The 1,098,180-nt window shown below is 37.3% G+C and overlaps 20 protein-coding genes and 1 non-coding gene across 32 annotated transcripts; 9 read left to right on the plus strand and 12 right to left on the minus strand.

Moving 5' to 3' along the window:
* Nucleotides 1-16,559: 16,559 nt before the first annotated feature.
* LOC125228096 lies at nucleotides 16,560-17,448 on the minus strand. Its single transcript, XM_048132544.1, has one exon. It carries the CDS (start codon nucleotides 17,413-17,415, stop codon nucleotides 16,627-16,629), a length of 789 nt encoding a protein of 262 aa, XP_047988501.1. The 5' UTR covers nucleotides 17,416-17,448; the 3' UTR covers nucleotides 16,560-16,626.
* Nucleotides 17,449-23,328: 5,880 nt separating this feature from the next.
* Nucleotides 23,329-36,050, plus strand: LOC125227954 (NCK-interacting protein with SH3 domain). Its single transcript, XM_048132369.1, is given in 12 exon segments — nucleotides 23,329-23,461; nucleotides 23,557-23,741; nucleotides 23,816-24,110; nucleotides 24,307-24,518; nucleotides 25,579-25,812; nucleotides 26,586-26,708; nucleotides 27,507-27,564; nucleotides 27,567-27,689; nucleotides 33,527-33,748; nucleotides 34,500-34,672; nucleotides 35,105-35,225; nucleotides 35,228-36,050. Coding segments are annotated over 12 exon segments (1,839 nt in total). The 5' UTR covers nucleotides 23,329-23,436; the 3' UTR covers nucleotides 35,296-36,050.
* On the minus strand, nucleotides 35,978-44,448 carry LOC125228051. The gene is made up of 4 exons (XM_048132498.1): nucleotides 44,030-44,448; nucleotides 38,318-40,711; nucleotides 36,457-36,691; nucleotides 35,978-35,992 (listed from the first exon to the last, which is right to left on the minus strand). The coding sequence occupies exons 2-4, from the start codon at nucleotides 40,699-40,701 to the stop codon at nucleotides 35,978-35,980; spliced, it is 2,634 nt and encodes an 877-aa protein (XP_047988455.1). The 5' UTR covers nucleotides 40,702-40,711; nucleotides 44,030-44,448.
* LOC125228052 lies at nucleotides 40,959-43,964 on the plus strand. The gene is made up of 3 exons (XM_048132499.1): nucleotides 40,959-41,016; nucleotides 41,131-41,358; nucleotides 41,989-43,964. The coding sequence occupies exons 1-3, from the start codon at nucleotides 40,959-40,961 to the stop codon at nucleotides 43,962-43,964; spliced, it is 2,262 nt and encodes a 753-aa protein (XP_047988456.1).
* Nucleotides 44,449-52,724: 8,276 nt separating the features above from the next.
* On the minus strand, nucleotides 52,725-202,781 carry LOC125228418 (plasma membrane ascorbate-dependent reductase CYBRD1-like). Of its 5 annotated transcripts, none has more exons than XM_048132986.1 (6): nucleotides 202,723-202,780; nucleotides 158,383-158,676; nucleotides 64,997-65,232; nucleotides 62,905-63,107; nucleotides 60,479-60,648; nucleotides 52,725-55,639 (listed from the first exon to the last, which is right to left on the minus strand). In XM_048132986.1, exons 2-6 carry the CDS (start codon nucleotides 158,538-158,540, stop codon nucleotides 55,489-55,491), a joined length of 918 nt encoding a protein of 305 aa, XP_047988943.1. In that variant the 5' UTR covers nucleotides 158,541-158,676; nucleotides 202,723-202,780; the 3' UTR covers nucleotides 52,725-55,488. The 5 variants fall into 5 exon arrangements, with proteins under 5 accessions (XP_047988943.1, XP_047988942.1, XP_047988946.1 ...); XM_048132985.1 differs by lacking the exon at nucleotides 52,725-55,639 and adding an exon at nucleotides 56,685-58,199 and having other exon boundaries at nucleotides 202,723-202,781; XM_048132989.1 differs by lacking the exons at nucleotides 52,725-55,639; nucleotides 158,383-158,676; nucleotides 202,723-202,780 and adding exons at nucleotides 56,685-58,199; nucleotides 152,623-152,817.
* A 6,132-nt stretch (nucleotides 202,782-208,913) lies between these two features.
* LOC125228315 (25S rRNA (cytosine-C(5))-methyltransferase nop2) lies at nucleotides 208,914-217,021 on the minus strand. Its single transcript, XM_048132826.1, has 6 exons — nucleotides 216,782-217,021; nucleotides 214,751-214,948; nucleotides 212,840-213,030; nucleotides 211,029-212,396; nucleotides 210,379-210,560; nucleotides 208,914-209,665 (listed from the first exon to the last, which is right to left on the minus strand). The coding sequence occupies exons 1-6, from the start codon at nucleotides 216,879-216,881 to the stop codon at nucleotides 208,987-208,989; spliced, it is 2,718 nt and encodes a 905-aa protein (XP_047988783.1). The 5' UTR covers nucleotides 216,882-217,021; the 3' UTR covers nucleotides 208,914-208,986.
* Nucleotides 217,022-219,720: 2,699 nt separating this feature from the next.
* LOC125228294 (coenzyme Q-binding protein COQ10 homolog A, mitochondrial) lies at nucleotides 219,721-227,875 on the plus strand. The gene is made up of 3 exons (XM_048132798.1): nucleotides 219,721-219,935; nucleotides 220,102-220,218; nucleotides 227,114-227,875. The coding sequence occupies exons 1-3, from the start codon at nucleotides 219,871-219,873 to the stop codon at nucleotides 227,556-227,558; spliced, it is 627 nt and encodes a 208-aa protein (XP_047988755.1). The 5' UTR covers nucleotides 219,721-219,870; the 3' UTR covers nucleotides 227,559-227,875.
* Nucleotides 227,876-227,881: 6 nt separating this feature from the next.
* Nucleotides 227,882-229,303, minus strand: LOC125228295 (peptidyl-prolyl cis-trans isomerase H). Its single transcript, XM_048132799.1, has 3 exons — nucleotides 228,816-229,303; nucleotides 228,557-228,733; nucleotides 227,882-228,200 (listed from the first exon to the last, which is right to left on the minus strand). The coding sequence occupies exons 1-3, from the start codon at nucleotides 228,897-228,899 to the stop codon at nucleotides 227,907-227,909; spliced, it is 555 nt and encodes a 184-aa protein (XP_047988756.1). The 5' UTR covers nucleotides 228,900-229,303; the 3' UTR covers nucleotides 227,882-227,906.
* Nucleotides 229,304-231,414: 2,111 nt separating this feature from the next.
* Nucleotides 231,415-333,368, minus strand: LOC125228293 (NAD(+) hydrolase sarm1). 5 transcript variants are annotated; one of them, XM_048132793.1, is made up of 12 exons: nucleotides 332,564-333,368; nucleotides 272,706-272,762; nucleotides 254,623-254,775; nucleotides 240,748-240,944; nucleotides 239,886-240,348; nucleotides 238,445-238,687; nucleotides 237,001-238,322; nucleotides 236,673-236,908; nucleotides 235,987-236,276; nucleotides 235,211-235,377; nucleotides 233,783-233,965; nucleotides 231,415-232,695 (listed from the first exon to the last, which is right to left on the minus strand). In XM_048132793.1, exons 1-11 carry the CDS (start codon nucleotides 332,759-332,761, stop codon nucleotides 233,812-233,814), a joined length of 3,480 nt encoding a protein of 1,159 aa, XP_047988750.1. In that variant the 5' UTR covers nucleotides 332,762-333,368; the 3' UTR covers nucleotides 231,415-232,695; nucleotides 233,783-233,811. The 5 variants fall into 5 exon arrangements, with proteins under 5 accessions (XP_047988750.1, XP_047988752.1, XP_047988751.1 ...); XM_048132795.1 differs by lacking the exon at nucleotides 332,564-333,368 and adding an exon at nucleotides 280,923-281,390; XM_048132794.1 differs by lacking the exon at nucleotides 272,706-272,762.
* On the minus strand, nucleotides 332,761-338,971 carry LOC125228053. Its single transcript, XM_048132500.1, has 4 exons — nucleotides 337,987-338,971; nucleotides 336,441-336,622; nucleotides 336,106-336,372; nucleotides 332,761-333,072 (listed from the first exon to the last, which is right to left on the minus strand). Exons 1-4 carry the CDS (start codon nucleotides 338,534-338,536, stop codon nucleotides 332,761-332,763), a joined length of 1,311 nt encoding a protein of 436 aa, XP_047988457.1. The 5' UTR covers nucleotides 338,537-338,971.
* A 6,813-nt stretch (nucleotides 338,972-345,784) lies between these two features.
* On the plus strand, nucleotides 345,785-377,018 carry LOC125227810 (putative fatty acyl-CoA reductase CG5065). The gene is given in 10 exon segments (XM_048132157.1): nucleotides 345,785-345,852; nucleotides 360,647-360,845; nucleotides 362,194-362,316; nucleotides 364,194-364,379; nucleotides 364,709-364,775; nucleotides 364,778-364,903; nucleotides 365,910-366,108; nucleotides 373,476-373,715; nucleotides 374,597-374,854; nucleotides 376,403-377,018. Coding segments are annotated over 9 exon segments (1,545 nt in total). The 5' UTR covers nucleotides 345,785-345,852; nucleotides 360,647-360,653; the 3' UTR covers nucleotides 376,557-377,018.
* A 1,666-nt stretch (nucleotides 377,019-378,684) lies between these two features.
* LOC125227811 (secretory phospholipase A2 receptor-like) lies at nucleotides 378,685-385,233 on the minus strand. Its single transcript, XM_048132158.1, has 5 exons — nucleotides 385,072-385,233; nucleotides 384,733-384,996; nucleotides 383,009-383,203; nucleotides 382,198-382,449; nucleotides 378,685-379,569 (listed from the first exon to the last, which is right to left on the minus strand). The coding sequence occupies exons 1-5, from the start codon at nucleotides 385,130-385,132 to the stop codon at nucleotides 379,376-379,378; spliced, it is 966 nt and encodes a 321-aa protein (XP_047988115.1). The 5' UTR covers nucleotides 385,133-385,233; the 3' UTR covers nucleotides 378,685-379,375.
* A 1,039-nt stretch (nucleotides 385,234-386,272) lies between these two features.
* LOC125227808 (ecdysone receptor) lies at nucleotides 386,273-735,368 on the minus strand. 3 transcript variants are annotated; one of them, XM_048132156.1, is made up of 9 exons: nucleotides 735,312-735,368; nucleotides 633,643-633,687; nucleotides 583,398-583,670; nucleotides 405,095-405,265; nucleotides 403,843-404,135; nucleotides 402,035-402,214; nucleotides 400,392-400,550; nucleotides 391,380-391,602; nucleotides 386,273-390,969 (listed from the first exon to the last, which is right to left on the minus strand). In XM_048132156.1, the coding sequence occupies exons 3-9, from the start codon at nucleotides 583,612-583,614 to the stop codon at nucleotides 390,671-390,673; spliced, it is 1,542 nt and encodes a 513-aa protein (XP_047988113.1). In that variant the 5' UTR covers nucleotides 583,615-583,670; nucleotides 633,643-633,687; nucleotides 735,312-735,368; the 3' UTR covers nucleotides 386,273-390,670. The 3 variants fall into 3 exon arrangements, with proteins under 3 accessions (XP_047988113.1, XP_047988112.1, XP_047988111.1); XM_048132155.1 differs by lacking the exon at nucleotides 735,312-735,368 and adding an exon at nucleotides 664,087-664,546; XM_048132154.1 differs by lacking the exons at nucleotides 583,398-583,670; nucleotides 633,643-633,687; nucleotides 735,312-735,368 and adding an exon at nucleotides 440,906-441,535 and having other exon boundaries at nucleotides 402,035-402,199.
* Nucleotides 684,449-688,235, minus strand: LOC125227807. The gene is made up of 2 exons (XM_048132153.1): nucleotides 686,492-688,235; nucleotides 684,449-685,701 (listed from the first exon to the last, which is right to left on the minus strand). Exons 1-2 carry the CDS (start codon nucleotides 688,209-688,211, stop codon nucleotides 685,679-685,681), a joined length of 1,743 nt encoding a protein of 580 aa, XP_047988110.1. The 5' UTR covers nucleotides 688,212-688,235; the 3' UTR covers nucleotides 684,449-685,678.
* A 113,945-nt stretch (nucleotides 735,369-849,313) lies between the features above and the next one.
* On the plus strand, nucleotides 849,314-849,386 carry Trnar-ccu. The gene has a single exon. It is a non-coding gene; the product is annotated as a tRNA-Arg (tRNA).
* Nucleotides 849,387-910,034: 60,648 nt separating this feature from the next.
* LOC125227720 (patched domain-containing protein 3) lies at nucleotides 910,035-1,001,383 on the plus strand. Its single transcript, XM_048132022.1, is given in 12 exon segments — nucleotides 910,035-910,215; nucleotides 982,594-982,870; nucleotides 984,081-984,298; nucleotides 991,832-992,010; nucleotides 993,039-993,382; nucleotides 993,533-993,733; nucleotides 995,196-995,333; nucleotides 995,531-995,844; nucleotides 996,538-996,750; nucleotides 997,022-997,231; nucleotides 998,354-998,795; nucleotides 998,798-1,001,383. Coding segments are annotated over 11 exon segments (3,174 nt in total). The 5' UTR covers nucleotides 910,035-910,215; the 3' UTR covers nucleotides 999,436-1,001,383.
* A 29-nt stretch (nucleotides 1,001,384-1,001,412) lies between these two features.
* On the minus strand, nucleotides 1,001,413-1,020,787 carry LOC125227721 (telomere-associated protein RIF1). The gene is made up of 12 exons (XM_048132023.1): nucleotides 1,020,694-1,020,787; nucleotides 1,020,204-1,020,435; nucleotides 1,019,663-1,019,890; nucleotides 1,017,838-1,018,100; nucleotides 1,016,754-1,017,525; nucleotides 1,016,494-1,016,666; nucleotides 1,014,746-1,014,986; nucleotides 1,013,367-1,013,556; nucleotides 1,011,319-1,011,536; nucleotides 1,005,210-1,008,386; nucleotides 1,003,950-1,005,089; nucleotides 1,001,413-1,003,526 (listed from the first exon to the last, which is right to left on the minus strand). The coding sequence occupies exons 1-12, from the start codon at nucleotides 1,020,699-1,020,701 to the stop codon at nucleotides 1,003,212-1,003,214; spliced, it is 6,957 nt and encodes a 2,318-aa protein (XP_047987980.1). The 5' UTR covers nucleotides 1,020,702-1,020,787; the 3' UTR covers nucleotides 1,001,413-1,003,211.
* A 4,889-nt stretch (nucleotides 1,020,788-1,025,676) lies between these two features.
* Nucleotides 1,025,677-1,040,101, plus strand: LOC125228257. Its single transcript, XM_048132755.1, has 3 exons — nucleotides 1,025,677-1,026,263; nucleotides 1,029,685-1,029,883; nucleotides 1,039,331-1,040,101. The coding sequence occupies exons 1-3, from the start codon at nucleotides 1,025,900-1,025,902 to the stop codon at nucleotides 1,039,506-1,039,508; spliced, it is 741 nt and encodes a 246-aa protein (XP_047988712.1). The 5' UTR covers nucleotides 1,025,677-1,025,899; the 3' UTR covers nucleotides 1,039,509-1,040,101.
* Nucleotides 1,040,102-1,044,078: 3,977 nt separating this feature from the next.
* Nucleotides 1,044,079-1,054,469, minus strand: LOC125228423 (lamin-A-like). Its single transcript, XM_048133003.1, has 6 exons — nucleotides 1,054,373-1,054,469; nucleotides 1,054,010-1,054,249; nucleotides 1,052,717-1,052,819; nucleotides 1,051,774-1,051,880; nucleotides 1,050,935-1,051,060; nucleotides 1,044,079-1,044,665 (listed from the first exon to the last, which is right to left on the minus strand). The coding sequence occupies exons 1-6, from the start codon at nucleotides 1,054,451-1,054,453 to the stop codon at nucleotides 1,044,336-1,044,338; spliced, it is 987 nt and encodes a 328-aa protein (XP_047988960.1). The 5' UTR covers nucleotides 1,054,454-1,054,469; the 3' UTR covers nucleotides 1,044,079-1,044,335.
* Nucleotides 1,054,470-1,055,038: 569 nt separating this feature from the next.
* On the plus strand, nucleotides 1,055,039-1,056,617 carry LOC125228107 (heat shock 70 kDa protein 14). Its single transcript, XM_048132557.1, has one exon. It carries the CDS (start codon nucleotides 1,055,143-1,055,145, stop codon nucleotides 1,056,562-1,056,564), a length of 1,422 nt encoding a protein of 473 aa, XP_047988514.1. The 5' UTR covers nucleotides 1,055,039-1,055,142; the 3' UTR covers nucleotides 1,056,565-1,056,617.
* Nucleotides 1,056,618-1,057,358: 741 nt separating this feature from the next.
* LOC125228146 (multiple inositol polyphosphate phosphatase 1-like) lies at nucleotides 1,057,359-1,064,741 on the plus strand. Of its 2 annotated transcripts, XM_048132600.1 has the most exons (9): nucleotides 1,057,359-1,057,613; nucleotides 1,057,710-1,057,844; nucleotides 1,058,611-1,058,786; nucleotides 1,060,375-1,060,497; nucleotides 1,061,726-1,061,876; nucleotides 1,062,438-1,062,538; nucleotides 1,063,075-1,063,184; nucleotides 1,063,686-1,063,871; nucleotides 1,064,460-1,064,741. In XM_048132600.1, exons 1-9 carry the CDS (start codon nucleotides 1,057,457-1,057,459, stop codon nucleotides 1,064,632-1,064,634), a joined length of 1,314 nt encoding a protein of 437 aa, XP_047988557.1. In that variant the 5' UTR covers nucleotides 1,057,359-1,057,456; the 3' UTR covers nucleotides 1,064,635-1,064,741. The 2 variants fall into 2 exon arrangements, with proteins under 2 accessions (XP_047988557.1, XP_047988558.1); XM_048132601.1 differs by lacking the exons at nucleotides 1,061,726-1,061,876; nucleotides 1,062,438-1,062,538.
* The last annotated feature ends 33,439 nt before the right edge of the window (nucleotides 1,064,742-1,098,180 follow it).

Raw genomic sequence — 1,098,180 nt, forward strand, 5'->3', positions numbered from 1 at the left:
TATTTAATAGCGGGTTGCAGTGGCAGACTGGCTGCCGTAGCCAGCGTGATACCCTATAGCTAGTCCCGCTAGTCGGTAGTGGAGTTTTGTATTTTTGGTGAAGGTTTGTTATATTAATTTGTGTATTTGTTTTATCTCGCTCAGTCTTATTTCTCATTTGACTCATTTCTCTACATGTATGCAATTTTTGATTCTGATACCTGTTTGGGGGCGCTGTTAATAGTGTTAACACATACAATGAAGATTTCTTGACGTTAACGCCATCGAGTACCTATCGAAAACGTGAAAATGTCATAGTAGTGGACCTAATGCTCGCATTATGCATGAAAAAAGTATAGTTTGTACCTAATTGGTTTCAAAAATGCGATCGTGTTTTGTATATTTAAAAACCAATTATATACACTCGGCGTGCTTGCTTATTAAAGTTAAATTTCCTGCGCCTTCCGAGCTCCGTACAGCTTTTTATAGCGTGGCTTAAATTGGCCTAAGGTACTCCTTTACAGCACAGTGCCGAGAAATTCACGATAAAATGAAAGTTTGCAACAACACCCGGTGAGCCCTCGTTTAAAAATATATTTAGAGTAGGTATAGAGTCCTTACAAACGTAGTCATTGTTTTACTACCTGGATATTGATGTTCTGGGATTTTTTACTCAGTTTAATGTATTTGAGCTATGTCCTTAATAGACGGACAGCTGACAAAATTTTGGAGTACGTCCTTGAGGCAAGCTAAAAAATTCTTCGATAAGTACGCAGCACCCCAGCAATGCAGGTCTGACACCAGGGTAGCGGAGCTAAATCAAAGTACACATACATGTATATATACATTTTTAATGATTTTTGGGCCCATAAAATGTTCTTGAGACATGTCATAGTTGGAGTTTTACAATAAATAATGTACGACTTTGTACTTAGCATTAAAAAATTGTATTCGAAACCAATATTAGGGAGTTAGCTATGATTAAAATACACTAAAATGTGTAAAAATATTTCCGATAATACCGATATTCTGAGAGGAAAATCAGGACATCGTTTGTATGAAAAACCGGTATCATAGCGGTTGTCCCCTTTCCTCTAAACGTGCCCGCCAAATTACTTAGGTGCTCGAGTTCGTGTTGCTTACTGCTGACAATTTATTGTAACGGTAAATGAACTTTTAGTCACCCTATTTGAATTAGCAAGTCCAATCGAGTTCACAAACATCTATACAAACAAACATTCCAAATATATGTATACAAGAACTTATTTTTATTTTCTCAGAGACGTGTATATGTATTTTTGGCTGTTGGATTTTAGAGATATTTATGAACTCAACCGCATCTCAGCAATTCCCGTCAACTTTGTACAATGCCACGTCAGCAAATTTTAATTGATCCTATTTTGTTACCAACATTTTGTAATATAATTCGACTTTCGTAAGATATATACAGGATAATTTTTATAATTAAGAAAATATAGATACTAGAGAACCCTAATGACGAAATAAAACTTAATAAAATCTCAATTTATCAACAAAATCTTGGTAACAAAATAGGAATTAATAAAAACAAATTTAACTTTTCCCTTAATTTTTGTACAAACTTTTCGAGAACTGCTGATCTACTGTATTTTAATTTAGGCAAACAGAGAAGTTTTCGAGGTATTTTAGTAACGAGTTTGTTATAATTTGAATTGTTTACGGTTCATGTTATTATGCCTATAGCAAGTAAGTAAAATAACACAACCGTCTGGAAAGTTTAGGTAGGTAAGTACGGGATTATCTAGAACATGATACAATACGTGAGAAGAATACTTCTACGACACCTATTTAAATATGTAGGTATAGTAAAAATGCGTCCTCCATAGTTTTCATGTCGACATCCGCATGCAACAAAATTCTTCTATTAGAATTATATTGACCGGGATATAGACCGTGATTACCTTTTTGATTTTTGTCGAGCTCCCGATATTGCGACGCAGTTGCATGCATCATGATCACGGAAAACTGAAGAAGGCGGGTGGATGTCAAATTTGCGTAGACAGCGCGCGATCTACTCTCCTTCGCGCGCGTCGGCTGTGTTCACTTTCAGCGTTACCACTGGTTGCATTCACACTTTATGGTCTATCCAAACACACTACACTCACAGTGTGTCGTTTGTTCAATTCTGACTTCACCGGTTTTTTACACATAAACAAATCACTGGATCAAATATAAGTCTAATGAAAATAAACGTCAATCATTCAAAACTCTCAAAATTCTTCTAAATTGTAACAGTAAACATACTGAAAACCGACCAAGGCTGTTGTACTTTAAAATAACATTTAAATTTTCTAACTACACTAGCATGTAATTATTATTAAAGCATTTTAGGTACAATCATAAATATTAAGTTGACAACAACTTTCTAAAATGCACTCAACTTCCCAGGCTCAAAGCATTGTGCCATGTAATTAAATTCTGCACAGAATACTTTCTTCATAAAGCAATGTTTGCACGTGACAAAGGGCCGGCTAGGCGGGAAGTGCTAAATTACTCACGTTCGTTCACCAACCATCCTGTTTCACCGACGTTTGCCCTTCGAAATCCGTCCTTATAAAACTGGAAGTAAAAATCATGTTTCAGAACGGCTGTCGGAATATGTATGACGTTGAGAAAATAAGGGGTTTACTCACTTTGCATGCGTCTGTTTTACGTTAACATTCTGAGTGCGCGATTTTAATTCTGTTAATTGGATTGCTTTGAAGTGTTGATGACTTGGAAGATGTTTTGTAGAAAGCTGTACTTTTCTAATTTGTCTGTGAATTTTCTTTGTATATAGTAAAATATTATTGAAAAGGTTGCACCAATAAATACACTTAGAAAACTTAATGGATCCTTGAATATTGTTTAAATATAACAAGAAGACTACCCAAATACCCATGTCAATGTCATGTTCAATTATATCAAAAAACGAATTTACTTGTTATCATTCATATTAATTTTATTTAGTTTAAAGTAAAAGCACAGAATATACAATAGTACAAGTACAGAAGGCTCACACCTTTGATGTTCACAAAATGCCGCCTTTCAACGGACCGCACGCGAGCAGCCGACATTGAATTCTATTCCGCCGCGCGAAGGTCGTCACCACTGAATGGGTCGCGAACTCGCGGCCGCCGGCATGTACTTGTAGCGCGGTGATAGAATCACGGAGTGCGCCGCCCCTGGTAAAAGTAAAGTCCCGGGTTCTCGAGCCGCTCGACCTTCTGTCACATTTATTGACGAACATTAACTTAATAGAAAGTGGCATCTACTGGTACACTGTCGAGTGTCGAGCATTGGTACTCTTACCTTACGAATTCATTATACGTATAATCACGAGTAATTTATGTATCTGAATGTTTATAATTATTAAACGAATACATTTAACACTTTCGCTACCAAGAACCCGACTGTCGGGCACACCGCTCGTAGAAGCGTAGCCGATTACATGGGTTTCCCCGTATGTAGCGAAAATGTCGTAGCGCCGCGTAGAGCCCGGTTTCGAAAGTGTTAATATACATTTTCTTTAATATACAGTTGTCTGGAAGAGATCGCTCTTTAGCGATAATACGGCCTGTTGTTGTGTGTTGCTACTTTCATGTGTAGATGTTGCTGTATTCCCCGATGTGCCCGTGTGGTGACGGGTTAAGAATTTCACCACCCCTTTCTTCCCGTGGGTGTCGTAGAAGGCGACTGTGGGATATGGGTTAAATTGTGGCGTAGGCGAGAGGCTGGCAACCTGTCACTGCAATGTCACAGTTTCGTTTTCTTTCAACCCCTTATTTGCCAAGAGTGGCACTAAAACTTGAGTAGTTTCATGTGCTCTGCGGGGTAGGCAGAGCACATGAAACTACTGGGATACAGGCGTGAATGCATGTATGTATGTTGTATGTATGTTGCTGTATTCAATTGAGATGTGGAATAAAGTATTATTAGCATATCTTTTTCAAAATCCCGATGATAGATATTTCTCTTGTACCTAAATCCCCAAAGAATTGTTTATTCGCTATAATAAAAGTGCGCTGTAAGCCAAAGTGATCCTGAATAAATTATTGTTTAAAAGCTTGCATCTGCCTTTGGTTGCTATAATTTATGCTTTTCTTTAGTGCTAAAATCCTGCAAAATATACACACGACAAGTTTAGCCGTTGAATAAGTAATGGAACTTTAATGGTCGTGTTCTGGGCAATTTATTAAAGGTAGAAAAACTCGTGGGTTTTCTTTATGGTGCAAGATTTTAAATTAACCTGTTTGTATGCATACCATAAATTATAAATTATTGGTCTTTTATAATGAAAAAACTTTAAATTTAATTTTATATCATTAAATTTGTTACTTAATAAATACACAATACATAATAGAAATCGATTTCAATCTACTTTTACATTTACAAATAAATGCATAATAAGTCATGAATATACTATAAATGCATCATAGGATCATAGCGCATAAAAAACAAAACACCACATTTCAGATAGCCATTAAATCCTCGAACATCGGAAATCCGGATATTAGGAGTAATATCTGAGAGGCGTATTGCAGTATTGGCCTACCAACTTATCTACGATTTGAAGAGTGCTTTAACTCTTCGGGAAAAGGTGTGATACTGTTTGGCGTATGGCAGGGATAAGTTTGCGAGCCCATAGCCTGCATCACCGACACCTGCACTGGACGCGTGATGTGAAACCCAAATACTCTTCTTCTTTCTTAACAAAATGACGGTCTTTGGTTAGAAATCTACGGCTCTTACGCCGTTTTATGAATAAGGCATTTACATCTCATGTCACTTACTACGGTTGTGGAATTGAAATAGGAAATTAATCCTCAAAGAGCTTGAACGATCATTCACTTCGTAAAACATTTTAGGCAACTGCCTCAATTTCCAGGTATGCACTTCTCAATTTTGGTTTTGAGGGTAGTAGCTTCCTTCTTATTATGTCCTTCTGATCTACCGAACATACATAATAAATAACGTGTGTTACATGAGTACTCGGAAGACACCCTAACCGGTCTTTGAAGTCGAGTACCGGATTGAAATTAGGGACAAGACACTCTGCTCAAGTTTGACATCAAAGGCTTTTTGGAAATGTTACATGAATCTGCCCTGTTAAATTAAGACAATATAATTATTTTTTATAATGTAACAAAGAATTTAAATTTTCTTAGGTATTTTTAACATTTCATCAAAAATGATTAGATGTACATATTATGTACCTGTTCTTTAACCTTTAAATTGTTTTTTAGCAATTAGGATTAGCAGAAATTGTTTTTTTTAGCAATTATGTCACAGTTGACAATATGCTTGTGGTCTACACGAACTGATGTTTTGGTAGCTACTAGCTTTGGCCGCGGCTTCGCTCGAATTCGAAAATTGCGGAATACTTCATAAAAACTTCCACCCATTTTAGGGAAGTGGGTGGTCAAAATGAGACAAAAATTATCCTACATTATGTCACTCTCCATCCCTTCAACATCTCCACTTAAGTTTTTAAAATTAAATGGCCTCAGTTCATTGGTGGGACTATTTTGCCAGTGTCAAGGTGATATAAGCTAATTGTTATTGATTTTGGTACGGTAAGTACGACAGTGCACGATAGTTGGCACTTGTAAATTGATAGCTATAGATTTTACAAGGGCACGTGGACTATCGGCCGTTGACGACAAAAAGTGGCTAATCGTGTTTCGAGATTTTTACGTAGTACAATCAAATTAAATTAAAATGTAAAATTAAATTAAATCAATACAAAGCAGGAAGGTCATACACTAAACCTAAAATATTCCTCCCGGATCGTACCTGGCTCAAAAGTCCCCATTATTCCCGCTGCATTACCCCGCTGGACGGCAATGGAGACCTGTTGGACCAGATACGACCCAGAACGAGGATGGCAGCCGGGGCAGCCCCTGTCCCGCAAACGACGCCCTAACTCTTTGAAAAGATTAATTCTTCGAGATTAATTCTTCATCAGCTTCTCAATATAACATTAGTTTACTGCATAATAAGCTGTCGATATTACACTTTAAACAACATTAATGAGCAAAAGAAGCAGAAATTATTCACGACACGATACCTCTAAGATGGCGTTCGAACCGGAAGTCAGATCTCCACTTAAAAAATCACGTCAATTCGACGCTCCGGCTTGCCGTGAAAGACGGACAAACAGACACACACACTTTCTCATTTATAATATTAGAATGGATTAGAATTTAAAATTACAGGACTATAAATGTACCTTCATTAAGTGACATTTTCACTCGGAGTGTGTGTGACAGACTGAGAGGACATTCCCTGAAGTTGACACGGACACAGAGTAGTAGCAACCCTAGACGTCACTTCTTGTCTAACCGCGTAGTGAGAGTGTGGAACAGTTTGCCCGAAACCGTAATCAGTGCACCTACAGTGAACTCTTTTAAAAACAGACTAGACAAATATTTATTGAATGGACAAAACACAAGTGCATCAGGACATCATTGACGTGCACGTATCAGCTTTAAGCTGCCTGTGCATTAGCAAATAATAAATAAATAATAATGGAAAAAAAACTTCAAAAGGTTATGATTTATGATTGTTATGAGTGAATGAGCAGTGGTTGAGGGTGTCTAAACAGTTGCCACTTATGTCATAATGCTACTCGCAGAAATATGTAAGTAATGTAAGTATTAAAGATTTTGCCGGTAGAGTATTCCAACAACTGGCCCCGTAGCCAAATGGCATTTCTGAAACGAAAAACGAAACGCTGCAGAAATGTAGTCTGGCTCTGTAGATAGCTACGAAAGAGAAATTATCGTGAGCGTTTCGTGAGCGTTTGTGCATTCGGCTAATACGCACTGTCAAGTGCTGACACACACACTGTCAAGTAGGCAGGTAGGTAGGTTTTGTAACTGATGAATCTATCCTGTCCGTCATGTCCTATAACTATCAGACCATAATATGTAATCCGACCAAACGCGTAAACAAATCAATACATCATTCTCGCCGACTGAAACTAATTATTTTTTTGTGGGGGCGAGAAAATTAAGATCTGTAATTACGTACAGGTCCACAAGTATAACATATTCCGTATTTGGCACAGGTTCAAGTATTTTGCGGGAATCCTTAGTTATTCAGCAGAGATATCGGATAATCTCGTTTCGGACATAATTATTATGTGTATATTCTGTGTATATTGGATACCACAGGTACATAAGTCCAACCGCGTAATGTGATATTTTCATTGTATAGACCAAAGCCTCTACCAAGAGTATTGGACGTTTTAGAATAAGTGTACGACACTCCATAGCGTAAACGACACAGCAAATGACATTGATTATTTGTTTATTTCTTTTTCATCACACCCACACTTTAAAATGTGCTATTTCACGCAGGCGGAGCGTGAGTTATAGAAAAATCATTCTCCCAAGGGAATAATGAAATTTCTTGTACCGTACTTAACTTTTTTACATCTATTTGCATATTTTTAGGGTTCCGTAGTCACTAGGAACCCTTATAGTTTCGCCATGTCTGTCTGTCCGTCCGTCCGCGGATAATCTCAGTAACCGTTAGCACTAGAAAGCTGAAATTTGGTACCAATATGTATATCAATCACGCCGACAAAGTGCAAAAATAAAAAATGGAAAAAAATGTTTTATTAGGGTACCCCCCCCTACATGTAAAGTGGGGGCTGATATTTTTTGTTCATTCCAACCCCAACGTGTGATATATTGTTGGATAGGTATTTAAAAATAAATAAGGGTTTACTAAGATCGTTTTTTGATAATATTAATATTTTCGGAAATAATCGCTCCTAAAGAAAAAAAAAGTGCGTCCCCCCCCTCTAACTTTTGAACCATATGGTTAAAAAATATGAAAAAAATCACAAAAGTAGAACTTTATAAAGACTTTCTAGGAAAATTGTTTTGAACTTCATAGGTTCAGTACTTTTTGAGAAAAATACGGAAAACTACGGAACCCTACACTGAGCGTGGCCCGACACGCTCTTGGCCGGTTTTTTACATTGCGAGTGTGATGAAAAACATTGTGTGTAACTCGGGGAGTATGAATTATCACTAACTCGAGCGTTAGTAATATTCAACTTCCTCTCCTTGTTGCACAATGTAATTACTATTAATATGCTTAAGGAAAATTAAAAATAATATTTTTCTGGCAAATCTTTCGATTGGTATCTATCGTAAAAGTTCGGGTGATTTTTTAAATATTTAAATAGGTTCCATTCAAAGACGATGCAAGAAATTTTTAGACATTATTTGAATGCAGAATTACTTAAGTACTAAATTTTAAAAATAAAATAAAGTCTTATTTCAGCAAAATACCCTGTCTACATATTTAAGATAATTTCCCTTCATGGCCCATAGTTTTGTATAAACTACATGAGTTTTAACCACAGGAATCTGTATCCGAATGAAACGTTAAAAATTTCTTTATTAAAGATACGGGACTAAACTGAAAATTAGCCTTTGCGGTATAATACCAGTGCAATTTAACGCTGGCTTTGAATCTATAATGGCCGCTAAGCGCCTTGCATGCTGAGATTATCAAAGTTTCTGTTCCATTTCTTCTAGGAAGGTTAGAAAGGGATGAACTATGTTTTAGTTGAAAATGCAACCGTGCTCTTTGAAAGCAATAGTCGTTCGTTGGCAAGCAGTGGCCGTTAAGTATTTTGTCGTAGCGGCGAAAACCGCTAAGTACACGGAAAATTCACTCGCTCTCTTAGCAGGGAGGGTAATTTCCGTTGCAGCCAACATTTCCTGCTATTAGCAAGTACTCGCAAAACGGGCAATATGGTAGTCATTGTTTGTCTATAGGTATAGCATAGATTCTATGTACATTATATAGTCGTGATCGAGGTCCTATAACATGGTTTACCCTTGAATCGCCGACATACACTTGTTCGAATATTATTTCAAAGACAACGTTTCAAATAATTTCATTTCATCGACAGTTCATGTCGTAGAACAATCGATACAAGTAAAATCAAACCGTAGACTTTTATTTCGTAGATAAATTATTCCGAGTATACTTTATATCGTGGTATTTTGTTTCGTGTTTTTTCATTTCATTTTGTTTTACATTAAATACAATTCATTACGCATAATATTATTTCAATTATGATTTTTTCTAAAATTGTACAATTTGAAAACTTTCTGTGTGATCACTGATCACAGTTCTAACCTAACCTAAACCTACTCTGAAAACTGTTTGTTTTTGTGTGTGGTCACAGTTCTAACCTAACCTAAACCTACTATATGTATAGACCGTTCGTTGATGTGTAGGGTCGCAGTTCTAACCTAACCTAAACCTACTCTGAAATACGTTTGCTTCTGTGGAAATCACAGGTCGAACCTAACCTAAGCCTATTCTTTAAACTTTTGTTTTTGTGTGTGGTTACAGTTCTAACCTAACCTAAACCTAATTTAAAAACCATTCGTTGTTGTCTAGGTCGTAGTTCTAACCTAACCTAAACCTACTCTAATATAGGATTTAAGCCAATGGTCATAGTTTAATTATGGACGTAGGTATGTGATGTGCCACGATAAAATCGACAATTTGAACAACATACAACAACATACAATCACGCCTGTATCCCATAAAGGGGTAGGCAGAACACATGAAACTACTAAATCTTCAGTGCCAGTCTTGGCAAATAAGGGGTTGAAAGAAAACGAAACTGTGACAATTTGAAGCTTCCTAGAATAGTACGTAAGTAGTACGACAAATGAGAAAGTTTTGTAATAATACGTCGAATAAATGAATTGCGATGTTTTGTAGTTCTGCTATTTGAAATACTTTGAAACGAATCAGCGATGAAAAAATATTAGTTGAATAGTATTTATAATAACTAAGAAAATTTCAAATAAATAGTAGTTGAAACAAAATTACTCGAAACAATTTTACTTGAACTAAACTTTCGATGATTTGTTGTCGATGAAATGATATTCGATGAAAAGTTTGTCGGCGAAACAAGGGTACACCCCTATAACATATCTATCACATGACTGTTTACACACTCTCTCCATCGTAGACCACGTCTTGGCCTTTGTCTGTGGGCAAGAGTAAGCCCATTTATAATAATAATAATAACTACCCGCTCGCGGCTTCGCTCGCGTCAAATTCGAAAATTGCGGAATGCTCCATACAAACTTCCTCTCCCCATTTTAGGGAAGTGGGGGGTTAGAAAGAGACAAAAAGTAGCCTATGTTACTCTCCATCCCTTCAACTATCTCCACTTAAAAAATCACGTCAATTCGTCGCTCCGTTTTGCCGTGAAAGATGGACAAACAAACAGATACACATACTTTCTCATTTATAATATTAGTATGGATAAAGACACGAAATTTAGAGAATGTTCTATGGCAATAAGTTCGCTGTCCGTTAATTAAACAGTAATGCACAATGAAATAAAGTTATTTTATTGTGCATTACTGTTTAATTAAAACAACATTTACAATTACCTATATTTCATGAATTTCATTATATAAATTTCAATGTTGTCCATTGTTGAAAAGACTTCCACGTTCGTATTAACGTGTTAGCTTATGTTTCGAGCTGGGAGGTATATGTCCGTTACTTCATTGACCCGCACACAGGACAATGGAATACACACATGTGAATAATACATATGTGAGTTAATTAAATTCATTCTACTACCAGCACTAAAGTACGGGTAAGTTCCATACCGTGTAATATTAAAAAGCTTTATAAGATGGTTGGCGCAGCGTAAAAGCAAAGCTTACTGTAGTGACCTAAAAATTATATACCTCAGGGACTTGGTGGTGTCGCATAAAAGAAACTCAGCCAAGTTAGTGCGAAGCGGGGCTAGCTTGAACGTTATATATTATGGCTCGGAACATGTATTAGGTATGCTAGTTATGTATAGCAGGTAAATGTCAAAGGCTGGAATTTTCCAAAGTTGATCTCTTTCATGGCGATTATCCATACTAATATTATAAATGGGAAAGTGTGTGTGTCTATTTTTTTGTCCGTTTTTCACGGCAAAACGGAGCGATGAACTGATGTAATTGTTTTAGGTTTTTTTTATATACCACGTCGGTGGCAAACAGGTATATGATCCGCCTGATGGAAAGCGGTCACCGTAACCTAGAGGTGGAGATAGTTGAAGGGATGGAGAGTGACATAGGCTACTTTTTGTCTCTTTCTAACGCGAGCGAAGCCGCGGGCAAAAGCTAGTCATTAATAAGTTTTGGTTTCACACTTTCAGTTTAGTAACAAACAATAACAATAGACAACACCCACTTCACCGTTGAGCTACGCTCGTAGCGTTACGTTACGTGGTAGCCGATAACATAGATTTCCCCGTATGTAGCGAAAATTCGTCGTAGAGGCAGAACGACAACGAGGCCGTATTTTGAATCTCGGCCATTCGATTTCGTGAATTTGGTTCAATAATATCTTCACTACTAGCGATTTAAATTCTACTAACAGAATTGAAAACGAGTGGTCATTACCACTAGTTTTAAAATTACTAGCCGTCCTTTTTCATAAATAGCATTACGTTGTTTTCCACAGACATTCGAACGGCGAATTCTTGCATTCGAAATTCAAAAATCGATCCCAACACACACACAACACTACTTATAAATGGTGACGGGTTGATTTCACCACACCCTGGGTGTCGTAAAATCGACTGAGGGATATGGCTTCAATTGTGGTATGAGCAAGCAAAACGTAATCATCTCACACAATAGGTACATACATATACATACATAATACATATTTATTTATGTAGCAACAACAATTTGCTATGTTTAATTAGTTTAGGTAGATGCTACTAACAATAAAAGGAATACAATACATATTAGCGTTCCCCTTGTCGTCCGCGCCACGCCGCTTAAGTGTAATTCAAAAAACGTCTCCTCAGTACATTTTGTATAGGAAAGACGTAAGACGCGCCCCAGGTGGCGTGGCGGCGGCGGGGCGCGCGCCGCGCCGCTTGGCGGCGCGCCTTACGTCCTTCCTATACAAAATGTACTGAGGAGACGCTTTTTGAATTACACTCAGGTGGCGTGGCGCGGACGCCCTTTGCGCGCCCCGAGACACGCGACGCACAAGTGGGAACGCTGCCTTACTTGTCTAGGCTTCAATAACTTCACTTGTGTAGATCATTAGCTCAGCAATACACTTTTATAACAAAAGTCAACTTACAAGGACCGTATGGAATTAATGGACGAATATATAAGGGTGATTCTCTGTAAGGATGTTCAACAAACAGTCCCCTGGCAATGATTTTTTAAAATATTTATTTATAAAATCAGAAATAGTTTGTATAATTTAATTAAGGCAAATGGGTTTTATTAAATTATACTAACTATTTAGGATTTCATTAATAAATATTTCAAAAAATCATTGCCAGGGACTGTTTGTTGAACATCCTTACAGAGAATCACCCCTAAACGAGGCTCTATAATAAAAAAATCTGCATCGTCACGCTGATACAGGCCTGCTACTTATGCATGGAAATGTAAATAACCTTGCTACGTCAATTAATATTCACAAGGAATGGTTGCTAAGCGCCTTTTAAAACAGAATACCTAATAAGGGAATATTAATGTCCTTTCTTCCCGTGGGTATCGTAGAAGTCGACTATAGGGTAGGGTTTCATTGTGGTGTGGGCGACGAGCTGGCAACCTCTCACTGCAATATCACGTGACACCTTAAATTATCCATATCCATACTTCCATATCCATACTAATATTATAAATGCGAAAGTAACTCTGTTTGTCTGTTACGCTTCCCCGCGAATTACGGAAAGAGTACAAAGCGATCTCAAGTGCAATAAATATATTATAATAATAGATTTTTACTATTTAGGTAATAAAAAATGCCGCAATACAACAATTGCGAATCGCATGCGATAATCGGTGATTGCATGGAAACCTTTGGGGAGCAACTTGTCCGTAAATAACTGATTAACGACTGTTACGCAGTTTTCAACTATAAACACTAAGTACTAAGTGTTTACACATAAATTAATACCTAATACACAATTACATGTACATAGATTATTACCTACTCGTTATAGAAGAGCCGTTTGTATGGAAACAACGATCACGCATAAATGTTGAATCGCTTTAAGATTCATAAGATCTAGAAATTACACATGCGTGCGTTTTAATTTTTATTACCTATATCATATCATATATGTGTGTATTGATGATGTCACAAACAACTCTCTTATGTACGTTCACTTGAGCTCGCACGTATGTACGTAAAATAATCGTGTGTAATTCAAAAATAGCACAGTTGTATCACAATGTACGTATGCATAATAATATATACATTAGGTACAATTCATGGCTTCATTGCAAATGTTAATAAAACGATGTTGCATTGTTATTTGTTCATTACAGCCTGTACTTCGATATTTTCGCTAGAAGCCATTCGTGGTTTTAATCAACCGTAACCAAATTAACCGAGTTAGTAAGATCCATGCAATATTTCTCGAAATGTAAATACATACTTAGTTCTTAACGAAAACAATGAAAACAGACAGAATGTTTTCTTAATAAATAGCTTAGTAAACACCTATAGCTTTTCTTACTAAGATACAAATTCACGATGTCTCAATTTACACCTTTGAAATTTATTGGAAAAGGCGTTGCCATGACTACGGCCCTTTTAAGTCAAAACACTGCGAGGTAAAATAAAAGGCTCCAAGAAACTCTAACAATCTTCGTTACAAAGCTTGCCATCTTCGTTATTCCGTTCCGAACTTGCATTCACCCCGGTTTTACTCTAACAATATTAAATGATCTTGGTCTGCAGTATTCTTGAATTATTCATAAGTATAAACTGACAAGAATCGCTTTAGACTGAACGAAATAAAATACCACGATATTGTTTACGATTCCAAGTTAAGATAAATGTTTTTATGCCAATTTCAGTGATAAAATGTAATTTCGTGTAAAATGTTAGTTACAAAAATAAAGTGCATCTACTTTGTTTTTATACTTAATTAACAATTTCTAGATTTTCTAAGTTATTGAAGATTGAGTTTACCGTAGTAGATAATACCTAAAACAAAACAATAATTGATTAGTAGCATATTTATTTATTTATTTATTTACAAAACATGTTAACAGCATAACAGTCGAAACTAAATCACTGCTAACTACATAGAATAAAACATACAACACAGTAACAGTACATAACAACAAAAGATATCTAAACACAATTTATCTTACATTTTAACTGTAGTAGGACTTGCATCCATCCTCTCACAGAATGTCAGACACTCATCACACACAACAACCTGTCTGCTTGCAAATAAGTCGCACTGAGGGGCTGATGCGAGGAGCGCATTCAGGAGGACCAAGGAACGCACCAGAGGGGAATTCCTGCGCGCTACAGTACGTGAAGCCGGGACTGCCAGTAGGCAACGGTCCCGAGGTCCGAAATCAATTCTGGTCTTTGAGGGGACGTACAGACGCACCATTTGCTCCACCAGTTCGGGGCAGTTCATATTATGTGACTTTTACGTATGTATTTATTGTTACATACATACACACATAAACTGTTCTACTTATAGGTTTGGGTATACAGTGTGACACGAGAAAACTTAAAGATCTTAAATATTTTAACCATAGGTATAAAAATGTTATCGGAGTTCAGTCTTTTTCTTAAATTTTACAAATAGTAGTTAAGTACTCGAATAAAACGTACATATGACTGGTAACATAACATGGTCATAATTCAAACTGGTAACATGGTTAATATAAACAAGTATACCTAGGGAATATTTATTACCTTGGTATTAAAATACACCGAGCATCCCAAGTTCAACCAGTAACTATTTTTTTATTCAATCGTGTCAAAAATTATAGGAACCAACTTGTAGTTTTTGTTATGTACTGCAAGTTTGCTGTTCGCGGCGACCTACTAGTACATATTCATTATAATTACACTATAATTTGAACGTCAAATAGCAACAAATCGGTTAATGACAGCTATTTACACGCATGTCACGCAATAGTACATTACATCAGAGGCCGGGAAAATGAGGATTTCCGGCCAAGTGGGTATATCCCGGATAGGGATACGAGGCCGGGAATCCGTTTTCACGCCGAGGCATGTATAGTGCTTTTCTCAAACATACAATGAAATAAAAAAATGCCCTAAAGGTCAATATTTTATAAAAAAAGTTACTTTGCAGGCCTAGGCCTGAAAAATAATATGAAATCCCTTTACAGTCCTCTCGAGTTGTTGCGCCCAAAAAGCGATATTGCATGTTTGAGAAAACGGAGTTTTTTTAATGAGATTAGAGTCGACTCAACATCGAGTACATACCCTAATAGAGCAGAAATGTTATTTAATTTGTTCGAGAACGATTCCGCCAACTCGCGGCTACTCATATCCCCTCTCACTGCGCTCCCATTGGCTGATACAAGGTCAAGTAATAGGTGCTAGGGATGAGGTAGTGCGTAAGTAAGGTTTATCGATAAGGATATTTTAACCCCTTACGCGCTTTATGCACCACTGTGTGTGCAAGCCCCAAAAGTCCGTAACATTGCATGCACACACGGTGGAGCAGAAATCTATTACATACTACTATATATTATTATTAGTATAAAACACGGTATACAAAAAGGGAAATCTATATTTTCATGGAAGTAAAAATCTGATTATAATTATTTTAAGTAAAAGTTATGAAATTTTCCAATCCCTAATTATGTATCTTCGAGTTTCTCAAGTTGTGTTTTTTATTTCGATTTAAATAGCAATTTATTATTTTACAAATTACTTGAACGTAATATTTAAATTAATACATATATCAGATAGAGATTTTACGAAATCGTGTCACCTAAATATATCCAAAACATATCTAATTATACCTAAGAATTAGGTACCTAATACATTAATATAATCAATCAAGCTTAACATAATCGATAATATACAAATATTCGACATAAACCATTAATGCAAACATTAGTGCAAGATAACTTTCTCGTTTCTTTATTTAAATAGAGTGTGATCATTATGTAGTAGGTACACACAATAATATTCCTTACTCATTACTTAAATATCGATACACCACTTGATGCTATAAATTAAGCATGTACAACACTAGTGTAGACTGGAAAGAGATGGTGTGATGTGAATTGAGTTACGTGGAAGCAAGAGATAACGACATACGTCTAGCCTGCGTCATCACCTTTCACTTTTGTTGTCCAGTTTAACTTGGCCTCCGGACAAAATTTAATATAAAGTAATTTATAATTTAAAATCGTAACTTACCGATGAAAAGTTATTCCTTATGTTTTAAAGTCAGATGTTTTGCTGTTTTTTCTACGAAACTGAATAGAACAGCACGCCATTATAATAATAGTAAAACAAACTATAATTTATTTCGTAATTCGCAGAGACGTACGCACGGATCCAATACTGGTTTTGTACTGTTTTAGTGAGAGCGTGCGCTAACATTTATAAGTGACAAATCACATATCCGTTGCGCAGACGGACAGCCCCATATTACCACTCTATTGGGTATGTCCTCGATGAAATTTATTGCAGTAGGAAGGAAGCAACTTGTAAAATTTAAACATATCATGTATTTGTTAAATAAATATATTATGCATTTATTATATTTAATTACTCATAGCACTTCCTCTATAAGTATCAGTGACCACGGCCAGCCCCTCCAAGCGATTGCCACGGCTTCGTGCGAGCATGAGGATTCCAGTTCGGAATTATCACATCGCGATGCGTAGGCTTCCTCGGCAGACCATCACTGATTTGAATATCTCTAGCACGTCTTTCATGCGGATAATCCACAATTTCGATATCATTAAAAACTTCAGTAAAGTCTATGCTTCTTCCATGTCGTCCTTTTCCACCGAGACTATCCCAGGGATTCGTTTTGACATTGGGATTCCAGTTCGGAATTATAACGTCACGGTGCGTTGGCTTCCTTATTCCAGGGATTTGAATATCACGAACAGTTCTAGCGTATACTGGAATGCGAGGCACTGGTGCTGGAACAATTGGTCGCGGATACAGAGGCTTCGGCCTGAGAGGATTTAGATGTCCGGGCAATCTGATTTCTCGTGTACTACGTCTCCCTCGTTTGGCGCTGGGTGAGTCGAAGCTACGTGCGTTTCGACGGTTATATCCCGGATGCGTGGCTCCGGTATCATGGTCTCTTGATGAACTTGAATGGCTGCCACCTCCGCGTTTCGCACTAGGCGAGTCTAGGCTCCTCACAGTCCTTTCAAGAAAATCTAATTCCTCTATTAGTGTTGGAACTTCTGAGGCTAGTGAAATTACATCACCCACATCCCGGGCCCTACGTATGATAGGTTTTCTTTGTCTCGGCGGTCTATATGTTGGTTTAATAAACCGCTGACAGCTTGATTCAGCCACAAATGCCACCAGAATGGCTCCCAGCACAAAAGTTACTTTCAACATGTTGAATTGCGTACAACTCAAATGTTAAACTCAAACAATGAATGCGATGTTCACTATTTATACTGCGGTTTGAGGAAACATTAGGTTCTTCCCGAAGGGGGACGGCCTGAATTAATGTAAGTATGTTACGTTTATTTATTTTATAAGTAGTTTATTATCATAAACCAGTATCGCATGACCTACGCGACCGCCATCGTCACGCTCTCTATTTGTAGACGGAGTATGACGCACTCTTCTTGCCGAGCCGGGACTTTTTAAAGATTGCATGTGTTATGATGAATATTAATGAGCAAAATCTTAAACTTATAGATTTGAAGATTTGCAGAATCAATTTAGTTTCCGAAAATATTGATGGTCTATATTTATTGCGTATACTTACTACACAGACGTAGACTATTCTTTGCCACCGATTTCGTCTGCCATACAATGTACCTGGGTGGCTAGCCGAATGGCACAATCGCTCACGAAACGCTCACGAAACGAAGCGCTAGTAGATTAGATATCTATCTCTATCGCGCTTGCGTATTGGCGCGACAGAGCCAGCGGCGTATCGCTTTCGTTTGGCGTCGGAGAAATGCCATTCGGCTACGGGGCCTGATACATCATACAGGGACAGTCATAATATCATGTTGTATGCATTATATTGCGCCAGTCTTGTCATCGCTATTTTACAACCATATAAGTACAGACATGTAAGTAATATGTTCGAGACTGGATTTTGCGCGGAATACATACCAAAATTCAAAAATTACGTTTTCCCAGAGATAACACCCAGCTAAATCATTATTTGCCCCGAAAAATAATACAATAATTGCTCGTTTAGAGGTATAATTATATTAATTATACAATATGAAATCGCTACATACAACAAAAAATCCGTCCTACAATATAATTATATTATACATAAGTAGACAAATAAGCAATATCAACTTATTTTGACTATCTGAAAGCATAATATAGAGTAAACAGAGAACGATGTAAGTATTTTCTCTGTAGATTTTCCTTAATATCCTTTGTCTAATTTCCATTAACTGAGCTGGTAGGCACTTATTACCTATTTGCTTTACTTACACAAACATTAAAGTTATGGCAGAGGACATACCCTGATGAAACGCATTCCTGGTAAGTAATAAAGGAAACATTTTTCCTTGCAGCAGGAAAAACGCGAAAAATATGTAGGTTATATACAGTAATCGTCACTTTTCCAGCTATTTAGGTGCCGCATGGTAGCAATAAAATGGAAATAAATAAATATACATGTGTTTTCGAGGTAGATGGTCGATTAAGGCTCATTAAGTGTTATTAATGAGAGAAAAAAAAACAAAGTAGGTACCTATTTTTATAAAAACTCGGCCTAGTGCTTCTCGATCCCTGGCCGTGGATGGTTAGTAGGTGCTTACACGACATAAACATGAACAAGTGTTTATAGGTACAATACATACCATGAACTTCGGTCGCCATCAGGGGCATGAGGCAAGGGCACATTTTATTGTTCATGCAAACTGCCACATAACTGTCAATCCAAACTTACATTGGAACATCAAAAAAATGAGGACTCTAAATTATGCAAGTGGTCAGCGGCCGCCCGAGCGTTTCGTTCGCGATATACGATATCGATTCAGAATATCACATTTTGTGACATCAAAATGATGAGGAATCTAAGTCGACGGCCCGAACGTTTCGCTCGCGGTAAGACATATATATACGGCCAATTCAGAATATCAGTTTGAATTTGCTTTGGCATCTAGACAATAAGTATTTATATTCACATGCATCCAACGGCTCTCCTACCGTAACAAATAATATACCTATTACCTAATTGTTAAGAACGAGAGAATGGACAAGATGTGTCGAACTAAGCTAATACAAGTGGGCAGTGTCGAGGGGCTTGGCCGGTATTATACTAATATAGCGACATGATATTAATCCAGAGCAACATGTCACTGAAATATATCACTGAGGTATACATAGGTACTTATCTGAGGACCTATCCCGAAAACCATGGTTTTCAAATTGAAGCGACCAGAAGAATTTAGTCCATCGAATGGAAATGGAAAATGGAATACTTCTTGAAAATCCTATCTTACAGAAATCGCGAAGCGTTCGGTTGATGAAACTGGTGACCGAAGGGCTGGCGACTTCCTTGCACACCATACGATATCAGCATTGCGTTACAGAGAGGAAATGTCGCCAGCATCCTGTCGCATACTCTCGCAGTTAGTCTTAGTTTTCATGTATTAAATGATGTGTAAATAAGTTTATGTATGTACCCAAAGAGTATTAAATCACCACTATGTACCTAAATAAATGGATTTAAGAGCATCATATAAAAAATCCTGTCGACAAATGACGAATATTATTACATAATATGTATATTCTGAATAACAAATTTGACTCACCGGGTGCCCATTTGAATCGACATAGGTATCAGCTTGGTAGGTACCAAATTGTAAAGTTCACAAAATACAACACAGCAATTTATTTATTTGAATAAAACCGCCTATGTAAAACTGCTACATTTGAAACTGTTGTCCATTTTGTCTTCTTAAATGTTGCTATGTATAATTTTATAATGGTACCTCTCCCCCACAAACTACTAATGGCGGCTGTACACATATGGCCAACGGTTCCACCAACCCTTTGTGAAACCCATTGGCCAAGATAAGAGCCGCTGTTTACACATTGGCGAACCAATCACTTGGCATTGGCTCTTCATGAAAGATGGACGTGGAATGGAAAAGTCTAGGAAATTCTAGGTCATAGACGTTGTCAGAAACATTTCATTAAAAAATAATAACCCCGTCATTGAGGTATATGTACTACGTACTAGAGGCGACGTTGCCAAGCGAAAACTCTGCACATGCTGACAAATGCGCGGGGTGCGGGGAGCGGTTATTTACGCGTAGAGTAGGTCTACCACCAGATGTGACACATTATTATATTCTGCCTAACGGGAATTTTACATTATAGTTAAATAAAATACGGATATTCTAGTCAAACTTATTTATTTATTTACAACTTAAACAATACAAATTAATACAAAATAATTGTGCTGTATTTATCTTCTTCTTCTAATATAAATAATGAACATATATAGTGGTCAGTTGGTAACCAAGTTTCCTCAGCACGATTTTTTTGGACAAAGCGTATCAATTGTTCCCTTTTTTCATGACCAGGCCGAAGAAAACTGCAAAAAGTGAGCGTGCTAAAAATACAATTTTACTCAAAAACTATTAACTATATATATTAAACAAATAAACTTTTTTTATATTTTAGTAACATAATTAATGAAATAGTAAGTAGTTACTTAATAATTTTCCAAATAGAAATATTTATATTTCGTAACTCCATTAGAGGTGAAACACACTAGTAGGAACAGTGTAAATGGCACATCTGCGCGGTTAACTTTTTATAGTCTATGATTGCGTCACCAAAATGGCGGCAGTGTCGCTCCCGCTCGCGAGTTTGTAGAATATTCAATCTTAAAATATTATAGACGAGTTTTTTGTTTAATTTACCGATGAAATGTCACACCTTGGCTTTTATTTGATTTCCTCGAGTGATTAGTACAATTTTTAAGCACACAAGAAGGCATTATTCACGTGGAAAGTATGTGCATCACGGCACGTCACTGCACCGCAAGGACCTGGTAAGGACTGACAACGTTGCGGTCCATTGGACCGCAGTGGGGTGTGTAAAAATTCTCTTAGCAACGTCGCCTCTAGTACGTAGTACATATACCTCAATGAACCCCGTAGTAAAATTCAATTATTTGAAATATTAACAATTTTTTGAATATTCTGATAAGAACATTTATCTTTTTTAGGAAATACATTAAACATTTGCAAGGTTAATATTGTCTTCGGTTACCGCGATAGTTACTCATGAAATAAAACTATGGAAACGGATTAAATCGCGTATAATGAATTTAAAATACATCCCGACGTTTCGAACTCTTTACAGCGTTCGTGGTCAACGGGTGACTGAGGAAAAATTAAAATGTGCAAAAGCTACCCACTTACAAGAAATATTAACGAACCATGACCACAAATAATATAGATTTCTAAGGCAGGTTCACACACTATTAATAAAGCTAGTTATACAATATTCAAAAAAATTTACCATTACTCTGTTAAAAAATAATTAAGCAATTAATCTACACAAAATTGACAAAGAAACAAACTGCAAATGTCCCACACCATACAACACAAATGCCTCACAGCCTTCGTCGTGCTTGTTCCATTATCAGATGTACTACTGGATCCCAAGCCGGTGGTAAAGTAAAGCCATTCTCTCTATTAAAGTTTGGATATTTCTTGATCTCAATGGCCTCTCGCAACATTCTGGGTATATATCGCTTCTTCTTGCCTTAGAAATCTATATTATTTGTGGTCATGGTTCGTTAATATTTCTTGTAAGTGGGTAGCTTTTGCACATTTTAATTTTTCCTCAGTCACCCGTTGACCACGAACGCTGTAAAGAGTTCGAAACGTCGGGATGTATTTTAAATTCATTATACGCGATTTAATCCGTTTCCATAGTTTTATTTCATTTGCAAGGTTATTTTATTTCCTAAAATCTACACTATTATTGGCATAGATAAACTTATTATTTTCGTAAATATTTCACTACTGTCCTCTCTGACGGCTGACGACCAACTGAATGAAGCGCCAACGTGTAAACGCAGTTGGCCATTGGCGCCAAGATCCTTTGATGTGTGGACAAAAAACCGACACCAATCGGTTGGCCGGCAAGCGCAAGCGCCAACTGCCAACTTACGGCCAAGTAGCCCTCTACACGCTTGGCCAAGGGGGTTGGTGGAACCGCTGGCCATATGTGTACAGCGGCCATAAGAAGATACTATACTTCAGTTATATATCTTTACTCTTTGATACTACGTATCTCTCCCCACTTATTATAAAATGTTTGACGTAACATTGTGTCACATGGATAAGTATTTTCATTCTATAATTAAGAGCATTTAAAGATATCATAATAAGTAATATATTTAAGTAATTTTCCTTATAATACTTATAATCTAAGCGAACAATTTTGAAGATTTAAAGCTAGCTCCGTAAACATAAGGATTAAATTTTATTTTTTACTACAGCAACATTATGTTACGTAATCTCAAAGACCTTTACAGGGGACAGCTCAATCACATTTTTTGCCATACGAAATTAAACCTTATTACTGAAACAGAAAGTCGATCGTATCAGACTAGCGAAAACGGTCCACATGAGAGGGCATTGTTTGGGCTGGTGTCCCTCTCGCACGTGTTGCCAGTGTTAATGAGGTTCCCATATTAGTAGTATTTTTATCTGTATATTGCCTGACTTTATAACTTCTTATTTTATTTTAATGTTATATTCAAACTAGGGTTTCGATATATTTCAAAAAATTTGAAAATAATTATAATGTAATTATTTTGATGCCAGTAAATCAAAGATTTGTATAATTAAAAAATACTTTCAATTGGGTGTTAGTAGATTTAGTAGTTACTTTGAAAATTGACTGGTATTTCCAATTTATGACAGTGATGACGTCACTGAATAATGTTGACATTGTCAGCAAGTGCGAGAGGGACACCAGCCCAAACAAGTACCTCTCATGTGGACACACTTTTTGACCTAACTAAACAATCTAGTTTAATAGTTCTAAATCTATGCGTAATCTTTTTAATTTCCTTATTGAAATGTACATAAAATAATTATCTTCCAAAATGGTTTAGTCTCTGAATGTAGTGATTTATTGTTAGTCTTGTAATAATTTACACAGAAATCACACAATTTATTTCTAAGAAATCAGAAAAGTTTAAGCTTAAGTTATAAGCTTTTGACTTAATATTTTAAACTAGCCTGGCAACCCTGAAACTGTCAAATCTCGCATGAAATTGATTTGTTGATGGTTCTTGCAAGTTGCATTATTTAAATTTGCAGATAAAAATAATGCATACAATCACACTAATTCATTGAAAACACAGTACAAACTTATAATTACAGGAATAAAAATATAATCAGAATGGGTGACGGCCAAAACGGCTTCGGTAAGATTTGTACTTTGTTTATTTTTCGGATAAACTATCCTGCTGGGTGTGGATTACAGTAATTTGAGAAATAGAACATTAAAAATTGTTTACAGAGGACAATGAGATGCTCCAAGCATTGTATGACTTCGAAGCGACGTTGGCGAAAACCTTGAGCTTTACGGAGGGTGAATTTTTCTATCTTCAACAACAGAACGTGAAACAGAGGAACTGGTGGCATGTCGTTAATAGGAGAGGTCAAGTCGGCTTCGTGCCCTCCAATTACGTCGCTACAGTCAAGGTCTGACCCGTTCCTATTATGTTTTGCAATTAGAGTACTATTAGATCAGTAATTCAGTGTGTGTTTACTTTTAGGTGGAGCCAGAGTTCTTTATTGCGTTCCTTAGTAGTTGCATTAAGTCTCTGAATGAGGATAGTGCTATGTCGGGACAGAAGCAGGAGTTGTTAGCTAGGTTGAGTGAAAAGAAGAAGCAACTGCAGATGCTAACGAGGCCGCAGAACAAGAAGCCACCGGCACCGAAGCCTCCACCACGCTTAGATGATGCAACACCTCCTAACGGTGTCTCTCCATCTTTTGACTTGAGGCCTGTTGTGTCTCAGCAGTATATTAGTGAGGAAAGAGATAGTTCTTCACCTAAATCTGTTGTTGGTGAGTAATTTCTTCATTGTATTTGTCATTATAAATTTATAAAGTGCAATTATATAAACTCAGATAATGATAAAAATCTTGGTGCTAAATGTTATGTCCAAGGGGACCAGGTGATGCTACTATTGAATATGCTTGCATTGTCACTGTCAAGTTGGTTAGAGAGAGATAGAAAAACATGTTTAATTAAATTTTTCAGACAATGATGATCATAGCAAGAAAACCGGCATTACCAAAACCTCCTCAATCCAGTTATCGTCAGACACAGACAACCAAGACGACAGCCAGGACAGCAGTGAGAGCATCAAACCTAACGCCATCTATGACATAGTGCAGTCAGTACGGAAGGAGACACAGCTCAGCCATGAAATGTCTAAAGTTGCTGTGGAAACAGTTCTTATATCCTTGAGGGTACGTTTTGGCATTATTTTACATGAAAGAGTCTCCTGACAGGTGTAATTACTTCTTCTGATACAAACATTTGAATTAGACGGGTCCACACTGAGCGAGGCACGTCCTGAGGCAATTTCCTCGCGCGGAAAACGTGCTATGTAGTCATGCCTCAGCCAAAGCAGGGTGCGCGTTATGCTAGGCCGAGCAACTTGCCTCAGCCAAGGCACGTCTACATAGGCGACTGCCGTGCTAGCACATTTCCTCGCGACATGACTCGCTCTGTGTGGACCCGGCTATCCTCATTTTAAAACTATGCATTGTGATTTTATCCTAGAGCCATCAATGTAGCAAGCTCAGGCCCCGTAGTTGAATGGCACAAACGCTCAAAAAACGAAACGCTCGTAGATATCTATCTCTATCGCTCTTGCGTATTGGCGCGACAGAGCCAGACTACCTTTCGCGGCGTTTCGTTTTCATTTCGCGTCGCAGAAGTGCCATTCGGCTACGGCACCAGGTCAGACTGGTCATTATGTTTCATATATGCACCATTGTAACTACTAAAGTTATCTATTTAAGTACATAACTATGAGTAATCAAATAAGAAGCAGACTAAGGGCCATTGACACCGCACTATCTATTGTCAAAGTTCATCACAATCAGTCTGACTTGACTGTATGAATGTTACAATAGATTGTAAAATAATACATAGTGTGAGATTAATGAAAGGGAATTTGTTTGTTTACATTATTTGCATTTTCTATTAACGCCACACCAATTTGTACAAATATTTATATATTAGACTTTTTTTTTAATACATTACTAGAATTAATAATATTATAACTTACACATGGTGTATGATGAGGTAAACAAAAAAAAAAATAGACATGTGATAGGTTTATAAAATTTTCTGGATTTCGCTTTTAGAGTCAATACCAATTCATAAAAAACATCTTATTGCAACTTGGTGCACTTTGCGTCATATGTAACTTCAGTTGCAACGGACTTACTCAATAGTATATCTAATACTAAACCAAATCTCTGCTACAATTTTAAATAAACCGATTATGCTCATTTCCAGGAGTTCCTACCAGGTGGTGCCGCGCGTTCAATCATCGACGCGCTTCTCCGAGAAGCGAACAGCAACATAACCTGCCCCCGTAACGCTATGGACGCCGCGCCGGACGCTCTACGCATGCTGACGGCGCTCAACGCGCTCTCGAAGGCGGCTAATGACGCGCAGCAGCGCGGCTGGGCGCTGCACGACGACGCTCACGACATACAGACGCAGCTTCTCGAACTTATATCTGTTATGGTGAGTAGGTATAGTAAATAATATAATATATTACATAATAAGCCTTTATTTCCTTCACATACAAAAAAATTGCATTTTTTTACATGTACCTTGTTATTTTAGGTATATAAGTTTTATTTAAGCTAAGGCCCCAGCTAAGGTCAAATAATTGCCAGGCTTTTTGGTCTCCTGCCATTGTTTTCCAATCCCGTCCTGCTGTTCTTTCTGTATCGTCAGCCAACCATTCTTTTGGGCGACCTCTGCCCCTGTAGTTGATTGGGCCCGACCAGTGAGTATATTACAAGCTTTTATTTACTTTCACATGTCCCGTTGTCTGTCTGTAATCAAATATTGCAAGCAAAATTTTACCCACTTCCCGGTTGAGCTGAAATTTTGTACGCATACACCCTCTTTTAATTGAATTCCGTTAACTTTAAGGGATGGTTCTTTAGATCAAATACAATTAATTTCTCTGAAAAACTAGCGTCTTAACTCTTACGGTTATCGAGTTATTAAAAAAATAAAAATAATTTCTGAACACGTGTGTGACAGCCTTTACCACTTCCCAATGTTATTTGTTTTGACATGTGCCGTCAACCACTTGACACTAACTTGAATATTATTCGTAAGAGACACACTAATAATTTTTTTTTTTTGCGAATTTAACTAAAAGTGTGGTTGTCGAATTTAACAGAAAACAAAAAAAACGCGGTGTATAAATGATGTGATGATGGACCTGAGGAATAACAGTCGCTTTCGATAACCGTAAAACTCACTGCCAATGTTTGTTTCAGTCGAACGCTGACGTGAATATATCGCAACACGTGCTGAGCAGCCACAAATACTCTTACGTGACAACCCTAGTGCAGTACTACCAGATGGAGACGCGATGGCCGTTAAGACAACTACTCTTGCAGGTATCACTCAACTTCCAGCTTTGAGGCACTGGTCCCAAAGCGAGCAAGCGGTGAGCTATCGGCGATAGAGACAAAAGATAGTCGCAATCGTGTAAATAAAAGAGAGAGCTAGTGAGTTATAGCCCTCTGCCGCAAAATGTACAAAAAGCAAAATGTACACAACGCGCAAAATGTAACAACAGGCAAAATGCTAAATACGCAAAATGTGCAGAAGATAAAACGTACAATAAGCGGAACGTACAAAAGCACATTGTACAATAGCATAATGTACAAATCTGAAAATGCGCACTACTAGCAAAACGTACAATACGTAAAACGTGTAATATGCAGATAAAGTTGATAGCAAAATGTACTTTTATTCGCCTTTTGTGTGTCCCAGATCCATGGACAAAGATGACTTCTTACCATCAGGCAGGCCGTATGCTTGCTTGTCAATAGACGGCAGATCGATTTTCAACAAGTTGTCTTACAACAAACTTAATTATCAACTTTTGTGATGAACTTATCTAAAGTACATAAAGTGCAAGTTTGTTATCTCTGAGTTGACCCATTATATCTTTGACCTACAGAGAATGTTCAATAGTGATAAGTGCTTTAGGAATCCCCTTTCGAGTACAAAACTATGTTCAATGATCGTATTCTCGTTTATTCGATTACATTCCATATTTCCAAAAATACATACCTTTTTATAACTTATACAAATACGCATTATTGTGCTTCGAATTTTTATGTATACGAGTTTTTTTCCGGTTTTTCCATATATTAAATTATCTAAATTAATGAATATCTCATTTCCAGGCCTTCGGCGTAATGTGTGGCCTAGAGCGCACCGCACTGGCCACCTTAGCGCTATCGCAGCTCCGCCAGAGATCGCTCGTGATATGCGAGACAACCCTCGCGCTGTCAGCCGCCTGTCGCACTCCGCACTGCTACTATCCATGGTGTTGTCTATGGCCGACAAGCTGCCTGTCACACACTTCGGTAAATAGTCTGTAACTAAGCGTGACACTAGCAACAGTAGAACTAGCTGGCGTAATGTGTAGCCTAGAGCGTACCGCATTGGCCACCTTAGCGCTATCGCAGCTCCCGCCTGAGATCGCACGCGATATGCGAGACAACCCTAGCGCTGTCAGCCGCCTGTCGCACTCCGCACTTCTACTCTCCATGGTCTTGTCTATGGCAGACAAACTGCCTGTCACACACTTCGGTAAATACTATACCTATACGTGTCTGTCTATCTAGAATCGTACGAAAACCCGAATGGTTTGGACAAACAGATAGTTTTGTAGATTACGGTTGGTAACTCGTCAGGCCGTGAAATGGACACGCGCGACCAGCGGTGCGGCGAGCGGCATAACAATTTGTCTATAGGTACTTACTTACTTCACTAGCTCAGTGCCCCAAAAAGGATCTTGGCCTCCGACACAAAAGATCGCCACTCTACCCTATCCTGAGCCACTTCACGTTCACAAGTGCGGACAGGTCTTTTAGAGCGTCCTCGCACCAGCGATAACTGTCCTGTGAAAATGTCAATTTTTTGATTCACCGCTGCCGACGGTCGGGTTCTTGACCACGGTTTTATTAGTATTTTAGTCTTATTTATTTATTTATTTACTTACAGTATACAATTGTACCTTAACAGCTAAGGCCACAGCGGCACAAATTGTTATCGATAATACTTATACATCCAGTACACAAGTATATTTTACAAAATTATCTTAATTAATAGTGATACTACTTACAGGCATCTCTCTCTCAATCACCTTCTTACATTCAATCATCAATCGTCCAATTGCACTAGCGAACAAATCACACTCCGGGTATGCTTCTAGCACGGAGTTGAGCAGTGCGTGCGCGCGCGCGACCGGCGCCTGCGCGTGCGCCCGTGTGCGCGTGGCGCCCTCCGCCAGCAGCGGATGGCGCCGCGCGCGAGTGTACTGGTTAGGCACAAATAAGCGCATGAAGGCTTCGACCAGATCCACGCTATCTATTGTGCTTCTTATAACCCCGATCGTAAATTTCGCCAGAGAGAGTAACCTCCGTAACTGAAGCGAGTCGTATCCCAGATGTCCCTGCAAAAACAACGTGGGGTACATATACGGATAGCACGTGTGTATTTTTTTGTATAATGCTCTGAGATACGCCTTTTGAACTTGTTCCAGCATGAGGATATATTTACTCTCATGCGGACTCCACACCACTGCGTTCGTTTCGAGTATACTACGCACGAGTGCCGCATATAACACGCGTGTGGCTTCCACTGTCAGAGGCGCGGAATTGCGCAGGACGAAGCCCAATCTTCTGTACGCAGTGTTGGTCACGGCCTGGACATGCTCACGAAACGTGATATTTGAGTCAAAAAGAACCCCTAAATCGCGTACCTGTTCTGAACGCGACACGTCAACGCCGCCTATGGTATAATTAAACATTTGTACTGTGCGAGCCCGGGTGAATGACATCATTTCGCATTTACTGGCATTAAAATAGAGCTTATTTTCAACACTCCAGCGATGGACTGCCTCTAAGTCCCGTTGCAGCTCTTCACAATCCCCCCGCCTCCGAATCGATTTAATCAGCTTTACATCATCCGCGAACATTAGTACTGTGCAGTGATGCACGTCATCCGGAAGATCATTTATCAGCAGCACGAAAAGAAAAGGCCCCAAGTTAGATCCTTGACTAATGCCAGATCTCGTGGGGTAACTTTCAGAAACGTACGGACCATACTTTACGTACTGCTTCCGACCGGATAGATAATTCGCGAAAAGATTTAGGAGCCTGGGTGTGAACCCCATGGCTCCAAGTTTTAACAGCAGAACGTCATTATCTACCCGATCGAATGCTTTTTGAAAGTCCAGGTAAACTACGTCCACCTGAGCTTTCCCGTCTAGCTCTCTTGACAGAGTGTGGGTCAAAGTTAGCAGGTTTGTAGCTACTGATCTTCTGGGAAGAAATGCATGCTGTGTACTGGTGATGTGCGACTGACATTGCGGTAGTAGTTTGCAATGTGTCGCCGACTCAAAGACTTTAGCCAGGACGTTCAGAATTGCAACGGGACGATAGTTCTCAACCTTAAGTCTAGATCCCTTCTTCGGGATCGGCGTCACTCTAGATTCTTTCCAGTCTGTTGGGTACACCCCCGAATGAAGAATGAGGTTGAAAATAAACTCTATCGGACCCACAAGACTATCGATACACCCCTTTATCACATAAGCCGGTATCGCATCAGGTCCAGGCGCCGATCTAGGTTTTAATTTCTTTACTGCTCTCCTCACGTCGCTCTCTGTAAAGCCTCGAATGTCAATGCTCCTAGCATCGACAGGTAGGCTTTCACTGGCGACCTTTGGATCCAGAACTGGTTCCTCGCGTAGAAAAACGGAGGCGAAGTGAGATGCAAACGCCGCGGCCGCGTCAGCGCCGAGTGCTCTACATCGCCACGCGTAACTCTCGGCTCCACGCCGCCTTTGCAACGCAAGGAATTGACGTGGGACCAGAATTGAGTTGGGTTACGATATACGCGCTCAGACACTTGCTCCATATAATCACGTTGGGCTTCGACTATCTCATTTTTTATTTTTGAACGAAGCTGACTAAACTGTTCATAAAATACCTTATTTCTTGAACGTTTCCATTGTTTGTGAAGGCGTGCTTTACGTTCTATGTCCCTAATGATTGTTGTCGTATAGAACACTGGATAGGTACGGCTACATACGCGCCTTCTTATTTTCTTTGGGACGCAGTGTTGGAAGGCATTATACAAGGTCTCTTTAAAGAACTGGACAGCATCATCGGTGCAACCATAACTGTATAGTTGCTCCCAATTAGCATCTCTAATTTCACAATATAATTGGTAGAAGTCCCCCTTTGCGAAATTCCAATCATTGTCTTCCCCTATATTGGACGGTTCCACTAATACCCCACCGGATACCAGCACATATTGGGCTTGGATTATGATGGGCGGATGGTGCCCGTCGATTTTAGATAGCACTTCATGAGAATCTGCCTGCCGCACACGCAACGCACCCCTCACCTCCTTGCTTGCTAACACTACATCCAACATTCGGCCATTTACATTGGTTACTGTGTTGTACTGATACATATTACAAATATTAGTGAAACAGTGGAAATATCTTTCTACACTTGCACTAGCACTGTACAGATTTAGGTCTCCCAGTACCATAACTTTTGAACTGCCGTGAATCGAACACACTCTCTCTACCGAATCAAACCATTGAAAGTACACTTCGTCATTAGATCCAGGAGGTATGTACACTACACACACATACATATATTGTCCGGATACAGAAAATCTCACCCATAGGTCTTCGCCCTGATCGGTTTCATAGGATGTCAACCTTTCTAGACACAATGGCGCACGCGATATCAGTAGAACCCCGCCGCCTCCTCGTCCAATACGGTCCCGCCGAAGCATGTTCCAATCTGAACCTGCGCCGCACACTTCTGCATCATACACCGACTCGTCTAAATTAGACTCAGTAACGGCCACCAGGTTTATCTCGTCAGAAGACATGAGATTATTACGCCAGGATTGCAGTTTTGTCTTTAGCCATCTTACGTTTTGGTAATATATATTGAGGGAAAAAGGTTTAGGCGCCCGCTTTATACCCTGCTTTCTGGTTTTGCTGTGGCCCCCGAAATAACCACGCCTTAACTCGAGCGTTATCGGGCCAACATTCCGCAGACATGCATCTGTCGTACATTTCCGAAGGAACTCCTATTTTATACGACTTATAGTCGCCCTTTGGCTTCAGTTCTTCGACAGTAAACGTTTTATCCGGTCCTAGTGTTTGCAAATAACTCCGTATTTCGTCCGCTCCCGATAACATGTTCCACAGGTGAATGAATTTGCGGCGTTCGACTGCCCTGAGCGACGTCACGCCGGGGCCCGCAGTACACCTTACCGAGGCGGAGCGTCGTTTTTTACGCTGCACTTCCCAATCCCCCAACGGTTCTTCATCTCTATCTGCAGTTAGTTCCCGGGTAGCTTCGTTATTGTTTGCAAGTGTCACTTTCACTCCAGGGACAGCCAGCTCAACCGGAGTTCCTTCTCCAGCCTCGCTCGAAGCTTCCCTTATCTCTTCCACTTCTGAGACTGACGGTTCCGGCTTGGCTGTAGTCGTTGCATCAGTTATCGCTGACTTACCCCTACCACGTTGACGACCCTTATTCTTCCTTGATTTCGAACTTGGTTTATTACCTTGTACTGGCGTAGACGCAGTATTATGATGGCAAGGGCAGCCTGAAGCAAGCTCCAGATTCATCAGTCTCTCGTTTGTTGCCTCGAACTTTGCAGCACAGTCTTCAATAACTGCTTGATAACGCGTAATAGTGCTAACCGCGTTAGCTAGTTCTCCTTTCAACTGACCAATCTGAACGCGCAGCTGTTGCAATTCATTCATCATCTGCGTCCCGTCAGCCCCCGATGACTGCGTGGAAAATGAGACGTCACTTCTATTCCTCACCATCACGTTCTTCATAGTGGTAGGCGTACCCACTGGGGTCTCACAGTTGCGCCCTACCTGCTTATACTTGATGCAGCACTCTGGGCAGACCCAGTTATCTCTCTCCTCCAGCATTATGGTTTTACCAGAACATCCGTGATGATATAGTTTACGGCACATTTCTACTCTACACTGTAGGTACTCCTCGCCGACTTTGAACTCGTCCTGGCACGCCTGACATATCAATTCACCGCTATCGGCCCTGCTCATAAGAAACTTATCGTTGACGGCCATTGTAACTATTTACGGTAATAAATATAGCGCGTACCTTATAACTTAGAGATAGGAAGGCAACGGCTGTCGTAGCACCGGCGTAGCACTAGTCGTAGCCACAGCGCACGCACAGGCACCGCGTAGCGGAATGTCGTAGTCGATGCGCCCGGCCTCGATGACGTCACCGTACCTTGCCGTCCGTAGTTTCGCCGATTGTACCTCAACGATCTTGGTCTAGCGGTGAGTGCGGCCGCCTGCTAATCCGTCGACCCGGGTTCGATCCTCAGCTGCGCAAGTGGCGAACTCTTGCCGTCCTCTTCTAAGACCGCCCACTGGGTGGAGTCCCCGGGTAACAGCTCCTCAAGAGTAATAAGGAATCGGAATTGACCAATCACAATTTAAATAGCGATTTAAATTGCGACAAGCTCCCGCAACAATAAATGCGTCCACTCACGACGAGCGCGGGAAGATCTTAAATTCAGATCTTCGTTTTCTTTCAACCCCTTATTTGCCAAGAGTGGTACTGAAGCTTTAGTAGTTTCATGTGTTCTGCCTACCCCTTTATGGGATACAGGCGTGATTGTATGTATGTGTATGTAAATTCAGATCTATTCGGAATATTGATATTTAAAAGGACGAATAACGCCGTGGCTTGCGTGGGCGACGGTCGCGCGATGGTCGCGCGACGGCGATGCGACGCATACGAAATCAAACCTTATCGACATGGAAGTATGAGACGCGACGGCGACGGTCGCGCGACCGTCGCCCACGCAAGACACGGCGTTAGAAGGAAGGAGATATTTGCTTACCAGGGGCATTCTACGAGATTGTGGCTTACGACATGCAATTCTTCTAATACTTCTGAAGACGCTAAGAAAGCGAAGTTGTGTCTGACAACCTTTCGTGACTTGGTTGACCAATTGGCAGTATTTTCTCGAGCTTTACGGATTTGATTGAAATAGCTGCCATACAAGGCAAAAGTATGTCGTAAGCGACTTTCTCTACAATAGAGATATATATAATAGAGAAACTTTGTAAATATTTTTTGAATTACTTATAAGAAACCTGTTTTATCCGTTGCAGAAATACTGGGCGTGGAATTCGCAGAATTTCTCCTAGAGCTCATCGAGAACCCGCCAGAGACGGATGTTGACGAGCAAATACCTGATCTTTTCCTGACACTGCTCTTGGCCTACAATCTACAGTTCGATACGCCGGTGGATAACCTACTGCTCAATGCGCTGGAGAACCGGGACAATGCCAAGACTTTCTGTGAAAAGGTGTTGCTGCTGCTTAATCGTGAAGGTATGTTACTTGTAATTAAGTTGGCTTTATGTAGCTTTTTTGACACTGCTCTTGGCCTATAATCTACACAATACAATTCGATGACCTGGTAGATTATCAACACCTCAATGCGCTGGAGAATCAGGACAATGCTAAGACTTTCTGTGAGAAAGTGTTGCTGTTGCTGAATCGTGAAGTCATGATACACGTAGCTATTTAAAGTTTTATGGCACAGCTCTTGGCCTACAATCTACAGTTCGATACCCTGGTAGAGCTGCATAAAATATGATTGCCTTAAGAGGTTAGGTGATCTTTTTCGAGGACATATTTTCAGTTATAATACAAACTAACTTTAGTACAGTAAAAAAGTAAAAATGCAATCTCTAAAACGTCATATTGTATGCTATTATTTTGTAGATATCCTTAGAAATAATGTTTTTAGCAGATTCTGTAAACCAAATATATATTATACATAATCCTATTTTCATATAGAGGTGCTTAAATGTCATTATCATTGGGTTCTATGGCTAAACTAATTTAGTTTTTCAAATTATACCTACTAAAATCCATACTAATATATTACAAATGGGAAAGTGTGTGTGTCTGTTTGTTTGTCCGTCTTCCACAGCAAAACGGAGCGACAAATTGACGAGATTTTTTAAGTGGAGATAGTTGAAGGGATGGAGAGTGACATATGCTACTTTTTGTCTCTTTCTAACGCGATCGAAGCCGTGGGCAAAAACTAGTTTGTAATAAACTTAACTCATTACAGATGATCCAGTCCACATCTTCGATCATGAGCCAGCCCCAGCTCACTCAGTACTAAAGTTGGTTACCGACCTGTTCTCACGCAAGAAGACGGCTGAACACTTCTACACCAACGACGTCAAAGTAGCCATCGATATTATCGTGAGACAGCTGGCAGATCTCTCGCCGGGAGAAACGGTAACTATTTCAATATAGCCAACAATCTTAATAGTCCTATGACTGTCAAAAATACCTCCGTCAACTGATGCGCGCGGCAAAAATTGGCATTTGTAAGTCCCTATAAGATTCGCAAATATGCACTGCGCACGATATTGGTTGCGTTATCGAACGGTATGACTGAGAGAGTTAATAGAACTATTTTCAACCAAAAACTTTTCGCTTCTTTACCGAGTTATACCACCAGTAGAACCTAGCGCATTCAATACTAAACGTTATCGGATTGCGCACATTCTATCCGCAGAAATAGCTGACTTGGCTTTTCGGTCTCTGGCAGAAATAACCGTTTGACCCATTTAAATCCTATCTTTAGAATAAATCCAATACATTGAACCAGATAGATAAAAGTTTTTTTTTAAGTTTTTTATTGCTATTTTCCATACTTCCTTTCAGCGGCGTCAAGAATATCTAAAAATTCTCCAAGGCATCATCCGGAACACCGACTACGGTTCCCACCTGCACCGCCGAGACGACCTTCTCCGTTGCTTCGCGCGCATCTTCTGCGAAGAAGGAGACTCAGCCGGGACGACCAGGCCCTCGTCAGGGCCATCTCCAACGAGTTCCCGCAGTACTTTAAGGCCTAATGTCCAGCTGGCTACCAAGGTTAGTACAGCAGGGCATTTGTCACCATGTCACGTTCTAACAAGTATGTAAGTGCGAAAGTGACGAATGATATGACAAGATACGGCTACTGAACCTTGAACGGTTGCAGGGTCGCGGAGGCCTAAGTGTTCCAATACGCTTTTGAGACGACGTGAATTCTGCTTTGTCTTCTAGAATAGACATTCCGATGTTAGAAACTTATAAAGGAGTCGCTAGAGATAGATAGAAAATTATGGCATGTTTTTGCCAGTTTAAAGGGATAGTTACTGCACTTTTAATTGTAATCCCTATACTCGAGCGCACTTAATACCATTTTCCATACGATATGTAAGATGTTTTAAGTCGAGTTTAAAGCAAAAATAAAGTTAAATTTGTCAGAATGAACACTAAAGATAAAAAACTATTCCATACAAAAGTACCTAGTCGCAAATTGATATAATTATGTCTATCAGTTGAAATGGTACATAAAGATAAAATTCCTAGTTACGTAATTGGTTAACAATAATCCATATTATTTAAAAATACCTATATCCGGAGGAGGAAATATTGAAAAATATAGAGAGTATTGTCGATGTCTTCATCGCCTATTTTTTGGGTACCCCTCAGAAGGTCGACTATGCTAAGGTCGTATAAAACCCTTTCCTGTCTTCGGGCCAGAAAGCGTCAAATTTCAGACCGCTGCGCTAAACGAAATTATTAAATAAAAATAAAAAACCTTTCGTGACCTCCGCTCCACCTCAACGGACAATTACATTGAAGGAAACTAAATAAATAATGAGCTGGAAGAAAACTACCACGATACGTTTCGCCATTTATTCCTAGAGTGACATACAGAAGAACATAACAATCAATAAGAAAACATAAATTCAAATATTTTGACATTTAACTTGACCACAAACACTAAAAGAGTTCGTAACATTCTCCCACCTTTTGGGGCAGAGGCCCAAAACTCTTCCTTATATTGTGTCTGATGGCACTTCAAGTGGGTACAAACGTTGAACTGCTCGTGTATACTCTCCATCAGCAGTGCGTACCTTGGCTACTCTTATGTAACCGTCAGTACCAGCAAAGGTTTCTACAATCCTCCCTAAAGGCCACTTAATACGCTTAGAGTCTGTCTCTATTAAAACTACATCACCTACCCTTAAATGAGAGTCCCTCTCCTTGCCCTTCTGGATGAGCATCCCAATGTACTCGTTCCTGAACCTTTCTCGTAGATCTTCCCTCAACTTATGAAGATACCTGAGGCGCCTGTTGAGTGAGTCATGATCGAGCTGGTCTAAGTCCGGTATCTCGCTCGAAGGAAGCCCTTGTGTGAAGCACGCGGGAGTGATGGGTTTTAGCTTATCGGAGTTGTCCGCGACGTAGGTTAAAGGTCTTGAATTGATCAAAGCCTCACAATCGTGCATCAAAGTCATCAGCTCTTCGTATGCTAATATCTTCTGGCCTAAGTTTCGTCTAAGGAGGTCTTTGAGAGAACGAGCAATTTAACGTATTAAACGCTCCCAAATTATCCATACCTCCCCTCCCGACCGCAGAAAAAGAAGACCGGCTAGGTTTATACTTGTCAATTCGAAGGCGGTAGCCGGTTATATTCTGTCATGAGGTAAAGGTGGTGGTAAAGCAATATCAGCATGCTGTAATAACTACGTAATAGCTTCTCGCTTATCTACGTTTAATTGAGAGTTAGGCCATTCACTTTCTTTTGCTTTTAGCCAGGCAGGTCCCTCCCACCATTTGCTTTTCAGCAGTTGTTTGGCGTTGCAGCCTCTAGATGGTAAGTCGGCAGGGTCCATTATGCCTGGTAAGTGACGCCAATCTTCCACGTTTGTATGTCGTCGGATTTCTTTAATCCTGTTCTTGACAAATATGTTCCAATCACCTTCAGTAGTAATCCAGGTAAAAGCTACACTTGCGTCAGTCCAGAAAAAAACGCGGCAGTTTGACATATCTAAGGCTTGTTTAACCTGAAGATATAACCGTGTAGCAATCAATGCTGCCATCAGTTCCAAACGCGGTATGCTGACCTCATGGATTGGGGACACGCGCGATTTGGCTTGGACTAGTTGTACAGTGACTTCTCCTTCATAACCACTTCGTAAGAAGATAGCAGTTGCAAATGAAACCTTGCTTGCGTCACAAAAGACATGCAGACTGTTATCACATTTGTCTATAGGCTTACAAGTAAGTCGACATGGGATTCGGCAGTCGTTCAGCAAGTGAATATGTTTAGACCACTCCAAAAAATCCTTTTGTAAATTATCAGGTAGCTCACTGTCCCAACTCAGGCGTAAATTCCAAGTTTTCTGTAATATTAGCTTAGGCACAAGTGTCACTGGACATGCCAAGCCGACAGGATCAAAAACTTTCTGAGTTATAGAGAGCAAACTCCTTTTTGTAACGTTTTCTTTTATGCCAGTACCATGTGCGAAGTTGACGTTACAGAATAATTGGTCAATATTGACGTCCCACATAAGGCCGAGTACAGACAAGTTATTTTCATTTGAAATAGTTTCTATACATTTGGACATGGGAGTAGTCACCCAACCTCTTAAATCAAATTTCGCATCTGACATAACTCTTTTTGCCTCTTCTATGAAGGTTTCGGCTTCTTCTTCCGATTCTAAACTGATGACACAGTTGTCAACATAGAATGAGTCTCTTAGTCGTTTGGCTGTATCCTTAAACTCTTCGGTGTACTTCTCTAAGTGGTAGTTTATTGTCGCACTTAGAAGAAATGGACTACAAGTTACACCAAATACGACTCGACAATGGCGGTAGGTTATAAACTCTTTCCTTTCATTATTCTTCCACCACAGGAATGACAGATATTGTCTATCTTCTTTTTTCAATGATATCTGCAGGAATGCTTTTTTAATATCGGACGTTATCCCAATAGCATGTTTTCTGAACTTTATCAATAGTTTTGGAATCAATTCCAGACAATTAAAGCCTTTTTCTAGAAACGAGTTAAGCGAATTCCCGTTGTAATCTCGCGCTGACGCGTCAAAGACCGGACGAACTCGTGTAGTGAGGCTGGTATTCTTAATGACAGCGTGATGGCACAGGTAGTGTTTAGGCTTCGATGCGTCATCAACTTCTTCGATTATGCCGTCGTTTAACCAATCTTCGAAGACATGTCCATAGTTATCAAACTCTTTTAGCTTTTCTAGCTTCTGCGTTGTTGACATCAGTCTCTTTTCAGCTAAATGTTTGTCATCAAGGAGTTCTCCAAGATTTGGTTTCCACGGTAAGTCAACTTCGTACCGTCCTTCGTCATTAATCTTGATCGAGTCTCTAAACTGATCCATTATGACTGTATCTGTCTTCGCCTTATTCGCAACTTCCGCTGGATCTCGTATTCCAAGAGTTTCTAAGTCCCAAAGCTCTGATATCTGCAAATTATTCACCAATACTACGTTCGTCAAGACACTGCATGCGTTTGTAATAATGGGTCCTTGAAGAGTCCAACCGAATTTGGTTTTAATCGCAACGAGGTTATTGTTCAGTTCCAGAAAACTTTTAGTGAGCAAGGCGCCTGCGTGATCCGCGCCGATCAGTAGCCCGATGTCGGGTGCGGCCGCGTCGCCGACGTCGCTCAACGTGATGTTATTCCTTTGCAACTCTTTGAACATCTCGTGATTTATATTTAAACGAGGAACATGCCCACAGAGCGTTGACTTCCCTCGCGCGGTCATTGTACATTGAAACTTTTTATCAAGGCTTCCTAAAGTAATCGCGTATGTATGAAACAGTTCCTTTTCAGTTTCTATTCCTCCAAAAAGGCAATTTGACACGATTTCGTTACCGATAGGTTTCAAGCCTAAGCTTTCAATAATGTCGCGACGTAAGTATGTCTTCTGCGCTCCCGAGTCGATAAAACATCGTACCTGTATACATTTATTATCGCTGACAATATTTGCCATAAACGTTTGCAACAGTGTGGTACTAGCCTTATATTGAGTTACGTTGTTACTTAAGTTTGACGTTCCAACATTCGAATTTTTCACGTTTTCAATTTGACTTGACGTTTTAATGTCAGGGCACATCAATACAGAATGACGTTTGGAGCAGAAAAGGCATTTTGTAAAATTCTTGCATTTTTTCGCATTATGTCCCGGTTTCAAACAAATTAGGCATGCTCCTTTTTTATTTAACACTTCCTTCCTAGCCTCATACGACATTTTATTAGCCTTGTAGCACTCGAAGCTGCTATGTGATGCCTTTTCACACCAAACGCAACAAATTCTCTTACCTGCGTCTTCCGTGGACACAAAGCATGCCGCGGTAGGTTGTTGAGTAGGAACGCTATGCAAACTGTCACCCGATGCTATCCCGCTGCGCGCGAGCTGGATCCGCTCCTCCGACTCGACTTCGCGTTTCAGGAACTTCATAAGCCGGTTCAGATGATCGTCGCCTTTCTCCTCGGTTGCATGGGATCTCTGCCATGCTCGTAAAACAGATTCGGGCAAGGCGGACTCAACTAAAGGGAAAAGTAAAGCAGCATATTTATCTATAGTGACACCTAAGCTTTGCAGTGCTAATAATTGCGTATTTAATTTATCGTATAAGTGGCCTAATTTATAAGAAGTATTACCTTTTGCTTGTGCTAGTACAAGGTTAAGGAGCTCACGCACATAAATGTCGATCAACATTTCATCACGCGCAAACCTGGACTTCAGTTGCTCAATAGCCTTCTTGTAGTTAGCTCCCGACGGCGGAAAGCTCTCGACGATCTCTCGTGCTGGAGTATCTGGAACAGTGCACTGGTAGAGGTACTGAAACTTATCTCCGTCGTCAATTGTTTCGTCGTCGTGGATTTTCTGAAATTGACACCAAAAACCAATCCAATTTTTAGAATTTCCGTCGAACTTGCGTAACTCAAATTTTGGTAGGCGAAATCTTCTTGTATGACATGCTGTACTGCATGTCGACTTCTCACAACATTGATGAGACTTATCTGTATTATTCGACACATCGCTGCCGCTAGACTTGCGAGACCTCTTCACGCGTTCATTCTTCCGGGAAACGCTGTCGTACATGACTTTTATACGCTCCCAGTCGGTGATATACTTATCGCTGGTCATGCAATCCTCGTAAATTTCGTCTTCAGTCATCTCGTCCGTTTTTAGCCACTGTTCTTTTATACGCTGGTCAACGTTGAACAGGGAATCGGCTCGAAGCTGGAGTTTATTGAAGGCCGCGGTGATATCGTCGATATTTGCCGACTCTAGAATAGCGTTAATTTCACTTTTCGCGATTGTAAAAAGCCTCCTGGCTACACTACGTTCTTTTTTTAGTATTTCCATCTTATTTAACGGTCGCCAGATGAAGGAAACTAAATAAATAATGAGCCGGTAAAGGGTCATGGCGAAACGTTTCGCCATTTATTCCTAGATTTCGCCTACCAAAATTTGAGGTACGCAAGTTCGACGGAAATTCTAAAAATTGGATTGGTTTTTGGTGTCAATTTCAGAAAATCCACGACGACGAAACAATTGACGACGGAGATAAGTTTCAGTACCTCTACCAGTGCACTGTTCCAGATACTCCAGCACGAGAGATCGTCGAGAGCTTTCCGCCGTCGGGAGCTAACTACAAGAAGGCTATTGAGCAACTGAAGTCCAGGTTTGCGCGTGATGAAATGTTGATCGACATTTATGTGCGTGAGCTCCTTAACCTTGTACTAGCACAAGCAAAAGGTAATACTTCTTATAAATTAGGCCACTTATACGATAAATTAAATACGCAATTATTAGCACTGCAAAGCTTAGGTGTCACTATAGATAAATATGCTGCTTTACTTTTCCCTTTAGTTGAGTCCGCCTTGCCCGAATCTGTTTTACGAGCATGGCAGAGATCCCATGCAACCGAGGAGAAAGGCGACGATCATCTGAACCGGCTTATGAAGTTCCTGAAACGCGAAGTCGAGTCGGAGGAGCGGATCCAGCTCGCGCGCAGCGGGATAGCATCGGGTGACAGTTTGCATAGCGTTCCTACTCAACAACCTACCGCGGCATGCTTTGTGTCCACGGAAGACGCAGGTAAGAAAATTTGTTGCGTTTGGTGTGAAAAGGCATCACATAGCAGCTTCGAGTGCTACAAGGCTAATAAAATGTCGTATGAGGCTAGGAAGGAAGTGTTAAATAAAAAAGGAGCATGCCTAATTTGTTTGAAACCGGGACATAATGCGAAAAAATGCAAGAATTTTACAAAATGCCTTTTCTGCTCCAAACGTCATTCTGTATTGATGTGCCCTGACATTAAAACGTCAAGTCAAATTGAAAACGTGAAAAATTCGAATGTTGGAACGTCAAACTTAAGTAACAACGTAACTCAATATAAGGCTAGTACTACACTGTTGCAAACGTTTATGGCAAATATTGTCAGCGATAATAAATGTATACAGGTACGATGTTTTATCGACTCGGGAGCGCAGAAGACATACTTACGTCGCGACATTATTGAAAGCTTAGGCTTGAAACCTATCGGTAACGAAATCGTGTCAAATTGCCTTTTTGGAGGAATAGAAACTGAAAAGGAACTGTTTCATACATACGCGATTACTTTAGGAAGCCTTGATAAAAAGTTTCAATGTACAATGACCGCGCGAGGGAAGTCAACGCTCTGTGGGTATGTTCCTCGTTTAAATATAAATCACGAGATGTTCAAAGAGTTGCAAAGGAATAACATCACGTTGAGCGACGTCGGCGACGCGGCCGCACCCGACATCGGGCTACTGATCGGCGCGGATCACGCAGGCGCCTTGCTCACTAAAAGTTTTCTGGAACTGAACAATAACCTCGTTGCGATTAAAACCAAATTCGGTTGGACTCTTCAAGGACCCATTATTACAAACGCATGCAGTGTCTTGACGAACGTAGTATTGGTGAATAATTTGCAGATATCAGAGCTTTGGGACTTAGAAACTCTTGGAATACGAGATCCAGCGGAAGTTGCGAATAAGGCGAAGACAGATACAGTCATAATGGATCAGTTTAGAGACTCGATCAAGATTAATGACGAAGGACGGTACGAAGTTGACTTACCGTGGAAACCAAATCTTGGAGAACTCCTTGATGACAAACATTTAGCTGAAAAGAGACTGATGTCAACAACGCAGAAGCTAGAAAAGCTAAAAGAGTTTGATAACTATGGACATGTCTTCGAAGATTGGTTAAACGACGGCATAATCGAAGAAGTTGATGACGCATCGAAGCCTAAACACTACCTGTGCCATCACGCTGTCATTAAGAATACCAGCCTCACTACACGAGTTCGTCCGGTCTTTGACGCGTCAGCGCGAGATTACAACGGGAATTCGCTTAACTCGTTTCTAGAAAAAGGCTTTAATTGTCTGGAATTGATTCCAAAACTATTGATAAAGTTCAGAAAACATGCTATTGGGATAACGTCCGATATTAAAAAAGCATTCCTGCAGATATCATTGAAAAAAGAAGATAGACAATATCTGTCATTCCTGTGGTGGAAGAATAATGAAAGGAAAGAGTTTATAACCTACCGCCATTGTCGAGTCGTATTTGGTGTAACTTGTAGTCCATTTCTTCTAAGTGCGACAATAAACTACCACTTAGAGAAGTACACCGAAGAGTTTAAGGATACAGCCAAACGACTAAGAGACTCATTCTATGTTGACAACTGTGTCATCAGTTTAGAATCGGAAGAAGAAGCCGAAACCTTCATAGAAGAGGCAAAAAGAGTTATGTCAGATGCGAAATTTCATTTAAGAGGTTGGGTGACTACTCCCATGTCCAAATGTATAGAAACTATTTCAAATGAAAATAACTTGTCTGTACTCGGCCTTATGTGGGACGTCAATATTGACCAATTATTCTGTAACGTCAACTTCGCACATGGTACTGGCATAAAAGAAAACGTTACAAAAAGGAGTTTGCTCTCTATAACTCAGAAAGTTTTTGATCCTGTCGGCTTGGCATGTCCAGTGACACTTGTGCCTAAGCTAATATTACAGAAAACTTGGAATTTACGCCTGAGTTGGGACAGTGAGCTACCTGATAATTTACAAAAAGAATTTTTGGAGTGGTCTAAACATATTCACTTGCTGAACGACTGCCGAATCCCACGTCGACTTACTTGTAAGCCTATAGACAAATGTGAAAACAGTCTGCATGTCTTTTGTGACGCAAGCAAGGTTTCATTTGCAACTGCTATCTTCTTACGAAGTGATTATGAAGGAGAAGTCACTGTACAACTAGTCCAAGCCAAATCGCGCGTGTCCCCAATCCATGAGGTCAGCATACCGCGTTTGGAACTGATGGCAGCATTGATTGCTACACGGTTATATCTTCAGGTTAAACAAGCCTTAGATATGTCAAACTGCCGCGTTTTTTTCTGGACTGACGCAAGTGTAGCTTTTACCTGGATTACTACTGAAGGTGATTGGAACATATTTGTCAAGAACAGGGTTAAAGAAATCCGACGACATACAAACGTGGAAGATTGGCGTCACTTACCAGGCATAATGGACCCTGCCGACTTACCATCTAGAGGCTGCAACGCCAAACAACTGCTGAAAAGCAAATGGTGGGAGGGACCTGCCTGGCTAAAAGCAAAAGAAAGTGAATGGCCTAACTCTCAATTAAACGTAGATAAGCGAGAAGCTAGATGAAGGAAACTAAATAATTAATGAGCTGGAAGAAAACTACCACGATACGTTTCGCCATTTATTCCTAGAGTGACATACAGAAGAACATAACAATCAATAAGAAAACATAAATTTAAATATTTTGACATTTAACTTGACCACAAACACTAAAAGAGTTCGTAACATTCTCCCACCTTTTGGGGCAGAGGCCCAAAACTCTTCCTTATATTGTGTCTGATGGCACTTCAAGTGGGTACAAACGTTGAACTGCTCGTGTATACTCTCCATCAGCAGTGCGTACCTTGGCTACTCTTATGTAACCGTCAGCACCAGCAAAGGTTTCTACAATCCTCCCTAAAGGCCACTTAATACGCTTAGAGTCTGTCTCTATTAAAACTACATCACCTACCCTTAAATGAGAGTCCCTCTCCTTGCCCTTCTGGATGAGCATCCCAATGTACTCGTTCCTGAACCTTTCTCGTAGATCTTCCCTCAACTTATGAAGATACCTGAGCTGTCACGGTCGCCAGATGAAGGAAACTAAATAAATAATGAGCTGGAAGAAAACTACCACGATACGTTTCGCCATTTATTCCTAGAGTGACATACAGAAGAACATAACAATCAATAAGAAAACATAAATTCAAATATTTTGACATTTAACTTGACCACAAACACTAAAAGAGTTCGTAACATACATTTCTTACTTTACTGGCCTAGGTGTTTTTGTATGTATAATCTACTATACAAAGTCGACCAAAATTACGGGGATATCGTCAGTACTCCAAAAGCGGCTGAATTTAAGACAATACCTATAGAAAAAACTTTGTGGCGAAATCCACCCTAACCGAGGGCGACGAATGGCAGGTGAAATCGGCTTCTGTATCGTCCCAGCCAGGAGTGGACCCAATTACAAGTAACAGTAGAAATATGGAGGGGATAGCTACGCATGGGGACGCATACCCTTCACCCCCTTAACCCCCCGAGAGACCTGTTTTTGACTTCTGCGCAATAACGGTCAGTGCTAGTCTCCTGCCGCTACTTTTATACTTTGTTTTAAAATATATTGTTATAATATTATGTTCTGCGGGCCTACCATACTAGTGTGATAAACCTTGTCGCGTCGGTGCACCCTATCTCACTTACAAATCGTGCGAAAAGAACGGCCTGACGTGATAGCCTTCATCACGCAAGCGTGCTTGCCCGCCTGATCTCTGTCTATAACTTCTGGTCCCTGTTATATTATTTAGTGGAGATAATAAGATGTAGTTTATGAAAAAACGTTATTACCTTAAAATAACTGTTGCTATTTACTTATAACAGTAAAATTGGATTTCAATGGAAAAAATCGATAGTCGTATTTATTGGTATCAAAAAATGTTTATTTAACCTTGTTATATTTCAATATGTGTATCTAACAATGTTATAAATGTGCATGTGTGTGTAAATGTGAATTGCTGGCATCTAAATAATGTGAACAAAATGTAATAGATACGTAAATATTATACTATTACTTTAGCGAATGTTAAAAAAATGTATTCCTTTATGTCAATATAATTTCTTAACTTTCATTCGAAAGTTTCCTACTAAATTCATAGATTCATTATATAAAAACGTTACTAAAATAACAATTTCTGAAGTAATTATGTATATCGGTGCTCTATTGAACAACTGAATTTTTTTCATGGTTGTTTCGTGATTTCGTGTTATTGCCTTTAGGGGTTCTGACAGCTCTTGGCCTTCAGAAAATTGTCATATCTGAACCAGCCCTGAACTTTGGAGCCCTTGGAATTTTTCCTTTGTAGAATAGTGTTTAATTATATGTGTACCAATACTCTGCGACTCTTCTCTTTCCGTACAAACTCTACATGACATTTATTTCGATTTACATCTATAAATATTAGAGGTAAATTAGTACCCTTACGTCCCAGCCACGACATTGGTCTAAGCGCGACAGCGGTGAGCGGCAACCATACGTGCGAATGAAAAGTCCCATCGCTGTGTCTCGCTCCAATGTATGGCCGCCGCTCACCGCTGTCGCGCATAGACCAATGTCGTGGCTGAGCCGTTAGTGCACGCTCATATTGGGCGTACAGCGGGGTGGGACATGCGGCGTGCATGTGAAACAATTGAAGCTCATACGTCCTGAGTCGACTCTGCATAGTTTGCACGCTCATCCGCCCCGCCGACCGAGCGGCCACTCACGGCCCAGCCACGACATTGGTCTAAGCGCGACAGTGGTGAGCGGCGGCCATGCATTGGAGCGAGACACAGCGATGGGACTTTTCATTCGCACGAGGCTGCCGCTCACCGCTGTCGCGCTTAGTCCAATGTCGTGGCTGGGCCGTTACGGCACTGGTCCCACCGCGAGCTAGTAAGCTATGAGCTACCGTCTATAAATCCGTGTTACCGTTTATTTGCACGGGAGCGCTTATCATTTGTTAGTTTTTATAGCCGATAGCTCGTAGCTTACTAGCGGTGGACCAGTGCCTACACAGAGGTCATAGCCATACTGTCACCAAAGAGTTGTTTTTGTGATTATTAGTACAATATTAGTATGTCAATTAAGAAGATGCTTTAAAACTGTCCAACCACAATTAGTCGCACCGGTAACACAAAAAAAAACACCCTCACTACCGGCCTAAGTATTTTTATATTGTTTAATTTTAAGTGTAACATTAGTAAGAGTTAGAGATTTCAGTAAACTACCCAGGCCCCGTAGCCGAATGGCATTTCTCCGACGCCAAACGAAAGCGATACGCCGCTGGCTCTGTCGCGCCAATACGCAAGCGCGATAGAGATAGATATCTACTAGCGCTTCGTTTCGTGAGCGTTTCGTGAGCGATTGTGCCATTCGGCTAGCCACCCAGTTCTTTGATTGATTTTAAAGGCTGATTTGAACGGTATGAGACCTCTCATGCGAGTGTCATTACAGTGCGGCATTTGATCGCCTGGCAGAATAGAATAGTTTGACCTTTTGAGTGACTCACGCTGAGTCCTGGCAGGCAAGTATAGTCGCGCGATAAATGATAAAAGATCAGGCCGTACTTACAAATAGTGGTAAGTGCGATAGGGACGGCCTGATGTTTTATCATTTATCGCGCGACCATACTTGCCTGCCTGGAATCATTAGTTTTGTTTTTGAATTTGGAACCTTTTGTTACTCAATAAAAGTTCAAAATAAGTGTTGGAATATGTACAAAAAATTGTACACGAGGACTGAGGCGGTTAAAATGAGACAAATATATTTGAGTTGTGTTGATTTTTGTAATGGATTATATTAATTCCTGCTAGACTAGCCAAGGTGACAATCGCCAGCGCTACGAGAACGAAATACATTGTGTATTGTGTGTATCAGTTCCCTATTCGTGCAACAGCGACAGTTCCGTTTTCGTGCGCTACCGTAAACGATTGGCACGCTGGCTACGCACATTGTTGTGGTTATACAATATCTTAAATTAAAATAGCATAGATTCAGAAATGTACCCGTTCATTTCTCTTATCATGTAATGCCATATTATATTTACCACATTTATTTTATGTAATTATGTACTTAATATAAAGCAAAGCAATATTTTTGCTAGTCATTGATCATTTAGGTACTTATACACGACTCATTCGATGGTATTATAAATAAATAAATATAGAACACATAGCTCTCTATCTTACTGTTCAAATATTTCATCAAATCTGTTCAAATCTTTGCACTTAGAGCTGGCACGAATGGAACAAATGACATAATTAAAATAAGCATGTACGAGTAAGTGACAAATTAACCAATAAAATGGTAGCTCTTGACAGTACGAGTGTATGTATATCGATAGAGGTCTCACTCAACAATAAAATATTTATACACCGTGTTTTTTTTTGTTTTCCGTTAAATTCGACATGTCGTTAGGTTCGTTATCAGTAGGCCTAGCACATGATGGCCGCGAGAGTATGTCGCCGCGAGATAGACTACCCGTCCTTATGTCATTAATACAGTTAGAAGAAGACGTGTCATCTATCTCGCGGCGAAATACTCCCGCGGCCATCATGTGCTAGGCCTACAGGAACCAGCCTGTTTATCACTTTTAGTTAAATTAGCAAATCTTTTTCATCGTTTTCATACATAATTAATGAATTAATTAGTGTGAGAGACCCTTAAGAATACTATTCAAGTTAGTGTCAAGTGATTGACGGCACATGTCAAAACAAATAACATTAGGAAGTGGTAAAGGCTGTCACACACGTGTTCAGTAATTATTTTAATTTTTTTAATAACTCGGTAACCGTAAAAGTTAAGACGCTACTTTCTTAGAGAAATTAATTGTATTTGATCTAGAAACCCTTCCCTTAAAGTTAACGGAAATCAATAAAAACACGGTGTATATACAGATGGAATACTGTTGTGTTCCTGCCGGTGAGTAAGGCTGCCAGAGGTCAACGAGGGTGCGGTGTGCTGGTGACGGAAGGACCCACGGAACTAAATTTGTTCCGTCTATTGTCCTTTGAGTCGTCGGCTACCCCAACCCTCCTTGGAACTTGTACATGTACACTCCTTTTTGCTGTGTACCTACTTAACGCAGCAAAGGGGAGTGTACAAGTTTCTAATGGGTTAGCAACGCGCATGCGACACTTCTTGAGTTGCAGGCGTCTATATGTTACGGTGACCGCTTTCCATCAGGCGGACTGTATACTTGTTTGCCACCGACGTAGTATTAAAAAAACTCTTTATTGGCAAAAGATACAGCAGAGACAAAACAATTGATTATAAATAGAGGCAGACAATAGGCAGTCTTATCGCTATAGACCGACCTCTTTCAGACAACCTTTCAACAATCAAAGTTCTGTCCGTTCCATTCCTACCAGCTTTCGTGACACTATCTGTATAATAAATCCTTAATTAGGAAATTACTTATCCATTTCCTTATACTAACTTCTCACAGCAATCGAAAATAAATGCAGGCAGTTATATTTTTCGCAGGTACTTATAGGATATTAATAGTTGCACTATTCGCAGACTTATTGTTAACACTTTCAAATAACTACCAGTCTTATAAGGAATAGATTTTCTAGTTAGCTAGGTACCTACATTATTCTACATTTAACTGATAAGGCGTGATAAATGGGTAGTTCGATACACAAACAAATTTATTGCGCACATCTGATGAAATAGTTCCCACCACTCCCATTCTCACTATACTGGATAGATTGTGTATTAGAGCATTTTCAGAATTTTCCCCCCCCCCCAATTAGCGAAAGTTGTTAACAAAAATTAACTCACTGTCAGTTATGTGACGATAATTAAGCTTGAAATTTCAATAAAAAGATTGTTTTTGTGTTAATGACATAAACTTTAAGCGGTAATCTACAATGCCGAAATAACCGCTAAAATACCGAAAATTTGCGATTTTTAACGCTATTTTCGCAACTTTTGGTAGTTTCTTGTAATAATATGTATCAATAATGTATACTGAACATAATACTGCCGAAAGTTTTTTTAAATCTGAAAGTGGAATTTTCAGGTTTGTATGAGATTTTCAAAATTTCAAACCGAAGATGTTGATTAAAAAAGCTGAAATTTTGCACAAAGGCTTCATAGACTACGGTTCATTGATTGATAACTATTAGGTTTCCTAATTCCAAAAAAGTGTTTTTTTGATCCACCCTAATCTACATTCAGAATGTGAAAAAAATAATTTTTAATACAGAGTTTATCCTTAATTGTCACAAAACTGACAGCGAGTTAATTTTTGTTAACAACTTACGCAAATTAGGGGGACCCAAATTCTGAAAATGCTACTTCGAGATTTATCATAATAAGTATCTTCATTTCTTTCCGAACATAGGTATCGGCACAGAGTTGAAACAAAGTAATATCAGTGAGATTATGAAGTCATTGTTTTAATAGTGCTATACAGTACAGAAAATAATCTGGCAACAAAACTGGAGACTTGACAGCGAATTGAGCTTTATGGCACTATGCCTTTCGGCTGTTTAGGTTGATTTAAATTTAAATAATTATTTCCTCTGTAGTACTAATTATTGCTCGTAGCGACACTGGGAGTCGAACTGGTCCAATCAGTTTCATTCCCACCGCTGCTAGCTAGTTGAATGGCCAACTACAAGATGTACCAAAAGTTTCGTCACGGATTATGTTTATATTAGTTTAGTATAACCTAACCACAAAATAAAAATTTTGAAAAAAAAAACCCCGACCGCGACATGTAGACCGGTTTTCATGAAACATGACTAAGAACACTCCCGACTAAATCAGCTTTCAAACAAAAAACACACAGACACAGACAGACATACACGTCAAACTTATGAGCTCCGCTTAGGTACCATTCAATCGCTCATTTAATATTGTTTCTGCAGCCAGAAAACGCATTGTGTCTATCTCCTAATAGTGCAATAGTGACATGTTTTCATCTACCTTTAGGTATGTAGCTCTTGCCGATACCTATAGTATCTATATACGTTCCAATCATTTGTCATAATTATACTCAAACTTGTATCTTTTCTATATTGTAAGGTTAAAAGGCTAACAGCGTCACCTTCTCCATTTCATTGGATCTTTACATATTTTCAATGGCGAAATTCAATGCTGTACAACGCAATTATTTATTGTTTAGGTAACTAAAATGGTTGTTGAGTATTTCGATTAGTAGGTATTAAGTATTTCTAAAACGTCGCATTTTATTGCATGTAATATAATTATCAATGAAAAGCATCAACTTAGTTTTCCAGTCTTTCCAATTCTAAAAGCGATTTATTATATGATTAGGTGCTCAAGTTTGAAGCCAAATTTTAGTAGGAAGTATGTATATTTTAGTGTATTTATAAGATTCATTTACTGTGTAGCTGCTTTTACGAGTATTTTTGTGAAGTCAGCAGAATGTACTGTTGATAAAAATTAAACTTGCATGTTCTCTGACTAATATCTATTTTTGCAAGCTACTTTGCCAAGTCTGAGAAATCACATTACTTTGCATTATCAAGTAAATGGGTGAATCAACTTTTTATTGCCTGTTATTTCCATGGTCACGGTCATACATTTTTCTTGTGTCAACAAGCCCTTAATTTGCCACCTACAGACATAGACGACATTGTATGCTTGCATAATTTCAGTAGCATAATTTTGCACAAAGCCAGCGTGACTCAGGGGACCGTAACCATGGCAATAAAGTTGATTCAACCAAATGCACACTTTATCTATGTATAATATTTATTTAAAAATGTGTAAAGTTAATCTGTACTCTGTATCTGGTCGACTATAAGAAATATTCTATAGTATTTTTTGACGTTAACTTTGAAAATAATTTATATAAGATGAATAATACATTCTTACTTATTGATATTAACACTCATAGTGATGCACAGTCGCGTTTAATTACATCTATATAGTTACGCGAGCAAAAATATCTGAACACACTTTTATGCTTATAATATTAGAGTCGTGTTCTATAATATCTTAGAATATTTATGATGTATCTGTATGTCAAACTTTACATAGTGGTTTTTGAGGTCATAATGAACAACTTTTATTATGATACCAATGCTGTAATCGCAAAAAAAATTTGGCTTTTTCATACATTTCGACTGTCATAATGCGGCTCATTTCTATGGAACAGTAAATTTTTTTTTCGCGATTTCAGCATTGGTCATCACATAGTAAAAATTGTTCATTATGACCTCAAGAGTCACTATGCAAAGTTTGGTCGGTCCTTTTTATTTCACCCTGTATAGACGTAACTGAACGCGTGTCTGTAAAGTTATTCGTATTGTTAATCACGAGTTCGAAGGAGCTTGCAAAAATAATCTTAATTATGGTCTTGTTAATAGGTATTAATATCGACCAATCATCGCAGAGCTTGAACTTGTTCTGTTTCATCAAATTCTATTCAAAACATGAAATGTATTTACTAAATTCTACTCATAGATTGTATTGTTAGTTTTCTTGCGCAACTTTAATTATTATATGACACTATCTAATCTTTATTGAAATGGTCTAATTTACCTTATTATGAAATAAAGACAATGTTCTATCATCTTTGATTTTTTTATTTATTAAGATTTTTTACCTTACGCGGTGTCTTTCGTATAAACAAAGACATATGTAACTCCCCATAGACAGATAAAGTCTAAGAAAAAAACGTACCTCAAAACCATAAAGAAAAAGGTACTGTTACTAAGATGGCGATTTTGGCGATACACCTTTGGGGAACGCTCAGCTAGATGGCGTTAATAAAAATATTTGACATTTTAACACATATCAAGCTAAGAATGTGAGCCAAATTGTCAAAACTGAGGTTCAAAAGTTTAATGCCTGTGTACACATTTACTTTGACAGTAACTCTCTATAATGTACACTAACAACTATGGACTGTAATTGTCTGAAAATAAACAATTTTTATTTTATTTTATTTATAATACTCGTTCCTCTTTGGTATAAAACTACACCACGAATCGATATTGCAACTTGTTTGTAGGTATTAGCTACCTACCTTTAGCTACTTACCTAGATACTTACTCAGCTTTCCATTTGGTCCAAACACCTTGTAGATTGTCGAATACACGGACATTTTTATGATGATAGGAGTTAATATTCTGGTCGTGTTATCCATACGTGAAGTTATCTCAACCCCATCATTAAAAAGATGTCAAACGAGACACTACAGCCCAATATCAACCTTCGCGCATTACACTAAAGTCCACGATAGGTGTGGCGTTCAGAGGGTTAGTTAAGTTTTATCTTGAACAGGATATGTGGGACTAGGGAAGAATAATAAAAACAACATGTTAATACAAGTATTTAATGTACCATACGATTGCCGTATAAATATTTCAAAATGTAAAACAGTGATAAAATTCATAGTAACCAATATAACTGTCGCCAACGCAACTAAGCGAAATAATTGTTATCAATTACTCAATAGTAACATAATGCAATATTTCAAATCAATCTAGACTACGCAACTTATGGGAACACTTTCAAACTATTATAATTCTACTTTTACATTAATAAGCAGGTACTGCATTTAATTCTCTTGGTGCGTTAATATAGAAACCAATGATTCAAAAATCTATTTCAACTGCAGCTTTTGCGTTTTATATTAAAAGGGTGCATAACATAAACTGTACAAATGGGATGCTATAACAATATCAAAATTTGGCCCCAATATTACAAAGGGATCCACAAAAACTGGAATATTTAAAATTTGTAAATACGTCTTTATCCAAGCAAAAAACGATCGCAAATCCTGTAATATAATACAAGAGGACCTACTTATGAATGCAGTCTTTGTACGGATTGTATATTTTCAGAAAGAACGTCAAAAGCCCATCAAATGCTTCATTGGAATGCAAATTTACAAAATGGAATATAGATAAAACTTTATCTAAGTAATAGATAAATTACTCAATTTCTACAAAAGGAAAGAATATGTACCCTCCGTAAATACCTTGAGCATTATCCTACATTATTGATAAACACGCTACACGTAGGTATTATGTGAATAGCACATTAATAATTGATTAACAAATTATATTACCGCACATTACCACTTTACAACAAATTTGGCAACTTGGATGAACACTTATACATAATGTTCTACCACAAACAGCTGAATGCGACCCCGACGGAGTCTCGCTCGCATCAAGTATACACTTATCTGTACCTTAAAGTTACACAATGTAATAAATAAACATCACATAAAATACTGGATAGCCAATCTCCGTGGTAGGATGGATCAATAAATATTTACCCCCTTATTCATAAACGTACACTAAAGTTACCAAGCCGATATAGTTCGTTTGTCCCTTTCTGTCACACCAATACGTCGGAAAGGGACAAACGAACTTTATATTTTTGATAACTTTAGTGAACGTTTATGAATCAGAGGGTTAGACTGTAAACTTTCACTACGAAACTACAACTATCGAACACTCGCACATTACATTAATTAGAATAAAATTTATATACAATTACATCTAAGATAACCTAACTATTCGTCATAAAACATACCGACATATTATTAGCATGAATTTATGAAAACCTATATGTATGTATGGCATCTAAAAACAAAATATATAATTGCATATTACACCCGGAGCTATGTCAACGCCAATCTAGTAAATATACATCGATTTCTTGTCCTTGGTTATCTACCCTTACCCTCGTTAACGTACCTACATACTATATGTTCTAATAATTAAGATAATTATTTACCACAGAACAGCGAGTACAAGGAAGTTAATCAAGTTTTAAATTGTCAAATCTTTGACTTTTTATAGTTACATTGCATTCCTTTCCATTTTAATTTCAATTTAACTGCGGTCCTTACGATTAAACTACGCATCTTAAAATAGTTATGGGATATATTGTGTAAATAATATTCAAAGAAATGATCTAATTCCAATATCAGTCGAATTAATTTTGCCTAAGACGGAATAACTCACAATAAAGGTAGATTTTCACAATAGAACAACGCACAACCGCCGAACAAGTGGTGTCACCAACCGAGATAGAATTTGTAAACCTAAAGTTAACAAATTGAGCTAAACGATATAATTTTCAGGGTTTAATTTTCGAAGTATAACGGTAATCTCAAAATCGAAAACCTTCTAGAGATATTGCTTAAAATAAGTTTGTTCCATTTTGAAGTTACAAAGAGGAGAGGGCTTCTAAAGATTTTGAAGGACTGATATTTTAAAGTCGAATGAGCGGAGTCTTGAAGCCTTGAATTAATCTAACTTACACGATGTACCTCCGCCAACCCTACTGCTTACCCTTTCGGTTATCACTAATACAGAGTACGGTGTTACCTCATTAAGCATAACATCAAACTTACAAAATGTTTAAAAAATTGCAATTAGAAAACTTCGTTTGGAGACAAATTGGAGTTTGCATGTGAAACATCGATGTATAAACAAACGTTGCTCAGAACTACATGAACGTTATAAAAATTTACTCGTAGCTTTTGCAATCTCTTAATATTATTGCTAATGCATTCTAAAGAACTTGCCTCACGAATGTTTACCAACTTAGTTCAAATATTAGCGCAAATTAGATAGTAAACTACAAGATCGCAAAAGCTACGAATTACTAAATCATAAAGACAGGAATCTAAGTAACAAAAACCAATAGTTTCTATAAAAAATTATGCGTTTAAGCGAGATCTCAGCCACATAATGGTTCTTACAAAACCATAGATAGGTATTTTCTTCTCAATGAAATTTTCTAACAGGCGTAGTGCAAAAAGAGTTGCCTTCGTATTGTTACGGAAACGTACGAACGTGTCATGCTATTTCAGTCAGTCTCAGTACAAGATGGATTGACATTGACTGAACTGGCATGACAAATACGAACGTTTCCGAAGGAAACCCTTTTCGCACTACATCTGTACATTTCATTACGAAATGTGGACATAGACCTAAAGATCTCGTTGATATCAACACGCTTATTTCTACAAAAACTACCAGCTTTTATCATTCACATGTCTCAAAACAAACCCGGCTACAAACTCAGGTTTGTCGCCAAACGTCTGGATGGCTGCGCGGGCGCTTAGCTCGGATGGTGTGCCGCGACCTTGCGTAGGCGGTACCCGCCGGTGCCGCGCACGGTGTAGAGTACCACGATGGCAACGGCTACGATGGAGACGCCGATGGCATTCATCACGATCGACTCTTCGGACATTGTCGCGTAGACCGGGGCCCTGGGGATGTACCACGTGCCCCGAGGTTAGTGGGCTGTACATTGAGGGCCGCTTGCGCGGGTAGACAATACTTTGAGTTAGCCGTTTGTACAGTACAATTAAACTGAGTTACTAGTGTAGCCCTAAAAGGGATACAAGTCTCATGCAGTTCTGGTTTAGCACAAGCTTTGCTAGCCCGCCAGGTATAAAAAGGCATGAGTTATGTTGAACTTACACTATTTGACACAACTATTTCATCCTGCAGGTACAAATGGCTAGCTCCAAGTTACTTAGTTAACCCTTGAAAGCGCTGGCCCTTAGAAGATATAGACGTGCTAAATTGGATTTAATTGTGGGGACATAATGAGACAACAGGCGGTTTAGCACAACTTGCGCTCTCGCGCGCGAGTTCATACTTCAATTTGCGCTAGATGTTTGGACTCGCGCGTGACAACGCAAGATATGCTAGTCCGCCTGAGAAATACACTTCAAGTAAAAAATCTCAGTGTTTGTGCCATTTTATGTGCCATATTTCGGACGTAGCACGTCTATACTATAAAATGTCTATGGTTAGTACTATATATATACATAAACCCGTTTCTCTAATCAAAATTTCTAGAATTTGTTATCATAGGGGACTTTTTTAAACTTTTCATAGCTTTTTTCAGGGTATCGTTTCATACCAGGTTAACACTGTACAAACTTACAGGTAATGTTACTCTTAAAGCTCGGCCACACATGCACGTTTTGAGAGCGTAGCGTTATCGGAGCGCAATGATAGCGGTGCGCCGGACGCTGGCGGTTGCGCTAAGCGGACGCCGGCGGGAAGTAACGACCGTGGATTGCGCGCTCTGCTAACGCTAAGCTATCAAAACGCTTTGTGTGGCGGACGCTTTAATGTTAAATATTAAGTGCAAAATGCTTTGAAGATATATCAGGCAACGAGCACTTAATAAACTAAATAGACAACATGCATTTAATATTAATGAAAACAGGCCGTGCAAGAAATACTATACATGGGGATCTATAATACAAGCAAGCATACAAGATTAAATAAAACATGATCTTATGTAGTATGTTTAATCATATAATCTGTAGATTTATTTGTAAACAATGTCTAAATTACGTTTTAATAATTAAACCTAAACAATACAGTACTTTGGTCTGATACAGACCAAAATAAATGTAAATAAAACTAGATTTTTTACAATAGAGCCTCCTTAATACGTATAAGTTTTTTTTTAAATATACCTCTAGAAAAATATAATTCTCATATAATATACTGAAATCTGGCGTGAGATTCTGATCTGTAACTTTACACATATAGATAAGTGTATATCAGTCGTAAGAATATAAAATACCAAAGTAATAATTATGTAGACTTTACGTAAATTAGGTTACTTATACCTATTTTTAAATGTAAATGCTACTATATAAAAATATATCAATTCCTGGACTTTTCCACGCAACACTTCGAAAATGCGTGTTTATGATAAACCTACTTAACGATGTTAACCACACGTTCGTTCTGGTATTTCTAAATTTAGATTTTATATTGTCCATGGCATAACAGTAATAAAACGTTAGTCAACAATCGAATCTATGGAATGGATTATAAGTTTTTTATTGGTTCGTTATAGAGGTTAACGCATTCTTGGATATCAAAAACAGAATCTGTTGATTAATCATTGATGATTGGAACAATATGCACATGCAACGATATTTTTGTAAATCGATATTCGATATCGAAAGTCAAATAATTCAGTTTTGAATACTAGATAATGAATAGCTATCTTCATGTACATACTTAACATTTGTTTATAAACGTTTTTAACAAATCAATATTGCAATAACTAATCTTAACCTCATTGATCTATCCGTCAGGAAGGCACATGTTAAGTTAATCATTTACAATTGTAGTCCTGTAACGTAAGAAATACTAATACGGAATTTCGCACATATTTACTCTACATCATCGGCAATGATAGCAATAAAGAAATAGACGACGATTCCACGTATCGGCATGCTCACAATCTTGGCCGCCACTTCTTTTATATTTGAATAAAACTGACAAAATGGCGATTTCATCGTGAGCCACTGTATTTAGGCCTATTATTGCCAATGGTGTAGGTATAGGCTCGCGCGGTCACACATAACACAGCGCGCGTTGTAAGCGGACTTGTCTGAATATGTTGTTTTATTCCAAATTGTTGTTTTGATTTCTTTTGTGTCATTCAATACTTATTAGAAGTTTACAGTTGCAAAATATAGGCTTAAAAGTTACCATGTGCAGAATACGCTCGCAATCTGCTCCGACCAGCGCACCGCCATGATTCCGCTCCGCTAACGCTGCGCTCTCACAACGCGCATGTGTGGCCGAGCTTTAAATCGTCTAAAACTAAATTAAATTCTCTAAATCTACAAATCAACCGACGCTCTTATGAGCCCGTCTCTCGTCTCTGGCGCTCTGAACTTGTCCCTCGACGCGATATACATGACGGTGGCCAGGATCGCGATGAGAGCTGCCCCGACGGCGTTCATGATGATCCCCTCGTCTGGCATGCTGCTGTACCGTTCCGCGCTGGAATACGCACACAGGCTACACTACACATAAGCGGTGGACATGCGGCTACGTGCAACATTCACTAATGAAGATGATATTGAAGCCTAGAAGATGTGTACGGACGTCCCAAAAACCGCTGTTCAAGCGGAATTTCGATCCTGTGCGATCACCCGCCCGTTATCGAATAAGGATGGTTTACTGTCACGCTGAGCGGCCGCGCGGAGCGATCCGCACCGGACTAGGTATTACAACATGTATCAAGTTCAGGGAGCGTTTTAGAGTAAAGCGGACCGGCCCGCGCGGACGTCTACATCAACTTCATACCTACAAATTGGTCGTGCGGATCGCTCCGCGCGGTTGGTCCGCGTGAAATTCAAGCCAGCCTTATTCCCGATAAACGTTTATTATTGATAAACGTTTACTAAAGTTAATAAGCCCCTAATAACCGTTTGTCCCGTTCCATCTATATTTGATGAAAAGGGACAGACGATTTCCATCGGCTTGTCAACTTTAGTAAACGTTTATGAATAAGGTGTCCTCTGGTGTCTAACCCAGACATCGCTCAGGATCGAGACAAATTGGCATAGACGGGCCGATCGGTTAGGCCAGTCAATTAAAACTAAAAACTGAAGGTTGTAGTAAGACATTTACGGAATTGATTTTGTCGACAGAGAAGTCGAAAGTTGTGTTTTATTTGACTTCTACGTATATCACATTACATCGAGAAAGATGGAGTAAGCAACCGAGATGTGATAAGTTGGTTTTACTAGCTAAGTGCTTACGTGCTGAGACTCACCTTCTAGGCTTTAATATTCTAAGTGAAGTCGTGTGAACAATCACGTTGCTTTAAGGTGTTGAAAATGAGTATCTAATTCTTCTTTAAAGAGCTGCATAAAATCTTGCAGGCGTAAAAATACTTTCATGTTATGGTTACTAAACATCGTGATCGTTAAATTGCAACGGATATTTTAAAAGCAAAAGTTATGTCATTGCAAAAAATGTAATAACAAAAGACAATCAGATCATAACGGCATTTTATACGGCATAACATTGTTATACAGTGTGTATTTTTGTGTATCTCGCAAATCGCTGTTGAGGTCACGAAAATATTTGGAAAAGTGCTATGCATATTGTGAGGATGTGAATATCGCATTATTAGAAACGATGCACGATAAAATATCATAATGTGCTGTTTTGTTACTTTTTCAGTCAAAGAAATGTTATAAAAGAATGAAATAAATATGTGGAAATGCTTAATTAGAGGTAAATTCACTAAATATAGGTAATAAAGTGATAGATAGCTGGCATCTATAGTTATTTGTTATACAAGGGGGCAAAATTGTATTTTAACGCCGAGTGTGGAATTGAAAAACGAGCAAGTGAAAGGATTCTATAGTTGAACCACGAGCGAAGCGAGTGGTTCGATAATAGAATCCTGAACTTGCGAGTTTTTTAACACACGAGAAGTAAAATACATTTGCACCCGAGTGTAACACAAAACTTTTCCCCTCACTGTAGCGAGGAAACAACAACGCAAAAAATGCGTTTATCACTGCTTCTAGTAGTTCCACAGGTGGTAAATCATCTTTATTACTAGATTCACCTACTTTTATCAATTTTAATGCAGTTAATTTGACTTTATTCAAGGTCAAATTACTTTACCCACTAGTGGATAAAATGCGTTTTTACCCGTTGGTATTAAAGGACAAAACACGTGTTTCCGAGCTAGTGAGGGGAAAAATACTTTTCAACATACCGACATTAATTGAAAATGTTTTGCTCGGTAGATGTGTCTAAATCATTTATCATAACGGCACACTATCAGCAACGCAACTTGAAATATATTTAGCTTTTTAGCATTAGAAAGAACTGCATAAGTAAGAATTAAGCTTTATAATTTCTTTGAAAATATCACCGCCAAAAGGTCCCGATTTGGAACATCAAGTTCACTTCAACGAAGTTCTTACTAATCCTAAAAAATCGTTATACCAAAGTAACTGGCAACGACTTTCATAGCCCCGCCTGTGCACGATTAAGGGCCAGTTGCATCAACCACATTTGACAGACACATCATCGTCACGCAGCAGACGTCTATGGAACTTCCCATACATAAAATTTAACGAACGCTTTAACGGTGACAGACGGTTTGATGCAACCGGTTTAAGTCAAATTCATCGAAGTTTGACGTTTAGATAGCATTAGCACTCGCGAGGCTGTGAAGATCACTGTCAAATCACCTTGGTATCATTCTATACTTATATATCTTTCTAATATGCAATCTAAAGGAATCAACGTACGTAATAGTGAAGAGAGCTTTCTCAGTGAGTCCGGTGAGGCAGGCGCAGACGCCAAGCACGAAGGTCAGGATCCCGAAGGCGGCGTGGACTGGCACGAGGGAGGCACGGAACCCGGCGGTGCCCTTGTTGCAGATCAGGAGGAGGAGGAAGCTGAAGAAACCGACGGCGTACTGGAATTTGAGGTAAGATTTATTAAATACCTTTCAAATATATATATTTATTTGGAGATCTAACAGCTATGACATAAGTAGATACGGGAAGCCAATTACAGGAACTCACTGGTAGTGACAATTTATATAAAATAGGTACTAAGGTTGCGCGCTATCGCAACCACAAGTGAACAAAACTGTCGTACATATCAAATTATACACTAACATAATAAGGCACTGAAATATAAAATGAGATCAAACTGTCGTACATATCAACTTTATACACTAACATAAACACAACTTATACAATAATAAAATGAGATCACAAAAGTAAGTATTAAATATGCAGTAGGAAGGCAACGACACAAAGTATTTCTACACTAATTTACGCCTCACGTTTGGTATTTTACAGTTGAATGTCAGTTACTTTAGATGATTCATTTAGTTTGCGACTTGCTCGTGGTATGAAACTATTTTGCTATATGAATATCTATTTCTCAGAATGACCCTTTTCAGAATGAGACTTTTCTCCCAACCGCCTACGGAGTACAATACTATAACCCTCCGCCTCGTGTAGTGTCATGTAAAACTGAGATCAGTTATGTACGTATTGTTTCTGGTTGAAGTTGACGTGGTTTGGCTCAGCTAAATAATTCCTCTATCTCTAAGTAATAACAATTTGCCTACATACTTCGTTATAAGTAGGTATTATGTTATGTCATCAGGACTATTATGCACAAATAGAAGATGCCTGAATATTTTTTTTTAAAATAGCAGCATTTTGATACTTTTCACAATACCTTTTTATAAATTATAATTCCTAATGAAGCATGAAGTATAAATAATAGTGACACAGGAAATCACTGCTCGTCTGTGCTAGCCAAAGCCACAAGAACTAGTTCTAAATAATGGCGGCATGTAACTTTTTTTTTGCTTCATTTGCACCTTCCAAAGGAAGCAAATAACACATGAATTGCGAATGAATCTATGTCTCCAGGCAGGCAATTATGGTCGCGCGATAAATGATAAAACATCTGGCCGTCCCTATCGCACTTAGTTACTAATAGTGCGATAGGGACGACCTGATATTTTATCGTCTATCGCGCGACCATGCTACCTGTGCAGGCTGCTTATGTAATTGAAGAGATAATGAACTCTTATCACGCGATGTTAAACAAATTCACAAATACATATTGTCACTACTTTTAAAAAATCTCGTATCTTCGTCTGTCAATGAAAAGAAAATTGTAGTAAGTATGTATGGAATGCATATAAACTTACTGCGTTTTAACTTTGAGAAGCAGCGTGAGATACGAGATTTTTTAAAAGTAGTGACGATATGTGGACACGTACAGTCGGCAGTCTAATGACCTATTTCGACGCCGGCGATATAATTACCAGACTCAATTGGCTACGCTCGTGACGAGAGAAACTGAACTAAACTAAACTACTAAACCACTCGCACGAACGCGACATGTATAGAAGCTTAACTACGTGTAACTACATATAAGTTGCGTCCTGAACAGCTCCATAAGCCCGCTTAACGGCTTAAAGCAAAGATGCTATGTTTCCACAGTTTTCTTTTCACACACGTTAAATCACAGAAGAACCTACGCTTTAAAGATTAAGGATGTTTTTGCAATGATCGGTGCATCCGAGTGCAAGTAGGGAGATGATGTTAAGTACTCTTCGGCACGGGAAAGTTGATAATAGCTAAATTGTGTCTGCATAACTGTGCGTCACATTCAAGTACGGGAGTTAGGATATTGAGGGTGAATGTTTACCTACTGACAGTAAATGATTTTGATGTTTCTTTGGACAACGTTGTCACCTTATCGGTAGCTATTCTGATGGTTTAATATGGCATCATTTGGTACCTGTCCTGTGTGGTTTCGGAATCTTTATTGAGGCTACCTATGTACCTACTTTATAGAACATCTAATCTGTAACCGTGGACAAGGGTCAGTTGATCCAGTTGAGCAACGTCACTCAGTATTCAACTGAAATTTCCGATACGATGCAATTTTGTGAACGCAAACAACCCTAAATCGCTTTAGGAATGTACCTGTATTCCAAACAGTCCCATGGCAGTGAGGCCGATTCAGCTATGCAGCGAGTAGAAGTTGTTGATTCCCTTCTTGTTGTGGTAGTCCAGGACAGCCAGGAATCCAATGACGATGCAGAGGAACGCGAGCGCATGGAAGATCGCGTGTAGCAGCTTTGGCATAATATACCACACAGCTGAACAGCTTTTAAATACAGTTATAAGGAATGTACCTGTATTCCAAACAGTCCCATGGCAGTAAGGCCGATCCAGCTATGCAGCGAGTAGAAGTTGTTGATGCCCTTCTTGTTGTGGTAGTCCAGGACAGCCAGGAAGCCGATGACGATGCAGGGGAACGCCAGAGCGTGGAAGATCGCGTGCAGCAGCTTCACGTAGATGCGGCGGAAGCATCGGCAGATGCGGTACAGCAGGACGGCTGGAAATAATAAAAACCTAAGTAAATAAAATGATCGATTTCTCATGTGGAAAAGACTTCTTATAAACATTTGTGTCATGTCTCGCTTATGGAGTAAGTAGCTCTCATTTTACTCGTACAAGATGATAGCAGATGAAGATATGCTTATATTCGGTTCGATAAATTGATTAAATGTTAGGTATGTATGAAGCATAGAGTTAACAACCCAACATCTTGAAAATGGATTAATGCTAGCTTATGTAACGATTTAGGAAACCTACGGAAATAAAATTACTCCATGCAGAGTTCATTTACTCGCTTAGTCATCAGTGGAGAATTATTCTTCTTAATTTCACTTGATCAGAATCATAGAAATTCACTTCACTTTCTAGTTGAAACTACTCTTGGAACATAAACAATTTATGTGTTCCATCTGATGCTTACTCGCCACCCACTACTTTTCTCCAAAATGATTCCAAAATGATGAAATGATTGTTGATATCTCCATGTCGGTAGCTTTGAACGTCTAAACTTGAGATTATCTACGTCTTCTATCATAATCATAACCATAAAATTTACCGTAATGTAGTGCCGTTTGCTATAAACGTTGATTGGTACTATTATGTAGCCACCTAAGTTTTGCATGAGGTATCCTATTATATAATGTAAAACAATAAATGTCCTCATGAATGAGTTGCATAAGATTTAATTAACCCTATTTATCTCTAAGAGTGCCAAGAAATTATGAAAACCAAAGGTCAGAATCAAAATGATTGACTTATTTTTGTTTAACACAGCTTCAATGTCAGCCTCGTCAAAATTTGAATTAATCAATCATTGTCGGCTCCATACATTACAGTCGTGAAGTTTAGTGGCAACTTATGGACAAACTTACTGTTCAAAAGCCACCGACTGACAAAGTGATTACTTGGAATAACCTTAGTGGGCGGTGAAGTAAAATGAAATAGATTAGCACATCCACATAGGCACAGGCGTGATTATATATGTATGTATGTATTTAGGTATTTATGAAACTACTTACACTTCGATGTCCCGTGTTTAATGCACTAATCGCTACTTTAGACGTGAAAGTTTTCCAGCCGTTTTACCCTTGTTACACGACTGTTGCTCAAAGATTCATTATTCAGTCAAATTTGGTAGTGACTAACACTACTGAGAAGAAAATTGAATATACATGATATACACTTAACTTTCCAATAGAGTAGGTAGATCAAATGGAAGCTTTGCTGGTTAGCCTCCCGGTCTCGATCTATATCTATTTCCCGCCAGTTAACAATGACAGGCTGGCAATGACGTTAATCAAAAGATCCGATCTGGATAATCGCATAAAACTGGCATATAGATCTGAAGATTGGCCACATCCAGATACATAAAGTAAACAAGCTTTAGATACAGCTAAATCAAATAACCAAGTACTAATGAGAGGTAAGAAATACTTACAGAATCCGCTGAACGTAACGAAACCAATGACCATAAGCGTGGGATGCAGGTAGAATTGCTTCTCCGGGATATCGTCTACCCAGGCGTAGCCCTCGCGATAGAACCGCGTCCAGAAGATGGTCAGCGCGGAGACGCCGATCAGCAGGATGGTAGTCAGCATGATGAAGTCAATCTTACAAATGTTTTACGTAAGAAGCAAGTATTGATGAGAAAGAAGTACTTACAGAACCCGCTGAACGTAACGAAGCCAGCGACCATAAGCGTGGGATGCAGGTTGAATTGCTTCTCCGAGATATCGTCTACCCAGGCATAGCCCTCGCGGTAGAACAGCGTCCAGAAGATAGTCAGCGCCGAGACGCCGATCAGCAAGATGGTGGTCAGCATGATGAAGTCATTCTTACAGATGATTTACATATAGAAGCAAGTATTGAAGAAAAAGAAGTACTTACAGAACCCGCTGAAGGTAACGAAGCCAGCGACCATAAGCGTGGGATGCAGGTTAAACTGCTTCTCCGGGATATCGTCTACCCAGGCGTAGCCCTCGCGATAGAACAGCGTCCAGAAGATGGTCAGCGCGGAGACGCCGATCAGCAGGATGGTGGCGAGGGTGATAACGAGTGCGTACTCGCACCACTCGCACGCGCCTCGTTCATTGTCGTCGGAGTCGTACGAACGGCTCCGTTGGCTAGAAGAGAAAAGGAAAAATCAGCAAGAGTTCCTGGAATCACTCGTCAGTTGGGTACACTTTCGGCAGGCAGAAGCACACTATAGGTATTTTCTTTTATTTTTATTGTTCGATTACTAGGTACAAGTGTTTTCTAGGTTTGCCAGACTACTGTGGAAGCCAAAATTTTGTAAATACTTAAATCACTTTTTCCTAAAATATCACTGCCTACTGTGTATTTTTAATTCTTGAGAAAGTCATAGTGTGAAAACGTATAGCGCCTAAATTTATGTGAAAAGCTAACGTGTTGCATATGGTAATAACTTAAAACAGCACAGGCTAAATATAAAAGGACGTTTCTCTAGCGTGGGTTAACATTATGCATAAGTTGTAAACTTTCGTGAAACTACGCTATAACAAAATATTGCTAATAATTGCGTACAAATTAGTCATAAGTGTACAAAAGCTTAGGTATACTTACTACATGCATTTCATTTTACTGTCGTTATCAATTTACCAATCATCAAACACACTTTTCTGGTCACTTGCACGATAAAATGTATTGTAATAACGAAACGATCCCCCCATAATTCGCAGTCCAACAAAAGATGAAATTTAATTTAAAAGTTGTTTCAAACGTAGCAAATACTTCGTTTCAAAGGCCTGGGATGCTTTTGTTCTAACGGACAACTAGCAAACTGAACATAATGAAACCCGTTTGATTGAATAGATCGAACCATTTGTGAAGCAACGTCGGATGTTCAGACGAAGGCAATGGGAACATATTACGTTGTTTCACTGGGAGCGTTAGATGTATCCGAGCGCTGGGAAGCGCGGCAGGAAACCACATCGCTGGGAGATGTCGAGGGATAAGTTTCGCAACTCGTATGCGACATCTCTGTTTGTTCAAATCTAAACTTTAACTTCATACAGAATGGTTGAATGCACATGTGTACTTTCTGTACAGATATGAGCTTACGGAAGTTTAGTCTCATTATAAATAAATGCGTTAGTAATGTAAAACGTAGGTAGATGGCCGACCGCACGAGGGTGTCAGGTGGCTTGAGATCACTGATAGTGATATAACGCCGGATGTTCGAATGAAGTCACTTATTGGAACGACAAGGTGTACTAAGACTTCGAACAAGTTTTTTTTTATGACATGACAAAGCTATTACATTGTAAATTAACAAATTACAAAAGGGTATTTATTTTCAGACGTTCAACTTTATTGCTTTGTTTAACAACATATATCTCGGATTCGCTTTGATTGGCGAGAGTTGCAAGTACTTTGCTTATCTTTCGAGTAATATCGACTCAGCGGCTTAACTTTTCTTGCGTAAACATTACTTTAGAGGAACTGTTTGTTTTCGCTCAAAGCTACGCCGGCCTAATTTCGCAGTCTGAATTTCGTACGGCTCATTGGTCACGATATTTTTTTCACGTATCCTTCTACATATTCATTGTTACCGATGTTGAGTAGCACGTTACCTGAATACGAATTAGATGAACTAGTAAGCGATTTGTGAAGTATCCTGTCTTCGCCGAACGAAAAGTTTGGAGAAATAAAACGGGAAAAGCGAAGTGAACGTTACAAGGAGCTCAAACCAAATGCCTAGAGTGATGTGATATGCATGAGGTCGATCTAAATTGTGTATCGCAACTCGCGCGTCGAATGCATCGCATCACTTCAATGGACTTCATGATTGTATTGTCCGTGAACCATTTTGCGAAACAACTGTTACTGAGCAAGATAAAATTGTATGAGTTACTTTGGGAAAACAAGGGCCGTGTTTTGAATTTAGAGGGCTCGGTTTAGTTAGGTACTCATATGTGTGTGGAAACCGATGAAATTTAATGCTTTTAATACAAGCTGTAAAAAATTACAACAAAATCGTCCCTATTAGTGATATGATGAAACTCAAAGAAGAATAATCTTGAAGGTTACTTCAGGTTATTGGAATCATTAAAAGTTCTGAATAGTTTACATAGCACTGTCTGGCGCTCCAGAAAAGGAGAAATAAAGGGAAAGAGCGAAGCACCCATTCGGGACGAGTCGCGGTTCGCTTAGTACGCCGGCGTTCCGATAATACTAATGTAAAAAGAGAAAAGGAATTTACTAAAAAGCTCACAAAATAATATTCAATGTTTACGAGACAAAAATATATATATAATATTTAAAACAAAGATACGGATGCCGTGTGGCTAGACAAAGTTTGGGGGAATCACTTCATTTTGTCACTATTTAGTAGCACCTAAATGTGAACCTAGTGTTGGTTGGTTACAAATTTTCATAGGTGCCATTTCCATACCTATATTTCGCAGGATGTCCCAGAATTTAATATTATCCCACGATTACGAATTACTGATGAAATACGAAGAATTATCAACGTCAGCACTAGGGCTTGCAATATTGGACGATTTTCAATTCCGGAACTGGTTTTCGAGATTGGACTTCAATTCCGGAATTCCGGAACTAGTTCCGGAATTAAACAATTTTTTTTGGTTTGGTTTTCTGGTGGGTTTTTGATGAAATAATACAATTTTAAATTGAAATTTATTATAAACCGACGTTTAAGACAATAACTCCGTACCTGAAAGGCATATAACACTGAAATTTTCATTTTAGTCATTTTACAGGAAAGCCCATTTTGTGTCAAAATCGGTCTTGCAAGGTATTTCGAACTACAGTTAACGATACAAACGAGGTTTTAGTGCCAGTTTTCTGATAGTGGTCAACGTTAAAGTTATTTTTTTATCCATTGACCATCGAAATAATATAAAAGTAATAATTTACTAGAATGGCATAGCGTCTTGTTCAAATAACTGTAATAAAAGAATTATTGAATTACCTTTATCAGATTCGAGTAGGGACAAAAGATATCCAAGCTAGCCCAAAAAGACAGATTTTATGATTTATTCCTAGGTACCTACATGTAGGTACACCTTAATTTTTTGTAAAAAAATAAATCATTCTTTTCGTATTCATCATTTTCCATACATTTGCTTCTCAAATCTTTTGATTTTGAGGTAAGTGGTAAATAGACTTAGATAGAGTTTAGTAAAATATGCACACGTCTTTGTGAAAAGTGTATAAAGTAACTACGACTTGCTTGTGCTTGTGCTTGTGAATGAATGTAATACCAAATACTACGATTTGCGTCTGAACTTAAGACTTTATGCCTAAAATGTTCAGTGCTATGAGAAAAGAAGTAAAATTTTGAGTTTATGCCGCTTTAATACCGATTAATTTAGATTATTACTGAAATTTAAGTTCGATCTAATAAATTGAGCATAAATAACGCTAATAAAATAATAATGTACCTAATGTTATTTATTTATATTTAATTGTCCTTCAGTATTCGAGCATAACACTCAACTCCCGGCTAGTAATTTTAAATTATCACAAAACACAATTTTCTATAACAAATATTTACTTTAAACTGATTATATATTTCACTCATTAGCTAAAACAATTGAGAGCAAAACCAGAAAGTGACAATGGTATAATATTAGCGGGTTAAAACTACACTATCTCGCTCTAACTAGCCCTGGATGCAACCCTTTGGTCATAAAATAGGCACTACCTGAATCCGAGCAGTGTCTAACTTAATGAATTTACATATCTTTTATAGACGCGGTGGTAGTTTTGTAAAATAACCAGGCTGATATTACACGTTTTCGTCCAAAAATATATCTTTTTTCAACTCCGGAATTTTCGAGATTATGTGTTTTAATTCCGGAACTATAATATCGGAAAAATTGTCCGAAATTCCGGAATTTCGAGATTCCGGAATTCCGGAATGCAAGCCCTAGTCAGCACTACAGCTCAGGAAGTTATGTACAGAACGTCATCCTCTGTAGGAGGTACAATACAGACAATGCATACTCATATTTCGTTCCACACATAACTACGAGTATTTTGAATTTAGTTGTAAACGTTATTTGCTTCGAAATAAAAGTAGGTACGTACTTATAATATCTAGTCTGTGCTTTCAACTGCGTCCAATTTTGCTTCTGGTATTTCAGAAATATGTCGTCGGCCAATTTGCACATCGGATACCAAGTGACCGCCGCTCGTGATAGGTCAGTCGTGAACATTGAGTAATTATTACTTCGTATAGAGGAGCTATAGCAAACAACGAACGTGTCACAGCCTGTAAGCTGAAGGCGGGGCGAGGGGGCGGGGTGTGAACCAATGGCCTGCTTCCGTAACGTCGCAAGCGCTACGATTTTACTCGGCGTTTACGACCTTTCGGTCGCGATGATGAGCCCTGCATAGAGTGCATAGATTAGAAGTCGTAGTATAGAAGTGACATGGGTTTACATGGGCATTTTTTTTAATTTATAACTCTCAATTAGCGTGAGTTGTTAACAAAAAACATAAATCGCTGTTAGTTTTGTAACGACAATCAAGCTTGAAATCTGTATTTAAAACTAAACTTTTTTCACGTTCTGAATTTAGATTATAGCTTAGTGTAATTTACATAATTAAATCAAAAACGATGTTTTTATTGAAATTCTATGCTTAATTATCGTTGCAAAACTGACAAACTGATAGCGATTTAACTTTTTTTAACAACTCTGCGAGTCCCAATTTTTTTAAATGCCCACATATAAAGCTGCATACGGACTGAGCGTACATGTGTACACGTAGCCGCAACTGGATATTAGTTATTTATGTGACATTTGCATAATGGTAGGCATTGAAGCATGAGTGTTGTTTTTGTTGTGTTAATCAGATAATATGTTTTAATGCCTAATTATGTATAGTCGCATACATAACTTTATATACATCCATGTATGTATGGGCGCGGGTTTATCGTCCCAGAGAAAATTTGAATTTCGCGCGTTTTTATACTCATAATTTGCTTGACCGTCTACCTACCCAAATTCATTCAGGCAGGTTAGGTACTGCACTTACATTTACATACTCACATGAAATTCGACACGCGTATTGAGAATCTGTTATAGACCGACATGTCGGAAAACTGTGCAATTCTGACAATAATAATTAAATAACCTTTTTTGCGTCGATAAATATATATAATTTAATGTATGATAGGAAACTTGAACTAACTTGCAATATTGTCACGTCTGCTTTTGTTGCATTTTTTACTCTTTGGTTTCAACGAAACATGGCCGCCGCAACATGGCGCTTCGGCATGAGTTTATATTGATACATTTTTTTAAAAGTAAGCGTGTTTAAACAAAAATGCAGTACACCTACGTATGAAAAGTCACTCCTTGGCTTTTGTTAGATTTTCCTGAGCAGTTTGTACGGTACCTCACTAAACATGACGGCATTATTTCGACGAAATATTTTTCATTGCGATACGTCAATCTACCACAGCCGTTCGGCACAGACTAAGCGCGTTTGTGCCGATCGGCTCTAAGTGTTGTTACACAAAATCAAGTTGAGGTGCCCTCTCTAGTTAACATAATTACTCAAAGGTCGTGAAAGTGGATGGAACGCGGCAGCCACCTTGCGTCAAGTATTTGTGTTGGAGAAATGTCTTTGTATTCAAATAAGCCATAAGCTGTGCAATGATGAGCAATGTCGTGGTCACTTGGTCAGACTTACTTTCGAATCGATTTGTCATTTTCTACATTTTATACGGTATATAAATCTAATCTGCATACATTGAGCTTTCAAATAGGACTTTAGATTTTAGAGCGATAATACGGGAATACCTAGTCAAGTCATGACCATTTGAAATTTCACGGGCTGTAAGCATACAGGGCAGGTTTAAGGTACCTACCTACTTAATATTGATCGTGAATATTTTGTTCGCAAAAATATCGTCGTATATCGGTACTATCGGTAGTCTAAATTGCAAGTGAAGACTAAAACCCAATACTGTAGGTAGGTGTACGGTGTAGCATATTACGAATAATTCATTACTTGATTCCAAAACCCTGAGTTCATCCTACAATTGCAACTGTAAATGTCTCAATTAGATATCTGTGTGCGCAGCCGAATGCAAAACAAACGCTCACGATAATATCTCCTTCGTAGCTATCTCTCTCTATCGCTCTTCTGCGGCGTTTCGGTGGCGTTTCGCGTCGCAGAAATGCCATTCGGCTACGGGGCGTGGTGCATAATACCCAGAAACGCGGAGCCTGTTAATATTTGTTTGCATATGCAACGAACTGAACGCTACACAGATGTATCCCATTTCATTCCATATGAACATTACAGAATTGCGGATCACAAGAGATTAGAGATGATAATAATATAAATTTTGGTTAAACTCAAATTTCAATTTCTAGTTAGTCACAATAGTTACGTATGTATTTCTTCATCAGTCTCATTTAATAAACACTGAAAACACTCTTAATTTAAATAAGCCTAGCGCCGGCATTTGTCTTCATTAAATGACGTTTGCGTTATTTTGCTGTCTCACACCTCACCGTAACGAGAAACAAACGAGTGTTGATCAATGATCCTCGAGAATACAAGTAGGTACTTAGTTGAATCTTATTTCACAAGTTTCGATTTATGAAATACTTTTGTTAGAAATCGATTATCCAACCAATATGTTTGGCATGTCAGCAAAAAAATTGTATTCGAAATGGACGATTTACACGTTTTTCTAAATCTAAGGTTACATGCCTGTTTTATTTATGAAAGCAATAAGAAAATGAAAAGTATATATGTCGCAGGGAAATGGCCAAAACAGAGATTTCATCAAATCACTAAGGGATATGATCAAATCACGCAGGATGTCAAAATGGCCAATCCATTTTATCATTTCCCTAGAAAATTTCAGTCATTTGACTAAATACCTGACTCTGTTTAGCGAAATCACAAAATCGACCAATAGACCCGCCACGTTTTGTGATTTCACTAGATTTGTTTAGGGATTTGATAAAATCCCTGAACCGCGTCAGTAAGTTGACGAAACGAGCTTATAAAGTCAACTAGTTTTATCATTTCGCTAAACAAGTTCAGTGAAAAGACAAAATGTTTTAATAAATATGCAAATAATTTAAAATGAAACTTTTTTAGCTTTATTTCTTCACTTATTCTATATTTTTTTCTTATTTATAGAAAATCAAAAACTCTTAAAAACGGATTCAATTTTACCATTTCACTAGTCTAGTTAAGGATTCAATCAAATCAAGTGACAAAGAAGGGTCTAATAAATCTAATTGGGTATATTAGTTTCTTGGTTTTGTCATTTCACGAAACCAGTTCAGACATTTGATCAAATCACCAGTTGAGACTTTATCATTTCCCTAAATTTGTTTAGGGAAATGTTAAAACTAGCAGACTTTTTGAATTCGTTTCGTCAACTCACTGTCGTGGTTCAGGGATTTTATCAAATCCCTAAACAAATCTAGTGAAATGACAAAACGTGGCATGTCTATTGGCCGATTTTGTGATCGCACTAAACAGGGTCAGGGATTTAGTCAAACGACTGAAATATTCTAGAGAAATGATGAAATGGATTCGCCATTTTGACATCCTGCGTGATTTGATCAAATCTCTTGGAGATTTGACCAAATCTCTGTTTTGGCCATTTCCCTGCGACATATATATTTATACATAGGTATAAATAAGTTATTGTTTTGCTGCATGCACTAATTCCCGAACCCAGTGTACCGATTCTTCCTAACATATTCTAAAGATAATTTGTATCTTCAAAGATGGTTCAAAGTACTGTCATTTTGAAGGAAGTCATAAAGCTACGCAGACTAAAGTATTAACAGTTAAATATTCTTGGACTAGCTAGTATTATGTAGACTATTTCTTTTGTTGGAACTTTCAATGTAATTAAAATAGTGGCCGGATTACAAGTAATTTAAAACGTGTTAAGAATACTTAGTTCCTTCACATACTCTAAACATGCTCCACCGAGGAAACAGCCAATCATTAAAACCACATTGGCAGACCGTTCTCAGATAAACCGATTAATCTGACTCGATTCTGACCGCGAAACAAGCAACCGATACTATGCTACAAACTCATGATCCTGGATAGATAAGTACCTTGGTAGATGTCGTGTACAGAAAAATCGACACTTACACGAGTGTGCCTGAACAATATGTAATTTGACACGATTTAGAACAACTCATACGTTCTATTTTATCTACCATACCTTGGTCTCATATTCGTTGAAATTAAGTATGTCAAGTTAAACAAATTATATCGACCATTTCATAATATTATGTCAATTTTCACGCTCAGGTTAATTTAAATGCACTCAAGCGGTCGCAACCAAAACTAATGTAACAATTTATTGGATTGTATAACAGAACAGTTGTGTTAACAGTACCGTGACTTATGATTACGAATACTATCCGGAAATAGAAATGGTATAAACGACCCTAAACATGATAAAACTAAAGATAATCATAACGTTGTAGCCATGTTGGGCAAACCTTGAGAAATTGTTACATGTCAGTAAAAGCACATTTTGAAACTCGACTCTACGGGCATTTTCGTAACAAGCATTGAGAAAAGAACGATAAACCCCAGAATTACTTTCTCCAGCTATTCAGAGTTCAGACAAGATTCACACATGCTTTGTATGCGGTTTTAAAGCAATTTGGACCACTTTGGCAATAGACAGGTTTACACATTTAATTGCACGTGTTCTTCTTTATGGCCTCAGCGTTTTCTTACAGTGTACAGGCATAGCCAAATTGACAATCGTTGGCGCAGTCTGGCTTTGTCACGTCACTACAGAAGAGCGATAGGGATAGCTATCTACGAAGTATAAGCGATTGTGAAGGTGGCTAGGTACCTACCCAGAGAATGCAGTCTGCTGCGCCAGAGTGGAGAAATGTAGTAGGACAAGCCGTAGTTAAAGGGAAGGGGAGTCGCGGTCAACGACCCGTCCGACCATGGTACTGGTGGCCTACTTTGAGCGATGGTCGAACGATCACTTTACCATAACTGGTATTCACAGCATCAAATTTTATGCATCAGTTTAACCATAATAACAGTGCAGCGGTGAAAGATGCTTATAACCGAAATTGATGATGGGAATCGTTTAATTATAAAAATAATAAGTTTAGTCGCTTCCCGTAGTTTTTTGCCAACAAGAAACAATGAAAATGAAAGAAACCTATTACTCGTCGAGACATTTACTTACAAAATACCCAAATACAATCTTGTTTTTACGCAAGATATAAGGATACGAGATAATTAAAGATTCGAGTATTCTAATGACTATGACCACTTCTGGTGTCAATCATCAAATTTCTGATATATTCCTATTACATTATCACCTAACTAAATGAATATTGTATGTAAAGGTTCAGCGCCAAGAGTGATCCAATTAGGAACACGTATACTTAAGTCAAATTAAAGTAGATTGCTCGATTAGTCCTGAACAAACACATTACAAACATTGCAAGTTAAATTAAAGCCAACGAAAAGATACAAGATCTTCAACAAACGCTGATTCCCAGTGGTTCCCTTAATCCTTTGCAAGAAGCTTTAAGAATTGTGTAACGATGTTGCCAAGACCCCTTAAATTAACCACATTCGTTTGGTAACTTCTTGGAACTTGCTTCCCCTTCGTCTAGAGCCTCCGAGTAATTAACCACGAACTAATAAGGACTTAACTAAGAAAGAGCGCTTTCAACTTAGCACTTTGTTATGGAAGTAATAAGGGCATTGCATCGCTTTAGTTCAATAATGCCGCTGGCTAATTGAAAGCGGAGTAAAAAGTACAAGATTTGCAGTTTCAATGTATTTTGCTGAAGTGAAAGGGCCGAAAGGAAAGGCGGAGCTAGGAACTACTTATTGGCGGTACATTTCTGCAAGAATGCGGTTTATGTCTGTTCAATTTCTGAAATCTTAACATTTATGAACAGTTCAGTAAAACGAGAATTTACTTTACTAATTTCGTAACTATTTTATAATTTATCATTTGAGTAGCTAAGGAATGTTTTGTGCTGCATATGTAGGTAGGTATGGCAATGCTGTTTGCACATATGATAGCCTACATCCCGCGAAGGTCGGGATTACAATACCAAAAAACATTATATTTAATTAAAGATATGAACATTATTTTGAGATAAAAGATGCAGTGCTTAGAAAAATAAAACAAGCCTAGAAAGATAACACAATCATTAAATTTAGGCTAGTTGAGAGTATTTTTGACATTATCATATCACATTAGGTTCTCTGTGCATAAATAGTAGTATTAGAAGAGGAAATTATTAGAACCGATCCAAAACCTTATAAAACAACAACATAAATCTGTCTCTATTATTATTCCAGGAATTATTAGTGGGAGAGGAACAATAGCGATACGTTTGCTATGACTCGAAGGATTGGTTTCTCGGCAGGTTGCCTAAACCTGCAGTGTAAACAATTTCTCTTAGTATTTCCAAAGAGGATCGAGTATTATAGAGAGTTACTGTCGAAGTAAAATGTGTCATCACAGTGCATAGACTGCCATCTCTTGACACAGGCTTAAAACTTTTGAACCTCAAGCGCCATCTAGCTGAGCGTACCCCAAAGGTGTAACGCCATCTAGGCCACCGTACCTTTGTATGGTACTAAGGCACGTTTTTTCTTAGACTTTATCTGTCTATACGGAGTTATATATGTATTTGGTATTTCACACACAAGTTGCTAGGACACCATATTAAGGATATTAAGGAGTGGATGTGAAATAAAAGAAGGCATGCGATGTCTCTCCTTGCGATGTACAAAACCTGATGTACACACGAGAAAGCTAAGCCACGGTGAAACTTAGAAAAGTACACGATCCACTTTTAAAGCAACACATTCACATAAAGCTAATTGATATGAATGTACAGACTCCTCTTAAGAGGATAGAGGACGATTGCTTCTTTATACAAACGAAGTCATTTTTTTCCTCTCTGAATATTGGCATCATAGACAAAATTTGATATATGTGCCAATGATGCACGTGCCAATATTGATACCTGAGCAAGCGAAAGATTCCAATATTGAACCGCGAGCGTAGCGAGTTGAGCGTTGCGAGGGTATCAAGACACGAAGGTTAAACAAACTTTGCCACCGAGTGAAACACAAAATTTTTCACCACACCAACACGAACAAAATACTGACTAAAACATCAAAATAAACGAAATCCATCAATTTATTCAATATTTATGATTCAAAACCATCATTTATAGGTAAATTCTACCAGCCAGCTTAAGACATCAAGTTAAAATTTGTATGAAATTACTTTGCACTCTTGTGGATAAAATGCAATTTTACTATCTGTTTTCGAATAGCAAAATAAGCCTTTAACAGTTGGTGTGGCAAAAACTAAATTATCAAACAAGTTTCCTTTCGTCTAAATGTTGCCGAAACGTGAGAGGTACCACATTTATAATCTAGTAAAAGCGGACTAATTCTGTTTCTATAATTTATTGGACCAATTATAAAGTACTATATTCACACACGAACTCCTTTGTCTCGTAAGAAACTATTGGATTGGACAAACAGAATTAAACGCTTTAATAAGGAAATGCTCCAGAAAAACTACATACCAAATACAGTTACGAAACGACCACTGTTCGCTGGTCTGTCATTTAAATAGGCTCAGTCACATACAATTTATAGCAAAGTCTGACTGGACAAAACTTAAGTATTGGACAAGCAAATACGTTATAGTGGACCGTAGCGAATTGAGCTACCAATAGGTTTTTTAAATAGTCAGTCGCATCCATTCATACGTGTACTGTAGTACTTACCTAATAGAAACATGGTAAATAAATATTTTTTTCTAGACTTACTTTGGTTCATAATTGTCGTCTCTAGTGGTAGTGGACGAGAAGCTAACTATCAAATATACAAATTTAAAATATAAATATTAAGTTACGTACATGTTTCTTTTCAGCCGGCCTCATGCCGGCCTAGCCAAAGTGTCAATCGTTGAATGACACTACGTGGCGGTCGGAACGCAGTCTGGCTCTGTCGTGCCACTACAAAGGAACAATAGGGAGACCGAACTATTACGAATTAATTACTTTCTGTCTTGTTGTTATTATGTGTATTTTGTCTTGCCTGTGTTCACGAATAAATGTTTATTATTCTATTCTATTCTATTCTAAACTATTGTGACGTTTTTGGTACCCAGGCCTATATTTTCTGCGCAAAATAGCGTATCAAAGTTGTTCTATATGAGCCCGTATGAGCATCGTACAATGCAAACTACGTCATTGCGCATTCTCGCAACTGGCAGATAACAAAGAATGCCGATTCTGTTTAGCTTCGTTTCCTTTATAAGTACTCATATATAATACTGCCTCTTCAATAGTCGGTGCTATTTTTAAAACACGTTATACTTTTTCATGATATCGGTATATCATGTTAGTATTTTTTATCTCATCTCCCGTTTCCGTATGTTGAGGTAGGATTTATGGCCCGATCCGTATCTCTTATAAGTGAAATAGGTACTATACAAATACTATATGGATTGGATAGGTTACGTAGTGTCAATAATGACGTTTTTCCTGAAGAAATGTCTCCTTTGTCTACTGACAGATCGGTAGCTACCACATTTTACACACATCTTAGAAGCATTGTTTGAATACGGCGATTATGTTTCTGAAACACATTTCTTATACTTAAATACATATCTTGTTGGTGAGTATTGAATTAAGTATAAATAAAGTAAAAGGAACTATATTAAGTCACCCCAATATTATCCCTACCAGCGGTATAATTTTCAAGGATCGTTTTACCACTCAGTGTGTAAAACTGGCACTCACATTAGTGTGAATAACATGAGTATTTGACGTCGAAATTAAGCGTATTATTGGTACAAATCACTCCAGTAATGGAGTCATTATATTGCCGATTGAATCATTGGTTCATTGAGCCAGGCTGAATATCGGAACTCATGCGGGCGCACGATTCGTATGTACTCAAGGATAAACGCATTATGGGATATCATGTTCGGGATGAGGGTTTGTTCGAGAACAGCGTTAGATAAAATGAAAATTATTATAAACCAGGACACAAGCCCTCAAGGTAAGACAAATTGCAATTTTTCGGAAACTAAACGGTTAGAAATAGCGTTCAGTATCGTATCTGCCTTTAGCGTCCTTATAAAATCGTCATTAATAAAATTTTATGGTCGCGCGATAAATGATAAAACATCTGGCCGTTCCTATCACACTTACTCATAGTGCGATAAGGACGACCTGATATTTTATCGTCTATCGTGCGACCATGCTACCCGTGCTGCATTAGAACCAGTTTTCTACAAATCGACTAGCTAAAGGCATAGTCATTAGTCTATGATATAAATTATACGAGTAGAGTTGTGCTTTGCGTAAAATATTTACAATATCAATTGCATGTTTAAAAACAATTACTTAAGTATGCAAATCTCCATCTCTTCATGTGATTGTGTCTAATTGTTTCCTCATTCTCAGAGAAACTATTATGCGTGCGGAAACTAACAATCCAATGATTACTCCTTGATAGGAAAAATAATGGGTAATTTACGTATGTGCATAGATTAATGCATCATGGTGATTGTGTCAAATGCTAGTGTCTCTATCATGATTAGATAAATGTTACCTAAATATGAAAGTACGACGATTAAAATGACTTCTATATTCTGTGCTATCTCTAATACTGATGTAGAATAAGTTATCTGTTAAAGACAAATTATGACAAATTCTATCGATAAAGTCTGATTAAGTAAAGTATGCAAATAACACTGCTTCTATTAAGTATTTCTTGAACATGTAAGTATATCATATATTTTTATCTTAACATTCGTCTATACTTAACTTTATAATCGAGTCTTAGTCAAATTGCTATTCAACCTTACCACATCTACGCTTTGATTAATGATCCCATCAGACCTATTAATAATTCCATACTTTTCTTTTGTTTTCATTGTCTCAGCCAATCCATTAAAAGCGGTAGCACTACTTATGAATAAAGCGCTACTTAAGTAGCTTTCTTTAGCCCTTGCAATATTAATTAATCCTCATAGGCCAATTTAAACGTACACTGACATAAGAACGATATCCTAAACATGCTCTTCAGTCATCTCTCTCGCACTAATACAGTTACGGGCAAGCACGAGCGATGCACGATATCCGAATGAAATCTTTCCCATGTCCTAAAGATATCAGCGTACGAATTGGCTCGTCAGTCCCGTTATAAAAGCTGCCTACGCACCTTTTAATTAAGATTGAGCGTAGGCACTTGAGCTTTAGAGCTAATGAAGATGTTAGATGCAATGATTGTCTTGGGATGCAGTTATGTTGCAAAACGTAGGTGTCACCTTAAAACATGGATGGAGACAGTTTAGCCTTTCTGTGCTTCATATAAGTAAGAGCAAAGACATATGTAACTCCGTATAGACGGATAAAGTCTAAGAAAAAAACGTACCTCAAAGCCCTAGAGAAAAAGGTACGGTGGCCTAGATGGCGTTACACCTTTGGGGAACGCTCGGCTAGATTGGCGCTAATATTAATATTTGACATTTTAACACATATCATGCTAACAATATGGGCCAAATTGTCAAAACTAAGGTTCAAAAGTTTTAAGCTTGTGTCGAGAGATGGCAGTCTATGCACTGTGATTACACATTTTACTTTGACAGTAACTCTCTAATAATACTCGATCCTCTTTCGTAATTCTTTTGTCTAATAGGTATAGATACTTTGTCTATTACGATTAATTATATGCTTTGGGATACCAGATAAATCATTGTACAACAATTTACAGGTATGAATCGACCTTACATGGCTCTAAAGGACGCTCGTGTTGTGACAATTTGTGAACCACTATCGATGCCACGATCTCTGCGCGCACTACGCCGATTCTTATTCTACGAGTATGCGCAAGCGTTCGGAATGCTGCCCATTTTATTCCGTTACTTGTTTAACATGACATTTTATGATGTTCAAAAATTGGATGCGTACACCTACTTACATAATTTTCAGTAGTAGGTAGTTGAAATACATCCCAATTTTAATTGCATTAATTTCCACTTTGATTCATAGGTTTTTCCACAAATGAGAATCTGTATCTATTAGCCTGCCCCTTCAAGTCCTAGCGATATCATATGTGTGTATGAACGGGAAAACGTCCAACTTTGTAGATTGCTATAAAGCCGCTTTGTCAGTTTTTCATATAAAGATACAAGTAAATCTCGCCTTAATGGTAACCGGCGACAAAGTGGGACGTTTTACTAAACACACTTACATATGAAGTCAGTAAAACATAAATAAATATAAGTAAATGCTTGGGACTCGAAGGGTTATTTTTTTTCCATTCGTTCCATAGTTCGCATCACAGGTAACTGCTTAAAAAAACCCTCCGAATGCGATGATATGTCTAAAAAACTTTTTTTATACATCGCACCAATACCACATCCGCTGAACTGATGAGCCATTTTCCGGATTCTCACACTTGTAATGGCAACTATTTATGCAGTAACGTAATTTTACACTCGCACGCCACATTGCCGTCTAACGAGCCGGCGTGCACAAGTGCACAAGTGTTGGGCGGGACGCGTTAAATTGAATACTCAGGCCGCGAACATCGATATCCCACGCTTGGATGCCTATACGGCTAGGGATTTCAATGCGGTCCGGTCCGGTAACCAAGCCGGATCTGGGACTTTTTAGGCGCCTGGATCCGGTCACCAGAGCTGGTAATGTAAAAAATACACTTAACCACAGCACGTTATGCGTTTTAAATGACGTAAAAACAACGAATGGGAGGTATTAGTAGATCAGATCAGAACAAAGAACGAATGTTTTTTTTTTTTAAATTTAGATTGATTTTTTGTGATAACAAATGTCTTAGATTTCAAATTTTATTTTCACAGTGACGTGACGTTTAATTTTACACGTTTTGCTACCAAGTTTTATTTCGTTTTTAATATAGTCAAAGTCGTCAAAGATATCTCTTAACATGCCAAAAACTTGTTTTTTTTTAATTATTTAATTTTCTTTGATGTCCCTTATACAAAACCGGATCCGGTCCGGCCAGATCCGACCGGACCAGGGCCATATTTCGGCTAGATTGAAAACCGATCCGGATTGCAATCCCTAAACATGGCCATAGAAACAAACTCCAGTTAATTACGAAGATCTTAAGTCGGCGGATTATGAGTTATATTTGAATATGCGCTGAAGCGGTTGCGTGCAGTGATTGTACTTTTTGTGGCAAAACGTTATTGCTCCATGTGAACGCATCTTTTTTTTTCAGAGTGCTATTTCAACAATATACTCAATGAAGCATAAAAATAAATTGAATCAACTCCTAGGGGTCTGATGGCACGTTGCCCTATAGTACCTTATGTTACATGTTATAATGACCATAATCCATATCCATACTAATATTATAAATGGGAAAGTGTGTGTGTCCGTCTTTCACGGCAAAACGGAACGACAAATTGACGTGATATTTTCAGAGGAGATAGTTGAAGGGATGGAGAGAGACATAGGCTACTTTTTGTCTCTTTCTAACCCCCCCCCCCCCCCCTCTCTGAAATGGGTGGTGGAAGTTTGTATGGAGAATTCCGCAATTTTCGAATTTAATGCGAGCGAAGCTGCGGGCAAAAGCTAGTTTGGATATAAATACATTATGTTTCCGGGAAAAATGTAGTCATTATCTTTAGAGCCTTTAGAGCAATAACTAAAGCCACTTGCCTCAAAATCGGAGTGAACCAGTTCAGCATTTCCCAAACTATGGGTCATGGCCCACTTGCGAATATTTAAGTGGGCTCTGAAACATGAAATCGATTCTGCTTCATTGACGGACAACAAGTGGGGTTCCAAAATAAGCAGTTTTTCTTAGGAGAGTCGAAGCCCAGTCAACTTTGGGATTCCCAGAGATAAAAATGACCGTGGGAATTCATCGGACGCATTAGAAACACGATACTGTAATTGGGGTGTTTGTTTATAGTAGGTAATTGTATAAATAATGAGACAGTTCCTGTCTGGTCAAGATAAGATACAGGATCTCGTTTGTAATTACATTTAGGGTGTTCAAATGACGTTTCCAAATGATTAACTGGAAATATATAATGAAATAATAATATAAAATAGTTTTATCATTTATTTCTTTTAGGAAAAAAAAACATAACGATATAATATGCTCTAAATAATTCACAATAATTAGAGTTTCGCGATACCTATTTAATAAAATTATGCATATAATCGAACACTATATTCTCACTATCCGGGACAGGATAGACTAGTACTAAAAATCACGAACTATTCAGACTCATTAATGGATCCTAAATTATGGTTGTTTTCAAAATGGCGGGCATTTTTCCGAGTCTTGTTTACGGTATGCGATTTGTGCTTGCGCAGCATTCTGGCGGCAAAACATTGCAATAATGCTCCTCCATTGTGTATAGCGTCATGCAATATACAATTATATTCAGTTTAACACTGATCTACATTCCCCTCACAAACCCATTTGTATTCGATCACGTAAAGGTATGACAAGAACTTTACACGAAGCAATAAATGGTAAAAAGTGGCCCACTGACCGCCGCTTAACGGTTATACGCTACGCAGTTTAACTGTGGATTTGACTATCGTATTGGTTGACTAGGTAAGAAAAGGTCACTTATACTTGTAAAAAGCACTTAAAGGGTATTGGAAGGTACCTTTTGGTGGAAAGGTTAGGGAGCATGTCCCTAAATATTATCAGCGCGGGATGTTGTTGGTTTTTATGACGTATATCGAGGGAGATAAAATGTATTGGAATTTTTGTCGTATCATAGTAACGACCTGGTGATAATGGACAAAATTGCACACCTTTTTAGTTTTAGGAAAATCCCTAAAAGCAAACACATTAAAATGCAAAGTTTTTTTAGAATATTGGCTGTGTGACGTGATTACAACAATTAGTTACTTCCTGTCGCTAGTATGTGAGACTATTCGACTATTTTTTGATACTAGTGGATGACTTCTAATTAGATAATAGATATTGGTCTAAATTGACCAACACGATTTTTGGAGTACTGTAAGTAGGTATATTTTGTTTCGAGCATTTATTAAAATAAAATACCTATATTTGCCATGGAAAACAGAATAAAAACAAGTCCGTAACCTTAGCAAAAACTGGGAGACTTGTTAGAGTAAGCAGCAAAAACTTTCTCATTCATCTTGCTTAGCAATCTTTTCCCGTTGAGAAGGCAATGAGAGTCAACCCGAAAGTTAGACGAGTCCCGTAGAAACTACTATAAAGTCTTGTAACTAAGCCATTGGAGTTAAAAGGAAATCGGGATTTTGGATATCTTGGCTACATTCTAAAGAAACGTGTACGAATTGGTCTCAGAGCAAACAGGAGAACCTAACAATATCGTTTCTTATAGAATTTACTGATTGTATAGTAGAAATACCTCCATATTAGGTTATTCGTTTATTCTCGATTTCTTTGCATGATCTGGGGGATAGTTTACACTTTTACAGTTTACTGAAAAAACGTCTGTGTCTGTTTGTTTTCTAAAACTGCCTATGTAAAATAAAACATACATTTTGTTGGTACTTACAGTTTATATTTTCTGTGGCTATAAGTGCAATTTCAAATAAACATCAAGATAATTAAGATCGATAAAATGGCGTGTGGTCTGCGGCCATGCATGGATGCTTTTGTATGTTAAGCTTTATTGACAAGAAACAGGTTGTGGGTTTCGGTCAATTTCCTATCAGACCTCGTACATGCTTATTATTATGCACGTCAAACCGACTTGCACTATAATCGGGAAGAATAACATTCGCAAATTCGAACCATATTTTTCTAACACTTTGAAGATGCCTCTGCGGGAGTGTAAGAAAATTGACAAGCTTCGATTTCCGCAGTTCTATTCCCACAAATAATGTAATTTTCTTTTATTGTATCATTGTTTTGTGATTTTTATTATATTTATCCGAGAAAGTAGGTACAGAAAAATTCATCGAAATTAAAATCTTCAATATCGATTCAGCGGTTCTTGAGTTTTGACTGAATTAAAACTGATATGCGCATTTTCATGGAAAATCGCAGATAAAGCTCGAAGATTAAACTGCTAACTGTTCTAACTATAGTAATTCTGACGTTCTACATATTCATACACATTTATATTGTTTGAAGTCGTTCTCTAAACCATACCATAGTAGAAATTACTTAGCGGATAAGTGAAAAGTCGTTGAGCAAACGAAAAGTGTTAAGTGGCCTACGTAGCGGTATGTACTGTTACTTGTAAAGGCAATACGCGTTGTTTTCCATACGAATACGGGCTGCCCTTAATACCTCATTCTATTCACATGTGCTCAAAAATATATACAGGCCCTTTTGTTTATTCATAAAAGTAAAAATTGAACCGTTACTGTGCAGAAGTCTAGTCGAAAATCCCATGTCGCTTATCTGAAGGACAAGAATGGCCCGAATGATAACAATAACATGCCAAAACTGCCAAATCTTCGTTATGGGAATCGACAAAATGGCACTTTTCCCTTGGAAACGACATAAAATAAGTATGCCTTTGTAATAAATTTGTACTATCTAGAAATAAAACTCAAGTGCTGCAAAAATACGTTGTAATCCATCAAGATCAATATAAATACATCTCGTGTAAGCAATATCGCGAAAAACTTCCTACTGATAAAACGAGGTCGTTCATCACCGCGAGAAACTGATAACGTTGAGATAGCAGAGATAATTTATCGCGGCCTTGGACACGACAAAATATTTAAGTAGCATCGTGTAGGATACCTTAGAATAACATCGCACGGTCATGGTGGAATACACGTGACTTTTGACACATTTTTCAATCTTGATCACTTACTTCATACACGTTACACATACACCTTGTAAAACAAATTCCCCACCTGTGTAGGTATCTGTTTGTATATGCGCGATAAACTCAAAGACACCGAATGGATTTTCATTCGGTTTTCACCTATGAATAGAGCAATTCTCGAGGAAGTTAATGAGGTTTAGATATTTGTTAAGGTTTTGTACAAATTGCTTGAAATATGATGATATTTTCTAATTTAGTCGTAAAAATTCACGCTGATTGCTTTTATCTAATTCGAAAACCGTGCACAAGCTGTTTGAGATATAACATCACGAAGTATGGTGAAATTGAGTGGGCTTGTATTGGTCTACAAAAAAGTCTGTGATAATAGCATAATAATACCTATATCACACATCGGACACTGGCGATCAAGAAGTATATGAAAGAGGCGCGTTCCTAGCACACAGTCTAAGCTCGTGTAGGTGTACGTACGCGTACTACATTTGAACGAGTGAAATATAGCAGGTCGACTATTTGCGTTTTTGACAGGCGGTAACTGTGAGGTAACCGAGAGGGGGTGGGCGGCACTTTCAACGGGGAGCGGGAGTGGCCATACTGTACGATAGTACTCTTTATTATACATACTGTGCCTATATGTCGATCTTTTAAGAAATTATCTTCATCACCATTATTATCTAACATCCCATTAGGTAAAGATCTATTACCTAATTCAGATGTCATTATGAGTATCTTTTAACTTCACACATATCGCAATCATATTCTCAGGCTACTGTAATAACACCTTATCGAATTAACTCCCTTACGCTCTCATACAAAGCTGTATTTAGTAGTAGTTCTCGTAATAAATAACGTAATAGTAGCCTCAGTGTTCCGAGATGGAAGCTGGATAAGATGATATCGGTACCTTTAAGCCTAATTTGAGAGTAACAACGTACAGTTCGCAACATGAGTGCTTTTACTCTTCGCTATTATTTTTACTACGTATTTTAAGTGATGAAAGTATCATAATGGTTGACTGTAGGTATACCATAATATAGTTTAAAGCTGAAAATTGTGACCTACATCACCTACATGCACCATACGTGTCATAAATGTAAGGTAACACTACAATAATAGGTAAACATTGAATTGATCTATTGACGGACAGAAAGTGGCCATAAGAACTGTTATAAAAACACCATACTCATTGCAGTTATAATAGTGTTAGTTGGCTGTATTAAAAAAAAATTCAACGATTAAATTATAGTAATTGGTAGTAATTATAGTTAAAAATGTCAAAATATCAATACATTATCAAACGAAATCAATGAATATTAATATTAAAATGAAATGAATACAGTAATTTAAATAATGTAAAATTCAGTTCACTATCGTAACCATTGTAACGTTAACTGGTTTTTTAAAGTACGTATGAATTATTTAAAGATTCTATGGAGGTAACATAAGAACTGTGATAAAAACACCACCCAATAGTGCAGTTGGCAAAGAGTGTTAAGTCAACGATAACTTCTTAAATCAAAAACGAAATCTTTGTCAAAACTCAAAAACTTAAGCTTATAAGAGAGAATTATGTTGAAATGGAAGAGCCTCATCGCGAAAAGTCTGAACATTCAGGCCTTTGAGATAGGATTTGTTCCGTAACATTATACAAATTGAAAGGCTCAACCAAAGAGCAAATTGAGTTTCAAAGAATCGTTTACTCCGAAGAATCAGGAACTCTCCTGCGCCTATTGTACTTCATGCATAATAAAACACTCAAGGAGGGATAGAAATTATATACCAAAGTTATCCATTGTTATTTAGCTAATCGTAGCTTTGCCACACATATAATAATAATATAGTGTTTGTTATTTTTGGTGATACAATAAATTGTTTATTAGTGAGTTCTTTTGAAAGCCCATTTTTTTACAATAAATAACATCTACAACTTCACTCTCATTGTTATGATAATCCTTACATTTGGAATATTTTCTTACGGCTATCGAAGGGTTTGTCATGTTTAAAACTTGTTTGAATAACCCATGCAAAGAATAAACTACAAGATAATAAAAAGATAACACTATCGGAGATTTTGCTAAAAATAAAGAAAATTTTCCGGCAGCGTTGCTAACCAAGTTCGACAGCGTAACGACGTTTTGAAGACACATTCGTTGCGCCGTCTATTGCTGTACAAGAATACATTACTGGAAAAATTTTGAACATGCTATACACCATTTTAAAATAGGTACTTGTGAAAATTTGTAATGACTAATGAGTACAAAATTAACTGTTGAGAGTACGTAAGTAAATCCGAAAAAGATATTGAATGGAGAATATTTGCATAATTATGTAGACCCGACGATTAAATGACTTGATAAAAAGAAAAAATGCAATAAACCAAGGTACGAGTCTCAATTATGTAATTCGTTCGATTTTATCTATCTACTGTCAAACGTTTCAACCGCATGCCTCGGCATCTGTATTCTCAATTTGAATATTACCACAATGAAAGGTCAATACGAGTACAATACAGAACTAAGTTGATCGAAGTGACTCAGCTTCTAAAGCATATGTCCTTTACATTAAGTCTGATTAAGGCCGGTAAGAGTTCTCGCATGCGCGGCATGCGACATTTGATCGACCAACTGAATTACGGTCCTATACCCTCAATCAATAAAAAGTCATTTCAGGGGGCCGATTTTTGAATCTCACGGCGTTCGAATTCAGAAAATTGTCACCGAAATTGCCTACTATTTTCAATGACAATTTTCTGAATTCGAACGAAGTGAGATTCAAAAATCGGCCCCCAGAGCGGACCCCACCCCAGGCTCTCATGAGCCGTGGCGAATGCGGGGATAACACAAAGAGCATGATGACCCTCAATAGTCTGCAATGTGTCTAAAAATCGTATTGGACGCGCGCCGTCTAAATAGCCTCAAGAGATGACTCAAAGCATCATCTACTCGTACATTCCTAAAAAACCTTGACTAATAGCTACATAGATTCGCCTAGTACGTGCACCGAAGCTAATGCTGTAATCATGCACGTGACAACAACACTGGGCGTTCCCCGTCCCTGAGTTGCCTTTGTCGAGTAACGTATGCGCATACATCAACGCGCCAGATGTCCGAATTATGAAACTGTTGTGGGAGGAATGTGAATCCCAGCAACTTGTTGCAAGGCGAACAGCCTGCGTAGGAGTGTGGGGATCTAGATTCTAGATCTAGGGTTGTACAAGTGCATGTATATTTTACTGTCTCGTATGTAATTTTAATAATAAAAGCTGCTAATGAAAATGCTCCTCGTTACGGAACGAAACATGTCGAATCATCTTCGACAATTTTACCCGTTTTAACATGTTTAATATGTCGTAGGTATGTAATTGTTTGCGTGCACTTGTTTCTAAAGATTAAGTGGGTGAAATAACTTTTGTGAAAAACAAATGCTTCGAGGCTGTTAATTCTGATCAAGGACAATGTCTGTTGTAGTATTAAAGTAATAAAAAATAGCTTTTTGGAATAAATAAACAAATAATAATTACAATGTAAAAATCACTCGTAGTGAATACAGTTATACAAAAATTCTGCTCTAACATTGTGTTCCATATTACTTATTGGGTCGTTTTTAACTAAAAAAGAATAAGGTTCGCGGTTCGCTTTCATATTTTCGACCAAAATAGATAACTATCGAAATAAGTACCGTACATTTTTATAGAGCCGAACGCGGTCAATTATAATTACCCATGTCTCGTTTCTATCGAGGAAACAAGACCGGTTTCTGTGCAATCACAACATTGACACACTTCCGACAATTTAGGAAATGCCCTTGAGGAATGAATTATTGAAGTATTCATAATAACGAATTATTTATTTAATTATTAAACCTACAAGTCTTAAAATATTCCACGGCTTTCCCATTCAGGGTTTTGAGCTCTTCGAAGTTGCCATCGAATTTGGTATTAGGGCATTCTAATACCATGGGGCGGCCACCATTTTTGAATGTCGGCCATTCGATTTCGTGAAATCCTTTCAATAATATCTCCACTACTAGCGATTTAAATTCTACTAACAGAATCGGAAACGAGTGGTCCTTACCACTAGTTTTAAAATTACTAGCCGTCCTTTTTCAAAATTAGCATTACGTCGTTTTCCACAGACTTCAGACCACAGAATTCGTGCGTTCGAAACTCAAAAATCGATACCACTTGCTCTGATTTCCCACATTCTCATGCTGCCGACTCGCACCGACTTCGTTAATGAACCTATAGAATTACCTACTGCAACAAGTATTTTGATTCGTGGCTTTTAAGTAGTCTCACTACTATAAACTTTATTTAGAAAATAAGATGGATGCCAGTGATAACGCCGTGAACCCCTGGACCACTCTGTCACAGTTTATTATTTCATAAAGGGTTGGAAGAAACGAAATCACACCACAACAGAACCCAATTTCAACAGTCAGCTTGCTACGAGACCTATGGAAGGAAAGGGTGGTGAAATTTTTAACCCACACGGAAAATAAGGTACAGCGGGACAAATCTGGACTGGGGGCAATTGTAACTGATCCATTTTTGATGTTGAGTTCTACATGTATCCACTGAACACGCCTACCATATATAACAGGACACTCTATTTGTTACAGCTGTACCTTATCATGAGTTGACAGTAGAGATGGGTAGGGGTGAGTAAATACTGAGTATTTACCCGTAATTTACTCAAAGCACCGAGTAAATACTCGTATTTACTCATTTGGGTGAGTAGAAACTGTTGCCTAAAAATAATTTAAAAAATGACATTTAAGTACTTAGTCGTGTTTATTTTAACTGTGTGGATATGTTTAAATGATATTTATATTATAAGAAGCTTATGGGAGTCTTAGTTTGTCGAAAAAGAGGTAATCATTGTGAGAAAAAAATAGTGATAATGTTTAGTTAGCAGTTCTGTTTTAAAAAAGCAGGTATTTACAGTAAAATTATGAGACTTAAATTAAATTGATGTTCTAGTTAACGGCATGACGTTCGGAAGTGATTGTTAATGTGGCACTTACGACCTTTTATTAAGGGTTTTCTAAAGAAAACTCAAAAATGGCTCAGCTGTTGACATTTAAAGTACTAGTTTTGTGTTAAGTATGTGTTATATGGGAAATAATTTGACGGTTTCTGGATATTTTTCCAACAACGAATTCGAAAGTTATAAAGGTATAAACATTATTTCGCCCTTAATTATCGTTTTATTCCAAAACTGTTCATATTATTAAAAAACTTTTTTAGAAACATTCAATTAATTTTTAAAGACCTATCAAATGATGTTTGACACACTGGTAATTTCTGAATTTTATTTTTGTGAAAAATAGTTACATGTATGGAGAGCACGTCTTTAAAATAAAATTCATATAAATTTGATTACTTAACTTAGTAGCCGATAACAAAATACACCAATATTTCTAATTTGTATTTCCATTTCAGCACGCTAAATAGTTTATACCCACCAATTTGAGTAAAAACGAGTAAATACGGGTATTTTGAGTAAATACTGAGTATTTACTCGATATTTACTCTTGAGTATTTACTCACTACCCATCTCTAGTTGACAGCCCTAGCTGGGCGGGGGCTTCGACCCCGAACGTACTTGACCGACGACAAGTGTGTGCTTTCTATTGTGATATAACGCTCCGATTGGGGAACAAAGCTATCACTTGAGCGATTCAACGATTGCTCTACAATTGGCTAATCGATCACTGCGTCGCGTGGGCGCTGTGATCACAATGAATCTTGATTTGGTGTAGTTAGAAAAGTTTATGTGTGAAAATGAGAGTGTGAAAGCTATTATGTGGCAATTTAAGAAACGATGGCATTAATTGCGTACGGTAACTTCAATTACCAACATAGCCAACACTGTATTTAGGACATTTCCTACGAGAGTATAAGCTTTTTGCCCTCAGCTTCGCTCGCGTTATATTCGAAAATTGCGGAATGCTCTATACAAACACCCCTCCTCCTATTGTAGGAAAGTGGGGGGTTAGAAAGAGACAAAAAGGAGCCTATGTCACTCTCCATCCCTCCGTTTTGCCGTGAAAGACGGACATAGAAAATACTTAATTTTTTTGGTTGATCACTTGAGTTTTTTGCAAAGCTAATTCCATCAGCTTTTATATCGAAAACTGCTATCGAGGTCGTTGAAACTTCAACTGCCCGCTGCAAACCGGTAACAGGAACCTGCAAACTAATGTTAGTACTAGCTTTTACGCTTATTAAACCAACTTGGAAAGTGAAAATGGGAAGGCTATGGGATCGGTAACGTGGTGTAATTATGGAGTGCATCGGCCGTGGCCAGTCAGTCACCATGGCAACGCTCTAATACTTCAAGAAAGTGAAACTGAGGTCGGTGACCCGCTATATGGGGTTTGGTGTCCAGGGTGCGTAGCCGAATGGCACAAACGCTCACGAAACGAAACGCTCTTAGATATCTATCTCTATCGCTCTTGCGTATTGGCGTGACAGAGCCAGACTGTCGCAAAAATGCCATTCGGCTACGGCACCTGTACGTGCCAATGACTTGCGAAATAAGATGTGCGAGAGGAAAAGTGGATGTGTCACGAGGCGGTGATACGTGTTTAATGAAATGGAGCCGACGTGGTGTGGAGTAATCAGATAATGTCAAGACAGGTACCAGAGAAAAACAATTTAGTATCGTATTAATACTTTCCGTTTTACTGTCATACTTAGTTCAATGGATGACGACTACATAAAAAAATGCATTCTGTTTAGTCCGTCAGTTAGATCGTCCAAAAATACTGAACACATATTTTTCGCTTTTTCTAATTAATGAAAAAATACAAAGATATAGAGATTATAGAGCATCAAAGTTCCGGAGTAGGGGCTTGTGACGTCACTTCTAAGTAAAAATTGTACCTAGGCGTGACGTCACGCGAAAATTCAACGCACTATACCGTCGTCGTCATTTTTCATTTAAGACTAAAAAAACGTGTCTAAAATTCTTTGATAATCTAACTGACGGACTAATTAGTTTTTTTTAGTCGTCTCGCCTATTAGTGATAACTTTACGAGTATAAAGTACAGTTGGAAAAACACAAAAATACATTATGTACTTATATCAGAAAATCTATTTGTCATGGCTATAACCTACTAACCTAAATTTCATGTTAGGAAAAAATCTTTGTACCCTTTATCATTTGACATAATCTATGATTTCTTCATTAGGAAAATTTGACCTTATAAAACTATAAATCTCCATATGATCTCTATTTTTTGTCGCAAGCCAGTGAATGGGAACCAACAAAACTCGAAATAGCCGCAATCAGCCTGTCGCAACGCACTGCGCAACGTCACGACGCGTCTTTGTCTTGCGCGTGAGTTGTTAAAACTCGCTTTTCTATAATTGAACTGTATTCATGGAAATATTAGCGCAGACCACGAACGGTGTTTGCCTAGAGAAATCTGTGCAGTTTGAAATTTAGAAGAAAATACCACCCATTGTGTTCCAGCGGTAACCTGTCATAGCTCAGCAGTTCCCGAAAAGTTTGTACATTTGGATCACGTCTCCGATTTTGATAAAAATTGGTAGGTTGATAGAGTCCATGATGCTGAGCAAGATCTCTTTGTTACCAGATTTCTATACCTTTTCGGTATCAAAAAAATAAAGTTTCATACAAACTACCTGGGACATTTTGGCAAACCTAGTGGATCTTGGTTCTAGGGCGTCATCCATATATTACGTCACAGTGTAAGGGGGGGGGGGGGGGGGGGGTCATACTAAATGTGACAATCCCTGTCAAAGGGATACAAAAAAGCGTGACATAGGGGGGGGGGGGGTCCAAAAACCTGAAATTTGGTGTGATGTAATATGTGGATGATCCCTAGCTTGCGTGGGAAAATATGATTTTGGCCACTTCCAGGCTGCGAACAGCCGACAGCGCCATCTATTTTTAAGCCTCATCATCATCATCATCATATCAGCCCTTTATCGCCCACTGCTGAGCATAGGCCTCTCTTCTAGTACGCCACTTGTCCCGGTCCTGAGCTAGTCTCATCCAGTTGTGGCCCGCAATTTTCCGGATGTCGTCCACCCAACGAGCCAACGGATGCCAAGCGCTTCTTACATCTGTGAGCGGCCACCATTCTGTTAACATTTTAGTCTATCTGCCATCACTCTGCCTAGCAACATGTCCCGCCCAACTCCATTGTAGTTTGGTAATGACGAAACCCACGTCTAGCACCTTGGTGCGACGACGGATCTCGGAATTCCTCACCCGATCTTGAATCTTGATACCGAGCATGGCGCGCTCCATGGCTCTCTGTGCAACTCGGGTCTTATGCACAGCCTTTTTAGTGAGCGTCCATGTTTCGGCACCGTAGGTCATGGTGGGCAGGACACATTGGTTAAAGAGGCGAGTCTTCAGGCATTGTGGAATGTTAACAGGTTTGAGGATGTCCGCCAACTTGTTGAATGCCGCCCAACCCAGCTGGCCTAAAAGACCCATACATTTCATAGGTACGCTTTTTTCTATGGGATTTGTCAGTCCAGTATTAAATCGTTCTTGATCTCATAAGTTTTTCATTTCACAAATGTGACACACATGCCTATGGGTTTGACGACCGGTCTGGTGCAGTCGGTAGTGACCCTGCCTGCTACGCCGCGGTCACGGGTTCGAATCTCGGTAAGGGCATTTATTTGTGTGATGAACACAGATATTTGTTCCTGAGTCATGGATGTTTTCTATGTATATAAGTATTTACTTATATATTATGTATATCGTTGTCTGAGTACCCACAACACAAGCCTTCTTGAGCTTACCGTGGGCCTCAGTCAATCTGTGTAAGAATGTCCTAAAATATTTATTTATTTATTATTTATTTATTTATGCCTGAGAATTTTGCAAAATGATGTACCAAGAGTCAAGACTATTACAACAATACATCATTAAACGTCGTATTCCCACCGTACTTAAGTACATGTAAAGTAAGTGTGTTGGATTGTTTTTGTTTTCTTCATAATCATATAAGTTTGGGAATAAGCCAAAGGCTATTTTGACTAGAACCAGGTCCACTACGTAACGCCATTTTATGCACTTTCTCTAACTGCAAAACCTGCGCCAGCCGCCGATTATAATGCAAATCATGCTTATGTTCTTACAAAGTTTACCGCAAGCGATTTAATGATCGGTAAAATTGACAAGCTTACATAAAATTATGAATATAAATTGCAAATAGTAAATACATGTAAAAGTGCTTACATTAATTATTGAACTCATGGCCTCTGGATAACCATTCCAGCGCTATGTCGCCTTTTAAACCACCTTTCCAGTGCTGTGTCGCCAAAACCACCTTATTACCATCTAGATTCTAGACCTTACAGAGATTCTAGCGACATCTACTGTAAGTGATTCATTCACCAGTGTTTTTCAACTTATAAATGTATTCTGCTTAAAACCATATTTGGGTGACGTTACTCCGTATTAAAAACCAATTATAAGTACTTAATGTTAATACGTTTTGAGGCCTGAAATTTTAAATTCCAACACACAGGTACGCGTCACATAAAAGCCGGCTAGCGACAGAAGAAGATATATTCCATTCTAATAGCAAAAGATTGTCTGATCCCATAGTACAGTGAATTGTTCATAAAACCTATCCTCATACATCTTGTAAGGCCCGGGCGGCCGCCACGGAGAAATTTAATTTGCACTTTTAAGCTCTCTCAGCGTAATAACAACGGTGAGGGATATTTTCACTAAAGTGTGATTAAATTCTAACCTCGCAACGGAGCTCACGTTTCTACTAGTTTACAGATGCCGTTAATGTTTACTTCTGCTGTAGAAGTTAGAACTAGTGGACTATGCAGCTCTAGAGGTAGTTGAGTATCTGGATTAGGTTTGAGTACGTATTAGATATATTTGTTGATTCAACGGACCTAGGACTTTCTTTTCAGACAAATATTTATACCTACATAGAAACACGTACGTAGTCTTTTACTTAATTACTATAAATTAATTAACTAAATAAGTATATTGTGGTTTAGCACAACTTACGCCCTCGCACGCGAGTCCATAGGTAGGTAGGTACCTACACTACCTACTTCAAGCTCTCGCGCTTCACGATTGGACTCGCGAGAAGAACGCAGCTGTGCTAGTCGGCAACCGCAAGTCTGTGTATAAAATACAAAATAATATTCCTATTTACCAGCACAACTCAGTGTAAGGTTTGTAAAAATAGCTAAAAGCAAACAGGGTCGAGTTTTAACACAATCGGTTGGAGCGAAAGGGTAAAAGTTTGTGTGTTTGGAAAGCTGGGAATACGTCCATTGTGAGCCACGGGGAAAATCAACAACTGCGAAAACGCAAATCCAGTCCTTACCAAACAGATGCCGAAATAATCAGAAAAATAATGTGTATATTGAGGGTTCCCAAACAGTGCGGCGTACAGACCGTACACCGCAATAGGCAATCCTCCTCACCATGTTTGCTATGTATTTCCTACGCCTACGAGTAGGTTAGGAAAACATTTGGAAACCCCTGTGTTAAACATAAATATATGTATGATATTATGTTTTGCACATACAAAGTTAAATTGACTGAGATACGTTACAAAGGAACCGGGCGTGCTTCGTCTGGTCCTCCAGGGATCAAGGGTCAGTCATAATTGAGCAGGGCGATACTCTTCAAAGAGCTAATGCTACAGCCGACGATTGGCTTTGACGCTCTTTTATACAATTACAAAAGGTACCGTCGTTTGTCGAATATTCCGAGCAGCGTAACAGATGGGGACGTCAATTATAGAATGCAAATATGACAGCGACTGTATTGGTTCTTGCGCATTTTCAAGTGAATTTGATGTAAATCAGAATGGTATTGAATATGAATTAGAGCAAACATTTCATTTCGTCGTTTAATACTCTAAAAACGACGTAATTAAAGTCAGGTTGAGTGAGACTCTCACTCTTAATAGTTTATTTTTTTAGGTAAGTACAAGTATTAGTTTTGTCACAGTGCTATATTTAAGTTTTCTTGTCAGACTATTCTAGCAAAACGAGAATTGTATACAATGACGTAGTTCAACTCCGCTAACTTAATATTAAAGCGTTTCGTTTTACGCCGAGAAAGTTGATACAATTTGCTGAAGCTTCGAGTCAAAGCCAGCATTCAGAAAGACAAAGTTTACAAAACCACCCTAATGCTAGTCGGATTCGCGTTCGAAGGGTTCAGTACAAAAAATCATCACCGTTGTATTTAAGCTCAACTTAAATATAAATAAATAAATATTATAGGACATTCTTACACAGATTGACTGAGGCCCACGGTAAACTCAAGAAGGCTTGTGTTGTGGGTACCCAGACAACGATATATATAATATATAAATACTTATATACATAGAAAACATCCATGACTCAGGAACAAATATCTGTGCTCCTCACACAAATAACTGCGCCAGACCGGTCGTCAAAATATCAATTTTATTCCGTTTTTAGTATTTGTTGTTATAGCGGCAACAGACACATGTATATCAAAAGTGAAAATTTTAATATGGTTCATGAGATACAGCCTGGTAGCAGACAGACAGATTGACAGACGGACGGATGAAAAGCGGAGTCTTAGCTATACGGTTCCGTTTTACCTTATGACTACAGAACCCTAAAAGGAGCTTCTGTTCTCGAATAGATAGGTACTCTCAGATACATATAAAATGGCCGCCTTGAGAATACAACGGAGATTTAAACGGGGTCGTCCAGGCAGGCAATTATGGTCGCGCGATAAATGATAAAACATCTGGCCGTCCCTATCGCACTTACTAATAGTGTGATAGGGACGGCCTGATATTTTATCGTCTATCGCGCGACCATGCTACCCGTGCTGAATATTGCAACTTCGTTGGACCTACCCACAGGTCGTATAGTACATTATACGTACATTATTGCCTGTAGCTTTATCTCTGCGCTGCAGATGCCCATTACTCCATGCTATTGGGCACGGTTGCAAACGCGTTTCAAATTGGTTGTGTGAAAATGCATGACTGGGTAGTACCTAGCCAACGTCAAAAAGGAAAAATTTATAGCGCAGATATGCACATGAACAAGGTTCGCCCATATCCTTCGCCCCCCCTTGCTTACGAAAACTGTGCAAGCTGCCACCAAATATTTAATTATACCTACCTAGATATTTTTCTGGCACAAACGCCAATTTTTTAGTGCTTGACAAAATAAAAGCTTCGACAATCCTTTTATCGATAAATAGTCGTACATATGGTTATTAATTACCCCTAATATTAATCTCTGAAATCTTGAATAATCATGTAAGAAAGTATGTAAACTATTAAAATATGGTTCGTTTTATTATTATCGGCCATTTCTTTTCAAACATGTGACATTTGTATAAAACATTAATGTAATAGACACATAAATTCAAGCCTATGTTCCCTAAACGGAGTAGGCAGAGCACATGAAACTACTCAAGACTTAGTGCCACGGCAATAATTAATGACATAATTATAATAATTAATGACATATTATAATGTAAGTTATCGATGAACTAAATATCGGAAGGAAGTGACTAGTGTCACTTCGTTCGTGCCAGAAAAATATCTAGGTATACAAATAAAACATATGCTTCTTAAGGGTATTGTAGCTAGCCCTGCCTGTGCCTGTGCCTTCTGTATTGGCGCGACAGAGGCAGACTGCGTTTCAACGTTAACGATTGTCACTTCGGCTAGGCTAGCTGAAATTGTTTTTGCATTATGTGATGATATAGTAGTAATATGTGAAAGTTGTTTAGTGCATATGTCCCAGTCTGATATAATCATAGTCTAACACATCTGTGGCCCGCGGGTCCTAATAAGCACAGAATAAAATTCGCTATGTAAAGTTGCACTTATCTACCTGAAATTATTTTCGCATTATTTGATGACATAATAGTGGACTTGTGAAAGTTTTAATGTCAGCCTTATTGAGCATCTCCACGGATTGTTTCAGCCTGATAAAATCACGTACTAAAACATCTGCAGCCCGCGGCGCTTAATAAGCACAGATGCATGTTATTGCGAAAGTGTGGCATAGCTCTTCTAGAGGAAAAAGGTATTATGAGTGTAGGATATTATATAATTTAAGCTTTTGTATCATATGGCGATCTATAGGCGCTCCGGTCAGCGGCTTCTGACCTTTACTTTCAGCACTTGGAAGCCGCACCTTGCATCGCCAAACAACCAAGTACTTTAGCCTCGTAGCCTCAAGCAATGCATTGTACAATTTTGCGGAGACTTCATATTACGACAGTTGTTACGACACGAACCTAAACCTACACTTCGAAATTTGAATTTTAGCTTAAGCTTTTAGTTCACAGATTAATGAACCATAAGTATAATGAAATCAAACAGCAAGGTCTGAGGTACTGCATTCTTCCTGCCTTCACTGGGCTGCCTTGAGTGCGTCTCGTCGGTTTCTACTTGCATTCTTTCGATTCGATGGACAAATTGAATATCAACGTTATAATTTTGATATTATCTCTCTAATGGTGTTGAGACATTTCACGAATTGAGTATTAATGATCAGGCTAAGCTGGTTTTGATACAGCTATTAGTTTAAATTTTTTACAAGGATAATAACTTTGTTCAATGAAGCACTTTTATGAAGTATAGGTAATGTATCTGTTCAATATGCAAAAATATGTTTAATATACTCATATCTCCACTCAAATGTCATAGAGAAAAATACAAACGGATAAATCCTAAATATTTAGAGATGTGGTACCTAATCTCTAATTTGTAGTAAAGTAGATAAGTTGCTCTTAACTTCAGGACTTCATAACTGGCTATAAAGTAATATTACAGCACAAATCATTGTTAAACAGAATTTGCATCCACCAACCACTCCATTACCCCGCGAGGTAACCAAGGGGAAAATAAACAGGGCTCTACAAATACTCCAATAATCTTACTTATTTACTTACAAGGTTCTTAACGATGCTCACTTGGCGTTGAAAGAGATGTTAAAAAGTTCCGAGGGATTCCGTTTAGATTACCCCGAGATTAATAAAGTTGGAGCTTTGAGGTTCTATCGGACCTTAATATTAGACTGTAACTTATTGCAGAAAATTCATAATGATTTCAGGGATGGGATTGAGAAAAGTGCTTTTATCTCTTTTTATTAGCTGTAATTTTCAAAGCTCAGAAAATCACTCGTTTTCGTCATGTAAAATATAATTTAGGAACCATTTACGAGTCGATAATGTTCGCTCACAGTTTACGGACGTAGTTAATTAGGGCATATTTAATCGTTGACATTGATATTAGTATAAGGAAAACCCTATTGTAATGAAGCAGAGTTTTATTCTAAATGAATGAATGAAAGTTCATTCACAAGAACATATGGTGCGTTACAGTAGATGTTATAAAGTGTTTACATTGGAGATCCTTAATATGCTCTGCCACAGGGCATGTGGAAATTTCCATGTTCACTACATGTCAAAGCTATGTATGTGAATATTAATTGCGTACATGCAATGTCTTCCTTACAAACTAAGAATATTAGACTAAAAACACCGAATGCTTAGTGCTATATAATAAACTAGCGACCCGCCCCGGCTTCGCACGGGTACTTTACCTACATGTAAACCTTCCTCTAGAATCACTCTATCTATTAAAAAAAAGCCGCATCAAAATCCGTTGCGTAGTTTTAAAGATTTAAGCATACATAGGGACATAGGGACAGAGAAAGCGACTTAGTTTTATACTATGTAGTGATGTTGAAAGGCATGCATGTTATCGTTACAATTATATTTAAATCATAAATTTATACTTAGTATTGAATGTCAAAGGATGTAAATTTCAAATGTTATCAACTAAAACTTATAATTAAAATATTCGTCAATCGTGTAGAAGCATGCATTAAATAATATGTTTTTAAACTTGTTCTTAAACTCGGCATCGGAAAGTGTCTTAATAGCGGCGGGAATGTGATTGAAAATTCTTATACACATATAGTATGCACTTTTAAAATGATGGAAAGGGTTGAAAAATCGAGCCTTGGCAATTTTATAACTATTAGCACAGTCTAGTCGACTCATCAAAACCAAAATCAAAAATTATCTATCTGTATCGAAATCTAATTCAAATAATATTATTGACTGAAGCTTATGTCACACAAAAGGTGTCGTGGCAAGGTGTTTTCTTGAATAAATTACACGGCACTTTAAATCGACACCTGTGCCCACACTGACTCCGCTGACATTGAAATCGTTACATTCCTGTTCTATCATTAATGCATATGTGCAATCTGCCGTAACAAGAATGAATAACGTGATCCTGCATTTATAAAACAGTTATACGATTAAAAGTAGTGTTTAAATGCCCCAGTCTGACAGGCAAAGCATGGTCCCGCGATAAACGATAAAATGTCAAGCCGTCCTTTTCCGCACTGTTTGTAAGTGCGATTGGGACGCACCGATGCGATAAAGTTTATCGGACTAATGTGCTACGCCCGCTGATTTTAGTTCAGATAAAATAATTGACTTTTCTTTATACTTAGTCATTTTGAAAAACTTTGATGGCATGAGAATAATCCTGATTAAAAAAGATACAGTGTCACGGAGTAGGTATTTTTTTTCGGAGTGGTAAAATGCGTTATCCTGGCCTGACTATGAATCAACCTATTTGATTCGAAACGTATCGCTAATGGCTTATATAAAGTGAGTTGCCTACACCATTTTGTCAATATTTAAATTTTACAGTATATAATACATACTTTGCCTACTTCATCAAGTTACTCAATGTTTGCAATACTTTCTATTGACTGACATAAGACCATATTGTACATAATACAATTGAATGCACTACATTTTTGTAACATATTCATGCATCTATTTATAAATGTAAACAATGCGCCGTGAAAAATGCTTCCAGCCTCTTCCTAATGTAGTGATTTTTCATTCTTATTGCCTGAATCCATACGGCGCGTGTACTCTTAAGCTAGATAAAGTAGTGCTCTTAGTTTTAACTGCCATATTAAGGCCACTGTTTGCTTTCAACGAAAACAAATTGCTACATAACGTTGGATATCCGCTCCGCACGTGAATGTTGCTTCGCTTGTGGGAGTCACAGTGATATTTTATTACCAGTGCCCGTGTATTCAATAGCTTAAATAAAGAGAAAAGGCGAGAAATGTTAATTTGAACTTAGTTAAATTGAACTCAGGTACAATCAGATATTAATAGCTGAAGCATCCTGCACTGTGTTGGGTGTGATTGGGAGGGAGGACGTCCCACTATCCATGTAACTGAAGCTACATAGACATTCGAGATGTATATCATGTAGGTACTATCAGCTGCAAAAGTACATGGAAAGAAATTATGAATGAATTCATTGAGTACATATGCTGGTAAGTATGACCGATTCTCAAACATGCAATGAAATATTGTCTTTACGTTCCTTAAAATGGGCTGGGAAGTATCGCTTTTTGGGCGCAACAACTCGAGAGGACTGTAAAGGGATTTCATATTATTTTTTAGGCCTAGGCCTGCAAAGTAACTTTTTTTTTTTAAATTTCGACAACATTTTTTATTTCATTGTATGTTTGAGAAAAGCACTATACATGCCTCGGCGTGAATATACCCACCCAGTATATACCCACTAGGCCGGAAATCCTCATTTTCCCGGCCTCTGATGTAATGTACTATTGTACGAATATTGCGTACTAGTTTGGAACTCTTACCTCTTACTCGTACCTACGATTTTTTTATTCAAAAGTTATTTATTATCATTTTAATACCACCACTTAAGCTTTTCCAACATTATAACTATCATTAAACCTATGCACTTAGCCATGTAAGTACTCTAATGGCAGGTTCAAACAGTCGAAATATTTGATAATTCCGATTCGTTTCGCGCAACCTTGTCGCAACCTTTCACGGTTGTTAAACACACATGTCAGTCTAATGCAACTGGCTAAACTACACAGTATAATCCATACCTAAACCACTATAATCTACTAGAGGAAACCATTTTAGTAATGCAGTACAAAGGATAACTCACATTAGACCAGGCCGGGTGCGCAACGGCGCTTACGCCGTTCTAAAGAAAGCATCACGTGATCACCTGTCACAGAAAAATAAGCAGAAGAAGGCGGTCCGGTCTCATGTGAGTCGTCCTAAAGAATTTATGTTAGAACAGGTCGGAGCGGGACAGATTACAGACACACGGGCTTTCCGTAGCGCCATCGACTCCTCTCCGGGCCGTTCCGGGTCCGGATCCGAACCATCCGACACTAATTAAAAACACGATCGTGGAATCTACGAGACGCACAACTATAAAGTCGTAAAAGGCTAGCGTTTACAATAACGCTGTACACTTGTACAGTGAGGTGCAAAAGTGCATGGAGAATTTATCAATGAATTCATTCATAATTTATCCATACAATTTGGCAGCCCACTGTACCTAAATAGGCATTCGTTTGCCAAGCGAAAGCAAAAGTAAATAATAATTAATCAAATTTCCATATCGACACGCCAATTATGCATAAAGTACTCATTTTTAAATAAATATTTTTACAACTCTAAAATGTAAATTCAGAACTACGTAACTGTCAGATATTGACAAACTGACAGGTGTATGAGTAGACTGATGAAGTTGCATTTTGTGGTATTAATAACTGTTACATTGTAATATAATGGCTCTTTATGATGTTTGGATTTAATTAATGATATAACCATTACGTAAAGTCATTTCGCTTTTATTTGAAATCGTTTTTATACTTTATGATCTCAGTACAGATATCAACGAAGATTATAATATATCTTTGGAAATAAAAAATGCCAGTTATAAGGGCACCGGGCACCTAACGACATTCTTTAAAGCTTTTTGTACATAGATATCTTCACTAAGATCGATCGTTTTCTTTAATCCACTCATATCGAAAACATGCCTTACATCATCTCAAAGGACTACCTTACACCTTCCGTAGCGTAAGCGTAGACACCACAGAATTAGATTTAGATAGAAGAAACGAGTTCATTTATTTGTATGGCGGCCGAGCGTGTCAGATTTTGTACTGAAGTTGTTACTTGCCTGTGATTTTAAATATGTCTCAGGCCCTTGAGTGTTGATAAGTTTTATGTTGTTGCAATTAAATATCATGTAACGAGGCATTTTTAATGTTTTTGTTGACTTCAACTTACAAAAATTGACGCCCGAAAGCTGCAAGCTGCGATTAAAGACGGACAACTCAGTGGATTTCACTGAGTTCATTTGACACGCTAAGTAGATACGTGTGCTTGATCTATGGTTTATATGACATTTGTGGTAGACACCGTGAAATATTCAAATGTGTCGATATAACGTAAAATCAGCCACCCCTCTCCCACCCCAGAGCCACCCCCAACTCAACAAGAAGCGACGGTCTGGAGAGCTTACTCTCGTTAGTCTGAACGGGCATGTAGATATACTAGATATTTATAATATTGGGTCGTTTGTATTTTATCATTAGAAAAGAGGTTATGGAAAGATTAAACTAATATCTTATTTACCAGAGGAAGATGAAGACTATAGAAGGGTAAAAATCAATGGGAGCCATTTTTGAAGAGTTATATAATATAATATGTAAAATTATGTATATCCTATCTGTTAACTTCTTCCTTTGATCGTCCAGTAAATAAATAACCTCTTCAAACTGAACATAGAAAAATGTTATTTTCCCTTTTATTTACATCATTTATAATAAATAAATATTTGCAACACAAAGAGATAATGAAACAGCGATTCAATTTTACCTCCAATAAAGCTGCTATTTACATCATTTATAATAAATAAATATTTGCAACACAAAGAGATAATGAAACAGCGATTCAATTTTACCTCCAATAAAGCTGCAAGTGCTGCAACCAACATCCAAATTTGTCTCAGCGACCTAATTTAAATCGCTAATAAATTACGACCATAAAACAAATTCATCCATTAAAAGTAATCCAAACAGGTGAATACGAACGATAATCACCGAAGCGTGTAATACGTCGCTGTAGCGGTGCATATTTTAATCTGCAGGCCTATTCTAACTGGACGAAATCTTGGGACCTAAAAATGGCGGGAAAATTGGGCTCTGACATTACACCTGGGTCTAAAATAATGGGATCAGATCTTCCTAGACGAGAATGGTGCAAACTTAACAGACTTCGTACTGGCCACGGTCGATGCGCCTATTACAAACACCGCTGTGGGTGGGTGGATTCTCCAGCCTGCAGTTGCGGTGCGGAAGCCCTAACCATCCAGCACATAGTTCAAGACTGCCCTATAACACGCTATGCCGGCCCTCCCAATGACCTGATCACCCTGTGCGACGAAGCCACGAAATGGCTGACTGCTCTTAGTCTAGATATTTAAGTAAAGTTTCACGTTCTATGTTTCTATTTTCTAACATGTATGCCATACGAATAAATAAATAAAACAGAGTGATATCGTTACCACATCTGAAGGATTTCATTTGAATATCGTACATTTCGCTCGTGCTTACCCGTAGTTGTCTTGGCGCGGGCGAGACGAACGATGGCTGAATAATATCGTTCAGATATAATTGTTGTTATACGAATTGGCCTCCTGGTCGTAAATTAGAGCCGTTGTGCAAAACAGGCTCGACATGGCTCGATGATTGGCTCAACTTAAATCTCTGCCGCATTCTCGGGTAGGGTTACCTCGCCATAAAAATTATATTGAGAACTTCAATTATACCAGTGTCTGGACTAAAATAGAAAAAGACAGGCTGTAAAAGACAAAATTGTCTGCCAAAAGTTTATCGTCTCAAAACTCAGGTTGTTACATGTTCAGGCCCCGACTATTATGTGGATGCCGCCGGAGGCGTACATTGTTAGCGTGTTCACTATTAAGACTGATGTCTGGTGAGTAATCTTTTGATTCCTCGTATAAACTTCTAATAATTAATATCAAGAACTTGATTATCATTGACAAGGCGTCGAACACAACACTAATCTGTGTCGCGGTGTGGGACACCGGGCAGTACTATGTACAAGGAGGGGGGAGGCAATGTTGCCTATTAAATGGATGGCGATATTGACGGGTTCGATCAGTCGAAACAATATAAATTGATGAATGTTTAAGATAATAAAAATGTCAGCATGGTGCGTGAACTTGTGATGTGACATGTGACAATACGCAATAAACTGAAATCTTCTCGAGGCTGAGGCGTAGGGTAATAATAGGCGTAGGGTTAGAGCCGGCGTAGCTTTATTTGACGTTCATATGCGCATTGTAATATGCCTACCTACTTGAAAAATAAATATTTCATTTTCATTTTCCATTTTCAATGTTTCGGGTGCTATTACTATTTAGCTTAATTTGTTGTTTGTGTGGAAGTAAGATGAAAGGAGAGTCGAGGAAAAAGTTGACACCACCAGTGAATAAAAGATGACTGGCGACAGAGAAGAAAAAAAAAAGACACGTTGCGTCGACTCCAAGAGCATTTGGACTTAGAGCAAGCGAATGACAATGATAAGTGGAACGCTATTATGCAGACTGGCTAAATTGCCAACCAAATTATCCTTTTTAACAATTTACAAATTGATAACGCCATTTTGGATAAAGCCGTGACAACCCTAATATTCAAGTGGCTGGGCCATGACAGCCGCCCACGTTGTTATCTGCCACAGTAATGAAGTGTCCCCACCGTGCTTTTAGTTACCAAATTTGAATATTGTAGGCCCTTTCAGCCTTTCCTAACATTATAATGCATTATAATTGCCCGTATGGTAACGGGTTAAAAATTTCATCACCTTCCCGTGTGTTTCGTAGAAGTCGACTGTTGGATATGGGTTAATTGTGGTGTTGACGGCAGGCTAGCAACCTATTACTGCAATGTCACAATTTCGGTTTTCTTTCAACCCCCTTTTGCCAAGATTAAATATTATTTTTTTAAATAAATATTATAGGACATTCTTACACAGATTGACTGAGGCCCACGGTAAGCTCAAGAAGGCTTGTGCTGTGGGTACTCAGACAACGATATATATAATATATAAATACTTATTACGGTATACAGGCGTGATTGTATGTATGTATGTATGTAACTATGTATGGAGTCTAGACTACCTTAGTTTCAATACACATTAAGGCTTTCTAACTAATTAAACAGTTTAATTACATGTCACTAGAGCGTTATATTTGTCAGTGCGCATTTTTTTTAATTTCCCAGGAGGACTTTAAATTATGCGGACACTTATTATGGATGAGGATGAAATATGCAGAGCCTTTCCTATTTTGTCTGCGTTAAATATTAATTTATAAAAATCCATTATAATTATTACCGTGTATTGGCTCGAATCAAAATATTTATCTTAAAATCCTTAAGAATCAAATAACCATACAAGTATTCGTTTGTTTGTTATTAAAAAAATGTCTGGAAATAGCTCCAGGTAAGTACAGTCGACTACAAAGAGATGTATCCACTTTTTCACCTTATTGCATTGTAATAAGGTGAAAAAATGGATACATCTCTTTGTAGTTGACTGTAAATAGATTTTGTATTATTTGCATTGCAACTGTGTCCATGCAGTATTATGTAGAATATTGCAGCATCAGCCGGTAAGATCCTACGCCCAACCTAAATCGAAGAAATTAATTCAAGATAAAGATAATCGTTCGTAAATTAGATTAGTATCTTGGTTGGCAAACAATTCCGCTTAAATTACTTCTAATCTTCGTTCCATAATGTCTGAACCAGCAGGCCTACTAATTTCGTGTTGCAATAGAAACGAAGCCTTTGAAAATATCAAATGACGTACTTTGAGTTTCTTTCCTTTGTTTTGCAGAGGTCATTCGTTTTTACGATTAACTTCACAAAAACGCTGTTATACAATGTAATTTAGGAAATTTCATTCAATATTGTTCAACTCTCGAAAGGCAGGCAAAATCTGTAGCCTTACCATGACTTTTTTAAGTAAAAAAATACGTTACGTTTTCAGTGAGAGTTACGGAAAATGTATGGAAAAACTGAACAGCGCTCCAAGCGGAAACGCTCACGTACTAAAATTTTCATCGGTACCATAAGTTATTAACGTGTTTACTCCGAGTTTTCAATACGTTCCTAACTTTACAGCTAAGGCGCTCTCTTTCTGATTGTATGAAGTCAATAGAACCAGAACTATTTGACAGTCTCTAGTGAAAACTCAATACTTTACGTGAGTAATCATGACAGTCACTAACGTAAAAGTAAACCACAAATTCACTCTGATGTGTCATTACTGTCAAATTATATAACAATCCCACAACATTTTCACGATTATATTTGCAATTTTAAATGCAATTATGACTAATATGTATTAATTTATAATATTACGTGAAATTAAAGAACAGCTTAAATGTGGCAGTTAGTCAGTAGTTCGATAAAAAGATAAACCAGTGATGAAACCAGTGCTTGATACTTTTACAAAGGTAATGAGTTAGGTATATTTATTCATCATTTTGTACTGTATAGTTGAGATGATTATATTGGTTGCTTTCAGAAAAAGAAGATATTATTGAAAACAATATTTCCATGCCAGCCGTATGGTATTCAGCAAACCCAACGTAGAAGATTGTTCAAATTGATAATGAATGAGGCAGTTAAGAATCAACTGATTACCTACAGCAGCAGGCAGTACCAATTCATGGGCATGTTAGTTTCTCAATGCACAATACTTGTACCTATAGTCACCATAACACCATATCTCGTGGGTATATATTAGAAGTGAACCAAAGCAAAAAACTTCAAAAAAAATTATCCTATTACTGAAATAAAGTATCTCATTCTGTGACTTTGTTTATTTTGTAATATTATTAAGTAACAGGCTAAGTATTTAATAAATTGACGTGAAACGAAAACTAAAAACCTAAAATTCAGCGTTTACGTACATATCAAACATCAATTACAACGACATCGACATAGGTAACGACAAAGTCTAAGGTCCTATAGAACTTTTGAAGGCGATTAGGCCGTTATGGGGTGTATATGAAGATTATAATTAGATACAAAAGTGAGTAGAAAATGCATTTTGAAACAAGTAAAAATTGTATCTAATTTTTTGGCAGGGCACGTAGCCAAATGCACAAACGATTATGATAACATCGTTATCGTAGCTTAGCTATCTCACTTTTCCGTATTGACATGACAGAGCTAGACTGAATTTCGATCGGCGTTTAGCGCATAGATTTAAAGTCCATGGTTTAGCGTCAACGATTGACATTTCAGCTAAGTCATTGTGTCAAAATTGACAAAGCTAATTTTTTTTTTAATTTATTGGGAGCATTGGCAAACATACAATATTTAATACAACATACAGCAGAAGAAACAATTACAGGAATAACAATTACTTTGTTAATCATAAAAGTAATATTGCACATATTGAAATGCTAAACTTATGACTATTTAGTAACTACACAATACAATGTTTTATGAATGAAAAGAAGTATTTTTGAACAATTACAAATTATTTACAAAGCGCCAATAGTGTTCATAATAAATTCATAAATTATAGGGTTTAAAACAGCCTTCAAGTTCATTTCCCGGTTCTTTGCTTGGCTGAAAATCCCGGGAATTCCCGGTACTTTCGGTACCGGTATTTCCCGGGAGCAAACCCTAATAGGGATAGGGGTAGGGGTAGGGTTAGGGATAGGGGTAATCGGTCGGTAATCGGTAATTGTATGCGAGAAAGTACTTTTTACCCACCGACAATAGTGCCGAGATACGGAGCTACTTATGTGAGTTCTGTTGTACAATATGTAGTTTCCTCAGTGTATATAGAATACATGCCTACTCGTACCTACTACCTACGCTGTGGTCGCTGTGTAACATTTGTACAACCACTGCAAGCATTTCTTTTTTAAAAACAATAGTAATATGAGTAATCGAAAAAAACGCAGACAAACGTCTGCATAGAAACCTACGGATCCAAATGAAAATTTAATTATTTGTATATGTTTGAATAAGAATTCTTTTAGTACGCGAGCGAAACCGCGGGCAAAAGCTAATTCTATATAAGATGCAATGCCCCCTTTTTCTTTAAAAAATATTTCTATTTCTTTACTACTCGAGAACATCACAAATAAACAAAGTCAATTTAATGAAATACTTTATTTTAGTAACAGGATTATTTTTTGGAGTTGAGGTTTTTTTCTTTATTGGAGCACTTCTATACATATACCTGTGATGATCATGGTCAATAATACCATTAAGTGCATGGCGGAACAAAAACACCTATAAATTGGTACTGCTACTGCTCCCCTCTGCTGCCCTAAGGTTATGAGTAGCGTAACTGCCAGAGTGCCACAGTATTAATATCAATTGAACCGTCTTCCATGTTGACTGAATACCATACCCGGGTTTGTTCGGAAATATTGATTTCGATCATAGCTTCCGTCATCTTTCTGAAACCAAAAACTGCTTTGAGCAATATAATCATCTCAATTGTAAATACTTAGTACAAAATGATGGCCAAAAATAACTCATTACCTTATTTGATTTGTTCACTGGTTTATCTTTTTATTCAATTTTAGCTAATCTTGAATTTCACGTAATATTATAAAGTAATGCAATATGTTAGTCATAATTTTATTTAAAACTGCAAATATAATCCTGAAAATTCCGTGTGATTTTTGTATAACTTGACAGAAATGTCACGTTAGAATGACTTGGTTTGAGGCCTACTACCGAATACCGAAGTTATCGAAATGTGGACATGCGTCTCTTTTACTCTTATCAGTATAAAGTGAAAGAGGAAGAATCCCTCAGTGCGTATGTTTCGAAATTTGCAGTAGACCCTATATTGACAGATTTCGATAGGTAAATTACATTTACTTATGATTTTAGTTCCATCGCGTAAACACCAGAGGCGTAGCATTCGCCTGTAGTTCTTTCTCCGTTTATTGATAAATTTAGAAAGGGATAGAAGCAGCTTCTTTGGCGTGAAGTTAGGCACAATATATTGTAAACAAACGTAAACTCACTTACTTTCTGAGTAAAGTAATACGGCTCTCACTTGGGCAGCCCATGGTAACGGTACTGTTCAAGTTAAATCATAAAGTTATTCTGAAACGCGGAAACTAAGATTACAGCAAGTAACTGGACGAAGTTCCACGGACGCGGACGACGATCGTAATTACTATGACAACACTTTTTGTTACTCACTTCGTTGAACTTTGCTGATCACATTCTATAGTTCCTCTCTGAGGTATTCAGAAGTATATCTAAACATCTCTTAATTTTTGGATTTACCTGTTCGTGTTTTCTTTGTAAAGTTTTTAGTGTAATTTGACATTTAGAGACTTGTTATTAATATTTAAATTATACAGATTTTTAACTCTTGGATATGAATCTGTGAGGATATTTAGATTAAGACTATTATCATTAACTACTTGTTACATTTTTGTTCATTTACACCTCTAAAATTATTTTAGATTCTTTGTGTCTATTTGAGTTTTTTTATTCATATACTAAGTGTAGTTTTTAGTTCTAAGACGACATTTAGACACTAATTAATACATCTCTAATTGATTAAGTATAATTATAGTCTCTTTATACTTTGTTCAGAATTAATATTATCATTAAATTTCTGAATATTTTTGTGAATCTAATAATGACTTGTAGAATTGCCCCTGTAGCAATTAATATTATCATTAAATTTCTGAATATTTTTGTGAATCTAATATTGACTTGTAGAATTGCCCCTGTAGCAATTAATATTATCATTAAATTTCTGAATATTTTTGTGAATCTAATAATGACTTGTAGAATTGCCCCTGTAGCAATTAATATTATCATTAAATTTCTGAATATTTTTGTGAATCTAATATTGACTTGTAGAATTGTCCTGTAGCTATTTGCTGAATGAATGATTTGTAATTATCTTAACACCGGCATCGGATAGTTTGCCACTTCCTCCATTCTTAAGGAAGATGTAACAATTTGAGCTTAATCGAAAAATTACCTGCGTTGTTTATTCATCCAATGATCCAAATACTTGTTGTGAATCTACTTCCTTCATTAGAACATATCTCTGAATAACGGCATCGTTTAACTTTGAGTGTCTTTTAAGAGGCTGACGGCTGCCGATAACCTTCAATTGATGTTGCTGAAGCAGTATTTTAAGAAAATATTGTTTGTACTTCTTAGATATTAACTGATAAAAAACAATTATTCAAATAATATGAAATCAGCTCGATATAAAAATATTGGTAATAGAAATAGAAATATTTTTATTCATGGCAAAATAATACAAAAAAGACACACACAAATACAGATCAACAACAGAGAATTATTTACACACATAACATCACAAAAGGTAAGTAAGTACCAGTGGCGGCTGGTGAAAATTTCGGCTAGGCAACACTAAGCAAAAAAAAACCTACCTTAACAGTAGGAACTTTACTAGTAATCAATTTTAGGCAAGCCGGTGGGAATCGGCTTGTATGGACCAGCCGCTGCTGGTAAGTACCTACACATAGTCTAAACAAAGTTTTAAACGATTCTACGTTTTTACGTATTTCAGTCGTGAGTCTGAAATTAAAATCACAATTTATTTGTAAAAAAAAATACTTATTTTTTATATCGTAGGTACGCATTACCTAGGCATTGAGTAGGTACATGGAGATTTTCAAAAATTGGGACCCAAAATTAGTGAAAGTTGTAAAAAAAATTATGTCGATGTCAATTTTGTGACGACAAATTAAGCATGAAAAATCAATAAAAAATATTGCTTTTGTGTTAATTACAAAAACTATGAACGATAATCTACATTTAGAACATAAAAAAATTTGGTTTTTCGACAAATTTTATTCTTAATGGTCGTCACAAAACTGACATCGAGTTCATTTTTAGGGTTCCGTAGTCAACTAGGAACCCTTATAGTTTCGCCATGTCTGTCTGTCCGTCCGTCCGTCCGTCCGTCCGTCCGTCCGTCCGCGGATAATCTCAGTAACCGTTAGCACTAGAAAGCTGAAATTTGGTACCAATATGTATATCAATCACGCCAACAAAGTGCAAAAATAAAAAATGGAAAAAAATGTTTTATTAGGGTACTCCCCCTACATGTAAAGTGGGGGCTGATTTTTTTTTTCATTCCAACCCCAACGTGTGATATGTTGTTGGATAGGTATTTAAAAATGAATAAGGGTTTACTAAGATCGTTTTTTGATAATATTAATATTTTTGGAAATAATCGCTCCTAAAGGAAAAAAAGTGCGTCCCCCCCCCCCCTCTAACTTTTGAACCATATGTTTAAAAAATATGAAAAAAATCACAAAAGTAGAACTTTATAAAGACTTTCTAGGAAAATTGATTTGAACTTGATAGGTTCAGTAGTTTTTGAGAAAAATACGGAAAACTACGGAACCCTACACTGAGCGTGGCCCGACACGCTCTTGGCCGGTTTTGTTAAGAGCGTTATAACATTTCGGCGTCGGGCGAAATTAGGTATTTTACCCGCCGCGCGAGCCCAATATGCCGACCCTTTCTAGCACGTCTTATCACTCGCTCGCACTACAATAATGGACAAAACAATCTTGATCCTTTCTATGGAATTTTGATAACAACCACAATTTACTATCTCGATATAAACTTTTGGTTTCTAATAAACATTATTTTGTACGAAAATACGAGAATATAGCGCGAAATAATATCAATTATGTTATAATTTATTTAAAAAATTAAAGTAATAATTATAAAAGTAGACCCCATCCCAAATATTTGCTTTTGTTATATGATAAGTATTAGAGTAAAGTATATATTAATATGATGATAAAATAAGACAAATACAATTCTAATTACTTCAAGGTGGTGCTCAGGGTCTGATGATGGAGCCAGATGGTGGTCACCAATACTAATGAACAATATGACTATACAACTTCGTGGTTTACATGTCATTCTAGCATTTTCACTTTCACATTTCAAGTGCATATACCACGAGTATAGGTTTTCGGGTGTGCTGATTTAAAAATTAATGACCGATTTGGAATCTGACATTGCTGACTGTCACTTTGACACAAAAGTCGTCATGGGTGTCGTAAAATAGGTTTTAGGGGTGCCGATTCCAAAATTAATGACCAATGTGGAATCTGACATTGCTGACTGTCACTTTGACGCAAAAGTCGTCATGGGTGACGTCAAATAGGTTTGCGGGGGTGCTGATTCCAAAATTAATGAACAATGTGGAATCTGACATTGCTGACTGTCACTTTGACACAAAAGTCGTCATGGGTGTCGTAAAATTGGTTTTAGGGGTGCTGATTCCAAAATTAATGACCAATGTGGAATCTAACATTGCTGACTGCCACTTTGACACAAAAGTCATCATGGGTGTCGTAAAATAGGTTTTAGGGGGTGCTGATTCCAAAAATAATGACCAATGTGGAATCTAACATTGCTGACTGTCACTTTGACACAAAAGTCGTCATGGGTGTCGTCAAATAGGTTTCCGGAGGTGCTGATTTGAAAATTAATGACCGATTTGGAATCTTGACATTGCTGACTGTCACTTTGACACAAAAGTCGTCATGGGTGTCGTCAAAAAGGTTTCCGGCGGTGCTGATTCCAAAATTAACGACTATTTTGGAATCTCACAGTGCTCATTGTCATTTTGACACAAAAGGAATCATGGGTGTAGTCAAATAGTTTTTAGGGGGTACTGATTCCAAAATTAATGAAATGATTTAAAAAGTAATGACCGATTTGGAACCTGACATTGCACAGTACCCCTGGAAACCTATTTGATGACACCCATAACGACTTTTATGTCAAAGTGACAGTCAGCAATGTCAGATTCCAAATTGATCATTAATATTGAGATCAGTACCCATGAAAACCTATTTGAAGACACCCATGATCACTTTTGTGTCAAAGTGACAGTCAACAGTGTCAGATTCCAAATTGGTCACTAGTTTTCAAACACCTCCGGATACTTATTTGACGACACCCATGACGACTTTTGTGTCAAAGTGACAGTCAGCAATGTCAGATTCTAAATTGGTCACTAATTTTGGAATCAGCACCCCTAAAACCTATTTTACGACACCCATGACGACTTTTGTGTCAAAGTGACAGTCAGCAATGTCAGATTGAACATTGGTCATTAATTTTGGAATCAGCACCCCTAAAACCTATTTTATGACACCCATGACGACTTTTGTGTCAAAGTGACAGTCAGCAATGTCAGATTTCACATTGGTCATTAATTTTGGAATCAGCACCCCTAAAACCTATTTTACGACACCCATGACGACTTTTGTGTCAAAGTGACAGTCAGCAATGTCAGATTCCAAATTGGTCATTAATTTTGGAATCAGCACCCCCTAAAACCTATTTTACGACACCCATGACGACTTTTGTGTCAGAGTGACAGTCAGCAATGTCAGATTGAACATTGGTCATTAATTTTGGAATCAGCACCTCCTAAAACCTATTTTACGACACCCATGACGACTTTTGTGTCAAAGTGACAGTCAGCAATGTCAGATTCCACATTGGTCATTAATTTTGGAATCAGCACCCCTAAAACCTATTTTACGACACCCATGACGACTTTTGTGTCAAAGTGACAGTCAGCAATGTCAGATTCCAAATTGGTCATTCATTTTGTAATCAGCACCCCCTAAAACCTATTTTACGACACCCATGACGACTTTTGTGTCAGAGTGACAATCAGCAATGTCAGATTGAACATTGGTCATTAATTTTGGAATCAGCACCCCCTAAAACCTATTTTACGACACCCATACGACTTTTGTGTCAAAGTGACAGTCAGCAATGTCAGATTCCACATTGGTCATTAATTTTGGAATCAGCACCCCTAAAACCTATTTTACAACACCCATGATGACTTTTGTATCAAAGTGACAGTCAGCAATCTGAGGTACTACATATTCGTAATCTGAAAGTAATCAAGTCAATAATTTCAGTTATTTTGAATCGACTATGATTCCGAATTATTGGTAATAGTAATGATTGTATAGATGATTAGTGATTCCTTTACATGTAATGGTAATTTACCGTTTCACTTGATTACATTACAAGTAATCTGACACCCAGTAGTGTCAGATTACAAAGTAAAATCAAGTAATCGTGTAATCCGGAATCGATTACAATTTCCCCATCTCTGGGTTTAGTTATATGGTTCATTGGTACTGGTGACCACCATCTGGCTCCATCATCAGACCCTGAGTACCACCTCTTGTCAAAGGTCTTGTTGAGACGAACCCAACGAGCCTAAACACGAAGTCGTTTACTTACATGGTTCACTGGTACTGGTGACCACCTTCTGGCTCCATCATCAGATCCCGAGTACCATCTTGATGTGTCTTATCATCTTGACCGTATTGTAATTTTCACATTTTTATCATCACAACGTTGTAATACTTTAACATTCAAACATAACAAAGTATTACAAAAGCAAATATTTACGGATCTAGGATCAAATCCGTTGGTCGCTGTTTACACACACACAATGCGAGGATAGCCCGTGTAGAAACAAGGCGTCCGACCCACACAACAATAAATATTCTCGACGTTTGCGATGAAAACTCGGAGACCAAAGCGACATACGTCTTACCTGCTCGAGCTCCGGCGCGGCACTGAAATCGCAGGCGTCCGTCGCCGGTAAAATAGCGACAGGAAGGCTAGTTTTCAAAAAATTGGCAAAAAATCATGATAAAATATTATAACGACAAATGGATAACAGCAGTTTAAGCACATTGTGCAGATTATTTATATACTAAAATAACTTCGATAACATGTAGATTTTCGGAGAAATGATCACTTGTTTCGATGTATTTTCAAGACAAAATTGAGTTCGTTTTACTTTCAATTTCTCAATTTCAAAGGATTAAATGATAAATATTGTTTAATGGGCCTAAAGTACAAGATATTAGGAATTTAAATTTACCGCATTTATGAGAGTGAGCTTATCAAATTGTACATAATAAGAGCTCCGAAATCTGTGCTTCGCGCGGTTTTTCCTAAACGAGCATCAGAAAAAAAATCATTACTAATTGAAAACGCTTTTTCATCCATATGTTTTTTAATGAACCGACAGTTAATTAGATTTTCTAACTGAAACAAGTACTTTAACTGTCTTTTAGTATGAGTAAAGTGTACAATTTTGCCGATAAATATTGTACATTTTACAATATATCGCCTTTTTTTGTCATAGCGCTCTTAACAACTGTCACTAATTTTGGGTCCCAATTTCTGAAAATGCCCACTTTACTTGCAATAAAAGTATGTACTTTGGATAATTTACGTATGCTCTTAAATCAAGAAGAACAATCATGAAATACGCAGTTCCTTTCCATATAGAGTATAAATGAACTGATATCCTGTGCCAATACCCTTTATTCCTCATTACAACGTCCTGTCTAAGGAAGCATTAAAAGCAGGATATTCTATTAACTACGCCCTCTAGTGATAATTAACCGCTTTTATGCATGATAAGGCTGCCAGTGGGTTATATAACTTTAGTACTCGATTATTCTATTATTCTAATAATCATTTGTTTTGTCTCCAGTGTATCTTTTGCTGAGGTGTGCCAATAAAGAGTATTCTATCTAATATCTGCCTGCCTGCTAAGCCCGCGGTCCTGAGCTCGAATCCCGGTAAGGGCATTTATTTGTCTGATGAGCACAGATATTTCTTCCTGAGTCATGGATGTTTTCTATGTATATAAGTATGTATTTATCTATTTAAGTATGTATATCGTCGTTTAGCACCCATAGTAGCTTTGCTTAGTTTGAAGCTAAGTTTATCTGTGTAAGGTGCCCCTAAAATTTATTCATTTTTTATTTTATTATTTTTTATTATATTTATCTATCTTAGTAGTCATTGTAAACACTATGTCGATTGTTGTTTTCTTTTATTATGCTGTTGAAAAAGGTATGTGTAGTTACGGAAACATTTTATCTACTAAACGTACAAATGGAAATATTACAAGAAAACGGTAAAATTGTATGTCTATTATATTCGACAATAGACATACTTAGGGCCACTTGCATCAATGAAAATGGAGGGTTAACCTGAGGGTTAATCCACCATTTTATATGGAATTTGACAGTTGACAGCCCACTAATCCTGAGTTAAGTGTGTTGGTGCAATTGTGCCTTAATTGCAATTTGTAGTTTAGATATTTGACATTAGTGCACAAACTGTTCAAGTGGGTAGTCAGGATCAAGTGCGGGTAGTTCGAAAAACTCGTACAGCTAGAAGATGTTGATGTCAACTTCAGCTAGTCTGCTCCGAGACCACGGGGACAATGCCGTCCTTGAAACGTCGGAGGTTGGTGTTTAAAACATAGTAATACGCGATTAAGTCCCGTTTGCAATTTTAAATATTGGTTGTATATCAAAAATATTATTTGGTTGTATATAATTTCGTCTCGCTCTTTATAAACATTGCACATGTTGTTAAGTGTTTACTAGATGCGTACCTAAACTACCTAGTAGCTATTCTGCGGTCGTGCATCGAATTAATTATAGTCTAGAGCCAATTTGGCCACAAGTCGTCTCCTTCACGATTTTCGTCGACATCTCTTCTAAATACCTAAAACAGGTATGGATATGTTCCTCGTTCTCTCCAGATTATGAATTGACCTGTTTTAGTTTAAGGAGGGGGGGACGGGTCGAGAAAAAGGGGGGGAAAGATGGCGACCGACCATCATAGATATTTATTCACATCTCGAGTCCTATGGCACCAATCTGTTCGGGCGAGGTGTCATTTGAAAGCTTATTAAACCTACTTTAATTGTTTTCAAATAACTATGCTCATAAAAGTAACCGTTTAGGAAATATTTGAAAATATTTGTTTTTTTATCGCGCATGAATTGCACAAGTACTAGTAAAAAATGCGTCTAGCTCAATAAACAATAACTTTACCGCAATTGATGTTATTATAAAATTTTTGCGTCTATTCATGCTCTTTCTAAAAATATAAGTTTCATTGGTATATGATAATATATAACCATGTAATTAAGAATTTTGTTTGGCAGGGGTTATCCTCCAGGTCGCATAAACGGGCGCTGACCGTAGTAAAGTATTCAATATTTTTGAGGTCTTATTTTACGGATCCATATAGGAGAGGTATCGTTTGAAAGATAATTAAACCTTCTATAATTGTTTACACATAACTATAGTATTAAAGGTAGCTGTTTACATAATATTTGAAAATATGTGTTTTTTATCGAGCATGAATCGCACAAGTACTGGTAAAAAATGCTTCTAAGTCAATAAACAATAACGTTACCGCAATTGATGTAATTATAAAATTTACGCCACTATTCATGAGCTTTTTAAAAATATAAGTTTTATTGGTAAGTGATAATATAACCATTAAATTACGAATTTTGTTTCGTAGTGGTCACTCCGCCGGTCGCATAAAAATGAGCGCTGACCGTAGTAAAGTATTCAATATTTTTAAGTTCTTATTTTACGGATCCATATGTAAGAGGTATCATTTGAAAGCAAATTAAACCTGCTATAATTATTTTTTAATAACTATAGTTATAAAGGTAGCTTTTTACAAAATATTTGAAAACATGAGTTTTTTTTTTCGAGCACGAGTTGCACATATACAGATAAAAAATGCTTCTAACTTAATAAACCATAACTTTACCGCAATTAATGTTATTATAAAATTTACGCGAAATTTCATGCGCTTTGTAAAAATATAAGTTTTATTGGTGTATGATAATATATGACCAAGTAATTACGAATTTGGTTTAGCAGGGGTCACTGCGCCCTGTCACGATATTGGGTGCTGACTGACCGTCGCCAAATTTTCTACGTTACTCAGATCCTATTTTACTGATAAATTTGTGAGAGGTATCATTTGAAAGCATATTATGCGTACTATCTTTATTTCTAATATTTGAAGTCGAAACTGTAGAAGTTTACAAAATATTTGATTAGTAATATGTGTATTTTACTGTGCATGAATAGCATTGGCATTGATAAGACACGCTTCTAGCTCAATAAATTATAGTTTTCCGCAATTGAAATAATAACAAAATAAACGGAAAATGTATGACTTACACAAAAAATAAGTTTGGTTTGTATTGCATAAACAATTAATTTGAATTTGTTCAGCTCACCTACTGCGCACCATCATATAAATGGATGTCCACCGTCGTTGCCTTTTTCAGATTTTATTTCACTAATCGTATATTCATAATAAATATAATCTATCACGTATCGAATTTACTTATATACTTAATTGATCAGTAAAATAAAATCTGTAAAATGATGAAAAAATTAAGGCAACGGCGGTGGACATCCGTTTATATGACGATTGACCGTGCGCAGTGGGTATGGTGGACAAATTAACATTAATTGTTTAGGCAAAACTAACAAAACTCATTTTTTGTAAAGGCCATACATTTTGCGGTTCATTTCGTTATTATATCAATTGCGGAAAAATATAATTTATTGAGCTAGAAGCATGTTTCACTCGTATCAGTGCGAATGCTATTCATATACAGTAAAAATACACATATTGTCAAATATTTTGTTAACTTCTACAATTACGACTAAAATTATTAAAAAGCAACGATAGTACGCATAATATGCTTTCAAATGATACCTCTCACAAGTTGATCGCTAAAAAAGGATCTGAGAAATACGTAAAATTAGGCGACGGTTAGCACTTATTTACGTCATGGGGGTGCAGTGACACCTGCTAAACCAAATTCGTAATTATGTACTTGGTTGTATAATATCATACATCAATAAAACTTATATTTTTAGAAATCATATGAAATGTCCTGTAAATCTTATCATAACATTATTTGCGGTAAAGTTATTGTTTATTGGTCATGCACCAAGATACAATCTTAAAAATTATGAAAACGGCAACGAAAATGGTCATCCATGTATATTGTATATGACGGTGCGCAGTGAGTATGATGGATAAATTAACATTAATTGTTTATGCAATACTGACAAAACTTATTATTTGAAAAGGTCATACATTTCACCGTTTATTTTGTTATTATATCCATTGCGGAAAAAATATAATTCATTGAGCTAGAAGCATGTTTTACTCACATCGGTTCCAATGCATATTTTCAAATATTTTGTTAGCTACTACAGTTACAACTAAAATTATTAAGAACTAATGATAGTACGCATAATATGCTTTCAAAAGATTCCTGTTAAATAAAATAGGATCTGAAAAATATAGAAAATTTGGCGACGGTCAGCATCCATACGTGGCCGGGCGCTGTGGCCCCTACTTAACCATATTTGTAATTACTTGGTTATATAATATCATACACCAATAAAACTTGAGTTATTAGAAAGCGCACGAAATTCCGCGTAAATCTTATACTAACATCAATTCCGGAAAAGTTGTTGTTTATTGATTAAGAAGCATTTTTTACCAGTAGGTACTTGTGCGACTCATGGTCTATAAAACACATATTTTCAAATATTTTCTAAACAGCTACCTTCATGATTATAGTTATTTATAAAAAAATATAGTAGGTTTAATTAGCTTTGAAACGATACCTCTCGCATATGGATCCGTAAAATAGGACCTCAAAAATATTGAATACTTTACTACGGTCAGCGCCCATTTCTGCGACCGGGCAGAGTGACTCCTGCTAAACCAAATTCGTAATTACATGGTTATATATTATCATATACCAATGAAACTTATATTTTTAAAAAGAGCATGAATAGACGCGAAAATTTTATAATAACATCAATTGCGGTAAAGTTATTGTTTATTGAGTTAGACGCATTTTTTCTAGTACTTGTGCAACTCATGCGCGATAAAAAAACACATATTTTCAAATATTTCGTAAACGGTTACTGTTATGAGTATAGTTATTTGAAAACAATTAAAGTAGGTTTAATAAGCTTTCAAACGACACCTTGCATGAACAGATTGGTGCCATAGAAGTCGAGATGTGAATAAATATCTATGATGGTCGGCCGCCATCTTTCTCCCCCCTTTTTCTCAACCCGTCCCCCCCTCCTTAAACTAAAACAGGTCAATTCGTAATCTGGAGATAACGAGGAACACATCCATACCTGTTTTAGGTATTTAGAAGAGATGTCGACGACTTTTTGTAAAAGAGGTCGTTTGGTCCCTGACTATTATTAATTATAATTAAAGATGACGACTCCATTGTGTCAGAGTTAATTTTATTACAGCTCAATCTGAGTATGAACGCATCAGATTCATTGCGCACCTTAAACAATGATGCTAATGATTGTAAAGGTTGTACGATACTATATTTTCTCTTTATGATAAGTGAGGTAAACCATCGAGGTCCTAGTACAAATTCAAAAACTCAAGGTACATTAGTTACAAGGCATTACAAGGGCAAAACAGTGCATAGTTAACAACTTTTTATGTATATTTTAGGGAAGAAGGGTAATTAATGTAAATCAACTTCTTATCTCAAATTCAAAATTGTATCCTGGGTATAGAGATTACAGACATAACATAGGTGTCACGAAGCCGCGCGTCTCTCTAACTGATATGTACGAAATTCGGAAATGACACACATTATATTTAATTAAAAATAGAAAAAAATGGCAATTTCAATATCGATTTTGATATCAAAGTAAAACCTCATTTCGCTCGTGTATGATACGTACTTATTAAACAGAACGCACAAGAGAATGATACCAAAAACGTACACTCGATGTCAAAATGTATGTCGGAATAAGCCTATGCCCAGTACAGGAGGTCACATGGCCCATAGGTTGACTCAATGGGGTTTAAATGGATTTCAGCGTCCAATTAGTGTGTGTTGAGGCAAATGCTCCTGTTACTGACCCTAATGCCTTTAATTAGAGACAGTGCTGCAGTAATCTGATACAGGTTGCATGTGCAATTCATGCTCTTCGTCGGACCGAAGTTGAGCTTAAACATCTAAATAGAATTATGTTCTAAAGCGAGTGGATGCAATCAATTAACAAATTTATACTAAATATTCATTAAATTAGACATTTTACCACCCTCTTAAGGGTCCCCCCCACATCTGGCGTCTCGCGAGCGTAGCGTCGGGCCAACTGTATGGCAAAGCCTGACGCCGCATCGGCGCGACGTCGACGCGGCGTCTTTTTCCATACAGTTGGCCCGACGCTACGCTTGTGAGACGCAAGACGTGGGGAGACTCTTACTATCCCGTGGGTAGGTGTTGAGTTCCAAATTTATTATTTTTACATTTAAGGTAGTTCTATATTAATATTTTTAAATGTAGGTACTTGCGAATCGCCTTACCCTTCCAAGTCACCTATCCTTTGCCAACGCACGTGAGATGAGTATATGTGTCTCACTCGCCGCGATTCGAGAAGCAATTTTCGCCTCGATCAGTCCCCGTCTAAGCTCCGTTTGGCTAACAGCCTGCGCATGGCTAAATATCAAAAATGTGATAAATATTAACGCGCCCCTAAAAACTGTTGTGGACAAGTGTATCGTCTATTGTGCCGATTGCTGAAGGGAGTTTTGGAAATGCTGATCAGCTGAGAAGACCTAGAAGAAAAGCTATAAAGGTAGGCGTTGGCATTTTCCTCTTTCCTTTTAAACAAGGTGCAAGCAAGTATTTTGTGTCGTAATTTACTTAATATTCAAATTTATACAGTCCATTTATTTCGAAGCTAAATTATTCAAAAACATATCCTTCGTGGCGCTTTGAGGGTCGCAATTGTCATATAAATTAATTTCCCGCATAAGTATGTTGTGAAAGCGCTACCATATTTTTTGGTCCTTCGAACCGGATAGTTAATCTTTTCCATTAAATATACCGCTAACTGTATGGTCATTGTGCTACGTAACTGAAATACTCTGTCACTCATCCTATTATATCTATCGCATCGTCAGGTATTTCATTATATTTCCGCTCCGCGTTACGAAGTACGATAGATCGTAGGTTATTTCTTTATATATTTTATTTTTACGACAAAAATACTCATACACGTGTTCCATTTTTCCTTTGTTCGCATTTCAAAATTGTTAGCCATATTTGAAATAGTCAAGATATTCATTCGTGAATCTTCGGAATTGTTCGGCTCACTTTCGTTCATTCCGATCGTTTTCATTCCATATATGATTGCACTGCTCGGTCAGCCAAACCGCACCGCACCGCTTACCGAAATATTACAGGTAGAAAAATATTTGTTCCGCTTATTATCGGTTGGCTCGCAGCTAGTGTTCGTTAGGTATACCTATTTATTAGGGAACTCGTTTATTTAAAACGCGTAGGTATACTGTTTATTTCATTCGAATAATTATATGTTTGACCGCATTGTCAAACTAAATAGTACACTACACCTTTATACTCATACCTCGTAGGTACATTAGTTTATTTACGACGTTCGATTTATTAGTTTTATTGTAAAACTTGTTAATTCTCAACAAGATGTCTAAATCATCAAAAGCCAGGAAAGGCAGCGAGGGCTTTATTAGCGATAATTATAACACAAACAAAAATCAGCTATCCCTCTATACAGTTCGGCGCGACGTTATTTACAAGCGCGTCGAAAATATATTGGAACTTGCTTACAAGGCGGAAACCGATCCATCTCAATATAGGGCATTTCACACTAGTACATTAAATTTGGATAAAATGCGTGAAGATTATCAAACCGTTTTAGAGTCCTATAATTTATTGCAGTTGCAAATGCAGCCCGATGCTGAAGTAGATTACGAGTCTTGGTCGGCATTTGAGGAAATGTTTTGTTACATTAAGCAAGTTCTAATCGACAACGAGTCTAAGGTTCCCTCTGAACCTGCGCACTCTTTAAAACCAATATGCCGCCTGCCTAAATTAGAATTGCTTTCTTTTGACGGAGATGTAAAAAACTGGCCTTTGTTTTATCAACAGTTCAAAAGTGTTATTCATGAAAACTCGTCGCTGACTGACAGCGAGAAGGTGTACTATTTAGTTGGCAAATTAACCGGCAACGCCACAAGTGTTTGTTCCGGCTTGCCAGCAACCGCTGAAAATTACCATATTATTTGGAACGCATTGATACAAAAATATGATGACCCGCGTTCGTTGGCGTCAACATATTTTAATCAGTTGCTAACGTTCAAACAATTAACCGCAACCAATGCCGCCGGCTTGGATTCATTCTTAAATAAATTCAACTCGTCTGTAGAAGCCCTTAAGCAGTTGAACCTTGTCGATTTAACCGATTTCATGTTGTTACATTTAGCGCTGCAAAAGTTAGATGCCGATACAATTAAATTGTTCGAAATTACATACCGCAAAGACAAAATACCTACTTATCAAAATTTAATTGAATTCGTCAAAGAACAAAATAAAGTGTTGTCTCGTTCGCCAAATGCGGCAATTAGTAAGCCAGTTGAAATATCGGCTAAAAAGCATCTCTTGCAAAAAACTAAATCATTCGTAAACACGGATGCGGCCAATGACAAAGGCGCCAGCGATAAATGTTCTTTATGCAAAAATAAACAACATGAACATTTATATTCATGTCAATCTTTTAATAATATGACTCCGCATGACAGGTTCAATTTTATAAAATCTAACGCTTATTGTAATAACTGCTTAAGTGTGAAACATAAGACTTCCTCTTGTACTTCCAAGCGACATTGTTCTCATTGTTCGTTAAGACATCATACGATGTTGCATTTCAATACCAAAGAGAAATCTCACTGCAATGTAAGTGCAGTGGTATCCGCACCCGCTTCTAATAATTGTTTTCCCGCTGCAACAAATAATGTTGTTATTCCCGCACCCGCTCCCGCTTATGACCCGACCACAGCCTTACCCAGTGCTGAGGTCAACCGCACCGCGCAAGCTAATATTATAGACCCGGCGATTGCTGCCGTTAAGGTCGAAAATGGCTTGATTTCTCGTCATGAGGAAAACACAGTTTCTTTGTGTACTTTTGCTGGCGAAGATAACAGTAACCAATGTTTAGTTACTGCTTTACTTGCGACCGCTAAAATTAAGGTTATTGATTCCTTAAACCGCACACATGTCCTGCGCGCATTGATTGACCCAGGATCCATGTCAGATTACATATCTGTCGCTTGTTGCAAGCGTCTCTCGCTAGCTATAAATAAACCGCTATACCCTACTGAAGCCACTGGTTTGGGAGAGTTAACCCTCAAGACCAAGGGACATACCGCGTTAACTTTTTCATCTTTAAAGGATGAATCATATCGATATTCGATTCGCCCTCGTGTTGTCGACCGCGTTACGTCTGAATTGCCCGACTCGCGCATAGATAGGGAAGTTGTAAATTATGCTCGCAATTTAAATTTACCTTTAGCTGACGATGGTTTTTCTGAACCTGGTCCTATAGATATACTCCTGGGGGTCAATGTATATTGTAAAATATTGTTATCAAACAAAATCGAAAGCTCGAATCCTATAATACCTACCGTGTTTGAAACGACCCTAGGGTACATTTTAATGGGTGACGCGGCTATAGTTAACCCTCCTACAGCCTCTCGCACACTCTGCGCGTTTACTAGCGATCCTCTTCACAAGTTAGTAGAGAGCTTTTGGGCAACTGAAGAAATACCTTCTCGCACATTTTTGAGTCCCGATGACCAAAAATGTGAAGATATTTATACCGCAACCACTGTCCGTAATAACGACGGCAGTTATACTGTGGACCTTCCATTTAAGGATGATCCTCATACATTGGGCGACTCCTTTAAAACCGCAAAAAGGCGTTTTTTGCTTTTAGAAAAGAAATTTTCAAAAAATCCTGAGCTTAAGTCTGGATACGACGAAGTTATTCGCGATTATCTTGATAAAGGTATTCTCACCCGCGCGTCAGCTGATGACGAATCTACTGATGGATTTTATCTACCGCACCGCCCTGTGTTACGTAATGATAAAATTAGCACAAAAGTAAGACCGGTTCTGGACGGAAGTGCGAAGACAGATACGGGTCTTTCTTTAAATGATATTTTGCATTCCGGACGTAACTTACAGGCTAATATATTTCACATTTTGTTAAATGTACGCATTTATAAGATCGCATTTTTCGCTGACGTAAAACAGATGTATTTATGCATTTATGTGAATTCTTCACACCGGAAATACCAACGTATTTTATATCGGTTTTCTGATACCGACCCGCTCGAAGTGTTAACCTTTACTCGAGTAACATTTGGACTTCGACCGTCAGCTTTTCTGGCTATTCGGACTTTACGTCAGTTAGCTGCAGACGAGCGGCACAGATGGCCAAAGGCAGCCTCTGTGCTCGAAAGAGATGTCTATATGGACGATCTGGCTACTTCTACTTTTTCAACCGAGGAAGCAGTTAAGATAGCGGATGAGCTGATCGCCCTCTTCAAAGCAGGCGGATTCGATTTGCTCAAGTGGTCTTCGAATTCGCGGGAGCTGCTTGAGCACATACCTGAGTCTCACCGACAATCTAAATCTATCTCCTTCGATGACGGAGATACGTTTAAGATCCTAGGTTTGAAATGGCTACCTACGCGAGACTGCTTTGTTTTCGATATCTCTAACCCGCCGTCCGTTTGCACTAAACGCGCCATTCTTTCGGCCACCGCGCGTCTGTACGATGTCTTAGGACTCGTCGGGCCTGTAATTTTATATGCTAAGTTGATTATTAAGCAACTTTGGCTTCTTTCCATCGATTGGGATGAAGAGCCACCCCCTCATATTATTAAGCTATGGCAACAATATTTAGCTGAGCTACCGTTAATATCTCAGCTAAATTTTCCCCGACATTTAGGAATTGAGACGAGGTCTCAAGTTTCGCTGGTTGGTTTTTCTGACGCCAGTGAATCCGCATACGGTTGCGTCATATATGCACACGTCGTGAACGGTAACGAGCCACCCGTAGTTACGTTATTGTGTTCGAAGTCTAGGGAAGCTTCCGCTAAACCTAAAATCACACTTGCTCGTCTAGAGCTTTGCGGAATTCTGCTTCTTTCTCGGCTTCTTAAAGAAGTTCACGACACTATGTCCAGTAGGCATAAAATAAAAAATATTTATGCATTCTCAGACTCAGAGGTCGCCTTATGTTGGTCGGTTGCCTCTCCGCATAGGTTCGACACCTACGTCGCTAACCGCATATCACAAATTCAAAGTAACATTTCGCCTGGCAATTTATACCACGTTGCAGGTGCACAAAACCCCGCTGACTGCGTGTCACGTGGTCTCACCCCTTCTCTGTTGGTTCAACATGAGCTCTGGTTTAAAGGTCCAGTTTGGTTATCACAGCCTACAGAGCGTTGGCCTATACAAAGTTTCGTTCCAAAGCGGGCACCTTTACCAGAAGAAAAAACTTTGTCCCACGTGACCACAGAGGCTAATAAGCCTGAACATCCGTTTCTATCTCTCGCGACACGCTGTTCCTCCTGGAACAAGCTGCTTCGAGTCACAGTTTATGTTTTACGTTTTATAAAAAAGTTATCTCCAAATGAGGTAATTACCGCTAATGATTTAAATACTGCTGAGCTTGAAATTATAAAAGCGATACAAAATGCTAATTTCTCAGCCGACATCAAGGCTATTTCAAATGGACATAAATGTTCTTTAAAGTTACAAAAATTATTTCCTTTCCTTTCAGATGGAATTTTACGCGTAGGAGGTCGCTTATCGAACTCTTCGCTCGATTACGAATCGAAACATCCTATAATTTTACCCAAAAAGGGTCACGTTGTAGAATTGATAATTGATCATTACCACCGCAACAACCTTCATGCAGGACCGCAACATTTAGTTGGTATATTAAAAACTAAATTTTGGATAATTTCCTGTCGTCGTATTGTTAGGCATATCACTCAAAAATGTAACCGTTGTTTCAGTTTAAACCCCAGACCTACTTTTCCGCTAATGTCTAGCTTACCTAAATGCCGCTTAGAGCAATGCAAAGCTTTTATGCATACGGGTATAGACTTTGCTGGCCCTTTGTACGCCACCCCTTATAGGAAACGAGGCGTGCGCAGCGTCAAGGTTTACATTTGCCTTTTTATTTGTCTTGTGACAAAAGCAGTTCATATAGAATTAGCTTCAAATTTGACTGCTGCTTGTTTTATAGACGCTTTTAAGCGCTTTTTATCGCGACGAGGTCCGTGTAATTTTATTTATTCCGACAATGGAACAAATTTTGTATCCGCGAAAGCTTATTTCAAGGAGCTCCACGACCTTTTAGAATCTGACGATTATTATCAAACTTTCAGCAATGAGCTCGCGAAACATCGTATTACATGGAAAATGAATCCTCCCACCGCTAGCCACTTCGGAGGCATTTGGGAAGCTAATATAAAAAGTTCCAAGACTTTATTGTTTAGAGTAATTGGCAAGCAAACTTTAAGTTTTCAGGAGTTAGAAACTATTCTTGTTCAGTTAGAGGCCGTGCTCAACAGTCGTCCTTTATACGTTTTAAGCTCTGATCCTTCTGAGCCGCTCGCGCTTACTCCTTCGCATTTTTTGACCATGTCGCCATTGGAATTTTTACCAGCGGCCGATCTGTCCGATGAAAATACGAATTTACTGTCGCGGTACTCATTATTGGACTCGCTCGTGCAATCGTATTGGAAGCGATTCAGAACGGAGTATTTGCATAATTTGCAACAACGCGAAAAATGGAATACGCCTTCTAATCCAATAAAAATTGGTACCGTAGTAATATTAAAGGTAGATAACGCTCCGCCTCTGCAATGGCCTTTAGGTATTATTACTAATATCTATCCTAATAGCCAGGATGGAGTTATACGCGTAGCGGAAGTAAAAACGAAAACTGGCACGTATAAACGTCCAGTCATACGGCTATGCCCGTTACCGACTCAATAAGAGTCTTATTTAGTTTAGAAACTTAGTTTTAGCCCGCATCTAATGTAGACAAATTAAATATAGGTAGTTATATTTAAGTTATAATAAGTTACGTTTTTATTTAAACTAACTTGCTTAGTGAATAAGCACAAATATTGTGTATTTTCAACCTTATGCTGTTGTAGTGTTAGGTTATTCTCTCGTTTGTAGTTTCGTCATAATGAACTTATCACACTTAGTAAGTAAGTAACTTGGCACAATGACCATATACCGCGTTATATTTATGTGCAGTTGGCACTTAGCTCTTTCCTTCCTTTTCTTTTGAAGGGATCCTTCAAGGCCGGGGGGATGTTGAGTTCCAAATTTATTATTTTTACATTTAAGGTAGTTCTATATTAATATTTTTAAATGTAGGTACTTGCGAATCGCCTTACCCTTCCAAGTCACCTATCCTTTGCCAACGCACGTGAGATGAGTATATGTGTCTCACTCGCCGCGATTCGAGAAGCAATTTTCGCCTCGATCAGTCCCCGTCTAAGCTCCGTTTGGCTAACAGCCTGCGCATGGCTAAATATCAAAAATGTGATAAATATTAACGCGCCCCTAAAAACTGTTGTGGACAAGTGTATCGTCTATTGTGCCGATTGCTGAAGGGAGTTTTGGAAATGCTGATCAGCTGAGAAGACCTAGAAGAAAAGCTATAAAGGTAGGCGTTGGCATTTTCCTCTTTCCTTTTAAACAAGGTGCAAGCAAGTATTTTGTGTCGTAATTTACTTAATATTCAAATTTATACAGTCCATTTATTTCGAAGCTAAATTATTCAAAAACATATCCTTCGTGGCGCTTTGAGGGTCGCAATTGTCATATAAATTAATTTCCCGCATAAGTATGTTGTGAAAGCGCTAACAGTAGGGATATGCGTTCAATTGTGGTATATAACTAAATATGGTGGGAGCGGTGAGGTAGCAACCTGTCAACCTTACTTCATGTATCAATGCTGTCAACGCAATATTAAGATTTTGTTTTAGACCACCGGTCTAGTAATAATGCCGTTGGCCGCGTAAGCTGAAAGCCGGATTTGATTTCTTGTCCTCCCTGTTTATTGTAGTGTGTGTGTTTATTAGTAAAAGAAAAACACACATTACCTCAATGACCTCTGATATTGATTTCAATTTATAATGAGAGGATAAAGAAACGAATTTATGCCAATGTCAGCCAAAATTATGGTAGAGTTATCATCTGTAGGTTATTACGTGGTATAACCACGTAATAATCTAACCACGTCAACGGAAAATAAAATTAAATCTAATTAGTAATCTCCATGTTTACAACAGGTAATACAAGCTGTTCATCTTCTTTTAATAAGTTAATAATAGACTGCGTCATAACCTACTTTTTAGTATGACCTCGAGTATAACTTTTAATTATTTAATTAGTTTAGTGCTAGGTTGGTTATCAAATTTGGGTTTTAATGCAGTATTTGCAACAGCAAAGCCCGTAGGAACTAAATAGCGTGTAACGTCACTCTTAATTAAGGCCACTTACTCTGTAAATAAATGTTGGTCTACCTTATCCGTCAACCGACAACAAAAGTGATGACCGTGACTACTATCTCTTTCACTATTATTCGCCCTATTCGAACTAGAAGGTACATCAAATCTAGATACGCTATGGATGGGATATTTCAGTGTCAAAATTGAAACTTGTTTTTTGACGGTGACATATCCATAGACAGCTGTATAGAGCTGTCTAATCTTATGTAGGTATGTTAACATTAAATCTACCCTGCCCATTTGAAAACTTACCTAAACAAACAATGAGATCGTATTCTTATTTAGGTACTTCAGTTTGTAATGATTCATTCATAAAAAAAAACATAAAACGAATCTACTATTCAACTAAATTTGTCTACTTACGTTGTCTATCGCTTACTTTAGTTATCTGTGTAAGCTGTATGATTTAGAATGGACTAACCTAACACTTTTAAATTAATATTTAATATTCCACGGCAACACTAAATAAGTATTCATAATCTATAACGGCTTAAATCTATGACTTTCTCAAGAAGCATAACCTGCAACTTTCTATCTCATAACATTTACCACTCCATTACGTAAACTCAAATCTGCAACTTACCTGAAACAAAAAAAACACATTAACACATGTCGTTCAACAATAAATCATATGTCTGGGAACTACAGACTGTTTAAGAATTCGCATGTTTTCCGTTCTGGAGAACACCGGCCTGGCCGAAATGACATTCGTTGACGCTAGACGCCGAAATGCAGACTGGCTCTGTCGCGCCAATAGGCAGGAGCAATAGAGATAGATAGCTACGAAACAGATATTATCGTGAGCGTTTGTGCATTTGGCTACGTACACAGGTCGGATAGCAACGCATATTTTGCCGTAGCTTGATATTTGAGCGAGACAATTACCCACTGCTTACTCGCTCGCTGAATATTTCCGCCAAACAATGTTGTGTTACAAAACATTCGACGTTGTCTTTCCTATAGTGACAATGTACCCATCTAGATAGGTAGGTAGGTGTGTGCATACATATAGGCACTGGTCCCACCGCGAGCTATTAAGCTATGAGCTATCGGCTATAAAAACGAACAAAAGATAGTCGCTCCCGTGCAAATAAAAGAGACACGGCGATGTTTATAGTTACTCGCCCAGCGGTGAGCTATCAAAATCGCCGTGTCTCTTTTATTCGCACGGCAGTGCTTATCTTTTGTTCGTTTTTATAGCCAATAGCTCATAGCTTACTAGCTCGCGATGGGACCAGTGCCTTAAGTCATACATATGTACAGCTTAAGCAAAGTACACCTAGCAGCAAAATTGCATGGCTAGTTATGAACGAATTCTATTGATGTCCATGCAATTTTGAATCTCGCTGTACTGTAAATGTATAGTGTAAATTGCGACAACCCTAAGCTTTTAATAACCTAATCACAAAATTAAGATTTTGAAAAACCCCCGACCGCGACATAGTGGACCGATTTTCATGAAACATAGCTAAGAACACTCCAGACTAATTCAGCTTTCAAACAAAAAACCGGCCAAGAGCATGTCGGGCCACGCTCAGTGTAGGGTTCCGTAGTTTTCCGTATTTTTCTCAAAAACTACTAAACCTATCAAGTTCAAAACAATTTTCCTAGAAAGTCTTTATAAAGTTCTACTTTTGTGATTTTTTTCATATTTTTTAAACATATGGTTCAAAAGTTAGAGGGGGGGGACGCACTTTTTTTTTTCTTTAGGAGCGATTATTTTCGAAAATATTAATAATATCAAAAAATGATTTTAGTAAACCCTTATTCATTTTTAAATACTTATCCAACAATATATCACACGTTGGGATTGGAATGAAAAAAAATATCAGCCCCCACTTTACATGTAGGGGGGGTACCCTAATAAAACATTTTTTTTCACTTTTTATTTTTGCACTTTGTTGGCGTGATTGATGTACATATTGGTACCAAATTTCAGCTTTCTAGTGCTAACGGTTACTGAGATTATCCGCGGACGGACGGACGGACGGACGGACGGACGGACGGACGGACGGACAGACAGACATGGCGAAACTATAAGGGTTCCTAGTTGACTACTACGGAACCCTAAAAAAAACTAAATCTAAATCGGTTCATCCGTTCGGGAGCTACGATGCCACAGACAGACACACACAAACAGACAGACAGACAGTCAGACAAACAGACAGACAGACACGTCAAACTTATAACACCCTGTCGTTTGCGTCGGGGGTTAAAAAGTGACTGAAAAGTCAAAACGAATACTGAAAGTCGTTGTTTAGGCTACTTTTACTAATTGAAGAACTTGTGTGTGATAAATGGTGCCCGATTGATATTCCGAAATAAAATACGCCGATTTTCGGTACGCCGACAACGATTCGCCGACGTCTGTTTTGGCCGAATAACGATTGGAAGATTCTCATTTCGCATAATATTCGTTCGTAAACGGAGTCAGTAGGCAGAAATTTGATACGCCGATTTACTTTTCGACGAACAATCATTTAGTAATTGTAAAAATTGGCCGACACAAAATTGGTCGAAACACAGGTCGAGTGATCATTTGGTATTTTTTTTTGGTGAGTTGGCTGGAGCCTGGAACTTGCGTACAAAGTGTTCTGCGGATTCAAGAATCTAGTTGTTAGATCGTTTGTAAGAGTAATTCACATTTATTTCATTTACTTATTTATATTAATCATCATGTTCTGATTCTAAGGATTAATTTTAGTAAATTATTTATTGTTGTTTTCAACTCACCAAATTTTTTACGGATTTCTTTTAACGCTTTTTTGCCAAGAGTGGCACTGTAACTTAAGAGTTCATGTGCTCTACCTACCCCTTTATGGGCTACAAGCGTGATTATATGTATGTAAGAAAGAAAAGTGTCTATAAGTGCGTAATTTTTTTACAACAGCGATAAGTCATTCATTCGAAAATATTTTAACAATGTATAAAATGTGAAACGTTATTCGACTAAACGTGGCCTAAACGAAAATATTACTTTGCTAAATGTAAAATGTCCAATAATAGTTCGGATAATTTGCACAGAAGCGAACTGAACTGTATGCGAATCAAGATTCTACGTAACGTTATTCGACCAAAAGTGACAGCGATAGTTTGATTATTCGGCTAAATGGCATTCGGCGAATCGTTGTCGGCGAATCAATAATCGGCTAAAAAATTGTCGGAGAATCATTAGGTAGCCGTGATAAATATGCCACCTAGCTCGATACAGATGGCAACATTGAGTTATCGTAGGTATTTAACATAATCAATTGTCATTGGCATAGATGCCATAGTAATCGTAATGTTTTTGCACCACCTACCCACGCATACTACGCTTAATAATATCTTAACAAATACATGCTAACAGCTGGTTCAAAAGTTATCATTCAGTCACGAAATAACATTCTAAAATAAACTCATATCTATAAATAATAAGTTGTTTAAAGCGGTAATGTCTAGATCGAATTGATATGACTTTAGGTAGGTGAGTCAAATAACAAATTGGTAATAAGATATTGTCTGCGTACGGAAGATTTCCTTTAATGCCACCGAGTGCACCGGTGCGCCAGGAATCCCATTGTTTCGCCAAAGCCGGTGCATTTCGAGCCAACTTACTTTCTATCCATTGTATTTGCTAGCGATTGTGGTCAACTGACACGTGTAATGACCATGTCACAAATAGACGAAGCGCTTTTAAGTTTAGTCACGATCCGAGGCGTCGCACGAAAGGCGCAATAGCGTTATAAACAAAATACGTACAGTTTCTGTTTAAGTTGATACCGCTGTCGCATTTTCGTTTTCCAATAAACACAATGGCAAAATAGGTCAAGGTTCAGGCGAAATCACTACAACGTCGGACAGGACGAGATAGGACGCCGAGCGGTCGACACTGCACAAGAACTGAAGTAAACTGGCAGTCTAGAAAATGGTTAGAAGCCTCGTAAAAATGTAAAATTGGCCGACAATTACCACATTGAGGATGTGATTACACATTACGTGTATCAGTATGTCGGTTGGGCGCGCGACTGGCGTGCGCGGGCGCCGGCGCGGGTGCGACACACGGATCAATTTATGCAAATTGTCGACGGGCCCGGCTAGTGGACGTGGCTAATTGCCTATCCGAGCCGGGATGCACACGGTGCGATATGGGGGCAATTTTGGAATTTCAACCGCTCGATTTCGTATTGCGTTCAAATAATACCTACCGCCATTTTAATCATATTAGCAGAAGTGAATACGAACGGTCAGTACCACGAAATTAACAAATTCTAAATATGGCACGTATTTCAAAAATACTACCGTTTTCCACACATTTTCGAGCATATAAAAGTTTCGTAAACTTAAAAAAAATTGAATACTCTGAACTTTACTTCAGTACAATAAAGTCAGAATCCAATGATCTTTTCCTCAGAGCATCCACGCTACACTCGTCGAATTAAAAAAAAAACCTCCAAAAAATGTTTACTTACCCACAAAAACTACCGTCATGAACAGTTTCTTTTTCTTGTGATTACTCACAAGAAAAAAAATATCACAGTATTCGTAAACAAAATTTAATAACCGTAACGTTGTGCCAGGTCAGACCAAAAAGCAATAATATATCTTATCTAACTTTGCAACAATATTGCGTTCTGTTGCTTAATGGCAACAATGTATTTTGAAGCTATTATCGGTATCACCGTGCGTGCAAGCAAAGCCTGATAAATTACAATAACTAGAACAGCTGGCACAATAAAAGTAGACGAGAAAACAAAACTTCTTTTATCGAGAGTTTAATGCAACTTTAGACAATTCCTCTATAAGTTAATACTGTTTATCAGAACACTAGATCTTATCAAACTGGGGTAGGACAAGCTAACCATTCTAACCAAGCCTAGTGCGCTTAGTAGTAGGTACCTAATTACTTGTGATATGAGTCCAACTGACATTTGGTACCACAACCTGAGTTGGAATTGATCTTTTGCCATTTCCCTCTTTTATGAGACGCCTACACTTAGTCGTTTCAAAATATATGACACACAAAATATAACATGATGAATATATTTTATTTTTATTTCAATTCTTTAGTGTACAATATGTGTAACATTGCATAATCCCTGTATTAATAATTTGAATTAAACCAGTTAACTTAAGCATGCCTAACTAATAATAAATTATCAACGGTATTTTTTTCGTTATTCATCACAGTGAGTAATTAAGTAAACTTTGTGTCACCTGCTTTCAGCGGTTTGAGGGGGTAGAGGGGGGAGGGAATTAATTATATCACCTCTTTTATCAAGCCCGTTATCATCAAGTATGTCACGGCCAGGTTTCAGGAGATTTGCTCTTTATACGAAATAAGTGTACATTTTTTGAAGCTTACTTTATTAATAGAATAGAAGACTTATAAAGATAAAAAGAAACATTTATGGTCATTTACTAGTTAGGAACGATCTACCATATATCTCTACATATTTTAATACATACGTGTCTATGATTAATCATATTTCTTATAAATCAATCATACTCCTTATCCCGGCATTTGCCGCGGCTCATAGGAGCCTGGGGTCCGCTATGACAACTAATCCCATGGTTTGGCGTAGGCACTAGTTTTACGAAAGCGACTGCCACCTGACCTTCCAACCCGAAGGGTAACTAGTGTAGCCGTTGAAGTATTTGCATGATACTTAATTTAAATTTACGCATTAGATCCGTAGTACGGCGGAGAACGGATCTTATTTTCACGAATTCTAATTGGACGTAGTGCGAAATCGCTCTTTCTATATTCATCATTATATAAGTAGTCATCACTATAAACCACTTAGGAACAAATACGTGTCTGTGATAAATCATATTTCTTATAAATAACAACACGCGTGCCATATGTGACCAGGATACGTAGCCGAATGGCACAAACGCTCACGAAACGAAACGCTCGTAGATATCTATCTCTATCGCTCTTGCGTATTGGCGCGACAGAGTCACACTACCTTTCGCGGCGTTTCGTTTTCGTTTCGCTTCGGAGAAATGCCATTCAGCTGCGGGGCCAGGGGACACTTTATTTAAAATTTAAACATGGAAAATATCGATTAGTTCAAATTATCCGATTGCCTCCATCCCTGTTGTTTATGCATATCATATAAAGTAAATGAAAACTTTCTGCGCAAGGTCCACAAAAGCGTGTTTAATATGCATCGATTTACTGCCGGGACCGAAGTTGGCTGTTGCGCTTCGGAACACAAATTGGCGGCCTGCCACTAACAGGAGCAGAGTACATTGTTTTTAAAATATGATATTGACTTGTTTTAAGCTCGGTTCATATGTACTATTTAAAGCTCGGCCACACATGCGCGTTTTGATAGTGTAGGCGGAGCGGTAGCGGAGCGTCAGCGGAGCGCAACGTTAGCGGTGCGCCGGACGAACGCTGGCGTTGCGCCCAGCGGACGCCGGTGGGAACTAACAAGCGCGGATTGCGAGCGGAATGCTCGCGGATTGCGAGCGGAACGCCAGCGCTCCGCCGGCGCACCGCTATCAAAACGCTTTATGTGTGGCGGAGGCTTATATGGGCTTATATAATACTAGGCTTTTAGAATAAACTTTAAAGTGGAAAATGTCTGCCTTGGGCTAGACTTCTAATAACCAAGCCTAGAGATCTAATACTAGTTCAAATTACTTCCAGTAAGTTTGAATGTAAGTTAAAAAGAAAAATGCTTTTGTTTTGTATCATTCGATTTTCAAACAAAACACATTCTGATATGTTTATGATGTCACTGATTCTGATTGGCAATTTTACTTGTATGGTGAGTCGCTAGAGGTTAGAACTATAAGAACTACGACATAGTACCCATATAGCATAATATCTGAAATAGTTGCTATACATATACCTACTATATCTATAATAGTACTACTCATAAGTACGACAGCATTCAGATAATAATATGGTTGATTGCATATTATAATTATAGCAAGGTATGCACAGGCTATCATCAAGTCAGTTCCACCTTTTGTAATCTGAATGCACCCCTTGCACCCTCTAGCTTCAGGGAACTTTATTTGCGGAAAATTGAAAGAGCCATTATTGCCTGAATAATGCCTTTTAGCTTAAACTTTTTTATGAAACTACCACCTTTGGGAATATGATGTTCATGGGAGTCATGCCTTAGGTAGAGCCATAAATTAACGAGTAACATAGATAAACACTATATTACTCGTTAATTTATGGTTTGAAGCTAACTACGCGCGAACCAAACTTGATAAATGTAAAAACACTATTATTATTGAACATAATATTATCTTAAAATAAAACTATACTATTAAAATTAAACTAAAATAAAACACTATTTATGTCATAATATAATGAGAATGGAAATTTACTATTTGACAACTAATTATCTTTAATATAAATTTACATATTTACAAAATAAAAATCTTGAAAATATCTCAAAACATTTACTTATCTTTTAATCATATCTTATTATTTGTTTACGAACCGGAAAACATTACAACCTGCTCAAAAGGAAATTATCCTGTACATATCTCAATACTCAGCTATATCAAAGCTATTAAATATTCATAAGGGGTTTAATTACTTTATTGCATATTTAATGCGTCCGACATTCTAGAGCCTTTAATGAAATATTTCCTTTGTACGAGCTCATTGAAACAAATTATGTTGGTGTTGTTTACCTCTGTGAAGTTAGTTAATAGGAATTTATGGTCTCATTATGGTGATTTCAGGAAGCGGATGGTGGCATCCGCAAGTGAATCAAAGTTCAGAAATGCTTGTATGACATACGGTAAGTAACAGAGAGATGTGTTACTCAAGTGACTAGGATTAAGTGTTTTTTTTTCTAGGTAAATAAATAAATAAATTCAAAAATAAGCTGTGTTCACCACAAGAAAATATTAGGCAACATTTAATCTGTAGTGTAGTTTATCTTGAGATTAGAAAGAAGAGTCGGGTAAATTGTATCATTGGGTACAATGGCTACCTCGGCCGGCATAGTGTGGTCACTTGGTCAGCTTTTTATCATCATTAACTGCCTCGCGAAATACTAGTACCAAAGAGGATCGAGTATGATAGAGAGTTACTGTCAATGTAAAATATGTAATCACAGTGCATAGACTGCCATGTCTCGACACAAGCTTAAAACTTTTAAACCTCAGGTTTGACAATTTGGTCCATATTCTTAGCTTGCTATGTGTTAAAATGTCAAATATTAATATTAGCGCCATCTAGCCGAGCGTCCCCCAAAGGTGTAAGGCCATCTAGCCCACCGTACCTTTTCTTATATGGTTTTGAAATACGTTTTTTTCTTAGACTGTAGCTTTCTTTACGGAGTTACTTATATAAGGTCCTAATTTATTAGATGCAGATATTTTTACAGCTGATAGTACTCGGTCTCTGGAGTATATTAAACCGTGAAACATTATAGCTTTTACGATGTTTTTTTGGAGAAAACGGAAAAACAAATTTGCTACGTAAAAACACCCAGTTTATGTGATTATTAAATGAAAACTCATTGAACAGATTCTAGTACCTCTTTTACGTACCACTTAACTGTAACTGGCCACTTCAATGACATGTGCAGTTTTCCCGCTGAACCTTTACGACATTTACAACAAACAATTATTGACATGACAGACAGTGTTATTGTGACATGTGATAATGCACATGATGATTTTTTTTGACGAAATTATAATTAATTTTTTTGTTAGGAAAATGAAATCAAAAAAGTTACATGAAAAGATTTCTTAATTTATATTTAAAGTTAATTATTTTAATGTAAAGTATCATGTGTTAAAATATCTGCAACTAATAAATTAGGACCTTATATATGTCCTTGACTCGTACGTTACTTTCGGACATGATGACATTGGTGACAGGCGACAAAAATTTAACCATGATACCGTCGCTTAGCGCGATAGCCTATTAAACTATTACATACATACATACAATCACGCCTGTATCCCATGAAGGGGTAGGCAGAGCACAGGAAACTACTCAAGTTTCAGTGCCACTCTTGGCAAATAAGGGGTCGATAGAAAACGAAACTGTGACATTGCAGTGACAGGTTGCCAGCCTCTCTAAACTATTATTATTTAGATTGTACGTTGAATCTGACAGAACAGAATAGAAGTACAAGTATTGGTGTATTCCGGTGCAATAATATGTATATATTATTACTTAATATGTACTGCATTTGCAATAACTACCTACTATGTATTACATAGCAATCTAATTCGATTCGGAATAGGTTTAACATTTCCTGTCACTGATATTGTATTTAATACACAGAAATCAAGGTCAAAATATGATTACTTACTGATTATAATAATATTTAATTAATTACCTGAGCGTAAGTTCTTATGAGCACAGTTTTTTTGTGATTATTGTATGCAATATTTACAATTATGAATTATATTAATAGAATTGCATAAGTAAATATGTATGTGTGCGTTTATTCTCTCTTGTGTATATTTATGTCTATAAACAGCATAAATAAATATTAGATTAAACTAATCCAACTGTCTGCACAAATATTAATGTGTCAAGTACATATAAAAATATACTAAAACTAATTTGGTTATGAATGTCGACAACTTACAAGCAACATGGCTTGTACATGTTTCAAAGCCCTTTGACCGTTTAGATTTAAATTACACTTAGGTATTTGGCATGTCCTTGCTTGCGATGTAAAGTACGCAAGTAAGTACACCGGGTCAGTACTGATTGACTAACAGGTTATCTTTTCGCGGATTAGCAAAGTGTCATTTTTATTCAAATATAGAAGTAGTCAATGCTAGTTAAAGCAACAAGATAAACCACGAAACAGATTAGCGTCATAGAAAGAAAATTGTCGACACCGCGAGACAACCACATCGGCAAATGTGAGAGAAAGGTGACAATGAAAGTGTTTGACTTCACTCTGAAGATGGCGCCGTGTCAACTGATCAATTTAGGCCAACGTGCAAAATTTACAAAGTTTCTAACCCGGAATGTTGGGTACAAGCTTGTAAGTACTACAAGTACTACAACTATAAATAAATATACTTCTGCATATTAAATTTTCTCAAAAATCAATGAGTAAAAAGTTTGGAGCAAATTTTGGAGCAAGTAGCCTCGTTTTACGGTAGTTTTTGTATATGTAATTATGACAATTCCTAAGAGAATCACGTTGCCCGGAGATCACGTCACTGATCCTTCCCGTCCCGCCCGGTTTTGGCGTGAGTTCGGGATAATCAATCGACAGCAAATCGACAAATATTTCGCCAAAATTGCTTCATATTTTTCAATAATGTTTTATCTAGTCTGTATTTAAATGCTGATCATATATCTTTAATCCAGCGAACTCATTTTCATTTATGAGTTCATAAAATCAGATAAAAATAAAAATTTTACTTAATTTCACATAAAATTCAGAAACGTTGGTCATTAGCAATAAATAAGTCGTAAAGTTGAACAAATTAATTGCCCCGTCTGATATCCGAATTGAATCTGCGGCATCCACATTTGAATCGAATGTAACCATCATGATATGTAATATTTCGATATCTTCAGCAAACTCTTATACTCTAGTTCATGTCATTGCGAATTCGGCTTTAGTTCATGTTACTTTAGTTGAGATTTAATCCAACAGAGTAATTTAATACGAGGTAGGGGAAGTAACTGTCCGATTTGTAGCGGGCACTAATGAACCTCTTACACTTCGTCAATTAGTGGAAACTCGTAACGAGCAAAATTATGAAGTATATGGATATACGTACAGATGATAGTAAATATTGCAAATATTTTTTGTTTACTAAAGAGAACTTGAAAAAGTTATTATTTAGTTACTAAAATATGCAATTATAATGTTGATATTTACAGGTCAATTCACAATATCTGTCAGGAGAATAGAACGAATAAGTGAATGAAAATATCTACAGGTACATGTTACAGATTAACCAATAAAATAGTGGCTCGTGACAGCGACGACTGTTGCAGCCATGCAAATTGCAGATGTCGCTCACAAAATAAAAGTTTCGGTCCATCCACTCGTGCCAGCGTGAATCAACCTGTAGATCAACTTATTGGCAGGTTTCATATCAAATGTACTTATACGTAAAGATAGTGTTTAACTATACAGATCGCTGCTCACAAATTGCGACAAATAGCTAGTACTACTTACACCAGATGATATCTAAATTGATAAATTACCAAAATAAAAAATATAAAAAAAATATATTTCTCAAACATGCAATGAAATATTGTCTTTACGTTCCTTAAAATGGGCTGGGAAGTATCGCTTTTTGGGCGCAACAACTCGAGAGGACTGTAAAGGGATTTCATATTATTTTTTAGGCCTAGGCCTGCAAAGTAACTTTTTTTTATAAAATATTGTCCTTTAGAGCATTTTTTTTTTATTTCATTGTATGTTTGAGAAAAGCACTATACATGCCTCGGCGTGAAAACGGATTCCCGGCCTCGTATCCCTATCCGGCCCACCCGACCCACTTGGCCGGAAATCCTCATTTTCCCGGCCTCTGATGTAATGTACTATTTCAGATGCTGATAAAATGCTCTTTCATTTGATATGTAACACAATATAGTTTTAATAACTTTGATTTTTAATTTTCAATTTTACCCCCCAAAAGTGACCCCTGTGATTAAATTTCATTTAATTAAATTACATGTCCGTCTTTGGGCCACAGGTGTGCCAAATTTCAAATAAATCGGTCCAGTAGTTTCGGAGAAATCGGCTGTGACAGAGGGACAGACAGACACGCGAGTGATCTTATAAGGGTTCCGTTTTTCCTCTTTGAGGTACGGAACCCTAAAAAAATCAACGCTCAAAACTGCACCGTCAGTTTCTACAGCTAATATATCGAAAACCGATAAATAGTTGCTAGGTATCCCAGATAACGCAATATAGCCCGCAATTTGAAATTTAGTTTTCAGATGTACTAGAGGTAGATACTAGCTCTCATGCAATTTCTATGTCCCGTCCATCCCGACCCGACTCAATTGGATCTGCGTCGGACGGGACTTTCAAGCAACGTCCAACCTCGGAATCAGAACCATTTGCTTCCGCTCTCGAGTTTCTCCGCACTGAAAAATGCAGAATTCCCGAATGAAGATTATGCAGATACTACGTTTTTCTCTCAGGAAACAGGCCCGTTGCGATGGAAATGAGGAGCTTTCCTCGCATTTCTGCACCATTGTCAACGCGCCGGCAGATTTGAATATGGAATATCGCGAGAAATATCCGCCCTCCGGTTTTATTTCCACTTGAGACGAGACTCTTTTGTCCCTCTCCAGTTGTTATTGTATTGCTGCAAAAAGAATCTGCTCAAACCCTGATGGCTCGTACTTTTTAACAATTTCAATATGACAATCATTTGCACCGCTTTGAAGAAACCGTCTGGCAGTTTTGTATAATCAAGTGGTTATTCTAATTAACCAGTTTGCGTAATTAGTTGATCGATTACAGTTACGCTTGACTGGTTACAGCACTTCGTGAAGCGCAAACTTGACAAGTACATTTAGACCGAAACGTGTGATACAATTTTAACTGTCATTTAGTTTTGAATAACACCCTCTATTTCGCAGGTTGGTGTGTGTCGACGGGTTTTAATTATGCAGTGGGCACTGAGCAATCAATCTTACCCCTGTTTGGACAAACACGTCCATAGCTGTATATTTTAAACTAACAGGACGCTACGTCACGCTAGTCACATGAATGTTTCTGAAGTAGGTAACTGCTGAATATTTTCCTTCAAGAATATTAATTTGCAAGATTGCGAATATACCTAATTAAGTCGTGTGAAATAAATTCAAACTTCGATAAATTTACTCTCACTTGAAAAAAAAATCTAAAATTTGACACATTATATTTATCTGAGTTTGATTTGAAGAGTGACTGACTTTAATTTTAAGCAAGAAGGTGAGATTACTGAACGTGAAATAATTGAAACTTTTATTTAAATTAACTTTAAAGCATTCGCAGTCACGCAGTAACTGATCGTCTTTTTATGAAACTTCTTCATTCGTTTCATTATCAGTGTGATAAAATCTATAATAATTGAAAGAACCGCCTGCTACAGTCAGCTTATTAAAAATTATTATATATGGCAGAGACCGCTATTAAGTAACTATTTAAAATTTTGCCTGAACCAAAAAGAAAATCGAGCGAGCTGCATTGCGAAATCGTCTGTAATTCGCTAATCTTCTTGATCAGCAAACCAGGGTCAGAAATGTCAAGCAAGTAGATACAGGATGTGTTGCATTAACCCCAAGGTCCGGACGATGACAGGTGCCCGTCTTCATATTTGCAACAGGGGAGCAGTCTATTTGCTATTCGTTTTGAGATACAGGATATGTGAAGACAGGAAATATAGAAAATAAAAAATGACGTTCGAACGTCAATTGTAGGATTGTAGCTGCTGATGAGTGACGGAAAAAACGTCATTATCGTTGTACAAGAGCGACGGAGAAAGTCGTTATTTTTGTTTATGAAATTCAGATACAGCAGCGGCAGTATCAATGTTGCAGCATTGATGTTGTTATTGATTTCAGTTGTTAACAGTTACTTTTCTCAGTTTTGTAATTTCAAAACTAGACGTACGAAAACAAGATTCAATAATATTAAGGTTATTTTGAGGATCCCAGGGTTAACAGCCCAGGTGCCGTAGCCGAATGGAATTTTTGCGACGCAAAACGAAAACGAAACGCAGCGAAAGGTAGTCTGGCTATGTCGCGCCAATAAGCAAGAGCGATAGAGATAGATATCGTACCCAGGTGCCACATATTTAATCCGCTGAACGAAATAGATGCCACACTAATATGGAAGAGTGATATTTATTACCTTTTCGTTCGGCACAAAACCGATTGGAGTCTTGTATTCATTTCGCTGAGCCTTCGTTAAGTACCCAGATAAGCAAACGAAGCTCAAAGCTCTTAAGATGATACATTGCAGAATATATTCAAGTGCTCAAAATACGTATCATACATATAGCAACTACAGGTGAAGTTGCAAGGCTTGCATCGATCCTAATTTAGTAAAAGCACAGGAACCCCTTTATGAGTGCAATGACCGTTTCGTGATGTTATCGGCGATGGACGTACGTGACGATTTGTCACTCCCTGATAGGCATAATGGTCCTATAGGGATAGGGACCAGGGAGTGTCGGGAACACCCACATGTGCATTCATTCCCTGGATTATTATGGCGAAGTGGGGTTGTAAATGGAATGGGATTTGCAATCACATTCGGAAATGCCTTAATTTTTGCGTGTTAGTATTTGACTAAATAGAGTAAATAGGTACATATTTATGTAGTTATATGTATCTCAAAGTTTGAGTCTTCAGATGTGTAGGCCGTACCATCCCAAAATAATGGACCAAATAATAAACCGAACAAATATTCTAATTGTAAAAACGTTTAAGAAATTTTCATTTTTTAGGATAAACGATGCAAATGAGGAGACGGATCGTCATGCTACATCAAGAAAGTTGTAAATGCCTTTTAGAAAGGAGTTGGTTATTTTAAAGGTCCAAAATCACCGCAGCTTGTAACAGTTTATGTTCAGAAGAAATGAAGTATTTAAAAGTAAATGCAAAAAATCAATAAACATTGCGTTATTGTGTTTGATTTCAATAACAATAATTATTATACCTAACATTCTTACTGATAAGTCTAAATCAGCGTAATCTAATACTAATTCGATTGTTTGGTTTAAACAAAGAAATTCCTTGTTACGGTTGTTACAGAAAGCTATGATGTTATAAAGTTATCTACTTTTAAAATACTTACTGACTGTGTTTGTGCTTTCACGGATATTTTCACGACATTAAAAAGGAAACGACCTTTTTATGAAAAAGACGCCAAAGTTTGCTCCATTCGTTTTTATTGAAGTAATATTTTGTGTGTTATACCCATTATGGGGCCGCTACACACAGGCAGAAAGAATACATTTTGTATTTGCTTATTTTGTCCTTGTCAGTGCAGAAAAAAATAATGTGGAAAATTAAGTACCAAAGTTAAAGATCGTGTACAATTTATTGTGATCTTATTAATACCTATAATTATTTTAGTATGTAATAGTAAAATGTATAACCGTGACAGAGTTAAATCTAGTAAATGCTTTTAACAGCGTGTGAGAACGTTAAAAATTACATTAGTCTAAACTAAAATATAGTGATTTCAGATATACTATCATATTTGTGTCAATAACACCCAAAACTAATCCAAAGTAACCTCGTTCACACCCAATAACAAAGTTCGTAATGGATATGAGTTAGGATAGGACTCCATCAGGCCGGAAATATCCTTATTATACCCTATTCACTGCAGCACTCTATGTTAATAATATATAGTGAAAAGCTGTAAACTCTTTCAGAAAAAAAATGTTTTAGGTTTCTGTATCAACAAATGTTTTAATCCTCTTTGGAGGATCTGCGCGAGTTTTAAGTTATTGTCGAAAAAATGTGTAATCATATATAGACTGCCATCTCTTGACACAGGTTTAAAACTTTTGAACCTCATTTTTGACAGTCCATATTCTTAGCTCGATATTTGTTAAAATATCAAAATTAATATTAGCGCATCTAGCTGAGCTCTACCCCAAAGGTGTAATGCCATCAGCCACCGTACCTTTTTTGGTACTGACGTTTTTTTCTTAGACTTTATCTGTCTATACGGAGTTATATATGTTTTTGCTAATACTTAACCAGAGTTTGTTGACTCATAAGACACTACACGCGCTTTTGGTTCAATTTTAAAATATTTCACTTTCTCGGGAACATTAAAACGACTTTGCTCCGTCGTAAAACAAATAACTCTATAAATAATACGGATAACTACTGAAGGTTTTCCTACATGGAAACGGCGCTAAGTATGCGCACATTTTTTTCACATTCAAAACCATTCCTTTCATATTTCATAACCATATTCGCAAATAAATAAGCATTTCGAATAAATACTTCACTCATTCAAGTGCAAAGTACACTAATTTATACATTTCACAAGCCTTTAAAGGCAACGAGGGCCAAGATGAGACGGACACGAGCGACTTCAGTTTTTGAGCGGGTTTCCAACTTTCCACAACGGGACATGGCCGGTCCGAGAAACGTGCTGGCACCCTGGCGGTAGGTACAGAGTATTTGTAATATTTGTATAGGCCAAGGTACACGCCTAGCGTATTAACTTTTTATTTATTTTGTATATTGGATATTGTAAATTAGTTAGTATTGATTCGGTAATAAGTGGCATGTACCTAACTACCTACATTCAGCTACTTATCTACATATACTAAGTATGTATTTACTTGGGTTCTATCAAGCAAACATCTATGCTGACTGTACTAATTATGACTCTGTAATAAATGATGTTAACTTAAAAAAAATCAACCTATAGTAGATGTCTTAGGCTTAGGACCGCGTGCGTCGGGCTTCGTCCGACACTTTAAGTTAGAGGGCGCCGAAGGCGCCCGGCTTAGAAAGATAGAACCACGTGCATCGGGCTTCGCCCGACACTTTAAATAATGCCAGCCCATTCCAATATTACACAAAACTTGATTTCCTCAGCCTGCGTCCGAACTTTCAACTGTTATATTTATTTATTCTTTTTTCATTAATATATACAAAAAATATTTTTCGAAATGACCTCGGATGAATTATTTCACATAATTTTCAAAAGTTCTAAATTCAACAGCGTAAGCGTTCTGATTGCAGCTCCGACTTCGCAAAGAAACAGGGCCGGCATCCGCGGGCACACTTACACTGATTTATAGAGGAAGCCGCAAGGGGGGACGTGACGCTATCTCCGGTACTTCTGTTTTACACTCCCATTATAAAATGACACTTTATCTTCCTACGTCTATGACGCTTTCGACCTTTCTACTCTGTGACAGGTATGGAACGTGCCTACACTTCGATAGTAAAACGTCAAACTAAGCACCTGTTTCTATGGCACATACGACTTTCTCATTATGGGATTCAAAATAGTACTGATCTGCTAACTGCTCTAGGGCGATCCGACCGTTAGTGTTTCAGTAGTAAGTAAGTACTTACCTCTAGTTTTGAACGCTGGCCGGGTTTTTATTGAGCTGCGCAACCAGCATGGTCGCGCGATAGACGATAAAATATCAGGCCGTCCCTATCGCACTTACATATAGTGCGATTGGGACGGCCTGCTATTTTATCACTTATCGAGCGACCATAATTGCCTGCCTGGAAGTATCAGTAACAATGTATCTGACTGAAGATAATGCTGACAGATATCGAATGTGTACCAACTCGGAAGAATTAACGAGTGAGTAAGGATAATAAGTAGCGTTAAATTTGCATAATTTCTGCGTAAAGGAAGTCGTAATCATTATCGTTAAAAAAGTATGATATTATTTACCTCAACGGGACTTAATCGCGTATCGCGTATACCACACTAAATTACTAGCCTCCATGGTCTCAGAGAGATACGGACTAAGATTTACAGCTACTTACTTGAGGTCAAGACGATTGTGGCTGTTGTGAGAGATGGATTTACTTGGATGGAGTTAAAAAAACTCTGAAGAAAACGGGTGTATTTACACGATTAAGGGCCGGTTGCACCAAACCGTCTGTCACCGTTAAAGCATTCGTTAAATTTTATTGTATGGGAAGTTTCATAGACCTCTGCTGCGTGACGATGATGTGTCTGTCAAATGTGGTTGATGCAACTGGCCCTTAGTAAATAATCATGTGTCATCCTCATCCTCCTTGCGTTATCCCGGCATTTGCTATGGCTCATGGGAGCCTAGGGTCCGCTTTGACAACTAAACCCAAGATTTGGCGTAAGCATTAGTTTTTATGAAAGCGACTGCCATCTAACCTTCCAACCAGAAGGGTAAACTAGACCTTATTGGAATTAGTTCGGTTTCCTCACGATGTTTTCCTTCACCGAAAAGCGACGTAAATACAAACGAAGTAAATAATTATGTGTAATGATCATTAAAGTTTGAATGAATGAAAATTGAACAGAATACGGCGCGAAAATTCAGAATGAAATGCGGAAATACAAATGCTATTTTATAGTTTTTATACAATGAAGTTCGGTTTTGTCTGTCTGTAGGACGAAAATCTCTGTGATAAATATACGATCACCTGTCCCTGGGCTCGAATTTCCTCAATACTCCTTTCCATCTAAATCGTTTCAACTGTTTCAGCGCGAAGAGATAACAGATTAAGATCATCATCATCAATTCATCATCTTTAACAGACGATTTTTGCAGCGACTTTTACGAGGTATGTGCGCCGACAGAGATCGGAGGTACGGCGCATCTTTTCCTATGGCTGTAAAGTCCAATTGCAGCACGGCACTTCCGGCCACAGAGATCGCAGGTGAATCGCGAATCTGTTGATGGTTCCTGTGAGTTCCGAAGTCTTTTCTGCCTCAGGTCATAAATTTTTACGTTAGCTAGCAAGGATTTTATAAGAAAATGAAGAAGTATATTTAATTCAGAACTCAAATATCAGTTGAAAATTAAATGAAAGTCGAAAACTAATTATCCGCCTCTGTGGTTTAACTCGTACCAAAACCCCCGGGCAGAAGCTAGAACATAATTTAATACCGTGGGTAAGAGGTCGTTGGCTTGTCCTTTTTGCCCTTGCCTGATCTGGGAGAAAAATCACGTTTTCTTTATTTTTCTTTAGAAAACTATTCAACTGATTTAACTGATAGGCAGCAGCTAATTTAGGATCGAAATCTCTATAGATAAACGTTTGGGAACAAATGAATTTTTCCCCTCACTAGCTCGGAAAGACGTGTTTTGTCCTTTAATACCAGCGGGTAAAAACGCATTTTATCCACTTGTGGGTAAAGTAATTTGACCTTAAATAAAGTCAAACTAACTGCTTTAAAATTGATAAAAGTAGGTGAATCTAGTAATTAAGATGATTTACCACCTGTGGAACTACTGGAGCAGTGATTAACGCATTTTTTTGCGTTGTAGTTTCCTCGCTATAGTGAGGGGAAAAGTTTTGTATTACACTCGGGTGCAAATGTATTTTACTTCTCGTGTGTTAAAAAACTCGCAAGTTCAGAATTCTATTTTCGAACCACTCGCTTCGCTCGTGGTTCAACTATCCTTTCACTTGCTTGTTTTTCAATTCCACACTCGGCGTTAAAATACAACTTTGCCCCCTTGTATAACAAATAACTATTAATTATCAACTACTTTTGTCGTACTTTTTTGTATCTGTACCACAGTGAAACTACTATGAATACTATGATTAAAGAAAAATAAACTGAATACCATTTCCACAAAAACGAGGGATCCAAAGTTTTAAGAAAGTTTAGTAATTGAGGTAAACGGCGACGGTTGTATCTTCTAGCGCAAGTTTTGGCGCAGCATTTGATTTGTTGGCAGGCAATCATGGTCGCGTGATAAACGATAAAACGTCAGGAAGTCACTATCGCACTTACAAATAGTGATTATCTGCCTGATTTCTATGTTTACGCCCTTTCTAAAGCCCGGCGTCCACTTAAGCGGAATCGAGCCGCGTCGAATCGAATCCTCATACATTTGAATGCGATTCGACGCGTCGCTAGTTGACTAGTTTCATAAGAAATGCAGAAGGCGAATTAATGAGACTCGACTCGGCGAGCCTAGTGGTCGCCAGGCTGCCAGGCTTAAACAAACATAGAAAAGGCCAACTCAATTCAATAATTTGTTGTTGCATTCTAGCTCACGCACTCGTTAACTATATCATATCACCATTGCTAGGAGAACTTTAGAATAATCATAAAATTGATCTGCTAGCGCGTATAGTATGGTATTGATCTCGAGGTCTCTTTAACACTGGTTTTAGAGGCCAATGCTCTTCTGCACTCGTCGGACTATAGTAGTATGGTCTGTGCTCGCGCATAGATATAATAAAGAGGCAATTCATCCCATTTCCTGAGCCCGCCGGGCGACCCACACGAGAATTATTGGATTAATATAATAATACGAAGGCCGAATGCGGGTTTCAACTGCTTCACACTTACACTAGGGAAATGTAGCTAAAATCCGAAATGACGACCGGTCTGGCTCAGTCGGTAGTGACCCTGCCTGCTAAGCCGCGGTCCTGGGTTCGAATCAGGGTAAGGGCATTTATTTGTGTGATGAGCACAGATATTTGTTCCTGAGTCATGGATGTTTTCTATGTATATAAGTATGTATTTATCTATTTAAGTATGTATATCGTCGCCTGGCACCCATAGTACAAGCTTTGCTTAGTTTGGGGCTAAGTTGATATGTGTAAGGTGTCCCTAAATATTTATTTATTTAAATATTTAATAATAGATAATTGTTTGTTTTAAAAATAAAAAAGTTGTTGTTTAGTTTCTCCTCCTGTTATTGATACGTAAGTGATACATTGCATTGTTGAACCAATCGTAGTGACTAGTGACACAGTTGGTTCAAAAAGTTTTAGGGAAGGTAGCCCAAACAGGACATCAAACAAAAATTTAAAAAAAGTGGTTTGTGAGTAACACAGTAAACTTCGTGTTGCTTGGCTATTACAGGTTCTAAATGGATATGTAATAAAGAAGTTTGAGATGCACTTTTGATACTAACGAGTACATGGACAAGTAAAACGACAGTTACAAAGTTGTGGGAGTAGGTGGGCGGTTTGTAAACTTTCGTAAGAATAATAAGTGCATTGAATAGGTTGTATTGTGTCTAATTGTTTGAAGTAACAACTTACAATTAGAGCAACATATTAGTACACACCTACATAGTATGTCGGAATAATAATTATATTTTTATTAACTACTAGCCTAGGAAAAGCATATGTTTATTACCAGACATGGTAACTTTTCTGCAAATTTGTTGCAGCATTGTCACGTTAAAGGATCATATAGCGAAGCCAGCTGGAATAGGTAGTTAATTACGACTAATAACAGTATAACAACAATATTAAAATTTTGAAAAAACCCCCGACCGCGACATAGTACACCGATTTTCATGAAACATGGCTAAGAACACTCCCGACTTACTCAGCTTTCAGAAAAAAAAACTAAATCCAAATCGGTTCATCCGTTCGGGAGCTACGATGCCACAGACAGACACACACACAGACAGCAAAACAGACAAACAGACAGACAGACAGACAAACAGACAGACAGACACACACACAGACAGACACACACACACAGACAGACACACACACAGACAGACACACACACAGACAGACACACACACAGACAGACACACACACAGACAGACACACACACAGACAGACACGTCAAACTTATAACACCCCGTCGTTTTTGCGTCGGGGGTCAAAAATGAGCCTTTACTGATCATCCACCTAGAAAACACGTATGCATTCCTTTTATTTCTACCATGCTGTACCGAAATTGATGGAAAAGTGCATTGATGTCTGCTTAGGGTAAACACGCCTCATTCGGTGACACGCCTAATTCGGTGATAAAAACTTTGAAGCACTATTCCGAAAGACGATTTATGGTTGTTTCAGGCGTGTTACCGAATGAGGCGAGTTTACCCTATTATCTACTAATGCCCATTCGGCCCCATCAAATTATCGACCCACGTCATTTTCATACAATGTCACAACTACCTCTAATACCTATATTTTTATACTACCTGTCCCCATGCATGTTTGTAACGTGTAATTATAGAAGATAACGCACGTTCTACTACCTACCGCCGTGTCGTTTACATAAAGTGAGCGTAACCGTGTACTTTCCGTTTTACGGACCGTCTGTCCATAATTTTATGTTTTATGGACATGTACCTTAATTATTATAGATTTGATATCTTTTAGTAGTTACTATGTAGGCAGCGAAAACGGGATGTTTTTATTTTTCCTATTGTACGAATTTGGAAGAGGTATCTTCATTGAATTCAATATTTCAGTAATATGAATATGGTAATTTTTTTAATTATTAGATTTTTTTAAATTTATGTTTCACATATCCCTCTCGGGTTGAGAGATCTGTGTCATGCAATGTGTTTATTTATTTTATTTTACATTTTTAAATTAGGCTAGTTTATATTTCCCATTTCATATGTAATTAATTTCAAATATTTAATTACGTTTACTCGTGATAGTCGTAATATCATTTTCAATAATAAACTTATGATCCAATTGTTAAACTACGAAATCAACAAATAATATAATGAAATCATCATGAAATAAATAAAAGTACCTAGTTATTCGTTAAATAATTATTTTCCGTCCTATTCAGGGCAATTAAATTAACACACGACGAGGTTAATTTAAGGGACAGAAGGGTAGTTAAATTTCTCAACGGACGCACTTATCTTAATTATAACATCCACGTCGCTTAAGCCCAGCTAAGTTTACAAAATTACAAGCAACTTGAAAACTAGTCAACTCTAAGAAAAGCCTAGGTGTAAACCCGAAAATATAATTAAAAAAAAATAAAAAATAAATAACATACGGTTGACTCTTTCCTCTCGCCATTTTTCCGAAGCACTCACAAAAATTAACACTGGCCGGAAAATCACTGATCACCAATTCACCGTCGTTCGATTTTTAAAATTCGAATTTAAAAAGTTTCGGCGGCAAGCTGTCACATGAGCATGATCGCGGGGTCCGTAAGTCCGTATCGCCTCTCTCCGAGATCTCGACTCGATCCGAAGTTCCGAACGACGCAGGCGCCCTACTTCGATACCATAACCAGTCGTTTATGTGAGACTGAGACCACACGTTATCTTCTTCAATTGATAGAAAGAGATAACATGCATTGTACAAATAACTCTTTTTCAATAGTTTTGAATGACAAATTCTTTACGCTATAGTATTGTTAATTTACCATTCTTTTGATAACACTGGAATTTATTTCATTTAAACGTATTTTGTGAGTCAGCGCAGGCTTGCTCAGTATAGGACTTGTTACGCCATCTGGCGACGACTAACTGTAGTATTTCACTCGCTCCCTCGCTATAGATAGTGCTTTGTGTGGTAACCTGTGATGACTATTCGTTAGTATGCAATGAAAACTACAGATGGCACTATTACACCAAATATTCTAAAAAAACTGTAATTGAAATAAGTACCTATAAATAAAATAGTTACTAATACAAATGGTAGTGATAATAGCAAATATTAAAAACGTATTGTTTATTGTACCTACCTATTTTTTATTCGCTAAGTTAACACAGCCGTTAAAAAACAGTAGGTTGCCTACTTAACTTATTTAGCAGACTTCTCTGTTCCAGTCATCATCAGCGGCGATGGACCACAAAATGACTGGGATGACAGTGAGTAGGTACTTACTGCATGTAATATCAAAACGAGTTAAATAATTTTCATGTTTACAGTGAAATATGTACTTGAGGAATTATAATATTTCACTGAAACATGGAAAAAAATCGATTAGTTGAAATGATCCGGCAGTCCAAATTTGCCCTCATGTACCTTATTTTATAATTAATTAATTATTCATACCACATTCCTAGGTATGCTGATAGAATTTCAGGATTTTATGTATAAATGTCCGTCTGTCTGTCTGTTTATCTGTCTGTCTGTCTGTGTGTGTGTGTCTGTCGGTGGCATCGTAGCTCCCGAACGGATGAACCGATTTAGATTATTTTTTTTGTCTGAAAGTTGAGTTAGTCGGGAGTGTTCTTAGCCATGTTTCATGAAAATCGGTCTACTATGTCGCGGTCGGGGGTTTTTTCAAAATTTTAATTTTGTGATTAGGTTATTGTCAGTTATAACAATATTCAAAGTGTTTGGACTTTGGACTATTGAGAGTCTCCAAGGAAATCCCACAAGTAAAAGTCACAACATTCACTCAAAAGTTTCTACTGAATGTACTTATATTTTCTATTATGTATCATTTACTGTGGCCACTGTGGGACGAATGTCACATCTGTTACGAGTTAGATATTTCTGACCCTCATCTCTGTCACAAGAATATTGGGTACTGAAAGAAACTGGACGAAGCGGGGAAAACCTGTCAGGTATATCAAAAAGGTATGCACAAATTGATATGGCTGATATTTTCCTGACTGGGGATCGATTTTTGTATTTCGAACGCACGAATTCGCTGTTCGAAAGTCTGTGGAAAACGACGTAAATGCTATTTTTGAAAAAGGACGGCTAGTAATTTTAAAAATTTTGAAAAAACTCCCGACCCCGACATAGTGGACCGATTTTCATGAAACATGGCTAAGAACACTCCCGACTAACTCGGATTTCAGACAATAAAATCTAAATCTAAATCGGTCCATCCGTTCGAGAGCTACGATGCCACAGACAGACACACACACAGACAGACAGACAAACAGACAGACAGACAGACAAACAGACAGACAGACAGACAGACAGACGGACAGACAGACAGACAGACACGTCAAACTTATAACAAATACTATGTAAACTCTACGAGTTAATACGTGCAGCTCGGTGCCAAAGTTGGCAACATGCACACTAGCGCTCCTAGCGGCATGAGTTGATCAAAATAGTTTAGTTTCATACAGCATAAAATTAAAAAAAATTACAAATTCTTATTTTTTTGTTTTATTCCGTCTAAAAATGTTAAAGTAGATCAAGTAATAGCATTTTCTATTTTAATTTGATCAAATAAAAGTCTGAACAACTACTTTGATCAACTCGAACCGCTAGATGGCGGCGCTAGTAAAATTGTTGCCGCTCAATTGTATGGGAAACGTCAGAAGCTGCACGTATTAACTCTAGAGTTTATATAGTATTTGCTTATAACACCCCTTCGTTTTTGCGTCGGGGGTTAATAAAACTAGTGGTAATGACCACTCGTTTTCGATTCTGTAGAATTTAAATCGCTAGTAGTGGAGATATTATTGAACGCATTTCACGAAATCGAATGACCGAGATTCAAAAATCGGCCCCCTGTTGGTAAATTATTTGATGCTTGTGGTAGTTTTACAGCTCAATAGAAACATAATATACCATAATATACAATATACATTACGTCATACCTAATCACAAAATTAAAATTTTGAAAGAACCCTACACGTAGTCGACCGATTTTCATGAAACATGGCTAAGAACGCTCCCGACTAACTCAGGTTTCAAACAAAAAAAAAATCTAAATCGGTTCACCCGTTCGGGAGCTACGATGCCACAGACAGACACACACACACACACACATAGAGACAGACATACAGACACGTCAAACTTATAACACTCCGTCGTTTTTGCGTCGGTTAAAAACCGATAATTAAAATTCAGTCTTTTACTCCTTGAATATCTAATAAGTAGATGTATCGTACTTCAAAGGTGTTCTCTTTTCACAAGGGTGCGCGCTCACGGGCGACAAAGTTGCTCTACGACTTACGTATTTGTATGATAAGTTGTGTCGCTTCGTGAGCGCACTTTCATACTAGCCCACACTGAGAGAAATTTGCATTGTGAATTTAACAAGTTCGACTTGTTGCGGTTTATCCGTTTGAATCAGCCAAACGTATGTTTAAAACAATATGTGTCAGGTTGTTTTTATAAAATCGACTTGTTGATTCAAATATATTGCCGATTCAAATAACAAGTAGCTTGTTGTTTGAACCAAAGAGCACGTAGGCGCTATTTTAACCAAAAAACTTGTTGAACGAACATGAAAACTGGTTGTATTTTCTCTCAGTGCATGGTCGCGACAAAAAAGTCGTTTTGAAAAGTCGCCCGTGGGCGCCCCTCTAACAGAAAGATCAACACGTCACCATGAACGTCGAGCAGGAATATTGGTTTAAGAAGAAAAGGAAATAGAATCTGACTTGTGATCGCAAGAGGAAATTACTGTAGCAAGTTTTCCTTCGATACAATTTTTCTTATTACCAGACTAACCCGAGAGACATTACCGAGGGGTAATATTTTGTTTTTGACAACTACAGCTACTACAGCAACGCAAAAAGAGGGTTATGATCTTGACCTGCATATATGTATGTATGACGACCGGTCTGGCTCACTCGGTAGTGACCCTGCCTGCTGAGCCGCGGTCCCAGGTTCGAATCCGGTAAGGGCATTTATTTGTGTGATGAGCACAGATATTTGTTCCTGAGTCGTGGATGTTTTCTATATATATAAGTATGTATTTATCTATTTAAGTATGCATATCGTCGCTTAGCACCCATAGTACAAGCTTTGCTTAGTTTTGGGCTAAGTTGATCTGTGTAAGGTGTCCCCCAATATTTATTTATTTATTTATAATTAATTTATTTTTACAGAAATCCCTGACGTAACTGGTGACTGAAGAACTGGCGACTTCCTCTAGTGACAATTTACAAATGTGATGCATTGAGAAAATGCTGCCATTAGTGAACAGCGTGCAGCGCCGCAATTTAGATTTAAGTTAGTTATTAAACGGCATTACTCATTGGGCTTGGATTTAATAATTTCAGTTTCAATGTTTATTTTAGAATATTTTATTTGTGCTGATACTGCTGATGTTTAAATTTACATTTAGAGCCTGTTAATTTTGTATTCTAACCAAGTCAGATTAATTTTAAGTGTAAAATATAGTATACTTAAGTATACCTAGTTGTTGATTATAAATTATCGGAATATCCTAATGCAACACAGTTTTTGATTTGTATTAACAGTGTCGAAAGCGAAATCACTAATAGTTTTACTATTCTGAGAATAGAGAACCCTACAACGCGCGATGAAAACCTCATCAAATATGCAAGAGTTCGTTCACAGAGAGGAGTACACGAACTTTGTATATCTACGTACAAACATGTGCAATTGTGCATATATATTATGAATTATGACAAATTATTATGGTAATGAAGTTTTTACACAGTCTATCTGTGTTCTGGTATGAGTTTTCTGGGAAGACTAATTGTAATTAACGAAACACTAGGTAAATATCTACCGAATCAATCACCAAATCATACTGCACGGCAATAAGTGTCGCAGATTATTGCTATCTTATTTACCTACCGTGTTGTTTATGGTATAAGTATGCAACGAAGAGTTCACTCACGTTTTAAATGAACCTCAAGATGAGTTATAATAGCAGAGATCAGTTTTCTTTCCAAAACCCTGGTCATTTTCGCAGTCGACTCCTAGCGTCTAATAGCGAATTTATGTACTGTTACTTATTATTCTTTTGTGCGACTGCTCATTAAAACAGACAGACAGGCAGACAGACGGACAGTCGCACCATAAGGGTACCTTTTTCGTACAGAATCCTAATAGTAAATTACGATACAAATGCGAAAAGGAGGAAGTTATAAACGAGTGGCGATAAATTAAAACACGATCGAAGGGAGTGTTTTAAATCGACACGAGTTGCGAATTTCTTTTCGCACGTGTATCGTACGACGTTTTTCAGTACCTAAAGATGGCCCTCCGAAGTTTCGACCTGACATATAATGAACCACTTCTCGCACTAGTGCGTAAAAAAACACCATCTGTACTGAAAAACTTATTAACGCTGCACCTAATTTAAGAGAGTAGTTGTTGTTAAACCTGAAGAGCTATGTTAACACTAATGTTATGTGCACGTAAAGTTACTTTGCCGCGTTAACTAGGTGCTTTGGTCATCGTACACGACGAACGTACACATAGTTCGTTGGGTACATTTTCGTTGACGTTAACTACCAGTGGGCTGTTTCACCACACAATTTGACAATGACAATTATATGTCTATTTCTGGGTTGATAAGTAACATTATTACTCAGCGTCAATACCTATTTCCTTGTTGAACATGCAATGAACGGTGAAATATCACTGTCGGGTGACAAGTTTCAGTATATTATGAAATAAACCACTGTAACAAAACCCACTCATATGTAGCTCAAATTTCAATTAGTCTTTAGTGAAACTGCTGTTGATTTTTTTTTCTACCCCGGGAAGTTTAAACAATATAAGATTTGAGAGAAGAAGGACATTAAGTAATTCTAATTTATTTAGGAAGAATTTATACGATATCGTGATAAGTTGATAACCTCATCACAAATGTCTGTCTAAAAAAATGAAATTGCACATCTTATGGACGTAGCACATCTTAAATCTTAATGCATTTAGACTGGAGACGACAGACAGTCTGACGATTTTGCACGGAGGGATATTTTTAACGCCTTATCAGATAAACAACCCATAAAATAAGTATAACTACTAATGTTTTCAGCAGAGGGATAAGGTCTTAGGAGGCAACTCCCTTCCAAATGTTCTAAGACAGGTAAGCAAATCAAAATAACAAAATTTTAACACTCACATTTTAACCTTCTTTCCGTCCGTCTGCCCCGAGATAGTAGCCGGTGGTGGGGGAAGATCGTCCATCGGCACCTCTTCATTCGGCGGCGACGGCGGCGACTTATCGAACTCGGCGATCGGCGCTAGCTCCGGCATCGGAGACACCGAGTTGCTATCCATCGCCGACAACTTTATAGGAGACACTTTGACTACTTTTAGAACCCGTCTACAGCCCCCGGAACACCGGAGGAACACGGAACACAATCTTCTCCAAGTTTTCCAATCAATTCACTGGATTAGCTCCGGAACTCGGGACCTGTAAGCGATTAAACTGTTTATTACTTGTTATAACAGTTCCGAGCTCTGAGTAAATTTGAGTATTTATGGCAGTTGTTTACAGATTTCACGAGATCAATTATTGGTTAAGCTAAACTTTATTTTTGTTGAATTTAACTGACACCATTTAGACTCTTTTTGTCTGACCTTTGACCACAGACGTAATGACACGTTCGAAACGTAAGTTTTACTCAGGTAAATCCCGTTTCTGTTTAAAATTATTATTCTCCATTTATTATTAAATGGGGGCTAGATAATCACTTAAAATAACGTTGTCAGTGTAGCGAATGTTTGTCTGGTCGGAAGCGAGGAAGGCCAATGTCCTGCGCCCTACCATTACGCTTCCTATCCGCTTGACATGACACGGAAGGGTCCGGACCCAAATAAAAATAACTATACACGAATCACCACCGTCGGTCGCGCCGCGTGAAATCAAAATACGCCCGATACACCGTGTTGTTGGTCAACTTTATTTATTTTGGCATGTCGCAGTTTGAGAATAATTCAGTTTTGTATATAAAATAACTTTAGTTAAGCAACTAAAGTTATTTTAACAACAAAGAACTGAATTAAAACCGAAATAAATTACACTTATGAAAGAAAAAGTGACCAAGTCCTCTGGTGCCTGAGGCTGGAATCGAACCAGCGTACTCTCCAACAAAACAAACAACTGTTCATTAGAACAAAAAACAGAGCTTGTTGCATCAAAAAGTTATCACATTAGACATTTTTAGGAAAATACACCTGGAAATTTTTGTTTAATCTTCGTGCCTTGAAATCCTCGCAACGTTCAATACCCCACTTTTCAAATCACTCGCTGCATTCGCGGTTCAATATTGGAATTTTTCGCTAGCTCGGGTATCAATATCGGCACGTGCGGTTGAACAACTTTTGCCCCCTTGTAAAACAAATGACTACTTATTAACAACTAAGGCCGATTTTTCAGTCGCCAGATACATTTATCTATCAGATAAAGTTATCACTATCATTTTCATCAAACGTATCAATGTACAATGACAGCTAACATTTATCTGACAGATATTATTTATCTGGCGATTGAAAAACCAGCCCTAAATAGAAATATATATTCCATAAAGAAGAGTAAGGGACATAACAACAGTCAAATTAAATTAGACTAAACGACTTCGAAAACAATTTGATAATATCGATCGATCGCGGTGAATGAAACTCGATATAACAATAAAGTCTTATCTTTGATTTCAATTGATCACTCGTAATGGTTCGTGAGAGTTCCATTCACTGAAGAAGCGTGGGCTTTGTAATTTATTAGGGTATTATTGACAAGTGTTAATTAATGATGTGATAATTAGTTGAGTATTATTATTAGTTAATAAAAAATCATGCTGTCGTTTAACCATCATAAAATACTTACCTAAGCAATTTGCCAATTACGTCTACAAAAAAAATGGGTACCTTTATTTTCCAATTGTAAGTATATTTTATTTTATATTATTTTTGCTCAAACCACCTTTGCGATGTATTTTACCGTTATTAAACTCTAACCTCGGATATTTTCACGGCAAATTGTTTTTAAAAATTAACTTTTGTACAGTCGATTATAATATTTCAACTTGACTGAGGTTTTAATGCGACCGTGACGATCTCTCGGTGATTGGCGCAAATTTTCCACTCAACTTTCACCTAATGCACATAATTTCACACAAACGCCACAAATAAATAATAATCGTACCAAAATTACTTCAACAAATTGTTAGATCAGAATCTGCCCCTGGAAAGGAAATATCTAAGATCATAATATATATGTAATGAATGAACTATTCATAAGAGCTTGTAACTAGGCCTACATGAATAAAGATATTTTGAATTGAATTGAATTGAAATTAGCTATTTATTATACAAGGGTGCAAAGTTGTATTTTAACGCCGAGTGTGGAATTGAAAAACGAGCAAATGAAAGGATTCTATAGTTGAACCACGAGCGAAGCGAGTTCCACCCCACTTTTATCAATTTTAAGGCAGAAAATTTGGCTATATTCAAGGTCAAATCACTTTACCCACAAATGGATAAAATGCGTTTTTACCCGCTGGTATTAAAGGATAAAACACGTGTTTCGGAGCTAGTGAGGGGCAAAAGCTTTTTTAATGTCATTCGGCACTTTATTCTATTAAGTATTTCTAATACCTACAAGTACATATTAATCCGAATATTTCGTCCTGTTTGGGCAGAAAATATTCCAATCAGCCGAGCAAGTACGCGCCTTCGTTTTAAATGTAAATCAAACGAATAGAAAACATCAGGCCCCGTAGCCGAATGGCATTTCTGCGACGCGAAACGAAACGCCGCGAAAGGTAGTCGAGGAACGTAGTACGCACGAAACTAAATGATAGATATCATTGCTCTTGCGTTTCTGCGAGCCGAATGGCATTTCTGCGACGCGAAACGAAAACGAAACGCCGCGAAAGGTAGTCTGGCTCTGTCGCGCCAATACTCAAGAGCGATAGAGATAGATATCTACGAGCGTTTCGTGAGCGTTTGTGCCATTTGTCTACGTACCCTGAGATCCAAACTAACAGCATTAATTAGGGTAAACCTTATAAACTGAAATAGATAACATACACTAAAGAAAAAGCGATCAAGCCCACTTGTGGCGAAGCCGGGACCACCAGTGGGCATGATCGCTTTTTCTTTATTACATGGTATCTATTTCAGTTTATAATTTATATATAGTAGTGTTACTAATTTAAAAAAATAACAAATCAAAATATATTTAATAAAATAATTTGATTTGTTCCCTACATCGATAGGGTTAACTACTACGGTGAAATACTACACTTTCCGTTATCCAATAGATTTATTTAATTCAAGTTCCAGTTAGAGCATCTTATTATCTTGATTTTTATAAGACTGGATTTTTGAAAACTATCTCACTAAATTAATTATGAATTTTTCTCTAATGCACGTTTAGAAAAACGCACGTATAGAGCTGAATCAGTCGATCTTTTAAGGAAGGATATGTGACTGACATGGTATGACATGTAGCCTTTCATATAGGAAGGTATTAGACAGCCGAAGTGACAATCGTTGATGCTACGTGGCTAACACGCAGTCTCGCTCTGTCGCGCACAGAAGGCGATAGGGAGAGCTAGCTACTCAAACAGGAAGGTGGTCGGGTTATACAAATTGTGCATGCACCTGGCGTGCAACTGACACCCAATTACGGGGTTCTTTTACGTTCATCTGCCAGTTAATCTGCATTGTTACGGCTCAACCACGACATTGGTTTAAGCGCTAGAGGTGTGCGCCGGTGGCTAAATCGTCGGCGGCGGCGTCTGGGCCAAAAATGGTCGGCGGCGTCGGCGTAATCGGCGTGATCGGCGTAATAGTTAAAAACATGTAATATTTTAAAAAAGCGGCACTTCTATACCGGCGTTACAAAGTACATAAGTAAACTTTTTATCATGAGTCCTGTGACACAATTTCATGTTCTAATAAAGATTTTAGCAATATTAATAGCAAATTATTTCGTTTTTGACTCGAAATTTGTCACTAACTTGATATGAACCGCCGCCGCCGATTATTAAACGGCGTGACCTTGGTGGTTACGAAACTGCTCAAACTTGGTATTTGTATTTGCATTATTTGGATATATTTTTGGACTTTTTTATGCAATATTTGTTACCATATATTGCCCAATAAACTTTACTATGAATAAAATATTTGTTATTCAGCAGTAAGAAACATGAGGGACTTCAGTATGAAGTTCTTAATGGCATGCGGGGAGAACTGTGTGCGATTTTGCTCTGGCTTACGTCTTGACTATAACCAAATGGTTACAGCGCCTACGAAAATACCAGCCCCTCTAGCATAACTTGCCTTGTCGCGCGCGAGTCCATACTTGAAGTCGCGCTTGATGCATGGACTCGCGCGCGACAAGGCAAGTTGTGCTAAAGGGTCAGATCTGGAGAGCCAAGACTCTCCCTGTTGGATCTTCAGCAATTTTTCCATCTGGATGACTACCATGATTTCAGGACTCCTCGAAAAATACCTATGTGCCCATCGCGTCGGCAAACTGCTTATAGCCACTGTGTAGAACTATGAGTCGGTCCGCCGCATTAGTGTGGAGCGGACGTGTTTTTATTCGGTGTTAAATTCGTTAAGTTTTATTTTTCTATTTGGTTCGTGATTGGACAGTTTCAATTCCTTGTTCCTCTTGCGGCGCTGTTACGGAGTGGCTCCGCCTTCTGGGCGGACTTAGAAAGGGACACCAGATTTTTGTGAGTTCCTGAGGATCGAACCCACGTCATCGGGGTGACAGGCCGCTGTCTTAGCCACTGAGCCACGCATTGATCGCCGCTCGCAACGAAATAGCCAAGTGCAACGCGTTAGCACTGACGTCACCGCCGCGGCAAGCATCGGCTACGCGACACTGCTACGAAGTGCTACGCCAAGCTACGTGTTCCGGACAGTGCTACGCCGGTCGACTGCTCTGGCTTAGCAATTAAGAACGCTATTTGGTGCATATTAGAGGCGAATGAGCGACGGTATGAGTGGAAAGACTGCAATGCAGAGAGGCGATAGTGCGGAATTGACCTGCCATGGTTGCCCGTTTGAGCTTGCTGTCGGAGAGGAGTACATCCAGTGCATGGTGACGTCTTGCGGTAAGCTCTATCACTTATCATGCATTAATAAAAATCTTACGCTGCCCGAGAGAGATACGTGGATATGCCCTGAGTGCTGTGTGGCTTACAAAAAGACTGGACCGAATTGCTCAACTCCAGTTGGTACACCGCTTACTATAAAAAATATAGCAGTAAGAAACAAGAGCGAGGAACCTGCACAGCAATCTCTGGCGGGACAAAATTTGAGTTATGGGCCTGCTCCGCAAACTCAGGCGGCAGTCGAAACAGCACTTCTAGTCTCAGAAATAAACCAAATCCGGGATCAGATGACCATGCTATCTGAACAGTTAGCAGAGGCCTTGTCTACTGTCGCAAAGTATCATGGGGCGTTTACGGATTGCTCTAACAAGCTGGCAATGGTTTACGAGAAATTGGGACAGTTAGAGGTCACATCAGCAAGCGGCTGCCACTGCCATTGCGCGAAATCAGGAGATTCAGAACCTGCTAGCGACGTCGTCTCAATGGTTAAAACAAGACGAAGACGCAAGAGGCGGTCAACACAAAAGCCGGCAGAAGTAAGGCTTGAGGTTGTGGACGTCATAGATAATGATTCGCGTGATGAAACAGGCGAGGAGGAACCATCTCATGTATTATCCACAGATGAATGTTTGAATCGGGCAAGCGATTCTCGAAGCGATTCTCGCCCTGATGGAGGAAAAAATTCGGTTGCCAGAAATGCAGAAAGATCATCTACGGTTAAAGATAAGGAGCCCAAAGTTCCTAATAAACGTTTTTCCTCTATACGGTGCACAGCGGGGCCTGAAGTTACGACCCTTAAGGCCGTTGAGTTCGTCAAGTACATACATCTGTGGAATATGCTATCAAGTGCAGATGATATACGGGCTTATCTAAAATCAATGTGCCCTGAAAAATCCTGCTCGGTCCAGGAGCTCAAGCCCAGAGGGGCGTATAAATCGTACAAAATAGGTGTACCGCGGGACCAGTATGAGAAACTCCTTTCAGCGGAAGTTTGGCCCGAGAACGCTCGTGTGAAGGCCTGGTTTTTTCGACGATCGGTCAACAGAATCGGCCCTGACACAGGCAACCCCGGTCACTAGACAGAGAGTAGGGTCGACGGTGGACATTGTGTACCAAAATGTCAGGGGCCTCAACACGAAACTCAATTATTTTAGACAAAACCTGTTGTCCCTGGAATGCGATGTCGTTGCAGTCACAGAGTCGTTCCTTACTGAAGCCGTCAATGATGCTGAACTCACGTGCGGCGGGTGGAGCGTGCTGCGCCGGGACCGCGCTACGGGCGCGCGCGGCGGCGGCGTGCTTCTCGCCGCGAGACCAGGAATCCTGTTGCAACGTTGTCGAGATTGGGAGACCCCAAATAACGAAGACTTGTGGGCTACATTTATGGTCGATCGGGTTGTATGTTATTTGTGCGTGGTCTACATACCTCCTAATGCAACGGACGAAACTTACTTTAGATGGTTTCATAAAGTAGAGTCAGTGTTCAGTAAATTAAAGGGTATAGTGTTGATAGTCGGGGACTTGAACCTGAACCCGGCATATACATCTCAAAGTGTTTTATGTTACTATGCTTACTTTATGGCTGTATGTGGTTTAAAAGAGATGAATGAGGTGATGAATGTACATGGCAGTAAATTAGATGTAGTGCTGGTGGCAGAGCGCATCCAGGAAACTGTTGTGTTAGAGATGACGGAAGGAGGACTGGTTCTGAGACCTGACGCGTACCACCCCCCTCTTAAGATTTCTGTTCCTACGGATCGTCAAAGACGCTGCCTGCAAACAGAGAGACTTGATCCAAGCAACGTCGAATCGCAGCGGGATTGGAATTTTGCGAAAGGTAATTTCGAACTTGTGTACAAGCTAGTCTCGGAGGTAAATTGGGGAGAGGTTCTCAGTGCTGGTGATGTCAATAACGCTGTAAATATGTTTTACGAAATATTGTATGGGATTTTTGACCAATGCGTACCTAAACGAATTCGTCCAAAGAAGCCAGCCAGGCGCTATCCTGTTTGGTTCACTGCGGACCTCATTAGTGACCTGAAATTAAAAAGTGACCTACACCGAGAGTGGAAAACCACTAAAAACAAAGAGGTCTATCTGAAGTTTGCAAAACTGAGGGCTGAGGTGAAAGAACGGATAGCTACTGCTTACGACACCTACATTGGCCGAATTCAGCGCGAAGTGAGGTCCAATCCTAGTGTTTTTTGGCAGCACTTAGACAGCCTAAAGACCAGGGAGGGTTCGTCAGCAGTGTTAAGTACGAGGGGAAGGAATTTGCTGGAGCTAAAATAGCTAGTGCGTTTGCGAATTACTTTTCGGGTGTATTTTTGCCTGACACTCCGCTTCTTGACCCTAACGTGCCCGGTACCGAAGATATTAGTCACAATGCCAACTACATCCATATTGATTCAATATCAATTGAAGAAGTTGAATTAGGAATAAAGCGGCTAAAATCCAGCTGCGCTTTAGGGCCGGACAGCTTGCCAGCGTATGTTGTAAAGGGGTGTTCGGAGTACCTGAGAACACCTTTACAGTATATCTTTAATCTGGCGCTTGACACTCGATCTTACCCACTTCAATGGAAGGTTTCGAGAGTGAGGCCTATTCCAAAGGCAAAGGATGCTACTTTAGTCGAGAATTACAGGCCCATAGCGGTCCTTTCCACCCTGGCTAAGCTCTTTGAGTCCATACTCCACCGAAGCTTATCCTCTCAAGTGAAACCATTTTTATGTGACGCTCAACATGGATTCAGACATAGCCGCTCGGTCAATACAAATCTGCTGATCTTGGTGGATAGCATTTCCGAGCACCTGGATAGAGGCATACAAGTCGATGTTCTCTACTTTGATTTCACAAAGGCCTTCGATCGCGTAGATAACGATGTGTTGCTGACGAAACTTGGTAAAATTGGCTTCTCTCCTGCAATGCTGTCATTTTTCGCAAGTTATCTGCGTGATCGGAAGCAGTATGTCCAGCATGGATGCTTTGTCTCGGCCCCATATCACACCCGGTCGGGCGTTAGTCAAGGCTCCATTTTAGGACCATTCCTGTTCGGGATCATGGTAAACGATCTCCAGTCGGTTCTTCGGTCAGCTCAGTGTCTTCTGTACGCAGATGACTTAAAATTAGTATATGGAGTACAAGGAAATACCGACTGTGAGTCGTTGCAAAGGGACATCGACTTGGTCTTTCGGTGGAGTATGGACAACAAGTTACGTTTCAACCCTGCTAAGTGCTGTGTCTGCTCCTTCACTCGAGGTCATAAACCGATTCGTGCCCTTTATATGCTTGGCTCTGAGCCCATCAATCGCGTCTTCTCTGCAAAGGATCTGGGCGTGGTTTTCGATACGCGGCTTACTTTTCACGAGCACATTATATCTCTCGCTTCTAACTGCTATCGAAGACTAGGCTTTGTGATCCGAAACCTTCAATGCTTTCACGATCCGGTAGCTATCAAGCTCGTGTATAATGCCTTAGTTAGGAGCAAATTGGAGACATCGGCTATCGTTTGGCATCCTTACGAATCGACGTACGCGTTGCTACTTGAAAAGGTTCAAAAGGCCTTTTTAAGATTCTTATATAAGAAGGTGTTCGGGTACTTCCCATATCTTTACCCGACAAAATTTCTTTTGGGAACCCTCGGGTATAACTCTCTGGAGGTCCGACGCAACCTGAGCCTGATAACCATGGCATGCAAGACCCTGCGCGGTGAGTCGGACTGCCCCGAGCTTGTGAGTCGGCTAGTGCGACTGCGGGTGCCGGACGTCCCTCGGATACCCCTCCGGCCGCGGCGCCGCGATCTGTTGGCGGTGCCGGCGGCACGCACCGGGTCGCGCATGAACTCCCCTCTGCTCCGCGCCCTCTCACAACTGAATGCGCTATTGGCATCAGCACCAGAGTGCGACCTGATTGCTTGGCGATGGACAGCAGTGAGAAATGAATGCCTGAGATTCTGCGAGATGATGGATGCTAGGCCGTCTTCAACTGGACATTAGTGTAATTAAATAAATGTGAATAGTAGGATAAATGTGTTAATGTAAATATTGTTATATTCTAGTTTCGTGACGCATTAGTTTTAACTGTAATGTCATGTAAACATTTGTAAATAAAAATAAAAAAAAAAAAAAAAAAAAAAAAAAATAAAAAAAAAAATAGTTTGGAATGGGACGCGATGGTTTTTTGCGTCCTAGTTACTCATAGAGGTATACTACCCAGGTTGGCTTCACTTTGCGTGATCTTAATTTCGTTGCTGATCTGGTTTTGCAGGAATTGAAGCTTTTCATTATAATTCTGTGTGGTTACAACCATCGGCAAGTGCCAACCTTCATTTGATCGTAGGTATCTTGTTTTTTATGTAGCCTAATATGTGGCCCACTGCTGGGCAAAGGCCTGTCCTTTTTATCGCCACTCATTACAGTTTGCTGTCCGCTCCCGCCAGTCATTATAAAAATGCATCGAGGTCGTCCTTTTATCTCTTTTTTGGTCTTTCCCGGCCTGGCTGCGGTAGCACGGTAACCATTCGTTGCTACTTTGGACTACCGATCCGGGTATCTGTCGCATTAATAAATGGAAAATTAATCGGTGCTGCCATTGCTGCACGACGCAAAAAACAAAACCAGTTTTCTGGGTCAACTATCTGCATGCAACTCAAATTTGTATGCCGAGAGCTATATGCTGGACATCCGTTTCCACCATAGTTGTGTGTAAACCTCTTTTTTTTTTCTTGACACTCATCTATTGACTGCGCACAATGGAATTCCTGTGGTTGTGCTGACGATGTGTGTTCCATTATTATTGGGGGGTATTGTAGGCCTTTCCGCGTCACGCCAACCAGCAGTGATCTATTGTGACGGCTCTTTGTGATTAAATAACCTTACTCATGCCCGTTGAATCCAGGAAGTTTCAGATTTTTTGGACTGTAAGGTTTTGTACCTCATAGGGTTGCAGTGCTCCTCCGATGCTCAGACCTCTTTACCAGCTTCCAAAGGTCCTCATAAATAAAGAGTGCCTTGCAGATTCATGGTAATTTAGAAAATAAATTATTTAATGGAAGCCAACAATGATAAAAAATATTTTGAGCTATCAACGGATAATTATTAGGGTTATCAGTGTTTTTTCCTATCCCGTGTTCATTTACGTGTGTTATTTAACTCACTGTTTATATCAAAGTACACGTATGATTTTTATATAAGAAACACCTCCTAAGTCCCCGCGTACTCGTACAAGTAGGTACAAATTAAATTCGAGTTTTGGACTCTTATATGTGAAAGAAAATCCAAATTCAAAATCGGAAAAAAATGGCCCTGGACTTACGAGGTTCCATTCAAGGTCACGCCAAATTCACGCCGGAAACACGCCGCCACCGCCGATTTTTGGCAAACGCCGTTGCTGATCAATTTTTAATCGGCACACGCGTCTACAGGATGAATAACATAGAACAAGCCAAAAATTAGGAATTATTTTCACGTCGATCTCACGCCGATTTCACGCCGGTGAAATGATCGGCGGCGTCGGCGTGGCAAAAATGACCGGCGGCGTACGCCACGCCGGTCGGCGCACACCTCTATTAAGCGCGACAGCGGTGAGCGGCGGCCATATATTGGAGCGAGACTCAGCGATGGGACTTTTCATGTTAGTCGCTGTCTAGGCTGGAAGGTACGGTTTCTACTTATTGGTCTAGGTCATGGTTTATGCAAACAAGAAAGCTGTTACTAGAAATAGCAATTGAAGGCGGTGAAGTGAAGGTTCTCTCAATTCCTCACTTTTGTTTTATATTGAGGATGAAGAGTCATTATGTTTTTTCACTGACTCAAAATTCGAGTTCCTCGGCAAATTTTTTTTTGGTTTCATTTAGTTTAGAATTTAATAAATTTTAGACATATTTGTCTTAATTAATCCTTTAAGGCAATGATAAAAATGTAGAGGCAGCAATTTTTTTAATCCATATAAATACTTACAAACCTTTAATGCGTTTTCACATTATCCGATCCGATATTGGATGTAGGACCGTACATTACAGACGCCATCTTGGATTTTTTCCATTGAAATCCTTCCGACATCCGATATCGGATCGGATAATGTGAAATCGGACTTACGATATTCTTGCCGATCTACACCTTTCGCTCTAGGTATACTTTATTTATACCTACCCTTCAGTTATTTTAAGCCACCATCGCAGAAAGGACACCCCTTGCCATACTCGTAAAGTTCGTAAAGCAGGAATTACCGCTGTAAAAGTCAATTTGTGACCTTTTACCACTTTTACTCCTTTAGTCAACGTACCGTACTGACTCGCGTAGTAAGCGACTTAAGTAGATGCTTATGTGATGTACGTATCTATTTAAGTGTGTATTTTAAAAGATGTTACTCATTTAGGGTTTTTTAGGTATCTAATGAAACATTTAATCATTATCCTTCTAAAAATATTTTAAGCGGGTTACTCACGTATTAAGTCGATATAGCGTTCGACATGTTTCGGTTCAATTATCCTTCTTGCAAACTTCCTATGACGGTTCTTACTTTAACCGCCTATCATCACGAATGCTTGAAAAAAAAAGTATTGGGGGCACCTTACACAGATCAACCTAGCCCCAAACTAAGCAAAGCTTGTACTATGGGTCCTAGGCGACGATATACTTACTTGTATAGATAAATACATACGTATTACATACAAAACATCCATGACTCAGGCAGTAGCGGCTTGCCCTGAAGTGCGCTTGTGCGGTGCACTCCCAAAAATAATCACAATTAAACTATAGTAATACATCAATTATGGTACCTCAAATTAATGTATTATACTATATAAAAACTATCGCAAAAAAGTCCAATCAAACAATTACTTATATTTCTTAAAAGTTCATTATACAGTCTATATTAATCCGCCAATTCCCTTCCTATACAATTCCATACGCACCGCGCTCAACGGAGCGCTTTGAATTGCGCTCCTATGGAGAAATATTCAGTATATTCTCTAATACGAAATTCAGTAAGAGCGAAAGAGAAGTTTAGTCACAGCTCCGCGCGTGAGACAGAAGATTATGTATGAAATATTAGGTAAATCTGGAGCGCCGCTCCTAGGGACGTTTGACCACAGAGCTATATCAAGATAGAAAGAAAAAGTATCATATTTAGTACCGCGAACGGCAGTCTGCTCGACAATTGGATGTCAAAATTAGTTTTCCATTGCGGTTTTAATTTGACGAGCTCGATTTGGCGTGCGTTCAAAACAAACGACCTATAAATATGAAATAAATGCTAGAATAATGTGTTTGTAATGATTGTAATGAAAATAAATTGATTTGGTCTTAGAGTACGAGCGATGTAAAAATAAGCCATGAATTCAAACTGTCGAGTCAATTCACATTTGTGGTATCAAGTATTTATCTATTTATTCAACAGATTAAAAAGTATGCAACACAAATTAAATTACAAATACATTCATGCAAAAATCTTAAACTAACTTATATTATAAATATTGTAAACTACATTAATAATTAACTAGGATAATCCAATCATAATAAGAACACCAATAAATGCGAAATGTTACACGATCGGTCTCCCTGTCAACCGCCAAGCTTTTTCCTTCTATCTCGATATAGGTCTGTGGGTTTGTCCTTGATTACCGTCTCGGTTGCATCGCGCAGGCGCGAAATGCGTCGCGGTCATCCGCGACCCGCGTATTTCGCGCGCTATTTTGTTAATTGTTAGTAAACAATAGATAAACAAGTTTTATTTTGCCAATTTGCAATGCAATTTTGCCTTATTTTGAAACCGTTTAAATTGTTTTTATTGCAAGTGTGTGAGAATAGATGGATACAATGTGACATTTATAAAAGAGTGTGAAAAAACTTTTGCAACGCGATTAGAATTAAAAGCTAAAGGACCACCGTGGCCTGACCTTAAACTTACGCAAATATGTTTTTCAAAAACCAAAATTTTACACGTGTTTTTAAAACGGAACAGTATGAAAAAACACCGTGGTTATGTGGATGTGAAAAAAGTGACAAACTGTTTTACTTTCCATGTCTTTTATTTGGAGCGGGCGCGGACGGCGGAGGTGGTGAGTCTGCATGGACCGATACCGGCGTCAGTGACTTATCACATCTTTCGATGAAAATAAAAAAAAACAATCACAATCCCGCATTAATTTACTGAATGAACTGCAGTTTTCGTCTATTCATTTTTATGTTTTACTGTTATTAACCCTGAAGCTCGGCAGCTATATAAATTAAATAAAGAATATTTTTCACTGAAATTTAAACTTATAGTTCAGGCATTTATTGGAAAATTGAAGGAAAGAAAAAAAATGCATCTCTCGAGTCAATTTAATATGATTTAAATTTAATCACATTGAATAAGTACAAACAGGAACACTAGACTTTATGCCGTTGTAATAGGAATTACAAATACACAGTTAATAGTGTTGATTATATTATGTAGTCTACATACATGTAGGACCTTGGTCCTTACGATGATTATTTGGGTGAACACCCACAAATTACAGCCGCGAGCCGCCTCTGGACTCAGGAACAAATATCTGTGCTCATCACACAAATAAATGCCCTTCGGGCTTTGAACCCGGGACCGCGTCTTAGCAGGCAGGGTCACTACGCGCTAGGCCAGACCAGTCGTCTGGCAAATATTTACACATACTTAGGTATTTAAATACATACTTAATATATTTGATTTGTGTTTTCGTGATGATTTGTGTTATTAACTATTATTAAAACCACTCCTTGTGTTAACCCTAAGTTTTTTCTTAGAATGACCATACTATTAAGTTTTAGCCACTAGCGACCCACCATCAGGTGTGATCGTGGTCAAACGTCTACCTATTCAAAAAAAAAAAATTGCCAGTCACATTTGAATCAATGGTACTATTTTTGAAAATCGAACAAATCAAAACAAATGCAACTCAATTTTATTTAACGTAGATTCAAATTCCATTGTAGGTATTTTGTCCTAGTATTAGGACATTGAACCCCAGGAGGTTAACTCACAGTAAAAAAACAAAGTAAAAGTTCCATTGTAATTAACCGAAGGACGAACGAAAACGAAAGCTTTTTATCATCGACCAATGAAACCAGTCATCCGGTACTTATTGCACTTTACTATCATAACACGTCATGCGTGTATTTAATTATGAACTTTATTAAAACTTGATGCGTACTGATATTTTGGTATATCGAGTTTAACTTGCTAATAAAAGTATTATGTCCAAAATAGATGGCATAGAATTGCTAAACGCACTTGAAGTACCAACAAGCGAAGAAGAATGCACGCTTTTTGTGAGTTACGGCTCAGCCACGACATTGGTCTAAGCGCGACAGCGGTGAGCGGCGGCCATACATTGGAGCGAGACACAGCGATGGGACTTTTCATTTGCACATATGGCTGCGGCTGGGCCGTTAGAGGACTGCGTCTCTGCGGGGTTCCAGAACAGATCAAACACAGCACACATAACCATTAACCCCCCAAAACGCATTTTTTTTTTTCGGGATGACCATGCATGTCAATAAGTGAAGAACTCAGATATTGTATCAAGTTGTTGATTTAAGCAAGGCCCGAGGTTTTAGGTCTCAACTTATGAGATTCTGCCACCCAATTTTTGGAGTCCTAAAATCAAGTGAGAGGTAATGGAAGTTGCTCAGTTTAAACTATAATTCACCTCTCAATGCATGGTCTAACATACTAAGTAGGTACACAAACATTCACTGGTCTTTCCACATTAATGTATTCCCCCAGAGATCGGTGCGGTTTTCGGCAAAACGAATTGCTGCTCCCATTGCCCCCGAGACGACTAATGGACATTATTAATGACCTACTATTGTTAACTATTTACTATGTATTATGTACCTGACATAGTCAAGGTTTTTTTTGTAGTTTATTATATTATTGATCTTGCTAAGGGAAAGTTGCGGACATGGAATAAGTAGGTACTTTAATTAGTTATTGCAATAATAATGAGGTGTTATCTAGTCTTCCACTTTAAATGTTCTTAACTTCTTTGGATTGTTTTCATTTTGAATGCGGGCGGGTTCTCTATTCGTAGTCACATCAATCAATCTACAAAGTGGAAAAACGCTGAGACCGGTTGCGATCGTAGTACCTCTGTAAAAACTTTCCGTGTGCGAAAATGCAGTTATTTTTGCTTTTATTCTGTAACATCAGCTTAAATATCTAGTCTAGTCTAATCTAATTATTTTAAAAAATTGGTAAAATAATACCAAAGTAGATTTTTAACCCCCGACGCAAAAACGACGGGGTGTTATAAGTTTGACGTGTCTGTCTGTGTGTGTGTTTGTCTGTCTCTGTCTGTCTGTCTGTCTTTCTGTCTGTCTGTGTGTATGTTTGTCTGTTTGTCTGTCTGTCTGTCTGTGGCATCGTAGCTCCCGAACAGATGAACCGATTTCGATTTCGTTTTAATGTTTGAAAGCTGAGTTAGTCGGGAGTGTTCTTAGCCATGTTTTATGAAAATCAGTCCACTATGTCGCGGTCGGGGTTTTTTCAAAATTTTAATTTTGTGGTTAGGAAAGCATTAATTAAACATCATGTCATATCATTTACATTGGTATACCACTAATTCGCTTGGCAAAACAAATAAAACCAAAATCATTACCCAATCAGCCAATTACACCACACAAAGTTCAACTCCCAACAACCAATTTCAAGTTCATTCCCAGCAAATTGTGGACCCAATGAACGGGAATGAACTAACAACAAATTGCAATACCCTTTAGCAATACTCGTAAATCGATTGCACTCGTTACTTGGGAAATTTAATTAAATGTTACTCTGCACTCAGAAGCTTCGTAAATTGCTAACGGTTCTGAGTTCTGATTTTCCCGCTTTTCAGCGATGCCAAAGTGACAATCGTTGACGCTACGTGGCGATTGCAACGTAGTCTGGCTCAGTCACGCCACTACAGAAGAGGGATGAGCTATTAGGTACGAAACGCTTACGAAGCGTAAGAGATTGTGACGTCGGCTAGGTAGGTACCCAGTGTGCATAAGCCAAATGCACGAACGCTCACGATAATATCTCGTTCGTAGCTATCTATCTCTATCGCTCTTACAGATTGGCGCGACAAAGCCAGACTACATTTCTGCGGCGTTTCGATGGCTTTTCGCGTCGCAGAAATGTCATTCGGCTACGGGGCCAGTTGTGACATGGATGACGTACTATCGCTGCATAAGCTAGTTTGGGGAAAACCTCTACTCCATTAATGAAATAGACCGTTTGCTTACAGCCCCTGAGAAAAATTCTACTTTTTTAACAAAAGGTATCTATATCGTCTATCTGATACCGGAAACCAGCAAAGTTCGACAGCGTAGTGACCGACATTGTGATACCGTTATTGAAAATGGTACCAATAAAATAATATTGAACGAGACTGTAGGTGCTTGTACAAAAGTATATTTTAAAATGAAAAAGATTTTTCGGTATCTATTTTAAATTCCTCCGTGAAAAAATAGTTGTACGTGTTCTATCATAAATTTTGAAATAACTGGCAAGATGAATATTTTCAGAAGAGCTATACAGATCGTTAACGTTTAGTCATTTATTTCTAAACGAAAGTTAGGGAGGTTGTCGCAAAGTAAACACGAGTGTCGGGACAAGATAAAGGAAACTTGTTAAAGAAAATAATGCAGGAAATATTTTGAATATTCTGGCAATAATTGCTAACACAGTGCAAGTAGTCAGACAAACTTATGGTTGTGGTTTTGCTTCTTTATCAGAAACTAACATACAATCCAAAGTAGTATATCTGCAAATGATTACAAATATCATAATGCCCCCAAAGAACCATTAGAATATTTTTCCCCTAAATCTGAAAAAGTATGCATTAATCTACAAATATATTATTAATGTACGATACTCGTACATACATTTAATCCTTTTCGTATACCTAAGGTTATAAAACATTTAATAGAATAAACAAGTTTAGATTATAAAAATTGAAAATATGTAATCGACAAAATAAATTATTCTTATATACCTAGTACTCATTTAAGTGAATTGTAATAATTCTTATGAGTAATAAAGATTCTTTAAACCTAAATAATAAAGGTTCGTTCAATAGTCACGTAAGCATCAGGTACGTATGTAATGCCACAGAATATAAATAATAGTACAACGTAATACAGTCCCACTTTGTCAGCACGATAGGCCTCGTAAAATAAAGATTACAGCCCTAAAGGTGACAGAAGATTCATAACATAAATAATAACTACCAGGAAAATCTGAAGCTAACCGTGTCCCAAACAAATCTGCGTTATTTGTCAACGTTTTTGTGCTAAAAACGTTATATTAAGCTTCCTGTCCTTCAGCTTTACGTTACGCGGGAATAAATGAGAAAAAACCTGCCATCCGTACTCTTTTTGGTTTTTAATCCGTTAAAAAATGCTACAAAAGTATTAGAAGTTTTAAGACTTTAAAGTAGAAGCAAGCTTGTTAGGATTACCGAGTTCAAAGAGGCTGAAGTAAAATGAACTTGGAAGTTTCTGTAGTCAACCAAAGCAGCCTTAAAGTCCTTTAATCCTAGTTAAAATGCATTTACCACGGCGACAATTATTTGCAATCAATTTAATAAGCACTGTCAGTATTTTTAACAGTTTACTATCGACATTCATACCTAAGAATTAGTATTTTAACATATCAATATTAACCCAACGACGGGTGTTGGATTAATTTCCGTGCACTATCACTATTTCGTATAAATAAACATCCTATTAAAAGCGGAAAAAAACTAAGCATCTTAAAGTAGCTGACAATTTAAGTACCCCTAGAATGTCTCTCATAGTGCGAAGTTACTGCTGAGAGCAAGGAGAGCTTAGACGCTCTTTAAAGGAGAGATTTTTAAAATAAAAAGACACCTATACTAGTACTAGTGCTTTAGTCTGCGCCATTTCCAAATTCTTAATAGCAATACAAGTGAAACATGAGGTATCAACTGTTCAAATTAAGCTACAGAGTAGGTGCCAGAGGCGGACATAGCTAACTCTGCGATTTGTCCATGCAATGACAATTTGATTAATAAACTGAAATAAATGTCATATACAAATAAAAAATGACTAAGGCCTCCAAGTGTCCAACGCTGGATTCGAACCAGCGTACTCCGTTATAGCCACGGATGCCTGAACCACTCGGCCAACTGGTCACGCCGGCAAGGGTCGAAATTTTTAAGTATATGACACAATTACTGAAGGCTTATGGCGCCTATGAAAATAATTTAATTTGTTATTAGAGAATTTGATTAATGTCGAATTTCTATGAAAGCGTAACATTAATAATAACACATACTCTCACGATTGTGTGTAAGCAAACATGGAAACTTAAGCACATGAAACTGATCACGTTTTGCAGCTCTTAGTAAAATGGTTGAAAAAAGCCGAAATTGTGATATTGTAGTGACAGGTTCCTAGCCGCACTATAATTTGAATACATATCCGACAGTCAACTTCTACGACACCCATGGGCCATGGGCGGAAAGAGGGTGGTGGAACTGGTGGAATCGTTAGCCCGTCACCACACAGGCAATAATTTATAACTATAATCTCTTACTACATAATTATGTTCTATCAAGGTTATAAAATATCCGAAATTGAAATTTATTGCAACCAAAAAGTGTCCTCAGTGTAACGTGTTTGTAATAACCATGTACTATAATATTTGCGTACAATACTTGTAAACTGTCATCATTACAGCGTCGAATAAAGAGGTTACGTTGCATAAAACCTGTATGAAAGAGCCATAGACAACCCGCGGCGAGAGCGAGAAATGAGGCCAGGACGCTCCAAGGCTGTTCTTGCTAACACCTTAGCACAACCAGTTTAAGTAAGAACAACCAACCCTTTGCAAGCACTTCTGATAAGAGGTCTCACTATTCTGGTTATTAAGTCTCGTTTGGTAAGTAGAATACCGCGTTGTCGAATGAGCGTGCTCTGAATACTTTTCATTCCCGCCAAGGAAAACTTGCTTAATACAGCACGCCCGCAACGAAAGGGTTCGCATTTTTAAGGGGATACAGTTATATTTTTATTTTTGTGTTGACCTAGTTTGGATTTTGTTGCATATGCCTTTGGCCTTTGGTTATTTTTGCTAAATTAAGGCAAACGGTCGCGGCTGTGGTGTGCAATAAATATGAATAACGACGGGGATTGCCGCACAAGTTACTGATGTTCCTAGCTTGTGAACTAAGTATTTAGTTTCACTTACTGTTTTTACTTCTGAAGTTAACTTAAACAGATTTAAATTTTAGTCTTTACATATCACAATCAAATTTTACTCGACACTAGGAATTTTGGGTTAAATTGTGGCGTAGGCGAGAGGCTGGCAACCTGTCACTGCAATGTCACAATTTCGTTTTCTTTCAACCCCTTATTTGCCTTGGCACTCTTGAGTGGCACTGAAGCTTTAGTAGTTTCATGTGTTCTGCCTACCCCTTTATGGGATACAGGCGTGATTGTATGTATGTGTGTATGTATGTACTAGGAAATTTGGCTTTGTATCGTCTGAAAATTTCAACACATTTTTAACCCCCGATGCAAAAACGACGGGGTGTTATAAGTTTGACGTGTCTCTCTGTCTGTCTGTCTGTGTGTGTGTTTGTCTGTGGCAACGTAGCTCGCGAACGGATGAATCGATTTAGGTTTAGTTTTTTTTTGTTTGAAAGCTGAGTTAGTCGGGAATGTTCTTAGCCATGATTGATATATGAAAATCGGTCCACTATGTCGCGGTCGGGGGCTTTTCAAAATTTTAATTTTTAGGTTAGGTTATTAACGACGCAATTCACGCATTAGTTTCGTCTGTCAATTTTATTCAATATATATACTTCCACCTTCGTTATTAAATATTATACATATTAAATGAAACATTAGTTTCCAAGTCTGACGTAAGCAGTATCATACAGGTGCAAGAAACTTCATGCCAGTAGAACTCGATCAAGGACTTATGAAAATTAAATAACGATACAAATGTCAGTGGAGCTAATACCTTGAAAAGCTCGAAAACTGGGCCTTTGTCAACAATTACTGTGCCGTGATATCGCGCTTCCTGTCACGAAATGAAGGGCTCATTTATTATGCCTTTGTTCGATTGATAGAAAATTCTAACCATTTCTTTATTGAGTGTGTAGGTGTAAATCAATTTAATAATGAAGTTCAAGGCGAGGAGACTTATATTTGTCTTTGTTTGAACTATATTGGTGTCATATGGAGTAGTAATAACATACTCGTGTGATGTTCTGTGCAGGAAAGGAGAAACATTTTGCTCCTGTTCTACTTTTAAGACACTGACGATATGTATTACTTATATATACCACAATTTCATTAGATAAATTTTGAAATTCAAACAGAAATACTTCTCAATTCCGACTTTTACTCTTAAAGTCATGTACAGAAATTTTGTTCTATAACAACATTTCCAAGTACAGTCAGCATCGCATATATGTACTTGTAACAGTAACTGTAACTTCATTATTACGATAACAAGAGTGTGTTACGATATATTTCTCACACACATAGAACATCTCCTCCATCTCACATTTGCCGCAGGCCATCTTCGTACCTACAGCGGTCGGTTCCAAAGCACGAGAGATTTTAATATCCACTGAGTACAAAAGCATGTTTTAAGTACAGTCATCATCAAAAGTGGCGGATCAAACAACGCTTCCGAAGTAACTACCACGAGTACCACGTTACCGCTAAATAAAAAGAGATGCTTGTCTGTGTCTATATACTTCGAAAGAATAATTAAACTATGACAATAGGCTAGTTTCCTATACTTAAAATAAAATATTTTATGCAGTGCACGAAATAAAGCACCACATAATTAGAAGAAAAATATGGACAATAGTTATGTTTAAACATAATTTATATTTAATAAGTCAAAGAGAAAGATATAAAGTAAATGAATTGACCGTGACGTCACTCCTCGGTATTTCATAGTAATTCCATATTAGCAAATCGTTTTGATTTTGACAGTTCTTAAAAATAAGCTGATTTTACTAGTAGGAAGGTAGGAACCTAAGAGTTTTGAATGATTCACGGTTATTTTCATTAGGCTTCCGTGATCATGATGCATGCAACTGCGTCGAAATATCGGGAGCTCGACAAAAATCAAAAAGGTAATCACGGTCTATATCCCGGTCAATATAAGTCTAGTAGGAAACTAGCCTATTTTGACATTGACCGCGAACTGTACAGATCTATATTTAAAAAAGCTATTCGGGATCGTACTTTTGGTGCATTGTTTCACCCGCTTACTTTTGTCGCTGACTGTACAACAATCTGTCCGTCCTGCTGCTTTAACTATCCCGTTTCCCGGGGCGACGGAATAAATGATTATATGGCTTATGTGTGAAGGAATAGGAGCAATTATAGCGTGGAACACGGGCGAGGAAGCGGACGATTTGTGGCCTCAAATCACTCGGGCTGGGGAGGGATCCTACGTCCCACCTCGCACGGTAACTAAGTAGACGATTATTTTATGAGATACTAGTTTTTGCTCGTGGCTTCGCACGCGTTAGAAAGAGACAAAGTGTAGCCTATGTCACTCTCCATCCCTTCAACTATCTCCACTTCAAAAATCACGTCAATTCGTTGCTCCGTTTTGCCGTGAAAGACGGACAAACAAACAGACACACACACTTTCCCATTTATAATATTAAGTATGGATGTATCGTAAATGCCAATTTATGGTATTAGCTACATATATTGACAATATTTTCGGTGAAGGAATACATCGTGAGGAAACCGGACTAATTCCAATAAGGCCTAGTTACCCTTTGGGTTGGAAGGTCAGACGGCAGTCGCTTTCGTAAAAACTAGTGCCTACGCCAAATCTTGGGATTAGTTGTCACAGCGGACCCCAGGCCCGGGATAACGCAAAGAGGATGATGATGATTGACAATCAATTGAAACGTGATATGATCTCTTCAGGGTGAAGTTACAATAGTTACATTTATCCTCATCGAGTCGATTTTATGTGTGAGAATCGCTCGACAGTATGAAAACGCTTACGCATAGGAAAGCTAGAAGCATACGTACGCATGTTTATACTGATGAGCATTTCTTATACACAAAATGCGGTTCGATTCTGATAGATGTGACTTCAGCCTAAATAGATTGTCTGTCGGGTATTATCTTTCGAGTAAGTAGGTACATCTTGAACTCATTGCTAATTTTTGAACCAGATCCCAATTTTCATTGCGTCTTCGTTTAGTGTTTTTAGAATATCTGAGTACCTACTTAAGATATAGGTCTCTATTAAAAAATATAGGCACTTGTCTCTTATGGTATTCTAGTCATTGGACTAAGGAATTAACACATTTTTTTATAACTTATTTTCTATGATGTTCTTAAGGCACATTGTAAGTCATTTTCTACAAAGTCTATAGTCCATGACCTAGCACCACACATATTCAATTTACCCAGCAGGATATCGGCCGGATCTTACGAAGACGTAAGATCAATCATCGTCTGCAGTCAAAGGCCCACCAATTTGTTTGTCACATCATGTGTTACACAAGTTATGGTAATCTCAAATTGTAAAGAACAACGAACCGATAATCGATATAATACACGGTGAAATTATAAGGACTGTTCAAACTTTGCAAAGTGACTTTTGATGGGAGTATGGGATGGGACCAATGCTGAAATCGCAAACAATTTTGGCTGTTTCATACATTTCGACTGTTATGATGCCGTTCATTTCTATGGAACAGCTAATTTTCTTTCGCGATTATCATTGGTCCCATAATAAAAGTTGTTAATTATGATCTCAAAAGTCGCTATGCAAAGTTTAAACAATCCTTTTTATTTCACCCTGTATATCCATACTAATATTATAATGGGAAAGTGTGTGTGTGTCTGTTCGTTTTCAGTCCTTCACGGCAAAACGGAAAACGAATTGTCGTGATTTTTTAAGTGGAGATAGTTGAAGGGATGAAAAGTGACATAGGCTACTTTTTGTCTCTTTCTAACGCGAGCGAAGCCGCCGGCAAAAGCTAGTCAATGAATAATCGAAATCTAGAAGATTACTTTGCTAAACCGCGAATAACGTGCTATTCAATCAGTACTAATTCGTTATACTTAGGTACTTGCGTATTATACTTACGTGCAATTAATGTTACACTTAACATTAAATTCCTACACAAGTATAACGGTAACCCTAACGGCCTGATTGACTAGCACGTTATCTATTCGCGGATTTGCAAAGTAATCTTCTATATTTTGAACGAACCGATAGCAAAAATATTATATAAATAAATATTATAAGACATTCTTACACAGATTGACTGAGTCCCAGGGTAAGCTCAAGAAGGCTTGTGTTGCAGGTACTCAGACAAAGATATTAATTTATTATACATATGTACAGTATATAACACGACCTCCCACGACCACATTTGACGACCGGTCTGACGCAGTCGGTAGTGACCCTGCCTGCTGCGCCGCGGTCCCGGGTTCGAATCCCGATAAGGGCATTTATTTGTGTGATGAGCACAGATATTTGTTCCTGAGTCATGGATGTTTTCTATGTATATAAGTACGAGTATTTATATATTATATATATCGTTGCTGAGTACCCACAACACAAGCCTTCTTGAGCTTACCGTGGGCCTCAGTCAATCTGTGTAAGAATGTCCTATAATATTTTTTTTTTTTTTATACATAGAAAACATCCATGACTCAGGAACAAATATCTGTGCTCATCACATAAATAAATGCCCTTACCGGGATTCGAACCCGTTTGGTTATCAACATTAGTGACCCATATAGTTCAGTTGCAGAAAACAAACTCTAATTAGTCATGAAAACTAAAAACTCTTCCTAGCAGTAGCAGACACTACCACAGATCTCTTACAAGCAGTTATAGTGCACGGCATGGGCTACCCTCATCTGGCAGAATAATTTTGGTCATCAGAAACACACTTCGCATAACATGTTTCGCAGAAGCACTTTCGGTCGAATAGTAATTTTGCAGAAAACTTAGTTGGCATTATTACTACCACGCATACCATACATTTGGTAGAATATTGGTTTGCAGAACTTTATTTTGCTCGAATTTGATTTAGCATAACAAGAGCAGAATTATGACACGCTATCAAAAAGGAAATACTGTCACAGAGCCACCATTAGGTACGACGCCGAGCGAAGCGAGGAGGAGTGTTTGGTATCTTGCACCCCAACACAACCGATTCAATATCAAAAAGCTAATTGGAAGGAGAAGGACAATTTTATGCCGCCTAAATATTATGCAGAAATATTATCTGCGAAAGTACCATTGTCTATAAGACTATTATCCTCGTCAACAATATCAACATTGCCAAAGCATATTCTGCGTAAGGTGTTTCTGTCAAATGTGACTTCTAGCAAGAATTATTATACGAATCAAATATATGCGAAAAAAGTTTCTGCAAGACAATAGTCAACCGCACGGCAAACTTTTAGACCATATAGCCTTGCGCAGAAGCGATTTTTCTTATTAGATAGTTTTTTTGCTCGTATATGTACGATGCGCGACACTTGCCCCACCACCGCGCCTAATGGTCTAAAAGTTTGCCGCAAAAGCTTTAAAAATCTTTCATCGCGACGTGGCGCCTAAAACTAAAAACGTTTACCATAACCAGCATTAAAGGCTAACAGGTAAACAAAATTGATTCGTTAATTGAAACGCTCACGAAAACGGCAGAACTTACAGGCCTATTAGTAATGATATAGATCGTTTCATCCAGTAAGACGCGCGTGTAGGGTTCTATAATCCAAGTTTTTAAGGTTGGATTTGACAATTTTGCTCGTCACGTTGAAAATTCATCGTTTCCTTCATGAAGGCGCGAGCGTTAGCTCTTTTTGTTCTGTTTTTAAAGGTTAGATGCCCGTCATTGTGAATGGCACATTACCTATATACTGCAAGACACTCCCGCGGAAGCGACGATGTCATACCGAGGGGTCACCGGGGAGTGTTGGCAGCGTGACAAGTAATTTTACTAATTAAACGGGGGACAGGGGATTAATTTAATTTTGGGGGTTCAGTTTAATACAGCTAACGATACGATAACGATATCTAGAAAAGAAATTACTGCGAGCAACGCAGTGCGTTCACCGTGACATAAATCACGCCCCCAGTGGATGGATTCCATTTTTTTCCACGACCTAACTAAATATGAAAACAATTAAGTGGCTTCATACCTGCTTGCTAAATGTATCGAGGGTCAAAAAAAACATAGAATTCGAGTGATGTAAATAATTAATAGATGCCCACTATGGGACTCAGATTCTAAAACATAAGTACTTATTTTCTACAAAATGATTTGAAATTTAATAAGTAAAGCTTAACTTCTCAGACAATTAAAATGCCTAAAGTAACTTTAGATTCAGTTGGCGTTAAGCGAAGTCCCTAAGAGTCCTTAAAATGTCCTAGTGCCACTCAGCACCCCAGGCTACTCTAGACAGCTATGGAGGGATGATTATGAATAAAGTTTCCACACAAGTAGTAAGAACGTATTAAATAAATTGAGCATGAAATGGTACTTAATACGCGCTTCGACGCAACAACACGAGCAATAAGACTACTGTAATAAAACATATATGATTAAACCTTTATGATTCAAAATCATCATTATTTATCATTAGCGTACAATGTAGTACAATTCTCGTACATATTTTCTGATTAGAAAGAAAGTTGAATTTTTTTTTGATGTGACTTTGGATTCCGTACGATATCATGTCACCGCTAGAAAGTATGACACAAAGAAAGACGTGCCTGGAGATTGCTTAAATGACCCAGCTATTAAAATTTCTGATGATGATTATGATGCATAATCTCAAAAACACAAAAAATCACGCCTATATCCCAAAACGGACAGGCAGAGCACATGAAACGCTGAAAGCGCTGTGCCACTCTTAGCAAATGAGCGCGATATTGCAGTGAAAGGTTGCTAGCCCGTCACTCTAAACATTGAACCCATATCCCACAATGTACTTCAGGTGGTGAAATTCTTAACCCGTCACCAAGGAGCATGATGAAATTCCTTAATTAGTAAAGTTATTTAAAGTACCGTAAACGTAAACAAAAGACGGGTGGTAAAGAAAAGGAATCGACGCGACGGTGAATATATTAATGAATATTTGATGAGCTATGGAGCATTTGATCTGGTGGAATGTTGCCAATTTATTTATACACCCAACTTATTCATTAAGCTTTGTGGCAAAATGAATATCCTAACTATTTGTCGTATGGTCCCAAGAGTTTTGTGAAACAATGTCTACTATTTTGGTATCAGAATAAAACTACATTGGGACTGGATTTGACTGGATTGGAACTCCGAGAAAATCCACATATATACTTTATAAATATTTTGGGAACAAAAGTAGAAGTAAGTCGGTTGCGGCTTATTAAAGTACATTACGATACAAGTGCGGAAAAGAGGAAGTACGAAACGAGTGTTTTAAATTGACACGAGTTACGAATTTCCTTTTCGCACGTGTATCGTACCTACGACGTTTTTCGTAAGTTTCAAACTGACAAGAAATGAACCATTTCTCACACTAGTGCGTAAAAAAGCACCACCTACCTACTGAAATTTTTTTTTTAAATGTCTTAAGTAGGTTGGACGCTGGTATTGTTATCTGACACAAAAATTACAAGGCCCTATGCACGGCGCTCAAACTACGAGTACTTACCTATAGGTAACATGCAATGTATCTGCTTACATTGCGGACTGTTGAGGCCACGGTGTTTTCAGTCAAAGGAAATAGTAAATCCGATGTACTTAGGATATGTTTAGGAAACTCAACGATAGAGGGCGTGAAAAACAATTATATGCCGTAGTGCATTGTTCGCTAGATGCCAATGTTACCCCCCCCCCGCAAACTGGCTAACGACTTGTTTTCGTTAAATGTATAAGTATTTTTGATGTCCAAAATTTTCGCTAGATGTCGCTATACCACCTACAAACTAGCGAACGACATTTTATGGTTAATTATATTATGTAATTAAATTGTAAATTTTATTATTGACATCTTTTTTTAGTGACCGATTGATGAATGGTATACATCAAACCTATTTAAAAATCCCGCCTTAAATATGTGGCGTTATATGTTTAAAAGGTCCACATGCTTTATGTGCTTAAGGAACTTTTAGGCAACGAAAGTCACATGAAAAGTTGTTGTAACTTAATAATAGATGGCGCCGCATTCGAAATTCTTGACTGATAACTCTATACCATACTTTTCAATATACTCTACTCTATGGTTGAGGCTACATACATTTCAGGTCATTAATCAATACTGTAATATAAATTTCACACACCGCATAAACAAGGCCCGTAAGGTACAAACATTAATAGGAACTACATACATTTTTATTAATATCTGTATAATTTAGGGAACAAGTACGCAGGAAACTTTCCAACTCACCCTTGGTTTTTTTTTTCACTTTTTTTAAAAGGGAAAATATAAATAAAATCCATCTGTAAAGTCAGGGTCTAAAGGACGAACCACACCCGGCAACTTCAAATGGATTGAAGATAAATATTTACAGGAGCGAGGTGGTCCTTTAATGACCGCTTGTTATTGTTTGTTTATGATATGTTTAATGCGACTTTAACAGTTATGAGGGCGAGGATTATACTATTAGATGTATAAGCTTTGCAATAGATACCTACATAATTATCAAATTATCATTTATCATAGTGTACCCTCTTAAACAAGTACTTACGCTTTTTTAAGTTCAGTATTTTCAGTGATTTATTCATAATCCAACGTGATCCACCAATTGGTTCATCGAAGCACAGTTATTTTATAATTTACATGTCTTTATATTTACTTGATTGGTACCTAATATATATGTTATGGACCAAGTGATTAATAAGGGCATTATGTATAATGTCCGGGCATTATGAATAATGCCTAGCCGCCTAATTAATGGCAATATAGTATTGACCCATTAACCGGTATATGTAGTGTCCAAGAAATTCGTTCATTGAAATGACACCCACGATGAGCACCTAAAATACTTTGAAAAAAGGTAGTCCTTAATAGGACTAAAACTAAAAATGTGTCAAAAAACACTATCGGTTGTATGATGGAGGGCATACAACAAAACTTACAACATGAGCAAGGAGAAACGGAGAATGATGAATTTACTAATAAATAATAATTTTTGAATACATTTTTAACATCTTATAGAAAAACAAACTTTGATTCGGCCGGTTTCGGTACCTTTAACCATAGATTAAATATAACAAGATCATACCATCCCATACATTAAAATGCGACCGCCTAAGACCGCGCTTACACTCCACCACACATAGATGGCGCCACAAAAAAATGTCTTGTAACTTTCGATTATACTTGTAGATGGCGTTGTGTCACTTTTGACATAGATTTACGGCTCGGAATTGACACTTAATGCCAATCTACAAATAATCGGTCGCAACAAGGCATTTTTTTGTGGCGCCATCTATGTGTGGTGGAGTGTAAGCGCGTTCGTAGGCGGTCGCATTTTAATGTATGGGATGGTATGATCTTGTTATATTTAATTTATGCTAAAGCTAAAGCTTGTTATATTTAATTTATGTTAAAACACAGTTTCGAATTTGTCAAATTCGTTACGAATCAGTCCTTAGTAACACTAAACGAACTGGAAACAAATAGTGTTCGACATTTGTTACACAATAGTTCGTTTTAATGGTTTCTTTTTCCGCAAACCGAAACGGCAGACCGAGCATATCACACGTCAGATTTTCCGACGTGAAAATGAAATACACCGATATTTCGCACTCTAAAAACTTTGGTGTTACGAAAGGCAACAATTTTACTGGCATTTTATTTGTGGATTTCGACAATAAAACTTTATAAGTTTATTAATAAGGTTATTAATAGTAGGTTAGTGGTAGGTATCGCTGGGAGGACAGTGTGGTGGCGGATCTGCGTCAACTTCAAGTCAATGACTGGCAAGAGGCTACGCAAGATCGGGACAGATGGCGATCTCTCATTTCGGAGGCCAAGATTCACTTTGGATCACTGACCCAAAATAGTTAGTTAGTTAGGTTATTAAGCTATCATTTAAATGTACCGAAATTAGGTTAATCATTTGATTTCTTGAATTTTTTTTGGTTTTAAGGATAAATAAATGTCTAACAAATAATAAAGAATCTCTGTACTCGTAAAACTCATACTCTAGTAAAAGTAACGCTGGTTTTGATTCTAGTACACTTGTGTTTCACTTACTAAATAAGAACTTTTTACGAGTTCTCATCATTAAGGGTTTCGTTACGAGTTAAGAACTCATAAGTAGGTAGTTTACACAGCATTAAATATTTTATAATATTTACTCTCATAAAAAATATAGGTCAGAATCCAAAAGCCATTTTTTTTAGAATTGGTCTCATAGTAAGACTTACTCAGTATGACCTATATTCACCCCATACATTATTACAGGTAACAAATACACACCATGTGTGAATGAAGTTAATAAGATGACCGACTTTCACACAAAAGGCCGCAGTTAACAAAAGAAGGCAATAAGTCGAGTGACCTTGGAAGGCTTTACCTGAAAATCATAATAATCTACCACAGAGTACAAGTACAGAAGTCTCACTCCTTTGATGTTCACAAAATGCCGCCATTCTCGCAGCCGACATTAAGTTCTAATGCAGCGCGCTAAAAGCTAGGTCGTCACCACTGAATGGGACTTGCACTCGTGGCCGCCAACTCAGGGTATTTACGTAGCCGAATGACACAAACGCTCATGAAACGAAACGCTCGTAGATATCTATCTCTATCACTCTTGCGTATTAGCACGACAGAGCCAGACTACCTGTCGCGGCGTGTCGTTTTCGTTTTCCGTCGCAGAAATGCCATTCGGCTACGGCATCTGTACTAGTAACTCGGCGAAAGAATCGCGAAGTGAGCCGCCCCTGATAATACGGTCCCGTGAAGCCTATCGCATTACACTTACAAGTGCGAAAAGGACGCAACGACGCGACAGGCTATGTCAGACTAGTGTGCTAGGCCCGCTGAAAATCTGAACCATGCTACGGTCGTACATACTACGGGCTTCGTTCGTAGAGGGTCTACGGGGACTCTACGAACAATATAGCCTCCAATAGGGCTCGTCTACGCTAACCCGATGGCCGTATCATGGTCGTGTTTTTGCTACTTGTCATATTATACGTCACTTTCGCACTTACTGAATAAAATGTAACAGACATAGCGACAAAAGATAGACAGCCGTATCGTATCTTAGCCCTGCTGATGTTTATATGGGAACTGCACGCTCCCTGCACAAATTATTTTATAACAGCTAAACAAAACCAGATGTACATATGTCTATAAAATATATATAATAACTAGCTTTAACCCACGGCTTCGCTCGACTTCTAAAATTCGAAAATTGTGGAATACTTCATACAGACTTCCACCCCCCATTTTAGGGAACTTGGGGGTTAGAAAGAGACAAAAGTAGCCCATGTCACTCTCCATCCCTTCAACTATCTGCCCCTAAAAATTCACGTCAATTCGTCGCTCCGTTTTGCCGTGAATCCCGTGAAAGACGGACAAACAAACAGACACAGACCCACACAATTTCCTATTTATAACTTTAGTAGGATTAGAATACGATACTTAAGACCGTAAAATGATAGATTTGTTTATATTTAAAAAAGTTATTCAGGGTGTCACATATTTCTAGTGCGTTGTTTCATCTGCTACAATATATACTAACGCCGTGTCTTGCGTGGGCGACGGTCGCGCGACCGTCGCCGTCGCGTCTCATCGCATCGTCTACTTCCATATCGATAAGGTTTGATTTCGTATGCGTCGCACCGCCGTCGCGCGACCATCGCGCGACCGTCGCCCACGCAAGCCACGGCGTAAATGTACAACTAGGTAGGTATTTTTTAAAATGGAACGGTCGGTGTTCGGTCGGTTTCAGTCGGTGACATTCTATGGCACAATTGGCGGCAAATTGTATACAAGTTAGAATGGAAGTAGCGCAACAACTTTACTGTATACTGCACAATTATACTACAAAGCTCGTATTTTATTTACTTTCGCAGTTGAACGCGCTGTTTTTTTACATTATACATTGTATATATATATATATATAATATGTTATTTTCTCGTAAAACAATAACTAAAGTTGTTGCTCTAAAAAAGAGAATGTTTTATTAGGCACAAACAAAGATATTTAAATTATAATGTACATTGAAAATGTAACAATCAAAACACTTACCTAAAAAAGAGAAACAACCTATCTTTATATTTTAAACAATTTACAATGTAACGTTATTTATAGAATAAAGCCTTTTATTTATAGAATATATGTTATTTATAGAATAAACATTTCTTGTGAAAAATACAGCTGTCAAAGTCATGGCCATGTCATAGACACTCACAAGAGTTGTAGGATGAATAGGTAGCAAAAAGGCTATATTTACATATACTATATATATATATATAGTACCTAGTATAGCGCAGTACCTATCTCATTCTCAACTAATTCCCGTTGAGGCGGCGCTAAATCTCTGCGGACTGGTTTTGTGAGCCACGGTTCGTTTCCTAACCGTTTCAATTTCCTAACCGTTTGTCTTAATTATTCTAAGAAAGTGCATCCTTCAGCATGACATATTTCCTAGTTTCCAAAATAACACACAACAGCTCGCATTTTCTTGGGTAAAGCTTTCTGTATTAGTTGAACGCCCACTGGTTTACTATAGCCCAGTATCTCAAAATCTCAACTAATGCCCGTTGGGGCGGCGCTAAATCTATTTCTGCGGGCTGCGACTAGTGGAGCCACGGGTGATTTAAACTGTAATTTTCCCAACCATTTTATATTTACCATAAGTAGACGTACTTAATTGTAGAGTAGTTATGACTCGAAAAACAAATCAATATAACAAAATGACACGAATGATATAGAAAAAACGGCTTGTCTCTAAGTACAAAATTCTATTTAAATTTTATTTTATCTAAAATGAAAAATATTTTATCTCTAAAAAAACCGGCCAAGTGCGAGTCGGACTCGCCCACCGAGGGTTCCGTACCTACAAAACTATTAGGTACTTTTACGTTACTCACATAAGTCTAAAGACTGGGCTAGGCTAGAAGTATAGGTTCTCTAATGAGCATAATTGTGTTTAGCGCCACCTCTCGACGAATTCGCGAACTAATTAGCACAGCTTGCGTGAGGTCTTTTATAATGTTAACCAAATTCAACATTTTTTATTTTATTTTAAAGTAGGTGTTTTATGTAAAATTTCGTAGCTATAAATTTTAACACCTTTATTCATAAACGTACACTAAAGTTATCCAGCCGATAAAGTTCGTTTATCCCTTTCTATCACACCAATACGTCGGAAAGGGACAACCGAACTTTATCGGCTTGATAACTTAGTGTACGTTTATGAATAACGGGGTGAGTATTACCGTACTGTAAAAATGTAATGTATAGTTGTATACGGATTAATGAATTTAATATAGATAGGTAATTATTGATATGTGGCAAAACGAAGGAAATTGTTTACACCTTCGCAATAAGTATCTAATTCTGCGCTGTGATAGAGTTGCCATAGTAGGTATGTATACCTATATTGTATAATAGGCAATAAGAGGCAAAAAACATATTGTGCTAAAATATTTAAAATACCTACAGTCATTTCCGAAACGTGTGAATTCATGTCAATACTTTCTTTTATCAGTATTACACGGAGTAGGTAAACGTTTCGTGGCAGCGGCAGCGCACACTGCAGAGAGCGCACGTGGACACCGGCGCGGCGCCACAGAATATATAATAGCACAAGTAAAGAAGGCCCACTGCTTTGATGTTTCCGAAATGCCGCCTTTTTAAATACCTACAACATTCTTACAAAGAAACGAGCCGCACGTGCGCGGCGTCCGGTGATAGGGTTACCAATGGATCCAAACGAATTAATACTCACATTAAATGTTATATTATTATATTCAAGTCTTGAGTACTTTCTAGGTATATACGCTGTATTTATATATTTTTGTTCAAGGTTCCAACATCACAAGCCTTATTGAACTTTTCCGTGGGACTTAATCAGTAGTAGATCTGTATAAGAATATCTTTTGGTATTTATTTTATTCAATATGTCTATTTAATTAAGTATTATTAGCCATTCCACCCGCGGACATCGCTTAAAAAACCTCGCGACGTAAAGTAACAATAGAAAGTGCGAACGTGCATTCCGTGAGAATGTGCGCCACCCCTGAGTGAGCCGCGAACTCGCGGCCACAGCTCGCGGCCGCCAGGATATACTTGTAGCGCGGCGATAGGATAGCGGAGTGAGCCGCCTCTGGCGGCGCCAGCGGACGCGTCTGTGTGCGTGAGCTAGGTATGCATACAACTACAACTGCTGTAGGCACCGCCCCCCCCTCAGCGCGTCCTCTGCGGCGCGGCGATAATCACCTAGCCCTAAGGCCCTGGTTTCTCTGGCCCGTCACACGCGCCCGGTGGCGTTTGGAATGTTTGGATGTGAGCCGCATGTGCCGCTGTACCACACGCTGTCGGTCGCGGGTGCGTGGGTTTTCTGACCCTTGGTCACCCGTCGTCGGCGACGGAACTCAGAAGCTCTGGTAGACTGATTTTTGAACTGTTGTGTTGAGCTCTGATCAAAATGAATGCAAAAATACTTACATTGTAATTCTTAGAGGAAGAAGATTATACGCGACTTAATCCGTTTCCATATAAATATTGATATTACCCAAAAAAGAGACAGTCAAACGATATTTTTGTATGAAACCGGCAAAAAGAAAGTGAAATTTTTAACTTGGTACTCAAACACTTTCATTGTAGTAAAGAAAAATTTACATCATATATTCGATTAAGTATATCGAAAACAGTTCACAGAAGTACAATTCATCCATTGAATTACTATGTACTAACATACTAGAAATTACACCCCAAACAAAGTCTGTGCTCCGGCCGGCAGCGCGCGGCGCATGCGTGGGGAGGTACCGTGTCATAGAGTAAGACTTGACCAATGACCACCTAGACGCGAGTTTTTCTCTTTGAGCCGACCCTAAAAAATGTATAATTGAAAGTAAGTTCATTTTATAAGTGTATAATTTATAAGATAGTTTTATTTTTAGAGTAGTTATATATACCTATATTTACATATAAGTATTGAACGTTTTCCTAGATGTTGAATGAAGTGGGTGCGTAGAAAAGTGGCACCTAGCTTGCAAAGTGACAAGATGACTAGGTACCTATTTATTAACTACTAAGTACTAAGCTAAATGATCAGAATTTTGCTCATTAAAAATACTCATGGTTCCAGTACTATCAGTCCACATTTAACCGCATCCTTCGTAAACTAACAGGACTTAGGAGAGCTAACAGAAAGTTATGCGTTCCAGCAGTTTAAGCACTAATAAGTCACTAACGTAACAGATCCTTAATTCACTTGCCCGCAAAACGACAAATACCTACCTACGCTTTATGTAACTAATATTAATATGTTACTACGTAAAACTCAGAAGTCTTACTACGCTAAACCGCTCCACCACCCCGACCGCCCGGCGGTCGGTATGGTATCTATTTCAGTTTATAAAAATAGATATACATTCAAAAAGTACCCCAAAAGTAGTTCTCTTAAAAGATATACAATATAAAGCACAAAGCCACTAAGCCAAATCCCTGAGTCGGTAGCTATGGTGCTCTCAATCAATAATCTTAGAGGAAAATAACAAGAATTACTCGAGTTAGGGATAGAAATGTTTTTCGTGACACAATAACTGGGGTGCCATGACTATTTATATAAGCTAGCTTATACTAGCTTTTTCCCACGGCTTCGCTCGCGTTAAATTTAGGGAAACCCCCTATTTTAGTTAAGTGGGGGGTTAGAAAGAGACCAAAAACAGCCTATATCGCTCTCTCTTCCTTCAACTATCTCTACTTAAAAAATCACGTCAATTCGTCCCTCCGTTTTGCCGTGAAAGACGGACAAACAAACAGACTCACACACTTTCCCATTTATAATATTAGTATGGATTTGGCATTTTTAGATGAATTTCATACTGTTTATTTAAATGTTTTATATACCTATTTAAATATTGCACTCATGTCAATGAAGCTTAGAATTTAATCTGTCATTTTTCTGTTGTGATTAATTAATAATTTTCTTTTTGTACCCGAATTAAGAATGATTCACACTGGAACGGGACGGACCGGAATTTTTAATAAATAACTATAAACTTCATAGCCTAGAGCGCTGGTGCCCTAGCGAAAAGAGCGTGCGACTTTCGATCCGGAGGTCGCGGGTTCGAACCAGGCTCGTACCAATGAGTTTTTCTGAACTTATGTGCGAAATGTCATTTGATATTTGCCAGTCGCTTTTCGGTGAAGGAAAATATCGTGAGGAAACCGAACTAATTCCAATAAGGCCTAGTTACCCTTCGGGTTGGAAGGTCAGATGGCAGTCGCATTCGTAAAAACTAGTGCCTACGCCAAATCTTGGGATTAGTTATCAAAGCGGACCCTAGGCTCCCATGAGCCGTGGCAAATACCGGGATAACGCAGGGAGGATGATGAAACTTCATAGCCTAGACTTCTTGCGTATCCCTGCCCCAGATATCTAAATAACTTTACAACCTAACAACAAACTGAATACATTTTACTACGACGTAATAGAACGTACGACCGAGTACGACGGGAATGACATCTACTTACCTAGATAAACAAAGAAATATTTTAGTCCTATATTAAGGGTCGTATATACGAGTGTATACCTACCTACTTACTATACGTTCAAACTACGTACCTACTTTGTTTTACACATTCCAAACTGTAGGTACAACACAAACATATGGTGTTGAGGACGTCCATGGTTGATCACTTGCCTCTTATATGACAAAATTAAGGTCTGCATATAGTATACTACATTATTGATTTATGGAAATATCGCTGGTGCATAATTAGTGCGAAGACGTACCTAAAGAACAAGGGCTGGAAAATTCCTAAGAAATCCCAGTTCTCTAGCCATAACTACAAAATAATAAGCAACTTCCAGCCTCTCATAGTTGAACTATGGAATGAATTCTGACAAATACCACACAAAACCAAAGATGTTCAACCTTAATTGTAAATATTCCTAATTTCCTACCAAAAATCCAAGTTTACACACAAAAGCAATAACCTCAAAAAATGTGTGACATACATCTAAAAAACACAAATATAAAATAGACATACCATCAAGTTTTCATATTCACTACATATTTATTGCATCCATGGTCATATATACATGGTTACAATGGACTTAAAAAAGTACACTATTAAGGCGTGGCAACTTATTTATAATATATTGTATACTATACTAAACACTATAACCATTTTTCTAGGTCACAGATAACTAGTCGAAAGATGTTGTATGCATTACAAAAACAGAATTTGATAATTAAAGCCCTTACATAACTTATTCATTGTTAATAAGAGCGCGCACGTGGTGGCAAAAATAATTTGTCTTTAACTTTTTTTTTCCAAGGAAATAACTGAAGAACAAGACAAGAACTAGCTGTAATCTAACAATTTGGATCTTTGAGTCAAGTTTCGTATCGTTACCAGGTAATTACATGTAATACTCATTTCTGTAGGGTTCCGTAGCAAACTACGATGGAATATCACTGAATACAATAATAAAGCAATATTTAGTTTTAAAGCTGGCTGTGGCTCTCAGAGCTGTAAACTTTCACGATATGTCGGACGAATGGAAAAGTGAAAAATACTTCATCTTAAAGTCATTATCATAGTCAAGTTGAGCTACGAGTATAACATGGTACTAAAGCAGGGGAGAAGGGTACAAAGACAGTCTATGAAACAGATGTTTAAGGGTTTAACTACATGTTCAAATTAAAATAAATAAATTTTTGCACGTACCCATCTCATCGCTCCTGTTCTATTTATGACCAACTTCGTCTCTCGTTCCACAGGTTCGTTCTCTAGGTTCTCCCTCCTTCATGAGTTATATCGTGGCTAATACTCATAATCTAAAAGCAGGTTTACAAACAATAAGCATGGGTCTTTGATTATAGGGTTTTTATTATGGTGCCTATGTATAATAACAGGATGACAGATGATTTAAGCAGCATCCGAATTATTTCGAACGACACTTCGTAGCTGTGTAGCCCAATTCGAGAGAGAATCCCTCGTCCACAAACGCGGCAAGTGTATGCCCCCCCAGGTGGTTGGGGGTTGGAGGCCTGCTCGTGGCACCTCATGCGTTTATCATTCAAAGAGAAGAACAAGGCATTGTCGTGCTTGGATTGACCGTCGTGGACAGCACGACGCCACATGGGCCGGTTTTCGGCCAGTTGCTGCCACTGATACCATGGGATATCAAAGGCAACCATGTCACGCTTCACGCAATTTTTAAAGCGCAGCAAGGTATGTACAGGGTAGGAAAAACTAAACACACGTTTTAGCAAGAATGCTGGTATTTTCACAGACAGAATCTGTGGGTATCGTAGTTTTCAATGACACTTATAAGGAACCCAGTAGTATTTCATCTCTTTTTTCATCTCTTTTTGTCCAGGAGATTACTTGCTTACTTACTTCACTGGCTCAGCGACCCAAAGAGGATCACACGAGATCCGACACAAGAGATCGCCACTCTGTCCTATCCTGCGCCAGTTCATGCCAGTTAAGGATCACCGAGGGCGTTCACAAGGGGTTCACAAGTCTTTTAGGGCCTCCTCGCACCAGCGAGATCTAGCCCGAAGATTAACTGGTACAAAGTAGGTACCTTCTGTTTTACTGTTATGGTTTGGTTTTACTGTCATGCTGTCTAACTTATTTGAGTAATAAATGTATCCCTTTTTAACAACTTTACTGCCTATATTAATTTTACATAAATATTTATATTTTATACGCATTAGATTACATTTATGAATAAACGATGAATTTGACATGAAATTTTGACAGATTGATGTGGCCAGTAAGAAGATAAGTAAGTATCAATGTTTTTTCAAAGTTGGTATAGCAGCAAAATTAATCGTAAATCACAATGATAGAAAAAAAAAACAATAAATTTGGTGATTGGATATGATATGTATGAACCGACGACGACTGGATCACTAGATTCACTAGCCACTATGTAATACATTTATGGTGGGGGGATCTAAACATACGAGTATGGCGCGGAGTGAACAAGCGAAGTGAGCAAACTGTTGGCTATTAAAAATATTTTTTTTTTATTAAAATAGACTGAACCACTATTAAATAGACTGAACCACTATTAGCAGGTGTTACAATGTAGATATATATTTGAGTTAAATGCCTCAGCCTCAAATTTATCAGTTCGTATTTCAATAAAACGTAAACAGTCGAAAGCCCCATCTTAAAATTGAGGGACCAGTGTTTCGAAGGAATCTCCGCGTTCAAAAAGCTGCAATAATAAGATAATACTACCTACTTACTATATTTCCTAGTATTTATACGGAAGATCCCTATGATGCTGTTTACTATATTAGTTACATACATTTTGGTGCTTTACACAGAAACTGTCTGTATAGCATAAGTAAATGCGTTTTTACTCACACTTCAACGAAAAATAATAGTAAAGAATGACATCTTATCAACAGAAATAGGAAAAACAACAGATACTCTCTGTTTATCTTAGTTTCCCATTTTCCCTTCTAGACAAAAAAAAACTACATAAAATTAGGTTTACTACATGTACCATATATTCTCGTAAGTATAAGCACTGGTAGTCTAGTGGTTAGAGCGTGCTTCTTTCAACCCGGATGTCGCGGGTTCCAACCCCGGCTCATAACAATGATTTTTTTGAAATTTATTTGCGAAATATCATTTGATATTTGCCAGTCGCTCTTCGGTAAAGGAGAACATCGTGAGAAAACCGGACTAATCCCAGTACGGCCTTAGTTACCCTTCGGGTTGGAAGGTCAGATGGCAGTCGCTTCCGTATAAACTAGTGGCTCCGACGCACGTGTGAGTCCATACTATTTTAATGTTTACATGACAGACAAAGTCAGGACTCACATATTGTGCGTCGAAGGCACTAAAGGCAAAGTCACATATTGGTGAAAGTAACGGAAACGGCAGTGAATGCGTTAAAACCTTGAACAATTACCTTAAAGCAAAGAGCCTGATGGCGTTTGCTGGAAATGGTGTTCTTCATTTTACTATTAATTTGAGATAATCTTGAGTCATGTGAAAATAATCACTACGGCGTCGTCCCGCGCCGTTCCGTCGACGGTCCGCCCCGTTCAGTGTACAGCTTAGATATTTAGGTAGGTAAGTATATAAGTTTAGGGACTATATTTATAGCCTAGTGTACTTCTACAAGTATACTACGTCTAGTTGTTTATTTCTTATCTATGAACGATTTTACCAAAATATCCGCCTGTTTAGTTCATATGCAATATGCATATAACTATAAGGAAGACAAATGTTTTCGGTAGACATATTATTATGTACCTAAACGCATACAGTGTCATATCATAAATCATAAATGATTTATCTTTAGTACCCTTACCACGAGCAGTGAAAGTGTCAACACTGACATATAATACGCTAAAACATCTACGCATATAAGTTACGTGGTCGCTAAATATGTCATTAATATGGCAACGTGACATATTACGACGCTTACAACAATATACATGTTATTTTAAATTCAGAATACTGATCGTCATTTATTTATACCTCACAGTTCCATCACTGCTCTTTAAATGTCAAACCAAGGTATTTCTGCAAAAGTTCATTTTATGAACTAACTATGTAGTCTAGTTTCCAGTTGTCTAGACTTGTTCGAAGTTCAACATGATAATGTTTGACAGAAAACCGATTCTATTACAACTTCTATTGCATTGCAGTGCAGCGAAAGTCTCGAAACAAATGTTTTTAAAAGCATTTTGATGTTTCGTCTGAGTTAAGAGGTTATTTGGGAGAATAGCGTAATATCTAAGGAGCAATTGAAACTATCATTACGTTATTTAATCGCGTGACGTAACATGTATTAACACTTTCGAAACCGGGCTCTACGCGGCGCTACGACATTTTCGCTACATACGGGGAAACCTATGTAATCGGCTACGCTTCTACGAGCGGTGTGCCCGACAGTCGGGTTCTTGGTAGCGAAAGTGTTAAGCACTTTCTGTGGTAAGTAGTATAAGAAACTCCTGGTATCCCAAATAAAAAGGAAACTTCATAACTTTTTTAATAGATTAGAGAGACTCGTACCACAGGACAATTTTTTTTGCATTTCATTTATGTGTATTAATACTTTTTAAAAATAATAAGTTCTTCAAATAATGCCTTTGTCATAAATATTAATTTATACATACCTATGACATTTTGCTTTCTTGTGATAAAAAATACTTTTTTCCTCGATGACTAAAACGTATACCAAAGAAGACTGTACTTAAGCCTCTTTTCAATCGCCTTATCAGATTGAATTTGACTTGACTCAGTCACTCGCCTAGTAACAATTCCTCATGCGTGTAACTTTCGCTGCGCACGCGCCGCCGCTGCAATCCTTTATTGATAATATAGCCGCCATTAGTATTCCCACCTGCAAGGAGATGCAACTGCTGATGCAACGGTTTTCGAAACTATCATTGGATAGCGGCCAAACTACGAAAAATGAGATTGATTGCGATTGTTTGGGATCGCTTGCGCAGGATGTTAGGACGGAAAATTACCCGTGAGAGCCATTTATTTAGAGAATGATTATGCGTTGAGGATGCCAAGTGAAGACAAAGCTAGCTAGCTTGCTAAAGCAAAAGTATATGCTAGTTAAAATTACAATACCAAGGTATTAAAAGAGCGACACATTCAATTAAAGATTAGAACACAAACATTAAGTAGATATGTTAGCTCTTTATCCCTTTTTTTTCTTCTTGAACACAATATCTACTATTGAAACGTTTAAAAATATTTTTTAGTTAAAATAGGTGGGTACCGTAGTATTTTGTGTGTTTTGCAGAATATTTGTAAAACACATTGTATTAAAGATTTATATTTTCTACTACCTACCCCACTATCTTCCTACCCCAATGAAAATTGAACAACGGTTAAAATCAAATATAAAATAAATGATAAATCTCTCAAGTGTTTCACTTAAAGGGAGATCATAAATAAATTGTAACGCATGCAGCAAACGCATAATGCAATGAAGTAATCGAGTCAGCCATGCTCAATTAATCGTGAACTATGTTGTTCACTCGATGTTTCCGAGATAATTCACTAAGTGAATAAATTACACCGATACGAACGCACTTAAATACGGACTTTTATGCACCTCGTTTGATACATTTACATTTCTGGCCCCGTAGCCGAATGGCATTTCTCCGACGCCAAACGAAAGCGATAGCGCGATAGAGATAGATATCTACTAGCGCTTCGTTTCGTGAGCGTTTCGTGAGCGATTGTGCCATTCGGCTAGCCACCCAGGCCCCGTAGCCGAATGGCATTTCTCCGACGCCAAACGAAAGCGATACGCCGCTGGCTCTGTCGCGCCAATACGCAAGCGCGATAGAGATAGATATCTACTAGCGCTTCGTTTCGTGAGCGTTTCGTGAGCGATTGTGCCATTCGGCTAGCCACCCTGGTTCTGGCAGAACACATTTTTTTGTACGAGAAAATAGGTATTCGATGAGAAGATTCGAAACTTCGGAAATGGACCTAACAAAATAAATTCTATAGCGATATTAATTGTATAGACTCGAAGGACATTGGTTTTAATTTCACTTAATATGTTCAGAATACGAACATTTTATAGTGCAGCCTAATATTATAACACAACTAGCAAAGTGCGAGTATAGGTGTACTTAAATTTGATATCTAGATGTTGATTCTCAATAAAAAAAAAATATTATGGGCGTCGTATAGTTATGATACGACCTTGACACGATTTACAGTGCATCTCACGCGCACCGACATCGACAACCGAGCGCGAGAGATATAGGATCTGAATGATCTGATCTGATGTAGGTAGTGCATCCATTTTTGAAGTGTCAGTGAAGTAGAAGCACTTCGAAAAAAAAATCGGAAACGAAAGATTTTTTTTGTCAGAATCGGCCTTTCAATCTGGTAAATTATTGTCTATTATATAAAGCAATTGCGTAGTGATTTAATTATATTTTTCGTACTTTAATCATTTGAGTGACATATTGCGAAATATTAAATTCAATACCATGCGTGCCGTGTAAAATTACATATGGCACTAATTTAGATCCTGCACATCACTCAATCTATTTAAAGGTATCCTGTCTAAGTTTCTTGCAACCATATTGCGAAGAAGCAATCTTTTCCCCGAACTAAATCATCACCTGTCCTAGAAATATCTTTGCATGACTCAAACCCAGCGACCAATTGTGCAAATTGTGATGGCCTGGAATCGAGGTATTTCCGCTCAGGAGGGTAGCACTAGAATTCACTATATCCTTTAGTGACACAGTCACTATGCAAATAAATAGGCTAACGTTATAAAAATTAAGGTGCGGAGTATCGATTTCCTATACCCACCAGTTTTAAATTTTGGACCTTTTCCTAATGACAAAGAGTGAGAGAGTGTGTAAGTAACATGAAATGTCACCAAAACGACAACATTGGTTAATTTGTAGTACAACAAAATCTAAATGTTATCGTAAGTAGCTTCCTTGGAGTTGAGAAACAATCAAATTAAAAACTAGGCACGTTTTTAACTGAGGCCTTAGTAAGAAATTCAGCATGCGTATTAGGTAGCTTAGGTATAGGTATTCAAACAATAGTAGTTACATAGCAAAATTCCTTCCGTCTTTCTTCTTCGAATGTACGTTAAATGACAACATATTTAACACAATCCCTATTGAGCCGATGCAATAAATATTCTATTCTAGCTATTGTTGGACTTGGTCACCTATTAGTATTTACCTTAAGTTATCTCCTAAGTAGTACTTACGCTAATATCAGAAAATGTTCATTGTTTGTTTACTCAATCTGTACAAGTGACTATTAATGACCATACCGCACGTGACTAACAGTCATATCGCTTTCAATCGCCCGTAACCGTTCCGCCTGCGATACGTCACGGTGTGACAGACGGCCTATTACACCGTGTGTTACTTCGCGCCGGTTATGTCACTAGAGGTATGATGTTAATTATATCTACACGGTCTGCAGGGAACCCTTGTTGTCTCTTGTAGAACAAAAGAGCAAATAGCCACTTCAACCACTTCAAACTCTTAAGAGCAATTTGTTGCCACCATATTTAACGGATGTGACGTCTTAAAATGACGATTTAAGGGTCAAGGCGTGGAAAGTCTCGGTTTAATGTTACAAATATATTTTTATTTACTTCGATGAATGATTTTAATATACTTTAAGTTAATTTTTTGTGATATTAAATAAGTATCAAGATTTCCCAAGCGGAGCGCGTCTTTATCCCTCGGGGGTTGTAGAAAAAATAGAAAAATGGGTGAGTCAGCGATAAAAATAATTTTCTTAGATTTATATGAATGGTATTTTTAATGGTGCGGTACCAGCCACGAAAGAGGTCGTTAAACTCTACATTAGGTAGGTATAGCTATTATCCAATTGTTGTAAAGTTGAAAATTCTGTTTAACGCCCAGATGTTTTACATTGCAACTTTATAATTCATGTATGTCACCGGTATTTTAAATGATTTTATACAGAAAATACAAAAACGTTTCACTAAAACGCAAAAAAAATATTATATGTAGGTAAGCAAACAACTAATTTGTCTTTCTGTTATCATAATTATTCTGTTATACGTAAGTTTTAAAGTTGGCTACATAAATGTTTCGCTGTTAATCGTGTAGGTACCTTATTTTAACTGGGTCAAACAAAACGACGAATTTTATCAGGTTTTTTAAATATTTGATTGTTTGTATTTCATATAGCAGCTTAACTTATTATAATTTAATGAAATTCCTGAGACAAGGCCCATTATTTGCCGACAGTGACTGCTCATCTTGATAACAGCGTCTTGGTAAACAAGACTACTTTCCGTAATCGCGACATCGCGCGTTTCCGTCACTTGTCGTAACTCAACACTCGACGCTGTCCCATTTCGCGGTAAAAATCGCGCGATCAATGCGACATGCCAAAACAAAAACGTACATGTAGATGCAGATTATAGAAATGGTAGTTCATGTTAACCACGGTATGTATATACCTACATATACCGGCCGGCGTCTGTTATAGATAGAGATTGAGCGGATGCTGCGCTGTAGCCTCGCTCGGGCGTAGTACGGGAACAAAGCGTCCCGCCCTACCCCCTTCGTAAACCGCACTTTTCATGTATGGAACAACTACTCAAATTTACAGCAGAGCTCGGTACGAACACTTGGAACAGTTTAGAAATTATGTAAGGACTTTTTATAGAAGAGTATTACACGTACAGTGGGTGGGAAGCCGGTGATCGGACGTGTGGCGTCGGTATCGCGGTTCGCGGGATACTGGCAGCCTCCAGGGGGCCGCGCGCGGGGCTGCGCGGACCGCGCTTTTCATTAAGGAGCCGCCCAGCGGAGCGCCGCCCCGGACCCGGAGAAGCTCAGGCCTCATTCTCCTTACTCCCCATCTCAAATGACACCGAAAATGTTTTAGCTGAGAGATCTACAGCAAAACCATACGCGTGCGAAAGCGAGGCAGTAATAAAAATCAAATTGGTCCTATGCTGGAGTTTTGTGGTTTGTATGCTCCAGGCTCCCTGATTTATTCGCGGATCGTTCATTCCAGTCGCCGGCCCTGTCCGTGGGAATGTTTTTATGGCGCTATAATTCATGTTTTCAGAACTACATTACGGATCAACGAAAGCATTTAATACTTTACCTGTTATTGCCTGCATTTTTGGTACCTAGTCGAAGCTGAAAAAGTCAGATCGAGATCTATTTTGTCACCAAAATGATATCCGAGTTTACGACTGACTGCATCTTCTCTTGCGTACAATAAATGTATAGTCCCAAAATTAAGAAAATTAGGTACCTACTATCATTTCAATTACCTTAACCTAGTAGATATTTACCTATTAAATATCAAGCAAGATGCATATCAAGAAAGATGAAAGAGCTATCATAATTATAATATGTATAGGCAAGTATAGGTAAATAATTATTATTAGGGATCGGTAACTAGGTTTTAATTACATCAATTACATGGCAGGTTGAAGGTAATACCCAACAGTATAGAGAGGAAATGGTACGAGTATGATCGATTTCCATACAAACGTAGTCCTTATTTTCTTAAGTATATACGTACTTATTTTGACAATACATACCTAGCTATGCCGCTACGTTCGTAATTTTTAATTATTATAATTTCCATATAACAATAAATCAGAATTGAAAAAAAAATACGCAGGAGCATTACTTAGATTATCAATTACAATAGTGTCAATAATGTACAGTCAACCAATTGGAATCCTAGGCCACTGTACATGTACAACCATGTCAAAATGACATCAAGCAGTAGATTTCTTACAATCTGATTTACGACGTCACTATGACATAGTTCTACAGTGGCCTAGGGTTCCAATTGGTTGACTGTACAGGGAGGAAAATAAGGACAATGTTTGTATTAAAAGATGATTTTGCGCGGCCCGTCCCCTTTCGCCCGTTTACAAATTATCCAAAATTAATAATTTCAGCCGAATTTGACTTTAAAAAGTTCTATACTTAACTAAAAAAAAAAAAATGAAATATTTATTTAACATAAAGATTTACAGACAATTAGTTCTATGGTCCCACACTAGGCGAAGCCTGTCCCGTGGAAACCAAGCAATTACAGATTAACAGGCCATGCGGCTTAGGTTTGAAACAATGCAAACAAAAAGTACCTATTCTAATTAATTTTTAAACTCAAAAACGCGAAGAAAATTAAACCGTATTTTTATACATAAGAGGGTTCCGTACCTCAAAATTGGAGAAAAACGGAACATTTTTAGGGTTCCGTACCTCAAAAAGGAAAAACGGAACCCTTATAGGATCACTCGTGCGTCTGTCTGTCACAGCCAATTTTCTCCAAAACAACTGAACCGATTAACTTGAAATTTGGCACACATATATGTTAACCTGTGACCCAAAGACAGACATGTAATTTAAAAAGAAAATTTTACTATAGGACCCACTTTTGGGGAGTAAAAGTAAAAATTAAAAATGATTGTTTTTTGATCTATAAGGTAACTGTCCCATATTACGGGAACTTAAGACGTTTCCTACTTTGAGTGAGGATTGTAAAAAATATGTGAAGTTTCTAGTCGTGTTAATTATTTTATTTTAAGGATAAGTCTTCTACGATGGATTTAAGACACTATTTTGCATCGTAACTTCTAATTTATAGAAATTACCGTTGTTTTACTTAACCCTTAGTTTGCCCATTATTCCGGGATACAATTTTGGTATGGCTTCAATTCCGGGAGTCGTTGTACGTAATTACGGGATACCTTTAAAGTCCACGTTGTTGAAGCATAATGAAAAAAAAACGAATTAAAAATATTGTTTACATAAATATATAAATGCACATATCGTTTTGATAGATGCTTATACAGAGTGTATTTTTTATAATTGGCAATGTTTTGATTGGTTGGGGTGGGATGGGAAATATGATATTTTACGGTATAACTATTGTATGATATAATGACAGGGTGTTATAAGTTTTACTGTCTGTCTAAGGCATCGCTTTCGAATGGATGAACCAATTTAGATTAGTTTTTTTCGTTTGAAAGCTGAATTAGTCGAGAATGTTCTTAGCCATGTTTGATGAAAAACGCTTTACAATGTCGGGGTTTTTTTTTTCAAAATTTAATTTCAATCCAGAAGCTATTGCCGGTTATAAAAATTGCACGGTACTCGTGAAAATTTCAGTTTTTTGGTACTGGTGATCACTGAGCTACACCGTATACATACACCGTGTTTCACTTAACACTAAAAACCTGAAAACAGTTTGTTTAGAATCGAGAGTAGAATCGATTGAGCTATATCTTGATGGGGGTAATATTTTTATTTAAATTAGTATTATTAGTTATTTTTTACGTGCCCATTCTATTGTACTCGTAATACAATATTGTGTATATCGCATTGCTAGAGGTTGTTTACCTTTTTTCAGTATTAAGGGGTATTAATACTGGCTGGTTACTTGGACGATTATTTTTTCCGCTACTAGATTGACGTTGTTTGTCAGTTTAATCTTAATGTTTATCATAAGTCATAACAAATTGAACTCGTACCTAATTACAACCTTGTCATTTTGAATATTGAGTTTATTTGCTTACTGCGATTACCTGTCCAATTTGAAGTTTACTGTGACAAGGATTTAAAGTGTTTTACAGTGACATCTTAGCTGTCTATTGGTAAACCTTATGTCGTTGCAGTAACGTACACAAATAAATAGTCTTATGGTTTATGATGGTAGTTAGCAATTATTTTATTGAGTGTAGAGCTAAAAGTCAAGTAGAGCTGTACAGAAAATTAAAAATTCAATTTAAAAAAAAGTAACGATCAGATTAAAAGATGAATACTCTAGATGAGTTTAAAAAAATAAAAATCAGTTGGGGTGTCTGAGGTTTTGAGTGATACCGGAAACACCGTGTATATGGTGGTGATACGTTATTCAAGTATGTATATATAAATAAATAGTACCTACTCAATAAATAAATATTATAGGCCGTTCTTACACAGATTGACAGTCTGACTAATTTGTACTATTTTATATTTATATATGTCTATCCTATTATGTATTATCCTCATGTAAATTTTAGCTTTCTAGTAGTAATAATGATTGAGCTAAATCGTAGACGGACAGACTGACTGACGGACAAACCAATATGCGGTATAAAGATTTTTAGCTAACTAAGGAAGTTTAAAAACATAATAGTCGGGTCTCTATACCTTATTTTGTGTTTTTATATTTTAATATACTTTATATAGGCATACCGGAATAAGATACACTCATATAAAGTCGTGTACTTAATTACGGCAGTCAAAACGAAGACTATATTAAAAGACAAACAAGATTTTTTTCTTAGTACATTGGAAGATTATATAACAATTATACTCAAAACATCGAAATAAGTAACCTTTGTGCTTTAATTTTGTGAAATAAAACAAATTTAATGTCGATGCCACACTCCAATATTTTGCACGTATTACTCAACGAGTATACATTTCGTACTCAATTATGAGACTAAAATCTAAAAAATATATGTACCGTAATTATGTCACTATAATCTGTAATCTTTACTCAATAAATTTACATCAAATATATAAATATACTTCACCGCAAATAGTAATAAAACATAAAAACATTGCGGACTGTGTTTCCGTTATTCCGGGATACTCCCGCAATTATGTACACCGCGTCAAAATGGTGTACATTATTCCGGGAGCGGGTATTTTAATTAAAATATGCTTTAAATTAATTTGAAAAGATGATATAAATGTCTTTTAATAACTATAAGACAATTATGATACAAATTTAATATAAATAAACTTACCCGCATCACAGTAAACCCTTAAGAAGTTCCGCTGCCGCGTTAAGCTCACCGTCAAACACGCCCATAGAAACCACTGCGTGGTTGCGACTGACGCATTTGGAGGTACCTCACGGCTTCAAAAGATATGATAGATATTCGAAAATCGACTTTTTCGGTTCTATTTGATCTATAGTTAATAAAATATTGCCTTAAATTAAGATTTTACTGATAGTTTCCTTATTTTGCGACAAAAACCAAAGTATCCCGGAATAATGTACCACATTTTACTATCCCGGAATAGTGTACAGTTACCTTATTGTGTTACATATCAAATGAAAGAGATTTTTATAAGTATTTAAAAATAAAAACATTTTATGGTCAAGTAATTTTTGAGTAATTTAAGAAAATAGGCAAAAATATACACGCGATAGCCCTCTACTTGTAGATTAAAGGAAAACCTATTAGAAATCTATAGTCAAGCGTAAGTCGGACTTAAGAGAAAAAAAACTCAAATTACGAATTTCACTCACTGCCGCTGCAAGGAGTTACCAAAACTCTTGAAATTTTGTGAGCGCGTTTGAATATTATTACATATAAATTCATTTGTGTTTTGTTATTTAAAAAATGTTCAAAATATCGATAATTCGCAAATATGACTTAAGTGCCTTCAAAAAAGGAGGCGCTTAAGCCCTTCTTGTGGTGTACCTTGCAACGCGAGTACAACTCGCACTTGGCCGGTTTTAGATCTCTCACAGCGATCAAGGCAGCAAAATACTTATGTCTAGCTCTAATCTAAAGCGTCTCAAATGGGATACCTAGGACTTCGTAATTATAGAAAACCATAGTCATATAAACACTATTAGTTTTAGGTAGGTACTTACTATTTACCTACAATCTAAGGTACTTACCTACAATCGGAGTAAAAGTACGATGAGAAATATTAAGTACCTACCTAAAACTAACAGTGTTTATATGACTATGGTTTTCTATAATTACGAAGTCCAAAGTAAGTATTTTATTTATGTTGAATTACATCCCGGTACAGAGGAGTCTTTATGATTATGTGCCTTAAGCGTCGGCATATTGTGTGACCGCTTCTCTATAAATACAAACCTAGTCCTCATTATCATCAGATTATTAACATAACAAAAATAAATACATACACATATGGCGTAGGTAGTTAGTTTGATGTGTGGGTACTAACCATAAGCTATGCCTCGTAGTTTCCTTCTTAACAGACTTTCAAAAAGTAGAAGGGCATCAGTTCACGTATTTTTACCGTTTAGGTAGAAGGTAGGTACTGAAAAAATGATTATAAATTATGTTTTATTTTACAAGAACCTAGAAGTGTGCCCTAAAACCGATTCAAAAAATAATCAAAACTCGGTAACTAACTATAGACGGTCAACCAAAATAAATCTTGGCACTAAAAAAAGCCTTAACCCTTTAACGGGCATGACTAAAAAAAATCGTGAGTTCAAACCTTATCGCCATCCTGTAGTTAGTCCTAAAAATTCTGTACAGGAAAAATATACAAAAAGATAGTCATACAGGGTGGTTTTTTTTGTGACCAGTGCCCTATAAAGGGTTAAGTTAAATGTTTTATGTCAAATGGGAATTTAACCTTCACCCCTACATTTTCAATCACTTTTTAAGTGTTAAGGCTCCGCCAAGTTTAGGAAAGCACGCGTTTAATGAAGACAATTGGCAGCCGAGCCCTACATTTTTCAGCCGCCTTTTTTAGTGCCAAGACAAAACATGATTCAGGATTTTAACTACGTGGAACAGCGCCATCTGTCGTACAGCTCGGTAACTAAACAAAATCTTGAGAGTAGTGACGTCATTAGACTCATTAGCTTAGGAAATATCTCGATATCGCGATTCATGATTTTTATAACACGAAACAGGACCATCTACCTTACAATTGGGTGACTAAACAAAAATATATGAGTATTGGGATTTGGGAACTCAGGGAAAATCATGTGAGCGCGTTTCAGGGTTTTTTCTACAAAGAACAGCACCGTCTACCATACTATATATCAAAACAAAATGAGGTGGGTAGTGGGGTCGTATTGTCAGGGAAGAATTTGTTAGATCAAGAGGATTGTACGAAAAACTCTCAAATAAATAAAATATTAACTTTATTGTTACAGTCATAACAAACATTAAATCTTACTTACAACTTACTATAAATTGACTAAGCTTCAGCTTTTTTATTGAATTTCTTTTTCTTGTTTTTCTTGCCTATGCCTTTCCCTTGTTCCTGTGCTGGTATGTCAGTTTTGACTTTATCTGTTTTCAGTTGTCCAATCTGTTTTTTAGCCTTTTTCTTTAGTTTATTTTTGAGTTTTTTCGCGGCTGCAGCTTCAACTGATGGGGTGACCTTATTTGCTACCGGTTGAGCATTTGGCGCAGGATTTTTATTTTTGTTTTTCTTCTTATTTTTCTTTTTGTTTGGACTTGGTGTAGGCGGAGCATTTTTGTTGACAACAGGTTTGGGGCTAGCTTCGTTTTTAGTCTGCACGTTATTTTGCGTCTGTCGTGTATCATTAGAAACTACTCCTTGGTTCGCATTGGGCTTTTTGTTCTTATTCTTTTGCTTTTTACCTTCACTGGTAACATTTACGTTTTGAGGTGCCTTCGGTTCAGCAGATTGTGGGTTATTTTTATTATCTCCTTGACTTGCATTAGGTTTTTTATTTTTCTTCTTCTTCTGTTTTTTACCTTCGTTGTTAGCATTTACGTTTTGCTGAGGTTCCTTTGTTTCAATAGACTGTGAATTATCTTTGTTTTCTGCTCCCTGCTTGTTTTTCTTCTTCTTTTTCTTATTCTTCTTTTTATTTTGATTAGGCGATTGGGCATTGTTGACTTGGGAGCTGGAAAATAATTGAAAACAATGTATAATTGTAAAATACATTGGGTTCAGAAAAACAGGACCAGGTCACACCTCGGACACTGGCGATCAAATATATATTTGCTATGAAAGAGGTGCGTTCCTAACACACAGTCTAAACTCGTGTAGGTGAAGGTGAACGCGTACTATGCTTGTATGAATGAATTATGACAGTTCGACTGTTCGCGTTTTTGACAGGCGGTAACTGTGCGATACTGTACGATAGTACTCTTTATTATACTGTGACCAGGTAGTTGAAAAAGTCTGGTCATACTTTCGAGGGATTAATAGGTAACATAATACGTGCCTAACATACAAAAAAGAGAAAGGCAGAAAGGATGATGTATTCCTCATTAGAACTTAGTATTTTTGGGGCTCAAATTATTCTGGGGGCCGAACATTTATTGCGATTTAAAGAATGTTAAAGCAAAGACGGTCAAGCATATCTTGTCACTTAAAAAAAGCGGAAAATTGAAAATCGAGGGGTCACCGTGTGCCTTCCTAAACCTTGACGTTGGCGAAATCACCAACGAAAAACACTAAAAAAAATATTAAGGTTTATCGTCCATAGACAATTTGAATATCGCGCTTTTTTTTAGTGATCGGATTTTGCTAGACCTCTATAAAAAGACCTACATAACATACAGCTCGTAAAGTATAATGAACATTTTTTGTAATATATTTTATCTTACTCACCCAGGTTTAGCTTCATTATTTTTATTAGGTTTAGTCTTCTTAGCGGCCGGTGCAGGGACGTTGTCAGGTGCTGCTCGTTTTGTAGCAGTCTTGTCGCCTTCAGTATTATCTGCTTCGTCTTGAGAGGTCTCAGTATTCTCTTTACCTTCTTGTTCGTCATCTTCGTCCTTGAAGGGTTCAGGCTGTAAAATATATGGACATTTTAGCAATGAGGAGGCACACTCGGAAGTTATGACAGATGGCACAGATAAAGCATTTCATACGTGAGATCGAGAATATATTTTTCTCTCTCTCACACATATGAATGACAATGACATGCCTAGACACTTGCACAGGCGCCGCCTGGCGGGATAAAATATCAGTGTGCCTCCTCATAGCATTATAATGCTAGTAAAGACAATAACTTTGGTCTACATTTTTACTTAATATTTGAATAATTATGGAATTTAGGGAATCCTGAGATTCATTGATAAATCACTCATATTCAGCTGTTCAGTACCTCCTATAGTCCCTTTTCGCTATCGTACGACACTTTTTAGCGGTAGTACTGCTTTTATAAAAAGGCTTTAAAAAAAACTCATCTGTATCTTTCCTTTTTCGCAACCAATATCTCAATAATTTAGTTTATTATTTCATAACAGTATACTTACAATGATATTAGAGAACTTCTTCAGTTTAGCAACAAAGAATCCATCCATGTTGTGTGTATGAGGATAGAATCTTCTAGTCAACTTCAAAGACGGATGGAACCTGTGATGCCTATACTTCACAAAGCCCTCTGTGCCAAAATCAAGACCAGTAGGAACCAGCTTCACATTCCTCCGTTTCAAAGCATAGTTCACTACCCATTCATTTTCCTCAGGAAGTATAGAACAGGTGGAATAAACTATGTAACCTCCGGTACTGGATTTGGCATTACAGCAGTCAATAGCAGCTAGCAGCAACTGCCTTTGCAAGTTGAAACATCTTTGGATGTCTTTCTGGTCTTTTGTAGTTTTAACACTCGGGTCTTTAGCAATAACCCCTGTACCCGTGCAAGGAGCATCCAAAAGTACCCTATCAAAACCTTTTATCACTTCTGGGAACTGCCTGCCATCGTAGTTACTAATAACTGCATTTACAACTCCCAGTCTATGGAAGTTGCCCACAATAGCTTTAGTTCGTTCTTTATTAGCATCATTTGCGAATAATGCCCCGGTATTCTTCATGATAGCAGCAATATGTGATGCTTTACCACCAGGGGCAGCGCACATGTCTAAAATCCTCTCTTTCTCTTGAGGAGCTAACGCCATCACAGGTAAATAACTTGATGCACCTTGCAAGATATAATGGCCAGCCAAATATTCTGGTGTAGCACCAATAGGCACAGTGGAACTGTATACAACAAGGCCAACTTTACTCCATTTTCCAACAGGATCCAAATTAACTCCCCTATTAATAAGACCTTGAGCTAAATCCCTCCGCCTAGTCTTAAGACTGTTGGTTCTAATCGTCACAGGTCGCGCTGTTTCACTTGCCTCTAAGAATTCTACTAATTCTTGCACAGGGAATATCTGCATTAGTATTTCCATTAGGAATTCATTGTAACTGTAATAAAGGCACATGTCTTTGAGAAGCAAGTCAGTGTATTCACATCTGGATCTCCCTCCTTCTTTCAAACGGTTGAAGTCACCTAGAACATTGACAACATCCTTGATCCTTTGCAGTACATCTTGCAAGTTGCTAGGATTTTGCAATTCTTCTTCTGTGGGAAAAGCAAATACATCTTGCTTAGCAATGTTTAGTTGCATCTCTTCATCTGCGAGTTTTTTGTCAATTTTCTGTTTTTTCTTCAGCTTAATGTTAGCTTTTTCAATGGGAAGCATGTCATCATCATCATCATCATCGGTGTCACTTTTCTCTTCGCTGGAGTCGGAATTATACTCTAATTTTGAAGCTGTAGCTGTCCCTTCATCTTCAGAAGTGACATCACCATTTTCTTGGTCAGAATCCGCAAACAAATCATCCAGTTTTCCAACCTGAAATAATATTGAAGCACAAAATCAGACATGTGTTAAAATTTGTGTGACATCTCACTACTCGATGCTAGCCTGGCAAGACTTTACAACATATGGCTGGATCAACAATTTCTTGTAGTTCTGTTCTAACCTGACAGTAGATCAACAGTTCTTATGGTATGCATATTTTTACAGGTGTGCAAATATTGAAAAAGTCGGAAAGTTTTGCTGTATACTTAACACAGCAAAAGGGAGTGTACAAGTTTTGTAATGGGTTGGCAACGCGCATGTGAGACTTATTGAGTTGAAGGCGTCCATAGGTTACGGTAACCACTTTCCATCAGGCAGACGGTATGCTTGTTTGCCACCAACATAGTATTAAAAAAAGTTTTACAGGGAACACCTATTTTGTAAACACACAAAGGGAACTGGAGAACTCCATTTCTAACAAGTACATTACCAACCTTATAATTTTCACCAGCTTTAGGTTTGTCATCATCACTGTCAGCTTCCTGCTCCGACTCCTCCGCAGACCCATCATCAGAGCCTTCTTCGTCAGAACCCTCATCATGACCACTGTCACTTTCTGGCTCAGGCTTCTTGGCTTTGCCTTTTTGCTTTGGTTTCAGCCATTCCTTGTTGTCATCAGTGAAACCTGTAAGTGAGTATTTGTGTTACACTCTATTTTAAAAGTAAAAGCAGTACAGTGTATAATTATTACATATCGTCACTACTTTTAAAAAATCTCGTATCTCACGCTGTTCCTCAAAGTTAAAACGCAGTAAGTCTATATGCATTCCATACATACTTACTACAATTTTTTTTTAATTGACAGACGAAGATACAAGTTTTTTTTTAAAGTAGTGACGATATTTCCTATTTTTAAACATACGGTACTACATTGTCACTTATATAATAATACATAGTAATAACTCCACGGCCAATACCCCCACGGCAACTGCTTTCAAGTCCGTTGCTGTCTCTGGTGTGCTCGCAAGTGGCTGACATCGAATCTTGTTAGTAAATGTACGCGGACATTGTGGACAACTGAGCACACCATTGATATAATTATATCATATTGCCGCAGGTGGTCGGGCTTTTATTTTGACGCGCTTGGAATCCAGCACTGAGCGCCGTTGCGATTCAAAGTCTATTACCCTGCTATTTATTTTATTGTCACTTAAGCATGCTGTAACAAGTATTTTTATTAAGATGCAAGCAAATTACGACTTTGCATACACAAGTAGACAAGTACCTTTTACTTGAAAATGTCACATAAATGAAAAATAAGAAGGAATAACTATGTTCATGTTAGAGATGGGCCTAATATTCGGTAAATATTCGGTATTCGGCATATTCGGCAAGTTTTTAATTGTTCGTATTCGGCCGAATAATTCGGTTGCATTGGCAAATATTTACCGAATAAAAAAGTAAATAACTAATGAAGATCTTATGTCTCCATTGTATAATAAGCTCCTATTTTAGTAGCTTTTTAAGGAACTGCTAAAAAAAGAGAAACCTATGCGTCAAAATATAAATACAATTGTTATTTAAAAAAAGTTAAAAAACCTTAGTTAAAGAGTTGATAAGAATTCAGAGTTGTTTTAACTGTTTTAGTTATCCACTAAATCATAAAAACATAGTTGTAGTAACATATGTAACCATTATCAATCATTTAATAATTTTAATGAACATCCCCTTTTAAAATATGGCGTAACCGAATATTCGGCCGAATGTTCAGTTCGGTAAGAGCTGAACCGAATGTTCGGCTGAATATTCATATTCGGCAAAGTCCATATTCGGCCCATCTCCAGTTCATGTATTATTTCATCCCTGAGTCCTGGAACCTATGTTAGTAAAACAATGAAGCTGACTCCACGTTTGCTCAACTTTTGGCAAGGCCTTTCATTCATAATACTTCAACAACGAATGGCAAAGCTATAAGCATGTTAAATTACATTAACGAACTTGAGTTAGTTTCATGTTTTACAGTTAATATTTTCCTTGAGTTGGTGTTGTGAAAAATGTAGTGTTTCACTCGGTGGCGGAGTTTGTTTACACTGCGTGCTTGGACACCATCGCTTGCTCATATATCAATATTGGCGCGTACGGTTGAACAACAGCTTTGCCCCCCTTGTGGAACACATAAGTATAGTTAAGTTTAAGCTAGTTTTATAGTTGTTTATTCCTTTTTTTGTTACGCACGCCGTGTTTACCTTTAAGTGGTTGTGACACCATGCCTTTACAGTTTTAGCTTGTACAGAGTTAATGTAACGTTGTCAACAATCGTTGGTAAACCTTAATAAATAAAAATAAAAATAAAATAATTTCCAATCTTTATCCATTTTCTAACAATATTAATATAATTTACTCACCCTTAACACTCTCATCTCCGGACTCATCAGAATTATCTTCCTCCTCCACCTGCTTCACTTCAGTCTGCTTAGCCACATTCTTCTTAGCTTGTTTCAATGCTTTTCTCTTCTCTGCTAACTCTGCCTTCTTCTTGGCCCTTCTAGCTGCCCTCTGTTTTTGTCTATGGCTCATCTTCTTTGTCTCATTTTCATCCTCCACTGTAACATTAAACTCATGATCAACTACAGCTGGTACTTGCATGGACATACGAGGTGCGGTCCAAATGTCTCCGGCCCGACAAATATGGCGGAAGAGTTTAAAAAAAGTATGTATATCATTGTGTTCGTCATTTATTCCACTTTTTTGGTGTATAGTTTCTTTAGGTGTCTGTTGGCTGTAGGTTTTTTTACGGTGTTTAGTGCTAGGTTAGTGCCCAAACTTTTATCGTGCTTACAGCGAGATGAGTGAAAAACCGTGAGTTCATGAAACTTGAGACCAGCATAGACACCGCGTAGCGAGTTTTTTGAATGCAATTGCTACTGTAGATGAAACCATGGTTATGTAAGACGATACTATCTGTACAAAAGAAAATTAATGGAGTGACAACGTCATGGTGAAAAGGCGCCTAGAACAACCTCTGTCACAAAATGCACGAAAAAAGATAAAGGCTACGGTATTCTAGGGTTGTCACGAAATTCTAACGATTTACATAAAAGAAGGGTAGACTACGGTAAATAGCAGATGCTACGCAATATTTTTTGTCCAATTACGATAGCAGATTATGCAGAATAGTCTTTAAAAACTTAGCAGAGGCACAAGGGCATCTCCGCGACAATTTCCCCGTTCACGCTGCTTCATTTTACAAGGTTGCTATGACGAAATGTGTCTTCAAAAATATTCGGCACCTACCTTATATTCGAGACGTGACCCCAAGTGATTATTATTTGTTCTAAAAACTTAAGGTAGACTGAAGTAAAAAAAAAATCTTCGTTTGACGAAGTGACCCGTGCGGTTTAGGGCGATTTTGAGGACAAAAATCTTTATTATTTTTATTAGGTGATGGAGAAGCTTATAAAGAGATTTGAAAAGTGCGCTGTGACAGAGGAAGACTATATTAAAAAATAAAAATAAAATTGTAAAGATATGTAAGCCTTTTCTTTGTTAGGCCGGAAACTTTTGGACCGCACCTCGTATATAAGGGGGGGGGGTTCAGGGAGTTTAACCCATGGAATGCCAATGTCAAAATGTTTCTATTGAATTATTAACCTTTGATTTGTCAGTGAAAGTCTAAACAGTCAGTGACAGATACGGGACACTGCATTCCAGGGGTTACACATCTTTTAGGACACGACCAAGTCATCAAAGCCCATGCTACACTGACAGAAAACTGTCCCAACTTGTCCTTTCTCTGTATGATGCATATCCCTAAATTGTGTTATTTACATGGAAAAAAATTCACACTCACTACACTCTTATTTTTTTTTTTTTTTATGAATAGGTAGACTTTTGACCACGATCACACCTGATGGTAAGTGATAATGCGGTCTATGGTGGAGCATTTGCATTTTTATTCTGCATAGTCCATTTGACTCAAACCCCCCTTGGACTTTCCATATGTATGTGCTAGGGTACTTGGTAAGTATGTATATCCCATGTCTGCCTATACAGTAACATGGCTCTTTGCTACTCAGATGACCTATTCTATAAACTGAAAATTTAAAAAGCTAAATGCAGAACACCGAGAGATTGTACATGACAGTTACTATTGTTGTAATGTTACAGAGGCCTAGATTTAGTCTTAATCAAAATAATGTCTCAGTTAAACTTTCAATCTATGAATCTATAGTCAACATGAATATATTTTTTACAACTTTTTATACGAAAAGCGGAAAACTAGCCTCAAAATTAGGGACATGCCGAATTGTGGTCCAGTCTGTTAATTATTGATATTGTTTGTAGCCCTCAAGGTTTTTAGGTAAGTTGTACGCAATATAGTTTTAGATATTATCACTTATACATAAATACAATGAGTTTAAGACGAAATTACTTACACAACTCTTTTCTGAAAACTGGATCTGGTTGTTTCCTGGCTTTTCTACCAGGACCCTTCTTAACTTTTTTGGTCTCATCAAACTTTGCCTTACGACCCATTTTAAAGTCAGTTAACTAATAATTCTTATAACAATAAGTAAAACGTGCTAAAATCACTCATAACCACCACGCACACAGTAACACAACACGTGCTCGAAATCGAAGCTTGCCGTGAAACCGCGCCGCGCCGCTACGCTCAATGCTCATGCAGTCAAGTCTGCTGTCAGTTCAGTGTCAATGTCATTGATATGTCAAAGTGCTAACATACGGTCATACCGTGGTCATACCACACTGCTGGTTGATCGCTCTTCGAGACGTGAGTATAATATTCTTTGGTCGAGACGCAAGATCACATTTCTCAAAGTTGTGAAAAATAAATGACGTACTTGCTTACACGTGAGAGCGAGAAAAAAGTACTTATTCTAATGTCGTGGCAGTATGGACTATGGTGTGAGCCCGATAAAAAAATACAATGTCACTGTCACGAGTTATTCATAGCCCAGGGAGAATAGAGGTAAGGAGGAAAATCTGTCGAAGTAGAAAAGTAGCAAAAGTGACTGGCTGAGGCCCTTTAATTTACAAATCTCTCCGCTTGGAGCGCATGTCTCGCTCATTGATCAGCGACGTGACATTACATTAGACGTTCTTTTCCCTATTCTTCTCATATCCAAAAATATTTTGTTTTGATACAACTTTTCGAAATTTCATTCGCAAGACTTACAACATTACCTATGATAGGGCAAACAATCTGAAAGGGCTTAAGAACCCTTAGTCCTTTCAGTGCTCATCAATTTCGTGAAATGGCCATTGATAGATGGCGTTGGCACTCGGTACACGAGCACTAGCTGGCAACGCAACGCGCGTTTCAACACAGGCAAGAATAATCTTGATAGTTTTGAATTTAATTGCTAGTAACATTTGTTTTGGTTTTACATGGGGACTTTTTTGTAAAGTTTACAAGAGATAAGAAAAGATTATGAAAACTTCCACCCCTAAGGGCGTAAAAAGGGTGTTATTTTTTTATTGTTATAGACTTGAAATTAGAGAATAATTAGAAAATAAAGGGAACTATCTAGCTGCTTTCGAACGCAAGGAACGCCGGACAATCGAACGGACGTCCGTTGTCTACAGACTGAGCGGGCCCGTGTCAGCACAGTGTATTTTATTCGAATTTTAGGTGCTTCAAAAAAATGTCTATCGACAGAAAGGTATGTCCTATACGTATGATTTTTCTTAAATATGTCAACAAGAAGTTCTAGTTTAGGATAATATTATTTAAGAGTTACACACACACACACAAAAATACACAATGTAATCCTCTTTTTATCGAAAAAAATGGAGAAGGTTAATAATCCACCATTTCAAATAAATCTTAAGATGTCAAACGATGACTACCTTGTACATGATATAATAAATAGGATTGTGATCATTTATTAACCTGAATAACATTTTTAACAGCACAATCACGAGTGAACCGGCATCTTTTGGGCGAGCTCACTCCATCGTAGGCCACGTCTTTGCCTTTGGCTAGTCTGTGGCCAAGAGTTTAAGCCCATTTATAATAATAGAAAAAAAAACGAGTTATCTCACTACGAAATTTGAAAACGTCTTCCGAAAAACTGATTTCTTTTAAGTATAAAAAGACATATTTTAGAATATTATCCCATGATTACCTAGCTTAAGATATGTTCTTTTAGGAACATTATCAGTTTTTTAATAATAATTTACAGTTTCTATATACTTTTGAATGAAAAAGGTTACATTTTGCAAAAAACGCTCGTCTTTAGGAATAAGGCTTCTTAAGTTGACATTTGTATAAATAAAACAACAACTAAACACAAAAAGAAAATTAAAATATAAAACAAAAATCAAAATACAAAAGTGACGACCGGTCTGGCTCAGTCGGTAGTGACCCTACCTGCTAAGCCGCGGTCCTGGGTTCGAATCCCGGTAAGGGCATTTATTTGTGTGATGAGCATAGATATTTGTTCCTGGGTCATGGATGTTTTCTATAATAAAAATAAATAAATCAATTTTAATTCAGGCAAAAAACCCATATGAATGTCAAAAACAAACATCGAAGTAAAATAAGACAATACAGTGTATAGAACGTGTAAAAATACAAAAAACAATAATTAAGTTAAAATACAATATAATAAAATAATTAAAAGCCATTACTTACATTTCTACAATTAGATACACCTTAATGTTTAATAACTTACTGCGCAATTAGTATTTTTGATAAGATTGTTGTATTTTTGTTCCGGTTCGCATCTCGATGCAAAGACAGCCAAAACCTACTAATAGGACTGTTTAAGTTCTCACTACAAGTGGCAAGAATACAATTTTCAGATCTGCGCAGCCTATTCCAAAAGGATGCCACCCTAGACCGAATTACAGCGAAGAAATCCGGGACGCGAGCCTCCGCAAACATACTCGATGCGCTGTAGAACCTTGGCAATCTTCTATGTATATAAGTATGTATTTATCTATTTAAGTATGTATATCGTCGCTTAGCACCCATAGTACAAGCTTTGCTTAGTTTGGGGCTAAGTTGATCTATGTAAGGTGTCCCCAATATTTATTTATTTATTTAAAAAGATCGCTGTCAGGATCGAACCTGAGAACATCTGCATACGAAGAGTGAGTAATTATAATTATTCTTTGATACGAAGCCAGCGCACTACCACAGGACTAAGTCTTGACTTGTCCAGTTTGACGAAATCAGCCTAGAGAAAGAAAAACGTCTAATGTCATGTCACGTCGCTGAGTATTGAGCGAGACATGCGCTCCTAGCGGTTCTACTTCGTCAGATTTTCCTCCTTCCTCTATTCTCCATGCCTTCTGTCAATTTGACTTGTCAATGTCAGTTGCCAGTATTCTCAGTATGTCAGTGCCACTGCCAGGCTGTTTGCTGAAATCTTTTTAGTCGAAACCATTGGTGGTCGTCTGGATTAGGGAAAAAATCCCGCGCTTTGAAATGGAATTCTAGTGACAATGTTTTACAGCTATTTTATAATAGGCACGTACCTTCTAGTGGAGTTACAACATGGTTATAATGAGAATTTATTGTTCTGCTGTAAGACTCCTGTCAAGAACAGATTCAAAGTCAAGGTAATAAAAACGTAATACGCGTTTTCTTTGCATGTTTTGTTGACACTTAATATGATTAAGTGCCTAATTTCTTTTATTTATTAATCTATTGATTGGCAGTGTAAGTTGACCTTCAAATACGTAGCCAAACTTACTCTTCCCTGTTATTTAATTTCACTTCCTATAGGTTTCAGGGTCATTGCAGAAATAGACTAGATGTCAACACATGGCAGCAACAACGTACGTTCTTCACCTTCCCTAAACAAAGCCGTAACCGCGAATATCGCGGGAGGCAGCTAGTAGGGTAAGTATCAACTCTATGAATTAGAGATGGGCCGAATACGAATATTCGGCCGAACATTCGGTTCAGCTGTTACCGAACCGAACATTCGGCCGAATATTCGGTTCCGCCATATTTTAAATCCTGGCTTGGAGTTAAAAACTTTTCAATGATTGATAATGGGTACTAAGGCTCTTATTGTTCCTATAATTACGCGGAGAAGAACATTTTGGGTTTTGTTTCTTAAAGTACGTTATTTTCACTTTTTTACATAATTATTGTAGGTTCTTATATTTTAACGCATTGTATCCTTACCCTTTGATGGTTCCTTAAAATGCTGAAATAGGATGTCATTATCCGATGAAAAAACTAAACAACTTACACTATTTATTTACTTTGTTTATTCGGTAAATATTCAGCAATGTAACCGAACTATTCGGCCGAATACAAACATTGAAAAACTTGCCGAATACCGAATATTCGACCCATGTCTACTATGAATATTTTTTAGTAAAAATATATCTAAGTTGCTTTGCCATATAATATAGAACCACGGTATACTACAACAAGTCCTTTGTATATTAAGCACTCAAACCAAATAAAATGAGTGGCCTTAAGTTTCTAATGTTTATTGATATTGCAATGTCCAATTTAAAAAATGTACATTTTCATTCATGGTATATTTATAGATGATGAATGACTGCCAAGTTTGTGCATCATCCAGCAGAGAAAGTTAAGAGCCCCATTTTAAATACAAAATGAACACACAAGAGTGTGTCTTGTCATAAATGTGTTAAGGCTGCTTTCAAGAGAAACGTCAAAATAATGTAAAATTGATAGTTTTAGTCGGTGAAATACTACACTTTCTGTTATCTAATAGATATATTTAACTAAAGTTTCAATTAGAGCATCTTTTTATCTTGATTCTTATCAGACGGGATTTTCGAAAACTAATTCACTAAATTATTTATGTTTTTTTTTCTGACACACGTTTAGGAAAACCCGCGTATAGCACTGAATTAGTCGATCTTATTTGAAAAATTTCGACAATTTTGAATACTGAAACTGGTAACTTTATAATACGTATATCCTGTACTACAATCTTCTCAGACTATATTTTTATTATAAGGTTTTGAAAAAGAGTAAACGAGGCTAAGACGAGTTGAATTTTTTACAGAAATTACCTAAAATTAAGTAGCAATTTCTTTGAAAATCTACATCACATTGAAATTATTTTCGTACAAAATTAATCTGCAACGTTTACTAAAATTGCTCTTATTTCTTAGTGGTTATAAATTTCTATTATATATTTTTGGCAATTTTTTGAAAACGAGCCTTCACCGTTACAATTATTACCACTTTTGGACATTTTCTCATATTTTGTTAGACCAAGTAGTAAAAGTCCTGTAATATGTTATATATTTGTAAACTACTCGTAAAGCCCTTAGTGGGGACGTTTATCGACAAAAAGAGGCCAAACCTTTTTTTTCTTGACCAAAGCATGAAACTTTGCACAGTTGTTCCTTATATCAAAATAAGCCGATTAAGATCGGGAGCCTTCGGGAGCCTCCCCCCTGGGGCTCGGGAGGGGGGGTCAAAGTACTGCTTCACCCGGCTTGCTTTGAAAAATTCTAACATAGCCCGTTTAGTTCATAGGTCATGTTTGGTATCGTTTTCGAGTAAATCAATAACGTAGAATTCATTTTTGGTACTAAAATTATAATTTAATGGTAAATAAAATAAAAAAATAATAAAAGTTTTAAATTTTCATCTATGATTTACAAATTCAAGTCATCATAAATGTCAAACTGTTTGCTTTTTCTACAAATAAAAAATATGATATGAAAGCCTATTTAATATAGATTATGAATAATATAATTTTTACCCACCTTTACTAACGTTAAGTTACATAAAAAAAACATTAAGCCGCGCGGCGTCGAGACGCCGCGAGCGTAATTTTAAAATGCCTTTATTTTAAAAAACTCTATTAGAACCCGTTTAGCTATTAGGTCGTGTTTAGTATCGTTTTCGAGTAAATTAATAACGTAGAATTTAGTTTTGGTACTAAAATGACCATTTAATGTTAAATGAAATTAAAAAAAAAAAAAAAAAATCTGTGAGTTGCAAATTCAAGTCACCATAAATGTCAAACGGTTTGCTTTTTCTATAAATATAAAAATATGATATTAAAGCCTATTCACAAAGGATAGTACGCGTTCACCTACGCGAGCTTAGACTGTGTGCGGGGAACGTGCCTCTTTCATATATTTGATCGCCAGTGTCAGAGGTGTGTTAATGCATAAATAGAAAAAGATTCATTATTATTGACTCCGGTGTCGACAACGGCAACACTCGGGTCGGACCACACGATCTAAAGACCGACTGTACCTGTTATTTATTCATTGTAGTGAATCCTGAAAGAAATTTATATAATAGTATTTTATACAATCGTGATATAATACAAAACTTTTCAGTCGAGTACCATGTGTAGTACGGTACGAGAGTGAAAAGCTTAATTATATCACTATTGTATACAATACTTTTTCTACGAGTCATCATCTTCATCATCAATGGACGGAAATATCACCATTCATGCAAGTTAAAATTAATGTCAATAGAGTCGTTCACCGTTGTATCAACATCGAATTACCTAGCAACCAATTGTTTGTAATAACCGTCTCTGATTGGCCGATAACGCGACAGATAAAAAAAATGTGTTTCAGATGCAGGAAAATTTGCCAGATATCGCAAATTAGTATAGAAATTGTATGAAGTTCTATTTTTGAAATTATTATAGTTAACTAAAGTCAATTATAATGAGCTTATTATAATTGAGTAGGAACTGCCATAGAGTATCCAACACTGAAAAGTTAGCACTTATAGTTTAGTCTGTGGTGTCCTAATTGACAGATTACTCATACTCATACTCATACTATACATTCCCTTCACAGAGACATAGCTGGGTACATATGGAACTGCATAAAGAAGGCTCTACCCACTTTATGCAGTTGCATCGGTGTTTGCAACCTGATTTACATTTACATCTTTTAACTTCTAAGCATATACTGGCCACTTCAGTATTGCCTCTGGGATGGAAGGAAGAAGGAGACGAATCGGTACCACACTACCCATTCTTCCTTCCTTCCATCCCCAACAAGACGGACTTGGCAAATTTTGGTGTGGCACCAACGCCTGACTCCAAACAAGAACGCCCTGAGTCCCATTTCTCAAAACTGAAAGTTACAAGTTACAAGCGGAAGTCTCTTTCCAACTTGTCATATTAGACATTGACAACCAGTTGAAAATTGTAACTTGTAGCTTCGAGAAATGGGCCCCTGGTACACTGTGCGCAGTATATGCTGATGCAAGGCAGCCTCTGAAGGAGGTATGTGCTCCAATTGTCGATCTTTTTGGTACCTAAAGAGGTAGGTACTTCGACCACTCATTCACCGTTACGCAACGACTTGTCCGAATCTGAAACAATATGTGCATTATCATTTTAGAGTCTACAACTATCAATTTACAATTTTTTGGTGGATCACGTAACCTTCAGTATTACCCACTTATGTTACGTATCATACAAAATTATTACAAACTTTAGTAGAATCTGATTTGCCTCTGATATTGCTCCATCTTGTAATAGTTTGACACCTTGGGTGGCCTGGCTAAGCTTCAAAGCCAAAAGAAAACGTTTCTAGATTAGACATAGTATGGGATAGGTACGATAAACGCAGCTTGAAACGATCAACAAGGGAGAAACATGGCCACCCAAGGCTTCAAACTATTACGAGATGGAGCAATATCATAGATAGGCTAATCTGATTCTACTAAAGTTTGTAATTATTTTGTATGATAGGTAAGTGTGTAATAGTGAAGGTGATCCACCAAAATGTTGTAATTTGATAGTTGCAGAATCTGTTTAAATAAAATGACAATGCACATATTGTTTCAGATCAAGGGTCCTTACGCAGCAGTGAATGAGTGAAGGAAGAACCTCTTTACTAGAAAAGATCGACACTTGGAGAACATACCTCCTTCCGAGGCTGCCTTACTTCATCATATACTGCCATTTGTCTAAGACTGGGGCTAAAGACATGCCAACCACACCCTTGCTGCCGACGCATTAGGACACCACGGACTCCACTGCCAGTCTAGTGCTGGCCGAATTTTGTGACACGCTGCACTTAACGATTTAATCCGCAAGGCTCTCGGCACAGCGAACATACCGACAACCCTCGAACCTGTCGGCTTATCAGCAGCAGACGGAAAGCGGCCTGATGGTTGCTCGCTTTTGCCTTGGTTTCTGGGACGACCCTTGGCGCGTGACCTGTGTGGATACCTTGGCTCCGTCCAACGTCTAACGTTCGGCCCAGAGACCAGGGACTGCTGCTGCAAAACGCCCTGTTTAAACGCACAAATATGCATTTTAAAAAACAACTACATATTTGCGGCAATTGCATTTGAAACATTTGGACCATGGTCATCAGACACCAAGCAGTTCGTGAAGGAAGTTTTCACCAAACTTGTCTGGGTGTTTGGTGACATACGCATAGGCTTTTACATCATATTTTTTATTTAAAGAAAAAGCAAACAGTTGACATTTTTGTTGACTTGAATTTGCAAATCATAGATGAATATTTTTTATTTATTTATTTACTCGAAAACATTAAATTATAATTGTAGTACATTAAAAATAAATTTCAATATATTTTGTTATTAATTTAAAAACATTTGTAATTTTAAGAAAAACTGTGATGTACATAATATAAATACTAGAAATAAACATAAACTCGCGGTGCCCTTCACACGGCTCTGTAAAATTAAAAAATCATTCATGGGTAATTGTGTTCGATTTTATAATAAACTTCCGAATCATATTACTGACTTGTCAATTAATAAATTTAAGAATCATGTAAAGCGTGTACTCATTTCCAAAGCTTATTATACAACACAAGACTACATGAATGATAAAACAACGTGGGATTAATTGTTATTCGAAATGGTTTCTTATTTTTACGTTTATTATTATTATTATTGTTGATGAAATTAATATTGTATTTTTTTGGACATTGGATTTTTCCTAGAAATATTCTAGACATGTATTTTTATATATACATATACCTAATTATATATTTTTTGTTTAACGATTATTTTTATATGAAATTGTATATTATAGACTCAATATTATTATGAACAATAATTTACAACAATAAATTGCTCTGATAATTAGGTTAGATTAAGATCATAATATATATGTAATGAACTATTCATAAGAGCTTGTAACTAGGCCTACATGAATAAAGATATTTTGAATTGAATTGAATTTAATAGAGTTTTTAAAATAGAGGTATTTTAAAATTACGCTCGCGGCGTCCCGACGCCGCGCGTCTTAAAGTAATTTTTTTGTGGAACTTAACGTTTGTGAAGGTGGATAAAAGTTATATTTTTTATAATCTATATTAAATAGGCTTTCATATCATATTTTTTATTTATAGAAAAATCAAACAGTTTGTCATTTATGATGACTTGAATTTGTAAATCATGGATGAAAATTTCAAATTTTTTAATTTTTTTTTAATTTTACTTACCATTAAATTATAATTTTAGTACCAAAAATGAATTCTACGTTATTGATTTACTCGAAAACGATATCAAACATGACCTAATAGCTAAACGGGGTCTAATAGAGTTTCTAAAATAAAGGCTTTTTAAAATTACGCTCGCGGCGTCCCGACGCCGCGCGCTTAAAGTAATTTTTTTTACTTAACGTTAAAAAGGTGGATAAAAGTTATATTTTTTATAATCTATATTAAATAGGCTATCATGTCTTATTTTTTATTTATAGAAAAAGCAAACAGTTTGTTATTTATGATGAACTGAATTTGTAAATCATGGATGAAAATTTCAATTTTTTATTTTTTTTTATTTTATTTACCATTAAATTATAATTTTAGTACTAAAAACGAATTCTACGTTATTGATTTACTCGAAAACGATACCAAACATGACCTATTAACTAAACGGGGTAAGTTAGAATTTTTCAAACCAAGCCGGGTGAAGCGGTACTTTGACCCCCCTCCCGGGCCCCAGGGGGAGGCTCCCGAAGGCTCCCGATCTTAATCGGCTTATTTTATATAAGGAACAACTGTGCCAAGTTTCATGCTTTGGTCAAAAAATTTAAGGTTTTGCAATAAACTCCCCAGCTACAGGTGTTTATGGGACTCATGTCTGCATTTTGCATTCAAAAGTCCATTCATACATACTTAAACATTATAATATAACAATTGTGTCATCATCCTCCTCCCGGCATTTGCCTCGGCTCATGGGAGCCTGGGGTCCGCTTTGACAACTAATTCCAAGATTTGGCGTAGGCACTAGTTTTACTGCCATCTGACCTTCCAATCTGAAGGGTAACTAGGCCTTATTGGAATTAGTCCGGTTTCCTCACGATGTTTTCCTTCACCGAAAAGCGACTGGCAAATATCAAATGACATTTTGCACATAAGTTCCGAAAAACTCATTGGTTCGTACCAGTACCGGGGTTCAGGGGTTCGAAAGTCGCACGCGTTTACCTCCTGTACAATTTATGTTTGGGATAAACAACTCCTATTTATGTAGTGTGTCTATTTTTAGTGACATCATCCTCATTGAATATGGATTAGCAAATCATTATAATAATTGTTCATTGATTTGTCCATAACAGTTCAGTTGTTTAGAAAATATATGTATAAAGATAAGGTGATGTGAGCATCCCTCTCAGATAAAAGGCCCTAGCTCTATACCATTTCTCCAGGGCAGGGCAATGTATAGGTCTTATTTTGACAAATTTTCGGAAACTTATGGAGAATTCAACAAATATGGATCTAATCTAAAAGAAAAGCATTTGAATTTACTTACAATGTTATACTTTTTGTTACAGGTACACAATGGAACAAATGTATGAAGTTGTTGCTGATGTAGAGAATTACCACAAATTTGTACCTTGGTGCAAGCAGTCCCTAGTAAAACAAAAATCTAGTAATCGACTAGTAGGTGAACTCATTGTTGGATTCCCTCCTATAAACGAAAGCTACACATCCATTGTGACCCTAGTCAAACCTCATTTAGTAAAAGCGGAGTGTACAGATGGCAGACTATTTGAACACCTCATCACTGTCTGGAGATTCAGCCCTGGGCTCAAAAAAGAACAACAATCCTGTGTAGTGGACTTCCACATAGATTTTGAATTCCGTTCAGTATTCCATTCCCAAATATCCAATTTATTCTTTGACCAAGTTGCCAAAAAAATGGAAGGGGCATTCATTGCTGAAGTTGGTAATAGGTTCGGTACAGCAACCATGCCACCAAGAAATTTACTAATATGAAATTAATACTATCAGTCTCAAGAGTATTCTTCTATTCTTCTATTTGTGATCTGAGGCCCATTTCTCAAAAGTGAAAGTTAAAAGTGGAAGTCTTCCAACTTGTCATATTAGACATTGACTACCGCTTGTAAATTGTAACTTGTAGCTTCGAGAAATGGGCCCCTGGAAAACATTCTCCAGACAGAATATGCACTAAAAATTATACAAGATTTGACAATTTTTGTTACCTATGTGTAAGTGATATTAATATATTTTCCTGAAAAAAATTATTTATTGTAACATAATCGAAGCCGAGCTTCTGTAATCTAGAAGGAAATAATAAGTTAAGAATTTTAAAAATGTTTTTATTTACATTTGCCCACATTGTGATATTGTGACTGGTATTTTTGGTTTATTATTAGGGCCTGTGGGTACATTCTCTATTTTTCTCATAACTAGTAAACCATCAATGACTCGTCCAAACACTACATGCTTATTGTCTAGGAAGTTGCACTTTGCACAGGTAATGAAGAATTGGCAGCCATTAGTGTCTTTCCCACTGTTGGCCATGGACAGTAAACCTGGCGAGTCATGTTTTAGGCCAAAATTTTCATCTGCAAATGTGCTGCCTCCATAGATACTCATGACACCGGTACCATCTCCCTGAGGAAGAAAAAAAAATTAAAATATTCTTATTTAATTTCTTTCATAGGTATGTTAGTATAAAATTGGCTATTTTGACTGTTGTTTATCTATTTGTTGCTGACAAAATAATTGTATTGATAAGACCAATCTTGGTCTCAAGCACTAATGTATAACTATAAATTGTGAAACAGAATCAGAACTACAGAATTGCTTTCCATTTTGATGGCATGGCAATAATTAACATGTGGTAAAAACCGTCCCTATAATATAAAGTACAAGCAATGACATTAAATACATACTTTTTATATCTATGAGTACAAGTAACTTTGAATTAAATTTCATTCATTACTTACAATCGAATTAAAATTACTTACATTTACAAAATCGCCTCCCTGTATCATGAAATCTTTGATGACTCTGTGAAATGTAGCGCCTTTGTACCCTAAAGGAACACCATCCCTTCTGTATTCACCGGTACAAAATTCTCTGAAGTTTTCACTTGTCTTGGGTACAACGTCGGCAAATAGCTCAAAAATCATTCGCCCTATTTCCTGTAAATATGTAACATCAATTTAATAAGTGAAATATTAAACCTGTAATAAAAACAAGATTGAAATATGCTGGTAAGCTCACCATTGTCCCAACAGTAATATCGAAAAACACTACAGGATTGTTGGGGTGTCTCAGTTGAGACTGAATTTGATTCCAAGTCGGCATTCTTGAAAATTCCAAGTAGGAATTCTGATTAATATGAACTTTTATTCAAATAATAACATATAAGTTAGGTTATCGCTGAAATAACTCGAATGACAGTTCCTTTGCTTGTTTGGGGCAGGGAGCGTTCAAAAACCTTGTTAATTATTATAGCCGTAACAGATAGTCGTACCGTACTAGCCAGTGACTTGGTTATTTATTCCTCGTTCACATTTATAGTTGGGTTCTTAACGCCACGATTGTAATTGCCGTATTTATAATTAAATTTGCATCATATTGTTCAATATGACGAATAATAAGCTTTAAGAAACCACGAAGTGCATTGCGGACGTCTATAAAGCCCACCACCATACCCAGGAAAAAAATTGAGGTTATGTTTTCAAATGTCGAATCAAAACAAAGGCAAACAAGCTAACGGCTCTGTGATCACTTTATAAGAATAGTAGTGTAATGAAGTGAATAAATCGTGAACTATTAACATGGCTAATATTAGCAATGAATCAAAGTTTCCTGATTACTACGAAGTCCTTCAGTGCCATAGAACCGCCTCGAATGAGGAGCTGAAGAAAAGTTACCAAAGTCTGGTATTATCTACCCATCCAGATAAAGTAAGTAGTAATCATGACCGTTTCCTGCTTATACAAAAAGCATGGAATGTCCTTCGGGATCCAGAATCAAGGAAAGTGTATGATGCCCAGTTGTCCAGTTCAGAGCATAATAGTTCTGAAGTTCTTCTATATGATGTGATAAGTTTAAAGGACATGGATTTTGATGATGGTGTATATACTTATTTGTGTAGATGTGGTTCAAATTATGTGCTTGAAGAAACGGACAGAAAAGAGAATGAACCAGTGATAATTGACTGTGAGGAGTGTTCATTCTCATTAAAAGTAAATTGTTGACAGTCGCCTCTATGAAATCAGGTCATTTCAAATGTAATATGTTAATTTATGTGTAAATAAAATCTTGCAATTATTGTAACATTGATTATCATTTATATTTCAGATTAAGTCGCCTAACTGTATATAATATGTCAAAAAGTAGTCAAAGGCCCCAGTTTGTTGTTTACTATAAAGACAAGATTTGCTAGTATTTTATCTTTACAACTGGTCAAAGTGTCCTTATGGTAAACAACAAACTGGGATTGTTTGCCCTGCAGTGACAAATGGTGAAAAAAAAAACATTATTCAGTGTATTCAAGAGTTGAAGATGGAATGTGAAGTGTTTATGTAAGTAAATTTATTCCCTTAGTATTGTTAGATTAGAGCAGTCAAGGCTGATGACCTTATTTTATATTTATTTATAATATTGTGTATTAGAATATTAAAATAAAATATTTTTAGATTTTGATTTGGATGTATTTTTACTCATGTACTCACTCAATGTGAGAGCAGCAGTAGTAGTAGTTACAGTAAGTAGTATTTAGTAGATAGCAGCTGTAGTTTGGTAGTAGATACTAGATAGGTATTCGGTGCTGACATAGATTAGCTTAACTTAGGATTAACTGATACATTTTTGTTTCTATACTTAATTTTGATGAGAAATTGAGGTAGGCCTGGCCTGTGGTCATCCAAAGCCATACCAACTTTAAATTGGAACTTAATCGCAAATCACAATATTAAAACTAACCTCCTTTGGGGACGGCATTGTCCTTGTGTTCTCGGAGTTATTATGTGTAATAATCATGAATGATGAAAGTTTAAACCACTGCATAGTTCATACTTATTATACCTTAGTAAAAATTGCTTTGTGTCTGAAAAAAGTATGCACACTCTACATACAATCCCTTTCCCTTGAGGTAGGAATCTCAAATAACATAGTCACTGTCAGAGCTTGCTACAGACAGGTCATCTTGGCGATCTACCATCTTTAACAGTGTTAAATCGTTTGAGGAAAACCGCCTCATGACGTTAGATATCAAACGCCAACAACACAAAGAGAGACCAAAGCCCTCCTACGTGTATACTTACAATACGTCTGGTCAACTCTATTGTCACGCCTGCAAAAGAGTCTTTAAAACCAAGTTCGGCTTGGCCAGCCACATAAGAGCCCATAACAGGCAAATTAATTCATAATCTGCTGAGGTCGCCATCATCGAAACCGATGAGGAGGACTATATATACTATATGTGCTAAGCTTCTTCTAATATTACTGCCATTCCTAAATATATGTGTCAGAAGGAAAAATGTTTTAAGTATGAAGTTTCTAATGAAATCATTTTTAAGGTACTATCAGCTGCAAAAGTGCATGGCGAATTTATCAATGAATTCATTCATAATTCGTCCATGCAATTTTGCAGCCCACTGTACATGTTTGCAGTCAATTTTCATTTATGATGTATCCATTTGGTTAAGGATGTGCATTGCTCATTTGGACAGTGTATTAATAGCGTCTTTAAATATCTGCAGCCTCTTGATCTCTCAGCCTCAATTTTTATAACAATATCTGTCCAGACATGTTTAGTGTCATGTCATAAGTCATAATATATTTTAGGGATAAAACAACAAAATAAGTCTCATAATTTTAATAATACCATTTATTTCACGGTTAGAACTAGTACATAAATATATATCTTTAGGGGGTAAAGTATAATCATGTTTCATTATTATATGGTTAACTCATTATAATCAATGACTACATTAACAATTTATTCTAAGGTAAAATTTTGTACAATTTTCAACAATATAAGGTACAAGACGAATTGAAATCAGAGTGCTGAAAAGTTAAATAACAAGTAAAACTAGCAATTTCATTACTTCATACAATAATTTCTAAAAGATCTAAGCTATCACATATGCATATTGTAATGTTGTATAATCCGCTCATTTGACATTATACTTTATTGGCAAGACACTAAAACAAGAAATAATACAATATGTCCATAAATTCACATATATTTTGTATAGAGAGTGAAGAGATAGAGAGATAAAAATTAAATAATTAGTTATTGCAAGTCAGAAAGCGTAAAAGCAATTTGCCATACTACAACGAATAGCAAACTGTGTATTCAACATTATTACCACCTCATGCGGTGTTCTTGAAACACTGCAGGGTAGCAACTACATGTCACATCTCAATGGTCAATCCACGTCATGCACTCAAAGAGATTACATTTTTATTGATAAATAAATTTTTAGCTACAGCTAGTTTTAAAGCAACTAGACATGTTACTCTGCTTTCTTCATCATAAGGACACATACACATTTAGACTCTCGGTCTATAAACTCTTTTTTTAAACTTCTAATATTAGTCGCTTAGTGAGATGGTTCAGATTTATTATGTGAACGCGTCCTTACTTGCGGATTTACGAGCCTGTATTCGATAACTAACAAATAATTTTAACATCGACATACACAAATATATACACAATTGTGCGCACTTTTGTACTTTAAAATATGATTCACATAAATATGCGATAAGTCCAATAAGGCAGCCATTTACAAGGCACACACTGCAAGCGTATCGTTTCACGGGTCGCACTCATCATCAACATAGTCTAACTTTGTTCACACATCTGTCCATGAAGTTTTTTTTTCTTTTCGTTTGCGTGGAGGCTTCTACGGGAGTATCTATAGTGTGGGGTTGTTCGTCCAGCATGCCCTCGCAGCTTTTACATCGTCGCGATTTGGTCTCCTCACTGTAGTCCAAGTTGTCGCTACTTTCGGATAAACGTTCTGGTAGACTGTGTAAGGACTTCATTGGGGAGGCGGTTTGCGAGCTTCCGACGGACAGCTGGTCGCAACTAAGCGAGTATACTGGCGAAGCTTTTTCTAAAGATGATTGGCGGCGTCTTCGCGGTCTGTAAATAAAGGTGTTAGTTAAAACAGTCGGGAGTGTTCTTAGCCATGTTTCATGAAAATCGGTCTCCTATGTCGCGGTCGGGGGTTTTTTCAAAATTTTAATTTTGTGGTTAGGTTATTATTAACGCCCTTATCCGAACGAGTCTATAATATATTCGTTTGACAATCCAATCTATAGCTTTTGCTACAAACGTTGTACCTACATATTACAATTTAAACCTGAACGGCCTGAACTCTTTTAACACCGCACTTAGCGTGTGTGGCATGTCTTGTAAACACTGTTGTAAATCTGAATGCACGAAAGTTTTTAGTCAGACCAAGTTAAGCTGGCAGCGATTTTTTGGCAGCCCAGAATTTGTAAACGTCATTATTTCATAGAAAATTGATGTTTGACATAACGTGTACCGTGATTTGACTATTGGCACAGAATATATAATAGTACAAGTACAGAAGGCCCACTGCTTTGATGTTCACGAAATGCCGCCTTTTAAATGCCTACAAAATTCTAACAAAGAAACGAGCCGCACGTGCGCAGCGTCGGACGATAGGGTTGCCTATGGATTAAAACGAATTAATACTCAGATAAAATGTTATACTATTATTATATATTCCAGTCTTGGGTACTTTCTAGGCATTTATAAGTCCCAACATCACAAGCCTTATTGAACTTTTCTGTGGGATTAATCAATAGTAGATCTGTGTAAGATTGTCCTATTTTATTTATGATGTCTTTTTAACTAAGCATTATTAGCCATTCCACACGCGGACATCGCATATGAACCTTAAAAAAAAAACTCGCAACGTAAAGTAAAAATAGAAAGTGCGAACGTGCGTTCCGTGAGAATGCGCGCCACCCCTGATTAGGCCGCGAACTCGCGGCCGCCAGCATGTACTTGTAGCACGGCGATAGAATCGCGGAGTGAGCCGCCCCTGCTATTGGGCTGTTGCCACTTGCGTCATATGGCGGTTTAGCACAAGTTTCGTTGTTGCGCGCGAGTCCATACATCAAGCGCGACTTCAAGTATAGACTCGCGGGCGACAGTGCAAGTTGTGCTAGACCGCATGGTCGGGTTTTAATGAACTTACCTAATAGGCGGCAGCGTGTAGCTGTCTAGTCAATCGTTCTTGTCACTCCCTCGGCTCTCGCATGAGGCCATCCGCTGGTAGTTTGGCGGCCCTCGGCCTATGGTCGCCGTGCTCGGCGTACTGACGTCACGGGACCTAAGACCGTCAAGCCGGTTCGAAAGATTCGACTTGCCGCGGAGAAAACTGAAAATTAAAGGAAAATATTGGTTAATTTGAAAGTCTTCATAGTGGCAAATGGCTTACATAGAAACTTCCATGCGGAGCTACCTTTTCTCTGCAGCTTACATCAGCCAACAACCTCATAATTTGTCAATGTTGCTGCTGGTGTTTAAACATTTTGTCACTTATAACACTTTAAGTTCTCGCGCTTTGTACACATATTTAAAGTCACACACAGGTCGAACGCGATTAATTAACATTATTTTTACCTTTTTTCCCAACGTTTCGGCCAGGTTGCACTGGCCGTGGTCGCGGAAGACTGACGTCCCAGCAAAGTGTCACCGGAGATGTAAACAACACAAAACTACCCGATATTAATTTATATAAATGTTCGGGGTAGACAAATAAATATAATCTACCCGCTTTTAGTTATTGTTTATTTCCCACCGCACGACACACAGCACTCACAACATCCGCGCACTGGTCCGAAGATAGATCTTTTGGTTTGAACATTTGAATCACTGGTCCCCATGTTGGCGATAATCTATACCCGTCTTCCCTGTTAAAGTTTTTAGGATATTTTTTAATTTCGATCGCCTCCCTCACAATCCGGGGATAATAGTGTCGCTCGGTGGAAAGAACTTTGGGTTTGTGTAGCACTTTGCTGGGACGTCAGTCTTCCGCGACCACGGCCAGTGCAACCTGGCCGAAACGTTGGGAAAAAAGGTAAAAATAATGTTAATTAATCGCGTTCGACCTGTGTGTGACTTTAAATATTTTGTCACTTATTATTTAGTCCTGAGAGTCTCGAAAAGGTCGGGACGATTTCATAGAGATTTTTCTAGGCACCATAACCGCTTGCCAAAGAAAAGGAGTGGGAATCCCACAGAATTATTTGCCATTGTTTTGTGTCATGTCATGCAATCACACCTATTACTTCTAAATCTTACTGCGCCTATTCCGAGCAAAAAGTCCTTCATCCTACTTTGTCGCATGCCATAGACACATTGAGAGGTTATGCGTTATTATCGTTAACTTTATATCGCCCTTAAGGATAGCGACGAAATTGAACCTTACGGCTCAGCCACGACATTGGGCTAAGCGCGACAGCGGTGAGCGGCGGCCATACATTGGAGCGAGACACAGCGATGGGACTTTTCATTCGCACGTATGGCTGCCGCTCACCGCTGTCGCGCTTAGACCAATGTCGTGGCTGGGCCGTTAGATTACACTGAGACACTAAGGGGATAAGTTGTAAAGTGTGTGCACCTTTCTAGTTTCTCAACGCAGGCATCCTGATAATCGTGTATCCACCGCACGGCGTTGAACTTGGAGACCGTGCGCATGTCCTCGGGCAGTTCCTCGGGCTCCGGCCAGGCGAAGTTGTCGATAATCGGCACTATGTTGCACTGAGACTGCAACGCTGCCACTATCTCCTGGAATTTAAATTTTTTTCATTAGTCAAATTTGATATGTTTTTTCATTAGGTAGTCAAATATGATAGGGCGCTCTAAGGTTTCGACTTATACAACAATGTTTCTCCTCCGAATCTCTTTTGCTCGGTGAGCTGGACCTATACATATTTTTTCTGAGTTTAGGTTACTTTTCAAATTGACCGAGTCATAGCTAGGGGGCGCTGGAAGCGTAGGCTCCTAAGCTGTAGAGCCAATAAATTGTTACAGGTAGTTAATAATTACTTCAGATAATTCTTTAGGTGGGTTTCAAGAATACTTGTAGCTGATATCGTTTATTACACTTTCGAGGAGGCTGCGTGACGTCATGTTTGCATTTTTTACGTTATCATTTATTGGGTTAGGTACGCTATATTTATTATCTACCACGAATAAGCTACATATAACTATATTACCAAAGTAAGCTTAATTTCTGCTTAAATTCGTCAGTTTAACAAATCAGGATATCGAATTTGGAGGTACGTCTAGTAATTAATTAAATATTAATTGACACTAATGTGTTGAACCGTCATTAGTATGTCGAAATAAATGCTTATACTAAAAATACATAGATGTTCGAAGTGGTTTTCTTACACGATGGACCCAGTCTTTTTGCTCATTGTCATGTTTGCACCTGTCCAGTGCAGAAGGCGTGAGAACTAGTAAGAAGTGTTTCGCCTGTCTTATGCTCTGTAGGAGGTTGTTGTCGAATTTTCCGGCTTCTAGCCTCTCTACATCGATGAATACTGTGAACCCTCTGAGCTGCAAGTGGACTTTCAGAAGACTGGCAAGTTGGGAGCCATTTGATCGTCGATAGCTCACGAATACATCTAGATTCTTCTCGAGGTTCTCTTCGCCCTTGCTTGGAAGAGTGCTTTCGTAAACTGAAAATTATAAACAAAATACTTTTATTTTGAATACGGTAATGTTTTTTTTTTATATTTCTGTTTCTTTTTTATTGTAGATATTTATTAGATAGAACACGTCAGAATACAATATTTACAAATCTCTTATCGGAAATATAACTGCGTTGTGCGTTGTTCAATCTAATATATTAAGCTTGTGATAATCCTAGTGGCCTTAATGTAACTTTCATGTTTGACTATTATTAATATAACGGACCCAGTGTTTTATCATATCTTTGATGTGCTATAACTTTGGACAATATTTACAGCGTAATATGTGACTAGGTTTATGAAATTTACGATCATCATATAATATTTCTGCTCTTGGCTAACGCAGGAAACTGTTAAAATGATTGATAGTCATAGTCAACTTACCTTTGATAGCATTTAGGATCTGCAGACGGTGAATGCTGTTGACGATGCGACATTCGTTCTCCAGTTGTTCATCGCTGAGGCCGCGGATAGACTCCTTGTCGACCCCAGCATTCAGCATCGAATACGTGTAGATAGTGTACTCTGGACCAATTCCTCCTAAGAACTCGTTGAGGCTACCCGTGTCTCTTGAACTGTAATCTGCCATTTTCTTCAACTGCTGAAGTTCTCTTGTGAATCTGAAATGAAAAACGCATGCGTTAAATAAACACTCTTTATATAAATGGTGGTAAAATAGGACAAAATGTGATTATCAAAAGTTCTAACATACCTTTTTCGTTTGATTCCATTTTGTAAACCTATGTCTTCCTTGAGATTTTCTTCTGTTAGTTGCAGTAATAAATCTCCATCTACTCTACTTTCATAAAAGTTATTCGCGTACTCAGAGAATCCTATTTGTTTCACCCATTCTCGGACGTCCTCAATGGACCATAAGGGAACCTGCTGTGATAGTTTGTGAGGCACTTCTTCCCCAATAAGACGTAAGGCTTGTGCCGCATATTTGGACGCCACCGCGTTTGGACAGCTAGCCACTTTCTTTAAAGATTCTATCGCTCCTATTTCTCTGAATATTTCTGTATTGCCCTGTTGTTTTTTGATACCAGCTTCCATACAGAAATGGAATGCTGCTAGATTTCTCGCTTCCTCCCTCTTCGAGCTGAGTACTGGCGCAAGTCGTTGCAGCCAGGTTTTGCTCTGGCCGTGGGCATGTGCAAGGTTCGATCGAGCGAACTCTGACGGATTATGCGTCGTGACGAAAGGTTCTACCAAATCTAATGTACCTGATTTCAAAACAGCAGCTTCGATTTCTTTATTTGCTACTAGAACTGCGATGGCTAAGCAAGCGTAATACTTGATATTGTCGTCAGTGTGGAAAGCTAGGGGGAATAACCACATGGGGACTTTTCTTTTGATCATTGCCTCTTGGTTTTCGGCGCCTCCGTAGAGTGACAGATTAGCGAGCGCCGTTGCACAATGTCTTAGTGTTTCTACATCATTTTTTCTGCATTCGAACAGTACAGCATCTAAGCCTCCTAATTTGATCACATCACTGCAAGTGCCTTCGCTGTGCTTGAATAAGTGTTCTAATATCCCAGTGCCTATTCTAGAGTGGTCTACCGAGTTAGCGTGTTTCGTACAAACGCACGCTACGTTTACAACTTTTTCAAGGCCGTTTTCAACAACATGCGCTCTGTTCTCAGTAGTTAGGCACTGTTCAAGAACTTTTGCTGATGAAAATTGTAAATCAGGATTGCTTGATTCTAGGCAGTTAGCCATTAGAATATCCAAACCGCCGGATGTTCGAAGTGTGTTGCATAGGGAATACCCCAGCTCATGTCCGTATGTTGGTACTGCCCACGCTCTTCGCACTATCTCGTTTAATTTGTTAAATTGTGTAGAAGCAGTTTTTCTATCGATCTGATTATTCTTAACTGATGTAATAAACGCATTCATTCTTGTTGAATATTTCGCTATGGCTTGTTCAACATCCTTCTGATTCGAATTTGCATTCAGCTTGTCTAAATCATCAAAAGTTAAGTTAGTTAAGTCTTCGTCGCCTGGTTTAATCGTTCCGTTCAACATCTGACTCATCTGCAATAAAATAAATGTATGTAAGTATGTATACAAATTGTATGAGATATATCAGGTTACGAAATGTCAATAAATATGGCGTAAGATTTTACGCCCATGGATTTTAATTTTATGGTGCTTACCTGTGATGACAGCATTGTTTTTGTGGAGAGGTTCTTGCTAGAGATTGTCATGTTGGAATGCGCGACGCTGGAGTGCTCCTTGTGGCTGAACATGCCACTTGAAGTGACCGTGTGGAGAGCTTGTGTTGACGCCATGGCCTTCTTTTCTGCACTAAAAGCCTCCGTCTGTAGCTTGGAACTCGTAGCGGACATGTTCTTTGCTTCTTGAGACGTGATTTCACCCGCTTTCAGCGATCGCTGTTCCTAAAACGACAAAATACCTCTCATCAATAAATTGAACTGCGAACAAAAACGCTAATGACTGTCTATTAGTATTCTAATTTGATGCGGCAACAAACTTGTCGAATTCCGAAAAACGTGTAGTCATACTACTAGCATTAATTCTGGAAAATACGTTTGACCTCAGTACACGATGAACTTGTTATCACTATAGCCACTGTTATAATTTTTAGCGCGATGTCTCACAAAACAAATATTTGATTTGATAGTTACACCGGTTACGATGCGCAATTTAGGTCTCGGACGTCGTCTTGAAGACATGGTAATAGGTCGGAATACCACCGCAACGTGTCACAGCTCTAAGAACACTACATTTATATCAGAAAACAGTCCCACATAAAACTATTCGGATTATACGTCCTATCGCTTCTATTGGAAATAGGCCAATCGCGTGGAACTGGCGGGATTTTCGTGAATATTTTAAGGTTTGTGTACAGACGTCATGTGTTTAGAAGGTCGACAGCGAGAACTAATAGGAGAAATTGCTCTCACCGAAGGATTCTGTGTTTGCTGAGGGAAGCGCGACAGGACGCCACGATGGACTGGCCACGGGGCCCCCCCGCCCGCGGACATTCCGCTTCTATATATAAGCGAACTATTCGTGTACTGTATCGCGCCTGCGCAATAATTGACTTCCGCATGCGCTCGCGCGCACGACGGTCAGGCACCGACTGAGCGGTAACGGAACGAGCGCGCGTCCAGCGATAAGCTCGCGTAGATAAATGCTCTCACCGGTCCTGGCGATCCTCCGCGCAGCATCCTGCTGGCCCATGCGACGATGCGCGCCATATTCCTATCATAGTCGGTATTTGTGGAATTTTTCCATTTTAACGTTGTGCTTCCGATGCAAGGAGTTGCGCCGTACTGAACATTTCGGCGCGGTTAGTGAGGCTCGTACTAGCACCGATATCGATCGGCGGCTGTCTGGCGAGGTCACGTCCTTCGGCGCGCCTTTCTGACTCCTACTAGTAGACGCGTGGAAGACAGAATTTACGCTACTTCATATACGTATTTGTAAAATAAAGTTTTGCGCATGCGTAAGTATTTTTGTTGTGAGGGTTGCTTAGATACCAAGTGGCAGTATGCACTTGTTTTGGGGTTCGAGTGAGGATGCACTGCATAAGTAAAGTTGTGAAGTAAAATAATGATAATATTAACTTACTTGAAGATACGCCGCGTTTTGTTCGGCGGCGAGACCCTCCGCTTGTAGCAACTTTCGTGACGCTCCAGCGGCACTTCTTTCCGCATATTGCAAGTCTCCATGCTGCAGATGTTGCATTCGTGAGCTATTTGCTTTTGAATTTGAGGCACTGTATCCATCGGTCACAACTCTCGTAGAACTAGCGGATGACACTTGTGCGGCGCTGTATTTGAGCTTGTTCGCCGAGTTTAGACTAGCGTTGATAGATGCGGCGTTAGCCAAACTAGGAAGCAAGGGATTCTCGCTGACAGGCGGAGGTGTGTCGGATTCAGGGAAGGTCACAAGCGGGCCGTCTTCAGAAAGCTCGCACATGTTCCCCATGTCTGTGATGTCACCCATGTCACTGAGATCCCGGATATCGGGCAAGCTGTTATCGCCTACTATATCGCCCTGATCCACTATGTTCTCCATGGAGCTTCTTAATCTGGAAAATGAAGATAGTGATGTCAATAATTTGCTCACGGTTTAAAAATATGTAAACTATTTATAAATTAGTGACTAATTACACACACGAAAATGCACTAAAAACGAAATGTTAGACGGTCTCCCGAAAACAGGAGCGTTGCTATTGTTTGCCGGCGTGGAACTGCAAATACGAGAAGGGAAACATTGGGTGGGAATTGGCTGAGGGCCAAGGTCGCTCAGGTGAGCTAACTCCGACAGGCATGTGGCAAATGCCATTAAGCCCCAATCTTTATTAGAAACTGTATATCTGTTATCTTAAAGGCCGACCAGACAAAAACATTGGCACGTGTATCTATATACACACCGGTCTGACGCAAGTGTAAATCGGTTTCAAAATTACTCGTTTTCTTGGGCTCACCTGTTGAAGTTCATCGAAGCCGCTGTGTTGCTCAAGTTCTTCATCTCTGAGATGGAACTCTTCAGCTCTGTGAGATCTGACTTCATTGAACTTGCTTTCATTTCCGAAGCTGTTCTGTGTTGATGTTGGAGTCTCTGGCTTGAGCCCTGCAGTCGTTGACTAGATGCAGCGCTGCTAGAGGTTGTGCTCGAAACCATCTATAACAAACGCAACAGTATATATGATAACAAAGATGTATTATTATGCGGACGTAGTGCATCTAACGTAGTTGTATTTACTGATAGCGCACCGCTTGTAAACAAGAATATTAACCTCGAGAACACGGAAAATACCACTCTTCTCTAGTCACTAGTTTAAAAACACAAGAAAAGAATAAACTGTGTGTGGTCTGATTATACAGACGTCCTCCGAATTCGTTATCTAGACTACAACTGTGGGTTCAGTGCCACTGCCAATGCTAGAGGAGTTTGTACGGAGCCGTCACGCGTCTTGGCGCACCAACGGCCGAGGAAAATAAGAGCCAGGGCTACGACAAAATAGAAATACGAAAATAACGCAGTCGTTTTCAATGTTTTGTTTTAATATTGCTTAACCATCGACAGTTGACGACTAACGATACCTACGCGTTTCAGCGTCACGTGGCCGCTGTCTTTTCAAATGTCTTCCTCTTGCCTGTCTACTGAATACTATTGTGTTAGCTGTCTATCACTGTGATCTCTTTTTACAATTAAATTTCTTGACAACCCAAGCACAAGCGACGAGCACAATAGAAACAATGCATATAAACTAATTTATTAGCTTAAAAAAATATGGCCAAGCATATTTTGGCATCAAGAGTCGTAATTGAGAGGCATATGGAATGAATCAGCCTGTGTGGGCGAGATGCAACTCATGCAACAAATGGTAGGCATGTCCGAACTTTATCTTCAAGGGGCCTTGAACCCCGTGTGTGTGTGGATTGAGTGAGCACCTTCCGAAAATAAAAAAAAATATGCTGATCATTTAGTAAAAGTTCTAAAACAATTGTAAAACGAATCTCTGAATTTGTAAAAAGATAAATCAAAAGATACAGCCATTAACATGTGCTCACTCAGTTCTCACAAACTACCAACGAAAACAGTGAATATATTCATTTAACATATAATATTTATATACTAACATTTAGTAAAAAATAGGCCAACCTACCTCTATAAATATTAGATCACCTAGTGACGTATTAAAGGGCCTGGCCGGACTGCCATGGTAAAATCGCCCCTGGCTAAATATGAAATATTGATATGCAGGATTATTCGTATTGTTACTACATGTACTACTACTGGATATTATGCCTCAAACTGTTTCCGTTTACGAAAAAAATTAAAAAAAAGAAATTTTGTTTTTTATTTTTTTCTTTAAAACCGCGTATCCGATTGAGTTGTTCTTTGGATATTTTATAGATATATTAGGGATACATCAATAAAAAAAAAATTAACTTCCTGACTTTTTGTTAAGTACATTTTTTTTTTAATTTATGTTTTAAATATTTTTTTTTACCACATACGAGTTAGCGACACCTACTATATTTTTATATAATAATCGCCATTTTATACTCTATTACATATATTTTTATCAAAAATATTAGTTTGGATCAACAATGTCAAAATAAGTTATTTATATATTACTAGTATTACCCTTTAGTACGTTGCTCCTGGAAAGTGATGTATGAAAATTTTGGCATAATTAATGGAAGATTTTTTTTTAATTGGGATATGTAGATTATAGGCCGAAGTTATTTTTCATCAACCCTCCCCACCCCTCCCCCTCTGCGTCACCCCTCTACCACCCCTTAAAGAGCCGAAAATGCGATTTTTCTCGATTTCTGACAAAACCGATGAAGATACAGAAAAAGCGTGTAGGAACGAAGTAATCCTTAATGAATTTACTACAAATCTCTCATAAACATTTTAGTGCTAGCACTTATAGTTTTCGCGCAATCCATCACGAAAGTGTGTGTGTGGATTGAGTGAGCACCTTCCGAAAATAAAAAAAAATATGCTGATCATTTAGTAAAAGTTCTAAAACAATTGTAAAACGAATCTCTGAATTTGTAAAAAGATAAATCAAAAGATACAGCCATTAACATGTGCTCACTCAGTTCTCACAAACTACCAACGAAAACAGTGAATATATTCATTTAACATATAATATTTATATACTAACATTTAGTAAAAAATAGGCCAACCTACCTCTATAAATATTAGATCACCTAGTGACGTATTAAATTTTTTACAAATAGTTTCTTATGCTCACTCAATCCACACACTTTTGAAAAGCCGAATTTTGATGAAAAACATAAGATTTAGACCGCTATTATATGTGTATAGTTTAGTAAAAGTGAAATGGGAATTTGTAAAATACAAAACGAACCACTAACGTGTCAGGTTTTTTTATAATAAATTTTTGTAAGTGCTCACTCAGTCCACACGTTTTGAGAAAGTTAAAAATGTAAATATCTTACGATTTGTAGCACCTAAGACACTCGAAAGTACTTCAACATTTAGTAAAAATTTTTACTAAATATCCACCATCTAATATTTTATATTCGTTGTCTGGTTTTAAAGATATTCAGACATAACTTTTCTCATACAAATGTATCAAGTAGGGTGACTACACTATGTCGGCTCCTGATTTTCCCCACCTTCCCATTGTCATATTGAGATTGGGGAGTTTCGTTCGTTCAATTTTGATAATATTAAACTAATACCATATTAATTATCCATCTGCAAACTGTTTTTAGGTTATGTTCTTGGCCTAGTGATGATGTGTATTGTGTAATTTTTATCGACAACAGGATAATAACCATATCGACATGCATGCATTAAAAAGGACATGAATGATAATTGGTAAGAAACAAAGAATATAATACTTCACTAGTAAGAAACCAGAACCTGGTAATCTAATCGCGCTAACAGATGAGCGTACCGGATTTGTAAGTGGGAGCGAGAAATAGTTATTCTTTTCTCGCTCCCACTTACAAATCCGGTAAACTATTATCAAAATTGAACGAAACTCCCCAATCTCAATATGACAATGGGAAGGTGGGGAAAATCAGGAGCCGACATAGTGTGGTCACCCTACTTGATACATTTGTATGAGAAAAGTTATGTCTGAATATCTTTAAAACCAGACAACGAATATAAAATATTAGATGGTGGATATTTAGTAAAAATTTTTACTAAATGTTGAAGTACTTTCGAGTGTCTTAGGTGCTACAAATCGTAAGATATTTACATTTTTAACTTTCTCAAAACGTGTGGACTGAGTGAGCACTTACAAAAATTTATTATAAAAAAACCTGACACGTTAGTGGTTCGTTTTGTATTTTACAAATTCCCATTTCACTTTTACTAAACTATACACATATAAAAGCGGTCTAAATCTTATGTTTTTCATCAAAATTCGGCTTTTCAAAAGTGTGTGGATTGAGTGAGCATAAGAAACTATTTGTAAAAAATTTAATATGTCACTAGGTGATCTATTATTTATAGAGGTAGGTTGGCCTATTTTTTACTAAATGTTAGTATATAAATATTATATGTTAAATGAATATATTCACTGTTTTCGTTGGTAGTTTGTGAGAACTGAGTGAGCACATGTTAATGGCTGTATCTTTTGATTTATCTTTTTACAAATTCAGAGATTCGTTTTACAATTGTTTTAGAACTTTTACTAAATGATCAGCATATTTTTTTTTATTTTCGGAAGGTGCTCACTCAATCCACACACACACCACGAAAGTTGCTCCTTTCTGCAATTTTCTTTAATGAATGATAAGTTTTCTCCTTAAATGCTTACGAAATCGTCGGTTTGATAGTACTAAAATATTATAAACTCAGAATGAATTTCAGGGGAAAAAAATCACTACCATGGGCGGGACTTGAACTCACGGCCTCTAGATTGATAGATATGATAGATAAATGACGCTAGGGCGCTAGGGGTACCATTGATTCATATAGTAGAAAGCTGAAAGATTCGCTAGAAACTAGGGATGAGCTTTTGGTGGCTCAGTTGGTAGAGCCCTCGAGTTTCTATCCGGAAGCCGTGAGTTCAAGTCCCAACCATGGTAGTGATTTATCCCCTTAATTTTATTATAGTCATGAGTTTACAATATTTTAGTCGTATCAAACAAATTTCGTAAGCATTTTGGGACAACACTTTAATATTCTTTAAAGAAAATTGCAGAAAGGAGCAACTTTCGTGACGGATTGCGCGAAAACTATAAGTGCTAGTACTAAAGTGTTTATGAGAGATTTGTAGTAAATTTATTAAGGATTACTTCGTTCCTACACGCTTTTTCTGTATCTTCATCGGTTTTGTCAGAAATCGAGAAAAATCGCATTTTCGGCTCTTTAAGGGGGGGTAGAGGGGTGACGCAGAGGGGGGAGGGGTGGGGAGGGTTGATGAAAAATAACTTTGGCCTATAATCTACATATCCCAATTAAAAAAAAATCTTCCATTAATTATGCCAAAATTTTCATACATCACTTTCCAGGAGCAACGTACTAAAGGGTAATACTAGTAATATATAAATAACTTATTTTGACATTGTTGATCCAAACTAATATTTTTGATAAAAATATATGTAATAGAGTATAAAATGGCGATTATTATATAAAAATATAGTAGGTGTCGCTAACTCGTATGTGGTAAAAAAAATATTTAAAACATAAATTAAAAAAAAAATGTACTTAACAAAAAGTCAGGAAGTTAATTTTTTTTTATTGATGTATCCCTAATATATCTATAAAATATCCAAAGAACAACTCAATCGGATACGCGGTTTTAAAGAAAAAAATAAAAAACAAAATTTCTTTTTTTTAATTTTTTTCGTAAACGGAAACAGTTTGAGGCATAATATCCAGTAGTAGTACATGTAGTAACAATACGAATAATCCTGCATATCAATATTTCATATTTAGCCAGGGGCGATTTTACCATGGCAGTCCGGCCAGGCCCTTTTTTACAAATAGTTTCTTATGCTCACTCAATCCACACACTTTTGAAAAGCCGAATTTTGATGAAAAACATAAGATTTAGACCGCTATTATATGTGTATAGTTTAGTAAAAGTGAAATGGGAATTTGTAAAATACAAAACGAACCACTAACGTGTCAGGTTTTTTTATATTAAATTTTTGTAAGTGCTCACTCAGTCCACACGTTTTGAGAAAGTTAAAAATGTAAATATCTTACGATTTGTAGCACCTAAGACACTCGAAAGTACTTCAACATTTAGTAAAAATTTTTACTAAATATCCACCATCTAATATTTTATATTCGTTGTCTGGTTTTAAAGATATTCAGACATAACTTTTCTCATACAAATGTATCAAGTAGGGTGACCACACTATGTCGGCTCCTGATTTTCCCCACCTTCCCATGGTTATATTGAGATTGGGGAGTTTCGTTCGTTCAATTCTGATAATATTAAACTAATACCATATTAATTCTCCATCTGCAAACTGTTTTTAGGTTATGTTCTTGGCCTAGTGATGATGTGTATTGTGTAATTTTTATTGACGTCAGGATATAATAACCATATCGACATGCAAGCATTAAAAAGGACATGAATAATAATTGGTAAGAAACAAAGAATATAATACTTCACTAGTAAGAAACCAGAACCTGGTAATCTAATCGCGCTAACAGATGAGCGTACCGGATTTGTAAGTGGGAGCGAGAAATAGTTATTCTTTTCTCGCTCCCACTTACAAATCCGGTAAACTATTATCAAAATTGAACGAAACTCCCCAATCTCAATATGACAATGGGAAGGTGGGGAAAATCAGGAGCCGACATAGTGTGGTCACCCTACTTGATACATTTGTATGAGAAAAGTTATGTCTGAATATCTTTAAAACCAGACAACGAATATAAAATATTAGATGGTGGATATTTAGTAAAAATTTTTACTAAATGTTGAAGTACTTTCGAGTGTCTTAGGTGCTACAAATCGTAAGATATTTACATTTTTAACTTTCTCAAAACGTGTGGACTGAGTGAGCACTTACAAAAATTTATTATAAAAAAACCTGACACGTTAGTGGTTCGTTTTGTATTTTACAAATTCCCATTTCACTTTTACTAAACTATACACATATAATAGCGGTCTAAATCTTATGTTTTTCATCAAAATTCGGCTTTTCAAAAGTGTGTGGATTGAGTGAGCATAAGAAACTATTTGTAAAAAATTTAATACGTCACTAGGTGATCTATTATTTATAGAGGTAGGTTGGCCTATTTTTTACTAAATGTTAGTATATAAATATTATATGTTAAATGAATATATTCACTGTTTTCGTTGGTAGTTTGTGAGAACTGAGTGAGCACATGTTAATGGCTGTATCTTTTGATTTATCTTTTTACAAATTCAGAGATTCGTTTTACAATTGTTTTAGAACTTTTACTAAATGATCAGCATATTTTTTTTATTTTCGGAAGGTGCTCACTCAATCCACACACACACTGAACCCCGACTAAATCTCGGCGGATTCCAAATGTTTGCTGATACGACTTTTAGATAGCTTGTAGTGTGGGTCCATTGTGTTACTTAATACAAATATATATGTGGTGTTGATGTGAATGTCTTTTTCAAGTTCATATCACTGCCAAGAAAATTTGGGACATATAAAGTAAATCCGTACATTTTGTTTGAAATCAGAGTTTATAGACTATTCAGTAGAATAAAACAAGTGATGATATAAGTCTTTATGATTGACTTTCTTTACATTTTCAGAAAAATACGCACGTGCTAAAATAATGAAATACAAAGACGAAGGCCTTTATTGTTTAAGTAACATAATTTAATGGGTTAACTATAATATAAGAAAGCTGTTTTTTTTTTGTTATTTGTAGTACATTTATTTACCCCTGTTTTATTAAATTTATAAAGATTTTACATTATAAGAAAAACAAAAAAAATATATAAAAAAACTATAAGAAAGTAGTTAGGCAAATAATGTTGTTATAAACAAAAGAACAAAGGGAGGGTTGTTATTACTTTATAATAAGGTTATCCAGGACATAAAAAGGGTTCAATGTTATAGCAAAGTTATTCAGAGCAGCGTAAATTTATTGAAATATGTTTATTGTACTAAATTGCAGTACCATAGAATCTATAGAAGCGAATACACAACCGTTCTCTAAAATTTCCAACGTGTGCGCTGTTAGCCTATTATTTATTGATAAGCAACGATTGAAGCAAGAAAGAAAAATATGGTAGAACTGAATAAATAATGACGGTTTGATAATCGCTTACAAAGCATAAAGAGGATTAAAAGTGCCACGAAATGGAAACCAGAAGAAAGTTATGCCTGTATATAACTAAACACTTTATTGTACATAAGACAAGTTAGGACATAACAATACAGTATAGTTATAGTGTACAAAGGCGAACTTATTCCTTCTTAGTTATATGGATCGATTTAAGAGGATACGATACCGAAGCACGAATTCAAATTTGAGATTTTTAGGTCTTTATCGCCGTCGCGCTGACGGGGGTGGAACCCACATAGAGGCCCTGTGTGCGTGCGCGTGGCGCACGCACACACCCGCGTCCGCCGCCGGCGCAAGTACTTACTCGCGCTCAAGCGCTCTCTATATTTCTCTAGTTTCGGACTTCGGATACCTATATATATTATAATATTTATCCCGTAGGACAGCAGGTTACTTCAAACTACTTTAATTAACTACCTAATTTTAATGTTGTCTTCGGTTCCCGTCGTCGTTCGTCGTTCGTCGAATCCCGGTAAGGGTATTTATTTGTGTGATGAGCACAGATATTTGTTCCTGAGTCATGGATGTTTTCTATGTATATAAGTATGTATTTATCTATTTAAGTATGTATTATTTATTTATTTATTAGTAAAAAACATATTTACATGACATTACAGTAAAACCAATGCGTCACGAAACATAGATAACAAAAAAGAAAAAAAAAACAGTAAGTAAGAACATAAAAAAAAAACAAACAATAAAGTTTAAAACTAAACAATTGATTTGGGCGATGACGTATCAGTGTCCATGGCTCCGTTGCGTCGTTTGCCCCGGTGTAGGATTCGGCAAGTTGCCCCGGAATCGCCGAAAAACCACACCTTTCGGCCAGAAGTCTGCGCTCGCGATGGTGTCCTGCGCTATATCGTCGCCTAGCACCCCTATTATTGTACTATTACAAGCTTTGCTTAGTTTGGGACTAAGTTGATCTGTGTAAGGTGTCCCCAATATTTATTTAATTATTTAATTACTTACCATAATCATAATGTAATAAAATGTGCATTTTTTCGTGGTTACCAACATGCATACCAACCATAAAAATGCTTAACTAATTTGCAAGCTAAATTTAAACCTAGGCTATTTAAACGTATAGATACTTTATATACTTTTATTATTTAGATCTTATTTATACTTTTCGGCAAAGCATTTTTGTTACCGTAGAATTAAAACGTTGGTAATACTCATTTCATCTACCTACTAAGGGCATATGTAATGTCCATGCAAACAAGGCCCGGCTATTAAGTTTCGAAATGTTATGTACATTTTATAACTTGATAAGTGTAAATGGTTCAAAAATTTCGTGCAGTAAGTAAAAAAGTAAGTATTATTAAACAGAAAAACTATGGGCCTTATTTGATGCAGGTATGAAATAAGGCCCATGCCGCCCATGTGTCCACATGTCCACAACCTTCGATACCCAAGAAGTAGCGCTGCGGAAATAGAGATGGATCGGATATAATCTTCAAAGATGAACTATCAACAGCGCCAGTATTTGAGTGGTGGCCTCAGAGTGGAAGGCGACCCCGCAAACGCCCAGTACTTATGATACACAATACACATAAACACAATACATTATAATATTTATTGCCCCGTAGGACAGAAGGCTACCCCACACTACTTTATTTAAGTACCTAATTTTGTCCCTTTAAACTTAATATGAAATAAAGTCTGCCTATCTTGACCACATTGGCCTTGACGCACTGCTTGTTAAGACTTGAACCCCTCTAATTTAGAGTACCTTATCCTAAATGCATAGTCCTGAATAAATGTGTTTTAGACGACAGACCGTAGTATAAATCCTTAAAAAAAAAAATATTGGCCTTATTTAGAGAAGTAACTATTTAGGGCATTTTTTGATTCTATGTCTGCGAAGAAAATGTACAAAACGGCATGATTGATAAAACTTAGAATAAATATAAGCACTGGGCCTTATTAAGGGCAGGTACTGGTACCAACCTGAACAAACTATGTATTACTAAATAAGGCCCATCGTTTTTTAAAATATTTTAAAACATGACTTATATTATTAATATTATGTCTGTTTTTATTGTGTGTAAATAAGTACATATAACTACGAGTACTTACCTAATTGGTGTTCGGCAGAATAGTTATAAATAAACAATGATGACCGAATACCAAATTTTCGGCAAAATGGCTCAATAGACCGAATACCAAATAGTTGCCTAATATTCGTGGAATCTATCGTAAAATACAGCATAACTTTATAATTGTTACTAGTAAACCAATGACGAGAAAAGTTATGCATGTATAAAATAAACCTATACCTGTATGCAATTGTTACGTACCTATACTTATAAAAATATGGACTTAGTATTTCCACAGAATATATAATACTGATTCAAACTTTCACGATTTTTACACATATTTAAAATTGCAAACGGGACTTAATCGCGTATTTACTATGTTTTAAACACTAACCTCCGACGTTTCAAGGACGGCATTGTCCCCGTGGTCTCGGAGCAGACTGGTCTTTTTTGGACCACCAATTTTAAATATGAATATATAATAGTACGTATTTCTAACTAAAAAGTTCGTCAAACACGGTATATCGATATTTCGACGTAGTATATCGATAACTTTTCACATCACTAGATTATCGACATTAGATGTCGAGTATTACCCATCACTTTATTTCAGTGTACGTATATAAAAACTTAGCCCCGCCCCTAAATTTGGTGCGATAGGGACAACTGCAGCTCAGGCGCGAAATCCCGCGTAAAAACCGCAAAAATCGAGGTTTCGCTCTCGACTGTTTCCTCCTCCAAAACTTAACCAATCGCTACGAAATTTGGAAATCAGAATGACAAGGAAATTATCTGTGTCGGACCGTTTCGTTTTTTTGGATAATTGATCTCAGTTTTGAATACCACGCCTTTCTTTCTGGCAAATTCAATTAAGCCGTTTTGGCCAACTTTGAGAGGCTCTAATTCCTTTTAAAACCAAAATATCAAAAAAAGCAAAACGGTCCGACACAGATATTGATAATAAAAGTCTGTGTTGAAAAAACCATTGATCTAGCTTCAAAAACCAGAGAGGAAACAGGCGAGAGCGTTTGTATGGAGAAATGAGGGGTATCGTATCGTCTTAACAACAGACGGACTTAGGTAACCTCAGAAGTCAGAAGTCGAAGGAACTTGCAATGAGGGAGAAAATGTACCGAACGGCCCCGACAACAGATTTTCTTTGAGTTTTGATTATAGGTAATAGTGTACCAGCAGCGGCTGGTCCATACAAGCCGATTCCCACCGGCTTGCCTAAAATTGATTACTAGTAAAGTACCTAATGTTAAGGTAGGTTTCTTTTTGCTCAGTGTTGCCTAGCAAAAATTTTCACCAGCCGCCACTGTAGTGTACTATTTCAGACACGGTTATGTATTGTAATATATCAGCCGGAGTGTCAGCGCCACGGTGTTACCAAACGTGCCCTACGTTACGCCATGTCTGCCGCTGGCTCGTCGCCAAACGCAGACACCATGTTTTGCTGCACCCATAAGCCGGTGGCATTAATTACTAGAGGTATCACAGACACGGCTTTTATGTTTTATTTATGTGTGCTAAACACATGTTGGACTATATCATTACATTCGGTTTGCACGTCACGAATTTTAATTAAATTTAATGACAATACCGCCGTACCGGGACACGTCACGATATGGTTGCCAACGCCTCGTTTAGATCAAAGCTCCGAAGGATCCGTTTTGGTAACAATTTGGCTTCTGTGTGTAAATCAGTATCAGTATATCATTCTTAATGAGTGTCAAACGAAGTCAGTAGCTATTATTACCTAGTGTTTACTTTGAATTTTGCTTTGCGTGAACAAACACATCTTAGCCTAATTGTTTGTAAATTATTCTAATGACAGATATAGTTTTCTGCCAGGTTATGTAAGTAGGTATATTAGTTCATTTGTAAAGGCATCCATTAAGACTTCGCACCGCGTCGTTTAAATTACTAGGACCCATATAGCGCTCTGTGATTTACTCTTAAGACAAAGACGAGCTAATTTCGTTCAGCTGCAAATGATATGCATTCCGGTGACCTCGTCTCGATGCTCCCACAATAGGCATCAGCCGGCGCAGAGCTATTTTATTTTAAATTTTACCGCAAACACGGCTGGTTGAATTGAAAATAAACCGGCCATTTTATGAACCCGCCGAGGCCGGTGTCGAAATAACCATCTGCCTATTTATAGCTATGGGATGAATGATCAAGAGTTTATCATATTGTTTATAATACGGAAACATTAAAGGTTTAATTAAATTTTAACTACGGCTTCTTAGAAACGTTCAAGGATGTTCTATTTTGGAAGAAAATTCGTATAAATATTTTCTTCTTCGTTCCCTTACAGATGAACATGAGATTCCATCTGGAGCTGCTTTTTCTTTTAATGGCATTGCCTACGTACTTGTGCATAGCAGCGCTTTATTTTAGTGTAAAATTGTTGGTTTTTCGCACTGGATTTATTCTTCTAGACCTGATGCTGTTTTTTTCCATCGCAATTATCATCACGTTAAAGGGCTAAGCAAGTAAGCAAGCTATCAGGACTGCGTCATACGAAAGCTAGTTTGTCATGAACTACCATAATTTATAATTGTCTACCCAATGGATATTATTGATTAAATAAGGACTATAACTAACGACTGGCATCTCTAGTTTCCATTATCTTGTCAGAACATAGGACCCCATTAACCCATTATGCACATACAAAGGAGTGCCGCACTTACTGCGATACGGTTCTTGGCCAGGCACTTTGCTTACTTATCTCTATAATCTGAAGTTATTTGATGCTTTATTGTTTCGAGTAGAGAATAAAACAATGAACTAATCAGTCAACTCGCACGTGTATTGTATAGCAAACTGATAACAGTGCTGAATTTCCGTATAAATGCAAATAAATTTCTTTAGAAATTGTTCTGTTCTGCAGTTCTGCTATTGTCTTAGCAAATAAAGGTGGTTGGTAAATCAGTCTTAAGATAATCTTGTGTTTGCTATACTTAAATAGGCACTTGTAATTAGAGGAGTAAAATCTAAAAGTTCTGTCAACTTGTTTATTCGGTGACTCGGGTTGTCTATTGCCGATGCTTGACATTTTCAATTTATCTTTATATTAAACTATCTATGTATATCAAATTGCTAATTATAGTATCCTATAATTTAGTTACCACAACACGTAATTATATAGCCCGAGGTCTGGTAACACAATTGGATGGCTTGACACTTAAGAATTGGCTCTTGGTTACACTCGTATCCTGGTTCATATGAACAGCATTTCAATAGCTTATTTATCTTATTATTCACAATTAGATATAAATTTCCCAGGGTCTTATTATGTTTGAACCGTTAAGCAGGGCCGGATTAAGGGTAGAGCGAGTGGAGCGGCCGCTCTAGGCGCCGAATGCTAAGGGGGCGCCAAAATCGTCATTGCGTGGGCGCACACATATCCCAAAATGACGAGAGGAGCCGGAAATGAATTTTATTCAGATATTGAAAATCTAGATTTGTGATTGTGATTTAGATTATCTGAAAAGTTGCACAGCAATGCCACCATGTACAACATTCATAAGGTGGGAGCTGTTGCTACTGTTGCTAGGGCGCCGCGAAAGATGTTTCTAGCTCTTGACGAACCACATTGTTGCGAGGCCGAACGACAAAGACAATGTTACGTCGCTATCCAAACACTCAGTGTTTATCCGCAATTCAAAGCGGAGTTCCTCTTAAAGCCAAAGGCGCAAAAACGTCTCACAGAGGCGCAATTTTGTATGAGACAAAAGGAGCGTAAGCGTGATGATAAACGCACTTCTAATAACCCAAATCTAAATCCCCCAAAATATACTCAAGGCCGAATAACATGAGAGCATAATTAACCTATTTAATTCCAAGCTTTTTGCTCTACCGCAGTTCTGCAATATCTGCAATTAAGTCCAACTTCTCGACTTCTCCATGTCTGTCCAAGTAGGCCATTGCTGCAATTTATTTTTCTCTCCCATGCCTTGTCTTGGCCCTGAACTAAAGCTCAAATCCGACTTTTATCAGTTATCGGTTTCTTGGTCTGCCAGAGCTTGGTCTTTGGCCTCTTTTGTTTTATCACAGCCATATGTTCTTGTCCTAGTGAGCTCCTCAATGCCACACGCCGCACAGGAAAGCATTAACCTCGCGTACGTATGTCCTATGAAGACAGGGGCTTTTATAGAATCAAGCCCCCCCCCCCCACCCTCCTCCATAAATAATAGGAAAAATTTTCGCGCTCGCTTCGCTCACGCTTACAATTCCTGTCCATTACATGCATACTCGTACATACATGTGAAATATTTTATTTACCTAGTCAAATGGTTGTGACCTTTCTGATGGACACAGCGAATCTATGAGCATTTTGGCATCGAACCCCCCAAAAAGGTTAAACAAGGGGGCGCCAAAACTATATCTCGCTCTACCCTGATCGAGTGCGCGGGCCGGCGCTGCCGTTAAGCTCTGATCGTTATAGGCAATCAAAAGAGCACTAAAATGTGTGCAACAGTGGGTAGACAAATATGTACAAAATAAATTACCTGTTGCGAGGAAGAACTAGTGACTTGAGTATTGAGAGCTTGCTCCCGGCGGGAGAAGCTGCTCTTCTTCAAATTCTCCATCACGGAGGCCAGTTCCTTGGCGCTGCCGTTGTGCTTCAAACTGCTGTTTCCATCGAGGGAGAAATCTGGGATCTGGAAATGATAAGAGAAGATGCTTAGTTTTGTTGCTTCCACTCTCTCCTATAAAAAAAAATACCTATAGAGGGACTTTTGGCAACTACTTATATATCAATATTCAGTATTAAGCCGGTATATAGTTATAATGTTCTATGCTGACAAAATGTAACCTGAGCTGATTCAATATACCAGTTGTTCGAGATCGTTCGGTCAAAGTTTTTATTGTACTATAACCTTAGTCCATAATACATATACATACAATGCGTTATTGTATGACTGTCTATATATGTAAAATTGCCCTGTAATTTATTTATGTGGCTATAAAACACCAACGTAGGAAAACAACCTGAACCTGCATTTTCATCTATAATATGCATATCGTAGGTAATTTGCTTCCTTTGACTGCAGAAATAGTATTACATTAGCATTTATCTCTGATAATAATTACCAATGATTATTATTACTGTAAATGCGGTCGTTATGTAAGTTCCTACGATTACAGATAATAATTTGCAAGTGCATGTAATATTACGAGTGGGTACAATCAAGTAGATAACAGACTATGTATTAGTATGTATGAAGAGTTGAAGACCAATGCGGTAAGTGATTCGCCATCTTATATTAGGTATCTATATATTATTATAAGAAACAAATACCTACAAATATTCTTTTATATCAATTTAACATGGATTTGGATATATTTTGAAAGTGGTGAATTTACCCTTCGGCAATGTATCTTACAATGGCAATGTATGACACAAATGATACAATGCTATATTGTTCATGAATAAAGTACCTACTATGACTATAACAAGCCTACAAGGTGCATACGTTTACAATCTCGTTTTCTTATCAAAGAGATTTAGTGGGCACGAGTCGACATTTGAACATACAATCGTTATCTATTTAAACCCTAAACTTTATAAAATCGAAATAGGCTAGTTTCCTACTAGTCAAATCAGCTTCTTTTTAAGAACTGTCAAAACGATTTGCTAATATGGAATTACTATGAAATACTGAGGAGCGATATCTTCCTCTTTGATGTATTAAATAGAAATTATGTTTTCCCCTCACAAGCTCGGAAACACGCGTTTTGTCCTTTAATACCAGCTGGTAAAAACGCATTTTCTCCACTAGTGGGTAAAGTAATTTGACCTTGAATAAAGTCAAATTAACTGCTTTAAAATTGATAAAAGTAGGTGAATCTAGTAATAAAGATGATTTACCACCAGTGAAACTACTGGCAGCAGTGATAAACGCATTTTTTGCGTTGTAGTTTCCTCGCTATTGTGAGGAAAAAAGTTTTGTGTTACACTCGGGTGCAAATGTATTTTACTTCTCGTGTGTTAAAAACTCGCAAGTTCAGGATTCTATTCTTGAACCTCTCGCTTCGCTCGTGGTTCAACTATAGAATCCTTTCACTTGCTCGTTTTTCAATTCCACTCTCGGCGTTAAAATACAACTTTGCCCCCTTGTATAACAAATAACTATTAAACATAATTACTGTCCATATTTTTTCTAATTATGTGCTGCTTTGTTTCGTGCATTGCATCAAATATTTGATTTTAAGTATAGGGAACTAGCCTATTAAGGCGTGCAATTTTAGACATAAGACATTTAACATTGTACGTACATATGTTCACTTGTTGTGATAGAATAGAACGCGTTAACTTTGTCCTATGTAATTAATCAATTAATAATATAAATTAGTATTGTATTGTATCAGATCGTTAAATGCATAAACGACAATAATATACAACTGAATAAGCAGAAATGTTACTTCATCGCAATTGTATGATAAACGATGCACTAACGATCTACACAGATTTCTTTGAACGACGCGCAACGTACCAAGATTAATGGACATATAAACCTTTATTGTTGTCACTAGTGTTCTGGGAAATATGAAATTAATATCGAATTCAGCGCAAGGACAGTAATTGCACTTATTGACTCTTTGAGTGGGGTCAAAGGAACTATCGACGAGTAGGATGAGTCATTGGGATAGTTTGTTGACGGTATCGGGAATCTGCTCACGGTTCACTGTCGATCGCTTGATACGAATACCAATGAGCTGGCCAGTTGCTGGACTGATCTATCGTCCAATAAAATTACGTCGTCACAATAACAAGAAGTTGATGAACTGTCCTTTTTCTTCTTTTTGACATGCATACGTGTGCTGTCTCTTTGTGAAAAATTAGCTACAGGACAACATATTATATTAAAGGAATTTGCAAAACAATATCCGAAGTTGTTTTTGTCTATTTTCGGTTCGAATAGAATTGAGACATCGGGGAAACACGTTTTCTACTCACAAGGCATCTTGATTCATTTGGGTTGCACAACGCGTTTTATTTTTCCTTTTCGTACCGTGAGATTCTCGCGCCTTTGACACGAATTGTGAAGTCTCATAACAGCCAGGGTGACTCATGTAGCCAAGCATTCGATTACGAAATGCTCACGATTCTCTATCGTCAATCTATTAGATACACTTGACTTAACTTACCGTTCATTTTGGAACGCCCACAATCATTTACATGTATTGACAGTGTACTTTGAAAATTGTTTAATGTAAAGAATCGATGGTATCGATAGTGCATTCGATCGTTAAAGGATTATTGTATGAGATGATTGGTCTGTATGACGTCGGATGACGTGGTTAATGCTGATGTCATGGCCATGCCGGCCGGCGTCGCCCCGTCACAACACAGGCATTTAGAAACTACCAATGAAAACGCTTCTAATAGAAACTACCACAAATCACTAGTAAAGATTATTGCCACTATTTACATTTCGGTAATTTAGCGATTAACCGGACGTCTTATCTAACAGATTCCATGAATATTGAAGCAAAAAGCGTAGCATATATCCTGGATTACATGCGTCATTTGAGCGGCTCATCAGTAAATTTTCGCGAGAACTTTTTGCACACATTCCTTAACACGAGTAATCTGATGGTCTATCAACGTCGCGCTCTCTGTTCATTGATAAATATCTTACAATACTATCTAAACCCGAGCGATGAGCACTAAAAAAAGCTCCAGTGACATAATAGTCGATCCTCTGAATCATCATTCTCAGAAACATCGTCACAATCCAAGTGAACTGTATCACAGTTGTGATTATGTTGTATTACGTCAGTGAATTAAGTGCTGGTGTAATGTATGCGTCACAGGACGTAGTTTTACTAAGGTACACTGAGATAATACGCTCGGTTTCATTCAAGTCGATAACGATAAGGGATCATCCACATATTACGTCACACCAAATTTCATCCCTTTAACAGGGATTGTCACATTTAGTATGACCCCCCCCCCCTCCCCCTCCCTACACTGTGACGTAATATATGGATGACGCCTAACGCACAAACACTTAAATTGGGCTGTTGTTATTGTATCAGCTTAATTGATACTGTGTTTGAACATCGAAATCGAGAGCACAAGAGAGGGTATCCTAAAATGTATACGAGAAATGTTCTGACAGAAATGAATAGGTAATTTATTATTTTTGAGATACATACTTTACATAGGTTATTCGGAAGTGCCACCTAAATTGTTTTTCCTTCAGAAATTAGGTTCTTGAGATGTATGCAATAGCATTTGTAACTTTATGATGTAAATAAATCAATTCTTGAGATTAAACATTAAGTATGACAACTGCATTTATGTACGCAATCTCCAATGCACGTTTTCTGCATCTCAGTACCTACACGTGTGATGATGAATGCAATGATTAACACCATTAGACTGCATTTTGTGCATCAGTTACGTAGAATTACGGTCGATTGGTCTACGTGAACTGCTACTCCAAGTGTGAATCATTGCTGACGTATAAATACGCATACATTCAACCAACGCTTAATAGAGAGTCATATGGGAAGGTTGTGACACAGTATAAAACCAGTAATAACTCTTCTTACAAACTTCACGCCGCGCGGTGTGTCCCCCTCCCTCCCCTCGCATGCGGCGAAAACATGCGAAACTGGTGATTATTGGGCTGGACAGTCGGGGCCGCGTTTGCGCGCTGTGTTGACGTGTTGAGTTCGGGAGAAAATGACGTCAGCACCGAAGACATATTTTCGTTACTGTAGTGTTTATGGGTGTATGGAAAGTTCTCAAAATGCGGAAATGTCATTCTTTAGAATTCCTAGACACCCAGAAAAGTAAGTGGTTGTTATATATTTGCAGTGTTAGGTACATTATTGCTTACGTAAATGGCGTAAAAGTGAGATTTAAAGCTAGAATGACACATTAAAATCAATAAGGATTTATCTGTAACGACATTTAGGTAGATGCTGCGATCTATCTAGCTCGAAAGTTTGGTACCTACTTAAATATTGTGCAAACATCTATTCAAACATTTTATGTAAATATGATTTCGTCAGTATTTAAGAAACAAATACGTACTTGAATCTTTATTAGATAAAAAGGTAGAAAGAGCGTTGGTACTAGCATAGCGCCATACACAGTTACTAATACGAGTAGGACAGTAGGTACCTACGTTTCTAGTTCAAACGAATCTTTTTTTTATTGTGATGGATTGGGTGTATTCTAGAGAAAACATATAAAATGAACACTTAAATTAACGCTTTTGCAATTATTGTTACACAATCTACTATTGCGCGTATGAGAGTAATATATTTATAATGATTTTTTGTATCTTCAATACTGACTAATGTGGTGTCATGACGTGGTATTGTTATACTAAAACCTACTTACAGTTAATAGTACCTATTAGATTTACAACAACTTACATTGTACGAAGTCGATTATAGTAACGTTGTACAACCCTGCGTGACCTTGCGCAGTAGTAACGACCGCGCCGCCGCTGCCGGAGATTAACTACTGATATATCCTTATACTGTGGTTGTGATTTTATTTATGACAATAATATTATTATACAATTTTACTTAAGTTTTTGTGATAATTTTGTTTAGAGTTACAAGCGCAATGACCTTTTTGGCAGTGTAGGATGTCTACAAGACAAGAAATGATGCTGAAGTTCGCAAGACTTTCACATGCTAAATTGTAGCTGCTGAGATATAGATAAATTAGGAAATGAAAATTGTACCAAATTCTTTGTAGAATAACCTGCTGTAAGCATTTAATGCACGTCGTCGCGTCAAAAAGTTTTAGTTAGGGAAAGAGGAAAATAAACATGAATTTGAACAACCAAGCATATCCAAGAATAATTTAATGGAAGTATGACCATTTCATAAAAAGGTAAATAACACCGCTACAGTATGAGCAATAGCCATTCAGTTCACGTTCTTGTGAGCTAGTCCTGGGAAATGTGTCGTTGAAAGCTTTCACGACTCATCGACATTTCGTGAAAGAATTAATCGCCTAGCAATAGAATTCGGACCTTATGCGCTAGGCGTTTCATATGTTATTACTTTGGGTATAGCATCTCATACCAACAAGCATTATGCACTGTTCGTTGTATGTGCCAGATGCACCGAAGTCCGTTGCATGCGCGATCAAGGGACATTGTTAGTGAAGGTCAGTTCTGCATGCACAATCGCTCCATGCGTGATGAAACGACAAAGATAAATTAATTTTATTGCATAACACCAACGCGAAGAGTATAATGGTTAATAAACATTAATGCTCAGCGGTCATTGTAAATCCCCTAATGATCAATAAACTTACATAAAATGGCCTAGATAAATTGATGATCAAACGCGAATCATTAATTACATATAAACCTCTGGGTTTATAAGATTTGCTACATTAATATCCATTTACATAAGCATAGATTAAGTAATGATATGCCTTACAGTAAAACCGGTAACCGATCCGACGCGACGTTGCACTACTCTTGAGTAAATCCAGTCTAGGGTGTTGTGTAAAATATCACTATTTACTATCAATCTATGGTTGTCAGAAGTCGATATCAGGTTAGCTGTTAAGCAATTTAAGACCTAGCTGTCCTAGTTCACAAATTGTTAAGCTTTCTTAGGTTCATCTCATGATTTAGACTGATTTCTGTTCCGAAAATATGATCAATTATTTAGTTGAATGTTGTCTACATTCATTATTATGTCGGTTTAGTGTTGAGTTCCTCACTCGTGAGGCACCTCATTTGTACCACTCATATTGTTAATTTGTCGCAGTACTTCACACGGCAAAAATGTATTGCATCACACTTCAACTCACCGCACCTCATTTTACTCGCTTGTGACAGTCGCAACACAAACACCTCACGCCTCACAAAGCATTCACGTACTTCAAATGTCACAAAAACGTCAAAACTCATCATCCACACGCGCGCCTCGCGGCCCTCAAATACTCGCTCGCAACAGTAGCAACACAAACACCTCATTCCTCACAGATCATGCACATACTTCAAATGTCACAAAACGTCAAAAACTCATCATCCACTCGCGCGCCTCGCGGCAGACGCGGCCCTCAAACTCCGTCGCGAGAGTCGACACCTCAAATGAAGTGATCAACCACACGTTCAGTTATCGAACTACAGACCTTATGGCCGGGACAAAAGGTCCACCGATAAAATAAAATGTATCGTTTGACTCGTTTGTACCGGAAATCGCTTTGTACCGGAAAGACAGAAGAGGCACTGTGACAACAACACTTCAAAAATCCTTTCAAAGTGAAACAGATAGTTACGATTACTATAAGAGGGAGTGAGACAGACACACGCGGGCTTCAAATTTTCCTCACCAAAAATACGTTACACATGACTCGAAAGAAAACAATCTTATGCGCCGCAAGTTTTCATACATTTTACGCCTTTTTGATCCCAGGATAGTTAACTTGCTCGCAAAAATCGCGCGAAAAATCAGACGATTTCGCGTGAACCACATCTTTTGTCTCTGTCGCATTTGTGAAGTCATGAATAAATGCAGCTGAGATGCAAAATGTTGTTTTTCGCGGCAGGTCTTCATTTTTGAATTTTTTGATAGCTATTATTGTGCTAACACATTGACCAGTATAACGTGATCTACCGCAGCAATAGAGTTTGTATGGCTATTGTTATGTGTAATCAGGGAGCTCTCTTAGACTGGACGTTGAAATGGTAACTCAAGTGTTTTGAATATTCGGAATACCAAGCATACCAACACAGAGGGCCAACCACTGAGAAGATGCGTTTACGAAGCTTGCTTAAAAACAATTACAAGATTACTGACCGAAATATAATATAAATTATGTGAAGCATGGTAGTTTAATTAAGTATTTAATCAGTAATAGAAAGAATAATTCATTTCTTAATTCAATAGAATGATAAATAAATCCGACACGAAACGTAATTCACAGGCGGTTGACGTTGACAGTAATGACAGTTTACAGAAGAAAAGTTAGTTTGTACGTACTTAGTTGCATTAGCAATATTTGCATAAAGTTTAGTTTTGTCCTACAGTGATAATACTAATAAATGAGCCAAAATGTAATAATGGTGACAACTTTTACACAATCAAATATACCTGTGATTCTGCCTTAGTGTCATTTGTGTGCAAAAAAATAGTGAAACTGAACTGAAAAGACATACCGGCGTCGCGAATGTTGATGGTGTTTTTAATTACTATCATATTGCTTTTAAAACACATGGAGTGGTAGGTTTGTTATTTTTATGTAAAAGTGGTACTAATTATAAAACAATACGAACTTTAGTTTGTTTTAAAACATGCAGTTTTATGGTAACTATGCTAATCAAAGTATGTTATTATTAAGCTGTTAATAATATGAAACCACTGTAATTTGTAGCAGTAATTTAAATGGAACAAACTGTAAATAATATTATTCAATGGTAAAATTAGACCCAGTTCCATAAAAACATCAAATTAAGTTGTTATGCAGGCCTCTATGACAGTCCTTGAAATATTTTTAAATTTTATCTATTTTCTCTTGTTAAATGTTCAAGTACTCATTATGACTAATGAAATTTAGTATGTATAAAGGATATTTACCTAGTACACAACTACACATACTAGTTTTTGTTGCCGATGGATTTTGTCAAACAGCCGATGCTAGAAATTATATATATATACAGATCAGTACCTCACCTCATTTGAAGTAAGACATTGTAACACCTCATTTTTGGAAATGAGGTACTCATACAAACTCATTTGAAATTGATGTCCTACCCATCACTATGTCGGTTACGTGTACCTATGATTTGGGTAATCTAAGTTTCGTTAAATTTTGTATGTTGTAAGTTGTAAGTTTACTTCTTTACTGCTGCAGTAATAATTCCTCACTTTTGGGTGAAACAACTAGTGTCATTTACATATTCTTGCTTTAAATAGGGTTCTAAATGTTCTACTCAATGGTTACCGGCGCCGCGCTCTCGTCCAAGTTCAGTGTTATAGTATAGTAATGGTTTTACCTTGCGGATAGCCCAACACCTTTAAAACTTTATCACTGTATTAGTCTATCAACACAAATATCCGCATATTTCGCTTTGTATATTTTGCGTGGTGTCTTATCTTGTATGCACTGGTCAGTTATCGTGGTCACGTTCAGCTCCGCGTGCGTATCGGATGCTGCTGTGGGGCGACGCGTGTCCCCGGCGCGGAGTTCGCGGCGCGACTGCCGGTACCGATGCCGGTTTGTATTCTTACACACAAATCCGAACCCGCAAACTTCAAACCACAATGCTAGCTAATTAGAATGGCGAACGCGCCGGGTGGCGAGGTTCCGCCCACGGCTCTCTGTATCCGCTTCACGGTCTTATCATTCAACGATTCACCAGTTTCCACGCGTAACCCTAACATGAACCATCTCCTGGGTATCATGCTTTCTTAAAAGTCTTAATTCTGCTATATATCCGCTTGCAATTAGAAGAACATTCCTTTATTATTCATTATATGTGCCAACGAGTTATCGTTATCGTGGGAGTGATGAACTGTGTTGATCAGACCTTACCAATCAATGTCGATAAGATGTCAAAGGGTATAAACACTAACAGCTTTCCAGATATTGATATGTTCTAAGATTTGCAAGAATGCAATATGCATTATCATTGATAAGCCAAAGAATTGAAATTCAAGGCGAAGATCAATAAATATGTTGGATGAATTATCTTGCGACTTACCACGGACGGATGGAAACAACAAATATCTTAGCAGATGCTACACCTAAGGGCCGTAAAGAAAACATAACCGAACATCCTGAAACACTCACAGCAGCATCGGTTTACATTCGCACACGTGGACAAGAGATTAATATGCTCCACTAACAAGCCCCTGCTGAAACACTATACTAAGTGAATGGCAAATAAACCAAAGGACGAGATCTTCAGCTTCTGTCGCGAAGCTACAAGTCAACGACCTCTCAATGTCAGCGCGAATCGTAAAACGAATCATCGGTATTGATGATCAACGGATATTAACAATCTCGATGTTTAACCACTAGTTAGAAGTTAGAACGCTAAAATCGAAATGTCATTAAACGTTATTTTAAACAACAAATTGCTTTGAACGATAGCCGATCGCCGTCTGCCCGAAATGTCCTAATTACACTTCCGAGCGAGTTGAACAAAGATATTCTTTGTCCGGTTTGCGAATTTAAAATTCAACAGACCAATCTGCCGGGTCAAACAGATGAAACCTTTGCCTTGCGCAAGTAGAAAATTTGATTTAAATCGCCGACTCTTCAAGTCTACGATTATAATGACGGTTAATGGAATAATAACAAGGTTGAATAGACATAACCATATTGGGACTTAAGTGTTGTCATTGGAGGATAAATTCCGATGATATATGCCGTACTATAGATACCTGATTGAAGCATAGACGCTTACACCCACGCCGAACTATAGTTACACATCTATACGTATACATACACCTTTGCGTCTTCATGGACAAATGTTCCACGTGACTGATCAAATGAGTTGTGATTGTTGTATTTTAAAACTTAAAAATATTTTGTTTTCATACAGGTTTTTTCTATCTAAACTTTAAGCTTTATAGGTCGTTTGTTTTAATATGCCAAAAGCCATACAAACTCCGTAAAAATCAAACATAGTCTAAGAAAAAAACACATTTTACTTTGACAATAATTCTCTATATACTTGATTCTCTTTGGTACGCCTACGCAAATATTGTGTAGTTTCCATATAAATTGCTTCTTGCCAATAACTCTTGATCAATTCTCCATGGAGAAACCTAAAATAAAATAACTTAATTTTGCGAAAGCTCCCATTTCTATATGTTTCTCCAACTTGTAACTTACAAGTTTTAAGTATATTAGAGATGGGCCGAATACGGATTTTACCGAATACGAATATTTGGCTGAACATTCGGTTCAACTGTTACCGAACCGAACATTCGGCCGAATATTCGGTTGAGCCATATTTTAAATCCTAGCTTATAGTTAAAAACTTTTCAATGATTAGTAATGAATGGGTGTTCCTATAATTTAGTGCATAAGGAAATTTTGGTCTTTGTTTCTTAAGCTACGTCATTTTCACTTTTTTACAAAATTATTGTATTTTTATTTTAACGCATTTTTAACTCCCTTTGGTAGTTCTTAGAATGCTGAAATAGGATGTCATTAAGCCATGAATTACGAAAAAACTTAGCCTATTTATTTTCTTTGTTTATTCGGTAAATATTCGGCAATGTAACCGAACTATTCGGCCGAATACGAACATTGAAAAACTTGCCGAATATGCCGAATATTTACCGAATATTCGGCCCATCTCTAAAGTATATGAAGGTGTACCTAAATATACATATATGTACTATAAGGCTTAAATTTAGTTTATTTAGTAATATCCTATACTCTATTCAGTAATACAATTTCGCATGTAGCTATAACACTTAAAACTGAAATGAAAGTTACTATAACTTCTATTATATTACAGCTATAACTTTAAGTACCTATCTAAGTTCCCACAGCTAGTTTCATAAAAGACTTCATTGACCTAAAAACAAGATGAATAATAAACCAACGGCTAATGAGAATTGAAGTTAATGCCTATTTTCATATAAATCGAACAAACCGTATGGAAATGTGGTGAATAAATAAACTGGTTGTGATGAGATGAGTCACTTCACTTCGCTCAATCGGCTGGACGAAAATGAAGTTCTTCTTGTCGTAAGTTTACACTTTAACGGTTATGATTTAAATAATACAAGATTCAAAGATCGGTCGCCTACTTAAATACCAAAAAGAATATGATACATTTATTAGTGAACACCAACTAGACATTGTTATTCACGATAACAGGTAGGACCACTATACTTAGTCTGAGATGACTGACACACAACACAATACAATATCCACTCAGCCTTTCGCAAAACAAAAAAAAAACTTGTTTTTGTGAACCCGAGTGTGAATTAAACCGAGTCAAATTAGCCTCTTGATTTGTCAACTACTTGATGCTTGTAATGTATAGCGAATGTAATTAGTCGCGAGTAACCGTACTGTTGGTAAATAAGTGAGTAAGCGTACCTTATTCATCTGGGGTTATCTTGCGGTGTGGTATAACCGCTGTTTTATGATGACTAAAAGCTGCGAATTGATGCATTTGTAAACATTCAAAGTGAATATGTTCAATTTGTGATCCATTGTGTTGGATTATCGTATAATTTCAATTAATATTCTACCTCTAATAAATAAATAAGGAGACGTTCCAGTTATAGGTTTCTGGCGTGCAACAGGAAACTAAAATCTTACTGGTATGGATAAAGATAACGAAGTTTACCCTCTATTGCATAAATTGAATTGTAAAGGAGCCTTGAGGCTCAGTTGGTACTTTCTGATAACTACGATGCTACGTACCTAATTTTTGAGCGCGGTTGTGACATATTTAAACAGTATCCAATATTCATGGAACAGTGTATATTTCGTTGAACTCAGTCATATCATATCTAAAGCACCACATGCCCAATTCACCATATAATGTCGCGTCTTTATAGTTGACCGGATCAAGTTGATAGCATGACTTAATCAATGAAAAACAAACAAGGAGAGTTGCATCGTATGAGTCAGTGCAGGTTTTGTTCAGTTCTCCGAACGCATCTACGGTTTCTTCGAGATGTGACTAAATGGACTGAGTTGTTCCATTCATAAAACTATCTTCGAAAGAATAATGGCCTATGTTGATACACTATGTTGTTACTCATCCGTGTGGTGTTACCTAAACATGTAGTAAAGTTACGTTTACCAACAAGTACTTGAAGGAGAGTTGTGTCATCGGTTTTTGATATCATATCAAAATTTATAGATCGTCAATTATGTATTGGGAATTTGATAACAGAATTTGTAAATATGGTTAAGTACATCCGTATCACTATCAAGATCAAGACCAATACCAGTATTTATTTTGTGAGTGTTAAGGAAATTGTAGTAAAAAAGCATTAATAAAATTAAATTTACAGAAGTATAATGTAATTGAAAAGGTGTAGTATTAATTATTTGAAGAACAGACTCATTATTTATTCGATTTTTTATTTATTTTGCATAAAACATTTTTTATTTTTGATAGGTACTTATGTAGACCTATTTTCAACTTAATATATGACATATGTATACTTAAATTGATCACAATTCCAACTTAATATATGTTTTTATTTTAGAAATAGGGGTGTCTTAGCAAATATTTATAATCTTTTACGTCCTCGCTGATTCACAATTTTGTTTAAAAATACAGGTTTAGGAACCCATGGAGTTAGATCATCGGCATAAATACTGGTTTTAGTAATGCTTACAGATTTTCCTTATAAGGGCATCTATTATGCAAATCAAATTGTTTTAACTCCAATTATATTTGGCATTTGCTAAAAATATGACTCAATCTAAATTTACAAAGTTTACTTTATCTCCTTCCTAGATATGATTGTGACATTTCTTTGTTAGGTATTTGTTTACTTGTACGTAATAACTTTATCTCTAATTCTGAGAACGACTTTTTGTTGTCGCTAATTACTTTTTATATTGGTTTTCTATGTCAGATATGATTGGTTGATTGTTATAGGCGGTTGGAGTGAGTCATCCTTCATTCACGTGGCCTGTTATCATAACACATGCAAGTGTTACCGCACACACACACACACACACACACACACACACACACACAAACAGAGGGGTACCTGCGCGTGCGACGGTACTCACCATGAGTCACCTGTACATCCTGTTCTACCTTCGCAGCACTTTCACGAGTTGCGTGGATTTATGTTTTTTATCGATCGAGCACAAATTATAGAGCTAGTGGATCTTGGTAAACTATATAATCCTCTTTTTATTAGTTGAATCATTTTAAAGAAGGCTTTCTTATTTTTGGGCCTTGTTTGGGAATTCATTCCGAATTTTAGCCTTTTCAATTTTTTCTTAATGTTGTTTATGTTGCTTGTTTCTCAGAGAAGGGAAAGGAAAACATTTCTTACGGTGCTCCACACTGGCCTAACATTTATAACAGCCAGTCTGGCAGCACCATGACTGGTACCCCACATTACTGGTACTATATACATAATTAATATCTACCTGACATGCAGATTTTACTGAATCATTGATTTGCTTCTACAAATAGATAGTACTTTAAATTCCTCAGATAAAGTTTTTCACACGAGGTAATTATTTCAATTGTCCTCATATCTTATCCAAATATTTATTAATTGCATATTTATTTACAACTAAAAGGCATACATTAACATTCCAGTATTGTGCATTCCTTTAGATAACCTATGTACTTTATTAACTTTATAAATCTTTACAAAGTGACTCACAGACTCCGTTTTCGGTATCGATTGAGCGAAATTTCACAAAAAAACAACGGGGAATCATCCAGACCAGTCTTACTACGAAGACCAAAGTTCGCAGATGGTGGGAATCTTTCTCAGTCAAATTACGCCTTACTTCGTTGGATTAAAAGATAAAGATACTCGAAATTCTCGAACTTGGTGGTCACGGTAGGCCTTCCGATAGTTCGTCACGTAACCGTTGGTAACAGTAGGTATGTCGCAATTACTTGCGTATGTTATGAATAATATAAATGCTATTAAAATGCCACACGTTTAACAGGTACGTAGGAGTTGTTTTTACAATATACTTATGTTGTTAAAACTTTCGTGGTCCTTTTAACTTTAAATATTGTGGCTTTCTGACCTACTCGGAATTAAAACTTTTATTACAGTGACGTGCAGTAGGATTATGGGACATATGACTTGCTCTTGGCCTATCTTTCAGTAGGTATATCACAGAAATCTGACCTGCTGAATAGTATATTAATTTTTAAACTAACATGATCTTCACTCATATTATTAAATTAGAACGCCTACCCGTGACCACGGACGTAATGTCACGTTCACGTCCGAAACGTCGGATTATATTTAAATGTAAGTTTTACGCGAAGTCCTGCTGAATAATTATGGTTAAAGATATGGTTGGTTTAGTCAAAATAATTTATGAGTTTGAGTGGAATGTTCTAGTTGCCAAATTTTGTTCGACTTGATCCGCCGTATCGTAGATAACAGACATGTGACTAACAGACATGTGTCTAGTTACCATAAAACTTAAATCCTCTACTACTACCCACCCATTTATTTGCTGATACTATCATGAAGTATCAGCAAATAAATGGGTGACTATGTAGATAATAGATCGTTGTCAAAACTAAATTTGTATCTTTCTCGTTGTTATGTTATCCTATGTTGAATAATCTTTATAAGTCGGTGTAGAGTGTCCATATTTGGAAATAGGTAATAGGCTGTCATGCTACCTACATCGAGTAGTGCTCGGAATCCGGACTAAAAATCAGTTTGAATGTTATTAATACGATATACGTGTTGACGAGAGAAGTGACCGTTTTTTTCTCCCATACGTCCCGTCTCGATGTAGCCACTTACCTTACCACTATACCAATTTGCCTCTGTAGGTATACTATTACATCCATAGCGTCCACTTGTTTATTGATGTTTCTACAAAACTCTGATACTCTTCCAAGATTATGTAAGGTTGCCAAATGCTCACGTAACCTTAAATCATAGTGGCCTCAATTTATCAAAAGGGCTGTTGCTCGTCTGTTTACTTGTCTACTAACTGACTAAGCTCGGAAGGAAACATCGAATTATGCTCTGTTTACATCCGCACGTTGCATGGAGTTAGAACGGATGTGGCTTATGCGATATAAACTCGATTCATTAGTATCTTATGAATCATTGTTTTCATAGTAAAATCGTAAAGTTATGAAACGTATCATGATAGAGTGAGTCTTACGATATAAATGTGATATAAATAAGGTCAGGTGAGGTAAGGAAAATAAAGGTGAATTTGCCGTACGAGTCAAGTAGTTCAAGTACCTACAATTGTATGGAATATTCATAAAATTGTTTTCTTTACGTACCTACTTATTAATAGCGTTGCAAAACAAGTGATTTACACAAACCAGTTGAATACATAACTACATATTTGAAATAAAGACATTTCATGTTTTTCATTATTATCAACCGGGGTTTGAAATACGAGTATATTCTGTCATTTGAAAGCCTCTATTGTCGCTCGGTTATAAATTTTTCATGATCCGATTTTATGGGTTTGTTGAGGCGATGTTCTATATTAGCGTTGTGAATATTTTACTTGCAAGAGCAGAAACCTTGAACAATTTAACGCGCGTACATGTAAATCCGATTTAATTCCAAGAAGTGATTGTACGCACACATCGAGCGCTCACAGAAACGTATGATCTTGGAGGAAAACCCGTTGCAAAACATACGCGTACCGTTCGGAATTCGTATTAGGAACAGTAACAGAAGCCCGTGTATAAACTACGATTTCATGGCGGTCAATTTAATTTAAAACGCTTTTTTGTTATTATAAATGTAAAGTAATACCTCACATTTCTGTTTCATAAGTATTCGTGTCGAACAACGATACGAGTTTATGACAGTCATCGTCATTTATGTGGTATTGTTACGGTAGATTTGAATTGTGTATAATTTCATGACATTTCGCTATTCAGTTTTGGCTCTCGTATTTGGCTGCTTACACTGGCGCCCAAACGGAATTGAAGCAATGATTTTTAACTACCAACTTAGTAAGCGACTACTTATACTTGACTTAAGTTTTCTAAGTTAGTTGTTTCTGCTTAGCCCCATTGTTGACTATTAGAGAAAGGCTTAAGCCGTTACAGTGGCTATTTGTACTCTTTATTTGTGAAATTTTGCAATAAAGTATAAATAAAGCATAGATATCTAAAATTTTCTAGTAATTCAGACTTGAATGCCGACAACTTTTTTCGCATTCAAAACAACTGCGTAGTTTATTTATGCACGCATGAAGGCACGTGTTTATTGCACTTTACCTAAAAACGTACTTTTTTTCAGAAAGTTTACTATTTCAATATCGTATTTAGTAAATATGAAAACTGAAAATTATCAATAATTGCGTCAAACACGTGAATTTTTAATAGAAAACAATTACACATATTAACAAGGTATTCATACATAAATAGGTAAGAAACAGCACAAGAGTCTTTTGTGGCTGAAGGCTTGCGCCGTGTGTTTGCTGAGTGACGAACATAAACACAATATTATGTACACACTCTTTCAGAGTCTAGTGCGCGTAAAGCTTGATACATACATATATCTATGCCATGAAACATACTGAAGTTGACTGGTTTTAACCAACAGTAGATTCGGTTAAAACTCATATGTGTCCATGTTTAGTCAAAGATTTACTTGTATTTGTATACCATTGTTAGATTGGGACGTTTTGCTTGCTTTTATAATGTCTTACATCAAAGTTATACGAAAGTGTGTTCGTCCGTCTGTGACACTGACAGACCTTTTTATTTTTTAGACATACGTATCAACGTTATCAACGTTATAAGTATGTAACTCCATAATGCAGTGGTTGTTACCTATTACCTATTGTCACGCTAATTTTGTTTCGTGTCATATATTTACGAGAAAATTGTTTATTTTGAGTTTGACACATTATATTTTGGCACCTTCGGTCGCCAACTATCAACATATATTGCTTATCTATATCTTCGTTTGTGTTTGACATGTACAAAATGACTCAATCTTTGGTGACCTAATTTTTCAAACAAAGCTAACCGTTGAGTTGAGGTGACCGTGCTACCTAGCTGCATGGCTTCAATGAGGTTTATGATATATGACCAGCTCTACTTTCAGTACCGTGTTACCTTCAGTGACTACTTAGAGTCCTGTACATCTTTATTTAGCGCTTAGTTTTAGGCAAGTGTACTTTATATGAAGATTATGAAGGTACATACACCCGACCCAACCCCAGATAAACTGGTAACATGGGTAGGACAAAGAAGAAGATGAAGGTATGTATTCCAAAATTGCCCTATTTATGTACTCTTCATCTATTAACCATCAAGATTACTCTTAGTACGCGCAATGATAAATACCAAAACAATCTCAGTTCGTTCGAAATCGGAGGTGTCTTGGAAGCATATATCGCGCGTATATCGGTCTTAAGCAAGAAAATACACCTAGCCTAGCGCAGCTGTTATATTACTCAAATTAAAGTGAAAGTGTTAGTATGACTCACTAGAGATAAAAATTCACTTCATAAGTATTCAATTTATTTTGTTCTTTGTCTGGTGTGTGTTTTAGTTATGCAGTCACTAGACGTCAAACACGTTTGGATATTTAATTTTATACCCACCTTATATCATATTCATAATAACAACAATATTTACGAGCAAAGCACAATTAAACTTTGGCAGAAATAGCCATTACTGTTATTAATTAGTAGAATTAACGACTTTAAAGTTTTATTCATGTCACCGGTCATGTTTTCATTTTAATTACCTACATGCATCTGACATTTGTTATAATTCTCTATGAATATTACATGCACATGCAAATTATTAGAATCTTTATTTATGATAACTGTAATTATCAAAAACTCTACAACTATTTCGTGCAGGGGCGTTTATACTTTTAAAAATGATTATTGTAAAGACTACCTTAAAATTACCCACCACCTATAAATGCAAGTTCAACATACCCATCGTGCAATTTTAGAAGATTTTTCAGGCGCAAGCAACGACTCCTCTGAACGTACCTGAAATTAAACAATAAAACAAATTAATTTATTAAGCCTCGAGACATAAGTTTAAACTAATATTTATTACAAAGTGTGAGTGGGAATAGGAATTCATGCAGCGAATCAAAGTTTACTTACTAAGTTACGTGACTAGTTAAACAATGGTATTTTAGTCATAGTAATATCAAAACAACTAGACAATTTCCAGATAATAATTGAGAGTTGATTGATCGATTTGTCATGAACAAAGGACAAACCTGTCATCTACATTGGCCAAATTCACTTCGTAAAAGCATACGTACTTATTGTAGGTACCTATCATATTCCAAATCCTATGACATTGAAAACTCGAACAACACAAGAAAAAGTGGAACTTTTGTAAGAAGTCAGGGCACAAAAAGAGAGTAGCGCTCGTCTCCAATGAGTCATCTAAATGATTATAATGAATCACAGTTCGTTTACCTGCCAATGTTTACACCGGTATCCCAGATTTGAAATTTTAAATTTATTTTCATTTCAATTTAGACTGCTCATATAAGTATACATATTGCTGATTTATATCTTTTTTAAAGTTCATTCTTTTTTTGCACTAAATCTTCGTTGAGAATTTGTCTCGTCATTTATTCTGCGTGCAATCTCAATAAAACTGGTTTAATGCCGTTAACGACCTAAAGTTATGGCTTCTATGAGGTCAGGACGTATCTTTATTAGCGATTTGACTGGACAGGTTTTATAATTACTGCTTTATTTATTTGCTACATTCAATCACAATAAAGCATGATTATTACCTACATAATAAATTTCTTGACCTACAATATTTTTTGCATTATATACAATTTTATTGCCCCAGCATTGGTAAATTATGTGTGTACAATTTATGGCCATTTTTGATATCGGTACCTTTGACTATAATTGGAATTATTGTCCTAAAGGAGAACTACTAACGTCTTTAGCTCCAGTGCTGGACAACACGTGTGGTGACGGGTTAAAAATTTCACCACCCCCTTTCTTTCCGTGGGTGTCGTAGAAGTCGACTGTGGGATATGGGTTAAATTGTGGCATAGGCGAGAGGCTGGCAACCTGCAGTGCAATGTCACAATTTGGATTTCCTTCAACCCCTTTTTGCCAAGAGTGGCACTGAAACTTGAGTAGTTCATGTGCTCTGCCTACCCCTTTATGGGATGCAGGCGTGATTATTCGAGTGTGTATGTATGTACTTAATGTCGAAGACATAAATAGGCAATTAGACAGGGCAGGTAGGTTACTAATACTTAAAAGTATAATTACGTATAACAAACCTATGTATTTAGTCGACATTTTAACCAACTTCAAACCCCATGCAATTAACAAATTAATCGAAATCATCGATATTTAAACTCAAGCCGCATGACGAATTGACTTCTCAAAAGTTTGCACGCATAAGGATGCGGCCAGTAAAAGTGCGTAGGCGCATGCCTTATTTGGTTGCTTTATATTAACAGTTGCTTAGGCAGCTCAGTTCTGAAAAATACACAAAAGATAATCAGTTAAATTGATTTGATTTTGACTGAGTTTGGATTTTGTTATTAAGATGAATGTCTTAACTGTTCCAAGGTTCATTAACATGTGCGTCTAAAAACAAGTTCTTATGAAAGCTTTGGCAACAAAGATCGTCTTTAACACTAAATAATACTACACTTTTAGTGTTGCTATAGCTACTATAGTCTGTTGTGTTAATTTAATTATAATTTAAAAGTTAGTATAATTTAAAGAAAAAAAAGGCACCAGCGTTATAAAACTTCATTCAAAGAAACCATTATAAACTCATAAGATTCCTAATCGCCGTTTATCGTTGTGAATGGACGCATTGGACGCTTCAATTACCGTCTCGGTCGCAATGTTTTCAGCCCGCTTGTAATTTAATTCACATTACGATTATGAGACAGACGTGTGGGCAAAATGCAGCTCGTAAGCTCATAACTGCATTGTAAACTCGATAAGCGTCGAGACGGCAGTAGGCGGGCGGAAGAGGCCAGTAGTTGACTACTTGACTTCCTACTTAGAGAGCCCCGAGCGGAAACGCTATTTTTGGCGCCCACCGCGCTTCCTCTGAGGAAAGTCCACTTATGAATACAATCAAAGTAAATGTGATCAAATCGGGCTGCCTTCCTGTCTGGCAAGTAATTTGATCTGATTTTCATTGGGAATTAGAAACGTCCTTGTTAAATATGAGCAAAATCTGAATTAAGAATGACAGTGATAAACTGATAACGTTTGGTTGCGTTTGTTTGTCTCTAATTTTATATTAACTAAGGTAAATTATATTGTCTTCGGTTACCGCGATAGTTACTCATGAAATAAAACTATGGAAACGGATTAAATCGCGTATAATGAATTTAAAATACATCCCGACGTTTCGAACTCTTTACAGCGTTCGTGGTCAACGGGTGACTGAGGAAAAATTAAAATGTGCAAAAGCTACCCACTTACAAGAAATATTAACGAACCATGACCACAAATAATATAGATTTCTAAGGCAGGTTCACACACTATTAATAAAGCTAGTTATACAATATTCAAAAAATTTTACCATTACTCTGTTAAAAAAAAAATTAACCAATTAATCTACACAAAATTGACAAAGAAACAAACTGCAAATGTCCAACACCATACAACACAAATGCCTCACAGCCTTCGTCGTGCTTGTTCCATTATCAGATGTACTACTGGATCCCAAGCCGGTGGTAAAGTAAAGCCATCCTCTCTATTAAAGTTTGGATATTTCTTGATCTCAATGGCCTCTCGCAACATTCTGGGTATATATCGCTTCTCCTTAGCGAGAACCAGAGGCTTGTCAAACTTTATAGCATGATTGACTTTATCCATGACATGTTCAGAGACTGCAGACCTTTGCCGACGGTGCTTGACATCCGCTATGTGTTCCTTCACCCGTGTGGAAATGCTTCGTTTCGTCTGTCCCACATATGACAGGCCGCACTCACAGTCTAGCCTGTACACTCCCGCGCTTTGTAGAGGAGTTTGACATTTCACAGCCTCAGGAATTGGGACATCTTCTTCATAGGCTTGAAATAAGTTTTAATAGAAGCCCGTTTCAAGATGTGGCTGATCCTATCTATACGCGATTTAATCCGTTTCCATAGTTTTATTTCATAAGGTAAATTATATTAACATCCGGAATGATACTAAATATATTGTTATCTTTATTAGTAGATTAGATTAAGATTATTGTGAATTATATTATTGTAACTAGTGTATTACGATTGTTATAGATACGGTAAGTACCTGCATGATTTTATGAATTATACATTATTTGGAAGTATGTCTAGCATTTCGTTCGCCATTACTACATTAGTTTACGTTTTACCGATGTTAATGAAGACACTAAGAACATAATTTTAGCAGTACCTTCTGTCCCGTGCCTCATCATGAAATAAAAAAGCAATAAATGAATAAGTTTAGTACTTACATTGTCTTACCCGCAATGTAATCCCTGATCCTTTCAATAAAAAAAAGGAATATAATCCTAGTATTATCTTACCCTTCACCGCACCCTTTACCCTTTGTTCCTTGAGGACAAAAACCAGGGATAGCTGTTTTACGCATTAACGGCACATTTAACAGTAAACACTAAACAACGTCGACCAAGATGAGAAGCAGGCAAGGCAATAAATACTTTGGATTCCTTTTGCAAGACGAATCGCGATAAAGGACAAAGGAGGCTTCTGCTCTAGTTATGAGATAGATATTGCACAATCAGTTAATGTTTTGTTTTGACTCTGCTTTTAGAGAGCGGGTGGGCAGTGTTTTCTGATTGTCCGTGGCCGTCCCTCCTCTTCTTGTGTGTAAACGCCTCTCCTTTCTTGCTGCAGAACTGACAAGGAACAATTAACGGTAACGTTTGTCAAAGTCATGTCAACGCTGTAATACCCTAGTAAGTACATAGTCCTATCCTATTAGTCCTCTGTATGATCTGTATCCTTTAAACAAAACTGCTTGTTGGAAGACAGTAACGGTTAACGGTAACGGTTCTCAAAGTCACATATTTGTAGTACACTGGCTGCCTATTCACCTGCACACTACACAGCCTGCTCCATATATGTATTTTAATTAGAAGTATAAATCAACAAAAGACATAGTATGACGATATCGCACAATGACCGGTGACAGTTTTTGTTGCACCCATAAGTGCAGGAAGACTGCCGCGGGCGCTCCCAACCGCATTCCGGCGACTTCCCTTCGACACGGTAAAGGGATCGACACCGACAGTACTTTTACTTTATAATTGTCGACCAGGTCCTAAGACCTGAGACTCGAATGTTTATTCAATTTCTTCAGATTTGCATCTACATAAGTCAGGTAACGTACAATTAATGTTATTAATGAATCCAACAACGCGTGCTCTTGTAGGTACTCATTTGGCCTTGTTAATTTTGTTGTCTTAGCGCGCTCGATTTTAACGATAGCCAGCCTACCTGTCTAATTGTACATAACGAACCTTAAAAAACATGTGGCAGGTATGTAGCTTCACAACAAAGCACTATTGTTTGAGAGTCAAAGCCATTGGACGCTTTGTGGTCCTAATTATTTTCACGTGTGGTTACTTCGGTTGTTGTACTTACCTGTGGTCGGACAATGTGTCGATCGGACGATTCCCGCTCCGATTCGATACTCCTCTTAAAATTTGGTTTGGTAGGAAGTTTTTTTCCTTAATATATGACATCTTATTTCGATTTTTAATTTGTAGGAAGTGTTCTTCTGTACGTTAGTACTAGTACTATATTCTTTGGTTGTACCATGTCAAGATACTGTATACGTGTGTTTGTATTGTGCCTCGGAATTCCCTTCATTGTGTCCACACTTGACGCAGGAATGCGCCGGACCCCTCATTCCGAGGAACACCGGGCTTGGGAAGGTGGAACAATTTGCCTCACATACTTTAATCGTGAGTCAAGGGGTTCCACTCACCTTGTAATTTTGTAAAAATGAATACTTGCGAAGGTAATACAACCTTCGTCTAATTATAACACCCCGTCGTTTTTGCGTCGGGGGTTAAAAAAAGCTAATAAGCAGAGTTAAGCATGGCAACGATATGACTTTTACCTTTGTTTTGATGATATTAAGAGTATTAAGACTTAAACAATCACAATTCAAGCCGACGCCTAATAAAAAGACAAGAATAGACGTTTGATTTTATCTAAACTTATGCATCGTGGCAATATTATTATGCTTTTATGTTAATGTCAACAAGAACAGGACACGTTTTAAGTTTACGGCCTTTGATGCCTATCAACATGTTGGGAGTTGGCAACCGTGACCTATTTAGAGATACAATTAATTGCAATTTGTGCCTTAAATGGTTGTGCAGAAGCTAATGTGCAACAAAGCTGTGGAGCCGACATAGTGGCCGTTATCGAAGCGGCACATCAAAGGATTTGGTGGCATAACGTGAGTGTGCCTCTTTATCGTGGTAGCAGAGTTCGGAATTGCTTGTCCATGGTATATCAGATGTGGACACTGCTGCACCCTTTAACCCGTGTGTGTAAGAATTGCGTTTGTGGGTTACGGTTACGGCGATACGGTCTAATCATTTGATACTTGAGTATAAATAAACAAAACATTTAGTACCTAATAAAAACATAATAAACGTTGTAACTGTAACAGAAGTGGGTTTTACAAAGCCGCTAGGAAATAAAAGACACTTTTGAACCGCATGTCAATCTGGGTCACCTACCTATGTACCTATACATATAACATTTTATCGGATTAATCCATATGGCAAAATTAAAAAACCGGCCAAGAGCGTGTCGGGCCACGCTCAGTGTAGGGTTCCGTAGTTTTTCGTATTTTTCTCAAAAACTACTGAACCTATCAAGTTCAAAACAATTTTCCTAGAAAGTCTTTATAAAGTTCTACTTCTGTGATTTTTTTCATATTTTTTAAACATATGGTTCAAAAGTTAGAGGGGGGGGACGCACTTTTTTTTCCTTTAGGAGCGATTATTTTCGAAAATATTAGTATTATCAAAAAACGATCTTAGTAAACCCTTATTCATTTTTAAATACCTATCCAACAATATATCACACGTTAGGGTTGGAATGAAAAAAAAAATCAGCCCCCACTTTACATGTAGGGGGGCTACCCTAATAAAACATTTTTTTCGATTTTTTATTTTTGCACTTTGTTGGCGTGATTGATATACACATTGGTACCAAATTTCAGCTTTCTAGTGCTTACAGTTACTGAGATTATCCGCGGACGGACGGACGGACGGACGGACGGACGGACGGACGGACAGACAGACATGGCGAAACTATAAGGGTTCCTAGTTGACTACGGAACCCTAAAAAGGGTACGGACAATTACTCTCATACATAAAATAAAAACAGGCTAATCTTTTCCATGAATTTTAAGTTTAAAATGGAATTATGTAAACATTAGAAAGCTACTTAGCAAATCTAATTAATGATGAATGATGTAAGGTCTTTTCTATAATTTTAATATCTCTGTAGGTACATGGTTAAATACATATTAAATAAGAGTAGAGTACCTCAACCTTGTAATTTAGTCCAGATAGACTACACATGTACCGTAGGTAGGTATTGCATACAATACATGCATATCTAAATAAGTAGTTACGCTTTAGAACATCCCACCTTCGTCCTGTCACCTAAACAAATGGAATGATGATGGAGTGGAGTTCTCAATCACTTTGAAGAGCTGTAGGTGTCGGTAAGTGATTTAGCTCAGGGTCCAAAATGATATTTGAGTATAAAAATACGCCTTGATATGATAGACATAGTATGTGGGTCTGCGTTATGCATATATGTGACCTCTAGCTTAAAAAAATAAGCTCAAAAAAGTACTTCGAGTTTGTTTACATATGCAGTAACTAAATACGACGAACAAGAAGAAATATGAAGTATAATCCGACTCTAGTATTTTGGGCATAAAAGCATATGTATTATTCTTACATACGTATACATATTTGTAAAGGGATTTATTTTCCGTTTAGGTTTTCTTATTTTTAATTCTAAATATTTTTTCAATCATTATAAACTCTTCGTACCTTGCATGTCCGTTGGTAAGAGGGTATTTAATAAGGTCCTTAATAAGATATTATAGGAAAGTGTGAAGATTCCAGTCGAAGAGATTCCAGAATATTCGACAAGATAATCGACGTATTATTTTCAGAATTCGCCCTCATCATTCGATAAGATCACTTAAAATCCCTAGACCGATATAGGAGCCACTTCAAGATGTCAGATAATTTTTCGCTGCCGATGGACGCGCCAGTATTCGCTTATTAATAATCGTTATAGGCACATTTCAATACCAACGTAAATTTCAGAAATAACGGTTGTTTATTAGAATTTATAAGGTAAATACTTCCGGTAGAAAAGTAAACTTAGGTTTTCTGTGAAAGTTTTATTCAAAACCGATTTTTTTTTAACGGAAGAGAGTAGAAGTATCACTATAACTTTTATTTTGCCATCGTTTAGTTTATTTTTTCTAGTTTTTTGTTTTAGATTCGCCATAATTACAATTTACTCAATTAAAAGACTCTGGACTGTTCGAATTCGAGATATGTACCTATATAGGATAACAAGAATATCTAAATAAAAAAATCTAAATATAATTAAATAGCATCAGTCAACATTCTATTTAAGTATGTTCAGCGGCAGTTATCAAGTATTTCAGGAGTTAGAGGCAAGTGGCTAATCAGCAGGTTTTTCTATCCAAGTGTTTATTATATAAATTACTATTTTATACAACGAGATGAAACCTGTTTGCTGGCAATTCAGAAGCGCGGAGCGTAACATCTTGTAACACAGACTCTGTGTCTCGGTATTATTAATTAGTTTTTATAATAACCGAAGGTTTTGACTCCTTGGGATTACCTCTAATTAATTTAAGACAAATGTCAAGCTATAAAAAGTTTGAAAACTTGTCTAGAACATTTGTAGTGCACAGGTGTTTCAACAGTCACGTAACTTATTTATTTTCGAGTAATAAACTTCAAACTAAATTAATATATCAAAAACATTAAATTTGCTTTATATGAAAAAACTAATAAGTAGGCACCAAGAATATATTTCAGCCTAGATACCAAGAATTATTTGAAGTAATTCTCAGAAGTGTTAATAGATATGGGCTAGACTCTAGAGGAAGCGGTCTTACCTTCTTTGGGAAGAAAATCTTCGGTTTTCCCGTACTATACGTGGAATAGGACGCCATATTATCAACTTCAACAAAAACCATAATTCGACGCAGAACGCACTTACTCTACAGACAAGTTTACGATATGTCTGTTTACTTCGGCAGAGCTAGAATATTCGATCACGTGCTCTACCGTGAGAGTATCAGCAACACGGTGAGATTATGACCGTATTTCTGTATTGAGATCGCCAATTTTTTGTACAACTCGTTTTTCGTCACAATAAACTTTTAATCCTTGCCCGCGTCGCTTCCACGTCACTACCACGAAGTCGTTAAACCATGCACGCACATAAATATACTTATAATTCGTAAGTCCACAATGCTAAATTATTGGTATAAATAATAATTCGCACTCATACAAAACCGCTGTCACATTTTAACCTCGCGCGGCTGTTTGCGAACGCAGCACATGTCCACACTTTGCGCACGTTTCTTTCCAAACTGAATTTTCGTTGTGTTCAACTGTTGCTTATATCAATTCAGTGGAGTCTCCCCTCCGCTTGCCGTCTCACTCGCTCTACCCGCCTTGTTTATTGGATAACAGCGATAACAATATACAGAATACACGCGCCTCGTTCGAATTACATAACTGTATAAATAGTATATGTCGCAGACGTTAACTTTGCTATATCATCGGTAGAGCTCTTTTGGACATTTTTGGATGAGGATCGGAGTAGACAAACAAAAGCATTGAACTCAAATATGCTAATCGGTCATTAGCAAAAACGAAGTAAGAAGGTTTAAAACTGCCTATTTTAAGAATTGTATAGAAAATGGCGGAACGCTGGTAATGACATTGAACAAGCGCAGAGTATTATCGCTCTACAATAAGATGTCCGATTATGGTGATAATTCTTGATATTTATCTATTACGAACATACTATTCATTGGATTGTTTCTGTATCTTAGTTGGCACTCTCTCTGAACTGGTTACTACAATAAAATTTGTTTAATCTATTGATAGAGTCAAATTCTCATTGGCGTGGCTTAACTACTTAATTCATAATTTATATGGTAACATTCATAAATTGTAAACAGTAATTAAGAAGAAAAGATTTTAAATTGAGGACTTCTAATCTGTGCTTTAATGAAACAATAAAAATAATTCATTGATCTTTTCCAGAAATATGTTATTTATACGGATAATATTACAATACGTATAAAAAAAGAAGTATAATAATATAGAGGCAGTAGTAAGTAATGAACCTTGACCCAATACCATTGTATTAAAAGTTAATTTCACGGACAAGGGATAAGAACCGTTGTTAAGGTAAGGTTATTGATACGACAAACATTATAGCATTCGTATCGTAAACTCGTTACTTTTATTTATTTATTTAACAAATAAGTACGTTATATTATTACACACTTATATTTCTCGCCAAACTGTCTTGGAGTTTGTTGGCGAAATAGCGTTCATTTTTAACTTTTACGTAAGTATACATATTTGTTAGGCAGTTAATACTTTCGTAATTAACTTAAAACTATTTACATGCGTTTCTGTAACATGGGGTAAGATTGAAGGGTTTTTCTTGATTGGTAAGATGAAAATCTTCCGTATAACGTAGCACTACGGCGGCTTACTAACTTATCCCGTAAGAATGTTTCCTACAACACAGCTAAATAAATATAAATAACTATTAAGGTTTTCATTGCAAAACAATAGCAAGATAGATCATCTATTAAAGGAGCGGCGCCTGGATGAAAACCAAAACCATTCCGACAACTTAAACGACACAGAACTTCAAAAACGAGACAACGATTTTCAGACATCACAAATCTTCAACACTATTTAGTTTATTTGACGCTTTCTCAAGTAATATTCATTCACGGCGCCTGTTGGAAATAGATCCACACAGTGGCGCCCGACAGTCACCGTCTGCGCAGATTTAGGATCTGCCTACCTTTACAGTCATCGATGACTTGATCTGATGAATGTCTTTGCCCTTTGTGACACATACAGTCCCGCAGGAACAAAGACAGTCGCAGAAGCCCTATGGAAAACAAATTTACTTAATTTCAGTTTAAACAAGTTGATCTAGAGATTCTAGAGAATCCTACAACCAATGTTTGTATCTATGATGTGTCAATGAAGAAAACATGTTCTGTGTTTTTAAAAATATGTTTTTGAAAATGACTAATGGCAGAAACTGATTGACTGATGATTTTATTTTAGTTTTTTTTAGCTTACTCGTAGTAGTAATTATATTTGACGCATCCGGCGACCCGAGGGCTGCCGCTTACCTCTCCCAGCGTATATCGCTGGCAATTCAGAGAGGTAATGCGGCCAGCGTTCTGGGGTCGATGCCGCATAAAGACTCACTAGACGGGGTTTTCTTTTTATGATTTTTTTTTCTCTTCTTTTTGTACCTATTATTTAACTTTTAGTACTTTTATTTATTTTAAGTTTTTTTTAAGTTAGTTCAATTAGTTATATTTTAGTTGTGTATAGTTATTTTTAAGTTTTTGTCGAATATTGTGTAATGTACATATGTATGTGTAAATTTACTGAAACAAATATTTAACTTAATATGAGTTATAAATCAGTATTTCATACTTATTGAGCAATTTTGCACTGCAAGTCCTAGTACTTAATAGTTACATGTTGGTACACCATAATTGTCAAATTAATAAAACTAATTCCATAACATGGTATCATAATAACAATTGACTATCAACTTACTTCAAAAGTAACAGAGTAAAGAAACATGTGACGTTCCACCAAAATTAGTCCGTTAATATCGCGACACCTGTTATAATGAGTGACGCAAACAGTCCTTTAACACGTTTACTGGAACTTGTTTAATTAGCTGCTGTTTTTATTATTTCAGAGGTCAATTTGAACCTTGGAATTATAAACGCTTTAAAAATATACTTGTGTGGTTGATAGATTTTCTTCTATAATAAAAACGCAAAATATGGTTAATATAGCAAATAAAATTATAATAATACTCGTAAATACGTTTCTTTCATCTTTTATGTTGTATTAAATTCAAATTTAACAAAACGATCTCGTCTTACAAGTCAAAAAGGCTAGCTGTAGGCTGTAGCATACAGCGAGTAACTATGTTAAAGCCGACTTTGAACAGTTTAAATCTCGATGTCTATAGGACGATTAGAAGAAGTATACTGGTTTACTATTAAGTTTTATTTTTGATATTTAAACCTATTGGTACCTACATAAAAATAATACTGTATGTACCTATACTGAAATAGGCTAATTCCGGCAATTTTGAAGGCTGACCTTTTTCTGAATACTTGACCTTAAGCCAAATATTTGTGATACATTCAAAGTGTGTACATAGAAAATTAAGTAATATCTTTAGACCCTGAGACAGAACATAGGCTACTTTTTATTTCGAAAAAAAGGGATGAAGGGGTTGAAAAAGAGGTTGAAAGTTTGTATGGGATTTCTTAATTTTAAATGATAAAACCATGAAACTTTATATTTTAGCACTTGATAAGAAATCATTAAACATATATTTAAAGTCACATACAGGTCGAACGCGATTAATTAACATTATTTTTACCTTTAAAATAAACATGGTGGGAAATAAACATTAACTAAAAGCGGGTAGATTATATTTATTTGTCTACCCCGAACATTTATATAAATTAATATCGGGTAGTTTTGTGTTGTTTACATCTCCGGTGACATTTTGCTGGGACGTCAGTCTTCCGCGACCACGGCCAGTGCAACCTGGCCGAAACGTTGGGAAAAAAGGTAAAATAATGTTAATTAATCGCGTTCGAGCTGTATGTGACTTTAAATATGTGTACAAAGCGCGAGAACTTAAAGTGTTATATCATTAAACATCTTGATAAGGGATAGCGATAGGGATAGCGATAGGGAAAGCGATAGGGATAGCGATAGGGATAGCGATAGCGATACGGATACGGATAATATGGGTATCGTTAGCGGGATACGGATAATCGGTCGGCGGTCTCTTACAATCAATGTGCTCTAAGACGATCGTTGTTTGCTTGCTTGAAGATTACGTTTGCGATAAGTATAAGCAAAATGTAAAAAATTGTAAGGGATAATAGAAAAAAGTACTTTTTACCCACCGATCATAGTGTCGAAATACGGGCTATGTGGGATGTTTATAAAGGTTTCCCCAGCCCAGCGTATATAGAATTACCTACGCTGTGGTCGATGTGTAATATTTCTACAATCATTGCAAGCAAAAGTATTATGTGCAATCGAAATAATCGCAGATAAATATACCTACAGAGAAACCTACGGTCCCTACGGATCCAAATGAAAATCTTAATGAATACTTTTATTACGCGGGCGAAGCCGCGGGTAAAAGCTAGTATAAAAATAAAGCAGTGATCTGTAAACATATTTTTTTCCCCTAAACAGCTAGAATTAAAATTACATGGTATTGTTACTAACTGTACATAAAAAGTAAGACATTTTTAGTATCTTCAACATTGTCGACTAGAAAAACTAATAATATCTGAAACATCTATAAATTCGATATTTGTCACAAGATTGAAGCAAAAAATTTGTTCATTTCTTCAATCGTACGTGCCTTCTCAGAACAAAGCACGAGATTTCTTATTATATGTTTTAGGTGTACTTACGTATGTACACCCTGTTTTTATTGAATTTCGTTAATTTTAAGGGAAGATTCATTACATCAAATACAATTAATTTCTCTAAGAAACTAGCGTCTTAACTCTTGCGGTTATCGAGTTATTAAAAAAAATAAAGATAATTGCTGAACACGTGTGTCACAGCCTTTACCAATTCCTAATGTTATTTGTTTTGACATGTGCCGTCAATCACTTGACACTAACTTGAATGTTATTCTTAAGGGTCTCTCACAATAACAAATTCATTTATTATGTATGAAAATGATGAAAAAAATTTTTTTTGCGAATTTAATTAAAACTGATATATGGTGGTTCCTAATAATGAACCTAACGACGTGTCGAATTTAACGGAAAACAAAAAAAAACACGGTGTATATTATTGACGGAAGTTATAAAACCTACTGTTGACTGAGACAAACGTGATGATCCCTTGCATTTCAGATGTGCTGACAAACGGCAAGTAAGAACAATGGACAAAAGTATATGTAATTTAAAACCAGAGCAGTGTCCTTTTAGCAGACTAAGCCTTATATCACCATAGAAAACTGCCGAGTTACATACGAGCTAAAGAACTTATATTATAAATAAGGAAAAACCGTTGAATTCATAATATACTAATAGCATTTACATTTCCTAAAGCGGCAATTCTAATCTTTCTTATTCATCTGGTCTCGCCTTTCCGCAATTTCACGGTTTGCGGTCATACGTGATACGACTAACAGTCATTTCTTGTTCGCCCACATTTATGAATCACTGAAAATCCATTCACTAAGTTTAAATACTTAAAATGTATGATGTTCTAAATTGATATTACTTTCTCATGCCGGGTATAAAATGCAATGTGGCCAAAAGTTCTGTTTAAAAAAAATGATTATTTAGAGTAGGCAGGCCAGGCATACATTTAAATTCTGATCGGTCAAAGCCTTTCAGCCAATTTGCTAACGCCTAAAATTTATTTAATCGTATGGCATACACAAAAAACAGGCATATGAATGGCAGAGAATACACATTAAAATACAATTACAATTTAAACTAAATGTCAATATTCAGTGCGCTCAGCCACGCAATTGCGTCGGGTGTTAGGCGCAGCAGGTCTTCTGGTGGTAAACGCCTAAAAAAAGTACTTGACAGAGCGCAATCTCAATAAAACTTCCTATGAAATCATAAACAGTAGGTAGGTACTCGTAGTCATTAGCAGATTTTCTAAGAGGTCGTGTATCGCAATTCCTTTCGATTAGTAGCCAATACCTGGAAGCTAATACGACTCCAAGTTCCATTAGCTACTGATTATGAATCAATCATAAGACCATAAGTGTGTACCCTATTGTATGAGTCTCTAAAACTACCCTCCTATTAACATGTATAGCTTGTCTGTTAGTGTTAATTTTAAGGAATTTATAAATAAAGAATAAAGAATTCTTTGTGTTAGGAAGGAAGTAAAGAGGAGATCCCAGGAGATCCCTCCTAATGCATTTACACAGCAAAAAATACCCGAACGGCACTGCACACACATTGAATCACTAAACTCGCAAAGCTCTGAACTGCATCATGTCTAAACTATTTACCTGCGGCACTATTTTCGTAGAATACTTGATGAAGAAGGTATTCCCTTTGATGCAGCAAGTCACAGTTTTCTTCAACTTCATGATTCACTCAACTATTAGTCCCGACACGCGGTAGTTTCGCGGTGCATGCTCTCAACGACTGAATACACATAATTTTTACTCTATGCAACAAGAAAACCGATTGTTTGTATAAAATCCTAAATCAGCATACATCAATGTGCAGCCGACTATAATTTACTCTGCACTTTGTCCGTCGTTATGCAATAAAATCTAGAACAGATTATGGCTACATCTGTTTGTATATTTTGCACGAAGAAGTTCAAAAAACATCAATGAATTTAATAGTATTTGCACCCATGGGTTTGTTCATTAACGCATTGCAATGTAATGTGACCAAAAGTGCCAGCGTCCGTTCGGTCAACGTACGAGCAACACGGTTTCGCTTTTCCAAACGCTTTTTGACACCAATAATTAAAATGCATTGGCAGCAAATTGGCAAAGTACATACGACGCAAAGGCTAGAATACGTGCGTACTGGCAGATGTGCAAAAACAGGTTCCTAAGTGCCGTCACATAATGTTCTTTTAGATGCAAATAGCACTTTTACTATAAAACAATAAATATTTGAATGAATTGGCATTTTTAAATGAGAACTAAATTATGTTGTTAAATTACATTTAATAATTAGAATTAAGTATTTAAAATTAATGATCAGTAATGTAGTCAATGAATATGGTGAGACACATGGTAACATTCGTAACCCCACCCGTATAATACAATAATATTGTAATACATAATAAGGAATAATCGTAAGTACTATGTGGATGTGAAAAACGGATAATGAAAACGTCTCTCGGAGTAATACCTCTCGAGGTTACAGTACTCAAAGAGTGATTGATATCATTTGGTACATGACATATGTACCATGTAATAGTTATTTGTTATACAAGGGTGCAAAGTTGTATTTTAACGCCGAGTGTGGAATTGAAAAACGAGCAAGTGAAAGGATTCTATAGTTGAAGGATTCTATAGTCGAGAATAGAATCCTGAACTTGCGAGATTTTTAACACACGAGAAGTAAAATACATTTGCACCCGAGTGTAACACAAAACTTTTCCCCTTACTATAGCGAGGAAAGTAAAACGCAAAAAAACGCGTTTATCACTGCTTTCAGTTGTTCCACAGGTGGTAAAACATCGCCATAACTAGATTCACTCATTTTTATCAATTTTAAAGCAGTAAAATGACTTTATTCAAGGTCAAATTACTTTATCCACTAGTGGATAAAATGCGTTTTTACCCTCTGGTATTAAAGGACAAAACACGTGTTTCCGAGCTAGTGAGGGGAAAAATAATTAATCTTCTTAAACGAGTCATATCGTAAGGAGCATGTTTCAAGTTTAGAATAAAAAAAACTATAGTTGTTAATAGTATTAATAAACATAAAAAATGCGGAAATACAGATTTATCACTTACAAGTACAACAATGGGTGGCAATTTGCGTAAATTAAATACGATATCTGTGTAAATCTTGAGATAAATTTTGTAGTGGTATTAGATTATTATCGTATGGAAATGAGCCATTTGAAGGAAAATGCCTGACGTAGCTTAAAGCGAACATTTTGTAACTTAGTCAGCACGTGAGCTTATTCTATCACTTATACATATTCTAGAAACTTATTTTAATTATAAACTGAAAAAGACGATAAATGATTTTTGACCAAATAATGGTCTATAACAATTTCTATTGGGATTTCAGCCGAAGTGACAATCGTTGACACTACGCGGCGACCGGAACGCAGTCTGGCTCTGTCGCGCCAGCGCCACTACATAAGAACAATAGAGAACGTTTTCATGTGACGTTCTCTAAGTACCCAGATTCTTCTATTGGGGACTCAGAAGCACAAGTATCCTTTTGTGATGTGAAACTATGTACATGTATACTCTTACTTAAAACACATTTTGAAAATATTTTTCTGCTCCGGCAAAAACTGCCTGCCCAATCTAAAATGGCTTAGTAACAGAAAATCAAACAAATATTGCATAAAAACTATGTACAACTATTAATATTAGACTTATTCCTTATCTTAACACGCGCAAGTCTTTGTTTATGAAAGAAATCACGTTCGCCGCTGGCAAGAGATATGCATAATTATTGACAAAGAAATAAAACCTCAGGTCAGTTTAAAATTAAATTAAAACAGAAAGTGGGAGTCCAAATGTCAATATAAGCTTAGTTTTTTTAACCTGTTATTGTTATATTTTTGTCGGAAGAAGAAAGCTGCTTGCTTCAGTCTTACTTATACCGATTATACTAAGTATACAAAATGTTGAAATATTTTTCTCCGCCTCCCTAAATTCGTTTACTTGCTGTACGCGCCACACTTTTTTGAATAAAGTGATTTATTCTCTCATATCATAAAAGGTAAAGGCTTACTAAATCACTTTTTTAACATACTAACGGGTCACATTACCTAATACAACAAACTGTTTTTACAGACCTGAATACATTATTTTTGATATTAAGACAGCATACAAATTACAACCGCTTTTAATACACTGTGTGGAAACTGCGTAGTATCACGTCAGCTTAAAGTTTGTACGCATGGATAATGTAATAATACAGGAAATGTGATACAGCCTGAAGCTCTTCGTGGGAACGGCGTTGATATCTGAGCCTGAACACGCTGCAATATTTGTGAGATGATTACTTTGTTATTGGATTCAAAATCATAATCTTATGTGAAAACTATTTGACGTTTCCGTGGAAATTGGTCACAAGTTTGGCCCAAATGCTTTAGAACAGGACACTTGTTTCAAAACGTATGTATAAGCGAGTAAGTTCCGTGTGATTATGCTTAAATAATTATAAGTAGGTATTTAATAATCGTGAAAGTTTAAATCAGTAGTTTTATTGGTTCCTAATTGTATACAAACAAGAGCATAAAATGTTATTGTATCCTCTTTTGTCGATTGCTCTTCTATCGTTATTATTCGTGTCTAGTAAATTAATATTATAATCTTTTAAAATGCATTATTGCATTTAACATAAATAAATACATAGATATAAATAAGAACTACATATGTATATGTAAAATTTTCCATGTAAGCGAAGTAGATGCAATTCTCATAATGTCCTTATCTTCATAGCGCGTGCCTCTAAAGACAATAAAAATGGTTTCAAGTGTCCTACTGTAAAGTACCTAACTCTAAAAGGTTTTATGTTGATTACTATTGTCAGCTTATTTAAACATTTTGTTCAGTATAGTAACAATAGGAAATGTTCATCAGCAGTTAATGTTGCTAGTTAGTTCTGAAATGATTAGCAAGCTGGTTCCTTCTAGTGTCCGTTGGCTAGTTCCTGATTGTCACCTGTTATCTTATTTTATATTCAATATTACGGGAGAAGTATTGATAATTGAAGGCATGTTTACAAAAACAACATAACTACACTAGACATGAATTTACAGGAAACGAAAAAAACTAAATGTCTTCTTATATATTAACTATTGGACATAAACGTTGTATACGTTATTTAAGTAAGTGGCCATTAGTTCCGAAACACACGATTACACATCTCAAAGACAATTATTTTTGGAAAAAATATGAAAAATAAGTTCGTCAGTTATGCTGTTTTTGTAAAATTTTGTTAGTTATGTTCTTTTTGTTAGAAAATAAAACAAGTTTCTATAGAAATTATGTTTTGTATTCTATCATTAATCTTACTAAACTAGTGGATCTACTTTAATCTTCACATCCGCTGCTGTTGTCATCGTTATCTACCTCCAGAGACGACGATTCTTGACACGTATTATACAAAATTGATGGCTCGATGGTTTGACCAAAAACTGCATCAATTTTCTCAAGTCGCCTACTTTGTGAAGATTAAGAGGAAGTGAAAACTCATAAGCACGTTTTAAATTGATGTTCTTGGGCATTTTCTTAATTTTTAAAAATTTTAGCAATATTCTTTAGGGTAAGACTATTCAACGATTCTGGGGATGAAATGTTATTTCCACTTATTTTTAAGATGTGAAAGAAACTTCTGGATAGGTTACGTACATCAAACGCGATAGTTTTGTTTCCATTTTTTTACAATCGTACACTTATTTGCCAGTTACATAACCTAAAACGTTACGTAAGCTAAAAAGAGTTCACAGTTATGTTCTTTTTGTAAAAAACAATGTAGATATGTAGTTTTTGCAAAATGGGTATATTTTTGGGGACTGAGTGTGGACAATTGGGGTCATTTTTGGACACTATCTTTTGCTCTACGTATAGATCCTGCTTAGACGAATGCTATGATACCAAAAACTCAAATCCGCAAAAAATGTTAGTTATGTTGTTTTTGTAAACATGCCTTCAATTGATAGTTTGATACCTACTCATTTCCTAATAACCTACTGTTACTGAAATGTTTGTTTCAATAAAATGTTGTTAAAAAGTTTGATAGTTAATTGTAATCAATTTTGTTGTTATGGATTGCGTATTTTGCTGTAGAGACTTATGATACCTAATAGGGTACCTAATTGTCTCAAATTAGGCAATTCGGTGCATTGGGTTGATTGTGGATCAAATTTAAAAGTAGGTATTTGCCTCTTTTTAATATTTCTTGAACCAAGAAATTAAAAGATGATGAAGATGATAAGATGATGAAGTAGATTATAGATAACTTGAATCCCGGGAAATCATTCCACTCTACCGATGTATTTAAAATTTCTGTAGTTATTTTTGATCGATATTCAAAATAAGATAAATTTTATCTCCTGCTCTTGCCTGTTTGTAGATTCAATCATAAAACAAGCGAACGTATCGAATATAAGTAGGATGTTTGTTTCATCATCTAATGTACAATTGGTTTTCCCACAATTATTGTACGAGCTGTAACATACACAGTACACACACATACAGATGCCTTTATAGCCTTCGTTTTAGTTTGTTCAATAGTGTTGTCCAAATATTTTTATAGCCCGGATGAACGAAAAGAGGAACGAACCATAACAAATCTTATACAATCAATCTAAGCTGACGATGTTTGTAAATCTACTAAGATCTTACAGAACAGAGGGCTGCACCTCCACCAATATTCACACGCAAAAATAACAAATAACTAACTAGGTACTTGTGGTGCAAGCTATTTTATAGAATGTTCTCGTGATTATCGATCGATATAATAATTTAAAATTAATTTTTTCATGCACGACAATGGTACGTCAGTATGGTTAAATATTGTTCAAATAAACGAGCTTTTCAAAATTGTAATTATAATAATTGTATTCGTTATGTCATATTGTTTTAGCTTAGGGGTCGATAGAATTATAATGAATGAACAGATTAATATAAAAATGCAGTATACTCAATGTACGACTGTACGTATAAATAAAGAACGTACCAAAAACATTTTTTTGCGGTTTTATTAGTTGCAGCAACACGTTACACTCGTAAGGTATTAAGTATAAACATCTTTTCAAGCCGACGTCACGCCTTTTTCAAGATTATATTATCGCATTTGGAACCTCGGCTTCTAAAGATGTTAGTGAACTCGACCGTTCATAGGTATCGCCTTTAGATCTGATTTCTCCAAAAGGCATATAAACTGGTTTTAAAATTAATAAACTGAATAACAATAAAAAAAAATTGCCATTGCGAAATAATCCTTCCTTTTACATTTCTCCTCGCCAATCCAAACAGGCAGTAGGTTTCCAACCAACACTTTATAACCTCCAAGCGTGGGTTGCCTCATTCACATCGCCAAATGAATGGAACTAGCCCCGGTCGGACAGGACATCCCAATAGAGTCACTCGTAAAGTTATTTGTTAAGTTTACTGCCTGCCCACGTGGCACGCACTAGAATAACACGGTTATTGTCTCCCTTATTACCCACTTCCACCGAATCTGACCTTAGATCCTTAGGATTGTTCTTGGAAGTGTTTTTATTGAGTTTATTAAAGCTGTAATCTTATACAGTTTTATGGTTGTTCTATTAGTTTGTCCTTAGAGGCTCATAGAATAGAATAGAATAGAATAGAAAAGATTTATTCGTAAACACACACAGACAATAAACAATATTTATGAATGACATAGGAGAATAAAGTGCCACGAAACGGCCTCACCTCATAAGACATGATTGACTTTGTAAAATACAGTAGGGCCCCTATTTTTATACGAAATTTCTGTTGCCAGCCAGTAGAGCTGGGGATACTTTGTAAAGATGTATAATCTGGAAAAAGAGACTAAAGAATTTATAAAATTGAGTTGCCTTTCAAAAAATGCGTGTAAGAAAACGAGACGACATTATGATTACCAATAATTTCTACTCTTTATACTAGGCTATAGCATGGCTTGTTTTCGAGTAGTTAACAAACAGATAACTAACAGCATTAGATCGGCGAGCTAACTAGACCAGGCTTTATAGATTCCTTATCAAAGTTTATGAGAACAATAACAAGATTAGGTGTATTGAAATAGCAACAGTTTATGGAATTTTTAGGATTGAGTATCTTAATATGTTTATCTACGCATATTATTGACGACCGGTCTGGCTCAGTCGGTAGTGACCCTGCCTGCTGAGCCGCGGTCCTGGGTTCGGATCCCGGTAAGGGCATTTATTTGTGTGATGATCACAGATATTTGTTCCTAGTGTAATTATGTATATTTATCTATTTAAGTATGTATATCGTCGCTCAGCACCCATAATCAGCAGCTTTGCTAAGTTGACCTGTGTAAGGTGTCCCCAATATTTATTTATTTATTTATTACATATAGGCATAGTAGGCAATTTTGTTTGTTGCATATTTTTTTACTATACGAGTAATTTAGATGAGTATTGTTTACGTAGAAATGTGGCTAAATTAAGGGGCTGTTGAAGGGTTGAAATAGCTTGGTTCAAATTTTGATAATAATCTGGGTTGTGCTTTGTTGATAATATTTTTTCAGTACAGATGGTATTTTTTTTACGCACTAGTGCGAGAAGTGGTTCATTATATGCCAGGTCGAAACTTCGGAGTGCCATCTGTACTGAAAAACGTCGTACGATACACATAAACTCGTGTCGATTTAAAACAGTCCCTCCGGTCGTGTTTTAATTTATCGCCACTCGTTTCGAACTTCCTTTTTTACGCACTTGTATCGTAATGTACTAATTTATTAAGAAATATAATCCAAGTAATAACGTGTTTTCTCACAATTTGCCAATAAGCCGTAAATGCAATGAATCAATGGTGTATTTTCCTTTTATTCAGTATTAGTCGATGCATTTCGGATGTGATTTCATAATAGCAATAAACAGCGGTCACAATTTTCAACGAATTTTTATTGCACTTATGAATTTACATTTCTAACATAATAACATGCGATGTATTTCCTCTAATAGGTAATTACCTACTTGTACTAGAAAACTATAGCAAAGACAGCGAACCAAAGTCTGCTGAACTAGCCAAGAAATTTTCACGTTAACTACGGTTAATAGCAACACGTTCTACCAATCATTATTTGAATCATAAATAATAATGTTGAATAAGTACTGTATTTATACTTACATAATCAATAATAAAAATGTTTAGCTTTAGATGCATGATAGTATTGATCTTAGTCACGCTACTCATAATATTTTGGATGCATGGTCAAAGTTCAGATTTTTGTGGCAATATCCATTTTTGAATAAAAATGAAATGAAGATGCAGAAACTGAACTATGTTTTTCTTCTTTACCACTTTTCGTGTCTCTAAAGGTATTATGAATGAATCAAATGAGTTATTGAAAGCATTTTTGTGTTAGTAATCATAATAAATAATTCTTCTTCGGAAATGGAACATATTGTTATATTAACCACCCTGTAATAGATTAATTCTGTAAACTTAAGAATGGCGGAAAATTCCGAAAGAAACTAAGGTTATGGATTTGCAAATGTTATTCATAATTACTTTTCCGACATCCTAGTCAGAATCTTACCTATTTGAAGATATATTTTCTCAAATTTTCAACCAGGATATTAGTTAAGTAAGAAGTCGGGCATTATGAATGAATCAAATGAGTTATTGAAAGCATTTTTGCGTTAGTAATCATAATAAATAATTCTTCTTCGGAAATGGAACATATTGTTATATTAACCACCCTGTAATAGATTAATTCTGTAAACTTAAGAATGGCGGACAATTCCGAAAGAGACTAAGGTTATGGATTTGCAAATGTTATTCATAATTACTTTTCCGACATCCTAGTCAGAATCTTACCTATTTGAAGATATATTTTCTCAAATTTTCAACCAGGATATTAGTTAAGTGAGAAGTCGGGCTTTCCCTAATTGTTTTTCCTTTATGTTTTCCTTCACAGCACTCTCGCTGTCTCTGACTCACCATATCACGGTGCATTACAACTATGATTTCATAGTAATAAGTTAGGGAACGGAAATTAGTTCAGCTATCGTTCTGATTCATGCTAGATTAGCCACACTTTGACAACTCTTATTACCTAGGTTTGTAGAGTTCAAAATGTTCAATGTGGTTAGTCAAGTGCAGGCGAGCCCATAAAATTGTTTGCACTGTTACTAAGACTTGGATAAGCTTTGAAGATTAGAAACGGAACTCATTGTATTTATGATATGTTTGGTTTGTTTCATTTTTCTGGGAAAACTTTGGGTTTTCACCTTGGCACTGAAGGCGGGAGGGAAGGACTGCTATTCCTGGAACCCGATTCTGGTGCAACAAATTGTCGTAGTTGTGATCTTGTTTTGACACGACCGACACGCACAGACTTCATGTCATGAAGTTTGGATCTTCAAAGTCAAACTATAGGTACGAGTAGCAATAACAATGATATATAAATTGGGTCGGCGGCTTAGAGGCAGGGGTTGCGATCCTCGTTCCGGGTCGTACCTGGTCCAACAAATTTTCCTGGCTGTACAACGGGGTAAGGCGGCCAGTGTTATGGGAACTTTTGGGCCAGCTGCGGTCCAGGGTGGCACCATAGCCTAGGTTAGGCTAGGTCAGGAAGTTTGACAAAGCCTATTATGGATTATTTCATTTGTATGTAGTTGATAAAGTCTGTAGCTGATTTATTTCATGTCCACTTGACGAAGCCTGCGCTGCTGATCACGATCTAGGTAGGTACTTTGTTTTTATTGTTGGTTGGGTTTTGTTTGGGTTTAGTTTTAATTTAGGTTTTTTTTTTATTGTATTTGAACATTTAAATTATGAAGTATAATTAAAATTACAAAGGTCCTCTGCAGGTAATCGCGGTAAATCCGTTACATTATATCAGTATCGCTTATGATTTTTCATAGTCTAGGAATATGGACGAAGTGGTCTACCATTAAATACGTGTTATTGTCTATCGTTTCCGTAACTTATAGAAAAAGTCACTAAGGAGTTGAAATTCGTTACTTGTCTTCAATTTCAAGTAAATCTTTAAGAAGATAGGTTTCTTTGTGCTCATGTTTATTTTATTTACTAATAACAAGTAGTTTTTCGATAAAAAATATGTAGGTAAAATCCTAAACTCTTCGTCAAACGCATGTTAACTGTTTGTTTATTTTTTAGGATCATTAGTTAAAGTTTCCAATAACACGACGTAATAGCCTTTTTATAAGGTAATCATTAAGGGGCTTAGTGGATTTATGTAGACATTTTAATGCTGTAATAATAAGATATTGCTCAATACGAGTCACGGCCAAAAGCTTTTTTACAATAATACGGTGTATAGGTGGTGTAAGTATAATATTTGCTGTAGCATTGATAGGCTAAATTTATTATTTTATACAATTAAATAGATATCTGGGTCAAAAGTCGTCGTGCATGTTTAGATTTTTGTATTTGAGTCTACATCAGACTCTCCTCCAAAGGAGCTCGGTTTTTAAAACGACAAATTGTTATATGAGCTATATGACCCTGTTGTTGAATGTTTTCATAACTTATATAATATACATATTTTAGTTCTTATTTCCAAAAAATTCAAGTAATACAAGTAAATTAGAGCGCGTAATTTTTTGTATATCTATTGTCTTCATATTGTATTCCTGGCACAATTAAATAGTTCCGCGCCACTGCTTAATGACCGGTCATAGGGTCATAAATTTGGACATACCTAGAACTGTGAACAGATTTAGTTCAAATTAAATGCGTACCTAATACTCGTCGTCAAAATGCACACTTTATTATTTTCGCAACTAATCTTTTTAGCGTCCGTTTTCGTTTTCATAGCAACGATAAAATTTCTGTAAATCATACTAAGAAAACAACGTTTTTGTCAACTCTACTTCTGTGATTTTTAAACGGTACAAGAGGGGTCAATTCTTCATACAAACTCTCTCGACTATTTCTTCCCTGGTTTTGAAGATAGAGCAATGATTTTTTTCAACACAGATTATTATTATTTTTATCTGTGTCGAACCGTTTTGATTTTTTGATATTCTTATTTTTAAAGCCTTTCAAAAATTTCCAAAAACAACCTTATTGATTATGGCGCAAAAAAGGCGTGGTATTCAAAATTGGCAATTAACTAAAAAAACTAAACGGTCCGACACAGATTATTTCATTGTTATTCAGATTGTCATATTTCGTTACGATTGATTAAGTTTTGAAAGAGGAAACATCATTCTGAATGCACATTTTTTTTTCGATAAATTTAGTTAATAACACATATTTAACTAAAATTCCCAAATTGAAAGGGGCTCCTTTCTATTTTCACTCCTGTAACGTCTTAAGAAACGTATACCTACATACAATACAAAAATTCCGTATACATCCACATTCCTAAACTTGTTCTCTAATAAGGTACTAATGTAGGTACGGCCTTCTAAAGAAAGATGCAGTTGATTATCATAACAGCAGAGTTGTAATGCACATACTTACGAGTTCGCGGTTTACTGAGTTTTCCTTAACCGCTTGTATAGTCTGTTTACTTATATCATCTATCCTCCTTGACGATGAAAATATTTTTACTCAGATGTTTTTTTATTTAGTAAAAATACGCTTCAGTTTGAATCGTGTTGAACTGAAGTATCTATAAATAATTTTTAACAAGTTAGTCTTTAGCAACAAATAATGGTTTTTTGTAGTTACCTTCAGGTTAAGGGCCCTTAGCCAGATGCCCATTAGAGGATACTGTAGTTGTTAATGTACCTTACCTACATAGCGATTTCAACAGATAATAACACTTGAATTAGACTTCTTTTTGAACGTATATATGTAATTTATATAGAAATCTCTGTACCGCCTTTTGTGCCTTATAATTTCCTTCCATTCACTGTAATTTTATTAAAAATTTACTGTTATAACAGCAGTAAATAAAAACCATATACAGTACGTTTTAATCTGAAAATATGAGTTTTTCTAAGCTGTGAAATAGAATGTTAAGAGCTACCACAGGAAGCTGTTAAAATTTAAGAATAATTCCAAACACCCTTTATTTATAGATCGGAATTCAGGGCACCAAAATACGTCTATGCTTTATGTCCGCTTGCTTTCATGCTTTTAGTTCCGAAGATTATGTCATATAAATAAACACGCGTCCGTCATATTATTGAGCGTTGTTGCAATCCCATGGTATTTCAGAACAAAGAAGTCTCTTTGTTTGTATCATGCTTATATGGTGACCTGAGTTTTTTAACTTTTATTGCTACTATTTCACTTTCTTTACAAAATAAATACTCGTAGTTATCGTTTTTAGTGACTTTATTTAAAAGATGATAGTATTCGTTGTCTTATGATTTATCATTAAAGAACGTAATGTAATGTTATTCGATTGCCACTTGTTACAAAATTGTTACGACAAAAACTATTGATTTAAGTTAAATAATTTATAAATTATTTATAATGAAATTGTAAACTAAACCCTGGCCGTTCTGTGTTCGTTCCTAAGTCCAATTGATTTCAAGTCAGATTATATCCCTATCTTATGCTCAGAAATATCGTTATCAGAAATATTATTTTCGCAAGTAACGCGAAACAAGACGACATCTGACGAATTATTGGGAAATGTTATAGCAATAGCGATCGCAATCAGCAGATAGCGGCACGTAGGCGTTGTCGTGAGATAAACGGTGAGCTTCGTTTGAATGGCGTCTTGTCCGTTGACAGGCCAAGATAAGTCTAGCTATACCAGAGTAGAACAGCTGATTCTGTGTCTAAATTACCGCTGACAATCTCCAAGTGGTGCCAATATAGGTTTCAAAGTTGTACTTGTATTTGTTAATGTTACTTTTTAAAAGGCAATAAAATTATCTAGGACGTCTAGGCTGAGCAGACAAAAAGCCAAAATGATCGATACGGGAGAACGATTGAGAAAAGATAAATATGATGTTGATGCGCTATGGAGCGTTAACAATTGTTCTCTTGTTTACGCTGCCTCAACGTAAGTATTATTTATAAGTGTAATTAAAATAATTATGTTTGAAGTTACGTATGTCGTAGGCATGTAGGCATACGTGACTCCAAACATTAACGTCCACCTACTTCTATGTATCCTGACTCAAAAGTATCTTCGGTAGTACGAGTAGTAGTTCTACATTTAAAAGAAAAGTAGGCAATTATAACATGGCACTTTGGTGCTGAATAATTCCGCATAATCTACATTCGCATTCGCATGTCAAAATTTCGAAGTTCAACTAACGCTCCGTTGAATAGATTAAAACACATAGGTACCTATATAAAATATTGCGCGTGATTTTAAAAGTGCTCCCTTTTCAACGAAAATATTCTGTGTCAAGTCTTAAAGTCCTTAGCGGCGTCAGACTGGCGCCCACCCTTACAAAGACTGCTCGTCTTTCCTAAATATGGGAATAAGCACATTTTATAGCTATATCTTTACGAAAACTTGTAATGCAATATTGCGTAGTTTGTAAAAGGTTTAAGACGAAAGAAGACAACCGCCCCAACTCCGCCTTTTCATACAAACTTTGTCCCTATTTTCCTGTCTGTTTTCAGGTTCTTGATGCCTGTCTATTTTAACAATATAAATCATATTCAATTTTAACATTGATGATTAGATTTTCACAGATTTTGTGTTTATAATAGTGGCGACCATAGCTTAAAAACTACGGAACCCTAACGAGTGGGTCGTTATTTTTGTTACATTACTTAACTGATGATTTGGGAGATTTTAAAAAGCATTAAATTAGTTTTTCGTTCCTCACTTTGACAATAACAAAACAATCGAGACTAACAAGCGGGCATATTGATTGGTAGTAAGTATGGTGTGTTGAAAAGTATTTTTCCCCTCACTAGCTCGGAAATACGTGTTTTGTCGTTTAATACCAGCGGGTAAAAACGCATTTTATCCACTAGTGGGTAAAGTAATTTGACCTTGAATAAAGTCAAATTAACTGCTTTAAAATTGATAAAAGTAGGTGAATCTAGTAATAAAGATGATTTACCACCTGTGGAACTACTGGAAGCAGTGATAAACGCATTTTTTGCGTTGTAGTTTACTCGCCATAGTGAGGGGAAAAGTTTTGTGTTACACACGAGTGCAAATGTATTTTACTTCTCGTGTATTGAAAAACTCGCAAGCTCAGGATTCTATTCTCGAACCACTCGCTTCGCTCGTGGTTCAACTATAGAATCCTTTCGCTTGCTCGTTTATCAATTCCACACTCGGCGTTAAAATACAACTTTGCACTCTTGTATAACAAATAACTATTTCATGATGTTCACATCTAAAGAGAAAAATGTAGATAACGTTCATATGAAGAAGCGGTCCTTTCCTTTCTTCATACCCTCCCACTGTCCCAACATAAGCTGTGTGACATCGTATAGTATCGCCGACGGCCCGGCGCCCGCCCTCACAAAGACACATTGTCTCGTCTATTCTAGGTGCTTTTAACACATTGTGGCTTATTGGAATGTACAAAGTATGCCACGAGGTCGGAGGTTTGTTTACGTGACTAATTGACACGTCGGAGTTTTAAATACTTGGGAATGTATCACAATAAAAGATAAATTTCAGTAGGTGTTTGTTTAAACTTCTAGAATGTTTGAAGATTGTTTCATAGAAGCTTTGTTAAAATTTGTTTTAGCTTATATTTGATCCATCATGCGAACGCTTGAAATTTTACTCTGTTTGCATAGAAAATACCTGAAAAGTCTCGATTAGAAACAAAATAACAACAATTACTCTAAAACAGCGATAGACATAATCTCCTAATATTTGCTGGAGCCAATTCGTCTCATCGAAGTTAAAAAATGTGTCATCGAAGTTTAAATTTACACAAAATATTAAGTAGTCATTCTGACAAGTGAAATATGCTTCGAATTTCACCTGAAACGGTTTCATTCTTAAGTGAATCATCCTAGATTTATGATAAGAATAGCTAAAACGCCTGCAAAACCTGGCGCGCAAAGTTTTCAGGCGCGGTTAGCAAGCAGGCGTTAAAGGTAGGCGTTAATATATTAAACTTTAGTCGAGTCGGTCCACCAATACGGATTACAGTACATACCTACTGTGAAACCAATGTGATCGGCTATAACACAGCGCTTTGTACATACTTGATTGAAGTTAAATGATTGCCCATTGGGGAGTTTTAGCAGTTGCATTGTAAAATTCGTAACCCTTAGTGCGTTTTCACATTATGTATTTGTTTATCGGTATATATCGGATGTAGGACCGTTATCCCGTACATTTAAGCCGCCATCTTTGATTTTTGCTATTGAAATCAGTCCTACATCCGGTATCGGATCGCATAATGTGAAAACGCACTTAGAGTCCTAATACCTATAATTTTAGTTGCACAGGCGCTATCCATGTTCAATTAATTATTTTACCTACAACGTCGTCTTCTAGTTTACTACTCCTTACTCTATGTTTAAATTTCCGGTAGTTGTGTAACCATAACTACAAAATAAATCCCAGTAGACATCCCTAATCTTCGTTAAGGCGTGCCCACGCGCAGGACACGCCACTCTCCCGCAGGAACTAACAACATCACACTATATTGTCAATTTATAAACCATATCTAGTTGCAGAAAGGGTTAACATTCGTCAGTGAATTTTATTCATTGAATAAAGAAGAAATATGATAGCCACGCAGCGCCGGCCCGCGCACTCGATCAGGGTAGAGCGAGATATAGTTTTGGCGCCCCCTTGTTTAACCTTTTTGGGGGGTTCGATGCCAAAATGCTCATAGATTCGCTGTGTCCATCAGAAAGGTCACAACCATTTGACTAGGTAAATAAAATATTTCACATGTATGTACTCGTATGCATGTAATGGACAGGAATTGTAAGCGCGAGCGAAGCGAGCGCGAAAATTTTTCCTATTATTTATGGAGGAGGGTGGGGGGGGGGGGGGGCTTGATTCTATAAAAGCCCCTGTCTTCATAGGACATACGTACGCGAGGTTAATGCTTTCCTGTGCGGCGTGTGGCATTGAGGAGCTCACTAGGACAAGAACATATGGCTGTGATAAAACAAAAGAGGCCAAAGACCAAGCTCTGGCAGACCAAGAAACCGATAACTGATAAAAGTCGGATTTGAGCTTTAGTTCAGGGCCAAGACAAGGCATGGGAGAGAAAAATAAATTGCAGCAATGGCCTACTTGGACAGACATGGAGAAGTCGAGAAGTTGGACTTAATTGCAGATATTGCAGAACTGCGGTAGAGCAAAAAGCTTGGAATTAAATAGGTTAATTATGCTCTCATGTTATTCGGCCTTGAGTATATTTTGGGGGATTTAGATTTGGGTTATTAGAAGTGCGTTTATCATCACGCTTACGCTCCTTTTGTCTCATACAAAATTGCGCCTCTGTGAGACGTTTTTGCGCCTTTGGCTTTAAGAGGAACTCCGCTTTGAATTGCGGATAAACACTGAGTGTTTGGATAGCGACGTAACATTGTCTTTGTCGTTCGGCCTCGCAACAATGTGGTTCGTCAAGAGCTAGAAACATCTTTCGCGGCGCCCTAGCAACAGTAGCAACAGCTCCCACCTTATGAATGTTGTACATGGTGGCATTGCTGTGCAACTTTTCAGATAATCTAAATCACAATCACAAATCTAGATTTTCAATATCTGAATAAAATTCATTTCCGGCTCCTCTCGTCATTTTGGGATATGTGTGCGCCCACGCAATGACGATTTTGGCGCCCCCTTAGCATTCGGCGCCTAGAGCGGCCGCTCCACTCGCTCTACCCTTAATCCGGCCCTGTAGCCACGACTTGCACAGAAACCGTGATAGTGCGATTTTGAGGTCAGTGAACTGGCATCCGGATTGTTGGCCTATTAAGTGTGAAAAAATAGAGCTGTTTGAGATTCATTTAACGCCTTGGCATACCAATGGTATCGGTGTACCAATTGTAAGATATCGCGAATAATGTTAACGAACTGGTGCCGTAGCCGAAGGGCATTTCTCCGACGCGAAACGAAAACGAAACGCCGCGAAAGTAGTCTGGCTCTGTCGCACCAATACGCAAGAGCGATAGAGATAGATATCTACGAGCGTTTCGTTTCGTGAGCGTTTGTGCCATTCGGCTACGCACCCTGATTTGGCAAAGTTATAAGTACAGTGTTAAATTTTGTACACCACAGAACATTTTCGTATTTTCCGGTTAAGTACTTGGCAAGTACTAGGTAAGTTCCTTGTTTCCGGAATAAAAATTAGGTACATAGCGATAGTCGAATGGATTAGTACTGCTCGAATCCGGCCTAATTTTAATAAACCGAAAACATTCCGTATGAATACGATATTGATATTATCAGCTTGTAAAGTGAAGTTTTTCTAAACAATAACATCACTTTTAACTCTTGACACGTCCCATCCATATCTAATTTTTGGTGTTTTTAAAATGAGAATTAGAATGACTTTATACACGACTTGCAGTGAATTGATCAATTATTAATTCTGTCATCAAATTAGTGCACATGCAATCCGCCATCGATCTTCCCACCAACGAAATATTTTACAATTAAAACACATTAGATTAATTGTCATTGTCACCGCTTTATCGGTTTAATTGCCACGGTGTATTTAGTATTCGTGGAATTAGTAACGTGTCGGGCCGACCTCGCGGAAATTAATGGGTGTCAAAGATAGGCAATCCTATTTTAATTAAAGGTGTGTTTGCATTTAAACTAGACTTTACGTAGACAGTGTGATACTGTTGCCTGAAGAACTTTATAACAAGAGCTTATACGGGTTTCGAAGAAAAACTAAGCCAAATTGTCTTTGTGCCCTGTCTTCAAACAAGTGAGTATCTACTAAAGAATGCTTCTGGGAATTTTTAGAGTTCGAGAACCGGGATAACTCTGCTTTGGGACTGATTCTGTACAGTAAGTATATTTAGTTTATGTATGGTTCTGAGGTATAATAAAGTTGCCCCTATCGTACCTAGTCCTAATATAGCATGGCTTCTCTAAGGAAGAGGAAATATGAACCACGCTTAAGTGTCCATAATATTATAATTTGTACTATCTATTACAGGAAACCAGTATCTGGATAGTGTATACGTCCTTTCCCGTATCCGAGACCACACACGACCAAGTCAATTGTAATTGACGGGCGTATTCGTATCATAACATATCGTCTGGGGATCTGGGTCGCGATGTTTTGATACAGCTATTATGAGCTAATAGACCATTATGACTTTATGACACATCATACAATGGACCATTAGGGTTAAAATAAAACGGATAGCTCCATTTATTTTCTTACAAACCAGTGTAATAATTTAACTTATGATTATATTCTAATCTAGCGTAAGATATACGCTATTTTATGTAAAAAAATCTGCAAGATATGTTCACCAAATTCGCCTCGAAAGCGTTAAATTCGTTGTCGTGGCTCAAACGGTAATCTTGGGTAGGACTCCTGAACTAAAAGAATGATAAGCTCGTGCTATGTCGTACAGTTAGCAACACTATAGTAGCTTTACGCCGTGGCTTGAGTGGGCGACAGTCGCGCGACGGCGATGCGACGCATACGAAATCAAACCTTATCGATATGGAAGTATGAGACGCAAGACACGGCGTGAACGGGTAAAGTATTTGTATTCGCTCATATTATCTTTAACAATAGAGTCAGTACATTTTGAACAACTGCTTCATTTGGTTATCTTATCTCTGCTGGTAACTGTAGCCTCGTAGCGCTACGGCGTAGACTGTATTACTATTTTCCCGATATGTAGCAAAAATGCGTCGTTGTCGCTTAAGACGATACAGGAGCGGTCAATTCTCCATATAAGCGCTCTCGACTATTTCCTCCCTGGTTTTTGAAGATAGAGCAATGATTTTTATGCACAGATTATTATTATTTTTGTTTGTGTCGGACCGTATTGATTTTTTTGATAATCTTATTTTTAAAGACTCTAGAGCCCATCAAAAATTTCCAAAAACGGCCTTATTGATTATGGCGCAAAAAAAGGTGTGGTAGGTATTCAAAATTGTTACCACAATTAGCCAATAAAACTAAACGGTCCGACACAGATTATTTCATTGTTATTCAGATTTGATTAAGTTCTCAAAGAGGAAACAGTCGAGAGCGGATCCTCGATTTTAAAGATTTTTTCGCAATTTCTTTTAACTGAGTTGTTCTAAATGGAATTTTTTTTTCGATAAATCTAGTTAATGACGACCGGTCTGGGCTAGCGGGTAGTGACCCTGCCTGCTAAGCCGCGGTCCCGGGTTCGAATCCCGGTAAGGGCATTTATTTGTGTGATGAGCACAGATATTTGTTCCTCAGTCATGGATGTTTTCTATGTATATATGTATTTGTATATTATATATATCGTTGCTGAGTACCCACAATACAAGCCTTCTTGAGCTTACCGAGGGGCTAAAAAATGTCCTATAATATTTATTTATTTAATAACACTAGTATATTTAACTAAATTTCCCAATTTGAAAGGGATCCTTTCCATTTTAGGATTTTCGCTCTTGTAGCGTCTTAATTCGTAGGTATCCAATTGGTACGAACGTAAGCATTGAATAAATTTTCTCCTAACAACAATGTAATAACGTATAAATACATAACAATGCAATGCCTTCGACTGTGTATAAAGAGTAAGAAAATCACGTAAAGACAATGATAAAAAGTAACGGCTCATTCATAGCAGGAAAACCAAATAAACTCTACACCTCACGATTCTAGAATAAATAGATAGCTTAGTAATAAAGTTATATTATCAGTACAATAGATAGTTATTATTTAGTATTTTAATAAAGTTAACAATTAATTATAGTTATAAATATGTAGGTACAGTGAGCTGCAAATTAGCATGGAGAAATTATGATTGTATTCATTGATAAATTCACCATGTACTTCACAGCTCACTGTACATAGAATTAGTAGTTTTAATCTTGACTAAAGCATTTAGTGGATGAAGGATAAAACATGTCTTAATATGAAATTTAATAACGTTCATTTTCAAACCAAGGACCATTAGTTGTTTACCTAAATAGAAAGAAATTTAAATTTTGGGAATCCTGAAAATATTAGTCGTATTGTATACATCAGGTAAATCACACCTGACGATATTGTAGTTGTGGATTTCCTTCAAATTGGTGTAAATTTCAGTTTTATCGTTTTGTTTATGTCAACAGTGTTACCCATGCCCACCCATTGGCATTGGCACCCATGGCTATTAACCAACCCATTTTTCATAAACCAATCCTTCGTTCAACAATTCCAATTCCAAAAACAATTCAAGTGTTTCATTAGCCGAATAACTCAATCTCTTTTAGTGGCGAAAATTGCGACGTGGGCGACCTTTCCTGACTGTTATTCAAATCTTTACTAAACTCTTAGGTTACCAAAAAAAGTGGGACTTGCATATCCATCTAAACGATTTATAATCAGGGATCACAATTATGCTGGTTGGAACCTTTCGAGCTTTTGGAATTGTGAGTCGGAACCATAGACTAAACTAAATAAAGGAAGACATGTAACTCAGTACATCGCTACACGGCCTACTTAACGCGAGTTATCGTCGCTGGTACCTCTTAGTTTTCGAGTTATTTACAGATGGCGCTATTTTCAATGTTTAAAAGTGCCGTCTAGTGAGATAATAATTAATTACATTGCCGAGTAACCATATCTGAATATGATTCAATATTTTGAGCCGGGCGGCTCCTTGTTTTTTGGCTTAGGGGTTAGTGTATTTGACGCACGTCTATGATCCCGAGTTCGAGACCCAGGTCCGGATTTTTTTTAATATGTTTGAAAAACAGTTATATTGTTGTTTTTTACTTTTTTTATATATATAATTGAATATTAGAAAAATAAGTATGATTTGAAGTTGAATCATAGAAAATTAAGTATTGTTCGCGCCTACTTGTTGTCTGTTTATAAAAACCATAGGTATAGGTCCTATACCTACTGGACTCTCTAATCACTTGCCGCCGAAGTCAAGAGGACGGAATAAAATAATAGGTCATATGAATTATTTAAATCATGAGTTGTATAGTAGGAACATTAAATTGTAGGTATGTAACCTCAACAAATGTACTAGTAAACCCTCAGTACCAAAAAGTACGGAAGAACCGGGATTTACCGGTTCTTTCCCAGTACCGGAAATCTCAGTCACGGTTCTGGGACTGGTACCGGTTCTGCATTCCCTAGTAGTGAGGTGTTTTATGAAAATGAAAAAAATTCTATCTTTTTATTGTATCGTCCGATTTTGACAAAACGTATCTCAAATGAAAGGTATTGCTTTATGTAATTGAAAAAAAAATTGAAAAAAAAAATGTATAAAAAAAGTAAATTTACGTCTCGCACTGAATAATTTCAAAGAATGACAGACAAAATGTACAATGTCGATATATGAGTTTTTTTATATCAAAAACAGATAAATTCATAGTTGAAAACTAAAGACCGCATCGAAATCGGATTAGCATTTTTTAAGATACATTAAGTTGCCAAAGTTGGGAAAATTTGCTTTATATGGCCACTTTGAAATCCCTTTGCCAGAAAGTCAGAAATAATATATTTTTCTTACACAAAAAAATACATAGTGACAGTACAACTCAAAATAAAATTAAAAATTCCGAGGATAAGGTAAAATACCCCATAATGGATGGTGCTGCCATTATGGACAAAAAAACACAAATCCTTAAAAATAAGTATCTAAAATAAGTTTCTAAAACCTGACGGCTATGTACCATAAACTAGAGTTGTAGAGCTGTTTCATTTTGAAGTTTCAATTAATTCGGTTATTTCTGAAGGATTTGGAGACAAGATAAAATTCGCCAGTTTACTGAAAAAAATATCAAGACAAATTCTTAGTAATGTTGCTAAGAGAGATGAGTTCATGTATAAAATAATAAAAAAATAACGCACGGTGTAATCTTGAATACGTTTTACTTACTGCATTAAGCATGAGATAAGGTAGAAAACATACTAGTTTGTTGCTCCAAAGATATAATGAAATGACGTTATTTTGCGAGTGTCCATTACTGGACCCGAAAAACTGCCTACCTCCTATGATGGACAAGGAACAATTTACAAAACCAAAATTTACAAGAAACAATCCTATGTTAAAATAATCCAAACTAATTGTATTTATGGCGTATAAAATCGACTAATTGCGTATCAGTTGGCTTTAAAAGTAAAATTTTAAACTTATTTCACTGTCCATAATGGGGGATCCATTACTGGAGAACTGCCGTCCATAATTGGAGAAAAAACACCTAGTTTTAATTTGTTAACTATGAAGAAACCAATAGGAGTATATAGATACTCCTATTGGTTTGCGTATTGGAGAATAGTCTCCAATACGCTTGAAATGTAGAAGAAGGATAGGACATTCAAGATTTAACACGCTTCGCGGTAGAATTTTTACATTTATCAGTGAAATATCAAAAACAGGCGAATTTTTTTCTTAAACTGTCCATGATTGGGTCTGTCACATTATCATAATTTCATCTCTTAGGACGACGAGCGTAGCGAAGTCTGTTAAGAAAACCGAAAAACAAAATTTGTACGTCGTCCGATTTTGACAAAACATATTTCAATTGAAAGGTATTGCTTTATGTAACTCAAAAAAAAATATTGAAAAAAATTGGAAAAATGTAAGATTAAAAAAAGCTTAAATTTTCGTATCACAAAAAACGGTAGACACGATGTATAATATCGATATATGTTTTTTTTTTAATTAAAGAAAAATAGATTCATGATTATAATCAGCACTAAAAATCGAATCGAAATCGGATCAGTAGTTTTTAAGATACGAGTTGTCAAAGTTGGCTTAGTTTGTTTATATGGTCGCTTATAAATTCCTTAGCTAGAAAGTCAGAAACATTATATTTTTCTTACAGTTATAAGTATGCATTTGTAATAGACATCATACACACATATACAGTTACATAAAACAATACCTTTCAATTGAAATATGTTTTGTCAAAATCGGACGACGTACAAAAAAATAAGATTTTTTTTCGCTACGCTCGTCGTCCTAACCTAAGGCATGAAATTATGATATCCTCGGAATTTTTTATTTAATTTTGAGTTGTACTGTCACTATGTACTTTTCGGTGTAAGAAAAATATACTATTTCTGACTTTCTGGCAAAGGAATTTCAAAGTGGCCATATAAAGCAAATTTTCCCAACTTTGGCAACTTGTATCTTAAAAAACGCTAATCCGATTTCGATGCGGTCTTTAGTTTTCAACTATGAATTTATCTGTCTTTGATATAAAAAAACTCATATATCGACATTGTACATTTTGTCTGTCATTCTTTGAAGCTATTCAGTGTGAGCTGTGTGAGACGTAAATTTACTTTTTTAAAGTTTTTTCTTACTTTTTTTATAATATATTTTTTTTAATTACATAAAGCAATACCTTTCATTTGAGATACGTTTTGTCAAAATCGGACGATACAATAAAAAGATAGAATTTTTTCATTTTCATAAAACACCTCGCTACGCTCGGTTTCCTAAGGGATGAAATTTCAATATTTTCGGAAAAAATCGTTTACTATGATGTCTAATATCACCATGCAAAGCGGCTTGCTTCCATCCAAAAGTGCAGCTTTTGGCCAGAAATTCTCCATAACAAGTATGACTATAAAAAAGCTCGTGTTATTATTTTGAAGTTTATTAATAAACGTTACGAAAATTTATGTTTAAGTAAATAAATAATTTTATTTTTAGCAAAGTGCCTTTCTTTTTCTGTATACGTCATGTTCATTTAAGCAAAGATTTCTTTATTATAAATATTATAATAAAAATTTGTTACTTTTCTTAATTATAAATATTATAATAAAAAAAAATATCAGAGTAAAACAAGAAAAAATACAAAAAGATATGTCATTCTTGGAATTGGAACCGTGGACCTCACGTTTGCGAATCAGACGGAGTAGCCGCTACACTAACTATCCTCTTACCGATGCTGACGAAAAAATGTAACGCTTACACATGTCATTTCCTAGGGAGGTCCTTTACTCTGATGCGAACTGTACGAAAAATCCCGATTGGTAAAAAAATACTTAATTGTTTTTGTAAATTTCGGTGTTATATAATGATAATGTTGTATGATCAAGTTCCAAATTTTTAAATATTACGACTTGGGTCATTTAAATGAAATTATTTCGTGAATTGAACAATACCATTTGTCGCGAGAGTATAGTAATGCCATCTATTGTTTTACGAGTCAAACATATAAAGCGATGTACTGAGTTACATGTCTTCCTTTATTTAGTTTAGTCTATGGTCGGAACCGACGTGAGTTAGTTCCAGAAATATACGGACAACACTAACTGTAGTGAGTCATACATTATACAAGTTATTAGATTAAAAAATGGGTACATCTGGTCGCGTGAACGTCATAAACGTCAATGAAAATGGGTCTGAATGAAAGTGTATGATGTGGCAATATTTTTGCTGAATTAAAATTGGAATTCAAACAAGGTTTTCAAAGTACCTAATAAAAAAATAACTTAATAAATGTAAATATGGAGGGCTTTCGGGTTTTTCAACGTAGGGCTATACCTATTATAAATAAATAAAAATATGTCATTGATATTGAGCATTTGGTTACCAAGCACCTTCTCAATAAGTAGTTAGCTGTTAATTTATTTTTTGTCACTGAATGAGTCATAACTCATTACGGTCTATGTCTTTTTTATTCTTTAAGAGATATGTGTACGCTAAGAACTAACAAAAAAATATTAAGATTTTATGTAAATATCTGCGTTATTTCCCTGAAAGAACATTTCTGTTTGTAATTCATAAGTTTCGTGCGAATCTCAATCTATTTATAAATCACACACATGAGCATGAGTTCATCTCATTACGCTAAAGCAGTTACAAAATCTATGTACATTAACAGCACTAAGACACGAAAATACTTAATCTCCGAGGCTCCATACGGTTATCATCGATTTTTGACAAGTTTTGAGTTGAAACTCCTAAATTTGCACTACAGATAGAATTATCTCTATTCGTAAGAGCTATATTTTGAAAAAAAAATGAATACTTCTTTTTTTATGAATTTTTTAAACATGGTCTATAAAAACACTTTTATCGTAATTAGATTTTACTGAAGGGCAATACATACCTACCATACAATACATAGCCACCTACCATATATTCTGATTATATTAACTCCAGTACCCAAAGGTTGTCTGGAAGAGATCGCTCTTAAGCGATAAGACCGCCTGTTGTTACCTCTGTTTAATTTGTTTTGTTTCTTGTGTATTACTTGTAAACTATGTGAGGTGTGCAATAAAGAGTATTGTATTGTATTGTATACCTGAAATCGACATGTTTGGATTTACCTCTGACTTTTCTAAAAATAAAAGAGAGATTTAAATTTTAAAGTAATTAAACAAAAGTTATTAATACCACAAAAACAGTTTTGGACCCATAAAATTGATCAACTTTGATGCCAAATATCACAGAAAGAATGAGCTGTGAAGGAATTATGAGATACTATTTTGTTTAAAGACGATTCTGTTAATATGATAGGCTTTAGAAACTAGGTATCATAATATCAATGCATTCAAATAGAAGGTCATTGGCGCAGGGAACGCCCTTAAGTAAGTTACCGTAAACACAGGTTAAATGAAATGACCCATAACTTTTTTCACGTATTTTCGACGTTTCGTTTTTCCACAACTTCAAGGGCCTGATTTTACCTTGATAAGTTGATTCCTCCATGCGATCCAAAGATAAAGGGTCTTGAAGACATGACGGACGAGCAATAAAGTGGTCCTCTAAAGGATCCGTTTTTACCTTTTGACGTACGAAACCCTAAAAAGGAGTGAAGCTTATCTGAAAGTATGTAGAAAATTGCGTGAGGAGAGAAACCTTAATAAACCCCTATTGATTACATTTCTATTAGAAAAGAATAAAGTAAATTCTTGTCGATATTGATTCAAACTATTAGCTGTACATTTGTATAAAGCTCTGGTTCGATTTTATCGCTCCAATGCAATCGCATCGCGTTCTAATTTAGTTTGATTCATTTAGCTGACCTAGGCAATGCCTGCTACAGGTTGTCCCTAAACCACATTGCACGTTTGCTGACCTATATTAATTTTTATACGTTATAGAATTTACGATATAGCCGGGCAACTTAACTAACTAAAGCCACCATTATTACTCGGTTTCATGTGTTATCCTCTGTCGTTCAAGTTTTTACCAGAATTAATTTACATTTCTATTAGAAAAGAATAAAGTAAATTCTTGTCGATATTGATTCAAACTATTAGCTGTACATTTGTATAAAGCTCTGGTTCGATTTTATCGCTCCAATGCAATCGCATCGCGTTCTAATTTAGTTTGATTCATTTAGCTGACCTAGGCAATGCCTGCTACAGGTTGTCCCTAAACCACATTGCACGTTTGCTGACCTATATTAATTTTTATACGTTATAGAATTTACGATATAGCCGGGCAACTTAACTAACTAAAGCCACCATTATTACTCGGTTTCATGTGTTATCCTCTGTCGTTCAAGTTTTTACCAGAATTAATTTACATTTGCCAGGTAGATACAACTCAAAATTGTAAAAACAACCTGTGTATCGATTATGGTTAAGTATATTTAATCTAGAGATGGGCCGAATATTCGGTAAATATTCGGTATTCGGCATATTCGGCAAGTTTTTCAATGTTCGTATTCGGCCGAATAGTTCGGTTTTATTGCCGAATATTTACCGAATAAACAATAGTTATTTGTTATACAAGGGGGCAAAGTTGTATTTTAACGCCGAGTGTGGAATTGAAAAACGAGCAAGTGAAAGGATTCTACAGTTGAACCACGAGCGAAGCGAGTGGTTCGAGAATAGAATCCTGAACTTGCGAGTTTTTTTTTTTTTTTTTTTTTTTTTTTTTTTTTTTTTTTTTTTTTTATTGGTATTCAGGACAACAACAGCCGTAAATATATAACTTACATAGGTATTTTTACATAGTCTTAGGCCAATAACAGTTATCCGTTGAGTGAAAAGTATTATACACAATATGTTACTAAAAAATAATAATTGTGTTACATATTTAAAAAATTACAGTGAAAATGTGCAAGCCACACAGAAAACAGTGAACTGATGCAAACAATACATACAACGAAAAGTGAAGTTAGAGGTCGACACGCAGGTTAAATATTACCCTACCTTAATAATATTTTATTTAATCTATGATAATATTTATAGGTACTTGAATTTAGCGATTATAAATAATTCTTATACTCACGCTTATACCCAAGGATCACTATATTACGCAGATTAAGCTCTTGTAAGAAATTACTATTGTTCTACTTTTTTTTTATATACCCTTCCATATTATAAGTGATAAGATACCAAGATATATCGTCTTTCCAAGCCCAAACACAAAATACCTTTTACCTTTTACTTTATAATGAATTACATTTTTTTTTTATCTGTTATTTTTCAATAATAATATATTTAATACGTCATTTTTAAATTTATTTTTAGTGCCATTAAAAGGATCTGTTGAGTCGAATTCCTGGTTATAAAGATGCGGAATACGAGATAGTACAGCATTTGCCCCGTAGTTAGTAGAATGTAGTGGGACTTGAAATAGCGTGGTATTCCTAGTGCGACGTTTAGGAACCCGAAAAAGTATACCAGATAATAGCTCAGGGCAATCAAGACGGTTTCGAACTATATCAAAGAGGAAGTTCATATCGGCTAATTTACGTCTATTTTCAAGTGTGAGAAGGTTGTATTCCTGGCAGCTGTCAGAGTAAGAGGCAAATGAATTATTAAATTTGTAATTTAAATGATTAATAAACTTCCTCTGGATTCGTTCAATGCGGTCTTTGTGGATGGCGTAGCAGACTGACCAAACTGGGGAAGCGTATTCTAGGACGCAGCGTACATATGCATAATAAACAATCTTAAAACTTAATAAACTCTGGAATGGTTTGCAAGTCCTCATTATAAAGCCAAGGTTACGATAGGATCTATTTACTATTAGGTCAACGTGGTCTCTCATGGTCATTTTCGCGTCTAGCAGTACCCCCAAGTCGCGTACTACGTCGACTCTCTGGACTGCCGTACCATTAAAATTATAGGAAAATATAATAGGTTTCCTTTTGCGTGTAAAACTAATACATTGACATTTACTGATGCTGATTGTAATTCTATTTTCTATATAGTATCTCATAAGATTAGTAAGGTCACTTTGCAAACGCTCACAATCTGCTAAAGATTTAACACGCAAGTATACTTTTTTGTCATCAGCATACAATAAATGGTGAGCATTTGTGAAACATTTATCTATATCAAAAATGTACGCATTATAAAAGAGGGGACCGAGATGTGAGCCCTGAGGCACGCCAGATGATATATCAATAAAATCAGACCTGAAACCACCCACGACAACAGCTTGTGAACGATTTATGAGATATGATTGAATCCACCTAAGTAAGTCACCGTGTATTCCGAGCATTTGAAGTTTTGAGAGCAGGATGGCGTGATCTACCCGGTCGAAAGCTTTTTCGAAGTCCGTGTATACCACGTCAACCTGACCACCTCCTTCCATTTCCTTAAGAACGTGATTTGTAAAGCAGGCTAAATTAGAAACAGTGGAGCGGCCTTTAAGAAAACCGTGCTGCCTATCGGAGATACCGCGACTTATAAGGGGATAGATATGATTGAAAATAATTAGCTCAAAAACTTTACCAATGGTGTTAAGTATGGAAATGGGTCGATAGTTTTCAATATTAGTCTTAGAGCCTTTTTTATGAATGGGAATTATATGAGCTTTTTTCCACATCTTCGGAAAAGTGCAGGTCCTTAGAGAGTTACGAAAAATTATAGATAAAGGAAGTGAAAGTGATTCTGCACAAGAATGTAAGAAAATAGGTGGAATGCCATCACATCCCGGTCCTTTTGATTTATCCAGTTCTTTTAGCAGTTTAAATACAGATTCGTTTGTTATAACAACAGCAGGAAGAGTAGACTGATGATTGAATTGAGGGTTATTTTCTGAGCTAAATGAGGATACTGCAGGGACAAAGACACTTTCAAAAAAGGTATTAAATGCATTACATATTTCTTTACCCCCGTTGTATTCATTATGACCTAATTGAAAACTATTTGGGTAGTGCGATCCTCCTCGCTTAGATTTAACATACTTCCAAAAAACTTTAGGAGACCTCTTTATACAGGATTCCGTATTCTGAGTAAAACGTTGAAAACACTCCTGTTGCATGCGTTTCTGTCTAGCTCTAAGCAAGGTAAACTCATCGTAATCGCGTGGGTTTGCCAATCTTTTCCATCTACGATGTAGTTTTGTTTTTTCGCGCAATATTTTAATAAGAGCAGAGCTATACCATACAGGATAAGATTCGTTGTTTGGGTATGATGTAGGCACAAATAATGAAAAACATTCTTGAAGCTTGTTGTAAAAAATATGAACTGCTAAGTCTATGTCACTTGTATCTAAAATGCTCTCCCATTCTATGCTTTTAAGATGTTCGTTAATTTTTTCGTAATTACATTTGAAGAAATTAAAACGAGGAACGTTGTTAACTTTAAACGGTTTAATATATAAGTCTAATATATCAATACAAAGTGGCGGATGATAATTATCTAATTTGGATAAAGGCAAACTTTGCTTAACGAACAGTGGAAGGTTGCTAAAGCACAAATCTAATATGTTATTGCTGGTATTCGTGATAAAATTGTATTGGGTCAGCCCTAGGTATTGCATGTCTTCTACGAATGCCAATGCAGCGTTCTGATACTCACTATTACCTTGATGTTTTAAGCTAAATCCTAAATCTTTGTTCCATGAGATGCATGGCAGATTAAAATCCCCTAATAATAAAAAATTACTTTTCGGGCACGTGGCAACCGTACGCGACATCATCGAGTTTACAGTGCTTAAGTTAAATGGTAATTTTTCCTCGTCCGGAGGTAGGTATACCACCGCTAAAATTAAGTCAGCCGAAGTTCCTAGGACACGGGCCGGTATTGTTATGCACATAGATTCAAACTCTGCGCAAAACCACTCGCGATGCACCCTGGCACATAGGCTACGGCGAGCGCATATCATTACCCCACCACCGGTACATTTATTTGTACATTGAAGATTCCTGTCACGGCGGAAAACGTCATACCTAAAATCGCATAATTCGGTGTCTAAAATATCATCCTGTAACCAGGTTTCGGTCAACAAAATTAAATCGTAATCATTATATAAAATGTTATTATAAATTTCAAGACATTTAGTTCGAAGCCCGCGAACATTCTGGTAAAATATGTTTAAACTATTATGAGTGTTAGGTGTGTTAGCCATCATAAATACACGTAAAGATAATTAGTACCATGATTGCTATTTTATAACTATAACTAGCTCTGTAGGTAAATGTAATATAACGTTGAATATAACATAGCGAATTATGAAATGACATTAATATGATATAGTTGGTTTTCTTACAGTATTTTGTGTATATAAGTAATTGTTTGAGAGAATTAAAACTGCGATAGTAAACGGGCCTATCATATATCTTTTCAATCAGTAGTTTAAATAATATGGAATATGGTAATTCATCATTATTATAAAAATAACAGACTGCGAAGCATACAAAAATAGACCTAATTGTGGGAGCATTAGGGTTACAAATCTTATGAGTCAATGACAAGAAAGACGAAGTTAGTGAGAAGCGATGCGATATCAAGATGTAGGTAAAAATATGGAAGGAAGGGTTGTTTACATAAACAGCTTGGGAAATTACGATCGATGTTATTAAGATAGGTATCATCGTATAGGCCTTGGGTTTAAGTGCGATTATTACTAATAGAAAACTTAAATGTGTACCGAAATGAAATATATAATACGTATACAAGTTGTCTTGTGCGTTACGTTTACTATTAGTACTCACATAATTTATCCTGTAGATATGGTAATTGTTTTCCAAAACAGATGTTAGTACACATAAGAACATGAGTGATGAGGAAAATCCTAACAAAATCATTAAACCTATAGAATAGTTAAGTCATCGGATTTTTTTTAGGTCACTGGTGTCTCTCACGAGAATAATGGGTGATTTATCTGATTTTCTCACAAAAATCTTGCAGTTCCGTACCCACACGTACTTATAATTCGCCGCTTCAGCTGCATTTTTTGTGTCTTTGCGTAACTGTTTATAGAAAGGGATTAAATGCTCGTTAATATAAATTTTACGGGGTTCTCCCGGCATGCCGACGTCAGTGGTAGTAATTCCTTTCTTCTTGCGAATAGAAGAGATGATACTATCCTTAATGAGCAGAGAGCTCAGTTGAACGACGATGTTTCTCGGCCTTCCTGTTACTTCCATTCGTGGTTGGACACGATTGACGTGGGCTATGTTCTCGGCGGTAACATCGACGCCGGCGGCCTTGCAGATATTTATGACGCAGGTCGATAAATTCTCGTTTTTGTTCTCTGGAATGCCGACGATTTCCAAGTTAAGAAGGCGATCACGCTGCTGAAGTACGTAATGCTCTAGTTGAAACTCTTCATGTGATTTTTTTAGTGAAGACACCTCATGCTCTAACACGTCTATTTTTTTTACACTGTGTTCAACTGATACTACGCGGGAATCGAGGGCGTCCTGCCTCTGGGAGTGAAAATTAAGGGAATCCTTGATTTCGACTACCTCGGCTTTTGTTTGATTATGCTCCACTATGAGATTATCAGTTGTAGTTTTTATGTTAGCCAGCTGGTCCTTAATGTCAGAAACATCCGACTTCATTCCGAACAGGTCGCTTTTATGAGATCGGCTCATGTCCATAAGGGTCTTGATGTCCTGACGCAGTTCGAAGAGGTCATTTTTAATATCACTATCGAAGTCTGGTTGTTTACGTTTCCGCAAACTAATTTGTGTGTTCACGAGATTATCAGATGGTAGTTTGCTTAAATCCGGTTGCGAGCCGGTAGGATTACCGCCGGACGACAAATTCACCTTCATTGTATTTTCGACCGTGTCTCCAAGTGATAGTTGTGGTGATTGCTTGCCAGACATGTCGCCGTCGTTATCTCGACGAATACGTTGCACACACGGTAATGACTTAAAAATGATATTATGAATGATTAAGATCCGAACGTACGTTGATGCACTTAAGGTCGATTACAGGAAGTTCACAAATTTAAATGATTTAATAGTTTTGAGAGTTAACTAATGGGGGCTTGCGACACGTCCACCGCGATCGAGTGATGCGAGCGTACCAGAATTAATTTACATTTGCCAGGTAGATACAACTCAAAATTGTAAAAACAACCTGTGTATCGATTATGGTTAAGTATATTTAATCTAGAGATGGGCCGAATATTCGGTAAATATTCGGTATTCGGCATATTCGGCAAGTTTTTCAATGTTCGTATTCGGCCGAATAGTTCGGTTTTATTGCCGAATATTTACCGAATAAACAATAGTTATTTGTTATACAAGGGGGCAAAGTTGTATTTTAACGCCGAGTGTGGAATTGAAAAACGAGCAAGTGAAAGGATTCTACAGTTGAACCACGAGCGAAGCGAGTGGTTCGAGAATAGAATCCTGAACTTGCGAGTTTTTTAACACACGAGAAGTAAAATACATTTGCACCCGAGTGTAACACAAAACTTTTCCCCTCACTATAGCGAGGAAACTACAACGCAAAAAATGCGTTTATCACTGCTTCCAGTAGTTCCACAGGTGGTAAATCATCTTTATTACTAGATTCACCTACTTTCATCAATTTTGAAGCAGTTAATTTGACTTTATTCAAGGTCAAATTACTTTACTCACTAGTGGATAAAATGCGTTTTTACCCGCTGGTATTAAAGGACAAAACACGTGTTTCCGAGCTAGTGAGGGGAAAAGTAAATAAATAGCGTAAGTTTTTTCGTAATTCATCGGATAATGACATCCTATTTCAACATTCTAAGAAACCACCAAAGGGAGTTAAAATATAAGTACCTACAATAATTAATTAATTGTTTTAAAAATAAAATAACGTAGCTTAAGATACAAAACCAAATTGTTCTTATGCACTAAATTATAGGAACATTAAGAGCCTTAGTACCCATTACTTACCAATCATTGAAAAGTTTTTAACTCTAAGTCAGGATTTAAAATATAGCGGAACTGAATATTCGGCCGAATGTTCGGTTCGGTAACATCTGAACCGAATGTTCGGCCGAATATTCGTATTCGGCAAAGTCCGTATTCGGCCCATCTCTAATTTAATCTATATTTATTTATTTTATTTCAAATACGTTACACAGTATGTCAGTAAAAACCAAAGCACTTAGTATCTAAGAATACATAAAAGCATAAAAAATCAACGTCTGTCCGGGCGTAGAATTCGGCAGGTTGCCCCGGAAAGAATATGATGAATAAAAATATGTTTGTTATTCTGAAAAAACTTTTTCATAATTTTGTAAAACACTCTGTATCCTATCCACATAATAAAACGACTCGTTAACCTTGTTCCTCGCTGCACTTCTCAAACTGGAACGATCGCTTTTATATCGATGTATTAATTCCTAAACCATAAACTTTGCCACGTTATTTGTACCTAATCTTCGTATTAAACCTTTTCATATTAGCAGGGACAACTGACCCTTTAATATAACAGCCTCAAGTACTATTCTTGCAGCAAATATTTCAATTTTTCTTTTAATAATATTTGTATTATCGCTTGCTGATGTTTTATTATAACAACATTTTGTTAATATGCTCAATGTCAGACATAATAAAGATATATTTAATAGCCCATAAACTAAGTTGATAAAAATTATTTATTTTTAACAACACATCATGTTGCAACAAAAGAGCATCGTTCATCAGGTAAACACATATACCAGTAAAAATATATTCAATTTATCTGCCAATGTTATTCAATGGCACAGAATCAATCTTTACTCGCCTGAAGCACGAAATCTTACACAAGTCTCACGCTCAATTGAGTTGTCAATGACGGTCATTTATTATATTTTCTACCGGTAAATAAATACGATATAATCTCGATGATTCACGAATCCCAGACACGATTAAGATTCAAGTATCACGAAACGGCTGATGATGGGCGCGGTCGAAATTTGGAGGCCAATCCGAAATTACGATTTCATATATATTACACAACACATTGTTTTTGTCTCTGAACTCGGACTTATTCGCACACATATTGGCGTGAGAGAGATGAACGGATAACGAAATGGCGTCAATTGAACACCGACATGTAAGTTCGAATTGTCTACTTGCAAAGCATGTATCATGTTGAAAGTGAGACAGGGTTGGCAACTGACACATTTTTTATGACAGTAAATTAACTAAAAATAAAAATACTTTCATCAGATAACATATAGGTTACGCGTAGGTACGTTTAGTAAAACGTAAAGTTTAAAATAGCAGTGAGACCGCAAAATGTACACGTTGCTAAAAGTTTCAAAGAACTGGGAAAAGTTTCAGGTAATTTTAGGATTTAAATAGAATATTACAAAATAAGACTAGATTTTTTGTCATGTCAAGCACATGTAGGAGTAGGTATTTATGCAAAACAGTGGAAATCTAGAATAGCTAATGATTTAAGCATTATAAAAAGTAAGATACCCTTGATTTTATTAATTCATAATATAAGTAGTGACATTAATTATGTAAATGATTTAAAGATAGGATAAATCTTATCTAGGCTATTTTACTATACTTAAAATAAAATATTTTATGCAGTGCACGAAATCAAGCACCACATAATTAAAAGAAAAACATGGAAAGTAGTTATTTTTGAACATAATTTCTATTTAATAAGTCAAAGAGAAAGATATAAAGTAAATGAATTGACCGTGACGTCACTTCTCAGTCTTCATAGTCATTCCATATTAACAAATCGTTTTGTCAGTTCTTAAAAAGAATCTCATTTGATTAGAAGGAAACTAGCCTATAAGCAAGTACATTATATTTATTATCTCACCTAAATTCCTACGATTACTTAACTTGATTCGTAAATTTTAAAAATGTTACATCGCTTTAGCGTAGGCCTACTATTTACATATACAGCGTGTGGATTCCATACGGGCGAATAATGTATCCAGTTATAGTATCTGACCATACGAATCGTATAGGATAATCATTTTGCTAAAAAGTGTTATTAATTAAGAGTAATTAATTTTTTTAATCTGACCGAGCAGCAATGTAATTTGATATGACATAAACGTCATGTCGTAATGACGTTTAGGTACGTACGCTAATTGATGTGGACGTAATACATTGCGTGCTGAATTATTATGTATGAAAAAAATACCTCGCTTATTCAAAATAAAAACCATGTAGTTAGACTCCTTAGGTCCGATACTAATCGTTATTAAAATATTCGCCCGTACGGAATACACACGCTGTATGCATACATTGAGGACATTTTGTAATTAATCCAATTATACTTTCTTACTAAATTAATGATAATTGTAATTAAATTGTAGGACGCTATTACACAATAAATAAACAGTTAATAATAGTAACCCAAATAAATAAGATTCAATTATAAATATAAATATTATAGGACGTTCTTACACAGATTGACCGAGTCCCACGGTAAGCTCAAGAAGGCTTGTGTTGTGGGTACTCAGACAACGATATAATTATATAATATACAAATACTTATATACATAGAAAACATCCATGACTCAGGAACAAATATCTGTGCTCATCACACAAATAAATGCCCTTACCGGGATTCGAACCTGGGACCGCGGCTTAGCAGGCAGGGTCACTACACGCTAGGCCAGACCGGTCGTCAAATTAAACATAGCATGTCTTTATATGTATATATATAAAGTCACGCCTGTACTCCCAAAAGTCATAGACAGAACACATGAAACTGCTCAAATCCTTATCTAGATTATAAACTTTATACATACAAGTTAGGTACCTATGCAATTTACGTTACTAAGTAGTTTAGTTACTTGTCATATCATATGGGCTATGGAAGTCACCCAAGTGGTAAATATGTACGTGGATTAGGATCTACGTAAGTACCTATTTTTATAAATAAATATTGATCTAGGAAAAAAATAAAATAATTATCTAATGTAGAAAAAACTTAGGTATATGACTGAATTCAAAATGTATGTATAGTACAGTATAGTCGCCCTATTACCCTAAGTGCCACGAACAAGGGGAATGCGTCGATACATTTGCCCATAAAATGATCGGAATGAATATCTCGATCATTTTTATCGGCAGTTGTATTATTAATTGAGCTCTTTTATTTCTTTATGATATCATGTTTCTTGCAAAAAATCAGTGACAGCCCTATGCGAGTGACGTCATGCACCATTGACCCGCCGCGCCGTGCCTAGTAACAGAATTTACACACAAAAAGAATAAACGTCTTGACTTTTAATACAAATAATTATAGTATACAGGTAAATACATATATTGAATTTATTTACAAGCTGGTAAATAATGTGTTGATACTGTTGATGAGCAAGCAATTGTTTCATTTTCCTTAATTTATTATTGTGCTATTTATATTATTACGTAGGTACCTAGGTACTATGAAATTAGTGATTATGATAATGATTGTGTTTTGTCTATTTTTATATTATACAATATTCATGTATTATTTAAATACTACATGTAAATAAGATCATATTTTGTCAATACAAGCTTTGCATTTTGAATACATTCTCAAATTCTGATGCCTATCGTAATTTGAGCTAATTTAACGTCTCTTTCTAGGAAATTAATACTTAATGAAATGACAGAAAATTGATGGAAACGACTGAATGAAGTGTTAGTAGGCAAATCTTATTTGACCCCCCAAAAGGCCCCGGGCCTTTACCACGTGACCCCCCCCTGGGCTCGAAGCTGGATCCGCGCTTGCAATTGACCACGTGAAAACATGGTGTTATTCACGAGCCAGGCAATAGTTTTAAAGTTGATTTTCAACATTTCTTTTATCTCCGGTTCTAAAAATCCGAGGTTATAAATATTTTCAGCAAACAGTCGGGCGTGATATTTTGTCGAATGATCGATGTAAACAAATGACTGTTTGACTACTTATATATCTACAGGCTGATGTTAAATAACCTAGGTAATTAGGTATAGGTTCTGAATGCGAATAATGCTGAAAACTGAAGGCAGGACACTTTATATGCATCTGAAGTTAACATTGAGTTCACAACATAAGGCATAAATTTTTAATTGACAGTGTGCCAAAAGATTAGCTATAGATAAGGGCTATGCCTCGTAAAGCTTTTCAAGCGGTAAGAGGTTGCGCCCACGGGCGACAAAGTTGTTCGGCGACTTTTTTGTCGCTCACATCTAGTCTATAGGATAGTATGAAAGTGGATAGACCAGCAAGTGTGCGTACTCTCATACTATCCCATAGACTAGATGTGAGCGACAAAAAAGGCGCCGAGCAACTTCGTCGCCCGTGGGCGCGCACCCATATGGTTTAAAAAAAAACAGGGTAATCATTCTGAATAACTCCTAATAAGAATGATGATAAACATTAATAATTAACACACATCCATACTAATATTATAAATGGAAAACTGTGTGTGTCTGTTTGTTTGTCTGTCTTTCACGGCAAAACGGAGCGACGAATTGACTAGATTTTTAAGTGGAGATACTTGAAGGGCTGGAAAAGTGACATAGACTACTTTTGTTTCTTTCTAACGCGAGCGAAGCCGTGGGCAAAAGCTAGTATTTATATAAGGGTTGCCTCTTAGGAGTCTTAGGTACCTACTGCAAATTTGAAATAAAAAGGGTAGGCTCAACAATGAGACAAGTAATTGCCTTTTAGGTAAGGTGCATTAGGGTAATTCCGAAAATCGTCTAATTTCGAACTTCGCACAAAAATCACCATTATTTCCATCTCATCAAGATTCCCCTTTCGGAATTACCAGAGCATTTCTGTCACTCGGAATTACCCTAATGCACCTTACTATCAGCTGAGGTGAAGGAGGCAAGTTCCACAATTAAAACTAACAACAGAAGTGCTCACCCCTTACCCTTTCAATTCGTACATTATTAAAGCATATGAAGTATAATAATGGTGCATACTGTATATGTTTGTGCTATTTACACTAGCAGAGAACCTCCAAGGCTGGCCATTGTGCTAAACAAGAGCGCAAACACCCTTGAGTGGCGAGAGCGAGACCTGCCGTTTTTGTGTCAGCCTGTATGTTCGGTCTACAAGTTATCGCCTATGTACCTAGTCATAGTACATATGTACTATACACACACCGTGTAGTAGTAGGAATCAAGAAAAGTTTATATGGCATTTTACTCTTCTAATACGATGAGGAATACGTTTTAAAAATTATTCGGTTTCCTTTTGTTACACCGTGTAGATATGTACAGCCAGAAAAGTATCTACCTACCATATTTTGATGATGAACAAACAGAGATGTCTTTGTATGTAACTAATTAAGTAACAGTACGTGTAACAGCTTTTTTGACAACGAAGAGATACAGGGTGGCTAGCCGAATGGCACAATCGCTCACGAAACGCTCACGAAACGAAGCGCTAGTAGATATCTATCTCTATCGCGCTTGCGTATTGGCGCGACAGAGCCAGCGGCGTATCGCTTTCGTTTGGCGTCGGAGAAATGCCATTCGGCTACGGGGCCAGGTATCATATTTGTAAAAAAAAACCCACGGCAGATTTTTTGGTATTGATTCGTGCGCTAGCATTTAGGTATTGTAAAATAATAAACAGAACAGTATTATACGTGTAAACCTAAAATCTTATGTTCATGTCCATAAAACAATAGTACATGCGTCTCCAATATAAAGAGTTATAAACAGAACCAATTAGATTCCGATAATGGAATTTTAAAATAAATGGTCATTATTTAATGTAACCCTTTCGCTGAATTAAACCACGCTTTTCTTCGTTCAAAAAAAATACAATGGTAGAATTCGTAATTGAAAAACCTTTCGTTGTTATAGATACTCGTATAGGCAGACATTAGACATGGCAACTATCCAGAAAAGCAATATAGTCCCTCAATCGCGTTTAATTATACCTAGTTGACAGCACCATGACAACAAGAATGTAAACGCAAACATAAAGTCGACAGCTTTTTTAAACAGTGACAATACAGTACCTACTAGAGATCTTCTAAGAAGAAGAACATTTTATTCTAATAATTTCTCGTTTACCTAATACAAGGCCGACGACGGTCCTCGACGAATACAGAGAATTTTAGGACATTTTTCTCATTCACTCATCACTCTCTTTCTCTGTACATATTCCGAAATCTATTGTGATTTTTTTTTTGTATTACAAAGAATTCTAAATTCAAAAACAAAACAATTGCTTTCAGGAGTCAGGATGCTAGAGAAAGGTTTGCGAACTTCGATGCTCGCAGAAGGTCCTGGGCAGTTAGCCTACTGAAAGAGATGCCTTCACGTTTATATCAGACGATTTATGGTGCAATGTCCGAGAAACATTGTTTTTGGTGGCTAAAGAGACCTATGCGCGAACGACACACGTGGGCGATAAAGGCTGATATGATGATGATAAGTAGGTGCTCTGTATACACGTTGACCACAAAACTTGGCAACGTCCATGGCAAGTAACGTACAAACGATAATTGTTTATTACGATATCTCGTTGCCTTGACAATGACAGCGCTATTTGGAGCAGAAAATCCATGGCAGATTAGTATAAATCCGTGCCAATATTGCCAGATAGATAATTTTAACATTCATAATGTTCTATACCTTATTCCAATAAGGCTTTAGTTACCCTTCGGGTTGGAAGGTCAGATGGCAGTCGCTTTCGTAAAAACTAGTGTCTACGCCAAATCTTGGGATTAGTTGTCAAAGCGAACCCCAGGCTCCCATGAGCCGTGGCAAATGCCGGGATAACGCAAGGAGGATGATGATGAATGTTCTATACCTTAGGCTTAATTCGGTAAAACTTTTTGTTTAGAAAAAATAAATACGGCGGTCTAGCATAACTGGCACTGTCGCCCGCGAGTCCATACTTGAAGTCGCGCTTGATGTATGGACTTGCGCGCGAGAAAACAAGTTTTGCTAAGCCGCCTGAAGTGTAGGTATCTACATACTCGTACGATACGGCGCAGGTTTACACAAAATTGCATTAAAACCTAAAAATGCATAGTAGATGCGTGATTGCGTGTGCAATAGTGCTGTAAGGTAGTCGATCTCGTGTAATTTATTGTCGCTAATATGAAAACGTGCATTTTGTATAAATATGTTTGCTTATCGCATTATTAGTTTAATATAAAAGCCGTAAATTATTACATGTTACTTTTATCAATATTATCAATGGTAGCGGTAGGTACGTTAATATGGTGTTTTGCGTGACAAACATGACCTGTAATAACACAGTTTAATATGTACGGAAAAGGAAAACCCGAATGCGTCGGAATAAACAAAGCGCAAATGTAACGTACAGTGGCGCGAGGGCTTCTATATTAGATTACTCTATGTTTCATGCAAATCATTCTACTTGGGTTATAATAATACTTTAAATATGTGTACCACAACTGTTCAATTACTAAGTAAGTAGTTTTGGACCAAATAGACAGACGTACGATTGATCCTACAAGGGTTCCGTTTTTCAGAAGTAGAAAACGAAACCCTTGTATGATGGAGGAGGAGAATTAGATATCTATTGTAACAAATCTTTTGTTTTGCGTGTTTACATTCCGATAGACGGGAGGCAATGGGAGCAGGTTACGTTTCGATTTTCCACATCAAAGTTTCTCATAAAGCACGATCACGCTTCAAAATAGCTTTCCTATTTCCACGGTACAAAGGCACGCATCGACATCAAACATCGCAGTTACATTATAAAGCGGAACCAACGTTTGCTAACCGCTTATAAATTCTCGAATGAATTCGGAACACCAGTTATTTCGGGAATATTCTGGACATGCTCCAAAAGCATACTCGGTCACTTTCTGAGCTAAGTCAATGACACAGTGAGTGTGAGTAACATAGTGACGTGCAATTCAGGGAATATTCTAAATTTAAAGTTTTATTCACTATTTTGATTTGGGACACGATTTCGTGAGTCAGATTCGTAGGAGAGCGAACTGGGAATGTTTACTTTCAGTTCAGAAGGAAAAAGCATGTTGTGAATCCGTTTTTCAGAAACCACTTGATTTTATCAACTTTAGTATGTTTCCAGCTGTTTTTCAACATTAATCACGACATTTGCTTTGGGTATTTCTTGGGACAACGGCGCTGGAGCTTCAACAATTCCACTGAAAATGAATGTTCTAAGATTCCCAGATTCTTATTTAAGTAGATCCGATTAATACAGAATATAACTGCATGGTTTATATACCTGAACGTGGCTCCGCCCACTTTATTTCTATTCAAGACGCGGTGTAAAGTTATCTTAGACGGACTTTAGTTCCCTACTCGTGGCAAAAAGTAATGTAGGTAACTTAACGTGTCAGGTATTCGTATTTTGTGTGTTTAAATGATTGGTGAGATGTTTACTTCGGTACACGTTTACCTTGACGACTAAACTAAGTACTTATTGTCATATCAATTTGTTACTTATTGTAAACTTATGTAATACTAATGAAGTTAGTAAATTTTGTCATTTAATACCTAACTATGTTATGTACCTTTTCCCCTCACTAGCTCGGAAACACGTGTTTTGTCCTTTAATACCAGCGGGTAAAAACGCATTTTATCCACTAGTGGGTAAAGTAATTTGACCTTGAATAAAGTCAAATTAACTGCTTTAAAATTGATAAAAGTAGGTGAATATAGTAATAAAGATGATTTACCACCTGTGGAACTATACTGGAAGCAGTGATAAACGGAATTTTTGCGTCGTGGTTTCCTCGCTATAGTGAGGGGAAAAGTTTTGTGTTACACTCGGGTGCAAATGTATTTTACTTCTCGTGTGTTAAAAAACTCGCAAGTTCAGGATTCTATTCTAGAACCACTCGCTTCGCTCGTGGTTCAACTATAGAATCCTTTCACTTGCTCGTTTTTCAATTCCACACTCGGCGTTAAAATACAACTTTGCCCCCTTGTATAACAAATAACTATTGTAAGTCACGGCCCATCTACGAATATGTATATTGTATGTACTTATCTATAATATTATGTAGGTTTAACATGTGTAACGTGATGTCATAATTTTAACAAATAAACCGTACATGTATTGATTTATGTAGATTTCCAATAACCGTATTTCAAGTAACGCCAAATTCGAAGAATTACTTAAAATATTAAATACATTAATAAAAAAGTCTATACTAGTAGTTCCTGATTAATTATGTAAGTATTGTAAACAAGTAGTAATATTCACAAATGTGGGCATATCTATACGTATGTAAGATATGAGGTCCTTGAAGATTAAAACATGCAAGTTAGATCATCGCTAGAACCTGTCCACGCTTTAATGTTCCAAGTGTCTGCATATGAAAACCTATACTAAAATATAAAAAAGTTATAGGAACAAGTTAGTTAGGAACAAGTTCAAATAGTAAGTTTTTCGCGATTAAGTCCCGTTTTAATTTAATAATATAAATGAATATCAAAATATAAAGTTAGGCATGGTTCAAAATTGGATATTCATAAACACTCTGTATAATAGAAGGTTAGGTTAATAGAAGGTTATTTAATACATAATGAATATTATGATAAATTACTGTCATAAGTTTACATTTCTAACTGACTTGTTATCATAACATACGAGTAACTAACGCGAAGGTGCTCTGTCAAACATAGATGTTTTATAAAAAAAAACTTATTGCTGTCTCTATGCTGTCGAATAAGTTGATACCTAAATGATATTTAGATATAAAATTATTAAACCTCCAATAACACAATATAACACCGCGCTTTGTACACATATTTAAAGTCACATACAGGTCGAACGCGATTAATTAACATTATTTTTACCTTTTTTCCCATCGTTTCGGCCAGGTTGCACTGGCCGTGGTAGCGGAAGACAAAATTAAAAAATAATGTTAATTAATCGCGTTCGACCTGTATGTGACTTTAAATATGTGTACAATAACAACCGACCGACCGACCGTCCGGTTTGACGACCGGTCTGGCTCAGTCGGTAGTGACCCTGCCTGCTGAGCCGCGGTCCCAGGTTCGAATCCCGGTAAGGGCATTTATTTGTGTGATGAGCACAGATATTTGTTCCTGAGTCATGGATGTTTTCTATGTATATAAGTATGTATTTATCTATTTAAGTATGTATATCGTCGCTTAGCACCCATAGTACAAGCTTTGCTTAGTTTGGGGCTAAGTTGATCTGTGTAAGGTGTCCCCCAATATGTATGTATATGTATGTATGTACAATAAAGTTGCGAAAGTAGATACCAATAACTGTACTGTCCCATCGTCCCATCCCTTGGCATTCCGTCGTACGTTCAATTTTATGCTGTCTTTTTAATCCAAAAAAGGCAAAGGAGGTGAGCTGCATATAAATTGTGATATTTTCGGCGCATACCTTTCCTCATTTTAGTTACGGTAAACTTAATCATTTTGTAACTTTTCCATATTTTTTTCATTCAAATTTCAAAACATGAGAAAGGAAAATTAGATTGCATAATAAGAAAAAATAATTATTATCCGTATCTACATAGAGGTATAACGCAAATGGGTGAATCAACTTTTCTTTGCCAGCAAAATTTCGCATACTTCGACTACATGTGGTCAGAAAATTTAATTGTCAGTACACATGGTGCAGTTTTATGGCACTAGTGCGAAATGTGGTTAATTATGTGCCTATATCGAAACTTTAAAGGGCCTATATATATAAAACATACATTTTCAGTACATTTACATACGTTTTTCAGTCTATATATATATAGACTGAAAAACGTCGAACGATACAAGTGCGAAAAAGAGGAAGTTTGAAACGAGTGTCGATAAATCAAAACACGACTGAAAGAAGAGTAATGTACTACTAATTGACATTTGTGATTGTAGTGTCTATTTATGTTAGGTACTCTATGGGCCCAGAACGATCTAACAAAAAACTGACGCATATGACGAATTACAATTTATCGGTTTCTCTCCGTTAGATTATAATCTAACGAAAAATAATCCGTTAAATTGTGAACGTTACGGTTCATCATAACTCGTCAGTTCATAATCTCACTAGTAAGATTATAAACTAACGGGTTTTTTTTCGAAAACTGAATATTAAATCACAAGAAATATACCAATTAAGCCGCCACATAACAAGCAAAGTAACTGACAATTTTGTTTATTTGGCGAGTTCGACCATTTCCTTAAACAATATATCGAATTTTGATGATAAAAGTTTAATGAGGTTTTTGGTTGACATCTGTGATTGCAGTGTCTATTTGTGTCAGTCACTCTATGGCCACAGAACGATCTACTATAAGACCGACCAATCAGAGCGCTAGCTTCGTTCCGACGCCATGACAGTTTACAATTTGACGGTTTCGCTTCGTTAGATTATAATCTAACGTAAAAATAATCCGTCAAATTGTGAACTGTACGTTACAGTTCACAATATTTCGTTAGTTCATAATCTCGCTAGTGAAATTATAAACTAACGGTTTTTACAATTTTACGGTGACATATACTTATTATATTAAAGCCAAATATACTAGCTACGTAATACAACATGTAATTATAGGATTTCCTATTTTATAACTTTGTTTCGAGCAGTGACCCAGTGGACATAGCTGTCCCTCACTTTTATATGTAAAAAGTGTCTCTTCCACAGGGTCACATATTGTTTTAATTAAAAATGAATCGTTTTTAATTTTTTCCCTAATTGGTATACGTGAAATAAGGATCTTTATGCACGATGGCTTACCATCGTGCATAAAGCATACCATTTAACCTTAGTTAAAAATCAGAAAAGTAGACCTAATAATAAGTAAGGGTAATTCTTGCAAAAAGCAAGAAAAAGTTGAGTCACCCAAATCCACTTGCGTATGCGTACCTATGTCTACTTACCAAAGAAATATGAATACAAACAAAAGTAATTTTCCTGTGTATTCATATTTATTTATGAGCGTGTGAAGTGGCAGTAAAGTTCGGTGTATAACGGTTTGGAAAACACTATTCTAACCGTGTTCGATATTTTATTTGACTTGTTAGAACAAAACACTTTGATAAATTTTGTACTCCGATGCTACAGTATTTTTATCTATTTCTGATAAAAAACATAAATATTATTCAGGAGCAAGCATATCGATGACCGATATGGCACCTATTACTTAGGATGTAATACACGCACGGATATGCACGCAGGTGGACAGGAATCGCTACCATGTGGAAGGGCCCTAGTGGCAAGAGGAGAGATGGCAGACCCAACACAAGATGGCCGGATGGTCGGATGGCCTATGCAAAATAGCCATCGATTGGCCAACTGGACAGGCCTTTACCCGAAAGGGGTCCAAACCAAATTAGTTTTTTGAATTTTTTATATTTTAAGGTTTTTGATTCGGAATAAACAGGCTTTTTATTTTAATTTCTTATTATTTTACTTAGGATACCTCTGCCTTTATATTATAAACCGTCCATATGCCACATTTTTGACATTTACGATTACTGTTCTATAGGAGACGTAACCACCTAGTACCTACGAGTGTATAATCATAATACTTAACGGCTATTACACATGTTTTGATTGACAGTGCTCACGTTTTATACACAGTCCACTACGATACGATAACTTAATTAGTGAATAGTACATGATAATGATAACATGGCCGGCGTCATCGTCATTTGCCTGTCGTACTTCTTAAATGTAATATACACCACATTCATTCATACAGTCATTTTACTTTTAAAACACGTTGTAAGTGTAAGTTGTAAACAAGCATCTGTTTTATTGACTGAGACCCTCACGATAAGGAACGTAAATAAACAAGATAGCGCCTGAGAGCCATTATCAAGAGCAGCTGATGCAGAGCAGAAGTTTTCAGACGTCGGAATGATAAAAGGATTTAATGAAGCGTATTGAGACGTGCCAGAAAATATTACCGAACATTTAAAATGAAATACAAGATACGAGATAAAAGAAAACGCTTTGAGTGGAAAATAGATACTAATGGGATTGGAAATCGTAGGCTGACCTGTGTGAAGAATCGCTCCCTCGCTTCGGCCATGCTTTCGTTACGTTGTCCGTCGTGGTCGCTGCCGGTGGTTCCCGGCTCCTGCACACTAGCCTGCGGCTGGCCGTCGGGCACATCCTCGGCGGGTGGCGCGGCCTGCGTCAGCGCTTCTGCTGGCGCCGCAGCGGGCGAAGCGCGCTCGGAAGAGTCCTCGGCCATCACTTTACAATCCGCACTGGGTTTACCACCAACAACGTTATTATTCTTCGCACTGACTCCTTTCGACTTATCCTTCTTCTGTTTCTTCGGCTTTTCGTCTTCTTGCCCTCGTAGAAGCGACCGCTGGCGCAGCACTGCACATTACCCATGTCTGGTCGCGCGCATGTCGCGTTCACTCGGTCGGCGGGAGTCGGCTCGGTCGGTCGGTCGTTCGGTCGCGTCGGCGGCGGCGCCGGCTCGCGAATGAGGCTCAGCGTCGCGGCGCGCACCCGCCGGTATTTTTGACGCAAACTTCGGAATCGCGCTGACCGCTGATTACGCGGATGCCGCCGACGAAGGATCGCATCCGAAAGCCGAATCGCGTGTCGGTCGCGGTGGCGTCATCATGCCCCCGGCCCCCGCGCCGCAAGGTCAAGGCGTGATCATTGTTCCCGGTGCTGGCTAGACGCGCGCCGCCACCGCGATGAGATGGCCGAACCTAATCACGGTTCCCCGCCGACAACGGGCGCCCGCCAGGCACGCCACGACTCCGCACGCCACCGTTGACCGTATCGATCACACATAACAAACTTCACGACGAGAACAATCCAAGCTCGAAAACGTTTGAAGAAAGTTTAACGATCGCACAGTCTCGCATATAATCAGCCTCACGTCCTGTGCTAAACTAACTCGTAAACTAGTAGCAAGGCTCGGTATGTCCTAAGCGACCTTATTCCGTTTTATTTGTTTTCCGCGATGTTGATACCGCACGTGTTGTGGTGTGGCGCGGTTGCCGGGCGACCGCTGATAAACAGCGGTACGCCACGAGAGAGCGTCGAAACGAAACGCAAACAACTTACTTTGCAACTGAAAATCGTTGTCTCGTATTAGTTAAATATAGCTAACACGCATTTATGTTGATTATGAGTACTTAAAATAGACATAGTAATGCAAGCTAAAATTAGCCTTTAAGTGAAACATTTGGGACAAAGGCATAATATTTCCGATCTAAATAAAATTGACAATGAGTAGAGTGTAGTGTAATGTAAATGTAGTCCGTCCTAAACGTATATTAGGATCTAAAAGAACAATGAATTATTACGAGCTTTTTCTTATTACATCATAGGTAATAATATAAAAGATCTAGTTCCTCCAAGGCTCAAAATCTATAATGCACTAAACGATTACATTATATTCTTGATATGGTACGTGTACAACCAATTCCACCTATTGCAAAACATAGCATGATATTAGTATGGGCACATTGTATGCCATAAATTTAAGTCACATATAAATTTATCGGAATGAATTTGGACATCAAATACGCTTGCAGAATCATAATGAAATTTGAAGAGACATTTTCCTTGAAAAATAAAAACCTTTTTTTAATTCTGAAAATCTTGCGTCTTTTCTCATGTCGATTGATGTACTTTATACGAAATAAAATGAAAGCGATTGCAACGCAAAGCAGCAGATTCGTCGTTATCAACATATCGCATCCTTTAAAACGTAAATATCTCATATACAATGACCCTTCTCAAAATCGTTTTATCTATTAATTTTTTTAAAGTTTTCCCTGAAATCCGGCGCCAATTTTTCTTACTCATGCCATTACATCATGAAACCATACTGAAAATAGACTCCCTCTAATGTTTAGGTAGGTACCTTGGGTACCTTCGCAATGACTAATGGGAAGTGGGTCATCTCAACCTGCAGACAGCATCAACGCAGATTCGGCAGAAGACATTTTCTAACTAGGGCACGCGACGCAGTTTCATGTCGCAACTAGCAGTTACAATATCGATAAATGCTTTAAAAACGAACCTTATACCTGTTATGTTGAGCTTCATTATTCAATTAAGAGTGGAGTCTTTATTTAGGGACGTAAGATGTAAATTGGGGCATGTGAGCTTTTAATGTTAGGAAAATTGGGATTCTTTATGATACTCGCGACGAGGCGTTTTATTGTGCGATTTATTGTTTCAGAGGCATTTCAAATTACACAATCTAAGAGATACTTATCACACACAAAGGTGTGGTAACTATTATAAATGGGAAACTATTTAACTATATATATTATAACGTATAGTCTGAATACTAATGTACATACAATAAAAAGTCAACGTAGCAGAAAAAAATAACTTAAGTATGTCAAGTCTTAAGAGCCAGCCCAATTTAAATCATTACAATTAGCTAGATAGATACCTACCCGTTTGAGAAACTTATTTAAAAAAGTGTGTGCTTCAATTTGTAATGTTGATTAATTACTATCATTATACCATGGATCGATAATAAAAAATTTGTTCCAGAATAACGATTTATTTCAACTTAACAGCCGTTTCAAAACTGTTAAAGATTGATACTATGAATGTTTTTCATTTTAAAAATAATTTATCACAATTCTCACTCACTTTAAAATGGGCAGTTTTCTGCTAAATTCTGGGGAAAAGAGTACCTAAGCAGACTTTTCTTTGTAACTCTAAATCTGTCAGAGTGAGTTATGAATTGTGTCCCACCTAAGTATATGTGTATGAACTCGTATATAAATATTAAGAATTAAGCTCCACTTACAAGACGCGTGAACTCGCATGCGACTTTAGTTACATTGCGAACTCTTAAGATCACATAATATTTAGAATTTAGCAAACTAATCAATAGAGTTACCTACTTACCATGTTAATTGTGATGGTGTAAAATACCCATATCTGTGTCAGGGTCACTTTCCGAGAAACTTTGTCATGTCAATCTTAATTATTAACATACAAATAACACAATTGACGAAGATGTTAATACATTTTATATATGTTATTCTTTGTCGTATCGTAGATCGTAGAGCGTGAGTTTGTTACCGTTTTGACAGTTTAGAATAAACTAAAAACCAAAAATTATGATAACACATAAAATTAGTTCACACACTAACTTGATTGAATTGAACCTGAAGACGTAAATATACCTCATCTATTACTCCTGACGTGGGATTATTCAATGTATAAAATTTGAAAAACAAAATTTTAACACTTGCATCAACTAGAGCTTCTTAAATCTAAGTAAATATTTAAGCAAACATGGGCACTGGCCATTTCAGTTCGAATTTTACTACGGACGAATTGTGATGTGAACTGATTTTGACCAAGTAAAACTTTAGTTTTAACATGTATTACTTGGCCGATCAGATATTTTAATTGATGAATCAGCACTGGATGTCAAGATGTCTGCATCATGAACTTTACGCAATGTTTCGTGCGAGATTTATGACCTAGACTTTTGAAATGCATAAATATAAAGTTTGATATTGGGCTATTACAACGCCCGTCAATTGTCGTCTTTATTGGTCAAAGGGATAATCAACTTAAACTTAAGCTTACCGTATCCCCATCGCTTCCCTTCATAGTCATAGCTGCTCCCCGTTCCATGAGCTGTTGCTCAGATCGGAGCAGTTGGTCCATCTCCGCCCTGTCCAAGTCCAGCTGAGAAGAGGAACTCTTCCTCTTGTTCGTGGTCAAAGGGGTAATCATTAAACTTAAGCTTACCGTGTCTCCATCGCTCTCCTCCATAGCCATAGCTGCTCCTCGCTCCATGAGCTGCTGCTCAGAGCGGAGCTGCTGGTCCATCTCCGCCGTATTCAAATCCAGCTGATGAGAGGAGAACAACTCTTCCTCTTGGTCGTAGTCAAAGGGATAATCATTAAACTTAAGCTTACCGTATCTCCATCGCTCTCCTCCATAGCCATAGCTGCTCCTCGCTCCATGAGCTGCTGCTCAGAGCGGAGCTGCTGGTCCATCTCCGCCGTGTCCAAATCCAGCTGAGGAGAGGACAGCAGCTCTTCCTCTTGATCGTGGTCGGAGTGCGGTAGGTTGGTCAGTGGACGGAAGTTGAGACGAGCTGGAATGATACAAGACAGGATTAATAAAAGTTTATTGTAAAAAAAATATATTTGAAGTTTTGGTTTTTTTGTCGCTGGCTGCAGGGACTTTACTTTCAACGGGAAACTACTAAAATAAGTACCAAAATAAAAATACCTTTCCATAATTTCGATAATCTAGTTTTGGTGGCCAATTTAAATGACAATTTCGTGTTGGTCTGATCAAATTCAAACACCCAGATACCAACTGATATACTAATCAATACACTTTTTCAAACCTAGTTGTTCCCTGGTAATACATTATGTCAATACTTAGGTCCATTAAATAATAAATATTTTTTAAATTTCAAACCTAAATTAGAATCCGCGTCGATGTAAAAATAAACCATGCCATCATCTTGTCCTCTTGTTTACACTAAAATGCAATTAAACTTACCTGTTCTATATTCAACCGACACTACCTACTCGTAAGACGTGATGTCTTACGTTCCATTGTCAATTTAACGGTCAACATTAACCAATTCAGAAAGGTATGTGGAAAAGCTCACATCAGTTACGCCACTTCTGAATATCAGTGGATCTGGCCACCGGTCACCGTGTTCCGTATCAATAGTGAAATGCAAATATTTAATCCCGTTGAGTGTTTGTCGTAAAACAAATTCAATGACGTCATAGAGATAAATGGAAGGTTGAAATGCATGTGGATTGTATGGAAACGTTGTGTGACATGTTTAGAGGATAATAAGAGTACATACATATCTTAAATGCGAAAATGCTAAATGTATTTAAACCTGTTAAACACATTTGTTATTTAATTCAAAATATACTCGTTTTAGAACTTGGATTATGTATTAGACTTATATTGACCGGGATATAGACCGTGATTACCTTTTTGATTTTTGTCGAGCTCAAAAAGGTAATCACGGTCTATATCCCGGTCAATATAAGTCTAATGAAAATAACCGTGAATCATTCAAAACTCTTATTGGATTAAGTAATTATTAGAATTATAGTTTTAGCGGATGCTGATATTTGTAGTATTTTTTAACCTTTAATACTACTTGCTATAACTTTTCTCGATAATCGAGACTTGAACAGCATTGAGCATTGAATTAATAGGTGTGTGGGTAGGTAATTAGGCTTAGGTACTTTTAAGTACATGTACAGTCAACCAATTGGGACCATAGGCCACTGTAGAACTATGTCATAGTGCCGTTATAAATCATATTGTAAGAAGTCTCTTACTGCTTGTCATTTTGACATGGTTGTAGAGTGGCCTAGGATTCCAATTGGTTGACTATACCAACACAATCTTAGTAAGAAATCAAATTCTCAAAAAAATACTGTAAAGTATGTTATGTGCAAAGACAACAACATAACTTACCTTTCTGTTGGTTTCTTTGAAGCTCCTTCATGGCTTCCCGCGCGTTGTACAAAGTCTGGGTAGTGCAGGACGACACAGGTCTGATGGAGATTCTCTGCAGCCCGCTCCCTTGCAGTAACGTAGCCATTACTCGTTTAGGTTCCTCCTTCTCCGGACTTCTGCTATACGTCCCGTACACATTCTGCTCTTGATCATCATCCATATCAACAAAGCTGTCCTCGAACTGTTCAAAGCTCTCTAGATCAGAGTCCAACTCGCCTCGCGAACCGTGAGTTTTTGGGCGGTAGAAAGAGTCTGAGTTACGACGGTATTCTATTGCCTTTGGCTCTGGAGTGGAAAAGCTCCTCATGACGTAGCTTCTTTGACTGGGCAGAGGACTTTGAGGAGCGCTCTCTTGATCCCTTCGCGTTGACGGTGAAGAGTAACTTCTAGGGAGCAGGGTCCGAGAAGCTGGTATCATCTTACGCTGCTGTGGTTGATTAGATCTAATTGATATCAGGCTTCGTCCTCGCCCGGCACTGTGCACAGGCGGTGTATCCTTACGCCGCATGACTTATTAACGAAGACGTGCGGTACTCAGTAGAGGCTTCAATTGACTGAGACTAGAACACTGTTGGACATTCGCATGTAACTTCACCCGTGCACCATCCGTGTCGGAAACTAGATCTTGTTTCCAATATTTCTGTATAATGCGTTAATTCGATCTGTCAGGACACGCATAGCGCACAGATTGAATTGCTCGAAGGTTGCGCAGATGATATATCATATGGTAAGCGACACGATCGTCCTGGAGATAAAGCTGGGTATGCGTATATGCCACAATTAAGATTAATTACGGAGATTTCGCTCCTGCCGCAGTCAGATCTGCGATAAGTTACGGACTTAATCTCCCGTACACGTGTAAGCGTATATGTGACAAATCTGATTTCATGGTCCCCGTTTTAATCGCAATTAATTGCACGATACTGATCAGCAGCAGCACAGATTATCCAGCCACGATATTGAAAAAAAAACACATGTACACAACACATACCCATACCACACAACACAAACATTAAACAAAGTTCTATATATCTAAACTGCTATATGTTCTTATTCACACTAAACAAGTCACAAGTATGGCAGCGGTAAACATTATGCTAAATTTTATGGTCCAAGATCACGTGTAAGGGCAACCTGCGACACTGAGCTTTCGGCACTCAATGCGAAGAGGCTGCGCTGGAGCACCGTAGGCGGACAACTTTCTCTTCGCTTACATGATGGGCTTTAGATTAATAACTCATATTAAACCACGCTTCGGTGATTTGCTTATCGCCAAATATTATAGGAATCACGTATTTATAACGTGAACTTTATTAATTGCCGTATCGTAATCGTAGCATATACATATGTTATGGTCATATTTATCAGGTATCATTTGCTACGGATGGGTGGTTATTTATTCTCATGTGCTACATAAGTAATTAATAAAATACAAGTACCATTAATTCAACCTTAATTATGGGTATGAATCGTTTTATCGTCTGTTTGGTAATAAATGTCGGGAATTATTGTCTCGTAAATAATCTACTTTTAGGACAAACTGAATAACTATCTAACAGAACACGATTCTGGCCTCCTAAATATACAATTACAAGTTATTTATGAGGGAACAAACAGACGTAAGTACATACATACATGTTACATACCAGCAGACATATATAACTCCTAATATTCGATCCTCTTTGATACCAGTCAAAGTCATATCCCAACCCTCCTTTTGCGTTATCTAGTAAGTACTGTATTTTGCAGTGTTATTTAAACAGGCACCGGTCAATATGGGAGGTACTGTAGGTATAGGTAATTACTGTATTTTCCGATAGTATTTTTTCCAAGTTACGATTTCTTCCATTCGTACTTTTTACCGCTTTGTGTTTTTCTAAAATAAGCATGTAATTTCATTGACTTCAATACCTTCCCTTCCAAGTACTTATCTTTAGATAGGGTTCTGATAAAAAGTTTCTAAATATTGTTACTTATAATTTCCCACAATACATATTTTATTCGTTTACCAATATATATTTTTTATAGGGAATAATTTATGTCCGACGCGTTTTTTTTTCCTGCCTAATTTTGGTTTTTGTATCGTATCGTAGGCTATATAATATTGTATCGCAGGCTTCAGACATACCTGAGCATTTTCAGAATTTGGGGCCCCCAACTAGCGTAAGTTGTTAACAAAAATTAACATAACATGTTACAAAAAATTGTTTTTGTGTTAATTACATAAACTTTAAGCGATAGTCTACATTCAGAACGTGAAGAAAATAATTTTTTGGACAGATTTTATGCTTAACCTAACATAAATATGCCTACCGTGATTTTTTTTTCATCTATAGGAATATCTATAGGAATAGATGATAGCGCTTAATGGGGTACACGATCAGGTTAATGGAATACAAGATTGAAAAACAAGAGAAATTTTCTTTAAAACTGCATCTGCCTTAAAAGCTAGTGCATAGATATTAAATGACGCCAAAAAAGTAACAGGAGGCAGCAAAGTTCAGATTTCTTGGTTTCTTGTCTCTAGATAGAGCAGGCCCCGTAGCCGAATTGCACTTCTACGACGCAAATCCAAAACGAAACGCCGCGAAAGGTAGTCTGGCTCTGTCGCGCCAATACGCAAGAGCGATAGAGATAGGTATCTACGAGCGTTTCGTTTCGTGAGCGTTTCGTGAGCGTTTATACCATTCGGCTACGCACGCAAGAACGAAATAACTGTTTGAAATGTGTTTCGTACGACTTCCTTGAAAGTCACATTTTTAGGACGCTTTCTACCGAAGTTTGTTTACTATATGTCGGTAACTAGGTATATACAACTGTATAACTATCCATACTAATATTATAAATGGGAAAGTGTGTGTGTCTGTTTGTTTGTCCGTCTTTCACGGCAAAACGGAGCGCCTAATTGACGTATTTTTAGGGTTCCGTACCAAAAAGGTACAACAGGAACCCTTATGGTGCGACTCTGTCCGTCTGTCTGTCCGTCTGTCACATTCCTAAATATCTCGAGAACTACTAATGCTAACTTGAAATTTGGAATAGTTGTGAACATTGTAAACCTCTACAAATAGAAAGTATAATTTTTTTAAATATATTAATTTTAATTGTAGAAAATGGCCAAAATGAAAGGGGGGCAAACTGTAAATTTCAAGTTACTAGGTCAAGTGGGGTATCGTTGGAAAGAGCTCAAATTGAACGTGAATAAACTATTTTTTATATTTTTTTTGTTGTGGAAAAAAAAATAATTTTGAAGGAAAATGTAAAAAAAAATACCGTTCCCCCCCTTATCTCCGAAGTTTACCAACGAAAAATTATGAAAATTTTAGTAAACATTGGTTTTATGCTATATATTACAGGAAAAATATAATCGTGTTTGTATTTTGAATACTTTTTTTTTAATTGACAAAAAACTTTTCAGATTTTTACTTTCAATTTACCCACCCTTGCGGATGTATATCGTACTTAAAATTAATACGAGATGTTACGTAAACCATCTTCTGTCCAATAAAGTAAAAACTGTTTAAATCGGTTAACATTATAAAGAATTATCCCTGAAAAACCAGGTCGCGCAAATTAGTTAGCAAATTGACCGGGAGATGGCGCTATACACAATAATACTCATTAGTGCCTATACTTTTGTCTTCTAGTCAAGTCATTATATAGAGTTATATGAAAATATGAGATTATTTTTACTAGGTAGTTTGAAAGAAAGTTTGTACGGAACCCTCGGTGGGCGAGTCCGACTCGCACTTGGCCGGTTTTTTTTAAGTGGAGATAGTTGAAGGGATGGAGAGTGACATAGCCTACTTTTTGTCTCTATCTAACGCGAGCGAAGCCGCGAGCAAAAGCTAGTAATATATAACTGTCAAACTTTAATTTTAACAGAATACCGGAGCGAGAGGAAAAGTGCTGCGCCTGCTTGTATGTCAATAATTTATATGCTTGAAGGTGATTTTGCTGGTTGGTTGCAGGCAGTAAAAATATTTAATGTGTAGTGTTAAACTGTGAGGTCGACTAAGGTGCTCAAAAAAATCTATAAGGTACATTCGGGGCAAATCTCGACTGGGGGTCAAATGTAACTGGTCCATTTTTTCCATGTTTTACAATGTTTGCATTAATAAATAGAGTGTCCACCGGTTATATATGGTAGGCGTGTTCAGTGGATACATGTAGAACTCAACATCATAGTGGAAAACATGGATTAAGTAGTTATAATTGCCACCAATCGAGATTTGCCCCGCTGTACCTTACCTGTGTATTAATCATCTTGATAGAGGCTTTCTTTAAATATTATATTATTGAACACCTTGGCCGTTCAGATAAATCTGTCGCTGACTTTACCTGGTTGAGTAATTCCGATTGGCTTGATGGTGCCAACAATCCATAAATGGTCTGTCACGATAGGTGAAAGGGTCAAGAGTCAAGACAGTGATGCGACCTCAATTGGGAATAAAGTCTTACTGGGATTAACAGATAATTGCTGATTCCAACTTATTGGCAACGTGCATGACAGAGTGGCGCTGATTGTCACAAATACATGTCATCTTATGGGTATATCCAACATTAATTCTAGCGACGGCTGTTGGAACTTGGACACCATACAATTTTATATAGTAAAATCACCATAATTTAATAAAGATAAACAAGCTATTATCGTCTATCTACAGTCTACACATATGAAAGGGTTTTCAACAGGCCACAGTTTACCTCACACGGTTTAATAATTGAATATGCAAGTACTAAATTCATACATACACACTCACGTCCGTATTTACAAAAGTAAAAACTACTCAAGTTTCAGTGCCACTCTTAACAAGAAAAGTGTCGCTTAACTTCAAACTTGATCCATCCAGCCGTACCATGCTTCCAATTTTATCACTTATCCACGTGGATAAGACATCTGTCACTCTCACACTGACATACTTGCCCAAGCGTGACAGAAGTCTTATCCACGTGGAAAAGTGATAAAATTAGAAACATGATACGCCGGCTGCTTTACCTAAGGTTGAATGTGGGTTGAATATATAGAAAATATAATAAGACCCGAAAGATAATCAACCTTATAGCAGAATGGATTTACCCAGTTTTGAAGTTAAGTGACACAAGAAAAAGTGTTAACTTAAATTGTGATATTGCAGTGACAAGTTGCTAACCTCATCGTAAGTATAATTATTGCATTGTACCACGTACCATGTACCACATTTGTCCTGCATGTACAACACGCCATGATTACTATAATCATCAAGCCGTCAGAGCTTGACAAAGTAACTTATCCATCAATCATCAGGTATTGTGGTTTTAATGACATTGTCAAGCGTTTGTAAATAGGTAATATTACCTAAGTTAAGTAGTAGATTGTGTCTGTCTAACTTTGTTTAATGGCAAAGATCAAATACTAGGCATGCGTTAGATACACCGCGGAAGCTGTCTAGAATTAATTTGGTATTCAAATAGATTAAGGGCGGATCAAGAAATAATTTATAAAAAATATAATAAAACATTTTTTCATCATCTATGCATAAAATTCGTACACCTTTGGGGGACGCTCGGCTAGATGGCGCTAATATTAATATTTGACATTTTAACACATATCAAGCTAAGAATATGGGCCGAATTGGGAAAATTGTCATAACTGAGGTTTCAAAGTATTAAGCTTGTGACGAGAGATGGCAGTCTATGCACTGTGATTACATATTTTACTTTGAGAGTAATAACTCTCTATAATACTTGATCCTCTTTGCTAGTATGTGAATCGAATGATTTTAAAGCCATCTAGCGAAGTATTACGACTCTACAGAGGCTCTACCGGCCTCTACCACACTTGAAAAGCCACTAATGTCAGAGCGGTTCGCAAGATGGGGCCACTGTTAAACACGGAGCAAAGGCTACTCAAGATATTTCAGTGATATCAACGAGATCAACAGAGTTTTCCAAAAATCTGTAGCCCTGGGAGTCTATTAACTCATTTTACATTTTTAAACTCCATGCTACTAAGCTTATGTGGAATGATTAATGAGAAAAACTACCAGAGGTTGAAGAAACAAAAGAGGAGATGACTCTTTGGAATTTTCAAACCTAACATTCCAAAATTGTATGTAAATTTGAAGTGGTTCAAAGTTTTATCTAAACGTGAAGAAGTATCAGAAAATACATCTGCACATGGAAGTAAGTAAACACTTTATTGTACAAGAAAAGAATACCTACAACACATATAGAGGTAAAATAAATTAAATAGTTTCAGTACAAATACAAAGGCGAACGTTTTATGGGATCTCTTCCAGTTAACCTTTTTTAGGGTTTTACAACAGGAATTTGTGCGACTCTGTCCGTCTGTCTGTCCGTCTGTCACATTGTTAAATATCTCGAGAACTACTTATGCTATCGATATGAAATTTGGAATAGTTATAAAAATTGTGAACCTCTACAAGTTGAAAGTATTTTTTTTTATTTGTATTTCGATGACTCGGTAGTCTCGGTACCCAGGAAAGATTTATTTAGGAAGAGACATCAGAATTTTGAGTTATAGTTTTATTCATGCCACACTGGCAATTTATGTATTATAAGTGTCATAAACAAACAGGACCTTGTTTGTCCACGGCCACGGACTCATGTTTATCGACTCAAGACCAAAGAACACCTTACATCAGGTCAGTCAATACCGTTGCAAAATCGAAGTGTCATGCATAGATTCACTCACAAGTGCCTTTAACGATTTTCGCAACTTTTTCGTTGACTCGCCTACTACAGGCAGTATTCGTAAGCCGAGATTATTCGAAAGGTTGACTAGCGTAAATAAGAACTTCGGATAACGTAAATGTGCGGCTAAAGCGGGCCTACCAGCGGTCAAGTTCTTTTCGGCGTATGATTCGCTTTTATGTTGCTCAAATACAGAAAAGTGATCTGGTGGCATTAACGAATGATTCAGATTACGGCAATTCATTTAAGGCGATTATTAGAGCAATTCATGTAAAACAGACAAAAAATAGTTGCTAAATGATCCGAACATTTTATTAACATAATTAATAAATTGACGTAGGTACGCTTTTTTGCTTGGAGTACAGGAAACTATTGAATCTTGATTTCTATTGTCCGCACCCAGGGTACATTGCTTACGATTCACCTACTCAGTACCTGCGCCTAATAAGATACAGTTCTTAAGCTTTTCTAGTAGGTACCAGGTACTCTCACTGTATACAACTCACTGTCGTAGTTCAGGGATTTTATCAAATCCCTAAACAAATCTAGTGAAATGACAAAACGTGGCGTGTCCGTTGGCCGATTTTGTGATCTCACTAAACAGAGTCAGGGATTTAGTCAAATGACTGAAATTTTCTAGAGAAATGATGAAATGGATTCGGCATTTTGACATCCTGCGTGATTTGATCAAATCCCTTAGAGATTTGATCAAATCTCTGTTTTGGCCATTTTCCTGCGACATATATACCTACTTATATTTAAGTGCGCAAGAGTTAAAAACTGAGCAGATACTTCTTCGGCGTAACCTTCTCTTCTTTCTCTCCTTCGTCTTGGTGTGCAGTGAGCTGCAAAAGTGCATGGCGCACTTATCAATGAATTCATTAATAATTTCTCCATACAATTTCGCAGCTCACTGTACCTTGTTGCGGATCCCAAAGTTCTCACTTACACTGGTTCGATTAGCATCGTGAGAGGTATAAAATTATAATATTGGTATTGGTAATACTGCCGCTGCGTAAGCGCAGGCAGGGCTCTGGTTATACAAACAACTTAGTCGGCGCAGACGACGCTCCTCGTGCAGACTATCGCGCAAGCGCGCTGCGTTCAATCGGGAAAAAGAGATCGCGGGTAAGTTTTTACTTTCTTTTTACTATTCAATTAACAAGTATATAACCTTTTATAATATGATTGTAGTTATTCGATTTTTGTATAAGAGTGGTAGTTTTATAACGTGTTTAAAGTGTTTTGAACTAGTTCGGTCGCGGTGTATGCATGTGATAGTTGAAATGTTTGTGTTGTGTTACGTATAGAACATTACCGATACGTGTAATTAACTGCAAATTACATTACAGCCCTATAAAATATACTTAATTCATGTTTAATCCCTTACAAAAGAATATGAGATGCTTTTAAGTAGAGATGGGCCGAGTATGGACTTTGCCGAATACGAATATTCGGCCGAACATTCGGTTCAGCTCTTACCGAACTGAATATTCGGCCGAATATTCGGTTAAGCCATGTTTTAAAAGGGGATGTTCATTAAAACTATTAAATGATTGATAATGGTAACATTACGTTACTACAACTATGTTTTTCATGATTTAGTGGATAACTTTGTTAAAACAACTATTTAACTTTTTTACAAAACAATTGTATTGATATGTTGACGCAATTGGTTTCTCTCTTTTTAGCAGTTCCTTGAAAAGCTACTAAAATAGGAGCTTATTATCCAATGGAATACGTAAGATCTTCATTAGTTATTTACTTTGTTTATTCGGTAAATATTCGGCAATGCAACAGAATTATTCGGCCGAATACGAACATTGAAAAACTAGCCGAATATGCCGAATACCGAATATTTACCGAATATTCGGCCCATCTCTACTTTTAAGTAAGTCGCGAGGTAAATAAAGTTAAGTACCTAGTATTGTACGTCATCCCGCGCATTATTTAGGTTTGTAAAAATACATCAGTGAGACAGTTTGTTTATTATCAGGTGTTCTAATGTTATCATGAATATTATAACATTTATAACCATACGTATTTATGTATAGTACCAAATATGTAGTACCTAAGTCCTATACGTCAGCAATTCCCGTTAAGTTTGTACATTTGGATCACGTCTTCGATTTGGATAAAAATTGGTAGGCTGATAGAGTCCACGATGCTGAGCAGGATCCACTAGGTTTCCCAAAATGTCCTAGGTTGATTGTATGAAACTTTCCTTTTTTGTTACCGAAAATGTATAGAAACCTGGTAACAAAAAAGGAAGGTTTCATACAAACTACATAGGACATTTTGGGAAACCTAGCGGATCTTGCTCAGCATCATGGACTCTATCAGCCTACCATTTTTTATCCAAATCGGAGACGTGATCCAAATGTACAAACTTAACGGGAATTACTGGTGTATACTCAATAGTGTGGGCTACCAACCTGTCACTGTAATAGTTATCACAATATCTTCTTCTGCCAACCTCCAAATTGTTAAGAGTTCCACTGAAACTTGACTAGGTGACCACTCGTTTAGGAAATACAGGCGGGTGTTTATGTATGTATTATATCTAATGCGCCAAAGTGCAAATCGCATGAAATTAAGTGCCAATTAGCAAATGGTCAGGATATGACTCGCGAAAATGAAGAAAGTGCCTGTAATTACCTATTTCCTCTACTGTGTTGTGTTTTGCAACCTAACCCACAAGTTACTAATATCATCTCAATGTAGTGTTGTGTTAAGTTAAGGTACTTCTTGCAAGGCAAACATGGTCGCGCTATAAATGATAAAAGATCAGGCCGCCACTATCGCACTATTTGTAAGTGCGATAAGGACGACCTGATGTTTTATCATAAGTATGTCTATTGCGCGACCATGCTTGCCTGCCTTGGGCTCTTTTAGATTTTTCAGTACCTATCCATATTTGGTTTTCTACGATGGTATTTAACCAACTGAAGCAGCTGTTTTTCAAACTCTACAATATGTGAGTGTGTTGAGTAAAGCGTCCCACTTTGTCGGTTACCATTAAGGCGAGATTTACTTGTATCTTTATATGAATAAACTGACAAAGTGGCTTTATAACAATCGACAAAGTGGGACGTTCTCCCGTGCACGCTCACATACTTATTTAGAAAATTTGTGCCTGAGAACCAACTGGGAACTCAGGAGGTTAAAAAATGACATAATGATAGGAACCTGTTTGGCCTTTCTTGCGAGATTGTCATCAGTTATCGATGATAACCTTTATTTGCAAAGCATCTTTTATTTCACAGGTTGGAACAACCGAGTAGGGTGATTTCACCAAATATTAGACTGTAGGATTCATTTTTAACACTGTTGGTTTCTGAAATGTTCCTGCTCATATTTCCTGTCGGTTATAAGTTATATTTTATATTATTTCAAATAGTGTAACGACTAACACTTCGATTTGTGTAACATTTCCCTCTCTTTCAGATTTCTACTTAATACATAGATAAGCTGACGCTTGTATTACCAAAAGGGGTAGGTGGAGCACATGAAGTTGCTCAATTTTTCTGTGGCACTTTTAGCAACATAGAGGTGGTTGACAAAAAATTAAAATGTCATAATATAATACAGTGACAAGTTACCAGCGTATCGACTACACTACACCACAATAAGGAGGCACACTCAAAGGTTATGACAGATGGCGCCACCTTATTAGTCCATTACACAGATAAAGATAAAGAAGATGATATTTATTTTCTCTCTCTCACATATGAATGCCAGTGACTTACCTAGGTCACTAGCACAGGCGCCGCCTGGCGGGAAAAAATGACAGTGTGCCTCCTCATTGAAGCCATACCCCAATTACTCCATCCATACTCCACTTCGACGACACCCAAGGGAGGAAATGTCTTCCCAATGCTTCAACAAATTCTAGAAAAGTGCACTATGCACTCAATGACCTTACAATATTCCGCTCCGCTTACTTCACAGTTGATTATGCATTTTTAATTTGCATCCTTCAATTATAAGTCAAATTACTGCATAATAACTATCGCAGTGAAGATTTTCCTTCTGGTACATACCTGCATTGTTACTTTTTATTGGGATCGTAACGTTTATAGGTGTCTCAAGCACTATGTTCAGAAGATCGCTGGTCATCATTTTACATTTATGACATCTTAGATTCTATATTAAGCAGTTAATTTTGATTTGATGCTGTTAGAGAATCAAATGCGATTGTCAAGCATCCGTATATATGTTTTCATCACATTTGCTGTTTAAAGGTCTCATTGCGTCTACGTGTACTGAAGAATAATGTACTATTTTATTCCCAAGGGAGTAATGGATTTCGTTTTAAAAATTAATACAATCCGTACGTTAACCAAGGATTTTTTTTGCACAACTAAAATTTGACTATTAAGCTATAAAAAATATTATACGGTATGAAAAATGCATTATATTTATGTTTTACAATTATTTCAATGTGTTTTACATTTGTAAATTTCACGTAGATAAATCGTTATAATTTGCAATCTGGCAGGAAATTGTGACGGCCATCTAGATTTGCGCTTGACCGCGTTGCCATAGCAACGGGCAGTACAACACCGCCATTCTATGAAGGTTTTGCCTTATGATTTTTTTCTCTATGTTTTCCTCTCAAATGTGATGAAAAATATTGTGTGTAACTCAGGAGGTAAGGATTTTGTAAACTCGTGTCTATAACTTTCTCCAGCCTATTAACACTCGTTGACAAAATCGGGACCCCCTAAAGTACCTCGCACCGCACCGCGTCTGTGGATTTTTTCCTTGTTGCACAATATACTATATTGTTGATTGTTGACAAAGCAATCATCGCGTAAATGGTGTAAAAAGATGCAAAATGCTAATAATATATATCCAAGTAAAATCCACCGTTTACCTATGCAATTTTAATCAATGTCTCAATACTCTCAATATATGTATGAGTAGTTAAATAAAAAATACTCAGTATAAGGTACAGCGGGACAAATTTAGATGGAGGGGCAAATGTAATTGGTCCATTTTTTTGTCATTATTAAATACTAGCTTTTGCCCGCGAGACAAAAAGTACCCTATGTCACTCTCCATCCCTTCAACTATCTCCATTTATAATATTAGTATGGATTATTATAGTGTCCACCGGTTATATATACGTTAGGCGTGTTCAGTGGATACATGTCATGTAGAACTCAACATCATAGTCTAATAATGGAAAACAATGCATCAGTTACCATTGCCCCCCAATCGAGATTTGCCCCACTGTACTTACCAAACCAACCAACCAAAAGAGAATTGAAGGAACTCTCATATGGATTATTATTTACTGCGCTAGGTGTATATAATGTTAATGTGTTAAAAAAAACACTCAAAAACCAAGTTAGTTAGCTATTTGGAGTAATTATCGTTCCTATTCCATTTTAACTTTTGAACTATAAAACACTCAAAAACCAAGTTAGTTAGCTATTTGGAGTCGTTCCTATTCCATTTTAACTTTTAAACTATAAAACTTTTTCTAAACACAAATCAAATCTTACAAAACTTACAACCAAAAATAAAAGCTAACACAAACAAACACTAATTAAAAACTATATAAAAAAAACTTTCCCCAATTCATTCACCTGCGGGAAGCCCCTCCAAAATGCTGGCGACATTTTCCTCTGAATTGCCAACCCTATTCTCTGGGCAAAGAAAGAGCCAGCCCTGGGGTTACCTGAGACGCCTACTAGCCGAACTGACACTTCTTTCACGTTTTTTTTCGTGTCAGTCGACCAGGGACCCAGTATTTCCACTGCAAGCGCCACAAATTCCACTTTTTAACACATTTTTGTGCAGGCCCTCCATAGACGACAAGTCCTTCTACAAAGCCGTAAAGTTCACATTCAGAGCGCGACAGTGAACGTGTTAACTTGGACAAGTCACGGCCCTTTCGGTTTTGAGTGTCATTGCTATGTGAAATTACATATTTTGCGGTAAACTCCACGCGTGGATGTTAAGAGATATTGCGAACTTTTATGAGATTTCTTCATAGTTTTAAGGTCAATTGCGTAGAAGACCTTGGAAAATAGGCACATTTTTAAATTTTTCAACACTACAGGCCCATTGATATTTAATGCATTATCGCTTACAATTTTTTCATTTTGCTTATGCTTATTGCAAATGTAAACATATAAAAGGCAAGCAAACAACGATCTTCTTACAGCACATTGAATATAATAGTTATCACGGATGCAGGATACTCGCCGATGCCTACTTACTAATCCCTTCCCGCTGAGCCACCTGCATTTTACACTGCCTAGATAGCGATTGCCGACCGGAATAATTTCCGACCCCAATCCCTATTCTTATCCCCGTCCCTATCTCTATCCTTGTCCCCGTCCCCACCCCCGTCCCGTCCCTGTCCCCGTCCCTCCCCTATCCCTATCCCCGTCCCCGTCCCCTATTTTTATCCCTATTCCTATCCCTATCCCTATCCCTATCCCTATCCCTATCCCTATCCCTATCCCTATCCCTATCCCTATCCCTATCGTTATCCCTATCCCTATCCCTATCCCTATCCCTATCCCTATCCCTATCCCTATCCCTATCCCTATCCCTATCCCTATCCCTATCCCTATCCCTATCCCTATCCCTATCCCTATCCCTATCCCTATCCCTATCCCTATCCCTATCCCTATCCCTATCCCTATCCCTATCCCTATCCCTACCCCTACCCCTATCCCTATCCCTATCCCTATCCCTATCCCTATCCCTAACCCTATCCCGTTCCCGTTCCCGTCCCCGTCCCCGTCCCCGTCCCCGTCCCCGTCCCCGTCCCCGTCCCCGTCCCCGTCCCCGTCCCCGTCCCCGTCCCCGTCCCTGTCCCTGTTCCTGTCCTTGCCCCTTTCAAATTATCATGCTAGGAGGTGAACTTTGAAAAATCCTTCCTATAAGGAACTTCCGTGTCAATTTGAAATCTTGAACCAGAAGTATAGATAAAAACTAAACCTACACTTATGGCTATTTTGGATATTTTAACCCCATTGCACAACAACAGGGGAGAAAATATCTTTTCCACCTCATTAGATTTTAAAATCGTTGTATTTATCGTGATCAGCGACCCGATAAACCATAAAAACGATACCCATATTGTGTTTTTGACTTTACTTTATTTTCAAAAAACCTGAAACATGTATTTAGTCATATGTCTTTAGGAATCCTCCTGTGAAGTTGTCCCTGTCCCTGTCCCTGTCCCTGTCCCTGTCCCTGTCCCTGTCCCTGTCCCTGTCCCTGTCAAATTATCATGCTAGGAGGTGAACTTTGAAAAATCCTTTCTTAGTGCTCCTCTTATGGCTATGTTGGATATTTTAACCCTATTGCACTACAACAGGGGGTAAAATTTCTTTTCCACCTCATTACATTTTAAAATCGTTGTATTTATCGTGCTCAGCGACCCGATAAACCATAAAAACTATACCCATATTGTGTTTTTGGCTTTACCCCCTTTGCACCCCTTTAGGGGTCAAATTTTCAAAAAACCTGAAACATGTATTTAGTCATATGTCTTTAGGAATCCTCCTGTGAAGTTTCGTATAAAATAGTCAAACTAATCTTGTTTCCCCATACAAACTTTGAACCCCCATTTGAGCCCCTTAGGAGGCGAATTTAAAAAAATCCTTTCTTAGTGCTCCTCTACACTATATAAGGAACCTACGTGCCAAATTTGACATCTCTAGAACCAGCGGTTTCGGCTGTGCGTTGATATGTCAGTCAGTCAGTCAATATCTTCTTTTATATATATTTTTGATATTTAAACCCCATTGCACCACAACAGGGGAGAAGGTATTTCACTTCCGCCTCGTTAGATTTTAAAAACGTTGTATTTATCGTGATCAGCGACCCGATAAACCATAAAAACGATACCCATATTGATTTTTTGACTTTATCACCCCCTTTTCACCCTTTTAGGGGTTAAATTTTCAAAAAACCTGAAACGCGTATTCAGTCATATGTCTTAAGGAATCTTCCTGTGAAGTTTCGAATAAAATAGTCAAACTAATCTTGTTTCCCCATACAAACTTTGAACCCCCATTTGAGCCCCTTAGGAAGCGAATTTAAAAAAATCCTTTCTTAGTGCTCCTCTACACTATATAAGGAACCTACGTGCCAAATTTGACATCTCTATATAGAACCAGCGGTTTCGGCTGTGCGTTGATATGTCAGTCAGTCAGTCAATATCTTCTTTTATATATATTTTTGATATTTAAACCCCATTGCACCACAACAGGGGAGAAGGTATTTCACTTCCGCCTCGTTAGATTTTAAAAACGTTGTATTAATCGTGATCAGCGACCCGATAAACCATAAAAACGATACCCATATTGATTTTTTGACTTTATCACCCCCTTTTCACCCTTTTAGGGGTTAAATTTTCAAAAAACCTGAAACGCGTATTCAGTCATATGTCTTAAGGAATCTTCCTGTGAAGTTTCGAATAAAATAGTCAAACTAATCTTGTTTCCCCATACAAACTTTGAACCCCCATTTGAGCCCCTTAGGAAGCGAATTTAAAAAAATCCTTTCTTAGTGCTCCTCTACACTATATAAGGAACCTACGTGCCAAATTTGACATCTCATATTTAATAATTTAACATGAATTTGCGAATAAAATGATTATTATTATTCTTAAAATAACTAAAATTATAGTAAGTATTTATCTGTGAATTTTCTTAAAAGCTGTAACAGAGTAATCTAAATAAACTTATAAGTTATAATGAGTATAATGACGCCTTCGGATAATTTTAGAGTAGTGCATTCAACAGGGTGATTTGGAATCATACATTGGGGAGAACTAGGTGATACAGTATATCTAAGTTTTAAATACTATGCAGGCATCATTTAAAACACACAAAAATCTGGTGTATCATAGAAATCTTTGACATCTTATGATTTACTTGACCTTTCCTTACCTTACCTTGATCTTTGAAATATGAGACGTTCTAGATCGTTTTCATCTGATCCGATATGTGAAAGAAAACGCTCTAAGGGGTAGAAGAGTTTTTTAACACACGAGAAGTAAAATACATTTGCACCCGAGTGTAACACAAAACTTTTCCCCTCACTATAGCGAGGAAACTACAACGCAAAAAATGTGTTTATCACTGCTTCCAGTAGTTCCACAGGTGGTAAATCATTTTTATTACTAGATTCACCTACTTTTATAAATTTTAAAGCAGTTAATTTGACTTTATTCAAGGTCAAATTACTTTACCCACTAGTGGATAAAATGCGTTTTTACTAGGGCTCCCGGTCGCGTCCGTGTTTCGTGTACCCGTTGCCGGGTATCCGTTCCCGTGTTACACGAATCCGGATTTCTGGCCCGTTTGGAACGGGTAATTAGGGACCGTGTAATTAAAGTCCGGGTACCCGTGTAGTCCGTGTGTCCGGATCGACGGACTCTAAAAACCCGCGGGTCCGATCCGTTCTCGACGTATAGTGATGCTTGGTGAATGTTCGCGTTCTCGGTTCAAGCGAATATTAAAATCAGTTTAAAGAACCAAAAATGATAAAACCTTAATAACTAAAATGAAAAAAGGACAGCGGAGCAATTGTGACTGGGGGACAAATTTTAACTGCTCGATTTTTTCCATGTTTTATATTTTAGGCATTATTATATAGAGTACGCGTTTTCAGTGGCCTAAATTAGTATGATGTCAGAAAGCATGAAACTTGGTATGCACATAGCTTTGACGTTCATAAGAATAAATAGAAGTAGAAACACGCTGAGGAGTTAATCTCTTCCCCCCACTATTATCTCCCATTTTTAGCGTTTTTAAATTTTCACGAAAACTACTAAAGGTTTTGGTAAGTAAATATTACGAGTAGGTACTTACCAGAAAGATGTCTAGGAGAAGTACCATGAAATTCTCTACAATACTTCCATTTAAAGTATATTACTAACAGTCGATAGTGCTACCCCTACTCATCCCACTAGTAGTTAAAAACAAATATTATGCGGGGGACTTAAGCATAATTTGAAAATGATGAGTTAAAAGCCTACCTACCCACCTTAAAAGACACCTACTTTAAAAGACAGTATTGTAGAAAATTTTATGGAGAATATACTTTTCCTAAATATCGTGATTATAGCTTTCACGGTTTTCATAACAATATAAAAAACCTGAAAATAGTGATATAAAATGAGGGAAAAGAGGGGAAACATTGACACCTCGGCGTCTGCGTACTTTTATTTTTTTCTGTTGTGTTTGTAAGTTACCTATATACATATCAAGTCTCATGCTTTTTGTCACACCCTATCCGACTAGCGCAAGTTAAGAACCAGGACTATGGATACATATTCACTTCAAGGTGGTTCCCTCCAAAATAATTAAAAAAAATATACCATTCTTAACTAATTATTTGTAAAACAGCGCGGCTACATCTTTCGCGGAACTTTTCAAACAAAAGGTTTGTCCATGTCAAAGGGAAGCCAGGTGTGAGGTTTGAGTGTCATTATTATTAGTAAAAAACCGGCCAAGTGCGAGTCGGGCTCGCGCACAAAGGGTTCCGTAGCAGCAAACCAAAATTACAGTTAAATCAACCTATCTCAAAAACTATAAGAGATACTTTGATCAAACCAAAAATCGTTGAAAGAGTTAATTAGCATGCATCACCTCTATTTTTTTTAGAATTTTATACCCCGTAGTTATAAAAATAGAGGGGGGGGGACATACTTTTTACGACTTTGAGAGCTGATATCTCAAAAACCGTTCACTTTAAGAAAAATGTTTTTTAGAAAACTTTATATCATTTTAAAAGACCTTTCCATTGATACCCCACACGGGTATGTACATCGAAAAAAAAATTTTCATCCCTCAGTTACATGTATGGGGGGCCCCACCCCCAATTCTTTTTTTTACTATTTAGTGTCATAATTTTGTAGCGGTTCATACAACACATATTCCCATCAAATTTCATCACTGTAGTACTTATAGTTTCCGAGTAAATCGGCTGTGACAGACGGACAGACGGACAGACGGACAGACGGACAGACGGACATGACGAAACTATAAGGGTTCCGTTTTTGCCATTTTGGCTACGGAACCCTAAAAATCACCACGGGTATTGGTTATTGTGCCGCCCACAAGTCATTATTATATTACCTTTGTCTTCTCATGCGACTTTAATTCTACTAACTTCTTAGATAAAAACTAATAACTCGATAGTTCAAATACATTTCATTTAGTATACGCGAAATAATCCGTTTCCATAGTTATGTATTTTATCTATTTAAGTATGTATATCGTCGCGCAGCACCCATAGTAAGCTTTGCTTAGTTTGGGGCTAAGTCGATCTGTTTAATGTCCCCAATATTTATTTATTTATTTTAAAACTATGAGACATAGATATAACTATAATAAATTGCATGAGTAACTGTCGCGGTAACCGAAGACAATATTTTGAAGTATATTTGTCAGAATCTGTACATATAGTAAGTACCTATAGGTGGTATGGTCCCTATAGGTAGTTAGTAAGTCTCCATGAACATCATAAAACAATCAATTAATATAACTAATATAGTATTTTTCACACAAACCAATACCCTTCTATTAGTTAACCTAGAGACATATAAAGTCCATTAAACTCGCAATTGCCTTAAGCAACTTTATTGAAAAAAACCAATAGACTAGTGTGCCTGGCGAAAGTATGGACCTATAGGAATACGTTTGTAATATTTGTATAGCCTATAACGTAACGGGAATAAGTGCAAAAAATATAATTAACACGTTATTGACTCAAATAAAATGAGTATGTATAAAACCAATTCGTATTCGTTCGCTATATTAACATAAATTTTAAAATTCACCTATTTTTTTAAATACAAACTGGCACGGCAATAAGTCGATCGGTCCGCCGGCCGCCTCGTGTGTTCAATACCCGAACGGTGCCGAGGTCCGTGCGTCCGGCCGTCCGGCCCCGAACGCCGATTCGGCACTACACGCGCGAACGGCACTACACGGGAACGGACTTCGGCGGGTTCGGGTAGTTCGGACGCTTAGCACCGCCGGGGCTAAGGGGCCGGACGCACGGATCGGCGGGTAGTAACGAATATCCAGAGCCCTAGTTTTTACCCGCTGGTATTAAAGGACAAAACACGTGTTTCCGAGCTAGTGAGGGGAAAAATAAGTAACACTACGATAGTTGGCTTACTTGGCTGAATACTCAATTTTTTATTAGAAAAATTAGATTAGATTACTGGTGTCTCAACTGGTGTGGTTAGCTATGTGGCTCTACTGCACTTAAACTTTGACCATTATAAATAATTATCAACATCATTACAAGAATTTCTGTAGTTCTACAAGCAATCCGTTTACGCTGGATTTTGGTCCGTAGCAATACGGTAGAGTTTGCGCAACCGTGTCACGATTTACCAGTTTGTGTGGCAAGCCGCAGGCACGCAGCTATGTTATGTTGGTAGGGCTCGCCACCAGTGAAACTGGGCCTATAACACATGTGCGAATAAGGTTTAATTATTTACGCAAGTCTCGTATATGAATTGAGTCGTTTTAAGAAAAGTAAGAGAAGTAAATAAAAATTGTATTTTGATAGACGTGATTGTCAATATCAATCAAGTATGTAGTTGGTTCTAGTATGCAGAAGAGTATCTTGAGGAGAGGCGTGCCAAACTAGTGGTAAGACGGGCCTATTCCAGGCCCCGTAGCCGAATGGCATTTCTCCGACGCGAAACAAAAACGAAACGCCGCGAAAGGTAATCTAGCTCTGTCTTGCCAATACGCAAGAGCGATAGAGATAGATATCTACTAGCGTTTCGTTTCGTGAGCGTTTTGTGAGCGTTTGTGTCATTCGGATACGCACCCAGATGTTGCGAATATAGCGGGATTAACCCATTATTTTTTACGCCCATTAGTTAGATGTTCTTAGGAATAGAGACGGGAGAGTAATTAAATATTTCTTTTGATAGATATGGTGGTCAATTTAAAACAAATACCTTGTTTTTGTTAGCATGCAATAATGTTACGAATGTATTGGGACACAGGAAGCGTGGCTAACTGCCTAACCAACAGTAAAACTGGGCCTAAAACAACTTATATGTGGAATTGAGGGTTACGCCATTCTTACGCATATTAAAATTATTTGCCCATGACCGGACAGTAAGAGAGTAATTTAAAAGGTAGTACCAAATAATTGGTAAACAGTTATTAGCATGCAGTTATGTTACGAGTCTGTTCGGGGGAGGCGTGCCAACCCACTAGTGAAACTAGGCCTATCTACAACTACATTGTCGAATATTGGCTTCGTGCGAAGTGCATGGAGGGCGTAAGCAAAGCGATCGCAGTGCTTGCGGTGGTCAAAATCGACACTGATTGTGGTTGTCATCTATCAAAACTCATAAAATATAATACAATGTGTAATGTTTGATATGGGGCATTAATGTTGTTTCGTTGTTAATTGTAAAAATAATGGCATAAATAGTCGTTGCACGTTCTATGCGTTTCTTAGAGCACACTGGAAATTGGATCAAAGAACTAAATGGATAGCTACGGTGAAAAGAAAACGTAAGTGACTTGTCAAAACAGAACATTATAATAAATTATATTTAAGCTTTGTTTACCTAATAAAAAAAACAGCTACTGGAATAAGAAACATGCTGCAAGCCCTAAACACAGAGAGTCAGAAAATAGGACTACAAATGAACGCCACAAAAACAAAAGTGATGACTAACAGCTACGAGCAACCAATAAATATAGAAGGAAGAAAAATAGACTATGTTCAAGAGTATGTATACTTGGGAAAACTGATATCCTTTAACAAAAAAAGGAACGACAATGAAATTGACAGAAGAGTTAACATAGCGTGGTCCAAATACTGGGCTCAAAAAGAGATTTTAAAGGGAAACTATGGCCTGAAACTGAAGAAAATTATAATGGACTCCTGCATCCTACCCAGCCTCACTTACGCCAGCCAAACATGGGTGTACACCAAGAGGGTAAAGAGCAAAATTCTCGCATGTCAACATGCAATGGAAAGGAGCATCTTGAAGTTAAGGAGGATCCAGAAAACTAGAAATGAAGAAATAAGGAAGAAAACTAAGCTGACAGATGCTCTTCAACATGCACTATCGCAAAAATGGAAATGGGCTGGACATTTGGCGAGATACCAAGATAAGAGATGGACTCTACATGCAACCAGATGGCCAGGCCCCACTGGTAAGAGGAAGGATGGGAAACCACGCAAAAGATGGGTTGACGACATTGTAAAGGTAGCAGGAAGGAACTGGATGGACACCGCTCAGAATAGAGAAAAATGGCAAAGCTTGGAGGAGGCCTTTACCCTATCAGGGACCACAAATAACTAAAAGACAAATTAAATGAAAAGTAAAGAAGAAAGACAAAAATGTGGAAAGAAGGCTAAATAAATAAAATAAATACCTAATATTGTTCAATACGCTGTTAGTATTTTTCCTACCGTAAAAGATTATGCTTAAAGATTCAGGCCTAGCTTGGGAATAGGCCCGTGTCGGATATTTCTGCGGCCGCAGACATGACTAGGTACTTACGTTTAGATTTGTTTTATATGGCATTAACGGGACGGAGGTTTAGCGAATACCATATCACTAGCTCGAAGAACTTGTACCATTACTCCTATGTTCTTCAAGATTCCTTATATGCCCTACCAGCACCAATTTATTGACTCTTTTTGTAGTCTGGGGTTGGAAGTTTATACCGTGAGTAATGCTTTGGAAACTGATTTTTGGTATTATATCCATGTCTTTATAATCTATCTACCTAAATTACACTTGAAATAGTAGCTCTTGTTATTCGATTTATTTAAAATTAACGAAAAATCGTTAAAATATAATGTTTGTTTACATGTCATTTTTTGACATTTTCCACTTCAAGTTCACATGGTAGTGGGCGTAATTGTCGTGCACGTAGTCAATAGCAGGCTTACGCCATTTATATGTTACGCATATTAACTTTATTTGCCGATGGTAGATAGTAACAGATGAGAGGGTTATTACAAATTGGTTATGATGGTACTTTGCAATAAAAAGTCGTCGTAAAATTGGCCTTAAGAAAAGAGAAAATACACGTTTTGCCTATTTTACACCATTAAAAAGTCACCATTTCTTGATGATGCGTTTCCAATGTGATAAGTGAGATAACATCATCATCATCATCATTTCAGCCTTCGTATAACAGAATTGTGAAAGTCACTAAATCCATTCTACATGGAAAAATACTATAGTAGGTATTTGCAGAACCAGACAAATAACACAGTGATTTTGAAAAATCATACGCTTGTGAATTGTGAATAACCCAGTCCTAAAGTACATGCGGTAGACCACATAATAAGCTAAACCTACATCGCAAATCGGCGTTAAACCGGCGAAGATCGCCTCACGCACGGCACAGATACTTACCGGCGTTTGCGTCACTTGCGTTACAAAATGCGCAGGAAATCGAATGCAACTTGCAATGACGCTTCCCTATTTGCGTTGCGGTAACGTTACATCCGATTATTAATCTTGAACTAAATCATGCCGATTTTAAATGGTTACGTTTTACTTTATAAATATTAAATAAATTAGCCAGTTGCATGAGAAGGTGAAGTTAGAATTAGGTGCGGATAATACCCAAAGTACTTTCTACCTATCATTGTCTACTAGGAAAAACAATTGATATTTGCAAACCAATCAAAACTAAGACACTTTTGAATGAAATATTCCACAGTAGCAGATTCAAGACATAACACCACCTTGTACTGTAGGCTATGCTATTAGGAGGTTTATTGGGGCGCCTCTTTGTGGGTGGCACAAAGTCACAAACATTAAACAACAGGCCTTCTTTGTATGTAACTACAATGTAGATACAATAAAACATAGCTATAAACATTACTAACACCAACAATTCCTAATGTAAAAGTTATATTATTTCCTTTACAGATAAAACATGACGTCGGAAATCAACGAGTGGTACCGAGGCCGAAAGGTCCTGGTGACGGGGGCCTCCGGTCTCATGGGCAAGGTGCTCATTGAGAAGCTGCTATATTCCGTGCCTGATGTGGGCTGCGTGTACGCTCTGGTGCGGAGCAAGCGCGGCAAGACGCCTGAGTCGCGGATAGAAGACATGTGGAAACTACCCGTAAGTTATACGAGTGTTATAGACTTATAGAGACCGAAAGGTCCTGGTGACAGGAGCCGACCGCCTCACCGGCCCTGTCCGGCAAAGGGCTCTTAGAAATGCTTCTGTATTCCGTGGGCTGCGTGTAGGTGCGCACTGGTGCGGAGCAAGCGCGGCAAGACGCCCGAGTCACGGATAGAGGACATGTGGAAACTACCCGTAAGTTAACCGAGTGTTAAAGAGACCGAAAGGTCCTGGTGACAGGAGCCGACCGTCTCACCGGCCTTGACCGGCAAAGGGCTCTTAGAAATTCCTCTGTATTCCGTGGGCTATGTGTAGGTGCACACTGGTGCGTAGCAAGCGCGGCAAAATACCCGAGTCACGGATAGAGGACATGTGGAAACTACCCGTAAGTTACACGAGTCGTACTGAGAATGTAAGGTTCTGGTGACGGGGGCCTCCGGTCTCATGGGCAAGGTGCTCATTGCAAGCTGCTATACTGGTTCCATGCCAGATGTAGGTTGTGTAGTAAGCCCTGATGTGGAACAAGCGCGGCAAGGCGCCGGAGTCGCGGATAGAACACATGTGAAAACTACCCGTAAGTTATGCGAGTATTACCGAGGTTGTCAGTTCCTGGTGACAGGACCTCTGGTCTCAAGACTCTCATGGGCAGTGCTCATGAAAAATATGAAATAGGTATTCCGTGACAGATGTAGGTTGTGTGTAGTAAGCCCTGATGCGGAACAAACGCAGCAAGACGCCCGTGTCCCGGATAGAAGACATGTGAAAACTACCCGAAAGTTAGACGAAGCCGAAAGGTCTTGGAAACAGGAGCTTCTCTCCTATCTAAGGTATTCGTAAATATTCGCATGACCAAAGGAAGATGCACACGGAATAGCCATTATACCAATAGCTTTATTATTATTGCAGTCACGTTATTACTAGGTAGTCATTTCAAATAACCTTTAACCTGTAAGATACTCATTTGTATACATAGATACTACCCGCCTACTGAGATTATATCTAATGAAACAAAGCTAATGAACGGTTTGTACATAAAATAAACTTAACAAAAAACTTTTACCTAGGTACCTACTCGTAGGTATTATCTGTGCACATCATACAATGTTACAAAATGAATTAAATATGTTGCTTCAGCTATAGAAGCTTGTCAGTAATACTCATAGTTACCTACTCGTTTGTCAATAATCTTTCTTTCTTTATAATAAAATAGAATTTTGAGCGAAGCTTGGTCGCCCAGGTACTCATATTTAACATGCAAATTATATAAACATATTTTGACACACTTGAAATTAAAGCAGGTTAAGTATTTAAGGGCCTACTATGTGAAGTGTATGTTCTGTTCCAGTTATTCTCAAGGCTAAGAGAAGAGAAACCACATGTGATGAAGAAACTGATTCCCGTGACGGGAGACATCTGCTATGATAACCTCGGGATCGACGATCAGATGCTGCACAAACTTTATAACGAGGCAAGTACATTTATTTTCACCACACCAACTGGTAAAGGCTCTCTTTGCTATTCGAAATAGATAGCAAAATTGCATTTTATCCACAAGAGTGCAAAGTAATTTCATACAAATTTTAACTTGATGTCTTAAGCTGGCTGGTAGATTTTACCTATTAATGATGATTTTTAATCATAAATATTGAATAAATTGATGGATTTGTTTCTTTTTTTTTTTAGGTTTTTAGAAATTTATTTATTTCAAAATTGAACGATATTAATAGTACAACTAAAATACAATTAAATTAAAAACTAATCTAAATTAAACTAAGTTTTAACTTAAATAATTAAAAAAGATATATACGTACCTAATATACATATAAGTATGATGATGTTTGTATGATGTTTTATAGTCAGTATTTTGTTCGTGTTGGTGTGATGAAAAATTTATTTGAATTCACTGACAACCTAGTAGTCTAGAGTGGTGGTCAGAAATATAACCATGAAAAAAATCCTGAACCCACACTGCAGTAGCAAGCTGGTCTAGCCAACACAATGAACGTTTGCCCAACGATAACGAAACGCTGTGTCTCTCTTATACTCTTCTGTAGGTAATTGTACGACTGTGATAGTTGCGTTTCGTTCTCCATGGAGTTAACTAACGAACCCAATAAGTACTAAGGTCAATTCAATACGGAGAAGTGTGTCTGGCCTGTCACATTTGGCTGTTTTACTCATTGTCACTGGTGGTTTTGCTAGTTCATACTTTTGTATCTTGCTACTTACGATTAGTGGTAAACGTATTGAACTCGCAATAAACACTGATCATCCTTTAAATACTTAGGCTAAATGAGAAGGCCAGACACACCCATTTAAATTTAATTTATCTCTATGGCTGAAACAACAAGTGTTTTACTATATTAATGAGTTTCTACAAATTTAATAATAGTAATAATGTTAGTTATTTAGTATAGTTAAGTACCCAACCTATGTCTTGTCCACTTATACATGCAATGCAATGTATGTTAAATCAAGACCACATTTTGCATGCCTAACCAGCAAAATACGTCACTGTACAGGAATATCTTACCAATGTCACCTTGTACCATATTTTTGCAGATAAAAATTTATTTATTTATTGACCTTAGTCCTTTTAGTATTGTGCCCAGCACGGAAAGCATGGTCGCGCGATAGACGATAAAATAGCAGGCCGTCCCTATCGCACTATTTGTAAGTGCGATAGGGACGGCCTGATATTTTATCGTCTATCGCGCGATCATGCTTCCCGAGCAGGAGTAGGTAGGTGTAGGGTTGCAAATAGAAAATAAAACAAATGTTTTTTAGAATTACTTATGAAAAAAAAACATGAAAAAAAGAGCATTATTGTTTTTGTTCTAAATATGGTTTTTTTTCAGATGAACAAATAATTCTACAATAATTAACGGTTTTTCGTGAGTTGTAACCGTGTTTCAATAACAATAACGTACATTTTAATTCGATTAACATTTAGTATACAAACGTTTATTGGGGAATCCCCGATGCGGCGTGCAGCGTGAAGAGGCGGTGGTGTTACCAATAGTAAATAGTGATAACTACCAACTTCAGATTTCGTAAATGTTACTTTTATAAGAACAGAAATTAAAGTTATTTGATTAAATCCGTTTAATAGTTAACATTAAGTCTAAAAAACCGTATAAAAGTATTAACTGCTTTGCAAATTTAGAAAAAAAAACATACTCCAGAAAAAAAAACTGTTTTTTTCACGTTTTTTTTTGTTTTTTTTTTTTCAAGCCAGAAAAAAACCGTTTTTTTTGCAACCCTAGGTAGGTGACTTTACAATGTAAACCCTAAAAAGTGGGCATGAATTATACATATTTTTAATTCTTGGGTGTTCATTTCCAGGTTTCAGTAGTATTCCACTTCGCAGCCAGCCTGCGACTAGAAGCACCATTGAAGGAAGGGCTGGAAATGAACACCAGGGGAACTCTGCGTGTCATCGAGATAGCCAGGAACATGAAGAATCTGGCGGCGTTTGTGCATCTGTCGACTGCATTCTGCTATCCTGACTACGAGAGGATGGCTGAAAAGGTATGGGGCTACACTGCTACATATGTAATAAAATCAGAAATCTTGTAATATTTTCTAATAAGGTATTCTAAAATGTCAAAAACTCATGACTGAGGCTCAGAATTTGTTAATGACTCTTTTTTTGGCAGTACTGTAAAGAAGCCGCAGCAATGCTAAAATGCGCATAACGATAGATGTAACTTACCGAATTAAAACTATTCTTAACGAGAAAGACAGATGTTTTTGATGTCTTTCAGGATCTTGGATTACTTATCTTAAATACTTACTATTTACTTATCATACCTAAATGTGTTCGAGTCTCACGGAAGCATTAACTTCTAAATTTCTAGGTGCATGACCCACCTCACAATCCTCACGAGGTACTACGCGCTGCGCAATGGCTATCAGATGATCAGCTGAATCTCTAGCCCCGTCCATCATGAATATGCATCCCAACTCATACTTGTACTCCAAACGGCTGGCCGAGGCGCTGGTCAGGGATTGTCATCCGGAGCTACCGGCTTGTGTAGTTCGACCCAGCATAGGTGAGATATTTTACAATACATATTTAATCATAGCCCGTAAACATTCTGGCTCCGTCCATTGTTACATACATACTAACTCATACAGAATCTTTTAGCCTTCAACGAGTGCACTTTGATGCCCTGTACTTCAAAATGCCATATTTCTGTCTAGTTTAACATAGTATAGGTAGGTGAGGTATTAGACAAAACCCCACAAACTTGAACCTTTAAATCATTCTTGCAGGGTCCCCCCACATCTAGCGTCTCGCGAGCGTCGCGTCAGCCAACTGTATGGAAAAAGACGTAAATATTAAGCGGTTAATGTCACACATCTATCGACGTTGTAACAGTGTAATTATTGAATTGTGCAACCTCCACAATAACAGCTAAAGCTTGACCAGAAATATATGACTAAGTACGCGCCATCTTGCGGAATTTCATTAGAACTATTTTCTTCATACTATACTGAACTGTCTACCCCATACATCAGAATAACAGCGCCCTCCTGACAATAGTCATATATCTCTGGTGCCGTAGCCGAATGGCATTTCTGCGACGCGACGCGAGTTAGTCTGGCTCTGTCGCGCCAATACGCAAGAGCGATAGAGATAGATATCTACCATGCGCGGATCCAGGGGGGGAGGTCATGGGGGTCATGACCCCCCCCCCTGGAGCCTAGGATGGTCATACAAATAGACCACGTGACCCCCCCCCCCCCATGGGGCCTGGGCCTTTACCACGTGACCCCCCCCCCCCTGGGCACGAAGCTGGATCCGCGCTTGATATCTACGAGCATTTCGTTTCGTGAGCGTTTGTGCCATTCCGCTATACGTAGGCTGGTCAGGCTTTAAGTATGATTTGTAGGTAATATCTGGGAGATCGAAGTTTGTTCGAAAACATAATTATCTAATCTCAAAACTACGCCTTTTCCAAGAGATAACACTTAGCTAAATCGATTTCTCGTCCCTAAAACCCCCATAAAAAAATTGCTCGTTTAAAATAACAAGATTGTAAATTGTCATTCCAGTGACCCCCTCATACAAGGACCCGATACCAGGCTGGGTGGATAACCTCAACGGGCCTATCGGCCTCATGGTGGGTGCCGGAAAGGGCGTCATCCGCTCCATGCACTGCTACGGACATTACCACTGCGAGGTCATTCCTGTAGACATCGCGATCAACGCCATCATAGTGATCGCGTACAAGATCGGCACGCAGGCGGAACGGTAAGGACACTAGAGATATTTAGACTCGTATAAGGCCCGATACAAGCTGGGTTGACAACCTCAATGGGCTCATCGGCCTCGTGGTGGGCACCATCATTGCGAAGTCATTCCTGTAGACAACACGGTCAACACGCACGTCTAGTTGCGCGTCAGGCGTCGGGAGGTGCGCACGCATACGTTGTGGTCCGTCAACCGCGCTCGTGTTATTATTTAAGTACTGATAGTTTTCGATCTACCCTCAATATGGATGAGGATAACTCCGGAGATGAAAGTGATAAAAGTGATACGGAGATCATAAAGGAAAGTGAAAGAGAGTTAAACCAGATAATGGAAAGTCAAGTGTGTCCGATTTCGGAAGCTGAGAAGGAATACATGGATTTATCGCCTCAGAACTTTGACAGTAGATTAGAAAAAAGGAAGGAGCGTGAAGATGATATAAATCATGAAGAAGAGTTTATAGAAGTACGAGTAAAAAGAAAACCGAAGCGTCTTTTAAGAAGTACGTCTACAAAACAGCAAGAAGGTGAGAACAATGTTTCGGAAGAGATTAATAAGTCTGAGATTAGCGTCACGTCTAGCAAGGAATTGCCGAAACAAATGGCTTTGGCTAGATTATTGAGAGAAGAGAATATTTGCAATATAAACAAAATAAAGTACAAATCGCCTTTTAAAGTTTTGATTTGCTTTGAGACTGATGCCGAGTAAAAAATTTAAAGAGTTAGACTATATTTGCCGAAAAACTTTAGAAACAACTATGACGTATGGATTGATAAGAGGAGTAGATCTAGAATTTTCTGAAGAAGATATTTCAGCTATTTTAAAGAGTGAAATTAAGATTTTAGCAGTTAAAAGACTAAAACGACTGGATTTTAATGGTAAATGGGTAGATAGTGAAGCAATAAGATTATGCTTTGAGGGAAAAACAATACCAATCGATGTGTCAGCGCCAAACTTCCAGCATCCCGAACACTGAGTCACTGGAAATATATATTTTTCCACGTTAAATTTTGTCTCATAAGACAAAATTTAACGTGGAAAAATATATATTTCCAGTGACTCAGTGTTCGGGATGCTGGAAGTTTGGCCACATTATTAAAGTATGCCCGACAAAGAAAATACTATGCCCAAAATGTGGAAGTGCAGACCATGCTAACTGCGAATTAAAGACATACAAATGCCTCAACTGTAAAGGTCTCCATTTCGTACTAGACAGATCTTGTCCCATGTATCAAAAAGAAAAAGAAATAAGGAATATTATGAGCAAAGAGAATATTCCCTACAGACAGGCTCTCCAGATAGTGACACGAAATTATCCAAACAATAATTCAGTGATGGCCGGAACTCAGATAAGTACCAGAACTCAGCTCTCAGAAATAGTAGAAGTTCCAACACAAGTAAGGCAAGTCACTGACCGTCCGATGTACAGTCAAGTTATTACAAGAGCTGAATTCCATAGAGAAGGTAGTCCAGAAAGAAATACAAAGGAAATGAAAACATCTACAAAAAAAAAGAAAAAGAAGAAGGCAAGGGGAAATGACGATGGGTTCCTTGCTGGAAACACAATGGAGTGTGAGGAAACAGAAGAGGAGTTCAAAGGTATGACAAATAATGAAGAGGTGAACAATAGAAAATTTGAGTTACGGAAATTGTTGGCTAAAGCTTACAATATTTGGAAGTCGAAGGAAACTGTAGAAGAGAAAATAAGTGCTATAGTGATGGTGATATTTGAAGAAATAAAACTGTTTGTGTGTAGTGTAGTATCTGGTCGAAAAATCTTTGAGACTATTTTGGATATTTTCGGTACCAATAATAATGGATAGTACGAACCTTAATAATATACGCTTAAATATCTTGCAATGGAACGCACAAAGCCTAAAGCCTAAATTAATAAGTTTTGGAGAGCTTCTGATAAAAGAAAAAGTTCATGTGGCTGCGTTAAGTGAGACTTGGCTGGACTCCGAGGACAGGGTAAGAATATCTGGTTATAACATTTATAGGAAAGATAGGTCAGATTCGTATGGAGGCGTAGCGATAATAGTACACAACTCTATTCGAAGTGAGTTAATACCCATCCAATTGCGACATCCTGATATTGAAGTAATAATTGTTAAACTGTATAATTGTCACCATATACAAAATATTGTTTCAATTTATTGTACATCGCCTGTTAGGACACAAACATCAGATTGGGATGACTTATTCACTCTGTTTCACAATAAAACAATAATTTTGGGGGATTTTAATGGTCATCATCTACAATGGTCTGCTCGATCAGACGCAAGAGGGGGGCAGCTTTCTGATTCGGCCTTAGAAAATGGATATACCTATCTTAATGACGGGACACCTACTAGGATAAAATTAGTGAATGGAGTGCTGCAACAATCTTCACCAGATATTTCATTTCTGTCCAATGACATTGCTGTGTATTTTGAATGGCATGTCATGAATGAGAATCTTGGTAGTGATCACATGATCATTAAATTATACACTAATATCCCTAAAAGAACCAATAATCTGCGTAAGAGAAACTTTAAGAAAATTGACTGGTCAAAATTTTGTAGCAGTATGGCAGATGCATTTACTGCAGAAAAAGTAGGTAATATAGAGATACTCGACGCGTCCCGTGTGCAGGAAATGTACGATTATTTTTCATCTCAACTCAAAATAGCTTCAGATCTCAGTATTCCACTGATTAAAATCTGTTCTGATCCAGAATCTAAATTTAGACCCAAGGGTTACTGGAACCAAACTATTTCAATGGCAATAGCTCAAAGGAGGTTAGCTCTCAGATCATTTAGACGTAACCCAACACCCGCAAATTTATCTACTCTGGAGTCAAAAACCCAAGAAGCTTATAAACTGATCCAAAACGCTAAATCATTACACTGGCAGAAATTTTGTAACTCATTTGATGAAAATACATCAGCAGCGGATATGTGGAGACGCATGCGTTGGATGAAAGGCGTTAATAAACATCGTCAGTTTGTTTCAATAGATAAGCAGGAAAAACTTTTAACTTCACTCACGCCCGAAACAGCAACCAATAAGTCTCCCAATTTTAAATCCATAAATGTATTGATGGAAGAGGATTTTGAAATGGCAGAACTCGAAAGTTGTTTGAAAAAGAAGGATACTGCACCGGGAGATGATGAAGTTACATATAGTATGATAACGAAGCTACCAGATGATGCAAAAAAATATCTGCTAAAGTTATTCAACTTAATTTTTCAATCTGGTAAAGTCCCAGAGCAATGGCGTTGTGTACTCTTATTACCTATACCCAAAACTTCTGACTCTAGTACTGTTGACCGTAAGCTTAGACCTATTTCTCTAATGTCATGTGTATGTAAAATTTTCCATGCCATGTTGCTAAAAAGATTAGAATGGTTTGTAGAAACGAACAACGTATTTTCCCCTCACACAGTCGGTTTTAGAAAATCTCAGTCATGTCTGGATTGCCTAAGTCGCTTCGTGACATATATCCAAATAGGTTTTACACATAACGAACCAACACTGGCTTGCTTCTTGGACATAGAAAACGCCTATAATAACGTATCTGTAGAAAGTGTTTTATGTATTTTAGATGAATTACAAGTGGGAAGTAAATATTGTAAATACCTATGGTCATTCCTTACTGAAAGATACCTAAAAATACGGTCCGAAGATGGGGAGCAAACAGTTACGAGACGAACTGATAGAGGTTTAGCGCAGGGAGATCCAATCTCACCCTTTCTTTTTAATGTAGCCACATACAGAGTGTGTCGGTTTTTGACACAAAACGTGTCAGTAGCCCAATATGCTGACGATTTTGTAATTTATGTGAGAGACAAAGATATTAAATTATGTGAAGCACATATACAAGCTGCATTGGAGTATATTGTACATGAATTGGATAAATTAGGTTTACAATTGTCCAGCAATAAAACCCAACTTTGTATTTTTAGTCGAGGCAAGAGAAGAATCCTACCTAGCATAAATGTTGGTGATGTCTCGCTCACTTGTTTACCCTCTGTAAAGTATCTTGGTATATGGCTAGACAGCAACCTCACATGGTGCAAACACATCAATGAGACAGCACACAATTGTACCAAATTTCTTAACCTCCTTAAAGTTTTATCTGGACCTTCTTGGGGTGTGCATACAAAACACATTCGGCGGCTTTACATATCACTCATACGTAGTAGGATGGACCACGGCTGCACTTTATTTGGTAACAGCGCCAAATGTCATATCTCTAAACTGGACAAAATACAAAATCAATCATTACGGATTATAGGTGGTTTTATCAGGAGTTCTCCAATACATGTAATGGAAGCCGAACTATGTATTCCGCCACTGTTTGTACGAAGATTATATCTCGGATATAAATATATCTTAAAATCGCGTTCGTGGACGAATAATATAACAATAGAGTTGCTTAAAGAACTTAGTATACTATGTTTAACAAGATACTGGCTACACAAAAAGATACCACTTTTAGTTGACGCTTTCAATAAAACAGAGGTCATCGAGATATACTCTTCTCCAGTTCTGGATTTGTTCGCAGCTGATATATGGCTTTCTAGGATAGACATTAAAAATATTGCGATAAGTGAATTAAATTGTCTTAAAAGCTCTAAATGTTTTTACACAAGCGATACACTAAAGTGGAATGTAATTGAAGAGCTGCAAGCAAAATATCGGGACTGGCATATAGTGTTTACAGATGGATCTAAAAGTAAAGATAGGCAAGGCTCTGCATTTTTTGACCCTTCTCTTAATGAACATGGCATGTACAAAGTTAATAACAAAGTGTGTATTATGACTTTGGAACTCATCGCTATCTCTAAAGCACTAACATATGCCGAAAGTCATAATTGGGACAAAATTGTCATTTGTTCCGATAGTAAAAGTGCAATACAACATTTGGCTCGATGCGCCTCTGGCAACAGAGGTGTACCGATAGCTTTCGTTGTACTTCGCCAGATACTGAAGATAGTTACTCAGAACATAAATGTGAGATTGCAATGGGTGCCGTCGCATATTGGTATATGGGGTAACGAGGAGGCTGACAAATTGGCGAATGCTGCTTGTTCAGATGGCGTAGAGTGCGATACCAGACCATGCTACTCTGAAGTTATACCCGAGTTTAAACATAAGTGTCAAATGTTTTGGAGGGAATACTTCGATGAGCGTAGTAAAAATAAAGGCATTTGGTACAGAACGATACAATGTGAGCCTCCTCGTATACCGTGGTTTGTTAACTGTAAGTTAGGACGAAAAACGATTAAATGTATATTTAGAGTCAGATCCGGCCACATTCCATCAGGGAAGTTTGCATTTCTTATGAAAAAAGCTAATTCACCAAATTGCGATGTGTGTGGACAAATTGATGATTTACTCCACATTCTGATGGAATGTGATCGAAATCGGCAGCAAAGAGAAGCATTTTTGCAAAAATTTTGTTTAAATAGACTGGATGTAGGGTATGTTCAGAGTATTCTGAACAACCCTACATCTGACGCAACCTTGTACTTGTGTAGTTTAGTGGAGTGCCGCCAGTAGATACACAAGTATAGGGGCTTCTAAATATAAAATATGTGTATGTCTAAAATCTGATGATTAACAACTGTTTTTGAAACGATGGAGCTGCCATGTCAAAAAGACAAAAGCTCCTAAATAAATAAAGATTTAAAAAAAAAAAAAAACACGCACGTCACTTTATTCGCAAGTAAAAACATTGCACTTTATTCGCAAGTAAACAAATAATTGATATGTTAGCTTTCAATACAGAAATCGACACCAAATGACAGCCGCGTATGGATGTAACTTTGATCAAAAGTGAAAAGTAAAATCACCTAGTCAAGCTAGTTTAACCAACCTTACATTATGTTGCTTTCTTATCCACTTGACAGTCCAACGATAGCATAGTACACAACACAAGCCTTCTTGAGCTTACCGTGGGCCTCAGTCAATCTGTAACCATGTCCTATAATATTTATTTATTTATTTATTTTATATATTCGGCAGTGCCTTGTCAAACTCCGCGTGTTTGTGTTTCATTTTGAATTTGTTTAATTTTTTTTGGATATCTTCATGAGAACTGTATGTATGTGTTGGTTGTGGTATCATTATAAAGGTAAAATAATATAGGTATAATAGTATATTTCTCTAATATGTAATAAAAAAACCGGCCAAGAGCGTGTCGGGCCACGCTCAGTGTAGGGTTCCGTAGTTTTCCGTATTTTTCTCAAAAACTACTGAACCTATCAAGTTCAAAACAATTTTCCTAGAAAGTCTTTATAAAGTTCTACATTTGTGAATTTTTTCATATTTTTTAAACATATGGTTCAAAAGTTAGAGGGGGGGGGACGCACTTTTTTTTCCTTTAGGAGTGATTATTTCCGAAAACATTAATATTATCACAGAATATATAATAGTACAAGTACAGAAGGCCCACTGCTTTGATGTTTACGAAATGCCGCCTTTTTAAATGCCTACAAAATTCTAACAAAGAAACGAGCCGCACGTGCGCAGCGTCGGAGGATAGGGTTGCCTATGGATTAAAACGAATTAATTCTCAGATAAAATGTTATACTATACATTCATGTTTAGGGTACTTTCTAGGTATATATACAGTATCTATATATTTTTGTTTAAGCCTTCAGCGTCACAAGCATTATTGAACTTTTCCGTGGGACTTAATCAATAAGATCTGTGTAAGATTATCCTATTTTATTCATGATGTCTATTGAACTATGCATTATTAGCCATTCCACAAGTGGACATCACATATGAACCTTAAAAAAACTCGCGACGTAAAGTAACAATAGAAAGTGCGAACGTGCGTTCCGTGAGAACGCGCGCCACCCCTGATTAGGCCGCGAACTCGCGGCCGCCAACATGTACTTGTAGCGCGGCGATACAATCGCGGAGTGAGCCGCCCCTGATATTATGCAAAAACGATTTTAGTAAACCCTTATTCATATTTCAATACCTATCCAACAATGTATCACACGTTGGGGTTAGAATGAAAAAAAATATCAGCCCCCACTTTACATGTAGGGGGGGTACCCTAATAAAACATTTTTTTCCATTTTTTATTTTTGCACTTTGTTGGCGTGATTGATATACATATTGGTACCAAATTTCAGCTTTCTAGTGCTAACGGTTACTGAGATTATCCGCGGACGGACGGACGGACGGACGGACAGACAGACATGGCGAAACTATAAGGGTTCCTAGTTGACTAGGAACCCTAAAAAGGGGGTCATCGCTTAAAATTTCCTGTAATTTAAGTAATAGTTAAATAAAAAATTTCTTCATTTTTTAGGGTTCCGTAGTCACTATAACACAATACTATTATAACACAATACTTTTCCTTCCAGGCCTCCAGAGCTCCCCGTGTACAACATAACAACCGGCGACGACCGAGACACAACCTGGAAGCAAGTCCTCGACAACGGGAAAGCCACCATAAGAAAGTACCCCTTCGAAGGCCCCCTGTGGTACCCAGACGGCAACATTCGGCACAACAAGTTTATACATAGCCTGTGTGTGTTCTTTTACCATCTTGTGCCGGCGTATTTGATTGACTTCTTAATGTTGTTGTTTGGACAGAAGCGATTGTAAGTATGATTGGCGTTTCTTGATTCAATTTTAGCGTACCTAAAGGGACCAACTACACTCATAAGACGCATGTCTCGGGGCGCGCAACGGACGTCTCCGCCACGCTGCCTGAATGTAATTCAAAAAACGTCTCCTCAGTACATTTTGTATAGGAAGGACGTAAGACGCGCCCCAGGCGGCGTGGCGTCCGTTGCGCGCCCCGAGACATGCGTCTTATGAGTGTGGCTGGTCCCTAATACCTTACGTATTATGCGAAAAACGTGCCGGTACGTAGCGGTACATAAATAATGAAAAATCTTGTGCATTATTAAAAAAAAAACCTTGCGTATGTATGTAAACAAATGCTACTTAGTCCACGGACTTGATTATCCCGTATACCAGCCCCTCTAGCAGAACTTGTCTAGTTGCGCGCGAGTCCATACTTGAAGTCGCGCTTGTTGTATGGAAGGCAAAGTGTGCTAAAGGGTCAGCTGCTTTTCAGTCTTATTAAACATGTTTTACGTTATTATACTACCTAGTGGTTTAAACCAGGAATATATCTACTATGCAAACACAGGCAGCTCAATTTGTCAGTAAAAAAAAATATAATCCATTTATTTTGATTGCAAGTGCCATCACATGTAATCTGGCAAGCCTAATTTGTCAGTAAAAAACTAATCCATTTACTTTGCGTGCTGGTAAATGTGTAACACAAAGACAGTATACCTAATTATCTGTCTATGTTACTTAGGCCCACTTCCACCAACCACTTAACTCAAGGTTAGTGGGCTGTCAACTGTCAAATTCCATATAAAATGGTGGGTTAACCCTCCATTTTCGTTAGTGCAAGTTTAGGCCCTTACTTGAAATAGTCATTAAAACCCTTATAATTTTCTTACAGCATGGTCAGAATCCAAAACAGAATATCCGTGGGCCTCGAAGTCCTCCAATACTTCACAACCAGGGAATGGTGGTTCGACACGAACAATTTTAAAGCCCTACCAAAGTCGCTAAAGGAAATTGACTTCAAACTCTTCCCAATGGATCTAACCATCATCAAAGACGAGCCGTATATCGAGAGCTGTATGATTGGCGGGAAGTTATACTGCTTGAAGGAGAAAATGGAAAATCTGCCTAAAGCCAGACTGCAGAACAACATGTAAGTTCATTTCAAAGATTCCTAATATGGATGGTAGCAAAAATGAGTCAACACACATTATGCAAGAAAAAAACAACTTTAAGACGTATTTTCTGAATATACCTCTTATTGCAAAAATTTGGTTGAAACGTTATTGCTTACCAGTAGGTATACTTACTAGGTATATCTTTATACAGGGTCTCCACTACCCTCGAAGCAGGGACGCAAAATAGGACACATGACGATTTTTTGAGTTACTAAGCCAATGAGTCTTTCCAAAAGAGCTTATTTCTTCACTGGAACCTAGATATTTACCCTTTGTTTAAGGACCTTACATGTGTTTAAGGACCTTAAAAAAGTTGCAGTTGGTTTACAGTCGGTCTGTGTCAGGGACTATCCACAAACAGGCGACGCATGTCTTGAGACGCGGAACGGACGTAAGACGCGCCCCCAGGTGACGCGGCGCGCGCCTCAAGCGACGCGTCGCCTGGGGCACGTCTTACGTCCTTCCTATACAAAATGTACTGAGGAGACGTTTTTTAAATTACACTCGGGCGGAGTGGCGCTGACGTCCGTTCCGCGTCTTAAGACATGCGTCGCCTGACGCCGTGTCTGGCGTGGGCGACGGTCGCGCGACCGTCGCCATCGCATCGTCTACTTCCATATCGATAAGGTTTGATTTCGTATGCGTCGCATCGCCGTCGCGCGACCATCGCGCGACCGTCGCCCGCGCAAGCCACGGCGTGAGTGTGGGTTGCCGCTCAGCCATAATAAACGAAACAATATTATCTACTAGATCGTTGAAAGGTTATCTAACAAATACCTACCAATTTCACTATAATATTCTAAGTATATCGAACATCATTGAACCATTAACTAGGAACGGGATTTCCTGTTGCAAAATACAAGTACTGTTACGGCGATAACGCCAATGACCTTATTGTACCTATCGCTTATTTACTCAGTGCAATATATAAGGAAAATTGTATTTAATAAGTAATATGATATTAGCCAGTAACGACTTAAAACAATGCACTGTACATATACTTACGAAATCAACCGAAATTAAAACAAAACAACGAGTTTAGGATATCTTCAATTTGAGTGAATTCGGTAGGTACTTTGCACAGTACGGTATACTATAAGTATATACATACATACTTGATACTACGTACATTTTTGTACCTATATTGTTTCTAGTGGTAAAATCTGGTTAGTATAATCACTACTATCACTATCTACTAGCAGATTTAATTTGGTACTTACATAAAATAAAAATAAAGTTTTCATTTTTAACATCCGATGCTTCAAGGACGGTATTGTCCCCGTGGTCTCACAGGAAGACTTTTTAAAATTGACAACGTGTAGCCCCACGAGTTTTTCTAACTACCCGCACTTCTTGATCCACTTGAACGTTTTGCCGTTTAGGAATTTTACCGTGCCGATGCGCTTTTAAAGTTTTGCATAGGGCAAGGTGGTTGACAGTGGGTCGCTGGTGCACAATAGGTCACGCACACTACGACGTCAACCATCTTACCCTATTGTTAAAAACAACTTTTTCTTTTTCAGCCTATGGGTGCTAGACAAGCTGGTATCAGTCTTCTTCTACCTACTGATCGTATACTGGATCGCGTCGTACTTCGAGCCTGCACGGGAACTACTGTCCTACGTCCCTCTGGTGCGGTACCTGCCGCTCGTCGGAAAAGTTGTCTTTCCTCAGTAAATATTAGACATTACGATCACTAAAGTCAATGCAGAGAAGACCGTCTATGTCAGTAAGGATTAATAAAGTAAATGTGGATAAGACCGTCCACGTATACGAGAAGAAGTAACCTCGTTTGTCGCTTTTTACTCATGCGGTTGTAAGTATACATCTTACTCAGAAGACCGGCAAAAAAGGAGTGAATTGTGGAGCTCTTATTGTGTCTGAGAAATTACAATATATTTCATCCGGTCTTCTCCTTATTGAACATATGTTTAAAACCTAAATGTGCGTAATGGTTGTACGTAATTAATAGCTGCTTTTGTTTAATATTGGTAAATATTTTACTGCAAAGGTGTTCTCACACAAATCATTTTGAGTGCTACTATTTCTTATTAGAACCATCTACTTATAATCATTTTGTAATTAATGTAAATATGTACCTATTTTAATGTGTGTGTTTATTATATAACTTGCTTGTACCCATAGCTGGGCATTAACTCGTTAATCCGTTAATCGTTAATTAACGAAGTTAACATTTCGATTAACGGATTAACTTTTAAGTTAACTTTAAAAAATGTTAACGGATTCGTTAACTTCCGTTAAATTTCATCGAGTCCGTTAATCGTTAATCCAGCACCCCAAGCGGCTTGCTGCGCCGCGAAAACCACGTTCTTACTGCAGCTGTAAAAGCCCATAGTACGGCAAAACCTAGGTTTTATCGGTAAAAGTAGATCCGTCGGTTATAAACAGTCTAAAGACCAATTGGCGACTTTGGATCACTTACCTATTCGAGATCTCCTAAATCTTATTAGGCATGCTAGATCGATCACTAACCTGGGAATAGAGTGCAATCATCAGGCATGACAGACAAATCGCGCAACCGACGCATTGAGTTAGAGTCCGGCGCGGGCCTTAGATTACTCTACCAAGTTATCGTGGCCCACAGCATCGAGTTGTTATCTCAATCCGAAGAACCGACGCACCACGATCGCGACCGCATGAATGACCCAATAATTACCAATCCGAAGTAAAACCTAGGATTTAGCCAACCAACGGCGGTAAAAGCCCGAAGAGACCGTATTTAATTGTTACATTTCGGTTTTTTGCCGATTGGCGTCACAGGTTTTAATAGTTTTTGGTGGATACTTAGTAAATAGAAATACATAATACCTACAGTGGAGTCCTATTTTTATGACGTGTTAACGGATTATCGATTAACTTTAACTTCCGTTAAATCTACCGAAATGTATCGCTTTAACGATTAACGAAGTTAACTTTTTAAGTAACGGATTAACGATTATCGAAGTTAACTATTTGATTAACGGTGCCCAGCTATGCTTGTACCTATAGGTAATCGATATACTTAGGTAAGTATTTAAGTATAAAATAATTACATTTAAAAAGTACTTTGTATTTCCCCATTTTAGTAGAACCTAACACATTTAAAAAAATTGTGTGAACGTTTTATGAAAACTCAAAGTTACTTATAATTATGAGCTTTAATCATTTTACCGTTTATAACATGTAAGCGTAGTATTTTGCTAGAAAACTATACGTTACGTTTGTATATTTTGGAATAAAGTATTCAAGTTATTGGTGTGTACATTATTTCATGGCAAACACCTACATACCCACACTTTAAGACAATCTATAAAATTGAAACTAGAAAGTACATGAATATTTTAATGATAAAGGTAAAGTGCGTTGGAAGAAAATTTATGTCTTTATTCGTAAACAATCCTCCGTATCGTAACGAAACATTACGCGGTTTTTAACCCCAGACGCAAAAACGACGGGGTGTTATAAGTTTGACGTGTCTGTCTGTATGTGTGTCAGTCTTATTATTAGATTCAGTTTTTTTTTGTTCGAAAACCGAGTTAGTCGAGAATGTAATGAGTGTTCTTAGCCATGTTTCATGAAAATCCTTCCACTAAGTCGGGGTCGGGGGTTTTTTCAAAATTTTGATTTTGTGGTTAGGTTTATAATTTACCCTCAGATAAAGGTTTCTTCTTATATAATCTTAACCCAACATACCTTAGCATAAAGAGGTTTAAACCGTTAATAATTTTGAATAAAACTACAGAAGTAAGCTTAATAAACAAAGTTTATCATTAAAATTATTTACATTTGGCATCAAGGAGTAGGCATTAACCCTTGACCACGAAAGATGACCACAAACGGACATGTAATTTAGACCTTCATAAACTCCAAAGTTTACGATAGCGTATTAAGGATAATTGGCGAGCTATGGCATCCAAAGGGTTAATGAGCAAAAGAGCTATGTGTTTATCTATATCAAATAACAAATGAGTAAATATTGAAAAGGTATATAAACATAATATATGCCCAATCAAGATTTTCATAAACTAAGGTACACACTTATTCCAAACAATCTTTAGACACTTTGTCAATAGAAAACTGGCAATAAACCATACTCTTCTGATTTTCAATCCCCAGTCTTTCTGGTTTTTTACCTACAAAAATTACAGGATCATTATGAAAATTGACAATCGTTAAAAAAAACGATGAGGTTTACTTTACCTATTTGGTTTCGTGTTTGCAAATGATTATATTTGTTTCGATACCTTTCCATATTAGTAGTCCGTATCGGGGATACAAAAACATGGCGTGTTAACTAGATACATATATTATCAGTACCAATACCTCCCTTATAAATTTCATCTTCTTTTTATTTACACAATTTGAGCGGAACGAAATGCAAAATGTCTATGAGGTCAACTTACACTTTTAAAGTGGCCGCTCTTTGACTAATGTAGGTACCTTCTTATGTGTATGTGTGTAGTTTTTTGATAAAAACAGTAAATATAAAACTAGTATCAGTCCTTAAACCTCTCTTCTATAGCGCCGCTAAGCAGGCCTATATCATGCTCGCATATAAAGAAACATCGTTGGAAGCAGCCCAAGTCATTCAGCCGACCGTTATAGAACATGGAACCGCAGGTTTCATTTTCACCACCGTCTGGCTGCTGGTTGCCCCAGCCGGTGTAGCCACTGTCGTCTAGAGAGGTGCCTAAAATCAACAAAAATGTGGTGATGACGATGAGGTCTACTGACAACAAAAAAAAAAAATTGGGCGTGGAGTCCCGCGCGGAAGAAATGAAACTTTGTAGTCTTCGTAACTACAGAGTACAGATGTAGTGCGAATAGGGTATTCTTCGTATTTCTCCGGAAACATTCGTATTTGTCACGCTAGTTCAGTAAATGTCAGTACATCTTGTACTGAGACTGACTGAAATAGCATGACACGTTCGTACGTTTCCGTAACAATACGAAGGCAAATCTTTTCACTACATCTGTAACGTAACAATACATTAACCTTATAAACATTCTGTCAAGAGACTGTCACGTTTTTGCGTTTAGTTACTTCCATCTTTTTACTGTTTAAAATATACAAAAAAACACTCAAATTATAAAAAAAAACAATTATAATTCATGAAATAGTGTAAGAGTTTCACTTCAAAAATTGGCGTAATTATTCCAGGCATCAGTCTAGTATTTTTTTCAAAATTCGAGTTGGCAACACTGAGTTAACAACGTTTAACTCTGTCAGTTGGAAGTGGCAACACTGAGAGTTAAACGTTTAACGCTGTCAGTTGGAAGTGGCAACACTGAGAGTTAAACGCTTAACGCTGTCAGTTGGAAGTGGCAACACTGAGAGTTAAACGTTTAACGCTGTCAGTTGGAAGTGGCAACACTGATAGAGTTAAACGCTTAACGCTGTCAGTTGGAAGTGGCAACACTGAGAGTTAAACGTTTAACTCTGTCAGTTGGAACTGGCAACACTGAGCGTTAAACGTTTAACGCTGTCAGTTGGAACTGGCAACACTGAGCGTTAAACGTTTAACGCTGTCAGTTGGAACTGGCAACACTGAGAGTTAAACGTTTAACTCTGTCAGTTGGAACTGGTAACACTGAGCGTTAAACGTTTAACTCTGTCAGTTAGAAGTCGCATTAGAAGTTTCACTTTAAAAAAAACCTGCTAGGTATATACTATTGGGTTATTGCGTGTATTTGTAACATAATAATATCGTCACTACTTTTAAAAACCGGCCAAGTGCGAGTCGGGCTCGCGCACAAAGGGTTCCGTAGCAGCCAAAATTACAGTTAAATCAACCTATCTCAAAAACTATAAGAGATACTTTGATCAAACCAAAAATCGTTGAAAGAGTTAATTAGCATGCATCACCTCTATTTTTTTTAGAATTTTATACCCCGTAGTTATAAAAATAGGGGGGGGGGACATACTTTTTACGACTTTGAGAGCTGATATCTCAAAAACCGTTCACTTTAAGAAAAATGTTTTTAGAAAACTTTATATCATTTTAAAAGACCTTTCCATTGATACCCCACACGGGTATGTACATCGAAAAAAAAATTTTCACCCTCAGTTACATGTATGGGGGGCCCCACCCCCAATTCTTTTTTTTACTATTTAGTGTCATAATTTTGTAGCGGTTCATACAACACATATTCCCATCAAATTTCATCACTGTAGTACTTATAGTTTCCGAGTAAATCGGCTGTGACAGACGGACAGACGGACAGACGGACAGACGGACAGACGGACATGACGAAACTATAAGGGTTCCGTTTTTGCCATTTTGGCTACGGAACCCTAAAAAACTTGTATCTTCGTCTGTCAATGAAAAGAAAATTGTAGTAAGTATGTATGGAATGATTGGAATGCATATAGACTTACTGCGTTTTCACTTTGAGGAGCAGCGTGAGATACGAGATTTTTTAAAAAGTAGTGACGATATACCTAGTGCATAATAATCATTTAGAGCGTAAAATACCAAAGGGCTATTATAAATATTAGTATTGTAATAAATATTTTGTAACAACACGGTCCTTTAGTAGATGACTTCACGTTTACAAATAAAAAATAAGTGCGTCACGTCTTATTAAGATTATTTTAAGTACGTATGTATATACAATTGTACTATTCAAGCTTGTCGGTGTTACACAAAGCAAATGCCATTGCAAAATTAAATATTATGGTTATATGACAAAATATAACTCTTTAGGCTTTGAGTTGAATTATAAGTACACTCTGTAATTCATTATTCGGTTCGAAGGACCACGTGTAACAACTGTTCCTCGGAACTTTTTGAATTTAGAACCAACTTACATCTTATTTAGATACAACTTTAAATTGATTTTGGAATATGTACAAAATAATTGGCAGGACTTAAAGAGGCGAAAGCTAGATCTAATTTTGGACTTTCCCGCAATAAAAGAATCAATATTTGAAAGAACTAGATATTTTGCATTGGGACTGGGAATAGTGCTACAAAACATTAGTAGTCCTGCGGTCGTAGCACACTAGTTTATCGCGTCGATGTTGCCTGCCTGGGTACGTAGCAGAATGGCACAAACGAAACGCTCGTAGATATCTATCTCTATCGCTCTTGCGTATTGGCGCGACAGAGCAAGGCTACCTTTCGTGGCGTTTCGTTTTCGTTTCGCGTCGCAGAAATGCCATTTGGCTAGCACGGCGGGAGTATGTCGCCGCGAGATGACTACCCGTCCTTATGTCATTAATACAGTTAGAAGAAGACGTGGCATCTATCTCGCGGCGACATACTCCCGCGGCCATCATGTGCTAGGCCTACTGGTCCTTTGAAATAAAACTTACCTTTAATAGTTTTCCACCCATCACCATCCCGATTATGAAAGCCAAGATACACCGCTCCGCTCAAGAAGTTCCCTTTGACCTTGCTCTTCGGGGCTTCCTCGGTGATCTTGACGAGGTAGTCGGCCTCTGATTGGCTGTTGATGATGGACAGGTACGATTGTTCTGCGCTGCATACCGCGTGCGCGTCAGTCCAGTTCATTGGGGTGAGATGAAACTTGTAGCATTTGCCGAAATCCTTGTTGTAGTGGTAACCTGGAATTTGAAATAGTAAAATTGGTTTGTTTCCCGTAGCTTTAGGTATGGAATAGCGTATCATTATCATGGACAATGAACGAATGGAATGGGGAAAAATAATTTGTTATCAAATAAAAATAAGTATAATGTACCTACTTATTTCGGAAACTTCATTTGGAATAGAATGAAGTGGAATGTAGATGAAAAATTCGGTAATAACTTGCTATTATTTTGTTACTTATTTATTAATCATCACATTCATCACGAAAGTAGTATTATTATAGTTAAAAATATTCCAAAAAAAAGTACTAACTGATAATCTGTAAAAATAAAAGATCTGTTTTAATATTTTCGGTTTGGATTTCCCTCAACAGGTTTGCTGACTGGTAATTCCCCGACTGGCATTGTCAATTATAATAATTGCTTGTAGGATTTCCAGTCGGTTACTACTTATAGAATTTTTAAGAAACTTAGCTAAGTTTTTAGCCTTAACAACCTCTTTGTTTTTTTGTCAAGGTAAATGTGTCTGTGTGATATCAATGGATCAAATAAACTAGTATGTAAAATTTAACCTTACTCGGATCAGGCATATCACAAAGCGTATTCCAGTCCAGATCAAGAAGATTCTTCTTGCAGATGAATGGGTATTTCTGGTCGCATCGGTCGTCGTTGAGCGTACTCTCTCGCCGCCAGATCACGCAGTCTTCCACGTTGTTCGCGTCGTTCGGCTCGCCGGGACCCCAGTTGCTGTATACGTCTAGTATTGGACGACCTGTGAATGTATATAGGTACATAACAATGTCAACTTAAGACTCGGATTTCATTAGGTATTATCCGTTGACTCGTCATTGACTCATATACCTCTAGATTTCACCATTGATCATACGAACTCCTCCGCTTTAAAACCTGCCATCTACAGATTTGATATTGCAACAAATGGGCTCATATGCGTGGGATTTTAAGATACTTAATTATGTTCTTGCTGGCTGAATTGCAAATGTCAGTAGTCAGTACCATCAACGCACACTATGAGAGATAGTTTAGGATCCATACTAATATTATAAATGGGAAACTGTGTGTGTCTGTCCGTCTTTCACGGCAAAACGGAGCGACGAATTAACGTGATTTTTTAAGTGGAGCTAGTTGAATTGATGGAGAGTGACATAGGCTACTTTTTGTCTCTTTCTAACCCCCCACTTCCCTTAAATAGGGGGTGGACGTTTGTATGGAGAATTCCGCAACTTTCGAATTTAACGCGAGCGAAGCCGCGGGTAAAAGCTGGCAAGTAATAATTATATGGAGGCGATCAGTCAAGTTTGGCTTTAACGGCGGACACTGCTGGAATGGGAGGTGGAGAGATGATAATACTGATAAAAGATGTTCATACGGCGAATTGTTCTGCGAATTGTCCTAAGCAGGTATAACAGGAATGGTCTGAATTGTCATCACCCTCAATAATGTCATTATTCATAGTGGGCCACAAAATCAGTTTGTGCAAAACGTTCGGATCGCACCGTTTTTACGGTTCTGCAGTCGCGCCTAAATGTAGGTAATGTCCCCATATTGTTCACCGGTATTTACTTGTATTGTGAAAGTGGTCGTAGAAAGGTGTCAGTGAAAGGTTTCATAACGCGTTCACTCGATCGAGTCGATTGTTGTGGTATTATCGATTTTCAACGGTTCTCAGAGGGTCTATCGCTAAATCGAAATGTCGTTAATGTGTCTATCGCTCGCATCAGAGTAGGTGTTTATCAAAAAAGATGAATTCTCGATTTTAATCTCAGGGTATCGAATTGGGATCAACGAACGTGGGAGCAAGTTTAATACCTGACAACGTTTCTGCAGGTATCTGAACTTAAATACCTATCAGTTTTTAATTAAATTACTTAAATTTTAATTAATTAATAATAGTGATTAGTAATAGTGTGTAAACACTGTAAACTATGCCTATTTCTAATACCCAATAAAAATAATTCAAAACCTTTTGCGAAATAAACAGGTTCATTATCTAAAGGTCAATATTTTTCAACATAAATACATAGTATAATACTATAATAACTAACACCAAAAGCCAGACGACTGATTATGATTTATTAGGTCAATATACGTATATCTTAATTTGTTTATCTAGTGTTTATGTAGGTAGAAATTTAGATAGCCTACAGTAATCTTTTGAACTACTTAACCTAGGTACCTATTTTAACTTTGGTCTGTTATCTAATGTAGGAGTTAACACTGACATTGGTTCTTTAAGCGACAAGACGTGTTTTGTATATAAATTATGACATTGAAAATGCTTACCGTCAATTGTTTCCCAGACTCCTTTCGCCAACAAGTCTGAAATTCCAACATACACCCACGAAAACGGTTGTGTCCTGTTCCATAAACCCAACACAGCGCTCGCCTCCACCTCATCCTCAGGGTAAAACATACTGGCCCCCTCCATAGCACATCTTTTCCTCGCATCCGACCATGTCCTGTGTATCGTGTGTATCTTGTAGAACGCCTGGGAGTCTTCTATGAACGTGTAGTCTTTCCTGAAAAACTTTTGCTTCTGCTGCCCCTCTAAAACCGAAATAGGCGCTTTAAAGGTAAAATACGCACTCATCTGCCAACTGACTCATTGTTGTAAACACTTACGTGAACACTGACATATTAATTGCACTAGTAACAACACTGAGAGAGTCTTGATCGAGCTCATGATGAAAATCACATTTAGGTAAACAATGCACACAAAATAGTTATAAGCACAGACATGTGTGCAGTACAATGATTCGCACTGCAATGACGCTAAGACAGTGGCCACTTGGCCTGTGATGTCGTCGCGACCACAAACGAGCGAGCATAACAGGAAAAACGCCCAGATATTCGAACCGCGAACCGGTTGCAATAAAGATTACTTATGTAGGTTGCTATAAAGATTTTAACATGGAATATTTAATATTCCGATTTTTTTGCTTGTCTTTGGGTCATGTATGGGTACTATGGGTAGGTAAGGTTATTCCCATATGTGGAAATTAGAAAAAAAAATACAAATTCGAACGTTTCTTTGACAATTTGCCTACGATAAATGTTAAATTCTATGAGCCTAACTCCGACTAACAACTTTGTTATAAAACTACAAATAAAACTGAGCAGTTCTCAAAAAGTTTGTACATAGCCACGTCAGCAAATTTTAATTGATCCTATTTTGTTACCAACATTTAGTAATATAAGTCGACTTTCGTGAGCTATATACAGGATAATTGTTATATAAGAAAATATGTATAGATACCTACTTAGAAAACCTTAATGACAAAATAAAACTTACTAAAATGTGTCAATTCATCAAAAAAATTTTGGTAACAAAATATGAATAATAAAAACAAATTTAACTTTTTCCTTAATTTTTGTACAAACTTTTTGAGAACTGCTGAACTTCACTATTCGGTATGTCTACAAGCTTGTTTGAATGCCTTCTCCGATATTTTCCTTATTGTTTAATGTGGACACTACATTCAATCAATGAAAACGTACGTTGTAATTTGTGTAATTAGTGATTGTTACCTATGACTTAATTTCATGGCAGCGTTGAGTTAACAAAATCCGTATGTGTAAAGGTGAAATCATTAATTATGAATAACTTTCAAATAAACATTAATTGACCGTCTGCCCCCAACATTCTTAGACTCCTTTAGCGCGACTACGCTACCATGAAATTAAATCATATCGTAACTAGTTATAATTATCATTCATTATGACATTGATATCAACTACTAGAAATCGTCTAGGAATAGGGATACTATTGAAATGGTTTTAATCAAATATAATTTTATAACATGGAGGAAATAAAAGACGAGAATATTTTTTATAATTTTTAATATATTTATCTTGAGGTGTAAGTTTATTCGCATAACAATGTTTCATACAAATTTCCTCATTTTGTACACACCTTTTCTTGGTTTGTTTTGTAGTTATTATCTTTTATAAAAGTTGACTCTCTAAAATTTAACATATCGTCATGTCTGTTCCCTATATCTAATTCGCTCCACCACTTCAGTTAAATCATACAAAACAGAGGGTAAACAATTACTAAGGCGAAGTAATAACGAGGAAAAGAGTAATTATTGCGGACAGTAAGATACGAAATAAAATACGAAATTGTGTTTCGATGAACACGGAATGGGCCCTTATCGTTTACTATCAGCGTTCACATATCGTTCGACGTGGCACTAGAAGTGTGTTGAAGTGGCCTCAGCAGCAGCGAGCGGTCGCGAGGACGCAGGCTAGTCGGGACGGCCGAGTCGCACACTCGGCTTTAACCCTATTGGTCGATCGCGGCCGCTCGCCGCGGTACCATCGTCGACACAGTTAGCTGACCATTCATACACCCCATTGCAAAGATACAAGGTCTAGCAACGATCCGCCAAGTGTGTGCTGGTAGTACCCAATTGTTATAAACGACATTGCACAATCACACTGGTATCAGTGGACTCGAGCCCGTCCACGAGGCTGCCAGTTACACCTAGTAAGACAATTCGTTACTAAATAACAACTAAATCACTTTAAAATCAATTCAAAATGTACATTATTCATCTTATACAAGTAAACAAATCTAATCTGCTACCAAAAATTAGCAAATTTAAATACAAAGATCACCTAGTCCATCTATATAAAATTAATCACTTAAGTATTAGACAAACACAACAGTGAGAGTTGCACGTCGCACCCACTTGTGATAGAATATTATGCGGCCCGTGGCATCAAGATGCGCAGCGATATTGCGTCGACACATTAAAACTAAAAATTGACTGTACATTATATTTAATATGTAAATATTTGTACATATTGCACTCTGAAGTAACAAAAATTATTAAGAAAATCCGTCGAATTGAAAATTATAATTATTCGCGTAGAACAAATATCGCCGTAGATACAAATTAAACAAATTTGCAATCACAATGTTCGTAGCTCGTTCACTTATCTAAGTCCCTATGGCTTACAAAGCTTACAAAAGATAAATACAGAGGTCATTTACAAAAAATATACTTCTACCCAAATTATATAAAAATAACAACAGCCATCTGTACTTTCTTAGATGAATAAAATTAAACATATGTCAAACATATGACGATAGAATCTAAAGGTACCTATGTACAACATTTGAATGGAAACGACAGACTCGCAACGTTAGTCTTCACTTTGTAATAGACTGGATGTGCCATGTACCACGCTTGGTCGCTGATACCTACTCACACTTTACTGTCAAATTAAATAGATTCAGATAGGCAATGAAGTGCAACAGGTTAAACACTCCCCTGCTCCCTCGCCCAGTCTTATCGTCCTCGTCTCCCGACCACCAGAGTGGCTAACAAGTGCACCGTCCCCTGATAGTGAGCGGACAGGCTATGGGCGCTTACACCTCTATAGGTACTGTACTTGCTGCGACTTTGTCGCTCGATTGCCTACATGCATTTCGTCTCACTTTACATTATTATCCCAATAAGCGATACAAACTTATTTTCATACTAATATTTTACCAGCTAAGACACAAATTATATTAGGGGTATCTCATTACTTATTACTTTTCATGTAACATTATTACATACTTAATAAATCTATTACAATTTAGAAATTGAATAATATGTATCAAATACGACCGGCTGTGCACCGACGAAGCCGAAATCTACGAAGCTATCAGTTATGTGACTACGCGTCGAATCGAACCATGTATGTATAACTATTACTTAACGAATGGCAGTTATATTTGTCACAAACTCGAGCTCGCGAGCGCGTCGTCACACTATCTCACAGGGTCTACCGCGAAGATCTACATCTCGGTTTGTCTTTCCATCACAGATGGAGACAGATACAGATTTCCGCGGTAGACCCTCAAGCTACATGTAAACGTGCGGCGACCCGCCCGCGCCTTCATAAGGCATCGTATAGCATAAAGTTAGTCAAAGACTGTCTTTCATATAACATTTCACAACAACTGAAAATCGAATAGAAAACCTGCTAATGATCACGCATACAACGCACCAACATACGATTACAATGGCAGTGTGTTCGTTATCAATTACGTCTTTTTGACCTAAGACACTCCAATAAACATTTGTGCTTCGTTAGGGCTCATTTAGACGGTACGAATTTCAATACAATGCGACGACTGATCTGATGCGATTGAATGGATTTCGCGCGTCGTCTAAATGAGCCATTATTAGGAATCGCCTACTACTAGAACAGAAATCGATTAGAAGCGACTAGCGCAAGGCCCGCGGTGCAAGCCCGATCGTCACGCAAACTTCATACGTATATTAGAAATGCTTTTCCAAAATCCCAGGCATACGTGTAGACAGCATACCTACTCATAGACACAACACGCACCTAGAGACACTAACATTATTATAACGCATTATGTACTCGTTATGTTTGGTGTTCGATGATATGAATGTTGAGTGAACACTATGAATGAAATCGAACTATACTAACACTTGCAAACGTTAAAGACGGACACTGTATTCAACCATGTATACATTCAGCTACCAAAAACCTGCTCTAAACGAATATAGCATAATATCTTTCATCTCCAACTTAAAGCCTCCCACACTTCGATAGAAAGTTACTCTAGGTGGGAAGTGAAAGCGATCATGCTTGCCCCTCTGATAAAATAATGCCCAGAAATCGACGAGAAAATGCCTAAAGTATGAACAACGCTTATTGGTAATTGAGATCTATTACTTTTTTATCTATATACTATGATTTCATTCAACAATGTAGGTACGCAATACAGGTACCGCAAAATAAGGCATTTCTTTTGGATGTAGCTAGAATACGGGCAGTATATTGTTGATCGAGTACTTATGCTTGTGAAACTGTACATTAGTCAAGCTAGAGGCAGGTTGGGCTATACTTCATGCGTCGCTGCGTGTACGGTGACATTACTCGTCTACCTTATATTGTTCCCATATAGTAAGCTCGGCCAAATGTCCGTAAAAGTAACGAATACGTAAATAAGCTGCCATTTTGTACTTTTTAGTGTTAGTGTTTAAGGAACGTAGCTAAGGAACGAAACTTTGAAGAACTTTTACGGGTGCTACCATTCTATGCTTTCTATATTTTCGAACCTACATAACAGCTGCCTTGATTCATACACGCAACGCCATGTGTCTAATAAGTAGAACAAATATAACGATTTAAGAATTAATAACAAAAAATAAAAGAGACTGGGAATCGATAGCCAAACCTACCGCTATAATTCTAAATTTAAAAATAAATACGACACATTATTTCGTTTTAGGCACTACAGATGTCTCTTAAGCAACATAATTGTAAAATGCTTATCGCAGTGAAAATACTACATAATGATGTTTTATCCCTAATTATTGAGGTGTTAGGTGTGAGAACGTTGTACTGTGGTCTAGACTCCGCAGGAAGCGACTAGCTTCGCAGCCCGGTGCTCGCTGCGAACATGATCGAGTGTATATCGTTATTATTACAAAAGTACCTAAACAGAGAGACGAGAGACTCTTAACGCTTTTAAGAAAGCAACCGACGGCAGTAGAATTTTTATATGTAATAAGACACACTTATTTTCGCCTAAGTAAGTTTAACATGTTATAAATGTAATCACAGCAATAAATTATAATTACTCGTGTAAAGGGACGCGGGACAGGACAACGGAACTGGAATCGGAACGAAAACGGACACATACGCGTCTGACGTATACTATGTACATTACGGGCGGGCCGAGGGCCCAAGAGATATATATCGATCGAAAAGGTCAACCAACGCATCGTTAATTTTGGTAAATAAACATAATTTTTTATATTTCATCCAATAGAAACATTCTTCATATATTACTTTTTTTCTCTATAAACTCTCGTAGTGTATGTACGTATGATTATTTTAGGAGGTGTACTTATACGAAGTCTTATCATACAGTCGCACCCGTGACCGACTCGCCCGGCCGGGCGGACCCCGACGGTCAACACTAATATATATTCTCCAAACGTTCAACAACACATATATTCACTAATCTCCCGCACATTTTCGTCGTCGGTCACCGAATACGTACGAAATGGGGCGCGCGCCCTTCTTAAGTGTTAAAATTTGCACAATCCTTATAAATACAATCATCACGTCCGACTAAGTGTCCGTGTCACTTCACTAAAACTAGCCAGTCTATGAGCGTTCTCTCCGAGTGTTCGCCGAGCAGTCAGAGCAGGCCGCGGCCGGCCGGCGAGCGCGGCGAGGCTTGCTAGAGGTTCGCGGCCGACTCCAGCACGGGCGCCGCCTGCGTCGTCGACACGTCGGCCACGTCCCAGATCTCCTCGAGGAACGGCGGCAGCTTCCTGTTCTTGAGCTTGAGCGAGATGCACATGTTGGAGTTCTGGGTGCCGAGGGTGCGCAGCTCGGAGAGGATGGACAGGATCTTGCCGTAGACGACGGAGGTGCGCGTGGAGCCGCCCGTCTGGTTCAGGATGTACATGCGCAGCGTGTTCAGGTAGTACCGCTGGATCTCTTCCACCAGCTGCGGCTGCTCCAGCCCGGGCCGGTCTGGAAACGAAAACAGATATGTTTAGTCTAAATGTTATAGGAAAAGTAAACCGACGATTATTTGAGTTATTATAAATAGACCTCGAAGTGAAAAAGATTACGTAATCAACAGTTTGTGATTTATTTGCTTCTAACTATAAGGCCCACATGCACCAACCACTTAGTTAGGGTTAGTGGGCTGTCATCTGTCAAATTCCATATAAAATGGTGGGTTAACCCTCCATTTTCGTTGGTGCAAGTGGCCCTAACTTCAATAAAAGATAAAGACTGTCGTATTAGTCGTAAGTATACAGTGCGTAACGCATACTCCTTCATCAAAACTGCTAGCAAAGCATATCGATGATTTATAATTTTATACTGTGTAAGTCTTTCTTCTAAGTCTATTTGTTTTCCATCGCTTGTCTAGTTACCTGAGAAGATGACGACCGCCGTCAACAACGAATAGTGGACGTTATCCAACTGCATAGAGTACATGCATCGGCAGAAGTGCAGAAGGTCCTCGATGACGTAAGCCATGCCGGCCTTGCGGTAGTTGTCGCGAGTGTACGCCTGGTTGTTTGCGAAGAGGACGCTGTCGGTGGCAGCGTCGTACCGCCGCGCTACTCGGAGCATCATCACCTCGCTTGAACAAGCCTGGAAAATAATATGAAAATTTAGTTCACATAAAAGTCTACAGCACCTATTTGATATAAATAAAGGTATGATGTTTCGAGTTTTATCATCTTGGAATCAATAATTTGGCATCCATATTTTGGGCATTTATTTGTATGATACATACGAGTACATACATATAATCACGCCTGTATCCCATAAAGGGGAAGGCAGAGAGCACATGAACTACTAAGTTTCAGTGCCACTCTTGGCAAAAAGGAATTGAAAGAAATCCAAACCCAAATTGTGCTCTCGCCGACGCCACAATTTAACCCATATCCCATAGTCGACTTCTACGACACCCACGGGAAGAAAGGGGGTGGTAAAATTCTTAACCCGTTCCACACGGGGGGTATTTGTGTGATGAGCACAGATATTTGTTCCTGAGTCATGGATGTTCTCTATGTACCGTACCTATATAAGTATTTGTATATTATATTACTCGTTTTCTGAGTACGCATATCACAAGCCTCCTTGAACTTGCCGTGGGACTCAAGTCTATCTGTGTAAGATTGTCCTATAATATTGATTTATTTTTTATTTTTATTTAAAATGAAATGGACGAAACCTCGCTAACACATTAAAATGTATGATTTTAGTGTGGTCTACTGCTGATCGGCCTTTAAGGTGCTTGATTTGCCACAAAAAGTCACTATGACGTTTCAAATTTGATCACACTGGAATCTGATGTAACCACGTTTACATATTAAAAGAAACTAGGGTACAGCGGGGCAAATCTCGATTGGGCGGCCAATGTAACTGGTCAAGTTTTTCCATGTTTTACAATGTTTGCATTATTAAATAGAGTCTCCACCGAGTGTTCTGTGGATGGATGGATACATCTAGAACTCAACATCATAGTGTAATAATGGAAAAAATCGATTAGTTACAATTGCCCCCCAGTTGATATTTGCCCCGCTGTACCTTAATTAATTTATGACACGTTTAATAGCCCTATAAATTCAGATACTACTTATTACATTTTGCGATATATGGACACTAGTTGCAAAGATAGAGCGACGGTTACAATGTAAAATGCACAACATTACTATTAAGACGCGTCACTGCGTGTCCGGCCGCTGAGCCAAACTTTCATGCGGTCTTTTATGATTTTAAGACACGTGTACACATTTTCACAGCCGTTAAAAGCTCAGAATTGACCTTTAAATCACGCTATAAAGCGTACCGTCCGGCAATTCAACCTAAAGGCAATTCATAAGTCACGCTCGTAGTTCAAGGTAGATAATTGGCTTGGTACGTTTTTAATGAACAGTTTGATCTTCTAGGGAGCCTTGCCCTTGCGTTACGTCATGGTTTGTGGCGTAATCATATGTATAGAAGCAGTTTGCAGCTTACATCGGTAAGACTATAGAAAGCAAATTTATCTATAGGAGCTTTGCGTGCTTAGATTTAAAAGAACTTCTCATAACATTAGTTAATATCAAATTCTCATAAGACTGATAGGAAAGAAAGATTCGCAACAAATATTTTATGTTAAATATCTAAGGAAAGATGCCGCGATGGCCGGCTATCGCACTTACAAATAGTGCGATAGGGACGGTCAGATGTTTTGTCATTTATCGCGCGACCATACTTGCATGCCTGTTGTGGACAGTGTCAACTTTAAATTAAAGATTTATTAAACTGTCTATTGGTAATACCTCTACCGATAGCAGACATCAGGCAGTAGTCCTGCGGCGCTGGCTATATTTTGGGCCCTAAGTTAAAAAAATATTAAAGTCAATTTTGTTTTCGTTTATAAATACATTGATAACATATAAATTTAACATTTCGTTTTGGGTCACATTCCTAGGCTGCTTTTTTAGTAATTTGGTAATTTGTGGTTATAATTTTTAATTTGACCTAATGTGGTAAAAAAAATATTCGAGAGAAAAAATGTAACTGTATTGCATTTAGAATGATATTTTTAGCGTGTATACGTAGTTTGGGTCAATTTACTCGAGTGCTATATGACAATTTGTCATACCTAGCGAAACAGACACAAAAAAATATTCATGTTAAAAAAAATAAGAAACGTCGCATTGCCTCCTTTAAATATATCAATAAACTGAAATTGTGTTTTCCTACTCCAGTGCTTGATAAAATTTGCGATAATTTAGCAAAAATAGGTTTTTACCATTCCAAAAAATATTAAAGTTACTAGAGTTCTTATCTTATTAACTAAAAAGACAAGATAAATAAGATACGTGAATTTGGGTAAGTTTAATAGAATGCTTCGAAAAATAATACGGTATTAATATTTGCGTTCGATCAAGTCAAGCGAGCGCAGTGACGCGGGTAGTGTAGGTATTATGATACCGACCGCGCGGCCGTGGCGCGGCAGCGGGGAAGGGCAATGACCTCTCTCGACATTCGACAAACCGCACGTTGTGTACAAAACGCCAAAATTTATTTTAACTGTGCGCATCACGCTATTTAATGCTAAGCCTGAAAGGGTTGTATTTGATAAGACTACTAGAGTAACAATTTTAACTTAATATACCTATTTTCCACATGCGTCAGTAAATAATTTAATTTATAAATAATAAATTTAGTATACATCGTGGTATCTACTACTACTACTGCCAAATAAAATAATGCGATTTATCATCTAAGTACTTTAGACTTATATTTAAGCGTGTCACTCACTATGCAGGTAGCTGAGCGCTTATCTTTCAATATGAATCCACATACATAAAATATATATAATTCAATGAGCTAACACACGCGCCGCCGATTATTCATATTTTGTTTTGAAGTACATGTGGGGATCGACGTTGGTACGAGATCATATTATATCGTAAAATGGTGAGGAATTTATAAGTAGAAAATACAGGATTATAAAGCAAAATACAGGATGTACTTTTTATAACCGGCAATATTTAACGTGGTGAAGTCATATAACTGATATCGAATACAAAACACTAAATGCCCAATGGACTTGCCTCGCGTGACGTCACGTAGTGTTTTTAGGGTTCCGTAGTCAACTAGGAACCCTTATAGTTTCGCCATGTCTGTCTGTCCGTCCGTCCGTCCGTCCGCGGATAATCTCAGTAACCGTAAGCACTAGAAAGCTGAAATTTGGTACCAATATGTATATCAATCACGCCAACAAAGTGCAAAAATAAAAAATGGAAAAAAATGTTTTGTTAGGGTACCCTCCCCTACATGTAAAGTGGGGGCTGATATTTTTTTTCATTCCAACCCCAACGTGTGATATATTGTTGGATAGGTATTTAAAAATGAATAAGGGTTTACTAAGATCGTTTTTTGATAATATTAATATTTTCGGAAATAATCGCTCCTAAAGGAAAAAAAGTGCGTCCCCCCCCCCCTCTAACTTTTGAACCATATGTTTAAAAAATATGAAAAAAAAATTTTATAAAGACTTTCTAGGAAAATTGTTTTGAACTTGATAGGTTCAGTAGTTTTTGAGAAAAATACGAAAAACTATGGAACCCTACACTGAGCGTGGCCCGACACGCTCTTGGCCGGTTTTTTAGATAAAAATTAAACGAAATCTTTCCTCAAATTACTATTAAGCCAATCTTATCCTATCCTACTTGTCGTTTAAACAAAGATGAAATAAAATAACTTAATTCTTTGCATGTTAATTTGGTTAAATATAACTTATATATTTTCTTTAAGAATATCATATACTTTTAAATGAGCAATTCTTGTATATTCATTTATTTATCAATTCTATATTCTATTCTATTTTTCTATATAATATAAAGCTGCAACCCGACTGACATTTTTCCAAAAATAGCCAGGAGATTTTGCAGGTGGCAGTATTTGGTGTGGCTGTGGTAGTATAGAGGTTGATCTTGCGACCCCGGAAAAATCCGACCGTCGGTCTACCGGTTCCGGGTAAAAAAATGTTGAACGGTCTGGCCAAACGGCAGGAGATAGCCGGGGGGTTCTCGACCAAAATGTCATAGAGGACCCTGGGCAGTTTTTGACGCCGCCATTTTTTTTTTTCAAAATGGCCGACTTTTTTTTGAAGATTTTTCAAGTTTGTCGTAGAGTGCTCAAATTTTTGTTGTAGAATCTCCAAGAGGCCTTGATTGGAATTAAATAAAAGAAATTGAAAAATACTACAAATGTGAGAAAACTGGCCACTTTTGTTTTGTATGACAACTTTTAAACGGTAAGAGATAGCCGGGGCTGCTCGACCAAATGTCATACAGGGTTTTAAGTAGAAAAAAGTTTCATTAAAAAAATCAATATGGCTGACTTTTTTTTTTGAAAAATTTCAAAATGGTCCTAGCGCGCTGAGATTTGTCACACGGGTGGACGGCCACCCGAAGATTAGCTTCGCTGAAATTTGTTATGTAGGGGTTCTCGGGGTTGGAAAATCGATCTAGCGTAGCCTTAGGTCCCGGAAAACGGCGAATTATGGAGTTTTAATGAGTTTTTCTTTCGCGTTAGTAAACGTTAAATATGGTCGTTAATTTAGCCCTGCGCACATCGGCTGCGCTTAGCTCAGTCGTACGAGGTCGGTCTAATGTTCGCAGACAGATTGCAGGTGTCAGGGTTTCGAATCCCGGCCAGAAATTAAGTTTTAATTTTTTGTTTTGTTTTTTTTTTGTTCTTGTATTTATAAGTTTTTTTTTTCTAAAGACGTGATATAATAAAATAGAACCGAGCGAAGCTCGGTCGTCCAGATGTTTTAGGATATTATTTATTGATTGGCTGCAAGAAATGCCTAGGAGTATTGGCCGAACGGTAATTAACAAAAATTACACAGTCAAAAGGTTAATTGACATTAACCATTAAAAATTAATGAACGCCAATTGTCATTAAAGTTAATGTATTTCGAAAAATAACAAACAAATTATCATCGTAATTAAAGAAATCGTCACGGTGAGTTCGTGGGTGAGCAGTATCCAAGATAGAGCTGACACTGAGCTGACACTGGCTCGGCTGTACCTAGTAGAACTCAGGTTTGGTACAATATAGAGATTATATAAAGACACGCTGTTTTGGTACGACTCATCATGATAAGCGCTTGGGAAAGTAGTACCTAAGCTTTAGCTCATGCTGAACCCTGAGTCCTGTTAGCGTAGCCAGCGTTTTTGGGTATCTCTTTATGATATCACTGCATGATTTGTTTTGTTGATTTTTACGCTGGGTGACGTTTGCTCTTAACGCGGTTGTACAAAATGGCCGAGGCGATGCCAGTCACGGACGTCTGAAAACTGTCACGACTTCGAAACTAGTCTCCAAAGTACTAAGTATATAAAAGTTTTCACAAAACAACAGTTAAAGCTTTTGAAATGGTTGATACTGTAGGTATCTCGAAAATAATAGATACATCATTTCCTTATTGAGGAATTATACTATGAAATAATAAAATCATCCCCTATCAAAAATAAACACGCCAGTGTTAAAGCCTGTTAAAGGTATGGCAAAAACCATCGTTTTGAACTATGATTTTAATATATATCCATAATTTTAAACAGGCCTATCACAGCTCTCGTTAAATATTACTTAGATACGAGAGACTAATACGATTGGTCGGCCGAAGGCAAGACAACTCATTGTGATTCGCTGAGACGCTGCTGCAAAAGAATACAAATAGATAAACCTTTTCATTAAACTTAACTATCTTATAATTTAATCTGGGGGCACGGCAGTACCCCCGCCAAGTCGAGCACGAAGCCAACACTGCCGTACCATCCTTTACTGGAACCATTTCGCCGCATTTTCAGGCCCCTATTTGAGAACCTGGATAAGACCGGAACGCAGAAATTTTCGTCGTCTAGTAAGCTATAATAACATACTTAAAACTCAAAATTGCAAGTCTGTACGTCGCAACACGGGTGGATAGCCGCCCCAAGATTAGTATACAAAAAGAAAATTTCAAAAAATTCAAAATGGCTGCCTTTGAACGCCAATTGAAATTTGTATGGAGGTTTTTTTTAATCGCCATAGCTCCGTAACGGTAGGAAAAAGGTTAAAGTGCTTGAACTAATGTTGTACAGTTATCTTAGGTCCATCGAATGGCATTTACAAAATTTCAAAATGGCCGACTTTGAATTATTTTTTTTTATCTTCGGTCCGAGCGCGGTAAAATTTGGCACGTGGTAAAAACGGGGGCCAAAAATAGGAATGACAAATTTTTTTTTTGGAAAAGTCAAAAACGGCGGCGAGAGGGGACAAAGTCAAATTTCCCAAAATCAAAGTCGGTCATTTTGAAATTGTGTAGTTCAAGCTTTTTTGACCTTTTTCCTACCGTTACGGAGATATGGTTATTAAAAAAAATCTTCCATACAAATTTCAATTTGCCCACAAAGGCCGCCATTTGAAATTTTTCAATAATATTCTTTTTGAATACTAATCCGTCGGCCGTCCACTCGTGTGCCAAATCTCAGCGCGCTAGGACCATTTTGAAATTTAAAAAAAAAGTCGGCCATTTTGAATTTTTTTTAATACAACTTTTTCTACTCCGAGATCTGTATGACATTTGGTCGAGCACCCCCGGCTATCTCTTACGATTTAAAAGTTGCCATACAAAACGAAAGTAGCCAGTTTTCTCACATTTGTCGCATTTTTCAATTTTTTTTTATTTCATTCTAATCAAGGCTGCTTGGAGATTCTACGACCAAAATTAGAGTGCTCTACGACAAACTTGAAAAATCGTCTAAAAAAGACGGTCATTTTGAAAAAAAAAATGGCAGCGTCAAAAACAACCCAGGGTCCTCTATGACATTTGGTCGAACACCCCTTGGCTATTTCCCGCCGTTTGGTCAGGCCGTCCAACATTTTTTTACCTGGAACAGGTAGACCGACGGTCGGATTTTTACAGGGTTGCAGGACAAACCTCTATACGGCCACACCAAACACTGCCACCGGCGGAACCTCCTTCTGGCTGTTTTTTGAAAAATGTCAGTCGTGTTGCAGCTTTATATTACACTAGCTTTTGCACGCGGCGTCGCTCGCGTTAGAAAGAGACAAAAAGTAGCCTATGTCACTCTCCATCCTTTCAACTATCTCCACTTTAAAAAATCACGCCAATTCGTCGCTCCGTTTTTCCGTGAAAGACGGAGAAACAAACAGACATACTTTCGCATTTATAATATTAGTATGGATAGATAAATGTAAGTAAAAAAATACATACGTATTTTGATTACCATTTTTCTAAGGTAGGGTTAAATTCGAAACCAATTGAGGTAATGTCGAAAATCTGTAAAAAGGATACTAATGCCGTATAATGAGAATAATTACAATAATGGCTACCGCAGTCTCACCACCTGTGTTTGCACACACGCGCGCGCACAGAGACACACGCGGCGGGGGACTTTGTTTTATAAGGTGTACAGATATATTATGCCGCCGTGCGCTTCGTGTCCATTATAAATGAAAATTAAGGAAAATATAGGAAATAATATTCAAGTTACAATTTATTGTTTTTGGGTTTTGTATCCATTTGCATCCATAAATATTTCCCGTCATAAAAATTACACCCTGTATTGTGGAACTAAAAACTGAAATCAATAGTTACAATAATATAATCACGGTGTATGAATAGGAGCGCCGGATCGAATTAGGTACTTCAATATCGGGACAAAAGGTTCTGGAGTTTCGAGGATTTCGTAGGGAAATGTAAAATAATAGTGCATTAGGGTAATTCCGAAAGTCGTCTAATTACGAAAGTCACATAAAAATCACCATTATTTCCATCATATCAAGATTCCCTCTTCGGAATTACCAGAGCATTTTTGTCATTCGGAATTACCCTAATGCACCATAATAAAAATTTACGATAGTTTAGCTAGTTTACTTCGTTTATTTTAGATAGTAGACCTTTACGTGTTTTCGACATTTATAATTGGTCTGTTTTCGTTACTAATGTAATAAAGTTCTTAAGGTTACCTACTATGTATAAGTTTTAATTGGGAAGACTTACAAAAAAATCGGGAGAATCCCGCCAAAGCCCGACCCTCTGGCAATCTTAAATTATGTATGACTGCGCACGAGAAGTAGGTACCTACGCCTCGTGTCACAGCGCGGCGTCGCGCCAGCGGCATGCGCCAACCTGATTGGCTATCGGTTGCGCGCCACACAGCGCAAAAATTTAAAATACTACTCTATTGCGTTGCGTTTTCTTCTGCCAAATATTGAAAACCCATGGATGAAAGTGACCCAAATTAAAAATGATGACTTGATATCATTTTATAATAATATAGACGTCAACTTATTAACATGAAATTTTTTTCAGGCTTTGACAGGGTTTTTATTAAAAAAAAATTTTTTTTTTATATATAAGCAATGGATAAAATGTGACACACTTTAAGAAAATATATATATAATAATGTCCTGAATGGTATAAGACTTCACTTACCAACTCTAATATTTTGTTAGGTGTTTTAGGGCCAATATTAGACATTTTTAAAATATCATTAAACCCATGGATGAAAATGACCCAAAATGCATATGTACATCGGCAACCACGTTGTTTTTATATAGATACAAATAATTTCTTCTCGAATATTTCTTTGACTGAACACTGCTTAAAAATAGAAATACCTAAATTTCGAGCTAAGCAGGTACCTAGGACGACCCAAAATATTATTTTTATATTTGATCAATAGTCTAAAAACTATATGCAAAAAAGAAGCAACGTGAATATTATCGAAACCTCAAAAGCTATCGCTACCCGACTACAGTGAGATACTGGCGATGAACTGAACAATAAGAAACGTCATTTTCGTGATCTGCCAAAACTTCGTTACTATGGCAACGAGTGACAAAAGAAGGTTGCTTACCTTTAGCAGCGTGATTTGATCAGGCTGCGAGATCTTGGCGAAGCCCGGGAGGCCCTTGGCGAACTCCACGATGAGCTGAACGGTAAGGATCGTCATCTCCGTGATCTGTCGGAACGGCGTGTCTGTCTCTTCATCCTCGTCGTCTGCTTGTTGCCACGTCTGTCGAAAAATTTGAAAAATTATTATTCTTATGTATTTTTGACTGATAAAATACCAAATTCATTTAGTTATTACGAGCACTTTTAGAGATGCAACGGTCAATATTTAACTATCTGATAGATAGACGTGGAAAAGAAAGCACGGCTTAGCCTGCCTGCTTATAGAATTTCATACATTAATAGAAGGGTATATATTTTGCGTCCCGTCGCTATTGCGGTATCAAAGACTTTTAACTTATATTTTTAAGTAAATATAAAAAAAAGAAAAATAAGGATGAGCCGTTTTTGAGTGTCTTTATAACTTTTAATGTTGACAAGTAAGGGCCACCATTATGAGAGCAAACTTCTGGGTTATGAACTTATATATCTCTTATACCTTTAGGTATTTACGCCAAAATCTACCCTATTATATCTTCAAGTAATCTACTACCTATGTGCCAACTCTAAGTTAATATCGTTCTTTGAAGATGTAATTAACAGATTATTCCGAGAATTTTGTCTGCGGATATTACGCTACGTATACACTTGTGGTACCTACTAATAAGCGTCCGGAAATCGAAGAAAATATTACTTTCTAAGAATACCCTACATAACTTGCTCCACAAAATATTCTTACAATATTATGTAGATAAAATACACAGCTATCCTTCGATTTGGGCAAGCTATTTATGGATTTGCCAGAGATTATTTTTGTGGCATAAGAGATTGATGATATGGATCTGAATAATATTACTTATTAGTTTTAGCAAGCCATTGTGATAGTCCAAGAACGTCATTGGACAGTATTTCCTAGATTTATCCTAACTACCCATCCCATATAAATAAAGCATAGCGGGAGAAGAGAACCTATGAACCCAATATCTAGATCAAATCGCCCTAAGAATACGAATTGAAGGACTTACATTTAAAACGTTTTCCAAAAAAATGTCCTTCTAGTAGGGAATAGACAGCGTCATTCATGATAATTACAATTTGGTGCCGTGACCAGGATGACGTCCTTTTGCATGCTCAACCACAGGTAATATGGATTACCAACTTTAATTTTGACAATCCTACATAGCCGAAAGGGATAGTGCTATAAAAGAGAACAACGCGATTCGTCCCTGAATCGCTGCCAACTTCGGCTGTGTAGGAAGTATCTTGTAAAATGTTATTTATGCTGTGACTAAAAAAATATCTTAACTGTGTAACCCTCTTGAGATCCCCTTCGAAAGGCTGCTCATATGATCTTTATAGTAGGGAACAGACAGCCTCATACAATTTGGTGCCGTGACCAGGATGAAGTCATTTTGCATACTCAACCACAGATAAGATGAATTACCTACGTTAATTTGGACAATCCTATATAGCCGAAAGGGGTACAGGGATAGTGTTATAGAAAAGAACAACGTGATTCGTCCCTGAATCGCTGCCAACTTTAGATGTGTATGAAGTGTCTTGTGTGTTTGTGAGAGAAAGAGAGAGAGAGAGAGAGAAATATCTCACCTGCGTAACCCTCTTGAGGTCCTCTTCGGAAGGCTGCTCATACCCGTCCTGGTACCAGACGAGCCTGGCGATGAGGTACTGCTGGTTGGGGGTGAGCGCCGGGATGTTCTTCAGCCGGTTCTGCTCCAGGAGCTTGTCCGACAGGAACCGCGGCACCACTTCGTGCTGCAAACATTCCAGCTTCACGTAGGAAACATTGGTTGGTTAGCGTTTCTGAACGAAACGGTGCTTCACTCTTTTTGATTTATAAGCCGCTAAGGTCAATATGGAGAAGACCGACAGATACTGATGTAACATTTTTGATTTGTAAGACTTAGCAGATATGGGCAAAGGGAAGGTGAGCTCCCTCTGTTCTACTGCCCGTCTTTGACAAGAAGAAGTTTCCAAACGCATGGAAAGATAGACGATCTTGTCCAAATTGATTTTATTATTTTGACTTATAAAGACTAATCCTAATAGTTTGAGCAACTTTTTGTTGATGGCGATTACGATGTACATATATATGTATCAATCATATGTACGTAATTCTTTCGAAATAGAATTGTTGCTTTTGTGAGCAAAAAGTCATTGAGAGAAATCATTTAAACTATGTTTTCAAGTTTTTAAAAGTGCAAAGACATTAAGATATGTTTTTGTGGAATAGTCCGACTCTCTAGAGGAAATATACTGGACAGTCGAGAATCAGGTTTTGTGGAAACTTCGTTGTTTATGATATGTAAAATTCGAAGTTACTTATAATTAATCGATTAGATATGGGAAATAAATGGGCAGCAAAAAACGAACGATTCGCAATGAATTATTATTCGCTAAATATTCAATACAGACTTGATGTGTTTGAAATCCACATACTAGTATTATAAATGGGAAAGTGTGTGTGACTGTTTGTTTGTCCGCCTTTCACGGCAAAAACGGAGCTATGAATTGTCGTGATTTTTTAAGTGGAGATAGTTGAAGGGATGGAGAGTGACATAGGCTACTCTTGTCTCTTTCTAACGCGAGCGAAGCCGCGGGCAAAAGCTAGTATTTTTTATAACTTTAAAATTATAAAACTTTGAAGTCAAAGTCAAATGTTGGGTCAACATACTAAATAATTGTTGAAATATGTGTAAACATATAAATAATTTAAGTTTCACGTAGCCGACATGCAATTTGCATTCCAAATTGTATTTAAAATTGTCCAATATATCGTCAGCAAAAAAACGGAATATAAATTCGATTTCAATGTGAATATAAAGATGAAGGCCCTTGTTATATAGTTGGAAACAAGATCTCGGAGAATGAAATCTGATCTTCCATTTGGGTACGTAAGGCATGAGTTGTGTTGATTTATCAGGGTTGAAGATCAGTTAATCTCCAGTGCGGTTTAAGTGACCGCCTTGTGTTTAATCACGGAGTTATATCTTAACAGACGTCGTATGTATCACGTTTTATATCGTATCTAACCATTGTATGGATATAGTGTTTGAATTTCTAAGAAAGCATATATTTCGAAAACATTTTTATTGTTTACCGTTTTGTAAAGAAGTTGTATTTAGTATTGTTTCATTTTAAGAAACGATTTCACGGTTTTGTTCTAATTCATCGGTGATATTATGTCATAGAGCTATTAATTGTTTGCTAAACCACTTTCAATTACTTAGTTTAAAACCAGTTTTAAAATCGACATACAAAAGAAATATCGTCGATCATCAAAAGAGTTATCTGACAATCTGACGCCTTCCGAGTTATTTCTAGAGCAAATTCTTCAGCCCTTAAGATATGATATGTATGACTATCTGTTTTACTAATAAAGACGCATCAATACTTACAATTCTAGCTGCCTCCGGCGGCGGGGGATCACACTGCATGATTGGCGGCATATGGTCATCAACCGTCGTCGTGCTGACCGGCAGTTTGTCCTTCTCCCTCTGAGCTTTCTTCTCTTTCCTTTTTATCGCACACTGGTTCTCTGGGACGACGCACTCTGGCCTCATGCCGACCCCTAGGCACTTCTTTAGCCGACACTCTTGGCATTTCCGTCGCATATACATGTCCATTTCGCATGAGTGACCGAATTTGCAAATGTATACAGCGTTTTTGGTGACACTCCGCCTGAAGAAACCTGGAATGTTCGGAATTTGTCGTTAATTTATTGGTGTGACAGGAATGGTGAAAAAAATTGGCAGTCTCGTGTTTTATTAGAGACTAAATGCATGACTATCAATTTACCAAAAAATATAAACAGTTGTTCATCAAATCTCATATCTCTTTTGTGTGGTTTTTGCAATTTTGTTTTAATTTTCAATCAGTTTGCTTCAAATACACATTGAGCCAATTTGGTGTTCAATTTCAATCATGTCACATGATAGTTGACACAAAAATGGTGTAAAAATCAATATATTGAACATTGTCATATTGTCTTTGTCTAAAATAACGGTGAATTTAATGATATGATGTGACATGACAGTTTTTTTGCTAACGTACCTATTGTGTTTGCGATAAGATAATGTATTGGTGCTTAGACACAAACGCAAGGTTGACTGAAAGGCAAGGTTCATTGACAGCGCTCGGCTCTGCTTTTGGAAGCAATCTTAACTCTACGTGCAATATTGAGACCCAATGTGATTTTCATACCAATTTGATCCGGTTTGAAACACGGTTTGAATGTCGACCTCCATTGAATTTTACGACCGAAATAACGCTTAATAGTGTCAATTGGAAGTAATTATATCAAATACTAGTCATATTTAAGACGTAGAAGGCATAGTGGTTCATCACTCGTTTATCATCAGATGAAATCGTCGAGGGATGGTTGTACGCTGGCGCCGATGGACGATAGCGTCAGTGAATCAAGAGGCAGACGTGCTGCAGACAGCCATTGTGACGTCTCGTCTCGACTATATGAATACAAAATGCACGCGCATCCACCTCGACATAATGCGCCAATTCACCACTGAATTGGCACGCTCGTGGGCGACCAGGGCAAGGACGTCTAGCTAGCAACAGGGGCAGTAATGAAGGTCACACCTACGTAAGGATACTTGGCGTTCCATTTTAGGTTACGTACGCTTGTTGTCTTACCTTTACACCCTTCACACGTGAGCGCATTGTAGTGGTATCCGGAGGCTCGGTCTCCGCAGACCAGGCAAAGCTCTTCCTGCTGCCGCGGCGCCGGGCCCTTCTTCTGTCTCCGCGCCTCGCCATCTGTACTGCACCCGTTTATACTGGACGCCGGCGACAGCTCCTCGCGACCTGTAACAATTTATAAAGGAATGTTAATGTTGTTTACGCTGCAACTGCGCAGAAAGATTCGAACGAGTCCGGTGGCCCAGCGGCATCTAAAATCGGACGCTATAAAATTTGCATACATTTCATGAACCATTTATCGAGTCGGCGGGCGAGTGAAGATCGTTTATTTTTCATTTTTACATGCGGGGCGATGTTCCTTCGCCGAAGATGTTTATGAAGCGAATTGCTCGCAAGTGATTTTCGGCAGTCGGGTGAGCGTTTCCTGCCCAAACAAAAGCTGGCTAGGGCCATGCCACGCATAGCAATAAGGGAGTACGCCCATTTATGTATTCAAGACGTAGAAGAGTCGGGTGATGGAAATGTAATGGCAATTGTCACTCAGCAGTCGGAACTCCTTATATAGTAAGCAGACGCAATATAACGAGATTCTTATGACTTGGCCACCTACTTCCTAAATAAGATTCGGTTACCGGTCAATAACAAAATGAGGAAACTTAAAAGGGAAAGCATACAAAATTGTCATGAAAACGGCGTGGGTGTCCCATGTAATATAGTAACGTAAACAAAAGGAAAAACAGAGATGATCAAACACCCGACGGGACAATAAGCACATTTAAGAGGGAGGGGTCAATTTAAGCCTGTTGTCCCATTAGTTTTATTTGCTTTTTTATTATGTCCATTAGACGTCTCGGGTCGGTGGCCGGTTGCCGTACCTGGTTGCGCAACGGCCAGAAATGGCCGCCGCCAAAAAACTAGTTCCACGTGGGACCCGATCTCGAGGCCACGACTGCCTCGGTTCTTCATACCGATCTCATAACATTCACTCCCACAGTCGACCAAAACTTATTACTAGACTCGTCATAATAAGTTTGCTCTTTGCTCAGTCGTTTAAGACTGTTCTAGCGCTAATGGAAATTCTTTTTTTATGAATGCGTCTTTAGATAATTTAAATGGAAGGCAGTCTTGTTTGTTCAGCGATAAAAATATGTACATCAATAAAGAGGTCAAGTGCGGCGTTTATCGCTATTTGAGTGATGAGTGCCTAGTACCTACGCCCACCTCCTGCACTGACCTGGCTCGCATTACTATATTCTCCTGTTGGAGTTAATTACCATTCCAATAAAAATGGTCACGTTGGGTGATGTGAGATACTTTATAACATAACTTGAGATTCACAAACATCTAAACTTCAAATAAGTACAATCAACGTACCTGTATCTTTCCCTGGCTACTTCGAAGAATGGTGATTTGTTATTTTATAAAATATGAGGAAAAGGCTAGTCACGTCCGTTTGCACAATCTCGGATCAGATCCATTGTCAACTATCGAGGTCAGGTTGAATTTCACGACTCTCTTCTATCAAAAGCTACTGGCCAGAGTCAAGAGATCAATCTGACCGTGTTGGCAACGTGGTAGGTTTTTATTGTTTAATATTATTATAGATAAGAGCGGTCGTCGTCCTCCTTCGAGAAGCGATTACGGATTGCGAACGATAAATAATATTTTCGTGGACAATGACGCAATCTTAGAGGGCCGTCCGGTGAAAGTATAGGAGACAAAACCTTTGGGCTTAACCGTTTGGGCTAGAGATGGGTAGGGGTGAGTAAATACTGAGTATTTACCCGTAATTTACTCAAAGCACCGAGTAAATACTCGTATTTACTCATTTGGGTGAGTAGAAACTGTTACCTAAAAATAATTTAAAAAATGAGATTTAAGTACTTAGTCGTGTTTATTTTAACTGTGTGGACATGTTTAAATGATATTTATATTATTAGAAGCTTATGGGAGTCTTAGTTTGTCGAAAGAGAGGTAATCATTGTGAGAAAAAAAATAGTGATAATGTTTAGTTAGCAGTTTTGTTTTAAAAAAGCAGGTATTTACAGTAAAAGTATGAGACTTAAATTAAATTGATGTTCTAGATAACGGCATGACGTTCGGAAGTGATTGTTAATGTGGCACTTACGACCTTTTATTAAGGGTTTTCTAAAGAAAACTCAAAAATGGTTCAGCTGATGACATTTAAAGTACTAGTTTTGTGTTTTGTATTATATGGGCAATCATTTGACGGTTTCTGGATATTTTTCCATCAACGAATTCGAAAGTTATAAAGGTATAAACATTATTTCGGCCTTAATTATCGTTTTATTCCAAAACTGTTCATATTATTAAAAAACTTTTTTAGAAACATTCAATTAATTTTTAAAGACCTATCAGATGATGTATAACACACTGGTAATTTCTGAATTTTATTTTTGTGAAAAATAGTTACATGTATGGAGAGCACGTCTTTAAAATAAAATTCATATAAATTTGATTACTTAACTTAGTAGCCGATATTAAAATACACCAATATTTCTAATTTGTATTTCCATTTCAGCACGCTAAATAGTTTATACCCACCAATTTGAGTAAAAACGAGTAAATACGGGTATTTTGAGTAAATACTGAGTATTTACTCGATATTTACTCTTGAGTATTTACTCACTACCCATCTCTAGTTTGGGCCGACCTGTCCGGCCGAATGATAATTAGATTCTGTGAGCTGTATGCTCTAATATGAAATTAAAATGGATTGGGCGAAATGGAAAATAAAAATGTTATAACGTACTTTGATTAATTTGTAGTAACTACGTAATAACTCGACTAGGGAACAAATCAAATTATTTTGTTGAATATTTTTTTTTTTTACGTAATAATTGTTTACTCTTTGGTTTTTAAATATTTAAGTATAATCTGAGCTAATTCACGTAGATGGCCTGATGTATGAGTAACAAGACACTATAGATTAATACACTTCAGCTGTTCTAAAATTCAATCAATAATACATTAAATTAAGCAAAATACGGCGTAATTGTGTGTATTACTAGTAACCTGATTACAGCAATGTTTTATCAAATCAGTGTTCATGAAAAAGAAAGCTAATCAAAAGTTGAATGCACGGATGACCGAGTCACTGTGTTATGTTATGCCTCAGCTGTTCAGTGTGTTGCGCTCGCGCATCGGATGGAAGGTCTAGTTCGTGGCGCGTCGGTGGCGTTCGGCCACGGTCGGGTCCTCGAGCGAGAGGCTAGAGCGAGCGGCAAGCGGGGCGCGAGCGACGACCGGGGGCAGCGTGCGGCCTTGACTCTTAAGTCCCCTCCCCGCTCGCTTCTCCGCGCCCCGCTCACAGCGCAGCCACATTATTTATGATAGCATCAGAGCTCGAAGCAAACTCGCGATTCTCTACCAACTATATACTAATAATAACTCGTTTTTCCTCTCACGCGACTCGCCTTTTTGCTCGATATACTTACTTCTTTAAACCACAATTCTATCGGAATTAAGTACCCATTAAAACACAACGCCATGTTTTATAATGGGAACGTAAGCCGCTCTGCGAGGCACGTAGGCAGAATTCGATTAAACAATACGCGAAACTTTCTACTGTGACCGACAGACAACGCAACCATTTCGCAGGCGGGTCGCGTCAGCGAATAGTGAAAGTTGCCCAAAATATTGCACAACGTTTCTGCACATAGCACACGTAATTCAAATTCGGGTGTGGCGAAAGTAAGCCTACGACCACGTGAGCTGTAATCGGGGACATTGTAAAAGTAAAACTTTCCTTGCGTGCAAGACTTTAATCTTGTTGGAAATCGTACAAGCATTAATCAAGTTTTTATTTTACAGAGAATGACAACGAGATCTCGGACTAATTAATAATGATTGTGAAAATCGAGCAGCATTCCTTTAGCTGTCCATCCGCTGATGCACAATGGTCGGGGAAAAACTGCAGAAAAAAGTGCACGTAAGATGCATCGGCTGGGCGGAGTTCGGCTCGCGTTCTTACTTTCTACGATACTTTCTAGCAAGAGATGTGGGCCGGAGCCGCGCAACTGGAGCGATCGGTTTCTCTACGCCGGGAAAATTGGATTGAAATAGAAATCGCGAGGTGAAAATGGCCATTTTCTCGCACGCTATCGTGGAAACTGTTTTGATATAGCGATTGGGAGGAAGCGTGGCTGTCGGAGGGATCTTTTAGGAGGGCGGACGCGGCATGTGAAAGTGTTTACATCCGGCAGTTGGAGCGCAGTGTGTCCGGACTCTGGACACAGTGGGCGGCGGCCTATTCCTGAACTAAAAATCTGGCGTAGGTATCGATGGTAATGGCGGTATCTATCTAGCTTTGAAGGCGGTATCTAAGTACGTAGATAGGTAGGTATTATATCTAGTAACAATATTATAATAAATCAAGAGCACAAACAGATTACCAAGCTACTTAGTTACGAATCGTGCTTAAACCATCGATTTATATGTTTATTGCTTCGTGCTGTAAATTTAAATTAGGCTATTGCCACCTAATATTCTAGTCATGGGCTCTACGAGGGTTTTAAATGATAAAGTTATGTAAAGATGAAACGAGTCGTGGGATATTGAAACTTTGTATTTTAATGAAGGAATTAAGCATAAAGCAGTTAACATCGACGTGGCTCCATTAAACCTCTCTAGTACTTAAGTTGTGTCTCGTGACGCGACAGGAATTCTTGAGATACCTCGCTCAAGTAAAATAGAAAGCGGTTCGATCACTATAACAAACGTAAACATATGATGGCATAGGAACCCCAACTGATTTTTTTATTGGTCAATATTACACACTCCCTCTCTTTTACCCATGGTGTTCTATTAGACGAAAGCATGCTTTGTCTCTGTCTGCCCCCTAATTTAGTGAGCAGTCGTGGTGAACCCACGCCTTTTCGAGTAAACATGGGAATGGTTAGGTAAATAGAGAACCGGGGGAGTTATAATTAGAATAAGTACTGCACGGTTCCTTACTGCAAGTTTCGAGCGGCTTTTAACGAAGATAACTTGAAACATGCTTTTAAATTAATTATCGTACAGATGGTCCTTAAGAGTCCGTTAAGTTCTGTTCCATGTTATTCTGATAGGATAGAAAGTTAGAATTTTACCTGCTATTAAAACTTTTTAATACAATGTCAAAGAACTCTTTCCAAGTGACGCCGGGAAACTTTGTTTGGATTTAATTTATATACTCGAGTAGCAGACTGACAATGTTCAATGTAAAAGTTATTATAACAAGGCACAAAACGCGTATTATGTAGAAGAACAATTTAGGCTCAATCTTTTACATCAAATTCTTGAAAACACAATGACTATTTATTCTACACGTGATGTATTTATGTTTCTATTCTAGAAAACAATAAATTGAGCTCAATGCAGTCAACAGCAGCTTACATAAATCTCAATCAAAGCCTATTAAACCTATCACAATCTATTCTAGTACTAGTTGTCCTAGACGTAAGCCATGAACGACCTTGCCCCGTTGAGCGCACCTTTGCGAAAAAGGTTATGAAATAGTACATTACGATACAAGTGCGTAAAAAAGGAAGTTCGAAACGAGTGGCGATAAATTAAAACACGACCGAAGGGAGTGTTTTAAATCGACACGAGTTACGAATTTCCTTTTCGCACGTGTATCGTACGACGTTTTTCAGTACAGATGAGCTTCCGAAGTTTCGACCTGGCATATAATGAACCACTTCTCGCACTAGTGCGTAAAAAAAAACAACATCTGTACTGAAAAAAATCTTTAACACACAATATAAAATGCACAAAACCATACATTTAATGCGTTTAAATCTAATTAAAGCCTAAAACAATACATTACGAGTACGAGTCGCATTGTCCGTGGACTTTCGAGAAATAAAAGTAAACAAAATTGAAAAGAAGAATTGATTTAAAAATATAATGACACCTAAAATTCATGCATAAAACGCTATAGTTATTTGTTATACAAGGGGGCAAAGTTGTATTTTAACGCCGAGTGTGGAATTGAAAAACGAGCAAGTGAAAGGATTCTATAGTTGAACCACGAGCGAAGCGAGTGGTTCGAGAATAGAATCCTGAACTTGCGAGTTTTTTAACACACGAGAAGTAAAATACATTTGCACCCGAGTGTAACACAAAACTTTTCCCCTCACTATAGCGAGAAAACTACAACGCAAAAAATGCATTTATCACTGCTTCCAGTAGTTCCACAGGTAAATCATCTTTATTACTAGATTCACCTACTTTTATCAATTTTAAATTAGTCAATTTGACTTTATTCAAGGTCAAATTACTTTACCCACTAGTGGATAAAATGCGTTTTTACCCACTGGTATGGACAAAACACGTGTTTCCGAGCTAGTGAGGGGAAAAATAATTAACTTGAGCTCAATGTAGGCAACAGTATCTTATATATAAATCTTATTGCCTACAAATCTATTTTCATTATTTTTGTCCTAGAGTGAAGCCATGGACGGCCTTGCCATGGACGGCCTTGCCCCGGCGAGACCTTCGCAAAATAAAGGTGAATTGGAAAGTAGATCGCGCAATGAAAATAGCACTGGTTCGGTTTCACTGACCTAGTTGACGATATAAAATACGAGAAACATCTGGTTGTAGGAGTACTCTGGTTTGTGTGGAAATATCGGAACAGAAATAAATAATTAGGATCATATTACTTTTTATTTATGTACTTATTTTTGGTATTGCAAAAGTTTTGTACTTTATATTTAAAGATTTATCTCATAAAATTTTAAGATAGATGACGGAATAAGTAAGTCTGTAAACCTTGTTGTCATGTCCTTTGTTTTCGATTTATTGTGGTATGTATTATTTACGGATTCTTCGGTAAAAAAAAGTGTGGTAGCTCGAGCAACCTCCTAATAAAAATAATTTTTTTTCTTAACACGTGCCGTGAGTAATTATAATCTTTGTTACAATCCTAAGGCAGCGTTCCCACTTATCCGTCGCGTGTCTCGGGGCGCGCAAAGGGCGTCCGCGCCACGCCACCTGAGTGTAATTCAAAAAGCGTCTCCTCAGTACATTTTGTATAGGAAGGACGTAAGGCGCGCCGCCAAGCGGCGCGGCGCGCGCCACGCCGCCGCCACGCCACCTGGGGCGCGTCTTACGTCTTTCCTATACAAAATGTACTGAGGAGACGTTTTTTGAATTACACTGAAGCGGCGTGGCGCGGACGCCCGTTGCGCGCCCCGAGACACGCGACGCTCTTGTGTGGCCGGTCACTAAACTTGAACAAAATAAACGCAATTCATCAAGAATAGAAAGTGCGAAAGCAGCAATCTGAACGCACTACATTCGCTACTGTCTCATTAACCCAGTTCCAATTACGGAATTATAGATTTAACAGATTTCAATACAATTCCGCTTAGGCGGGCGATTCACTGGCCCGATTCTACGAAAACTACAACTGGGCCAAGGCGGCCGGTGTGACGCTATATCGAGGCCGTAGTACTATGAGACTAATTCGTTCTTAGGTCAACGATCTTGTGGGTGATAACATTAAAAGCGAATTATGATACTAGGCTAGTGGTAAATCACGTGTGAAACCACTGCAATGTACGAGTATAATAAATAATGCTTAGTTTGTATACGTAGTTATTTTCGTTGTTAAGGTCGATTTACATTTATCGCATCGAAATTAGACAGCGGATATATACGAGTAGGCAACTGCTGAATTTTCTGACATTGAAGTTTTGTAACGTCTGCCAAGATTATGATGGAATGGAAAAATATCCACGGTCATACGTCGATGTTGTATGTCGTATTTAGACATTACATTGGAACAAGCTTTAAGGTTGCCTTGCCTCACCATTGACGCGGAAATGAGAGGAGACGAGACGTTCGAGAATCAACGAAAAGCATTTGTCTCTGTAACTCTTCTGCGCTGATATTGGTTGACACAATAGAGACCATGACATTTTTTATAGTAGCAGATTAAGAAACAATTGACGATCGTTGCTAGGACTTAAATTCTTCACGAGCCTATTACTTGTAAGCTATTAAACCGACTGAATGCCACGCATCAGAAGCCTTAGTAGTGATCATGTACTTACTTATTATGCAAATTATAGGTTTATAATGTAAATAATGGTTTAACAAGAAATTAAGATGAAAACGAACTTGAATGAAGATGAACTGGACAAAAAGAGATAAGTCTCCGTATGTAAAAATAAAACTGCTAAATACACCTACCTTATGACGCAAATTAAAGATATAGAGGTACAAACTCCGATAGAATAGTATTCGAGTAGTAAGAATTGCATTTAAAACTACACTGGCAAATGCAACGCCAACGCAGTCAAAATCAGAGGAAAAAACGTAGCCTGAAAACCGCGTAAACAAGTCGTTCCTAACTAGGTCATTAACACCGAGGTCCAGGAAAAAGTAAACAAGGATAAAGACAACTCGACGCGGGTAATGTAGGTCGAGTACGGCCTGAAATAACAATGACTGTGTTACGACATTTGCTGTTATGAAATCGGAATCTTTAATTTCTCGACGACACCTACAGCCAACTGACAAAGAGGTCAGTTCTAACTTAGGCAGCGTCCCCACTTAGGCGTCGCGTGTCTCGCGGCGCGCAACGGACGTCTCCGCCACGCCGCCTGAATGTAATTCAAAAAACGTCTCCTCAGTACATTTTGTATAGGAAGGACGTAAGACGCGCCCCAGGCGGCGTGGCGGCGGCGTGGCGCGCGTCTTACGTCCTTCCTATACAAAATGTACTGAGACGTTTTTTGAATTACATTCAGGCGGCGTGGCGGAGACGTCCGTTGCGCGCCCCAAAACATGCGTCTTATGAGTGTGGATGGTCCCTTAGGTTCCAGACTAGTTGGATAAACATTATCGCATTAATGTGTTCCTATCGCACTTACAAATAGTGCGAAAAAGACGGCCTGACCTTATATCGTTTATCATGCGAACATGCTTGTCGATTATGATGGTTCAGCATTCACCCATGAATCTTCATTAGCTTCCTGACATTGACACATGCATGGACATTGGACAGCGTGAATGAAATGAAAGAATGACAACAAATTGGCATTATTTCGATCATCAAAATGTCTGCCCGATTGAAATAGTCATTCGATATGTAACTGATATGATACCGATCTGTCAGTATTGACATTTTTCAACCAACACTTTTGACATTGACATCAGTATCATATAATGGACTAAGCCAGACCTTCCTCAAATTCTCAAGGATGAAACTTTGGGATAATGTAGAGTTCGTATCGACGTTTGATGTCTGCATAGGTACTAGGAAATTGTTCGGCCCGTCGGCCATTTTTTTGCTATCAGGTTTTTTTAAATACACTGTTACTTTGTTAGAAAATACTGTTAGGAATGGATAATCATCATTTCCTAACCATTTGCGCCGGCCTTAGATTGAGAAATTAGGGTAAGTGAGAGAGACTTTCAAGCGTCTGGTAAAAGTTACGGCCAGCGGAAATGGTCTGGAAATGATGATTATCAAATCCTTACATTCTTTTCTATTACATATATAAAAATCAGCCATGAGAATTTAAGGAAAGTTAGTGTTTAAAAAAAAAAAAACTTATAGCAAAAAATGGCGACGGGCCGAACTAGGTAATATGCAGACATCAAACGTAGATACGAACTCTACATTATCCCAAAGTTTCATCCTTGAGAATTTGAGGAAGGTCTGGCGGCTCTGGGCTCTTAGTCTATAAGAAACATCGAATAACTATAGTTCCGGATCTGTAAGTCCACATTTTTGACACATTTGTTTTGAAGATGATTTTTGACACATCTGTTCATATTCTTTGATGAATACTTTTGCATGTTAAATTGTATCTTGTTATTTAATGCATGTTAGTTATAAGATGTAATGTTTTGAAAAGAAGTTGCCCGCCGAGTTTCTTGCCGGTCCCATAGTGGATACCCCCCTCCCAACTGAGGGGGGACTGAAATCTTCTCGAGGCTGAGGCGTAGGGTTAGAGCCGGCGTAGCTTTATTTGACGTTCATATGCGCATTGTAATATGCCTACTTGAAAAATAAATATTTCATTTTCATTTTCATTTTCATTTTCGAAGTATGTTGCGATGTGGCTAAGACGTATCATTTGCCAAATCTAGCGATTAATTTCGAATTGGTTGACTCGATTAGGCCCTATTGTACAAGGAGGCTCTTAAACAAATATACGATTTCTGTCAACTTACTGAAATGTCATTTGAATCGAAATGACAGACTGCCACAGCACTAGTTAAAAAATAAAAATGAATGATAAATGTCATAATAAGTAAATCCCGCGTGATAAATTAATATCGTAAAATACTCACTAACGAAGATCCGCAAAAATGTAACATAGTGTTAGATTATGTTTAAAGTAAGCAAAATATTGTTTTTAAGTACTTGATTTCTTTAAATAATATTACAGGATTTTATTTCAAATTTCATTAGGTCGTGCGAGTTTACGTTTTGTGGACGCTGTCATGTGTCAAAAATGTGATCTTACAGCTCCGGGACAATAAGATTCTAATCGGGGATAACTTCGTTCCGATCTAGGAAAGTTGAGCAAGTTCGGAAATGACTGGCGGGCCGGCTGTTACATACTATTTTTAACCTCCAACCCAAACAGAGGGGTGTTTTGTCTGACTCGTTTACCTCCCTACACAGACGAGTATTTGTTTCAATGAACTGGTCTTTTTCAATTAATGTTGGATTTTGAAGTGTTTGTGAAATTAAAAGTGTAATCCAATGTCCAGTGTGTGTGTTGTAAATTTTTGAAGTGTTTGTGAGTCTTGAATTTTTGGCTATATTTGATAACGTATAAACATCGCGAGGCATCTCGTCTTAGCAAGATTTTACAAGAAAATATTTTTAGGGTCAAGTCCTACATACTCGTACTTGTATTAATCACAAGTAATGATGTGCAAGTTGCGGAAACTTTCCAAAAAATCTTAAATATCTTGAAAAATGGAAAGTTTCCATCCATACAATTGTCCAATACAAAGTGTGGAAAGTTTCCGAAGTTTTCCTATGTGAAGATTTCAGAATTTTGGAAACTTTCCGTCGGCACATCATTAATCACAAGTATCTATTATATTATGCGTCCTTATAAGCCATAGTACAGTACATATGAGTATATCGATTTCATTCATGCTCGCTTCTCGCCAAGTTTATCTGGGCCTTCATGCGTATATGGTTTGTATGATATTCATTAAAGCGATACGTGACAATTGCCATAGTTATGGGTATTACGCTACAAATATGTTATTTACTTAATGAATATGATTCTTACGTAAACTGTATAACGCTTAGTGAAACGATACATTTAACACTCCTATGTACATCTTAAGTTGGTCCCAAAATCATGTTTTACAATTTTTACAATATATCAAAGGTGTTAGTTATTTTATCTTTATAGCAAGACATCTATTTCAGTTTGGAATCTTAGCCAGCGTTCCCACTTAAGCGTCGCGTGTCTCGGGGCGCGCAACGGACGTCCGCGCCACGCCACCTGAGTGTAATTCAAAAAACGTCTCCTCAGTACATTTTGTATAGGAAGGACGTAAGACGCGCCGCCGCCACGCCACCTGGGGCGCGTCTTACGTCCTTCCTATACAAAATGTACTGAGGAGACGTTTTTTGAATTATATATGCTATACATTTTGTATAGGAAGGACGTAAGACGCGCCCAGGTGGCTTGGCGGCGCGTCTTACGTCCTTCCTATACAAAATGTACTGAGGAGACGTTTTTTGAATTACACTCAGGTGGCGTGGCGCGGACGTCCGTTGCGCGCCCCGAGACACGCGACGCTCTGATGTGGCCGGTCCCTTAGGACATGACGCCTAGTAATACAATGGAAAAACCTTAATACTAGTCAATGCCAAATTGTCCATAATTTAGGCTAACTAAGCATTGATCTATTTGACACCAGACTATATTGAATATGTATTTAACTATTTGCTACCGCCAGTACGCTCCAGTTAAAAGAATATTAATCGGTAACTTATCATAGGACAAAGTTCGTAGCGCGATTAAAACTGTGATTTATTTCATAGGCAAGAGGGCATTGGTTTGCTTATCGGGTAGTAAAAGGGTTAATTATTTTATTTGTTTTTAGGTCTGTAGTGCAGTGACAACGAGCGGGTTCACTGACCGAGTATCAGGGCAGATAAGTCGACGACGAAATGTTATCGTGCGAAGAATGCTTTGTTTTCGATTTATTTGGCGTCATGTGTTCTGATTAGATTGATTACTGGAATTGAATGATCGAAGCACATACAACTATGTAGTCAGTCGTTTTTCTTTACTGTCCGCATCGGATCAAAACTGTAAACGTACTGACCACACCCATAGTTACTGCATTATCTATGATGAATTAAGCGTGGAACACAAAATACAAAACGACTTTTAAAGACTTAATTATAAGGTTTAAACTCAATAGAAAATATCGAAGATCAAGAGGCAAAGCTTACTGCGGTTAGTAACAAATAAAAAAAAAGTAAATAAGTACACAAGTGTGGACGAAGTGGTCATACCGCGGGGCCTCTCCGTGACCAGATCGCGGTAACGAGCAAAAAACTACGACATCCGAGTACGAGAAAAAAACTTGCTGTATCACTCATACCAATGTTAAAATGAGACTGGCGTTGTTGGATAAATCTTAAGACTTACGTCGCGAAAATAGTTTGTTAGACTAAGTTTTTATTGATGAAATATAGTTGGGTGAATCAACTTTTTCTTGCTTTTTGCAAGAATTACCCTTACTTATTATTAGGTCTACTTTTGTGATTTTTAACCTTACCATCGTGAATAAAGATCCTTATTTCACGTATACCAATTACGGAAAAATTTAAAAACGATTCATTTTTAATTAAAACAATATGTGACCCAGTGGAAGAGACACTTTTTTCATACAAAAGTGAGGGACAGCTATGTCCACTGGGTCACTGCTCGAAACAAAGTTATAAAATAGGAAATCCTATAATTACATGTTGTATTGCGTAGCTATTATATTTGTCTTTAATATAATAATTATACATTAATTAGACTAAATCTCAATTAAATTTTCTGACCACATGTAGTCGAAGTATGCGAAATTTTCCTGGCAAAGAAAAGTTGATTCACCCAGTTGGAAAAAATATCTGCTTATTAACCAATTTTGCCTAAAAGCGTAAAATTCAAATTTACTTCAGGTGGCGCACTTTACACGGAAAAAAAATATTTTAACAATACTACCAGAACGTTTAGTAAAATAGATTTATCGTAACTGATACTACAATCTCGTAATAAAAACAACTGTATTGTTACGTTTACTATATCTTGAATTCAATAGAACTAAGCAAACATTAATATGCACTAAACAGTTCTGTTTGAATTACATATACGAGAACTCTAGTTTTATTTACAACTAATAGAATAAAGGTTACGATAATTCTATTAACAAGAAGCTTCTTGTAATGCCAAAAAAATAAAAATTATCTTTACAATCTTAATCTTAGCGGTTACTATCACAGTATACTTCCTGTAACTTTTTTATACGTTGCCATTACTTTGTAGTTCTCGTAAAGAAATAAAAAGAATATTCTTGTAATGTAAACTCAACGAAGAGTTATATTTAAAAATATTATGTTTGTATAAATATGTACGCATCGCTGTCAACTCTATTATTTGTATCGTAGCGAATGCCATCGCAGTATAGTTGATATGACTGTTTTATAAGTTGGTATTACTTTGCAGCTCTTGTAAATAATGACAATAATATTCTCGTAATGTATACTGGTGAACAAATAGTTCTGTTGAAAAAGTATTTAGTTAGTATAAATATGTGTTTCGTTTTTGTAACGAAACGCCATGTTTAAGTACCATTGTATATCTTAGTGAATGCTATAGCAGTATAGTTGATTTTACTTTGCGCCTCTTGTAAAAAATAACAATGATATTCTCGTAATATACACCGAAAAATAATTGTTATAACAAAAATATTGTCCGCATAAATAAATGTTTTGCTTGTGTAACGAAACGCAATGTCAAATCGCTTGCGGCGTGGTCGGCGGCCATTTACGTGTCATGAGAGATCACGCGTGGACGCGGATCGCAATAGGTTATATTATTTATCGTTAAACGTACTCACTACGTATTATCCATTCGTTTGGTAGTTTCCATTTTAGGAAATGGATAAAGAGGTGCAAAAACTCTTGCAAGGATGGGAGATGGCAGAGTTGGCAAAAGCAGGTGAGTCATGTACCGTACATGTAGAACTTAGTAGATAATTAGAATGGTGAGTAAAAAGGCATTTAATGTTGTATTCATTTTACATTGCATACAAATTCATACGACATTACGTGGGCAAAATCTAAATACTGAACTAATAAGGACTGTCCACGATAAAAAGTGGTCATACATAACATGATAAATCTTTCTTCCTGAATGCACATTTTGAAGCAATATTATATTTTGATAAATCTGTATACATAAAACTATATAATAATTAAAGCTATTCCTTATAATGCTTTAGTGTGTCTGAGGTTTCGCCGAATGTACCTATACCATCAAGCATTTCATTTCTTGTACAGTGTTTTTTAACAAACTTCACACGCTTCCTGGCACAATTTTATAAATACTTATATTTTTATAAGCTGTTTTTATAAGATGTCATTCTAATGTGTGTACACATTAGAATGACATCTTAGCAGACAAAAAAATACTTTTTGAAACTCATTTCGACTTTTGGGAGTCAGGAAGACTTTCTACTCCAAGCACTGACAGTTGTTTTTGTATGGAGAGCCAAAAAGTGTCAAAAAGTCGAATTCAGCAAAGTTAGAAAATCTCAGTACTTTCTTAATCTGATTACAATCACAAAAATGATTACTATCGTAAAATCAGTATGTAATAGGGTATATTTTGGCTATTATAATTAAACATTAAAAAAATATTTTTGTCATTAAAACTGTTGTACTTAAAGACTGCAAGAAGACACTGTACAAAAAAATATTGTTATCATGAGATACATACTGCTAAAATTCATAGGCCACCTAAAGTTTATAATTTGTTTGTATTTTTATAATGTAGTTTGATATCTACAAATTATTTGACAAACATGCTGCTTATAAATTCTCATTGTATCAAAAGATTTACCATGTTATATATGAAAACTTTTTATCGTGGACAGTCTTTATATATATCTGAAGTGGACGTAGAATATTACTTATTGTAAAATTTATTCATAGAAATTTAATGTCTTTTTCAGATGATTTACAATGGTTGCAAGTTTCCTGTGACCCATGCCATACTGTGGAACAAAAGTGGAAAAATTCTGCAAAATATAAATTTTGGACGAAATGAAGGACGGTTCTATTAACACTGACGAATATATGAACAAAGTCTTGCACTAAGGATCGTTGAAATATATTTTTTAACAAATTATATGATTATTTTATTTACTTTCAGATTCACCAATTTTCACCGCTCATAGCATCCATTCCATATGCTGGGTGACCCAGGTTTCCGGATCCCAGTTTCAACTCTAGGCTTCTGTCTCTTGGAACTGGTCCTAGCAACCTGCATTTTTATCGGTAGGTACCTATGAATTTGTCTGTGCACTGTATAGACAACTAACATTTCTTGTAAATGTAAGAAAAGGTTTGTTGTCCATACAAGGTGGTACAGTAGGATTAAAGGCTGAGCCACGCCAGATACGTGTACGTAGACGTGCGCGTAGCGTACGCGGTGTAAATGACGAATCCTCATTAGAGATTACACCGCTTGTGTGACGTGTTTCCCGTGTGTGTCTAGCGGTGTATCATCTCTTTTGAAGATTCGTACTTTACAGCGCGCACGCCACGCACACGTCTACGTACACGTATCTGGCGTGGCTCGGTCTTTAATCCTACTGAACCACCTTGTATAGACAACAAACCTTTTTTTACATTTACAAGAAATGTTAGTTGTCTATACAGTGCACAGACAAATTCATAGGTACCGATAAAAATATAACACGTTAACGCAATTGTATATTTATTAGAGAGTACCATAAATGCAGTTGCTGTAACTAACTTTCTTGTTCTATCAACCATTTAATGAAGTTTACATAAATGAAGAGAATGTAATATATATCAGATGACTTGTATTCTTAACGATACCTATTATTGGCCTAACTAAAGTTTTATAACCTTTACAAGAATTTCTTGTGGAGTTTACATTATTTTGTTTATTTAGACAATCCATTTGTTATAAATACTGAATAATCTAGTAATACACACAATTTGACTGTGTGACCCTTACAATATTTTTATTTTATGATACGTAATGTATATATTACCTTTACAAGAATATATTGTTAAGGTCACATTTCATTTATTAAGCTCTGCAAGAAAATATTATTTATTTGTACGGTCCACGTGTTATGATTACTAAATATTCTAGTAATACACGCTATTTTAATGTGTAGCAATTACAAGATAACTAGTTCACTAAGCTCAACGCATTTAAACAGACTAGTTTAGTTATTTATACTATGTGAACAATTGTCCCAGAATTTACTAGATTTTCTCGTTCAGATTACACTATTCAGGTATCATGGACGAGACTTTTTTCTCCGTGTAAGGTCATAGATTTTGCAATATTGCTGACAAAAATAGCTTGCCAGACTCTTCGTTAAATGGTTTTCAAAATGTCTAATCTAGTATTGGTTGTCGGTGTCGGTTACTTGTTTGTATACTAGGTACTTATAATCGAGTTGGCCGCTTATGTAGGTAGAATAATCTGCTGTTTTAAGCACTTTCGAAATAAGCCAAATTAAAATCCTCTTAAGAATACTTATTCAGGAAATTGCTAAATTATTAAAGTAAAGTCCGGAAAGTTTCTCAAATTTGTTATTTAAGCATTTATCGGGCAAACCCGTTTTAAATGGAGAGAGTGGCCCATAATAAGGGTGTCCCTGCAAATGGGCTAAAACCAGAAACCAAATAACATGCATTAAATATAAATTGTTTTATGCATTTTAAGTAATTCGACTTACAAAGTAAGTAATTATAATAAAAGTACCCTGAACGGAAACAGTTGAAATTGGTCGAGTTTCAAAGTTTTAAGCTCTTTAAACTTTGAAGTTAATTAATTTTAACATTCCTAATTGAAAAGTTTTTCATAATTTTGTTCTTAGATCAATATTTTTTATGCTTAGTTAATTTCAAAAGAGTTGATAATGACTTGCTTAAAATAAGCGCTATTTTCATCAGAGCTTTGTACTAAGTCAGGCTTTCTGTACTAAATTTTAAAATAATGTCATCACGTATCATGTTTATGTACGTTGAAGACCTTTAAATCACAATAAAGTACACGGCCAAAAATCCGTCGGCGGATAACTTAAAAAGACATGTAGGACCAGATAAATCACCAAAACATTTAATTAAAAATAATATTGATTAACCTTTACGCGGTTATCATCATACCGCTCCGCTGTATGAACGAGACAGCATTACACACACATATATCTTCATCTCGCTCACACTCCCCGTTGATTTATCCCCAATTGCAGTGAATCGCAGACGGTTGAGTAACCACAGGACGCAGGGCCGACCTTACGTGGGCGAGCCCATGACACAGTTCGGGACGACGTATTTTGGTCCACGTGCGACGACGGTGGCGAATACAGGGTACGTAGCCAAATGCTCAAACGATTATGATAACATCGTTATCGTAGCAAGCTATCCTTATCGCTCTTCCATATTGATGCGACAGAGCCAGACTGCATTTAGATCGGCTTCTAGCGTCAACGATTGTCATTTTGGCTAAACCGGCAGGGATGCCGCTGGCTGCCAGCTTCAATCATGGTCTGCTGAGAGTCATGCATAGATGAATGTATGATAAACATCTTTAATTACATAAAACATGTTTTTATGTGCCTAAAATTAGGTTGGTCATTGGTTCTAGCCTTTTCAGTCCAATCACACCTCGGACACTGGCGATCAAATATATGAAAGAGGCGCGTTCCTAGCACACGGTCTAAGCTTGTGTAGGTGAACGCGTACCATGCTTGTATGAGTGAAATATGACAGGTCGACTGTTCGCGTTTTTGACAGGCGGTAACTGTGAGGTAACCGAGAGGGGGTCGGTGGCACTTTCAGCGGGGAGCGGGAGTGGCCATACTGTACGATAGTACTCTTTATTATACTGTGGTCCAATGTTGAAACAATACGCTAGACTGGGTTGAGCGATGCCCAAAGAGATATTAACATTAACCAAGGCAAGCCAGAGGGTCTATCTATCTATATCAATCTGAGGACCTATCGAAAAGACGATTTTTTTTCTTTATTATTCTTGCACAGACATGATAAGGATGCAAGATTTTGATAGGATTGGCGGCGTCGCTATGTCGACTTATATATGTACTTTCTAATTAAACATAGTCACAAGTTTTATAACATACAATTCCATACGATTGAATATGAATGATGAAACTAATGAAGACAAATCCGTCTGTTACTGGCTGCAATCAATCTGCCAGTTAAAACGATGACGTACTCGTAATATTGGTCTGTTGTGAACATTTCCCCGCTCAATAGTCACTCGTGACCCCATTATTATTATCTCAGCAATTATAAATCAAAAGTACTAATTAAACGTCTAACTAAGCAGTAATGTTGTTGTATAAATAAAGAAGACGCTGATTTCGTTAAACACATATAAACTTAAAACATAATGTGGAACACAAAAATGCTGACCATGTTATAAAGTCTCGTATTCTGTACTACAATTTTAATGGGTAAATCACGTGAAGTAAAAACCTACGTATTAATAGACACATCGACATCGGTTTTAATTTTAAATGTCAAAGGGGTCATTGATTTCCTTGTTGACGACATTGACATTATAAATCGACTTAAACGAAGGTCTTTTAACTTGTTACCACCGCCCCGCGCTTCGAATGATACAACTTATAATAATAACGTCGCCGGAATCAATGATTTACCTTCTTTAAAAGTCTATTGAAGACAGCGAAAATGCCTAACAATATTATCTATGGTTGAAAGCGTAGCGAGGTTTTAACCGCTTTTATTCCACGGCCTTTTTGTCGAATAGAATAATGAATAATTTTCAGAATTTCTTCACACTTGAGAGGACATTCAGGGCTTGAGACCCAGTTATATTTTAGAGAATCGCCCGTATAATCGTCTCATGCTTAATACTTAGCTTGTCCCACTTTCTATAGTGTCACGTCATCTGATTCGTTTTAAAAGTGTTCGCCGGTGACATTTATTACAGCTTTGTTGTAAGGTGTCCAAGCAAATGGACTTTATGATGATAAGCGACGCACACAAAGGGAATGGTATATAAACTGATTTGTGGAAGATCATGGTCGGGAGGGTTAATTTAGTGCCAGACCGCGTAGGTCGTAAATATGTGAGATTGTATACGCGCTAAATGAGTGCTATTGTGGTTGCAGCGATATTTTTTCATTGTCGGAATGGGGATATTTTGAGATTAAAATACTGACTCTTATGTTTATTTCGGGATGTATGCCACAGCAATATTACCAAAGACACTTTTATTTTAAACAGTTTGCGTCTCAATTGTCATAAAACCAAGAAAGACGACAGTTTGACTTTGGTCATTCGATTGCTATGTTTATGCACTTCATTTTGTTCTATGGGCACTAAGCTGAATTCCATTGCAGAACCGCCTACTCGTGTATTCCGCCCGTCGTCTGCCGCCCTGGCATGTCCGGCTGACCCTCCTGCCCGAGACACCGGTGAGCCAATAATACGGGTGGGGAGTGTGGGGCGTTTGCAGTCAGGATGGGGATCGACGGGAGTAGAAGAACCAGACCGAATACTAGCATCGTGCCCAGTGTAGGGAAGATAGATAGATATGTGTGTAAATATATACGAAGGGATGGCGACTGCGGTTAAACTGTTTTCCGGTTTTTTTTTTTAAATGTTGAGATTGATTGTTTGTATCCAAAGCCATTGTAGTTGAGTTTTCTGTAACTCCGACGAACCCATATTATCGCTCTTTCTCGTAATTCTTCCAAGGAGTCTCCCTGAGTGTAGTAAATACTTGTCGATTGCCACAACACTTAACTATATGGTAACTAAATAAATTACACTGAAAATTCAGTAAATATTTTCACTCTAATAACTGCTTTCGCTGTAAGATAAAACTGAGGCAATATAACACGATTTTAGTCTAGTATTTATTTTTATTTTTATTAACAGTACTACTTTCTTCGACCGGCTATGCAGCCTCACGTCGTTCTTGGTGATATGAAGAGACAGGGTATATAATATCTGCGAAGAGGGTTCCGCTGCTCTGCTGAGCATTCTTGGGATACTGGGTTATTTTTCTGTTGATAATTTCGTTTCATGTCATTCTTTCAGGACCCGGTGTATTTCTTCTTGTTCTTGGCAGACGACGAACACGGGAGGTAGCAGAAAGAACAATTTGAGGGTCCTTCATCTATCTGTATCTACTGTTGGCTAAGTGCAGCGTAATGTTGGTGGTTGTAGTTGTAGACCGCTAACAGTTCGAAAATTTGCCATGAACGGTGATGACACGTCCGCTGATGTGATAGATGAATGACGTTGTGAAGCGCAGTTCCTCTTGAAAAAACAGTTTCTTCTAGTTCGTGGACGACAACCAAGTTTTAAGTCCTTACTTTCATGATTCATTCAACCACTACACATTAGACACTCGTGCATAAGTTCGCTTAAAGAAAGCTCAATAATAAAACAACGATAGATTACGTGGTATTAGTCACTCAAAATAACTTAATAATCACCTTATAGCTACTGTTTCGTCACATTCACATGTACCACACCACAAGACACTCGATCTCGGCCATGTGTCGTTTTAGGTACCTAGAACTTAGAGAGTAAATATAAATACATTTTTGGGGCTGGTTTAGCCTGCTCTGGCAAAAAAAAGCTATTTATACAATAAAGCTATGTTATTTTTCTAGTAGGTAGCGTGGGTTCGACTGCCATATGGTCCGATGGGTCTTAGTCATAAATTTGCGTCCGCAGAGATTTGAAGAGACATTTGGATGACCCTATTCTTAATAGAGTATTGCGTTTATCTTTTTTTTATGACACTTGACCGTGTTTGGCCGAATAGCGGTGACTGGAGGCCAGATGTGTGCAGTGTGCACGCCTTTACGAGGAAACTGTCTTGTTTTTTTTTTTTTTTGAAAGTAATTTATCCTTTTCTTTACTGGGTAGTTATTGGCTTTTTATGAGTTGGGATTGCAATATGTTATGTTGTCAAAGTTACCCTGATAATTCCAGAGAAAAATCCTCTTTTTTGGGTCTCAAATAATTTTGTCTTATATTTCCGGCTAGCAATGTATCTTCGGGGAATTAATGGGTTGAGTAAGTACCTAAAGGGGTGTTATGTACATATGACTTTATAATGTGAACTTAGTATGTACATTATTATATGTTTTTCGAACTATGATATTTCGTTGCCGTCCTTCGTTATAACGGTACCAATAATATGATAATATATATTATTTAGCGCAAAGAAATAGTAAACTAAATGTTTTGCAACTGGCCAACTAAACATCGCTATCGGAATTGGGACCAACGTGTCTTCTTAAGTCTATAAAGGATGTTATAGAAACGTCGTGGCTAATCACTCAATGGCTCTGCGAGTCAACCCCTTAATTCAAATTGATCAAATGAGGCGTTATTTAATATAACTTAAGATTAGATTAATTAGGACTATAAGATTAATTTAAATATAACTGAAATGGGCCGCGTGACCGGCTCTTTCAAGTAAATGTCATATATGTATAACCGCGTCTTGAGCCGATGCGGGGCTCTAGTGATAGATTTGAAATCTAAGTTAAAGTAACGGGCGTGTGATTAGATTGATGTGACATGTATGCTTTGTGGTGTGCTTATTAAATAGTAAAACATGGTCATGGTATATAATTTAGGCACAGTGTGTAGTATAAGATTAAAATAGGCATATATAATTGCAATCCCCTGATGATAAAAGAGTAATAACGTGACCGCAGCTTTGTCCCCGTGCTGACTCATGGGGGATATGAGTACCTAGGTGCGTTGGAGGCTTAACCAACTCTTAACCAAACATAGTCCAAACGATATACTTTGGAGCACCAGTATTAGCACTAAGGCTTTACAGAGATGGAACGAGCTCACCAATTTGGTCGCAGTGAATACAAGTACAGAACTAAGTAAGTGGCAGAACTGAGATATTGGTATTTTAGTTGATATGTCGTCCAATGTACCAATTGAGTGGATGAAGAAAGTTGTGCTTACGTGTGGGTGGGACAGAGGACAGCGGTCGTCAACATATGTTACAAAAAGTATTGAAAATCTATATAACAATCAATTTAATCAAATTAAAAACACGCGTTAGCCTTAACCCGTTCAAATCACGTAACGATCGATCAAACCAAAGTGCGATATGGGTTTAACAACCCCGCTCTAACCCACAAATGTCGGTGAAAGACCAGGGTATGCTGGTAATAATCGGTACTGTCAGCGTGATGGATGGTAGCTGGATGACGGGGCTAACCTTACCGCCCATCCCGTTTGGCGCCATTAGTGCTTTAACGAGGGCTCAGGCCCCGCGAAACGCCGCAGAAATAGTCTGGCTCTGTCGCACCAATACGCAAGAGAGATAGAGATAAATAGCTACGAAAGACATTTATTATCGTGAGCGTTTGTGCATTCGGCTACGCACACAGTATTGCCAAAGTTACAATCGCTTACGTTTCGTAGCTAGCTCTCCTTATCACTCTTACGAGGACGCGTGTGGCGCGACAAAGCCAGATTGCGTTTTAGTGCTCCCACACTGGCTGGTATCAATGTTATATAATATTATGTGACAGGGACAGTGTTATGGCATTGACATTACGCTGTCCTTGTCACACATTTATAACAGGCCAGTGTATGAGCTCCATTTCGATCACAACTTATATTAGCGTCAACGATGGTCACGTCGGCTAAGCTGCCTGAAGGCTGAAGCAGACTGTCTATTCTTACGTAGCAGCAGCGCGGCTGATCCATACAAGCCGATTCCCACAGGCTTGCCTAAAATTGATTACTAGTAAAGTACCTAATGTAAAAGTAGGTTTATTTTTACTCAGTGTTGCCTAGCAGAAATTTTCACCAGCCGCCACTGCTACGTAGTGAGGTATTAACTTGAGTTTCAGTAATTTAAGTTTGAGTCTGATACTTATATTAGTACAAGAAATGGAGATTACCAGAAATTTAATGATAAAGATACAAAAATGTACTAAATTAATTAAAAACGGCTCCATTCAATTAAACAGTACTTAAAGTTATAACACTTTAAAGTAGTTGGAGTGGGAATATCCAATTAAAATTACGGGAAAGTTTTGAATTTAAACTATTATTAACTTTTTTACTGCGTAGTTCGTGAAATCTGACATTGTAGTAAATTTTTGGCTGCGAGAAAATAGCAGAAAAATAAGCGATTTGCAAGACCGAAATGATGACCCATGAGAGATCCGTTAAAAAAGTGGTGTACCTACGGAGCTTTAAAAACGATTTACACACGAATCGCACGATATAGCGATGTTAATTTTGAACGCTTTGCCTACTTAGCTACTTTTATATTAGAGTACTATATTTCCAGAAACTTTGAGTACCAGCTATTGTCAGCACATTTTCTTAAATAAATTTGTTCGAATGAAGAAATCTTGAGCGAGCAAAACCAATTGGAGACAAAGCGATTCAATTCACGCTTCGCATTCGGTCCACTCACTTCGCTCCGACACGTTTGACAATTTAAAACGAATGATCCTCTATATAGGTAATTTGGTTCAGCTCTTTGATGTAATATTTAAAGATTTGTCCTCTTAGGTCGCGCGAGTTCATTCTTTTAAGAATATAGATAATAGATAGTTTAATTACTTATCACATAATACCTACATGTAAATGCACAAGAATATTAAGTAGAGTCAAAGTCTAATGATCGCTAAAGAATATCAAAGAACTTGTGTATTCATCTGTTTATGCGGCATTATCATGCAAATATTACACCTTGAATTTCCACTTCAGTTTGTAGAGTGAGATTTACTGAATCGTGAAATTTAACGATCATGCGTGTGGGAGTGAGACATAACACGGGCGTGCAACGTTATCACACCTATGTCCGAGCCAAGTCTATAATACCCTAAGTATATGAGGAGCCTAAACATTTACGTCGTTTTAGAAGACCGCGCCGCGAGCCGACGAGGTGGGCAAATCGTGTTGACACCTATGTGACAACACCGGGATGTACGGAAACATAGGATATTCCTGGCGTGTTTATGTTATTTACCGAACGATGCATGTTACACGAGAGCGCATCTAATGGAAATGCTAAATTGGGAGGAATTCGAACGCTAAAATATGTTACTAGATAAGGTTGATGTGGCAGTAGCGAGACATTATAACTTCCTAATAGAAGAAATAGGTTTGATGTCGGTTTTCGGCGATACAGCAAACTAACTTCAATCAAGGAAGGGCGTGTTTATACCTCGGTTTACATATGCAGCTGAAAATATAGCAGTTTGTTAGCATCTGCGGTTGTTAGCGAGAGAGAGCATTCCTCAGACCGGTTCCGGACGCGGGCCGTTTATGGCCTCAGCGCAAATATAAATAGATGCGCTCGCTGAACCATTCGTCTTCGTGATGCTTTACTTCTAATGTTTCTGTGTGAACACGCGTTCGAGTCTTTGTACTTCGTATGTGTCAGGAAGTAGACTGTTATGAACGCTTGGTTTTCTGCGTCCGACGCTATTGTTACAGTCATTATTTTCAGCTGTGTCTGTAGCTTATACACAATACGTTAGCATTTGTTTGTCATTAATCCCTGGCGTCTGTCGTTGCGAGTCTATTATGGTCGGGATCGTTGAATTATTTCACAGATACTGACTTCAAATAGCTGCAGATGTATACTATACGATTAGAATTTTATTAACACCGTTGAGTGGAATATACCAACTTTATGGTCGAATGTGTCGTGGGTACGTCTCATAATCTTGTTATCCGTTAACGTTATACAGGACGCAATTTGCACAAATTGCCATGCCGTAGCGTGATAGATTGTGATGTCTTCAATTTATATGTCGACTATCTAGACAATAGTGCTCGTTAGAGATGTAAAGGCATAGTCATAAAACAGTCTAATCAATGCAACTTAGGCTGAAGACCGCCGCGGGACAGACTATGCAAGATACAAATGGCGGCTAACATGAGATTCGTATCTCGGTACGTTACTCGAGTGTGAGTTGTTCATTGCCGACAGAAGTTAGAAATAATTGAGATAGCATCGGAGAATTCTTAGTTGGACACGACGGCTCGCACTCACGAAGCGGTATCCACTTTCTCTTCAGATTCAAACATTGACCCAGTGACACTCGGAAAATTCTCATTGACAAAGCGTGTGCGTTGTGTAACGGCCACGTGGCATTAGGGGCAATGACACCGGGAAATGTCAAGTTGATATCCACTATCACGCACCTTTAGTGCAGATAACGCGTTTCGGTGAACGATAAGGCGTCATCCATATATTACGTCACAGTGTACGAAGGGGGGTGTCATACTAAATGTGACAATCCCTGTTAAAGGGATACAAAAAAGCGTGACATAGCGTGTGCGTTGTGGGGGGGAGGGGTCCGGGAAAAAAACCTGAAATTTGGTGTGACGTAATATGTGGATGATCCCTAACGTAATTCGACACAAAAACGGCAAGTTATAGCAGCTTCGTATATCGGTGACGGCGTTATGCAACTCGCAAGTGGAACTGTGGCAATGTGTTGCATAAATGACCTCGTAATGTCAAAGGGGGTCATTGGCGCGTCAGGTAATCGGCTTAGCTTAGATATAATTACATCGATTGAACCCCGGTCTCCTTCGTTGTGTCTGTGACCCCGATGTAAATAACCTGCGCCGGTAAACAACTGACGCTTGCGTCAATGCGGCCTCGCCTCGCCATTGATGTGATCTTTGACTAGCCGACACTTTTCTTCTATTTTAGAACCTTGATTGACGTTAAGCATGCCAGAATTCCTATTGAAAATAGGTATACACTGTTTGTACATAGGTAAATAGTCTGACATAATAGCGTTGTTATTCCGAATAGCAAATTTTGAAATGTTAAATCCATGAAATAATAGAACCACCGCTAAACAGTTTAATGACTATTCATTAATGTTGTGGGCTTGTAATCTATTCAAAGCTTTAGATTTTTAGTCGAGCTTATAATGTAATGTTAAATAGGATGGAATTTATATAAATGACGTAATTAAACTACCAAAAGTGAAGGCCGGACAAATTATAAGACGGTCTAAGCGAAAGTTGCCAAGAATATTACGCTATGAAATAAACGGCGGTGTAAATTCTGCGATGAAAGTGCCAAGTATTCAGTAGTCGGTTATTTAATCGTGGCCAGGCTCTACAAACGTGTTTAGATATTGAACTAGTCAACACAGTATAAATAAACAGATAATTGGTGCTCCGAGATAAATAGAAGCTGCATTTGTGTATGCCTCATCGGCTAATAGAGATATAATTTATGACGAAGCTCCAATAACAACTCTCCACTATGATTAGAAAATATCAATAATCTGTAAATTATTAGTTACGTATACGCATAGTTAATCGCTGTAACAAACAATGGCGCCATCTGAAATCTTACAATTATATCAACGTTAAAACACTAGCAACAAGTTTTATTTCCTTCAAAACTCCTTTGAAAGTCGAGTGCAACGTCGCCTATGCAGTGCATTATCTACAAAGTAAGGTGACCTATATGATAAGATTACTTCAATAGCTGCACTGCACACTACGCCACTGGCACACACACAGACGCGCGTGTATTTACATCGTAGGTACAATGACATTATCGACCTTGACTACTGGCTCGTACATCAGGCACACGAATACACCAGTTGGCGTAGGAATGTGTGCGTCATGTATAAATTCGTCTGAGCATTATTGAGTAGTAAGTATAGCTCCAGGTTTTCTATGGGTATATTTGGAACGGTTTATTTGTGGTGAATTATAGCGATAGAATAGTTCAACACACGATAAGAGCGACGCCAACGCGCCCAACAGATTGCACCAAGGCCAAGAACTGTTATCATTGCCTTTAAAACGCATATGAAACAAAGGGAATACCTATCTAGAAGCCATTCCGTGGAACAATGTGTTGCTAGTTGGTACGTGCATCAAGTTTACCTAGTTTTTGCACTTGTTAAGCATGATGCGATATCTTGACAGCGAGCAAGACAGTACAAACATAAGACATTGTACCTAAGTACACCAAGTAGCAAAACTGCATTGTTTGCAGGTATTTCTACCAATGATGAATTTTAATTACTAATAGCGTTCTAGCTATGCGTTAAGGGACTAAGATCAAGATTATGTTAGTAAATAAACATTGTGAGATAAATTACAACCGTAATTTGTATGATTTAAGGATGTTTGACCTGATTAATCTTTTCAGTAGAGATAATGAATCATCGTTTAGAACTCATAATTTAACCTAAATCAAACACAGTGCTAACCGTCTAACATGATGTAGGTAATAGCTGAATAATGTACAAATTTATCATTAGATAAATTAATTACGTTTCACAAATGTCTTTGATCTCGTAAGTCAAACATTTTCTTGGTATTTTCGGAATCGCATGAATTCGTATTTGATGAATTAATAACGCTTGAAAAAACACGTGACAGGTGTCTATTAATTGTAGTTCTTTTTATATAACGCTAAGAAGTATTATGAGGTTGTTCACTATTGTATAAGTAAACAAAATGTTAAACAGATTGTTAACATTGTTATTTAATTTAAAATACTCATTTTGCGACTTTTGCGTATAAATTGTAGACTTATAGTACAAAAAATGGCAGATTTTACTGGATGTTTTCACCATTATAAACAATGAAGGCAATTCAAACAAAGAGTTCATTCTAACACATCGTTAGAACGCTTATCGCTTAAATTTCCCACGCAAAACCATCTAACTGTTTCTACCTCGTAATAATTACACGATCACCATCACTTGTGAGCATGATAGTTTTCTTTTTCACTCAGTAACTCAAACACTATGTAAGAAAAATAAATATATATTGACATATCCAAAAGTGTATTTTAACCTTCGTATCTAAATCGCTTGATCAATTTGTTTTGAATTACAATGCCACGATGACACAAGGGTGTGGACACAGCATAACTCTGCAAGTTTGACGGTAATCGACGCAATTGTTACGCTGCCATTACAGTTCCAGAGTCACGTACGGCATGCGAGTTCCGCGTTGACCGCCATTTCGTGCGTCAAGCAAGTCCAATAGAAATGACACAAGTTAAAAAAAACCGGCCAAGTGCGAGTCGGGCTCGCGCACAAAGGGTTCCGTAGCAGCAAATAAAAATTACAGTTAAATCAACCTATCTCAAAAACTATAAGAGATACTTTGATCAAACCAAAAATCGTTGAAAGAGTTAATTAGCATGCATCACCTCTATTTTTTTTAGAATTTTATACCCCGTAGTTATAAAAATAGAGGGGGGGGGGGGACATACTTTTTACGACTTTGAGAGCTGATATCTCAAAAACCGTTCACTTTAAGAAAAATGTTTTTTAGAAAACTTTATATCATTTTAAAAGACCTTTCCATTGATACCCCACACGGGTATGTACATCGAAAAAAAAATTTTCATCCCTCAGTTACATGTATGGGGGGCCCCACCCCCAATTCTTTTTTTTACTATTTAGTGTCATAATTTTGTAGCGGTTCATACAACACATATTCCCATCAAATTTCATCACTGTAGTACTTATAGTTTCCGAGTAAATCGGCTGTGACAGACGGACAGACGGACAGACGGACAGACGGACAGACGGACATGACGAAACTATAAGGGTTCCGTTTTTGCCATTTTGGCTACGGAACCCTAAAAACAAGAGCGGCAGACAGCCATAAGATTCTTTCCGGCCAGTTGCAACAATTTGATGTCTGGTTAAATTAAAAAAAAAAAAAACTTATCAAATTCCATTATAGGTAAAATTGCAGTATACGAGTAGGTATCAGCGGATCTATGTAATCTTTCATGGTCCATGGTTTTAGAAAGAATGTCTGAATCCAATTTTTATCGGTATGAGAAATCGAGTCTAAGAAACGCTAAGGTATAATTTTGATTGAAGCCTGACCCAGATAATGTGCAAAATGTGCAAATTGCAGTACGGTTAATTTTGTCTGACAGGTTTTTTTCTCATCCATCTCCGATTTGAATATGGACCGGTTCAAAAGCTTGAAATCATCCCGCTTTAGGTTCGCTTCGCTACGTGTTCGTGCCACAGAAAGTTAAAAAAAACTATAATTTGTTGAATTCTTTGTTTTGTAGAATCATTGACTGAACTCTTGCGTAACTAAAAGAAAAAATGAAGTTAGAATAATCCGGAAGATGAATTATGCCATTAAAAATGAGGTAAAAATCAATATTTAGTTGCGACAAGCGGATTGCGTTTTACATTTGAATTTCGGGTTACAGTCCATTTGTACAGGTTCTAATTTGCAGCTTTTTTGCTGACTAAGTTGCCAGACTATGTTGTTAATCATTAAGTACATTTGACAATGTTTTTTTCTTCCAATGAAAGAGATCGTTTGTTAGGTCCGTTATGGCATTTATGATCGCAGATTGCCCAAAGCAGGATGTAGCACAGTGCGAAGTTTGTTTAGTCGTGCTTAATGCGATCCGTTCTTGAGATTACGCTTTATTTGATGGCATTTTGCGATATTATAGAACAAATTAGTTTTATCTTTTCTATTATTAATAATTACAGTAAATCTTAACTTTTGCCGAATAGTGGCTTTTCCATAGTAGGTACATAAGTGGTTAGTTTATAATAGCTACTAATGCTATAAAAGTCAGATCAGAGCGCAAATCCGAATATGAATGTTTAAGAAATTCACGTGTTAACTTAACTGTACAATGTCAACGTCTCAAAATGATACACACCTATGAAACAACTACATACTTGTTTTAAATGAGCGACACAAACACAACCTATCAATATTCCAAAAATAAAATATTGGTTAAGAAATAAACAGATACTTTTAACGAACAATAATGGTTTATTCTTATTGGGACTGATTGTCGTACTTGTACCGTTTTTTTGTACCGATTATATTTTTTCGGCGGCATAAGTGCTATTGTTTTACAATTATCTAAAAAACAACAGTCGTGTCTCCGCTAAAAACTTATACCTCAATATCGACAGTCGTGATCCAGAGATGATTATCTAACCAGATTGCTTCGCAAGGAATTGAGACCCCGTGATTTGTCTCAAGAATATTCGATCTCAGAGTGGTTAGAGCGAGCAAGTCGGCTCAGATAATAGAACTAACAAGCGACGCGATGGCAGCGCGTGCGCAGCTGAGCGCGACGAGCACTCGACCGCATATCCGCAGCGATTCGTCTTCCTAGAGATCCTAGAGTAATTCATTGCAATGTGAAGGTGAACATTCACGGCTCCCAAGAGTAAACCAATTTAATCAATCAATTGAATACTGCATATAAATTGATTTAAATCTGACAACTTCCATAACAAAGCTATTTGTGCGATTTTTAAAGAGCTAATAGGCGAGTCGATGAACTTTGAATGTGAACGCCGACGTCATTTGTTTTTGTTACGTAACAGGCAGAATTAAGATTTTACTTCACTCGCTTAATTAATACTTCCAACACAATGTAGGTAATAGGTAGCAGTAACATAAAACCCATACCTTTTAATAATTAATTAGCAAGGCACGTGATTACGCCGTGTCTTGCGTGGGCGACGGTCGCGCAACCGTCGCCGTCGCGTCTCATACTTTCATATCGATAGGGTTTGATTTTAGCATTCGTTAGCATTCAAATCAATCTATACCTCAATAGCTCGTACAATGTAATAGAATGGGTATTATAAAGTATAGTTATGAAATGAGGGGGTCAGACAGAGCATTAGATTAGTCAAAGGGTTGCCAAATCTAAACGCTTTGGACCTTTGTGACTTAGCGTGGCAGCTGCTAGTTCAATGCAGATTATTATTTTAACACCGCAGTCAGCTTACGAAGTTGTCGTTTAATAGTTGCGAAGCTGATCCGATTTGTATGCTAATTACGGGACTCTAAGTCTAGCTGAACGATCCTTAAATAGCTGCTAATGGTACTATGTACGAGCTATAACAAGATAATCTTGTTACTTACAATACTTACTCTACAGTTGTATAGTAAAATTTCAACAGTGAATCGGTTAATTTTGTAACCGGCAATTGGTCTTAGGTAATCGGTAAGAGATTGCTATATGTAATATAGTTATCGAAAGGGACGATCATGTAGCAACATCCTGAAAGAGGTAAGCGACCTCGTTTGATCAAGATTCATCAATCATGATGAATCGCGACATGTAGACATGAAGGGTGGATCATATTTCACCATTGGTAATGACATAGGTATGTAGAACATTATTTTAGGTTGTGGCTATAATATAGATGTTATAAGTTGGATTGGACTAGGTATATGAATCATTAGAAAAGGGGAAAATAAATCTTGACTATTAACAGATTGTGATAATTAATCAAAAGTTAAGATAGCAAAATGATAGCCGTCCCACACAAGTTTAGATTGTCGCTATATGTCAAGAGATAAACAGCTTTAGTTAATAGAGGTCCATAACCCTGCCCGATTAGCTATTCATGACGAGAAACAAATAATTTCCGGCTAACTTAACCGGCAGCACACCATGAAGTAATTAGCAGTGGCCAACATGACGGCTATAGTCGGATATTTATAAAGCCGAAGTGTCAAAAAACTGCGGCGACCTTGGTGCCCCCGCGCGGGCTCGTCGATACGTTCACCTCAGGTGGGGCCCGCGGAACGAGTTGTACCATTACTCACATATGGTCTATTTTACACTTGTACAGGTAAATAGGTAGCTGGTACCGAGGAATTCGCGGTACGCAGGTACGGCAACAAAACATGGTTTGCTACATAGTCAAAGGAATCAACACATTTTATTGAACTCCTAACCGCGTTGTTTAAATGCACGCCTTAGTTTAGCGCATATAAGGAAATAGATAAAGTTGTGGAAGCCTTTAATATTAATTGGTTTTGCAAAACGTCCGGAAAGTCAATGTAAATAATTCATACATAACTAATTTAGGCACAGTCTTGACAGCTTTTCATTTTACTTTACTTTCAAGATTACTTAGCACGCAATTAGCAAAAGGCTCTAACTAATTAATAAAGTAAAACATCAAAAATTTGAATATACATATAAATAAAACAAAACAGTGACTTTGATTGATCGTGAACTTGTGTGAAAAAATATACCAGATCAGTTTTGTTTATACTGTTTTGTCGGCTTTTTGAGCTTTTAGAGAGAAGCCACATAAATTTCCCTTTTAAGAAGTGTTGTTTATCCGAGATCAAATATCATTTTCGTGGAATATCAAAATGTTTATTCAATTCAAAAGAGAGCAACACACATACAGTCTACCAGCATCAGCTATCAACAAAGTATTTTTTCCTTCTGCCGTAAATTTGAAACCCGTTTTATTAACTTAATTCTGTCATAAACTAGCCCGCATAGTGACTCATTTAAACGCCAATAGAATGTTTTCTAAGTCATGGTAAGCCAATGCAATGAGAGACAGAGGATTGAATGCGGGTAACGTTAATACTTTAGCAGTAGTATCAATAAATATAAAATAATACTGTGTGTTAATCACGTTCTTTAAATTAAAGTATTAAACAAAAGTAAGGTCGGTTTATTTAACGCAAAACGAGCAATTCAAACGTTTGACAAGGAAGCTAATGTATGGCATTGAGCAACGCTAACTCGGAAGCAACCCTGAATGGTTAAAAGACTAAAGCATACGATAAATCAGAGCTGAAAGATTATTGTTTCACAGACAGAGAAGACGTAAGAAAACAAACTAAATATAAGTTACGTACTTACGCAGAGTTAAGGTTGTGTTTAAGTAGTTCACAAATTTTAATGCTTGCCTATGTTTTACGTTTGAGTGGATAGAATTACAATTTGTTAATTGCCCTATTAATGAAATGGGCAAACATTCAAACATATCCTATAATTGCGCCAATAAACGCGCTTTAACTTCGCTCCAAATTCAATTGCTCTTTAATGTTAATGTGTGTTTCCATCCTGATACTCAACCAATGGTAATTCAAGGGCCTTGATTAAAGTTTTCACTGTCGCGTTTAATTAAAACGATAGCTGCGTTACTCGTTTTCTTATAAACAGTAGCTGCATGAGTGAAACGAAAGTTTACCGCATCAGCGCACATAGAAATCTGCAACATGCCATGGTGATGATTTTCTCATTTCTCGACAGGATGGAGCGATTTCTAACACGTTGCCCGCAGGTATACTTTTTGTTATTTAGAAAATATGTGAGGAACTTATTAAATGTAGCGGTGTAATAGAAATATTATTTACTGAACAGCCAATTAAGAGAAGCAACGAAGCAGATGAAGTAGTAGTTATGCTGTAAAAGTAAGAAGATAACATTTCTAGTGAAAACAACCTACGCTTTGTGAGTGTAGCATGAAGTAAAAGTAATAATTACAAAAAGTTTATTAGTACATGAGTTCCACAGATTATGTATTTCATTGTTTTAGGAACTCTATTAATTTATTAAGTGAATAGTTTAAGATTAGTGTGAGCAAGTGGACATATAAATGCACATGCGTGCTTTGTCAGGCGATGCGATTTACCATCAGAAGTCAGGAGCGGTCTCTAAACCGGTCGGACCGGCCGCACTCGCTTCGTCGAAACACCATCCAACTCACTTACTTAAATTGTTAAACTGTATTACTTGGCAAATTGAATGTGTCTCAAATGGAAGGAAATGACTTAAAACTGTTTCATGGCTTTAAGTACCGGTTTAATCTCACGCCATCTTGGCAAGCACTTAGGTACCAAGCTGAATATGTTTATACGGGTACGCTAGGCACTTCAATATGTAAAATACCTAGTTACGTAATTAATTAGACTAAAAAAGTGAAACATATCTAGTACCTACCTATATATTCTGTTTACATGTTCAAACTAAATAACGTTTCATAATTTCTTGTGACAAAATGAAGTAATTATCCTACTGTCGTAGTTTTGTTTAGTTTGGCTGTGTAACCATAAGGGATTCAGAAATAGACGTACTTCGTTTATAAACAGCTCATAGATATCTATAAGGGGACGCAGCCCTTCCAATTGCCATCCCCTATCCCCTATTAAAGCTTCCTACTCATGATTAGATTACAAATTTTATAGCTACCGATGTGGCTGAGCAGACAGTTTTCGGCAAATGATGGATTAAGATCTGAGTTTTTTAACTGCGCAATATTGTAGCCGCAAATAATACCAAGGTGTCGCACGCATCTTAAAAAAATAAAACTATAATAAATTTTCCACAATAACCTTGCACACCTATAGCGATAAGAATTAGTCATTCCGTCCGTGGTGAGCCTCCCACACTTGTCGGGTGGACGCTAATCAGACATGCTGTGCTAGTACATCATAGACAAATACGTGTGAGGTGACTAGGAAGCTTGTGGGATGCTCCGGTCTTGTTCCGTTCAATTCAAAGGATTACTATTATTTACTAGATTCTTTGCGGGATATTAAAGTACTAAGGTATAAAATGGTACGCGTTTTTGTACTATTCAAACTATGTGTAAACAAGGTATCAAATTTTCGTGATCACTATCGATATTACTCATATGACGACCTATGACGACGCACAACGATTGAAGTGACGACTTTGATTAACAAACCCTATTAAGAATTTAGTTTGCGTGACCGATTACAATAAATCAATATAATATAGGTAGGTAAGGTACTTAACGCATAAGATAACGTAAAGCACCGCTTAAATTAGTAAAAATATGGTATTAGGAAAACTAACCATGTACCAAAAATTTTGGTAAGAATAATTGTACCAAAACAAATCGATTTTGGTATGTAAAGCACCAAGTGGAATAAACTTTTGGATAGGTACATCGTGCAAACGCGTAGTGTAGGTAGGTATGGCGTAAGTACCAGTATTATGGTACATGTCGACACCTACAATTTATAGTTCTTACATGTTGAAGCTATGTACTTATTTTTAAATGTTTCGCCCACATACAATCTGTCATCAGTAATGATTACATCACAACTGAGGCAGGTAGGTTGGTATTCCTAAGTAAATAGGTAGAAATCCATTTTCTTAGTCTTCCACCTTTACTTGTTCCAGATTTTAGTAAACCTCTTTATTTATATCCTTATTTATTGTCAACTGCCTATTTTTTCTTAGTTTCAAAAGTTTTTCTAGTTTTTAGAAATACATGTTTAGTGGTTTAGTGCCTTAAAATACACATACTTACCTTATGTAAATAATTATAATGTTTACAAATGCAGCGAACCGTACTATGTCAAGCAAATTAGTTAATAATGTGGGAGCGGTTGAACTAGCAATCAATACTAAACAGGTGCTTTTCTAGCCCGTGAGGGCTGTAGGGCCTGTAGGTGTAATGCTCTATTACAAGTAACGCTTAATTTTGTAAAATGGTATGCCACTAAAATGATGCTGATGCAAAAAGCAAACTCCCGATAAAACAGATGTTCGATCGAATGTGGGTAAACAAAACGCTGTGACATTTTGTGACAGTCGCGGCAAGACGGCCCAGAGCGCAGCGCCGGTCAAGGTATACGGGCCAAAGGTCGATGACAGCGCGACCGCGCCGCCAAAAAACATGCCAACTACTTTGCCGCGCTATTCTAACTAGAATATTCCAAATTCTAACCTGACGAAATGGATTCATTCTCGGACTTCGGTGTCGTCGGCGGCATCGGCAGCGGCATCGAGGGAAGCGGCTGCGTTTGCTGCTGTTGCTGTATCGTGCATGTGTTCCCGAGGAGAGACTGGGCCGTGTTGTATGTCATGCCGTCATCGTAGCCCCACAGCTCGAGCCCGCCGTACTCGGGGGACGCGAGCGATTCCGGAGACATCACCATAGCCGGCGGCAGACCCAGAGCGGAAGACGACGTCACTTCGGACGAGCTCTCCTCGAGCATTCGCAGCGTCTGGAAGCCTCCGTTGTTGGACCAGCGGCGTCTCATGTCGAAGAGCGCGTCACACGCTCCGAAATCCACGATCGCCGATGGACATCCTACGCGGGCTTTCACTTCACTTTTTCCTCGCACTAACTTTAAAAACACGCAACACTCCGCGCGTCTAACGTTCACTGTCAACCACTAGAACTTATAAACGTCTCGATTTAATAACTTTCTGTCACTACATAATCCGTGCAACAGGTTAGAAAAACTAGCTAGTCTCACGAGAGAACGAAAATATTTTCTAAGTTTGAAAAACGAGAGGAGTGCGTTGCTCGCGCGACCGTCGTCAACGGAGTACATAGAGCGAGCGAGCGACGCGGCCGAGCTCTCACTGCCACGGTCGACCGTGACGTCACGTCACGGTCCCCGCGCCGCGCGACCGCCCCGCGCGGGCCCGCGCAGCCGTGGCACAGAAAGTCGACTCACGGCGACATTATATAGCGCGCGATAAAACACCCTCAATTTTTAAGCGACTCTATCAACTTTGCTTGTTAGTGTTATTACGTAAGTTTGGGAAAGCTAATAATTAAGACTATTCAAGTAGGCGATTACATGCATTTCGTTAATTATTTAGGTAGATTTTGTAGAGCGTTTTTAAAGTACCTACAAAATTAATTTCTAATTAGATTTTTCTAAGAGAAAAATAAGAAAACTAAAACACAAATAAAAAAAAAACTTTCAGAAAACTCCTACAATAAAAATGAGGTAAGGATTTGCGGATTATCCTTTAACATGAATTGCACGGGAAGCATGGTCGCGCGATAGACGATAAAATATCAGGCCGTCCCTATTTACAAATAGTGCGATAGGGAATCGCGCGACCATAATTGCCTGCCTGCACGGGAAGCATGGTCGCGCGATAGACGATAAAATATCAGGCCGTCCCTATCGCACTTACAAATAGTGCGATAGGGATGGCCTGCTATTTTATCACTTATCGCGCGACCATAATTGCCTGCCTGGTCGATGATTGAGTGTAAACAAAAAGATGATTTAAAATTATTACTTACTAGCTTTTTCCCGCGGCTTCGCTCGCGTTAGAAAAAGGACAAAAAGTAGCCTATGTCAGGCACTCTCCATCCCTTCAACTATTTCCACATAAAAAAATCACGTCAATTCGTCGCTCCGTTTTGCCGTGAAAGACGGACAAACAAACAGACACACACACTTTCCCATTTATAATATTAGTATGGATAAAGTTTTAAAGTAGCTAATAGGTACATACTCGTATATACCGAATAAGTGACCGACCAACATTTTATTTCTTGGTAAAATGGGTAATTTAGTTACACATAAATAAATCAATTTACGCAGACAAGTCTAGTAACTTCGAATTACCTAAGCCAATAGATCTTAGACAGTTTCGTGGAATCCTCCCCACGGAACCCTAATCGGAAACTCGGGAGGCAAAGTCAACTAGGTCACCGCGGGATCCAGCAAAAGGTCAATGTTAAGAGGCCTATCGACCCTTCGACCTAGTTACCAACCACCTATCGACACAGATATCACCCGGCTAACCTGACACATTTCAGAACCGTGTCACAGATCGTCAATGCCCTCAAATTCGGAGCGATGACCTGGATTACAGTTATCGCACGTCTGCCAATATTCGAATTATCGGCGATAAAATCGCGATGTCCTCGGTCCATTTTATTTCCAGAAACGCCGCTCTAGTGCGAAATAAATAACTCAGTCAACGATAATGAGACAGGTACCAAAATACCCTAGAAAACACTGAGGAGCAATGCCGCATATCCATTTCAGATTTTCTAAGCCGTGTTTCATAATACTAATATTTTCGCACAGTCATGTATGCACCGTTCTAGTGCGAAAAAGCGCGTTAACAATAATAATGAAATAGGTACCAAAATATCTTAGAAAACACTGAGAAATACCTAGTGTCAGTAGTGTCGCATCTCCATATCGGGTTTTCTAAGGCGTGTTTCATAATATGTACTATTCTTTTCGCACAGTCATGTATGCATATGCACCTCTGGTGCGAAATACGTCAATGATAATGAGATAGGTACCAAAATACCCTAGAAAACACTGAGGAGCAATGCCCCTTATCCATTTCGGGTGATTTCGGGTTTTCTAAGGCGTGTTTCATAATAATATTCTTTTCGCACAGTCATGTATGCACCTCTCTACTGCGAATGGACTTTAATTGTTGATCCAGTTCTAGCTCATTTTATACTGGACATCTCATAGTTAAGCTATGACGTTCCAGTATAAAATGAGCTAGAAGTGGATCAACTATTTAAGTCCGTGACTGTACCAAAATACCCTAGAAAACACTGAGGAGCAATGCCGCTTATCCATTTCGGGTTTTCTAAGGCATGTTTCATAATAGTATTCTTTCGCACAGTCATGTATGCGTATGAGATGGCCGAGATAGTGACGCAGCCATGATTGGAGTTGGCGTCATAAAATCACGTGTTAGGAGCGTTGACCGCCAGTGTTTTGGAAACAGCGCATTTCCTTACCTTACTCATAGAGCGGTTTCAGACTAGCGTTCTAAAGGTGTGTACGCCCGTTTTTAACCCCCGACGCAAAAACGACGGGGTGTTATAAGTTTGACGTGTCTGTTTGTGTGTCTGTCTGTCTGTTTGTCTGTCAGTCTGTGTGTGTGTGTGTCAGTCTGTGGCATCGTAGCTCCCGAACGGATGAACAGATTTAGATTTAGTTTTTTTTTGTCTGAAAGCTGAGTTAGTCGGGAGTGTTCTTAGCCATGTTTCATGAAAATCGGTCTACTATGTCGCGGTCGGGGGTTTTTTCAAAATTTTAATTTTATGGTTATGGAAAGCGCGTATGTGTAAATTCTGAAACCGCCTTTGGACTAGATTATGCGAGAGAGTTCCGGGGTTTTTAATTTGGTATTGAATCATAATAACCTAACCACAAAATTAAAATTTAAAACCTCGGGGTTTTAAATTTTCGGTCGGTCACGATGTCGGCATCGTGCACCGATTTTCATGAAACATAGCTACTAATACTATAACACTCCCGACTAATTTTAGACAAAAGGTCGACCGACTAAAACCTTTCCTTGTTAGAGATAGAGCCCTATTCTCTTAGGAAATATGCTTTAAATACTTATTTACGTAGTTACGCCAAAGTTATGTATACGAACTCTGTTAAGTTCATAACATACAGGATGTCACTTTCAGTATACATATACAAGGTGCTCGCGAGGAACCCATATAACTTTAACGGCATATTCTTGGTCACATTTTAAGACTAAAATGTCATATAAACTTTTCTAGATTTCGTCTAGTTTCAGAGTGATTGCCAATTTAAAATATGTCTTTTTATAAAAAAAACATTTCCGTATTGTTACTCAGTAGTTAAAAAAGGTTGATCACAATCCTATGCCCGCTCAGTCTGCGCCGAGCGCTCGAAGACAACGGACCTGCGTTTGATCGTCCGGCGCACCTAGCTTTCGTAAGCAGCTCGATAGTTCCGAGAAGTGCCGTAAACTGCGACTAAACAAATCTTGATCCTTTTTACACCTTATGCAATTTTAGCATTCGACATGCTTTTCATATGATTTTGGATTTTAAGTTATACGTGAAGTTTGTTGAGAGTTTGAATTATTATTATATTTTGGGACGAGGATGAGGTTCTGGTTCTCATGATGATGGAGTCAGGCAGGAGATGTTCAACAGAACTGCTATTCTACTTATCATAACTCCGCCATGTTTGGGCTCATTAGATTTGGGCTGATGAGCACCATCGATCTAGATGAGGTCCAAGGTCTCATGATGGAGTCAGGAGGTGGTCAACAGAACTGCTATTCTCCTCATCATAACCCCATCATGTTTGGGCTCATTAGATTTGGGCTGACGAGCACCATCGAACTAGATGAGGTCCAAGGTCTCATGATGGAGTCAGGAGGTGGTCAACAGAACTGCTATTCTCCTCATCATAACCCCATCATGTTTGGGCTCATTAGATTTGGGCTGACGAGCACCACCGAACTAGATGAGGTCCAAGGTCTCATGACGGGGTCAGGAGGTGGCCAACAGAACTGCTATTCTCCTCATCATAACCCCATCATGTTCGGGCTCATTAGATTTGGGCTGACGAGCACCATCAAACTAGATGAGGTCCAAGGTCTCATGATGGAGTCAGGAGGTGGTCAACAGAACTGCTATTCTCCTCATCATAACCCCATCATGTTTGGGCTAATTAGATTTGGGCTGACGAGCACCATCGAACTAGATGAGGTCCAGAGTCTCATGATGGAGTCAGGAGGTGGTCAACAGAACTGCTATTCTCCTCATCATAACCCCATCATGTTTGGGCTCATTAGATTTGGGCTGACGAGCACCACCGAACTAGATGAGGTCCAAGGTCTTATGACGGGGTCAGGAGGTGGCCAACAGAACTGCTATTCTCCTCATCATAACCCCATCATGTTCGGGTTCATTAGATTTGGGCTGACGAGCACCATCGAACTAGATGAGGTCCAAGGTCTCATGATGGAGTCAGGAGGTGGTCAACAGAACTGCTATTCTCCTCATCATAACCCCATCATGTTTGGGCTCATTAGATTTGGGCTGACGAGCACCATCGAACTAGATGAGGTCCAGGGTCTCATGATGGAGTCAGGAGGTGGCCAACAGAACTGCTATTCTCCTCATCATAATCCCATCATGTTCGGGCTCATTAGATTTGGGCTGACGAGCACCATCGAACTAGACGAGGTCCAAGTTCTCATGATGGAGTCAGGAGGTGGTCAACAGAACTGCTATTCTCCTCATCATAACCCCATCATGTTTGGGCTCATTATAAATATGTGGAAGGTCGTTAATAGTAATAAATGTTTTATTAGGGTACCCCTACATGTAAAGAGGGGGCAGATATTTTTTTTCATTTCAACCCCAACGTGTGATATATTGTTAGATAGGTATTTAAAAATGAATTAGGTTTTACTAAGATCGATTTTTGATAATTTTCATATTTTCGGAAATAATCGCATAACTTTTGAACCATATGTTTAAAAATATGAAAAAAATCACAAAAGTAGAACTTTACAAAGACTTTCTTTGAAAATTTGTTTTGAAATTTATAGGTTAGTTTTTGAGAAAAATACGGAAAACTACGGAACCCTACACTGAGCGTGGCCCGACACGCTTTTGGCCGGTTTTTATTTTATTTTAATACTTTTCTGTGCTATTCATACATAGCCACCCTAGGGGATTCAGTATTGACAGCTTCTTTTTTTCTTTCTGCATATATTTGTTTCCGCTTTTAAGTTTATTGTAAATAAGACTGCTTGCACTTACATTGAGATTATAATTACATAATGCTATTAAATTAAATCTAATGAAGCGTTGTTTTATTTCCTAAATCTCAAAACCCTTTAAATCGAATATGTATAGTAATGAGCAAAAATTTTACCGCAGGCTTTCCAAACCGACGATGCTTGATCAGCTACTTTTAGAACGTACATGTACACCGTGTCCAATAAGTCCGAATACTCACATTTCACCTCAGTTCTAAAGATATAGGGATCACAGGCCATCAAATTCTTATTTAAACTGAAGTATTCCTTTTAATAAAATACAAGCACAAAGTTCATGAAATTTCCGAAGTGTCTAAGAAAAACAAAGAGGTAAAGTGCCAACAAAATACTTGCTCGGCACGCAGGTGACGAGTTATTTTTTATAAGCAGAATCTGTATGTGATAAAACAGACGCCACGTGTCCAAAATAAACTATTATGGGTACCGAGGATAGATAACGTTCCGGGCAACTAGAAAAATGTGCCTAGGTTCCAGAGCTCACCATCGGCCCAGGTGTGGGATGCAGTATGTAAGCGAGGTAAACTACCTTCAGTACTTACAGATAAAAGCGTTAATATCAACGTTTTTTTCTTTAAAACCAAGGTTTTGGAGAAAAAAATGCCTTAAAGTTAAAAAGGATGCTTGGGAATGAGTATCATGTGTCCCAACAAGACGCACCTCCAGCACATTCGGCAAATGGTATTCTAGCGTAGTTTCAGACTAATTTGGCAGTTTTTTATCCGAAACATGAGTGGCCACCCAGGCCTCCAGGTTTAGGCGTATTAGACTACTTTGTATGGTCATACATGCTTTGAAGACTTTGAAGATCATTTCAAAAAGATTATTGAGAGTATTTGGGATGAAGTGTGAAGAAAACGGTGCGTGCCGCGTGTGATCCGTTTGAGAAGCGTTTGAGGCTGGTAAACAAGTTAATGCTGGAGTTATTAGAAAACATTTGTTGTGAATGTAGTAAATAAGAGTGCCATTCATAAAATATAATAATAATGTAGTAACTATTTGTTCATTTTGTTTTATTGGCTATTTGTGCTGTATTCAAACTTATTGGACACGGTGTACATATTTTGATTTTCACCCTTTAAAATGTTTCTAAGACGCAATGTTTTGCAAATTTGGTCACGTCATGCACAGTTAAACTGTGGAATGAATTGTCGCCAGCGGTATTTCCGGACCAATGCGACCATCAAACCTTCAAGAAAAGAGCGTACATCCATCTTAAAGGCCGGCAACGCACCTCCAACACTTCTGGTGCTTCTGGTGTCCATGGGCGGCAGTGATCGCTTACCATCAGGCAGCCTATCTGCTCGTTTGCCTCCTATCCCATAAAAAAACGTTTAATATTTTTTAAGAAAAAAAAAACCGCCGCCTTTCGGGTTGTGGTGAAAGCTACTTGCGAATGTTGGATTATGTAGAAATGTGTAGGTATTTTTTAAAACTGCTTTTAATGCTTTAATTATTTGATGGCAACACAAATCAATATACGTATAACGCTAAGGTTTGAGGAGTTTCTCAATTCCTCATGAATCCGATTATAAGAAATCGAAGCTTGACAAACTTTGACTTGAAAACTCAATAGTTATGCTTAACAAACATAACTAAATAAATGTCACTGTTCTGAACTTAAATGCATGCTTTTCTTACAAAAATACCAAAGTCACTATGAGTGTGCCGTTCAGATTTGAGGAGTTCGGTTCTGACCATCATCAGCAGTTCCACTGCACCAAATGTCACTGTTCCGGACGTAAGTGCATGCTGTTCTTATAAAAATACCAAAGTCACTATAAGCGTGCCGTTCAGATTTGAAGAGTTTGGTTCTGAGTGTTCTGACCATCATCAGCAGTTCCACTGCACCAAATATCACTGTTCTGGACTGGACGTAAGTGCATGATGTTCTTATAAGAATACCAAAGTCACTATAAGTGTTCCGTTCAGATTTGAGAAGATCGGTTCTGATCTGACCATCATCAGCAGTTCCACTGCACCAAATGTCACTGTTCTGGACGAAAGTGCATGCTGTTCTTATAAAAATACCAAAGTCACTATAAGCGTGCCGTTCAGATTTGAGAAGTTCCGTTCTAGCCATCATCAGCAGTTCCACTGCACCAAATGTCACTGTTCCGTACCTAAATGCATGCTGTTCCTTTAAAAACACAAAAATCACCATACGTATGCCTTTCAGATTCGAGGAGTTCCCTCGATTACTCCAGGATCCCATCATCAGAACTGGGTTCTGAGAAAAATGGGACCAATCTGTATTCATATACATTCAATATTTTTTTTAATCGGTCCAGTAACAACGGAGATATCGAGGAACAAACATAAAAAAATGAAAAAAATAAATAAACATACAGACGAATTGAGAACCTCGCCTCAAATCTCTCAGATTTGAGGCGACGGTTAAAAAGTGACACATCATGAGCAGTTCCAATGCACCAAATGTCACTGTTCTCGACGTAAGTGCATGCTGTTCTTATAAAAATATGAAAGTCACTATAACTGTGATAATTTCCGAAAATATTAATATTATCAAAAAACGATCTTAGTAAACCCTTATTCATTTTTAAATACCTATCCAAAAATATATCACACGTTGGAGTTGGAATGAAAAAAAAATCAGCCCCCACTTTACACTTTACACTAATAAAACATTTTTTTTCCATTTTTCATTTTTGCACTTTGTTGACGTGATTGATATACATATTGTTACTAAATTTCAGCTTTCTAGTGCTTACGGTTACTGAGATTATCCGCGGACGGACGGACGGACGGACGGACGGACGGACGGACGGATGGACAGACAGACATGGCGAAACTATAAGAGTTCCTAGTTGACTACGGAACCCTAAAAAACAGAAATCACTATTAAACTATTCTCTAATTTCAAGTTCCTAACTAAAATTTTCCTAATAAAAAAAAAACAAATTGATCCCGCTACAAACTTTCACCCCCTTTTTCCCTCTACTAGGGGTGTAAATTTTCATAATCGATTCTTATCTCTTCGAAATTTTGTTAATGCAATCTATACAAATTTCGACTTTCTAGCTTTCGTAGTTTCGGCTCAGCGGTGTTGGTTGTTGAATCAATCAATTAGGAAACCTGAATTTATATATGTACATGTAGACTATACTTTTACTACATTCATATACTCAAATCAAATTAAATAAAGAGTCCCCATATAAAATTGAAAATTATGTTATTAGCAATTTAATTCAAAACTATCAAGATTATTTGTGTCTGCGTTGAAACGCGCGTTGAGTTGCCGGTGCTCGCGTACCGAGCGCCAACGCCATCTATCGATGGCCGTTTCGTGAAATTGATGAGCGCTCTAAGGAGTAAGGGGTCTTAACGGCGCTGATGCGCAATTGTGGAGCATAGTCTCACAGTAGTCATTGATAGATGTCAAAATGTGACAAGAAAAACTTCCAAATAATTTGATTTTTAGAAAAATAAATGAAGGAACTCATTTTAATTGCCAACTTTATGGATAAAAAAAAAAATTTTATGTGAAAATACGTCCAAAAAAGTAAAAAAAAAAAAAAAAAAAATTTTTTTGGGCGAAAAATTTTAAAATTCATATAACATTTTTTCTTTCTTTTTGCCTCAGAAACGCGTGGTTCAAGTTATGCGGGTTCCTCGCGAGCACCTTGTATATCAATAAATACCACAAGTAAATTGCTGCCAACTTACCTGCCAACCAAGAATAAGTTCTTAATTATGAAACAATGACATTGACATTTTGTTACGAATATCAAATTCCTAACTTGATCTGTAAGTACTTTGGTACAGGCAGAACTTGCATTTATGTTTCAACGACATGAGAACCCTAATGTATACTAATTAATAGACGAGAAAGCGATATGAGACACGTATATGATTAATGAATATGAATATACGTTCAAAGCCATATGGAAACTTAATTAGAGAGATTCATGAATATTTAGTCCTCACGAATATTGCAGATTACTCTTAATATTTACACGGCTCCCAGGCTTAAAAATATTATACATATCCGTTTTTAATCCCCGACGCAAAAACGACCGGGTGTTATAAGTTTGACGTGTCTGTCTGTCTGTCTATCTGTCTGTCTGTCTGTCTGTGTGTGTCTGTCTGTGGCATCGTAGCTCCCGAACGGATGAACCGATTTCGATTTAGTTTTTTTGTTTGAAAGCTGAGTTGGTCCGTTGGTCGGGAGTGTTCTTACTATTCTTAGCCATGTTTCATAAAAATCGGTCCACTATGTCGCGGTCGGCTTAATAATTTTGTGGTTAGGTTATATAATTACTTAAAAGGTATTATGTGTAAGTATTTTATATCTTCGAGTATGTTTCTCCCCCCTCCCTTGTTCACCCCGTGTGGTGACGGGACCCCGTGTAGTGACGGGTTAAGATTTCACCATCCCCTTTCTTCCCGTGGGTAGAAGTCGACTTTGGAATATGGGTTAAATTGTGGCGTAGGCGAGAAGTTGGCAACCTGTCACTACAATGTCACAGTTTGGATTTCTTTCAACCTTTTTGACAAGAGTGGCACTGAAACTTAGTAGTTCATGTACTTTGCCTACCCGTTTATGGGATACAGGCGTGATTATATGTATGCATCATACAAACAAATACCCAAAATATGGATGCCAAATTATTGATTCCAAAATGATAAAACTCAAAACATCATACCTTTATATATATCAAATAGGTGCTGTGGACTTTTATGTAAACTAAATTTTCATATTATTTTCTAGGCTTGTTCAAGCGAGGTGATGATGCTCCGAGTAGCGCGGCGGTACGACGCTGCCACCGACAGCGTCCTCTTCGCAAACAACCTGGAGGCCGATTTTTGAGGCTCGCTGTCACTAAAATACCGGTTGAAAACGGTGAATTGCCTATTATTTTCAGTGACAATTTTCTGAATTCGAACGCCGTGAGACTCAAAAATCGGCCCCCAGGCGTACACTCGCCGATTCGGGTGTCATTGCTGACGCCGTGGCTTGCGTGGGCGACGGTCGCGCGATGGTCGCGCGACGGCGATGCGACGCATACGAAATCAAACCTTATCGATATGGAAGTATGAGACGCGTGAGCAAAGGATATCTCTCTCCTCTCAATTTCCACGACTGCTTGAGTACTAGTAGGCTATACTACACGTGTTCTTCAAGAAGCAGGTATTTAGGGTTATCAAAGGTCGTCAACGTATAGGTAAGTGGCTCTCCTGATTGCTTATGTCTATGGGTGGCGTTGACTGCTTCCCATTAGGCGGCTCGTCTGCTCGTTTGCTGCCTACTTATGTCTTAAAAAAACTTAAAATAGAAATAGAAATAGAAATATATTTATTGCAAGAACATAGTTTTGTTACAGTCAGTGTGGTGTTACATTTAAGGAGGTCCTTATGTTCTACCCTATGATAGGCATGCAATATAAATCTAACATGCAAAAACTAAGTGTCTATTTCAGCCAGTTGTTAAGGACACTGGTTAGTAATCTTATATATAGTTATTATAAATCGTTCAGAGATTATAAATAAATATAAAATGATAGGATATCTAATACACCAAGATGCAGGTTAGATCCACTCGAAAGAGGAATACTGAGATAGATCTTCTAAAAACGAATGCACTCACACCAGATAACTTAATAATAATCAAGATCAGTAAATTTACTGCAAAATTATCATGCACAGTTTATAAAGTTTCCGCAATCTTAAAAGACGAAAGTCTTAGGTATTCAGGAAAAAAAAGTATCTATCCTCAAGAGCCAGAGGTAACATCTCGTGGAGAATATCTAGACATTTAGTTAGTGAAACAAAAGTAAATTTCGTTACTAAAACTAGTTCTCACATCTGCATAAAAGCTCCAAAAGTCCATTATTTTGCCGGTAGATTCTATTAATTTGGGCATTCGTGCGTGCAGAGCATTACAGACTACCCCGCCCGCGCCTCTCTTTGCCGAATTACTTTGCATTTATCAGAGGTCCTACCGCGAACCAAGTTCGATATGTTCCCTCTCTATTGCACATACACATTCGCACCTAAGTGTGACAGAAACAGATAATTTTGAACGTCTTTCGCGGTAGACCCTCTGACGTTGTTTACACGTTCCGTTCCTCGACTCCGATTTTAATCTTTACACAGATTCGGACATATAATACGGGCATGCGTTCTATTTTCGATTCGAACGTGAGAGACTTTAAAAGTAGACGCGTTTTAATTAGTTCCTCAATTAGCTGAATTCGAATAGGGAAATAGCAATTGCTAGCTAGAACTAATTAGGTACCTACAGCTCGGACAGTCACCTGCAATAATAAAATAGAATTGTAAAGGCAAATATTTGGGATGTTTTCATGTTTTAATCATAGTAATTCTCATAAGTGCAAATCCGCGAGAGATAAATGAACTGTATGAACGAAGTTTCCTGTAGCAGTAACCGATTCGGCCTCGATATTTCAAACGATATTAGCTACGATTGTTAGATTGTTACAACACGACAAACGGCAGCGTCTGAACGGCCTTTCCTGCACCGATTCGCTACAGCCTTGATCCCTACTAATGTCTATTAACAGAGGAATCAACTCGACTTTTTGCTCGACTGATTTCCATTAAATGTAAATTAGAGACAAAATTAATCGGCCAGTCGCCGGAGCCACATCATTACCGAGTTTGCGATGGTATTACAACTCTCTCGTAATCACTACCTGCCGAAAACTTTGTTTATTGTTTAAGAGAGCTTTATGCATTAATTGCCTCTACCACTAATAGCCTCTAAAAGCATTTCATTAAATCGCGCCAAGCGTTTTTGAGTTTGTTTTTTATTAATCGCCGCGAAATGAAAACCACTTGTCATGACGATAGCGGTTGGTAGCTCAGCAAAGATTTATGTACGAATACTACATACCGCGGAATGATTAATGTAATCGAATCTTGGCTGCTAGCCATCCGGCCTTTTGTTGGGACTTTCAGGAAATAAGTAAACAAGGCGATCAAAACCACCCTGCTTTTACAATGACGCTGAAAAGTCGATAAATTACCGTTCCGGGTCGTCAGCTACATGGTTGGTCTTACCTGTAACAAAAACAAAATAGATGAGAATACTGATCGACCGGCGACACAACGGTCTAGTCTTAAAATGTTAATCATAACGAAACGCATGTTCACCGTCATTACCACAAACTCATCAAGTTTTTTCTTGTTTACATTGTTATTTGTAACGAACGCGATCCGCAAAAGCATGACGAAGTGTAAGACGACGCTCACGAAGCTTTCTCGGTAGAGCGCACTCGATGTAAGCCGACGGTTTGCGGTGGTTATGGATTACCTAGAGCTTTAGCAGATTTTAAGCGCTTTTCAGTCGGTCGGTTATGCGTCGTTGTCGTGTTTTTACTAGCGATGTGCAGGCGCATAAAAAGTGGACGCGGCGGAGTGGTCTGCGCGAGCGCAATTAAGACCAAGGTCTCCGGGTTATCAAACCCGAGCCGGCGGTGCCGCGCCTCGCCGCCGTCGCAAAAAAATGTAGCGAATAATGAAGTCGATGGTATTAAAAGATAATAGCCGGACTAACACGCCGGCTGTGTCCTTACCGGCAGCACCGGTTGCGAGACTTGCGAGCCTAGGCGATCATGCAGGCTGGGAACCGATCGGCTCGGGACGCTTTGCATGGCTCGGCGTCGGCGCCGAGTGCGTAGCACATGTCCCACCGGAGCCGGATAAAGCTTGTTTTTACAAGAATTCCGCACTTGCAGGTGGGAATTATGTGCATTAAAACATTCACATCAGACCGAAAGGTCTCATTCTTCGAGAATTTGGAAATGTTCAGTTGAAGACACGAACTTTAACGTCGCGTCATCGCTGCCATTTTCCTGGCTTTGGAATGCATAATATTGTATGTTGTATAGATACTTCGCTTACATACTTATGTCTTAAGTACGTATGTGTGAAGGTTGTTTCCATATTTGTCAGTACCTAATAAAAGTATAGTATTATACATACAAGATAAAATCCAATCGCGCGGCCTTCACGCGCTTGTCGGAACCACAATAACTTTAATCTTTGCCCCAAATATGTTTCGACTAACACCAGACACCAGCTCAACGACTGTTTCAAAATCACACAAGAAATTCCTAGTAGGTCAGTGAATGGTTCTGGCCGGTAGCCATGACGTGAAGTCAAGGCTGAAGAGCATCTATTGCATACGCAACGAAATCCTGTTCGTTGACTCCTATGCACTTGACAGACTGATGTCATTCGCACTGCAATGTGACCTGCTAAGGAACCACGTTACCGTTCAGTCACATGAGCTTACATAATGCCTAGACAATGTAATCTGATGTCGAATGAACGTAGTCTTACTGCACAGTGCTTTGGTTGCACTTTCGCTTGGACACATTCGTACTCTTCAATCGTTCGCAATCTCTATATCTGTGATTTTAACGTGAGGGCTGAAACTGGACTTTAAACTTTAGAAAGTACGGTTGCAGTTGAGTTAGGAGCTTAGTTTTTGAGGCCTTTCGAAATGGTAGTTGCAAGTAGTATCATTTACGTGATATAACTATCGAGTCCGAGTGATATGATTGTGAACGCTAGGGCTGCCGTGGGCATGGATTGTATTGAGACTATTGAGGTGCTGGGAACGGCCGACCGGTGCGTGCTTCGCACCAATTACCATCCATTGATGCTCTAATCATAGAAATAAACCCGGATAACTGTTCTTTGAGATTTACCACCACGGTATATTGTTTAGGCAGAGCTCAGAAGGGAAACTTTTTAACTTGATTAAATTTGGAAGGATGTTTTCCTTCAGCGCCGCGGCATGCCGAACCGGATATTAATCACGATTAAAGTCAGCAAACTGTTGTAATTGGACCGGGCGATGTTTTATGAGCTTATTTACGAGTTTTCTCGCAGTTTTTTTTGGAAGAAATCAAACTTAGTGAAAAAGCTTATTTATTTAGGGCTTTATTACAAACCTGTTTAAATAACCCTTAAAATGAGCAAGTTAATTAAGAGATTATACTTATATTTCATAAAATAAGTAATAAAAATCCTTTGACAAAAGTAATAAGAATAGTAAAGGTTTGACAGTAGCTTGATAGCTTCCTATAGTCCTAAACTCCCAACAGGGTTTATTTAAAATAAAAGGGCATAACCTCTCGGTAGGTTACATAAATTTTTCAACTGCAGTGAAAAACTGAAACTGCGTTTATATTTTTAACAAAACTACTTTTTGAATATTCAATCCAATCCCCATCTAGCATTCAACGTGAAAATCTAGCCCCGTATAGACTAACACATGACTTCCATCCAACCAATCAGTACGTAGAACTATTGCAAATAGGTCAGCACCGGACACGATGCGCCCGCGCCGACCGTTGGCTGCGCGTGAGTGGCTTACCGAATGCACTTGTTGCGTAACACATTGTCCTCGTTGTGGGTAATCACGATTATTGGAGTAGACGTCGCACTCAGCAATGTTAATATTTGTTCTACTATTAGCAATATATAAATAAATAAATATTATAGGAAATTCTTACACAGATTGACTGAGTCCCACGGTAAGCTCAAGAAGGCTTGTGGTGTGGGTACTCACACTCAGACAACGATATACATAATATACAAATACTTATATACATAGAAAACATCCATGACTCAGGAACAAATATCTGTGCTGATCTCACAAATAGGTAAATTAAATGCCCTTACCGGGATTCGAACCCGGGACCGCGGCATAGCAGGCAGGGTCACTACCCGCTAGGCCAGACCGGTCGTCCAATAAGCCAAAAATATTCGAAAAAAAAAAAAAAAAACCACTTCAGCCGTAACGAAATGGAAATTACAGATAGTCTCAATTGTGAACATCAGGATGACGATGGCAGGTGGACCTTGGTGAGCCTTTAGACATACTTATGAAGTAAAATTCGAAATCTGTTTAGTGCACCGATTATTACACCCCTAAACTGAAAGATGTTTTGCTGTTGAAACTTGTATAAGATCTTTCTTGTTAATATGCAAAGAATTCGATATGGTGTATAAATGGTCATTGTGGCAAGTGGCAATTCATGTCATAATATATTTCTTGATTGCAATTTTGTTATGGTCTTCTGGCGTCTGTATCCTCTAAATTTAAAACGGAGACAAAAGTGCACATAACAAGTAGGTATAGACCGTCAACCAAATCTTGTCACTAGAAAAAGGCGGCAAATTTGAAAAATCGCGGGCTAGCAACACTAGTTTTGAAAATCGGTGGAAATTCGCGTGTCATTTGTATCTTATCTGTGGAAATCTCCACCCTATCAAAAAGAGAAATAACTAGCATATATCCGTCCCTTTTTAATACATTATCTAATTCGTAAGGAAGGAGCGAGCCCCATGAAAAAAAAATATCTGTGGCTGTTCGACGTACATTGCTGGTTTTTGTTCGTTTCATAGGGATACCATACTTTAGTTTGTACCATACTTTAGTATGTACATTGCTACTGCCAAAATTTGGTTGACAGGCTATATATATCGTATTGACCAATTTTCAAATTCAATCTGAATACGATAATATTTAACACAATTTGTAACATAAATTAAGAATCAATGCGTGTTCTAAATAATGACCATATTCTTCCGTTAAAGAAATACAGTAAGTTTACGTTTAGGTGATCCACTCAGATATGTCTGGTGTTTAGATTACTTTAGCTCTAGGTGCGATGACACAACGATACATGCAATTGGGTCGTCTGTTGCCAGGGAAGCTAATGCATTGTTAACATTCACTATACCTACGCTACACCACTTACTTTTTGTTAGCATCATGTCATCACCAGTTTTTATGGCGTCGTCATTAGTAACTTAAGATATGGTTTAAATAATGGATGTCTAAAATAGATAAGCGCGGTGGGGTTGCGGTGAATTATATGAGGTTTTAATAGTAATGTTCAAATAACGTTACAGCATCACTGAAAGTCACGAAAGAAGGGTATATTGATATTTACCATTACCTTTTCGGTTACGTAGAACATACGTGAGGAAATCTAAATATGAAGTTCAAAGATGGATATGAAGTTTCAAATCCGCAAAGAGACTAGGTAATAAATATTTCCATTGAATATAACAAAAGTCCTCCCTTGGCTTTTCAACGGCAGGATAGACTGATGAAAATGACGAGACACCAGCACTGTAATTATACAAATATTTGAAACCTACGCTTTCTAGCTTTGTTAATAGTTAGAGCTATCGTCAGAGTAATTTCTCATGATCAGCCAGCCGTGGGACAATACGTCCACAAACATTTTTTTTACATTCGTACAGTTTTACACAGACGATTCGTTTCTTTGACGTGTCCCGTGTCGAGTGTCAAAGGAAACGTTGACTTCTAGCACGCCTTGGCAAAAAACATGGAAAATTAAAATAGGAATGGGCTGACAGCCTAAGTCGCCTCCCGCTTCCTTGCCAAGTTTGCAATTAGACAGAATAATACGTTTCTTATTTTATTAAAAAACAACCACATGTGCAGACCTCGTTATTTTGTATAGTTTTTTGCGAGGATTATTTAAGATCCGCGTTATTCCGCGAGCCAGATGCGATTTAAGCACTGGACCATAAGGAAGTCGCAATTTTGCTCGTGTCATATTTTGTTTTACGACTGGCAATTAAGTTTTGCTGAGAAATATGTTTGCAAAGGAAATATGGAGTAAATATCAGCAGATCGTAAACGCTAATGAGGAGACACAGACAAGGAATTTCAAAAGTCACCATAATTGACGGTTGGAGGAATCTGGGAAACTTGTTCAGGTGGAAGACTTGAAATATTTATCAAAATTATATTGAAATAGGTTTGCTTTGTCGTTAAGTTATTGGCTTCTGTATCGTACAGAAGCCAATAACTTAATTTAATACAACTGGATCGGTATCAAAGGGTTTCAACCGCTAAATGTCTTCAGAAACATTTAGCTTCAGTAATTGAACGATTTGAACGTTTTGATGATACTTTCGGAATAACCTTTGTTGGAATAATCGACTATTCGATTGTGAAATGTTAAATATACAAATTTGATCGTAAAATATCAAACCCACCGGACGTTTCCCATTTTCCGAACACCCACTACGAAGAGTAACGAGTTAGTCCCACTAGACCTTTGTGAAAAACATGAGTAGCGCAAATTGAAGGTAATTACTACTAATTGCGATCCACGGTCATGGCCAATAAGCACCAATAAGCGATGACATGAGAACCGAGGAAGGTCCACTGCAGACTTGTTCTATTCTTCTAGTGTAATTGCCTTGGCCATATATGTAATTTATACGGCCAAAGGACTTAATGAGTACGGTAATACATTCACAATGAGACCCTTCGTTGGCTAGTGGACTAGAGTTATAGATATTCAAGTAGCGTCTGTTTTTATGCCCAACTTCTTGAGAGAAAGAACTAAAAGAAAACCTATTTTCGTGAGTTGACTTATTTGCAGAGTTATTACTCGTATCTACAGCTCTCAAGAAACTTTGTGTTTAATAAAAAAAAAAATGAATTCATGATTCAGAACAGTGATGACTCCCGAAAGTCTTATTTAGGTGGAATCTTCAAAATGTATGAAAGAATCTTTATCTTAGTTAATGTCTTTACGAGTCGGGAGATTACGCAAAATCCGACACAGAATTTGAAATCTTATAAGCGCTGAGTCTTTCAAAACTAAATCGACTTCTTCAAAGTCAAACTCCATAACTCTTGTGTCTTTAACATTATTTCAAGAGCTGTAAACATTTACATAAGAGCTTGCACGTTTCCAACATGTAGGTTTAGCAGAAATTCCACGTAACCTATTAAGGCTATTGCCAACAACGGTCCGTCGATAGACACCTACGAACGCTTGCCCTACTTGCGTTGGACTAACGCCAACGGCATTAGGTATTTCCAGATATCTATCTCAATTTGTTAGAGCTGATCCTTTAATGCTCCGAGATCTGGCCCCCCTGAATATAAATGTTTGTTTCAATTCGCCTGACTTCCGATTGAATTGTTGTTGTAGAATTTAGCCAATGTACTGTGGTATTTTGAAGCGCAACATAGTTGCAGATTGGATGGAGATGATAGAAGTACTAAACAAGACTATAAATGCTAGACATAAATAAGCGAAAGCTGAACATAAAATAGCCATGCAAGCAATTTGTTGTTTATAGTGAACACCAGCCACATTTACTCGTTAAAGTTAGGTAGGGCTAATATACTTATAATATCTTCTTAATTGTATTCCTGACATAAATTCATCATCATTCACTTGCCCTTTCTCCATCACTTGAGGTCATCCCAGGATCATTCAAATGATTTCTTTACATCTCATCTCTTACACAGTATTCATTCTACATTCTGCTTCATTCGTTTTTTCTTTCTTTTTACTTCTTCTTCTTCTTTAATTTAGTATAGGTACCTTACTTGTATATAAAATGTGTATTACAGTAATGGTACCAACAGCGCCAGTAGGTATTACGTTTGAGTGGCGGCCTCAAGGAGGAAAGCGAGCCCGCAAACGCCCCGTGGCCCGTACACACCTGGAGGCGGAGCGTAGAGAAAGAGCTGCAGGAATTCGGGCTGAGCTGGAATGAGGCCAAGGCGGTGGCCCAGGATAGAAAGACGTGGAAGGATCTTGTGGAGGCCCTATGCACCTATGAGATGCCCTAGGACAAACAACAACCTACAGTACTTAATGGTTGCAATCGCTATTTTGCCTGACGTATCACTACCGTATATTTATCTGTTTCACAAACGCACTGATAGCACAATCAATCGCAATCACATGGCAATCATATGGATTCACTTGGTAACATACTACTTAGTTCGCTACATTACGTGAAACGCGTCACAAAACTGCAAACAGGTGCTAATGAGAGAAATTTCTAACCTTGCATGGTTTAAATAAATGATTATAGTCGTAGAATAGGCGTAGGTACTCGATATGTGAGTCATATCATATGGCAAAGTCAGCTACATCTACTTTTTTCTGTGCCTGTTCTACAAAGATTTTCTTGTTTGAGTTCCTACACCCCTCTTACTTTTACTTGAAAGTTTATGTTTACGCTTCCTATTTTGATTCAGAATATGAAAGCTGCCTTCTTAATTACCTTCGAGTATGAAGAGATCATGTTTTGTCACATTCAATATACTCTTAAACTATTGGTACACATACCATATTCACAATATGTTTAAGTACAATAAGTTCAGTTGCATACACAATAGGAACTTGTACCCATCATAAAGAACACATAATCCCACACATAAAACCAGTCTGGCACTAAAACTTGTATGAAGTTATGCCCTAACGTTATTGGAAACTTAGTAAACCTACGTTTACCCACTGCTTGTGGAATACGTGTCGCGCAGGTCACGGGCACGTCTCGCGTATTTATAGGATCGTAACTTAGGCCTTGAATTCCCAATGTTTGCCGAGCGCAAGCTTTTCAGCAAGACTAGTCTAGCGAACTACTTCAAACACTGCAACGCTGCGATTTTGATCAGAACTTCCAACTCCTGTGGTATTGCGAATGTCCATGGTCGTCTAATCGTTTGATGCAGAAGTTGGCCATTCATCTGCTAGTTGACTTTCTACTTTTTTTTTAATGTTAAACGTTCTGCGTGTATAAAGTGACGATAAAGACGGCCTATGGCGTTAATCGCTGTTACCAAGGCCTGTTCAACGCAGCGACATCCAGTGAAAGACGCAGCGAGAGAGTGATAGTAGACACAGCCAGTTTTTTCTTGCAAAAAACTGTTTCAAACATCACTATCGCTAGCTGCTTAATAGTAGCCATATTACTGTTGACTGTTACTGCGTTTGAAACTATTCTTTTCTATACTGGGTTTAGCGTAGGCCCAATCCCCAAGTTTCTGTTGAAATAAATACCTACGGTTTGAAAATCGGAGGTCCAGTCCCACTTCTACGGTCCCAGAGACGAAAACCAAGTGCAATATGAACAATAGTCCTGGAATGACGGAATGAACGTGGTATTACCCATTGTTCGCTAGGAATAAATGGCGGGACGTCGATATGTGCACTTGTTTTAATTCCTTTCTTTGTTTTGCGGTTGGATTCGGGGTTTCGTGCAAAGGGGAAATAATATTTCAACTCGGTGCGTTTATTGTTGGTTTTAAAGGCGACAGTTTTTGTATAGATTATAGAATTCTACTTCTTTCGTTCTATCTTTAGAAGTCTATTTAAAGTTTAGTAAAAGTGTGGTCAAATTGCCACTAATGAGACCGCGTGAGGTATTGAAAATAAAAATACTAATTTGAACGCTGGCAAAAAAGCGAATGTCATTTTCTCGAGTGCGAAAATTGCGAATTTTGAAGGTTTACCTAAACATAGGTACATTATAAAAACAATTTTAAGGAAGTATTATAATGGCACCATACGATTAAATTTATTACTATAGGTACCTTCTGTAATATTTCACGTTCCGTGCTTTTACACGGGAAGTAAATGGGTGCCTGGATTATTTCATTTTTTTCATATTAACGATAATGATTACCGTAATAAGTATGTAAAAGGCTTAAGAGGAATACTTATCCATTAACCTTTAAAGTCTCAAGGCGGTTTAATATCAAGCTCTCCCCGAGCTTATATTGATTATACCAATATAACAAATTTAAACGAGAAATTCTGAAAGACCACAATACAATCAAGTTGAACCATAAACAAGAACCTTCGACTTTTAATTTTATTGAACGCACCATACAATGGCCATCTTAATTTTTAAAAGTCTTAAATGCCAAAAATTTCCCAAAGAAATAATGACCTTTAATTTAATAAGCTCAATAACTCGGAACTGCAGCATGCCCTTTGATAAGACCTTAAAGTCAATTCAGAGAATCATACAGACATTGAAAATGTTAATTATAGTTTACAGATCGGATCAGAGCTGGAATGCGATGTGAGACTTGAGAGTATCTGTGTACTTGCTGAGATACTTAAGATAAATTTAGCGGAAATTGATACTTTTCGTCTTCAGAATACTTACTGTCTGTATTTAATGTCTCTGATATCCTCAATGCAATTAAATGTGAAAGCGGTAATGTTATTGATTTTGTAAATCTTCTAAATGAAGGTGCATTGGGAAGATTTTAAAACGCGCTTCATACGGTCAGCAACACTCACGGATTGCAAGGACAAGTGGCGTACACCAAGGGAGACCCCTATGCTCAACTGTGGGCGATTGAACGCTAAAATGATGATGATGATAACGACTAATGCTCTCTTTAAAATGGTAAACCCATCTTGGATTTTTTCTATTATGTTTTTCTAAAGATGCCTTCACCTAGCTTTCTATCTACTCACGTGATTTAGATTATCATAAAAGACGTTTCAGTTGCTTCGACATAAAATAACTCAAACATTACAATACTCCACTATGTAGCTACAGCTACAACAAGCAATTCAGGGGTGTGCTCTCTAGCTACTGGAAGCATGTGAGTGGCTATTGATACAGTACAAATTGCTCCCAGTTTATTAAATATTTGCCATTATCAATATTACCCCACCTAAAGGTAAGTATCCTGACAGTTTACATCTTTACCAGCTTGTAGATTATTTCCGTACTCTTGAAGTCGTAGTTAAGCCGTTAATTTCAAATTACCGCGGTCACGTATACGATAAGGATTATGATCTATTCACCGGCTCAAGGAAAATTATGTACTACGTCCACAAGCTTAGGCACAAAGGCATATATCATGGGCGAGACATCGTAAACGGCGGGCCTGGACAGGTCATCCATCCATAAAACCATAATAATATTAAGCAAGAACATGTTGCGCTTGAGGTGCAACTATTATTACTCGATTCTCGCTCACGATCAATGTAATGTCGTAGTCAGTGTGGCTTGAATGTATACTCCTTTATGCATTATCAATGTTATTTATTTTCAGAAAATTTAAGTCAATGCATAAATTAAATTCAAAAACTTCCAGATCTGATAAAGTAGCACAAAGTGCAGGAACACAAAAGTTCGTATCGACAATAATAAATATTTTCGTGCTTTTTTATCCGCTATTATTCAAGTTGTCCTTTTGATATTCGTTCATTTATTACATCCTTGTAAACGCGAGAACATCGCAGATAACTATTTCAATGCCACCACTAATTTGGACCTCAAAAAAATAAATTGCCCGCAATTTACTTAAAAAAATGATAACACACCGCGCAATAAAGTGGTCGGATCCAAGTTCGCAGTGTAACCGATCACGTAGAAGGCGCAAGCGTCGACTTTTTACTATCTTATACTGCACATTAAGTCTGACATTTCAACGGTCACCATCGGCTTAATTACAACCTTGCTTGCACCTTGCATCCCTTTCTGCATTCTTGTCAACTATATCGCCGTCTTCCTTTCGCATAGACACTAACGAACTGTCTGGATGATAAATAATAACAGAAGTGTGGTTAAGTACTGCGTTATTATATTTTGCAGTCTTTACAGCGGGTAAAATGGCTCGGCTATAATTATGTATTACGTTGTAAATGTTGTTAGGTTTACTGTACTTATAGGAAACTGTTTTCGTTACTTATAATTTTCTAATTGTCTAAAATTATATAAGTGAAGCCAGTGACATAAAAATGTAAATTTCTTCATTCCTCAGCTCCCCTTCATTCACACTCTGTCTAACCAATCCTTTGAATCCTTACAGAAGCAGATACCTTCAGTCTTCAGATATATTCTGTTATACCTCCTCATAGGTGAAAATGCAATCGATGTAAACAATGAACCTATTCACGCGGTTTCGCTCTCGTGAACAAGCAATTTCGCCCGTTCGGAAAATTGCATTATTCCAGATAAACTATTGGCCCACGCTCATCTACAGCCTTTGCTTCTCTTGCAGATTCATTTGGTTTTCTTGCTATTCGTCTAATGCGAATGATTTTTCACATCTGTGATTTTTTCACTAACATCTCAGTTACTCAAAATATTGAATAACTGCTTTCGCGTTCCTTTTAGAAAACTTGCAGAATTATAGTTTGCCAAATAAGCATAGGTACTACTACTACCTTGCTTGAACAAATGCTGCACTCTATCATATATACCTTAGACGCGTTGCAACTTGCAATATGTAGAATTTTAAATTGTAATTGTAGAATCTGCGACACAAAAGACTCAAAATAATGTAATGCAATTTTACTTGTTTGTAAAAAATTATTGCAAAGTTCATTTTGTCCGATTTATTTTGCGTGAACTGCTAAACCCGCCTATTTAGGTACAATAGAAATAAACCGATTAATTTCGACACCTTGAAGATTCGGTTAAGTTCAGTTCATTGAGAGTAATCCTAATTTCGGACCCTCAACGGAGGCAAAACAATACAACAAAAGGTGAAGAGCTCGCTGAAGTGCGAATCGACTTAGTAAAGGCTCGAACGGCGAAGGAGTATTAGAGAGACGTGTTAACACTTACTTCACTCATTTGCTAATATTGAGGTATTCATTATTCCTGTCACTATAAAAGGTTTTCTCAAAATAAGATAGGTATCCTATCCGAAAGAAACAAAGCAATAGTCGGATTTAAAATGCTGGGATCATCCACATATTACGTCACACCAAATTTCAGGTTTTTGGACCCCCCCCCCCCCCTATGTCACGCTTTTTTGTATCCCTTTAACAGGGCTTGTCACATTTAGTATGACCCCCCCCTCCCCCTTACACTGTGACGTAATATATGGATGACGCCTAAGCTGTTATATTAAAAAATCTAAGAGGTCATCAACGCTATTTCAAGCCGTGGTCGCATGCTTCCGTCAAATATATTATACAAAAAAAGCACGTCATGTTCCCTGGCATCTGTTGAAATCGTAACCTTCGAACACCGTAATCCACAGCCAAATTTTACTACCAAATCCCTAGTTTTACTGCCCGCTACACGGCGGATTAAAACGCCACACGGAATGTTGCCAGTTGCATTCTTCAGTTGCGTAATGTGACTTATCGCTTCAAGGGTAGATAGGTGCCAGACGCCTAGTGGAAACGTCAATCGTTGACGCTAGACGCCCATTGAAACGCAGTCTGGCTCCGTCGCGCCAATACGGAAGAGCGACAGAGACAGCTAGCTAAGATAACGATATTATCCTAAGCGTTTGTGCATATGTTTACGTACCCAAGACTCGGTAATGACTTGAGCATGAACCAAAGTAACGTCATGAGTCGGCAATGCAATTAAACACTGTAAAGATAAGAAATTGCGTTTACGTGTTTGTTACAAGTGACAACTGACGATCGATGACAACACATACATATTATGGTGACATTGTTATCTCTCAAATGTAATAATATCAGGGATTTATAAATGAAATGAAGAAAACGGAAGAAGGTTCTGGAAGAGATCCCTTACAGGCCTTTTGTTGTATTTTTCTACGTATAAGTAATAAAACGAATAAAGCGTAAATAGGTCTTAATCTAGATTCATTTATAATAGCTTCCGAGAATGGAGGTACGTTAAATATTTTGACATCCGGTTGTCCAACGGTTTTGCATTTGATTGACTCAGCCTTGTGGAGCATAAATTTTCCTCCTAGTTCTAAAAGGTGACGCATCTGACATCACCTTAAATTGCATTACATAGATATGTCAAATCATTACACAACTTTTTGCAACACTTGTTTATAGAGCTGAAATCAGCATATTTATTAATTAAAGGTTGCACCTGTGCTGTGATTATGACGATGCAAAAACACTAAAAGATGTACCTACCAGTGGCGTGGCGTAAAATTTTCGTTGATTAAGCCGGAGGGGTTATCGGGGTCTGTTTTGTACGGACTTCTACAGATACTGAAGAATTTTAACCCATAGGGAATCGAGTTGTATCGACACCCCGCCGTACTACTACCTACACGACCTTCTCGTATGTTATCTTTAAATAATATAGAACTGGCTAAACTTTATATGATGTGGAATTATTAATTTTTGCAATTTACTCAGGAAATGCGACGATTTTTCCGCGTATTATAATGTTATAACCCATTTTTCTCTTATAGCTGTCACGTTATTCTACGAAGGCGAAATTTTATCAAATTTTACAAGGTGATATTGAAAAGCTATTACGACTCTTACATGTGATAAAGGTTTATTTAGGTTAGGTCACAAGTTGATGACAACAGGCGACGAACTTCGGTCAATGACGCTTTCCAAGCCAGAATGACACAACGTCTGTGAGCTGCGTCAGTCGATAGTGTAGTTGACTCAACGCGGGTCAAGGCTGGCGGAACACGGCCGTTCTGACCTGACCTGGTTCACAATATTCAATAATAACTGCCAATTGCACTTTGGTGTTTACTAGCGCACTGACATCGATAAATGAAATAGTCGCTATTTGGAATATAACAATATCAGAAAATATAGAAAGAAAATGCAACTAAATAAGCGCGTTCTGATGGGTGACTTAGAAGACTGCATTTTGAAAGAACTAATGCTAATCTACCGATGAAAGATTTGTATAATTTGATTCCGAAACCATTAAGGACACAAACTGGCAAGTAATAATAGTGGCAACTTTTTAGTGATCCCTTCCAAATCAATACCTATTTAAGAAAATGGGACGAGACTACAATGTTGCAACATTTAAATTTTTGCTCTTTTTGTGTTAAATCTAACACAATGAAGCAAAATCAACTCTGAATAAACAACAACAAAGCGAAGGCACCAATGATGTAGCCTGATGGATCGTGGGTGTCATGGTAAATATAATAAATAAGGACCACCTTAACCCCGCGTAGGAAGCGCGAACTGATGACCTTCCGTATATTCATATCGTTTCAATAATAGTTGCTGATGTCACTGATTTGGTGGTGTTGGCATTCGGCGTTGTACGAGTAAATAGTCACGTAATTTTCTCCGGCCTTCGACAAATATATCTGAGTGTTCCTGTTCCTAGTATTAAAATAAAACCTTAGTTTTGCGCGTGTATGTTTTACATATGCGTCTAGTTAGGTCAGCATAAAAAAAAGCGGATCAGACGATTCTAAACTGTTTACCAGTTTAATCTCTAAAAACCTAACATTTTTTTTGTCTTTGTAGAAAGTGTAGAATTTTCATTTTTTATTTGGATAAATATTTAAAGGAGCAGATTCTCTTTGCGCGTTGCTTCATATTATGTTGTTATTGAAGTACATCGTTCAAAGATAAAGCAAGCGAAAACCACGTCCAATAAACGTTTATAAAGTTAGTACCAGTTCAAGGCACGCGTATGTTTAGAACATCCTGCGGGCTGGGACGCAGAAGTAGGGCAAGGCTCGGCATTATTCTATTAGCCTGGGACCAGCTATTTCTGTGCCCGCGGGCGAATAAGTTCCAAGTAATTACAGTGTTGCATGTTGCATCCAATCGATTTAGCGGGAGCTGTAACTGTTATGTGATATTTGAACAATTGGAGGGATAGTTGAACAATTCTGCAAAGTAAGTACTTCAAGATCAAAATTTGTTGGTACGTGTAAAAATAAGATAAACACAAGTTACCACTTTTGCATCTTTTAAGTCCAACGTGCAAAATGTTACTGAAGCTAAAGTAGCATTCCTTGAAAGAGCCTACCACTGGTGTAAGACTTAAGAGGATTTTTTTCTAAGTCAATGTGCCTTAGAAAAAGGCAATGCACAGAAAATTGATCGCCTGTTTTAAATCTACTTTTTGGTATTTTTTTACAATAACAAAAAAAATTAAGCCAAGTTCCAGAAGTATCCGTGAGCATTAGACAAGTAGGTGTAAGAACGGTTGGCAAGATCGGTTCAAAATTTAATGCGAACTTGGCTTCTTCGTCTACACATTCAGTGTGATGTGTGTCTAGGAAACCGAGTTTATAATTATCGCCTTAGTTACCATACAAATCCTCCGCAATTGTGATTTTGAATAACATTTTCCCCGTGTCAACCTGTGCCAGCGCAGATAAACCTAATCCAAGCTTCAAGATTTCCTCCTATGGACATGACTTGAATAATATTAACTGCTGAATTACCTAACGCCTTATTTCCTGTAAGTTCGTAGGTATGTAGTAGTTGTGTGTTCGTGTTTGTTCCAGCTTAAATTTATAATGAAATCAAAATGTATATTAATTGTTCAAGATATAGGTACTTACGCCGGCGACAATTGAAATGATGATTCTCAATTCCTAACAGATCTTCTAACACATACCTATATAAAAATCAGCCTTGAGAATTTAAGACTCGCCGTCGGGCCGAAGTAGCTAATATGCAGACATTAAACGTCGATACTAAGTCCGTTTTCACATTATCCGATCCGATATCGGATTTCGGAAGAATTTCAATGGAAAAATCCAAGATGGCGCATTACATTATTTATTACATTCACCCATTTGTTTTATCCTTGAGAAAATTAGGAAGGTCTGGCGGCTCTGGGCTCTTACTCCATTTAGTTTACTAACATTGGCTAAAACAGATACGGCTAAATTGCAGCACTAAACGATGAAAGGCTATCTCCGTAATATCGTTAGTTAAATAGTAGGTGCTCAAGTTGCCCAAGCTCGTAAAGCACTACTTTCCTATTTTCGTCCCGTGCACAAGCCCTGAGGGCCTGCGAACCTCTCTGATGGAATAATGAATCAGGTTACAAAATAGACTTTGTAGACAAAGTTAAATTAAAGAGGAATATGTGGAGTACTGGGAGCAACCATGTGTTATGTTTGAGGGCGGGTGACTAAAAGTATGTCATCAATGTTTACAACTTCAAATAGTGTAGGTAATTATGAAAATACCAGTTCTTGTTAAGTACGATGTAAAATATATACATAGCTATTCTAAAATACTGTTATTAAAGTTCATGAAAGTTTAATTCAAAATTAAATCAGAAGACCATGTAGTTTTTTGTGAATTGCAATCAATAATTCTTATCAAGCAGGTGGATATCGACACGGTCTATGTTTTTCTTGTGTTCAAAAATAATTGGCTAAATTAGCGAACGTTACGTTCACTAAATTGGCTGTTTACACCACAAAGCGAATGCAATGTGAGTCCCAAATTATCGCTTCTTATCTATGAGTTTAACCTTGAAGTTCCTCGCAGGCGACATACATTTTTGGGACTGTCATACGGCGCACTTCACATATCTCTGAGGCATACCAGCTCACTTAGAGATCTCTGACTGTATCACTGTTACAAATGAAGAGATCATAGCTTTAAACTGGTTTGTACTGAGACGAATATCGCTGAACGATCAAAACAATAACCAAGTCGTTATACTGACAAAGATGTGAGTCAGGCGACGCGAACGACTGAAACATGGCAAACTACTTCTTTAATTTGGTACAATAATAACGATGCCTTCCGTATAGCCGAGGCCACGATACGTTATCAGTTATGACCTTTACAGAATCAAAACAGAATGCACTCTTTTATCAAATGGCCTTCCGTTTCAGGCTAATAAGTCAAGATTATTTTGTGTTAGTTAAACCTTCGAAGATTAAGCAAGTCTTACTTTGGATATTTTTAACACTTCCTGAAATACTTACAAGTAGATAAATAAGTCAGAGCCACCAATCAAAAGTGATTGAAGAGAAGTGGTTCCTGATGTGACTAGTGAAGTGATTTTTTTAAAAGAAGCAGTATTAGGCAGGTTGCGTATATTTTGGAATTCATCACAGGGCTCTATCCAAGATTTGGAGGTTCCTTCTGATACAAAGTGGTTTATTTTAGACTCAAATGCCTGGTTATTAGCAAGATCAAGCTGCATTATTGCTAAGATATGTTTGACAGTTTGGACACAAAGGTAAGGTTAAAAAGGCGTTTTGTTGATCCAGTTGATTCGAGGCCTTTTGTCAACCGCGTTGTAAAGAATAATGGACATAATAGCTTGACAAACACGTAATCTAGTACATTTTTGTTATGGCTATGTTTTAAAGTTGATTATACGTTATTATTACATTTTAACCAACAATCGACAAATACCTACGCCAGAGCGCAAAGTAACGCTGACATTACTCGACTTTTAGAAATAATATATGTTCTGATGATAAAATAAAGAAGTAGTTAGTCGTTTATTTTTAGGGTTCCGTAGTCAATTAGGAACCCTTATAGTTTCGCCATGTCTGTCTGTCCGTCTGTCCGTCCGTCCGTCCGTCCGTCCGTCCGTCCGTCCGTCCGTCCGTCCGTCCGCGGATAATCTCAATGACCGTTAGCACTAGAACGCTGAAATTTGGTACCAATATGTATATCAATCACGCGGACAAAGTGGTAAAATAAAAAGTGGAAAAAAATGTTTTTTTAGGGTACCCCCCCTACATGTAAAGTGGGGACTGATTTTTTTTTCATTCCAACCCCAACGTGTGATATATTGTTGGATAGGTATTTAAAAATGAATAAGGGTTTACTAAAATCGTTTTTGCATAATATTAATATTTTCGGAAATAATCGCTCCTAAAAGAAAAAAAAGGATTTCCCCCCCTCTAACTTTTGAACAATATGTTTAAAAAATATGAAAAAAATCATAAAAGTAGAACTTTATAAAGACTTTTAGGAAAATTGTTTTCAACTTGATGTTTAGTAGTTTTTGAGAAAAAAATAAGGAAAACTACGGAACCCTACACTGAGCGTGGCCCGACACGCTCTTGGCCGGTTTTTATTAACTTATAAAGTGCAATGAATTGTTATTAGCTACTTTTTACTCTTCTCCAATCACATATTAAATACAAGATATCTATAGATATATGTCTGTTTTGTTTTTGCCTGTACTCTTATAACTCTACAGTTTTATATTTCATTGTTCGCGTAATAAACTTCAAGAATTTAATTTTTATTTTCAGTCTATTGCAGCATTGTTTCAAACTTTACGAGGGTATGTCTCAACAGGTCGTTTTTCTAAACAAGAACTTACTATTTGTTGATAAACATGATTTGCACAATAATAATACTGGGTTTTATCGTATAGCTTACTTATAGCTTTAGTATGGCTTATTTTACATATAGGTTGTTTTGTATAGGTTCCTGTTTCATGATCACACCTATTTCCAAAAGTAGCCATATTTTTACGTGATCTCTTTCTCTCCTTTTCTTTCTTTTTCGCCATGGTTATACGTTTTCGCGTAACAAGTACAAGCGCCTCGTAATGGCGGGCGGCACAGTGCGACAACCTTGCGTTATCGGCGTTCTGCCCTTGGTCCACTTACCGCCTATCTCGGGCACATCGCAGCCATCTGATAAACAACACGGTCACTTATAAACCTTAATACAAAACTATATGATCTGTTTTAGATTGGACTTGGCTTGATGACAGCAGATGTAGACGATATTGTACACAATTTTTAATGGTAGTCCATGTTTGGATAGCTTTTGTTTTTATATGTTTCTTAGACCTTGGTCTTCTGTTTACGTTAACTATGTATAAAGTAAGGGAATCCACGCAGCATACTGTGTCCACAAGAGACCAAGGCTTTACTTTTGAATGCTTTATGATTACAAAAGAATCATTTCCACTTTAAAGTTCAGACAACAATACAAAATTGATTCGGAAAACTCAAGAAATTGTAGCCAGGTACTCTATGATTACAAAACCAATGGCTACGTGATTCGATTTTGTTTCTTGCTCATGTTTTTTCGCAGAGAATTCTAGTTTAGCATTCGTCACTGTCGAATATTAGCGACTCGCAAAAAGTTGCATTCAATAGTGCTTTAGCCACAGAATAAATTGCTGGTCATTAGGATGCTATTTGATCGATGATCGATGAAGTTGTCTTTGTTTAAAACGAATAATGGTAACACAATTCAAAGGACATTTTTGTACAGGAAAATATTTTCAAGGCCTATTCTTACATGAGTACATCAGTTCAGTTCTCAAGCATCATTATACTTCCTATCCAAATCCGAGACAACAAATAATGTTTACTTGCAGCAGCACACGGAATCGTGCCGTCCTTGTCACACATTTCAGAGATATAAAATTTAAAAACAAGTTCTCACCATTCGTACCTACCTCCAACATCGCCCAGCGCCCTGCGGCGTTTACCCATTACATGTTTTTGTGTCGTCCGAGTCACACGTAATTTCTTCAAAATAAGTGTTCCTCTAAAAGTGTAAATGTTTTTGAATTTATGAAGTTCGGTAAGTGATTTGATATGTACCTATAGTGCGCTAAATGGTAACTATAGAATTCAAACTATATTTGAACAACGGCCGACCGCCGTATAGTACCTACCGGCGAGTGTAGTTTCGTTTTTCATACGATCGTCGATCGTAACTACGAGCTAGTAAACTCACATTAAAAGTGTACTATCATTTAAGTAGCTGGCCTGTCGATAATTAGAACTATTTAAGAAGTTAACGAAATAGTAAACTTATTTGCGTTCATATTTGCTCATACGAAAGGATTTTTTAGACTACCTTCTTTTTCAAACAAAAGCCTTACGGTATGAATAATTAAGTTACAGTAGGAAAGTAATACGATGGAAAGAGTTACCTACATAATTATATGTGTATGAGTGAAACAAGTATACGTAAATCATAGATTACTTACAGAAATATGTAACTATTAAACTACCTACTGACAATCGATGTGATATCTTACTTCAATGTTTACGAATATGATTTGATATATCGTAGGCGTATAGAACAATATAAATACGTTAACCACAACATGTCTGGTCTATAAAAATATTTTTTCTGGTTGGTGATAAAGCGCCTTTTACAAAAAGTTAAAAAGAAAAACGCATCTTTATGAAAATTGCAACAACATTCAACAACATTACAAATAAACAAATTATACGTCAAACAAGATATAGTTGTAACAATATTTACAATTCCTAGAACCAGTAATTGAACTATATTTTTTCCGTTGATTCATTCAATAATATATTAATAAATATAACGACAGACTGCACATTGCCAGTAACTGATAGGTACATTTAAACAGGACGCGCTTACACGGTCCTACCCTATGGCGCCTTAACTAATACCTACTACCGAATTCATGGCACAAACAGCAACACCAGTAACTGACTATCGTTAGACTTTATGCCGTGGTAATAGGAATTACAAATGTGTTAACAGTCTTGACTGTTGTTTGCCGTTGTATAAGGCCTAAGGGTCGTACTTCGATGCCGACGAAAGGATGTATGCGGACATTACGGGATTATAGCTTGGCATCATGGTCACATCCTAATTTTTTCTATCAGTAATTTGTGAACCTCCTTTTAGTACTTTGATGTACTTAGTTGACGTTGTAAAATGTATTAATGATGCCCTGATATTATTAGTAGGTACTTATTTTTAACAGAGAAGTACCAGATGTGAGCAAGTCTCTTTTTGTAAGTAATTGCCTATGATTAGGATGACATGTATTTGTTTCCAGCAATTTTAAATTATAATGATACATACATTAGACATTATATTATAATAGCGTCGAAGATGATTGGTCGAGTATCGGGTGGAAAAGAAATATAATAAAACCGTGATGACTGAAAATTGAGATTACAATACTAGGTACCTGCTCTGAGTAAAATTAAAAAAAAAAAAAAAAAAAAAAAAAAAAAAAAAAAAAAGTTGGTGGTATTCACCTGTACCCCGCTGTAACAGTGTCGTCGCTATTTTCTCTCTCCACAGATTAGGTCGAGAGCTCCGCTAAAGGCGTTGTAGCTACATGTGCCCCACTTTCACAGTTGGCGTGGCTATTTTTTCTCCACAAATTGTGTCGAGGGCTCCGCTAAATGCGTTGTAGCTATATGTGCTTCACTTTAATAGTGGCGTGGCTATTTTTCTCCGCAAAATTGTGTCGAGGGCTCCGCTAAATGCGTTGTAGCTATATGTGCCCCACTTTAATAGTGTCGTGGCTATTTTTTCTCCACAAATTGTGTCGAGGGCTCCGCTTAATGCGTTGTAGCTATATGTGCCCCACTTTAATAGTGACGTGGCTATTTTTTCTCCACAAATTGTGTCGAGGGCTCCGCTAAATGCGTTGTAGCTATGTGCCCCACTTAAATAGTGGCGTGGCTATTTTTTCTCCACAAAATTGTGTCGAGGGCTCCGCTAAATGCGTTGTAGCTATATTTGCCCCACTTTAATAGTGTCGTGGCTATTTTTTCTCCACAAAATTGTGTCGAGGGCTCCGCTAAATGCGTTGTAGCTATATGTGCCCCACTTTAATAGTGGCGTGGCTATTTATTCTCCACAAATTGTGTCGAAGGCTCCGCTAAATGCGTTGTAGCTGTTTGTATGTATGTGGCACATATCCCACTTTGACAGTAACTTTGCTATCTTTGTTCCACAAATTGTATCGAGGGCTCCGCTTAAGGCGTCGTAGCTGTTTGTGTCACACTGTAACAATGATAGGCTATCTATTCTGCACGAATGAAGTCAAAATTTCCGCTCTCTGACTATTGAAACTTTGCGGGCTTCACTTTATTATGAAATAAATAAAATAAATTTCAACAGTGTGACTATTATCTTTGCTTCAAAATTGTTTCGGGAGCTCTTCTTTCGTTCAAACTACATTGAGAATTCCCGTCTCACAGCGCATCGTTCACTGTGTTTTTTCAATCGCTTCGCGCTTCGGTGGATTCATTCTTCTGTCGCTACGTTCATCGGTCAGTTCGCTCTTCGCTCGCAACTCGCAACCTTCTTCGATTGCTTCGCTCCTCGCTGTATTAAATCTGTTTATTCTTAAGCCGCTCCGCTCCTTGGTCTCTCACAAATTAAGTTAAAGATAAAAGATACTTACTCCGCTTTAATAGTGTTAATGTCAATGAAATTTATATTATCCAGAGACTTTTTAATTAAATACCTATATGATTTAATAGCGTTATAATATAACTTAAGTAGGTACGTACCTACCTACTTTATGTACAATATACAGAAGGAGTATAAGAACATTTTCGTCTAAAGATTGAACCAATGAATAGTATAAACAAAAATGTAAATTTTATTTTCCTTGAAGTTGCTAACACTCTTGCTCTGACAAGACATGCAGTATGGTTCTATAACGTGTGAGCATCATGCACACACTAAAATAATAAAATAGTCATAGCTACATGATCTATACATACACTATAATGATATATACCTACATAAATCACATTATACTGGTTATGTGTCATAATGAATTACTCGCTATTATAGTTAGCTTAAAAATGATGAAAAATAAATAATCAAGACGCAGTAAATCGACTACATATAGATAGACGTTGCCACATACGCATTAACTACCTCCATACTACACTTTAATTAACATACCTCGCTTGAAAAAGAAATATAGTACAATATTTAGCTCTAAACTAGAGGGGAGCTGTGGTGCAGGAAACAGGGTCTGACACGTTGTTGGTGCACATTATCTAAGTAGGCCTACACGGGGCGTAAAATCACCGATGGAGACTAATACACACAATAAATTTGTGCAAATTATACAGAGTTATGCTGTTATGAACAGCTAGATAAAAAGTAATTAAAGTTTCCAATTAAATTAATATTTAAAATGAAACACAGCTACCTATTTCAATTTCAATTTCAAGTTCAATTTCAATTTCAATTTCAATGATTTATTTGCAGAAAAGGTTAAAGTTTCTTTCTTGTTAATTAGTTTTGTACCGCAGTACATGCACATTGCACACAGTACAGCTTTACTGTAACGTTATTTTATTTTATATGGTTACTCCATCAATTCATTAATAAGGAAACTGTGGAATAACCAGAACTGTTTCCTGAAGGATTTCTAGACAAACACGACAAATTAAAATTCGAATTAAAATAAATAATTAAAAAAAAAAAAAAAAAAAAAAAAAAAAGTAATGATTCGGGTGTTCGGTATTCATGAGTGACAGTGACCTGTCTGCTCATTTGCCTTCTTTATAATTTAACAGTCAGATGTTAAAATTAAATGATGTTGTACAGTTTGTCCTCAAAACATCAGCAATAATGACATAATAATTAATCTACTTCTTACTTTTTATCGAAAACTTTTTTGTTCTGGCACTTATATAAATTCCCTTTATTCAACAAAATTAATAGTATACTGGGTACAAAAATCAAATTACAATTATAATAAATTAAGTATGTTATATGGACAAAGTGCTATGATGCCTATGATGTTTCTAAACAATAACTACAAAGTGTTATACTTTTAAATTGCATAGTAATTTAATTTGACTTTTAACTAACCTTGCAATATATGTAGATAGAATATTTTAACTTCTTATGCTTGTATTGCCTATGCACAAGACATAATTTATTGCTATGTTTAAAAACATAAGATAGAAACATAAGAGAAGAAGATTTCTTGTATATGGTAATGGTAAAAACCTTACATCGAAACTGATGAAGCTATTATGACCTTGACTTTGAAACGTAATAATAATGTAAGGAAATTTGATTACAGGACAATGGCATAAAAAACTAATTCAATACACAAAATAATGGTATAAAAATCAATGCAGTTCTAAATAGAACTTAGAAATTATTCAATGTCATCATGACCAGAAAATATCAAAAACAGTCATAAATGTATTCTTTATTTACATGAACATATTTACATAATTATACAAGAAACTAAGACTAGACTTAAAAGCTAGCTAATGTCTAAAAAAGGCTATTAAGTTGAAGCTTAATATAAATAAAATATGATAGTCTCAATAGGTTATATAAAATAATAGGAATAACAACAGTTATTTTACCTTTTAATCTAATTGATGATGTCATCATGACGCTAAATCGTCAGGTACTTAATATCATTAAGTAGGTACTTACACGTAACTTAATAGTCTGTCGTATATTGATGTCGATATTTTATTTTATTTTCGCATTCAGTATTTGTATTGACATACAAGGCTCTGAACATCTACAAGTAAACATTATTTGTTGTCTCGGATTTGGATAGGAAGTATAATTAATAATCAAACGAACTTACCTGTGAAGTTTGATTACAATTATACGAGTATCCAAATCCGAGACAACAAAGTCCCGCCCCCCATCCCCGAAAATAACAATAAAATCGTTTCACGACACAAAAAATCTACTCTAAAATAATAATGGGTAAACGCCGCAGGGCGCTGGGCGATGTTGGAGGTAGGTACGAATGGTGAGAACTTGTTTTTAAATTTTATATCTCTGAAATGTGTGACAAGGACGGCACGATTCCGTGTGCTGCTGCAAGTAAACATTATTTGTTGTCTCGGATTTGGATACTCGTATAATTGTAATCAAACTTCACAGGTAAGTTCGTTTGATTATTAATTGTAGCTCGTAGGTAAGAAGCGCAAAACCATGTTTTTATGCACAGTTCATAGTCGGACTGTGACACCTGCGAGACTCTGACACCTGCACAGAATTCTTAAACAGCCTTTAACAACATACAACTAGTCAGATAGTACACGGGAAAAATTAAAACCGTGTGTGTGCAGCTGCCTAGGCAACGTACCATTAAACGTCATTTACATGAGAATTATCTGCAACTAAAACTAGCTAGATTGCCAGCTGATAAAAATTAATTATTGCGATCTTTAAGCGGTCTTATTACAAACTTTGTTATCGTTGTGTGAGTTTGTGTTCAAGCTGTTTACTACTTGACGCCCTAGGCAAAACAAAGGCTTAAATTACTATAAAGTTTATTTCCAGATACGACCTTGTTTGATTCAAGTTTGCGTATTGATTACTCGGTCAGCCAAGGGTAGCCGTCGCAGACTTTTCCATTATTGATTGCAGAGTTCAGTGAATGCAGTAATTATTATTTAGCTCTCCAATCAGTTGCGAATGAAGTTCAGAGTCCCATATGTTATGCCGTGGCCTGTAATCATCGGTATACTGCAGCTAATGACTAGCGGCTAATGAACAAAGAAATAATGACCGGGAAACGTGCAGTTACATGGATCAAAGCGTAATGTAATCAAGATTAATTTACTTTCTGATGAATGTGTACAGTTATGTTTTGAGAGGATTTTTAGAATTTACGGTTGATAAACGATATGACGTGTGGCCGTATTAATCAAACACCGTACAGTTTTCTTATAGCATTAGCTAAAATCAGTTAGATGTAGCATAAATCGTCATTTATGCTACATCTTTGAAATCAAGTACAAATGTGTTTTATGATCCTCACATTCAGAAATAGTACAATTAAATGTATGACTTCTAAGTGTGTAGGTGGGTGATGTGTCATAAAATATCATTGAGCAATGACAATATAAGTATATTCTTAAATGTGGTGTAATGTTTTTTTCTCAAATGATGATGATGATGATGATGATGAAAAAATGATGAAACTCAAATAGAAATATAATCAGTACAGAGAAAAACTATAGTATTGACACTAAAACATGAAAACAATTTCTACTCTGATAAGAACACATTACACTTTTGAAATCTTATTATTATTATATAACTTATCATCACATATTTCAAAACGATGGGACAGCCACAAGAATCACAGTTCAAATGATAATCAATTTGAAAACAGGTTTACGACTGTAGAGAGCGATAAAACGAGTGGATTCCAAGCAAAACGGCGTGTTTATAATACTTCATTATGATGATTTATAGAAGTCTTATCATAATATACATTATACTCCTCTTTAAATAACCTACACGAAACGTTCATTATGAAGTTTGAACTTTGAATCAACAACATTTTTCTCCGGTTGGAAAAAGTCATCAGATCTGATCTTTCAGTCCACTAAACTAAGCAGCCGTTATCGGATATTGTTTAATCGAAAGTAGCACACAAATCGTATGTATCTTGTAGTAGAATAAGGACCAGTCGCATCAACCATATTTAACAGACACATCAACGTCACGTAGCAAAGATCTATTGAAAATACCATACATACAAACAAAAATAATTGGCTGACAGAAGTCGGCCCTATATAAGTATCTTCAGACCCCATGTCTATACATTTACAAGTATCCGACACATTTTTCACTTGATATGATTTGCCCTAGATATGATGTGATACTACACTTTAAAATGAAGTCGAATGAGTTTGAAATCTAATATATCTTTCTCATTTCCACCCGTGCTTGCAATCGATGTAATACGAATCTGTATTGACCTAGTAAGGAGTGAATGACTCGCATCCAGTGGCCCCGACCCGACTGTTCCCGTGGGACTAAAATTAATTTCACGATCCAATTCTCGATGCAATTTTCCATAAATCTTTAAATAACTTTTCATTGCACGAGTATTACCACTTGTTGAACTTCTGCCCTTTTCGTAATTGCTAGAGTCTTGTCTGAAATACATACACTGAGAGAAATTTGCATTGTGAATTTAACAAGTTCGACTTGTTGCGGTTTATCCGTTTGAATCAGCCAAACGTATGTTTAAAACAATATGTGTCAGGTTGTTTTTATAAAATCGACTTGTTGATTCAAATATATTGCCGATTCAAATGACAAGTAGCTTGTTGTTTGAACCAAAGAGCACGTAGGCGCTATTTTAACCAAAAAACTTGTTGAACGAACATGAAAACTGGTTGTATTTTCTCTCAGTGTATACATAACTGAAACTGAACAGTATTAAATGTTGTGCGTCCTTAGGGACAAATAAAATGGTCATCTTTTTTGTACCGTTTATTTTAATTGGTTTTAGGATTCTTACTTCTGCTATCCTCGGCAATATCTCGACAAAAACCATTTCCCTAAACTGTTACAATACCTACATTTTCTATTAAAATATATATGATACCCCATTTCTCACATCTTCGTGATCTTGGCGCTGTCAATTTGTATTTTGATCGATGACTACACCGAGACCCTTATTACTATATCGGAATATGACACCCACTTTTTAGGAAACACGAATAATTCTAGTTTACGTTGTGACTTTTTTTTTTGTATGAATAGGTAGACGTTTGACCACGATCACACCTGATGCTAAGCGATGATGCGGTGACGTTAGCGGAAACTAGATACATTTTACGGGTTAAAATGAAAGGCATGTGGTTAGCCCTCTCAGAAAGCAGATTACAAGATCCCTGGACAATATCAGTTAACCCCAAAAATTAATATATTGGCGAATAGCTGACTGGATGATCATGATATGGTTTGTTACTACATAGTAACCTGTGAGGGGCCCACATTACAAAAACTTAATAATCTATAAACTAATAAACATGTAGCAAATTCTAAACATATCCCTCCCAGGTATTCCCGATGAACTACAGTATGGGGTTCTTCAAAAAAGGAGTGTACAAGTTTCTAATGGGTCGGCAACGTGCACGTGACACCCCTTGAGTTGCAGGCGTCCATAGGTTACGGTGACCGCTTTCCATCAGGCGGGCCGTATAACTGTTTGCCACCGAGGTGGTATAAAAAAAAAATTGATTTAATAACCATAAGCGGTATTCCATGCATGTGCTTAAGCTGTCCATGTAGGGAACGCGTCATGCCCCAATAGGCCAATGTGTCACAAGTCACAACTGTCACAAGACCTCTCTAAATATTTACAAAACTGTTTTACGGCGTTGCCATTGCCGTCGAATATTTCAAAAGATTCAAAAGATTTACCGTATTACAACATGCGTATATGTTGCTGTGTACCGAGTTTCATCAGGTAACGGTTTTATTGATAGAGTAACGGGTGCAGGTCTAAACTCACCGTACTGGAGCGATTCAAAATGGTTGCGTGGTTTACATTTCGAAATTGTAACAAATTTTAAGTTCATCTTCCAAATTGTAATATGCGTATCAAAGTCTTGATTAATCAATGCTCGTAAAAATTTCGTAAGTAAACTTATCATGTATTGAATTTTGCAAGCTTCGGAGGTGATCTTTGGCCTTGCTTCAGTTAAGTATTTTAAATGTAAAAAACGTCATAAGCCAGACGTTTCTAGAACTTAACCTATTAGCATGTAACGTATGACTTTGACGCTTAATCATGAAAGTCACGAATAGTAGAAACCCTGAAAATATAACACGTCTTATTTGTATTTATCAATTTATAAGGCAGGGAGAAAACGAACATTTTGCCCGGTTTTAGCTAGAAAAGGAAAATAAATGGGTTGGCAACGCGCATGTGACACTCCTTGAGTTTGTCCTGCCTTCTATCAGGCGGATCGTATGCTGTAGTAATGTAAAAAACCGTTGAGAATCGAAACCATAGGTAGGTACTATAATAATGCTGTAGTTGTACAGAAGAAAACTGGAGAGGGAGGAGGACACTGTTATAAACTAGATTAGACTCTAACCAGCTAAAAATGCACGACCGCATGCCTACCACGAACGAAGTTCTTGTAAATTTGTCAGCAGTTTATTCCTGGTTCGCGATAAGTTCTCAGTAGAGAAGAGTTGATAAACTTGGAATTACGATGTTCTCGGTAGCTCAAAGCTAACTATGTATTACAAGTTCAGCTTGCGCAAGCGCCAGTGACCCAATAACAGGGTTTACCACTAACAAAGTTCTTGCAAATTCGTAAAACAAGAGAGGCAACATTTCGTTTTTGGTTCGCTGTAAGTCCTCAGTAGAGAAGAGATTGATGAACTTGGAATTACGATGTTCTCGGTAGCCCAAAGCAAACTATTACAAGTTCAGCTTGCGCAAGCGCCGGTGACCCAATAACGCGCCGGCGCATCCCGTCACGGTCCGACGAGGCACGTGGCGAGAGCTAAGATGCACGGATTCACTTGTGGCTTTCCACACAGAAGGGTCGTTTTGCTTCACAGTAAGTTTCATCAGAAATTATGTTAAAAAATCAGATGGAAAAGACTTTACGCCATCTTTGATTTTTGCCATTGAAATCCTTCCGACACTAAGAAAGAAACCTAACTTACTCTTATAGGTACTAATGTGTTGAAAACACAAATTCATATTGTAATTTAAAGCTAAATAGATTATTTTGGAATGTTAGTTATGCCATGACAGGATATATTTAAACTACAATTGGAGATGAGACTAATGATGCTTACACAAGAAAATATAATTGCGGGAACTCGAATGTTGAATTCAAAGGTTTATTATTTTTGGCTTTTTAGTTTCTCCGTGTTTTGTAACGCGCTTATTTTTGAAGGCGGTTTTATTTTTTGTTAAAAAGTTTATTTATTTGTTGATTTTTAGTGGTTCCTAGTGATATTATATGTATCAATCTGAATATATGTACAGTAGTGAAAGAATTATCCTTTAACTCCTAACCATTGAGGAATTGACCTTCCATCATCAGCTCAGCCACATAAAATTACTACCGTCAGGCGTAAATACTGGTGTACCTTTGAAAAATACACTAAAAACCTTACATGTGCCTATAACATTTGAAGAGTTCTCTCGATTTCTCCAAGATCCCATCATCAGACCCTGACTTGGTCCCAATGGGACCATCTCGGGGTTATACCCGTTCGATAAAAAAAAAAGTTTTGAAAATCGATCCACTATTCTCGGAGATATCGAGTAACATACATACAAAAAAAAAAAAAAAAAAACATTCAGTCGAATTGAGAACCTCCTCCTTTTTTGAAGTCGGTTAATAAAAAAACAGTACATAAAAGTTGCAAAATAGGTATATCAATTATATCATATCATACATCAATCACCACATGTGATTTGCAGTATATGGCGGCTTGGCGGCGTTTACATTTGGGCTATCGATTGAAGTATTTATTAGATATGTATCAAAGATCGCATTCTATTTAATGATAAGTCTGTAGAGGATTCAACGACTTGGCGAGATTATAATGTAAAGTTTAAGAATGGGCGCATACATATATGTTACTGATTGTGCGTGTGTTTACGCATGTGATTATTGTGAATGTGTGTGTGTTTACAGATATCACGTCCGTTGCCCTCTCGACAACTCGGTGACATTGACAGAACACAAATAAAGAGATAGCAATACATATACGTATAAATATATACATATACGCCTACGTACATGAGAGTTTTTACAATTTACATGTCAGTGATTTAATGCAACGACTCTTGGTAGATATGTTTAAAATTAAAGATACAATTATATATATATTTATAGCCTGGAAATTCATTCCCGTAAGATAGTAAGAGTGTTTTTGAGTGTTCTACACAGCACACTCTCCAAAGGAACATTATGCTTGGCAAAGTCGAAGGCAGACGCTCCAGGAATGGAATACCGCTAAGGTGGGCTGACACCGTGAAGAAAGCTTGTGGTTCCATGCAGATGGCAGTCCATACGCGTCAAGTGGAGAGAAATCACTGTTGGTCACGATCCTCAGCCATGAGGGAAAGACTGAGAAGAAGAGAAGAGTGTTTCAAAATATACAGTCAAGCCCTATTTCAAGTAGAATCTATATTGATGATGATCAAGTAGAACCTATATTTAAAATAATCAATAAAAATTAAAAACCTAACATAAAACTACCCAAAATCAAGAACTTATATAACTTATTTACATGTCTGAACTTTAGGTTTAACACTAATATAATTTATGATGATTAAGATAAACTGTAAATAGGTAATGGATTCTAATCAATTATTATGCAATTTCTTGGAGTTATTCAAAACTCAGGCCGAGAACAAATCCAGGCAATGAATCATTACAGGCAATAAACTTAAAAAGTCAAGGGTCGAAATACACATAAAACTTCGAATGAATGGAAAAGTTGTTTAGCGAAATATTACTTTACAAACAACCACCATTTTCATTACACCGCGGCTGACTCAACCGTTTTCTTTCATTAGAAAGAAAGGCATGATATTACATTTTCTGTGGCTACATTAACTGATTATTTACCAGCGCCTTAGTTATTCCTTTAAGCTTTGAACATGGACTGTATTTGATAATAACCACAAAATTAAAATTTTGAAAAAACTCCCGACCGCGACATGGTAGATCGATTTTCATGAAACATGGCTAAGAACACTCCCGACTAACTCAGCTTTCAGACAAAAAAAAGCTAAATCTAAATCGGTTCATCCGTTCGGGAGCTACGATGCCACAGACAGACACACACACACAGACAGACAGACAAACAAACAAACAGACAGACAGACAGACAGACACGTCAAACTTATAACACCCCGTCGTTTTTTCGTCGGGGTTAAAAAGCAGCGCTAAGTATGGAAACGGTAGTCAGTCATAAAATAAATCAATCTTCTATGGAAACTATTGTACGACTAATTGCATTTCCCCGGATACAATTCCATACTAATATTATAAATGGGAAAGTGTGTGTGTCTGTTTATTTGTCTGTCATTCACGGCAAAACGGAGCGATGAATTCTAGTGTTTTTTTATTTTTAAGTTGAAATAGTTGAAGGGATGGAGAGTTACATATTTAGGCTACTTATTGTCTTTTTCTAACGCGAGCGAAGCCGCGGGCAAAAGCTAGTACAATATAATGCCTTAATGGAACTGTTAACACTAATCGTGAAATTTTCTGTATCTTGTCTTGACTCAAGAAAACTTGCTAATTTTAGTCTAGCAGCACGGCTGTATAGATTCTCTCATTCACGTAGATGCGTAAGTTGCTTCGTATTGACATACATAAATCAGCAAAGATTAGATTTGTCAAATCTATAGCATAGCTTTATCAAAACTCTACAGATTTGTCTCGCTTTTGTCTGTCCGCGACTTTTGTCTCGCTCATTTTTGTGCTCACGAAGAAGATCGTGATCGCCTCATGACTAATGTATTTTGCCATGGTGGTGCAATGATCTCACGCTACGTCGAATCACGGTCATCATCATTATGTTTTTAGGTAACGTAACGTTAACACGTCCAAATTGTCTCTGCTTTTGCTTACAGTTGTTTCCCATTTGAGCTCGATCGTTTCACGGTCTATAGCAATTCCTACTTCCTACTCTCGCAATTTTTTATTAGGATTTCATATTAAAGATTTTAGTTCTTTGTTAACCAACCAGATTATTCTCTGTATATAGTTCTACTATATTTATTTCATATTTATAAGACTAACATTGAAATTGATTATACTTGTATTGATTAGATCGTTAAGCTTGATCGAAAACGTCTTTTCCTTGATAAAGTATATTACGGACATAGATCGGAGGCTATTCATCTAAGCGTTCCGAATACAAAGGTGACGTAATCTCAAAGTTTAGTGAACGCGCGCCACCGAAAAGTGCGCGAGCGCAAAGCGTCGCAGGTTAAGGATACGTCTTACAATTCAACAACTAAGCGAAATCTAAATAGGTACAAAAAATAATAGTTGTTTTAAAAAATAACAGATTTTGAAAATATTAAGGATAGATAAAAACAGAAGGAAGAGGAACACACAAAATCATCTGGCAAGTGAAGAATGAGCGTTGCAGAAGAAACAGTATAAAGACTACAGGCACATAAATAAGAAAGGACACAATCATCAAGAATACCTCAATGCAAGAAGGCAAGTTTACAGCTACTTGTGTTTGGAAGTAAGAGTCATCTATCATCCAGTGATATTTTAATCGTCGAAATAAAAAAAATGTAAAAATCTTCACAAGCCGTTCGTGACCTGGACTTAATAGTATGAAACACGGGAAATTGTCACGTCCCACCTAACGACGACGACGTCCCACAGTGCCGTTCCTTTATCAGCCATATTTTTTTAAATATTTAACGAATATCAAAGGTTTATAAGCTGTTATCTCCGCTAGACGCTCCGTCAAACACGCGACTCTGGCTCAAGGTCCGGCCGATCAAGGCCACGGCAGCCGGGAAGTCATGGACTGTGTTTGTATAGTTTATTTGCCCCGCGGTTTTTTGTGAGCGATCGTTCAAAACCTCATTCTAAATCAATGACCGAAGATTGCTTGGTGAACGAATTTGTACGAACTTGAAGTTGCCCTAAACTTGGTTAAAATCATTTGTATTTTACTCTTTTGGTACTTAGCTGCATTTGAGCCTTAATATAGTTTCTAATGGAGCCCCGAAGGAAGGGTGTAAATGTTGTACCTAGGCTTCAATCTAACAAGCAGATCGAGACAGTGCTGTGTGTTCTTTGTTAGTAAATATGAATGTTTTACGATATTATCTAACAACAATCTTAATTACATTTTAAAACGATTCATGTATATTCTGCATTTAATTTATTTTTTAGCTAAAAGACCATCGCGACTCGACACCTACCTAAACCGGTTACGTCGTTGAGCAAATTGCAAAAAATGTGACGTATATCACAGAATATATAATAGTACAAGTACAGAAGACCCACTGCTTTGAAGTTCATGAAATGCGGCCTTTTTAAATACCTACAAAATTATTACAAAGAAACGAGCCGCACGTGCGCTGCGTCGGACGCTAGGGTTGCCTATGTATTAAAAAAAATACTCAGATAAAATGTTATGCTATTATATTCAAGTCTTAGGTATATACAGTATTTATATATTTTTGTTTAAATCCCAACGTCACGTCACAAGTTTGATTGAACGTTTCCGTGGGCCATAAATGACATGACATAATCAAAAGTGTGTAAGATTGTCCTATTTTAGCCATTCCACACGCGGACATCGCATATGGACCATAAAAAAATCGCGACGTAAAGTAACAATAGAAAGTGCGAACGTGCGTTCCGTGAGACGCGAGCCACCCCTGATTAGGCCGCGAACTCGCGGCCGCCCGCATGTACTTGTAGCGCGGCGATGGAATCGCGGAGTGAGCCGCCCCTGCGTATATGCACAATATCTGTGGGAACATTTGTAATCTAAGTATAGTTTTAATTGTATCCTCCTCCTTGCGTTATCCCGGCATTTGCCACGGCTCATGGAAGCCTGGGGTCCGCTTTGACAACTAATCCCAAGATTTGGCGTAGGCACTGGTTTTACGAAAGCGACTGCCATCTGACCTTCCAACCCGAAGCGTAACTAGGCCTTATTGGAATTAGTCCGGTTTCCTCACGATGTTTTCCTTCACCGAAAAGGGACTGGCAAATGTCAAATGAGTCTGAAATGACATTTCGCACAAAAGTTCAGAAAAACTCATTGGTACGAGCCGGGTTCGAACCCTCCGGATCGAAAGTCGCACGCTCTTACCGCTAGGCCACCAGCGCTTCCTATAGTTTTAATTGTATACATTAGATTTATTAAGGTATTATGCAAATCAATCAATTCAAGCACATTATAGCACATGATCAATAAGGCTTTTTGCGTTTCGCGTCACGTTGCATTGCGTCATGCAGATTCTAAAAGGACTGGTGGAAAATATATTCAAATGAGGTGCCAAAACTCCCGTGGAATGTTGTTTACCAGAGCTTTGACTCCGAGTTTATGAAGAAAAAACTAAAAGCGTATTTGCAATTGAATCTTGGCGACAATAGTTTTAATTAAAAGCTGAAATTCAGTGGGTGGAACGATTTGGGATCCAATTACGGTGTAGAATGGTTCGATTAACAGAAATGTTGATTGCCTCTGATATCTCAATCATGGACCGGTTTTAGGGCTCCAATTTGCCCTTAAAAAGCAATTTAATGACAAAACTAACGAATTTCTTAAAAGCAATAATCCTTAAATTCTCACTAATATGCTTACACGAAGACATTTTGATTAAAAGCATTTATAGATATGTATCTACTACCAAAAAGTATTAAGAAAGTGTTTTTTTATAAGGCAGGATTGTTTTGAAGTAAAATCGTGTCAAAATATGAAATCAGTTTTGCGGGTTTTAAAATGCATAAAACTAAACAAGGCAGGCGTGAGTAAATGCACTGAAAAGTTCCAGTGGAAAATAACATCAACATTTATACAAAATAAATAATTATAATTCCACAAACTAGACCCAATGACTTTAATGATTAATTAAAAGCCAAGTTAAATGATAATAGCTCGTAATTAATGCAGTCATGGGAAATGGGTTTGAGTATAGTCGCGGATTTACACTGGGGCTCTTTTTTTGTTTCGAGTTCTTCACTGGAACGATGAGCACCATTCAAAACACTAGGTATATCTAGTCGAGAGAAAAACAAGTTTTATTGATAACACTTTGAACAAATTATTAAATATTAAAGAAGGAGCCTGGATCTTTAAATATTAAGTAAGTACTAAAGAATTGGAGACATAACTGGGAAGCTCAGTGGTCAGGTTACGTTAGCCGCGGAAGCCGAAAACGAAATGATGAGCGTCATCTCAATTCTGGCCCTTGCCACCAGAGGACTTGGTGTTATTTATTTTCCTTAGTATGTACATTTTCCGCTGTAGAACATTTCTCTTTTAGTTTATAATAATCAAATATCTTCAGGTGAAGAATCTACTAGGATAATGTTAATAATTCAAATATATTTCAGCCAAACGTATTTAATTTCAAGCTTCTATTTCCTGGTTGCGTATTTATAATTGATTATTGATTTAATTAAACAATATCTACCTAAATATTATAAATTTTCAGTTTAATTATCGCAGAGTAGGCACACTCGCTCAATCAAGCCAAACATTGAAATCTGATCATTAGTTTAGAATCCTTGCACAGGATTACATTAACGCGTCCGAGCGGATATACTCTCGCGCATGATATTAATGCTAATGATCTATCCTTCCAACTTACAAGAATAATGTCACATGTGACTCTAAAATATGAAGCCACTTACAACTAAATCTAAAACTTCCAAAAGCGTATCTGCACAGCCTTGAGTGATATTGATATCAAATAAAAAGTCAGGAATCATAGATAACTTTAGTGCTTATTTTAATGAATGACGACATTTTAAAAGGTTCTTGAGCGTTCACGCAATCTTGACTGATGGTATTTTTATCTCAAGGAATGCTACAATTTTAAAAGCGCGGCTAAACAGTTTTGAAGCAGAATTTCAAGGTGAATTTTTGTGCCGTAAATGTGTCGTGTGGACCGTTTTAAAACACTTTATAGATGTTATCGCGAAGTAAAAATAAGGCTGAAGTTGAGAGCATTATTTAACAAAATGAACAAAATGAAAGGGTATGGTTTATCGTACGCCCACGGTGTCGGGCTGGTTGGGTCAGAGCCTTATTTGGGAAGATTGTTGCAATGCTGAGATGATTTTCAACTCTACAGAGTGTGACTTCCGAAGCGATAAACTTGAGGATAAAGATCTTGAAAAGCTTTAATTGGGAGTAAAAATTAATAAGGCCAAAAATCGTATCTAGTCTCAAGGTACAGACGAATTTATACTCTAAACCCGTGTTTAAGTATAGTTGTTTGGGTTTTATAATATGAAGTGGTCCTAGCTAAATAGTAGAAGAAGTCTTGGACTATTTATCGTCATTCACCGTCATGAATATTCGTACTTTAAATTACGTATTATACGTCATATTAGTTATTGCGTTTCGGCCAAAAAAAAACACAAAGACGGCAAGCGTCCAGTATTATTTAAAAACAGCTAAGAATACTCTTTTAAAAGCACTTACTTAAAACTAATATGACATGGGCTGCTTCATTTTTATTTGCCCCGAGCGTCGAGAGTGGATAAAAATATTCGCCAAGAAGTAAAAAGCAAACAGTAGAGTTTTTTGGCTTGCATTTTTGGTACTTCTTTAATTACTTAAGTAGGTATGCAAATCAAAACATGGAAGATAAGTTAAGATATCTAATACACAAAAACTACAGAATTCAGAAATCAGGATTAAAACTATAATTATGTAAATAATAGGAGTAGGGTAAGGAGCTGCAAGTTATGTGTTATCTGAAATGCTATTTTAATTGAAATCGTTAGAACTCGTCATTTTACAATGCACGAAAAAAAGAAAAGAGAAACAATAAAAAATTTGAAAAATAAACTTTGTGTTTAATTGAATCATCCATCTCTGTCTTTCTCAGAAAAAGAAGACGAAACGAGACGAGGATATTAAATCCAGGTCGGAAATATTTCGCAACAGGTTTTACTGGTGTCTGGCTTTTTATTTTAACGTCTGCTAGCTGTCCAAAAAACATACAACAAATGCTTTGATTCAGTTTAAAGTATTATAAAATTCCTTGACTGTCTTTTCAGAAGTAATGCAATTATTTTTGTCACCATTGCTTTATTTACGAACAGATTTTCTAAATACGTATTGAGTAGTATTGATTATAGTTTGCAGTATGTCATAGAAGCCGACTGCTGGATGGGTCCAATTGTGGTGTAGGCGATGGAGCAACCTGTCACTCCAAGGTCACAATTTAGTTTCTTTTCAGCCCTTTAATTGCAAGTTGAGCAGTAGGTACTAAGCCGATTTGGGAATACAGGAATTCATGTATGTAGTTATGTATGAAAAGCTGAACTCGATCACAAAATACGTATTAGAATGCGGGTACTCTTACGTCGATAGCTGTTACATATTTTTAATTAACGTTCTGTTCAAAAATGTATGTTTCAAAATTGCTTTCGTAACTTTTAACCGCAACCGATGCATAAGTTACGATTGTAATAACAACCTTTGGCGATGTACTGGCCGATAATATTTTCGGTACGCCCTTTGCTCTGTGTCCCGTTAGGTGTTTATCTCTGAATCGGTCCAGTCCGTTAGTTTCATACCTTAGGCGGTCACATCTCTGAAATATTTGCAGAATAGGACAAGTAAACTACAACTTGGGTTCAACGGAACCGTACCGTACTTACTGGCTAACCCTGCAGGACTCTACGAAAACTATACAAAAATGATCAAGGGAAATGAAAGCTACTTGAAAAAGTAAAGATAGTTGAAATAGGGATAATAAAAGTGTTAAAATTTGTTATTTATTTTAATATTAGTTTTCTATATATAGATTATGATTAGAGATGGGCCGAATATGGACTTTGCCGAATACGAATATTCGGCCGAACATTCGATTCAGCTCTTACCGAACCGAACATTCGGCCGAATATTCGGTTACGCCATATTTAGAAAGCGGATGTTAAGAAAAAACTATTAAATGATTGATAATGGTTACATATGTTACTAGAACTACATATGTTATTACGATTTAGTGAATTTAACTAAAAGTTAGTTAAAACAACTCTAAACTCTTCTCAACTCTTAAACTACGGTTTTCCCAACTTTGTATTTGTATATTGACGCATATTAGGCAATTATCTCTTTCTAGTAGTTCCTTAGAAAGCTACTAAAATAGGAGCTTATTATCCAAAGGAATACGTAAGATCTTCATTATTTTTTTACTTTGTTTATTCGGTAAATATTCGGCAAAGCAACCGAATTATTCGGCCGAATACGAACATTGAAAAACTTGCCGAATATGCCGAATACCGAATATTTACCGAATATTCGGCCCATCTCTAATTATGATCGTCCTCAACCTTGATTTAAATCCATATAAAACGACATTGGAATAAAAATTGTCTGGTAGTTAATAAACCACTTGGAATTTTACTCGCTACATTAGTTCTAACATATGTAACATTGCCAAAAGCTTTTGATTTGCCTCTGAACAAAAATTTTGTTTGTACAATTTTCATTTATTCAGACCAATCAGAACGTAAATTATATTGATTTTCTTAACGTGCAATGAGTTTAGACTTTTAAGTAGTGATGTACCGACTAGTCGCCGACTAGTCGGGAAAGCCGACTATCCGGCCACATTTGTAGTCGGCGATTAGTCGGCGACTAGTCGGCAAAAAAGGCCGATTAGTCGGCACTTGATAAATGATAGGAAAATAGTACAAAAATAAATTATCGCATGATTTATGGTCGTATTATGTACAGTCAACCAATTGGAACCCTAGGCCACTCTACAACCATGTCAAAATGACAAGCATTACCTAAGAGATTTCTTACAATCTGATTTATAACGTCACTTGGACATAGTTCCACAGTGGCCTAGGGTTCCAATTGGTTGACTGTACGTATTCGTTCTACCCGTGTTAGTCAAAAGAACAAATATCTGTAATCATCACAGTAATTAATGACCTACCTAAGACTATCGGTTTCATAGGCAGGACCACTATCTATTTTAAGCTAAAAGTGGAAAATGTGTATAACTATTATCATAGACATTTAAACCTGAACAAAATATTAAAAGCGCGATAGAACCCAAACAATGACATTTCAAAAATTCTGGTGAAAATAGTCGGTAATTATGTTCTGGCCGACTAGCCGACTAATCGGCCACCCAAGCGCCGACTAGTCGGTAGTCGGCCTAGTCGGCCAAATCACTAGTCGGTACATCCCTACTTTTAAGTAGTAAACAACAATTATTCGCAACTTTACTAAAGGGAAAATTTTGTCAGGCTTAATCGTTAACCTTTCCCCGTTCTAAGAACGGTTCCCTTTCCTGTAACGGTAAAAAGTTGAGAATTTCCGATGAATCACTGCAAGCCCTACTCGTATGAAGAATGTAAAATGCTAACCATTCGAGATGGAACTAGGGTTTCTGAGCATTGTGTGCAAGTTTTCTAGATTTGTTGCTGTATGAAAATTATGAGTACCTACTATGAAATGGAATTACACAAACAATGTCTATGATTCTACCACATAATAACGATTGTCAGTTTCGATTCAGATCTGAAATATTAGGTACTAGCTTTCGCCCGCGACTTTGCTCGCGTTAGAAAGAGACAAACAGTAGCCTATGTCACTCTCCATCCCTTCAACTATCTCAACTTAAAAATCACGTCAACTCGTTGCTCCGTTTTGCCGCGAAAGACAGACAAATAAACAGACACACACACTTTCCCATTTGTAATACATATTAGTATGGATTACAATAATATGTGGCATTTTAACCTTACCAGCCGTACTTATAAAATCTCATTAAGTACTCTTAATGGCACGGCATACCTTATTCTCTGCGAATATCATTGTGGACTGCAGAAATAATCCATACATACCTGAAACAAAAACATAAAGGTTACTTATATATTTTTAAATATAAAATGTCTTTTAGGATCGGTTAGCTCGTTACTACATCAATATAATGTGTGAGCTGTAAGCGGCTTACGCGGTTTTCAACGGAACCTTCTAAGCTGCCATTTCGAGTCTAAGGAGTTTATACAAGTAATATACATAATTGGAGCTTGAGGAACCAAGATAACTAAATTATAATATTATCATACACTGTATTTGCTTGAACTAAAGCGTTAGAAGAGTACAATCCAATTCGAAATTAACAATTCTCTTAGGATGAAATATCCTGAAGAGAATTAGTAATTTTTCATTGGGCTAATTGGTACTAAAAAAGTCTAAATCGTTTTGCGATGTGATGTTATTAACTTAATAGATACCTAAAATTTCGTGCCTATTCTCATCCCCGAAAAAACCAGAAGCCTTAGAAAATTTGATACATCAGAAACACGATAGGGTTTTCATGGTCAAATGAATAAAGTCCTTGGAAGTTTTAGTATACTTTTAGCTCTGGCATCCTTTACAAGCACCTGATCAAACAAGTGGGGCGATAAGGGACACTTGATGTGAGACTTACAGATAACGTCGCCTTCCTGGCTGTACACATTGCTCCTTTTAAATATAAATTAACATACTTCAAAGCAAGGAGTTATAACCAAAGAAAAGGAAGGCAACATTAACATAGGAATAATGAGCAAAAGAAAACTTCGTGCAAGTGATTCTGCGTAAACGAAACGCAAACTAAAGACCACAAAGGAGCACAAAGCCAAAGTAGCTTCCAGATCGTGGACATGAGTAAAAATCAAAACATTGAAGCGTCTTCCGTTTCATATGCAAATGGACTACGCTTTGTGAGACACACACGCAACTCGAATATAAGATGCTTAAAACACTTCACAAAAGGACATTGCAGATTGCAGACGATAAAGTGAATCGACTGGGATATTTACGTTTTTTAGTTTTTTCTATTAAATTTTTAAATAAGTAGTTCAGGAGTTAGTTCATCAGATACTTCAACATTCTCAAATTATAAGTGGTTATTAATATTTATTAGGTAATTTTAAAGACAGTATAGACACCTTTTAAATTTTAATTTGAACCGGGTACGATTCGGGACGGTTTCATTTAGCTTAAAGTTATTATTTTATATATGACGAAGCCTGTTGCGGATATCATCATTGGTTTGTTTGACGAAGCATGTTGTTGATTTGGATTTGTGGCCACATGACGAAGCCTGCGTTGCGGATGAATTTTCGCATGGGAGTAGTGTTAAGTACTGTTTTATTTTAAGGTTGGAAGTGTAATTTTTGTACATGTATTCTTGTTTGAACCTAAAAAAGTTGAATAAAAGCTTGTAATATTAATTTTAAGTAACTTAATTTCTCTTTTTTTTTCTTCATCTATATGCACTTTATGTAACAAAATAAAAACTCTCAATACATTTAAATCAAGTTTCTCTAGGCATCAGGTTTATAAATTATGGCAGAGTAAGTTCAGTGTTTCTACGATGCTGTTGTCTCGAGTCGGGAGAGTTGTTTGCAATACCTTGTGCTTTTATGGACATGTTCGTTGTTCTTTTTGCCTATGAGTGCGTCGCGTCAGGACCGACTGCTTTTTATAGCAGCTATTGTGAAGCTGCTTAGTATGCGGCGTGTCCATCGGCGGAGCGGAGCAATGATACAATGTGGACACGTAAAGTATACGACTGAGATAGTTAAATATATGTCGGCATCAGCAAATTCAAGAAGCGAATGTTTAAGCGCACATCGTAAAGTGGACACTAGGTTAACTTTAAAAACCGGTTAATAACCGAACCTATACCTTCAAAACCGTTTAACCGGTTTTTAACCGGTTTTGCGGAATTTTAGTAAATTACCGTACTACGCAATAATATTACCATTACCTTCAAGAATTCTGTTGTTTATGAATTTTATGATATCGTAGCAGGTATTACTTGCACGATGAAGATCATTTTTATACAGTTTTTGGAAATTTTGTAAAATGCAGTAGTTGCCATAAAGGACTTGAGTGCCCATAGCGTATATGGCGCTTAAAACTGTCGTGACTTTACTGTGATAATCACTTTAAGAACTAAATATTTGTCAGTTGTGCGGTTTCTAAGCATGTCGCGGAGGTCTACAGCTCCCAGAGCCACTAGTAATACAAGGAATTAACGTAAGAAAACCAAGATCTTCATTTTTCCTTTATTTTAAAAATATAATTTGAAATATACAGAAGAGTCCGGTTATAACGACGCCCAAGGGACCGCTGATATTACGTCGTACTAACTGGATGTCGTACAAAACGAATTTCATTTCGGTTTAAAGATATGCCGGTTTTTTAGTATGCGTGCTTGCTCATCCCCGGCAAATTACTGTCGTATATCGTAATAATAAATAGTCGCATTCCTTGAACCTCGATTTACGTAATTAATATGACAATCGATTTTTTATTAAGTAAAACTAGTTTATACGCAATCGAAAAATAAAAAGTGGGTTCTATTTAGCTTATAAGATTAGACTCGATGCGGACCAATTGTTAAAATTATTAAAACCAATGCTCCAAAAAAGTCACATGGCCACAATCTCATCTTGCTACTTGTAGGCAAGACAGGGGGCCGTGCTTGGGGCGGAAATAGCTTTGTTTCCTCAATTGACTAGTAAAAACGTTGTCGCTCGTCGTTGTAACCGGACTTGACGGACGGATTTTGCGTTAAATTACGTCGTTGCGGTTGGTCGTTAAAACCGGAGTCGTAATAAACGGATGTACTTTCATAATATCACATATGAAAACCAAACAAATACATGTGCCTCCGTTATTCGGTTATTGTAAGCGGTTGGACGTTAGATATATGCGGAGTCGTAATACTAACCGGACTCTACTGTATAAAATGTAGGTATATTTGAGTGGACTCGGGACTCTTATTTAATCTTCACGTTTAGTTCGATTATAAAATCATGATTATACTATGACTTCTTTAAGAAATTCAGTGCAGGTGCGTAATGTTGTCAATGAAAAGTAATAAATAAATCTTTATTGTTACAAACCATTGAAGAATTACATACTTTTGACCCTTTTTTATGCCTAATTTGGTCATTTTGGGAAATAAATGTAGTTTCGGTTATTAACCGGTTAGAGACTATGAAAACCGGTTTTTTAACGAGGCCAAAAAGTCTCGGTTAACCGGTTTTTCGGTTAACTGGTTAACCGGTTTGCATACCCTAGTGGGCACACCTATTATATTTTGAACGGCGTCTTTGTCTGCGTGCCCGTCGGCGTCGTCTGCGAATGATACTCCTCTCTGAATTTGTTTCACGTCGCCAGTTTCGCCGCAAAACAGCCATTATTAAATTGCGTTTTCGGATCGAAGTTCCTGTCCTTTTAATTCAGTTTGCCGAGTTGGATTGATGTCCCATTATATGCAAGTCAGGCTGCCGGCCCATGGTCAAAATTTCAATAGCCCAGAGCGATTGAACTGGCACGTGTAACTTTTTTTTTTGCGAAATTCCTTGGAATCCTTTTATATTACTAAGGAATCGGTTAGGTCGGGTTGTTATTATGCAACATTTTAATGGGGTCTGGAGCGATTTGAATTCTTATACGATTTTGATTAGATGTTTGGTTTTATAGCGCCATTCTTGTGTTTTTGTTTAGTATAAGTATAGCGTGATAATGAGTTTCCAAAATATGTGGCCTTGTGCTATTGAAGCTTAAGAGAACAGAACAGGATTACTAATACATATTACTATAGAATACTGAATAGTTCGAGTAGCGATGTCTCCTACAGCGGAGGCAGTAAAGAGGCGATGGCGGCTACTTTCTACGCGACCTCGAAATGCTGCATTCACTTTCCTCGCGACGTCGCCGGTTACGCAACCAACGCGACCGACATATCGCCTCGCTTCTCCGTCACGTCCGACTATTTACTCCAACGACATCAAAGTTGTCCGGCATCGTCATTAAACCTCTTCTTCAAATATTGTCCCTCAAACTTTCTAAAATATGTTATTAGTTATTACAACACAAAAAGCACACTAAAACAGGAAGGGATGGAAGACTTAAAAAATATGTTCGCAGACTATTTGAAGGGCAGATAAAAACGCCAGGTGCCTTGCCTCTTGTGTCCAAGGCCAGTATTTCCTAGAGATGCATTTAGGTTTCGTTTTATTCTTTATTCCTTGCATGTCCCTTCAAGCCGCTTGCGTGCGGCCCAAACCAGTTTGAGAGCTATTCTCCACTTCGATCGTAAAGCAGTGTGCCCATTACAATCTAAGTTTTTATTTCTTTGCTCTGATGGAATTGTTGTCGTAATTGATCTAAGCATACTTTATTACAACCGCTCACGTAAGTAGGAATAGGCAATCATTTCGTGATCGTTGGGGTTTTTAATAGCGAGAAAAAAAACTTTTACATCGCAAAGATTGAACTTTCAAATAATCCTCATAATTTGGCGTATTTGAAAGTTCTGATCGACCATGTGTATGTGGCTTTATACGGCAAAAGTGGAAAAGCAAGAGCAAAACATCAGGGGCGGGCTGCAAATTCGGCTTTTTCTTAGAAGCCTCAGACAACTGCGCAGCGCAACAGGAAGTGGGGACGGACTTAGTTTATGTAACCTAATCACCTGCCGGTCTCGAGGCCAGAGGCGCAGCGATTTGGAGGAATCAAGGCCACGCCACACAAAATTTGAGCTCAACCCATACATATTATAACCATCCCTCGCCTTCTATAGCAGGATGTTGCATAAGCTTCGTTGTTTTGTTATCCTCCGAGTCCACGTCGCATTTTAGATTAGTTTTTTGTGCATCCAGCATTTTATTTCTTATTCTCATGTAGGGCATACGAAATTGAACGTTAATAATGAATACGGTGGTTCTAAACCGTGGACGTGTCTCATATTATCTCGGAGTAGTGACTTAAATATTCAGATCGAAGTTGTTTGCGACGGTGGAAGTTTGTTGAGAGCATCAAACTATAGTCGTTCCCACGTCGTCGCTTCACACCTTCGATATACGAACGCGGTCTTAAAAGTGTGGAAGTGAATCATTTTTCACCTAAAGTTTTCCGATTCCCGGCGAGTCATTTTGAATTTTTACTCGTTTACAGCTTGCATCGCGGAGCTCGGGAAGGAAACTTTTAGACTAAATGGGCTGGAGGGAAATTGAGACACCGCAAGATGAGTGTGAATCTGACGGTACTCTAAGTAAACACGTTGGATTTTTGCTACAGCTCAGCGTTTTCAAGAATATTTTCTCTCCGATTTTTAGCTGAGTACCTTGAGTTTGCTAGAATATAAAGGTAATACCTATACGAGAGCGAATTACTTTACGACACCCAATGTCATTTATTTGGATACGTATCATTTAAAATAGCAATTTAGCAACATAAAGTAAATATCCAAATGCATTCATACGCAGCCGTATGAGGCGATACGATCAGAAAAAGTTCACCGGGGGAATTCCGCCGCGAGAAATTTCGTGGGTGATACCAAAAGGGCACCATCCCCTGCGTTGAGACACGTTGCTAGGGGCAACGCGTGTCTATCCCGGCCCTACTGTGTAGCACACATTGTGTAATAGAGAATAGACTTAAACAGACAATATCTAACTGCTTTTTAATTGTGCTGGCTGTTGACATCGCTTGATATATTCGGGGCTCCACACTGATTTATGAGAGCGAGAAGAAAAAATAAAAATATCCGTCATTACTTTCATATTAAGGTAGAATAAAACTAAAAGGAGCTCGGATGAGACATGGCTGCATACGAGCAGTTATTATTCAAATGTCCAGTTTTACGAGACGGATTTTAACGTCCTGGTTTATTTAAGGCATCATAAACATGAAAGGAAATTTTATGGAAACTAATGTATGTGTGAGTTAGCGTTAAGCACTTCTAAATATTTTAATTGCATGGTAAACATGATTAAAATTCACAAGAACAACGTTGACGCTACATTGATGTTTGTGTACTGGTTAATATTTTTTCATGTACATGTACTGACATAACATGCTTGCCTCCATATACTTTACATTCACATGTACAAGTTATAAATGACTTGGTTTAAAACAAACAATTTGACCTTTTACTAACTGACAAAACAACGGCTGCAGACACCATTTTACTTCAAAGAATAATGAACCTAACTGCTCAAGTATTTCTATAGTTATAGCGTTTTTCCCTTGGACGACCGAACGCCACGCAGGTGGTAATCAAAACAGTTCCATTTGAAATGTTAACGCAATTAAATTAATTGTAAATGCGAAGTTATTTTATACTGCGGACCATAATCTGCTTTTTAGGGTTCCGTAGTCAACTAGGAACCCTTATAGTTTCGCCATGTCTGTCTGTCCGTCCGTCAGTCCGTCCGTCCGTCCGTCCGTCCGTCCGTCCGTCCGTCCGTCCGTCCGTCCGTCCGTCCGCGGATAATCTCAGTAACCGTTAGCACTAGAAAGCTGAAATTTGGTACCAATATGTATATCAATCACGCCAACAAAGTGCAAAAATAAAAAGTGGAAAAAAATGTTTCGTTAGGGCACCCCCTCTACATGTAAAGTGGGGGCTGATATTTTTTTTCACTCCAACCCCAACGTGTGATATATCGTTGGATAGGTATTAAAAAATGAATAAGGGTTTACTAATATCGTTTTTTGATAATATTAATAGTTTCGGAAATAATCGCTCCTAAAGGAAAAAAAGTGCGCCCCCCCCCTCTAACTTTTGAACCATATGTTTAAAAAATATGAAAAAAATCACAAAAGTAGAACTTTATGAATACTTTCTAGGAAAATTGTTTTGAACTTGATAGGTTCAGTAGTTTTTGAGAAATAACGGAAAACTACGGAACCCTACACTGAGCGTGGCCCGACACGCTCTTGGCCGGTTTTTTAGTTATTGCGCCAACAAAAATAATGGCATTTGTATGGAATTTCATAGCGGAGAACCTACCCAACGTCACAATATTATTAGTTTTATGTACTGTACAGATAATGCATATTTTAAATATCTGAGATGTTCTCAAGCATAAGGGACGAAAATATGCTCATCACTATCACTATCATCATCACTCCGCAATATCATAATGTCTATCTTTTACGGATAACTTTCTATAGGTAATCATTTTTATGCGTGCGAAGCCGAATACTCATGTGAGCATAATTCGTCTCTATGGTTAAGCGGCAATGTGGTACCACATTTGTTAGTATGTTACGTACCATTTGCTTAAGAACGGCAGATGTATTCATGGTGAGGCAGCTGTTAATAAATTCGAACCTATATCTAATGAGTAATCAATATGCACATACAAATAAGTCGTCTATCTCGTCTAGAACAGTATCCTTATTAGGTATGTTTTTTTTACTGCAAATCGATTCAGTGGCAGCTGTTCATAAAAATTACGTGGGATCGCCAGCATTATAACTGATATAAACGGATTGATAAAGATTGCGAACATCTTCTACTCAAAATATATATTGTAGTTAATTTTTAACACGCAAAAACGACTGCGTTCGAAGCTTTTAAGCTTATAAATTCAAAAGTGGAAAATTTACTGTTTTGTGGGGGCCATGCTTTGACTTTGGTATTGAAAAAATGAAAAATGAAAATGAAAATGAAAAATATTTATTGTAGATAAGTAGGTATAAAGCTAAACCTAAGTATCGGGCTACAATCTATCTATATTGACAGACCGTGACAATTTTTTCCCATTTTATTTTAAATATATTGCAGTTGACCATGATATGATAAGGGATGACAGGTTGGCTTACTTCAACCCTATGTAAAGAATCTACAGTATAACTAAAACACCCTTTTGGCTACTTCCATTTTTAAAACCCATACTGGTGTCAACCCCGACCTTTGTTAATTATAACTCTGTCAATACTCTGTTAAACGTAGCTAGAAACACAATTCACCACCACAATACGCTAGCGTTTACATCACATCTAAAAGTATAATGCCCCCGCGTAGACCATGATATTTTTCAAAAGATCTCTATGAATTATTTATTTCTCACGTAGACACACCATTACAATTATTTCTTTTTCTACAGAAACGAGTCATGAATAATAAGTGGCCGGACTCGGAACCGTCGAACGCGGCGAAATAACTCGGTCCTAATTTGAATCATACTTGAATCGTCTGGCAGACGAGATCAGCGAAGCCTGACCGAAGATATTTTCGTTGCGTTGCAGAATATACATTACATACTCGTATCTATGTAGTTGGGAATGATAGGTATAAAATAATTGTAGACTTCAAAAATAGAAAAATGGATAAAGTAATGTTCAATTAAAATAAAGACTAGTAAAGTAGCCATAATGGAGGTAGGAAATTTAATGAAAACATGATGAGGACACGAGTAAAATACAGAGAGAATAATTGGTTCTTTTCATAAGTCAGATATTAAAAACTTCACATACTTTATAAGTCTCGAAAACGTTACAAGTAAAGATACAAAGAATGATCGTTAAATAAAAGATTATAACTGACTTCACAACTTCTTCAAACGGGATACTAGAATGAGCATTAGAAAGAATGTAGATATCAATATAAACATGAGTGATGACCGATGTACGTACGAATGTACAGATTGTACACAAATTCCCAATCGACTCAAACGCGCACGAAGCACCTTTACCGTCGCTTCCCCGTATCTATTTCATAACGATCGTAAATTGCTTCATCACGTCGCATTCTCACCAATCGATACCAACAACCTGCCTACCTGCGAGTTCAGATTCGAACCCAGCCGCACAACGAAGAATCGGAACGTAAACACAGGAGGTTAACGACCGGAGTTCAACTTGACACATTTCTGGGCGGCCCAATTGTGCGGGATGGCCGCGGCTTGCGCAACGGGAAGACGCTTGCGAAGGGCTTACGAGGCGAATTCACTTTTCAAAAGTAATAAATGCCAGTGCCCTGTTTATGAGCGAATGCGTGGTGGCTTTACGCACACGTGGTTTTGGTTTTGGTGTTCCAAAATTCTTTGCGCCGTGTTCACCGGCATTAATGTTTATAATAAGTACTTATCTACTTACTTATTTCTGTAAAATATGGCCTGACTAGTAAAGACGCGAAACATAGATTTTCTCCTAGGAAAATAAATTTTAGGAAAAAATAAGAAGATTAGAACTTATGTAAAACAAATAAACAGTTCATGTCTTCTTCAATCAATAGGTCGACTGCATTAACATAGAAAACTTTAGGACGACAGATAATGTTAGGATATTCATCAACACTCAACTGTTTTCGAAATAGGATGTATGTATTCTTTCGAAAGTAATTGGGATATCCTGGTATTTTGGCCTTTCTAACACAATTGTTTGATATATTTTCAATCAAAATGTTACAGGGTCCGTTGTAATTGACCCTTTGACGCTTTGATCTTTGGTAGGTACAGACGTTGACGACATTTGTTTGTTTTTAAGTTAGTTGATTGATTTCTCTTTCTAATAACTTCTAGACAAAATACAGTATGTGAGTTGTATTTATGATAACCAAAAAATGTAGACGGTCACAAAGATAGTAACGGAGAAAAGGGTTGGCGATCGGAATGTTGACGATAGAAATGGAATGGATACAGTTTCTTTTGGATTCTGCTTGCGTCACAAGGGATGCAACAAAAAATGCAGGTAGGGGCCCGAGCAACGACCCCTAGGATTTTGACGGTGACGTCACCAAACAAAGATGGCTCCGCGTCGTGGGACTTTAAATTCAACTATGTGATGTGATGATAACATCTAAGTTTATGTAGTGTGTGGTGTGTGAAATTAAGCAGGTTTTCCCAACAAACTGTTTTGTTTTTTAGTGAGTCATCGGTTTCTCTTGTGGTTTTAACTTAACAAAACTTACGGAACTGGCAAGGATAAACCATTCAAATTTGACACATTCGCGGTTTTGCATTTCCGCTACGTTCCAAGAATCCTTCTGACTGAGCACGCATGCGCGTCCAAATTTGATGTTATTTTTTGCTTTCCTTTAAGTGTAACTATACAATTTGCACTAGCTCGGAGTCATTGACCCCTCGCCAGCTGTTTACTATTGTAAGTCGCATGCGCATTGGTAAGACGAGTTACTAAGGCATACCGGTACACTCTTTTATTCGATCCGTAACAAAAGAGCCGTGAATAATGATGTCATTATTTTTACACAACCAGTCGCGATAATGAGAACGACGAATAAACCATAGTTGTAAAAGTTGACATAGTCACGCGAATCAAGATCAAACATCCATCACTGTCAAATAAGCTTCATGCTTATAAACACAACGCTTGATCAAACGGAGCTTTTAAAGGAACACGTATCTTTATTGAAAATTATTCTTTGTGTTTCAATAGAATATTAAGCAGTTTTAGCCCGCGTATTGAATTCTAGCTGCATAGTCAATAATATAAGGGCGTGGGCCATGAGGTAGAATAAATTTAGAAGAGTATAGTAGCTCCACAAACCCACAACAGCTGTGCATGGGCGCAACACATGCGTGCACCCCTGTGACACACACACATGAAGGGAAGTAAACGTAGACCCAACGTAAACACGCGCAGGTTATGCGTACCAGATGCCCCTATAGAGAGAGATGAAGATATAAACGGACGATGAGATAGACAAGATAGGGTAACAACGCTAGTCTTTCGGTTTGACAACATGCAGGAGCTATTAATTAAGCATTGTCGAATGAAGGTTAAGAAATAACACAATGTAATAGAAATTATCATGATAAAACATTGTCCGTACAATCTTTAGGTACCTATGATAGTATTGAGGCCATTGATGCTATTGACGTAGCGTACATTGCTCCTGGAAAAACAGTTGTAAGAAAGATAAACACAGGCTAGTCGAGGCCGTTTGTTAATTAACATACAGATAGTTTAATAAAAGGCAGGAAGCAGGCAACGAGGGGAGGAGGCGATGAAGCGGTAAAAATAGACGGGGGCGACACGACAGACACAGGATCGATCGTCGATGCGACTGCACCGGCCGACAATCAATAATAGATGCGACGAACGTCCCGCACGCCATTTCACTTTTCAATTAGGTATCAATTTTGGAATAAGCGGACTAGGCGTGGCTGTCACTTGCATACAGCAAACTGGCAGTGTAAAGAAGGCAACATTGCAAATGTTGACTGTTCCGTTTCTTTCAGTGAAACACACACTGCGTTTAGCAAACTTGTTCAAAGTCACTCAACAACTATGTAACTTCCCGTACATTAAAATTTGGCGAACGTTTAAACGGTGACAGATGGTTTAGTAAACGTGCAATTGGCAAAATGTAAAGCATTTACATGTTTAGTAGCTTCGGTAGCATTACTTTGTATCACAAGTATTACAGAAACATTATTCCTTACATTCTTGTTAGTAGTTCAGGTAGGTAGTTATAACTGCGAACATAATACCTAATCAGTGTAACATTCATACTAGGTACATAAAAGTTCTGAATTGACTCTACTGTCATGTAGTGTAAATAAAATAAACACAATAAATTTAAAAAGTAGGTACTTAGACTTTAAATAAATATGTATCTTTACCAGAACACTTTTTTACCTTTATAAAACAAGTAGGTCTTAAAGAAACTTTAACTCGAACGCAAGTTATAGTCATTGGCTTCGAAAAACTCTCTTATCCGATCAGATAATGTCAATATAAAGAGTCTCGTGTCATGTTTATGGTATGAACCTAGAGAGCCGGTTGTTTGCTTCGAAAAAGGATAAAACTATCTCCATATACAATATCAAAGTTTTCATTTTATATTTCATTCCTTGTTATATTACCTTAAGTTTTCTTGGGAAACAATACAAGGGTTCTTAAAGACAAAGTATTTGGGTCACCTTTCTGGCACAAATACCGATTTCCTTGACCCGAAAAACATTTAAGTGAAGGAGTTCCACGTAAACAGGAAATAAGTAAGTTTTAAATGAATTAAAATGGAAGCCGTAAGTTATTGCGGATGTGGCTTGGCGTCCCGCGGGGGAATTCGGCGCAGCTGATATTTTTAACCCAGACGACATTGGGGCAGGTCAGGCGCAGGCACTCCACCGTAAACCCTAAAGCACTAGGGGAGTATATAGGTCATGAAGGGAACAACGCGACCGCCAGCCGGAAAGCAAATTCTTTTTACTTTTTGCGCTCAAAGTCAGTACAGCGTGAAGCGGTTTATCGGTGAAATTGTGTGGGGTCAGTTAAGTGCAGTGCACCTGCTGATAACAGCTAATAACATGCACTGTCTTTTTGCGCAATAATATTTATAGCCGTCTGGAACGAGCGAAGATAAATTAAAAGTTGATACCCTCAACTTAAGTACCCGAAGGATCCTTAAATTAATAAAACACGGTGATATGTTATTTGATCGGAGGATTCTTTTTCTAATGCCATGGGATCTTGATTACAGAAAGTAAAAAAAAGCTTTTTTCGTCGGGTTGGAATCGGTGGGAACGCCGCAGGAGTCCCACCGCAAGCATTATGGCGCATCTCACTTCGCTCAAGCAAAACCACGTCTAGACGCCGTTCCGTATAATTTAACACTTCCATTATAAACGAACCTGGTTATTCATTTTACTTTCGTTTTATTAATAATCGAATAAATAAACATTCAATGGACCCGCGAGCTTTTGTTCATAATTCTTTCATACCTTTCGTGTCGCGCGACGGGTGGTCCCTAAAATCGATAATCGATCCGAGGGAATTTACTATTTTCGCTTTATTACAATTGGTGTTTGATATTATTCAGCTATTCTTTGCTTTTCCAATTCTCGTGTATGTTTTACAGTTTCGTTTAGGTCAGCGTCGGCTGTCGGTGTCGGTGAGTCAGCGGTAGGTATTCGAGGCAGCAACCCTTTGTTATCGCAGTGTAAACGACCACAGCGGACGGTCGGCGCGTCCTTCAGCCGATGAGACCTTGGATGGATTTAGACGGGGTTCGATGGACTCGCCACTTGTCATTTTTGTTTTGCTATCCTCATAGACCGCGTTAGACCGTTTTCACATTATCCGATCCGATAACGGATGTCGGAAGGATATCAATAGAAAAATCCAAGATGGCGCCTGTAATGTATGGGATATCGGTCCGACATCCGATATCGGATCGGATAATGTGAAAACGCACTTATCTGCTAAGAAAACAAAAGCTGGTGCCTCGCATTCCATTTTCAAATTTCAGTCATGTTTCAAATGCCATTCGTGTTTTGAGTTTCGGGAGCCTGATTTGGGAGGTCAAGCACCGCGGGAACCTTGGCCGGATTTTAAACGCAAGTTCAACGATCGATGCCCGATTCACCATCGTTTTATAACTTTCCCCGGCGATAAAGTTTACGTTTGAACTTTGTTTCTTCATGACCTGGTGGTAGATATAAATACTCTGCCAGATGCTCTGTAAAATGTAACGGTCTATCTTTCATAGTGTAAAAATACTTCTCCAGTTTGCTTTCGTGCCAGCAATAGATTAAAAGTGTTTATTATTTTTAAAAAGGTAAATTATAAAAGGTCATTTTTATGTGAAAAATGCCTTGAGCAAGATAATTTATGAAATTTGTGTACAGGAATGTTGACTGAGGTATGGAATTTATGAGACAACGCCAGACCTTGGCCGAATTTCGTAGGGTCAACGGCATAGCATCGCTTTCTCCGCGACACTACGCGCGTGGATCGCACTCTATGATTTGTTTAGATAATTACTATTACTTGTGTTTACAACATTTTTACAAATATAAATACTAAGTTTTAGTGATTAAAAACGATTTTTATATTTATTTATGTATGCTTATACAAGAGAGTTTTTCTTTGTTGAGTTGATGTGAGGTATTCTAGAAATTAATATTTTATGATTACTTACTAACGCGTAAGTCAGCATCAAATGGCGACGTCCCATATTTTATTATTTAACAAACGTTTTTCATATTACAAATTTTTGTTTGTACCTTTTTAATGCCTACTTGTAACTGCACATTTTCTCTTAACATCATCAGTTCGATCTAAATTAACACATACAGTAGGCAAGTTTAGTATTTAAAAAAAAAAGGCAAGTTTAGTATGAACAAAGAGGATCGAGTATTATAGAGAGTTACTGTCAAAGTAAAATGTGTAATCACAGTGCATGGACTGCCATCTCTCGACACAAGCTTAAAACTTTTGAACCTCAGTTTTAACAATTTGGTCCATATTCCTATCTTGATATGTGTTAAAATGTCAAATATTAATAGTAGCGCCATCTAGCCGAGCGTTCCCCAAAGGTGTAACGCCATCTAGGCCACCTTACCTTTTTCTCTATGGCTTTGAGGCATGTTTTTTTCTTAGACTTTATCCGTCTATACGGAGTTACATATGTCTTTGGTATGAATTATGCCTACCGAAAATGTAGATGTAGTTGGAAGTTAGCTCGAGTGTGCAAACAAACACTCGATATATCTCGATACCACAAGTACAGCATATTTACTCAGCGCAATTGAATCGGCAAATAACGCTTAAAATATATACACACATGCTTTACATATACAATGATTCTTTTTTGAGGAAACTCGGGTAAATCGATCAACGAACTCTTAAGAAAAACGTAGGTAGAAACATGCGTATGCGTGAGAGTTATATATACAATATGTCTTTGGCGAATCTGTTTGTGAGAAATGAATAAATATATGTACTTGAATAGCGCTTTCTCATTTCTGAATAGAATATATTAGGGATTATACTTTCTAATGATTTATGTTTAGTATTCGTATTGATAAATACCGAAATATAAAAATGTAGGATGTTACAGGCAAGGTAAGGCAAAAAAAAACAATTATTTAGGACTGCTTTGAACTTAGGATGCAGAATGACAAAACGTACGTACATATTCGTAAAAGTACGTACGTTCGAAATGTTCTTCTTACTAAACTTAACTATTATATTGTTCTGCACGTCTAATAATACTTTTACCCTTTGAAGGAAGCTTGAATTGTATTGAATTTTTAAAATTCATGGCCTCAGTCCATTGGTGGGACTATTTTGCCAGTGTCAAGGTAATATAAGCAAATTGTTATTGATTTTGGAACGGTAAGTACGACAGTGTTCGGTAGTTGGCACTTGTAAAGTGATAGCTAGATTTTACAAGGGCACGTGGACTATCGGCCGTTGACGACAAAAAAGTGGCTAAACGCGTTTCGAGATTAATTCTTCATCAGCTTCTCACTATAACATTCGTTTACTGCATAATAAGCTATCGATATTACACTTTAAACAACATTAATGAGCAAAAGAAGGAGAAATTATTCACGACACGATACCGCTAAGATGGCGTTCGAACCGGAAGTCCGAAGGAGGCTTAAAATATGTGAAACTATTATATAGCTGTAGAAATAAGATTGTGTTGCATATTTTTGCATAACATAAGTAATATTGCTGGTGACTGATGTCTGAAGTAGGTACGTATTCATTAATACAAATGAATAAGGAACTATTTACACAGCGCGGGAACTCGTAAGCGATTTTCGCAAACATTACGGATTGCTGAGGATACATACAATTCTGCACACAAATGTTATACAGCAAAAAACCGGCCAAGAGCGTGTCGGGCCACGCTCAGTGTAGGGTTCCGTAGTTTTCCGTATTTTTCTCAAAAACTACTGAACCTATCAAGTTGAAAACAATTTTCCTAGAAAGTCTTTATAAAGTTCTACTTTTGTGATTTTTTTCATATTTTTTTAACATATGGTTCAAAAGTTAGAGGGGGGGACGCACTTTTTTTCCTTTAGGAGCGATTATTTCCGAAAATATTAATATTATCAAAAAATGATCTTAGTAAACCCTTATTCATTTTTAAATACCTATCCAACAACATATCACACGTTGGGGTTGGAATGAAAAAAAATATCAGCACCCACTTTACATGTAGGGGGGGTACCCTAATAAAACATTTTTTTTTCATTTTTTATTTTTGCACTTTGTTGGCGTGATCGATATACATATTAGTACCAAATTTCAACTTTTTAGTGATAACGGTTACTGAGATTATCCGCGGACGGACGGACGGACGGACGGACGGACGGACGGACGGACAGACAGACATGGCGAAACTATAAGGGTTCCTAGTTGACTACGGAACCCTAAAAAGTAATGAAACTCGCATGTGAGTTATCACCCCGTGTAAATGGGCACTAAAGCCACCCAACTCATCTTGTAAAGGAACAGAATATGTTGTCTAAGTATTTTTAGGCTATTCCCTCTGGTCTTACCGCAGTTTACCAGAACCACTGGGAATTTTCTTCCCAATAGACTGATAGTAAGGGCTAGGCAATAGGTAGGTTAGGTTTGTTAGGTACCTATAGATGCCCGAAGGACAAACGTAGAAATAGCAGCGGGGCTCCGTCGAAACAGTTGTCGCGTCTGGTTTCGTACAAAAAAGCAAAGTCAAACAAATTAAGTCTATTGAGAAGATAATTCCCAATGGTTCAACTGGTAAAACAACGCGGTAAGACTACAGGGAAAAGGTCTATTTTTTTTGGAACATTACCAGCGCATCTCAGCCTTATCAATCACACCCAAGGTTACCGCTATCACGGGTTATCACTGCATATTTGACTAAGTAAACGGTTCCCTTGGACCCTTTTATCGTCTGAAAAACACGATAACGCGGAAGGAGTGCTCATGCCCTTCGAATGCTATCTGTTTAGTTACGTTGATCCTTCTAAATAGAGGTTAGACATGCCCGTTTTTGCCTCGGTTAGATCATGCATATATTTCTCATAGACATCTCTGAAGGAGAGCATATTATAAGTAAGTTATATTTTCAATAGGTAAGCGAACTTATAGTATCGCAAGGAAACCAGATATCAGTTCCAAATCCTATCAGACCTAGTTTTTCCTTCAGGTTAAAAACTCAGATACCATTTCATTTGGCGAGGCCGGGTAGCTGCGTCTACTCTATTTATTTTGAGCTGCCTCAAAACTAATTCAAATGATCATGCTATACCTCAGGGTACTACTCACTTAACCGATTTAATCGAATTTTCTTACCTGGAAGTTTTTGGTAAATTCACAAACGATTTATTGCAAGGTGAGTAGCTGCCTTTATTACTAATTAGTTTGAACAGTACACAGTGAATTTAATCACCACATTATGAATATTTGCCATCAATCTTGGGCTTAATAATGCAAAAGCAAATATTTGGAAGGGTAAAATGACATTAGACGCAGCAAATTGATTCAATATCAAAATATTTACTTTGAGAAGAGGGTTTTCCATCAAAAATTGGATGAAAGTGGATGTTAAATTTCTACAAATAATTGTGTAATTTAACCAGTAGGCCTAGCACATGATGGCCGCAGGAGTATGTCGCCGCGAGATAGAACGTCTTCTTTAACCAGACGGGTGTCTATTCAAGGATATGTTCAAGGATATACGTAAATACTGAACCTTTTGTACCTACAATTTTGTTAAGTTTTTCTGAGATTAAAATAGTATTTTATACAATCGTGATATAATACAAAGCTTTTCAGTCGAGTACCATGTTTAGGCCACGAAGCTTGCTGAGTGGCCTAATAGTACGGTACGAGAGTGAAAAGCTTAATTATATCACTATTGTATACAATACTTTTTCTACGAGTCATCATCTTCATCATCAATGGACGGAAATACCATCATTCATGCAAGTTAAAATTAATGTTAATAGAGTCGTTCACCGTTGTATCAACATCGAATTACCTAGCAACCAATTTTATTGTTTGTAATAACCGTCTCTGATTGGCCGATAACGCGACAGATAAAAAAAAATGTGTTTCAGATGCAGGAAAATTTGCCAGGTATCGCAAATTAGTATAGAAATTGTATGAAGTTCTATTTTTGAAATTATTACAGTTAACTAAAGTTAACTATAATGAGCTTATTATAATTGAGTCGGAACTGCCATAGAGTATCCAACACTGAAAAGTTAGCACATAGTTTAGTCTGTGGTGTCCTGATTGACAGATTACAGTCGACAAGTAGAAAAATACTATGATGTACTTACTTACAAAGAGTTATTCATAAGAAGGTGTAAAGTGTAGAAAAAATAGAGGTTCAAATTGGGTAGCCAGCCAAAGTAAAGTAGATTCTTTCGTGCGGTTTTAAAAATATGGTTAAGAAAGAAAATAAATACCTGTGTTAGTGTATTAAAGGAATGTCACCGTAAGTAACAGTAATTCAGTTACAGTTGATGTATTTACTATTTTACAATAAAGAACTGAACACGCAAGCGACGTTGCTTCAGCAGTTATATAATATATGTCACACAGAACGAGCATTTTTATAGCATACCAAATAAACATAAAAAAGTCGTGTGATGGAATGCCAGTAGAAAAGGACAGATTCATGTTAAACATTATTTCATTGTGTTTTTATTGCCTTGGAAGATTATATCAATGTGGGATGGACGTAAATGTCAAGGATTTCTTACCAGTTCTCAACTGAATGCTAAATCCATGGTGTAAACATGTAAAGGCATATTATATTATTTTTCCCCTCACTAGCTCGGAAATACGTGTTTTGTCCTTTAATACCAGCGGGTAAAAACGCATTTTATCCACTAGTGGGTAAAGTAATTTGACCTTGATTTTAAAATTGATAAAAGTAGGTGAATCTAGTAGGTAATAAAGATGATTTACCACCTGTGGAACTACTGGAAGCAGTGATCAACGCATTTTTTGCGTTGTAGTTTCCTCGCTATAGTGAGGGGAAAAGTTTTGTGTTACACTCGGGTGCAAATGTATTTTACTTCTCGTGTGTTAAAAAACTCGCAAGTTCAGGATTCTATTCTCGAACCACGAGCTTCGCTCGTGGTTCAACTATAGAATACTTTCACTTCCTCGTTTTTCAATTCCACACTCGGCGTTAAAATACAACATTGCCCCCTTGTATAAGAAATAACTATTAAATTAACCTTTTATACTGACGTGTTTCATTTAAAAGTCAGATAGTGAATAGAGAGCGATATATCAATACTTTAATGATCCGAAAACCTTCTTATTGAGTTGTGAAATTCGCCTAAAAAGGCATGGCGTGTAGTCAGGCATACAAATGTCCGAATAAATGTCATTTAACAAGTAACGAGTTGAAAGCATTGTGGGACACTTTACCGAGAAAAAAGGGCTCAGACGCGTAATAATGATGTTGAACGCCCAAAGGACCTTTTTTTCTTATTCTTAAGATTATATTACGGATCGAAAGAAAACTATTTAAATTGTAAAAAAATGTAGTAGGTACTTATTGAGAAAAATTAGCGTGCGTAGCCTAATGCACAAATGCTCACGAAACGAGATGCTCGTAGATATCTATCTCTGTCGCTCTTGCTTAATGGCGCGACACAGCCAGACTACCTTTCGCGGCGATTCGTTTTCGTTTCACGTCGTAGAAATACCATTCGGCTACGGGGCCTGACATGTTTCTTCATTGGGCTGCGTGGCAAACAAATGTCAAACAACACATTTTGATTTAAGTACCTATCTGACCTTCAAGAAACACAAAATAAGCAATATAAGTTAGGTTACATTAACCAAAACCCTATTAAGGTTATCATGTGTTGGTGTGAAGGTTATCGAGTGCTATTGAACCTTTATTCAGAATAAAGTTCATAAATAATTGGTCCGATGTCCTCATGAGGTTATGGTTCTGATTATGGAATGTTGGCTCTCGAAGTTTTCCTGTTTTTGTTACGTGAGAAAACGGTGACCTGTATTGGCCTTGGCTCTATCAATATCAATATTCTTTTGTTTGTTAACCTAAGACATTTAAAAGAAAAAGCTATAAATATAAGGCTTATATAAGTAAAAGAACTTTATTTATCTATTCCATAATACAATATTTATTTATTGATGGTCCTGCTTCATTTTCCTTTATCGCTATTGGCCGCATTGTTTTTGATCGATGTACATTCGTAGCTGTGTTGTTATAGTATTTATATATGTATGGTATATTTAGGTTTATTTTATTTCCTATTTATGTATGTTTATTAGTATTAAGATCACTTGATGTTTTCTACCACTCACGCCATCACCTACTCAAATCAGTTGTTTTTTGTGTCTAAGAGCTATCTCTTCCAGACAACCTTTGGGTAGTGCAAAGGTTGTCTGGAAGAGATAGCTCTTTAGCGATAAGACCGGCTGTTGTCTACCATAGTTAATTAAAGTCATGTGCTTAATTTTTAATGTCATCTTGTTATATTGGTGAGCAATAAAGAATTTTTGTATTGTATTGTATTATACTCTTCTCACTTGGGTATCTCTCAGAAGTTGTCGGAAACAACATCGGTCTACTAGGCTCCTGGTAGACCTGGGTTGGCAAGAACAGTGCCAGCATCTCATGCGACATCTTAAATTCCTTGTGGTCCTTATCCACTTAGTATGGATTTCGTTTCGAGAAAATTGGAAGTACTACAGTCTATTGTGTTTCGTTTTTTAATTTTCTTGTGTTTTTTACTTTTTTAGTTTGAATTCGTAACCTAATAAGATAATGTAATAAATCAACCCCCATAAAATGTAACTACGAATCATCAGTGTAATGTTTCTTATAAGAACGGACATAATCCATTAAGTTCTTAAAACAGGTTTCATATAGTAATTTACATAATCTTCCCACATAAAATACACTATATATGTATATTTTTTATCTAAATGCAATATATTTTTTAGGATTCCTTGTTTTTAATCTATTAATTTCTTCTATACTTACACTAAATTTCTGCTGATCATGCAGTAGTATATAGATAATGTTAATGATTATCTTTTTAGTTATACCCGAATACGGCAACGCAAAGGAGAACGTTATGATTTTGACCGGTATGTATGTGGGTATGTAATATGTATGTACGTTGATATGTTCATCTGTTCCCTCATAACTTCTAAAGCACTCATTACAATTTGACAAACGATATGTCATTCGAATCGTCTTAATTGTTAATCCCTTCGGGACACTACTACTACTAACGCCACGGATTATTTTATACACTTTGTAAAACTGTTATATTTTTTCTAGTAGAAACTGATATAAAAAAAATACAACCAGTCTCTATTTATGCCGCACGTATGTAAGTCATAACTCATAAATGAAAACTTTAATTAAGTACTTTCAAAATCACAAGAAAAAAAGCCTGAAACGTGTTACCCGAACAAACTTAGTAGGCGCGTGAGCGGCGTGAGTATTTTCCCCCCCTCAGTTCCCAAGTTTCTCATAAAAAATTTTTTCTAATACTCGAGCCTGTTTGTGTGCTACTACGTGTTAGCAAAGCAGTTCTCCGTAGTTTCTGTAGTTAGTGCGACATTAAATTTAATGTTCCATTTTATGGAGGTTTTATTTTGGTTTTACGTGACTTCATGGTGCCCATGTAAGGCAGATCAAAGCGGAATACACCGGAAGATTTGGAGGTCGAATGATTGAGCTTTATTTTACTTCCTGTTTTGTGTAAACAATCATTAGTTTGAATTTAAAGATTAAGCGTTTTTTAAATTTTGTGTGACAGTTAACAGTGTTTTCAAATTTACTAAGTTACATGTTTTTGCAAGTAGGTACTTAAAATCTTTATCGATAACTTAAAATGACACATAGCTTGCTTCAGTTTCAGCTAATCATGAACATCCGATATCATCATAAATTATCTATTGGGCACCTAAAGAAATATATTGCAAAGCGTCTAAGCATGTTCAATTTTTGCGGTCTAAAGAAAAACTGATTGAAAACTGAGAAGAATTGGTTGTATCCCGAGCGGTGATACAATCAATGTTTTAATTTGTGCCGTTATTTGGGTGAAGGGACCTTATTGACCTTATTGTCATTGTGTGTATGTGTATATATATATATATATATATTGTTCTTTTTTTATTTTTAGTTTCACAGTGCCTTAGTTTTTACTGTTATGCTGTGTAACTTATTTGAATAATAAATAAATAAAATAAATAAATAAAATTGTCGGTGGCGCTTACGTCCCGCGGCGACGTATTTGTATACGAACATCGCTCATAACGCAGTAAGCACCATCTACAATAAGGTCCTTTAACCCAGATAACGTCACATATGTATCTACAATGCTACCTATAATCATCATATGTATTGTACCTCTATAATAATATTGGCTGCGATATAAATGTCAGTACTTAATTATAAAATAAAAGTAACAGGCTAAGTATTTAATAAATTGACGTGAAACGAAAACTTAAAACCTAAAATTCAGCGTTTCCGTACATATCAAACATCAATGGCACAAGATGTAATAATTTAATTTACTATTTAGTTAGCAAGGTTTAGAAGGTTATATTATGTATGTATAAAACAAATAACAAACTTATACTAAGTAAAAAACAAAAACTTAAATATGAACTTATAAATAAAACTATAACTAAACTAAAACTAATACAAAAAAAAACTTAACTATATGAACTTAAAATAAAACTATAACTAAACTAAAACTACCTATGAAATTAAAACCCTACAAATAAAAAATTGTGTCTAAATTTGAGCCGACTGGTAGGGTGCCCAGAAGGCTGGCATCATCATATTATTTGTGAACATTTTGTACCTTTATTTACACAATAACCTAACTAAAACTACAACAATGCCTTCGTCCAATTCACACAACACAGTATAAAACAAACATAATATACCATTTCTTAGAAATCCCAGAATAAATGCATTTGTTTGTCGGCGACTAGAAAGTAGAAAGAGATTTTGTATAACCTAGGGCATAAAAGTATAAGCTGTCCGACGCATAACCCATTCCATTATTGTCCAAGCCGTAATGCCACGTAACAAAGAGCTATTGTTACTTTCATTTCGTTTTAATTGATTTTCAGTTCAGTTTACACTTATTGTTGTTATGGTGCATGCACTGGTAAATGGTTGGAAGGACTGTTTCTTACGTTTGTAATAATGATTACGTGTTTTACTCGTATATTTCCATTATATTTATTGTATTGCAATTTGTATAGAGGATCTTAAATAATCTGAATATAGTATCAACATGAATATACAAACTAAACATCTAGCTATCACTAAACTTATTTTCTACTACAATAAAAGCTCGGCCACACATGCGCGTTTTGAGAGCGTAGGCGGAGCGTTAGCGGAGCGTCAGCGGAGCGCAATGATAGCGGTGCGTTGGACGAACGCTGGCGTTGCGCCCAGCGGACGCCGGCGGGAACTAACGAGCGCGGATTGCGAGCGGAATGCGCGCGGATTACGAGCGGAACGCCAGCGTTCGTCCGGCGCACCGCTATCATTGCGCTCCACTAACGCTACGCTATCAAAACGCTTTACGTGTGGCGGAGGCTTAAAAGACGAAGTATGTAGGTATAGGTACTTTAGCGTCTTGTTTAATTCGTTTACACCTATACGAGTCGAGTAATTAGCTTACGAATTTGCCATATGAACCAGATTGTTTGTTTGAGTCAGGCCAGGCTAAATTTAGTGTTCAGTGCAAAAATTTATATTAAAATACCTACATATTTTTCTTTTAAATTCGTGTTGTTTGTTAACTGAAGAATTTTAGACCACTTTAAATTGTAGTTCGTCGTTTAGTGAAACATTTTATTGATATCAATTAAAATTCATTAAAATGCACCGTCCTTCGTCTGTCGTCTTTAACTTTTGCCACCGATCAATATTCATCAGTGCATTTAAATACAAATGAAAACAAACGAGGTTCTATTTTCAAACTTCATACTTTTGATACAATCCTTTTTCATTCTTTTACGAAAATAAATTAATAATAATAGTAATTCGTTTACGGTGTACTCGGTCAAACTGTGGAATACCTACTTTACCACCTCCTCTTCGACAGTGTCAATCGGTCGCATCGCTGAAGGCGAATCTAAAGAAACTGTGGCTATCGGACGAAAACTGAGACAGGGATTGTATGCGGTTTTGTAAGTAGTATATATATATTTTATATATATTAAATATTTATTGATTATTTATATATTTATTAATATATACTGCGTGTTAGACTAAGGAATGAAAAATGTATTGTTATTTTTTTGTAGTTTTTGTATTATGTGGATGTCTACCGTCTCAAACTCTCCCTCAAATGCTCAAAGGTTAACTGGAAGAGATCCCTTAAAGGGATAAGTTCGCCTTTGTACTGAAACTTTTTATTTTAAATATTATGTGCTGTATTATTTTCCTGTACAATAAAGTGTTTACTTACTTACTTACTTACTTACTTAATTATCAACTATTTTATACAAGAACCCCGGGACCGTTTACTTTTAAAGCGGGAACACAACCTGAAGTTATTGATTGTACATAATACTTCTTAAATATAAGAGGAGTGAAAGCTACACCTCAGATACGAGCATGTGATGCGGAGGGATGAAAGTCACATAATGAGAAAGGTAAAAATAAAGATAGAAGGATGTAAGTAGAAAAGAAAACCATAATGGTAAAGGTGAATGGATTGTCTGAAAGATATAATGGAAAGCATAGTTAGAAGGTGAAGGAGAGAGAGAGATACGGAAGAAAAATAAAAAAAACTGCGTCAAAAGTCAAATCTGATCAGGGCAAGCGAATGGCGAATTGGCGATGCCTCCCTAATATGTTACTAGCTTTTGCCCGCGGCTTCGCTCGCGTTAGAAAGAGACAAAAAGTAGCCTATGTCACTCTCCATCCCTTCAACTATCTCCACTTAAAAAATCACGTCAATTCGTCGCTCCGTTTTGCTGTGAAAGACGGACAAACAAACAGACACACACAGTTTCCCATTTATAATATTAGTATGGATTTGCATTATTTGAAAACAACTATACGAGTATCACGAGTGCTTCTTTATAACTAACTACATTGTTTTATATATTCACTTATTTCTATATTTTGTTTTCTTAAATAAAATTAGTCTACTAGTGTTTTACATTTTTTAAATGACTAGACTGGCAGCTGCCATCTTTAGTGTCTAAACGTTTCTCGTTTCTGAATATACTGAGATGAAGTCTGCCATTCTGTTTATTAAATGGTGGTGGATTCTATTTGTGGTGTAGCAAAGTTGTAGGAGGTAGGGCATAGCGAATGATATTCCGCTTTGTGTGGTAGGGCACAGCACAGCGGATATCGTCTCGCTCGAATCTAGAGCAGAGCCCAACTGGGGTAGTACCTCCGCCTTACAGAAGACCGCAGCCAAATAGCACTAGACCCTACTCATATTGTTGTGTTCCTGCCGGTGAGTGTTGGTTATTATCAAAATAAATTACTATGTATAGTAGCGACACCTGTTAATGTTATAGAGTAGTTAAAACTATATACTGTATCTGTGGTTATCTCTATCTATGGTTTTAAAATGAAATAAAACTAGTTCGTTGTCAACCTTGTACTTGGTCGTTTTATTTAATAGGTTATGGCCCAGCTTATGGCCTTTAGACTACTAAATATAAGTAATTAAGTGTTAACAGTAATTGCAGTGTTATATTTCGCAGTAGGATTAGCTAGTTAGTCTGGCAGTTTTGAACTCTGTGCTTTATCGGACGGTGACTGTGCAAAAATGGCGGCATCGAACTATATAATTAACGTGCCGAAACTTAAAGGAAGAGAGAACTATGACAATGGGTATTTGCGGCAGAGAATTTCTTAGTTCTGGAGGGAATGATGAAGTGCATCAAACCAGAAAAGGATGCGGACGGCGCTGTGATTGCCGTTTCGGCCGTAGATGACGCCAAGACAAAGGCGAAGTTGATACTCACCATTGATTCGTCATTATATGTTCATATTAAGACTGTGACATCTACAAAAGCACTGTGGGAAAAGCTCCAATCGCTTTTTGATGATTCCGGCTTTACGCGAAGAATAAGTCTTTTAAGAAATTTAATTTCCATTCGGTTGGATAACTGCAGTTCCATGACGTCCTACGTTACTCAAATCATCGAGACAGGACAGAAATTATGTGGAACAGGATTTGCAATAAATGATGAGTGGATTGGCTCGTTGCTCCTAGCTGGATTACCAGAGAAGTTCTCACCCATGATAATGGCTATAGAACATTCAGGCATTCAAGTGACAGCGGACGCCATTAAAAGCAAACTTCTCGACATGGAAACCGGAACTTGTGTCGATGGCGCTGAGGGAGATAGTGCATTTGCCGCGTCTAAAAACTGGCAACACAAAAGTCGACAAATGGCCGCCGGAAGCAAAGATGGCGCTAAGAGTGCTAAGTCAACAAAAACAAATGTCAAATGTTACCGGTGTCATCAAGCGGGACATTATCGATCGCAGTGCACTTATAATCCAAAATTGAATAAAAATGTAGATCGTAAACAGACCAATGCATTCTCAGCTGTGTTTTTGACTGGAAGTTTTAGTAAAAATGACTTCTATGTTGACTCTGGAGCCAGTGTTCACTTGACACCAAACCGAAATTGGATTCAACGTAATTTTCGTGAAACAAGTGATGAAATAGTTGTTGCTAATCAAGAAACTGTTTCAGTAACGTGTGCTGGCGATATTCAGATTGTAACCTCAGTGAAAGACTGTGAATTCGAAATAAACATCGAAAATGTACTTTGTGTACCGAATTTGACAACTAACCTTCTTTCTGTCAGTAAATTGATTGAAAAGGGAAATGATGTGCGGTTTACCAAGACAGGATGTCTTATTTTCAACAAAAACGACGACTTGGTAGCTACTGCAGCGTTGACAAATGGTGTTTATAAGTTAAATACAGTTTCTAGCCTACTAGCCGCTGCTGTGACTACGTCAGGCGAGGTTTGGCACAGGAGAATGGGACATGTTCACAGTGAAAGTTTAATGAAAACAAAGGATGCAGTAGAAGGCATGGATTTGAGTGAAAAAGTTGATATCACCAAATCATCTTGCAAGACATGCTGTGAGGGCAAGCAGTGCCGGCTGCCTTTCAAGCATGTAGGCACAAGGAGCAGTGATTTGTTAGATCGAGTGCATACTGACTTATGTGGCCCAATGGAGGCAGTTTCACTAGGAGGCTCAGTATATTTTCAACTGTTTGTTGATGATTTTAGCCGAATGACATTTATATACTTCTTAAAGCACAAGAATGAAGCTTTAAAGTGCTTTAAAGAATTTAAAGCCATGGCAGAAACTCAAACAAATAGAAAGTTGAAGGCTATTCGCAGTGACAATGGCACAGAATTTTGTAACTCAAGTTTTGAAGCTTACTTAAAGGAAATGGGTATCATACATCAGAAAAGTAATCCATATACGCCTCAGCAAAGTTCCCTGTGTGAACGACAAAATAGATCGGTTGTGGAAAAAGCAAGATGTATGCTTTATGACGCTAAGCTAGATAAAAAGTTTTGGGCTGAAGCTTGTCATACAGCTGTCTATCTTCATAATCGCACTGTGTCTTCAGTGTCCAATGGTAAGACACCATATGAACTGTGGTGTGGTGTGAAACCAGACCTAAGTAATATAAGAATATTCGGTTCTCCAGTTATGGTTCACATAGAGAAACAGAAGAGGACCAAGTGGGACAAGAAGTCACGTCAGTGTATATTACTTGGATATCCTGATAATGTGAAGGGATATAGAATATATGACCCAGAAACAAAGAAAATCTCTACAAGCAGAGATATTATAGTCTTGGAAAAGCCCTCAGAATCATATAGCATTATGGAGGTTGAAGAGAAAGACAAAGAAGAAGTAAAGGACCATGTACTGCAAGATTCAGTGGTAGAAGAAAACACAGAATCGACACTGACCGAAGAGTCAGCATTGGATACATCCAGCGAGTATATCCCTAGTGAATATGAGGATACTATTGAGAATACTGATAAAGATGTTGAGGATTCTCCAAAGGTGACATCCAGACCAGTCAGACAGCGTCGTGCACCTGAAAGGTATGGGTTTGATGGTGTGTTTTTTACTCAGAATAATATAATGGACAGTGCTATGGAGCTGACATTGGAAGAAGCCTTGAAAGGGCCTGAGAGGGACCAATGGTTACAAGCGGTCAAGGAAGAACTTAAGTGCTTTGAAGAAAATAGTGCGTGGGAAGTAGTAGATATTCCTAAAAGTGGTACCATAGTGCAGTGCAAGTGGGTGCTAAAGAAAAAATTTGGACCAGACAATGAAGTGCGTTATCGTGCTAGGTTAGTGGCAAAAGGTTTTACACAACAGCCTGGTGTGGACTATGTGGAAACTTTCTCGCCTGTTGTGAGGCATAGTACCTTAAGGATGCTTTTTGCTTTGTCTGTGAAACTTAAATTAGACATCACTCATCTGGATGTGACCACCGCATTCTTGAATGGCGAGCTTAATGAGAATATTTTCATGCAAAAACCTCAAGGTTTTCCCTGTGAAGACAGTAATAAAGTTCTTAAATTAAAAAAGGCTATATATGGCCTGAAGCAAGCCTCAAGAATGTGGTATCAAAAAGTACATGAGTGTCTTACTAAGAATGGATATGTAAGGTCAAAATATGAGCCATGTTTGTATATAAAAAATAAAACTACTATAGTTGCACTATATGTAGACGACTTCTTTGTATTCTCAAGTGATGAAAAAGAAACTTGTAATTTGAAAGCAATTTTAAGATCTCAATTTAAAATTAAAGATTTAGGAAGGGTAAAACAGTGCCTGGGTATGTCAGTGTGCTATGATAAAGATAAGGGTGTACTTACTTTAAGTCAAAGTGAATATATACAGCAATTGTTATTAAAATTCAATTTAATTGACTGTCATACCGTTGATACTCCAATGGAAGTAGGATTAAAATTAACAAAATGTGAAAAAGCTGAAAAAAACTTGCCTTTTCAGCAACTGATAGGCTGTTTAATGTATTTGGCTATACTTACTCGCCCTGATATTGCATACTCGGTGGGATATCTAAGTCAGTTTAACAATTGTTATGATAAAGAGCATTGGAGTCATTGTAAACGCATACTTAGGTATCTAAAGAAAACCAAAGATTACTGTATAACATATAAAGGCACCAGCAATAAGGAAATTGTGGGGTTTGTTGATGCAGATTGGGGCACTAACACTTTAGATAGAAAATCGTATACAGGGTATTGCTTTACTTTGTCCGGAGCTGTCATATCTTGGGCTTGTAAAAAACAAGCAAGTGTAAGCCTTTCGTCTACGGAAGCAGAGTATGTAGGGATATCAGAATGTTGTAAAGAGGCAATATATTTGAAAAATCTGTATGAAGAAATTTCAAGTGATATTAATTATATTAAGATTTTTAATGATAATCAAAGTGCCATTAAACTGTTACACAACCCGGTTTTTCATAACAGAAGCAAACATATTGATATTAAATATCATTTTAGTCGGGAATGTGTAAATAACAATATAGTTAAAGTTAAGTATATGCCATCAGTCGATATGATTGCTGATTTGTTAACTAAAGCTTTAAGCTCTATAAAGCATCATACATTTCTGAACCTGATGGGAATGCAATAATATACCTTAACTGTTTTTGCTGTAAATTTAATGTATTTTTTATTTTGATATAGGGAGAGTGTTGGTTATTATCAAAATAAATTACTATGTATAGTAGCGACACCTGTTAATGTTATAGAGTAGTTAAAACTATATACTGTATCTGTGGTTATCTCTATCTATGGTTTTAAAATGAAATAAAACTAGTTCGTTGTCAACCTTGTACTTGGTCGTTTTATTTAATAGTGAGTAAGGCTGCCAGAGCTCAACGAGGGTGCGGTGCTGATGACGGGAGGACTTACGGAACTAACTTGTTCCGTATATTGTCCTTTAGAGTCGTCGGCAACCCGAACCCTCCTTGGAACTTGTACACTCCTTTTTGCTGTGTACTTAACACAGCAAAAGGGAATGTACAAGTTTCTAATGGGGTGGCAACGCGCATGTGACACTGTTTGCGTTGCATGCGTTCATAGGTTACGGTGACCGCTTTCCATCAGGCGGACCGTATGCTTGTTTGCCACCGACGTAGTATAAAAAAAAAAAAACTATGTAAAAGATATCCATCTTTTATAAGTTTTTTTTAGTAAGAACAAGTCATCTACCAAAGTTTGTTTGCCAATGCTACATCATACCTTTGAATTTTTTCTTTTCAAAAACAATTCGCTTTTCTCATCTGTACGTTGTCAAAATATTTAGAGATCTCCTGGACTCGTACCTTTTTAATTTATCTATTCAATAAGTGTATTTGAAATTCTAAACTCTGGCTTTAATTTTTACTAGTACATTTAATACGGCGTTACTTTTTTAAATGTACATATGTAATCGGTTTTTGGAAGTTTTGCACATTGTAAATTAGATAACATGTGATGATACGGTGAAAAATACAGTAAGTATGTACAAATATTTCTAAGCTAAACTAAAAGAGACTTGAAAGAACTTCATTGAAAGCGAGAGGTATAAACAAATAATCTGCAAGTGTTTGCCATGTAAATAATTTCAGGAAGAGTATCAAAAAATTATGAAACACGTAAACAATGGAAATGTCTAACGGCTTCATGCAGGGCGGAACAGTGGCGCACCTTGTTATCGATTTTGGCGGTCACACCTCACCCCTAGTTATGTAGTTAATTTGATTTAGAGCTATTTTACTTGAGAATGTTGTACATGTGAAATAATGAGTGAAAATTATGAAACTAAGTGCCTCTCATTAATGCCTCTCATTTGGTGCTTGTTTCTATAAATTATAGTAAAGGCTTGCATGATTGAATTGATCCTTTTTATGTTACACTGTAAGGTTTTTTCATATAAAGATATTATCGATAATTTTGAGCCCATTGAGTAAGATCGAACCTCCTAGTCTAGTTGTAATATTCTTGACAATAGTATACTTAAATAATTTACCTACTTAAAGATCTCTGTTTGTCTTGTTCTAAGTATTAACTGTTATATCTGATATAGCATCTACTCGTACACCTAATTTTTAAACGATAACAAAATTAATGTAGATTTCTTAAATTGGGAGACCAAAGGAAATAAAGCAGGATAAAATAAAAGGCCGGCATCAAAGGCGTGTCATAAAATGATATCCCAATGGATTAATCTTCATAGCCACACAATAATCAACTAATCACGTTATACTTGAATAAGTTTTAATAACATGGTTGTCATGACAACGGTCATTAGTCGCATCGACAGCTTAATGATGCCCTGCCCAGTCTCACAGGATGAGATCATTCGCGCATCGAGGAACATTCTAGAAGTGCCGAGCTGCCGGCAATATTCCTATTTCCTAAGTAACTTAGATCTGCCTTATTCTAAAAAATCCAATTCTGGTCTAAAATAAACTCAAATAACATTATATACTTTGGTTTTCTCAATATATTAAATGACATATTGAACGTTTTTGTTAATAGAGCTATACATATACCCGACCGCACCGATTTGGACAGCCAGGGTGCATGACATGCTTGTGTTATTGAAAACGTCAAACTTCTGTTTAATTATGAATTATTTCTATAGTCAAACTATAAATGTGTGAAGTATCGTACTAAATATGTACCTACGTAGCGACTAATCAAAATCATCAAAGTAGTTTCTTTCATTCTGTTAATCTGTTCATTCTATAAGTATTTAGATACATTTTTATAAACCTCTTGTTCTCATTAATGTCATGTTCTGATATATGTCTAGTGATCTAGTCGGAACATAAGTATATAATAATTCACAGACATCTGTCTATTTTTTATATCGAACTGTCTGCCATTTATACATTTTACGAAATCAATTGCAATCCGATGTAGTCATCATTGTCATCAATTATCTAATAAGTTTTTACCCATTTTATGTCTGTGCCAGAGTGATCTCACCCAGGACATTGTGATTAACTTCGCGTACAAATTACGCGACGCTATCCGTCGATCTCTAATTGAAGGAATTGCTTCAATAAACAATGTTGTGATGCTGAGAAGAACCAGGGAAAGGACATTTTACAGTACATATGGCAGTACTACTGCGCTAGCACAGTATAATAAAGAGTACTATCGTACAGTATGGCACTCTCGCTCCCCGCTGAAAGTGCCGCCCACCCCCTCTCGGTTACCTCACAGTTACCGCCTGTCAAAAACGCGATCAGTCGACCCGTTATATTTCACTCAGTATGCGTACACTTACACGAGCTTAGACTGTGTGCTAGGAACGCGCCTCTTTCATACATTTGATCGCCAGTGTCCGAGGTGTGGCACTAGTATAGTACAACCAAGTTAGGCATAATTCCGCACACGAGCACCCAGCGATAGAAAAAGTTCAGTGGAGCAACGGAATACTACCAAGGTTTAAATAACCTATACCACAAAATTAAAATTTTGAAAAACATGCCGCATGCATCCTGAACGGTGGGCCAAACATGATCAACGAGTGGGACTCACGGAAGACCGTAGAAGGTGCAAGGGGTTCAGACCGACCGAAAAAGAGATGGCGGGATGACTTGGATGCATTCTATACAGATTGATGGGGTGAATGTTGGCAAACTACAGCCAGTAGAAATAGGGGTAAAGTTAAAAACATCGCTTCGAACGGGCGCTTCCATAAGTAGTAGTTTAAAGATGCGCATTGCCCATTTTCCACTCAAAAAGCAGAGTAAAGTTAAAACTCTTAAAAGTATCCGTTAATTCAACAGCATTTACTAGGTTTTGGTCCCGCATCAGTCTTTCGAGCCAATGAATTGAGTAATTAGTGGCCTGGCAGTTTTCCTCTCCAATAACAGGGTGCAATGTTGAGCCATTCGTTATTTTGATCGCTTTCTTGAACTTGACTGTTGATAAAGTGAAATGAATGACTCGGAGATTGGATAATAAGCGTCTGAGAGAACAAATAAGTAACGATAAATATTATAATTTGATAATTTCCCCATTAAAATATGTTTTTGTTGTTACTTTTCATAGACACTAAGTTCTTATGACTACCTATACATAAATTTAGTCTAAGCAAATAGAACGTACAGTCAACCAATTGGAACCCTAGGGCGCTCTACAATCATGTCAAAATGACAAGCAGTAAGAGATTTCTTACAATCTAATTTATAAAGTCACTATGACATAGTTCTACAGAGGCCTATAGGGTTCCAATTGGTTGACTGTACCAATAGTCAATAGTTTATTGCAAGAACATAGTGAGATTACATAAGATGATAACATTGAAAAGCTTCTTCAAGTTCTTATGTTCTACCAAGCAATAAGGCATGCAATAATTAACAATTATTTACAAGTATGTACAATATAATGTCAATATAATTTATACAATATTTCATTACAAATATACACAAGGATTGAGTCAAATTATTACATTTTATAAATTACACAGCTAAGATGTCAAATATAGGCATAGATAAATTACTTAATTTCAGGATTTACAATAAATTGAGATCTTGGCAACTTAAATATTCCTTTACCGAGTAAAAACATTTGTCTAGTAGCCATTCCGTGAGTGAGTTCCGTAATAGTTGACATTGGCCAAAATACAATCATATGAATATGATTGTACCTATTGGGTTAATAGCCAGAGTACTTACGTGAGTCAAAACTTTAAGAGTGCAACGTATCAAAAAAACTGTTAGCGATAAAATCAATAACAGTGCTTTGATATATGTTAAAATCCGAAAGATCAATGTTATACCACTCAATATTAAAGAAGAACAAAACTTTTCTCATGTTTCACAGCAATTGTAGTATAATTGTAATAGTGTCCTTTAAGTTTTAACCTAGACCTAGATGGCTACAGTACATTACTGTGTAACAAGGAAAATCTTTATGTAACTCAGCGGGGCGCATATCCATTATCCATTTAGTATCACGAACATTAATCAATCTGCATAAGCTTTGTTTATATAATAGCTATTAAATAATACTATGTTGTCTCACAACTTCAGACTTATGATTCTATGATTTTTTCACACTGAGAGAAAAAACAGCCAGTTTTCATTTTCGTTCAACAAGTTTTTTGGTTAAAATAGCGACGTAGGCGCTCTTTGGTTCAAACAACAAGGTAGTTTTGTTAAGTGTACGAGTAACTAGTACATTCTACAAGTTACTCGTCATTTGAATCAACAATATATTTTAAAATCGACTTGTTGATTCAAATTTTGAATCAACAAGTCGATTTTATAAAAGCAACATGACACATATTGTTTTAACCATGATTTACCCACTTTTTCACGATTAACCTACTTTTTCATGATTTACCCACTATTCCAAGATTTACCCACTCACACACCCACATTTCTTTTGCGCGCGAGCTGAGGATGCAATCAGCAAAACGTTGAGAGAAAAAGGAGAGAGAGAGAGAGAGAGAGAGAGAGAGAGAGAGAGAGAGACATTTTTAAGGACAGCGAGACCAAGATGGAAGCTAGTTCAGATTGTAGTAATAGTTTAATGAAAAACCACACTGTCTGTCTACCCACCCTATGTATACCTTAAGACACCAAATATTTAATAAAATTATACCTAACTGTATTACAGTGCGCTATTGATACTGACTATCGCATATTTTTGAGTTAGTATCTAACTTTCATATATCTATTTAAATGCATTATATGTAAATTAATCGCATTAATAGGACCAGCGGCCAGTCTGCCAGCTGTACCCTTCGTCCCTAAGGTCGGAAACGGACTATTATTCTAAAGAAAAACAAAGCAAACTTAATACAATAGACAGGTGCAAAGTTTTCTTGCACCTTGATAATTTGGCAATAAAAATTCGGGCCAAATGCTGCGATCCTGCGAAATCGGTGCAATCTTGCTAACTATGCTATTCCATCGACGCGATAGCGTAGGTCTACGGTTTACCTTGAAATATTTGCTTTTTTTTGTATGTTCGGATGTTTTCTCTACAGGTTGCAGTTCAGAACCGATTCTCGGGAAATGTGGTATCCAGATTGTATGTTAAAATAATTGTTAAAACACTGATTTTAAAATAGGTATATCAAATGAGGGAGTATGAACATAATATATTTTAGTTAATATTCTTTTCCAATGTTCAATTATTTTAATATTTAAATTAAATACTCGAATCCAAAATAAGTAATATGCCAATAAGTTTCACGTATTTTCATGTATACTATTTTTATTTAAAATACTCCAACCAAGTATATGTAAAAAATAACATTCAATTTCGGCTCAAACAAAAGAGATGAGCAAAACAATTAATTGATGGCGGCGACTTTGTGCAAATAAAATCACGCCAATTGGGATCTTCTCTTTTTTCGTCCAATTAAAACAAATATGTGTCTTATTGTGTTTATATGCTAATGGACAGTCGCTGCAAAAAGTTTCAAAACAAAGTTTAAAGTACGCTCACTAACTAAAGCCCAGATAAAATGTATATATTTATATTAGGCTAGTCTGTGGCCAAGAGTTAGCCCATTTATAATAAATTGTTTTATACAAAATATGGAAACGGATTGAACCGCATATAATTAATTTAAAATTAATTCAATTGTAAATTCATTATACGCCATTTATTCCATTTCTATAGTTTTATTAGTAACTATCGCAGTAACTAAAGACAATATTTAGTTTTATGCAAGGTACATACATTATAAATTTAAGTATTACTGACGTTTCGTTGATTTTAAAAACTTCTATAGATACTAAAGTCAGATTAGTCCGAATCCGAATCAGTTAACTCTTCATGGCATTTACAAGAGATATTAGGGCTAGGGTGAGGAGGCTTGAATGAACTTTAACAGCTATTACGCACTGTCGTCTTGTCGCCGGCAAGGTGGTGCTAACCAGAATTTCCTGTTTCTTGGCACGAAGTGTAAAAGTGTCTTCTAATGTAGCCCACGAAATAGCAGAAACTACGAGGCACAAGAAAACGTGTGAAGTTCAGCGCAGCACTGACTTTGGCTTAAAGTGGCAGTAAATTATAAATTTAAATAGATATCATACACGAAAGAAAAAACGACAAGGCCCACTGGTGGCCGAGCCGGGAATCGAACCCCGGGATTTTTTGGCGGGCGGGTGGTCTAGTGGTGAAGACGTTAGCCGCGTAAGCTGAAGACCCGGGTTCGAGCACTTTCGTGTATGATATCTATTTAAATTTATAATTTATATATAGTAGTGTGACTACTTCAAAAAAAGAACAAATCAAAAAAAAATATTCAATAAAATAATTTGATTTGCTCCCAAGTTGTGTCAATGTAAAGTTTATGTTTTCAATTCAGGCTAGTAGAGGGCAATGCCTACCACGCGCATGGCTCTTATATGTGGAACTTGGGGACCTTTACAACGCACTTTAGTGAGAGAGGTTAGTACAAATTAATCAGCGTCAAACTTTCAACTTAATTCCAGTCATTTATTAAATAACGCCTTAATTTCGTGACCCGACTGTACAAACCCGTTTCGCAATTTATTATCAGGGATAAATCTCATTTGCATAAACCCCGATAGCCGCAACTCGACCCATTAGGACAAAAAGACCGAAAAGCCACTAAAAAAAGAACCGTCAGCGGCAATGGCAATCCCTACTAATATTATTAATGTATAATGTATCAAACTCTTCTTATTTCTCTATCTGTCTGACTGTCTATATTAACTTTTGACATTTCGACACATTATGGCTACAAAAAACGCAAACCCCACTAAATAAAAATAGTACAGCGGGGTAAATCTCGACTGGGACACTGGGAGGCAAATGTAACCGGTCCTTTTTCCATGTTTTACAATGTTTGCATTATTAAATAGTGTCCACCGATTATATAATGGTAGGCGTGTTCAGTGGATACATCTAGACCTCAACATAATAGTGTAATAATGGAAAAAATGGATTAGTTACAAATGTTACAATTGACCCCCAGTCGAGATTTGCCCCGCTGTACCTTATATTAAAAGATATCCCTACTAAAATAAATAATGAGGAAGTAACTCTGTCTGTCAGGGTCTTAGCAGTAGATGGGCATGGATGGAATAGTACCTTGTTGTATATAAATACCTACCTAAGTACTGACAGTACAATGATAGTAGGTAATAGTTATCTCCGTCAAATCTTACAGCACAAGATTTTACAAATTGAGATGTAAACCAAGCTTTTTGAAAAAAATAGGACCTTCTAAAAATAGAGTGTTATACTATCATAACAGTGTCAGTGTGTTTTAACTTTTTGTTGACAGCAATAGTAGATTCATAGCCTAAGCACTTACAGCCTCGCAAAAAAGAGTAGAAATAATAGGGGCGCCACCGTCTATGTAAATATTGCAAACCGCTTTGAATGTGGCAACTATTTAGACACCTCTGTATAAGAATGGTAAGTGATGTTATGTTAAAAAAAGCTTTGATAAGCTGTACTCATTATCTCTAACCAGTAAAATGCACGAAACCTTTGTCCTTCTGTTTGGTGACCAAGAATACAAAAATTCCAAACTACTCGTACGGTGCTTTGTTTGTTTTTTACGAGCAGAGGACGCGTCAAGTGCATTCGGTAGGTACCTATCGGATTATTTTTAAAACGAGTGTTCGAATCACATAAACGCTGGTTAATAAAATAACTTTAACAGAAGGTAGGTACGATTTATCTAGATTTTATATATTTGTAGTCTCGTAAACACAACTAATCAGTCATTAAGAAAGAGCTACATAGGTATTTTTTACTAACATGTCAATTTTTTTGTGCTACTATAACAAAATATTTAAAAAAAATGTGCTTCGTCAAGCCAAATGTGAAATGATAATATTTAGTATTAATTAATATACATATAATGTAAAATACCCTATAATGGACGGTGATGCCATTATGGACAAAAAAACGCAATTCCTTAAAATTAAGTACCTATCTAAAATTAGTTTCTAAAAACTGACGGCATTGTACCATAAACAAGAGTCATAGAGCTGCTTAATTTTGAAGTTTCATTTAATTCGATTATTTCTGAAGGATTTGGCGGCAAGATAAAAGTTACCAGTTTACTGAAAAAAATATCACGACGAATTCTTAGTAATGTTGCTAAGAGAGTTGAGTTCATGTATAAAATAATAAAAAAATAATACTCGGTGTAAACTTGAATGAGTTTTACTTACTGCATTAAGCATGAGATAAGGTATAAAACATACTAGTTTGATGCTCCAAAGATATAAAGAAATAGCGTTATTTTGGGAGTGTCCATTACTGGAACCGAAAAACTGCGTACCACCTATGATGGACAAGGAACAATTTACAAAACCAAAATTTACAAGAAACAATCCTATGTTAAAATAACCCAAACTAATTTTATTTATGGTATATAAAATTGACTCATTGAGTATCAGTTGGCTTTAAAAGTAAAATTTTAAACTTATTTCACTGTCCATAATGGGGGATCCATTACTGGAGAACTGCCGTCCATAATTGGAGAAAAAACACCTAGTTTTAATTTGTTAACTTTGAAGAAACCAATAAGAGTATCTATTGTGCAATACGCTTGAAATGTAAAAGAAGGATAGGAAATTCAAGATTTAACACGCTTAGCGGTAGAATTTTTACACGTATCAGTGAAATATCAAAAACAGGCGAAAATTTTTCTTAAACTGTCCATGATTAGGTTCGTTAACTTACACTATGCCAAATTATTTATGATATTTAGGATTTAACGCATGATGTAAGTATATTTCGGCAGGAAATACCAAAAAGTACTGCCATGATCAGGATATTTAAACCTATCTAAACTATCTAAAGTAATGTTATAATATTTGCGATAAGCCAATGAACGTTTTAAAAAAGCCAAAGTCTAGTTTCCAATCTTATTTGATTTTACGATGTCGTTAACGCCATCTGTTGCGCGAGACTGACATTAACAATGAAGCATTTGAGCGCATAAAATTATACCCTTCAGCGCTCAAATACAACCCGCAACAAATACAAAACACGTTATTATAAACGTTGATCTTTTTAAATTACTAATTACGTGTGATATAACTCATATTTCAATGTCAATGATAATGACTTTAAATACATCAATATACTAAAGGTTAATGCACTCTTTGATGATGTCATTAACAAATATAGCGTGACGTTCAGGAAAAATAGCATAAAATGGTTTGTTTACCTAGGCATTCGATGTTGTTACGTTATTACCTACTAGGCGGTGCTAGGCGCGAGTTCGTCTGTTGTGTCATGAACTCAATGTAGCGCAGTCAAGAACGTTCGTTTACACCGTAGCGTCATTCGTGTTGCGTGTACTAGTGGCCCCATCTATCGGTCAATGTCGGCACGACGATGACGTAGCCGCCACTACGAGTACGAGTTCACCGCTCAGTGGATAGATGGCGCTAGTAGTTTGTTATGATGAGAAAAACACGTGGAGCTTTGTTGTTGTGAAACATAACCATACATTGAATGAAAAAGACAATTTCTAGCGTAAATCTACCAATCCCAAATGTGGATTACAGTTTCTTATAGCTTCGGATAGGATTTTAGTTTACTTATTTCGTAAGAGGAAGGAAGTATAAACAGAATTTTGTGTCACTAGTCACTACATAAGGCACAGGTCTAGAGGCACAGAAGTAAAATTATTCCTTGACCTTACATAATAAAAGTCAAATAAATGCAATATTATCTTTATATTTCTCTTCGACTTATTAAATAGAAATTAAGAGTATGTTTAAACATAACTACTGTCCCTATTTTTCTTTTAATTATGTGGTGCTTTATTTTCATATAATATTTTATTTTAAGCATAGGAAACTAGCCTATTCTTCCTGCAAATCTTCTTGATTACGAGTATATTTGAAATCGATCGAACTAAACATACCAGCTGCTTAAATAGTTTCTGGCAAGCACTTTATGCCTTAACCTTACCACATGCGCATAGGCATAAAGTGTAACGACCCTGTATTGTTGCCAGTTTTGAATTAGCAGCGTTTGAAAGTGATCTCATTGGTCGAGCCATTACTCATCGACTGTCGGAGTCCGCATAGCTTCTATTATTGGACTGAATTACGCGAGAAAAACACTCAGGAGCACGTAATGACATTTAAGAGAAGAGCAAATATATCTTTTTTCTGTACCTACGGAAATGTTTCTTTTTAAGGTGTGGAGTAAAAGATATTAAGATTATTAAGTATGAGGAAGATGAAGGAAAACACTTGGAAGGAAAAAGTTATTAAAAATTAAATTAAAAATACTTCTCTTAAAAATACGTACAATGGCTTTCCTCATGCGGGTTCTCTCGCTCTGAGTAAAACAATGTTTCTTTAAACCACCTGACCTTATTATCGGTTACCTGTATATCGTTTCTTTGTGGGTCATTAATTATAAATTTGATCATTAATTATAAATTTGTTTAATATCATGCAGAAATGTCTGCGAGCGATATTACATATTTTTAAATTAAAGGAAAAATGGAATGGCCCCGGCAAGGCCAAAGGTCGCAGGTTCGAGTCCTGCCGGAGGTGTGAATTTTTCCATTTTTCCTTTAATTTAAAAATATACATTAATTATAATTTCGAAAATGTACTTACTGAACAGTACGCGAAAAAACTGCTCTAATGGAAGAACCTTCTATTTTAGGAGAACTTAGAAGACCTTGTAAAAGCGAAAAAGATGAACTGCATCGTTTGCGTCATTCATTTCATTACGATGAATTAATTCAACATTGTTTAGTTAGACAAATAGGAAAATATAACCTTAATCGTGATTGTGTTTAGTAAAACGTCCCATTTTTTTGTCGGTTACCATTTAGGCAAGATTTACTTGTATCTTTATATGACTAAACTGACAAAGCGGCTTTATAGCAATCGACAAAGTGGGACGTTTTCCCGTGCACACTCACAATTTATCGGTTGATTAGATTAACGATCCATGTTTCTATAGTTATTACGCTCGAAGCAGTTGTAGATAACACTCCTAACTTTTACATTTACATAACTACTACTAAGTTAGTAACTGGTACTAAGCCGATTCAAAAAATCTTTTCATAGAGATGTAGTTTTCGTACACGCATGCTGTAAAACGTCAAAACACATTAGATTGTTTGAACTACGAGCAGTCACTTTTCATACTGCACTTGAAAATGATGAAGCGACTCTGCAATTCCTAGCAGAAAATAAAAGATGAATTTCCCCGCTTTTGATAGTGCCAGCGCCTGGTTACTCCCATTCATTGAAAAACGAGATGCGTAAAATTGCAATACAAGTGACAGCCCTATTTAGCCATAATAAAAAGCGCATCCGCCGCCATTGTGTCGCCGGTCGCGCCCTCTGTTGGCGACGGAGCGCGACCGATCAACAATAGCCGTTCTCTAATTAGTCGCCTACAGATAATAGCGTATTTTACGCTTAATTGACGGCAACCTGAGGTACTATGTGATATACTTAGATGCGAATCTAGTACAGCGCCATCTAGAGTAAGGGAATGGAATTTTAATGTGTTTTATCTGCTGCTTAATTGGATTGTGAACCAGTCAAATGCAAATTTTAAATGGTTTGGGTATTTTAAGTAGTTAGGTAAATTACTCATAATTATTTGATTTTTTTTTGAGTTGGTTAACTTATACCGTGACAAAAAATCTCCCATATAAGAGAATATATCCACATATTTGTATAAAGACAAACGGTAAACAAAACAATGTCGTAGAATGCACATTTAGCGAATCCTTTTGAAATCAAGAAATCCCAACGAAGAAAATTAAACATTGATTGCAACATGAATAATTACGTCGGCAAGAGATTGGAAAGCAATAACGAGATAAGTGCAGCTCGCTTAATTCAAACGCGCTACTGCATTCCAGTTCCCACATTATGTCCTCTATTTCAATAAGCAAAGGTTTGTTTTTCAATGTTATCAAAGTAATATGGAGTTTTCAGTGTAACCAGTAAACGTCATAATAGCTTACGCTTCGCTAAGCGTATCGTAGTCTCTCCCTATCGCTCTTCTGTAGTCGCGAGAGCTAGACTGCGTTTTAATCGCCATCTATCGTCAACGATAGTCTTTTTCGCTAGACCGGCAGAAATGAGTCTGTTCGTCTGTTGCCTAGTTTAAATAAGAGGGCGGGATGGCGGTTACCCGCAGCTTTCTACTGATTTCACCGAGATGGTATGTTCCTTGTTTACTTGCGTATTGTTTACATTTGTAAACACTAATGTATTGATGGTTTTCTGCAGTGCGGTGAAGGTGTCTGGCGTTTTTGATTGTATATTTACTTTGGTCTGACTAATTAAACTTGGTTTATGGACTGTTTGATGATATTTTTATAAAGATACATGTTTTTAAAAGTTTGACTGTTTTCTTTTGCTAATATTGTCCTAATTTATAAAGGATAATTATCTTTCTAATAATGGTTTTTTCAAGTACATCTTCTCTAATAATTTTTCGCCATTTTTGTTTTTGTACTTACGTTTTCACTTTCACCCAGATTCCTTGTGAAATAAATAATCAAAGCTTACCTGAAACAACAAAACAATTGGTTAATTTACAAATGTATTATGTACTTATATTAAATTTAACACTAGATCTACAAAGTTCCAACGATAACAATACAATTTTATTAATTCAAACACCAACAAATGGCGACCTTCGTGCTGCGCTCAATGTTTCCCAAAGGGGATTAGTTAGATTAGTCTACCTAGAATAATATACTGAAGTACTTGAACCGTAAAGTAGAATAGAATGGGTACCGCAAGCCAACACGTTTCAGGACTGCTATTTCAATCCCCTGGGGATCATTCGCTTCATATTGATTAATATAAATGCGTCACTTGGTATGAAATTATGAATGCGTCTTTTTATCCAGAAAATGCTGTAAAAAGTGTAAAAACTCTTAGTGTCATAAATATTGCGTGTCGCCCCACACCTAATTCAAGAAGTAATTGAAAGACATGAATGACCATCACCATAATCAGGCATCTGCTGACCAACAAATGTTATCCACTTATCGCTAAACTACTCTTCCCTAACCACTAATCGCCTAACACATGTTGGCTATTAGAAAATCTTGTAACAAAAGGCCATCTTTGAGGCTGCATTTTCTGCGCCACTGCGGTTGGGAAATGGCTATTGTGAGGGATTCAATCATAGGAGTACGCCCTTGCACCTTTGTTCGGAATAACCTAATGCAGTTGGTGGTTCCAGTCGATCGCTCTATTGTCATTGAAAATTTCGCTGCGGAGTCTCGAAGTATATCGCTGCATCCAAACAATGTTTATGAGATGCAAGGAGACGTTGCCGTGTATTTGTGTAACAAATGAAACTTTAGTGTAATTTTGAATAATTGTTGCTTTTACAATTCTATACAAAATCAGCACGGAGAGCATCAAAATTATTGATCTCTTCTTCTCTGAAATGATTGGACATTTTAAGCGTTGGAAACAAGACTAGTATTTAGGTCACTCACCATCATCACTTACCATCAGGTGTGATTAGTAATGTAGAAATTGCAGAACATTCCCAAAAAGCGGAAACATTCTTGAGAATGTTCGCAGAACATTCCCGCAACATGCAATTTATTATTTAAACAAGAGAATATACTTGAAATAATGTTTAAATGGGCATAATATAAAACTATATGTTATTATAGGTATAATATTGTCTATTACAGTTAGCTATTTTGTTGATAAGTGATAAGTTACCTAAATTCTCACTATAAGTTGCTTAAATTCTCACTATACTTCAGGGAACATTTCGACTTTCAGACTTCACAGTTTTAGTCCTGACTTTTTTAAATTAGGTACCGAACTATTATTTCTTGATGCCTGTTTTTGGTCATGCCAATAAGGAATGTTCTGTGATCGTGGTCGAACGTCTACCTATTCATACTAAAAAAAAATGAAACCGATTTTCTGTGAATCTTGCCAGTTTTTACTAAGCTGCGTGAAACGTGAAAACTAGAGTCGACAAAATGACATTTTTTGTCGGAGTGGGAGTTTAGTAAACTTCGACACACTTGCCGCTACGTTTGTCAAAACAATTTATCAATTTCCCGTTAATCGCAACACACTTACCCTTATTTAAAGTGTTTAAAGAAAGGGAAAACACGCAGGTAAACATCGAATGCATTGCGAAACTCTCGAACGTTCGAGCGCGCAAGCGGGCCACGTACCCTTGAATACGGATGAGGCGTCATGCGTTATGCATGCTGCAGCTCTCTCTCAAATATCCTTACAATATTGTAGATTTGAGATAGGTTAAATCAGATCTCGGTTTCTAAGAGATCTTGACGCAATAGATGGCCTTGGCCCTGTCTATCAGACAGACGGTTATCAAGAGAGCGTCTGATGCATGTCTTTGGTTCTAAATTTTCTAATAAGTGATTGTTGGAGGCGTTCTTCCTTTCTTCGTACAATGACATCCTCCGTCACGCGTACGCTTATGAGTGAGGTATTCTAAAAAGTTAAACTAATGGTAAGGGCTTTGTTTACATCAAAACTATATAGTTATAAATATTTAGATCGCTTTTCGCTCCCGGTTGGGAGGTTATTATAGTCAAATAACTCTAGGCGAAATTTGCATTAATATGTGATGTTAATGTATGATATTGGTTTTCAGAAAATAAAGGTAAATAACGTAGGTGTGTAAACTGTATGTTTGTTAGTTATAATTATGACTGATCATTTAAATAAGGCCAAGTGGAATAAAACTACATAGTTTGTCTCTACTCGGGCCAAGAGTAAGGCCCTTTCCCACTTTATATTTGACGACCGGTCTGGCGCAGTCGGTAGTGACCCTGCCTGCTGCGCCGCGGTCCCGGGTTCGAATCCCGGTAAGGGCATTTATTAGTGTGATGAGCACAGATATTTGTTCCTGAGTCATGGATGTTTTCTATGTATATAAGTATTTATATATTATATATATCGTTGTCTGAGTACCCACAGCACAAGCCTTCTTGAGCTTACCGTGGGCCTCAGTCAATCTGTGTAAGAATGTCCTATATATATATATTTTTTTTAATATTTAGGTATTGGCATAGAAAAAATTCCTATAAGTATTAATCTTGCCCCAGTGTTAGTATTGCCCCAATGTTAGGCTTATTTTACTCCACCACATATTTTACGGTAAACTGTTTGCTGTACCTGTTACCTGTGTGGTGACGGGTTAAGAATTTCACCACTCCATTTCTTCCCGTGGGTGTCGTAGAAGGCGACTGTGGGATATGGGTTAAATTGTGGCGTAGGCGAGAGGCTGGCAACCTGTCACTGCAATGTCACAGTTTCGTTTTCTTTCAACCCCTTATTTGCCAAGAGTGGCACTGAAGCTTTAGTAGTTTCATGAGCTCTGCCTACCCCTTTATGTATGTATGTATGTATGTTTGCTGTAATGAATCAAAAACAGTATGTTAAAATGAGATGTTGCCTGAAAAACTTGAAAATCCCCTTTTAGTCGTAAAATAAAATTAAGAGATCGTTTGTAATGAAGAAACAGTTTTATATTGTGTATGTACGTGGAAAAATTCGCTGTAAATTAACAGTACTGTTCTCTGAAGTGAATAATAAGAAAGTCTTCTTTGGCTCAAGGTCAATATTATGTTATTTTTGGGCATGAAACTGCACTTTGATGTTAATATAAAGAATTTTTACGATTTCGCATTCTTGCACTGTTGTGTGTTTTAAGATATCGCTATAAATAAGTACATAAATATTTAAACCATCGGTTCAATTTGAACATTGTTTTAACGTCAAATGTTAGACGATTCATTATCAGTCTAAATAATTATGATGTGGATCGAATTAGTCAGTCATATAGTAATAGTTAGTTTCCTATTTTTAATTTGAACCTTCTCCTATAAGTAAATTGGTAAGAATTTCGTTCGTTTCAAAAACAAAGAAGCAAAAGAAATGCTACTTCATTAGTTCCAACTAACCTAACCTTCACTTTCAAATCTAGAGTGAACAGGCGAGCTCCCTCCATCGTACGCCACGTCATTGTCTTTGGCTAGTCTGTGGCCAAGAGTAAGCCCATTTATATTTAAAAAAAAAATTAAAAAACCGCGACATAGTGGACCGATTTTCATGAAACATGGCTAAGAACACTCCCGACTAACTCAGCTTTCAGTCAAAAAAAACTAAGTCTAAATCGGTTCATCCGTTCGGGAGCTACGATGCCACAGACAGACACACACACAGACAGACAGACAGATAGACAGATAGACAAACAGACAGACAGACACGTCAAACTTATAACACCCCGTCGTTTTTGCGTCGGAGGTTAAAAAGGAAATATTTTATTATGTACATTGCAATGTACACGGTCTTAACAGGTTAAAAAGGGTTATAAATTCAAAAACAAAACCATTGCATCTGGGACTCAGGAGGCTGAAGCTAAGATTACACATCCTTGCACGCATGGCAGGCAGCCCGTTATCCCGGCCGCATAACTAGGTCAGCGGGCCACGGGCCGACCCGGCTGTGACCTGCCCCACAACCCTGCCGAAATCGGGATGCAATGTTACTGTGGTTGCACCCGTTTACATTGAGTGAATACTGATTGGGTAAGAAAATTTTATTGATGATTTGGTCACAAAAGAAAAAACATCGAGCAAATCGATGGTGTTTTGGCTGATGCTGGCAGTAACATTATTGCGAGTTTTCCTTTGTGGATCAATGATGCCTTTCTTTGTAGATCAGTGATGATTTGATGATTTTTGTTGATTCTGTTGAAATCGGGGTGCAATAACATCACTGTTGTTACGCTAAGGTTAAAATCCTATTGATGATTTTGGTCACAAACAAAAATTCGAACTAATTAACGGAGGATTCTCACATATTTTTTTTTAGATAGTAGTCTCAGATTTTTTTTGAGAAGTTAACGAAAAAAAAACCAAATATGGTCGCGCGATAAATGATAAAACATCGGGCCGTCCCTATCGCACTATTTGAAAGTGCGATAGGGACGGCCAGATGCTTGCCTGCCTGGATTAGTAATGCTGTCATATGACTTGTTGGCCCGCTTCTGCCGAAATCGGGATGCAACAACATTACTGTTACGTCGAGGTTGCACCGCAAGCGTTTACATTGAATCCATACTAATTGGATTCGAAAAGATTCAGAGATATTTTGACAGTGCATTTAATGCCCGACAGAGACGGACTGAAAAGCAACTGACACTTAAAAGTGCGTTTTCAAATTATCCGATCCGATATCGGATGTAGGACCGATATCCCGTATATTTAAGCCGCCATCTTTGATTTTTGCCTTTGAAATCCTTCCGACATTTGATACACGCCGATTTTGCAGACGCTGGCTATTCTCCACATATAGCGAGTACCTATTCTTCACGCATCTACAATTTTTGAATAGGTAGACGTTTGACCACGATCACACCTGATGGTAAGTGATGAATTGATGATGCGGTCTACGGTGGATCACGCTTACCTATGAGATACCTATTTACTCTTGCTTTAAAGAGACCTGGATTGTACTCATGTGGGAACACAGACTCAATTTTTGTGTCACACATAATTGCCACTGCTTACTGGACTGGTGCTACCGAAACTACCGGTGTTACACTGAAATTGCAAAGCAAATGATGACATTCAATGAATAATAATTACATTTAAAATAGTCGCGAATTGGAATGCCAAACAGCATGAAGCGCATTTTCGGAGAGATTTGCCATTTGCCTATGTCCCATTTATGACCGAATACGATATGCAACAACATTACTGCTAGGTATTCTGAAGTAGCAGCTAATTAAACTGTTTGCTAGAGCGTGGTTTATTTTAGGATGAGCCACGCTCATTCATTATGTTCATTGTGCTTTTTTTGGTCACGCGGTTGATCATGTTCGGAACAAGGACGTCTTCAGTACAGTTCACAATTTTGTGAACGCGCTTTATGTTTTGACCTTCTCAATTGTTAGGCACGTGTCCTACATGCGTGGCTTCCCGCCAGTGTCAAATATCAAAGTTATACGTAATAATATCTGAGTTACACGTGTATCAACGAATTTCATATAGTGAAATGAAAACTCAATCAGCCATTCGATTATGTTTGTCACAGAAGCCTCGATATCACAGAAGCTTCGACAAGTTTGTAAACAATATTGGTCTATTTTGAATTTCCTGATGCCCCATAATTGCTCTTTGGCCCATATTTAGGTATTGGTAAGATTTTCTCGACTTAATATCGTTTTAATTATTTTATTCTTACTTGATTACAGAGGTTAAATCCTAATCTAAGAGTTTGTAAAATCAAACAATCAGACAAAAGTAGCTAACAAACAAATCAAAGCTACAATTCATTTCGTAAAATCCAGTAAAATCGAAACGTACAGATTTATTCAATAGCACGTATGTATAGTAATAATTACATTGTTCAGCGGCAACCGTGCGTGAAATTAGGTGTCTCTTTATGTGTGTGTAAAACACGTATAAGCGAGCATTATATGTTACTTTGCATAGATTACGTATTGTTAAGTAAGTAGGGTGTGTAAGAAGACGCGCTCGCCAAAGGGGTAACACAACGGCAGAGCGTAACTTAAGTGACCAATAATTTTCCTGTTTAGTAATCGTCCTTTATCATACATAGAGAGATGAAAGTAACACACATATCGAGACTAACTAACTACTAACTATTTTGGCTAAGTGATCCAAAGTGAATCTTGGCCTCCGAAATGAGAGATCGCCACCTGACCCGATCCTGCGCAGCCTCTTGCCAGTCACTGACTTGAAGCTTGCCTACGCAAATCGACAATTATGACCGGATTAAGCAAGGGGATGCCCTATCACCTGTGCTATTCAATCTAGCCCTAGATTCCCTAGAACATGTTGTTCGGAAGGTTTTGATCTTGAACATTGGAGTGGAGCTAAACAGCAAGTACAAGTGTACGCAGATGAGAGATACCTATCATAAGACAAGAGCCTAAGCTATTTTCTAAATACTATGCATATAAAGTCAGGTTGAAGAGTGCTAATGATTCTTAAAAATCTTAAAAAGTCTGAGAAAATAAAAGAAAATACTCCTTTGAAATGTGAATGCGCTCCCCACAAACATGTTCCCTGCAATTTTAGAGGCAAAATGAAGGCTTTTGCCATTTCTGAAAACTCATTTAGTTTAATAGAGTCACGATTGTCGGGCGTCGGTGAAAAAGCTAGTGTCATTATGGCAAAAGTATCTTCGAAAGCTAAATGACCAATTTTGTACCTTAAAATGAAAACCATGAGGTCTAATGATGGTCATTTAAGCTGGTATGCAGTTCGTGACTACAAGTTGTGTATGGATTTAAAAATCATTTTGAAAATTCTTGGATGGGTATTATATATTCCTAATGTCATGGTATTCATGGTGCCTGCTACGGGAAATAATTTCATGGTCGAGGATATTGTGGTTTGTGTGGTATAATAAAAAAAAAAATATACACACAAATAACATAATTTGAGAGTGACAAGCAAGTTGCACCCATAACACCCAATACCCCGTTTAAGTAGACTGTTAAATGAAAACTGTGACCGTTCTGATGTATACTTCGACTCCTTAAGTAGATTCCGGACTGGCACCCAGGAGTAAATCACTAAATCACTATAGATATATAGGTAGTTATGCTAATTGTATCTTCTTTTCTTGTCTCAATGCATGTAATAAGTACTTCAGTGCAGTTTATGTTTCCAAATTGTAAAACTACAGCATGTTTCAGTTTCCTTTTTTAAACTACTCAATGTTAATTTAATTTAAGATTACACAAGTGGTGTTTGCCTATAATTAGTTGTGCAATAAGCTTAAAATGCTAATGCATGTATACCTAACCATGTATCATTGTAACCGCTGTTGGCAGACCTTAATAAATAAAATAAAATAAAATAAAAATAAAAATAACAGCAAAACTACTTATATGATCAAGTCGTTTAGTGGAGGGATGAAATACGAAAGTTATGTAACGCAAAACGTATTAAGGTTCAGCGGGGCAAATCTTGGGGGGCAATTGTAACTGATCCATTTTTTCCATTATCACAATATGTTCTACATGTATCTACTGAACACGCCTACCAATTATAACCGGTGGACACTCTAGTTAATAATACAAACATTGTAAAACATGGAAAAAATGGACCAGTTACATTTGTCCCCCAGTCGAGATTTGCGCCGCTGTACCTTAGAGGAAAGAATGAATGAAGACGAAATAGACGAATATACAAGAAAGTTAAGGGAAGGGAATATACAGGAAATCAAGGAAAGTAAGATAGTGATAGACTATATGAAAATAAATCATATCTACATAATATTATAACAAACGACAATGGAGGAGAAAAACGTCCTGCTTGGAGTTCAAAAATGACAAGCGAATGACAATGATATCACTATTTGTTGCCGACTGTACTAATATTACAAATCCTCCTAAAGATAGGTATATCAGTATAATGGCCACGATAAAGTCCTCCAGCGTTTCCTCTATCTGCAGCACAATGCTCTAAACATTAGTACGGCAATTGTCCGCTGTTGCGCGCACGACGCCCTTAGCGCTTCACATACAAAACAACTTATACGACAGATGTATAAAAATATTCAGTGTTGAAATAAACGGTAAATGATGTGAAGGCATAGAAAACGAAATATTAAGGAGATGTATGGAAATGATAAATAATCCAAAGTTTAAAATACAAAAAAAATAAGAAGCATATACAGCGTAAATATCCCGAACTTGCATTAAATACATTATTTCTACAAAAACCAGATACCACACTATCCACTTCTCTTGCTTATTCGAGCGATAAGGCAAGGCAGAAAATTAAATTCAAATTTCCGTTTTTCGAAGTTACGGTATTTACCTCAGATGACGTTCGAGCAAGCCTAATAGAGCAGAAGCAGGCAAGGTTGATAGCAAACGATCAAGAGATCGTAGTCCAACGAAATGGATAGATCAAATACACGGACAGTCAAGTGCAAAAATACGTATCGATTTTATCCGCTCAAAAATATGTACCGAGACCTTATTCCGCCGACATAAAGTGCTATGGGACATATTTTTGATAAGTTGTACGCACCCATATTTTTACACTTGACTGGACAAATGTATGACAATACACTTGTGACCTTTTCAATCCAAAAGGCACCAGTAATGGCGTTTGCCGGCGCTATTGAGCTGCGCGTGCGACCATTATTCGCACCCCGGTCCACTGCACCTGTACAAGTTCTCGTGTGCCCTACCTAAACGTTTTAATTTATAACGTTGCTTACTATAGGTACTTCAACTAAAGTGTTGCTTCCACGCCTATACAAATCTAACACATAATTATTCTTTTATATGGTGATCCTACCGGGTGATGCTCACAGCATTGGACTATTGCCGCGGTTTGACAAAAAGAAAAATAACTTCTGATCTCTTGGCCACACAAAGATGATCATGTGATCCCACCAATAATCTTCAATATTCCTTGCAGCCAACGTGTTTGTACCTAATTGTACTTGTGCCTATATGAGCAATTTGACAATTGATACCCTATACTGACAAAATCCTGTACATGTATACGAGTATCTAGGTTGGCAAGATCTTTTTTATTATTAATTCTTTATTTATATGCACATATTTACATAATTAATGTAAGAAACTAAGACTAAACTTAAAAGCTAGCTAATATCTAAAATAGGCCCTTGAGGCATTGTACCAAGGATAATGGCGACATTTCCTAGCTGTATCGCAATGCTGATACGTTGTGCGAGGAAGTCTTCAGTCACCAGTTACCTTAACCAGACGCTTCGCGATTTCTGTAAACAACTTGTTCGCGCTGGGATCTTTTAAAATTTTTAGTTCTTGTACGCATTGATAGTGCAGTTCAGACTTTATGATAGTCTTTATACTTATATTGATACAGTAAACATAATACTGCGAGTGTCACTTAGCGTGTCATGTGTGCAAAGTACTAATGATTCTAAAATTAGGTATCAACTGCTTGTGAGTCCAACTATGTGGCCGAGTACTTAAAATATCGTGAATGTCGCCCTCCCACGCGAGAAAAAACTCGACTTCCGCTATAACGCTAAAAATAAGATAATACAGATAAAAACATCCTTTCTTATTCAAAAATATTCAGTCAACATGCTAAGCGTCTAACAGTAAAAAGGATATATTGTGTTCGGATTTCCTCCTCCTGCGTAAGGATTACCTATTCATAATGTTATGCTTCAGAAATGTTTCCATATTTGATAAATTACTATTGCAATGCGAAAGGCACAATAAATGAAAAGAGGTTAATTTTAAGTCACAATGTTGATGATGAGCAAGAGCTCAGATATATAAAGTCATCAGTATCTGCTGAAACAAGAGTTCGAGTAGCATCCATCATATATATATATATATGTATATATTTGCGAATATATATCAATTATATAGTATATTTATTTATGTTTGCATATATTTATATTTATGTATTATATTAGTATTTTATGAAGTTAATCAGTTGTTTTCGATTATTCTACCATTGTCATTTTTCCTTCTCCTTGCACCATTTTTACATGTCTCTGTTTAGCCCGATGGTTGACTGGTAGAGAATGCCATTAGGCATTAAGTCCGCCATTTGTACATTTTTGTTTTATTTGTGCAATAAAGTTTAAATAAATAAATAAATAAAGGTAAGGTTTTGGTAAAACCTTGTCTCCTTCTACTCTACTGGCCTTTTGAACGTTGAGTACCTATCCCCGTTGCTCCGCTCTAGATACGATTAGATATGGATCAGGTAACTTCTCTGTCAAACTCGCCAACAATGACTTGTCTCAAGGAGTTTTGGAAAAATAAACTTCCTACAGAAAGTACTTTTGCGAGTAAAAATAGGTTGAAATAAAAACGACTATTCTGCAACCAGCATCAAGGTCTGTTTGAAAAGGACTCCGTTCAGACACTTCTAATTCCTCTAGGACATCTATTTTGCGGTAGGAATCAAACAACTAAACTCATTTTGGTGATAACACAATCCTTAGCTTTCTCTCGCTCACCCAGTAAAAAGTTGACACGTATGTACATTACGACATAGTACCGGGTGTGATATATACCGATTGCGCGACGTTCGCACGAGTTCAACGCCGCGATAGACCGGCCTTGGCCCCGGTTGGCCGCTATAAACAATGGTGATTACAAAATCGACCATGTAACCAACCGCCGCAGCTGATCTGACTTCAGAGCCCCTGGTTTCAGTTTCATTCGAAATTAATTAGGTATTCATTTTGAGTAAGACACATTTTGTTGAGATAAGCGTTTACAAATTGTCCCACTTAGCGCGTTGCTAAAAAATCCGTATAAAATTTAAATTTTGAAAAAAAAAAAACCTGACATCGTGGACCCATTTCCATCCAACATGGTTCTAAGAACATTCCCGACAAACTATACTTTCAAAAAAAAAACTAAATATAAATCGGTTCATCCGTTCGGGAGTCATCATCTATCCACAAACATACAGACAAACAAGTGAAACTTATAAAACCCGTCCATTTTGCGTCGGGGGTTAAAAACTGAGTCGATGTATGTACATAGATGAATTCTTTATCTTATACTTTTAAACGAGCAATTCTTGTATATTTATTTATTTATTTATTTATATATTTATTTATTTACACTGACGATCTCGGAAACCGCTCTAACGATTTCGCAGAAATTTGTTATGTGGGGGTTTTTGGGGGTGAAAAATCGGTCTAACTTATCCTTAGGTCCCGGAAAACGCGAATTTTCGAGTTTTCATGCGTTTTTCTTTGCGCGCCATCTCGTGTGCAGTAGTTGTACTGTTAAGACAGAATTCTTTCGGTCGATGTAAGTACAATTTATTGCAAACACTAGATGGCGACACAGGTCAAGGCTAAAACGAATAGAAAATACACTATTTGAGTTTTTGTGGCGAAATGCGCGCCATCTCGTGTGGAGTAGTTGTGTTGTTAAGGCTGAGAATTCTTTCGCTCGATGTAGGTACTATTCATTTTTGAACTAGATGGCGACACATGTCAAGGATACGAAACAGAACCGAGCGAAGCTCGGTTGCCCAGATATTACTAATTAATATACACAGTAACCCCCTTATTCATAAACGTACTCTAAAGTTATCAAGCCGATAAAGTTCGTTTGTCCTTTTCTATCACACCAATACGTCGGAAAGGGACAAACGAACTTTATCGGCTTGATAACTTTAGAGTACGTTTATGAATAAGGGGGTTAATATTTAGTGTACCTATCCAGTCATTGGATGGAGGCCAGTTATTGCTAATTTACTGAATTTACGCCATCTAAAACTTAACGGCAGTATAGATTCTACTAGACTATCCAAGAGTACCTACAAATCTTGAAGAGACAAGCTTAAAGCATTTGCAAGTCACAGCCAGAAGGACGTTCCATTAAATTTCATTAATTACCCGTGAGGAAGCGCCTAATGGAACTTGATGATGATTACCCAGAAGCGGATACACTGTACAAATTACTGAAAATGTTGAATAGTTTATTTTTGGATATACATAAAGTCTGATAAACTATATGTTATCAGTCAGTTATCTACATAATATATGTAACTGTAATGTAATTTAAGTTTATGGTTCAAGATTTTCATTACACTGCTGTTGGTATGTATTTGGCCGAACGACTGAATTCATTGTATTCTGTGCATAGATTTTTATAATTATTCTGACCATGGTTCTCGAAAAATAAATACTTAAAGGTAACCAAATACTTTAACATAATTTATTTTCTTCGTATAAACTTCCTATTGTCAATTTGATGTCAAACAACCTTTTCTATCACGTGAAAACACACAAACTTGCATACTAACTGAAAAAAACCTTATAAACGGAAGTTCGCAAAGTACATAATATTTCATTTGCGGCTTTTCTAATAATACCATAATTGTGTATAATATCTCGTAATAGACGTTCTTGTGAAATAACCCAAACTTCCTAGAAATATGGTAGGCGTGTTCAGTGGATACATGTAGAACTCAACATCATAGTGTAATAATTTGATAAATGGATCCGTTACAATTGCCCCCCAGTCGAGATTTGCCCCGCTGTACCTTATAGTAGTTTCCTTTTCCGTTTGATTTTACCTCTAGATTAAGTAGACAATAATGTTATTTTCAGTACAGATGGTGTTTTTTTACGCACTAGTTCGAGAAGTTGTTCATTATATGCCAGGTCGAAACTTCGGAGGGCCATCTGTACTGAAAAACGTCGTACGATACACGTGCGAAAAGGAAATTCGAAACTCGTGTCGATTTACAACACTCCTTTCGGTCGTGTTTTAATTTATCGCCACTCGTTTCGAACTTCCTCTCTTTCGCACTTGTATTGAAATGTACTATTTTATATCCTACATATAAAAAACGTCGACTTTTGGCACGCTGCGCTAAACGTATATTAGAAAAGTACCAACCTATATGTACAATTGTACAGTCACCATCAGATATATCTGAGCGGCCGGGGCGTGCAAAAATATCTGAACACGCCTTATTGCCTTGACAATCGAAGTGTGTTCAGATATTTGTGAGCACCTTGACCGCTCCGGTATTTCTGATGGCGACTGTACCTCGTCGGCTTCGCTTCAGCCAGTAAGTAATAATATGGGCCCTTTTACATTTTTCTGCACTAGTACCATTTATTAACCATTTAGTAACATTAAACTTGTACCATATTGTTAGTGTATCTTAGTTTAGTGCTTATTAAGATCTATCATTGTATACCATTGCCCTATGACAATGCCACTCAGATACTATTGGCTATAAATCTTAGTGGGAATTGTCTCAGGATGTAGGTTGTACCTATTATTGTGTATTTCAATATCTTCTTATCTGTATGACCTTCCTATGTCTGTTTTTTTCCCCAATAAAGAAAATAAAATAAAATTACTTCAATCGCCATTTTCTGCTTTCTTTAATCAATAGTCGTGTGTTTCTATACCTGTCCATATTTGTTTTTCAACAAATAAAGCTTTTAAACTTACGATAGCATTAATGATATGTAATAAAATACACTCGCATAAAAGAAACTAAATTGATACAGAAAAAAGAAATGTTGGCAAAAAAACGTCCTCACGTAGCAAACATCGTAATGTATGGCAATGTGGGCGTAAGTAAGGCTCCTCATAAAAATAAGATATTCGTCTAACCATTAATCCTTTGAGATAAGGCCAAAGTTCACTGAAACCATTTAATAAAATTAATTTTCTACGGTTTTTTAATTCATATAAAATAATTACATGTCTTGAAATAAAACTATGGAAATGGATTAAATCGCGTATAATGAATTTAAAATACATACCGACGTTTCGAACTCTTTACAGCGTTCGTGGTCAACGGGTGACTGAGGAAAAATTAAAATGTGCAAAAGCTACCCACATACAAGAAATATTAACGAACCATGACCACAAATAATATAGATTTCTAAGGCAGGTTTACACACTATTAATAAAGCTAGTTATACAATATTCAAAAAAATTTACCATTATTATGTAAAAAAAAAATAATCATAATAATTTCATGAGTAACTATCGCGGTAACCGAAGACAATATTAATTACATGTCTTTTAAAACAGTGGCCTGATTCGAACGTTTTATACTGCAGAAATAAGCTCTGGATATGATATGGATCGGGTTGATATATTGTCAACATCGGTATTCGCGATAAACCCTCAGAATAGAGACTACCAGAGATTAGAAGCAAGAAAGAGGAAAAAGAAGAACGTCGTAAAAATCTCCAGGTTTTTTTCTTTCCAAAATTCTATACAATAAGAACCTATGCATGTCGAGGTTATATAATAAATAGGTATATACATACATACTATATTGTTTAAAGCTGCCCCGAAGAGCATTTGTTTCAAAACAAAAAAAAACTTGTTCAAAGAATCGTGGCCCATATACACAAGTTACACAACTTTATATTCTCACGGGTAGAATCTCCTGTAATCCACAAGTCTACTATGTTACAAGTTTATCTTATATAGAGATATAAGACATTGCTCTATTGAAGATACAATATCTCGGCCAAAACTGGGGCTTTTAACTGCTTAGTGATTTGTAGAGGAAAATAAAGATAAAACGAAGACCCGTCTAAAAGTATGTAAGTACTATATTTTGTTCTCATATTTACCGCAAGTTTGACTTTAGCCTGGTAGGGCAACTTTGACCTACATGAAAATAAGGTAAAATACCCCATAATGGACGGTGATGCCATTATGGACAAAAAAACACAAATCCTTAAAAATAAGTATCTAAAATACGTTTCTAAAAACTGACGGCTATGTACCAGAAACTAGAGTTGTAGAGCTGTTTCATTTTGACGTTTCAATTAATTCGGTTATTTCTGAAGGATTTGGAGATTAGATAAAATTCACCAGTTTACTCAAAAAAATATCAAGACGAATTCTTAGTAATGTTGCTAAGAGAGATGAGTTCATGTATAAAATAATAAAAAAATAAAACACGGTGTAATCTTGAATGCGTTTTACTTACTGCATTAAGCATGAGATAAGGTATAAAACATACTAGTTTGTTGCTCCAAAGATATAAATAAATGACGTTATTTTGCGAGTGTCCATTACTGAACCCGAAAAACTGCCTACCTCCTATGATGGATAAGGAACAATTTACAAAACCAAAATTTACAAGAAACAGTCCTATGTTAAAATAACCCAAACTAATTGTATTTATGGTATATAAAATTGACTCATTGCGTATCAGTTGGCTTTAAAAGTAAAATTTTAAACTTATTTCACTGTCCATAATGGGGGATCCATTACTGGAGAACTGCCGTCCATAATTGGAGAAAAGACACCTAGTTTTAATTTGTTAACTATGAAGAAACCAATAGGAGTATCTTTTCTGCAATACGCCTGAAATGTAGAAGAAGGATAGGACATTCAAGATTTAACACGCTTGGCGGTAGAATTTTTACATTTATCAGTGAAAAATCAAAAACAGGCGAATTTTTTTCTTAAACTGTCCATGATTGGGTCTGTCACCTTATATAGTAAAAAATTAAAAATGGAAAAAACGTGAATAGAAAACGTGACTGAAAAAATACTTATTTGTCAATATTTTTAAAAACCACCAAATTAATAACAATGTTCAAAGTTGCCCTACATGGCCAAAGTAACTCGACTCTCCGAATGATAACATAAATCTAACGAATACCTAATTATGTAAGGTACGTTACATTATCTGCCGCATATTATTTTTATTCCGGAAACGAAGTTGTTTAAAAAATATCGCTGGAATACGAACAGTGCAATTGACTTACTTGATAAAAATGAATTACTTATTTGATAAAGTTCTAAATATTTTATTGAATATTAGGACAGTTTGTAAAGAAAACTAAAATATAACATAAATGAAATCTCTTTATGCCATCTCTTCATTCATTGTTATCAATTATAAATAATCAAGTACAGATATCAAATAAATGATTGAAATTTTATGCCATAAATATACGTCTTTTTCCATAAGATTCATAATTTGATATGTTTATCCATGTTTACTTCGTGCTTGTTTCGGAAACTACAACGGCAAAAACCAATCAAATGACACCTCATTCATCATAAATGACAGAGTAGTTTTGTTACGGTGTTATGTATGTGTTTATTCGTAAATTTCCTGGCTTTCAATTAGCTACCGTTATTGCGTTTCTTAATTTTTGTGACATTTTAGTAAGAAAGGGAAAAAATATAAATGAAGTAGTTATAATTGTTATAAGCCTTACAAAGCTTTAAGAATAAGGAGATAAGTAGACAGACAAACCCAATACATATGCATTCATATAGAAATGTAAATATAGTATATACGACGAAACAGATTGAGAACAATAACATGCAGGAGTCAGCAAAAATTGATTTAGCTTCGGAAGCACTTACACAAATGATAGGATGTGTGGATTAGATACAACTCGTACAATGGTGTTGAAAAATTGCCACCAAGGCTGTTAATGTGAGAACTTCCGTACATACATACATTATGTGATTATTTGTGAAACTTTACATGTAGAATAATACTAACAAAAACCTAAATTGGTTAGCTAAAATTTAATGGAATAAGACACGGGGCAACAGCCCTGTACCTACTAAAAAGTATACCTATATTAATTGCAAGATAATGTTTAAGTATCAAGCATAACCAAATGAGGAGCTGATCGTTAAAACGTAATCAAAATTGCCTTATGAGCGGTCAGGGTAGCGGCGGAAAAATTATACAAAATCTGATAATATATTCCACGAAAACATGTTGCAAAAGTTACCTTCTGACTCAGCATCCGTTGGAGAACCGGATCGTCGATAAAATTTGCGAGTTCCTTTAGGCCCTTCTCTCACGAGACTTTTCAAATGCTACGCGACTGAGATGTGACGTGTATTGGAAACGTGTATTGAAGCAGTCGCGCAGATTGTCACAAATACATGTGATCTTATCGACATGACCATCATTAATGCTAGTTACGGCCGTTGCAACCAATTTGACTGCATAAGATTTGACAGAAAATTGCCTACAAAGTGGGGGTAGCACCAGGCCTGCACATAGCAAATACGACACGAGTAGCGTGCGACCGTGGTACCTAGCCTACGACACAATATCTTAGGCAGCGTTCCCACTTATGCGTCGCGTGTCTCGGGGCGCGCAAAGGGCGTCCGCGCCACGCCACCTGAGTGTAATTCAAAAAGCGTCTCCTCAGTACATTTTGTATAGGAAGGACGTAAGGCGCGCCGCCAAGCGGCGCGGCGCGCGCCCCGCCGCCGCCACGCCACCTGGGGCGCGTCTTACGTCTTTCCTATACAAAATGTACTGAGGAGGCGTTTTTTGAATTACACTGAAGCGGCGTGGCGCGGACGCCTGTTGCGCGCCCCGAGACACGCGACGCTCTGGTGTGGCCGGTCACTACACTTCGTAAGCAAATCGCAGCTAGTTCTCCATATCGCTCTTCTGTAGTGGCGTGTATTCGATCGCCACATAACGTCAACGATTGTCACTTCGACTACGCCGGCAGCAAGACTGTATTAGGCTTGTGTCGTTCACGAACTATGAACTGTTAGGAATAAAATCCCATCAATGACCGAAATTAACTGAATCTTTCCGTGCTCTGAGAATCGGTCTTTGCTCATTTAGTTCAGTATAGGATCGGCGAACGCGAGCGGTTTGGATCAAGAACGAGTGTGTGACTGCGCCGACCGAGAGCGAGAGCTACTTAGCAGAGCAACAATAAAAGTCAAGTTTTCATATTAAACTTCGGTTACTTACAACCTTTCGGCCCGGAATGTTACTATCTGTTGACTATTCATATCATTTTGACACTATTTAGTCCCATTCGTTCTGATTTTTCCGACCGCAGTGGTCACTGGTCTGGCTGAACTAAATGAGCAAAAGACCTAAAAGAGCGAACTAGTTCGTGGGAGCGTTTGAACGAGATCGGAGCGCTCCGATCAACGAACGAAACGGCACAAGCCTAGCTGTATCGTGCTACTGATATCACACGCGTCGTCTCGTCATGTGTGAAACCAAATATGGCGGATACCTACTCACTAGCGACACGCGTAGGATACGCGTACGAAACGTAAAAGTCACAAAACGCTCGAGACCAGCCTCGTGAGACATGGGCCTTATTCTGGGGCTTCAAAGCATAATTATCATACTTAAAAATACAGTATCAGTGTTCGGAAAGATTCACTACCACTTTCAACCATAAATGTATCAGTGTAAGAATAAATTTCGTGTAAGTTGTTTGGAGTTGAGAGTTATATATGAGCTATATTTCATTTGCGATATCGTGCTGAATATCACACTTTAAAATATGTGTTCGTTACGGTCAAAGAAGAATTAAAACTACAATAACAACGACGTTTTCCTTAATACCTCTTTCAATTTCTCTTTATTCATTTTTGTTGTGAATTGGTAATCCTAAACTATTACAAATCACAATACATATACATTATCTACTTATAATTTACACATTATTTACCTATGTATAAAATATCCTGTTATTTTGTGAAGATATATACGGAATATAAATTGGGAAAGTAAATAAACTTATCGATCTTTTAAAAATTAAATCTGACAAAATTCTGATAAGTAATTAGTTACATACGTACTTAATATTTTTTTGCTTATATTCAAAACGTTAAATTAGCATTTTTAATATTTTGTTTTAGGTTCCTTAGTGGTTGAAGCTTACGCACAAATCAAATATTTTTTGTGCGTTGTTCAATCCGCTACTATTGATGTTGACTGCCCTGACTGCACGTCATTTCAATGCTATAAACATTTTTGTTTAAAATGACGGTTACTAAACATCATGTTCATACTTCGTAATGAATAGGTACCATACACCTATAGAAAAAAAACCGGCCAAGAGCGTGTCGGGCCACGCTCAGTGTAGGGTTCCGTAGTTTTCCGTATTTTTCTCAAAAACTACTGAACCTATCAAGTTCAAAACAATTTTCCTAGAAAGTTTTTATAAAGTTCTACTTTAGTGATTTTTTTCATATTTTTGAAACATATGGTTCAAAAGTTAGAGGGGGGGAAGCACTTTTTTTTCCTTTAGGAGCGATTATTTCCGAAAATATTAATATTATCAAAAATCGATCTTAGCAAACCCTCATTCATTTTTAAAAACCTATTCAACAATATATCACACGTTGGGGTTGGAATGAAAAAAAATATCAGCCCCCACTTTACATGTAGGGGGGGGGGGGGGGTACCCTAATAAAACATTTTTTTTTTGCACTTTGTTGGCGAGATTGATATACATATTGGTATCAAATTTCAGCTTTCTTAGTGCTAACGGTTACTGAGATTATCCGCGGACGGACGGACGGACGGACGGACGGACAGACAGACGGACGGACAGACAGACATGGCGAAACTATAAGGGTTCCTAGTTGACTACGGAACCCTAAAAAAACCGTATTTCTAAACAAAAACAAATAGTGAATACGCACCTTAAACGCCGGCCTCATTAAGGTACATTTACACGTGGAACGTGACATAAGGTCGATTTGATTTCATAATTTGGCCCGAATATGACGAATAGGATGGCGTCCATTTTGTAGGTAATCTGTAATTCTGAGCTAGCAAATTGCCAGTAGGTAATATGCCTAACAAACAGATCAATCAAGCCGTCTGTAATATATTGTTGGTTAGTGCAAGGCAAGGCACGTGTAACTTCGAATCAAAGGCCTTCAATTCGAATTCCGTTTCAATGTGTTTACTTATTTTGCTGGAAGATTCTGGGTCAAACTTGTAAAGATTATAAGATTTATTTTATAGAGAAGAGAAGAGATTTATAAGTGATACCAGTTTATATCTTTACAAACTTTTTATATCATTTGTGCAATCTTTCCTTACCACAATGTGTTAAATTTTCGTATTAAATTCTTTTCCATTACACGCTAACTGTACTAGGACCCTGCACTTACTTGATCTTTTGGTTTAGCCCATGGTTGACTGGTAGAGAATGCCATCTGGCATTAAGTCCGCCATTTGTACTTTTTTTGTATTGTGCAATAATGTTTAAATAAATAAATGTGCCACAATATTAGTTAGGTATATTTACAAGTTTCCTCGTATTATTTAATAACGAATTTATATTCCATTTGTTCCAAAAGTTTGATTCGAGTCTATATGTTATAGTAAAAGACCTATTTCAATATTCAGTTTATTTGTTCCATCAAACACTTTGAACAATCATTGTAATTTATACCAGATTTAATAACCAAATATCGTGCTTAATGAGAATAAATCTGTTAGAAAGAAGGTCAGTTAAGAAGTAGTTTGAAGTTGAACTTAGGCGGCGCAATTGAAGATAATAAGGCATCTTCGTGGTGTGGGAGCAATGATGGATTTATCAACTATTGTTAGTAATTTAATTTAATTTATTTATTTAATTCAGACATCAAATGGTCCAAGAAATGTGTTAGTTAAGTCGCTTGTCGCTTATTATCTATTTTAGTAACAAAATCGAAAAAGTAATATTTAATAATTAATAATTAAAAGTGACTTTCGAACACTTTATAGCATTCGTGGTCAACGGGTGACTGAGGCATAATTATTACAGCGCTAAGCCATAAGTCTAGCAAATACCGCAACTAGAATTAGGCACCCTGCTTCACTTCGCTAACTCAATGAGTATACCGTGCCAAGTTGGCAGTGTTGGCACACATTCAGTTCCTAGCGACCTACGGCTATTTGTGTCAATATGCACTGATGGATAGCTTACATTTTTGAAGGTCGATGACCTGGAGTTTGAGAATTTTTGAACAATGTCAAATGGCTGTTTGAGAAGATGGAAGGATGGAATGCCTTTAATTTTTCTAAGCTTTTATTTAACTCGCAATTTATGTATAATGTTTTTTTTAGTTCACAGTCTGTTGTTATTTTTCTTGTAACGTTTTCACTTTTATTCTTTTTAACTGTTTGACCACTTTTCTTGTATGTGTTTTGCATTTGTTCTGTCTGTTACCCGTGAATCTTTCTGACTTGATGGTCTCATCGGAAGATCAGCGCTGGAAGTCACCAGCAACACGCTGAGATGAGGCCATTTCGTGGCACCTCATTACTTTCTGTCTTGTTGTTATTATGTGTATGTAGTCTTGCCTGTGTTCAAGAATATATAAATGTTTATTATATTATATTATATTATTTATTCTAATATGTTGGCACTGGCCAAATCATGCAAGTTACATTAGATCCTATTCGATTAAGCTGAAACTTCACATACACATTATAAGTTGGATGAAAAAGCAGATACAATGATACTATCGAGCCAATCTGATTCATTTAGGAGAACGCTTCGAACTGGATTCTGTGATAAAAATTGTAACCGCACAGTATTTATTTAAATGTGTTACAATCATCTAAACTATATTGGGCAGTTGCCTGACGAATAAGTGATAAAAGCTTGTATCAAAAATAATATTATTGTTAATATTATTTTTGATACACGCTTTTATCACTTATAGGGTTAGATCGATGTCAGAGGGTAAAATTTTAGGGACTTGGGCGAAGCCTGACGTATGCCGCGTATGCGGTCCAGACTTTTTCCAGGCCGTCCTTACCTTACTAAACGTAAACTTACGTTTTGCATCCATTATCTAAGTATTAATTTTGAGATTCAATTGATAAGAATGACTTCATTATCTAGTACTACATAGTCTCATTTTTAAGTAGATCAAGTATTTGACCTTGTACGATGATGAAACGTGAAAACGTCCCTAGTTAAAAAAAAACAATAGCTATTTTGTAACACGCTTTACATACTTAGCAGTTATTTTTACCAAGAAACCCGATACTTGAGCATAAAAGCCGCATCAATTGACACAATTCAACGAGCATATTAAATCTGTTGTCAATGAAATTATGTGAACAACATAATGACTTGACTACGTCGGCGATAGATTACCTACAACAGATACATTATTATTTTGACTAGAAGGATTAACCCCTCTACGCCGTTGTTTAAGAATTGCTACTGAATGAATAACCTTCACTTTGATAAAGTCCAAATTGTCTATGACGTACTAGTACCTATAGGTATACGGCACAAGGCGTTCGAGCGGTTGAGGGTTCATATTTTATGGTGCTCCCACACTGGATGTTATAAATGTTATATAACACGGTGTGACAGGGATAGCGTAATGTCAATACCATCGAGCTGTCCCTGTCACACCATTATATATAACATTTATAACAGCAAGTGTGGGAGCACCATTAGGCGGCGCGCAAATGCGCATACTAGTTTATAGGATAATATTGAGAATGCATTTAACGCAGCTGCCAATCATATACCACAATAAAATAAAATGAAACTCACTTGCGTGTTCCTGCAGTTTCAGGAAACTCTTGCATGTTAATTCTTGTAACTAGCAATAACTAGGGAGATAAAACTTAAAGTAAAAAAGTGCCAATATCTCCAAAACCATGACATTTTCATTAAGGTCGAATTCGCTTAATTTGATAGCTAATGAGATCTGATGTCCTATCAACCCTGGCCTTTTCATTTTGGCGTTGGTTTTTGGGACACCCGATATTTTGTGGTATAGCGTGACGCGTGACTATCACTGAATATATAGCGTGTACCTATAGCACAATTATTATTTTCTCAAGATGTATGGTAATAGCAAATTTTTGAATAGGAAATATATAAATTTAACAGACAATATAATAGACAGATAATTGTAAAGTAATGGCTAATGGGCTATTATGCTCGAATACATAAAACAAACAGAAATATTTAACAATGACATTAATGATAATTGCTTGAAAACTAAATTGAATTCACAGAAAGGTATAATTTCTTGAAATAATACTTAGTGTGAAAGTCCTACTTACTAGTTTTTCATTGTTAAAGTTTTTCACTTTAACAATGAAAAACTAGTAAGTAGGTACTTGGGGTTACCCTCATCTGGCAGAATAATTTTACTCCGAAACACACTTCGCATAACATGTTTCGCAGAAACACTTTCGGTCGAATGGTAATTTTGCAGAAAACTTAGTTGGCATTATTACTACCACGCATAAGATACATTTGGCAGAATATTGTTTTACAGAACATTACTTTGGTCGACTTTGGTTTAGCATAATTGTATGTACCATAATAATCTTATAGCATAATATTACATTAGCAGAATTATTACTCGCTATCAGAAAAGAAAAACTGCCCCAGAGTCACCGTTAGGTACGACGACGAGCGAAGCGAGGAGGAGTGTTAGGTATCTTGCATCCCCAACACGTCCAACTCGCTATCAAATAGCAAATTACAACTTTATGCCGCCTAAATATTATGCACAAATATTATGCAAATGTATTGTTCGACTAGAAGACTATTATGCTCATCAACATTATGACAACAGACTATTCGGTATTACAAAAATCTGCGAAATGATTTGTGCCAAAGCATATTCTGCGTAAGGTGTTTCTGCCAAACTTGACTTCTGCTAAGAACTAATACGAATCAAATAAATGCTTAAAAAGTTTCTGCCAGATAATAGTGAACCAGGTACTTGATATCATCATCATTTTCCAAATCGACTATGTATAATAGCATTAGGTACTAGGTACTTAGTTTTGCCAGAAATCCACAAATGTGGGCGCAAATTTTAAACCTAAAATTTCATATTTTGACAGGACCGAGAACCGGACAAAAGAAAGTGTCACATCAGAGAAGTATTTTTTTAGAGTTGAAATGTAACTCCTATGCCGCAAAACTTAACGTCCATGCATGGTCCATCTACATATACATATTTAGGTAGGTATGTAGTCGCGTTTTTATTATAAAATCTTTTGAACCACCGTCCAACAATACCTAGATTATTCTTTATAGCTATAATTAAAAACTGTCAAGCGATTTAATACCCGCGATAAATAGCGCGACTAATTAATAGGTTCAAAAGTCGAAACATAAATTAAGATAAAGGTGCACGGAATACGGTATTTTGCGGAACGTTTAGTACTTTAGTTAATAACGCCGTATTGTATGCCAGTTATTTATGTGGCTATTTATTTGTGTTTAAAATTGTCTTTTGTTTATGGTTTTATTTGTTGCGTAGTTCGGACCACACACGTACTTGGTGGAAAGTTCTGTTTGTCAAAATAAGATCATTTTCTTGCCAAACGAAGGATTAGATCGATTTCAGAGAGTCATACTTTAATTAAAAGGACTCGGGCGAAGCCTGACGTATGCTGCGTATGCGGTCCAGACCTTCCAGAGCCGGGCGTCCCTATATTTAGTCTGGCAAAGCGTGTAGAACGTGGTCCAAGTGTCCAAATCTGAGCGCCGAAGTCGCCTTCATACTTAAAGAGACGGTCGAAGTTCTCTTAGAGCTATCATAGTGTCATAGCATTTTTGGACATTAGAATGTAAAGTCGAACGTATATATTAAAACTAGAGCATTTTTCTCGAATATCTAATGTAATATCAAGTCACATTACATGATTTTTCTACGACCCCTTAAAATAAGCTTTGAGAGTTCTCGACGTTGCTAATAGAGCATGTAATAACAAATAGGGAATCGTTAGAATCCACTTCAAGATCTGAAAGTAATGATGACTCTATCGACGTTTGGGAACTATCGAGATCTTGATACGTTGCAAGGAGTACTAATTTAAATATTGAAGGAATGACTGGAATGGTAAAGAAGAAGAAGTGAAACATTTTGCGCTTGTTTTTCTCTATAAAAAGAATTGTAAAATAATTTGGAGATGAAATATGAGGTTTTGAATCTAAAGGTCTACTCGTACATTGTGGATTGTCGATAAGATCCATTGCATATTGAAGCTATTGTATGAAGCTATTGGTATTTGGGATATATTTTCTATCTAGGTATAGTTTCATTCTTGACGCATAGATTTGGTCAAATAAAACTTTTAAAAAGAAACGATCTATAACTCTAATATACCTCCAATGAAATCTTCGTCAACGTCACTCAAATGTCGAGTTCATTGAACAGACTCGTGTAAATATTGCAGAAATATCGGCGGAACATAAAACGGCCAGCTTATTACATTTGCTTCGTAGGAGGAGCTAGGGATTGCATCCGATTGGTAATCCGGCCGGATTCGGCAGCTTTGCATGAACTACTGGATCCGGTTAAACTCACCGCATTCAGGTAAAACACCTATGATTTCAGATAGGTACTTCTGCGTTCTCAAACAAGCTTGCAGAGTAGCGGGCTGTGCATCTTGTTTTTGTGCTAAAGTTATCCACGTTATGCATATTAGCTGAATATAACAGAAAACTAATGAAGAAGTTGTTGATTAAACTTTTACTGTAGTAACCTAATAGTAATAACAAATGCCTCAGATTTAATAGGTTAGGTTGATGAATATTACACTATTTACTGCTTAGTTGCATATTTGTTCAAAAATATCCTTTATTTCCCATGTCACTCAAAAAGTAGAATAATATGAAATATTTGACTATCGTTGATATTAATTTTTATTAAGCAGAAACGTCTGCTAACGATTCTAAACATTTTTATATTAAAGGAAAAAATGGAAAAGTTTACGCTTCCGGCGGGACTTGAACCCGCACCATTTTTGCAATCCGTGCAATGCTCTTAGCCTCTTACCAATTGAGCGTAGCTTAGCGCGTAGCTTAATATAAAAATATCGTTGATATCTTTATAGAAAACCAGATTTGAAATGCGTACACAATAGTTCAGGACCCGGCCTCCGGATAAAAAATCAGTCCGCTTTGCAATCCTTAGAAGAGCCCAAAGCTATGACGCTGTAAAATAACACCACTGAAATATTTTATCGACGGAACATAAAATTCGTGAAAGTATTGGAAATTGGTCTTCCTCGCTGGAAAGATTTCATGATGAAACAGATTGCTAAATTGCTCATTTAAAATATTGTCTTCAGTAGCTTTATTGTTCTCGTTCTATGGCTTGTAAGAAAATTCATTTGTTGTCGGGAAATTGAAAGAATAATGTTTCTCGATTCAGCTTTTCAATATCTGTGTCTTAAATCATTTACTGAACAATAGCATTAATAGTATTAGTTGGAGCTCGCTGCATTATATGAGAGAATGTTAGGTAGGTACTCCGAAATTGTCATGTATATCAGTACTTAATACCTGTTTGAATGTTTGTTATGTAATTTACAATATATATGTATGATGTGGATGTACTTTTATAATAAAAAATAAAATAACATTTGATTAGCAGTAAATTTACTCACGCAATACCTCTTACATCATATGACCGCGGTGTGCAACTGTGCATACTAAATTACTTATAAAATTGAATTAGAATTCTTTACGTACCTTTACCTATCGTGATTGCGCTCAAACGGCTTGTAGTCGCCATCAGATATATGGGAGCGCCCGAGGTGGTCAGAAATATCTACCTAACGCCTTAGCAATAGAGGCGTGTTCAAAAGTTTGTGAGCATCTTGGCCGCTCCGATAAATCTGATGTTCTGTAAAGCTATGTACAGATTATGCGCGGCAAACACTCGAACATTGGATCGCGCGGCGGCCGCGCGAAATGTTGAATGAGCTGCCCCGTCTAATTGCCACCTGCCGCGCTACGCTATCCAATGTTCTAGTGATTGCCGCGCATAATCTGTACACAGCTTAAGATGCATACTTTTTTCTTTTTTTTTACCTGACGGCGTTTGCTAGCGCGCGATGCAGAGATCCCAATAAGAATGAAAAAGTTCTTCAGTTTATTATGGCTATTCCTTATAGGTCGTAATCCGGTAATTTATCGCACAATTAATCGAAGTCTGAACGAGTCGCTATTTGTATTGCCCGTTAAAATTTCGATTACGACTTTTTAAATGAAACTAATAATTAATTCGAGAGACGATTAAATAGTCTCTCGTCTAAATTTTAGAAGAAAGGTATGGGTTTTGGCGCCCTAGTGATACTTTTAGCCATGAGCCTTCATGGTTCACATCTGTGTTGCATTTGAACCATCTTTTTTAAATAGTGTGGTCATCGGAAATCTTGGAGTCATCGCTTTTGCAGATAAAATACAATTAGGCAAGGGCCTTTGTGCGTAGTCGAATGCACAAACGCTCACGATAATTATCTCTCTCGTATAGCTATCTATCTCTATCACTCTTGAGTATTGGCGCGACAGAGCCAGACTACATTTTTGCGGCGTTTCGGTGGCGTTTCGCGTCGCAGAAATGCTATTCGGCTACGGGGCCAGCTCATAGGATATAGGTAATATATTTCATGGCATTGTCGTTAACCACTTTCTTTTGCTGTGGCATTGTTCAAATCAAAAATCAGTAAAGACATACTAAGAATAACGAACCTCATCCTTGGGAAGATACGAGTATTTAATTGAAAAGTTCATGTTGCAAAAACGCATATTTTTATAACCGTAGCGCGGTATCACCATTGATGGTAAAACGGATAAGGTGAAACATAAACTAAACTTGCAAGGGTATACTTATTATGCCATTTGCAATATAAAGGTAGTCTGGCAAACCATCTAAGTCAATACAAAAAGGTGTTAATTTTAAATTATGTGGGAGATAGATTCTTCACGCCTTTTTTAAAAATTCTACTGAGAAAATTGCTAGAGTATAGCAAACTAGCCAGCGAGCGCAAGGCAAAACTTACCGCGTTCGTGCAGAATAAATGACATCTAGTTTTTTTGCCAACGCTCTCACTGTAGCGTGAGGTCAAAGGTATCGTTCGTGCACTTTTTGTATACCTATCAGCATAAAAGCTGCAATAAACGTCCAGTATAACCTTAACGAGTTATTAATGAGGCTACTATGTCTAAATATCTGTTATGCACGCCACAGACTAAAAACATACTTGGTTGTTCTTTTTCTTAATTGATTCTTGGAAGTTGGCCTGGTTTTCATTTGTGATTCCGAGGGGAATTTCCAATTAAATCTGTTTGAATGTTAGTCATCATGTGAGTAACGTGTCACCTCTATTTTAACAAACAAAACAAAACAGAAATGGGAGACGATGGTGGTTCTGAACGATCATGGGATTCCACGGTGCCGAACAGGTTTGTGTAATATTCAGACTAAGATTATTTAAGCCAAGAAACTTAACAACTGGTCTAAACCTAGAAGCAAAACTGACAAAAATTAAACAAATAGGACTATCTCCTTCTCCTTTGTTAGAAGAGCAATAAAGTAATTGTCTGATGTATTGTACGAGTATAGTGGTAATAAGACTAATAAGGACAGTTGTGTAGCAATTTAGTCAAGTGCGAAAATAATTGTATCGAAAAACTTGTCTCATTAATATTATACTACGCGTTTAATGAAAGATATGGCACATTTGTGAATAAGATGTGTATACCCATTTTATTTTTATTAACTCTTACACATTATACAATCCTAAGGTACAATTTTTTCGTCCAGAATACCTTTTACGCTTCATCATTCTATGTATTCACCTGACCAACCTTTGGTTGACGTATAGACTTTCAAATTACCCGTTTTCTCAGTGTTGTTAGCGTTCTCGGGCTGACCTCGCGGTTAATTTGACTCCAACTGTCGAGAAATGGAAAATCTAACAACTTGACGCAAACTATGCTCAGAAACTCAAATCGTTTATTCCACTCGTGACTTGCGATCAGACAGGTATCTGATATAGACTGACTGGAAGTGTTACTTAATCATACTTCTTTATTATTTTACTAGTTTTTGTCCGCGGCTTCGCTCGCGTTACATTCGAATTGCGGGATGCTCCATAGAAAATTCCACTCCCTATTTTATGAAAGCGGGGAGTTAGGAAGACAGAAAAAGTAGCCTATGTCAATCTCAATCCAGTCAACCATCTCCGCTTAAAAAATCACGTCAATCCGCTCTGCTTAGCCGTGAAAAACGGACAAACAAACAGACACACACTTTCCCATTTATAATGTTAGTATGGATTTTAATTACCGTGATTTTATTTTTGGTAATTAGCATTTAGTACATAGCATTTTTTTTCTGTTTTCCTCCAATGAAGTGGAGTTAGTAGTAGGATACCCCCGTTACCAGCCCCGGTCTGGGGCCTGCTCCCAGGACCCCACCACCGCCCATTCATGGTCTTGCTAAACCTAAAAAAAAAAAAAAAAAAAAAAAAAGCCCCCATTTAGATTCATTGCGCTGGGTCTCGACGCTCTCAGAAGCCTCCTTCTAGTATTTACAGAATACGTTCTTTACACAATACACCTTGTGCACGACGGTCACAAAAGGATTACCGACCCTTTCTATTGTTCGATCTGGACTCGGCGCTAGACCATTGTTACCCTACCCAGCTACCTGGCAGTGTCATGCACACCTTTTCCTTGTGTCTCATACTGATAGGTATTTTATAATTAATTTTTAGTATAACTTTGTGATCATATGGATTGCGATTCTAACCTAACCTAACCTAATTAAAATACCTAACTTTTCCATTCGTAACCTAACCAAATTTAATTAAAACCTACTCTTAGTTAACCTAAGTAGTCTAGACTTACCTTTATGAAACCTAACTGAGTTTCACCTACTTTTATTTTTATTTCTATAAATGTAGGTATTTATGAAATGTATTATAATTACGTTTTAACTTAAGAACTTCTGAGTTACATTTAAGTTTATCCAAATACCTAAACTTAACGATCCTATCTAGCGTATCTTTCTTTTTCTCGAATATTTATGATATCTTATACCTATTTCTATCATACATCTCTTTGTTGTATTACCAAATTTGTACATATGATTAATAAGTCAATTTTTGATTACGTCTTAATAAAAGTTAATTTCCCATCTTATCAAACTTTTTTTTTTTACATATATTTCAATGTTTTGTATCTGAATAAACCTCGGTAATTTTGTGAAGTTGCGTTTTTGCTTAATTGCTTTATTTATTGTACCTTCTTTGAATAATTTACTTACCTATGTCTATTATTATTTTTTATGACTTGTGTATTGTTTAAGAGAATGCATACTTTCAATAAACTTGTTAAGACGTGAGAAACTGAGAACCGGTTAAAACATGTTTAAGGCTAATTCTATGTGAATAAAAATGTCTTTTGTGCATTTTTAAAGATAATATATATTTATTGTTTCCGTTTATTTGAATAATTCGGGTTTTAGGTAAAGAGATCCTTCGACGAACATGTCAAGGCATGATACTTTGTATTCATATTTAACAAAGCATTAACTGGTGTAAACATGTTTTAGACTAACGCACCGGTAATTCTTGTGACTTGAATTTTTTATTGTAACAACTTAGTTGCTTTATTATAGATGTTTATTGTATTGTAAAATGACAAAAAGTTTATTGTTTGCGTTCAGGTATAAGATGAACTGGTTGAAACAAGATTTATGGTACGTTCCCCTGCTCTCTACCATATTACGAGTATAAAAGCCAAAGAGAGTCGAGGCTGAATAAGTATTCCTGTAGAGGCAGCCTTCTGTACCAGAGCTCCTTGTATCTAGTGTGGTATATAGAGAAGTGGAGTGTGCGTTTAAAAGTGAAGTGTTTATAGACAGATCCAACAATGGACGTGAGTATGTTTTTCTTTTTAAATTACTGTAACCCATATTGCCTTTTTATAATATTGTTTCGTCTAGTGTTCTTTGTATTTAATTAATAGAATTGTTAATAGTGTTTAAAATATTGTCTTTCATTGTTTCAGTTCTCTGAAAATACTTTCAAGAACTATTACTACCCGGAAAATCAGGGTGATTCAACCGATGAGGAAGGTACAGCTGGTTTCAAAGTTAAGCAAGCCCTCGCAAAGAAACGTCCTGGAAATAATATTGACAGCTTCTTTGAACGACCTAAAAAGCAGTGTAAAACCTTGAAACGGTCTTCGAATGTAAGCAAAAGTTCGCCAGAAGGCGTGGCTAATTTATCATCTGGACAAGATGATGGGGCGTATTCATCTCACTTAATTAAAATAGAGATATATGATATGCAAACAATCAAAAACATCCCACCCACGGAACACTGGAAGCACGCGGACGTCAGACTGAAGTATTTTGCGTTGGAAGACGACTTGGAATTACAAAATACGCGAAATATTGTATATAATATTACAAAACAATTAGCTTCTAAGGACACATGTGTAAAATATTTTATAGATAATAAGAAACAGTGATAAATATAATTTTTAACGATAGCAGTAGGATAGTGTTAAAGTGTTTCACATTTCTTATCTTTCCTTTTTATGATTTAAGTAAATTTCCTTGTAAGATATTCTTTTGCATTGTTTCACATTCCAAACAAAATAAATAAGAAATAAAATGGTGTCAAATGTCTGTAGTTTTATAAAGGTAACTATGTGAGAATTAAAAATAAAAATCATTATTACCAGTACACGTATTTTTATTTATTTCACAAAAAAGGTCTTAAACATATTTCGTAATACTAGATCATTACATAAAGAATTATCAGAAAACAAGTTAAGCATATGTTTCATAGATTTTCCATGAAACTTAAAATACAAATAAACTAAACAATATTCACCACAAACAGAAGTGAAATGGTTTTGAAGTGATTTATTATTGTAAAACCACCGTCTCGTATTTCTATCTAGAAATGACTTATGATAACCGGAAGGTTTCCTGCCAAAGGAGTCAAAATATTCACCTACACCATTTACATCAATGTGTATAGCAACCCAATGGGAACCCGGTTTTGAATCAGGGTCCAAATTACTGACAATAAAGGTAGGTAGATTAACCCGAATAGGTATTTTGTTGGCAGCAAAAACATTTGAATTAAACAATGGGTTTAGTTTCCTCATACAAAATTGAATTTCTTTAGTATCCATAGTTAAGTAACATATACAAATTATTGATGATCATGCAAACAATGATGAATTCCAAATAAAATAAATTAAAGAGAACGGGGTATTTATATGTTTCTTAACTATTGTAATCTACAGATACATCACGATTTTTATTTATTTCAATTATATTATCAAATTCTGCATACACAATACAGTTAATGGTACTAGTTAGAGCGGAATCAAAACGTACTTCTATCCGAACGCTACCATGTCTAACAAGATTCCAGTGTGAAGTTGAATTAGCAGATAAATCAGGAGTTAAATCAAAACACAATAAACAATAACCTTGACCAAAATCTGTTCTGCTTATTCCATTACCCTCGTTATGGAAATGAATACCAGTTCCAGAAAATAGAGTGTGATATGCTGCTGCTATTGTACCAGAACTAAATGAAGGTTGTAATGTTTTAGAAGGAACTTCATGACCATCTACGAACAAACTAAATGAATTCATATTATAATGTTGAAAATTAAACGGATTTAATGCTAAATTACCATTAAAACCTGAATTTGATACAAATCCAATAATACATCTTTTAGGAATTTGTCCGAGAAATATATTATCTAATGTTTTACCCTGAACCCCCGTCGGTATTGTGAGAACCTTAACTTCTGCCCTCGTAATGGGGTACTTCGCAGTTGTTGTGGCTAATACTTTTTGATGGGCTAACAAAACACTAGGATTGATTCTCGTTCTCCTTACAATGAGGCTGGCATCCATTATTTGTACTTTGAATTTTTTATCTTGGTGGCAAATAAGATTGAATGATTCTTTTGAGCGAACTAACTTAATACGTAGTTCTACACCATTTATTAAGAATTTCTCTTGATTAAATATATCACCATGTAAATGACCAATCATTTCTACTTCCTTACTCTCCTTGATAAATTCCAGCCTTTTGTTAAACCCTTTGTTGTTAACGTCAACAGTATCCATATAGCCCGGCGTATCTTCATACCACAATCCACAAGTAAGATGAGTTGTTTTGGCTGCTGGTCCGTAGTTGAGAAGATTTTCCATATAAGCACGGTAGGCATATGTATTGTTTGGTGGTGATATGAGTTTTTGATTTAAATATACATCAAGTTGATTAAAAGAGAATGTAACCAGTTATTGGTGGGTCCAACTGCAGCATCTGCTTTTAATTTAGTACCATCTTGGTTCAACACTTTAGCAGTAATGTGTATCATTGTGTGTGATAGATCTATGTAGTCATCACCTGATCCAGGTACTTGAAATTCGATTGGACCGTCATCGCTTAAAGATGAAATTGGTTTATAATGAATCCACTGTCCGCTTTCAATGCTTGTTTGAGTTGATGGAAGGGCAAATATATCTAATTCAGATTTCGCACACTCACATGAATGATTATGTAAAAATGACATTATTTAGTTTGAAAATATATCGTTATTTATATCTTTTTTATTTTTTTACTTCCTCTTCGTCGCGATGCTTTTAGAGCAATGAGCGGTTCCCTTCTTTTATTGGACATTTTATACCCAGATCCTGACATAAGGGAATCAATTTTTTCATCGGCCTTTCTTTTCAGGTTTGCACTTGCTTCCTTGAATCGTGATCGTATGGAACTGTCTATAGGGCGAGCATTTACCATATCAGATAAGAGTCCAACTCCTGCTCCTAAAGTTTCTTTTCCAATGGTTCTTAAACCACTAGATAATAAAGGGAGTACGGATCTAAATAGGCCTCCCAAAAAACTGCCTATACCATGTCCTCTTTGATATGGAACTCCCTTATAGACAATTCCTACACCAGAGCCGGCTTGGTGTGAATAATAATGTTCGTAAGGACAAGAGGTTGATGATCTGTTATACATCATTTTACACGTTGAAAGTGTAGTTTCACGCAAGAAGACCCAAATTGAAATGGTACTCTAACACCGGTTGTTGTTCTTATATCTATTTCAATTGTATCAAACTCTCTTCGTAAAACTGGTACATAGTGAGCAGGTGAGAAAATATGTGTTTTATAAGCTCCATAAATGAACTTAGTTGGATCTAAAGGTATTATTCTAAGTAACGATGTTATAACATCTCCAACTACTTGTGGATGAATGATATCTGTATAAACAAATATTTGAGATGGTAAACCTAAATATAAATTTGCTGGGTTTTTTCCCAATGTGATTTGTTTCAAATTTGTTCTTGGTTTAAAACCCATTTGAAGACTTAGTATTGGGGTTGTTATGATAGAAGTGATATCTTTATTTGATGTTGTTACTCCTATCATTTTTGTTAGTTCATCATAACGAAATTTTACATTATTTTTTAACTGAGGGTTTTCATTAAACGCTTGAAGAAAGTGATCTATATTATCGTAAGTAGTGGCTGGTATATGAGTTTTTATATCCACAATTTTTGAAGTCTTGTCAGCAGGCGAAAACACTTTTTCTTTATATAAATTATGTTTTCATGCTCTTGTACATTATACATAGAACAAGGGTATTGAAATTCCACCAAACCAACTACCCATTCTCCATCCAATTTAATGGTCTTTGGTAATTTTGTTAAAAAATGTGCAGTCGTATTATCTGTGTAATAATCGGATGAACTATTACTTAACAAAGTTAAATAAAAGCTATTATCACTCATATTTTCTTTAAGCTTGATTCAGGTATCCAAGAATTAAATTTATTAGGATAACCTTGCCACTTCACTAGTATTTCCTTTCTGCCAGCAACTCGACGTGAACGTAATATTTTATCAATTTTATACTCGTTGGAGGGGAGGTAAGTTACTTTTTGTAATTCTTTTGAATAGAACGTCCCAATTATGCGTTCGCCTTCCAAATCCCTTAGTGTATAAACAATCCGAGGAGATCTTTTAATAATTGAATTAATTATAAATATTTCATCACTCCAATTACTTTCGTAACCTTTTTGAAATATATGTTTGTATTTAGTGATTCTAACATGATCTCCTACGTTTAGTTTTGCAGTTTCTAGTGAGATTTGTCTATCTGTATTGCGATCATATAAATTACACCAAACAGTCATAATATTATTAGAGTTAACATCAACTGGACACATTTTTATGCTTGAATGATAGCTGTGGTTGTAAGAATAAAGAAGATCTTGTAGAACATTTATGTAATTATATGTATTCTTATGAGTGAAGTAACGCCACATTTTCGTTTTAAGAGTTCTCTGGAACCTTTCTACTATACTTGCTTTAATATCAGGGTTATTAGTGGTATAATAATTAATATTTTTACTTTTGAAATAATCTCTTACCACCTTTGAAACGAATTCCGTACCTTTATCAGATTGGATATGACGAGGAACTGAGTTGGCTTCAGTAAATATGCTTTCAAAACAATGTTTAACTGTTGCTGAATCCTTCTTCTTCATGGCTCTTGCAAAAGCATATTTACTGAATACATCGATAACACAAAGAATATATTTGTAACCATCATTAAATTGACTATATGTACTCATGTCACTCAAATCAGCTTGCCAAAGTTCATTAAAGTTAGATAGAATGTATCTATTTCTAGTAAACCGCCTGTGAACAGGTTTATGTAGTGTATACGTGTCTTGAGATTGTAACCATTTTTTTACATCTTCTTTATTCATTTGACCTTTCATTTCCTTTGTTAAATTATTTAAACTGCTATAACCAGCGGGATGAGAGATATCATAGTAGATTCTGTTAATATCTAATAAGGAGTCCATCTTTCCCAATTTATAGTTTTTGCAGATGATTTTTGTACTCGTGTAGTAAGAGGAGTAGATGTGTTGTTTTCTTTATCTAACGAGGCTCGTGTTCTTATAGAAGTAGAGGGGGTAAAGGGCTCAATCAAAGGAGTGTCATTAATAAATGCTAAATTTGTAGGATTACCAATGCATGACTTAGGAACTTTGATATCTTTTAAAAGTAAAGCAAACACTTCCCACCCAATTGGTTTAGGACGTTTAAGACATCTAACCGTGTCGCTCACCAAATCGGTAATATTGCTATTTTGAATAGTCTGGTTGTTTATAACAACTTCACCAGTCTGCTTCCACCAAATTTTAGGTTTACTTAAAACAATGTAATCTAATAGCGTTCTAGCTTTTTTTTCATAAGATTTAGGTAATATCTCTATTATTTTTGATGGACTGATCGGCATTGATTCTTGATTTATTTCACCAGGTGTCGTGTTAAACAAAGATGGTGCAGCTATCTCAGTTACATCACCTTTCGCTGATTCCTTATATTCTGTCTCCTCCTTTTTGGGTATCTTTGAATTTATGATATCATTACTTTCTTTGTTGAATTGATCGAACCCCTCCATTACTATAGGTATCTTAAACGGTTTTCGATCTGTTTCAATAAAATGTAGAAACCGCTGCAATGCTTGAGAATAAAGCATCCATTTTTCACGATCGTTCATTTTACTTTTGAGAATTTTTTGCATTTCTTCATCTAGCCGAGATGAGGAATTTTCAGGAGGGTTCTCATTGCGTTTCAACTTTTCAATAAAGTCCGATTCAACTAATAACATTTTTTTCGTGTTTTCCATTTTGTTTATTTATGATAAAGAGTTAACTAAGGCACTTAGAACTGCTCCTAAAATAATAGGTAAAAAGGCACCTCCTTTTTTGAATTATAACCGTTTTTCTTAATTTATGTTTACCTTTTGAAACTAATTTCCTTAATATGTCTTTGTACTTTTTTAACTTTGTTTTTTCCTTTTTTCTAAAGGAATTTTCCCATTCAGAACATTATAAATGCACTCGCATATAATGTTGATCTCTTCATCATCACAAGATTTAAGTAATGCAGTACGATATTTGGGTTTAAGCAAGTGCAATGCTTCTAATAAATGTTTATATGTGTTTACTCTTGCATGCATCATGTAGAACTGACTAAAATTTGTTGATTTTTATCATATTTAAATCCTTTTTTGGGTACATACACTGTGCAATGTCCATCAAATGGAAATATTTTTGTTTTAAAACGACATATGTCATTTGTATTTTGTTTCAGATCAATCATAAGGTAACCATGAGCATCCTTTGTAGCATCTTTGTAGGCTTCATCCACGAATTTTGAGTTTTCAGGACAAACTTGTCGTGACAGGTATCGTATTTGAGTTTTATCTCTAGGGTTCTTAAAAAATACAATGTAGCTTGTGTTCAGTGAAATATCACGTTGACCTCTTCCTTGATGAAATATGTTTTGTGTTATATAAAAAACACTTAAATTTCTATGATGACTTCCTTTAGTAAAAATATCAACAACTCGTCCATCTGATTCTCTCATTAAATCATCTATTATTAGAAGTTTAGGTTTTTTCCCATCGAAAATTGAAAAATCTGGTATTCCTTGACTATAATTTACATTTTCTAGATTATAAAGAGGTTGCATTTCATCATAACACCAAATAATTTCATCAAATTCTATGTTACATATCTCTTTAGTATTATTCAAAAAATTTGTAACAAATTGAGTTTTGCCACACCCACTGGGACCTGCGACAATGGTAGTGAAAGGATGATAAAAATGAATCATCTTTGAATGCTGTAATATGTTTAACAGTGTTGATATGAATGCGGATAGACATTAAATGGTGCTATTCAATAAACATATTACTATTTAAACTAAAGTAGAGTAAAAAAAAAAAAAACCTGTTAAAAAATATGTATATTTATTTTGATATTAACACTTTTCTTTATAATCTATTGTTACATTTTATATACCCAACCACCAATTTAAATTTAAACATAAAAAACAATAAATCTATGTTTACAATATTCTTATGCCAAAACACGAATAAATGTTAAATTAGACAATTAATTAAAATATAATTTACAATTAAATTTAAGTTAACTATTCAAATTTACATAAAAAATATATATTACAAACAATAATTCGAATTTGAATGTTCTGTCATTTACATGACAAAATTTAAATTATTTTTTTATTTTACAATGTCCCCACGCAAGGGTGTCACAAGTGTTTTCTAATAAGTAACGTTTTGTATCATCATGAGATAATGATATTTTATTAATTTTTTGAGTGAATATTACATGTTTTATAGATTTAAATCTTAGCATTTGAGCACGTTGCACATTTTTATTAAATAAACATGTTTTGAAATTATTTAGAGTAAATTTCTTTGTAACACATACATTGACTCCTTTAGCTTTTGATAAAACACCATATTTACCTTTTTTGTCATCATTCTCATCATACTTTTCAACATCTAAGGCATACATTTTAGATTTTAGACCAACGAACTCTTTTAAAATTCTACCATTATTTTCATCTTTGAAAAATCCTAATCGCTTTTTATTTATAAGTGGGAAATTATATTTATTGATAGGAGGATAGTCAGATGTATCAAAATAGAAATTAAGATCTTGTTTTATATCTGCATAAAAATTTTTAGTGAAAATTTGATAAATTAAACTATCTGTATCTGTATAAAGAAGTTTGAGTTTGTTAGGATATTTGATTTTCATGTAGTTGTAGTGAAAGTCATACATTAAAGTTTTTGATATATCTAATACACAAAACCCCAAATAAATCGGTTTATTATAAAAGACTTTAGTTTTTTCAATTGAACAGCTACTAAATTCTCTGAGAATATGGATAGACTGTGGAACTCAGGTCTAGCTATCAAAGACTGAACCCCTTGCGATTTCCCTCGATTTTCCCAGTGATTTAATAATTTGACGTTTACACGTTTTGCAACATTTTCCATAGTCTTACCGAACACTGAATTGTTCATTAGTTTAAAAAAATCTTTTTCAAAATCAGATGATGCCAGCGATCTCATGTGGGTATTTAAATCTATGTAACTTTTTAACCACATAGACTGCTGAAATTTAAGAATGCGATGTATTTTACTTAATACCAAACCATTCTTCAAACACTGTTTTAGATTTCGATAATGAATTACATAATTAGTTTTTCTATTTAAATTAGGAATCAGTTTTTTTCTTTACAATTACCCAAACAAACGTTTTCAGGACAGAATGGTAAATCTGAATGTGAGTCATGAATTTCGTTAGGGTATTCGAGGTCAACTTCTAATATGAAACCATGATCAGCGTCATCGGCTATATTGAAGTCTGTATCTACATGAACCCATTCAAATTTACCTGTAGGGAGACATTGAGACATAGCCCATCCGTAAAGGTTGTTTGCATCAAAATACATAAGATAGGACGATGGTATGTTTGAATCAAAATCATCCATAAATTTATTATTAGCTTTCGCATATCTGTTACTACATTGCGATATGCCACCTCGAATATTTTTTGCAATGAATGATATTTTATCTATATCAGTTAGGAGTTCTAATTTTATTTTTGTAGTAAATAACATTGCATCCCAACTTAATCCTGGAGCAGTATAATAATGAGCGGGATCTAAACCATAGGTCTTAAGACAAAGGTTTCTAAAATTTTCAAATACGTCAGCCAGTAACAAAACATCTGTTTTTAGGTATAAATCGGAATAATCGCCCATATTTTTGCAACGAAAGTGGGACCAAACATCTTTTGCATGATTATAATCATCTTCTGAGATGTGACTATCAGTCAAAGAACTAAAAAAATTGTCTTTAGAGGGAAGATCAGTTAACTTTAAAGAATCGTATGATGTCATGTATTCATACGGATACACACCCTTTCGTAATAAGCGTTTAAAATCGTCCTCACAAGTGAAATTCAATTTTAATTCATGAAATTGTTTAGGAAACAAGTTTTTTGCTAGTTTATCAAGACTGCTGGGCATAAATTTAAGTGAATCTACAAACCTCAATTTGATTGTGCGATTATTTATTTGTAACTTCTTAGAAAATGAAATGTATTTTTCTTTGTTCTGTGGAATCAATTCAATGTCCCCTTCCACCAAACCAAGTCCATGTACTATGAAATGACTATCATAGTTACTCAAATTATGAAAAAATACAGGTATAAATTGAGGTGCTTTGTATTTTTCAGAACAAAATGTATGTGCTACGCCTTCGTAAAGACCAGTATGGAAATTGTAGGAAATGATAGAATCACTATTTAAATTTCTATCACAAATGTAACATGTCCTACTCTGAGCAATATGTTTATTATTTTCAGTGGATAAAGGCAATGGAGTTTTTCCGAAAGTATTCCTCTTACAAATGCTTTTTAAATCTTTTTCTATGTACTTCATAAATACCTGGGTGCAATCTTTACCTTTGTATGTTCTATACACAGACAATTTATCATTATAAGAACACTTAATATAATATCCAAAACTATATACCTCATGTTTTTGAATATTTGTAGTAGAAGATGTTGTAGGGTTATTTGACTGTGTTGCTATTGGGTTTAAAAAGGCTTCAAAATCAGCATAAACAACAAAAGGCACCCTTAATTTACGTTCGTAATTATCGAAGGTAACTTCATTGGTGGGAACGTTTTCATTGAACCAGTTTTTCTTTTTATCTTGTTCTGAAGGTAAATGTGTGCAAACATGGAAACAATCGTTTCTTTGATGTTTCATTAAATTTTCATGAGTTGTGAAGTTGGATAAGCATCCATCGCAAATATGAACAGCATGCTGTGTATTTGATAATTGCTTAGATACTAATCTAGATAAGTTTTTGATAAAGCAATAATGTCCGTTACTATTTTTGGATATATACAATAAGTTCAAATGGATATCTTTTCTACACTTTGTTAAATGCAATGGCCCTACTATATCATGTTTTTTATTTTGAGAATTGTATTCAATTCCAAAAACGTTTATGCTCATATTATTATAATTTTCAAATTTTGGAATATCCCCCAATTTTATTGGAAAAGTTAAATCTCTAAAATTCAATTTATTTTTATGAACAATATACGATTTAGTACAGTTTGAACGATGGTTTGTTGGGGGTATAATCCTGACAATACTGCCCATCTAAAACATTCTTGATCACTATTTTTTACATTAATAACTGCTTTTTTATTTTGAATATCTCGTGGTAACTCAATATAAGAAGAACCGCGCAACGGATTAAATTTGTTAACATTAACATCTAGATAGTTAAATTTTACTAAACCCCACCCACTGTCTTTTCTTTCAAAGTTAGATAATTTTGTTAATATATCCTTAACCACGGACTCGAAAATTTCATCCTTGTCGCTACTAGTATCAATAATATTGTTACATAGTTGGAAATCAAAAGTATTATTGATTTGTTTGCTCTCTTGTGTAAAATCGGCATTTAGAATAAAGTTAACTTTCAATGCAAAATGATTACCAAGGGAACGATCCAATAATGCAAAGATTTTATCTCTATTCTTTTGTAAAATAGTTTCAGGTGTAAAAGGTTGGTAAACTTTTTCATTAAGTAGTATTCTATAAGTGGCCACCCTATTCTTAAACGCATTCTCAATTAATTGAACATCAATCCATTCTAAGTCAGATCTTATAACATTATTTTTATGAAGATTACTGTTTAAATGATTTTTAAAATATCTTTTAGACACTAACTTTTTACATACAGAACATTCAATTTCAGCATTATTATTTGTACTTACAATGACAGAAGGGGTTGGTTTAGATGACGTTGATGATGTAGGCTCAACAGCTAGGCGACTTTTCTTAACAGATACTTCTTCTTCTTCTGTCTCTAAAACTGTAGCCGACCTTTTCAATCCACCTCCTATTTGAGAAGATCTAAAACAACGAAAACATATACATTTATAAATACTCTGATGCGAGATATAATTAAAAATATTTAAATGTTACTTCATTTATACTAACTCAAATCTTTTCGACACTGCTGACAATAGGCTTGCATCATTAAAACACCGTCAATTACATCTTCAGATACAGTTTTCTTCTTGGAATCGTTGATATAATGACCACTACATGGTGTAAAGTATGGTTTAATATCAAAATCTTCCACTAATGTAGAAGGTAACTTATTTTCTGTGTACCAGAGCCTTATACTGTTATGGAAACATTTTAAAATAAATTCTTTACTTAATTGTGCAATCTTGTCACGAGGTAAAGTGGGACCAATATGATAGTAAGTAAAAACCATTTTGGAAATGAACGTCACAAATAAGTATTACAATTATTGAAGCACGGTGGTAAAACACTGAATGATAACAATCTCAGATACCCCGTTTATATATGTGGGCTCTCCCACCTTACCATCAACGTAACAATAAGATCAAGTATCGCCTCGTTAAAAAACTATCCTATTGTTCAGCAGGTAATGGAATAATCGCTACAAGTAGAAACAAGATCCGGTCATAACAAGTTAAAACTCAACATGAAGCAGGTATTCGTTAAATGGTTTGAACATGCAGGAACATGAATATTTTAAGTGAAAATAACTTACGTCTCTCCGTGACATTGGCTCACAAGTCGGGCGGCTTCATATAACTCTTCATCTAGTTCGATTACTTCACAGAGTCTTATAAGTTCCGCATCATAAACATCACAGTTCAGAGAATCCATTGTCAAACGAGGCCGCCTCCCCACATTGAGTTTCTGCGTTAAGTAATTCAATAAAGAGTATACATTTTATAAAACAAAGAGGGTTATTACATATTAACAAATGTAGTGGACCGACTTAACACTTTTCGTCATTTTTAATGTGAAACAATGCAAAAGAATATCTTACAAGGAAATTTACTTAAATCATAAAAAGGAAAGATAAGAAATGTGAAACACTTTAACACTATCCTACTGCTATCGTTAAAAATTATATTTATCACTGTTTCTTATTATCTATAAAATATTTTACACATGTGTCCTTAGAAGCTAATTGTTTTGTAATATTATATACAATATTTCGCGTATTTTGTAATTCCAAGTCGTCTTCCAACGCAAAATACTTCAGTCTGACGTCCGCGTGCTTCCAGTGTTCCGTGGGTGGGATGTTTTTGATTGTTTGCATATCATATATCTCTATTTTAATTAAGTGAGATGAATACGCCCCATCATCTTGTCCAGATGATAAATTAGCCACGCCTTCTGGCGAACTTTTGCTTACATTCGAAGACCGTTTCAAGGTTTTACACTGCTTTTTAGGTCGTTCAAAGAAGCTGTCAATATTATTTCCAGGACGTTTCTTTGCGAGGGCTTGCTTAACTTTGAAACCAGCTGTACCTTCCTCATCGGTTGAATCACCCTGATTTTCCGGGTAGTAATAGTTCTTGAAAGTATTTTCAGAGAACTGAAACAATGAAAGACAATATTTTAAACACTATTAACAATTCTATTAATTAAATACAAAGAACACTAGACGAAACAATATTATAAAAAGGCAATATGGGTTACAGTAATTTAAAAAGAAAAACATACTCACGTCCATTGTTGGATCTGTCTATAAACACTTCACTTTTAAACGCACACTCCACTTCTCTATATACCACACTAGATACAAGGAGCTCTGGTACAGAAGGCTGCCTCTACAGGAATACTTATTCAGCCTCGACTCTCTTTGGCTTTTATACTCGTAATATGGTAGAGAGCAGGGGAACGTACCATAAATCTTGTTTCAACCAGTTCATCTTATACCTGAACGCAAACAATAAACTTTTTGTCATTTTACAATACAATAAACATCTATAATAAAGCAACTAAGTTGTTACAATAAAAAATTCAAGTCACAAGAATTACCGGTGCGTTAGTCTAAAACATGTTTACACCAGTTAATGCTTTGTTAAATATGAATACAAAGTATCATGCCTTGACATGTTCGTCGAAGGATCTCTTTACCTAAAACCCGAATTATTCAAATAAACGGAAACAATAAATATATATTATCTTTAAAAATGCACAAAAGACATTTTTATTCACATAGAATTAGCCTTAAACATGTTTTAACCGGTTCTCAGTTTCTCACGTCTTAACAAGTTTATTGAAAGTATGCATTCTCTTAAACAATACACAAGTCATAAAAAATAATAATAGACATAGGTAAGTAAATTATTCAAAGAAGGTACAATAAATAAAGCAATTAAGCAAAAACGCAACTTCACAAAATTACCGAGGTTTATTCAGATACAAAACATTGAAATATATGTAAAAAAAAAAAGTTTGATAAGATGGGAAATTAACTTTTATTAAGACGTAATCAAAAATTGACTTATTAATCATATGTACAAATTTGGTAATACAACAAAGAGATGTATGATAGAAATAGGTATAAGATATCATAAATATTCGAGAAAAAGAAAGATACGCTAGATAGGATCGTTAAGTTTAGGTATTTGGATAAACTTAAATGTAACTCAGAAGTTCTTAAGTTAAAACGTAATTATAATACATTTCATAAATACCTACATTTATAGAAATAAAAATAAAAGTAGGTGAAACTCAGTTAGGTTTCATAAAGGTAAGTCTAGACTACTTAGGTTAACTAAGAGTAGGTTTTAATTAAATTTGGTTAGGTTACGAATGGAAAAGTTAGGTATTTTAATTAGGTTAGGTTAGGTTAGAATCGCAATCCATATGATCACAAAGTTATACTAAAAATTAATTATAAAATACCTATCAGTATGAGACACAAGGAAAAGGTGTGCATGACACTGCCAGGTAGCTGGGTAGGGTAACAATGGTCTAGCGCCGAGTCCAGATCGAACAATAGAAAGGGTCGGTAATCCTTTTGTGACCGTCGTGCACAAGGTGTATTGTGTAAAGAACGTATTCTGTAAATACTAGAAGGAGGCTTCTGAGAGCGTCGAGACCCAGCGCAATGAATCTAAATGGGGGCTTTTTTTTTTTTTTTTTTTTTTTTTTTTTTTTTTTTTTTTTTTTTAGGTTTAGCAAGACCATGGATGGACGGTGGTGGGGTCCTGGGAGCAGGCCCCAGACCGGGGCTGGTAACGGGGGTATCCTACTACTGGAGTTCCTCAAAAACATTCAATAAAATTATTTTGTCGGCAAAAGTACCTTGTCTGGAGGTAGAGACTTTTGGAGACGTATGGGATTTGAAAGAATGTAATCTTGCACTAATGTCATAAATGTTAGGTAGTGAGCAAAACACTAAAAACACAAATACGTGATGTGACATCTGACGCAACATTCGGTGATGATGAAATGTGAACGTACGGAATTCAAGTGTATCTTATTATTGTCTCAATAATATCTAATCAACAAACACAAACTTATTTAAACAGGTTCTTCTAAATTGTCACTCTCACTATCCGCGATAGCAAAGATAACACTACGAATGTGTTTCATTACGATAACTAAATCACGCAATATTAAGGTCGTTGCCCCCGGCTATCACTTTGGACGATAACATTTACACGGAAAAAATCCGTCCTCAATATGGCTACAGATAAATTATTAGCCAGTTTCAGAAGACCTACCACCCTCCCCTACTAGCAAACATTTAATGGTGAAATTAGGACAAATGATACAATGTCAGAGGTCTTGTAAGAGTGGACAAATGCGTTAACGATAGTGTAAATATGCCGTAAATGTCCTTGGGTGTGGACTCCAAACAGAGGTCGTCTCGAGAGGTTGCTCCTGTAAATATTGGAACTACTTGAATTTCCTGTCGTGTCCAATGTAAAAAAAGTGTTGAAAAAATATTGCACTATGAATTGTAGGTAATGTTGATAATGTACTAATGGATAATTTTTAATGCAAATAGCGAGTAATTAAGTTGTTATTCTGAAATGGCATAGAATTACCACTTTAAAAACAAGTAAGTTGTTATTTTGAAACTGCAATGAGGATTTGAATAATTACAGTTCAAGTGCATAACGTATTTTCAAGACACTCGTATTCTAGCTCATTTCTACCTTATAAGTAATTCAGTAAAATTTGTATTAGCATTAGGTACACTTGAAACTGAAAAAGATTTAGAAAGTGAACTAGAAATGACTTTCTTGTGAGTTAAAAAGGGTTAGCAATATGTTGAGTCGGAACCATTTCGTGGCAACTAATATGTTTTAATTTCTTTTTCCCGTCACTAGCTCAGAAACACGTGTTTTATCCACTAGTGGATAAAGTAATTTGACCTTGAATATAGTCAAAATTTCTACTTTAAAATGGATAAAAGTCGGTGAATCCAGTGATGAAGATGATTGACTACCCTGTGGACCTACTGGAAACAGTCATAAACGCGGTTTTTGCGTTGCACTTTCCTCGGTACAGTGAGGGGAAAAGTTTTTTGTTACACACGGGTGCAAATATATTTTACTTGTGTGTTGAAAAGGTGCACCTAACGTCATCGGCGAGACTAAGGCCCATCGTCTCCGTTGGCTCGGCCACGTTTTAAGAATGGTTTGAAGAATAGGTCTCTCAGTAGGACGGAGGCCAAGTGGACGGCCTAGATATCGTTGGGGTGATGCCGTTGAAGCGGATCTGCACGATCTCCAAGCATACAACTGGAGGGACGTCGCTAAGGATCGGGATGATTGGCGTACACTCGTGTCGGAGGCCAAGACTCATTTTGGGTCGCTGCGTCAATAAGTAGTAGTAGTGTGTTGAAAAACTTATGTATAGTTATCACAAATAAATAATTGATTGATTAAAAAAAAAAAAAACTTATTACGTCAGTGTACGAGTGCAAGGCTAAAATGGTCATCTTTACAAAACATCACGTCGTAATAATCAACCTAACCTACTTTACGTCAGTGCTATTCTGTTTAATATAACCCTAGAGATCTTTGCTAGCGCACACAATAGCATGACCTTGTCTATTGTATCGGCTACTTAAACTATGCCCCATGGGGTGTCATTAATAGAGGCTAGGAAATGGACTATCGCAGTTTCTTTGTTACGATATAGGACGTACAATAACTGGTTATTTCAGCTCCTGTTATAATACTGCCTCTTTACGGTATCGAGGGGTTAGGAGTACGTGCTAAACTGGGCCACTTTCGAAAATTCGAATCTACATTCATATAACTTGACTGTGATAATGATATATAAACGCTGTTGCTATTACGTCATCGCCCAAATCAATTGTTTAGTTGTAAACTTTTATTGTTTTTTTTTTTTCATGTTCTTATTTACTGTTTTTTTTTTAATTTAAGTTTCATGACGCATTGGATTTATCTGTAATGTCATTGAAATATGTTTTCAAATAAATAAATAAATGAGTCTATGCAATTTTTTATCTACTAATACCAACAAGTTGTAACAGTATGTTAAATCGTTTCAACTACATTGTATCCTCGATGAAATTGATAATAAATTAAATATCTTTGTTTTATATTGACAAATTTATGAGCGAATGTAATAAGTACCTCCTATAACCGAGCAAAGTGCTTTGCAAAATCGCTACTGTTTGAAATATGTCCTAATTTACTACCTTGACAGGTTGTTTCTTACAATGTAGCTTTCATGATTATAAATTAACTATATTTTAAGACACGGTAAGTATATGAAAACGTAAAGGTTGCAAAAATTTTAGTTTTTCACATGTGCGCATAATTAGGTAAATATTATTAGAACCCTATTTGTATATGCCTTAATAGTTCGAATAAGACAGAAAAACTGATATAGGCTCGTTGCGTTGACTCATCGAGTGCACGCATCATGATTTTTACGTGTCACTATATTGAAACGCAGAAATCCCTAAGACATTGATCTGGTAGATTTTTTGATCCGCCGAGATCCTCCTGGCTTCGAAATTTGCCAGTTCAGATTTGCAAGTTCTGTCTAGGTGACAAAGGGTAAACAGTAGATTGGGGCCTATAAACTATAAGACGCCGGTCGGACGGAGCTGAATACATACTTTTGTATCCAGCTCATTTCGAAGTCTGATAAATAAGACAGTAAAGACTTCGTCGGCCATTTCGCCGGCGCCAAGATCCAGACACGAGCACGCTCGATGAAAAATTTTAAGTGTAACGCCGTGGCTTGCGTGGGCGACGGTCGCGCGATGGTCGCGCGACGGCGATGCGACGCATACGAAATCAAACCTTATCGATATGGAGGTATGAGACGCGACGGCGACGGTCGCCCACGCAAGACACGGTGTAAGGGCTGAGCTGAGTGCACGCTCATATTGGGTGTGCAGCGGGGAGGGCATGTTAAACAATTGAAGCTCATACAAGTGCCCTGAGCTGAGTATGCTGCATACATTGTATACACGCTCGCCCTTTATAGTATAATAGTAGTGAGACTACTTAAAAAAATACAAATTAAAATATTTTCTATGAGAAAATAATTTAATTTGATCTAGAATCGGATAGGATAATGTGAAAACGTAGTTACACTAAGGACCACTTGCACCAACGAAAATGGAGGGTTAACCCGAGGCTTAACCCACCATTTTATATGGAATTTGACAGTTGATAACCCACTATCCTTGAGTTAAGCGGCCCTAAGCGGTTAAAAGGTAAAATATATAACTCACCTATTTTCCCATTAGGGCTGTACGGCCCGTAGCTGCCCGTTGACAGCGGCGACGAATACCCGTTGTTCGGCTGCGGCGCCGGCGACGGCGAATTCGCTCCCGCGCCGCCCGCCATCCAGTCGCGCACGTGGCCGTTCGCGCCGTTGTGGCTGACGCCCGGCTCGGCCTTCACCGCGCCGGCCAGCCCGCGGTATGCCACCTCGTGCTTGAGGTCCATGCCGCTGCTACCGCATGTTGCGCTCGCGCCGGCCCCGCCGCCCGCACTCCACACTTCTGGAACCAAAGGAGACTTATTGAGACTTTGACTTCAAGAACGTCGCAGCTTCGACCCTCAATCAACTCGATAGGCGTTATGCTGAAACGGTGCGTCATAAATTGACAGAAGATTGATTGCGAGTTAACCTTGGATTTTGTTTTTTGTCGCCCTGGTGAATCAACAACAACAATAACAACAATAGGGAACTTGACTGTAGTTAAAATAAAATATTTTATACCATGCACGAAATAAAGCATCAGATAAATATAAGAAAAACATGGACAAAAGTTATTTTTAAATCCAATTTCTATTTAATAAGTCAGGTAGAAATATATAAAGTAACTGAGTTGACCGTGACGTCACTCAATTCGATTTCATAATTATGAATTCCATATTAGCAAGTCGTTCAAATTCGTTTTGACAGTTCTTAAAAAGAAGCTGATTTGACTAGGAGGCAAGTAGCCTATAGTATTAAGACAAATATGAAAAGGGCTGTTAGATTAGAGTAGCAGCATCATTGCGAAAATTATTGCTGACTTTTTAAAGAAAGGATACGTACATTGAAACGTTGGTACGTTAGACATCATAAGTAGGTAGTGCATTTTTATCGAAAGTCATGATTATACCACTCATTACAACATGAATAACTAAATGAAGAGCCTTCTGATCGCCTAATAGTACAAATGTGAAAAAATATTTTCATAGTAAAATATGGAGCGCGTCTTATATGGCACACGTCATAAAAATATACCAATTGCCATCCATGAACCTATAATTCTATGGACGGATAACTCCGAAGAAAAACCTGTGATTCCATCATCCACATTGATAGCTTTGTCTATGACCTCATCCACTAATCTCCCGTTAGTCGGATCGAGGCGCCCGTGGCGAAAACATCTCCAGAAAAATAAGAAAATATGCCTACATGCGTTGTCAAATTGTGTAAAAATGACAATAATCGAAAGAAAAAATAATACGGAGCAACTTTTCATGCATAAATTAATACTTTATCGCGTTATTATGCGTATAATCACAATATTAATTAATGTTCATAATCGTAAACCAACAAACTGCAAAACAAGAGTGTGACCAGTATTTTTTTTAAATAGTGTTTGCACACGGCGCACTGAGTCATTATTATTTGTTAATAACAAGATATTTCTAAGTTTCCATTAAAATAATTAATTTTTGATAAATTAAGTGAAGAATTGATTTTCTTTTGACCCGAATTATAATTATTTTGATTTTCAATCGTGTTTGCACATCGCAAACCGTCTGCCATTGCTGGCTTGAAAAGTCGCCACCAAGCCATAAAATAAAATTAAAAAAAAAAAACGTCCGCCATTGTTGGGTCACAGCCGGTCTTCAGTGAGACTCCCTCTGTTCTATTACTACTCTGTGTTGCCATCATTCCATTTCCCAAACACTTTCATTCTTGCACAAAAGGCCTGCTCATAATCGCTGCAATTATAGGCTCCTTGCTGCCCTCATCCAATACTATCAACCTTCGATTATCAGCCTTGTGGGAGGTCTATTGTAGGTGTTGGTATGCCTATGAAGGAGATTTGAGGTAAATAAATCAATAGTCTGATGTAACTATGAATTATGTGCTCACCTGACAATTATTCTGAATTGTTTATCTTCAACTAGCTACTGACATATCACGTCATTTTGTATAGTCTATGACATAGTATATAGAAACTTTTTTTATATCTATGTATGCTTTGGTTGTTTTGGTGTGTCAGTAAAACTTTTCTGTTGAAGAAGAAGCAGAAGGCAGAAACAAAATGTAGTACAATCTTTTTCTAAATTGTGATTTAAAAAAGTAATTAAATGACATATTTCAAGTGATTTTAGTTACTTGTTGTGAAAACTGGAGATTACCTATATTTTCACGAATTGAAAATTCGTTTACTAAGTAATTTCTGTAACAAAGACCCACAAATCATGGTACGTTTAATCTTTGATCTCATCTCAAGATAAGAAGTATAAACATTAAAGAACAGTAAACGTTGCTTTGAAGAAAGAACAAAGACTAGTACCTACTGAAGGCTGACGCCAAGGAAAAAGTGCTAAAAAGGTATAAATTACTAGATTTTTCTTAGCAACAAATTTTACTCGAGATGGACAATGCTTTGTTTTCATTAAAGGTTAAAAATAATTAGACATTTCTGAATAGAAGTCTAAGTAATATTTTTGCTTTGAAGCGTTGTATAAAAGCTAAATAAATATTATTTTGTACTAAATTGGACGCCCATATAATGTTCTTTCCTCGTGACAGTCGTGACTGTAAATCGGATTCTGAATGATGAAAATTAAAACAAGTAGGTCAAGCAAAAACTACCCTGGCTCATCACGAAATTAAATGTTACTTGGGTATACCACTTAAAACCTTCACGTTATATACCTTTATTTCAGAGTTCGACATTTAGATGCAAGATTCAATCACGGTCAGGTGTTCTGGGTGCGCAATGTGCGGGGTATGTTTCATAGACAGTTTTAAACATTATTATTTAAATAATCTTAACGAATAAATTCAATCCAAAAAAAGCTTTTCTTATTTGGCAAGGCTCCGAGTTCCACTTTTCTTATCTTTAAAGTTTTGCTGTGCGATATTTCTTGAACGCCAACTAAATTGCAAGCATCTTAAATCTAGCAGCTATCTGTAATCACCTCGTGAAACAGCGTCGCCGGATTAGCCCATTTATCCGGACTAATATGGCCGGGTTACCCGGGTATACCCGGTTGAATATTACCCGGATAAGACGTTGGCAATTGGCTACATTGTTCACCCATCGTAAAAGGAGATACATGGATATTAGCTGCGACGTTATTTAAGACGTGGATGTCCCCGTTTAAAAGGGTAAGACCGGGTCTCCTCGTTTTTAGTATGTGATATTCATATGTTTTTATATCTGTTATGTGGATTGAGGAAGCGGGAGATTAAAACCGAAGAAAAGGTTGGACGGATGGTGTTAGAGATGATATGAAACGAGCGGATGTTAATGATGAGATGACCGATAGAAAGATATGAAAAAAATTACTCGTTGTGCTGACCCCAAGTAAATGGTATAAGGGTAAGCAAATGATGACACTTTTTGATTACACTTTCGTTACAAAATATGTAAAGTACTTAACAGACCTACACAGTCACCTGCATAAATATATTACACAACGACAGTAGAATAACTGACACTTGTTTGTAGAGAGATGCAAATGCATATCATTTGCGACCTACGCAGATTATATATCGTCACTACTTTGAAAAAATATCGTATCTCACGCTGCTCCTCAAAGTTAAAACGCAGTAAGTCTATATGCATTCCATATATACTTACTACAATTTTCTTTTCATTGACAGACGAAGATACAAGTTTTTTTTCCCCTCACTAGCTCGGAAACACGTGTTTTGTCCTTTAATACCAGGGGGTAAAAACGCATTTTATCCACTAGTGGGTAAAGTAATTTGACCTTGAATAAAGTCAAATTACCTGCTTTAAAATTGATAAAAGTAGGTGAATCTAGTAATAAAGATGATTTACCACCTGTGCAACTACTGGAAGCAGTAATAAATGCATTTTTTGCGATGTAGTTTCCTCGCTATAGTGAGGGGAAAAGTTTTGTGTTACACTCGGGCGCAAATGTATTTTACTTCACGTGTGTTAAAAAACTCGCAAGTTCAGGATTCTATTCTCGAACCACTCTCTTCAATTCCACACTCGGCGTTAAAATACAACTTTGCCCCCTTTTATAACAAATAACTATTAAAAGTCGTGACGATATTAATAATATTGGTGCAGGTGACTTTACTGTACATTTTTAGGGTTCCGTAGTCAACTAGGAACCCTTATAGTTTCGCCATGTCTGTCTGTCCGTCCGTCCGTCCGTCCGTCCGTCCGCGGATAATCTCAGTAACCGTTAGCACTAGAAAGCTGAAATTTGGTACCAATATGTATATCAATCACGCCAACAAAGTGCAAAAATAAAAAATTGAAAAAAATGTTTTATTAGGGTACCCCCCCTACATGTAAAGTGGGGGCTGATATTTTTTTTTATTCCAACCCCAACGTGTGATATATTGTTGGATAGGTATTTAAAAATGAATAAGGGTTTACTAAGATCGTTTTTTGATAATATTAATATTTTCGGAAATAATCGCTCCTAAAGGAAAAAAAAAGTGCGTCCCCCCCTCTAACTTTTGAACCATATGTTTAAAAAATATGAAAAAAATCACAAAAGTAGAACTTTATAAAGACTTTCTAGGAAAATTGTTTTGAACTTGATGGGTTTAGTAGTTTTTGAGAAAAATACGAAAAACTACGGAACCCTACACTGAGCGTGGCCCGACACGCTCTTGGCCGGTTTTTACAAATAAAATTCATAAATACTCTTCCTACTGCCTTATATGGTTAAAAAATAACGTCTCAGTATATTAACTTATAATGTATTTATTTGAACATTAACATCCATCGAGTCTTGACACACTGATGTATGAAAATGTCAAGCATCCTGTCATTCCGCATGGCATCTACTTAATTAGTATTGCATTCACGTCCTTTCGCGTTTGCATCGCAGCTTTGCAATTGCAGACACGGAAATTTACATAAAATAATCATTTGTCGTTTATTGTTGGGCGTAATAAAATAACTCTGTAAAATATGGCGAGATATTTGCAATATTGAGGCGAGCGTACATTGTACTAAGATCAGTGAGGTTTCATGTGGTTAAAGAGTCCTCGTGCATATGTATTAATATGGAGTATGGACCCTCTAGGCAGGGTATGCCACATTTGACATAAAAGTGGATGGTCGCGTGAAATAGTCTTTACATTATTCACATTTTCATTTTACTTTTAGTCAGTTTTGAAAGCCCATCCCCTTTGTTTAATTTTTTTCAGTATAGATGGTGCTTTTTTTACGCACTAGTGCGAGAAGTGGTTGGTTCATTATATGCCAGGAATACCGAAATCCGTCGTCGCACTAAGGTGCAAGACGTAGGTTTCGTTATTACTAAACTAAAATGGAGTTGGGCGGGACATGTTGCTAGGCAGAGTGATGGCAGGTGGACCAAAATGTTAACGGAATGGTGGCCGCTAACAAATGTAAGAAGTGCCTGGCATCCGTTGGCTCGTTGGGTCGACGACATCCGAAAAACTGCGGGTCATAACTGGATGAGATTAGCCTAGGACCGGGAGATGGCGTACTAGAAGAGAGGCCTATGCTCAGCAGTGGGCGATAAAGGGCTGATATGATGATGATGATGATGATGCCAGGTTGAAACTTCGGATGGCCATCTTTACTGAAAAACGTCGTACGGTACACGTGCGAAAAGGAAATTCGTAACTGGTGTCGATTTGAAACACTCCCTTCGGTCGTGTTTTAATTTATCGCCACTCGTTTCGAACTTCCTTTTTTACGCATTTGTATCGTCATGTACTAGCCTACTTCGTTTGCTTTGCAATCTTCTAATAGTCAAACAAAAGAGCATATAGCCGTGGTAAATCTACATCAAATTGTGTGAAAGTATTTTCTATAATCCCAATATGATATAAATAAGGAAAATGCAGCTCATATTTCTATGTAGAAGCGGTTTCACCTTTTCCTATTAAGTCTTACGTCCCTTTTACGAAGATAATATAAGAAAATACTTTTTTGCTAATATTAAATGAATTGTATGTACTTGTTACACAGCAAAATGCTTGTTTCTTCTACTAATTTTGTCGTACAGTGAGCGTCAAATACATTGCGACATTTGCGGCAGTCAAAATGGCATTTCTGCGACGCGAAACGAAAACTAAACGTCGCGAAAGGTAGTCTGGCTCTGTCGCGTCAATACGCACGACCGATAGAGATAGATAGCTAAGAAAGAGCAATTATCGTGACTGTTTATATGTAGATTCGGCTACGCACACTGATCTTTATTATTATGCTAACAAAGGTGTGTTACGATATATTTAGCGCTTTGGTTGTCACAATTCGAAACGTCGGGATACATTTTTAAATTCATTATACGCGATTTAATCCGTTTCCATAGTTTTATTTCATGAGTAACTATCGCGGTAACCGAAGACAATATTATGTCAAAAGTATTTCCAGGTTCATAAATCCAATACGTAAATGGCATCTTTTATTACTCGCTATCCTTCATTGTCCAAGGTCACATCGTCCGTGTGTCTGATCTCATTATACACTTGATTATCTCAGCTGTTCAACTGGTATCCGATTCAAACCCAACATACCATCAGCTCAGCTCAGCTGTGAAACTGGTATCCAACCCAAACGCCGGTGCACGGGGCATAGTGCAAGTACGCATTGCACAAGCGGCGGCGCAGAGAAAGCGCGTGACGTCACGACCTCGACACGCTCACCTACTTGCGCCCCGCCGCCTGCGCAGCCCAATGTCGGAGCTTTCTCCGGGCCCTCATACGCCAATCAAGTCGATCAACCTAATCTCTCATCTTGGGTCCCGATAGTGATTTCCTTGACAGAGTCGAGTGCGTCGAGTTTTGGTCTAGTTTTTAGAGTTGGGTTGGTGCAGAGGCGGCTCACTCCGCGTTTCTTCCGTACATTTCGACGGCCGCGAGTTTGCGGCCCATATAGTTTGACAACCTTCACGCTGCGCAATAGAACTCAATGTCGCATGCAGTCCGTTGACAGGTTGTTGAGAGTGAGCCTTCTGTACTTGTACTTTTATATATTACAATTACAGTTCCAACTCCACGTTTAAAATTTAGAATTACATCAGATCACCTTTATTCGGGCCGGGCTTAACTCTATAAAGCTTCTTCAAGAGCGTTTAAAGTAGCAAAGTGTCTTAACTACACTTAAGCGTAACAATTGGGCCATTAAAACTAAAGTATCTGACTTGTAAAGAGTTCTGGAAGTAGACTTGAATAAATGGTACCAAGATCGTGCTGCTAAATTTAGCTATAGTAAGAAAGAGTAGCGAATAGCGACCACTAAAAACTTTGACCATTTCACTATGATGGAACTCATAATACTCCTAGTTAATGTAGATCGTAATCATAACATTAGATGTTACGACTTGACTTTAAACCTTACAAACTGACGGCTACGGTTCGTTGTTTTTCTCGCAGCACCTGACACTTCCCGTTTTATGTGACCTTTAAGTTCCACCATTCGTTATGAGAAAGCGATTTCGTAAATGGTTGTGGCATGTCCTACTTTGATTTTCACGGATCGCTTGGCAAGCTGCGGCGCCGGCTCTGCCCTGCGACGTCCATTGTTCAATTCCACACGTGACATTGGCTTTGGCTCTCGTCTTCGTACTGCTGTTTAACTAGATGATTCTCTTTTATGACTCACCCGATAAGCTTTTATGGCACATTACAATAACGCTGGTATAAAATACGACAAGCACAATCGGAAGAATCTAAGTGCAGTGTATTCTGTTTCCAGAAATTTATACACCGCAGTCGCTAGTCTTCCACGATTGCGATCGCCAGATTTATGCGCGATTTTATTCTCTGTTCACGCTCAGAAAATATTCAGTACTCGAAATAAATCAGGTATGGTTCGCCAGCGCGGACGTTAAGAATCCTTGGATCGGTCAGCGGATATGCGCTTAGATCGAATAAAGAGATTTATCGGGAAGGAATGAGTACGTAGTACGTAGGAGCGCCGGATATTGGTGGCAGTGTCCGGAGAATGTTCTGGAATGCATTGAGCGCTGGGTCGTGAAGTTGTGATGTGTCGCAGCCCGCCTGGCGCGCCATAAGTATCTGGACGTTGCACATTTGTAATCTAAATGCAAAACTCCGGTGCTCTTTCAGCGCCATTACAAGTTGTCGATGACGCGGAAATAGAATTTATGATTGGCGCGACTCCGAGTGCACTGTTCACTCGATAAATTAAGCGAGGTCAGCGCATTTTGCAATTGCGTCATCGGACCTTGTGAATACGTTTTCGTAGATATCGTAGGCTTGGGTTCGATAACCTAAGGTAGATACAGTGTGATGTCAGTAATTAGAGAGTCGGTGTGAGCCTTTTAAATTATTAAGCGCCGAGCAAATTGAACGTAGCATATACGGTTCGAATGTGATTGCCGACACTTGTGTGTTCCCACGGGACTTACCTACTCCACGTAGCTTGTTAACATAATCTATCGGGATCTACATAACTGTTAAGGTTATTCGCATTTAGGACTAAGGATTAACGATATCTTTATTCAAGATAGGTTACAGATCCGTTACATTATTCAACAAGATCACTTTGGTCATATTTTGAATAACTTTGGCTAACAACTAGGCTAATCCTCCTAGTAATAGCGTATGATATAATTTGAATAATATTACTTTTTCGAATAATAAATTTGAATAATATTACTTTTTCGAATAGTAAATCGTCAATACGACTAGACAAGGCAAATCGTAACCCGTAACGGCTGCGTTGAAGGCGACGCGGTGCCCTTATTTTCTCACCTTTACCTTCGCGGAGGCTTACCCTTCAAGGGTTATTACTTCCAACTATCTACCCATCCCATGAAGGTTCTATCGTTTCTGCTATATCTATAATTATCTGCTATATCACGTAGCACATCAACATATTACTGCAGTTACTTTGGTCGAAATTCCTTACCAAAAATTGTGACCTTGAAGTAAGTTAAAATGCTTCATGACCCCATTCTGGTCTCGCCAAAAACCAAATTTTAGTTACGTATTCAGGTCACTGCACTAATGACACATGTTAATGAGTCAATTTTGCCATTAAAATAAACAGTGATGCAAACAGTTCACTAATGTCACTAAAGTCAACGACACGTCGGCAATATGGCCGAATAAAGGAAGCTCATGCAAGGTGACCGCGACCGGTCGTTTCAACGTATATTTTATAAATAACAAGCGGTTTCAGAGCGTGTCATATTAAAGACTAGACGCATTTATCAACATCTATTTGCATTTTTTGTCTTAACTGCATCGAGGTACATTAGGAGACTCCTTAGCCTTGTTAGAATATTTTTTACAGAAGGATGCGGTGTCCGATGCAGATTGGAAGCATGATCCCAAATTCTGTAAACTGGCTTTGGAGATGACCATACAATATACAACTTTAAAACGAAAAATACTATTTGGTAGTTGTAATTTCTAATGATAAGCCAAATATATCTAATAGTACTATTATTGTCAGTACATTTGGTTTATCCTTGGACATAAACGGGTTGCACCATGATCGACGAACTGATTAGTGTTAAATATGGTGCCGCCAACTGTCAACCTGTCATCCTAAAGTTCTAAGGCGAACTGTCAAACATTCCATAAAAGACAATTTTAACGAACTGCTGCTACGTTTTCGAAAGGTCTGGTACAACCAGTCCAGTAAAATAAATCGGACTCTCGTGAAAAATGGTTGGATTGTTTTATATTGGCACGCAAAATACAATAGCAAGACCATAAAGTAGCGGTATTTGCAATTCAAACAATTGAACGTTACAATCGAGATAAAACAGTTCACTTGATACCTTTTGAAGTATCGTAGGTAAAATTTTATGCTCCGATATTGGTACAAGGGGTTTCTTGAAGAAAACAGAGTCATTCTGAATAACTAATATCGTAGGTAAGCATTCGATATCGTCGATATTCGCAATTCTTTCCACATTGACTTCTGTATTATTTTCCTGTTGTCGCTGGAATTGGCATTTTTATGAATGGGCAAGACTTTGCTTAAGTTAAAATTGCATCCGAGACCTTTTTAAAGGGGGAGAACTGGTGTGTTATTTTTCTGCAGTATTATCAATTGGTTATTTGCATTTTTACCTTGATATTTGCTTGGTATTCTCTTTGTGCTATTTTCGTAGTGCTCTCTGAGTATCTGCTTTGTCACAAAAAGGAAGAATAATATTGAAGTACTTTGGTATTTTTGTATCCATTTGCATTATTATCTCTTCCACATCATACGTTTTTGGCATCAAGCAGTAACAACTGTTATATGTCGTGTAATATCGCATCCATACAATTTTATCCATCTCCAGTATGGGGTGGTCCAGAAAAGACAGAAAAGAGCCAATGTTACAATCATCTCGAACAAAACCAACAATAATAAGTGTGCAGCTTAAAGCTATGGATAAGTGTATGCGAATGTGTCAGGGTAACAACCAACTGAGAAGAATGGCTGCGTCATGTGAAGCTCGTCACCAATCTCTAAAACGACCACGAACCACGATCTGTCAAGAGTGTGACGATAAAAAAGAAGGATCATTACAATCGGCACACAGATTCATAACTTTCGCAATAGCAAACGAAGTGTCAACCAAAATCAAACCGGTCGGCGGCTAACAAATCGTGACCATATTTGTTATTGTGCTCTCATAAAGAACTGTATACAATTTAAGTTGAGCAATTTGCTATGGCGCAACGCAATCAGCCATATCGACCGCGCATCGTGCCCTTCGTTGGATGCGGGTTCGGTCTTTGTCATGATTTCGATTCATTGTTATTTTAATGTCATGTCAAGTTCTGAAGTGTCTTAATGTTTATACAAAATCTTATTACCTGTAATGTTTTACAAGGTGAAATAAATTCTTACGAGTTCATACTGAGCAAATTCTATTAATGGACCAACCCTAATATTGTGCTAAGCTTATTTATCAGTACACCCATTTCGTAGATAGTAGGTATGTTCATATTTATTCATTATTTTGTTATTTCCAACTTGCACGCGCAGCTGCTGAAAATGCTAATTAATTGCAATTATTTTAATACGAAAAATAAACTTTACGTTAATACTTTCATACATATATCCTTGCCCGTATACATGACGATATATTTGATGAAACAAAATCCTTGCTCTGGCAGACCATCAGACTTCCTTTGCCGATAAAATGGCTACGTGATGTCCCTGAACCGATTCTATTTGAGCTATCTTTTCATCTATACCAAGACCAGAAACATTCCGATCGCTGGTTCTCCGCAGAGATTTTACATCTCTAAGAAACCAGTATAACAGTGCTGATATATTATGCTAAGTTTACTACGGATCTTGAAGTCACATTACAGTGGTAGTTCATGAGTTCGACTCAGTCATGCGTCGCGCAAGAACACATAGCCAGTTCTGAGCAGTAAACCCACAAGCTGTCATCAGAACCGATTTTACATTCAGCACATGTCTGGAAATCGCATTACTGGAGTACTCCCACGTGGGTACTGGTTGTTGTCGAATGTCTAGAATCGACTTCATGTTTCGGATTGTAATAACCGAGAACTCGATGCGGCTTGGTAATGTGACGAATGTTTTATCGTTTGCTCTTATTGCAAGTCCATTTGTATTTATATTCACGTCCAGTGAAGCAATGCAATCGATTTCACAAAAATAAGAGTGCCTTAATGTTTTACTACCTAAACGTACTCTTAAAAAGAAATTATGATAAAGAAGAAATTCGTAAATACAAAGCCAAACATAAATTTTACAAAATATAAAAAAAAAACATCATGTAACCGATACTCTGTTATGAATGTTAACACTTCAAGAATCTCATCAAAAACATGATCGATAAAATCAGCAGGTATTATATTTCTCAAAGAGTGTTGTACGTAATCAAGTAACACAAATAGGCGCCATTGAGGGGTTTCTATGGCAACGCCGCAGGCACAAAATCCATGCACATTGGCAGTGTTGGTTTGTTTGAATTTGCCGTGAAACCAGGGGCGTCTCACTCCGCGATTCTATCGCCGCGCTACAAGTACATGCTGGCGGCCGCGAGTTCGCGGCCTAATCAGGGTGGCGCGCGTTCTCACGGAACGCACGTTCGTACTTTCTATTGTTACTTTACGTCGCGAGTTTTTTTTAAGGTTCATATGCGATGTCCACATGTGGAATGACTAATAATGCTTAGTTAAATAGACATCATGAATAAAATAGGACAATTTTGCACATATCCACTATTGGGACATACCCACGGAAAAGTTCAATTAGGCTTGTGATGTTGGGACTTACAAAAATATATAAATACTGTATATATACCTAGAGAGTACCCAAAACTTGACTATAATAGTATAACATTTTATCTGATATTAATTCGTTTTAATCCATAGGCAACCCTATCGTCCGACGCTGCGCACGTGCGGCTCCTTTCTTTGTTAGAATTTTGTAGGCATTTAAAAAGGCGGCATTCCGTAAACATCAAAGCAGTGGGCCTTCTGTACTTGTACTATTATATATTCTGTGGTGAAACGAAACGGCAGTGTTTTATATCAACAATTTGTTTTGAAATAGGTGCATAATGAGCGTAAGATTTTTGCAGCTGTTCCTCATTGAGATTATATTTAATTAATCGAATTTACGCTTTGTTTATTTCATAAAGAACGGTTTGAAATTGTTCCAAACTTGATCAAAGTCAATTCCTCACAAAGAGTTACACAGTTACACAACATTATGAAATGAAAGTAAGAAATGAATAAAATTTTTAAAATTCAAATTATTCACGAACGCCACCGGGGGTGTCGGTAAATTCTGGAAATTTCCCCGCGAGCGCGAGACACTCCAGAAGTTCCCACATAAAACGAAGTTGCAATTGTTCCAACTGTCTGTAATAGTTTTATTGTTATTTCATGTTCCAATACATTTTTATGGGATGCGCTCAGGTGGATGCAAAATTTAAAGTGGAAAATATCACTTCGATTGCATATCTTCCGTTAGGAAGTAGACTATAGATTTTAAAGTGTCTGTGTTTCAACGACTGACTGCAGTTTCGCGCTTGCAATATGCAAATTGGGTGAGCTTCGAGCGAACAAAACAGAATGCGTCATAGTTTTACCGGTGAAGTTTTGAGATAACGAACTTGTTTATATTCAGTGTTCGAGACACTGACATTTACAATTAATTTATTTCCTTTTATACTCTCCAAAGAAAAATTACACGTTTAGGTACAATAAGAGAATCTAACTGAACCTAAGTCCAAACATAGTCTGAATGAAATTGATAAATGAAGAATATAGGAGGTGAACTGGCAGGCGAAATGCCTGGTAAGGAATTGCTGCTGTTTTTGGACAGAAATGTTCCAAGTACGCATGTTGCCGGTCTTTATGACACAAGTATGTTTTTTGACGGTTGTAGTTCATATTTATCAGTCCACAAATACCTCTCGCGACAGTTAATTCCGCAGTAGCTAATCTCAATCCATGTTCACAGTTATGTACCAGGTACCTACACTGTAGATTTCCTTCCCCACACACTAAGAACTAAACATTGAAAAGGTTTTATAGCCTATACATCATCGCCCACATCCCATATACTTTATAGCATTTGCTAGAAATACATCAAAATATTATGCAGGAATTGAAAACACCCACGTCCAATCACAACAGGTGCACATTGTTATAATAAAGCGCAAAGATGAAAGGTATTTAATTAATAATAACAATTCTCAATAAATGCATTATTCATTGTTAAGAAGGTCGACCTAAATACATTGAAGAGTAGGTAATAGGTGGTATCGTAAAGAAGCGAGTCTGTAGTGAGAAAAAGTTTAATTAAAACAAACCATCATTAGATACCTATCTCACTTGCCAAGTCCAGAATGGCGCCAAGGAATCGATACCCGTAATCACTGGAGTGATTCTTATAGCGCACGACTCACACGAGCGTCGCTACACTTTACATGCAAATTATTGCTGGACTTCCTCCCGTAGACTGCACTCGTTTGGTCATGTGTTGTAAATAGATAGACGTTTGTTTCGTCGCATCGCCGTTGATTGTTATTGATATTGATAACCGATTGTGGTGCTTGTTTGTCTCAAGTCCTACGGTCGTTTTGACTTAGTCACGTCACTCAACTAGATGGCACGGCGCGACCTGTCAGAAGATCATAGCGGCCATTAGAACGTCGGTATGATTTGTCTAAGCTGTCCTGTTTTCCTGAGTATTTGATGATGTCTGGTGTTTTCTCTGTTAATACTATAAAGGTCATATTAAGGGGTCTATAGCAGCGCTTTATTTCTTGCTTCACAGATCTGAGTTTGCACAAATAGATATTTGCAAAATATCCATGTCTGGAACATTTCAAGATATATGCGAAATTTACGATCACTGTATATACTTATGTAGCAATTTTTGTAAACTTATTACTATTATCTAGGTACAAGCCGGGAGTCGCTCTAGTTTGCTTATAATTACTATAAGGACCCGATTCAATTTTAACGGGACACAAAATGAAGTGGACACGACGAATCACTAGAACAAATAAAATTCTAGTTGTTTTTGTTATTAGTGATTAGTGGTGGTAATTTTTTTTTTATACTACGTCGGTGGCAAACCAAGCATATGGTCCGCCTGATGGAAAGCGGTCACCGTAACCTTATGAACGCATGCAACGCAAATAGTGTCACATGCGCGTTGGTCATTTGACGAAATACTCTATCTTCTTGTAAGTAATCAGTGGATAAGTGCCTAGACATAGTTACACTACGCTAGTGCCACGATGGCAGCGACGCTAGACTAGTGCCACAATAGAGAGTGATAAAATCCAATAGCGGCAATCGAGATGTGACGGAATGATAGTGGAGGGCGAGGATTTTCGAACCCTGAGTTTGAGAGCGGTTATTAAGGGAATAGTGGACCGCTTTTCCATACAAAAAGATCCTCCGATATTGATATTAAGGAATACACTTAATTATATTGATTATAATGTCATACTGTATGACTGGGCTGTGAAATGAACTGTCGCCTGCGGTATTTCTGGACCGACACGATCATTAAACTAGCGTACACCCATCTTAAAGGCCGGCAATGCATCTCCAGGTCTGGTGTTTCGGGTGTCCATTGGCGGCAGTGATAGCTTACCATGACCCATCAGGCGACTTTGCTGGTCGTTTGCCTCCTATCGCATAATAAAAAAAAACAATTCAAATTCAATCAATAAACAATTCAATTTCAATTTTTTCAATTATTCACCCGAAACAAATGTGTCAAAAACACTAGCGGCTATCCTCGATATTTGGTTGTTCTTTGTTGAATCTGTAGCCTTGCACAAAGCCTTACCTCTACATAAATATGAGTCGCTTGAATTTGTCATATATTTCATCAAAGACATATGTAACTCCGTATAGACTATAGACAGATAAAGTCTAAGAAAAAAACGTACCTCAAAACCATACAGAAAAAGGTACGGTGATCTATATGGCATTACACCTCTGGGGTACGCTCAGCTAGATGGCGCTAATATTTATATTTGACACTTTAACGCATATCAAGCTAAGAATATTGGCCAAATTATCAAAACTGAGGTTCAAAAGTTCTAAGCCTGTGTCAAGACTAGCACTGTGATTTTACACATTTTACTTTGAACTCTCTATAATACTCGATCCTCTTTGATTTCACACTGCGCGGTCCCTCTTTTAAACATTATCACACCACCGATATATTACCCCATATACGTACCCCACGTACTTGTAAACCAAATAAAGGAATAAATCTTACATATAACAATAAAGCCAACAAAGGATCATTTTCCTCAGCGTTCCGTAAAGTTTATTACTGTAGGATACCGGAAGCAGTAAATTTGTGAGAACACTTCGTTCTGTGGGATTCGAACTTAGTGCTTTAAAACTTGATTTCCCATCTCGTTCGTATTTCATATAATTATATTGGTTCAGTGCATTTAGGAACTCGTTTCTTTTGAAATATAAATAACACTTTAAATTCTCGCGTTTCGTACACATTTTTTTGTGTGACACACGGGTCAAACGCGATAAATTACTCTTTTTAACTTTTTTTCCTAACCTACGGTGCCCAAACTTGGTCAATCACCGGGACTCAGAAGTCGCAATTGAAGGTTTGCCAGCGAGAAATGGAGCGCAGCATCCTGGGTGTCACAAGGATAGACCGCATCAGAAACACTACGATGCGCTCAAAGACTCGCATAGCTGACGTAGGGGACAAGACCGCCAGGCTGAATTGGGACTGGGCAGGCCACGTCTGCCGCATGCATCAGGATCAGGATAGCTGGGCTAATATAACCACCAAGTGGATGCCAACAAAGAAGCGGGGACGTGGCAGGCCTAGGCGAAGATGGCGGGACGACTTGGACACTTTTATGAGTGACTGGCCGGAAAAAGCATCTGGTGTGCTTGCTCTGGCCTTTGCCCAGCAGTGGGACACTATAACGGGCTAATAAAAATAAACTTTTTTTCCAACGTTTCGGCCAGGTTGCACTAGCCGTGGTCGCGGAACATAACCTCGATTATCTTGTCTTCCGCATCCTGATAGTATCAATAGAGCATGCTAATTTGATTTAAAAAATAATGCTATAACATTTATAAGTATACTTAGACATGTTATAGCAATATTTTTTAAATCAAATTAGCATACTCTATTGAGCGCTACAAAACCAACGAAGTCCTAATTTTATTTCGGCATCAGGATTATTTTCGATGAGCAAAAAATATCAAATATTTTCTAGATATAAAAAGAATCAAAGGCTAGACGTGCCGGAGATAATGCTTTCTGACCTTTGACATTTTCTTTGTTTCGAAAACCTATAGACACGGGAAATTACCCATCAAGAAGAAAATAAAACAATGAGGGTAGAAGTAACAAAGGAAGGATGTTATAAACAAACAGATGATTTAGTGGCGTAAATAGCTAGAGTAGTTTACGCGACTACAACATAATGAGAGTCATTAAAATACGGGGTGTGGGTTGATGAAATTAATGAAGAATCCCATAAAATGATCACGTCTTTTAATGCTCCGATAACGTCGTACACTTACATACATACAGGTCAAATAGACTAGAATGATGTATTTGTATTTCAAATTTTCAAGGACACTTTCACATTTTCATTTTAAAGGTCACTCACCTGATTTCACCTCTTTTCCGATGTTTCGGCCAGGTTGCACTGGCCCTGGTCACAGAAGACTGTTGTCCCAAGTGTCCCAAACGTGAGAATTATAAGTGTTATATTAGGATATTTTCAGTCTTATCATCCACTAAAACTTTTCAGGAGTTACTAAACAGTTCTGCTGTTGTATCCACCATCGAAATATACCCTTTAGAAATACAACTCCGCGTTTTCTTATTATTTATTCATCTGTGTTGTCACCATAAGCTTTGCTGTTTTTCGAACAAACTCTGCCACACTGTAATCTCGTAACAAAACAGGGATTTAGACGTCAAGATAGACGTGAATGAGTCTACCGCAGCGCGTGTCTGCATCGGCATGCAAATAGTGATACTGGTTGTTTACGTTTGCAATTTATACCTAGGTACCTAAATATGATAAATATACCCAAGTAGACCTGTGTGCAAAACATATTGAACGAGGCATAATTAATACTGATTCCTTAGGACGCAATTCTTACAATAAGACTTCTAAATAAAGTTGTTGCATCTTATCTATGTTGTGATTTAAACGCATCAATCCAACATGTATCACAAATTGGTAACGTTTGATACTTGAGAGCACCGTCAACTGATCAACAAACAAATCATTAGAACATATACATTATACGTTGCTTATTGCGTTTAGGGTTGGGGTAATAGACGGCGAGTCTTCTATACGATACCACCTAGGTTGTATAATCTACACATATCTTGCACATTAGGCCAATCCAGACGTGAATGAATCGCCGCAAAGGGCTTGTTGTGGCGAGATCTGCCATTGTATTTAAAAATTCGCGTAAAGGTAACATCACAGAGGGTAACGTCGGTTGCTATCAAACAGTGTCTATTATTCTATATTCAGAACCTATGATACTGTTTTCGTGGTAATTTAAGGATAAGGGGAGGCATTGTGAGACCTCTAAACAATGTACGTCGTATTATCTCGTATTTGCGCTTTAGGCGCGCCAATCGAGACGTGAATGAAGCAAGCCGCACTGCGCGTGTAGTCTGCTGTCTGGGGCTATCGATCGGGCGCCCTCGATTCGGCTTCGGCCGACAGCACAACGAAACAGCCTATGCGCTACCCACCGGGCAAGTGCATCGGCTTTTTCGGCTAAGCTTTTTGTGGCTTATTGACGTATATCAAAGACATATAACTCCGGTAGATATTTGCCTTATCTATGGTAACTATATAATAACATCTGTACGTATATCTCTTAAGGAATTTTTCTTAAGGTTGGAGGTAATAGAGATGAAGGCATTATGACTTTACGATGCACCCGCTTTCATTCCCATTTTCCCTCATTTTAGGGTTCCGTACCAAAAAGGTACAAAAGGAACCCTTATGGTGCGACTCTGTCAGTCTGTGTGTCTTGTCTGTCACTTACTATTTTATTATACAATTGAGCAATGAGTACAATATTTTGTAAAGTACAGTTAGCATCACTTCACTTTATATTCAGGGGGTTCACATTTATATAGGTAGAGAGAAACACTTTGCATTTTCACAAAATGGTATCTCTCAATACTTTAGCTCATGCTACATAAAATAACATATCATGAATAATAATTATAAAGTACATAAATATCAAAAAGTCTATAGTAAACCCTTATTACATTTGTTATATGTACAATAAATTCGAAATATTTCTCTTTTGTTCTTTATATGTCAATAAGTGAACAGGCTCAATAATATTGAGCCTGTTCAGGCAGGTCATAAATCCCAATACCTAGATAGTTTTTTATTACTTTCCTCCTTGAATATTAGGATGATAACTGTTAGGATGGCACAAATTGTTATTAGACTACCTACCTATCAAATTTCTTCTTTTCATTTATTGGAAACATACTCGTTCATGCTTATACCTGATTTTATAGTAAGGTACATTTGTTACATAATATATTACAAATATTTCCTTTTTGTTCTTTTTCTTCTCTCAATATTATTGAGCCTGTTCAGGCAGATTATTCATTAACATTATCAATACCTAGTTTGTAGGGTTACGTTGTCAACTAGGAACCCTTATAGTTTCGCCATGTCTGTCCGTCCGTCCGTCCGCAGAACTAGAAAGCTGAAATTTGGTACCAATATTTATATCACTCACTCCGACAAAGTGCTAAAATAAAAAGTGGAAAAAAATGTTTTGTTGGGGTGCCCCCGCCCCCTTACATGTACTAAATGTAAAGTGGCCCCCTCTAACTTTTGAAACATATGTTTAAAAAATATGAAAAAATCACAAAAGTGACAAAGTGCTAAAATAAAAAGTGGAAAAAAATGTTTTGTTGGGGTGCGCCGTTTGTACTGTATGCCTACCCCCCCCCCCCCCTTACATGTACTAAATGTAAAGTGGCCCCCTCTAACTTTTGAAACATGTTTAAAAAATATGAAAAAATCACAAAAGTAGAACTTTATAAAGAATTTCTAGGAAAATTGTTGTGAACTTGATAGGTTCAGTAGTTTTTGAAAAAAATACGGGAAACTACGGAACCGTACTGAGCGTGGCCCGACACGCTCTTGGCCGGTTTTATTTTACTACTTTCATTTACCTACCAATTAATGTCACATATATTCTTTCACCTTATATCGTCCTTTTCGCTCTTTCTACCCTTTTAGCCTTTCTCGTTGTTTTATCTTATATTCCTTGGATATTTCTCTGCTTTCTGTTTTCTAAATTACAGTTCGTATTTCTTGTCTTATCCATCTCCGAATATCTTTAAGTAGCAGGTAGCCGACGAGGCACGTCTGAGTTATACCTACATGAGAAGTTAGTTACATATCTCTAATATATACCCCTGGAAACATGCACGGTAGGTTCCAGTTTTTTGTATTATTATGTGATAAATTAAAATTTAATTGATCACATAATAAAATGTAATACCTAAATAAATGCATACCTAAGCAAATCTTCAGTTCTTGCTTAAAAACTTAATTACTTAACCAAATTTGACGATTGCTTTGCTATTTTGTAAGTCAGTCAACTCCTGTTATAAGGTAGGTACATACTAAACCTAGAGTCATAAAAGGCCAAATATATTAAATATCCTTTGCTTATATTGCCTTTTTTTGACTTTATTACTTTAATGTGTACCTACCTAATAACAGGAGTTGACTGAAATACAAAATAGCAATCATCAAAGGTTAAGTAATTAAGTTTTTAACTAAGAACTGATATATTTGTTTAGGCATGCATTTATTTACATATTATATTCTATTTTTCTTTTAATTGACGATTGTTAACTGACAGAGAAAAGGTAAAGATAAGGAAGCAGGATAGAATAAAAAACTACCTAGCAATATATATGCTTTATGACCCGGGGGCCGATTTTTGAGTCTCACGCGTTTGAATTCAGAAAATTGTCACTGAAAATATTAAGCAAATCACCGTTTTCAACCGGTATTTTAGTGACAAAATCCCGTATGCGAGATTCAAAAATCGCCCCCTGTTTATTTTGTTAAGGTTGTAATTTTCAAATTTATACCTGCCGGCGTATCATGCTGCCAATTTTATCACTTATCCACATGGATAAGACATCTGTCACTCTCACACTGACATACTTGCTAAAGCGTGACGGATGCTTTATCCACGTGGATAAGTGATAAAATTGGAAGCATAATACGCCGGCAGGAAATTATGCGGCAACCTATTTAGGTGTCGCATAACGCAAAAAGCTTAGGGTCCCCCCACATCTGGCGTCTCACGAGCGTCACGTCGCGCCAACTGAATGGAAAAAGCCTGACGCCGCGTCGACGTCGCGTCGACGCGGCGTCTTTTTCCATACAGTTCTTCTTCTTCTTCTTGGACCCTTATACTTAAGCACTTGTAAGCTTTTTTGTAAAGATATCCAGTAGTGCGAATATTTTCCTGTCCAAACAATTGAGCATGTTTCAGATGTTTCATAGACAACTACAAGAAAATTAAGTTAAATAATCTTATTTTCACCTAAATTTCTTTTACAAACACTTGAAAAAGGAGTAAACCGAAGTTAAATACGCTCTTGTGAGTTTGAGGACGCTCCAGACTTCCTTCGATTTCGATTTCCTTTATATCTCGCCTCGAATGGTATCCAATTTCCGCCGATATTTGTATTTACACAATTTTAAACGTATCAAATACAATATAATAGAAATGGAAATCATTTATTCATGACGAGTGACAACAGAAATTCGACAATAAACTATTCTTGTTCTTCTTATTATAAATTATTTACACAAAAAGACAGGTACCTACAGACATATATTTGCCACGAAATGGTCCCGACTCGGCATGGTGTATCAGATCAGGTTTTAGTCAGTAAACAAGACTGTCAAAGCCCTTATGCCACGTTGTCGAAATATTTAAGATGGATATTTACGTTTTAGTTATTTATTTCAATGTAATATACTTATCCTAAATATTTTTTTATTTATAAATGTACCTACTTTTGATAGCCATCTGTATTTGCTCAATTTCTAGTTAAGTGCAGCAAAATAGAGGGAAACTAATTAATTTATCGCTTGCCGGTTTCTGGAGAATGTCGGTGGCTTAGTCGTTCCAAGTTAATCTTATTAGTTGCTCGCCACTTAGCTAATTATTCGGAAAACATAAACAAGTATGTATCTCAAGAAAAATACGGAAAACTACGGAACCCTACACTGAGCGTTTTTTTTGGCCGGTTTTTTTATACCACGTCGGTGGCAAACAGTTTCGACCAGTCAACAAAATAATGTACCACTTTGCGAACTAGTGTGGGAAAAAACACCATATGTACTAGTGGCGGCTGGTGAAAATTTCTGCTAGGCAACACTGAGCAAAAAGAAATCTACATTAACATTTAGGTACTTTACTAGTAGTCAATTTTAGGCAAGCCGGTGGGAATCGGCTTGTATGGACCAGCCGCTGCTGAATTTATGTACCTACTGAAAAGGCCACATTTTCATCCAGACTATTTGCTTGCTTTCACTACTTTTTAAACTCTTCTCTAAATAACAATGCACCAGTTCCGTTCTATTTCCAGCTCCATCTGCTGATTACTTCTCAGCACCACTATTTACGTTACACTCATAAATTTCTCCTTTGTACTGGCAGAAACCATTTCCCTAATTGAATTTGTGTTGTTTTTGCCCTGGTGGAAAATTGGTTGAATTCAATGCGGGGTGAGCGTGAGAAACTGCATAAGTTTAGGTATACGGACCGATTCAAACAAGATTATACATCGAATATTAGATCAATTAGATGTATAGCGCACCGCGAGGCGCAGCGTGGGTAGGCCTCTCACAAGATGGACTGATGACCTGGTGAAGGTCGCAGGAGTCAGCTTTGTGGTAATCTTTGGGGGAGGCCTATGTCCAGCAGTGGACGTCTTTCAGCTGATATTATTATGAATTGATGATGATGATGATTAGATCTAGATACGAGGTACGGTATAGATCGCGTCATTTTGACAAATGCGCGCGTCATTATTAATGATAGAATTTAATATGTCGTTTAAAATTAACGTTTTTGAAGAAACGTCAATTTTGACACTGACATATCGGATGCATCTCATTTAAAGGTAATATTAAAATTTGTCGTATCTTAAAGTTCGAATCAAGCCGTAAGTTTAGATGTAGTCGGCAAACGTTGCTGGCTTACCTAGTTCATTCAATATACTGATAAACAAATGGTGTGTTTTAAAATGTCACAATCTCGCTTTTATTAGGGTTTCGTAGTCAACTAGGAACCCTTATAGTTTCGCCATGTCTGTCTGTCCGTCCGTCCGCGGATAATCTCAGTGACCGTTAGCATTCCAAAGCTGAGATTTGGTACCAATATGTATATCAATCACGCCGACAAAGTAGTAAAATAAAAAGTGGAAGAAAATGTTTTGTTAGGGTGCCCCCTTACATGTAAAGTGCCCAACTAACAAAAAATAGTCTTATAGTGGCTTATAATGCCAAAAATAGTACTCTTATAATAACCTTGTAAACCCTTTACAAGAGGGCATTTGGGCACACCTTATAAGGCCAAAAACCTTATATCCCCCTTGTAGTTGCTATATTATTAGCTTTCTTATCTTGTACGTGCTTTATTATGGCATGCAATAAGAAAGTTAACCTTATAATGGCAAGAAAAGTGCTTTTAAAAGGCTAATGTACTAATAAGAATCATATTTAAAGCTTTAATAAAGGCAATTATACTTGTAAGAATCATATTCAAAGCTTTAATAAGGGCAATAGCTCTTGTACATGTTTTGTGATCATCAGATATAAGGGAGTAAAACTCATAACGGCGAAACAGGATGCTGTTTTAAAAGTTTATTGTGCTTTTCGTAGTGATTTATGTGTACATCATCATCAAGTCATCCATTTTGCAAGTTAGTAAACGGTAAGTTAACTTTTACATAGTACAATTATTTGCTTATTTATTATGAAAACTGTGTGGGAATCCAATTTCATGGTGAAATGTATTATAAAATGTGTTGTATTATTAATGCGCCCTTGTATTTCAACGGTTTTGTACTAAAAATGCGGTTAATTAATTTTGACATGTCTTGAGCAAGGCTGTTATAAGAGTAAAAGCAGTAAGCACATCATTTACAAATACTCTATAAGAGTAAAAACTTTATAATAGCCACCGGTGTTACTTATGATTCGCCATTTTATATATCTTTAGGGTTCCTTCTCACAATTAGTGAAATCCCGAACCTTACCATCTAGTTAAATATTTGTAACGGATACCAGTTAAAAATTCATAACGTTATCGTTAGAGAGCAGATTTCAGGTAGCGATTTAAATATTAATATGAATATGACTCGCATACAATATTTATTATTTTTTCTACACACGAAAAAATGTATGGGAACATAAAAGTAAAACCTTTTTTGGATGCTTTTGTGAATATTGGGCAAAAATTATAATGATAATAAAAAAAAATATTTATTTATACTTATTTATTTAATATTTCTTCTGCGCATTGCACAGTAAAAACTTCTATTACGGCTCAAAGAATATAAAAATGAAAATAATTCGTTTCTTATATATATATTTAATTAATTTAATATATATATTTAAATTGAAAGTCCATTATTTAGAATAAAATACTTTTTTTTAAATGTAGTTTGTTGAAAAAATAACATTAATTTAATCTAATTATTCAGTGAAGTTTGTGGTGTGCGATGTAGGTAATAATAATAGATTATAAACCATATGACATGTATTTCAAAAATTGCACTAGTCATATCCATATTAATATTTCAATCGCTACCTGAAATCCGCTGTCTAGTTATCATGTACTTGGCGCAAACCTTTGATATTGCATTTTTGTTCGAAAGACCGTTCTTTTTAAACCGGTATTTTGGGGAACGCTTTGATAAAGGTTTGGCTCGATTAACCGGCATAGAACAAAATAAAACCGTGTAGTCCGCAGCATGTCAGGTAATACTGATATTTTCAATATTTCATTAGGAAGTTATACCTAGAATTTTCAATTTAAAACAAACTTGTGCTTCGGAATATTTAATCTTCTGGTGCCTTATTTTATTACTTCCTATTGATTTATTGTAAATGCTGAGTCAAATACTCTATTTGATATTTATTATTATGGTTATTGTTACAGAATCTGTGGATGAGATACATAGTCAGCCGTTTTTAGTGACGTGAAGATGACAACTCTTCTCCTCCTCTTAGTAAGTAAGTGCTATTGAAAACCACAGACGATTTCAGTACCGCCATCACAATGGACTTTGTGTCGATAACTATAAACAGCCTAGCCTAAGACTTCAAATAATTTTTTTTTTTTTATTACAGATGAACTACAAAACGGCACATATTCTGATGGAGAAAATCAGTCACAATCATTACTTACACGCAAAAATAAGCCCGGAGTGGTGGATCAAAAAACATGCAAAATGGAAGAGGACGTAGGAAATAGTTTAGGTTGTAAGAAAATCACACCAAGCAAAGATGGCGCTGATAATTCAAAACAAGAAAACGAAAAGTAATATATCTTTTGTGAATTTGATGAAGACCTCGATAAAATAAACTACTTATTATTTTGGAAATTTACTGATAGGTTAATTACAATTTCTACCACCGTGTAGGCGCTCTGAAGAATATATTAATATTTTGAAGTATGTAGACTCATTGAAACAGCAACATCGTGAGCAATAGAACTGAAAATATTAATCTTATAAAGTTACTTGTATCGGTTTGGTTTCGTTGCACATAAATAAATATCTTAAAAACAGTGAGTTTGTCTTTATTTGTCCTCAATTTTAATCTGTCTTAGTCCCAAAAGGACTACATATAAAATCGGTTTCTTCTTAAAATAGCCGAACATTGTATTCACTTATTCAGATCGTCCAACATTCACAATGATAATCCGCAATAAAAGATTTTTTTTTTATTTCAGACCAAAGTCCATAAAGTAAGGAATACACTTTTGGAACTTATTCTAATAAAGTTAATCTTAAAAATTAATATTAGTAGGTACTGATGGATAAAAAAACTGAGTGCCTTGGTAATAGTTTCTAATACGCTCAGTTATGTATAATTGGCCACCTCCGAGTGCATGCTAGTCTGGTATAACCGGTGGACACTCTATTTAATAATGTAAACATTGTAAAACATGGAAACAATGGACCAGTTACATTTGCCCTCCAGTCGAGATCTGCCCCGCGGCCCCGCTGTATATACCTTAACATTTTTCACCGCAGAGCTACAGACACCTTAAATAAGAACAAAAACTATAATTATTAAGCTAAATCCAAACTCAATTCATCATTTAACGATATACCTGTATTACTGTCACTGCTGCTTGCCTGCATATTCTTATAATTATTCCATAATGGCATCCTCTACGGAACCACTAATCGATAAGTTGGGATCAGATTATTCACATTCGCTGGATTTTCGAAATGACGAATCAAGTTTTATAAAAACTTTTAATACGACACTTTCAAGAATAATGCCTTTATAATTATTGTATAAGAGAAAATGTATTGCTTTAATTCTTTTAAACACTTTATAAAATGCTATAATTTGTTTGCTGGATAGACGTTTTATAATATGCTCCTATGATGCATAAAGCATCATAGTTATCTTATGCATTACTTTTATAAGAATAATTGGCCATAACAAAAGCTTTTATAGTGCTTTGAATATTATACAGCGAAAAGGCATTTTAAATGGCTTCTATAAGAATACATATTTTTAAACCCTTATTGCAGTCATATAAATTGGACTTATTAACGTGTACATGGCCAAGTTATAAGAGTAAATGTACTATTGGCCAAATCCTCTTATAATGAGCTACTATAAGAGTAAATATTTTTAAACCCTTATTGCAGTCATATAAATTGGACTTATTAACGTGTACATGGCCAAGTTATAAGAGTAAATGTACTATTGGCCAAATCCTCTTATAATGAGCTACTATAAGAGTAAATATTTTTAAACCCTTATTGCAGTCATATAAATTTGACTTATTAACGTGTACATGGCCAAATTATAAGAGTAAATGTACTATTAGGCCAAATTCTCTTATAATGAGCCGCTATAAGGAACTCTGGCATAATGAATGCTATTTTAAAACTACTATGAGTGTTTAGCCCTTATAGATTGATTTTATAAGGATGTTTTGTTTGTTGGGTGGGGACTGATTTTTTCTTTTTCGTTCCAACCCCAACGTGTGATACATTGTTGGATAGGTATTTAAAAATGAATAAGGGTTTACTAAAATCGTTTTTTGATAATATGTTTTCGGAAATAATCGCTCCTAAAGGGAAAAAATTGTGTCCCCCCTCCCTCTAACTTTTGAACCATATGTTTAAAAAATATGAAAAAAATCACAAAAGTAGAACTTTATAAAGACTTTCTAGGAAAATTGTTTTGAACTTGATAGGTCCAGTAGTTTTTGAGTAAAATACGGAAAACTACGGAACCCTACACTGAGCGTGGCCCGACACGCTCTTGGCCGGTTTTTGTTTGTGATATATATCAGCAAATGCAAAGCCGAAGTTGATACCTCGTGATATGAGTTTTTTTATTAGCTTAACATATTTTTCTTTGAAAGTTAAATTATGTTAAGGATATTCCTTTCGATTTTCACAATACTTCAGGCACTGAAACAGCCTGGTTTAACAAAACTGAACAAACAATTTGCCATAATGCCAGTTCAGACGTGTAGCTCAGTCGTGATGGACAATTTCATTTTGTGAGGCTATTGTTTAACGATTTACATAATCATATGCCGCAGCCTCGCATCTTTGAGTAGCTGCTACTTACTTAGGTTAGGTAGCCTGGGTGTGAGCTTAGTATTGAATAGTCGTATGTGGCGGTTTGAAATAAAGAACTTACCTACTTAGCTTAGCAGTAGGGTTGCCAGATGGTCGGGATTTGACGGGATTCTCCCGATATATGTCACGTTGTTCCGACTCCCGACAAAATGAAAATTTTCCCGAGATTTTACTTTGCAAAAACAACAAACAAAATCGAAACCTGCCTCGGCGCTTAGAAATAACAAAAAATGTTTAGTGAAAATTTACACTTAGGCCCATATTACATTATAACATATATATCATAGGTCTGTATGCCTCTCTTTTTCTTTAACGTGAAGAAAAAGGACGGCATGTTGTCTGTGATCATATTTCTATTAAATGATAGTCTAAATTGACCTTGAGCTAAATACATGTATCACATTTGATAATATAAGAGACAAAAATATCATTAACATTTTTATTATGAAAACGCGTGGTTCGAATTGGAAAAATAAATTATTTGATTTTATTTTGCATTTCCCGACCAAAGTCCCAAAATCCCGATAAAATGTCCCTTTGTCCCGATTTTCAGGCCATTCGATCTGGCAACCCTACTTAGCAGATAGTTGAATAACTAGCTTGGATTTTATGACAAAGAAATAATACAACTAGGGAACAAATCAAATTATTTTATTGAATATGTTTGATTTGTTCTTTTTTTCAAGTAGTCACACTACTATATATAAATTATAAATTGAAATAGATATCATACACGAAAGAAAAAATGGCAAGGCCCACTGGTGGCCGAGCCGGGAATCGAATCCGGGTCTTCAGCTTACGCGGCTAACGTCTTTACCACTAGACCACACGCCCACCACCACCACCACCAGTCCACCAGTGGGCCTTGTCGTTTTTTTTTCTTTCGTGTATGATATCTATTTCAATTTATAAAGAAATAATAGTTATGTAGGGACGAACACAGATGTCACGGGGATGATTATTTATTAGTTTAGTTTTTTTTTGGTTCTATAGCACATATTGGACCCTGTCCCCGGTAGATTTCTATTTTCTATGCTTTTCTGATTGACGTTTGCAGTAGAAAAATAACTTACTTTAACTTAAATTTGTTTTTTTTTTGTTTATCATGCAGAAACGTCTAACGTAATTTAATAGTACATTACGATACAAGTACGTAAAAAAGGAAGTTCGAAACGAGTGGCGATAAATTAAAACACGACCGAAGGGAGTGTTTTAAATCGACACGAGTTACGAATTTCCTTTTCGCACGTGTATCGTACGACGTTTTTCAGTACAGATGAGCCTCCGAAATTTCGACCTGGCATATAATGAACCACTTCTCGAACTAGTGCGTAAAAAAACGACCATCTGTACTGAAAAATATGTTACTTTAACTTATTCATTAATCTTACGCAGTGACGTCTATTTTATAATATGTATTCGATTATTCGTCTGCTAGGAACGATGGTAGATAAACACTATCGTCTGTCTTCTTTCAGGCCTGAACCTATCTCGCAGACATTGTAGCAGCGCCAGCGGCGGATTAAACGTGAAGACTTATCATGAGAGGCGGAGACAGACAGAGGTACTTTCGCATTTATAATATTACTAGCTTTTTCCCGCGGCTTTGCTCGCGTTAGAAAGAGACAATAAGTAGCCTATGTCACTCTCTATGCCTTCAACTATCTCCACTTAAAAAATCACGTCAATTCATCGCTCCGTTTTGCCGTGAAAGACGGTCAAACAAACAGACACACACACTTTCCCATTTATAATATTAGTATGGATAAATAGGAACTAGTATGATTAGTAGGGCTGTTCACAGCAGAGGTCGGATAGAATAAGCTATTTTCCTTATAATTTCAAAGTTCTCTAAACCTTATATAATTTAAATAATACCTCATCCTTTGGCTCTGCAATACAACGCCAACATATAACAGACAGTCAAGACATTGCGGTAAATGGTGCTGAAACGCCTAGTCGAACATAGGGTTGCCCTAAATAAGTAAACCTTTGTTTGCGGCAGTGGCATTTAGGGGTCAGTAGTTCGCATAAACAACTGGCCTAATGGTGCATTCAGTAAATTCAGTTGGCTGTTTGCCGCATACTATACTAGCAGGATACAGGGAATTTTTCGACCAATTTTTGTGGTTTTACAAATTTATTATATACTAGTTTTTGAGCTCTTTGTATACATAAAGGGAAATAAGAGTGTCTCAAAAGATTTAATACAATGTTTGATTTTTGGTAATGGTAGCAGAATGAAAACATAAAGCTTTATAATATAACGAACGAAGCCAAGATAATCTAAGAAAAATAACATGGAAATTTTCCGAAAAAAAAAGTATGGATGTGGATGGTAAACATATCTTTAACTTAGAATTAGCCACCCAAAGTGAAAATAAAATAAAATTAGTTATTAGTTTCAATAATAAATGTTCTATAACCTTCGTTATTTGTTACAGGCAGATGGGGCCGTATGAAATATGCAGCCTCTATTGTAAAACTTCTAAAACAGGTAAGTATTTCATGTAATATCCAATCCATTAATCACGTAAAAGTCTGATAAAAAGTCATTGAGTTTTCTAGAATAATAAGTATGGAATATTTTAAGTACTTAAAAACAATGTATTCATAATGTATTTCCGAAATATGTAACTAAATATTTCATTTTTACCTACACATTTATATCGCGCCCTTTCCCGCAAAAACAAACGAATCCGAAACGCAAATAAACGTAACCTTTTCTAAATTGAATTCAAAAAGACCGATAATGGATTTCATAAAGGATGCGCAAATTGTTTTCTTACGAGTTTGTTTTGTTTTCCATTACATTCTTCATATCCATAGGAAATACATTGGGCACTGGTCCCATCGCGAGCTAGTAAACTATGAGCTATCGGCTATAAAAACGAACAAAAGATAATCACTCCCGTGTAAATAAAAGAGACACGGCGATGTTTATAGCTACTCGCCAGTGTCTTGAAGAGCAATGAAACAGGTTACACTATAGTGAAAATATGTTAATAATATGACCCATTTTACTTGCTCTTGTGTAGATACAAGCCCTCCTATCCCACTTCTGATGCTATACGATGACGCTGTTCAGAGTTTTCAGACACCTAACTTTTTTCATCACAGAAATATTCGTCGTGCGAAGCTCGAGATGAGTTCATATTAACTACGAAAGTCAACTGAAAGATTTATCGAGGATCTGTTGGAAAATATTCTTTGTTTGACTTTAATTCTGTTAAATAAATTGATTCTATTGTAGATAAAATAACACGTCAAAATAATTTTACGGATTGGTTATACGCGCTTTAACACTTGAGTTTGATCGTATCGTATGAAAATCGGTCAGACCTGCGGTGCTCGACAAACACACACCTTCAACTTATCACATCTCACTTCGCGTTTGGTGTTAAATATCTTTAGCTCACGGTCAATGCAAATCTATAGATCAAAATAAAAATGACCACTCTCTTTCTTAAAGGGCCTATTTCTCCCTTTGAAGCCCTTTTATAACCTAACCACAAAATTAAAGTATTGAAAAAACCCCCGACAAAAACAAATATAAACAAACAAAAAAAAAACTAAATCTAAATTGGTTCATCCGTTCAGGAGCTACGGTGCCACAGACAGACACACACACAAACAGACAAACAGACAGACACGTCAAAATTATAACACCCCGTCGTTTTTTGCTTCGGGGTTTAAAAAAGGCACTCCTCAAATGAGATTATGCGCGTCGCAAACCCATGCGTTTGACGCGATGCGCACATCAACCCAGATGGGTACCTTCGGGTAGGTCAGGATGTCCCGGGCTAGAGAAACCGAAAGTACGGGAATCAGTTCAAGTGCATCCTGACCGGGTCACGGCACAGCTTCGCCCGGGCGAGCCCTGTTACACGACTTTAAACTATCTGTGCGTGGAGTAGGGTTTTGTGTGGTGAGTATGGGAAAGGATAAATGTCGCGAAAAGCTTTTTCTCAAACATGGTATGAAATATTGATGTTATGTGCCTTATAATTGGCAGCGAAGTATGACGTTGCAGGTGCGGCTAGGACGATTGATAGATAATGGAATTTCATACAAACCTTGCAGGCCAAGGCCGGCAAAGTCTTCCTTTTTAATTTCCAAACACAGATAATTGTGACATCCAGGTATTTAGCCAATTAAAAAAAAACTATAAGGGGCTTTATAGACGTGCCGACTGCAACTGGTACGGGCCCTAGACAATATTTGATTTTGGGGTGCGTTTTCGTATGAATGCGATTTTTGTATGAATGTATGTATTTCGTTTTTTTTTTTTAATTTTTTGTTTTTTTATAGGCGTATACGGAGTATTAAAGGGGAACGAAAATTCGATTATTTTTGCGCTACGACGCACCGTTTAGGAGATACAGCCATCCAAAGTTACTATTTTCAGTAGACTTTATTTATTTCATACCATGTTTGAGAAAAGCACTATACATACCTCGGCGGGAAATGGGGTTGCCCGCCTCAGATCTATCCGGCCTCGCTTCGCTCGGCCGTCTATATGTCTTCGGCTGGCAACCCCATTTGTCCCGGCCTCTGTAGTAATGTACTATTTCTCTACTCGTCGACTGTAATCTGTCAATTAGGACACCACAGACTAAACTATAAGTGCTAACTTTTCAGTGTTGGATACTCTATGGCAGTTCCAACTCAACTATTGGGTTGGTAAGAAAGTAATGAGCGAATCATACCCAATATTGTAATTTTTATTTAATTTATTATTTTAATCATTTATCAAAAATATAACGGCCTTCGTTATCTACTACTTGTCTCCATCGTTCTGGTAAAGAATGAATAGCATCGGCGAAGAAGTTCTTAGGTTTAGATTCAAAAAACTCAGCTATGTACTGTCGTAGATGGTCTTGATCATCGAACTTTTTTTCATTCAAGGCATTGCTTAGCGATCTGAACAATGCGTAATCCGTAGGTGCCAAGTCTGGAGAGTACGGTGGATGAGGTATCACTTTCCAACCTAGCTCCAATAGCTTTAGCCGAGTCACTTTTGCAATATGTGGGCGAGCATAGTCGTGTAAGAAAAAAACTTTAGCATGCTGTGGACGATTCTGACAGATTTTTTGGTTTAAATTTTCAAGCTGATTACAGTATACTGATGCGGTAACAGTCATTCCACTTGGTAGGAGTTCCCAGTGAATAATACCATGAATATCCCACCAAACGGACAGCAAAACTTTTTTCGGGTGAGGCTCTGTTTTTGGTGCCTCTATTCCTTTTTCGTTTGGAGCTAGCCACTGACGTTTGCTTGTGTGATTTATATATAAGACCCATTTTTCATCTCCAGTGATAAGATGGTCCAACTAGTTGAATGTGCGGCGAAAAGACAGAAGTTGTATGAAGATATCGGCACGGCGGTTTAGTTGATCTCTATCAAGTTCGTGCGGTATCCAAACACTGTATTTGTAGTTTTTTCCCAACTCGTGTAAATGTGTTTCTATGGTGACATGAGAGCAGCCTAACTCGGTAGCAAGAGTACGACTCGTTAGCCTCGGATCTCCTTCAATTAAGGTTTTTAATTTGGCTACATCAATCTTCGTCGACCAGACTTAGGTTGATCTGATAATGAAAAGTCGCCACTACGAAACCGCTGGAACCATCGTTTCGCCGTGGCCTCAGACACAACTTCAGGAGCAACACGCTGACATATATTACACACTGCTTCGGCGGCTGAATGGCCAGACTGAAATTCATATAGTAAACAATGCCTTACATGCACTTTTAATTCGTCCATTTTCTTCCTTATATTAGCTCGGCGACAGCTAGTGAATGACTGACGAGAAACTGTGCGACTCGCCCTTTATATACTTTCGACCATAGAAGATTCTAGAACTCTCTCAAAAATTTTATGTGGAATTCAATCGATCGCTCATTACTTTCTTACCAACCCAATATAATAATCTCATTATAGTTGACTTTTAGTTAACTGTAATAATTTCAAAAATAGAATTTCATACAATTTCTATACTAATTTGCGATACCTGGCAATTTTTTCTGCATTTGAAACACATTTTTTTTTATCTGTCGCGTTATCGGCCAATCAGAGACGGTTATTACAAACAATTGGTTGCTAGGTAATTCGATGTTGATACAACGGTGAACGACGCTATTAACATTAATTTTAACTTGCATGAATGATGATATTTCTGTCCATTGATGATGAAGATGATGACTCGTAGAAAAAGTATTGTATATAATAGTGATTATATTATATTATATTCTTTGTATTATATCACGATTGTATAAAATACTATCATGTTCGAAATTTGAATTACATTTATAATTTTATAGACATTGGAAGTTTGAAATGAATAGGAGAAATATTTAGTTCATTGTAAAATTTAAAATTTACAGAAAGAGGTTGGCTTATCCAGCCTTTCTAGAATGGGCCGTTTTTAGTAAAGAAGAAGAATTTTCTGTGTATTCTGTATTTAATAATGTTTGTGACTATGATATTTACCGTTGACTTTTTTGCACTGTTTCGTCATTTATATACCATCTCTATGTACTTAACAGTTCTTCACATCCACTATCCATTATTAGACATATTTAGTCGTAACTACTCTTGCACTTGAGTTTGCCATCTGCCTAGGGTGTGCGTAACTTACTTTCCACGCAAGTGTGTACTCGCTCATACTAGCTTAAATATCACTTCGAGCGACATGTATAGAAAGTTCTATGTCGTTCAATTATTCACTTAGTTGTCTTTAATTAAAATTACAATATCAAAAATATACATATCTAAAACACTAACGAAACATATTGCACAAATATTGCATTTTTCTATTTTATTTCAATATTTTTCCGTACTTTTCGTACCTAGCCGCCCTCTTTTAGTGACATCGCGCTCTCACTTACTCCCATACGAATAGACAGTGTACGCTAGCGTCAAGGTCATTGGGTGTTGTCAGCGTCTTAACGAATCTGTCCTTGTCAAACTTATTATAGCCCTACTAGCTTTTGCCCGCGGCTTCGCTCGCGTTAGAAAGAGACAAAAAATAGTCTATATCACTCTCCATCCCTTGAAATAGCTCCACTTAAAAAATCACGTCAATTCGTCGCTCCGACACACACACTTTCCCATTTCTAACATTAGTATGGATAGGTTACACTAATCCGTTAACTTAACTTAAGTATCGTTTTATTAACTAATCAAAAATCCGTTAAACAAATTAATTAACGCTACCATTCGTTATCGTAATCCACACCGACATTGAATGAGCGTACAAAATGGGCCCGTTGCGTAAGTCTAAGTACCTACCCGGGTAACTGGGTCACAGGGGTCAAAGGTCGCGGGTAGGTCGCAGCCTCGCGTAAATAGTCTACCCGCTTCACCTTCTCAAGGAGACGTATAAAAATACGGGCACGGACAGCCTATCGGGACGGGCGCGAAATGAAAATACTTTCAGGAGACTTTTAGTTGTTAAGGTTATATGAAAATGTTGAGTTAGCTGATTTTGTATTTTTGTTGACATAAAATAATGTGAATGACATTACGTAGTGATATCAGACATATCTGAGTTACCAGCGTGGTCAGAAAGTTTCTTTATGTAAACTAGTCGAAGCGCTCGTTTTTAGATGTTTCCAAACACCCATTTGGCTTTGATATAGCTGATATCGGTTAAATCGGTACTATTTATTGTATATTTAATATTTAAGTATGTTATCTGTTTACGCTCTACTGATTTACATAGAATTGGTATGAAAATTGAGTCTCACAAAAGAAAAAAGGTATCAGGAAAATCATACTTAAAGGAATAAAGCGGGAAAGAATTGAATAACATAATTAATAATGTGCCTGTTTTGTTTTAATATTATTGCTTGGTTTAAAAAGCAACAACATTTTTTAATGCCTTAACAAAATAACGACTTTGACACTCGCATATCGAAAAGGCGCATATTTATATGTAGGTACAACACAAATTCTCTTTTATATCTTTTGTCTGTCGTCTTAAAAGTACTTATTTTATTTTTCATCGCCGCCACACCTAAACTCCTTACCAAAACAAGTATCTCATATTACCTAAACCTGTGCAACCCTTATCCATTAGTGCGAAAAACATGTATAATCTTACCGGGTTCGATCACCCTTTGATGAGACCGTCTCTCGTTTCGAAGCCCAGAATGTACTCTGGGTAAAAAATAGAGATGTCGTGAATATTCGGCCTATTCCGCTCCTTTTCGGCTATTCGATATACATCTAAAATGGGCAAATGGCGAATATCTAAAAAAATAATTGCAAGCCACTACGTATTTCATATTTGGTCAAACAAGTATTGTATTGTATTCCAATTCGGCCGGATTCCAAACATTTGTAACACGTAACGAGACAGAAAAGAAGTCACAACAATTTTTTATATTTTAATATTCAAAACGAGTTCTTGTATCGTTTCAATTAATACGAAGTCTTTTGTTGGAGCACTCGTTTGATTTGAATTGAAATGTTTGTATTTCTTCATGGGCTTGATTTGATCAACTTAACTATCACTAGTTTACAATAACAGTGGTAAGTAGCCCAAAATGAAAATATTTAGAAAACGTACATGTTTATTGGAAAGCAATGCACAGAGTAAATGTGATTGAAATTGTACGAATGTTGTACCAAATTTGTATTCAGTATTTGGCCGAGAAAAGGCATAGTATTTGGTATTCGGCCAATACCAATAAAGGGCATCTCTAGTAAAAAGGATACTTTTTCCTTACCATTATCTTGTCAATCTGAAACGACACCGACTATTTGTCTTTGTCGAAATATTTTTAGATAGGTTTGGTACCTCATAATCATAATTGACGTATTATGGAGAAAATATGTACCTTTTTGTTGTTGCTTTTGTCAAAGGCAAAAACGTGGCCTACGATAGAGTGAGCTCGCCCAGAAAATGCCTGTAGGCCTAGCACAAGATTGCTGCGAGGGTATGTCGCCGCGAGATAGATCACACGTCTTCTTCTAACTGTATTAATGACATAAGGACGGGTAGTCTATCTCTCGGCGACATACACTCGCACCAATCATGTGCTAACCATGCAGTGCTGTTCACTCTTGATTTGAAGGTAGGTCTTAGTTCTATAGCTAACTTGTTAGGATAATTTTAGTAAAAAAATATGCTCATATTAAAAAGTCAATTTTTAATGTTTGAAGTAGTGTAGGTATTAGCTGAGCTTTCTTCCACATTAAGTAATTTGATTTTTAGGTAATAATGCCGAAAATATCTTCCTAATAAATTTCATCATAATTTTATTTTTAGTACCTAATGACGCAATGACTACATATCTCCTCAAAAAGATTCGTAAAATGTAGGTATTTGAGATATGTTAATCCAGATAAAAGAATTTTTAGGGACCGGCCACATCAGAGCGTCGCGTGTCTCGGGGCGCGCAACGGACGTCCGCGCCACGCCACCTGAGTGTAATTCAAAAAACGTCTCCTCAGTACATTTTGTATAGGAAGGACGTAAGACGCGCCCCAGGTGGCGTGGCGGCGGCGTGGCGCGCGCCGCGCCGCTTGGCGGCGCGTCTTACGTCCTTCCTATACAAAATGTACTGAGGAGACGTTTTTTGAATTACACTCAGGTGACGTGGCGCGGACGTCCGTTGCGCGTTGGTTGCGCACCCCGAGACACGCGACGTTTAAGTGGGAACGCTGGCTTAAATAGGAGGTAACATTAATAGATTTACATACGTAAGTAAGTAAGATTGAGCACGAAACTTAATAGCTAGCTTAAGTCTTAAATACAGTGTATTTAAGATTACCAAGGATGTTGGCGACATTTCCTCGCTGTATCCAATGAGGAAGTCGCCAGCACTTCGGTCACTAGTTACGTCTACCACACTCTTCGCGATTTCTGTGCGCCGACCACCTGGAGTTTCCACGCCAATGGTAGTACTAAATGGTACAGTCAGTGTCAAATACATTGTGACGGCCAAGGCGCCAAATTTATCGTTAGTAACACTCTTTTGTTAGCATATTAATAAAGATCTGTTCCGGTATATTTGGTGCTTTGGTGCCGTCACTGTCAATAGTGTATTTGACGACGACTGTAGGTACCTACTTTTTACCGAGGCCCGTTTACAATTTCTACAAGTTTATAGTTCTGGTATAAAATTAGCTTGACCTCTGATAAAGAATTCTTACAAATAATTCAACGCAGGGGTGAAGAAAAAGTTCCTTGAGACTTAAATAAATGTAGACGGCAATAAAGAAGTTTATAGCAGGTTTTTTTGCATAAACACAGTTACGTAATAAATGTAACAATGTACACAAAATGTAATAATAAATACAAATAAATATTTCACAGATATTTAAAAAAAAATGACTTTTACCGTTTTAGTAGACAAAAGACTTTATTTGAAATTAAAATTATTTTCGTAATATGCTTCATCGTACCTAAATAATACAGTTTTCTGAAGCGTTGGCAAGCTATAAACTTCTGTTGACTACTGTCTGCGACTAATTAAGTAATTAAATAATCATTGTATCAATGAATTACACTTTCAAAGAAACGTCACAACGTTGATATGTAATGTGGCTTTCCATTTCCACATATAAGACTAGACTACTCATGTTTCGGGTGCAATAGGAAGTGAGTGAAGTGAAAATCTACGTCATTTAGTCCTTATAGAAAAAGCATATTAAGGACCCTTCAGGCATAGAACGCCGTAAATACAAACAGAAAAATTGTTCCCCAGGACGAAGAGATTATTTATGAAGCACACAAGTTGAGAGATAAATGTGACCATTTTCTCCGCAGTCGCTAATGGGTTACTTGGAAAGAGTATGTATTCGAGAATGCAGGCAGGGTACACGCATACCTACACTTAGACTACGCGGACGTAACATAGGTACTAGGTACCTAGAAATCAAAGAATATTCATGTCCATATCCCCTAAAATGGAATAAGTAAAGCTTAGACACCTACTACTTCTTCAAAATCCACAAGTATCTTATTATAACGCCCTCGTGTATACATATGACTACAAAGAGATAGGTACCTACCTAATACATTTTCAATATACGTATAATTAGGAGTTCCTACCGCGGATGGTTCACTCTTATCGACCGAGAAAACAGGAAATACTTATAAAATATCAATAGCAATTTGAATCCATGAAAAACATTAATAGTACATTACATCAGAGGCCGGGAAAATGAGGATTTCCGGCCAAGTGAGTATAGGGATACGAGGCCGGGAATCCGTTTTCACGCCGAGGCATGTATAGTGCTTTTCTCAAACATACAATGAAATAAAAAAAAATGCTCTAAAGGACAATATTTTATAAAAAAGTTACTTTGCAGGCCTAGGCCTAAAAATAATATGAAATCCCTTTACAGTCCTCTCGAGTTGTTGCGCCCAAAAAGCGATACTTCCCAGCCCATTTTAAGGAATGTAAAGACAATATTTCATTGCATGTTTGAGAAAATACATATAATTATTTAGATAACCAGCGTGCATAGCCTCACGCAACGCTCACGAAACGAAACGCTCGTAGATATCTATCTCTATCGCTCTTGCGTATTGGCGTGACAGCCAGAGTACCTTTCGCGGCATTTTGTCTGTAAAAATGCCATTCGGCTACGGGGTCAGGTCTTTTGATAATAAAATGCATACTTAACCATCCTTAATTGATATACGCTTATTGGTTAGAAAGTGATAATTACCCAGTTGTATGCGTTGAGACTGTTAAACCATTAAATATTATAGCCAAAGGCGTCAGTGTATGGTCACAGTATAATAAAGAGTACTATCGTACAGTATGGCCACTCCCGATCCCCGCTGAAAGTGTCGCCCACCTCCTCTCGGTTACCTCACAGTTACCGCCTGTCAAAAACGCGAACAGTCGACCTGTCATATCTCACTGATACAAGCATGGTACGCGTTCACCTACACGAGCTTAGAATGTGTGCTAGGAACGCGCCTCTTTCATATATTTGATCGCCAGTGTCCGAGATGTGGTATGGTGGTACAGTATAGAATTATCGATCATGGCTTTTGATGGTCGAACCACATCAATCATTACGATTTCTCAATACGATTGGGAAATTGACGCACACGTGCATTAGCTATGTCTGTATTATGTGTCTCCTGTTACCCGTATGCAGAACATTTGGTTTTATTTATACAAGTAAATAGGTGAGGTGAGGTGTCATATTTTAGCTGAAAATGTACAATTTGTATAGGTAATTTAGCAGACTGCAGAAGATGCTTGGACTTTTTTTTTATACCACGACGGTGGTAAACAGGTATACGTAACTATACACTGTAACCTATGGACGCCTGGAACTCAAGGGGTGTCACATGCGCGTTGCCGACCCATTAGAAACTTGCCCTTATTTGCGACATATTTGTCACGATTTGTATTAGAAGGTCCCCACATTTCCGCTTACTATGTAATTTGCTTGTGTAATTATAAAAAAATATCTAAAACAGCTTCCTTACGCGTCAATATGGTGCGTTTTTAACCGACTTCAAAAAAGGAGGAGGTTCTCAATTCGACTGAATGTTTTTTTTTTTTATTATTTTTTTGTATGTATGTTACTCGATATCTCCGAGAATCGTGGACCGATTTTCAAAATTTTTTTTTTGATCGAACCGGTATAACCCCGAGATGGTCCCATTGGCACCAAGTCAGGGTCTGATGATGGGATCCTGGAGAAATCGAGGGAACTCTTCAAATGTTATAGGCACATGTAATGTTTTTAGTATATTTTTCAAAGGTACACCAGTATTTACGTCTGATGGTAATAATTTTATGTGGCTGAGCTGATGATGGAAGGTCAACTCCTCAATGGTTAGGAGTTTAAGGATAATTATTTCACTACTGTACATGTATTCGGACTGATACATATAATATCACTAGGAACCACTAAAAATCAACTGAGCTGATGATGGAAGGTCAACTCCTCAATGGTTAGGAGTTAAAGGATAATTCTTTCACTACTGTACATGTATTCGGACTGATACATATAATATCACTAGGAACCACTAAAAATCAACAAATAAATAAACTTTTTAACAAAAAATAAAACCGCCTTCAAAAATAAGCGCGTTAAACACGGAGAAACTAAAAAGCCAAAAATAATAAACCTTTCAATTCAGATTTCTTATCGTATTGCAATAAGCTAAACATCCAAATTATAAACAATTCAATTATTTTTGGAGTCGGTACCAGCCTGTGTATGGTTGGGTGGGTCAAACAGGCAATAGCAAGGCGACGAACAGGTCTGGTACCGACTACAAAAATAATTGATTTGTTTATAATTTGGATGTTTAGCTTATTGCAATACGATAAGAAATCTGAATTGAAAGGTTTATTATTTTTGGCTTTTTAGTTTCTCCGTGTTTTGTAACGCGCTTATTTTTGAAGGCGGTTTTATTTTTTGTTAATTCTTGGAAGCAACACATTTATTATAGAATCTTATTTCCGTAAATGACAACTGAAATTCTAAAGCTATCTAGTTGCAGAAACCATAACAGTGTTGCTGGTAAAACAAAGAGAAGAGAACATATACATATAATATAACATTCGGTACCCAATTGTGGTATACCTAACCTACACAGTCTTTCTAGTGGGCCATTTTTTTCAAAGTGGTCCACCCCACTTTTTTTGTATCATGGGCATTTTTTACGCGATTCATAATCAGAATCGCGAGGTGTTTCGATCCTGATAGGAGAAAAAATGGCCCTAGTAGGTATTTGCTGTTTATGTTATTTATTCAGTTCAGTTTCAAATTAAGTAGGTACCTATGGTAATAAAACTTGTAGTTAAATGTAACATTGTTGTATTGTATTCAACTCGCTCACGTAAACTGGCAACACCTTAAAGTGTAATGGTTCGGAATAAATGGTTAATCATCTCACGTCCACGTCGGGTGTTCAAGATCATTCCTTACACCCATTGACGCAAGTTCATGTTATTATAATGTATTCAATAAATACATTCATGCCAGACCAGACTAATCTTTATTTAACGCGATCGTACCAAACAAGAACCACTTAGATGGTCAGCAACTACCTATAATAGTGAGAATTATACTGACCGGAATATAAACTGACTTTGTTCTCTAACTGAAAATCATTTAAAACTGTAGTGAGAATCTGTTCGCTTTGAGTGAACTTGGCTCCGCTCGTGCTCATCATTATCACCATCTTAGGGCTAGTTGCATCTAACACAGTTAATTGACACATCAACGTCATTCAGCAGAAGTCTATGGAAGTTCTCAAACAAAAAAATTGACGATCGCCAAATTCGGTGACAGACGATTTGGTGCAAAAAGCTAATGTTAAAGATGGATTGCAACTAATCGGTCCTGAGTCTCATCCAATGATTTTCCGTAGCATTGCTTCGGAGCAATAGGGTTGGCACACACAGTACAGATCATCTTGACGTTGCCTGAACAACTAGAGATAAAATTACTTGAATTTGGAGAAGCCTAAATAGCCAAAAGCCATTGCACTGTATTAGAAAGTACAACATGATTCCTCTCTGAATCGTTGCCAACTTCGGTCATCTAGGCAGTTTCTTTTCTGTACGGTAGTACTACATATTTTGTATTCTGTGCTTAGGTGGTCTGCCGCAATTACTATGCTTTCTATCTGGATGCATTTTGAGTGCGTGAGTGCACACCTGGACCGTTTTCAAAGTCAAATTTGTATGAATTATTGAAAATAAAGGATATAGAAGCGATTATCATGTAACTGATGTTTATTCTGGACGGTTCGTATGTGGTAACTGTAAAAATGTTGGGTTTATCAGGATTGAACTGAGATGAACCGTGTCGATAGTGTCGTAATAATAGATGACTTAGTTACACGAATGATGGGACCGATAGTCAAGAGTGTCAAGGAACGTGATTGCATTAGTCGTGGAAAAAATATAAAACGCTAATGAGTAATTCTCAAAAAGTTTGTACATTTGGATCATGACTTCGATATTGATAAAAAAATTAGTAGGCTGATAGAGTTTATTATGCCAGATTTCTATACATTTTCTGTAACCAATTTTAACCATTGTAAACCATTTGGAAAGTTTCATACAAAGTACTTTTTTTGGAAATTGCTGTAATAATAACGTGATCTTAACAAGTCTAAATACGTAACAGTAATGTGATAATGTTGAAAGCAAAGGTTATAAGAATACTAGGTATAGGTTTCACCTGTGTGGTGACGGGTTAAGAATTTCACCACCCCCTTTCTTCCCGTGGGTGTCGTAGAATGCGACTATGGGATATGGGTTAAATTGTGTAGGCGAGAGGCTGGCAACCTGTCACGGCAATGTCACAGTTTCGTTTTTCTTCAACCCCTTATTTATTTTATTTTATTATATTTTTTCTTCAAGCTAAAGTTACCTTATAACATTGCCAATAACAAGTTTCCACAGATAGAAACTGGGCAAAGTACATGCCAAGACAAGAGTGGTACTAAAGCTTTAGTAGTTTTATGTGCTCTGCCTACCCCTTCTGCCTACCTCTGTATCCCATGATACAGGCGTGATTGTATGTATGTAAGTATAGGTACACTACTTTCATTTTAATAGCTCCAACATTATAGACTACAGAGAGGAAAGTATAGCAATGCATACTACGCGATAACAGACACCCGATTGCAGTTCTTGTACCGTCTACTTAGATCTTTAGCGGAGTAGAGAGTATGATTAGTTGAAGATTTTCTATAGCGAGAAACGCGCGGACTTAGGGTTTCTGATTTCTCGACCCATTTGAAGTCTCGAGTTTCGAGAAATCTCGAGCCCAAAGTCTCGAGTCTTCTCGAGTCTCGAGTCTTTTTTTATAAACTGTAAAATTTCGATAAAATAGTAAACAACAATATGACTGGTACTTTTTATCGCACCGCGCTATGATAAAAGATGCGTAGGAACAATAAAAAAAATCTTTTAAAATAAACATAAATCAGATTTTAACAAGAAAACTACAATTATAGTCCTGATAATAATACCTAATCCTTGGCAACGACTTTAACTGCCCCGCCTGTGCAGGAGTGAAGTAAATTAAAATGTCATGTATTAACTCATAATGAAACTGAAATTAAACGTTTATAATAACTTCTTCCTTGTTTCCTCAATGCCGAGGATCGTGACCACAAGTAGCGTGTAACCATTGAACGCGGTCATAAGCCATGTGACTGACTGGACGCGGTGCATGGTATACGCTGCCGCCACTCGATTTCTTCATACAGTCAGACCATCTCTAACGAGCCCCACAAATTCGCCAATTTATGCAATTCGTGATCTCATAATATGTCCGGATAATCTATGGGTCACTCCTGGCATATTTTGGAAAGCCGTGTGGTGATATTCAGTTCTTGCAAAATATAGATGTCAGTTCTTCTGGCTTTCCAAGTTAGCAGTCTTCGCCAGCACCACATCTCAAGAGCTTCAATGTTAGCCACGTCAAAGCTTTTCAAGGTCCAAGTTTTGGCACCATACACAAATTTAATATCGAGATTATCAACAAGACAAAATTCGAACCAATCCCACTTTAGTTTTACGTGTGATTCCTCTGTTCTTTCAAATCTTGTCGAGGTCAGGCATAGCAGTCTCCGCCATACCGGCTTTACGGCGTATGCCGTCAGTGCCACCACCGTCACAGTTTATTAACGACCGACGAACGAAGGTACATGAACGCGCTGACTTTTTCGTACTGCGCTTTCGCTTTTAAATAACACGAGGCTGTCAAAACTAGCCAAAATCTCTGCCAGCTTACGATGGAACGTGAGGTTAGATCGCTTTATCTCGTCCCAATTTATGGCCGCCGTTCGGCGCCGTCCCCACCGCCTCGCGATGAGACCGGGCAGAAGGTAGAATGACTCTGTACCTGTCATTTTTTTCTCGTCTCGAATGAAGCCGAAATTCTCGAGAATTCTCGAGTTCGAGACTCTCGAGCAGAAACCCTACGCGCCGTGCTGCCGTTACGTTCCGTTCGTATCACTTGTATCTTTGTTGAATTATACTATTTTGTAGTATACTTTGTTAGATTAAAATGTATATAATTCTTTAGACGGAGTAAATTAAGGGTACAGGGTATACCTCTGTATGTTGTAAACCTTTACTTTGGGACCAATCCCAAAATCATGAAAAAAACTTGACTATTGTTTCATACGGGGTGGTTCTAAGACCTCTAAGGTTGACATTTTCTAAGTGTCTCCATGATGCAAATTACTCAGTATGACCTATATAGTACAACCAAAACAACCTGTATATTGTAATGAACTAATCACTGTATCGAAATCTATTGAACCAAAATAACAGTTAAATCTTTGAAGTATCAATGTGAACCATCTTATTAAAAAAAGTTAATTATTTTTACCGGTATAACCCCGAGATGGTCCCATTGGCACCAAGTCAGGGTCTGATGATGGGATCCTGGAGAAATCGAGGGAACTCTTCAAATGTTATAGGCACATGTAATGTTTTTAGTCTATTTTTCAAAGGTACACCAGTATTTACGTCTGATGGTAATAATTTTATGTGGCTGAGCTGATGATGGAAGGTCAACTCCTCAATGGTTAGGAGTTTAAGCATAATTATTTCACTACTGTACATGTATTCGGACTGATACATATAATATCACTAGGAACCACTAAAAATCAACAAATAAATAAACTTTAACAAAAAATAAAACCGCCTTCAAAAATAAGCGCGTTACAAAACACGGAGAAACTAAAAAGCCAAAAATAATAAACCTTTCAATTCAGATTTCTTATCGTATTGCAATAAGCTAAACATCCAAATTATAAACAAATCAATTATTTTTGGAGTCGGTACCAGCCTGTGTATGGTTGGGTGGGGCAAACAGGCAATAGCAATTTTTATACAATCGATTTAATCATCCGCTTAATAAAATATTTGAGAACAAAAACAAAACACTAAACTTATTCAAACATCACGAATTTCTATTAATCTACCGACAATTCGTTCCCATTCGATACCGATCATACAATCTTTGTACCTTACTCCGATGTATTACGGCTAAAATTGTTAGGTATAACGTACACGCGATAGCCAGGTGAGAGTCAACCTTACTACACTACAACACTGTGTATGTGTGCAATATACGCACGAAGGTGAAACTGTGGTACGTAGCAGAATGGCACAAACGCTCACGAAACGAAACGCTCGTAGATATCTATCTCTATCGCTCTTGCGTATTAGCGCGACAGAGCCAGACTATCTTTCTGCAGCGTTTCGATTTCGTTTCGCGTCGCAGAAATGCTACTCGGCTATGGCGCCTGGCCTAGAATCCCACTGCACTGTAGTGACGCCACGGCCGGTAACCGATAAGAGTTATCGAAGTACGTTTTTAGATAGACTTTTGTAAACCGTGTTTTTAGTGAGTCACGGTGCTTGAAAAATATGTCATTTTTACACTGCACCTGTGTTACTAAGCCTTTATGCACTAAGTGATTAATTACGTCTATCAGGGGGGTTACCATGACGTGCTAAAGCCGTTCAGTTTAGGTTGAGAGAGAGGGACGGAGCTATGTAACTGCTATAGCTGTGTACCTTTCTCTCAACCTAAACTGAACGTCTTTAGTACGTCATGGTAACCCCCCAGTAATTATGTATCTCCTTTTTAACCCCCGACGCAAAAACGACGGGGTGTTATAAGTTTGACGTGTCTGTCTGTTTGTCTGTCTGTCTGTGTGTGTGTCTGTCTGTGGCATCGTAGCTCCCGAACGGATGAACCGATTTAGATTTAGTTTTTTTGTCTGAAAGCTAAGTTAGTAGGGAGTGTTCTTAGCCATGTTTCATGAAAATCGGTCCACTACGTCGCGGTCGGGGGTTTTTTCAAAATTTTAATCACTAATTCCTTACCAGTCTTGCACGGTTTTTTTTATATTTTTAATAAACATAGCTATAGGTAGGTATTTTTTTTTTTCGGAAAAAGGGAAAGTAAGTTCCTTGTAGGAAAATATAACACAAACTATGCATAGACATGCATAATATTATTACCGACAAATGCAGCAGTTTGCCCACCCTACCTAACTGACCTGGCTGGAATTAATAAATAAAATAAATAAATATTATAGGACGTTCTTACACAGATTGACCGAGTCCCACAGAATAGTCTCCACAGAATAGATATCTAAATCTAATTCTTGGGATATAGGATAGTGGTATTAGAAATGGTTATTCGGTATCACTATTTTCCCAGCCAGGTAATGTTAGGCAGGGTATGCAAAGTTGCAGCATTTGATGGTATGGTCATGTGGCTTTCCGATAGAGAAGGCTTATACACCGTGTTTTTTTTGTTTTCCCTTAAATTCGACACGCAGTTAGGTTCATCATCAGGAACCAACCTGTATATCGCTTTTTGTTCAACTCGAAAAAAAATTTTTTTTTTCGTTTCCATATAATAAATGAATTAATCAGTGTGAGAGTACCTTAATCGGCGTCTAACGGCACATGTCAAAACAAATAACATTAAGAAGTGGTAAGGGATGCCACACACGTGTTCAGTATTTTTTTTTTTTAATAATTCGATAACCGTAAGAGTTAAGAGGAGTAAAGAATCTTCCCTTAACGGAATTCAATAAAAACAGGATGTATTTATTCTCTACGTGCATAGTTTTCTCTGATGAAAAGATATATAAACAACGTTGTGTTGTTATAAGTACCTAGTTACTCTCAGTATTAAAGAAATCTAGCACGCGCTATGAGCATGCATACCTATATGCCTACGCTGTATATAACGTTGTTTTCGAGCGCGCGGAAGTATGTAGGCCGCCCGTCGGGGGCACGATACGTTATCTTATTAGGTTAACAACCTATACCGAGTATCACTGCAATCACAGTATCACTACAGACGATTGGCTCTGAGATTTCGAGTAATCGCCCATACAAAAGGATCCGTGTGGTGACGGGTTAGAAATTCACCACCCCTGTCGTCTCCTGCCGTCGTCGACTGGGTGTTCATATGTGGTGTATAATGATGTGCTGAAGCGCCACATGCGGGGATATGACATTGAATCGTCGCACTGGGAGATTTGGTCTAACAGTCGCCGTGGTCGACATCGGCCAGGACAGTATGATATGGTGGGTCATATCAACCTTTTTTTTATACCACGTCGGTGGCAAACAGGTACACGGCCCGCCTGTCATTGCAATATCACAATTTTGTCTTCTCTTAACCCTGAACTGCTAAAAGTGGAGCTGAAACTGCAGTTTCATGTGCATGTATAATCACGCCTGTTTTTACATAAATGATAAAAGACAGAGTACATGATACTCAATTTAGTGTCACTCTTAGCAAATATGGGTTGACAAAATTAAACTGTGATATTGCAGTGGCAGATTGCTAGCCCATCGCCCATGCCACAATTGATTTACGTACTTTCTATGCATATGGCTCGTATTATTAACACATGTTGCGAGCAAGATATGTATATAAAAAAATATAGGACCTACCTACACGCAAAAAATATTTAATACTGGACTGACAAAGCCCATACAAAAAAGCGTACCCCTGAAATGTGTGGCCTTTTAGGTTTATATTTAATAGGTGGCGCTAAAAAATCGAGGTACGATTCTTAATATGAACTATGTAAATTCTATATAAATAATCCTTTGTGCACGTATACGTATGTTGCTATGTCAATTAAGTCAGTGACTCGAGGTAATATTGGAACTACTGGAAGTTTAAAAATGATTTCATGGACATCACGGTTATAAAATAAGGCATACTATACTACCTTTATTTAATGCTTAATTTTGTAATACACTATGATGATCACCTTCTTTCGTTTCATACCATTCTCATCGTATAATATTTTGTTAAATTAGCGGTTGCCGGTAATTTTAGTGTTTTTAATTAATCCTGAGATGGTCGTAAAATAAAAGTAACTAGTAGTTGATTCACTGTCATGACACCATCGCTGTGCTATTAAAGTTTTATGGGGGCCATCTTTTGTCTGTTTCTATTGGGTTGGTAAGAAAGTAATGAGCGATCGATTGAATTCCACATAAAATTTTTGAGAGAGTTCTAGAATCTTCTATGGCCGAAAGTATATAAAGGGCGAGTCGCACAGTTTCTCGTCAGTCATTCACTAGCTGTCGCCGAGCTAATGTAAGGAAGAAAATGGACGAATTAAAAGTGCATGTAAGGCATTGCTTACTATATGAATTTCAGTCTGGCCATTCAGCCGCCGAAGCAGTGCGTAATATATGTCAGCGTGTTGCTCCTGAAGTTGTGTCTGAGGCCACGGCGAAACGATGGTTCCAGCGGTTTCGTAGTGGCGACTTTTCATTATCAGATCAACCTAAGTCTGGTCGACCGGTGAAGATTGATGTAGCCAAATTAAAAACCTTAATTGAAGGAGATCCGAGGCTAACGAGTCGTACTCTTGCTACCAAGTTAGGCTGCTCTCATGTCACCATAGAAACACATTTACACGAGTTGGGAAAATACTACAAATACAGTGTTTGGATACCGCACGAACTTGATAGAGATCAACTAAACCGCCGTGCCGATATCTGCATACAACTTCTGTCTTTTCGCCGCACATTCAACTGGTTGGACCATCTTATCACTGGAGATGAAAAATGGGTCTTATATATAAATCACACACGCAAACGTCAGTGGCTAGCTCCAAACGAAAAAGGAATAGAGGCACCAAAAACAGAGCCTCACCCGAAAAAAGTTATGCTGTCCGTTTGGTGGGATATTCATGGTATTATTCACTGGGAACTCCTACCAAGTGGAATGATTGTTACCGCATCAGTATACTGTAATCAGCTTGAAAATTTAAACCAAAAAATCTGTCAGAATCGTCCACAGCATGCTAAAGTTTTTTCTTACACGACAATGCTCGCCCACACATTGCAAAAGTGACTCGGCTAAAGCTATTGGAGCTAGGTTGGAAAGTGATACCTCATCCACCGTACTCTCCAGACTTCGCACCTACGGATTACGCATTGTTCAGATCGCTAAGCAATGCCTTGAATGAAAAAAAGTTCGATGATCAAGCCCATCTACGACAGTACATAGCTGAGTTTTTTGAATCTAAACCTAAGAACTTCTTCGCCGATGCTATTCATTCTTTACCAGAACGATGGAGACAAGTAGTAGATTACGAAGGCCGTTATATTTTTGATAAATGATTAAAATAATAAATTAAATAAAAATTACAATATTGGTTATGATTCGCTCATTACTTTCTTACCAACCCAATATATTATAGCAGTACTATACAGTACCTGCATGAACTATTGTTTTGCATATGACCAATAAGGTTTTATGTACAAATTTAATAGTCTAAACACTAAGACTAGATGCCTGACAAACATTTGTGTTGTAAAATATCTCTCTCTCTCTCAGTAACTCTTGGTATGAATTTTTGGCTAATTGTTATCAGTTTCCAATATCACACCATACTTACTTAGGTCCTTTGTGGAAATTTTTGCTGTCAGAAAAAGCTCGGCAGTATACGACACAGATAAAAACAACCCATTTTACAAAATCATTGCTCTAGCTTTCAAAAATCGGGGAGGAAATAGTCGAGAGCGTTTGTATTGACATTTTTATTTTTATTTATTTAACAAAAAAGGTAATGTACACAAGCATATTAACTGACCCCTCCTGTTGCATAACTGCATTGAATTTTCTATGAGACTGAGATAATTTAATTTTGTCTTCACTTTTGATCACATCAGCTCAATGAAACTAGAAGCCCAATAGCAATAATTTCGCCACAAATTGTTACCCATTCATGTTAATTCCCACATCAGTTTAACGATTGTTCTAAGAAATATAAAATAAACAGCCCCTTAACGTGGTAGAAACACGCGATTGGCCAGCTCTGACGATTTACACCTTGATTGGTATCTGTTGGATTTATAGGAGCGTTTTTTCAAGCTAACTCACCACTGGAGGCGTTTTCCGAGGCGAACAGCGGGGCGGCGTTGTAATCTGAAAAGAAAATAACAAGTTGTAAAATCAGTTTTATAATATAAGTACTAAATGGTACTGCGAATACTGCGAATATTTCGAAAAAGAAACCAGGAGGCCTAGCTAAGGTGACAATTGTTAACGGAAAATGAAATGAAACGATGTATTTCTATCACTCTTCCAATTTACTGTGATAGAAATAGATTGCGTTTAATTTTGTTTGTCTGCGAATGCGAAGGGCATTATCACGTTATGAATCAAATTTTCGTTTGGTACGTTTGGGTGGCAGCAGTAAAAAACTAAATAAGTAGTTAACTTTAGTCCGTTTTCATATTATCCAATCCGATATCGGATGTCGGAAGGATTTCAATGGAAAAAACCAAAGTGGTGCTTGTAATGTATGGGATATCGGTCCTAAATCCGATATCGGATCGCACTTACGTGGCGTCACGTTTCATTTTGTTGACGCTCAAACCATCGACGACCCAACCAAATACATAAAATAATCCCAGAAAATACTATTTGGAAGAAAGAAATTGTCTACAGTTTTACCGAAGTCTATGAACTCAATAAAACCGGAAATTTGAATTCCTAGTTCCTCGCTGTATCACGGTAGTAAATGCAATCGAACTAATGGCCGATAAGGTTTCCACCGAGTCTCGTCACGTTTCAAAGTGGAACGGATGGCGTCGCGTAGAGCGGGAAGCGTGGCGAAGGCCGCGAGGTAAACGACACTGCGCTTACGCAACGCTGCGTGTAAACTGTAACCTATAACATGGCCTCATTTGGCCTCTAGGTCTAGGTTTCGAAAACTGGCAGGCGAGAAGACGACAAAACAACTCATCGTTGGATGCCACTGCTTTCACTGCGTCCGCACTTGCCCAGCTTTGGTATTTTCATTAGGCTGGTTTCAGTGTAACGCGGACCGATCCGCGCGGCCAATTTGTATGAAGTTGATGCATAGATTTAGAATTATTAAACTAGATTGTTTAGTTAGGTCAAAAAGTGTGTCCACATGAGAGGTCATTGTTTGGGCTGGTGTCCCTCTCGCACTTGCTGACAATGTCAACATTATTCAGTGACGTCATCACTGTCATAAATTGGGGATACCAGTCAATTTTCAAAGTTACTACTAAATCTACTAACACCCAATTGAAAGTATTTTTTAATTATACAAATCTTTGATTTACTGGCATCAAAATAATTACATTATAATTATTTTCAATTTTTTTGAAATATGTCGAAACCCTAGTTTGAATATAACATTAAAATAAAATAAGAAGTTATAAAGTCAGGTAATATACAGATAAAAATACTACTAATATGGTTGTCGTCCGCGCCACTCTAAAACTTTGAGTTGATGTTGTCGTCCGCGCCACTCTAAAACGCTCCCTGGAAGTTAACACATATGTGTATTTGTAAGTAGGTATCTATATTATTTTAAGTATGTATATATTTTTTAATATATATAATAGTAAGCTGTATGATATATATAATCATTTATGGTTATTTAGTAGGTATTCCATTTCTCGTCATTGCGACATTTCCTGCACCTATTAAGCTCTTATAGATCTCTGTTTGGCCCAAAGGTTAGCTGGTAGAGAATGCCTTCTGGCATTAAGTTCGCCTTTTGTACATTTTTTTTACTGTGCAATAAAGTTTAAATAAATAAATAAATAAATTAGTCCGGTGCGGATCGCTCCGCGCGGTCGGTCCGCGTGACACTAAAACCAGCCTATGTCGCTTCCGCGCCTTAGGTTATAACATGGCTTCGTTGGCCTTTAGGTCTGTCTAGGTTTCGAAAAATGGTACGTGACAAGCCTAACAACAGCGCAGAGTAGATGGAATGGAGTATCCTTGTCCCTGCGTACGCGGCTTTGTAATTCTCGCTTGTCCTATGACAAACTATTATGTCGCCTTCGCGTCTAGGTTTCGATATCGAGAAGGCAGTAACGGTACTATAGATTCACTCTCGGCAAAGCTGGTGTTGGACTGTCGATTTCGGTACTTTCTGTGTGTATAAAACTTATCTTTTTGCAAGGAATTTAATATGAACAATACACGTTTATTTAGCAACACAGAAGAGTAAATTGTACAAAACAAAAAGAAAGTTGCCCAAAATATGCAGCCAGCTTCTTGATAAAAGTCCAGCGCTCATCTTAAGAAAATGAAAAATTGTATTGCCCATAGTAAAATTCAGTACCTATTCTTGAAGAAGACAATGGGGATGACCATTTTGACAGCTAAATAGCTGCCAGGAACGACTACTTGTATTACTGAAGAAATGTTGTTTTTTCAGTGTAGTGGTAATAAGCGTTATGGTGTAACAAGGACCAGAATTTCGTCTAGGTCAAGAAGGCCCGGACCTAGGGACCTATTCAGCAATGGTTTTGAGATGGAGCAAATGATCTTCTAAAATGTAAGGTCCGCACCATGTCCAAAAATCCAGTCCTGCATCAAGCAGAAGAAATAAATTTGTAACAGTAGTAAATGCTGTGCTATACGAGTAGTTCCTTCGTGTGTTTTGAATAATAGGTAACTGTTCAGATTAGAGTAACTATTTTAAGGATATTAATGAAGTTATCCTTGAGTTGAATTCCTTATTTGCTTTATTTCCGAGCTCATATAACCCGGCAACTTTCAAATCAAGAGTGAACAGGCATCTTCTGGGCGAGCTCACTCCATCGTAGGCCACGTCTTTGCCTTTGGCTAGTCTGTGGCCAAGAGTAAGCCCATTTATAATTTAAAAAAAAAACACTTGCAATCAAAAAATATCCACCATAAAAGTTTATATGGTAACCTTTTGTAAGTATGCTCGAACGCGCCCAGGATATAAAGTTTTCGCATCGTTAATTGCCACCTACTCCACGTTCGTGCCGTGGCACGAAGATGTTCAGATAATGGAGTGACGTGCAAAGCGTTAAATCCGTTTGCCTTTATCTTCATCTACGTCTATTTTTAGGTTCTGAAAGATTAAAGATAGTTTATTTTTGAAGTATTACGCACATATAACTATTCGTGTAAGTAGGTATAAACGTGAAATAAGTACTGTCTCTGGTTTTGTTCAATGCGATTTGGCTCGAAGAGCCGATACTAAACCACAAAATTAAAAAAGAAGAAATTGGCAAGGATCGACAGGGCTAGCTAGGCCCTCAGGAAGTTCGTCCACATTTGTAAAAAATAATAACGTTATGCAACCTTTTTAGGGTTTTTTAAAATAGGGAATTGCATTACGCAAACTACCCAGACTCGGAGATAGCCCTGGGATGGTTATATGGGACTGCCTAGTGCCTAAACTGCCTATACTGCCTAGGCTGATGAGACCCGTGGATTACCCACTAAAAAGGTTCGAGGAACGCCGAAGTATTCTTCCGCTACCTCGCATAAATGTTACGCATCCTATAGTGTGTATCTTTTGGTATTTAAATAAATGTAAAGAAAATCTACCCGCAAAAAGCTCCACCAGTTGAGGGTAAATTGTAAAATAGGTCACTCACTAACAGCTCCGTTTGGTTTTGTATTTGGTAGGTAGCTATGTACTTATACAGGGTGTAACATTAATGCTGGTGATCAATTTAATAGCATAACCGGTATCGAATAGCGGTTACGAATACCACTTCCTTTTTTTAAAATAAACACCATGAAAATTAAAGGTACTATAGAAGGTAATGTATAAGCCGTAGGATTTATCTTCGGCAATTATGTTACATAGTGTATGTGTAGGTTTTTTACTACCTACAAAGTATAGTCGAACATTTCAGTATGTCATTGGGATAAGTACGAGAACTACTACACATAATGAGTACATGACTGTCTATTGTTACGAGATTATCGTACGTCGCCCATCAAGCCCTATGAGTCCGGCGTGTGCAGCGGTTCGGAATGAATAGCTGTGCTTTTGTTTTGCCATTCATGTTCATGAAGACAGTGAGAATACGGATTAGAGTCGAAATATTCTACCTCTATATGAAATCTTTTTTTTTATTGGGCTTACTCTTGGGCACAGACTAGCCAAAGGTAAAGAAGTTGGAGTGAGCTCGCCAGAAGATGCCTGTTTACTCTAGATTTGAAGGTTGCCAGGTCAAAAAGAAGAGGGTGATGGTAATGTTCTTAACTAGTCTGTTCTTTACAAATGTCGATACGACTAAAATTGCGCATGTACATCATTCCTAATGCAACCCTATCCAATAATTACATGTTATAAGAAAATTAAATTGATAAACAATATATATATCCTAATATACGTGATACATGGCTGTATGCACGTATCTTGGGACAGTGGAAAGAAGAAAGTGCCACGACAAGGTTTCACTTCTTGTTGCCAGTATAAGCATTTTCTTCATTACTAATGTTCATTCTGACCTGAATCCAATTTTTAACCGACTTCAAAAAAGGAGGAGGTTCTCAATTCGACTGAATGTTTTTTTTTTATTTATTTATTTTTTTTTTTTTTGTATGTATGTTACTCGATATCTCCGAGAATCGTGGACCGATTTTCAAAATTTTTTTTTTGATCGAACGGGTATAACCCCGAGATGGTCCCATTGGCACCAAGTCAGGGTCTGATGATGGGATCTTGGAGAAATCGAGGGAACTCTTCAAATGTTATAGGCACATGTAATGTTTTTAGTGTATTTTTCAAAGGTACACCAGTATTTACGCCTGACGGTAGTAATTTTATGTGGCTGAGCTGATGATGGAAGGTCAACTCCTCAATGGTTAGGAGTTAAAGGATAATTCTTTCACTACTGTACATATATTCGGACTGATACATATAATATCACTAGGAACCACTAAAAATCAACAAATAAATTAACTTTTTAACAAAAAATAAAACCGCCTTCAAAAATAAGCGCGTTACAAAACACGGAGAAACTAAAAAGCAAAAAATAATAAACCTTTGAATTCAGATTTCTTATCGTATTGCAATAATCTAAACATCCAAATTATAAACAAATCAATTATTTTTGGAGTCGGTACCAGCCTGTGTATGGTTGGGTGGGGCAAACAGGCAATAGCAAGGCGACGAACAGGTCTGGTACCGACCACAAAAATAATTGATTTGTTTATAATTTGGATGTTTAGATTATTGCAATACGATAAGAAATCTGAATTCAAAGGTTTATTATTTTTTGCTTTTTAGTTTCTCCGTGTTTTGTAACGCGCTTATTTTTGAAGGCGGTTTTATTTTTGAAATGATTAACAACCATAATAAACTTTATCCAACTGTCCAAACTCATGTAACTTCACGCTGTCCAGTTTTCAACATTACCATTCTGTTACAAAGTGTCAGACTGACACACTGATCGGGTATTCAGTGAATCGTCTACGATAATGCTGGCAACATACACTGCATGCAAATTCTCCTCCACACACACACCCAAGCGACGACTGTGGGCATAAATTATTTACACGCACACAACGAAACACGTACACGTGTGAGTTAGCGGCCTCTTTACATGCCTACAAACTTAGGTTAACTAAACGATGTATGTAGAAGAGTTATTCTCGGCGTTAGCAACAGTTTTTGTTGGAATTTCGTAATGTTATTGTGTGGCATTTCTGAAACTGAAGGTTTAGGTAGATTTGACACTTTAAGGCATACAAAAAGAAAAACTCTTTTGTGAACACAATTACATAACAGCTTTAGACCTCATTATTCTTGTCGTCCCGGAAATATTCACGAAATATATTGGGAGAGAAAAGCATTTCTGCGTAAACGTAAACCCTATAAGCTAGTGAATTATTCAAGAAACGAGTGAACAATCTTTTAAGGGATTTGTATCGAAAATCAGGAGAAATTACCATAACAATATTAATGGTGTTTATGCATTTTGCGTAGAACAGTACCTATGTTGCTACGTCTAAGATTCAAAATACAATAGGTACCTAAACGATATGTATATTATGGATCGTATAGGTATATTTATCACATATATCAGTTTCAAAACTAACGTTCCTGATTCAAGCACGTCATTTTAACACTGACAAATCCCATTCAATGGTATCCAGAAATGGTATTTGACATTATCAAAGTTTGAATCACGCCACGTCACTCGTTGTCTCCATTCGTATTACCATAATAATAATTTATAGTAAATAAAAGTGGATTAATAGACGTTTTAACATCGCTTATCGTCCTTTAAACGCCAGTTACAGATAATAGTGTGATAAATAATCCATAAAACTTGTCTGTTTGATAACCTTTGACCGGCTGGCTCGAGTTTGGTCTGTCTGGCCGACAACGACTTTCCACAGTCATTTTCATACATCGGGGTTTTCGGAGCGGGTATGATTTGAGATAGAGTAAAGATAACACACTTTTTAAATGCGAATAAAGAATTATGAATTATGATTTATAAACAGATATGTTAGTCTAAGAAAATATCATATTATGCCTAATGAATAATTACCTCTCTGCGAGTTGTATACAATCTGTGACAAAGTTTTATTTTAATTTCCGTAAAAGTCTTATAACTTTTAAGCAGAGATCGGACGGATTTGCGACATTCTTAGTGACTTACGTCATTTTAATGACTTTTAGTATGAGATGACGCACAAAAATCCGATCTCTGCTTATAAGATAACAATAAAAATAACTTTAATTAATTACCTGCTGTAAATTTAATAGTTGACACGGTTTTCAGAATAAACTATGAAGCATTTTCTTATTTATAAATAAATAGACTTAACTGAAGAGGTTGATAATGAATGGCCATTATAAAATATGTATTATGTACCTATATGTATGATTAATCTTTATTTGTTTTTCAATCAATTATTCATTCGGTAGAAACCTGCTAGAGTACGATCTGTTTTTAAGTAAATACCTACTCTTTGGCTAATGTCAAACGTTCCCGCTCCGAAAACCCCGATGTATGGTCATTTTATAGAATAACTTGTAACTAGGCTATGTATGTATTAATCGACCAAGCCTTCTTTGCAATGGCAGTGTGTCCATGTCATCATTTATGCTGTTTCTATGAAAATATAAAGTTTACATTGACACTTCCTTGCTTGAATTTATTGAAGTCAGTGAAACTGCAACGTTAGTTTCATTTCATGTGGGTATTAGGTACACGACAAAAATATATTGTTAAGGTACAGCAGGGTAAATCCCGACTGGGGGGCAAATGTAACTGATTCATTTTTTCCATGTTTTAGATATGGTAGGCGTGTTTAGTGGATACATGTAGAACTCAACATCATAGTGTAATTTAAAAAAAAATGGATTAGTTACTATTGCCCCCCAGTCGAGAATTGTCCCGCTGTATATTTGTTTACGCCTTATAGTTTGTTTACCAGACCTAACAAGATTAAGTACATGTCTTATCTACCGTTATTTTAAGGTCAGCGATATCTCATTCTGATCATATTTGTAAATGACTTAACAATAAAGTATATAAATAACGAATTAATTTATAATAACATATTGTTCAATTATCCGAATCCCGGACATAAAGATAACATTCTTGATTATAACATACATACATTAGTTATTTGTTATACAAGGGGGCAAAGTTGTATTTTAACGCCGAGTGTGGAATTGAAAAACGAGCAAGTGAAAGGATTCTATAGTTGAACCACGAGCGAAGCGAGTGGTTCGAGAATAGAATCCTGAACTTGCGAGTTTTTTAACACACGAGAAGTAAAATACATTTGCACCCGAGTATAACACAACTTTTTTCCCCTCACTATAGCGAGGAAACTACAACGCAAAAAATGCGTTTATCACTGCTTCCAGTAGTTCCACAGGTGGTAAATCATGTTTATTACTAGATTCACATACTTTAATCAATTTTAAAGCAGTTAATTTAACTTTATTCAAGGTCAAATTACTTTACCCACTAGTGGATAAAATGCGTTTTTACCAGCGTTAAAGGACAAAAGACGTGTTTCCAAGCTAGTGAGGGAAAACATACATACATACAATCACGCCTGCGTCTCACGAAGGGGTAGGCAGAGCACATGAAACTACTCAGGTTTCAGTGCCACTCTTGGCAAATAAGGGGTTGAAAGAAAACGAAACTGTGACATTGCAGTGACAGGTTGCCAGCCTCTCGCCTACGCCACAATTTAACCCATATCCCACAGTCGCCTTCTACGACACCCACGGGAAGAAAGGGGGTGGTGAAATTCTTAACCCGTCACCACACGGGACTATAAACAGAAGATTGATTATAAACCGTCTAAATATGAGAAAATTTACGAAAGTATTTATACACATTTATTTTTGATTTAATTAACATTTTTTTTAATAATAAATGGGTTTACACTTGGCCACAGACTAGCCTAAGACAAAAAAGTGGCCTACGATAGAGTGAGTTCGCCCAGAAGATGCCTGTCATCATCATCAATGGCATGATTAAAAAGAAGCTATCGTTTAAAAAAAGCAAGCAATTCCCAACCTAACTTTAACTCATCAAGTACGTACGCATTTTGTTATTCTTGACCTACGGCAAGCAGAAATGCCCGAGTGACCGAACTGCGCGTCTGTGTGCACACTGCATACGCATGCATATTATGTGCATAATAGCCGCACGCAAGCTCCCTTAGGTACTCTCCCTCTTTATGTAAGAAGCTAGGGCTGACGCATACAGTGTTGACGGGCGTGAAATTGATCTCGAATTCGATCTAACACTTGTGTGATTAAGAGCTTTTTCATCACACCCGCACTTTAAATGTGCACAAGCAGGCGGAGCGTGAGTTATAGAAAAATCGTTCTACCAAGGGAATAATGAAATTTCTTGTACCGTACTTAACTTTTTTACATCTATTTACATATTTTTTACATTGCGAGTGTGATGAAAAACATTGTGTGTAACTCGGGGAGTATGAATATTACTAACTCAAGTCTTTAAATCGCTCCGGCAAGCCGTCGCGATTTAACTTACTCTCGTTAGTAATATTCAACTTCCTCCTCTTGTCGCACAATGTACTATTGTGAACATGATATATATAACGCTCTTTGAATTCAACTAAATTTAAAATTTGACAAAGAATAATATCGGCATCAAACTCAAAAACAACAATAAACTTCGATAAAAATTCTAACGCATTTAGATTCGTGTCGTGAAGATAAAATATTATTTCTAAACACATTTAATAGTTATTTGTTATACAAGGGGGCAAAGTTGTATTTTAACGCCGAGTGTGGAATTGAAAAACGAGCAAGTGAAAGGATCCTATAGTTGAACCACGAGCGAAGCGAGTGGTTCGAGAATAGAATCCTGAACTTGCGAGTTTTTTAACACACGAGAAGTAAAATACATTTGCACCCGAGTGTAACACAAAACTTTTCCCCTCACTATAGCGAGGAAACTACAACGCAAAAAATGCGTTTATCACTGCTTCCAGTATTTCCACAGGTGGTAAATCATCTTTTTTACTAGATTCACCTACCTTTATCAATTTTAAAGCAGCTAATTTGACTTTATTCAAGGTCAAATTACTTTACCCACTAGTGGATAAAATGCGTTTTTACCCGCTGGTATTAAAGGACAAAACACGTGTTTCCGAGCTAGTGAGGGGAAAAACAATATAAATTGATGCCTAGGATTACATCTGCGTGATATACATCAAGGTGAGCTGCTTTCTTTGTTAAAGATGGATTGCGTAATATTTATTTAGATATTTATTAGAACTGAGCCAGATGTCGCTTAGCAAATAGATGTTTATAGATGCCTCTTTACCAAGAATTAGGTATTTGTTATACAAGTTGTATTTTAACGCCGAGTGTGGAATTGAAAAACGATCAAGTGACAGGATTCTATAGTTGAACCACGAGCGAAGCGAGTGGTTCGAGAATAGCAATTTTAAACCTACTTTTAGCAATTTTAAAGCAGTTAATTTGATTTTATTCAAGGTCAAATTACTTTACCCACTAGTGGATAAAATGCGTTTTTACCCGCTGGTATTAAAGGACAAAACACGTGTTTCCGAGCTAGTGAGGCTAAAAACATTTTATTAAACACCTTCAATTGAAACATATGTATAAAAATATTTGTAAAACCCATCGAATGTCACCCTGACCTTTCCCACTGCGGTCCCGTCACAACAAAATCTCCCCAAACGAATCGATAATGCTAAAACCTTCCCCTAGAATACACGCCGCAAGACTGCCTCATTCGCGCTCCTTGTGACCTAGGTACCCTGGCAACCCTATTCCCTCCCCTCCCCAAGAGACGGGGGGGGGAGGGAATCCTGACCACGCACAACGCGTCCCTGCGCGACGCTATATTTAGCGCGGAGAAATGCAGTATTGAGCGGCGATTGCAGGAACGATTTATGACAGCGAAGACTGGAGTTTTAGAGTAGGTCTAGAAATTATGGAGATTTAGGGCTGAATTAGACGGCATGCGAACTCGTATACGATTTTAGATACATTACGGACCGTTGAGGTTACAAACAACTCAGTGCACCAATCAAATACGCAATGTAATGAAACTCGTATACGAGTTCTCGTACCGTCTAAATGGGGCCTTAGGTTCGATACTGGTTTATACAGTGATTTAATTGTTTCTTTTCGGTACCTTTTTGTTTTAGGAGTAAATACCTACTAAGTACATACACAGATTTCGATCCCAAACAGGACAATGAGAATTTGTCACTTAGTCATTATCATCAAATCGTCATCATCGAATAAGAGTGTAGAAAATAATAGAACATTATTAGAAACTGATTCACTTCATGTAAACATTCAAAACACGTAGGCAATTTTGTTCTTGCTATGTTTACACGCCTTGTCGTTAAATATCTTATAAAATGAAGATATAAAGTTGTCCATTGAATTTCCCATGGAACCCTTATTCGACCGCGCGCAACTGTCCAAAGCGTAATTTCACTAAATAACATGCCATTGAAAACGAGCGCACAAGTACCCTATCCTGATTGCAGGTTGTCCGTGTAAATATTTTTATGTTTTCTTTCAATACGCAATGGGACCCATTCTCCTAATTCAAAAGGGTGTAAGGGAGCTAGTTCTTTCAATGGTCTTACGCATATTTTATTTCATAAAAACGTTCGAACGCTTAAACCATGAAATGGAATGTCATTTAGTAATCAAATTAAATTGTTATTTTGAAGTCCTTTGTTGTTAGATGGTAGGTTATGTTATATGAAGACTTTGACTTTACATCATAAACGCGAGGGAAAAATACACTTGTATATTATTACGCCATTGTTGTAGCCAACATTGTACTGGAGTAGGAAATGGTGACATTGAACTGTGAGAATAACTATACGTTTATTTCCTTGGGGAGTCGACTTGCCAGGTTATTTGTAAACCAATATTGTTTCATTCAAGTTTGATAGCTTAAGTTATCTGCTATATTTTAAACTTTTAAACCTTTACAACCATTAGTGTCTACGACAGCCACAAAAGTATACACGGATCGATATGAGTTATTTTAGGTTATATATTTTCAAGTCTATGAAGGTGTCATCATTTGTAGAGTAGACGTTACACAGCCCTATCCCTTCACCCTTTTGGCCCTTTGCCTACATACATATCTTTTGTACAGGAAGCTTGTGGAAATAGAATAACCGATACATGTTTTGAGTCACGATATGAGTATGAAGCATGAATAATGCAAACACGAAAAAGTATATGTCTGACTTTACAATTGGTGCCGTGTTCAGGATTTTGATATAAAATCATGGAATAAAACATTTGGATAAATACGTAGATTTTATATAAATATGTAGGTTTTTAGAAGGAAGTGAATATAATAGATAAATAAAATATAGTCTTTTAGTACTATTTCAGTAGGTTAATGAGACACAAGTCTACAGCAAGAGGTCTAAAACTTCAAAGCATCTGCAAAACAATAACAAGTGAAACGCATCATACTTTCAAATGAGAAGTTTCACTGCAGATAAGCTTTCTTGCGAAAGAGAAACCGGACGACGCGGCGGAAAATCAAGAAAAACTTGTACGTGGAGTTGATGTAGACTGTAGTGGGATATCGCAGCAAGCGCACACCAGTAAATCGATAATAGGAAGCCCTCAGACTAGTTCAGCAGTGCGTGCGAGCGACCTATACACCTACTACACGCCGCCGCGCCGCATGCAATGCGGGCTATATATAAAAGTGTACAGAATCCACCGCGTTCCTGCCTGCGCCGCGCCGAACGGAACTTATGGCGCAACGACAACGTCTACAATTGCTTGTTCAGAGAAAATAACCGGTTGCGATTTAAATCCAACCTGCACTCAGCCTAATAGCCCTCGCTTTAAGTCTGAAACTTAACTGGCGGGTTGGCCATTGTAGGCTGTTTATAAATGGAGTGGCAGCATAATAACACAGCTAGGTGCATTCTCGCTGCAATTTCGCTCTCGGTCGGGCTGTGTGTTTGTGGCGCGCTGAAGATCAGGGCTAACGATCGGCGTGCTTTCTCCGTCTCACTCGCGCACGAGGCCGGCCGCCGCCAGTCTAGCTTGTCTAGCAAAAGAAACTCTACGACTTTATCCGACAGCGACGCCCAGAGGCTTTTGTGCGTTTTCCATGTTTATGTTTATAGGAGAACACGTACAAGGGTTGCTTTGAATGCCGGTTGCTACAGTCTAAAAGAGGTGCATCGTCGCAGAATTATAATCACGATACTCGGCGATGTAGCTATTACCAGAGAATGCAACACCGAGCGCGATATAAAACTGTTTTTAACCGACTTCAAAAAAGGAGGAGGTTCTCAATTCGACTGAATGTTTTTTTTTTTTTATTTTTTTTTTTATTTTTTTTTTGTATGTATGTTACTCGATATCTCCGAGAATCGTGGACCGATTTTCAAAATTTTTTTTTGATCGAACCGGTATAACCCCGAGATGGTCCCATTGGCACCAAGTCAGGGTCTGATGATGGGATCCTGGAGAAATCGAGGGAACTCTTCAAATGTTATAGGCTTATGTAATGTTTTTAGTCTATTTTTCAAAGGTACACCAGTATTTACGTCTGATGGTAATAATTTTATGTGGCTGAGCTGATGATGGAAGGTCAACTCCTCAATGGTTAGGAGTTTAAGGATAATTCTTTCACTACTGTACATGTATTCGAACTGATACATATAATATCACTAGGAACCACTAAAAATCAACTGAGCTGATGATGGAAGGTCAACTCCTCAATGGTTAGGAGTTAAAGGATAATTCTTTCACTACTGTACATGTATTCGGACTGATACATATAATATCACTAGGAACCACTAAAAATCAACAAATAAATAAACTTTTTAACAAAAAATAAAACCGCCTTCAAAAATAAGCGCGTTACAAAACACGGAGAAACTAAAAAGCCAAAAATAATAAACCTTTCAATTCAGATTTCTTATCGTATTGCAATAAGCTAAACATCCAAATTATAAACAAATCAATTATTTTTGGAGTCGGTACCAGCCTGTGTATGGTTGGGTGGGGCAAACAGGCAATAGCAAGGCGACGAACAGGTCTGGTACCGACTACAAAAATAATTGATTTGTTTATAATTTGGATGTTTAGCTTATTGCAATACGATAAGAAATCTGAATTGAAAGGTTTATTATTTTTGGCTTTTTAGTTTCTCCGTGTTTTGTAACGCGCTTATTTTTGAAGGCGGTTTTATTTTTTGTTAAAAAGTTTTTAAATTACACGTCGAACTGTTTTTTTGTTGGGCCTCGTCGGAATCCACGAAAATTTCGCCAAAAATATTTCGCTCGGCATTTCCTAAATGGGCCATTGCAATACTCGTAAAATAACAGCGTGCCAAGTTGCCAACGTCAGTCCAAGATAAATAGCCTCAGTCAGCATTGCCGCTCTGTAAATATTATTTCACAATTTGTTATATCTCGGTTTGAACGATCGGAGCAGTTTTGATAAATCGAATAATTCTCAAAACAAGGCGGTTTGAAGAAAGATGATATTTATTTGTATTGGAAATTTGGTGCACGTTTGTTTTTGGCCTCAATTGTTTCAATTGTGTTGGTAAAGAATTCAAGTTATGTCGATGATAAAGCAATTAATTAACTACTTGATCAATAATCAATATTCATTTTTATTCATAATGTGTTTGAATTTTTGAAATGATATTATGAGAAAAAAGTTTCGGCACGATAGCAGTAGGTACACTATTATTTTCATAACTGTTACCGTTAATCTAGGCGACGATAACACACCCATAAGTAGGTACCTAATCGGCAATGTTAGCAAAACTGTCTATGTTAATAATCTTCAGACTGGTCAAAATCGATGCCAAAAAAATTCTTAATTTTCAGGTCATTGCTAAAAACACAAACGTAAACTAGGAACATGATATAGCTAAAGCAACTCAGAAATACAATCCGACTCGCATGATTTACATTATTGCACTATATTTATAAAAACGACTAGGTACATCAAGAATCCAATGCTCTTTAAATTTCCTATTCGAAGTCGATCTCGTGAAAACAGGGAAGTTCAGCAGTTAGCGAAGTTATTTTTATTAGAACCTTGAACAACGCGGGCAGAACAAGAGCAGTATCAGGAAGTTTACTAAAACTTCCTATTAAGTTTCACAACTTTGATGAACACCGAGTTTTTGCTTTCCTATTTGGAAAAGAAATTTTGTCATCCCATTAACGAGTCGAGTGATGTCAAACTTCTTCGTCAGATAAAAACAAACATGAAATTTACCTAAATCATGAACTCGTCTCATGATTACAATCATTACAAGTTTAGGTACAAAACCGCAGTTTGATATGATTATATTGTTTATGTTAGCAACAGCCTTTTTCAAGTAGGTAGGTACTTATATTGAGTTTTGTAATTATAGTTAATTACCAGTTTGTTATAGCGGTTACCTACTTTCATACTGTAGAAAAATTTACTAGTCTAAGAGAGATTAACTTTTGCTTTTACACACTTCTTGATATCTAGAGGAACATTAAGCAACTGTAGACGTGTGTATAAACATCGAATATTATGATTATTATTATGATTACGTATGTAACTAGATATTATGTTTCAAGTGATGTCTATTGTACTATTGATTCAATTAACGGTGACCCGAGTACTTGAGAGGACGCTCAACTATTGGGGTGCCACTGATTTCAATGCACCGGACGTCAATAAACGACCACTCAAATCTATCATAGTCCGGTTACATCACAAGGATTCTATGTTTATACCTAACCCAAAGCATTCAATCAAAATAAAACAGCGACATATTTTTGAAACGGTTATGAATCTTTTACTATATCGGTATAGACTACAGATGATAGAGGAAAATCAATAGCTTCGTGTGGATATGAAAACATCTTTCAGACGAAGGAGTCTCGAAAGGAACTTCACCAATACTTTTTCGAATAATCTTTAATCCACAACACAATGTCTGCAAAGTGAAGACTTCGTTCAGACCATTGAGTAATTATTACTTCGTATAGAGGAGCTATAAGCAAACAACGAACGTGTCACAGCCTGTAAGCTAAAGGCGGGGCGAGGGGGCGGGGTGTGAACCAATGGCCCGCTTCCGTAACGTCGCATGCGCTACTATTTTACTCGGCGCTTACGACCTTTCGGTCGCGATGATGAGCCTTGAATAGAGTGCATAGATTAGAAGTCGTAGTATAGAAGTGACATGGGTTTACATGGGCATTTTTTTAATTTATGACTCTCAATTAGCGTGAGTTGTTAACAAAAAACATAAAACGCTGTTAGTTTTGTAACGACTATCAAGCTTGAAATCTGTATTTAAAACTAAACTTTTTTCACGTTCTGAATTTAGATTATAGCTTAGTATAATTTACATAATTAAAACAAAAACCGGCCAAGTGCGAGTCGGGCTCGCGCACAAAGGGTTCCGTAGCAGCAAATATAATAAACTTATTATGTCAATTTATACACCTGCCAAAATTACAGTTAAATCAACCTATCTCAAAAACTATAAGAGATACTTTGATCAAACCAAAAATCGTTGAAAGAGTTAATTAGCATGCATCACCTCTATTTTTTTTAGAATTTTATACCCCGTAGTTATAAAAATAGAGGGGGGGGGACATACTTTTTACGACTTTGAGAGCTGATATCTCAAAAACCGTTCACTTTAAGAAAAATGTTTTTTAGAAAACTTTATATCATTTTAAAAGACCTTTCCATTGATACCCCACACGGGTATGTACATCGAAAAAAAATTTTCATCCCTCAGTTACATGTATGGGGGCCCCACCCCCAATTCTTTTTTTTACTATTTAGTGTCATAATTTTGTAGCGGTTCATACAACACATATTCCCATCAAATTTCATCACTGTAGTACTTATAGTTTCCGAGTAAATCGGCTGTGACAGACGGACAGACGGACAGACGGACAGACGGACAGACGGACATGACGAAACTATAAGGGTTCCGTTTTTGCCATTTTGGCTACGGAACCCTAAAAACGATGTTTTTATTGAAATTCCATGCTTAATTATCGTTGCAAAACTGACAGCGATTTAACTTTTTTTTAACAACTCTAAGAGTCCCAATTTTTTTAAATGCCCACATAAAGCTGCATACGGACTGAGCGTACATGTGTACACGTAGCCGCAACTGGATATTAGTTATTTATGTGACATTTGCATAATGGTAGGCATTAAAACATGAGTGTTGTTTTTGTTGTGTTAATAAGAGCATGAGTGTTTTAATGCCTAATTATGTATAGTCGCATACAAAACTTTATCTACATCCATGTATGTATGAGCGCGGGTTTATCGTCCTATAGAAAATTTGAATTTCGCGCGTTTTTATACTCTCATAATTTGCTTGACCGTCTACCTACCCAAATTCATTCAGGCAGGTTAGGTACTGCACTTACATTTACATACTCACATGAAATTCGACACGCGTATTGAGAATCTGTTATAGACCGATATGCTGGAAAACTGAGCAATTCTGACAATAATAATTAAATAACCTTTTTTGCGTCGATAAATATATATAATTTAATATATGATAGGAAACTTGAACTAACTTGCGATATTGTCACGTCTGCTTTTGTTGTATTTTTTAGTCTTTGGTTTCAACGAAACATGGCCGCCGCAACATGGCGCTTCGGCATGAGTTTATATTGATACATTTTTTTAAAAAGTAAGCGTGTTTAAACAAAAATACAGTAAACCTACGTATGAAAAGTCACTCTTTGGCTTTTGTTAGATTTTCCTGAGCAGTTTGTACAGTACCTCACTACACATGACGGCATTATTTAGACGAAATATTTTTGATTGTGATACGTCAATCTACCACAGCCGTTCGGCACAGACTAAGCGCGTTTGTGCTGATCGGCTCTAAGTGTTGTTACACAAAATCAAGTTGAGGTGCCCTCTCTAGTTAACATAATTACTCAAAGGTTCAGACACGCTGTTGAAGAGGAACTAATAAAAGCTTTATCGGAAAGATATTGAGTATAAAATAGTATAGATGAAATGAAATGACTGCATCAGAGAACAGAGGCTGCACGACACGAGCCCAAAATACGTAAGTCGGAATTCGGAAATTGGTCGATGTCTATATGGAAGGCTGAGAGCCGAAGTGCAGTAGGAAAATAGCGAAGGTCACAAAGCGACGACCTCTATTCAGGAAATTAGGAGTAAAAGGAAGTAAATCCACCCGAGTTTACAAGTCCACAAAGGCAGCGCACGCTAGACGCCTCGCGCTGATAACGTGACTCAGACGCCATTACGCTGTGATTTAAGAAAACGGAGTGACGCGCGAATTTGGCTGGCGTATTACAACGATAGCGTAACGGGTAATACTATATTTACCTTCGGGCACGTGTTCTAGCTGAATGGGGGCAGGCCTTGCCCTTGAACTCGAGGGGAACGCACGCCACGCACCGCCCAAACGGCCCAGGGTTGCGGGCTTCCCCGGATTGTTGGGCGAAAAACTTGTTTACCTAACGCGTAATTTGGTCGCTTTGAAAGACTAAATCAAAAAATATAAAAAAGGAATTAAGATTTATGGACTACTTTAGTTGTTCACTTGTCTTTTGCTTACGCACCCAATAACTCACTTTACAATAAAGAAGGTGAACAATATTTGAAATTATCATAGTCTTCTTCACAAAAGTCACATAATAGTACTTCAATAGACGATATGACAGTTAAATTTTCTCATTTTGATTGCCGATTTATTATTTAATATAACCAACAAAATGAGTGATCTCTAAACATCAAATCCAAATGATATAACGTATCGCTTTCCCAAGCACCGCTTTAAAAATTCTCTAAACATTTTCAAAGAAAGGAAATCTCGATCTTAAGAGGGCTTTCGTGTTAAAAATAGTGAAATCGCAACCGAGCGCTCGATCATACCGTGTGTGGTATCAAATTAAAGGGCTTTGCGAGTAGTTTATAAATATATATCACATTATAGGACTTTTTCTACTTGGTCTAACAAAATATGAGAAAATGTCCAAAAGTGGTAATAATTGTACCGGTGAAGGCTCGTTTTCAAAAAATTGGCAAAAATCAATAATAGCAATGTATAATCACTAAGGCATAACAGCAATTTAAGTAAACGTTGCAGATTAATTTAGTACAAAACTTGCTTCGATGTGATGTAGATTTTCAAAGAAATTGTCACTTAATTTTAGGTAATTTCTGAAAAAATTGAATTCGCCTTAGGCTAGTTTACTCTTTTTCAAAAACTTAAAAAAAAAATCTAGTCTGAAATGATTGTGGTACAGGATATACGAATTATAAATTTACCCGTTTTAATATTCAAAATTGTCCAAATTTTACAAATAAGATCGACTGATTCAGCTCTATACGTGCGTTTTTCTAAACGTGCATTAGAGAAAAATTCATAATTAATTTAGTGAGTTAGTTTTCAAAAATCCAGTCTTATAAAAATCAAGATAATAAGATGCTCTAACTGGAACTTGAATTAAATAAATCTATTGGATAACGGAAAGTGTAGTATTTCACCGACTAAAACTATCAATTTTACATTATTTTGACGTTTTTTTTGAAAGCAGCCTTAAGTGTAGGGGCTTTGTCGCGGCCAATCGGCAGCCCTAACCCCTCCCCCCTGCCCTACTTCCCCGTGATCAATAGCTTCCTACTTACACAGTTTCCGGCTTACACGTGCCTATTTTCGCCGACGTTGGCCGACATGGTTCGAAGAGGCAGTTTTGAAGGTTTTACGAAATTTTTATAAGGGTACGGTCGACCCTGAGGTTTGGTCTAGTTTTGTTTGGGCACCGTACCTATATGCAGCATGCTGCGCAAAATAGTGAATGAACTTTTTAAGGCAGAGTTGTTTTAAAAAAATCTTGACCTTATGACCCAAACATACCTCTATTTCAAGATTGCTTTTTGAAGTCTTATCGGTTATCGGTTTGTAAACAAAAGGTAAAATCAAATTTTCCTGGCGCAAGCGTCTGATATAGTGTGAGGCTTTGTATTTGTTCTAGTTTATGGAAATCTTACTTGGAACTTTTTCCGAAGCTTTCTGAGTGTCGTCTTCGATAATTTGTGATTCACAGATGCCGAGTTATTTTGAGAAAGTTAAGATGTTTTCGCCGAAGAGAAACTGGATCAAATATTGCTTTGATTATGCGAATAACACGTTGTAATTTTACATCAGACTGGAATTCTCAAGAACTTTGATATACTTATTTGATTGTAAGAAACAGTTCAATAATTTATGTGGTTGGAATGTGTTTTTACTGTTCAACTAATGTAGTTTAGGCCAATTTCACGTGGGTGCTCTATGCTATCGGTCTATTTACATTGTTACCAAACAGTACTATTAAGTATGCCTTTAGCCCTGCAGTATTTGCCTGTAATACTATCGTCTACTACGCTGTAATAGATGTTACGAATTCCATACATGGGAAGGGAACCTAGCCCTATCAAAAGCAGGCGTGTATCGATCGAGCTTAAGAGGGGTTCGCATGGCTCGCTGATTTTTGCAACGGATTATAAACTAACTCCTTTTATCATGCGCGTGTTAACAGGGTGCTTGCACAATGAGAATGTGAGAAAATTGATTTCTCATGTTATTTGCATTATCAACATCAAATACCAATTAAAAACATGCCAATTGCTAAGTTTTTGCTGTGCCTTGTAATCATTTTACCTTTTGGGGTCACTACACATGGAATAGTTTTAATTAACCTACTTAACGGAAATTGTGTTTTTATGAAAACAATCATCAGATGGCGTAAACAAAATATATTATCTTATCCGAATGACCGTTGACCGCATTGCTAATTTGACTTTTTCATCTTATTTGTAAATTGTTCCGTATGGCAACCTATTATCAATGGTCAATCGTCGTTTGTTGTCTGCATAAGTTCTGTTCTTAGTTGACTCAGATGCATTTATCACGTGCCGAGCATTCCGTCAATTTTGATTGTCTTCTTTTTGCATTTGTTTGTGACTAGAAATATTAACCATTTCCGTAGTTTTAATTCTGTTTAAAGGGTGCCATGCCACGCCAACTCGTATTGTGGGTTATTACGTAATATGAAGTAGTAACATGTAGTAATCCTTCCAGTGGCCAGCGATCAATATTTTACAGTTACTACGGCGTCCTTTCCTTTCGTTGCAAATGGACGGACATAGAATACGCTTGGGATATGGGCAATATGGATAATGTTGTTTAGGCATATTACGCATTTTGATGATTTGCTAATGTTAAAACTTACTACCTGGTTGAAATCTAGAAATCTACCAAAAACTTATTATGGAGTTCAAGGAATGTCGCGAAAGTTATTGTTCAGTATTGCATTTACACTATTTTCATCTTCTTTGCAAATAATTTGTCGACTTATTCAAGTAAAATCCATTTGTGCTGCTCCACCAATTTTAATTTTTAACAAGATTTTTGCTTCTTCTACATATTTCACAAACAATCCAACGTTATGTCTCTAAAGTCGTCCAAGATCTATTGACATTGCAAGAACATAATAATAGATCGCGGGCATTTATAACCTAAAATCACCTTGGCCGGTTTACATCTGCCCGTGCTGGTTCGCCGGGCAAGTGGCACGACTGCCCAGTCAATCACTGCAATCTGCTTTACTTTGTTTCTTCTATTGTTTGATAGACTTTGGGTTGGCTAAGTTGGTCGGTACTGTCGGTAGATGGCGCTGTTCATTTAGTAGTAGTAGTAGTAGTAGTATATTAAGTAAACACTTTATTGTACAGAACAAATTACATGTACAGAGAATAATTTTAACGGTTATGTACAAAGGCGAGCTCATCCCTTTAAGGGATCTCTTCCAGCTAACCATTTAGTTTTGTTTCTTGTATCTTTTGACATCAGACGAGTTGTCTATGTTGAACGATAGATGTCGGTCTACTGTAAGTAGCGATTTATACATCGCGCACATTAGTTAGTGCAGCTGCTGTTGTTATTTTAGCCTGAATCCAATTATGTACAAATGAATTCGGATTCTAATAAGGTTTCAGTTAGAATTTGTTATCAAATCTTGAAATCATATTTAAGTATTCGTATGCCTACTTTAATATCATTAATTATTAAGAGTTTAATCTTATAACTTTGTTTATGTTTATCTTATAATACGAATGTTGCTTTAAACGTTTACTATTAGTTTAACCTAATTCTGATTGCCAGCGTTGGTCTACTAAATTATCAGTCACGTTTAACAAAATAAGTTTATTTGTGTAGATCAAATTGTACTAGTTTTTAGATACGAACTATATAAGAATTTATGAACCTACTTTCCGTTATAAATTTGGATCAAAGTGCGGACAATTACACGAGTTCCAGTTTCCTATTCCTTAGTGACTGGAGCCTTTTATTTTTATTTCGGTCAACGGCCGTGCCTATTGAGTTCCATTGACATCGATCCTTGGCTTGGCTTCAGACCTACCCGAACTAAAAGTGGTTTTCTGTGTATAAGGACCGGCCACATCTAAGGGACGCATGTCCTGAGGTGCGGAACGGACGTCCGCGCCACGCCGCCTGAATGTAACTCAAAAAACATTTTGTATAGGAAGGACGTAAGACGCGCCCCCAGGTGGCGCGGCGCGCGCCACGCCGCCGCCACGCCACCTGGGGCGCGTCTTACGTCCTTCCTATACAAAATGTACTGAGGAGACGTTTTTTGAATTACATTCAGGCGGCGTGGCGGAGACGTCCGTTGCGCGCCCCGAGACACGCGACGCTTAAGTGGGAACGCTGCCTAAAGGGTCTTTTTGCAATAAGGTCGTATATAGACTTAAAATTTAATATAAATTTCTTATAAAGATGTCTCTATTGCACATGGAGCAGAAAGACTTTTTAAGGCTTAGAACGCCACAAATAGGACTTATAGGAATGACTTCTTTGTCTATTCAAAGTATTGAATCTACACGTGCGTATAAAGGTTTGGAAGTCGCGAAACTGGTTAGGGTCTCGTGGCGTTTCAATGAGTTATATTTAATTTTAATATGGTTTACAATTACACAATTATGCCAACCGAGCGTGATGAAAAGGGTCTCAGTAAAAAGTTGACGTTAGATTTATTCTGTAGTACATAGTTTGTGAAGTAATTGCGAGGAAACTGGTTGTTAGGAAACGGATCGGTGCAAGTAAGCGAGCGCTAGTTGAAAATAAAGCTTGTAAGTAAGCGAGCGCTAGTTGAAAATAAAGTTGAAGAAAATACATATTTAGAATGCATTTACTGAATACTTCTGACTATTAAGATTTCGATGCCAAATAGCGTGACCAAGTTAAAAATGAAAATGTAAACTTTGCGCTTCTTGACATAATAACCTAACCACGTGTTTTGCTTTTGCTACAAAAACATATTTGCCCTACTTCTATTTACAATAAACGAGTTACTATAAAATTGAAAACGTGCATTCAACTATTCATTGAAAATAAATTCCTATGTATTGTTAATATTTTACAATGACAAAGGATATGAATAACGAAATAATTTAATAATTAATATTACTAAGGCCTTTGAATAAAGGCATATCTTCATTATTTAGACTGTTGAAATAACTAAACGACGTAAACTCAACACAAATAGCATAAATCACGACCGCGATAAATCTTTCCGTATATAATACTTGCATTCAGAAACAAAGGTTTCAAGCTCACAATGTTGCTACCAGTATTACCCAAATCGTTAATAGCACGCGGTGTTTGGTCTAGGCATTCGATCGTGTGTTGACCGGGCGATTCACCTTGAGACCGCGCCTCGCTAACCAGTATCGCCTCCTATAACCCTGCCGAGAAAAGTAACACCGTCTACCTTCAAACGTATACACTGTAACAGACGTATCTGCACTGGTCGCGTATTCACGTTTCGTACAATGCTCAAGACCGGTCCATTCCGTTGTGGGTGAGCAAGTTGTGGAATGCATGGGACGGACCGACATGATTCGACTGTGCAGCATTTTCGGTTATCGATTGAAGAACCCATTCGATACTTTTTATAACAGTTAAAACCATATAATTCTATGTTTTGATTGCCAGTTGGATAATTCTGCGTTTGCAATAATTACCTGAGCGTGGGTTCTACTTTTTGCACATTCAATTTTGAACGCACCAGCAATTGTTTGGTAATTCAAAATTAGTTCCTGTAATCATATGCTGTAATTTTTATGGTCGTGCCAGATTATAATGGGTTAGGTGGTTCTGTATTATCATTACGGTGTGTAGATATAATAAAATTATCATATATATTGTTTGCAAAAAGATCAAGTATGTCATTATTTTTGTTTAGAAATAGTAGTACCGCAAGCGGCTCTAAAATGATTGATCAATCGTTGTTGGACTTAAAAAGTTTCCATACAAGATGTCGTTTTAAATCTGAGCATTAAAACTCACTTCTTTAGTAAGTGTAGGTACTGGTTCCTCGTAATTCAACGCCATATTCGATTTGATCGCTAACTGGTGTTCCTTGGGCCGCGTGCCGTAGTGAGCTCGTTTTTTTTCGGGTCACTGACTTCGAAATATTTCTGTTAAACCCTTACAATCTGTTTTTTGACCACATCTAATTTCGGATTTAAATTAAAATTGGTTGCATCATAATTGCGGTTTCGTTACTTTTGTGGAAATTCCTTCTTGAAAGTACATTTTGATGACAACGTACGTGTTTAGCTGTTTAGTCTAGTCATACCACCTCTCAAAGTTGTTTGTTCGGAAAATGTATTTCTTCTGTCAGTTTTTCATTTCTTTTGTTGGTACTTATTTTGGACACTGCAGTAACTTTTTCGTTTTTATTTTTCGTCGTTTCATTTGTTATTAATATACATGTTCCAGCAAAAAAAAAACGATTTTGAAGTCGATATGATATAAGTACATAGTTAACAACGCAACAAATTTATCTTTTTTAAAGATTTATACTATTTATAGGTATCTCACAGTGTTGAGTCATTGGTAAGACTATTGCCTCGAGAAAAATAAATATTAACGAGGTAACGTGTCAAATGTCATAACTAGGTGTCACGAACGCACACCAGGGACCTTGCACGAGAACTACCGCTAAAAAATCAGTAGAAACCTTATATATTTTACTATAAATGCTATTTTCAAATGTCTACCTAATAACCATAAAGTCAAAGATCATTAACATGTGCCGAGTTGTAAAACGTTGTATATTATACCTAGTGATTAAATAAATTAAATTGCTTCCAAATAATGAATAGGAAGTACTTGATCTTCTAATAAAGACACGTGTAAAGTTTCTTTTGAACAATAATTTCAAGGTCATTTTGAATCAAACGATGCATTTTTCAATGGAAGACTGTAAAAGTGCTGAATGTTGAACCACCTTAAATGTGCATTATAAGCCAATAATGCCATTGCCACTAGCGTCTAAACGTCTATCACTATATTTTTTATGAATTGATGAATACATTAAAATGTAGGTAAACGTATTAAAATTGATTTCAAATAAAATTAAAAAGTAAAATTAACCGATAGCTAAAGGCGAACCCCTAAAAATAGAAATAAACGTCCAAGTAAATGGAACCTGTATTTGCATAATAGCCGTGTCACCCGTGTCGAAAAAGCAATATAATATAAACAATCACCTACATTCACCGTGGATTTGCTTCGTAAAGGTATCAGGTTCTCATATCGACAGTATTAATAACCTGATTTGCGAGCGTATTTCTTACCGACACTGAATAATATCTTTGTAAGTATGTATAAGACAACTGTTCGCTTTCCCAACTGCATTGTATCACTTCTGTGTTCTCGTGAAATTTAGATTTTATGGAGCTTTGAGTAAAATTGCTTTTAGAATTTAACCACCCGGCGATGATATTTACAATAATAAAATTAGTAGTAGTAGTAATAGTAGTAGTAAACACTTTATTGCACAGAACAAATTAATCCCTTAATGGGATAAGTTCGCCTTTTTACAAATGATGTGTGTTCTTTTTATTTCCTGTTATTATGTGTTCTTATTTTTGTACAATAAAGTGTATTACTACTACTACTACTAACTAATGCTACTACAAGTACAGTGAATAATTATAATGGTTATGTACAAAGGCGAGCTTATCCCAATCCTAATGTGGTATCGCATTAAAATTTATATTATGATTTTTTCTTATAATACTTATTCATTCATAGGTATTAGACTAATACTTTTAAACCAATGGTCAAACTTACCGCAGATTATTCTCGACTCAATTTTCCAGTTCAATCGAATAGTTTGCCTATAAATTAATAACGAATACTTAATCGAATTCGTGGTCCAATTCTCGTATCTTTTATTTACCGCTGTGCATATACGTTAAACCAATGGAGATGATAAGCGTGAATAAAATCCTGCTTTTTCACTACCGAGCACTCAAAGTAAATAAACTAGTATCCTACATATATTGAAATTGTTAAATTTAAAGACGATACACCTATTGCAATTTACAATAATATAAATAAATAAATAAATAAATAAATAAATAAATAAATAAATAAATATTATAGGACATTCTTACACAGATTGACTGAGGCCCACGGTAAGCTCAAGAAGGCTTGTGTTGTGGGTACTCAGACAACGATATATATAATATATAAATACTTATATACGTAGAAAACATCCATGACTCAGGAACAAATATCTGTGCTCATCACACAAATAAATGCCCTTACCGGGATTCGAACCCGGGACCGCGGCGCAGCAGGCAGGGTCACTACCGACTGCGCCAGACCGGTCGTCAAACCTCAAATCTGTAGTTTTCTCGGTTCAACGCCCACTCAGGTGAGCTAGCTATTTGTTATCATCGTCGCGGCTCGGAAACCCCGATGTTAACGGGACGCCCCAATTCGTCCCCAAAATAAACCACGATCTGGCCCAGATCCGTCCGTCCGGACTCCCACTAGAAACGCAAGTTAAATGTGACCCGACGCCACGTGGAATTGACAATGAAAACAGAGAATGTGATGATTTAAAAGATAAAGAACCGAACTGAGCAGCTTTAAGTAATGACGACAATATAAGTGATATCAACAATGAGAACAATGAGACAGACAATAATGTAAGTATGAATAATTCACTAGATAAATAAGAAGACAACTCGAGGCAACGCAAAATGATAAAAATAGAAATATCCCTAATGATAAATATCAGAAGGGCTGAAGTTGACAATAGCCCGCCTAATTCCCTAATGAATGCGCGTACCCACATGGACAGACATAATGATATTTTGAGGCCGGCACGTGACGAACCGGGCCTAGAAGTAGCTATGGTGTGGAAACTTGGGGAGCATGTAGCCAAATATCGGCGTGGGTGAATGACCTCAGTTCGCAGGCACCTGCAATCGCGTCGCTGTTGACACAACCAACTGACACGCGTAGTTCTCAATTCTCAAGTGATAATGGCTGCCGGTGCAACGTACGTGTCGCTTTGTATTTTAAATTCGTTATTTATGGGACTGGTTATTTTTAAAGAAAGATTTAGGACAAGGAAAACGATTATGATTAGGGTTCTATTTACGATTTATCTCCGTGATTTATATTATGCTTTTCCTTATGAATGAGCTTGAAGATTATAATGATGGTAATTAACGATGTTAGATAAGATTTAAGATTTCATCTAGCGATTGTAGTGTTTTTGTATCTCTCTAAGATAAATCTATGATGGGTTGATTAATGTTAATTTGTGTTATAGATAACAAATGTGTGTAAGTACGTATTGTAATGCTGTTTAATCGACGAGACGGACGTCTGGACAAGATTTAGTAACAGAGAAAAGATACAATCCTATATTTAAAAGAATAAATTTAATATACTCAAACGAATAACGTTTTAAAAACTTCGTCTAAAGCCAGTGTTTCAAATAACGTAGACAGTAGTTCATTAGTTGGTCCCGCGTGGGATCGGGGGCACGGCCTTGTCCCATTTCTCAAGATTGGCACTTTTTATTTGCTCTTTGAACTACGTCCAAAGCGTCGGGTTTTGTTTGATTGATGGCGGATTCCGAATTTCCGATCCCTCGAGAATGGCTGATATGAACATATTGTATTGTAAGTTTTGGGTAAAAGGCAGGCTTTTGTACTGATCCCAAAGATCTTAATCAATATATAAGGTTTTATGGATTTCACTTGCAAAATGCTTTTGCAGAAATGAAAAAAACATCCTTTTGGTTTGTTGTGGTGGTAAACCTGGTAAGTTTTTTTTATGGGATAGGAGGCAAATGAGCAGACAGGTACGGGCACCCGAAACACCAGAAGTGTTGGAGATGCGTTGCCGGCCTTTAAGATGGGTGTAAGCTCTTAAAATTCTTCGTTAAAGTGACAGCTTTTAATACAAGGTTGAGTAACGGATACTTCTAAGACAAAATAGCTCAATCCTAATGCTTGTTATGAGTTCGTATCCATAATCACAATGCTAGATGCACGTCGACTATAAAATCTTACATAATTACCATTACGTACCTACGGATAGGTAGATCCATCTATCGGTCTGACGACTAAACATATTTGTCTCATAATGTTTATTTCTGTGTTGTAGAAAAATAATCATGCGACTTAGAGTAGCAACTATCTATGTATAGTAGATACTTACGTTTTAAAAGAAAATTCAGCTACACAAATTCCCTAACTGGTGTGGTTAAATTACCTTTAATGTCAATGAGATGCTCAAACAAAGAGTTCTGACTGTAATAATTTGTACGAAACATGCTTTGATGCTGGATGTTGCAACTGCTATAGTGCAAAAACACTAGTCGAACTGGCTGAGCAAGTTGCAATTGTCGATAACGATTACAGCCATACCTTACTAATAGGGCGTTTAAGTTCAGACATTACTCCTTAGAAAAATTATAAAGTTAAATAGGTAGTGTAGTGTTCTTCCGTAAGATACTCAATTGAAAATTTACCTCTTGACAATAAATCAGTTAGAAAATTAAATAAGCATTAATTATGTTACTAACGATAGAACGACTTGTGAAAGAGGAATAATACTGGTGTATCTGTTGTGTATGTAAAAGGGTAACGTTTGTGTAAAGATTTAGGTATGAAATAAATGGAATAGACTCCCTTTTACCCCTGTGATGCATTTTCCAGTAAAACCACTACATTTTTTCTTGAACTTGGTTTAGTAACAACCAAGGAAATTGGTAATTGGTATTTACCGGAATCAAATAATGTAATGGACTTAATAGACGTAAAATTTAAAATATTTAAATTTTAATGTAACGTTACAATTGTTTTAGATAAAGTAGGCAAACGTAATAACAAACCCGATTTTTATACAATGAATACTAAACATAATCAAAGCGATGACAATGACAATTATTTTCAATCCAGTAATTGGGTCGCGCACAAAGCCATCAGTAACTTAAACAATGAATTTGAAGGCGACGCAATTTATTAAAAGTTAAAGCTACGAGTAACTTTGAAATATGTTCAAATTAGATATTTAGCCTTTTTACATACCTAACCCCAGTATGACGATGGCCAAGCTGATTGTTTATAATTATCCCACCTAAAGGCCAGGTTTTCAACTATCTGTTTGGACATTCTCCAAACAGGACTAGTTTGTTGCAAACTTGCGAGCGTGAAACCAGTGGCGTACGGAAATCTCTATTAGGTTTGGACCGTTGATTGTAAAATCTAAATTTGCAAACTTCTTTATGCGAAACAAAGGTTTCTTAGCTTCAACAGAAATGATAAAAGAAATAGCGTCAAAACCTGATACTTTTGAAATGTCCTCTCTAACAGACGGCCTATAGGAATAAACACTTGTTTCTTGACCATAGTCATCATTCCCAACTAGTTAGAGGTATAATTTAGTTTACTTCGCTGAATGTATAGTCGTCGTGTTTGGTATTCCAACGACTTTGACACAATTTCTCTCGATTGCTATAGAACTATTAGAATTGTAACTTGGGTTAATTCAGTAGTTCGAATTGTCGATGTATTGAAGTAGTTTGATCCGCTTATTCTATTAAGGTTCTGGTTTAATACTATTGAAGAAAACCTGTACTAATTCAATTTAGCAAAGCTAAGACTAAGCTGATGTACCTACATTGAGTTAGATAGGCACCGGTTGATGAACTTATGCAATTCTTATGAAGTTTCGGAGAATAATTTCACAAATATTGTTTACTTACACCTTGGACACAGGATATCTCCAAAATATAAGTAGGATTATGAGGTTATTTATGCACCTCAGCAAACTAATTTTAGTAGACTTATTGTTCTATTGAGGAACGTTAGTTGGATTTTTTCGTTGTCGTTTGTTTTGAAGCTAATAGGATTCCAATTAGAATCCAATAGGTACTTGTCTTTAGGAAGATTGTAAACGAACATTTCAGTTAATAGAAACTCTAACTTAACCTTGTATATAATGTATATAAATTCAAATCCTAAATCACGAACGTTTATCATACCTATTATCATTTCAAATCGCAATGAAGGCACTTATTTAGGTAAGTAGGCTGGTCCACCTTTCAGTAAAGGTGGACCAGCAAATTCTGAAAGTTAAATTGGTTTTAACTTCTGATTAGCAGAAACGTCTGCAATCGATGCTATTAGGCTTAGAATAAATTTAAAAGTGGAAAATGTCTGCCTTGGGTGAGACTTGAGATCCAGAGGCCGTGAGTTCCAGTCTCACCCAAGGCAGACATTTTCCACTTTTAAATTTATTAAATTGGTTTGTTCGGATGCCTGTGTCTTTATGGAATGTCTATTTGTAACACGATTACGCCGTGTCGACGAATATTTTACTTTGCTCCAGAACAAATTTACACATTTTACTTACTTATAAAGCAATAGAATCAGTAAGTAGGCAATAGACGTCGATGTTTTGTACATTTTTTCTTTCATTGCAAACTGAGTAGAACAAGATAATAGGTGCTATCTTAATGCTTGTTTGTTGAGAATCAACTGTGTCGAGTCAGCAGGCGGTCCGGGCCCCAGACTCGTCGACAAGTGACACTTTTCAACTTGCCAGCTATAAATATTCAACGTCCACTCTGCCAGCCGCTCTCACCGATGCTGCTACTAGCGATACCCACCTAGATACAGTTTGGGCTCAATTTTGACGGCCCACTCTTGCACTCAGCCAGAAATACAGACGACTCGGCGCGGGCGGTCTGGTACAAACGCGCCTCTGTCTATTCATCCATCACTGCACATCCGCACGATACGGCTAGACTCACGATTTCACTGTCACAGCACGCGGCCAACCGGCCAGCCGGAGTCACAGCACTAGATGTTTTGACAGTAGGTATACGTAAGGGTTGGCGAGGGCATCAGTCCACGCTCGGGTGAAATCGCCGCGCACTGAAAACTCGTCGCGAAGCCGGCCTCCACGCTCGAGAGCCGTCAAAGCCTGAAGAGGCAGGTGTGCGTGCAGCCTAACGAAAGAGTTGGACGAGACGCCGCGCGCGACTCGCCACCGTCGACTGACGGGGCGCGCCGCGACGAGCCTAGGCCGCACCAACACACGCGCATTCGCGCACACTCGCGCCCGCTGCCACCTCGTTCGCCTCCTCTCTCCTCCCCGCGGCCACGCCGCCGTCACAACGCCACCACCGCCGTCACTCCACGTCTCTCCGGACTTGGAGATTCGGTGATATTTTAAACCGAATTTGACTTTAAAATCATATCAGCTACGCCTCAAGACGTGGGCCTGTGGACAGGAATATTTACAGAAATCGAAGCAACAACACTGGACAGATTTAATTAGTTGCGCATTGAATGGACGGCGCGTGTAGAAACGACGAGAGCGCATGCGCCACGCACACACGCCAACCAGCCGTCTACTAGAAATTCGAACACTCGTGTCTATGCGAGACCAAAATGGGACGTGCAAAATAAATTTGTAAAACAGGTACATAGTGACCGAACGGTTTGTTTTCAGTTTCATGTGGCATCGACAAATTTCATATCTTGGCAATGATGACATCAGGTTTTGTAATGTTGACAGAGTGCCCACGTAATGATAGTGGTAGCGATGCACCGCGAGTCGTGCGGAGGCAGAGAAGGTCAGTGCAGAACTATAGCTGCTATGCTACAAATTGCGCAAATAGATGTTCCAATGTTCCAATGAACTCGTTTAATAATAGCGGGCGTAGCGCGGGCGTCACTGAAGATACTAGCGTAGGAAGTAATGTCGGCTAGAAAGAGTACTCAATACTCGACTCGTAGCAAAACTCGTAAATTGTGCCAGGATACATAGACCGACTCGGAACGCTAGCAAAAAACGCAACTACGCGGGTTCATGAATGAGGATGACGTGATCCGATAAAATGTGCGTAATGCCGATGGATTCCGAAACAAATTAGCTCGATGGGTCTCGAAAATTTTGTATTAAAGATCACAACACCACTTTTGATACATTAAAAACCTGCCAAGAGCGTGTCGGGCCACGCTCAGGCTTTAAAAGTAAAATTTTAAACTTATTTCACTGTCCATAATGGGGGATTCCATAATTGGAGAAAAAACACCTAGTTTTAATTGAGTTAACTAGAATATCTATTCTGCAATACGCTTGAAATGTAGAAGAAGGATAGGACAGGTGGCGAATTTTTTCCTTAAACTGTTAATTAAAAACCGGCCAAGAGCGTCCGTAGTTTTCCGTATTTTTCTCAAAAACTACTGAACCTATCAAGTTCAAAACAATTTTCCTAGAAAGTCTTTATAAAGTTCTACTTTTGTGATTTTTTTCATATTTTTTAATCATATGGTTCAAAAGTTAGTCCATAAGAGGGGGGGAACGCACTTTTTTTCCTTTAGGAGCGATTATTTCCGAAAATATTAATATTATCATTTTTTCCTTAAAAACGATCTTAGTAAACCCTTATTCATTTTTAAATACCTATCCAACAATATATCACACGTTGGGGTTGAAATCCGAAAATATTAATAAAAAAAATATCAGCCCCCACTTTACATGTATGGGGGGTATAAAACATTTTTTTCCATTTTTTATTTTTGCACTTTGTTGGCGTGATTGATATACATATTGGTACCAAATTTCAGCTTTCTAGTGCTGTTACTGAGATTATCCGCGGACGGACGGACGGACAGACAGACATGGCGAAACTATAAGGGTTCCTAGTTGACTACGGAACCCTAAAAATGAAGGTGGAAAATGGAAGTGGCGTGATGAATGTTGGAGATTAGAGATATTACCAAAATGCTCGTCTCATCAAGACCGCGCTTAGGGACTAGTCGCAGAGACGACAAATTACGCACCTACAGTGGAATAACGGCTTTAAATTACGAATCCAACTGCTCAGCTACAAGGATAAATATAAGACAATTTGAACAAACAACGCAAAATATTTTAACAAAACCATCAGTATATTTTGTCTTAATACGCCTACACACAGTAATTAATAATCATTTATTTGCATAATAATTCACTGTATTAGACCAAAATTCTGAATTTATAACAAGCTAAACAAGTATAATAAATCAAACTAGGCATCTACTACGATCGAAAAGACGGAAGAAAGAAAAATAGAATTTGCATAAAAATAGCAAGTTTGATTTAATAGTGCGCGGATTGGTCGAGCCAATTTTGCAGTAATAGATGTGTAGTTAATTTTAAACCGTGTGAATCTGTTTCTCTATTGCTAAAGTATGTAAGAACAATAGCTCTTTATGTAGTTTAAAAATACCTTTCCCAATTTTCCACCAACAATACCTAGGTACAACTCGAAAATAGGAGTCGAAAAAGCTTGAGAAATGGTTACTCCGAAAACAAAACCAAGACTTTTCTGTAAAAACTGGCCAAGAGCGTGTCGGGCCACGCTCAGTGTAGGGTTCCGTAGTTTTTCGTATTTTTCTCAAAAACTACTGAACCTATCAAGTTCAAAATAATTTTCCTAGAAAGTCTTTACAAAGTTATACTTTGGTGATTTTTTTTCATATTTTTTAAACATATGGTTCAAAAGTTAGAGGGGGGGGGGGGAAGCACATTTTTTCCTTTAAGAGCGATTATTTCCGAAACTATTAATATTATCAAAAAATTATTTTAGTAAACCCTTATTCATTTTTAAATACCTATCCAACAATATATCACACGTTGGGGTTGGAATGAAAAAAAATATCAGCCCCCACTTTGCATGTAGGGGAGGTACCCTAATAAAACATTTTTTCCCATTTTTTATTTTTGCACTTTGTTGGTGTGATTGGTATACATATTGGTACCAAATTTCAGCTTTCTAGTGCTTATGGTTACTGAGATTATCCGCGGACGGACGGACGGACGGACGGACGGACGGACGGACGGACGGACGGACGGACGGACGGACGGACGGACGGACGGACGGACGGACAGACAGACATGGCGAAACTATAAGGGTTCCTAGTTGACTACGGAACCCTAAAAAGGGTCAGACTGAATATACCTACACTTGAATATAAATTGATAATACACAGGGTTAGCAATCAGCATTGATTTTGTGAATTTACTGATTTGTTAAGATTGCTAGGTAAACATTATTTCGAGTCTGATTCAAATATGGTCGGACTGGTCATAAAATAAAATCAGTTACCATTAGCGATTACCTGTCAAACTTATATCGACCGGCAAGCTCGGAAATGTGGGATCGGACTTAAGTATGTCTTTTCTCCAGTTTAAAATAAAAATATTGAGGATCGATCTCCAGAAAACGACTCCGTCCACGAACATTCTAAATAAAACATAACAAATTTCTAACATATGAAACTACACAAACTTGTAAAAGATCACTTGGGTGCAGACAAGCATGGTCTGTTCGAGCAAGGTGGTCGACCGGCATGCCAATCTTGGCTTCCGCCGGCGTCGCATCATTGCCAGAAACACTTAAGGGAAAAACGAACACTCCAAAATGCTCAGTGACATGAACGAACCATAATTATTTAACAAACTGTCTTCTCCCGTCAAATTTTAAGACCGGATTTGAAGCAAAATTTTAAGCCGATACAGTATCCAAGGAGACAAGATCGTTATCAGTGGAAGAATTTGTCTTTTTATTGATTGTTAAACTACGTACTTATGTAAAGGTTGCTTGAGCAGATTTTTTGTAGTTTATTATTTATTTAATACGCTCAATCAGATGCTGTTTGTTACATTATTTTTTTAATGTCATGTGCAATTTAATCCAATTATTTCTGCTGCTTTAATACATATAATTATTTCTCTAGTACGCGAAAAGAATAGAATTACAACCAGGCAAATAAACTGCCAAAAGTGAGCAAGATAAATATAATGCGTCAAACAAGTGACGTCCATGAAACTTTCAGAGCGAAAGTTGGCGCGGTTTGGAATTCCGTATAATCTCATTATCTTTTCCCACTGACAGTTCAATAGACGTCAAAAATATGTATACAGGTTTTGCCTTATTATAAAGCAGTAGGGCGCACGACTGTAAACATGTCTCTGTCGTTGACTGTAAGCGGAAAAGCTAATGAAATCTTTCTTATCCACTATGACGCACAATATCGATTCGAACGTACAAATTATTTTTACGACAAAGTCCCAAGGCGACGCGAATCCTACTAAGTTTATTTATTGATAGAATTATTGCTCGTTTAGCGAATAATTAGTTACACACGTGCACATGATAAATGGGTTTCTTCCTTTTGAGTTTCTTGTGTCGCGAATTGGTCTGCCTAATTCTGTGTCTGCTGGTTTGTTTATTTTTTTTTGTCAACAGGAAGTTCGTCAGCATCTATTTAATAATAATTGCAGTATTAACTCCTTACAATATACTTATTTATAAATCCAACCCACTTTGGTATCGTATCAGCTGTTCACATTTTTTTTGTTATGGAATCGGAACCTATACGCTTTCAGAGGCAGGACCACTGTAACCATTGCTACTGCTACGTACTATATTTTGGAGTATCAAATGCTTCATTAGAAAACTATTCAGATGCAAAATAATAATTTGATTTGTTCCCTAGTTGTATTCAGATGCACTCAGAAGCCGACCAACATGTACAATTATCTTTTCCCCTCACGGAAACACGTGTTTTGTCCTTTAATACTAGCGGGTAAAAACGCATTTTATCCACTAGTGGGTAAAGTAATTTGACCTTGAATAGAGTCAAATTAAGTGCTTTAAAATTGATAAAAGTAGGTGAATCTAGTAATAAAGATGATTTACCACCTGTGGAACTACTGGAAGCAGTGATAAGCGCATTTTTTGCTTTGTAGTTTCCTCGCTATAGTGAGGGGAAAAGTTTTGTGTTACACTCGGGTGCAAATGTATTTTTCCCCTCACTAGCTCGGAAACACGTGTTTTGTCCTTCAATACCAGCGGGTAAAAACGCATTTTATCCACTAGTGGGTAAAGTAATTTGACCTTGAATAAAATCAAATTAACTGCTTTAAAGTTGACAAAAGTAGGTGAATCTAGTAATAAAGATGATTTACCACCTGTGGAACTACTGGAAGCAGTGATAAACGCATTTTTTGCGTTATAGTTTCCTCGCTATAGTGAGGGGAAAAGTTTTGTGTTACACTCGGGTGCAAATTTATTTTACTTCTCGTGTGTTAAAAAACTCGCAAGTTCAGGATTCTATTCTCGAACCACTCGCTTCGCTCGTGGTTCAACTATAGAATCCTTTCACTTGCTCGTTTTTCAATTCCACACTCGGCGTTAAAATACAACTTTGCCCCCTTGTATAACAAATAACTATTACTTCTCGTGTGTTAAAAAACTCGCAAGTTCAGGATTCTATTCTCGAACCACTCGCTCGCTTCACTTGCTCGTTTTTCAATTCCACACTCGGCGTTAAAATACAACTTTGCCCCTTGTATAACAAATAACTATTTTACCACACCAACTGGTAAAAGCTTCACTTTGCTATTCGAAAACAGATATAGTATGAATTTTCTGAGACGAATTTTTCCCGTTTCCACAGCACGTGCTAAAGTCTCAGTGTAGTTAAAAAGCAACTATCATGATAACAATAAGGTTCAAATTTATGAAACAGTTTACAGTACGCAGGTAACTTTTTTTGAAGATTTTAACTACACTGAGAATTTAGCACGCGCTGGAAACGGGAGCTAGCCGCCGTGAATAATAGAAACAAAGGCTTTTGTTTTAACAGATTACGGCAAAAGCCAAAAAATCATCTCAGAAAATTCATACTATAGCATATTGCATTTTATCCACAAGAGTGCAAAATAATTTCTTACAAATTTTAACTTGATGTCTTCAGATGGCTGGTAGATTTTGCCTTTATATGAAGATTATGAATCATAAAATTATCATAAATATTGAATGAAATGATGGATTTGATTTAGTTTGGTGTTTTATAGTCGGTATTTTGTTCGTGTTGGTGTGGTGAAAAATTTTGTGTTTCACTCGGTGGCAAAGTTTGTTTAACCTTCGTGCCTGGAAACCCTCGCAACGCTCAAGATTCCACTTTTTGGAATCTTTCGCTTACTCGGGTATCAATATTGGCACGTGCGGTTAAACAACAACTTTGCCCCCTTGTAAAACAAATAACTATTTACACTTCATAAAGGTATTAGGCCTAGATTGTGACTAAGCCCAGGGTTAGAGTATGTTCAAAAAGTAGTGTCGTGGAATGTATGGGGCCATATACATTACGTGACTCTCATCCCGAACAGAGTCTATGGACCACTTAAACTGCACGCGTGATACGTAGTAGTTAGGTACTAAGAACAAATTTATTTTACAGAATTTATTATCCATCTATCCTTTGTATAAGCCGCCAAGGTACCTTCCGATTGCCAAGTTATGTGTGTCCACAACGGACAATGCCACATAAACGTTCAGATATTTCTGTTGCGCGTCAAAGTGGCGTTTTGTCGATTTGTTCATACATAAAGTTGCTAACAAATAGTCGTAACTGGGTACAAACAAGCCATTACTATGAGTTGGGAAGAGGCCACTAATGGGCAGACTTCACACGATTTCGCTTAAAGATATTCTTTTGAGTTTCTTGAGTTTCAAAGCTGAGTACCTATCGTGAAATTCAGATTTATTGGCGAGTACTTTGCAGCTCATTAGAGAAGATCATTACTTAGTTATGTAGCTACATATTTATATTTACTTCTATTGTGTAACAAATATCAGACAGCTTGTAACATATTATACAAGAAAGACTGAGTTTTTGACGTTTTAGAATATACTAGGTATGTACAGTACAGTCAACGAATTGGAACACTAGGCCACTGTAGAACTAATGTCATAGTGACGTTATAAATCAGATTGTAAGAAATCTCTTACTTTTTGTCATTTTGACATGGTTGTAGACAGACCTAGGGTTCCAATTGGTTGACTGCACATATTATGTACTCGATAGAGTAAATTTACATTAATTGTATTGAGAAGCCCTAATACTCACTAGGTATTTGACGACCGGTCTGGCGCAGTCGGTAGTGACCCTGCCTGCTGCGCCGCGGTCCCGGGTTCGAATCCCGGTAAGGGCATTTTATTTGTGTGATAAGCACAGATATTTGTTCCTGAGTCATGGATGTCTTCTATGTATATAAGTATTTATATATTATATATATCGTTGTCTGAGTACCTGCAACACAAGCCTTCTTGAGCTTACCGTGGGACTCAGTCAATCTGTGTAACAATGTCCTATAATATTTATATTTATTTATAATATTTATTTAAACTAGTATTGGAAACTGTAAGTCTTAAATTAAGAAAACATGTGATCATATTTGATTGGATGACTGTTTGTTTCATAATAAAATAAATAAAAAAATAAAAGTATTTAGGACTAAAAGTTACACACATTTTCCGAGATGTTAAAAAAAATATTTTAAACCAGTGGTAGAGGTTCAGGCGGCTATTGCATCTCTGAAACAGTCGAATAGACTCGAAGATTATTCAAAATATATTCCTATTGGACATCAACAAAGTTACACGTGTAAGTTGCGTACCGACTGCAAAAAGTTTGGTACTTATCTACACGTTATGTAAGATTTGGCACAACCCATCAACAACATATGTATATACATATTTCCCTCCTTATACATAAAAAAAGTTATTGAATTGATTTGTTAAAAAGTGTTTTGTCCTTTTCTGTCATGTTGACTTATGTATTTGTAAGAAATGGTCAAAAAACTTTATAAAGTAATCAGTTCAGTAACTTTTTCATGAGTAAGGGGCATATTCATAGGGGGAGATTTTTAGCCACAGCCGGGCGTTACCTCGAGGCTATAGTCGCCCCGAGCACAATTAGTACTGCTTAGCGAATATTATTTAAATTTAATTATTAATATTTTATTTAAATTATGACTGTTTTGTTAATTAATTATTTTTATTCTTATGTTCCTATGTGTCATGATTGGTGTATACTGTAAGTGACATTGTATTAATAAATAAATGAAATGAAATGAAATATTAGTCTGCATCCTACGTACTAACAGTTTCATACGATTCCAAATACTTAGCAGTTTGAACCTATTACGCTACTGACCGTTTTGTATGCTAATTGATTGTTTAAACAAATAATCGCATTTTAGCACGCTGGTATGAATTTCTTCAAACTTCTTCTGGAAAATTACTTGGAGGATATTTTCAGTAACTTGGACTTTCTTTATGGCTGTTTTAGTACAGTTACTAATGACTTCAACGTTATTTGTAACAAGCTAAGAATACAATTACTTATTAATGTATGAACTCACTCACTAACGTTGATACTTGATAGAAGATTCCAATCGAAACTTAACCCTTTGAATACCATAGACAGCGAAAGTCCTCCTTACTCGATAGTAAGGAGGCCTATAGCGCTAAAGCCAACTAACTATAGGCTAGGGAATGCAATCCCGACTCGGGATTGAAAATTCGGGATCCCGCGGGATTAGAAATATCAATCCCGCGGGATCCCGGAATTTTCGGGATCCCGTCTAGTTTAAAAAAAAATATATTCGGATGACTGAAGAAGCCAATAACTGCTTGTTTGAGATAATTAGGTTAACTAAAATAACATATTACTTGAAAGGAAATAAAAATCTTTATTCTTTAATCTTACTAACTAAATAATTATCAAGTTTTACGGAAATTAACATAAGTAAATTAGGTAATCAATACAATAAGCATATTTCAAGATTTTGAAAATGACTCCTTAAAAACAAAGGGTATTAATTGTGTCATCTGCTAAACGACATCTTATGTCCGTAGCAATGTACCCAGCTGCTGAGAATGCCCTCTCTGACTCTACACTGGTTGGCAACAGCGTGGCGAAGCAATTATGTATATGTAATCTGCAAAAATCGCCCCCTTGTTCCTCCACACTCAAATAAATCCATTTATTTTTTTATGGTAGACTCTAATTTGTCCAAGTTCGTGGATATACGTGTAAAAGGACTTTTGGACGCTCTTAGAGTTTCTTCTAATTCCTCTTGCAGCGATGTATTAGTTTGTGCAGCACGTAAATTTAAATCCTCTGCAATCACTGAAAGAGGCAAGTCATCTTCGATTAGTACTGCCGTATTAATCTCTGCTTGGTTTGGTTCTTTACTGTATAATCGTGTGATTATATTTTTTATTTCTTTTCTTATGAGATATTTGCTTGGTAATTGAAGTCTCGTTGCCTTTCCATTGCTCGAAGTCCTCTTGATAATTGTTCGGATTTCTTAAATATATCAGCACTGCAGTTGCTTTTGTGCGACGCTCGGAGATACGATTATTCATTGAAGAGACTTTTCTGAGAGAGGAGTTTTTAGGTCTTCTAGCTTTCGAACCATGAAACGCAATGTATGTTCTGCACTTACTAAATCAGTATCTCGACGGCACAATACCTCAACAGCCAATTTCACTGGCTGAAATGTATTTTCCAAATCGATAAGGACAGCGTGTTCTTCATCCGTGAAAAAATAGTCTGAATTAGAACTGAGCAAGAGGTCAACTAAGGTCTTAGCTACACATTGCTTTACTCTATTGTATGTACTTATCATGTTGCATAGGCTAGACCAACGTGTCAACAGTCAAGAACCAGCTAAATTGTTTTGCCAAACTCTTGCTGAATATAATTCTGAAGCATATCATTCTTGGTAGGAGAATTCCTAAGTTTCGATATAATCATTTGGTATTCTGTAGCCAGATCAACTTGTCTTAGAGGTAAGGAAAAGTATAAACCATCATAATTATCTGTATTGGACGTGTGTAGCGTTGCTGACCACTGCCGCCCAATCCCGTCAATCCCGAACGGGATCTCGTCAAATTATGCGTCGGGATTGATCCCGAAAATTTACACGAGATCTCGCGAGATCGGGATCCCGCGGGATCGGGATTGCATTCCCTACTATAGGCGTGTAATGGCAGGCGCTGTCAAAGTAACTTAGATCCTTTCAAGGTTTACAAACGCCCGCTTGCGCTTAGCAGCGTGGCATTTGAATGATGATCATGTTTGTGGCATAAAATTAAACAATGTATAAAAATAGTCACGTGATCATTTTTTTGCACTCGTCTTTATGTATGATTGTCATCTTGGCAAGGTCCTCTGGTAACATTATAAGTAATGCGTCACAGAGCGCAAAAATCTCAGAGCTCAGCCATTACGGCCAAACTCCTGATGATAGTGGTGACTGGTGAGTCAACGATCGAAGTTATTTGACATAAAGATCTCCATAACCGCCTGGGCGTCGTTAGCCACGTTTTCGTACCTGAGTCATTATTTTTTTTTTAACATAAAATTAGCTTTTTATGCAATGTTTGTGCGTGATTTTATCTTAAAAGGATAGGTGGCAAATTACTAAATATACGATGACAGAAAATTCGAGACATAGGCATTATTATAAGTATTGTGTTAAAGGCAAACAAAACACTTATTATATGAAGGGAATATTTTTCCAATCAATTTTATCGAGACAGAATAGTTTTGCTAATAGCAAGGACCATATAATACCGGCACCGACAAAGCCCAAAAAACGTACCTACCCCTGAAATGTATGGGTATTTTAGGCTTAAAAATAGATGGCGCTGATTCGCAGCCTGGAAGTGGCCAAAATAATATTTTCCCCAAATATTTTTGCGTGTTATTATTTTTTATAAGAACAAATGACGTGCTTCTTTATTTTAATATCATATCACGTCAATATACATTTTGAAAAAAATAAATTTGTAGGCATTATCTGTGTAGTTACTATAGTATTTAATAGATGGCGCTAAAAATACGGTACGACTCTTAGTATGAAGATTGTAAATCCTATATAAATAATCCTTGCTAATAGCAATAAAATTCCCATAAATTAACCCTGTAAGGTATGTCCTAACAAAGACAGCTAGGCAGGTGGTAATTCAGCAGATTGTATCTTTCCTTCAGTTCACACAAGTCGCGTTAGTGGCAGGTTGGTCCCGAACTCTAATAAAAAAGCATTGAGTTGGTGTATCCTAAACCTTATCCCAACGTCTATAAGCCTATGGTAGTCGCTGAGTTGTCTTTGTTCTGTTTTACAAGGTTTGCAATTAACACCTGCAGAGGTCGCTTCCTCTAACGAACATACCGCGGCGCTTGCGCCCACGCACCGTCCCACGCGCGCCCAATGTCACTCGCGAAATCAGATAAATCAATACAACTAAATGAATATGTATCGTGATTGTATAATTATTGGCCCATTTGATTTATATCCTGGTATTAATTTCACAGCAGGCTATAACAATAAAACTCGCGTTTGGGGATCACGCGGCCATGTTTGGGTGTGAATGGTGTGATCGATCGGAGTGGAAATATTCGGATTCGACGTTTCGGTATCTGGCGAAATGATAAATCGAATTCACGATCCAGGTGTTGGGGTTCATACGCCTTCCTTGCAGTCTCACGATTATTTTTGAGAAGGTATTTTTTAAGCCTTAGCCTTACTGGCAGGCCTTTTACCTTGATTACGGAATTACGTGTTTAGTTATCTTTTCTTTCTGAACCTATATTCAGGCTGACGTACTTTAAGTTTTTCTTTACTATTGAAAAGATAAATTAGATTGACGTTGCATTTTGTAATTCATTCCACTACCAAAAAGTTTACCGAAGAAATCACTTTTTAGCTGTAAGACTACCTGCAGTTTTCTCTTCTTGAGTTGCTGTATAAGTTTTCATTGTATTGAGACTTGCAAAATGAAATATTGTAAATTGATAATTACGTATGGATTTTTGAAATGTCAAAAATAAAGTGGATTGCTACGAGACAACGCGCTGCTAAAATCAAATTGAATGTGGCAGAATTATCTCAATTGGCAAACGGATGCATTCCAATTACAATGAGATAGCAGTGGATTTTTTTCATTTGTTAGCGCTGCATTCCTATACAATCTAATATACTTACATTAAATAATAAATATTTTTTTACAAATGTAGGTAAGGTGTCCAATAATAGATATAACTTTACAACTTTCAATATTTCGATGGGTTTTGAGATATATGTAGAAACAAATATTTGAAATGGGCCTTTCAGATGTATACGAGATTGGGTTATTTACATTACTAGTAGCCTAATTCATAGAAATTAGTCAAAAACAGATGGTCGAACGATAGCGACCCTGCAGCACTCCATCTAAGGTTGGGTCGTCATTTGTAGTATTAGACGGTAGTCTTTCACAGGAATCGCTGGTTCATCTCCTCCAGACCAGGACCTGGTCATGCATGCCATGGAAAGGCATGCCACCTGGTGGCATGCGTAAATGCATTTTCAGGGCGTAAAAAAAGGCATTTGACGAAAAATTCTGTCAAAATCATTTGCCTTCCTTAGAATGTTTGCTGTTGTTTTTTCTGCAACCATATATGCTCAATTGCTCAACCTTGTCGATGCCGAACTTTTTAGACGTCACGCTAACTCCTCTCAAAGACCCTTTTACCCAATCGGGTTCTGCATGCAACATCTAACCAGTAAACCTTTTATGTGCTTCCTTCCAGCCCCGTCCCTCGCACACTGACCCAATGATGGACGAGTTGTCTAAAAAGGAAATCCTACTTGCGCCGCCCAACCGATACGCGAGTCTAGCGCGTTTACATTACACTTACACTCATTTAAATTAAACCCGCTCTTGCTACTTGAGGGCACTGAAAATGGCTTTTATGGTCGGGAATAAATTCGACTAATTGGGTGATGTTTAGTACCAGCGCTTGCTTAGCTAAATTGACTAAATTCACATACTTTTTTGCAGCTTTAGTTCGTTCTAATATTATTTGTTCTGAGTATTTAAATACCTCTAGGCAAGTGTGTGGGAAATTAAGGAAAGTTTCATTTTGGAAATAGAAAGGAAATGATTTCCTTTGAGAGCAAGAGATGTTTCGGCAAAATTTGAATTTCCTGTGGAATTTAGAAACTTTTTGAGCTTATTTGGCACAATCGCTCACGAAACGCTCACGAAACGAAGCGCTGTAGATATCTATCTCTAATTCAGAAACGTTTGCGGAGAAATGCCATTCGGCTACGGGGCCAGTAAGCATATGCATTATCAATTGTAGGTACTTCAATATTAACACATGGCGAATTTGGCGTAATATCGCACTCAAAACAATCGCAATGTACAAAGCAAAAACTAAGGCTAAATACGAAAAGGTCACATGGTGCAAAATCAGCACATGACACTTGAATGTTTTATCAAACTATCGGCGACAGTTTGTGAAACAACAGATGATCTTCAATATTAAAACGAATATGGCGGAAAACTCAAACAAAACCTTGCGCTAGCCGAAGCGAAGGCCAGTCACCGATGGCCATGTTTATATTTAAAAACTAGTCCACATAGTTAACAGCGGTTTTAGAACGAACCAAACGAGATCGTGACCTAGAGAGGTGAACAAACGACCGATATTTGGGTTCAACTTGGTTCAACCTAAATTTTTGACCCGATTCGATGTAAAAACATTGGGAGCGTACAGCGAACCGCTTGACGTAACACGGGTTAGACCACAGATGTTGCCTGCTAGAATGCTAGAACCTAGACTGCAAACATGTTGGACTACCTGCGGTCATCGTGCCTTTTAGGTATTATGTTATTTCTTCTTTCTCTGTGTTGTGTTGTTAATATTTGTACACATAATTTAATAAGTATTCGTGCATTGCGCGTTCATGCATCCATGCATATTGAAGGAAGTAATTCCAAGAATCCAAGATACAAACGTCATATTATTTTTGTCAATTATCTTCTTAATTTATGTATCAACAAAATGTTGCGAGTAATATATTGTAGCTCAAATAATTGTTAGCATAGGCATTGTATGTCAGATTGTCACTTTTTGGTGAAAGTGAAAATATATGTTGTCCGAGTTGGCCGACCTAAGCGGTTGATTTGATTTTTAACTTTTCCACTGCTTAGCTTCATACTTATGGGAATACCATTGTGACTCACAATTGTGAGCCTGGCAGCGATCTATTTCTTCTTTCCAAACATCAGATCACTGATAAGAGGATACTGTATAGTGTACAACAATGCAAGGACTATGAAAGATAGCCTACGAGTCAAAAACGCGCAATGCATGGGAGCCAGTTTTTAGGGTTCCGTGGACAACGTGAGACTCTGCTGCCCATTGTTTGGAATTTATCCGATATAATCGGATATTTTAGGTGACGGAGAATGTGGCTAAGAGAGGTTAATTGGTACATTTGGACTAGTAAAGATATTGATGGAGACAAATAAATGGCTACCTACTTCACAATTATCAGAGCGTTTTGAGGTAACTATGAGTGTTACACAATGCACGGCTATGAGAGATGATCTACGAGTAGGAGCCAGTTTTTAGGGTTCCGCGGATGGCGTGGGACAGGGCTGCCCATTGTTTGGAATGTGTCCGATGCAATCATACGAGTTTGGTGAGGAAGAATGTGGCTAGAGAGTTTACTTGGTATATTGGGTAGGACTTTGATGCAAATGTGGGAACAAATGATTGATTTCGTAGTAGATGAATCGTGGCAGTTGATTTGTGTGCTTGATTCAAGCGTATTGTTTTTTCTAAAATTATCTCTCAGGTACCTATTCTGTTTTTAAAACTGTTGCTAATAAATAACTTTCACCAACGTGACACCAATTTTTTTTTTTTTGGCTTTTTTGGCACTTTAAGTTAAAGTTCGGTCTGACTACTCTGACTGGATCATTAGGGATAAAGTTTATAATACAGCCGTAAATAAATAATTGAAACAAGTGTTACGCTACTGTAAATCTACAGACTCATATATAAATAATGTAGGTATATACAGGAAGATTCAAAACAATGTTTATATAGACAAACAAACATACAAAGACAAGCAGTACCTACACATGGAAAAATAACAACTTAAAGTCCAAAAGCTCGTGTGTTTAAAGCGTGACTAGATAACAACATGATTTTTATAATTTATATTTAGTTGCATTAAATATGGCGTCCATTTCGAAGGGAGTCGCGCTTGACCGATTTAGAGCTTTCTTGCGTTTCTCTTCATAACGGGACATGCCTCTATTAGGGAACATTATATATAAAAGGAAGTAAGTACATATGATTTTCTATAAAATATAAGTCGTTTTTGCGGAGTCTGTTCGCTAACATCCATGACCCAGGGAAACAACGAATCGCATCGGTTAGGGCAATGATAATGTACTGTGAAGTTGAATTGTAAAACTGTAAACTGGTGGTTTATTTTCCACTTTAGTTATGTTTGGTAATTAAGTTTTAAACTATGCAATGTAAACCTTAGAGTCTTATTTAATTTGCGTGGAAACGGAATATATATTCTAAGCTGCTATTAAGGGGCTGTCAGCTGTTATTCGCGACTGAAATTGGTTAACTGCACACCTCATTATTATAATAAAATTCTTTGTATTAGGTGTAGGTAGCAGCAGCGGCTTGTCCATACAAGCCGATTCCCACCGGCTTGCCTAATATTGATTATTATTTACTAGTAAATTACCTAATGTTGTGATAGGTTTCTTTTTGCTCAGTGTTGCCTAACAGAAATTTTCACCAGCCGCCATTGGTGGTATCTGTTCTGGTACTTTATTTATACAATTCCAAGCAAAATCATCCGTAAAATCCGGAATGTAAGAGCGATGTCCGCAGGTAAATTTCAAGTACCTAGAGTGTCTAACTATTATGGGGACAGAACACTAAAAAAACGCGTACCCTATCTATTAAATTCCTTACCGGCGAACATTGTTCTTGAACGGACAAAAACAGTATTCAAGAATAAACTTAAAAAATATCTCTTGGATACATTGGATATCCTATAGGAATGGCGATGGCCATTACTTCCTAGTCTTCCTACCGGATCGTCCAAAGACTGTTATGGTTAATATAGCGATATTATTGTTTTGTCATATTAGCGAGCTCTGACTCCACAGTCAAACTATATAAATAGTTTTGTAGAGCTATAAATTTAAAATAATGTTTTGTATCCACATTAGGGTATGCAAAAACCGGTTAACTTAAAAAACCGGTTAATAACCGAGACTTTTCCTTCAAAACCGGTTAACCGGTTAACCGGTTTTGAGGATTTTTAGTAAATGGCCGTACCTACTACGCAATAATTACCATTACCTTTAAGAATTCTGATGTTGCACGATGAAGATCATTTTTATCCAGTTTTTGGAAATTTGGTAAATGCGGAAATTGCTAAAAAAGGCTTGTGTGGTTTGAATGTGATTCGTCTGCTTTGCGTTTTCTAGGCATGTCGCGAAGGTCTACAGCTCCCAGAGCCCCTAGTAATACAAGCAATTGATGTAAGAAAACCAAGATCTCCATTTTACCTTTCTTTTAAAAATATAGTTTGAAATATACGGTAGACTCCGGTTCGACGCTCAAGGGACCGCTGATATTATGTCGTACTAACCGGATGTCGTACAAAACGAATTTCATTTCTTTTAATTAAAAGTAATATCTACATCTCTATTACTAAAACCTTTCAATCAATAGGTTTATTTACAGGGTATTATTATCCTAGTATTAATACCTTATTTTATTGTGACTTGTTTAGTTAGAAAAGTCCTTTTTAGTATGCGTGCTTGCTCATCATTTGTAAGTAAAGCTAGTTTATACGCAATCGAAAAATACAAATTGGGTTCTATTTAGTTTATAAGATTAGACCCGAGGCGAACAAATTGTTAAAATTTTAAAAGCAATACTCCAAAAAGTTACATGGCCACAATGTAATCTTGCTACTTGTTGTAGGCAAGACAGGGGGCCGTGCTCGGGTGGAAGTAGCTTTGTTTCCTCAATTTATTAGTAAAACTAAAAACTTTGTCGCTCGTCGTTGCAACTTGCAACCGGACTTGACGGACGGATTCTGTGTAAAATGTGTCGTAAAAAGCGGCTGGTCGTTAAAATCGGAGTCGTAATAAACGGATGTACTTTCATAATTCATACTATCACATACGAAAACCAAATAAATACCTGTGCTTATGTCGTTGTAAGAGGTTGGACGTTAGGTCTATGCGGAGTCGTAATATACCAACCGGACTCTACTGTATTGTATAAAATGTATAATTGAGTAGACTCGGGACTAATTTTTAAAATAAAATCATTACAGATAATAATGTTGTCAATGAAAAGTAATGAATAAATCTTTATTATTACAAAACATTAAATAATTACGTATTTTTGTCCAAATCTCCAAATTTTGAGAAATAAATACAGTTTCGGTTATTAACCGGTTAGAGACTATAAAAACCGGTTTTTAACAGGGGCCACAAAGTCTCGGTTAACCGGTTTTTCGGTTAACCGGTTAACCGGTTTGCACACCCTAATCCACATGTATATAAATTTAATAAATAATAAATGTAAATGCAAAGATAACTTTAACTATCAGGCCGGGTCCAACATGGCTGATCAATAAGGCTACAATGGGGCACAGACCGCATACACTTTTAAGGCGGCGTCGGTGCCTCTGGTTTGTTTATGGATACGCAAAGGGGCCGCGAGCGCGAGCTTGGTTATGGTATGTCTCCATTGAACTTTCAATTTTTTTTATGTCTATTGCACAAAGAAAATAGAACTGTACTTAAGGCGGATTTAATGGTATAAGGCATTCTCTGACAGTCAACTTTCGGGGGGTTATTACAAGCAACAACGTCTACTATCGATGCGATTAGCCTAAGAATAAATTTAGATGTAGAGAATTCCTGCCTTGAGAGTTACCAGCGCCTGCCATCGGATTTATACGATAAATGTATCTGTCTAGTTTCGAACATTATCTAAATTGAAATTAGGTCTAATAATGCTGCTTAAGGAAAAAAATACAAAGAATAATAGGCTAATTACTAACTAGTGAAATAAAGAACAAGATCAAAATAATATTTACAAAGATAAGTTTGTAAATTAAATGAAGGTAGGGCAAAATAATCAAGTTTACAGGTCAACATTTATCACATTATGCGCGCAAGGCAAATCTTTTTTTTATTTTGTTTATAACAATAACCTAACCAATTTCCGTCTACAAAATATTATTAAAATTAAAATTTTGAAAAAACCCCCGACTGCGACATAGTAGACCGATTTTCATGAACCATGGCTAAGAACACTCCCGACTAACTCAGCTTTCCGACAAAAAAATCTAAATCTAAATCGGTTCATCCGTTCGGGAGCTACGATGCCACAGACAGACACACTCACACACACACAGACAGACAGACAGACAGACAGACAGACAGACAGACAGACAGACAGACGGACATACAGACAGACAGACAGACACGTCAAACTTATAACACCCAGTCGTTTTTGCGTCGGGGGTTAAAAACAGTTAACGTCGAATATTCGTTAAACAGTTAACGTCAAATATTCGACTACTGGCTACAAATGCTGCAATGCATTCACACAGCTGTTTACAGACGCAGACGGTGTAAATGGGGACATAGCTTAATAAGATGGCGCTGTACCGATCCTGATTACCACTAATGGTACAAACCATAATTTAACTAATAATTAATGCTTGAATGGAGACAATTCACCACTTTTATTCGATTACAGCTTAGTTAGTCTGTACTCGTATCTGATTGAATTGTGGAATGTTTTGAGTAAGACTTCTTAGAGGGATAGAAATACCTCTTGGTGGGAGATTTCCACAGAACTTAATTTAGATAGAAGAAACAAATTCATATATTTGTATAGGGGCCGAGCGTATCAAATTTTGTACTGAAGTTGATTCTTGCCTGTAATTTTAAATATGTCTCAGGCTCTTGATTGTTCATAATTTTTGTGTTGTTGCAATTGAATATCACGTAACGAGGCATTTTTTATGTTTTGGTTGACTTCAACTTACAAAAATTGACGCCCGAAAGCTGCAAGCTGCGAGTAAAGACGGACAACTCAGTGGATTTCACTGTTCATTTGACACGCTAAGTAGATACGTTTGCTTGATCTATGGTATATAGGACATCTGTGGAGATTTCTAACTGTGTAGACAAGATGCCTATCTAATCGTCAATGTTTATAATATATTATTTGTATGTATATTTGTGTATAAGTATATGTGTAATGATATGAACGTATTATTTATGTATTATATTGATTGTAAATAATATTGCTATACTTGTCAATAGTTGTCATGCTTTCTAAATTTATTTTTCTCACTGCACCCACATTCGCGAATTTCTGTTTGGCCCTATGGTTGGCTGGTAGAGAATGCCTTAAGGCATTAAGTCCGCCATTTGTACTTTTTTTCAATTGTGCAATAAAGTTTAAATAAATAAATGCTCTGTGGCAAACGAAAAGCAACTGGTTTTATGGATGACGAAAAAAAAATAGGTCCCCGTCCCGCGAATTTCCTGTATTTATGTATTTACTAGCTTTTTCCCGCGGCTTGCCTCGCGTTAAATTCGAAAATTGCGGAATGTTCCATACAAATCCCCCCCTCCCCGTTTTAGAGAAGTGGGGGGTTAGAAAGAGACAAAAGGTAGCCTATGTCACTCTCCATCCCTTCAACTGTCTCCATTAAAAAATTCACGTCAATTCGTCCATCCGATTGGCCGTGATAGGCGGGCAAATAAACAGACACACACACTTTCCCATTGTTTGAGCCTGAACTCAATTGTTTAAATAAAACAGTGTAAAATATTACCATTTCTTTTAATGGATTTTAAATTACAGGTTTTTGTCTAGGACACGCGACAGAGAGAGTTTTCGATTAGTAAAAAAGGGGCGCTGGTGACGCGCACCGTGCTTTTATAGTGTCGCGACGGGGGAAAACCGCGGCGCTTCAGTCTTCATTCCTATTGGTCCGGCAGGTCGAGGCTCTGGCCGCTGCTCATTGGATCAGCGGGGTGACCGGAGGTTGGCTATCCTGTCTGTGTTGCCAGTCAGGGCGTTAACATACTCCGGGGCGCTGAAAGACTCTCTTTCAGGATTCTTGTTGTGACGAGAGCGGGCATATTCTGTTCAGCGCACGCTTGATCACCCCTCTAGCGGTATTGATGTCTGCCACGCGAGGTACGCCATCCTTCCCGTGGTATAGTTTGACGACTCTGCCCATGCGCCAGAGCAACGGCGGTAAGCCCTCCTCCTTGATGAGTACTACTTCTCCCAGTTGTAGGTCACGTTGCCTCTCGCGCCATTTGTAGCGTTGCTGTTGTAGAGACACGTACTCGGCCGACCAGCGCTTCCAGAAGTGTTGCCGTAGCTGCTCCAGCCTCAGGTAGCGGTCCAGGCGGTGCGGGTTGCGGTCGTCGAGCGGCGGGCCCGGCAGCGACGTGAGCGGCCTAAAAATGAGAAAGTGCCCGGGAGTAAGGGGTGTAAAGTCTAAGGGGGAGGGAGAGAGTGGACAGAGAGGCCTACTGTTTAATATTGCCTCCACTTGGCTAAAAAGGGATGCAATTTCTTCAAAGGTGAGATGGGTGTTACCCAAAACTCTTTTAAGATGAAATTTGGCGCTCCTTATACCGGCCTCGACGTATCCGTTGAAATTTGGCGCGTAAGCTGGTGCGAATTTAAATTTAATTCCTTGACCAGCTGCAAATTCAGACAAGTCACTTTTATATAACTTAAAAAAATCATTAATTTCTTTAGCTGCAGCTACAAAGTTTCTGCCATTATCGCAAAACAATTCCGCAGGTCTGCCGCGCCTAGCGATAAACCTGCGTAGAGCTAGCACAAATGCATCTTTAGATAAGTCGCTCACAGCTTCTATATGAACACATTTATATCTTAAGCATATAAACAGACACAAGTAACATTTGGTGATTTTGCATCCACGCCCCCGGCGATCTGTTATTAAATAGGGCCCTGCCATGTCTACAGCTGTTGACGTGAATGGAAAGTCAGCCTTAATTCGTTGCGCTGGTAAATTTCCCATTATATTTTTTAAAGTTTGGCCAGCGATACGTTTACAGGTGACACAATTGTGGGCCGTGCTTCGTGCCAAATTCCTGCCGCCGATCGGCCATATCTCGTCTCGTACTGAGGCTAGCAATGACTGTGGCCCGGCATGTAAGAGACGTACATGTTCATGTGTAAAGATGAGTTTAGTTAGTGTGTGTTTAGCACGTAACAACATTGGATGCTTCTGATCGTAAGTACAATCTGAAGCATCCAGCCTCCCGCCTACTCTCAAGAGGCCTTGAGAGTCGATGAACGGGGCCAGGGTTAGTATGTGTGACTTGGGACTCAACCTGTGACCTTTGCGAAGCGTTTCAAGCTCTGCAGAGAATGACTCCTGCTGTGCAAGTTTAATTAGAGTGTTAAATGCGTCTGTAAGCTCCTGTGCTGAAAGTGCACCAGTTAATTTAGGCCCACGGGGCTTACAGTTATTTATGAAACGACGCACATAGGCCATAGTACGTTGTAGTTCTGTGTATTTTGAAAATCTGTCAAAATCTATAATAGATGAGGTTTCTGTGTTAGTAGTGAGCATTGATGTTACTTTAGTTTCAGGTAAGACCTCCGGATCTACAGCGTTTAATTCTGGCCATTCATTCTCAGGCTTTAATAGAAACTCGGGGCCTTCCCACCACAGAGCTGTCCCTGCGACATGTTGTGGATCCACACCACGAGTTGCAAGATCACTTGGATTTTGTTTTGTAGGTACATGTCTCCAGGTGGCTCCGGGAGCAAGGCTGTCTATAGCTGCTACCCTGTTGGCCACAAAAGTTTTAAGCTTTGATCTGTCTGTTTTTAGCCAAGCCAAGCAGCAGCTAGAGTCAGTCCAGAATATTGTGCGAGAGACAGGACGTCTCCAGGCTCGTACTACGGCTGCATATGTTTGGGCTGCTAACAAGCACCCGGCCAATTCAAGTCTAGGAATAGATGTGCGACGGATTGGAGCAATTCTGTCCCTCGCACACAGCAAATGTACTTTCTGTTCACCGGATTCAGAAATAGATTTAACATAAATGCAGGCTGCATATGCAGTCTCCGCAGCGTCAGAAAAACAGTGTAACTCTATTGTGCAGGTTGCCTCACATAATACATATCTAGGTATGCTAAGTGATTTAATGTGATGTAAGTTTTTAATGAATTTTGACCAGATATGCTGTATTTCAGGAGACACTGGCTCGTCCCAAGCTTTGCCTTCTTTCCATAAGGTTTGAATTAATATTTTAGCTTTAACTGTGCATAGACTTAAGAGTCCTAATGGATCAAAGACTTGGAACGTTTCAGATAAGATTTTTCTTTTTGTAACTATTTTATCAGAATGATCATTTTTAATGGAAAAGTTTAGTACATCTTGGCTAGGCTGCCACCCTAGTCCAAGTGTTTGGCAAGCTTGACTCAATGCTAAGTGATCATCTTTATTAATATAATCCGACTTTAATAGCGCGTTAGAATTCGAGCGGTATTTACGTAAATTGAAACAACCAGAGGCTAAGGCCTGTGAGACACCTGCTTGTATACGAAGCAGCTCTATTTCAGAGTCTGCGCCTGTTAATAAGTCATCACAGTAAAAGTCATTTTGTATAATAGTCCTAACTAAAGGATCCTTGCTTTCAGCCCCTAACTGCCACAAACAGCGTGCTGCTAGCCAGCTCGATGAAGCAAAGCCGTACGTAACGGTATTTAAAGTTAGTGAGCGTATGGGTAAGTGCTCATCTTCGCGCCATAGAATAACTTGTAGGTTTCTATCTATTTCATTCATCATTATTTGCCTGTACTGTTTTTCTATGTCACCAGATAGCACATACTTGTACTGTCGGAATCTAAGCAATATGTCAAACAGTGGGCTTTGTATGTTAGGACCTACAAGCTGAATATCATTTATTGAATACCCAGAAGAGGTGGGACAGCTAGCGTGAAAGACTGTGCGCATGCGTGTAGATTCCCTCTCCTTCATCACGGGGTGATGCGGGAGGTGATTAGCTTTGTAACATCGCTCAGACTCCGACAGATGCCCTAAGTCTCTATATTCATTTATGAAATCAACATACATTGATTTTAGTTCAGGTTGGTTACTAAAACGTTTCTCTAAACTGAATAAACGCTTTTTAGCTATGTTAAATGAGTTGCCTAAGCAGTCCGGCGAGTCCTTTAAAGGCAAGCGCACAACGAATCTGCCGTCAGATTGGCGGTAAGTGTTTTCAACAAAGTGTTGGTTTATAAGGTGAGACTCGAACTCACTCCCATTTTTGATGGAGTCCGTTTCAGACGGTAGCTCCTCTGTTTCCCAAAATTTGGTCATTTGGGCCGACAGATCAGACAGACAGAGGTGGCTGCGCGTGTTCCCTGTATGTAAGTGAGCCGAGGCTCCCTCTACCGGTCCCGCTATTAACCACCCTAGTTTAGATGGGATTAGGAAGGTGCGCTTGCTCGTTGGCAATCTTTTTGCAGCACCTGTCACAATAGTCCAAAACATTTCCACTCCCAACAGCATATCTATTTGGGATGGAACGTTAAATGTTGGGTCAGCAAGCTGCACAGAGGCAGGTAAGTTAAGGTGACTAATGTCTACATAGTTTTGTGGAAAGCGACTAGTTACTTGATCTAAAACTAGAAAGTCAATTTTGGCATTAAAATCACTGAGTTTAGATTGAATATGCGCTGCACAAAGCACAGGTTGATAGGTCAGAGGCGTATTTCCTATTCCTGTCACATTTGAGGCAGTTAGAGGCTGACAATCAAGATTTAGTTTTTGTCTCAAATTATGAGATAGATAATTAGACTGTGAACAACTGTCTACAAGACATTTAACTGTCTCCTTTTTGTTGTTAATAGGGTTGATCACTTCAATTAGAGCTGTTGAGAGCAATGACTCGCTAGTGCTAATTAAAGTGCTAGCAGTGAGGGTGTTTTGCACCGCTGCACTGTCAGAGGTTAGCATAGTCGAGGAGCAAGCCACATCTGACCTAGCACTATTTGCAGGTTGGGCTGTTTGTTCCGTGCTGGCTCCTGGTGGAGAAGTGTTGAGTGTTTGTGTGGTGTGTAGGTATGTATTGTGACGTCTCTTACATACCCGGCAACCGTTCAGCTTGCACTGACGGGTCTCATGGTCCGGTCGGAGGCAGACATGGCACAGCTTCAGACGTGACGCCTGCGACCAGCGCTTGTCGACTGACATCTTTTTAAAGGCTGGGCAGTCGTACACTCTGTGATCACCATGGCACACGATGCACGGCCGACCCTTGTGGTCATCTTGTTTCTCTGAAATCACGAATGTTTTTATGTTTTTATCATGTTTAAATGCAGTTTTATTGGCCACAGGCTCTGGCTTGTGGTTAGATTGTTTTTCTCTCCTAGAGCGATACAGATTTTCTAAGATGTCTGCACGATTACTAAGAAATCCCCTAAAGTCATCGAGTGATGGCCACTCTTTGAGAGTGTTCCTATGTTCTTCCCATTTTGCATTAGTATTGACGTCTAACTTAGCCGTCAATAGGTGAACTAAAATTGTATCCCAACGCTCTGTCGGTTGACCTAATGTCTTTAGGGCCCGGAGATTTTTAACTACATGATCATTAAGGAACCTTAAGGCCTTATCCGATTCTCGCTGTATAGGTTCTAAATTAAATAGAGAATTTAAATGGTTAGTAATCAGCTGTCTTTTATTACTGAACCTGTCACACAAAATTTTCCAGGCTTCAGTATAATTGTTAGCGGAGACTTCTAAGTTTGCTATCACTCTGGCCGCATCCCCTTCAAGATAAGAGCTCAGATAATGGAATTTATGAATAGGTTTAATGTGATCATTATTGTGAATTAAAGATTCATAAAGGTCCTTAAATTCCATCCACTTATAATATGAACCATCAAATTTAGAGATTTTAATTTGAGGAAGCTTGAAGCCAAGATGCTCAGAATGACAGCCGTTCGATGAACATGTTCTGACAGAAGTCTCTGGAGAGGGTTTTTGAGCTTGAGAGCGTTCAAGAATGCACTGAGCTGCAGCTATAGCATTATTGATATGGGTTTCATTGTTGTCCCGTTCTGCAAGTTCAGTGTCTAAATTTTCAAAATTAGCAACTTCGATTGAAGTTTGCAGCTCGTCAAGTCGCGTGGATAACTCTATAACTTTGTTTAATCTTAAGGTCAGCTCATTGAATTTAACACCTGATAACACTTCATCATCTGAAATTTTGTCTAAGTAAATGCGGAATTTGGAAACTTGACCTTTAATTGATCCGCGTTTAGTACGCAATTCTGCTAGAAGAGCCTCCCTTTTAGCTGCCTCAGCCATGTTGAATTATGTTTTTAACTGGGCTAGCAAACAAGTCAAATACAATTTTAAAAATAAAATGTCAAGTTTAAAGTTATCCACGTTAGAAATAAAAATGTGAAAACAGCTTACGCGCCTTTTAAACTTCAACAGCTAGGCCGAGGTGTGTTGCGGCAGCAGTCCCTTGGACAACTTGCCACGTGGTGGCAGGTATGGGCGTGGCACTACAGATGTGGCACGCGACACGCACTGCGACGGTTGTCCACGGAATCCACTGAAATTGTGCAAACGAAACTGTGCATAAGCGAACACAAACCAAGATGCAAGCAGGCGCGATGTTAGAATAGAACCACTTTGCGTCAGCGTAATTAGAAAGAAATAGATACAGTTGAGTTTAAATTCACCTTTTTAAAGAAGAAAGCAGTGCCTTTGATTGCAAATGAATTTATCACCTTACGTTTTTATCACAAAATAAGAATGGCATATGCAATTTCTATTAAACTTTAAACGAAACTCAATTTTTAAATTAAAAGTATGGAAAGAACAATGCACTTTACTGTTTTAAGCAGAAAAAACTCGAAATGCAGTATGCGTTAAGCTATGCTATAGCAACGTTTATGTGCCAGCGTGGCTTTTGAGGTTAACGTCACACTGACAATTTGCAGATGCGTTCTGAAACTAAAACACAAATGAAGGCAATAATACGCAGCGAGCTCTCTCCTAATTTTAGATTGATGGGGAACTAGTGAAATTTGAATTTAAAGTAAGGTTGTCAAGTCAGTACGGGTAAAGGTCAAATAGAGGTTAAGTTGTTTACGAGTTCAAAGTTGAGTAAGTAGGTAGATATATAAATTGATGTTAGCTAAGTTGGGTTGGAATGAATTTAAATTTAAGGTTTGTAAATTGGAAAATGAATTTAAATTGGAAAAAAGACTAGGGCTAATTAAGAAATTGGGGGAAACAGAATTAGGTGGGTATGGGCACTTCTCACGGCACTTTCCTTAAAAACTCGCCAGCCGCCACACGCTGCCGCCGGGTGCCGCGCCTTCGACGCTCGTCAGGTTTTTTCTTTGTTCGCCGCAGCTGTCCCCCAGGAGACTTCGGGAACTTGATATTCGGCTGGCGGCGATGTCCCTTTTCTGGCTTGCGACGTCTTCTTCTGCTCCAGGCCCAACCCGTTCCGCCAAGATGGCCGTTGTCTTGAGGTGGCTATAAAAATTTAGTTCCTCTCTCCGCACGTGTCCTGTCACGGTCGCCAAAATGTTTGAGCCTGAACTCAATTGTTTAAATAAAACAGTGTAAAATATTACCATTTCTTTTAATGGATTTTAAATTACAGGTTTTTGTCTAGGACACGCGACAGAGAGAGTTTTCGATTAGTAAAAAAGGGGCGCTGGTGACGCGCACCGTGCTTTTATAGTGTCGCGACGGGGGAAAACCGCGGCGCTTCAGTCTTCATTCCTATTGGTCCGGCAGGTCGAGGCTCTGGCCGCTGCTCATTGGATCAGCGGGGTGACCGGAGGTTGGCTATCCTGTCTGTGTTGCCAGTCAGGGCGTTAACACCCATGCATTTATAATATTATATATAGTATGGATTAGCACGGATTTATCTTTGAAAATAATTATTAAAGTAGCTATATTAGCGTTACTATATCATAGTTAGTTTATTTTCTAATATTTGGCAGCAGGCCTATGATGGTTGCAATTTTATCACTTATCTACGTGGATAAAGTATCCGTCAGGTTTTGGCAAGTATGTCAGTGTGAGAGTGACAGATGTCTTATCCACGTTGATAAGTGATAAAATTGCAAGCACGATTGTCGCCTGCGGTATTTCCGGACCGATACGACCTTCAAACCATCAAGAAAAGAGCGTACACCCATCTTAAAGGCCGGCAACGCACCTCCAACACTTTGGTGTTTCGGGTGTCCATGGGCGGCAGTGATCGCTTACCATAAGACGACTTGTCTGCTCGTTTGCCTCCTCGTCCATAAAAAAAGACTGGAGTCTGAAAATTTCGTGTTCACCAAACTTCGGTAATATATTCGGGGATAGCTATAGCTCATTACGCGTCGCAACATCAAACTTCGCTGTAACTGCTGATTTAGTAAACTGTTTTCCTATGAAATGTCTTATTATCTGCCTATTATGAATTATTAATGTGTTTCTTGTTATTTGTTGATTTAGAGTTTTTATTAGCTTCTTATAAAGATTACCAGTTCGATTATTTTGTAAGGTTAGATCAATACGGATGAATCTGACCTTTTTATTGAAGTTAATTATTACCTACAGATTTTAAAGAGTTCTTAAAATTTCAAACTGGACTCAATGGCGTGAAACTATGTTTTTAAAACCAAATTCCGACGTTTCAAGTGTAAAAATCGTGTTTTATAAAACTATAAAAGTTTTATTAATAATTCGGCACTGGGTGAATTCATTCGGTAACATTTTGGTACATTATATTTAAATACTTACCAATTCGTATACAGAGTGGGGCCTGTAACAAAGGCGAAGAATTGAACTCTAGGCTATTCTCCTTATACTGATCAACATTTGTTCGGCGACTTTTAAAAATAACTTGTATTTTGATTTTTATCACCCTTGAAAGTTTTTTCTAAGAGGTAATGTATTGCGAATTCTGTTAAGTCTAAAGTGTGACAGACAACGTCAATGACAACAATAATGGCGTACATTGAAGCTAATATTTATTTTGTATGAATAATTAAAAATTTAAAGACTTCATAATTTTTAAAAGTCACTGAACAAATGTTGATCAGTATAAGGAGAATAACCTACAGTTCAATTCTTCGCCTTTGTTACAGGCCCCACTCTGTATAAATATAACCTAACCACAAAATTAAAATTTTGAACAAACCCCCGACCGCAACATAGTGGACCGATTTTCATGAAACATGGCTAAGAACACTCCCGACTAACTCAGCTTTCAGACAAAAAAAACCCTAAATTGGTTCATCCGTTCGGGAGCTACGATGGCACAGACAGACACACACACAGACAGACGGACAAACAGACAGACAGACACGTCAAACTTATAACACCCCGTCGTTTTTGCGTCGGGGGTTAAACGTCAAACTTATAACACCCCGTCGTTTTTGCGTCGGGGGTTAAACGTCAAACTTATAACACCCCGTCGTTTTTGCGTCGGGGGTTAAACGTCAAACTTATAACACCCCGTCGTTTTTGCGTCGGGGGTTAAAAACATGGGATTTCACTGCAACTGAGCTTGCTTAGGCTTACCTGCAAAGAAAGGAAACGTTTATAAATAAAACGAATAATGACTTCTTCTTAATTATAATTACAAATCGTGTTTTGCCTTCAACTTCAAAGAGTTCAAAGCAATCTTACTTAGATATTTTATTTAATGTAAGTAATAAAACACTGGTATTCCCTGGATACTATAGGTATCAAAAATTCAGTAAAAAGCAAGTAGTCCTAAATATTAAGTAGATATGTTAACAATTTCCAGTCTATGTATTTTATGAAAATATAACGACAAAGACAAATAATGCAGAGATATGAATGTAAAAATAGATAATTGGAGGTTGAAGTTTCTAATTATTTCTCTTACAGAATTTTTGCATTTTTGGTAACTTTCCAGCAACAAATTATTGGTAGCAACAAAATATAAGGAGGGTTTCTTGAGCCACCCGGCAACTAACTTTATATAGGCAATTTACTTAGGTCATAATCAACATCCCCACCTGTTTTCAATCCAAGTTTGGTTACGACTGGATACGACTTTTGTTACCCTTAAGGGCATTGAAAACTTACATACAACAATTAGCTTGTTAGAAACTTTTCACTTACATTAGAGAAGCCTACTAATTCTTGTGTGGCAAGTAAATAAGGTAAATTAACAGGCCACGTTTTCAATTGTTCTGTTTGTTGGATTTCGGGTAGGGTGGGAGGTACCTAATACCTACTTTGTATAGGTATTAATTACCAAAGAGGATTGAGTATTATAGAGAGTTATTGTCGAAGTAAAATGTGTAATCACAGTGCACAGACTGCCATCTCTCGACACAGGCTTAAAACTTTTGAACCTCAGTTTTGACAATTTGGTCCATATTCTTAGCTCGATATGTGTTAAAATGTCAAATATTAATATTAGCGCCATCTAGCTGAGCGTACCTCAAAGGTATAATGCCATCTAGGCCACCGTACCTTTTTCTGTATGGTGCTGAGGTACGTTTTTTTCTTAGACTTTATCTGTCTATACGGAGTTATATATGTCTTTGGTATTACGAAGGTCATTGTAAATATATATGTAATTTGTGTAAATAAATTTAGAGGAAGCTTGTAAGAATACGAGAATAATGTTCGGAAAAGGTAATTTTGATAGGTCGGTAAAGTACAAAACTTAAATATTATGTAATATCTACACAAGAACGCCTCCACACAAAAAATACACAATAATTAGGCACTGGCCCCACCGCGACCTAGTACCTAAGCTATGAGCTATCGGCTATAAAAACAAACAAAAGATAATCACTCCCGTGTAAATAAAAGAGACACGGCGATGTTTATAGTTACTCACCCAGCGCTGAGCTATCAAAATCGCCGTGTCTCTTGGGTGGTTATCTTTTGTTCGTTTTTATAGCCGATAGCTCATAGCTTACTAGCTCGCGGTGGGACCAGTGCCTAAGTGTCAACATATGTTTGAAAATTGTCTACTACATTTCCAGGGCTTTGTATTTGGTCCCTAGTTGATATACATAGGTAGTTATAATCAAATAACATTAAAACGGCATTCATTTACTAAATATGCACTGAGAGAAAATACAACCAGTTTTCATGTTCGTTCAACAAGTTTTTTGATTAAATTAGCGCCTACGTGCTCTTTGGTTCAAACAACAAGCTACTTGTCATTTGAATCGGCAATATATTTGAATCAACAAGTCGATTTTATAAAAACAACCTGACACATATTGTTTTAAACATACGTTTGGCTGATTGAAACGGATAAACCGCAATAGCTGGGGAGTTTATTGAAAAACCTTAAATTTTTTGACCAAAGCATGAAACTTGGCACAGTTGTTCCTTATATCAAAATAAGCCGATTAAGATCGGGAGCCTTCGGGAGCCTCCCCCCTGGGGCCCGGGAGGGGGGGTCAAAGTTCCGCTTCACCCGGCTTGGTTTGAAAAATTCTAACTTACCCCGTTTAGTTAATAGGTCATGTTTGGTATCGTTTTCGAGTAAATCAATAACGTAGAATTCGTTTTCAGTACTAAAATTATCATTTAATGGTAAATAAAATAAAAAAAATTAAAAAATTTGAAATTTTCATCCATGATTTACAAATTCAAGTCATCATAAATGACAAACTGTTTGCTTTTTCTATAAATAAAAAATATGACATGATAGCCTATTTAATATAGATTATAAAAAATATAACATTTATCCACCTTTACTAACGTTAAGTTCCACAAAAAAATTACTTTAAGACGCGCGGCGTCGGTACGCCGCGAGCGTAATTTTAAAATGCCTTTATTTTAGAAACTCTATTAGACCCCGTTTAGCTATTAGGTCATGTTTGATATCGTTTTCGAGTAAATCAATAACGTAGAATTCATTTTTGGTACTAAAATTATAATTTAATGGTAAGTAAAATTAAAAAAATTAAAAAAATTGAAATTTTCATCCATGATTTACAAATTCAAGTCATCATAAATGACAAACTGTTTGCTTTTTCTATAAATAAAAAATATGATAAGAAAGACTATTTAATATAGATTATAAAATATATAACTTTTATTCACCTTCACAAACGTTAAGTTCCACTAAAAAATTACTTTAAGACGCGCGGCGTCGGGACGCCGCGAGCGTAATTTTAAAATACCTCTATTTTAAAAACTCTATTAGACCCGGTTTAGCTATTAGGTCATGTTTGATATAGTTTTCGAGTAAATTAATAACAAAGAATTTATTTTTGGTACTACAATTATAATTTAATTGTAAATAAATTTAAAAAAAAATCCTCTATAATTTGCAAATTCAAGTCAACAAAAATGTCAACCGTTTGCTTTTTCTCTTATGTCACCAAACACCCAGACAAGTTTGGTGGAAACTTCCTTCACGAACTGCTTGGTGTCTGATGACCATGGTCCAAATGTTTCAAATGCAATTGCCGCAAATATGTAGTTGTTTTTTAAAAATGCATATTTGCGCGTTTAAACTGGGCGTTTTGCAGCAGCAGTCTCTGGTTTCTGGGCCGAGCGTTAGACGTTGGACGGAGCCAAGGTATCCACACAGGTCACGCCCCACGCCAAGGGTCGTCCCAGAAACCAAGGCAAAAGCAAGCAACCATCAGGCCGCTTTCCGTCTGCTGCTGACAAGCCGACAGGTTCGAGGGTTGTCGGCATGTTCGCTGTGCCGAGAGCCTTGCGGATTAAATCGTTAAGTGCAGTGTGTCACAAAATTCGGCCAGCAATAGACTGGCAGTGGAGTCCGTGGTGTCCTAATGCGTCGGCAGCAAGGGTGTGGTTGGCATGTCTTTAGCCCCAGTCTTAGACAAATGGCAGTATATGATGAAGTAAGGCAGCCTCGGAAGGAGGTATGTTCTCCAAGTGTCGATCTTTTCTAGTAAAGAGGTTCTTCCGGCACTCATTCACTGTTGCGTAAGGACCCTTGATCTGAAACAATATGTGCATTGTCATTTTATTTAAACAGATTCTGCAACTATCAAATTACAACATTTTGGTGGATCACCTTCACTATTACACACTTACCTATCATACAAGATAATTACAAACTTTAGTAGAATCTGATTAGCCTATCTATGATATTGCTCCATCTCGTAATAGTTTGAAGCCTTGGGTGGCCATGTTTCTCCCTTGTTGATCGTTTCAAGCTGCGTTTATCGTACCTATCCCATACTATGTCTAATCTAGAAACGTTTTCTTTTGGCTTTGAAGCTTAGCCAGGCCACTCAAGGTGTCAAACTATTACAAGATGGAGCAATATCAGAGGCAACTCAGATTCTACTAAAGTTTGTAATAATTTTCTATGATACGTAACGTAAGTGGGTAATACTGAAGGTTACGTGATCCACCAAAAAGTTGTAATTTGATAGTTGTAGACTCTAAAATGATAATGCACATATTGTTTCAGACCAAGTCGTTGCGCAACGGTGAATGAGTGGTCGAAGTACCTACCTCTTTAGGTACCAGAAAAGATCGACAATTGGAGAACATACCTCCTTCAGAGGCTGCCTTGGATCAGCATATACTGCGCACAGTGTACCAGGGGCCCATTTCTCGAAGCTACAAGTTACAATTTACAAGTGGTTGTTAATGTCTAATATGACAAGTTGGAAAGAGACTTCCGCTTGTAACTTGTAACTTTCAGTTTTGAGAAATGGGACTCAGGGCGTTCTTGTTTGGAGTCAGGCGTTGGCGTTGGTGCCACACCAAAATTTGCCAAGTCCGTCTTCTTGGGGATGGAAGGAAGAAGGAGACGAATGGGTACCACACTGGTCAGACAACACTGAAGTGGCCAGTATATGCTTAGAAGTTACAAGATGTAAATGTAAATCAGGTTGCAAAAACCGATGCAACTGCATAAAGAGGGTAGAGCCTTTTTTATGCAGTTCCATATGTACCCAGCTATGTTTTTGTGAAGGGAATGTATAGTATGAGTATGAGTATGAGTAATCTGTCAATTAGGACACCACAGACTAAACTATAAGTGCTAACTTTTCAGTGTTGGATACTCTATGGCAGTTCCGACTCAATTATAATAAGCTCATTATAATTGACTTTAGTTAACTATAATAATTTCAAAAATAGAACTTGATACAATTTCTATACTAATTTGCGATACCTGGCAAATTTTCCTGCATCTGAAACACATTTTTTTTATCTGTCGCGTTATCGGCCAATCAGAGACGGTTATTACAAACAATTGGTTGCTAGGTAATTCGATGTTGATACAACGGTGAACGACTCTATTGACATTCATTTTAACTTGCATGAATGGTGATATTTCCGTCCATTGATGATGAAGATGATGACTCGTAGAAAAAGTATTGTATACAATAGTGATATAATTAAGCTTTTCACTCTCGTACCGTACTACACATGGTACTCGACTGAAAAGTTTTGTATTATATCACGATTGTATAAAATACTGTTATATAAATTTCTTTCAGGATTCACTACAATGAATAAATAACAGGTACAGTCGGTCTTTAGATCGTGTGGTCCGACCCGAGTGTTGCCGTTGTCGACACGTCAATAATAATGAATCTTTTTCTATTTATGCATTAACACACCTCTGACACTGGCGATCAAATATATGAAAGAGGCGCGTTCCCCGAAGACAGTCTAAGCTCGCGTAGGTGAACGCGTACTATCCTTTGTGAATAGGCTTTAATATCATATTTTTATATTTATAGAAAAAGCAAACCGTTTGACATTTATCGTGACTTGAATTTGCAACTCACAGAAAATTTTTATTTTTTATTTTTATTTCATTTAACATTAAATGGTCATTTTAGTACCAAAACTAAATTCTACGTTATTAATTTACTCGAAAACGATACTAAATATGACCTAATAGCTAAACGGGTTCTAATAGAGTTTTTTAAAATAAAGGTATGTTAAAATTACGCTCGCGGCGTCCCGACGCCGCGCGGCTTAAAGTTTTTTTTATGAAACTTAACGTTAGTAAAGGTGGGTAAAAGTTATATTATTCATAATTTATATTAAATAGGCTTTCATATCATATTTTTTATTTGTAGAAAAAGCAAACAGTTTGACATTTATGATGACTTCAATTTGTAAATCGTAGATGAAAATTTCAAACTTTTAATTTTTTTTTATTTTATTTACCATTAAATCATAATTTTAGTACCAAAAATGAATTCTACGTTATTGATTTACTCGAAAACGATACCAAACATGACCTATGAACTAAACGGGCTATGTTAGAATTTTTCAAAGCAAGCCGGGTGAAGCGGTACTTTGACCCCCCCTCCCGAGCCCCAGGGGGGAGGCTCCCGAAGGCTCCCGATCTTAATCGGCTTATTTTGATATAAGGAGCAACTGTGCCAAGTTTCATGCTTTGGTCAAGAAAAAGAAGGTTTGGCCTCTTTTTGTCGATAAACGTCCCCACTACAACAAGTCAAACTTGTTAAATTCACAATGCAAATTTCTCTCAGTGTGTAGATCTAAAAACCTCAATTGAATGCAGTTCCGTAGACTGATAACCGGTTTAAAAATTTGGCGACCCCCATTTTGGGTATACAATTTTCATACTTCCTGGTTTACGAATCTATTGTCATATATTCAATTTACTCACCCACTAATTGCAAGTTATTCATACTGAATAAATATTTGACCGGTAACAGGTTGTATTGAAAGTGCAAGCCGTCTACGAAATTCATTCCTACCACTTGCGACTGGGCCACCATCACGGTAACTTCAAAACGGTATTAAACGCTGACTACGCACGACGGAGAACTGACTTATGCAGCTTGACATAAAATGGAGATTCATTTGTTTTAAAAGGGTGCTTCGGACTTTTTGAGGGTGACGAAGGACCACTATTTATAGAAAGACGTGTAAAACCTGTAGAGCAGGATAGTGCGCATAATTAGAGAAGCGAACTTGGTTTACCACAAGTATCCAATGTTAGTGAATTTCGTTAGCTAACCGCGGTACTGAAAATGTAGGGCTTCTGTGTCAGATTCTATTACAGTTGTTCTGAATTTGTTGAGATAAATGAAAAGAAACTGGGTTAAAATATTGTAGCCTTGCAAGCTTTGTAGGTACTTCACAGCACAGAGGAATAGGTAGCTATTTGTGTCTCTTTTTTTCAATGACACCGTAGATTGACTAAAGCATATGTTAGTACATACATTTGAGAAGTGTAATTTAGGTATGATGCAGCGGGGCATATATCGACTGGAGGCAATTGTAACTCATCCATTTTTCCATTATTACACTATTAAGTTGAGTTCCACATGTATCCACTGAACACGCGTGCCATATATATTCGGTTGACACTCTATTTAATAATGCAAACATTGTAAAACAAGGAAAAACTGGATCGGTTACAATTGACCCCCAGTCGATATTTGCCCCGATGTACCTTACACTGAGTGTAATGTGAAAAAGATTTTTTATAGCTTTTCGCGTCGGTAGAAAAACTATAAAAAAGAACTAAGGCACCCTTTCTGATTATCTGAGCGACGACGTATAATAAGAGTGATTGTTCAATTAGTCGAGCGAATTTTTGTGGAAAATTCTCGATTTTTGCTCTTGTCATCTCGAATATAGATTAATACCCATTACTGTTTCAATGTATTCCTGGGTGGCTAGCCGAATGGCACAAACGCTCACGAAACGCTCACGAAACGAAGCGCTAGTAGATATCTATCTCTATCGCGCTTGCGTATTGGCGCGAAAGAGCCAGCGGCGTATCGCTTTCGTTTGGCGTCGGAGAAATGCCATTCGGCTACGGGGCCTGGTTACACATAAAAATATGAGATAATAAGCGCGAAAATGTTCTGATTCGGATGGACTGTGACGTCATAAGTCCCCTTTGGCTTCTCTTGTGTCGTCTCCACCGAGTTTTCTCTATAGCTGCCCCGTTAGCAAATGAGTCACAAAGAAGATTAGCAAATTTTTCATGAAAAAAGATTAAAGTTTTTCTTTATCCAGCTTCATTTTTACATGAAAATCAATTAACGTGAGTGGTCACAGCTTTAAGGGTTCCAGATTAAACCCTGTACCACGTGACAGCTTAGCGTACTCCCTCATCGCATGTCGTGTCAGAAATGAAAATGTAGCTGGCACATAACATTTCAGTGAGCACGCGAATGTATTGTTACAGACAATTGCATGTTACAATGTATACTAGTAGTGTATAACTAGCTTTTTCACAAGGCTTCACTCGCGTTATATTCGAAAATTACGGAATGCACCATAAAAACTTCCACCCTCCATTTTATTGAAGGGGGGGTCAGAAAGAGACAAAAAGAATCCATTCAACTATCTCCACTTAAAAAATGACTTCAATTCGTGACTACGTTTTGTTGTGAAAGACGGACAAACAAACAGACACTCACAATTTAAAATTTATTATATCGTAAAGTATGAATACACGCTTAGTTTTATCATAAAATGTTCGTATGTATTTGTGTCGTGAGTGAATATTCAGCTAGATACTTTGCTGTTTAAGTAGGAGTCGGAAGAATATTTAGGACACTGCTTAGTTGCTTACTACTCCCAGTAAAAGAGTGCAATCTTATTTATTTTGGCTTAAAATGATGTCATCCAAATAGCGACATATTTATCCTAATACATATACTTTTTCCCCTCACTAACTCCGAAACACGTATTTTGTCCTTTAATACCAGAGGGTAAAAACGCATTTTATCCACTAGTGGGTAAAGTAATTTGACCTTGAATAAAGTCAAAATAACTGCTTTAACATTGATAAAAGTAGGTGAATCTAGTAATAAAGATGATTTACTACCTGTGGAACTACTGGAAGCAGTGATAAACGCATTTTTTTGCGTTGTAGTTTCCTCGTTATAGTGAGAGGAAAAGTTTTGTGTTACACTCGGGTGCAAATATATTTTACTTCTCGTGTGTTAAAAAAACTCGCAAGTTCAGGATTCTATTCTCGAACCACTTGCTTCGCTCGTGGTTCAACTATAGAATCCTTTCACTTGCTCGTTTTTCAATTTCCACACTCGGCGTTAAAATACAACTTTTCCCCCTTGTATAACAAATAACTATTATAAAGCAGGGTAACTAATATAACTCAAAAATGAGACGGTGACTTTTGACACCGCCTTGCACACATTTTAACTAGGAAATTGACAGATACAGTATTGAAAGGACCACCGACTATTATTTTCTCTGAACGGCAACGACTTCTTAATTATTCAGCACCGTCACTTTTAACTGACGAACCGTTACGTCCGACTAACTGATATTCAGTGGGTCCCTTAATAACACCAATGCCGCAGGTTCGAATGACATCTTTTTATTATCAACTAGTTTTTGCCCGCGGCTTCGCTCGCGTTAGAGAGAGACAAAAAGTAGCCTATGTCTCTCTCCATCCCTTCAACTATCTGCCCTTAAAAATCAAGTCAATTCGTCACTCCGTTTTGCCGTGAAAGACGGACAAACAGACAGATACGCACTTTCCCATTTATAATATTAGTATGGATATGGATAAAAGCTTCCTCTATAAGAAACACTTATCTAAGCCTCCGCCACACATAAAGCGTTTTGATAGAGTAGCGTTAGCGGAGCGTCAGCGGAGCGCAATGATAGCGCTCGTTAGTTCCCGCCGGCGTCCGCTGGGCGCAACGCCAGCGTTCGTCCGGCGTACCGCTATCGTTGCGCTCCGCTATCGCTCCGCCTACGATATCAAAACGCGCATGTGTGGCCGAGCTTTTAATTAAATCTCTGCAGATCAGTGTCTGAAAGGATTTTTATTTTGGCATTCATACCTGAATAAAAAGTATCGAGTTACCTGCCCTGCCCATATAAAGCAATCTTTAACTAGGTGCTGCCTTTACCGCTGAGACCTTTAAAGCCTTTTTATTGGCCAGATAATACTTAATGGGGTTCAATAAACTGTATATTTATCAAGTGAGTCTTCAATAGATGAGTAGGCGATAGTAGCATCGTTGAAAGGATAGGGGACAACCGCTTTTTCATATAAACTTAGTTCTCATTTTCCTGGACTTTTATATTATGGGAAATATATTTTCCCCTCACTAGCTCGGAAACACGTGTTTTGTCCATTAATACCAGCGGGTAAAAACGCATTTTATCCACTAGTGGGTAAAGTAATTTGACCTTGAATAAAGTCAAATTAACTGCTTTAAAATTGATAAAAGTAGGTGAATCTAGTAGTAAAGATGATTTACCACCTGTGGAACTACTGGAAGCAGTGATAAACGCATTTTTTGCGTTCTAGTTTCCTCGCTGTAGTGAGGGGAAAAGTTTTGTGTTACACTTGGGTGCAAATGTATTTTACTTCTCGTGTGTTAAAAAACTCGCAAGTTCAGGATTCTATTCTCGAACCACTCGCTTTGCTCGTGGTACAACTATAGAGTCCTTTCACTTGCTCGTTTTTCAATTCCACACTCGGCGTTAAAATACAACTTTGCCCCCTTGTATAACAAATAACTATTACGTTATTGCTTATTAAATGTATTAGTTATTCCTTTAGATAATTTGAAAAATTAGGAACGGAAATAGTTAATTGTTTTACAAGAAGCATAGTGGTTGTTTTTTAAAGGTATCAATATACCCCAACAAGTGAAATATTTAATTCTGAAGTGATGTTCGAAATGTGGAATCTTGAGCATTACTAGTATTGCAAGGTGCGAAGGATAAACAAACTTTGCCCCCAAGCGCAAAACATTTTTTTACCAAACCAATACAAAGAAAATAATATATGTAAAACATCAAACTAAATCAAATACATCACTTTATACATGTATGATTCAAAATCATCATATAAAGGTCAATTCTACGAGCTACTAGAACTTTGCACTCTTGTGGATAAAATGGAACTTTATGAATAATCAAGAGCGCCTCTGAAAAAAAAAACATTCAGAATGAAATGAATTGTCAAATTCGTACTGTGCTGTGGCCTGTGGTTAATAATGTTAATATACGTCAAATTGGGTGATAATAATTTTTAGTACCTATTGTTAATATCCGTAGAGAAATATGAAGACCTCGTATTAACCACAAAATTAAAATCTTGGAATAACCCCCGGCCACGACATAGTAGACCGATTTTCATGAAACATGACAATCGAAATCGGTTCATCCGTTTGAGAGCTACGTTGCCACAGACAGACACACACACAGACAGACAGACAGACAGACACGTCAAACTTATAACACCCCGTCGTCTTTGCGTCGGGATAACACTCCGTCGTTTTTGCGTCGGGATAACACCCCGTCGTTTTTGCGTCGGGGGTTAATAACACCCCGTCGTTTTTGCGTCAGGATAACACCCCGTCGTTTTTGCGTCGGGTTAACACCCCGTTGTTTTTGCGTCGGGGGTTGAAAAAAGTGACTTTGTGCGTCTTGTCCACTTTCGTATATGGTCTCATCAAACATTATCCGTTTTTCGGACAAATTGACATTAGCATAAACGCTTCGTTTATCTCAAGGTGAATGGGGTCGATGACCGATGAAGGGCCAATCTCCTTTCGTTGCGGTAAACAAGTAGCTCTTAATGCGGTAAAAAATGAACAAGGTCCGCTCTTCCGAGCGCTTACCGAGGACATGTTAAATGGTAAATCAAATCATTTGATTGCGATAAAATACTGTATTGAAAATATTGAAATATACTCTCGTTAATTTCAGGATCCTATAACATCATCATCATCATCATATCAGCCGTTACTCGCTAACTGCTGAGCATAGGCCTCCCTGCCATCACGTAACTTTATGGCCGATTGTCCACTATCATATGTTTATCATAGAAATATGATCATAGGCAACATGCCATCCTTTTTTTTCACGTTGGATAAAAAGGCATGCATACAGACCTATGATCATATAACATATTTCTATGATAAACATATGATAGTGGACTATCGGCCTAAGGAAATAAATATTTTGATTTATCAGTCAAGTATTTCGACATCGGCAAATGATTAATTTATAAAAACCTATTTAAAATAAATTGAATTGGTTTCTTTTTAATCGCCTTCGTAAAACTAGTGCCTACGCCAAATATGGGGATTAGTTGTCAAAGCGGACCCCAGGCTCCCATGAGCCGTGGAAAACGCAAGGAGGATGATGATGATGGTTTCTTATTAAGGTCTATTGACTTACAATTTTATAATTTAGATGCACAGGTTCTTCCAAAATTTGTCTCTCAGTAGTCTCATATTTATGTCATAGTTTCCGGTACAGGATTTTGGAAAATTTACCCAGCTTCCACATTTGTAAGATGGTTAAGGGGATAACCTGTACCTTTTTTCTGTTCGGAATACAGTCTCGGGTTTGGGCAAGGCACTGAACGGGGCAGCAATGTGAACCAACAACCGATTAGGAGATGCCTATGCGCAGCCTTTTGAAACCTGTTTTCTTTAAGCCGCTGTGCAGTCTGTTATAATTTCACTAGTTTTGAGTTGAATAATCATAAATCAACAAGCATCACAAGTATTGACTGAATGGTTAAACTGCTTGGATATTCGAGCGGGACGCTATTTACTTGTACCTCAGTAAAATAACTACTGATGACATGATTACAAGATTCAATTAATAATTTCGTTGTTTTTCTTTTGCATTACCCAATAGTTATGTTATAAAAATTAAGGGACTGTAATTACTTTACTCCATTTTACTTAGAAACCCTGATGACTATTCCAAAGGCTAGTCCAGACGCAGATAATTCGAATACTTTGTGAAAATGATAAATAGGATACATAACGAGATATTTAGTAATATGACAGACAGGCGGACAGAGTCACACCATAAGGTTTCCTTTACGACGTTTCCTCTTTGGTACGAAACACTAAAAACATAGAATGTAGTGCCACGAAACGTGCCACATCTCAGCGTAATGCTGGCGACATCCAGGGCTAACTCTGGTAAAAACTATCACGAGTATCACGAGTGACACTCACTTGAAGGTCATATAATGAACAATTTTTATTATGGGACCGAGGCTGAAATCGCCATCTGTCATGATGCCACTCATTTCTATGAAACAGTCAATTTTTTTTGAGATTTCAAGATTGGTCGCATAACAACAGTTGTTCCTTATGACTTCAAAAGTCAATATGCAAAGTTTGAGCGGTCCTTTATATTTCACCCTATATATTGCAATAAAGAATAGGTATTTTTATTTCTTTTTTATTTTTTTTATTTATTATTTTATATTAAATACAATAAAATCTTTTTGACCGTAGTTCAAAGGTCTTAAAGTCAGAGGTAATTACTTACTTCACATTAGTGTTTATGTAGGTACCTATATGTTAGTACATAACCTAAGATTCCTGCACGAGAAAGTCAGACAAGTGCATGAGAGCAAATGTAATCAGTGAGGTAATTTAGTGGCGGTCAAATAGTGATTTATCATCATTACAGGTCTACCAACTTATATCTGAACTAACCACGCCTTAAATTCATACGAAACCGTCCATTTTCGCTTGATTCGCTTTACAGATAAATTTGTAGTCTAACTGCAATACCAAGTTTAACATAAGTTGTAAGGATTCTTATAACTTAGAATGAGAGTTGAAATTTGTTGGATGGAAGTGAGAGATAAGTTGGTAATTTGCTTGCAAGCCTCGCGGCTATGAAGATGCATGCCTGTTGTTGGACATTAATTATAAGCCACTTTTGTGCTCGACTGTACGAGACGTTATGAGATGAGTATGAGCATGAGCACAGAGTAGAACAGCCATGTTAAATAATTTTTTTTCTTTTTCTATTTGACTGACTTCAGGGCAAAGGCTACTAGTGTTGGTAAAGACTCAAGTCCTTTGAGTCTCCATTTCTAAGACTCGACTCATTTTTTTAGACTCTAGTCATTGAATCAAAGCTTGAGTCACAGTATAAAGCAGTAATAACTCTTCTAACAAACTTCACTCCGCGCGGTGTGTCGAAAACTACTCTCCATATGCACCAAATACATGCGAAACTGGTAAGTATTGGGCTGGACAGTCGGGGCCTCGTTCGCGCGCTGTGTTGACGTGTTGAGTTCGGGAGAAAATGACGTCAGCACCGAACACATATTTTCGTTACTGTAGTGTTTATGGGTGTATGGAGAACAGTTCTCAAAATGCGGAAATGTCAGAATGTTCTTTAGAATTCCTAGACACCCAGAAAAGTAAGTGGTTGTTATATTTTTGCAGTGTTAGGTACATTATTGCTTACGTAAATGGCGTAAAAGCAGGGGCGGCTCACTCCGCGATCCTTTCACCGCGCTACAAGTACATGCCGGCGGCCGCGAGTTCGCGGCCCATTCAGTGGCGACGACCTTCGCGCGGCGCAATAGAATTCAATGTCGTCTGCACGCGTGCGGTCCGTTTGTTAATATAGGTAATAATTTAGAATGGCGGCGTTTTGTGAACTTCAAAGGAGTGAGCCTTCTGTACTTGTACCTACTATTATATATTCTGTGGTAAAAGTGAGATTTAAAGCTAGAATGACACATTAAAATCAATAAAGATTTATCTGTAACGACATTTAGGTAGATGCTGCGATCTATCTAGCTCGAAAGTTTGGTACCTACTTAAATATTGTGCAAACATCTATTCAAACATTTTATGTAAATACGATTTCGTCAGTATTTAAGAAACAAACACGTACTTGAATCTTTATTAGATAAAAAGGTAGAAAGAGCGTTGGTACTAGCATAGCGCCATACACAGTTACTACGAGTAGGACAGTAGCACAGGTACAACCCTGCGTGACCTTGCGCAGTAGTAACGACCGCGTCGCCGCTGCCGGAGATTAACTACTGATTTATCCTTATACTGTGCTTGAGTTCTTTTTAACCTACGGAGACCCGAGTTTTACATAGAAACTTGAGTCTTCTGAATTTGACTCGAGTGTTTTGTTACGCTTAAGACTTTTAAGGACAACTGAGTTATTATTACAACTCAACTCGACTGGAGCTTATAGGAATACCGATCTCTAAGGTAGTGTAGCATTAATACATATTTTGGTTTTTAATTACGTCTGTTTATTTTTTTAATGGTTTCCTTAATTTATTACAACACCGAGTTTTTACCGTGCATCCTATAAGCATTATTGCTGATAAAATAATTGCTAATAATACGGTCAAGATCATGTCGAGCCATGCTTAGTGTTAGGGATCCGTAGTTCAAAAAGAGCTAAATTGATTTTCGTAGAAAATTCAAATTAAAATCGCACGCGATTTTCTTGCGACGTCCGATATCGTATCCGATCTAGTCTCGTAAAGCGAAATACACAGTCGATCAGTCGTTTGAGTTGCAAAGATGAATCGTACTGTGTATGGGGCCCTTTACAGGTTGAAATAGTACTACAAAATTATCTACAAACTACAAATCAAATCTCAACTGTCACTTGTCACTACCGTATTTCAGGTAATAAGGGCTATTTTTATTATAATTTGTATCAAACTATCGACTTATTGACTTTTGTTCTGGCCTAGCTTGTACGGAAGTTTATTGACATCATATTATTAATATTATTATGTATTTTCTTAAAGGACTCGAGTCTTTTTCACAAAGGACTATATTGAAAAATGACTGATGTAAAGTATTATGACTCTAGTCTTTTCTAAGGCTGTAGTGATAACAGGACTCGGTTTAGACTAGAAAAAAAGACTGGACTCACGACTCATGAGACTTGGGAAGTTTTTTAAGCTCATAGTCCCGTAAATTTGAGTCGTGTTCCTGCAATTGGATTTCAAGAACTTAAAAAGTCTTTACCAACACTAAAGGCTACTATTCTGGCTTTTTAGTCCTATTCAATAGGTACACAAGACACTCCCGCCATTCTGTACAAAATGTGGCAAAGCCGTCCCGTCATCTCCGTTAGGCTTGTGTCGTTCACGAACTATGAACTGTTGGGAATAAAATCCCATCAATGACCGAAAGGAACTGAATCTTTCCGTGCTCTGTGAATCGGTCTTTGCTTATTTAGTTCAGTATAGGATCGGCGAGCGCGAGCGGTTCGGAACGAGAACGAGTGTGTGCTGCGCCCACCGGGAGCGAGAGCTATTTAGCAGAGCAACACAAAAACGTCAAGTTTTCATATTAAACTTCAGTTACTTACAACCTCCCGGAGCATTACTATCTGTGGACTATTCGATTGCGTATCATTTTGACACTATTCGGTCCCATTCGTTTTGATCTTTCCGACCGTATATAGTGGTCGCTAAGTCTGACTGAACTAAATGAGCAAAAGACTTAGGTCTTTAAGCTAAGAGCGAACTAGTTCGTGGCAAAGATTGAACTGATCATCGAACGAAACGGCACAAGCCTAATCTCCGTTTTCGTTCTCCTCTGCCCTTTTATTCATCCTGTAGGATTTAGTCTGTTTCCAGCTTACTCAGCGTCCCGGGTGCATTCGGCAGACATGCCCTTGCCAGTTCCACTTTTGCTTGCCGCTCCTTCTTGTTTTTCTCTCTCTCTCTCTCTCTCTTCTAATTAATTCCTTGTTATTATTACAAGTCATAACTGACCTAAGTAAGTACATTGATAACAAAAATAAACATTTTATACATTGCCTTTCAAAAAAGTTAGACAAATGTAGTTGGATTTGAAAAGCCTAAATCTGTAACCTACTTCAAAATTATCTGGAAAGTGACCTAAAAACAGAAATACTTGTTTTGTAAAGATTTTTCTACATAATTGTTTTCAGCCAGTGGCCATTTGTCAAACCGTTCAGCTATTCATTGCGGTACGGTGCGGTGTAGTAACGAAATATCACAGCGAGTTTTGTGAGTTTTATCCACGGGCTAGTTAGAAATTTATCATTATGGCATAATTTACTAATATCTAATCACGGATAGATAAATTTAGTAAAACTTACATTTGTATTTAACCCGACGTTTCGGACGTGATATTACGTCCGTGGTCACGGGTAGACTGGCTGGGGGGTTTTCGAACTATCCGCACTTGATTGTCATTAGTCACTTTTACGTCAAGGTTGCCACTTTGCCTACATGCAACACTCACGACATCCGATGGTATGATGGTTTTAATTGAATAATATGAGTGAAGATCGTGTTAGTTTAAATCAATATAGATAAATTTAAGTAGGTTTATAAAATGATAGTGCATAAAGCTTAAAGAACTTTATGTATGTCAACTTATCAATGTTGAATTTAACACACAAGAATTTGACTTCCGGTCAATGAGATTGCCCGGACGTTTAATGCACGAGCCACAAAGTAGACCTTTGATAACGTTTCTTTTGCAGGTAAATGCTTATAACCACAATTCTTAATTTTTCAAAATACAATACCTATATATTCAAATCTTCAAAAATTTCTTTGGCGTTTGCCAAGTCCCAGTGTCGAGTGATGTTGTACTTTAATGAATACCTACAGTTAATGTGAAAGTGTTAAAAATATATTTTGCTAATAGCCCTTTTCTTTTGTTAAAAGATGAGGTATATACCTACTTTGTAATATATCTTATTATACATTGATTGGTGCTAAAAACGACGTAACGTAACATAAACAGCATTAAAAATACATATATTCAATCGTTAATTTTGCAAGTGCACTCGCTGCTCTAATTTACGGCCCAGCCGCACTGTTTTACAGCGAATCCGGCGGAATAATGTGAGGTACGGCGAGGTCGCGCCCGCATCTCCTCAAGTAGCAAAATATACAACAATAACACAATATTCCAACTTTGGGCAACTAGAGGTCTTTTTTACTTTTTCTTAATATTGCTTTATTTCAGTTTATAAAATAATACTTCTCTAAACAAGCGTTTATTTTTCAAGTGTTCACGCTATTCTAATCTTCGGCCCAGCTGCACAGGGTACGCAGCCAAATGCACAAAAGCCCACGACAATGTATGTTTCGTAGCTGTCTATCTCTATCGCTCTTGCGTATTGGCGCGACAGAGTTAGACTGCATTTCTGTCGGTGTCTAGCGTCGACGATTGCCATTGGCTACGCCGGCTGTTTCACAGCGAATCCGGCGGAATAATGTGACGTACGGTCGTACGGCGAGGTCGCGCCCGCATCTCCTCAAGGCTGCGTGCCAATTTCCAGTGGACCTGAAAAACTAGCGCGCTTCTACTCGTTTCTATCAGCTAACTGTTATAGTTTGTCATACATAAAAAGTAGTGGACAATTGAAAAATATTTTTTGCCACACCAACTGGTAAAGGCTCTCTTTGCTATTCGAAAACAGATAGCAAAATTGCATTTTATCCGTTTCAAAGCAAAGTAATTTCATACAAATTTTAACTTGATGTCTTAAGCTGGCTGATAGAATTTACATATACAGCGCGTAATCCTAATAAGGGCGATAAATGAAACCAGGCATATAATTCAATATTGTTATCATCAATTAAGAGGTGTTTTTGAGTTACTCTTAATTTTCAGCCCATAATTAATTTTTGAAAAATTTCCCAGCAGCAATGTACTGTAAACGTGGTTGCCATGACAATCAATGACAACTGTCAACGAGCGTTTAACGCGAGTGTTTTACATTTTACGTTGCGGGCCGAATTAATTTGTATGGATAAAAAAAATATTTCAATTTTAAGTAAATGTTATCTAATTCCATTTTTTATGTCCTATACTCACCACCGTTAAGAGGTTCGCCCGTATTAGGTTTACACCCTGTATGTATTTAACTGATGATTCTAAATAAAAAATATTGAGTAATAATTATAAATATAAATAAATATTGGGGACACCTTACACAGATCAACTTAACCCCAAACTAAGCAAAGCTTGTACTATGGGTGCTAAACGACGATGTAAATACTTAAATAGATAAATACATACTTAAATACATAGAAAACATCCATGACTCAGGAACAAATATCTATGCTCATCACACAAATGAATGCCCTTACCGGGATTCAAACCCGGGACCGCGGTTTAGCAGGCAGGGTCACTACCGACTGAGCCATACCGGTCGTCAACAAATTGATGGATTTGATTTACACCTAATACACCTAGTAAGTATTTTGTTTTTGTTGATTTGGTGAAAATTTTGTTTTTCACTCGGCGGCAAAGTTAGTTTAACCTTCGTGTCTTGAAACACTCACAACGCTCAAGATTCCACTTCTGGAACTTCAATATTGGAATCTTCTGCTTACTCGGGCATCAGTATCAATACTGGCACGTGCGGTTAAACAACAACATTGCCCCTTTGTAAAACAAATACTATATAAAATTAAATATTGTTACACAAGCTCTACAGTAAATACAAAAAAGGCAGGTAGGACTATGTATATATTATACATATAGCTATTTCAGCCTATTATATTATATTAAAGTTTATAGTGTTTGGGTGTCGGCACAATTGCAGCATCCGACACGCCGTCTGCCTCGCCAATTGCGCCCGCGCACCCATCGGTCACGGCTGCATCCGATAACCTAGTCAATAGGGCATTTTCGCGAAAAAAGATTCAAAAACTCTTTTTCGAAAAATAGGTAAATTTAATGTTTTTCCTACTCAGAATCAGCCTTTTCGATCCTACTAGGCGGAAAAAAGCGTCCCAAATTGAATTTTTCCACTCCATTACTATTTTTCAAACACTTTTTACAACGTAATAGAAAATTTTGGGACCATTTTTTGTCTCTCGTTTTTTATTCTAGCTCGTGATTCAGAGTAGGAAAAACATAAAATTTATTTGGTGATTCTTCTCGCAAAAATACACAACAACGCTCTTGATGCTTAGAAAAAGGACTAACTATCTGTATGTGGCAAGGAAAGCTTGACCAGAAATATATGATTGATTACGCGCCATGTTGCGGATTTCATTGGAACTATTTTCTTCGTACTATGCTGAACTGTCATCGCATACGTCAGATTAACAGCGCCCTCGACAATAGTTTTTATAATGTCGATCTCTACTCCCACAAGTATTATAATATAGTCATGGCATTTATAGTTATTTGTTATACAAGGGGGCAAAGTTGTATTTTAACGCCGAGTGTGGAATTGAAAAACGAGCAAGTGAATTATTCTATAGTTGAACCACGAGCGAAGCGAGTGGTTCGAGAATAGAATCCTGAACTTGCGAGTTTTTTAACACACGAGAAGTAAAATACATTTGCACCCGAGTGTAACACAAAACTTTTCCCCTCACTATAGCGAGGAAACTACAACGCAAAAAATGCGTTTATCCCTGCTTCCAGTAGTTCCTCAGTTGGTAAATCATCTTTATTACTAGATTCACCTACTCTTATCAATTTTAAAGCAGTTAATTTGACTTTATTCAAGGTCAAATTACTTTACCCACTAGTGGATAAAATGCGTTTTTACCCGCTGATATTAGAGGACAAAACACGTGTTTCCGAGCTAGTGAGGGGAAATAGTTATTTGTTTTACAAGGGGGCAAAGTTATTGTTTAACCGCACGTGCCAAAATTGATACACGAGCAAGCGAAAGATTCCAATATTGAACCGCGAGCGTAGCGAGTGGTTCAGAATTTGGAATCTTGAGCGTTGCGAGGGTTTCAAGGCACGTAGGTTAAACAAAATTTGCCACCGAGTGAAACACAAAATTTTTCACCTCACCAACACTATGAAAATATTAACTGTAAAACATCAAACTAAATCAAATCCATCAATTTATTTAACATTTATGATTCAAAATCATCATTTATACGTGAATTTCTACAGCCAGCTTTGGACATCACATTAAAATAAGTATGAAATTACTTTGCACTCTTGTGAACAAAATGCAATTTTGCTATCTGTTTTCGAATAGCAAAGTAAGCCTTTACCAGTTGGTGTGGTGAAAAGAATATTATTATGTATTAGAGATATAAGTTTATTTGGAAAGGGAAAGTAGAGCACACGACACTGTCATCAACTTGAGTGCCACTTTGAAAGAAAACGAAATTGCTGGTTGCTACTGTTGCTACGTCATCACCCTCACCACAATTGAACCACCCCAGTTGACTCCTTCGACACCCAAGGGAGAAAAACGGGTGGTGATATTCTTAACCCACCAGCCCACCACACAAAAACAAAATTTTCTTATGAAAAAATATTGACTTTGCTAAAAAGCCTCATCGCTCGGACTAAGAGCTGGTGCTGCAGTTATGACTTCACCGCCGCTGTAAGTGACCTGTGTTGCCGTGCTCTTTTTGACACTGTGTGTCATTTCAGTAGAAAACGGGACTATAATTTGTCTGGCTGTCATGTTACGACGACTATCAATGTAGGTAAATCAGCTAATGAACTGTGACTGTGACCTCCGGTGACCGTTTGTTGCTATACTATTTTGACACGAGGATTGGAGGTCGTCTAAAATGGAAGTAGGTAAGGTCAATACGTGTAGGTAATTGTGCTAGTTCAAGCGGAATATGTATATTTGGTCTGGTTTCGCGAGAAAAATCACCAAAAATATTTTTGGTTTTGTTTTTCCTACTAGCCCATTCGATTTAGGACAACTACGTAAATCGTTTCAAGGCAAGGCAAAAGCAAGGGACAAATACGTAAATGGTTTCATAATTTTCTATTATTTTTACATACGTTCCACTTTGTAACGAAGAGGAAAAATTCCATTTGGGACGCTATTTTTCACCTAGTAGGTTCGAAAATCGTGATTCTGAGTAGGAAAAACACTAAATTTGCCAATTTTAGAAAAAAAGAGTTTTTTTGGATCTTCTCGCGAAAATGCCCTAGGTACCTACTACTAAGTGATTAATTTGTTACTAAACTCAGATAATCAGGTAGTAAGTTTCATACACTCTGCAATAAATACTGTCTAATCAAAATGGATTATAGACTAGTAGGTAGGTACAGACGTAGTGCATAATTATTTGCTATATTTAGTCAGAAATGATCGTCTTTTTAATGACATACCTTTCTAAAGTTTCTGAAATATGTTTGCATAATAATTGCAAATGCTCCTGATCGTGTGCTGAGCCTGCAGCTACAGTGGCACATGATGGAGCGTAATCGCCATCTTGTCGGTTTTCAGACCAACATAAAGGCCGTGGCAGCCATGATTGTGTAAGTGCCCACACTGGCCACACTATGGAACCATCACAAAATGATGTTGATCTTCTTACAATTTTTGCATACAAGATTTATTTTATTTATGTTTGCTTTCCTAAACCATGTTTGTCCTTATATTTATAATTGTTTAACTTTAGACATTTTTCTATGAAACAAATTTTATCTTTATCTTTATCACTGAGAATGGTTCACAAAACCCATGAAATGAAAAAAAAAATCGAATGAATTTTCCAACAAAACAAAAGACTATCTGCCAAAAAGAGAAAGCATAGTGAATACACACGGCCTTCACGAGCCATATATTCTTTTGTCGCTATGTGTTTTCAGACTCAATAAAGTGTGAAATATTAATGTGTGCTATGACTCATTCAGACAGCAGATCGCTACCTATATGTTATTTATACAATCATGAATGAAAATGACCGCTGTGTTGTAAAAGATTTGACATTAAAAAGTTATTTATCATTTATCAGTACTGTAAATGGTTATGTGTACCTAAGTTTATGGAATATGAAAGTTTCCTAGATGACTAAATTAAATTACTAGCAGTCTCTAGTAGGTACACACATATAAAACAGATTCCAAGAACCCTCCGGCTTTACCAAGTACACAGGTATACAGGTGTGATTGGGGGGGTGATAGAATATAGCTGCTTACAAGGCAATAAACCCAGCCCAGTAAGCCCATTTATAAAAATAAAAAAAAAAATGTTAATAATTTTCGTAACACACACACGTGATCTGAGATGAGACATTATTTTTACCAGCCAAGAAAACGGCAACTGAATAGCACAGGGGGCTGAAAGTTCAATACTTACTCGTTGCTTTATTAGTTTACATGATCATAATTACGCATGACTGTGATATTTGGTGCTTATGTATATAAATGGGCTCACTCTTGGCCACAGACTAGCCAAAGGCAAAAACCTGGCCTACAATGGAGTGAGCTCGCCCAGAAGATGCCTGTTCGCCCTTGATTTGAATGTATCTCAAATCCAAAGTAATTTCGCAACTTTAAACACTCAATTCGCGCTATAAATCCCAAAACAAGCGAATTTAAATCATGTTACTTTTCGCCCGTTTTTCACAAGTTTTACGTTAATTTCAACACTTGAAAAAACAAGATATCACTCTAATTCACTTATATACAAACTAACAGTACATAAAGCTAAAGCTTCTATAAAGTTTAATGGCACTAGATGACCACATCGTCTGGCATTGACCGCTGTTCTCTTTGACATTTAGGCTGACGCATCACGCTCAACCAGTATAAGTAGTTCTCTCATAAAACACAGTCACTTCTGTTGTCGAGGTCAGCTTATAGTGGTTTTTAAACGACTAATAGTGTCAGAATTAACAGGCTTGGAGTGACCGCTGAGTGAACGTTGGGTTGGGAACAAACGGGCATTTAGGTCAAATTTTTGTTGCCTAGTGCCTACGCAACTTCCTTTGAACGTTTTAGCTAAAATTTGAGTTTTTACCTACACATACATTTTAGTTCTTTATTTTTTTATACACGGATAATAACTGTGGCATAGAATATATCTATGTAAAATTTTAATATAATACGCTTTCTCTGGTGTAATGAATAGGTACAACACGTTTTGACGACCGGTCTGGCGCAGTCGGTAGTGACCCTGCCTGCTGCGCCGCGGTCCCGGGTTCGAATCCCGGTAAGGACATTTATTTGTGTGATGAGCACAGATATTTGTTCCTGAGTCATGGATGTTTTCTATGTATATAAGTATTTATATATTATATATATCGTTGTCTGAGTACCCACAACACAAGCCTTCTTGAGCTTACCGTGGGCCTCAGTCAATCGGTGTAAGAATGTCCTATAAAAAATAAAATATAATAACATAGTTCTTTATAAACTCCTACCTTGAGGTGACCGTGTATTTTGTTCCTGCCACTATTTGGTGTAAAATGGATAAGCAATAAGTGTCATGGCATACAACTTATTCATATAACAGTAACGTCGTTGTGTAAATAATAAAGAGATTTTTGCTATTTTATTTGTCACGGAAATAAATGTCACCCTACGCTTGTAAAAGTTACCAAAAGGCAAGGCAAAAATTATTTAATTTGGAGACAAGACAAGTGTAGGCAGGTGTTTTCATCAATTTTTTTCGAAATCTAAGACTCTAAGGACCAGTTGCATCAACCACATTTGAGAGACACATCATCGTCACGTAGCAGACGACTATAGAACTTCCCATACAATAAAATTTAACGAATACTTTAACGGTGACAGACGGTTTGGTGCAACCGGCCCTACTCGTAAGTATAAACAAAATTCGATAATTAATACATTTAATTAAATAGTCCCACATATCTTCAAGGCTGATGTCTGAGCATGCCCGTGTACGAAGTATAAACACATTTTTCCCCTCACTAGCTCGGAAACACGTGTTTTGTCCTTTAATACCAGCGCGTAAAAACGCATTTTATCCACTAGTGGGTAAAGTAATTTGACCTTGAATAAAGCCAAATTAACTGCTTTAAAATTGATAAAAGTAGGTGAATCTAGTAATAAAGATGATTTACCACCTGCGGAACTACTGCAAGCAGTGATAAACGCATTTTTTGCGTTGTACTTTCCTCGCTATAGTGAGGGGAAAAGTTTTGTGTTACACTCGGGTGCAAATGTATTTTACTTCTCGTGTGTTAAAAAACTCGCATCCCAAACCAAACCCGCACCCGCATCAACTATAGAATCCTTTCACTTGCTCGTTTTTCAATTCCACACTCGGCGTTAAAATACAACTTTGCCCCCTTGTATACAAATAACTATTGCTACACGATCGACCTTTTTCATGAATGGATAATATAGTTATTCTATAGTACCCACAAGTTAACGACCTAATTATTTAGGCACTATACTCAGCATTCAAGGCAAAATAACAGAAGCAGTACGTTTGCGTGACCAATCGGTGTAATTTGGACCATAATTAACTAAAACGTTTGGTCCATTTTGAGGCAAGGTCGGCCGTTACCCCCATAGAAACCCCGTGAATTATGAACGAACTGATGTATATGTTGTTTTTATTTATTGATGTCCACAGATCAGTTACCTATGCGATTAGACAGAGAGAATAGAAAGTGTCATTGTAGCGCTTTGGAACTATAACACTATTTCAGTAAAGTACCGTCACGACACGACAGCTTATTTTAGTTTAATTTTAATTTTTTGATACAGCTAGGCATTATTCATAATGCCCGGGCATTATACATAATGCCCTTATTAATCACTTGGTCCATAACATACCTACTTATTTATAAAGTGATTATAACTTCTAGTAGAACAGTTTAGTTTTGAAAGAATCATGAGTGCATCGTACACTTAATAAATGAAGCCACGTTTATGTAGTGAAGTGTAGTTGACGACCGGTTTGGCGCAGTCGATAGTGACCCTGCCTGCTACGCCGCGGTCCCGGGTTCGAATCCCGGTAAGGGCATTTATTTGTGTGATGAGCACAGATATTTGTTCCTGAGTCATGGATGATTTCTATGTATATAAGTATTTGTATATTATATATATCGTTGTCTGAGTACCTGCAACACAAGCCTTCTTGAGCTTACCGTGGGACTCAGTCAATCTGTGTAACAATGTCCTATAATATTTATTTATTTATTTAAGTCTTCTTTAACTCATACAATACGGAGTCTATTGGATGTACCCTTTCTTGGTGCCACTAACCCGCGACATTGAGGAATTAACGTGTGTACGACCTTTTTATCGGTCATCTAGTACGTGCAGCAACTAGCAAAGCTGCCCTGTCTGAAGGACTTGTGCACCTTTAGGACTAAAGGTGTACGCACACAGCGACATCTTACACGAGCATAATTTAGGTAGGTATACATCCGAAATCGGATCTAGGAACTATGCAGATTTCGGAAATAGGATACGATTCATACGATACCTAATAGCTACTAATGTGTCAAAATAAAATGTGACGTTTCTTGAACCGAATTCATTGGGTACGGTCAGCCAAGAAAGTGGTTTACCACTTTTCGACATTATTTTAAACAAAGGTCGAAAAGTGGTAAACCACTTTTTTGGTTGACTGTACATGTCAATCATTTTGAGTACATATGGTGCCATGCCACTATAGCACTAGTGCGAGATATGGTACTTATGTGAGTTATGTGCATATGCCTATATGTAAAAATTGCAAAGGGTACATGTACATGCATGTAGGTACTGATACGCCGTATAATACACGTGCGAAGAGAAAATTTGTTTTGAACTTCCTCTTTTCCGCACTTGTATCGTAATTTACTATTTTGACACTGACAAACTGGTAGCGTATCGCTACCAGTTTGCTATCTTTTGAAGCATTGTTGATATGGGCTGCTATTCTGATTTGGCAAAAAAAAAGGAAAAAGGTAGTAAAAAATTCATCAGTGAATAAAACATATTAAACTTGTTCTATTACCTTTGTTTAATAATTTTAGCGACAAAAACTAAAACTATAGTAAAGCCGATCTGTCTGGAGGACTAAAGTGTAGTTAGCGACAAAACTCAAAAAGTCAAAACTACAAAACTAAAACTATAGTAAAGCCGATCTGTCTGGAGGACTAAAGTGTAGTTAGCGACAAAACTCAAAACTACTAAAACCATTCTGTCTGGAAGACTAAAGTGTACGCACCTGGCGTGAAACTTGCTACACGAGAATCATTAACATATCCGAAATAGGATCGAATAGTTCGATTTACATTAATTTGACAGTGAAAATAAACATAATGGAATTTTTGACACAGTTAAATAATAGAAGGAGTTAAAGTACGTAGGTATGTGCTTTTATGAAAAAGTCACATGGAAATTTCCGCACTATTATGTAGTGTAATGTAGGTACTATTTTGACACTGACAGACTGGTGGTGTGTCGCTATCTTTAAAGCCAGTATTTAAAGCATTGTTCAAATGCGCTGATAGTCTGATTTGGCAAAAAAAAGGAAAAATATAGTAAAAAATTCATCAGTAAATAAAACATATTAAACTTGTTCTATTACCTTTGTTTAATAATTTTGACAGTGAAATAAACATAATGGAATTTTCGACACAGTTAAATAATAGAAGGAATTAAAGTACGTATGTGCTTTTATGAAAAAGTCAGATGGAAATTTCATAAAAACGCAATAAACGCATCATGGGTGTGCCTGAATATGCTGAGTTGCTGACCCATCTAGATCCTGCAAATCATAATATATAATTATATTAATTATGCATGTGCAACAGAGATATCAACAAGTTGCTTAATGTACGAACATCCTCGTTGACAGCTTTAATTTAGTGATACAAATTCCTTAACGAACTTTATTTCATAAATGTACGTAAACTTCGTAAATAACTTTATTTCATAATTTTGACATGTAAAAGTGCCCCTGTTGTCTATTTCCTGAATAAATGTTTTGAGTTTTTGATACGACGAATCTCTGACAGTCTTTAATCGTAAACAAACCTAATAATGAAAAATTGAAATAGGTCGTAAATCCGCAGCTGTCGGCTAATCGAACAGTATAATAAAGAGTAAATCATACGTATGGCTGTCATCACTGAAAATCGACTCGGTTACCTCACAGTTACCGTCTGACAAAAACGCGAACAGTCGACCTGTCATATGTCACTCATACAAGCATAGTACGCGTTCACCTACACGAGCTTAGACTGTGTGCTAGGAACGCGCCTCTTTCATATATTTAATCGCTAGTGTCCGAGGTGTGCTTATAGGACATATAATTTAGTTCTGTAGGTTAATAAAATTAGTGGAATTGGAGCGTTAAGGATGTTTATTGATTGATTAGATTATTTTATATTTTGGAAAACAAACTAATCATTCAATTGAATTAGTAGTAGTAGTAGTAACGCTTTATTGTACAAAACACATTAAAAATAACATATTAAGATGTGAAGTACGAAGACAAACTTATCCGTTTGAGGATCTTTGAGGTAGTGAGGATTGATCAATTCCAACAAAGTTATTTGGTACCCCCTAGGTACCTGCCACTTAATTTTGCTCATTTTGGAGGTCTACTTTTAAATTTGAAAATAATTATTTTATGAATCGTATAAAATGTAAAATATAAACAATAAGTGAGATAAAATACACAATGTCTTCTTTGAGACAAACCATGAGTAGCATTATTTTTAATGCTTAATACGTTGTTCATTTATAATTTTGTGACTCCAAAAGTTAAGTTCCGTCAAAAGGAAAATTTCCGTCCATGGTACTACTTAAAATTTCAGAGGACAAACGATTTTTTTTCTACGATTAAAAATGAAAGAAATATACCTCTATAAACCTACGCTTTCGGAACGGTGGATTCCTGACTGAATTGGCCGCATTGACCTTAGCAGCGGGTCATACCATAACCGTTTCTTGCCGCCACCCACCATGGTTGATGGAAAACACTCATAAATCATCGCCGATGATGAGTACAATGACATGACGCTGTTTAAATAAATATAACATTGATGTCGCGTGCGCTATGGCGTGAAATCGATCAATACAAGTTCCTATGGACGCTTTTAAATAGAGATCCGTTGGCCAAGTTATTAAGAGTGGTACAGACGCTTTTTTCGTCGACTTTAATCTGTCAATTAGGTCACTATATGTAGACTAAACTATAAGTGCTAACTTTTCAGTGTTGGATAGTGTATGGCACTTGACAACTATAATATTATTTCATTTTAAGACTAACCCACATGTGGATTGTGGTACCTAAATGACGAAGCCTGTTGCGGATAGCTTTATTGTTTGTGTGTAAGGACGACGCATTGCTGATTTTGTACCCTCTTGACGAAGCCTGCGTTGCTGATATTCAGTTGTAAAGTAATTAAAATTGCCAATAAATTGTTAAGTATTGATCAGAATCTTTTAAGTCTGCACCAAAGAGGATAGAGTATTATAGAGAGTTACTGTCAAAGTAAAATGTGTAATCACAGTGCATCTTAGACTGCCATCTCTCGACACAGGCTTAAGTTTTAATCCTCAGTTTTGACATTTTGGCCCATATTGTTAGCTTGATATGTGTTAAAATGACAAATATTAATATTAATATTATTTCTACTTATCCTGGCCTTTGCAAGGTTCACTTTTCTACTTGCTTTCCTTAATTTTCCACGATCCCATGCGTCTTTTCGCGTCAGATGTTTTAGACGCTATCACGATTTTCGCTTCTTGGTTTACTTATCATTCTTATTTAAGGAAAAGTACATTTTTTCCAGAAAAATTAGAAGAACCCTAATGAAGTTAAAAAGTCTTGGCAAAAGTAAGGTATGATTAATAGCGTATCAATATTCGCCGCTCGCGCAGATAACTGCCCACCTCCGACTGACGTGAATGGCATAAACAAATGCCTATGACTGTGACTTATCGTTTTTTTTCTAGTCGGCTTGCCCAGCAGTGGGAAAAGCCTCTTTTCTTTTCCACCACTTCAACCCTGTCGTTTGTACTTTCCCGTCAATTTGGATAAAATGTGTCCAAGTCGCACCATCACCTTTCCGGTGTGCCTTACATCATCTATATGAATTATCTGTGTATCATAATTCACAGTCCATTAATGTTGCCCCGCGAATCAAAGTAGCCCCAGTTTATGGTAAGGTTCTCATTAATTGGTCAAGTAAAACTCAAGCAGAAAAGTATAATGTGATAAAGATGACATTATACACGATGCCCCAAGGCTATGCCACATGGAGGGAAAGTACCTTATTAAGTATATCATAATATATGATATTTTGCATGTACTTAAAAAATGTTATGGTTATGTGATTTATGTAACGTTGCTTTCCATGGCATCTGTTTTTTTTTATTAAATAAATATAGGACATTCTCACACAGATTGACTGAGGCCCACGGTAAGCTCAAGAAGGCTTGTGTTGTGGGTACTCAGACAACGATATATATAATATATAAATATGTTCATGTAAATAAAGAATTTATTAATACTTATAGAAAACATCCATGACTCAGCAACAAATATTTGTGCTCATTACACAAATAAATGCCCTTACCGGGATTCGAACACGGGACCGCGGCGTAGCAGGCAGGGTCACTACCGACTGCGCCAGACCGGTCGTCATCTGTTTATAGGTAGGTACTAGATAATAAATAGATTATACTCTTCATCTACTCTTTTCGTACACAATTTTGACTTTGACACAGCTTTTGATGACTTCATAATATGTGCCCACATGAGATGAATAGATATTGTGCTGTTGCCGACTTTTTTAAATATTACTTGTCAAAGTGTCATGTTTCGTTTACCGATTGTATGACTCTTTATAAAAAAACATACGGCACTTCTGACTCCTGTTTAAAAAAAAAAATAAGCAGCGTAATATGTCTGCAGGTTGAATATTGCATTCTCGAGGGCTCAGACACAGTATAAGGATAAATCAGTAGTTAATCTCCGGCAGCGGCGACGCGGTCGTTACTACTGCGCAAGGTCACGCAGGGTTGTACCTGTGCTACTGTCCTACTCGTAGTAACTGTGTATGGCGCTATGCTAGTACCAACGCTCTTTCTACCTTTTTATCTAATAAAGATTCAAGTACGTGTTTGTTTCTTAAATACTGACGAAATCGTATTTACATAAAATGTTTGAATAGATGTTTGCACAATATTTAAGTAGGTACCAAACTTTCGAGCTAGATAGATCGCAGCATCTACCTAAATGTCGTTACAGATAAATCCTTATTGATTTTAATGATTCTAGCTTTAAATCTCACTTTTACGTGCTTTTACGCCATTTACGTAAGCAATAATGTACCTAACACTGCAAAAATATAACAACCACTTACTTTTCTGGGTGTCTAGGAATTCTAAAGAACATTCTGACATTTCCGCATTTTGAGAACTGTTCTCCATACACCCATAAACACTACAGTAACGAAAATATGTCTTCGGTGCTGACGTCATTTTTTCCCGAACTCAACATGTCAACACAGCGCGCGAACGCGGCCCCAACTGTCCAGCCCAATACTTACCAGTTTCGCATGTATTCGGTGCATATGGAGAGTAGTTTTCGACACACCGCGCGGAGTGAAGTTTGTTAGAAGAGTTATTACTGCTTTATACTGTGGCTCAGATTTCCAATGTAGCAAATGCATATTGCTTCCCCGGAAGGCTGTGATGTTTTAAAGAGATTTCCTGCCATGGTACTGGGTAGAACTTTACTTTATATGAATATTAGTCTCATATAAAATATATAGATCTATGTAAATGAAAACCTTAAACTTTTACGTTTATATTTAGAGTGACTATGGTAAAAATCTGGATTATGTACGTCTATCAATAAAAACTTGACAACCAATCATGGTCAAGCATGTTAAAATAAGTTAGAATGATTTATCTACGAAACAATTTATGTGTTTGGAATTGAATTAAATTGCTTGCAGAATAATAAGATCAATTTCTACGGCTTTCATGCTATCTTGGAATTCTTGGGTTACAAAAATAATTTTTATTTTTATTAGAATTTAATTTAAAATAACTATAAATTAGGTAAATTATTGTATCACAAATATAGTTCATACAGTTTTTCTCCAAATTTTCTCTTGGCTGAATATAAGACCTACTTCACTACGTCTAGATAAATTAAATTCCCCAAAGCCACATCTGAAATTATTTGTGTTATCAATGTCAAACCGAGCGGCGCGTTGAAATAGTTCGCGTATTTATTTGACATTTTTGGCGTTGCATTATCCCGAACGCTCCCGAATCCGCCATGACACTTGACAGACGCGGATGACAGATGAGCGCCTACGCAGACCGCAGGTGCCAAATTGTGTAAAATGACTAAATAATTTGGTGTGAAATTATAAACGTCCACGTTTTTATTTACAGTGTAAACAAGAGTAAAAAATATATATCAGATCAATAAATAAGTTGTGAGTAAACTTAAATCTATATATTTTTATATTACAAGCCTATATTGTGTCCCACTGCTGGGCAAAGGCCTCCCCCTTAGATTTCCACTCGTCCCGGTTCTGGGCGATCTCCGGCCAGTTGTTGAGATACACGTCCAGGTCATCCCGCCATCTCCGCCTGGGCCTGCCAGATCCTCGTCCGTTTTGCGGCATCCATACTGTGGCTACTTTAGCCCACCTCTGTGGATGCATACGGCAAACATGGCCTGCCCAGTCCCATTTCAGCTTGGCGGTCTTAACTCCAACATCAATAATGCGTGTTTTTGAGCGCAGCGTAGAGTTTCGGATTCGGTCAATCCGTTTAACTCCTAAAATGCTACGCTCCATAGCTCTTTGACAAACCTTCAATTTGGTCTTTTGCGCCTCGGTGAGTGACCACGTTTGAGCACCGTAGGTTAGGACAGGCAGGATGCACATGTCGACGAGTTTCCGTTTCAAGGTCAAAGGAAGGTCACCCTTCATCAGTTCCTTCATAGACCAATAGCTCCTCCACGCGTTTTGAATTCGTCTTTCGACTTCTTTTTCTTGTCTATGGCTGAAGGAAACTAATTGGCCTAGGTACAGATACTCGTCGACATAGTTTATTGCCTGCCCGTCTACCTCGACCCTACGTTTTGTGCTGTTGGTCATTATCTGCGTTTTGGTCCTATTCATTGTAAGACCAACTTGAAGGATTGCTGAGCTTAGTTCTTGGAGCATTATTTGGAGTTCTCGGGCTGATGAGGCAAACAGGACAATGTCATCGGCGAAGCGAAGATTTGTTAATCTTCGGTTTTCAATGACAATGCCTTTGTTTTCCCATAATGCCGCCAAGCTTCTAAATACCTGTTCGAGGGTACTTGTGAAAAGTTTTGGGGATAACGGGTCTCCCTGTTTTACGCCTCTTTCGATTTTGAACGCCTGACCGGAAGATTGTAATTTTATATTGGCGGTACTGCTATTGTAAATGGACGTGAGTAAATTTATGTATGTGGGTTCTATTTCCTGATGATGAAGTGATGTAAATATGGACTCGTGGGTAATACTGTCAAAAGCCTTTGTATAATCCACAAAGGCTAAGTATAAGGGTATCTTATATTCGTGGCACTTTTCTAATAACTGGTTTAGTGAATGTAGGTGATCAGTAGTGGAGAAACCGGGACGGAACCCGGCCTGTTCGGGGGGTTGGTGCTTGTCTAGTTGTCCAGCAATACGACGTTCTATTACTTTGATGAATGCTTTGTACATATGGGATACCAGACTTATAGGGCGATAGTTGTTAATATTGCTCTTGTCGCCCTTTTTATGGAGCAATATTATGTTGGCGTGGGTCATCTGTTTGGGGATTTGTCCGGATTTTAGTATGCTGTTAAATAACTTTGTTATATGTGGAAGCAGTGTAGTTTTACCTAGAATTAAGCATTCAGTACTGAGACCATCTTCTCCTGGGCTTTTCCCAAATTTCATAGTTCGAAGAGCCTGATTTACTTCGTAGTCTGTAATTGGGTGGATGTTTTCTGTACAGATGTATGGATTGGAAACGGTGGCAAATTTGTTTGAGTTAGAGTAAAGCTTTTTATAGTAATTGGTGCATATTTCTAAAATTTTATCTCTGCTATGTTGCTTGATGTTATTTTCATCCGTCAAACTGTTTATCCATGACTTTGTTCCTTGATGGATTCCCTGACGGACTGTTTTTAGTGATGTATTTTTGTTTAGTGCTGTTTTAACTGCGGTGGTATTAAATGTTCGAATGTCACGTCTGATGCTACGTTTTACCATTCTGTCCAGGCTATTGAAGTCTTGGGAGGCTATAGATAAATGCTTCCTTTGTTCAATTAATTCTAGTGTATTGTGCGAAAGTTTTTTATGTCTATGGTTATTGGTTTTAATTTTGTTGCTAGCAGATCTTACGCAATGTAGGATTTTCTGGTACTGATCTTCTGTGTCATCGGCGTCAATGGTAAGTGTTTTAAATTGATTCTGCAATTCTAAATTGAATACCTCATAGTTGTTTGTTATGTTGAATCTGTCGAGGTTCTTAGTTCGGGTTAGGAAAGTCTTTTGACGCAAAATTTTGAATTTGAAAGCTAGTTTTGCACGTACCGGTCTATGATCTGAACTGAATCTAATTTGGTTTATTGTACTTATGTCATTAATAATGTCTAACTTGGGAGCCAATACAAAATCTATTTCATTTTTGTGGATGCCATTTGGTGACGCCCAGGTCCAACGTCTCTGTTCTCTTTTTCTAAAATAGCTATTGCAGACCTTTAACCCTTGTCCAAAAGCGAAATGAAGAAGTCGTGTCCCTATATATATATATCAAATCTATATATATATATCAAAAATAGGAAAGTGTGTGTGTCTGTTTGTTTGTCAGTCTTTCACGGAAAAACGAAGCGACCAATTGACGTGATTTTTATTTTAAGTGAAAATATTTGAAGGGATGGCCAGTGATATAGGCTACTTTTTGTCTCTTTCTAACCCCCTCTTCCCTTAAATGGGGGGTGGAAGTTTGTATGGAGCATTCCGCCATTTACGAATTTAGCGCGAGCGAAGCTGCGGGCAAAAGTTAGTAAGTCAATAAAGAAAATATTTCTTAATAGTCATTTACGTATTCAAATACATTGGACTTAGTTTACAAAAACCTACACCAAGCTTGTACCTCTGATCTTAGTTTATTATTTACTTTATCTGTTTAATATAACAGGGCTGCAAAAAATGCAAACACGCCACACACCTCAGATATTTGTGAATTTGGAATTTTTACTACTCAAATATTAGCTTAAGCCTAGCCAACCGACTAGACTAACTACAAAAAGGCAAACACAGAAAAAAAATAAAGTTGACTTGTAATTTACATACCTACTGTACATGGGTTTACAGACACCAGTAAGTAAACAAAGTTAAAGACTACCGATAATGATTTTATCGTTTGGCAACTTAGATTATCATAAAGCAGGAAATATATCAGATATATACTGATTTTTTTTCATTTTCTTAGATTTTCATCACTGTCATCAGTGTGAAAGCCAGTATGATTTGTAATACCAAAATGCAACGGCTGTCAATTTAATTCGACTAGATTTATTTGTTCCGCAATGTTGGCACAAAGTGCTCGCATGAGCGATCGTAGGTACTATACCTAATGGAGGGCTGATCACAACTACCGCAAAAAGTTCAAATAACAAGCAGATGTTTTTAATGGAGTAAAATGATTTGTTTGACAGTGGTTACCGCATGAGCTGAAACTATCGAACCCTAAAAATCAGTCGAACGCACAGTCCGTTCGGAAAGGTCGTTGTGCTGCTGTGACGTCACACGCGACCTTGACGCCTCTCGGTGCACGTGAAAAATGGCGCCGACAATGTGCCAGTACGCGTAAGTTTTTAATTTTTATTGCTTTTTGCATTTAAAAAATATGAGCTGCCAGTATTTTTCTGTCTTAACTGGCCAGTTATTTCTGTCACCAGTAAAAAGTAAGAGTTGTGGCGCACTCACTTTGTTCCTAGAAATAAAAAAAATGTGGACGTACGCGTATTAGGGTCGACCATCAATGGAAAAGCAGACACACACTTTCCCATTTAAAATAGAATTTCGCGCTTTTGGGCTGAAGCTCGTGACTTGATGCATTGTAATTGTATCTATACTCTGTCAAGCAAGTCTGTCAGTAAAGAAGAACAAAGAAAACTATAGGTATCCTTTTCTCTAGCACCCTAAAGAAAAGGATGCATATAGTTTTCTTTGTTCTTATTTACTGACAGACTTGTTTGAGAGAGTATACTAAGGTTCTAAAGAAAGTTATTTTGAAATTTAATTTTTTGCTTCTGGTATTTATTTACCAATGCATGTTAATATACTCTTTACTACTTTTCGCTCGCTTCATTCGTATCGTAAATTCAGTAAGACGGGTACTAAAACTGCATTTTATTTTTCGTTTGAAGTCGGGTTGTTGTTCGATAAGCCAGCTGCACATAGCTGGGTTAATTAGTTACCTACTTATTCATTATTTTCACTTTTATACTGGCTGTTGGTCGCGGTTTTGCACGCCTGGATAAGTTTCTAGTTTTAGTTTGGTCCATGGTACAAAACGTCAGAAATTTCAAACCAAGTAACTGACACATTGTATATTAAGCGGCAGGAATCAAAATTCTTGCCCAAAAAAGATGTTCTTTGACAAAATAATTACAAACCACCCTTTACGTTATCCATACTGAGTAAGTAATATTACCTACAAATGGAAAATTGTGCCATGTGATGTGTTACCTCTTCACGATTATACCGATTACCAGATTTTGTTTAATAGTACAGGGATAATTTGAGAGTCAGGGAAAGCTTTGGAATACTTTGGATGAGTTTTGTCCTGGAAATCATTTATTGATTGGGTAAAAATATTGTCACTTCTATTCTGAAGATGAGATAACTAAGACAGCGCCTGTTCATTGATATAAACATGATCACAAATTGAATTATTATTGCTATTACTTTTCATCAGGCATTCAGCAAATTCTAATTGTAACACACTAGGGGCTGATCATCAACAGTTAACTACATTAACGTGACAAGAGGTCTATGGTCTATGGAACTTCACATACAATTTTACCTTACGCTTTAACGTGGGACAGACGGTTTTGTGCAACCGACCAATTAAATGCGTGTTTAACAGTGCATGTGCTGTGGCGAATGCCGGGATAAAGTAAGAAGGATGACGATTGCCTTCATTTTATATCAGGCGCTATCCAAAAACTTATTCTAACAGACTATAAGGCAGATGTATCGACCACTGACAAGAGGTCTATATAACTTTTCAGACAGTAAATTGGTGACAGACGGTTTTGTGCAACCGGCCCTAAGCCGCGGGCAAAAGCCATTAGGTAACAATTTAGAGGCGTGTTTGACAGTAGGGTGCATGTGGCCGTAAGTGGATTTTCGGGCGAATGCGGGCAGCCAGTGCGTAGTTATGAGTCAACCGTCTCATGGCCGTCCTTGCGCCGTCCTCCAAGACTGGGTGTATGGGATACCGGGTTGATGAGGAAAACAAATGCTGGTGGCATTGTAATCGCATAATAACAGACAGTACACAATAACTATCTTGAATATGTATAGTTTAATATTCATCTATCCATAGTTTAGTTAGGTTACAGTTTCCTTTTCCTTCTTTTTATTAAGACACTGCACCTACTTAATCTTTCTGGTTTAGCCCATTGGTTGACTGGTAGAGAATGCCTTGAGGCATTAAGTCCGCCATTTGTACCTTATTTTGTTGTGCAATAAAGATTAAATAAATAAATAAATAAATAACTATTTTAAAATGACTCCATTACAATTTGTAGGTACTCGAACTAGCAGCGGTTTTGTATTTTATTTAATGAGCAAGGAGATAATAAGTGCGCAGAGGGGGTAATATTGGCTCATATAAAATTATTTGTTATAAAATTATTGTTTATACCGATTTGTGTTCCGAATGATCATTTCTCATAATTTTACTTATCATAATTTTGTTTCATCATTATCAATAATACTACTATCACTGTTCATAATAATCATTTAGTCGAAAATTTTTAATCATAAATTCTATAGAAATATTTAATAACATTCATAATTTTGTGTTTAAGAAAATCATTCATCATAAAATTATTTAAAAAGTTTTGGGGAAGTTCTATGAAAAACTTGTGACATTTATAGAAGAGCGCTTGAAGCTTTTACAGTGACATATACAATTTACATTAAAAATTCGTTTCTGGTTCGCTCACGGTCAACCTAATACGCTCCTCCTCGCTACGCTCGTCGTCACACCTAACTGGACTGTCACATGTGATGTCTGTTCTGTTAACAATAATATAACGATAAATTATATTACTCGCAATCGTTATGATCAATAAGTATATAAACATTAGTATAAAACGTATTTATGATGAATGACATTATGTACATAAGTCATTCGAAGTTACGATAGTTATTAACATAAAATTGTTATAAATAATGATCGTTATAATGTAAAATTGTATGAGAAACATTTTCGGACTACCAATAATCTATATAACAATTTTATATGAACTTTGGCGCACCCGAGCAGAGGAGACCTAGCAAAATTTGATAGGGAAACTGTTGTACCATACTTTAAGAAACGCACATCAATGAAGTACGAGTAATAAAGTGTCACCGACGCTATATCATAAATTGCATCTAAACAACATCATGTAACATAAGACATAACACAATCAAGTAGTGGGGCACCAAAAATACCCAGGAGACCGTAACCATGACAACGAGAGACAAGAAAATTTGGTAAACCCTAGTAATCGATGATTTGCAGGCGAATGCGGGCAGTCAGTGCGTAGTTCGTGGCATGAGTCAACCGTCTCAGGGCCGCCCTTGTCCCGTCCTCCAAACTTTGGTAAGGCTGGAGTCAAACGTATGGCGGATTTCAACTACTGATGATATGCGGACGTTTGTTCGATCAGTTGCGTGGTGGGACGATCTTCATATCACATACGTAAACGTACGCCCTAGCCCGAGCTTGGCTAAGGCTAGAATTTTACATATGGAGGGTCGCGGACGAACGCAAACAACTGCCCTTGCTACGGCACGGCATGGGTAAGATTCATAGGAGTCCAACATGTAGCACATCCCAGCAAGCGATGATTTGTGGACGACACCAGTCACTACTTGTGTGTGTGTGTGTGTGTGTGTGTGTGTGTGTGTGTACACTTAACACAGCAAAAGCGAGTGTACAAGTTTCTAATGGGTTAGCAACGCGCATGTGACACTCCTTGAGTTGCAAGCGCCCATAGGATTCGGTGACCGCTTTCCATCCTAGGCCACTCTAGAACTCTATCTTATTTAAACCGTGTTCTATTTGCCATAACGAGTCACATTGGCGTTTACTGTGCAAAGGTTCTACAGTAGCCTATGATTCAAATTGGTTGACTATACAATAATACTAATATTTTGTCGAAATCGCTTATCCGACTGTTGTACTCGTTTCTTACCCTTTCCGCTTAACAATGACTCCACCTTTACCTCGCGTTATATATGAGCGGTCGAGTGCATTTGGCTCGTTCATTATACTTCTAATGATCTGTCGAAAACGCTTATCCCATTTTTTACTTAATTGCTCCTTTAGAAGGCAACAGTGGCTTTATTTTTTTAAATCGTATGTCATAAAAAGTGAATTTTGCCAATAATGTGCTTTTACTGCGATAATAAAGGTTTATAATTTAGATTTATTTTACGTTTACTAACAATATGGTTATGTCGAGAAATGAAACTATAGTCTATTGATTTTTATTTTCATTGCACGCTCTCGTGTAGATCTAAAGAAATTTACTCGCTATGAAGTTGCTGTTCAAAATGCTAAGCTAAGGCCTGATTTAGACGGCCTGCGAACTCGCATGCGATGTTAGTTACATTGCGGGCTGTCGAGGTTACATACAAGGCAGCCCAGCCATCAAATACCGCAATGTAATAAAACTCGTATGCGAGTTCTCGTACCGTCTAAATGGGCCCTAATATTCCAATCGTTTACTTTTCGTGGCATAGGCGTGGTATAGCGTAGTCATCTCTCTCTATATGTCTATCTCTTCTCATTGGTACTTAATCAGAGGAATACGAGAATATTTAATTCCAACATTTCTGAGTTATTGTCCTTTATTCTGTGGCCTCCATTTGTACGGTTTTGTTTGACGAGGTTATTTTAAACCTTTTTATAGCACTTCAATTCGCACTATCACCCTCACTAAAGATCGGATCAATGATAAATGAGTGGACTGTTTTGTTTAGCAACGTTAAGTCTTCGGTGTTCTTGAAATATTCTATACTAAAAGGGATTTTATTAATTTTGTCAACACATCGATTATAAAACGAATGATTTATATAATTAGTGAATCTACGGTTGTATTCACGGTATTATATTGCTATTGCTGCGACATGTTTCGGGCCAATTGAAAGTCCACGGAGTTTAGCCGCCGCGTGAACTCCTATATGCCTGAAGAGGGGCCTCCAAATTAGCCCGAAACATGTCGCAGCAATAGCGATATAATAATAACGTGAGTACAACCGTAGATTCAGTAATTATTTGAAAGTTTAACGTGTACGAATGATTTATAGTTAGGTAAAATTCTGTATTGACTTTCACATAATTAAAATGATTTCAATTATTTCTTACGGCTTACAACACATTTTATGAATTTAAATAATTCCTTTCACACGAAGTCTAAATCTAAAGTACCTAGAATAATCTTGATACGTACTATCTGGGTCGAAAAAGCTCGAGAATGTAACAAACTCTAACTGGAAATAACATAAAAATATTAAAAAGCCAAAAATATACTCATTTTGTTTACATATGGATGCTTAAATGAAATTATAGTCGCTGTTCTTTGCGGCACCAGTGTAAACAGTGTGATGTTGATGGCCTTTTAGTAGCATAATGAATTGAAGTATTTGAAGTACAAATCGCACTTAGGTAAACAAGCTACCCATCACTAATCTCACATTATACACGAGTACACAGATTACTTCTTCAACGTTGACTGCTAACGTGTTTATACCGAGTGTACCCTTTAACATGGGCAGTAAACAGAGTCTGGAAATTTCGTAGCGTAGATAAACGAGAAGTCCCTATGAGGCTCCGGCAATAAATTAAAAGGTAGTGCTCGCATTTTTTTAAAAGTTTCAATAGGTAGACGTTTGACCACGATCACACTTGATGGTAAGTGATGATGCGGTCTAAGGTGGAGCACGCTTACCATTTACAATGTAGTTATAGCGTCTTTGCTGGTCTAAACAAAAATTTAAAAATTGTTGAGTGCTCTTCAACTCAACTTCAAATGGTTAAATCCAATCTGCTTTAAGATTGATTATTTCAATTAAATACATGTATGTACATAATATATTTAATTAATGAATAAATATTATAGGACATTCTTACACAGATTGACTGTGCCCCACGGTAAGCTCAAGAAGGCTAGTGTTGTGGGTACCATATATATAATATACAAATATTAGACAACGATGTATATAATATACAAATACTTATATACATAGAAAACATCCATGACTCAGGAACAAATTTCTGTGTTCATCACACAAATAAATGCCCTTACCGGGATTCGAACCCGGTATTTTTTATAATTAATTTTGTTAAGATAAGTGACACAACTGAGTTTGAAGTTAAGCGACACTAAACAATTTTGAATACCACTTGTACATACATACATACATACATACATATAATCACGCCTGTATCCCATAAAGGGGTAGGCAGAGCACATGAACTACTAAGTTTCAGTGCCACTCTTGGCAAAAAGGGGTTGATAGAAATCCAAATTGTGACATTGCAGTGACAGGTTGCCAGCCTCTCGCCTACGCCACAGTTTGACCCATATCCCACAGTCGACTTTTACGACACCCACAGGAAGAATAGGGGTGGTGAAATTCTTAACCCGTCACCACACGGGCACCACTTGTGTTTTGATTTTAATTAGGAAAGACTCAATACATTACGAATTTTGTAACAGCGTGACAACTGACGTCAAACACACTTATGATAGCGGATACTGAAAATTAATACTTAGTTGATTTTCATTAAAGAGGATTGAATATTATTGAGAGTTACTGTCGAAGTAAAATGTGTAATCACAGTGCATAGACTGCCATCTCTTGACACAGAACAGGCTTAAAACTTTTGAACCTTAAGTAGTTTTGACAATTTGGCCCATATTCTTAGCTTGATATGTTTTAAAATGTCAAATATTAATATTAGCGCGCCATCTATCTGAGCGTACCCCTAAGGTGTAATGCCATCTAGGCCACCGTACCTTTTTCTGTATGGTACTAAGGTACTTTTATTTATCTATCTATTTCTTAGACTTCATCTGTCTATACTGATTTATATATGTCTTTGATTTGCATGAAACAGATAAATCTAAAGAATTCAGCCTTAAAAGTTTTTGGGTAAATGTTGATTATTTTAAGAACATTTTTTTATTTATTGCTCTTGTTACAGGAAACATTCTGTATACTGAATTTGTAAGATTACGAGAAATGACTAATTATCTTGTTTGAATCAAGGAAGTCAGGGGTAATCGAGCGGTAAGATTGACTAAGTTTCTGCGTTTGATAATCTTGTCTTTGAAACGCCTACATACATACAAAATTACCTAAAAATGTTTTGAGCTTGCCCTTGGTAATGCGTAATGTATGTTAATATGGTAGTTTAGAAAATTTCAATATTTACGTGTTTCTGAGAAAATGGGTCTTGACAGACAGACGGATAGACAGACGGACACCAAAGTATTTCTATAAGGGTTCCGGATTTTGCTTTAGAGATGGGCATTTTCGCGAGACGAATCACCAAAAATATTTTTCTAAGGTAGGTAAATTCTCAGAATCACGAGCACTTTCGATCTAAGACAAAAAACAAGAAACAAAAAAATGGTCCTAAAAATTTCTATTATTTTATAATTTTTCAAACACTTTGTAACCGCTGTATAATATACAAAGTGTTTGAAAAATGGTAACAAAGTGGAACAATTAAATTTGGGACGATTTTTTCCGCCTAGTAAGATGGAAAGGGCTCATGATTCTGAGAATAAAAAACATTCAATATACCTCTTTTAGAAAAAAATGTTTTTGAATTTTTTTTCGCGAAAATGCCCAGTTACGGAAATTTAAAAATATCTAAAGTATCCATACTAATATTATAAATGGGAAAGTGTGTGTGTCTGTTTCTTTGTCCGTCCTTCACGGCAAAACGGAGCGACGAGATGACGTGATTTTTTAAGTGGAGAAAGGGATGGAGAGTGAGATAGGCTACTTTTTGTATTTTTCTAACGCGAGTGAAGCCGCGGGCAAAAGCTGGTCCATACTAATATTATAAATGGGAAAGCTCTTTCACGGCAAAACGGAGCGTTGAATTGTCGTGATTTTTGAAGTGGAGATAGTTGAAGGGATGGAAAGCGACATAGGCTACTTTTTGTCTCTTTCTAACCCCCCACTTTCCTAGCATGGGGGGGGGTGGAAGTTTGATTGGAGCATTCCGCAATTTTCGAATTTAACGCGACCGAAGCCGCGGGTAAAAGCTAGTATTTTAATAAAACTGACAAGCCTTTAACATAATCGATTATGTAAATCACAAGCTTAAATATCCTTAAATCGAAACTCACCGTTTATTAACGCGAATCCGTCAGATGCGTTGGTGGATATCGTCAGGATCACACTGTATCTGTAACAAACATGTTTACATGAATAACTCTCGAACAGATCCTTCGTATTTGCACGGTAATTTATTGTTCAAAGGAATTGAGATCAAAGGATAACGTCGCGTATGAAATAATCAGATACATGTTTTAGCAAAAAAGGCGAGATATTTTGATATTCTTATATTCTTTTAATATTAGACCCATTTAGAATGTTGTGGGTTGTGCTCACTTTTTGTACCTACTACATAGAGTTCTACAGTGACTACAGTCTGGCAATAACCTAACAATAAAATTAAAATTTTGAAAAAAACTCCGACAGCGACATAGTTGACAGATTTTCATGAAACATGGCTAACAACACTCCCGACTAACTCAGCTTTCAGACAAAAAAAAAACTAAATCTAAATCGGTTCATTCGTTCGGGAGCTACGATGCCACAGACAGACACACATAGACAGAGACAGACAGACAGACAGACAGACAGACAGATGGACAGACAGACAGACACGTCAAACTTATAACACCCCGTCGTTTTTGCGTCGGGGGTTAAAAAATAGTAGAAATGAAAAAGTGGCGTTTGATTGCACATATTGACTGGAAAGAGCGACAATACACTATTTACTTAGGTATGTATCCATACTAATATTATAAATGGGAAAGTGTGTGTGTGTCTGTTTGTTTGTCCGTCTTTCACGGCAAAACGGAGCGACGAATTGACGTGATTTTTTAAGTGGAGATAGTTGAAGGGATGAAGAGTGACATAGGCTACTTTTTGTCTCTTTCTAAAGCGTGCGAAGCCGCGGCCAAAACCTAGTACTTTAATAAAGAAACAATAAAAGATTCCATTTAATATCATTCAAAGTCACGTAACTAAAGGGTCCTATAGTCAACTATAGTAAAACTGCCCTTGTTTGAAATGTATAGCTTTCTTACGTGCATTTGTTTGTCTTATTTTAAAATATCGTTTTACCATTAGTACCAAGATATAATTTCAAGTTCAGAAACCTCTTGGTTTTGCTAAAAATAAGAATTAAAAAAAGTTTATATTATTTTGTAGCTAAAGTAATGGTGGGATTTCCTTGAAATTTAGATATATTTTATGCACCTAACAGTAATTCATTTAAAACACAACAAAGGTTCTAACTTATTCACAAGTGCCTATTTTTTTAATAGCAAAACCAAGAGGATTAGAGCTTGAAATTTGGTAAAACGATATCTTAAAATAAGACTAACAAACGCACTTAAGAAAGCTATACAAGGATTGCGGCTATATAGATCCTTTGTTAATTATCCTGCGCGCTGCGTTTACCTCGATCATCTGTCATAATTTTTCCCTCAAATTTTCCACGTTTAAAACATTAATGGCATATGTACGAAATAAAGACACTAAGACTTTATTATGCTAATGACGAACGTGACTCCCGATTTCAGTTTGGCATCAATTTGGCATTACTGGAAAATTCTGTCGAATACATGTTTTTCAAGCAAAAGTAAACACTTATATGTAGATTTTCTTAGAATTAAATAGAATATGATACGATAAATACGAATAGTTCTAGGATAAGTTAATCTGCTCTTTACATTATGGTGCTCCCAGACTGGGCTGTTATAATTTTTATATAACATTGTAGAATAGAATAGAATAATGTTTATTCAGGCAACACACATCATTGCATTGCATAAGAACAAATAAAGTACAAAGAAACAATTATAAAATCTAGAAGAAGAAAACAATACAAACAGATGAAAAGAATATGTGAAGCTGAAATGGTCTCCACTCAGCAATGCAGTTGGCACGACTAGGCGTTGCCAACGGCGCTGGTATTCTGAGGAACAGATGAAAAGAATATGTGAAGCTGAAATGGTCTCCACTCAGCAATGCAGTTGGCACGACTAGGCGTTGCCAACGGCGCTGGTATTCTGAGGAGCCAGCGATATTGCGCGACTTAAGTAATACAATTAGGTGATACACATATACGTAAATTATAAATAGGGATTATATTAATTTTTAATCATTAAGGATGTGATTGTTCCAGCGTTCTATATATATATAGGTAATATAATTATGCTATTTACCATTGTGAGACCCCATGTCACACCGTGTTATATAGCATTTATAACAGCCCAGTGTGGGAGCACTATTTATGACAAAGGCCACTAGCCAAAAATAAAAATTGCACTAAGAAAAACATTTGAAATAAACAGGCCTCGAATTATTATTATTATTTAAGCTTCATTTCTTCTTCAGTCTGGTTGTTTATTTATTTTTTCTTTATTTTTAGGCTGACTGTAGATCCCATCTGCTGGGTAAAAGCCTTCTCATTTTTCCCTCACTCAATCCCTGTCTTGGGCTTTCCGGAGCCAATGTTTTCCTGCGACGGAGGAGATATCGTCTATCCACTTTTTTTGTGGTTTTCCTGGGCGCCTCCGTCCTACTGGTCCGGTCCATTTTGTTGCTTCTAGGGTCCATCTTTTGTCCCCATATCTGGATACATGACCTGCCCATTGCTATTTTAGATGAAGACATTGTTGAAGAGCATCTGTAAGTTTGCAATATACTCCTCTCCATTGATCGTTGACAGGCCATTATAGCATTTCGTATTTTATCTGTGTATGTCCAAGTTTGACTTCCGTAAGTCCTTACGGAAGTCAAACAGGTCTCGAATATACTGTTTAATATTTTATAATTTGTAGGTACATAGTAATACTAGACATAACCTCTAACGAATTAATAACTATTTAAATACATATTACATTGTAAAGTTATGGCCTATCAATTTTTCTGCTAGTACTTCAGGCCCGTATATAGTCACTTTAATAAAGACGATACATTTTATTACCTTAATAAAAGTTCTAGGTCCTTGGCAACATTTATTTTACACTACGGGAATCCTAGAAATTCTACTCCTTGGAAACAGATTTTATCATTAAAAGATCGCTATCTTCTAACTAGCAAGAAGTTATGTCAACAATTTTCTTTTAGTGCCTTACATTTTATAGAATTAACTAATAAACCCCAGAAGAGCCGAGAGTCGACTCAAATTTCTTAGAAAGACGTTAATAAGTATGTTCAAAAAGGTTCGAGTATTATTGAGAGTTACTGTCGAAGTAAAATGTGTAATCACTGTGCATAGACTGCCATCTCTACTCTTGACACAGACTTAAAACTTTTGAACCTCAGTTTTGACAATTCGAGCCATATTCTTAGCTGATGAATGGTGCAGTCTGGCCGAATAATCACAGTCGTGACCAGATTGTACCTCGTTGTCATTTTCAATAGCGACGCTTGACAAGATGGACAAACGTAGAAGCGAACCAACAGAATCAGCGGGTGCTGCAAAAAACAAAAGACGCGCGCTGGCAGCGACATCCGTAGCCGCCAGGTTGCCAGCACGCGCGCATCACGGAGATTGGTAGTTCCGTCGCTTACAGATCCCATCAAAAACCAAACCCAAAAAAAGATCACCTATAATAAATAAGACAGACTATCATCAAATTTTGATAGTCTGTCTTATTAGGTGATCTCTATTCTCTACTAATAGAAGCATCTGCTGCGAAATGTGAAAAGCGTAGGTTTGCGACGAGCACACGTTTTCTTTTTATTTCCTAGAACAAAACAAGTTTCTTCACGTCTTTGTTGTTTTGTACTTGGTACTTTACCGGCTTTGCACTTTTCTACTTTATGTGTTCTTGTTTGTAAACTTGTTAATAATATTATTATTAACATGTAGAACGATATATTGAAATACTAGCTTTTGCCCGCGGCTTCGCTCGCGTTAAATTCGAAAACTGCGGAATGCTCCATACAAACTTCTACCCCCCACTTTAGGGAAGTAGGGAGTTAAAAAGATACAAAAAGTAGCTTATGTCACTCTCCATCCCTTCAACTATTTCCACTTAAAAAATCACGTCAATTCGTTGCTCCGTTTTGCCGTGAAGGACGGACAAACAAACAGACACACACACTTTCCCATTTATAATATTCGTATGGATGTACTTACTGGTAAATGTACCTACTCATGCATAATTTTTTTATGTAATTTAACTTTCAAATATAGTTTCAAATAAAGTGCATAGAACACAGCTATGAAAATACTGCAAATTATCTATAGGTATCCCATTTCCATAGTAATTTATTTTATAAAGTGAAACTTGTGAGTTTAATAAAATAAAATAGACGATAGACAGGCATAATAAATAAAACATCAGACTCAGACCAAAATTCACGACATTTTTTTTTTAATCACTGTTCTCAATACAAATCGCGTAGTTTTTATGTTTTTCTACGTTAATTAAAGACATATTTTATGTTCACGCGACCAAAATTAGACGGATACAATTTATGAAGACAAATTGTTCTAGTATTTTATATCGTGATTCACTGATGCATGTATAATTAAATTATTCAGAAAACATTAAGACACTAAAATAATAATGCTTTTCTTTGCGAACCTTGATACTTAGCATTTAAAAGTGTAGGTAGTCGTATTATTTAATTATGTATAAAATCAGAAATGTACCTATACAAAAGTAAGTCGTAGGTGTGGTAGTAAGTATAGTAAATGACTCAAAATAAGTACTTATTAGATATTAATACCGATATTGAACAGTTGTTACGGGTTCATTCAGGTCGTGAGGTTATTATACACTGTAGGAATTATGAATGTTATTAGATTAGTCTGATGACCTGACTTGATCGAAAGGAAGGTTGTGTACAGCGACTGTAAATTGTGAATTATTTAAAAGTAGACTTTTAATTTAGCACAAGTAACATGGTATAATTAATAATCAAACGAACTTACCTGTGAAGTTTGATTACAATTATACGAGTATCCAAATCCGAGACAACAAATATTATTTACTATGCAGCACACGGAATCGTACCGTCCAAGTCACACATTTCAGAGATATAAAAAATATAAAAAACAAGTTCTCGCCATGCGTACCTACTACCTTCAACATAGCCCAGCGCCTTGCGGCGTATACCCATCATTATTTTAGAGTAGATCTTTTTGTGTCGTGAAATCATTTTATTGTTATTTTCGGGGATGGGGGGCGGGACTTTGTTGTCTCGGATTTGGATACTCGTATAATTGTAATCAAACTTCACAGGTAAGTTCGTTTGATTATTAATTATACTTCCTATCCAAATCCGAGACAACAAATATTATTTACTATGCAGATGTTCAGAGCCTTGCATGTCAAAACAAATACTGAATGCGAAAATAAAATAAAATATGGACATCAAAATATGATATAGTGTTAAGTTTCATATGAGTACCTACTTAATGGTATTAAGTATCTGATATCAGGTCATCAAGCAAATTAAAAATTATTTCTATTATTTAAAGTTAAGTTATTCCTATTATTTTATATATAACCTATTGAAAATGTTATAATTATATTAAGCTTTAACTTATGAATGTTTTTGATATTCCCTGGTTATGGTAACACTGAATATTTTGCAACTTCTAAGGTCTTAGAACGGCACTTTTTGGCTTTTAATGAAATGTTTTTAAATGAGTATTAATTACGTTTTAAAGTCAAGGTCATTATAGTTTCATCAGTTTTCATTTAAGGTTTTTCCGATGTACAAGAAATCTCATGCTGTAGAATTATGCGTAGCAACAAATTCCCTTTTGTGGATTGGCAATGCGAGCAATAAGCATACGCAGTTAAAATGTTTTATTTAGTGTTGATGTTTTGAGAAATAAATATCTTAAACCATATTTATATTGCAAGGTGAATTAAAAGTCAAATTCAATTACTATGCAATTAAAAAGTAAGTCCATACAATGCCTTAGTATACCACTTTCTAAATATTGTTTTAAAACGTCATATCACTTTGTTCATATAACATAAGTAACCTGGTAAGTATTATATTAATTTATATAGATGCCAACAAAAATGGCTCCTGTACTTAAAAAGGAAGAAGTAAACTTAGCTAGTTACTAGTTTAATACTTAAACAAGTATTATGTAATTATTGCCGATGTTTTGAGGACAAACTATACAACATTCAATTTTAACATCTGATTGTAAAGTTGTAAAGAAGGCAAATGAGCAGACAGATCGCTGTCACCCATGAACACTAAAAACCTGAAGCATTAGAAGTTTTTTAAAGGTGTGTTTGTCCGGTAATCCTTCAGAAGACAGTTCTGCTTATTCCACACTTGCCAGTTTTCTTTATTAATTAATTGAGGGAGTAACAAACAACAAACATACATACTAATAAAATAAAATAACGTTACAGTAAAGCTTTACTATGTATTGTCATACAAAACTACAATTAACAAGAAAGGAAATAGGTAGTTGTGTTATACAATCAACTATCATAACTATTTAAACTTTCTAGTTATTAAGCGAGATAGTATGTCAATCAGGGATTTCAAATGTTAAATATTAATTTCATTGGAAACTTTATTTTCTAATTGGATTTATTAATCTAGCTGTTCACGACTGCAATAACTCTGCATAACTGCACAACTATATTGTGTGTATTAGTTTCCATCGGCGATTTTACGCCCTGGGTATATAGGCCTAGATAATGTGCACCACCCACGAGTCAGCCCCTGTTTTCCGTACCACAATTCCCCTATAGTTTAGAGCTCTAAATATTGTATTAGATTTCTCTTTCAATCGAGGTATGTTAATTAAAGTGTAGGATGTAGGTAGTTAATGCGTATGTGGCAACGTACAGGTATAGTCGTTGCTCGCCTGAAAGGGATTTATTGCGCCTTGATTATTTATTTTCATCATTATAACTATTATAACAGCGAGTAATTAATGATGACACGTAAGCATTGTAAAGTGATTTGTGTAGGTATAGGTCATAGAGCTATGACTGAAGGGTTAATACGACTTATATTTTATTATTTTAGTGTATTCATGATGCTCATATTGTATAGCAACATTATATTGTATGTCTTGTCAGAGCAATAGTATTAGCAATTTTTAGGAAAATAAGATTTACATTTTTGTTTACTGTTCAATCATTGGTTCATTGGTTCAATCTTTAGACGAAAGTGTTCTTATATTCTTTCTGTATAATGTGCGTTAAGTAGGTAGGTACCTACATAAGTTATATAACAATACTAATAAATTTGATTAACAAGTCTCGAGATAATGTAAATCTCATTAACATTAACACTTTTAAAGCGGAGTAATGTTACTATCTTTAATTTGTGAGAGACCAAGGAGCGGAGCGGCCGAAGAATAAACAGATTGAATACAGCGAGGAGCGAAGCAATCGAAGAACGTTGGAGTTGCGAGCGAAGAACGAAGTGACCGATGAACGTAGCGACAGAAGCGTGAATCCACCGTAGCGTAAACCGATTGAAAAAACACAGTGGACAATGCACTGTGAGACCGGAATTCTCAATGTAGTTGGAACGAAAGAAGAGCTCCTGAGACAATTTGTGGAGAAAATATAGTAATTTTAAGGTTGACTTGATGTGCATATAGCTAGAACGCTATAAATACAATGTTCTCTATAAAATGTATCTATAAAAGTGGAGCCATCGATACAATTTTGAAGCAAAGATATTATATTAATGTTTATTTTATTTATTTCCTAATAAAGTGGAGCCCACAAAGTTTCAACAGTCAGAGAGCGGAGATCTTGACTTCATTCGTGGAGAATTACATAGTTTTAGTAAGTTTAATTTAAAATGATAACATTTTGTTTTAATTTCTTGTGTTTTATATATATAATTATGGTTAGTATTTAAATTTATTATTATTTTTTGACTAAGTTGTTTAAGATTATTTTAATTCCTTATTTATTGTATTATTATTTTTGTATTTTGACATGTTTTGTTTATGACATTAAAGGTTTTGAATTGAATTGAATGGATAGCCTATCACTGTTAAAATGTGCCACAAACAGCTACTACGCCTTAAGCGGAGCCTTCGATACAACTTGTGAACAAAGATAGCAACGTTACTGTTAAAGTAGGGCACATATAGCTACAACGCATTTGGCAAAGCCTTCGACACAATTTGTAGAGAAAAGTAGCCACGCCACTATTAAAGTGGGACACATATAGCTACAAAGCATTTAGCGGAGCCCTCGACACAATACATGGAGAAAAATAGCCACGACACTGTTAAAGTGGGGCACATAGCCACGACACTGTTAAAGTGGGGCACATATAGCTACAACGCATTTAGCGGAGCCCTCGACACAATTTGTGGAGAAAAATAGCCACGACACTGTTAAAGTGGGGCACATATAGCTACAACGCATTTAGCGGAGCACTCGACACAATTTGTGGAGAAAAATAGCCACGCCACTATTAAAGTGGGGCACATATGGCTACAACGCATTTAGCAGAGCCCTCGACACAATTCGTGGAGAAAAAATAGTCACGCTACTAATAAAGAAGGGCATTTTACTGTAGGTTAAAATATAATGTTGCATGCCATTTGTGGCTAAAGATGTATTGCTACTCAAAAATAATAATGTACCACCTAATGTATACCATGTTTATCGCAAAAAAGTAATTTATTCAATTCATTCACAAATGGCTACAACGCATTTAGCTGAGCCCTCGACACAATTTGTGGAGAAAAATAGCCACGCCACTATTAAAATTTGGTACATATAGTTACAACGCATTTAGCGGAGCTCTCTCGACACATATTTTAAGTGGGGTACAGGTACCCAACATTGTAATCTCAATTTTCATCACTCATCAGGGTTTTATTTCTTTTCTACCCGATACTCAACCAATCATCCTTGACGCTATTATACTATCGGAGTACTATTTCAAGACATGCTTACAATATTTATTATTGACACAAAGTAAATCTTTATTTACAATAATTTAAGCTCTTATAATTATAATCTCTAATGTTTCATAGTTTATTGCAATACATAAAACATAAAGTCAACATTTACACATGAACACACAAGAAGTTACTTAATAATAAATCTTATTCTAAAGACGGACACACGAAATCTTAAAATTAACTAACTTACTAAGATTTACAACTAAACATAAAACCACACAAAACAAACTAAACTAAAAACTATATATAAAAAACTTCTCCCAATTCATCTCCCTCCGGGAAACCCCCCAATATGCTGGCTACATTCCCCCTCTGAATCGCCAAACTTATTCTCTGGGCAAAGAAAGAGCCCGCCCTAGGGTCGCCTGAGACGCCCACTAGCCGAACTGACACCTCTTTTACGAATTTTTTCGTGTCAGTCGACCAAGGACCCAGCGTTTCCACTGCAAGCGCCGCAAACTCGTATTCGTTCATTAAGAACGAATACTTGCGTCGCTTGAGTGTCTGTGCCTGGTCTGCGGCAGACCCAGGCTTCCGTGTAGACCCTTCAATGTGGGACGGGGCCAGCGTATCAACGCAGGTCGCGTCCCACGCTAAAGGGCGACCAAGGCTCCATGGCACCAGAGTGCAGCCATCAGGCCTCTTGCCGTCCCCTGCAGAGAGACCCGATGGCTCCAAAGTCGCGGGAAGAGAGGCGGTACTGAGGGCGCGGCGAATTAGGTCATTGAGAGTGGAATGCCTGTAAATACGACCAGCGCTCATCCTGCAATGCAGACCATGCCGTCCCAAAGTATCCACCGGCTGGGCACAGCGACTGCAGGCGTGGGCCTCACAGATCTTCATGCCCAGCCGAAGACAAACCGCGATCTGCAAAGCGCAAGGCTCAAGAACGGTGCCAAGGTTGCGAGAAGGAAGCGCGTGCAACCAATACCCCGACTCTTTTTCTGACACCGCCAGGAGCCTAGCTCGCTCATGGTGGTCCCGGGACTCCTGCACAAGTCGCTGGTGCTGCAGTTTGACGTTAATAACGTCCCACGCCGCCTGACTGGACTTTTCTTCCGGGATAAGGTCGGCGGAATGGTCTGCCCCCCAAGCCACTTCCGCCTCTGCCAGGCCCACCACCGTCACGTCAGCGGTTGAAGGGATACGAAGAATCCCGCCGACGAGAGGGAGTGTGCTGTAGGCAGAAGACAGAAACGCCGGGAGCGCCAGATCGCCCGCAAGACGGATACCTAGTCCACCAAACTTAATAGGGAGAGAAGCCTGAGACCATCCCGAGGGAGCAAAACTGACATTTAAAATTTTACCAACGGCCTCCTTTATTATACGGTCCACGGTTGTAGTAAGCGCCGGAAATTTCCAGACGGGAGCGCAACGGAGAATATACATTAACCGCGGTGAAAACAAGCAAAGGCGCAGGATGTAAATTGCCATGTGCGGGTTAATTTTGTACAGTAGATCAGAACATTTATTAAAATGTTCGATCTTAGAGTCTATGGACTCCGGTATAGCTTCCTCTAAAATTGGGACTCCCAGAAGGGTGAGGGTGGTGCGAGACAAAATCGAAATATTTGGCGTGAGTTGGTTTATCTCGCTTATCCAAGACGACCGGGTGTCAGGAGGGATGGCGTCCGAAATAAACATTTCACACTTACTGTAGTTCACCGATAGACCGACCTCCGCAAACCGTTCGACCAAAGTTTTTAAATCGGCTAAAACCGTTGACATATTTCCGCCGATAGTGCCGTCGTCAAGGTACCAACAATTCAAATCAGACGTGAGCTGGGTGATGATCGGGTGAATTGCGAGACTAAAAATTACAGGACCCAGTGGGTCACCTTGTTGGCAACCCACACAAGAAGGAATGACATTATTTCTGTACATGAGTGTTGATGCTGATCCATAGCATTGCCATAAATACCCGTAGACCTCTGGAAGTTCATTTTCGACCTGAGCCAGAAGAATGCCACGGTCTATAGAGTTAAAAGCATTGGAAACATCAATTTTCACGAGCACCTCAAAATTTTGGTTGTCAAGAAAAGAGCGGACTGCATGTACTGCTCCCTCACATCCCCCTTTAAGGCCAAAACCCAGCTGAACGGGCTTAAACTTTTCAGTCAAACGAGAATGGAACTGGCGGCAACAAACCTTAGATGTAAGTCGGCGAAAAGTGTTACCAACGGCAATGGGCCGAATACCCCCATCCTTTTTCCTTAGTGCAATTAGGTTAGCTCCGTACAACACCGAAACAATTTCCTGGCAAACTTTACCCGCCAGCATTAAGTTCGTCAACGCTGTCAGCTCCTCCAGTAAAGTTTCACCGGCATCACCCGCTAGTGGGCTAATCAAATCTTTTAAATGTTGTGGAGTAATACCGTCCAACCCACCAGCTGAGCCCGCCGGAAAAGAGAGCACTGCTTGACGAATTGCATCTTTAGACACCTGGAGCGGCTGGTGTGAGGCTGCTGGCGGCCTCGGCCCGTGCTGAGAGAGAAGAGAGGAAGATGAAACAGAGGGATGTTTATCCAACAGCGCACTGAGCACATCAGGGGAATATAACGCCAAAGAGTCGCTTGAGAAAAGTAACCTCGTTGCTCCCTTTAAGTCGCCGTCGGACACTTTCTGCTCAATTTGTCTGCACTTGTGTTTATCATTATTGGTTTGGGTCGTCTGAGTTATCACGGAATGAAAATCGGTGGACTCTGAAGTTGGAAAAGATGGATTCGATAAGTTTCCCTTAATGATGGCGGTTAAACTGCGGCTTGATTTTATACGAGGCACATGAAAATGTGTATATGCAAAAGAAAGAAGATTTTCCCAAGCTGAGAAACTATTGTCTGACACCACCTTGGATATGCACTCTGATAAACTTCGCGCCGCCAACGCACGTGCCCCCTTGGTATTCTTTTTGCTATCTTAGACCCTGATTTAAGACCTGCCAATAATTGAGCAAGCGAAGCATGAGCTGGGCTTGAATCCGCACCACCACCAGTCGAACCCTGGCCTGATATTTGAATACACGGCTTATCAATACGGGGACTGTGGGCACGAATACAATGTATTTTCAGGCCCCGCTGGCCTTTGTACAGCTTATGGTCGGAACAAATTGGACATTCCAGGAGGAGGGCCTGCGGCGAAGCAATTGGGGTAGCCATTAGCATCAAACAAAATTAAATATGAATCCCAAACACTTATATTTTCACACTATAAGTAACTACACGTTTGGTTAATGTGGTCGTGAACTATTACTATTTATTTAGCGATAGCGTATACATACAATCGAGAAAAGTTAAGCGTAAAAAAAGTATGAACACAATATATTATGGCAACAAGCTAGTTAGAGAAAAAAAAACATAAAAAAGGGACAAGGCAAACATCATAGTTAAAAATCCACCAAGGTTCAAAAACCTCATCAAAACAGAACCTTCACAAAATAATAATTTCACAATTGGGTATTATCGTAAAAAAAATTACATAAATTACCTAAGGTCAAAGTTGTAAAATTATCTATCACTATGATTATCAGTTCAAATATTTGTGATAACTGTCATGTATACTATCACTATTTTTTAAAACATAATTATGTCAATAGCAAAAACCAAGGAAAGATTAAAATTCCAATATGTACTTATATCAAGAAAAGAAGTTACAATATCACATAATGTAAAAAAATCACACTTAAATTAATTATAAGATTACCTATACATACAATTAAAATTTAAATTTAAATAAAATAAAATTAACTGAATAAAATAAAGATACATATAATTATCATAATTGAATTAAATTAAATCCCATATATCTTGATATTCGCGCCGTCTAGTGGACATGAGCTGCAAATTTGACCTCCCACGTCGACCTCATCGATGTATCGCTCCGCTCCATTAGGCATATGCAGGCCTTGCCATTGCAATCGTTGCGCGCTAGATGGCGCTGTACGACACTGGTACTATGCTGCATCTCCACTAGGTTCGCGAGGATCGAAAAAAGTCTGAAAGTTCAGATGGTGAACAACAGATGGCGCAACGGCAGTTGAATGTTTTTATAAAACTTATTCGTCACGATTTTCGCAAAAACCAAACGTTTTCATCACTGTTGTCCGCGATAAAGCACTTATTCCTTCACCGGTAATAGTCACGGTCCAAAATTCGGGCAATGTTTATTCAATTTGTCTTGTTCTTGACGTAGCGATTTTCACTGATAACACTGTTATTTCACTGTTCAGAAATCCAATAACATTTTTCCAAGACAGTCCAAGCTATATTTACACGAAGGACTGCAATTTCTATGATTAAACACACTTCTACTACATTTTTAATAAATTATTCCGTAGAGCCAATGTTTACATGATGGCAGCGAACTACCCTCATCATGTTTTAACAATGTCAAACAATATCTAATGTTCTAATGTCTTTATCTTTATTTCTTTATGATTTAATTGCTGGACACAGACACATGTCATCCAAATAGTAGGTAATTACTTACAAAAAGAGACTTGCTCACATAGGGTACTTCTCTTCACACAAAACTGATAGAAAAAATTTGGATGTGACCATGAACCCGTAATGTTTGCATAAATCCTTTCGTCGACATCGAAGTACGGCCCGTACTATATACAACAGCAAGCAACAGGCAACACTGTCAACACATTTGTAATCCCTATTACCACGGCATAAAGTCTAACGATAATCAGTTAAAGGTGTTGCTGTTTGTGCCATGGATTCGGTATTAGTTAAGGCGCCTTAGGTAGGATCGTGCAAGCGCGTCCTGTTTAAAAGCATCAGTTACTGACTTACTGGCAATGTGCAGTCGGTCATTATATTTATTAATACATTATTGAATGAATCAACAGAAAAAATATAGTTTAATTATTGGTTCCAGTCATTGTAAATATTGCTACAACTATTGCTCGTTTGACTTATAAATATTGTTGAATGTTGTTACAATTTACATAACGATGCGTTTTTCTTTTAAACTTTTTATAAAAGGCGCTTTATCACCAACCAGAAAAAATATGTTTATAGATCACACATCAGACATGTTGTTATTGTTGTTAACGTATCATATACTGTTTTATACGCCAACGATATATACGAGTAAAATCATATTCGTAAACATTGAAGTCAGAGATCACATCAATTGTCAGTAGGTAGTTTAATAGTTACATATTACTGTAAGTAATCTGTAATTTACGTATTACTTATGCACATATACTAGTAATAAGGTAATACTACATCGTATTACTTTCCTACTGTAACTTAAGTATTCATACCGAAAGCCTTTTGTTTGAAAAAGAAGGTAGTCGTAGAAAATCCTATCGTATGACCAAATATGACCGCAAATAAGTTTAGTATTTCGTTAACTTCTTAGTTCTAATTATCAATAGGCAAGTGAGGCAAGCTACTTCAATGATAGTACAATTGTTAATGTGTAAAATCACATTAGCTCGTAGCTACGATCGTATGAAAAACGAAGGCGGTCGGCAGTTGTTCAAATATGGTTTGAATTATATAATCACCATTTAGCACACTATAGGTACATAAGTAGGTGTCAAATCACTTACCGAACTTCATAAATTCACAACATTTACACTTTTAGAGGAACACTTATTTTGGCGAAATTACGTGTGACTCGGACGACACAAAAACATATAATGATGGGTATACGCCGCAAGGCGCTGGGCTATGTTGAAGGTAGTAGGTACGCATGGCGAGAACTTGTTTTTTATATTTTTTATATCTCTGAAATGTGTGACTTGGACGGTACGATTCCGTGTGCTGCATAGTAAATAATATTTGTTGTCTCGGATTTGGATAGGAAGTATAATACAGGATGTTACATCAACCACTCAAAACATCCGACTCGACTATGGGACCACCTCCAAAATCGTGAAAAAAATTGATCTCCAATATAAAAAGGTGACACATGTATAAATCTATAATATATAATATATATCTATAATATATATATATTCATACATTTATACATGTAAAATCGTGAAAATAATTACATATAATATAATAAATTAATATAATGTGTAATTATTTTCACGATTTGGCGGTTAGTCTCATCTCATAGTAAAAGTTGTAAAGTGTGAGGGGTTTTGAGGTTATCAGCGGCTGGTGTTTATAGGTCCTATAAAAAATAATGCAAGTATTTAATTTCACTTATAAACATCCACGTTAGGAAACGAAATTTACGAAATACAATACTTCTCTACCATAATTTAACCCACTACAGTTCCCACTTCAGTAAAAAAACGTTAACAACTAACATATTATAGTATTTTATGCAACAGGCGTTTAAAGGAGGTCAAAAAAGACGAGTGGCGTGGGTAACAATTTGAGGCGAAGCCGAAAATTGTTATTAAGATGCCACGAGTATTTTTTGACTCAGTTAAACACCGTTGCATACAATACTTTTTCTACGACCATGCACTTACTTTTGAATAGTTTTCTAGAATAACTTTCGTGAAATTCGCACTGTTTCCTATAAGTATTTTGACTTGTCCTCTGCAATGTTTCTGCACTCCCCCTGTCGCTCGCATTCCCCCGCGCCGCCGCCGCCAGCCCCCGGCGGCGCCCCGCGGCCCGCTATATCCCTTAAAGGCATCCTCACAATGCTTTAAGAGCTGTATCGTATGCGTGGGTGCGCGGGGCGCCGGGCGGGGGCGGGCATCTTTTATGTAGGGTTTTAACGATCTATGCACGACACGGTAAATGATGAATAACAACACGGGAGTAGAAAAATCATTTTAATAAATCAAAATTCGCTAACTGTTTATGAACAAATATATCCCTACCAACTCGTAAGATGGTTCTTACGATGTTATATTTAGATGAAAACACTTTTTTTATGTAGCAACCTCAGTATATAATAATATTATAATTGAATCGACGATATTCATAAAAACCTTTGGTATTAGTACATAGTAGGTACATATTTAAACCTAGGGTCCTGGTGTACCTCATAAGCATGGTCGCTCGATAAATGATAAAACATCAGGGTGCGTAGCCGAATGGCACAAACGCTCACGAAACGCTCACGAAACGAAACGCTCGTAGATATCTATCTCTATCGCTCTTGCGTACTGGCGCGACAGAGCCATCAGATTACCTTTCGCGGCGTTTCGTTTTCGTTTCGCGTCGCAGAAATGCCATTCGGCTACGGGGCCTGATGTTTTGTCGTTTATCGCGCGACCATGATTAGTTCTTAGTTCTTTGTTTCTTCTTGTAAAAGTTTAGCATTTAATGTTATTAATTAGTTACCCTAAGTTTAGTAAGTGTAGTAATAGTTCCATTATACTTAAATGTTTTTAGTGAGAGCTAAACTGTGTGTTTGAAACATTGTCTCCTGCTCGTTTATTTCTGTTTGCTTTCCAAATAAATAAAATAAAAATAAAATGATTGCCTGCCTGGGTAATAAACATATATTATTTATATTTTGGAATCTCACCATATCACATAAACAGTGAAGCCTAGGTACATAAAGAGCAACGCATCACAGCCACATATTACGTAAATGCAAAATATTTAATTTCGCATGATAAATGAGCTGCGCAGGACTATAAAGCGCATATATTACGTACACTCAACAATTTTCAGCTCTTGTGTAGTAAATGAAAAGCATCAATCATCTCTGTGTTTAAAATATTGGTATTTTAATGTGAGCAATGATTTAAAGGGTGGGTATCTGGGTATATGGCTGTATGTATATGAATATGGTGTTCTACACCCAAAGGTTTTCTACGATTCATGTGGATTCATTAAAAAAGAAAACTATGTAATAAGGGGGATACTGGCTAGTACTAATTAATAATTTCGACTCATACCTAGATTGATCTTAAAGTTTGATTTTGATTTCTAAATGACTGGCGGTTTTTAGAGCCTTGGCAAAAATAAATAATGACTAAACATATTTTCTGTTAGGATTTTAGATAAAATGATCCGTAAGCACTCGAAATTTAATAACCCATCTGTAAAGGAAAACCACATGTAGCTGACGAGTGTCCTGGCCCCGTAGCCGAATGGCATTTCTCCGCATGCCAAACGAAAGCGATACGCCGCTGGCTCTGTCGCGCCAATACGCAAGCGCGATAGAGATAGATATCTACTAGCGCTTCGTTTCGTGAGCGTTTCGTGAGCGATTGTGCCATTCAGCTAGCCACCCAGTTTGCATGAATTAATTTCTACACTTCTTTTCTCATTTTCGCCTTAGTAGTGTGGTAGGTTTAGGTGCGGAACTCGCATGTGAGTTTCATTACATTGCAGTATTTGAATGGTGTGCTGAATTGTATGTAAATAACTAAATATTATAGGACGTTCTTACACAGATTGACCGAGTCCCACGGTAAGCTCAAGGAGGCTTGTGTTGTGGGTACTCAAACAACGATAATATATAATATACAAATACATATATACATAGAAAACATCCATGACTCAGGAACAAATATCTGTGCTCATCACACAAATACGAGCCCCAATGCAAATGATATCGTCTAGTATGAAAAAAATATTATGTCCTAACTTCGACCTCAAAATTCAGGATGAATTAGATGATTAGTAGAACATGTAACATAAAAACAAGAGAGCTTATAATGCATATTTTATTTATTTAAAACATAAATTAACAATTTTCCTCACTAGTAAACAAAAAAACATAATTTCACCAAATGTAACACTCGCAAAAATGTTCGTCTTCAGCGTAGCCGATGCAGAAAAGAACAACTACCACTTGGTGGCGTCACCTTTTGCATCTAAAACAGCCTTAATTCTGAGCGGCATTGTATCTACCAACTGTCTATACTCCTCAGGGGTTATTCCATTCCAGACACCCACAAGTTTCTCCTTAAAATCAGCTTTGGATTTAGAAGGATCTTTTCGCAACTTTTTCTTCATTTACCACTACAAAGTTTTTATGGGAGACAAGTCTGGACTGCTGGATGGCCATGATATGGTAGGAATTTGTTTTTGTTTCAGCCACTCCATCGTTGTCTTGCCAGTATGACATAAAGGCACCATCTTGTTGAAAAGTAAATCCATTTATATACTTGAACTTTCTTATAGACGGTAGTGAACTCTATTCCAAGATGCTTTTGTATTTCTCTGCATTGACGGTTCCATCTATAAATTGCAGACATCCCACACCCTGTGCCGACATACAGCCCCAAATCATTTAAAGATACTGGAAACTACACCTTGCGTTCAAGACAGTCTTTGTGAAATGCATCTCCTTTTTCTTGAATGACTTTACTTCGTTCATCGCCAACTATGACCTCAAATTTGGATTTGTCGCTCCATATTATTTTTCGCCACTGATCGGCAGTCCAGTTTCTGTACTTTTGTCCAAATTTCAACCTGTTAGTTTTCTGCTTTTGAGTAAGTAATGGTTTCTGTTTAGCGGTGTGAAAACCGAAGCCCATTATTTTCATTACTGTCTTTCAGGTATCGACTGAAATGTTTATTTTGATCGCGTCATGCCATAGTTAGGTAAGTTCTCCTGCTCTTGCATGACGATTTTTCCTGATGATGCTCCTCAAAATCCTGTTTTCTCTTTGGCAGTTATTCTTCGACGGCCAGATTTATTTAAACAGGAGACGGTTCCGTGTTTTAGTTGATGCTGGATGATTGTATGCGCCGTAGATTTTGGCAAAAAAAGGTCTTTGGATATTTTGGAACGTAGATTTACCGCTATTGTTACTGGAAATTATAATTTTCCTCACTGATTCAGGCACCGACTTACCTCTTGCTATTTTGGTATAAAAATGTTGTAGAATAATTATATTTTTTACAGAATTTACCTTTTTATGTAGCCGTATATCATATCAGACGACTTATAATATTATTAATTCAATTTAAAATATTATTGTATAATATAAATCTTACTAAACTATTTTTATTTAAAATAGACGACCTATTATGCCTCAAATATGAACTAGGCGTATTTTTTTGCTTTAGATATGTTATTTTTATGATATGATTATATTAAAACATATAACATTAGGGCATTTTGTACGGCGCAAGATTAAACTAGTTTTAATGGCTTAGTGTGTCGTGTATTCCATTTATCATCAAAGTCAATCTGGGTTTAAACACCAGTTTCGGAAATAAATATCGCACGTTGAAGTGTGACTAGACGATATCATTTGCATTGGGGCTCGTAAATGCCCTTACCGAAATTCGAACCCGGGACCGCGGCTTAGCAGGCAGGGTCACTACACGCTAGGCCAGGCCGGTCGTCGGTATGTAACTTCAACGGTCCGCAATGTAACTGAAATCGCTTGCAGGCTCTCGCGCCCGCCCGGTATATTGTGTAGTTATGTATGGGCACAACTCGGACACTGGCGATCAAATATATTGAAAGAGGCGCATTCCTAGCACACAGTCTTAACTCGTGTAGGTGAACGCGTACAGTCACGGACTTTGATTGTTGATCCACTTCTAGCTCATTTTATACTGGAGCGTTATAGCTTAACTATGCTTAACTATGAGATGTCCAGTATAAAATAAGCTACAAGTGGATCAACAATTAAAGTCCGTGACCGTACTATGCTTGTATGAGTGAAATATGACAGGTCAACTGTTCGTGTTTTTGACAAGCGGTAACTGTAAGGTAACCGAGAGGGGGTGGGCGGCACTTTCAGCGGGGAGCGGGATTGGCCATACTGTACGATAGTACTCTTTATTATACTGTGGTATGGGCCTACCACACTGTAACAATAATCATGTATGCATTGTTTTGACATTTACGAATCTCAATTAGGTATGCTAAAAGAAAGTTTTCAGTACAGATGTTGTTTTTTTTACGCACTAGTGCGAGAAGTGGTTCATTATATGCCAGGTCGAAACTTTGAAGGCTCATCTGTACTGAAAAACGTCGTACGATACACGTGCAAAAAGGAAATTCGTAACTCGTGTCGATTTATCGCCACTGGTCTCGAACTTCCTTTTTTACGCACTTGTATCGTAATGTACTATTTCGTACTAATTCAAACATTGTAACCGAACTTTTCTTATATAATAGTTCTTATTTGATAAGTCTCAAACTTTGATAATAATTTTCATGCATATTTTAACCAAGTTTGATGAGGTTTCTTACAATTTTCCTTTCCGTTGGCAACAATGTTTCAATAAAGATTCCGACGCTGAATACTCGTTCTAGTAAAGATAGAGAATTGGATTACGCTTGAAGAAACAAAAGCAAAAGGACGATTTGGACATGAACTAGTAAATAATAAAGATAGTTAATATGCACCAATCATTGTGTTTAGTCAGTCTAAGCTTATTTTGCAATGAATTTAACAGAATAAAGTGAGAAACCTTCAAATCTAGGGTGAACAGGCATCTTCTGGGCGAGCTCACTCCATCGTAGCCACGCCTTTGCCTTCGGCTAGTCTGTGGCCAAGATTAAGCCTATTTATAATTCAGAAAAAATTAGAACAATTGGGACAATCCAAATGGTCAGGTTCGAGTCCTAAAAATCTTGATAAGACATACGACAACAACGAAGGGACAAAAATGACGACGTCTAAGGGCCAGTGATTTACGACTGTATAAGATAAATAAATAAATAAATAAATATTATAGGACATTCTTACACAGATTGACTGAGGCCCACGGTTAGCTCAAGAAGGCTTGTGTTGTGGGTACTCAGACAACGATATATATAATATATAAATACTTATATACAAATATAGAAAACATCCATGACTCAGGAACAAATATCTGTGCCCATCACACAAATAAATGCCCTTACCGGGATTCGAACCCGGGACCGCGGCGTAGCAGGCAGGGTCACTACCGACTGCGCCAGACCGGTCGTCGGGATACAAAAACTCAAGCTTGTATTCCCAAAAGGAGTAGGCAGAGTACATGAAACTGTTCATGCAAGTTCCAGTAGTGCCAGTTTCACATTTGCACAACCACAGTTAACAGACACGTCAACGTCACGCAGCAAAACTGTATGGATGCTCTCATACAAAATTTTTGTGTGATTTCAATGCAATATTTCAGATATTCACGTACGTATTTTTATTGTGATCCGATTCGCCTCAGTCTATTTTTAACCCCCGACGCAAAAACGAAGGGGTGTTATAAGTCCGTCTGTCTGTCTGTCTGTCTGTCTGTCTGTCTGTCTGTCTGTCTGTCTGTCTGTTTGTATGTCTGTGTGTGTGTCTGTCTGTGGCATCGTAGCTCCCGAACGGATGAACCGATTTTGATTTAGTTTTTTTTGTCTGAAAGCTGAGTTAGTCGGGAGTGTTCTTAGCCATGTTTCATGAAAATCGGTCCACTATGTCGCGGTCGGGGGTTTTTTCAAAATTTTAATTTTGTGGTTAGGTTATTTCTGCGTGTTATGGGCAAATGCCCCCCTATGGCGGCCATTTCCCTATAACTACCTAGTATTTCTTGGTATACCAGTTTTTCTTTGTAACTAGTCTCTAGTTTGGACGAAACATAGCTTTTATCTATCAGACGGATTACTAGCCGCGGGCGCGAGCATCCTTTGTCCTTCTTTGAACGTGCTGTAAGGATTCTATTGGAAGCATCTAAAGAAACCTTTTTTTTATGAATACAGGGTGTTTCCTTAGAAACCTGCAATAATTAAGCAGGGCGAGCATACCTAAATAGGTCATACTTGGCTACATTTACTATTGGACCAACCCTGTACAAAATTGGGTATTTCGTACATTATGATATTTTGACTTTTTGAGCTGTGGCTTGCTGACATAAATAAATATCTGTGTGGCGTTACATACTCACAGTCAGACAAACTTGACGACACTCATAGACAAAATTACGGACAAACACAGACTCTCTGGACATTATCTTGCTCACAAGAGCCAAAAAGACCTGGCCCCCTTAAGGGACCAGGCATCTCCCGCCTTTTGGGACATCCCGGCGTCATGATTTCTGCGGATATGATAGAGTTTTCACTCTAAATTCCCAACAAACACATTAAAAAAAAAAACGTTTAAAAGGTATCAGAATTTGGATATAAAGGGCTTCATTGTAACAGAAGTACCTTTTAGGCAGGAAAGCCACGTATGACGGGACGAACGCTTGCAATGCCTGTAATTTGTTCGGAATTCTCATAGTCCTTTCATATTATCAGACATTACGGGTATTGGATATTGGATCATATTATTACAGCAATATTATATTGCTTAGAAAATTAGTGCTCTACTCTAGTTCCATAAGTGACCTATTAAATACTAGCAAAAATGAATGTATGTAGCTTAAGGAAAAAGATCCAATCCATAGAAATCTGTCAATATAAATTGCACTTTATCAAAGGGTAAATTATTCATTTCAATAAGGATCTTTAGAGAATGGATGCGTTTCGTTTGCTGCTGAATTTACAGTCAGTAGTCTCCATAATAAATATAAATAAATAAATATAAATATAACTATTATAGGACATTCTTACACAGATTGACTGAGCCCCACGGTAAGCTCAAGAAGGCTTGTGTTGTGGGTACTCAGACAACGATATATATAATATACAAATACTTATATACATAGAAAACATCCATGACTCAGGAACAAATATCTGTGCTCATCGCACAAATAAATGCCCTTACCGGGATTCGAACCCGGGACCGCGGCGTAGCAGGCAGGGTCACTACTCGCTAAGCCAGACCGGTCGTCAATGTATACCTAATGTATTGGGTTGGTAAGAAAGTAATGAGCGAATCATAACCAATATTGTAAGGCAGGGTCACTACCGACTGCGCCAGACCGGTCGTCTAATAATAATAATGAGCTCCACCATTGGAAAATTGAAACAATTTTCAAGAATAACAACTAAAAACAAACGCGAAATATAGAAAACGATTTTTATATAAATAAAGTAATACAGAATGAATAAAAGTAACTAATAACGCGATAGTAAAACTTGGTATTGTTTCATTAATAAATGCGCGTCCATTATTTACACCATCTTTGTTGATGTTTATTTTGTTTCTTTCAGAAACAGTAGTAAATTTTCCATCCAATTAACAACAATATTCCAGTTGCTTACAGTGGTATTCTAGTTTCTAATAATAATAAAAACCGGCCAAGAGCGTGTCGGGCCCGCTCAGTGTAGGGTTCCGTAGTTTTCCGTGTTTTTCTCAAAAACTACTGAACCTAGTTCAAAACAATTGTCCTAGAAAGTCTTTATAAAGTTCTACTTTTGTGATTTTTTTCATATTTTTTAAACATATGGTTCAAAAGTTAGAGAGGGGGTGACACACTTTTTTTCTTTTAGGAGTGATTATTTCCGAAAATATTAATATTATCAAAAAACGATTTTAGTAAACCCTTATTCATTTTTAAATACCTATCCAACAATATATCATACGCTGGGGTTGAAATGAAAAAAAAAAAACAGTCCCCACTTTACATGTAGCCTCCGCCCTAACAAAATATTTTTTCCCATTTTTTGTTTTACCACTTTGTCGGCGTGATTGATATACATATTGGTACCAAATTTCAGCTTCTAGTGCTAACGGTTACTGAGATTATCCGCGGACGGACGGACGGACGGACAGACATGGCGAAACCATAAGGGTTCCTAGTTGATTACGGAACCCTAAAAAGTAAGGTGAATGTGAAGGTTTTTATTTATTACAATGTTTTTGTTTCCCACCTTCTGTCGCTTTCTCCACTCAACCCTGATGTGGCATTTCTCCGACGCCAAACGAAAGCGATACGCCGCTGGCTCTGTCGCGTCAATACGCAAGCGCGATAGAGATAGATATCTACTAGCGCTTCGTTTCGTGAGCGTTTCGTGAGCGATTGTGCCATTCGGCTAGCCACCCTGATGTGTACATTCCCAATCCAGGGAATCTTTTTCAGTTTGCCTAAATGTGCTCTTGCGTATTGGCGCCACAGTGCCAGACTACCTTTCGCGGCGTTTCGTTTTCGTTTCGCGTCGTAGAAATGCCATTCGGCTACGGGGCCAGGCGGCATCTTAAAATTGATTAAGTGTTGACACTGTTGACTATGAAACTCATTAGGTATCACTCTTTTGTTTTGCAGTGCCCTGAACTGAAAAATGCCTACATTAATGTCTAAATTACTAGCGTTAACTAAGCGGCTACGTTTTCGGTCTAAATTAAGTAGTAATGGTATCACTAATGAAGTAATGATACTAGTAATATCGTTGCAGCAGGTTAGATCCGTGATAAATATATATAATAAATACATACTAATATTATAAATGGGAAAGTGTGTGTCTGTTTGTTAGTCCGTCTTTCACGGCAAAACCGAGCGATTAATTGTCGTGATTTTTAAGTGGAGATAGTTAAAGGGATGGAGAGTGACATAGGCTACTTTTTGTCTCTTTCTAACGCGAGCGAAGCCGCGGGCAAAAGCTAGTAATAAATAAATATTATAGGACATTCTTACACAGATTGACAGAGTCCCACGGTAAGCTCAAGAAGGCTTGTGTTACAGGTACTCAGACAACGATTAAATATACCAATACTTAAATACCCGTCCCGTCCCGTCCCGTCCCGTGTGGTGACGGGTTAACAAGTTCACCACCCCCTTTCTTCCTTAAATTGTGGCGTAGGCGAGAGGCTGGCAACCTGTCACTGCAATGTCACAATTTCGTTTTCTGTCAACCCCTTATTTGCCAAGAGTGGCACTGAAACTTGAGTAGTTTCATGTGCTCTGCCTACCCCTTCATGGGATACAGGCGTGATTGTATGTATGTTGTATGTATGTATGTACTTATATACATAGAATAACATCCATGACTCAGGAACAAATATTTCATCACTCAAATAAACGCCCTTACCGGGATTCGAACCTAGGACCGCGGCGTAGCAGGCAGGGTCACTACTCGCTAAGCCAGACCGGTCGTCAATGTATACCTAATGTATGTATACTCGTACATACAATTTGTACAATTTATACAATTTGATCACTGGTTTCGTTGGTCTCAGTTGAAAAGCATCAGGAACAACCCCGTTGCCTGGCAACGCCCGGTAAACATTTGCCGACTACCGCTTTTCTGTGACCCGTAAAATAAGTAGGTAGGGTTTCTGCTCGAGAGTCTCGAACTCGAGACTTCTCGAGAATTTCGGCTTCATTCGAGACGAGAAAAAAATGACAGGTACTCGAGACGTCTCGAGTCCCGAATATAAAGTACGACCTGAAGTGAAATGCAACTTTTTGCCTTCTGCCCGGTCTCATCGCGCGGTGGTGGTTGCGGCGTCGAACGGCGGCCATAAATTGGAACGTGATAAAGCGATCTAACCTCTCGTTCCAACGTAAGCTGGCAGCGACTTTTTTGAGCTAGTTTTGACAGCCTCGTGTTATTTAAAAGCACTTCGTCATTACGAAAAAGTCAGCGCGTTCATGTATCTTGGGTCATTGATAAAAGAGTGCTATGGCTAACTTCGACAAGATTTGGAAGAACAGAGGAATCCGACGTCAAAATAAAGTGCGATTAGTTCGATCTCTTGTCTTCTCGATAATCTCGATATTTATGTATGGTGCCGAAACTTGGACCCTGAAAAGCTTTGACGTGGCTAAGATTGACGCTTTTGAGATGTGGTGCTGGCGAAGACTGCTACGAGTATAACTTGAAAAGCTAGAAGAACTAACATCTCTATTTTGCAAGAACTGAATATCACCACACGGCTCTCCAAAATATGCCAAGAGCGACCCTCAGATTTTTCGGACACATTATGAGAGCACCAATGCATAATATGGCGAACATTCAATCAGTCAATTAATGGTAAACATTCTTGGGGTGGGGCTCGTAAGAGATGGTCTAACTGTGTGTAGAAATCGTGTGGCGGCAGCGTATACTGTGCAGTCCACATTGCTTATGACCGCGTTCAATGGAGACACGCTACTTGTGATCGCGATCCTCAGCAATGAGGAAACGAGGAAGAAGAAGTTATTTTAAACGTTTAATTTCAATGACATTATGATGTAATACATGATATTTTAATTTACTTAACCCGTTCACAGGCGGGGAAGTTAAAGGATTAGGTGTTATTTTCAAGACTATAATTGTAGTTTTCTTGTTAAAATTTGATTTATGATTATTTCAAAGAAGATTTTTATTGCTGTTACGCATTTTTTATCATAGTGTGGTGCAATAAAAACTACTAATCATATTGTTGTTTATTATTTTACCAAAATTTTACCATTTATAAAAAAAGACTCGAGACTCGAGAAGACTCGAGACTTTGGGCTCGAGATTTCTCGAAACTCGAGACTTCAAATAGTAGGATAAGTAAACAGCGGGTAGTTGGACGTGACGTCACGACGGGCCACGCCTTTTATGAAATAAGTAGAATGTTAAACTCAGTACTTACCTAAAGCTTTCCAAGTTGAATCTTTTCTTACTCCTTTTTCTACTTCTTAACATTCAAATTTCACAAGTTGTAGATGTTTTATTCAGTTCGTTATCCGATCCGGATATCGGATGTCGGACCGATATCCCATACATTACAGGCGCCATCTTGGAATTTTTCCATTTAAATCCTTCCGACATTCGATATCGGATCGGATAATGTGAAAACGGACTAAGGCTGATTAGTTTGTTTTTTTTGTAGACTAGTGAATATTTATTAAGATTGTGATTTAGGTTTCACGTACAAAAACTCGTGGTATAAAACTGCCGTATGGGTAAAGTAGATATACGGTTTCAAGCACTCTTGCAAATTGTCTATTCTCTTGCCCGCAGTACAGTGAGTAACCGGAAATATAACTATGTGTGTAATGTATAATATACACTTACACGAACAACACTATCTGAGGCTATACTCGTAGCATTAGAGTCGTATTCAGATTAGAGATGGGTCGAATTCGGCAGATTCGGCAAGTGTTTCAATGTTCGTATTCGGTCAAATAGTTCGGTTACATTGCCGAATATTTACCGAATAAACAACATAAATAAACAGCGTGTTGTTTCGTAATTCATCGCATTATGACATCCTATTTCAGCATTCTGAGGAACTCCAAAGGGAGTTAAAAATGCGTTAAAATATAAACTACAATCATTCTGTAAAAACTGGCCAAGAGCGTGTTGGGTCACGCTCAGTGTAGGGTTCCGTAGTTTTTCGTATTTTTCTCAAAAACTACTGAACCTATCAAGTTCAAAATCATTTTCCTAGAAATTCTTTATAAAGTTCTACTTTTGTGATTTTTTTCATATTTTTTAAACATATGGTTCAAAAGTTAGAGGGGGGGGGGACGCACTTTTTTTTCCTTTAGGAGCGATTATTTCCAAAAATATTAATATTATCAAAAAACGATCTTAGTAAACCTTATTCATTTTTAAATACCTATCCAACAATATAACACACGTTGGGGTTGGAATGAAAAAAAATATCAGCCCCCACTTTACATGTAGAGGGGGTACCCTAATAAAACATTTTTTTCCATTTTTTATTTTTGCACTTTGTTGGCGAGATTGATATACATATTGGTACCAAATTTCAGCTTTCTAGTGCTAACGGTTACTGAGATTATCCGCGGACGGACGGACGGACGGACGGACAGACAGACAGACAGAGTTGACTACGGAACCCTAAAAAAAGGTAAAATGACGTATCTTAAGAAACAAAAACCAAAATTTTCTTATGCACTGAATTAAGACGATACGGTAGGGGTCAATTCTCCATATAAACGCTCTCGACTATTTCCTCCCTGGTTTTTGAAGATAGAGCAATGATTTTTTCAACACAGATTGTTATCATTTTTATCTGTGTCGGACCGTTTTGATTTTTTTGATATTCTGCTTTTTAAAGACTCTAGAGCGAATCAAAAATTTCCAAAAAAGGCTGTTTTCATTGTGGCGCAAAAAAAGGTGTGATACTCAAGATTGGTAACAATTAACCAAAAAAGCTAAACGGTCCGACATAGATTATTTCATTGTTATTCAGATTCTTAAATTTCGTTCCGATTGATTAAGTTTTGAAGGAGGAAAGAGTCGAGAGTGAAAAGTTTGGCGGGCCTGAGTAGAGCGTTCCAGGTCAGGGTAGGTGTCCATCAGGGTTCCGCTTTGAGCCCCTTCTTGTTCAACTTAGTGATGGACTACCTCACAAAGCACATACCGGCGCCATTGCCATGGACCATGCTCTATGCCGACGATATAGTACTGGCGGCTAATACTGCACAAGATCTGCAAGAACTCCTGAATACGTGGACATACTCTCTAGAAAAACATGGGCTGCGGGTGAGCAGAAGCAAAACAGAATACATGAAATGCCCCTTCAGTGGAAATTCTGACTCTCAGACGATTTGTATTGGGACAATACCTATCCCCACTGTCGATAAATTCAAATATCTGGGCTCTATGCTCACTGCTGATGCCAATATAGACGCCGACGTTAGTCATCGAGTGCAGGTCGCTTGGCAAAAATGGCGGTCTTTGACAGGAGTGCTCTGCGATCCGCGTGTGCCCATAAGGACCAAGGGCAAGGTATACAAGACGGCTGTACGCCCAGCACTACTGTATGGGTCCGAATGCTGGACAGTGGACAAGACACATGAGCAAAAGGTCCATGTAAATGAAATGAAAATGTTGCGCTGGGCGGGAGGAGTGACCAGATTGGATCGAGTGCGCAACGAGCACATAAGAGGCAGCTTCAAGATTGTGCCAATCACAGAAAAAATGTCGGAACACCGCCTTAGATGGTATGGACATGTAAAAAGACGAAGCGAAAACCACGTGGTAAAAGTTGCACTAGCCATGCCAGAACGAAAGAAAGGTAGAGGCCGCCCGCCTGCAACCTGGTGGTCAAATATAAAGAGAGACCTTAGGAAAGCCCAATTGCCAGAACCGACAACCCAGGACAGACTATCCTGGCGCCTTAGAGTGAGGAGACCCGACCCCAAATAACGGGACCAGGGTTGGACAAAGAAGAAGAAGAAGGAGGAAAGAGTCGAGAGCTAGACCTCGATTTTAAAAATTTTTTTGAAATATCTTTTGACTGAGTTGTTCTTAATGGACAATTTTTTTTTCGATAAATCTAGTTAATAACACTTGTATATTTAACTAAAATTCCCAAGTTGAAAGGGGGGCTTCTTTCCATTTTAGCATTTTCGCTACCGTATACTCTGAGTGTTAGTAAGATAAATGTGGTACACATCATTGAAACGTTCTAAGCCAGGATTTAAAATATGGCTCAGCCGAATATTCGTATTCGGCAAAGTCCGTATTCGGCCCATCTCTAAATCAGATATTTTTGTTCATGTAACTATGTAGATGTAACTGAACTCTGTACAAACACCGATCAAGGCCGAAGGTCACATCACGTTGCGTGTCAATGGACACCCTTCACCACCATTTAGCCCCCTCGCTAGGGAAATCACGCGCTTATCTCATCTAAGGGCAAGTTCGGACAAGGGCGCAAAACCCGAAGTCTCAGGGGGTATTAGGACGTAAATGTATTGAGATTTCCACTTAAGCTCGGAAGGTTTAGACACGTTTGTATGATGTCCGGTTTCTATGCCAGTTGAGGAGTGTCTTTTCAAAAGGGCTTATTTCCACTTTGAACTTTTTTTGGGAAATCGAGAAAAACATAATTCCACGGTATTTATTTTGAAATTAATATTTAATTTGCAAAATTGTAATATTGTAAGTTGACGTTAATGCTATGATTACATCAAACGTAACATATGTACCTAAATAAATATTTAATTACCATATGTTTTTGAGAATTAAGCACTTTTGATGAGAACTTTTGGGAATTAAGCCCTTTTGTTGTGGCCTTGTAGCGTAATGTTATTATTTTAAAATAGCTTTGTTTTATTTTTGGATTTAGTATCAAGTTAGTTGATATCAATGTTGTTGTACTACATACATTGGTTTATCCACATAAATAATAATTACACATTCTTCAAAATTTGTTCAAAACTTTGATGTAACCCTTTTTTTAAAGATCAAGGCGAGACTTTTTGAGCTTTAATATCAAAACAACACGTAATTTTCTATACTAAGAAAAGCTGCATTCATAGTTTAAAAAAAATAAAAAAGGAAATAAGCCCTTTTGAAAAGACACTCCTCAGTTTGTGTACCAACAAATGTTTACGGTTTGTGTGAAGTCATGTCAATCTAAGCAATTTCATTTTAATTGTATGTAATTACCTATAGTTTTCATCAGATACCTATGTAATTATTGGTATATTAGGGTCGGCCCAGCCGGCGTATCATGCTGCCAATTTATCACTTATCCACGTGGATAAGACATCTGTCACTCTCACACTGACATACTTGGTAAAGCGTGACGGATGCTTTATCCACGTGGATAAGTGATAAAATTGGAAGCATGATACGCCGGCAGGTAGGTACAGGTCGGCAAAAAAATTAGAACAGCAGCCGGCGTATCATGCTTCTAATTTTATCACTTATCCACGTGGATAAGACTTCTGTTACGCTTTAGCAAGTATGTCAGTGTGAGAGTGACAGATGTCTTATCCACGTGGATAAGTGATAAAATTGGAAGCATGGTACGCCGGCTGTTCTCAAAAAGTTTGTACATAGCCACGTCAGCAAATTTTAATTGATCCTACTTTGTCACCAAGTTTAGTAATATAAGTCGACTTTCGTAAGATATATAAAGGATAATTATATAATTAATAAAATATAGATACTAGAGAACTTTAATGACGAAATAAAACTTACTTAAATTCATCAAAAAAATCTTGGTAACAAAATAGGGAAAAAAAAAACTTTTTCTTTAATTTTTGTTCAAACTTTGAGAACTGCTGAGAAATTAAAAAGTGGCAAAATCGTCGTGTCTTCCTTTTCTTATCAATCTGTATTTAAACGAGACGTCACGACGAATGACGATGTTGAAACTTTTTAATTTATACGGTTTTTTGCCAGGCCGTATGTTTTTAAACTATGTCCAAAAGAGGCATAAGAGGAATAATAGAGCAGTGTCCAATTTAAGAAGTACCATCACCTTATAGAACACTAGACCCTAACACGTAGTGTTGTGTTCCTGACGGTAAGTAAGGTTGCCAGAGCTCAAAAGAGAGTGCGGAGTATTAGGAATGACAACGCGCATGTAACAACATGTAAGCTGCAGGCGTACAAAGGCTACGGAAACTGCTAACCATCAGCGGGTGTTATTATAGGATTCATTCATTAATTTCAATATTTTTTTCTATATAAATAAAATCTATAATGTCGGCATGTTAGGAACTTCAAATAGCATAACGGATTAATGCCAGCGGCTTATCAGATCTCACCACCGTATTACATTTAAGCCTCCGCCACACAGAAAGCGTTTTGATAGCGTAGCGTTAGCGGAGCGCAATGATAGCGGTGCGCCGGCGGAACACTGGCGTTCCGCTCGCAATCCGCGCGCATTCCGCTCGCAATCCGCGCTCGTTAGTTCCCACCGGCGTCCGCTGGGCGCAACGCCAGCGTTCGTCCGGCGCACCGCTATCGTTGCGCTCCGCTGACGCTCCGCTACCGCTCCGCCTACGCTATCAAAACGCGCACGTGTGGCCGAGCTTTTAAATGATCCACCATTAATTCCTAAAGACCTTTTACCCTGCATCGTAATGTATAAAACGTATTAATTTAACGACTCCCTGGAAACTAAACGAAACTTCACCCAATTCAATTACGAAAGAAAATAGCAGCTATGCAGCGAAAGTTCCACTTTCTTATTCAAATAAACCTTCAACAGAACAAAGGCGGGCTATTCATTAAAATAATCCAGTGCTTGCACCACTCCCGGTTTATGATAATACGAATTGCGACGTATGAAACGTCGAGACTGTCACTTGCAAGATTGCCCTGATTAGAGAAAACATTACAGAAAGGAGAGTCAATATCTGCAGGGCTAAGATAGTTGTCTATCATTTGTCACGTTTTAACGAGTAAGTAAGTGCGAAAGTGACGCATGATATGTCAAGTAACAAAAAGACGACCATGATATGGCCACTGGCTATGTTATTCTTTTGTCATTCCTTTAATGGTGAAGATCTTTCCACCATAAAGTTTTGTGGAAGACTAGACTCCTATTCCTAAATACCTAGGAATCTTGCGAGCATTCCATCTAGCAAGGGAAGGACATAGAGGTCTCATGAGTCATGATCATGACTTCAATTCAATTTTCTCTCCAGAGTATTCGGAAAGCGATATGAGAGGAGTTCGAAGTATATTGTCCAGGCACTGTGTTACTACTAATAGACGTATTATAATGAGTACGTATCTTCCTCCTCCCTTCCTCATTACGACACAAGTCCACTGGATACTGGATAGCTTTGAGAAACATTTGCCTATAACTTCTTACATGTCCTCAAGTAATCCATATGGGGGTCAAATGTAACTGGTCCATTTTTTCCATGTTTTACAATGTTTGCATTATTAAATAGAGTGTCCATCGGTTATATATGGTAGGCGTGTTCAGTGCATACATGTAGAACTCAGCATCATATAGTGTAATAATGGAAAAAATGGATTAGTTACAATTGTCGCCCAGTCGAGATTTGCCCCGCTGTACCTTACTATAGAACTGTGATAGAATTAGAGCATCATTCCGTGCTCTGAGCAGCGCGAAATCCAAATTCAAATTTCTACTGGAAATTGCAAACAATACTCCCTAGATTACTGCTAGATGGCCAGACTTCATTCGTTAGCTACACCGGATGTACCTAATACTCCTATATGCCGGATGTTTTACTGCTAATAGAAACCTTACTAATGAATATAGATTTAATTAAATCATATTTCAGATCCGAGCGAGCACAGAGACTCGTTAAACTCCTGGGATATAGTGAAGTTTTTAAACGGAGACTAAGACGGTATTAAAAGATTAAATATTTATAATGTCGGTCGCGGTATCTTTGAACTAGTTAATTTAACTATGCTCCTTGAAAGTTTGAGCGCTTTGCATGTTATGCACGTATCAGTTAAGATGGAGTTTGGAGCGAAGATAAGTTTAATTAAGACAATAGACATTGCAGTGATATTAGTTTGATATCAAATAACGCTACTTAGTAAACGAGAACATTCGACAAGTCAGTCTAAAGAGAAAGTATAAAAAATCGAAGTCGATAGGATTCAAAGGGATTTTTGAATTACAAATTACAAGTCATTTATTCAGCAAATAGGCCACAGGGGCACTTTTACTCGTCAATATAAAAGTTGAACTGAAATTACAATTGATATACTTAATACTAATTCTAAATTCGAACTAAAGTATTGAAAAATCATTTAACCAAAATTTACTTACTGCAGCTCACTAATGTCCAAGAAAACAAACCCATTAAGTCAGTAGTTGCAAACTCAATACTTGTTATTGTGCACCTTTTATGTCACATTCATACCTGTCTTCATACCACAACCTAAAACACTCAAAGTCAGTGAACAAAGCCTGATTTAAGACGATACGGTAGGGGTCAATTCTCCATACAAACGCTCTCGACTATTTCCTCCCTGGTTTTTGAAGATAGAGCAATGATTTTTTCAACACAGATTGTTATTATTTTTATATGTGTCGGACCGTTTTGATTTTTTTGATATTCTGCTTTTTAAAGATTCTAGAGTCAATCAAAAATTTCCAAAAACGGCCTTTTTCATTGTGGCGCAAAAAAAGGTGTGATACTCAAGATTGGTAACAATTAACCAAAAAAACTAAACGGTTCGACATAGATTATTTCATTGTTATTCAGATTCTCAAATTTCATTCAGATTGATTAAGTTTTGAAGGAGGAAAGAGTCGAGAGCGGAACCTCGATTTTAAAGATTTTTTTGAAATATCTTTTGACTGAGTTGTTCTCAATGGACAATTTTTTTTCGATAAATCTAGTTAATAACACTTGTATATTTAACTAAAATTCCCAAGTTGAAAGGGGGGCTCCTTTCCATTTTAGCATTTTCGCTACCGTATCCTCTTAACCTCCAGATGTCATTCGCTTGTCTAATATTTGCATCACTGTCAACTCTAATTGGATTTAAGATGGCATTGTGAAAAGCAAGATTTTGCAAGATATCGAGAGCTTTGTAACAATGATGAAGATGCAATGCTTTATGTAAAAAGGGAAAATATCGCGGGAAAGAAAATGCTGGTAAAAGGACTTTACATACAATTATTTGTGAGAAGTCTACTGAATAATAGCGGATGCTAGTTAGAACAGTGTTTCATTATATAAAACGATATTTGTTCAAGATCTGAAGACAACTAAATATGATAATTTTAACTTAATATAACGATGTGTACGTGCTTAGTTTTGAAATCCTTAGAGTCAGTCAAATTGGTTATTATATTTACTCTTCTTCAGTTATGGTAATGATTGCATACGTGTGTCTCAAGATACAGAAAAACTTAAGCTGCCCTTACACGGTCCGGTTTACCAGAAACGTGACGCGTTATTGGTTATGCGTGGGCTGTTGCTATGCGAAGAAAAAAAAAGTGTGTGGAGCAAGAAGAGAATATCGAAGCTTAAGTAACTAAAACTCATATTTTTTCATGCTTTGGATGCTGACCCAAATGCACATACTAGTTAAAATCATAAGTGTATTGGGTATCTCTCAAATTCATTTAATTACCCTTGTTTTCGAGGCTTCCACATAATTATGTTAGGTCGTGGTCACTATTTACTGATATGACAGGATTTGTTAACTGATTTGTGTAAATTTTCATATAAATATCTATTACAAGTTAGCAGTAGACATACAAACATACAAATTCAAACCAACTACCTTTTACCATTGGGCGAGGTATATGCATTATTTGTTATGGATTTTGTCATTGACGAATATGAAACGAGCGTCTTTTTGAATGAATTCCAATATAGCGTCAAGCTCCAAAAATTTCAATCACCAATAAATCTCTTTTTTACCGTATCGTGTAAAACCAGCTTTACAAACCTTCCCGCAAATCGGATAAAGACTGAAACTAACCCCGCAGGTATGGAGTTTAGAAATATACTTTATTATACTTCTATACTCCCTGCCCGCAGGCCTAGCCGAAATGACAATCATTGACGCTAGAGGTCGATCGAAACGCAGGCCGGCTCTGTCGCGCCAATATCACAGTATAATAAAGAGTATTGTACAGTATGGCCACTCCCGCTGCCCTCTGAAAGTGCCGCCCACCCGCTCTCGGTTACCTCACAGTTACAAAATGCGTCCAGTCGACCTGTCATATCTCAGTCAAGCATGGTACATGTTCACACTGTTCACAGACACGAACATAGACTGTGTGCGTAGGAACGCGCCTCTTTCAGATATTTGGCCGCCATTTTCCGAGGTGTGCCAATACGGAAGAGTGATAGAGATAGCTTGCTATTATCGTAAGCATTTGTGCATTTGGCTACGTACGCTGCTTCGACGGAAATCTCAGATGCAGACTAGTTTAATACAAGTTGGCTGGAATCTCGACAGCTTGTAATTAAGAAGTCGGGTAAGACGTTCTGGTGGCACGATAGTTTCAAAGTTGGAAAGCTATGTAAGTAATTAGCTTTTTAGTTTACTTTTTGCTATTAAGCAACGCGTTCATAGAAATTGTGTAGATTTTTATAAAATGTTTATAACAAATTTTGTTTCGGCTTTTTAGACATGTTCTGCAGCTTTTTTTTTATCCCTCCCTCCCTCTAAGTCCCTCTAGTTCTCATTTGGGATGGGTGGAGACATATGAACCTATCTAAAAACAAACGTATATTATCGCAAAATAATTAATTGTGTAGTAAGATACAAATTCGCATAGAGACATCACGAACAGGACTCATTCAATTTCGCGGCAGCGTTTTTCTAACCAACACAACAGAAAATGTACCAACAGCAACACCAAAGGTAAAAACACATTCAATGTACTTATCTTCATTCTCTCTTTTCGCACAATAAGTAGGTATTATACATTCCAATTCCAAAATTTTCACAAACAATCAGTATTCACTTTTTTGCCAAGCGCTCAAGTTTGTTTTTGTCGCCAGTGATATATCACTTCCTTTGTTCCCATCCGTCATTTGTTATTTTCAAGATCAACAGGTCATTGCCCTCTTAAGCTTACGGTAGCAATAATGTGCAGTTTTCGATGTATTCTTAGATAATACGAAATAGCTCTGTGAGTCAGTCGAGGAGGCGTATTCTAATTGTAAAAGCCGGCTAAGCATTTGATCTGTATTTGATTTTAATATATCAGTTTTTAATACCGTTCATTTTCAAAATAAATTAAGTATATGGAGTTGTGCTCAAAGAGAAGACCAACAAAATGTATAGGTTCCCATACATTCTACAACTCTTCTCGTTTTAAAAAGACATTATTTCTCTAGCTTCTAAATTACACATTAGGATATTCCTCAAGGGCATCGCTATTAGTAGCTACTTAAACACTAACGGCATCTACCAGTGTTATTTTAAAACAAACATACGCTAATTGTTCTAACCGAGTCGTAAAAATAAACAGATGCAGTATTTGCATAATGTATATGCATGTTAAATTTCGTATATGAGATTATTCAGAAAGTAAATACAATGTTCATACAAATAACTCATTTTGTGCTACTGTTTGAAACTGCTAATATACATAGTACATATAATGTACATATTCATGAATTTCAGATTAGTGGGTTTGGGTTGTATGTACACGGAAAGAACATATTTGAATTAATTGTATTTAAACTTACTATCTAGGGATGACTTTCGGTCGGCTTCTTAATACAATATTTTAAAATATAATTCAAATGTATAATTTATAAAAATTTAGATAGGTACTTAATACTCAAATTAAGAACAATAAATGGAGAGAACCTTGTGATCTCAAACGGTCAAACAATTTAAAGGAATCAATACACTGAAAGGAAACGCAAATATTTAGTTGTCTGAAAGTTCTTTGGTGCCGAAACCGATTAGTAGCCAGATAAAGTCTTACAAGTCTTATAATAGACCATCCGATCTAACATAAAAGAAATACATTTGCGCGGTTAAAAAACTAAGGGAAACTCAAAAATCGAACGTCTTGGCTAAACCTATCACGTTAATAACAATTTTCCTAGAAAGTCTTTATAAAGTTCTACTTTTGTGATTTTTTTCATATTTTTTAAACATATGGTTCAAAAGTTAGAGGGGGGACGCACTTTTTTTCCTTTAGGAGCGATTATCACCTGACTAAACCCTTATTCATTTTAAAATACCTATCCAACAATATATCACACGTTGGGGTTGGCATGAAAAAAAATATCAGTCCCCACTTTACATGTAGGGGGTACCCTAATAAAACATTTTTTATTATTTTTTATTTTTGCATGATAAACGGTTACTGAGATTATCCGCGGACGGACGGACGGACGGACGGACGGACAGACAGACATGGCGAAACTATAAGGGTTCCTAGTTGACTACGGAAAAAAAGGATATGTAGCGGACGATAACTAGCCAACCAGAAAGGGATGAAGAGTCTCGTTATATCACTGTCCCAGTCGCCAGCCGAGCGGACATGTGACATGACAGTCAGATTTGCGACATTCACGGATGAGTGCTGATGTCGAATTCGCTTCGATGAGGACGGATCCGAATATTGCCAAAGGAATGATGAGTCAGGCGCTTGGGACAACCAGTATAATGTGACCTTGGCATTGCCTATAAATATACTTGTAAAAAAAGGGAAACACGGACATCAACAATAGTGTCAGCATAGCGATAGATACCAGTAACAGTATTGTAACCACAGTGAGCTGCAAAAGTGTATGGCGAATTTATCAATGAATTCAGTCGTAACTTCTCCATACAAATTGCAGAAACGCGCTGTCCGCATCATTAGCAGGAAGTCGTATGATCATCCCGCAAAAAGTTTATTTACAAAACTCAAGATACTTACTCTTCCGAGTGTTTACATATTAACCGCATGTTACATACTTAATGTTAGGACCAATCTGAATCAATACGCTACCCACTCGCAGGCCCGTAGAAATAACCGCCTAATTCCCCCGCGTTGCAGGCTCGCAAGGGTCCGAAAGTCACTGGCGATCCTAGGCGTGAAATTATATAACTTGCTGCCTGACAATATAAAACAAGAAAAAAGCGACAAAAAGTTTGACCGAAGTCTTCATCAATGTTAACCGACTTAGCTTGCTACAGCATCGACGAATTTGTTGAACTGTGCACTAATCGTTAGGTACCTACTCACTTTATCTCATGAAATAAATTCAATAATTGTATTTTTCTAATATATCATAATAATTGACATTAATGTTAACTTAGACTACGCTGTACCACTATTTATTTGTCTAAATATGTAGGTATGTAACCTTGAATTTATAAAAATGAATTGTAAACTTTTTTGACGTGTAAAACATTGACTTTTATCAATAAATGTCTTGTATCTTGTATCATGCAATTTCGCAGCTCACTGTAAGTACATGTATGTCATGTATGCGAGCAAAGCGTGCAGTTTATGCGACCAATCGCACGTGATGTGGAGTCACCAACCAATTGCGTTATAGCGTTCCATCAAAGCGCATCAAACAAAATTATTCGCAAGAAATTATATGAATAGCATCTTCATACCAGGTACCAGGTCTTCGCGGCGGTAAAGCGATGGGAATAACATCCAAGACTTGATCCGTATATCCGCCATTCCACTATCCAACTCGATGAGCCAGGGTCTTCTTGGCAAAAGGTCGAACGTGACATATTTCTCCTATTGGAACGTATCGTTTTGTTAGAAGCACCGAAGAAGCTAAGAATCGACGAATAATGGATGACGAATAAATGATGCTCATTAAAATTATATGTCTTTACGAACACACGATTTAATGCTACCAAAAAGTAATATCAAACTTCGTATTAGATAAATAAAGTCTAAAATAATGAAACCTCAGAAATATTGAGGAAATATATACTCTTACATATGACATCACATCTTTGGTTGATAGTCGGTTAGATGAAACTGATTAGGGAGCTTTATTTAACAAATCGAAATGTCAACACTGATGTTTTAAAAATTTTGGCAATCTTTGATCCCGTGTCGAGAGATGGCAGTAAAATGTACTGCAACTACAAAATTTACTTTGACAACAATTCCCTTTACCGATCTGATGTCTTTGATACTATACTGAATACGGTTGAATTTAGCGATTAAATCCCCAAGGTCAAAAGTACACCTTGTGAATCCTCCACACTTTAAAAATATCCTTCTAATCCGTCTTTTACGAAACTTAAAGCCAATAAGCTCTTTCATTATAACACTGTATTACACTTATAACTTATAGATTGTCTGCTAACAGCTTATATTGAGAATTCTGGGAAATTAATGAATGGTAAGGGATCCACTCTTGAATGGAGGTCGTGGGGAGAGATTTTAAGAATAAGATAAGAATAAGAATAAATTATTGATGAATAATATTTTACAGAATTTAACGATACTAAATAACGTAAAATATACGTAAGTATTTATCTACCTACAATATCTGGGCGACCGAGCTTCGCTCGGTTCTATTTTAATATATCACGTCTTTAGATAAAAAAAAACTCTTATAAATACAAAAACAAAAAAAAAGACAAAAAACAAAAACTTAATTTCTGGCCGGGATTCGAAACCCTGACACCTACGATCTATCTGCGTACATTAGACCGACCTCGTGCGACTGAGCTACGCGGAATCGATGCGCGCGCGGCGAAATTAAGGACCATATTTTACGTTTACAAATGCGAAAGAAAAACTCATGAAAACTCGAAAATTCGCGTTTTCCGGGATCTAAGGCTACGCTAGATCGATTTTTCACCCCCGAAAACCCCCACAAAACAAATTTCAGCGAAATCGTTAGAGCGGTTTCCGAGATCGTCGGTATATATAAATAAATAAATAAATAAATAAATAAATAAATAAATAAATATACAAGAATTGCTCGTTTAATAGTATAAGATACGTGTATATTTCGTCTATCTGTGTAAGATGTCCCAAAAATTCTTGATTAAACATAGGTAGTACAGATATTTGGGCTGAAAACAGAATTCGAAGTCCAATCGTAATCTGTCTAAGCATAGTCTAAGCTAACTGAGCAATTAGCAACGTATTTTTACTTATTTAACATGTGGTAAATAATGTGCCTCGTAAAGGTAACAAATTAAATGAATCTAGAGATAAAAGCCCAACATTTAACGCGTTAATTCCATCGGTGTTAGTAAAGAGGCAGACTACCAAGAACAAGTTTATCAAGGGTTAGATTTAAATTAAGCGAGCATGAATGTTTACGAAAACCTTTTGGGTGGTAATGGGGAAAATTACGATTCAAACGTGGGTTGATATTAACACATTCGTGCAAATAACAGTAAGGAAAAAACAATGATTGAAGCGAATTTAAACAATTAAGATAAAATTTAGTAATTTGTGCAGACAGGGAGCCATTTTACAATATTCATAATATTGGTTTTATTTTATGAACGAGTGTTGTATTTTTATCGGATTACGTATCTATTTTTGGCGTTTAGCAGAAAATTATTGTTTTGCTAATTCTTCGTAAGATTACGTTTCGTCTACATCTAGGACTAGCTTGTGTTGTTTTCATAGATTTTTCAAACATGGTTACCATTTATGGCTAAAACTACTTTAAAATTTGACTGAATAAGTGTCCTTCTATTTTTTTTACACGGAAATACTATGCTAAAGGCATATTTTTTAATTATACTTATTTAGTATCCCACTGGTGAGAAAAGGCCTCCTCTGTCGAAGTCATCCCGCCATCTTTTTTTCGCGCTGCCTGAACCTCAGCCTGCAGCCCTACCTACACCCTACTTTCAATCTCTTTTATTAACCTCCTATTAATGAAATTTAACCATTTGGTTAAATTTACAAGAGGACCATACAAATAATGTCAGCCAAATATTCATCCGTTAAATAAATATTGGGGACACCTTACACATATCAACTAACTTAGCCCCAAACTAAGCAAAGCTTGTACTATGGGTGCTAAGCGACTATATAAATGCCTGTTGTTACCTGCTTCTTAATATGTTTTGTTTTTGTACTGAATCTCATTGTCAATAAGTGGTGTACAATAAAGTATATATTATTATTATTATTTTATTATTATAAATACGTACATACTTATATACATAGAAAATATCCATGACTCAGGAACAAATATCTGTGCCCATCACACAAATAAATGCCCTTACCGGGATTCGAACTCGGGACCGCGGCTTAGCAGGCAGGGTCACTACCGACTGAGCCAGGCCGGTCGACAAGTTGAAGATCTGTGTGTACCTTTACTGCGGTACTAATCTCATTTCACGAACATGTCCTCATTTTCCGGCAGTACGGCAGTAATTTGATACGCGAACGGTTTTCCATTAATTTTGAACTGCGGTCAATAGCTGAGATAGATGAGTTTTGAGTGGCTTTTGATATGCTTCAGCAAAAGTAAAATTACGAATAAAATTAGACATTAACGGCTTATGTTTTGGGCAAACATACATAAATTTACGTATACTTTAATTGAACAAAATCCAATAAAAGACAAGAAGTATGCAACAGAAATTCCATCCTTTTCCATAAAACATTACAAAAATGACCGGTGTTCCAAAACAGCAGTCAAGCCATCGACAAAATACAATTATATTCGCCAAAAAGACGCTGAAACAACCAATAACGCGTCAGAACGATGGTAAACAATGAAACTGTCATTGGCGTAGTTGTGTTTCAGTTTTTAATTGCAGGTTGCCTCGTGGCTAGGTCAGGAAAGTGGGTCATATCCCCCGCTCCGACGGGTTGCGGTCCTATTGCGATCGCTTGAAGAGTACGCTAATTTCAGGGTTTGATATTCAGACCAGCTGAGCTAAGAGGACAAACATTTATCTACTGTTCGAACTCCATTGGTACGACGAAGGCATACATACCTAATGGAAACAAAAAAACAAACTGATACTGATTTTTTTTTAAACTCGCAACAGACATCTTAAAATCCCCACACTAGAGTTACGTTAAAGAGACACACTGGGAGAAAGAGAAAATGAAGTTTACACTTTCTAGCAGATTGCTAATCTATGCGACCCTGCATTCATTCGGAGGAGATATAACTAGATGACCATATAAAAGGAACGTTTGCCTTCTTCTGCAACACAAGAAGATTTGAAGAGATTCGTGTGGAAATTCCGCCAGGACAGTAACCTGCAGCTCCAATTCTAAAGAAGAGAGAATTAGACAATGCAGATCCGGCAGTGTCACTGCACTAAATATTACTACTTACAAAAACACTGAACCATTTCATTCTGTGAGCATTGTAGTATTGTGATTTTCTAAAAACAACTGTCAAGTGACTAAAGACTTAAGGTCAAGTTACATTGGTTCAGGAACGCAGATTATACGATCTAGCAATAAGAGTACGTCCTGATGTAACATCAATACGGCACATAGCTCCGGGCAATGGTGTACGGGTATTGTGGTAGGTTCTGTATGGTAATCAAGTGTCTGGGGTAATACAAGTTTGTAATAAAAACAATACAGGGATTGTAACAGAACAAACTGTAATATGATAGTGTGATATTTTCAGTTGATAGTTTTATAGGTCCTATTTAAATAATTTATTGCTTTAGCCTATTTTTGTTGTCTCCATAACTTGTAGTCCTTGAATCGCGTCCCTGTAGGTATTGGTCTAAGGTGCTTCATAGATCTAATGGAATAATTATTTAGGATACCATTTAACATTTAACAAGTTATTGGTAAATTATTTTGTTCGGTCCCGTTAGCGCTGAAATATTTAACATGCACCTTATTAAAACCATAATAAAATTCTCAGTCAATAAACTGTAAATTCAATTCGATTGAAATCATTTAAGTATTGAGACATCAAAATAATGGTGCAAGAAATGTGTTAGTTAAAGCGCTTATTATTATTTACGTTACTAACAAAAGTAACCAAGTAATTTTTAAATAACATAAAGTTAGTTACCCATCAAAATTTACTGAACTGATATTTGTAACATCAGTAAATAAGCTACCTTTCAAGCCTTAAATAGACTGGTTGGTATCAGCCGTAATGATAGTTCTTTAGAACGGAGATAAGTTTAATCTAGAGAATCATTCAGAGAGATACAATCTCTGAGGACGATAAGAGCAAATATCATTGTTAATAGATTCTTCTTATGTGATAGAATAAATTGCAAATAATAGGTAATCTTTCTTATATGGAAGTAAGAGAAACGCGAGTAAGAGTAGACAGCAAAATAATATAAGATGGCTAAAAGTCGTCTAGATAGATTTTCTTATAACCCGTCTCATATAAAAGTACACTTGATGATGGTATTTACATATACATTGGATAACAGGGGCAAAAATGGTTGGGGTAGTGGAAGGAGGAAGCGGGAGAGGAAAGGGTAGATGGATTGTATGAGAGATTATGTGCACGAATGCAAGTGAATGATGAGATGACGTCCGATAGAGAGGTATGGAAGAAAAAGACCGACGACCCCGAGTGATTGGGATAGGGGCAAGCGAATGATGAGTAGATGATTTTGCAAAAAGTGGACACTACAAATTTTATATTCTACTGTCGTAGGTTCAGCTATAGACACATCAATTGCTTCCCACTGCACCTCTATATCTACAATGACCTCTAACCTAGGTATAGTAGGTATAGATAAACCCTAGGCGCATTGCAACTGCTTCCGAAATAGCGCGGCCGCTCGTCAGTTTCCGACTGCGTTCGGGCCAGATCGTTCGTCTATTTTAATCCGCTGTGATACAAACAAAAAGGTCAGAAGCCGACGACCCAGTTTCTGAACGGCGAATGCAAAGGTCGCATATCGGCCCGGTAAATGATAAGAACGAGGCTTCTATTTACTTATACTTATTTATTAACTCTCTTATGCATAAACGTTTCCCACTCTTTTGTGTCCGGACTCCGGTGACAGCGCGCGAACCACCAGACCCTTCTTTCCGTGGGTGTCGTAGAAGTCGACTGTCTGATTTAGGGTCAATCGTGGTGTGGGGGAAGGGCTATGACTGCGATATCTCCAGTGTCGTATTTATTTACTTACCCCATAATTACTAGGCGCGCATGAAACAAACTAATTACGATAGCTACAATCGGAGGTCCGAAAAAAAACCAAAAACTTTTATTACTAATTTAATTAAAATCAAAGATACAAAAATTATAGCCTAAGTGCGATGACAATTGTTCGAAGTCTGAATCAAGAGTGCGTGCTGATAGAATTGCATTAGTTAGGTAAAGTCGTGTTATGCTGATCTTGCGCCTCGTGCGGCAGGTCGGTGAACGTGCGCAGCTGACTCGGTGGTTGTCCTTATGGTGCAATATGTAATTCCTCCATCCACAGATCGGCGATTATTTTCCCACGTTTAGTGAAAATATCGACGGGAGTTTATCCTGTGTTCGGTGTGTCTCTAAGTTTACTGAGGCTCCGTCGTTGAGTGTTCTGCTACTTGGCTCTGGTTTTGGTGAGATTTCAGTTGAACGGTGCCTGTAGAATTTTCTTAAGATTGCGAACGTAAGTGCGCCTGCACCTAGTATTAGGGTGACGTACAGCGGTATAGTTGTGTGGTATAACGTGTTTGACGGACTCGCATCCAACTGGAGAGGAGTCTCGAATATGAGGTTACTCTCTGCGTCGTGTAGTCCTTTGAGGTCCATGGATTTCAGACTGATGTGAGGGCGTACCGTGTTAGCTTGATCGTTAGCTTCGCGGGGGATGTCGGCTAGTTTTATAGGATGTCCTTTTATTACATCCTTGTCGTTGGTGATTGTAAACTCCGCTGTTCGTAGATAACATTTCAGTGGGATAGTAACTAGATAGCTTCCTTGTAGTGTAGTGAAATCTTCTCTGTTGCAGGATAACTGTATTTTCGTTGGTCGCGGAAGTGAGATGATATAATGTTGACCATCCAGTTCCTCCATGGCTGGCCTTGACAGGGATACTGTAGCGGGATGGCAGGATCCTTCCGTGTCTTCATTCTTGATCAATCTGTTGATGCAGTCTGGTGATGTCCGAAGTTGAAGGCTAGCTCCTTTCTCGCAGACATAGTGGTGGTTAAACTTCGGGCATTCTGCCTCCATGTACATGAATGAATCCTCATGTGTTGCTAGGAAGGGATATGGTGGGATGAGGACTTCTTGGTTTCGATTGGGTACAATGGACAGTCTAAATAGGTCGAAAACCTCCGACGCTATTATAGGAAATTGAAATGTAATTACTATTTCGCTATCGGTGTAATAGGATCCCGGGCGTATTATGTCATAATATTCTCGCAACTCTAAGTCTAGGACTCTATCGCTACCGTATAATAATTTTAACTTGTCTAACATGCTTCTTAGAACGCTAATCTCTATCATAGAATGATGAGCACTAGAACTACGGATAAATGCTAAACTATTTTCTATTCTTAAAAGCTCCTGGCTCAAATCTTCCACGTTTTCGCTTAAAATTATTAAAAGTTGGGCAAATTTTGCATATTTAATTAAACTATTTTCTCTGTAAGCATTACTATCTAAAATTACCTCTAAGGTGGCGTTAATTTTCTTTTGATTTTCCACCAGGGTGTCTAATATACTGCCTTGGCGACTTGCCCAATCCTTGCTTAGGCTCACGTGACTATTTAACTCTGAAACTATTTTATTCTGGTTCAGTTGTAAGTTTTTGATAAGGTTATTATAGTTAATGGCATCCGACTGGTCTAGGTTTCCGCTGATGCTTTTAATTACTGTCCCTAGTCCGTTCACGAGACCTCTCTTAACTCGTGCCGGTTCTAAGGTTTCAAGTTGACTTGCCACTTTCTGTAATTTATTTACTAGATATATTATTTGATTTTCATATAAAAGGTACGTGTCGTTAACTAGTCTAGCTTTGCATATCTGTAGCTGTCCAAAGTTTAAACTAATTTTATCTTTTATTTCGTCAAGTTGTATATATTGCAGGTAGGTATGGTAATGAGTCGTAAGTCGCATGGGTCCAAGTTTGTAGGGCAGAACTCCGGGTCCATCATCTAGGCTCTCAAGTTTTATCTCCGAGCCCTGCATCAGGGGAATTGTCAGCAGCAAAAGAACTCTGTAACAAGGGATGATCTCCTTTAGGGACGCGTTTTATGCGTGATTTAGCTACGGGTCCTCGTTTTTTCGAGGTATAAATGTGTATTGGGAGATCGGCTAGTACTGTATCTTGGGTATAACGAGGGGCGGTTTTCTGTCGGCTTGCTAGAGGGTTTTTTATAAATACTTGTTGCTGCGGGGTATATTCTGGTTCGGGTTCGCGGCTTTTATTTCTACTTTCTATTAGGGAGGTTCGATTTGAAAGGGATGTATCATTAATTATATCATAAACTTGTTTCATTTGCATCTTATGGTTTTGGACGTACTGTTGCAAGAGCCGTTCGGTTATGTCAGTGTCGAGGGGGTTTCTGGGGTCGAAATGACCTGTCAATAAGTCGAATGGTCTGCACTTAGTGAAGCTGTGAATAGAACTATTATAGGCTATGATAGCATAGGGCATAAGGTTGATAATAGGTTCATCTTTCTGTTTTAATTTTAGTATACGGAGATGTTCGAGGATCGTAGAATGGTAACGTTCTATGATGCCGTTATCATTTGGGGAATGAGCCAAAATTTTATGGTGATTTATCTTGTGGAACCTGACAAATTCGGCAAAGAGCTGGTTAGTGAACTCAGTTCCGTTGTCAGTAATTATAGTGATGGGAACTCCATGATGCGTGCAATATTTCAAAAGGGCTTGAAGAATACTAACTGCGGTTCCGTCTCGTAAATGATATGCTTGACCATACTTGGTGAAAACATCCATGAAAGTTACGTATTTTTCATTGTGAACTGTAAATAGGTCCATATGAACTGTCTCAAAAGGCTTAGTCGCTGGGGGTACGATATTGAATTTAGGTCTTACCGGATTTCGGTCATATTTAGCCTGACCGCAAGTAGTGCATTCGTTAATGAATTTCGTGATTTGATCTTTCATTTTAGGCCAATAGAATTTTCGAGAGAGTGCTAGGTAGCATTCGGCAATGCCACGGTGATTGGTTTTCCCATCGTGGTAGTTATTAATGATTTCCTGTTGTCTAAGATAATCCTTTACATTTTCCAATTCTACTTTGGAAAGCACAATATTCATAGCGGAGCTTTTGAAACTGCTCTGGATGATGGGGATGATTTTATACATGGCGAGTGGGGGCTGTATAAGCAGGGCGGTTTTGACCTTCGGGTTGACGTACTCTTTGATAGCGTTAACAACGTCTGTCTCTAAATTGAAATTTGATACTTGGACGGATGCGCGGGTGTGAGTGTCGAAAGGTTTAGTCACGGTCGGTTTCCTTTTTACATCATCTACGACTGTAAGCACGATCTGTCTGTGAAACTTGTTGAGTGGCTCATCGGTAATTGGTACTTCCAATATGGGGCTCTCTTCGCTGGTATGCACAGTTTCTGTGGAAGAATTGCCTAACGTCTCCGGTATTTCTGTAGGGTTGGGTAGTATTGAGCAAAGCTCGTCGGCTACGATGGATTCGATTTCCTCATTGTGGATTTCCACTCTGGATAGGGCATCGGCGTTTGTGTTGGATTTACCTTTTTTATATACGACTGTGTAATCATATTCACTTAGCCTCAGTCTCCATCTGGTGAGACGTGAGTTTGGTTCCTTTATATTCATGATCCACTGTAAGGGCTTGTGATCAGTTAGAATTTTGAATTTACGTCCAAAAAGGTAGGGTCGGAAGTACTTTGTGGCCCAAACTATAGCGAGTAATTCCTTTTCAATCGTACTATAGTTAAGCTCACTCTCGTTAAGGGTTCGGGAAGCGTAACATACTGGTCTATCAGACCCTATTGGGCCTTGGGATAAGACAGCGCCCAAAGCGACATTAGAAGCGTCTGTTGTCAGGATAAATTCTCTGGTAAAATCGGGGTATTGTAGCACAGGATCATTTGTAAGGAGAGTTTTGCATTTTTCAAAACAGTTAACATAGTCAGAGTTAAGAGTAATCTTGTTTCCTTTCTTTAGGCAAATAGTAAGGGGCTTAGTAGTATGGGCAAAGTCAGGGATGAATTTTCGGTAATACCCAAGGAGGCCTAAAAATTGCTTAATTTCCTTTGGTGTCTTAGGTATCGGGTAGTTTTGTATCGCAGAGATTTTCTCAGGGTTCGGCTTTATGCCGTCCTTGCTTATTATATGTCCAAGGTAAGGTGTTTCAAGTTTCAGGAATTCGGACTTATCCATCTGGATCTTAAAATTTGATTCTCTTAACCTCTGGAAAACCTTTTCAAGATTGGTCATATGTTCCTGTAGCGATGTACTGAAAACAATTATGTCGTCGAGATACACGAGGCAAATTTCGTTTTGGAGGCCTCTCAGCACGTTGTCCATGACCCTCTGGAAAGTGCTGGGTGAATTACGGAGGCCCATCGGCATCCTGAGATACTCAAAATGACCTTGCTCTACGTTGAAGGCTGTCTTTGGTATGTCCTGGGGTCCATCTCAACTTGATAAAACCCGCTGGCTAGATCCAGTGTGGTAAAATAGTGACATTTTCCCAACTTATCTAGCACATCCGCGATGTTTGGAATCGGGTACTTGTCCTCAATTGTTTTATCATTTAACTTGCGGAAATCGACCACAAGGCGCCATTTTTGCTTCCCTGAAGCATCCACCTTTTTGGGTACAATCCAGATAGGGGAGCTCCAAGCAGAGTCGGAGGGTTGAATTATTCCTTGCTCGAGCATCTTAGCTATCTGATCTCGAACCTCCTGTCTGTGTATAAATGGATACCGATAACTTTTCGTATAAACTGGTACCTCGTCGGTAGTCCTAATTCGGTGTTTAATTTTATTGGTAAATGTAAGGGCTTCTCCCTCAATATAGAAAACGTCGGCATATTGGGAACAAAGTAATTTTAAATTAGTCGCCTCTTCCTCGTTCAAATGTTCCGTGCGCAGGCGCGATACTACGTCCTCTGCGCGTGTACTAGGGCACAGTTCGGTGCGCATGCACTCGATACCATGGAGGTCAGCTTGAGCTGGCTGGTCGAGCGAGAAAATGACGTCATTCTGGGATTGGTTTTCAACCTCTATATATCCACGGCTGTTTTTAACCACTGTAAAACAGGCATGAATCATGCAATTGCTAATTATCTGGTCTCTTACTAAGACCTCGCCGTCTGCGGTGTTAATCGGGGCTTTTATTATTTTCGACGTGCCTGCCGGGATTATTTCCTCGAAGTAATTATTTGCTTGGCTCGAGTGATATACTCGTATCGGATTGCTTGAAGTTCGGGTGAATAAAGTGTGTGTTTTAAAGTCAACATTAGCTTCCCAACTCGTTAATAAATTATATCCTATCAGACCATCAAAATAGTCGTGAAAACGATATATAAATAGTTTTATATCACCAGTGTCATTAAGATCCGGGAAACAGGGTATCGTTAGCGAATAATCATTTCGGCTCACGGCGTGAACGTTGGTGACCTCGAAAGGGTCGTACTTAAGGGGAAAATTTGGGAAATAGCGTTGTACTGCCTCGGGGCTAATAAAGGACTCGTTAGCGCCAGTGTCTATTAAAAGTTTGAGTGGTGGGTCGCTGATCTGAATATAAGGCAGTTTCCTTTGAGACTGTAGATTTATCTCTATTTTGGCTCTCGTGAGCTGCTGTCCTTTTGAAAATTTGGCTGTTCACTAGTGCTGGCGGCAGGTAAAGTCTCGTTGCTGTACTGATAATCATAATACTCTGCTTCGACGTTGGGACCAACGGCGGGATCAGATTCCGTATAATCATCATATGTCACTGTGGTATCGTAATTATATTCCGGTTGCATGTAATAGTTATCATAGTATGAACCGCCGGCATTGTATGAACATTCGTTCATGTGAATTTCGCGTGGTTTAAAAGAGGGCTGATTTGACATGGGCAATACCTTTGGAGAATAAGCCTGAACTCCACTCATAGGCTTAGGATTCGATCCGTACTGGGGGTTATTCCTAGGGGGTAGTCGAAAAACGTTACTTTGAGGGTTGTAATTAGGGGGACGGGCGCCGAACATCTGTTGCGTCCTAGTGGGCATACGGTTTTGAGGGTACGCTTGCGTTGGGTTAAATTTAGGTGGTTGCGTAGCTTGTTGCGTCGGGCGCTGACCAAAAGGCAGTGACCAATTCGGTATCTGGGGCGAATGGAATGGACGTGGTGGCGTAAACCCTGCGGCTGGCGAGGGCAAAGCTACCCTATTAGGTTGATGCGCTTTAGCAGTATCTCCTCGCTGTTGCACATACATTACATTGAGTTCTTCCTGCACGAATTCTAGGGCCTTCTCAATCGTTTCTGGTCGCATGCACCTAATGCGTGATCCCAAGGGTTCCTTCAGGCCGCGTACAAAAGCTTGCATAGCTATCTTTTTATAAAGAGTCCGTTTAGCTTCTATAGTAGTGCCTAAAGTTTCGTGTAACGTAACATACGTCATCATTGTGCCCAAAAGTGTCTGGCAATGGTCGTAAAACTCTTGGGGTGTCCTATTACCCTGGCTGGCTATTGAGAGGTCGTTGTATAACGCTGTCTCGTCACGTTGGTCAGAGAAATTGTTAACAAGGGCTGTCCTAATACCTAACCAGTTATCAGGAATGCCATTACTATTAATAATGCTTGCAGCAGTACCAGTTATTTTATTTAGTATTCCGTTAACAACGCATAGATTGAGCAATTCTCTTCCGGCTTCATTACGTACATAAGCGTCGACTACTTGATCACATATTTTAATGAATCGCGTAAGGATATTAGGATTGCCGTCAAATTCTGGGACTAGACGCAAGGTCTTGTAAACATCCTCTGGGGTCGCGGACATTATTGTATCGGACTCAAATAAGGTTACTGAACTATCTAAGGGACTTCCTAACTCTAAGTTGTCTAAATTCCTACGTAAATCTAGTGTTGCCCGTCGAACCTGACCCGGTGCAGGTTCTCGAGATCCCGATTTTTTGGGATAAAAAATTATGGAAAATAAGGATATACAGTATAGGGAAGCAAGCACACAAGAACAATTCAGGGGTACTCACATATGCTTCATTCTTGGTCCTTCACGGGAATCGATAGCTGGATTCGCCTCCGGTTTGCAGCTCGTAGATTCTGGATACTCGGCAGCGGTGCTTGATAGCCAACCCGGGTGGCTCGCGAACGCGCGGTCTCGATTTTTAGAGAACCCGAAATATTCACGAATTCGACCCGCGAGTATCCTACCGACTGCGCCAATTACGATAGCTACAATCGGAGGTCCGAAAAAAAACCAAAAACTTTTATTACTAATTTAATTAAAATCAAAGATACAAAAATTATAGCCTAAGTGCGATGACAATTGTTCGAAGTCTGAATCAAGAGTGCGTGCTGATAGAATTGCATTAGTTAGGTAAAGTCGTGTTATGCTGATCTTGCGCCTCGTGCGGCAGGTCGGTGAACGTGCGCAGCTGACTCGGTGGTTGTCCTTATGGTGCAATATGTAATTAACTTGAGAAGTAAAATAAATAAATAAATAAATAAATATTGGGGGACACCTTACACAGATCAACTTAGCCCCAAACTAAGCAAAGCTTGCACTATGGGTGCTAAGCGACGATATACATACTTAAATAGATAAATACATACTTATATACATAGAAAACATCCATGACTCAGGAACAAATATCTGTGCTCATCACACAAATAAATGCCCTTAGCGGGATTCGAACCTGGGACCGCGGCTCAGCAGGCAGGGTCACTACCGAGTGAACCAGACCGGTCGTCAAAAAAAGTGTCATGTGTTCTGCTTACTCTTTTAGGGAATATAGGCGTTAGTTTACATTTATGTGTGTACCCATGTAAATTAGTTACTTAGATATTCAAATTTAGGTATATTTATTTCTGCTCTTGGACGGTTGGTTGCACTTTGGACGGAAATGTACTGTATGTATTAGGTACCCTTTAATTAGCGTAAAAATAAAACGGAAGTACGCCAAACAGAAATAGTGTCGAAGCATACTGCCAACTTTATTTGCAAAAAAACAATAAATAATGTTGAAAATTAAGATACAAATGGTGAGCTAATTTTGAAGACAAACGAATAATAGGCGTATAATTTGCTCAAGTGACCTTAATTTGATCTGACATCCCATACAACCATTTCAGTCGCAAAATCTTCAAATCAGTAACTAACTGTCAAATGTGACATAAGGCGTGGTAACGTCGTGCAAACAATGCGACCGTATTGATACAATAACAAAATGTAGTCGTCGTGTGCACTCGTTACGGTAACAAAATGTGTACGAATTTGTGGCTGTCAATGTCACTGTCAGAATGACTTTTAACGACACTTTATTAGTCGACGTTTGCACACATAACGGTAACAACATGTGGACGAATTTGTGGCTGTCATTGTCACTGTCAGAACGGTTTCTGACAGTGACATTGACAGAATTTGTACACACATGTGTAGGTCTGATTACCGAACTGTTCCTAAACCACTGTATCCGCAAATGACAATCTGAAATACGAAGGTTTCTCAAACTGTCTTGTGAAGTTGTGGACTGGTTGATTTGAATCATTTAAATATGAGCGAATTAAATAATAATAAACAACGACGACCATTTAAGCACTCTTCGACATTTTATAGAAATGTGGGAAAGTTAAGAAAAGTGCAGAATGATTATACAAATAGATAAGCACTTTATAGTTACTTAATGTATTAAATATATAATTTTTAATTCTTATTGATAAAAATGAAGTGTAGTGTTGCTTTACACAATAAAAGTAGGAATCAAATGAAATAGAGTATTTACTGTGATATTAATAGAATTTCTGTTGCGCAATGATAGTTTTTTTCAGTACAGATGCTGCTTTTTTTAACGCAGTAGTGCGAGCAAATCAAGCAATGATTCATTTCTTGTCTGGTCGAAACTCTTAGCTTAGATTTAGGTACTGAAAATCGTCGTACGATACACGTGCGAAAAGGACATTCACAACTCGTGTCGATTTAAAACACTCCCTTCGTTCGTGTATTAATTTATCGCTACTTGTATCGATTTTCCTCTTTTCCGCACTCGTATCTACAAGTATTTTGTTTGGGTTACAAAAAAAACACATTATTTACTCTACTACGTTTTATTTATGTCTCTTTAACATTACAAATTTGTGGACACTTATCTATACAAAAATCTTGACAAAAGAAGTACAGATCGCTGAAATTAATGTTGATAGTAATATTAATGACGACTACTTCAACAAGTCAAGTGTCAATTGTGAAATGCCGCAAAATACTAGTTGCTCTATAGAAGACCATAATAATATGATCCCCGATCCTTTACAACCCATCAGCTCGGTACGCACGTTACAATTTTTTTTTAATCTTCTTTAGTGAGGACAACTGAGTACGACGGCATATTTAATTGTTTATAAAGTTTGAGGATACCTGAAAAAAATGAATACATTAGCCATTTTGAAAATCCAATAAATATTCACTGCTTTCGGTCACGCGTGTACGCTGCGACCATTTTGCGACCGTTTGTCGACCGTTTGGTGACCGTTTGGCGACTGTTTTTTACATGGAATATTACCGTCTTAATCCATATTTTAACAACTTTATTGGTTTTCTAGGCATTATTTTTATTATTTCAGTATAGTATATGCACCGGAGCACTAAAACTTCACCAATCAATATACATAACACGCAAACACCGAGTAGTCAATAATATTATTACTGGTTAAACTGAGGTAAATTGATGGCGCGTTGATAAATTTAGACTTATTTTATGAAATCACTCGAGCAATTTAATTGGCCATGGTAATTAGCCCACATTATATTACAAATGCAAACAATATTTATCTTTAACAAATTCTTACGCCATTACATTTTAATGTCAAATGATTTTATTTCTTTTTTACTTTGACGTCTCTGACAGTCGCCATTTGAAAAGAATGAAATGAACGAATGATTTTGGGAAAGTAGTCGCCAAACGGTAACAGTGTGTGCACGCGTAGTGCACACTTCTGTCACTTCTGTGACCATTTGTGCCTGTTACCAATCGTCCCCATTTGGGTCGCCGCGACTAAACGTCGACCGTACTGCGACTAAGCATTGAGACCCGAAGACCTGTGTGTACACAAAATAGGAGGATTTGCGTAGGAACGGCGACCGATTATGGTTATATGGGATGTCTAATTAGAGTTGTTATAATGACGCTTGAAAAATGATATAACTCTCTCAAACACTTTTAAATCATGGACTATAAATAATCCATAGTCCGTTGAACTGAATTTATTTAATTATTTATTGGAGCGAGGCCACGAGGGTCCCTGAAGGTAGAAAGATGACGCGCGAGCTCGTAAAGGGCATTATTAGGACAACAACAAAAACAACAATATTTATTGAGAGGGTGTAATGTGCCACTGCTATGTTAAGGCCAGTTTTTCTTTTGCTTTATCCAAACATCACAATTTTAAGCAGCCTTTGGCCATTCTTTTAAAAAAAACCGGCCAAGAGCGTGTCGGGCCACGCTCAGTGTAGGGTTCCGTAGTTTTCCGTATTTTTCTCAAAAACTACTGAACCTATCAAGTTCAAAACAATTTTCCTAGAAAATCCTTATAAAGTTCTACTAATGTGATTTTTTTCATATTTTTTAAACATATGGTTCAAAAGTTAGAGGGGGTGACGCACTTTTTTTTCCTTTAGGAGCGATTATTTCCGAAAATATTAATATTATCAAAAAACGATCTTAGTAAACCCTTATTCATTTTTAAATACCTATCCAACAGTATATCACACGTTGGGGTTGGAATGAAAAAAAAATATCAGCCACCACTTTACATATAGGGGGGGTACCCTAATAAAACATTTTTTCCATTTTTTATTTTTGCACTTTGTTGGCGTGATTGATATACATATTGGTACCAAATTTCAGCCTTCTAGTGCTAACGGTTACTAAGATTATCCGCGGACGGACGGACGGACGGACGGACGGACGGACGGACGGACAGACGGACAGACAGACATGGCGAAACTATAAGGGTTCCTAGTTGACTACGGAACCCTAAAACGAGTCTAGCTCATCTTGCTATAACATACGTGGTCTGCCGCGTCCCCGTATTGGGCGTAGGGAAAAGTTGACTATATAGGGGTAGGTTGATTAACTATTAAATAATGAGCCAAAGATCAAACTTGAGCCAACCAGTGAGGTACGAAAGTCCGTCACCTCCCCCCGCTCAGTCACCGGTGAGCCTCTCGTAAGTCGTACCTCATACCGAATCACTGGTTGGCTCAAGTTTGATTTTTGTCTCAATTTTTTAATAGTTAGTCAACCTACCCTTATAGTCAACTAGGGCGGTCTCCCTTACCTAAATTCAGTTTAATATTTAGTAAATAAATTGAATTCACTTCTCTAAACAAATTTCTGGAACGTTTACTAAGAAACTTGTCTTCTTAGTATTGTATATATTATTTGATGTAATAAACAGTTTGATAAAAGTGACATTGATTGCGGCAAGTTACGATTGTCCTTTACGACCGTCCTCAATATTTTGATTTATTGCTCAAATCACGACCAATAATTGTGCATCTGGTTCAATATGTTACCCTTTGGTACTTATTTAATAAAGATCAATATCACAACTTTCATCGTTTAAACATTGGTTTTTTTTTTTACCGGCTGGTCTCATCGTAATATCAGCGCTAGAAACAAGGAACTAACACTGGAGGAATGTGTTTATTTTATCATTAATATCATTATATTATAGTTAGCAACACGCTGTGATCGAGAAAATTATTACTCACTGTCCCAAGTGAAAAATTTGGAGAGTTTTGGATAAAAATTGTAAATATAATACAAAAATTGACCATTTAACTGTAATAATAACATTTGAGCAATTCTGTTCTTCTTTGGTTTCAATTTAGAACCATCGCCATCCCTAATGATCTTCAAATTTCGTGTTACCAATTATATATTCTGTGGTGCTACCCACCAATATAATATGAATATTCTATTTTGTTCAAACCCTTAGACTTGGCACATTTCACTCTAAAAAGGCAGGTGCTCTACAGATTACTAGTTGCCGGATGGTATTAGGTACCCTATTAGTTAATCGCAAAAGGTAACACTAGTGAGTAACTGACGGGCTGATATCGTATGGCAAAATACGAATACTTAAATCTCTAATTATTATTTATCTAAATAAAATTCCCATTTCGAAACTTGTCGACAATACCAAATGATAGTAAGGTATAGTAAGTACCTACGTTGATTTTCTATTGTGCAATAATGATTAAATAAAAAAAAGAGTCTTGGCGCCGAATACAATCGTACCATTTGGCGTTGAGACCCTTGGCCCGTGGGGTCCGAACGCCTTAAATTTATTTAAGGAACTGTCGAAAAAACTGACAGCGGTCAGCGGTGACCGTCGTAGGGCTGGCAGCTTCCTCACCCAAAGAATAAGCTTAGCGATACAGCGAGGAAATGCTGCCAGTTTCTACGGCACCATACCTAAGGAGTTCACCTGGTTTTTAATATTTTTAGTTTAGTTAGGTATTTATTTTTAGATTAAGCTTAATTTAGTTTATGATTAGTATTATTGTTTTTATTTATAATTATGTATCCAATAAATTGATAAATAAATGTGCATACGTCAGTATGAACACGTTATTAATATGTATTTCTTGTTTGGTATATTGAACGTAAGTTTCCTAATCCTAAAGACTTGAGCTTTTGTCAACAGTGTTAATCTTCAGAATATATTAAACCTCAGACCCCGTAGCCGAATGGCATTTCTCCGACGCGAAACGAAAACGAAACGCCGCGAAAGGTAGTCTGGCTCTGTCGCGCCAATACGCAAGAGCGATAGAAATAGATATCTACGAGCGTTTCGTTTCGTGAGCGTTTGTGCCATTCGGCTACGCACCCAGGGCCGCCGTCGATTTTACAGTAACATTCATACAATATTATGAATTTTAGTACCTACTTGAGAATGTATTGCTGTGTGCTAACACGTAAACCAAGAAATGTAACTGATGACACTTTATCCAAAATAAATCTTATTTTGACATGAATACTGATAGTTTTTACAAGCTTTTATTCAACTTGCCTTGTTAGTATGTCAGTGTGCGTCAAAACGTAGAAGCTAAATTTGACCCACTTCCCGATTTCCGATTTAGCTGAAATTTTGCACACATATGTAAATCACGTGACAATGTAATATTATGGTATCATGGAGCTGATCTGATGATGGAGCAGAAAGGTGGTCATAGGAACTCTGCCATAAACGTCGTCTCCTATCGAGTAAGGGGTTTTTAGAAACGTCTCGGAGAGCAGTAGATGACTGTTGAAAGAAAGGTGCAGTCGGCGATAAAAGCTTGTGCCAAAAATGAAATTTTTTCAAAAAACTTATTATTTTCTATCACCAATTTTTAGCATTAGCGTTGAATTTAAATGTGCTGAACAGGCTTCGCTCTACTTTAGTTACCAAGTATAAGCCTTCGTCTATTGTAGTCATTTTCAGATAGGACAAGTCTAAATACAGAGATGTCTATAAATTACGTTTAACGCGAATTATTAAACTTTTGCCCCTATTACCTTTGAAAGTCCGTTTGCTTTTGATTAATGGAATTACAAAAGTTCTGCATTGAAAACCGTAAATCTAGAAAGCAGTAAATCTTAATATGCACGATTTGGGAAGAAATCTAAGTCTAATTAAAACTGATTAGTTAATTTCCTTTTAAGCTCTTTTTTTTGTTCGTTTTGAATCTTAATTTCAAATAAAAAAACCCATATTTATTTATTCCACTAATTACTATCTACTACTACTAAATAATTTAAGTCGAAGTAATTTTAAACCAAGTTCTTTATTAAGAACTGAAATAAATGCAATGTACTCCTAGAAAGGCGAAAGTGACCAAGATCTTCAGTTGGCCCAGAAATTGAACTAGTGTTCACTAGGTGCCTGATATTTTCTAAAAACACCTTTATTTCTAACATTTTCAATAGAAGTTCTTTATTCTATTGTTTTATCCGATCGCTCAACACCGACGATTTGTAGGTAATTGTAATACTGGACGAGAAAAACAGTCTCAGATTTATTCATAGCACTATTATACGGTGTTCGGTCGTTCCAGATTTTAAATTTTAATCGCTCGTTTGCAGACCTCGACATCATTCTTGCCACTTTCATGTTAACCGTTTTATAGGCAACCTTGAATCGTTTCTAGCTGCTGAAAACATACGTACAGGTCAAATTACAAAGTGAAAACTGTTCAAGATTTTATATGACCACCAATGTTTTTATTTTATTATGACTAGTGCTGGTATTTATTAACCGAACATTTTTAGTATTATCAAAGACATAATATTGTAACTTCGTATAGACGGATAAAGTGTAAGCTATAGAGAAAAAGGTACGGTGGCATAGATGGTGTTACACCTTTGGGGAACGCTCGGCTAGATGGCTCTATTAATATTTGACATTTTAACACATATCAAGCTAACAATATGGGCCAAATTGTCAAAACCGAGGTTCTACATTTTTAAGCTTGTGTCGAGAGATGGCAGTCTTTGCACTGTGATTACACGCTTTACTTTGACAGTAACTATCTATAATACTCGATCCTCCTTGGTATTATAAATAACAGAATTTGGGTACTTACCAATATGATGCTTTTGTACGACTGTTATGTTATTCGATACAATCCAATAGAAGTTGACTGAATTCATCAAAAACACACATATATTAATATTCATCGCACTGTTGATGTCATTCTGTTTGTTAATGTCAATCACCTTGTGGATTTAGTGCATTATAAATTGCTACAAACTTATCTCTTGCAGTAAAATAAATAAAAAAAGTATCGTAGGAAGTAGGATATTTCGTACATTTGCATGCTTTAAAGTCAAGCTCGTATGCATATTGGTCGTGGTAGTTTGTTTATTAGCATGTATTCTTGTAACGATTGTTTGTGGAGTGACGAATGAAGTTATTTGACAGATTGCATCGTCATCTGCATTTGATTCATTTGATTCAGGCGGCGAATTGATTAAAATTATGTCAGTGACGGTACGTCATGCGGTAGTAAAGCTGCTGAGACTTGAGCAGTGATTTTAATTCAAAAAATTTAAATATAAAAACAATAGGAATATAAATACTTAAATATTGGGACACCTTACACATATCAACTTAGCCCCAAACTAAGCAAAGCTTGTACTATGGGCGCTAAGCGACGATATACATACTTAAATAGATAAATACATACTTATATTCATAGAAAACATTCATGACTCTGTAACAAATATCTGTGCTCATCACACAAATAAATGCCCTTACCGGGATTCGAACCCAGGACCGCGGCTTAGCAGGCAGGGTCACTACAGACTGAGCCAGACTGGTCGTAATATTAATTGGTACACATATCTTTTAATAATCTGAAGCCACTAAAACTGTAATATAGGTAAGCATGTTTTAACTCTCTTCGTAAAATTTGTAAGAATTTTAAATATTTTATTTTATTTAGAATTAGATCACGATGGTGTCTTCAAGCTGGAGCTTCGTAGGTTATCTAGGCTTTAAGATATATGAAAAAAAAACTGTCTTCAAGAATCTGGTACTGAATAATGAAATAGAAATTCCCATACCCCTTATTGCTTTGTGCAGGTAAGAATGAAAATAAGCCGTCGTCTTTGCGCAAAAAAATCGATTCTCGTGCTGATCGTCCTACAGAGATAGCTTTTTAAGTAACTATCTCTAGTATCACGAAAGAAGCAAAGTATTGCTTTTACTAGGCATCTAAGAGAGATTTTCCTGATATTCACGTAGCCTAGGTACTGATCGCGAGGAAAAGTTTAAGTGCTTTGAAATAATATCAGTCTACTGTAATCTGTATACCTACCATTAAACGCGAAAAAACAAATATGTAATAACGCCGCCGCTCGCCGTAAAGATTTCGATCGTTGTACGAGTAAGTTGTGTTCCTTCAGTTTAGCATTTGCATACTAGTTTGGCTAGGAGAGTTTAGGTGTTGAAAGTTCACACTTTAAGCTACACATGCGATGGATAGTATTCTTCAGAGACTTAATGGAAAAAATAAGAAAAATCATTCAACCTAGTTAAAGTCTGAGTTCAATTTATTCTGTAGGTCCAGGGTGAGGCTATGTTTCCTAATATTTATTTATTTATATTATTTGTGTGATGAGCACAGATATTTGTTCCTGAGTCATGGATGTCCTCTATCTATATAAGTATTTATATATTATATATATCGTTGTCTGAGTACCCATAACACAAGCCTTCTTGAGCTTACCGTGGGCCTCAGTCAATCTGTGTAAGAATGTCCTTATAATATTTATTTATTTATTTATTTATTTATTTTGACTTTTACATAATATATGTTCATTGCCAGCACTTTCACCATTATACATTATACAATTTTCAGAAGCGAAACGGATCGGAAAGCAGAGAGCCTCTATTTGAGCTATTTCAACGTTATTTCATTTTTTTTCTTTTTTGACCTGTCTATCTAAACGAGACGCTAACTGTTTCGTTTTTTATTGTGTTCCATTTTTGTTAGTAAAAAATCTGTTGCTATACGGATCTTGTCATTCACGAGGACGCCTGCCTTGGTTCGTATTGTCTTGTCATTAAAGGTGAGATTTGATATATTGGCGCGTCATTGTTGACACGATGTAAGAGAGGTATTGCGAATGTCATCTCGGTTTTGTATGATATGGCAGAGCACAAGGGATGTCATTACAGTCTAGAGCAGGACCCAACCTTGCAGATACACTATACCTTACTCATAGTATTGTAATTCTGCTGTTATGACTGCCAGAGCACAACTCGGGTGAGGAGTAGTTGGTAACGCGCATGTAATCCTCTGACATTGCAAGCGTCCAAATGCAGACTGCTATAAACCAGGTCTGTATGTTTGTTTGTCACCGACGTAGTATAAAAATACTAACCTATCTGTTACCGGGGTGAACCCGGCGCTCCTGTTGGCCGTGACGTTCTCCACTTTTCCCGTTGTCCCGGCCACTTTAAATGAACACTTGAAGCGTATATAAGGCGTTTATTATAAACTTAGTTATTGCGTTAGTTCGATTCTTATGTACGTTGATTTTGATCTGAAACAAAGGAAAAAAACGTTAGAAGCATTAAATTGCTACCTTCCGTGTCCACTAAATATTATAGGACATTTTTTACACAGATTAATGTGGGTACTCAGACAACGATATGTACAAATACATATGCATAGAAAACACCCATGACTCAGGAACAAATATCTGTGCTCATCACACATATAAATGCCCTTACCAAGATTCGAACCCGGAACCGCGGCTTAGCAGGCAGGGTCACTACCCGCTAACCCAGACCGGTCGTCAAAACTGTTAATAAAACCTTCAGTTCTTTTTTAGAAATTGATAAAGTTCAATGGATCTGCAGTCATTTGTAAGAATCAATATGCCGATCAACGTACTGTGGCTCCCTCTCCCATATCTCAAGCTCAAGTAAGTAAACTAATTAATTTCGCTAACAAAACCTTGTTATAAATTTTTGTATAAACAAATCAAATCAGAATAGCAATACGTATCGTATCCTCTTGAGATCTCAAAACAGGCACATTCTCATTAATTACCGTGACTCATCGGCGAGTAACTTATAATGTAGATAGACAGCTGTCTGAACTAACGGTATTTTATACCGATAAATCCATTGACTTCTATGTTGTAAGTATAATTGATATCAAAGCCTAGCGACAATCATACGACATACCTTATACCTATCGTTTTTTTCTTCCTATTAATATACTGCCACTTGAACAGCAGCAATCAGGAGTTAAAACGTTTTTAGGCTCTTAATAAATTCCCTCAGATCATTGTGCTTAAGTCACTACCAAAAACTGACCAATCCCAATTACGAAGCGTGTAGCGTGCAACAACCCAAGTAAGCGCTCGACGTTTACAAAAGAACCAAAAGGACTGACACTTAAAAAATAAACTTCTCATTGAAAATAACGACCGTCTGTTCTGCGGTTTTTTCTAATCAACCAAATACGTTCGAGCACGCTTGCAACAAATTTTCAAAAGAATCGTTCAGAACAATGGTTGACCGCGAATATAACTAAACTCGCGCCATGTTCAGATGAATCGGTCAACAAATCCGCGTTGTACCCTTGCCCTTGGAAACGAAACGTACGGTCATTTCATTCCACATATACTATACCTACTAAAAGAACCAGTATCCGATGCGATCTCCGGAAAGCGCGCACAAACAACCTCTCCGCTTTTCGGATTTAAGTTTGAATTCGCTCAGTGACTGTGCAGCTATATTGCATTTGGCTGCCAAGCGAATGCACCGCTGCAATGAGTTAGCTAGACTGTTTGAATGTCAAACCAATGATCGGCGTCTGCCACGCCGTCGCAATAAAAGAATAATTTATTCACATCCGCGTAAATAAGATGATGGATTCGCAAATTGGAAATTTGGACTGGGCTTGGTAACGGAAGCCAAATTGATTGGGTACATACATCGTTTAGATTGCCTTTGCTCTTTGACGGTGAAATGGTAAATACTTTTTCGCGTCACGAGTTTCGTCATTAATTATTTTTGAAAATATACCTTTATTAAAACAATAATGGAAAACTGATGCTTTGGTGAGCTATTTCCGAATGCAAAATTGTTTTTGTATGTAGGTATAAATGCCCTATCTCGGCAATGTTAAATAAATAAGCTACATGTAGCTTTGGCTTCTTCTATCTTTATCCACCTGTCAATGACTGTTTTTTTCGGCTAGTTTGGTTAATTTTATTGTGTAAATTACTATTATTTGGACAATAGTAGCATACATACGTTTATTGCTATGTGCTGTGTAGTCGGAATCAAAGCTTGACGAACCTTTATTCAGAAACGTCGTTTAATAGTAGTTTAAGTATAGGATAGAAAGTTTGCTACCTTGTTGATATCGGTTTATCACTTAATTATTTAGGTCGCAGTCTGATCTAAGTTATAATTTCGCAGATAGGACATAAAGTTGCCCTAAATAACAGACGGGTCGCCCCGTTTTAGGGTAAAACGATTTGTCACTAACTTTCAGCGTCCTCTCGGAACTAGCCAAGTAGGTCATGCAGGTCAGTTGAATCTAGTATAAAAACATTTTTTTTAGGTTAATCAAAAGAAGTGTCGTTTATATGCTCAAGAAAGTCTTTCCAAAGTATGTCTTGATGTGAAAAAAAAATATTATGAGATTATGACCGTTTGTGATTATTAATGATTATTTTCTATCTTCAATTGTTGCCTTAATATACTGTTTCCTCTCTGGTTTTTGACCTACCTAAATCTGTAGCTGATGTTACCCCTTAAATGACCATGCAGTATTGATTCGCGTGGGTTTTGCCAAAGTTGATTCCATCAATATTTTGAGATTAGCGCCTTTGGATGCAAGCAAAAAAGATAAAGTGTCAGAGAAGTGCAAATAATCGATCAAAATCTTTGTTGTACACATTTATAAAACGAAACAACACACTATAGAGGCTGAAAAAGGTTGCCACACTGCTTAAACCATTTTCTTTAACCTACGTCATTTTTGGTTCTACTGACTAACCGTTTGGGGGAAATGTACCTACATAAATATAATTTATGGGCGCTATAAATTTTCTCATATGAAAAACTCATGGTACTTACCTACTCACCTATTTATATCCTATATCATCATCATCATCATCATATCAGCCCTTTATCGCCCACTGCTGAGTATAGGCCCCTCTTCTAATTCGCCACTTCTCCCGGATATATGAATTTATGTGCACCAGAAAGCCACGAACTTGGTTCTTGGTAGGCCCTTTGATTTCATGCGTTTTTGCCAAACGCCAATACAAGTAAGTACCTACCTATCTTCACGGTCTTGCGTAACATGTCAACTTGAATCAAGACATCGGCCTTTGTGACCATCATTGGCGTAACTTTTTGCCATCGTGATGAAAATTTGTTCGTTTTTTTCCGATTCTCTTGTTTCTAATGTGGTCGTACTAGTCGCCGGAGGCCAGAGTGGTTTTAAAATTACTTATTACTAAAATTATGTAAAATGATCACCTTAAATTCACAACCTAGATGCGGTGTGTGATAAGAAGAAAGCATTAGAAATACAATACTGCGCTCCAGAACGGGAATAACGGACGTAGCTGCAACTGCTGCCAAGCTTAAATGGGACTGGGCGGGACACGTCTGCCGGATGCCGGATGCCCTGTGGTCCAAGATAGCCACTCGTTGGGTACCACAAATTGTAAGGCGTCGCGGGAGACCTCGCCAGAGATAGCGTGACGAGCTTGACGCCTTTGATGAGGACTGGTGGACTGGTGGGAGACTTCAGGGGATAGGGATGCATGGAGGAATTTGAGGGAGGCCTTTGCCCAACAGTGGGACGATATGGGCTCTTAATAAATAAATAAATAAATAATCTTCATTATTATTTCATTATTTTACTCCTCGGTTCGAGTACGATGCAACTTATTTACGGAGGTTTAGACAATAAGCCAAATGAAATGAAATGAAATATTTATTTTTCCAAGTAGGCATATTACAAAGCGCATATGAACGTCAAACATTCTGTAGCGAAATATCAGTATCACGTTTTGTTTTGTACGGAGTGGTACGGAAAAGGGATAAAGAAAGGAATTGAGACACTGCGATACGATTGTCTACGTGGTAATCGCAACCATAGCCCACTTTATTCCTTATGTCCTTATTCCTTTCCTTAGTTCCTTACTGCAGCTTTCATTAAAAACAATTGCAACGACAAAGTAACGAAAATAACGAGAATTAGTCGTATAAATTCTTAAATACCCACTTTTTCTTTATAAATTACAATTATCTCCGCGCCGACACACGTAATGAAACAATTTTACAAAAATGTGGGGGTAATTTGCGAAGAACTAAGCTATGCAGTCTAGGTATGTTATTTCCAACTGTTTTCTAATGTGCCCAGTATATTTTGACCTGGTAACTCATAAGAATGACTCGTATTTGGAGGTCACATGATCACTAGTTTCAGAGTCGAATGCTTTGCCAAGGGAGTGTAATAATGAGCTAGCGTCTCTAACGAAAGTGTTTGCGTCGCATTTTTCACTAACCGTTAGGGACAAGAAATGACTGCTAAAATAAGATGGCTTTACATCGTTTAATCTTCCGTAACTGTTCAAGGACTTAGTTGCTTTGGATAAAAACTTTTATTACAACCGGGAAGTTTTTTTCAAAATACCTGTTTAAAAAATAAAAATTCACAACGCTTGTACAGGATCCTTAAGGGTTGACAACACGCGTCCCTGTTCCCTGACCGTGCCTAAATGCCTAGTTTATCATGCAGGATATATTCTTTTCCCGAAAAGAAGGGTTATGTAGATTTCAGTAGTTGTAACGTGCATATGTGTATTGTAGGTACCCTATATGTGTAGGTACTTTTACAAGCTAGATTTTCGGTGAAGTTGTTAGATGTAGATAGGACTACCTACTACGACTTCCACATTCGCGAACTCGAACCATCGGTAACACCGTTTAGGCCAAATAATATGACCAACTACGTTAGGCCAAATATATCCTATACATAATGTTTAAATCAGACAACTATAAATGCATGACATATCGCATTTAAGTTTTCGCAATTTCAAGGTTAGTCCCATTCAAAGTTACTCAGTATGACCCATATAAACAACCTGAATAATACGTTGGTCAAATTTTTCATCAGTTAAACAGTTCACCTCTAAAGGTTAAAAACAATTAGTCTTCCAGTTAAAAAAATAAGTAACACGCGTTACCCGCATTGTTTTAACTCGAAACTTCACCTTGACGGCAAATCGGAGGACAAGTTTTTTTGCTCAAATCTTTTTGCGTCGATACATAATATCGGCACAATGGTGCTGGGTTGAAAGACTTGAAAGGAATACATTAGTGCGCGGTCGTCGGCTCCGACTAACAATGTGGGACAGATCGAATATACAGCCGAGAGATAATGTCCTGGGTAATTTTCGGGCTGCTTGCACGATTTTTGGTGTTGGCTCTGACTGAGCCACCAGAATACACAACAATATTTTGCAGAAATATTATATGGGTTAAATTGTGGCTTAGGCGAGAGGCTGGCAACCTATCACTGCAATGTCACAGTTTCGTTTTCTTTCAACCCCTTATTTGCCAAGAGTGGCACTGAAGCTTTAGTAGTTTCATGTGCTCTGCCTACCCCTTTATGGGATACAGGCGTGATTGTATGTTGTATGTTTATTTTGCAGAAAACCTATCTTCTCGGTCGTTTCACTCTTAACAGAGAAGTATGCCTTTATCTATTTTTGAAACGAATTGAAAAAGCCTTAGACACCACGCCGCCATCCTTTTCTGTTAGATGCCGAAAGGGTAACATTAAAAATCCCAATAACACATAAAACACATTTAACGCGTATAAGAACGAATAAAAGTAGAAACACGCTAAGGAGTTAAGGTTTCTCGTCCTGCCTTTCCATTTTGTTATTTATTTATTATAAAGATCTCCTATAGGATCATCATCACAGGCCTTTGCGCCTATTGCAGACGATTACGCATTGCTGTTTAGGCAACGGGTTTGATGACTGTGGAGGCGATTCGCGAACGGCACGACCTGCCACATTTTTGGCAGAGAAAACTCATGCCACCTGAGGTTCCAGTCTCGGTTTGCTTTCTGCGACACCTTTTACTATCTCAAGCATTAAACCAGGCTTCGTCGCATAGCCTTCTCCCCTCGACAACACGCTTTCGACATTCATCACGATCGTCAGCTAAGGGTTTCCCAGGCTATAGCATCACACTCTCGCTTATTAGCTCATACTGCAACAGATACCTTGCTAACCGCAGCGATACTGGTCCTATTTTGATGAAGTCACTACGTGGTAGACCTTCGCTTGCGCTACTGTTTCCCTGAAAATTTTGATTTTATGACCAAGACTGTTAAAAAAGCTACTTAGTTATAGCAGAGTTGCAGGCTTCCATAGACGAAGTAGACTGCTTACCATAATTATACAAATTACTATAATAGGTAACAGGTAACAAAAAAAAAACTTTTCGAACACTTCTTCTAAGTAACAGGCTATCTAGCCTGGCCCTGTAGCCGAATGCCATTTCTACGACTCGAAACGCATCGCGGAAATGTAGTTTGGCTATGTGCGCCAATACGCAAGAGCGATAGAGATAGATAGCTACGAAAGAAATATTATCGTGAGCGTTTGTTACAAACGCTGCCGTTTACACAAAAACGGTTTGTGTGCGTTCAAGTGACATCTGCGCGCTGTGCTCACTATCGGAATATCACTCTGTAATTTATGAATTGCGAATGAGAGTTAGATATAAAACGTACAAGTAACATTTTAGTGCTATAATTTTGGTTTTCGACGCCAAATGCTACTATAGATGTCGTATAAAGGTTTTCGCCGTGACCGCTTGTCGTATAAAAGCCTCCAGTAACACCTTTTAGCTCTATAAGCTTATACCGCTAAAAGGTGTTATTAGGAAGTGATGTAAACGTTTATATCACCATTTTATAGAGCCGCTATAGGCCTGGTCTATAACAGGATCAAATATGACTACTATAGATCTATATTATTGTATAATGGTGTTAGGAATCACTGCTATGCAATCAATTTGCGCTATTAAGGTTCCCGGCAAGCCGCTATAGTTGTTGCGTTATACAGCTAAAAGGTGTTATTAGGAAGTGATGTAAACGTTTATATCACCATTTTATAGAGCCGCTATAGGCCTGGTCTATAACAGGATCAAATATGACTACTATAGAACAATATTATTATATAATGGTGTTAGAAATCACTGTTATGCAATCAATTTGCGCTATTAAGGTTGCCGACAAGCCGCTATAGTTGTTGCATTATACAGCTAAAAGGTGTTATTAGGAAGTGATGTAAACGTTTATATCACCATTTTATAGAGCCGCTATAGGCCTGGTCTATAACAGGATCAAATATGACTACTATAGAACAATATTATTATATAATGGTGTTAGAAATCACTGTTATGCAATCAATTTACGCTATTAAGGTTCCCGACAAGCCGCTATAGTTGTTGTGTTATACAGCTAAAAGGTGTTATTAGGAAGTGATGTAAACGTTTATATCACCATTTTATAGAGCCGCTATAGGCCTGGTCTATAACAGGATCAAATAACCTACTAAAGAACAATATTATTGTATAATAGTGTTAGGAATCACTGTTATGCTATCAATTTGCGCTATTAAGGTTCCCAACAAGCCGCTTATAGTATTTTTAGTAGTCGTATTTTAACAGAAATTAAAACCTAACTATACCACTATTTTGGGATATAGTGGCTTTGGAAAACACTGCTACAGTATTTAACACTGTAGTAGTGATATGAATACCATTATAGAGCTATTTTGCTGTATAATGAAGTTTTCAGGATACGTTTATATAGCTTTGAAAAGCGTTAATAGTCGTTTTCTAATGCCTTTTATATCTCATCGCCGTATACGTCACAATTACTCTTTTATATCACAGAACTGTGGAATAATGGTTTCGGTATCTCTTTTAAAACACAATAGCGTTATAGCTAAGTTTACTATATGTTTTATAAAAAAAAACTGTTTAGAAGATCTTTCTATAGTAAAACATTGAAAACAAGTATTGTTTTCTATATAAAGAACTTATAAATTAAACTGGATCATAGTTAAAGTCTCATGCAACCCTAATTGAATCAACAATGGCCGGGCTTATGGCAGTGAATGCGTATGATAAGTGACATAGTCGAACTATAAAAGCGTATGTTTTACTTCTTGGATTCATAGTAGAAACTATGGTGCCAATAATGTTATTGTATTAAATTATATTTATTTATTTTATTCAAAACAGGTATAAATCGAGGGCGCACTTAAAATACTCCATTAAACTAATATTCTTTTAACGGTAAAATTTCCATCGCATACCTTTTTGCAGTAATGATGGAATTATACGAAATCCAAATTATTTTGATTGACACTAAACTTCACAAGTTCACACGCCACTTTTTATAAAGTTCCTCGTTTAGAACAGTTTTTGTTAAATATTACACACATTAAATTATTTTAGAAATTTCATTCATTCGCATTAAAAGGGACGGCAACTGCTATTACAGAACAAAAAACCTGTATAACGGAATCTCAAATGCTACTATAGCATAAATTGATACTATAATAGCGTTACTGTGTCCTCTATGTCAACAAATTAGCACAATAGTCATCATCACATCACCATTATAGACCTTAAACGTCACGGATGATACTGCTATAGCCCTATTATATCACTAAATGGCTGCATAATTGCGCCAAATCGGCTCTACAGTACCAATATAGACTATTTATAGGACCATTTAATGTGATTTAATTTGGTGCTCTCGACCACTATAGGACCAGAAATTGTTACTTGGGGTTACACGAGTGTCATTTATCAAGTGGGAAAACAGATTCAGTAAGATTAATTAGGTAATTGAGGCCCTTTTTTAGGGTTCCGTAGTCAACTAGGAACGCTTATAGTTTCGCCATGTCTGTCTGTCCGTCCGTCCGTCCGTCCGTCCGTCCGTCCGTATTGGATAATCTCAGTAACCGTTAGCACTAGAAAGCTGAAATTTGGTACCAATATGTATATCAATCACGCCAACAAAGTGCAAAAATAAAAAATGGAAAAAAATGTTTTATTAGGGTCACCCCCCCACTACATGAAATGGAGGGGCCTGATATATGGAATTTTTCATTCCAACCTAACGTTGATATATTGTTGGATAGGTATTTAAAAATGAATAAGGGTTTATTTAAGATCATTTTTTGATAATATTAATATTTACGAAAATAATTCACAATTTCACATATTTACAGTATTTTTAACATGGATTTATGTCAATTTATGTATGCGCTAATGAATTCCATGATCGTACTAAAACAATCAAACATTTTGTGTCAAAACGTAATTGTTTGTTTTAGCGGTTTATCGTACAATGGCGTTTTTGCCTTGAACAACATCCTTGAACTCGCGGAGAAGCAGAAGTCACGATATTTGCATATAATGAATGATTGACTGTTACTATGTGGAAATTTTATTTCAAATACGACGTAACATAAGGTGTACATAAATATGCAGAAGTATAAGGTACAGCGGGGCAAATCTAGACTGGGGACAATTGTAACTAATCCATTTTTTCCAATAATTACACTATGATGTTGAGTTCTAGTTCTTCACTGAACACGCCTACCATATAGAACCGGTGGACACTCTATTTAATAATGCAAACATTGCAAAACATGGAAAAAATGGACCAGTTACATTTGTCCCCGTTGAGATTTGCCCCGCTGTACCTTATCCTATATTATAGACATTAAAGTGTGTAAAATTTAAATTTATGTCAATAAAATACACTTTTCATAAGCCTTCTAAATATGTAGGAGCATATTTTCATATTGCGGCAAATGGTTTGACCGACTGAGGGAATTAAATAGTATACAATATGCGCGCTTCTCGATTTACTATTTTTTGGAATTTAATTTAAAACAATATTAAGTAGTAGATAAAAAAACTGATTTATAGAAGAAAGGGAACAGCGCGTTTGCGCTATCCTAACATATATATTATTCTAAATCGTTAAAAATTGACGGTAGAAGCTTAAGAGCTTAAGAGCTCTCTTCTCTTCAGAGAGATCGGTATGTCCATATTAACTGACAATAATGACGTTGTTGTCAACACGTTGCACGTTGTTTACATCATGCACGTGCCATTAAGTCCGAGTAACTTGATATCGAATGTTTCAGCCATGCACACACGATTCGACATTAGTTGTAAGGAATTTGTTCACGCACGCTTTACTTCAGTTTGGCGAAACTTATTGAGACAGTGTGGTATGTGTATATTATATGGTATGTCCTGTGTCATATAGGCTACGTCAGTCACCTGAGAGATCACGACTACTTACGTGCCGACGCGACGGAAAGTTTCCAAAATTCAGAAATTTTCACATAGGAAAACTTCGGAAACTTTCCACACTTTGTATGGACAATTGTATGGATGGAAACTTTCCATTTCATAAATTTAAATTCTCTTTATTTTTCGTGAAAATTTCGTGAATTTTTCATGAATTTTAAGATTTTTTTTTGAAAAGTTTCCGCAACTTACACATCACTACTCACGACCATTGCTCTCACTCAGGTAACCGGTACAAACCCTTCGCCGGGACAGGATACTCACTAAGACTCACTAAGACTCCTGTGTAGTCCTGTGTAGTAACTATTAGGGTTAAAAAAAATCCCACCCCTTTTCCCCCGGTTTTATCATTGTCGACTGTGAGATATGGGTTTGGCAATTTAGTTTTCTTGTGACCTTTAATTGCCTGGAATAGTACTGAAACTTGAGCAGTTTCATGTGCTCGGCCTATCCCGTTTGGGAATACAAGCGGCATAGATTTATGCACAATATGGGGCTTTCCATTTGAAATCCCAACGAATTATTAATATTGGTCCTTAAAATATTGGATAAAAAATATTGGACAAAAAACAAATTTAACAGTTTTTTTTTATTCCAGGAATCAAGTCAAAGTTTCTAGGAAACTTTCTTTTTAATACGTGAAAAGATATCTCCAGAATAAATCTGATAGGTAGACTGAGTCTGTCTGGCCGACTTTTACTAAGCTTCTTTTATTAAGATTCTATAAAGTACATTATTAATATTATTTCGCACTTTTTTATGATTTTATATGAAAATTATTAAAACGAAACACATATTTTTACCATACAAAAATTCTGAAAGTTTCCTTGGTGTTTTTTCCAAATTTTGAACCCATGTACATATATACGTGATTTTTTTCTAGCTTTTTAGGATTTGAGTACCTAGATGAAATCCCTGTACAAAGGAGTCCATATTGCTAATTAAATGTACAGCAGCCGTACTTAATTCAAAAGCTTCATCTTTTAAACATCGCTTTCTAAAACCACTGAAACAAAACAACATAGGTGGACGAGTGTTCCAGCAGTAGGTAGATACATATCCACGACTATCAAAACAAAAGATGCGTCAAGGCAGACACGGGTACACGGAATTCAATTAGTTTATAGGAAGATTGATAGAGCGGGATATTGGCGTCATTCGTCTCGGATATTAATTGGTGCCTTTATTATGCCCATGTGTTAACCGCGCTATCGCCAGGATACCTAGCCAACGTTACAATCGATTACGCTTCGTAAGCGCATCGTAGTCGTAGTATCGCCAGACGCCGACAGAAATGCAGTCTGGCTCTGTCGCACCGCGCCAATATGAAAGAGCGACAGAGATAGATAGCTACGAAACAGATATTATCGTGAGCGTTTGTGTGCATTCGGCTTCGCCGGCAGTAAATGTGAGTGTGTAATTACAACAAGAGGAAAGGGTCGATAAAAATCTTAGTCTCGATTTTCCTCTTTTAGTACTTAGATTGATTCCATCTTGCATTTTATATCTTATTATTTTGATTGTGATTGTAACGCTAGTAGGGTAAACTCGCCTTATTCGGTGACACGCCTAATGCGGTGATACAAGCTTTGAAGCACTATTCCTAAAGACGATTTTTGGTTGTTTCATCGAATTAGGTATGTCACCGAATGAGGCCAGTTTACCCTAAGTATCAAATAGGTAGCTTTTACACGACAGTAAAGTACTTATTTATAAAAATCGTAATTCATTTGTTGAAAAAAATCATTGCTCCAGTTTTTTTATATATCGTAATTAAATTAATCGAGAGCGTTTGTATGGAGAATTGAGAATTGACCTCTACTGTTGCGTATTCAGAGACGTCAAAATACGTCTAAAACTGACGTATGCATCGGTTTTATGCCAGTCAAAACGAATCTTTAGACCTTAGACCTGTTTTAGAATTCGTATAACACCCAAATTTGAATTTAAAAAGTACACAATACAGCTCTTATTACTTTATTGTTGAGATTATTTTCATCACACAAGGCAGATAAAGGGATCATAATTAATCATATTTATATTCCTGAGTGGTAGTCATCAGTATTATGTCCAGCTAAAATGTTGGGTTATTTTTATGACCGACAATCCCACGCACTGGTTATTTGCATTCAAATGTGCTTTGTACAAATTCTGCCTGCGATTTTGATTTTCGGGATTCATTATAATTGAGATTTGCACGTTTTAGTTATATTTTTTATTTTAAATGAAATCAGACAATGGCAAAAACACTCTAGTGTAAGCTAAACTCTATAACAGGTTATTGGCCTAACGGTCAATAGTGTACTCTTATTCACAACGTTTAATAAAAATAATGTATAACTTTATTTGTAAAATAAGTAGGTATAATCTTTTAACCCATACTAAGCGTATCTTGGAACAACTGTGTTATTTTTTAAAGTACAAGTTGGCTTTATGACTAGAAGTTGCATTTGAGTATATAGATACTTCCTTCAGTTTACAATCTAGCCCAGAAATAAATTAACTCAAATGCAACTTCTAGTCATAAAGCCAACTTGTACTTTATAAAATAACACAGTTGTTCCAAGATACGCTTAGTATGGGTTAGAAAGCCTTGGGAGCCCTATTTTAAGTACAAACACTTGAATCAAGTCTCAATAAACTGTATTTGACATGAAAATACATAGCGATAATATTTTTTTTATAGAATATTCAGATATACGAAGCTAGAAATAGGTTGCACAAGGAGGTTAGCTAAAGCAGCCACAATAGTCTTTTTAAACTATGTATATGTGATGGATATTTTTGTGTGCCTATTTGCTAAATTCCATTAAAATTCATTTTACAAACAATCTACATAGTAGGCACTAGCAAAGACATATATAATTCCGTATAGACAGATAAAGTCTAAGAAAAAAACGTACCTCAGTACCATACAGAAAAAGGTACGGTGGCCTAGATGGCATTACACCTTTGGGGTACGCTCAGCTAGATGGCGCTAATATTAATATTTGACATTTTGACACATATCGAGCTAAGAATAAGGGCCAAATTGCCAAAACTGAGGTTCAAAAGTTTTAAGCCTGTGTCAAGAGATGGCAGTCTATGCACTGTGATTACACATTTTACTTTGACAGTAACTCACTATAATACTCGATCCTCTTTGGCACTAGGTAGGTATCCAGTGATTTTATCGGTAAATATTGACGACCATTTATTTTTACCAATCAGTTCAATATGTTCAAATGATTACAAGTTCTAACAAAGCCATAATAATGTAAGGCTAAGCGGGTAAATACAAAACATGTAGGCTGTAGGTACAAACAGTACGAAAATCGGACTTAAGTAACAAGTTAAATAAAACAATAGAACAGAAACTTTGTTCCATTTCTGTGTATTTCCACCCAATTTATGAGGTTTCCTATTGTTACTGGAGCTTTTGATATTTTACGAATTAATATTGAAAGCGTGTTTATTTGATTATTCATATCAAATTCTGACCAAAATATTTGGTAAAATTCTTATCACGTACACGTCACCACTCAGGTCACTCATTTTAAAGTGATAAGAAAAAACTATCTGAAAAAAATAAATATAAAAGAAGCTAAGCCGCAAGAAAGACCCACAGCTCTGTAGATGGGAAGACGAAATAAAACTAACAGCGAGACCATTCTGGAGAAGAGCAACCATGGACAGGACACACTAGAGGGATTTAGAGGAGGCCTTTGCCAGGAGGCAAACTGAGTTACGGGACTTAATTTAAAAACTAAAGAACAGATCAAAAACCAAAAAGAGAAACTCAACTTTAATGCCAACAATGAAAAATCAAACTTTACTAAAAACTCAGTACGAAAGGCTATTTTAATTTAATTTTAAAAAAGAAGCTAAGACTCGTTATTCATGTAGCAATGCTGATATGCAGCTGGTATTTATCTACACTTATTTCATCCTACCGGCTGCGCCAAGAAAAATATCAAGAATTGTTTGAATTATTTATATATACATATATCATTTTGAAGGAGAAATAAAGTGAACGATACCTAAAACTATTAAACACTGAATACATACAATTTTACTACAAATAAACCTAATGGTTTTAAATGTATATACTTACTTATGTAAGTAGGTACACAAACTGAAACTAACAAACAAACAAACAAACACAATCAGAGGAAATCAGGAAACTTAACGGTGTAACTAAAAGGTTATTTATGTAACAAATCAAGAAGCCTAAGAAGTTTATTGGTGGGTTAATACAGAGTTTCGATATACTTTCTAGAACTTCCTTGATCCTAATGTTTGAATGTATAGAAATCTAATCTTATAAATGAGTTTATCGTACCTAATTTACTAATATGTAGATTAGTAGAGAACCAGTGTTTAGCAGCAAAATAAATAAGAACATTATGTCTTTTTAGGGTTCCGTACCAATAAGGTATAAAAGAAACCCTTATGGTGCCGCTCTGTCCGGCTGTCTGTCTGTCTGTCTGTCTGTCACATTACTAAATATCTCGAGAACCACTTATGCTATAGCTTTGAAATTTGGAATATTTATGAACATTGTGAACCTCTACAAATTGGAAGTATTATTTTATTTTATTTATTAATATTAATTATAGAAAATGGTCAAAATGAAAAGGGGTCAAATTGTAAATGTCAAGTTACTAAGTCAAGTGGGGTCTCGTTAGAAAGAGCTGTACGTATCAATCAAAACTATGTAAAAAAAAATACCGTCTATCTTGTAAACTTTTTATTTATTTATAAAAAACCTTTCAGATTTACATTTTCAATTTCACCACCCTTGTGGTTGTTTATTGTACCTGTAATTTTTACAGAATAACAATAAAAATACCTGCTTTCAAATAGAGGAGAAATGGTTAAAATCGGTTCAATCAATAAATAATTATTCCATAAAAATCATCTTCCATACTTTAAGCTCGCGCACATTAGTTTACTTAATTTGCCTATAGATGTCGCTGTACATTGAACGCTCATTTCCTACATTGCGTATTTCCTGATATAATGGGATCGAGACAGGATTAGGAGCATCCTGACGACCATGTTGTAACGTAAACTATTGAAGTCTTGTCTTGATTTTCTTTGGACGTTGTTTAATAATAAAATTGTATATTAAATATTACTTAATATTTAATTTTATGTGGGAAATTGAGCCTTGAGGGATTTAGTTAAGTCTGCAGAGTTATATGAATAAATAACATTTGATGATTCAACTATTGAGAGTTTGTACGGAACCCGAGTCCGACTCGCACTTGGCCGGTTTTTATTTTAATTAACCACCCGTTTACACGGCGTCCAATTTCGTAAACGATTTATTGGTATAATTTATATGTGGTTACATATAATTCAAGTATTATTCAGTACACCAACTCTCATGCTGGATCTCACACCATAATGGATCCTAATACTTTTAGTTGAATCGTCCATCTGTTGTAGTTTGAAATCATTTAATTAATTTCTACTTTCTTCATTTGAATCGTTTTCAAGTGGCAAGCACAAAGTCGGAACTCGATGATATCATCAAGCAAATCTCGTTCTGATGTTTCAGCGTTAAATCTTTGACTAGATTTCGTCACTTTTAATTACGTCAATTGATCATTAAAATACGCCCATTTAATTTTATCTTTCTGCTTATCCTTCAAATCTTCGAAGTGGCAATCTATAAACAGTTTTATGAGCAATTAAGAGGTTCTCTAGTACTATAATCTTATTTATTTTGGGACTCCGATACGCACACAAGGTGAAAAGCTCGATAAAAGGTTTACGAGGCTGGCAGGTGCCTTGAAACTTATTTTGTAAAAGCTACGGTAAATATTTTCTTTTGTGGACACGTTGGTTGGGAATTATGACAGCAATATTTTAGTTGTGTCGAGCTGAGTACGTATTTGCAAAGTTCATAAAAGTTATGGCTATGAATAAATGGGATGAAAGTCTTATGTTTTAAAAGAGCTATCATTCAGCTTGACATACCTACAGAGAAAATTTCTGACAACAACAGTTATTTTAGTACTAAAGGTATTTTATTTTATGTAGGTATGTACTAGACTATGTACAGTTGTGCACTGACCTACCCAACCCTATTTGGACATGTGTTTTTATTGAGATGTAAAGCAGCGTGGTAACAATCTGAATCAAAGTTCTGCACCAGTAATATTAAATATGTAGACTAATATTTTCTTAAGAAACTAGTTGCCAAAACTTGTTTTAAATAGAAAAAGGGTAAGCATACCCTGTTAACAACTAGTACACAATACACACCCCAACAAAGAGCTAGCCCTAAAATTCTCTACTTTTGCATAACTAGACTTCCATTCATGAAGAAATTACTATAAAAATGTAGTAATTTGCGGTCCAATTCACACTGGGACCGGTTTTGTACACCCCTGATTGTGGATGAAAGCTTTCATATGCACAATTGGTGCATTGGTAGCCCTGAACTTGACATACTTTCCCACGATATTCAATGGCGTATTTAGAAAGACGGTTCGAGTTTCATGTTCGGAAGATTTTGTTTCCTATTTATTGATAGGTATATTGATTGAAAGGTTTTATTTCCTAAAAGAAACAAATCTACTAAGCACACATATTTTTCCTCTTATAAAATTAACATTTAAAGTGATTATGAACGTTGAAACATATACTTTCAAGAATTGAATTGAAGTATTTATGTAGGTTGCTTGCTTGTGTTTCAAATTTTGCTATGACTTTTTGCCTACGCCAATAACTGTATATCGACTTACCAAAACAACATCAGCAAGTTCTACCAAAACAACATAGTGGCCAGTAACTTCACATACATACATATACATATGTAAGTTGGGTGACAAAACTGACAAACACAGTATTAATTGCCACCCCGCTGATCCCACAACGTACACAGCATGTGACCGTAACCGTACCGTACTCTATGATTCAACAACACAACACGAGTTAAATTACATTGGGGTTGTTAGGATTACTTCTAATACTCACCGTATTAGATAAAAACCCAGTCAGTACAGATGAGCCTCCGAAATTTCGACCTGGCATATAATGAACCACTTCCCGCACTAGTGCGTAAAAAAAACACCATCTGTACTGAAAATTATATTATTTTATTAGAAAATTGGTCCAAGTCTAAACAAACATAAGAATAAAATATTAACCCACGAAGCCGACTTTCGTCAGCTTGAACCGGCAATACAAAAGAACGCGTAGTTGCCAAAGGAAATGCCCATTTTATTGGGCCACAAAAGCGACGAGTGCATCCGTGTGCATCTTGCAGGTGCATAATGCAATCGACTTGTAGTTGTATTGAAAACTTTTGTACTTACTTACTCGTACCTATTATTTTTAAGTGTATAAGTTACCTACGTTTCTAGTTAGCAAATCGTTATAGCGCAATATATTTTCTTTGACAACAATTTAATATTTTAATTATAATAACAAATTGACCTGAAATTGACCTGTGTAGTGACGGGTTCAGAATTTCACCACCCCCTTTCTTCCCGTGGGTGTCTAGAAGTAGACTGTGGCATATGGGTTACATTGTGACGCAGGCGAGAGGCTGGCAACCTGTCACTGCTATGTCACAATTTATTCTTTCTTTCAACCCCTTTTTTGCCAAGAGTGGCACTGAAACTTGGGTAGTTTCGTGTGCTCTGCCTATCCCTTTATGGGATACAGGCGTGATTGTATATATGTATGTGTAATTTGCGGCATTCTCAAGCTAAATGTACGTACTAAATACCTATGCTTTATTTATTACTGGGCGCGTTGATAAGATGGCCAATTGTTTATGATACTTGCGTATAGATTACATATAGAGATTACATATAGATAACTCGCTCCGCCCTATTGCTCTTTCTTATTAGTGCGACAGAGAGGGACAACTACATAATAGGTATATTATAGACGTTAAACTTTCGTGAGACATATTAAAATATTTAAATAAACGGATATCCTCAAGCAAGTTATTATATCGCGACTATTGCGACAATATTTTGAGTCATTTAGGAGACCCGTCGTCAGGCATGAATGATCGCGGCGGCTAGACTCCGAGCACCTTCTTTCCTCTGTCTTATTTGTGCGACAGAGAGGAGCAACTACACTTTACAGAACGTGCACGACTGGCCACTTGTCTATACTTTAGGTATTTCTATATTCATTAGCGCTCCGTTACGTCCCGTACAGCCTTAATGACGGTCGATTACGGATTTAGGTTATTGAGTTTATGAGTCCTACGTGAACCTTTGGCCCTTAATTATTCTTTGAAAAGGTATGGGCTATTCGTGACGAAATTTTGGTCAAGGGACTTTCGGGATTGGATTTTATCGTTTCAAAGGGTTAGGCCAGATAACTACCAACTAATACATACCTATTAGTAGGTAAGTATCTATTTGCGACACTGAGTATCGACTATTACAGATGTAGTGGAAATGTTTTCCTTCGTATTGTCACGGAAAATTACGAACGTGTCATGCTTTGTATTTCAGGCTTTGTCACGGTACAAGAAGTACCAACTTTGACCGAACTAGCACGATTAAATGGGCCATTCACCCCACTTTTTTTGGATTTGGTAATTTTTATGTGGTTTCCACTCAGAATCGTGAGCTCTTTCAATTCTAATAGGAGAAAAAAAGTGTCCCAAGGTTTTTTCCCATTCCGTTACCATTTTTTCATACATGTTGTGTATGGCGGTAACGGAATGGAAGATTCGAAAAAATGTATGGAAATCCTGGGATTTTTTTTTTCTCCTATCAGGATCGAAAGAGCTCGCGATTCTGAGTATAAATCGCGTAAAAAATACCCATGTTACAAAAAAAGTGGGGTGGACAACTTTGAAAAAAAAAAGGTCCAAATACGAACGTTTCCGTGAAAATACAATAAAAAACAAATATGCACCACATCTGTACCTGTACTACTGGCAAAAAGTCTTATATTTTTGCATGATTTTGCTTCATGACGAAAAAATGGCTTATTAAGGACAATTCCACCAACGAAAATGGAGGGTTAATCCGAGGATTTACCCACCATTTTATATGGAATTTGACAGATGACAGCCCACTAACCCACTAACTAAGTGGTTGACTTAAGTAGGCCTTATTGATGTATACAGGGTGCCCGGTAATTAATGGACAACCTTTTAACCACCAAGAGGGCACCTTATACTGGTCCATAAAATCGACTTATAGGTTTAGTAAAAGTCGCCTGGTTTTCGAGATTTTCACACTTTTTAAAATTTTAATACTACCTAAAGTAGTCTAGTCGAAATTCGACGTTCTAAATATTACAAATAATTCCCATATTACCACTTATTATCTCAAAAGAAATATAATATATAAAGAAGTTAATTCAAGCGAACAACCATCCTTTATATATTAATCTCGATGAAAGCAGAAAGTAAATAGCGCCATCAATATAGACTACGATGAATATCAAAGTAAAATATCGATTCGAATGTGCATGGTCGAATAATCGAACCAATGTAATATGGAGAACGATTTAGGTTTTTTTTATTCGATAAAGTCGAGTTGCTTTTTCTCTTTCATAATATTTATGAAAATTACATAAATGTATGGAAATCCTGGGACTATTATCGCGATTCTGAGTAGATATAAATCCGTAAAAAATCCATGTTTTGGACAACTTTGCAAAAAAGGGCCCAAATACGAACGTTTCCGTGAAAATACAATTTAATCTGTCTGACTGTCTTATAAAGCATTGATTTGACTCTATTGAGTAAATAAAGCGCCATCAATGAATAGACTACGATGAATATCAATAGAAAATACCATAAAATATCGATGCTCGAATGTGCATGGTCGAATAATCGTCTCATCCACAACCAATGTAATATGGACGCGCGGAGTTTTTGACGATTTAGATTTTTTTTATTCGATAATTTAGTCGCATTTAGTTGCTTTTTCTCTCACACAATTCATAATATTTATGAAAATTACATAAGTGTTTGGTGACCAGCTGTCTATCACTCATATATTGTCGTAGTGGAAAAGTGGTGCCATGATGACGTCACATACCTATTGTCTAGGGATTTCTACAATCTACACTAAACAAATAAATGATTATCTATCTATGTAGATAGCTACACTGAGAAAAAATACAACCAGTTTTCATGTTCGTTCAACAAGTTTTTTGGTTAAAATGCTCTTTGGTTCAAACAACAAGCTACTTGTCATTTGAATCGGCAATATATTTGAATCAACAAGTCGATTTTATAAAAACAACCTGACACATATTGTTTTAAACATACGTTTGGCTGATTCAAACGGATAAACCGCAACAAGTCGAACTTGTTAAATTCACAATGCAAATTTCTCTCAGTGTATGTTTTAATCGTTATGTGTATGAAATTTTTGGTTCTGTTCTAGCAGTATAATAACGCTGTTCACTTCTTCCATAGAATGAATGTCATTTTCCGTAACGTTCTCGCTATTGATTAACGTATTCTAAAGTCATAGTAACTACGCTTATCTCATAAGACTATGATTTTATTATTTTTAAGTTTTGCCCAACAGGAAAAAATAGAAAACCTAAACAGTGACAAGTTTTGCACTGCCATCCCGCTCTCACTTTCTCTCACTAGCACAACTTGTCTTGTCGCGCGCGAGTCTATACTTGAAGTCGCCCTTGATATATGAACTCGCGCGCGACAAGACAAGGCAAGTTTTGCTAAAGGGTCTGAAGTGCCTTACGCGGGAGACAAGTGCTCGCTAAGCGATCATAATAAGGCCCAGTAGTCGGCAATACACGATGAAGCCATAAATGTCGATAACTGTCGCCGGCAACAACGCTACTCGGCTTATTGTTGCTTTGTGATTTTCTTTACTTCATTATTGGCTTTTAATATTCTGTGGAGATAAAGTGGTTTTCTTTGCGTGGGCGGATGTAGAAAGGGAGAGTATTTAGATACTATTTAGTAACTTATATGTAGAAGCCATAGAAGCCACCTCTCTAGTGACATAGCCTAGACTATATAAGCATGTTCTTATGTTATTTTAGATATTATAGATCTATACTCCGAGACTGTCGTTTATATTCCCACATTACATGGCGATCCTGCCAGTGCGGCTTGCGCTGCACTGGCGGCGCGATGCGCCAGGCATGCCAAGGCAAAAAAAGAAGAATCGTCAAGGTTAATTACAAAATTAAGCGAAGTGGAAGTTTGTGATACCTGTAGCAATTATCAATAACTAAATGCAATATTAAAATAATGCTTCAAACAGATCTCGGTGATATTATAGAGGTACGATTCCGACTTTCCGACGCATCAGTGTGAAATGTGATGTTTTGACGTTTTTATTTGAATAAACTCCAGAACCATCAGCATCATCATCATTTCTGCCGACAATCGCCGACTGCTGAGCGTAGGCTTCCTTTCGTGTACGCCAGATCCCGTAGCCGAATGGCATTTCTGCGAAACACCACCGAAACGCCGCAGAATTGTAGTCTGGCTCTATTGCGCCAACACGCAAGAGCGATAGAGATAGAGATATTATCTTGAGCGTTTGTGCATTCGGCTACTCTGACTGTCACCGTTCGTTGTATTGATTCACAAAATAAAGTAAAATTTGTATCACCCGGACTTTTGTCAGTGTCAGGTCAGGTGATCCGTTTAGGTTTATAAAAAAAAAAATACAAAGTGTTTTTGAAAGTTGAATGTGTTTTAGAGTATACAAAGTATTACAAAGCCTTCGAAGAGTACATTCTTATTGCGGTTGATTGTACACTGTCCACACAGCTTCTTAAGTGCATTGCCATTTCAGAAATGACTTGTATCCATAATAAAGCCCACTTAAAACAATTCTATAATTTGGCAGTTCCTTGTCCATACAATATGCCTTTTAGAGTACAATATCATTTTAATTGCAAGTACAGTTTATAGCCAGCTTCAAAAGCGCATGGTCACTTCAGAAGTCATGAGGCTTTTGAGACCTGTTTAAACCAGACCATAACATTAACGCCACGAAATTTGGCAGTTCGTTGTCCATATAATATGGAGCGTTGTTATATACAGCCGAATGGAATTGCTTCGTCATATTTAGTTCGGAACTAGTGCTTGCTTTTGCATGAATAAGCAATCGCCAACCTATTTCCAGGCTCACTTATGTTCTGGCTCGGTATATGGAAGCCATTTATTGCTTGCGGTCTTCGGTAATATTATTTATTAATAAACTATACGGTGTCCCACTGCAGGGCAAATGACTCCCCCTTCGATTTTCACGCTAGTCAGTTAATGAGATAGGTTGCGTACCACTTTACACTTTGGAATTAATGAAAAAATATAAAAGCGCTAGGTATCTTTGAGTTTGCGTATATTTTTTGTATCAATACATACCTATATGGTAGACTTACTTAACTAGTTACTATTGTACATCTGAATCTAAGTAAATGTATTATGTTTATATTTATTTATACTTAATACATATAAATGTATTATAAATAAATATAAACATAATAATGTATACCAATGCAGCATGAACGCTGGTAGGTATTCTTTGGTTTGGTGTCTAAGTTTTTGGTTTGATATCGTAAATTACAGTAAGGAACAAGTGTAACAATGTATATAAACACGTTTACATATCGATACTACTGCAAATACTCTCAATCTTAATACTTATTTAGTTCCATTCTAAAGCAAATTATTATTGTTACTTTCTTCTACCTTTGCATCAAATGCATCTTCGTTCTAACAAATTAAGACAAACAGAACTATACCTGTCTATGTTTTCATTTCAAAGACCGCCATTGAAGTTTGTTTATTTTCGTCACTCTATTAGATTGGTAAAAAATCTATGGTTATTTATATTTATGTAACCTCATTCCTGAACTCGCGGGCGAAAGTAACACGCATTATCTAACACAAATGTAAACCCGTGCGAATATAAACAAGCAGAATCGATCTCCACGCCGCAAACTTACCGTTTTGACACTTCCAGAACGACTCCTTGGGGGTTAAACTACACTTGATAAAATCAATGTAACGAAATAAAACAACAAATGTCCATAGGCGGGGGTTTTCTATTATTGACACGCGGCGCGCAATACAACACCGTTTGTAACCGCGCGCGTTTTTGCTACGTCAAAAGTACACAAGGATGCGTTCGCGTAAAATTAAATCGGTTTCTCTTATTGTTTTGAAGGAGAAGGAATGGATAGTGCGGCGTAGGGCATTGAGTGTGCGCACTCGACGCCGAGGCGGTACTGGCTGAGGCCGACAGGCGGCGCTGCTGGCGGCCTTTATTGATAAAAGCGCAGGCAAGTTTCATTCCCTATATCGTGCGCGCGACTTTTGCAAACCAGTCTAATTTTTGCATGTAGCTCTTTACAACTGTAGCTTTGACAGTTGCAGTTGCGCTGGTTACTCTGAATTGAATAGTGTAGAGATGAGAACAAAATGCACAGGGCGATTCGCGGACGACGCGGCATGCGTCACACGAATTTAACCAACCTTGAACTCGTGGTATCGGATATTAGATAATATAGCCTTAGATAAAATAATGCGGTAACAAACAAGCATGATTGATAAGGGGAAAGGCGTAGCTCGTAGCCGTGAACCGCTACGAGATCCGAGTTGGTAGTCGTAGCCATGCTTCATTTGTGGAGAGGGATGTCACGTTGCGATGTGACGTAGGTCGCAGTGGCGTTAGGTTAGGTTGCTTATTATAGAAATAAATATGTAAGTACCTATGAATACGAGTAATTACGCAAGCTTACTCGAATATGTTATATATTTGAAATTTGGATTAAGTACTATCTAACAGTTACCATCATTATAATGATCTACTCTAAAGGGAGTAGTCTTCTAAAAAATAAGAAGACTACTCGCCTTTTGGGTTCACTACTTTCGAAGATTAGTAGAAATGTTTGATTTATTAAAAACTAAAATTATGGATCAACAAAATGAAAATAAAGATTACTCGATTCATGAAATTATATTATAAGAAATCAAAACTTGACAAACAGTTGAAACTTATATTATGCACTAAAACAATAGTTATTTGTTATACAAACAAAGTTGTATTTTACCAAAGTCACTATGAGTGTGCCGTTCAGGTTTGAGGAGTTTGGAAAGGATTATCAGCAGTTCCACTGCACCAAATGTCAGTGTTCTGGACGAAAGTGCATGCTGTTCTTATAAAAATACCAAAGTCACTATAAGCGTGCCGTTCAGATTTGAGGAGTTCGGTTCTGACCATCAAAATTCCACTGCACCAAATGTCACTGTTCTGGACGAAAGTGCATGCTGTTCTTATAAAAATAAAGTCACTATAATGCGTGCCGTTCAGATTTGAGGAGTTTGGTTCTGCATCATCAGTAGTTCCACTGCACAAATGTCACTGTTCTGGACGAAAGTGCATGCTGTTCTTATAAAAATACCAAAGTCACTATAAGCGTGCCGTTCAGATTTGAGGAGTTCGGTTCTGACCATCATCAGAAATTCCACTGCACCAAATGTCACTGTTCTGTAGAGTGCATGCTGTTCGTATAAAAATACCCAAGTCACTATAAGCGTGCCGTTCAGATTTGAAGAGTTCCGTTCTGGCCATCATCAGCAGTTCCACTGCACCAAATGTCACTGTTACCTAAATGCATGCTGTTCCTTTAAAAATACCACATATGTATGCCTTTCAGATTTGAGGAGTTCCCTCGATTTCTCCAGTCAGAACTGGGTTCTGGAAAAATGGGACCAATCTGTATGCATATACATTTCAAAAAAAAAATTTCAAAACAGTAACGACGGAGATATTGATACAGACGAAAACCGTCCTTCGATATGAGGCGACGGTTAATGAAGTTCCCCACTTTTCGATTAAAAACTATGGATCGAAAAATCCGAAATAAAGATTACTCGATTCAATTCAAATAATCAATCAAAACTTGAGAGTTGAAACTTATATTATGCGCTAAAAACTAAATAAATCATTTTCTACGAAGATAGTTTATTTTCAGTACCTACATATTATGATTACTTTTTCACGCACAAGTTCGCAAAGTAGTGTAGTAAGTACCTACATTTATTGTCTGGTCGAAACTTCAAAGGACCTGAAAAACGTACGTGTACGGGTCGAAAACGTCGTACGATACACGTGCGAAGACGGAATTAGTAACTCGTGTCGATTTAAAACACTCTCTTCCATCGTGTTTTAATTTATCGCCACTTGTTTCGGATTTCGTCTTTTCCGCACTTGTATCTATATATACTATTTTTTCTTTTTGTATGACTTTTATTTCGCTTCTTTCGGTAACTACAGTTTTACCAAATGAGTAATTTTCTTATCTCCACAATAAAATGGGTATCATGGAAAGATTTCAGGAGTCCCCGCGAATTGATACATCATCAGAATATTCATCAGCCGATACTAAGTATTGAAAGACGTGACTTGAATCATAATGCGCGCCGTAAACTTTGGAAAATTTTACGCACATAAGTAAATACATTTGCGCGAAGGAGTGATAACAAGCAGTATTATAACAAACGTACCTACATTTAATAAATATTTTGAGGCTGTTTTATAATATCCTTAGGTTCCAGTCTTAACACAAGCTATAATTGTTTATTAATATTGTAACATCTGTAAACTGATTTGCACAATCTGACAATAAATGATTACTTACTTACTTACTTACTTACCGTAACGTTAACAATACGTCGAGTTCTTTAAGACGCTACGGGAGCGAAAATGCTAAAATGGAAAGGCTGAAACTGAAATTCCCAAATTGAAAGGTCCCTCTTTGGGACCCCCCCTTTCAATTTGGGAATTTCAGTTAAATATACTAGTGTTATTAACTAGATTTATCGAAAAAAAATTCTCCATTAAGAACAACTCAGTTAAAAGATATTGCGAAAAAATCTTTAAAATCGAGGTTCCGCTCTCGACTGTTTCCTCCTTCAAAACTTATTTAAACAATGAAATAATCTGTGTCGGACCGTTTAGATTTTTTGACTAATTGTTACCGATCTTGAGTATCACACCTTTTTTTGAGCCATATTGAAAAACGCCGTTTTTAGAAATATTTGATTGGCTCTAGCGTCTTTTAAAATAAAAATAGCAAAAACATCAAAACGGTCCGACACAGATAAAAATAATAATAATCTGTGTTGAAAAAATCATTGCTCGCTCTATCTTCAAAAACCAGGGAGGAAATAGTCGAGAGCGTTTGTATGGAGAATTGACCTGTATCGTATCGTCTTAATGTAGGTAAAAAGGTATCTATGTAATTGATATGATATACTTAACTTGAAACTGTCAAGTATGTGTTATAAAATATTGGACAAATAATTTATTATAAAACCGGTTTTACTCGTTTGTATAAAGTTTTAAATGTTATTTAGAACCCGTCTAAAAATATACAACGAAAACCCACAATAAAATCCGGAAACAAATAATTGATGCCAGAAATTGTTCGCATATATACGTCAGCCCACAGATTTATCGAGAAGTGGGTGCCTCATCGCCTCGAAGAACCTTGTTAAGCTGACTATTTTTCTGCATCGGATACCAGAGCATACCAGAGGCCGAAAATAGCCTGGCATCCGCAAAGAGGTTCCACATGCGCCCGGGGGCTGCGCCCTCTATGAGTGACAGTGCTGTCATATGTCATCCCGCCTTTCAGTTTTTTCTATTTTTGTAAACATTGTGTTTTAGTGAAATATTTAGTATGGTTTATTGTTATTTATCGTAAGTTTTAGTGTTTAATTGTTAATAATTTTAAGCCTGTGTGGATGCAGACCAATACAGTAGCCACTGGCAGCACGTCGTTACAAGCGTTTCCTTGCGATCAGTGCGACAAATCGTTCTCTACAACCCGTGGTCTAAACATTCATATAGGAAAATGCCACAAAATTGTAAATCCGCCTATCACCGCCACATGTCCACCCATAGTGGGACCCCAAACCAGCCCTCTAACACCTGACCACGATGTAAATAACTTCCTCCTCCACCTCAGCTATCTCAAAAATAATTTTCCTGTTATCAAAAGAATACCGCGTGAAGCAAGGATCACCGTAGCTAGTCGATTAACCGACGTTATCAATACCTGCGTAGAAAGCAATAGCACTGATTCTTGGAAAAACTTTCTAACCTTTTCATTTTCCACTCTCCATGCGACTTCAGATAATAGACGACTATCACTGACACAAAAAATAAAGAACAACTGTGCCCACCCCCTTAATCACCACCCTTCTGTTAATCACCAAAACAGCTATTCATCATACCGTTCTAGCAACAATTTAAAAAAGACTGTTGAGGGAAAAGTAAGCGATGGCGACCTTAAAGGAGCCGCACGCTTGCTTTTTTCAACCGACGTGCTGTCTGTGGACTCACCTGAGACTCTATCGGCTTTGCGCGACAAGCACCCGTCTGGCCCAGCAACTCCATACTTTTTAGATCCGCCTACAGAGCCTAATGTGTGTCTTCAAGTACAAGAAAAAGACACAGTAAATGCAATTTTCACATTCAAAACGGGCTCGGCAGCAGGTCTCGATGGAATTTCTCCACAACACTTAAAAGACCTAACCTCACACTGCGTCGGCGATACTGGCAAACGCCTCGTTATCGCTCTTACTAAACTAACCAACTTCATGCTGTCTGGAAAAGTAAACCCCCTCTTTGTACCCATTATTTATGGCGCAAATCTTATTGCCCTTACGAAAAAAGATGGGGGTATTAGGCCCATTGCTGTTGGTTCAACTTTCAGGCGTTTAACATCCAAAATTTCTGTGCGACATATACTTACAAAATTACAAAAAGAATTCGAACCTGTACAACTCGGCTTTGGGACTAGGGGTGGGTGTGAAGCGGCAGTACACGCTCTCCGCACCTGCCTTATCAATGACCAGTGTGAGGTAGTGCTTAAACTGGATGTCAAAAATGCATTTAACTCGCTCAATAGGGACGCCCTGCTTGCAGAAGTCAATAACCACACTCCAGAACTTTACAACTATTTATTAAATTGCTACGCAAATCCCTCAAAATTGATATACAAAACCCATGAACTCTCCTCTGAAGTAGGCTGCCAGCAGGGCGACCCTCTCGGACCAGCCGTTTTTAGCCTAGCCATAAATCCTATTATTCAAAATCTAAATTCAAAATTTAACGTATGGTACTTAGATGACGGTACCCTAGGAGGTGATGCTAACACGGTATTGGCTGACCTATTGGAAATAAAAAATAAATTTCAACGAATTGGACTTGAATTAAATTCTGATAAATGCGAATTATATCTCACCAGTTTTAATCCCGACACCATTCAAAAATTTCAGGCAATTACGCCTAACATTAAATTTGTCAACAAGGACTCACTAAACCTCCTAGGGTCACCCATCTTCGAAGAAGCTATTCCTAACATCATTACAAACGCGACTTCCAAATTCAAAAACTGCGCCGATCGCTTACTCGAGATAAATTCTCATTCCGCTCTGACTATTTTAAAATTCTGCCTATTTGTACCTAAATTTACCTATTTGCTTCGCTGCTGCCCTTTTTGGAAGCATCAAAATTTATTATCACCTATTGACGACCTCATTAGATCCTCCTTAGAGTCAATTTTAAACATTCAGCTCAGCGAGCATTCCTGGAACCAGGCGTCCCTTCCCATCAGATTCGGCGGGTTGGGTACGCGCAAAATTTCTAGTGTTGCTTTGCCGGCGTTTCTATCATCCGTCTACGGCACTTCCGCCCTCGTGGGTAAAATATTAAGGGCTTGCCCTTTAAACTACGAGACGGCGTGCCTGACGGACGCTAGAAACGCTTGGCTGACGGCTTGTCCGAGCCAAAATTTACCTGAAAAATTACATATCCAACGTTGCTGGGACGACCCTATTTGTAAAATTACTTTTGACGAACTCCTTTCCAGTTCCAGTACCACTGCCACAACGCGGGCGCGGCTGTTCGCAGCCGCTGAAAAGGAATCCGGTCAGTGGCTGCACGCTTACCCCTCCTCCCAGTGGTACCTACCTTGAGCCTGATACCCTGCGCCTAGCCGTGAGCCTCAGGCTCGGAGTAAAGGTCTGCACCCCTCATAGGTGCCCCTGCGGCACAACCGTCGACGAGCTTGGACACCATGGCCTTTCTTGTCAACTGAGTGCCGGTCGCCTCTCCAGACACTCTGCCCTGAATGACATTATACGCCGGTCTCTTGCTACCGTCAACGCGCCGGCCATCCTTGAACCAAACGGCGTTTCGAGGGACGATGGCAAGAGACCAGACGGTATGACCCTAGTTCCTTGGAAGATGGGACGGGTGCTAGTCTGGGACGCCACATGCGTCGATACACTGGCACCTTCCCATCTTCCAAGAACCTCAAACAGGGCTGGGGCAGCTGCGGAGGCGGCTGAAATAAAAAAGATGACAAAATATCGGGGTCTCGGACACCAATACCATTTTAGGGCAGTTGGCGTCGAGACCCTAGGGCCATGGGGTCCAAGCGCCCGTGAGGTTTTTAAAGAGCTGAGCGCAAAGCTCAAAGAAACTACCGGTGACCAGAGAGCTGGCAGCTTTCTCTCGCAACGCATTAGCATTGCTATTCAGCGAGGGAATTCGATAACACATATCTAACAAATACATATTAAATGGACGTTTTTTAACCCCCGACGCAAAAACGACGGGGTGTTATAAGTTTGACGTGTCTGTCTGTCTGTCTGTTTGTCTGTGTGTGTGTCTGTCTGTGGCATCGTAGCTCCCGAACGGATGAACCGATTTAGATTTAGTTTTTTTTGTCTGAAAGCTGAGTTAGTCGGGAGTGTTCTTAGCCATGTTTCATGAAAATCGGTCTACTATGTCGCGGTCGGGGTTTTTTTCATAATTTTAATTTTGAGGTTAGGTTATTAATGGTATAATCAATCTTTACCAAAACATTCAACAGCATAGTAAAACAAAATAAAAACACTTATACTAAATTTAGTTTTATTTTTAGGCTAATTTGTACCTATTTTATACGCTTAATTGAATAAATAAGATTTGAAATTTGAAACGTTAGTTTTATACTTACCTAGTATTCATTTCTATATGTTAATTTGTTCAAGTAATTAAATAAATTTTATTTGAATAGAAATAAAATAATAGAAATGAACAGTTCCCGAAAACTTTGTACATAGCCACGTCAGCAAATTTTAATTGATCCTATTTTGTTACCAACATTTAGTAATATAAGTCGACTTCGTAAGATATATACAGGATAATTGTTATAATTAAGAAAATATAGATACTAGAGAACCTTAATGGCGAAATAAAACTTATTAAAATCTCAATTCATCAAAAAAATCTTGGTAACAAAATAGGAATAATAAAAACAAATTTAACTTTTTCCTTAATTTTTGTACAAACTTTTTGAGAACTGCTGAAATATTTATGAACTCAAAACACATACAGTGGGGAAATAAGCCTTTAGGTTCTGAGCTAGGATATCCTGTGTTACAGAACCCATTGGTACTTAAAATTAAATTAAACTAATCTAAAATTAAATACATTACCTTATTTAACTAAGCACTTTTTTTTCAATTAATGAATATTTGAGTACATTAACTGTGTTCCGAATCAGGCTCAATACCGCATTTTGCGAGATTTAATCTACCTTGTACTCACCATGTTAGGTGACAGCGAATATCTTGTAAATTCGCTTGAATATTTTACTTATCGGCGTCTAAATTACATGTTGATGGGCTTCAATCTGTCTTGTTCTTAAATACAGCTGAAGTAAGCCGTGTATGATAGTGATAGGGTTTATTTTATTAGTGAAAAAGAGCATTATAAAAGTTGTGTTGTTTCTCTGTACCTCAATTAGCTGCAGGGTCTTTGACACGAGGTGTTTACCTCTAATAAATTTGTATATAAATATTGTTACCTCCTGTTTTACATTTAAGAACAATTTATTGTGTCATAAAGTAAGCACGACTCTTTAGAAATTAATCATAGTCATGATATAAGTAGTATTTTATGCAACCGGTGTTTCGGAGAGGTCATTAAACAATGTTACATAGGTACAATATTTTTTTTACGACCGCTTTACTTGACAATACATACACATATAATACATACATATAATCACGCCTGTATCCCATACAGGGGTAGGCAGAGCAAACTACTAAGTTTCAGTGCCACTCTTGTCAAAAAGGGGTTGAAAGATATCCAACTTGTGACATTGCAGTGACAGGTTGCCAGCCTCTCGTATACCCAAACATTTTACTTGCCAATACTGTGACAATATAACGTTTAATTCCAATAATGGTATGACAATATGTACTAAGGCTCGCATTTATGTAAATGACAATCAATATAAATAAATAAATAATAATAATAAATAAATATTATACTCGTAGGACATTCTTACACAGATTGACTGAGTCCCACGGTAATATAACGGAGCATACGTGCAAAAATACAAGCATTACTAGCATTAGGTACTTAGTTCAATTCCTAAATTTCGTGCAGACAAAAAGAAAACCTATTTTAGATTTCCTCTAAACAATTGGACAGCACGCGTCTAGCGAGGAGGGGTGGGGAAATCAGGGGGTGAGGGCAGACGGGGGAAGGGGGAAAGGAGAGTGAGGCGAGTGCACTAGTGCAACATCCCAAGGTCACCCGGTACCACGGCATTAAGAGGAAAAAATACAGTTTTAATAAGAATCTACATTACAAATATTATATACATTTATTTTAAATGCGAAAGTGTACCGTGCCCCTGTCTGTTTGTTATTTCTTTAAGTTCAAACTGAACTGATTTAGTTCTTATCCCGGCCAATATAGTAATAAAGAGTACTATCGTACAGTATGGCCACTCCCGCTCCCCGCTGAAAGTGCGCCTAACCCCTCTCGGTTACCTCACAATTACCGTCTGTCATAAAAGCGAACAGTCGACCTGTCATATCTCACTCATATAAGCATGGTACGCGTTCACCTACACGAGCTTAGACTGTGTGCTAGGAACGCGCATCTTTCATATAAATAAATAAATATTATATTCATATTCATATTCTTTATTATATTTATAATATAACATGTCACATAATAAACATTATACAATTTAGTTATTAACTGTAAATGGGTTAATATATACTTTATTAGGTTACTATTTAAAAATTCTTTATAACTATAGAACATTAGGCCCACGGTAAGCTCGAGAAGGCTCGTTGTGGGTACTCAGACAACGATATATATAATATAAAAATACTTATATACATAGAAAACATCCATGACTCAGGAACAAATATCAGTGCTCATCACACAAATAAATGCCCTTACCGGGATTCGAACCCGGGACCGCGGCGTAGCAGCCAGGGTCACTACCGACTACGCCAAACCGGTCGTCAAATATGAAATATATTTGATCGCCAATGTCCGAGGTGTGCATTGAGCCCCTGTTGGTTAATTGATGCTGCCTTTTGCCCGAAGTGAACTTCTATAGCCTTTATTTATCAGGCGTTATCTCTTACACGCAAACGCAAACTATGTCGCAGGCAAAAACTAGTACAACACTTTAAGTTCTCGCGCTTTGTACACATATTTAAAGTCACACACAGGTCGAACGCGATTAATTAACATTATTTTTACCTTTTTTCCCAACGTCAAGCGAACGAAGGACGGAAAGCGACGGAAGGTCTTCCGCGACCACGGCCAGTGCAACCTGGCCGAAACGTTGGGAAAAAAGGTAAAAATAATGTTAAGGTGGCTCGCTTTCCATACAAAAAACATCTACCATTTATTTAGTCACCGCACACTACAACTAAATAAAAATATGCGCATACATCTACTATACATTATCCATCGTCGCAGTATTGAACGAAATACATTGTTTCATACAGAAATCATGGACAAATCCATGTGAATTTTTTATTAATTTTACGAAAATGTGCGTGCCAAATTTTGTGTACAGACACAGAGCCGTCATAATTTGCGCATTTTTAGTTGACATTGTCATCAGTGACACTTGGCTCTTGACAAGTAATTATTTAAAGATATTGGTTTACTTAACTCAAGCAGACTCAGAAATAATGACGCATTTTGTCAATAAAGATACATATCGTGTATTTCGACACTGCTAGTGTAAATCGAAATGGCGTCTCGGTCAAACGCATTGACTATGAAGCAGAAGATCTCGAGTTCCATTCCGGAGTCTTTTTTAATCATTTGAACTTTTTTTGGATTTATTAAGTTTTTTTAATATTTTTTAATAGAATAAATATTCTATTTATTAAGTTTTTTTTATATTTTTTAATAGAATAATAGAATAAATATTTTTTAATAAAATAAATATTCTATTAAAAAAGACTTTTACTATATTTCTTTCCTATTTTTTATTTTCATACAAAAATACAATACAATCTTTATTGTGCCTTTGTTGATACAATAAAATATTACACGTCAGGTCAGGTACATAGGTCATAGTGTGGGCATAGTATTAGTAATGTGCTGACTTCCTTACATTTACTGAGCTAGTTGACCTGTGTTATTGTTGTGTGAATGTTTTTCTTCAACAACTAAATAGTTATATATATGAATATGTATGTAGGTATGTGGCTAGCTTTTGCACATTGTAATTTTTCCTCAGTCACCCGTTGAGCTCAGAGACCACGAACGCTGTAGTGTTCGAAACGTCGGGATGAATTGTAAATTCATTATACACGATTTAATCCGTTTTCATAGTTTTTATTTCATGAGTAACTATCGAGGTAACTGAAGACAATATTAACTAAATGGTTACAAATAATAATTATCATCAATATAATCTGGTCCAGGCAGGCAATTATGGTCGCGCGATAAATGATAAAACATCTGGCCGTCCCTATAATCGCACTTACTAATAGTGCGACAGGGACGGCCTGATATTTTATCGTCTATCGCGCGACCATGCTACCCGTGCTGTACTAGCTTTTGCCCGCGGCTTCGCTTGCGTTAGAAAGAGACAAAAGTAGCATATGTCACTCTCCATCCCTTCAACTATCTCCACTTAAAAAACATGTCAATCCGTCGCTTCGTTTGGCCGTGAAAGACGGACAAACAAACAAACAAACACACATTATCTTTGGTGAAACAACGAATTCTTCCACTTCAGATTATAGAGTAACCAGCTTTTCCCATTTATAATAAACTAGGTTTTGACCGCGGCTTCGCTCCCGTAAGAAAGAGACAAAAGGTAGCCTATGTCACTCTCCATCCCTTCAACTAAATCCCCTTAAATAATCACGTCAATTCGTCGCTCCGGTTTTGCCGTGAAAGACGGACAAACAAACAGACACACACCCATTCTTATTTGTAATTTTAGTATGGTTTTGACATTATTATTTATATTTAAATAATTATATACGTATAGCCTAATTTCGTCGGTAACAGCGTGTTATGTAATGGCGTCGTTGGTGAACAGTCGCCTGTCACGCCGTGAAACTGCGTTCGAATCCCGGGATTCTATAAACTTTTTGTATTTTTTTTGGATATAAATTTCGTATTTTTTATTGACCGAGCAAGAATGGAGAGCCGAAGGTATCAATTTTATCTTAGAGAACATATTGATTTTTTTATTGTCATTTTGATTTTCTATTTATTAAGTTGAGATATAAAACACAACTTTTAATACCCTCGCTAAATATAATATATTCTCGAAATTACTCCTTAGATAAAAAAAGTCCACTTGAGTAAAAAAAAAAAAATTAAAAAAAAAAAGGATAATCTTTTTTGTGGAAAACGCTCAGTAACTACTGTACGAGTACATATACATTTATGTATAATAACAAAGACATATATGACTCCGTATAGACAGATAAAGTCTAAGAAAAAAACGTACCTCAGTACCATACAGAAAAAGGTACGGTGACCTAGATGGCATTACACCTTTGGGGTACGCTCAGCTAGATGGCGCTAATATTAATATTTGACATTTTAAAACATATCAAGCTAAGAATATGGGCCAAACGGTCAAAACTGAGGTTCAAAAGTTTCAAGCCTGTGTCAAGAGATGGCAGTCTATGCATTGTGATTACACATTTTACTTCTACAGTAACTCTCTATAATACTCGATCCTCTTTGATAATAATAAAACAAAAAATAGTGTCTCATAGTGTTGTGTTCCTGCCGGTGAGTAAGGCTGCCAGAGCTCAACGAGGGTGCGGGGTGCTGACGACGGGAGGACTTACGGAACTAATTTGTTCCGTCTTTGAGTCGCCGGCAACCCAAACCCTCCTTTGAACTTGTACACTCCTTTTTGCTGTGCACACACAGCAAAGGGGAGTGTACAAGTTTCTAACGGGGCGGCAACGCGCATGCGACACTCTTTAAGTTGCAGGCGTCCATAGGTTACGGTGACCGCTTTCCATCAGGCGGACCGTATGCTTGTTTGCCACCGACGTAGTATTAAAAAAAAAAAGAGAAAAAGTCCTGGATTCGAACCCAGTACTTCCATGCAAATCATGCGATAACACGTATTTACCGCAAGGCTATTTAAACAAGCTGTCGCCGCGTGAAATTATCGACTAGAAAGAATACAAAAACACTGTTTGTATGTGTGAGTGGTACTTAAAAATAGTGTAAAATAGTAAATTTATCTACATTAAGGGGATTAACGTTACAATGAGAAGTTGAATGTATGTTGTAATACGTCAATTTTAATATTAAATGTTCGCGAAGCATAATTGAAAGTATATAAATGCCTGTACGACTCCACAAAAAAAATAAGACCGGTAATTTGCAGATTAACGCCATCTAACGCAGCCTGAGCTTCGGGTAACCTAGGCGAGCCACCTTAATTAATCGCGTTCGACCTGTGTGTGACTTTAAATATAAAAACTAGTACACTTTAACAATAATGTGTGATTATGACTAATAGGTAATAAAATGTGTGAGATCCTTTAAAGGGATAAGTTCACCTTTGTACTGAAACATTTTATTATATTTTTTTTTATATTTATTTATATTGGTAAATAACAACTTTTATCTTTACAGGTTTTCCTAATGCGATAGATAAGCGAACCAAACAATAAAACAGTTATTGCCAGTATATAAAAAAAGAGACTAAACTAAAATTAACATAGTGGCCTTTGTAAGATCATTCAGGGAGCATGTAAAAATGTCTATCTCGAGAGCAACTTTATTGATAGCGCGAATCGCCCCGTAAGCGGGGCTTCCGTGAGTAGCTTTGTACGAGCTGCGGGTACGGCCAGCAGCGGTGGCCGGCGGCGGCGCCCCACGTGCCCGTCCGGCGCATACAGTGCCAGGGCGTGCAGCACCCCGGGGTTGCACAACTCACCTCGCAGTACCCTAACTACACATAAAGCGAGGGCAAGCTCTCGCCTCACCTCTAGTTTGTTATACCTCACCATTCCGACCACGAAGAGTGTGGGATACAGTAAGGGATACCCAGGATATACACCATAAAGCTTTAAGTGAAGAAGTCTAACATATTTATTTTGAATGCGTTCCATCATGACTTTGTACTTAGCTGCATGTGGACTCCAAATTACCGCGTTACATGCAAGATGACTCCTTACGAGAGCCCCATACACAGCTCGTATCGCAGCTATGTTCGTAAATTCCTTTGCTTGACGTATGAGGAAACCTAGATTACGAAATGCTTTCTTGCAGACACTGACAATATGATCACGGAATGACAAATCGGCAGCTAAGTGTACTCCCAGATCGCGCACGTTTGATACCCGTTGCATTGGCTTTCCTCCGATGCTGTAGCCAAAGTTTATTGGGTGATGTGCGTGACTAAACGAGATCATCGTGCACTTCGCTTCATTAAAGTACAACTTATTGTCTGCACTCCATTGGACCACATTGTCAATATCCTCCTGCAATTTACTACAATCCGAGATATCCTTGACCACTCGGACCAGTTTGAGATCGTCAGCAAATAAGAGGCAGGTAGAATGAACCACTGCGTTAGGAAGATCGTTGATCATTAATACAAACCCCATCGGGCCCAAATTACTGCCTTGACTCACCCCTGATCCTACGTAGTACGGTTGAGAAATGCTGCCAGAGCAATCCACATACTGTTGCCTGTCGCGCATGTAGCTAGCAAAGAACTCTAGAGTATGTGGCGTGCAACCGGCCCTCGTAAACTTCATTAACAAGACATCATTGTCTACGGTGTCAAATGCTTTGCAAAAATCGAAGTAAGCTACGTCTACTTGGTGACCGGCATCAATTGCTGGAACTAATATGGTCATTAGATGCAACAGGCTACCTGTAGTGCTGCGTGCTTCTCGAAAGCCGTATTGTGCCTCGGAAAGTTGAAAACTCACCTGCGAATAAAGGGTCTTGTGTAATGCAGACTCAAATACTTTGGCAGGTGCATTAAGTACCGCCACCGGCCGGTAGTTACTGCTTTCCAGCCCACCACCTCCCTTCGGCACCGGTACTACCCTGGTCACTTTCCACCTTTCGGGAAATATCTCGGATCTAATGCAGACATTATAAATATGACACAATGGATCAGCTAGTGTTGAACGGCAATCCTTCAGGAGGAATGGTGGTATACCATCTGGGCCAGCTGAACGTTTAGCTGGAAGTCGCGCCAGTGCCTGGTTCACCTCTTTCACCTCAAGATGATCGATGTGGACCCGTGCACTGCTTGCTCCCGACGCCTCCTCCGCCGCAATACAGTTCAGCCCAGCTGGCTCCTGACTATAAGAACCTAGAGAATTCATCAGCGCACATTATAAATATTATGTGTTGTATTCTTTTTTTTTATCTTTATTAAAGAGCTTTATCGCTTAGCGATTATGTCGCTCCATATAACCCACATAGTTACATTTACTTACGATTAATAAGGCCTATATTTACTAGCTTGAATAGTGCTCGGGCTTCGTCCGACAATGGAAAAGCCAGGGCACTATTACAGCCACCAACATTTGTAGTGTTGTATTCTTTTCTTGTACAATAAAGTGTTTACTTACTTACTTACTTAAAGTACCAGTGTACCAGTAAGTAGATGCCCCTTTTAATCTCAAGCCATTCAATAAATGTGACAGAAGGGTGTCATCTACTAGGCATCAGCGTGTCGAGGACTGGTATTTTTTAACCCCCGACGCAAAAACGACGGGGTGTTATAGGTTTGACGCGTCTGTCTGTGGCATCGTAGCTCCCGAACGGATGACCCGATTTAGATTTAGTTTTTTTTTGTTTCAAAGCTGAGTTAGTCGGGAGTGTTCTTAGCCATGTTTCATGAAAATCGGTCCACTATGTCGGGGTTTTTTTCACAATTTTAATTTTGTGGTTAGGTTATTCCTTATCTATATGCATGTATGTATGTAACCGGTGTCAGTCAGACGCTGGATCTAACAACTTTTGAACCTAGAATTTCAACGCAAACCGAGACCCTTTACCACTGCTCTTGCATGGTATTTATTATGTTACAGCATCAGCTTTGATGGTGGATGCCTGGGTAGGGGGTTGGAGCGAGCAGTGCTATAAACATGTCGCCCGGCTTACGTAGCTCGTCCGCCCGGGGACCTTTCAGTTACACAATACTATACTATAGAATATATTACAAGAATGAACTTTCTTCTGGCAGTGTTTTAGAGCTTGAACAAAATTGTGTAGGAGGTAGGAGGTTGGGCATAGCGAACGATATATCTACCGCTTTGTGTGGTAGGATACAGCACAGCGGATATCATCTCGCTTGAATCTAGAATAAAGCCCAACTGGGGAAGTACCTCCGCCTTAGAGACCACAGCCAAATAGCACTAGACCCTACTCATAGTTTTGTGTTCCTGCCGGCCTATAATTTTCAGAAAGTTTCATGGGAGACATCAGAGATGGCGTTGCGAAGCTGTCAATTTTGTGAAAAAGTTCGTATTTTTTTAAATATTTAAATGCACATTCAAAAATGCGTCGTTCAACCCATGTGTCTCCGAACAGAATTAATCTTCTGATTGCTAAGTGCAGATTTAACAAGATTATCGGATTCCGGACAGGTTGCAAGTTGAAGTCGCCGTGGCAAATGAATCAGACCGGAGGACTCTTAATCAGCGCCTTGCTTTTTAGACTTAAGAGGATACAGGACGGTCGATGTTCTATTTTTTTTTTTTTAATACCACGTCGGTGGCAAACAGGTATACGGCCCGCCTGATGGAAAGCGGTCACCGTAACCTATGGACGCCCGCTACTCAAGGGGTGTCACGTGCGCGTTGCCGACCCATTAGAAACTTGTACACTCCTTTTTTGAAGAACCCCATACTGTAGTTCATATTGTAGGATACAGGACGGTCGATGTTCTATACAAACGTAACCCTCCCTGGATATTGGAATTATTTATTTTATTGGTAATAGTTTTGCACATTTTGATATAATATATATTACTTACATATACATAGATATAGAAAGGCTTTATTTAATGTCACGTTACAGTGTTAAAATTAAAATAAGTGTAACAAACAGCTTGATATTAAAAAGGGCCGCGACTCAGCATAATGTTGCAGTAAATTTTACTGCAATGCTGGTTTTGAGTCGGACCGTAGTAGTTTACTAAACCTAAATTAATTTAACTACCAGGAGGTTACCCAAACTGCCCAAGACCGGAGTAAATGGAGAAATATGATTCGAGCCCTACACCCCAGCAGAGGGTAACAGGATGCAAAGAAGACGAAGAATAAACTAATTAAACTAGTTTAAATTATATATTTTGTATGTGTGTGTGTGTGTGTGTGTGTCTTGCGTTTTTTTTATTGATTATTTCCTCAAAGGTTAACTGGAAGAGATCCTATTAAGGGATGTGTTCGTCTTCATTGTAAGGAAAAGAGACATAGTTTCAGAGTAAAAAAGGAAAAGAGACATAGTTTCAGAGTAAAAAAGGAAAAGAGACATAGTTTCAGAGTAAAAAAGGAAAAGAGACATAGTTTCAGAGTAAAAAAGGAAAAGAGACATAGTTTCAGAGTCAATTTGTATTTTATTGACTCTGAAACTATGTCTCTTTTGCTTTTTTCTTTTATCCATACTAATATTATAAATGGGAAAGTGTGTGTGTCTGTTTGTTTGTCCGTCTTTCACGGCAAAGCGGAGAGACGAATTGACGTGATTTTTTAGGTGGAGATAGTTGAAGGGATGGAGAGCGACATAGGCTACTTTTTGTCTCTTTCTAACGCGAGCGAAGCCGCGGGCAAAAGCTAGTGTACAATAAAGTTTAAACATACATACATACATTTAGTATAAGAGTTAAGTAAGCATTTTTGTGAGAAATCAGTTATTTTGTTCCGAATATTTACAATATTTATAATATTCAAAAAGGGAGTATGAAACGTTAGGGACATAGCAATGATCAAAGTAATGTGCATTAGGGTAATTTCAAAAGTCGCATAAAAATCACCATTATTTCCATCATATCAAGATTCTCCTTTCGAAATTACCCGAGCATTTCTGTCATTTTGAATTACCCGGATGCACTTACATCAAATGATGTAAAAATATATTTTTTTTAATAATGTCAATAGTAATCTAGAGAGGAAATTGAGGACTGTATTTGTATGAAAACCGGTTTTGGTTGGATCTTCCTCTTTGTTCATAACACTTGTCATGATTAATCGGTGATCGGGTCCCTGCGATTAGTGGAGGTACCTACTGAAATGATAAATTTTGCATGAAAAGCTGCAAAAAATGTGTAGGTTCCTCTGAGCGGTTTACATCTATTTTTTAATTTATATTAATAATTCAATGAGTAAAATGTTCTGTCAATAAATAATTTCGTTCTACGGGGTTTGGCGTCAATATTATCGATTATTGAACAGCAATATTTGAAAATCACAAATTTAATTAATTCCAAATAGTCTGGCACTCAAAGGTATCTTAACATAGGTATTTTATAGATATTTTAACCTACTAGAATCAAATATAACTTCATTTATAATTAAAATAAAATTTCAGGCCACAATTTGTCAGAGAATTACTTGCGTACAAGGTACCAGGTACCTTGTACGCAAGTAAAAAATATCGATATAGGTACCTGGTACCGATATCGATATTTTTTACTTAGAATCTAGTTACTTTAAAACGAAGATGAAAGAACACCACTAAGGCTAAAAGTTCTAAAGTAGCTAAAGTTAAATCAACTAAAACCGGTCTGTTCGAGCCAGACAAGTGGAGTTTAATTGAGAATTTTAAAAATGTAAAGTTATTAGTTTCTGTAATCCTGCGGGCGGGAAAGGAATCTGGAATAATTTGTCAGTCTGCCCGCCACCCGGTATTCAATACACCAACCTAATCTACGTAGTCTTACAAACCAGTGTATCGTGGTTTCAAAACTAGACGTATCAATAAGTATGCTTATATCTCAGTTATATGGTTTTCTTGCTTGCGATTGGAATCCTTTGGGCCGAGATTTGGTCGAGCCTTTTATTTTGCGATGTTTTGACAACTAATGGACGGATTGTGGTTGAAGGGATAAAATTTATGCTGGTGCGGTTACATCGAGATTTAAAGTAGGTAAGTAACGGATTAGATAAAATCATATAGAAAGCAGCTTTTATATGAAACAGTTCTGGTAGTTCCACGTGTCCACATTTCTAATTCTAACTCGTATTTTAGTTTACGTACTTATGTCGTCATTGTCACAAGTGGTTTACTCGTAAATATGACATAGGACACTTATCATATATTGTAAATCATCAATCATCACAATCAAAATAAACTGTCTATAAGAGACCGGCGTCTAATAGCCTAGAGTCATGTCAGTCTATTTTTTTTATTCTGGTGTCCAGCTCTTTAACCAAAACTTAAAAGACGAGCTAGCTGTTATATCCATGCAAACTCTTGACAGTTGTCAACCCAATTGTCAGTCTCTATTGCAATTGCAACCGCCATTTTCGCAAACGGTCCCGTGTGCGCATGCGCTGCGCGGGCGCGTCTCACGATGCAGCTAATGACCGCTGATTGATATTTATGACTTTGGAATCGACTGTATCGCGTTACAGCCAGGGCTGACACTGTTTCAGATGTAACTTCCTGACTCACACAGCTTAGGAAAAACGCATTTAGTAGTCAATATAGCGACGCTGTTTCCAATTCGCAGGTAGCGTCGCCTAGGCGTTGTTATAGTAGTATTATAGTAGCATAGTGTTACCTCACACAGCTCCTTACCTTAAGGCTGCTTTCAAAAAAAACGTCAAAAGAATGTAAAATTGATAGTTTTAGTCGGTGAAATACTACACTTTCCGTTATCCAATAGATTTATTTAATTCAAGTTCCAGTTAGAGCATCTTATTATCTTGATTTTTATAAGGCCAGATTTTTGAAAACTAACTCACTAAATTAATTATGAATTTTTCTCTAATGCACGTTTAGAAAAACGCACGTATAGAGCTGAATCAGTCGATCTTATTTGTAAAATTTGGACAATTTTGAATATTAAAACGGGTAAATTTATAATTCCTATATCCTGTACCACAATCATTTAAGACTAGATTTTTATTTTAAGTTTTTGAAAAAGAGTAAACTAGCCTAAGGCGAATTCAATTTTTTTCAGAAATTACCTAAAATTAAGTGACAATTTCTTTGAAAATCTACATCACATCGAAGTAAGTTTTGTACTAAATTAATCTGCAACGTTTACTTAAATTGCTGTTATGCCTTAGTGATTATAAATTGCTATTATTGATTTTTGCCAATTTTTTGAAAACGAGCCTTCACCGGTACAATTATTACCACTTTTGGACATTTTCTCATATTTTGTTAGACCAAGTAGAAAAAGTCCTATAATGTGATATATATTTATAAACTACTCGCAAAGCCCTTTAATTCGATACCACACACAGTATGATCGAGCGCTCGGTTGCGATTTCACTATTTTTAACACGAAAGCCCTCTTAAGCTAAGAAATAGCCTACAGTAGCGTTGACGTCTAGTCAACACTCTCAGATGCTATCTTGTCAGCGCTGAATCGTTGTCGTTCAAAATTTCTGGGGCGGGGTGTCCTGCTAATGTGGAATTAACTGCCACAAACAATATCCCTGGACCATCAATACCTTCAAGAAAATAATTCTGCACGTTATTGTAAGCATTATCGGCAAAAAACTTAAAACGTGTGAGTGATCGCGCGTGATTCAGGCCGCGCCACTGTGCATAGAAAGGTAAGGTAAGGAAGGGTATTGATTATTGTTATGAGTAATAGTATACAAAGCAAGACAACCTAATGACCTAGGGCAGAGGGCCCGAGAGAGACTATATGTGGGGAGATTTTTTTAACTAAGTATAGGTCCAAAAGGCTATACTATTTATTTTTATTAAACTACAAAAGAAAATTATATTCCGTGGTGGCAACCCTAATTACACACTGCAGGCTTATGTCATTCATGCACTGATGTGTTGACGAGAGCCAGATACCTCTCTTAATGCACTACTTGATACGATTGTAACCTTCAAAAGTTCGTATGTTACTCAATTCGTGCACGCTGATATCAACAATATGTGCCTAGAATACGGGTTACCTTATTGAGCCGCTTAAAGTAATCGAGAGTTTATTACCTTATGATAGTCTTTATGCTTGAATTTCGTTCTCTATTTCCTTTTGTTTGCTACCAAAGAGGATCGAGTATTAAAATAAAATGTGTAATCACAGTGCATAGACTGCCATCTCTCGACACAAGCTTAAAACTTTTGAACCTCAGTTTTGTCAATTTGGCCTATATTGTTTGCTTGATTTGTATTAAAATGTCAAATATTAATATTAGCGCCATCTAGCCGAGCGTTCCCCAAAGGTGTAACGCCATCTAGGCCACCGTACCTTTTTCTCTAGGGCTTTGAGTTACGTTTTTTCTTAGACTTTATCCGTCTATACAGACTCACATATGTCTTTGTTTGCTACTAAGTCTGAAAAGCGGTAAGTTGTTTTTTTTTTGTTGACCTTTACAAAAGTTAGAACTCCATACTAGAGCTGGGCCATTTTTTTTTTCAAAGTTGTCCACCCTACTTTTTTTGTAACATGGGTAATTTTTACGCCATTCATACTCAGAATCGCGAGGTCTTTCGATTCTGATAGGAGAAAAAAAATATCGCAACATTTCCATACATTTTTTAAACCTTCCATTCAGTTACCGCCATACGAAATGTATGAAAAAATGGTAACGGAATGGGAAAAAACCTTAGGACACCTTTTTTCTCCTATTAGGATTGAAAGAACTCGCGATTCTGAGTGGAAACCACATAAAAATTTCCAAATCCGAAAAAAGTGGGGTGGACAATTTTGAAAAAAATGGCCCAGCTAGAGCCCTCGGCCTTCATTTGAGAAAACCCTAAAGTCTAAAATCTCGTCTCAGCATATATAACTCCGTATTGACAGATAAAGTCTAAGAAAAAATGTACCTCAGTTATATATTCAGATGGCGCAAATATGCTATTACTATGACATCAAAAGTTTTAACTGTGCAGTCTACTGTGATTACATCAAGTTTATAACGATCCTCTTTGAAACAATAGCAAAGTACTGAACAGAGCAAAGGGTCAATGTGGTGATGTCACTGCGCATTATGCAGCTGTGTACGACGGAGTTACTGTTCAATGAGGAGACACACTCAAAGGTTACGACAGATGGCGCCACTTTATTAGTCTATTGCACAAATAAAGTATTTCAAAGAAAAAGCGCTGGTAGTCTAGCAGTAAGTACGTGCGACTTTCGTTCTGGAGGTCGCGGGTTCGAAGCCCGGCTCGCAATAATGAGTCTTTCGGAATTTATGTGCGAAATGTCATTTGATATTTGCCAGTCCCTTTTCGGTGAAGGAAAACATCGTGAGGAAACCGGACTAACTCCAAAAGGTCTAAACACTTCGGGTTGGAAGGTCAGATGGCAGTTGCTTTCGTAATAATAAAAACTAGTGCCTACGCCAAATGTAGGTAGTGTATCTAACAGGTAGATTGTTATGTTTAGATAAGATGGAGCGCATCGCCAACAAACTGTTTTACAGTTTGGCGAAACTTTAATAATATGCTTGTGTACATTGTCTTTTTTTGTTAAATAAAAAAAAAAAATCTTGGGATTAGTTTTCAAAGCGGACCCCAGGCCAGGCTCCCATGAGCCGTGGCAAATGCCGGGATAACGCAAGAAGGATGATGAAGAAAGAATTTCATGCCTAGAAACTTGCACAGGCGCCGCCTGGCGGGATAAAACGTCAGTGTGCCTCCTCATTTAATTTGACATTTCCATAGATATTTAAGGCTATACAGAGTGTAACAAAAATGGTGGTGATCCGTTTAAGGGCGTATTCAGTATCGTATTCTCATCAGGAAAAAGTAGGATAAAAAATTTTTTTCGCAAAAAAATTTTTTATCTTTGTATGGAGATTCGACCGATTCGCGCGGCCCGGCTCATACAAAAGTGAAAATTTTTTTAGCGAAAAAAAAATTTTCTTCTACTTTTTCCTGATAAGAATACGATACTGAGTACGCCCTTAAACGGATCACCACCATTTTTGTTACACTCTGTATGAGTATGTCTAATATCTATCTAATATTCGCAATCATAAAAATATTCAGAATAAAAGCTTTTAAGCGCTGTTAGTTCAATTCGTTGCTTAAAAAGCAACTGTTCGGAATCGGAACTATTTTAAATAAATATTAGGTAATTCACTCGTATTGAATTATTTTTAGGTAGAATCACGAGTACTTTCAATCTCACTGGGAGACAAAAAGTGTCCCAGAATTTCCATACATTTTTGTTACTTTCCTCTGTTGTTACCCCATACAACATGTACGGAAAATGGTAACAAAATAAGAAAAAATCGTATGGGACAATTTTTTTAACTACTAGGATTGAAAAAGCTAGTAATTCTGAGTAGAAATAGCATATTTTTTTTCGAAAATACCACACTTCATAAAAGTGGCAAAAAAAAAAGAAATGCTCATCAATGAATTCATTCATAATTTTTTCATGCAATTTTGCAAATCACTGTGAATACAATTGACCTAAAATTCCCTAAAACAATCACAATTTTTTTATTGACAAAAAAAAAGAAATGCTCTGATAAATTCGCCAGGAATTTTTGCAACTCACTGTACCTTACTTAGTTACTTGTAAATAAAATTGTCTTGAATGGCTTTTTTTAATATCGAATGAGAACTCCCAAAGGACGATATTATTGCGAGAACTTGCAATTATTTGCATTGCGGTATTTGATTAGTGTACTCAATTTACTTATAAAAGACATAATTATGTAACTCCGTATAGACGGATAAGGTGTAAGAAAAAAACGTACCTGCCGGCGTATCATGCTGCCAATTTTATCACTTATCCACGTGGATAAAGCATCCGTCAAGCAAGTATGTCAAAGTGACAGATGTCTTATCCACGTGGATAAGTGATGAAAGCCATAGAGAAAAAGGTACGGTGGCCTAGATAGTGTTACAAACGCTCGGCTAGATGGCGCTAATATTAATATTTGACATTTTAACACATATGAAGCTAACAATATGGGCCAAATTGTCAAAACTGAGGTGCAAAAGTTTTAAGCTTGTGTCGAGAGGTGGCAGTCTATGCACTGTGTTTACACATTTTACTTTGACAGTAACTCTCTATAATACTCGATCCTATTTGCTTATAAGCAAAGAGGATAACCTTAATGTAACTAAAACTGCATTCGAGTTCACGCACCGTTTATATATAGGCCCTTAAGATTCCCGGTGTCTAACAAAATAGACTAAAACCTCCAACCTTCATCTCCATGTTCCATGAAATATTAAAAAGGTCCATAATCGATTGACCTGAATATGCTTTGTAGCTGCAGCACCCTCGAACCTCTCCAACGTGACGTCAGCGAAAGAAGAGGTGCATATGAACTACGGACCGATTGCAGATTTTATGTCGGGACAGTAAAGTTTATAAATATTTAGCTTGCTAGTTTTCTAAGGACCGATTTGAATGATTTTTTAATGTAGGTACTCTATTTATATAATGGTGACATGATATGACAGGTACACATTCTACAAGGAGGAGGAGAAGTTCGACTTGTTGTGGTTTATCCGTTTGAATCAGCCAAACGTATGTTTAAAACAATATGTGTCAGGTTGTTTTTATAAAATCGACTTGTTGATTCAAATATATTGCCGATTCAAATGACAAGTAGCTTGTTGTTTGAACCAAAGAGCACGTAGGCGCTATTTTAACCAAAAAACTTGTTGAACGAACATGAAAACTGATTGTATTTTCTCTCAGTGTGTATACGGACTAATGCTGACAAATTATATTATTAATTTCAGTGAGTCAGATTAACTACAAATATCCAGATTAGCTTCAAAATATCAGTTTAAAATACCTATTTAATTTTATTGTAAGAAATTAAGGAAATTAAGGAGTAGAAGTAGAGGAGACTAGAGTTCTGAGCGTAAGAAATAAACACGAGATGAAGTGTACAAGTGTAATGTGTATAAGTATAATGTTTAAATAACAAAAGTCAAACAAGTGAGCCGTTGTCACCGAATTCAAATGCTACTTACTTGATAGCCACACTTTGTCAGAAAAAAAAAACTATTACCCACAGCATGTCTCCGGCGTTTTAGATTTTTTGCATCGAACTATAGTAAACAATAACGATTTAATACTGGACTGACAAAGCCCATACAAAAAAGCGTACCCCTGAAATGTATGGGCCTTTTAGGCTTAAAACTAGATGGCGCTGTTTCGCAGCTTGAAAGTGGCCAAAATCATATTTTCCCCAAATATTTTTGCGTATTTTTATTTTTTATAAGGCCAAATGACATAGGTATGTATTTATTTTAAAATCATTATCAGTGTAGTTATGATAGTATTTAATAGGTGGCGCTAAAAAATTTAGGTACGATTCTTAATATGAAGTATGTAAATCCTATAAAAATAATCCTTGGTAAACAATAAGTTCAATCTCGCACATGTGCCGCTTACTTTGACGATCATGATGAGAAAGATAAAAACATATTTAATATTGACATGTAACAAATTTATATTGTAATTTTTATCATGAAATAAAACAATCTAAATCTACTAATTGTACTTAACCGATTACAAAATAATACTACCAAAAATTTGATTTTGATTATTGCTAACAGGTTTTCGCGCGCATCGCACGGCGATCCTGACTGCCCCACGTCACGGGTGACTGGGCTCATTCGTCACCTGTAATGTAACACAATACCTGCTATAAAATTGGAACTCAGAATGTCTATATCTTTAATTGAAGCTATCCTGCAAGATATAGACATTTTTATATTATACCTAAAGAGGTATAATATAAAAATGTCTATATCTTTAATTGCAGGGTAGCAAAGGCACAAATTATATAGGTAACGAATTTCTTCACACAAGAATAAGAAGAGTTCGACCAAAAAATCTTAACAAAAACTTTCTTCAATCAGGGAACATTCGCATCTAGAATCGAATAAAAAATCTAGCGACTGACCATTATGCATAAGAGATGATGTCTTGTCGGGAGAGATGTGAACGCGAAGCTGTCGCTCGGGGGTTGTCTTCGTACACTGCGGAGAGATGTGCCCTGGCAGTCCACACTTGAAGCATAAGGTCTTCTTTTTGGCCGCGTCAATTTTTCTTTCTTCACATCAATTTCCATGTTTGCTCTTTGTTTTTCAATTCTGCAATTTATTTTCTTATGGCCCGTTTTACCACATGTGTAGCATTTAATCTTAGTTATTTTGCCACGTAACTTACTATTAAATGCAGCTCTCGAAGTTGTCAAATCGTCGAATTTTCTTTTAGATAAATAAGAGCCTGAAGTTCTTGTTGCAGTTTTGAACGAGTTTTTATTTCAGTGGTCAATGCTAGATGGCGTAGCTTTGTGTCTTGCTGAGCTAAGTTTGCCAGGACCAAGGATACTGCGATTTCTTCCTTTTCAACATTTGTCCAGCGATTCAGTAATTGGTCTACTTGGCGATTAGCGAAAGTGCTGTAGTTCTCATTTTCAACGAGTTTTTCATTGAATATATTGGATATGAAACTAGCGTGCGTTTCAGTATTTCCAAATCTTGACAGGAAAAGAGCTTTGAATTCTGGCCAGCTAATTCCGTCGTAACATGCTTGAGTAAGCCACGCTGATGCGGAACCTTTTAGTGATTTCGTTAGCACGATTATTAATTTTCCACCCTCTATTTGATTTTCACGAAGGCACAGGTCGCTGGTAGCACACCAAGTCTGTGCATTTAAGCCTGGTTTATCTGGATTGAATTCTGGTAATAACACGTCAGAGCTTGCTTGGGCCTGAAGATTTCTCATCAACACTTTCAAAGCCTCATTTTGCAGTTGAAATAATTCCTTCCATTGCGAATCGTTGCTGGCACTGGCTTGATTTACTTGCGAAGTTCCTCTTCTCGACATTTTCACTCGCGAATTTATACTGAATTCTGATATCGGAGCGCCAAAAGCTGTCAGACGAAACAGAAGTTAAGGTTAGTAGGTAGAGGTCTGGGCGTAGGAAATAAGCGCGAGATTATGACCACAAAAAGTATGTTCAATAGAGCAACGAAATTGTTACAATCAGTCAACATCAAATACAAAGAGAGTTCAATAGTAAATTCAGACTAGTAAGGTGGGACGTAGTTTCTGGAATGCGTGTTCCACGCGCCAAATCCCGGAAAAGAATGTGCCCACTCCATTGGCTCAAACCCTGTTACTGCACTTGACCGGCCTAGGATTAGTTTCGCCACAAAAAACTTACTTTTTGCCAAACCCGTGAGAACACTTCCAGGCAGCGCAAGTGTGCCGTCTGTCGCCAGATTCAAGTGCTTACGCCGCTGGTTACTTGACGCCCTCTGTTACTTATAAAAAATAATGGCGTGCATAGTGACCCGCCCCGCACAGCGTGCCGCCGGCGTCTACCATTTTTTTGCATCTTCGGTCTATAATTAGTTAATAAACAAGCTCAACCTTTCAGATGCCGTAGCCGAATGGCATTTCTGCGACGCGAAACGAAAACGAAACGCCGCGAAAGTTACGCCGTGTCTTGCGTGGGCGACGGTCGCGCGACCGTCCTTCCATATACTTCCATATCGATAAGGTTTGATTTCGTATGCGTCGCATCGCTGTTGCGCGACCATCGCGCGACCGTCGCCCACGCAAGCCACGGCGTTAGTCTGGCTCTGTCGCGCCAATACGCAAGACAAGAGCGATAGATAGAGATAGATATCGACGAACGTTTTGTTTCGTGAGCGTTTGTGCCATTCGGCTACGTACCCAGATGTGCCACTTACGATACTTAGTCGATGCTTACTGTGCTTAATCGGTTACATAATCTAACTAAATACTAACTCTAATTTTGTTTATTGTATCATTATACCGCACGATATTGTGGCTTGTTTAGCCACTCTTGTGTGACGTCAGTGGGAGAAAATCAGAATAGGCGTTTTAAGCATATCGACTTCTGATGAAAAATGAAAATAGGCTTTATTACGGAGCTCAACTTTACCTTCGTGTAACTTAGCTAATATGTAGTTATTTTTAAGACCAATTGCAATTGTCAGGAACAATCTAACATACAGGAGTCTCTTTTACCTACCCTCTCTAGTGTGACGTCATTGAGATAAGAAAAAAATGCTCGTGCGTATTACTGAGATCAAAATATCATTCTTTAGAATTATCAAATGAAGAGTAAAAATAAAAGGTCTGGAAAATATTCTATATTCTAATAATTCACACATAAGCAAAAGGTACAAAAAAATCTAGGTTTTTTTTTGTGTCCATAAAAGCTTTATTGAGAGGCAGTAAACGTAAAAAAGCGAAGGATGCCTTTACCGAGGCAATAGAGATAAGCATACAGTTAGAAGACATTTTGGTGAATTACATTTTATATATTGACTAATAGGCAGAATGTTGTTAAACGATCTGTATAGGTACTGATACAGTAAGTAAATTGAAGTGGAAAAAAATGGAATGAGATGAAATAGTTATTTGTTATACAAGGGGGCAAAGTTGTATTTTAACGCCGAGTGTGGAATTGAAAAACGAGCAAGTGAAAGGATTCTATAGTTTCTTCTTCTCTCTCTCTCTCTCTCGCTTCGCTCGTGGTTCAAGAATAGAATCCTGAACTTGCGAGTTTTTTAACACACGAGAAGTAAAATACATTTGCACCCGAGTGTAACACAAAACTTTTCCCCTCACTATAGTGAGGAAACTACAACGCAAAAAAGTTCCACAGGTGGTAAATCATCTTTATTACTAGATTCACCTACTTTTATCAATTTTTAAAACAGTTAATTTGACTTTATTCAAGGTCAAATTACTTCACCCACTAGTGGATAAAATACGTTTTTACCCGCTGGTATTAAACGACAAAACACGTGTTTCCGAGCTAGTGAGGGGAAAATGAAATTACTAAACCCGAGATAAAACACGAAGTTATTCATAAACGTTCACTAAAGTTAACAAGCCGTTAAATACCGTTTGTCCCTTTCTATCACACCAATACGTCGGAAAGGACTAACGATTTTTATCGGCTTGACAACTTCAGTGAATGTTTACGAATAAGGGGGGGGGGGGGGGCGACGACACTGACACGTGTGGGATGTTTATAACATTAAAAAAATTACAGTTTTATTTTCAAGACAAATTATCAGTATTTTTAAGTACCTTTATATAAGATTTTTCACACACAATGTAAATTGTTCATGAATAAATGACTATGACTATGACTATCATCATTCCCATTCAGAGATGTCCCAAAATGAGACAGAGCAATTTTCAAGTATTTATGAAAGAATGCAATTGAGTTATTTAATTATTTTTTTGAAACATTTTTCTCAAATGAAATATTATTTCGTGCAAATAAAATATTTCATTTCATTTCTGAAATTATAGTGATACTGGAGTGTTTGTCACTTTCACAGTAGGTAAAAAATATAGCATGCTCTCATAACATATGTTTGACCGTACTTAGCACGTTTCCACGCGTCTTATTAAGCCCTCAGCAATTTCACTGCAAAATATTTACATAGCAATCTTTGGAAGGCAAATTTGTTCAGGGCTTATCTAACGCGAGTCGAGAAGTGAAAACATTTCACTGCCTGACCCTTTAGCATAACTTGCCCTGTCGCGCGCGAGTCTATACTTACATCAAGCGCGACTTCAAGTATGGACTCGCACGCGACAAGGCAAGTTGTGCAAGAGGGGCTGGTCGGTATTTGTTCTGTTTTCTTTTGAGCTTGTGAGGACGGACGGGCTTGGATTTGTGTTTACGATTCGTGAAATAAGGTTATTCAATAGAACAAGCGTAGGTTACTAGGGTGCTGTAAAATATTACTGTTTTGAACTTTTATATCCTAAACACAAAATTAAATTTTGAAAAAAACCCGACATAGTGGACCGATTTTCATGAAACATGGCTAAGAACACTCCCGACTAACTCAGCTTTCAAACAAAAAAAAAACTAAATCTAAATCGGTTAATCCGTTCGGAAGCTACGATGCCACAGACAGACACACACACAAACAGACAGACAGAGAGGCACGTCAAACTTATAGCACCCCGTCATTTTTGCATCGGCGGTTAAAAATAGCTTTGCCCATATTGTCACAGTTCAGTAAAAGCTTAAATAATAACCTAACCACGAAATTAAAATTAAAAAAACAACCCCGACCGCGACATAGTAGACCGATTTTCATGAAACATGGCTAAGAACACTCCCGACTTACTCAGCTTTCAAATAAAGAAAAGGGGTTCTTCTTCTTCTTGGGACTTATGCCTTGTGTACTTACCTAGTTGTCTCTTATTGAAACTCTTGAGCTATTCAAATACTAGTAACTACCTACTAGTTTATTATTTTGGTTGACGTTTTCTTGCTAAAAAAACCGATTTGAGCATCATTTTATGTTCAATATTCAATCAAGAGGGTACATTACCGGTTGCCAATAACACCCAATAAGACGCTACTATGCATAATAGCTTCAATATGAAATCTATCTAAATGACAATCGGCAATGTGGTACATTTTGAATGAAATCGTCACATAATTATGTACGTAATTATTATTGTACTAAATGTACTAAAAACCATTAGTTCATTGTTCTAGACTTCTTTCATAAAACTAAAAATTAGTCACATTCTTATTACCCGACTACGGCAACGCAAAAAGAGGGTTATGATTTTGATCGGTATGCATGGGGCTATGTATGTATGTTCATCTGTTCCCTCATAACTTCTAAAGTACTCATTAGAATTTGACAAACGATACATTTTTATAGTTTGCATAGAAATAACCACTTATATTCAGTTACTAAGTGAAGCAAAAGTATTAGGAGTAGGAGCGTAACGTAATGTAATGAATGAAACCCTACTAAGGACGCCTTAGACGTCAACAAAGGGAGGCGATCGGGTAGACATATTTCGTCCTTTACCCTGTGCGCCCCTGTGGCCTAATGGATAAGGCATCGGCCTCCTAAGCCGGGGACTGTGGGTTCGAGTCCCACCAGGGGTAAATGAATTTTTGTATTTTCACCTTTTTTTACACTTTTCATGCAAACATGCATTTTGTTAGCAATAATTTATTCGTACTTATTTATATTTTAGGGTTTATAAAAAATTGTATGCGGAAAGAGAAAGGTCATAAAACTCAGAAATCTGGGTTTCCATACATTGCACGACGACTAATTTTCATGCACAAAAAAAATCCAATATTCGAGGTTCTACGAATGTGCTTGCATTGTAGCATTTATTTTAATATTGTCTAGATCAAATGATAATAAAAACTTAAACCTTAATACGTTACACTTAAAACAGAGCAATTTATAAAAGTCAAACCCTTACGAACACGCAAAGCTCAAAGTTTAAAAATATTTCAACCGCAAGCGAAAACACAACTCAAACTACCTACTGCATGTAATAACGACCCCCAAAATCACCAAAACGCCCTTAAGGTATAAATATAAGGTTTAACGGCCTGCAGATGCGTGTGTGCGTGTGTGCGTGCGTCTGTGTGCGTCGTCTGCGACCTTGCCGGGACGTCTGAAGCTGCTGAAACGCCGATGCGGGGTGGGCTCGATCGATATTCAAATTTTATGAACAATGCATCAACGGTGATTAGATTTTCCAATGTTCAATTTCATTGTTCGATTTTAAGCGTTTGCGATGATGTTAATTTAATTTATTACTTAGTTTATTTTAAATTATGATTATCATTGAGAACAAGAGTTTAGAAGATTAAAACGCACTTTTTTTCTTGCATTTCCTGTTAAAAAAATTGTTACATCATTCACATTTTTCATAAAATATTGCGATATCATATTATAACAATAAATTAGTACATAATAAAGTATTTATGTAAGTAACACAAAATCCCAAAAAATAAATATAAGTACAACAACGTTCTTTTCAGTTAGGTCACACAGATAAAATAAATAGTAAATATGTACTAGATTCTGACACCTAGTACCTACCTACACTGCCTAAGCCTCCCCAAGAAACTTATTTCGTGTGAAAAAAGGTTCTGGACCTAGTTAACAAAGGGCCTTAACGAATTCATAGAAAAGTTCACTGCGGGGTATGGAAGTTATGCCAATTTATACTTTTCCAAGGAAATCATATAAAGAATGGTCAAATTAGGATCATACCTACTGAGACCGTGTGTAGTAACCAAGATATTGAATAGTAGTCTAATACCATGGAGATTTGTATACCTAGTGAACCCGATTCGACATTTTATTTTCTAGCAAGATGCGTAGGGAGATCTATTTTGTATGAAATATTTTTATATGACGGTAAGGGCATTATCCACGCATTATCACATTTTGCGAATTGAAAATGAACTCACCACGATTGTGGTGTTTTTAGGGGAGTTCGAACAGAATGATTTTAGACCTTGGACTTAAGAGTTGCGCCCTCGGATCCAGGTAATTTGGTATAGGTACCTGACTGTCTATAGTCAGGCAGATACAATGTAGTAGATACAATGTATAAAAATTTCGTCAATCTTCGCGTACTGCGCGATAGCTCTGACACTTAGTTTGTGTGTGTGGGTTGGTCTTCTGAAAGCAATCATGGAGCCTTACTTAATTTTAGGGACAGTAAAGGATAGATCTAAAATATGAACAGGTAAATTCTTAAAAATATAAGTAGGTAAGTAAAACCAAAAAACATACTTACAGACGAATTGTCAGCCTTTTGAGATTTGGAAGTCGGTTAAAAATAAGAGGCGATCGGGTTGTAAGTGGCCGTCAGAGGAAGTGTGGTGGCTGATCAGGGTACGTAGCCAAATGGCACAAACGCTCACGAAACGCTCGTAGATATCATATCTATAGACTACCTTTCGCGGCGTTTCGATTCCGTTTCGCGTCGCAGAAATGCCATTCGGCTGCGGCACCTGAGTCAGATTCACATCTGTAACTGACAAGTGACTGCGCAGTATCGGGACGGGACAGCTGGCGCGCTTTTGTTTCAGAGGCCAAGATTCATTTTGGAGCCACAATAGTTTAGCTAGAAATTCATGACTTATTTTGCCTGGTTACTTACAAGTTAATATTAGCACAGGATATTTTTAAATATTGCATTTAAGGGCGTGACCGCCGCTGGTGCCGCTATTGTAACATGCCCACGCAACGCTAATACATGCGGCACACGCAATACGACAATTTGTAAATGCATTTTGGATGTTTATATGACACACCCCGTTTGTGAATTGAAAATTGTGCAAACAAAAAATTGCTTATGTGTATTTGGCAGTTGAAGTTATTTATTTATTTTTGAACATTATGGTGCTCCCACACTGGACTGTTAAGCTGTTATAAATGTTATATAACATGGTGTGACAGGGACAGCGTGCCATCGCGCCATCGCGCCATCCTTGTTATAATATAGCCCGGTGTGGGAGCACTATAGGGGTTGTCATTTATACAACTTCGGATCAGACAATTGATTTAATGTAAAAACCAATAAAAACTACAGAAAACGTGCATGAACAATAGGAGGCAGCACTGGTGCCATCAGATCTCTAGCGCGATGTGGAAATTTGAAGTTTATGTTTCCGATGTAGCTCACAAGATGGCAGAATGGCCTATGCGCAAGAAAAAGTACAAGAATGGTAGATGGCAGCACTTGCTTATCGTGAAGTGTTGATGTGTGTTTAGTCAAACATATGTCTGTAAACATGTTTGCGACTCAGACCACAAAATGGCGTACTGCCCCTATAAATTTACTATAGGTAACCTATAATATTAGTGAGAGTAAATTGCTTATAATGATGTATATACTTTCGAGTAGATAATTCTACCTAAATACGCTGCAATTGCAGCCCGGTCTAGAATTAGATTTGCATACTAGTACCTGACGGCGGCTTGCTTTTACAAACTTAGTTCTCACGTTCACTGTGTAATTATTATAATAAGATCGTTATTAATAATTCTTACTAAATTCTAGTGTATTGGTCATCAATATCTGCAATAATATATTAATGTAATTCAATACCTAATCTTATAACAACCTACTCACCAGTAAAATCAGCGTCAGAATTTTATTGGTCCAAAAGCATTTGAACAATTTATAAAATAACTTAAATAACAGAACCTTTTAGCACATGGAAATATACCAAAAACATAACAGAAAAGCAAGTTAAGCGAAGAAGGAGATGCCAAGGCGAGATAAATAACATTAATCGAGAATTAAATCACTCATCGTCGTGTGTTATCAGACTGTCAAGGTACTAATCTCTGCGCCCCAGAGTCTAACTCTGTGTATGGACGGTACGGTCAACCAATTTGAATCCTCTGATACTCTATAACCCTGTCTCATTGACACCGTGTTCTATTTGCCGTAAAAATCACATTGATATTTGCTGTGTAAAGGTTCTAATCGCCCAGGTTTCAAATGGTTGACTGTACAATACGAGAAGTTACCCAGTCAATGGTTAAAACATAACATCCATCGCCGAAAACGGTTGACGTTTTTAAACGGGTCATAAACCCGAGCCTCGTAACTTCACCGAGTGTAATAGGTATGCTTGTAGCGTAAGAGCTGACGTAGGGCACCCCATAAAGGGCGCCCATAAAATACCTACCTAGATATATTTTAGATTGCCCTTTAAAGTTCTAAAACAAAAATGTGTGCAGTGCGCACTCATCAACATGTTGTGTAAGATCGCCATGCCAGTGCCACCTATCCAATTTATGATCTGGGTATTCATCCTCATCATCATATCAGCCATAGGACATCCACTGATGAGCATAGGCCCCCCCTTGGGACCTCCATATATACCGGTTGGAAGCGACCTGCATCCAGCGTCTTCCAGCGACCTTTCCAAGGTCGTCTGTCCATCTTATCAATGGCGATCTGGGTATTAGAAAGTTGCAATTGACATTTAATCATAAATTGGATATGTGGCATTACAACCTACTAAAGATCACCACAGCACAGACAGATTGTTTGACACTTGCTGAATACAGCTACCAGCTCGAACCCTGAGGATCTTCTTCTCTTTCAAACCACGCTTGGCGAAACAGTCATGGTCACATGATCGACGAACAGTTCTATACCAGCTTTCCCTCACAGATGCTTACTGTCAAATCTGGCTGTCGATGCTTGTGGTGTTTGGTCTAAATATAGTGAGCCAAACCTTGATGCATCATCTCTTCTGTCACGAATTTTGCATAACGTGTATAGCTAACAGTACAATTTCAGTGTCCTTGAGAATCCCTGCAGCCATGCATCATTATTAACTGTTCCGGCAACACTACACTTAATTCAATCTACAAAAAACGCCTCACGATCTATCTCTGTCTGCTACGCACTACCTCACGCCTCCCTCAGTTAAGGCCGGTGGAATGGGCCGGCCTACCCGCTAGGTCGCATTTCAATGTCGCGCGTTCGTTCGCCGCGCCTAGAGGTCGCTTGCACCTAAACCCTACCTAAAATTAAAAAGAACGTATGTGTTACTGAAGTATAATAGACTTAGGACGTTTTGGAATTTAGCTGGCGTGTATATAAACCAGTGCTCAGGTTTGAAAACGCGTATGTACCGTAGAAATTGAATGTAGAAAAGATTTTTTGGGGATGAAAGTGAACTTTGCAACAGAATTATTCCCGTATTTTACAACAATCGAGACGTGTTGATTAATTTGAACGTCTTGCTGTTACAGAATTAGTAGTTTTTAATAAAAAGTTGTTGCTAACGTCATTGGTGGTATATTTGACTTGTGTTAATGCAGTTGGTGATTAGGCCGATGCAGAATGTGGCCTAAAACGATTGAAGTAACATATGTGACCAAACCATTGAACAGTCTAATTTAGTACTTACCAAACATGGAATTAAATAGTAATGTAACGGACAAACAGACGGACTGGATCGTCGGATGTTGTAATTTATTATTATGGACACATTGGACACTTAAAAAATAATTTATTAAATCTTTGTCTAAGTACCTAATATGTATACATTTACCAGAAAAGTTTTGTGTTGAGAATTACCTAAAAATGTGAAAAATCACTTGGCCATACCTTACTTATATGGGTTTTTATGTCAGCAATTGACAATATTGTTAACAAGCATTGTGCATCCGGGTATTTTCATAAGAATCATAAGCTAACTAATTAAACCTGTCTTACTTAGGTAGGTATTATCTACATGATTGATTACGAATAGTAGATGGTCAATATACATAATATTTTTTTCACCACCCCAACTGGTAAAAGCTTGTGTAGTTTATTTACTTGTGGACATTTTGGTTTATTTCTGACCTTTATTGTACTTCTGTAAGTTTGTCTATCTTGCCTACTTTAATGTTCCTCTCATCTAATCTAAGGTTAGCTGGAAGAGATCCCTTATAGGGATAAGTTCGCCTTTGTACCTCTGTTCCTGTAAACTGTATATGAATCTGTTGTACACAATAAAGTGATTACTACTACTACTACTACTACTAAAAGCTTTCCTTGCTATTCGAAAACAGATAGCTAAATTGCATTTTATCCACAAGAGTGCAAAGTAATTTCATACAAATTTTAACGTCATGTCTTAAGCGGGCTAGTAGATTTTACTTATAAATGATGATTTTGAATCATAAATATTGAATTATTTGATGTATTTGATTTAGTTTCATGTTTTATAGTCAGTAGGATTACCATTATCTTGCATAATTTTTTTTTGTCATATTTTACCTTCGCATAACAACGCTTGGCCGAATCTTCTTTTCGCAGAATTACTTTTTGTATAAATTTCTTGGCATATTATCATTTTGCAGAATTATTTAAAGCAGAGTAATACAACGGCATAATGGTAAATTGTACAATAGTCGTATAATCGATTAATTGTTTTGTCGAAAATTGTGTCGCATTCAATTGACTTGGCATTCTGTCATTTCGCACAATTGTCTTTGGCAGAATAATACATTGGCATAACTGTCACTTATGATTTATATATGTTTTAGATTAAAAAGGGTTTTCTGGTTTACTCACTGTCAACCTAACACGCTCCTCCTCGCTTCGCTCGTCGTCGCACCTAAACCAACTCTGTGACATATAAGATTTCTGTGTCGTGAGAGTATTTTGTCTGAATAGGGATTCTAACCTAATCTACATTTCTGGAAACATGTCAAAATAAATTCGGTTAATCGTCTATTCGGTGCAAAATAAAATAACAGTCAGCAACATGACTATTATGCGACATAAAATGCTGCAAAATTAAAGTCGACGATATTAGCAGTATGCTATTACTAATTCGGTGAAATGTAATGTATACTATATACAATTCTGCTATATTAAAATCGACAATATTAGTATTCTGCTATCCAGAATTCTGCCAAATGAATAATATGCGATATGACGGTAATGCTATTTGTACAATTATGCAAAAGTATCATTCGGGTAAAAATTGTTCTGCGAAATCTGCTATGTCAAATGTATTTCGGACAATCGATATTCTGCAAGATAAAGGGAACCCATATTCAGTATTTTGTTCGTGTTGGTGTGGTGAAAAAGTTTGTGTTTCACTCGGTGGCAAAATTTGTTTAACCTTCGTGCCTTGAAACCCTCGCAACGCTCAAGATTTCACTTTTTGATATGAAATGAATATTGGAATCTTTCGCTTGCTCGGGTATCAATATTGGTACGTGCGGTTAAACAACTACTTTGCCCCCTTGTAAAACAAATATCTATAACCTCATGGCTACTTTTTCAGGTTAATTAAGTATTAACTTACATAACTAAGGGAAGCAGATAATCTTGGCCATACACGGCCATATCACGAACATTATTTTTATAAAGTCGAATCGCGACCCCGTTGAAGGATGCACCCTGTCAAGTGCAAGTTCGAACTTCAGACCGTTTACATTATTTTTTGCCGACTTCATTAAAACTCTGTTAGTTCAGTAATTTGGTTTGATGTTACTCTCGAGTTGTTTTTCCGCGCGAGTATATTGACATGACATGTTTCATTTGACAGACATTAATTGCTTTTGCGTTGGTACATATTTTGTGTAGGTGGATAAAGGATTGGATGAATATTTGGGTACCTTAAGGCCACTTGCACCAACAAATATGGTGGATTAACCTGAGGGTTAAGTTAACCCACCATTTTATATGGAGCTAGCTTTTGCCCGCGGCTTCGCTCGCGTTAGAAAGAGACAAAAAGTAGCCTATGTCACTCTCCATCCCTTCAACTATCTCCACTTAAAAAATCACGTCAATTTGTCGCTTCGTTTTGCCGTGAAAGACGGACAAACAAACAGACACACACACTTTCCCATTTATAGTATTAGTATGGATTTGACAGATGACAGCCCACTAACCCTGAGTTAAGTGGTTGGTGCAAGTGGGCCTTAGTCAAAATAGCAAGTTTTCTTGAAGTCCGTCTGTTTGTCTGAAGATGTCATCGCAGCTATTTATAAGTAACTTAAACATCAATTATTATGAAATTATTACGTGAACTACCTAATTATACATAATGACACAATATTTGTCTTTTTGAAGCCGGTTACATAAAATTATAAATATGCAAATTGATAATCACGCCATCTACATTCGTTTGATGGAAGTACATTTTACTTTACTTTAGCGCCATCTCTGAACAGCATCATTAACTACTTCGACGCCTGACGTTTCAAAACTTGCATGGCACGTAACTGCTATGCTGGCAGTGTTAGCAGTTAAAATAGTGTGTACTAGATGGCGCTGTATTGTAAGAACTATAAGTAAGACTTGTTAAGATAAAACTTTGTTATTTATTGAATGAATGATTTATTAAGCAAATGCTTAATGCCTTTGTGTATTCTTACTTAGATGACCTAATAATTATGTACATATTTACAGCTTACAGCTAACCTGCATCAGTCAGTAGCCCGCCTAATAATATTTTCTTCGAAATTACTTTTTTCTTCAAGTTTAATCTTTGATTAAAGAAGGTAATGGTTTTAGTGATGATATTGCCATGTAAGAAAATAACGTGCTTAAGGGCCCATTTAGACAGTACGAGAACTCGCATACGAGTTTTATTACATTGCGGTATTTGATGGCTGTGCATAATTGTATGTACCGTCAACAGCCCGCAATGTAACTAAAATCGCATGGGAGTTCGCACGCCGTCTAAATCAGGTCTAGGATAAACCCATTTCGATAAGAGTTCGCAGAAACAGTAAATGCGTCAAACTTTATGCTTATTTAAGTAGAAAACTGCGAAGCACGTGGTGGGCGATATTTTCCGGTAATTCCGGTATTAGGCAAATCTACTGAGCAAGATAACGAAATGTGTCATTTAAGATTAAGTTAAGACATTAGTCTAAATACAGGTAAGTAAGTGTTGTGTTAGTAGTACATGTAATATTATCTTATTTAGGTTTGATACAGTCAGCATCATTTAGCGCATAGGTTCCCAAACTTTTTTGGGCCACCGCCCACTTGGGTATCTAAACAAAATTTCAGCGCCCCCTATCATGAAATAGCTGAAATAAACGATGTATTTAGTCATTACTTTAAAAAATCATACATTAGTCTCACCCAACAACAACACAAAACCCAAAACGACTTAAAATACGTACTTAAGTACATGTAAAGCAGAACGAAATACATAGTTACGTTCAACTTTTTGAGAATGCTTTTATTGTCGCTTACAAATAAAACAAGTATACCTACATGACTAAACACTATTTATTTAATTTTTGCACTATTGTCTTTATTGAAAATATGAAGTTATCTACTGAGTTTATTGAACAATCAAGATTTCAATGTGAAGGATGTGCCTGATGCGATTTTGTTAATTTATTTATATCTGGTATCTGGTTGAATTTTCGTTAAAAATAGCCAAACCCATAATCCAGGGTACAGTTGAAGTATTTTTTGGAGCCAGAACTCCTGATACCCCATTTTAAATTTCACTTTAAGTTCTTCATTTGTAGTCAGTTCAATTAGTTCTTCTAAGTTAGGTGACTCTGCTGTATTCAACTGCGAGAATGGATTTGAAAGCCAACCCGGTATGTTCATTTCATTTTCACCTCATGGAAGTTAGCATGACGAATTTGTAAATGCTGACAATACATTAGTAATTCTTCCTTTGTGGCGGACACTGCTGCTAAGTTTGGAAAGTGAATATATTCGCCTCTACCTAAATTACGCTTGAACAGAAGGATTTTCCCCATAAAATACGAAAAAACTTCGTCTTTTTGTCAGCATGCATTTTAGTCAAATGCTCTTCTAACCAAGAGGGCTTCATTGCTTCATTTGAGAGTACCTTCTGGCAGATCAAGCACATGGGTAAAGTTTGGTTGGTGGGAGATGAAATAAAGCCATATTTCAAATATTCAACACTATACTGGCGACATTTCTTCTTAGCCTCCGACATTGTCACAGCAAATCAAGTGCAACTTTATAATTATGTATTTACATTTAACACCAACAAAAGTTGTTTGAGTTCACTTGTAATCACAAAAACATTATTCAAAATGTTCAGTCGCTTTGTGGCAAAACTGGACAATTAAACTTATTACTATAACCACCATTAACACTCCTGAAAAATAACTTTATGCGCAGTAAAATTAATCTAGGATCCCCAACGATGAGCTCAACTAGAAAGACATGGATTTACTGATTGCAAATAAAGCTGTGCACTACGCGGTCCATGAGTAACGGTCACCCAGATGGGCCAGATGGCTTCGAGTTCTCGCGCCGATAAGGAGAATAAGGACCCGACAAAAGATAATTAGACAAAACAAAACAACCTAAGGTCATAAAACAATGTTTGCTAACGGCGGGCGCGGCTTATTGCATAATAATACAAATGCGCCGAGACAAACGACCCGATGGTGTTTAACAATAGGCTTTACAGTTATTATTTTAAGTTTTTTTTTCTTTATATATGGGATCGCCCCTTTGTGAGGGACGAACGCCCCCCAATTGCTTTCGAGCCCTCTACCGCCCCCCTGGAACTCCTCAGCGCCCACTGGGGGGCGGTATGGACCACTTTGGGAACCACTGATTTAGCGGATGAAAATCCGCACCGAAAGTGTCTGCGTTCCTTACCATAAAATAACTTTTCTAGTGGTCATAAATGTTTAAGTTAAATGGTTAAACGCTGCAACTTGCAAGTCATTTTTACCTTTTTGGTAACATAAGTGATCCTACAAGTGCTCATCAAAGTTCTGTGTGGTTTTGTAAGGAGTCCAAAAGTAATTATCAAAGTTTTGTAAGGAACACTACTAGGTAAGTGACGAAATAGCTCTACCTACTATAATTACTGCTTAATTTACAGTTGCAACATAATCTGTTAATCGTTACCGCGTATTAGAAACAGTAACTGATAAAAAGTGGCGTTTTAGGAGCAGCGAGGAAGAAATACGGGTTAGGCGGGCATGGCCGTTACTCGAAGCACACACGGGAGAATATTCATAATGAAACGCGATCTGCGTCTTACTGAACTTAGAACTGTTTCTATTTATTAATTTGAAGTGGCTCTTGCACATCTTGCGTATACTAAGGGATGACTCTCTTACTGCACTATATTCCAGTTTTGTAGTAAACATCACAAAATTAATAAAACAAAACGAAGAAGATGAAATTATATTGGGTCTTTACAACACGGAATAAAATTATTGCATGCGATCACGGACAGATAATAAGATTAATAAGTGATAGTTGGAAAAGCAATAGAGAGCCAGTGGATCTCCAACTTTAAACCGGGCGGACTTTGTTGAGATACTAATAGAGATCGATATCAAGAGTTTGTGACCACTTGCTACATCCGCAGACCACAATTCCACTCTCTGAGAGTCTTGGGCTTAGGCCGAAATTCTTGCTCGAGTCTTTTTCAGTACCTAAATCAGCGACAAACGTTCTGTTTGCCAGCACACCCAGATCAGTTAAGTCGGTCAACTAACAGTTAATATTGGAGCGCAAATTTAGTAAATACCGCAGTCTCTTTAGAGCAAGAGTACTGAATTACTGAATAGGTGGGCTACTTTCCATCAGATGGAATTAGAGGCAATCGCCGATCAGTCTATAATTATTTAAAAAAAAAGTATGCTCCAATGTAGTAACTAGGTTTCTGGGTGGATAATAGGGGAGACGATCGCTTAGCCTGGTCGTTCGCTTTTCATTAGTTTGGGCCTCAAGTCAGGATTTAAAAAAAAACGACACGTGTGCGTCCATGTTGAACGCTCCGTATGTCCCCATGACGTAAGTACCGCGGACCGGCGCCTGCGTTTCGCAAACCGCGGTGTCTTACATAACACTTTCTTTCCGCGCACCCGATACAACCGCACCAATCACACATGCTATCTTTCTCTCTTTCCTCGCGTGAATGGAGATAGATGTATAGATGCGAGAGTAGCTTGTGTTACACGCGATATCGATTCGAATAATATCGATATCATCGGGCCATTGCATTCAATTAGCGAACAATTGGCGCCGAATTTTTTTTTTGAAGATTGGATTGGTCAGTTATTTAGTTCAATAATAGAGTCCGGTAATGTTCCGTGAAACTGTTTGTTTAAGATAGGTTCTAAGAAGGTCAACTCTATTTATGTAGGTAATTTAGTTTTTTTTTTCATATTTTACCTACTGGTTAATAATGAGCTCAATTTGGAGTTATGTGATCGGAGATCACCAAAATAAAGCAAAATAAAACTATGTAAATTTTTATGTTCAAAGATAAATTCTAAATTGGGCTCTATTTATTAAGTATTTTTTTGTTATGAAAGGGTTGTTGATCTATAATACACACTAACGTTTCTATAACGGATAATAAATAAATAAAATGAATTTACTCGTGTATGTATGCATAATTGTAGCCTTCGCTTGCCTAAAGGCACGCTTTTAAGAGCTTTTATCACTGAATCGATATGTTTAAAATCGAACATATATGAAGTTTCGATTACACTTTAAAAGTGAAAGTTAAGTACAGACAATAAAAACAGGTTTCTCGAAACATGCCTACATGATAGTTGAAGTCTTCTACAGTCAGTTTTGCGTATGACATAAAATATAAATAAGTAGGTACCTACATTTTTATATGTTTTTGTAAACTTGACCACCTTTTTCGTAGTTTTATTAATGTATGGGTCAATGACGACCGGTCTGGCTCAGTCGGTAGTGACCCTGCCTGCTGTGCCGCGGTCCTGGGTTCGAATCCCGGTAACGGCATTTATTTGTGTGATGAACAGATATTTGTTCCTGAGTCATGGATGTTTTCTATGTATCTAATTTCTATGTATGTATTTATATAGTTAATATGTATAATATATCGTCGCTTTGCACCCATAGTACAAGCTTTGTTTATTTTTCGGCTAAGTTGATCTGTGTAAGGTGTCCCCAATATTTATTTATTTTATTTAAACACAAATGTCGTCCTCACCATAGCCGATTACACACGCCTACAAATTGTCGTGAATTAACGCATTTTTGATAATAAATTTCCATTCGACGTAATTTTCACGACCACGTAATTTTCCGTGTGGAAAATTATTATTGTTACCTTCCGAAATTTTAGTGAACTATGCACAATATGCACATAACGGTAAACTATGAAGCACTGCCCATAACCTAATGTATGGGTAAATTTAAACACATTTTATAATAAAATGTATAGCAGAATATATTAGAACAAGATACAAGAATATACTTAGAAATACAACAACGATGTCAATCAACATTGATGTCAACAACATGTCATCTGTACTCGCTAGGCGGCCAGGATTACAATAAGAAGGTTTATAATGTGGGCATAAATTAAACCTCTAACATGTACGGCCAGTGATCTAAATTATAAAAAAATGGATGATCTAGAAGGAAGCTATCTAAATGTCATTGACGTGTCCAATTGTCCATTTACCTGTGTCACTGTCACTAATAAACCTTCTTTGGTTGTAAAAAACTGCCATACATTTTTTTTGCAGAGACGAGTCGTATGGTAAGTAACTTACTGTCTTTGTAACGACACTAAACATTTTAAGACTCTTGAAATATTAAACGACTCTAATATTTTATCAACTCGTGTTACCTAAGTCGTTTTATGTTTGGATTTCTGGGGAGGTATTTATTGAAAAAAAAACAACTTAACAACTACCAGTCTTAACTGTAAGTTTTTTAAACATTATATCCAGTGAAGTATTACAACTAGCCAGGCATACGCAGGCATTGCGTCAACAGTCATGGAATCTGAGCACGCGCTGCACGCGACACTATCGGAGCCATTAGGCGAGTATTAACCCAGTCTTGCTGAGATTACGCGCGGCCATCTCACTTAGGTCTTAAGCGATGTCGAAAACACTCATTGGAATAAGTAGTGTTGTATTCCCATCTTAGGGATCATCCCCACACAAGACACACAAGACGTAAGACGCGCCCCCAGGCGTCGCGTCGCTTGGCGCGCGCCGCGCCGCCTGGAGCGCGCCAAGAGACGTCTCTTGCGCGTCCTTCCTATACAAAATGTACTGAGGAGACGTTTTTTAAATTACATTCAGGCGGCGTGGCGCGGACATCCGTTCCGCGCCTCAGGACATGCGTCTCTTGAGTGGGGACGGTCCCTTAGGTCAACAACGCATCTGCAATCCTTCTGGTGTAGCAGGATGGAGTCCAAAAGCAATAAAAGCATGTCGATTACCATCAAGCGATTTGTGTTTTTTTTATACTACGTCGGTGGCAAACAAGCATACGATCCGCCTTGTCTGCTCGCTTGCCTCGTATATCATAAACGAAAGTCCCTGCATATTTTTAATAATGAAGCTTACAATAAAAGCGGAAAACATACTATTTTGGGTGTCTTTCTTTGATTCTTTCTTTCGTTCTTGGGTGGTAGATGGGGTTGGGTTAATATTATCGTCCTCAATTGTTGTACTTGTTGAAAAACACTATTTTTAACATTATTTCTAGTGTTAAGGTGGTTTTGCACCGGCAGGGCGAGAATGGGCGACGCGAGGAGAGAATTGAAATCGCCCTGGCCCTTTTCCACTAAAAATTGACATTAATTAATAGCTATCGCTAGCCTCCTAAATATATATACAGTGCTGTTAAGTTGGTCTCCTTCAGAATAATATCACCCAAGTGGGGCCTATTGTATATATCACTCTCCATCCCTTCAACTATCACAACTTAAAAAAATCACGTCAATTCGCTGCGTTTTGCCGTGAAAGACGGACAAAACAAACAAACACACACACTTTCCCATTTATATCAAAAAAATATTTAGTATGGCTGTCGAAAGCAATACGGTAGTTTTATACCAACAAACATCTCAATTGATGTCTCGCACATCCCTTTCGCACACGCCATCTATGAGTGGTGTAGTGTATGCGCGTTTTTAGGCGGTCGCATTTTAATGTATGTGATGGTATGATCTTCTTTTATTAATCTATGGTTTAACACAGACTCTACCTAATTGTCTTTATCTTTAATCTTTATCACGAATCTTCCGTTCCGTTCCAAGACGCTCACCATAGCTAATCAAGTGTCACAATCCTCATAACCGGAATGTTACGTGGAACGGAACGCAACGTTATTCAACATTTACTTCATCGTGCGTTGTTCTAATTTATTCCTTGTTATATCGATCATTCGTAACGAAGAGGGTGGGTTTTTCTAGGAATTGTACATGTTTATTACTGTGTTCTTCACTTACAATGAGACTAACGGCTCCGCCACAACATTGGTCTAAGCGCGGCAGCGGTGAGCGGGACAGTATTTCAATTTCGATAGCGTGTCATAATTCTGCTCTTGTAATAGTATGCTATACGATTATTATGGTACATAAAATTATGCTAAATCAAAGTCGACCAAAGTAATGTTCTGTGAAACAATATTCTTCCAAATGTGTCGTATGCGTGGTAGTAATAATGCCAACTAAGTTTTCTGCAAAATTACCATTCGACCGAAAGTTTTTCTATGAAACATGTTATGCAAAGTGTGTTTCTGACGAAAATTATTCTGCCAGATGAGGGTAACACATAAAAAATATTCTTCAAAAATATAAAATTTTAGCGGTTTTTAGGGTTCCGTACCTCAAAGAGGAAAAACGGAACCCTTATAGGATCACTCGCGTGTCTGTCTGTCCCTCTGTCACAGCCGATTTCTCCGAAACTACTAGACCGATTTACTTAAAATTTGGCACACGTATGTAAAAAAGTGGCCCAAAGATGGACATGTAATATAATTAAATGAAATTAAACGAAATTTAATCATAGGGGCCACTTTTGGGGGGTAAAATTGAAAATTAAAAATCAAAGTTATTAGAACTATATCAAATAAAAGAGCATTTTATAAGCATCTCAAATATATTTTTTTTATAGTTTTTATTTTGGTAATTTAGAAGTAATTTAAGAAAATAAGCAAAAAATGACCATTCCCCCCCCCCTTATCTCCGAAACTACTTAGCGTAAAATTTTCAAAAAAATACACGAGATAGCCCTCTACCTGTAGATTACAGGAAAACCTATTAGAAATCTGCAGTCAAGCGTAAGTCGGACTTAAGAGAAAAAAACTCAAATTGAGATTTTTCACTCACTGCCGCTGCAAGTACTTACTAAATGTTTTGAAATTTTGTGAGCGCCATGGACAGGTAGAAAGAAATTCATTTCTGTTCAGAAATTGTTAAAAATTTTAAGCATTTGCCAAAATGACTTAAGTTCCTACTAAAAAAGAGGCGCTTACGACTATTTAGAACTGCACTGACCATAATATTGCCCTAATAGGTCCAAAAAATGGTGTATATATACGAAAACAAAAAAATTGTGCCACCGATAACCAAAATCTGAAGTCTATTTGCTCTATTTCTTATAGTTTCCAAAATATACGCAAAATCTTTAAAGTACAAATCAGTGTACGTTGCCAATGTTGCCATCACATGTCGTCAGGCGCTCATGACCTTTTTGTATGGAAATGTCGAAATCCGACTCGCACTTTACCGATTTTCATAGAAAGTTGTGTTTTATTATAGTTTTGAAGGAGGTTTCTTATTTTTAACCACCAACGCAAAAATATTATAATAATAATAGGTTTGACGCTTGACATGTCTGTCTGGCATCATAGCTCCCGAACGAATCAATCGATTTTGATTTAGTTTTTAATGTTTAAGGTGAATTCGTCGAGAGTTTTTTTTTGTACCACGTAGGTGGCAAACATGCATACGGTCCGCCTGATGGAAAGCGGTGACTGTTACATATGGACGCCTGCCACTCAAGGAGTGGCACATGTGCGTTGCCGACTCGACTCATTAGAAACTTGTACAAACCTGTACTTAGAAGGGGCCTGGGTGCCAACGACTCAAAGGACCGAAGGAAGGAGGGGGAAGGAAGGAAGGAGTACCGCACCCTCGTTGAGCTCTGGCTGCCTTACTCACCGGCAGGAACACAACAATGAGTAAAGTCTAGTGCTACTTGATTGTGGTCTTTTGTAAAGCGGAGGTATTAGACTCTGCTCTACCTTAGAGTATATTCAATTTAGTATTAGAGTTATCAGTCAAGAAACTTAAATGCAGCGCCATCTATTATTAGTTTCGACAACTTTTCATGTGACTTTCCATGCCTAAAGGTTCGCACAAGTCTCAAGTCGCGTAAATTACTTAGTAAATTTTGCCGAGAGACGGCGCTAAATACAATAATACTCATTAGAGTACCTATACTTCTAGTCAAAGACATATATAACTCCGTATAGACAGATAAAGTCTAAGAATAAAACGTAACTGGGTAATTCCATGTAACAGAGTAATGTAAGTGACCAATTATTTGCATGTTTTTTTATTCATGGTGCTAATTTAAAAATCAATATATCTAAGGATTAAAAGTAGGCTTATCTAGAGATAAATTAAGATTTCAATTTGCATCATAAATAAAAAAACATGCAATGAAGTGGTCACTTACATTACAGTTACGTGGAATTGCCATACTTACCTCAGTACCACACAGAAGAAGGGCTCAGCTAGATGGCGCTAATATTAATATTAACACGCTTTTATTAGGTCATCGTGTATGTAACTATGTAATGGAATATACGGAGGCTAATTTAACCATCTTCCAAGGATCGTAGCGTAATGATAATTGGCAGCTGTATGTAGTTCTGATGACAGTACAATAATATGGTACTGTTGAACTGATCTGATGATGGAGCCGGAAGATATGAACTGGAACTACATGATGGAACATCGTATCATAGCTGTTTTTGGGTTTCTTAGAAAAGTCTTATAATGAACTTTGACTACGATTAGGTTTCAAGGTCTGATGATGGAGCCGGAAGATATGAACTGGAACTACATGATGGAACATCGTATCATAGCAGTTTTTGGGTTTCTTAGAAAAGTCTTGAAATGAACTTTGACTACGATAAGGTTTCAAGGTCTGATGATGGAGCCGGAAGATATGAACTGGAACTACATGATGTAACATCGTATCATAGCTGTTTTTGCGTTTCTTAGAAAAGTCTTGTAATGAACTTTGACTACGATTAGGTTTCAAGGTCTGATGATGGAGCTGGAAGATATGAACTGGAACTACATGATAGAACATCGTATCATAGTAGTTTTTGGGTTTCTTAGAAAAGTCTTGTAATGAACTTTGACTACGATTAGGTTTCAAGGTCTGATGATGGAGCCGGAAGATATGAACTGTAGGTCTAGCACATGATGGCCGCGGGAGTATGTCACCGCGAGATAGACTACCCGTCCTTATGTCATTAATACAGTTAGAAGAAGACGTGGCATCTATCTCGCGGCGACATACTCCCGCGGCCATCATGTGCTAGTGGCTGTGGCCTACTGGAACTACTAAAAAGATCAACGTAGTATTTAAAATAAGTTGGGATAGGGTTTTCTTGAGACCCGTAAGAGCAAATAAAGGCGGGCTCAGGGGCGATCGAAGCCCCCCACAAAAAAGACAGATCAACGTAGTATTTAAAATAAGTTGGGTTAAGGTTTTCTTGTGACCCTCCAGGGGAAATAAAGAAAAAATTGTGACCGTTCAGAGTAAATATAAGGGGGGAGGGCTCGGGGGGCGAAGCCCCCCGCAAAAAAGAAAGATCAACGTAGTATTTAAAATAAGTTGGGATAGGGTTTTCTTGTGACCCTTAAGAGCAAGTAAAGAGGGGCTCGGGGGGCAAAGCCCCCCACAAAAAAAAGATCAACATAGTATTTAAAATAAGTTGGGATAGGGTTTTCTTGAAACCCTTAAGAGGAAATAAAGGGGGCTCGGGGGCGAAGCCCTCCGCATAAAATAAACATCAACGTAGTATTTAAAGTAAGTTGGGATAGGGTTTTCTTGTGACCCTGAAGAGCATGAATAAGGGGGCTCGGGGGCGAAGCCCCCCGCATAAAAGAAAGATCAACGTAGTATTTAAAATAAGTTGGGAAAGGGTTTTCTTGAGACCCTTAAGAGCATACAAAGGAGGGCTCGGGGGGCGAAGCCCCCCGCATAAAAGAAAGATCAACATAGTAGAGAATGCCTTAAAGCATAAGTCCGCCTTTTGTACTGCAAGATTTTCTTTTATCACTGCTTCCAGTAGTTCCACAGGTGGTAAATGATCTTTATTACTAGATTCACCTACTTTTATCAATTTTAAAGCACTAGTGGATAAAATGCGTTTTTACCCGCTGGTATTAAAGGACAAAACACGTGTTTCCGAGCTAGTGAGGGGAAAAATTCAATGTTGGCTGCTCGCGTGCGGTCCGTTTGTTAATGTAGGTAAGAATTTAGAATGGCGTCATTTTGTGAACATCAAAGGAGTGAGCCTTCTGTACTTGTACTATTATATACATATATACATATATTGATTTAGACTAACACGATTTGCACTCATAATTTTAGAACAAAACGGGACTATATACATATATTCTGTGACAAAACTAACAACATGTGTTCCAAGTACAACATTCGAAATGCCGGAAAGTTAGTAGGTATCGACCGTAAATTGGCGAAATCCAATTTACGGTCAAATTAACACATGTGATGGACCCTGCCGTCTATAATAAATTGCCGCAATATGTGGTTGAAGCGCCTAGTGTGCCGAACTTTAAGTACCTATCGCTTAAAAAATTGGCTGGTCGAGCACCCGTTCTACACTTATGACAATTTTTTTATTACCTAATTAGAAAAATATTTATGTGCATTTTTTATGTGAATATTGCCTAACTTTTTGTAATTTCAATCTTCTGTCTATTTATTCTCTAAGTATTATTGTTGTATGAATATTTTTTTTTTTAATCAAATCTTGACGTGTAAAATGGCGTTGAATGAATAAATGAATATGAGTAGGTATGAGTAGTATGATTATTTTAACCATTGAAAGTTTGTACGGAACCCTCGGTGGGCGAGTCCGACTCGTTTTAATACTATGTCAGTGGCAAATAATCATACGGCCCGCCTGATCGAAAGCGGTCACCATGTCACACATAGACGCCGCAACTCAAGGAGTGTCACGTGCGCGTTGCCAACCCATTAGAAACTTGTACACTCCTTTTTAACCCCCGACACAAAAACGAAGGGGTGTTATAAGTTTGACGTGTCTGTCTGTCTGTCTGTCTGTCTGTCTGTCTGTGTGTGTGTCTGTCTGTAGCATCGTAGCTCCCGAACGAATAAACCGAATTAGATTTAGTTTTTTTTTGTTTGATGCTGAGTTAGTCGGGAGTGTTCTTAGCCATGATTCATGAAAATCGGTTCACTATGTCGTGGTCAAAATTTTAATTTTGTGGTTAGGTTAGTTGCTGTGTTAAGTACACAGCAAAACAGAGTGTACAAGTTCCAAGGAGGGTTTGGGTTGCCGACGACTCAAAGCACGAAACAAATTAGTTCCGTATAGGTGCTTCCGTCACCTGCACACCGCACCCTCGTTGAGCTCTGGCAGCCTTACTGACCGGCAGGAACACATCACGAACGTCGAACTTTTTCGATCTCATGGTAATCGAAAACAATTGATACTGATGGTTAGCGCTAATCGACCTAGACTTATATGAGTGATCCTTTACCAGTGCCTAGTTACAGTTTGACGTCTTGTTACTAATGTTTATTTGTTGTGATTGTGGTTATCATCACAATACACATCAAACTTATTTGTATGTCGGCAACCTTCAAATCAAGAGTGAACAGGCATCTTCTTGGCGAGCTCACTCCATCGTAGGCCACGTCTTTGCCGTTAGCTAGTCTGTGGCCAAGAGTAAGCCCATTTGTAATAAAAAAAAAACGACATAACGACTTTGAAAAACCGTAGAAAGGATTTAAAGAAAATTTCGCTGGCATCACGTGCAATAATACCAATTTTGCAACGCTTTAAATGAAACCGATGAAACATTATGGCCGAAGCAAAGATCCAAAGAAAATTTGATGATCAATAATATCGCCGAACAAGAGTAAGCCATTATTGACTATGCCTACCCACTGTTAAGTGGTCTCTAAGTAAACACCAACGTAACCATTTTTTGTCATGCCTAAATTCTTGGTTTTTCAGATCTACTGACCCACATCGACACCTCTAAACGTTTTTGTATACACAGCCTACCATCTCGGTGGAACTATTATAAATATGATCTCCGCTCTCTTGCACTATAACTTATGTCCAGATCAAGTGAAACTTCGGAGAAAATGGCCAGAAATTTTTGTGAATGGACAAGCTGGGGCAGAAAAATAAACAGTGGAAGAGTTGTGTAGCGGAACGTTTTATCACCTCTTGCCACCGTTATGCTACCTTTATGGATTTTATGAGACCGTTGCATGATTTGCGTAAATAATGTTACCGTCCGGTTGCATGTGGATGGTATCTCAAGAACTTTCGTGTAACATTTTGGGTTACGCAGTAATGTACATTCACGTTAAAATTTAATGAGTTTAGGATGGTGATTTGTAGTAGTAGTAGTAGTAACTCTTTATTGTACAAAAACACATAAAAAAAGCATACATTGAGATGTGAAGTACAAAGGCGAACTTATCCCTTTGAGGGATCTCTTCCAGTTAACCTTTGAGTAAATGAGAGAGAAAACTTGAAGAGGGTAACAAATTCCGCAATTTGTACAACATGGTACCATAAAGACAATGGGCAAATAATATATAAATAATTAATAAATAAATAAATACACATACAGTAATAGGATAAACCTAACTATATCACACAAAAAGGAATGTGAGAGATACACTAAAGAGTTGACAAGGAACACAAAATATATACAAAGCAACAAGGCAAATTAGTCAGATAACCATAGCTTCTTTAACCTCTCCTTGAGCGACGCGACCGAATGTGCCTGCCTAAACAAGACGGGCAGTTCATTCCATAGTTTCACTGCACGGACAGCAAAAGACTTGTGGTATCCACGAGATTTGTGAGGGAGAATGGCAAGAGATAAATTCGCGCTAGAACGCAGACGGTGGCCACTGCCATCAGCCAGAAAAGTAAATTTTTCAGAGAGGTATAAAGAAGAAGAAGGTGTAAAAAGAGCATTAAAGAGAAGAGAAACAGCGTGGAGATCCCTACGGCGGCGGATAGGAAGCCAGTTAAGTTTTTGACGGTAGTAAGACACATGGTCGTACTTCCGCAGACCGAAAATGTACCGTATGCAAACATTTTGCAAGCGCTCTAACTTATTTGTTACCTGATTTCTATACATTTTCGGTAACAAATAAGGAAAGTTTCATACAATTGACCTAGGACATTTTGGAAAACCTAGTGGGTCTTGCTCAGCATCATGGACTCTATCAACCTACCAATTTTTATCCAAATCGGAGACGTGATCCAAATGTACAAACTTAACGGGATTGCTGTCCTAATCATTTTGATTATACATTTTTTTGTTTTGTTGCACATTTTAGCCACTAAAGTGACATAACAACATTATCTTCTTGTTCTAATTTACTATTATTCGGTAACAATTTTGCATTCGCATCTCCTTTTTTTAAATTTTGAGCAGCATATTATTCGCGATTAGCATTTTTTAGTTGCTCGTTCTAGCCACTAAAGTGACATAATATTATCTTCTAGTTCTAGTTTATTATCATTGCATAACAGTTTTGTATTCGTAATTTGTTTTTAATTTTGAGGAGCCGAGTACTTGCCGGCCTAGCCGAAATGACAATCATTGAAGCTAGACGCCGATCGAAGCGCAGTCTGCCTCTGTCGCGCCAATACGTAAGAGCGATAGAGATGGATAACGATAGTATCGTAAGCGTTTGTGCATTTGGCTACATACTCGATTCTTATCACACTCACCGTCACCTGCTAAGTGGCCAATTTGTTGTTCAGATGTGATTGGCTTGAGCCAGTTAAGACACTTCGTGACACCTACATTAGGTAAGAGGAAGCCATACGTCTTTGTCAAATGTTTGACTATCAACGATGTTTTTCTATATTCTCCCCAGGATGTCCCTCCTCTCCTCAAGTTCATGTTGTGGATACGATAGAGATTACTCTCTAAATTCCCAAGTCGTAATTTAAAAAAAAAAGGTTCTATGATCCAGGTACCTGCAAGCGTGCTTCCCAGGTTGTCACGCTAAACTAGATCCGGGCCTTATTTTGAGCAAGCACCATCCTTATATTTGGGCCTACTATATCTTCTTGGTGCAAACATACCTAAACTAAACATACCTACTTTCACAGGATATTGACGTCGACCGATATACAGGATGATATAAAAATGACCGTTCAAACTTTACATAGTATAACTCTTCAGGTAATAATGAACAACTTTTATAATGAGGCCATTGCTACAATTGAAAAAAAAAATTGGCAGTTCCATAGAAATTAGCGGCATCATGACAGTCTGAATGTTATGGAACAGCAACATATTTTTGTTTTTGGACTTCAAGCTTTGGTCCCATAATAAAAGATGTTCACTAACCCTATAGGTCCCATAATAAATCTTGTTCATTATGACGTCAAAAGTCACTATGCAAAATTTGAACGGTCGTTTTTAGTTAACTGTGTATATTATCTTAAAGGGGGATTAACAAATAGTATAAAAACGATTCTAAGAGAGAATAGGGGCAAAACAACAAATTGCATTATACACATAAACCTTTTTTTTTTCGTCACATTAGCCACCATATAATTACGATGGCCACGAAACCGTATTGCTAGTGACATAACCAAGGGACGCGGTCAGTAGGCCGCTAGTCGGAAATCTCGCTCGGAAGTGTGTCACCAGCGCGCGCGCAGACGACCAGTTTGCGTTTATTTACAATGCTATTAGATAATGTTTGACCTTTGGCTGTTTGTCTTAGGGCCTTTGTGAGGCGCCGGTAAAGAGTATACTCTTGATGTACGCGAAATACAATTTGTTATGCATTATTTAGATAATGATAGATTTTAGGTAAGTTCATTGCCACTACCTAACTTGAAAATCTAGTATATTTTTTTGTTATTTTGTGCAGAGAGGAAAGTATGAGTACCTATGCTACTTTCATCAGCAAAGTATTTAGTAAATGATTATTATACGAGTACATAATTAAATAAATAAATATAAATAAATATTATAGGACATTCTTACACAGATTGACTGAGGCCCACGGTAAGCTCAAGAAGGCTTGTGTTGTGGGTACTCAGACAACGATATATATAATATATAAATACTTATATACATAGAAAACATCCATGACTCAGGAACAAATATCTGTGCTCATCACACAAATAAATGCCCTTACCGGGATTCGAACCCGGGACCGCGGCGTAGCAGGCAGGGTCACTACCGACTGCGCCAGACCGGTCGTCAATTATTTTTATTAATTATCATATTATTGTAAAACTAAGATATGTGACCCCGATTGGCTTTGACACTGATTGAATCTGCTGTCAAATTGAAAATGCATTTAAGCCCCTTAGAGAATACAGATGACATGATTATGATACTTATTACAAATATGTGAGTGTGTACGGAAAACGCCCCACTTTCTCGATTGCTATTTGCTACAAAGACGCTTTGTCAGTTTATTCAATCAAACACACTCACATACTTATGTAGAATCAATAGAAAAAATTGTACTAAAAGACATAATTGGCTACAAAAAACAAAGCAAGTATTAACATTTCTATTTCTTTTCTATAACATAACTATATACCTAAAACTTCTACCTCGCCTAATTTATGCTAAATTTTCAAACACACCAATTGGACAAGGAGACATGAATAAGTAAAATTCAGCCTATTGTAAAATATTGTAATGTGACAAAAGAATAACAACATGGCGTCATGATTGTACGATTGTATGGGCCTTATTAGTTTTATTTGTGGTGTAATACGGAGTAATGTTAGGAAACATGATTTGCACACATTTTCTTATCGGTAGAGTGGTTTTTATGAGCGCCGGTTTTGATATGAGTTTGTATGGTTATTACAACCATGTTTGTATGGTCTTTCAGACGAAAGTGCCTGGAGTCTGTTGGCTCGTTGGGAGGAAGTCGAAGAATGACGTTCGAAAGATTACGGATTGCTTCTGGATGAGATTAACTCAGGACGGGGATAAGGGATAAGTGGCGTATTAGGTATTCAAAGAATGATAGCCTATCGCTCAGCAGTGGGCGCTCTGATCCATACTAATATTATAAATGGGAAAGTGTGTGTGTCTGTTTGTTTGTCCGTCTTTCACGGCAAAACGGAGCGACGAATTGACGTGATTTTTTAAGTGGATATAGTTGAAGGGATGGAACGTGACATAGACTACTTTTTGTCTCTTTCTAACCCGCGGGCAAAAGCTAATAATATATATGATAAAAAAGCCTTAGTTCAATATTTACATGGTCTGGATGTAACCGCTTTTGGAAAATTCGTACCTACTTTAAGACAGGGTACGTAGCCAAATGCACAAACGCTCACGATAATTAAATATCTGTTTCGTAGCTGTCTGTACAGACAGAGCCAGACTGCATTTCTGTCGGCATCTGGCGTCGACGATTGCCATTTGGCTACGCCGGCTGGTGAGGTGACTATCTATTAAGACGATACGGTAGGGGTAAATTCTCCATACAAACGCTCTCGACTATTTCCTCCCTGGTTTTTGAAGATAGATCAATGATTTTTTCAACACAGATTGTTATTATTTTTATGTGTCGGACCGTTTTGATTTTTTTGATATTCTGCTTTTTTAAGACTCTAGAGCCAATCAAAAATTTCCAAAAACGGCATTTTTCATTGTGGCGCAAAAAAAGGTGTGATACCTACTCAAGATTGGTAACAATTAACCAAAAAACCTAAAGGGTCCGACATAGATTATTTCATTGTTATTCAGATTCTCAAATTTCGTTCCGATTAATTAAGTTTTGAAGGAGGAAAGAGTCGAGAGCGGAACCTCGATTTTAAAGATTTTTTTTAATATCTTTTGACTGAGTTGTTCTTAATGGACAATTTCTTTTCGATAAATCTAGTTAATAACATTTGTATATTTAACTAAAATTCCCAAGTTGAAAGGGGGGCTCCTTTCCATTTTAGCATTTTCGCTACCGTATCCTCTTAAATAATTTCATTCATACATACATACAACGTTGTCCTCATTTACCTCACTGTTTTTAAAACTTGCTTACCAAAACAAAGCCAAACTAAATATAAGCGGTTATGAAAGTTATCAGTAATTTCGTCTAATATTTGCGTCGCTGTAACGCTTGCGCACTGGCCTGTAATGACGGTCTATTTACCGCAGTCTGAACACGCCCTCACCTGCTTATATTGAAATGTAGAATTAGATTAATAGAGTAAGTGAAGATTAAAAGAAGCTACTTACTAAGAAGAAAGTATTTTTATATTTTAAAAAATCACTGGTGGTTTTCACGCGCAATATGTTTCAGATGCACGAGTGATGCTGCCCGTTGTGCATTTTGCCGATTTTCTTTATGTCAAATCTTATATGGAATAAAATTATTATCTATTTTTCTAACAATTGGCAATCACTTCATGGATCTTTGGCTTCAAAAAGGGGCATAATTTCAAAGATGTTCATCCTGGCAAGGTCGCCATGAGATATGATGAAGTTGGAGGGTCGAATGGTTAAGTAAAACTGGTCATCATGGATGATGTGTTTGTATTGTTGATAATCAATACAGGAGAGAGAGACAAGTAAAACTAAACATACCTTATACTAAATTAGTGCTTACATGCTATTTATTCACTTATGCCATACGTGTATCACATGTATGTTGCAGATAGTAACGTTATAAGTGACTGTTAAAGTGTTAATTAGGGATATACTACAATAAGCTGCAGAGAAGGCCATTAAAAAAAATTAAATCAAAAATATTTATTTCTTTAGGTACGAAATCTTACAATTGCCTAGTTTCTTTGTAAATAAATTATTTAATGAAATTGTGCCAGGAGGCACGGCTCCACATCATTTATTACGTAGGCATGTATATTTTGTATAGTATTCGTCTCTTGATTTATTTTATATCTATATATTTATTTAATAAATTACATTCATATATGATATTCATATATTTTACGATATTATTAAATCAGGCCACAATAACATACATACACAGACAAAGTTATTAATTAAAAGCTCTTTGCTATAATTATTTCTTCGTTCTATATTTTGGTAACAGCTACCTCGCAACCTGGCGGTTCACTGACGTCATTAATCGATGGCAAAACCTAGTGGAACGTGCATCGTATACTTGAAGTCTAATATTCTTTGCACGTGCACTATAGCAGGCTACTGATTAGTTAGATCTTATTGAAACCTGCTATACTTAGCTAAATAGCCTTCATCCACGAGAAATAATTGAAATTATTCTATTTTTATTTAATTTAGATTAGTAGGGCCTTAATAATCTTCCCACTAAATCTTTGTGAGAATCGAACACAATTTTGAAGTTAAATTATTTATTCATATCTTAACAGTAAGTACGTAATAAAAACAATAAAATAAGTCCTTAAATAAAACTACAAACTAAAATCTAAACTTATAAATAAATTATACTTAAGTAAATAAATAATTTGCCCCAAATCGCTGTACATTGGCAACGTGCCCAAAAGGCTGGCAGCATTGCCACGTTGTATGGCAATGCTGATCCGCTGTGCCAGATATAACACAGCCTCTGTTCACGTCAATTCGACAAGCTTGCGGCTGCATTCTTTGAAAACCCTGTGGGCGCCTTCTTGCATACTTGCGCCGTTTGAGGAGTTTGGCCAAATTGGCAGCCGCGCCAGCTTGAAGTGTTTTCTTTGTGTCACTCAGAGAATTAAATGAATTGATGATGTCAAAAATTACTCACTACTAACAGAATAATATAATATAGTGTTTTCGGTTTTTACCTATTTTTATTTCCAATCTATTGAGACTATAATAAACTTACAAAGAAGGAAAGGATGCATCACGGTGCATCGTTTGATCTTCACTCATCAGTTTTGAAGCAATAAATACCTATGGTTCAAACACTGTCATCATCCTCCTTGCATAATCCCGGCATTTGCCACGGCTCATGGGAGCCTGGGGTCCGCTTTGACAACTAATCCCAAGATTTTAACTCTAGTTTTTACGAAAGCGACTGCCATCTGACCTTCCAACCCGAAGGGTAAACTAGACTTTATTGGATAATTCCACTCCGGACTTATGTCCGATTTCCTCACGATGTTTTCCTTTTCGCACATAAATTCCGAAAAACTCATTGGTGCGAGCCGGGGTTCGAACCCGCGACGATTCAAATACCTACTTATTTGATTGAAGATGTACTACTCTAGATAAATGTATTGTGGCTCCTCTCACGTGTAGGGCCCCCCGCTGATATGACAGTACATGTAACAATCAGTGTCATCATTATACTATTGAGTTATATATACGCGAACTTTGAACCAGGATTACGCGTAACAGCATGTAAGTAGAGTTGTCCTATTATATCATAAGCTTTGAATGAGCTTGTCACTTTAAAGGGCAACATACCATTGAAGTTATCAAATTGAATACATGTCCTAGGTACAGTGAACGATATTATTTATATTGCACCTTAATACATAGTACCTTTTAAACTTCTTTGCAAGGAGGTTACTTTATAAATCACAGAAAAAAAATTAATAAGTAAAAATTATTTGAACATATCTTCATATAGAAGTCTTAGTTTCTAGCTAAGCTTAAAACTTAATAGATAGCTTATATCTAAAATAGGCCCTTGAGGGCCTTGAGGTAATTGTACCAAGGATGGTGGTGACATTTCCTGGCTTTATCGCAATGTTGGTACGTTGCGCGAGGAAGTCACCGAGCGTATAGCGTCGGGCCAACTGTATGGCAAACCCTGACGCCGCGTCCCAATCAGTTGGCCCGATGCTACGCTCGCGAGACGCTACGTGGGGGGGGGGGGGGGGGGGGGGGGGAGGCTTACGTCAACCAAACGCTTCGCAATTTCTGGGAAAAACTTGTGCGCGCTGGGACCCCATAGACCTAGAGTTATTAGTTGTTAGATATTTCTAACAGTAGGTATGCTTGTTTGCCACTATTTTTATATCGCGCCTTCTCTTGATATTATACTTATTAAGACACTGCCAAAAAATTATACTTGACCAAATTGTTATCACGAAGCGCAGTAATCGAATGCAATATAATTTTCCTTATCTCTTACCAATTTACATACAATCGAGTTCAATCGACCTATGCAAACCAAGGTTTCAATTTGACCTTAAACTTAGAACTTGAAAATTTTGCGCATAATTTCAGAGCGTAAATATTTTTCACAAAAACCAACAACATGCAACAGCTGTAAGATGACTGGTCTATTACTTACCTTGCTGTGGCCTTACCTATAAAAGTAACGTAATGATTTATAGAGATACTTTCGACGTTGGGCAACAGAGCGCGCAACCCTGTGCAAGGGCACATAGAAACATCCAGTTTAAGTATACATAATTAGAAGTTAAAACTACAATTTTATACCGCGTGGAATCGGACGACGATCCTTTCGGGAAATGGGAGATAGTGTAGCATTAGGACAACATTTTTCCCCTAGAAACTATACAATTTACTTTAACTATTTTCAAGTTATAGCCTTTCAAACATTTTTGTAAAAATGTACTAGGTGCAAACCCTAAACAGGTGACAGGGTCAATGACCTTACTTGTAAACAATCGTTAGATGACAGAACATTTACTGGTGTTAATTTGATGCCGTACCATTTTGGATCTGTTTCCGACACCGATAACAAATGTCGCAGGATTTTCAGGGACCGTTCTCTTTGTGGATTTATCAGATGAAAGCTTAGGTTACATACATATTTTTAATAATATCAACACAAAAATTGTTCAAGTGACATTAGATATGACAACCACTGACTACTAATCATAAACATGAAGGCATAAACAATTAAGGAAGATATCGCGACCTCTTTTATCATAAAAAAAGTTATGTTTATCTTACTTAGACTGATATAATGTAATAATCACTGTTTTTAAAGCCGGGCGTACATTTTTTCATGCATGAAAAAATGTACGCCCACATTTTTTCATGCATGACCTAGTTCTTAACTATTATTTGGTTCGCAAAATTAATAGGTTACATTTTCAACGACCAGCAAAACTCTTTACGTGGTCGAAAATTGATAAGATGTTTGACGCTTGAAATGATAGGTATTGTCATTTCATCTAATGTCATAATTATTCAACTAAAATTGCCTATGTTAAAACATCGTGATTATTGAAATTTGCTCTACGTAAAACTGCAATGGAACTGTAATGTGACTGATTATTAACAAAAGTAACAAACCAAATCCACTCTCGCATCAGGTGGGGCATAGAAAAATTTTTAGGTGCTTCTGATATAGTCACTTAGATTACAAACTTATCCCAATGTGGAGCCATCACGAAAAAGCACAAAATGACCAACGAATCAACCCGCGGGCCCCGCAGATAGACTTGATGAAAAAATACTGCGGTATTATCGCCGGAGTCCAGGGAAACATTAATTACATACAATATTAAATATCATGTGCTACAACGTCACGGAACATCATGCATTTACCTACGAAGATGGAAGAACATTTGAACACCGTAGGATGTTAACGTGAAAATAGTGTTAAAAATGGTTAAAAGTATGTAATAAAGATTGATAATCATATTTTTGCCATTATTTCATTTAAGTATTTGACATGCGTCATTCATACATCAGTGTATTAATGTCAACGCTCGGAAAGAATGCAAACAATGTCCGAGATTTCCCGATTGCGATCCCTTAATCTAACAATATGGTATGTGCATGTAGGGTTATCACCAGGGCCAAAAGTTGGCGAATTTGTTAATTTTATTTTTTGTTTAATTTATCATTCCAACCTTCACTAATCTACTCTGCTGCACTTATATAACGCTATATTCCCGAGAAGGAACATGGTGTTAAACCACCCTGTATAAGCGACCTTTTAAATAAAATTTTTATTTTACTTGCATTTTTTGAGCAATAAATACTGAAACGCACCCAATCAACTGAATGCAGGAAAAATGTACGGTCAGCCAAGAAAGTGGTTTACCACTTTTCGACTTTGGCCAATAGACACGCCACGTTTCGTCATTTCACTAGATTTGTTTAGGGATTTGATAAAACCCCTGAACCGCGTCAGTAAGTTGACAAAACGTGGCGTCTCTGTCTATTGGCCGATTTTATGATTTCACTAAACAGAGTCAGGGATTTAGTCAACTGACTAAAATTTTCTAGAGAAATGATGAAATGGATTCGCCATTTTGACATCCTGCGTGATTTATGATCATATCCCGTAGAGATTTGATCAAATCTCTGTTTTGGCCATTTCCCTGCGACGCAGACATATTTAGTAGTATGGGTAGCATACAGCAATCGCGCGCTTTATAAAGGAAGCACAATTTACCTATCATTTAGTTGCTATTAGCAACGTGCATGAAGGAGTGGCGCTGTTTGTCACAAATGCATAGATTTGTGAAAGAACGTTCTCTTTTTGCTATGGAGGATATTCTCGAGAAACACACGGGCATGTTCAATATTCATCCAACATTAATCTAGAATTAATCGGCGGCTGAAACTAATCTGACGTCATATGATTTAATATAGAAAATTCCACAAGGCAGCACCAGTCGTGCACATAGCAACTATAATATAAAAATTTAAAGAGGTACATAATATTATAGATTCGTATACACTTATACAGCCTTCACCGTGATCAAATTAATGCTCAATATAGAGGTCAAGATTATGTTCTTTCGAAATTATTTTACTATTAACATTGTCACTTTTTGTTTCCCTTTTTTTACAGCAGAAAATTAGCTGTCAGTGAATTAGAAAATTGAGATTTAATGACGCTAGTCAAATAATGCCGTACCTGTAAATATCTCTTCAATTATGTAAGTAGGTATATTATAATAGTACATTACGATACAAGTGCGGAAAAAAGAAAATTCGTAACTCGTGTCGATTTAAAATACTCCCTTCGGTCGTGTTTTAATTTATCGCCACTCGTTTCGAACTTCCTTTTTTTCGCACTTGTATCGTAATGTACTATTTCACTTCTCATTCTCAAAAGTTAGTTGGTGTGAGAATTGGTTAGGTACGTATTATGTTCTTTCGCTTTACGACAATTTCGTGGTGTAAATTGCCATGAAAATCATAATTATTTTCCTCGCAATCGACGTGGATAGCAGAGTGAACAACATAAAATGTAAATTTTTTGGATTCGAGTAAAATGCCGCATATTAGCGTTTTTTATGTTGGTAGGACTGTCTCACACTGATTTTTAATCCAATCAGGAGAGGCAACACAACCAATCTGACAAAGAAGCCCACCAATAACAACACTACTCTTATAGACACGGTGTGTCTATAGGGTGCTGCCCTCCAACAAAAGTTATAGACACACGGTGTCTATAGAACGCTCACACACGCATAATTCTATTACGCGTGTTGCTTTTTTTGGAGTGTAAAGCAAGCATTCTTCTTTACATATTTCTGCACAATGTCATAGGTCAATATCCTCTTACACCAGCCAATTTTCAAATAATTAGCGTTCGTATGGGACAACGGTAGACTATTTCATGGAATGCTCCTAATGTGACTACCTTACCTTACTAATGTCATTTCTAATGCCATTAAAAGTTTGTCTGGTCTACTGATGTGCCGACGAAAAGACTCCAAAATTCTAAATTTTTCACATATGAAAACTTCCCTTTATTTTTCGTGAATAATCGTGAATTTTTCAAGAAATTTAAGTTTTTTTTGGAAAGCTTCCTTAACTTGCACATCACTAGTCTGCTCTGGTCCACTAACGGGTACCATTTTGATATGTTTAAACCCCGAGAACAATGTGTAGGTCCCTGACTTCTAAGCTAGGTAAAACCTGTGTTACAGAAGTCAGTGTCCTCTCCCAGATTTAGTTTTCATATAAATCTAATCTTACACTAATTTTGCTTAAACAAAAATACCAAACAATTTCCAAGTTATATAATCTCACGCAACGAACACAACAAGTTTGTCCTATTTGTAATAATTACAAGTTATTTTCATTCACGATGTAATTATGACATTTGCGATGATTAAAGTATTATTTTAGTGTGTATACGGGTATTATAGTGTCTTTCTTATTAGGTATAGTAGGAGATACGACAGAAGGAATATCTATCTTCATATGTTATTTCGTTATGATAAAAAATAAATCATACATAGATGTTTTCATGGATGTTGTCATGCATGTTTTCTATGTATATAAGTATTTGTATATTATATATATCGTTGTCTGAGTACCTACAACAGAAGCCTTCTTGAGCTTAACGTGGCACAGTTAATATGTGTAATGTCCTATAATATTTATTTATTTATACATTGACATTGATACCTTTGCAAATAGGTTAGCAGAAAAAATGAGTTTGCTGTATCTTACATTTATATGGTAGTCTTGTTATTTATATAATTGTATTATACTATATCAAATCAAAGCTTATATTTAAAATATAACTGTAATAGGTTAGGTACTTCTCAAAAAGTTACTTTAGCCCATAGCGTTGTGTATACCTTACCTAGCATACCTTGCTTGCATAATTAGCGATATTTATTTAAAATCTAGTCGAACATAGATTAGACCAACTTTTTAATAACATATGAGGTTAGAAATTCCTTCTTCAGCATCTCAGACCATTAGGATAATGGCCCCTGCACACTGTGACGGTAATTTGTTCATGACCGGATGTCACCCTGGCCCTTAAAATTACAACACTTATTAGATATAGGATGCTGCTGAAGATAAAAAAAATATATGTGCAGCTTGATGGTTGTGTAATTGAGAAGTTTATGATCGCTATGATCTAAGAGCCAAATCATATCAGCAGCGGTATCAAATTGACTTTTATGTAGCTTGTTTTGTCATGTGCCTCTTTTGTACTGACATAATTCTGTGAGTCTAGTGAAAAAGGGTATAACTCAAATTGACTCGGTGAAAAAGGGCACAAGTCCCACCTCGGACTTGTGACCTTTTTCACCGAGTCAATTTGAGTTATACCTTTTTTCACTAGACTCACAGAATTATTTGTTAGAACGTGATAGGTAAAAATAAAAATAGTTATTTATGTACAAGGGGGCAAAGTTCAAAAAATGGAATCTTGAGCGAGCAAAGTAAACTTTTACCAGTTGGTTTATTGCAGGTACGGTGAGAAATAATAGACGCCGGTCCACCTTAGTCCTAAGTTGTGTTAGACGTAACTGTGGTAAGATATCTGCTAAATGTTAATTTCACGCTATAAATTATTAAAAATGCATTATTATTTACGACAATAAATATTAAATTTAATCCATTATCACATTTTTGTACGACTCTCTTTGTACGGTTCGTCTAAAACTTCCTAGTTTTCGTAACCCAAATAAAACACAAAGAATATTAGAGCGGCATCCTTTCTCTGCACCTGTGGATCATCTGTAATTATATTATAATTAGGGTTCCCCACCGATAGTCGAGAGTCATGTCAAAAACGTCCCGTCTCATGACTAATACGGACCTACGGCTTAATCGTTCCCATCATTACTTTAATATGACTGCGAGCGACTAAAAACCGTTTTAATGAGACTAATCATCATTGTGATAACATTCCTAGAAATTGTGTATATTTACTAGAAATGTTCAAAAGTAGAAATAGGTTTGAAAAGTTCATGTTATTATAATTAAAAGGAAATTTTAAAATAATTTACTCCTATATCATATTCAGCTATATTTGAGTTAAGTACTTATAACTAATGTCTCTTCACTACCTGGCAGTTAATTTACTATTATTAATTTTCCTAATCGTTAAAATTTCGTCTAGAATATTCAGCAATTAATACGTACTCAGACTTACCGTGGTAACTTTATTAAACTCTGTTTTTTTTTTAATTTTCCTTAAATTATTATGTGTTTGTATTTTGAGAAACTCTTAAACTACGTTTAATAAATACTTACATTTACTAAATCTAAATAAAGTGAGCTATAGAAGTTGCAATAAGCTTAGAAAATATAGGTAATTATAGAACAAATACGTCAAGAGTTCGTTAAAATGTTCATATATTTTGAAAAATCAACCATTAATTGCCCCTATATTACTTACTTGTAACCAATGACCATTCCCATTACCCACAAAATAAAATAGTATAAAAAAAAATTAGTAAGAAATTGTACTTAATTATAAAATGAACATGTTCACCTTAGTATGGTTTGTCGGAGTTGAGACAGTCACAAGTCTAAGGCTGGAAAATACCCATCGCAGCCAGACTTATATTAGATCGCCTGTAGATTTGAGAATACCTGACACTATTCACAACTGGGTGGCTAGCCGAATGGCACAATCGCTCACGAAACGCTCACGAAACGAAGCGCTAGTAGATATCTATCTCTATCGCGCTTGCGTATTGGCGCGACAGAGCCAGCGGCGTATCGCTTTCGTTTGGCGTCGGAGAAATGCCATTCGGCTACGGGGCCTGTACTGGCAGGCGTATCTACCGATATAAGATGGTATGTCATTTAAGGTTAGATTTAAAAAAAATGGCGTCATCATGAAGAGCAAGCCCGGTCTCGTGTAGCCTATCGCGGCATTCGCGGCGGTTCGTCCTTTTAGAACGTTTTGTAAGTGCGATAAAGACGCACCGATGTAATAGGCTATATTATAGTGTGCTAAGCCCGCAGGTTTTGTGAATTGACCGTGTTACCCACGTGTTACATGGGGGACACGCAAATTGGAAATGTCCGCTCCCTAATCAAATCGAACCTGAGTAGTGAACGCACGTTGGGCAATGGACAAATTGGACTAAAAATAAATCTTTTATGACTTAGGATTAGGACGGATCAACTACAATCATCTAAATAGCTACTTTGATATCCATAGTATGTTTGATTAGGCAGGTAGATTTTCATTGGGTTAGCATGGTTCTTGTGCCCTATTTATAGGCAGGTGCCTACGACATATGTATGTACCTTAATCCAAGTTCCTTCATGATACGAGTAGATATTAACTCTTAGGAATTACATATTTTCTTACTTGACTTGCCTATGGCTACCTACGTCTTTTAGAAAATGTAAATGGAATGTAACAATCATTTAACTAAAAAAAAACTATTTTTTTAAATTATTATTATTGCAAATGGACTTACTCTTGGCCACAGACTAGCCATAGGCAAAGACGTGGCCTACCATAGAAATGTACCTATTTAAAATTCTCTTTTGCCTTTGATAAACAAAGGCAAACTTTGTTTTAAAGGCTCATGACAAAGCAACGGTGGAAACCTGCCATGGTAATGCCAGAAAATTTTAAATCCATTTTTTTCGATATAATCTCTCAATCGTATCCAAATCATATTTTATGTTCAATAAAAAATGGATCGATTACACATTTCACGCGCGCGTGACTGTAACGTTATTTGTTACTTTCACGTTATAACAGGCAAGTGGTAAATTGTTCATACGTGAGATCAGATTACAGTAAAAACAATCATTGATTGTTAAACTGTTATTGGGTTCTAAGGTACTAGGTTTGTTTTTACATCATTCATCATTTCGGCCATTAATCGCCCACTGCTGAGCAAAGGCCTCTCTTCGCGTACGCCACTGATCTCAGTCCTGGGCTAATCTCATCCAGAAGTGCCCCGCAGTTTGTCGAATGTCGTCCACCCAACGAGCCAACGGATGCCAGGCGCTTCTTACATTCGATAGCGGTCACCATTCGGTCAACATTTTGGTCCACCTGCCATCACTCTGCCTGGCAACATGCCCCGCCCGGCGCTATTCCATTTGAGTTTGGAAATGACGTAACCCACGTCCTGCACCTTATTTTTACAATGTTTTAAAAAAATTGCGCACCTTATCTTATATCTGCGAGGGCCCTTACGGATACACTTCGAATTATAGGGATCTTTACTGTTAATACCAATAGTACATACTTTCGGTGAAGGAAAACATCGTGAGGAAACCGGACTAATTCCAATAAGGCCTATTAACCAATGGGATGAAGGTCAGATCGCAGTCGTTTTCGTAAAACTATTGCCTATGCCTACCTGCCTACGTCAAGTCTTAGGATTAGTTGTCACAGCGAACCCCAGGCTCCCATGAGCCGTGGCGGGAAATGCCGATGCCGGGATAATTCAAGGAGGATGATGACTATGCATACTTACGCCCGCATAGTCTGGTTCTTCCCAATGCATAGCCGGCTGGGAATAGGTACGCTTATTTCATGATGTGAGAGTTGTGTCTGTCTAAAAATGCGGCAAGCTACAATTAATCCCAAAGTTTAGCTGTGCGATGTAGGAAACTTTTGAAGAAACGCATAGCTGAGTACTGTCACCTAGAAAGTCCCATTAGATGATATTATTGTTGGGATTAACCAATTCCTCATAATTAAAGACATATTTTTTTACCTTACATTTAGAGGTTCATATTATTTATGTAAATAAATAAACTCCGAACAAAAATTAGTGAAATTAACGATTTACGACATTTTGTGTCGGACATTGCGTGAATTCCGCCAAAGAAATTCGCAGCCAAATTCCTAACACGTTAATGAAGAACATTACAGAAGAAAAACAAAACGGACAATAATAAATAAATAAATAAAAACTCTTGAAAAAAATTTTATATATCGGATATCACTATTTTTTACAATCTGAGCGATAATAATCTGAGCTCTGGACTTTCCCCATCTCAAATTGAAACCGCGCCATATGTGTTTTTTTTTTAGGAATGATCCTCCCTCACGGGATAATTTCCCGAAAAGATACGGAGTTGAATCTCTATAAACAGCCTTTTTTATATCAATAAAAAAATGTTTCATAGCTAAAACTTATAAAACAGTAGTTTTCCTTCATAAACTGTGCTGTGTGTAGTGCAGATTCCATCACTTCACGTTCCGATGATTTTTGCGATTCATACAATGTACACATCTGATGTCAGGACGGGTCATCTCTCTCAATGTATTGTCCTCAAAATAACTATAGTTCGCACACTCTTCAATCAGAGATAAACATTGAAACGGGATCTAAGAAACTGTAAAGGCTTGGGTGCAATTAACAAAAAATTGGGTTAAAATGGTGCAACGATTCATGCACCAATGCTTTAGTGGTTATGAATTACTGAAAATAACTATGTTAATTAGTACATTGATTAAAGTTACTTTGAATACGTAGGTAGGACCTCTCATGAACTGGGCCATTTTTTTTTTCAAAGTTATCCACCCCAATTTTTTTGTAACATGGGTATTTTTTACGCGATTCATACTCAGAGTCGCGAGGTCTTTCGATCTTGATAGGAGGAAAAAAATGTCCCAAGATTATTCCGTTACCGCCATACAAAATGTATGAAAAAATGGTAACGGAATGGGAAAAAACCTTGGGACACTTTTTTTCTCCTATTAAGATTGAAAGAGCTCGCGATTCTGAGTGGAAACCACATAAAAAAATCTAAATGAAAAAAAGTGGGGTGAACAAATTTGAAAAAAAAAATGGCCCAACTATTACATTAATGACATTTTAGGCCCACTTGCACCAACCACTTAACTCAGGGTTAGTGGGCTGTCAACTGTCAAATTCCATATAAAATGGTGGGTTAACTCTCGGGTTAACCCTCCATTTTCGTTGGTGCAAGTAGCTCTAAGCGAATTTGACCTTAATAAAAATGTCATGGATTTCGAGATTTGAGAGAGAGATTTGATTAGGTACTTACTTAAAATACTTGTAATGAAATATTTTTTTTTTATTTAATTCGTTATAATAATCAACTTTTAACACATCAACTTTCTACTTTGTTTTATTCAAGTACAAAACATGACACTGGCTCTAACTTTTTGTTTGTGCATGGAATGCATATTAAGTATTTCATTTTTATGTTTACAATGAATCGCAAAATACTAGACACTCAATTATTTTTAATTTTACCGTCATACAAGACGGAAAAGATTCCACATTTATGTTTATCACACATTTATATTAAACTATGAATACATAATTATATATATTTTATATAAGGAAATTACAAGTTCCTTTTAAACTAGGAAGTGTGCATGTACTATGCACATTATTATGGTTTTTATATGTATTTTTATTTCGTTGCTCTCGCAGCAATGGTATTTAAAATGACATCGAATGTGATCTAAATTCATTAATATACTTACCTTATTTGTTTCCGTTGGAAATGTGTTCATGTTGACGTGAGCTATTACTTTTTTTATAAATCGCTCTTTGTGTATCTTTGTAATGTAACAACCTGAAACATTAAATTTAAACAAAAGTAAGTGAATCATTAAACTTAAATAAGTAGGTAAGTACTTAGCAGTGGCGGCTGGTGAAAATTCATAATCCTACGGACTAAATTGACAAATGACTGACAGGTAAAATGATACCAGGAACAGCAAAATTAAAATAGGGAAGGGTATATGTCGATAACAATATATCGACAAGTTGTAAAGTACATACACAGACAAGTTTAAATCAAGAATAAGTATATTAGTTTCAAATAAGAGGTACACATTTTGGTTTGTTCTATGTATCTTCGAGGTAGTGGATGGATGCCACGCATTTTTACCCACTAGTTTTAAAACATAAAAAGGTTTCCGAGCCTGTAGGTAAAAAATAAAATACCATGTCCGACGATAATCAATTATCTGTCACGCTATGGCAAGTATGTCATAAATATCTATATAATTTTCGAATAATATTATTGCTGCTTCGAAATAAAAAAAATATCTCTAATTAGCGGTCTACAGACCTTTTTATCTGTCGAATACACAGAAAAAGTTGGTATATTGATTAGCCGATCAAATTGCCAATTTCATTGTCCCGTCTGGGTGCACCTTAAATCTACGATGTAATCATAATTTTAATATCGATAAGAACGACACTGGCCAAACTGTGGCAACATTCGTTCACACTTACTTGTCAATTTGGTCCGTAGGTTTATGGATTTTACTTAGGAAACACTGAGCAAAACGAATCCTACCTTAACATTAGGTACTTTACTAGTAATCAGTTTTAGGCAAGCCGGTGGGAATCGGCTGGACCAGCCGCTGATGGTACTTTTTGGTAGATTCAGTTCCACGTTGATGAGTTAGTTCAGTTAGTCAGTCAGTTTAAATACATACAGAGAGTCTTTATAGAAAGGAAATAGTTCCTAAAATCCTATTTTTATGTATCAACGCATGTCAATAGACAATATAACATATGTACTAGCAATCCTAAATCGCTGCGCGTGAGTACATGTGTTGTATTCGAGAAACGACGCGTGCGCAACCAAGCGTGTACGATTTAGCAACAAAAAAATTACAAGCTGTTTCATACGAGTTATATTTTTTTCCAGAAATCTCAAGTTTCAGGCAGTGCAAGGAATGATTGCAATTAGGAATGAAAATGATATAAACGTATGGAAACGGATTATATCGCGTATAATGAACATACGCGATAATATAATCCGTTTCCATAGTTTTATTTCGTGAGTACCCATGTGGTGACGGGTTAAGAATTTCACCACCCCCTTTCTTCCCGTGGGTGTCGTAGAAGGCGACTGTGGGATATGGGTTAAATTGTGGCGTAGGCGAGAGGCTAGCAACCTGTCACTGCAATGTCACAGTTTCGTTTTCATTCAACCCCTTGTTTGCCAAGAGTGGCACTATAACTTTAGCAGTTTCATGTGCTCTGCCTACCCCTTTATGGGAAACAGGCGTGATTGTATGTATGTATGTATGTATGTATTTCATGAGTAACTATCGCGGTAACCGAAGACAATATTAGGAATGAAAATCTTTATTTTATGCGTATTCCCATTGTGTTAGTAACAAAGTGTTACGCCGTGGCTTGCGTGGGCGACGGCCGCGCGATGGTCGCGCGACGGCGATGCGACGCATACGAAATCAAACCTTATCGATATGGAAGTATGAGACGCGACGGCGACGGTCGCGCGACGGTCGCGCGACCGTCGCCCACGCAAGACACGGCGTTAGTAACTACTTTATTTTAGCTATAATAAATATTGGAAAATAAATTAAAAGATAACATAGGTAACCACAATTCAAGCTACCAAGACCTTACTTTAACACTATAGATAGACTAACACATATCAGTCAATAAGCGTTTTGCTACATAAGAACTTTAAGATAGGTACGTAAAACATTATCTCTAGACTAATACGATGTGGATCGTAATAAAACGGTGTCAAAAACGACGCTTCTTCAGACAAAAATGGTATTGACGTAGCACGTGGGCCGTCGGTGTTTGTTAAAACCGGAAAACGCTCACCCTAAAATCCAAAAGATTGCGAAAATTCGGTTTATCTCAACATTATTTAATATGCAATACTGCAACACCAGTTCACAAAACTGTGGGCGCTCGGACACCAGGATTTTCCTTACCGCTTTCACTGTATGCGCGCGATTGCTCCACATCCTAAAACTAAAAGTCGTATGTCCTACATATTTCAAAGTGACATAGGCCGTTTTGATTCCGAGTGGTAGAATTGCATGATTACCCGAGATATCGTTGAGCAAGCGCTTTGATACGAGCGCTAACTCCACATCAAATGTTTTGCACTTGCAATTTGTATAAATCTTTGTTCCTCATCTAGAATTGCCTACAACTACAATTACTTATTCTATGAGGACTTTTATAGCTCTTTTAATAGATAGTATGTAGTAGTAAAACACTTAATTTTACAAAAAAAGGAATCATAATAAGAAAAACATCACTTGACATTACAAACACGTAATGATAAAGACGAACTTATCCCAATAAGGAACTTCTTACCATTTTTTACGAGTTGCATTTACAATTTTTTTAACGTATATTAAGTAGAAAAACCGGGCAAGAGCGTGTCGGGCCACGCTCAGTGTAGGGTTCCGTGGTTTCCCGTCCTTTTTTCAAAAACTGTTCTACCTATCAAGTTCAAAACAATTTTCCTAAAAAGTCTTTATAAAGTTCTACTTTTGTGATTTTTTTCATATTTTTTAAACTTATGGTTCAGAAGTTAGAGAGGGGACACATTTTTTTTTTACTTTTTTGTAGCGATTATTTCGGAAAATATTAACATTCATACATATAATCACGCCTGTGTTCCATAAAGGGGTAGGCAGAGCACATGAATACTAAGTTTCAGTGCCACTCTTAGCAAAAAGGGGTTGAAAGAAATCCAAAAAAATGATTTTTGAAAACCCCTATTCATTTTTAAATACCTATCCAGCAATTTCTCACACGTTAGGGTTGAAATGAAAAAAAAACACTCCCCACTTTACGTGTAGGGGTGGTACCCGCCTAATAAAACATTTTTTCGACTTTTTATTTTACCACTTTGTCGGCGTGATTATTGGTACCAAACTTCAGCTTTCTAGTGCTAACGGTCACTACCGCGGACGGACGGACGGACAGACAGACATGGCGAAACTATAAGGGTTCCTAGTGGACTACGGAACCCTAAAAAGTGGTAATGCGTATTTGCTGTGTAACTTAGAGATATGACATTAGTGTGTACCTGCATAACGATCTCGGGTTTAACAAGATGGAAAGGTTTATTTCGGCACCCTTGTATGTACAGGTTAACAGGCCCCGTAGCCGAATGGCATTTCTCCGACGCCAAACGAAAGCGATACGCCGCTGGCTCTGTCGCGCCAATACGCAAGCGCGATAGAGATAGATATCTACTAGCGCTTCGTTTCGTGAGCGTTTCGTGAGCGATTGTGCCATTCGGCTAGCCACCCTGGTCACATAGTAAAAATTGTGTTTTTGTTTATTACATAACATCATCGTCTAGAAAGCCTATAGAATTCTGAACGATTAAAATTAAACAGAAATGCAGTTTTTTCTTTATAGTTTTCTGAACACATATTTTCACTATACCTACTTAAGAAAATAAAATATTGACTTAGTACCTAGGTCGAAACACGGTAATTTATTATGGACTTGTGCAAATCAACGAGTTTTCCTTAGGTATAAACTCGTTTAAATCATTAAAATTCATTTTAAACGACTTTGTAAGCACTTTGTACTTAGCATGTATGTTTATAAACGTTTTTAAACCAACGATACATTTATTATTATTATTTTGTTTTAGACAGGCAGCTGATGCCGGTACCTACGTCTAAATCATAGTTAATTTTGCACGATTTCATTTCTTAGATAGTTTGTCTATTTTTAAATTGATTAACACTGGTAGAGTTCACAACTAAAAATATATTTTTATGTATTTAAGCCCTTGTCCTAATTCAGTTGTTTATGTTATATTTAAAAGTTTTTTTTTTTTATTATATTTTTTATTATAATTTACTTATAATAATATCAATATTTAATATTTAATGTCTTTAAGGGCCACTTGCACCAATGAAAATGGAGGGTTAACCCACCATTTTATATGGAATTTGACAGATGACAGCCCACTAACCCTGAGTTAATTGGTTGGTGCAAGTGGGCCTTAATATTGTGTTATGTTATGCCCTTTTATAGATTAGGTACAACAGTAATAAAACACATGTAATGATTAATTGCACAACTAAACATTAAAGCTTCAGACAGGTAATAAACCAGGTAGGTTCTTATCCTAGTTGTTTCAAATAATTATGTACCGGTTTATACATGAGTGAATCAACTTTTTCTTGCCTATTATTGCCATGGTTACGGTCCCCTGGGTCACGTTCGTTTTATGCAAAATTATGCTACTGAAATTATGCAAGAGTGCATGTAGTCCATGTTTGTAGGTGGCAAATTAAGGAAAGGGCTTGTCAACACCAGAAAAATGCATGTTTGCATAGTTTAAGTAGCATAATTTTGCATAAAACCAGCGTGACTCAGGAGGCCGTAACCATGGCAACAACAGGCAAGAAAAAGTTGATTCACCCACATATAATTACATACATATGTACCTACATAAACTCATGTCTGTATTCCCAAAAACAGTAATAGATGTACACGAAACTGTGCTACTTTTAGGGCCACTTGGACCACCCGCTTAACTCAAGGTTAGTGGGCTGTCAACTGTCAAATTCCATATAAAATGGTGGGTTAGCCCTCCATTTTCGGTGGTGCAAGTGACCTTTAGCAATAAAGGGGATGAAAGAAAACGAAATTGTGATATTGCAAACGAAATTGTGTTTATAAAGATTTACGTAGTAACCATCTTTGCATACTTTTGTATTTTCAATACTTATTGTATTATGTAACCTTAGCCTTACCTTAGCATAGCTTTGCAAGTGTTATGTATTTTTACTGTTCTAAATTTTATGAACCTCCAGGTCTTTTTTAGAGTAAGTTTGCATGCGTATATTTATATGCACCCTTTTCATATGTATAAATGACTGTATGTGTTCTAAATAAATAAAATAAAAATAAATAAATAAATTGCAGTCACAAGTTGGTAGCTCATCGTCCACAACACACCTATTGAAGCCATATCGCATAGCATTTCCTTCTACATCAAAGCAATTATTATTATTGTATACATAAATAAGCAATTATTATTATTGTATACATAAATAATACGTTTTCGTACGTTTTTAAACCAACAACATTATATAAATTATTTTATAACCACACGCGATCTAGATTTAGTATGTCTAAAGATTGTAAGCAGCAATAGCTGTACCGCTGTTGTACTAGTCTGTAATAATAATTATAGGCTGGATCAAGGGCCAGATGCAGAAGGCGGTGATCTTGGACACGGCGCGGATAGTCCGACGGTTCCTCTCTCTGTAGCCCCCTAACCACAGGCAGCTTGGTCCCTGCCCTGCTGATGGCGGCACCCTAGGTTAGGTTTTTTATAATATGTTTATATGTTTTTATATTGTTTTTTAAATGTTTTTATATTTTATTTTTAATTATATACATATTGTAAAACTAGTATTTTAAGAATAAAAATAAATACTGAACAATAATATGTATAGTCAACTGAGCGTTTTTTATTGATATTTTTAGTAGTGAATTGTTCGTTCTTTTTTTTAATTTTATTTTATTACAAGGAGATAAAACAGAAACATACTACTGAAGAATGTAACATGAAAAAATATACGTATCTAGTACAAAATGGATTAAAACGTTTCCTTAAAACATATCCCACTGAAAACATACGTGGTCTTAGAATCCCGAGCACTTTAATATCTCAATGAGAGAAAAACGTGCCCCAGAATTTCTGTACATTTTTGTTACTTTCCTATTTTGTTACCGCATAAACAAGCTTTATGACCAACAAAAAGTATCCCATGGAAATACTTACTATAAAATAAAAAATGGTATACGTGATTTCGGGGTTGACCATAGTAAAAGTTTCTCAGTATCAAAACGGGTTACAGTAAATGGTTTTCGTTAGTTTACATACTGTATGTAAAAAGTATATGGAAAATGGTAACACCTAAGAAAAAACGCATAGGACACTTTTTTTATAATGGGGGCTTAGTATAACGTCACTCTTCTGTATTATCATGATGCGTTCCGTTTGCTACACAGCGCAGCGTAAAGTAGGTATTGCTATGTTGTCTCGCGGCCTGTACATACACTACATACGACATAATCGTAGAATCAACGCTATTACATCAAAGAGATCCCAATACGTCGTTTTTTGTTCAAATTTCTCTTACTCCGGTACACACGCACCCATACTGTTCCCACGCAAATTATGTCACGTAATTGTGTGATCTTCTAGGTCTGTAGCCAAGAATACAACCGTTGACGCGCCGTATTCCGTGTTCCATCGTAGTTATCTCTATCTCTCTTTCTTATTGGTGCGACAGAGCCAGTTGCATATCAATCGCCACCGATTGCGCCTTTTGCTAGAGGTTTTGATTTTCTTTGAAATTACACGGATAATAAATATTCAATGCTTCATTTGTTCCATTCTATCACTTACAACTATTGTTATAGTATTTATGACTGCCGCTTTAGTTGCACGATACTATATCTAATAGGTTCTGTCGTAAAGTCATTGATAGAGACTTTACAACCTTAAATACGATAAATGGTATTTTTTGCAATACAGGTAGGTAAGTCTGGTACCCAATCAGGTAACAAACGGAACAGATGTTCTTTAGAAATGGCAGTGAATTGTCAGAACTTACCTGACGTGGTCATTTTATATCATTAGACTTTTTTATACATCTGTATTTATAAAAAATTTCTTCCACTAGTTTATGCCGGTAACATTCGACTTTAGTTTTAAAAATATAGTTCAGTAAATGGATGAGCGTTAAGAGGTGTAGAGGGAAGGGCTTGGAACACAATTTTTGACCCTGTAACTTTGTTGGAACTAGATAGGAGGTAAACATATCAAAAGTCCCGGACCATAGCCCTTCCGCTGGGAGGGAGGGAGGGGTTTAAAGGATCCATTTTTCGGTTTTTCATAAGCGGACATTTCGAAAACTATCAGAGATATTGACAAACTTTCATAGTAAAACATGTAGTAAATTTATTAAGCTTTAATATTGTAGAATAAGTCATGTCGGTAGGACGCATAGTTTCAAGGATAAACGCAATAAAATGGGTCCTTTAAACCCCTCCCCCCAGCGGGAGGGTTATGGTCCGAGACTTTTGATATGATTATCTCCTGTATAGTCCCAATAAATTTACAGGGTCAAACATTGTGTTCCAGGCCATTCCCTCTACACCTTTTTATTGACTGGCCTAATAGCCCTAGCATCATTGATAAGCTTCATTAGCACGAACAAAACGAACCGCGACAATCAGATCAACGTCAAATCACGTTATGATTTTTGTTGCTTGAATGCCACCGGTGATGTAACAATCTGGACAAGAAGGAAGCGACCGATGAGCGAGAACTAAATAATTGAGACGTCGATGACGATACGAGTCCTGGCCGCATAGACATACGAATTTGTACGACCCTTTGAAACAGTAGTACACTTAGTAGTAATAGGACTTTTTTTTCTATTTTAGTCATTGTTGGGAGTCAATCGGTTCTCGCTAGAGATACGGGCGGCCGGTTGCTCTTTGCTTGGTAACGGCTGGTTTTGTTTTGTGGTGTGGTGGTTTTAGAAGTAGATCCGGTAAGGTGGTAAGGTCAGGTAGGTAATTAAGGATTTGATTATGTTTTATAAAAGGTTTGGAGGGTGTCTATTATATATTTGGTGTAATTAATAAATGAAGCTAGTGTTTCTTCTTTGCCGGTTAACTGTTTTATATTGTAAGGCTGAATATTTTGATATTTTCCACAGATAGTCTCGTGAACGCATCTGGCATACGCGTATCTGGGACAATATTTAATTAAGTGGTCGATAGTTCGGTTTGTGACGTTGTCACATGGCCAAGCGTCATTATCATTTAAGCAGACTGTATACATTTATATAATCATCAACAGAGATGCAGCACCCCGTAAGCCATGCCACAACAAACAGCTACAACTGATACAGTGGCCAATGATGATGATGATGAAAAAGTCAACAGAAAAGAGCTGATCGCACTCTCCCACCTTTAGAGCGTTCTCCGTTGTCGGATGTAGGAAGGATGTCAAAGGCAAATAATCAAAGATGGCGCCGATATCCCATCAGATAATGTGAAAAGCCTCACCATAAATTTGGATCCCCAAAAGGTTATTTCTAGATCCATGAGAACGTAATATCAGATATTTATTTAGCCATAATTTTGTTCGATGTAATTACCGATAACTGAACATTTTAATATTTAGATTTAAATTTTATTAATTCATGTTTGCAATATCGTCAATGACCGTGAAAAATATATAGGTACAAAAATATATTTCGATCAGTGTAAGATGCCCCCCAACATGATGTATTCCCACTATTCATATGTCTACTTATTGAATAATACATGTGTCATTAGTATTAAAACAAAACTTATAATAAAAATTAACCTAGAACGAAGTACAAAACTAAAACTAATACTTACCTAAAAATAAAATTATTTAAAAATAAAAATAAATTTAAACCAACTAGGCAAGGTCACCGAGGTCTGAACCCGCCGGTAGGGTTCCCATAAGGCTAGCTGCGTTCCCCCTTTGGATCGCAATGCCAATTCGTTGGGCGAGGAACGAGCCAGCCCTATGGTCCCCGGTGACATCACAGATTTTTTTTGAAAGCTCCTTAATTAATTTGTGAGCGCTTGGGCACCACGGTCCTAGAGTTTCGACTGCAAATGCCGCAAATATATGATGGTCCGTGAGGGCTATAGGTACATACATACATACATACATACAATCACGCCTGTATCCCATAAAGGGGTAGGCAGAACACATGAAACTACTAAAGCTTCAGTGCCACTCTTGGCAAATAAGGGGTTGAAATATATAGGTATGTATAATTAAACTATGAAATCGAACGATAAACCATCAAAGAGTCGTAAGGTACGTTTATTTGTAATAACTGAGCTAAGCATTGAATAAAAAAAAACAAATGTTTGTTCTAAAAAGGAAACAATAAGAATTAAGACATAACTAGGTGTAAAAAAACACGACCCTTTAAAAAAATCGATACGTGCACGGGTAACCGGTCTGTATTGCAATCAATATACCATTACAAAATAATAATCCGAGTTATTGTACAATGTACACATACTTAACACATAACCAATTCCCGTCAACTACCATTTTAATTTTTTTTTAATCTTCAGCAGATGCTTGGTTTTCTGTCAAGTCAAATATTTCGGAGCATTTTTGAACGATAATCGATTCCTATTTTATGTGATTTACTAAATTAAATGACAGAAAATACGGAATTCTAATAAATTGTAGCAAAAATAAAATAATATAATTAATATAACAAATTTTGTCATCTACACAATTTTGTTGCTCAGTAAAATTGTGCAATATGTTTTAACTTCTAAGTTAAGGTAATCGGTCTCAACACTCTCAACAGCCAAAAGAGGCCTTATTCCTAAAGACGAGCGTTTTTTGCAAAATAGAACCTTTTTCATTCAAAATTATAAAGAAACTATAAATGATTATTAAAAAAATGATAATGTTCCTAAAAGTACATATCTTAAGCTAGAAAGTCAATTGGTACTACTTTAAAATATGTCTTCTTATACTTCCGAAAAATCAGTTTTTTCGGAAGACGTTTTCAAATTTCGTAGTGGAATAGCTCGTTTAGAATCGTGATTGTGCTGTTAAAAATGTTATTTGGGGTAATAAATGATCACAATCCTATTTGTTATATCCTGTACGAGTTAGCTAATACTTTGACATTTTAAGATTTACTTGAAATGGTGGATAAATAACCTTCCGTATCCTCCCCATTTTTTCGATAAAAAGAGGTTTACATTATGTATTTTTCCTGCGATTCCTGCATTTTTTGTAACTCTTAAATAATATTATCCTAAACTAGAACTTCTTATTGACCTATAAAAAAAAAATCATACATATAAGACATACCTTTCTGGCGATAGATATGTTTTTAAAACACCTAAAATTCGAATAAAAGACACTGTGCTAACGCGAGCCCGCTCAGTCTGCGCCGAGCGCTCGAAGACAACGGACCTGCGTTTGATCGTCCGGCGCACCTAGCTTTCGTAAGCAGCGCGATAGTTCCGAGAAGTGCCGTAAACTGCGACTAAACAAATCTTGATCCTTTTTACACCTTATGCAATTTTAGCATTCGACATGCTTTTCATATGATTTTGGATTTTAAGTTATACGTGAAGTTTGTTGAGAGTTTGAATTATTATTATATTTTGGGACCAGGATGAGGTTCTGGTTCTCATGATGATGGAGTCAGGCAGGAGATGTTCAACAGAACTGCTATTCTACTTATCATAACTCCACCATGTTTGGGCTCATTAGATTTGGGCTGATGAGCACCATCGATCTAGGTGAGGTCCAAGGTCTCATGATGGAGTCAGGAGGTGGTCAACAGAACTGCTATTCTCCTCATCATAACCCCATCATATTTGGGCTCATTAGATTTGGGCTGACGAGCACCATCGAACTAGATGAGGTCCAAGGTCTCATGACGGGGTCAGGAGGTGGCCAACAGAACCTCTATTCTCCTCATCATAACCCCATCATGTTCGGGCTCATTAGATTTGGGCTGACGAGCACCATCGAACTAGATGAGGTCCAAGGTCTCATGATGGAGTCAGGAGGTGGTCAACAGAACTGCTATTCTCCTCATCATAACCCCATCATGTTTGGGCTCATTAGATTTGGGCTGACGAGCACCATCGAACTAGACGAAGTCCAAGGTCTCATGATGGAGTCAGGAGGTGGTCAACAGAACTGCTATTCTCCTCATCATAACCCCATCATGTTTGGGCTCATTAGATTTGGGCCGACGAGCACCATCGAACTAGATGAGGTCCAAGGTCTCATGATGGAGTCAGGAGGTGGTCAACAGAACTGCTATTCTCCTCATCATAACCCCATCATGTTTGGGCTCATTAGATTTGGGCTGACGAGCACCATCGATCTAGACGAAGTCCAAGGTCTCATGATGGAGTCAGGAGGTGGTCAACAGAACTGCTATTCTCCTCATTATAACCCCATCATGTTTGGGCTCATTAGATTTGGGCCGACGAGCACCATCGAACTAGATGAGGTCCAAGGTCTCATGATGGAGTCAGGAGGTGGTCAACAGAACTGCTATTCTATTCATAAGACTGCTTGCACTTACATTGACATTATACTTTACATAATGCTATTAAACCTAATGAAGCGTTGTTTTATTACCTAAATCTCAAAACCCTCTAAATAAAATATGTATAGTAAGGAAGGAGCAAAAATTTAACCGCAGGCTTTCCAAACCGACGGTGTTTGATCAGCTACTTTTAGAACGAACATGTACATAATTTGATTTTCACCCTTTCAAATGTTTCTAAGACGCAATGTTTTGCACAGGTCACGTCATGCACAGTTAAACTGTGGAATGAATTGTTGCCAGCGGTATTTCCGGACCGATGCGACCTTCAAACCTTCAAGAAAAGAACGTACATCCATCTTAAAGGCCGGCAACGCACCAACACTTCTGGTGCTTCGGGTGTCCATAGCCGGCAGTGATCGCTTACCATCAGGCAACTTGTCTGCTCGTTTGCCTCCTATCCCATAAAAAAAACGTTTAATAATTTTTAAGAAAAAAAAACCGCCGCCTTTTGGGTTCTGATGAAAGCTACTTGCGAATGTTGGATTATGTACAAATACATACATACAATCACGCCTGTATCCCATAAAGGGGTAGGCAGAGCACATGTAGAAATGTGTAGGTATTTTTTAAAACTGCTTTTAATGCTTTAATTATTAAATTTTTTAAATCGGTCCAGTAACGACGGAGATATCGAGGAACAAACAAAAAAAAACAGACGAATTGAGAACCGTCCTTCCTTGAGAGATTTGAGGCGATGGTTAAAAAGTGACACAACATCATGAGCAGTTCCACTGCACCAAATGTCACTATTCTGGACGTAAGTGCATGCTGTTCTTATAAAAATATGAAAGTCACTATAACTGTGCCGTTTAGATTTAGGGAGTTCCGGTCTGACCATCATCAACAGTTCCACTGCACCAAATGTCATTGTTCCGTACGTAAATGCATGCTATTCATATAAAAACACAAAAATCGCTATATGTATGCCTTTCAGACTTGAGGAGTTCCTGGATTTCTCCAGGATCCCATCATCAGAACTGGGTTCTGATAAAAATGGGACCAATCAGTATGCATATACATTCAATAAAAAAACAGAAATCACTATTAAACTATTCTCTAATTTCAAGTTCCTAACTAAAATTTTCCTAATAAAAAAAAACAAATTGATCCCGATACAAACTTTCACCCCTTTTTCCCTCTACTAGGGGTGTAAATTTTCATAATCGATTCTTATCTCTTCGAAATTTTGTTAATGCAATCTATACAAATTTCGACTTTCTAGCTTTCGTAGTTTCGGCTCAGCGGTGTTGGTTGTTGAATCAATCAATTAGGAAACCTGTATTTATATATGTATATGTAGACTACTATACTTTTACTACATTCATACACCTTATTTACTACGACCATACCATGAACAGGAAATTCCCCGTATAAAATTGAAAATTATGTTATTACCAATTTAATTCAAAACTATCAAGATTATTTGTGTCGGCGTTGAAACGCGCGTTGAGTTGCAGGTGCTCGCGTACCGAGCGCCAACGCCATCTATCGATGGCCGTTTCGTGAAATTGATGAGCGCTCTAAGGAATAAGGAGTCTTAACTTAGAAGAAAATTTTACTTCATGCTCTAGAACATAAAATGCGATTTTATGTCGTCTACACACGACATAAAGGTGCACTTTTTGAGCATAAGAACTGAAAATGTTTTTCTCAGATTCCTTTTCAATATTTCATAAACCACTCTGTACAATTTTTCAATTTGTAGTTGTCGTTGTTGCCAAAACATGTCTAAAATAAAAGCAACTAATTTTACCTTTATGCAAGTTTTATACAGTGAACAATTTATAGAATCTAGCTTATCAAATATTCAAGGTGCAGTTTTTATCTTTTTAAATTATTAAATATTGACCTAATTTAAAAGATATGATCATATAGTTCCGCTATTCTAGCATCACACATGAATCAAATTGACAATTTTCTAGATTAAATAATCCTAAAATTGATTACTCAGTTCATCATAAAACTTAACGGTCATAAAAAAAACACAATATAATAAAATTATAGTAAATTAAATGCGCTTTATATTTGAACTAGGTGCAATTAATTACCCATAAAAATATTTAAACAACACTTAAGGTAGTGAAGGGCAATACATGGTAATTTAATTTTTAAACTGACCTCGATAAAAAACGTTCACTTACAAATTTTAATTAATAATTCCAGTTCCTAAACGTGAACAGTTTATTAATAAATCGTGTATTACTACTAGATTATTCACACTGGCATTTATTTATTCAGTAAAATATTTAACTGCCATTTTTCAAACAAATATGAAAGACCCCGGCTCGTACCAATGAGTTTTTCGGAACTTATGTGCAAAATGTCATTTGATATTTGCCAGTCGCTTTTCGGTGAAGGAAAACATCGTGAGGAAACCAGACTAATTCCAATAAGGCCTAGTTATAATCGAGTCCCCAGTTGAGATTTGTACCTTATGTATAAAATATACATTTGCATATAACTACATTTGTATGTATATCGTCGCTTAGCACCCATAGTACAAGCTTTGCTTAGTTTGGGGCTAAGTTGATCTGTGTAAGGTGTCCCCAATATTTATTTATTTATTTAACTTCTTATAAATACATAATTGACCTTTCTGGTCATCGCTCTTATATCTTAGTAAACATTTATTATGATTTTATGATAGTACTCGTATTTATTTAGTAAACCTGAAAACCGGATAATCAGTATAGGTACAGAGACTTGATCAAGATCTCTACAAAGATATATGTGTGAGTACGAGTAAATTTCAGGTCCTATTTTACACTGATATGATGGTTTTATTCTAACTCTTGCACCTAAAATATGTCTCTTTTCGACCCAGTGGCTGACTGGTAATAATTCTTTAAAACACGAAGTCCACGATTTGAACTTCATATGTATAAAGTATAAGTAAATAATAGTACATTACGATACAAGTGCGTAAAAAAGGAAGTTCGAAACGAGTGGCGATAAATTAAAACACGACCGAAGGGAGTGTTTTAAATCGACACGAGTTTCAAATTTCTTTTCGCACGTGTATCGTACGACGTTTTTCAGTACAGATGACCCTCCGAAGTTTCGACCTGACATAATAAATGTAATGTACCACTTCTCGCACTAGTGCGTAAAAAACACACCATCTGTACTGAAAAAACAGTTTTATCGTATTATAATCTAAAATTTTGCGCTTTTCCATGATTCCCATATGGCCACGAACGTTTTAAAACATCTTCATGTTAATTTTGCCACACAACGCATACATATAAAAATCGTTAAGACAGTTAATTGTAAATTGAAACTGTGAGATGAGTAATTTTACCCATTAGCGGCTCTCGCTCCACTTTTTGCTCCATTGGTAATAATATAGCTATCAGATGCGTTCCTATGAAATTTTATACAAACGGGATCTAGTCACGGTCTAGTTTCTTTCTAGAATAAATAAATTGAGTACGCTTAAACATACATGGTTAGATAGAAATATATCATAACTGTTGGTGAATTTTACTTGACTAGCCGAAAACGATCGTTAAAAAAATAAGCATAAGTTATTTATTTTTTGTTTAAAACGGTTTTATTGAAAGGACACCACTAGTGGTACTTGCTAAGAGTGTAAACCTAAATCGAGTTAGTTGACCGAGCGATAGGTAGTTACTAAGATCATAACATCTTCGATACATACATATTTTCCGCGTTGTTCGCCTGATTCTTGTAAAATTTTGTTGATATGCTTCATAGTTCCATATGTATTTGTCATCCTAGTTTCGGAAGGTATAAAAATTAAATGACTCAATTGGTTTTTCGCTATAACAGTGGTACAAAATTTTATTTTACGCAGACATTTAAAGTGTTGATGAATAAATAAAATCAATCATCTCCATCATCGGTCAAAACATTAAAGATTAAGTATCGAAGAACTGTGTGGATATTCCTGTGTCTATGCCAGACGCAAGTTTATGGTTACACCAACTCTCGGCTCGATTAGATTAAAATAATAGCCACGATGCCCAATGTGCGGACATAAGGGCATGAGTACACTTGCCATTTTAGTACTGTGGTAACAATTATTGTATGAATATGTATGGTAAATGTCACACTACATGTTTGATGAAAATGTACCTAAATTAATGCGTTAATCAAGCGGATTAAGTAGTATCGCTTCCAATAATTTATAAAGCCATTCTATAATTAATAGATTTTTTTAAATAGATTAAAATTTTCTTAAATATAATTAAATATAGAAGCTCACTTGCTTGATGATGAACACAGCAAATGGTCATAACATTTATGTGATAAAACTCGACGAGAATTTAAAAGAGGCCTGTTGAAGAAGTACGATAAATAAAAAAGACATTCTAATGAACACAAGTTAAATTATAATCTATTGAAAATATTTCAACTTGTGCTGTCTTAAAGTAGTCACACTACTATGTATATAAATTAAAACCGAAATAAATTACACATATGAAAGAAAAAGTGACCAAGTCCTCTGGTGCCTGAGGCTGCCTCAGGCACCAGAGGACTTGGTCACTTTTTCTTTCATATGTGTAATTTATTTCGGTTTTAAAAAAGACATTACATACATATCCCTATATTTTAGTTACCATTGGATCTAGTCCCAAGTACCGGCTAGAGAGTGGGAGTACCGACCCCGCGCGCCAAATGTTTGCAATTTCCCCATTAGCAAACCTCAAAGCCAAGGAGTCGCCAAGCAGTCCGGTCAGTAAGTAGGAAGGCCAAATTTTATTGACGTTTGAGTTAAACTGCCGTTTCAATCAGGAGCGGGTTATTGGCCATTTTCTCTAACGATAAAGTAGGTAAAATAAATCACTGTTTTCGCAGCAGTTCCTTATCGGTTAGTACAAGCTTTGATTTAACTTGTGACGATAAATTAGTACCCAGGTAATATGATTTTAAAGCTCTAAACCAGCGGTTCTCAAACTTATTTTCCCATGGAACCCTTTTAGAAAGTAAAACGTCTGACGGAACCCTTAATTATTTTTTTATTGCAATCTTTATTTTAATCTAATCACTAGATTCTAATGTGAGGTATTACATGAAACTGTTTTTTATTTTTTAACAATTGGTGAATATTTGGTTTTATGGAAGAGAGTTGTAGTTCCATATCAGGTACCCAAAATTCTCACGGAGCCCCCAGAGAGGCTTTGCGGAGCCCTAGGGGTCCGCGGAGCACACTTTGAGGATGGCTGCTCTAAACGATTACATTTTTGTATGTGGAATACCAACAATGCAATACTTTGGTACAATCGAGCTGATTTGATGATAGGTATAAGTATCCAGTGATAGGTATAAATCGTTGAGTATAAAAACTTATAGTTAGCAATAAACAACTCATAGCAAAAATGAAATTTTGAACATTACCTTTGATTTCCAGATTCCAGTGGGTCTAGTCCTAAGCATTCCGACTAGAGAGTGGGAGTACCGACCCCGCGCGCCAAATGTTTGCAATTTCCCCATTAGCAAACCTCAAAGCCAAGAAGTCGCCAAGCAGTCCCAGTAAGTAGGAAGGCCAAATTTTATTGACGTTTGAGTTAACTGCCATTTCAATCAGGAGTTGGTTATTGGCTATTTTCTCTAATGATAAATTAGTTAAAATAAATCACTGTTTTCGCAGTACTTCCTTATCGGTTAGTACAAGCTTTGATTTAACTTGTGACGATAAATTAGTACTCAGGTAATAAGATTTTAAAACTCTAAACGATTACATTTTTGTATGTGGAATACCTACAATGCAATATTTTGGTACAATCGAGCTGATTTGATGATAGGTATAAGTATCCAGTGATAGGTATAAATCGTTGAGTATCAAAAAGTATAGTTAGCAATAAACAACTCATAGCAAAAATGACATTTTGAACATTACCTTTGATTTCCAGATTCCAGTGGGTCTAGTCCTAAGCATTCCGACTAGAGAGTGGGAGTACCGACCCCGCGCGCCAAATATTTGCAATTTCCCCATTAGCAAACCTCAAAGCCAAGGAGTCGCCAAGCAGTCCCAGTAAGTAGGAAGGCCAAATTTTATTGACGTTCGAGTTAAACTGCCATTCCAGTCAGGATGCGGATAACACGCTTTTACTGAATTAATTTGGCCTTCTTGACATTAATGTTTCCGCAGTGTTTTATTTTCTTTTATTGTGGTAAATTGATAATTTAACATAATTATTTTATGAGTAAGTACTGGCAAATGTATAGCTGTTTGATTGGTCAAATCGTACATACTTAGTGTCAGATTTTTAGTACCAGGCACTTTTGTTATTAGGACAATTGAGAAAGCAATTAACTTAGTTCTGCAGTGTCGAAATGTGCGAAATCTGAAACAATAATGAAGAGAACGAACAATAAATTAAGTATAAAGATGGGATAAATGTACGTACGAATACTTATGACAGAGCCTGTTTTATCTAAGTTGATTATTTATTCTGTAGGTTACCTATCCAATATTTAAAGAATAATAAATATTTCAAATATTATTCCTTTTTAGGGTTCCGTACAGTCAGCCAAAAAAGTGGTTTACCAGTTTCCGACCTTATGTGTTTCAAATAGAGTCGAAAAGTGGTAAAATACTCTTGGCTGACTGTACCAAAAAGCTACAAAAGGAACCCTTATGGTGCCACTCTGTCCGTCTGTCTGTCACATTACTAAATATCTTGAGAACTACTTATTTATAATCTGGCTAGATCTTGCAATTTCGGCCATCAATTTCGTATTAATACAATTACCAGAGATATCATGAAGTGACTAAATCTATAATATGACTACAGTTTTGCACCTCACTGTACCTACTTCGTAAATCAGGAACACCGTCATTATTCGTGTGGACCCACAATTGAGGAGTGTGTATTCAAAAGGGCTTAGTAAAGTATATTTTCTGTACAGAAATAAGCCCTTTTAAAGATATCCTGATCAATTATCTGATTACTTAATTGCAGCTTATGAGAACGTTAATACTTGATTGACAGTTGCTGCTGACATGACAATGGTTGAACATTACTAAATTACAATTTTATGTAATTATGTACATAGAACACAGTTGTTGCAAAAAACAATCAAGATCAACCTGGGTTAAATTAAATTACAAAAATATGTAATTTATAAATAACTTACATTGTTATAAGTACCACGATCTCATTTTTACAAAGTACATCCTTGTTACTCATTTTGTAACAAACGTTTATTTTCAAATACTTACCTGTACCTACATATAAGTACAAAATTGTGATACGATACTATTTTTAAATTTCAATACTATAATACTACATGATGACTCACGTGACTTGCGAAAAACTCACGTGAGTAACAAATACAATGGTAAAAAGGAACCAAGGTACCCGTACCCTTGACTAAATGCAGAGGTGTGTAGTAGTATGTTCCATAATCGTACAAATATCTATGAATATACAGACAATTTCTGAAGTCAGGAACGCGTGGAGGTATGAAGCTGAAATTTATATCAATTACTCAGGTCTACTGTCCCTTGAAGCTGTGAAAAAATCAAACTTTTTACAGCCGTTTAGCAAATTTTATTGCTACACGTGAACTACTACGAAGCAACGTCAACGAAAAATTACGAAAACCATAAATTTTTAGTTATACATAATATATTTTTTTTAATAATTTTAACCTTACTACCCATTTCCTCATAAAATACCAAATACTCAGGTCTATAATACCTTTAAGCTGTAACAAAATCAAACTTCTATGTCAACGTAATTTTGCAAGTACTCGCAAGGGAATCAAAATTGTACTTCCAGTCGACCTAGAATCTTGAAATTTTACGTTTTTAAATATGAAAATTGTATTGAGAGATCAATAAACTAAACTAAACTAAACTACAGTATAACAATCCAAAATGAATGGAGAAATTCCGATGACAAACTATGTGTCGTGAGGATTATGCTTTTATATGTATAACGGACAATTTCTCCATACATTGCGTTCTTATATCTGAAACATATTGGGCAGCGCTTTCGGTTAATGCTCTGTGCCAACCTGATTTGTTCTTACAATTTAATTTACATAAAACCTTAACAATTTATATACCTAAACGTTCCGCATGAAAATCCGTTCAGTACTTTTTGAGTTTATCGCGAACGTAGAGACAGACACACAGACAGACACGGCGGGGGCTTTGTTTTATATGTACCTATAAAAAGATAAATAACTATACTAGTAATCATAGCAATCCAAGTGTTCCATAAGACTTAAGCACTACCATTAACTGGCAGCAATCGGCTCGCAACGATTGTGCGTCCAGTGGCTCGGTTGATGACTGTCGGCGCAATCCGTCAGTTATACAACAGTGTGTTCAGATTGGTTGCGCAAACGCAGGGTTAGGACCAGTGCAAAGTGAACTCAGGGCTAGAAAGAACTAGAAACCTGATAGAAAGAACTAGAAGCAGTAATTGCAAATATATGCCTATGAAGTTCGCTTGGTATAACTCGATAATTTTTGAGGTAATAACGTTTCGGTATGATTGATTGCTGCGTTCAAAGAGTATTGAATATTATAGAAAATTACTGTCAAAGTAAAATGTGTAATCAAATCACAGTGAATAGACCATCTCACGACACAGGCTTAAAACTTTTGAACCTCAGTTTTGACAATTTGGCCCATTTATTAGCTTGAGATGTGTTAAAATGTCAAATATTATCTTGGCCACAGTACCTTTTTCATTATGGTTTTGAGGTACGTTTTTTTCTTAGACTTTATCCGTCTATACGGAGTTACATGTCTTTGCTGAGTTTTAACAGATGTAGCTGGAAGTACTGGAACAACTGCGGTATGAGCGTTCTACAGTCATACTTCTAATGACTCTTCAGGCAAAATAAAAATCAGGCAAAATATTAGTGCATTGCAGTCGACCTTGCTACGCCGATGACTCGGCAGTTATTCATCTAGTTTTTTTTAAATAGGCGGTTGACCCTAAGTCGCACCTGATGGAAAGTGAAGACAGGACCTAAGATGGACATCGCCGGTTCATAGCCTATTCACTCTAGCTTTAAATAGACCGGGGTATATTTTTCAGGGAATACTGACGAAGGAGCGCATTCCATCCTTTGCCACCAGACTACTGTTATGTAGAGCCTCAGGGCATCTCCAATGTTCTAGCATATGATTAGAGCGACAGTATCTCACCGTGTCTTTTTGTCTAATTTTTTTAATGAGATAGGGATGCGTAGTCTACTTCGCGGTGACATATAATCCCGCGTCAATCATGTTCTAACTCTGCTGGGATCTGCAGGGCAATCATGTCCCTATCGCACTTAAATAGTGCGATAGGGACGGCCCGATGTTTTATCGTTTATCGCGCGATTGTAATTGCCTGCCTGAAGCTTGAAATAATTACTACAATTCGTGATTCTGCTCTTGCGCTGATTTTCTTCGTCGACTCGTTAAGTAATTGTAATGACAGCAAAATGACGATGGTATCTAAAAAGCAACTGGCCATCTTAACAAAACAGTCGGTAAAAAATCGGTTGTAGGTTTAATTGACTATCTGTTTGGAATAAAAATAGATTACGTTTGTACAAATTGTTTTCCATCAATAGATAAACGCAGCAGTGTAACAAACTAGTTTATAAAATGTATGATGTGAATGGAATCTAAGATTATTGAGCTCTACCTTTATTTTTTAAAGAGTATTGGCATAAAACTGAACTTTTTTATTTTATAAATCGGCGCACAAATGTAAATCTAATATAAGTTTGCGCATAATCGACTTTAAATAGCTAACAAAAATTTTCGATAATTTGATTACATTCTATTCGACTTTATGCTTAAATATAAAACATGTTTTTTTAACATTTTCAATATTATGTCATGGTCTATTGTAAACCAAAACCACCCACATGGCACTAGAGGAAGCATAAACTATCAGATTGCATCTTGCGGGTCGTTGGTCACGTACGCGGTTCTTGTGGCAACCAGAACCTTTTGTTCCTACCCATAAATGTACAACTTTATACTTTGTTATCTAAAGGGGTTGAGTTACACTTTAAAGGGGTAGCCGATTTTAGAGGTATTAACCACCGAACACAAAAACGATGGGGTGTTATAAGTTTAATGTGTCTGCTGTGGTGTCTGTCTGTTTGTGTGTGTGTCTGTCTGTGGCATCGTAGCTCCTGAAAGGATGAACCGATTTAGATTTAAGTAATTTCTTTTGTTTGAATGCTGAATTAGTCGGGAGTGTTTTTAGCCATGTTTGATGGAAATTGGTCCACTATGTGGGGGGGGGGGTTTGTCAATGTAATTAATGGTTTTAGTTTATTTTCAAGCATAAAATATGTCGCGAATAGGTAGGTAGAGGCATAATTTGATTTGAAACCATTCGCTGAAGAAAAAAATACTAGTAGGTATAAATAACGCGAATGATTTTTTTTATTGAATACAATTTCAATTTCCAAGCAATTCTATTTTATTGTCGCTATTACAAATTGCTTTAGTAGTAAATTTCAAAATCACCATCAATCTCAGTTTTCGGAGCACCGTAAACAGCGTGACGCAGGTACGTAGTATTAAGTATACACACCAAATAAAAATACGGAGAATTCCAGACAATGAGAGAAAAAACAAAGTTCATAGACTCTAGCTAAATCCTTTAGGGCCTTCGCAGCGGGAAGTCGGGTCCTTATCTTAACTTTTTGAGTAGAGGGAATGGAGTGGGGCGGCGCAATGCCACAACTCTGCGCACCGCCACCGCCGCCGTACGCGCTCGCGCATTCGAATTTCGAACGAGTCCGATTCCATTTTCAAACTTTTAAAATGTTTTCGTTTACAGTGCTGAGGTGAATCAGTGAATTACATCGGTGCTTGCGATTGTGCTTTGGAACGCATATTTTGTGAAGGATTTATTTTCGAGTGGAGCGACCCTTTGAAAATTTAAGGTAATTTAAAACTTTTATTTTTTTACTTAGATTCAATCGAAGTTAATGCATACTATAGAAAAAAATCAAAAGCGGGTAGTTTTTTAATATTTTTAGTACTTATTTGTGTAAATGCCGGAAAAAAAATGTGAACGGGCAGTCAGGCAAGTTGCAATACCGTGCTGTCAACCTGTTGCACATTGCAATTTGAGGGTAATTACAACACACGTCCAGTGGCAGACACTTTCACGACGTTGCATAGAAAAGGGTATCTAGAACGATATCTATACTTCAAATTGGCTGCTTATGTTGGCCGTAATGGAAAATCGGTGTTTTCACTTGTCAAGACCTTGCGGGCAAGGAGAACGCAGTCTAAATATATTAATAGGTGCATAATATGTAAGTTTCCTTTAAAGTTCGTGTTTTTACTTACCGCTTTTATTTAGGCTAGTAAGGTATAAAATAAGTAGTTGATATTATGGTAATTTTCCGGTACGTAAAGCCAAATTGCTTCAGAATAAAAAGTAGATTGTAAAAAAGGATACCGGAAATTATCTGGCACTTTGGCTCATCGTATCCGTTTATACGTCGTTTTGTTACCGAAAACCTTTTTAGATACGTAAATAGCAACGATTTTGTAATTTTATATACAATCGTTTTTGAAGTTTGTTTAAGCGAATATGACTTTACCTAATACACAAAATAAAATGGTATCGAATTAACTTATAGCCTTCTTCGAACTTTTATAAACGATGATTATTTATATGGTACCTACGATATGGATTGGATATGCCATATGTCCGTGAGAAAAACTATGAGGCGAATAATTGAACTGTAGGCTATTCTCCTTATACTGATCAACATTTGTTCAGTGACTTTTAAAAATTATGAAGTCTTTAAATTTTTAATTTTTCATACAAAATAAATATTAGCTTCAATGTACGCCATTATTGTTGTCATTGACGTTGTCTGTCACACTTTAGACTTAACAGAATTCGCAATACATTACCTCTTAGAAAAAACTTTCAAGGGTGATAAAAATCAAAATACAAGTTATTTTTAAAAGTCGCCGAACAAATGTTGATCAGTATAAGGAGAATAGCCTAGAGTTCAATTCTTCGCCTTTGTTACAGGCCCCACTCTGTAGATTGCATTAAGAATTATCGATAATATGTTTGAATGAATTGATGACGATAGATGCTCATCATATCGCACTTACTTTATCAAAATACTCCTAAAAGTCGTAACTCGTAAGTTAAAAACTTGTATAATTGCATGTGGTCAAAGCGGACAACTAATCCCAAGATTGGATTTTTTTTGACTAATATTTGAGTTTATGGATACTCAAACCTGAATTTATTTTTTTTTTTAATTAAGGTAATAAAACTTAAATAACAATTATAAATAATAAGCTAACTCTAAAATAATAAAACAACTTAAAATTAAATTACAAACGAATCTAAATTAAAATACATCTAAATATGCCCCCGCGGCATTGTGCCAAAGATGCTGGCAGCATTCTCTCGCTGAATAGCAATGCTTATGCTAATGCTCAACCTGAAATTGAAAGTAAGAACGAACTTGAAGACCAAATTTCAATAATCAAACAGACACATATAAAACATTAACCTCATGTTTTATGTAAATGAAACTGTATCTCATGAAAAACAAAAATTTGCCGGTTCAATATCTTCCTCGGCATGTACTACACAATTACAGAAATAAATCACGTTTTTTAAGACGATACGGTAGGGGTCAATTCTCCATACAAACGCTCTCGACTATTTCCTGTTTTTTGAAGATAGAGCAATGATTTTTTCAACACAGATTGTTATTATTTTTATCTGTGTCGGACCGTTTTGATTTTTTTGATATTCTGCTTTTTAAAGATTCTAGAGCCAATCAAAAATTTCCAAAAACGGCCTTTTTCATTGTGGCGCAAAAAAAGGTGTGATGTTCAAGATTGATAACAATTAACCAAAAAAGCGAAACGGTCCGACATAGATTATTTCATTGTTATTCAGATTCTCAAATTTCGTTCCGATTGATTAAGTTTTGGAGGAGGAAAGAGTCGAGAGCGGAACCTCGACTTTAAAGCTTTCCATTTTAGCATTTTCGCTACAGTATCCTCTTAAACATTTGTTTCGCTTTGCCACAATAATACCTAACCACCACATACTCATATGTATTATAAAGATAGGAAATGATTTATACTCGTAGGTATATTAAATGTAATTATAATCCCATTAATCGTTCTGAAAATCATAGTCAACAATAGTCAAGTTTAGACTTTTAGGAAACAATGTTAGCTGCCAATATTTTTATTCTATTTTATAAGTATCTACATTTTTATTTGCTTAATATTAACTTTAAACAAAAACCACGCACAAAATGAATATAGTCAATTGAAATAATTAGGTTACTCTTCGAAGGGGGCAAAATATATGACACGCTCATATCGCTCTACAAATAAGATGTCAATGTCATGTTTTTATGAATTGTCATGTTTTTGTGGATTTATTAATTACTAACTTTTGCCCGCGGCTTCGCTCGCGTTCAATTCGAAAATTGCGGAATGCTCCATACAAACTTCCACCCCCATTTTAGGGAAGTGGGGGGTTAGAAAAAGACAAAAAGTAGCCTATGTCACACTCCATCCCTTCAACTATCTCCAGTTAAAAAACCACGTCATTTCATCCCTCCGTTTTGCCGTGAAAGACGGACAAACAAACAGTACATATTAGTATGGATCTATGCACCGATATTAATAATTACCACTTCATTAATTAATGATTACCTAGGTATGTTACAAAGAGGATCGAGTATTATAGAGAGTTACTGTCAAAGTAAAATGTGTAATCACAGTCACACCTCGGACACTGGCGATCAAATATATTGAAAGAGGCGCATTCCTAGCACACAGTCTTAGCTCGTGTAGGTGAACGCGTACTATGCTTGTATGAGTGAAATATGACAGGTCGACTGTTCGTGTTTTTGACAAGTGGTAACTGTGAAGTAACCGAGAGGGGGTGGGCGGCACTTTCAGCGGGGAGCGGGAGTGGCCATACTGTACGATAGTACTCTTTATTATACTGTGTCACAGTGCATAGACTGCCATCTCTTGACACAGGCTTAAAACTTTTGAACCTCAGTTTTGACAATTTGGCCCATATTCTTAGCTTGATATGTGTCAAAATGTCAAATATTAATATTAGCGCCATCTAGCTGAGCGCACCCCAAAGGTGTAATTCCATCTAGGCCACCGTAGCTTTTTCTGTATGGTACTGAGGTACGTTTTTTTCTTAGACTTTATCTGTCTATACGGAGTTATATATGTCTTTGGTATGTTATAAATTCTAGACGTCCCTGTAGTTTCAACAGAAAAACATACTTATTATTAACAGAAAATGCGAGATTGCGATGTAATAGTGAAAACAAATAGTCCACGTAGCGTGGACGAGAAATAATCCATGTGCTATTTTAAAGTTAGAACTACATGTGTTAACATACATATCTGTTCTCTCATGGACTGACCAGGGGGGTTACCATGACGTGCTAAAGCCGTTCAGTTCAGGTTGAGAGAGAGGGACGGAGCTATGTAACTGCTATAGCTGTGTCCCTTTCTCTCAACCTAAACTGAACGTCTTTAGTACGTCATGGTAACCCCCCTGGTCTATTTCATGCTGCGTCAACTTTAATACTGATAACAGGTAGATGGACATCTCATTCAATTTCGAAGGGCAGCTGCTTTCAATCCGGATATCATAGGTTCAAGCCCTGCTCGTACGAAATAATCAGTTTTTGAAACTTACGTGCGAAGTATTTTGTTGATATTTTGTCAGTTGCTTCTCGGTGAAGAAAAACATCGTGAGGAAACCGGAGTATCTCCCAAAAAGGTCTTGTTAATTTCTGGGATGAAAGATTAGCTGGCATTGGCTTTCGTAGAAACTTGTGTGTACACCAATTCATGACCTTGGTTAATGCCGCGACATTGAAACAGAGCTGGCAGACAAGCATGGTCGCGACCATCCATGCTAATATTATAAATGGGAAAGTGTGTGTGTCTGTTTGTTTGTCCGTCTTTCACGGCAAAACGGAGCGACGAATTGACGTGATTTTTTAAGTGGAGATAGTGGAAGGGATGGAAAGTGACATATACTATTTTTTGTCTCTTTCTAACGCGAGCGATGCCGCGGGCAAAAGCTAGTGGTGTTTATACGCCTGGGTGTTCTGTAATTTATTTATTTTACCTTAATTTCCAAAAACTAAAAACGTAACTTACAGATCTAAAACAGGTTATTTATTTACCACCACAAGATCATTAGGTATTTACAAGATTCGATTCGACACATTATATTATATACTACAGTCAGACCAACCTAAGTTTTCATCTACTTTGATTGTGCACGGATTAAGTAAACGTCATACACTGAGAGAAAAAACAAACAGTTTTCATGTTCGTTCAACAAGTTTTTTGGTTAAAATAGCGCCTACGTGCTTTTTGGTTCAAACAACAAGCTACTTGTCATTTGAATCGGCAATATATTTGAATCAACAAGTCAATTTTATAAAAACAACCTGACACATATTGTTTTAAACATACGTTTGGCTGATTCAAACGGATAAACCGCAACAAGTCGAACTTGTTAAATTCACAATGCAAATTTCTCTCAGTGTAATTTCATCGAAGTTTTACGTTTAAAGGCTCTCAAAACTAGTCAAAATCGATGCTAACTTACCTTAGCATGACTAACCTTCGGTGGACGAGTAGTAAGGTACATACTACGAGTGTAACGGCCGACGACTCCTAAAATTATCTAATATACATAATGTGCGTGGCTCAATGAAGACATAGCATCTGTCAAGAGCCCTTGTTCTACACGTTTCCTGCCTTAACAATGTAATAGTCTAGAACATTCTCTATTTCTTATTACTAAAACCATTTCACCAAGGTCAATGTGGAGAAGTTAGGCACCTTATATATTAAATAGAGGTAAGTAGACAGACAGTCCTAGGGCTACAACTCTCGTATTTGTATACGTATTTCGCTCAGACACAGCTGAAAATAACCTAACCACAAAATTAAAATTTTGAAAAAACCCCCGACCGCGACCTAATGGACCGATTTTCATGAAACATGGCTAAGAACACTCCCGACTAACTCAGCTTTCAGACAAAAAAAACTAAATCAAAATCGGTTCAATCGTTCGAGAGCTACGATGCCACAGACAGACAAACAGACAGACAGACAGACAGACAGACATACACACAGACAGACACGTCAAACTTATAACACCCCTTCGTTTTTGCGTCGGGGGTTAGAAAGAGCTACTTTTTGCTCTATCGGCTTTGTGTCAGTGGATTATGTGTTTTGACGACCGGTCTGGCGCAGTTGGTAGTGACCCTGCCTGCTACGCCGCGGTCCCGGGTTCGAATCCCGGTAAGGGCAATTATTAGTGTGATGAGCACAGATATTTGTTCCTGAGTCATGGATGTTTTCTATGTATATAAGTATTTATATATTATATACATCGTAGTCTGAGTACCCACAACACAAGCCTTCTTGAGCTTACCGTGGGCCTCAGTCAATCTGTGTAAGAATGTCCTATAATATTTATTTATTTATTTATTTATTTATGTGTGCAACAGTAAACGCGACAAAGGAGCTTTTAGACGGTCTTCTCTTGCAGACGGTTTTTACCACGTTGAACTACCTGAACGCTTGTTATACTCATCTTTGCATATAATACACTCAACGTGTAACGTAACGTAAGGTTGCCTGGACGAAATCTTTAGCGATAAAACCGTCTGTTGTCTATGTGCTTATGGTTCTTTTTTTATGCATTTATAATTTAGGTACTAGCTTTTGCCCGCGGCTTCGCTCGCGTTAGAAAGAGACAAAAAGTAGCCTATGTCACTCTCCATCCCTTCAACTATCTCCACTTAAAAAATCACGACAATTCGTCGCTCCGTTTTGCCGTGAAAGGCGGACAAACAAACAGACACACACACCTTCCCATTTATAATTTTATTATGGATTACGCTTTTTAGCAGCAATTATTACTTATGGAGTTATAGTTTTTGATGTCATGATCTAATTAGTATTGAAATAACTCTTAAAACTCTCACATATGGATTACTTAAAAAGTAAATGTGTATAAAGTAATTACTAAAAAAGGACGAATAAGTAGTTAAAACGGTCGCTTAACATTTAATTGCTTCGTAGATTTAATTTGTCCATTTGACAAAGCAAGGATAAGCCGAATATAATGTCTAAATACGTCTAAAGAGGAAATCCTCCTTCCTCTATTGTTCTATTCTGGGTAGTGGGTACGTTTCTTTCTGTTTGCATTTATCATCCTAGCGTGACGAAAGTATTACTGTGAAGTACCATATTTGGACTTCCGAGCGTTGCTGAAAAAAGTGGACTTTTTTGCTCATCTACAAATGGAGAAGCCCGCGCCTAAAAAAAGGGAGAACATAAAAAAGTGGGAAACCTAGCGTAAAAAAGTGGTAATCTCTGTGTTAAAAAAGTGGGGATCTATTTAAGGGCCGGTCCGTGTTTTTTTTTCTAATTCTTTTTATTCGGAAAGTATCGAGATCGACCAACCTTCCATACAAAAACAAAAAGGAAAAAGTGAAAAACATATTATAAGGGCGATTCTCAGGGATGACGTTCGGTGCCTGATTTCGGTGCTGATTTTTATTTACTACTTTATTGATATGTCAGTCAATTTACTAAAATCTAGCCTAAATATAAAAAATATTGGTGGTGGAGGCCTCCATTAGAACCTTATAGTTTGTAAGAAATCTGACATTTTAAAATCACCGAAATTATGTATGGGCACTGTAATCAATTTGCCCCACCGAATTCAATTTTTTACACATTATTCCACATTTCAACTTAATATATAACTTATTATTCAATTTATTGATATTTTTCATTTTAATTCGATGACAGGTCATGTAAAAAGGCACATAATCGCGCAATTTTACTTAATTTATCATGGTAATAAACTAGTATTTATCGAGTAGAGAATTTTGTACCCATAGTATGGCTTAGTTTTCTTAGAAACATAGTTCTATGTGTTTACAAAGTATATCCCACTATTTAAATATGAAATGTTAGAAAACAATGGACAATAAACCAGTTTACAACGTGGCAATCGAAGTCGGTGGTCACTTTTTTTGATATCGGTGGTCAAAAAATCCACCGAAACCACCGAAATCAAGTCCACTGATATCAAATTTTATAGCTTTTTTGGAGATAACTGCAATAGCATGCATGATACAGAGGAGATGTCATAATGACGTAATAACATACTTTCAAGGTTTTATTAGTACCTTACATAACGACAAATGCACCTAAACTGTGGGAGTAAATTGATCCACCTAATGTTAAAAAATATGGGACCAAACTCAGCAAACTACTGAGAAACCTTCAAAAAGTCCCCTTTATAAAACGTTACTTCATCTCCTCTACACTGAATGGTTAAAACATAGCTAAAACATGCTTTATTAATGCCTTTGTGTCCCTGATCTACTAATTTGTAAGAATACTGTCATGTCTAAAAAATTACACCGAAATCAGTCACTAGCCCGGGACACATGGTAAATTTATCTTTACTCGATGAGTTCAGCTAACATATTATTTTTATACAGAAAATATGATAGGTTAACTAATACCTTATACGTGAATATCTATAACAACTGCGATCAACAACTCCATCTTGAGTTATGATTTTTTGTTTTGCAAATTCTGGGTGCGGGACACGCCCACCGACGGTCATTTTTCGCATTTAATATTTTATTACTTATATTATACAAATAATTAATAAATAATGTTATAGTGAACCAAATAGAACAGAGGCTAAAGATTATGCCTGAATTAATTCAGATTTTTAGAACAGTCCGTTCTGACGTTTTTTGCCCCGGACACGTAAAAACGCGCCTCCTGAGAAATGCCCATAAACGGGTAATATTTTAATATTACGCGTCTGTAATATAATATGCTTTTCACTTTTTCCTAATCAAATAATTGTTTACTTTTTCCATCCATATTTTTAATTTAGTTCAAATCAAGTATTATAATTATAAACTTTATTTTAATCTAATTTTTTTTTTGCAATTCATAAATATGTACCTGCATTTCTGCACAGTATTTTTCTTCAACGATACGCTAAATAATAATGATTTACGAAACTCGATGATTGCACAGATTCGGAATAACCAACCATTATTCGTAAAAAGCGCAAAAGATTTCTAAATGTAAATATGCTCTCACAATCCACCTGAAAACCTAGATTATTGCAGTAATTTTTTCACAATATCGAGTGGCACGCCTAAAGGCCCGATTCAAGTTTTAATATACCTTACATATTCCTTTTATGTAGGTACGATACGGATCGGATACGGCAGTATCCAAAATTATGTTTCTTCAACTTCTTTTGTCACTGACGTATCCAATCATTATTGTTTCAAGATCTTATTTTGTACGTATGTTGAAGTTCGAACCGTGCCATAATTCGATGCAGGCAAAATTGTGGATGCCACTCACGAACATTCGCAATGCTCTTGCGCAGCGTACGCGCTTGCGCACTTGTGTGTTGTTCCGATGGTCCACCGAGCGAACACTGACCACTCTAACTTTGCAGTAACTTGACAGTATGAATGTATGTTTGTTAGACCTGGGGATTATTCTAGCGCGATTTTCGTGTTGTTAGTGCTTGACAAAATAAAATATAGATTAACCTGTTACCAATAAGTACAAGTAAGTAAGGTTGCCCGTTAAGGTTAAGAATTTCTCCACCCCTTTTGTGGTTGTCGTAGAAGTCTATTGTGGGAAGTGGGTTAGTTACATTGTGGCATAGGTAAGACGTTGGCAACCTGTCACATTTTCGGTTTCTTACAACCTAAGGGGTTGTAATGTGTGTCAGGGGGGTAATGTGTGTCATTTATTGTAAATACAAATTATTTTATCCCGTCACATGACTTATCAAAATACATGCAGCTTATATAAATTCTACGTTTGCCCGGGGCATCGTCCCTAGGACGCTTGCCGCGCTTCCTCGCTGTATTGCTAGGCTCAGCCGTTGTGAAAGGAAATTATCCGTGCGTAACCCCTTAATTGTCAAGAGTGACACTAAAACTTGAGTAGTTTCATGTGCTCTGCTTACCCCCTTATGGAATACAGGCGTGATTGTATGTATTTAAGTAAGTAATTTCTATAAACACTATTCAACAGTTTAATAACTAGATCATTATGTTTTTCTTTTCAGTCTTAACTCAAGGCTAGTAGAGGGTAAACTTAAAATGGTTTGTCGGAACTATTAGTTATTTCACGCTATATATGAACTTGCAATCACAACGTACGGTCTGGCATCATTACTAGCGCCTTGGGCTCTATTGCCACTAAATTCCTGACTAATAATAAATAATTCAGGTACTGCGGATTTCGCGTACCTTTCATTAGATTCGCTGTACGACATTTTATAATAGGAGTTCAAATGTCAATATAATTATAATTTTAGCGTTGAAACTCTTGGTCCGTGGGGTCCAAGCGCCAAGAATCTTCACGGGGCGCTGTCTAAAAAAATTATTGATGCCACTGGGGACCGTAGAGCTGGCAGCTTCCTCGCTCAGCGCATAAGCGTTGCGATTCAGCGAGGTAATGCTGCCAGCATCTACGGAACATTGCCGAAGGGGGAATTTTTATTTTAGTTTTAATTTAGGCTATATTTAGATTTAGGTCAATTTACTTGGTTTATAACTTATTAGTTTATAATTTTTGATGTCTTTTTTATCACTTTCTTCATTAAATTATGATTTCCGTCTCTGTATTTAGTATTGGTGTACTCGTAAGTATTGATACCTTCAACATTTATAAGTATGTACATACTAGCTTTTGCCCTCGACTTCGCTCGCGTTAGAATAAGACAAAAGTAGCCTATGGCACTCTCCATCCCTTCAAATATCTCCACTTAAAAAATCACGTCGATTCGTCGCTCCGTGAAAGACGGACAAACAAACAGACACACACACTTTCCCATCTATAATATTAGTATGGATGTACCATACTTAATAAAATATACCCACGCCTACACCCCCAAAAGGGGCAGGCAAAACGAAATTGTGATTGTGTGTGTTTTCATTTCGTGGCACTTCATTACTTTCTGTCTTGTTATTATTATGTGTTCTTTGTCTTGTCTGTGTTCACGAATAAATGTTTATTCTATTCTATTCTATTCTATTCTATTTAGTGACAGGTTGCTAGCCCATCGCCCTTACCATAATTTAACCCATATCCAAGCGGGTGGTAATGTTCTTAACCCGTTACCATACAGTCTCTTCCAAAACCTTTTATCTATTCGACAAATATACAAAAACATTGATAATTATTGAGTTACGTAAAAAAAAATATTATAGGACATTTTTACACAGATTGACTTAGTCCCACGGTAAGCTCAAGAAGGCTTGTGTTGCAGGTACTCAGACAACGATATAAATAATATACAAAATAAATACTTATATACATAGAATAACATCCATGACTCGGGAACAAATATCTGCGTTCATCACACAAATAAATGCCCTTACCGGGATTCGAACCCGGGACCGCGGCGTAGCAGGCAGGGTCACTACGCGCTAGGCCAGACCGGTCGTCCGTAAATATCATGAACATAACACTGATTTTAAACTTACACGATTATTACACATAATTATTTTTAAAATCGGGACTTAATCGCGTATGACTACATATTAAACTGACCTCCAATATGTAGTCATACGCGATTAAGTCCCGATTTTTTTTTAAATAACTATACAAAACTAATTGAACTAAATATTTAAAAATAAACTTATAATAATAATTATCATGAACATAAACTGATTTCCATAAGAAATCTGTAACATAAAGCACATGTTTACACTCTTTACCTCGTATAGAAAGCTGGTGGGATTGCATCTAGCCATAATACAGAGCTATCAGCGCACCTTTACGTAATTATAAGAAATTATCTATCGTGCTTGAGCACTAATCTCATCGATTGTTATAACCTTGTAGCATAACATTATCTTGTAGACACACATTACACTACATTACACACACATTACATTGTCTTATGTGTTGTTGTCTTGTGTAGACAGAGTCCTAATTAATTGAAATTATTAATCCTAATCCCCGTGTGGTGACGGATTAAGAATTTCACCACCCCCTTTCTTCCCGTGGGTGTCGTAGAAGGCGACTGTGGGATATGGGTTAAATTGTGGCGTAGGCGAGAGGCTGGCAACCTGTCACTACAATGTCACAGTTTCGTTTTCTTTCAACCCCTTATTTGCCAAGAGTGGCACTGAAACTTGAGTAGTTTCATGTGCTCTGCCTACCCCTTCATGGGATACAGGCGTGATTGTATGTATGTATGTATTAATCCTAATTAACTTATTGCAGCTGGCTTCGGACATATACAGGCTGAATAAAAAGGACCGATCTAACTTTGCATAGTGACTTTTGAGGTCATAATGACCTAGCAACCACACTTCTATTGAACTTGTTTTGCATGTGTTTTGTTCTACCTACACACCACTTTTATTAAGTTATAATTATATTAAATCTTTATGTTTTTGTTATAGCAACTTACTAGCGCGGCACGAAACGATCATTAAGTTTAAAAAGTGTTTTGCTCACGAAACTATTTGTAAATATTTGTTATTTTTTTCTCAAATAAGTGAATTATTGTTATTCTTTTGAGAAATAAAGATCTTTAAACCGAATGAACAACTTTTATTATGGGACCAATACTCATCCTCCTTGCGTTATCTCGGCATTTGCCACGGCTCATGGGAGCCTGGGGTCCGCTTTGACAACTTATCCCAAGATTTGGCGTAGGCACTAGTTTCACGAGAGCGACTGCCATCTTACCTTCCAACCCGAAGGGTAACTAGGCCTCATTGGAATTAGTCCGGTTTCCTCACGATGTTTTCCTTCACCGAAAAACGACTGGCAAATACCAAATGACATTTCGCACATAAGTTTCGAAAAACTCATTAGTACGAGCCGGGGTTCGAACCCGCGACCTCCGGATCATAAGACTGAAAAAATATTTGGCTGTTTCATAGAAATGAGTTGATACTCATGAAATTCAACATTGGTCCCATAATCTTGTTCATTATGACCTCACTATGTAATGCAAAGTTTTAACGGTCCTTTTTGTTTCACCGTGTACAATTTTTTTTTTGGCAAAATTTCCTCAACTGTTTATAATTTTTTTTTTCTTTTGGCCCCAGGAATGCGTGGTTTAATTATTTTCCTTTCCTCGTGGGCACTTTATAAGCCTTATAAGTATAATTCCTTTAACGTGACGATGCTACACCAAAATTGCTGGAAAAGTTATTAAAAATAACGAAAGAGGTTGTCTGATTCATGCCACTACACGGTTGATGAGGCATCAGATTGTAATTACTTCATTGAGATCCTAGTTCTTTGCTAATGATGGTCAATCAAATTGCGAACATGATGCTTAATTAATTAATTGTTAATTTAATTAGAGGTTGTTAATTATAGGTGCATTCTAATACTAATTTATGCGCATCTTAAAAATTAATACAGGGACTGTCGATCCTCCATACAAACCTCATTCTTCTCCGTGGATATTAGGCAAAATAATTTATCCCCTCACTAGCTCGGAAACACGTGTTTTGTCCTTTAATACCAGCGGGTAAAAACGCATTATATCCACTAGTGGGTAAAGTCATTTGACCTTGAATAAAGTCAAATTAATTAACTGCTTTAAAATGGATAAAAGTAGGTGAATCTAGTAATAAAGATGATTTACCACCTGTGAAAGTACTGGAAGCAGTGATAAACGCATTTTTTGCGCTGTAGTTTCCTCGCTATAGTGAGGGGAAAAGTTTTGTGTTACACTCGGGTGCAAATGTATTTTACTCCTCATGTGTTAGAAAACTCGCAAGTTCAGGATTCTATTCTCGAACCACTCGCTTCGCTCGTGGTTCAACTATAGAATCCTTTCACTTGCTCGTTTTTCAATTCCACACTCAGCGTTAAAATACAACTTTGCCCCCTTGTATAACAAGTAACTATTACATGTAGGTACCATCGGCCACACTGTTAGCTGTACACTTTTGATCCTTTATTACAAGGATGTAAAGTCTACCGATGGTTAGTTAATTAAGGCTGTTGCTGTTCGTACAAGCTCTATCGTACCTAGTTATTAGTAACAAAATAATCCACTTGTAAATCACTTAATTGATTAATTCCACAAGTAATGTGAATGTTGAAGTCATGAATCTAGGTTTCTTTGTTATAAAATGTTGATAAACGTGAATGTGACATGATAATGAGTAATTATAATAATAATAATTCTGCTGCTGCAACCAGACCAACCCCACTAGTGACTAACCACGCATCAACTACAGGACCATTTACCATAAACTTGGAGACTCTCACGACTGATAGGGACACGACTGACGTTATCTTATGATACGTTAGATATTATACTCACCTGAGCTGCACTTGGCTTAGGCCCGTGCATTTCAGTACACCGGTGAAAGCCGAGAAAAATAATGGAAGAAATATAATAATAATAATAATAAGGCCTCTGTGCTGTTGGCTTCGGCCCCACGCATGCCTCCCAAAGGTCCGGGACCCCATGGTCCCGAGATATGGAAAAGACAAACAAATAATAATAATAATAAGCCCGCGGGGGCAGCTTGTGGCGAGCTGACGGTGAGTGGCGACACCGCGGACCCCTATTCCAGAGGGCACTTCCATCTAGCCCTCGCCTCTGCACTTGCCTTAACCGGCCGGCCAGAGTGGATTCGCAAGAGCGGGACCTATGCTCCAGGTTGGAAGTGTAAAATGTCATAACGCCGGCGGCCTGCTGAATGGAACACCAGGAACCAAGCTACCGCAGACTCACCTCTCGACAACCTTTTAGCCACTCTCAAGTGTTGCTCTGTTGTCGCACCGTGCGTGCGGCCGTTTTGCAGGGCCCACTCAATGAGTTGGCGAGTCACCGCCTGCCTTTTACAATTGTGAGACTAATTGTCACGGCAGGTGTCCGATAGTCTCCTCCCATAGCCCTTTAACCAGTTCATCCAACTTTCAAAACAATAACCCATGACCTTAGCTCCCATCGCAGCACAAAAGTGCTGCACTGCAATAGTCTTTGCACCTGGCGGGGACCATCTCCGGTTGTATCATATTGTGCGCTCGGGGATGGTATCCGCCACGTGTATCCCTTGCCTTTAGATTAAAATGTCTAAAAGGGCCTCTGTGCTGTTGGCTTCGGCCCCACGCATGCCTCCCAAAGGTCCGGGACCCCATGGTCCCGAGATATGGAAAAGACAGACAAATAATATTTATTTTTATAGTATTTTTATCGCCGTTTTGGTTTTTCTGGTTCAGTTTTTGTGTATTTCTTACGCTACATTAAATCATGTATAATAACGAACATGCAACGAACTATCTACAATCTAAATACACGGTTATCAACATGAACTGTCAAACGGCGATAAGTGCATTGTGAAAATGTTAACAAGGTCACGCACCAGAGCGGCACAAAGAAACGCACGCCCACCATCCCCGCCCGCCTCGTCCAGCTCCCCGTCCGCATCCTCGTCGGGCGACGAGTTCGCCACGGCGCCCGACACCGACGGGTCCAGCGACGAGAGCGGGCCGCCGCCGCCGCCGCCGCCACCACCTGCGCGACGAGGGCGGCCACCGCTGCCGGCACGCTTGGGGCCTGCGGGACATCCTGCCCCGCCCACGGCTCCCGCTGCCGGTGGTGTAGTGCGTCGCATGACATGGACTCGAGAAATAAACGAGAATGTCATGCGCGCCTATTACGGGGCCACAGAGGGGGGAATCCGGCTATCCGCGTACCGTTCAAGAATGCTACCTCTGTTCCAGGCACTCGAGCCATCCATCACCGTGTCGGAGCAGCGGCTATCGGATCAGGTGCGCGTCATTCAGCGGTCAAAGCGGTTGGATGACGCCACACTTGATCGGCTCCGCCAGGAGGCTCTCGCTACTTGCGCGGACCCCGCCTCGGGGCGGGATTTGCCCGCCATGTCGCCGGACCCGGTGCCCGAACCCGACCTGGCACCGGAGGCGCCGCGGGTTGATTCCGGTAACGACGGCGGGGACTTCGCGAGTCAGAGCGAGAGTGAGCCTGCCAATGAGCAACTGAGGAGGTCTTTGGAAGAGGCGATTACGCAGTATCGCTCCACAAACAATCCTAGGCCACGATTACCACGTCTGCCTATGAATAGACGCAATCTAGCGTTAATGGGAGCCTTAAACGCTTTACTAGAGCCATTTATACGGACTAGTAAAGATCTAGATGATACACACTCGATCATGTACTGCGGAGCCATCGCGGCGTGCCGTGTTGCTCGAGTCAAGTTTCCGGACGCTGACCGTGCAACTAGGACCGTCGGAGGTGTCCCTGCATGGCAAGTACGGATCGAGCGTCGTATCAACTCGTTTAGGACTCTCATTGCAAAGCTGATCTGCTTCAGAGGGGGTAATAATCGCCCCCGAGTAATGCGCTTTGTGAACCAGGCGTTCGCGGGGACGGACATCAGGCCCCGCGACTATTTGGCCAATGTCACAGAGCGCATCGACTTCCTGAAGCAGAAAGTCTATGCATGGGCAAGCCGTATTCGCCGCTACAGAAAGCGTGTGGACCGATTCCAGCAGAATCGTCTTTTTCAAAGCGACCAAAGGAAAGTATACCGGAGGTGGGAGGAAACCGACCCTCGTGTGTCTGACGTGCGGCTGCCGGATGCTACTGCCATGTCTGATTTCTGGCGTAGCATCTGGTCGGTGCCCGTCGAACACACGGAGGGTGAGTGGATGACCGTTGTCGAACGCGAGTGCGAGAACATCGAACCTATGGGGGCTATCACCATCAGCCCCGACGACGTAAGTTGTGCTACCCGTACGGCCCAGAACTGGAAAAGTCCTGGACCTGACGGATTGCACAACTTCTGGCTAAAATGGTTTCGATGCTCGCACTCGCGTTTGGCAACGCAATTTCAACAAGCCCTCGATCTTGGTTCTCTCCCACCTTCCTTAACAACTGGTGTTACTTTCCTGCTCTACAAGTCCGGTAGTACCACGGAAGCAAAAAACTACAGACCCATCACGTGCTTGCCTACACTCTACAAGCTCCTTACATCCATTTTGAGAGCAAAAATTAACGCGCATATTGTCGCTAACAACATTCTGGCCCCCGCTCAAAATGGATGTAGGGTTGGGTCCCGTGGTACTAAAGAGCTCCTCCTCATAGACATGACCATTTGCCAACAAGTTCGGCGGAACAAGGGGGCCATCTCGGCCGCTTGGATTGACTATAAGAAGGCCTATGATTCGGTGCCTCATTCATGGCTGAGAAGGGTATTGGAGCTGTATAAACTTGATGCAGCTTTAATATCCTTCCTGGCTGCATGTATGAGGCAGTGGACCACAGTCCTTCGTCAACCAGGAGGCAGGGATGACCCCACTGGCCCGCAGGACTTCATAAGGATTGAGCGAGGAATATTCCAGGGTGACAGTCTGAGTCCATTATGGTTCTGCCTAGCTCTGAATCCCCTCAGCACCCTGCTGAAGGATTCTGGGCTAGGTTGCCGGCTTCGGAGAGAGGGTGAAGTCATCTCTCACCTTCTGTACATGGACGATCTCAAACTATTTGCACCGAACACCCAAGACCTGATGGTGCTATTGAAAACCACAGAAGTTTTCAGTACCGCCATCAGAATGGAGTTTGGTGTCGATAAGTGTGCGGTTATGCATGTACAGCGGGGGAGGTTGTAAATTCAGAAAATTTACAACTTTCTGAGACGATGTCGTTCAGATCTATCTCTGAATCAGAAACCTATAAGTACCTTGGTATGTCACAGTCGTTGGGTATTGAGGATGTTGGCATTAGACGGTCGGTGAAGGAGCGCTTTTTCAGTCGGCTCACAAAAGTCCTTAACAGTCTTTTGTCAGGAGGCAATAAAGTGCGCGCCTTTAACGCCTGGGTAATGCCTCTACTCACATACTCCTTTGGCATACTAAGGTGGACCCAGACCGAGCTGGACGCCCTGGATCGGAGGGTCCGGTCACTGCTTACCACACACCGTATGTTACACCCGCGCTCGTCTGTTATGAGATTGTACATCCCACGGAAGTGCGGAGGTCGAGGCTTCCTAAACGCCAAAAATCTCCACAACCGTGAGGTGTACAATCTCAGGAATTACTTCCTTAACAACGAGTGTGGGATGCATCGTGATGTGGTGGCAGTGGACGGAAACCTCACGCCGCTCTCCTTGGCGAAAGAGAACTGGCGCAAACCTGTGGTACTAAGTACTGCGGACCGCAAGGCGGTATGGGAGAGCAAGCAGCTACACGGGCGGTTCTACAAGGCCCTCACGGGACCCGATGTAGACCTGCTCGCATCGGTGAACTGGTTACGATTCGGGGACCTCTTCGGAGAAACTGAGGGTTTTGCCTGTGCAATTGCGGACGAAGTTATGATGACGAACAACTACCGGAAATATATCCTGAAGGACGGCACGGTCGACATTTGTCGGGCATGCCGCCGTCCCGGAGAATCACTCAGGCATATCATTTCCGGTTGTTCTCATCTTGCTAACGGTGAGTACTTGCACAGGCATAATCTCGTAGCCCGGATCATTCACCAGCAGCTTGCTCTTCAATACGGCCTTGTGAACCGCGAAGTACCGTACTACAAGTACTTACCTGCGCCAGTTCTTGAAAATGGCCGTGCCACGCTCTATTGGGATCGATCTATTATCACTGACAGGACTATTGTAGCCAATAAGCCTGACATTGTGATAATAGATCGACCGCAACGCCGGGCCGTGCTCATTGACATCACCATCCCCCATGATGAGAATCTCGTGAAAGCCGAGAAGGACAAGTCCAGTAAGTACCTAGACTTGGCTCACGAGATAACCACCATGTGGGATGTTGATTCAACGATCATTGTCCCGATAGTCGTTTCAGCGAACGGTCTCATAGCGAAGAGTCTCGACCAACATCTTAAGAGACTCTCGCTCGGTGGTTGGATCAAGGGCCAGATGCAGAAGGCGGTGATTTTGGACACAGCGCGGATAGTCCGACGGTTCCTCTCTCTGCAGCCCTAACCACCGGCAGCTTGGGCCCTGCCCCGCTGCTGGCGGCACCCTAGGTTAGGTTTTTTATAATGTGTTTATATGTTTTATATTGTTTTGTAAGTGTTTTATTTTATTTTACTTTTATACTCATATTGTAAAAAACCTAATCTAAGAAAAGAAATAAATAAAGGAAATAATAATAACCCCGAGTGTTCCCGAGAGTCGGTCAGGGTCTCCGTCTCCGGCGTGTCTTCGCCGGCCGGAGTGGAACCCCAAGGGGACCCGCAGGACTCTCAGCTCTGGCTTGCCTTCATTGGCCGTCCAGAGAGGAACGTCTGAGCTGTCGCTCCAGGGGTGGAAGTGTTAAAGGGCATAACGCCGCGAGTAACTACGGAGAAAGCGCAGCACCACCTCTCGACACCCCTGAGTCACTCACGCCGGTGTTGCGCCTGGCCGTCTTTATGATGGCAAATCAGGTGCCCATCTACCGAGTGGCGAGTCACCGCCTGCCTCGATAACTTGTTAACGCAATGTTATGGTAGGTGTCCGGACCTTTGCAATAGCCCATTTTCATAACTCATCCAAACTTCAACCCATAGACCTGATCTATTCTTTCCATTTTATTGACAATAGTTTCCAATGCCTGCTGAAACCGGTTCACGGGTATCTATTCATGTACCCGTGAATGGGTTCCAGCAGGCGTTCTACATGACATCAAATATCTCCATACGGCCTCTACGTGTTGGATCTATATCCCCACGCACGCCTTATAAATGACCGGGCTCGAAAGACCCGAGAGTTTAAAAACGGAGAAACAAATAATAATAATATTATAGGACATTCTTACACAGATTGACTGAGGCCCACGGTAAGCTCAAGAAGGCTTGTGTTGTGGGTACTCAGACAACGATGTATATAATATATAAATACTTATATACATAGAAAACATCCATGACTCAGGAACAAATATCTGTGCTCATCACACTAATAAATGCCCTTACCGGGATTCGAACCCGGGACCGCGGCGTAGCAGGCAGGGTCACTACCAACTGCGCCAGACCGGTCGTCAACAACAAATTACTTACTAATTTATTTAGACATACTTATTAATGGAACTAAGTAGTCATTAACTATTATCCTTGAATTACAAGTAGGTATGTTAAAATTTTAGATAATATATTATTGTAGTATAAAATAGTTTTCATCACACCAACTGGTAAAGGCTTACTTTGCTATTCGAAAACAGATCGCAAAACTGCATTTTATCCACAAGAGAGCAAAGTAATTTCATACATATTTTAACTTGATGTCTTAAGGTGGCTGGTAGAATTTACCTATAAATTCTTGAATCATAAATACTGAATAGATTGCTGGATTTGATTTAGCTCGATGTTTTATAGTCAGTATTTTGTTCGTGTTGGTGTGGTGATAAAATTTTTGTTTCACATGGTGGCAAAGTTTGTTTAACCTTCATGCCTTGAAACCCTCTCAACGCCGCGGCGCGTCTCGTCGCGTTTCAATATTAGAATCTTTCGCTTGCTCGGGTATCAATATTAGCACGAAGGTTGAACAACCCCCTTGTAAAACAAACTTGACTTCGAAATTTTTTCATAAGGCGACTCCACGGATTTTAGAACAACGATATGCGATAAAAAAAGCCCTAACCTTACTTATGACACTTACCCGTATTGACCTTATTACCTGTACATATTAGGTTACGTGAAAATAAAACACTAACCACTTACCTAGTATTTATCAGTTCATTATGTGTTATGCAAAAATAGATTAAGTAACAAAGCAATGACTTACTTTCGTCTATATCCGTCCACATTCAATTCTTTCTTCTTTTTTGGTCTCCTACCTCAATACTTACCTCACTTATCTTAATAAGATTGTGGTTTTATCCATACGATCATGTTTCCGCTAACAAAATTAACATCTGATCAATTTAGTTTAGTGATTCAAGCGATTTTGATTGAATAACAAGACATTGCACTTATGTAATGGATGATTTTGTAATATGTGTAGGTATTTAATATTGTCTTCGGTTACCGCGATAGTTACTCATGAAATAAAACTATGGAAACGGATTAAATCGCGTATAATGAATTTAAAATACATCCCGACGTTTCGAACTCTTTACAGCGTTCGTGGTCAACGGGTGACTGAGGAAAAATTAAAATGTGCAAAAGCTACCCACTTACAAGAAATATTAACGAACCATGACCACAAATAATATAGATTTCTAAGGCAGGTTCACACACTATTAATAAAGCCAGTTATACAATATTCAAAAAATTTTACCATTACTCTGTTAAAAAAAAAAAAAATAATAATAATAAGTCTGAGTCCATTATGGTTCTGCCTAGCTCTGAATCCCCTCAGCACCTTGCTGAAGGATTCTGGGCTAGGTTGCCGGCTTCGGAGAGAGGGTGAAGTCATCTCTCACCTTCTGTACATGGACGATCTCAAACTATTTGCACCGAACACCCAAGACCTGATGGTGCTATTGAAAACCACAGAAGTTTTCAGTACCGCCATCAGAATGGAGTTTGGTGTCGATAAGTGTGCGGTTATGCATGTACAGCGGGGGGAGGTTGTAAATTCAGAAAATTTACAACTTTCTGAGACGATGTCGTTCAGATCTATCTCTGAATCAGAAACCTATAAGTACCTTGGTATGTCACAGTCGTTGGGTATTGAGGATGTTGGCATTAGACGGTCGGTAAAGGAGCGCTTTTTCAGTCGGCTCACAAAAGTCCTTAACAGTCTTTTGTCAGGAGGCAATAAAGTGCGCGCCTTTAACGCCTGGGTAATGCCTCTACTCACATACTCCTTTGGCATACTAAGGTGGACCCAGACCGAGCTGGACGCCCTGGATCGGAGGGTCCGGTCACTGCTTACCACACACCGTATGTTACACCCGCGCTCGTCTGTTATGAGATTGTACATCCCACGGAAGTGCGGAGGTCGAGGCTTCCTAAACGCCAAAAATCTCCACAACCGTGAGGTGTACAATCTCAGGAATTACTTCCTTAACAACGAGTGTGGGATGCATCGTGATGTGGTGGCAGTGGACGGAAACCTCACGCCGCTCTCCTTGGCGAAACAGAACTGGCGCAAACCTGTGGTACTAAGTACTGCGGACCGCAAGGCGGTATGGGAGAGCAAGCAGCTACACGGGCGGTTCTACAAGGCCCTCACGGGACCCGATGTAGACCTGCTCGCATCGGTGAACTGGTTACGATTCGGGGACCTCTTCGGAGAAACCGAGGGTTTTGCCTGTGCAATTGCGGACGAAGTTATGATGACGAACAACTACCGGAAATATATCCTGAAGGACGGTACGGTCGACATTTGTCGGGCATGCCGCCGTCCCGGAGAGTCACTCAGGCATATCATTTCCGGTTGTTCTCATCTAGCTAACGGCGAGTACTTGCACAGACATAATCTCGTAGCCAGGATTATTCACCAGCAACTTGCTCTTCAATACGGCCTTGTGGACCGCGAAGTACCGTATTACAAGTACTTACCTGCGCCAGTTCTCGAAAATGGTCGTGCCACGCTCTATTGGGATCGATCTATTATCACTGACAGGACTATTGTAGCCAATAAGCCTGACATTGTGATAATAGATCGACTGCAACGCCGGGCCGTGCTCGTTGACATCACCATCCCCCATGATGAGAATCTCGTGAAAGCCGAGAAGGACAAGTCCAGTAAGTACCTAGACTTGGCTCACGAGATAACCGCCATGTGGGATGTTGATTCAACGATCATTGTTCCGATAGTCGTTTCAGCGAACGGTCTCATAGCGAAGAGTCTCGACCACCATCTTAAGAGACTCTCGCTAGGTGGATGGATCAAGGGCCAGATGCAGAAGGCGGTGATCTTGGACACGGCGCGGATAGTCCGACGGTTCCTCTCTCTGCAGCCCTAACCACCGGCAGCTTGGGCCCTGCCCCGCTGCTGGCGGCACCCTAGGTTAGGTTTTTTATAATGTGTTTATATGTTTTATATTGTTTTGTAAGTGTTATTTTTATTTTACTTTTATACTCATATTGTACAAAACCTAACTTAAGAAAGAAGATAAATAAAGGAAATAATAATTAACCAATTAATCTACACAAAATTGACAAAGAAACAAACTGCAAATGTCCAACACCATACAACACAAATGCCTCACAGCCTTCGTCGTGCTTGTTCCATTATCAGATGTACTACTGGATCCCAAGCCGGTGGTAAAGTAAAGCCATCCTCTCTATTAAAGTTTGGATATTTCTTGATCTCAATGGCCTCTCGCAACATTCTGGGTATATATCGCTTCTCCTTAGCGAGAACCAGAGGCTTGTCAAACTTTATAGCATGATTGACTTTATCCATGACATGTTCAGAGACTGCAGACCTTTGCCGACGGTGCTTGACATCCGCTATGTGTTCCTTCACCCGTGTGGAAATGCTTCGTTTCGTCTGTCCCACATATGACAGCCCGCACTCACAGTCTAGCCTGTACACTCCCGCGCTTTGTAGAGGAGTTTGACATTTCACAGGCCTCAGGAATTGGGACATCTTCTTCATAGGCTTGAAATAAGTTTTAATAGAAGCCCGTTTCAAGATGTGGCTGATCCTATCTGTGACCCCTCTAACAAAGGGGAGAATTGCAGGCCGGCGCTCGACTGTAGGGATCTTCAAACGGGCCTTCTGCTTGACACGCGGTATCTTGAGCTCGTTCGCCAACAGCGCCTGCCTGGCATGTCGAAGCTCCGCGGTCAAATGTTGGTCGTCACATATCCTTTGGGCTCTCTGAAACAAAGATTTGCCTACAGTAGCTAGTTGACTGGGATGGTGGTGGGATTTGCCATTTAAGTACCTATCAGTATGAGTAGGTTTTCTATACACAGTGCGACCTAAGCTATTATCAGGATACCTCAAAATGAGAACATCCAAGAAGGGAAGAGAACAGTCTTTCTCCAATTCCATAGTAAATTGTATTTTACTATGGATAGAATTTAAATGGTCTAAGAAAGTTGAAACATTACTTTTAGGAAGTATAGTAAAAGTGTCATCTACGTATCTTTTAAATATCTTCGGCTGGACGGCAGCCAATGAGAGCGCTCTCTCCTCAAAGTCCTCCATGAAAATGTCGGCGACTACTGGAGACACCGGAGACCCCATTCCGGAGTCGGGATGTATTAAAAATTCATTATACGCGATTTAATCCGTTTCCATAGTTTTATTTCATGTGTAGGTATTGTTCGACTTTAGTGCATCTAAATGAGTTAATTCTTTGACAAATCATCACTTGGAGGTATGAAATAAATCAAACAAAAAAATATTACTCGAGTGAATGAATAACTATTACTCATTTAGATAGGTATATGTGCCTATTTGATATTTTTATAGGTACATATTTAAGTATTGTAAGTATTGAATGTTGCTTAGTTTAACACAATTTAGAACACTCCAATCACCGAACTTTGGTCTTTTAGTATTCAGAATATTCTCAGGACAAGCACATATAATATTTGATTTATTATAGGTACCTATATTATTTGTACGAGCCAATATCTGGCTCCAAGCAATCCAAGCATTCATAAATACCAAGTGACATGGATTTTTTCAGTTCAAGAACAATGACAGTCGTCGATGACGTTTAATAAAAAATATAATTTATATTCAAACAAAAACTTAGACTGTACTCCTAATTCAACATGTGTTTTGAAGGTTATCTGCAATAGAAACAGTACGTAGATACTTAGTGAAAAAATACTATTTTTCTATTTATTTACGTAACTTATGCGTTTTTGTATACCTATTTTAACACAGCTGGAATTATTCATATGTATAAAAATAATATTTTTAAAGTTTTTACATTATTAATGGGTAATTTGTTAAACGACTATATAATATAATATGGTCTGGGCGGTCGTGGAATATATGAGAACCAATACAAATTCGAATCAACGTATACAGGGTGGGCTGTAAACCGCAAACTCATATTTATATTGTATGAAGAATTTAAAAAATTAAGACTTCATAATCTTTAAAAGTTCCTGAACAAATGTTGGTCAGTGTCAGTGTAAGGAGTATAGCCTACAGTTACATTTTTTGCTTTTCTTACAGGGGCTAACACGGTATAGCTATTTCCGCTCAGACTCTATATATCATCTATCTCTATTCTCAAACACTATATAGTAAAACTGTTCTGAAAGTATCTTGAAGATAATACCCGGTATATAGGTATTCAACTCTAAATACATAAACAAGCCATAAAGAAATAGGAAACACGCAAGTTCAATACACAATGTCTCTAGCGATGACACAGCATCACTCGTTCAGTAGTCCATGACGGGGGCAACCCATTCACAACTAAACTGCACAAACAATCTGAAGCTCAGCTTTACATAGTTATAACGTCATATTAAGATTACAGGGTGTTACATAAGTGGTATCGCAAGCGTTAAACCGAAGCGTGCTGCAAAAGTGCGAATTACGAAGTATGAGTCTTGTAATGATTACATATGACGTCATACCTACTACTTTTTATTTCATACAGTATCAGGGGCAAATAAAAGTGCCTGGGTTAATAAGAGCAACTTGACGTTTATTAAATCTCTGTTGCGCGCGCGCAGTAGTTTTTGATTGTAATGACAGGTTATGGATTTAACTTGGACTTAAGAGGAAGCCCATAAATCACTAACGATTTCTATAAAATGTGTTTGAGTGCCTGAATAATATAGCCCTATATTCCCTTTTTTAACTATTTATTGTGATTGAAGAAGAGAATTAGGAAACTGCGAAAAAAATAATTTTGGTATTAGTAATTTATTATAAAGATCTTTCTCATTCATCTTAACGTTTTCCCGGTTGCATTTTTAGCTCGAGCGCATCGGAGCCCGGGATCCGATTATTATAAAGATATAAAACCATTTAAAGGTGATTTAAGACGTGGAATTATTATCGAGCCAAATTCATTCGATCATAAATCGAAAACGTCCGTTTTATTGGAAATATAATATTGTAATTTTTGCTGTAGTAAAACAAGTAGTTTAAAAAAACTGCTTACTCGTATCTAAGCAACGTCAATTCAAGGTCATTTGGAGCTGTCAGCCTCTTAACAATCTGATTGATATGCTACGTTTTACGTAAGCAAAAAAGCTTGATTGTAAGCATACAAGAAGAAGAGTCACGCCTCTAAATTACATACCAAGAATATTGTAACATTTTAACTGTGTTTAGCAAATGACAATAACTGCATTACTTCACCGCACAAATCCAAACTTAAACAATGCTCTCAGTGCAATCATCTATAACCGGTTTACAATAAACAAAAATGCCAGTATATAAGCAAAACTAGTTTGAAGTCAATTCAAAAACAAAATGCACGTAAGTACAAAGCGACGAACACTATTACGATACCCTGCTAGTCATTTATAAAAACATCTACCTGCTAAAAAGAATAAAAGTCAGAGTCGGCAAAAGGTTGTGGACCTCTTCAGCTGGCAGCCGTGTGTAGATCCTTATTTATAACCTATTGTTGGTATTGTACCTACCTGGTAGAAATTTGAAAGTCATCAAACCGACAGGGAGATATCTAATTATCTATGCAGTAGAAGCAAATTTTCATAGTTCATATTCATTCAGACGACCGGTCTGGCCTAGCGCGTAGTGACCCTGCGGTCCCGCGTTCGAATCCCGGCAAGGGCATTTATTTGTGTGATGAGCACAGATATTTGTTCCTGAGTCGGATGTTTTCTATGCATATAAGTAAATATTTGTATATTATGTATATCGTTGTCTGAGTACCGTAGCCTTCTTGAGCTTACCGTGGGATTCAGTCAATCTGTGTAAGAATGTCCTATAATATTTATTTATTTATATATATATATATATATATATTTAGATGTTTATCATACGGATATTATTTCTTCTTATTTATTTATTTAAACTTTATTGCACAAATTATCAATAAAAAGTACAAATGGCGGACTTAACGCCTTAAGGCAACTAATGAAGTAGGTACTTCACATTACGTAGATACACTCGACTTGTTGGATGAATCTAAAACTAACAAATACTTTTGATTTGTTTATAAACTATGTTAGTCACGTCGCTTGATTTGTTTACTTTAAGGCAAACTAATACAAAACGATAGTAGTCCAAATAAAACATAAGTGCATGTGAACTGTTACCGCATGGTGGCCCAGCGATAAAAGCGTGCGACTTTCAATCCGGAGGTCGCGGGTTCGAACCCCGGCACGTAATACCAATGAGTTTTTCGGAACTTATGTGCGAAATGTCATTTGATATTTTCCAGTCGCTTTTCGGTGAAGGAAAACATCATGAGGAAACCGGACTAATTCCAATGAGGCCTAGTTACCCTTCGGGTTGGAAAGTCAGATGGCAGTCGCTTTCGCAAAAACTAGTGCCTATGCCTAATCTTGGAATTAGTTGTCAAAGCGGACCCTCCCATGAGCCGCGGCGAATGCTGGGATAACACAAGGAGGATGATGATGTGAACTGTTATAAGTGTTGAACTTGCAACTTAAATATTGTTTCTTTGTACTCCTCTAATTCTCCTATAATGTTAACTAAGAAACATGGCTCGATAACCCAAACTTCGCGACATTAAATATGTCAAGAAAAGTTTTATTACTAAAGATCCATCATCCTCCTTAAGTTATCCCGGCACTTGCCACGGCTCATCCTGGGATCCTGGGGTCCGCTTTGACAACTGATCCCAAGATTTGGCGTAGGCACTAGTTTTACGAAAGCGCCTGCCATCTGACCTTCCAATCCGAAGGGTAAACTAGACTTATTGGAATTAGTCCGGTTTTCTCACGATCTTTTCCTTCGCCGAAAAGCGACTAGCAAATATTACTAAAGATCCAATGTAACCTTCAAATCCTACAGTGCCAATTAATCCATGTGTCATCCATATGTCCCCATTGAAATCCTATGGAACCTTTTATATACGAGTGCTCATTTGTGGCCCAGTCACGTTTTCTTGTATAACAGTGACGCTAGCTTATTAAGTCGCGCTGCCAACTGATTGGTTTCGAAAACGGATGGCTTTGACCAAGGTTAATTTGGACGTGTTCCGTTACAGCCCTTTTCATCGATCGTTTGCTACTTTACTTTAAGACGCTACAGGAGCGAAAATGCTAAAATGGAAAGGAGCCCCCCTTTCAATTTGGGAATTTTCGTTAAATATACTAGTTACTTATTAACTAGATTTATCGAAAAAAAATGTCCATTAGGAACAACTCAGTTAAAAGATATTACGAAATTTTTTTTAAAATCGAGGTTCCGCTCTCAACTGTTTCCTCCTTCAAAACTTAATCAATTATAACGAAATTTGAGAATCTGAACGACACTGAAATAATCTGTGTCGGACCGTTTAGTTTTTTTGGCTAATTGTTACCAATCTTGAGTATCACACCTTTTTTTGCGCCTTAATGAAAAAGGCCGTTTTTGGAAATGTTTGATTGGCTCTAGCGTCTTTAAAAATAAAAAAATCTAAACGGTCCGACACAGATAAAAATAATAGTAACCTGTGTTAAAAAAATCATTGCTTTATCTTCAAAAACCAGGAAGGAAGTAGTCGAGAGCGTTTGTATGGAGAATTGACCCCTCCTGTATCGTCTTAAGAGATAGTTCAGAGTTGGAGCTAGTTATGCTGGGTATTTTAAGCAAGTGGTCTACGAGAATTGGTGCTACTTTGCGTAAAAACGACATTTACCCATTTTTTGACGTTTCAGAATATGTACGGCTATAAATCAGCGTCCATAGGCACATGGTTCCTGTATACTTCTACGTGTTTACAATATAGGAGAATATGAGGTGTTCTCTGTTCTCTTCTTCCAAGTACAAAATAGGTAGGTAAAAAATTTGAAAAATACGTAGATAATTAATTTAAGGATTATTTGTTATACGTATATACTTACAATATGTCTTATCATTTAACGACTCTCGTTTAACTTTGAAACATAAATGCAGTTAAAAAATCGTATTCGTGTAGCAGTTTAAATGTTAACTCTTAATATGAGTTAAATAATATTTTCTTAGCCTTGACCAACAATATTTAATAATAACACAATTGATCGAGTCGATTACATATGATTTGCTATATTTGTATAGATACACATAAATAAATAAATACTGTTGTTCATCTGTCATAAAAGAGGCCAGGATAATAAAATTAATTAATAGAAATCTTATAAGATAAATCAACGCATTATTTTTAGAGAAATTAATAACACGAAAAATGTCTAGATGGATGTATCTCACTGCGTTATATCGAACATAAACAAAAAAATTATGCAACAAGGGGAGGAAGTTGAATATTACTAACGAGAGTAAGTTAAATACTCGAGTTAGTAATATTCATACTCCCCGAGTTACACACAATGTTTTTCATCACACTCGCAAAGTAAACAATATGTAAATAGATGTAAAAAAGTTAAGTACGGTACAAGAAATTTCATTATTGCCTTGGGAGAACGATTTTTCTATAACTCACGCACCGCCTGCGTGTAATAGCACATTTAAAGTGTGATGAAAAATAAGAAAATGTATGAGTATTTCATGACGCGCCTAAAAAACTTATTGGTATATAATATTTAGGTCAGGCAAAGCCGTTTAATCCCACACGAGTGGTATATCACATAGATGACGATAATTTACAACCAAACTTAACATACTGTCAAGCATATGTACGAACGGCCACAACCACGTTTGCCTTGCAGTAATCATTTAAAAAACAAGTTTTAAACACATAATATACCTACACACGTGTACATTTATGGAATAAATTATTTTACATTAATATTACAAAACCTACATCACTGAGCGAAGTGGTATAAGGTCTATAAGGTCGAAACTGCAATAACAATTTATATGTACATACAAAGAACCGCGAAATCGCATGGAGAAATTGTGAATAAATTCATTGATAATTTCGCCATGCACTTTTACAGCTCACTTTACTTACAACCATGAAAAGAAAAACAGGTAACGTAAAATAAAAACAACACATTGATAAATAATACGATTTCTAGAATAATTAATAAATATATTTCCACCGAAGCATGCAATTATTTTGACGAGGCGATTAACCTCCCGACAGTTGACGAATTCTTTTTTTAAATATGAAAGTGTAATTATTTCCCAGTTCCGAAAATACCACATTCATCTTTTTTAATCGATGAGCCCAAGGCGAAGGTGAACTGCCAAGACATCTGTGGGAGCTCTATTCGATTGTCTTGTAGACTATAATCGATTGTGAGCTCTGCGGGGGTATTACGAGTGATATTTTCATGACGGAAGCTCGCACTCGGAAGTAATTATGGAAGTTATGCCTAGGCTAGTAATTTGCGCATCGATCGAGTCGTATAAGGTATTCGAACTCATGGTTACATGTGCTTCGGTCGTTGACGTGGTGCTTGTTTGGGCATAATAGGTCGCCAAGTTGAAGGTAGCTAGCAAGGTTTAATCTTTTTTTTTTCTCAGCCTATTCGTCCTCTTTACTACAGACAATTTCTTGTGTACTAAATGAATTTGTATCTATATTAGTCAGATGTAGATTTAAAACGTTCGTGTGTTTATTATGGATTTCTTTTAAAGGAAAGTCTCATGTCAACTCATTTGTAGGTATTTTAAATAAGTGTAAATGGAATTTCCACAATTTGCAAAACATAACCTTTATGTTAAATGAAATATTACATTAAATCTATTGAATTTTTTATAATACAAACATTTGTGAATGATAAAACTATAAACAAGTAATTGTTTCAAGTGTTAAATGTTTTAAAACACGACAACGTTCTACGATGTCAGGTCAATGTCTTCATTCTAAATTAAAATGTATTTTCTAACAAGCATGTCCTTTAACTTAACGATTTGGTTAAGGTGGCCATTAAAGTTTTTGTTTATTCAACTAAATAGGTTGTAATGTTATTATTATGCAACCACATTAATATTTAATGAGTCAATAAATAAATCATGGCTGCAGCGCTGTCGGAAGACTCGAAAGATCTCGATTCTGGTTCGTTCCCATTCAAAGGGATTTAGGATTAGGGTTGCCAACAGAAGAAATTTTAAGAAATTATACAGCGACCTTGAACTTAAAGTAAAAAGTAAGTAACAGTAAATAAAAAAAGGCGAGAAGAGTTGACTTCCAAAAGAAAACTTGGATTTCTACCATTTTCTGTTGCGAAGTTGATGAGTGTGTGACGATACTAATAAAAATCATGTGACGTCTCAATCACAAAGAGGCGCAGCTATTTTAAGGAGATTAAGATACATATAAAATATTTGACCTCATTTTTAAAGATGTAATTACATACTTTACATCTCCAAAGAGTGTGGTTTTTAGGAAAAAAAATTACAAGCCAGACTCCCCGTCCCCGTCATGTTTTATTTTAATTATCAATCAAATACTAAGTTTCGAACTGAAACAGATATCATACACTAAATATTACTAAGAGAAAGGATACATATACAAGTCCACCTATGTCCAAGAGAGTAATCGAACCTCCGTCTTCAGCTTCCGCGGTTAACGTCTTTACAACTAGACCACCCAATCTCCACAATAAGGAAGTTGATGCGTCTTGCCAACCCTAGCTAGGATGCTCTCCCGAGGCCCCTAACACAATGTACAATGAGCACCTTAAGGCATATTTAGATGCTTACAGAACAATGCCATGAGGATTAAATCGAAGGTACCGTTACTCTAAATTATACGCGTGTACCAAGACTTTAAGGATAAAGGTATTCAAATGGGCAGGGTTTAGAAAGTAATTTGTATAATTAAAATAGTTTACGGTAATAATGTGATATTCCAATTCAGATTCTTATTTTTTTAACCGTTATATTCACTACATTTTCATGTATTCCGCTTCGAACTTATGTAGTATCATGGCTACTTTTGCAAAAGAAGCTATAAGAAACGAAGTTGCTTAAGTTACACCATGTAGGTTTTTGTGAATTTATTACTTAACTTTAACATTTTTTAAGATATTCATTTTGTGTGGTAATAAATGATTACTATTTTACCATTAAAGTGTTAAAAGGACATCTACGATACTTTGGCTCCGCACATGCCTCCTAAGCACGTTTTCACATTATCTGATCCGATATCCGATGTCGGACCGATATCCTAGAGGTATACATTACATGCGCCATCTTGGATTTTTTCATTGAAAAAAACGGACTAAAGGTTCCGAATATTGTATACCTAATGGTTTCCGTGATATGAAAAATATTCTTTCGAAGCGAGAACACATATTTAATTTAGAAACTTATGAATACCGAATAACACCAAATATTGCACAAAATATTAAAAATTCAACATGATTTCCGGTAAAATCATTCCATATTCAGCAAACAGTTTAAAATAATATTATTTACACGAATAAATATACAAAGTTAAATATAATTCACAGTCTAATTTCACGGTCGCTTAGATTTGCGTGTTTCGGATCCCCGTGTACTCAATGACAGATGAGATACAGATAACAGCCTTCCGCACTACATGATATGGGTTTGTAAAAAATAAACATAATTTCCTGTGTACAGTCATCTGTTTTTAAGTACCTACAATGAGGTAAAACTAACCACTGTACCAAAAGAAAAGCTTTTCTAATGTACTGTTTTTTTGTAGTTTCCGTTTTAGGTCAGATTTTAATGAACTTTTTCCCAATTTTCGCTTTTTAGGCGGAATCAATGCATAAAATTCAAACTGAAAACGGAAAAACCCATAACGGAGTAGGTTATAATTTTCTAAATACTTTATTATGCTTCTTTCCACAGTTCTATCATAAATAACATAACTATTTTTTCAGTACAGATGGTCGTTTTCTTACGCACTAGTTCGAGAAGTGGTTCATTATATGCCAGGTCGAAACTTCGGAGGCTCATCTGTACTGAAAAACGTCGTACGATACACGTGCGAAAAGGACGTCGACTTCGGTCGTGTTTTAATTTATCGCCACTCGTTTCGAACTTCCTTTTTTTCGCACTAGTATCGTAATGTACTATTGTTTTTTATTATGCAGTAAACGTCTGCGAGCGACATTACATAAGTATTTTTCGATTAAAGGAAAATGGAAAAATTCACACCTCCGGCAGGACTCGAACCTGCGACCTCTGCTTTTGCTGGCTCCGGCAAAGGCAGAGATCGCAGGTTCGAGTCCTCCAGTGAATTTTTTCATTAATTTAAAAAACCGGCCAAGAGCGTGTCGGGCCACGCTCAGTGTAGGGTTCCGTAGTTTTCCGTATTTTTCTCAAAAACTACTGAACCTATCAAGTTCAAAACAATTTTCCTAGAAAGTCTTTATAAAGTTCTACTTTTGTGATTTTTTTCATATTTTTTAAACATACGGTTCAAAAGTTAGAGGGGGGGGGGACGCACTTTTTTTTCCTTTAGGAGCGATTATTTCCGAAAATATTAATATTATCAAAAAACGATCTTAGTAAACCCTTATTCATTTTTAAATACCTATCCAACAATATATCACACGATGGAGTTGGAATGAAAAAAAATATCAGCCCCCACCTTACATGTAGGGGGGGTACCCTAATAAAACATTTTTTTCCATTTTTTATTTTTGCACTTTGTTGGCGTGATTGATATACATATTAGTACCAAATTTCAGCTTTCTAGTGCTAACGGTTACTGAGATTATCCGCGGACGGACGGACGGACGGACAGACAGACATGGCGAAACTATAAGGGTTCCTAGTTGACTACGGAACCCTAAAAACATAACTATTGTTGACTTACCGCTTTAATATTACTTAGGCTATTTACCTTGAATTTTCTTATTTTTGGGCTATTCAAGAAGATTGTAGCCTAAATTATTTCTTTGTTATTTTAATTGTATCGCATTAAAGTGAAAATATGAAAGTATTTAGGTAGTAAGTACGAGTAATAAACGGCAAGTTCTCCGTTATCCTGTTCAAAGAAAGTTGTTAATGATGCAGGTTGTAATTACTATAATTAATTACAAGCGATATCTAGAGCCGCCCTGAGCCATTAAATCGGTACCAAGTAAAGCATTTATCGCTTATCACAGTTATCACTTATGCAGTTTCCGTAAATCCGGATACGACGCCAACGCCATTAGGATAACTACCTTAGAGATGTCTATTTAGTCGACTTAGGAAAATTTGATAAAAGATAAAACAAATTCAAAATAAATAGATAATAACTACTGATTGACATCAAAATCCTGGTACTTAATACATCTATTTAAGTCTAGATTTAATTTTGGTCTGATCTGCTTCCCTTTTTTCTTTAAGTGAAGTATAGGGTAAGAAATTGATTTATTTTATTATGTTACTTAACGTGCAAATAAATCACATATCGGAACTACTCAATTTGCAGTATTTACACAACGCACATCACACATAATTAGTATAGATTTTCCGGAAAAAAGTGACAGAAACTAAATTACAGTGTGACTACAAAAAGCGGAAACGTAGGCATTGGAACCGTGGTGTAACTTGCAGTTACCGCGACATACCTCTTCAATACAAGAAGGTAGTAAGCAGATACCAACCATGACGTTCGAATGGCCGTTCGACGTTCGAAAATTAAACGTTTGAATTTTTATTACTTTGAATTTGGAACTCAATTTCGTATGGCGCGGTTCAGATACGAGGTATTCAAACTTTATAAGCACTGGCCACATGTTACCTTTTTAATTTGAGTAAAGCGTTGCCACACGGCGGGAACTCCGGCGACACTCGCCCCGTGTAAACATGCCTTTCATGGTACAAACGGTTTCCGCGGAACTTGCGTATGCGTTCAATGATAAATGGATGCCTTTTGCGAACCACGTAGTTTTCAACAAGGACAGAGATTAATTCAAGCTTGTTGAGTTACGACTATTTGATGGTGTAGAAGTGATTTGTAAGCTGTATTAACATTACTAAGCACGTATAAGTGCACTAAAGTTGTACAGTCACCGGCAAAAATAAGTGATGATTTCTGTACCTTGTCGCTTTTTATCATTTGACAGCTTTTTTTATTATTATTATAAATGAGCTTACTCTTGGCCATAGACTAGCCGAAGGCAAAGACGTGGTCTACGATGGAATGAGCTCGCCCAGAAGATGCCTGTTCACTCTTGATTTGAAGGTTGCCGGGTTATATGAGCTCGGAAATATAGCCGCCGGCAAGGAATTCCACTCCTTGGCTTCGTATGACATTTCAAACAAGATGTTAATGTGACTGTATAGAAATCATCACTTATTTATGCCGGTGACTGTACGTACAGTCAGCTACACTATTCATTTGGAAACAACTAGCAGGGTTGCTATGCTAGTAAATTAGTTTCTATAGATAAAACAGGTAAACTCCCAGAATATCATATGGTGAAGTTAGCCTTAAACAGGCAGACACAAAAAAAGAGGAAGCGGAAGACCACCCACCACGTAGCTGACGACAGTCGAAAAAGACATGAAAGATTTTAACACAGACGCTGACATAGCCAAAAATAATAGAAAGAAAGTCCCCAAGTAAATGGGAAAAAGGTCAAGGAAGAAGAAGAAGAGGTAAAACAGGTAAACAAAAATATGAAAAGGTTTTGTATCATTCTCTCACCTGGGCCGGACACGGAACCATTCGGGACGCCGTGGCGGACGGTCGTGTCCGGAGCAAGTCTCATAAACGCGTAAAAACCCATCGAAACAATAGACACCCATCGCGCCAAGTGCAACCGCTGCACGTGCATCTAAATGCCGCCGGCGCGCCCCGACCCGACCAAAGCTCCCGCGCCGCGTTGTACCTAACTTCAGACTTTTATGACAGTAGTGATAAAATGTATAGAGCTTGTAGTTTTCGCGTTACGAGTGTGCCGTGTGTTTTCTTATTTACTCAATTTATAGAGACAGCGCGAGACCAAAAACACCCAGTAGCATCCAAACAGACAATCCGCAGTACGAGTTATGAGCTTCTTCCCGCACCACAAGCGTGTGCAGTGTGTTTACATACTTACAGTGACAGTTGCTCAATTTTTAGAGACAGTGTTAGATTAAATACCTATACTTAGGAGTACTTAGTACTCTTAGTAGCGAATCAAGCCAAGTGCCGGTGGCTCTCGTCGTCGCGCCGCCCATACTCAACCTGGGCCCGGCGCCTACTACCCAAACGTCGAGAAGCAGCGGCTGATGCTAACCACACCTTCATTGCGACCAAATTGGTGAGCTCGTTCCATCTCTGTTAAGTCTTACTTAGCGCTAACTCCGGTGCTCCTAGGTTTAGGTGCCTATTTAACTATTAGATTTAGCTGACCAAGTTGTTAAGCCTCAACGAAAGGGTTATCAACTGTTTACAATTATACGCCCAGTTTAGCTAATTATACACATTGTGCCTAATTTTATATAACGCGACTATTTACTTACTATTTAATAAGCACAACACATAGTATGCTTGTATTCCACATAGTTCAATCTAATGGTAATTATTTATTTGTTTCTAGGCGAGGTAAAAAAATGTAAATTGGATACAAATATCTTGTAACTGTACTAAACTTATATACTTAATACTAAAGTTACATTTTAAGAATAACCAAGTAAAACATACAATAATGTATACCTATCATTTGTACACGCTATCATTTTAAGTAACTTATTATAATTAGCTTCCTAACTTTGATTTCAAATCTATAATCTAGCATCGACTTAAGTACGGTTATTTGTCACTAGCCTGAAAGAGCCAGTCACGTGACCCATTTCAATTATATTTAAGCTAATCTTATAGTCACATTGAATCTAATCTTAAGTTACATTAAGTAACGCCTTATTCGATCAGTTTTAAATTAATGAATCGAGAACACATGTTAACATTGACTCGCAGAACCGTTGAGTGATAGCCGTGACGATGACGTTACCATAATTACACTTAACTATTTAAGTAACTAGGTAGGTAAGACAGGTCACATAGTCCAGGTACCTCAATTAAACTGTATTAGCTAAAATTTCCACTACGCAAATTCAATGGCCCGGGTATTAGAAGCGGGCCGCATATTTCATATTAGTTAATTAAGTTATGTGTCTAGAACTAGCGCTACAGTTCTGCACTAGACAGGAAAGTTGATTTAAGAAAGCCCGTTGGTCTCAATTAAACCGATAGCGATGTCTATTTGACCAGGTTGTCAGCATTAAATTTACCATTGCTTTTGCGCTGTATAACACATTATATCATACCTCTGGTACCGTTTTAACTAAGAACTGTAACGAAATATCTTAGTTTGGAAAATATACCTATAATATTGTTGATACTAACTTCACTTTACCAAGCTTTACATAATAGCACCTTAGGTACTTACTCAACCCCCAATGATACATTGCTAGCTGGAAATACCAAACAAGTATCTGAGACTCAAAAAAAAGAAAAAAAAACACGGGCTGTTTCTTGAACTATTACAACAGGCAACTTTTACAACATAACACATTGCACTTCCAAATCATAAACCAAGCCAATAACTGCCCATTAAAGAAAAGGATAAATTACTTTCTTAAAAAAAAACAAGACAATTTCCGAGTAAACACGCACACATCTGGCCTCCAGTCACCGCTATTCTGCCAAACACGGTCAAAAAGGATATAAATTATGCAATACTCTATTGATATAGGGTTGTTTAACGGTCGGCCGCCAGACCATAGTATAACTGCAAACCCCATTAAACCTTTTCATCCAAATGTCTTTCCAAATCCCTGACGCAAATTTATAACTAAGACAATAGGCCCCATCTGGCATTCGAACCCACGCTACCTACTAGAGAAAAATAACAATCGCTTTTATTACCAGACCAGGCTAAACCGGCCAACTATAATAAACTATATTTTCATTCTCTCAGTTTTAGGTACCTACATGAAAACATAACGGGCGCGATCAAGTGTTGTGGTACTTGTGGTAGTCAAAATAGTACTAACAGAAGTATAGCACTTATTAAGTGATTTCGAGTGTAGATAAAGTGACTATTACTACCATAATTTGTCGTTGTTATTATCTGTGCTATCCTTAAGTGAACTTGTGTATCTAATGCTATATGTGTTGTGGTGAATGGATGCACCGTGAAAGTATGGGGTTAAAATTGTGAGGGTCTTTTATGAGCTTGAAGAAATAGATGTCACAAGAGGATACCAAAGAAATACATAAACCCTTATTTGCCTAAATGGTAATACATAGTTGCATCAGCGCTTTAAAACGGTATTCATTCTTAACTATCCCATCAGCGGACGTGTTATCAAACTTATCGCCGTAGACGTCTACAACCAGCAACACTATTACATTACTCTGCACTTACCCACAACAGGACAACGTTACTGGAGCCCTTATTACTTCGCCAAGTCTGCTCATATTATGGACACTCAAACTGTTTGTACTAAACCTCACGTGTTTGTCGGCTGTCAAGAAACAAGAAATACATCGAGTTCACAAAGAATGACATGAAATGAAACTGTCAACGAGAATAAGCAACAGAAAAAAAAAATAACTCATTATCTCAACAGTGCTCAACTCAACCCTCTTCGTAGTTATTACATAGGTACCTATTCTATCTCTTCTCATCATCAAGAATGGCTGGCTGCGCAGCCGGTTAAACAAAACTGAGAACTGTGCTACAATAATTATCTTCAGAACGCTGGCCTCAGTTTTATCTTACAGTGAAATCAGTTACAGTGTGAAATATTTACCAAATTTAACAATTTCAATTTCTTAGTTACGTTTTGATTTTTTAGTGTCATTTGTTTAGTTAACGTATAGTAAAGTGTTGTGGGTGATCCTAACAGTGGCAATATGGCAATCAACCAATATTTACACACTTCACGCGTAGAGACTACTTATGGAAGAATTAAGACAAAGAAGAATAACATACATGGGACCCGTGGAGTTATAGAAAACTACAGATATGCTCCACTATCGCTGAAATAACACAACTACAACGTGCAACGACATCAAGCTGGTTCTGAAACCGTAAAAGAAGACGGGAGAAGGCCCTCCGGAAGCTAGCCAGCTTCCGTCTGATACATCCGAGACGAAAAAATGACAAGTGAGACAAAGGGGAGGGTGTATCTTAAATGCAGTCACATATCCTCACACCTAATATTTATTACACACCAAGTATAGTATTTATCTACCCAACGCTGACTTTACGATGCCTTGTATTCGGGTCGGCTCCAAATTTCCCGTCTCTCCTACTATCCTGACTGCAAACCCTACACTCCCAACCCTATCTACTGGGTGCTCTGGTGTCTTGGACAGGCTGCGGGAGCCTACGGCGGGGCAGCAGGGGTTGCTGCGCAATGAGCCGGTTGGCAAACGTACTCTGTCTGATTCTGCGTTCGAGTCTTAGTTGGTGAGATGTGACGCAGACATATCCAACGACTCGCTGCCTCTTAGGCTCAATCATCAGAGTCACGTGAGCCTACAGCGCTATTGCGTATCAAAATCTCCTCCCCCTGTAGTCTCCCCTTCCTAGTCCTTGCAGCAGGATATGCTGGCTGGAGTTACCCCCTGAATCTGAATCTGAATCTGAATTCTCTCACCTGGGCCGGACACATCTGCCGCATGCCAAACGACCTGTGGGCCAAGAAAAGTACCGAATGGACACCAAACATAGTGCGGCGTGACGGCAGACCGCGAAGGAGATAGCGGCACGATCTTGACGTCTTTCGAAAAGATTGGCCAAACATTGCCTTAAACCGAGACGCGTGGAAGAAAGAGAGGGAGGCCTTTGCCCAGCAGTGGGACACAACAGGCTAACAAATAAAATAAATTTGTATCATTCACAGAGTTTCACAAAACGCAGGTCACATCACGAGGTTAGGTCTAGCACAGTGAAACACGTGAAAATTCGTAGCATTTAGGGAAACCGGTTTTGTCTTAAGAATAACTGCTTGTTTAGTTATTGTTATTAAATGGCTCTAATTCCGTTAGTGACTTCTTCAAATTATCCACATCTCTTTGTATTTTGTCGACTTTGACGACTTTCTTCCACATCTTATCATTATTGATTGTGAGTGTCAAACATCCAAATGTCCAAGTATCTTCGTTATAGTAAATTACAGCACAGGTGGACCAGTGAAAGCGTCCTGACCTACGACCAGCCACAGTGCGGTGGGGTGTCGTAAGCAACGGCCTAGTCAAGCCGTCGGACCAGTTCTTGTTTATGAACCGTTTGAGCGTTCACGCTTCAACACTTGCACGCAATACATTCCGTGGTTTAAAATTGGCATTGCTTGTATATTTATGTAAATATTTGTTATTGTGATATTAAAAATGTGATTCATGTTTTGTTAAATTCGAATGACCATCGAGGTTTCCTCCTTTCTATTCAAATAATTTCGTACAATCACTAAGATTAAAAGTTATTTGAGTTACAATTAGTCTCTTTTCTTTGTCGGTCACACTTTATTGAAGATAGTGACAACTTAGTAATAAAATTTAGCTCCTGTCCTGTGATATAATGAACGGTGATTGCATGAAAATCGAATGTAAGGGCGCCCATACGCTCTACTAATCTTGCCGCATAGCGAGAACGTACACTTAAATACTGCAGTCCGTTTCTAAATATCAGCCCACAGAACAGTTTTTAGGGTTCCGTAGTCAACTAGGAACCCTTATAGTTTCGCCATGTCTGTCTGTCCGTCCGTCCGTCCGTCCGTCCGTCCGTCCGTCCGTCCGTCCGTCCGTCCGTCCGTCCGTCCGTCCGTCCGTCCGTCCGTCCGTCCGTCCGTCCGTCCGTCCGTCCGTCCGTCCGTCCGTCCGTCCGTCCGCGGATAATCTCAGTAACCGTTAGCACTAGAAAGCTGAAATTTGATACCAATATGTATATCAATCACGCCAACAAAGTGCAAAAATAAAAAATGGAAAAAAATGTTTTATTAGGGTACCCCCCCTACATGTAAAGTGGGGGCTGATATTTTTTTTCATTCCAACCCCGACGTGTGATATATTGTTGGATAGGAATTTAAAAATGAATAAGGGTTTACTAAGATCGTTTTTTGATAATATTAATATTTTCGGAAATAATCACTCCTAAAGGAAAAAAAAGTGTGTCCCCCCCCTCTAACTTTTGAACCATATGTTTAAAAAATATGAAAAAAATCACAAAAGTAGAACTTTATAAAGACTTTCTAGGAAAATTGTTTTAAACTTGATAGGTTCAGTAGTTTTTGAGAAAAATACGGAAAACTACGGAACCCTACACTGAGCGTGGCCCGACACGCTCTTGGCCGGTTTTTTCTACATAATTTTAGATGCAAGTTTTTCATAACTGATAGAATGTTCTTAAAAGATTTTAATAATAAGACTACCGTGAGACACTGACATATTAAACATGTAAAATCGGGCAACTCACGTAAAATTGTTGAAGGTCGCTCGACATGTTTCGCTCCGTAACGAGGAGCATTTCATTGAGCACGCGCGATGCCGATGCTATCATCTTTACGGAGCGAAACATGTCGAGCTAATATTCGACAGTTTTAGATGAGTTACCCGATTTTACATGTTTCTTAAAAGATATTCATAAAATTCCGTATACCTTTTGTTAAAACGTTTCCGGTAGGGCTGTAATGAAAATAACCAGGAAGTTTTGTGTGGCCTTTATTTTAAAGTTGATTACTTTCATAAACGTCAGGATCAATGACAATTCGCACGGTAATTACGGAAATAAGTTTATTGCCCCGTTCGTCTTCATTCATATTCATTTATTACTTAAGCCTCACCGTTATTACCATTGTATTGAAGGATGAGCAATAAGATTATTAAAATCGCGTTAGTTCACGCATTTCATGATGTAAACTACTTAATACTTCAATCTACCATCACGTAAGATTATTTAGGTAATCCACGATTGATACATTCATTAATAAATTATCCAAAAATTGCCTAAGAAAATCTAACAAATCATAGTGTGAGGCTTTCTGTCACAAAAGGATGTCATTATTACTAATGAAGTACTAAAGACTCTTCAGACTTGGAACGCCAAGCGCCACATATGTTGAAAGAATTTTCCAGAATACACACGCTGTTATATCTCTTACCGTATAGCCATAAGGTTTTACGTCAATCATCATTATATAATATAGCGGCCATAGCGGCCAATGCCCAAAGGATCCTTATGCTTCGAGTGCAGTATCCCTATTACCAGAATATCTGACTTTCATATGGAAAAGACCTTAGTGCCTAGGCTCGGAAAACGCCCGTCCTTTAGAAAATGTAATACTGTTCTGTAAACGTTGTTGACTCCTATTTACCTGTCAACGTCTAAATATGCTCTAAGGTACTGATGACCTTGGACATATAATTTAAGCTCATTCACATTTACAAATATAGGTTTTGAAAGTGGGAAAACTTAAGAATCGGGCCATCTTCGGCTCCAGTACTTTAGCCTGATTAAAAAATAATTTCAACTCATTAATGGGTTCTAAAATATGCTTATGATTTAAAAATGACGAGCGTTTTCCAAGTCTTGCTTGAAGAATAAGAGCCCTTTAAACATGGAAAGCCACTGCTAATCTTGCGCGTGCTCAGATCGCGTGCCGGTATTGCTGGCGCATCGCTTTCCCTGCGCCCGCGCCGGCCATCATTGACGTCGCCAATTAACTTTTATAACGTGTGGAATTATATGTAGCGGTTACTGTCTTACTGTATACTACTTGCTCGACTCCCGATAGAGTAGGTTTTCTAAAGTAGCAGTAGATGGTAGCTACTAATTCGCACCTCTTCATAGCCTTGTCTGTCCCATCTGATATTAGCTTGGGTTCTGGACTGACTGACATCTGACCTTTCAGTTCAGACAAACAAGACCTTATTGGGTTTTCCTCGAGATATGTAATCGCGATGTTTTACTTCACCGAAAAGAGCTAAGATGATTATACGTATTTGTTAAATGTATTAGGTTCATTTTACAATTTCGACAGTTGTACATGCGAACTTCAGATTAAAAGCAACACCCCTTAACTCAATGCTAGGCCAGTGACCTACCAGTGATTTTTCATAACATACACAGAAATTATGTATTACTTAATATTACATACAGAAAGCGACCAGACAAGCTAGGTTCTTATAAGATTCTTCTGACTGTTAGAGCTACGCTGCGTAGTATTTTTAGTACACGGCAAAGTACAGGAAGCTGCAAAAAGTAATTCCCCATCGAACAAATTCCTATGCAGAGAGGACCTCTTTTATCTGCAGCTTATTGTACGTAAATACATTGTAAACTCTGCTTTCATACCTCATGGTCACGAATATAGTAAAAATACCAACCTTCTACAACATAATCAACATTTTATTATACCCGTATAACGAACCGATCCGTGACGACGTCAAAAAACTCCATAGAAATGAACCTACAGGAATTCAAAGAAAAAGTAGTACTAGTCTCGATTCCTTTTACGGGAAGATGTTTATATTCCTTTGAAATGCACAATTGAAAGCGAGGAATTATGTTTCGTAGCTATATATCTTCGTATTTTAAATAACTAAGAAGTACACTGTGCAATACAATTTTAATAGCATTAAAAGTACCGAAATATTTTAATTACGCCATTTAACAAGCCTAGAAAGTTTAAATAGTAATTAAAATAATATTTATTGATATGTAATTAATCTAATGACATGTAGGGAATGAATGGACCTTTTTATTTTATTTAGAAATAGTGTAAGTGTTTGTAAACCTGTGTAGAAGTTGATGACAACACAGGCCACGGTTTTAATACATATGTAGACAAGGTCTTACCAGTTTTTCCTATCTCAATGACTATTTAGCTCTAATGTTGGTCTATCCAACGATACGATACACGTAACAAATACAAATGCACAGATAATCTAAATTGTCATTCCGTCCATGGTTTCTGTTCCGGTCCGCAGTTGAGGAAAGCCCGGGCCAACCTCGCCGCAGCCTCGTGCGTGCTCTATATGCAGGCCAACATCCTTGCTCCAGCCTTGTGCTCGACCTATGACTGGGCTTGAACTTGTGAATTACCCGCACGCGTTTGAAATATTTTGGACTTTCTGTACGGGGTACTTAGCCATCATGATTACGTTTTGCTTACGCTAATATCGTTCTCGTAGCTAGATCTCTCTCTATTTAGTATTGGCGCATGAGCTTCAAATTCAAAATCACTCTTTAAAAAAAATTACAAAGAAGGTATATAAGCGCGTATATAAGGTATATAAACGTATATAAGGTATATAAGGTATATAATACCTTATAGCGCGTAGTAAAGATTTTTGCAAAAATCGCGAAGTTGCAAAAATCGTTGAGGTAACTCGTGACCGAAGTGAAGGCGACTTACTCGCACAACGTATCAGAATCAGCGTTGCGACAACACAGGGAGGAAATGCCACCAACATCGTTACCATTACTGTTATCGCTGAATCGAATATTTAAAAGTGCTGATTTAGCTTGCGGACTACAAAATAATATATGTGAATGAAATGAAATGAAAATTATTTATTCGAAACAGCATACTTTGTACAAATATTGCAGTTATGACATTTAATAAATTGTTCCAAAAAGGATTCCACTCAGCATGTGTCGGAGCACTTAGTGCCACGGCCCACGACGCTGATTTTCAGTGGACCCTTAAACTTAAATACTAAGAAATATATGTATGGTAATTATAAGCGCTTCATACAGCTAATGTTATGGACATAACTAAGAATAATTTTCCTTGCATGCTCACCTGTTTATCTATTAGGTATTTTCAATAATGTGTAAATAATTATTATTCAAATAATAAACGTACCTATAAATGATATCAAACATGTTCATGACTATTATTAGTTTCAAGTTTATTTTATATTTACTAACACTTACTGCACTATCCAGAGACTATTTGCTACTGCGTTTGCCGTTCTGAATAATAGCTTTCCGTTAACCTTAATGCACGGGTAAATATTTAACAGAACCGACTAAGATATTATCTACGAACTAAACATAAATACGTAGGCAGGAGGCACTAATGTACTTAATGTGAGTTGAAAAACGTCAAAATTATGAGACATATACCTCATGCAGTAGAGCTGAAAAATCTGTATGGGTTAGTTTATTTATTTTGGGTGAACAGCCATCTTCTGGGCGAGCTCACTCCATCGTAGGCCACGTCCTTGCCTTTGGCTAGTCTATGGCCAAGAGTCAGCACATTTATAGTTTAAAAAAAATGTGGCGTTTCACGACGGTTGGTGCTAACGCTATTATTAGCGACGCTCCAATACTTCAATATACATACGTACGATGCATAAGGTACCTTTTCCCGTATAACGTCACATATGTAGTGTTTATTGTGTGTAGTCGCGTCTCATCACCCGTGCCCATCACTCAATCGTCTTTCCTCAAAATGATTTCCAATACCGTAAAACTGACATTTCAACTTACATCTGTTTCAACTCACCTCAGTCCCCCCTACTGTTGATATAAGAACTATCTCAATAACTGCATCGAATGCAGAAGTAACCTAGATCTGTCTGCTTTGACGTATTCAAACAGTAATTAAAGAACTAACGAGTGGGGGTAAATAAAATGAATTCACGTTCTGGTTTGCAAATGAGCAATAGCTTGTTTTTATGCATTTCTATTCATTCCTTCGCAATTAAACACTGTTAGCACAGAGGTTATAATAACTCGTAATATGCATGTAAACCTAGCAATTTTATTTCTTGGCGCGTTTGAACATAATATCTGAAGATTAGATCAGTTTTGCTCGAAACAATACAAGAAGACTATTGGAGTTTGTTCCCATTGTTTTGCAAAATGTAACGGCTCAAAGAGCATAACCGCTTGTGGACAATGTAATATGGTACAGAGCTACAGACATGTGCATACATAGACCTCTCTATTGCATATACAGCGTGTGTATTTATTCCATACGGGCGAATATCTTCATAACGATTAGTATCGGACCTAAGGAGCCTAACTACTTGTTTTTTTTTTTAATAGAAGAGATATTTTTTTCATGCATAATAATTTAGCACGCAATGTCTTATTATGTCCACATCAATTAACGTACCTAGTCATTACGATATGACGTTTATGTCATGTCAAATTAAGTTGGACGGCGTACTTTGCTGTTTGGTCAGATTAAAAAAAATAGGTACTCTTAATTGATGACACTTTTTGACAAAATAGTTATCCTATACGATTCGTATGATCAGATACTATAACTGGATACATTATTCGCCCATATGGAATCACACGCTGAGAATTCTGTCGAATTAATACCAACATCCAGAATTCCAGATATCTAAAATAGGTATCGTGCTTTGAATACTTTAGCTTTTTTGAGCAACAGTGAGGCATCTTTTTATAAATTTAGTTTTTTTTTTGTGTTAGTGGTAGGACTTCTTAAAAACTGGTCAGTAGGTATTGGAACATCGTATTGGGGAATGTTAGTGAGAGCCTGCGTTGAAGTTTAAGTTCGTTAGATTTTTATAATTATTTATTTATAAGTATTTTATAAATATTTAATGAGAAATCACACGAGCAGGCGCTATATTTTATTGAATAACCTAATACTCGTGTAGTATCCAGCTGCTGATATTATTGAAGCATGCAATAAAAAGTTATGGTGTTATGACCATTTCAGTTTAGATTCAAAATGACTCTCACCATCTTCTAAAGTATTTTCGATGAACCTCAGCAGAACATAGGTGATGTTTGGCTCGCAAAGTGTTCTACTTTAGATATCATATATGTCTGCGGTATAGAAATAATAGAAAACAATAATAATAATAGAAAACAATATCAGTACGTGAGCTTCCACAGATGATAGTCCCGCGGCAGTCCATTGTTTCTTTACGATCACTACAAATACTTCACATTTACAAAACGTCATATATACCTATAAATTCCTTCTAGTAAACCACCTTTATGTTTAAACTCCATCAATTTCATAGTGAGCTTGAAAATATAAGAGGCAATGTGTAATGTCGCTTAATGGATTCATGACTATAATTGTAAAAGATTGAATTTTTAGTATGTACCTACAACTGTATCGTGTAACTTGAGTTTGGTACATGCAGTGTTTAGAAAATGCATGAATTTATCATAGCATGGGCTATAATCTTAGAAGATAAATGGGGTTAAATGTTTTACTAGTTAACTATGTAGGTGTACGCGGACCATAAGTCCTAAGGACCATACGTAGGCTTATTTAATAGAAGCATACAAACTAGACGATATTTTTACCTATAGTTTAGCAAAGTAGGTTCTAAATGTCATGCAGCATACCTCATCGAAATATTTGGAATTCATACTAGACGTTCAAATTAAAATTCTGTACGCGTCCTATTGCGTAGGTTTGCAAAGTCGTATATCACTCGCGTAGTGTTGATGCGATTTATTTGATGTATGTACGCTTAAGCAATTCGTAAATATTTAGTAGAATGTGTATGTATACATAGACAAGTGTAAAAACACATGTATATGCAGTCATCAGACATACAAAGAGTCCAGCACGGGTAGCATGGTCGCGCGATAGACGATAAAATATCAGGCCGTCCCTATCGCACTATTAGTAAGTGCGATAGGGACGGCCAGATGTTTTATCATTTATCGCGCGACCATAATTGCCTGCTTGTATACTTTACAAAATTAATTTTATACGTGATTTTTTTAAAGACTGTTTTTTTTACCAGATAGAAGGCCAGGGTGGCTAGCCGAATGGCACAATCGCTCACGAAACGCTCACGAAACGAAGCGCTAGTAGATATCTATCTCTATCGCGCTTGCGTATTGGCGCGACAGAGCCATCGGCGTATCGCTTTCGTTTGGCGTCGGAGAAATGCCATTCGGCTACGGGGCCTGTAGCGTATGCTCACCTGATAGTATGCGATCACCCAGATCACCGCCACACACATCATAGTTTGTGCGACTGTGGGATACGGGTTCAATTGTGGTGCAGGCAATGGCCTGTCATTGAAATATCACAATTTACTTTTCTTTCAAGCAATGCACTCTTGGCACTGAAACTTGAGGATTTGCTTGTGCTCTGCCTAACATTTAGGGAATACAGGCGTGAGTTTCTGCGTAAAAAAAAAAGAAATTACTATTAAGCCTCCGCCACACATAAAGCGTTTTGACAGCGTAGCGTTAGCGGAGCGTCAGCGGAGCGCAATGATGGCGGTGCGCCGGCGGAACGCTGGCGTTCCGCTCGCAATCCGCGCTCGTTTATTCCCGCCGGCGTCCGCTTGGCGCAACGCCAGCGTTCGTCCGGCGCACCGCTATCGTTGCGCTCCGCTAACGCTCCGCTACCGCTCCGCCTAAGCTACCAAAACGCGCATGTGTGACCAAGCTTTTAGGCTGGCACAGCTAAAGCTAATAACTTTATTTGTGAATAGCCTATTTCAGCTACTATGTAACATTCGATGGCACGGCACGCACGCGAACTAACATGTATATTTCTATTCCATGTTTCCCGCACGTGTCTTTACATAAGTACTGTCGGAATGAGAATCAAGTAATGTGCAAAATGTTAAGGGTTTCAAGGATACTTTGTATGTTGCAAGTAAAATATCGAAATCATCATTCTTCCCATTATATTATGTAGGTATCTTCTATTATGTGACATAACGATATAGTATTTTATACAATCGTGATATAATACAAAGCTTTTCAGTCGAGTACCATGTTTAGGCCACGAAGCTTGCTGAGTGGCCTAATAGTAAGGTACGAGAGTGAAAAGCTTAATTATATCACTACTAGCTTTTACCCGCGGCTTCGCCCGCGTAATAAAAGTATTCATTAAGATTTTCATTTGGATCCGTAGGGACCGTAGGTTTCTCTGTAGGTATATTTATCTGCGATTATTTCGATTGCACATAATACTTTTGCTTGCAATGATTGTAGAAATATTACACATCGACCACAGCGTAGGTAATTCTATATACGCTGGGGAAACCTTTATAAACATGAACATAGCCCGTATTTCGACACTATGATCGGTGGGTAAAAAGTACTTTTTTCTATTATCCCTTACAATTTTTTACATTTTGCTTATACTTATCGCAAACGTACTCGTAATCTTCAAGCAAGCAAACAACGATCGTCTTAGAGCACATTGATTGTAAGAGACCGCCGACCGATTATCCGTATCCCGCTAACGATACCCATATTATCCGTATCCGTATCCGTATCCGTATCCGTATCGCTATCGCTATCGCTATCGCTATCGCTATCGCTATCGCTATGGCTATCGCTATCGCTATCGCTATCCCTATCGCTATCCCTATCGCTATCCCTATCGCTATCCCTATCGCTATCCCTATCGCTTTCCCTATCGCTATCGCTATCCCTATCCCTATCCCTATCCCTATCCCTTATCAAGATGTTTAATGATATAACACTTTAAGTTCTCGCGCTTTGTACACATATTTAAAGTCACATACAGGTCGAACGCGATTAATTAACATTATTTTTACCTTTTTTCCCAACGTTTCGGCCAGGTTGCACTGGCCGTGGTCGCGGAAGACTGACGTCCCAGCAAAATGTCACCGGAGATGTAAACAACACAAAACTACCCGATATTAATTTATATAAATGTTCGGGGTAGACAAATAAATATAATCTACCCGCTTTTAGTTAATGTTTATTTCCCACCATGTTTATTTTAAAGGTAAAAATAATGTTAATTAATCGCGTTCGACCTGTATGTGACTTTAAATATATGTTTAATGATTTCTTATCAAGTGCTAAAATATAAAGTTTCATGGTTTTATCATTTAAAATTAAGAAATCCCATACAAACTTTCAACCTCTTTTTCAACCCCTTCATCCCTTTCTTTCGAAATAAAAAGTAGCCTATGTTCTGTCTCAGGGTCTAAAGATTGTCTGTTCCAAATTTCATCAAAATCGGTTGCGTGGTTTAAGCGGGAAAGCGTAACAGACAGACAGACAGACAGACAGACAGACAGACAGACGGACAGACAGACAGAGTTACTTTCGCATTTATAATATTAGTATGGATTGTATACAATAGGTACTTTTTCTACGAGTCATCATCTTCATCATCAATGGACAGAAATATCATCATTCATGCAAGTTAAAATTAATGTTAATAGCGTCGTTCACCGTTGTATCAACATCGAATTACCTAGCAACCAATTGTTTGTAATAACCGTCTCTGATTGGCCGATAACGCGACATATAAAAAAAAATGTGTTTCAGATGCAGAAAAATTTGCCAGGTATCGCAAATTAGTATAGAATATGTATGAAGTTCTATTTTTGAAATTATTACAGTTAACTGTGGTCAACTATAATGAGATTATTATAGTTGAGTCGGAACTGCCATAGAGTATCCAACACTGAAAAGTTAGCACTTATAGTTTAGTCTGTGGTGTCCTAATTGACAGATTACAGTCGACGAGTAGAAAAATTGTTTTAATGTCTCTCTCAATCCGCATTAGACTTAATTTAAAAACAAATTGACGAAAACCAAAACAGTCCAGAAACATTTGACATTCACAATTTTTCCCTACAATAGTTATTTGTTATACAAGGGGGCAAAGTTGTATTTTAACGCCGAGTGTGGAATTGAAAAACGAGCAAGTGAAAGGATTCTATAGTTGAACCACGAGCGAAGCGAGTGGTTTGAGAATAGAATCCTGAACTTGCGAGTTTTTTAACACACGAGAAGTAAAATACATTTGCGCCCGAGTGTAACACAAAACTTTTCCCCTCACTATAGCGAGGAAACTACAACGCAAAAAATGCGTTTATCACTGCTTCCAGTAGTTCCACAGGTAGTAAATCATCTTTATTACTAGATTTACCTACTTTTATCAATTTTAAAGCAGTTAATTTGACTTTATTCAAGGTCAAATTACTTTATCCACTAGTGGATAAAATGCGTTTTTACCCGCTGGTATTAAAGGACAAAACACGTGTTTCCGAGCTAGTGAGGGGAAAAAGAAATTACTATTAGGCTGGCACAGCTAAGCTAATAACTTTATTTGTGAATAGCTTGTTTCAGCTACTATGTAACATTCGATGGCACGGCACGCACGCGAACTAACATGTATATTTCTATTCCATGTTTCCCGCACGTGTCTTTACATAAGTACTGTCGGAATGAGAATCAAGTAATGTGCAAAATGTTAAGGGTTTCAAGGATACTTTGTATGTTGCAAGTAAAATATCGTAATCATCATTCTTCCCACTATACGAGTATTCTATAGGTATCTTCTATTCTCTGCTTGTGCCGTAGCCGAATGGCATATCTGCGACGCGAAACGAAAACGAAACGCCGCGAAAGGTAGTCTGGCTCTGTCGCGCCAATACGCAAGAGCGATAGGGATAGATATCTACGAGCGTTTCGTTTCGTGAGCGTTTGTGCCATTCGGCTACGTACCCTGACATACCTAATGATAATTGTTTTGTCTCTCCCAATCCGCATTTTAATTTAAAAACAAATTGACGAAAACCAAAACAGTCCAAAAACATTTGACATTCACAGTTTTTTCCCTACAAAATAACTTTACTGTCATGCGGATTCTGCGCATCACGTTCAAAGTGTAATCAATCACCTTCACTTTGACGATGACTTGACAGCGTAAGGATTTATACCATTTAAGATGATCACAGATCCAACAGCAGCAACATAGCAGTGGCGTGGCGTGAAAATTTTCGTTTGTAAAGCCGGAGGGGTTTTAGGGAACCCGTTGGGTATCGAGTTGTATCGACGCTACGCCACTGATAGGTAGTGAAGATTATGAAAAACTGTGCGTAATCCAACTTAGATTGTACAATGATTAACCCACCGCAGCTCTTACGCCTGGTTTCCTAACATTGCGTGTAGGTAATTAGATGAACATATTGAGAACTAAAAGACAGTGATTAAAAACGAGGCCCTAGCAATTAGTTTTAAAGAGGGTTAGGCAATGATTATGGTTAGCTCATTATGTTACGCGAGGATGTTACTTAGATAAAAATAAATACAAAATAAATCCACAGTGGGCTTTGTCATATTAGTATGCAGTTCTAAATGAGACAGTTGCCTCACAAGCGAATGTATGAATTTCGCTTCGCTGTGTCCAAGAGAGTTAGGTGAGTTTTTGGCTCGTGTGTTCGAATTTCAAATCGCCCTTGTGCCGTGGGCTCAGGAAATTTTACCGGGAACGTCACATCACTAGTTTAAACCTCTTCTATCTAATTTCGTTCCATATAGTATCTTGTATCTTGTTTACAATATTTGACTATTTGTGTGAGAGCTCTCTCGGAAAAAATCTGATGAAAATAATCATCGTAGTAGTGCGTAGAGTCTCGAGAGCGGAAGAAGTGAAACTTCGTAATGTGGAAATGAAAACATGAAGGGGTATTTTAAAATTCGAGTTGGCAACACTGAGCGTTAAGCGTAACGCTGGAAGTTGACAGCCGTATTTGAAGTTTTACTTCAATGAGGAGACACACTCAAAGATGACAGATGGCGCCACCTTATTAGTCCATTGCATAGATAAAGAATTTCATACGTGAGAGCGAGAAGATGTTTTTTTTTTCTCTAACACATATGAATGAGAGTGACATGCCTAAGCACTTGCACAGGCGCCGCCTGACGGGATAAAATGACAGTGTGCCTTCTAATTATAAAAGATATTTTAAAAGAGGTGTGTAGTAAATAAATATTTTTTCACCACACCAACTGATAAAGGCTTACTTTGCTATTCGAAAACAGATAGCAAAATTGCATTTTATCCACAAGAGTGCAAAGTAATTTCATACAAATTTTAACTTGATATTTTGAGCTGGCTGGGTGAAATTACCTATAAATGATGATTTTGAATTATAAACATTGAACAAATTGATAGATTTGATTTAGTTTGATGTTTTATAGTCAGTATTTTGTTCGTGTTGGTGTGGTGAAAAATTTTGTGTTTCACTCGGCGGCAAAGTTTGTTTAACCTTCGTGCCTTGAAACCCTCGCAACGCTCAAGATTCCACTTTTTGAACCACTCGCTACGCTCGCGGTTCAATATTGGAATCTTTCGCTTGCTCGGGCTTCAATATTGGTACGTGCGGTTAAACAACAACTTTGCCCCCTTGTAAAACAAATAACTATTATGTATTAATTTAACAATAAATAAACATGTCTCTAAATCTTCATTTATCGAATCGAGTTTGAAAGTCACGTTTAGGAGTAACCTTGTTCGCACTTGAGCGGATTCCAATTTTCCGCCGAAACACGTGGCCGAAACTTGTGTGAAGTTGCTTAACGTATGTAAATGCGAACTAATATTACCAACATTCTTGTACCGTTACTATGCGATTATTAGTCATAAAAATCAGCCAACCAGCTGAATCGCGTGGTATAATATTTTTTTACATAAAAAAATTGAGTCTTGCAACTCTTTAATACCACCCAATATAAAAAATCTGCTTGTATAATTCCTCAGGTTCTATTTTGTAAACAAAAACTCAATATTTTTATTTCAATAGGTAGGTACGCCGCCTTTGCGGCTGCGTTGCGCGTTGAAGTCGAAAGGCCTACATAGCATATACATATAAGCTTGATTCTGATTTTAATTTCTTATTATGAAACAGTTGTGGTTTTGTTCTGAGTTCAACTGTCTATCTGAATTAAAAATGTCAGACATCACATATTATTAGTTCTGGGGGGTTACCATGACGTGCTAAAGACGTTCAGTTTAGGTTGAGAGAAAGGGACACAGCTATAGCAGTTACATAGCTCCGTCCCTCTCTCTCAACCTAAACTGAACGGCTTTAGCACATCATGGTAACATTGGTAACCCTCCTGTTCGTCTCAGGCCAAGATTTTAACGTCAAAATGGGGTCCTTCTAATTTTAATTGACGATTGATTTTTTTGACGACCGGTCTGGCTCAGTCGGCAGTGACCCTGCCTGCTAAGCCGCGGTCCTGGGTTCGAATCCCGGTAAGGGCATTTATTTGTGTGATGAGCACAGGTATTTGTTCCTGAGTCATGGATGTTTTCTGTGTATATAAGTATGTATTTATCTATTTAAGTATGTATATCGTCGCTTAGCATCCATAGTACAAGTTATGCTTAGTTTGGGGTTAAGTTGATCAGTGTAAGGTGTCCCCAATATTTATTTATTTATTTATTTTTAATCATTAAGTAATACTTAGATTTCTTTCAATGCGCTACAATTAGTATCAAAGATCGTTTCATCATAAAAAATTGTTATTACTGAGTAATCTCACACTTTAATACGTAGCCAAATGCACACACGTTTACGATAATATCGCTTTTCCGTATCGCTACAGAGCCAAACTATGTTTTGATCGGCGTTCTAGCGTCAACGATTGCCATTTGGATGGGCCTGCTGTGATCATGTAATATTTCTTATGCATACGTTTTAAGTATGTAACCAGTTAATCTAGTTTCAATAACTCGTCGTCTTGCCGAAACGTTAATTATGCATACAATTAGATTTTTTGCTATGGAAATCGTGTTCAAAATTGCAAATATGCAAAATATTCGAATCAGGAAACTAAGCCACTTTTTTTAAACAGTGACATCAGAATGGCTACGATTTCATTAATTAGGTACTCATCATCATCACACACTCATCATCGGTACACACGTTATAGGTATTCAATATTAAAAAATAATTAACATAAGAATAAAATATTTATTTACATTTACACCACTGCTATGCCTGCAGTCGACGTGTTGATAATGACATTCAAGAATAGCAACTTCTAATTATACCTTTATAAAACCTACTGATATACATATTATGTAAAAAGGAATTTATAATTAGGCTTATCGTAACATAGAATCAAGGCCTACAAGAGGTCAGCTGTTACACAATTTTCTGATTCAAATTTAGATGAATACAACAAGTGTCATAATATCACATAATTTTCATATAAAATAGTCGTATATTAATATAATATATCGTTAGTAAGGTAGCGGACCCAATCATGGACAGTTTAAGAAAAATTTTCGCCTGTTTTTGATATTTCACTGATAAATGTAAAAATTCTACCGCTAAGCGTGTTAAATCTTGAATGTCCTATCCTTCTTTTACATTTCAAGCGTATTGCAGAATAGATACTCCTATTGGTTTCTTCATAGTTAACAAATTAAAACTAGGTGTTTTTTCTCCAATTATGGACGGCAGTTCTCCAGTAATGGATCCCCCATTATGGACAGTGAAATAAGTTTAAAATTTTACTTTTAAAGCCAACTGATACTCAATGAGTCAATTTTATATACCATAAATAAAATTAGTTTGGGTTATTTTAACATAGGATTGTTTCTTGTAAATTTTGGTTTTGTAAATTGTTCCTTGTCCATCATAGAAGGTACGCAGTTTTTCGGTTCCAGTAATGGACACTCGCAAAATAACGCTATTTCTTTATATCTTTGGAGCAACAAACTAGTATGTTTGTACCTTATCTCATGCTTAATGCAGTAAGTAAAACTCTTTCAAGTTTACACCGAGTATTATTTTTTTATTATTTTATACATGAACTCAACTCTCTTAGCAACATTACTAAGAATTCGTCTTGATATTTTTTTCAGTAAACTGGTAAATTTTATCTTGTCGCCAAATCCTTCAGAAATAACCGAATCAATTAAAACTTCAAAATGAAACAGCTCTACAACTCTAGTTTATGGTACATTGCCGTCAGTTTTTAGAAACGAATTTTAGATACTTATTTTTAAGGATTTGTGTTTTTTTTCCATAATGGCATCACCGTCCATTATAGGGTATTTTACATTATAAATCTATAAATAGGATAATATACTATAGTTTCGCCATCTATAATTTGAATATAAACTTTGCAAATGTACTTCCTAAATTTCAGACATATGTACGAGTAGATAGTTAACATAGAATTTTGAAAGTACCTACATGATAAATTAGATGGAATGCCCTATTTATTAGAAAGATATTAAATTACTTGGGGGACGTTTAGAAAGATTCTTATAAGAAACAGCTACACTGATCTGAGGGATAGATCGTAATCAATCTGACACTGAGAGAAAATACAACCAGTTTTCATGTTCGTTCAACAAGTTTTTTGGTTAAAATAGCGCCTACGTGCTCTTTGGTTCAAACAACAAGCTACTTGTCATTTGAATCGACAATATATTTGAATCAACAAGTCGATTTTATAAAAACAACCTGACACATATTGTTTTAAACATACGTTTGGCTGATTCAAACGGATAAACCGCAACAAGTCGAACTTGTTAAATTCACAATGCAAATTTCTCTCAGTGGATAGTTAAAACTGTATAAAAATAGTTTAAAAAGCATGATTTGAATCAGTCCGTATGCATATGTCGTAATAGATTCTAATTTTACATGGAGTACCGACACAAATGTAACTTTACTAAAGAACCACGGAGACATTTTTATACCTCCAGTCACAATTTTCTGTAATTTTGCAAGACACCGTGCGTAATTGATAAATTAACGATAAGTTTCGAAATGAATGAGTTTTCTAGACATGGTCGAGGCTACCTGTGTTACATTAAGAGCCGTTCAGAAAACATAGCAATAATAATTAGTTGAACTGTTTTTATCTAGGCCGAAGTAGAGGCCAAGGCCCGTTGTGTTTGTTGTGTTTGACACGAATGCACCACGAAGTAGATTTAGGTTACGTTAAATAACCTTATTTTATTCGACAATAGTCAATTTAGATATCCTAATAAACTATATCCCTTTTATTCATAAATGTTTAACTTCATTATCAACTTAGTTAAAATTAACAAGCCGATACAAATCGCGTGTCCCTTTTTATGATCACAATACGTCGGAAAGGGAGAAACGATTATTAAAAAAGAAGATATTTACTTAAACGTTTATAAATAAGGAGGTATATTCGAATGAGGATCGGTAATAAATATTATGTGCGTGCACAATACACCGTTATAGACGATTCGGATGAAAGTAGCATATTATATCCTTTATTTATTTCTTTTCTTAGATTAGGTTTTTTACAATATGAGTATAAAAGTAAAATAAAATAAAACACTTACAAAACAATATAAAACATATAAACACATTATAAAAAACCTAACCTAGGGTGCCGCCAGCAGCGGGGCAGGGCCCAAGCTGCCGGTGGTTAGGGCTGCAGAGAGAGGAACCGTCGGACTATCCGCGCTGTGTCCAAAATCACCGCCTTCTGCATCTGGCCCTTGATCCAACCACCGAGCGAGAGTCTCTTAAGATGTTGGTCGAGACTCTTCGCTATGAGACCGTTCGCTGAAACGACTATCGGGACAATGATCGTTGAATCAACATCCCACATGGTGGTTATCTCGTGAGCCAAGTCTAGGTACTTACTGGACTTGTCCTTCTCGGCTTTCACGAGATTCTCATCATGGGGGATGGTGATGTCAACGAGCACGGCCCGGCGTTGCGGTCGATCTATTATCACAATGTCAGGCTTATTGGCTAAAAAAGTAGCATATTATTATTATATCATAACTGGCTTTTTCCCGCGGCTTCGATCGCGTTAGAAAGAGACAAAAAGTAGCCTATGACACTCTCCATCCCTTCAACTATCTCCACTTAAAAAAACACTTAAATTCGTCGCTCCATTTTGACGGACAAACAAACAGACACACACAACTTTCCCATGATGAAAAATATTGGTGATTGGGTAACCTTCGGGTTTATAAAAGGGTTCAAAACTTTCAAACAATATGAAGCAAGGGGAAACATATCAAATTATAGATAGAGGTACCTACCTGTATTTGTCTGAGATAATTTGTAATGATATAATTTTGGTAAAAGATTGAGATGGGTATGTTAAGGTGGTTTGGGCATGTAGAGAGGATGGATGAGAGGAGATTAACGAAGAAAGTATATGAAAAAGGAGTGGAAGGGTCAGTTGGTAGTGGAAGACCTAGGCGAACTTTTCTTGATCAAATCGGGGAAATATTGCAAAAAGGCCAGGTCAGAAGTACTCGAAACCGACGAGCGTGTATGAGAAACGTTATGAAAGTGTGTGAAGCGAAAGTGGTTTGTCAGGATCGTAGTAAATGGAAATCCGTGATCTCTGCCTACCCCTCTGGGAAACAGGCGTGATTGTATGTATGTATGTATGTATGTATGTATAATTTTGGTAACAACTAGTTTTTTTTTTATTTGATCTTAATAATAACGGTATGTCCTAATATACTTAAATATATCATTCTCAGTGGTTCTTAAAACTCATTTGAATGTGACACAGCACAAATAGTACTTTTACCTCCTACAATATCGTTCATTTTTTTCTTAAGCATATCTAGTCTACTAAGCCTAGAGGAAAACTCTAAGGAAATCTATTTAAGCGTATTAGAAAAGCTGCATTTTTAACCGTAACTGGTGCCGAGGCCGACGGGTATTAACTGGCTAAATGCACCTGCTCAGTTGCTGCTGGTCACAGTCACGAGAACCCACTTACGCGAATAAACTACGATACATTGTATAATTTTAATTAATTCTGTAATAACTAAATGCATAATGATTATAAGTCTTAAAAGCATGGCTGTCGAAGGAGTAATCGCCTATCCATTCTTTTCTTTATCACTATTTCGAATACTCCCGATACGATCTTCGTTTTTTTTTAACTTGGTCCCGATTATTTTTTACCCTTTCTGTTTTTAAATACTTTTGGCAGATATTTCGTGATCGATGCTCTTTATGTTATTTAGAGAATAAATAGCACACAAGACTACATGAATGATGAAACACCGTGGGATACAAGTGTTGTTGAAAACAATTAATTATAGGTCATTATCAATATCATCATTAATAATGATGATATTGATAATTCATTGTATATTTTTATATAATAATATTTTTGACATCTAGAAGTTTTAAGACTAGTATATTTTATACAGTTTAGATTGATATAATTTTATTAATTCAATGTAGTTTTAATACAATATTGTTAATTGAACCAATAAATTTCTCTGATATTTAGAATAAGATGAAAATTGTAGGTACATTGTTGACAATTTAAAAGTGCTTATTGTAAGCCTATTTGAATAAAGAATATTTTGATTGATTGATTGATTATAGTATGTGAACTACGACTAAAAGCTTACACGTAGAGCGTTGGTATTTATTGTCAATTGATATTGTACGAATTTGCAAGTGGTGTCAATGTCTTAACATTTTTGTTCTTCTATGTGGTACATACCTACAAATGAACATAAATACTCGTATTGATGAACGTGTCTTAAAATCTCTAATATTATTATTACATTATTTCATATACTTACTGTAAAATATTACGCCAGTATCTTTTATTAGACGTAAACTCAGTGAAAGGGTCGGTCAAGGAGATCTGGGATGTTTACAGTAGATGTCTACCTAAATATGTTTACTTCTTAAATAATATTAAATAACAAGTTAGTAGGTTCGTAATAAACCCTTAAAAGAGATAGGTATAAGTAGGCTTACGCTACGACTGTGTCAAAGGGGCCCAGCCGAGACGATACAATACAATACAATACAATACAATACAAATCCACTTTATTGCACAACCTCAGAAATGTACATAGGAACACACACATTACAATAGATTTTATTACAGAGGTAAACAACAGATACGATATGATATGAACAGTCAGAAATTATATTATTATAAGTAACTATGCGATGGTGTTAAACCATCGCATAGTTACTTACTACTTCTGTGTAGGGGGGCGCGGCGTCCGAAAGATGCCACTAAAACACTAAGATATCTTGGTTATGGTTATGGCGTCTATAGCAATAACTTTTTAACTTCAGGGCCTTAAAAAAACTATGAAATAATGGTTACATTTAAAATATCACGATTGCACTGATTAACGATCGCACTAAATAACAGTTTTTCCTTGGATAACTGTTTCACAGTTACTCCGATTTCAATTGTTTTTATTTAACTTTACGGTGCTTAACGGTAGGTGTCAATTAAACAACAAAAAATGTGTTCGATTAGGTAAGAGGGATAAGCGTATTTTTTTTTTTTAATTGACCTACTCTAGGCCCCTTACTACTTGATAAGTACTGCTAAAGAATTAAAATTGCCTAAATTGAATTCATAGTTTACACGATTTTAAGGTACGTTCTAGTTACGATATGGGCCCGATATTTCAGTACTTATACCTACCGACATATCTGATCGAAATGAGGCAGGCAAGCATGGTATAACATCAGGCCGTCCCTTTTAGTCCATGGGCCAGCTGGTCTAATTTTGCCAAACGGTATAATTTGGGGGTACTAAGTTTCCTTTTTACAGCAGTTAGGTAGGCCTATAAGGATGTTAAAAAACCATGATTGCCATCTCAAAATGGTAGCTAAACAAAATGGCCGCCAATCCAAGATGGCGGATATTGAGTTTTAAAAAATCGACCATAACTCCAGAAGTATTGGTCCGATTTCATTTTTATTTTTTTTAAACGAAAGCTCTTTTTCTGTACTTAAATACTTGACATTCATTGTTTCGCTAAATTCAACCATTAGTTAGTAATTAACGAAAAATATAAAAAAAATATCTTTTTTTCTAAAACTTTCTGTCAAAAATCATGTTTCTACAAAATACCTTGCATATTCTAATAAATATTTAAATGCAGAAAAATAGTACCATTAATCACCTTTAATTTGATGTATAAAAGATACATATTTAATTTATAAAAACACATAGAGGCTTAAATTTAAAGCTGCCTTCGTTGAAATTCACCGTTGTGCATACAGTACTAAAAGCTTCAGGTTGGAGTGCATACAATACTAAAAGATGTGTGCAGTTGGGGTGCATACAGTACTAAAAGATGTTGTAGAGTACAAATATGCTGTTTTTAGTTTATTTTAGCAATTGTACAATTAGAATAATAGTTTATGTTAATAGAACATGATAGTATCCATGAGTTTGTAGATATTCGATAGTACTAGGATAAAATTTGTTTAGATACCATATGTGCAACACACCTCAATGATGAAAATTAAGTATTTAAGTGTACTAGGTATATGACTAACATGTGTCGAGACTGTAGAACCATTAACCTTTTGACCGCCACGGACGGCCACGGTGGTCACCGGAAATTCTTGCCAAGGACGCCAACGATACGGACGCCAAATGAAATAAAATTGGGACTCCGTAATGCCTAATTACGCTCATATATTCGCGAATTCGCAATGCAATTCTGTTGCGATTGTGCCTGGGAGACGGAATACTCCGTCATCATCTTGCGTATAAGGGTTAGATCGTATTCCGGATTGAAAATCGTTCCGCATTCAAGGACTCTCAGATTTGAAAAAAAAACCTACGCACGAGCGGGTTAGTGAAGAGCACCCCCAGAATTCGGGAAAACTTTAGAAATGTTCTTTAGTACAGAATTAATAGATATTTCTTACCTATATTTTACCGATTACTAAACAACGAAGCCGTTAAATACCGGATGGACAAACTTTGAGACAAATATCACCGCTTAAAGTAGAGCCAAATATTATTAACATGTATTGTTCGTCATTACCGAACGAAAAACGTTAGAAGACGTTAATAACAGACGTTTTAATTACCTAATCACGTGAGTTGAATTTTCATAAAAGGTGTACCAAAATGTGAATGTTTCTATGCAACTTGCTATTGAATCAGAAGAAAAGTTAGCACCCGTATCGACGAATCTCAATTAGTAGAGAGTAACTCCGGGGTTATGCAATCTGGCCAACTTTTTAAACAGGTAGGCATTTATAAAAGCCTCAATAGGGATGATAGATGTATAAATGTATGCCTCAATTATCTTCGATATGCGGATAACATCGTCATCTTCAAAGAAGCACATGCTCCCCGTCAGATGCTGGAGGAACTGTATGCCGTCGGTGAGTGTTGGGTTAAAGTAGTTAAACATATAGAGGTATGTACAAATTGAAAGTTACGGCAAGAACAGACTTATCCAAAGCTCCATATTTCAGCCTTTATAACAAGTAACAGAAGATACGTTATCCGGAACAACAAATAAAGGTTGGGTTAAGGAATGCCATAAACGACTAACGGAGGTAAGTCATAATAACAAAATCATCCTTCAATGGACCAAAGGACACAGTGGATGTCGAGGTGATGATGCGGCCTACGAGCTGGCCAGGCAGCTGGGGTCGACTGCCGATTCTCCCGATGTCCTTCAGCAAGGTATGCTCAATATGAAACTACACACAGCACACTGGCAAAACCAGATCAAATGCTGCAGTCAAACAAGCCAAGCCTAGCATCAATGGAAAACTCACAAAGACGCTCCTTCAACTAGGGAAAGTCCGCCTGAGAATGGTAACCAATGTCAGAACAGATCGTAGACTACTTAACAAACATATTTTCATAACAGATGCTATGAACATTCCCCTGTGACGAGGGTGCCTCTCACCTGGTGATGGAGTGAGCAGAGTGGCTCCATACAGGAAGAAACATCTCGGATCCCCGAGAGACCTCTCCAAAGTTCTCCTACTCAACATTAAAGGTCTAATAGGATTTCTCGAGGAGATAAGCTGGCAGGATTAGCTAAATCCCCCACATCACGCAAAATAGGCACAAAACGTCGAGTTGTGGCGAACCATAACACAATACAGAGACTTGGGTCGGCCTCGCTGCCGGCGGAGATCACACGGAGGACTTGGATGCCTTTTGTACGCTAAAGGACGTATTAAGGGCAAGGATACCAGTCACTGGAGACCAACATGTTTGATCAGTGTGTAACTGGGTACTTCCCACCGTGACATAAGCTTGCGAGACGTGGACACTAACAATGTACTAAATGAAGAAGCTAAAAGTTGCATAGAGCACAACACGTTCGGTATGTCTTTCTACGATGGAAGCGAAACGAGATGATGCTGATGCGGCGACGGGTCAGAATTATAGAGATCGTATTGCTACTCTAAAATGGGCTTGGGCCGGGCCAGGGCACGTAAGTCGTGATTGAAGGTGGAATGCCTGCTATAAAAGTTCGAAAAATTAGGAGAAAATTAATCTGTTACCTGTGATTGTCTTGAAGGCTTGATATTGGTGATATTGGCTCTACAATCTACATTAACGGTAATAAGTAATATATTTCTGTGCGTAAATTAAGGTTTATTCGGTAGGTACCTATATCACGTTGTTTAGTAGTCGGATACTCCATAGATTTGCCTTATTAATGCATTATAGTGAATTTCTCAAGACTATTTTTCTTTTGGGGTGTGTTCTTCACCTTTTGTATGCAAGGATTATTTTAACTAAATATAAGTTTTCTCGAACACGGATCAGGGTTAGGCTTAACCTTTTAAACGCCAAATAGTGAAAAAGAATACGTCGTGCCCCGGATACCAGACAGACGTGGATCGCGATTATTTGAGCAAAATTAGGTGTTAAGAAGGCCCGCATGGGTCCCCAATGTAATTGGCAAAACTGATGGCCATGGTTGGCGTCCTTAGGAAGCATTTCCAGCGACGGCCATATCCGCCCATGGTGGTCAAAAGGTTAATGTGATGAGATAGGACCTCAACTATGTCTAGTTTATTTATTTTGTATTATCTCGGTTGGTTGGCGCTGTATCACTAAAGAAATTTTATACAAATAATCAAATATCACGTTCATTGCGGCAGTCCATTTCGTTAACTTTACGGTAGTGCTGTATAAGGTTCATTAGACCTGTTTCTTGACTTATCGTTGTAGCGTTATAGGGTCGTAAAGATCTGTTCGAGATGCTTGTCTTTAAGTGCAATCTACTGGCTGGTGGTATTCTTTTTTGTCCTTTTTTAAATTGTAACATACTTTCAATGAAAGAATTAACATAACATTTAAACCGTTTCTAAATCGGCAGACCGGAAGACTATTAAATCTAAAAAAATAACCTGTCAGATCCTTTCGACCCTATATTCGTTCTAAATGATCAACTAATCGATAAAGGATTAGGGTTGTGAAAACAAAATATCGATAAACTTAATAAGTGCCTGGTTGGATGGATATATTCTCTAATATTTGGATATTTTTGTGGTTCAGATTAGCGGGCTACGGGTGAATGTGATACATTTTGAAGAACCATCAAAGTGTTGCCGGTGGTTGGACTTGTATAAATGTCATTATTGGTACTCACTTTTCGACGAAGTCGATGAACTGGTGTCAATGGCGTAGGTCTTTCGTTACTTGGTGGTCCAGAGTCCGTATCTTTTCGACGTTTGGCGTTATTTTCAACGTCTCCAGTGGACATTAAAAGCATTAGTCTGGATCGCTTCATGGTGCAGTACAATCACAGTCAAACCACAAAACAATTATCTCATACTGCTAATACATAGCATTAGAGATATGCACTTCATCCACTCGTACATACAGTAAAGTAGTCTATCGAATGTTGTTTACACTGACTGTACTCGAAGGCTGCACTAGAGAAACTAATGATAATTCTAGTGCGGCTATCAGGTCCTCGGGTATCAGGTCGAAAACATCTGATACCCGCACTAGGTGAAAAAAATTTCTTCCCTGTCGGTATGAGATACAATCGACCCGATAGGTTTTTATTATGCCGAAATGAAACATTCATAGAGACAATTCTAAAAATATATTTGTCTCTTTTCTACTCCTTTGGAAATAGAAGCTACCTGTCCCGTACCAGCAGAAGGAATAGTATTTTAGCTACCGCCCCGCGGGATAGTTCATCATCGGATCTTATAGACCTGATACCGCAATGAACGTGATATCTAAAACTGTACTTTACCTATGACATATTTTATTATATTCTTAAAGCTAATGGATTTCGGATACTAACATGTTCAGTTCTTTTCTTAATTGTAAGTACAATTGCAGAAATATACTAAAAACAGCATATTAGTAATCTACAACTTCGACCTGAAGCTTTTAGTACTGTATGCACAACGGTGAATTTCAACGAAGACAGAATTAAAATTAAGCCTCTAATGTGTTTTTGTAAATTAAGTCTGTATCTTTTATACATCAAATTAAAGGTAATTAATAGCACTATTTTTCTGCATTTAAATATTTATTAGAATATGCAAGGTATTTTGTAGAAACATGATTTTTGACAAAAAGTCTTAGAAAAAAAGATATTTTTTTTATATTTTTCGTTAATTACTAACTAATGGTTGAATTTATCGAAACAATGAATATAACAAATATTTGAGTACACAAAAAGAGCTTTCGTTTAAAAAAAATAAAAATGAAATCGGACCAATACTTCTGGAGTTGTGGTCGATTTTTTAAAACTCAATATCCGCCATCTTGGATTGGCGGCCATTTTGTTTAGCTACCATTTTGAGATGGCAATCATGGTTTTTTAACATCCTTATAGGCCTACCTAACTGCTGTAAAAAGGAAACTTAGTACCCCCAAATTATACCGACTTCTTCACTGGCCCATGGACTATTTAGCACTATTTGTAAGTGCGCTTAGGGACGACACTGATGTTTTATCGTTTATCGCGCGACCATGCTATCGGTAATATGTATTTAATGCACATTTTTGACGCACACTTATTCATGTTGGATATATTGATTATTGGACTCCGGAAACGGTCTCAATATTGCGACAAGCGAATATCGCAACAAATTTTAAATCATAAATAAATAAATAAATAACGGGGACACCTTACACAGATGAACTTAGCCCCAAACTCAGAGCAGTAAATACAACTACCCTTTTTAGGGTTCCGTAGTCAACTAGGAACCCTTATAGTTTCGCCATGTCTGTCTGTCCGTCCGTCCGTCCGTCCGTCCGCGGATAATCTCAGTAACCGTAAGCACTAGAAAGCTGAAATTTGGTACCAATATGTATATCAATCACGCCAACAAAGTGCAAAAATAAAAAATGGAAAAAAATGTTTTATTAGGGTACCCCCCCTACATGTAAAGTGGGGGCTGATTTTTTTTTCATTCCAACCCCAACGTGTGATATATTAATGGATAGGTATTTAAAAATGAATAAGGTTTTACTAAGATCGTTTTTTGATAATATTAATATTTTCGGAAATAATCGCTCCTAAAGGAAAAAAAAGTGCGTCCCCCCCCCTCTAACTTTTGAACCATATGTTTAAAAAATATGAAAAAAATCACAAAAGTAGAACTTTATAAAGCCTTTCTAGGAAAATTGTTTTGAACTTGATAGGTTCAGTAGTTTTTGAGAAAAATACGAAAAACTACGGAACCCTACACTGAGCGTGGCCCGACACGCTCTTGGCCGGTTTTTCTTAAATCTGTGGCCCCAAACTAAGCAAAGCTTGTGCTATGGTTGCATATGATATGGACGATATACATACTTAAATAGATGAATACATACTTAATCCTTACTTATACATGTGTGTTAATCACACAAATAAATGCCTTTACCGGGATTCAAACTCAGGACCGTGGCTCAGCAGGCAGGGTCACTACCGACTGAGCCAGACCGGTCGTCAGCCGCCGTCAATTGACCGCACAACACAACACTCATAACTCGCAAGGAAAAAAACGGTGTATCCAATAGCCAAGTAAATACCTGAAATAAACATGTACCGTTTGAGGTCGACGAACGTGAATTAGTAAATTGGACGTGCAAACTGACTTTTAGTAGAAATGAACGTCTTTTGACATGTTTGTTCCGGATAAATGCAGAATACTGGACGTCATTGTTTAATGACAAGTCTGCTTTACTCCGGATTTCTAAGAATTTAGGAACATTCTTATAGTTAAGTTAAGTTTTTGAAATTAAATGGCCTCAGTCCACTGGGACTATTTTGCTAGTGTCAAGGTGATATAAGCTAATTGTTATTGATTTTGGTACGTTAAGTACGACAGTGTACGGTGAGTTGGCAATTGTAAATTGATAGCTAGATTTTACAAGAGCACGTGGACTACCGGCCGTTGACGACAAAAAAGTGGCTAAATGCGTTTCGAGATTAATTCTCCATCAGCTTCTCACTATAACATTAGTTTAATGCATAATAAGCTATCGATATTACACTTTAAACAACGTTAATGAGCAAAAGAAAAATAAATTATTCACGACACGATACCGCTAAGATGGCGTTCGAACCAGAAGTCTTCTTATAGTTTACGAATGTTAGTCATTTGACAACGTGTCAAAGTTGGTTAAATGCTACTAGAGCTTTTTAGTTTTGACAGCCGATGCAAATGTTATTTTAAGCGTCAAACTTCGAACGAAATTTGACGTTTGCTTAACCCGTGCATAGGTCACGGGGCTATGCTATACAGCGCGTAAACGTAATAAGGGCGATAAATGAAACCAGGCATATAATTCAATATTGTCATCATTAATTAAAAGGTGTTTTTGAGTTACTCTTAATTTTCACCCCATAGAGAATTTTTGAAAAATTTCCCAGCAGCAATACTGTAAACGTGGTTGCGATGACAATCAATGACAACTGTCAACGAGCGTTTAACGCGTGTATGTTTGCATGACGTTGCGGGCCGAATTAATTTGAATGGATAAAAAAAATATTTCAATTTTAATTAAAAGTTATCTAATTCCATTTTATATGTCCTATACTCACCACTGTTAAGAGGTTCGCCTGTATTAGGTTTATACCCTGTATAAGTCGTTGCTAGTTTAGCTTGGCCTGTCTTGTAAGAGTCCTAAGTAGGTAGGTATGTCAATTTGACAAAGAGCTAGTCGAAACTTGGAAGGGCGCTGATCGTCGTATTTCCTTCCTTCCTGAAGTTTAGCACTCACCTTACGCAGTGAATTTACGACAAAATTCTGATCATTTTAGGGTAAGTATGACATTATTAATTTCAAGAATGTTTTTACTTATTCATCTGCGTAAAAACAAAAGCACATCTAATGTAGCACAATGTAAGTTACGCGTTGCGTCTGTTCTGTGTCATAAAAGTGTTATATGTGTGTGAACGTCATTATAAAACCGGTAGTTATAAGTAATCTGTGATGATGTAACGCGATCGATTAAAAACATATATTTACATACATAAACTCACGCATGTACTTATTCCCAAAAGAGTGCATGAAACCGCGCATGTTCCAGCGCAATTAAGGGGTTAGATAAAAAAAGTTGCTAGCCGTATTGCTCACACCACAATTAAACTCATATCTCACAGTCAACTTCTACCAACGAAATGAAAAGGTCAAAGGTATCTAAAAAAAATATTTCTTGGCATTTTGACTCTGACTGTGCAAAACTTTTCCTTCTTCTTTCTGATTCTTTTTTCTGAAATCACGCTCTCCTTATGAATTTTACAAACTAACAGTGCGTTTTCACACTACCCGATCTGATATGGGATGTAGGAAGGATTTCAAAGGAAAACATCTATGGGTTATTATGGCATATCGGTCGGACATCCAATTCGGATCGGATAATGTGAAAACGCACTCAAAGAAGAAGATACAGTTTTATGCGTCCGTCTTTTGTCTCTCACAACGCAAATGTTAGTTTTTGCCGTTAACAAGAGTGAGTGAAATGAAACTGTACCTCGTTCTCGTGAAATGTAAGACATGTGACAATTTATACGCATCGTTTAGCGCACGGCTCACTCTGTCAAAACATTTATTTACACGTGTAGTTGTAATACTTACCCAGATAAAGAAAACTAAACTCTGTAAATTAACAACATATATTTTTTGCTCTTTTATAGTTTCAAAAAAGACATGAATAAGCATTTTCTGAATTTGGGACCCCCCAATTAGCGTAAGTTGTTAACAAAAATTAACTCACTGTCAGATTTGTGACGATAATTAAGCAAAAGATTCTATAAAAATATTGTGTTTGTGTTAATTACAAAACTTTAAGCGATAATGAGAATGGGAAAAAAGTATATTTTTAGACAGATTTTATGCTTAATTTTGGTCACAAAACTGACAGTGAGTTAATTTTTGTTAACAACTTACGCTAATTGGGGTGTCCCAAATTCTGAAAATGCCCCTAGTTATCATTTATTTGTAGAGCAACTGAATAATGAAGTGTGTAGGTACTTTAATGAAGCTGAAAATTTGGATAATACTATCAGCTAGTCATTCAACAAACAAAAAAAAACATGATTTTAGGTACTAATAAATACGGAAAGAAATGCGGAAAGTTCTATAAAATGGATCATTGAAACGACGCATGGAAAGCGACACGGCTCTACCAATAAACCGATAATTCTAAATTCCATCAGTCCATTTACCTACATATAACTTGGCTCATGATTTGCGCATAACCGCATGGCATTGCGATGAGATTATAGCTATCAAACGCAACGCTGATCTCGTGCAGAAACGGGGACAGGCGAGATGTGTCGAGAAACGCCTGGACCAAACATTTATCTATTCTCAGTCGCGTGCGAGTTTGCGATAAACCAGTGTGACGTGACCTCAAGGCATGTAGTCGGTGGGTATAATTGATTATATTAGTGATAATAATACCCACCTGGTATACTAGCATGTACCACTTGTGCAGAATCGGGGACAGGCGAGATGGGTCGAGAAACGCCTGGACCATTTACCTATTCTCAGTCATTTCGAGGACCATGATCGTTGGGTACCTATTTTACGAGGATATTTATAAGCGGCAATGGTACACTAGAAGGCACTTGTGCAGAAACGGGAATAGGACAGGCGAGATGTGTCTATGTCGCAGTAAGATAGATAAAGCCGTTATATAGTTATAACCCTAGGGATATAATTATATGTCGTAACATAGTTAAATGAAAGCGATTAATTGCTATCTTACTAGGAATATAACTATAATACGTTACTAGTTTAGTCATATAGTTATATGACTGGATTCAGTTTAGTGAAATGATTGTAGGCAGGAGTGCGGCGGTGCGGCGGAGGTATAGTTATAACCCTAGGGATATAATTATATGCCGTAACATAGCTAAACGAAAGCGATTCCTTACCATATTACTAGGAATATAATTATAATAAGTTACTAGTTTAGTTATATAATTATATCACTGGATTAAACTTAGTCTAGGGATATAATTATAATACGTCTCTAGTTAAGTAATATAGTTACATTACAGGATTAGGTTCAGAAGTATAACTGTAGCAGTGTAGTGCTGCAAATTGCACTATTTGCGATAAATATCATGTTTATCTTGTCAGTATAAATTAAAACTGCCATCGCACAAATCCAAATCCGGTTCCTAAATGTTTGTCCCGGTTCTTTCGCCACCATAAAATTACTGGGATTTTCCGGGAAATCAAGAACCGGGAAATACCGGGAGTATGCCCTAACTGTTACGTTTTAACTAATATAGCTTTGATTCGTTTGTTTAGTAACCAAACCTTGTGTACTATGTTCGATACAAAATAAACTTTGTTCTAACGTTAGTGACGGTGTTGTTATTCCAAATCGTCCCGCTAGACGTATTATAAAACAACACTGATTTAAACTTTCACGATTTTTACACATATTTAAAATTGCAAACGGGACTTAATACATAGTAACTGGCGATTAAGTCCCGTTTGCAATTTTAAATACCGTATTATAATTATATTCCTAGTAAGATGGTAATCGCTTTTGTTTAGCTATGTTACGGCATACAATTATATCCCTAGGGTTATAACTATACCTCCGCCGCACCGCCGCACTCCTACCTATAATCATTTCACTAAACTGAATCCAGTCATATAAATATATAAACTAGTAACGTATTATAGTTATATTCCTAGTAAGATAGCAAGTAATCGCTTACGTTTAACTATGTTACGACTTATAATTATATTCCTAGGGTTATAACTATATAACGGCTTTATCTATCTTACTGCGACATCTATATACACCGAACTGTCACCTCTGTTCAGTCTCGTGCGAGTTTGTGATAAACCAGTGTGACGTGATCTCGAGGACCACAATCGTTGGGTGCCTTTTCTAATTGGCTAATATTATAAGCGGCAATGGTACACGCTTGGTATATCATACGGGCACAGGCGAGTGGAGAAACGCTTAGACCGAATGCTGCCAGTCACTCGCTTGTTGTCTCAGGCAAGTTTATGATAACTGATAAAGTAGCGGTACGTGAGCTAGAAATCTAGAAATAATAGGTATCTTGGTACTCTGATTGAGTACATGATGACAGTGGTGGCCAGATAAAGGTACTTCTCGTGCATAAACAGGGAAAGTATTTATTTATTAGGTATCAACGGTAAAATACGAGTCAAAGTATGAGTCTTTTCTTCGGATACAGATTTCTTCAAGCAATCTCGCCTGCACTCGGAACGCGATTGGAATGCCTCTTCGAGTGGTTTTGCTCATAATTGGTCGCGCACATGGCTGTTTAGCAACCCAGCCTAACCCCAATGCAAGAATTACCTGCACATAATCACTTTTAACCTAGATGACGATAATTATTTAATGTATTTAATATAATTTTTTATCGAGCGTGCTTATGTCGCCGCCGGTAGTACGAAGATTTATTTCGTGTTATGAGTTGAAAATTTTATGTTTATAATTATATCGTAATACGGCGGCGGTTAAGGGGTTAATTTAATGTATAATTGCTTTGTTAAATTATAATTTTGTATGAGAGAACAACCCTTTGTGATCACGTTTTGTTATTACGGAAATGGCTTCTGAAGCTATAAAAATCCTTATTCTCTTTTTAATCACTGTTCAATGATTTTGAAAATCATAATTAGAATAAAGGTTTACTCATTAGCCTCAGGTAGGTACTATTAACTAGAAGTATCTAACTTCAAAGGTATCATAAACATCAAAACTCGACTCGATCGGATCAGATAAAAGTATCTACACCGAATCGTCCTTGTACCAAGTTGGTAATGTGGAAACCGGCAACTTTTCAATTCGATACTTATCTAAGAGTTTTGGCTTGTAGAATAATTTTCCGGCCCAATAAAGAGTTGTAAATTATATAGCTACGGTACATAGTGTGATTGAGAGGAAACTTACGTTTTTAATTTCAACTTATTACCTACATAAACCTATTTAGAAATAAATTTTAGATATGTAAGTACTCGTAACATTATAATTTTATCAAAGATTTGCCGTATAGAACAAATGACGTCTGATACTTTACTTATATCGTTTTTCATATCTTTTTTTAAGTACCTAACGAATTCCTTATATCAAGTATGTGGTCGAAAAAAGTCAAGAACTGGTTATTGATCATTTGTAAAATCTAAAATAAATATTTAAACCAATATCCTGTGTAAACTTTTTGAATATGAACGCGTGCGTAGTTTAACATACGGATTAACTAAATAAATAAGCACAAGTTTGACAAAGATGAGTGTAAAGTAAAGAACAAGTCAAGTAGAGAGCCTGGGTACGTAGCCGTATGGGACAAATGCTCACGAAACGAAACGCTAGTAGATATCTATCTCTATCGCTCTTGAGTATTGGCACCACAGAGCCAGACTACCTTTCGCGGCGTTTCGTTTTCGTTTCGCGTCGCAGAAATGCCATTCTGCTACGGCACCTGTTCGGTTCGAGTAACATGACAATAGGCTTAGCAGGAAAGCACCGTGACAATATCTCGCGCGCGAGATAAGCACCCATCTTTTTCTCTACGTAGCTACATGTGAACCTACAGAAAGAACGTGTCTTCCATTATGAAAAATAATAAGATATTTACATTTATTGTTAACTACAAAATTAAAATTTAAAAAAAAAAACCGACATAGTGGACCGATTTTCATGAAACATGGCTAAAAACACTCCCGACTAATTCAGCTTTCAATCAAAAAAAACCTAATCGCAATCGGGTTATCCGTTCAGGAGCTACGATGCCACAGACAGACACACACACAGATAGACAGACAGACACGGCAAACTTATAACACCCCGACGTTTTGCGTCGGGGGTTAAAAATATCACTAGTCAGTCACCGGCAATAACATTGTAGGTACCTACAATAATATAAAATATTATCTGACACGCTCTTATGGCTCTAGAAATAAGATTAGCCAAAAACATTTTTTAAGTATAATTTTTATAGTTACACTAGTTCGAGTACTTTCTATTCGCGACTTTGTGTACAAACTGTTGTGCTTTTTCACTGAGTTTCTTGCCGATCCCATAGTGGATACTCTCCTCCAACTGAGGGGGGACTGAAAACGTCTCGAGGCTGAGGCGTAGCTTTATTTTCACGTTCACAAGCGGATCGTAATATGCCTACTTGAAAAATAAATTATCTTTATCTTTACATATTTCTAATAAATAAATAAATATTATAAGACGTTCTTACACAGATTGACCGAGTCCCACGGTAAGCTCAAGAAGGCTTGTGTTGTGATAATATAGAAATACTATATACATAGAAAACATCCATGACTCAGGAACAAATATTTGTGTTCATCACACAAATAAATGCCCTTACCTTCTAATAAAACCCCTACATTGTTCCAGATGGGTTGCAAGCTGACATTCGTCGACGACATCCTGAACCGTTCGTTCTACAAGCTCGGTCTGCTCGTCGGCCGGAGCCCTGGCTACTTCATCATCATCCCCGTACTGCTGACCCTGCTCATGGTCACCGGGTACCAGCGGATCAACTATGAGATGGACCCTGAGTACCTGTTCTCCCCGGTCAGCGGGCAGGGCAAATATGAGAGGAGGATTGTAGAAGAGCATTTCAAAGTTAACTATTCGCATAGATTTAATGTTGGACGGATTACGAGGGCAGGTGTGTATTTTATTTGTATTTAAGTATTCATTGTACTTAGGTAAATGAGTACCAGTATTATTTGTGAATGACTAGAGACTACAATCAAATTAATTGGTAGTTTTTTCTCATTCCTTGAACTATGTAGAGAGTAGACTGAAGCAATTTCTCTGGTTGTCACTATCGGCCAACACCTTCTATCCTAAGTACCTACTTTAAAATACTAAATACTACAGACAATTGCAAAGTTTTCATATACCTATAAGAGACATAATATACTGTGTAGGTATGTTTTGTAATGAAATTTCATGTATCGGCTTCTTACCGTTCCGTTCCTCTGTCAAACTGTAAACAAGGCAAGTATTCGAGTGCACACATCTTCTGCGTCGTCGGTACGTCTGTACTTACAGCCAATTCAATACAGATGCTATAATCTTAACCAATCATCCGATTTCAACCAATTGCTTTGTCCTCCGAACTGAGTGAATGACAACAGGTTATCGACTGTGCATACTACAGTAGATACAACATAATAATAATACATTTTATTGAATTGTTTTGTGTTTTTCAATAATTAATTCACACAATAAAACGCTTGATATGTGTATTCATAAAGTATTATTCGTTCGCGATGAATAGACTCTGAAAAGGTTGATTGTTGTATGTTTATTTATGAACATATTTGTATTAATTTATTAGTGGCACGAAGTTCATGGACCACTATTGGTTTGGCCCCCTTCTCTAGAATGTCTGTATCTTAACTTTTGTCTAAACTACTTGCCAACTTCTAGCGGTTTAGCACAACTTGCAGTCAAGCGAGTCAATGCATCAAACGCGACTTTAAGTATGGTCTCACGGGTGAGAGTACAAGTTGTGCTAGACCAACTGGGAAAGACTCTGGTGGGGTAAAACTTGGTAATCTGCCTGTTACTCTGTCACCCCAAATAACATAACCGATAATCGTTTATTGCTAACCATGGTACAAAGTTGTTCAAAAATAAGGTGACCCGTTATCATGGTGCCTGGGTATATCAATTAATTTAGATAAGTACTTATAAGTCCGGGTGTTTTTTCATTCGCCAACAAACTGTTCCGAGTATGTTTTGTCTTACTTAGCAATAAATAAATAAATAAATAAAAACATGGGATAACAGCCCTTTTATCCTGGCAGGGTATGATGGTATTTTTATCATAATGAACAATATAATTTACAAGCATTTTATTATTACAGGCAGATTCGGCCGTACGATAATCGTTCCCAAAGACAACAACACGAACATGCTCCGAGCTGAAGTTTGGAAAGAACTGAGACAACTGGATGAGCTGGTGCAGAATATAACAGTCACTTTGCCTAACGGAGAGACCTTCACGTACAAGGAGGAATGCGCCAAGTGGGAGGGCCAGTGCTTCACCAACGATATTCTCAATCTGGACAAAATTATAGAAGAGGTAAGATTACTTATATAAATATCTCCTATAGCTCGCAAAGTAACTGAGCCATTGTTATATCGCCCAAAAAAGTTCTTTAAAAAGGCTCTTTTAAGGATGTGTTTGTGACTTTGCTCAGTATAGGTAACGAGTAACTAAGTTTAGTCACCTTTAGTTTCTGGTTACTGATAGCAGTTCTGTGTTAAACTACCAGTGCTACCACAAAAAATGGATCCAAAATTATACACTTCAAAGCAACAGACTAAAATATATAAGTACAACATACTCGTACTTTATGTAGTCTATGTAGATGTGTGCCTTGCCTACATATTTTATATTAGTTAAAAAAGGTCATAAAACCCACGGTCAATCCTATTATAAATAGTTCGAGGAAGCATCGAACATAATTGTAGGGATTCAATTTTAATAACCGCCATTACCATTAAATAGGTACTCGAATACAAAGGCGCGTAATTTTGCATCAGCACCAACAATATATGTTACAATATATTATGGTTCAACCATAAACACCTGAGTTAAACGCAGTAAACATCTGTGAGCTTTGGTTTCTTATATACAGGGTGGTAATTTGAATTAGTAAAATAAGATGGAATAAGAAACAATTCTCCCGACTGTTAGCTTTTGTAAAGTATCGTTAACTAAGGTGAAATGAAAATTACCACCACTAAGGAGGACTTTGAAGAGAGCCATTATTGCCATTAATTAGTACAATTTAACCTTGGCTTGCATCCTTGCACTTCATCCAAAACGACTCTACAAAAACTGTTCCTTCAAAATTTAAGTTAGGATACAAAACTCCGCAAGAATTTCCCTTTATGGACAGTTTTGATTTTTAGCCTATAATATTTTTTTGAAAATGTTGAAGTTTCCAAGAGATTAAAATTTTGATATTTCCTCTAATTATTGTTTTTCATGGTCCCCTTCGGTTTTATCCAGTATACCTACTCACTGTATGCCTTGCAGTTGCGGTAAACAGGCTCAATGTCGCTAAACCTACTAATGAGTCGTAAATTCTACGCCTCAAACCTAGTCAACAATCGGTCGTTGCATAACCTGACCTGAGCGAGGGGCAATGCCACGACTCCTGGCCAGGCTGCATGACTTTTAGACGTATTGCTAAATAATAAGTTAAAAAAAATTGTAAATGATAGCGAATATTGTAGAAAACAAAAAAGTCGTATCGTCGTCCGAGGAATATTGACAACTTCATGCCAAGGTACTTAAGTTGGGAGCGATTTCGACTAGTCTTAACAGACTCGCTGGTAAGCGGGATTTTATAAGCTGCACAGGCGCCTATCAAAGTCGTTATCGTTGCTAATTTACCTTGGTCTGACAGACTGACACTGTAATTATAAATAAAATAAATATTACCTATAGGATATTTTTTTAATATAGATTGACTAAGCCCATAGTTTATTTGCTTGTTTGAATTTAGAACTCCATATATTATTTTATTAGGTATTGCACTATCCATGACGTTATATGAGTAAAAATGTGAAACATAGCAAAAATAGTTCAATGGACTATTATCAAGTAAAATAAGGGTGACAGCTGGTAACTAGAGCTACCAAGAGCAACTAGTGGAGTGGATAGGTAATAAGAAGAACGCTAAAAATTGTCATGCTACATGAATAATTTCCTAGTCATGTAAGCATGAACGTTTATCCCCACATTATGTCAGTTTTCATGTCAGCGTGTATCTCGAGATCTCGACATAATTTGCGCGACTTGACATAAGAGTGTCACGACAGCGTGACAGTCTTGGGCGATTGTCTTCCTAGTGTCTACTAGACTTGCATAGCTGGGCACCGTTAATCAAATAGTTAACTTCGTTAATCGCTAATCCGTTACTAAAAAAGTTAACTTCGTTAATCGTTAAAGCGATACATTTCGACAAATTTAACGTAAGTTAAAGTTAATCGTTAATCCGTTAACACGTGAAAAAAAATGAACTTTTCTTTAAATATTTAGTTGCATCAGTATCCACTATAACGTATTATATTTCTGTAGAGGCCGAAGTACAGCTAGCCTATTGAACTCTAGGCTGCACGTGGAAGGCAGTGATCGCCTGAGCTACTGCCAAGAGCTGTGTCAGGAGAGATGCTGGCGGTAATGGGACTGTTGTGGCACTTTGGGCGGTAGAGGCTAGGGAAGCGAATGTGGTCGTAAATAGGGCTCGAATTTGCTGCCCTATCACTACAACAGTCGCGAAGGTAAAGCTTAGGATTCACCGAATCAAAGTTAGTAAAAGCAAATCCACGTGAAGAATACTTTTTAGGTAATATTTCGGACTTTTAGCAATCGACATCGGTAAAACCTAGGATTTACCGTACTTCGGGCTTTTATTAGTAGCGTTCAGAACGTGTTTTTCGCAGCGCATCTGGCGCCTGTACCCTACTAGATTAACGATTAACGGACTCGGAGAAATTTAACGGAAGTTAACGAGTCCGTTAACATTTTTTCAAGTTAACTTAAAAGTTAATCCGTTAATCGAAATGTTAACTTCGTTAATTAACGATTAACGGATTAATGAGTTAATGCCCAGCTATGTAGACTTGCAAACTTTGGCGTAGACAATGTTGCCATCGATTCATATTGAAGTTCAATCCTGATTTTATTAGTTACTAGCTTTTGCCCGCGGCTTCGCTCGCGTTAGAAAGAGACAAAAAGTAGCCTATGTCACTCTCCATCCCTTCAACTATCTCCACCTAAAAAAAAAATCACATCGATTCGTCGCTCCGTTTTGCCGTGAAAGACAGACAAACAAACAGACACACACACTTTCCCATTTATAATACTAGCTTTTGCCCGCGGCTTCGCACGCGTTAGAAAGCGACAAAAGGTAGCCTATGTCACTCTCCATCCCTTCAACTATCTCCACTTAAAAAAATCATGTCAATTCGTCGCTCCGTTTGGCCGTGAAAGACGGACAAACAAACAGACACACATACTTTCCCATTTATAATATTAGTATGGATTATAAGTATAAGTAATAAGTATGGATTAGTCCTTGTTGGTAACTGAATGTCTAAAAAATTATTAAAGAAAAGCATAGGTACGTTTAGTATATATCAACTAACACCCGAAAATAACTAAAAATATTTCCTCGTTGAATATAATACTGATTATTTTATTATATTTACATAACCGCCACCTTAGTGTAACGAATTTTCATATTCTTAACTTGAAAAAATATAAATATATAATAATTAATAACTATTATCCGCTTAGGTTGCCTGTGTGGTGACGGGTTAAGAATTTCACCACCCCCTTTCTTCCCGTGGGTGTCGTAGAAGGCGACTTATGGGATATGGGTTAAATTGTGGCGTAGACGAGAGGCTGGCAACCTGTCACTGCAATGTCACGGTTTCGTTTTCTTTCAACCCCTTATTTGCCAAGAGTGGCACTGAAGCTTTAGTGGTTTCATGTGTTCTGCCTACCCCTTTATGGGATATAGGCGTGATTGTATGTATGTATGTAATAACTATTATACGGAAACACAAAAACGGCGACTACAACATTTGTCGTTTTGGCGAACAGTCATCTATACAGCTTAATTAGTCATGGGTATTAGAAACGGTATATAGAGTAGGTGCTTCGTCAATACGAGTTGGTAAAAAATATCAGTTTATTTTCTCTATTGAAGAACATTTTCGCAAGGATTTTTAACCGACTTCAAAAAAAGGAGGAGGTTCTCAATTCGACTGAATGTTTTTTTTTTGTATGTATGTTACTCGATATTTCCGATAATCGTGAACCGATTTTCAAATTTTTTTTTCAATCAATTATTATTGGAGTCGGGGTCAATCTGCGTATGGTTGGGTGGGGCAAACAGGCAATACAAGGCGAGGAACACCGAACAGGGCTGGTACCGACTATAAAAATTATTGATTTGTTAAGTTGGATGTTTAGATTATTGCAATCCGATAAGAAATCTGAATTCAAAGGTTTATTATTTTTTGCTTTTTAGTTTTGTAACGCGCTTATTTTTGAAGGCGGTTTTATTTTTTTATCCATGTCACACACTGCCCTTAGATTTCGATCTATATTTAGCAGACCTCAGAAGCCACCAGCAAAAGAAGCTAAAGAGTGTAAGATTTTCAGAATGACCGCTTAGATCTCTTATTCTTTACTCAATAAAATTGTCGGCATTTAGTTCAATTAGAAATCCTCGATTGCTAATTTCTGCGGCTTATATTCTTGTAGTGTACCGTTTTCCGGAGTAGGTAGTTGCCAATCCAGAAACTTGTTATAACAACGATCAATTCAAGTAGTCCGCCCACTGTCACTTATGTATGTCTGACAAAATTCTGTCTGCGCAGGCAAGCCAGTAGTTGACGCTCCCCATTGCGTAGGTATCGTATTTATCTCTATCGAGTTAATATGGTAGATAGAGAGAGAACTAAATACCACCACCACCACCACGTTGGTTGACCACTTGTCTATGTTATGTCGGAGATCTTGCTATATATGTGCGTTTCTAACTCAATCTTGTAGGACACTTTAAAATTATATTTTAAAATATTATTAAATATCTAGTAAACGTTAATATTTGTTTATAACAAAATTCTTACTCAAACAATACCGTACAATTCGGTAGGTATTAACAGAAACAGGATTCACAAAACAGTATTTAAAATCAACCATCTTTGGGTCAATACACTTTCGATTTTCACTGACTTTCTCCCACGGCACGAACAAAGGTGCCTTAAACCAATACTTTAAGTATTGTTATTAAAAATAAATTGTTGAGTAGCGAGATTCACACCAATTGGTTGCGGTTTCGACGACATCTTCAAACTATGATAAATAGTATTATTTACGTAGACTAACAACAACCACAATATATATAGGTATAAGTACGGCTAGCTTCAATCAATCAATCAATCAATCATTTTTATTTGTTAAACATAGGTACAGTACATAGGTGTTACAAAATAATTTCTTAGTTATACAAACATTATGTATACAAATTCATTGGTGGTTGTGAAAGTACATTAAATACTTAATAAATATAAGTACATTATAAATACATTAAATAATTAAGAATTGTAATTAATAATAATACTCAAATACTCGTGTTGTCTCTTTTATATTCTTCGATTGAATAGCATGTTTTATTTGATAAAAACGTAAATAGTCGTTTCTTAAAGAGTTCGATGTTGTCTATATTTATGATACTATTGGGTAAAATATTATAAATTAGTGATGCCATTCCAAAAATACTTTTAGATAACAATGCCTTTTAGTTGATATGGTGTTTGCAATCTTTCCTTGTTAGCGTACACTGTTAAAGCTTTGGAACTGATTTTTATTTTGTACAATATAACATGCAATTTCATAGATATATAGGCATGGGAAAGTCAGTACACCTAGTCTAATGAAATGTTGTTTACAAGAATCAGTTGGAGGGATACCACATAGCTTAACTTTACTTCTTAGCTTACTCTTCACTTCTTCAGGGTACGAAGCCAAATGCAAAAACGCTTAAGATAACATCGTTATATATCTCTATCGGTCTTCCATATTGACTCGACAAAGCCACACTGCGTTTCGATCGGCTTCTAGCGTCAGCGATTGTCATTTCGGCTAGGCCGGCAGATGATACTATCAATTTAGCCATTTCGAGTAACCTAATCATTATCCATACTAATATTATAAATGGGAAAGTGTGTGTGTCTGTTTGTTTGTCCGTCTTTCACGGCAAAGCGGAGCGACGAATTGACGTGATTTTTTAAGTGGAGATAGTTGAAGGGGTGGAAAGTGACGTAGGCTACTTTTGTCTCTTTCTAACACGAGCGAAGCCGCGGATAAAAGCTACTTATACATTATGGGTCCATTTTCTCGCATGTGGCCTCGCGATCATTACACAATTATAATTTTGGCGATCGATTAAAACTGCCGGATAATTTCCTGAACGTCCAAAGGTCGGTACTAAAATGAGTCACAGCCATAAAAACGCGTAAGCGGTGTACGAACAATAGACAGTTCTGAACCCGACATATGTCTTATATGTAACAAAATGAAACGCTAACTGGCTTATGATACAGAAAGACAGTTCATGAGTACTTCTTTGAACGAATCGAAAATTCTTTACACATTTAATTTCTCAAATAGGTTCATGCATTCTACCACACAATTTCGTTGAGCAGGGATAGATCCAATTGCTGTGTTTACGTATAAACCATAACGTCCATAACTTTCATAAAGATGAATACATAAAAAAAACACTATTACATTTTTTTTACTCCGCTCCGGTGGCGAGATCTGCATTTAAATACGTACTTACTTTCCCTATTATTTTAAATTTTTGTCAAAAATAATGATCAGTAAAAATAGTTTTAATTCTATTTCTAACATTATGTATCTACCCTATACGTTAACCATTTATTTATAATAATATTATAATGTTATTGGCAAGGTACACGGCTCCCTCAATAACAAACAAGATATTCCTATCATACATGTTAAATGCAACAAACATAGCCAAGTCCTTTGCGGTCACATAAAACAAAAAAGCGCGACCAGACGAAGACTATACGGAACTCACTGTTATTAATTTAAAAAAAATTTAGTATTTCTTAAATATGTAAAATATATGTACCTACACAGGTAAGATCGAGTCACAGTTTCTTAAATCGTAATAATAAATTTTGTGTAGTGATTCCATCCTTAAACGGTAAACCCCTTGTGTCTGAATTAATTAATGTAAACTACAAACAAATGTCTACAAACGACACTATTATTAAGCTTAAGTATAGATAAAAGTGGAAAAATTCACTGACTCGAGTGGCGTCTCGGTAGTTCAAATGGAAGAGCTGGACTATTGATCCAGTAGCCGTGGCTTCAAGTCCCACCCAAAACAGTGCTTGTTTCCACTTTTAATTTATCTCTAAAGTCTCTAAACCGTTTGTTCGCTACTTACGTTTAACACACGTATTTTGTACCCGTGCCTACATCATGTTGGTTAACCATGCCGTGTGTCACCGACGTCACCGTTGATTTATATTCAGAACATCCACTTATCGTAATGAGCTGCATCGGTCATTTGTCATGTGGTTTCGAGTATCTTCATTTAACATCACAATTGGTATGTCAAGCGTTACAACATGGTCGTTTTGACACGTGATACTTAATGTGCCTGTGTACTGTGTATAGTTCGTAGGTATACCTACAGTTTTTTGGCTTGTAGAAAGGACATTCAGAGACTGATTGATTCTATATAGACACAGACACCTTCATATTTATGATAGTAGTTGAAGTCATCGCTTCACGGTTCTTATATTTGCGTTGGACCTAATGAGGGTCATATTAGCCGTATTCCCAATACGACCCATGGTTGGGGCAACGAGCTAGATGGAGGCCTATCTTACATACCGAAAACCGAAAAGTTAACCCTTGGCAAAAATTTTAAGGCCCAAAACATGATCAATTTGACCCAGGGCGTGCACGAGTAAAAGTATTTAATTAAGCCTCTTTTTTTTTGTTAAGTACTTGGATATTTTATTCCTACATTATACTTTTAAATTCCAGGTGGAACGCGGCGATCTAAACCTGACGTTCCCTATAATGTTCAACCCGGTGACTTGGGAGGCCCACGCGTTCCCCGTCTACTTCGGAGGCTCGACTGTGGTCGATGACACCATCGTCTCTGTACCAGCTGTCCAACTCGTCTGGTTTGTGAAGGCAGACACCCCATTGCAAATACAAAGGTAAATATATATAACTTGTCTCTTATATTTTGTGGGATGGGCCCTAGCCCAAGTTATCTTTTTATCAAGACCGACATGTCGGTATTCTGTAACTGATTGCAATCAGTTACAGAATGCAGATATATGCCGTCCGAACTAACAAGCATAATTTAATTAATAGTTTAATTACATCCTACACACAGGGCATAAAAAAGTAAAATTCCTAAGATTATCTTTAAAAAAAAGTTAGCCATGATCTTGCATTGATCTAGTTATGGTATTTACTGAACCAAGGGCAGAAAGATGTTGCAACTCCGTTATTTAAAACATCATTTGACCGCTTTTATGCATAACAAAGGCAGGTCGTTTTTAAGTAGGTATGTGTATTTAAAATTAAATAAAGGATATCCTTCTTAAACAAATATACGCAAATAACCATAAGGGTAACGACCACACGTGTACTTTATCTCACGCAACATAAGGAAACAATGATTATTATGATTATAGGCCTAATATCTCAGAAAAGGATACAAATGCCCAACGAAGGTCCTTTCAGTTAAGTTAATTGTTCTAAATGGTGTTTACGAGATTTTTGTCTGGAACAGAATGGTTTAACATTTAAGTTAAATGACTCAGTTTCTTAGATAATGGGTACCGATCTTGACACGGTTTAGGAAATCGTTTCGAATACTAAGCGCTGCGTAATGATGCCGGAATACCAATAGAAAGGTTTCACTTGTTGGTAAAACTAATTGTGGGTCAACGTGATGTTGACAACATTATTAGTTATTACTGGCCGGTTATGAATTTAATTTATCACGTGAAAGGTGGGTATGCAGTAATTTAAAAGTAAGATTAGGTAGGTGTTCTTTTGTTATTCATATTTCGCGTGTTTTGCAATGAAAATTTAAATTAGCTGTTCGCAAGAGGTAAATATTTTCTTTTATTACATTATTGAAACTCTCAAGTCGTTTAAATGACATAAAAGCCAAACCTATGTACCTATTTTCATTTACACTCCTTTAAATTGTGTTCATTTTGTTTTACAGAGGAGCAGCATGGGAGGACGCATTTTTGGATGCGGTAGGCGTAGCTGAAGACACTGGGCGATTCAAACACATCTCTATCGCTCGATTCGCATCAAGAACACTGGATCATGAGCTCGAGAAGAACACCAGAACCGTTGTTCCATTCTTCAGTTCCACGTTCATCCTTATGGGAATATTCTCCATTGTGACCTGTATGATGGCTGATTGGGTCCGCTCTAAGCCCTGGCTGGGTTTGCTTGGAAATATATCAGCTGTTATGGCCACTGCTGCGGCTTTTGGCTGTGCTATTTATCTGGGGATATCGTTTATTGGGATCAATTTGGCTGCCCCATTTTTGATGATTGGTACGTATATCGTATTTCATACTTTAGAGCATTCGATCTTTATAAATTGATGTTAATATTTCACCTTTTTTCATGCCATTGATACATTTTCTGTCATCGAATGTCTTTACAAGTATTTTCGTTTATATAACATTTTCTTCCCTTTCACAGGTATCGGCATAGACGACACATTCGTCATGTTAGCGGCGTGGCGCAGAACCTCTCCAAAGCTCCCAGTGCCTGAACGGATGGCAATCATGTTGTCTGAGGCAGCGGTCTCCATTACTATAACATCTGTCACTGACATGTTGTCCTTCTTCATTGGCATATTCTCCCCGTTCCCGTCTGTCCAAATTTTCTGCATGTATTCAGGTAAGCGGTGTTGAATTTCAATTTCTGATAAAAGCAAGGGTCCTTATGTTCTGCCTCTTTATCAATCTTGCATTCACGGTAGACCCTCTTGAACTGTTTTTAACCCCCGACGCAAAAACTACGGGGTGTTTATAAGTTTGACGTGTCTGTCTGTCTGTGTGTGTGTGTCTGTCTGTGGCATCGTAGCTCGAGAACGGATGAACAGATTTAAATTTAGTTTTTTTGTCTAAAAGCTGAGTTAGTCAGGAGTGTTGTTCTATAGCCATGTTTCATGAAAATCGGTCTACTATGTCGCGGTCGGGGCTTTTTTCAATTTTTTTTCTTTAGTTCAATAGTTCCTTATTTGTATCATTTACATTTTACAATAGGTACATGAACCCTGAAAGGTTATAGCAAAAATTAGTACGTACTTACTTAGTATCATAACCAAGTATATAAGGACTGTATCGTTAAGTATAAGGACAAAACAAACCTCGTCTAAATGTTGACATGTGCATAATTTTGTATTATTATGTTCCGAGAGTATGATCTTAAGGTATTGGTAAGTACTATTTGATATAAGAAGGTCTGATATTTTTTTTATTTTAGGGACTTTATGGTACTTTCATTAAGGTCTAGCAAATAAATTTCGGACAACCCCTATCTGACTTAATTTGAGAATATTTCAATGACTCTTTGTACGATTTCAACAAACAAAGGTTAATATGCTGCCAAAATATATTCTATAAGAGTCTTCTTCATGGTTTTTCCAATTGGGTACTTGTAGAATAAATGCGGCGAATTTATATAATTTAAAAAAACGCAATTTTGAGCAACGTTCCGAATTGCCGTAAATTTTTGATGCTAGCAGGATGAGAGAAACAGATAAAAAAATTAGCCATAGGCCAACAAAGTCTAATTGACATTCATGGTGTTTGAACAGTGCTTAAACCAGATCGATATAAACAATGTATGATAGTCAAATTCGACATCAAAGTCGGAGTTAGAGTAAGCACCATGCCACATTCTCTAAATGGCCGCCATACACAGATCCTGAACTATATTTTTTTTAAATAACAGGGGCTAGACTATGTCCAGATATTCTGCTTTGTGGATCATGTGTCGTTGAGGTTCGCACCATACAATTTTTTTTCGCAATCGTATCGTCTTTTACGCACTTTGTGAATTTTCTAGTAGCATTTGTCCGGAATCGTAATTGGTACTCGGGAGGATTAAGTCAATACTGTCTAAACCATATGCTTTACGTCGAGTTTCTAGGACAAAATGTGTACCTTATTATGTGCCTTATTAAGCCCATGGCTTGTTATAAGAAAAAAATATAATAGCAAATAAATACGGCTACTCAAAGTTGTCTTCATACTTAACGATACAGTCTTTATACATAAACGATAGGATATACTAGCTTGGTTATACTTTAATACTTTGTTAGAGACCCAGTAGTAAAACAGTTTTTCATTTTCAGGTCTAGCAGTCTGCTTTACATTTGTATGGCATTTGACATTCTTCTCTGGGTGTGTTGCCGTATCAGGATACCGTGAAAAACAGAACAGACATACGATCACATTTTTGAAGGTGCTACCGGAATCCAGAGCAAGGAAAGGTACGTTTATACCCCAATACAACTTTTATCATCCTAGTTTATTCGTAGGATGTCATCCATTCCATAAATGGGTAACTAGGTACTTTACTGTCAATTTCTTCGATATTCCCGGACTATTAAATTAAGAATACTTATTCAATCTCCTTCAGTATCTACCTTATGAATTGAACTTACAAACTTTATTCTTTTCATTACAGAAGAAAAATCGTGGCTCTACCGAGCGTTTTGCAGTGGCGGTATCGACATAGCCGACCCTGACAACCCCATCGACAACCGAGAACACTGCATCATGGCATTCTTCCGCGACACAATGGCCAATATCCTCAACAACAGCGCGGTTAAGGCTCTCGTCATCGTTATTTTCCTGGCCTACCTTGCTGGAGCCGGCTATGGAGTCACAAATCTGAAAGAGGGCCTTGAAAGAAGAAAACTGTCCAAAGTTGATTCGTATTCTGTAGAATTTTTTGATCGTGAAGATTTGTACTACAGGGAGTTCCCTTATAGAATACAGGTATGCAACTCCGATTCGATGCAAAACCAATGGGCATTTTCGCGAGAACAATCACCAAAGATATTTTTTCTAAGGTAGGTAAATTTTATGGTTTTCCTACTCGGAATCACCAGCCCTTTCGATCTACGCCAAAAAACAAGAAACAAAAAAATGGTCCCAAAATTTTCTACTATTTTGCAAACACTTCGTAACCGTTGTACAAAGTGTTTGAAAAATGGTAACGAAGTGGAAAAATTAAATTTGGGACGTTTTTTTACCTAGTAGGATCGAAAGGGCTCGTGATTCTTGAGTATGAAGAACATGAAATTTACCTATTTTGGAAGAAAAAGGTTTTGAATCTCTTTTCGCGATAATGCCCAAAATGAACAAGACCAAAAATGTATAATAGACTGACAAATTAAAATCAGATAGGTAGTGTTGGATTTTTAGCATTTGACATTTTTAACTCTCGACGCAAAAACGACGGGGTGTTATAAGTTTGACGTGTCTGTCTGTCTGTCTGTGTGTGTGTCTATCTGTGGCATCGTAGCTCCCGAACGGATGAACCGATTTTAATTTTTTTTTTGTTTGAATACTGAGTTGGTTAGGAGGATTCTTATCCATGTTTCATGAAAATCGGTCCACTATGTCGAAGTTTTTTTTTTAATTTTAATTTTGTGTTTAGTTTTATTAACCCCATTGGTTTTCTTATAGGTTGTGATCAGCGGGGAATACAATTATTCAGACCCCAAAATACAGGACGAAGTAGAACAACTAACGCAGAGTTTAGAAAACACATCCTACATATCAAACTCACTGTACACGGAATCGTGGCTACGGACATTTGTCAACTACGTGTCGAGAAACAATGACTACTTGAACGTGACTATCGATAATGAAGCTGATTTCATTCAAAATTTACGCGAGGTAAGCATTTCTAGTTGTTCACATTCAAGAACATAAACACTCAAAGCCGAGTTGAGACATATTACCCATACAAAATGAACGCGCCTGGCATTCTTGATAAAGAGTACCGATGTGCTGAGTAAAATTTTAGGGCGTCCGTCCGCTAGCTGAAATATAAACCTCTCATGAAGCAGAGCTTGACCTTATTGATTTCTGAATCTAAGAAATATATATGAAATATATGAAAGGAAATTGACGACAAATAACTAAAGTAATTCTTTCTTTTTTTCAGTTATGGCTTTTCCCCGCTAATCCATTTTCCTTGGACGTAAAATTCAACGAAGCTGGAGACCGAATAGTGGCATCAAGGTTTTTGATACAAGCAATCAATATCAGTGGTACCAACCATGAGAAGGAGATGGTCAAAGTGCTAAGAGATGTCGTGGCTCAATCTCCGCTCAATGCATCTGTTTTCCATCCGTACTTTGTCTTCTTCGATCAGGTATGTTTCTATAGTTTTGTTTTTAACCGACTTCAAAAAAGGAGGAGGTTCTCAATTCGACTGAATGTTTTTTTATTTTTTATTATTTTTTTTTTATTTTTTTTTTGTATGTATGTTACTCGATATCTCCGAGAATCGTGGACCGATTTTCAAAATTTTTTTTTTGATCGAACCGGTATAACCCCGAGATGGTCCCATTGGCACCAAGTCAGGGTCTGATGATGGGATCCTGGAGAAATCGAGGGAACTCTTCAAATGTTATAGGCACATGTAATGTTTTTAGTCTATTTTTTAAAGGTACACCAGTATTTACGTCTGATGGTAATAATTTTATGTGGCTGAGCTGATGATGGAAGGTCAACTCCTCAATGGTTAGGAGTTTAAGGATAATTCTTTCACTACTGTACATGTATTCGGACTGATACATATATTATCACTAGGAACCACTAAAAATCAACTGAGCTGATGATGGAAGGTCAACTCCTCAATGGTTAGGAGTTAAAGGATAATTCTTTCACTACTGTACATGTATTCGGACTTATACATATAATATCACTAGGAACCACTAAAAATCAACAAATAAATAAACTTTTTAACAAAAAATAAAACCGCCTTCAAAAATAAGCGCGTTACAAAACACGGAGAAACTAAAAAGCCAAAAATAATAAACCTTTCAATTCAGATTTCTTATCGTATTGCAATAAGCTAAACATCCAAATTATAAACAAATCAATTATTTTTGGAGTCGGTACCAGCCTGTGTATGGTTGGGTGGGGCAAACAGGCAATAGCAAGGCGACGAACAGGTCTGGTATCGACTACAAAAATAATTGATTTGTTTATAATTTGGATGTTTAGCTTATTGCAATACGATAAGAAATCTGAATTGAAAGGTTTATTATTTTTGGCTTTTTAGTTTCTCCGTGTTTTGTAACGCGCTTATTTTTAATTGGCACATTTGCCGAAAATATGCACCTTGTCAATTAGTCCTAACGTCCTCATCATGTGAATTTTGATTAAGTACCTACTTACTTAATAGTTCCTTGGATTAAAGACTCAATAACAATTACAAGTATACTCGTCTCTGTGAGTGATCAATAACACGTTATCTTTTCTTTTCCAGTTCGAGCTAGTGAAGCCAACATCCATACAGAACTTGTGCTACGGAGCCCTGATGATGATGATCACCTCCTTCATATTCATCCCAAACATTCTGTGCTCGCTCTGGGTGGCCTTCAGTATCATATCGATAGAAATCGGAGTCGTGGGATACATGGCTCTGTGGGATATCAATCTTGATTCGATCTCCATGATAAACTTGATCATGTGCATCGGTTTCTCCGTTGACTTCACAGCGCACATCTGCTATGCTTACATGGCATCAAAAGCGAAATCACCAAATGATAGAGTCAGCGAATGCTTATACTCTCTAGGCTTGCCCATAGTTCAAGGATCCTTCAGTACAATTTTAGGAGTAGTCGCACTTCTCCTAGCGGACAGTTACATCTTCTCAGTATTCTTCAAGATGGTATTCATGGTGATTTTCTTCGGAGCGATGCACGGACTTTTTTGCTACCAGTACTCCTGTCTTTATTCGGACCTGGCTCCTGTTCCAAGAAACATGAAGATATCAAAATGTCAAAAGTAGACAAAAGTTTCCCACATCCATACTGCATACCACACCCGCAACTTGTTTTGAATGATCAGATATTCAATGGAAAGAACGTAGGCCCAAATGGAGTATACAAAATTTACGGAGATGACAAGGATTTGGGTATCGGCACGTCTGGAGAGGACACAAGCGAGAGCAGCTCGAACCAATCACAGCGTCGTCAAATAGGCGATAATGACAGGAAATATGACGTCGGATGGAAAAGGTCGAGTTACGGGCAGAATTCTAGCCAATTCCAGCCATCAGGAGAGTTGGATCCGTATGGACTCGAGACAGACCGGGCTTGGGTGAGACCTTATGATGAGAGGCGTGGAGCTGATAATTATAGAAGAAGTCGTGCGACTTCTAGAGACGACGACTGGGTGAGACCTACACGCAAGGTAAGCGACGCTGGTCCTCGGCGCGAGGGAACCTACAGAGTCATGCGCGCCCATTCCCACCACAACCTACACCGGCCGCGCGCTCCGAGGCGGTCCAACTCGCATCACAACCTAGAACATTTAGACTATGTAGCCGAAATGCGTTTTCCTTGACAAAACCGTCTCTAAAATTAGTTAACATAAATCAAGTGCTCAATTTATGGACCAAAGTTCCAAGTTGATGGTCAAAACTGGAAGTAACTTTGAGGTACGAAACTCACAAGTTACGTTTCCGTCAAGATTTTGATCTAATATTCAACAAAAAACTATTTTATAAGGCTACATAAAATAATGTATTTTTGTAGATTGCAGCAATTAAGACTATTTTAATGTATAAATATTTAGCAAAAAATTAGGCCAAAAATGTGTGTGCGTTGCCTATAAAATGTGTATGCGTGTAGAAATTGAATTCGCTTTAAATTAGGTACCGGTATGTGTTATTCATTATTCTTAATGAATATTCTGATTCTTGCTGATGTGCATTGTACATCATAAGTACGAGCTCATATCTACAGTCAACTACAAAAATATCTACAAGTTGCTGAACGTCTGGTTCGTGTGTTGATTCTAAATTGATAAAAAGAGGAAGGACTCTTGTGTTGTGCCGCTACCAAAACAAAACGTGTGTTTTTTCATTAAACGGAGATAGGTACATATTTTTGTAGTTTTCTGTTCCTGTCTTTCTTCCCAAAACTACCTACATAAGAGATTAGTTATCAAGCAGATTAGTGTGTAAATATCCAGTGTTACATTTATTTGGCATCTGGACTCAATGTCATTTCCAGAAAGGTGCAAATACCCTAATATGTCAGTAATATAAGTTTTAGTTAATCTCTAGTAAAGTTGTAATTAAGAAGAATTATGTTAGTGTGATAAATTGATAATACTGGGTGGGTGAAAACTGTGTATATATTTGTGTATTTAAAATAGTTTAAGTCCACTTCTTTTGTGAAAGCTTTAAGATTCTTGACAGATGCTGTAAATATTAGTTGAGCTACTTATAGGTATCTTGTGGCCATTTCCGTTTCCTTTGCATTATAAAGATGAGGCCAATTTTTCATCTGATTTTAAAAAAAACGAATGAGGAGACACACTGAAAGGTTAGGAGAGGTGTCGCCATGGCAACCGTCTTAGGTATGGAGCGTAATGAGTTGCAATGCCAGAAATTTGTTACATAAAATGTAGTGATTTAAGAGTGACAGAAGACAGGTTTAATGGCGCCACCTGACGTGTTAAGGTGTCAGTTTGTCTCCTCATTACCACTCGAAATATCGCTCTTGGCCTCCTTTGACGTTTAACCCTTAAATGCATAGTGATGTATATATGCATCATGCATTTTTGACTCTATTGACAGCATGTCAAAGTTTAAATTTGAATAAATCTTTGTCAAGGTCATGCATTTAAGGGATATGTTGCCGCCACAGACTTCCAATACAATTAATTTAATAATTTAGCGTCATGTGCCGTACGTTATGTATATTTTATTTAATAGTATTGAAATAAATCGTAAAATTGTCTAAGAAAAACATTATCGAAATTGAATCAGTGAGTGATAAATATACTCTGTCAGTAAATAAGAACAAAGAAAACTATATGCATCCTTTTCTTTAAGGTGCTAGAGAAAAGGATACCTATAGTTTTCTTAGTTCTTATTTACTGACAGACTTGTTTGACAGAATATAATTGTTATCGAGTGTACATCTCCTATTAATGTATGGAGTATTGTACACATTTTTAATTCTACGATTTATTGCATGAATCGCATGACATGATATGATGTAGTGGTCACAATAGTTGCGTGAACAACTCAAATAACATAATTACTTGTTAAATTTTTAACTTCTGATTAGCAGAAACGTCTGCAATCGATGCCACTAGGCTTAGAATAAATTTAAGAGTGGAAAATGTTTGCCTTGGGTGAGATTTGAACTCACGGCATCTGGATCGATACTCCAGCGCTCTACCAACTGAGCCACCATGACTTCAACCAAGCCAGCGAAATTTTCCACCACCAACTCCGGTTGCCGTTTAAGAAGTTTAACACTCTTACGGTAGATGTCGCTACGGGTCCCATTGACCTTAGGGGTGGAAAACTTCGCTGGCTTGGTTGAAGTCTTGATGGCTCAGTTGGCAGAGCGCTGGAGTATCGATCCAGTTGCCGTGAGTTCAAGTCTCACCCAAGGCAGACATTTTCCACTTTTAAATTTATTCTAAGCATAATTACTTGTTATTGTTCAAACTATGAATGATCATAAAACAATAGTACAGGCACAGCAAACTTGCACTTCAATACTATTTACGATAACTTATTAGTAGGCACGACCCCTAATCGTAGTCCTGTCCTATGCCTAATGTGATCGCTCGCGGTCAACATGACTGAATATATTGTAAATATTATTGACATGTTTTATATTGAATAAAACTAGTTTTGATAATCTGTTGATGTTTTATTTTTCATTATAAAAATACTTACAAATAAGTCTAACGTAATTTAAATAACTTAAGTTATCGCGTTAGTCTCATCTGACAATCCAATGTAATCCATACATTCTGATGATTTTTATTGGAAAACTACTTAGAAGTATGTCTAACCTGTACTTAGAACAGCAAGTCACGAACATTCATGTCATCACACTTGACAGATGAAAGGCACGGTTGTATTTGATGACACCTTCGTATGAATCATGTCTCAAGTACAGTGATCATCGAATATTTCGTGACAGCCAAAGCGCCAAATATATTGGAACGCAAGGTCAACCGGGGTTTTTGGATCTGGTGGATTACACGCGTCTTTTGAAGATGTCTTCTTTTGATAAATATTACAACCCTCTCCATAGTCACCAAAACTTTCAATTTATATGACGATCATAATTCTCATATATTTCGTTTACAAAAGATCTTAAAAAGACGCAGTTATCCCATCAAATGTAAATATCCCGATTGACCTTACATCTTTATTTTAACAAAGGTATTTTACGATATATTTTGCACTTTGGCTACAATATTATACAATACTGTACATACTCTTATATAGAAATACAAGTATGTTTGATATACCGCGCCTTATTTTTCCCTACAAATCATATATAGCCTGAATCTAATTCTATATATCGTCAGATGACAACAAAATTCACCAACTACAAAATCATAATCATTATGATCAACAAGAATTATTCCTACGAGTATGTTGGCACTGTTATCCAGTTAGTGAATTTTATATGTCGCCTAACAATATAGTATATATACACATACTAAACAATCTCGCTGTCCCAAATGCCACAAAAGAACTGGGCAAGTGAAACAATACAAATGAGCACATTCAAGTGTTTTTAAATCACTAAAGCGCAAAAAGGCACTATTGCTTATACCAAAACTAGTTTCTAATTCAGTCCAATTCTAAAATATGTACACTAACTATGATAAGTATAGTTAATCAATTATGTCGATTTAAAAACGGATACAGTAAATCTCGTATAAATAAATTTGTCACAAAATGCAAAGTTAAGGTCACTCCAAAATAAGCTGGCAATGATTTGACAGCCTTGCCGAAGGTTACTCCAAAATAAGTTAGCAATGATTTGACAGCCGAGCGGGTGCAAATGTTATTTTAATCTTCAAACTTTGATGAAATTATGATGTTTATGAACCTATTAAACATGTTAAATCGGGTAACTCACGTAAAATTATCGAAGGTAGCTCGACATGTTTCGCTCCGTAACGAGGTGTCTCACGGTAGTTCTATTATTAAAACGTTTATGAACCCTTGTAAAGGTATCAAAATCGTTACCAACTTATTTGGAACCGATTCTATAATATCTTCGTCATCTTTTTCTACTGTGAGACAACTAAAATAAAATCAAAAGGAACCTACTTTTGAAACTGGTGACATTTCACACATGTTTATCAGCAATACTCTTGTCATACACTTTTTGCATCATCTGACTACAAAATAGTATCAAGTCTTTAACATCAAACTTGTCACACAGATAATTTTGCAGATACGACAATTCTTTGTTTCCGCTCTGTCCATTTGCATGCAATTCACAACCTCGCTGGATCACACTGTTCAAAACAATGTTGGCATCCGAATTTGTCATTTTCTTCACAAGCAAGTCCGTGCAGTCTTTTACAGGTAGAGATTCTGCCAGCTTCAGTTTCGATACGTTTTCTAATTGTTCTCCTAATTTTGAGATGAAGTCTTTTTTCTGAAATAATAATGACAGAATGATTAAAATTGAAAAAACTGAAATATATGTCATACTTATTGCTAAAGAAAAAGTGACCAAGTTTTCTGGAAAAGCCTACAGAGCTCTTAACACTTTGTTACTGTTTCTTTTGCATTTAACATTCTTTATTGTTTATAATTTATCTCTTGCTAATAATAACTAGTTAAAAACAAACACAAAACAAGGTGAAATTTTATAACAGGCAATATTTAAAGTATTTAAGGCTGATACAGAGACTTTTTCAAATGGGAGACAGATGTAAAGAATTAAGTAAAATTTACTGTTTTTATTTTTATAAAGTATTGCAATTTTTATGAATGTAATTTGGGTTGTTCCCAAAATTGTAACATGTCTGTATTGTCTGTAATAGAAAGTTAAAAAATAAGGATTAAGAATACTTACATCTTTGATACATGATGATATAATATCTTCAGTAGATTTGCTGCCTGACTCAATTGTCTGTGAACTTATTTGCTTCATGGTTACTTCGTCAGTTTGAGTTGACGAGATTCTTTGCAATATCAATGACGTTTGGGTTTCAGTTTCGCACATCAATATATTAGTTTGTATTCCAACACTTGTTGCGACTTTAAGATCTACATTTACAGTTTGCTTCACTGGTTCATCCACTTCCATTATTTTATCTACTTTAGTCAAAACCAATTTAGGCACTTTAGCAGCAGTTCCGTTAATTTTATCCTCAGTGTCCCTTGATAGATCAACCAATTCTTCCACTTCCATTTTCTTGTCCTTTTTAGGCGATTTCTTAGCGACTTGTTTTTTAGTTATTTTAATGGGTTCAGGTTCAGTAACTTTTTCTTTCAGATCGCTAGCTTTATCCCCTGACACTAAGTCATTTTTTCTAGTTCGCCTTGTCGTTACTGTGACATCTGTACTCACAGTAGCTTCGGCTATTTTATCTACCTCCATTACTTCATCTCTTCCAGATTTTCTAACAGACACTGTTACTGTAAGTTCTTTGTTTGCGGTAGGTTCCACTGATTTATTAGCTTTCAACATTTTATCTTTTTTGGATGCATAATCTTCTAATACTTTTTTGGCCACTTGTACTTTAGGAGCTTTGATGCAAGTTCTATGTACATCAAGTTCAGTCAACTTCGCGAAATCACCCACAGTTTCAATCCCTCCAAGTTCTTTTACAAATAGGTCCTTCATTCCAGGCGACGATAGTTCTGAAGCGATGTTGTCTATAGAATCCTTACAATTTATGAGATCTGGGAATATTGGATCTGTGTCATTCAATTCACTAGTTTTAACTATTTCTGCGGCAGGGGTCTGTTCTAGAGAGCTCAATTCTGTGTCATTACTACTGGAAGGTTCATTGCCGAAACTTTCAATCGTTGTAGTTAGTGCAGTGTCGAGTTTAAACATACTATCAAGTTTCTTTGGAGACTGGTGGCGTAAATGCCGCTCCAGCCGTTTAAGTGCTGAGCTCTGAGGTGATCGTACTCCACATGTCTCTATATACTTCTGAACAGACACAGACGTCGACACTGGGTCATGAAAACTGACTCGTTTCCTCTGGAAAGCAAAATTATATTATTAGCTCAATACTTTTAGAGGTGCAATAATATGTCTGTTAATCTAACTCAATATGTAAACTGACATAGACAATTATATTAGTAATAAATAAAAACTCACCTTATTCGCTGGTGACACTGTGGTCTCGTCAGCAATATCAGCAAGCTTTCTTTTCAGAATGGGTCCAGCAGGACTGCTATCGGCACTGGGCAAAGCTTTTCTAAATTTCAGGAAATTGTCTGTTTCTTCTTTTTCATCGGAACTTCCGCTATCTGTCGATTGAGCTGTTTGGTATAACATTCTTAGGTTCCTACGAGCTGGAGTACTCACAGGACTGCTTTTCTTAGGTTCTTCAGTTTCAGGTCTTTCAACATGCTTTATTGTCTGTAATCTGTCCGGTACGCAGAGGCCTAACATTTGCGCCGCACGACCACCACTGCGTACTTGAGGCCGATTTTTCTTCAGAGATAGTGAAGAACTAGGACTACTGTTAGTAACCGTGGCCTCTGGTCGGGGAGGAGATTGATCGCGTTTGTCTGGTGAATTTTTTTCTTCTGTAAATATTTCAGGTGAATTGGCTGTTTCTACGGGTTCGCCGTTTATTTGTACCGGTCCAGACAGTTTTATTACCAGGAAATCGTTGCTGTTTTCAGATACAGGCGACTTAGGTTCTATTGGGCTTAAGGCTTTTATAGGAGAAATTTCTGAAGTATTGTTTAAGAAATCTTTTTTTCTTTGGTCAGCGTCAATGGAAGGAGACGAAGCGCCTGTTTCTTCATTTTGAGTTATATCAATAAGGGTTACGGTTCTGTCATCGGCAGTGGTAGTAAGCTGGCTCTTATCAACATTTGAAACCGTTTTCTCATTATTATCTTTGTTCTCTGGTATAACACTCTGACTCATTTCAATGGATGCATTTGTTTCATTTACAAATTGGGAGGGATCTGTAGGTTGTGTATCCGCATTTGCAAGTTCAAGTGTATCAGGTCCTGGACCTGGCTCACATTCGGTATTTAAATCAATTACAGGATCGTCGTCATTGATAATTATTACATCTCCAGAGCGTACCGGCTCTGTGTCCATTTCCTCTGTCAAATCCATTATAACATTGTTTTGGACGTCAGTCTTGTTGGCAGGTAATTCGGTGTCATCTTTAATGTCTTGAGACATTATGACGTCAGCGCTTGTATTTATTTCTTGGGAAGATTTGTCAACTAAATCTTGTGTCTCTGAAACAGTTTTATCGATGCTTTCTGAACTACTAGATGGTTTATCAGCACACCTTCTGAATGATTTGACTGATATTGTTGTGTTCGTATCTTGAGAGCTCTCAATGAAATCTTCAGAAAGATCTTGTGTAGCATCAGGGCTAATATCCTGTGTTTCGCAAACTGTAACAGGCGATTTTGACGTATCACTGGCATTTTTTCTGGTCTTCTCTTTTGAAACTTCTGTATTGCTTGAACCTTTTTTCGTTTTCGTAGCACTCTTTGGCTCAGTTTTTGTAGCACTCTTTGGTTCAGTTTTTGATTTGTTTAGTTTATCGGCTAAACGCATTTTGCGACCACCGACTGGTGACTCTGTTAAACCTTTTCTTGTTACTCGTTTATCTGATTGTAGTTTTAAAAATGGATGACCCTCTACCATATCTATGGCCAGTTCTTTTTCAATTCTCGACTTCTTTTTGGAAGTTGACTTCGTCTCGCCAGAATCTTTTTTCTTAGTAATATTTTTTGGGGTGGATGTATTACCAAGCGATGAATCTTTTTTTGGTTCAGGCTGCTGTGTTTCTTCTATGGATTTGTCGATAGATGTGTCGCTTTGTGAACATTTCTCAGTGTCTTCAAGATTTGCTTTGGAACCATTGTAATTTTCCGGATGTTTATCAACAGGCTTATTGGTGGGCGATGGGGATACTTTTGCTGGTACTGTATCTTTTTCTGTGTCAACTTTTTCAACGTTAGTCACAATTTCGTTGTCATTAATGGGCGCTTCTTTGTCGTTGGCGTTTTCATTCACAGGCGATTTTCTGACTTCGCCGACATTCATTTCAATGTTGTTTACTGAAGCTGTCGCATCTTTAAGAGTCTCATTTATATCTTCATTCTTCTGCTCCTCATTTATATCTTCATTATTTTGCTTCCCATTTATATCTTCTTTCTTTTGCTTCTCATTTATATCTTCATTCTTTTGCTCTATTATGTTATTTACACTTTCTAACACATCATTTTTGTCTAGTGATTGTGACTCGTTTTGAGCAGTAGAGTTGCGTCTTTTCTTTTGTAAGAAAACTTCTGAGTCGTCAAACTTTTTCGGTTTTCTCTTGACACGAGCCGGCCGGTCAGGATTTATTTGTGATGGTGCCGAGTTAACTAGATTTTTAGTTTCTAAACATTTCGATACTGGCGTACTACATGTGTTGGTATTAACTGTTTGATTTAACAAATCGGCGTTCGTTGATCCATCCTTTGGTACAGTGGAATTTTCCATCAAATTTCTAACATTACGAAAAATTCTGTCTTTCAAAGCCATTCGCGGTGTTTTCACTGCCGGAGAAGACTTTGTTTGGTCAACTTTGTTCTGTTTTGGGCTATCTGTTTGTTTATTTTCGTTCTTTTCTGTGGTCTTAGGAGTGTCAGAGAAAAAATTATCAATTATTTTAGGGACTATATCAGTACCAGGCATGTTTTTGATAGTTGAAATATTATCATTAGATGGTGTACTAGCTGATCTACTATTTGTCGTTGATGCATCTTGAGAATCTGTTTTCCAAGATTTAAGCTTAAATTCATCCTGTGATTGTGATAAGTCCTGATACAAAGCTGGAATATCTTCTCTTTTCCTTTTCAGTTTTTCTTTTTGATTTTCCGTAAGTTTTCGAGGATTGAACTTCCAATTAGACTTGATTACCGCAAATTCTTCACCATTTTCCACTACTGTGTTTATGATACTAGCTTCTTTCTTTTTTGGCTCCTTTTTAGTGCTTTTTGTTACAGGCGTTGTAAACTTCTTTTCATCCTGACCTTCAGGTTTTGAAACTTTGTTGTTTGAGTCCTTGGCTTCATTATTAGTTTCAAAAGACGCCTTAATTTTGGCTCTCACCGATTCATCAATACCCTCGTCTGCCATAATAAGTTTTAACACAGCATCCAAATTGGCAGGTATTGTAGTAAACAAAGTTCGACACACAAGTAACTCGTCCAGTAAAATGATTTTGAATTCACTTCCACCTTCAGTTTTGAAAAGATGTTCAAAAGCGTCAATAACTTTCACCAGAAGCACCTCTCCAGTTGAATCCTGGAAATACAGATTTTATATTCAATGTGAATGCTTAAGACTCCTTATTCCTTAGAGCGCTCATCAATTTCACGAAACGGCCATCGATAGATGGCGTTGGCACTCGGTACGCGAGCACCTGCAACTCAACGCGCGTTTCAACGCCGACACAAATAATCTTGATAGTTTTGAATTAAATTGGTAATAACATAATTTTCAATTTTATACGGGGAATTTCCTGTTCATGGTATGGTAGTAGTAAATAAGGTGTATGAATGTAGTAAAAGTATAGTAGTCTACATATACATATATAAATACAGGTTTCCTAATTGATTGATTCAACAACCAACACCGCTGAGCCGAAACTACGAAAGCTAGAAAGTCGAAATTTGTATAGATTGCATTAACAAAATTTCGAAGAGATAAGAATCGATTATGAAAATTTACACCCCTAGTAGAGGGAAAGGGAAGGGGTGAAAGTTTGTATCGGGATCAATTTGTTTTTTTTTTATTAGGAAAATTTTAGTTAGGAACTTGAAATTAGAGAATAGTTTAATAGTGATTTCTGTTTTTTTATTGAATGTATATGCATACTGATTGGTCCCATTTTTATCAGAACCCAGTTCTGATAATGGGATCCTGGAGAAATCCAGGGAACTCCTCAAGTCTGAAAGGCATACATATAGCGATTTTTGTGTTTTTATATGAATAGCATGCATTTACGTACGGAACAATGACATTTGGTGCAGTGGAACTGTTGATGATGGTCAGACCGGAACTCCCTAAATCTAAACGGCACAGTTATAGTGACTTTCATATTTTTATAAGAACAGCATGCACTTACGTCCAGAACAGTGACATTTGGTGCATTGGAACTGCTCATGATGTGTCACTTTTTAACCGTCGCCTCAAATCTGAGAGATTTGAGGCGAGGTTCTCAATTCGTCTGTATGTTTATTTATTTTTTTATCTTTGTTCCTCGATATCTCCGTTGTTACTGGACCGATTAAAAAAAAAAATATTGAATGTATACTAATACAGATAAAAAAAAAGTAGTAGATAAAAAAAAATATCTGTCCCCTCTTTACATGTAGGGGTACCCTAATAAAACATTTATTATTATTAACGACCTTCCACATATTTATAATGAGCCCAAACATGATGGGGTTATGATGAGGAGAATAGCAGTTCTGTTGACCACCTCCTGACTCCATCATGAGAACTTGGACCTCGTCTAGTTCGATGGTGCTCGTCAGCCCAAATCTAATGAGCCCGAACATGATGGGGTTATGATGAGGAGAATAGCAGTTCTGTTGGCCTCCTCCTGACTCCATCATGAGACCCTGGACCTCATCTAGTTCGATGGTGCTCGTCAGCCCAAATCTAATGAGCCCAAACATGATGGGGTTATGATGAGGAGAATAGCAGTTCTGTTGACCACCTCCTGACTCCATCATGAGACCTTGGACCTCATCTAGTTCGATGGTGCTCGTCAGCCCAAATCTAATGAGCCCGAACATGATGGGGTTATGATGAGGAGAATAGCAGTTCTGTTGGCCACCTCCTGACCCCGTCATGAGACCTTGGACCTCATCTAGTTCGATGGTGCTCGTCAGCCCAAATCTAATGAGCCCAAACATGATGGGGTTATGATGAGGAGAATAGCAGTTCTGTTGACCACCTCCTGACTCCATCATGAGACCTTGGACCTCATCTAGTTCGATGGTGCTCGTCAGCCCAAATCTAATGAGCCCGAACATGATGGGGTTATGATGAGGAGAATAGCAGTTCTGTTGGCCACCTCCTGACCCCGTCATGAGACCTTGGACCTCATCTAGTTCGATGGTGCTCGTCAGCCCAAATCTAATGAGCCCAAATATGATGGGGTTATGATGAGGAGAATAGCAGTTCTGTTGACCACCTCCTGACTCCATCATGAGACCTTGGACCTCATCTAGATCGATGGTGCTCATCAGCCCAAATCTAAAGAGCCCAAACATGGTGGAGTTATGATAAGTAGAATAGCAGTTCTGTTGAACATCTCCTGCCTGACTCCATCATCATGAGAACCAGAACCTCATCCTGGTCCCAAAATATAATAATAATTCAAACTCTCAACAAACTTCACGTATAACTTAAAATCCAAAATCATATGAAAAGCATGTCGAATGCTAAAATTGCATAAGGTGTAAAAAGGATCAAGATTTGTTTAGTCGCAGTTTACGGCACTTCTCGGAACTATCGCGCTGCTTACGAAAGCTAGGTGCGCCGGACGATCAAACGCAGGTCCGTTGTCTTCGAGCGCTCGGCGCAGACTGAGCGGGCTCGCGTTAGCACAGTGTCTTTTATTCGAATTTTAGGTGTTTTAAAAACATATCTATCGACAGAAAGGTATGTCTTATATGTATGATTTTTTTTTTATAGGTCAATAAGAAGTTCTAGTTTAGGATAATATTATTTAAGAGTTACAAAAAATGCAGAAATCGCAGGAAAAATACATAATGTAAACCTCCTTTTATCGAAAAAATGGGGAGGATACGGAAGGTTATTTATCCACCATTTCAAGTAAATCTTAAAATGTCAAAGTATTAGCTAACTCGTACAGGATATAACAAATAGGATTGTGATCATTTATTACCCCAAATAACATTTTTAACAGCACAATCACGATTCTAAACGAGCTATTCCACTACGAAATTTGAAAACGTCTTCCGAAAAAACTGATTTTTCGGAAGTATAAAAAGACATATTTTAAAGTAGTACCAATTGACTTTCTAGCTTAAGATATGTACTTTTAGGAACATTATCATTTTTTTAATAATCATTTATAGTTTCTTTATAATTTTGAATGAAAAAGGTTCTATTTTGCAAAAAACGCTCGTCTTTAGGAATAAGGCCTCTTAAATGAATGAGTCTTAATTATGATATAAAAATACGAAAATATTGTACTTACGCCTCGTTTAAAATATTTAAGCATGATGTTCAATGCTTTCCTTCCAATTACAAAGATTTCTTGGATATATTCCCCGACCATACGCTCATTTGTGGCAGCTGTCGATAGTAGGTCCACCGTATCAATCAGTACTGGGAATACTTCTTTGATTTCTTCATAGTCATTGTATTTACACATTACGTCCTGTAACATCTTAACTTCTTTGTTTATTCCATCGTCTGAAAATAAATTTATTGAAATAATTATATTTTTTATCAGATTTCCTGTCATGATTTATACAACCAGGCGTATAAGCATGGTCGCGCGATAATTGATAAAAAATCAGGCCGTCCCTATCCCCTATCCCACTAACAAATAGTGCGATAGGGGCGGTCTGATGTTTTATCATTTATCGCGCGACCATGCATGCCTGCCAGGATAGCAATAAAATATTAATCAAACTACTTGTCTACAAATATAAGTCCACCTGTTGTACTTTTTTTTGCAAATATTTTTACAATATTATAACTAACTTTGGTGTTTTGACTGATGTACCTATCAGAATCAGCAGCATGAGCATTTATTTTGAAAGACCCTATATACTTCCTACCACATAGAGTGATATTACCAAGAACTACTACTATGACTACTACAGTTATTAAAATATGTATAACCAAACCTTTCCAAATCCTCTGAAACTTCTTTGGTTTGTTCATGCCCCCGAAAACACTACCTACAGTGGTTAAATTATATATTATTTCTTATTATAGACTGACATACCACCTAGAAACAGAGCCAAATAATCTTCAACACATGATACATAATTACATATCACAGATTTGATATAAACATGAATCTACAATGATTCTCTTGCTTTATAATATTATAAGCTATAACTTGCTCATACCTATCATAATAAAACAGACACAAGTAACATTAAACACTTTACCCCCTTATTCAATTCACACTAAAGTTATCAAGCCGATAAAAATAGTTTTTCCCTCGTATTGGTGTGATAGAAAAGGACAAACGATTTTAATGGCTTTTTAACTTTAGTGAACCTTTATGAATAAAAAGGTTAGTCAGCAATTCCCGTCAACTTTGTACAATGCCACGTCAGCAAATTTTAATTGATCCTATTTTGTTACCAACATTTAGTAATATAATTCGACTTTCGTAAGATATATACAGGATAATTGTTATAATTAAGAAAATATAGATACTAGAGAACCTTAATGACGAAATAAAACTTAATAAAATCTCAATTCATCAACAAAATCTTGGTAACAAAATAGGAATTAATAAAAACAAATTTAACTTTTCCCTTAATTTTTGTACAAAGTTGACGGGAATTGCTGTAGTATACTTTCGGCCATACAACCTAAGTAGTATTTGTATCGAATTTTCATTTCCTTTCATGTTTAACTAGTGTAGTATTTGGACTTTTACTTTAGCACATATAAAATATGCTTTAACCTTTTCCCTGCCACGTGAATAAAATGTCATCATCGGTATATCGAAAATTGCACAACAAGCTACCCACATAATATAACACATCATGCCGAATCGTGTTGGACATGATAAGTACACATTAGATGAATACAAACGCGGTCAATAAATTATAAATATCTGGGCGACCGAGCTTCGCTCGGTTCTATTTTAATATATCACGTCTTTAGATAAAAAAAAACTCTTATAAATACAAAAACAAAAAAAAGACAAAAAACAAAAACTTAATTTCTGGCCGGGATTCGAAACCCTGACACCTACGATCTATTTGCGTACATTAGACCGACCTCGTACGACTGAGCTAAGCGGAATCGATGCGCGCGCGGCGAAATTAACGACCATATTTTACGTTTACTAACGCGAAAGAAAAACTCATGAAAACTCGAAAATTCGCGTTTTCCGGGATCTAAGGTTACGCTAGATCGATTTTTCACCCCCGAAAACCCCCACATAACAAATTTCAGCGAAATCGTTAGAGCGGTTTCCGAGATCGTCGGTATATATAAATAAATAAATATACAAGAATTGCTCGTTTAAAAGTATAAGATTAGGAAACTTACATGTCCTCGTGATGATTTTAATCTTAATGACAGCCAGTAAGACGCATAGAACGAAGAACGTCGCCTTGGGTCCCTTATTAAAGTTTTCCGTGATTATTCGGTCTATTTCCATGTGGAAAAAGATGGCTTGCATCGTCGTTATGTGCATTACGCAGTACAAGTTGTTCCATGTCAATGCAGCTGCCTCGACCTGGAAATATATTATTGCATTTTGGTATAAAAGTTTTTTAATCTGTAGCTGATCATCTACTTACAAGAAATATTGTTAGTCGAACTACTTATAGATCGATATTAAGGTCCGACCGAGAACGATATTTTTGTCTCGGCCGAGAACGAGACCGAGACCGAGATTCAATTTGATTCTCGGCTGAGACCGAGACCGAGAATTTATAAACAGCGAAAAACATGCAATTTTTGCAAAAAACGTTTTCATAACCGAAATTCGCCTATTAATCAGGAATCCAGGAACATGTAGGGCCGTGTTTAGTGTTTGGTTCCGTAACTACCCAAACCTACCGCACCCCTTACCTATCTACCGTAGCAAAATAGACTACATCAGTGATAATTTGATAAACAAGTATACGGCTCGGTAAGCAGGCGCCATAGCTTATAGAGAAATATCGATAAAGAACCTACCAAAATCACTAAAATCGGGATACCAAACGGGCGATGTAATCAAAGGGTAGCTAAAAACCGATTGGACGCGAGTGCGCAATAAATTCATAATCTGAGTCTCGGTTTCACCGAGAATCTCGGCCCATTATGGCCGAGAGCCGAGACCGAGATCTCGGCCCGATTTTTGGCCGAGAATGCCGAGACCGAGATCTCGGTCGGACCTTAATCGATATTCACGAGGACTGGCCAGCTGGATGGGACTAAGGCAGGGTCGGGACAAGTGGCGTACTAGAAGGGACTCCAATGCTCAGCAGGGGGCGATAAAGGGCTGATATTATGATGGTGATGTCATGAAGACGCGTGATTTGATTAGTACTGCCATGCTACTAAAGTTTAGATATGACGAATCTGCGCGTCCTCGTAAATGTCACAATCTATAGCAAATAAAGAATACATACATACAATATGGTTTGTAGACAACGTGAAAAGGTCAAACTAAACCAAAATGTCTTATGGCAGAATGTTTTTGTGTTTCTGTGATTTATGAAAGGAATCGCCTAAATTTTGATGTAGGTAGTTTTAACAGATATAAGGTTCAGTAGTTATTGATGATGGAGCATCAACAAAGTTCAATAATACATGAGTATTATGTACTGCTAAATTTTACTAAATTTATCCATCACATTAAGCTTGTCTTCTAAATATTACTCCTGTCTGAGAAATACAGCCATTATCACCAGATAACTTAAAAACTAGATACATACATTAATAAAATAATCCAAGTTCAACAGCGGCCATAGCAGTAGATTACTCATCTGCTGCAACTCCTGCCTCGACTCAACTTTCAAGGCTTTTGCGAGAGCTGTCCATAGCTGTAGTGAGCCATCGTGAGGTGGTACGTCTTTGATCAGCCATTTTATCGCCTTGTCTTCTAGATGTCCGCACTCCAGTATCAGAAATTCGGTTATTAGCTTTAGATTTGTGAGTAAATCTTGGTTGTTATGCCTGGAAAAATAAAATTATATTATTAATAACGTTAAAAAACGGGATCCACACAGGCACGTCGCTTCGCGAGGCAATGTGCTCGCGCGGCAAATATTATGTAGACGTGCCTCATCCGAGGTTGCTTGGCCGAGCAAAAAACTAATGACATCTAATAATGTTGTAATGTATTATGTGTATTCCCAACTTGACTAAAAAGTCGCTTGTACAAAATAGTATTAAAAATTACATTATAAACTTTTAACTAAATACGTTACCCGCCAAAGTATTTTCCTTTTATACACATAGCCTTGTAAAAATAATCAAAAATGTGCAGATCGATTCAGCCAACATATTTATGATTATATAAAGTGCCATAGGTGTCCCTGCACTTTAACCTTATGCAGCAATACACTAACAAATAATCCATATTATACAATAAATGGGAAAAAATGTGTGTGTGTGTTTGTTTGTCTGTCTTTCACGGCAAAACGGAGCGTCGAATTGACGTGATTTTTTTAAGTGGAGATAGTTGAAGGGATGGAGTGACATAGGCTACTTTTTGTATCTTTCTAACTCGAACGAAGCCGCGGTCAAAAGCTAGTATAAAGTGTATATGCCATAGGTGTCACCCATAGCTGGGCACCGTTAATCAAATAGTTAACTTCGATAATCGCTAATCCGTTACTATAAAAGTTAACTTCGTTAATCGTTAAAGCGATACATTTCAACAAATTTAACGGAAGTTAAAGTTAATCGATAATCCGTTAATCGTGATAAGAAAATAATTTTACTATAGCGAGTTGCATCAACTACCTGTGAACTATTCAGTATTTGCGTAAGTTTATATGTTATTGTAAATGTAAAAGCCCGAAGTTCGCCAAAATCTCTTAAAAAATCCCAGCTGCCAATTGGTAAAAGCGAAATGTTACTAAATATTGTTCTCTTTGTACTTATACCGAGGTTGGTTCGGTAAATCCTAGGTCTTACTTTGGTGACTTGTAGATATTGGGTCATTCATGCGGTCGTAGTCATGGTGCGTGGGTTCCTCGGATTGAGACACCTCTAATCGAAGTTGTGATCCACGGTAACTTAGTAGTAGATAGCGGGCGATTTGTGTGTAATGCCTGATGATTTGCATTCTATTTCCCAGTTAGTGATGGGTGCAGTAGGACTAATAAACATTAGCAGGTCTCGAACAAGTGATCCAAAGGCACCAATTGGTCTGTAGACTGTGAATTTACGGAAAAATCCTAGGTTTCGCCGTACTCCGGGCTTTTACAGTAGTGGGCAGAGCAAGTATTACTCGACGCGTGCAGAACTGGATTAACGATTAACGGACTCGAATAAATTTAACGGAAGTTAACCAATCCGTTAACATTTTTTAAAGTTAACTTAAAAGTTAATCCGTTAACCAAAATGTTAACTTCGTTAATTAACGATTAACGGATTAACGAGTTAATGCCCAGCTATGGTGTCACCACACATCAACCTTATGCAGCATACACTATAATAAATATACTATACTCACTGTTTACAGGTCTCAACAAATGTGGAATCTGTTAGAATGGAGAGAATTATTTGTATTGGTCCACCTTGAAACTCATTGGTTTTGAGGAGCTGCTTCAGTGGGGTTTCCTCGAGAAGTGAAGAAAAGAGGACATTGTTTACTATGTCTGCAAGCTTACTATTATTTGAGCTCTCCTGTAAAAATACATTATTTCAAGTTCAATTATAATTATTAGGAAAAATGCGAAAATATAAATAGAAAAAACTCAAATATTTATTTACCTGTGCAAGTAATTTTGTAATGGTCAAAAGGTCATTAAAAAGATCTTTTCGTATATTGTTTTCTGGCATTTCAGCTAAGGTCATCACAAATGACTTCCAAGCGCATATGATTGACTGTTTTCCGATCCCAACATCTTCTTCTATGGATACTTTTATCGCCATCTTCAGTGAATGTGTCCAGTCGCTCCAATGATCTACTAATACTTTAGGGCTGATTATTTTACTCTTCAATCTAGGTCTTGAAACGCAGCCCTCACAGTTTACATGCCCAACCATTTCAACAAATGCTTCAACACAATTTTTTTTAACTGCCGGTGATATCATGCCAGGTACCAAAGCTGTCTTCTCAGGTATATGTCTTCCGAAACAAAAGTGTAAAAATGGATACAGCATCCTCTCGTCTGCTCTGGTTTCATACTGTTTTATAAGATGCCACCAGGTGTCAAGTTTGGCAAGGGCTGTTTCTTCAACTTTAGCATTATTTGATCTCAATGGTATAATAAGTAATTTTATTCTTTTGTTAACAAATAGCTCATTAGTCTCAGCTGAGAAGTTATCGATTAAGACATTCCAACATTCAAATGCTCTGCATCTGCTCTTGATGTCCATTTTGAATGCCATTTCGACTACTGGCAACATTGAGTTGATAGGGCTGCCTACTCCAGGTTTGTTCATAGTTATTTGAGCTTTGAGCAGTCTGATAAAGATCATCCAGATCCGGTGCCACAAAACACTGCCACTTGATAAAAGGTTTTTCATTTGAGCTGGATATCTGTAAATCCATACTAATATTATAAATGGGAAAGTGTGTGTCTGTTTGTTTGTCCGTTTTTCACAGCAAAACGGAGAGACGAATTGACGTGATTTTTTTAAGTGGAGACAGTTGAAGGGATGGAGAGTGACATAGGCTACTTTCTGTCTCTTTCTAACCCCTCGCTTCCCTAAAATGTTGGGTGGAAGTTTGTATGGAGCATTGCGCAGGTTTCTGCAGATGCCCCGACCTTGACCTACCCTGACCTACCACAAATATTTTAAAAACTGCTCAGAAAACCTTATGAAGTTTAGTTAAGAAGTTCACACTTACGCATTAGGGCTGTAAATATTTTCCAAAACTGTCTGCCATTGAGGATTACTACTGTAGTCAATTGATGTAAGTTCTTCAGTCAACATTTCCAACAGTTCCATGATAGATATGACCATGGGTGTAGTCCCTATGGTCTGAATTTGGAAGTAATTCATAGCAATAGGAATCACTCTTGAAAACCATACCGCTAGGCCTTTTTTCACAAATGTGGACTTTTTTTCCGGAGTTAGGCTGATCATTATTCTGTGGGCTAGGTTAACGGGCTGAAAGTAAGATTATTTTATTGAAATACTTTTCAAAATCAACAGGTTTTAAATGGATAATGGTAGATATTGATTTAGATCCTGAATAAAACTTCATAATTTAATAAGCATTAATTTTAGTAATGAAACAAGTCTAATATAGAATAAATAAATATTGGGAACACCTTACACAGATCAACTTAGCCCCAAACAATGCAAAGCTGTGCTAAGTAGATAAATGCATATCTTATACTATTAAACGAGGAATTCTTGTATATTTATTTATTTATTTATCTATTTATTTATCTATACCGACGATCTCGGAAACCGCTCTAACGATTTCGCTGAAATTTGTTATGTGGGGGTTTTCGTGGGTGAAAAATCGATCTAACATATCCTTAGGTCCCGGAAAACGCGAATTTTCGAGTTTTCACGCGTTTTTCTTCGCGCGCCATCTCGTGTGGAGTAGTTGTATTGTTGAGACAGAAGTCTTTCGGTCGATGTAAGTATTATTTACTTCAAAGACTAGATGGCGACACAGGTCAAGGCTAACACGAAAGAAAAATACACTCTGAGCTTTAGTGACGAAACGCGCGCCATCTCGTGTGGAGTAGTTGTGTTGTTAAGACTGAGAGTTCTTTCGATTGATCGATGTAGGTACTATTTATTTTCGAACTAGATGGCGACACAGGTCAAGGATACGAAACAGAACTTAAAGCTGAAGCTAAGTAGATAAATATTATGGGTAATATACATACTTAAATAGATAAATGCATACTTACATACATAGAAAAGAAAACACCATGACTCAGGAATAAATATCTGTTCATCACACAAATAAATGCCCTTACCGGGATTCGAACCTGGGACTGCAGATTAGCAGGCAGGGTCACTACCAACTGGGCCAGACCGGTTGTCAATATCCTTTGCAATTATTTTTCATTGAGGATTTTGCCAGCATAAAAATAATGTTGGTGTACCAAGTTGTTGTTGTTATTTTGTGTAAGGACTCCCTAACATAAGACATCTCCTAAAGTGATCAATACACTGAATGTGAATTTATGTATGCAAGTATTACATTATTATCCCTCATACCTTCTACCAAGTGACATGCAAATTTGTATGGTGATAACAGCAAAGAAAGTTCGTAAGTTTTATTGGGCATTTTCCGCAAGTCAACAACCATTGTTCCTATTACGTGAAATAGACGAGGTAGCACTACTCTAGCCACCCCAGCTCCTCTACAAAGCCTAGCAGTGTTTTCAGGTTGCTAAATACCTACTTCAGTGTGTTCGGTGTACTTGTTCCCAAAGAGAGTTAAAGACGGTGTGACGGTGAGAACGGGCCGAGCCGCGGCGGTGTAGTGGGTGCGCAGCAATGTCCACTTATAGTTAGGTAGTATGTAAGTTATATAGTTAAGTGCGTAGAATAAGAAATATGCGATATACGAGCGCTGTATCTGCCAACAAACTGTCCTCAGTTTGGCGGAATTGAGTCTTGTGAAATAGTTGTAAGTTTCTTGTTATAAATAAAAAAAAAAAAAAATATGCTGAAATGATGTACAAAGAGGTGATGTAACATACCTTGAACCTGATTTCCACAGGCATCTTAAGATGGCAATATAAGTTGAACAGTTCATATATGTCCTCGCAGTCAGATGCAAGCCCTGCCAGAACATTGTCAGGGTATGTGAGCAAGGTGTTGAAGCTAATAGTTTGCAGTGACTCTGCTCTGTTCAATGCTGCAGCAGTTAGAAGAAAGTTTAAAACTGTCTCCGCTGAAGATGATAATTTTGATACAGGTAGTTCAGTCTGGAAGATAAATGAAGATATGTTATAAGATCTGTAATGAAAGTATTTAGCAATATATGGAATTACATTTATTTTCATACATAAAGTAATTATAATCTACAGACCATCCTAGTCTCACAGTAAGCTTATTATGACCTTTTTTGAGTAGTTTGAATAGAATAAAGAATGTAAGTAGTTCACTTCAAATTACATATGAATATCGAAAAGTTAAAAGAGAATTAAAGTTATTTCTGTAAAGTTTATTTAAGTGCAATGTGAACATGTGACTGAAAAGTACATATTAAAATAAAATACAACAAGAATATATCCAAACCTGATGTTTAGTCACAATCTTAGTGATTATATTCAAGCAAAACACAGCGTGCCGCGCGTCTTTCTTCAGGTCGTGAACACATATTGTCAATATTCTCTCAAGTTTTGAAACACCTGGGCTATTTCCTTTATCGAGGACATGTAGAATTGCCTCAAAATGTTGATTTCGTGATCCAACAAGAGTAAATGCAGTGTCCTCTAGAATTTCGAGGTGCTTGTCCAACATTTTGTCACTGTAATAGGTACAACGAAAGGTTATACATATATCTGTACAACACGAAATTTTATAGCTGTTAGTTTTATCCAATACATGTCTACAAATAGTTTTATATGCGTAACTAAACACGATTTGTTATCTTCAAGTAACTACTAAACTGGATAGCCCTAAATTAACACGATGTGACAGACTGTCGGCGTATCGTTGTACGGTTACCACAAGAAAAACAAACAAAACACAAAAGTTATCCGTTGCACTAGTGGCACTTCATTACCTTAACATGTATTAGAACACTAAAGTACGTGATTTTTACTGAATCTCATGTTCTCAGTAATGCAAAATTGCAAAAAATATTGGATCGTGTGCAAATGAAACGAAATTAACAATTTGTTTGACAGATGTGCGTTTCTGGCGCGAAATACTTGTAACAATCGAATTGATTCGATTGAAACTCGATTTAATATAAGAAGAAAAATAATTAAATATTCAGTATTTTTCAAATAATTGTTTTTTAATTTATATTATTTTATAAAATACGATGGAAAAAAAATGATTGTTACATACTTCCGTGATTGTTACTGTTCCAATATTTTTTTGTGTAGATACAAAGAAACACGATGGCTTTCACCACAGATCAAATAATACGACCCCCACGGCCCCCACAGACGGGAGACAAAACTGTTTTGTCTCCGTCGCTCGGTCTATGGGCTAGTATGAAGGTGCGCACACGAGGCGACGCAACTTTTCATACAAATACGACGGAGACAAAACAGTTTTGTCTCCCGTCTGTGGAGGCCCTAAAAGTTGCCAGTGTTGCTGCACGCAAGTACAATTTGAAAAATGCACCTTTGCAATTTTTGAATCTCGCATACGGGATTTTGCACGGGGATTTTGTCACTAAAATACCTGTTGAAAACAGTGACTTGCTTGTTATTTTCAGTTAAAATTTTCTGAATTCGAACGCGTGAGACTCAAAAATCGGATAGTATAGAAAGGCCGATTCTGTAACTTCAATTTAGATTTCCTGGTGATCACTGGGCCAACCATGGGTATACATGGCCGGCTATGTGCCCTGGTTCAAGTGATTTAGTTATACATACTTCCGTGGGTCCAAGAGTAAGTAGTATACAGTTTTTTTAAATGACGCATTTATTGCAACATCTATAAAAGCCAATAGAAGAACAACAATAAAGACGGTCAACCAATGAGGAGGCACACTAACATTTTATCCCATTTTATCCCGCCTGGCGGCGCCTGTGCAAGTATAGGCATGTCACTGTCATCTCACATAAGTGTGAGAGAAAAAAAACTCTTCTCACTCTCACGTATGGACTAATAGGGTGGCGCCATCTGTCGTAACCTTTGCGTGTGCCTCCTCATTCTTGACCCAAAGAAATGGCGCGAAATTCAAATTTTCTAGGTATTTATTTAGTCGTAAGCAAAAAAACAGCTCGCATTTTCTATGGAAATTAAACATTCATTCCAATTCTCGAACATGACAGATAAGTAGCTGCCTCGAGTGGATACTAGTCTTTTTGAGTTATTGGAATTTTGATTTTATTCTATTTAATCGAATTTCAAATTTGATAAACGTAATCGGTCGGGAGTCGGCCGACCAACTCCTCAAAGGAAGAGGGCACACTTGATAATTAGGTAAGTAGTATCAAGGACGATTATAAAGGACCAGCAGAGTCCATACTAAATACCGTACCCCGTTGGCAGCCGTAAATCTATGTCGCTAGATGTCACTAAGAGTGTCATTTGAATAAAAATGTCGTTTTTTTTTAAAATACGCACGCGGTAGTTCAACGGCATTACAAGTGCTACAGTGAAAAGTATATAGATGACGCTAGGGGCTCGTGTCATGTTTCAGTCCCTGTTTACAACGCAAGCCATTGTTCTTATTTTGAATTATGACAATCATGCAAAAGAGTACCATACTGTCAAATTTTCTATCTCTTTCATTTTGAGCGTGACGTCAATGATTAGTAATATTACTTTCAATATATTTAAAATTTAGATTTTAATGAGGCCATTTCGAACGGTGTTTATGATAGATATCATGTTGACAATCAATCTCCTGACCGTCTCGCTCACACTAATCCTATCCTATATTTAAACGAGTGCGACCGAAACAGTTGAGTATTATTGAAGATTTTTGAATGTCTGAAATCTTATTGGTAGTTGTCGAAAACCCGCTTTTTCCATAAAGTGTTGGCGCGACGTCAAGTGGGTGATAGGCGTACGAGCAAGTACGCGTTGGATGGTCGACTACTATGCGCGGCGGTTTTTACGCGTACTTAGACCGTTTTCACATTATCCGATCCGATATCGGATGTCGGAAGGATTTCAATAGAAACAATTCAAGATGGCGCCTGTAATGTATGGATTATCGGTCCGATATCCAATATCGGATCGGATAATGTGAAAACGCACTTACGGTGACACACAATCGAAAAAGGTCGTCGAGCCATAAGTACGCATACTTGCTCGTATCGTACGTCTATCGCCCACTTCAGACTGCGTTTTGTTTCGATCGGCGTTTAGCGTCAATGATTATAAGCTCGGCTTCATGGCTTTACGAACCTTAGCTCGGACCATCGAATATGAAACTTATAAATTTCTTTATACGCATGCAAGGGTATAAAGAAGTTTATAACCAGGTGCTCCATGACACCATTGCACCAATCTGTCGCCAGCACCGCTACACTTCAACGGCCAAGTCACACAACATCCATACTAATATTATAAATGGGAAAGTGTGTGTGTCTGTTTGTTTGTCCATCTTTCACGGCAAAACGGAGCGACGTATTGACGTGATTTTTTAAGTGGAGATAGTTGAAGGGATGGAAAGTGACATAGGCTACTTTTTGTCTCTTTTTATATCCCCCACTTCCTTAGAATGGAGGATGGAAGTTTGTGGAGAGATTTTCGAATTTAACGCGAGCGAAGCCGCGGGCAAAAAGGCTAGTTAACTATAATAATAAAGAAATCGCAGTAAGGAACTTTATGTAGATTTCATTACTTTTTAGAGATAAACAAGCAGCTCCATCGAGACGGCTATTTTTTACAGAATGTTTTTGGCGGGATATACATAGGCATAGGTATATAACACTAACAAGGTATCTATTGTCTTAGTCCGTTTTCACATTATCCGATCCGATATCGGATGTCGGAAGGATTTAAATGGAAAAAATCCAAGATAGCGTCTGTAATGTATGGGGTATCAGTCCTACATCCGATATCGGATCGGATAATGTGAAAACGCATTTAGTCTCATTAATTATTACTTATGTCAGAGTTTCACTAATTATTTCTTTTTATTCATTTATTATCTCAGTTTAGGTTTATACGAGTACCAAACGAGTAGTATACGAGTAGAAAATATATTACCAAAACAATACAAACTATCACTAATTTATTATAAATACGTAATCCAAAGTGCCACACCTAGTCGGCCAGTGCATGGCCTACGTTGCCGATGGTTAAGGGTGCTCGGAGTGACATACAAGAAACGCTGAACTATCCGCGTTGTGTCCAAGACGAAGCCTGACCGATGAAGCTAGCAAGTCTCTCTACTTGTTAGCTGAAATACTGTCAAACCGTTCACTGTGATTACTCAGATTATTATAAGCAAAATGATCTTCGAATGAACTTTCTGGACAATTGAGATGCATGGGCGCAGTCGAAACCAGCTCGCCCCTTCAGCCGTGTCCCGTTGAAAATCGGAAAGATTATTTTCCTTAGCACATTTAATGTTTACAAATTGGATTCGCCTTCTGTCACCTAAACTGGTAAATTTATGTATGAGGTTATTGGTCATACAATTATTAATTTATACCGTTATTAATTCTGTATCTCTACTCGCATTGCTGCTGCGATTCTAAAATATTTAATATCCATATTATGAATATTCAATAAATCATACAATGACATTTGTGATGTGACATGGATGTCACATCTGTTGGCACAATGATTGCGTTTTGTTGAACGTATTTGAGTTCAACATATAGGTTTATTATCACTAAGTATATTATATTAATGAACAACGAAACGGATGTGACATTTTCCTAGTCCACCAACGTCATCTAGTCATTTTATTTGGCAATAATTAGACTACTTGCGAACAAACTTAGCCAGCGAAGCTTTTATTATTAGCGAAGCTATTAAAATAAAGTTTTTTGATAGTTATTCATAATATAATATAAAAAAAAGTAAAAATATGGGTGAAAATATGTTTTTTTCCACTCCCGGGTTACGAAACAACGCCATCTAGTTTTAAAGCAAAAATTAAGCTTTTTTCAGGGGTACGCTTTTTTGTATGAGCTATATCAGTCTAGTATTAAATGGTCCTTGGTAGTATCCAAGTATTCCAAGTTAGATGTTTAGGTACGCCACGAAAGAGTCTAGAGTTTCCGGTGACACTTTGCTGGAACGTCAGTCTTCCGCGACCACGGCCAGTGCAACCTGGCCCGAAACGTTGGGAAATAAAAAGGTAAAAGTGACGGAAGTAGCTTCACCTATCCAATGAGTATGGAGATTATAGGTACACCTATACCAATGAGGAAGAGGCTGATAGAGAATATCCATTGCTCGTCCTGTTTGTACCTACTTAACCACTTTGTCAGCCTATTTCAAAACTTCTACTATATGTCGGACAATCCTTCGAGTCTACACATGAATTACCTAGTTGGCTAAAATAGCAAAATCATCATTTGCTGCTTTTTTGTACTGGTGGATAGGGTCTGCTAAATTTGGGACTAAATAAGTTACATTACCTACTGTAGGAAGATTATTTTCTACCGAGCCTCTGTTCCTTCCTAATGAGAAGCACTAGTTTACGTCAATGTTTTACATAGGTAGGTAGTTATTAGACTTCAGGGCTCCCATCATATTTCTAGGTATTTGTATATTTAGATACATATATCCAGCCCAACTAAAAATAGACAATACATAATTATGGCAGTAGAGCAGAAAACGATAACACTTTCGTTGCCAGGAAAGTCACTAATTAAATACGAAGTAACTTTTACTGACAAAAACTCAGCTGTTAAGTTGTTCCTACGTAATTATTAGTTTACCTAAGCCGTGCGCCTATTCAACACCCACAAAGCAATAATTATATGCAGAAGATTGTATAATTATTCCGATAGTAAGTGCTGCTTGCACAGTTTACAAAAACAGCTTTCAAAGTTCGCGTGTGAATCCACGGCTTACAAATATTAGCATCATCTAGTAATCTAGTGGTACGCGCGCGGTTCTCACGTCGCGCATTCGAAACCCGAAGACAGGTGCCGGCGCGCGCATCGGCCATAACATCCTCGCCTGTTGCATCGTTCGCTTGTCGAATGACTGTTCCGTGCCCAGCATAACAATTGCTTACACATAATAAAACATACCATATTCGGATGGGACGTGCTGTGCGGTAATGTTTGTTCCCAAACTTAGATTCAGTGAGTTCTAGTGACAGTTCGGTGACGATGCCGGGACACGCCGGGAGCCCGTATTGGGCCGCTGTGGACTTTGATAGCGAGGGTGAGGAGCAACAGGAGTCTCCGAACCACCGTGTGTACTTGGACCCTTGGGATAATGAAGCTTACGGGATAATTCAGGATACGGACGCAAGTCCGGGGGAGAATTTGCATTCGTTCGCTGGCGAGCCAGTCAGTGCTAGTTTTTACTATGTTCCGACTAAAAACTATGACTCTGAGGAAGAAGCGCCGGCGCCCCCGCCGCCTAGGAGAAACGTGACACCACCAGAGATCATTCCATGTGAATATGCTGTGTACGGGAGGAAGATGTCCAGAGTAATACCAGAAATGATATACAATGAGAGACCAATGCGTAAGTACGCACAAAGTAATGAAACAAAGGAGGATATGTCTTTTGTTTCTGGCTAAGCCACAATCGAGGAACTTAATGTTACCTACATACTATATAGTTGATAACACCTGGGTAATTATCGACAGGTGTTTTAGTTGAACTAGTAGAGCGCGATATACGTATTAAATTATTTATGCTTGTCTAACTTACCGGCTTAAATAAACTGTTTATAAATTGACACACATCATAGCAGCTGTTGACCTAAATATTGAAAAAGATTCCAGACACGTATTTTAACTGAACTACCGTCAGAACCGCTTTCATCCAAACTCCCAAAACATCGAACGCGGAAATAATTTTCCGAACCGTTCAATGTCCGAACGAACTCTCAATATCCGGTCCAGACTTTTTTCTCCCATTTAGTACAATAATCGAGGTTTAACCTGCAATAGAATCTTATGCATGAGATAGATAATAAACTGCCTATTTTCTAAAATATCCTACAGCTAAAACAACTAGGACTAATGTAAATAATATGTATGTATATATATGCCTTCTTGAGTTTCTCTAAATTTTGCAATCCAATTTCTCTCGACATTTCTATTATGAATAATTTTGTGTTTAGACAAACTTTGTCCAATTTTGACCCTGTTAACTGGTTTGGAAAGTCAATTCCGTAAACTTTAGTATTTTTTTAATAAACTTAAAAAGAGATAAAACCTATAAAATTGAGAAAAAGGTAAACAAGCAATTTTTTAATTCGTAATTACGTTTATTTATTTATTTAAACTTTATTGCACAATTTAAAAAAATGTACAAATGGCGGACTTATTGCCAAGGCATTAGAGAATGCCTTGGCGGACTTATTGCCAAGGCATTAGAGAATGCCTTGGCAATAAGTCCGCCATTTGTACATTTTTTTAAATTGTGCAATAAAGTTTAAATAAATAAAAACTGGACTGGAAGAGTCCAGTCCACCATAGGTCAAAACAGAAATTCGCGAATATGGGCGCAGTTGGGGTGCAGAGAGAAAAATAATTGGTAAACAAATGAAAACAATGAAATATATGTTAAATATAAATAGAGTCAAGGCAATCATTTGGGCTCCTGTGATGTTCTGATGTTGCTTGTGTCCATGGGTGATGATGACCGCTACCCAGCAGGCGGCTCGTATGCTCAGTTGCTTACCACAAGAAACGGTGTCCTGCCGTTTCGCCAAAAAACGTTTCGTCAAATTTCATTTCCCAATAATCATATCGCAATAGTTTCATTTCCCAAAGTATTGTTTGGCAAAGATATGTTTCGCAATAAATTTGTTTGGTCAAATTATCATTTGGCACAATTTTACTTTGTCAAATTTTATTTAGACAAAACTTTATTTCGCAAACGTTTTTAATGGCAAAACTTATATCCCAAAAACATGTTTGGTTAAAATTTCACATCGCAAAGTTCGAAAATATTTAGGCATTTGCATTTTCATTTCTACGGGATCGTATTTTACCAAAGATTTTTTGCCAAATTTAAGTTAAAATCTGTCAAATGATAATTTCAGTTTTATTCCCAAGTGCTTCAGTTGGACAGAAAAAGGATACTCATCTTTATTTTTGTCAAATTAATTACTAGACAAAATTATTTTGTCAACTAAGTACCTATTTTTTTTGTCAAAAAATGTTTCTACGTACACCATGCAAAGCCACGTTTGACAATAAATATTACAAGGCATAAATGTAATGTAATAATTTTATTAGTATTGTAACAGAAAAGTCGTGTGTGACAAAGTCAGTTTAGGTGCGACGACGAGCGAAGCGAGGAGGAGCGTGTTAGGTTGACAATTAGCAAACCGGAAATGATTTTTTAAAGTAATTAAAAATTAATAGGACATAATGGTCTTGAAAACATCAGGTTTCTTTTAATAAAATGTATCCGGACATGTAAGTGAAAATGTCATCCTTGACATTTGCAGCAGAAGGAAAAAAGTACGACATATACACATTATTTCACACAAATCTTGGACACAAAGTATAAAATCAACCAACAAATTTCCAGTGCGCCATTTAATTACAATATATTGGGAAATGGAAATTTTGCCTAACAATACCTTTGACTAAATAATATTTGGTAAAATGAAATTTGACCAAGTAAATATTTTGGGTAACAAATACTTGCCAAAAAAAGTTTTGCTAAATGTCAATTTGCGATAAGTTGTTTTGCCAAACGTTTATTTGGGAAATGATAATTTGGGAATAATAGTTTGGAATGTGAAACTTTGGGATACATCATATTCAGAAATGCAAAATATAATAAGTACCTTTTTATTATTTTGGAACTCACCTAATACGTCATGTCCGTCTTTGGCGCCGTCATTACCATAAATTATGCGATACTCAATCGGGCAATGGCCAGAACTTAAAGTTTCCGAGCATAATATTACTTGTTACAAAAGGACTGGCAGACGGGCAGGGCAACAAAAAAACACAACGTTTAGTATAAAATATAAGATCGCTCTAAGCTTCTTATACCTAAACGTTGCGTTTTTGTTTTTCGGGAGATAGAATCGAAGAAATCGCCAATAGGAAGTCCAATCGACATGCAAAGCCACTTTTCGAATGTTACCTCTAACACACCTTTACGGCCCAGCCACGACATTGGTCTAAGCGCGACAGCGGTGAGCGGCAGCCATACGTGCGAATGAAAAGTCCCATCGCTGTGTCTCGCTCCAATGTATGGCCGCCGCTCACCGCTGTCGCGCTTAGACCAATGTCGTGGCTGAGCCGTTAGATAGGTGCATCAACAGCGCAGTTAAGTTTATTTGTCTATTACAACTGATATCGTTTTCCCACCAGTTAACAGCAGCTGATAACAGGGTCGAGTGGAAAAACCGAAGGAAGGCCTTTACCCAGCAGTGGGACACTAAAAGAGGATAATTAAAAAAAATTACAACTGAACCTCTAACATAAATTTTAGGCGTTTTAGAATAATGTAAGAGTGTTAAAAGTCACAGAAAATGTATGTAATTTTTTATTTTAGTAAGAAACCGATTGAGGTGTTCACTTTTTCTATAGATACATTATACGTGACGTTTACGATCGATTAATATAGGTACTTATTTTAACCCTTTAACTGCCAAAGACGTCAACTAACGCGCACGGAAACTGCCCAATATCAACCTTCATGCATTGCGACAAGGTTTTCGATGACGCGCGTGATAGGCGTGGCATTCTTTTGAGCCTCATGGTGGAGGCACTTTATAACACAGCTAAGTGCATTTTCACATTATCCCTTCCGATATCGGATGTAGGAAGGATTTCAAAGGCAAAAATCAAAGATGTCGGCTTAGATATGATATATCGGTCCTACATCCGATATCGGATCGGATAATGTGAAAACGCACTAAGAGTACCTACACTCCAAAGAATTTTAATTAAAGAACGTTCTAATCCAGGAGACCGACGAAGATCCATGTACATCGAGGAGCCAGTGTACGCCCCCCACCCGATGATCTACGAGCCCCTTTACGGGCACGTGCTGCCCCCGGCCCCCGGCTACCTCCCCCCGCCACCGCGCTCCAGGATGTCGCTGCCGCACCACCCCGAGTACATGATGGCAAACCTTGGGTATGGGAAGCATAGGAGACATTCAAGGTGAGTCTCTGGAAACCTTTGTTACCAGAGGTACTACAGTAGTTGGGTCCATGAAAGTAAACCTTGAATAGGAAGAGGCGTTACATTTTGATTATCTACCTATCCATGTAGGTATAGTATCCTGCAGAGTGTCTCAAGTCACTCTGCGAACAAATTTCTATGCACGGGGGTCAACTCTGCAGCTTACCTACCCGAGAAGCCAGTGTACGCCCCTCACCCGAGCTCCTGTACGGGCACGTGCTGCCCCCCCCCCTCGGCTACCTCCTCCCGCCGCCGCGCTCGAGGATGTCGCTACCACATGATGGCGAACCTTGGATATGGGAAGCATAGGAGACATTCCAGGTTAGCCCCTACCCGAATGATACATTTAATATCTTTTAATAACAATATGCATAATAACGACGTCTTCTGTCGCTTAAAATTACTCCAAAGTGCCGCCGCAGTTTGCAAAGTTCGGTGCTCCCGATAGGCCCACAATCAATCCATTATCTAATCCTATCTTATTAGTATCATAATTCCAGGACTGCTATGCTGTTGTAGACTGATGACAACCTCCCTTACTAGTTTTTACCGGACACGTAGGCTAGGCACAACAAAAAACTAAGTTCATCACTTGATACTTTTATGTTTAGGTGCTTATGACATTCGCACACATTTGTTATCAAATTCAATACATGTATTGTTTGTAGCGATAGGTCTCAGTCAATATAGTCGTGTAGACTATTTTATCGTGGCTCAGCTTATGGAAAAGATGATCTATTGCTACTTTCTAGTCACAGTACTTATTTGATGACTCGTCTTACGAAGGTGCTTTGTTCTTACGGAAAATGAATGGACAACAAACAAACACTGTTTTACTTAGATAACACAACAACTGTGTCAATGGTCCAAACACTTATGACACAGTAATTTTGTAGTCATTATCTATTAACACTAAATACGAAAGTTGTATCTCAGGAATGCTCTATGTGAATGTGGTATGATATACAAACAACGCAACATATGATACAATGTTCCCTGTGTCCAGCTAAGTGCACTGCAGAAGACCTTATAAAGGGAGGTGTAAAATATTATTTAGTTTAATAACTTATGATGCTTTCACACGATAAGAAGAAGAAGAAGAATCTAAGGAATGATTTTATGTAAGGAGGGTTTAGATTTTTAGCTTTTTCTTTAGAGTCGTTTACTTATGTAGGTCATTTCCCTGTACAAAACTGCGGTATTGTACCACCGGTAATAGCACCTAAAACTGTAAACCCCCAAAATAAGTCAACAACCATGTTCAAACACCATTTCATAGATTTAACCGCATATAAGCACAGCGGCGTTCCGCGCACTGATCACAAATGCCTGCGCCAGATCGTGCATTCTTTAAATGCGAGAACACGAGAGAAATGAATTCTTCGGGAAACCAGAGTAACATGACCCCTTGTTCTGGAACAACTAAGTATAATCTAACAATGCTTCTACTGGTTTTCTCAAGCCTCAGACTCGACAGTTCTAGAAGTTGTGTCGGAACTTGTACCACAAAACGCAGACGTTTCACGCTAATGATACGATTAATAGAAACTCTCAGGGAACCATCTGTGCGGGTTTCTAACACTCTCGACAGCTGGCGCTACCGGTCATTATGATGTTTTTGCGTTGCAGCGAAAGTTGCAAGTACCTATCGTTGCGTAGGTATTGAATGCGTATTGCGTTCGTTCGCATAAGAGGTCGATTCGATACCAATAGTTCCTGGTGGTATCGCTACCAAGTTTGCTTTTGTGAAATACACCAAAACAGTTTGAGAGTCATCTAATGTCTTCTTAAAGATCCATACTATGTCATACCAATCGATCGATATTGTAAAATATGTCTACGAAGATAAATCGATCGATTCGTGTGATAATTAACACCCTAAAATTGTATTCCTTACTGCGGAAAGAAGAAGTACCTATATATTACCGCTAATAAATTGAGACGGAAAATGAATGAAATCATGATTTCTCCTGAATAATCCTGATACATTTTTCGTAGATAAAAAGATGTCAGGAGATGGGTGGAATGGGTACGACTTTTCTAGAAAATACAAATCCCATAACAATTGAACTTAAAACCGACCGAATTTATTATGCCATCTTAACAAAGTAAACAGTGCATAATAAACCTTAGAATGAATTTAACTACTTAAATAGACATGCATTTACCGTGAGTTCCCATTCTCATCGCCAAAGCGCGTGACGACTTCCACGGAAAACATTAACGACAAAAACGCACGCTGTTCGGTGCACCATGTATGTAAGTTCCTAGGGTTGTCAAATTAGGGCTTCCGCTATGGAGAATTCCACGAAATAGTCTTCCATTGTCCCGTTCAAACGCGAATTTTCTGCAAATTGGCTGGTGCAAGAGGATATTTTTCTAAGACAATGTGCAGAATTAAGCACAGAAACATGATCGCCTGCTTTAAACGCAGACAAAACAAAACACATCGCAACTTCGCAAGCACACGAAATATAAAGCGTTTGTACGGGACAGCCCATGAAATGCGCCTATGTGAGGCGGGTTCGATCCCCAGGGCGCGATCACAAGACTTAAGGAGTCCCTTAGCATGGTTTGGAGATGGAAAAAGTAGTCCCGATAAATTAGGGAAAATTTCAAGTGCCCTACCAAGTGTAGATTACGGGCCCTAGGTCTCTAAATCAGGGCTTGTCTACTCGTATTACTGTGCAAACGTGCCTACTAGGCAGCTAAACCTATTTTTTAACCGCCTTCCAAATCTCAAGGGAAGGGGTTCTCAATTCGTCTTTTTTTTTTTAATGTTTGTTCCTCGATATCTCCGTCGTTACTGGACCGATTTTGAAAATTTTTTTTGATTCAATGTATATGCATACAGATTGGTCCTATTTTTCTCAGAACCCAGTTCTGGTGGTGGGATCCTGGAGAAATCGAGGGAACTCCTCAAATCTGAAAGGCATACATATGGTGATTTTTGTGTTTTTAAAGGAACAGCATGCATTTACGTACGGAACAGTGACATTTGGTGCAGTGGAACTCCTGATGATGGTCAGAACGGAACTCCTCAAATCTGAACGGCACACTTATAGTGACTTTGGTATTTTTATAAGAACAGCATGCACTTACGTACAGAACAGTGACATTTGGTGCAGTGGAACTGCTGATGATGGTCAGAACGGAACTCCTCAAATCTGAACAGCACACTTATAGTGACTTTGGTATTTTTATAAGAACAGCATGCACTTACGTCCAGAACAGTGACATTTGGTGCAGTGGAACTGCTGATGAAGAGTGAGCCGCCCCTGGTTAGAGTTCCGTTCTGATAATCATTCTCATCTGTAAGTACTTCAGAATCATCCAAATTTCAAAATTGGTTCAGAAATGACGGAGATATCGAATAACAAACATTAAAAAATATACAGACGAATTGATAACATAATCCAACATTTGAAAGTATTTATCACCAGAACCCCAAAGGAAGGCGGTTTTTTTTTCTTAAAAATTATTTAGATAACCACTGAATTGTATGGTTATAGAATCCAAACGTAATCCTTCAAATAAGTAAAACGTTAACATATTAACACGCCTTACATATATTAAAAATAATTTACTAAGTAATTTGTCTAGGTACTCGTAAATATTGGCTTTCACGTTTAACTTATACCTAAATATTGTCTTTTCACTTAAAAACTATGGACTTTTACCTTCCACATTCAATGAAAACTCTCATTCATTCACCCGAAGGAAAAAACAATGCCTTTCGATAATCTCCACAGTCTAAAACAATAATTGCTATAATGATTAATTCCCCACGTTGCAAATTGCAGCCCTACGCTCTATTATCATTATAACGACGCCTCACAAGTACTGTCGGCATCAGATATACCTGAGCGAGCAATGTTCTCAAAAATATCTTAACACGCACTGACAATAGGCTTGTTTAGATGTTTGTGAGCACTTTGGCCGACTCGATGTATATGATGGCGGGCCTCGGGCCTCGTGTGAATGCTCGCCGGTTTTTGCTTCCTACAAATGAAAGTTGCACCTGTGTGATGGGAATCTAGCTCGGTTCTTGTTTGGAGAGAAACCGACATTGACCTCCCCTGACCGGTGCGTTGCGTCATGTGACATCGTAATTTGCAATGTTTGCCGATTGTGTTTGGATAATCTCGTTGACGAAAAAATTCGGACATCCGAGCGAAATGAAAAAAAAAAAGTCATTTGGAGACTTTGGAGTGGGCAACTTTTTACGTAGGTAACTACCGATGTAGGAAAAAAATTGTTTCAATTTTTTTTTTCAAATTCAGTTCTGGTCACAATTTCCGAATTTTGACAGCATGCCTACTTTTTACCCGAATACGGCAACGCAAAAGGATAGTTAAGATTTTGACCGGTATGTACGAGTATGTGGGTATATGTATGTCGATATATTAGGTATGTTCATCTGTTCCCTCGTAACTTAGTAGACTTTTTTTGAGCGAAGTGGGAGTGAACAGATTTTTTATTTTCTAGCATTAAGTATACTTTCCTACTGACGAAACTAATTTTGGATATGTACACTCGTGTTAGATAATCCCATTTTCTAAGTACTAACAAACGTAGAAATGTGTAATGGCAAGAATGGCCAATACGTAATCTATAAAACATGATCCACTGTAACGGCTTTTCCTACTTCGGATTCTTTAGAAGCGAAAGTGTTGTAGGAAACATTAAAGGTGATATTATGTAGTAGATTCTTTTTTAAGTTATTGATATCAATTCCAAATATGCGGGTAACTTGTTTTTCGACTCATTGACTACCTATAATGGTAACTTACTACGCAGACTTTCATTATGGGCCCCCGACTACTAGTAGGTACACTATAATGACTTAATTATGAAAGACTTTAGTTAACTATATTAATTATTTAGTATAGTTAATTTATTGATTTAAACTAACACGATCTTCACTCATATTACTAAATTAAAACGGGACTTAATCGCGTAAAACTTACGTTTTATATTTAACCCGACGTTTCGGACATGACATTACGTCCGTGGTCACGGGTAGACTGGCTGGGAGTTGTATCAACATCTTCTAGCTGTACGAGTTTTTCGAACTACCCGCACTTGATTAAATTAAAATTAAATTAATTATTAAATTGATTGATTAAATTGGGTTAAATATAAAACGTAAGTTTTACGCGATTAAGTCCCGTTTTAATTTAGTAATATAGTTAATTTAATTAATTTAAATAATTTGATTAATAGACGACCAAAGGATACTTAGAACAAAAGACTTCAACGAGCTTATTTTTCAGTGTATAATTATCTATTTCTTTTTTGTTATTTAGCAAATACTTATGTTAGAACAGTAATAACTTACATATACATATAATCACGCCTGTATCCCATAAAGGGGTAGGCAGAGCACATGAACTACAAAAGTTTCAGTGCCACTCTTGGCAAAAAGGGATTGATAGAAATCGAAATTGTGCCATTGCAGTGACAGGTTGCCAGCCTGTCGCCTACGCCACAATTTAACTCATATCCCACAGTCGACTTCTACGACACCCACTACCTAATAACTTATTTACTTCTTTAGTTATTATCAAGCCCTGACTTCGATTACTAAGAATCATTTATGCATTTTCAGAAAAACTTGCATGACAATATATTCGTTTTCTTACGATCTCCATTGAGTAGGTAATCATGGAATGTGAAGGCACTTTCTCCGATAGATGTTAATTAATCATAACTACTTACACGGTTAGAATAATAGATTAATCGAGTTAAATAATCAATATGTTATGGTATTTAATTGCCATTAGGCTGATTAGAGCGAAGCGGGAGTGACTTGGAAGATGGGTGATTAATTCTTATTATTTATTACTACCTGGAGGCGCACGGTGGAAAAGGAGGCTGGCTCAGTGGACCTTGGCTGGGCGCGCCTGGAGGAGGCCGCATCGGACCGGGAACAGTGGAAATCCTTCCTAAGAGCCCTATGCCCCTGATGAGGGACAACAGGATATAATCATCATCATCATCACTTATTAGTCACTAATGTAAAATACCCTATAATGGACGGTGATGCCGTTACGGACAAAACAAACACAAATCCTTAAAAATAAGTATCTAAAATTAGTTTCTAAAAACTGACGGCATTGTATCATAAACAAGAGTCATAGTGCATACGTGGAATACCTACCTATTGAAATTTCTGAAAACTTTAAATGTTTCAGTAAAAAAGAGATTTCAGTGTTATTGTTTATTTATTAGATGAAATCGCTGGTCTTTCAGTAAGTATCTGAAATAATACTTTAAGGGCCTGTTTCACAAACTCCAGAAAATAACACGCTCTCCTTCTTCTTGTGGGTCAAAAAAGATAAATTGTTATTTTTTATCTGCCAGATAACTTTAACTGAAGATTATGAAACCGGCCGTAAAATTTTTGTATAACCTATAACGAACATAAATTGGCGTCGATTTTTTTACTCCCGAGTGTAAATCATACGTATAGGCTACTTGGCCCTTTTTAAAAGTCTATTTTATAATATTTATTACTGTCCAATTAACCGAAAAACAATACTACCATATTTTATTACGACTTGACAACCGCAAAAAAAAATATTTATAAAGTTTACTTTAACTAAATTAGGCAAAAACATCATCATTAGCCATGTTAATCTATAGATTGTCTGCGCATGACGTAAATCGAATTGAGCACAAAATTTTCTGACATTTAAGTTATGAGGCATATATAGTTCATCATGTCAGTGATTGACTCGACATGAAGATTTTTAATCGAAAATAAGTAGCCACCATATTACACTTTTAATACCCAAAATCTATAAAAATTGGTTTTTTATGTCAAATACTAGAGGAAATAATCATTTCTTGTGCCAAATTCGATAAGAGTCTAGTAGCCTATTGCCTACCCTATGATTAAAATGTTAATGGTTCAGTTACTCCAGTATAGTTACTTAAATAATCTTAGATCATATAAGGACTATGTGATATAACGTTTAAGATATAAGTAGGTAATTGTCCTTTTACTACAAGTGCCCCGGAAATAATGTAGCATAAGAACAATTACACCCACTTTCTAGTCACGGGCATGGATTACGTGAACACATTGTTGAGGTAAATTTGGATAGCGAGAAAGTCAAACAGCATACTCATACCGACCATGCTCATAATTGTCTTGTCTGAGCTGCGTGAGATGGACGCATGTTTCTTGTAAACATGCAACGGAATTGATTTAAATAACATCCATGTGCAAACTGCAAAGTATCTCCGTTTACAAAGTTATGTTAGTGAATGGTCAGTTTAAAGTATCATTTCGGACGTTAAATAACAACTTTTAAATGGAAGAGATTATTTTTGCCTTTGACGCAAAAACGAGTTTTTTATAAGTTTGACGTGTCTGTCTGTCTGTCTGTCTGTCCGTCTGTCTCTAGGCTTTTCTGTCTGTGTGTGTGTCTGTTGTTCATCGACTCCTGAACGGATGAACCGATTTGATTTTATCACCCTTGAAAGTTTTTTTTAAGAGGTTTAAAAGCTGTGTTAGTCTAAAGTGTTCTTAACCATGTTTCATGAAAATCGGTCCACTAGGTCGCGGTCGGGGATTTTTTCAAAATTTTAATTTTGTTGCCTTTGTACTAAGAGAAAAAGTTTTTTTTATTATATATGTGTCTTGTACTATAAAGTGTTTACTACTAGGTACACTACTACTACTACTAAACTACTACTAGTACTTTTAGTTGACTTCAGAACCTAATCTATGTTCCTAAAATAAATGGTCCTAAAACTCTTATGTAAAGTCATTTATCCTGTCTGAAGGTCTGTGTTTATGTCATATTACTTTTTTCCCATTTCTTACTCAATTTAGGTAACAGACATATCTGGAGGGGGCCTATAAGGTATTGTATATCTTGTAATACTTGCTCCCTATATGTAAAATAACTGATGTGATGTCATATACGAACGATCTCACAAATGACTTTGCACTTCTTCAGTAATATTGTTCACAAATTGGTGAGAATACTCGTACGAGTCGTACGTACGGGAAGTTCGGTTATCTAACCGTCATGATCTATTGACACGGATGATAGATCGTAATCGTTGAAGACGGCACGGTTACGTGTTAATTGCACGGCCTCGTTGCGCGATATTGGACTATTTGTAATAGGTGTCAGTGTTTTCCTTTTTTTTTGTTTAGAGGGTAGGGGGGGGATGCAATTACCCTTGGGACTCCTTGTTAAGGGCTAATGAGGCCTCAAGTCTACCCACTAAGGCCTCAAGTCTGCAGGAACACTTGCGCTTTTCGTCTCTGTTACCACCAGCACCAGTCCGCAGTGCAGAGCACCACCTCCGGAGGCCCTTCATGATATTGTAGGTCGGCCATATATCGCGTTCCGCCAGGTATGCAAAAGGTCACGATCGATCTTTCACTGTCTACCATGGATTTGACCACGGCAGGCAGCGATAGATCCGGCCCCACTATGGCAATTACGTCAGCATGCTCTGGTCCCCACACTAGGCACTCCTTCACCGTGTTCTGTGCGGTATCAACTGCGGCGCCGCATTCGTGTCATTCCTCCGCTGGCTCTCTGCCAGCAATCTTGTGACCGCAATAATAGAGACCCCACACTAATCGGGTCCAAAGAGTATTGAATCACTACCTCTACCTCTAGGGTCCATAAGTGTCGGAGGCGACATCTAGTCAGGCTTGTTGAAAATATACAAATCGTGAGTAGACATTACATGCGTAGACCGATATCTACCAACGGAGTTAACCCGATTGCAACTTATAAGGTCTACAGTTGGGTTGCAGTATATCGGCCCGCAGTAGCATCGGCGTCTAACTAGTCAACAATATGATATTAACTGGTACCGGTGCATATGGCAAAGTCAAGCATCTAATCAGTAGCCAATGTAGCCATAAAGTTGACAAGATGCCAAACGTCTCTGGTGTTGTCAGCGTCTTAAGACATCGGAGACGTCAGTGTGACTGTGAGGTCTTTAAGATTCACAAATAGGTACAAAAGTCTCAGAAATGTCAGAATATCTGTGAAAATTTTAACATTTGTAACAGCTAGCTACTAGTAAGCTCCACAATGTTAACAATAACTTAAATTTTTACCAAAAACTGTCTACCTACGTTTCCCACGTTTCTATTACAATTCACTTTCGGCACTAAGGTTTTTATTGCCACTTGGATAATTATGTACTACTTACGCTACGTTTTATGTTACTATTGTTTTCGTCAATGTGATCTGAAACGTTTCCCCCAAACTCTCTAAACTACTAAAGCATTTAAACATTAATTCGATGACTCCTCATAGTTTCAGCGCTGAGTTACCAGTTACCACACTCTACTTACTAGGTTAACTTAGGTATGCTCTGAAGACTCTGGAGTCCGATAAGTTTGCTGTCGTTTACAATGATAAATGATAAACATTGTTACAGGTTAACGGACGCCTACGAGCACTTCGCGAACGAGCGGCTGTCTCCAGAATACGAGGACTGGGCGCGGCCCTTCCCCAAAACTGCGCCTGACAACTTCCACCTGTCTCGCTACGGGCATCTGCAGATCGACTACTCTTGCAGCTGGAACTCACTGGATAGGCTCATTAGGAACCAGTAAATAAGTACTTCGTACCTTAGCTTCCTTACCGAGCCCTGAAAAAGAACAGTTGGCCCTAAATACTATTAAGCGAGGGCGCGATCTTTTCACAAAACTACGGCTAACACTCATGCTATGGGCATCTGTAGATCGACTACTCTTGCAGTTGAAATTCGCTTGATAGGCTCATTAGGAACCAGTAAATAAGAAGTATCGGTAGTTTAAAAAGCTTGCAATTGAACGTTTAATACTTAGGACAGATGCACTTCCCGGCACGGTATGTAAGTCAAGTGTATGTAACTGGCGTCAGCCAATAGGGAATTATGTCAATATGCATGATTTTTTTATACGATTCTACTAGTTATTTACATGACTAAAAATACCTAAATATAACAAATCCAAAATATAAACTAAGAAACTAGAAAAAAAAAATTAAAACCGCTATCATTTACGGGCAATTTGGCGCGCTGGATCGAGCGTAATCTGACGTCACACGTCTGATCGTACACTACACTACACTACACACTACACGTAGTAAGAATATCGCTTTCGCATTCGCACTTACAGACGTCAAGACGTCATTATTTTTTGAAAATTTGTACAGGAATTTAAAAAAAAAACTCTTTTTGAAAATTATATTTTTTCAAACAAGTCTGTCAGTAAATAAGAACAAATAAAACTATATGCATCTTTTTCTTTAGGTAGCTATAGAAAAGGATACCTATAGTTTTCTTTGTTCTTATTTACTGACAGACTTGTTTGACAGAGTATAAATTTCACAATAAAATTACTATAAATTTCAAAAGTATTTTGTAAATTTACGTAGGTATGTTTTTTAGTAAATATTACAAATTACAACCAAACCAAACATTTTGGCCATTTTGGAGTTACGTGCAATTCCCTATTGTAGACTACATTTGCAGAAGGAAGATTAGTTCTATATACTGTACTAATTCTATGCTGTACTATGCATCTGTAGGTACTTGAAGGAATCGGAAAAGAATTGATACCTACTCGTATTTTAAATAAAGTATGTAAATAATGTGTTTTCGATGCAATGTTGCGTATATTCGCACGTGATGATGGTTCTAGACCCAAGTAAAGAATGAAAATATATTTTAATTATAGAATTAAGTTACATAAAAACGACATGTTCTTGTTAACTTGTATCCTATTTCATATTGTATATTCTATAAATAGGGGTACTTACTTACCTACCTTACCTATGTATAAAGCAAAATTGTTAAGAAAAAGTGTTGCTAAAACGATACGGCCAAAGATAATAAATGTTATATGAAATATATTTGTTATTTTTATTGAAGACCTACAAGACGAATCAAATATTGGTTAGCGGTAAGTTCTTACCTAATAATTTACGAATGGGTACTTCTGTAAGTTTTAGACGTCTCAATAGTATTTTTAAGCGCCGCCTCAAATCTCTCAAAAGAAGGTGGTTCTCAATTCGTCTGTATTTTTTTTTTGTTTATTTTTTATTTTTTTTAATGTTTGTTCCTCGATATCTCCGTCGTTACTGGACCGATTTTGAAAAATTTTTTTTTGATTGAATGTATATGAACCCAGTTCTGATGATGGGATCCTGGAGAAATCGAGGGAACACCTCAAATCTGAAAGGCATACATATGGTGATTTTTGTGTTTTTAAAGGAACAGCATGCATTTAGGTACGGAACAGTGACATTTGGTGCAGTGGAACTGCTGATGATGGCCAGAACGGAACTCTTCAAATCTGAACGGCACGCTTATAGTGACTTTGGTATTTTTATACGAACAGCATGCACTTTCGTCCAGAACAGTGACATTTGGTGCAGTGGAATTTCTGATGATGGTCAGAACCGAACTCCTCAAATCTGAACGGCACGCTTATAGTGACTTTGCCATTTTTATAAGAACAGCATGCACTTACGTCTAGAACAGTGACATTTGGTACAGTGGAACTGCTGATGATAGTCAGAACCAAACTCCTCAAACCTGAACGGCACACTCATAGTTACTTTGGTATTTTTGTAAGAAAAGCATGCATTTAAGTTCAGAACAGTGACATTTATTTAGTTATGTTTGTTAAGCATAATTATTGAGTTTTGAAGTCAAAGTTTGTCAAGCATCGATTTCTTATAATATAATCGGATTCATGAGGAATTGAGGAAACTCCTCAAACCTTAACGTTATACGTATATTCATTTGTGTTGCCATCTAATAATTAAAGCATTAAAAGCAGTTTAAAAAAATACTTACACATTTCTACATAATCCAACATTCGCAAGTAGCTTTCACCAGAACCCGAAAGGCGACGGTTTTTTTTTCTTAAAAATTATTACAACTTTACAGACTGGCAAACATGAGTAGGATTTAAAAAGTGAAATCATTGTCAGAATCGTTCCGTGTTCTACTTCCACACATTGATTTAAAAAGAACCATGCTACAATGACTCTCTTTTTAATTTCTTCACTTCGTAGCCATTCTAAACCTTTCAAGGAGTAGGTAGGTACAAATTCAGAATAAAACATAGATTGATAAGATAATTTTCTTGCACAGAGTTAAACATTATACTTATCTGGCCCCTATTACACCGCACTTTACTTTCCTACCGACTTTATTGATCAGAATTGCCATTTATTATGTCGATGTGGTTAGCTTTCGATACTTCATTAGATTGTGCTGAGATAATCGAGACTTAGCTTTCACCATTTGTCTGGAAAATTGATGTTGTGCATTTGTTTCTCTAGTTAATATCCGTGAAGAAACTTTACACGAAGTTAATAAGCCTATTTGTATCGTATTTATTGACAGGTTACAGCACAACAATTAAATGACTGCGTGGAATCACATCTATCATCGCATTTTGCAATGGTAAAACACAATACCTATGTAATTATTGTAAGAAGATGCGACCGCATCAATTCACCTTTCAGGGCGGCATCGATTCAGCTTCGAATAGATCTATCATCTATCGATTCAGCTTCGAATAGATCTAGCATCTATTCGAAGCTGAATGCGGAAAGGTGAATTGATGCGGATGCATCTTCTTACAATAATTACATAGGTAGGTATTGCGTTTTTCCATTGCAAACCTACGTAGACGTAAATAAACCTCCTATAAGGGTTCGGCTGTACCTGTCCCGCCTGATAGAAAGCGGTCATCGCAACCTATGGACGCCTGCAACTCAAGGAGTGTCACATGCGCGTTGCCGACCCATTAGAAACTTGTACACCCCTTTTTTGAAGAACCCCAGTTCATCGGGAATACCTCGGCAGAGAGCTCATTCCACAGCCGGAGCGTCCGCGGGAGGAAATTCCTCCGAAACCGCACCTCAGTTTTACGGGTTTTAATTCTATGTAGGTACCTACTACTTTATCTACGATCTACGAAAATGTTGAGCACCATCTATCAAAATCTAAAATGTATGTATAGGTACATCTGACATGTTCGGCCACACTATGACGACGGCAAATTAATTTAATGAAAAAATAAATATTATACATACCTACATAAACTCACTACTGTACTGCTAGACGGGGTACGCAGAGCACATATTTAAAGCTGCTCAAGTTTCAGTATCACTCTTGGGAATCAGGAGGTTGAAAGAAAAGTAAATTGTTATAATTATTGCAGTGGCAGGGGGGCCGATTTTTGAGTCTCACGGCGTTCGAATTCAGAAAATTGTCACTGAAAATTCACCGTTTTCAACCGGTATTTTAGTGACAGTGAGACTCAAAAATCGGCCCTCAGGTCCAGCCCATAGATCGTCTACACCACAATGGAACCCACATCACCACAATCGACTTCTACGACCCCCATGAGAGGAATGGTGGTAATGAATAAGTGGGACAAATATCACCTACATATCAATTAGTTTTTTATTAGGTACTCTTTCGATTCCATACAATTTCAACACAGTAGCTGACTTTATGAGTGTTGTGTCCAGTGGCCTCAGCTGTGAGGTCGTCCCACCAATAAATAAGCAGTTCACGCTCCAGAGGACCTATGCGCCCAAATATGCAAGCACTGAACTGGTCAAATGTAGGCCACGTGACGTAACATGAATAGTCAAGTAATTTTCATAATCGCATTCTTATTCAGTCCGATATAAAAGATAACAAACATAACGCAGATGCGCATACGCATAGAAGTAATTATTTTTGACTATGTTGGTTTCTTGCGTCATATTTGATTTTAATTGCCATAGTTTTGGGCGTTCTACATATTTATATAGGAAATACTTCGGCTATATGAATAGTAATGATCATTTTTAGGTGATCGTTAAAGATTTATTAAACTTGGTATAATTATTTTTTACCAAGAACTGGGTACTTGGGTAGTGTAATGAAATAATAAAATATGTGTAGTGTTGGTAAAGTACTCTACGTAATATATCCCGAAGCAGCTGTAAGTAAAGTAATTATAAAGGCAAATATTTTGGCGGTTCTGTGATAAGGAAACTTGGCATTTGTTTCCTAAAAAAACGTTTGTATAATTAATCGACATACTCGTCCCACTAAAAGTAAAGAAGGTAAGAAGTAAATTCTTCGTATAACAGGAAAAGAATAAAACGCGACAATTGAAGAAAAAAGAACATTCTTTATTAAACAATGTAACTTACAACGTATTTTATGAAACAGTCCAAGCAAAGAAATAATATAATAAGTGTCAGTTGGGTTGTACAATAATGTGTACCTAGGTACTTACATATAAAAAGATGGAAACGGATTCCTATCCGTTGTGAGCGCACTTTTCCAATTTGGTAAAGGAAGGATCACTTAGTTTCCTCTATTAAAAAACGTGCTTCTCACAACCACAAACCACATCTGACCTAATCATGCGAGCATTAAATTATAAATCTAGAAATTCTTTATCATTGTAGAGCTTCCTTTTCTTCGTTATATTAAATTGTCCTTTCTTCTCATTTCGCTGCACACTTGGAGTCTTATTCCCATAATAGGTCACTTGCAAAGTATTGGCTTTAGTTTTCTGAGTCGCAGTAACTTTCTTCGGAACTTCGAGTACTGGGCTCAAATCTACTGAGCACTGGTCATATGGATCTCTAATATCTCTATCCATAGAATATGGTCTTTCAACTTGAGATTCTGAAGGATATGAACTCTGCGCTAAATAGTTCTTAAACTGACTCTGTTTAAGTTTCTCCTCTAATTCCTCAAGTCGCTGTAAACAGTGGCAATTATTTAGTGAAAGTGTCGGGTTGCAATCTTATGTTAGATCTCGTTTTTATGGGCAAAAGCGTTAGTAGGCTACTTAAGTTTGTTGAGTTACTATAGACGTAACTGAACTAGATTATGAAGATAATTGACATGCTTTTGGCGAACTAGTGCGAGTCAGAAGTGGAGGAATTATGCTGACTTTGACATGACGTTACGCTACGGATTTCAATTAAGACTAGGCACTTCTAGATGCAACATAATTGCAGATAATTTTTTAGATTTCCATCGGAATTTTAGAGAAATTCTTGTGCACGCAGTCCATGTCCTAGATTCATATAATTTAAAGCCAATGCGTGCGTTAAAGTAGACTTTAAGGGTATGTTAACAGTTAAATAAAACAGCAATCAGGATAATTGCTTTTAATCTTACGATTACTTAATTTCTTGGTAGGTACGTACCTAAAACTGGCTGATACTACTACCTATAATCATTAAATTTTACAATGTATTGCTTAACATTTTACTTCGAAAATGTTTTTAATTTAAGTAGCTCTAGTCACTTTTATAGTGCAATTTTGCGATTTAATGTCACATTACGCTGTATGTTGTGCGTTTATATAATTTATATAATTTATGTCCAGGACAGTATTTTTAGTTATTGTAATTTGAATTTCAATTTGTATTGTATAACCTATCTGTGTGATAGTCATACTGTTTACTCTTTAAGTTGTAACTATTTAAGAGCAATCGCGACATACTCATCTTTCTACCGGTTTTATTTATGTAATTTATTTTTGAACACAATACATTCAATTTATTCTGGTAACAAAATAATTTTATGCAGTATATTAAAATGTAACATACGCAATTATTTATACACATCTCGCTTTGTAAACATAGACCGACGTCAAACTATTAGTTTGTATCAATGCAAGTACATTGATTGTTCAGTTCTTATTTTAATTAATGTCTTTGTTAATAGCCATCATTTAATCGTCGTTTCAGAGCGCCTTATAAATTTAAAATATGTACAAGTTTTGTACTCATTTGTTCTACAATTTTTAAAAAACAAAAATCTTACTATTGGCTTACTTAATGCAGGTTCACTGGGAACACGACACGAGGAATTTATTATAGCGCTTGAACGCCATTCGGTTGATATCATGGCAATAAATGAAACTTGGCTTCAGGCAGGACAAGAGGCGCGCGCGCCGGCACCGGCGGGTTACCGGTTACGGCATGTGCCGCGCCCCGCCGGGACCCGCGTCCGCGGCGGCGGGGTTGGATTTTATATACGCAAAGGTATCTATACTCGTCAGCTCGATCCGCCCCACACACCTCTAGTTGAGCAAATGTGGCTTAGTATTACTCTTAATGGACTAAGATTTGCCATTGGTACCGCGTACCGGCCGCCTTGGCTCAATGTTGATACCTTTTTAGATGCCTTAACTGAATCTCTCGGTTCGCTCTCTGCTTTCGATCATGTTATACTTATGGGTGATTTTAATATAAACATACTATCTTCGAACGAACCAAATACTAAAAAACTTTTAGGGTTTCTACATTGCATGAATTTAGAGCAATATATCACAGAACCTACCCACTTCACTGACCATTCGGAAACACTAATAGACCTTATCTGCAGCAATAGTAAACTCTCTCAAGTCTGTGTAGATTACATCCCTGATCTCGCTAACCATGCTTTTATCTCATGTAATGTGCACGTCACGAAGCCCAAGCATTGCCCTACGTGGATCTGTTACAGACCGTTGAAAGACATTTGTCTCGAAGAATTTAATGCGTGTGTCGAGTCAATTGCTTGGGAAAGATTACTAAGGGGTAATATTAACGAGTCACTGGCTTTATTTAACACTTTTATAATAAATATGTTTGATATTTTTGCTCCTGTAAAATCAACACTTTTAAAAAAACAAAATTTTCCTTGGATAACACCCACTGTCAAAGAAATGATGAAAATTAGAGATGAAGCGTATTCTAAAAGCCGCAAAACAGGATTAGACTCTGATAAAGTATACTATAAAACTTTAAAAAGCACCGTTAATCAAGCCATTTTCACTGAAAAGCAGGCTTATTTCAATGAAAAAATCAACAGAATTCCAAATGACTCTCGCAAACTATGGAAGAATATAAAAAACAGTATTGCTGATTTTAATAGTAAAGAATCTACACTGCCATGTTTCTTTGATAATCCTAATTTAATAAACGAACACTTTTTAACCATACCTACGACAAACGTTACATTATCTGAACTTACATACTTTGAATACAACCGTTTTAACTCTTCAAGTTTTAGTTTTAAAAAAGTTGACGAGAATACTATATCTAAAATCATTGCCAAAATTACATCTAACGCTCAGGGCACAGATGAAATCACGCGTGACATGATTCTTCTTACGCTTCCACGTACATTAGGGCTAATAACTGCTTTAATAAATCAGTCTATTCTATCAGGTGTATTTCCTGACGCCTGGAAAACAGCCCTAATAAAACCTATTCCCAAGAAAAGTAACCCAAGTGAATTTAAAGATCTGCGACCTATTAGTATCTTGCCTTTTTTGTCGAAAGTTCTGGAAAAAGCTGTATGCCTACAAATAACTGAGTATCTTGAAACTAATTGCATTTTGCCGCCAAAACAATCAGGTTTTAGGTCTGGACATAGTACCGCAACGGCCTTGTTGGATGTTGTTGATGACGTCTTGACTGAAATTGATTCTGGAAATGGGACGGTTATGGTACTACTAGACTTTTCTCGTGCTTTTGACACAATAGACCAAAACCTGTTAATCTCTAAACTTGCCTACTACGGTTTCGATATGCTAGCACTCAAATGGTTTTCTAGCTATTTGAGTGGCCGGCTTCAGAGAACAAAATTAAGCAATGAGAATGGTACCAGTAAGATTTCTGAAGATTCACCCGTCTCTCGTGGCGTTCCACAGGGTTCTATACTGGGTCCAATTTTATATATTCTATATAGCGCAGATATAGTAAACTCCATCCAGAACTGCCGATATCACATCTATGCCGATGATCTCCAAGTATATCTCCCAATTAAGCTAAATCAAATTTCTTCTGCAGTAAATAGCATTAACACTGACTTGTCTCGAATAGTTCAATGGTCCAATAGAAACAGTTTATTTTTAAACCCCTTAAAATCTAAATTTCTAATATTAGGTACGGAAAAGCAACGGCGTCAAATTAAAAACTGTAATCCGATTATTAAGATAGGTTTTGACTCTATTGAACAAGTAGATGAAGCTCGAAACTTGGGTGTTCTCATGGATGGCAAATTAAGATTTCACAATCATGTTTTAGAAACTTCCAGAAATTGTTTTTACCGACTCAAAATACTGTACCGTGTCCGTAAATATTTATCTACCGATGTTCGAATCTATCTCTGTGAGTCTTTAATCCTCTCTAAACTTAACTATGCAGATTCAGTCATAGGTGGTTGTCTGTTGGGTCAAACCAAAAAACTAATACAGCGAGTACAAAATGCTTGTGCTCGTTTCTGTTTCCACATACCACCAAGGACTCATGTTACACCTTTCCTTAATAATAGTGGGTTAATGAACATGGAGTCACGACGAGCACTGCATTTCGCTTGTATGCTTTTTGGCATTGTGAAAACTTTAACACCCCATTATTTAGCAGCTAAGCTGGAATTTTCCCAACGTCACATAAGGGGTGCTAGTCGCCTTGCTTGTCCTCGGCACAATACATCTGCATTTCGTGGCAGTTTCAGGTACTCTGCCACGAAGTGCTGGAACAATATACCGCCACCCATCCGCAACTCAGCGTCTGTTCAATCCTTTAAAATTAAGTATAAAAAGCACATTCTGAATTCTCAAAAATTGTGTCTAAATTAAGTGCCGATTATATAACATCTCTGTTTTTGTGTCAAAGTATAAAATAATAGTAATAAGTAAAAATAAAAACCTGTTTCTCTTGATTAAGTGTCGTGGCTCATTATAATGTTTAGTTTACTTAGTACAGTATAACTTGTCGTTATATTATGGTTATTATTTTATGTTATTATATCCTGTAAATTATACATATTTGTTCCGTTTGTATGTAATGGAAGGGTTGCCACGGAAGACCAGCGTCAAAGTATCCAAAAGGTACCTTGACACCAAGCTGAGTGGAAACCTTTTCAGTGACGTTTTATTTCAATTTTTGTGACATCTTTTTGTAATTTATATTCGTTTAAGCGTCCTGAATAAAGTTTTTTCTATTCTATTTAGTTTTAAATTGTAGTTTTTAGTCATACTTTATGAAGTTTATTACGAATAAATATTTTGATTATGATTATGATTATGAATTGTATGCATAAAAGCCAAATGGTATCCTTGGTGAATTCTGTAAAAGGATAGCGGTCTTTTATGAAGGACGTCGTCCAGGAACTCGTCTTCACGCCGACAAGGGATGGCCAGGGTCCCATGGTACTCCAGAAACTTATCGTGACCATGTTACATCAGCTAGTTAGCTACCTAGGCTGTGTCTGGTAAAACCACGGCCGCTTCTGCATCTACACTACGACATCGCTTTAACCCTTATTACGCGCTTTTAGTGTAGGTATCAACTCTTAACGCGACAACTGCGTCACCAACGCGTATAGTGCTGAACCTCGCTGAATAGGTATTTTCTTTAGATTCAGTCAATAACTTACCCTTCGATGGTTGCAATATGCGTCTATACATGTTGGCATCAGTTATGCCGCTTGGTCGGGCAGTTCTCAGGAGGCGCGTTTTTACGTGTCCGGGGCAAAAAACGGCGGAACGGACTGTTCTAAAAATCTGAATTAATTCAGGTATAATCTTTAGCCTCTGTTCTGTTTGGTACACTATCAAATTATTTATTTATTATTTGTATAATATAAGTAATAAAATATTAAATGCGAAAAATGACCTTCGGTGGACGTGTCCCGCACCCAGAATTTGCAAAACAAAAAATCATAACTCAAGATGGAGTTGTTGATCGCAGTTGTTATAGATATTCACGCATAAAGTATTAGTTTACCTATCATATTTTCTATATAACAATAATATGTTAGCTAAACTCATCGAGTAAAGACAAATTTACGATGTGTCTCGGGCTAGTGACTGATTTCGAAGTCATTTGCTAAACAAGACAGTACTCTTACAAATTAGTAGATCAGGGACATAGTGGCACAAATATAGTAAGTTTTAACTATGTTTTAACTATTCAGTGTAGAGGAGATGCAGTACCGTTTTATAAAGGGGACTTCTTAAAGGTTTCTCAGTCATTCGGTGGGTTTGGTCCCAAGTTTTTTAAGATTCGGTGGTTCAATTTACTCGCACAGTTTTAGTGCATTTGTCGTTATGTAAGGTACTAATAAATCCTTGAACGTATGTTATTACGTCATTATGACATCTCCTCTGTATCATGCATGCTATTGCAGTTATCTCCAAAAAAGAGATAAAATTTGATATCAGTGGAGTTCATTTCCGTGGTTTCGGTGGATTTTTTGACCACCGATATCAAAAAAAGTGACCACCGACTTCTATTGGCACGTTGTAAACTGGTTTATTGTGCATTATTTTCTAACATTTAATACTTAAATAGTAGGATATACTTTGTAAAAATATAAAACTATGTTTGTAAGCAAATTAAGCCATACTATGGGTACAAAATTCACTACTCGATAATGACTAGTCTATTAACATGTCAAAATTAGTAAAATTGCGCGATTATGAGCCTTTGGACATCACCTGTCATCGAATTAAAATGAAAAATATCAATAAATTGAATAATAAGTTATACATAAAGATGAAAATGTGGAATAATGTGTAAAAAATTGAATTCGGTGGTGCCAATTGATTACAGTGCCCATACATAATTTCGGTGATTTTAAAATGTCAGATTTCTTACAAACTATAAGGTTCTAATGGAGGCCTCCACCGCCAATATTTTTTATATTTAGGCTAGATTTTAGTAAATAGACTGACTTATCAAAAAAGTAGAAAATAAAAATCAGCACCGAAATCAGGCACCGAACGTCATCTCTGAGAATCGCCCGGTCATGACAACTTCACCACTATAATAATGTTGCGCTGCTCTAAACTTTTTCTCGTACAGTATGATTGTCTCCCCTTAAGCGCTCTCCACACTCGCGCGTATGGCGGCGCGATGCCGCGAACGCGTGTGGATTCTTTCTGTGTATCGAAAGAAGTGGAGGGCGCTTTAGATCGTAATTCATCATTCAAAAATGTGCGATAGACAACATATCGCTTACCCTTCGATACGCGTCGATGTTGGCATCAGTCCGAGCTGCTTGTCGCGACAGCTGCTCCTGTAATTGCGCCACTAGTGCAGCGCTGCGTTGGATTTTCTCTTCGTATTCTAATACCACTTCGTTCATCTAAAATAGTACAGACAAGTGGATAATAATTATGAGTAGGTAAATCATGGTCTCTATTATACTCCCTATACACTTCGTCAATAGTGGTTAACATATTAGATTAGTGTGATTATAAGCACCGTATAATAAATCGTAGGTATGGTATATTATCATCAGATGATGAAGAACGAAGGACTTTGAAACAGCTAGGAGTCCTGGCAGGCAAGTATGGTCGCGCGATATATGACAAAACATCAGGCCGTCCCTATCGCACTGTTTGTAAGTGTTTATCATTTATCGCGAGACCATACTTGCCTGCCTGGAAGAGGAATCAATACCCTACTTTTGAGCTCCATCATTCGGCACATGGAGATGGTAAAAATAAAACTTTCGATTAATTGACGGATCATGGGTAATAGCCGAGTCCACACTGAGCGAGGCAATGTGATCACGGGACAAACGTCCATTGTAGACGTTTCTCGCCCGAGGCACATTGCTTTGCCTAGCAAAACGCATGTATTGCCTCGGCCGAGGCACAACTACATAACACGTTTGCCGGACGAGGAAATTGCCTCGCTCTGTATGGATCCGGCCAATTGCACAAAAGATCCTTAATGGAGCAAGGGCTTCTGAAACTATAAGATCGATAAGATAAAATAACTATAACCAAATTCCCATTAGGATGTATGTACGCTTTAGATAGACCAGGTATGTATATTTATTAAGTACATCACCTTGTCCTTATAAGATGCTTCTTGGTCCCTGTTCTTGGCTCGCAACTCTTCGAGGGCGCAAGACATTTGCGCAGCGGAAGTATCGAAGTCTTGCTGGATCTGCTGAACTGAAGCACACAATTTCATTATAATCACATGTCAACAACATCGATATTTATATTTAGTAGATCACGAAAGTACATAATTTAATTTCTATATATTACATGAGGTAAGCGGTAGGTACTTAACCTAACAATTACATATAAAGCCGTCAAGCCTATGACACCTACTTACCTACTCATAAGTAAGTTGAGTAACGTATCTTGATGTTTTTACTGAATTAGTACTTAATGCTAATACAGTAAGTCAAGTAGGTAGGTAAAAAAAAACTAGATTTGATAGATCGGGTTTCATCTACATTGCAAAAACTCCTTTATTTCTATCATACTGCACCGATATTGCTTCGAAAATGTACGATGTCTGCCTAATTGTAGGACTGTAGGTAGGTACTAAAATTATTCAAGTCTCTACATTTTTTTTGGAGGATTTTATGGCCTGGTTACGAGACCTTTAAACCAAGTCTTTAATTTTATAATAAGTCACTGATTACACTGCACTATTGTTATTATTAGGTTATTAAAGATTTATCACTGTATTTTTAATGAACTTATAAATTGTTTTGTATGTTTGAACGTCTTTTAGTAGAATATTAAGCGGAGGCGGGCGGGAAGAAAACTCACTACTTATTTTGAAAAACTTCACTTATTTCACTGGCAAGCACTAATCTGTCAATAAGGAAATTCTGACATTTGACATCAAGATGATCAACGGTTTCTTCTTCAGTCAAGTCTCTACATAGAAATTGAAAGTGTTACCATTACATACAGCATTTGCATCTCAACACAGATAAAATCAGTATCGTGAGCATTCAGATTTTCTACTAAGATAAAGCAGTGATACGAACTTTTTCTTTCATTAGCTATTGTTAGTCCCTCGATGTGTTTCTCATGCGACGTACGTAACTCTTGGATGGTTGCGTTGTGCTTCTGTATAATACTTTCTTTGTCCTGTGTAAAAATAAATTATTTTTCAGTACCTACAGATGGTACTTTTTTGCGCACTAGTGCGAGAAGTGGTTCATTATATGCCAGGTCGAAACTTCGGATGGCCATCTGTACACACGAAAACACACGATACACGTGCGAAAAGGAAATTCGTAACTCATGTCGATTTGAAACACTCCCTTCGGTCGTGTTTTAATTTATCGCCACTCGTTTCGAACTTCCTTTTTTACGCACTTGTATCGTAATGTACTATTTCAGTACAGGTGGTGCTTTTTTGCGCACTAGTGCGAGAAGTGGTTCATTATATGCCTGGTTGAAATTTCGGAGTGCTATCTGACCTGTACTGAAAAACGTCGTACGATACACGTACGAAAAGGAAATTCGTAACTCGTGTCGATTTAAAAACACGACCTAACGCCACTCGTTTCGAACTACCTTTTTTCGCACTTGTATCGTAATGTACTATTATAACTGAGCATTTTTAGTTACTAACATTATAGATGCGAAAGTGAGTATGATTGCGTGTCACCTCTATACACTTACAGATTTAAATTTGGTAAACGGATAGATTAAATATGGGAAAAGCGACGAGGTGGAAATCAAAGGAAATCAAAGCTATAGCATGCTCATTTCGTTTCATTTCTATTAAAGTTTAACTAGACGTAAGAAAGTTTGTGGAGTGTTGAGTATTATTAGGACTGCAGAAGACCGTGGTCAATGGAGAGCTTTGGTACGCAAAATAACGATATCATGTGGTCGCGACCCTCAGCCATGAGGAACCGAGGAAGAAAAAGTGTTGCTGATGGAGTTAATAATAAAGCAATTGGAATAAGAACTAAAGGGAAAATAACATAACACATAACATACAATCACGCCTGTATCCCATAAAGGGGTAGGCAGAGCATGTGAAACTATACTCAAGTTTCAATGCCACTCTTGGCAAATAAAGGGGTTGACAGAAAACAAAACTGTGACATAAAAAGGAAAAATAATCCGTGGGTATTAAGAGATAGTAAAATATAAAATATGGCATATTATTTCCATCATTATAACCGGAAGATAAATAATGTAGCGAAGGATTGAAAAATATAATTGCACGCCCAATTCAAAAGATAAATTAGGTGTGCAGTTTTGCAGCACGCATAAGAATATTCATACCTAACGCTGTCTCTCACTTACATAGAATGACTTACTTTTTCTAGTCCCAATATGATAGCATCTTTAGATGCAATATCATCATTCAACTTCTTGATGTCCCTTTTGAGATATACAAGTTGCGAAACAGTCTCCTGGAGATTTCCTATCATTTCTCGCGAAGTCGCTAAATGGCAACGGTGTGATTTTTCTGTTTCACGTGATTCTTTTAGCTCTAATTCCAGTTTCACGTTATTTTCTCGTAGCCTTTTAATTTCTTCTTTCTCGTTATTAAATTCCTTCAACGTAAAAAATAATATTTTCTTTAAAACATTCAATAAAATGATAGAAATGTATTAACACTAACCAGTATTGTACTTAATCATGCTACTTTAAATATTATGTATTACTAGGGGACGCACAATTTTACATTTCGATAAACTTTGTAAAATGTTTTGTAGACGATCGTTGGATGAAATAGTCTCTTGTTTAAGATCCATCATTTAACATGCATTGAATGTTTATAGTAAGTAATCAGATTTATTTCACAACATAAACAATAAAATCACGTAAATATCACTACTTCATTTCAACTTTGTTTCAACCCATGTCACAATGTCACACATTTTTTTAAATAGGTAGTTACAAAACATAAAGTTTTAAAAACTCTACAATTACTTTTTTTTATCCTTCCCGCCTTTTTTTCTAGTTTTTTTATTCTATCTGAGGTACAATTTTAAACGCCTAAATGATTACATGATCTATAGAGCCCTCCAGCATCATAGATATTTTTACGTTCGTAAAACGCTCCGTTACTCGGTTATTCCGGTATTTTAAAACTTGCAGCCTCAATTTCGGGCATAGTTGCTAAACATTACACTGTACTAGTTTTGCAAACACACAAACAAGATACAACAATTTTTATTTCATTGGGTAATTAGTAAAAAAATATGAAAACGACAATATTATATGACTTTCCTCCGTGAAATGGAGTAGAAAGTACGTATGTATAGCAGATTAGCAGACAAAATGACAGCTGACAATTTGTAATTTTCGATGGAATTAGGTTAGAAACCTCGCGCTTTTATTATTAATGTTTAAACCATTTGCATTTTCAAGTGTTAAGGGCAGTGTGTTAAAACTGAGAATTTTCTTTGTCTAAAAGTTCATGAACTCTTAACCAATTTGCACAATGGCGGCGGCGTACGGAATACATTTGGGCAACAGTTCAGCATGTTTAGCATCCTACACAAATGGTGCGCCTTCAGTAATAGCCAACGACGCCGGTGATCGTGTGACGCCTGCGATAATTGCTCTCAATGGTTCAGAATGGGAGATCGGCCTGCCTGCAAAGTCTGGACAGGCGGCTACCAAGGCTATCATAAAACACAATAAAAGATTAATGAACTGTGAGTTCAATGAAGATGATTTGGCCTACGTTGAGTCTTCCTCATCATGCCGTATTCAAAACGACGAAAAGCTAGTGTACGAGTTCGAAACAAGTGAGACAAAACTGTATTCAAATCCTGACAACATTGCTACTAAGATTTATGACAAACTGTTCACTATTGCTAGCCATTCCATGCGAGATGACGGTGACCTGAAGTTGGTATTAGCTGCACCATTGCATTGGTCTGATGAAAGCAGGCAGCGCATTGTAAAATGTGCAGAATTGGCTGGATTTGATGTACTTCAAGTAATCTGCGAACCAGCAGCTGCAATCATGGCTTACAACTTAGAAGATACCATTGAAGACACCAATGTGCTTGTCTATAGGCTAGGTGGGTCATCTTGTGATGCTTCAATTGTCAAAATCAGCGGAGGATTCATCAGTGTTGAGAAAAATATTTTCCGATCCGATTTAGGTGGCCAATGCTTAACCAAAGATTTGGCTAACTATATTGCACAGGAATTTAAACAGAAGTGGAAGCTAGATCCTCAAGAGAGCAGGAGAGCAATGGCCAAATTACTTAACCATGCCGACAACTGTAAGAACATTTTGTCAACTCTCAACTCTGCTCATGTTCACATTGAGTCTTTATTAGACGGTGTGGACTGGAACCAGAATGTGTCTAGAGCTAGATTTGAGAATGCCATTTCATCTAAAATCCCTTCATACATGGAACCGGCAAAGAAAGTGATTGAAGAGTTCAATGGAAAAATTAGCAAAATTGTTCTTTGTGGTGGAAGCATGAAGATACCAAAATTGCAGTCTGCAATTGCTAACTTGTTACCAGAAGCTGAGCTACTGTCTGGTATCAACCCTGATGAGGTGATCGCCATTGGCTGTGCCCGTCAAGCGGGGCTTTTACTGGATCTACCGGAGATTACACTGAATGAACCTAACACTGAAGTGGAGTTCTTAGGCAAGGATGTCTATTTAAAATACCTGGACCAAACTGTAAAGATTTTCAAAGAAGGTTCACCACCCTTTGCTCAAAATGTTTGCAATGTTGATGTGGACAAAGATGTGAAGACAATTGATTTTACTCTGCATGAAAACCCTGATGAAGAACAATTTGCCACAGAAACCTTTGATATTGAGAAGCTATGTAAACCGTTTACCTTGAAAGCAACTTTGCAACACTCCAAAATTGTTTTACAAGTTGAATGAGTTGAGGTTTTAATAATTATTGTAAACATTGCTTAAAATAAACATCTATTTAAATTAAATTGATTTTTTTTATTTAGTAAGATGTGCAACAGAGTAGTTTATTCTAATTACTGGTTATTTCATTATCCCAATACATCTGCCACATAATTATGCCTTTGATGCCTGTCTAGGCGGGACCTAAGTACATTAAATTCAAATAATTGTGTTGATTATCCATGATATGAAAATAGATAAACATGTCAAAAGCTTCCACTTTATTAGTGGCGACAAAAGTCCATCCCAAATGAAAGCCGAGAAAAAAATGTCTCCACGTAGATCACGTAAGCGATAACCCTTGGCACGGTGCGATACTCTGTTAAGGCCTTTGTATCTTAACTACAAATTCGAGCGAGCTAACAGACTCGTTGCACCAAGAATCTTATAAGATTCTTGCGTTGCACCGTACCAATGTCACCGGTGAGAGCGAGAAAAAATATCTCTTAATCCTTAGTTCAGTTTTGATAAATAATGTGGCTGCCCCTTTAGTGCGTTTTCACATTATCCGATCCGATATCGGATGTCGGACCGATATCCCATACATTACAGGCGCCATCTTGGATTTTTTCTATTGAAATCCTTCCAACATCCGATATCGGATCGGATAATGTGAAAACGGTCTTACGATAAGCTATTCGGAACCTTTAAAAAAACTTGCCAATTGTGTCAAAAATTGACACTTGCCACTGCCAGACATACTTTGCCCATATGTCAAAACAAATTAAAATCAAATCAAAATGTCAGTCTCGTAAATTAAATATACAAACAATGCATGGGATGCGAAATTACAGTATTATAATAACTACATAGCATTATTCCATAGAAATATTTATAGAAAAGTTTAGACCAAATTGAAATGGGGTTTAAGTTATACGTGATCACAGTGGCTGTGTTGGTTATTTTTCAAGATGCAGAATCTGAATCAATTTCTGACGATATACGTAACCATTTGGGCTCTAAAACTCCATACAGGTTTAAATACCTTAAAGATGAGTCCAAGATCAAGTTTCCCGGTAAGTACGAAGAATAAAATGTTAAGTTCTTTTTATAGTTAAATCAGGAATATAAGAGTTCCTGCATATGATGTTTGTTTGTACAATTCTTTTTAGGATGTGAAAGTACTAAAATGTGGATGGTTATACGACACGGATCTAGGTTGCCAAGCGATGAAGATATAGTAGGAATGACCACTACTCTAAAGGAGTTGTCCCAACAGATTTTATCGGGGCATGAAGGTGGGAAAGGTTAGTACATTTTTTTTTTTAATTTCTAAGTCCTTGTGTCTGTCATAAAATATTACAATGAGAGCCACTTTTTAGTTTCCAGTGGCTTTAGCCCACTTATAGTGCAGTGTAGGTTTTATGTCCTGTCTAAGGAAAACTCTTTTAGGCTGCCTATTATCCTGGTACTATTAAACAGTAATTTACCATTTATGCACTTGCCAAGGTGATATAAATAGATAATAGATTTATAGAGTCTACTATCCTTCAATAGTATTTTGTCAATAGTTACCAAAATGATTTGGCTTTCTCTCTCAACAACTTGTTCAATATTATGTTTTCTACCAATCATCTTGTTTTTTTAATTAAAAGTTCATCTAGGGAGCCAACAAATTATTTTATTGAGTATTTTTTGATTTGTTCGTTTTCAAGAAGTCACACGAAAGAAAAAATGACAAGGCCCACTGTTGGTCAAGCCGGGAATCAAACCCGGGTCTTCAGCTTATGCGGCTAACCACCAGCCACCAGTGGGTTGTCGTTTTCTCTTTTGTGTATGATATCTATTTCAATTTGTAAAAAGTACCACTTCAATTAGATTTTATACAGGTCCTGTATAAGCTTTATCTTCTTTTTAACAACACATTAAATACTTCATATTAAATGTGCGTGTTTTTTTTATTATTATAAATTGGCTTACTCTTGGCCACAGACTAGCCAAAGGCAAAGACGTGGACTACAATGGAGTGAGCTTGCCCAGAAGATGCCTAAATGATTTTTAAATATTATACAGGTCAATTAAGCAAGGAGCAGTTATCAAGATTTGCAAATTGGTTGAGCAGCATAGATATAACTAAGGAGAAAGATTTAGTTGAGGAAGGCAGGGAGGAAATGACCCAGCTAGCTAAGAGGATGCATAAGAGATTTCCCAGTATTATTAAGAGTAAATACAATAGTGATACTTTTGAGGTAAGATCAACTCTTAATTATTAATAGCATTTTGAATAATATTTTAACTTCAGTTTTGTTTACCAAAAGCAAAATTAATTATTGGTAAAATCTAGCTTCTGATGGTTTTGCCATTTGTTTAAATTGGTTTTTAACAGATTAAGTGTGAAGAATGAATAAACAAACTTTTCGCTTTCATAATATTTGTAGTAATTCTCTGTCTAGTGTCATATTTTGTTTTTATCATGCACAAATTTTTGCGAGTGAAATTACATATTTTTAACCCCTAACGCAAAAAGCCGGGGTGTTATAAATTTGACATCTGTTTGTCTGTCTGTCTATGTGTGTGTCTGTCTGATTTAGATTTAGTTTGTTTTGTTTGAAAGCTGAAGTAGTCAGGAGTGTTCTTAGCCATGTTTCATGAATTGTTGATTTTATTTCATTCTTGACAAATTTAAGGAAAATAAAGGAAAAAAGAGGATGGCTCTGGCAAAGCCAGAGGTCGCAGGTTCAAGTCCTGCCGGAGATGTGAATTTTTCCATTTTTCCTTTAATTTAAAAAATGTCATAGTTGTTCAGTAAAGTGAGACATACGAGCCACCACTTAAATTTTATGCTGGAGACATTACAATTACAATATGCCCGTCAAATCTTTAAAACTTGCAGAAGGTTTAGATGCTGCAAATTCCATTCATTTGTTCTTAAATTGGTTTTTGACATTAGACTTATATTGACCGCGATATAGACCGTGATTACCTTTTTAGGGTTCCGTAGTCAACTAGGAACCCTTATAGTTTCGCCGTCTGTCTGTCCGTCCGTCCGTCCGCGGATAATCTCAGTGACCGTTAGCACTAGAAAGCTGAAATTTGGTACCAATATGTATATCAATCACGCCGACAAAGTGGTAAAATAAAAAGTGGAAAAAAATGTTTTGTTAGGGTACCCCCCCCCCCTACATGTAAAGTGGGGACAGATTTTGATATTATTATTATTGTTTAAAAATATGAAAAAAAATCACAAAAGGTGAACTTTATAAAGGCTTTCTAGGAAAATTGTTTTGAACTTGATAGTTTCAGTAGTTTTTGAGAAAAATACGGAAAACTACGGAACCCTACACCACACCTCGGACACTGGCGATCAAATATATGAAAGAGGCGCGTTCTTAGCACACAGTCTAAGCTCGTGTGGGTGAACGCGTACCCTGCTTGTATGAGTGAGATATGACAGGTCGACTGTTCGCGTTTTTGACAGGCGGCAACTGTGAGGTAACAGGTAACCGAGAGGGGGTGAGCGGCACTTTCAGCGGGGAGCGGGAGTGGCCATACTGTACGATAGTACTCTTTATTATACTGTGCCTACACTGAGCGTGGCCCAACACGCTCTTGACCGGTTTTTTATTTTATTTTTGTCGAGTTCCCGATATTTCGACGCAGTTGCATGCATCATGATCACGGAAAACTGACGAAGGCGGGTGGATGTCAAAGTTGCGTAGACAGCGCGTGATATACCCTCCTTAGCGCGCGGCGGTTACGTTCACTATATCCCGGTCAATATAAGTCTAATAAAAATAATCATTCAAAACTCTTATTGGTTTTTGACATGTTTTTCAGTTTCGTGCCACCCCCACAGAAAGAGCAGAGGAAAGTGCTAAGAGTTTTGCCATTGGCCTATTTGACAAGAATGCACCTAAAGTTACTGTTACAAAGACAAGCAAAGGCGACCCTGTGTTACGAGTATGACGTCACTCTATTGGTCATTTTTTGTGCCCCTTTTTCTCCAAATCCTAGCATGGTTATTTTATTCATAACATAAAGGTTTAAAAGTGATCAAAAGTGAAATAAGTGTTCCAATGCCAACATCTATTCAGAATGTCTTAATTATAATTCCATATAGACTTATTTTGAGCTTTGGCTAGGTGGTGGTAGCACCTACCTACCAGTAATGTTGGCATGTAAATTACATGAAATGAAATGAAATGAAATGAAATATTTATTTTTCCAAGTAGGCATATTACAATGCGCTTATGAACGTCAAATAAAGCTACGCCGGCTCTAACCCTACGCCTCAGCCTCGATTTTGGCAAATCTCATAATTTGTGGTTTGCTGTCAAAGAAGGGTTAACATCTAAAGCAGTATGTCTTAAGATTTTGGGTTATTACAACCTGCATGCAAGGGGCATGGGTTGCATGAGTTATCTGTTTGTACCCCAACTAATCCTATCCTTCTTAAGTAAAATAGTTGAATTATTTCGGACGATCATATGTTTACCTCATCATTTGATATCAAGGATAATTTATATAGGATTTACAGTCGCCATACTAAGAATCGTACCTCATTTTTTTTTTTAGCGCCACCTATTATAAATACTATCATAACTACATTGATGATGGCTACAAAATGTGTATTGACGTGGTATCATGATATTAAAATAAAGAAGCATGTCATTTGTTCTTATAAAAAATAAAAACACGCAAAAATATTTTGGGAAAATATGATTTTGGCCACTTCCAGGCTGCGAAACAGCGCCATAGCTTTAAGCCTAAGATGCCCATACATTTCAGGGGTACCTACGCTTTTTTGTATGGCCTTTGTCTGCCCCGGTATTATATGGTCCTTGCTTGGTATTAAGTTTCATAAACACTTAAGCCTTTTCCAGGCAACACCAAACAACAAGGTTTTCAAAAAATTTCAAAAATCCAGCTTTGGTGATTCATTTGAAGACAAGTAACAATTTTTGAAAGCGGAAGTTCAATCTAGTTTTAAAGAGAACTCGGAAAGCCTGTAGTTGAAATTCTTATATTGCAATATTGGCGTGTCGTGTCGATAAATCGTACGAATAAGCCTGGAAAAGGGTTAAACTTTTTACAACTCTATACCTTTGTTCGTCTCAAATAATTTGGAAGACTCTATTTTATTTAAGAAGGATAGCGAGCTTTCCTTTACTTAGTTGCAATTTTCCAGTTTTACAAACACTGTGACAACTGGCAAAAGCAAGTTAAGAAAAACCCAAATACATACGCTGAACAAAAGAAATTGGGGGATAGCCTGCTAATGAACCAAACTTTGGAAAATATTACACAAAAATTGGGTCTCGATAACACTATTGATTTAGGTTTGTAGACGCTTGCTATGCTATTTGCGACATGTTGGCATTGACTTGTATATTGCTTTGCACAGACGGGCCTTAAGGGCAAAATGAAGTGAGCCGGTAAATCGTGTTGTGCGCAACCAATGTGAGACAGTCGTGCAAGTCAGTCAGTGCAGGTATACTACACTTTATAAAACCGTCTGTCTCTAAGTACGTACCTACATGTTCGTGATAAACTCAAAACTGGTTCAGTTTTTACAATTTTTGACCAATGAATAGAGTGATTCTTGAAGATGGTTTACGTTAAAAAGGTCGGAAAAATCCCACTGACTTAGAGTTTTAATCGGAAATGTTTTTTAGTCATATTTTATTCCATGTTTTTGTTTCATCTTACGCTAGACTGGGAGATTGGCTTGCTTTGACACCAATGTAGTGACGCATTTCGTTTCGCTCTTAAGACCAGTTTCTACGAAGGTAAAATGTAATATAAGTCAATGCATGGGCCTTATTCCTTTAGCTTTTATACTTTATACCTACTTCAAATTTACACATGTTATTTAGGTTATCATGTATTCTTATGTTTAGACACAGCAGATTTGATTTACAAGACTTGTGGGTTTGAGACTGCGTGGTGGAAAGACTATGTGTCACCTTGGTGCTTTGCGTTTGATAAGGACACTATAAAGGTAATTTCTCTTTATATTAAAAATGGGAGATGATGAGTTTGGTTGCTACTGCATATATTCAGTGTCTTAAACCTTTATCTGTAAAGAAATATATCTCCCATTGCTTTCTGTTCTCATTCTCAAGGATTTGGTTTGCTTAAGTCCCTTATCTATGCCTATTTTTAGCCTTTAGATTCCAGAACTCTTTTCTTTTGCGGCGAATACCTAATTGTAAACCTTATCGACATTTACAAAGATTTGTGTCGGGATATAGCACAGAGTATATAATAGTACAAGTAATAATATATAATAGTATAGTAGAATATATTATATACTAGTAATCGTAAAGTAATAGTGTAAGTAAATGGCTATAGTCGTGCGTCAGACGATAAGGCGTTTTTGGCGGTCGGGAAACTTATTTGTGTTCGCAAGATTTATGTTTACAGGCCAAAAAAAAACTTGTTTTACAAGTAATATTTTTGCATCAAACCTGTTTGTAGAAAAATGGGCTTGTTTTATGTTCGTAAAAAGGATCTAATGAGTTATTGAAATTGCAGGTACTGGAATATTATCATGATCTGAAGCATTATTTAATGGATGGCTACGGAAACGAACTGACTAGTCAGACAGCCTGCGAATCAGTGAAGAATATGTTTGATCATTTAACGTAAGTATTCGCGATTTGTACTTCGACTGAACGTAATTCTATATACATTCAAAATGACCTCTATAAATTTTGACAGCCATTAGATAGTCTAAGGGACAGTTGATTGTGATGGCATCACCAAAGTGTCGCGGTAGGATTCTAATTAATGAAAATATACAAAGATATAATGTATCAAAGTTCCAGAGTGAGGGCTTGTGACGTGACGTCACCTTTGAGTAAAAATTTTACCTACCTAGGCGTGACGTTACGCGAATCTTTCAACGCACAGACCGTCGTCATTTATCGTTTACTATCGTATATGATAATCTAGCTGACGTAGATACTACATAATTTATTTTATCGTCTCGCCTATTGTAAGTTATAATTAGACTGTAAGGGCCAATTGTTTTCTTACCAAAACAACAGATTGGCGAGACCATTAGGAAAATGGATTCTCTAAAGCAGGAGTTGTACCTATAGATAATACCTACTTACGAAATTAATAAATTATTTTGTTTTCAGATCAAAAACCGGGCCGAACGCATCATTCCTCTTCGCCCATTCCGGCACTTTGCTAAAGATCCTTACACACATGAGTTTATACAAGCCGGAAGCACCGTTGACAGGAGACTTTATACCGGAAGACAGTGTTTGGAGACTGTCCGATATTGACTGCTTCGCTTCTAACTTAGCGTTTGTTTTATTTGAGTAAGTATAAGTTGGCATTGAAATTTGACATGCTGAATTTTTTTTAAATATCGGTTGCAAACAAGCATACTGCCCGGTTGACGGTAAGCAGTCTTTGTAGCTTATAGGCGCCAGCAATTCCAGAAGTGATACACGTTCGATGCTGACCCTAAGGCCGTTTTCACATTATCCGGTCCGATATCGGATGTCGGAAAGATTTAAATGGAAAAAATCCAAGATGGCGCCTGTAATGTATGGGATATCGGTCCGACATTCGATATCGGATCGGATAATGTGAAAACGCACTAACACCTTGCACCCTCGTTGAGCTCTGGCAAATCTTACAAAAGAGTGTACAAGTTCCAAGGAGGGTTTGGGTTGCCGACGACTCAAAGGACAATAGACAGAACAAATTAATTCCGTAGGTCCTTCCGTCACCAGCACACCGCACCCTCGTTGATCTCTAGCAGCCTTACTCACCGGCAGGAACACAACACTATGAGTAGGCTCTAGTGCTATTTGGCTGTGGTCTTCTGTAAGCCACCAATTTATGTAGATAAGTGCCGTGTGTATAACGCACTAAGTGTTATTTCATATTTGTTTCGCCAGATGCAAAGACGGCCCACACATCCTGACACTTCACCAGGAGCGAGTAGTGAAACTACCAGCTTGCAAAAAGGAGCTGTGTCCCCTGGACCATCTCCAGCAGGTCTTCCATGACACCATACATAACTGCGACCATGCCGCCATTTGCAAATACAATAGTAGCAACGACGAGTTATGAACAAATAGCGACGTACTTAGATATAGGCACATATAAGGTACCGAAGGTACAGTGATTTTTGCTGATTATAAATTTATTTTAAATTTTAATAAAAAATACAAATATACGCCAGGTTTGTAGTTTATTGAGGACAAAAATGTCATTAATGTACCTAACCTAACTACCTAACTTATACAATATATAAGTCAAGCAAATCTTGGCATTAAGAAACCGGTCAAGTGCGAGTCGGACTCGCTCACCGAAGGTTCCGTACAAACTTTCAATAGTTGTATCATTAAAATGTTTTTCATATAACTCTAACAGACTTGACTAAATCCCTCAAGACTCAATTTACCACATAACAAGTAATATTTTAATATACTATTTTATTGTTAGACAACGTCCAAATAAAATCAAGACTATTCGACTTCAATAGTTTACGACTTACGACATGTCGCAAGGACGCTCCTGAACCGACCTCATTATATCAGGAAAAACGCGATGTAGGAAATGAGCGTTCAACGTACAGCGACATCTAGTATGTCATATAGTATGGAAGATGATTTTTATGGGATAATTGTTTATTGCGTGAACCGATTTTAACCATTGTGCCTCTATTTGAAAGCAGGTAATTTCATTGTTATTTTGTAAAAAAAATACAGGTACAGTAAACACCAGCAAGGGTGTTGAATTGAATGTAAATCTGAACGGTTTTTTTATAAATTGAAAAAAAAAAATTTTTTCAAGATACTTGTACGATTTTATTTTTCCTGTAATATTCAGTACAATACATGTTTGGTGAACATTTCATGAATTTATGTTGGTAAACTTCGGAGATAAGAGGGGAACGGTATTTTTTTTACATTTTCCTTCAAAAAACATTTTTTTCCCACAACCAAAAAATTATAAAAAATAGTTTTGATATGTACAGTTTGAGCTCTGGTATGGGCATGTGATGCGAAGGGATGAAAGTCATGTGACGAGGAAGGTCATTGCGAATGAGTGTGGAAGGAAGTAACGGGAGAGGAAAACCGAGGAAAAGGTGGATGGATTGCGTGAGAGATGATATGAAGCGAAAGCAAGTGAATGATGAAATGACGGATGATAGGGAGGTATGGAAGCGGAAGACATGCTGCGCCGACCCCAAATGAATAGGATAAGGGCAGGCGAATGATGATGTACACATAGCTGGGCATTAACTCGTTAATCCGTTAATCGTTAATTAACGAAGTTAACATTTCGATTAACGGATTAACTTTTAAGTTAACTTGAAAAAATGTTAACGGACTCGTTAACTTCCGTTAAATTTCTCCGAGTCCGTTAATCGTTAATCTAGTAGGGTACAGGCGCCAGATGCGCTGCGAAAAACACGTTCTGAACGCTACTAATAAAAGCCCGAAGTACGGTAAATCCTAGGTTTTACCGATGTCGATTGCTAAAAGTCCGAAATATTACCTAAAAAAGTATTCTTCACGTGGATTTGCTTTTACTAACTTTGATTCGGTGAATCCTAAGCTTTACCTTCGCGACTGTTGTAGTGATAGGGCAGCAAATTCGAGCCCTATTTACGACCACATTCGCTTCCCTAGCCTCTACCGCCCAAAGTGCCACAACAGTCCCATTACCGCCAGCATCTCTCCTGACACAGCTCTTGGCAGTAGCTCAGGCGATCACTGCCTTCCACGTGCAGCCTAGAGTTCAATAGGCTAGCTGTACTTCGGCCTCTACAGAAATATAATACGTTATAGTGGATACTGATGCAACTAAATATTTAAAGAAAAGTTCATTTTTTTTCACGTGTTAACGGATTAACGATTAACTTTAACTTACGTTAAATTTGTCGAAATGTATCGCTTTAACGATTAACGAAGTTAACTTTTTTAGTAACGGATTAGCGATTAACGAAGTTAACTATTTGATTAACGGTGCCCAGCTATGGATGTACAGTTTGAGCTCTTTCTTACGATACCCCACTTGACCTAGTTTCTTGAAATTTACATTTTGTCCCTCTTTAATTTTGGCCATTTTCTGTAATTAATATTAATAAATTTCAAAAAATAATACTTTAAATTTGTAGAGGTTAACGATGTTCATAAGTATTCCAAATTTCAAAGTGATAGCATAAGTAGTTCTCGAGATATTTAATAATGTGACAGACAAACAGACGGACAGACAGACATACAGACAGACAGACGGACAGCGCGGCGCCATAAGGGTTCCTTTTGTACCTTTTTGGTACGGAACCCTAAAAAGGCGGCAAAAAAATGTTGGGCTTACCGGCCGATTTTCTTCCTAAAGCACAGTGCCTTCCTAAACCTGGACGTTAGTTGAATCATAGACAACATCGATGGAGCCATAACACTAGAAAATGCAGGGGGAACGGGTATGGTCCCGTAGTCTTCTTTGTGCCAAGATTTGCTTGTCTAAAAAGTGTAATTCTCTACAATGCCCCGTCTATAACATTCGAAAACCGTGAAATATGCTTTCTTTAATGTGACGAAACTGCATCACTAGATTATGGATCCTGCATATTTCTTCCCAGTATACTATTAGCAAATAGTTATTTGTTATACAAAGGGGCAAAGTTGTATTTTAACACACGAGAAGTAAAATACATTTGCACCCGAGTGTAACACAAAACTTTTCCCCTCACTATAGCGAGGAAACTACAACGCAAAAAATGCGTTTTCCCCTCACTAGCTCGGAAACACGTGTTTTGTCCTTTAATACCAGCGGGTAAAAACGCATTTTACCACTAGTGGGTAAAGTAATTTGACCTTGAATAAAGTCAAATTAACTGCTTTAAAATTGAAAGTAGGTGAATCTAGTAATAAAGATGATTTACCACCTGTGGAACTACTGGAAGCAGTGATAAACGCATCTTTTGCGTCGTAGTTTCCTCGCTATAGTGAGGGGAAAAGTTTTGTGTTACACTCGGGTGCAAATGTATTTTACTTCTCGTGTGTTAAAAAGGTGGAAGTGGCTCTTCGCTCGACTCGCTTCGCTCGTGGTTCAACTATAGAATCCTTTCACTTGCTCGTTTTTCAATTCCACACTCGGCGTTAAAATACAACTTTGCCCCCTTGTATAACAAATAACTATTATCACAGCTTCCAGTAGTTCCACAGGTGGTAAATCATCTTTATTACTAGATTCACCTACTTTTATCAGTTTTCAAACAGTTAATTTGACTTTATTCAAGGTCAAATTACTTTACCCACTAGTGGATAAAATGCGTTTTTGCCCGCTGGTATTAAAGGACAAAACACGTGTTTCTGAGCTAGTGAGGGGAAAAGGTAATAGAAATAGTTGAACTTAATATCTACGCACTAAGACCGAAAAATACGTAATACGGCTCAGCTTATTTTTCGCATCGGCTTTAAGGTTTTGCTGATTTTACGTGAATATTTTTGTAAAAATTGGCAACATACATTGCTCCTAAAATTCTAAAAAACAGATATTTAACAGTGTTACCTACGTCTACTTTTAGCGGTGACCTATTTCTTTTCCAGAACGAAAGATAACTGTAAAAATTAGCTTAATGGCTTATAAAACGTCGTTAATGCTTGGTTTATGGTAAAGGAGATACATTAAGCCTAATTATGAAGCAAAACGTACCTGAATAATGTAGTAGGGGACTCGCAGTTACAGAGATTTATTTTTAATGTTGTATATTAGGTGGTTTTTTATGGGTTTGAACTCGAAAAGGGACAACTGGAAAACTACTATGGTTATATACACAGAGATGACAGAGAATTCACTTGCGAGTTTCATTAAATATCTGTATTTTATTGGTAAGTTGAATTTTATGTAACCTAAACAGTCCGCAATAAAATTCATCATTCCCTTGCCCTTTTCCCATTATTTGGTGTCGGCGCAGCAGATCATCCTCCTCCATGCCTCTCTATCAGCCGTCATTTGACCATACTAATACCTTTCACTCTCATATCGTTGTTCACACATTCCATCCATCTTTTCTTAGGCCTTCCACTACCATTGTATCTATCCACCTTCATATTTACCACTCGTTTTATAACATTGCTTTCATCCCTCCGCATTACATGCCCATACCATGCTAATCTACTTCCTCTCAACTTCTCTGTCACTGGCGCTACTATCAGGCTTCCTCTTATATACTCATTCCGAATCCTATCCAGTCTTGTGACAGACTGACAGTACACATCCATCGCAACATTCTCATTTCATTCACATGCAGTCTTCTCTCATCATTCGTATTGGTGGCCCAGCACTCACTTCCATACATGACGACAGTCCGCAATAAAATTATGGAACTAAAATCGCATGCTAATCACGCGCCGTCTAAACAACAAATTCTAACGTTTTATTCGATTTCGATCATCATTACATAGTGATAACAGCCCAGATTCAACCCCAACATTAATTTTGAATGAATATTTCTAAATTAGACACGTTCTGGTTGAGAACGTTGACACAACACAACTGGATCAAGCGATTGGGTTCCCATACTAAATTACTACGGGAAATCATGTGCACTTTAGCTTGTATGCTCAGTCTAGTAGTTAAGGTGGTCTGTGCTAGAGCGGCATCGGTAAATACGTAGTTGATAAGTGTAAAGTTCATGCGGAGTGAGTGGTATTTGAAATAAAGTACTGCTGCTGGCATTTACGAGGAAATGTTAGTGAATATTGATAAGCTCCTTACCTCTAGCGATACCTATAATTCAGATTTAAAATGTTTACCAGAAAGTTGTAAAATGCCTTACAAGTTTCTAAGTATTCATACCAATCAATATTACATTTTGGTTCTAGTCTTAACTTCGAAATGAATCAGTACAAAACTTGGAATATAAAATTAATGTCAAACCACAGAAGGGGAAGGGGGTCATACTTTTAATTGCTAAAGTTTTCTTTTTACTTACAAGCTTTTGAAGTGCTTAATAAAACTTGGATAATTCAAGTTCGAATTTGGAGTGCGAGCACCAACTTACTGTTTCCCACAAAAAATGTTATTTTTCCAAGTAGTAGGTACCTAAAAGAGATTATGAATGAATTCATTGATAAATTCTCCATGCACTTTTGCAGCTCACTGTACATAATAAATACGCTTAAAATGGGGGCTCTAAAGTTAAATTATTAGGTACCAAAGTAGGTCCTTACCTACCATACAGACAAAATCGCAGATTTCAATAAGCTTTTCTTATCTTTGCTTTTATTTAGATTGTAGATAGGTATTAATCATACGCACCTTACCTAATCTTCAAGAAAGTTCGTTTCTGTGCACTAATTTCTCGTAACTTCTACTCGTTAAGAATTGCGAGTTAAACAAAAATAAGAACGAAGAAAGCAATTAATTATTCTCCTTCATTATTTAAAGTCAAGTTTTAATTTGCAGTAAAGAACTATCTGGTACAGGTAGAAACTAGCGAAGTTTCCAGAACTTTCCACGGAACAACAGAAAAAGAACTACGTCGTTCTCGTAAAACTAGGATTTCTTGCTGTCTTGAATACTCGTTTGTGTTAACGACTATACATGGGTATGTTGAGATAGAATAAGTTTAGTTTATGCTATTATCTCCTTAGAAATAGGTAAGTAATACTAAGTATGTAGTTAAGTATACGTTTTCAATAATAGTAAGTAGTGGTTTGCGTGTGTAACAGCAGTTTCTGATAATTAGATGAAAGTTTAGAGGTTCCGGGCCCGAATCAGGGCAAAACTCTTTGCAAAGCGGACGTAGACCGAGCCATTTTGGGTCCTATAATACGAACCGATGTCGTCGGATGAGTTGGTAACCTGTGGGCCGCCTAAGACATAAGTAAGCGTTAAGCTTGTGAAAATACTTAAGACGATACAGGAGCAGACAAACGCTCTCGAGTATTTCCTCCCCGGTTTTTGAAGATAGAGCAATGATTTTTTCTTCACAGATGATTATTATTTTTATCTGTGTCGGACTGTTTTGATTTTTTTTTCATATTCTTATTTTTAAAGACGCTAGAGCCCATAAAAAAATCCTAAAACGGCGTAATTGATTATGGCGTAAAAAAGGTGTGGTACCTATTCAAAATTGGTGATATTTCGCCAAATGAAATGAAATGAAATATTTATTTTCCAAGTAGGCATAATTATTACAATGCGCATATGAACGTCAAATAAAGCTACGCCGGCTCTAACCCTACGCCTCAGCCTCGAGAAGATTCAGTCCCCCCTCATTTGGAGGGGGGTATCCATTATCGGACCGGCAAGAAACTCGGCGGGCCACTTCTTTTAAATCTTATAATTAACATGCATTAAAAAAAAAAGATACAATATATGAATATAACATGCAAAAGTATTCATCAAAAAATATTAACAGACTAAGTACTCTATGGAAATGAATTTCAATAAATTATACAAAGTACAAAGCTACTATGATTAATAAGAGATGTTAGAGATGTACAGAGTCTCTAAGGGTCAAAATACATCTAAAAAAAAAAATTACACATATATGATGTTATTCCAAAGAAACTAAACGGTCCGACACAGATTATTTCATTATTATTCAGATTCTCAAATTTCGTCACGACTAATTAAGTCTTGAAGGAGGAAACAGTCGAGAGCGGAACCTCGATTTCGAAGATTTTTTCACAATATCTTTTAACTGAGTTGTTCTTAATGGACAATATTTTTCGATAAATCTAGTTAATAACACTAGTACCTATATTCAACTAGAATTCCCAAATTGAAAGGGGGGGCTCCTTTCCATTTTAGCATTTTCGCTCCTGTAGCGTCGTAAGCCGTTATTCTTTTATAGTAGAAATCTCTGTACAGGTAGCCATTTTGAGATACGTCTCAAGCTCCATAACTCACATCCTCTTATATGGATGCATACTTTGTATCCTGCAATCTTGTCAGAGTTTAATAATGCTATAGATACACTTTATTACATAATATAACCGACGTAGCGAAACGCGAAAAATTACGGTTTTATATAAATTAGGTACCTTTTTTGGGGTTAGGAGCGTTAATTGCTGGCAGAGAATTTAATTAGGCATATTTAAAAGGGCAGTTTTCAGAGGTACTCTTTACCCTTAGGTTTTACGAAAAATGAATTTTAGGAGGTAGGTCTTGATGAAATCAAAACATTTTGTCGGCCCAGTTGTAAAACAAGTGTGTTAGACTAACTTAACCTTAACCTACTTGTAGGAGGTAGGGCATAGCGAATGATATTCCGCTTTGTGTGGTAGGGCACAGCACAGCGGATATCGTCTCGCTCGAATCTAGAGCAGAGCCCAACTGGGGTAGTACCTCCGCCTTACAGGAGACCGCAGCCAAATAGCATTAGACCCTACTCATAGTGTTGTGTTCCTGCCGGTGAGTAAGGCTGCCAGAGCTCAACGAGGGTGCGGTCCTGATGACGGGAGGACTTACGGAACTAACTTGTTCCGTATATTGTCCTTTAGAGTCGTCGGCAACCCGAACCCTCCTTGGAACTTGTACACTCCTTTTTGCTGTGTACTTAACACAGCAAAAGGGAATGTACAAGTTTCTAATGGGGTGGCAACGCGCATGTGACACTGTTTGCGTTGCATGCGTTCGTAGGTTACGGTGACCGCTTTCCATCAGGCGGACCGTATGCTTGTTTGCCACCGACGTAGTATTAAAAAAAAAAAAGGTTCTGCTACCACAAGTTTAGTTTAGTTTAGTTAGCTTCCGTCTAACTTATTACCTGCTCTCTAGTACCTATATCTGGTTTTTAATACTTGCTTAATGGCTTTCTTATTGGCTACTGTCGTTGAATCTGCATCCGAATTACTATTTAGACGACCGGTCAGAACTAGCGCTTAGTGACCCTGTCTGCTAAGCCACGGTCCCGGGTTCCCGGTAAGGGCATTTATTTGTGTGATGAGCACAGATATTTGTTCCTGAGTCATGGATGTTTTCTATGTATATAAGTATTTGTATATAATGTATGTACAATGTATACCGTTGTCTGAGTATCTACCTACATCCACAACACAAGCCTTCTTGAGCTTACCGTGGGACTCGGTCAATCTGTGTAAGAATGTCCTATATAATATTTATTTATTTATACAGGGTGGCCCAAAAATACGTTGACAAACGTTTGTATAATTGTTTTTCTGTCCTTATACGAATGATTGTCCAACAAATTAAAATGTGAAACCTTAATAATTTTTGACCAAATAATAATCGAATCGCCTTCAAAATGCCCTCCTTTGGCTTTGAAGTACAAACGCAAATGTAAGAAAAAAAAAATAACGATATGCCGCTGCACCTCTAGTATGACTTTCGTCTAACTTATTGCACGTTTAGCTTTTTAAATATCCTAATTTTTGTAATCAATAAACGGGCTAGGGTTTTAAGATGGATTACAAACTATAATTTAAGTGAGGTGAATTTACGTAGGTAGGCTGAAATGTATCGAACGTATGAATTTGAAAAAATCGCCGTTTTACAATTGGTCTACATAGCAAATCTTGCGAAATGGACATGAATGCTGTTGAAATATTCATGGTGAATGTAGAAATATGCAATAAATATAGGCTCAAAAAATATTTTCGGTAACTTCGATATTTTGGTTTATTTCAACATTTTACTATTCTTTGTCAACGTAATTTTGTGCCACCCTGTACCTTATACACGTGTATTTTTTCAATACTTAGTTTATTTCACTGCTTACTTCCATACTGAAGTAAGTAGAGTAGGTAGAAATGTGTGTCACATACATATTTACACGTGTTAGATTTATTATGCCTGTGAAAAAATCCCATTTGTATCCCCAGGACGGTAAAAGCCCTGCTCTGGTTATAAATTCGGCACAAGTGTAATTTATTACGCATTTAGCATCATAATTCAGATTATTCGGGTCAGGAAATTTAAAATGCTTTGTTTCTCATCATAAAGTCCGATTCATCACTTTATGGCTCGTTAATTACAAAATTGGACTATATTTTTGTAACAATATTAGGACAACACGTTATAAACAGGGCCCGTAACTTTCATGCCGATGACATTTTGACGTCACGTTGCATATAGTATGATTCAAGAGTTTTATTTAATAATTAATCATTATTCATCAATCATTTTAATCATGACTTCAAAACTAATATATTCATACGTGAAATAATTAATACTTGATACGTGAAAAGTAAATTAAATTATTTGTTTATTTTTTACATTCATTTTATTAAGTAATTATGTTTGTTACTATATTTCAATAAATTATGAAAACAAAACAAATTGTTTCCTTTCCGTTTCACGTATCAAGTACGGTGTATTAATTATTCCACGTATGAATAGCTTACTTTTGAAGTCATTTGTACATGATAAAAATTGATTAATAAATAATGATTAAATAAAAATAAAATAAAAATATTTTTATTGCCATAACTACCAACACAAATACATAAGAAAAAATTAGAAACAAAATGGATAAAAAAACTTAAACAATGTAGCAGTCAGTAGAAATAAGAATAATAAAAAAAAAAAACCTAAAATTAACATCAACTACATCTTAAACTATATTTACAGATAAACATTTGGTAGGCTTAGGCAATGGGTACCCGTCTCAGCTTGTTGCCAGATATATAGGTACATATATCCAGCGCTGGTTTTCAGATGGGCCCCTTTTCCTACGGGTCGGTCGTTCAGTTTCGGGATGCATAGGACAGAACCCCGTATCTTCCCCGTCTATTGTGCGTGTGTGTGCGTACGTGCGTGCATGCGTGTGTGCGTGCGTGCGTGCGTGCGTGCGTGCGTGCGTGTGTGTGTGTGTGTGTGTGTGTGTGTGTGTGTGTGTGTGTGTGTGTGTGTGTGTGTGTGTGTGTGCGCGCGTGTGTGTGTGTTGTGTGTGTGTGTGTGTGTATAAATATAGATATATTATGTATGTGTGTGTAAAGTACAAAGTGCATGTAAAGTTGCTACATATATAAATTGCGTATAGGTATATATAAATGTATAGGTATGTATTACTTACTTAGTTCTTTATGGGAGATTTCCTTTCTGTAATTTAAGTAAATGTGCTCTAACCAACTTCTTAAATTGCAGCAACGGCATAGGATTTCTTAGTGGTGGTGGTAGATCATTCCATATTTTCGTTGCTGCATATTTGAAACCTCCCTAAAGAACTTTGTTTTGTGCTTAGGGATAAGCAAAGCGTACTGTCTGTGACTTCTTACTGGCTTATTTGCATCGTTTGCCCACTTCAGTTGCTCATAAAGATAAAGCGGTTTCCCCAACTCTAAGATTTTATGTAATGTACACGATAAATGGAGGTGTCGTCTATTTTCCATTTTTAGGATGTTTTTGACATTTAAATATGGTGTAATATGTGCTCTCTTAGGGATATCGTAACAAAAACGTGTACAAGCGTTCTGAACTCGTTGTATGGACTTTTTTGTTTTTGCTAATAACCTAGGACCATAGACAGTGTCTGTATAGTTAAATGGGGATAGTACTAGAGATTCCACAAGGATTTCTCTTACTTTTTCGGACAGGTATTTCCTACAGCTGTATAAAGTTTTTAGACGAAAGAATGCATTCCGTATCTTGATATCAACATGATGTTCGAATCTTAATTCTCCATCCATAATAAGCCCCAGATTCTTAGCAAATGGCACCTGTGGCACAGACTCCGAACCTATGACAACTTTGGGGTTTTGCTTTATAATTTTTTGCCTTTGCCATTTACTACCCATTACAACAAACTGTGACTTAGATGGATTTAGAACCAGATTGTTTTTTACAGACCAGTCCGCTATTGTATTCAGGTCGTCGTTTATTTTATGTAGGGCTATATTCATCTCTTGTGGTTTGAAGGAATAATAAAGTTGCGTGTCGTCTGCATACAGGTGCACATTGCAGTGCTTGAGTTTAGGCACGAGATCAGTCGTGTACATTATAAATAACAGCGGACTTAACACAGATCCCTGCGGCGTTCCCCTGTTAACCTGCCGTATCTGTGATGCAACTATATCACCCTGGTCTACTTGTAGCTCCACATACTGCTGTCTGCCCGTCAGAAAAGACTGAAACCATTTACGCGACGGTTGGGATATTCCATAGTACGCCATTTTTGAGAGCAGCAGTGATGGATTGATGCAATCGAAAGCACGAGAAAAGTCTAATAGCACGATAATTGAGCCCTTTCCCTCGTCCGCTGCTGTTATTACATCGTCCGTGACCTTCGCTAGAGCTGTCGCTGTACCATGCATACTGCGGAACCCGGACTGCTGTTTAGGTAATAACTCCTTTTCCTCAAGGTATCTGCCCAACTGCTCGCATACTATCCTTTCCATTATCTTCGAAAGAATTGGGAGAATGCTAACTGGCCGTAAATCTTTATATTCTTCCATTTTGTTATTTTTAGGAATTGGCCGTATTTTCGCTAATTTCCAATCCTCTGGAAAAATGCCTGTCTCAATTGATGCGTTTACAATGTGTGTTATTATAGGTAGCGTGATATCCAGAGTGAGTCGTATCATGTCCATTGATATGTTGTCGTGTCCACTAGCCTTGGTCTCAACAGAGCGTATTATTTTAAGTATGTCTGTTTCCGTGGCCTTTTCAATGTTAAAAGTGCAACTATTGCATCTGTTACACTCGAAGAATGTCTGTGTTTCAGCATCTGTTTTTCCGGAACCTGGGACTTCAAGAAAAAATCATTCAGCACATTCGGATTGCATAGATGTTGCGGTATTTGTGGTTTCGTTTTATCTCCCGTTATAGCGCAGTTCCTGATGTGTGCCCACATATTTTTGGGATGATTTTTATTTTTATTAACAAAATAAGTAAAGTAGGCTGTTTTCTCACGCTCTAAGGCTCCGTTTGTATAATTTCGTAAGTTTTTGTAGTAGTCTTTATGTGCCTGGGATCCAGATTTTTGCGCTTTAGCCCACGCGGAGTCGCGTAAATTCATCATCAGTTTGATATTATCCGTTACCCATGGATACGACTTATCATTTATTCGTAAACGTCTGACCGGTGCGTGCTTATCGAACAAGGTTGCAACTAGATAATTAAAAAACTTCACCTTTTCGTCTACCCCATTGAGTTTTATTATATCTCCCCAAGGTAGGCAATTTAGATCGTGGTTAAATTGATCCATATTAATTCTATCTAAATATCTCTTACAAATATACAGTGGTGACTGCTTAGGTTTCGTGATTCTAAGCTCCGCGACTACCATGGCATGGTCGCTAATATTATGGTTGTGATGTACCAAGACCGATTTGCAAACTTCCGGACTATCTGTTATTATTAAGTCCAATAATGACACCGTACTGTTCGTTATCCTAGTCGGTTCTTCGACTACTTGCTCTAAGTTCCTTTGCGACATGAACGACAGTATTTTTTTTACGTTTGGTCTATCAAGAAGTGTTATGTTCACATTAAAGTCCGTAAGAATAAATATACCTTTACAAGAAGCAAACATATCCATCGACTCGCTTAGCGCTTCTATAGCGTTATCTACCGTTACGGACTCCGGCCTGTACGCCGTACCTATCGCAAATTTCCCCACTCCATTTATCTTAAGTTCTAACCACAATTGTTCCAATTGCGATAACGGATGTTTTTTTATGTGTACTCGAATGCCCTTTCGAATATAGAACCCTACTCCTCCCCCTTTTCGGCCATCGGGTCGTGTGCTATTTTTAAAACGTAATTTGGTATCGGCGGTATAAACTGTTCTTGCCCGTCGCGCACCCACGTTTCATTCAGTGCCAGTATGTCCGGTTTGTACCTGTCTATCAGTCCTACTAATTCATCCCTGCCAGTATTAAGTGAGCGCACATTCAACAGAGCCAAGGTCAAATTATAAGATTAATTATTACAATAAAACTATTTGAATCATCTTATAAGCAGATGACGTCAAATTGATGTCATCGGCATGAAAGTTACGGGCCCTGGTTATAAATTATAAAACACTGAATAGGTACCATATTTTTTCACTTGATTTCATCCAACATCGGGCCGTTTGTATTGTTGACGATATCATTCTCACAGTCGGTTTGGAAACTCAAACTTCGGAGAAGTCGGTTTGGAAACTCTCAAACTTCAATAAATTGGCTCTCTGTGCTTGTTCTACCGTCTACGTCTTTACATTGGGGAATGTTCTTAAGATTGTTTCGGATTTGTGCTATCGTCGCATTGTTATCACCGCATCTTCCACCGAAGAATTAAAGCTTACCTGTCCTTGCTTCCTCGATTCGATCGCGTACCGTGCGGTTTCAGAGGAATTTCCTCCCGCGGACGCTCCGGCTGTGGAATGAGCTCCCTGCCGAGGTATTCCCGATGAACTACAGTATGGGGTTCTTCAAAAAAGGAGTGTACAAGTTGCTAATGGGTCGGCAACGCGCATGTGACACCCCTTGAGTTGCAGGCATCCATAGGTTACGGTGACCGCTTTCCATCAGGCGGACCGTATACCTTTTTGCCACCGACGTATTGTAAAAAAAAAAACCAAGGACAAGCGGGGAAGCGTTGCTATGCCTAGAACGTGCAAGATGTGGAATGAGTTACCTTTTGTGGTGTTTTCCTTGTGTGTTGACAGCACGTGGCTTCTCTGATGTAGCTTAATAATGTCCATTGGCGACGATGACTTTTTCCCATCCGACGCCGGTGCCGTAGCCGAATGGCATTTCTGCGACGCGAAACGAAAACGAAACGCCGCGAAAGGTAGTCTCGCTCTGTCGCGCCAATACGCAAGAGCGATAGATATCTACGAGCGTTTCGTTTCGTGAGCGTTTGTGCCATTCGGTTACGTACTCAGGTCTGCTTGTTTCTACCTAGTATGCAAAAAAAAGTTTTAATATTACAACCTAAATAAAACATCGTAGAACATCAGCATCACTTACCTAAGTAATAAAGTGATATAAAACTTTAGCTGCAAAGATAGATATTAAAAGTGTAATAAAGCAAAGGAGGTTAAAAAGATATTAAAAGATTATGAGACTTTAAAATATCACAAAACTTGGTTCACTAAAAATAGTTTGTGCGAAATTGCCCATTAATGGCGTGCCGTCTATTATAGTTTGGTTTGGTGATATTAAAAACAACTTTAAAGTATGTAAGGGTAAGGATGTAAATGACGCACCTAATACTTAAAGAATTTTGTACATTGACTCGTCTCTTTCCCAATCGCAAGACCATAATTAAATTCCTGCACTGTGTTTAAATTGGCTTGATTCGAACTTTAAGAAACATCAAATATTTGCTCTAGACATGATATAGATCGGATATGTAACCGTCAAAACCATTTTTGACAGTTACCGCCGCCATTGGTTAGAAGGTATGCCACTTTCGACACTGACATATAAGTATGAAATCTCTGTTATACTTATCTTAGAAGCATTGTTCGAATACGGCAAAATGTCACTGGCTGGTAGGATCTTAATTCCTTAAGGTGCCTCTCTAAAAATTTTATATTTTCTATTTTAGCTTTACAATCGAATGAATTTATTAAATGCGTTGCCTTTTTGGATCACAATGTGTCTGCCATAAATTAATCAAGCAATTATGAGGCCATTCTCGAGTGCCAGAAGACAGGTACAAAAAAATAAATGATATCTGTGCTCCCGGGTAGGCACTTAACGAGAGGGAGAGAACGGCAACTCACTGCGTGCATATAATGCTCAAATGTATGCATCAAAGTTACTTTGCATAAAAATACTTATCTCTGCAGGAACACCTTTTAAAATTCCTCTGTCTTCCTTTTACCGCATATTTCTTGGAATACATTCCTCAGATTTGGAGCTTTTCACTTTAGCGCTGCAGCCCCGAGCGGAGCATTCAATATCCGGCTCGAAGGACCAACATTTTTCGTGGAAACTACTATTTTGTGGTGATCCAATGTCCGTGGATAATGTTCAGTCCGGTTTTCTCATGATGTTTCCCTTTACCGAAAAGCGTCTGGGAAATATTAATCAAATGAATGTTATTTCATTACACATTGGTACTACGAGCCGGGGTTCGAACCCGCGACTGTAATTAGTGCTTTTTTGGTTTGATAATAAAAATACCTACTCGTATATTTGAAGTCAGAATTTGTATCAAAGTACTCATTCACAAATAAAACGAAGCTTTTTTGATCATATTTAAACATTCATAACAGTTCCTTCGTGATGAAAATAAGCTGCCTTTACAAGCTGGTATTATAAAAATAGGATTTATTCTGTATGATGTTGGGTAAATAAATTTATTTAGGGTTTTTACAATAGGGACACAGGTACGAGGGAATTTATATTTCTTTCCTTTGATGGAAGTTACCCGAAAAGGTTCTATTGTGGCATTTGTGGCACATTTTTATTTACAACATATTTTATTGTGAAACCAAACTGAATGTAAAGAAAATTTAGGTTGGTACTATTAAGAGTTGTTGAAATACTCAAGTAGGCACATTTGAAATCACGTGTTCTGAAAAAAAATCTGAAGTTGAAGCTATAGAATAAGTCAATGATCCCAAAATAAATTAAACGGAACTGATATTACATACGTATTTTTTCTTTCTTTCTAAGTACAATTATTTCATATATAAAGTAGCTGTTGATTTTATTTTAAGCAATCACACACAGATTGGCTCTTTTAACGACCATACGGTTCATAATAAAAATGACTCTGCATCCGTGTCATGCAGAGTCATTTTTATTATGAACCGTATGGCAACTGCCAAACGGCAACATCCGCTCGGTGCACCCCTTATATTTCATTAAAGTGTCAAAAGGGACTCAACGTGTTGGCTTCGGCTCTGTGCATCAAATGTAACTGGTCCATGTTTTACAATGTTTGCATTATTAAATGGAGGGTCCACCGGTTATTATATGGTAGGCATGTTCAGTGGATACATGTACCTAGAACTCAACATCGTAGTGTAATAATGGAAAAAATTTACCTTACTCTGAAAAGTAATGCCTACGCCAAATCTTGGGATTAGTTGTCAAAGCGGACCCCAGGCTCCCATGAGCCGTGGCAAAATGCCGGGATAACGCAAGGAGGATGATGACTCTGAAAAGTAATACTTAGATACATTATTCTTAGAATAACAACAAACATTCCCCCACAGCACATAGACACATCGTTGGCTGTGCAATTTCTGGGAAGAAGTAGGTGATAAAGTCCGATTGCAGCGACGCAATGCAATGCGCTATGTATCAAACGGACTGTGGGTGCGTCGCGTCGGCGCCAAGCCGGTGTCTAATGTAATGATCTGTGGACAATACTGGTGGATTAGAATCTGTATTTAGTTCTATTTTTTTGTAGTACATTCAAGGCTAATGGCTCAATATCGGGTTCTTTGATCGTAGGTGCATAGAGCGTAGCCGATATCATGTTAAGATATGCCCATTTTGCTGTTACGCTCGTAGCGCGTAGAACACGCGGTTGCTGAATGTATTAAAAAGTTGATCGTACCTATGTTTTCTATCCATTTTCATTATTTTTACTTTAAATTCCACGTTTCAGGTAGGGGGTACCTTTAATGCTTACGGATGTACAATAAAAGTAGCTTATTGGCTAGGGAAGGGAGAAGCCATTGCATATTGCATATGGCCGATAGAGGAAAGCGGGAAGGACACATGTACCGTATATAGTAAAAATATTTTCAAAAGACTCATTTAAGTACTCCACTAGACGCTAGGTTGACCTTAGTAATCTTATTCACTAAATTAGAGAGCCCCTTTATCCCTATTTAACATCCCTGCTTGACCTACCGAAATCGTGACATTCGTAGCAAAAAGTTTAATTAAATACATGTTAAATAAACGTTGAAATTAGATATCAGTCCTAAAGTACTACCCACATACAATCTTGACAAATCAAATGTAGGTAATAGAAACTTAGACCGACTTTTCGCGTTAAACCCTTCGAGGTGTTGAACTCGAAAAGTTTCGAACCACAAGAGCCTAAGTGCATGTTTGACAGAGGGCATACTGCAAACCCCGTCGTTCAGGCATCTTTCTCTGTCACTCCAACTGTGGCTTTCATTGGAGAAAAAGGGAAAATATAGCTATATTTTCCGATCTTTGGTGTTCGCGGTAAGCCTTCAGAATCGTGAACTTTATTTGAGTTGCACGGTATGAATAATCAACAAGTTTATATGGCTTGTCCCGAGGTTTCATTCCGTGTAAGATGTAGCCTGAATCGTGTGTTTTATACAGTACAATGTTTCAGAAATGTTAAACGAGGAACTGGAAAACATTGTCGTTTTATGCAACGATGTGCCTGCGGTTCAATAAAATTTTACATGTTTGTTACCTACAGCAGGAAGTGGTTCTTTCTGCTTGAAAATGTATAGGTAGTCTACAGATGTAGTGCAAAAAGGGTTTCCTTCGTATTTTTTCTGGAAACGTTCGTATTTGTCATGCTAGTTCAGTCAATGTCAGTACATCTTGTACTGAGACTGACTGAAATAACATGACACGTTCGTACGTTTCCGTAACAATACGAAGGCAAATCTTTTCGCACTACTCGCAGAAGGAAGAAAACTGATACTTATAGCACAGGTTTTACCTATTTTAAGTGTCCTGATACTGACTGACAAGACTCAAGAAAACTTGTGAACTATATCTGTGCCATACCTACTGTATTTATATAGTATTTTATGCAACTAGTGGTTAAAAGAGGTCAAAAAAGGTGAGTGGCGTGGGTAACAATTTGAGGCGAAGCCGAAAATTGTTAATAAAGACGCCACGAGCATTTTTTGACTAAGTTAAACACCGTTGCATACAATAATTTTTCTACGATCAAGCACTTATTTTGAAAGAAAATTATAAATCAACAAATACCTACTTTCAGTAGTTATCTAGTGGACCGCCTACCATTTTGAATATGCAGTTTGAGTGCAAACATGAAAATAAAACTGTCTATGGTATGGTTCTTTGAAGCCTGGCCACTAAGACGAATCGAGCCGAGTTGAGTCGAGTTCTCATACATTTGAATGCGATTCGACGCGTCGCCAATGAACGCAGTAGAAAACGAAGGAGTCTCGACTCTGCGAATTGGTTTGTTAAGTTGGTAGCAATGTATTTACTGAACTGTAACAGCTATATCGTGCTACTGCTACTAAATGTTTTCAGGGTATAGACTAGATAGACTTGTCCTGACATCTTTTATGTAGGGTTTTAAAGTTCTATGCACGACCTTGTAACTCACGAATAACAGTACGGGAGTAGAAAAAATACATTTACTTTATAGTATTAGAAGATTGTTGAATTCATTATTTTGTTTAAAGCAACAATAACATTAACAAAATTATCTAGCGTAGTGATTTCCGTGGACGATGGTCGCGCGACGGCGATGCAACGCGACACGGCGCGATGAAATCAAACCTTCGTTCTCTATGGAAATGTGTTGTGGGCGATGTGGATGAACTATGGATGATAGACGATGCAATGCAACACGACGGCTCCGGCGTAAGTAATAAGTTATTATGTTATTTAGCCCGTTTGGTTAAATGATCTTCAGGCGGTCAAGCACGGAGGATCACTGTAAGTGGGAATCCATACTAAATGGGAAAGTGTGTGTGTTTGTCCGTCTTTCACGGCAAAAGGGATTTTTCAAGTGGAGATAGTTGAAGAGATGGAGAGTGACATAGGCTACTTTTTGTCTCTTTCTAACGCGAGCATAGCCGCGGGCAAAAGCTAGTTTAAGAATGAATAAATAAGGTATGTATTAAACCGTGCATGTATGCGACTAGTACGCGGGCCAGTGACCCACTAAGTATATCCCGGGCAGCGTGCCACGGCATTGCGTACGCAGCCGGGTCCTACATCCCGCTGATATATGGCCCGCAGTCGGATATTAAAACTTCGCCTTCCGCAAAACTGTTCACAAATGTTTCCGATAAACTATTTTTATTGTTCTACTATATTATGTGCATTTTCCATAATGATTCTTTAGACTGTGGAGGTTATCAATGAGTTAAAATATTGAAAAAGCATGTCAAAATTGTAAAAAAATCTAAAGAAGTACTTTATATTCCAGCCCAGAATAGAACAGAATGGCAAAAAAAGAAAGATTGAAAAAGGCTAAAAAGAAGAAAGAAGAACATTTTACATTATACTAGCTTTTTCCCGCGGCTTCGCTCGCGTTAGAACGGGACAAAAAGTAGCCTATGTTACTGTCCATCCCTTCAACTATCTCCACTTAAAAATCACGTCAATTCGTGGCTCCGTTTTGCCGTGAAAGACGGACAAACTAACAGACACTTTCCCATTAATAATATTAGTATGGACTAGGTAAGTAACTAAGACAAGACTTGAAATGTTACACAATAATTTTTAAAAAAAAAAACCGCCTTCCTTTGGGGTTCTGGTGATAAATACTTTCAAATGTTGGATTATGTTATCAATTCGTCTGTATATTTTTTAATGTTTGTTATTCGATATCTCCGTCATTTCTGAACCAATTTTGAAATCTGGACGATACTTACAGATGAGAATGATTATCAGAACGGAACTCTAACCAGGGGCGGCTCACTCTTCATCAGCAGTTCCACTGCACCAAATGTCACTGTCCTGGACGTAAGTGCATGCTGTTCTTATAAAAATACCAAAGTCACTATAAGTGTGCCGTTCAGATTTGAGGAGTTCCGTTCTGACCATCATCAGCAGTTCCACTGCACCAAATGTCACTGTTCTGGATGTAAGTGCATGCTGTTCTTATAAAAATACCAAAGTCACCATAAGTGTGCCGTTCAGATTTGAGGAGTTCCATTCTGACCATCATCAGGAGTTCCACTGCACCAAATGTCACTATTCCGTACGTAAATGCATGCTGTTCCTTTAAAACCGCAAAAATCACCATATGTATGCCTTTCAGATTTGAGGAGTTCCCTCGATTTCTCCAGGATCCCATCATCAGAACTGGGTTCTGAGAAAAATGGGACCAATCTGTATGCATATACATTCAATCAAAAAAAAAAAAATTTTTAAATCGGTCCGGGTGGCTAGCCGAATGGCACAATCGCTCACGAAACGAAGCGCTAGTAGATATCTATCTCTATCGCGCTTGCGTATTGGCGCGACAGAGCCAGCGGCGTATCGCTTTCGTTTGGCGTCGGAGAAATGCCATTCGGCTACGGGGCCAGTAACGACGGAGATATCGAGGAACAAACATTAAAAAAAAAAAAACAGACGAATTGAAAACCCCCTTCCTTTGAGATTTGGAAGGCGGTTAAAAATAAATTATAGGTACATAGCACATACATTAACTATATAAAAGCACACCTGCATGTCACGCCTTCATGCCCAAAAGGGTAGGCAGAGCACATGAAACTGCACTTATTATCTACCTACCAGAAGATACTAGAAAAGTACCTGTGAAACCAATGACAAGTAACACAAATAACAGAATATATTTTTGAAACAAGTGCGACAAAAGATCTCAGACAACACACAAATTCACCCACCTCTAACTTCGTGCTATTATTTAATAAAAATATCATTGGAAAAAAGGCCGACCTAAAACCCGAACATAAAAGCTTTCGAGCTAGGAAAAATTGTCGCAATAAAGCCTCCCTAGAGCCTAATGGCAATAAATAAACCTCTTTATCGAGACATTGATAATAAAAAATAATGCAGAGAAAGCATACCGGTACTCCTGAGAGTCCTGACTCCTGAGTATCGTATGCTTGCCATCTGATACTTTTGGAGCGACAAAGCAATTTAAGACACATTTTTGGTGACTACTTAAAGTTTAGAGTTGAGAAAAACTGGGATACGTGCCAAGGTGTTTTAGCGCAAAAATGCTTAACCCTTAAGAGGATACGATACCGAAGCACGAATTCAAATTTGAGATTTTTAAGTCTTTATCGCCGTCGCGCTGACGGGGGTGGAACCCACAGAGGGGCCCTGTGTGCGTGCGCACGCACACAGCCGCGCCGCTGCCGGCGCAAGTAGCTACTCGCGCTCGAGCGCTCTCTATATTTTTCTAGTTTCGGACTTCTGATGCGTAATGTTTTGGACTCCGTGAAGTATACTAAGTGTACTGATTTGACTAAAATGCAAATTTGTAATGTTTTAAGTATTGTAAAACCAGTTCCTTATCTTATACATAATGTGATTATCTTAAAAGAAATCATGTTAGCGAAATAAAGTTATTCGGTATGTAAAAAGCTAAAACCTTTTCGATGTCAAAGAGAAGCCATATTATAGGAGTAGGTACGTACAGTCAACCAATCTGAATTCTATGTCATAGGCCACTGTAGACCTCTTTCACAGACTTCACAGTAAAAGTAAAACTGACTTCTATAGCAAATAAAGCACGGTGTCAATACGACAGGGTTCTAGAGTGGCCTAGGATTCTACATAATCGGTTGACAGTATCTACCTACCAAAAGTTTATGTGAATCTTATTCATTATTTTTTGCACATGTTTGACAGAAATGACAGCGTAGGAAAATTTAACTAGGACAATTTGGTACCTATTATACTTACCAGACACCAGATTATGTTCCAAGAGTGTACGTAATTAGAACTTTTTAGCAGAATTCTAACAAAAAATCTGCCAAACAAAATGTTATTGCACCTTTTTTCAGATGGAAAGCTACATATGCATCTTATATTTATGTACATTTTATAATTATATAAGTGTAAATGGGTCAAAAATTTGGGTCCATGTGCAATTGTGCATTAAGTAGGTGCACATGGACCCAAATTGCTACATCTATGAAATAAGGCCCATCAGTAAGTTAACAAAAATTAAGGAATTTCTTACATACCGAATTAAGCGAAATTGTGTCGCTTAACTTCAAACCTGGATAAATCCATTCTGCTATAAGGTTAATATATATTTTTTATATATTCAATCTTAAAGCAGAATGGATTTAAGTACCCAAGTTTGAAACTAAGCGACACAATTGATAATGTATCTAGGAGATATTTTCTTTACAAATACAAATCGTATTATTCAAGAGCGCTATGATAAAAGCACGTCGAAATAAAGTAAAATTGACAATATTTACCGATGAGATTGTGCTCTGTGTGTAATGGTAAACATTATTAATATGAAAAGTAATTGTTTCAGTTAGAGCATCTTCACTTGTTCACTATTTGTAAAATTTATCTATCGTCAATTTCGTCTTACTCTTTAGTTGTGAAACATGGGTGACAAAGGAACTGACACACTAGCTGAAAGTGTTTGTAAATACGTCCTTCCGGTCGCCGGAAGGAAAATAATAAAAATATATGGATATGTATATTATAATATTTATCCCGTAGGACAGCAGGTAACTCCAAACTACTTTAATTAACTACCTAATTTTAATGTTGTCTTCGGTTGACGCGATAGTTACTCATAAAATAAAACTATGGAAACGGATTAAATCGCGTATAGTGAGTCATATGTGGGGCAGACAAAACGAAGTATTTCCACACGGGTGAAGGAACACATAGCGGATGTCAAGCACCGTCGGCAAAAGTCTGCAGTCTCTGAACATGTCATGGATAAAGTCAATCATGCTATAAAGTTTGATAAGCCTCTGGCTCTTGCTAAGGAGAAGCGGTATATACCCAGAATGTTGCGCGAGGCCATTGAGATCAAGAAATATCCAAATTTTAATAGAGAAGATGGCTTTACTTTACCATCGGCTTAGGATCCAGTAGTTCATCTGATAATGGAACAAGCACGACGAAGACTGTGAGGCATTTGTGTTCGGTTGTATGGTGTTGGACATTTGCAGTTTGTTTTTGTAAATTTTGTGTAGATTAATTGCTTGCTTTTTTTTTGTAATATAGTAATGGTAAATTTTTTGAACATTGTATAACTAGTTTTATTAATAGTGTGTGAACCTGCCTTAGAAATCTATTTTATTTATAGTCGTAGTCGTGGTTCGTTAATATTTCTTATATGTAGGTAGCTTTTGCACATTGTAATTTTTCCTCAGTCACCCGTTGACCACGAGCGCTGTAAAGTGTTCGAAACGTCGGGATGAATTATATACGATTTAATCCGTTTCTATAGTTTTATTTCACACCTAATTTTATCCATTTAAACTATATAGTATGAAATAAAGTATGCCAATGTTGTCTGCATTGACCTTAATGCACCACTTGCTAGGACTCGGACCCTTTAAATTTAGAGCACCATAACCTAAATGCATAGTCCTGAATAAATATGTTTTAGACGACAGACCGTAGTATAAATACTTATTACAAAAATTGATGATTGAATTCATGAACACAATGTTTACACCAAGTTATAAAACTTAAGAAGTGAGCGATGGGCCTTATTTAGAGTAGTAACTATTTAGGGCATTTTTTGATTATATGTCTGCGAAGAAAATGTACAAAACGGTATGACTGATAAAACTTAGAAGAAATATAAGGACTGGGCCTTATTAAGAGCAGGTACAGGTACCTGAACAAACTGTGTACCTATTACTAAATAAGGCCCATCGTTTTTTAAAATATTTTTAAACATGAATTATATCATTAATATTATGTTTGTTTTTATTGTATGTAAATAAGTACATATAATATAACTACTTACCTAATTGGTGTTGGGCAGAATAGTAATAAATAAGCAATGATGACCGAATACCAAATTTTTGGCAAAGCGGCTGAAAAGACCGAATATAAAATACCGAATACCGTTGCCTAATATTCGTGGAATCTATCGTAAAATACAACATAACTTTATAATTGATACTAGTAAACCAATGACGAGAAAAGTTATGCATGTATAAAATAAACCTATACCTGTATGTAATTGTTACGTACCTATACTTATAAAAATATGGACTTAGTATTTCCACAGAATATATACGTATTTCTAACTAAAATGTTCGTCAAACACGGTATGTCGATATTTCGACGTAGTATATCGATAACTTTTCACATCACTAGATTATCGACATTAGATGTCGAGTATTACCCATCACTTTATTTTAGTGTACGTATTTAAAAACTTAGCCCCGCCCCTAAATTTGGTGCGATAGGGACAACTGCAGCTCAGGCGCGAAATCCCGCGTAAAACCCGCAAAAATCGAGGTTCCGCTCTCGACTGTTTCCTCCTCCAAAACTTAACCAATCGTTACGAAATTTGGAAATCCGAATGACAAGGAAATTATCTGTGTCGGACCGTTTCGTTTTTTTGGATAATTGGTCTCAGTTTTGAATACCACTCCTTTCTTTCTGGCAAATTCAATTAAGCCGTTTTTGCCAACTTTGAGAGGCTCTAATTCCTTTTAAAACAAAAATATCAAAAAAAGCAAAACGGTCCGACACAGATATTGATAATAAAAACCTGTGTTGAAAAACCATTGATCTAGCTTCAAAAACCAGAGAGGAAACAGGCGAGAGCGTTTGTATGGAGAAATGAGGGGTATCGTATCGTCTTAAATGCATAGTGATGTATATATGCATCATTCACTTTTGACTCTATTGACAACGTGTCAAAATTCAAATTTGAATAAATCTTTGTCAAGGTCATGCATTTAAGCGTTAACTGACACTGAAAGATAACAATTACAACGCAGATATTCATTCACGAAAGGGTCTAAATTGTATGTAGGTTATAAATTGAAATAAATAAGCCGCGTAACGTAAGCTGAAGACCCGGGTTCGATTCCCGGCTTTGTGGGCCTTGTCGTTTTTTCTTTCGTGTATGATATCTATTTCAATTTATAATTTATATATACCTAGTAATGTGACTACTTGAATAACCCAACCTAACCACAAAATTAAAATTTCGAAAAAACCCCCGACCGCGACATAGTGGACCGATTTTCATGAAACATGGCTAAGACCACTCCCGACTAACTCAACTTTCAATGAAAAAAACTAAATCGAAATCGGTTCATCCGTTCGGAAGCTACGATGCCACACACAGACAGACAGACAAACAGGCAGACAGACACGTCAAACATGTAACACCCCGTCGTTTTTGCGTCGGGGGTTAAAAAACACGGGTTCCCTTTATCTTGCAGAATATCGATTGTCCGAAATACATTTGGCATACCTAGCAGCATTCGCAGAAACATTTTTACCCGAATGATACTTTTGCATAATTGTACAAATAGCATAACTGTCATATCGCATATCATTCATTTGGCAGAATTCTGGATAGCAGAATACTAATATTGTCGATTTTAATATAGCAGAATTGTATATAGTACATTACATTTCACCGAATTAGTAATAGCATACTGCTAATATCGTCGACTTTAATTTTGCAGCATTTTATGTCGCATAATACTCATGTTTCTGACTAATTTTGCACCGAATAGACGTTCCGCCGAATTTATTTTGTCATGTTGCCAGAAATGTACATTAGGTTTAGAACCCCCATCCAAACAAAATACTCACACGACACGGAAATCGTATATGTCACAGAATCGGTTTAGGTGCGACGACGAGCGAAGCGAGGAGGAGCGTGTTAGGTTGACAGTGAGTAAACCAGAAAACCCTTTTAAGTGTAAAAAATAAATAAAACATAAGTGACATTATTCTGCGCATCAACATCATGCCAATGTATTATTCTGCCTAAGAGAATTGTGCGAAATGACAGTATGCCAAGTCAATAGAATGCGACACAATTTTCGACAAAACAATTAATCGATTATACGACTATCATACAATTTACCATTATGCCATTGTATTACTCGGCCTTAAATAATTCTGCAAAATGACAGTATGCCAAGAAAATGCAAAAAGTCATTCTGCGTAAAGAGGATTCTGCCAAGCGTTGTTATGCGAGTTGGACTCGAAGGTAAAATATGTTAAAATAACATACTACTTATAAAAATTATGCAACGTCAAGATTTGATTTAAAAAAATAATATTTATAATGGTAATCAGAAGATTGAAATTACAAAAAGTTAGGCAATATTCACATAAAAAATGCAAAAAATATTTTTCTAATTAGGTAATAAAAAAATTTATATTATGTATGTATTGATATATTTATATATTGGTTAGGTACTTATTTTGTATTTTATTTATGTACTCTAGTATGTAATTTATTTAATAGTGTCATTTTGTATTTATGTAGTTTATATAATTGTTAGCAATATTTTGGATTACTTTTGACCTTTATTGTACTCCTGTAAGTTTGTCTATCTTACGTACTGGAACGATCCTCTCATCTTCTCCAAGGTTAGCTGGAAGAGATCCCTTATAGGGATAAGCTCGCCTTTGTATCTCTATTCCTACAAATTGTATATAAACTGTTGTACACAATAAAGTGATTACTACTACTACTACTACTACTACAACCACATATTGCGGCAATTTATTATAGACGGCAGGGTCCATCACATGTGTTAATTTTATTTAACCGTAAATTGGATTTCGCCAATTTACGGTCGATACCTACTAACTTTCCGGCATTTCGAATATTGTACTTGGAACACATGTTGTTAGTTTTGTCACAGAATATATTATGTATAATAGTACAAGTAAAGAAGGCTCCTTTGATGTTCACAAAATGACGCCATTCTAAATTCTTACCTACATTAACAAACGGACCGCACGCGAGCAGCCAACATTGAATTTTTCCCCTCACTAGCTCGGAAACACGTGTTTTGTCCTTTAATACCAGCGGGTAAAACGCATTTTACCCACTAGTGAGTGGGTAAAGTAATTTGACCTTGAATAAATTCAAATGAACTGCTTTAAAATTGATAAAAGTAGGTGAATCTAGTAATAAAGATCATTTACCACCTGTGGAACTACTGGAAGCAGTGATAAACGCATTTCTTGCGTTGTAGACTCCTCGCTACAGTGAGGGGAAAATTTTGTGTTACACTCGGGTGCAAAATTGCAAATGTATTTTACTTCTCGTGTGTTAAAAAACTCGCAAATTCAGGATTCTATAAACAACTCGCAAGTTCATGATTCTTCAAATAACTATTATACAAATAACTATTATTGCGCCGCGCGAACTCGCGGCCGCTGACATGTACTTGTAGCGCGGCGATAGAATCGCGGAGTGAGCCGCCCCTGGTTTTGTATGCTGCCAAGTTCTCTCTTACATAAATGGCTACCTGCATGATAACTATTGCAGTGTAATGAGTGTAAAGCTAGGAACATACTACGCGGACGTCCGTCGTAAATCGACCGCGACCGCGACCGTGACCGAACAGTGTGCACGGAACAAAACATCCAGCGAGCCAGATTTCGAACGGACGTCCATGCGCTCAAGGCCACGTCCACGTCCGTCGACCGATAGTTTGCACGGTTAAGTGTATATTCATTGTCCAGATCCCCGTCCGCGGTCGATTTACGACGGACGTCCGCGTAGTGTGTTCCTAGCTTAAGGATTCTTATTTTTTAAAGAGTTCTTTGGCCGGAGTGTCTACTGTCTACAGGTACCTGAGCAACGATCCTGACAGCTCGTTTCTGAAAGCGAAAGACCCTCTCCCATTCAGGACAACATCCCCAGACCAGACCTCCGCAACGTACTGTATTAATGAATGGACAGTGGCGAAATAGCATGTCCGGGCTACTTCTGGAGCCACAGACTTTGCAACTCGACCTAAGGCAAAGCACGCACTGCCCCGACTACCACACGGTTTATCTACTTGCTGGTCCCATTTTAAGCCCTGGCCCCGTAGCCGAATGGCATTTCTCCGACGCCAAACGAAAGCGATACGCCGCTGGCTCTGTCGCGCCAATACGCAAGCGCGATAGAGATAGATATCTACTAGCGCTTCGTTTCGTGAGCGTTTCGTGAGCGATTGTGCCATTCGGCTAGCCACCCTGATCAATCTTTAAACCTAGGAAAGTAGTCGTGGATGCCTGTTCAAGTATTTTCCCATTAATTATGAACTATCAACGGCGTGGTCATGCGGCCCGAAAGATTAAAATGCACAAAGTGTAATTAAAATGTTGGCAGCCTGTATCGCAACTGGAGGACCTACGGAAGTAATTAGGACAATAGATCCTTCCTCCTTCCTTCCTTCCTCCTCCTTCCTTCGGTCCTTTGAGTCGTCGGCACCCAGGCCCCTTCTAAGTACAGGTTTGTACAAGTTTCTAATGAGTCGACTCGGCAACGCACATGTGCCACTCCTTGAGTGGCAGGCGTCCATATGTAACAGTGACCGCTTTCCATCAGGCGGACCGTAACGTATGCATGTTTGCCACCTACGTGGTACAAAAAAAAATCTCGACGAATTCACCTTAAACATTAAAAACTAAATCAAAATCGATTGATTCGTTCGGGAGCTATGATGCCAGACAGACATGTCAAGCGTCAAACCTATTATTATTATAACACTCCTTCGTTTTTGCGTTGGTGGTTAAAAACAAGAAACCTCCTTCAAAACTATAATAAAACACAACTTTCTATGAAAATCGGTAAAGTGCGAGTCGGATTTCGACATTTCCATACAAAAAGGTCATGAGCGCCTGACGACATGTGATAGCAACGTACACTAGATTTGTACTTTAAAGATTTTGCGTATATTTTGGAAACTATAAGAGATAGAGCAAATAGACTTCAGATTTTGGTTGTCGGTGGCACAATTTTTTTGTTTTCGTATATATACACCATTTTTTGGACCTATTAGGGCAATATTATGGTCAGTGCAGTTCTAAACAGTCTTAAGCGCCTCTTTTTTAGTAGGAACTTAAGTCATTTTGGCAAATGATTAAAATTTTTAACAATTTCTAAACAGAAATGAATTTCTTTCTACCTGTCCATGGCGCTCACAAAATTTCAAAACATTTAGTAAGTACTTGCAGCGGCAGTGAGTGAAAATCTCAATTTGAGTTTTTTCTCTTAAGTCCGACTTACGCTTGACTGTAGATTTCTAATAGGTTTTCCTGTAATCTACAGGTAGAGGGCTACCTCGTGTATTTTTTTGAAAATTTTACGCTAAGTAGTTTCGGAGATAAGGGGGGGGAATGGTCATTTTTCTTAAATAACTTCTAAATTACCAAAATAAAAACTATAAAAAAAATATATTTGAAATGCTTATAAAATGCTCTTTCATTTGATATGTATCACAATATAGTTCTAATAACTTTGATTTTTAATTTTCAATTTTACCCCCCAAAAGTGCCCCTTATGATTAAATTTCGTTTAATTTCATTTAATTATACTGCATGTCCGTCTTTGGGCCACAGGTTTACATACGTGTGCCAAATTTCAAGTAAATCGGTCCAGTAGTTTCGGAGAAATCGGCTGTGACAGAGGGACAGACAGACACGCGAGTGATCCTATAAGGGTTCCGTTTTTCCTCTTTGAGGTACGGAACCCTAAAAATAATTGATTTGATCCCTAGTTAGGTATATGTGACTACCTGGCTGCTTTCACAGATGTGATAAGTGATAACGATCATTTGACGGTAATATTTCATCATAAATTTCTGCTTACAAATTGTATTTTAGCTACGTCTTCGGATCCCATGAGAGCACGTAAAAGAGTAAAGAGTAATTATCAATTTTCAAGGCAAATATTTTATAAACACGGTTTAAATTAATTGTTCAATCAATCAAAAACATTTGCGAACGATGCTATTAAAATAAAAATTAATTCAGAGGCCACGAGTTCAAGGCTCAGCCAAGGCAGTAATTCTTCCAAATACGATTACTTAATCCTCAGAATTTAATAAGATTTAAACCTGTAAAGGTAAGAACAGATAAAGATATTTTGCATTTATAATAACAGTATCTGATACAGGCTTCTCTGAATCAGGCGAATTCGCAAGGGAAAATAGATAAGTAATGGAAAACTTTCCAAAGAGCTTCGCTGTTTAACGGGCGTGTTTCTGTTTCAAGTCATTGACTTTAATGACGGCTGGGGAATTTCATTAGAGCATGGTGTACGTAGTACGTACAGTCAGCAGCATAGGGGTTTCTCCAAATCTCGACGAGGTATCACATTTAGCCGACCAAACATCGTTCGTTAAGACCTAATGGTGCGCACACTGGCTGTTATATACTCGTAAGTAAATGGTATATAACATTGTGTAACAGGGACAGCGCGATGGCATGCCCTGCGTACTGCTGAGCACCATAAGTATGAAGACGCTTACGAGTCGGAAAGCCGATCGCATGCGTAGGTACGCATGTTTATTTATACCACTTCATACTAACGAGAGTTTTTGGTCGCTGAAAGCTGATTCCGCGTCGATAGGTTTGGGGAGGCCCTTAGTCGCTAAGCGGCCGATGTATTCAAAAGTATCTTGACGTGCCTTTTAATTTTAAAAAATATGACATTCTTGCTTGTCGACGATGAATCTCTGGGCCCATAACCTCTAAAATAGTAGAGAAAAATGCAGATCTAGTAATTTATTGATCTAGTTCTATTTGAGAAGTGAAGGAAGGTAATAATTATGACATAGACCAAGAATATAAAAATAGACAGTTATAAAAACACGTTACAGAGTGTTCGAAATATACATAGTAAAAAGGTTTAACAATTCTTACACAGATTGACAAAGTACCACGGCATTTGTTGTTACGAGAATAAGAGCGTGTTCAGCCCCTCTAGCACAACTTGCCTTGTCACACGCGAGTCCATACTTGAAGTCGCGCATGATGTATGGACTCGCGCGCGACAAGGCAAGTTGTGCTAAAGGGTCAGGTGATTTTGAACCTTTGCTCGCTTAGCGACTTCTGCTGCTGACTGTAGTACCCTTGGAGATTGTGTAACTTGTGGTATTTTGCAAATTTGGTGGTCTCTAGATTTGTTATAGTAATTCATGAATTTGAGTGAGGTTCTCTGCGAAGTTGGGGTAATTTCTTAATATGTTTTCTGAAGAATTTATTTGGTAAAATATGAATACAAATCCCTTTTAATAACTAAATACTGGGCTGACAAAGAATATAGTGCCTTAAAAAGTACATATATGTAATAATTTTGTAATGTAATTACAATGTGTATATTTTATTATTTTTAATAACGATGGTAAGTAGCCATCTTACTATTGAAATTAAAACAAGTTTGACACTGATATGTCCGATCCACATCATATATTTTTTTACTTACATGAAAGTTCGAATCGGGTAGTTATTTTCAATGTAACTCTTTCTCAAGAATCTTAGCAATCTTAGCATAAAATGTCCATAACGCGAACAAAAAAAAAATGGCGGAACCCAATACACTGTAGGTAAAAGTTGAAAGCGAATCCAATGCTCGTAATGCCATAAAATCGGGCACACATTGTAACTTTTCTAAAGAAACTTGAAAGAGCCGACCTGTTTGGTTCTCGTCAGCCGTAAAACCGTACTCTGGTATATTTCAGCCCAGTGCCGATATTTACTTGATAGTGATTAATTGTGTATTGTGCTCGTCTTTAGTTCTGAGAGATTGACTGCGCCATTACACGATTTAAGACGGAAGGAGACGCCTGCCACGAAAACGGTTTTTTATAGAAACGTGGTCCTCATTATCCTCCCTGGGTGTTGGAAATATTGGAAATATTTTGATGTACCTATTTTAATTATTAGATATGCCCTTAACGGTCATCTTTTTTGATTTAAAAATGCAATGTAGGCATTAACATACAATACTGTGTAGAAATAAGTTCCATAACAAATATCAACAATCAGTTGTAATTGACAACACTTTATATTTTTGAGTACTTACTACTTTTTATTGTTTGGTTTATTATGCACCCACGAAGAAAGCATCTGAAAAAGAAATCGATACTTTTTATAATAACATAAGAAAAGCACTGAAAAATACTCTAACACATTTAATACTAATAGGCGATTTCAACGCGAAAATTGGTCAACAAAAATCCAACGAAAAAATTGTGATGGGACAATTTGGCTACGGAACTAGAAACGAGAGAGGGAGTTTATTAATAGATTTTTGCTTGGAAAATGAGCTCTACATATTAAACTCACATTTTAAGAAGAATTCGAAGTCAAAATGGACCTGGAAATCCCCCAATGGAATTACCAAGAACGAAATTGATTTCTTCATAACACGGAGACGCGATATTTGCTATTTAAAAAATATAGAGGTGATAAACACAACTCACCCGACTGATCACAGATTAGTGCGCGCTACATGGATTTTGGATGGAAAACAAAAGAAATCGAGAACCCACTTTAAACGAAAACAATCCGAATTTCAACCAATCGAAAAGGAAAGCCTCAAAAACATGTTTCTAGAAAAATATGAAACAATACTTGACCTAAATAATGTTCAAGAGGCATATACAAAAATTGTAAACACAGTTAAAGAATGCGTTGATAAATTACCGCCGTTACAGAATAAAAATAAATTGGATTCTATAATTACTGACCATGTAAAATGCCTAATTAAAAGAAGAACAGAACTAAAACAGAAATCAAACCTCTCTAAGCAAGAAAAGAAAGAAATAAAACGGATCTACGAAAAAATCTGAAGAAACTTAAAAAGGAACAAATGTCAATATAAGAACAATATACTTAAAGAAGAGCTAAGCAAAAGAAGGTCAGTAAAAAGAGGATACAAAATAATAAATAACGAAAAACAATGGATACCTTCACTGAAACAAGTAACAGGACATTCGACAACAAACCGACATAACATCATAAATGCAGCTACAACATTCTACGAAGATTTATATAGAGAACGGCAACAATCCTCTATTTTTACTCCGGAATTAAACCAAGACCAGCATAATAGCGATTTATATAGAGGACAATCCTCCGGAATTAAATAGCATAATAGCGAAGAGGATATCCCCATTATACTGGAAAGCGAAGTGCGGCATGCAATTACATCTTTAAAAACCATGAAAAGTCCAGGAGATGACAATGTAACCAACGACGTTATTAAAGCGCTGAACGAACCGTTAATTCCTCTTTTAACTAAACTATTCAATGAGATTCTAGCGCAAGCAAGAATACCTAAACAATGGGAATTGGCTGTAATAACCCTACTCTACAAAAAGGGTGACCCCCATGATATAAGTAACTATCGTCCAATAAGTCTTCTTCAGAGCACATATAAACTTTTCACAAATATCGTGCTCTCGAGAATGAGGAACGAACTAGAGTTTCAACAACCAAAAGAGCAGGCCGGCTTCAGACGCGGTTACTCTACCCTTGATCACATATTTACAGTGAGACAAATCATTGAAAACTATACAGAGTTTCGTAAACCGCTCTACATATGTTTTATAGACTATTCTAAGGCGTTCGATTCTATATCTCATACAGCGCTCTGGGCCGCCTTAAAGGAACAGGGAATACACAAAAAGTATATAAATATCCTGAAGGTCATCTATCAATGTAGCAAGGCGCTAGTAAAACTTGACAAGACAGGGGATACCTTTGAAATACAGCGAGGATTGAGGCAGGGCGATCCGATCTCACCGAACCTTTTCAATTCACTGCTAGAGCATATTTTCAGGAAAATAGAGTGGTCAAAAATGGGAATCTATATCTATGGCGAGTACCTCAACCATCTACGCTTCGCAGATGACATTGTTCTGCTATCTGAAAGCCACAAAGATCTCCAGTACATGATCGAGACGCTAAACTTTTACAGTAAGGAGTGTGGATTGGAGATAAACATGGAAAAAACATGCGTCATGACTAATAGAGGGAAGGAAACGATTACGGTGGAAAATACTGTTATAGAATATGTGACTGAATACAGATATTTGGGTCAAGTCATCTCTTTTAGTGGCCATTATGTAGATGAAGTTGA

The sequence above is a fragment of the Leguminivora glycinivorella genome, chromosome 7 (genome assembly GCF_023078275.1).
Source record: "Leguminivora glycinivorella isolate SPB_JAAS2020 chromosome 7, LegGlyc_1.1, whole genome shotgun sequence".
Taxonomy (NCBI): Eukaryota; Metazoa; Arthropoda; class Insecta; order Lepidoptera; family Tortricidae; genus Leguminivora; species Leguminivora glycinivorella.

Excerpts from the sequence above, each read along its gene's own strand:
- LOC125228051 (XM_048132498.1), bottom strand. The coding sequence starts at position 40,701 with ATGGCGAAACGTTTCGCCATGACCCTTTACCGGCTCATTATTTATTTA. Across the intron at positions 36,692-38,317 it reads GTTCGTCCGGTCTTTGACGC|ACCTTTAACCTACGTCGCGG; the intron begins GTCAGCGCGAGA and ends GATCAATTCAAG.
- LOC125227807 (XM_048132153.1), bottom strand. The coding sequence starts at position 688,211 with ATGCTAACCTCTGACAGTGCAGCGGTGCAAAACACCCTCACTGCTAGC. Across the intron at positions 685,702-686,491 it reads CACAGTTAAAGCTAAAATAT|TAAGCCCCGTGGGCCTAAAT; the intron begins TAATTCAAACCT and ends CATAAATAACTG.
- LOC125228315 (XM_048132826.1), bottom strand. The coding sequence starts at position 216,881 with ATGGGTCGTAAGGCAAAGTTTGATGAGACCAAAAAAGTTAAGAAGGGT. Across the intron at positions 212,397-212,839 it reads AAGCTGGTGAAAATTATAAG|GTTGGAAAACTGGATGATTT; the intron begins GTTGGTAATGTA and ends ATATTATTTCAG. Across the intron at positions 210,561-211,028 it reads AGAAGTTCTCTAATATCATT|CCTGAACCCTTCAAGGACGA; the intron begins GTAAGTATACTG and ends TATATTTTACAG.
- LOC125228423 (XM_048133003.1), bottom strand. The coding sequence starts at position 1,054,453 with ATGATGGATCTTAAACAAGAGACTATTTCATCCAACGATCGTCTACAA. Across the intron at positions 1,051,881-1,052,716 it reads AATAGCTAATGAAAGAAAAA|TTCAGCAGATCCAGCAAGAC; the intron begins GTTCGTATCACT and ends TGTGTGCTTCAG. Across the intron at positions 1,051,061-1,051,773 it reads AAGCATCTTATAAGGACAAG|ATGAACGAAGTGGTATTAGA; the intron begins GTGATGTACTTA and ends GTACTATTTTAG.
- LOC125228096 (XM_048132544.1), bottom strand. The coding sequence starts at position 17,415 with ATGTTGAAAGTAACTTTTGTGCTGGGAGCCATTCTGGTGGCATTTGTG.
- LOC125227721 (XM_048132023.1), bottom strand. Across the intron at positions 1,013,557-1,014,745 it reads ACTTGGATTATTTTATTAAT|GTCGAGGCAGCTGCATTGAC; the intron begins GTATGTATCTAG and ends ATATATTTCCAG. Across the intron at positions 1,005,090-1,005,209 it reads CAGTGTCACCAGCGAATAAG|AGGAAACGAGTCAGTTTTCA; the intron begins GTGAGTTTTTAT and ends TTTGCTTTCCAG.
- LOC125228293 (XM_048132793.1), bottom strand. The coding sequence starts at position 332,761 with ATGGCCGAGGACTCTTCCGAGCGCGCTTCGCCCGCTGCGGCGCCAGCA. Across the intron at positions 272,763-332,563 it reads GGGAGCGATTCTTCACACAG|GTACGTTCAGAGGAGTCGTT; the intron begins GTCAGCCTACGA and ends GTTTAATTTCAG. Across the intron at positions 240,945-254,622 it reads CTAGTTCTTCCTCGCAACAG|ATGGTTTCGAGCACAACCTC; the intron begins GTAATTTATTTT and ends CGTTTGTTATAG.
- LOC125228107 (XM_048132557.1), top strand. The coding sequence starts at position 1,055,143 with ATGGCGGCGGCGTACGGAATACATTTGGGCAACAGTTCAGCATGTTTA.
- LOC125228295 (XM_048132799.1), bottom strand. The coding sequence starts at position 228,899 with ATGCCGACTTGGAATCAAATTCAGTCTCAACTGAGACACCCCAACAAT. Across the intron at positions 228,734-228,815 it reads ATATTACTGTTGGGACAATG|GAAATAGGGCGAATGATTTT; the intron begins GTGAGCTTACCA and ends ACATATTTACAG. Across the intron at positions 228,201-228,556 it reads AGGGAGGCGATTTTGTAAAT|GGAGATGGTACCGGTGTCAT; the intron begins GTAAGTAATTTT and ends TTTCTTCCTCAG.
- LOC125228294 (XM_048132798.1), top strand. The coding sequence starts at position 219,871 with ATGGTTATAATGAGAATTTATTGTTCTGCTGTAAGACTCCTGTCAAGA. Across the intron at positions 219,936-220,101 it reads AGAACAGATTCAAAGTCAAG|GTTTCAGGGTCATTGCAGAA; the intron begins GTAATAAAAACG and ends CACTTCCTATAG. Across the intron at positions 220,219-227,113 it reads CGCGGGAGGCAGCTAGTAGG|GTACACAATGGAACAAATGT; the intron begins GTAAGTATCAAC and ends TTTTTGTTACAG.
- LOC125228418 (XM_048132985.1), bottom strand. The coding sequence starts at position 158,540 with ATGGATAGCAACTCGGTGTCTCCGATGCCGGAGCTAGCGCCGATCGCC. Across the intron at positions 65,233-158,382 it reads GACGGAAAGAAGGTTAAAAT|CCAACGGAGCCGTTCGTACG; the intron begins GTGAGTGTTAAA and ends TTTCTCTTCTAG. Across the intron at positions 63,108-64,996 it reads CGTTACCTTCAGCGGGTTCT|CCGTCCTGCTGTACCGCATC; the intron begins GTAAGTACTTCT and ends TATTATTTCCAG.
- LOC125227811 (XM_048132158.1), bottom strand. The coding sequence starts at position 385,132 with ATGAGCTCGATCAAGACTCTCTCAGTGTTGTTACTAGTGCAATTAATA. Across the intron at positions 382,450-383,008 it reads TTGTGATATGCCTGATCCGA|GTTACCACTACAACAAGGAT; the intron begins GTAAGGTTAAAT and ends TTCAAATTCCAG. Across the intron at positions 379,570-382,197 it reads TGGGTGGAAAACTATTAAAG|GCACCTCTCTAGACGACAGT; the intron begins GTAAGTTTTATT and ends TGTTGATTTTAG.
- LOC125228052 (XM_048132499.1), top strand. The coding sequence starts at position 40,959 with ATGTTGATCGACATTTATGTGCGTGAGCTCCTTAACCTTGTACTAGCA. Across the intron at positions 41,017-41,130 it reads TGTACTAGCACAAGCAAAAG|TTGAGTCCGCCTTGCCCGAA; the intron begins GTAATACTTCTT and ends TTTTCCCTTTAG. Across the intron at positions 41,359-41,988 it reads TGTGTCCACGGAAGACGCAG|AGTTGCAAAGGAATAACATC; the intron begins GTAAGAAAATTT and ends AGATGTTCAAAG.
- LOC125228146 (XM_048132600.1), top strand. The coding sequence starts at position 1,057,457 with ATGGGGTTTAAGTTATACGTGATCACAGTGGCTGTGTTGGTTATTTTT. Across the intron at positions 1,057,614-1,057,709 it reads GTCCAAGATCAAGTTTCCCG|GATGTGAAAGTACTAAAATG; the intron begins GTAAGTACGAAG and ends AATTCTTTTTAG. Across the intron at positions 1,057,845-1,058,610 it reads GGGGCATGAAGGTGGGAAAG|GTCAATTAAGCAAGGAGCAG; the intron begins GTTAGTACATTT and ends AATATTATACAG.
- LOC125228257 (XM_048132755.1), top strand. The coding sequence starts at position 1,025,900 with ATGCCGGGACACGCCGGGAGCCCGTATTGGGCCGCTGTGGACTTTGAT. Across the intron at positions 1,026,264-1,029,684 it reads ATACAATGAGAGACCAATGC|GAGACCGACGAAGATCCATG; the intron begins GTAAGTACGCAC and ends GTTCTAATCCAG. Across the intron at positions 1,029,884-1,039,330 it reads AAGCATAGGAGACATTCAAG|GTTAACGGACGCCTACGAGC; the intron begins GTGAGTCTCTGG and ends ACATTGTTACAG.
- LOC125227808 (XM_048132154.1), bottom strand. The coding sequence starts at position 441,221 with ATGAGACGCCGCTGGTCCAACAACGGAGGCTTCCAGACGCTGCGAATG. Across the intron at positions 400,551-402,034 it reads ACCTCAAGAGGGTTACGCAG|ACGTGGCAACAAGCAGACGA; the intron begins GTGAGATATTTC and ends ATTTTTCGACAG. Across the intron at positions 391,603-400,391 it reads ATCAAATCACGCTGCTAAAG|GCTTGTTCAAGCGAGGTGAT; the intron begins GTAAGCAACCTT and ends ATTATTTTCCAG.
- LOC125228053 (XM_048132500.1), bottom strand. The coding sequence starts at position 338,536 with ATGCGGCGTAAGGATACACCGCCTGTGCACAGTGCCGGGCGAGGACGA. Across the intron at positions 336,373-336,440 it reads AGGAGAGCGATGGAGATACG|CTGGATTTGAATACGGCGGA; the intron begins GTAAGCTTAAGT and ends TCCTCTCATCAG. Across the intron at positions 333,073-336,105 it reads AGGGAAGCGATGGGGATACG|CGGTCAGCGCGATTCCGAAG; the intron begins GTAAGCTTAAGT and ends CCGCGTAATCAG.